We start from the raw sequence: 1,153,433 nt of genomic DNA on the forward strand, positions 1-1,153,433 counted from the left end.
GAAAGACAGAGCACAAGCAGGGGAGGGACACAGAGAGAGAGGGAGACACAGAATCTGAAGCAGGCTGCAGGCTCTGAGCTGTCAGCACAGAGCCCAATGCAGAGCTCAAACTCACGAATGGTGAAATCATGACCTGAGCCAAAGTTGGACACTTAACCGACTGAGCCACCCAGGCACCCCACTTTTGTGTGCTTTTTGTTTGGAGAATTTCTCCCCCAACCCCCCCTTTTATTAAACAACAAAGTGAAAGATTTAGAAGAGGAAAACTAATGTAGAACTATAAATGTGCACAAAATTGCCTACCAACATCCATGAGTAGATTGCCATATTTTTTTCCCAAGGCATTTCATAAAATCTTTTACAATATCTTCACGAGTTACACGGGTTTGAGTGTTTTTTTCCACCCCACTTGTTTAGCCATACTATTTATGAAATTGCACATCTTTATGCTTCAGCACATCTTGTACTGACTATCCAGTGAGAAGAGACTTTTAATGTTTCATTAATGCCTCATTCATTTGTGGCCTGTACCTTCCTTGCTCTCACTGCTGTTGCATGATGTGCTGCATGGCTGAATATTTATTTGGCTCAGCCTTTAGGTATATAAAATCTGCTACCTAAGTCTTATTTTATAATCAAAACTTCTCTCAATGATTTTGTTCACCTCTTTTCTTCTAGTTTTTCTCCTTTCTACTTCTTTTAAGACTAAAAATAATTAATACATATAAATTTTCTATCTACCTGATATACTTGATATTTTTCTTCTCTTTTCTGATTTTCTGCTGAGACTTGCTGTATATCAGGATACCCTGAATTCCATTTATATGATCAGGTTGCTTAAAATATAATTGAAAGGAGTATTTCTAGGTCTCTTTGGGCTAAGACAAAGCAAGTTCTCCATATTAAGCAAAACTGTAGAAAAAATATAAATAAATACCTGGAGAAGACTGAGGGAGTTTCATGTTTTTCAAAATTGGCTAGGAGAGATGAATCTCACTTTTGCGTTGCATCTTTCTGGCCAGTGCAAAGGCTGGAATGGGTTCCTAATCTTGGGCACATGAACCAGAACTCCACTCAAAGACCTGAAAATTACTCCTTTATTAAAGAGAATGTTTGACGTTCCAAGAGGGAGGAGTTTGCCCTGAAGCCTCCCATGCCCAGAAGTGCAGCCAACCTCAGGCCCTGCCAAGAGCAACATCATCTTGGGTTGAGGAATGGAGGGATGAATAAAACACTGCATAATGACACAGGTGCCAGGCGAGGTAGGTGTTTTCCAGCCATCCTAGCTGATTCCCACAACACCCCCTTGACACTTGTATTATGAGCCTTTTATCAAAGATTGTCAACAAAGTTTAAGGTTTGACACTATTACGTTTTAAGGTGGAAACAAAATTCAAATCCAGGCCTTCTAATTCCTTATCTCAACCTCTTTCCATGATTCCTCTGTGGTGCTATCTTCTTGTCTGTTCTCCCTGGTACCAAACAGGGCAAACACTTAACAGAATAGTGTGTAAGTGTCATTTATTTCAATGTATTCATGTCCGAAAATGTTGGTTGTTTGGGTTTGTTTTGTTTTGTTTTTGGCTTTTTGGTATAAATCCTTGCTTCATTCTATACTCTTGTTCATTTTGATTTTGTTTAAGTATGTTAGATGAATGTTGCTGTTTTGAAATTAGATTTATTCAGAGATAAGAGTTTATTAATATATTTCTTTTAAATTTTTTTAAGCTTTATTTATTTTTGAGACAGAGAGAGAGAGCATGAGTGGGGGAGGAACAGAGAGAGAGGGCGACACAGAATCCAAAGCAGACTCCAGGCTCTGAGCTGTCAGCACAGCCCAACGTGGGGCGCGAACCCATGAACTGCAAGATCATGAGCTGAAGTCGGACACTTAACCAACTGAGCCACCCAGGCACCCCAAGAATTTATTCATATATTAATGTGTCTTTAGAGCTTACTTGGGCTCTTACTTGGGTGGGCTGCCCCACTCAAATTGTCACTTCCTCTATGCTGATAAGGTGAAATTTCCCAGTAAAGAGTCAGAATCCTCTGGTTCTCACCTTGAGAGCAATCCAATGCCTTCCCCTCCACACTGGTGGTAACAGACTTCCCCTTTATTCCTCCAATGTAGTCATTGTCCATTTCACACCATGGGAGATGCTGTCCCTGTATGCTTGCTGGTGCCTCTGGCAACTCCCCACTGCTCTCTGAGGCTTATGGCTTAGTCTAGAATAGTGCTTCTCAAACTCAAGTCACTTGCAGCTCTGGCTAAAATGAGCATTATGATTCAATGTATCTGAGGCAGGACCTGAGATCTTTCATTTCTAAGTAGCTCCAGGTGATGCCAGTCCTGCTGGTTGGAAGACCACCTTCTGAGCAGCAAAGTTTGAGAAGCTGCGCCCTTCCCTATGGCATAGGCTATTCCCAATTATCCAGATTACCAAGTGGAAGCCAATTTACAGATAGTCAAAAATCATGGTGAAAACAAGGCCATAGTCAGCTCTTGATTATCCAGGAACAAATTAACTGTGACAGCTACAGCAGGAACCTGGATCAGAGGGGCTGATCTCCCTAGCAGGTGCCTTAATTAGGTTGACAATTAAGCAACAGTTAATTAGAATTTCTGACTATAACAGTCCAGAAGAATGCCAACTGGCTGGTTGGGCAGCCCAGGAATGGCACTTCTTAACGGGGAAGGGACAACAGGGAGAAGACCTGAAGTCCAGCCAGTGCATAATGTTCTGAGAGGGAGGGAGCTGGGACTGGCCATGAGCACTAAACAGGAAGGACAGAGCTTGCAGCAGTAGTGAATCCACAAAAGGAGACCCTAAAACAACACAGAGGTGATAACATTCAATAGAATGATATCTGAAGGTTGGCTTCTGGGGGTTCCCATCATGACAAAATAGGGGCTGCTGCAATCTGGCCATGTGGTACTCACACACCACTCTGCTCAGACTCTATATGCATCTGAGGACTCTTATCAAGCCTACTGACCCCGTCATATTCATGATGTATAATCTGACTGGATTCTCCTAATTAGGAGCATTACTATGGATGCCTTAAATCATTCCAAACATAATGTAATCTTAATCATTCTGATAATGATCTGACCTTTCATACTTTAGAAGCACTTTCATGTATACTAGCTTGTTTGATCCTGAAAACAACTTGGGATTGGGCAGAGCACCAGTCATTGGCTCATTTATAGATAAGGGAATTGAAGCCCCAAATCACAGAGTAACAGTTATAACCAAAACTTGAATCCATGTTTCTTTATTCCCAGGCTAGTCAGCTTTCCATCATGTTGCCCGGGTTGTCAATTGCTCTTAACATCCATGGCAGTACACCAGAATAGTTTTAAATTAGTCTTACTGAATGAAGATCCTGAGGAAAACTTAAAATATCACTCCCACCCCCCATTTTCTTCTGGAATGCCTGGGGGAAGAAATACTGTTGGCTTTAGTAGTTTTCTTCCATGAATTTACTTCATCTGTTCATCAGATTAAGCTTAAATTTATATAAACTTAGATCCTAAGATAGCAGAGGGACTGTTTTTGTTTCAGTAGTAAAGATTGTATATGTGGGATAGTCTATTCTCTATTATTCCATGCATGCAAAAATTATATATATTTACCCCCATGATACTCTAACTATCCACTCCAGCTTTTTGTCTGGATACACAGTTTGGATCATGGAGCAAGGTGGGGATCCCAGAGAACAGAATTCTCATCGAGTTTAGGAGACAGAGATAGGAATACAGGCAACTGGAAGCTATGGGGGCAGGGTACAAGAGAAAAGAAAAAACAGAATGAAAGAGACAATGAGCCACAGAAATTTGCATGGGTGTCTCCTTGAGTCTTTCCTAAATAATAAGATATGCGTGTACAGGATGAAACTCTGTGACGTAAGACAAACAAAGGTCAGACAGTAAATGAGCTGACTGGATCCCAGAATTTACAGTCCTAGAAATTAGGTAAGTTCACCATTAGCCAGAGTGAGGAGTCCTCCTGAATCATTCAAGGCATTCAATAGAAACTTCAAAAAGAGCCACATCTTAGAAGTGGGGTTATCCTATACCTAAAATAAAGGCAACTCCAGATGAATCATAACAAAAGTTAAAAGAAACATCAAAAGAAGCTGATAATAACTTAACCTGCTTCCAGAAAAATGCTCTACACATTTAAGATCAAACAAAAATCCAGATACTTATCAGAATAAAATTTATAATTTATAGCATCCAATTAAGAATTACCAGACATGCCAGAAAACAGAAAAATGTGACCCATGACTAGGAGAAAAACTAGACAATAGAAATGATGGAGTTGACAGAAAAGTACATTAAAACAGTTATTATAATTCCTTTTAAGCTGATTAAAGGAAAATATCAATATAGGGAGGATAGAAGTGGAAAACATATAAAAGAAGCAAATGGAATTTCTAGAGATTAAAAACAATCTGTGAGGAGCGCCTGGGTGGCTCAGTCGGTTAAGCATCCGACTTCGGCTCAGGTCATGATCTCATGGTCCGTGAGTTCGAGCCTCGCATCGGGCTCTGTGCTGACAGCTCAGAGCCTGGGGCCTGTTTCGGATTCTGTGTCTCCCTCTCTCTGACCCTCCCCTGTTCATGCTCTGTCTCTTTCTGTCTCAAAAATAAATAAACTTAAAAAAAAAAAAACAATCTGTGAGATTATTGAGGGTGAGAGACTGGGAAGGTTACAGAGTAGGAGGACCCTAAACCCACCTCATCTCATAGATACAACTAGATAACATTCATATCAGCATAAATAACCCAGAAAATGATTTGAAAGGCTGACAGAACAAACTCCACAACTAAAGGTAGAGAAGAGGCCATATCAAAGAAGGTAGGAAGGGTGAAGACACAGTTGGGAATGAAATGGACCATGGCTGTCCATAGTTGGGAGGGAGCAGATGGCACAGAAAAGGGCAAGAAAAACAGATTATCACACCAGGGATCCTGCATGGGGAAAAGGAATCTGAATAACATTTGGCTTTGAAAATGAGAGGGTCCAAATCTCATGAGTTCTTACAACCAGCTGGACTTAAAGCCTGGAATTTTAAAAATTGGAGGGCTTGGCTCTGGGAGAACCTGGAAAGCATTAAGAAACTGAGACCCCACACTTAAAGAGACAGCATGACAAACAGCCAGCAGAGATACAGTAGGGAAGCAGCATTTTGAAAAACACGATGGACAGATGGGAGGGAGAGTTATTTACTCATCTCAGAGCATGGCCCAGAGAGGCAGGGATCACAGGGAGACCCCTCCAGGAGCAAAGGAGCTGGCAAGTGCCATTTCCCTCCCCTGTCCCCAATATAAACACACTACTACCTACAGGAAACAGTGTGGCACCAATACTTGCTACCTAACTTGCTTACACCAAGTTCCACCCCCCACCACGTTTTAGCAGATTCACCCTTCCCAGTCATGCTTGCCTCTGTCCTGGTGCTGCAGGACACCCACCCCCACCCCCACCTCCCAGAAGACTAGCATAAACCTCACCATACCCTGTATCCTCACCTGTACCTTTTGCATGGCCTTGGTTCCAGGAGTGGTGGTAGCAGGTCTTATTTTGCAAGCAGGCCAGTGCACACCTTGTTAAAATGTACCCCATTTGGCCAGGAACCAAACACTGACCACAACAGGCAAAGAGAGCCTCTGAGGACCACTGGACTGAAGGGAAAAGAGGCTAGGACTGAAAAGAAGGGTATAGAAACACACATAGGAGTCACTCCCTGAAGTGCCAGGTCCTAGGAAAGAGGAGACACTGCACTCCAGGGCACTACAGGACATCTTCTTCATAAAGCTGTTACTTTCAAGAGCAAGAGACATAGCTGACTTTCCTAACACACAGAAAAAGACACAGAGTTAGACAAAATGGGGAGACAGAGGAATATCTCCCAAATTAAAGAACAGGACCAAACCATAACAAAAGACCAAAGTGAAAAGGATATAAGTAATGTGCCTGATAGAGATTTTAAAGTAATGATCATAAAGATACTCACTGGACTTGAGAAAAGAGTGGAGGACATCAGTGACCCCTTTACAAAGAGATAAAAAAGACCAATCACAGATGAATAACATAATAAATGAAATTAAAATACACTTGAAGGAATAAATACCAGGCTAGATAAAGCAGAGAAAGGAATTAATGGCCTGGAAGACAGAGTAATGGAAAGTAATCAAGCTGAGCAAATGAGAGGGGAAAAAATCATGCAAATGAGAATAGTCTTAGGAACTCACAACTCCATCAAATGGAATAACATTCAAAAAGGGAGAAGAAAATTTATTTGAAGAAATAATAGCTGAAAACTTCCCTAATCTGGGGGAAGAAACAGATATCCAGATCCTAGAGGCAGAGAGATCCCTGCCCCCAAATTCAACAAAAGTAGGTCCACAACAAGACACATATTAATTAAAAGTAGTGATAAAGACAAATTCTTAAAGGTAATAAGAGAAAAGAAGACAATTACATACATGGGAAACCCAAAAGGCTATCAACAGATTTTTCAGCAGAAACTTTGAAAGCCAGAAGGGACAGGCACGATATATTCAAAGTTCTGAGAGGGAAAACTTTACAGCCAAGAATACTCTATCCAGCAATGCTATCATTCAGAAGAGAAGGAGAGATAAAGAGTTTCCCAGACAAACAGAAACTAAAGGAGTTTATGACCACTAAACCAGCCCTATAAGAAATACTAAAGGGGACTTATGAGTGGAATAAAAGACCACAAGTGAGAGTTTAAAAAGCAAAAAATACAAAAGCAGTAAAAATAAATATTCTTGTAAAAATCAGTCAAGGGACTCATAAAGGATGTTTGTTAGCTATGGCATCATATGCCTGAAACATGGGGTGAAGGGAGAGGAGTAAAGAATAGTTTAAAACTTAAGCGACCATCATCTTAATATAGACTGCTATATGCACAAGATGTTATATACAAACTTAATGGAAACCACAAATCAAAAACCAATAATAGATATGCAAAGAATAAAGAGAAAGGAATCTGAGTATATCACTAAAGAAAGCCAAGGTGCCTGGGTGTCTCAGTTGGTTGAGCATCTCTTGTTCATGAGATTGAGCCCCATGTGGGGCTATGCACTGACAGCAGGGAGCCTACTTCAGATTCTCTCTCTCTCTTTCTCTCTCTCTGTCCCTCCCCCACTTATGCATTCATGCACTCTTTCAAAATGAATAAACTTTAAAAAAAGAAAGTCTATAAACAAAGAAAGAGAAGATCAGAAAAAAAAACCTATAAAACAATCACAAAACAAGTAACAAAATGGCAACAAATACATATTAATAATTACTTTGAATGTAAATGGACTAAATGCTCCAATCAAAAGACATAAGGCAACAGAGTAGATAAAAAAAATAAGACACATCTATATTCTGCCTACAAGAGACTCATTTCAGACCTGCAAGTTGAAAACAAGGAGATGGAGATACATTTAACATGCAAATGGATGTCAAAAGAAAGCTGGGGTATCAACACTTATATTGGACAAAAAGACTCTAAAACAAAGACTGTAACAAGAGATAAAGAAAGACGCTATGTAATAATAAAGAGGAAAATCCAACAGCAAAACCTAACAATTGTAAATATATACTCAACATGAAGCACACAAATACATAAAGCAGTTAATAACAAACATAAAGGAGCTAATAGATAGTAATACAACAATAGTAGGGGACCTTAATACCCCCCTCGCATTGATGGACAGATCATCCAAACAGAAAATCAATAAGGAAACAGTGGCTTTGAATGACACATTGGACCAGATGGACCTAACATATATTCAGAACATTCATTCCATCCTTAAACAGCAGAATACACATTCTTTTCAAGTGCATGTGGAACATTATCTAGAATACATCACATGTTAGGCCACAAAACAAGTCTCAACAAATTTAAAAAGATCAAGGTCATACCATGCTTTGATACATACTTTTTTGACAAAAATACTGTGGAACTAGAAATCAACCACAAGAAAAAAACCTGGAAAGAGCACAAATACATGGAGGTTAAATAGCATACCACTAAACAATGAATGGATCAACTAAGAAATCAAAGAAGAAATCAAAAGTTACATGGAAACAAATGAAAATGAAAACACAATGGTGCAAAATCTTTGGGATGTAGCAAAATTTGTTCTAAAAAGGAAGTTTATAGCAATACAGGCCTAACTCAAGAAGCAAGAAAAATCACAAATAGCAACCTAACCTTACATTTAAAAAACAAACAAAACCCCAAACCAGCATAAGGAAGGAAATAATAAACATAGAGCAGAAATAAATGATACAGAAACTAAAAAAAGAAGAAGAAGAAGAACAGATCAATGAAACCAGGAGCTGGTTCCTTGAAAAGCTCAACAAAATTAATACACCTCTAGCCAGACTCACCCAAATAAGCAAAATCAGAAATCAAAGAGGAGAAATAGCAATAGACGTCACAGAAATGTATGAAAAGAGAATATTATGAAAAACTACATGCCCACAAATTGGACAACATAGAAGAAATGTGTAAATTCCTAGAAACATCACCTACCAAAACTGAAGCAGAAAGAGATAGAAAATTTGAACAGACTGATTACCAGCAATGAAATTGATTCAGTAATCAAAAAACTCCCAACAAACAAAAGTCCAGGACCAGATGGCTTCACAGGTGAATTCTACCAAACGTTTAAGTTAATTATTATTATTATTCTCAAACTATTCCAAAAACTAGAAGAAGAAAAACTTCCAAATTCATTCTTTGAGGCCAGCATCACCCTGATACCAAAACCAGAAGGACACCACACAAAAAAGAACTACAGGACAATATCTCTGCTGAACAAAGATGCAAAAATCCTCAACAAAATACTAGCAAGCCAAATCCAGCAATACATGAAAAAAAATCATTCACCATGATCAAGTGGGATTTATTCCCAGGATACAAAGGTGGCTTAATATTTGCAAATCAATCAATGTGCTACATCATATCAATAAAAGAATAAAAACCTATTATCATTCAATAGACACAGAAAAAGCATTTGACAAAGCACAACATCTATTCATGATAAAAACCCTCCACAAAGTAGGTTTAGAGGGAACATGCCTCAACACAGTAAAGGCCTTATATGAGAAATCCACAGCTAACATCATACTCAATGGGAAAAACTAAAAGCTGTTCCTCTAAGGTCAGCAACATGATGTTAACTCTGACCACTTTTATTCAACATAGCCATGGCAATTAGACAACAAAAAGAAAAGGCACCCAAACTGGTAAAGAAGAAGTAAAATTTTTACTATTTGCAGATGGCATGATACTATATACAGAAAACCCTAAAGACTCTAACAGAAAACTACTAGAACTGATCAATGAATTCAGTAAAGTCGCAGGATACAAAATCAATGTACAAAAATCTGTTGTATTCCTATACACTAATAATGAAGCACCAGAAAGTGAAATTAAGATAACATTCCCATTTACAATTGCACCAAAAAGGATAAAACATCTAGGAATAAACTTAACCAAAGAGGTGAAAGATCTGTACTCTGAAAATTATAAAATGCCAATGAAAGAAACTGGGAAACAACACAAAGAAATGGAAAGACATTCCACGCTTGTGGATTTGAAGAATAAATATTGTTAAAACGTCCATACTACCCCAAACAATCTACAGACTTAATGCAATCCCTATCAAACATCAACATCATTTTTCACAGAACTAGAACAAATAATCCTAAAATTTGTATAGAACCACAAAAGACCTCAAATAGCCAAAGCAATGTTGAAAAGAAAAACAAAACTGACGGTATCAAAATTCTAGACTTCAAGTGATATTATAAATCTGTAGTAATCAAAACAACATGATACTGGCATGAAAATAGACATATAGATCAATAGAATAGAAAACCTAGAAATATACCCACAATCACATGGTTAATTAATCTTTGACAAAGCAGGAAAGAATATCCAATGGGAAAAAGACAGTCTCTTCAACAAATGGTGTTGGAAAAACTGGACCACTTTCTTATACCATACACAAAAATAAACTCAAAACAGATTAAAGACCTAAATGTGAGGGGCACCTGGGTGGCTCAGTTGGTTAAGCATCCAACTTCAGCTAAGGTCATGATCTCATGGTTTGTGGGTTTGTGCCCCGTATCGGGTTCTGTGTTGATGGCTCAGAGCCTGGAGCCTGCTTCGGATTCTGTGTCTCCCTCTCTGTCTTCCCCTCCCCCACTCATGCTCGCTCTCTCTCTCTCTCTCTCTCTCAAAAATAAATAAACACTAAAAAAATTTTTTAAAGACCTAAATGTGAGACTTGAAACCATAAAAATTTTAGAAAAGAGTACAGACAGTAATTTCTCTAACATCAGCTATAGCAACATTTTAGATATGTCTCCTGAGGCAGTGGAAATAAAAGTAAAAATAAACTATTGGGACTACATAAAAATTAAGTTTCTGCACAGTGAAGGGAATACCAAAAGGCAACCTACTGAATGAGAGAAGATATTTGCAAATGACATATCTGATACAGGGTTAGTATCCAAAATATATAAAGAGTTTATGAAACTTAACACCCAAGAAACAAATAATCCAATTAAAAAATGGGCAGAAGACATGAACAAACATTTCTCCAAAAGACATCCAGATGGTCGACAGACACATGAAAAGATGCTCACATCACTCATTATCAGGGAATGCAAACAAAACTACAATGAGAAGTGACCTCACACCTGTCAGAATAGCTAAAATTAACAACACAAGAAACAACCAGTATTGGCAAACAAGGATGTGGAGAAAAAGGAACCCTCATGCACTGTTGGTGGCAATGCAAACTGGTGCAGCCACTGTGGAAAACAGAATGGAGGCTCCTGAAACAGTTAAAAATAGAACTATCCTATGATCCAGTAATTGCATTACTGGGCATTTACCTCCAGAATACAAAAACATCAATTCAAAGAGATACATTCATCCCTATGTTTACTGCAGCATTATTTACGATAGCCAAACTATGGAAACAGCCCAAGTGTTCATCAATAGATGAATGGATAAAGAAAAGGTAGTATATATATACAATTGGATATTATTCAGCCATAAAAAAGAAGGAAATCTTGGATGGAGCCATACGGTATAATGCTAAGAAAAATAAGTCAGAGAAAGATAAATATTATAGGATTTCACTTATATGTGGAATTTAAGAAAGAAAACAAATGAGCGAAGAAAAAGGAGAGAGAGAGAAAGAGAGAGAAACCTAGAAACCAACAGTTAACTAAAGAGAACAAATGGATTGTTACCAGAGGAGAGGTGTGTGAGGGGATGGGTGAAATAGGTGATGGGGATTAAAAAGTATACTTATCATAATAAGCATTCGTCTTTATCCATTAATCCATAGATGGACAGTTGGGCTCTTTCCATACTTTGGCTATTGTTGATAGTGCTGCTATAAACATTGGGGTGCATGTGTCCCTTCAAAACAGCATATAGCTGTATCCCTTGGATAAATACCTAGTAGTGCAATTGCTGGGCCATAGGGTAGTTCTATTTTTAATTTTTTGAGGAACCTCCATACTGTTTTCCAGAGTGGCTGCACCAGCTTGCATTCCCACCAGCAGCGCAAAAGAGATCCTCTTTCTTCACATCCTCGCCAACATCTATTGTTGCCTGAGTTGTTAATGTTAGCCATTCTGACAGGTGTGAGGTGGTATCTCATTGTGGTTTGATTTGTATTTCCCTAATGATGAGTGAGTGATGTTGAGCATTTTTTCATGTGTCAGTTGGCCATCTGGATGTCTTCTTTGGAGAAGTGTCTATTTATGTCTTTTGCTCATTTCTTCACTGGATTATTTGGTTTTTTGGGTATTGAGTTTGATAAGTTCTTTATAGATTTTGGATACTAACCCTTTATCTGATATGTCATTTGCAAATATCTTCTCCCATTCTGTCGGCTGCCTTTTAGTTCTGCTGATTGTTCCCTTCGCTGTGCAGAAGCTTTTTATTTTGATGAGGTCCTAGTAGTTCATTTTTGGTTTTGTTTCCCTTGCCTCTGGAATCGTGTTGAGTAAAAACTTGCTGTGGCCAAGATCAAAGAGGTTTTTGCCTGCTTTCTCCTCGAGGATTTTTGATGGCTTCCTGTTTTACATTGAGGTCTTTCATCCACTTTGAGTTTATTTTTATGTATGGTGTAGGAAAGTGGTCCAGGTTCATTCTTCTGCATATCGCTATCCAGTTTTCCCAGCACCGCTTGATGAAGAGACTGTCTTTATTCCATTGGATATTCTTTCCTGCTTTGTCAAAGATTAGTTGGCCATACGTTTGTGGGTCCATTTCTGAGTTCTCTATTCTGTTTCATTGAGTGTCTGTTTTTGTGCCATATAATAATGCCTTCTTGATGTCCATTTATGCTGTCAGAATCAACTTTTCATCCATAAAGCACTGTACACAAAAAAGATCATCATAAAAGGAGCACACAGTTCAAAGCTTCTTTTAAAGTTCTGCACTACTTTTTAAAAAAGGATTGTCGTTCTTACTTTGAGCCCAATATAATGCTCTCTGTAGAAGTTTTGGAAGAGAGCATAAAGAGATTCAAGAAACGGTTTAAGTACTCATATGATCCTGTCTCCTGGAAGCAACACACAATTTTATCCTGGCCATTTTCCTATGTATTGTATTGTATTGTATTGTATTGTATTGTATTGTATTGTATTGTAATTTATTGTATTTATTATTTTTTTTAGAAAGAGAGCAAGAGCAGGGGAGGGGGCAGAGGAAGAGAGAATCTTAAGCAGGTTCCACGCTCAGCATGAACTCGATGCAGGGGCTTGGTCCCACAACCCTAGGATCATGACCTGAGCCAAAATCAAAAGTGGATGCACAACCAATTGAGCCACCCAGGTGCCCTCTATGCTTTTCAAATTTTGAGATCATACTGTATAATTTTGTTTTATTTTTTTAATTTGTGCTTTTAATGAATATATTTTATTGTGCATCATCTCATACGCATCTGTCTATATCATAAAAAATCATTCGTAAGCCTCATTTCTAATAAATGCATAACATTCCTCTAAGGTGAAAAAAAACAATCTCTAAAAAAAAATCCACTGGATAGGGAAAAAAATGTAAAGATTAGATTCTGCAAAAGAAAAGTTTAGTGAACTTGTAGACATAGCAATATATAGTAATAGAAACTATCCAAAATGAACCATGGAGATACAAAGGACTGAAAATAAATAAATAGGTCCTCAGTGACCCATGGAACAATATCAAGTAGTCTAGGATACATGTAATTGAACAACCAAAAGGAGAAAAGGAGGGACAGAAACATGTATTTGATGGAATAATGGCTCCTAAATTTGATCTAAACTGTATTCATTGTATCTAAGAAGCTCAATGAAACCACGAAGTGAAAACAAAACAAACTCATAAGATACATTAAATTCCTGAAAACAGAGTGTTAACAGAAAACCTTAACAGCAATCAGAAGAAAAAAGACATATTAATTACCTAAAGAACAACAAAGAATAATCATAGACTTCTTATCAGAAACTCTGCAAGCCAGAGCAATAGAATGACATCTTTAAAGTGCTGAAAGAAAGTAACTTTCAACTTAGAATTCTGTGATCACTAAAAATAATTTTCAAAATTAAATCAAAATTAAGAATTTTTTCAGAAAAAAATCTAGAACAAAGTAGCACAAAAGGTAAAGCAGAGAGTGGACATATAATATTGTAAGTTTCTTGCATTATTATTGAGGTTTTGTAATAACCAACTATAGGTTAATACAGCAACCAGTGTGAACATTTTCAAATGTAAGTCAAATCATGTCATCTCTCTGCTTAAAACCCTCCCATAGCATCTCACTTCATTTAAAGTAAAAGCCAAAGTCTACAACTTTCTGTGAGATTGGGTATAATCTGAATCCATCCCTAATTTCCACTACCACTGTGACCTCAATTAATAACACTTAGAAGAAATTCATGTTTGTGAGTCTTCTTTCTTTTATAAAATTTCATAATGAATTCTTTTCAATGGAAATTATAAAATGTACTTTTTAAGATATAAAGCTCATGCCAAATAATGTCAACCTCTTTTTTCCTTGTTTATAATTCACTCTAATGTAACGAAGAATTTCTTGCAAATTCACGTCACTCCCACTTTGCCAAATAGTCCTTCCTCCTAGAATTAAGGTCACAGAAGAGGTTCCTGCCTGTTGCCTTAATTTTCAAAATGATTTAAAAAAAATTTTTTAACGTTTATTTATTTTGGAGACAGAGAGAGACAGAGCATGAACAGGGGAGGGGCAGAGAGAGAGGGAGACACAGAATCGGAAGCAGGCTCCAGGCTCTGAGCCATCAGCCCAGACAGAGCCCGACGGGGCTCAAACTCAAGGACCACGAGATCGTTACCTGAGCTGAAGTAGGAGGCTTAACCGACTGAGCCACCCAGGCGCCCCTCAAAATGATTTTTAAAAATAGAAACAAAATACCTTCAAATCAATCATATTCTACTTAAGCAGACTTCCACCAGCTGCCAAGATATTGAACCTGTGACAATTTTAAGTTGCCCTAACTTTATAATCTGTATTGGGGAACTATAATATATATAAAGAAACCAGAAAACAATAATGTAGAAATATAAGTATGCCTAGGCTTGGTATGTGGTAAGAAGTTTTTGATCAAAACAGGGCTTATTCTCTACCCAACCTCTTTTTTAAACTGTGTTTATTCAGAAACTGTTGAAACAAATCAAGTGTTTATGAATGATCAAAAAATGTCTGTAACATTCATGGAGCTGTTACTGATTCCTTAATCCCCATCAAGCTATTATTAAATAGTATCAATTAATGTATGGGTTGGTAAAAGTTATTCAGCAGATAGACTTTCTATCTTGTTTGGAATATATTTAAGTTGTGGTTTAAGAAATCTTGTAACTGGGAAGGAAATAGGGTTGCTTGATTTTGAGTATGGTATAACAACACAAGGGTTAGCACTAGCTATTCATGGAGGCAGATTATGGGGAAGACTGAAAACCCCCTTAATCTGAAGGAGTATAAAATGGAGCAGGCAAGAGGGAAGAGAGCACAGCAGGAGCCTTATAGAAGAGGCTGATATTTAGACAAACCACCTGGCCCTGCCCTTTGGGGAAGGCAGTTTAGAGATAAGATAAATTCTTTGCAAGTCAGGTAAACCTGTCTTGTCCTTTAGGCCAGATTGCCAAACAAGGCCATGGAGTTATTCCTTCCCTTTGTTCAATAACTAATATAACCACTGATTATGTATAGAGTTGGAATATATTAAAACATAAAAGAAATCCAATTAAATCCAGTTAAATCCAATTAAGTTTTAAACTATTCCTCCGTATTAATATTTCATTACTATGGTTAATATTCAGGTAGAATGTAAAAAAATTATCGTCATCATTTGCCAGATTTACGATGAACACTATCTTGCCTCTTGAGGTTTATTATGACCTCTGTAAACTTTCCTGAAAACCAGAAAGTAATAATACAGAATTCTGCTTTAGAGATTCTTATATTTCCAGGGAAAAAATATATCTTAATTATTCCAGAAAACAATTGAAAATAAATCTATTTGAATAAAACCCACATTGGCCTATCTAAGGTGAAGGAGCTAAGGACAGAGACCACTTGACACATTTATGACTTAAACTCTCATCCCCATGTAACTGAAACTGTTCCCTTTGTCACTCCCTAGTCAATTTGCTTAAGTGAAGAGTGACTATAAAAACAACACCCACTATTTCCAGATAGTCTGGGGTTTTCCCTCTCCTCCTGAGCCTTGTGTTTTCTTTCTCTCTTATTCCTGTTTTTGTTCAATGAAACAGTTGAGTGATTCTCTCCCTTATGCATGTCTCTGATCTGTCTATCCATTACATGTTCCATTTTTTTAAATGTTTGTTTGTTTGTTTGTTTGTTTAGAGCTTGTGAGCAGGACAGGAGCAGAGAGAGAGAATCCCAAGCAGGCTGTGCACTATCAGCGCAGAGCCCAACATAAGGCTTGATCTCATGAACTGTGAGATTTTGAGTTGAGCCAAAATCAAGAATTGGATGCTCAGCTGACTGAACCACACAGGCTCCCCACATGTTCAATTTTTATTGAGTGAACGCACCCATAAACCAAGCACCCATATTAAGAAACAGAGCATTTCTGACATCTGAGAAGCTACCCTCATTTCTGCTTCCAGATGCTATACTCTGACAAGAGATCAGTTTTACTTGGTTTTGAACTGTTTACAAACAGCATTATACTGCATGTATTTATTTGAGTATGGCCTTATTTTTTTTCAATAGTATGTTTTCCAAGATTTGTCTATGTTGCCCTGTATGGTTGCAGATGCTTCTTTAGATTGCTCTATGGTATTCCACTGATTGAATATAACAAATGTATTCCATTTGGATCATTTCCAAGGTTTTGGCTTTTTTCCTATTAGAAATAGCGCCATTTATGAACACTTTTGAACATGTCACATGATGAACATGCACGTGCATGCTTGGTGGGTGTATGGCTAGGAATAGAATTGCTTGACCACAGAGTTCACCTCAAGTCAATATTGACAAGCAGTTTTCCAAAGTGGCTGTACCAAGTTTTACTCCCAATTAATATGTAGACCTCTTGTAATATTACTAAATTCTGTGGGTTTTTTTACTTTTTATGGAAGTATGACATAGGTGCAGAGCACTAATTTAATTAAAGCTATCTTCTTCAAGGTATGTTCATTCTGCTAAATAGTAAACTAAATCTCCCCTTTCTGCGGTCATTTCCAGAGGGATGCTGGTTTTAAAGAAGGTGAAATTCTAAGTATGCTATGTCAGCAGAATCCTGGGGTAGTCAGGCAGCATGATATATAGAAGGAACATAGGGTCTAGCACTAAAAACCCCATGTTCCTCTCTTAACTCTGGACTGCTCACATCATTCAGTCTATTTTCTCAGTTTCCTCATCCATATAAAGGGAATTAAAGAAAAACTTTATAGAACTAAGTTTTTGTGAGGCTTCTCTGAATCACTTTTGACAACTTATGAATGCATGGAGTTAATTAAAACCTTGAATCTCTAAGTAGGAACAATTTAAAATTTGTTTGTAATGTAGCAAACTAAACATATTTCTTGCAGGGGAGACTGCGTGGCTCAGACAGTTGAGCTCCTGACCTGGCTCAGGTCATGATCTTGCAGTTCACGGGTTCAAGCCCCGTGTTGGGCTCTATGCTGACAGCTCAGAGCCTGGAGCCTGTTTTGGATTCTGTGTCTACTTCTCTCTCTGCCCCTCCCCTGCTCATGCTCTGTCTCTCTCTGTCTCAAAAATAAACAAACATTAAAATAAAATTTATAAACCTATTTCTTGCAAGCTTCAGAGGGTACCACAATTCTAACATTCCAGGGGGTAGTAATTAATTCATAGATACCCTTTATTTCTACATAAATTTATACACGTTGAACCAACTGACTTTTATTACTCATTTTATATTTCAGCAGAAAACTCTCATACCTAGTCAGAACACTTTAAAAAGCTGCTAAATTTTATAATAACTAATGTAATTCCCAGTATTATTTGAAAATATTCCAATGTAATATTTCTTTTTTTAATATGAAATTTGTTGTCAAATTGGTTTCCATACAACACCCAGTGCTCATCCCAGAAGGTGCCCTCCTCAATACCCATCACCCAGCCTCCCCTCCCTCCCACCCCCCATCAACCCTCAGTTTGTTCTCAGTTTTTTGAGTCTCTTATGCTTTGGCTCTCTCCCTCTCTAACCTCTTTTCTGTTAAGTTTCTCAGGATCCACATAAGAGTGAAAATATATGGTATCTGTATTTCTCTGTATGACTTATTTCACTTAGCATCACACTCTCCAGTTCCATCCATGTTGCTACAAAAGGCCATATTTCATTCTTTCTCATTGCCACGTAGTATTCCATTGTGTATATAAACCACAATTTCTTTATCCATTCATCAGTTGATGGACATTTAGGCTCTTTCCATAATTTGGCTATTGTTGAGAATGTTGCTATAAACTTTGGGGTACAAGTGCCCGTATGCATCAGTACTCTTGTATCCCTTGGGTACATTCCTAGCAGTGCTACTGCTGGGTCATAGGGTAGGTCTATTTTTAATTTTGTTTTCCTCCACATTGTTTTCCAGAGTGGCTGCACCAGTTTGCATTTCCACCAACAATGCAAGAGGGATCCCATTTCTCCACATCCTCTCCAGCATTTATAGTCTCCTGATTTGTTCATTTTAGCCAGTCTAACTGGTGTGAGGTGATATCTGAGTGTGGTTTCGATTTATATTTCCCTGATGAGGAGCAATGTTGAGCATCTTTTCATGTGCCTGTTGGCCATCTGGATGTCTTCTTTAGAGAAGACATGTCTATTCATGTTTTCTGCCCATTTCTTCACTGGATTATTTGTTTTTCAGGTGTGGAGTTTAATGAGCTCTTTATAGATTTTGGATACTAGCCCATTGTCCGGTATGTCATTTGCAAATATCTTTTCCCATTCCGTTGGCTGCCTTTTAGTTTTGTTGGTTGTTTCCTTTGCTGTGCAGAAGCTTTTTATCTTCATAAGATCCCAGTAGTTCATTTTTGCTTTTAATTTCCTTGCCTTTGGGGATGTGTCAAGTAAGAAATTGCTACGACTGAGGTCAGAGAGGTCTTTTCCTGCTTTCTCCTCTAGGGTTTTGATGGTTTCCTGTCTCACATTCAGGTCCTTTATCCATTTTGAGTTTATTTTTGTGAATGGTGTGAGAAAGTGGTCTAGTTTCAACCTTCTGCATGTTGCTGTCCAGTTCTCCCAGCATCATTTGTTAAAGAGACTGTCTTTTTTCCATTGGATGTTCTTTCCTGCTTTGTCAAAGATTAGTTGGCCATACGTTTGTGGGTCTAGTTCTGGGGTTTCTATTCTATTCCATTGGTCTATGTGTGTATTTTTGTGCCAATACCATGCTGTCTTGATGATGACAGCTTTGTAGTAGAGGCTAAGGTCTGGGATTGTGATGCCTCCTGCTTTGGTCCTCTTCTTCAAAATTACTTTGGCTATTTGGGGCCTTTTGTGGTTCCATATGAATTTTAGGATTGCTTGTTCTTGCTTCGAGAAGAATGCTGGTGCAATTTTGATTGGGATTGCACTGAATGTGTAGATAGCTTTGGGTAGTATTGACATTTTGACAATATTTATTCTTCCAATCCATGAGCACGAAATGTTTTTCCATTTCTTTATATCTTCTTCAATTTCCTTCCTAAGCTTTCTATAGTTTTCAGCCTACAGATCTTTTACATCTTTGGTTAGATTTATTCCTAGGTATTTTATGCTTCTTGGTGCAATTGTGAATGAGATCAGTTTCTTTATTTGTCTTTCTGTTGCTTCATTGTTAGTGTATAAGAATGCAACTGATTTCTGTACATTGATTTTGTATCCTGCAACTTTGCTGAATTCATGTATCAGTTCTAGCAGACTTTTGGTGGAGTCTATTGGATTTTCCATGTATAGTATCATGTCATCTGCAAAAAGTGAAAGCTTGACTTCATCTCTGCCAATTTTGATGCCTTTGATTTCCTTTTGTTGTCTGATTGCTGATGCTAGAACTTCCAACACTATGTTAAACAACAGCGGTAAGAGTGAACATCCCTGTTGTGTTCCTGATCTCAGGGAGAAAGCTCTCAGTTTTTCCCCATTGAGGATGATATTAGCTGTGGGCTTTTCATAAATGGCTTTTATGATGTTTAAGTATTTTCCTTCTGTCCCGACTTTCTCGAGGGTTTTTATTAAGAAAGGATGCTGAATTTTGCCAAATGCTTTTTCTGCATCGATTGACAGGATCCTAAGGTTCTTATCTTTTCTTTTATTAATGTGATGTATCACATTGATTGATTTGCAAATGTTGAACCAGCCCTGCATCCCAGGAATGATTCCCACTTGATCATGGTGAATAATTCTTTTTATATGCTGTTGAATTTGATTTGCTAGTATCTTATTGAGAATTTTTGCATCCATATTCATCAGGGATATTGGCCTGTAGTTCTCTTTTTTTACTGGGTCTCTGTCTGGTTTAGGAATCAAAGTAGTGCTGGATTCATAGAATGAGTCTGGAAGTTTTCCTTCCCTTTCTATTTTTTGGAATAGCTTGAGAAGGATAGGTATTATCTCTGCTTAAATGTCTGGTAGAATTCCTCAGGGAAGCCATCTGGTCCTGGACTCTTATTTGTTAGGAGATTTTTATAGCTGATTCAATTTCTTCGCTGGTTATAGGTCTGTTCAAGCTATCTATTTCCTCCTGTTTGAGTTTTGGAAGCGTTTGGGTGTTTAGGAATTTGTCCATTTCTTCCAGGTTGTCCAGTTTGTTGGCCTATAATTTTTCATATTATTCCCTGATAATTGCTTGTATTTCTGAGGGATTGGTTGTAATAATTCCATTTGTAGTCCAGATTTTATCTATTTGGGTCATCTCCCTTTTATTTTTGAGAATCCTAGCTAGAAGTTTATCAATTTTGTTTATTTTTTCAAAAAACCAACTCTTGGTTTCATTGATCTGCTCTACAGTGTTTTTAGATTCTATATTGTTTATTTCTGCTCTGATCTTTGTTATTTCTCTTCTTCTGCTGGGTTTGGGGTGTCTTTGCTGTTCTGTTTCTATTTCCTTTAGGTGTGCTGTTATATTTGGCATTTGGAATTTTTCTTGTTTCTTGAGATAGGCCTGGATTGCAATGTATTTTCCTCTCAGGACTGCCTTCGCTGCATCCCAAAGCGTTTGGATTGTTGTATTTTCATTTTCGTTTGTTTCCATATATTTTTTAATTTCTTGTCTAATTTCCTGGTTGACCCATTCATTCTGTAGTAGGGTGTTCTTTAACCTCCATGCTTTTGTAGGTTTTCCAGACTTTTTCCTGTGGTTGATTTCAAGCTTCATAGCATTGTGGTCTGAAAGTATGCATGGTATGATCTCAATTCTTGTATACTTATGAAGGGCTGTTTTGTGACCCAGTATATGATCTATCTTGGAGAATGTTCCATGTGCACTCAAGAAGAAAGTATATTCTGTTGCTTGGGATGCAGAGTTCTAAGTATATCTGTCAAGTCCATCTGATCCAATGTATCATTCAGGGCCCTTGTTTCTTTATTGATCTTGTGTCTAGATGATCTATCCATTGTTGTAAGTGGAGTGTTAAAGGCCCCTGCAATTACCACATTCTTATCAATAATGTTGCTTATGTTTATGAGTAATTGTTTTATATATTTGGGGCTCCCATATTTGGCACATAGACATTTTTAATTGTTAGCTCTTCCTGATGGATAGACCCTGCAATTATTATGTAATGCCCTTCTTCGTCTCTTGTTATAACCTTTAATTTAAAGTCTAGTTTGTCAGATATAAGTATGGCTACTCCAGGTTTCTTTTGACTTCCAGTAGCATGATAGTTCTCCATCCTCTCACTTACAATCTGGAGGTGTCCTCAGGTCTAAAATGAGTCTCTTGTAGACAGCAAATAGATGGGTCTTGTTTTTTTATCCATTCTGATACCCTATAAATTTTGGTTGGAGCATTTAGTCCATTTACATTCAGTGTTATTATAGAAAGATACAGGTTTAGAGTCATTGTGATGTCTGTATGTTTTATGCTTGTAGCGATGTCTCTGGTAATTTGTCTCACAGGATTCCCCTTAGGATCTCTTGTAGGGCTGGTTTAGTAGTGAGGAATGCCTTCAGTGTTTGTTTGTTTGGGAAGACCTTTATCTCTCCTTCTATTCTAAATGACAGACTTGCTGGATAAAGGATTCTCGGCTGCATATTTTTTCTGTTCATCACATTGAAGATCTCCTGCCATGCCTTTCTGGCCTGCCAAGTTTCAGTAGATAGATCCGTCACTAGTCTTATCGGTCTCCCTTTATATATTAGAGCATGTTTATCCCTTGCTGCTTTCAGAATTTTCTCTTTATCCTTGTATTTTGCCAGTTTCACTATGACATATCATGCAGAAGATCGATTCAAGTTCCGTCTGAAGGGAGTTCTCTGTGCCTCTTGGATTTCAATGCCTTTTTCCTTCCCCAGTTCAGGGAAGTTCTCAGCTATATTTCTTTAAGGACACCTTCAGCACCTTTCTCTCTCTCTTCCTCTTCTGGAATCCCAATCATGCGTATGTTATTACGTTTTATCTCATCACTTATTTCTCTAATTCTCCCCTCATACTCCTGGATTTTTTTATCTTTTCCTCAGCTTCCTCTTTTTCCATAATTTTATCTTCTAATTCACCTATTCTCTCCTCTGCCTCTTCAATCTGAGCTGTGGTAGCCTCCTTTTTATTTTGCAGCTCATTTATAGCATTTTTTAGCTCCTCCTGACTGTTCCTTAGTCCCTTGATCTCTCTAGCAATAGATTCTCTGCTGCCCTCTATACTTTTTTCAAACCCAGCAATTAATTTTATGACTATTATTTTAAATTCATTTTCGGTTATATTGTTTAAATCATTTTTGATCAGTTCGTTAGCTGTTGCTACTTCCTGGAGTTTCTTTTGTGGAGAAGTCTTCCATTTTGTCATTTTCGATAGTCCTTGGAGTGGCACAGAACTGCGGGGCTCTTCCTCTGTGCTGTCTGGAGTAACTTGCATTGGTGGGCGGGCCACAGTCAGACCTGATGTCTGCCCCCAGCCCACCGCTGGGGCCACAGTCAGACTGCTGTGTACCTTATCTCCCCCTCTCCCAGAGGCAGGACTCACTGTGGAGTGGTGTGGCCCCTGTCTGGGCTACTTGCACACTGCCAGGCTTGTGGTGCTGCTTCCATGGGATCTGGCGTATTAGCCAGGTGGATCCGCAAGGTGCACAGTGGCAGGAGGGGCAGACTCAGCTCACTTTGCCTTCAGTGGTCTGCTTCAGGAGGGGCCCTGTGGCACCAGGAGGGTGGCAGACCCTTGGAGGGATGGATCCACAGAAGCACAGCGTTGGGTGTTTGAACTGTGCAAGCAAGTTCCATGACAGGAACTGGTTCCTTTTGGGATTTTGGCTGGGGGATGGGCGAGGGAGATGGCGCTTCCCAGCACCTTTGTTCCCTACCAAGCTGAGCTCTGTCCTCCGGGGCTCAACAACTCTCCCTCTCATTGTCCTCTAGCCCTCCCACTTTCTGAGCAGAGCTGTTGACTTATAACATTCCAGATGTTAAGTCCCGCTGGCTGTCAGAACACACTCCCTCCGGCCCCTCCGCTTTTGCAAGCCAGACTCAGGGGCTCTGCCTTTGCCGGGCAGGCTGCCTCTCCACCGCCCGGCTCCCTCCTGCCAGTCCGTGTAGCACGCACTGCCTCTCCGCCCTTCCTACCCTCTTCTGGGGGCCTTTCATCTACGTTTGGCTCCAGAGAGTCCGTTCTGCTAGTCTTCTGGCGGTTTTCTGGGTTATTTAGGCAGATGTGGGTGGAATCTAAGTGATCAGCAGGATGTGGTGAGCCCAGCGTCCCCCTATGCCGCCATCTTCCCTCAAGAATGGTTTCTTCTCACCCCGTCCAGAATACAGAATTGAGTGTGGCATAAGTAGGAGCAGGAAGAGACTGGGACTCTTGAGGACACTAAGAAGATACAGATCCAACTAACTACATCACAGATTCCACTGAGAAGCCTGCCCAGGAAATTAAGTAGTGCACCTGTTGTGATGAGCACCAGGTGATGTATGGAATTGTTGAATCCCTGTATTATACACCTCTCACTTCCAGCCTGGCATTCACCAGCTCTATGCCGGTCATCACCGCCATCATTCTCTTCCTGCACTCCCCTTCCTATGCGGCCAGATCGCGGGGTGAGTGAGAAAGAATGTGACTTGGGAACGGCCAGACAGGTGCATTACAAAGGAGGAGGGGTGCAGGATGGGCGGACAGCTTCTCTGCCATCACCAGGCCACCACTCTCCCCACAGCTCCATGTCTCCAATGCAATATTTCTTACCAATCCCCAATTTTATTTCTAGGTGAACATGAGATAACACGCTTTATTAAAAGCACTGGATTGATATTTCAGTCTTATTGGCCCACTTGAAATCATTAACTAGGTCATCATTTTTCCATTTAGAGTAACCACATTGTTACCCCTTGTAAAAATAACTGTCATATGTGAAGATATGATCTAAATATTGCCAAAGGCAAATGAATTATTTTTGTAGATGATCATGAGATTAGACCCAAATAATGTGTAAAACAAAGCACTTATAAAAGTATTTTCACAGGAGTTACATTTCAGGCCCAAAGTTGAATGGTGGCCCGGGAGCTTTCTGAGAACTGGCATGCCACAGTCCCAACTACAAGTGGAGCTGCACACATTTAGGTCCTGGGAATGAGAAGAGATGGCAGCAGAGCAAGAAGTGGTGGTGAAGAGCTGAGAACACCAGCATTCAAATCTCGGCACTGGCCTTTCTGGGGCCCAAACTCTCTCTGCCTGTTTCCTCATATTTATTTTTACCATAAACTAAGAGAAGAGAGAAGTTGGGAGTTACTGACTTTTATCAATGGGGAACAGCAAGGATGTGCTCTTGACCTTTTGCTTTCATTAGGAGATGAAGCATCAAAGCACCTAAGTACAGGTGTGTATATAAATATTCTCCCTTTGGGGCGAGAGCCTGGAATGGGTCAGGAAGACCATGCAGATGCTGCAGTGTCCCACCTGCTAACTGCAGCATTTCAACTTCCTTTCTGTGGTCCCAGCTGTGGGGACAGCTCAGGCTGGCCCTTAGTGCACGGTTGCTTGTAGAGCTGGTGTGTGGATGTGCTGGTATGCTGGGCTCGCTCACAAAACTGATCTAGCATCTATGCTCTTAGGTCTGACTCCCCAGGCATCTAGTATTCCTCTTGACAACTGTCAAGGGGGATAGAGTCATGTTGCTTGGCTGGTGTGATCAAAGAGGCTCACCCTAGATCCCTTGGTGAGTGAGCAAGGTGGAGCTATTGGCTCCAGATGGTTTATGATGTTAAACATATCAGATGAAAAGCTAATGTTTTTGTCCAGATTACTGAACATAATGCACTTGGATAACAAATCCATTTTCTTACTGCCCTATAGATTTTCAAAGTCTAATGCACAGCACATTCTGGTGTGTGTATGTGTGTGTGCATATGTGTGTATGGAGTTGGGTGTCAGGGGGTAGGCTGATAAGAAAATTCCTAGTAATGGACGCTCTTCAGGAGCAGGCATCTGAGACACTCATCCGCTGGCTCCAATGTTCCACCAAGTGAAATCAGCCATAGGGCTCCAGGGTCACTCAGGCTTTCCAGGTTTAAGAAAAGTGAGACACTCATTCTGCAGAGGTTAACTGGGCACAAACCACAGTCCAGGCCCCATGCTAGGAGTTGTTGGGGAGAGATATCACTACCATACACAAACTCACCGTTTCATGAAGGCAGACAGGCACACATGGAAGATGGTGGGGGGGCCACGATGTCATCCGAGTTGTTCTCCCACTGTCCATTAAGTTGGCACCTGTGCAGATGGCTCATGGTTCATCTCATTTATATTTCTGAACTCTTTAACCAGTTTTAGAGAACTGACTTCTTCTAATTCATCCCCCCAAGTGAGATGGTTCAGGCTTCCGTGCATTATGTGTTCAACCTCTACCAGCATATATGATTCTAGGATTAAACTGCAGAATTTACAGTGTTCCAGCTGAGCTTTGTTTGTAAAGCTGAGAGTGGGACAGGGCTGGCTATGGGCAGTGGGTCCAAAGTGTTTTTTTTATCTCTGACAAAATACATAAAAAGGGTGGGCTGCAGAAGCTCAGTGACAAATGGGCTTCTAAATACTGGAGGAGCATGCATCCATTTGGGTTAACTAGTTGCACTTTAAAATTTGAATAACCTCCTAGAGGATTAAGCCCTACTAAGCTTAGGTCATTGCAAGTAAATAATCATCCAGCACCTTTCAGAGAGTGGATATAAATACTTTAAAATTTGGAGATTTGAAGCAGATGCATTTTGGGAGGAGGTGGCTAGCAGTTCAAAAGTGAAATATTTTGAGCAGACAGAGGGAGTCATAAAAGCAGGGAATAAATATTTTCCAAATAATTCACCGAATAGTGGTGGTTCTGTTCCTTCCTTTCTCACAGGGGCCAAGTTTGGGAATTTAACCAGTCCTGTCCTTCCCTTGCCATTCCCTAAAATCACACCGATTAGAAATGCAGTGAATTAATTATCAAATATTCCAGGGAAGGTTAGATAGGAAAGGAAAGGAAAGGAAAGGAGTGAGCATCAGTTGATTCCATCTGAATAGTCTACATCAAGAGAATGGCCATTTTGATTGGGTGAAAAAAAGTAGGGATTTGTACAATTATCAGTTATAGTGTTTCTCAAACTATTTTTAAATTTACATTGCAGATAAATTAACTTTTGTAAAATACAATAAAACAAGTATCAGGAAAATGAAAGGAAATACTAAAGATACAAGTCTAGATTTTTATTAAGATTCAACAGATCCTACTTATTGTTAAGTAGGACATAAAATTACATTTTGATAAATATAATCAGCACACACATAACCCTGGAAAAAGAAAACAATTACAAAACTGTACACATTCACTGAAGGTATGTATTTGTGTAGGTAATTAATCTATACTCTTGTAACCTTCTATGGTTCCACAAGTGCAACTAAATAAAATAATTCACGAGTGAAGTGATGATTCCCTATTTCAAATGCCCCTGTGCATCCTTTGAATGAATACCGCCATGTATGTTAATATGTGAAGTTTTTAGGGTGACAAACGAGCTTCTCAGTTGTTAAGTCATCTAAATTCCCAACAGTACTATTTGCAGGAGATAGTGTTTCTATCTTGTTCTATGTTTTGTTTTCATAACACTAATAGTAGAGACACCATCTCGCAGAGAAATGTTGACAGTAATTTTAATTCAAACATTTTAAATTTTGAAGGAATTTCAGTGAATTGAGGATATTCACTTTGAAGCTTTCTCCAAAATGAATCAAGTGGTACTGTATCTTCAAAATTAATCTTCAATTTTTTATCAATAGCCTGTTCCAACTATTTGCCCTATGAACTCCTAATTGATTTTAAATTATCTTTTGATGAGGGGCACCTGAGTGGCTCAGTCAGTTAAGCATTCCACTCTAGATTTTGGCTCAGGTCATGATCTTGTGGTTCATGAGTTTGAGCCCCACATTGGTCTCTGCACTGACAGTGTGGAGCCTGCTTGGGATTCTCCCTTTCTCTCTCTCTCTCTCTCTCTCTCTCTCTCTCTCTCTTTCTCTCTCTCTCTCTCTCTCTCTCTCTCTCTTTCTCTCTCTCTCTCTCTCTCTCTCTTTCTCTCTCTCTCTCTCTCTCTCTCTCTCTCTCCCTCCCTCCCTCCCTCCCTCTCTCTGCCCTTCCCCAGTTTGCTCTCTCTCTCTCAAAGTAAATAAACTTAAAAAAATAAATTATCTTTTGATGAAAGAAATTATTCCTAATCTGTGAATTTCTTATGAGAAATTCTCTTGATAAAACAAACTCCATATCTTTTCCAACACTTGGTCGATCTTTTTAATTGTTGACATTCTAGCAGGTATGCAGTGGTAGCTCATTTGGGTTTGATTTGGATATTCCTAATTAGTCTGAACATCTTTTCATGTACCTATTTTTCATCAATGTATCTTCAGTAGTTAAGTGGCCAAATATTTGGCCCACTTTTTAACTCAGTTATGTGTTTTTTTTATTACTGACTTTCCGGTGTTCTTTATATACACTTGATAAAAAGTCCTTGACCAGATACATGATTTACAAATATTTTCTCCAAGTGTGAGGCATATCTTAACTGTCACTTTAGAAGAATAGATAGAAGTTCTTAATTTTCGTACATCCAATGTATCAATTCATCGATGCCCCAAACCATCAGGCACACTGTATTTTATACCTTTATAATTTATATTTTGGTTTATTACTTATTGCAATGAAGGAGAACACTCACCATGGGGAGCCATGGGGAGTTGGTGGGAGGGTGTTAGAAAGAACCTATTATAAGGTTTGGGCTTTAGTTGGGTAATTTTGGCTTCAGTAGGTGCAATTCTGTGATAGAATCTCTCACTCAATCTTATTGAAAAGCAGAGCAAACCAGAGCAAGGATGAAGCTGTATTTGGTAAAGGAGTAGTAATCACTCATTTTAGCTGGAAGAGGGGGATGTTGAATATTTTGTGGGTTACACAGTGAACTTGTTTTTGTATCACTTTATCATTGTCTCAGGGCGACTTTGTTTGATGTTGGTGTTTTATGAGATTGTTTAATGTCCAACATTAACTAGTTGTGAGCATCAGGCTAGCTTTGTAGTAATACTGAAGCCCTGCTGTGTCAAAGCTGTTCCCAGATATAAGAATCTCCTTTTTTTTTTCTTGTTTCTCTTATGGATCGTAATTTTGCTATTAAATATAAGATCCAAGGTCACAAAGATTCTATTCTATGATTTTTTCCTGTAGAAGTTCTATGGTTTTACTTTTAGGTCAATAAACTTTGAGTTAATTTTCATATATGATGATAGGTATAGATCAAAGTGTTTTTCCTCTTCTTTTACTCCTCCCCCTTCTCATATTTTCCCCTTATCTCTTCATCCTTTTCCTCCTCCTTTTTGCCTATAGATATCCAATTAGTCCAGCATTGCTTATTGAAATGACTATCCTTTCTCCACTGAATGGACTTTGTCAAGAATCAATTGCCAGTATACACATGTGGGTCTGTTTTTGAAATCTCTATCTTATTTCATTGATCTACTTGTTTATTTTGATACCAAAACCACACTCTCTTGATTTCCATAGCTTTATAATGAGTCTTGAAGACTCAACTTTGTTGTTTTCTTTTTTTTAAGTAGTTTTGGACATTGTAGGTACTATGCATTTTCATGTGAATTTCAGAGTCAGCCTGCCAGTTTCTACAAAAAGGCATGCTGGGATTTTGATTGAGATAGATTTGGATTTATAGATCAATTCATAGATCAAAGACCTGAATCTTCTGATCCTTCAACAGAGTATGTCTCTCCATTTGTTTAGGTCTTCTCTGATTTCTCTCAGTGATGTTTGTAGTTTTAGTGTATAGGTCTTATACTTTTTTTCACATTGTCTTTAAGTTTTTCGTACTTTTTGTAATATTGTAAATACTATTGTTTTTAAATTTCAATTTCCACTTGTTGCTAGTATATAGAAATGCAATTATTCATCCCTGGGTTACTTAAAGGTGTGTTAGCATCCAAGCACTTGAGGATTTTCTAGATGCTTTTCTATTATTTTTATTTTCAATCTACTGTGGTCAGAGAACATACGTTGTATGACTTCATTCCTTGAATCTCTTAAAATTTATTGAGACTTGTTTTATGGCTCAAATATGTAGTATATCAGTAAATGCTCCATGTGCATTTGAAAAGAACGCATATTATGCTGTTGGGTGGAATGTTCTATAAATGTCAATCAGGTCAAGCTGATTGGTAATACTGGTCAAGTCTTACTGATTTTCAGGATACATATTCTGTTGATTGTTGGGAGAAGGGTATTGAAATCTTCATCTACAATTATGAATTTATTTAATATTATGGTTCTATCAGTTTTTGCTTCATATATTTTGAAATTCTGTTATTAGGTACATATGTGTTTAGCAGTGTTATATCTTCTTGACCAGTGTACTTCTTTATCATTATGAAATGGCCACCTTTTCTCCTAGTCATGTTGTTGGGCATGATATCTACTTTGTCAGATATCAATATAGTCACTCTAGCTTTATTTTGACAAGGTTGAAGATGGTCTATCTCTTCTTATTTATATCTTTTTCTTTAAAGTGAATTTTTCTATAGGCAGTATATATCTGGGTTTTCCTTTGAATATAAGTGGACTATGTTTGCCTTTTAAAAAATGTTTATTTATTATTTTGAGAGAGAGAGAGATAGAAAGAGAGAGCAGGGGAGGGGCAGAGAGAGAGAGGGAGACACAGAATCTGAAGCAGGATCCAGGCTCTGAGCTGTCAGCACAGAGCATGACACAGAGCTCGAACTCACAAATTACGAGATCATGCCCTGAGCAGAAGTTGGATGCTTAACTGACTAACCCATCAGGCGCTCCCACAATCTTTGCCTTTTAACCATGGTATTTAGATTATTAATATTTAATTAACATTAATTGATATGGTTGAATTTAAACCTACCATCTGACTCTGTTTTGTATTTGTCTCATCTGTTTTCTGTTCCCTATTTTTTTCTTCTTTTGGATTAATAGAGTTTTAAAAAAGTTTTATCTCCTTTGTTGGCCACTTAGCTATATATAACTATTTGTGTTATTTAGGTGGCCACTTTGGGATTACATCTTTAGCTTATTGAAATTTTCCTTCAAGTGGTATTATACCATTTCACATGTAGTATTAGAACCTTACAAAACTACCCTTTTGTTTCTCCTCTACTAGCCTTTGTAGATTTTCTTTCTCCATACACTGTAAACCTCACAATAAAGTAATATTTTTGCTTTAAACATTTCTTGTTCTTATCACACATGCCTCCAACAAGTTTCTCTTTTCTGTTCTCTTAGTGGAAATCTGTGTAAAATAAGAACAAACAGGATCTGAGATCCTTTGGTTTCATAATCTTTAGTGTATTGTCTTTTTTAAATTTTTTTAAAAGTTAAAAAAAAATTTTTTTTAATTTATTTTTGACAGAGAGACAGAGCATGAGGGTGGGAGGGGCAGAGAGAGGGAGACACAGAGCGTGAATCAGGCTCCAAGCTGTTAGCACAGAGCTTGTCACAGGGCTCAAACTCACAAACTGTGAGATCATGACCTGGGCTCAAACTCACCAACTGTGAAATATTGACGTGAGCCGGAGCGAAGTCAGACACTCACACAACAGCGTATTGTCTTTGTAGCACCAATGTAACTATTCAGAAGCTTTTTTCCTCCTAGTTTTCTTGTTGTTGGTTGTAAATTTGTGGAATAAGCAACTTTCAAGTGAATTGTTACTGTATAAAGAAAGTAGATTTAAAAAATTAAAAAATTAAAAAATAAAGAAAGTAGATAAAAAAGAGAGTTGGGAATAGTTGAGTATTGAGAAACAGATCAAAACCTATTTTGACTACAACTGTTACAGTAAAAAATAGAGAGCGGGGGGGTGGGGGGTGGAAATCATTCATGGAATGATTCATGGGATGGGAGGTGGTGGGATGTTGCATTTGTATTATAGGACTTGAAGATTGGCTAATGTCTCCTTTTCCCTTTGGTGAGTTGACCTAGTTTTCTCTCCTTGCTTGATGAGGAAGCATTTCCCCTTCCCCAAAACCAGATTTGATTAAGGTATTTTATATTTTCTTTAGTCATCCGTTTTAATGTTAAACCTCACAAACTTAAATTTAGACTTGACATAATGAACATATGGATTCTGGAATGTTGCGTTTTATTGCATTCAAATACAGAGCATAAAATAAATGGTGGAACAATAAGGAGACAATAGGCTATGTGCAGTGAGTACTCTAAAAACTGGCTAATGATCACAGAAGGAACATTTAGTCCTTGCTTATATACCAATACAGCTTTTAACTCCCTCCTTCCAGCAACTTCTGTCTGCGATACTCTACGTTAGGAGACATTTAAAAAAATCATATTTCTGCTTCCTAAATCAAGGGCACAGTACAACGTCCACTTGGAAAATCCCTCCTCTCCCAACACCTAGCACGGTATTCCTTTACGTTCTCTTTTAAAACTATTCTAAATTAGAGTTCTAAAATGTTTCAGTCTAAAATTCAGAGTTCCGTTAGGAAGCTTGCTGGAGATCTGTTCAGTACCCACTTCAGGCTTCCCTGTCACTTAAGACAATTTCCTAAATCAAATTCGTGATGTGCTCGGTAACTGCCTCGGTTCTCTTTTGAATCGCGGCCACAGGTTGTCTCGGCGGCCAAGCCTCTGGGAAAGCGGGAGAGAACTGGGCGCCCAGCCGGCCGCGGACACCTGTGCCAGGCACGGCCGCGGCTGCGGGAAGAGAGCGCGCGGCGAAGGGCACGTGTAGGTGAACGCGCACGCACACACGCGCCCAGCCGCCCCGAGACGCGGAGGCGAGAGCGTTTGCAGGAGACGCGGACGTGGGGAGGGGGTCGCCGCGTTCTCACAGGCGGCCTGGGTTACATAAGCGAGCGGGGCAAGAAAGGCGCTTCGCGTGCGCGGGGGCTCGGGCCGTGCCTGCCTCGCCCCCGCCCGGGTCCGGTTGTGGTCCTGCGGGACCGGCCGCCCACGCCGCGTGGGGGACACCGCCGCATTCTTGCCCCTGCCCGTGCCAGTGGTCGCGGTGGCCCGTAGCGGCCGCCTCCAGACGCGCGTGGCTCTCGGAGAAGGCGGCGGCCGCGCTCCCGCCGCCGCGCCCCAGGCAGCAGAGCATCCGCTTGCCTAGGCTTCTCCCGTCCGGGCCTACGGGGCCGCAGGCTCGAGGCTATGAGCCCCGAGCCGGTCCCGCCGCCGCCGCCGCCGCCCCAGTGCCCCGGCTGCGACTGCGGGGAGCCTTTCGCCAAGCGCCTGGAGAAGGGCGATGAAGCCTTCCGCGCCGGCGAGTATGAGATGGCCGCGGAGCTCTTCCGCTCGATGCTGGCCGGGCTGGCGCAGCCGGACCGCGGCCTGTGCCTGCGGCTGGGGGACGCGCTGGCCCGTGCCGGCCGGCTCCCCGAGGCCTTGGGTGCGTTCCGCGGGGCGGCGCGGCTCGGGGCGCTGCGGCCGGAGGAGCTGGGGGAGTTGGCGGGCGGCCTCGCGCGCGCCCTGGGCCAGAGAGAGTGGCGGCTGCCGGCTGCGGGGCCGGGCCGCGCTCCCGAGGAGCCGCGTGGGGCGCAGCCGGCCTCGGCGCCCGCCGCGCCCCTTGATCTGCTGGGCTGCCCGCGCTGCCAGCGGCTGCTCCACAAGCCGGTGACCCTGCCGTGCGGGCTGACGGTGTGCAAGCGCTGCGTGGAGTCCGGCCCTGTCCGGCCGCAGGCGCGGCGAGTCAACGTGGTGCTGAGCGGCCTGCTGGAGAAGTGCTTTCCGACCGAGTGCCGTGTGCGCAGGCTGGCGGGCCAGGCGCGGAGTCTGCAGCGCCAGCAGCAGCCCGAGGCCGCACTGCTCAGGTGCGACCAGGCTCTGGATCTAGGTAAGTCGGCCTTGGGAGTTAGCCCGCCGGCCTGCCCACCTGTCGACTGCAGGGGTGGGCGTGGAGAGCTTTGTTCAGGCGTAGGGGTTATTCTCTTGATAAAAGTGGTAAGATGATCCTGCACCCAGAGTGGCTGGTGTCAGAGGGCAGGTGCGCCCCGCTGGTTGCGTCTTTTACCTCTGCAGCCGGTACCTCCGTAGCCTACCTGAGTAACCCGTAAGGCCAGGACTGTCTTTTACTCCCATCTCAGCTGTCCAGGAGTGGGAGGATGACCTAGTGTTTTTACTTGTCCAGCAGGAATGTGCAAATAACTAACACCCTAGAGGCGCACGAGGACCGTTGCCTTGTGATGTGGAAGGATTTGCTCTGGAGGTTTCAGCTAATGAATCCAGGAAGGATCGCCTTCCATTCTGCTTTTGTTACTTGTATGTTCTCTCTCAAAGGGCATTAGACGTCGTGTAATTAGCTTATTAATTACATTAACTAGTGTGTGTGTGTAAGTTTTAAAAAATAACTGAAATCTGTGACCAGCACAAAGGATCTCTGATTTCCTACCCACCCCCCACTCCAGCCCACCTGTTAAGAATATGTAATTTAAAAGACCAAATTTCCTGTCATTGTGTTTGATTCCCACTGCCATATGCTCTATTGACAGTTATTGGGGTGAAGTGTGTGTGGAGGGTGATTTGGCTTCACTGTTTTTTTACAGGTTGTATGTGATTTAAATCACTGGCCAAGAAGACTTGGTTTAATCTCTTGTTACTAAGAGTCTTGTATGCTGTACTCATCCATTTTATATTAAATTCAGAGTTAAGGTTTTCCCTTTTTGAGAACACACCTATATCTAAGTTGGGAGATGCTTTGTTGGAGTAGAACAGTTGAATTGCTTTATGTAAAAAAATATTGTATACCATTTCTGCAGCCAGTATATTCCATACCTTAATATGGCTGCATGTTTCTGAACTTTTGTCCATCTTGTTCATGCACGTGCAAGGTGGAACAGCACTATCCAGTGGAAATACTGTGTAAACCACATATATGCAATTTTAAATTTCTAGTAGTCACATGTAAAAGGTAAAAAGAAGCAGATGAAATTTATCTTAACACTATTTTTTAAACCTATACATTCAAAATACTATTTCAGCATACCTTCAATATAAAAAATGATGGAGATTTTACTTTTTTTTTTAAACCAACCTTTCAAATGCATTATGTGTTTTACATGCACTGCCCACCCCAATTTGGACACAAATTTTTCATCAGAAATACTTGCTTTATATTTAGATTTTTTTAATATTTAGAGTTGAAAAACTAGGTTGGCACATTGAAGTTCCAAATTAAAAGTTTTCCACTAGTCAATAGGGTATCAGGTTTCAAATTTAAATTTCAATTAATTAAAAAGTTAATAACTTTGTTCTTCTAGTCCCATTTTAGTTGCCCAGTAGCCACATGTAGCTAGTGGCAACTGTATTAGTGGAAATCTAGAACTTTTAAAAACAGCTGCTGGAAATGTAGAAGATCGCAATACCAACTGTTGGAGAAGATGGATAAAATGAGGATTATCATATATACTGCAGATCTGCAAATTGTACACCTGGAAAATTGCTTATAATATCTGAAAATATTAAATGTGACTTTTGGCCAAGCTGTTTCAACAAGGTGCATGTATATGTGCACCGAGAGAATTATAAGAATGTGCAAGAGTGTATATCCTTATTTAGAGATAGCCCTGAAGTAGAAGCAACCCACATGTCCAATAAGAACAGAATGAATGGCTAAGTAAGAAGAGAATAAACGCCTTTTCTAATACTGTATAGAAAGAAAGTAAACCGGCTACAGACACACACACTACAATGTGGACAAATCACAGACATAATGTTGGGTGAAAGAAGCCAAGACTCAAAGGCATTTTTATGATCTGATTCTATTTTTTTGTAAGTCCAAATACGCAAAACTATTATAGCATGTTGGAAGTAAGGGCAGTGGTTACCTCTGGGGGGGGCGGGCAGGGGGGACAAAATATTGGCAGATTGAATCCAGTGATACACTTAAAACACATCATGGTCAAGTAAAATGTCATTATTTAATCATTGTCAAATGTTTAATCATTATAAATCAACCAGTGTAATTCACTGCATCTACAGAATAGAGAATGGATCTCTCAGGAAAGTTGGAATAAAAGGGAATTTCTTAATATGTTAAGGAGTATATACAAAAATCTGTAGCAACCATTGTAATGATGAAATATTGAATGTTTTACTACTGAAGGAAAAGGTTGACAAGGGTGTTCACCTGCCATCACTGCCATTCATTCAGCATTGTATTAAGATTTTAGCTAGTACAATGAGAAAATAAAAGGTATTAAGATTGGAAAAATAAAACTTACTATTTGTAGATGACATGCTGGAGTCTGTAGAAACTCCAGAGGAATATTTGAACTGTTAGAAATTATAAGCAAATTATCACGATTGTTGACTATAAGGTTAATATAGAAAGATCACTGATATATATACCTAGTAAAAAAAACAAACAGAAAGAAAGCCCATTTATATAACAAAAATTCTTTGGAGTAAATGTTGAAATATCTGAAAGTTGTTCAAGACCTCTACACTGAAAATACAAAATATTTCTGGGAGAAATTACAATTGACTTAAGTAAATGGAAACATATGTTATTTTCACAGATTGAAAAACTCAGTATTGATGTCAGTTCTGTGCATATGGAACTATAGATTGAGTGCATTCTCAGTCAGAATTTTAGCTAGGGGTTTTGGTGGAAGTTGCTGAATGGCCAAGGCAATAATGAAGAAAAATAACAAAGCTGGAGAACTGATACTGTAAGATACCGAGACTTAGTATAATGTAGCTGCAGTAACTAGCACAGAGTTGTATTGGCCCAAGTTTAGACACATAGACACTGACTCTCACATACATGGTCACTTGGTTTGCTACAAAGATGCCAAAAGAATTCAATGAGGGAAAACGTCTTTTAAATAGTCTAAGTCTGTTGCATATCCATTTGGTAAAAAAATGAACCTAGATGCCCACTACATACCATACATGGAAATTATAATCCCATTATCTAAAATCATTCAATATTTTCATGATTGTTAGGCAGTTCTTTTTTTTCTTAAGACACAAAAAACATATCCATACAGGAAAAGATAGATAAATTCAATTTAAAATTAATAACTTCTCTTCCTTAGAGACCCCCCAAAGAGTGAAAAGGTGATGTGTATTTGTAATATATCCAAATGAAAATGCAAATCCAGAATGTTGAAAGAATGCCTACAGTTCAAGAGGAGAATAGGAAGTCTATCTAAATAATAGGCAGATTGAACAGATGTTTTGTAAACTGGATCTCAAATGGCAATAAATATATGAAAGGGTGCCCAAAGTAATTACTGATCAATTGAAAATTTAAACTAAAATATTACTACATGTCTTTCAGAATGATGAAAATGAAAGGGTCATGGTACCTAGTTCTGGCAAGTATTTGAAGTAATCGGGACTCTTAACATTGCTGTAGGAAGTGCAAATTGGTACAAGTTAAGTATGTTTGGGAGTACCAAGTAAGTTTAAACATAGATATAACCTCTGGCACATTTCCACTCTTGAGTATATATCAAGTAGAAATTAATGCTTATGTCCACTAAAAGTAATATACAAGAATGTTCGTTTCTAGATATATGTGCCAAAAAAAACATTTAGATAACAACCCAGTGGTAGAATAAGTATGTAAGTCAAGTCATACAGTGTATTATGCAACAGTTTATTAAAAAGAAAAAAACTGAGACATACAGCAATGTGGAGGAATCTCACAGAATGATACTGAGTGACCTATACAAAAGAGTACATTCTATTCATATAACCCCATGATAAGTTCATAAACAGGTTCAAGTAATCTAATGATGATAGACGTCAGATGGTGGTTCCCCTCAGGAAAGGTGTACTACCTGAGAAAGTGCACAAAGTAGCCTTCTTAGTTCCTGATCTGGGTGGTGACCATTCAGGTGTGTAGGTATATAAAAGTTTAAGATACACACTTAAAATTTGTGGCCTTGACTTTTGAGTCCTACATCACTTTGAACAAATAACCTCTGAGGAGAATTGCCGTTTATTCTATTTATTGGGACCACTACATAGCTGTCCTTGCTTTATGTCTCCACTCATTCAGCTCTTTCTAAATAATACTTGGGATGCCTAGGTGGCTCAGTTGATAACGCATCCCACTCTTGATTTTGGCTCAGATCATGATCTCATTGTGAGATCGAGCCCTGAGTAGGAGTCTGTGCTGACAGTGCAGAGGCTGCTTGAGATTCTCTCTCTCTCTCTTTCTCTCTCTTTCTCTCTCTTTCTCTCTCTCTCTCTCTCCCTCTCTCTCCCTCTCTCTCTCTCTCTCTCCTTCTCTCCCTCTCTCTCTCTCCCTCTCCGCCCACCCCCCCCCACTTCCATGCACATGCTCTCTCTCTCAAAATAAACTTAAAAAAATAAATAACACTTGTACAGTTCTCTACTTCTCACCACTGTCCGCTCATTTGACACATTTTACACCGGTAACTAGCTCCCAACACTATGACAACTCTGGGTTGGAGTTGGAGGAGAACAGCCTTAGATTAACCCTAAACACAAATGTAGACAGTAGATTATCTCTTCTCTTCCTCACAATGCCAGGTTCTCAGACTGTACTCTTTTTGACTCATTTCCCCATACAGGGGTTAATTGATAAACCCTTTGGATATTTGTGTCCGTTTCTTGGAAGGTGCACATGTGCATTTTTCTTCCATAAGCTGTCTTCATACAAAGAATTTTAAGTTGCTTTTCCTCTTCCATTTATTTTTTTAGTGATTCCTCCATAAATTTTTCTCAGTTTTACTAAGCTCAAGGCTTAATGGTTGCGAAATGTGTAGAGATTTATTAGAAATATTTTAAAAGATTAAATTATGAAGCTCTGGCTTCATAAATAGTAGAAGTCAACAGAGAAAACAGTCTGATTCATTCAGTGTCTGGATGGGAAGTGACTTTTTTGGACTTCATTAAAAATAGCCTTTAGAATGTGTGGAGTAGAGGCTTAAATGCATTTATTAGAAAAGAATGATGAAAAACAAATGCAAATGAAGAGTGTTTTTCACTGCAAAAACTTTGTCAAAATCAATTAAGGTAACACAAGTGTAAGCAAAGAGATAATGAAGAAAACATTAGTGAAACAAAAAGATTGAGTTGGTTAAGAAGTCAGAAGCTGGTTCATTACAAAGACCAACAAAAGAAACAAATGTTTGGCAAATGTAATGAAGAAAAAGCAAACCACAAACAGGAGGATCAGGAATGAAGAAGTAGCAGAATTGCAGATGTAAAGGAATATAACAGATTTTAAAGCCTATAAAAAAAGGACAGTTTTAAGGAAACTATAAATTATCAAAATTTACCCAGGAAGAAATAAAAGCCTAACACTGACCGAAAATAAATGAAATAGAAGTGCTACTTGGAGCCTTTCTTTTGACAAACAAAACAAAACACTAAGATCAAACAAGTTTTAACAAACTTTCAAGGAAGATAAACTTTCATTTCAGATCATGGAGAGATATGGAAGATTTTTCATTGTTTTATTTTAGAATGCATGAATGGGGTAGAGGGGTAGAGGGAGAGAGAGAGTTTTACGCAGGCCCACGCTGACGTGGGGCTCAATCCCACGACCCTGGGTTCATGACCTGAGCTGAAATCAAGAGTCAGACACTCAACTGACTGAGCCACCCAGGTGCCCCACATTTAATTTTATAAGATTAATATAACCTTGATATTATAATCAGGTAAAGCCTAGGAAAAATTTTGTAGACTAGTCTTACATATATAAATGGTTGCCAAAATCTTAAACTTGTATTTGAATCCAGCAATATAGTAAGAGTTAAGGTCAAGATGTGCTTATTCTAAGAATATAAGGATAATTCAGTATTAGACAAATTGTTCAATGTAATTCACTGTAAGGACAGATTAAAGGAGATATATTTCATGTAATCTCCCACATGTTGAATGAGCATTCTATAAAATTCAACAGCCACTTTTTATAATGCCTATATAGAAAACTAGGAATAGGAGGGAACTTACCTAATTTGATAAATATTCTCTGTCAAGAGTTTACAATAAGCATATTTCATGTTAAAACATTATACATATCCTTTTTCAAATTCAAGAATAAGAGCAAAATGTCCGCTGTTGCTGTCTCCCCTGTTACTGCAACATGGGAGTGAATAGAAACACAAGAAATAAAATTTAGAATGCCACAGTCAAAGCTGATTGTTAGCATATGATATGGTTGTTTAGAAGATTCAAGTGGGAGCAAGGTGGGAGAACTTCATTCTCACACTTGCAGCAAGTGTATGTCTCAAGCTTGAACTATAGTTCTAGAAGCATTTTTTTTGAGATTTCCAAAATCTCCAAAGGTTATTTCTGTATTTGATAATGCATTTAACTGTGCAGTTTGAGGAGATTTCACTTAATCTTTAGTTGGAAATGATTAATCTGTAACTACATTTACTCTATAATGACATACTAAAGATATAAGAAGAATCTAATAGAATTCTGCAAATAACTCCCAAGCAATCAAATGCTCAATTAAAAATTTTATGCTTGTGGATGGACATCCATATTTTATAGTACCTATGTGTGTTTTCAAAGATGAAATATGAAAAATCTCATTACAGATCATAACCAACACATGAACATCTTCAATTTATTTTGATGATAGGGAACATTAACTTTGAATTTTAAGGAAAATGTTATCCCTTACCCAAATAATTCTGTTCCTGTACAATATCCTCAAGCTTCTAACTGGCCTGCAAAACCTAAAATACTTACTGTTTGATTTTAACAGAAAAAAGTTGTCGATCCTTAACTCTCACCAGTCAATGTTATTTTAAAGGATTCAACTTTTATTGTTAGATTCTCCTTTCTTGCCATTTCTTTCCTCTTTTTCCCATTTTTTTTCCTTGGCATACATTGCTCTATGAAACACATATGCAGTGATAACACAGTTACAAGTAGTGGCTGTAATACCTTTTTGTATGATTTGTTATGCACACTTGCTCAGTTACCTACATAAACTAAGAGGAGATGTAGTAGCATTTGCAAAGTTCCAAGTGGCTAGTTTGAGAAAGAGCCAAGGTCAAGGATTTGGAGCAAACTGAAATGGGTATTAGGTAGAGAGATGAGAACATATTTTAGGTACTGAGACTATTTCTTATCAATTAAAATGAAATGCTATAGCTGTATTACAAAGATCCTGTAATGAGTATATAGAGTGAACCAGGTCCAGCAGTATGAAAAATGGCTTTCATGAGCTCTGTCACTTTTCCATGGTACCTTGCCAAGTCAATGACTTCATATACTACATATCATAGTTCATAGAGTCACTCTTGGCCTTTGCATAGCTAGGCTCTGTCCATAGTCTCATATGAGCAGTTCTCAAGCTTGCATCTGTTTGAGGACTCTAGGGAAAAGGCAGTTATTTTTTCCCTCATTTTCCCACTTAACATACTATAGGTACAATTATGATGACAAGTCCACATCCATGCAGTTGTATAGGAAAGCAAATTATGTGCTTTATTTTTTTTAGTTTCTTAAACTATTTTATAAAATGTTTATTTATTTTGAGAGGGAGAGAGAGAATCCCAAGCAGTCTCCATGTTAGAGTGGAGCCCAATGCATGGAGCTTGATCTCGTGACTGTGAGATCATGACCTGAGCCGAAATCAAGAGTCAGTCAGACACTTAACTGACTGAGCCACCCAGCTGCCCGTTAGTTTCTTGAGCGTGAATTTCCTTGTGTAATTTCAAAAAATTATTTTCAATCTTTTCATTTTTAATACGTAGTTATAGCATTAGGATGCTTCAGCATTTACTCAGTATTATTGCAACTTATGTTGTACCTAGTGTGTGTTCAGCAGTCTTTTTCTGGGTGCATTTATTTATTTTTGAGAGTCAGAAACAGCAAGCTGGGGACGGACAGAGAGAGAGGGAGACACAATCTGAAGCAGGCTCCAGGCTCTAAGCTGTCAGCACAAAGATCATGAACCGTGAGATCATGACTCGAGCCAAAGTCAGACGCTTGACCGGCTGAGCCACTCAAGTGCCCCTCTGGCTACATTTTGAAGTCTTGCCAATCATCTTCTGTTTTCCTGAGAGAAGCTATGTAAAATATATTTATCAAGTTACTAAACCACATTATGATTTGAGGGAGGAAGTATTTATTTTGCCTTTATATTTACTTTCCAGTTTATTATTTTTAGTGACTTAAAGATTTGTTTTTAAATGTAATAATTTTAATTTTTTTCTATTCCCTGTGTCTTTCAGTTCCTAGAGATAATTCATTATTGCTGCTGCGAGCAGAGTTGTATTTAACTATGAAGAACTATGAGCAGGCTCTACAGGATGCCAATGCAGTTTGTCAGAATGAACCTCTCTTGACTAAGGTATTTGTATTGGGTGGTTTTAGAGATAAGAAATGTAAGTTTATGGGATTTTCTTAAGAATAAACTAAGATGACTGTGATGAGGTACCTACACACAGTGTATATATCCATCAATAATAGCAATGTAGCAAGTCACTTCATAATAAACCAACTCAGTTTAAAAGATCAAAATGTTCCCAGCTGGATTTAATTAAGAAACACTAATTTAGATCATTCTTAGGAGATATTTAGCCGAATGATATACCTTATATACTAAATAAATACATAAACACAACGATAAAATTGGATAAATTTGTGAGTTCAGGGGAAATGTTCAAAATTATACTTTAAATAGGAAGATTGTAAAATAATCATGAATAACAGGCCCTGCTATGCAGGGGACATATAAATGTTGTTAGTGAAAGAATGAATGTTTTGTATGTATTTTGGACTAATTTTAGTGTCTGTGTTGGAAAGGTCTAATATTTCTGTGATGACACAGAATAAGCTTTGTTAATGTAATAACAATAGTTTAAGTTGCCCTTGAAGATTAAGAAGCCACATAATCAAAGTTGTAGCTTTTTTCATGAATCTCTGGAATTTTAAACCCAAAAGGGATTTTGAAGTTTTAAAGAATTTGTGATGAAATTAATACCAATTGCATACTCTATTAGCTAGTAATTAAAAATATTTTTGTCCCGCTGTATTACTTTTTATCATTTTCATTTTAGAAACATTGAAGAGGCATTAACCCAGGTTAATAGAAAAGATGCCCTTTCCTTCCATCCATCCAACCTTCTGTTCTTTAAAACAAAGTGTTTTCAGATTAGATTGAGTGTTAAATTGGAATTAGGGATGAGCCTTAGGATGGGAAACAAATGTTTATTGGACCAAGTCCAGAAATCTGTATTGTTGCTTGCTTGCTTTACTAAAGACATTTTCTCCTCCTTTTTCTGATGAGTTTTCTTCTATCCCTTGATCTGTTAATCTTCTGAGCTAATTTCATCATCAGTGACTGAGCCTTAATTGTTATGAATTATAAGCTTAGTATTTCTGACTGACAGTAGAGCTGTAGTACCCTGTGAAGCTAGTTTCTTCTCCACAATATTGGCCTTTCAGCTAAAAACTTGGCAGTGTGTCTGTGACAAAAGACAGACTTCATTACTACAAAGTTACATAGATAATTTTAACTGTAAGAGACCCAGCAAATGCATCATTAGCTTTTGGGATTTTGGTCCTGTCTTTAGAATTTGTTGCAAATATGTGGGCCTCAATTCTTGATAAATGCTTAGTAAAGAACAGCTTTAGCAGAAATGTACCCTGATAAATAACTTCAAGATGTGAAGGATAGAAATTTGTTTCCAGGCTAACATCATAACTAAGAGATTAGGGCAGAAGCAACATTGTTAAGTATGTTGAAAGGACTGAGGGAAGGATGAATTTGTCCAACTATGGCTGAGCTGAGATGGAAGCACTTTAGAATCAACTGAGTTTTCTGTTGCGGGCTACCGGAGCAATGTGTTTTATCCAGGCAAAACTATCCTTTCAAGCTACCAGCGATGGCTGATACTGATTCACAACTTTTGGTACAAATGGAGGTAAGTTAGTGCTAACAAAATATTTGACCACATTCAGAAATATAAATAGTCATGTGATGAGTTTGACCTTATCTAAATGCGTAAGCATACCTGTGCTTTTTAATGCTCATAGAATCCGATGCTGGTAAAACATGTCTCAGTAGATTTCAAATCATTGAAATCGTGAAGAATATACTGACAATAGAATTAAAAGAGTAATCAATGATAGTAAAATATCCAGGAAATCCTTAAATATCTATTTTTTAATTAGGTCACCTTTAAACAATCCATAGAACAAAGAAGAAATCACAAGGAAACCAGGAAATATTTTGAAATCATTGATAATAAAAGCACATTATATCTAATTTGTCATATGCAGCTAAAGCCACTTTTTGAGGGAAATTTGTAACATGAATAAATTATTAGAGAAGTAAGCTCTCAAATGAGTGATCTAAGTTTCCACCTTAAAAAACTAAGAAAAGAGCAAAGTAAAACAAAGGTAAGCAGAAAGAACAAAAAAATACGTAGAAGAGATTGGAGTCGATAAAAGGAAGACAAAAAACAATAAAGAAAAGTCAATGAAACAAAAACCTGTCGTTTTTGAAAAGATCAATGAAATTGATATATCTCACCAGACTAATCAGGAAGAAAGAGAGAATGCACAGATTACTAATATCATGAATGAAAGTGGAGATATCACTATAGATCCCACAGACATTAAAAGGATAAAAAAGGAACAGTTTTATGAAAACTTTGTATTAATACATTCAACAACATAGAAGAAGTTAACAAACTCCTTGAAAGACACAAACTGCCATTATTCATTCAAGAAGAAGTAGATAACCTCAATAGCCTTATCTCTATTTAGAGAAATTAAAGTTGTAGTTAATCATCTCCTCCTGCCCCACACCAAATATCAGGACTAGATGGAATTACTGTTGAATTCTATCATGCATTTAAGAAAGAAATAATACCAGCCCTTCAAAAATTCTTCTGTAAAACAGAAAACGAGGGAACACTTATTTTATGAGAACAGCATTTTTGTAATAACAAAACCAGGCAAAAATGTTAAAAACAAACTTCAAACCACTATCTCTCATTATCTCATTTGAAAATCAATTTGTATTGGCAGACTGAAAAAGAGCAATAAATGAAGCTAAAGCACTTGATAAAATTGAGCATCCTTCATGTTAAAACTTTGAATGAAATAGGAAGAGCAAGGGATTTCCTCAATCTGGTAACGAGCATCTATGAAAAACCTTACAGCAAACATCATACTTAATGGTAGGAAATGGAATGCCTTTCTACTGAGACCAAGAAAAATAAATATGTTTGCTTTTACCACTTACCAATATGGTACTTGAGTTCCTAGCCAGGAAGGTAAAGCAAAAAAAAAATAATAATAATAATAAAAGGAAGAAATAAAAGGCATACATAATGGAAAGAAAAATGTAATACTGTCTATTCACAGTTGACATAATTGTGAGGAAATCTCAAGAAATTTATAAAAAGCTTGCAGTGTACAAGGTGAATATGCAAAAATGAAACCAATCATATTTCTACACACCAACAAGAAATAATTGTAAAAATGAAATTTTAAAAATAATATTGTTAAAATAGCTTAAAAAAACATGACATGTTTAGGGATAAAGTTAACGAAGTACCTAAAAGATCTATACACTGAAAACTATAAACCATTGCTGAGAGAAATTAAGTAGCACTTAAATAAGTATAAATACATACTAGGTTCATGGATCAGAAGACTCAATTTTAGTAAGATGACAAATTCCCCAAATAAATAGAGCTAATTTGCCAAATTCTGCAAAGAAGCCTACCAGAATTTTAATTGGGACTGTGTTGTTTTTATTTGGGGAATTTGTCCTCAATGTATATATGTATATATGTATGTATGTATATATGTATATATTTAATTCATTAGTACAAATTATATATATATGTATGTGTGTATGTATGTATATGTCTGGTGTATTTATGGAAATACAAGGGAAAGAATAGCCAAACAATTTTAAAATATAAGAATGGAGTTCCAGGAAATATACTACTTGATTCCAAGACTTTCTATAAAGCTAAAGTAATGAGAATTGTGTGATATTTGCTTAAGGATAGACATAAGATCACTAAAACAGAAGGCAGTCCAGAAATAGACCTACACATAAATGGCGAATTAGTTTTTTTACAGTAGTGCAAAGATTTAGGGAAAAGATCATCTTTTCATAATTTGTAGTAAGGGGCAATTGCGTATCTATTTGCAAAAGAAAAAATGAACCTCATCCCTCTCTTTACATCATATATAAAAATTAATTCAAAATGGAGCATAGCCTTAAATATATAGGCTATAACTATAGAATATCTGAAACAAAATGTAAAAATCTTTGTCACTTTTTGTTAAGCAAAGATTTCTTAGTCAAGGCAAATTGTAAAAGAAAAAGTTAGTAAATTGGTCTTCATCAAAATTGAAAACTTCTGTTCAAAAGATACTGCTATAAAAATGAAAAGGCAGAATGGGAGAACATATTTGCGAGGCATATATCTGTATATAGCATATATAAAGAATACTTACCAACTCAATGATAATTTAAATAACTCAATTAAGTAACGGGAAGGATTTTAGCAGATACTTCACCAAAGAAGACCTAGGAATATCAAGTAAACACATGAAAAGATGTTCCATATCATTAGTCATTAGGGAAATACAAATTAAAACCTCAAGGAGATACCACTCAGTACTCACTAAAATGGCTTAAATTTAAAATACTGACCATACTAAGCGAGGAGAAGGATGTCCAGCAACTGAAACTCTCACACAGTGTGTGAATGCAAAATTGTACAGTCACAACAGAAGACAGTTTGGAAGTTTCTTTAAAGTTAAGTATACACTTCCTATGTGATCCAACAGTCACTCTTAGATATTTCCCAAGAAAAGTAAAAGATATTAATACAGTATTCATAGTAGCTTAATTCATAATAGTCAAAGACTGAATATAACCCATATGTTTGTCCATCAGCATGTAAATAGAGGCTATCACAAGATGGCAGACCAGGTGGTCCCAACACTTATCTACCCCATGAAAACAACCAAAGCAATAAACAACTACAAAACAGTGAAAACTGTGGGAAAGCTCTGGACTACAGCAAAGCAGCAGCAGAAAACCTATAGAGCTCCAAAACTAAGGATGATCACATAGAAAAGTGTAGGAAGTATTTTACTTGTATCACTACATCCCCCAGTTCAGACCAGCTCAGCACCAAGAAGGATCCCCTCAGAGGGATTTCACCGCATAGGGTAAAGAGAACAAGAGGATTCGAGCAGTCCTTGTTTTCACCAGGAACTTCTGCAGCCTTTACTACTGAGGACCCCAGAACTCTTAACCAATGGCGAACCCAGCTGATGGAACTGTCCAGAATCCTGTCTCAGGGTCTCCTTCCCAGGGCTGGAGCCATTGCTATGGTGACACTTGCCCACTGGAGCCCGAGTTATTGCTGTGCCCAGTTCTGCAGGACTGGGATGCCACAGGGCCTCACCATCTACAGGGACCAGAGCTACCTCTGTGTTGTGCCCCACCCCCCTCAGTCCTAAGCCCTGTCATTGGCCCACCATTACCAAAGCTGAGCTTCTGCTGCTCTATGCCCTGCATCCTGGGTCCTAAGTGACAGCTTTTACCTGCTATCACTGGGTCATGTTGCCTTTGCTCTGTATCCCACCCCTTTGGTCCTGAGTTGGGGGCTGTGTAGCTGCTGTTGTGCCATCACGAGGGCCACACAGCTGCTTCTGTGTGCCCTACCCCTCAGTCCTGAATAGGGATACCTCTGTGCCCTGTCATCCCTGAGCTGTACTGCTGATGCATCTTGCTTTCCCCTTTATCCCCTTAAACTAATGTCATTATACGAGTTTCCCAGCTCCCGTTTCCATGGGTGATCTGCACACACTCTTCTTTTTTTTAATGTTTATTTAAATTTGAGAGAGAGAGAGAGAATGAGAGAAAGAGAGGGAGGGGCAGAGAGAGAGGGAGACACACAGAATCTGAACCAGTCTCCAGGCTCTGAGCTGTCAGCAAAGAGCCCAATACAGGGCTGAAACTCATGAGCAGTGAGATCATGACCTGAGCTGAAGTCAGACACTTAACTAACTGAGCCACCCAGGAACCCATGCACACACCCTTACATCTCAGATACTATCATCACAGCAAATAAGTCTGTGTCCCAGGCCATGGGCTCGGGTAGTTCTGCATGTCACTAAGCCCATGACTCCAGCTCCTTTGCTGTTCTGAATGCCAGCACATCAGAACTGTCACCAAGAGGGATCCTCTTGGCAGGGCACCTGGATGACTCAGTTGGCTAAGCGTCTGACTCTTGATCTCAGCTCAGGTCATGATTTCAGGGACATGAGTTCAAGCCCCATGTTGGGCTCTGTGATGGGCATGAAGCCTACTTAAAAAATAAATAAAGGGATCCTCTTGGCTAGAACTTAACACCCACAGACAAAGTAGAACAGGAGGATCCCAGCAGCCTTTACCAACGAGGACACCAACAGCCCCAGCCACCACTGCCATCACAGACCCCCACAGAATGCCCACAGTCTTGGTCTCTGAAGATTCCCACTGCCTTTGCCAGCATTGGACTCAGTAGACAGATCTGCATGGAGACTATGCCACTGCACCTGAGCCAGCCAGTGCCCTTGCAGCCAACTTTAGATGAAAATCTTTCCCCATCAAATACACATCATCCAGACAGAAAATCAGCAAGGAAGTAATGGACTTGGACTATACTTTAGGCCAATGAATCTGACAAACTATATACAGAATATTCCACCCAAGAGCAAAAAAAATATGTATTGTTTTGAAGACCACAGAGAACATTCTCCAGGATGGATCATATGTTAGGTCACAAAACAAGTCTTAACAAATTTAAGAAGATTAAAATCTTATCAAATATCCTTTCCAAACACAATGGTTACTAGAAAAAGTAACAGGAGGAAAGCTAAAAAAAATTCACAAATACGTGGAAATGAAACAACGACTTCCAAACAACCAATGAGTCAAAGAAGAAATCAAAAGAGAAATTAAAAAAAAATCTCGAGACAAATGGAAATGGAAACACATATACCAAAAGTTATGGGGGTACAACAGAAGCAATTCTAGTAAGGAGGTTTATAGGACACCTACATTAATTAAAAAAAAAATAAAGATCTCAAACAACTTAATCTTATTTCTCAAGTAACTATAAAAAGAACAAACTAAGCCCAAATTTAGCAGAAGGAATAAAGATTAGAGCAGAAATGAAATAGAGACTAGAAAGACAAAAGATCAATGAAACTAAGAATTGGTTTCTTGAAAAGAAAAAATTGATAAACCTTAAGGTAGACTAAGAAAAAAAAGATGACTGAAAGAAATGAAATTATAAATGGAGGAAGCATTATAACTGATGCCACAGAAATACCATTCATAAAAGACTATGAATAATTATGTGCCAACAAGTTATATAACTTGGAAGAAATGGATAAATTTCTGGAAACATACAACTTAATCAAGACTTAATCATGAATATCATGGTTTGTGAGATGAGCCCCGCATGAGGCTCTGCATTGACAGTGTGGAACCTGCTTGAGATTCTCGCTCTTTGCCCCACCCCTCCTCTCTCTCTTTCAGAATAAATAAACATTTTTTAAAAAAAGAAATAAAATGAGCAAAGAAAAAAAAGAGATAAAGTAAAAAATGGGCTCTTGGGGGTGGCTCAGTCGGTTGAGTGCCTGACTCTTGATTTTGGCTCAGGTTGTGATACCAGTGTTGTGGGATCAAGCCCCACAACAGGCTCCAAGCTGAGCATGGAGCCTGTTTAAGATTCTCTCTCTCTCTCTCTCTCTCTCTCTCTCTCTCTCTCTCTGTCTGTCTCTGTCTCTCTCACCCTCTCCCCTGCTAGCACTCTCTCTCTAAAAAAATAAATAAAACAAATTTTAAAAATTGAAAAAAAAGTCTCAACTATAGAGAACAAACTGATGGTTAGTGGAAGGGAGATGGGGGGGCGGGGGGATGGATGGAAGTGATGGAGATTAAGGAATACATTTGTTGTGATGAGTACCGGCTGATGAACTGCAGAATCACTGTATTGTATACCTGAAACTAAGCTTACACTGTATGTTAACTAACTGAAGTTTAAATAAAATTTTTTTAAAAAAAGAAAAAAAAAGACTTCATCATGAAGTAATAAAAAATCTGAACATACCAGTAATCAGCAAGGAGAATGAATCAGTAATCAAAATCTCCCCAAAAAAGCAAAGCCCAGGACAAATGGTTTCATAGATAAATTCTACCAAACATTTAAATAAGAATTAATACCAATCCTCAAAATTTTTAGAAAGAATTGAAAAAGAAGGAATACTTCCAAACTCATTTTATGGGGCCAACATTACCTTTATAGTGAATCCAGATAAGGACACTACAAGAAAATTATAGGCCAATATCCCTGATGAACATAGACACAATAAATCCTCAACAAAATACTAGCAAAATCAAAATCAGGAACATGTTAAAAGAATATACCATGATCAAGTGGGATATATTGCTGGGATGCAAGTATGATTCCACTTCTGCACATCAATCAGTGTGATATACCACATTAACAGAATGAAAGGTAAAAATCATATGATCATCTCAATGGATGCAGAAAAAATATTTGACAGAATTCAATATCCTGTCATGATAAAAACTCAACAAATTAGGTATAGAAGGGATGTTCCTCAACATAGTATAGGTTATATGGGCAATCCCACAGCTAACATCATACTCAAGATTGAAATGTTAAGTCTCTCCTCTAAGATCAGGAACAAGACAAGGATGCCCATTTTTACCACTTCTATTCAACATAATATTGGAAGTCCTCACCACAGCAATTTGGCAAGAAAAAGGTGGGGAAAAAAGGCATCCAATCAGAAAGGAAGAATTACCTGCTTGCAGATGACATGATTTTTTATATAGATAACCCTGAATATTCCACCAAAAAACTGTTGGAACTAACCAGGGAATTCTCTAAAGTTGCAGAACACAAATTAGCATTCCTATACAATAACAAGAAACTATTTGAAGAGAAATTAAAAAAGAAATCCCATTGACAGTAGCATCTGGAATAAAAAAATAGGAATGAATTTAACCATGAAAGTGAAAGACCCGTACACTGAAAGCCATAAGATCTTAATGAAAGAAATTGAAGATTCAAATAAATGGAAAGATATCCTGTGTTCTTAGATTGGGAGAGTTGATATTGTCAAAATATCCATACTACCCAAAGCAATATACAGATTCAGTGCAATTCCTATCAAAATTCCAATGGGATTTTTCACAGAAATGGAAAAAACTATCCTAAAATTCATAGCGAAGCACAAAAGATCCCTAGTAGCCAAAACAATCTTGAGAAAGAACAAAGTGGGAAGCATCACACTTCCTGATTTCAAACTATATTACAAAGTTATAGCAAGCAAAACAGTGCAGTACTGGCATAAAAATAGCCACATAAACCAATGAAACAAAATTTAAAGCCCAGAAATATACCCATGCATATGTAGTCAACTAATCTTCTACCAGGGTGCCAAGAACACACAATGAGGAAAGGGTTTCTTCAATAAATGGTGTTAGGAAAAGCAGATCTCCACATGCAAACAAATGAAACGGGACTTCTATCTTATACCACTCACAAAAATGTACTTGAAATGGTTTAAAGACTTAAATGTAAAACCTGAAACTACGAAACTCCTAGCAAAACATAAGGAGAAAGTTCTTTGAGAGTGGTCTTGGCAATAATTTTTTTGGATATGATACCAAAAGTAGAGGTACCAAAAGCTAAAATAAACAAGTTGGGAGTGTATCAAACTAGAAGTTTCTACACAGCAAAGGAAACAATCAATAAATTGAAAAGGCAAACAGTGGAGTGGGAGACAATATTTGCAGACCATATACCTGATAATGGGCTAATATCCAAAATAGATGAAGAACTCCTACAACTCAATAGCAAAAATTGAATAGGGAGACTAAAAAATGGACAAAGGACCTGAATAGACATTTTTCCAAAAAAGATATACAAATAGTCAATAGGTACATGAAAAGGTGCTCAACATCACGCAAATCAAAACCACAATGAAATATCACCTTACACCTTGTTAGGATGGCTAGTATCAAAAATACTAGAGATAACTAGCAAAGATGTGGAGAAAAGGAAACACTTGTACACTGTTAGTGGTAATGTAAATTGGTACAGCCATTATAGAAAACTGTATGCACGTTCCCCATATAAAAAATGGAACTTCTGTGTGATTCAGCTGTCCTATTTCTGGGTATATAAAGGAAATGAAGTCAGTATCTTGAACATACCTACACTCTCATGTTCACTGCAGCATTATTCACAGTAGCCAAGATATGGAAACAACCTAAGTGTGGGTGAATAACGAAGGTGAGAGGCACACCTGTGTGTGTGTGTGTGTGTGTGTGTGTGTGTGTGTGTGTGTTCAGCCTTAAAACAGAAGGAAATTGTGTTATTTTTAACAGTGTGGATGAACTTGGAGGGCACTGCGCTAAGTGAAGTAAACCAGATAGAGAAGACAGATACTGTGTGCTACCAGTATATGTGGAACCTAAAAAAAATAAAATCTGATTTCATAGAATAGAGTGGTGATTCGCTGTTGTTTAACATAGTGTTGGAAGTTCTAGCATCAGCAACCAGACAACAAAAGGAAATCAAAGGCATCAAAATTGGCAAAGATGAAGTCAAGCTTTCACTTTTTGCAGATGACATGATATTATACATGGAAAATCCGATAGACTCCACCAAAAGTCTGCTAGAACTGATACATGAATTCAGCAAAGTTGCAGGATACAAAATCAATGTACAGAAATCAGTTGCATTCTTATACACTAACAACGAAGCAACAAAAGACAAAGAAACTGATCCCATTCACAATTGCACCAAGAAGCATAAAATACCTAGGAATAAACCTAACCAAAGATGTAAAAGATCTGTAGGCTGAAAACTATAGAAAGCTTATGAAGGAAATTGAAGAAGATATAAAGAAATGGAAAAACATTCCATGCTCATGGATTGGAAGAATAAATATTGTTAAAATGTCAGGACTACCCAAAGCTATCTACACATTCAATGCAATCCCAATCAAAATTGCACCAGCATTCTTCTCAAAACTAGAACAAGCAATCCTAAAATTCATATGGAACCACAAAAGGCCCTGAATAGCCAAAGTAATTTTGAAGAAGAAGACCAAAGCAGGAGGCATCACAATCCCAGACTTTAGCCTCTACTACAAAGCTGTCATCATCAAGACAGCATGGTATTGGCACAAAAACAGACACATAGACCAATGGAATAGAATAGAAACTCCAGAACTAGACCCACAAATGTATGGCCAACTCATCTTTGACAAAGCAGGAAAGAACATCCAATGGAAAAAAGACAGTCTCTTTAACAAATGGTGCTGGGAGAACTGGACAGCAACATGCAGAAGATTGAAACTAGACCACTTTCTCACACTATTCACAAAAACAAACTCAAAATGGATAAAGGACCTGAATGTGAGACAGGAAACCATCAAAACCCTAGAGGAGAAAGCAGGAAAAGACCTCTCTGACCTCAGTTGTATCAATTTCTTACTTGACACATCCCCAAAGGCAAGGGAATTAAAAGCAAAAATGAACTACTGGGACCTTATGAAGATAAAAAGCTTCTGCACAGCAAAGGAAACAACCAACAAAACTAAAAGGCAACCAACAGAATGGGAAAAGATATTTGCAGATGACATATCGGACAAAGGGCTAGTATCCAAAATCTATAAAGAGCTCACCAAACTCCACACCGGAAAAACCAATAATCCAGTGAAGAAATGGGCAGAAAACATGAATAGACACTTCTCTAAAGAAGACATCCGGATGGCCAACAGGCACATGAAAAGATGCTCAACGTCGCTCCTTATCAGGGAAATATAAATCAAAACCACACTCAGATATCACCTCACGCCAGTCAGAGTCGTCAAAGTGAACAAATCAGGAGACTATAGATGCTGCAGAGGATGTGGAGAAACGGGAACCCTCTTGTACTGTTGGTGGAAATGCAAACTGGTGCAGCCGCTCTGGAAAACAGTGTGTAGGTTCCTCACAAAATTAAAAATAGACCTACCCTATGACCCAGCAATAGCACTGCTAGGAATTTACCCAAGGGATACAGGAGTACTGATGCATAGGGGCACTTGTACCCCAATGTTTATAGCAGCACTCTCAAATTATGGAAAGAGCCTAAATGTCCATCAACTGATGAATGGATAAAGAAATGGTGGTTTATATACACAATGGAGTACTACATGGCAATGAGAAAGAATGAAATATGGCCCTTGTAGCAACGTGGATGGAACTGGGGAGTGCGATGCTAAGTGAAATAAGCCATACAGAGAAAGACAGATACCATATGTTTTCACTCTTATGTGGATCCTGAGAAACTTACAGAAACCCATGGGGGAGGGGAAGGAAAAAAAAAAGAGGTTAGAGTGGGAGAGAGCCAAAGCATAAGAGACCCTTAAAAACTGAGAACAAACTGAGGGTTGATGGGGGGGTGGGAGGGAGGGGAGGGTGGGTGGTGGGTATTGAGGAGGGCACCTTTTGGGATGAGCACTGGATGTTGTATGGAAACCAATTTGACAATAAATTTCATATATTGAAAAAAAAAAGAATAGAGTGGTGATTGCCAGTGCCTGGAGGCAGGGAAAAATGGGGAGATGTAAGTCAAAGGTACAACTATAAGAAGAACAGGTTCTGAGGATCTAATATACAGCATGGTGACTATAGTTAGTAATACAGGATTACATACTTGAAATTTGTTAAAAGTAGATTTTAAGTGTCCTCGCTGCAAAAAAAAGAAGAAAAGGAAGAAAGAAAGAAAAGAGTTAACTATGTGAGGTGGTAGATATGTTAATTACCTTGACTGTGGGAATCATTTCACAATGTATGTATGTATCAAATCATCATGTTGGGTGCTACGTTTTATATGTTATATTTGTTAATTGTTCTTCAATAAATCTGGATTGAAAAAACTGGATTCAGCTATCATCTGGAGGAGTTCAAATTCTTAGTTTTGGGCTATGTGACAGTATTTTTTTGTGTTTGTTTGCTTTAACTCCCACAACCTGTCATTCCTGAGACTTTTCAAGGAGATAAACAAGATGAGTTGTACTGTGCATATGACCTATCATAACTGTCCATTTGAGTAAGGTTACTGGTCAGCAAATGTCTGGTAACTTAAAAATTTCTGGTTTATTGTGCGTGATTCACTTGTCTGAATGAAGTACTATGAAATTAATAAAATTTCTTTTTAAAAATTAAAAAATTCAAATAAGAAGATTGTAGTATAATCATTCAGTGGAACCCTACATGGTGATAGGGAATAATGAAGTATCTGTCTATTCAACAATGCGGGTGAACCTCAGAAGCATCACGTTAAGTGAAGGAAGGAACACAAAAACATGTGTGATTACATTTATATGAAATTGTCAAAAAGGCAAAACTGTAGTGACAGATCAGTTGTTCCTGAACTTGGAGAGAAGAGAGGATTGACTTCAAAGGGCATGAGGGAACTTTCTGGGGTGATGGAAATGTGCTACATCATGATTGTGGTTGTAGTTACACAGTGTATACATTTGTCAAATGTCATACATTGCACATTTAAAATTGGTAAACCCCTAGCTAGACTTCTCAAAAAGAAAAAAGATAGGAACCAAATAGATAGATAAAATCACCACTTAAAGAGGACAGATCACAACCAACACCATAGAAATGAAACAATTATAAGAGAATACTATGAAAAATTATATGCTAGCAAACTGGGAAATCTGGAAGAAATTAACAAATTCCTAGAATATCACGAACTACCAAAACTGGAACAGGAAGAAATAGAAAATTTGAATAGACCCATAACAAGCAAAGAAATTGAATCAGTAACCAAAAATCTCCCAACAAATGCAAACTGGTGCAGCCACTCTGGAAAACAGTGGGGAGGTTCCTCAAAAAATTGAAAATAGAACTACCCTATGACCCAGAAATAGCACTACCAGGAATTTATCCAAAGGATACAGGAGTGCTGATTTATAGGGGCACATGTACCCCAATGTTTATAGCAGCACTTTCAACAATAGCCAAATTATGGAAAGAGCCCAAATGTCCATCAATTGATGAATGGATGAAGAAGATGTGGTTTATATATATAATGGAATACTACTTGGCAATGAGAAAGAATGAAATCCTGCCATTTTCAGCAACATGGATGGAACTGGAGGATATTACGCTAAGTGAAATAAGTCAGAGAAAGACAGATATCATATGTTTTCACTCATATGTGGAACTTGAGAAACTTAACAGAAGACCATGGGAGAAAGGAAGGGAAAAAATAGTTTCAAACAGAGAGGGAGGCAAACCATAAGAGACTCTTAAATACAGAGAAAAACCTGAGGGTTGATGGGGTGGGGGGTGTGGGGGAAAGGGGAAAATTGGTGATGGGCATTGAGGAGGGCACTTGTTTGGATGAGCACTGGGTGTTGCATATAAGTGATAAATCACGGGAATCTACCCCCAAAACCAAGAGCACACTGTATACGCTGTATATTAGCCAACTTGACAATAAATTACATTTTTAAAAAATCTCCCAACAAATAAGAGTCCTGGGCCAGATGGCTTCCCAGGGGAGTTATACCAGACATTTAAAGAAGAGTTAATACTTATTCTTCTCAAACTGTTCCAAAAAAAAAAAAAAAAATGGAAGGAAAACTTCCAAACTCATTCTACGAAGCCAGCATTACCTTGATTCCAATACCTGGCAAAGGAGAATTACAGGCCAATATCTGTCCCTGATGGACCTGGATGCAAAAATTCTCAACAAGATACTAGCAAATTGAATTCAGCAGTACATTAAAAGAGTTATTCACTATGATCAAGTGGGATTTATTCCTGGGCTGCAGGGATGGCTTAATATTCACAAATCAATCAACATGATACACCACATTAATAAAAGAAAGGATATGGGGCACCTAGGTGGCTCAGTAGGTTAGGCATTGGACTTTGGCTCAGGTCATGATCTCATGGTTTGTGAGTTTGAGTCCCACATTGGGCTGTCTGCTGAACCTGCTTTAGATCCTCTGTCCTCCTCTCTCTCTGCCCCTCCCCTTCTCATGCTCTCTCTCTGAAAAGTAAATGAAAACATTTAAAAAATAAAAGAATAAGAGCCATAATGATCCGGTCAATAGATGCAGAAAGACCATTTGACAAAATACAGCACCCATTATTGGTAAAAAGTCTTAACAAAATAGGAATAGATGGAACATACCTCAACATCATAAAGGCCATATAGGAAAGGCCTGTAGATAACATCATACTCAGTGGGGAAAAACTCCTTTCCCTTATGGTCAGGAACAAGACAAGGATGCCCACTTTCAACATTACCATTTAACATAGTCCTGGACGTCCTAGCCTCAGCAATCAGACAACAAAAAGAAAGGGTATACAAATCAAGGAAGAAGGCAAACTTTTACTGTTTGCAGATGACACTGTACCTATGTAGAAAATCTGAAAGACTCCACCAAAAAATTGTTAGAACTGATACATGAATTCAGCAAAATTTTAGAATATAAAGTCAATGTGCAGGAATCTGTTGCATTTCTATACACAAATAACAAAACAGAAAAATCAAGGAATTATTCCTATTTACAATTGCACCCAAACCAATAAGATACCTAAGAATAAACCTAATTAAGAGACAAAAGATCTGTACTCCAAAAACTACAGAAGACTTATGAAAGAAATTGAAGAGGACACAAAAAAATGGAAAAGCATTCCATGCTCACGGATTGGAAGAACAAACATTGTTCTAGTTGCTTGTTACCCAAAGCAGCCTATGCATTTAATGCAATCAAAATACCACCAGCATTCTTTGCAGAACTAGAACAAACAATACGTTTCTATGTAAAATTTGTATGGAACCAGAAAAGACCCTGAATAGCTAAAGCAATCCTGGAAAAGAAAAAACTGGAGGCATCACAACTCTAGATTTTAAGCTATATGATAAAGCTATAGTCATCAAGACCATATAGTATTGGCACAAAAACAGATCAATAGAACAGAATAGAAAACCCAAAAATGGACCCACAGCTATATGGTCAAGTAATCATTGACAAAGCAGGAAAGAATATCTAATGGTAAAAAGACAGTCTCTTCAACAAATGGTGCTGGGAAAACTGGACAGCAACATGCAGAAGAATGAAACTGGACCACTTTCTTACACCATACACAAAAATGAATTCAAAATGGATGAAAGACCTAAATGTGAGATAGGAAACCATCAAAATCCTAGAGAACATGGGCAGCAACCTCTTTGACCTTGGCTGGAGCAACTTACTGGACACATCGCCAAAGGCAAAGGGAACAAAAACAAACATGAACTATTGGGACCTCACTAAGATAAAAAAAATTTCTGCACAATGAAGGAAACAATAAAACTAAAAGGAAGCCTACAGATTGGGAAAAGATATTTGCAAATGACACATCTGGTAATGGGTTAGTATCCAAAATCAAACTCAACACTCAAAAAACAAATAACCCAGTTAAGAAATGGGCAGAAGACATGAATAGGAACTTGCCCAAAGAAGGCATCCAGATGGCTAACAGACACATGAAAAGATGCTCAACATCACTCATCATCAGGCAAATACAAATCAAAACCACAATGAGGTATCACCTCATACTGGTCAGAATGGCTAAAATTAACAACACAAGAAACAACAGGTGTTGGTGAGGATGCAGAGAAAGGGGAACCCTCTTGTACTGCTGGTAGGAATGCACATTGGTGCAGCCACTCTGGACAACAGTGTGGGGGTTCCTCAAAAAACTAAAAATAGACCTACCCTACGATCCAGCAGTTGCACTATTAGGTATTTACCCAAAGGATAAAAAAATACAGATTCAGAGGAATATATGCACCCAATGTTTATAGCAGCATTATCAACAATAGCCAAACTATGAAGAGAGCCCAAAGGTCCATCAACTGATGAATGGATAAAGAAGATGTGGTATACATCATAAACACACACACACACACACACACACACACACAATGGAATTGTATCCATACATACAGTTGTATACGTGCAATGGAATATCACTCAGCCATCAAAAAGATTGAAATCTTGCCATTTGCAACAACATGCATGGAGCTAGAATGTATTTTGCTAAGTGAAATAAATCAATCAGAGAATGACAAATACCATATGATTGCACTTGCATGTGGAATTTAAGAAACCAAACAGAACATGTGGTAAGGTAGAGGAAGAGAAGAGAGGGGAACAAACCACAAGAGACTCTGAGAGAACAAACTGAAGGTTTATGGAGGTAGGTGGGTGGGAGATAAGCTAGATGGGTGATGGGTATTAATGAGGGCACTTATGATGAGCACTGAGCGTTGTATATAAGTGATGAATGACTAAATTTACTCCTGAAACCAATATTGCACTATATATTAACTAACTAAAATTTAAATTTGAAAAGTATTCATAAAAATTTGTGGATTTTATTATATATAAATTATATGTCCCTAAAACTGTGGTGGCAAGAATGTATAAGCAAGTATAAGTCTATAGCTGAAGAGAATGAGGAACATTTATGAGATTAGAAAGCTCAGAAAATGTTTGGAATGCAGGTTAATGGATGAAAGAGCAGAGGATGTTATAGTTCAATGGGAGCCGAGTTCACATCATAATATAAACTCCAGGAAGGATTCAATTTAAGCTCTTAGGAAAGGAATAAGAGAGAAGGTTTGCTTGATGGTGCCAGTTCACTCTGCCATGCAGATCAGTAGTGGAGAAAGAAAAGTCCTAGTGCCTCACCCCGACTTCCTGCAAAGAATTGCACAAACTGCCTGGGGAAAATTGTGGCTGCCAGTGCATGTGACAGGTCCTTCCCCCACCCCCCAAGGAAGCCCCTCTAAATCCTGGTACATGGGGCTCCCAGCATAAGGCCTGGCTTCCCTGTCACACACCTGAAAATAAAATCTCTCAAATAGATCTCTTTTATGTAGACAAAGGACCCAAAAAAGCTTCCATTCAGCAGTGAAGACTATGGAGGACGAGGGTCTGACTCAGCATAAGAGAAAAACAGTTGGAAACAGTACATCTTTCTTAAATATGAACAAAGAACCAGAGAGTAACAAGAAAAAATAAATAAGAAAAAGACTAAAGATAATATGTGAACTGATACATTACAGTATTTACAATGATTTGAGAAAATACTGCAATTACCAAAAAAAATGCTGGTGGAAAATTCTGATCCATATTACACTTTGTTTATTTCTGTTGTAGTATTTTGTAGGCTATGCTTTGTGTTATAGATATTTCTGCTCATGTCTGTCTTACCTCACAAGTCTATATGCTCCATGAAGACAGGAACATGGTTGTGATCTGTGATTGCTGAGCGTATTTAAAGTTGGTAGATAGCCAGTTCCCTCTTAGCATGTACCTTGGAACTGCCTTGGGCTCAAATTCCTAGTCTGGTGACCCCTGTTGGCTGATTGTGGATTGTGTTTATGAGACATTTGGGTTTGCTTGGTTTCCAAGGTAGAAGAGCTAGAGCCAACCTTGATGGGTTTTTGTTTATTCTAGCTAATTTGAAAATTAAATAGTTCTAATGGTTTTTTTCAGGTCTCCTTGTATACAAGAATATAATCACACCATTTTTTAAAATGTATATTTGTTTTTTGATGAATCCAGGGGCATCATGTGAAAGCTCAGGCTCTTTCTGGATTGGGAAGAAGTAAGGAAGTGTTGAAGGAGTTTCTCTACTGCCTTGCTTTAAATCCTGAGTGTAACTCTGTGAAGAAAGAAGCACAGAAGGTGTGATTTTCTTTAAATGACTTTCTTCTTTAAGTCTCATTTATATAGCCCTTGTGTCCATTCTAGTGACTCCTGTCACATAAACAAGAAATATAATTCTTAATATTCATGACAATATGATTAAAGACACACAGGAATAATGATGAGTTTCATGTACTTGATAAATTTCATCCAGGGATAAAGCACAGTGAGATGGCTTTCGTGTAGCTCTGTTCTGCTGAAATAATGGCACGTGCTAGTGAGGGAGGATCCATGTGTGAGACTGGAGAGGCAAAGTGAGTTTTCTTAGAGTGGTAATTTCAAGCATTATCATTTGTATAGGAGCCCTATAAAAGCCATTGTGATAATACGCAAAATATACCAGTCTAGCTGCATAGGTTGACTTGAAAGTTTTAGCAAAGCTTCACCAGAAGAAGGCAGAAATATCTTCTCTCTTATTCAGGTCTTTAACCCAGTCTTCTTAGAAGTCACTGAGTCACACTTACTGTAAAAGAGCCTGTACAATAGTTACAGTCTTAGCAGGTGCAGTGACCAGCAGTTCTGGTTTTTATGTCAGTGTTTCCCTATTTTAACACTATCGCTGACTTCTACCACACATTTACCTTGTAATTTCCACTTTCCAGTCTAGTTTTATTTTTGGCAACAAGGAATAATGAATCTATTCTTCCTTCTCCATTTTAAAGCACCTTAGATATTTGAGATGGATTGTTATCTTTGTCTCAAGTCTTTCTTTGGCCTGAACATCCTTATAAGGTAGTAAGGTTTCCTCCTTTGGATACATTTAGTGTACCCCAGCATCCAAATCTGACAACTATAGGGGGAACCTTTCACCTTCCCTTGTGTTCATTTCATGAGGCATGTTTATTTTTAGCCTAATACCATCACACCATTGGCTCATAGTTAGACAAAACACCTACATCTTTTTTGTTTGTTTTCAGTGAGAACCTTGTAGCAATATTTTTTTTATCCTTTTATTATGCAGTCTGTCGGTCTTCGCTAATGCTGTCAGATCATCACTTACTGGTTTTGGCCGTTGTTTCAACTTGTCAAAATAACATTGAATCTTAACATTGGCTTTTCTAACTATCCCTGCCTGCTTTGTTCCACCTGCACATTTCACAAGAATGTTAAAATGGGTCTCAACTGCTTTTTACAACAGCATCATAGGAAATTCAGCTTGAGTTCAAAATTAAGCAGATGTATAAAGGTCCCAGGACCAGAATCTAGATCTTGTGGTGCTTCTTGTCAGTCTGGTGCTATTTCAGATATGATGTTTTTCCCTGTAGCATTCTGTGAGTGGTAGGTGTCTTCTGTCTCACACAGTCCCAAAACAGTGCCTGGTGGTGCCCGTGAAACATGGTATCCTCCCAGGCAGCCTTCTGCTGCTCTAGTGAAGCCCCTCAGAGCCAGTGCTGAGGACATTGATGTCCATGCTGAGTGCTGTTTCTTCTTGATACAGCAGTTATGGGTGTGGTGCACTGACCTGTGACATGAAGAACCATGGAGGACTCTTTATTAGGTTTCAGTCACTGCTTTGTACTTCTCTTAATCCCTTGGATTTCAGCTGAGTCCATGAGGATTGGCAGGACCATCGAGTGATTGGCAGTTACTTCCCCCTACCACCAAAGGCTGGTCTGTGGCTCTTGAACTAGAATTACGGCCCTTCACCTTGTCTTCCTTTTATAGTTCTTTACGAGGTGGCTCTTCCAGTTCTCTTGCAAGTTGAGCAGTCCTCTAGAAATGTCTCAGTCCTGTGGGTGATCACGACTTGGATTTAATTTAGGACCCCTGCAACCTCTAGACCCCACTTTTCTCCCTTAACCCTGAGACTTTAGGGGTGATTTTCTGTAGCAGATGTGTAAGGGCCAGACAGAAATAGTGATGCTCATATTTTGTAGTTGGTTAGACTAAAGTGGAAAGGTACTGCTAGCCAGAATGCTTAAAGCATCGATTATGGTTTCAGAAACTTGAGTTTTAAAACATTGGCAATTGGAATATGGTAACTATTCTTTTCAATGTCTTGGATCAGTTTGCCCCGTAGTTTCCTTTGGATCTTTAAGGCACACTATGTATTTTTCAAAAGTGTTTTAAAACATATTTTTTTCTTCTTGGAAATTTTACAGGTAATGTGTGAGGTGTTGTTCCCAGCTTCAGAAAATGTGCATCAAAATTTAACACCTTCCATCCAAAGCAGAATATTGAACAGCAGGTTGAAGGCTCAGTGTGCCAGTGATATAAACACCCAGCCTCTGGAAGAAGGTGACAATGCAGGGAGTTCTAAGGTACGAAGTGCATGTGTTTGTCAATTTTATCTTGATTAAACTTTATGTAATTCCTTAATTTTCAACGTTTACAAGTTATTCAAACTGTGGTGTTATATTAGTTGGAAGTACTTCTCAAGACAGGTTCTAGCTCCTCAACCTGAGAGTTGAACCTTTTAAAGGAAATTGATGGAAGTAACGAAAACAATGCAAAGAAACATGTAGAAAGAAAGATTTAGGACAGCACACATTGGGAACCCCAAGCATCAGGAGACCTGAACTTATTTTGGCTTGGAGAAAAGAAAGCAGAGGGATGATTTGAATATATGAAGACTGATATTCAGTTGATCTGTCTCAAGGAGAATTCTGTATTTTACTACAGGAAGTGCAAAGCTCATCTTAGAAGTTAATAGATGAAACCAGTCATGAATGAAGAGTACAATCCTGTTTTTTCCAAAGATGTCTAAGAAAGGCTACTGCATGAATACTGTTTTCTCTGATTTTGTGATTTCTTTAATATTTTGGATTCTTTTTTCCTACTTAACCAGAATCCATCTGAGAAATCCGATGTGTTCAGAAATACAAATTCTTCGGTTTTGTATTTTATACTGGGTCTGCACTTTGAGGAGGATAAAGAAGTGTTAGAAAGTATCCTTCCAGGAGCACCCAGCACCAGTTTAAAGAGACAGTTTCCAAATGATATGGAGGATGTGCATGACCTGAATGGTCCTGGGAAAATTCCCAAAAAAGGTCAGTAAACTATTTTATCATGGAGTTGTGTGACTCCAGAGTGATAGAATGTTAGCTAATATTCAATGCATTTTTTAATTTTTTTTAAATTTTTCTTAATCTTTATTTATTTTTGAGAGAGAGAGAGAGAGAGAGAGAGAGAGAGAGAGAGTGGGGGAGGAACAGAGAGAGAGGGATACACAGAATCCAAAGCAGCCTCCAGGCTCCGAGCTGTTAGCATAGAGCCTGACGCGGGGCTCGAACTCACGAACAGTGAGATCATGACACGAGCCAATGTCGGACACTTAACTGACTGAGCCACCCAGGCACCCCCAATGTTTTCTTTTTTTTTATTTTTACACAGATAGTTTAAAATTAATAATGAAAAGAATATGTCAGCTTTAAGATTATAGAACAATTTGAACGGTTAATCCCACAAGGATTTCATAGTCAAAACGAGGGAAAATTTAGTTATAACTTTAACTTTTATTCAAGCCCACTGTCCAGATAAATTATTGCTGTATATTGTTAATCAGGTTAGGAACTATTCCTTCCTAGCATGATTTGTTACATTGATGTAACACTTTTAGCCAGAGGAAATACAATTATTGCATGCTGGTATCCATATAAGCAGTGTTAATTTTAGCATTTTAAACTTTTTCAGAGGCAGATTCCTCACCTGAAAGGAAAATGACCTCTAATGTAGGAGAAGGTCCAGAGCTCTCCATAGATGTAACGGACTTTGAGTGTGCCCTTTGCATGAGGTAGGATGACGTAGAATCTGTGCAACTCTTTGAAATATCCATCCTTCCTGAATTTGATATCATAAACATAATAGGGTTTTCATTATCAGAGAAATTATATATACCTTAGCAATAAATGATTTATTTTCTAAAATTTGATAAGGAAGCTATAAATGGAAATAGATATAATTGATTTCTACAACAGTAGGGAAATTGTCTTAAGGAATTCTTAGAAAATAGATTATTTGAAAATCTCTTCTGGACAATTTTTGGCTAAAAACTCAGATATATTTTCCAGGTTGCTCTTTGAGCCTGTGACTACGCCATGTGGACATACATTTTGCCTAAAATGCCTTGAGCGCTGCCTTGACCATGCCCCGCATTGTCCGTTGTGCAAAGAAAAACTTTCAGAAGTAAGTATTTCTTCTGAAACAAGAAGACTGTTCGGCCCCTCTTCTTACCCCTCAGCAGGTGCTCATTTCTTGGGCTGGCTTTGTTTTGACTACCCATTTATTAAAGAAAGTTGGATTTCTCCAATCAAAGATAGGTCTTTTTCCTATTGGATTTCTCAAAAGATACACAGAGGAAGTTTAGATACAGAACCCATTAAACTTCAGGGAAATTTTCAGGCATGAGTATCGAAAACAGGTGACATAATTGGAGCTCTTACTATGCGTTAATTATAAATAACTGAGATAACATTGCTGAGTCCTTACCCTATGTTAATCATAAAGGGTTGAGGTAACATAATGGCATACTTAATATGTGCCAAGGATTCGGTCCTTTACTTCATCTCAAGGTGAAGTCATATTATAGTACTTAGTTTTTCTTAGGATCGAAGACTTGATCATTTTTGATACTGGGAAATCCCTTTGGTGCCCTGTCAGTTGCATCTTTTGTCTGAAATCAAAGCCAGTAATACATAAGTTTCCATGAAGGGAAGCTGCTTAGTTATGTCTAACTCAAAAATAAACTGTTTAAATCCATACCATAGGTATGGTAAATACAATAAACAACACTTAAAAGCTTTTAAAAGCTTTCTGATCAACTTTGCACATCATGACTCTGTCAACTATGTGGGCTCTGGTACTTTTGGTGCCACTAATCTTCCACGAAGCAAGTTATTTAACTTCTGGGAGGGCAGTTACCTGTAAAATGATACTACAAATATTTGCCTTAATTACTTCTAGAGATCAAACTCACTAAATGCATTTTAAATACAATCAAGTGTTTTTTTAAAACAAATATACAGTAAAATTTATTTTTGAATTTGATATGGTGCAGGAGATATCATACTTACATGAGTTTTTAAATAATTGTGACTTAGTTTACTGCCAAAACTATAATTGAGACCTTTCTAGAGCATTATCTGTACATAGTTTCTTTTAATTGCATACATCCCGAATCTTTCTAAGTTACTCAGGGAGAGCCTGAATAATCGTGAATATCATTCATTGTACCATGCACCATGTGTCCTGATGGTGGATGCTTTTTGAGTCTTTGTAGCAGTTTCCTTCAGCTGTTCCTGTGCAGGTCTACTCCACAGTATTTGCTCTCTCTTCTTGCTAACAGTGGGTAGCATCTGGCCCACTGCCTTGTTGTACCCATGCTTGTCTGGACCGGTGGACCTGGAGGCAGCTTTCTTATTCTCAGAGAGTAAGATGCATGTCTTTATGACCACTGTTTGTAACACAGACCCTTCATTCATGTCTGCGTTCAGTGCTATTTGGTTAGGGGGCTGTGTGATGAACCAGTGCATTGAGGTTGGCACTATAATATAAGCTCCTTAGGGACAGAGATGACTTCTGTCTTGTTTTCACTCTACCTCCAGAGACCAGAACGTGTACTAAAAGTTCAGCAAGTCCATGTTGAATCAATGATTAAATGAGTGAATGAATGAATGGCTAAGTGCAAGTTCTGTGTAGATTGCCGGTGTTCCAGAAATTAGAATATAATAAAACAAACTAAAATAATAATAATTTGATCTTTCTTCAATGCAGAAATACTTTCATGAGGTTAGACTTTTTCACATGCGTTATTATAAACACGAATTGTCAATTATCTGTGTATGTGCCGAAGTCTTGGTTGACATAAAGCCAAGTGAAGCAAATTTTATTGTATTACTCTTCAATAAAATGATACCCTAAAAGAACAGTATAAAATACTGATGTCATTAATAATACTAGTTGTGAATTAAGTGAAACTTGTTTCTGCTAGTTACTCTGTTACTGAGGGTCTCAAACACAGTTGTTGTTTCCCAAAGTTGAACTTCTAGTTCTTAGTGGGTTATAGCAACACATGTAGCTTGCTTCATATACTTTGTTTCATGTAGCTTGCAGCCCAGAAATGCAGCAAGTTAACAAAGAAACAATAGGACATTGAAACCTACCGGTCCTGGGGTCCTAGCTGTGCCACTGTCACTCTACACTAGTCCCTTAACCTTTCTGAGACCCATCTTCTGTATTAGTGCATTGTAGATGGTGCCTGTGGGACAGTGCTGTTTTAAGGCCTAACTTAATTTATATGAAGCATCTTCAGCTGGTACCTGATATGTATTCAAATGTTATTGAAAAAGAACTGTTGTTTGCAAATTCATGTGTCTAAGATAAAAGCAGTGCACGCACAGACACAGAATGATAGATCTTCAGCTACGTGTAACTCTTTCACCCACTGATCCTAGCACATTTTAATTCAGTTTCCACCTATTTTCCTTCATATCCAGCTGTAATTCCTTGGTCTGTCAGTTCCTTTCCCAATCCAAATAAAGTCAACTCTGCTTCTTGCACATGTCCATATAAATAACAAAGCAGAGCTAGAGAAAAGCCACAAAATTGGAAAGATTGGTTTCAGTTTAAATTCACAATCTTAAATCTTAGACTGAAAACATTAGTACTCATCCTTACTATGCTTCTCTAGTAGCTTCAATTTTCTACTTTCCTGGATGAGTATTTCCTGTTTCTCTTCTTTGACAACATATCTACTCACTTCCTCTCCCCTCCCTGACATTATGATACGTGATTGAGAATACAGAAGCCAACTCACTAATCCTTCCTCTGGGTGAACACCTTCTCCTGCCCCTTTTCTCAGAGGGGAGGAACTGCCCTGCCCCTCTCCATATCCCAGACTGGCTGACCTCCAAGCTCTGTATCCCCATCCTTTTGTCTTCCCAAAGACTGCACCCCTCTACCTTGTTGTCGACCTTTCCTACTGGGAGAAGAGTGCTTTGTCCTTTGGAATTAATTGCCATGTGGTATTAATATTGCCTTTTGTTACAGTTGTTGGCAAGCAGAAATTTTAATATAACTAGTCTGGCCGAAGAATTAATATTTCGATATTTGTCAGATGAACTCTCTGATAGAAAGAGAATTTATGATGAAGAAATGACAGAATTGTCAAAGTAAGTCCTCATGTTGTATATACTTGGTCTTGAGTTCAGATTAAAGAAGGAAATCCTTGTTAACTTAATAGCTTTATCTCAGGTGTTTTTTTTTTCCTCCTTGGCAGAGAAATTAGAAATCCCACAAATAGAAAAAAATTAATTACAGAGACTTATATAAATTTAATTGGGATTATAAGAACTACTTCAAAGGTGTGGCTTCATAAAAAGTATGTAGTTGCTTTTTGTATCTGAATAAGTGGTACTGAATTTTTCAGAATTGAAAAGTACGGTATATAGAAACAGAAGGGAGAGCAGGATTACCACTCAAAATAGGCTTGACAGTTGTTTTTATCTTTTAAAGTGAGCAGAGTTCTGTGTTGTAGCAACTTTTAACTATTGAGGTCTTAAAATTCTGCTACTCTTTTTTATTTAGAACTCACTACTTTTGACTACTATGTAGTTTATGCTTTCATCAGAACTTTTTTCTCTTATTTGTTTTTATTGAGGTGTAATTGGCACATAACATTACATTAATTTCAGGTATGTAACATAATGCTTTGATATTTATGTATATTGCAAAATGATCACCACAGTAAGGCTTAATGTCTATCGCTATACATAGTTAATTTTTTTTTCTTGTGGTGAGCACTTTTAAGATCGATTTTCTTAGCAACTTTCAAATATACAATGCAGTATTATTAACTGTAGTCACAATGCTTGTCATTACATCCCCAGGACTTACTTATTATACAACTGGAAACTTGTATCTCTGACCCCTTCACCCATTGCCCACCTCCCCCCACCCCCATCCCAGCCTCTGGCAACCACCAATCTTTTGTCTGTATCTATGAGCTTGGTGTTGTTTGTTTGTTTGTTTGTTTGTTTTTAAGATTCCACGTGTATGTGAGGTCTTGTGGTATTCATTTTTCTCTGACTTCTGTTTTTCTGTTTAAAATGTTTACTTATTTATTTTGAAAGAGAGAAAGAGGAAGAGAGAGAACCCCAAGCAGGCTCTTTGCTGTCAGCGTAGAGCCTGACATGGGGCTTGATCTCACAAACGATGAGATCGTGACCTGAGCTGAAATCAAGAGTTGGACACTTATTTCACTTATGATGGTGCCCTCAAGGTCATCAGAATTTTTTTATAGGAGTCATAAGCTATAACTTTTCTAAGAAAACTAATACAATATAGTATGTTCTAGCTCATCAAATTAAGTAAGAAAGGCTTGGCAGGAAGCCTGGTGAGTTGAAAACTTTCTCACGTGGTGGGCTTTCTTTTCCCACTAAAGACTGAGGAAGGGAGTGCCTGGGTGGCTCAGTCAGTTAAGCATCCAACTTCAGTTCAGGTCATGATCTCATGGTTCGTGTGTTTGAGCCCCACTTTGGACTGACAGCTCAGAGGCTGGAGCTTGCTACAGATTCTGTGTCTCCCTCTCTCTCTGCCCCTCTCCCATTCATGTTCTCGTTCTCTCTCTCTTTCTCCCCTTCCCTCCTTCTCTCTCTCTCCTTCCCTCTCTCTCAAAAATAAATAAGCATTAAGATAATTTTTACAAATATAATAGAGACAGAAGCAGGCTTCAGGGTTTTATTTTGTAAATGAGAGAATTGAGGTTAGCTAGCTTTTGCTATTTTACAGTGACTAATACTCCCTTCTGTTTCTGACAGCTCCCACTTCTAAGTTAACATTTTTTCTCACCCCACAGTCTGACCAGAGATGTCCCCATCTTTGTGTGTGCCATGGCCTTCCCCACCGTCCCATGTCCACTGCATGTGTTTGAGCCCCGCTATCGGCTTATGATAAGAAGATGCATGGAAACCGGCACCAAACGGTTTGGCATGTGTTTATCTGCTGAACATGCAGGGTAAGAATTGCCAACGTCCAGAGTGTCCTGAATAAATGCATAACCTGTTATTTTTCTTGAAGAAAAATTTAAGGTGATGTTGAAAAATTCTGGTGGCTTCCATCACATAACAAAGTATAAATCCAAGGCCATCCATGATGTGACCCCAGCTTTCCTTCTAGCCTCATCTCCTACTTCTTTCTTTCAGACATAATATTTGCTAGTCCATTACCATATTATTTGCTTTTCTGTAAATATACTTCATATCCATACTTCCATGCTTCTGCCTATAAGTCTTCTATAAGTCATCATACAAACAAATCCAGTCTAACTTTTTAAGATCCAGAAATTTGCTATGTAGGAGCACCTGGGTGGTTTAGTCGGTTGAGTGTCCAACTCTTGATCTCAGCTTAGGTCTTGACCTCAGGGTTGTGAGTTCAAGCCCTGCATTGAGCTCTGCATGGGCATGAAGCCTACTTATAGGCAGGTAGTTAGGAGATAGATAGATACATACGTACATACATGCATACTTACATACATATGTACATGCATCTTCCGTGAAACCTCCACCTATACAGCCAGACAAATTTCAGTCTTATAAAAACCCAAAGCTCTTAGTTTTTACCTCTCCTCATTTTATATCATTTGTGTAGGGAAGGTGTTCCAAATCGACAGGCAGCTCCTTTCCATGGGCTGCTCTGAGGACTCTGGGAAGGAGACTCCCAGCAGATGGGAAGGAATCCCATCTGTTGGCTTCCTTATCCCCTAGGACTTTGTCATTACTGCATGGTCATGATGAGGTCTCTACATGTAAGTTCTAGCTGGTAGAAGAGGCACAGGTGCTCTGAAAGGATTTGAAGAAAAGGGGTACTCATCACTATTGTTTATACCTACTGCAAAGGAGGCTGGGAAATGTAGCCCATCCATGTGCCCAGGAAGAAAAAGAGAGTGGATACATAGGACCATCCACTAGCTTCCATAATATATACCTAGGAACAGATCTTTTTAAAGATATGTGTAGCACCTTTATGGAAAAAATTCTACAGCTTTATTGAAAAATATTCAAGAAGGCCTAAATAAACAGAAGTACCATATCCATGGATGGATGCATAGATTCAATGTCATAGTAGAAATGCCAGTTTTACTCAAATTAGTCTCTAAATCTAAAGTAGTTTCAGTCAACATTCCAAAAGGACTTTTTCATGGACTTGTTCAAGCTGACTTTAGAATTATTATGGAAAATCAAAAGACCAAGACCATGATAGTTTTGAGGAAATCAGCTGAGCAAGATGGGAGAACCCTCCCATCTTGTAAATCCTAGTGAGTAGACCATTACAGTATATGGAGATAAGAAACAGATCATTCATATTTGGACCCATATTTAGATATAATTATGTGAGAAAAAGCAAGCCACTCATTTTTAAAAGGTGCTCAGAAAATTAGTGGGCAGTCCAAATGTGGAAAATAATCTCTTCTCTGCCTTGCACTGTACACACAAAGTAATACGTTATTTACATTCTCAATGTGAAAAATAACATATAAAAATTTTAAGAGAAAATGTTGGAGACTATAATTAGGAAAAGACCTTTTTTTTACACAAGATGCTAAGAGCACATAACATAAAGGAAGAGATGAATAAATTTGAATATGTTAAAATTTGATTAATCAAAATCAGCAAAAGCGAAGTGATAAAACATCCAGAAGTTCTGCTTCCACTGAGGATATAGAACACTAAGAAGTGAATTACTCCATATAAAGTATAGGACATAAGTCTCTTGAACCTTGCTCTGGTGAGCAGAAGTTGCTCAGGGGAAGTGAGGAAAGGTAAGTCTATCCAGGGAGAGAGTAAACAAAAGTGTGGCTCATCTGTGGCAGAGCCTAGAAGGAGACATGCAGGTGTGTAGGAGGAATTCAGCTAGATTTTTGGAACCAAGTTCTAATGGCCTCATGTGGACAAGCACGAGAGTCCAGAAAACCCTGGGAGTTTCAGGCGCAAGGGGAGTTTGCATCCACTCACAAATTCTTGTCCACATACAAGACAGGATGGCTCATTGGAGAGACAGGCTCTGCAGCTGAGACGAGCTTTGGAAGAGCTGGTATTGGGAGACATTTGTCTGCTGATAGTTGGGGCAGCAAGTTCTCTCTTGAAAGGGATCTTCAGGGCACCTCCGTCCATGCCACAGCTATGGATAAGATAGCCCTGTTAGATAAGCAAGAAGAGATCGTTTTATTAGAGATTCAAGTAGAGATGTCCAGCCTTACAGGCATGTGACTTGGGAACCATCACTCATTGTTAGTTTGAAGGCATGTAGTGAAGTTGTTCATTCACTTTAGAATTGGGTAGCCTTGGGTTCAGATCTCAGGTCTGAATCTTACTGTGGCCTTATAGAAGTTGTTTGATTTTTCTAAGCCTTTTCTAAGCCTTTCTGTTTTTGTGCTTGAATGAGCGCATATTATAAACTGCTCCTAATAGTGCATGACACGTAGTAGGCACAATCAGTATCCTCAGGATACAGATGATAGTTCAAAAGGGTGAGAGTGAGTAAGGTCACACAGGAGAGCTTTGGAGCGAAGATGCCATTGTGGGTGGCCCTGGTGTTTAAGGACATGTGGAGGAGCCAAGCTGAGAAGGGGTGCACTGGTCGGGAAGGGCAACTGAGAGCAGCAGTGGGTGTTAGGTCAGTGACAGATCAGTAGAGGATATAAGTAGCAGATGGGGTCATGCCAGAGTCATTTGTGACTTCCACTGGGGTTGTTTCGGTGAAACAGACGCCTGATGGGGAGGTAGGAGATGGAAGGCAGTGACTGCAGATGACTTCCCATAGTAGTTTGTTGGGGACGATAGAGTTGGCCAGCATCAGTGGAAATGAGAGAGGAGGGAGCAGAATCTGTGAGTAGCGTGGGCATACTTTGTGCTCTCTGTACCCCCTGCTGGTGCCCTGGCCAAGGGGACTGAGGATCCTGTCTCTCTCCACCTCTTAGGTCCTTCCAAAGCACTAGCTTATTTCAACTACTGAGGCACAAGGGCCCTTTCCCCTCCACCTCTCCCTCAGTGGCCTTGCACACCAGTGTGTTTTGCATTTAACAGAAGGAATCATCTGCAGGTATCTCTTAGAGAAAACAAGCTTGCTGGTCCCATGCAGAGACACCATTTGTTTTGTTTGGACCTCCTGTGTTTTTAAAATCACGGTTTTTTTCTCCCGCCTGTCCTGTCAGAATTTCAGAGTACGGCTGCATGCTGGAGATTAAGGATGTCAGAACATTTCCTGATGGGAGTTCAGTTGTGGATGCCATTGGAATTAGTCGGTTCAGAGTTCTAAGCCATCGTCACAGAGATGGCTATAACACAGCCGACATTGAATATCTCGAAGATGAAAAGGTGAGGTTTATTTTCCTGGCGTGTGTTTAGAGGGCCTTCGAGTCAATACTGTAGACTTGTCCAGGCCATGCAGTCTTGGTTGCAACTCCTCAGCTATGCTCTTATAGCCCAAAAGCAGCCATAGACAATATGTAAATGAGTTGGCATGACTGGTTTCCAATAAAATGCTGCTTACATATGGAGTGAACAGGATTTAATTTGTGAGTAGTAGTCCATCCCTGTTCTAGATACTGGTATTAGTTCAGAATGAGATATAAAAAGTAGCATTTAAAAATACCTTCTAAAAGCAGTGTGGAAGTTCCTCATAAAATTAAAAATAGACCTACCCTATGACCCAGCAATAGCACTGCTAGGAATTTACCCAAGGGATACAGGAGTACTGATGCATAGGGGCACCTGTACCCCAATGTTTATAGCAGCACTCTCAACAATAGCCAAATTATGGAAAGAGCCTAAATGTCCATCAACTGATGAATGGATAAAGAAATTGTGGTTTATATACACAATGGAATACTACGTGGCAATGAGAAAGAATGAAATCTGGCCTTTTGTAGCAACGTGGATGGAACTGGAGAGTGTGATGCTAAGTGAAATAAGCCATACAGAGAAAGACAGATACCATATGGTTTCACTCTTATGTGGATCCTGAGAAACTTAACAGAAACCCATGGGGGAGGGGAAGGAAAAAAAAAAAGAGGTTAGAGTGGGAGAGAGCCAAAGCATAAGAGACTCTTAAAAACAGAACAAACTGAGAGTTGATGGGGGGTGGGAGGGAGGGGAGGGTGGGTGATGGGTATTGAGGAGGGCACCTTTTGGGATGAGCACTGGGTGTTGTATGGAAACCAATTTGACAATAAATTTCATATATTGAAAAAAAATAAAAATAAAAAAAACTGATGTCTTTATAAAAAAAATAAAAAAAAATAAAAATACCTTCTAAAGCTAAATATAAAATGTTTGGCTCTCTTACCCCTTAAGAATTATTTATATGCCTAATAGAAATAACAGAACCCATGTTTTGACAAATTAACAAAATGTTTTGAAGGGATTCTCAAAAGATGTGTACAAAGATGTCTCTAGCAGTCTTACTCATTAATGGCCACAAACAAGAAATAGTGCAGATACTCATCAACAGGGGAATGGATAAACAAATTGTAGTACATTTATACAGTGGAATACTACTTGGCAATAAAAAGGAAGGAGCTAATGATACACAAAACCATATGAAAGAATCTCCTAGATCTCTCAACAAACACATCTCTCAACATCCTGCTAAGCCGGGGAAGCCAGATGCACAACCACGTGTGCTGTGTGGCTCCATTTATATGCTTCCAAGACCAGGCATCACCTGTCTCTGGTTTTGGAGGGCAGAGACAGGCTGGGGTGAGGGTTTGTAACTGACCAGAGGAGGGTGTAGGGCCATTGTGGGCCATGGAAATGGTCTCTGTCCTGTTTAGGATGGTGATTCCACTGGTGTGTGTGGCTGGCAAAACTCTGAGCCAGCCAGTGAGATCTGTGCATTTTCTGTATGTAAATTATCCTGCAACAAAAACATTACAACTGTTTAGAAGGAGGGAATCCTTGGAATTACTGTATCCCTCTTTTGAATTCTGTCCTTCACATTTAGAACCACACCATGGTTCTCACCGTGGCGAGTGAGAGTCTTTAGCTGTCTGACATCACACTGGAAGTCACTTTGGGGACAGTGCTGTACATTTGTGACACCCATCAGGAGACCCACACCCACATTGCCAGCACTGCCCCCTTTCCAGCTGCTGTTTCTGGTCATCCTAGGCACAGGGCTATACAGCTCAGAGGAGCCAAGGGCAGCAGGTCAACCCCAGCATCTCAGGAGCAGAGAGTGGGTTTAAAGGATGGGACTGAATGTGATTGTTCTCTGCTGCCTGGGTAACAAATCTGATGGAAGAGTTTACTGACTGTTGTGGATGGCAGTTTTTAGTGGTGTTTGTATTTATTTCAAAACAAGAACTTACCTAACTACAAATAAAATAATTTTGGTGTTTTTTTTAAAGAAAACCCTCTACTACATAGGAATATTTGATTTATATAAATCAAATTGAGAATGGTTGCATGCATTATAATCTAATTCCTCAGTTTACCCTAGTTTTCAGAGATCCTTGAATTTTATAACCAGAAAGGACCTGAATGGTTTATTCCCATTTTGTAGATGAGAAAACTCTACCCTCAGGAGGCTGTGTGACTGGCTCATGAGAATCAGCAGTGAAGCCAGAACAAACCTGGGTGCCTCGGTCCCCAGCCCAAGCTTTTCCCACTCAGGTGTTCCTCAATAGGGGTGGGATATACTTAAAATAGTGACTTGGCTGTGAGATAGGCACCCAGCAGTAAAGCATGATACATCTAAGGTATCAGGGCTTACTGCTGCTTAAGGCTAATACAGTGATACAGGGTAGCTGTCATGTTTTCTGGAATATAGTTTGGTGATATGGAATATAATTTTTTAAATGTCTCACTCTTTGACTTGGCAATTCTGCTTCTAGGAAGCTATCCTGAGGGAATGACAGCCCCTTCTATCACCACCACTGACAAAAAACAAACCACTTTTGCATAAATATTTATATTACTGTGTAATATTAAAGTCTATTTTATCTTAATGGTGGAGTAAGTTATAGTATATCTCTACATGTAGCCATTGAAAATGATTCATAGTAACATGGCATATATGTTTATGTTGTTAAGAGAAAAATCAGGATGTTATGGATAGACAGGATAGGTAGATCTTCACTGTATAAAAAAAGTATAGGGGCGCCTGGGTGGCGCAGTCGGTTAAGCGTCCGACTTCAGCCAGGTCACGATCTCGCGGTCCGTGAGTTCGAGCCCCGCGTCGGGCTCTGGGCTGATGGCTCAGAGCCTGGAGCCTGTTTCCGATTCTGTGTCTCCCTCTCTCTCTGCCCCTCCCCCGTTCATGCTCTGTCTCTCTCTGTCCCAAAAATAAAAAAATAAAAAAATTTAAAAAAGTACAAATTTCTATGTTGAGCATATATCATGTTTATAAAACACTGATGAATTATCTGAATACTAAGTGTCCCAGCTCCACTTACCAAATACGGCAGATGATCACTATATTTCGTGTGCTAATAATGAATTGCTAAAATGGTCATCCCTCTTTCCTTGATCAGGTGGAAGGAACAGAGTATGAAGAACTTACCAGCCTTCATGATTCAGTGTATCAGCAGTCAGTTTCCTGGTTTACTTCACTTCAGGATCACATGAAAGAACAAATCTTAAGCCATTTTGGGTTGATGCCAGACAGGGAGTCTGAGCCTCAGGTATATTCTCCTTATTTCTTTTAGAATGCTATTATTATTTCCTGCTATATGTTAAGACACATTATTCTGAAGGAAAATTTGCCCGTGCTGTGCTGTGTACTCCATTGTGATCACTTATGAACGGGTTCATTTGTCAACAGCCCAAAGAATCACCTAATAGTAGTAGCATGTGCCTTTTGGAGCAAAACAACCAATGCTTTTTGATTAATAATGTGTGAAGGTCATTTCTTTTCTGTCAAAAATCAGTTTATTCTGACTGGCTGTTGGCTTTGGTACTTTTACTTCTCTCACCCACTGTTTAAATCAGCTGTTTCAATCTTATGACTTAGAGAGTAATAATTTGTGTGTATTGGCATGAATAGTCCATATTTTGCACATACTGTTGCCTTGTGCCTAATCAACAGATGTTGAATAAATGCAGAGAAAATCTAACTCCTGTTAAATTAGGAGTCTTCCTTGCCCTCTATATCCAGTCAGGCTTTCTCTGTGTTCCGCCAGCGTGCTTTCAGTGAACTTGGCTCTGCAAGCAGGGCGTGGCTTCGGGCTGTGAAGTGCTATAAGTGTACATGAATCCTTTCTTCCTCCTCCGGGTGACAGAGCCAGGCAGGGATGGCTTAGGCCTATGACAGAGTATAAAGTTCCTTCTGTACAAACTCACCTGTCTTGTGGAGAAAGCAGTATCTGGGACCAGCTCTCAGCAGGTTTGGGGAAAGATGAAATGTACTTTGTATTTTTCCCATCCACTGTTACTTTTTCTATCTCTGGCCGACTTCTGTCTTTTACCCCCACCTGAGTTATGTCTTTTCCAAACTCAAGACCAGCCTTTAAGCCAAAAACTGCCTCAGTGTTACTCCTAATCTTCCAATAGAAGCTTCCACATCCTAAGCTAAAGTGACTTCAGAGTCCACCCTCTCTAGTTCCCAGTTGGATTCTGTTCCTTTAGGGGTAGGATTGGAGGAGAATCCAAGATGGGAAGCCAGGCAGCCTAGATATCTTGGTTCTTAATGCAAGGAATACTGAGAACAACTTTATGACTAGCTTTTGCTTAGATATCAGTCCAGAAGTGTGTTGGGTTATGTGAAATATAAGCTATCAGGTAGCAGAATAATTCTTATCTATTTAATTCATGATGACTCCAATCTATATATAATTAACAATAATTCATATATAGATGTTTTGTATACATGTGCATATTTATCACACAGATATTGTTAAAAGATTTATAATACTCAGACTTGTACACCTACTTTTAGCCTTCCTAATGTTGAGCTTTCTATAGTATATTTAAAACTTAAAAAATAATAACACAGAACATTGGAAAGTAGAGGTAAAATTTATGGTCCCCTCTTCTGACTGGTATATACTCATAACAAGAGCTTTGAGAGAACAGAAGCAATTAATTCATGGAATTTCCCTATAAAAGATGCTTCTCTTTGCAGGCTTTACGTTTTGTGAATTCTCCCACATTGAAATTTGTAACAGAAAAGTAAACTTTGTATCTCAAGGGTTGAATGGATGGAAAGTAGATCTAAAATAGAAGGTGGCATTTAATCCTTGCCCACGCCTTGTTGGTGAAACAAAGAGAAGAGACTTGCATTTTAGGTGCTGATTTTCCTTCCCTTTCATGTCCCTTGCAGAGTAACCCTAGTGGTCCTGCGTGGTCCTGGTGGATCCTGGCAGTGCTGCCTCTGGAGCGCAAGGCTCAGCTGGCTATTCTTGGCATGATCTCATTGAAAGAACGTCTGCTCGCCATTCGGCGGATATTAGTCATCATTACGCGTAAGATGAATAGTCGGCAGGAGCTGGTTAATAGCAGGGAGAGAAATAATTGATTTTTTTTCTCTCTGTCAAGGTTTCTGGAAGCCCTTGTACTTTTATGAGGAGCGCTAGATGTGGACAAGTAGCATCCCATTCATCGTGCTTTGTAAAATGCTTGTTGAGGGTTACAAAACGGAACACTTAGCAAACATTGACTCCTGCTCAAATGTTAAAAGTTGGTGCCTGGCGGAACCTGACTGGGTACAAGGTTAGCCTGAAGTTTGCATGGAGCCCACAGTTGGAAACCAACCTAAGAAAATCTCTTTGAAGCAGATGCTTTAATGTGCAGTTCACTGACAGCAGGGAACACCACAGATGGTTGGCAAGTGGTTTAGGTTTTGCGAGAAAGAAGGACTCCCTCCCTGGTAAAGTATCTCACTACACCAGATGGGAACAGCATGCTTTGGTGGCTAGAGAGTAAGAGGGAAACCACATTTTTATCTGGAAGCAGATTTCTCAGAGCACAGGCTAACTGAAAATGCACTTCGGCTTTGTGTGTTGCTGTGAACTTGTGTGCGAAATTGAGGGATCGAACTGTTGTCCAGTACAGGAGCCAAAATTAGTCCTCACCCAAGAAGTAGTAGCTACCAGATAGAACTATGTTGTGTGTCCCGTAGTAGTTCAGATATCATACATTGCATGTTGTAATCAGATGAATATCAGAATACACGAAGGTGTACCTTGGATATAGAAAAATCTGACAACAGTATAGTTGATTTGAGGATATGTATTTATATGCACTCAATAAAGAGTGAGCAAAAGTTCACTAAAACTGTATGTGTATTGGAATGTCAAACATGCAACCAAACTAGTACAAAAACCCCCTTGAAAGCATAAGCCTGTCTTATTAATTTGGTGAACACTAAACATTTAGGAAATAGTCCTCTTCCTACCAGTATTTGCATTGGAAATTACGCCCGTCAGTAAATTTGAGTTCACCATCCATCCACTCATATATGAGGACATTAACGTCTGCTCTGGAATGGGACTCTATCTCTTCCAGGAAAATATATCAGGACAGTGTGCAAGAAGAGGGGGGAGTGCATATGGGGTGTAAATATTCAGCAATCTAAAAATTGTTTTCCATCCTCAACCTAAAAATTGCCTCTGTCTTTTGAAAAGAAGTTTTAAAAGTGATCAGACCCAGTGTTATCTATTACAGAACAATACATTACAACTTCGACCTCTAATGCATATTGGTCATATTAATTGGAATAACCGTGTGAACTAAGATACTGGATCATTAGCACTGGCCTAACCAGCTGGTGCACTGAGTTGGCTTCTTGGGCTGTGCCATGGATGCTCTTAACTAAAAGATGATGAGAACCAGACCGGAGAATAAATCACAGCTTTAAGTTTTGCTTTTTTCATTCAAGGTGTATCATATTTGAGGTTTTTGTTTGTTTGTTTTTTTGGTTTTTTTCCAGGTAATTTATTTTTTTTCAATAAATGAAATTTGTTGTCAAATTGGTTTCCATACAACACCCAGTGCTCATCCCAAAAGGTGCCCTCCTCAATACCCATCACCCATCCTCCCCTCCCTCCCACCCCCCATCAACCCTCAGTTTGTTCTCAGTTTTATTTAAGAGTCTCTTTGAGTTTTAACAGAATATTTCATAATGTCAGAAGTTGGTTGTTTATCAATCCATCAAAAATTTTATTAGAAACTTTATAATTGTATTTTTTTTAATTGTATGGGTTTTCAGTAGCTAATGCTTGGTTTCATTATGGGAGTGAGAAAATCCTCTTCTTGTATAACTTAGTCATAAAGAGAAAATGGGAAAGTATTTCCAATCAGATGTTTCTGGTACCTCACTTATTGCAAATCTCATATCTCATCTTGAATATGGTTTAAAGGCAATTTGGTCATGTGATTTCTAAAATATTTTATCGATTCATGTGTTAATGATAGTATTCAACATTCTTAGGCATTGTATCCTAATCTGATCATCTAAAAGAAAGCAAAACTGTATCTAGTATGCCAGAGGACCTTTCTTAGAAATGGCTCCTAAAAATGGGTATGCATTGACCATTTTCTTTTTTTTTGGAGAATCTTTCCTATGTTAAAATCATATCATTGCTGTTTCCATTTGGGAGTGTGTAAAATAGCCACAGTGTGATCCTAGTTTCTGCAGGAGCCTTCCTGAAGTTAAGTCTCTGTGCTCGGAGTACCAGGGCTTTTCCTGTCCCCATCACATGCTGTGGCTTTCTCACCCTTACGCCTGAAATGTCATAACTGGCACAGATCTCTGATCGGAATCATTAATTATCGCTTCCTGATTCTGTCTGCCTCTTTCTGAATTGTCACCTTGTTCCTAGTGCTCTTATGTAAAAGACTATTCAAACAAGTAATGATGTAGATAGAACAGCCAAAGTTTTGATTGTTTTTGTCTCTTGACACCCAAGGGAATGGACTGCGACTGCTTCATGCTGTGTCCAGTATCTCACCTCTCTGCCCAGAGCAGAGCAGGAGTAGATGGGTATTTCCTGAGCACTTAAATGACAGGAAGTCGGATCAAGGAAAGAATATTTCAAGTCATATTATGAAGGAAGCTTCCTTTCAAAAACTTAAAGAAGGACACCTAAATTCTGGTTTGTTACAAATTTAGCTAACGCAGAATAGCTTTGCCCCTGCCCCTGCCCCTGCCCTCTTTGCTGTCATGGGGATGTTGTTTCTAATATTTCTCAGAAAATAAGCTCTTATTCAGAGTCAGAACATTCAAGTTTAATTTTAGTGAAAATGTTCCAGCACTAATGGTCTAGTTAGTTCTGCATCAGAATAAAAGCAGAATCTACTTAGAGTAATAATAACAGTGTGGGGGAGTAATTTTTCTTCTTTAAATATAGTAATTGAAGTACATTCTATACACTTTGTTAGGTATTTTCCATTTCACTCTCCTAAGTGGCTTGACTCATAATTCCATCCCTGCATTCCTATGTCTCTGAAATAGAACTGATATCCTGACAGGCAGTATTCTGAAAGCTTAGATTTTTAGGGTACCACATTCCCTATGTGTCCTCATCTTCAGAATTGAAAGTTAGAATACTTTTTAAAGTTCCAAATTAAAAAAATTTTAAATTTTAAGGTCTATCCATGGAACCACAATAAGTATTAGCTGATTCATGTGCCAAATTTTGGAGTGTTATCCCATTTTTACAACCACAACAAAGTCTTTCTCTTAAGCATCACCCTCCTCGACCTCCCAAACCAAAAAGCACCAAGACTGTTTAGTAAGTTGTATCTCAACTATTAACATACATTAAGCCTTACCACAGGACTTTTAAATCATCAAGGAACAAAATAGATGGTAGAGTTACCATGAACTATGATATTATCATTTTGTCCTAAAATTATTTGAAAATTGGCAGTTGGTACAATCAAAATACTCCATTGCCTGACCTAGCTGTATCACACAGAAGTCATTATGCTTTTTAAGTTGCTTTTTAAAAGTACTCATCTGTTTCTTCTTTTCTCCTTTTGTGTTTTCTCCCACTACTTAAATTACTTCGGTAGATACCACTCTTTAAAATTTAGATGCTTTTAACGTGGATGGAACTGGAGAGTGTGATGCTAAGTGAAATAAGCCATACAGAGAAAGACAGATACTGTATGTTTTCACTCTTATGTGGATCCTGAGAAACTTAACAGAAACCCATGGGGGATGGGAAGGGAAAAAAAAAAAAGAGGTTAGAGTGGGAGAGAGCCAAAGCATAAGAGACTCTTAAAAACTGAGAACAAACTGAGGGTTCATGGGGGGTGGGAGGGAGGGGAGGGGAGGTGATGGGCATTGAAGAGGGCATCTACAATGAAGATATGAAGAAGAAAGAGCCATTAGGAGGGAAAATAAATGTGGGTGATTTTTGTTTGTTCAACAGGCATGGGGTTTTATTTTTTTCTAAATACCCTTATGAAACAGGGTAGAGAGGCTCCCATGTCCCATTTTCAACCTGGATAGCAGCGGCGGCTTGAAGAAAGAAACTCTTCCTCTGTAGCTCTACCCCTGCTAAAAGACCCTGTTATGATTCTATGTTTCATCAAAACCCGGGAGGCTAGATCTGGATGAGTAGGGTGAGCTGTATCAACCACACATGGGAAAAATTGAACCCTTAATGTTTCCCAGTATCACCTTGTCCCTGCTGGCACTGCTTCATTCTGAGCCATTGACTTCTGACTTGTAGGAGAAGGTCTTTCCGCCTTTGCAACTCCTCACCTTAACTTCACCTTAATTTTGGCTTCTTGACTGATAAAAAAATTACCGATATCTGCTGAATCCTGCCAAGTAGCTTTTAGTAGTAGGTCTGCTTTTAGGTGAATATTAGCATATTGACTATTAGAATATTGAAGTAGCATAAACTATTGAGGAAATTAGAGTGCTGCTACCCCAGGTGGACCATTTGGGGGACACTAGTTCTGACTTGTGGCCAAGTCTTAATTTCTAAAGGTGACTGGGTGACAATGCAGACAGGGCCGTGCCACTGAAAGGCAAGGTTGTTGTTACTCATAGTTCCACTAGAAATGAGAGGCATGAACTTAAGACCACACGGGGAAGCACCAGAGCTAGAAGGCAGAAGCAGGAGTGAAGGCAAAACGTGGGGAGGGCCTTTATTGTGTTTCTGTGGGAAACACCAGACAGGACAGGGGAAACAGCTTAGGATTGTCTGGTTTGGATGATCATGATTGGCTCTGGGCTATAAGAGTGGGATCTACTTGTCTGGTATTGAGTCCTGGGTGATTAAGGCCAGGACTCTTTTCTCCTAGACTGTAAGAGCCAGACAAAAGAGGTGGCTCCGAATATGGGCTCTGGGTTGTTTAGTTCTCATATGAAAGGCATGCTTCCTTGTGGACCCTTTGCTGTCTCTGACTGGCCAGCCCAGGAGGGTCAATCTCCCCAGCCAGTGAGGCCCTGGAGATGTCAAATGCATGATTTTTAAACGCATGATTAGTACAATTGGTCCTCCAATATTCTGACATCATATTAAGGAAACTTCGGGGTGATGACAATGGAGACATTAAAGAGTAAGGCGTAAGTTACCTTAAACACATAGAAAGCATTTTATTGTGAGAGTAAAAAGGAGAAGCATAAGGAGTCCTTGAGGCCAGTCTATAACTAAGGTTCCCACTTATAGGCCTTAGTCTAGATCATAGATCTGGAACTCTGGGGGGTCTTCAACAGTATCTTGGTGGAATTGTAAAGTGTATAAGAAGTATGAGTGTGATAATGTCTCAATGTATTTCTCAAGTTAAGATGGCAGGCCCAGCAGTTACGCTATTGGAGGGTATGATAACTTAGTAAATACATTAACGATTAAGCAGTTATGTGTGTGTAACCAAGAAAAAGGAGTGTTACAATTAGAGACACAGGGCAGGAGAGGTGGTGGAAAGCTGGAGAGGGCAGCAGAAGGCGGCAGTGGAGAGTGAGTAGTCCTCTCCCAGACACTGGAGGGGTTGGCAGAGACAAGGCAGGCTCTTCCTGGGGAAAGTAATAATCACCATTAATTTTTGGAATAGTGTACAGATAGTAAACTCCATCAGATTTCACTTTAGGCAGGGGAGTGTAGGGGTGTGCGTTTTGGCAGAGAGCAAGGAATATACCAGAGTAATGCACTAAACAGGCAGCAAGCTCAGAAACATAATAGAATCCCTGATATTGAAGGGAGAGAAGTAAAAATGTCCTGGGTTTACTTTGTGACTTAGCAAAGGTAGTCTGTGGGCATAAGTTCTAGTGTCCAGTGTAGAGTTATCTCCAGTGGCAAGCTTGGGGTCTGGGCAGTGAGCTTCCAGGCCAGAGTGATATCGTATGGGGTTTGGGACTTGGGGTATCCATTTTAAGTAGGTACCCACTCAGGTCGATGTGGGTCTCAATGTTTGCTATGTTTGCTTGAAACAGTGGTTTACTTCAGGTGTTTGCAAACCAATGAAAACATCCAGATCAACAGTAATAAGACCAACAGTCAGCAGAATGGTGGGCAGCTACACCTGGCAGAGTTTTTGGTTTTGATTTTTGCTTCAGGTTCACTTGGGTCCCTTATCAGCTGCGCAGCTGCCTGACCTATGGGAATGTCCATGATTAATGCGTCCCAAGAAAGCATGTGCCCTCAATCTGGCCGTTAGCCCTTGTTAGATGGGGGAAAGATAGAAACATTTATAAAGGGAGGGGGAAACATTGTTAAAGGGCCTAACATATATAATGAGTTTTTAATATACATGAAGGCAACACATATCCCCCTTTATTTTATTTTGTTTTCTTTTTTCTCTTTTTGAGAATGTGTGTGCACACATATGCAGGCGCACGTATGTGAGTAGGGGAGGGGGAAGAGGGAGAGAAAGAGAGAATCTTAACCTCCACACTCAGTGCGGAGCCTGATGCAGAGCTTGATCTCATGACCTTGAGATCATGACCTGAGGCAAAATCAAGAGTCAGCCGCTCAACTGACTCAGCCACCCAGGTGCTCCTGTTCCTCTTAAATAGAGGAAAGTGCAATCAGAAAAAATTTTCCCCAACTTTTTTGAGGAAAGTGGACAAATATAATTATATATATTCCAAGGGTGTAATATGATTTCTTATACATACACACTGAGATAATTAACACCTCCATCACCTCACATAGTTAACCTTGTGTATGCGTGTATGTGTGTGTGTGATAAAAATGCTTAAGATCTACTGTCAGCAACTTTTAAGAACACAATACTGTATAATTTAGTCCCTGTGCTGTACATTAGAGCCTCAGAACTTATTCTTCTTATAACTGAAAGTTTGTACCCTTTGACCTACATCCCCCCATTTCCCCCTCTCCTCAGGCCCTAGCAACTCTGCAATTCTATTCTTTATTTCTATGAAATCAGCTTTTTCAAGATCCCATATATAGTGATATCATAAGTATTTATCTTTTTGTGTCTGGTTTATTTTCACTTAGCATAATGTCCTCTGTGTTCATCCTATTTGTGACAAATACCAAGATTTCCTTCCTTTTAAGACAAAATCATACTCTACTGTATGTATATAAATATGTGCGTGTATGTATCAGATTATCTTTTTCCAGTCATCCCTTGAAAGACATTTAGGTTGTTTCCATATCTTGGCTATTGTGTGAATAAGCTGCAGTGAACCTGGGAAATGAAGATATTTCTTCAAAATACTGATTTCTTTCCTTATAGGATTTCATTTTATTTCCTAAATGGTTTACAAATATTTGTTTCCCATTCTATAGGTGCATTTCCAAATTATTAATTGCTTTCTTGCTATGCAGAAGTACTTTAGTTTTATGTGGTCCTACTTGTTTGTTTCATTGCCTGGGCTTTGGGCATCTTATCCAAAAAGAAAGCATTGCTAATACCAGTATCAAGGAGCTTTTTTCCAGGAGTTTTACAGTTTCAGCTCTTACATTTAAGTCTTTAATCCATTTTGAATTAATTTTTTTTAATTTTTTTTAAGAGAGAGAGAGAGCGTGCACAAGTAAGGGAAGGGCAGAGAGAGAGAAGGAGAGAGAGAATCCCAAGCAGGCTCCACACTGTCAGTGCAGAGCCCAGTGTGGGGCTTGAACCCACAAAACATGAGATCATGACCTGAGCTGAAGTCAGGAGTTGGGTGCTTAACTGACAGTCACCCAGGTGCCCCTTTTTTGAGGTGATTTTTATAGGTATAAGATAGCTGTCAATTTCATTATTTTGCATGTAGATATCCAGTTTTTCCAACACCCCTTTTTTGAAGAGCCCATCATTTACTAATTGTGTTTTCTTGGCACCCTTGTCAGGATTAGTGGACCATATCTGCACAGGTTTATTTGGGGGCTGTCTGTTCTGTTCTACTGGTCTGTGTGCCTTTTTAGGCCAGTATGAAACTCTCTTGATTATTATAACTTTGTAATGTAGGTTGAAATCAGGAAGTGTGATGCTCCCAACTTTATTCATCTTTCTCAAGATTGCTTTGGCTTTTGGGGTCTTTTGCGGTTCCATATGAATTGTAGGACTTTTTTTTTCTATTTCTGTAAAAAATACCATTGGAATTTTGATAGGGACCACATTGAACTTGTAGATCACTTTGGATAGTACGGACATTGTAACAGCATCAGTTCTTCCAATCTAGGAACATAGGCTATCTTTCCATTTATCTGTGTCTTCAATTTATTTCATCACTTAGTTTTCAGTGTACGGGTCTTTCATCTCCTGGGGTAAACTTATTTCTGTGTATTTTTGATGCAATTATAAATGGGATTTTTAAAAATTTTTCTTTCTGATAGTTTGTTAGTGTATAAAAACGCAACCAATCTTTATATATTGATTCCATATCCTGCAACTTTACTGAATTCATTGATTAGTTCTTACAGTTTTTTGGTGGGATCTTTGGGGTTTTCTGTTTATAAGAGATAATTTGACTTCTTCCTTTCCAGTTTGAATGCCTTTTATTTCTAGGATTTCCAGCACTGTCTTTAATAAAAATGGTGAGTACTTGGCTTGTTTACGACCTTACAGGAAAGGCTTTTAACTTTTTGCTGTTGAGTGTAATGTTAGCTATGGGCTTATGATTCATAGCCTTTATGACATTGAGAAACATTGATTCTACGCCTAATTTATTGAGAGTTTTTGTCATGAAGTGGTTTTGAATTTTGTCATATACTTTTTCTGCACTGTTGAAAAGATCATATACATTTTATCCTTCATTCTGTTAATGTGGGGATCACACTGTTCAATATGTATATGTTGATTTTTCTTTGCATTCCAGGGGTAAATCCATCATGATCATGTTGTATAATCTTTTTAATATGCTCTTGAATTTGGTTTATGAGTATTTAGTTGAGGATTTTGTGAATCTGTCTTCATCATAGATATTGACCTGTAATTTTTTTCTTATAGTGTCCTTGCCTGGTTTTGTGTCATAGTAATGATGGCCTTGTAAAGTAAGCTTGGAAGTGCTCCCTCTTTTTCGATTTTTGAGATGGTTTTAGAAAGATTAGTATTAATTGTTTAAATCATTGGTAGAATTCATGTGTGAGGCCATCTGTTTCTAGGCTTTTCCTTTTAAGAAATTTTCGATTACTGATTCAGTCTCCTTGCTTGTTATTGACACTCATATTTTCTATTACTTCATGATTCTGTCTTGGTAAATTGTATATTTCTTTGAATATATCCATTTCTTCTAAGTCATCTCATTTGTTGACATAAATGTTCAGAGAATTCTCTTAAGAGCCTTTGTGTTTCTGTGGTATGATTTTTAATGTCTCCTATTTTGTTTATCACATACTTGAATCACCTCACTTTTTTCTTAGTCTGGCTGAAGGATTGTCAGTTTTATTTAAAAAAAAAACAATTCTTCGTTGATCTTTTCTGTTGTCTTTCTAGTGTCTATTTTATTTACTTTCTGCTCTAATTTTTATATTTCCTTCCTTTTGCAAACTTGGACTTAGTTCCTCTTTTCCTAGTTCGTTAAAGTTTAAGGTTAGGTTTATTTCTTTGTACACATTTACTAGGCATTAATGTAAACTTCCCTCTTTAGAACTGCTTTTGCTACATCCCATAAGTTTTGGTATGCTATGTTTCCATTTTCATTTGTCTCAAGACAAACCCTTTTGATTTCTTTTTTGATTCATTGATTGTTCAGAAGTATGTTATTTAACTCCTACGTAGTTGTGAATATTGTAGCTTTCCTTCTGTTATTGATTTCTAGCTTCATATCATTGTGCTTGGAAAAGATACTTGATAAAATTTCATCTTTTAAATTTATTAAGACTTGTGACCTTTATATGATCTATCCTAGAGAATGTTCCATGTGCACATGAGAGGAATGTATATTTTGCTGCTGTTGGGTAGAATATTCAGTATATATCTGTTAGACCCATTTAGTATAAAGTGTAGTTCAAGTCCATTATTTTCTAATTGATTTTCTCTCTGGATGATATCCTTGCTGAAAGTGGGGTTGAAGATGCCTGCTGTTAACTGCTTTGCTGTCTGCTTCTGACTTCAGATCTGTTAATAATTGTTCATTTTATTTAGGTGCCCTGATATGTGTTATCTGTATATGTGCAGTTATTATATCCTCTTGATGAATCGATTCCTTTATCTTTTTATAATGATCTTCTTTGTCTCTTGTTACAGCTTTTGACTTAAAGTCTATTTTGTTTGACTTTAAGTATAGCTACCTCTGTTCTCTTTTGGTTTCCATTTGCATGGGATATATTTTTCTGTGTCTTGACTTTTAGCCTATGAGTATGGTTAAAGCTTAATTGAGTCCCAGCATATGTTTGGGTCTTATTTTTTTTTAATCCTTAGCCACTTTATGTCATCTAACTGAAGAATTTAAACCATTTACCTTAGAATAATTATTGATAGGCAGTGACTTACTATCACCATTTTGTGAATTGTTTTCTGACTGTTTCCTAGTTCATTTGTTCCTTTTTTCTTCTGTTGTCTGACTTTCTAAATTAATGATTTTTGTAGCGATATGCCTTGAGTTTTTTTCTCTTTATCATTGATGTATCTGTTAATAGGTTTTTGCTTTATGATTTCCACGAGGCTTTCATAATGCATTTGTAGTTTCAATAGTCTATTTTAAGCTAATAAAAAGTTAATTTTAATTGCGTAAAAAGTTCTACACATTTACTTGTCCTCTACATTTTATGTTGTTGATGTCACAATTTCCATCTTTTTATATTGTGTGTCCATTAACAAAATATTGTAGCTATAGGTATTTTTAACACTTTTGTCTTTTAATGTAGATGCTAGAGTTGAAAGTACTTTGCACACTATCATTACAGTATTAGGGTATTTTGATCTTGCCTGTATGTTTATCTTTACCAGTGGTTTTATATTTTTATATGTTTTCATGTTACTAATTAGCATCCTTTGGTTTTATCCTGAAGAACTTCCTTTGGCATTTCTTGTAAGGCAGGTCCAGTGGTGATGAATTCCCTCAGCTTTTGTGTATCTGGGAGTCTTTATCTCTCCTTCCTCATGGAGGGACAACTTTGCTGGGCAAAGCATTCTTGTTTGGCAGGTTTTTTCTTAGAGAACTCTAAATATATCATCTCATTCTCTCCTGGTCTACAAGGTTTCTGCAGAGAAATCTGCTGATAGCCTTATGATGTTTCCGTGTATGTGATGTGATGAGTCTTTTTTTTTTTTCTCTTTGGTTTTTTCAAAATTCTCTCTGCCTTTGATTTTTGAGAGTCTCATTATAATGTGTCTCAGTGAAGATCTGTTCAAGTTGAATCTGTTTGAGCTTCATATGCCTGAATGATCCATATCTCTCCCCCAATTTGGGAAGTTTTCTTCCATTATTTCTTTAAATGGTTTTCTGTCTCTCTTCTTTTTCTGTGACATTCATAATATGGATATTTTTTTGCTTGATGGTGTCCCATAACATAGGTTTTCTTCACTCTTTTTCTTTTTTTGGCCTCTGATTGGATAATATCAATGCTCTGTCTTTAAGTTTGCAGATTCTTTCTTCAGCTTGTTGAGGCTGCTGTTGAAGCTCTCTGTTGCATTTTTTTATTTACTTTATTATATTCTTCACAGTATTATATTCTAGAACTTCTGTGTGGTTCTTTTTAATGATTTCTAAATGTTGAACTTTTTGTTTTGTTCATGCATTATTTTTTCCTGAGTTCATTGAGTTGTTTATCTCTGTTTTCTTGAATTTCACTGAGCTTTTTAAAAATAATTATTCTGAATTATTTTTCAGGTAACTCATAGAGTTCCAATTCTTTGGGCTCAGTTGCCAGAAAGTTAATTGTATTCCTTTTGTCATGTCATGTCTCCTTGCTTTTTTTGTGTTTCTAGTGGGTTTTCACATTGATGTCTGAGCATTTGAGGGAGAATTAACCTCCTCTAGGTTTTTCAGACTGGCTATGGTGGGGAACGACTTTCACCTGACTTTCACCTGGTGGGCTGTGAGGGCCCTGGCTTAGTAGGATGCATTTCTTGTTCTGGGGAGGGTACAGTGGCATAGTTTCCATGCAGGTCTGTTAATTTTTTTCAGGTTTTTTTTTTAAATTTTTTTTTCAACGTTTATTTATTTTTGGGACAGAGAGAGACAGAGCATGAACGCGGGAGGGGCAGAGAGAGAGGGAGAAACAGAATTGGAAACAGGCTCCAGGCTCTGAGCCATCAGCCCAGAGCCTGACGCGGGGCTCAAACTCCCGGACCGCGAGATCGTGACCTGGCTGAAGTCGGACGCTTAACCGACTGCGCCACCCAGGCGCCCCTTTCAGGTTTTTAAAAAATTGTAATGTTTATTCATTTTTGAGACTGAGAGAGCACAAGCAGGGAAGGGGCAGAGAGAAAGAGGGAGACAGAGAACCCAAAGCAGGCTATGTGCTGTCAGTGCAAAACCTGATGTGGGGCTCAAACCTAAGAACTGTGAGATCATGACCTGAGCCAAAGTCAGATGCTCACCTGACTGAGCCACCCAGGCACCCCATACAGGTCTGTTAGATGAGGTCAGTGTTAGTGAGGACTGTGGGGATCTTTAGTGGCCAAGACTGTGCAGGGCTTGCTGGTGGCAGTGGCAGCTAGGTCTAGTGGAGTCCTTGGTGGTGAAGGTTGCTAGAGTTCTCCTGTTCTCTTTTGTTGCCCATGGAAGGAAGTTCTAGCTGAGAGCATCCCTCCCGGCACCAAGTCAGTACACTGATACTCAGTGGAGCTGTGGTCCAGGTCAGTTGCACACGGAACTACCATGGTCCCTGGGTCCTGAGGCACAGGTGTGCCTGCTGCAGCTGTAGCACCCATGTCTGAGGTACTGGCATTTGCAGATCTACAATGAGACCAGGGTTGGGAGCTTGCTGCATGATTTGGGTCCCAGGAGCAGGGGATGCAGTAGTGGCACAGACCCTAGGATGACAGAGTGTAGCAGTGGCCTGGGCCTAGGGGGCAGTGACCGGCATCCATCAGCACACCCTGGGGGTAGTGTGTCAAAGTTCCAACTCTGAGTCCAGGGGGCAGGAGACAGAGCAACAGCAGTTTGGCCAGTAGTTATGCTGGATCAAGTCTCCAACTGAGGAACCAGGGAGGAACATAGAACTACAGTGGCATGGCCTGATGATGGCAGGGCAGAACTGTGACTTAGGACCTGGGGAAAAGGTGTGGAGCAGCAGCACCTCTGCCCCAGTAATGGTGGGTTGAAGCCCTGACTAGAATCTTGGAGTCAGACACAGAGCTGCAACAGCACAAGCTTGTGATGGCGGGTCAAAACTGTGACTTAGGACCCTGGGGGCAGGTCTCACTGCAGGGACCACTCCAGCCTCAGGAAGAAGACCCTGTAGGACTCTGAGCAGCTCTGTTAGCTGGGTTCAGCACTGATAAAGAATGTCAGGGTCCTCAGTAATAAAGGCTGCAAATGTCCACTGCTGGGGGGCCCTGCTCTCCTTTCCCTGTGGGGTGACATCCCTCTGAGGGGATCGCTCTTGGTGCTGAGCTGCTCTGGACTGAGTTGGGGTCTTGCATGTAAAATGCTTCCTGCACTTTTGTAAGTAGCCATCCTCAGGTTTTGAGCTCTACAGGGTAGTGGCTGCTGCTTTTTTGTCATCCAGAGCTGTTTCCACTTGGTGTGGAGTTATTTATTTGTTGCTTTTGCTATTTTTGGCAGGGAGAGAAGAGCACTAGGACTACCTACCCCATCAACCGCAAGATATTTTGGGGGGAAGTTTTTAAAAGTTTGTATGAGGAGTGAGGCAGCCAAGAGGTCCTGAATTAAGAGACATTAAGGCCTGGGGCACAATTGGGGCCGTCGAAGGGTCTGTTTGCTAGACTCGACTTTGAAAAGGAAATGTTTGAGGACATCATTATTTTTCAAACTGGTTATCTGGGACCTAACAGGGACATGAAAGGTCTGTTGAACATATTTTCCAAATGCCCGGCATTGCATATTCTGAGAAGTGACATGTATGTCTTGATTACTATTGAAAACGCCTGCAACCCCAGAGGAGTAAGAAGTGTCCTGGCAAAGGCTTGTGTTGTGGGTCTAGTATGTATGTGAGTTTGATTTGTGTTTTAGATAGCTGTGAGGGATAAGATTCCCAGCCATTTTTATCCCAAAAGGGACAACACTTAGGCATTGGCAACAGTTGTGATATTTGCCAAGGAGAGCATCCAGTGCTAATATGACTGTCTGAAGTTTGGCCATTTGTGCTGACCCTTGGAGTCCAATCCTTTTAGAGACATCCTAGCTGAGAGACAGAACGTTTCAGTGTTCCATTGAGCTCCATCATTTTCATGATGGTGGACAAGGTCATTCATGTGGTCTGTGAATTTTACCTCCTGTTCACTCATTTAATCCCAAGGGCTTCTCAGGTAGCCAGGGAGTCTGGGGAGGGTGACCTCCTCCAGCACAGTGGCATCTGGAAAAGGACTAAGGACAGGAGAGACCACCCTTTCTTGTAGCTGAACTGTGTCAGGTTTGGCTCCATCCTATATCAGGGAAGCCTCAGTACCCATGCAGACCTTGTGGGGTGCTACTTCCATGGCCCAGGGGCATCTGGATGCAGAGATATAGCCCAGGGTCTGTGAGAGCCTATGTTTTCAGGAGAGTCTGGTATGTGGTCAGTCATTTGTTGTTTTAATGGTACATAGCATGAGACCGAGAGGCTCAATTTTTTGCATCTACAGCCTTTTGGGCACTTACAGCCACATTGGTGGTCCAGAGATGCTGGGAGACCTGAGAAGAGGTTGCCAACATCTCTTGAATGAGGGAGTCTCTGAGGGCAGTGCCTGTTGGTGTTAATTTGATCAGATTTCAGATGTTTTTCCGAGGCAGCCCCATTTAAGGGGGCTGATTTGTAAGTAGCAGCATCCATGAGATTAAGGGCAATTTGTAAATGAGGACTATTACAGAATATTTCAGAGGACTACTTTCAGAACCCCCAAAATACTGAAAGATGTTGGGCTTGTATGTCACTTGGGGAGTGTGTGAGGTGAGTCTCCTTGGAGCAAGGGTGGTATTACGGTGATGTCATGCCTGTGCTCCTGGAGAAGATGGGTGCAGCAAAGATCTTGTCTGAAAAGCTGCTGAGGTACCCCACAGGGAGCTGGAGAAGATGGGTACATCCCTTTGAGGTGAAGGCAAAGTGTGCCTGAGAGACTGTTGAAGTAGGTGCTGAGCAGAGTGTACTAGCCAAGTCTGTAAGAGCAAAATATTTACCAGTTACTGATTGAATAGAATTAGTAATTTTAAGAATATTGGATATTGGTTATGGGGGCCCTAATGCAATAGGACCATAGCAACAAGGCTGCAGTAATCCACCATGAGGGACCCTTTATGTTCCCTGGGTTTAAGAACAAGCACATTTGAGCTGTAAAAATGGAGAGGCATTTGGGATAATCACCCCTTTGTGAATTAGGTTTTATGGAATACATCTTAATTTTTTTTATGTTTGTTTATTTTTGAGAGAGAGTGAGCAGGGGAGGGGCAGAGAGAGAGGGAGACAGAGGATCCCAAGCTGACTCTGTGCTGACAGCAATGAGCCAGATGTGGGGCTCGAACTCATGAACCATGAGACCATCACCTAAGCCAAAGTTGGACGCTAAACTGACTAAGCCACCCAGCAGCCAGCCCCTAGAATAAATCTAATAAATTTATATCTTGAAAGGCCTTATTCACTTACATTGGGCCAGATAAACTATTTTAATGGGGGGAGGGGGATCATGGAGTCCCATTTTTTTCAATCTAATTTGTAAGTGACAAAGACTTAGTGTAACTTAATTTGTTATTCATTATGTTAGAGTGTCTATACTCAACATGGGGTATTTTAAGGGAATTGGTACCATCACTACAGGAGATTGAGACAAGGCTACACTTACAGTGTACCTATGTTTTTTTCTGTTTTCTATGTGGTTACTTTATTTCAGATTATAGGAGGTACAATGTCTAAACTTATTAGAATCCTCAGCTATAACTATAATTTGAGCCCCAGTATTCAGCCTAAAAGTTTTGTTAATTGGTGCATTTTAGCAAAATGTTTGAGGTAACATAGAACCTAGGTTGTAGAGGCACAAAAACCAATGAAAACTTTTTAAAAAATCTTTTGGCTATATAAATCTTTTAGTCAATAAATTTTATTATATATTTGCTTCATATATAATTATTCTACATAATTTGTTATATAAAATGTTGTATCCAAGAGAGCAGTGGTGGCAGCATCCTGAGTGTGTGAGCATGTAGTTTGTTTGTCTTTTTAAAGTTTATTTATTTACTTAGAGAGTGGGAGAGGAGCAGAGAGAGAGGGAAAGAGAGAATCCCAAGCAGGCTCTACTCTACCAGTGCAGAGCCTGATGTGGGGCTTGAACCCAAGAACCATGAGATCTTGACCTGAGCCAAAACCGAGAGTCAGAGGCTTAAGTGACTGAACCACCCAGGCACCCCCCTGAGCACGTAGTTTTAAGGAGGAGGCTTGAAGCACAACCTTGAGCTACCAGTCTCCACGGAAGGGGTTTCCTATATCACTCTGGGTCTTGGGACAAATTGCAATAGCAGAAAGGCAAGTGACAACAGAGAGATCTGCCATTGAAGCAACTTTCTAAGCCTTTTGGGGGCCATGGTTTCCATGAGGAGGGCGCTCAGCACTGTGTTACCAGTGGATCCTGATAGCGTACTTGAGACTAACACCCAGACTTCTGCCAGAGACACTTTCTAAAAGGGAGACAATCTGGAGGAAGTTGGCATCAGTGTGATGGCATCAGTTCACCGAATGAGGAGGGAGGTGACTCAGTCATGCAGCCCCCACTGACATGAGCTTTGCTGGCTCAGTCAGTCAGGCTTACATCCCAACACAGTCTGTCGGAGAAAATTACTCCCCACTCCTTGTTGCAAAAAGCCTCTGCCTTGTATGTTGGCCAGTTATCCTAGTCACTGAGGGGTCATCAGTCCAGAAACGAAGCATATCAGGGTAGGGAATCACATGTGACCCACAGATCCAATTATTTATCCCAGAAGGTGTCCACTAGGGAACGTGGATTACCATCAGCCTAGGCTACAGAACCTAAGGTAAATGAGGACCATGGATGTGCACGCCTTTGAGGTCCTCCTGCAAGTTAGGCTGGAGCACCGTGTCAGCCTATGGCAGCTGCAGCATAAATGGTAGCTGCCAGAGTCCAGGTGTGTCAGCATCGGGCTGTCCTTTCATAGGCAGTGTGGGCCACTTCATGGAATCTGTTCAGTAAGTCAAGAGCAATTAAGAGGCATGCCCCTCTGTCAAAACCAGTCACCCTTCTGCTGCACTGTTAAAATATACCCACGGGACTTTAATTTATGGAGGTGACTGAGGAGCCGACATGGAGAAGCTAATGCCATGCCACAAAGGCCTGCAAGGAGGCACGCCAGAGCTAGTCAGGAGGCAGGAAGAGGCTCGCTGGGAAAATATGGGGGAGAAGAGAAGGGTGAGTGTTTTTGCAAGAAAGGCCAGGCAGGGCAGAGGAATAGTTGAGGATTGGCTAGTTTGGATAAAGTCAGCTGGCTCTGGGCTATAGGGCGGATTGATCTCTAGTTGTGTGGTGCTGACCCTGGGTGATTAGGACAGAGAAATATTGCCTCCTGGAGGGTAAGAGCTAGGTAGAGGAAGTGGCTCAGAATTTGGCTCTGGATTGGTTTTCCTATGAAAGGTGTGTTCCCTGGTGGGCCTTTTGCTTTCTCTAAGAATTGACCAGTCCGTGAGGAGCAGGCTCTCCACAGTCAGGGAGTCCACCAAGTTGCCAAAATGTCACAAAATATTTTTAAAGCATGCTCATTCTAGCATTTCTGGCTTCAGCTTCAGTAAGAGACATGAAACTCTCCAGTGAGTAGGTATTTCTCTACAGAGGGGCCTGGGCCTGCAGGCACAGACCTTTGTGCAGAGCTCAGCAGCAGAATCACTGTCAAAGTCGTGCAGCAAAGGAACAGGTCTGCGGAGCGGAGAGGCTCCTCAGCATGAGCCGGTGTCCAGGTTAAGAGCTCGAACCTAGGTAACAGCAGACTACACAGAGCACATCTGCCTAAGTCATGAAGCTGAGTTGGCATATGTGGCCCTTAAGGACAAAAAATGGCATTTGCAACATGGAATATCTCTAACCTTTTATTTTTAGGGATCATTTGAAGCATTGCATTGGGACTTTTGTTACTTACCGTAGTCTTCTAACTTGAATGGCTTGGTCAAGTTTTGGATGCTAACAGTTGGATCAGTGACTGGCTTATCTTACTTCTCAAACTACTCACTCCCCATTCCCCCTCCCCCCTAACCTATACACACAATTTTCCACTGAACTCTGGAAAAAAAAAACAAAACTGTGAATAGATAGGTTGGGCAGCTCTATTTGTATATTGTTGTGTGCTAGTAGAGAGTGGTGTCATTAGCATTTTTTATATCTGTGAAATGATTTTACCAGTTCAAAATTTGATGTGTATTTTTTTCCTTTTAATTAGAAACACAGGTTTGAACCAATAAGTCAATGTAGATAAACTTATAAGTTATGCTTTCACCTGTTCAGAAATAGGCAATGTGTTCTCACATTCATGTAATGTATGTTATTCTTCTTGCCTTTTATTTTTTAAGTTCAAGTCAGGGTTAAAGCTGGAGCAACGATATTTGGCATTTCCTGTTGCTTGAGTGAGACCAGTCTTAAATGTTGCAATATTTACTTTATGTATTCTTGTACTGTTCATTTTCATTCCTTGGAATTTGATATCTGAGATGTGATACTTGGAGTAAATAAAACTTATGGTGTTGTAAATGATCTTTAATAAATAATTGCACCCAAGTGATAGGGTACAGTGACCAGAAGTTAGATCAGCTCAATGTGTAGCATATCATATTTGTTTCCTGTGGCTGCTCCAACCAATCACCACAAACTCAGTGGCCTAAAACAACAGAAATTTATTCTCTCACAGTTTTGGATGGAGGTTAGAAGTCCCAAATCAGGGCACCAGCAGGATCACACTTTCTCCAAAGGCCCCAGAAAGAATCCTTCCCTGGCTCTTCTAGTTCATGGTGGTCTAGCCAGCAGGCCTTGGCTTGTGGCACTTAACTGCATGTCTGTCTTGGCCATCACATGGCCTTCCTCCCTATGTGTGTCCATGTCTCACCTTTCTTCTATAAGAACACCAGTCATTGGATTTAGGGCCCACCCTAATCCAGCATGATCTTAACTTGATTACATTTGCAAAGACCCTGTCCCAAAGAACACTATTCAACCCAGTGCAGATGTGAAACTATTCCAGCTTAATTCGGTAATAGAAAAATAAGAGAAGAGACTGTAAATGGTTTTGTCTTAGAAACAAAAGTTACCTGTTTATTAATTTGATTTTTTAATTTACATCTAAATTAGCATACAGTGCAACAATGATTTCAGGAGTAGATTCCTTATTGCCCCTTACCCATTTAGCCCATCCCCCCTCCCACCCCTCCCAGTACCCCTCTGTTTGTTCTCCATATCAAAGAGTCTCTTATGAAAAATTACTTTTTAAGAACAGTTCTATCCAAGTCATAGAAGATTTTATAGGAACTGAGTGGGGGTAGGTCTTCATCAAAAAAGGAATATAAAATTTCAAATACAGAGCTAGGTTATAAAACTGTATATTTATTTAGAATATTAAAAGGAGTAATTTAAAAAATTTTAAAGCTGGCATACCACACTTATTGCAAAATACTAGAAACTATTTTCATTAAACTTCTGACACCTTTATGATACATTCCTTCCTTCCTTTTTTTTTTTTTTTTTGGTTGCATTTACTTTGATCACCTCTTCCTATGACAATTTTGTATTAGTTTCCCAAGAGAGGATGATATTTAAATTCTTCCTCTCATGTGGTTGTTGAAAAAGTTTTATGATTTAGAAGTTTCTTTTAATTTTCACAAGTTGTTGGTTATGTCATTTAAATTATTAGGATTGTTGACAAATTAGGGAAAACCTAAATTGATATTCCTTTGTATATCAGCTATAAGATACATTTTTAAAGGTATCTCATTTAGTGCCTAATCTTAAATCCTTTAGTACTATCCAACAAAATTTTCTGGGATCATGGAAATATTTATTTGTGTTGTCCATTATGGTAGCTACTAGCCATAGGTGGCTTTTGAACACTTAGTGTGGTTAATGTGGCTGAGAAACTGAATTTTTTATTTAATTCAGTTTTAACCTTGGCTTTTTGTCCATATATCTGTCCACTCCCAGCCCTGTGGCCCACCTCAGTGCCCTCTTCTGGGCCTCCCTTCAGGCCTGGTGACTGTGTTATCAAACTGGGACCCAAGCCAGTAAATTTGGTGAAACTAATTAAGAACATGGAGGTATGAAAAAAATTGTCTACCTCACTTACCTATGTGCTCACAATGACTATTGAATCAACGTGTTTAAAAAAGAAAAGACATAGCGTTCTGGGAAAATGTTCTTTTAATGTTCTTGAGACTTGAAAGATCTTTTTCCTTCTTTCAGCATGAAGTCAGATGTATCAGTCAGGACAGACTACATGGTGCCACAATAACAAACATTCCCCCAATCTCATTGTCTTCAAATGGCAAAGATTTATTTTCCATTTATGTGACCTATTCAAAGAAGTAGCTTAGAGATGATGTACATCTCCTTCATATAAGGGATAATACCTTGTACTCCTCAAGACCTATGCCCACCTACCCTCCTGGTCACTAAGTCTATAATAGGATTAAATCATAGTGAACCCACCCAGGGATATTCTGAGCCTGATAAAGGGGTTGGGGAGAGTACTATATCCCAAAGAACAGCAAAACCTAGCCCATATGTACCAGCAGAAGGCAGGAGACTGTGTGGGATGGGATTGTGGGGTGTTCCTTCAAAGGAATTGGAATATAACTTGCGTAAAAGAAAGCTAACCAATTTGGGAGCAATCTCCTAAGATTCAGGATTTATTTAACACACTAGTAAGGACCTCAGGAGACGGGAGAGTGCCCTAGTGAAAGGAGTCCCAGCAGCCCTAAAATCCAACCCAGAGCTGATGATAGGAAAGGGCATTGCAGAACCCAGCCCATTGATGGAAACTGGGATTATGGACTTCCAAAGGAATAGAAGCCACATGACAGCATGGAACTGCCAGATGAACAGTTACTATAATGTGCACCAATGCCTTAGGTGTGGAGGGAGGTGTGCTGTTGACCCATAGATAGAATACTAAGGTAGATATTAAAATAAGGTATCCCTGGGGCAAAATAAGTGGACAGCCAACAAAAGAGCTACCCAGTCTGTACTAACAAAAGAAATCAAGAGGTGAAGAAGAGTTACTCCAGTAACAATTCACCTTCCTTTGCCCGCCTTCCATATCTGAGTCAGTTTCAGGCCCAGAACCTGTTGAAGGAAGAGGATAACCAGCTTCCCAAGAGGGAAGGGAACTAAAGCACCATGGTAAGTTTCCCTGATCCTTCTCCAAAGACACCTTCAACCATTTATTCAGCTAACAACATACCAGGGAAGCAGATTACTTCACATTTCAAGGACCCCTGAACACAGGATCCAAGTCCATATCATTATCCAGGTACATGAAGCACCATCATGGCACTCTTACTAGAGTGGAGCATATGAGGACCAAGTAATAAACGCAGTCCCAGCCAGAATCCAAGTCACTATGTGTCAGTTGGTTCACAGATACCCCTGGTGGTCATTTCCCTGGTGACTGAATGTATAAACAGAATAGACCTACGTTAGTGTCCTTGGCCTGAGAGGTAAGAGCTATCCTAGTGGGGAGGGGCAAGTAGAAGCCTCTGAAACTATTCTCCCTCTTCCTCAGCCAAGATAGTAAATTAAAACAATATCCTGTCCCAGTGGGATGGCAGAAATTTTTGTCACAGTTAAATATCTAAAGGATGCAGAGATAGTGATCCCATCATTTCTCCACTTACTAATCTAGCCCCTGAAAAGCCCTGTTCCAGGCGCCTGGGTGGCTGAATTGGTTAAGCAACTGACTCCTGATTTCAGCTCAGGTAATGATCTCAAGGTTGTGGGATCAAGCCACGCCCAGTGTGGAGCCTACTTAGGATTCCCTTCCTCTCCCTCTGCCCCTCCCCTGCTCGAATTCTCTCTCTCTCTCTCTCTCTATCTCAAAAAGAAAACAAACAAACAAACAAACTCCTGGTGGATTTTGGCAAGTGAGAGCAGACTTCTCTAAATTCAACTGAGTACTGGCCCTGATTGTAGTCAGCCATGCCAGATGATCGATCTTTGCTAAGACATATAACTTAGGCCGCGGCAAACGGTGTACAGATACTAATTTAGCAAATGCATTTCCTATCAGAAAAGAGGCACTTTGCGTTTACATGCAACAAATAATGTACACATTTACAGTCTTTCCTCTGGACTAATGTTGATCCTTCTGCCCTCTGTCATGACATAGTCTAAAGAGATCTGGACCATCTGGGAGTTCTGCAGAACATCACATTAATCCACTGCATCACTGATCTGATTCTAATCAAACCAGACAAGCATGAAGTAGCTAGCACATGGAAGGCCCAGGTAAAACATATACATTCCAGAAGATGGGAGATAAACCCTAAAAAAACACAGGGCTTGTGTTTCAAGAGGGTCCAGTTATGAGAGGCATACAGGACATCCCACCCAAAGTAAAGGACACATTATTGCACCTCCTATAGTGAAGAAAAAAGTGCAGCATCTTGAAAGCCTCTTGAGATTTTGGAGGCACCGTGTTACATGTTTGGGGGTGCTGATGCAGCTCTAACCCATATGCAAGCTGAAACAAGAGCTGCCGACTTCCGGTGGGGCCCAGAATGCAGAGGAAGGCCTGGCTGTGGTGGAAGGATCCCTGACATTTAGACCATATAACCTGGCACATGTATCATTGGCGGGCAAGGAGCCAGGCAGAATTTACGGCAAACCACAATAAGGCAGTCGCAGCACATGCACATCTTTGGCCTCAGGAGAGCAGGTGTACGCCATTTCCAGGAGAAAATGGTACAGCTTTTAAAAACACTCCCGGTATGCTAGTGGGACCCTGGCAGAGACAGAACCCTTGACCATGGGGCGTAAAGTGGCCCTGCAGCCACAAGTGCCCATATGATGAGCTGAGTTCTGACCCAAGTCATAAGGTAGGGTGGGCTGGCAAGAATCCATTTTAAGACGGAAGTGGTATATCTACAGTCACATGCAAACAAGAGCAGAGGGTGCAGCACATAACACAGCCTGTGGCCAAAACCCCCTCCCCCCCCTTGATCCCCCAGTCTTGCCCCAGTGCAGCTGGGCAGCTCCTACTTATGTCTGTTTGGGAATTCTGTATGACCAGATGAAGGATGAAGAAAAAGTCCAACCTTCGTCCATGGTCAGGTGGGCTTGATATGGATATGGAAGCCAAGAAAAGGTGACAGGTGTCTACAGCTCCTTCAAGGGTGGTCTTACATGAGTAGGGAGGGGAAAACCTCCCAATGGGCAGAACTTTGAGCAGAGCACCTGGCTGTCCATTTGGAGCAGAAAGAAAAGGAGGAGGAAATTAGAATATATGTGGACTCATGGGCAGTGACAAGTGGCTTGTCTGGCTGCAGGATCCCGGAAGGAAGACGATGGGCAGATGTGGGACAGGAGGGATGGCGTATGGGAATGGTAGGCAGAGTGTGAGGAGACTCGTGTCACGTGTTGGTGATAACTGGAGACCCTTCACTAGAGAAGAGGCACTGAGCAATCAGGGGGACGAGATGATTCAGCCAGACTCTGTCACTGATCATCCCTGTGCTGACACGGTGGTGACAGGATGAAGGCTATGAATGGGCCCAGCAGCATGGGCTTCCGCTTATCAAAGGCGATGTAGCCACTGCTACCACCAAATGTCTAATCTGCTGTTAACAGACACACACACCAAGTCTCTGACACGGCCTAGTCCTTCAGGAGACTTGGTAGCACACTGACTTGCATTGGACCCCCCCTCCAGCCTGAAAAGGGCCAGTAACTCATTCTGACAGCAATAGACCCTCCAGGTATCAATTTACCTTTCCTGACAACAGGGCCTCTGTCAGAAGCACTCTGACATGCTCATGGAGTGTTTTATTTGCATCAGAGGCAAATATTACTGTCACACATCACACAAGCTCAAGAGATCCTCTTCCTGGCAAAAGGGCAAGAATGGGCCTGTGGCCCTGGACTCCTGTCACAGACTGAACCCCTGATGGCAATAAGGAGTGGCCTGTTACAGGAATAGTGCCACTTTGGGGGCACTGCCGTACAAGAATGGGATGCCAGCCTCCATGATGCGGACACATGTTGGAGCTGGCACCTTTACGTGGTGCTATGTCCCCAGTAGGAAGAAGACACAGATCTGAGAGCCTAGGGCTGGTTCTTGTAACCCCCAGTGACCCACCTGGATGGAGCACCTGTACTTCCCAAAGCCTCGTTTTCCAGCTCTGCAGGTTGAGAGGTCTTGGTTCCCAAAGGCAGATTTCTGCCTGCGAACACCCTCAGACTCACTGGGTTACAAGCTGCAGTTTTCACCTGGACACGTCCAAGCAGCCAGCAAGCAGGAAGAGTGTCCCCATCCTGATGGGGGGTAGTTGACTCTGATCAGGAGGAGGAGGCAGGGCTGTTGCACCCTGGGGAAGAGAGGAATGTGTGAAACCCAGGTGACCCACGTGGGTGCCTCCTAGAACTCCCTTGCTCAGTTTTGATGGAAAATGAACACGTGCAGCACCCCGGCCTAAGATGGGTGTGTAGACCAGGGTGCACACTTCTCAGAGAGGAGGCTCTGAGTCAGTTAAGGCACTGAGACCAGCAGAGGTGCAAACTGAGGCGAGGGAGTCTGCAATGGATGGTGTGGGAAGGAGATAGCGCTCATCAGTTACAGCCGTGAGACCAGCAACAGACGTGGGAGCTATAGAGCACCCTACCTGTCTTGTTTTGTTTCCTCCAGGAAGAGGCCAACCAGTATCTTGAAGGAGCTGCTTCCCGAACCGAGTATGAAGAAACGTCTGAGAGGCACAAGGAGTGGGATGTAGTGAGCATATGGTGTCCTGCCCAGACCCCTTCCAGTGGAGGCTGGTTGCTCAAGCGGCTGGGTACATTGACACAGCCTTCAGCCCCCTGCCCCTTCTGGAACCGTCTCCAGTGCAGAGCTTCCAGGTAGTTCACATCCCATGACTGACCAATGCAAGAGTACGAAGGCCTGGCCCTCTCTGCCAAACTTGGACATCTCGGAAGGGTCATTCCCGTTCCAGAGATTTCCAGGGCTGGCGAAAGGAGGGTCAGCCCAGGCCACTATTGGGCTTGTTCTGCCATTTGGCTTCTCTCTCTGTCCAGTTCTGCCTCCTTCCTTTCCCTTCCATAGGTGCTGATTCCAGGTGCATTCCTTAATAAACACTCTGCATGCCAAACTCCGTCTCAGTCGGGTTTCTCAGAACCCAACCTGCAACATCACATCAGGGAAACCTACAGGCTGCAGAATGTGTTAACAACCATAACCTGTGTCTGGTGACCAAATCAGAAGTACGGGGTTGTTAGCAACCAGGGACAGACCAGGAGCACAAGGCAAGGATTGGATGGACTTCTTTTGGCCAACAATAATTCCAAAATCAGAATGCTGCCTGAGCCATGCAGGAAAACCTTACTTAGTTAGGTTCCCATGCTCCTCATTACTTGCAGCCTAAGAGTCCAGTGCCCGGCTAAGTGCCCACAGGCTGACTGTTGAGGCCCCGTGGAGTAGGCAAAATAATATCTCCCTGAAGATGGCCATTTCAAGACCTGTGAGCATGATAACTTACATGGCAAAAGGGACTCTGTGGATTGGAATAAATTAAGGATTTTGAGATGAGATTATCCTGGATTATCTGGGTGGGTCCAGTGTAATCACGAAGGTCCTTAAGAGTGAAAGAGGGAGACAGGAAAGTCAGGCAGAGATGGGATGGCAGAAGCAGAGGTCAGAGCAATGCAGGTAGAACCTGGCAAGGGCAAAGCCGGAGACTGTGAAAAAACAGATTTCCCCCCTAGGTGCTCCAGAAGGAAGGCAGGCCTGGACTCCTTGATTTGGGCCCAGTGAGACCTGTGTTAGACTTCTGACCACCAGAACTGAAAGAGAACTAATTTGTGGTGATTTGTGCCAGCCCCCAGGGAAACGCATGCATTCCAGAATGGCTGTCTTTCCAGGACCTGACCCATCTCCTAGGCCCTCTCTTGGCAGGATGGGTGAGACAGCTCTGTTGAAAGAAAAAGAGACCTCTTGCTCCTTGGCTCTTCAAACCTAAGACTGCCATGGAGATGCACAGCCCGGCACTTGTAAGAGGTCAGTATTCCGTATGAAACCTCGGAAGCTGACTTCGGAACAAAGTGATGGGCCCTGTTTCAGAAGGAAGGGGGAAAAACCCAGGGGCTTGGACAGTAAACAGGTAGCAGATTTCTTCCTCTCGAGGAAACAGTGTCACCGACTCCTCCCAGACAGACCATAAGTTGTAGGTCAGCTGCTAAGTGCATGGGCTTCCCCGGGACAGACGGCCACCCCATGGGCAGCAGCACGGGAGAGCAAGTCAGTGCTGTGTTCCAGATCCCTTTTCCTTTGGTTCTTTGCCACTTCAAGACTCTTTCAGAAATTCATTTTTGAGAAAAGTGCTTATTTCCGTTAGAAGCCTGAGAAGCAGAGCCTAGCAATTAGCATAAACACAGCCCTAAAATAAATAGCTAACCTTTAAAAGCTCAGCTCATGGGGCGCCTGGGTGGCTCAGTCGGTTTAAGTGTCTGATTTCAGCTCAGGTCATGATCTCGCGGCCCATGAGTTCAAGCCCGGCACTGTGCTCTCTGCTGACAGCTCAGAGCCTGGAGCCTGCTTTGAATTCCATGTCTCCCTCTCTCTCTGCTCCTCTCCCACTCACACTCTGTTTCTCTCTCAAAAATAAATAAACATTAAAAAAAAAAACTTAGCTCACAACTGAGGTCACCAGATTGCTGCTGGGGAATGTAATTTTTCTGGTGTTTTGTTTACTGGAAGAGTACAACCAATGTGGCTGGAGCCAGGGCCTTGGAGCTAGAGAAAGGGAAGGGGTACTTAGGTTTGGGGATACTTAGTTTGTACCCAGAGCTGATTCTATGGTGCTTTCTTCCTGCCACCCACCTCCACACGGGGCAGGGCCCCTGCCCCGCCCCAGCTGCTGTTTACAGGCTCTGAGAGGCCCAGAGGCCCTAGGTTCCTGTTGCAGTTGAAATCAACACATGAATAAAGCCACATAAAAAAAGCAAACTGTAGCACCCGAATGAGTTATGATGTTACTGGACCATTCTTCAACATGTGGCGTTTTGAGCCGGTTACTGCTGCGAGAGCCGCTGAGCCCATAGTAGGTGAGCAAGCAAAGCACAGCCGATGGATGTCTCAACCAGAGTCAGCACAAGGTGCATCAGCAAAGCCAAGAAGGAGCTCAGGACAAGTCATCTCCTGGGCATCTGCCCAGATGGATGACCAACCCAGGGCCAGTGGTGTCAAGGCCCCCATATCCCACTGTGGGGAGGAAAGCCTTAGGCTGGGCAGAAAGAGAGCCCCCTCAGCCTGAAGCTCTGCTGAAACCACTTGAGCATCCTGAGTGTTCCACCCTTGGGCATTGCCACACCCAGTCAGTGGGAAGAGAAGGACCCTAAGTCCCCATGTAACCAAATGTGCCCCTCCTTGAGCTCCCCTGGATGTGGGGGCACTTTAGTCCATGGAAATGTGGAGCCGTTGGCACTAGGCAGCCACCAGTTCACTGTAGAGCATCAGTGACAACTAGCCTGGGGTCACTGGTGCGTTGTGATGTCTGTTTAGTGGATTGTGACCATCACTTCCAAGCCATGAACCAGAATAGAATAAAAAACTGCAGAATGCATTGAACACAGTAAGAACATGTTGGGCTACAGTCCCGAGCATCTATGGTATGGTGTGGCTTGTAATGTGATGGCAGAGGGGGTCCACAACTCAAAATTTAAAATCCTGTGGAGCCCAACACCACTCTTGAACCCAAAGTAGTGGAGTGAAATGCTGTGGTCACAGGCTGATTCAGGCCTTTGGGATCCCTGCCTCTGACCTGACCTCAGTTTCAGCAAGATCACTTCATCGGATTAACATTGGTCCCTGCTCTTAACAGACAGCCAGAGAGCATGTCTCCAAAGGGCAAAGCATAGGCTATGCTGTGCAGGCAGCATCTAGGAGACTGAGAATAGCATCCGTGGAATGAGCACCTGGCATACAGGTGGCACTCAATAAATGGACAGCAGGAGAGGGAGGTTGCTCAAGAGTCTTCACAGTGCCAGGCCTGGAGGAGGAGGAGAGGGGCAAGGGTGTGCATATGGGGGGCCCACACATTTCATCACACCATATGTCCTCCTGGATACTCAGCCCATATTTCCTTTCCCAGGACCCACTTTTCTTCTTCCTCCCAGTCCTGAAATGGGGACTCTGACCCCAGCACCATGCATGCTGTGCTCTTCTTCTAGAAGAGGAAACTGAGGGCCCCACAGCCCGTCCGACCAGGGAGGAGCTGCAACTCTCACTCCTCCATACTCAAGGAGAGTGAAGGCCCTGGTATCCTGTAGGCCGATGTGCCCTAACCCAGCACTGTGGACACTCTCTGTGGCCCAGAAGGGCAGTTAGCACTGCCTGGCAAACAACCGAGTCACCAGTCACTGAGCCAAACCCAGCAGACCCATGGACCTGCAAAGAGCCAGACCCATTTGTTGGCCCAGATCCCAGAAATGGAACACTGGGGTCCCTCAGACCCATGTTTAAGACTGTACAGGTGTCACCTGCCCCAGAGCCCACTCTCCCTGGTGGATTGCCCTAATGCCACTGGGTCTGGAGAGAATTGTCACAGGCCTAGGGGATGGGGAGTGCAGGGACTGGCCCAAGGCATCTGTGCCGCCATCTTGAGCGAGCACAATTCCTAGCCCAAGGATGCTCCTGGAAGAAGTGAGTGAATCTCGTTTTTAGAAGCACACCCTGTAGTCTGACAAAATCAGATTTATTGCCTGGGAGGACACTGAAGATGAGCCGTGGCACACTGCTCAGTGAGAAGGAGGCCAGAAGACTCTCTTGGAAGATGCAGGCTGCCCCTGCAGGGTGTGAGGAGGGCCTGGGGGAAGTGGGTCAGTGGTGTGCTGGCTGCTGTTTCTGGGGCAGGAGCAGGAGATGTGCATTAGGATTAGCTCAGAGTAGGGTGCCCTCCCAAGCAACATTGGTTCTGTGTTTGGATGTCCCTAGTAAAGGAGAAGAGGAGCAAAGTGAGTGTGGGGAGTCAGGGGTTAGAAGGCACTGGTCGCTCAAAGAGGTGGTCATTGAGGCATTTTTCTGCTGCGGCTCACCTTGGGAGAAATTCTATTTTCTGGGAACAGTGCAGCTGGCTCTCTGAGTCTGCTCCTCCCTGCCTGGCTAACACCAGGGCTGCTCTTTTCTCATTATAGTCTAAGCTCATTTTACAACTTCAGTTGTGATAGATTTTTACACTTTCACCAGAGAAGGTATTCAGAAATATACTGAACAAGTATTCATGCTGAGCATAGCTCCCTAGAGCACAGGAAGGTTCCTTATATTTATAAATGTGCCTCTCAAAACAAGGATGGTCTTTTTCATGTGGTTACATACAACAAATACCTATGGAATGAATGCTTGCATGAAAGAATGAATGAGTTACATGTTTTAAATAACACTTTGAGGATTTTTATGTGCTACATGCTTTATGTATATTAACTCATTTATTCCAACGTTATGAAAATCTCATGGGCTGATCTGTATCCCCATTCTGCAGATGAGAAAACTGAGGCTTTGAGAGATTAAAGCACTTGCACAAGGTCACAGTAAGTGTGCAGTTGGGACCTGAAGATAGACAAGATGGGTCTAACTCCCAAACCCATAGGCTGAGCTAATGGGGCTCAAGAGTGTTACTATTCCCTTAGCAACCTGCCAGCCTCATTTGTCTATTGTATTTCTCTTTGTGTGCTCTGGGCTCCTCTATGGCAAGGACCTCGTCCTAACTCATTTCTCCACTATCTTGCACAGAGCTCAGCTTTAGGCTTTCACAGACATTTGGTGAATCAATGAATAAAAGAAGAAAGGGAGGGAGAGAAGAGAGAGAGAAAAGAGCAGGGAGGAAAAGGAGGAAGGGAATGAGGGAGGAAGCAGCCATTTTTGGTGAACATCTCTTCCAAAGGACAAGAGATGTTTTGCGCCATCTTCTGGACATGCTCCAGTACTGCAGAGGCTTGAGGCACAGTATGTGAACAGGGATTCCCATCAGGACTTCAGCCTGTGCCTGATGGTTTTCCAAAGAACTCCACCAAAATAATAAGTCTTAAGTGAGATCCCATGATAAATGGCTTTAAGACAATAAAGCACAAACGCCATTGCCCAGGCAATTGATGGTGGAGCCCAGTGCTTCCAGAGGCCCAACTGTCAATATTTCTGTTCTTTATCAGAACAGGTAAACCTTCCCTCAGGTTCTGGGTTTTTCAAAGGGGAAATTCAGGGGCACCTGGGTGGCACGTTGAGTGTCCAACTCTTGGTTTCGGCTCAGGTCATGATCTCACGTTTTGTGGGATTGGGTCCCAAATTGAACTTTGCACTAACATTTGAGCCTGCATGGAATTATCTCTCTCTCTCTCTTTTCTTCTTCTTCTTCTTCTTCTTCTCCTTCTCCTTCTCCTTCTCCTTCTTTTCCTCCACTCCTCCTCCTCCCTTCCTCCTCCTCCTCTTCCTCCTCCTTCTTTCCTTCTTCCTTTTCTTCTTCTTCTTCTTCTTCTTCTTCTCCTCCTCCTCCTCTTCCTTCTTCTTCTTCTTCTTCTTCTTCTTCTTCTTCTTCTTCCCCTCCCCTGCTCATATATGCTATCTCTCCCTCAAAATAAATAAAATAAACTTAAAAAAATAAATAAAGGGAATAAATAAATAAATGAGAAATTCAAGGTAGGAGATTACATACATATTAATGAAAAGAGGAGGGAAACTTATGACTACTCATGAGTAAAGATGGAGGACGCCATTGAGCAAACGTATATGTAACATACATCCCATGTTCACTTGGGGTGTAGACTTAACACCAGAAAAAGTCAGAATTCAGCCCCTGACATCAGGAGGTTCTCTTAGGACAAGGAGAGGGACTATGAGCATGCTCCAAGAACTAGTATAAACTGGATGTGGTCTTGGGCTCCTTATCTTTTTCTTTTAATTTTTTTGTATTTATTTATTTTTGAGAAACAGAGTGAGACAAAGCCTGAGTGGGGGAGGAGCAGAGAGAGAAGGAGACACAGAATCTGAAGCAGGCTCCAGGCTCTGAGCAAGCTGTCAGCACAGAGCCTGCTGTGGGACTCGGACCCACAAACTATGAGATCATGACCTGAGCCGAAGTCAGACACTCAACCGACTGAGCCACCCAGGTGCCCCTTGGGCTCCTTATCTTGAGTAAGGAATGCAGGGCCTTGCTTGTTCCTAGGCTGGAACCATATCAATTGACTTTGAGTCCAGGCTTCTGCAGAGACACCTAGTAGATTTGTTAGTGGGGTCTGGAAAGACACAGTAGCTGATTAGGGGGAAACCGTTCTCTGAAAGACAAGCTTTCAGCTTTCTGCTACCTTCAATCTCATTAACCCAATGGGGCACAGTTTTCAGACCATGGAATTTGGAGTAAGATCTAAGTTCAGATTTTTCTCCATCACTCATGGGCTGTAGTGCAGGTTACAACCTTATGAGGCTTCATTTTTCTCACCTGTGAAGTAGAAAAACAGACTCTGGCAGGTTATTATGAGGATAAATGAGACAGTGCATATAAACATAGTAGGTGCTGAAGAACTAGTGGCCATTATAATCACCACTAGTTACAGAGGAGACTTCTAGTTGTCTATATTTTCATTCTCTCGCTTCCTTCTTAGCAATGTGCCCAGCTTACAAAACTGCAATTCCAAGCCTCTTTTTATAGGTAGGGATGGCCAATAAGAAATAAGGTAAGGTATTGGAAAATAGGAAAAGCTATTTATTTATTTTTCAACATTTATTTATTTTTGGGACAGAGAGAGACAGAGCATGAACGGGGGAGGGGCAGAGAGAGAGGGAGACACAGAATCGGAAACAGGCTCCAGGCTCTGAGCCATCAGCCCAGAGCCCGACGCGGGGCTCGAACTCACGGACCGCGAGATCGTGACCTGGCTGAAGTCGGACGCTTAACCGACTGCGCCACGCAGGCGCCCCAGAAAAGCTATTTAAAAGGAAGCTTACATCTCTGGCAAATTAGCTTTTGCTCTTGCTCTTTCTTTCTTTTTTCTGCCTGGAACTCAGAATTGTTGGGTGGGTCTCTAGCAACCATATTGTGCTCATGATATAACCTTGTAGCTAGGCTTTATTCTTCAGAGCTGATGAAGCAGAGGGCAGAGGAGTTGGGGTCTCAGATGACATTTTGGAGCCATGAAAAGAGCCCTGGGCCACCTACCTCTGAGGGACTTTAGTTAATATTGATGCAGACAGACTGGGTCTGAAGACCCAAAGGCGAGTCCTGCAGGACCAGCCAAGAGGGTCCTTGGCTTTGAGCAGGATAGAAATCAAATGTGAACTGGAGAAAGCAAAAGCAGAATTTACCAAATAGTGACCAATTATAGCAGATGGAATGTCTGGGAGACTCAGAAAGGAAAGGAGAATGAGTTTCCTGGTCACTTGGGGTTAGGGGATTCTATTGAAATGAGGTCCAGGATACCTGTTCCTTCAGGAATCCAGGGTGGGGTCCAATCAAAGGTGAGTGACAGGTGAATAATAGGTGTTATTTCGTAAATGATCAAAGGTAGGGGTACAGATGCCAGCGTCAGCCGAGGGTGGTTCCAAGCTAATGTCCTGGAATGTGTTTGGGATCTTCTTAGATGTTATCAGGTGTTTGGGAGTCTAGGACAAAACTCAGAAAATGATTGACTTTCTTGCTTCCCCCTTGAAGTGTTGGTTTATTCACATGCAAAATATAGACCTGGAGTAAATGGGGCCTGGCAGAAAAACAGCACAGTCAGAGTCTTTCTAAAAATGGAGTCCTTTTCAGTTTCCCTATCTCAATATGAAAGAAAATGACCCCTACCTAGTTTAAGCCATCAGGACTTGACAGGTTAATGGCAGTCATATGCAAATCCTTGCTGGGTGGCTTTAAGGAGAGATTTCTAACACTTCTGGCCTTTACTTTTATTTATAAAATAAAGAGTGGCTTAGATCAGTCCCATGGACCTTCCCAGCTCTTGCATGACAGGCCCCCATTTCTACTTTCTGAGTCTGGAGTTTACACCACAGGAGAATTTCCCTGGTGCAGTAGCTTAGTCTGGGATGGACTGGTGGGGGAGGGGGGGCAGGGGTGTCACAGAGGAAGAAGCCAGGGAGAGGGGTGCATAAAGGGCAGAAATGGACCTTAAGGTTAGCTGTCCCAATCACCATAGCACAACATTGCTGTCCCTCAAATGCTGCCTCAAGGGGACTCCCTCATCCCACTTCCTGAGCTGGAGGGTTCCTGTTGTCAGCATGCTGGAAGGATATTTGTCCCGGAAAGTTCAACATGCCTCTTCCCAGTCAAAGCTGCTTCTTTCACCTGCCTCCTCAGTGGAATGAAAGCAAAACTTCTAACAAAAGACATCAACCTGCTGATTTTTTTTTTTTAATGATGAACTAGCAGCAAGTGGCTGCTCTGGGAAATGGCCACGTGGGGTCACTGCACACTCAGGAATGAAGGGACACCAGCTGGGTTCCTGTCAGGCAGTTGGGATTTGTGAAAGGAGCTGCCTGTGGAAGGGATAAAGATGCTCCTCTTCTGCAAAGCTGATCTGACCAGGACACCGTCGAGTCCCTCCCTAAAGTCAGGAGGGAAGAGTCTTAGTTTAGAAGACAGGCTTCTGGAATATTACTGTTATTATTGTTTTCACTGTTATAGGATTTTGGAATGCCTACCTAATCTTTTTTTGACTCACAGCTGATGAAAGTTATCAATCTTTTCTCTAAAAAGGTCAAATACCTACTATAATAAAATCAAGGCCAAAGCCTTTGACTCAAAGGGTCCTGCTGGTAAGTGACAGTCCAGCTTTGTGCTGGTTGGATGGTTTTGTGTAAAAGAACATGTGGTTGTAAAGCAATTGCTTTACATGGGTTTGAATCCCATGCTGGCTGGGTGACCTTGGTTGAAGTGCTTCAGTTCCCAGAGTCTTGATTTTTTTATTTGTAAAGTAGGAAACCTATTATCTACCTTGATTTAGAGTTAATGTGCAAAGAGCACCAGTCAGTGCCAGGTACATGGTGAGCAATAAACATGACCATGTTGCTCCCAGGGTAGGGAGAACAGGAAGAAGATGGGCCTGGGGGAGAGGAGGGTGGGTGCAGACATAAGTCCGGATGTGTTTGCACTATTCTGGGAGAGGGAGGTGGAGAAGCAGGAGACAGGGAGCTCAGGAGAGCTGGGGCTCTTGTCTGAGATGGTGCAGAGGTGGGGCCATCCCCACATAACTGAAGTCACAGCAAGTGGGATGGACCAAGCCGTTCTCAAACTTGAACAAGCTCAGAAGCATCTGGAGGGCTGTTAAAACACAGGTTGTTGAGACAGGTGGCCCCAAATTCTGTGCAATTTGTAATCGGGTTTTTCAGGGTCCATAACACAAGGCCTGGACTGGCCACTTTCTGGTGGTTGGTCAAAAGCCAAAGTGAGCTGGACAATTTCTGGTCAGTTTGTAATTGTGCCTTAGGTACTGTCCAGCAAGGCACCCCTGACCCCACACCATCATCTTATTCCTTTATTTTTGCCTCCAAGACATTTCATTTGACCAAAGGGTTCCTTGGCTTTAAAACATTTGAAGAACAGTGGTCTAAAGCATTGTTCTCTAAGTCCATTGCCCAATCAGCAACACCAGCATTGCCTGCAACCTGCCAGACATGCAAAATCTTGGGCTCCACCCCGACCTACGTATCAGAAACTGAGGTGGGAACCAGCAAGCTGGGGCTTAACAAGCCCTGCAGGTGATGCTGATGGAACTAAAACCTGAGAAGCAAGGATGTAAAGGAAGTGTGGGCCCTGTGCCTGTGCTCCAGCCACCCTGCTGGCAGTGTGCTTCCAGTGTCATTCTCCTTAGTAGCTCGTCCCTCTTTGGTGCCCCCCCCCCCACTGCCCCTAAGCAGACTCCAGGCCCTGTTCTTCTATCCCTCAGCTCCCCACTCTGGCACTTGACAGTGGACAGTGAGGGGCTCCCCAGGCATACTTATTTCTGCTGGTCCCATAACGTGAGTATTGAAGTTCCCTCTCAGATTTCCACCTGCAACAATGCATGCTTCCTTAAGGGTCCAAAGTAAGATCCACAGGGTTAGATGTGGATGCTGGCATATTTTGTGGCCTTCAGACACCCTTCATTCAGATGGCTAATGATAATGGCCACTGTTGGTGGTGCAAGTAATAATAGCAGTGATGATAACAATGACAACAAAAATGGGCATGGCGGCTTATATTAGTGGGCACTTTCCAGATGCCAGCCACAGTTCTGTACTAATTCATTCTCCTCACAATGAACCACGAGGCTCTCAGGACTGTTATCCCATTGTAAGGAGGAGGGAAGGTAGGCTCAGAGAAGTGTTATGCACTGCATTCACACATCTGGTAAGTGGGGAGCAGTGGCAGCTCAGCTAAGGTAAACCCTGCCCCACCCTGAGCTCCCCCCCCCAACCCAAGTTTCTGCCCACTAGGCTGCATGGAAGTCTCTGACGAGCCAGTATTAAGAGGACAACTCATTTGGACTGATCAGGTCTACACCTCTTAAATTATCCAGGTACTCCTGGACATCCTCCCCAAATTCTAAGATTGAGGAAGGAGACTGCGGGTTCTGAATTTCTCCGTCATTTTGGGAGGTGGTAGACATGGCAAATCCAAGCACGGGCTTGAGTGTTTCACTTATAGGAGGCACCCTCAGGACAGCTTCTTAGCTTCCCGGTGCCTCAGTTTTCCCCTGTAAAATGGGGATGAGAATAGTGCCTGGGGTGTGGCCATGTGAAGCCAGGGCCCCACCGGCCTCCATTAGCTAGATTGAGAGAGTCTTGCCAGACACGCCCCTGGGGACAGGTAGGTCTGACCAGGTACAGGTGTTGGTGAGTATCTCAAGAGTTCTGGATGAATACATATTGAGCACAATCTGATGGGGCTTACAAGTGGAATGTTCCTAAACATAGCAGAGAGTATGTCTACTCGAGATAAATGATACAGCAGTTGGTGCAAACCATGGCTCTGTAAATGCAGTAAAAATATGTCCCATGACTACCAAGTGTTCCTGTGACTTTTCCAAATGCTAGGAGGGTGTTTACTGCAGAATAAATAAATAAGAAAAAATAGAGACAATGACACATGCATGGAAAAGAGAAAAAAGAGGGCTAAAAAAGAAAAATAGAAAATATATTATAAATAAAACATAACAAATATTGTACAATATAGTCATATATAATTATATATTATGTATAATACATGTAATTATATTATATTAGTTACATATAATTATATATTGATACACACACACACTTTCAAAGGAAAAATAGGCCTTTATTCTAGTTTAGAAAATCCTTAGTACATTTTGGTATTGAAAATGTCTTTCTTGGGGTGCCTGGATGGCTCAGTTGGTTAAGCATACGACTTCAGCTCAAGTCATGATCTCACAGTTTTTGAGTCCAAACCCTGAATGGAGCCCCTCATCAGCCTCTTCATTATTAGTGCTTGGGATTCTCTCTCTCTGCCCCTCCCCCATGCCCTTTTTCTCTCTTCTTCGCTCTATCTCAAAAAAAATAAGTAAAAACTTTTAAAACAGTCATTACTCTTATGAAGTGTTGCTGACAATTGATGGTAGTTTTCTCTTTTAACATCTTTAGTTGGTGAAATTAAAAAGTTAGCAACCCGAGAACAACCTCCCGAGATATTTCTGAGCCTTGACCAGTCTGAAATCTCTGAGTGCCTGCCCCAGCACACCCTTCCTCCTTCCACATTGTCTCCCACAGTCCCTGTGCCCACTGACGAGGGTCTGAGCTGCTCCTGCACCAGCTACTGCAAGGGGTCTGCCAGACCCCAGCAAAGAAGCTGCCCTGATCTGAGGGCTGGGGACCCTGTGTGGGCCCCGCTGGAGCTCCACAGTCAGTGCGACCACCTGAACATCTCAGTTCCATCACACCACCCATCCTCCTCCAGAAGGAGCTCAGGGTTGGGAACAGGGAGGTGAATCATTTTCAGTATCCTCTGCATAAAATTCAGCCCCAAGCACACATGTCACATCTGCCTCACGGCACTTGCCACCTCCTCACTAGATTGAGTGCAAGGTCCTAGGTGAGGTTCCTAAGCCAGGCCCACACATTGCTGAGATGGGCTTCTGTCCAGGTCACATTTTGCTCCCTGAGAGTGTTCAACACAGGGTCTGGGGTTACAATCAACTGTGCCTGACCCCCAGAGCTTCGACTGGAGGACATAAATACAGGCCTTAAGAGCCATTCTAGGAAAAAAGCACTGATTTTGTTATAGTTACCACGCTGGAGTGCAGGATACTGCCTTCTCCTGTGCCCCTCTGAATCTGTCTCTTTCATCCCCAAACCCCAGAGAGGTGTTTCACCACAACAATGTGGGGTGCTAACAATCAGAAGCACCCGGGTGCCAGAGAAAGACCATGGCAGGCAGCAAGAGAGAGGGGGTTGGTTCCATACGTGCATTAAAGCCATCGCATTTGCCAGCTCTGTTTCCTGGACCACACTGCCACATGGATGGAAGGACCACTGAGAGGGAAATGCCAGTTCTTCTCCTCTGCAGGGAAAACTGGCCCTGGGTCCCTGAAGGCATAATGAGCATGGATCCAAGAGTAGGAGACGGGAAGGGAGATGGGTTCTCACTGGTGGGTAGGACCCAGTGGATGTCAAATTCTCACCAGTCCGCGGTGTGAGGGAGGATGAGAGATTCCTTCCTCTCTGAGCCATGAGAAAAGAGCGTAGCATCCCCCATACCCTGTGTGCAGTAGGTACTCAATAAATACATATGGGACCTATGACTGCTCATCTACCCAAGGTCACTCCTTTGGTTCCCCCTGCCACCAACCCCAGGGTTGTAACCCCATGGTTACTAAGGACTCTGCTTCCTCCTGCTCTGAAAAGGTGCCTATTTTTAGCTTCAGTCCTCCCAAGCATCAGTGCTATTGAATCACTTCAAACACTCAGCTAGGACGAGTTCAGGTTAGAGAGCAGGGAGATGAGCCAGGCTCAGCATCCTGGGCATAAATGCAGGGTTTGGAAGAACCTGGGACCCAGGAGGTGCAGGAGCGTAAGGAATGCCTGCGCCCTCCACAGGAAGCAATTCCAGGCCTGCTGGGTATTTGACCCACATGTGGGTATTCAATCCAGGCAAAAGCAGGTTTGGGACACATTTTCACAAGCTGATGAAATTCTACCTTCAAAAGTGCCTGGATCCAAAAGCTAAAATGCAATGAAAGAAATAAGCCACGAAGTCACAGGAAGTGATTTTGAGTTTAATCAGAATCTCCCCCTTCCCCTGAGGGACCTACCCGGGCATACCCCTCATTTTTTCTTTGCTCCCAATTCCTCACCTCCTCTGGTCACAGTCCCAGCTTCACTGTAAAACTAACAGTGGTGGCACTTAGGGTGCCTGGGATGGTCCTGAGCACTCTACATGTGTTACCTCCGGCCCTTGTAACCACTGTCCCCACTGTTTGGAAGGGGACACTGGCACAAAGGGGCCAAATGGCCTGCTCAGGACTGTGCAGCTAAGAACGTGAGCCCCTTCAACAGCCTCTTCCTTTTCTCACCTCTTCCCTGGCAGAGGGAAGCCCGTGCGTGAGGAGTTGTGAGGATCAATTTTATGTGTCAACTTGGCCGGGCCATGGTGCCCAGATATTTAGTCAAATATTATTTTGGGTGAGTCTGTGAGGGTGTTTTAAAAGGTTAAGATTAGTGTTTGAATCGGTAGACTTTGAGTCTACCTCCATAATGTGAGTAGGCCTCATCCAGTCAGTGGCAGGTCTGAATAGAAGGAAAGACTGACCCTTCAGATAAAAGAGAATTCCTCCAACCTGCTGGCCTTTGAAACAGGCTCTTCATGGTTCTACACAGCTTCCGGCTTTTGGACTTGAACAGGGACATTGGGTCTGCAGATTTGGGAACTGCCAGCTTCTATAATTGCATGAGCCAATTCCTTATAATAAATCCTTTTCTCTTTCTATTTATACACATCCTATTGGTTCTGTTTCTCTGGAGAACCCTAATACAGGAGCCTTTCCTAAATTCTATGCTTTTTGCAGCCCGAGGGCACATAGCACAGCCCCAAGTCCATGGTGGGGGCAACAAAGGCATTTTGAACTAGAGGCCCCTGTCCGGCAGATTCTCATCCCTGAGAAAGGCATTCGCTTTCTCTGCCCCATGGAGGACTGTAGGAAGAGGTATAGGGAGAGGTGGACAGTGTGGAAGGGTGAGCAGGGTCAGGACTGCAGAACTGTGAGGGCCCATGTGAAAGCAAAGGGGATGTCAGCACGCGGCCCCCAAGCAGGCCAAAGATTCAATGCCACCCCTTGTCACTGTCAGCCAAAGCAGGGTCATGTGGGGTGGGACGCAGGGGAGGCATCCTACCTCGGTGTCCCAAAGCTGAGTCTTAGGCACATCAGACTCGGTGCAACATCCTTTCCTTATCATTTATCCAGAAAACAACTTACTAATGCAGAAGACAATTAAGCACCTCCCTTGTTGAGGACGGTGCTGTATAGTGGGAACAGCAAGATGAACAAAGCACAGGTCTGCCCTCAAGGAAGATGCACATATAACAGCTATGAATAGTAGTATTTCTATAGTATTAATATTACTCTTAATGCCCTCACGTGGTGATTAGTATGCCAGGCACTGCTTTCAGTATTAGAGTAGTTACATGTATCGTATTAATTCTTTTAAGCTTCCCAACAGCCCAGGGAAGAAGCTATAACTACCCCCCCTCTTTTACATATGAGGAAACTAGAGCACAGAGAGGTTAAGTGACAGGCTCAAGGTCACACAGCTATTAAGTGGCGGAGCCGGGGTTCATACTCAGGCAGTCTGGTTCTATTTGTTGATAGAAAATTATAATGTAGTACCAGCCTAATGTATGCACCAGGCACAGCACGCACCAGGCACTCTGTTTGAGTGGGCACTGAGGGTTTCACCCAAGGGGAGAAGCCTGGCAGGGAGGGCCCTGAGGCAAGGGCCAGAGTTTTCCACAGATGGTACAGAGGGACAGAGCCCTGATTCCAAGCAGAAGTGAGAAATGTTGCATCAAAGAGAGGCCCCCCTCCCTAGCAGGAAGAAAATTGGGAGACGTACAGATAGCTGAGTTGTAGGAGGGAAAAATATTCATGGCCTATTGGACCCAGAGGGGGCTACCTGTTCAGAGCTGAGAAGACATCACCAGGAGCCATGCCGTGAGACATGGCCTGTGTTTCCTGGGGCAGAAGGGAATGGAGAAGGGGACAAGCATGTCGCAATTCTGCCCCATACTCCTCTTTGGGTCTGATGTCAGTGGGCACCTGAGTTGGGGGGGATTCAATGAGAAGCTAAGGTGGGGGGGGGGGTGTCAGTACGCATCTGAGGGGTGAGGTGCTGTAGGAGCCATTCAGTCAGCCAGGAAGAAGCCATTTGGCCCTGATGATGATTTAAAAAAAAGACTGACCTTTGTTTAAATTTTATTATTGTTTTTAATTTTTCTACAGACAACACATCCCTTATTGCCCACACCAGGCAGCCACTCCCACCACCCTGGGTAGGAAACCTTTGGAATATCTTGGTGGTAGAAGCGAAGTGTTTGGTTTAGTTGTTGTGATTTTAGTTATTTTTTTTTTAAGTCTGGATTCCCTTGGAATATATAGGTAAATATTCCCTTAAAACAACTGAAGTATAATCTTAGCCACATATGCAACTCATATGGGTAATCTAGTAGTCCTATTTTTAAAAATGAAAAGAAACAGCTGAGATATAAATGTTAACAATCTATTTTATTTAATCTAGTCTGTTAATTAAAAATGTAATCCATATAAAATTATTAATGAGCTATTTTACTTTTTTTTTCTTTCTTTGAAATCCAGTGTGGGTTTTGAACTCAGCACCTGTCTCAGTCCAGATGCCACCCTTCACGTGCTCAACAGCCATAGGTGTGGAGTGGCTCCCCAACGGGACAGCACAGCCTGAGAGCCTTGACCCGTTGAGAAAATCAATCTACAGAGAGGTGGCCACTCAGAACGTGTTAGTTGCTTGGCGGTGCTTTGTTTGCTTTTTTATTTATTTATTTATTTATTTATTTATTTATTTATTTATTTATTTAATGTTTATTTGTTTTTGAGAGAGAGACAGAGCGAAGTAGGGGAGGGGCAGAGAGAGAGAGAGGAGACACAGAACTCAAAGCAGGCTCCAGGCGCTGAGCTGCCAGCACAGCTGACAACTGTGAGCACAGTTCACAGGCTGGAATTCGTGAACTTCGAGATCATGACCTGAGTTGAAGTCCGGCACTTAACCCACTGAGCCAACCAGGCGCCCCTGCTTTTAATTTTCTTAATAGGACTGTTCCCCAGGCAGCATGCAGGTGTCATTTAGCTCTAAATATTAACTACACACGGCCATCTGTCCCGGGCGGAGGGGAGGGCAAATTCTCCAGATTTCTACAGCACAAGGGGGAAGCGGGCCCTGGGAAGGCGGAGAGGAGATGCCGAGGGAAGAAGTGCTTCGCCAACTGGCTCCTCCGCACCTGTTAATCACAAGGCGTGATTCTGTTTGCAACCAAGCAGTCGGAAGAGGAAGGCGGAGACAAGGGTCAGGGGTCAAGGTGGGGCGCCCGCTGCTGGGCTGCTCACCAGAGACTCTGCTTTTGTTTCTACCCTGGCACGGTTCATTTGAAAGCGTACACTGCTTGGTTTTGGTAAAAGAACCGGTCTGAAGGTCGGCCCGGAAGTCGGCCCGGGGATCTGAGGTCCCCAGGATCTGAGGTTCCACAGGAAAGGGCTGCGTGTCCCTAGGATGGTGACGGGGCCACCGCCAGGTCATGACAGTATGTGCGTGACCTCAGCGCTTCTCCGTGGCCAGCACAAGAAGAAAGCTTTGTTTATGGCTACAACACAGACCTGACCACATGGGGCGCCCAGACCACGGCCTCCAAGCCTCACCTCTTGGGGAGCGAGGGCTCAGTCTGTGCCCGGCCAGACCACCCCTTTGACGACATGCTGTTTTCCGAAGAGACAGTGCAGGGTCATCCGTGATGCTTCCTCCCTGGAGTCCTCTGCCATGGAAAGGGAGGATCAGAGTGAGTTCCCGTGATCATTTCCCTGGCTGTGGTGGGCCCCCCCCACAAACCCTGACTTCGGCTGGGAATCTCCTTGCAAAACATGAACGGGGTGTAAGAGCTGAGTGGGAGCCCGGGGAGCCTACACGCACACCTCACCTGGAGGGCCCAGCAAGCTTGCCCTCACCGAATGGCCACTGTGGGCAGATGAGTGAAGCCTGAGCTTCGGCTCAGCCCACCTCAGCCCATTTCCCCTCCTCTTCCCTTCCTCATTCTGTCCCTACTCCCCCTTCCCCCTTCCCCCTCCCCCTTCCCCCTCCCCCTTCCCCCTCCCCCTTCCCCCTCCCCCTCCCCTTCCCCCTCCCCCTCCCCTCCTCCTCCTCCTTCCCCTCCTCCTCACCTAGCCACAGTGATGCCTGCCCTGGCTATGGGGACGAACCTGCAGGGCAGCCCCGAAGAGCCAGCTGCTGTAAACTGTCTGCCACCCTGCACCCGGGAGAGGGCCTTGTATTCTTCAGTGAGAACCCTTAAGAGAGGCAGGTAAGGTTCAAATTATCATACAATCAAATAATCATGGAGAATCCACTCTTCCGTGTTTGGTTTCTGATGGGGTTTGGGGGCAATGGGTGTTCAGAGCTGACCGCCAAGAAAGAATTCTTGAAGACATCTTTGGTGCAAAAAGGTGATTTTATTAAAGCATGGGGACAGGACCCCTGGGCAGAAAGAGCTGCACTGGGGTTGTGAAGAGTGACTCCTTATATACTATGGGGCTGGGGGAGGTAAAATCAAAAGGGAAGTTTCCAAGGTGATTTTCATATGCTAAAGAAGACTCACGGATTACAGGAGACCTAGCTATTGTCAAGTTAAGGCTGTTTTTCCCTCTAGCAAAGCATCAACTTAAGACAGTAAGGTGTTCCTGGAGAAATGTTTTACTCTGCCTGCCTCAAGTATTTGTCAATAGGCTGCAGGTTATAAGAAAATTTAATTTTATCTGTCATTTCCTTCTTGTCTTTGTTCCCCCACATCCTTATGAAGGGGGTGGTGATGTTGGGGCTCCAGGAAACTGAGTCTATAGGTTTCTAGAAATTTCTAGGCTGTTGTTAAGATTGCCTTTTTCTTATAATTTACTAAGATATTAGTAAACCCCATGGAGACTCTATCAGTTTAACCATTTGTTTTCTGTCCTTTCCTTTGTACTTGGGCAGCCAGGAGTGCCTGAGGAATGTCACACATATCCCACCTGGGGGGTGGGAGTGGTAATGCTAGCTTATGCTTGGCCCTCAGCTTGCCTGAGGTCCCTCATCCCTGTCTATCATCACTAGAGTATCTGTGAGATTCCTCCTTGAGGTCCTTGTACCAGGGGTTCATTTCTATTCAGTTGGTCCATAATATTCCATTGTATGAATAGACATACACATTGAGGAATATACTTACAAGCAGTGAACTTTATGTACTTTGCTGTATGTCCATTTTTCATCAATTTACAAAGTCTAAAAAGGCACATGAGGAACATGAACTATGAACAAAGCCTGGCAATTGCACATGGCTGAAATAATGTCTCACTCATTTGAATTCTAGCAGCAAACATCTCTACGTGTCTGTGTAACCTACTGGTTTCACTTCCTGTTAGAATTCTGTACTGTGAGATCCTAAAGGGCAGAAGACTTAGAAGGTTAGCACCAGTGGTGTGCCGGTAAATGATTATGGACTCTTCAAAAAAAGTGTACATAAATATATACAAATAAGTTGACCACACAGTTTACTGACATAAAGGATATATATATTATAAAACAAAATAATATTCTTTATTGTAAATTATATACAGCCAGTTGATTTTCACAGATTTAAAATTTTGTTTTCTTGAACTCTGTATCCTCAGCCATCCTGTGGTTACATTTCTACCATGAGTTGACAAATGAAGTTGCTCTGCTACCTCCCATGATGTTTGTTTTTATTTTCTGTATCTGTCTTCATCTTACATTTTGGAAACTTAACAGATTACTCCGCATTTTAGTATTTTAAGAGTCAGAATCCAGAAAAGAATTTTACATTTACAGTGAAATTTATACCCCTTGAAGATTAAAATAAATTTTTCTATTAGTGATGTTAGTCCTTTAAGTTTGGAAATGACATAAATATTAAGGTAGATACTTATTTTTCAGTTTATATGTATAACTTCTGTGTGATTTGCTATTTCTTGCAAAATCTACTAGTCTTTACAGTTCAATCGCCAGTAGTGTAACAAAATCAGACTACAAATAAATGCTTGACGCTGTTTGATTTGGCAGAGAAGTCACTCATGTCATTGTAAATGAGTGTACTGTCAGCATAAATGTTGGTTGATATTTTTGTTTATATTAATAAGATGAAAGTGAAACAACAAAGATGTATATTGGAACTTGACGAATTTGTCAATGATGTGAGCAATTTCTTTGCTAAATTGGATACTAGTTTTCAAATACTAGAAGAACAGATTTTCAATTGTAGTAGCTATAGGCACAACACACTTTTAAATTTAATCTTCATTATTAACTTTTTCTCCACCACTTTGTCAAGTCTAGACAATCATCAGAATGATAAACCAAGCCCCTGTTTGCAGTATTTGCCAATTTCCTCAGTGTAAATGCTCCCACCACGGTCAGTTTCAAGTTACTGACATGTCACAAAGAAGTGACACCTAAGTTCACTTTTGGAGAATAAGCATGGGTGGTCGACTGGATGGACAAAGGAGGGGGTGCATCCCAGGCGTGAGAAAATGCATGGGGCACAGACGGAACATGAAAGGCTGTGTCCAGCGCATAGAAGGTCTTGTCTACCCACCAGAGTTGATAGTAACTGAGAGCTAATGTGTACTGAATCAGTACATTGTGCCAGGCACTGTACTAAGCATGATCTCATTTAATCTTTATAAGAAGCCTATGAGATAGATGTTTTTGTTACCCCTTTTTGTGCAGAAGGAAACTATTATGGCTTAGAGCAGGTGAATGACTCACCTGAAGGCACACAGCTAATAAATAGCAGAGCTGGGATTTGAATGTATGTTAGTCTGACTCTAGAACTCTAAATTTCCCTACAACGTCTGAAAAACCTTTCCTTTCTTATAGAAGCCCAGGCAGAAAGTGATGGGGCTTGAACTGAGGCAGGCTGTGATGGGGGACAGGGAGGAGGAAAGCAGTAATGAGGAAATAGCTCAAACAAAATTCATAACCAACTGGTTGTGGGAAGTAAGAGAGGGGGGTAGGGAGGGAGTATGACAGCAGAATTTTTAACTTGGACAGTTAGATGAACACTATTGCCACTAACCAAAGTAAGGAATAGGGAGGAGGAAGTAAGGAGAGGAAGTGGGGAGAGAGATGATCAAGTGGTTTTGGATATGCTGAGTGAAAGGCAGCCTGAGGCATCCAGGTGGAGAATATCTAGCAGGCATTATAAATATGGCCTGGACATTAGGGAAAACCTGGCCTGTTGGTCTGGATGTGGCTCTCATAAACTTGTGGGTTTGGTGGTCTCACCTGTGTGAAATCATTCAGGAGAAGTGACAACATTTACCTTCAGTAAACCAAACACTAAGAACCAACATGGAAGGATATTCTTCACATTTTGATATGTTACTACTTGGTTGAGCATTCCTAGAAGGCTGATTTTAATTACTGCAGATTCTATTAAACAATAAGAAAGCGGTCTTTCTGGGAGTTGCTGCAATACTTTATTTTTGAGATAAATCATCAGTTACCTTTCACTGGAGAGGCCCCACTTGAATGTAAGGCCTGCTCTACAGACCCAGACTGGGGGGTTCCCTGCCCAGACCAGCCCAGAAGCTGTTTTCCTGGAGGCTCCCATCCCACTCTCTTTGGTGGGGGTGGGGTGGGGGGAGGAATATAAGGGAATGGGGGAACTTATGATCTTGCTGGCCAAAAAAGGGAAGATACTACCAATCCATGAAAGCTCTCTGCTGGCAACAAATCTCAGAGAAGAGCAGGTGTTCTCATGCACATGAGAATAAGAACCCTCCCATGGTGCCTATAAGATGAGGATTCGTGGGCTCCTCCAAAAATTCTGATTCACTGCACCTGGGACAGGGCCGAAGAATCCACATTGTATTGATTACCTCTATTAGTGTTCTCCAGAGAAACACATGTGCAAAAATATTTATTTTAAGGAATAACCTAATCTGCTGTCTGTAAGCCAGAGGTCCAAGATAGCTTGTGGTATAATTCAGTAAGTCCAAAGACCTGAGACCCAGGGTTGCTGATGGTGTAAGTCTCAGTCCGAGACCAGAAGACTGATGTCTCAGCTGAACCAGTCAGGTAGAGCAGGGACAGATTCTCCCTTCCTCTGTTTTCTGTTTTATACAGGCCTTCAAATGTTTGGATCATGCCCACCCACACTGGCGTGGGCCATCTGCTTTACTCAGTCTACAGATTCAGATGGTAATCTCATCCAGAAACACCCTCACAGACACACCCAGAATAATGTTTGACCAAATGCCTGGACACTTTGTGTCCCAGTCATGTTGACACACACAACTCATCATCACATTATGTCAGGTGAGTCTGAGGCTTGGCAGTCCTGAGAGGATGGCACTGGGAGAGAAGAGAGGAGAGGAGAGAGGAGATAGGAGGGGAGAGGAGAGGAGGAGAGAGGAGAGGAGAGGAGAGGAGAGGAGGAGAGAGAAGAGGAGAGAAGGAAACTAGGAAGGAGATTGAAGAAGGGCAAACTGAGAGCCCGAGGAATGGATGCATCCTCAAAACCTCAGGAGGGTTTCAGGAAGGAGGAAGGGTCAACTTTTCAGAGGACTGAGGTCCAGCACTAGAGAGGGTCTCTGGACTCTTGCCACAGATGGTCACTGAAGGCTTATATCAGAGCAGCCTTCATTGTGTGGTGGGAAGAGCCTGACTGCTGGACTGAAGCCTGACATGGGGTGAAGAGTTGGCCAGCAGGAACAGTTCGTTTCTGGAGGCTAGCTGAAAGGAAGAAGAGACTCAGGGCTGTGGCTTGTGCAGTCACCAAATGACACAGCAACTGAGGAGTTTCTACTGTTTTGGCTCCAGCCTGCTCCCTGGCTGGGGTGGGTGTATGGGTCTCTGTTCCTCTCCCTTCTTCTGACCCCCAAAGCATATAGACAGGACTGTAATGTGTCCCAAACTGCTTTGGTAATCCAATCCCTGCAACAAGAGACAGGGTTAACTTGTACTCCGGTTAACAAATAGAGAGTCTTAGCAGCAGAATGGCCCCAGAAAAGGAAACATTGCATAAAGGTGTGAACTACCCCAACAGCCGGAGGGGTTTGTCCAGTGAGTTCCCCGGGCACCTCTTCCTTTTACTGGAAATAATTTTTGGGTGTTCTAACAGATTGGGGCTAATCTTGATTTCAGTCACAGTAATTCCACTGAATAGTTCCTTTTAGAAACATTTACAAATGAAGCCAACTTGTGTTTTAAAAGTGAACATGGGTATCACCACGTTGTGGTCATATAAAACTATATTTGTTTCCTGAATGGATACTATAACAAATTACCACAAAATGGGTGGCTTAAAACAACAGGAATTTATTCTCATGGTTCTGGATGCCAGGAGTGCAAATTCAGGGGGTTGTAGGGGTGGGCTCCTTTCAGAGGCAGTAGGAGCGAATCTGTTCTTGGCCTCTTCCAGCTTTTGGTGGTTGTTGCATTCCTGGACTTGTGGCCAAATCACTCCAGTCTCTCTGCCTCTGTCCTCACATGGACTTCTCGGATATGTGTCTACGTCTCTCCTCTGTGTGTCTCTTAAAAGACACTTGTCATTAGATTTAGGGCCCACTCGGATAATCCAGAACAATCTCAGCTCAAGATCCCTAAATTAATTTCATCTGCAAAGATCTTTAAAAAAATTTTTTTTAAATGTTTATTTATTTTTGAGACAGAGAGAGACAGAGCATGAACGGGGGGGGGGGGGGTGAGGGTCAGAGAGAAAGGGAGACACAGAATCTGAAGCAGGCTCCAGGCTATGAGCTGTCAGCACAGAGCCCGATGCAGGGCTGGAACTCACCAACCACGAGATCATGACCTGAGCCAAGGTAGTAAGCTTAACCGACTGAGCCACCCAGCCGTCCCTGAAAAGACCTTTTTAAAAAAAATAACGTCATATAAATAGGCTCTGGGGATTAGGATGTGGCCATCCTAATGGGGATCCTAGGATGGGGGCCACCATTAAATCCACTCTACTACTTGCTCAGGCAAACTTTCTAGAAAGCAGATATAACCTAAGCAGCATATGTGACTCAGGGACCCCTGCAAAATAAGAGTTGTTGGGGTCCTAGAGAAGACCTCATACAGTCCCACTATACGGAGGAGAATGTTGAGGCCCCAAGAGGGGAAGTGGCAGAGCCCAGGAGGTGCTAGTGATAGTTCCTCTTTTCAGAAGTAAATCCTTGTACCTGGAAACAACATTCATTGCTCTGTCTGAAAATGGCAAACCTTGTTTGAACATCTTGCTTTCAATCCAAAAGTCAAGGCCATCAGCAGACGCAATGGCACATATTTGGGGTGGAGTATGGGGAACACTAACATATTGATTTTGGCTAAAGCTCCTAATACTGCTTGGCCTGTGTACATGACTGTCCTTCTCTTAAATTGATGCCTGGAATCCATTTGATTTTTCTTGAAGAGCACTACTGATTTTAAGTGTCATCTGTTGTAAACCTCCATAGCTAAACTGCAATGTATGTTAGCACAAAGGCTTATTTGTCATCATGAGGTTTGTGTGGAGGGAGATGGGGAGGTAGTGTGATAAGTTGGAGAAAGGACCTGTGTTCTAAATCATCTCTGATCTTTTAATTACTAAGCTGTGTGTTCTGGGCTAATTAATTAACCTCTCTGAACCTTTTCTTCTCCACCTGTGAAAGGGGGCCAGTGACCCCCCAGCTCTCGGAGTTGGCTCCAGGATTGGTGAGACAGTGGTTGTTAAAGCACCTGGTATGTAGTCATTACTCAGCAAATCACTTTGAATTTTGCTTTTGAACAAAGGTTCATTTACTTTGAGAGATAGAGAGAGAATGTGTGAGTGTGCGTGCGCACGTGTGCCGGCAGGGGAGGGGCGGAGAGAGAATCCCAAGCAAGCTGCATGCTCAGTACAAAGCCTGATGTGTGGCTTGATCTCGCAGCTGTCAGATTGAGACCTGAGCTGATATCGAGTGAGACACTTAACTGACTGAGCCACCCAGATGCCCTGAATTTTGCTTTTTTTAAAAATTTAAGTTCAAGTTAGTTAACATACAGTATAGTATTGGTTTCAGTAGTAGAACCCAGTGATTTCTGAATTTTGCTTTTTAAGGAAGAACACTTACAATCTAGGAAGGAAGGTAACATGTAGTACTTAATAGCTAATACTTCCAGGTGTTAGACTCTGTTCCAAGTGCATTCCATGTATTCACCCATTTAACCCCCTCTGTGCAGCAGCCTCTGTCCCTCTCATTCTACAGATGGGGAAACTGAGGCTTGTGGCAGTAAAGGGACTTGCCCACAGTCATAGAGCTACTCTGTGATAGAGCTGAGACTTGAGCTGAGGCTCATGTAATCCTGAGCCTTGCTCTATGCTGCCTCTCCAACATTTCAGGAGGAATATGTTAAAGGAGGTGAAAGAAGCTTGGGGTGGACTTGAGGGTTCAAAGTGAGAGGATACCTGTGGTTGAAGACATGCAGAAAGGCAGAAAGGATGCTAGGCATTTAAGGAGTTGGGCTGAGTTTTAACAGACATGGGTGTACAGCACCAGCCACTTAGGTCTCTGCGCGTGGGCAGGGAGCAGTACCCGTGTTCACCCTACCTCACTTTCCGCTGGCTTTCCCAGAGATTTGGGAAGCAAGCTCACCCCTCTCCAACAGGGGAGCTTCAGAGTGGCTTCAGAGCGGCCAGATCTCAGAGGCCAAGGAGATGGTGCTGGCCCTCAGATCTCTCCCACACAGGGTGACCATAGTTATTGTCCAAATCAAGACCATCTGGGGAGTTATTAGGCCATTAGTCCAGGACAAGAGGTGTCACCTGAGACTGTCCCAGCAAGCCAGGCCATGTAGTCACGCTGTCCCTGAGCAGCCAGGTGCCTGGGCCTGTAGAGTCTATTGAACCACGGCCCAGCACAGCCCCTCACGACACAGTGTGCTTCGGCTCAGGGTGACGGGGCTCGCTGGTGAAAGCATCCAAACCAAACAGGATGAGGCAGACAAGAGGCTGTCACAAGGCCCTGTGCTGGGGGCGGCCGGGGAGAGGTGAAGGCACCTGACCTGCCTGGACGTGCCATAACAACACCATGCAGCCTGCTCTGTGTTCGGGGAATTGAGAAGAAGCCCCAGGTATGAGATCTCAAGCCTAAACTTTCCACCAAGAAGGGACTTTCTCACGTACGAAAGGAAGGTACACTCGGGTTGTTATTTGAGTAAATACAGGCAAAGGAACCCAATGTCTGCCTCCGTCAATAGAATAACAGGCAAAAATAGCTTTGTGGGTTTCTTTACTTCTTTTCACTAAGCGAGCCTTTGAGAGGTTTGTGGCGTGTTCCACGTAATGATGTACCCCCAGGACTCCCAGTTCTCTTTTTCAGTGTCCCTGGAGAGGAGAAGTGGCGGCTGCTCCCGTGCCCAAGGAGCCACAGCTGTGCCAACCCCCCTCTCTTTGTTGCCTCTCAGCGTCTCACACCCCTCTGGGAAACCCTGCCTGCAGAAGGGCTCAGGCAACCTTGTTAAATACTTATGTGTCCCCAAGGGGAAAAGCAGACACAAAGCAGGGCCCTAAGGGTGGGATGCAGACAGGTTAGTTTTGCTGGAACACAGAAAGGGTGCGTGACACTGGGGTGCATAGGCAGCTTGAGGAAGGTGGGGATGACAAACTGCCTTCTTCACACCAGGGCCCCAAGCTGGGCTGCTGTGGGCAGGTCATAATTTCGGTGAAGGACAGGAGAAGAGCAGGTTCCCAAACTTTCCAGTGTTTGTGAGGTGGAGGGGGAGCGGGGCAGGTGGACACCACTGTGATGATGAGGCCTTGCTGCGGTCCTCACCTGTGGCCTTGCTCCAGGTCACTGAGCCCTTTCTGAGACCACACTGCAGTGTGACTAACACACAAATGCTTGAGCTACTCTTCAGAGAAGAATTTATCCACTTACCCTCGGCATCCCATGAATTTGCTTTGTCTCCGAGGGAATAATTAACCAGTGTTAGTATGATATCAGAAAATTGCTAATTATGGCAATGAGCTAGCACAGCGATCTGAGAACTTGTGGAGCTATAGTTAGTAATGACAGGAGAGGAAAATATTTGACTGTTTTGTGCTGCACCCAGGTTCTCAAGAGGGGGCGAGAGACGAGGCTTGGCACTGTGCCACACATGGCACCCATGGCATGAGTTTGGAGCAGAGACAGTCGCCTAGGAGTTCAAGACGGTGTGAGGAATGAGGATGGCTATGGGGGCTAATGCCCACAAAGGGTCATGGTGACCTGTCCCCACCCCAAATGCTCACAGTGTTTCATGCACACTCACACACAATTTCAAGTTTATATCCCACATTCACACACATTTGCACACTCACTGTCAACCATACACATTCACTTAGACTTATACACACAGTTCACACACACACATACACACCTACTTACACATGCTCATAGGTGCTCATATATTCTCTTTCTCTCTCTCTCTCTCTCTCTCTCTCTCTCTCTCACACACACACACACACACACACACACACACACTTCAAATCATTTGAGCTCTCTTCCTAGTCCTGGAAAGAAGATGGTCACCTCAGTGTTTTGGGCTTATATCCCTTGGGGTTAGATCCTTGGTGCCTTGAGAGTAATTTTTCCCCCTTTCATATTCTCTGGGTGTTGAGAGAAGGACTGAGCTCCAGCGGAGTGGGGGGGGGGGGGGGTGAAGAATTCTAGCAGCACCAGATGTAAATTATGCTAAGATACTTAAGCTCCAGGAAATGTTGGTATAAACAGTACTTGCAAATTACTGCACAAACAACAAAAAACAAACAAACAAAAACATCCTTCATTTGAATGGGTATCTTATCTGGTAAATAATTTGTGATATGTGATTAATTCTGTATGCTATGGAGCCTCATGAACCTATGAAGAACTACCTACCATGCCATACTCAACATTCAAGGTGCTTCTCAGGTGCAGCCAAGATTGAGAATCACTATGTGTTTAGCCAGTGGGTCCCCAACTTTGCTGCACATTAAAATTACAATCCTGATGCCCAACCAAGCACCTGGATGTTGGCTTCTAATATCATCCTCCAATGAAAGGAACCATGATTTGTTGAAGAAATGATTGATCCTGGGGCTTAGGCAGGAAGGATTCAAGATAAGCCTGGAGCATCTTGTAGTACCAGAGAATAAGGAAGTGCTCACCACAATGATGGGGATATGTCAAAGGGACACAGGAACCAACTGAAAGAGCTCCCAGTAGCCAAAGCTGAATGATTTGAGCAATGAAATATTAGACCATAAGCAGTTTATAAAATAAATATCCACAAGTCTATACTGATATAAATTATTGAATAAATAAACAAATGGAGGAGTGTAGACAAATCTCTCATACAGAAGAATTCCAAATGATTTATGTAGATACTCCTCCTTCAAGGAGGTGGAACATAACTCCTACCCCTTAAGTGTGGGCTATGCATAATGACTTCCAAAGAGTATAAGGTGAAAACAGGAAAAGAGTAACTTTACCATGGAGAAACCTACCAAACCCAACCTCAGCCAGGTGATCAGGGTCAACATGAACAGTGATAAGTCACGTGCCCATGATTGGTGCCCATCTCTGGGGTTGTCCTCCCCAAAGCCCATTACCCTGTCTAACCATGAGAAAAACATCAAACAAATCTAGTTGAAGGACAGTCTACAAAACACCAGACCAGTACTCCTCAAAACTGTTAAGGTGATCAAAAACAAGGGAAGTCTGAGACTCTATCATAGTCTAAAGGAGCATAAGGAGACAAGATGACTAAATGTAATGTAGCAGGAGGTATCCTGGGACACCAAAAAGACATTAGGTAAAAACTAAGGGCTTCTGTATGATGAATGAACCTTTATAGTAATAATGTGTCAGTATTGGTTCATGAGTAGTGACAAAGGACCATAGTCATGTGTTTAATTTTTGTTTTAGAGAGTGAGTGCAGGCGGGGAGAGGGGCAGAGGGAGAGAGAGAAAAAGAGAGAGAATTGCAGGTAGGCTCCACACTCAGCACAGAACCTGACACAGGTCTCGATCCCGTGACCCCAGGGTCACCACCCAAGCTAAAACAAGAGTCAGACATTCAACCAATTGAACCACCCAGGTGCCCCACATAAGATGTTAACAATAGGGGGATAGGGGAAACTCGGTGAGAAGCATATGGGAACTCCCTGGACTACTTTCTCAACTTTCCTGTAAATCTAAAAGTATTCTAAAACAAAAAGTTCAGTTTAAAAATATCCTGATTCCCAGAATACTCATACCAATGAAACCAGGGTTTCTGGTGTGGGAGTGGGCATCAGGACTTTGTAAAGCCCCTGGATGATTTTGATGTATAGCCAAAGTGAGAGCCTTCAAGGCCAGTTTGTGCTACAGCAACAAACAACTATAAAGTCTCAGATACTTAAAAACAACACAGATCTTTATGCCCCTCCAGCTACACAGATATTATGGGAGGCAAGGCCCTGCTGTTCATCATAAGTGACTCAGAGACTCAGCCTGGCTGGGCCAGCCATCTCCAGTGTTGCTGGGCATGGGGCCAGGGAAAAGGAGATCTCCCAGGGTCTTGCACCAGTAATTACAGGCTCTGGCAGAAGGGACACGTGCCCCTGGATCTCATAACTCATTAGCCAGACTAGTCACATGCCCCATCAGACCACAAGGGGGCCAGGAAATGCAGCCCTACCATGTCCTCAGAGGTGGAGAGCAAATATATTTGGCAAATGCTCCAATGGCTACCACAAATGTGCAGCCAGAGCTTAGCAAGAGGGATTTAAACAGAAAAGTTGTTCCTCCTGACTTGTGGTATTGACCACTGAGGGCCTGGATCTACCTCATGCCCAAGCACTACCTCATACCTTGATAGTAGAAAATGGCTGCCTGTCTTATATCCTGTGCGCCTGTCTCTATCTCAGTGCCCTGGCTAGAGTTCCAGTCTCTCTAAGAGTAGGGACTCCCAGAGACTGGAGTTCATGGAGCCACCCCCTGGCCCAGCAACTGGAGGATGAGGTCTCACCATCTGCTGACCTTAAGGCCCCTTGAGAGTTGATTTCTGGTAACGGTCTGCTCTGAATTCCCTGTCTTTGGGCCTTTCCAGCTGTCAAGACACTTGTGACTGCACAGAGCCTCCTGACCTGACAGCTGGGCTGAATGACTGGCCACCTCTTGTCTGTGCCCACACATCAACTGCCACATTCAGCTTGTGAGACCAGATTCCTTCCAGCCGTAGACCCATCCCCACAATCTGCCTCATCTCAAAGTTCTGAGTTCCCCCGTATTCCAGGGGTCAGACTACATGACTGACAGGCTTCTGAAACATGAAGACCTTTCTTGCAGAGAGCTCAAAGAGGGTCATAATCAGATGGATGACAAGTAAGGCTACAGTGAGAGGGAGCTGCATGAGAACACACCCTAAATGAGTTTCAGCTTTCCTGCAAATCCTTATATATTCCTTCTGTTGATCAACTGAAAACCCAAAATCAATCTAATTCAATTCTGAAACTGAACATGGAGCCAGACATTGTATAGGTGCCTGGGACCGGTAGTGAATAAAAGACATTGCCTATGTCCTTGAGAGATTTAGTCTTTGGGGAAGATAAATATTAAACAAATGTGAAAATACGAAAACCTCTTTGTGTGTGTGTGCACGCGTGCATGAGAGAGAGAGATGGCAAGAGCATGAGCACGAGAGCACTATAGGAGCATGTACAAAAAAATATGATTAACCTAGTCTAGGATGAGAAAAGACCTCCCTAAGAAAATGGCATTTAATATGAAACTGAAAGCATCCAATGGTGCTTGGCCAAACAGGTTGTATGGCTTAAAGATGGTTACAAATTCTTTGCTCCTCCTCCCACTGAAATATGGAGTCTAATTCTTCTTTCCTTGGATCTGGGCTGGCCTTTACTTGACCTATAGAATGTGGCAGAAGTGATGTTCTGGATCTTTTGAGGCTAGGTCATAAGAAGCCTTCAGCTTCTGCCTAGACCTTTTAGAATACTTGTTCAGGGGAAAGCAGATGCCATGTAAGAGGCACACTTACTCTGAGACCACCATGCTGTTAGGAAGCCCAGCTAGCCTCATAGAAGGGCAACATGGTAGGGAGAGACACCCAATCAGCCCTGGCTTTTCCAGCCCTAGACATGTGAGTAAAGAAGCCTTTTGATAATTTCAGCCCCAGCCGTTATCTGACTGTAACAGAATGAGAAGTGCCCATGTGAACGCAGTCAGCCCACAGAATTGTGAAAAACAGTAACAAGCTATTGACTTAAACCACTGAGTTTTGGGGTAATTTGTTATGCAGCTATGGATAGCTGGATACTGGGAGTGGTATAGAGTTCCATGCAAAGGGAATAGCATATACAAATGCCAAGACTCTGCCCTTAGACTTTGTTTAGAGAATAAGGCATTAAAAAACATTTTAGAACCAGCTCTGTGGGACCAGTTGCAGTATGCGGTATGTCTTCAGGACTTCTGCAGAATGTTCTCAGATACGGAGGGATTTTTAACCCATCCATGGATTGACTGAGGAGAGGAATGATTCACAAACGCCTTGAGACCATGGCTAAATTAGTTTGGATATGGGTGCATTAAATCTCTCCAGGTCAAAGGGTCCGTGAGATTTAAAAGGAGTCTGGGAACTCTAAGAATCAGGGGCGGTGTTTTAGATTTTAAAAATAGGGCGCCTGGGTGGCTCAGTTGGTTAAGCATCCTACTTCAGCTCAGGTCATGATCTCATGGTCCCTGAGTCTGAGCCCCGTGTCAGGCTCCATGCTAACAGCTAAGAGCCTGGAGCCTGCTTCAGATTCTGTGTCTCCCTCTCTCTCTCTGCCCCTCCCCTGCTCACATTCTGTCTCTCACTTTCTCTCAAAAATAAATAACCATTAAAAAAAATTAAAAATAGTGTTTTTTAAGCCAGCCATAATTACAGTGGGAACTAATAAGACACACTCTTAGCTGCGTACAAAGTAGATTCTTTTTGTTTTTAATTATTTATTTATTTATTTATTTAGAGAGTGCACGTGCAAGCAGGAGAAGGGCGGGGGGTGGGGGTGGGGGAAGAGAGAATCCCAAGCAGGCTCCGCACATGGTCAGCGCAGAGCCCGTTGCGGGGCTCAGTCCCACAAACTGTGAGCCACTCAGATGCCCCCAAAGTAGATTCTTTAAAGGAAGAATCAAGGGAAGCAACAGTGTTTGGGTCAGGAAGTATGGATTTTACACTTATTCTGTGTCGATTTAGTTTATAAAAATAAACATTCCTTCTCTGAGTTCTAAGAGTCTATAGGGGTAGAATACATTTGCTAAGAGTAAATGTGAAGAAAAGAACAAAAACCAAAAATCTGGAGGAAGCTGACAGAACTCTGGGGTCTGTCTGCTGACTTCTCTCCCTGTGTTCAGTGTGCACTCAGGCTGTGCCTGAGCCTGTTCAGGGCTGGGAGCTGGGGGCATGAGGCTGGGCTTCCTAGGCCTCCCTAAGGTAAACGAAGGTGGGAAAAGCAGACAGGATCTACTACCGTGCTTGTTATCTGCCTGAGTCCATCTGAATATTTAGCCACTTCTGCCTCTAGGTGGCACTCTGTAGCCACCATTCTGTTTCTACATTGGCAACAGCCTGGTGACCCCCATCAGGCCTCAGACAGTCTCTCCCAGAGAACCTGGGGGGGCTGAACCTGTCCTGTGGCAATTAGGAAACTCCATGCAGTGCTTTCCAGAAGTGACGGGGAGAGGAGGGTAGGAAAGCATCTTGCCTCCTCCAGACAAAGTTCGTGACTGAAGCTTTGCCTTGGGGTTTTCTCTTCCTGAAGTAAAGTAATTCACATCTTATACTCTTTCTAAGCCATCAGCACTAGAACATTTATAAAAGGGCCAAGCCAGCGTTTGCTTTCCTTTGCCCACCTTGTCACATTTTCTAACACCTGGGCAAAAGGCTGTCTCCAGAGCCAGGAGGGATTGCCAGCTTCCGTCTTTCCCCACCCCCCTTTCTATCAGCACCTCACGTCCTTTCCAACAGGTCGCACTGACCTGCTTCCAAGAGGTCTGAGCACCCAACTTCACACAGCCAGGATGTCTGTCTCCACCTGCTGGTAGCTCACGCTGCTTCAGACAGGAAGTAGTCAGTGAACCCACATCACTCTTGGAGGAAGGATGTTTTGAGTGCAGGATGAGAGAGGACTCTCTTTCTGCTCTGTGAACCCCTTTTCAGTGCAGACCCCAGTCAGAAAGTGACTCTTTTCTGCAGAGGAAAAGGATGGATCTCCCCTCTTGTCTCGGCAACAGGCCAGTGTGCAGAGCAGGGGCCAGAGATCATCAGACCCAGGCCAACGTTAGAGCTGTGCAGGCTGCAGTGAGTACTACCATGGGCACTCCACCTTCCAGAGCCTGCTGGAGGGAACCAGGCACAGTTCTGCCAATAAAACCTCTGGGGCTCAGCTTTGAACCTGATCCTAGGAATGACATCTTCGCACAAACTTTGTAGGACAAGTCAAATCCAAAGAAGAGAAAATGCAGGACTGGCCAATGAAAAAAAGCCAAGAAATCTGGACCAGCCCAGAGCAAATGCAGTATTTTCTCCACATGGGTTGAAAGAGGTTCTCATGTGTGAGGAATTGAAAATTTAATTGTGTGATAAACTATCTTTTGTCTTCATTCTAGAGCAAGGAGCAGCTGTTCCTTTAGAGTCTTTATGGAACCCGTGTTCATTGAAGCTCTTCTGGGATTTGTCACAAATATATTTTTGGTTCGGGTGCCCAGAGTAGCAAAACGAGCCAAGAGCGATGCTTCCAGATTGTTGCTGTAAGAAGACCACATCCCTGTCTGGTTCTCCAGGTAATCCACGTGCACAGTAGGGAACATTTAGAAACAGCCTGTCCCTTCCTGCCTTTTCCAAAAGTACATCCTGAGACAAGGGTTAATTTGCAGGGATGTGGTCCCAGGGAGCAAGAGTGAAGGACAGGGGAGCAAACAGGGGGGAGATGTGTTATCGAACTGGGCACTACCAGGGGTCACCGCATGATTGCTCTTTGGTACTCTGAAGAATTTTCTGGAGCAAGACTCAGAACTGTCCACCTGAGCAATGAAGGAGGCGTCCTGACTCCACCTCCCATGCCTCACAGGTCAGAGGGCCCCTCACAGGGTATTAAGTCTCCGCACTTCTAGGTGATGACTGAGTGAAACAGTTCTCCCAGGTGACCCATATCTCAGCATCAGAGAGACGACCTGAAGCAGGTGTGGCGAGGGAAGTAGCTGGTGGTTCACACCTGTGGGAAACTGGTTGCAACCTGCAGCGACCTGGGTTTCTGCAGCAGTGGCTACAAGAGGTGAAGCTGACAGGAGGTGAGGTGATGCACAAAAGGTGTCTCCCTCACAGGCATGGGCCTAAGCAGAGTGTAGGGTGACCGAACGGTTGATGTGCAGACCACACTTCTCCATGGAAAGCATTACAAATAAGTAATGGCTAGCTTGCTCTGTGGGCCGGCTCACAAACAAACCGCAATCTGGATGGATTAATTGCATAGGGAAATACAACAGCATCAAGGCTTTCACTATGGAAGACAACAGAAAAACAAACATAGTGAGTAAAATAGTATTTTTAAAGTTCATCTTGAATGCTAGTGCTTGAGGAAAGCAGGTGTCCTTGGAGAAATGGAATGAGGTAGTTAGGGTCTCGAGATTGAAAGGCACTTCTGGATACTTTTCAGAGCTTTAGGAATAGCACTGGAGCATAATCGTATTTACCTCCATGGCAGATGCAGGCACGTCCCTTTCCTGGATGCACTTGGATTACCAACACCACTTTTATGTCATTCAGCCCTAATTTTGGTTAATATTTTGTTCCCAGATGGAAGGGAGAGAGGATTATAAAGTGGATAGAGATCTTCCAATGGAGAAACTCCAACAGGGTTGCAAGGGAATGAGGAGGAGGAGGTTAGAGAGAATATGGGTGGGCATATGAGAGGGAGAATGTCCATGGGGGAATTACTAGTTCTAGATAATTATTTACTGTGTACCAAACAACTCAAGGACCACAGCACGGGGGTGGGGGGGGGTGGCAAGGATGAGGGCTGGGGAGAGGCGTGTGGCATAGAAGCACCCTCCCTTCAGAAGTAAGCCGGGGAAGCAATGAGGAGCCAGCTGCAGTAACCTGTACTAGGAGGTGCTGTGGACCCAGGAAAGCTTGGCTGGTTCCTGCCAGATGGGGCTAGCAGGACTTGGGATGGGGGGCAGTGGCAAGTGCAGTAATTGCTCACATGAATGGGAACATGTTTCTTAGGGTGATGATGGAGGGCATGTGAATCTCAAAGGTTAATTTGCATTTTTTAAAATGTTATGCTGATATCTCACTGCAATGGAGGAAAAGCTTTGGGTGTTCCGTCGAGTCTAGATTCTCTCTCTGAAATGTTCTCACAGGTAAAGATTTATATAAAATGCCCAGAGGAGGCTGTAATAGATTTTGATGCATATTTCATATTTTCAAGCATACCACTTGATCTCACAAACAGATTGATGAAAATGCAGTCTTTATTGTACAATATTCATGTTTTATTAAATGTGATTACATAGCAAGTAAGAGAGAACTGCGGTAGCAGCCATGCTTCAGAGCTGGAGCCCTGGCTGTTTCCCAGAGGCCCAGATGGGACCTCCCTCTTTGGGTTTATAACCTTGGGGTCATCCTGCCTTGGGGAAGTCACTGTCTCTTCTAACTCTCTGCAGGAAAAGAACAGCACTTGCTCTTTTTGAACCAAGCAGAGTATTAATAACACATTCAGAGACAGAGGCCTCAATCTTATCTGAGGTAGAAAGGAGTCTGGCTCCTTATCCAGTCTGCCGCCCTTGGCTTCTCTAAGGAACCACATAGCCCGGAATTCATTGTTCAGTCCACACTCCCAGCTTCCCAGCAAACCTTCCCTCCTTGGAAACCTGAGAGGGTTCGCTTCAAACACGACTTTCTGGGCCTGGAATCAAATTGGCCTGGCTCCCCTCTGATCTCCCCAGTCTGTAAGCAGGGGTCCAGGCAGCTGTAGTAACTCTACCCTGCACAACCCAGCTTCTTTTCTTTTCTTGGACAAGATTTATATGGCGGGTGTAGTCTTACCGCAGACATTCCCAAGAGAGGCCCAGAACACCCGTGTCACCCCAGCCCCTCAACTCCCTGCAAGTTAACTTTAAGATGGGTTTTTAGATAAAGTTGGGTTGATACTTAAGGAAAATCAAATTTGTGTGTGATTGAGAAACCACTTTATACAACTTGATGGATTACTTGAAACCTTCCTATGAGAGAGGGGGTGGAGGAGAGCTGAAAGAGTCCAACCTGCAGTCTGCAGTTTAAGATGCTTTGTCCTCCCCGATGCTGGAGGAGTGACAGGCTTGGGCTTGGAGTCAGAAACAAACCAGACTTGAGTCCTGGTGACCCCACTTACTGGCTGTGTGACGTGGAGTAGGTGAATTACCCTCCCTGTGCTCAGGTTCCTTTCCTGGAAAATGAAGATACTAATGTCATGGGGTTGTTGTAAAATAATGAATATTAAGCACAGCCACTGGCACAGAGAAAGATGTCAATACATGTTAGCTATTATTATGAAGTCATTAATTCATTTAAGCCACAGAGACAATGGCTTTGCTATTGCTGTTTGATACATGTCCTTTTTGACAAGTGGATAGTGTCACATGCTGGGATATGAGTAGGGGAACCAAGAATGAAACCCCAGGCTGTTGCCAATCCCCACCTAATACTAGAGTCGAAATGGGCCACGTGTTTTACTACTATGTTGGTGGAGGAAGTGCTAAGTGGCACAGAATAGTAAATTACATTGTGCGCAAAGCATACCCCTGCATCTGGGGGCTGGAGACAGTTTTCACAAGATGGCCATGAATGCTGTGTGTACAGGCATACGCTTTCCCATGACGGGACATAAGAACATGCGCAGTCTCCAGTGAATGCCCTTTTATTTACCTGGCGATGTCAGTTCCAGACAGCCCGGGCCTCGCTGCTGATCTGAATAGTAATCAGATTCTCACATGTCTCCCTGTCTTTCCAAGAAGCCCAGACACTAATAGCATCCCCGGGGAGGGGCTGCCGTTTTCTGAGTGTCCGCCACAGATGTACAGCTTGCCTTGCTCTTCCTCATAGGCAGGAGCCAGGGATAGAAAGGATTTTTTCAACTTGGCTGGCAGTTTCATTTGGAAAAACAAAACAGTATAAGCACTTGTTTCTGTTGGACATAGTGCAGAGATGTTTGTATTTTTAAGCAATTACTCAAAATTACTTTCTATGGAATTTCCATTTTATTTTGTTTATTTCTAAAGTCACCCCAGATAATGCCTACCCTCTACTGATCTGTAACTCGGTGCCCCAAGAAACTGTGACAACAACCCTGTACTCCACTCTAGGTCTTCTACACAAAGGGCGTTGCGTCGGAGGAAACTCCAGTGTGTGCAGACACCCAGAGAAGGGACCTGAGCTGTTTTAAGAATGGCTGTATTTTAATGTCCATGAAATTTGATGTAGCCATTCTTTCCTTCAGTATATATTTGCTGTGTGCACATGTGGATGGATTGAGGCCCTGCGTCAGGGCTTTCATTCAAGGCAAGAGTCTGGAAGCTTCAGCCTGAAGATCGTTTGGGCCCTTCTTGCTGCCCAGGTCCTGGCATTCAGTAACCCCTATTAAGCTCCACCCCCAGCAGGTTGTGCTGGGGGTGCAGTGCAGGAAAGGAGGTGAAATGCCCAGTGAGGAGTTTGGTGGACAAGGAGGCCCTCTACTTAGCGAAGCTTGGGCCTCCCTGTGGACTTCAGGCCCACACCATGCCTGTCTCCCAACCCCTGGGAGAATACAGATAATTACTGCAGGGACTTCTGGAGAGGCTTCCATTCCCATAACTAAATTTATTCCATCAGAGTTTTTTCTTTGCCTAAGTCTAATTGGTACAGTCATTATGTCAGAGTGAATGTTGTTATTTTAGTCAAAAGCAGTAAACTAGGAAAGACATTCTATATTACAGTTCGCCTCTCTGTCCTGGGGTTAGGAGCCTTACGAAAGAATCAACAAGACCTGATTGTGTACCATGGCCAGCATACCAGACCTTCCTGGGACCTCAAAGAACAAAGAGAAAACTGGTCTGTGGGGTTTGCCCCAAATCATCATAAATGAGGTTGTGAATCTACACATAGGTGGACTACTTCTGCATAGATAGAAAAATATCTCTGCACCACTTTCCTTCTTTGATTTGTTTATTCTGTTCTGCAGAATTCCTCATTGTACAGACTGCTGAGCACAGTAACAGAGAGCAGTGTGTGTTTGTTGAATGAATGAATGAATGAATGAAATATGCATGTGGCTCTGTGCCATGGTCGTGCTTCATGAAGCAAATTAAACCCTAGCCTCAGCTCTTAGTGAGCTTGTGTCCTGACAGCCTGTCAGGTGTTGGATAACATGTACCAATGATGGAAAAAATACAAAAAGGAATTCATGTTTATCCTTTCAACCAGCAACATGCATATCAGATTACAGAAGAATTAAAATGTCTGTGGGTAAAATTACAGTGCAAAGTTTTATGAAGTCATCAAGGTAAATCCTATTTTGCAAAATTGCCACAAGATTGTGAATGTTCTCATGGCCTTAATTCAGGATACATTCCTTAGACAAAGAACATCTTGGTTTGATTCCATTTGTTTTGAAGCCCATATTCTACAGAATTATTTTTTCAGTGTAGTATAAAAATGTAAGAATGGTAACTGGAAAAATTAGATCATTTTTCCAGATGTATAGATTTTCAATTGGCAGTTGTATGGAGGACTGAAACATGGTTAAATGTAACCAATATTCATTTAATGTAATTTTCATCTAATGTTTGGGCCTTTATGCTTCAGGTATCATATTTTCTTGTTTTTATTTAAAATCTGTCACTTAAGACTCAAATCTCTTGTTTAAGCATCTGATTCTTGATTTTGGCTCAGGTTGTGGTCTCATGGTTTATGAGTTTCAGCCCCACATTGGGCTCTGTCAGTGCAGAGCCTGCTTGGGATTCTATCTCCCTCTCTCTCCACCCCCTCCCCTACTTGCTCTCTGTCTCTCAAAAATAAAAAACAAACTAAAAAAAAAAGAGACTCAAATTTCTCCTACAATGCTGCCCTCAATGTATAGTTGTTCAAAGCCTTCCTAAGAAGTGAGGGAAATGTCATGGAAAGCCCATGGTCCTGTTTTGGGTTGAAAGCACATAACTCTGCCTCTGCTGTATTTTAAGGTGTAGCTTTACACCTGAGAACTGTTGTTTACCATCTAGGTTTCTCTTAGCAGAACTTTGAGACTGAGCTGTTGTGTCTGGTTTGCTAGGGCTGCCGTAACAAAGTACCACAAACTGGGCTGCTCAAACAAGAGAAATGTATTGTTTCACAGTTCTGGAAGCTGGAAGTCTGAAATCTAGGTGTTTGTAGGGTTGATTCTTTCTGAGGCTATGAGGGAAGGATCTGCTCCAGGCTTCTCCTTGGCTTATAGATGACTGTCTTCTTGTTCACATGATATTCTCCTTGAATCTTCTGTGTCTAAACTGCCTTTTTTTAAAAATAAGGACATCAGTCATATTGGATTAAGGCCAACTGTACTGCAGGATGACCTCATCTTAAGTAATTATGTCATCAAGGACTCTATTTCCAAATAGAGTCCATATTCTTAGGTACTGGGGGCTTTAACATGAATGGGGAAGGCACACTCAACCTGTAATAGTTATGAAGAGCTCTGCCTGTGCTACAGGATTTAAATGACTGAGAAGGCCCTATCCACCAACCCGCCCTTCTTCTCCATGTCCCTGCCCTGCTTGTTTCCAGGCCTTTTCCCATAGGTAGCTGAGACTCCCTTAGAGACTTGCCCCTTTGCTTCCAGAAGATGACTTCATCTTCGAGGATCTCACCCAGATTGCAGTCATGCCCAGGAGAGGTAGCAAGAAGACATTTTCAGTTAATTCTTTAGCATATCGGCTCTCAAACTGTGTGCCTCAAACCTGTACTGCCAAATGCTGATTAGTGTGTGGATCATTCTGTCACCCTACCATCTCTCAAAAGGGACATTGGGCTGCTGGGACCATGAGCAGTAGTGAGAGCCAGCATAATCTGCAGTGAGTAAGAGCTGAGAGGTGGGATGTAGAGTTAGTCACACTCCACTTTCTCAGTGTAGACAGCGGGAGCTTGGAGTGTGGATGGTCCCACTGACACAGGGGTGTAGGGCTGAGACTGAAATGACCAGAGATGCTCTTTAGGCTCTAGAAAACAGCGTGACATTGTAGGAGTGATTGCTTTGTAATTACTGCTGAGGTTTCGAATTGCTTTTTGAATATCAATTAAGATTAGTCTTCTAATGTGTGCAAAAGGATATCATAAACAGATAGATGGAGAAAGTCTGCTTTGGGCAGGCTCAGCTTTCCCAGTGATTGGCTCCCAAATGTGAGAGAAAGTTGTGAGGCACAGGAAGGGATGGGAGATATGCCTGGAAAAAAACAAAAAACAAAGGCAGCATTATCAGAGCAAGAGGAGCCAGGCAGACCTGGGTTTGAACGCCGACCCACTTTCTTTCTGGCTGGATGACTTTGGACATCTGACCTCTCTAACCAGCTGTGACCTCCTCATCCATTCAGTGCACATAGTAATGCCTGCCTCGTGGAGTTGTGATGAGAATCAGGCTAGCAGAGAATGCGTACAACATCCATTAAAATGGCTCCAATGTCATTGACTACATCATTCTTTCTGGGCCCAGCCCTGGCTGGCAATGAAAGTGTAAGCTCTGCAAGACTGTCACAGGTTCACTCAATGGCTGTGAACTTGTCTTTTCTACAAAAGCTGCTCTTATAGTGAGAATGGGCCTGGAGCCCCCTACTTCCAGGCTCCTGACCTGCTGTGGAGTTCTGCATGCACAACCAGGACCGCACAGCTTCCTGAGCAGCAGGGGGGCCTTGGGCAGGGAGGGGAAATGAGAGTGGCCAAGGCTGTGCACACCTGGGCTGCATCAATGGCCACGTTGTGGAGCAGGCCCTCTGGGGTGGCCTGGAACGTGGGGCTCTGGAGCTGTGTGTCAGTCATCACCTCGTTGGGCCTTGGTTTGTTTTGCAAACTTTTGTTTGTGTAATTTATGTTTCTAGTAACTCATCTTTAACTGCCCTCCCTCCTGATGACTCTATTCCCTTCTCCATTTATATTTTCTTTTTCCTAACACACTCTTCTCTTTCCCACCCCCACCCCGTCTTTAATTTTCTTTAGTCAAAATAGATAGGGAAGCAGAAGGCCTGGGATGAATGTGGGAAAGGCCACTTAGGTTATTCTAGAAAACTCTATGTTTTGCTAATTCAGAGGAGGTCTGTCAGCTCTTGTGGCACTGGTCCTAGCTGATGTGAGTGGCACACAGCTGCCATTGCTAGGAGAAATCATTTGCCCACCCCCCCACTTACCTGTCTGCTGAGCCCCTCTCAACTAGACCTTAAAAGGACACCTTGCCCATCTGCAAGTTACAGAGAAAGAAACTAAGACTTCAAAAGACTGAAGGAATAATTTTTAAGACCAGCAACAGGTTGTAATTCTTGATGTGGGGAGCTAAATAAACCTTGCCATATAGACCTGCCCCTATCTTTCCTTGTTTATTCACACTGGAAATTAATGTCCTTTTTTAAAAAGTTTTTTTTAATGTTTGTTTATTTTTGAGAAACAGAAATAGGGTGCAAGTTGGAGAGGGGCGGAGAGAGAGGGAGACACAGAAAGTGAAGTAGGCTCCAGGCTCCAATGCCGGGCTCAAACTCACGACCAGTGAAATCATGACCTGAACCAAAGTCAGACACTTAACCGACTGAGCCACTCAGGCACCCCTGGAAATTAATTTTCTAAAGCCTCTATGAAGTATCACTTCATATTCCCACATGTTTACAAATGTCATGAATAATTCCTGCAAATATTCATTGAATGGAAATATGTTTGAGAACTACACTAAGATGGACTTTACCTCTTTTTTCTGATTAAATGGTGCAAATTTATGTAAAATTCCAAACTGTACAGGAACGTACATAATCTCACTTCTAGAGACACACTGCCAAAAATTGCTGCAAAATTCTCCATATTCTTTTTTACACTGATATTAACTCTTGCTTTTGATTGTTTTGGTTATGAACTCATGCCATGAATGCTACCCTGAGCTTGCATGTTTTACTCCACAGTAGTGCAAAGAAGTCTACCTCATTCTTAAGTCACGTACAGTATTCCATTGTGTGGATGTCTCAACATTTATTTAATCTTCTTCAGAGTTCATTTGGGTTAATTATATGTTTGTAATACTTTTAAGTTTTTAAACAAAGCCACAAGGAACATATTTGAGTCTTTGAGCACTTATAGAAGGGTTTTGGAGGCATAAATCTTAAAGTTAGAAATACTGGTTCAAAGGGTATCAACTTTAAACTTAGTAGATACTGCTAAGTTACAAGCCAAAAAGATAATATGGGTTTACCCTTCTACCACCAAAGTAGTCAAGCACCCATTTATTTCCTTATACCCTCACCAATGCTGAAATTCACTAGCCCATATTTAGCTGTGCCAATCTAATAAATGAAACAATACATCACTGTAGTTTAATTTGCATATCTTGATTATCTCCTCAGAAAATCTGTGGCAGGGGCTTCCCAGCCATGGGCTGGTTTCTTCTTCCTGGCCTGTACCTATTTCTTGACTCTTTTCTCATCCTTTAACATATATGTGAATGGGAAGTGCCTGTGAATTTTTAATAGAAGCCTAGCAAAACCAGAAAGGCAAATCTGATTCAAATTGACACTCTACAGTCCAGAGCAGAGGTTAAGTGACTTACAGAATAGAGGTACCACCTCCTGCTTCTGTTAGCCCAGCTAAGAGACAGTAAACCATCTTTAAAATTCATCCCTGAGACACTTTCTGGTGCCTTGCCACAATGGAAATGACAGTACAGGAGATGGGAGCACCAATGGTGGTTCTATTTCATATGAAGGGGTCTTTTCTCCAGCCAGTCAAGCACCATTCCAGCAAGTATTCAGAGCATAATGTCCCCTATCAGGTCAAACTGGTGGGGACAGATGTACCATGGAAACTCAGCCCTGCTAGACTGCTGCCACCCCAGTCCTTTCCAGTCTGTTTCCACCTCTAACCTGTTGAATGACTTCTCATCTCAGCACAGGGCATATGCTGCCTGATTGTTTCCTTTGACAGCTGTAGGTCTTACTTCCCCAAGAAATTCTTGAGGGCAGAGACCAGATCTTATCCTCATTCAGCACCTAACTGACCTCAGCAAACCTCACCTATGGCAAGTGCCAGTGGTGATGGGGAGGAAGTTGAGGAATGGATGAGTTCTGACTCCACCTTGCATCTGAAGCCTCTGATGTGTATGGGGGCACACTCTGTCCAGATTCCCTAGACAGTTTGACCTGCCCTCCCTCTCACTGGCTCTAATTTAATCTCATCTAATGAGGCCTGGAAATGAGCCAGTTCCAGAACTGGCAAGAAATCTGACATACCCAGGTGGCCAGAAGACCACCCCCAAAACCAGCTTGCCCCCAACAGGAGCATGTCCTGTGTTTCTCTTCTCAGACACATATTCCTGAAATTAGCATGTCACCACCTTGTTGGGGTCACTGCCTGATGGAAGACTAAACTATATATATTCATGTACCTGCAACTATATCTGATTTTTTTTAAAGAAAAATGTTCACATTTGTAGCACTCCATATATTTCTTTAATTTCTGAAGATCAGTTTTTAAGTTCCATATTGCTTTCATAGTACTTGGCCTAAGCATAATTAAACCTACTTTAGCTAAGATTCACACTTGAAAAGTGTGAATAACATAACTCATTCAATCCCACTTATAAAAAGAGGAAACATATGCAAAGCTCATTAGAGTTTCTCAGGCATTCTTTCAGGAATTAATTGCCAGATTTTATAACCCATTAGAACCATTCCAGCTCTCTTTAGAAGCCATTGCTAAAATCAGGACTTTATTAACATTTTTGGGCACACTTGCTCTATGACACCTCCTAGGAAAGGAAAAATTCCTTTCCTTAAAATTTCATACCTACAGAAAAAGATTGTGGATTATAATATAAATGAAAACTTGTCAAGGGGTGTGATTGGTGAGGAGAGATTGTATTGCAAAGGGCCCAAAAGATGATTGAGGGGTAAGAGGATAAAATGGTGATACACTGAATAATTCAGCCTGAAGAAGAAAGACTCCAATGAGTGACTAGAAGAAATAAAGTTCATTTAAGTTCTCTCCATTATAAAATTATTCATGCTAATTTTAGAGAAGAAAATTTAGAAGGAAGGAAGAAGGAAAGCATCCATAAACCCACCACTTAAAGATGACATTTTAACATTTTCTTTATTTTCATCCACTCCTTCTGTACACACATGCTTTTTACATTGTCGTGATCAGATAATATGTATGTATAATAGTCACATTAATGTACTCTGATCTAGATTCCAAAGACAATTTGTTTTATGATCATGGTTGCTGTTACCCTCCTCACACTGTGTTCATTTACTTGTTTATTATTCAACAGATATTTATGGAGTCCCTTGGTAAGAACCAGGTCTTGAGAATACTAGAGTGCACCAGACAGAAAGATGTTTGTCTCTCAGAAAATACATATTCTACTTGGACATGACACAATAGACAAACAAACAAATGTTGAGTGTGATAGGAAGTCACTAGAAATTTGTGAGCAGGGAGTAGCATAATCTGATTTATATTTTTAAAAATGGTTTTCTTCCATGTGGAAAATGCATCATAGGGAGAGAAGACTCGAAGCAAGGAGAGCAGGCAGGAAGTTGTTGCAGTCATCTAGATGAGCAAGATGGTGGCAGAAATAGGGAAGAAAGGAATGTTTAGGCAGTTGGGTCTGTGGAGCTTGCTGATGTGTGTCATGGATGTGTTACAGGTGTGAGTGAAAAGGAGGAACCAAGACTGCAAGGTGCCAATCCAGGTGGACATGGCAGGTTTGCAGTTTGCTGCATGAGTCAGGAGTCCAGAGCCAGAGTTGCCTAATCGAGAATTATTGACAAAGGGACAATATTTATAGCTGTGGAAGTGAATGAGGTCACGTGGGGAGAGAGTATGAATGGAGAAGAGAAAGGCCCTGCACGAAGACACCTTAACTTCTAAAAACTGAGCAGAAGAGGAGGAGCATGCTTCTTTCTCCAACCACATGCTCCCTGGCCCCCATTGACAGTCTAGGGGATATGTGAAGTGGGAGACAGCCTCCTTTATCAAACTGTTATCCTATTTTTTATGAAGAAATATGTTGCAAAGCCATTCTAGAATCTCTTAAAATTGTGGGAGTCAAAGCAGCATTCTACAATTTTGATTTACGAAGATCATGGGGTATGTATTGACAATCCAGTATTTAAATCACATAATAAAATATATTGAAATTATTTTATAATTATATATAACGAAAAAATTTTATTTTCAAGAGATACTTTTAAAGTTGGTGAGCAGGGCACCAGGGTGGCTTAGTTGATTAAGCATTTTACCCTTGATTTTGGCTCGGGTAATGATCTCGTGGTTCATGTGTTTGAGCCCCATGTTGGGCTCTGCACTGACAGCATGAAGCCTGCTTGGGATTCTCTCTCTCTCTCCCTCTCTCTGCCCCTCTCCGGATCATCCTCTCTCTCTTTCAAAATAAATAGATAAATTTGAAAACAAGTTGGTGAGCATTTTCATGCAGTTCTATGTATATTTTAAATTTTTCTTTGAGGTTTTCTTTATGATCAATAGATTGTTAAAAAAATATGTTGTTTAATTTTCAACTCTTTAGGTATTTTTCCTGTTGTCTTTATCTTATTGAGTTCTAATTTGATTCTGTTATGGTCAGAGAACATAACTTGTATGGTTTTAATGCCTTTACATTTTTTGAGATTTGTTTAATGGCCCAGAATATGGTAGGTCTTGGTGAATGTTCCATGAGCACTTGAGGGAAAAAAAAAGGATATTATGCTGTCGTGGAATGGAGTATTCTGTATGTGTCAATTAGATCCCATTGGTTGACTACATTGTTTAGATCTTCTCTATTCTCACTGATTTGCATTCTAGAAATTCTATCAGTTGCTGAGAGGGAAGTGTTAAAACACCTAACTATAGATGTGGATTTGTCTGTTTTTCCTTTCAGCTGTATTAATTGTGCTTCATGGATTTTTAGGCGCTGTCATTGGTGTCATTTGATCTTTAGGATCATTATTTTTTTTCCCAGTAGGTTGATCTTTTTGTTGTAATGCAATCTCCTTCTTAGCTTCTAGTGGTTTTCTTTGCTCTGAAATATTTTTTATCAGATAGCAATATAGCTATCCCTATTTCCATAATACCATTTGTATGTTATATATATTTCCAAGGCTTGCTTTCAACCTACTTATGTCATTGAATTTGAAGTGAGTTTTTTTGTAAGCAGCATATAGTAAGAGATTTTCTATCCACTAACACAAGCTCTTTCTTTTAATTACTGTATTTGAACTATGTACATTTAAAGTTACTGGTATATTAGAGCTAAGTCTGACATTTTATTATTTGTTTATTTCTTCTGTCTCTCATCTCTTTTCTTGCCTTCTTGAAGATGGTTTGCATAAATTTTAGAATTTCATCTTTATTTGCTTATAATGTTTTTGAGTACATATCTTTTAATAACCTTTTTAGTACTCTTGTTAATTATAATATATATAATACTGTGTGTGTGTGTGTGTGTGTGTGTATAAAACAAAATGTAGGGGTGCCTTTGGGGGCAGAGAGCACTGTATATGCATATGTGACTTGGCGACTTGGCACAGTGTACTATTATCAGCATTTACCACTTAAAGTACAGTGTGGAAACCTTACTTCCATTGAGGTCTCTTTATCCCCCCCACATTGACTTAAGTATCAGATGGTGTTATTTTTATTTCCATATTCAAATATGATTTATGAAGCTTATAAGGAGGATAGTCTGTTTTATGTGCCCATATAAGTTCTCTTTCCATTGCTTTTTCTTCCTCCTGATATTCCAAGATTCTTTTATTATTACTTTTCTGTTTAAAGAAATTGCTTTAGTCATTCTTTAAGGGTAGGTATGCTAACTGCAAATTCTTTTTGTGTCCTAGTGTCTGACATCATGTTTATTTCCTCTTTATTCCTGAAGGATAGTTTTTCCAGATATAGAATTTGTGGTTGGAAATTCTTTTTTTCAGCACTTGAAAAATATGCCACTTCCTTCTGGCATCTGTGGTTTCAGATGATGACCAATCCACAATTTGTGTACAAATTGGTTCCCCTGCAGGTAACATGTCATTTCTCTGTGGCTGCTTTCAAGTTTTTTTTATTTTGTCTTTATTTTTCAGAAGCTTAATTATAATATGTCTTAGCATGGATTTATTTGGATTTTTCCTATTCAGAAGTTCACTCAGCTTTTTTAACTTGTAGGTTGATGTCCTTTGCCAAATTTGGGGAGTTTTCATCCATTATTTCTTTGAATTATCTCTCAGTCACAGTCTTTCTCCTTGTCTCTAGGACTCTGATGTTAAAAATTTTGGATCTTTTGTTAATGTTATACAGGTTTTGAAGCTTTGTTCTTTCTCTTCTCTTTCTTTCTTTCTTTCTCAGATTATTTTCTCTCTGTTGTTCAGATTGGGTAAAATCTATTAATATTTCTTCAAGTTTACTGATTATATCTCTTGCATCTCTGCTCTACTATTAAACCCATCCAGTACTTTAAAATTTTTGGTTATTGGATTTTTCAGTTCTGTAATTTCCCATTGGTTCTCTTTTAGAACTTCTATTTCTTTGTTGAGATATTTTTATTTTTTAATTTGTGTCAATAGAATTTGTAATTGATTGCTGAAGTTCTGTAATTTCCCATTGGTTCTCTTTTAGAACTTCTATTTCTTTGTTGAGATATTTTTATTTTTTAATTTGTGTCAATAGAATTTGTAATTGATTATTGAATCATTTTTATAATGATTGCTTTAAAATCCTTGTTAAATAGGAGTGCCTGGGTGGCTCAGTCAGTTAAGTGTCTGCCTTCGGCTCAGATCATGATCACACAGTTCTTGGGTTTGAGCTCCGTGTTGGGCTCAGTGCTGACAGCTCAGAGCCTGGAGCGTCCTTCAGATTCTGCGTCTCCCTCTTTCTCTGTCCCTCCCCCACTTGTACTCTCTCTCTGTCTCTCTCTCTCTCTCTCTCTCTCTCTCTCTCAAAAATAAATAAATAAATAAATAAATAAATAAATAAATAAATAAATAAATACACATTTAAAAAAAATCCTTGTTAAATAATTCCAGCATCTGATTCATCTTAGTATTGGCATTAGTTGATCTTCTCTTTTCATTCAGGCTGTGAGGTTTGCAGCATGCCTAGTAATTTTCTATTATATCTTGGACTTTTTAGGTGTTATGTTAGCAGACTATCATTTTAGGTTTAACACCCAGGCTACTTTTTGTGCTTTATGGTTACAAAGACAGTTTAATTTTTGCAGGCTTCATGGTGCTGGTTTGATCTGCTTGGTTCTCTGGAGCTGCTAAGGCTCCCAGTGGTCCCTTTTGGTGCTGCCACAGGGAAATTTTTGCTAGGCTGGTGCCTCTAGATATGGGGAGGAACCCTCCAAACTCTGGAAATAAAGAGTGTTTCCTGGGCAGGATCCTGCTTGCTAATGCCACCCTACCACCTGGTGTTTCTGGGTAGGAGAAAAGAGTCTCAAGCCTTGGAGACAAAGAAACTTCTTGGACTCAGGCCTTCCTATAACCAAGATCTCCCTTGCCAGTACTGTTAAGCTTCCTGGTGTCTTTCAATAAGGAGGAGATTCTCAAGCCACTAGGGAAAAACAGCCCTTCTTCTGGTCACTTTTTGTCACCAGGTCTCCTGATCCATCTCTCTTGGCACAGTTGGGTGGATTTTTTCTTCATTCAGGGAAAGAGTGGACTATGTGGGCCATTTTCTATTATAGAGTTGGGACCAGAAACATGGGGCCTGAGTCACTTTCTCCTAGTTGGGTAGAGGGTTGTGGAGAAAAACACAACACACAGCCTATTGTTCTTCCAGTTCTTAGTCTCTAATCAGTTCATCTTTCTCTTTCCACGTTTCAGTTCACTTTTCCCCTTTCCATACTCTTCTTTGGTTGCCTCTGACATTAAAGATAAAATATTTGGAACCTAGGCCAGGCAGAGTTCTTGGACTTAACACCAAAAGTACAGTCCAATTGATAAGTTGGACTTCATAAAAATTAAACAATTTTGCTCTATGAAAGACCTTGTGAAGAGGATGAAAAGACAAGCTATAGACAGTGAGAAAGTATTTGCAAAAGTACCATCTGATAAAAGACCATTATCCAAAATATACAAAGACCTCTTAAAGCCTAACAATAAGAAAACAAGCAACCTGAATAGAAAATGGGCAAAGACCTGAACAGACACCTCACCAAAGAGAATGTACACATGGCAAGTAAGCATATGAAAAGATGCTCTATATAATATGTTATCAGGGAATTACAAATTAAAACAACCATGAGATATTATCACACACCTATAGAATGGCCAAAATCAAAATAATTGACAACATCAAATGCTGGTGAGGAGGTAGAATGACAGAACGATTATTTATTGTTGGTGGGAATGCAAAATGGTACAGCCACCTTGGAAGACAGTTTGGTAACTTCTTAGAAAACTAAACATACTCTTACCATATGTTCCAGCAATCCTACTCCTTGGTATTTACCCAAGTGAATTGGAAACTTATGTCCACACAAAAACTTGCACACGAATGTTTACAGCAGCTTTATTCATAATTGCCAAAACTTGGAAGCAACCAAACTGTTCCTTAGTAGGTGAATAGATAAATAAACTGTGGCACATTCAGACAATGGAATATTATTCAGCATTAAAAAGAAATGAGTTATCAAATCATGAAAAACATACAGGAACCTCTAGAAAGTCAACCGTTCACTTAGTAAAAGGAGCCAATTTGGAAAGGCTACATACTGTATGATTTCAACTATGTGATGTTCTGGAAAAGTTACAAATATGGAGACAGTAAAAAGATCAGTAGTTGGCAGAAGTTTAGGGGGATGAGGGTTGGAGAGGCAGAGCTCAGAAGAGTTTAGGGCAGTGAAATTTTTCTGTATGATACTACAGTGGTAGACATATATCAGTATACATTTATCCAAATGCATAGAAAGTACAACACCAAGAGTGAACCCTGATGTAAACCATGGACTTTGGATGATGATGTGTTGGTATAGGTTCATGGATTGTAACAAATGTGCCAATCCAGTGGAGGGTGCTGATAGAGGGGGAGACTGTGAGTATGTGGGGACAGAGGCATATAGGAGCTTTGTACTTTCTGCTCAAATTTTCTTTGAACCTAAAACTGCTCTGACAAAAATAAAGTCTACCAAAAACCCCAAAATAGTAATAAATAAATAAATTCAATCAGAAAATGAGTAAAATACATGAATAGACATTTCACTAAAAGGTATATAGATGGCAAATAAACACATGAAAAGATGTTCAACATCATTGACCTCTAGGAAGATTCAAACTAAAACCTCTACAAACCTATCAAAATGGCTAAAATAAAAAATAGTGACACCACCAAATGCTTGTGAGGATGTGAAGAAACTGGGTCACTCATATGTTGCTGGTGGGAATAGAAAATGGTCCAGCCATTCTGAAAAATAATTTTGCAGTTTCTTATAAAACTAAACATACAGTTATCATATGACCCAGAAGTTGCACTCAGGCATTTATCCCACTGAAATGAAAATTTATGTTCATAGAGGAACCTTCTCATGGATGTTTGTAGCAACTTTCTTTGCAATAGCCAAGAACTGGAAATAACTCAGTGTCCTTAGTGGGTGAGTGGTTAAACAAACTGTGGTGCATCCATGCCAGGAAATACTACTCAGCAATAAACAGGAACCAAATATTGATATATGCAACTACTCAGATGAATCCCTTGCATGGATTTAGAAGGAATTATGTTGAGTGAAAAAAACAAATCCCAAAAGGTTACACATTATATAATTCCATTTATATAATTTTGTTGAAATGAAAAAAAAATTAGAAATGGAAAACAGTGACTAGAGGTTAGGGACAGTTCGGGCAGGAGAAGGACATGAGTGTGTCTACAAAAGGTCAATAATGGTATCCTTGTGGTGAGGGATCCTTGACTGTGGTGGTGGAAACATGAACCTACAGTGTGATAAAACTGTATAGGATTCAATACACACACACACACACACACACACACACACACACACACACACACACAAGTCCAAGTAAAACTGGGCAATCTGAATAAGGTAAGCATGTATAAACCTCAATATCCTGATCGTGGCATTGTACTATAGTATTGCGGAATGTAACCAGTGGAGGAAACTCCATGAAGGCATCTCTCTGTGTTATTCTGAATGTGAATCTACAACTATGTTAAAATTTGTAAATTGTTCTCAAAAAAGTCAGTGAGCCATTCACTTTTTTGGGTGAACTGAAATTGGGCTCTGTATGCAGGCCACACATGCGCGACAGAGAACAAAGCTTCATGTTTAGTATTTATGATTTGGGTTTTCCTTGTGGCTACCTGGCAACTCTGCTGTCCCTTCACTTCCTTCTAGATTCCAAGTGGTAGGAAACAAGAACACATGATGAAACATGTCTTTGTCACTTCTCTTCCAAATACCACAGATTCCAGCAATGTATGCACACAGCAATCAGTTATCAATCTTAAAAAGAGAGAACTTGTTCTAGGTGAGGCTTTTCCTGTAGGTCATACTTTTCTGTTGTTTGTCTTAATGAGAAAAATGAATGCATTAATGGTAGAAAAAAATCAAAGTTTATATACTTTATATTTATATATAGATGTAAAGTATTACTACTTACTAAAATTATAGTAATTATTTACAGTTTAAAAATTAAACATAAAACCTCTGACATGATAAATAATTGTATGTAGTACTAATGGAAGAGGAGAGCAGCAGGGAAATGCATAGTGGAATCTGTATCTTTTATTTGTAACTGAAAAGAGCTCAGCCAAAACATTATATGAATATAGACTTAGTTAAGCTTTTGGAAACACAGATACAAAACATCAAGTCAATAATTTTGAGCAAAAGTCAAAATTTTCCAGGTTCCTATAGGAACTCTGTGGATGCTTTTGTTCCTTATGTAGATAACCTGGTATTTTCTCTAGGGCTGATGTTTTAAAATTTAGTAACATATTATAAACATTTCTCCAAGTCAACAAAATCCTTAATAAACATAATTTTAGCAACTTTATAATGTTCAATAGAGTACATACATCATTTTCTTAACTCTGAGACCTGCAGATTATCTGATACATATATATCTGATTATTTGACATTATCTGATATATATTATCTGATAAATACATATATTTCTATAGTATTTATTATGTTCTTATGTAATATTCCCAGCAGAATTACCAGATGAAAAAGAATAAACATCTTGATGTAATATTATGCATTTTTGTACAAGTTTTTTTCCAAAGGTGTTCTTTAAATTTATATCCCTAGAAGAGAGTTCACCACCGGAAAGCCTTTCCAGGATCTGGTGGTGTTGGTTTAAAGAGAAACATGTGTTAATTTAGTAACAGGAAAAATGGTATCCCGTAGTTCTTTTAAATTGCTTTTCCTTGCTTGCTAGGTGGGTAATACTTTTCCCCTGTGTGTCTGTTAACAATTTGGAGTCTTTCTGAAAATTGTTCATGTCCCTTGAGTAATACCTATGAGTGATTTCATCAATTTTATTGACTATGTAAAATTCCATTGAGAAGTGAAGCTTTAATTTACTTAATCATTTTTCTGCTGTTAGACAAAAGTTGTTTATGAATTCTATTATAAATTATTTTATTCATACAGAAGATGTTAAAGGGTGGCTTTTATGTGTTAGTCACTGTTTCTATAGCAGTGTACCAGTCAGACAAAGGGATTGCTTTCAAGGAGCTTACATTCCCCTGCAGGTAGGTAAGAGAGACTCTAAACAAATAAGCATATGATATGTCAGCAGGACCGAAGTGCTGTGAAGAAAAGTAAACAGGGTAAGTAGAATAGAGGGGAGTTAGGTGGGTGGTATCTATGCTGTTTTACAGAATATTCAAAGGTCTGACTAATGAGACAGGAAGAAGTAGGGGAGCAGCCTGGTAGATGTCTGGCAGAAAGTATTCCAGGCAGAGGGTATAGCAAATGCAAAGATCTTGAGGCACAGGTATTAGAAAAAGGTCAAGGAGGCCAGCATGGCTGGTGTGCAGCATGTTAGGAGAAGATGAGGGGACATGAAGTCTTAAAGGGTCCCAGCAACTAGATTTTACTGGAAATGAGATGGAAAGGCATTGTAGGACTTGGGGCATAGAAGTGCAATGATATGGATGATATGACTTATATATATTTTAAAGACCCACTCTGGCTACTGAGTAGATAATAGATTATAGACAGGCAAAGAGGAAGCAGGGAGAGATGTCAGGCCATTGCAATATTCCTGGTAAGGTTATGGTTTAGGTGGTGAAAAAAAAAATGGTTGGATTTTAGACAGTTTAAAGCATTGGCTGATGGTTGATTATGGCATGTGAGAGAAAGAAGTCAAGGATGACTCAAAAGATTGTCAGAATTATATTTGGATGTAAGTTTGAGACAATACTTCATCTGGGTACAGCTGTCAAGTAGGCAGTTGACTATGAGTCTGCCACTCCTGGAAGAGTCCTGGGCTGGAAGTGTAAACTCAGTAGTCATGAGTGATTGGAGTAGTCATAGTAGTGGTTGTAGAGAGGGGACCAGAGGTCTGAGAACCAAGCTCTGGGCATTCCAGATTGGATAGATAAAAAGGAACCAACAAAAGAGTCTGAAAATGCACACTGAAGTGAAAGGAGAGAGGAGAGAGGGTGGTGTTCTGGGACAGGTAAATAAAATGTTTCAAGGAAGAGGTGTTGAGTAAGATGAGGGCTGGGTACTGAGAGGTTCAGATGGGGTATCAGGAGGGGCCTTAACTAGAGCTGTCAGTGGAGTGGTATAGGCAAAGGAATGATGGATCCCATTGGAATCTAAGCCTGGTAAAGAAGGATACAAGAATATAAATAATCTATTGTGATCTTCTTCATGAACATAGCCTCTTTCATATTCCCATCTTTAGGTGAGTCATGGCAATGCCTTTAAAGAGGCTTACACTTAAGCCTAGGAAAGTTTAAGAAGGGATATAATTTGGAAAATTAATGACCTTAACAGTTAACTCCTAGGTAACTTGTTAACTTGATTGAGAAAAGTTTGAACTTTGCTAAGGCATCTCCCAGGAATACTGCTTTTTAAAAGGAAAGGTAGTAATACTCTGGGCATGGAACTTTGATTATTTCTCTACTTTTGAAAAGAAGGAGAAAAAATCTCCCTTGAAGTTGCCTAACCAATATGGCCCTGGCCTAACCCAGCTGGTTAAATGGAACCAGGAGAAACACTGTTACAGTGTTAACCAGGTCTTTAGGTGTGACTGGTAGTTGCTTGAGTGGTAGGATGTTACCATCTCGATAAAAGATGTTACTCAACACCTGATCCCTTCAGTGAACAAATAGCAAAAATTTTGCCTTCCTGTAGTCACAGTCTAAAGGGGAGAAAAACAATAACAGAACGATAAGTAAAATGTGAAGAAATTAAGAGTGCTGAAGTTTTAGAGGTAGGAGTGAAAATAAAATTTTAAATAGAGTGGTCAAGAACAGACTCACTTTGAATGCGGTATCTGTGTAAAAACTTGGAGACATGGTAAACCTGTGACTATCTGGCGGGTGGTGGGGTGGGGAGACTGTTCCAGGCAAAGGGAACAGCAAATGAATAATATGTTTAGGGAGAAATTGAAGCAGGTGGAGATGTTAGAGAGTTGAAAGATATGAAAACAGAAAGATGGGCAGGGAGCCACATCAGGGAGGGCCTTGTAGGACACAGTAAGGATTGGCTTTTACTTTAAAATAGGAAGCCATTGGGCTAATCTTAGCAGAGGAATGACATGTTTTTTTTTTTAATTTTTTAATGTTTATTTCTGAGAGAGAGAGAGACAGACAGACAGACAGATAGAGCATGAGCAGGGGAAGGGCAGAGAGAGAGGGCGACACAGACTCTGAAGCAGGCTTCAGGCTCTGAGCTGTCAGCACAGAGCCCAATGAGGGGCTCGAACTCATGAGCTGTGAGATCATGACCTGAGCCAAAGTCTGATGCCCAACCCACTGAGACACCCAGCCACCTGGGAGGAATGACTTATGTTTTAATGAGCACTGCTTCCTGTGATTTAGATGGACTGTAGGGGCGAAGCCAGAAGCAGGTTAAGCAGCAAGAAGGCTCCTGGAGTCCCCCAGACAAGAGGTGATGGTGGCTTTGCCCAGGGTGGAAGGCATGATAGTTGTTCACTTATGTTGTTCAGTGTTCTCATTCTACCTTTGCAGATTCCATGGAGGAAGAGACCATTATGTCTGAAAGACAAGGAGAGTCTAATTATTTGGTTCAGTTTGACAAGTTCTCTCAGGAATAAAGGAGAACAAGTAAAAACTAAGAGCCTCTGGGTTCCATGAAAGAAGGAAGTCAGTCCAACTTGGTTGGATTTCTTGAATCTTGCAACTTCTTCATATTTATTAGCTTTATGCTCTCATTCCATTTCCAGGTAATGATTAGTAATAAAAATGAAAATGAAAATGCCTCTCAGATATAGCAAAAATTAAGAAGTCAAGCAAACTGTAACTTTCTTGTATCCAGGCATGGAATGGAAAAAAAATCACAATGAACTGGGTCCACAGTGACTACTCTGAAGGGCTCTGGAGCTATGAGTTAGGAGGCATTGTTGGTGGTGATGATAACTCTCCAGAGGCTTCTAAGCTATCCAAGAGGAATAGAAAACAAGAACATTTCTATATGCTTTTCCTGAAGGCTGACCACCTTTAAGAAACCATGTTATGTCATCTAACCTTCTCCAGATATAAGAAGAGCTATTAGGGCATCTCATTTAATACCCAACATGCATTTCATGTTGGGCTGCAAAATGATGGGAATTAATTTCCTCATGCTTTAGCTCACCCGCAAGCCCATATTTTGGACCAAATGGTTCCAGGAATTAAAGTTGCTGAAAAGGAACGCCTGGGTGGCTCAGTTGGTTGGGCGTCTGACTTCGGCTCAGGTCATGATCTCACGGTCCATGAGATAGACTCTCTTCTCCCCAAATAAGTAAGGAAAAATGGTCACTGGATACCAATACTATTGTCTTACTGTGTGTATTACTCCTTGGGGTTGTTAGAATTAGGAAACTTTCTCCTGAACTTTGCCTAAAAATTTGTCCTAAAACATTCCCATACTGTTTTAGGCTCTTCAAAGTGAAAGTGGGGGGTGGGGCGCCTGGGTGGCTGAGGCAAGTGTCCGACTTCAGCTCAGGTCATGATCTCATGGCTTGTGAGTTCGAGCCCCGCGTCGGGCTCTGTGCTGACAGCTCGGAGCCTGGAGCTTGCTTCAGATTCTGTGTCTCCCTCTCTCTCTGCCCCTCCCCCACTCACACTCTGTCTCTCTCTATCAAAAAATGAATAAATGTTAAAAAAAAAATTTTAAGTTGCTGAAGAAAAGCTTCTAGATTTTGAGATTACAGGCTAGTTACTTTGAAGAAGGAAATGGGCTCAGTTGCAAGTGTCAACTTTGTGGGGTCTCTGAGTGGTGACTTGATTTTTTTAAGAGCTCCAAAATTGAGATAAAAAAAAAGAAAAAGAAAATCTGACTATTCAGACCAATAACCGGCAGAAGGATTGTATCAGTAAAGAGAAAACTACCCACTGAGAACAGCCCATGCCCAAATGGCTTCACTGGTAAATGCTACCAGTGAAGAGGAAGAATTAATGCTGATTCTTAACAAACTCTTCCAAAAAGCCGAAAAGTAAGGAACAGTTCCCAACTCATTCTATAAGGCTTGTATAATCCTAATACCAAAACCAGACCAATATATTACAAGAAAAGACAGTTACAGATCAATATGACTTATGAATATAGATGCAAAAATCTTTAACGAATACTAGCTGACCAAATCAAGCAAAATATAAAGAGGATTATATACCATGACTTATCACAGGAATGCAAGGTTAACTTACACAAAATTTTATCAATGTCATACACTGTATTAATAAAGGACAAAAACCATATGATCATATCAATAGAGGTGAGGAATACCTTTGACAAAATTCAACACCCTTTTATTGTAAAAATATTTAACAAACTAGAGTAAGAGGGGAACTTCCTCAACCTGATGAAGGGCATCCATGAGAAACCCCCATTGACATTATACCTAATGATAAAAGACTGGATGATCCCCTCCTAATATCAGGAAGAAAGGCAAGGATGTCTGTTTACACTGCTTCTCTTCAATATTGTACTAGAGGTTCTAGTCAAGGCAATTAGGCAAGAGAAAAAAGCATCAGATTGGAAAAGAAGAAGTAAAACATATCTATTTGTAGATTACATGACCTTGAATATAGAAAACCCGAAGAAGTCCACTAAAAGACCATGAGAGGGGAGCCTGGGTGGCTCAGTTTGTTAAGCATACGATTATTGATTTCAGCTCAGGTCATGATCTCATGGTTCATGGGATTGACCCCCTCACTGGGCTCTGTGCCAACAGCACGGAGCCTGCTTGGGATTTTCCCTCTCTCTCCCTCAAAATGAATAAATAAACTTAAAAAAAAAGACCACAAGAGCTAATAAATGAGTTCGGCAAGGTTGCAGGATAAATATCAATCTGTAAAAAAATCAGTTGTTATTTCAATTGCAATAAGCAATCTAAAACTAAAATTCAGAAAATAATTCCATTTACAGTAGTATCAAAAAGAAAAGCTTCCCACTGTTTTCTCAGAGTTCATATGTTAACCTTAGGGTGAGAAGCCTCAGTCAAGGCCACAGCTGCAAGTGGCCCTAATAAGGTGATTATTCTCAGCAGGTGTGTGATAGGACAGGTTCAAAGATTGGTGAGTTACTTTGCATTCTTGTGAAAACCTTGCCACCCATAGGTGTGTCCTTAAATATCCACAAGCAGGCAATTACCTATTGGCAGAATTTGGGGAATCCAGTTTGCCTCCCTACCCCAAAATTAGTCCTTCAGTCTCTCACTCAAAGAATTTTAGAAGTTTAAATTTTTGGTTCCTGTGACTAAGCAAAATATTTTTGCAAGAGATATATCTTGTTATGAGTGAATTTATGATCCATTTTATACAATACACAGAATAAAAATGGAAAGAGATTGGGTACCTCTGAGGACAAAAAGACAAACTGGAGAGCAAGGTATGATAAAAATAAACTTGATTCTTAGTGTTGACTCTGACCTTTCTACTAGTGAATAAAAAGTAAAGGAAGATCCCTTATCTTTGGATAAAAATTTATACCTGGTAAAATATGTGCATGATCTTATTCGGTCTCTTTATAAATAAGTCAGTGAAGTAAGAACGGATGTGATTCCCATTTTCAGGGGAGGAAAGTAGAACATAAAAGATAATGGCCAGGGCACCTGGGTGGCTCAGTCAGTTAAGTGACTGACTTCGGCTCAGGTCATGATCTCACAGTCTGTGCGTTCAAGCCCCACGTCGGGCTCGGTGCTGGCAGCTCGGAGCCTGGAGCCTGCTTCAGATTCTGTCTCCCTCTCTCTCTGCCCCTCCCCTGCTTGCACTCTGTCTCTCCCTCTCAAAAATAAATAAACATTAAAAAATTTAAAAAAAAAAAGAAAAAAAAGATAATGGCCACCCAAGGCCACCCTTCCATTAAATGGCAGAGCCAGGACTTAAGCCCAGGTCTCTGAACTTCAAATCATGTACTCTTTCAAACACACTAATGTGGAAAGAGTCTACTCTGTCTACTTTCCCCCAAAGATTTTAAATTATAGCTAGTACTGTTTAACATAATTCAATAATTCTTTTAAAAATAATTTTAAAGGAGTGTTTTAGATCAACTGAAAAATGAAGGGAAGAAAAACGGCAACACTCCTTTTACAAATTCATAAGTAGAATGCTTCAGCTCCTTTTTTGCCCCAAAAGGCCACATCCTGTAGAGGATGTATAAAATTGTTATGCCATGAGCCTGTGTCTGAGAATTTGCTGTTTTAATTCAGGCCCTTGATGCAGCAGCCATGTTCCGTCAAATGATTTAAGACGTGTTTCAGAACTGGCCCTTGCTGGGAGGGGCTTTGATTGAATTACTATAAGTCCTAGGAGAAATGCTAATGATCTTAGCATTTGTGCTGTTCAGAGTCAACAGGAATCTGCCTTACCCAGGAGTACCTGTGTTGGTGGCCTGAAAGTGGGTCAGGGATTTTTTTAAGATAAAGTTTCTTATATTTCCATATTAAACACTATGTAGGTCATTGCCTACCTAAGGGCTTGGTTGATATTGAAGCTGCAAGAATCAGAATTGTGTGTGCTTCTGTTACACAGGGGTCTGGTGGCTGAGCAAGTGGCTGTATTTGTTGCAGGGAATGAGGTGCAGTGGAGAAGGATGGGAGAAATAAAAGAAGGAAGTGCATGCTTGTCCCAGGTCCTCCTCCTGATAAGCAACAGCCTTGAGAGACACACACTGTCCCCACTGTAGGGCACTTGATAAAAGAGAACCTCCCAAGGCTTCATGAGCAAATATGAACCACACCTCAATATCAGCAGTCCTTGATCACCTCCATCCTTTTCCTTTGGCATGTAAGAGGGCCTGTTGGGGGGTCTCCAGTGGGCCCACTGAACCTAGAGAGTAGTGCTAGTGAAGGGTGGTACTAAGGGATGAGCTGAGCACTGTGTTCATTTAGCAATGCAGTTTGGAATCTTTATATCTCTGTACATTGGAGCCCTAGGTGAAACCTGGGATCCTCCACCTAGACTGTGGTGATGAGGACACCAGATGGAGGGGAAGGATGTCACCTCCATGCCTGCTAATTAGTTGTTCTGTGATCTTGGGGTTTCCTGTCTTCCGTTATTAAAATATTCAAGTTAGAGCAAAGCCTTTCTGGAAAACAAAGGGATGTGTGTGGCATTGTTTTTACTGAAGCATCTGGGTGTTTTTTTAAACATACACCTTAAAAGAGTCAGACTTCCAATGAGTGGAAAAGAACAAATCATATAAAGTAACCTTGGCCATGTGACTTCATTTCTTCAGTTTCTTCATCAGTAAAATGAGGAAGATTTAGGTCTGTTGAACCAATATCTCAGAGATTCCCTGAAGACCCTCTTCTGCTTAGGAAAGCCTGGAGTATAAGGATGTCAGGGGGAGAATGGCCAAGATCTTGCACTGAAGCTGTATGTAAGATTACAGAGAGAGTGGGCTGACATCCTGGGTGGCCAAGACAGGGTTCCTCTAATTCCAGTTCCAAAAAAAGTGCCTGGTTCTCTGCACCTGGTTTCCTTTTCATAGATGGGACCCACCACCCAGCTTTCAAAGTGAATACCTCTAACGCTGGTGAGCAGCAGGTCAGAGGGACCTGTATTTGTATTCTGACTGCATTTATTGGTAGCTGACTACCAACTGTATGGGGACATCAGGCAACTTACTTCATTTCTCCGAGCATCTCAAAATCTCTTTATCTGTAAAAGGGGAATAATGATTTTATAGATTCTACTTCATGGCTTTGTTGTGAGGGTTAAATACATGGGAACTTTCTAAGCAGAGGGCCTGGTGTATAGAAATTTTTTCAGTGAATGATGGTCATAACCGCAACCTTAGAAGAACCCACAGGACTACATCTGGCACATCGTAGCTTTGGCCCTGTAGGAGGGTCACTGCCTTCAAACATTTGCAAGACCATTATGGAAGAACCTTGATGATGGGTGTTGTGCTGTTGGCCCCAGAAATAAGTAAAAGAAAGTTTTGAGTCATCTGAGACCAGTGTGGGATTTGGAGCTTGCTTTTGTGGGCATAAAGGAAAATGACAGGGACCAGCCTGGACATCTGTATGCCTTCAGTGGCAGAATATGACCCTGGGGGAAGGGCTATAGGTTTCCTCAGCTGAATGGTCCCTCGCACATGGAAAAGGTTATAGTGTGTAGTTGCAAAGAGTTGTGGAAGGAGATGAGAGCTGGTAGTTATGAGAACTTTGGGGAATGCTGCGAGGAGCCAACCAGATCCCCTTCAGGAATAAATGACTTAGTCCCTCAAATGGCAGAGTGCTGCTGGAAGACAGCCCTTGGTTGTCAGCCTTCTTCAGGAATAACTAATCAGGGCAGGGCTACCAAGTCCCAGGTCTATTCACTCACTGGGCCTGGACACCTCTGAGCAGGTCACCCCTGCTCCAGGGCTTCCTGTGTGGTTGGCTAAGGACATCCGGGAGACTGTATTAGAGCCTAGTTTCCCACCCTGCCCAGTCCTCCTCCTTGCCCTGTCATGTTCCACCCCACCCTGCCCTTCCACAGGTGTTGATCCTGGGAGCCCAGAGAAGAACATAGAGGATCCTTGATAGTGGGGCTGGGGTGGGGGATCAGACAAAAAGGAGGTGGCTGGGCTGAATGACTTTTCAGGTATCCTAAATCTGTGATGGTAAGTCTACATTTCACAAAATGTGGTTCAAAGCCCCAAGTAGTGTGGGATACTTACTAATATGGCAGGTTCCTGAGCCCTACCTTGGCCCCTGCCCAGACCCACTGAACCAGACCCATGGGGCCTTTTAAACAAATCCCAGGATTATCCTTCCAACTACTGAGGGATAACAGAACATATCCCTTAGAAGGTAGGCCTTGGGGTGCCTGGGTTGCTTAGTTGGTTGAGCATCAGACTTCGGCTCAGGCCATGATCTCACGGTTCATGGGTTCAGGCCTTGCATCGGGCTCTGTGCTGACAGCTCGGAGCCTGGAGCCTGCTTTGGATTCTGTGTTTCCCTCTCCCTCCCTCCCTCCCTCTCTCTCTGCGCCCCTCCCCCACTCATGCTCTGTCCCTCTGTCTCTCAAAAATACATAAATATTGGGGGGCGAGGGGGACATAGACCTTGTGCTCTTGGTTCCAGCAACAGGTACAGAAGGTCTGAGTTGTCTGAAGCCAGATGGGATTTGGAGATTGCTTTTCTGGGCATAAAGGAAAATGACAGGGACCAGCCTAGACATAAATCTTTCACAAATTCAACCCTCATATAAAAGAATATCAGCACCCAAAGCTTGCCTCTTTTGGGCTCAGCAGGCTATCCTCAACACCATCAGAGTGAAATGACCTCCAGGTTTGAATGGTTTTGCTGTTCATATTTCCTGCCAGACCTTTTACTCCAAATAGATTTTTTTGCAGAGGTAATTTACACAGGTTATACTGAAAAGCATGGGGGTCAGAGATTATTTGCAACATTCAAATGCAATTATCAAAGGATGTTGATTCCGATCCAAAAAAGGAAAAACCACTAATCGACTATTAAATATTTATAGGTCACCTTATTATTAATTTATTTCAGCAGGAACTCAGGAAAGCACCCAAATTTTATAGCTGAGCTAGTCATTCAGTTCAAAGCCTGGCCACACAAAATGAGTATGAATCATATCAGGAACTTGAACAGTGAAAAATTCAAATGTCAGTTTTACAGTTCTCTTAGTCACCTCTTGAGCTGGCCTGCAGCCTTATACCCAAACATTTTCTCTCTGATCAGTCCTTGCCTCAATGAGACCATACTCAGGGCAGCATGCTCAGAGAAAAGCATATGCTTTGGACCGCACAGACCAGTGTAGGCATCTGGGTCCAGCACTGGGTAGTCCTGTGACCTCAAGCAAGATGCCGCTCCTCTCTGAGCCTCACCCCCGTCACCTGTAAAACGGGGCTAAAAAACTCTTTCCCTGGCAGATTTCTTAGGGGGCTCCTAGCATGGAAGCTCCTAGCACATAAAGGGAAAACAAGTGGTGGCTAGTCTCTTGTCCTCCGGTGGGATTAGTTGTACCTGAGCGCACAGTAGGTAGTTAGCTATCTACTCCTGGTCACAAGTTGCTTAAATGCCCAGAGCCAGAGGAGTGCTGGTTGGGGTAGACAGAGACGTTGTGAAGGTACTCACCACCTACCCTGGGAAGGAGAAACAAAGTTACAAGTGGCAGTACAAGAAAGCAAATGCTTAGCACCAAATGAATGGCAAAGATTAGTATTCCAGAATTAATATTCTAGAAGCACAAGACCTGGGAGGCCCAGGATGGCTTTCTAAGTCAGTGTTTCCCACAATAGCATCATCTGAGGAATGTAAAAAGAGTGCCAATGCCTGAGTCTCACTCCCAGGGACTCTGATTGAATTGGCTTGGGGTAGATAGAGCCCAAACACTTGTATTTTTCCAAACCTCTTCCTTGATTCCAGTGTGTGCCAGGTGGAGATCTGCTGTGCTAAGGAACAAGGTCTGAAAAGGGCAGGACTTATCTACCCCTGACATTTGAACAGTGCTTTGCCATCCCAAGCACGTTCACTACATGGTTTTAAGAGACCCAGACAGGTGTACAGAAAGGGAGGAGCTGGAGCATAGACCTGAGGGCCAGTATGTCAGTGATGTTTCCATATCATAGAATCTGGCGCTACGCCTTGGGCTCCATGCTCCTGAACGCTTTCAGTTGTAATACCAGCACTTATTCCTTGGGGAGGAAGGATTGTCCCTTCAAAGAGGTAACTAGCCCATAGAAAAGAGCAGAAATGAAGCTACATCTTTGAACCTTCTGCAATCTGGGAATGCTCTCTCAACAAATGATGCAAAATTGCAACTACAAAAACCTTAAGCTTTACTAATTTAGGATAGACTAGTCCCTGGGAGGGGATCACATAGGTTTTGTTTCTCATCAGGTTAAGTGACTGCCCAAGGTCCTAGGTCTAGTAACTGGTAGAAATGGCATTGGAATCCAGGTCCAACTCTACAACCTCTTAATCTCTATTGGAAATACTGGTGTCTGCCTTATTTTGAATCAATGAAATGTTCTTATTTGAATGTTGGTCCCACAAGTGGAAATTATTGCTTATTCACAGTGTTTCAGCTGAACCTCCCTGAGTCGAGTCCTGAGTTGTAGTTTCTATTTCCACCCTAGGTACAGTCCCAGAAGTGTTTCCCAGGAAAGATGCCAGAAAACATCTGCTACAGCACAAAGCTCATGTCTACACTCTAAAGTCCTCCCTTAGAAAGCAGCCCCAGGCAAAACTCCAAAGCAAAGCGTGCAGAGGGAAACCTCTGGTGTAGCTTACTGTTGCCTCCAGCCAAGCTAGGGACATTTATGGGCTAGCCCTGCCAGAAGATTTTCTGGGATTTAAAAGCTGAGAACTGGAACTAAGTCCTTTTAGGGAGGCAAGAAGCCAATGAAGATGCCTCTGCTGGCCAGCGGGGATCCCAAGGCTGCGCCTGAGGAGCCTGCCCAGGGCTGGCTGATGGGGGATGAGAGAAGCCTGTGAAGGGGCAAGGGGGGCAGGGCCTGGAAGATGCCCCTGCTCTAAGAAAATGGGCTAACCCGGGTGATGAGAGCAAGAGAATGAGTGCACAACCCCCTTTCCCTCAGCCTTTTGGTCTATAAATGTCCTTGGCATCCCTGCAGAGGACATTTATGATTCCTGCTTCATTCAGAGTCTGTGGGTCAAGGTGAAGCTCTCAGCTCTCTGTCTTCCACACTGTTAGTGAGATTTTAGGTGAGGCTGTTTATCTCCTTTGCTCCACGTTTTTCCACTGAAAATGGGAGATAATTATAGCTTCTTTGCAAGGTGGTTGTGATGATTACAGAGGAAGTATGCAAGAGACTGGGCATTGGGCAAGGTCTCAGTCTCCCCCAGCAACTAGCTCTTTAGGAAATTGTATTTATTATTTTTTAACGAGCAAGGAGTAAGACTGCTTACATTACTGTGAAATAGACACTGAAGTCCTCTTCAGGGCAGAGATGGGAACCTTGCCCCTCCCTGAATCACTGCAGCCTCTAGAACTTAGTGCCTTGCAGATGGTTTTAATGCTCAAGAAACTTTTACAGATTGGCTTGGAGTCAGTAGTGTGCAGGCTCAGAACTTGCAGAGCCTGTAGCAGGGTATGACTCTGCTAACCTAGAGCCATCATCTGGTGATGTGCAGCTGATGGCTTGTAGTAAAACATGTGAGCTGTGGTACTGGGAAAGCGTGCCAGTGTGGGCTTGGGCAGAATGCATGGCCAAGCCATACTAGCAAAATCACGGGTAAGACTTTGGAAAACCTCTTCTGTTAAAAGGCAAGGATTCATTTTGGCATCTTAGTATGAACAATCCTGGTGAAAGGTGTATGACGTTCAGGGCTCTGAGCTTCAAGGGGTGGGGTCCAGGCCTGGCTCTGATGCTGGCCAAGTGCATGACCTTGGGATGGCATGCCCCTCACTGAGGTCCAAGAGGCTTCATTAACCAATTGGAGGGGTGGCCTGTATAATCTCCAAGCTGCTCATGCACTTTATTTTACCTATTACAAAAGCATGATGAAAAGCATCTAGTGAACTAATTTTGGCTTTATGTTGACCAACAAATATAGTCAATGAGTGAATGAATCAACCAACCCAGTATTTATAGTGGAACTATAAAGAGTCTAGTGTGGTGTTAAACACTTGGGACATTCAGGAGAAACATTGCCTCCAGCTGGCCTCTCAGCCCCTAAAGGATCTATAGTACAGCTGCTATCCATCGTCCTAGCCACTGCAGTGTCCTCTTCGAGTTATGTTGCCCATGTCTTTATTTGAAACCCTCTCACGCACACTGATCTTGGTTTCTAATGCCATTGTCTGATCCAAGGAACCAGGGCTCCTTGGGAAAATGACTGATTCCAGGGCTGAGGCAGGGAACTACACAATGGATCTGGATCATCTTGTTATGCCAGAAAGTAAGGAGACATGTTAAAAGGACTCAGGAGACAGGTGTCACCTCAGAAGTGTTCCTACTGACTAAATCTGGGACAGTTTGAGCATCAGAATAAATAAGGACAGTAATTTTAAACCGTTAAAATAATAGGAACCCACGAGCCCATACCTGTATAAATACATACCCACATACAAACATGCATACATACAGAGAAGAGGGAAAGTTCTTTCTTATGGCAGAATACCAACTAATAAAAGTGGAAAGAATGATGGAATTTACAAAGCCACTATTTTGCAAAAATCATGGTAATTGCATACAAGCAAAGAATCATCAATTTTGTTAAAATTATTGGGTGAGAATTTGATGGATAATAGGCTGACTTAATAATTACAGAGGGAACATTGGTACATTTACTACAGATATGTAATCTAGTAGTGCATTTTTCACCAAATGACCAGAGTTCCTATCACCACTAATGGGACAAACTGACAGCAGGTGTTGATACACTGAGAAGGATAGTATCAATATTAAATTTCCTGAATTTGGTAATTGTATGTTACGGCAGACAGACACATAAGGTGGCCCCCATGATCCTTACTTGTCGATGTTTTTGCCTTGTATGATCCTCTCCCCTTGAGACTGAGCAGGATCTATGACCTATTTCTAACCACAAGAGTATGATAGAAGTGACTGGAGGTACATGGTTACATGCCCATCATTACATGGTTGCATTACATAGGATTGCAGCCCCATCTTGCTGGAGTCTGTCACTCCCTTGCTGGTTTTGAGGAAGCAAGCCGCCATGGTTTTGAAAAGCTTGCCTTTGATTTTATCATTTCTTACCCTTTCCTGCAATTAATTGTATCCTGCTTTCCTATTTTATGACATTTTGAATTTGAGTTTGCCTTGACTGTCCATGTTACTATTCATTTGTGTTTAAGAATCCTGGGTTGAAAGTTTATCTGAGGCATTGTGGTGAAACTGGAACGCCCCATTGTTTTCAATGTTTCAAAGAGAAGAGAATACATTCATTGTTTTTAAATGCATGATTTTTGTAAACAGTCAGTTGGGTTTTACAGAATTGGGCTATGTAATGCAAGGGCCTGTGATTGTGGTGAAGGTTCAGGCCACCAACTGGCTTGGGTCTTCCAGGGTTAGTCATCCCCTGTCAGACTTGCTCTGGATGGTCCCCAAACACCAGAGTATTTTTGATACACTACTTATGCAAATTTTGCTCTTGAAGACTTCTTAGAGCCATTCTAATAGGAAAGCTATACTGGCAAGATTATGATATCATCAGAGGTCATTTGAAACAGCTGAGAAGTGAAAGGTTAGAGAAGAATCCCCTTTGTCATGGAAATTGAGGCAGAGAGAACTGAGCCCAGATGTGGAGTTTCCTGACCAGTAGACAGAATGCCACAGGCACTTACGAGCCTTTCAAAAAGAAGTCTAGTCAAAAAACTTAAGATGGCAGCTAGGGAAGGAGGGACTTCGGAGAGCTGGATACAGCAGGATTTGTGGTAAATTCGCTCCCCCAAGATTACCTGTGCATTGGTGGGTCCATATGTGCATGGGCCTCTTTCCTAGGAAGGCAATGAAAATGAACTGAATCTGTGTCACTCCCAAGTGATGCAGAGCAGAGCTGGTTGACATTGCCCAGCCTTACCTCTGCCCTCTGATCTGCACCATGCTGACTCAGCTGCAGCTGTGGGTCCTGGACACCAGGGCTTGGGATTCTCTGAGAAAGGGTCATTGGCCTTTTAGCCCATTATGAGCCAATGTCTGGTTGTGCTTTTCTCATGGAAATAATTCCTTTATTCCCAATGCTCCAGTTTTCTGATAACTTTTACACATGGATGGGTGTTCCTTTCTTTTCCTGGACAGATGATGGCATCATAACACTTCTGTGGGAAACAAAACCCGACAGCATCTTCCCTTGTTTAATTGAATCCAACATTCTGGAAAAGCCTAAGATTCACTGTTTTGCCTTTCATGTCCTGGGTGAAACAGATGAATGCCATAATTTGTGTGTTTTCTGAAAGGGAGACTTGAAAATCTTGCATTTATACTAAAAAGTATTCCCACCTCATTGAAATTCCGGCTTGAACTATCCACCCTGAACACATCCAGAAGCCCTTTTCTCTAATTTTGGAAGCAGCGATCTCAGGAGAGAAGTTTTCCATCTGCCTCCTTATGATACTAAGCTGTTAGTGCAGTTCATTATTTATTACATCTCCCACTTTATGTTAAACTATGATTTTCTTTTTTGCTGGGCTTTAAGAATTCAGCCGGGTTGGTATAAAAATAGGGTTGGCATCTACTTCTTCAGACTGATTTTCTGAACACATATTTTGAAGGAGGTTTGTAATTATTCCCAAACTGCTTACTTTCTTAGCTAGTACTTGATATCTACTCTGCCTGGTCACACTCATGCCACCTCATATGAGATGCGTCCGTGTGATATGTGTGCTCAAAGCCAGCAGTAAAGAGATAATGTCTTCTGAGGCTTTGCACAGGTGCTGGGGGCTGGGTTGTCTGTCCCAGGAAGCAACAGAGTGACATGGGAGCATGTCCACATAGCAGGATCTCACACTGACAGCAAATTCATAGCCTCTGAGTAGGCAGTTGGTGGCATGTGCTTTTGAAAACAAAGACATTAGGGGCACCTGGCTGGCTCACTCAGTTAAGCATCCAACTTTGGCTCAGGTCATGATCTCACAGTTCAAGCTCCGCATGGGGCTCTGTGCTGACAGCTCAGTCGAAACGGGAATTGGGCTTCTCGGGCCTGGGGCCTTCAGCAGGCTAGCACTCCCCAGGGCATCCTGCCCTTCCAGCCTGGCAAGGAGACAGATGAGAGGACCATGGGACAAGAGTAGAGTCCCACACATTCCAGTCACTTGAGTGACAGTCTTCTAGGGGTCTGGGGAACGGAACTAGAACCATATGACGCCAGCATTCTTGCAGTTAATCATTACTATTCACTCCTGACAAGCTTGAGAGTTCTTTTTGTGGCTAACCCTGGCCACTCATCTCATGCTAACAGAGGCTCAGGACTGGTGAAATAGTCGAAAAGGTGAAAAAGCCAAAATATTTCATTGCAACAATGTTGGATCATTTCCCACCCAGCATCTTGTTTACAGAAATATCCTATCAGACACAGAAAGTAAAAGGTTGGTATCTTTTGCACCATAATTCAAGTATCACTTTTCTCAATGAAACATTGTCTATAGATTATTCCTCAAAAACAAACAAAAAACCCCACGATGTTTACAACAGCGACTATAAATGTAACATTGCCAGCTTGAATAGTATAGAAAATGTGACTTACTGCACCAGCTCCCCACAGTTGTTCTTTTGATGTGCTAGTTCAGAATAAACAGACTTATCTTTCCTGTCATACAACACTGTCTTTAATTTAATGGAGATGTTATTAAGATAACATCTCTATTCAATTCCATATTGTACCATATTAACACACACAATTAGTAATGCTTTATCAGTTATGAAGAAAGATGATGACTGCTTTTAAGCTAAATTACCTTTATCATGGTAGCACATGAAGGAAACTACAAATATTTACCCGAGTGTATGTTAATTCTTATTTAATTTTAACGCTGCTTTTATCAACCAAATTAACCAATGAATTTTATTAAAAGGAATGTTACTGTAGAAGAGAGCTTCCAATACTGCATTCCATCTGCTTTTATTTATATAATTTCGATGGTTTCTTTTTCTCTTTCATTTCATTTTTAATTAAGAGGAACACATGGAGAATTGAACACTTGGGCTTTATTTTAGCAGAATTTGGAATAATTAGACCCACGTTCTTGTTAAGATAAAGGTTGTGGGTGTTGGGACTATAGGGTGTATGTCGGTTCAACTGAACCCTTGCCAAAGACGCCCAATAAATATGATGGCGGGGACGTTTGCCACAGTCTTTATACTTCCAGAGACAACATGTGGCAAGAAAGAAGAACTCCTCTTAGTGATTTTACCTGTAAGGAAGCCAAGCAGTTCCTGCATATAGGTTAAGAAGTAAGGATTGCAGTCTAAAGGAGGAGAATATCATGGTAGAAAGCATCTTGGAATTCGGGTTGAGAACATTCTTCCCAGAAATATATAAACAAATTTTGCTTCCTTTGGCTCCGGATCTGCCTGGGGACTTACAGTTCTACGATTCTAATTGTACGGTATATAGATAGATGGGAGAGACTGCAATAAAAGAAAAACTCTTATATTTCGTTTCTTGATCTTCTTGGACTAGAACCTTTTTGACCTAAATTTTCTTGACCTTCCCCCTCCCCCCCAATAAAATATCAAGTGTAGGAGCAGCATGTTGGTGGGAATCAATATGCCCTCGGGGTAGCGGTTTGTAATCAGAAGATAGGAGCTCAGATCTTAGTGTTCTTTAGATTTTGAATTAGTCTACATTTTTTATTTGCTTTTGGGAAATCTTCTGGGGGACAGAACTTAGGTCCACTTCTGATTGCTTTTAGGAAAGAAAACCAGAGTGACTGAACTCCCTGAAAGGTGCCTCTCAGCTCCAGACTCAGAATGGGTAGATAGCCTTCCAGGTCCTCGGAGGGCAGGGGTACAGCTGGTGGCCCTGCAGCCACTTCAGGGCTGCCTCACTCCACAAGCTTTAGGGCAGTGCTGTTTGCCTGTCTCAGACATCTCTTCACATTCATCAGACAGTAACTATACAAAAAATAGATACCAGGCCAGGCCCTTTGCACTGGCCCAACCTGACCAGATCTGGCACTAAAAGTTGTATGCTTATGTGAGACTGATTCTCAGAGAGATTGTTAAGAAAGTGTATATTTTTTAAAAAGTGAACAGAGTGATGTACATTTTCCATCATGGTGATTCATGCTTATGGTTGAAACACTGTTGTCCAGGACACCTGGATCCTTCTGATCTTATTGTAGACACTTGTGTGACTTTGAGCAAGCCACATGGTCTAAGCCTCACTTTCTCACTGTAATATGGGGCAAATAGCTGCCTAATCTACAGCATGTAACAACACATGGTCTCCTAATCTCCTACAAAGAAAGAAAATAAAATTGTCTTTAAATAGTTGAAAACACTGCACAGAGCAAGATGTCATTGTCATTTTTTTTTCACTGAAATCAGAATTATTTCTTATTCCCTTTAAGCTAAAAAGAGCTGAGCACATTACTGAAAAATAGGTTAAAAAATGTCGATGAAGGGAAGAAAATAGTGTTCGGTTCCAGAAGAACCAAAACGGACAGCTCTAACAATCCAGCTCTCATTTGGATGCTCAGAGCGTTAATACTGTTACAAACTTGAAAATAACCCATGATTGCTTTATCAACTGGAAGCAAATAATTTGAATATACTTGATATATGTCAATATTCAAGTAGCAAGTTGCTAACAGTTGCAGTAGGAGTAAGGGTAGCAGTAGAATAGTAGCATCAGTATTTCTATTGAGTTATGACAGCCACCTGAAAGCCAGTGTTGTAATGGACAGCCTTACAAAACTTTATAGGAGCCTTAAATAATAATACAATATAGCCAAAGCTTCTCTACCCCTTACTTAAACTAGCATTCCATGGCTATGGAAGACTCATAAAATTCAGAGCCTGGCAATTTACACTTAATCTCTATAAAGCTCTGTGTTTGGGGGAGATCTCCACTCCATGAGATGGCGTTTGAGCATCATCATGTTCAGCTGTATAAAATAGATTATCCATAGTAAACATGTTAATTTGACCCCAAGGGAGAGAAGGTGAGAGTAAATCAACTAGAGCGAGCCATTTGCATTCCTTATTTCTGAAGATGAACCCTTCATTTAGGTTCATTTTATCATCAGGCACTTGCCAAATACACAAAAATCTCATTTTCTATTTCTACAGCCTGTGTGTCTCCTTACTTTGATATGTCTTGTTTTTAGGAAATAGTGATGTTACAAAATTACATTTTAAACAGGAAAAAAAAAATCAGTCTCCCTATAATTAGTGAATGTAACCAGATTACTTGCAATCAACATCTACTTAATGCCTTATTACCCTAATGGAAGTTATTGTAAGTGATGATAAAATTGTCAGAAAGGAGTTATGCTAAGTGATGACAAAATTGGCATTATTAAGTGAAGAAAATCTTTTACATTCTCCTTGGCTTTTTTTTTTTATTTAATCTCTAATATGCCCAAATTCATCCCTAATGAGAGAACCTGGAAGGCCCATTTATGTCACTTTGGCCAACAAAGGTGCTATGGCTGAATGTCTGTGTCCTTCCAAAATTCATGTCAAAGCCCTCATCCCCAGTGTGATGGTATTTGGAGGTGGGTCTTTGGGAGGTGAGTAGGTCATGAGGGTGGAGTGCCCTTAATGGGATTCATGCTTTGTAAGGGAGAGCCGATCTCCCTCTCTGTCACATGAGGACACACAATAAGAAGGCAGCCATCTGCAAGCCAGAAAATAGGTTCTCACCAGGAATCAAATTGGCCGGCACCTTGATCTTGGACTTGCCAGCTTCTCAAGCTGTGAGAAATAAATGTCTGTTGTTGAAGCTGCCATTTGTTAGAGCAGCCCAGGCTGACTAAGGCACATGGGAATACAGCAGTTTTTATCCACAGCCGGGAGAAGTCAGAAGGCAGAGGTGAGACGGGCAGTTGGAAGAGCTTTCATGCTCCTGTCAGCATGCTTTGTGTGGTTTTGCCCATTGGTGCATTTCTCTTTGTTCCTAATCTGTGGTTTTGCTGTGGTTGATCTGTGACTACTAGGCTCTGGGTCAGAGAAGGAACTGGAAACAAAATGATTATTCCATAGGCAGAAGGAAAAGAAAAACAGTGTGTACCATGTGAATGAGGGGGGTCCTCCGGTTAGGTGAGGCGGCCCCTAGCCAGGAAGAGACAACAACCAAAGGGCTTGCTCTCCCAGTGCCAGGCAACTCACTCACATGCATCTGGCAGTTGCATACTCGTTTCCTTTGATTGACCAAAGGAAAAAATAAATATGGATTTCTAAGCTAGTTGTATCTGACTCCAGCTTGTCCACTAACAGCCCTGATGCCATCTTCATGTCAGCGTGAATGAGGTGCGTGAGGAAGGCGAGCATGTTTTCGAGGGTGTCTGAACAGCAAGCACCCGGAGAAGGGCTTGTGGGTAAGTCTTTGGCCTGCAAGTCCTGAGTTCTAATGCTCTTTAAAGAAAAAGCAATGCGATTTGAAACCTCTTCCCCACTAGATTATAAGTGCTGTGCAGGTGGCCACTCTTGTTTATGTGTTTGCTACTTTCTTCTCAGCACTCAGGACAGGGTGTGGCAGGTCCTCAGCAAATAAAGGCTTGCTGAGTGAAGGCATCCATGATTACTAGCACCCTGTTTGAGAATCAGGAGCGAAGAAGCCAATTATCTCCTACTCGCAAACTTTAAATCTTTGCATCACTCTTCCTTCTGCTTTTGTCACCTTCTGTTTTCTGAGAGGCCAGCTTTTGGAAGCTCTGGGTCATTTCACTCTTCTGCTCACCACGTTTCATTAGCAGGGAAATCTTGCCCTTTCTGATAGACAGTGTCCTTTTATTCCCTGCGCAATAGCCCTGGGCCCGGCCCTCTTGCCCAGGCCACTGCTCCAGCATCCTCACTGCTCTCCCTGCCTCCATGGTGCATCCTACAGTCTGAGGCCAGATTGATCTCCCTCAGCTATAGCTGTGATCATTCCCCTTTGCTCAGGAGTTGACAGAGATTCCCCGCTGATCATGGAACGAAGTCCAGTTACTCATGCAGGTGTGTGACGCCCTGCATGATGAAGCTCAAACTCACTTTCTCAGCCTTGCCTTTTGTGGGTATGTGACATTTCCGTGGGCTTACTTTGATGCCAGGGATATTTGATGGGACTGTTCTAAAATGTAAGTTTTATTATTATTCCCGTATGGTGAGGCCAACATGTTAGGAGACCCATTGAAAAGATAGTTCATGACTCACTGTTCTTAAGAGGAGGGGGCATGCCATGCTCTGCAGGGCCACATGGGGAAGCACCACATGAGTCAGGAGGAAGAGGGAGCGAGGGAAGATATAGGTGGGAAAGAGCCTTTATTGTGGGTCTTGTAGGAAGGAAAGACAAAGCAGCATAAATTCAATAAGCAAATTTAAGATTGGTTGTTTAAGGGATTTCAGGGCACTCTGAGCCACAGGGGCTGTACCCTAGCTGTCTGCTACTTCACCCTGGGATTATTCTTAGGGCAAGGAGACAGCAGTCCTGAGTGTAAGAGCCTATAGAGGAGGTGGTTGGGGCTGAAGGCTCTGTACAGGTTAGGTTTCATGTGAAAGGCATGCTCACAGGCCCAGGAATTGATTAGCCCTAAGGATGAGCATTCTTTCCAGGCTCGTCCAGGCCTCAAGATGTCAAAGCATCAGGAAATACAGGGGGGAAAAAAAACCAACAAAAACATGATTAATACAGTGGTCTGGAAAAAACCGTTACATCATCAAACTATTGAATAATGCCTAAAATAGTCAGCCTTCTCCTATTAATGGGATTCTCCCATTCCTCAGACCCACTCCAATGCAGAAACCCCCATTCCCACCCCCAATTCCATCCAGACTTATCCTTAATTTGCTAGAAAATGCTCAACAATTGGTGGGAAATATGACTTGGTTTTCCCTGTTTGCTCCCTGGGGAACTGCTAATCCTTACACTTACATGGACCCCATGCCTCGGTCTCTGTACTGACTGCTACTTCTGTGTCTGAGAGCCTGTTGTGGTCCATTTCCTTTACAATTGGCTATTAAGAATCAAAACCAGTCATCTGTTCAGCTAGGTATTTGCCATTTGCCAAATCATAACGCTTAAAATAGTAATCGCAAACTATTTTGTTAATTTTTAATAGGCTCTGTCTGTGAACTGGTTGCTGATTCCTGAGAGCAGCTACTCTGCTCAGCCTCCTGATTATTTAAGGACTTGGCCAAGCCCCCAAAGGCTTTTTTTTTCCATGCCATAGACTTTTATTCCAGCTTTAGAATAACATAAATTCCACCTGATTACTCACTTCCCTATTTTGCTCACACTTAGTCATTAATCAGTTTTATTGAAAATGGTGACTGACCTAACTTGCCATTGCACGTAAAAGTAGTTTACCTTCAGTGTTTGTTTGAGAGCACCCACTTATGGATATCTTTTTCCTTTAGTTTTTCCTTTAAGAAAATATGTGTGGATAATAAAATGATGAGAGTGAGAGATTGTCATTCTTTAGATATTCTTCTAAATCTTTCTTAAAAGGGGTATGTCATTCTACCTTCTTAATCTATTTTATTGTGTTTTAGTAGCTTTATAAAACTTCCTAGACATGCATATGAAACAGAGGTCAAGCATACTTATTAAAAACTATAATTAAAGTCTATTCGCTAATCTGACATTTAAATAAAATAGTAGATGTAAAAAAAAAAAAAGGAATTGTGATCGAATTTTTCTCGCCCAAATTTTTTCTGTGGCTGAGGTTGAGAAACATTCTCAGAGTATAATTTTGATATCTGCCATTCATCATGATGGTGTTTTTAGTGCTCTGTAGATTTCTAGTCTGCATACAGATGTATATAAAAAAATAATAAAGGACATCCAGCGCTGAGCAGTGAATTGCAGTTAATCCCATAGGACACAATAATTGCACGAAACATAGGATCACCTAATGTTGAATTTGCCTATTACTGCAGTGTGGGGCAGAGTTTGCTTGAGATGATAATAATGATAATTTTGGTCACTGCACTAAATATCTTTCATAGATCTTCTCATTTAATTTTTAAAATAATGCTGTGAAATAGGTACTCTGATGATCCCCATTTGACAGATGAGGAAACTGAGCTGAAATTTAGAGATACTGGTCCCCTGACTCTGCTAAGAACCCAGGGTCCTCTCCACTGGGCTCCTTCCCTTATCTCACTCAGAGTCAGCCATAGCCTCCTTCTTGCTGCAGACATATGGGTGCTCACCAGAGGGACAGCTTGTCATCACAATATGCCCTTGAAGAAGATAAAATAATTCATTACAAGATACCCTGGAGATTTGAGAAATACATGTCAGTGACCATTTAAGACTGGGAACTGCAGCACTTTGTCCCCATGCAGACTGTAAGCTCCCTGGGGCAGGACATATGTGGCTTTTCCTTTTATTATTCCCACCAATCATCAGCCCCTTGCTGGCCACGTGGCAGTGCTCCACTGAAGAAGACCTTGGTTTTGTGGATAGAGCTCCTGTGTGGGATATCACATGGGAATCAGAATGCCTGCTTTTGACTCCTGGCTCTACTCTTTGCCATGTGACAATAGGCAAGTCACCTAACCTCTTTGAATCTCAGCTTTCTCGTCTCTAAAGATGGGGAGGAAATCTGCTTCCTGTGGTGGTTGTGAAAACAAGTGAGAAAATTATTGTGGAAGTGTTTTGTAAACTGTAATTAATACAAATATAAGCAAGGAAATTACAGTTGAGTTGTAAACCACTTTCGCCTAGGCACGGAGGCCTCAAGCCTCCTACCGTCCAGGCATCTTTGCAGTCCCAGGAACCCCGATTTCTGAGCTCACATTAGGCAGGTTCTCTGGGAATGCTGAGAATAAAGGTGGATATATTTGGAATACTGCAGGGACACCAAGCTCAAACTCCACACAACTAAGTCTGCTGGCCATACTCTGAGGTGGCATGAAAAATAATCTTTCACATTAACTGTCACTGTCATTGCATGCTGGCCACTTCTCATGACATAGCACACTTGCGATGGCCAGATGAGGCAAGTACAGTTATGATCCCCATTTACAGGTGAAGGTTCTAAAATGCAGAGACCAAGGGGTCACCCAAGGCCATGGAGCAAGGAAGAGGCAGTCTGCTGACCAGTATAGTCTAGTTCCACAGCCCCTGCACCTGACCACTGGGCTATGGGTGGCCTATCTCTACTCTCTCAAATCTTGAGGAGTTATATAGGGCAGGGAGGCCTGTGTATCCTACTCCTGGGGGCCCAGTTATATGGGGGATGGAATGCCACAGTTGCTACTAGCTCATTAAAATATAAACCTTCCAGGACACCTGGGTGGCTCAGGCAGTTAAGCATCTGACTTTAGCTCAGGTCATGATCTCACGATTTGTGAGTTCAAGCCCATGTTGAGCTCTGTGCTGACAGCTCAGAGCCTGGAGCCTGCTTTGGATTCTGTATCTCCCTCTCTCTCTGCCCCCCCCCCACTCTCACACGCACGTGCTCTCTCTCTCTCTCTCTCTCTCTCTCTCTCTCTCAAAAATAAACATTAGAAAAATATAGACACATATAAACCTTCCTATGCATGTCATCTATTCCTCACCTGAGCCCATGGAACAGAGACAAATGTCACACTTTTCTTCTGTCCAACCTTCATAGAAGGTGTATCAGTTTATGGCCAGTCCCATAAAGTGAAAGCCCTTGAGGTATTTGTGAAGGCAAGTGTGGGCACCATAGACAGAGGGAAGGCTGGCCGGCCTGGGAGAGGGCAGAGGACCAAGGGAGGGGAGTCTGAGCTCTTCCTGAGGGGAAGCCTGGACGGGAGGTGTTGGGTTTTTGTTTTATATTGGGGTGAAATTCACATAACATGCCATGAACCGCTTTAAAGTCACATTTAGTACACAGAGTTGTGCAACCATTGCCTGTGTCTAGTTCCAAAACATTTTTATCACCCCCGAAGGAGATCTTGTAAGGGGAGGTTTTAAAATTTTGAGCAATGAAGTGCATGGTATAACCCCCCACTGTGCCCCAACCTCTATCTCCAGTCAGGCCCTCTTGGCCAGCTCATGCTGCTTCTGTGTAAGTGGATTCCAGTGGGACCCCCGCAGGGAGCTCCCATCTGACCCCACATAATGGCTGAGAACACGGAGATGAGGCATTTAGGATCCAGACTGCAGGTAAATCTGGGGGTTTTCAGGAGTCAGCAGGAGGATTTGGGAAGCTAAGTTTCCCTCAACTCCCAGGTTAGTGAGGCCCTAGCTGACATCTGGGTTATATAAGCAATTTGTGTGCTTTTCACACTAGGCACAGAACATCTCTAGTACATAAAATGCCTTCCTCAGAGCTGTACCCATTGTACCTTGCATCACAGAAGCAACTGTGCTCCAGACAGCTGCTGTAAATTGTCCATGAAGCAAAGGCCGTTTTCCTATTGGCTCTAGGATCATCTGCAGGCATACTCTCATCTCGCACTGTTTTTGCCTTGGGCTGATAATGGTGCAAAGCAGACAGAGAGGGAGGAGGGGGAAGGAGCCGAGAGCTCCTGGCCTTGCTGGCAGTGGCCCCCTTGGGCAGGCATGGTCTCGGGCTTCCTGGAGTCACAGACGGTTCCAGCGACAGAGTAGCAGACTTCCCTGCACAGCCAGGCTGAGGCCAAGCTGTGCCCATCCCCCAGGCTGCTTCTCCTGCCTCCCGCCAGCCCCCGCTCCCACTCCCTCCTTGTCTGGAGTCTGAGCCACATTTTTTATTTCCCTTCTGGTGCATTTCTGGTATTTCTTAGTTGCTTTACCGAAAAGTCACTTTGAAGAACATCTCTATTCTTTAAAGCAAGGCATACCTATGTCCTCCTGAGCTAAAACTGTATTTTATTGAGGATTCCCTTACATTGTGATTATTTAATGGACAATCTGCCCTGCTGGGAACAGCAGCAAATATAACTATTGACATTAAAAAAAAAAAAAAAAAGAAAAGAAAACATGCACTTTCTGAGACACATTTGGCAAAGTAAATCCAACTTCTTACAAGAAAAGAATGTAATGAATTTTTCTCTATTTTTAGTCACCCATAAATCCCTTTAATACATTTGAGCTCAAAACTCCATATTTTTCTTGGTCTGAAGTGAAATCTACAGGATAAGTTTAAAGGACAGCATATTTGTTCAATGCTATGTATTGAGGTTCCCCAAGTGGAAAGGGAGGTTTATAGGGGCCTGGGTATCATGGCAACCCCAGAACTGGGATCCTCAAACACATATAGGGTAAGAAGGAAAGGGCTTCCCCTCAGAAGGAACAGACAGGATAGGATGGGGACAAAGTGTGCATTGAGGGCCTGAGAACTCCAATTTTGATATCTAGTCAGCACAGAGGGGAGGGGATGATTTTGAACTTGGCCCTAAAGAATTTAAAGGAAGGCCTAAGTGGCCAGGAAAGGGAGATAACTATATTGAAATGGAAGATAGAGGGGCGCCTGGGTGGCGCAGTCGGTTAAGCGTCCGACTTCAGCCAGGTCACGATCTCGCGGTCCGTGAGTTCGAGCCCCGCGTCGGGCTCTGGGCTGATGGCTCAGAACCTGGAGCCTGTTTCCGATTCTGTGTCTCCCTCTCTCTCTGCCCCTCCCCGTTCATGCTCTGTCTCTCTCTGTCCCAAAAATAAATAAACGTTGAAAAAAAAATTAAAAAAAAAAAAGAAATGGAAGATAGAGAAGAGCAGTAGTAGTAGGATCACTGTAAGTCTCTAAGTCTTCCTATTTAAGAATTAAAGTTTTTTTAATTAGTCACAGTTACATGCAGAGCCCTTTCCTTACTAAATGGTATGGCCATGATCATGCAGAATAAAGGAGGTGTGTGCAACATTGACAATCACAGACATGACTAAATGGGCTTCATTAACAGGGGAGGTCAAGTCATGGCAAAACCTAAAGTTGGACAAGAGCTACACCATGTCGCTGGCCCCACAGTGGATAGAGGCTTGGGGCTGGGAAGAAGAAGGGAAGAGGAAGGTTCCTGACTTCAGAGGTGAAAGTCTCCAAAGGATGCACATATGCGGAACCACAGAACCCTGCCAAGAATCTAGAAAGACTTTGTATGTTGGAGAAAAGAAGGGGAAATAGCAGACAAAAGATTCAGCAGACCCACATCCCCTTGACAATACCTTCAGATTGTTATGGTTTAAGAGCTCCACCCATAAATTTTTTACATCAGGGAACCAAAATTGGAATGGTAGAAAAGCATTGCAGCTCATGCTGTCTGTAGTCCAGACGTCTCCCCAGTTTTCACATGTGCTGTCTTTAGTGGATAAGCGGAGTTCAGAGTGTCTCAGACCCAGAGGACCCTGACATCACTAGGTGGAGAGCATGCCTGTGGCTTACTTCCCCTAACATCCAGCCTAACAGGCTGTGGTAAATGCAGCAAATGCTCCTTGCTATGACAGCCCCACCCCACTCCTCTCCCTCCCCAGGAACCAAATCATGTTATACCCCTGTATGCCTGGGAAACAGACGAATGGTACTGTGCCCTTGTGTGATGCTCTGTGCTGCTTTAAGCACCTGAACCTGTTCTCATTCTGTCCCTGTTGGCTCTGGATGAGGTAGGTGAGGCAGAGATGTTCATCTTAGTTTATTTACTGAGCAGTCAAGCCACAAAGAGGCTCAACCACTTGCCCAGGGTCAAAAGTCCTTCAGTAGAGCACAGATTTCTCACTCCCTTTCTGATGGATTTTCCATGGCTCCACCCCAACCGCTGGGATATAGGTATTTTGGTATAGTAATTTTTAAGAATACCCTTTTGAAATGTACCTGGCAAGGATACAAAAACTAATTAAAAAAAAAAAAAAAAAAACCTCCACAAAGGTAAAGAGTACAAAATACAGAGAATATCCTCCATGCGACTGCCTGGTATTGACAGCACAAACCAGTAGAGAATTGGAAATCAATCAATTTGCCAGGTCAGAACACTTTAGCATAAGCTCCCATTAAAGCCTTTTAAAAAGGACCTTCAAGATCTTTAAATGCCTTTTTGTCTTCTCACTGCACTTTAAGGATAAAAAGCACCACCCTGAGCCCTTTTGATGTGATCACCAGATGTGTCTGGAGGGTCCAGCCATAGCTGGCAAGCTACACAACACCCGACCCCTGGATTCTTACTGGGAAGGCAACACAGTGCACAACTGTTGTCTGGTCTCGTTATCAGCCAGATGTTTGGGTCCATGCAGAGTAGACATAGGCTGTGAGATTTTTCTAACTGAATCACAGCAAGGACTATGCTCCACATTTTACATCTAAACTTGCACAATTTAAATAATAACGAGCACCTGAATCCTTCCCAAGCTACCACCGTCTTCATTCCTTTAAGGGCCATCAATTGATCATCCATTCTTCCTATAAGGATGGAAAAACCACATCCTTCACAAATGTCCTTCTTTTATGAGCAAATAGAAGAACCAAACCAATCCAAATTTCACTGTTTATGGAATTAAATTTTGAGATGAGGACATTTAGGCAAGTTTTCTGTTTAATTCAGAGCTACAGAGAAATCTAGATTGATCATGAAAGTAGTTTCCAATCTTACCTATAGTATTAAAAACAACACATGCTACATATGCCATTGCTGATGCCTGGACTCTAGCTAATGTACCTGGTACCTGAAGAAACAAGACAAAACCCCACAATTACTGAGTACTTTTGTTTAGATTTTTATTCCCAAGATAAATTGTTTAAATGGAGATCTTCTGTCTTAGTGAATGAACATGTGGCTGTGGTCTACAAAAGGTAGCTGACTCAGCAAACACATTTACATGTGGTAATAACTGCAAACAAGGCAGAAGTGTGTGTGTGTGTGTGTGTGTGTGTGTATTAAAACCAACAAATAAACCAAACCAACAACAACAACAACAAAAACCCTAAACTAAGTGAAACCAAAAATCTTGAAAACAATATTTTTTCACCTGACTTCAGCCTCACCTCCAGGGTGACCTCTTCTTGGAAAGACTCTTGCATTAGCTACCCTCTGTTTAACCCTCACCACCCAGATCTCTTCTCTCCCCTCCTCTGCCCTGTTCTGTGTCACAAGAGGCTAACCTCTGCAGAATAAATCATCCTGATACCCTACCTGGTGGGTTTCTGGTTGGATTCAGCCAGTGAGAGAGACAGGAAGGAAATTGGAAGGCAGGAAGAAAGAAAGAGGTTGGGGTATTTCTTCCTTGCTTACTCCATACATTGGTGTCAGCTCTCTAATTTTGGCCAGGCTCCCCAATTCTGGCTCTCATTTGCTCTAACAGCACTGTTTCCTTTCCTAGCCTTTTAGCCCCAGGAGAGGTAATGGCTTCCCAGTGTCACAAACAGCCCTTCTTGGTTCCTTAACTTGCCTCCAACTCTGTGTCTGGGCCCTTCACCAAACTCATTGCTTGAACCTTCTGGCATGAATTCTGTTTCCTGCTGGGACCCAGACATAGATTCTCTTTACCACCAAGATAAATCAGTCATCTACCCTCCAGTGCCCCTTCACATTCTTCTCTGATCCCATTTATCACCTCCACTGTAATCATTGTGTTTTAGACTATGGCCTCACTGAGAGCTGAGGCTGACTTATTTGCCTTTTACCTTCAACATCTAGCACACTATCAGGCCTATAATGGGCAGTTAATTGATATTGCTTCAATGAACATGTAATTGTAGGTTAAACAAATAGGGCCTAAATACTCCTCTGAGACAAACAACATACATTTTACTTTTCACTTTTGTCTGTACATGCACTAAGCACCTGCTACATGCCAGGCCCTGGGCTGGGTGGTAGGGACAGAACCATGAACAAGACAGAAACACTTATGACCTTCAAGGACTTTGTAATCTAGGAGAGTGTTGAGGTAGCTGACCAGAAAATGAGTGGTTACAATAATGTGAGAAGCGTTTTGACTGAGGGAGGAAAGGGCTTTAGAAACAGCCAAGAAAAACCCAATACATATTGGGAGCGGGCCATCGGGGGCAGTCTAAACCAGGGTTGGCAACCTCAAATGCCTGCAGGGCCAGGCAGGCTACATAAATGAGTTAATCCAGCCAGGTAAGAGCTGAATGAACTGGAGAGAGCACGCCCTGTTTATAGTGTGCCGCTGCCCTCAGCTTGAGCGAATGGAGTCTGTGGCTATGTGGAGCTAGTGTCTCTTCCCATTTTTGGAGGGAAATCAGAAACCTGGATTTTTATTTTTAAATGTCCAGACCTCATCCAAAAATATAAAAATACTAAGGGAAGCAAATAAAATATGTCAATAGACCAGGTGTTGCCAGCTTTCCACTCCTGGCCTACGCTGCTGGTCAAAAGAATGAGCAAGAGTTAACCAGGTGAAAATCTGTGTGTGTGTATGTATGTATGTGTGTGTGTGTGTGTGTGTGTGTGTGTGTATACATGCATGTTGGGGGCAGGTGCTTCAGTAGAAAGAGGGTTATAGGAAAAGAAGAACATGATGAGTAGATACCCAAAACAGTCAGTCTGGTAGGTTGATAAATTTAACATAGCTGAAGAATAGAATGTGAGAGAGGATATGGCAATAGATGAAGCCAGATACATAAGCAGCCTCAGGCCTGGTGGGTGGGCACTGCTTACTGCCTTACCACTAGCCATCCTTCTTTGCTATGGAGATCTCCAAGTTGTTTAGCTACTAGGCAGCACGAGATTGAGAGGGGAGAAAGCCCCTCCCCAGATCACGGTAATTCCATTACCTTTCAAAGGATTGGTTTAGCACTGGCAAGACTACAATTCTTGCCAATGAGATAGTGGGGGAAGCAGAGAGTCACATAGAAGCAAATGTAGCACACCCCCCCTTTCCCCCTGTGGATATATACCAGTTCAAAAGGAAAACCAACCCCAGAAGACAAACCAATATGCTGGAAAGACAGAATAGGCAGATGGAGAGATCCCGCATTCATGATAAGATCATTGGGCTGATGAATAAAGCAGGTCTAAAGCTTTTCTGCCTGGGACTTTTGGTTATGTGAAGTAGTACATTTTCTTATCGTTAGCCCCTTCTGAGTTGTATTGTTTAACAATTACTGCAGGAAGTGTATGAAGTGAATCACCAAGTCAGTCAATTTGAACGTTATTCTGCGGGCAGTAGGAAACCGCTGAAGGATTTTAAGGAGACGTGTGTCATATTCAGATCTGAGTTTTAGAAGGATCACCCCGGCTGCAGTGAAGATAAATGATTGGAGTCAGGCAATAGTAGAGTCAGGGAGGAACACGTATGTTTCATCTTATCCAGGAAACTCTAGATTCCTTGAGGGTAGCCATTGGGTTTCATTAGTCTGTCACAGTGCTTTTCATATGGTTGGCTCTCAATGTTTGTTAAGTGAACTAGGTCAGTTACTGAGTGGTGTACCCCTTTCTTTACTGTAAGAACAGCTGGAGGCTGACTTCCAGCTGTGTCACATATAAAATGCCTATAGGTTTCTGGCCAAAAATTGCAGTTAACTTTTTAAATTTATTTTCTTTTTTCTTTCTTTCTTTCTTTCTTTCTTTCTTTCTTTCTTTCTTTCTTTCTTTCTTCCTTTCTTTCTTTCTTTCTTTCTTTCTATTTTTGGTAGTTTCTTTTTTTAAATTTAATGTAATTTTATTATTTAAATTATTTTTATTTGAGTATGGTTGTCTCTCTCTCGTTTTCCTTTTAAGGTATGTGGTATTCTTATAGCCTAAAGCAGCTACGTAATTTATGAAGCCCAACGCAACTGAATATTGTAGCGCCCTTTGTGGAAAAAGAGGGGGGAAAAGTATCATTAAAAGTACTAAAATATACAGGTTTTTTTCCTTTCTTACATATATTTGCTCTGCTCATGCATATGTACTATTGGACTCTACTTTTAAAACACAACTTCAAAAATTACTAAGAATTTAAAGATGGTGAGGGCAGAGCATTAGATCGCAAGCCTGGGACCCGGGTGAGTGTGGGGGCTCTGTGAGATTGCTCAGGTCTTGCACCCATCAAGCCAGGGCTGCCTCAGCTGCGAGGTGCATAGTGAAATAAGGGGGGAGGCAATGGAGAAGGGCATACAGGGGTGGGTCTCTAGGGTGCTAACTACCTTCTAGCTAGTGACAAAGTGGGTTTATAATTACAGTGTACTGCAAATTTATTTTCCATGCACTTCTATTTATCTATGTGCATTATATTTCCAATTATAAAAATTTTAAGTGAATAACAAAGATAAATTCATTCTGAGTCTAGTGAATTTCTTGAATTTCCCTTTCCTGGGATCTTTCTCTTTGTCTCCATGATTGTTTTTGGTTGGGTCTTTCTACCTTCCCATTCATTCCCTTCTAACTTCTCAGGAGTAATTTAGACTGATAAGTCCCAGGTTGCACACTTCTTTATGATCCTGCCCCACAATAAATAAATCCAGAAGAGAGTATAGGGCGGAATTAAGGGATTAACCTTTTCCAGAAGCACTGCCAGAGCAAGGAAGAACTGTATCACACATCAGAGAGCACAACCAAATCTCTTCAATGCACAATGTCCATTCTGCCCTCTCATGGCCCAAAGAGACTTTCCGTGTTTCTTCCATATAGGACTTGTTTTTCAGTGAAGGACTAGAATGATCTCCCTGTCTTAAGAGTGACAGGATGGGTGGTCATTCAACAGAAGGTTTGTGCATTCTCACTCCCACCCTGCTCGTGTGAACCCAGGGCACCTCCTCCATTTGTGGGGATGACACTATTAGTTTTTTCCTTATGGGTCCAGGATGAAAAGGTCTCTAGTCTTATTTGGTGGGGAGCTGGAGCTGGTGTGCTCCTTGCCCACTTGTGTTATTAAATGACAATTTCAAAATGAGGGGGCTGGACTTACAGCAGAGTCTTCATATCAAATGATTCATGTACCAATACTTATCTGTCACACATGATCACTATTTGTCATCATTTGGACAACACACATTAATTTTTTTTTAATTTTAATCTTTCTGGAATTAAGCCTTGCAGTCAGTGACATCTCACATTCTTTGGCAAATGACATAGTTGCCATTGCCTGGACAGGCATTGATTGAAATCACCAGCATCAGAACTTTCAGAATGGGGATCAGTGGCCTGGAGGAAAATCCCCAGATCACAGTGGAGCACTGCACTCCTAGGAACCAAGTGGCTACCAGGACATGGTTGGGGAGGTGGTAAACCAGGCTATTTAGCAACATTCTCAAAGCAGGAGTCACAAATAGGCTGACTCTACAGAAAAGCAATATCAGTTGAGGAGTTCAGTACCAGTTGTTTTTAGGGCCTGTTAAAAAAAAATGCTGTATTACTAATGAACTTGATGGTCCTACAGTGGTCCTCCAGCACAGAGTGTGACATTGGGTGGGAAAACATCATCTTCTTTGAGTGACTCAGAAAAGTCAGGCGATATGGAAGAGTTTTAAGAATGTCTGAAACTATTGATTTCACCTATATTTTCCTTTTTGTGGATGTACAAGAGTAATATATGATAAAAATCTATGTCCAATTAGGGTGGCTCCTCAAAAAAATCAACCATAGGCCCGCTTGGGTAGCTCAGTCAGTTGAGCATCTCACTCTTGATTTCAGCTCAGGTCATGATCGCACCATTTCTGAGTTTAAGCCCCATCTTGGGCTCTGTGCTGATGGTGTGGAGTCTGCTTAGGATTCTCTTTCTCTCCCTCTCTCTCTGCCCCTCCCCCCACTCATGCTCTGTCTCTGTCTCTCAAAAATAAATAAAAATGTTAAAAAAAAATTTTTAATCGTTGAAATGGTAACTTTTATGTTATATATATTTACCACAATAAAACATCTATGTCTTAATAAATGTATACAAATTCTATTAATAAGTATAAAATAATAGTTTTAAATGATAAGAAGGTATTTTGCCAGAGGTAATTAACCAGCATTTTTCCCCCTTTTTTGTAGTAAATAAAATAATGGTACATCTTTCATCATTGGCATCCTGCATTTGTGAAATACGGCTGTGTGCTCTCCTTCCTCTCCTCCTTCCATGTCTTAAAGGCCCATCTGAGAGGGTCAGCTTTGAAGAGGAAAAATTGTGCCCAGCAACTTTACCTCTGATCAATTGTTAGGATTTTCTCCATGTTCAGCCCCATTCAAGGAGCTGGGACTAGAGACCTGTTCTTGACCCCGATGAGTATATGTATTTGTCAGGTAAAAATAATGCAAAATACTTAACAGAATTGTAAGCTCTGGGGCAGGAATCAGAAGAGCAGAGTTCTAGTCTAAACTCTGCACCAGGCAAGTCACTTTGTGTCTCTGGGCCTCTTCTGTAAAAGGAGATGTTCAAGTTAAACCTCTGAGGTTCCTTATTACTTCTCTACATCTATGAGAATAATTAGAAAAAACATAATCAAAATGAGGCGTCAAAGAATGTAGCAGAGACTGTGCTTATGTGCTCCCTGAATGGGTCCTTTTTCCTCTTGGGCAGGTGGCACAACAACATCTCCCAGTGTCCCAGCAGATAAGTAGGGCCGTGTGACTCATTTCTGGCCAAGGGAGCATGGTCAGAAATTACTTATGCCCCTCCCCGGCTTGGCCTCTGAGACATCCCAGTGAGACCCTCCATTCTCAGTGTCCTACTGTGGTGCCTTCAGAATCCATGTGTTGAAGATGGCTCTGCATTGATGGAAGGTGCTTCATTCTTGGTCATTATCTGAAGAGATGCTACCCAACCCACATGCACTGTACTGCAAGCAGGAATTACATCATCATTTTAAGCTACTCAGATTTTATTTTGTTTTGCTTATTTGAATAATTAACCTACTTTGAATAAACAAAAAACAAAGGATGAGTTCAATAAAAATTCTTGATATTTAGGAAAGATCAGAGGAGCATCATTGCTACTGGCCCTGAAGCCCTAAAGGCACAGTCAAAAAGGAAAAGGGAGACGTTCCAGTCCTGGCAGTAACAGGATTCAGAATTTGGAGATTTGGATGTGATTTGTTCTGAGAGCTAGAGAAGAATGGTTGATGTACTAATCTACCTCCATGTCCCTTCCCCCACCACACACACACACACACACACACACACACACACATCTCCATCATCCAGTAGTATCACGAGAAAATATGCAAACAACTCTGAATGGATCCAGTAATGCGGAAACAAAGTATGAATCACCATAAAGAAGCCAAGGCAATGTACAGCCTGGTGTATTAACTGTGCAGGTGGTAACAGTGCTCACCTGAGATCAATCTTCAATAGCATAGGCTAGCAATCCCAGACTGAGAAGAGGAAGCCAAGCAGGGACTAGATGGGGTAGATGAAATGCCCAAGGTGTATCTTGCTAGAATGAGATGAGAAGGAACTCTAAGACCCCCCATGTGCAATTAACAGGCAGCATTAGCATTGAAGAGGAGAAGCCACATCTACCAAGACTTGCCATGAGGACCCACCACCCCAAAGTTGGATCACTGGGTTCATCCTGGGGCACCAGATAAGGAGTGGGAGGAGAGAGAAAGATGGAGAGAAGGAGTAGGGATGAAGTGAGGGAGAGGAGGAATGCAGGGGGAGGAATAAGGGAAAGAAGTAGAAGTTAGTCAACCAAAAAGTTGACTTGGTAGAAGAAAGCTTGTTAAGAATGTTAAATAAGGGGGACAAGGTTGCTAAATGGTTCAAGAGAAAATATCCAAAAGGTTTTTTGGCCCCTTCTCCATGACCAGTCAATCTCCTTGCATTAGTAAGAAGGGTTAACATTTAGACCGAAAGCAACAAAACTGGTTTCTCTTAATCTGCATACAAGCTTTTGAATTCCTATGACTTCTGGGAGGGATTTCAGTCATCTAAACACTTTATTGTAACCTCAGACCCAGAGATGATGGTGAGAATTAACAACACTTGCATAGGTGAGCCATGATTATGCAGTGATTGGCTTTGCTCAAGAGTGGAAAAGTGATGGGGCAATAGATTGGGATCAGGCTGGGGGGTGGGATGGCAGACAGATCCCTAGCATCCTTCTACCTCAGGGCCTTTGCACTTGCTATTCCGTTTGTCTGGATGAATCTTCTCCATTGGTATATGGATGGCTGGCTCCTTCATTTATTTCCTTTCTCTACTCTCTGACCACCATTAGGCCATCTCCTCACTCTGCTTTAATTTTCCTTCATGCCATTGTTTCCCCTATCTGACATTAAATCATATATCTATTTATCTGCCTTTAATTTGGGCCTGGACTTTGTTGTGTTTTTTGCTGTGTCCCCAGCGCCTAGAAGAGGTTCTTGGCACATGACAGGGTTCAACGTATTCTTACTCGGAGACTAATCTTGCTTGCTAACTCACATTGGTAATTGGTGACCATTTGGAGGGCTGTGTTGACAAAGATTAGGAGAATCAGAGAATGGTACTCAACAATTGATATTTTGCCTGGCTATAGAGAAGTGGAGCCAGAGGGCAGTTTGGCAACACTGAAGTCTGTATTAGGATTGAAAATGGTGTTGAGTTTAGACTTTCCTGACATGCTAGCCAATAAGCCAACATTCTAGGGTTTTGAGTGGGAGAAGTATCAATGAAATGTGGCAAGGGAAGAGATTTCAGCTGACAAGGTACAAGGTCAGGACAGAATGGGGGGAATTAACATGGAACTGGGAGACTGCAGTGGGAACTAAGCCAGGTCTGGGGTGATGAATCCCTGTGCAGAGAGTATGCTCAGAGGCTGCATTAGAGTAGGGCTTATTTGAGATCTTGCCCAGGTTTTGGGAGGGAGGATTGCAATAAGCAGGGAGCACTCCATTCTCTTCGACCCCTGGTCTCCACAGCATCCTCATGTCAGCCAGAGCTATCCCAGGACCTTGCCATTCAAAGCAGAGCTATGAAGAGTTAAAGAAAGAGGAGTAAACAGGGACTAAATAAACCCACAGGTTAATACATCATTAAGTAATATCCTTTAAATACTCCTTAAATTTGGACCCGTGGCCTGATTTCTCTTGGTCCATTAAGCAAAACTTGACAGAAAGGATATTTCCCTCTCCTTTTCAGATTGGGGAGTCTGCCAAGCCAGTCAGTGCCAGGATTCTTTTTCATCATATTTTTAATGATAAATTAATTGTGACCTCTTAAATTATTGTCCTCAGTGCTATGCCAGGACTCAGCACAATAGTGCTGGCTTCTCAGGGCTGAGCGTCCTTCTCTCTCTGTCTCTTTCTGTCTCTGTTTCTGACTCTTTCTCTCCAGAGCAAATTAATGAACATCACTGAGCATTTTGGAACTGCATCACCCAATTTCTGGGACAGGACACAGAATCAATGGGCACATCTTTTTTTCTCCCTACAATATGCATTCTTGTGTAATAATCTCCTTCCCATTTCCTACAGTCTCTACCAGCCAAACGATGACAAACATAATACAAACACCACTTGCAGAAGAGATGGTCTTTTATTTGTTCTTAGAAAGGCCTTAATTTCCTTCCAGGCTCATCTTTATAACTGGGAACCAGCTGATGGTTGGAAGTGAAGCAAATAGATCAGAACAGTAAACACCGAGTTTTAGAAATATGGTTATGCTTATAATGGTAAAATAATTATAAGCAGGGACCTTGAAGCAGGCTTTAGTTTACCCCCAGGAAGAATTATACTATTATGGTTTTATGCTAGATTAAGATTGGAGTTTTAAATGATTTGTGTCTCTCTTGAAATAGTGCCACTTTATCTTTAGGAATAGGGAGAAAATAATACTTAGTTTCACATTTATAATTTTTTTTTGCTGAGTTGTTTGGATTTCAGAACTGATTTCTTGTATAAAAGAGACATGAAAATGTCAGGAAATTATGCAGAATTGCATTTTAGTGATCACCACTTGGGATGATTTAGTCAGCTATAATGACCAGAGTTTCTGGTTCTGGTACATAGGTTCTTTTTATGCAAATAGAATTTTACACAAATGATCTCAAATCCCAGGTTGTTCATTTCTCAATTGTTTATTGTTCACTCTTAAGCAATTGAGTTCAAAACCATCCTAGTTATAGACTGTACATACAATTCGTGCCACCTGCATACCCTTTCTGCCTGAGTGACTTTGTTGATGCCACTTGAAATTAGCAGCCATTAGGGTTTATTTCTGCAAATCTACATGCCTCAGCCCAGATATTGCAGATCATTAGCGGGTGCAAATTGAGGCTCAGGAAATGAGCACCCTCGAGCACTTGTCACTTCACTTCGACTGTCGCCTGGTCTGATAAAATGGAACAAGCCAGCAAGTGGGGCTTTTCTTCCAGCCGAGACATTGAACATGAGACAGTACACTGGACTAAGGCAGTAAGATCTCACTAGAGAGACTGGCATAAATGTGCCTTCCCCCAGTCACTCAAGGAAAAGATTCTAGTGGATGGCAGGAGGCCAAGTAACAAAGAAAGCTAAAGGCATGCTGGGAAATACCCTCTGAAGCCACACTGTGAAGAGGTGAGAAAGACATTGACAATGGACCAATTACTAAAAAGAAATCAAAGGTGCTGGCTGTGTACCTGGCATTGAATTTTTTAGTGACTTGCAGAACAGAAATGTTAGCACAGTATGCATTGTCTGATGGATACAGGTGGTGCATGTGGGCATCTTCTGGGCTTGAGTGATCTGGTCTCTGCCAGACCTGTACTGAGAGAGCCACAGGGGAAGTTCCTGCAAGGTCAGAGAGGTAGGGCCTTCTGGACAATGCCTGCCATTCCTAAAGACCTTTCACTTCCATGGGAGAACTCTGTATCCACCCAGCTTTGCCTACATGCCCCCACCTGCAGTGGGTTAGAGAGCTTGGTTATCTGCTTGCCTACACCCTCCACTCAACATCAAAACAAAACCAACCCAGGATGCCTGGGAGGAAAGCCAATGCTTAATGAAAAATGAGTGAGGGCCATTTTACTTATATGATAGTTATTAATTAATGCCAGAGACAAAATGTAGAAATTACTCTGGTTATGTTTTCATTGCCAAACCAAAGTAAACTGGTGGAAGTCCATAGAGGTAAATTTATTCATTTTAAATAGGGTTCCTTTTAGGATGACCAGCCATCCTTGTTTGCCTGGGATTGTTCCCAGTGTTATCTCCTGGGCAATCCAGAGTAGTTGGCCACCTCCTACTTTTCTTTAATATCAGAGTAGCTGGTTTAGGACAGTGTAATATAAACAAAAATCTAACAGTTCACTCCCTTAGCGTTATACACAGAAATAAGTGTAACTTAGCATGTAGACCCCAGTGACTCTGGAGTCAGACTACAGGGACTTGAATCTTGGCTCCAACACTTACCAGCTATATGAACACTGGCTAGTTACCATTCAATCCCTTTGTGCCTCAGTTGATTTATCTGCAAAGTGGGAATAATAGAGCATATTTCAGAGGGTTTTTATTTGAATTAAATGAGCTAATATATGTAGGAGGCTTAGAACAGCACCTGGCACATAGTCAGTGCTTAATACATCTTGGTTATCATTATCATTATTACTATTATCTCTTTTTTCATAAGCCCTGAATTACCACCACGTACAGCAAGCATTAAAATAAACAACTCCTAAGTACATATTAAGCCTTCATGTTATTACTTAACTGTTGTAGTCCCTGTCATTAAACATTATCTTCTTTGAAACCTAAGAATGTGATTTTTTTTCTTCTTGACTCTACATTGGCCTGGAACCTTTTCATATTCTTTGGCCATCTGCTTTATCCTGCTCAGAGAAATTCATCAATTAGCTTCCTAACAGCCCCTCTGACAAAGCTCACTCCATCACCTGCAGTTCAAACATCTTTAGCCCTGCTGTCTTCCATCTCTGCTCTAGAGTTGTAGCTGCCGCTTCTACACACACACACACATACCACATACACATGTATACATATACCCACACATACCACATATATACATATTTACACACATATACACACCCCATACATGCCCATACATGCAAAACCATTCACATATACACACATTACATGCACATATACACATGCATACATATATATACATGCAACAGTGTACACTATATTCCTAGTGAGCTGTGGACTCCAGCTCATTCCCAGAGAGCATGGCAGAATGTTTTCACCATTTCCACATATTTAAAGTCAGGCCTTTACCTCATGAACCTTTAGGAAGAAACAATAATGATACTTACAAAAGGAAACTATACGTGGTTTTCTTCACTGTCACTTTACAAATATCAATTATATAAAAGAATATTGAACATACCAAACTTTTGTGTACATGCTGGTCATTTAATTTAGTCAACAAATAATCACAATTGCATTGTTTGTCTCTAGCACTTTATAGTTTACAAATTGCTTCCTGATGTGTTATTTCTTTAGTGGGGAATTTCTATATGCAAGGCACTCCATGTACTGTTATGAAATTGTCTGGCCTTGGAGTTTGTGTGTGTGTGTTGGGGGTACAACTCAAATGTGAAATATTTGGGGCTAGGTAGAGACCAAGCAATATCACCTGGAAGTAGAAAGAATGGAAACTGAGGTAGCTCAAAATTACAACTGGCAGTCAGGCACCATGTAGGCCTGGGTACAGTGGTTCTGATTTTAGAAATAATGTAACTCGAAGTGACCAATCAGGCAGCTGAGGGAATGCAGAGAAAGACTGATTCCTGGCTCCTTTAGATCTGCCATGACATCTAGGGAAGGAGCTATGAGGACCTTGAGCCTTGAAGATGGAATGGTGAGGGGTAGGCAGAATCTAATAGCCAGGTGGTCTAGATCTCAGAGCAAGACACTAGTTATAGAGAGAAATCAAGGAAGGAGAGAACTGCAAAAAAGAAGCTCCAGGCCAGATGGCAGGTAGGGGATATGCAGGCTGGGCAGATATTTCTGGTTCTTTGGATCTTTGAAAGGAAAGAAAGGAGGGAAGCACAAAGGATGGCAATGGCATTGGTTGCTGCAGCCACCATATACTTTATCTCAGGCCCGAGTAACCCCAGATAGAGGCTGGAAACTGTTAATCTATAGATTTGTCAGGGTCCTGGCAGGACAGAGATAGCACATGCAATCTGGTAGTTAGACAGTTTAATAAAAAAGCTACTTGCAGTGAAAAATTGAGAGCTTTCCCTGTAAGTTCTGGAACAAGGATGTCCACCTTTGCCACTTTTGTTCAACATAGTACTGGAAGCCCTAGCCATAGCAATCAGACAAGAAAAAGAAATGAGGGATCCATATTGGTAAAGAAGAAGTTAAATTGTCACTATCTGCAGATGACATGATGTTATACATAGAAAATCCTAAAGATTCTATCAAAAAACTACTAGCAGTTATAAGTGAATTCAATAAAGTGACAGGATATAAAATTAATACTCAGAAACCAGTAGTATTTCTATAAACTAACAACAAAGTTGTAGAAAGAGAAAGTTAAAAAATAATTCCATTTATAATTACACCAAAAAGAATAAAATATGTAGGAATAAACTTAACCAAGAAGGTGAAAGACCTGTACTCTGAAAACTACAAAACATTTATCAAAAAGATTGCAGATGACACAAATGGAAAGATAATTCCATGCTCATGGATTAGAAGAATCAATATTGTTAGAATGTCCATATTACCTAAAACAATCTGCAGATTCAATGCAGTCCCTGTCAAACTACCAACAGAATTTTTCACAAAACTAGACCAATGATACCAAAATTTGTATGGAATCACAGGAGACCCTATATAGTCAAAGCAATTCTGAGAAAGAGGAAGAGAACTGGAGTATCACAATTCCAGATTTCAAGATATATTAAAGTTGTAGCACATTACAAAGTAATATGTCACTGGGCACAAAAATAGAGACATAGATCAATGGAACAGAACACAGACCCCAGAAATAAACCCATAAACATTTATATGGTCAATTAATCTATGACAAAGAATAAGAACATACAATGGGGAACAGATAGTCTTTTCAGTAAATGGTTCTGGGAAAACTGGACAGCTACATATAAAAGAATGCAACTGTACTACTTTCTTATGCCATACACAAAAATAAACTTAAAATGGATTAAAGACCTAAACATGAGACCTGAAACCATAAAAAATCCTAGAAAAGCAAACAGGCAGTAATTTCTCTGACATCAGCCATAGCAACATTTTTCCTTTTTTTTTTAATGTTTATTTATTTTTGAGAGAGAGAGAGAGACAGAGCACGAGTAGGAGAGGGGCAGAGAGAGAGGGAGACACAAAATCCAAAGCAGGATCCAGGCTCTAATCTGTCAGCACAAAAGCCCGATGTGGTCACTGACCGTGAGATCATGACCTGAGCCAAAGTCAGATGCTTAACTGACTGAACCACCCAGGTACCCTACAACATTTTTCTAGATATGCCTCTTAAGGCAAAGGAAACAAAAGCAAAAGTAAACTATGGGGACTGTATCATAATAAAAAGCTTTTGCACAGTACAGCAAAGGATGCCATTAAGAAAATAAAAAGACAACCTACTGAATGGGAGAAGATATTTGCAAATGATAAATTCCATAAGGGGTTAAGATAAAAAATATAGAACGAACTTGTACAACTCAACACCAAAAAACCAAACAATCCAATTAAAAAATGAGCAGAGCACCTGAATAGACATTTTTCCAAATAAGACCTACAGGTGGCCAACAGACACATGAAAAGATGGTTAACATCACCAATCATCAGGGAAATGCAAATCAAAACCACAATGAGATATCACTTTACACCTATTAGAATGGCTAAAATCAGAAGACAAGAAACAGCAAGTGTTGACAAGGATGTGGAGAAAAAGAAATTCTCATGCACCATTGGTAGAAATGTAAATTGGCACAGCCACTGTAGAAAACAGTATGGAGGTTCCTCAAAAAATTTTAAAAAGAAATACCATATGATCCACTATTGAAGAAATTAATTAAATCAATTTAATTAATTAATTAATTAATTAAGAAATACCATAATTCCACTATTGGGTATTTGCCCCGGAAAAACAAAAATACTTGCTTGAAAAAAATATATGCACCCCTATGTTTATTGCAGCATTATTTACAATAGCAAAGGCATGGAAGGAACCTAGTGTCCATCAATAGATGAATGGGTAAGGAAACTGTGGTATATATAAATATAAATATATACCATGGAATATTACACAGCCCTAAAAAGGATGAGATCATGCCATTTGAGACATGGATGGACCAAGAGTGTATTATGCTAAATGAAATAAGACTGAGAAAGATAAATACCATATGATTCAACTCATAAATGGCATCTTAAAAAATGAATAAACAAAAAGCAGAATCAGAACTATAAATACAGAGAACAAACTGCTGGTTGCCAGAAGGGAGGGGGTTTGGGGATTGGGCAGGATGTGTGAAGGGAGTGGGGAGGAGACCTCCAGTTAAGGAATAAGTCGGTCATAGGAATGAAGAGCAAAACATTGGGAGTACAGTCAGTGATATTGTGATAGCAGTGTAACAGGACAGATGGTGGCTATACTTGTGGTCAACATAGCATAATGTGTAAACTTGTCAAATCACTGAGTTTTCCACATGAAGTTAGTGTAACATTATGTGCCAAATATACTTTTAAAAAGTTAAAAAAAAAAGCATTACTTATAAAGATATGGGCAGAGTTTAGAGAACTCAACAAAGAAGAGAGCAGTACCTAGCACTAAACATAGCCATTATCAACCCTAAGCCTGAGTAGAGCCCAGAGAGAGCAGTGGTATATGGAGAGAGCTTCCTGATAAGAACTGTGGCCTTCCATGGAGGGATGCAACCAATCCAAAACAATCTAGTATGGCAGAAAAAACCTCCACCTCACTTTTCTACCATCCACTGATCCTTTGCTGGTGCTTCCCATTGGCCAAATCAACTAAAAGGCAGAAGGCAAGTACAAACGTATAATCCATATAGGCCAGCCTCCCCAGACACAGAGTAGGGGGGAGAAGGATGGAGAGTGGATCTAAAGGGACAATGAGAAATATCCAGAAGACTTCTCCCTGCTTGCCTCTTAGCTTCCTTACTGTCTTTTATTTGGAAAATAATTGGTATCCACAACACAGAAATCTGTCAGGGACTATAATTTGATTGGGAACTGGGGGACCTGGCATCGCACTTAGGCAGGACAGTGATGTGACTACTTTGTATATGCACACTGATTCTGATTATCTTGTTGATGTAAATGAGAAAAGGATTTGCTGGGACTGTACCTACATACCAGATACCAGGGACCATGTTGATTTGTTTTAGTAATTATACCACAACTGGAACCACAGCTGTGATCATCATCACCATCTGGATAAGTTTGTGATCATCTCAGTTGTTTTCCAGGAGCTATCAGGCTGTTTCAACAGGTGATTTAAATAGAGATATGGCTGGAGTCTGCAGTCTTGACTGTGTCAGATCTTTGATAGCAGCATTAATCTTTGCATTTGCAAAAACGTGGCATTCCTTTAGTTTACTTTCTTAATGATGGGGTTGGGGGCAATTTCAGGGACGTCTACTTGGCTCTTCCTGTCATAATAGTTTTCACATCATAGGTCAGGGAACCAATGTCAAGATTTGGCTAGTTACTGAGTATATCTAGTCTCACTCTAATTCTGATGGTGGGGAAATTAACCACAAGATGGGTGGACGCCTTGTGAGACAGATTAAAGACTTCATCTATTAGTTAACTCACAATGTCCCAGGCTTTTTGGTTCTCCAGGGATTAGCATCATATCAGAACTAGTATCTAAAAAACTCCTAGAAAGTCTGGTTATTTGGGGGGTACATCCTGGAAAATGGCCTCAGGTCTCTCTGGGCTTGAGGAATATTCACAGTATGCTGGACCTCTGTGTACATATTGCTAGACCCTTCTTCAAAGGGATCCAGTCATCCCTCCTGAATTGAGAAGTTCTTGACCTGTGACTCGGCCTATATCTGAGACCTGTGTAAGAGACCTTTAATTCCCACTCTGGCAACTCAGGTTAGGTTTCTACTCATCAGAGCCTAGAATTTTCTCACCTCTATATGTCAAGCAGTACCCTAGAAAATGATTTACAGGGACCCAAGGGACCCACTTCTTATATATGCAGGTGAAAATATTCTGATAACAACCCTGTCTCTGTTGTTTATTGTAATGTTTGCACCTACCTTGCTCAAAGCTAAACAACACTACCTGACTTCTAAATCTTCAAGTTCTCATTGAGATCAGAAAACCCAGTAAATTGCCACACCTACCAATACCTCCAACCTTTAGAAGTTCCAAGAGTGATCACCTTCAGTGTGCCCTATTGGTTACCATCTTAAGGTTTCACCAAGCTGCCTAAGAGAATGAAATAACTTGGCTCTGTTGGAGCCCGGAAATAGAAATATCCTTGAGAAGCATTCATGAAATCTCTATTACTGGAATGTGGATTAAAAATGCTTGCTGGGGTAAGCTGCTAAATCTTTACAAATGTTTAGGATAAAGCACAAATGAGAAAACCATGTTCAGCTAGGCTCTTTTATTTTGGCCAACTGTGTTCTTCTTTTCTGCTGAAATATGAGTGTTATGAGCACGATGAATGACTGCAAGCCAGATGGTGAAACTATTGTCCTGCTGTACTTGGGGTGACTTCTCCTCAAGGTACTATGCTGTTTCTCTCTGACTCTGTCTCATTTTCTCTCTCTCTCTGTCTCTCCCCTTCCCCCTCACTCATGACAAGGAAAGTCAATATTTTGAGTACTCTTATTTAGTAACTTTACAGTGACTATAAGTCACAACACGATCTTGTGGGCATGGGCTAAGGTTTTTACTAATTAGGATAGCTGAAAAGAAGCTGGTATGAAACAGCAGTGAGAAGAAAATAACTCAATTGTTAGGGGGAAAACTGGACTTCACGATTTTTAAGTAAAATTATTTTTGAAGTATAATATACATATAGAAAATTATGCAAATCATAAGTATCTAAATCAATGAGTTTTCACTGAATGAATCATGTGTAACCATCATCCAGATCGAGAAATAATATTGGTGGCCCTTAGGTGCTCTATTTCTGCCCCCTTCATCACTGCTATTACCCACAAAAACTCCACAATCAAGACAATTCTAATTTTTTTAGTTTTGCCTAGAATTGTAAGTGTGCGCTTTTTTTTTTTTACAAATAGTTCCCCTCATGCAGAATTATGTTAGTGAAATTCATTCATGCTATTGCATGTAGCAGTAACCTATTTGTTACTATTGGTCTAGAGCAGGGAGTAACAGACTGCAGTCCACTACAGCCATTCTTGTATGGCCCGCCAGCTAAGAATGGCTTTTACGTTTCTAAAGAGTTGTGGAAAAATGACAAGAATATGCAACAAAAACACCATGTGACATGTAAAACCTAAAATACTTACTCTCCAACCCTTGACAGAAAAGTTTGCTGACCCCTGCTGTAGAGTATTGTGTTGTATGGATATGCTACAACTTATTGATTCATTCCACTGCCAAAGGATATTTGGCTTGTTTTCAGTTTTTAGCTATCATGAAGAGTGCTGCCATAAACATTCTTGCACGTGCATTTTGGTGTACATGTATACACATGTATGTTGGGCATAAAACTGGAGGTGGAATTATTGAAGCATAAGGTATGAAGATATTCAGTGTTTGCAAGTACTGCCAAACACTTGTACAAATCAACACATTCAGCAGCAGTGATTAAGAATTCCAATTGTTCTACATCCTTGCCAATTCTTGGTATTGTTTGTCTTTTAACTTTCATCATTTCAGTGTATGTATAGTAATATTTCCTTGTGGTTTTGGTTTGTACTCACTTGATGCCTCATGACATAAGCACTTTTTTCATGTGTTTATTGAACATTTGCTTATTCTTTTTGTGACTTAACTGCTCACATGTTTTGTCCACGGTTTGTATTTTCCTTATTGATTGGTTAGAATATTAAATTCTTTGCTAGATATGAGTTGCAAATACTTTGTTCTACCCGGTGATTTGTATTTCAACTTCTTAAGGATCCCCTGACAAACAGAAATTCTTACTTTTAACATAGTTTAATTTACCAGTTTTCCATTGTGGTCAGTGCTTTTGGAATCCTGTTTAAGAAACCTTTGCCTACCCTGTGTCACTGAAATACTCTCCAGTGTTCTTTCTCTTCTACAAGTGTTATTGTTTACCTTTTATGTGTAGATCTAAAATTTATCTTGAGTTTTCTTTGCATGGTGTGAGGTAGATGTCAAGATTAGTTTTAGTCCTTGTGATATCCAATTGGTTCAGCACTACTTTTGGAAAAAATGATCATTTCTTCATTATACTACAGTGCCACCTTCATCATAAATCAGGTACAGAGGATATGCAGATCTAGTTCTGAATGTATTAGCATGTTCCATACGAATTCATCTATGGTGCAGTAAGAACTTAAGCTTTCTTCTTCAAGATTGTCTTGACTCTTCTTGGTCCTTTCCATTCCCATATAAATTCATTGAATTGAAGAGGAAAAATGAAATTTTATATTATAAAATGAATATGATATATCCTTCCATTTATTTAGGCCTTCTTTAATTTCTCTATATGCTACTTTGTAATTTGCAATGGAAAGGAAGTATATAACTTTTATTAAACTTATTTTTAGTTATATGATGTTTGTTGGTGTCATCTTAAATGTTATCTTCTTAAAGTTTTATTTTGTGATGTTTCCTGATGCTTAGAAATATACTTGATTGTTTTATGTTGACCCTCTATTCAGTGATCTGGCTAAATTCATTAATTCTAATACTTTGTAGAATCATTCGGCTTTTCTACAAACACAACCGTGTTGCTGTTAATAATAACAGTTTTATTGTTTTCTTTCCTATTCTTCAACCTTTTTCTTAGCTTGTTGTACTAGCCATTTTATACTGTACAATATTGAATAGAAATAGTGATACCAAGCATCCTTGTTTTATTCCTGATTACAGCAGGAAAGCTTTCACTATTTCACCATTAAGTATGTTTACTACAGAATTTTTATAAATTCACTATTGTATTAAGGAAGTTCCCTTTTACTTTTAGTTTGCTAAGTGTGGTTTTTAAAATAAATACCTATAGAATTTGGTCAAATACTTTTTATAGATCTGTTCAAATAATAATAATATTCACATTTATTCTAATAATTGGTGAATTACACTGAATGATTTTTCAGAATCATTACTGGAATAAACCTAACTTCTTTGTGATAAGTTATACTTTTTATTCATTGCAGGATATAGTTTGCTAAAAAAAATTTTAGGGTTTTGCATTATAAGAGAGATTTGGCTGGCAATTTATTTTTTTGTATTGACTTATTTTGTCTGATTTTGATATTAGGGATATGCTGGCCTCATAGAACAAGTTGAGAAGCCTTTCCTTTTTTATGTGTTCTCTAATAGTTTGCTTAAGATTGGTGCTATTTCTCCCTTAATGTTTAGAAGTATTCAACAGTGAATACAACTGGGTCTGAATATTTCTTTGCAGGAAACTTTTTAATTAAATCTAAAAGCAGGTTTTTTGAGGTATAATTGACAGACGAGGAGCTGTATGTACTTGAAGTGAATAATTTGATACACTTGAATATAGGTTCATGTGCATGAAACTGTCATCAATCACAACAATAAGATAATGGAAATATCCATTATTTCCAAAAGATTCCTCAAACTCTTTTGTATTACCTCCTTTTTGCCACTCCCCATCCCTATCCTCCAGCAACTACTGATCAGCTTTCTGTCACTTTAGATTATTTGGCTTATCTCAAATTTTATGGAAGTAATTCATACAGTCTTCTCTCCTCTTTTTGTCTTTCTTCTTATGCTAAGCATAATAATTTTGAGAATTATCCATGTTGTGCCATGTATTAATTCATTTTTTTAAAAAAACTGAGCAGTATTCCACCGTATGTATGTACCACAATTCATTTAACCAACCACCTATTGATGTACATTTAGGTTGTTTCCAGTCTGGGACTATTAGAAATAAAGCTGCTATAAATATTTGTGTACAAGTCTTGGCATGGCCATATGCTTTCTTTTCTACCTAGGAGCAGAATGACAAGGCCATAGGGTGGGTATAGGTTTGCTTACCTTTTTAAGAGTCTGCCAAACTGTTTAACAGAGTAGTTGTGCCATTTTACATTCTCACCAGCAGTGTACAGAATTGCTGTCGCTACCCATCTTCTCCAACACTTGGTATAATCAGACATTTTAATTTTAGAAATTCTAATCCCTGGATGGTCGTATTTCATTGCAATTCTAATTCATTTCCCTGACGATTTAATAGTGCGTATGCATATTTGCCATTTGTATATCATCATTGGTGAAGTGTCCATGAAAATATTTTGCCTAGTTTATATTGGGTTGTTCATTGTCTTATTATTGAGTTTGAGGAGTTCTTTATTCTGGATCCAAGTCCTTAATCAAATATGGAGTTTGCAAATATTTTTCCTCAAGCTGTCTTTTCTTAAACTGTATTTTGAAAAGTGAAGATTTTCAATTTTGATGTACAATTTCTCAATATTTCCTTTCAATGCTTCTTTTAATATTGTATCTAAAAAATTACTGCCCAGCCCAAGGTCACAAACACCTTCTCTGTGTTTCCCTCCATAAATTTATAGTTTTAGGTTTTACATTTAGGTGTGTGATCCATTTTGTGTTATGATTTTGGCAGTTTGGCAGTTTCTTATAGAAGTAAACATGCAACTACCACATGGCCCAGCCTTTGCACTCTTGGACCTTTATCCCAGAGAAATGAGAACTTATGTCCCCCAAAAAACTTATGTCCATACAAAATTCTGTACATGAATGTGTGTAGCAACTTTATCCACAATGACCAAAAACTGGAAGGAGTCCAGCCATGTATACGTCAGCAGGTGAATATTTTAACAAACTGATACACTCATTTCGTAAATACTACACAACAATAAATAGTAATGAACTATTAAATGTGCAACAACTTGGATAAGTATCAAGGGAATTGTGCTAAGTGAAAAAAAAATGAATCTCTGCCTGATTCCCTTTATAAAATTTTGTTGAAATAACAAGATTATAGAGTAGTACAGAATAGTTGTTGTCAAGGGTTATATGGGAGCAGGGGGTAGTACTAAGAGAGACGTGGCTATGGTTATATAAGAGTAGCATGCAGGTTCTTTGCAAGTGAACTGTTTTGTATCTTGATTGTAGCAGTGGTCACAGAAATCTACCCATGTAAAATTGCACAGAACTAAATACACACACACACACACACACATACACACACAAATACAAATGAGTACATGTAAAATTTATAAAATCCGAATAAGGTCTTAGGACTGTATCAGTGTCAATGTCTTAGCTATGATTTCAAAAAACACCAGTTAAGCTGTTTTAATGAAGTAATTAAGATCTTGGACAAGAATGAGGACAGAGGGGTGAGAAAGGAAGCTATGTATGTAACACACATACAATAAAGGATGATAATCTGGAAAAAATGTTTGGTAAAAATCATAGTGAAGTCATTTGACTAGAAGTTCATCAGTTTTATTGATCTTGTCAAAGATCTAGCTTTTTCTTTCATAAATATTTATTATTTTTCTGTTTTTCATTTCATTGATTTCTGCTTTGATCTTTACTATTTTCTTTCTTCTGATTATTTTAGGTTTTATTAGCTCCTCTTATATTTTGGGTTCTTAAGGTTTAGTCTTTCATTTGAAATATGTTTTCTTTTCTAATATAGGTGTGTAGTGCTATAAATTTCCTTTTAAGTATAGCTTTAGCTACATTCCACAAATTTTTATATGATGTGTTTTCATTTTCATTCAGTTCAAAACACTTTGTAATTTCCCTTTGCATTTTTTTCTGAGATCCACAAGTTATTTGAAAGTTTCATAATTTCCAAATATTTGGGGATCTCCTAGGGACTTTGTTATTTATTTCTAATTTAGTGCCATTGTAGATAATATACTTTGGATGACTTCATACCTTTAAAAATTATTAAGGAATAATTTTATGGCCTAGAACATGATGTGTCTTGGTAAATGTACTTGAAAAAAATGTGCATTCTGCTGTTAATTGGTGGAGTTAGTGTACATTGATAGGGTTGTTCACATCTTCTATATCCATTCGGATGCTCTGTATACTTTTCTCTCAATTATAGACAAATAGGTGGTGAAATCTGTAATTGTGAATTTGTCTATTTCACCTTGTAGTTTTTTCAGTTTTTGCTTCATATATCATGAAAGTCTGTTTTAGAAACATAAATGTTAAAATTGTATATACTCTTGATGAACTGATCTTTTTGTCATTAAAAAAAAATTTTTTTAATGTTTGTTTATTTTTGAGAGAGAGAGACAGGTGTGAGTGGGGGAGGAGCAGAGAGAAAGGAAGACACAGAATCCAAAGCAGGGTCCAGGCTCTGAGCTGTCAGCACAGAGCCAGATGTGGGACTTGAACCCACAAACCATGAGACCATGACCTGAGCTGAAGTGGTACACTTAACTGAATGAGCCACCCAGGTGCCCCTGACCTTTTTGTCATTTTAAATGACCCTCTGTGTGCTTGGTAATTTTTTCTCTGAAATTGACTTCAACTGATATTAACATAACGATTCAAGCTTTCTTTTGACTAATGTTAATGTAGTGTATCTTTTTCCTTTCTTTTATTTTTTACCTGTTTATGTCTTTACATTTCAATTTTTTGTAGGCACATTACTTGGGTCTTGATTGATTTATCCTATTTGAACTGTGCCTTTAAATTGAGGTGTTTGGACCACTGAATATGATTATTGATATGATTGGATTTCATTCTGTCTTCTCATTATTTGTTTTCTATTTGTCCGTCAGTATTTTGTCCATTTCCCTCTTTTTCTGCTTTTTTTGGATTAAGTGTATGTATTTTATGCTTTAATTTTATCTTTTTAATTGGTTATTAGCTAGACCACTTTGTTATGTTATTTTAATGGTTGCTTTAGGATTTATAGTATGCAACTTTTAATTATCATAATCTGTCTTCAAATGATATTATATAGCATTTTACATGACTATTTAAGAGCCTTTCAAGAGATTACTTTCATTCCTCCCTTCCTGGCTTTTGTACTGTTGCTGTCATATATTTTTCTTCTACATGTGTTATAAAACCCATAATACACTGTTATTACTTTTCTTTTATAGATATTCCAATAATAGGAAAATGTCTATGTTTACCCATATACTTACTTTTACTGGTGCTTTTCATTCCTTTGATCTAGATTTCCAACTCCTATAATTTTCCTTCTGCTTGAATAATTTCCTCTATCATTTGTTGTGCAGATCTGATCGTGATGAATTCTTTCAGCTTTTGTATGTCTGAATATTTCTTTATTTTTGATGAGTAAAGAATTCTACATTGACAGATTTTTTTTTAATCTCAGCACTTTAAAGATTTTGCTCCACCGTCTTCCAATTTGCATTGCTTCCACAAAGAAATCTGCAATCAGCTTTATCTCATTTCCTCTGTACATAATTTGTCTTTTTTTCCCCCTAATCTGGAAGTTTTTAGGATTTTTTTCTTTTTCACTGGTTTCAAGCAATAATTAATAGTCATTTGTTTTTGTTGCTGTTGTTGTCCAGAGGTTACTAATATTTTCCCAGAGTTTATAATTTTTATCTGTAGGAGGGTTAATCCAGTAGAAGCCTCTCCACCATTACTGGAAATAGAACCTCTTATCATGCACTTCAAAATATTTACTGATTTCCATTTCATTTCTTCTTTGACCCATAAATTATTTAGAAATTTTAAAATTTCCAAACATTTGAGAATTTTTGAGTTCTCTTTCATTATTGATTTATGGATTAATTTTACTGACAGATAACATACTTTGAGTGATTTCACTCCTTGTTTTATATAAGGTCCAAAATATGTTAAATTTTGGTAAATATTCCATGTGCATTTGAAAAGGAGAGCTATCCCATCATTTTTGGATACAGTGTTCTATATAGAACAATGAGGTCAAGTTTCTTAATCATGTTGTTCAAGTCTTTTATGCTCTTACTGAATTTCTGGTTGGCTTGTTCCGTCATTTACAGAGAAATGCATGTTTAAATGTCCCAGTAGCGTTGTGGATATGTTTATGTCCACCTGTAGTTCTGTCACATTTTGTTTTATATATTTTGTAACTATGTAATTACGTGCATACAAATTTATAACTTTCGTATGTTTCTTGAAGACTGACCTTTTTATTATTATCAAAGTCTCTCCTCATTTCTAGTGCTGTTTCTTACCTTAAAGTTTACCTTGTCAGTTCACTAGTACTTGGTACAGCTGTACCAGCTTTCTTCTGCTTCGTGTTTGCATGGTACATTTTTCTTTATCTTCTAATTTCCACCCCTTTGGTTTTGTCCTTATAATAAAATGTGTGTCTGGCTGGCCACATATAGTTGGTGTTTGTTTTTTCAAATTCAGCCTAATACTAATTTGCTTGGGTAGCTGCCATCCTGCCTATTTTGTAGACTATTTATTTATTTATTTATTTTTAAATTTCTTTTAGATAATTAAAAATATTTTTATTATTCCACAGTTTTCATCTTGCTTTTAGTTATGTATTCCTCTACTATTCTTTAAATTGCCACCCTACAGACTACATTCTGTGCTTTTTACTTCCTTTTTTTTTAAGATTTTATTTTTTGTTAACTAACTAGAATTTAAAAAAAACTTTGAAAAGAAAGACAAAAAGATTTTATTTTTAAGTAATATCGATACTCAACATGGGGCTCGAATTCACCACCCCAAGATCGAGAGATGCATGCTCTACTGACCCAGCCAGCCAGGCATCCCTGTGCTTTTTACTTCTTAAGTTTCATTATAAATTAGTTCTTTGGCCACTTCTCATGCTAGAAGTTTTAACTCCATTTACTCATTCTCTGCTTTTTGTGATACAGTTGTCTTGAACTTTAACTGTACATACATCACATGAGTTGTTGTTAGCATGTTATTCATTTGTGTGTATCTCCTTTCTTTATTCCTTTCTGTATTTCAATGTGGGATCATTTTTTTTCTGCCTGGAAAGCCTGATCTAGTGTTTCTTGTTTGGGAATCCCTGGCAATAAATTCTCTGTTTGTTTAAAAGTATCTTCATTTTTCTTAATTTTAATTAATTAAAAAAATTTTTTTAACATTTTTATTTATTTTTGAGAGACAGAGACACAGCGTGAGTGAAGGAGGGGCAGAGAGAGAGGGAGACACAGAATCCGAAGCAGGCTTCACGCTCTGAGCTGTCAGCACAGAGCCTGATGAGGGGCTCGAACCCACCAACTGTGAGATCGTGATCTGAGCAGAAGTTGGATACTCAAGTGACTGAGTCACCCAAGCACCCCAATTTTTCCTTAATTTTTAAAGAATATATTTATTGAGCATAAAATTCTAGTTTGGAAATTACTTCCTTTCAATACCTAAGGATACCTTTCCATTGTTTTCTGGCTTCTGAAGTTTTCATTGAGAAGTCAGATATTAGCCTCGTTGTTCATTGACCATTTGAAAGTGCTGTGTCTTTTTTCTTTGACTGCTTTTAATATTTCCCCATTATCTTTAAGTTTCTTCATTTTTACACTGATGTAAGTAGATATATGGGTTGTTATTTCCTTTAGTTTATTTATAACTCTTGAGGGTCAGAGTGATCCCTGTATCTGTAGCATGATGTCTTTTATAAGTCTTGGAAAACTGTCAGACATTACCTCTTTTAAATATTGCTTTTGGGGCAACTGGGTGGCTCAGTCCGTTGGGCGTCTGACTTCAGCTCAGGTCATGACTCATGGTTTGTGAGTTCAAGCCCTGCGTCAAGCTCTGTGCAGACAGCTCAGAGCCTGAAGCCTGCTTCGGATTCTGTGTCTCCCTCTCTCTCTGCCCCTCCCCCACTCACATTTTGTCTCTCAAAAATAAACATTAAAAAAAATTAAATATTGCTTTTGCCTAATCTATCTTCTTCTGAAATCGCAGATATACATATTTTGGACCTTTTCATTATAATTCTTATGTTCCTAACACTTTTTTTCTCTCCATTTTTTCTCATTGGGTTAATGTGTATATTTTTCAATTGACCTATCTTTAAATATAGTAATCCTGTCAGTTGTTTTCAATCTGCTGATGTACCTATTTATTGAGCTCTTTCTTAGTTTCTCTGTTCTCTGTTGAAATTCTTCATCTTACCATCTAGTTTCACAAATATATTAATTAGATAAATGAATGTTTATGATAACTGAAATATCTTGATCACTTTTCTGTCTATTTTTATTGCCTATTTATCTCTTGACCCTGTTTTCCATATACTTGATATGTTTAATTGAATGTCAAACATTATGTATAAAAAATTGGAGAGGGTGAGAGGATTAATGCTACCCTCTGCCAGACAGCTCACATATGGGCAGTTTACCTTAATCCTTGCTTCAAAGCTGTGTTACAGCCTTTGTAAGAGTGAGTCTGTCTCTGATTTAAACCTACCCTTAATACATATTCCAGACTCCCACTGAGAGCTTGGGTGTTTTCTAGATTTTAGAGGGTACTAGGCTCTAATTTTCCTTTCCCCACATATACATGACCGGTAAAAACTTTTGCTATGTTTTCCTATTGTTTTTTCAGTGGTTTCTGAGCCTTTTTTTTTTCAATTTATTATTTAAATTCTAGATAGTTAGCATATAGTGCAATTTGGTTTCAGGAGTACAATTCAGTGATTCATCACTTACATACAACACCTAGTGCTCATCATAACAAATGCCCTCTTTAATAACCATCACCCATCTAGCCCATCCTCCATCCACCTCCCTCCATCAACCCTCAGTTTTTTCTCTACCTTCAAGAGTCTCTCATGGTTTGTTTCCCTCTCTCTTCCCCCCTCCTCCCATATGTTCATCTGTTTTGTTTCTTAAATTCCACATGTGACCGAAATATGGTATTTGTCTTTCTCTGATTTATTTTGTTTAAAATAATACACTCTAGTTCTTCCATATCATTGCAAATAGCAAGATTTCATTATTTGAAGACTGAGTAATATTCCATTGTGTGTGCATATATATGTGTGTATATATATATATATATATATATATATATATATATCTCCAATCTTTATCCATTCTTTATTCCATTCTTTATTCTGTATATATATACATGGAATTCTTTATTCCATTCTTTATTCCATATATATATATATATATATATATATATATATATCCAATCTTTATCCATTCTTTATTCATTCTTTATTCCATCCATGAAGTCGATGGACCTTCATGTTCTGTCCATAGTTTGGCTAATGTTGATATTGCTTCTGTAAACATCAGGATTTATGCACCCTTTCAATATGTATTTTATTATCCTTTGGGTAAATACCTAGTAGTGCAATTGCTGGATCATATTGCTGGTTCTATTTTTAGTTTTTTGAGGAACCTCCATACTCTTCTCCAGAGTGACTGCTCTAGTTTGTGTTCCCACCAACAGTGCAAGAAGATTCCCCTTTCTCCACATCATCACCAATACCTGTTGTTTCTTGCATTGTTAATTTCAGCCATTCTGACCAGTGTGAGGTGGTATCTCATCGTGGTTTTGATTTTGATTTTGATTTGTATTTCCTGATGATGAGTGATATTGAGCATCTTTTCATATGTTGGCAGCCATCTGGATGTATTCTTTGGAAAAGTGTCTATTCATATCTTCTGCCCATTTCTTAATTGGGTTATTTGTTTTTTGGGTGTTGAGTTTGATAGGTTCTTTACAAATTTTGGATACTAACTCTTTATCAGATCTGTCACTTGAAAATATCTTCTCCCGTTCCATAGGCTGCCTTTTAGTTTTGTTGATTGTTTCCTTCACTGTGCTGTAGTTTTTATTTTGATGAAATCCCAATAGTTCATTTTTGCTTTTGTTTCCCTTGCCTCTGGTGACGTGTCTAGTAAGAACATCAAAGAGGTTGATGTCAAAGAGGTTGCTGCCTGTGTTCTCCTCTAGGATTTTGATGGCTTCCTGTTTCACATTTAGGTCTTTCATCCATTTTGAATTCATTTTTGTGTACAGTATAAGAAAGTGATCCAGTTTTGTTCTTCTGCATGTTGCTGTCCAATTTTCCCAACACCATTTGTTGAAGAGACTATCTTTTTTCCATTGGATAGTCCTTCCTGCTTTGTCAATGATTAGTTGACCATATAGTTGTGGGTCCATTTCTTTTTTTTTAATTCTGTTTTTATTCAGTTCCATTTATCTGATCTATGTATCTGTTTTTGTACCATAATGTCTTGATGACTACAGCTTTACAATACAGCATGAAATCCGGAATTGTGAGGCCTCCAATTTTGTTTTTCTTTTTCAGGATTGCTTTGGCTATTCGGGATCTTTTATGATCCCAAACAAATTTTAGGATTGTTTGTTGTCGTGCTTTGAAAAATGTGGTGGTATTTTCATGGGGATTGCATTAAATGTGGAGATTGCTGGGGCGCCTGGGTGGCGCAGTCGGTTAAGCGTCCGACTTCAGCCAGGTCTTGATCTCGCGGTCCGTGAGTTCGAGCCCCGCGTCGGGCTCTGGGCTGATGGCTCGGAGCCTGGAGCCTGTTTCCGATTCTGTGTCTCCCTCTCTCTCTCTGCCCCTCCCCCGTTCATGCTCTGTCTCTCTCTGTCCCAAAAATAAATAAAAAAACATTGAAAAATAAATAAATAAAATGTGGAGATTGCTTTGAATAGTATAGACATATTAACAATGTTTGTTCTTCTAATCCATAAGCATGGAATGCTTTTCCATTTATTTGTGTCCTCTTCAATTTTTTTCCTAAGTCTTCTATAGTTTTCAGAGTATAGATATTTTACCTCTTTGGTTAGGTTTATTTCTAGGTATCTAATTGTTTTTTGTGCGATTGCAAATGGGACTTATTCTTTGATTTCTTTTTCTATTGCTTCATTATTGGTGTATAGAAATGCAACAGATTTCTGTACATTGATATTGTATCCTGCGACTTTACTGGATTTATGTATTAGTTCTAGCAATTTTTTGGTGGAGTCATTTGGCTTTTCTACAGAGTATCATGCCATCTGAAAATAGTTAAAGTTTTACTTCTTCCTTGCCAATCTGGATGCCTTTTATTTATTTTTGTTGTCTGATTACTGAGGCTAAGGCTTGCAGTACTATGTTAAATAGTAATGGTGAGAGTGGACATCCTTGTTTTGTTCCTGACCATAGGGAAAAGGCTCTGAGTTTTCTTCCATTGAGGATGATATTAGCTGTGGGTCTTTAATATATGGCCTTTATGATATTGAGGTATGCTCCTTCTATCCCTACTTTGTTAAGGTTTTTTATCAATAATGGATGCTGTATTCTGTCAAATGCTTTTTATGCATCTATTGACAGGATCATATGGTTCTTATCCTTTCTTTTATTAATGTGGTGTATCATGTTGATTGATTTGTGAATGTTATACCAGCCTGCAGGCCAGGAATAAATCCCACCTGATTGTGGTGAATAATTCTTTAAATGTACTGTTGAATTCAACTTGCTAGTATATTGAGAATTTTTGCATCCATGTTCATCAGGGATATTGACCTGTAATTCTCCTTTATAATGGGGTCTTTGGTTTTGGAATCAAGGTAATGCTAGCCTTGTAGAATGAGTTTGGAAGACCATTGTCTTTAGGTCTAAAATGAGTCTCCCATAGGCAGCATATAGATGGGTCTTGTTTTTGTTTTTGTTTTTGTTTTATCCATTCTGATACCCTATGTCTTTCAATTGGAGCATTCAGTCCATTTACACTCAGAGTGATTATTGAAAGATATGAGTTTAACGCTATTGTGTTACCTGTTAAGTTTGTGTTTCTGGTGATGTTCTCTGTTCCTTTCTAGTCTTTGTTGCTGTTGGTCTTTTTTTCCCTTACTCAGAGAGTTCCCCTTAATATTTCTTGCAGGGCTGGTTTAATGGACTTGAAGTCCTTCAGTTTTTGTTTGTCTGGGAAACTCTATCTCTCCTTCTATTCTGAGTGGCAGCCATGCTGGATAGAGTATTCTTGGCTGCATATTTTTCCCATTTAGCAAGTTGAATGTATCCTGCAACTCTTTTCTGGCCTTCCAAGTTTCTGTGGACAGATAGGCTGCAGTTTAAGGACTCTTTTCCCTTGCTGCTTTCAGGATTCTTTCCTTGTATGTGTATTTTGTGAATTTGACTATAATATACCTTGATGATGGCCAACTTTTGTTGAATTTAATGGGAGTTCTCTGTGCTTCTTGAATTTTGATGTCTATACCCTTCCCTAGTTTAGGGAAGTTTTCAGTTATAATTTGCTCACATAAACTTTCTGCTCCCTTTTCTCTCTTTTCATCTTCTAGGACACCTATGATACAAATGTTATTCCATTTTAATAAGTCACTGAGTTCCCTAACTCTACCTTTGTGATCCATTACCCTTGTTTCCTCTTCTTTTTAGCTTTGTTATTTTCCATAATTTTATCTTCTATATCACTAACTCTTTACTTTGTCCATCTTTGCTGTCATAGCAATAATTCAGGTTTGCATTTTAGTTATAGCATTTTTAATTTTGGCTTGACTAGATTTTAGCTCTTTTATCTCTGCAGTAAGGGATTTTCTAGTGTCTTGTATGCTTTTTTCAAGCCCAGCTACAATCCTTATAATTGTTGTTTTAAATTCTAGTTCAGACATCGTACTTGTATCTCTATTGATTAAATCCCTGGTCATCATTTCTTTCTGTTCTTTCTTTTGGGTTGAATTCCTCCATCTTGTCATTTTTGTGGGAAAAAATAATAATAAAATAAAATTTAAAAATTAAAAATAAATAAATAAAGGAAGCTAGGTCCTAGGTGTGTTTTGGTCTTCTTATTAAGAGAAGCTTGATAGAGGGGTGCTTGGGTGGCTTAAGTGGCTCAGTTGGGTAAGCATCTGACTTTCACTCAGGTCATGATCTCACAGTTTGTGGGTTCAAGCTCCACTTTGGGTCCTGTGCTTACAGGGCAGAGCCTGCTTCAGATCCTCTGTCTCCCCCTTCTCTGCCCCTCCCCTGCTCATGCTCACTCCCTCTCTCTAAAAAATAAAATAAACATTAAAAAACCTGTATATTAAAACAAAGAGAGAGAAGTTCGATAGAAAAAAGGAAAGAGAAAAAAGATAAAAAATTAAAAATAAAATTAATAAAATAAAATTAAAAATTACTTTTTCTGTATCATAGAAGAAAAATAAAAACAAGCAAAATAAATACACACACACACACACACACACACACGCACGCGCGCGCGCAAAAGGAAGCTAGATCCAGTTTCCCCTAGAGCTGAAGCTTTGCAGCACTTTATGATCAGTAGACTTAGTGCATAGAAGGGGTTTGTGCTTGTGCTTGTCTTCTGGGGTAAGGGCCTGCTGCTCTGATTCTCAGGCAGACTTGCTCTATTGAAGTGCTTGGAGGCACAGCAGGGTGGGGGCTTGTTGTAATGGTTTCTTTCTCCATTCGGTGGTGCCCTTTAGCTCACTGAGGTCCATCAGTGCTGGCGGGCTGCAGGTGAAAACAAATTTGAAGCAACACATGTAAACAATCGTGGGAAATACAAAATGCTACATAGTGAAAGGGTGCCCGGGTAGCTCAGTCTGTTAAGCATCCGACTTCGACTCAGATCTTGATCTCAAGGCTCATGAGTTCAAGCCCTGTGTTGGGTTCTGTGTTGACAGCTCAGAGCCTGGTGCCTGCTTTAGATTCTGTGTCTCCTCTCTGTCCCTCCCCTGCTCACGCTCTGCCTCTCTCTCCTTCAAAAATAAATAAACAGAAAAAAATTTAAATAATTTTCCAACAGTAGTGGGAATGGGCATGTATGTATGTGTGCACACTTGCCATGTATATGTGTGGTTTGCATATTAAAATTATATCATGTATACTTTAATAAAAAAAAGAAAAAGAAAATGGATTCACCCCACTCTCTAGTCTCCAGAGTGGGTGTTTGGCCCTCACAGATAGGGGATCAGTCACACCTCCTGTGTTCCCAGCTTCTGTCAACTCCCTGCTTTGACCCTGTTTGTGTCTGATCTGTCTGCCTGGCAGGTGGTGTGACCCTTCTGGGTTTTATTTTGGTCATGGCTATGTTTCAAAAGCCCGCACTTTCAGAGACCCCCCACTGCTTAGAACCACGTTGGTCTCTGGGAGAGGGTCTTACCACATTGTGGCTGGAGCCAATTTGTCCCAGAAAATGTTCATTCGACCACGCAGTTGCAGCAGCTTGGAGTTTATAGTAAATCACAACACATAGCAGGCACAAGGGTTTGCTGCCCTTAGCCAGCATCTTTGTTCCTATAGTGGTGAACAGAGCAGCTCTATGGTGTCTGCCAGGTCTTTTGCCCTAGGAGAAGCCATATGGCCTCTACCAAATGTACTCCAAACTGCTTCTCCCCAAGTGACCCAGGGGATTCTGCCTGCTCCTGGGACTCTGCCCTGCTTCCTTTGCTGGAGCACCACCAGGTGACCTCCAGAACTTGAGACCGAGTCTGTGCTCCACTGTTTATTGAAACCCTCTTCTTTCCCCCCATCAATGATTTTGGGGAAGTTTTCTCCTGCAGTCCTCTGCATGTGTTTTCACTTTTTTTTTTCACTTGTTCTCTCTTTCTCTCTAGCTACTTTCAGAGGGAGTGCAGTGCAAATCCATGCACTGCTCTCTCCCCCTCTCTTTCTAATTTCTCTGAAAACAGCTCCCTCCTCTCTGCAGTACTGTGGCTTTTCTGTCTCCCAGTTCCCCTCTCTGCATCATTTACCTGCCATGTTCTCACCCTCAAATTATGCCAATTGTTCTCTTACTCCTCAGATCAATTACCTAGGTGTTCAAAATGATTTGATGTTGGTCTAGCTGTGTTCAAGGGACAAGACAAGAGAAGGGTGCCCCTGCTACTTCACCATATTAACTCCTCCCCTGATTTCTGAGCCTTTTATGTCACACAAATTAAGAAAGAGCAAATGCTGGGGCATCTAGGTGACTCAGTTGGTTAAGTGTCCAACTCTTGATTTCAACTCAGGTCATGATCTCATAGGTTGTGAGATCAAGCCTTGCATTGGGCTCTGTGCTAACAGCATGGAGCCTGGTTGGGATTCTCTCTCTCCCTCTCTCTTTCTGCCCCTCCCCCATTCTTGCACACACATGTGCACACTATCTCTCGGTCTGTCTCTCTCTCTAAAAATAAATAAATAATAATTTTAAAAAATCAGCAAATGCCTCAAGGGAAAAACTGCTATGGAGCATCAGACTCACTTTTCTGAACTCTTCTCTTTGAGTACTTGGCCCTTCATGTTTTAGCTGTCTTGGCAACCTCAAACCCCTATTTTGCATCTCCATTCCTATGAGATTATCAGAAGTTCTTCTGGTTTATCTGATTCTTAGTAGTTTTCTTTTGCCCAGTTAAAGTTTTCTCTCTCCATGTCAGGAATCAGCAAATGTCCTAAGAAGAAGAATGGAATAAAAATGGTAGAGTTCTCCTCGGTGAGTTTCCCTTTTCTCTAGGACCTTGGCCCTTCAAGACCTGGCAACTCTCCCAGCCATTTCTGCAATGCCCTCAGACAAATTTACTTTGTATTTGCTTTTCCACTTGTTTTCAGCTAAAGCATTGGTCTACTACAAGTAATTCCATCATAGCCTGAAGAGAAATATTTTATAGGATTTTAATAAAACTACATTTGAATTGTGAACACACAGATGCCAAAGATTATATGTTACTTTTAATTTGATTATAGTTTTTCACATTTTACTAGTACTATTGTTCATGAATGTTCTCACAATAATATTTTCTGTTGTGCCCTCAGTAATAAAATAACTAATGCTGGTGTTGATCAAAAATAGTGGTAGATTCTTAGAAGAATAAAATTTTGAGATAATAGCCCTCCCAATATTTTCATCCTTTGCTTTGATCCATTTATAGAGATGGTTTGCTCTATGTTCACTGTCCCATGTGAAAATATGATAGCATAGAGAGCCAATTAATCCTGTAACAGACTTTAGGCCACAGGCCATTTTCTAGTTTCCTGGTAGGGTGGGTAGTGGTAAGCTACATTTTAAAATAAGTGAATGACTCACCAGTTAAAAAGAAGTGATTTCTGCAACTGTAGCCTGGACTCAGATTTTTGTCAGGATGATGTTTTCTGTTCCTTTTGCCCTTATTTGTCCTGCTTTAACCATTAGAATGTTCAAAACCAGGGAAATTATCCTGAATGTATCAAAGCAAATACATTTTAGTGATTATTCTGGATGACATTCATTTAAGGTCTTCTGAAAGGCTTCAGTATGGAGCCAGAAGTAACTTTGTCTTTAAAAAATTTTCCTAAGCCATTGTAAATATGATACAAAATGGAATGATTTCCAACTTAATTTCTTTCTGAAACTTTCCTTTTTACTCATTAAACCTTGTAAGTCAGGTGAGATTATGAAACTAGTGGTTAAGTGAAGGCTTGAAAGCTTAGATTTGGCCTCTGGATTCAAAATGCCAGAAAGCATTTTCTAGCTATTGACATGTCCGGTATTTCTAGGTGACTCAATAAATCAACCCAAGCTATATGGCAACATTTTTGTGTATGTATATACAAATATGTCCTCAAAACACATGTGTTCAATATACCCCTTATTTGATTTCTTCTCTCTTCAAAGAAGGGAAACTGTCTTCTGCATTCCTTTAGAAAGGAACTTCAGATCACATTAACCCAATATTTGTCATGCAGATTGCTCCAGTTATGATGTAATATAGCCAAGACAGTTATAAAACTAGAAGATCCATAGTGAACTGAGCACCTGTAGGGTTCGTTCTCATTCAGATATAACTAACTCTCCACTTAACACCAGAATCTACTGAGTAAACAAATCAACATATTTTTGGTCAGTATGATAGGTATTAATTTATGACCCTAGATCCAATTTCTCCCTTTCCACCTCCCTTTCTCCTGAGAGTCTGAACTCTATAAATGTAACCAATAGGCTCCCTTCCTCTCTGGATTCCATTTGGGTTTAGCCAATGAGGTCACTGGTGAGAGACCAGAAGACAATAGAAATGTGATGTCATGATAATTGTTTTCCCACCTCCTTCTTAAATGGATTACTGTGAATGCCCTGTGTCCTTCTACCTCTATCAAAGCTTCTTTGTGGCAGCCCTCCCCTCTGGCTATGGCTATGTGCTTTGGGTCACAGGTGGCGGTTTGGAGAATGTGGGTGACTGGCAATGACTTCCTGCTTATTGCTAACCCACGTATCCTTCAGTATCCTTTACTGGTTTCTCCAACCCTGCCCAACAACATTTTTAAAGGTTTCTTTATTAAACTCCCCTCAGTTACACAGTCTGATTGAGTATGCTATCTGCTTCCTATAGGGACCAAGACTGGTACAGTTTGCCCCTCCCCATTTGTCATACGTAAGCAGGACAACGCAGTGCAATACAATGGGTATGCAATGTAAGTCCAATGCAAAATGAAATTATATATTTTGCAAAAGATGCTGACATTTCATGGAACAGATGAAAGTGGTGCTGGAGAACTATTTGAATCACATGTAAAACTATTATCTAATGCAGGTTAGCAAAGTTCCTTCAGTAAAAAATTGAAGAGAAAATTAACAGCCACTTAGAGTGATTTTAATGTCAAAGGATTAAAAGAGGCATTAGGCAAACATTTGAATTCTTTGCTGCTGCTGCTTCTTAAATAAAAGAGATACTTTTCTTTATGTTTGTGCCATAAAACTATGTGAGGTGAAGGATGTCCTTAGGTACAACCCTAAGGTAGTTTTCTCAGGAATGTTGCACCCAAATAGAAAAGGCCACCCAAATAGTACCAAATAGTACTCAGTTTATTTCTTTTTTGTCTTAAGAATTAGCACATAATTACAATTATAACCTACATTTTAATAAATGTAAAAGAAACTTACTTTCACAATTTTTCACATCATTTTTTGTTTGTTTTTATCTTTTTTCATTTTGTTTTTTAAAGATGAAGTCATAATGAAACTTCTTCTCTACTGAGTATCAAATATTGGTCCCCACTTTAAATGGATTCACCCTACGTGGCTTTTTTTCCAGACCAGTTTGGCTAAGAGGCCCTCTGAACATCCTTGGAGGAACTGCAGCAGGCCACTGGGGGGAAAGAGGACATCCGTTCCTTAAAAGATTTCTGAGGCATCCCTGTGAATTTGGGGTTGGCCTCTGTAATCACTCTGCCGTGGGTTTGGATTCCAGCTCCAGCTCCTGCTAACCCTTTGGCCTTGGCTAGGCCCTCAACCTTGGGAACCACACCACTGAGTTGCATCTTTGAAACATTTAACATAGGCTTCTGGCACATGGTAAGCACTCAGTTAAATCCATTCCTACCAGAATTACTAAAATTATTGTGCCAGTAGTAGTTCTATTCAATATGCTGCTCTATTACACATTTTATCCATCTTATTAAAATTAAAACAGTAAATAATGCTTATGTTTTTGTCAATTTCAAAATGACTAGAATTAAAGAATAAAGGACCAGTGAAATTAAAGCAAGATTTTCACCTTTCAAAGACAGTAATATATAATTTATTATACATTAAATAATATAGTATATTCAAAATGATCAAAATAAGAAAGTAGCAAGAAATATAAAAAAGGAGAAGCATGAAAAATCAAAGAAGGAAAGATACATAAATTGAGACAATTGAGAAGTAAATGTGGGAAAAACTCTTATTATTTATTTATTTATTTATTTTTAAATATTTATTATTTTCGGGAGAGAGAGAGCAAGCAGGCAAGGAGATGGGGGGTGGGCAGAGAGAGAGGAAGACATAGAATCTGAAGCAGGCTCCAGGCTCTGAGCTGTCAGCACAGAGCCCAACGTGGGGCTCGAACCCATGAACTGTGAGATCATGACCTGAGCTGAAGTTGGATGCTTAGCCAACTGAGCTACCCAGGCACCCTGGAAAGAACCTTTTCTAAAGGGCAAATACCAGATGAAACATAAACTATAATAAACTATGAGTCCTAATATATGAATCAAAATGACAAAGAAATATTAAAATTAAAAGAATAAAGACTCTTAGGAAAATGCTTAATAAAAGGAGGCAGGGAATATGGTATTTCTATTCATACAAAGTCAAATTCAGGATGATATGCATTATAATTATAATGAAGAATGGAATCATCATATTAATAAAATTAAAGCAGCAGGAATATTTATGTGCCCCAAAACACAGCATCAACATATAGAAAGCAAACCCTAAGTGTCCATCAGTAGATGAATGGATAAAGAAATGACAACACACACACACACACACACACAAATATGATGGAATATTACTCAGCAATAAAAAAGAATGAGATCTTCCCATGTGCAATGACATGGATGGAGCTAGAGAGTCTTATGCTAAGTGAAATAAGTCAGACAAAGACAAATACCATGTGATTTCACTTATATATGAAATTTGAGGAAGAAAACAAATGAACAAACAAAGAAAAAGAGGCAGAAAAACAGATTATTAAATGCAGAGAATAAACTGGTGGTTTCCAGAGGGGAGAATTGTGGGAAGTAAGTAAAATGGGTGAAGGAGAGTGGGAGGTATTCTCACTCATTCCAATTATGGAATGAGTAAGTTTTGGGGGTAAGGTACAGCAGAGGGAATGTAGTCAATTGTTTTATAATGTTGTATGGTCAAAGATGGTAACTATACTTTGGTGAGCATAGCATAGTGTATAGAGTTGTCAAATAACTATGTTATATACCTTAAACTCACATTGTATGTCAACTATATGTCAATAAAAATATATAGAAAGCAAATATTTTAAGATGATCAAAGAATGATTAACAAAATTCAAATGCAGAGATAACAGTAGCATGCAGCGTTATCATTAAAAATAAAAGTTATTTTGCCAGCAAAAAAGTGGATTAATTTAGGAGTAAGAGAATTGCAGTTAAGGACATGTAAGCTGTGGCAAAACCATAGTTGAGTCCGTCAAACAAAGGAGGAGAACATTACTTTATGGAGAAGAAGGAGGAAGTTTGGAGAGGCGGTATTTTGAACAAAAATCCAACGGAAGAATCATAGGTTCAGGATGATGATGGTTTCTCATTGGCTGAGTGAAAGGGTAGTTGTTCTCTTATAGGAGATGCACTGTACAATTGTCCCTGGTGGGGCTTGTAACCGATAATTTTTTCCTGTTGATGATTCTTCCATTGGGGTCTGTAGTTGATAATTCTTCATGTAATTGATGTTGAATATTAAGACTCCCCCTTCTAGCCTCCCAACTTTACTTTAGTGAGATGTCCTTTTATTAATTTCCACAACATGTACCAGCCAGTGGCATATTGAGTATGGAAGTAATAACCCACTCATAGCATCCAAATTTTAGAACAGAGTTTCCCGTCCCATAACTACTCTTGTGCCATAGGACCTCCTGAGCCCTTAAGTCATCTACAGAGATTAGGGAAGCTGAAAACTTCAGGTTAGCTACCACTAGCCTTCAGCAATTTTTTCTGGTACTCTGAGGAGGATTGCTGGAGTAGGTGGGAGTCTGATGGCATGACCCACAGTACCTAAGACCAGAGAGGGAATACAGTGAGCCATATCTGGCTCCCTCCAGTGCACAGCAGTACACTGTGCTTGGGCAAGGAAGTGTCTGCCACCTGGGCATCTGATTCCACAGCCACCTGCAGAGAGCTCTGCAGCTGCCTGTCAGGGAGCAGTAAGTTCAGGTAGGGTACCCACGCAGCAAGGAGCAAGTTGCACAACAAGGACATGGCTGGTAATCAGGGAGGATGAACAGGACCGCATCCAGGCCTCAGCCCTAACTTTACTCTGTCATAGGTTTTGAATCCTTCTGTCCCTTTTGGTAGATGTGCCTTCCGATGCCAGCAGGAGAGTGACTCTTCTAACAATGTATGCACAAACTGAAAATAAGAACTTCATCACTATTTTAAAATAATAATATGAAGTTTAATTTGATACAAAATTCATTCCCATGTCACAATTTATTTCAACAAAGCATTTTTCAAGAAAAGCAAAGGAAGACTGTTAGACTTCTTAAATATTGTTTTAACTGTTGTAGAAGTTTGAGTGGTTATTTATAAAAGTTTAAATTTTTCTTACCTATTCATGTAAACAAAGTTTGCATCAATGGTAATGATGAAGTATTTGAAGAAATTATCTTTAAAAAGTCTTGTCTAGGAATTGTATGCAGCATATAACAAAAGAATAAATAATAATGCTCATGAAAGTTAAAAAAAAGAATGAGTGTATTTAACCTGAAGAACTAGTAATTTAGTATTATTTTACAATATTTGTTTCTAAAATAATAAGGCCAAGCAAAACAAATAATGAGATAGACACACACAAAATATCAGTTAACTTTCTGAATTGAAAGCCACATACCTGTTTTAAAGCTCAGGAGGCCATTTGAAATTTATTTCAGTAATGTAATGTAGTTAAACCTACATGGTATCAATTTAATGACTTTTTTCCCACTGACATGCTTTAATAGCATGTATGAGGTCTTATCACTGTCCTGTTCCTGTGCTTTCAGCATCTCATTTGTATGTAAATTCTCTTGCACACAACTTACTCTCTGGTAAATGCAACCAGCGGATTGAGTGTCTCCGTAATTATGTTCCATCCTTGTCTACCCTATTTGTTTCTTATTATATCACTGCAGAAGTCCCTGCTTCGTGTTCCAGTCATGAATTACAGAGTGGCTCCGGCACTGATTTTTCTTATGGGTGATGGGCTTCTCTACCTCCTTTTCCTTAACACGTTACCCACTTACCTATAATTTTGAGACAGAATATGTGAGACTTGTTCCATATTCCTTCTGATTGTTTGCTTCTGTTTCTTGTTTATTTTTTAACTAGAATTGTTTTGGTTCTAATAGAGATAAGTTGTTCAACTAACTTACTTAGCCCCCTCCCACCCCCTCCCTTGGTTTGATCTGGGTGATACTGAAATATGATGTAAAATCACTTTATGTACATATGGATGTTCTGGGTTGCTCAGTAGGGCTGAGAAATCTAATGAAAATTTCACATGGGATAGTCATGCTAAGGATAAACATTATGTATATAGATTTACATACAAATACAAGCACAATGTATTTTCCTGTCTTTACACATGCATATAAATGTATGTGAACAAAGTGTGTGTGTGTGTGTGTGTGTGTGTGTGTGTGTGTGTGTGTCTGAAGAGAGAGGGAGAAGAGACTATATGTGCCCTGAAACAGTAATACCTGTGTTTGAACTCTACATCAATCATTAATCATCTATGTGACCTTGGGCAATTTCTTAAACTTCTGGGCTTCATTTTCCTCATTGGTAAAATAAAAATAAGAATAGGGGTGCCTGGGTGGCTCAGTCAGTTGGGCGTCCGACTTCGGCTCAGGTCACGATCTCACAGTTTGTGAGTTCAAGCCCTGCGTCGGGCTCTATGCTGTCAGCTCAGAGCCTGGAGCCTGCTTCCGATTCTGTGTCTCCTTCTCTCTCTGCCCCTCCCCCACTTGTGCTCTGTCTCTCTCTGTCTCTCAAAAATAAGTAAATGTAAAAAAAAAATTAAAAAAAATAAGGATAGTATGTACCTCACAGGGTTTTGTCAACTATTTTATTATCATGTAGGATAAATAATATAGGTATACACATAACAGACATTAATTAGATTAGATCTTCCGTATTCACTCAGCCAAAATTCACAGCACTGAGTGCCAGACACTATGCTAGAGAACTTGGGGTTATGAAGATGAAGAGTCTTTGTTCTCAGATGTGCATCCATGATCCTGCACAGTCCTCCCAGAAGGAGGACCTCCTCCCTCTGTACCTAGCACCTGGTCACCTAGTTAGAATAGGCTGCCAGCTCCCACTCTGGCTAGGAATTATGATGAAGACCCCAGCCAGCACTAACCAGTCCTTTCTCACCCACTACCACCTTAGCTGTTGCATTTGCCCAAAAAGGAATTGTAGGATTTCCAAACATACTTCTCCATCCCAGCTTCATGGAGAGACTCACTCATGAGGCCTCTCAGTGTCCAGTGACTGCAGCGAGTGTGGGGTTATTTCCAGGTTCTCGCGGACAGGATAAGCTGTGTTTCCTGTGCTCTCGTTCCCTATCACAGGGCACGAGACATTGTGCCATTTCCCTCCAGGGAGGCCTCCGGAATTTTGCATAGTAAATAGGGAGTGGGCTCAGGGGGATGGCAGCCCCACAAACACAGCCCTTCCAGGGGTCAGATGTGAAGCCCCAGCTTTCTCATCCTGGAGAAACAGGGTATGTTTGGAGTAGGGCATTCTGCCGCTAACCTGCTTAGGCTCAGTGCATTTGTCCCTGTCTCTTCTGCCCCCTTCTCTCATCGGTTCTTGCTCCCAGCTCCAAACACACCCAGTGGCGTCTGTCTTGTAAAGGGCTTTGCAGTTTATGACCTACTTAGGTAACTGCCCTGTTCCTATGGGAGGGTGTGTATTATGGTTCCAATTTTATGAGGGAACAGAAGCTCTGACATATTACAACTTGCTCAAGGCCACACACCATGACAAGGTTAATACATGATAGAATTTGAGGTCAACATTAGTTTTGCCCAACTTCAATATATTTTCATTCGTATGCTCACTCAACAAATTTACTGAGGGCCTACTATGGGTGACAGAGACAGGCATGGACAGAGCCAGTGCAATCCCCACCTGGCAAAGCCTCTGGTCTCCTGGAGAAGATGCACGACCAAGTAATTGATTGTAATTAAGTGTGGTGGGTGTTGTGGCAGAGGAAGTATATTTATTAAACATCGTACCAGAGATTTTGCCAGAGGCTGGAAATAAGTTTACATGAATGCATCTGTGACCAGCTGTTCAACCACTGTGGGGCTGTCTGTAGGGGGCACACAGAAATGCTCTGTAAGAGGAACATGGACAGGCTCCCAGAGTGCTCCCTGCCAGGGTTGGGGCAGCAAAGGCCTCCTGAAAAAGGACAGTGGCAGGAGCAGCCTGGAGTGTTCAGCAACAAGCAAGTGGTGGGTTATTGCTGAGTGGGCTGTGGGAGGGGCCTGGAGGGACAAGTGGAGGACACGTGGCTGAGGAATCCTCATAAAACAGCTGGGAAAAAAATGCATTCTTTGAATTTCTGTTACAAATGAACACCAAAGATTTAATCTTTTTTTTTCTCTTTTTAAAATAATGGCATTCTGCCTCATCAGGAGTAGCTCTCCTTGGTATGAAATTTACAAATTGTTCGAGCTTTCATAATAGTAAGGGAAACAAATAAAATAGCTATGCTCTTCCCCACTACTTACTTGATACTTGCCCTGTGCATGTTTGATGTTGTTTAATTTATGCAGTCACTCTGACGTGGGTATTGTATAGACGAGGAGGTTGAACTTAAGTAATGTACCCAAGATTCCACAACTAGTAAATGGTAGAGGAAGGATTCAAACCCAAGTCTTTCTGATATCAGAGCCCACCCTCTTAACCGCCAAATTGCTGTGGTACCATCCAACATGGAGACAAATGGCTATAATGGTAGCTGGCATGTGTCATGAATTATGACTCAGAGAGGAATAATGAGGAAGGATTTTTAGTGTCTGTGGGGACTTGCCCGATAGCCAGTAGAAGCAAAGGCATCCCCTAAAGAGGAAATAGCATGAGAAAAGAGTGACCTAAAGTAGCCTGGATGTTCATAAAATCACCAGTGGTGTGGTATTGTTGGGTGGTGAGGAGGGAGGGAGGTAGTGAGCATGACAAGAGATGATGTTGCAGAGGGCAGAGGCTACTGCATCAAACACCTTGTCTACCCAGTGGTGGAAATTTGGGATTTTCCTGTAGATGATGGGGAGCCATTAAAGAGTTTAAACACTGGGTTTGAGGTGAGGGGATTGTAATGTTATCCTTTTTGAAGTCACTTCCAAAGAAAATTTGGAGGCAGTTTGGAAAATACTCTAGAGCCTGTTACCTGAAAGATGAGTTTGGAGACTATGTGTGTCCACATTTCTTTTTCTTTTTTTTTGTTTTTTTAAGGAGTCGTATTTATTTATTTATTTTCCAACGTTTATTTATTTTTGGGACAGAGAGAGACAGAGCATGAACGGGGGAGGGGCAGAGAGAGAGGGAGACACAGAATCGGAAACAGGCTCCAGGCTCTGAGCCATCAGCCCAGAGCCTGATGCAGGGCTCGAACTCACGGACCGCGAGATCGTGACCTGGCTGAAGTCGGACGCTTAACCGACTGCACCACCCAGGCGCCCCTCACATTTCTGATCATACATCCTCCTTGGTAAAGAATTCTTCATAACAGATTCTCAGTGGATATATGATTATTCACAAATGATCATAATACAAGTGTATTCATACACTACCTGCATTAAAATGTCCACAAGAAGTAAACACTAAAAGTATGACATAAAAATAAACGTGAGTCTTGGGACTAGATGGAGCTGGTAGGTTGCACAATATTGTGAATATATTCAGTGCCACTGAATTCTGCATTTTAAAATGGTAAATGGTTAATTTCATGTTATGTGAATCTACCCTCAATACAAATAACCAAAACAAGTAATCACAGTATTCAAGACTTTCCTTCCCCCAACTCAGTGAATTTTCTTGCATGCCTTGGGTCCACATGCCCCTTTCAGGACTGGGGCATTGCTGATGAAGCCTGGAGTAAGGGCCTGGCTCTAGGAAAGGAGAAGAGAGAACAAATTTAGGTGTGGTTTAAGAGGCAGAATTGACAGGGCTTGAGGATTAAATGTTGAGGAGTATATGAGAAAGGAAAGAAGGTAGGAGGACTCCCCATTTCTGTTTTGAATATTTGAATGTAAGAGAAAGAAATGTTTTCCCCTTGCCAGGGACCTGATGTGGTCAATGCTTGGATAATTTCCCAGTGGTTGTCATAGGCTTGCATGGAGCATTTTCTAGGTATGTCCAGAAGTAAATATAGCCTGAGGATACAGATGAGTGGTCCTGTGTGGACAAGGATAATTGAGGATCAAACCCAAAGAAGCTGTATTAGCCAAGGACAAAGCAAGAGGTCAGAAGTAGGCAACCTCAGGAAAGGAAAACAGGAGCAAGTTGGTAACAAGGCAGGAAGGATTTTACAGGTTTCATGGAAAGGTAGATGAGTTACAGACTAGGGTTTCATTTTGGCCAGTTGAGCCAGAGTGTCTGGGGGACGTCATGGGAGAGCAGCAGAGACTTGTGAATATATGGATGTGGGCTTGGGAAGAGGCCACCCGTGGAGAACATGAACCACTAGATTAATAGCCCTGGAAGGGGTGGGAACTTTGGCAGAGGAATGGAAGCCTGACAATAAGAGAGATTACCTGATCCCAACCAGGATAATGCAGAGTATGGAGGACAAGAGAGAATTTCCAGAAGGAAAGACATGGTCAGTGTTATCAAACACTGCAGGAGGACAAATAAGACAGGAACTGAAAAAAGTATCCATCAGTAAGCTCCCTGGTGACATTAGTGAAAGTAATTCCAGAGATGAATGGGGTAGAAAGGAAGTAAGCGTGTGAGGCAAGAAGCCCTAATGTTGTGGGTTGACTAATGAATGGAGATGAGGTGATAGAAATGCTACAAATAGAGCAGACTTGGGTCATCTGATTACTCACTTAGTGCACCTTCTCTCCCACTGAAAATGTATTCTAGAAAGTTCTAGAAGACTTATTATAGACCAGAGGCAAGATAAGGCTTTTCATTATGGTCTCTTGTGTGTGTGAGAAGTTTGGGGAGCCAGCAGAACTTCAGACAAGTTAAGTAGGCCATTTAAATCCATGTACTTGATGATAAGAATGTATTTAAGGGATTCCAAAAATGTTCCTGGGATTCTTTTAAGGAGTCTATATAGAGTTAGGGAGAGGCAGAGCAGTAGAGTTCACCCTTGGCCAATATACCAACCATATTCTTCTGGTTTGTGTCAGGTGGTCCTCCAGAGTGGGGTCCAGGCTCTTGCTTTCAGCCTTCTGGTAGCCCTTGCCCTGCAGTGGGTAACAGGAGGGCAGTTGGGTGTCTGGTGGGGAAATGACACTGGTTGGTTTAGTCACTCGCCTCCACACTTTCACATCCTCTATCAGCACCTGCATACTTCAGTCGTGACCACACACACTCTTCCTGTTTATATAGAAAGTGCCATTCAGAAAGCTTTGCCAGTGAGACGGGAGCTCTACACACAGCCTCAGAAGAAAGAAGTTGAACGACTTATTTGGGAGGGAAAGAAAAGGAGCCTGTAAGTTGAGAGGTAAGATCAACCCAGAGAGCATCTGGGTCCTCTGGGCTGCCTTGGGTGGAGAAGAAGTAACTACTGCTTTGTATGTTCTCTTTTGGGGGATGCATCAGGGTAGCCTGGCCCTCCTCCTCAGGACTGGGCAGCCAGGAGCACCTCCATTGCACCCTATAGAGATAATGCAACCTTGGGTGAATGGCTGGACAGACTGTGGAGGCAGACTTGGAACATGATCAGAAAAGGTCACAGAATTCATGTGAGTGAATCATGTGAAGAATATACAGTCTTGATGTGGACATGCTGACACCATTTGTGATGATAGCTGGGCCTACGAGCCTTATGAACAGTATGTCTGAACTTCATTTAGGCCAAAAAAGAGCCTACGACATAGCCACAGCATAGACTCCCGTGAATGGTCACAGAGAATGATTTCCTAGAGGCCTGGTTACAGGAAGGAGGGAGTATGTATGGTTTACCCTAAGGCCGTCACTGTTTCTTAAGTAACTCAGAACACACGGCCTTCTCATCAACAGGGTCTGATAACACTATCTCGTATTCTTTAGACAGCACATTATATACTATGTACGCATGTATGCTTGGATGTACACATATCATGCATATATATTTATATATGGTACATTATATGTATATATACACCCATATATATACACACATAGACACACCTAGAATACAGAATAGCAATAGTGACAATATTTTTGCAGGCAGAGAACTAATGGTGTGACAAAGGATTTTTTTTCCTAATATGTGAATTCCTTGCTATTCAGGCTCTTACAAATGTAAAAATGAAACCATATTTAAATATGCAGTTCATAATCCCTTTTATTCAAAGGGTTGTAAATTCCATGAGGTAGAGACCGTTCGGGTATTCTGTGACCTGATATCGCAACAAAAATAGCTCAAGCCAACTGTTAACCAGTACCCACGGCAGCACCCACAGCAGCAAAGAAGTGGCGGTAAGCTCATTCTTTAGTCTTGAGTGTACACACTAATCAAGTAAAAAAAATTATGGTGTCTGCTTTTCTCAAAAGCATTTGCCCCTTAGTGTGAAGTGGGAAGAGTTCCCTCCTCTACCTAGGTCTGTCAAGGTTTCTCATCTCACTGCTGATGTGAAATTACTACAGTGAAAGTAACACAAACAATGTGCTGAGGTTTTTGTTCAACTGTGGTTCTCTTCCTCTGGGCATCACCTGCATTTAGTGTTTAGTCATTTTGGTTCATTTTGCATTTAGAAAATGGAAAAATATACATTGCTCATTCACTGGATTTCTGAGTTCCAATCTTAACTCTAACACTTGCTGTGACTTTGGGCAAGTCATTCATTATACCACTCTGCATCAGAGTCCTGACGCCTATAAAATGGGTACAATAGTCTCTACCTCTTAAGTAAGGTTTAGTGTAGCTAATAGATGTCAAGTGCTTAGGAGAGTGCCTGGCCCATTGAAAGGGCTCAATAAGTGTTAGTGACCATCATCATCATCATCATCATCCTCTTTTTCACAATTAAGCTGTCAGACTTGAAGGGAAATGGTAGAAAAGTGGGAAAGATTGAAGGTAGGATGTGGGGTAGGTAAATGAGCATAGAAGGAGACACAGATGAGGCCAGAACAAGGACACCTGACACGCAAAGTGTAAACCCTGCAAAGGTGCAGTGAGCAGAAGGCTGGGAAAGGAGCTTGGGGCAGACTTCCCTAGGAGTCCCACTGGCAGGAGGAGCAAGGCTCCGGAGCTTGGCAGGTTTGATTACACAAGCTCTTATACCTCTTGTGTACCCACGTGCACAGCAACCTGGGAAGTAGATGTGTGTAACTGGCATCCGAAGAACAGTACATAGCATGCATTCAGTGTCTCTCACTTGTGCTCCCCTGTTACATGCCTTCTCATGTTATCGCATCAGATCCCTTGATGGTGCCTTTTTAGACCATAGCTGATAGCTGGCCTAAGGGTTCAAAGCTGGGCGGGATTGGGGAGAGTTGCGGTCTGACCATCTCCAGGCTGTGTTCCTAGTGCCAGTACTATACTCTACAGTACTAAGCGGTGTTGAAATGTGACTGATGAGGAAGCCAGGTCCTAGAGAATTAAGAAACAAGTTCAAAGTCATGCTGGGATTTAAAGGTATGGGGAGGAGCTGGATGCTGGTCTCTGATTTCTAGACCCTTTATTCTACATATCAGTTCAGAGGAAGGACTTATATCCTTGCATCCTGCCTCCTGAGGTTGAGAGCTCTGGGTCTCCTCCAGTAAATCACTTTCTCTTCCACGCTTCAGTTTCTTTACCTGTAGAGTGGGTATAATAACCTGTCCTACATATTCATAGGGTTTTAGAAGATTCCAGTGAGGGAGCATTTATAAAGTACTATTCTTTCTTATTCATGTAGGAGAAAAATGTTGAAAGCGACTTTCAGTACAGGCAGGTAAAAGAAAAGGGAAAGGAAAAGGATAAATGATGTTGGTTCTTAATGATGTGTTATTAGGTGGGATTTAGCTCATTCTTTGAAATAGCTATTTTGCACTTCCTGGCACCAGTGTTCCATAATCTGTTGAATCATTCCCCATATATGGGAAGTTAATTTATTGCCAACTTTTATAATATTACAAATCAAACTACAGCGACTGTTCTTCTATAAGTCCTGTGCTACATTTTACCAGTTCTTTTATTTTTTGTGAATCTGATCAGCAAATGGTGTTCTCATTTTTGTTTTCATTGGCTTTTCTTTGATTATCAATGTGTTGATTCCCAATGTTTTAAAACATAACTGCAAGAAAATAAAAACATTATCCCTCATCCAAAAAACAGCCTAAATCCATGTTCCTTTTAAAGTGAAGTAGCACCATTTTTCTCGTGATTAAAATACAAGCAAGTATTTGTGTACATATGTGAGCCTACTGAGAAGCGCCTTGCCAAAGATTCCTCTTTATACCTTTTATCGGTGCTAAAAATGGGGGGCTATCATGAATACAAGACAACTAGACTCCCGTGATAACTAATAAACATGACAATTTGATTTATTAATGGTCCTCTGCTGTAGTCTGTTGACAGATTTTTCTTTATGGAAAAATTACCATGGTTTAAATCTCTATCATATGGCACTTAATTCAATCGACAATATGTTACCAATTAGATCCTGCTTAAACTACCATCAGCCAGCAGACCACGGAACGTGTTAAGTAGGACAGCAATCAGGTAACTAGTAAAATGCTTTGTGGCAGCTTTCTCATCACCAAGGAGCAATGCTGAAACAGTGGAAAATGAAGAGACAAAGGGCAAATACAGCATTTCCTTTTCCCCATTCTGAAAAAAAGAAATTGTTTCACATTCTCCTAAAAGTGTATGAAGAGTTTGTGTTTGAGTTGAGAGTTGCAGGATATTCACTACCCCTGTTCTCTCCATCCTCTTGCCACCGTTGATGCTAAATTTGCAAGCTGAAAGACGATTCTACTCCAAAATCCTCTCTAATGTGATAATATAGAACTTCAACTCAGTCATGGTGTCCCATTTAGTCATGTTTTCTAAGAGTTCACCTTTCTCTCAAGCAACAGGGGTTGACTGTGGTAAGAAAATTCTTGTTAAGTGGGATGAGCTTCTTTTCTTATTTTTGTCTTGGAATCTGGCTGTTATGAGCCAGTGTGCTGTTACAAGAGAGAGAAACCAAATCAAGCTGTGTTAAACAAAAAGACAATCTTCTGGAACAATTTTGGGGGCTGACCAGACGTAAAGTAGAGCAGCAAGAGAGGGGCTCTGAAGGCCAGGCAGTAAGAACACCATCAGGAACCACAGTAATGAAAATGTGAACACAGCCTGGGCCATGTAATGTGGGGACCACTGTGACAGATGTGACCTCAAGTGTCCCCACTTTGGGGCCATTACTTATGTAAAATACAGAATCCCAGAAAGAAGGGAGAGTGTGGTGAGCTGCATCTAGGTCACGTACCTGCCCCTAGGGAAAGGTCAGGTCTGTCCATTTGACTTTAGGTCCTACCTCCCAAAGCTATGCACTAGGAAGCATCCTCAAAAGGAAGAATGGAGTGGTATAGGAAGGGGTGGACAGTTGGAAGGTGACAGCCAAAAATGCAAATGTCTGCTCCACGGTTACCACACTGCAGCCTCTGGGTGGAGGCTGATTAGTTATAAATGTAAGAGATCAGCCATTGGTGGTTTGTTTCTATAGATAAGTGTACAAAAGGAGGAATTAGGAGACTGAGGTCCCACTGCTTCCTATATTCTCATTCTGGTCACTTTGCATCTCCAGCTTTGCTTCCCTTCCACAGCATGAAACCAAGAGATTTTCGTAATGACCTGAGCAATAAATGGAACTTCCTTCTAAATCAAAGTAATAAGTACTGTTTCCTCAGCTCTTACCTACACCGAGCATTTTTTAGTCATTTCTGGAGTCCCCATAACAGCCCTACTATGTAGATATTCACATATAGAGAATAGAGGCTCTAGGGTTAAGTGACCTGCCCAAGCACACACGGTTAGATGTGAGCTTCAAACCCAGACTTCCCAGCTCTGAAACCTTCCACCTGAGCCAGCCTTAAGGCGACCCCGAGTCCAGGCTGAACAGCAGCAACACATGTGGTATTGTTTGAATGAAAAACCCCTTTTCCTCCAGGACACCACTGTGTGTGTGTGTGTGTGTGTGTGTGTGTGTGTGTGTGTGCGCGCGCGCGCACATGTGCACACGCACGCATGTGTGTGCTCTAGGCACACATAACCAGGAAAAATGCTGAGGAGAGAGGGGCTCAGAGGAAAAACATCCCATATGTTACAACTTTGCCTCAGCTGTCCCTGTTTCTAAATACCGTGACAATATTTTCTGAAGCAAAGATCAAAGGACATATGGTCTGACTCATGGGTTAACAAAGGGAAAAATATTTGAAATTGGAAATATCTGGGACAATTTGAAATGGGTAGCTACAGTCATTCTCAGAGCACCTGGAAATCATGGAGATCTTTGTGAAATACTTTGAAATATTGGCATATTAAATCCCATTCTCCAAACAAGGAATAATTTTATCAGCAGAAATTAGGACAGCCTTGTACATTGGCTATCTGATTCCATAGCTGTGAAACCTCATGCCCATGAAAATAACAAAGGTGTTGAAATCTGTTTGCATCACCTGTAAAATCATTAGAAATAATAAGAGAGTTCTTTATACAAAAATAGATTTCTTATAAAAAAATAGTGAGTAAGAAAATATGAGAAAAAGGGATATAATTCACAAAAGCACCTACAATTTAAATACCTAGAAAAGAACTTAAGAGAAAACACATGAGACTATATGAAAAAAATCTACTTAGGTTTGTGAAACATAAATGGAAACACATAACGTGTGGAGACTAGATAAGCAGACTCAGTATTAACTCTCACCAAACTAATTTGTATGCAAAAATACATATATAAAATAAAGTTTTCAGTGCATTTGGGGAAGAAGGGGACTTGATAAAATTCCAATATAAAATTCTGATGAATTTTAGTTTAGAACAACGAGGATATTCTTGGGGGGGGGGGGTGGAGAAGAAAAAGTGGTAGGGGGGCAGACTTGGTGCTTGCCTTGTGGGGTATGAAAGTTACAGTGGGGGCACCTGGGTGGCTCAGTCATTAAGCATCTGACTTTGGCTTCGGTCATGATCTCACGGTTTGTGAGTTTGAGTCCCACATCGGGTGAGCTTATGCCCTGCTTCGGGTGAGCCCCGCTTCGGGTAAGCCCTGCTTCCCTCTCCCTCTCTCTCCCTCCCTCCCTCTCATTCTCTCTCTGCGCCTCGTGACATTCTCTCTCTTTCCCTCTCTTTCTGCCCCTCACTTAATTGTGCCCTCTCTCTCAAAAGAAAAGAAAAGAAAAGAAAAGAAAAGAAAAGAAAGAGAAAGAAGGAAAGAAAGAAAGAAAGAAAGAAAGAAAGAAAGAAAGAAAAAGAAAGAAAGAAATTTTCAGTGGTCATATGGTTCCAGATTGATCAGTGAGAGAGAGGAGAAAGTTCACACACACATACACTCACGCATATGCAAATTTAGTGTATGATAAATGTATTGAATCAATAATATCAAGAATGAGGACAGTAATATAAAGAATGGTCAGTCTTCATTTGGTTTGATTCTTTGGCAGATCTGACACCGTTATTCATTCTTTTCTTACCAAAGCAACTTCCCCCTCTGCCTCTAGAACATTACTCTCTTACTTCCTATCCCAGTGGTGGCTCCTTCGCCACCTCCTTTTGAGGTTCCTTCTCCAATTCTTCCAAGTATCTATATGGTGGAGTGCCCAGTGTCCAGTCCTCCAACTTCTCTGCTCTGTCTCCGTTCACTCCCTAGGGCATCTGGTCTGATATGACCATAGAAACACTAATGATGCCCAGACTTACTGCCCAGCCCTGACCTCTCTTCTGACTAGACACCTGGCTGTCTGACAACACTCAGCATCTCTACTTGAATGTATATTCAGCCTCATAATCTTAACGTGTCCAAAATAGAATTCCTGATTTCCCTGCCTCCAGCCCTGCTCCTCCTGCAGCTTCCTTTTGTGTCAATAAAAGCCTTCTCTATTCTTCCAGTGTTAGGCCAGCACCTCAAAGCCATCCTTCACGCCTTTCTTTCACAACACACATCTAATCCATCAGCAAATCCCATCTATGTGTCCTTTGAAATATATCCAGAATTGAATCACTTCTCACCACTCCAGCCTCTACTGTCTGGTTTCTTACCTGCTCTGCACACTGTTTCCTTTCTACACTCTCTCTTCTTCACTCTGTTCTTAGCACAGACCCAGAGGAATTCTTGTAAAACAAGTCAAATCATATGATTGCTCAAACCCCTTCAAGGGCCTCCTTCCTTGCTGTTGCAGTTTTCTATTGCTGGATGACCAACGATCCCAAAACATAGTGGCTTAAAACAACCTTTCAATTTTGCTCAGGATACTGTGGATCAGGAATTAAGGCATTTAGGTGGTGGCTGGACTGGAGAATCCCCTTCTGAGATGGCTTCTTCATCCACATGCCTTGTGCCTTGTGGCTCCTTGACCTGTCTGTCTATTTATGTGGCATCTCACCTTCCAGGGCTCTCTATGTGGCTTGGGCTTCTGGTGGTCTTGGGGTAGTTGTAGTTTTTCCATCGTGATGGTCCACTAAGAGGCAGTGGGGGCTACTATCAGGACAGTTACAGCACCTTTTCTTATTGGTCTAAGCAGTTACCAGGCCTGCCCAGATCCAAAGAGGTTGAGGTCAATGCCACATTGCAAACAAGCACATGGGATATATCTGTGGCCATCTTTGGGAAATGTAATCTGCTATGCTTATCCAGTCTCCAAATCCAAAGTACTTAGATAACCTATCAGGTTCTACATGATCTGACTCCTGCTACCCTTCTGACTTCTTCTGACACCCTTGTGATGTCTCCCCTAATTTGTGGCACTGCTTCAGTCAGAGTGGTCTCTTTGCCAATCTTTGAACACACCAAGCATAATCTGATCTCATGTTTCCTCTGCCTGGAATGCCCTTCCCTGGGTACATAGGTTGCTTCTCACTTCCTCCAGGTCTCTGCCCTAACATCACCATCATAGAGAACTTCCTTGACCACTCTGTGTAAAATAGCCATTCCAGCCTCTCTGTGTCCACCACATTTAGCACCACCTAACATACTACATGTTTAGTTGCCCTTATCTGTCTCTCCCTATTGTAATGTAATGTATCCCCAGGACCTAGAAAAACACCTGCTCATCATAGGTTCTGGATAAAGATTTGTTGAATAAATGAATTATAGGATAATGAGCTTTCCAGTAAATGATGTTAAGACACTGTCTAACTGTTAGGGGTCATGGGGAATAGAGTAAAATTAGATGCATTCTAAACTAAAATAGGTTCTAGAAAGATTTTAACATATTATAATAAAGCTTGAAAGTTACTAGAGAAAATTCAGATGAAGATTAAATAATCTTGGGGTGAGAAAAGTTTTTGCAAGTCTGATACTAAATAAATGAAATATAAATAAAAATAAGACTGTCAAAAACACCACACACGCAAAAAAGATGAACAGCAAACTTGGAAAAATCCTTCAATATATAATGAGTGCATGCTATCCTTAATATATAAAAAAACTCTGTAAAATAAACTAATAAAAGAAATGTGTGTGTGTGTGTGTGTGTGTGTGTATGCCTAATTATGCATTTGGGAAGAAAAATTCCACTAGCTGTGTGGTAGTGGGCAAGCTACTCAGTTGTGTAAAAGTGGATGCCGTGTGGCCTCAGTGAGCAAATATATGTACCTTTCTTAGAATAGTATCTGTCATGTGGTAGGTGCTGAATAACCATTGTCTTTTAATGTTATTATTATCTCCTAGTGCCATGCGTGACACATAGGTGGAACTTTTAGTGTTTATTAATTATTTCATTCCTTCATTGCCTGGGGCACACTGTCATGTGACTTCAGAGGCAGCACCCTGCTTTTTCCCCCCTTGACTCATAAATACAATGAAGAGAAGGTGAGGTAGAAGCTCTTTAATTCTTAAGAACTCTATTTTAAAAAGCAACCTCTCCCAAGAAAACTGCATTTATATCATATCAATAATACTGACCTGAAAATCATACTCATTCGAGTAGTTAAGGGCTAAGAAATTAGTCTGTTATGCACTCAACCAACACTTCCTCTGTTTGGTAAAAAAATATATATATATTTATATATTTATATATATATTTATATATATTTATATTTATTTATATATGTATTTATAAATATATTTTTAAATAAATATATTTATATATATAATATATATATTTATATATTATATATATTTATTTATATATATTTATATATTTTTAAATAAATATATTTATTTATATATATAAATATATTTATAAATATATATATTTATAAATATATGTATTTATATATATTATATATATATATATATATATATATATATATATATATATATAAAAAATAAAGTATGTCCATGGAGTCTGAGTGTCACAGGAATAGTGGGCTGTCCTGTTCTTAAAGATATTGGGTGTCTTGGGGAACTGAAATATTGAGTCCATCTTTGTTTTTCAAATGGCATATTTGCAGTTTGAAGTCAGAGAAACTCTGGGCTGAAAATGTTGCTGTGGAATTTCTGGCCATTAATTTTATGAGTCTGTTATTCAATCTTTATTGTTGCTTGGCCTGCAATTATATTTTTGTGCCTTAGGAGATGCTCAGCAATCCTTGTTTAGAAATAAAGAGTGAGTGTCTAACCTTCCTGACTGGCAAATGCCCTTCTGTTGACTCAATGGAGATCTTTGAGTATTGATGGTGCTTCAGTTGGGTTGTCCTGTGAGACAGCACATGCTCAAGGAAGCTGTGAGGCAGCCCAGAGTTCTCTTCATCCCAAACTGCATGAAATGGTTTTGCTCACAAACCTTCTAAAAGAACCCCAGAAAACTTTGTATTTCAAGGCTTCTTGGAAGTCAATATTTGAAACTGCCCCTTAAAAAAAAAGCCACGGGGCTTTTATTTTTGAGACAGTGAACATTCGATGCACTGTAGTAAGACTGGTATGGGCAATGACCTGCACAGGGGCACATTGCTGAGTGTGTGAATGAATAGGGATTAATATCCACCCTACACTCCATGCGCCTGGAGGAAGAGATGATTTTTCTCAAATTCTCACAAAGCTACCAGCATCCCATCAAGCCCTGTGCCCATAGGGCTGCACCCTTCAGAATGCGTGTCTCATATGCGTGTACACAGGACAGGCCTGGGAGAAGAGAGTGTCCTGTGTGGTAGAAATCTGTGGGGTAGGGGAGTCAGGAATGGAGAGCTGGCATGAAGCCTTGCCCACAGAGCAGTCTTGGGCATATCAGTTTTAGAAAGGATGACATTTGCAAATAGAATCTAGTCATAGATTCCATTAGCCCTGAATGTATCATTCAGCTTCTAGAAACTTCTAGAAAGTTCTTTGTGTACCCTACCCAAGTTTGGAGACTTCTCTGTTAATCATTGTTTCACATGTCACATGCTCTTAACTAATAGGGAGCTACTGAAAGTGTGACATATGCAGTATGTCTCCCTTAGGACAAGGATTCCTGCCAGTGATATTTGGCCATGACCCACCTCCTTCTCATGGACAATGCAATTTGTATGAGGCAGAACCCTATAGAGGCCGTTGTAAAGGCTTTGATGAGTGTTAGATCTCAACTCAAATTCTAGCTGTGCCTCCTAGTATAAACTAACATTAATGATCACTCATCCAGCACTTGCTATGTACCAGGCACGAGTAACTGTACAACTGTGGGTAAATTACTTTTCTCTCTGAGCTCAGTTAACTCTTCAGTTCAATTAGGAATAATAATACATCCGGGTTGTTGTGAGGATTTAATGAGATTGTATGTAATGTATTCAGAGTACCTGCAACATACTAAGCACTCAGTAAAAAGTAGCTATTTTTTATTATTTAGACACTGGACCCGCATCAACTTTAACATGCCTATTATTTGAAGGAGAAGTAAATTAGACATGTTGGGAAGAGGGTTAATTTCTCAGATTGGTGGAGCATTCTGTGAATAACAATAGTAATTTTCTAAATGGCTCTGAGCAACTTGGAAAAGAGCGTGCATGTAGCACAGACCCTGTTGGTTTCCTGGAGAGTAAATTGCCCTTTGGAATGGCCTGACCATTACTTGCTCATAATGTAGACTGCTTTATATATATACTTAGTTATAGCACATTTGCCAGGAAAACTACTAGTCTGATGTTTTTGCCTAAATAGCCAGTCTTTTTTTTTGCCTCAAATAAAGTGTCAAATAACTGTATATGATTTAGATTTTATGTTCAGCTGATTATTTACATCAGGAAGCATCAATCCAGAGTAATTGGCAAGTGGGTACACATTCAAATGATATGATGATATCCCTGCTACATTTTCCTGTGATTCTGGGGAGAAAATCATTAGGGATTCTTGTTTCAGAATCTCATCAAAATAGATCCTTTGGTTTAGTTAAGTGGTTGCTGCTGTGAAGTTTGCCAATGGTAGGAATGTAGCTGAAATCAGGGAGATTCTGACCCATTAGCTACGGGCCTGTATTCTGCCCAGCTGCTCTCCTGGTGCCTCAGTCCATACATTCCTCACTGGACTTAGCGGATGAGCAGCTTGGACAAAGGCGACAGATGGACTGAAGGTGCCTGACCATTGATCCTGACCTCTGACCAATCCCCTCTCTCTGTACTCTAGAAATGTGTCTATGGGAAGGATAAACAAATTAAATACCTCAATGTTGAACCTTACAGGTCATCTATTCTAGCCATACTCCCCTTTTCCAACACATTTTGATAAGTAGTCATCAATTTAGTTTAACTACCTCTGGCAGCAACAAAAGCCTCACAGCCCCTTGATAGGGCCATTTCTTTTCCAGAGAGTTCCAATTACTTGAAAGTCCTTCATTTCAAAGCGAAATCAGCCTCTTTGTAATTTTGACTCTTGTTTCCCATTTTGCCTTTCTGGTGTCACAGTGAATATAAGAATATGAGATTGACTTAGACAAACAGATCATAAATTCTCTGTATTCCAGGCATCCTCTGAGCCAAATAACAATAACCAACATTTATTAATCTCCAGTGGCATGGGTTGGAAGAAGCATGATCTGGAAAACTCGTTGCTTGAACTCTGAAATTAACCTTTCTTGAGTGGGTCACTCTGGTCATCCTTAACTGACCACAAAAAAACATCAGAAGCCTCTTGAGAGTTTTTCCTACGAGAATAGGCATGGAAGGGAGGGGGAGAGAGAGAGAGAGAGTGCAACTAGGGGTGGTACTGTTCATACTTGTTACAAAGGAGCTGACAGCTGAGAAGGGGACTAGCAAGAGAGGGTCAAAGATCTACCTGCTCTATGACTGTTTTTCCGACTAATGTTGACTCTTGCATCAGATGTACACCATCTCAAGAGTTCTCCATGCCTCTAGGTAACTCATCAGCATCTATTTTGGGAGCAGGAACTTCCTAGGGGTTGCTCTTCTCAGGTTGTGTTTACTCAGACATTCAGAGTTCTTGTGTGGCAGGGGTGGGTGCAATGGCTGAAGCTCAGGGGTCAGGCAAAGTAGAGCCTGGGGCCACCTGGGGTCCAGGAATCAGCACAAGAAGTGCCTGAAAGGAATCAAAAGGCCTCCAGTCTGGTTCTGGCTCTACCACCCAGCAGCTGTATGACCCTGGGCAGATATCCTCAACCTTTTTGAACCTGGTGTCCCTTACCAGCTGTTAAAGGGGAATAACCACCACCACCATTCCACCTACACCATAGTGATGATGTGAGAATTAGATGAGACAATGGAAGTAAGTGACAATGAGCTCCTAGCTGAGATGACTGAGGGATCAGGGCTGAACATTCTGATTGAAATGTGAGAAATGCGGGTCAGTAATCCTGGATTTTCTAAATAATGAGTCATGGGCACTAAACACCTGGCTGCATAATTTTACTTTTTCTCTGTCTGGATGAACTGTGATTGCAGAATTACCTCCTAGAGAGGACGGGATAATGCACCACCGTGCCACCACCCAAGATTACAGACAGTATTCCTAGAACCTCACAAAGCAGCTGGCAGCTCATTGAAGCAAATTTATATGCATCAGCACTGTTTTCATCTTATACTTTAAACAACTTTAATTAATGACACCCTCCTTTCCCAGTGTGTCAACACAACTCCACCTTTTCATTTTGAAAGAACTTAAATAAATATAGAAATAAAATATTCAATTATTGGAACCAGAAATGAGAAAATATAATTGATTTGAGAGGTTTTTGCTACAGAAATTCCCCAGGGGCACTGACTACATTTTATTAAAAAAATATCACACACTTATATTTCTACATTTCTTATGTAATAATTTTTAGTTTCTCATGGGGAAAATAGTATTATTGAAGGAAAAATAATTATGACAAGTGTTAAAGATTAGTGAGCCAGATTCCCCTGGTGTGCAACCAACATCCTGGGAGTAAGTTAAGTGCCTTAGGAAGTGACATGAACTCTTGTCATTGAGTAAATTACTGCTTCGATGCACTAACAAGGACCCTAGTGGATTGGAAGAGTTCATTCAGCTTCCCAGCGCACCCAGCCTAATCCCTGCGCAGCATTTGTGCTCTGAGAGAATCTGGATCTGTGTTCATCCACATCTATTTCTGTCTTCTAAGAATAGGCACTTCTTCAGGGTAGAGCCTGTATCTTTACAATTATCATTGGCATCTGGCCCGGCCCCATGCTCCTGAGAGCCCAGTAAACACTCGTCTGGCTTCTTGAATAGGATGTGCTTTGCCACTGATCAATGCCTAAATTGCCCTGATAATGTTTCTCTGCCTTCCTGCTAAAACAGTATCACAACTTCCTGACAAGCACCAAAACCTTGATGATAAAATTCAGCTCTTCCCCGCCCCCACAAGCATTCTCTGCACATCTTGTTCAACTTATGCAACAGATACATGAAGTATGCAATAAGTTGACCATATTCTACTCAGTCATCTAATACGTATTATTTCCTTCTTCTTTGAGAGTTCAGAATTATTAGATACTGAAAATCAAATCCAGAAGCCTAGACCATTCCTGATAGGCCAAGAACAGAGTTATATGCAAGCTATGGTCCCAAGTGTAAGCACAGAGCTAGGAAAACCTAGCCTCACTGGTGATAATGAAATAAAAAGAAGTCATAGGTCTCACTTCATGTTTCTTGAGCAATTCATCAGCATCCCCATATGGCCTGCAAAACCGTTAGAAGTGGCCTGTGCCTACTTCCACAGGCTCACACAGAGCACTCTGTGCAGCTCACCCCTACATCACACTCTGCCCCAGCCACCTGGATCTTCTCTCCACCTGAAGTCTTCACATGTGTTCCTCAGTCTGGAACTCTCTTTCCTCACCTGGCTGATTCCTTTCCTCGCCTGGCTGGTTCTCATCTTACCTGTCACTTCCTCAAGGAGACCATCCGCATTCATGGCAAGCTGTATTTTCCTGTGTACTTTCACTATTGTAATTGTTTTCATCAAAATAATACCTTTATCTGGTAACCATTCAGTGTTGGGAAGAGACAGCCCCTGGCCCTTCTCCTCCGCACTCCCAGTACTGTTTCCCAGAAGTCACCTTCTTTTCATTCACCATTTATCAGCAGGTGTGCCATTCTAGGCACAAGGGATACAATGTCAGACAGATGAGACAGACAAGGTTACTGTTCTAAGAGATTGTTTCCATTTTCATTTCTTCTGTTCTTTCCTCCATACAGACAATATACCTATAACTCTATTTTTAAAAGTGTATCAATACAGGATATTATTTACAGACTCTTCAATATGAAAGTTGATAATTTAGCTCAGTCCTACCACCCTTCCCCCACAACCCAATCCTAGACATTCCCAGTGTCTGACATTTATATTGTCATCTTTTGGTATATTTGTTATCTATTGTTCTTCCTGTGTTCATATTTATAATTTCTAGTATTATATTACATCTATATTTCTCATTTCATTAACTTTTTATAATATTGTATCTCTTTATAATATTGTATTCTCTTTTATAATATTGTATATCTCTTTTATAATATTTATCTCTTTATAATATTTTATTCTCACTTTAAAAGATAAAATTATTGATGCCCCCACCATTTTATCTACCTTCCAAGTCTCATTTTGTCAGATAAACATATACCTTACATTTTGTCCTAAAGTTGCAACCATGTCTCCATGATTCATCCATAGATTGATCAAGTCATGTGTTATAAGTATATTCTTTTTAATAAGTCTAATTAACTAAGGAGTTAATAAGTCATAACTCCTGGGCCAATTGGGAGAGCATCAAGGTTCAATGGAATTTCTCTCTTTGTTTTTATCCTCCAATATTGACGTGTTTTAGTTTGCTTCATATTTGAATTATGGTTTTACTAAACATTCAGATTTATTATACACTCCTTACCCTACCAATGATCCCTCAAGTTTCCAGTGGGTGCTGTTGGAGTTCTTTTTGCACTATGTGTCTGTGTGATTAGTTTTCCCCAACCCTGTCTTTTCTGTCAAGTCCTCCTTTTCTCCTGGAAACCTCCATCCCCTATCTCCCCTCCATCCTTCTATTCCAATCTGTACTGGTTGCCCTCTGCATCTGTGATTCAATTGTCATGTTGCAAAATTTTCCCACTGCTATCAGGAGTTTGGATTGGCACTACAGATTCCTGGACCACACAAACGTCTTCTTGTTCTACTTTTGTTCCTCTGGGTATATCTTCAAATGCCTTTAAAGGAAAGGATGTATGGCAGATAAACTTTCTGAGATCTTTTTGTCTGAAAACATTATTCTGCTCTCATATGTGATTGACATCTGGCTGGGTATAGAAGCCTTTAGAAGTTTCTTTTTATCCTTGGTACTCTGAACATCAAAGATGTTACTAGGTATGGCTCTCTTTTCTTTAATTGTTGTGGGCATTCAGAAGCTCTTTTAATTCTGAAGGATTTTGTCCTTCAGCTTTGGAAATTTTTTCTTCAAGTATTTTTTGATACTTTTTTTCATCTCCAACACCACATGTGAGACCTCCTAGATGGATTTTCTGGTTTCTAGACTGATCTTCCCTCTCATAGTTTTCAATTCTTTCTCTTTCTCCCTATATTCTAAGAGAATAGAAACTTTGGGTTTATTTTCTAGGCTTTCTGTAATTAATTTTTTTTTCTCAACCAGTATTATTTTTTAATCTGCAAGCACTCTCTTTAATTCTCCAATTTTTTTCCTTAGCATTTTGTCCCAATTTTAAGGATATTATATTTTCTCCAGAATGCCCCCCCACCAAATTAATTAGAGTACTTTTTGTGTTGTCTTCTGTTCCCTAATTGTCTTTTTTTCCTCCTTTCTGGGTCAGTTGTTTTTTTTTTTTTATTGTTGTTGTTATGTGTGTGTGTGTGGTTTGTTTTTGTTCTTGTCTCTATCTTTCTTTTTCATGCTGCAGTTCTCCTTGTATGTCTGGTAATCCTTAATTTTGCATTTCCATTTAAGGGAATAGGATGAAATGACTTGTGTACTTCAAGTGTTTATTGTTTGTAGGTCTGTTTTCTGGCTGACTCTCTCTTCTTTAGAACTGTGAGTAGAGTGGAGTAGGGTGCTTTAGGGTAGGAGAATGGTGAGAAATAATCATCCTGAAGACTTCTAAATGCTAAAATGAGGAAGGCTTTAGTCTAGTACTCTGAATATTAATGCCATTTTACACAGAGGAAACTGAAGCTCAGAGACCTGCCTGTGCCTAAATAGCTCATAAGTGATAAAGCCAAAATTTGAACTGCAGTTTGCCTGATGAACACATATAGTCTCATTTGACAAAACCAAACAAATTTCTGTGTAAATTGAAAATTAGTGTTAAATGAATAATTAGTTCTGTATTTGGTGTGAATATCTGCTTTCACGTGCTATCTAGTTCAAGCTTCTGCCTTGATGGTCATATCTACAGTGGCACACCAGGGACTCTGCACCTTTCCACTCATATAACAACCATCTTTTTCTCTTAAACAATTAATCTACTCTCTGCTATTAAAGAAAATGAGATAATTAAATTTCACTCGCACTCAGAAGGCATCTAAGCAGAATTAACAGTTTCAGAGGAACTATGTGCTATGGAACTGGAGGGAATAATTTATTTCTGAATTGGGCAGGTCCTGAGATGGTAGAAATTTCCTTAATTATTTTTAGTAGATGTTAACAAAGCCACATTCTTTCTAATTCTAAGGTTCATGTCTACTTCACTCTTTTTAAATCCCTTTTATGAAAAAACTGTTGACAACAGATAATGATTGTGTTATTAGAAAATTACTTCTAGAAATTCAAAAGTAAGCATTTATCACCTAGTATATACCAGACACTATGAAATTAAACATTGTTTTCCTAACTCAACATTTCCCACACCTTCCTGGGAGGTGGTACTAGATGTTGCATGAAGAATGCATTCCAAGGTCAAATAAGTTTGATCAAGTTTGGGTTAAATAAAGTTAGTTTTCCTTTCATTGCTAATATTTGGAATCTCTTGGAGATTCACAATTTGGGAAATGCACATTTTTGAAAATGCTTAATTTAGAAAACACACATTTTGTTACACATTGACTTAATTTATTAAAGAGCCATTTTGTTTTCCTCTCCTTTCCAGAGACAAGTTCTCAATTACTCATGCTTGGGCCATCTCTCCCAGCCATGTGGCTTTTCATTTCAGAGTAATATTCAATTTTTACTACTTTGGGTTGGGTAACCTCACTATTATATTCATCTTTATTCTCTGCTTTTGTATTATGACCATCTCTTAATTCGCAATCACCTCCACCCCTGCGTTCTTGAATAATGCTATATTTTAATACAGTTTCCTCATCTATAAAATATCGACACACAAACACATGAGGGTTTAGTGAGAAATGAAAAAGAAAAATAACAGCCTATTCTAATACATGAGGTGACAATAAAACCATTAAAATAAAATTTCTGATTTTGGAGAGTTCTTTATGACCATCTCAACCTTTAGTAAATAATACCCCATTGTGGTAAACAGCAAAATCAAAACGCTACAGACTCAGGGCGCATGGCTGCTCAGTAAGTGGAGTGCGCGATTCTTAATCTCAGGGTTGTGGGTTCGAGCCCCACATTGGGTGTAGAGATTACTTAAAAATAAAAATCTTGGGGCGCCTGGGTGGCTCAGTCGGTTAAGCGTCCGACTTCGGCTCAGGTCACGATCTCACGGTCTGTGAGTTCGAGCCCCGTGTCGGGCTCTGGGCTGATGGCTCAGAGCATGGAGCCTGCTTCCAATTCTGTGTCTCCCTCTCTCTCTGCCCCTCCCCAGGTTCATACTCTGTCTCTCTCTGTCTCAAAAATAAATAAACGTTAAAAAAAATAAAAAAAATTAAAAATTAAAAAAAAATAAAAATCTTAACAATGACAACTATACAGACTCAAGCTCTAATGACAGAGAATGACCAATTAAAAAAGGCTATAAGAGGATTCCAGTCGTGTAAATATGGAGAAGGTAATTTGAGACCATAACACTCAGCAAAATGCACCAATCTCTTGAACGTGAATTTCCCCAATTTGTGACAAAATATCATGTGTTTGTTATTACTTTGATGCCTCCTCCTCTATCCATCACCTTGTTTAGTTTATGGCATCACTGCCCATCCATCTGCCTGAGTGAGAACGTCAGAGTCATCCTCATTGCTTTGCTTGCCTTTCTGATTTGAACTAATCTCTTGTCACTGGCCAAACTCATTTAAGATCCAGCTCAAAGCCTTGACCAGCTCAGGCACTTTCTACCTAAATGTATTCACCCAATAAGCATTCTTTGAGCATTTAGTGTGCCAGGAATTGTCCACGATTGCTGACTGGTACTATACAGAGCAAATATATGGGAAATTCATTTATATACCTTCACTGTGGGCAGCCACTGCTGTAGCTGACATGACCCCTCCTCCTTCATCACCATCATCTTTGGAATAAATATTTTATACCATTTTACCTTCACACCTAAACCTTGATATTAGTAGTCCTTGAATCTATTTCTACACAGACTGGTCAGATTAGATTAAAAGGCTGGAATAAAGTGTAGGACTGTTCAGTCTCACAATATGTTCTGAAAACATTTTAATTGTTTCCAGAAGTTAAAGGGGGGATTTACTTCCACTACTCAGGTAAGTGAGGGTAACCAGAACTATATGCGTAAATGTGGGCCTAACCCTCAGACCTCAGGCTTCTAGTTGGTTAAGTATTCACAGGGAATAACCAGAACCAAAATCAAAACGAAAACCTTGTCTTAGTAGGCAAGGCAGCAGAACCTTTAAGTAACTTAATACATTTTATTCTTATTATAATTTCATTTCTCCTCCATAAAAGAACTTCAAGTGAAATGACTACTGTGGAAGGCCTTGGGTTGGGCTGTTAGAATCCTTAATGAGGGGGTACTTGGGTGGCTCAGTCGATTAAGCATCCAACTTCAGCTCAGGTCGTGATCTCACAGCTTGTGGGTTCAAGCCTCACATCGGACTCTGTGCTGACCGCTCAGAGCCTGGAGCCTTCTTCGGATTCTGGGTCTCTGTCTCTTTCTCTATCCCTCCCCTGCTCACACTCTGTCTCTCTCTCTCAAAAATAAGTAAACATTTTAAAAAAATTTTTTTAAAGAATCCTTAATGAGGGTCAATTCTGTAACATGGTTCCCACCAAATGTGTCCAGTCAGAGTTCTTGTGGCAACACATATTCCATTTGGGCTGAGAAGGTTAACTTTTCACAGTCTTATACTTGAAAAAGTGTTACCTTCCATTTTGTCAATTAAAAGTTTCTCTAAGGAGCTTCTCAAGACCTGATAATGCCTCTTCTTATGGATTATTTATTAAACATCATCACTTACATGACCAGGTGATACCTCTTTGCTGCCAGACTCTTTTCTCCATGTTCTTATGGGTTGGTTTTGATGCTTGCTAACCTGATTGTTTTAATTAGATCCTCAGCCTTTATTCTTAGCAGGATAGTCTTTAAGACATAATCTGTCCCATTCTAACAGAGCAGTTCTGTAGAATAACTACAGACCTATTAATATGGTAGGTGTTCCTTCAAATCGTCACAATAGCTTCTTCCATGATAAGCTGAATCTGAGTTTCTCTACCTAATACTCTACACAGGGGGCATACATATAGGAATGGCTGACATAAACCCCGCTGCTGGTTTGTGGCCTAAGGTTAAATACTTTGCCCCTGTAAACCACAGTTCCTCCCCTTTAAAACAAGGTAATGACAGTGCCTACCTCATTTGGCTGTTATGTGAATCAAATGAGAGCATGCATGCATATTGCCTGCTACATTGTAAACACTCAATACTTGTTAGCGACTATTAAACCATAATTAACTATTGTTAAACCCTCTTATTGTTGTGCAAAGTATGCCAAGAATAATATGGCATTGTTTGCTACTTTTATTGACTTTTCACAAGGTTTTGACTCTAGGGTCAAGACTAGGTTAGGACTTACCCAGCAAGAGGTCAATGAAGACTCCTAGTTATTGATGTTTAAATGAACCTGCTTTCAAGTGCCCAACAGGCAAAATTGGCAGGGATAGTCTCCTGAAGGGTAGATAATCTCTAGATGTATAAAAACAGGGCCAAGTGGTTAAAAGTAGGACCATAACAATACGGCCCCTGAGGGTAATCATAGGGACTTTTTGCTAGTGCCCCTTTGGCCTTACCTGTGGGTAAAGAAGGAGCTAGTATAAACATTAAAAACAGGGCACTTGTAGAAACTCAGACACATGAAGGCTTACACATCCATGCATGGAAGCATGCTCTAGGGCTACATGTGGGCAAAGCCAGAATTTTCCTTAATTGGAGTTTTTAATTGACCCCAGAATGCAAGGAAGTATTCCACTGGGTCCCTGAATTCTACAGCATAAACACTGCTAAGATTTGGGTATGGGAAAATTACAAAGCAAGTATTGCCAGGACCCCAAAGCCATGACCTAAGAGTTCTTTTCTGAAATACAACACCAGAAAAAAAATCATAATTATAATCATTTTAAAGCTAAAATAGTTGTCTTTGGCAGATATTATTAAATATTTAAATAGTTTATATTCAATAACAACAGTTGCCATTTGAGTGTGCTTACACTAGGTGCCAACTCTGTATTATATGTTTGCAATATTATTCTATTTATTTGTCAACAAAGAATCTATAATCATCATTCACATTTTACCAGTGAGAGAAGTGGGAATCAGAAAGTTTAAGTAAACTGCCAAAAACCATACTGCTAATAAAAGCAAAACAAGGATTTGAACCAGATTTGCTGGCCCCAAATCCTGTGCTCTTAACCAATGCACAGGGTAGCTTACATCTATCCTATGAAGGTCATTGTCCAAGCAAATTACCCAAATCCAAATAAAACTTTGTTTTTCATAGCACATACACATCTATTCAATTTATCTAAAAAGTTTTAAAATAATTATGATATAAAGGCATTAGAGATATACAAATTGAGTGAACAATTGCAGAGCCAACCTCCAGAAGAAAAAAGAGATTAAAGAAAGTGAGTGTGGTGTTTAGGGTCACTTTTCCCTGGAGGCCAAATTCAATTTTGGAGGCAATCGTTGAGAGGCTAACACAAGATGTTGACAGCCTTCTGGGGCAAGTGATAATAATGAAGTCAGCATCCACAAGAAAAAACAGCATAGCAAATTCCCATCATTTGGATTGGAATCATGAAGAGTGTACCCTAAAAGAAATGGAGACTTGAAAGTAGACATGCCCCTAAAGGATCTTCAAAATAAATTCCCCTCAACTCATGAAACTATACAAAGATATTCCTTAATTGCTAATGCTTCTATGAACCTGGCAGAAATGGATATCTTTCTCTGGAGAAAGATAACATTATTGTAATCCTCAAATTATTTCTGAAAATCATTTTGAAAATGCAATGTCCACCATATAATTTAAGAGAATAACTGGATGTAAGAAGGTAAGACAATATGAATCAAGTGTTTTCAGTAGAAAAAATAGATCATGTAAATACATTCATAAGGGCTCCAGATAAAGGAGTCATGAGACACAAATTTTAAGATAACTATGTTTACAGCATCTAAATTGAAAAAAAGACTGAGAATTTTAGCAGAAGGTGAGAAACTATAAAATGGAATCAAATAGGAATTCTATAATAAAAAAAGTGATACTCCAAATTAAGAACTCAGTGAATGGGTTTTATAGTGGTTTACATATAGCTCAAGAAAGAATTAGTTAACTGGAAGATCTATTAGAAGAAAATATTCAGAAAGAAGCCTTAGAAAGGCAAGAGAATTAAACTTTCAAAAGATGGAATAAAAGACAGAAATTCTAACGTGTAAAAATTGGAGTCTCTGGAGAGGAAACAGAGAATGAGTCAAACTCAGTAACTAAGGAGATAATGGCTAAGAACTTACCAAAACTGGTGAAAGATATCAAACTCAGATAAGAAGCCCTATGGACCTCAAGTAGGATAAAGAAAAAACTACATCTATGCACATGATAGTAAAACCTCTGAAAGCTGAAAACTGAAAAGAAAATCTTAAAAGCAGCCAGAGGAAAAAGACTTTACCTACACAGGAGCGACAATATAACTGACAACCGACTTTTTAATAGATATGACAGAAGCCAGAAGACAGTGATATAATATCTTTAAATTGCTGGGGAAAATTCCCTGTCAACCTGGAATTTTAAACTTAGCAAAAATATCCTTTAATTATAAAAGTAAAATCGAGAGGTAGATAATGATGGATACATCGAAGGCTGCTTCCCTCTTCCCACGGCACCACCAAATGTACAGTTATACACAGCAATTACCTCTCAAAGAAATACAGAAACTATCTGAGAACCTCCTATACATCGGACAAATGAGAAAATACTCGCATTGGAATGGTAGGAAATGCCGAGACACAGTCTTGCCATAAACCCCACCCCTGACACAGCATCATATAGTTGGGAGGGAACTCCAAATTCCCAGATTCTTCCTGAGGAGTGAAGGTTTGAACCCTACTTTTAGCACCCCAACTTTTTAAGACTCCCACTTGAAGGATGGACCCACAAAGCACCTAGATCTGAAAACCAATGGGCCTTGTGTTCAAGATACCCACAAGACAGTAGCAAACAAAGAAGCAGTTATTAATGGGCATGCAAGCACTTACTGTGCTATCCCCCTCAGACTCAGTACAGAAGGAGCAGGAAAAATCATCCATCTTCCAGTCTCTCTGAAGGGGTCTATATGCAAACTTTGAAAGCTGTTGACTCAGGATCATATTTCTAATTCAGCATACATCTTGAGGCTGGCTGTGATCTGTTCTTGAAACTAGAGGAACCAGCAGACATGTCCCTTTTGCTCTGTCTTTCTAGTATGCTCCAACTTGCCAGTATCTCCCTGCAAGGAGTTTACACTCACATTTGCATCCAGCTTTTGCACTGCTACCTAAGGGATGACTCCCCAGATCACCCAGCTTTGATAGGCAACTAGGCTTCCATTCACAAGCCTCAAAGACACCCCACTGCAGTTATATACCTGGGTCCTGTGCAAAAGGAGCTGATAGAAGCACCATTCCAGATGCTGTTTGAGGGCCTGGCGTCCAATTATACTGCATCTAGGTGCTGAATACAATTCTTCCTTTAATGCACTGACAAGTCTTGGTACACCCTCAAACACAGAGAATCACTTAGAATATAGAAAGCATCTTGGATGATTACAAAGGTTTGAAAATCAACCAGGAGCTCAGGCCAGGCTGATTGACAAGTTTGATCTTCTAAAAAGACTACTCTGTCAAGGCTGGGAGAGGTGGTTTTATCTAATGACCAAAACCAACATAAAAGATCAAGAAAAATTAATAGAGGAAAGTCCTTCAAACAAAAGATCAAGGTAAGGAGTGAAGGTTTGAACCCTACTTTTAGTACCCCAACTTTTTAAGACTCTAAGCAAATCCCCAGAAGTAGATTTACTGAAGTGGAGATAAGTGATTTACCCAACAGAGAGTTGAAAATAATAGTAAAAGATACTGTCTGAGGTCAGGAAAACAATGTATGAACAAAGTGAGAATTTCAACAAAGAAACAAAATATAAACAATTACCAAACAGAAATCACATTGCTAAAGAATACAATAACTGAGCTGAAAAAAATCAATAAAGGATTGATTATGTAGAAGAATTATGTAGATTATTGTAGATTATGTAGATTATGTAGATTATGAAGATTATGTAGAAGAAAAGATAAGAGAGCATGAAAACAGACAGTAGAATTCAAAAGACCAAAATGAAAAAAGAATGAAAAGCATTGAAGATAGCTTAAAGGATGCATAGGAAACCATGAAAAATATATATACACATTATAGAGGTTTCAGAAGAAGGGCAGAAAGAGAATGGATCAGGAAGTTTAGTCAAAGAAATAATGGCTGAAAACTTTCCCAGCCTGAGGAAAGAAACAGATATCCGGATAAAGGAAGGCTAAGCAGTACAAAATAAAATGAATTAAAAAAATCTTTTTTCACTAACACATTATAAATAAAGTGACAAAAGTTAAAGATAAGGAGAACATCTTAAAAACAGCAAGAAAAAACAACTTGTTACATACAAGGGAACCCCCATAAAACTATAAGCAGATTTTTCAGCAGAAATCCTGGAGGCCAGATGGAAGTAGGAGGATATATTCAAGTGCTGAAAGGAAAACACTGTCAACCAAAAATACTCTACCCAGCAAAGTTGTTCCTCAGAATTAAGGAGAGATAAAGAGTTTTTCAGGCAAACGGAAGCTGAAGGAGTTCACCATCACTAGATTGGTACTACAAGAAATGTTCAATGGAGTTCTTGAAGCTGAAATGGAAGGGCACTAAATAGTAACAGAAAAACTTAAGAATGTATAAAAATCACTAGTAAAGAAATATACAGTTAAATTGAGAGTACTCTAATGTTGTAATGATGGTGGGTAAATCAGTTATAACTCTACTCTGAAGATTAAAATGCAAAAGTATTAAAGATACCTGTAACTACAGTAATTCATTAATGGATATACAATGTAAAAAGATATAAATTGTGTTATCAAATGTGTAAAATGGGGGGAGGAGAGTAGAAAATGTAGAGCTTTTGTTTGCATTCAAAGTGAAGCTATCAGCTTAAAGTAGACTGCATACATATGTTTTATGTGAGCATCATGGTAAGCTCAAAGCAAAAGCCTATAGTACATTCACAAAACATAAAGAGAAAGGAGTCAAAGCATAGCACTACAGAAAATCATTGAGTCACAAAGATGGAGAGCAAGAAAGGAATAAAGGAACAGACATTTTGAAACCAGAAAATAATTAATAAAAGGCAAGAGTAAGTCCAAACTTACCAACAATTACTTCAAATGTAAATGAACTAAATTCTTCAGTCAAAAGATGTAGAGTGGGAAAAAAAGATATACAGTGGCCGAATGGATTTACAAAAAAAAGACCCAACTATATGCTATCTATTAGAGGCTTACTTTAGCTTTAAGGACTAAATGAACTGAAATAAAGGTATGAGAAAAGGTATTCCATGCAAATAAAAAGAAAAAGAAAATAGGGATAGCTATACTTATGTCAGACACAATAGACTTTAAGCCAAAAAGTGACAAGAGACAAAGAAGGTCGTTATATAACGATAGAGGGGTTGACTCATCAGGATGATATAACAGTAAATATTTATGTACCCAACATAGAAACATCTAAGTATATAAAGCAAATATTAGATTTTAAAGGAAGAAAAACAATACAATAATAGCACAGGACTTCAAAACTACTCTTTCAACAAGGGATAAGTCATCGGGACAGAAAATCAATATGGAAAAATCTGATTGAAGCTACACATTGGATCAGGTGGACCTAACAGACATTTATAGAACATTTTATCAAACAGCAACAGAATATATATTTTTCTCAAGTACACTTGGAACATTCCCCAGGATAGATCAATTGTGAAGCCACAAAACAAGTCTTAAATAAATTTAAGGAAATTGGAAGTACCAAGGATCTTTTCCAACCCCAATGGTATGAAACTAGAAATCAATCAAAACAAGAAGAAAGCTGGAAAATTCACATATATGTGGAGAGTAACACATGCTACAAAATAACCAGTGGGTCAAAGAAGAAATAAAAAGGGACATTAAAAGATATCTTGAGGCAAATAAAATTGAAATACAACATACCAAAACTGATGAGATGCAGCAATTGAGAAAAATACTTTAAGATGAAAGATCTCAAATAAACAACCTAACTTTATACCACAAGGAACTAGTAAAAGAAAAACAAATAGAGCCCAAAGTCAGTAGAATGACAGAAATAACAAAGAATGGCAATAAATGATGGAGACCAAAAAGAGAATAGAAAAGAATGATGAAAGTAAGAACTATGTTTTTTTAAAAGATAAGCAAAACAGACAAACCTTTAGCTAGACTTACCAAGAAAAAGAGAGAGGACTCAAATAAACTATAAAGGAAACCGGAAACATTATAATAAATACCATTTAATACAAATGATTGTAAGAGACATATGTACAATTATATGCCAACAAATTAGATAACATTGAAGAAATGTACAAATTCCTAGAAATGTACAACCTAACAAGATTGAATCATGAATAAGTAGAAGATCTGAATAGACGAATTACTAGTAATCAAAAATCTCCCAACGAAGAAAAACTAGCTCAGTCTTCACTGGTGGATTATACCAAACACTTGAAGATTTAATACCAATCCTTCTCAAATTATTCCAAAACATAGAAGAGGAAGGAACACTTTTAAACTCATTTTATGAGGCCAGCATTATGCTGATACCAAAGCCAGATGAGGACACTACAAGAAAATTATAGACCAATATCCCTGATGAGCACAGATTCAAAAATTCTCAACAAAATGTTAGCAAACCAAATGCAGGCACACTAACGAGATCATACCATGGTCAAGTGAGAATTTATTCCCAGGATGCAAGTCACAAATCAGTGTGATAACCATATTAATAACATGAAGGATAAAAATCATATCATTATCCCAATAGATGTAAAAAAATCATTTGACAAAATCCAACATCTTTTCATGATAAAAACTCTCAACGAACTGGTTATAGTGGGAATGTACCTCAAAATAATAAAGGCCATATATGAGAAGCCCACAGCATCACAATAGTGAAATGCTGGAAGTTTTTCCTCTAACATCATGAAGAAGACAAGGATGCCCACTCTCACCACTTTTCTAGAAGTGCTGGCCCCAACAGTTAGGCAAGAAAAAGAAAGAAAGGCATACAAATTAAAAAATATGTAAAATCATTTCTGTTTGCAGATGACATGATCTTATATGTAGAAAATCCTAAAGACTCCACCAAAAAACTGTTATAACTAATAATGAATTTAGTAAAGTTGCAGGATGCAAAATTAACATACAAAATCAGTTATGTTTCTGTACACTTACAATAGTCTATCAGATAGAGAGATTAAGAAGACAATTCTGGACTGCCTGTGTGGCTCAGTTGGTTAAGTGTCCAACTTCGGCTCAGGTCATGATCTCATGGTTCATGGGTTTGAGCCCCACATCAGGCTCTGTGCTGACAACTCAGATCCTGGAGCCTGCTTCAGATTCTGTGTTTCCCTCTCTCTGCCCTTCCCTGCTTGCACTCTGTCTCTCTCTTTCTAAAAAATAAATAAAAACATTTAAACATTTTTTAAAAAGAAAGCAATCCTATTTACAGTAGCATCAAAAGAATAAAATATCACATTGTAGGCACTTAATAAATATTTGTTTAGTGACTGAAGTATGAAAAATAAATGATGCTAATGTGGAAAGATTACAAGTTAGTCAATGATTGGTAATTAGTATCTGTGTATGCTTTAGAGAATTATTAGGAACACCAGTATATAGTTTATCATAATTTTGTTGAGAGTTTCTTTAATAATTTTGTTGTGTTCCATAACCTTCATTAACTAATCTTCTTAGATTTTGTAAAAAAAAAAAAAAAAAAGACTGCAATACTTGTGAATACATTTAACCAAAGAGATGAAAAATCTGTACACTGAAAAAGCACATAACACTGATGAGATAAATTGAAGTAGACACTAATAAGTGGAAAGATTTTGTGCTCATGGATTGGCAGAATTAATACTGTTAAAATGTTCATAGTATTTAAAGGGTTCTGTAGATTCAACACAATATCTATAAGAATTCCAATGATATTTTTCATAGACATAGAAAAAACAGTCCTAAAATTTGTATGTAATCACAAAAGACCCCAAATAGCCAGTGCAATCTTGAGAAAGAACAAAGTTAGAAGCATCACACTTGCTGATTTCAACTATATTACAAAGTTTTAGTTATCAAAACAATGGTATTGGCATAAACACAGACACATAGATCAATAGAGTAGAATAGGGAGCCCAGAAATAAACCCACGCATGTAGTCATTTAATTTTTGACAAAAGAGCCAAGAATATATAATGGGGAAAAGATAGTCTCTTTAATAAATGGTATCGGGAAAACTGGATAGCCATTTCAAAAGAATGAAACTGGACCTTATCTTACACCATATGCAAAAATCAGCTCAAAATTTATTAAAAACATGAACATAAGATCTGAAACTGTAAAACTCCTAGAATAAAACATAGAGAGTGCACTTTTTGACAGTGATTTTTTTGGATTTGGCACCAAAAGCAAAAGCAACAAAAGCAAAAATGAACAAGTGGGACCACATCAAACTAAAAAGCTTTTGCTCAACAAAGAAACCTATCATCAAAACGGAAAGGCAATATTTCAAAGATAGGAAAATATTTGCAAACCATATTTCCAATAAGAGCATATCCAAAAAAGAGAAAGAACTCACTCATACAACTCCATAGGATGGCTGTTATCAAAAAGACTAGAGATAACAAATGCTCGCAAAGATAGGTAGAATAGGGATCCTATAAGCTGTTGGTGGGAATATAAACTGGTATTATCCATTATGGAAAACAGTATGGAGGTCTTCAGAAATTAAAAGTAGAACTACCATATGATCCAGCAATCCCATTTCTGGCTATATATCCAAAGGAAATGAAACCATTATCTCAAAGAGATATCTGTATTCCCATATTATTCACAACAGCCAAGGTATGAAAACAATCATGTCTACCAAAAGATGAATGGATCAAGAAAATGTGATATATGCATACAATGGAATATTATTCAGACTTAAAAAAGAAGGAAATTCAGGGCACCTGACTGGGTGGCTCAGTCAGTTAAGTGTCCAATTCTTGATTTCAACTCAGATTATGATCTCAGTTCATGAGTTCATGCCCTGCACTGACAGCACAGAGTCTGCTTGGATTCTCTCTCCCTCCCTCTGCCCCTCCCCTGCTCACCCTCTCTCTCTCAAAAATAAATACTAAAAAAAGAAGGAAATTCTGTCATTTGTAGTAAAATAGGTAAACATGAAAGGCATATGCTGAGTGAAATAAGATAAAGACAAATAGTGCTTGATGTCACTTATATGTAGAAAATAAACAAAAAACTCCATAGAAATGGGTAATAGAAAAGTAGTTCCCTGGGCTTAGGAAGTAGGGGAAGGAGGAGGAGTTTGGTAAAAGCATACAAAACTTTCAGTTATAAGAGGAAGAAGGTCAGATGATTTGATGTATAACATGGTAAATATTGTTGATAACAGTTATATAATTGATATTTGCTGAGAGTAGATTTTAGACATTCTCATAGGCACACACAAAAAGGTAAATATGTGAGATGATAGATATGTTAATTAACTCAATGGGGGAAATTCTTTAACAATGTGTATGTATATCACGTCATCATGTTGTACACTTGAAATATCTTAAAATTTTTTTGTCAATTAAACCTCAGCGAAGTTGAGAAACTCAAAATAATAATAATAATAATAATAATAATAATAATAATAATATAGGTAGAATAGATATTTTCAGACAAAATAAACTGAGAGCATTTATCACTGGTAGAAACACAATAAAGACCAAGGGATATTCTTTAAACAAGAAAATGATCCTAAATGGATCATTAGGTGCAAGAAGGAATGAAGGACAAGCATAATGCTAATAAAAATTCAGTGTTAAGATAATAATGTTTTGGAGTATGTAAAACAGAACTAAATATATGATAACAATGTTACAAAAGTTAGGAGAGGGCTAAATAGACTTAAAGTGTTCTAAGATACTTGTATTTTCATGGATGAAGGTAAAAACAAATATTAGACTTTAATAAATCAAAGATGCATATTTTGCTATCAAATGCAAGCATTAAAGAATACTAAAAAAAGAAAAACATAACTTCTAAACTAATAGAGAAGAAAAAAGAATAATAAAAATGTATTCAGATAATTCAAATGAAGATAATACAAAAAAGTAAAAGAAACAGAACAATCAAAACAATTAGAAAGCTTCTTGCCAGATGTTAGATTTAAACTTCAATACAAATGTAATTATATTAAATGTAAATGTATTAAAAACCCAAAAAATCAAATTTTGTCAAACTGTGCTGAAAACAAAAAAAAGAAAAAAACAGCTACGTGCTATTTACAAGAGATTCATCTAAAACATAAAGAAAGATTAAAAATGGTAGAGTGGAAAAATATTTTTTCTATAGAAACACTAACTCACGGAAACTAAATGCAGTTATATTTATATTAGGCAAAGTAGATTTAAAAGCAAAAATCATCATTAGAGATTAAGGGGAACATGCCATCTTTTTAACAAGGTTCATTTACCAGTATAATATAATTATTCTAAATTTTTACGTACTTAATAACATGACCTCAAAATATGTAGCGCAAAATGGGATTAGAAGAATACATAAATTCCTAACTATAGTGGAAAATGTTAACATATCTCTTAGAAATGAAAACAGACAAAATATCAGTAAGGGTAAATAGCTTTGAACAACGTAATTAGAAAACATGAACAATTAGGGGTGCCTGGGTGGTTCAATTAATTAAGCATCCAACTCTTGTTTTCTGCTCAGGTCATGATCTCATGGTTCATGAGTTCAAGCCCTGCTTCGGGGTGGGCACTGACAATGCAGAACCTGCTTGGGATTCTCTTTCTACTCCTCTTTCTCTGCCCCTCCTACATTCTCTCTCTCTCTCTCTTTCTCAAAATAAATAAATAAACTTACAAAAATAAAATGCAGCATCAATTCATGATTTCAATAAACAAATAAACAAAAAGTATCTATGAAGTTAACTAATTAGGAGCAGAAAGTAAATTCCTTAATCTAATGAAAGGTCTACAAAGAATCCTGAGTTTTGAAACCAGAATAGGACAAGAGTGCCCATCATTACTTCTTCTACTCAACATTGTATGTAAAGTTCTAGCTGATAAGTTAAGGTGTCAGGATTGCAGAGAGGGGAAGAAAACAGCCATCATTCACATGATGATATTGTTGAATTATTGTGTACATTGGAAGTAATAAAACTACATTGGAAATAATAAAACTACAGAACAATTATTAGAATGAATAAATTAGCTTAACCAGACATTTAGAGAAAATAAAAGCCTAACAAGTGATATGCATGATCTCTACAGAAGGATGTGAAAAATTAATGTAAGTAAAGGGAAATCTAAATAAACAGAGGGACATAGCATGTTCAGATATAGAAGATGAAACATTGTTGGAATATTAGTTCTCCCCAAACTGATCTACATATTCAAAAGTATTTCTGTCAAAATGCTAACATGTTTTTTTCTGTGGGTGAGTGTGAATGTGTGTGTGTGTGTGTTTGTGTGTAACCTGGCAAGCTGATTCCAAAATATTACTGAAAAACAAAGGGCTAGGAATAGAAGATTATCTTTTTTTTTTTTTTTTAATTTTTTTTTTTTTTCAACGTTTATTTATTTTTGGGACAGAGAGAGACAGAGCATGAACGGGGGAGGGGCAGAGAGAGAGGGAGTCACAGAATCGGAAACAGGCTCCAGGCTCTGAGCCATCAGCCCAGAGCCCGACGCGGGGCTCGAACTCACGGACCGCGAGATCGTGACCTGGCTGAAGTCGGACGCTTAACCGACTGCGCCACCCAGGCGCCCCATAGAAGATTATCTTTTTTAAGTTTTTATTTATTTAGGTAATCTCTACACCCAGTGTGGAGCTCAAACTCATGACCCCAAGATCAAGAGTCTCATGGTCTTCCAACTATGCCAACCACACACCCTGAAGATTATCCTAAAGAAGAACAAGGTGGGAGTAACTGGCTCTATCAGCCATCAGAGTCTTTTATTTTTTTTTAATTTTTTTTTCAACGTTTATTTATTTTTGGGACAGAGAGAGACAGAGCATGAACGGGGGAGGGGCAGAGAGAGAGGGAGTCACAGAATCGGAAACAGGCTCCAGGCTCTGAGCCATCAGCCCAGAGCCCGACGCGGGGCTCGAACTCACGGACCGCGAGATCGTGACCTGGCTGAAGTCGGACGCTCAACCGACTGCGCCACCCAGGCGCCCCCATCAGAGTCTTTTATAAAGCAATAGTAGTTAAAGTGCGGATCTGACCCAAGGAAAGACAAATGGACCAATGGAAATGAGAGGGTCGCTAGAGAAAAAGACCTGGACTAGAGCCAAAAGAGACACCTTATCCTGACCAGTTGTGTGATAGCTTCCCCTGAGTCAGGGACTCTCCCAACTACTTCACACCAGTTAATCTTCACACTGTCTTGGGATGGGACAGGCCATTGGAATTTTCCCCCCAGATAATTCTAATCTTTAGCTGTATGAAAACCACCTCCCCCAACACACACACACACACACACACACACACACACACACACACACTCACACCTCTCTCTCTCTCCCCTAAATTTCAATGAACAATGCAGTTTTTGTTGTTGTTGTTTTTTTTGTTTTTTTTTTTTTGTTTTTTACTTATTTAAGGCTCATTAGGATGCTGGAGAATGCGATTACATCATATTCCAAAACTTTCTGAAATCCCATTTAGATATTTCTCTTTCCCCAAATTTCTACTCCTTTCCCTTTCTCTTCTAGCTAAGTTATTTTTTTCTTCCTGTACTCCTGTTATTTTTTGTTTTATTTTGCAGAAAAATTTTCCCCTTCCCTGTTTACTTCTCCTACATCTCTATCATCACCTAGCTTAGCAAACAAAAGTTTTTTTGAGGACTTACTGTTATAAAGGGGAGAGAAAGAATGAAAGTACTTCTAGTTTAATGTTTTCCCCTGCCACATACAGCTGTTGCTGGCTTGCATTATCTTCTTTTGTGTATATTTTCAATACTATCAGGACAAAAAGAAAAAGAACCTTTTCATTTTGGAATGAACTCAAGTGCTGGAGACTAGCACGGTGCAGACTGAATGAGTGCAAGTGCTGGGCTCTAGATGTGCTGCTCAGCCAGTCTTGCAACAGGCCTCAAGGAGCCAGCATCCACCTACCCAATTAGTGAAAAGGTGCCTCATAGCATAAAAGTACTTTGGCAGCCCCAGCTTCGTGAATGTGACCCAGACAGCCACACAGGACCCCACACTTAGAAGGGTCCTGCGCTTGTCATTATTTGAAATTCTTACTAATTTATGCACAAGGGGCTCAACATTTTCATTTTGCTCTGGGCTCTGCAAATGATGTGGTCAGCCCTGTGCTGAGAGAAAGGGTTTATAGTGTTGCTTGATTTTACAACAACAAAAAAGAAAAACCTCTGGGCTGAGTGCTTTGTGAAATACTTTCTCTGGTTTCTCAGAAACCATTTCCTCTTTTCAGCTCTTAGTTGTCCCCCTGGGTTTGGCAGCTGCTGTTCACTTGCTGCTTTACTGAATCTCTGATGTTCGTTTCCTGCTCACTTAAGATGTTTTCACAACGGCAAAACAGGTTGTTTTTTTTTTTTTTTTAACCACCTGGCTCCAGTCTCTTGCCCTGTCCTTGCCTCCTTTTCCCTTTTCCCTTCTCCCTTCATTCTGCTTCTGCTCCCAAATGAACATGACCCACTGATTGCCAAACCCCCCATCCCAAAAGCAAGGCTTTGACCACACAGAATCTTCTCTGTCATTGGAAAATGACATGCTTTTTGTCTTTGTGCTCAGTTGTGTGCTTTTCCTTCTGCCTGGAATGCTCTTCCATCACTACCACCTACCCTACTTTGGCTTTCATTCTTTTAGATCCAACCTACATGTTCTTTTCTGTATTAAGCCCGTTAAGAGTGCCTCAGGCAGAAGTTGTCACTCATCTTCTCTTGTTCTGATAGCTTTGAAGACACACCTCTGTCATAGCAGGTAACACAGAATGGCATACAGAGGTTGTTCTTCTCTTTCATCCTTTCCCACCCACCTTATTCTGGAGAAGCCCATTCAGGACTTGGAATACAACTCAGTCATTCTTTCTAGAAAGTTCTTCCTGAGTACCTGAACTTCTCTCATCATAGCACTAATCAATGTTATAAGATAATCAGTGACACCATGTCTGTTTCACTTAGGGTGGCAACCTGAGTGCCTAGCATAGTTCTGAGCATGTAACTGGCTCAATAAATATTTGTTCAATTCAAGAATGAGTAAGTGAATGGTGTATGTGCATTATTGTCTAGACTGTGGGCTTTGCAACTTTTTTTTAACTTCTCCCCCTCTTTTCTTATTTCTTAACCCACTGATTGGCATGTACTAGGTATTCAATAATTTTGTTCAGTAAATAAATATCTGAAAGGACTTATGTGACCATGGAGCCTGAGCCCAAGGCCTGGGCTTGGGTAAGTATCCCCAGTGACTTCATCCTTGACTTGGGGTTGTATTCTTTAGAGGAGGATGATAGGGATGACAGCATGGGGATCTGGGCTGACACTCACTCAGGACCAAGAGGATGAATCTCCCTTTATGTTGCAATAAACCTCATATTGTTGTCTAGAGAGTGACAGAAAGTAATGCTACATTCATAAAAATGTAACTGTCTGTGCTAAGTATATAGAATTATAATAAGCATCACAGGAAGAGTTGGAGCTTTGGAAAAGCAGTGGGAACCATCCCTTGAAGGAGCTGCTGTCTTTATTTAAGGGTGAGCCTGACCCTTAGACTCATAGCTTTAATCAGGGCTCCTTCCTGTCCTCACTGTCATCTTCCTCCTATGATCTTGGGCTCCCATTTTCTACCTCCCAAAGTGCAACTTCTTCTTTGAGACCCAGCAGGGAGGTATCTTTCTTTTGAGGAGTTTCCTGCCCCCCTGTCTTGTGACAGGCATTTTCCTTCTTGTGGCCAGTTCAAGTTCTTTTTGAAGCTCCCTTTTTCCAAGAAACCGATGATCGGTTGGAAGAAGGTGGGGTTTTTCTCATTCCCCTGTCCACGTGCTGCTTTTAAGAGACTGGCTCTCCTTCTCTGTACAGTATTCCCAACTGGATAGGGAACTCCCGGTTGCAAAGGTGCCAAAAAAATTATGTGAGCCCGCAAGTCTCAGCATATGGAGCACCAAGAGAAGGAATTCAGTGAATCTGAGCTCTAATTGAGTACTTACTGCAAGTTAGTAATGTGCTAGAAAGTTATGGGGAAATCAATTTGGGATTCATAAATATAAGGAAGAATGTTGCTCCCGTCAGAGCTGAGCTCTTTTAAAATGGAATAGGAAGCCTTTCAAGAGAGTGAGTTACCTATCATTAGAAATGTTCATGTGTAGGCTGAACATACCAGGGCTGATCTGGAAGGAATCCCTGCATGGGGTAGAAGGTTGGCTAGAGAGAGCCTCTATGGTTTCTTCCAAATTTCAAGCTTCTGCAATTTTATTATGGGGTTCTAACCTTGTAATGCAGTTTATATTTCAAAATACTGTACTTAATTAGTTGTTTTGCTAAACTCCTTCTGAAGTAAATCAGCTTCATACAGTGGTAATTAGTTTATTGGTAGAAACAATGACTGAGTCTGAAGCATGCATATTTTTATGTATGTGACAAGGACACAAGAAAGGCTGAGTATTATTATTCATACACTGTTTTCCAGAAATGAGATTTTCTAGTATCCCTGTGAGGATGTAACAGTAACTTAACTAAGTTAATAAATAACATGAAAATAAAGAAACAATCATTAATATGGAATATTAAAAAATGCTGAAGCCAGATTAATCGATCTTCAGACAATTGAGCATAGTTTCTTACACTTGGAGTGAACCCAGAAGATTCTGGCAAGATTATACTTAAGAAGGCACATGTAGCCTTCTCCAAATCGCAGTTCATCCTCTTGCAGTGCTGTCCCTGCTGAGGCACATAGTATGAGACATCTAGAAGACCTGAATTTATGGGCAGAGTGTTGGGCACACTGGAGAGACCATGACTTCTCTGTCAGTTAGCTATAATGATAAAATAAAATGACTACAGTGGCTCAGCCAGAGAGTCTTACTTTGTCCCCAAAAGTCCAGAGACAGGTAGGTGGTTCAAAGATGGTATAACTGTGTGAAGAAACCATCAAGGGTGTAACCTCCTTTTAACTTCAGATCTGCCAACTCTAGTTTGTGGTTGTTGCCCTTTATGTTCAGGATGGCTGCTCTGCCTCAGGCCTTCAAGTATATTCTAGACAAGAAGCAAGTGACCTAGAGGAAGCAATGGTGCCTATTTCAGGAAAGCAAAACTTTCTAAGAAATTCCAGTGAACTTGAACTTATGTCTCATTGGCCCAAACTGTTATATGCTTAGTTCTTGCTGTAGTAGAGCCAAGAAAATATAGTTCTTTCAGTTGGGCTTAGTACTTCCCCAAACCAAACTTAGGTTTTGTTAGTAAATAAGAGGAGGATACATACTGGAGAGGCAACCGTTGTCTGTATCCTGATGAGGTAGACTCTGCTCTCTATTTCGTTTTTTCTGGATGGAGGACCTTTGCTAGACTTTTGAGCAACTGGAGATGCCACTACCTGAAAGACCTTGTGAGGATCTTATACTGCTGCCCTTTGCGCATGTCAATATTTAACCCATCAACACATAATTTTGAAATTTTTCTGTCTTCAGGCTGTGAGCCATAGTTGGTCCATTTGCAACCTCAGTGTCCTCCAGGGTCTTCATGGGGACAATCAGCCCCATGCTTGAATACTTTCTGGTGCTATAGAGAAAAGAGTCTGGCACCTAAAGTCATGTTATGAGTTCTTTCTCACATTTCCCCCCAGACCTAAACCAAGTCTCTTCCTCTTGGACGTGCTGGTCTTGCTGTCTGTTAACAGAAGAGCAAGCACTCCTGTTTGGAACAGACCAACACCTTGAGATTTGTTTAAGCCAAGGAGGAGGTCCTACCTTTAAACAAAAAAGATTTATGGCTTTCCTGATGTACTCCAGGGATTCCTGTCTGACAGTGCTCAGGAGGAACCACTGAAAAAGAATTCTAACATTTTAGAGCTGTCAGAGACAAAAATTGACAAAGACAAAAAATGTCCAACTCAGCCTCTCATGTGGCAAAGGAGGGCACTGAGACTTGAGAGGATGCGTGTCTTACTCCAGGTGTGGTATGGCAGAACTCAGAGGTCAAAAACTAGGGGAAGAAGATTGCATGGGGAGAGGTAGAGTGCTCTCACCTTCTGAGTAGATTTGTATTACATTTATTATTTAAGCACCTACAGGCATGGGAATACTTCAATGCTATAGACAATTAAGGCAGAAATTATGGGAGGTGGTATAGTGTTGTGCCTGCTTAAATCTAATCCCCTCTCTTTTATGCTCTGGTTTGTGATGCTTATCTGCTTCTTAAGTTTACTCCCCTGTAAAATAAAAGCAATGGTAACACACCTCATGTGGTTTTAGGAGGAATAAATGGAGTTGCCACTTAGAACAGTACTCAGTTATAATATAGAAATATTATAATGTAGAAATGTTTGCTATCATTATGATTAGTCATCTCCTCTTCTCAACAGATTAAGAGTCTTTGGATCTTGCACGATGGCCATTGCACACCTTGCAGAAGCACAACAAAGAGCCAGTGGGGATATTAATTTTAAGTCAGGATGGTTGGTCCTTGTTACCAGCACCAAGGGATTCTCCTATCACAAATAATGGGATTATCCCCCAAGTAGGTCAGGATGGCACAAAATACATGATCTGTGATAAGAAATACTTTTCTGATCTACTTTTATGACTATCCTATGCCTTTTCTGCCAGTATTTTAATTTTCAGTAATATGCCTGCTTTGTTTCTTTTCTTTTTTAAAATGTGGTCAGCTTCACACACTAACTAGTCTTTTGTATCAGCTATATAAGAAGCAACTAACACTAAAGACGTTTGCATGGAATTCTTACACCAAATCAGCTTTTTCTTAAAGATCTCTTTAATTGGACAATACTTTAATTCTCTAAACAATGTTATGGTAGTTGACCACATTTTGAAATTATCTTTGTCTTGTTTGGTACTTGAGTGGCATGAAAAATTTCCCTCTGCTTCCTTACCCTTCTCCCAAGGGGTCATTTTCCCCGCTCTTTTCTCTGCCCTGCCTGGCCTCTGACCCTGCCCAACTCTGCTGTTTCCATGGGCTTCTGAATCTAATTAATGTCTCAGTGGCTGTATAAGTGAATTATGTAGGCAGGAGGATGTTGGAAAGTTTGAGGAAGGTACGTACATTCCTTAGGGAAAACCTGGTTTTGTAAAAAAAAAAAAAAAAAAAAAAAAAAAAAATATATATATATATATATATATATATATATATATATATATATATGGAATGCACTTGGAGGAGGTAGAATGTTAGTAACATACTTATACTCATTAAGTATCTCTTGCTTGATGAGCAGATGCAAACTTAGGAGCTTCTCTTTTGACATGTAGGCAATAATCAGTCATTATAGAATCTGGCTGAGGGGACAGATAATCCAAATATTGCCACCATTGCAACACAAGTGGCACGCAACTAGGGTATTGGCACCCCTTCCCCTCCCCCTCCATTTTGCAGCCAGTTCACAACCACTTGTGGGAAGCATGTCCTTAGATAATCTCTGAAATAACCCTGGCTACTAGGGCCACAAGTCCTTCTCAAACTCTCCAGGGTGTGAGCAGGCAAGGGGGAGGGGCCAGAGTGCTGAAGTTCTCTGCCAGAGGATACTGTCAGAGAGCCCAAGGCAGAGATGGTCCCTATGCCCCATGTTTCCATGGAAACATAGGAGGAGTGATGACAGCCAGCACAGCCACACCATCTGCTCAGGACCTGGTGAACGATGAGAAAAATAGAAAAAGAAAGGCACCTCAGATCCTAGGTTAGAACCACTCTGAGATACCAGTACAGAGGGAAAGGCACTAGAACTCCTAGTGGATTAAAACCCAAGCTGTCCTGGGGCTCAACATATTAGCATGTAATTTGCAAGCAGAAAGCCTAGGGGGCTTATCCTGCGATCCCTAGATACAGTTACAAACACTCAAGAAGCCTCTGGAAGGAGAAGCAGACTGTGATGCGTCTGCAGCCTAGCTGGAACTGGAGAGAAGGTGCAGTGACAGTGACAAGCAATGCTGCAGGAGGTGGGTTGGGGGCTCCCCTAACCTTCCAACAGGAACACCTGCACGGCTGGCTTTTAGCCAGGCATATTTTTCTGGGGGAAGGGTGGGAATTATACAAGGAAAATTTCCACCTGGTCACTCACAATCGTGACCTTCTGAGTCGTAGCCACATCTTCAGAATCAGACATGAATTAACATAGCCATGCAAAGTTTCTCTTCTCTCAATTTGTACCCAAAGAGAGATCTTTGTTAGACGCCACAGATTTGCTTCTGGGTCCGTTTTGGAGGCTTTCAGTTCTAGGTTGGTGGAATGTGAGTGGGGTCCTTGCTGGGTGCACTCGTAGGCCTGCCCCAAGACTGATCAGGGTTCATTTCTCAGCCCTTTCTGTTCATAGATCTAGCTTACAAAAAAGCCAACCCTGACTCAGGGAGCCAATAGCTCCTCCCTTAGCTAACTCCCCCAGCGGCTCTTCAGAGCTGGGTGGTTTCATTCAGCTCTCTGTAGTGTTATCTGCATCTATCCAGGGAAGGGGGGAGGGAGTCCCTCAAGTCTGAAGGTCTTTAGTATGCATGGAAGCTACATCTGCTTTATAGGAAACACCAGTTCTTATTTTTAATTTAGGGAGTCTCTTACTCCTTTGCAAAACAAAACAAAAACAAAACCCCCAAAACCTCCCTTTTAGTTCTGGCATTCTAATCCCAGGAAGTCTAAACTTTTTTTGCTTCTTATTAAGGATTTAAAGTTTTGACAGCTAGATTGCGCACTTGTTTTGGTATGTGTATCTAGAGTCTAGAAGATAATGGGAACATCTTAATCCACCAGGTAAATAAAAATAATAAAAAGATCACCCTATAAAGGTTCTCATTAACTGCTCTACATCTTACTTGCAAGTGCTATTAATTTATTTCTATGACAACTTAGTAAAAATGCTACCTACAGGTATGATTTGGGTTTCTTCAAAAGACCATATTCTCGGGGTGCCTGGATGGCTCAGTCTGTTGGACGTCTGACTTCGTCTCAGGTCATGATCTCACTGCTTGTGAGTTGGAGCTCCGCATCGGGCTCTGTGCCGACAGCTCAGAGCCTGGAGCCTTCTTCAGATTCTGTGTCTCCCTCTCTCTCTGCAGCTCCCCTGCTCGTGCTCTCTCTCTCTCTCAAAAGTAATAAACATTAAAAAAAAAAAAGACCATATTCTCCAACTGGACACTATACACAAAAACATACACTGGAAATAAATGTATTAACATAACTTCCTCTATGTTACAGGCCCCAAACAGAAAATAAGGGCTATTCCTGAAGAAAGGTAAATACCCACACTGAAATTGCTTTGGGCTCAAAGTACATTCATGTATTAACACGAGGCACTGTGTTTAAATGCAAATATAAATCTACCCATTACTATGTGACTTTTGAGGAGAGGCCTTTTTTGAGTAAACCACTCCACCAGCTCTATACCCCCCAGTGCTTTCTCTCTTTCCTTTTCTGGGACCATCTATTTATCATCAGTCTCTGTGGTGGTGAGGGCCAATCTGTATCTTAAGCTTCAAGCCCAGGATGGGACTCCCAGTAAACATGGTTCTGTTTGTTCTCCAGCAGCCCCTCTTTGTATAAACAGATGTGGTGGGAAGGGAAGGAAAGCCAGATCTCTGTGAGGGGTGGGAGGTCTCCTTTCTGGAGAAGCTTCCAGGCTGCAGCCCTGAGCACAGGGACAGGATGCATTTCTTGTTCAGGCAGGGGAACTTGCAGTTCTTCCAGAGAGGGGCTGTTCTTCTCACTCTCCTCCACCCTCCACCCCCTTCCTTTGTTCCTGGGAATGCTGTCTGGATGTCTCAGGCATCTCACTTTTGCCAGAGCAAACATTTCCAACAAGGCTTATGCTAAGGAGATATTAGGAAGACAGATTTTTTTTTCTTCTCTTCAATGCACTGTAGATTGGGATTTGGGAAGTTAGCCCTTCACACCTGTACTTTCTCCCCTATTCACATTCTCTTTGTTCTTTTGTAGCCATGTTACTACCTTCAACTAATGAGGGAGGATTTTAGGGGCTGAGAGTTGTCGGCTTGTAAAATAAAAATTCCATTTTCTCAAACTATGTTGATACTCTATCTTAATTGTTTTGCATTTTGCACATTAGTTGTGGATGCTAATAAAGGAAGGACTACTTCAGAGCTGGGGGAAGACAAGGGGGCTGAACATTCTGTAATCCAACCCAGATAGGTAAGAATTCTTATTGGTCTTTTCTTCTTCCACATGTTGTCCAGACTTAGTTGGTTAATCCTCATTCAGAGGTCAGGGAGGTGAGGAGGACTGATGGAGGGATCCTGTGACTTCTCTCCAAGGGTCTAGATTTCTGGTGGCTCCAGTCAGTGGTCCTTCTTGTTGAGAATGAACAAAGGGGAGAGTATTGGAAAGGCCTCCGGAACCACAGGGAATTGGGGGTTTGGTGCAAGTGATGGAGTATAACTACACTGCTCTGTACCGTTCTCTCCAGGAATTCTCTGGAATCCTCAGTGAGGCTCCCAGAGCTGTGGCCAAGAGGACAGGAAAGTCAGGCAACTGAGGGAGGGTTCTGGTTTCGGCCAGCTGTGGTGGAAAAACAGGGCCATGGTCCTGATCTAGGCACGAGCTTCTCAGCACGTTTGTAAAAGTAAGGGAAGGGGGGAGGACTGTTCTTTACAATCAAGGAAGTCATAATAAAAAGGACCTGATTTTTAGCAGCCACAAGGATACTCTGTCGTCCTTCCAGCTGACAATATGCCACTCTCCAGACAGGAGATGGGGCGAGAAGTTAACAGTCTACACCCAGAGGCCTGTCCCCTCTCCCAGTAAGAAATAAAAAGAAAGAAGGTTAGTTTCCAGGGACGGCCAGCTGGAGGATGCTGGGACCCCCGCTGTAGGCCAAACTGCAGGTCCTGTCAGAAGAGGTTTCCTCCCTTTCACTTAACTTACTGACTCCAGATATTTTAAACGATTTGTTTACAGCGCGGCTGCAGGCAGCTCAGTTAACTCTCCCGGTGCCTGGGGCGGCCAGGGAATTTCCCAGCACGCCCTCCAGTTCTGCAGCCTGCACTCCGCCCGCGGGAGCGCCTGGCAGGGTCCGGGGAATTCTGGGCCCCCAGCGAAGTGCGTGCTGCCCGGGCAGGGCCGGGTGGGGCCGGGCAAGGGCGAGAGGCAGAAGATGCGGCAGGCCGGGCCCGGCTCAGCATCCCGCTGCGCTCGGCACCGCCGCCTTTCGCTTCTCCCCGGCTCGCAGGACCGCCCCGGGCGGCCCCGGGCGGCGGCGGGTCAGACGGGCCTCGGGGTCGCAGGGCGAGGGGGCGGCGCGGCCTGCGAGCGCCGCGGGACCCCGGTGAGCGGCGCGGGGAGCGCAGGGGCGCGCGGGGCGGGCGCGGCGCGGGGCTCACGGCGCGCGCGCGCCTCGGCCTCGCCCGCGCACACGCGCCTCCCCGAGGAGAAAGAGGCGGGCGGGCGGGCGCAGAGCTCCGCGGCGGCGGCGGCGGCGGCGGCTGCAGCGGGCCGGGCCGCCGCGAGGGAGGGGAGGAGGGGCGGGCGCGGGGAGGGAGGGGGGCGAGGCGGCGGCGGCGGCGGCGGCGCGGCGAGCTCGCCGCTCTCTCCTGAGTGTGCCTGCGCGCGAGCCGGAGAGCGGGTGAGTGCGCCGGCCGCTGCCGCCCGCCCGGCGGACCGGGAGTCGGGGGCGGGGGGCGCCGGGAAGCCCGACCCGGGGGCGGGCAGCGGGCGGGCGGCGGCCGCTCCGGCTCGGCCGGGATGCACCTTGAGCGGCGCCTTTCGTTGCAGCGCGCGGGCGGCCCGAGCCTCGGCGGCGGCGGCGGCGACGGCGGCGGCGCTGACACCTCCCACCATGGACAGCTTCGACTTAGCCCTGCTCCAGGAATGGGACCTCGAGTCGCTGTGGTGAGTCCCGGTGCCCGCCGCCTGGGCAGGCGGGAGTGGCGAGGGGCGGCCGCGGCGGCCCGCGCGCCCTTACCTGGGCCGGGGGCTCCGGGCAGCCGGCCGCCGTGGGGGTGGGGTGGGTCAGGGGCGCCCGCCCCGCCGGCTCCTTCCTGCCTCCCCGGGATGGATGCACGGCCGCCTTCCCGTCTTCTTGCCCCCCTTTCCTGTCCTCTCCCCCGGTGCTGCCCGCCCCAGCCCAAGGGCTGGTGATCTGGGGAGCCAGGGGCAGAGCGCAGCCATGGAGAGAAAAGGACCCGATTTCTAGAACGTGTCACTAGTGCCTGGGGATCCACCCCTCGGCCCCTAGCCCCTCTCACCTCCCTTCTCTTAATCTGCGCCCTCCCTCATCTCCGAGAGCCTCTGGTTCACACCACCGACCCCCTGGAGTTGGTGCTGCTGCGAAGTGCCCTTAGAGGATGCTCCAGCCTCCTGCCTGGAGGCGCCGGGTCTGGGCGGCTACATCTTTTCTGTCTTCTACCCACTCCCACCCGAGATGGAAAGTGAAGACCAGGGGCAGGGGGCGAGTGCGGGAATTCCAGAGGCCTTGGCCCGGGGGGACTCGATTCCTCGAGGTTCACAATCCCTTTGGGCCCTTTCTTCACACCTCACTACAGTTGTACTCCTCCTCCTCCTTCTCCCCACCCCGGCGCCCCGCGTGTCCCTTTATTCCACGCTCACAGCTCGTAGCCTGGGGAGCGGGCGGCCGGGGGAGCACTCCGGGATCTGTTGCTCCGTGTTCTCACGTTGAAGAGCTGCTGTAGGTAAATCGCCGCTAGAAGCAGTTTAATTCTCGTTGCGGGTTTCTTAAAAATCCCATTGGCTGCTTCAGCATCCCTCTTATCCCCCCACCCCCCTGGCTCCTAAATGTTTTCACCCAGCCCTATTCAGGTGGTAAAATTACTGCCCGCATATTCCTGGAGGAACTTGTGTTATGTTTAATATTTACGGGAATGAACAGCTGCTGGAACAAGCATATTAACTGCACTCTGTTCTGCCTCTGGTAATTTTTTTTTTCTTTAATTCAGTAAAGAGTTCACATGTGTCTAAAACTGCAAGTGGTGTGCACATGAATATGCAATGTACAATTTTAAAGCTAAGCTGCTTTAAGATTTATAGATTGTATAGATGATATGTGGATTATTTCAGTGATTCGGGCTTCTGGTGACTTTTATCTTTCTGAAGCCAGGTGTAACAAACTAAACTGGACACAAAGCAAGTGCATTATCGAGCAGTTTCTTACAAAAGATCCGGTGGAGGATGAGTAGCTCTGCATAATGCTGCTGCTTATAAAATACACAAGGATGGGCCCTATTGTAATAAAACTTTTATATATTACACTGGAAACTTCAAAGAGCCAGTGCAGAAAGAATATGAAACATGTTATTACTCTATAAAAGTTGCTAATTACTGTCTTGTTGCTCCTGGGGTTATTTCAGCCTTTCATTTACAGATACCTATTATTTTACAGGTTTACATTTAGAAATGTTGGTTTCTGGCACAAATTCATTAGGTTTCTAGATAGAAACTGTGCTTTAAATGACTTTTGCTTTTAAAAGACAGTTTTTCAGTCAAAGGGAAGAACTTACTGTTTTGGCATGTTTTTATGGTGCTTGTCAGCTTGCTGACTCAAATTGAAGCCCCCTCATGACTTTCATAAGTACTGTTGTGAAATTACCAGCTATACTCTGTGGGCTTTTCCAGTACGGGGTCTAAGCTTTATTTCTCTTTGCATCCTTAGTTTCCAGCTGGGTTACCTGGAGCACAGTTACATGTTGCATGTCTATTGCATTGACTTGAAATTTACATTAGCTAGGGTACATTTATTCTTTTTAAAAATGAAAAAACTAAGCATTTTTTAAAAGTTGCTGTACATACAATCAGAATTTAATCAGTGCACAGGTTTATCTTTGGCTTATGAAAACGTGCAGGCTTTCTTGCTTACAATATAGTAGGACAGTTTGGCTTAACTGAGTGTCTCAAGTTTGCAAATGTAAAGTTTACGTTTGATAAAGGCTAACATATTTATGATATGTTAAAGATCAATCAAACTACTTGAATATGCATTTCTAACACAGACCTTTTCTCAGTCATGGATGAATTTTTGCATGGTATTTTCTAACTCAGTGTTATGGTTTATTTTTAAGTTTATAAGTTTTTAAGCTAATGGTTTATTCTTAAGCTTATAAGTAATCCAAAATAACTAACATCGAGTACTTTCTGTGTGTTAAGTGTTTTCGTATCCATTGTTTTCTTATTTGAATCCCATAACAATCCTGGAGGTGGTAAGTGGTAGGAGTCCCATTTAATAGACAAGGAAATGGAGGCTTTGAATGGTAAAATGACTCCACTGAGACCATAAAGCAAATGACAGTAGAAATTTTAAGTTAACATTGACTGAATGCTTACCATTTACCAGGCTCTAAGTACATTACATGTTTTAGCTCATTTAGCCCTCACAGCCACCTTAGTAACAGCATATACTGTTACTATTCCCATTTTACAGGTTGGGAAATTGAGGATGAGAAAGATCAGGGGTAACCTGCCCAAGGTCACACATCTAGAAGTGGAGCAGCTATATTCGAACCAACCATTAACTTCTCAAAACTCAGTTTTCTGACCTTAAATCCAGTGTATTTTCTACAGAGCTGCAGATGTCTCCCAGTTCATGAGGGTGGCTCTGAAGTTAATTACAAAACAAAACCTTGATGGACTGGAAGTTAAGGTTCTGTCAAAATATCAAAGAAAGAGAAGGTCAGAGCCCTAAAAGATATTGATCTAAAATTAAAAATCTGAAAACAGAATACCATGATTTGGGAAATTATGCCTGCCCTATGTGAATTAACCTATAAATATAAGTTTAAAATGAATACCACCGAAAACTTCTTTTTTAATTCATCTTAGAAAAACACCTGTTTTCTTTGGAGAGGCTGGGGGAAACTACAGGTTAATGGCAAAGGAGAATGGTATTTTAATCCCTAACAATTCTTTCTAACTGGTAGACATTGTTTACCAATAAAACAGATTGCAGTTTGTTAGTTGTGACTGTAGCTTTGAACCTGTCTAGTCGTGGCAGAAATTGTCCCCAAATGCCTGTATACACAGTATAAAGAAAAATGTTCAGTATTGTTGAAAAAAATCAATATAGACAATCTCTGTTCAATATTCAAGAACCATCTCCTCGGCCTCTTTGCACCCACTCCCCATACTGTCAAAACACCCATAATAATTTTTCAAAGAGGCCTTTAGAGTCTAAATTATCCAGATAGCTGTTTCAACTTTTCCTTTCAGCCTTACTTAAAGTTGGAAAGGGTAGCCCTAATTTCTACTTCTAATTTCACTTCCTGTGTCTGGTTTGAAGCAGAATCTAACCAAGAGAGAGCTTGGAACAAGGTGAAGGCACTCATTCTGCAGTGGCTCCATAAATTCACTGGGTAGAATTGGACCCCTGAAGAGTTGGGGATTCAGGAAGTTTGTAGGGGCAGAAATTCTGAGGAATAGCACCTCTTTCCAACCTCCCACTCTCTTCCCCTCTTCCTGTCTGCTCCTTCCTGTTCTCCGCCAGCTTTTGATCAGTCACTGGACATGTAAGCCATTCCTCAGGGCCTTTAAAATAATGACCATCCTTTTTACTAGGTTAACCATTACTTTCACTGCTGTAAGGGATACAAAGATGAGTAAACTGGGTTGTACATGTGATTATCTAATAGGGGAATGATACGAGTATATAAAGGAAAAGGAGGTTTTCAGCACTGGCGATTCAGAAGAGAGAAAGACCATATTTGGGACTGGGGTGGGTGGTAGAGGAGGGAAAGAGGAAAGATTGAGTTTAAAAAAAAAAAAAAAAAGCTTCCATGGAAAAGGTGGCCTTTGAACTAAGCCTTGGAAGATGAATGGGATTTTTACAGATGGTGGGGGTGGGGGTATTGAGAGGACATAGAGGCATCTTGAGCAAAGAAAGAACTTGAACAAAGGCTTTCATGGTGTCTCTGAAAGATCCTTTTATGAATCATGGTGGAATTACCTATACCAAGTATTTTAAAGATGCCAAACTTTTGTAATTATGAGGTAGTTTCAGTGAATGGGAAAGTGTTCCAAATGAACTTAGTAAAAAAATTGTATTTAATCTTCCTTTAAATATAAAACATTTTAGTTATTGGGGAGAAAGTGTCAAAATGTAATAGAAATACTCAGATTTCTCTCTACTACTCCCCTCGCCGTATCCCTCCCCACCCCACCATAGGTTCACATAGGCCAGAATCCATTTACTTTTATTCAAATAGGCATTATACTTTATATTCTTTCAGATTGGAACCTTTGAAGTTGTGATAAATGGATTGTTTCATACTCATCAATTTGTTCAGTAAGCATTCACAGAGTATTAGACATTACTATATGATAGGTACTATAGAACAGTGGCTTTCAAACATTTTACACCATGATGACTCACAGTAATAAACACATTTAACATTGCAACCCTTTGTGCGTACACATACACATAACTGAAATAAATAATTGTCACAAAATAACACTTATCCTTACTATGTGTGATGCACTTTGATATTTTCTATTTTATTTCCATTCTATTAAAAAAAATTTTTTTCCATCTGCCCATGGGTTGAAAACCTCTTGCACCCCCATGTTCCAGTGGGGGAGGGGAGTGAAGCAGAGCTCCTAACAGCATAGGGATGCTTCCCAGTCGAACCTACTGACATATTTGGTTCTCTTCAAATCAACTGCCAGCCGACATGCCCAAGCCATGGCTTCATCTATGCCTCCTTTAGTTAGGCTTCCCAGGCCCTGTATAGTGTCAGAAAACTGTTCCAGATTCCTGATCTTGACCCTCAGGTACCTTGACCCTTTCTTACCTTCCTGGAAAAGCAAACATTTTAAGGCCTACCGCAATCCCTGTTGTTGGCTCTTAGTGTCAAAGCAGTTCACCGGAACACAAAAGGCAGGAGAGGTGCACACAGGGACCCTCCACATTCTGTCTGCAGGGTGATGGGTAGAGAGCAGGCCAGTTGGTTGTGCTCATTGTCCATGGCCCTAAGCGGCTGTATGGATGGCCGCAGTGCTTGTCTTTAGTTGAGAGCCCAGAGCATACCCACAGCTTGGGAAAGGTCTCAGCACGTGAGGGGATGAAAATATTTCCCAAAGTGGCTTTCAGGGCTAGGGCCCGTGGGCTGCAGCCTCGAAGGGGGCTGGTTGCCTGGGTGCAGGAGGTAGAGAGGTGTTGATGGGAAGCAGTAGAGCACTGGGGGCAGGGAGCTGAGTGCTGCATCCATTTGTGAGAAGCATCAGCCTGGCTGTGGGTAGGTGTGTTTTGGAGAAAACCAGGTGGGAAGACTGGTTGATGCCTGGTGTTGGAGTTGAGGACTCAGGCTTGGCTGGGGGCCACACTGTTACCAGAGAGGATGTGAACTGGGTGTGCGGATGAATTTTAACCAAATGTCTTTTGATGACGATGAAGATGAGTATTGTGTGTGGGGAAATGATTCCTTCCTGTGTTCCAGATTCTCTTTTGTGAAAATGTAGGAGGGTTATAAAATGCTAGGAATCTATTTTGGGAAAATGTCCCTGTGAACCAGAATGGGTCTAATCAATGACACTTCAGATGTAGCAACTTGTACAAAGCCCTTTGGCATATTGTTGGTTAGCATCGGAGTCAAATTAAGAAGAAAAATAACCTCAAAAGGAATGCAAGATTTTTTGTGTATAAATGGAATTTTTAACCTGGAAGAAGTTTGCCTGTTTAAATTTTCTTTATTTTGAAAACGAAGCCTTGGTAGCAAAATCAAGGCCATAAAAGACAATTTTAATATCATTTAATGGTAACATAATGTTTCCTTGTTTTATTTCAAAGTGAAATCCATAAAACTTATTTTAAATGTTGCCTGTTCTCTTTTGTCTGGGAATTTAATTGAGGTTTCTGAATTCAGCTGGCTCCAACCTTGCTTTCTGTTTGGCCCTGGGCAGCTCACGATTTTTCTCATTTCCTATTCTCAGTCTTGGTTTAATCACTTATAAAATGACAGCACTTATACTGGCCTACCTCATAAGGTTGTGATGTTAAGTAATAAAAGTGTCAATTGCTTTGTGAATGCCAAATGTAGTTCTTTTAATACCCTTCGCTTCCTTAAAAAGTCTCTTTATCATAAACAAGGAAGGATACAGAAAGGCCACATTGGGTCAGGTCATCCATCTGGTACAGAGTTCTCTCTCCAGCAATGGGATCCAGGGACATTTTAGAGTGGAGGTTGGTTGGTAGTTTTTTCTTAGTTGTATATCATAGTCTAGCAGACAAATACACCCTTACTTGTGGTTGTACTAACATATGTAGATATATTAACCATTACATAATCTTTGATGTTTCACTGAGAATGTATTGAATTACCACCCATTACATCAAATGACTTCATTTGGCACTGTGGGTCTCATTAAATTATGTCAGGCTAATCATAATTTAGTTTCAATAGAAACAAAATACACAGTTATTACCAGGGTAAGAGGACACCGCACCATCCAAGAAACTAAATGGGTTTAGCCTGCATAAACTAATCCCTGGGGACATGACAGGGGTCCTGGAGGGGTTGAGGGAGTTTTACTGGGAAGCGGGCATAGAGTTGTTCTGGGTTATTTAAGGGCACCAGTAAGTTCAGGGGGTATGAGAGTATCTAAAGGGGATGTGACCTGGCTGTCTTAGGGTAACAATTACCTGTCTGTAGGAGGCTTATAGATGCTCTGCCTGCTACTCTATAGAAAAGATTCCTGGGTATGTGGACCAGCAGCAGTAAGTTGTCTGAGTTCTTCCAACTTCAGAATCTGTGATCATTTCCATCATAGGAGAGCGGGAATCAAAGTATAGAAGTCATTAATTTTCCCTTGTGTATTTTCCCTTTGTAATTTCTCCACTCACATGTGGAGGATGGCATAGAGGGTACTTAAACTTCTTCACATAATTTCTTCCCAGGGGGCTCATTGTTAGCTGAGGTAAACAAAAAGGACTGTAATTTGAAGACCACTCTAACATAACAACTCAGCTTAGAGTTATGTGTTAACTTGATGCTGAAAATAAGTTTAATTTTACTTTTTTATGGACAGGAAATTAGTTTTCAGAAATCCTCTGGAGTGCTGTAATATGAATCTGTTAGTCTTGGTTAAATCTTTGTTGTCATACCTGTACTGTTTACCTGAGTTATGAAGTGACAGAACATATTTTCTGTCAATGTTCATTGAAATGTTAATTAGTTACCTGGCAGTTTAGATAGAAAAAGCCTTTACTCTAGTGGATCATCACCAGTTCTGGGAAATAATCTGGTTTTGTTTTCCAATTTCAAGATATATTTGTTTTTCTATAAAATATATCTTGAGGAAGAAAAGACCCAGCGCTTAGAAAACTATTTTGAGAACACAGGTCAGCGTACTTAACTGTCACCCAGGCCAGTGCTTCTCAGACATTAATGTGCCTTCAAATAACTTAGGGATCTTGGTAAAATATTTATTATGACTTAATAGGTCCAGGGTGAAGCTGTGATTCTGCATTTAAAAAGAATCTCTTTTAACATACTACATATTCTTTTTATTTGAGGGGAGGGGTTGTATAATAACAGTACAATTCCATAATGCCAGGAAGTTACATTCAGATGCAGCATTTATTTTATTTTTGTGGGTCTTTATAATACAATTTTGATGAGTGAGGGGGTGGTTAATTGTATCCTAATGGGGATAAAGTGGTAAATAAACATAAAAGCCTAAGTAAACAAAGTTTGTAATAAATAGGCTAATCACTTTTTGTAGCATTACAGTTGTTGTTAGTCCTTCGAAGGCTGGGTCCTTCTGCATCAAGAGTGAATGCTCAGAGTAGCTGGATACAGAATCTTACACTTCTGGATTTGTCAGGGAATCTCAGTCCTTCCTGTGGGTGCCCAGGACTCAGACCACATGTCTGCCTTCTCTCCCAAGCCATTCTCTCTTTGGGAGGGAATTGGGGATGCAGGGTGCAGATGGGAGGTGGGTTGGCAGTGGTGGGGGAGAGGGGAATGACTGCACAACCCTGTGGCCAGCATTACAAATTGCAACTTTCCTAGTGTCCTGGGAGAAATCAAAACGCAAGTTCCAAGTGGAACCAAGGGTAAGTCTCAGACACCTAACATGGGAACCTTCTATCCCATTGCTGCCAACTACTGTCTCCCTCAGCCCTGACCAGAGTGCCCTCCTGAGTCCATCCAGTGGGCAGGCATAGCTGCCATTCCTAGGCTTAATTTTCCAATCCTATTTCATTAGAAAAGTAAGTGCAGATAGGAATGATTATGTGAGCAAATATAACACAGTTGACTTTGAATGTGCTGTCAGGTTGGCAGGAAATTTATTTACTTTATCTTCTTAATGAGAGAGAGAGAGAGAGAGAGAGAGAGAGAGTGTGTGTGTGTGTGTGTGTGTGTGTGTGTGCGCGCGCGTGTGCATGCCATTCTCTGAAATGGTGCAGAAGACTGTTGGTGATTAAGAGCAAGCCACATTGGGTGTAAACAATTGTGACTATTTCAGATTTGGAAAAGAAAGCTGATTTTAAGGAATGGTAGTGACCAGTTCAAATCTTGCAGCCTTGGGACACATGTGAACCCACAGAGGAAGTGCTCACAATAGCTTTTAGCCCATTGTTTGTGGCAAGACTCCTCATTTCTACTTTTAGTGGCCATGATGCTGCCTTATACATCATAATCCAGTATGCTGACTAATTGTGTTTAATAATTTCTTTTAATTATGCAACATTATATTCCTTTAATTTAACTTTTCTTTCAGGTTGGGGGGAGGTGAGGGAAACTATTTCCCTCAAGCATGAAGATAGGTCAGGCCCATAATAAGGAAGGCAAGTGTTTGGTTATTGGTTTGGTTTGTACTAGTATTACCAAATTAATGTATTTTCTTTTACACGAGAGAAAACACTATTTATTGGCTATCAGTATATGGTACAAATCACAGAATAGTCAGGTGATTTAGACAACTCTCAACAAAACAAAACAAAAACAAAAAGGACTCAGAGTCAGCCGTTTGCTCTGTTGGGTCCTAAGAAGAAATACCCAGGAGTTCTTTAAGAACAAAAAAGCAGCTGATGATGGTCAGCTAAATTCTGAACTTTGGTTACATTATTCAGGCTTTTGGCCTTGACTGAGAAGATAGCCATCAGCATGGCCCTCCCTACTTGCTCCCTTTCATACCAACCGTATTCCATGGCGGAGAGCATACTGGTGTCATTTTTCAGAACTGAGCAGGAAAATGCTGTTGGAATTTGAGGACTTTACCTCAGGCTGAGAGGCCTGTATCTTCAAGGGCCATGGACTCTGCAGCTCACTGAAATAGAGGCTCAGGATCCATAGTGTTCTGGTCCATCCACTTTCTGAAATGTCCTGCCAGGTCCTCTCCTGGTCTGCAGCAGTGGTGAAAATGAGGATTCACCTTGTGGGAGGGTGGGACCCTTTGAGCAAAATCTCTGAGCTGTCTGTTTTCCTGAGGAAATAGGTAGCAGCATCAGCAGTAATGGGAAAACCATATTATTCCAACCGACATCCATATGGAAGAGCCTTCTCTTTTTGATGTAAAATCAAATGGTGTAATACTTTCCTGTGGTATACCAGTTGTACCTCTGGCTGTGTAACTCTGTAGGATGAAGCCTTTGACCTACCCTGCGTTGTCCGGGCTCAGGTTAGGGTGATGCAGATAAAGTCCATGCTGTGTCTGAGCACCAGACACATCTGCTGCTGCAGGGTATTCGGAGCATGGGACAGATGTTGCGTGCAGAGCCTGCTGCGTCCTCAGAAGTGTGTCCATGTGTAGTGCAGGGCTGCTTAGCTGGTACCACATGGACTCTCCTATTTCTGTTCCTTTCATTGAAGATAGGTCCTTCTCCAGAATATGGCATGACTTCTTCTGAGAACTAAATCTTTAAGGTGACTTTCCTTTAGAGTGTTTTGCTCTGTTTTTGATAAGTAGATTTTAATCTTTTAGTATGAGCAGAATACCTGAGAAAATTCTCTTGTGGGAGAGCTGGCATATTTTACCTGCTACCTAGCCAGCTTCTCCCTCCCTCCCTTCAGCTTGAATGAATACTCCAAGGCTGAGTTAACAAGTTCTCAGTATGGAAATTAAATATTTATAGTCTAAAAAGGAAGTATGGTATTTTAGTTTCTAATATTTAGGTAGATAATTAGTTACATAAATTAGTTTCTATTCTTTTCCTTACTCTTATCCCTCAGCATGACAAAAGTAAATTTTAAAGTCCTAGGATATCATATACAATAATGTAACACAGTATAGATACTTCAAGCTGCTCTTTGTAACTTTCTTCCTCTAGATTTATAGGTTTCTGGGTTGAGATGAGCAGCCGTTTATTGAACCATACACAGAAGTGAATAGACCACTTTTCTAGCCCTTGATGTGTTTATACTTTAGCCTGGAACAGATTATTTCAAATAATCTCAGTAGAGTTTTTATATGCTCTAATCGGGAATCCTGTGGAGTACATAAAAGGGTACCCTACTCAGTGTGGAGTTTTAGGGAAGATTCCTGGAGAAAATGACATCTAATTTGAGTTTTATAGGATGAATAGGAATTAGGCTGGGAGTAGGGTGAATGTGGGTGGGTACAATGGTGCAAAGAGTGAGCAAAGGCACAAAGGTGGAAAGTAGCATGTTGTGAACAGCAGTGAATGCAGATAAGTTACAGGTCTGAAGCATTCAAGATGAGGAGTAGCAGGAGAGGAACTGGGGGAGAGGAGCCCGGGAGCCAGGCCTTTGAGGGCCTTGCTTGGCATTCAGAGATTTTGAACATTTTCTATTAGATGATAGTCTGCTATTGAGGGTTTTGAGCAGGAGAACAAAATGGTCACATGTTCTTTTTGTTTTTATTTGTAGAAGGCATTGTCCATGGATGAGTCTGGTGCCTCTGAGGGGCCACATCTGAAGGATCAGGAGGTCAGTCAGGGAGTGCTAGCTGCCAAGGCACAGCCAATGAGGATGGTGGGGAGGAGGCAGCGGAGAGGTGTTTAGGAGATTACATTAGCAGAATTTGCTGACTGACTAGACAGATGAATCAGGGAGGATGAAGGACCAAAGATACTTTTAGAATACTTAGCTTGTGTGATGAGGTAGGGAATAGAAGAGGAGGAGCAAGCTGAATGGAGAAAGATGAAGTGGTTGGATTTAAATATGTTGCATTTGAAATGCCTTTGGGCCATCCAGGTAGAATTGCCTGTAGAAAGTTTGCGGTTCAGAAGGTTAGGACAGAAATAAAGATTCGGGAGTTATCAGCATACAGGTATAGATGACATCTGTGGTTTGGGCAAGATTATCCAGGGAGAGAGGAGAAAATGAGAATTAAGCTGAGGACCCAGAGGGGTAGTGGTAGGGAAAGCAGCCCTTGAAGGAGGTTGAAAAGAAATGGTTGGAAAGGTAGGAGACCATGAGAAAGTGGCGTCCCAGGTCAACTGCTTTAGAGTAGTCATTTAACATGAGAAGGTTGAGGTGGTTTATGGAGTTGGCAGTGGGGGTGCAAAAAGGAATGAGAGATGTGTAAGGGGTGATTATGAATGGTCTCCTCTTGAAAGGAAAGATGGGGCAAATGAATGGAGGCATGTCTCAGAGAAGGAACAGGGCAGGCTGGGCCAGGCCCAGAATAAGAGGAAGAACGTGTGGGTGGTTATAGATGTAGATACAACGGGGGTGGTGGGTGGAGACTTTTTAAAAACGTATCTGTGAGAAAAGGAAGTTTCAGGGCATGGAACCATAGAGAAGAAGATAGTATTGAATATTAGACTCTTAAATGTAAATAATAAATGTTTCATAGATAGTTTTGAACACATGACTAATGAATGAAAAGTCTGCATAAGCCACTTTAGCATAAATCTATGTCATACCATCTGTAATTTAATTAGAATGTTTTTTAAAGTAATTTTGATTCAGAAGTAATTGGATGAAGCTACATAGCCAGGAAAAAAATTGTAGATTTTTTCTAATTGAAGACTGTTTAAAATGGATTTTTAAAAATTGTTTTCAAACACACAAGACTGACAGAGTGCGATGCCCTAGGATGTTGTTCTGACATAAAATGGCTGTATCTCCTTAGAAAGGTACCTTGACCTCCTATCTCAACTTTAACCCATACCCATATGATTGCTGCCCAGTTTTGGACTTAGAATGACCTCAGATTCTCCAGCTGGATGACAGCCCACTGTGGTCTGTACAGTGAACCTAAGTGATGTAGTAATTGTTTCTACAGACTTCAGATTTGGGTACTTTTTGTTCTTTTGATTCCCTTCTATTATCACTGCATTAATTGCTGCTACAGAACATAGGATAGTTTTACATCAAATTGCCTGATTCTGGCAAACCAAAAGATGAGTCATTACATATTTCTTTCATACTGAATTGTGAAATCAACATTCCCTAAAGGTTGTTTATGACATCTATCAGGTTTGTCTACTTACAGATAAATTAAAATGACAAAGTGGGTTAGATGCTAGGGTTGTAGTTTGTTTTAGTCAGCTTTTGTCAGGCGATGCTGTGGTAATAACCCCTGGATCTCAGTGGTTTACAATCTCAAAGTGTAATTCTTAGCCATATTACGTGGCAGTTGAAGGTCAGCTGTGCCCTAGTGTGTTTTCTTCATTCTGGGACTTAGGCTGACAGAGTGCACCTTTTTGGAACATGCCATCCGCTGGGTGGAGGGAATAAAGGAGCTTTTGCTGGATGTGGAATACTGTCATATGGCTCCCATTTCATCGGCCTAATCAGTCATAAGCCCAAGCATGACATTGGTAGGGAGGGCAAAGGTTGTCTTTTCATAAAACAGCACTGCCAGTCGCATGGCAGCCAGCAGGAAGGCATAGCCTTGTAAAGGGAGGCAATGAAAAATTGAAAACAATGATATAGTCTATTATGCAATTCATCAGTATTTTGTTGTTGTTGTTGACACTGTTAATTAGTATTTTTAAATTAAAGGAAAATAGCAAGATTCAGAAAAGAGCTCCCAGAATTGTCTGGTAGCATGTTATAAAAGTTTTCTGTCTTTTGGCCTATGGTTTTCTTTTTATTGGAATTTATCACCTTTTTTGAATTTACATTGCAAAAAGAGTACCTGATGAAAAAAAGTTAGTGAAATGCTTTTATCCAAAGAGGCAAAGTTTCCGTGTTACTGGCTTTACAATATTAGGGAAATTATTTTTGAAAGCATGTGTGTAATATTTTATTTTTAAGCAATTTGCCTTTATCATGTATGGTGTAAAATATTATTCGATTATTATGTCCAGGTTCTTAATAACTTGACTTTGCTTGCCACTTACTAATTAGAATCAAATTGTGAATGAAGAGTAAAATCCATGTATAAATTGAAAGGGAATCAGGCAATAAACTATCTGATTTACAGAAAAGAAAAGTTGCATCCATGTTTTCTTTAACTAAAGCTTTGCTTATAACTTGAGCCTGGTTTTGATTTTTTTTTAAAACAAATTTAGACAACAAAAGAAGATGTCGTAGCCTACAAATATAGAGGAGATGAGAATTGTCCATTGATGTGAGTGAATGAATGTTTCTTTATTGAGGTTCTGAGGGTAAAGGGTATGAAAGAAATTTCTTGGAACCTAGCAGGACCTCTCAGGGCTTAGGCTTATTCTTGGTTCAATTTATGCCTTACAGATTTTAGAGTAGGCTAGGTCTGTATTCAAATCTTCAAACAAGAAATAAAGGTAATGCTTTTCTGCAACAGAGACCAATTTTCCTTTCTGTATATGTTTGATTATGTTACCTAAGAAGCATGTTCAATACTGTTGGAATAAAATACCACTTCTATGTTAATTTTAATGAAGTTGAAGAAGGAAACAGTCTACACCAATATTGTGAAGTGCTTGATGGTGTTTAAAATCTCTGGGAGACTGGGCCAAAGTAAGAATATAAACTAAATAAGAGAAAATGTAGTCATTACTTTCTAGTTTGTATGAGCACCAAGATGCAATATTTTGAACTAATTGCAACTGCTATAAAGTGCTTTGAAGAAAACCCATTAGAAGAAAAGTAAAACTTGAATAGATTAGTATTCTTTAGTGAGCCTGGCAGAATTTCTTTCGTTGCTTCAAAATCTTTTCTGTTTCTTATCACTTAACTTTCTTGGCCTACAAACAAAAGTATCTTTCCCTTCATATTTTCCATAATTGTGTGTATACCAGGAAACACTTCTTTTAACCAAATATTATGTATAGTTTTAAAAGCAAAAAATAGGGGTGCCTGGATGGCTCAGTTGATTAAACATCCCACTCTTGATTTCTGCTCTCATGGTGGGAGGATGGAACCCCATGTGGGGCTCTGGACTGAGCATGGAGCCTGCTTGGGATTCTCTCTCTCCCTCTCTCTCTGCTCCTTTCCCACTTTCAGGAGTGTGGGTGCACTTGCGTTTCTCTCTCTCTCTCTCTCTCTCTCTCTCTCTCTCTCTCTTTCTCTCAAATAAATAAACTTTTAAAAGAAAAGCCAAAATAAATTCTGAATTTTATATTTATATATCTCAGGTTGAGATTAATGAAATTAAAAGAGCAAGCTTCTTAGTTGCTAGTATTTAGTGAGGGGATCATAAGTTATTGATACTTTTACTTTCTTTTTCGTCTATGTGCATGTGTATATGTGCGTGTGTGTATTCCTTTGGGTTTTGGATTTTATATGTGTAAGATCATGTCATCCTTGAGTAGAGATAGGTTTGCTTCTTCCTTTCCAATCTGGATATCTTTTTTTTTTTTTTTCTTGCCTAGTTGGCATGTTAGAATGTTTATTTTTTTGAGAGAGAGAGAGAAAATGCACATGCACATGTAAGTGGGGGAGGGACAGAGATAGAGGGAGAGAGAGAATCCCAAGCAGGCTCCGTGTCCAGCCCAGAGTCTGACACAGGGCTTGATCTCACAACCTTGATCTCACAATGGTGAGATCATGACCTGAGCTGAAATCAAGAGTCAGACATATAACCAACTGAGCCACCCAGGTGCCCTTAGAGTGTTTAGTACAATGTTGAATAGCAGTGGCAATAGAAGACATTCATGGCTTGTTCTTGGTCTTAGGGGGAAAGCACTCAATCACTATTAAGTATGATTCGTTTGTGGGTTTTCATAGATGCCTTTTATTAGGTTGAAGAAGTTCCTCTGTTTTTAGTTTGTTAAGCATTTTTATCATGAAACAGTGATTTTGTCAAGGCTTTAGACATTCTATGGAGGCGACTGTGTGGGTTTTGTTCTTTATTCTATTTATGTGGTCTATTATGTTGACTGATTCTGATATGTTGTAACAACCTTGCATGCCTGGAATATTTCACTTGGTCATGGTATATAATGCTTTAGTATGTTGCTGGATTCATTTTGCCAGTATTTTGATGAATAACTTACTTTTTTGAAAACAGACTTTCTGTCAGTTTGTTCTTCAATAGTGGAAGTTCATGAGCACTGGAGAGAAAAATAAAGGAATATGACTTTCTTAGGACTTGGCCCCATGGAAATATGGAAACTTCATTTCTACACATACTCTGAATGGCTGCCCTTTAAGTGATAATCAAATTTCAAAATATGCCAGCCTGAGTACTCAAGTTCAGAAGCTTACATAATTGTTGTCTAAAGAACTTTACCTGGACATATGCTTAAAATCCCACATAGTGTTTTTTCTTATATGACACATTCAGATTTTAGGTCCTGACCCTGTGGAAGTCACTTAAATTTTTCTTTTTAGCTGAGTTTCCTGATCAGTAAAACAGGATTATGAAGAGCAAATAAAATATGGTATGTGAATATGCTCATAAGATATTATATAATGGTAAAATTCAATTATTTATATTTATATAACCAGGTAAATATAACTATTCAGCACCGGGCACAAATTCAAACAACTTCAAGGGCCAAACAGACCAAGTTAATGTTTGAAGCAGTTACGTAATTGGATGTGATGGGGCCTGTGGCCAGTTGGAAACTTTGCAACTTTGCTTTAGGACATTCAAATTCAACGGAAAACAAACAAAATAGAATGAAGAAAGCAAACTCAAATTCCTACTGTCCTGGCCAGACATCACACATCGGTCTGCTCTGTGAGACCCTATTTGGTGACACCCTCTTCAGGGATGGAATGTAAAGACCTGGGGTCTAGTTTCATTTCCACCATTGAGGAAATTCTTTTTTATGTTTATTTTTGAGAGAGAGAGGGAGGGTGGGGAGGGGCAGACACAGCATCTGAAGCAGGCTCTAGGCTCTGAGCTGTCAGCACAGAGCCTGATCTGGGGCTTGAACTCATGAATTGTGAGATCATGACCTGAGTCGAAGTTGGATACTTAACCGAATGAGCCACCCAGGCGCCCCTTACCATTGAGGGAATTCTTAACCTCTCCTAGGCTTCATTTTCTCATTTGTAAAATGCAGATGATGTATGCCTTGCTGACCTCCAAGGGCTGCTGTGAGAGGCTTAAGTAGAATCAATGTGAAAGTGACTCAAAAACTATTCAAGCCTGTATAAATGTAAGGAAAATTGTTGTTTCTCAGTTTCTAGAAATCTTAACTTTCAGATGATGATACTTGTTGAGAAGGTTTCATAGATAAACGTTGGAAAAACTCCAAAAGGCCAGCTAGAAAAGTCCCCTTTCTATAGAATGAGCTTGGTAATAGATGTAAACCCATTTAATGTATTTTCTAGACTTGAATTGTTACCTGGATCTTGGCATTATCATTATAGTGAAAAGAACCATTGTCTTGTTTTTCTCACCATTACCTTCTATTAGATATGTGAATTATTATGACAGTAAAATAGGCTTCATAATTCTCACAAACCAGATATGTTATTTATAAGGGCTTTCTGTGGTTTCCTTAACAAATAGAGTCAAAACTGGTACCTTTTTTGGTGCCCTAAGATTAGAAAAAGTGATTTCTGCAGTTTTCTGGCTGAAGTCAATCAAATGCTAATATCTTGAAGTCTCTAAGAGGTTCTTTTGGAGCAAGATGTAAACCAGCATCTGTATAAAATTGCCAAATAGACCTTCAGCAGTATTTGTGGCTCAGCCTACCAGTTCTCAGTCAGCAGGATATAGTCCTAGAAACTCGTGGTCCTAAGTTTATTGAGGTCCTATTAAGTGTGAAGCACTGTGCCAGCTTGGGAACACAGAAAAGTAATGTGGTCCCTGTTCCAAAGAAGCATGGAGTCTGGTTGGAGAAGCAGTCTCCATGAAGTAGCTCTAGAATCTGGACTCATAGACTATTAGCTTGTCTCGAAGGAGCCCTGGAGGTCATCTCTTCAGCCATTTCCTTCAGTTTACAGCAGAAAAAACTGATGCCTATAATTAAATGCTAATATCTGTGGGATAGTCCAGGTGTTCTCAAATCTAGCTGCTTCCCAGAATCACCTGGGTCTACAGACTCTCTGGGGTGGGGAACCAAGAGTTCACACTGAAGTGCAAAAATCCACAGTCCTGGGGAATTCTGGCAGAGCTAGTTTGCTTAGTGGATTTGGGAATGGTACCAGCCAGGTTGTTAGTGGTTTTGGAATTGAGAGTTTAGGGAGTTCATTGAGAGGCCAAGAAAGGGCCTGATGGGGAGTTTGCATGTTCCAGTAATGGGTTCGTAAGATTGAGGTGACCAAGATGTTGGGTGAGGGCATGGCGTTGGGGATTGCAATGACCAAGGTGATGAGCAAGATGTTTTACATCATGAGTCTCTCTTGGATAGCAAGGTGCTGTAGGAGATTTCATACATTTGCTTCGAAAAAGAGCTATGACACGTGCAAGACATAAGAGTCACTTTTTGTTTGTTTGTTTGTTTGTTTTGGTCAAGGTTTTAAGAACGTATTTGATTACATTACAGGTAACTACAATCCTAAATTCATTGTATTTGACTAAGCATTTTTTTCTACTTTGTTACTAATATATGGTTAGTATCTTCATTGGCTTTCCCAAATTGTTTTGAGACAGACATTGATAATTTTGTAAGCTCAATTCCTATATTTTTTGGTAATAAAGTATTTAATATGCAGTGTGCTAATAAATATGTCTGGATAAAGAAGTGTACTATAGACAACCAGTAAAAACGCTAACACTTACAAACTATTCTTTGTTGAAAATAATACTATTTTCTCAAGAAAGTGATATTTGTGATATTTTAAATATTATTAAGATACATGAAGTTGGACACAGTCTTCATAGTAAATAAATGTACTTAACCAGTATGTATAAGATACCACACAATTTCCTTTTTATAAAATGTCCACTTTATATTTACATATATAGTAATTTCATAGTTATGCATTCTGTATGCATTTTATAATTATGTTGATTCCACTGTCAAAATGAAACAGTTTGTTTTTGTACTGGAACAGTTCTCCCTAGTCTGTGAGTTGGTTGAAGGCAGTAACCACATAGTAATGATTAAGAGCACAGACTCTGAATCAGATGACCTGGGTTCTTATCACCCCGCTTTGTTGCTTGCTAGCTATGGGTAACTATTTTGTCAACTGTGAACTCTGGGAAAAAATAATACCTATCACAAAGGATTGGTGTCAGGACTAAGTGAGTTAATCTGTGTAAAGTGCTTTAAAGTTATTTAGTTAATGCCTCTCATTTTATACATTGAGGAATCAAGGGCTTATTCTAAGAACTTGCTCAAGATCATTAAACAATGAGAACCCAGACCAGAACCCAGACCTACCTGATTCCCAGGCTAGGCAAGAAGGGAAGAAAGTTGCTTCTCTCTGAAGCACTTTCTTCAGTGTTTTGTCACTTGGTCTGGCTCTCTCTCAGTCCCTCTGGCCCTCCCCCCCCACCCCATACCAAACTCTCTTCTCTCTTCTCAATCCCATTCTTCCTCTCTTAGCCTTGTAAAGCCGTATTATTACCCTGGAGGTCAGGGAAACCCCAACATCATACGCACATTTTTCTTTTTGTCTTTTCTGAGAAGAGAGCCTACAGCTTTAATTAGGCTCCCCAAAGCATCTGTGACCCCACTTCCTTGAGAGTGGAAGTGGCTCTAGCAGCAGCAGGTTTCCATTATGAGCAGAAGCTGAGGTGGCTGGAGAAGTATAAGAACTGCATTCCTTTGTTAGTGTTTCCAGCTGCAGAGGAAGGAGTGGGTACTAATAGGGATGCTGGGCAGAGCCATTCTGCCAGGCTACAGGGATTTTATCATGAATACACTGTCAAATCTCTTCTTGGCTATGTGAACAAGTAGGAGGCTTGGAGCTCTATAGCCAGAGCATAAAGACAATGCAGGCCATGGTTTGGAAAGCAAGCCTGTAAGAACTCAGAGCCTACAGGGCCCTCTCTTCCTCTGTCACTTCCTTATGGCATCGTGGGAGTCCAGTGGCTTACATTTGCCTTCATTACAAATGAGCTGATTGACCTGAACTTTCTCACAGTGGTGCATAACTGCTAAAAGAAAAATTCTGCTGTTCTGTGTTTAAAATAAAATTAAGGGACCAATGTTGTGTATAAGGACTTAGGAGTTCAAATGCATTTTGATATTGTAAGAACCATTTTACAAGAATGCATATCACCTTACATGCCAAAGGCTTTTCAAGTTAATTGTAGTTTGAGTTACCCTACAGGTTACTACTCAGTGCTAAAATTGTGACCAAATAGCTTCAAATGTCCCTTTTGCTGTTACAAGGTAGCCCAACATTTTTTCCTTCATTATGCAATATTTATTTATTTATTTTATTTATTTTTTTAATTTTTTTTTCAACGTTTTTTATTTATTTTTGGGACAGAGAGAGACAGAGCATGAGCGGGGGAGGGGCAGAGAGAGAGGGAGACACAGAATCGGAAACAGGCTCCAGGCTCTGAGCCATCAGCCCAGAGCCTGACGCAGGGCTCGAACTCACGGACCACGAGATCGTGACCTGGCTGAAGTCGGACGCTTAACCGACTGCGCCACCCAGGCGCCCCTCATTATGTAATATTTAAATGTATCACCCAGCAGCTTTACCATAACTGATGGCAACGCACTTTTTATAGCAGTGGCAGGATCAAGGACTTTTTAATATAGTCTGGCCAGACACCAAGAGTACAGAAGTGATCCATTTCTTCCCTGGCAGTTAGGTGGAAAACAGGGCATGTTGGGGGCATTTAGTTAAGCATGGCCAGACAGGAGGGCTTTATCAGGATGAAAGTCTTTTGCCAAGTATGTGTGATAATGCCAGGGTTAGCTTTGGGACTTTGGACCTGGTCTATATTTAGCATCCAGAAACCACCATGGGGCTGTCATTGGTTAGGAGTTTCCAGTCACAGTTCTTTGTTAAAGTTAGGTAATTTAGTTCATGTAGGACAGTGGTGCACTGTTTGTTCTAAAGTTTGTTAGTTCACTCGTTAATTTATTGATATTTCAACATATCTGTTTTTCCTGACAATAGGTTTACTTCTAGGACATTTTTAGAAGGACCTGAATCATTTTTGATGAGAGAAACTCATAATGAAAACATAAGAGCAAGAAAACATTAGAGAGCTTATAAAGTTTCGCAAACCTTCTTAAAGAGCTTTCCAAGGAAACAGTTATTAAACATTACTAAATCAAGGAAAGAAATGTCAATAGGAATTTCTTTATTTAAATGAATTTTCAAAAAACCCCTCACATACACAAGATCTTTCTGTTATGTTACATATCGTTTCCCCCCCCCCCCCCAGTAGACATATTTATGTCTTACACAAGTTGCCGGTTGACTGGTATGGGAGAGCTGCTGAGCACTGGAAGTCCAATGTGGGCTTACCTTCTGACCATGCCACTCACTACAATCTGGTTTTTTGTTTCTGTATCCATAAAGTTGGGGTGATGATTCTCTCCTGTCTACCTCATGGGGTTGTGTAAATAGTAAATGAATGAACAGTGCCTTACTCTCAGCACCCAATAAATTATAACTATTTTTCCCCCAAAGATTCTGTGCTTCTGAAGGTGAATCAAAGTCAACTGTGTGGAGGTCCTATTCCTAATCAAAGTTTTCTCTCCTCTCCTTTTGTCTGTGAATTTAGAACATGGGTGGGAGATGGGCCAACAGTAAGAGAGGTGAGAGAGGCAGTGGAGGCCAGTGGAAATTTAGGCAGGTGGAACGAAATGTGAGGACTCAACAGAACCTATCCGTTGGAGGAACTTACTAGGTAAGCAGATGGTCACTGAAGTTGTGGGGATTTTTTTTTTTTTCTAGCTCTGTTTGATGTGGCCACCCAGGGACTTTCCTGTCTCTAGATCTGAATAAAGGGGAGAAAATTGCTTTTAGGCAGAATCTACTTGCTATAATATGGAGACCACCTCATGGCTAGAGAGAAAACAGGCCTCAGAATCAGGATCTTTTCTTGCATAGAAACCTAATCATGCCCCTTCCTGAAGCAGTTTACCTGATTGTACTTGTGGATTGTGGGCTTGACTCACTCTATCGTTGGCTCTGCCTCCTGCAGTAAACTTAGGCGTATAAGGTCCATTCTTTCTGTGCTTTTGGACTGCCATTCAGGCTGCATTGCTGGTTTCTGCAGGTGTCTGCTGTTACCTGACTTTTTAGCTGCCTGCTCAATCCTCATTATAGCTTCTGGATAACCACTCAATCTGCTCCTAGCCCAGAAAAGGCCCCACCTTTGGTTCCCAGCCTTGTGTTGATCATCACCCTGGGTTTCTGTAGAGCTCTTCCCTTTTGGAGAAGTACAGACTTCAACGTCCAGGCCCTTTGGCAGCACCCTGGGGCAGGGAGCAGCATTTATGTGTTTTGCTAGAGGACGAAGTGAGTGACCCAGCTGATAGGATACAGGTTAACCTGAATGATTATCATAGAAAGTTAGCTCTGTACAGTAGGCATTCTATGTCCCACTTGACAAATGGGGTCAGTGTGACTCTGAGGAGTCAAATACATGTGTAAGTGTTGTGGCCAATGAATGGTGGAGTCAGGGTTGCATCCTTGTTCTGTCTGATAGGCAGAGGGTTTTTTCTTTTGTTTGTTCCCAGAAGAGGACAATGCCTGCGTGCTCGAAAGTAGAAATTTGCCTGAGAAGCCTCCAAAATGAACTGATTCTTTTTTTTAAGTTTATTTATTTTTAGAGAGAGAGAGGGAGAGAGCAAGAATCCCAAGTAGGCTCTGTGCTTGCAGTGCACAGCCTGATGTGGGACTTAAACTCACAAACCGTGAGATCATGACCTGAGCCAAAATCAAGAGTCGGGTACTTAACCGACTGAGCCATCCACGCGCCGCCCACCCCCCCAAAATGAACTGGTTCTTAATCTTTATGTATAAATTGGTCATTTAGCCCACACAACACAAATTATTTCCTTCAAGGAGAACATCTGAGGCAAACTGGTTAGAACTTGGTGCGTGACTGTGCTTTTTTTTTTTTTTTTTGCATCATCTTTCCTCCCTCCCTGCTTTCCTCTCTTCCTTTCTTAATTGATGTAGCCAAGATGGTGGGCTTTACTTTTGCCTCTAGTCTCTAGGTTTCAGGACAAAAATTTACTGACAAATCTGCATATGGCTTTTTTTCCCCAGCTTTAGCCAAGGCCTTGGATAAAAATGTAAAGGAAAGCCTTCCAGATGAACTATATTAATGTTTTAATTAGAAGTAATATATTCTTCGACACAGCTAAGCAAAATTGCAATAAACATCCATGTAATAGTGTACAAATAGCGATAATGGTTAAGGGCTACTAATAATAATAACATCCTATCTACATTCTGTCTAGTCATCACAATAACCTACCATAGCAGGGAGAACAGGTGAGGAAACCAAGGCATAGTTGGGCTTATGTGCAATTGTGACATTGGACATAATGTCATTGTACTATGCAATGCTGATTATAAAGCAAAGCAGGTACTCTGTCTCATTTTTCAAAGGATATTGCAGCTCTTGTAACCCTTTTTTTTAAATTGTGATCCTTATTCTTAGTCACTTTCCTGTGCCTGAGTGCTCGAGTATTAGCACAGAATGTTATATGCTACTTAAGTGATAATGACAAGAGTAACAGTGAAGTGTGTGGTTAGAGCAGGGAAAACTGAAACCAAGATGTTCTGTCTTCATGGCCAGGAGCTCAGGAGCAGCAGACTCGAGGGAGGCTGACTTCTTACTCTTACAGTGAATCTGGTAGCACCCCATTCACCCAGCACTCAGACACAGCACATGCATCTGTCAGACTAGCCTGATAAGCTTCAGATCAAGGTATGGCGACCACCAAAAGTTTAGATAGTGTTTATGAAGCTGGGGAACTTCAGTTTCTGTTGAAGGGCCAGAGAAAGTACAGTTCACATTTTGGAGTTCTCCCCATTTCTGAGAGTGAAGCAGGGACCAGTCAATTCCAGTTGAATTCAATGCACACTGATTGTGTGTCCATCATAAAGTAAGTGTGACAGGCAAGAAGCCAGATGGTGGCTGCCCAGGGGAGTTGACAAGTTAGTTGAGAAACTTGAATTCTGCTAGTTTGCTTATTTCTAGCAGGCTTTTTTTTTTTAGGTTAAGTATACTTTCCTATATACAGTACCTAATGCCATTTGACATAGTATTATTCTCAAGTTTTTATTCTTTCATTGGGAGGTGTTTAGAAGTCCATGTGACTCAGTTCTTTGTGCAGCCGAGTAAGCCTGTTCTCTGTGTTGTCATTTACACCACTGCTTAAAAGCAAGACTTAATGCTGCAAGTGGGAGCAGAGCCTCCTGAGACATTGTTTGATTTGTGCTTCTGGGTCAAGACCAAGTCATATATGTGTACTCTTGTGGACTGGATTCTTTGACTAAATGAAAGATTGAACTAGCAGTCTCTAAGTCTCTTCCCTCTCTTCCCTTTTGATTTTGATTTAAAATAATAAAAACAAACAAGCCTTATAAAAAGCTGTGAGTTTGAAGTGGCAAAAAATCTCTTCAGTGTTTCAGACGGTGTTTGTAGAATCCGCAACTGGACATTATATGGGTATTATAGTATCTTCAGCGTTTCAGCGGAAGCTGAGTTCACATGGCTCCAAGATGTCCATCTCTGGCAATCTAGCACTCCGTCTCAGTGTATGAGCTGACATACTTTCAGTCGGTTTGGTTTGTCATGGATTTGCTGGCCAATCTGTACTGCTTCCTAGCTGGAATATGCAAAATATGTACATTTTACTAATTGACATTTATTTCAAGGAAAAAATTGCCAAAGGAATCGGGGTGAGGGAAAAGAATGTGTTTCTGTGGGATGGAATTGCTCACAATATAGGCATGAGACAGGAAATTTAGAGAACTAGGTTAGAAAGTCAGCAGAAGTCAGCAGTTGACTGGGTGTCCATGGGAGTTCCTTGAACCCTTCTGAATTCTAGAGGTTTAGCATAATAATTGACTTCTAGTCCAGCTAGCCTTAAGAATTCTGAAATTCTCCAAATAAAGGCAACTATACCTGGTTAGTGTCTATTAATGGAACAGATAATCCAGAGTTGAAGTAGTAGAGAAAGAGTTTGGAGATTAGCTGGCTGTCCCTGCCAAGCCATTTACCCCAAAATTCCTGGAGTGGATTAGTCAGGAGGGAAGAAGTAAATCCTATATTAGTTTCTATTGCTGCTGGAATGGATTACCACAAACTTACTGGTGTAAAACAACACACATTTATTATAGTGCTGAAGGTCTGAAGTCTAAAACAGATGTCAATGGCCTAAAATGAATGTGTCCTTCTGGGGGATCTAGGGGAGAATCTGTTTCCTTGATTTTTCCAACTTTTAGAGGCTTTCCACATTCCTTGACTTGTGGTCCCTTCCTCCATCTTCAAAGCCAGCAATCATCTCACATTGACCTCTGCTTCTCTGACTCTCCTGCCTCCCTCTTATAAGAATCTTTGTGATTAGATTGGGCTCTCTGGGATAATCCAGGATAATCTCCTCAGCTCAAGATCCTTAACTTAATCACCCCTACAAAGCCCCTTTTGCCATGTAAGGTAACATATTCACAGGTTCTGGGGATTAGGAGGTGGACATCTTTGGGGGGCCATTATTCTACCTACCACACATACATAATGTTGATAGCATTGCACTGGCCCAGGAGACCATGCTTCTCTCCCTTGAAAGAGATATTGCTAGCAGATTAAATCATTTTTAGCATTCATGAGGGACCTTCAGCTGCACTGCTCCAGCCTCTTGTGCCTCAGCAGGAAGTTTATTAAAAGGAAAAAGGGGAGAAAATGGGAACAGAACTACACAGCTGGGAGGCAGTTTTATCAACTCAAATGGAGTCAACATCAAGGCCTTCATAAGGAGAGTGTGTGATATGCACCGATTCAGTTGTGCAGAGAAAAAGGCAAACAGGTTCCAAGGGTCAGAACCACAGGTATTTTGCGACTTGCCTCTTAGGAAATTTGGTGAGATAGTTCAGTTTTAGGTTTGCATTCCACATGGAGGTAACATGTATTTGCTTTCCAGTGGTGAGGCTTTTTCTGGGAAGGTTTTTTTTTTTTTTTTTTTTTCTGGGAAGATATCAAATCCTCAGTGGGAAAGAAGTTCCTGCATAGAGTCTGAATGTGACACCAACAGTGTTTATAGTTCTCTACAGCAGAAACCACGATGAATCTGTGTTCTTAGTGTCTCAGGGGTGACATTTTAATTGTCATTGCATTAGATAAGGAGTTATCTCAGTTTGTAGTTACAGACATAATTGAGGACAAGTTAGAGTGTGGGAGAACAAATGAGTGACACTGAAGTCACATCTTTTTCCTCGTAAACTCCAGCTACGTTGCATTCATACTCTGATTTGACAGAGACATTCATGTCATCAGAAGGAAATTGTTTGGTTCCCAAAGAATTATATATTTCTCCAGTCCATTTTGACTTTCTGATTTGCTTTGATAGAAGCATGCTAACCTGCCTCCAAACACTACTTGGTAAGTGGTGAAGAAGCGCTGACTGATGTATTGAAGAAGAATCTGGGCTGTGTTCAGGTATTGGTATGGGCTCTGTAACGGGAGTCCCAGGGCATTCTGGCAGCACAGTGCCTTCAAGGCATAAAGCATCTTACAGAGGAGGGAGTCACAGAGACACTAGCAGCAGGAACAACTGGAATATGATATTCTGTTCCTGCCATCATTTGAAACATCATCAGGTAAATGTATGCTGGGAATTTAGCCAGAACCTCTAGGGAAAAGTGAAAGCTGGAAACATTTATAAAATACCACAGTTTTAGATTTTCCCTAATTATAGTGAAATTTCCTTAGTTATTTCCCAACTTAACAGGGTTTTTTTTTTTTCATTATAGAAGTAAATGTAATCATTGAAACCACAAACAAAAAGGTCTTTATTTCTTTTTGGTTTATTTATTTATTTTCCTTTATTGAAGTATAACATACATTGTTATATTAGTTTCAGGTGTAGAATATAGTGATTCATCAGTTCTATACATTTCTCAATGCTCATCACAATAAGTGTATTTTTAATCCCCTTCATCTATTTCACCATACCCCCCCCCCCCACCATTAACAGTTTTTTGCTACTGTTGTGGTGGTGTCTAGAAATAGGATTCTTCTGATCTGACAATTTCTAGGAAACAGAGGTGCTTATTTTTCAAGCTCTCTCTTGGTTGTGCTCTGTGAAAGGGTGTTTTCAGTGAAAAATCTTGAACTGGGGATTCTGAGAAAGAGAAACAAACATCCTTGGCCATCATTTGTTGCTGTGACTGTGTATTGTTTTCCTTCAGTTCTCAGAACTCTAGTATAAAGACGGAGTACCTGTTTGCTAGAGGGGCATAACTATTGCTCTAAACTTTCTTGTGCTTCTTGTGGACTTGTTTACTGAATGAAGCATTGATCATTTCTTTTTTTAATGTTTATTTTAGAGAGAGAGAGAGCACAAGCAGGGGAAGGGCAGAGAGAGAGGGAGACACAGAATCTGAAGCAGGCTTCAGGGTCTAAGCTGTTAGCACAGAGCCTGACGTGGGGCTCGAACCAATGAACTGTGAGATCATGACCTGAGCTGAAGTCAGATGCTCACCGACTGAGCCACGCAGGCACCCCGATCATGGTGTTTCTTAAGAAGGTTTTAGAAGAAGTGGATTTAGATGTTTACCATATTTTACCTGGGAGCCTTGACATTTAAATTAATGCATGGCCAGCTTCTGTGTGTTTGCTGTTCCCCTAAATGGGTCTGCTGTAAACTTATCTGATCACCCACCAAGAAACATGAGCAGTTAGCTCAAGTTATTCTTTTGAAAGCAAAGGATACTCCCTGGAGCAGAGAACTCTATTCTGTGTTTCCTTTCTAGAGGGGTTGTATTTATAGCTCATTGTCATATAATTAAATGCTCTATTTACTGGCAGGAATTAAGATCCTATAATGGTCCTTTTGAACATTTAAATTAGAATATTTTTTTAACCTATCTAGGCTTCCTGCTGCCTCCCCTTACCTCCCTCTCTACCAGTGCTCCAAGGTGGACTTTAATTTGCCTCCAAGTGGCAGTGACTGTCTCCAAAATATTCCTTAATTTCCCAAGGTCAGAGTTTGTGTTCTCAGGATAAACAAGGCTAACGAGCCCTCCGCTGGGCCTCTGCCCTTTAGTTCTTCCCAGTCATTCCATCTCAGGGAGGATCTGCAGATCCTCATGTTGGACACTAGTAAAAAGCACGCTGCATTTTTCGTACTCTTCTGATTCAGAGTTCAGAGGCAAATTGGGCTTTAACTTTTTACCAGGTAAAGTGAGATTAAAGCCATCTGCTACATAAAAGAATACTGTAAACAAGGTGCTGGGATGTGTTAGCCATCTTTGAGAGACTAATCTATTCACAGGCCATTTTCCAAGTCACCTTATCACTTTAGGTTGTGTTGATCCTGTGGTGGATCAGCTGTAAAAACACAGTGTTTAGCAAAAGTGCACATCTAAGTATATGTGGGTACTTGGGAGCTGTGAGCGGTTGGGAATGGGCATACGGGCATGGAGACGCCATGGCTACGGGGTACAGGAAGGAGAGTGACAAGGATGCAAGAGAGTGAGAGGCAGATGAAGGAGGAACAGACACAGAGGCAGGAGGAGAGCCAGGAGGTGGCAAAGTCCAGAAGCCCAGGAAGTGGGAAATTTCAAGGGTGGGGGTCAACAGAGTCACCAGCTGTCAGATCTGGGAAGATTGCATTGGGTTCGGTGGCCATACCTGAAATATTTGAAACACAGGAAACCAGTGCTCAGAATGAGTAAGTGTCTGATCCCTGGCCTGGCCGTGACAGGACCTGGTAGGGGTCTTCCTTCTGGAAATTTCTACCCAGTCACTTTCATATTTACGGGACTGGCGCCTCTGATTTGACTCGTTTACAGTGCCCCATTATAGGGGCCACATGTTCTCATGTTTCATAATTTAAGAATTTCTCATTTCATTAGTCTTCTTATTAGGTATACATCATGGATGGAGTAAAGTGCTACTTGTTGCACAATAAGCTGCTTATTTACAATTTTAAACTTAGATGTAATACTTTAAGTGAGAAAAAAAAAAGATCTGATTTCCATGAAATAGCCATCTGAAAGCTCTTGACATCAACTTTTGAATTGTAGGTGGCAACAGTTATTCTTTTAATTTTTAACTTCTGACTGTGATGTATGAACTTGCCTTCATTTGAGAAAGAGGTCGGTGTCTTATTTATCTGGCTCTGTGTTATATTTTATTTGGCCAAAGAACACATTTTGTTGAGATGCTTGGGTGAACAGAAAATGTGTGGCATGTGTATTAGTTTGTGAGAGCTGTTTTAACAAAGCACCACAGACTGGAAGGCTTTACCAACAGAAATCTATTGTCTCACAGTTCTGCAGGCTGGAACTCTAGACCAAGGTGTTGGCAGAGTAAGTTCCTTCTGAAGACTGTGGAGGAGAAGCTCTTCCTGCCTCTCTCCTAGATTCTTGTGGCTTGCTGGCAATATTTGGTGTTCCTGGGCATGTGGAAAAAATCACACTGATTTCCACTTTCATGCCCACCTGGCAATTTTTCCTTTTCATGAAGCCATTACTCAAAATGGATCAGGGGCCCATTCTACTCCAGGATGACCTCATCTTAGCTAATTACATCTGCAGTGACCCTGTTTCCAAACAAGATTGCATTCTGCGGTACTAGGGTTAGGAACTTCAACCTACAAATTTGGGGGGACATAGTTCAACTCATAACAGACTATATACAGCAAGTAAGATTCTCTGAGTCTGAGGTTGGGGAATCTGTACTCAACATTGGCCTTCAGGTGTAGGACTTTGCCTTATACTTCATTGAAAAATGACATTTCAGAGAAGTCCGACAATAATTTTTTCATATTTAAATCTGCAAATTAATTAGTCAAATCAGTTAATATGCGAACAGAAATAGGGAACAGAAGGACTCAGGTAAAGTAAGAGGGATGGCAGGAAATAGGAAATGAAGACAAAAAGGCAAAGATAAAGAAAATACATACATTTATATTGATGAGCAGTGAGAAATGGATAGAATTGTTGAATCATTATATTGTACACCTGAAACAGATATAACTAATTATACTTCAATAAGAAAATAAAGAAAATACAGATAAGAGACAGCAATGGTGGTTATGTTGGGAGCATTTTTCAGATAAGGTGGGTTCTTAACATTTGTGATGTTAATCCCACACTTAATGAACAAGAAAAACAAAGGTACAGCTATCAGTATTACTTTAGAGTTGTTTTAGTTCATTAATACCTAGTCTGAGGCTAACACTTCCCTGGAGTTGGGGGTCCAGCCTTTACCAATAGGACAGGTCCAGACAGCAAGTCAGGCCTAGCCCAGCTCAGGACTTACCTCTCCACAGCTCCTGTGCTTCAGGGTCCACAGCATATTCCCTTAAAGGCTAAGGGGTCATTTAGAGGACAGCCTGAGCACATGGACACACGGAGGCCAAAATATCTCATTTTGTGGTTAAAAGAGAGGTGATTTTTCTAGCCATCCTATCCCATAGATTAGAAATCTCCAGTTGTCAGTGACTCTTCCCTTGTTTATATTTAGTAACAGACGTCAGAAGGCATAAAAATACATGATAAATGCTGTTTAGTTGAGCAAGCTGGATTTACAGACTGTACTACCTGCAGATAACCACATCTGCTGTGCAGTATGTGCCTGGAATATATACTCACTGAGACTCTGAAAGGGGGAGGGTGTCTTCACAGGAAAGAGGCAGCTGATTCACAGGCAGAAAAAGGGAAAATAAGACACAATTATGGTTTCTTAAGGAAAGTGCCAACCTATTTACTCCATCATTTGTTATTTATTGACAGTTCTGCTCAAAGCATTTTTAGGGGTGTTCTTTTCAGTTCCTTCTAATGTGCATGCCAACACCAACCCCTTTAAAAGAAGACCCTAATATCGAGCCACCTCATTTGTCCAGTTTTAGGCTGGAGTTGAAGGTTGGAGGTTTCTTTATTCAGACGAGGGGCCTCACAGAACCACATTTCCTCTGTCCAGATGTGTTTCAGGGGTGGATAAAGGATACGTGTGTTTTATTGCCCTGTGACTGTTTCTTCAAACCGAAATCCACATTTGTAGACTATGGCATCATGGAGTCACCTCATTCACACATGGTCTAGTTTATATTTCAAAATTCACATTTTGTATACTATTCACATAAAACTTGGAACTTTGAAACCCTCCTGTATCTTTTATACTTTCATTACAGTTGACCCTTGAACTGCGTGGGTCTACTTATACATGGATTTCTTCCAATAAATACTGTACAGTACTGTAAATGTATTTTGTCTTCTTTATGATTTTTCAGTAACATTTTCTTTTCTCTAGCTTGATTTTTTTTGGTAAGAATACTGTATATAGTACATATAACATACAAGATATGTGTCAATTGACTGTTTATGTTATTGGTGAAGCTTCTGGTCAAGAGTAGGTTATTAATGAAGTTTTGGGGGAATCTAACATAATATGTGGATTTTCAACTGTGTAGGGGACTGGTGCCCCAGACTCCTGTGTTATTCAAGTGTCAACTGTAAAAGATGCCCCAGGCCAGGCTTTTCTCCTGTCAGCCATTTTTATTTTTAAAAGGGTTCTCTATTTTATTTTATTTTTTTTTTTAATGTTTTTTTTTTATTTATTTTTGAGACAGAGACAGAGCATGAACCGGGGAGGGTCAGAGAGAGAGAGAGACACAGAATCTGAAGCAGGCTCCAGGCTCTGAGCTGTCAGCACAGAGCCCGACACGGGGCTCGAACTCACGACTGTGAGATCATGACCTGAGCCGAAGTCGGACGCTCAATCAACTGAGCCACCCAGGCGCCCCAAGGGTTCTCTATTTTATATGACATTTACAGAATTAAAAGCTTTTGCAAACACATGCTTTTTTTTTTTTCTTTTGGGAATAGGTCTTATACTATTAGACCATTGTTGATAAGAAGAAATTTATGTTATTAAATGGCAACATGTTTCAAGTTAAGTGTTTCAATGCTATAACTTATACAATGTCAATCCTTTAAAAATTTTTTTTTGAACGTTTATTTAGTTTTGAGAAAGAGAGAGACAGAGACAGAGCATGAGAGAGAGAGGGAGACTCAGAATCCCAAGCAGGGCCCAGGCTCTGAGCTGTCAGCACAGAGCCTGACGCAGAGCTCATACCCACGAACCATGAAATCATGGCCTGAGCCAAAGTTAGACGCCCAACTGACTGAGCCACCCAGGCACCCCAAAATGTCAATTCTTTTCAAAATACTTGAGCACCTATGTTGTGCTAGACAAGAATATGTACTTTCATATGTTATAAAATGTTCATTCTTACTAGTAACTTTAAAACCGAAAACCAGAAACAATATATTCCATTTTTAAAAAAAAACCTCATTGGGGAGCCTGGGTGGCTCAGTCATTTGGGCGTCTGACTTCAGCTCAGGTCATGATCTTGTGGTTCGTGAGTTCAAGCCCCATGTTAGGCTCTGTGCTGACAGCTCGGAGCCTGGAGTCTGCTTCAGATTCTGTGTCTCCCTCTCTCTGGTTCTCTGTCTCTCTCTCTCTCAAAAATAAATAAAGCTTAAAAATTTTTTTTAAAAAAACCTCGTTTATTAAAATTAAAAACCATCAAACCCAGGTCATTGGAGATGGCAACTTCCAATACAAAAAGAGTTTACCAAAAACTGTCTTTTGGGAGTAGATCTTAGAGGTGTTATAGATAATTGCTTCATTCAACAAATCTTGACCAAGCATCTCCAATGAGCCTGACACTTGTAATTAAGTGGTGGAAGTGGGCACAGAGAAGTGGAAGGGAGCAGAGAATCCTCGTTGCTGAGGCCAATGAAGAGCAGTCCGAAATGAAGATAACGCATTTCCAAAATTATCATGTATGGAACAATATGAAAATATAACTGATGATTAGAATTCAATTGATAACTTTTCAAGAATACATCTGTAGAATAACGATGAACACCGTATAGTAATTCAGGGGAACCAGAGTGTGAGCATTAATGAAAGGCAGTGATTCCATCTCAGTCATGAACAGGAAAGTTGACCCGAGGCAGAAAATGACTGCTCCAAAAGTGATATATCTTCTAAAAATGCTCAGATTTCTACTTATAACAATTACAACAACAATGATTTCACATCTGTTAGTCAGAGGGTTTTAATCTGCAAAAGGTGAAGTGTTTGACAGTTCCTTGTTCTCACATACAGATGAGCTGCCTGAAGTTTAACCTTTGGATGTGCTTAAGCAACCACGCTTTACAATTCTTGTACAAAACCACCCAAACAGAAACAGTCTAGTAACTTGCAAACAGGAATACAGAAATCTGGAGACATTTTTTTTATTTGATATAAATGACTTCAATTACCTCCTTTCTTTCTGTCTGGGGGTATTTTTAACACTCACCCTAGTGTCTAGAAGCAACCTTACAATTAAAGAATTGAAGCCATTTATGCAGATATAAATGTCAGAACAGGATAATTCTTCCATTTCAGTGCCTTACAGGATTTTAAATGAGTGAGTGTGGCTTTTTGATATGGGAAGATAAGAAATGCGGTCTTCTATCTTTACCTGAGTATGCTGGAATAAATATGAGTCTTAAACTCCTGTATGTAGAGAATTTATATCTTGAGCTTCTAATTGTTGTAAGTGAGCAAAATTCATTGGCTTTATATAGTACTGCATTCAGTTTTTAAATGTAACTTTATGTTAAAATTGATTTTAAGGTGATTTTTGCAAAGGTAAGATGTTTTATTCAACTAATTCAAATTATATTGCATTAGGTTTTGTTCATGTTGCCTGAAGAACACAAGATGAAAAAACAGACAAGAAAATAGGAGATGGTCAAACACTAACTGTACATAAACCACATTGTCCTTATTTTTAATCAGTGAATGCTCTTAAGTTAAGCTTGATCATGTACTGTGGAGAATACATTTTTTAAAGAGACTCTGGGCATTTACTAGAGATAGGCACTGTACTAAGTATTTTACATATGTTATCTTACTTAACTATTTCTATGACTCATTTAGACTCATTTAGTCTATTTTACAAATGAAGATATAGCCTGAAAAGATTTAACAGTGGTCCACAAATTGGTCTGCTAGCAAGTCATGTGGGAACTTTTTAAAAATAGAGATTTCTGGGGGCACCTGGGTGGCTCAGTTGGTTAAGCATCCGACTTTAGCTCAGGTTGTGATCTCGCAGTCTGTGAATTCCAGCCCCGCATCAGGCTCTGTGCTGACAGCTCGGTGCTTGGAGCCTGCTTTGGATTCTGTGTCTCCCTCTCTCTCTACCCTTCCCCCACTTGTGCTCTGTCTCTCTCTGTCTCTTAAAAACAAATGTTAAAAAAAAATAGAGAGATTCCTAGACCGACTTCTGGTGGGTAGGATTTAGAAGTTCTAGAGTATAGATCTGAGTGTCTTTATGGTTAAACAGTTTCTCCAGTTGATTGTTATGAGCCCTGCCAGGTTTGGAGGCCATACTTGGTTGGAAGAGCCACCTTGTGTCACACAGTTGTGAAATGATAGTGCTGAGACTGGCACTCAGGTCTGTGTGATTCCAGAGTTGACATAATCTGGAAGTGACCATCATAGGGACCTGAGCACAGACATTTAAAAACCACTGTTGAGTTCTAAGCATTTGAAAGAATCCTAACTTTCATTTTGTCTGACATCTTACCCAGTGTGGAATTCCCCTCCCAACATCCTCTGACGGTGGGCTTCTGAACCTCTGTGGCAGGCATTTCAGAGATGAGGCTCCAGTTTTTCCAGGCAGGCCCTGCTGTTGCTGGGCAGTTCTGATTATTCTCAAGTTCTGCTGAGTTCTGGGCACATATGTTCCTGCCTTTCCCTTACTGGATTTGCCCTCTGGAGCTCTCTAGAATAAATCCAGTCCTTCTTTTGCATGAGAGCCTTTGTGCTATTCAAAGAAACACAGCTTCTCCATACTGTGGCTTTCCTACTCCAGGCTCCTGTGTCACGTGCCAAATTCAGATCCCCTCTGAAAAGAGACCACCGCAGCCTCCATCAACAACCATGATATCAACCATGGAATCTCTGCAGCTCTTGAGGAAGCATGTGCTGTGCTGTTGCTCCTAAGTATCACATAATTTTGTAGCTTCCCTAGATTCCAGTTCATTTTCTTTTCCTTTTTTAATACTTAGCTCTTGTCAGAATTAGGAGACTGGGTCATGGTTTATAACACAAATCTAAGTTTTGCTTGTTGAAAAAGATCACTTGCATTCCAAATCAAAGATGTAGAGGAATTAGAAGCATGGGAATTTGGGACAGTAAGAGAGGAGTTAGTTGTGCTGTAGCAGCAGGTGTCTCCATTCCTTGTAGCCCATGAGCCTGTGGTCCCTCTGCAGCACCAGCCAGCCTTTGCCGGAGGACAGGCTGTTCCTGAACAGCTCCTCCACTGTAGTAAAAGCAAACATATTTTTCTCCTATACTGAACCCTTCAGCCCTTTGTGTTTAAACTATTTCCCATCTTGTTTGAACTATTTTTTCTGGAACAAATATTTACTGTAGGCAGTGTAAATAACAGCTGACACTGTTTGTGTTGACTTTTCTATGACTCTTCTGGGCCTTTATTTAGTTAGCAGAGAGTTTGGAGACCTGAATTCATGTCTCTACCTTGTCACCAGTTTATGGCTTGCATGAGTCTTTTAATTTTCTGTGCCAAAGTTCTTTTGTGAAATAGGGTTAATAAGTACCTTTGGCCTATCTTGTGGAGAGAGGTGTTAAATGTTGTAGCCATCTAGAGACCTGAGATGTCCAGAGAAATGAGTTCCATAAAACGATGCAATGCTATTGTGAATATTTATTTGCCATTAATATAAATGAAATTATCAGCTTATCAGTGGAATTTAGATTCTTTTTCAAGCACGCTGTTTAGTTTAGTTTTTTTTTTTTTAATTTTGCTGTTGCTGTTAGTTTAGACAGGGTGGGGTTATCAAAAATATTTACCAGAAAATTCTGGCCTTTCAGGGAACAGACTGATCACTCAGAAACAACTCCCTTAATTGATCTCAGATGCGCTTGGAGAGGGGTGTGCGAATGTGCATGCATGCACACTCAGATTTGTGTGCTTGCTCCATTTGTTCTCAGGAAGGAAACAGATGAGAGGTGCTTCCCCCTGCTCATCATCTAGCTCTTTCCTTTTTTTTCCCCCTAGCTCTTTCCTTAACTGTAGGTTGGACTGGAAGAGGTAAACTTTTTACATCTCCCTTGGGGGCAGGGGGTTTAAGGTTATCTGTCTGGCCTTTTGAGCAACACCTTTTTTTAGCATGTGTGAAAGTATGAGCAGATCTTCAAGTTTGCTAGTTAAGAAGAAATAATTATGAGTAGGATGGTTTAAAAAAATTTTTTTTAACGTTTATTTGTTTTTGAGACAGAGAGAGACAGAGCATGAACGGGGGAGGGGCAGAGAGAGAGGGAGACACAGAACCGGAAACAGGCTCCAGGCTCTGAGCCATTAGCCCAGAGCCCGACGCGGGGCTCGAACTCACGGACCGTGAGATCGTGACCTGAGCTGAAGTCGGACGCTTAACCGACTGAGCCACCCAGGCGCCCCATGAGTAGGATGGTTTAGATGAAGATACAAGTCAGTGAATTGCAGTTGCCCAGGATCAGGAGTAGTATTTCCTTTAGGGCATAACAGTGGAGTTGAAGATGTGAATAAAAGTGGTATCTTCTCCTTTTGTAGAAGCCCTCAGTCTCTTGTCAACTTTTCTGAATATCTGTCCCCTGTTTTCCCCTCTGTAAAATGTCAGTTTCAAACAATATTTCCTCTGGCTTTCCTTGCAGAGATACTTGTGGGGGTTAAATAGGACACTAGCAAATGCTTTGAAAATCAGATGGTACTTCAGAAATGATAAACATTGTTTGGTTCTCATTTGGAGTGGGCAGAAAAGATATCTCATTTCTTCAAAGTAATTTAAAGAAGATGGAAGAGAGAATGTTCCTCTTCTTGTAGTGATACAAACCACTTTGTTTCGATGCACTAAGGTTGATTTATCATGTGCAAGCTCTGTAAGAAATAAAGGGGACCTCACTGGGTCTGCCAGAACCCTTATACCACAGGCCATTACAAACACATTCAAGTGTGGCTGACATCTAGTAGCTGTAGGTCTACCATGTGCCAATTAGAATATTTCACTATGCAATAAAAGAGAAGTTAATGAAACACATCTAAGAAATGAAAAGTAAGATTAGAAGTGGTGTTTTGGCCCTCACTCAAGTGGCACAGAGCAGAAGAGAGTATGGAAATCATGCTCAGTTCACTTCTTGTGTTTTTATTCACCACCGGCTTATGCATTACTAAGTGTCTGTAGATATCTAGATATCACCCCCTCACCCCAAACACTCTGCTCTTGGTTTTAATTCAGTACTATTTTTTTGTTTAGCAACATATGGAAATTTTAGGATTTAAATTCAAAATGATAAAATGAATTAAAATCATAATCAATTGGTATCTTTGTTGGCTTTTCTGCTTATAAGACAGATTGCAGAGATTTTTCTATTTTGTTCCTCTCAAGAGATACTATGGACCCCCCAAAATACCTGGAGGTGGTTTAAAAAAAATTTTTTTAACCACAAGTGAACTGCTGTTTAGCAACATTGACTACAACTGTGCTTCTTGGGAATTTTGCCACTATATAATTGGCTTCTTCATTTCTTTTCTTGCTTAACTAGTGTATATAATCACTGATTTATAAGTGTGAGCTATAATAATGTCAGCTGTCTGCTGGTATGATTGGAGAGAGTATTATGAAATGAAGTTAATTTTCTATCTTCTTTTCTTGGAAACTCTTTTACACTTAATTTTGAGCAGATAAGTGACATAAAAGACCAAGCCACTTGAAGATAATGCATTTAGAAATTGCTGATTGATGAGCTTATGCTTATCTAATTTTGTTTTAAAAAGATCCTAATATATCTTTTGAGAATAGATTTTTGAATGGAAGAACAAAAGTACTCTAGCATAGGTGGATAACATACCAGTAAAAGAAACATTGAAGGGCTCCGACTGTGTTTTTCTCTGTCCAAAAATTATCTTAATATTAATCCTGGAAAATTCATGTTTTAGTTATGGTTGTCAGTGGTGGAAAATATTATTTAGCTTAATAATTTTAATTAAAATAAATGTTTGTGTTTTAAGCAAAACAGTCTACGTTGTAATAGGATAATAGCAACATTTTATGCATCTCTTTCTTTGTTGGATTTTCTTTTGGAGATAATGATCTTTTGGGCTGTTTTCCATAAATATGCATATCATACTTGTGTTTCCCTTTAAATGCATGCATGAGTAAGAAGCACTGAATTTGATTAACTTTATTAACCATAAATAATGAAGTGTACTCTTTTATGTTAACCCTTATTTTATTGTGTATCAGCCTTTAGACATTTGGCTATCTGGACAAGCAATCATTTATATCCTTTTAAAAAATATTTATTGCTTCTTTGACTAATTGCTTCTTATGCGACTTAAAGCCTTTTGCAGTGGTACCATTTGTTAAAACACAGCCAGAAGCAGGCAGAGCAGTGTCATTTTTCAAAAATTTAGTGTCATTTTTATAGACAAATAACACTTGTAAATGATGGATAATAGCTAGCAGGATGCTGCATGGTATAAAATGTGCATGAATTATATTTTCTGGGAGCTAGAAGGTTAACTTGCCTATGAACTAATTGAAGAGCTTTATGGTAAATGCAAAATGCTGTATGCACATTATCGGCAAGACTTAAACCAGCTGAAAAAGGGATTTCCTTCCCTTGGGTATTATTCATTATCTCATCCCCTTTCCTGGCTAGCTGGTGTGTAAGGAGAACATCTAATCATAATGCATCTATAGAATTTATAAAAGAGCATAGCATAGATACTTTTCAGAGCGATTGGCAGATTAATACTTTGCACATTAGAAATGGGAGTGGAGGTGAGTGTGGGCACTGAAATTATCACTGCATAATGATATATCTTTGTGTTTACACAGACCATGTTTATCAGGCCAACTGTGGTTTCTGGCCCTCAGAAAACAAATGGTGGAAGATACTCCTGGTCTCTTTGGCAGCTTGCAGTATAGAAGTAACAGGAAGTTATCACCTACTTTTCGTTGAGGAAGACTAACTCCCTGTTCTGTTTTTTATACTCTTTACACTGGACAGTTGAAAACACACTGTCTCACTTTGCTAGCAATCAGAATGCTCAATAAACTATAGTATTATGTTAATGAAAACCTCAGAAACTTCACTCATTCAGAGGTGACACTTTCCCTGCCTATGTTGGTTGTAGGCATCCATCCATCCTGACCATGGGAGAAGAGGTACGTTTGGTGTCTTTTTCATTTTCTTCTGCATTTTAACTGCTCTTTCTCGTTGGGTTCATGTTGGGGAAGAAAAGAAGTTGAGGGAAGGAAGGTAATTGTAGGAAATAGGATTTCTTACTTGACTGGTCTGGTCACAAGCTGGCTTTGTGTTTTCTGGGCTAAGTTGCCTTTTAGCATCTCTTTGTCTTTGGGGCTTTTCCGTTTCACTACAATAGTGAAAACAGTCTAGGCTGTATTTCCTTTTATTTACCCTGATTAGTATATCCATGGATTCATGTCTTACCACCTTCGGGAAAGTCTCAGTTATTATAGCCTTAAATATTCCCTGTCCTCCATTCTTTCTCTTCTTTTCTTCTAAGACTGTGATTAGACTTATTTTAGACCTTCTCATTGTATTCTCCATGTAGCTTAACATCTCTTCTATATTTTTCATTGCATTGTCTCCCTGGATTGCCTTTTAGGCGATTTCTTTAGCTCTTCCTTCCAGCTCATTAATTCCCTTTTCAGCTTTGATTAATATCCTGTGTAATCTTGCTAGTGAATTTTTTTTCCAAAAATTATCATTTTTATTTTTAAATGTCTTATTTGGTTCTTAAATCTGGTTATTAAAAAAAACTATGGTCATATACATATAAGATTTACAATCTTAATCATTGTTAAGTGGTACAGTTCAGTTAAGTTCAGTTAAGATTAAGTACATTCACATTGTTGTGCAACCAATCTCCAGGTCTCTTTTCATCTTGCAGAACTGAAACTGCCTGGTCATTTTTGATGGTCACTTTCTCTGTTTATTTTTGTGATTCTATCATTTTGCTTCTTTAATATTATATATGTAATTATTTTATAGGCTCTCTCTGGTAATTGAAACTTCTGAAGTCCATGGCAGTCTAAATCTGTTGTTTGTTATCTCTTCTGACTCTCATGCATGGTGTTTTGTTTCCATGTGTGCTTAGTAAACCTTGATTGCTAGTTCCTATTTGATTTGATTGATCTTAATCTGCAGATGAAGCCTTGGGCCCTAAATCAAGGAAGCTTTTCTGGGAGAGTGTTTGCTTTTTCTTCTGCAAGTAGTCATGGGATGCTGCTGTCCTGAGACAATTTCACCACCTTCCAGATGTCCCAGAGCTTTAGTTTATTGCCCCCACCCAACCACACATATAAAGCCCTCCCAAATGTCACTTTGAAAACAGCACTGTCCCTCATAGGACCCTCTCCTTTCTTGTGCTCATTGCCTAGGGTTTCATTTGTTTGCTTTTTCCTTTGTGCCTGTGGTGAGTTTTCTTGCTTCCTCTGAACCTAAGAAAACAAGAATGATTGCTTTTTACTTAGGATCTGATTGCTTTACTGGTAGACCCCAGGGTATTTGGTCTGCCATACTTGTGGAAGCCTTAGCTGATTTTAAAGCATCTTTCCCATGGGCACTCTTTTAGCTCCTGTGCTGGGCGCCTCAGACTGTAGTGCCCTTGTTAGGGAAAGCTTCTCCTGCAGTTGCATTCGAGCTTCTGATTTTATAGAGAGTTCTGCTCTATCTAGACCCTGTCAGGATCACCTTACCCCCTGGAAGAAGTCTGTTGCGCAGGATGACCTCTGGTCATCCCACCATAAATTCTACATTTGGCTCCCTAGGTCGAGTCACCTTTGTTCCACTTCAGGGTGGATAATGGGATGCAGGTATTTCCCTCTGCAATTTTTATTTTTATTTTTTTGCTAGCCTGGGTCCCTCTAGGTATGTGTCAGCTGCAAGTCTACTATGCCTTCCAGATTCTAGGGAAACCTTCTCAAGTGCTGGTTCTTTTCTATTCTGGAGCCTCTCTCAGTAAACTTGAAGTGAGAGTAGGCACCCAACCCCACCACGCTACCTCTGTTTTTTTTTTTTTTGTTTTTTTTTGTTGTTTTTTTTTTTCACTCTCAGTGGGCAAAGGGTATACAAAATAATGAAATCAGTTTGACCACATTAACCTTAAAAAGCTCCTTTAAAAAGCCTGATGCCTCACTTTGTAAATTTATATCTGGCTTTGTAGCTCATTTGAAACTTCCAATTTACTATCTGCCCATACAAACATGTATAGCATGTTTCATTTCTTCTATCACAGGGTATTTTTCCCCTTCCTTTGCCCTATTGTTCATTAACATCTTCTAGAATGGACTGTATTTCCTACTTCGTCTGTAAGTTAGTTGCTTCACTTTTTTTTACCTTGCAGAAAGTGTATTTTACCCGATGTGATTTTGGGACATAAGAGTATAAGACACAGAAGAGCTGTTAGCCCCCAGAACCACAACAGGGTCACTAAAAGTAGGGCAGGGCAGTACGTTTTCATTTGGAATCTTTTATTATTTTTTTTAATGTCATGACAGATTACCTCCATTAAAAATAAGATTATGTTTATATAGGCCCCCACTGCCTCCCTAGGAAGTGGAGCTTAACTCCCCATCCCTGGAGTATGGGCTGCATTTTGTGTGGAGACACCTGACAAACACTTCCTCAGCCAGGTGATCAGGGTTGATATCAACAAGGGCAAGTCACGCTGATAGTATGTACCCTTGATAAGATGTGATGACAATGACACTTCACCTCTGTGGTCTTCTCCTAAAAACCCATAATCACAGTATAATGATGAGAGAAAACACCAGCAAAATCCAAAGTGAGGGACATTCTACACAGTGCCTAACTAGCACTCCTCAAACTGTCAAGATCATCAAAAACAAGGAAAGTGTGAGAAACTGTCACAGATGAGAGGAGGCAAAGGAACCATGACTATTAACTGTAATGTTATGGGATCTGGGAGCAGAGGAAGGATATCTGGAAAAAAAAAAAAAAAAGCTGTGAAATCCAAAGAAAGTATGGCATTTAGTTAATAGTGTACTAATGTTGGTTCCTTAGTTATAACAGATGCACAGAGTAATGTGAGATGTTAACAATAGGGTAGACTGGGTGATGGAGTATGTAGAGATTCTTTGCACTGTCTTTGCAACTTTTCTGTACATCTAAAATGATTGTAAAGTAAAAATGTTATTCAAATTAAAAATCTAAATATCATTAAATAAAAATAAGTATTAAACACTTTTCCTTATGCACTGGGAAATATTATGTATATGTGGTGTTATCTGTACTTCAGCAGAACCTTTGACCGTTTTCCAGAAGAGGTGAGAAATTGTGGTGGCAAGGCACATAGCACAGTTGAGCAGACAGCAGTTAGCATAGTGATGAAGAGCATCTCTGGAACCAGACTGACTGGGTTTGAAACCCAATTTCATTCCTCCTAGTTGGATGACCTTAGGCAAGTTAACATTTCCATGCCTCAGTATACCCACACGTAATATCATTATCCCACGTTGGGTGGTTGAGGACTAATGATGTAACACACATAAAGCTCCCTGGCATAATCCACATCCCTGCTGAATGCCAGGACTTTCACTCATTTTTCCAGCATCTTTACACCTACTCAAATGACTCAGACACGTTGGTGGATAACCTGATGCCAGGCAAGTTAATGTGAAAATGTCTGTTCTCAGAGGCCAGTGTTGAACTGAACGAGGATAGAGGGTGTGTTTCCCACATTGTTTAGTAATAACATCATCACTTGTGTATCCTGGATCATCCTTTGGGTACTCTCTAAATGTTAAGGAATGGATCAGATTAATACATGTAGTCCTATGCGTTTTGCGGTTGTGGTTTTGCAGAACTTAATTTACTTATGATTTTGAGGAAACACATCATATGGCTGGGATCGTAAAGCTTGTTCTGTGGATAGTGCTGTGTTTCATGCCAGATAAGCTTTCATTGTCTGCTTTCAAAGGCACTTGCAAGGCATCAGTGCCAGATTCTGGGTTATCTTCTTCTAGTCCTGACATCTGGCTTCTTGGCTGACTCTTTAGCCAGATGGAAGCACTGATGTGGCCTCTGGATCAGAATTAGCCCTCTTTTTCTCATTGTCCTTTTGCTAATTTGTCATCGATTAGAAGAAATGAGGACATAGAATTTTCTTTAAAAAAAATAGCTTTATTGAGATATAATTCACATACCATAAAATTTATCCACATAGAATGTACAATTCATTGGTTTCAGTGTATTCACAGAGTTGTGCAACCTTCATTGCACTCAATTTTGGAACATCTTCATGACCCCCAAAGAAATCACATACCCATTAGTTCCCATGCCCGGACTCCCCACCCCTCCTGGCCCTAGAAAATCAGTCTATTTTCTATCTCTATAGATTTTCCTGTTCTGGACCTTTCATATAAATGGGATCATATAATATGTGGCCTCTGTATCTGGCTTATTTTGCGTAGCATAACATTTTTAGGGTTTATCGTATTCTGGTATATATCAGTACTTCTTTCCTTTTTATTGCTGAATAGTGTTCCATTGAATATATAGACAACATCTTATGTATCTGCTCATGAATTGATGAACATTTGAGTTGTTTTTTACACTTTTTGGCTACTACAGTAATGCAGCTTTGAACATTTGTATACAAGTTGTTGTGTGGATGAGTGTTTTCAGTTTTCTTGGGTACATACCTAGGAGTGGAATTGCTGGTTTATATGTTGTAACTGTATGTTTCATTGGTTGAGGAACCACTAGACTGTTTTCCATCATCTGATATTTTCATCAGTAGCAAATGAGCATTCTAATTTTTCTACATCCTTGTCACTACTTGTTATCTGTCTTTTTGGTTAGAGACATGCCAATACTTGTGCAGTAGTATCTCATTGTGGTTTTGATTGGCATTTCCCTACTGATTAAGGATGATAACCGCCTTTTCATATGCTTATTGGCTATTTGTTTATCTTGTTTGAATAAATGCCTATTTATATCCTTTCCCCATTTTTAAATAGGTTATTTTCTTCTTATTGAGTTGTAAGAGTTCTTCATATATTCTAGGTCAAACTCCCTTATCAGAAATATGATTTGCACATACTTTGTACCATTCTGTGTGTAGAATGATAGTCTTTGAAACACAAAAGGTTTTGATGTTGATGAAATCCACTTTATTTTTTGCTGTTGTTACTTGTACTTTGGGTCATATCTAAGAAAGTTTTGCTAATCAAAGTCATGAATATTTACTCCTATATTTTCCAAGATTTTTATAGTTTTAGATCTTATGTTTAGGCCTATGATCTATTTAAAATTAATTTTTGTGTATGGTATGAGGAAGGGATCTCTTGCCTTTTTTTTTTTTTTTTTCAGTGGATCTGTAATTTTGGTATGGGCTAGCAAAAGGTGCCTACAGGCCCAGCTTCCAATAAAAATTCTTGGGTGCCTAGTCTCTAATGGGCTTCCCTGGGTACAAACATTGTACACATGTTGTTGCATTTTTTAAAACGTGTATTTACTATTTTGAGAGAGAGTGTGTGTGTGTGTGAGCAAGCAGGGGAGGGCAGAGAGAGAGGGAGGAGAGAGAATCCCAAGCAGGCTCTGCACCGTCAGCGTAGAGCCCAATGTGAGGCTTGAACTCATGAACCGTGAGATCCTGAGCTGAGATCAAAAGTCGGATGTTTAACTGACTGAGCCACCCAGGCACCCCACGTGTTGTTGTATTTTTATTGCTGGGAGAAAAGTGTGCTCTGTGTGACCCCTCCTGGGAGGGAGAGAACATAGGAAGTTTGCACATAGGTCCCTCCAGACTAGTGTCTTTTCCCCTTATGATCTAGCTTTGTATGTCTACTACATAGCTATAACAAATCCTAGTTATGAGTGTAAGTGTGTACTGAATCTGTGTCCTTCTAGCAACCATCTGAACATGGTGGTGGTCTTAGGGCTGCATAAAACAGGGTCCAAATTCATTCTTTTGCATTTAGGTATCAGGTTGTCCGGGCATTATTTAGTGAAAGAGGATGTACATTTTCAAAGAGAGATTTAACTCCTGAAAGCTTAGGAGCACCACCTGTCTTACACAAGGTCATACAAGTAGCAAGTATATGGACTGGGATAGGAGCCTATCTTATTTTAGGCTGCTATAACAAAAGTATCCATAGACTGGGTAGCTTACACAACAGACATCTGTTCCTCACAGTCCTAGGTCTAGGAAGTCTGAGATCAAGTGGCAGCTGATTCATTTTGTGAGGAGGCCCCTCTTCCTGTTTTGTGAACAGACACCTTCTTGGTGTAGAGAGGGAGAGGTTCTGGACTCTTCTTTCCTCTTCTTGTAGGGGCATGAATCAAAATGATACCTTTCTTGAGTCTGCTGGAATTTTACTTCATTGTAGTTATCTGCTTCAAACTACTGGCCCTATGTGTATTATGTAAGCCTTATGTAAAAAGCACCCTTGGGATACCTGACTTTCATCATCCACAATTGTTGATTAAAGGTCAGCTACCCACTTCATCAACAAGGTTTATATATTTCTCTTAAATATATGTAAGTCTTACTAATTTTGCTTTTCTCATGGCGGCTTTTTGGTTTTTAACTGTGTCTAAAAACAAGTTTGGATTGTCTTCATAAAAGACAGCCTCGTGTATCAGAGAAAGCATGAACTTTGGGTGCGGAGGACCTGGGGTGAATGCTGTTCCTGCCATTTACCAGTTATACACCTTGGGTGACTGAGTCCTATGAGCCTCATTTTCCTGCAGAGCTGTTGAGAGGAATACATAAGGTAACATTTATAAAATGCCTAGGATATTATGTCTTGGCATCTAGTAGTCACTCAGTAAATGGTTGCTATTCTTGTAGTTGACACTGAAACCCCAGCTATCACCAACTTTTGTCTGTGTGGTCCTTTTGCTAATACCCTTATTTGAATATGGCTTAGGTCAGTCTTTTTCTCAGAAAGTTAATGTAGTCATTTTATTTTCTAGCTTTTGTGATTTACTCTAGCTATTTGAGAGTTGAAATCTCTCAAGTTTTCAGGGTGTGTTCCCAAGGGAACCATGAAGGATCGTAGTTTATCTTGTTCCAGGAAATATAGATGCTGAGGTATTCATGGAATATGTGTTTGCATTCCTGCTAGAGCAGCTCACGAATTATGTAGGTTAGAGGATGCAGGGTGCTTCTTTGCCAGAGGAGAAACTTTCTCTGAGTATTGTGATTTTCTAGTGGAGACAAAGATTTCTTCAACAAGATGGGAGAGATTTTACAACACTGAGGAGGTAGAGTTCATTTTTAAAAATATTTTTGTAAATATTTTACTTATTTTTGAGAGAGAGAGAGAGAGCGCAAGGGAGGGGCAGAGAGACAGGGATAGAGCATCTGAAGCAGGTTCTCTGGCTCTGCACTGATGGCAGAGAGCCTGAAGCAGGGCTCGACTTACGAACTGTGAGATCGTGACCTGAGCCGAAGTCAGACTGAGCCACCCAGGTGCCCCAAGGAGGCAGAGTTTAAATGAGTAGCAAGAGGTTGGTGAGAAGAAAAAAATATGAATAATTGAAAAGGAAAGACAAACCACCAATAGAGAGCTACACATACTGTGACCCCATTGAGAGAGTTAATAACATTGGTAGTGATACTAGTATTAATAATAGGTAACATGTATGGAGTATTTACTCCATGACATGTGTACAGTGCTAAGTGCCTTGATCATGTATTTCGTTGTATAATAGATAAAAGGTTCTACAGAGTCCAGTCGGGAGTTAAAGAGAGTAAAGAACTTATTCTGAGATCACACAGCTAGGAAATGGCAGATCCAGGAAATGAATCCAGTGTGGCTAGGGACAACAGAGATTTTTTTTTTTTTCTTGAGTGTGTGAGTGACCTGAGACCTCATCAAGCCTGTGAAATGCTGTCTACCTCCATTTCCGCAGCTTTTCCTATGGAGCCAGCTGCTCAGACTGGATCCTTTTCAGAGTAAAGAGGGCTCTATTAACATTTACCTCAGGGCAAAAGATATGTACCAGACTGTCCCAAGCATATGGTCACCTGAGTGTAGGGGTTTTAGAACAATTCTATTTGAAGCCAAAAAGAAAAAATAAAAAAGACATAGCCTTATTTAGAACAGATGATGGTATAGTATAAACAGATGATATGGGGAAAGCAGAACTGCTTGACTCCTATTTTGATTATATCGTATTTATCAGGAAAAATGATCTTGAAATTGGTATGGGTAGAATAAAGATGGTTACGAGAAATTAAAGCCCAAGATAGAAGAGATAATGAGAGCTGCTAAAAATGCATTTAGGTCTCCTGGGCACTGAAAGAACTTGCAGATGTGATTGTGGAACCACTTTAGATAATATTTTGTGAATCAAGGCAAATAGGATGCCAGAAGATTGTAAATGATTTCAGTGAACATGTACCAGTTTTCAAGGGCGGGGGGAAAGCATAGTTTAGAAACTACAGATGGGTGAGCTTAAGTCAGTTTCTGATGAAATTCTAAAAGCAATATTAAACAGATGTTTGTGAAGATATAAAAAGGCAGCAGTGATTACTGGGAGACACAAAGGATTCTCTAAGAACGAGTTTGTTCCTGTTTGGATGGGATCATTACTGTGACACAGGAAGAGGATGCCAGATAGTGAATATTGATTTTAACAAGACATTTGAGAGTCTCTTGTGACATGGCAACATGGAGAAATGTGAGGTGGGTGATAATACAGTTCGATGAATTTCTGTTTGGTGCAAGAGAGAACAACAGCCATTTAAAAAGTAGGTGATAAATGGATGAATTGACAAACTCTGATCAATGGGCCAGAATGGCCCCCTGCTTGTTTTTGTAAATAAAGTTTTATTGGAACACAGTGAAGCCATTCATTTCTATGGCTGCTTTTCTGCTAACTGGAATGATTGAGCAGTTGTGATACAGATCATATGGCTTACATAGCCTAAAATATTTGCTCTCTGGCTCTTTGTGGAAAAAATTTGCTGGCCCCTGTACATAATGCTGGTTTTCAGACAAGCTGCATATTAGAATTGCATAGTTTCTCATTAATGCCCTAGCTTGTGTTCCCCACACTCCCTAGCTGAATAAGAATCTCTGAGGCTAGATCTAGCTTTTTTTTTTTTTTTTTTTTTTTTTAAGATTCCTGGGTGATTGTAATGTGTAGTCAGTCAGGCCTGGAGACCTCTGACCCAGAGGTAGGGTGCTAATGAGAAGTGCTGCAGGGGGCCAGGAACCATCTCATGTTTTCTATTAGAGCTAATGATATATAATTAATCTCTGGATGACACAGAAAGGAGAGGAAGAGATAGTTCTCTAGATGACAGGATAAGAATTACAAACTTTCTGCCCCTAGGGTAACAAAATGATGGTGGTTATAGTAATAAATGCAAAGTCTTGCATTTATGTACTATATGTCCCTGTGTAAGTATTGGGTGATGATTTAACGTCATTGAAATTCATGTGAAAATAACTAAGGGTTAACTGCCAACATTATGATATAACCAGGAAAACCAAAATGAATCAAAAGTAACAATAACAACCAAGGCAGCCTCAGCCTGTGTTAACCTAATTATAATGAAAAGCAAAGATACTATACGCTGTTTAGGTCAAGATCACATCTGTTAGATCTAAGGTCCTTATGGCTGAAAATATGGCTGATTCAGCTTTCGATTCTCACCCAGGAGTGGGACTTACAGGGCCCACCCTCCTTAAACAGAATGAGCTGCCATGGGAGGCAAGGAGGTCTCATCTCTGGGCAGTGTTCAAGGAGAGAGTGTATGACCATTTGGCATGGGTTAGAATTGAACATATTCTTGGTGATTATGTTGGGTGGTCTCCAGAGAAACAGAACCAATAGAATTTATGTGTGTGTCTGTGTGTTAATACACTTATAAAGAGATTTATTGCTCATGTGATTATGGAAGCCAGTAAGCCCCAACATCTGCAGGGTCAGTCAGCAAACTGGAGACCTAGAAGAACCAAAGATGTTTATTCTAGTCTGAATCCTTAAGGCCTGTGGGCAAGAAGAGCCAATAGTGTAAGTTCCAGTCAGAAGGCCTGCAGGTTTCAAAACCGAGGAAGAGGTGATGTTTCAGTTCAAATCTGAAGGCAGAAAGGAGTCCTTGTCCCAGTTTGAAGGTGGTTGGGCAGAAAGAATTCTCTCTTCCTCAGAGGAAGTCTGTTTTTGTTCTGCTTAGGCTTTCATTGGACTGTAGGAGGCTCACCCACACTGGGAAGAGCAATCTGCTTTACTCAGTCTACTGATTCAAATGCTAATCCAATGTAGAAACACCCTCAGACACACGCAGAAGGATGTTTCACCTAATGTCTGTGCACCCATAGCCTAGTCAGAGACACATAAAATTAGCCACTATCACAGGGACCATCTAATGCAATGCCTTCACTTAGTGCAAGAGGAAACAGTCTCAGAGGATGTGGCTTGCTCAAGGTGCTCCAGTGGCCAAAGCAGCTGTAGGATTTGGGTCTTCTGCATCCACAGACCTGTGCTTTTCTGGCCAGACTGTTCAGTACATGTGGATGGTGTGCCAGTGACCTCTAGGGTCCTCTCCAATCCTCAGGATTAAACCGACTCTGTTAAAAGAAATGAAGAAGTGATGCCTCGGGGTGAGAAAGCTTAACCAGAGCAGAGCACTGCAGCCATCGGAAAGTAGTGTGCAATTTTGAGGCGCAGACCTATCCACTAGATACAGAGGTGGTCAGCGCATACCCAGGTGACAGCCACAGGCTTATTTACTTGGATTTTATACATAAAAACCCTTCAGGCCTCTCCGGGAGCCCCAAGGCTAGTTAATCTTCTAATGCTCTGAAGAGCAGGAGGAAGAGGGATCTGCAGGTAGGATTTCAGGCTGGTGTGCATAATTAGGTGAGTGGCAGGCCACCTTGGGGAGCTCCCTGGTCCTCTCAGCATCTGACCTCCTTGTGTAGAACCAGCAGATAATTGGCCAGAAAGATGCAGGGCACCCAAAGGGAAGCTCTTCCTCTAGGATATTGCTCCTGACAGCCATCAAAATAGGCTAAGCACCTACCTGGTATCAAATACTAGGTCCTTCACATACATTATTTTCCTAGTTCAGAAATGGCTCTTCAAGTTACACATTATTATCCCCATGCCACAGATAAGAAGACTGAGCTCCAGATGCATTTTCTTCATTTTGGAGGAAGATTATTTGAATTGACAGCATAGATTCAAGCTTCTAATGGAATGTCCCTGCATGTTTCCACGCTGCTGGCACTGAGCCCATCTGATTTTAGGGGATGATAATAATGCAGTTATTCAGAAGATTGCTCTCAGAATCAGCTCTCAGTTACTGTCAAACAGCAGAATTTGAAATTCCGCGGCGGCTAACATGCTGACACCCAACACAGTTCAGGTGTTGTATAAATAAAGTCAACAGGCTGACTTTTGAGTAAAACATAATTTTTCAACTGCTGCCAAGAGGAAGATAATTGATGATAAAAGGCAAATAGAAATGACTTTTTGATTACCTGTTGTTTTAGATTACCTCAGCTTCTCTTCATCATTGCTACAGAGACTTAAAAGCTATGCAAAAAAGCCTCTTAGTATAAATTTCTCCTCTTCCACTTCCCCTCCTATTACATTTCCCCACACCTTTTAATAGAAGCCCTCCTCTTGGGGAAGTCAGGAATTAGTTGCTTAACTTTCTAATTATTACAAGTGTGTTAAACAAATCACTGTAAGAGGCTTGCGTGTTGCAGGTGTCCATGCCTAAGTAGATAGTCAAGAGGGCTGCTGGAGAAAGTACTAGCGGGTGCTGCTGCCCCATTCCCTCCAGGAAATCTAATTTAGGATGATAGTGGATGGACTTAGACTGCTTTGAGGAGTGTTCTGTCTAAATGCACAAATATATTATTTTTAGGCTCTAAACCACATGAATTGGTAAGTGGACCCACCAAGCTCAAGGAGTCTCTAAACCCAGCTCTTGTACATGAGTAGGCAGTTGGAAAGTTTGGTGGTAACATGAGGCTCTTCTGGACCTGTTCTCATCAAGAATAGTCCTAGAAGGCATTTCTAGGTAGTCCCCAAACAAATTGGGCACGACAGCCCCATTGCCCTTCCCATACTCATTTGTGGCGGGGGGGGGGGGGGGGGTGGGGGGGTGGGGGGGGGTTGCTTCTGCCATTTTACTTCAAAACTTCACAATTCAAGTATTTTCAGTTTCGTAAACCATAAATAGAAATCTTACTCTTCTTGTTTCCCCCATCATGTTAGATTCAAGGCTGAAATTTTAAACAGAAACTGAATGGCATGGCTGCTCATCCCTGGATTAAGGCTTTATGGTAAAACAAACTTAATTGGTATAAACTACAAGACAAACAAACATGAACAAAGCACACAAAGGAGGGAAGGAAAGGAAGACTGCATATAGCAAGCTTAAAACTTGGTTTCCTTCCTTCTCCCCACCCTCTCCAGTCCCCTTCCTCAGTCTGTGATTGAACATCCTAAGGCTCTTTGAAAATCCATTTGTGTTTTTGTTGAATGCATCTCAGGTCTTGAGGACTCACAGCCTGGAGAAGTATTGATTGCATTTAAGGGTCCATTACTTAGGTAAACCAAATAATGTAACTGATCTTGGCTCTAATTGATCAAATCTCTCCCACAGTGTTGGAAAGATTGTAATCTAATCACTCCAGTTCCTGGTTTCTAAGGGGAAGGTTACATTTTGCTGAAATTTACCCTGCTTTGGCAACCTCTCCTTATCCTGGTTCCCCTTCTTGAAACACACAGTGTAGGTTGTAGATCTATAAACTGGGAGGTACGGACACACACAGATAATCTATGCCTGTAAAACTCCCTCAGTTTCAATTTCAACTCTCCATATAAATGGTAGACAAGAAATGTTAAGCCATGTTAGTTTTTCCCTTTTAACTTTTCACAGCTTGGTAAAGGGGAGTTGGAAGATACTTGTACCTAATCTGGGTTACTATTGGCCTCTCGTTTCTCCTAATGAGCTTTGCCTCATCCCCATACTTCCCATGCTGTGTTGTAAGTTTCAGAACATGTAAGTGCAGTGTGTTTGAAGACTGTTGTTAAAAGCTGCTGAGATGCCGATTTATCCGTGGATTGGCTTCCCTGGCTTTAACTTGTTCTTCCCTAGCAGCCCCCTGCACCTTCCTGAGAGGCATTACATTGGCTCAGCTTGGATTTTCCAGGTCTTTTTACTTCCTTAGTTAGGCCTGGTCTATCCCACAGGTGAAAACCCAGGGCTGAGCTGGGAGTAGACAGAAACTTAGCAAAGCAGCTTGTTATTTACCCTAACCAGCAGGATAACCATATTTAATGAAGAATGCCAGAATGACTGAGTTGGAAGAAAAAGGCCCTGCCATGGAGAGAAATCAGAAATTTAATTAAAAGGTAACTTCCCTAGCATTCCTAAAGATGCCATAGGTTATTGGTCTCCCTCCCTTTCTCTCTGCCCTGCTCATGCTCCCTCTCTCTCTCTTCAAAAAAAAAAAAAAAAAAGTGTTTCTACAAATGTAGAAACTGTGGTTATGAACTATAGTAACTCTCTTAAAATTAAATAAAACATGCTCTAAATACACCTCTTTTCTAACAAAACTGAGTACAATACTAGACTTCTCACTGGAGCTGGTGGGATGGACATCTTTAATGAGAAGTGCTTGGCTGCTCCATAGCATGGATTCTTTCTGGTATCTAAAAATGTAAGGTGACTAGAATGTGCTTCACAGCAATGTTTGAGTCAATATATATTGAGACATGGCTGTGAAGCCATTTCCAAGTGTAATTCTTGCCATTTTAATGCGTTTAATATTCATGCTAAACAGCTTAAATTCAGAGTAGCACAATAACGTTTCTTGCAAGTTTGTATCTAAGAAGTTGTATAGAGAGTATTTCTAGTTTGACCTCTCATTCTGCCTGTTGGAGTACTCCTATTTTCTGAGCTTTTGATTTCAAGTTTATAGAAAATTTGAAACAAGGGTAATGAACATGGGGAATTCATTACCCCTCTACCCCCACCCTCTCTGCCATCTACTTTGCTACACTTGTTCTCTGAACATTCGAAAGAATGTTGCAGACCATGACAATCATCCCCACAGATTTCAGGTGTATCTCCTAAGAATTAGGTTTTCTTTTATACAATCTGTTACCATTATAACACCAGAAAAATTTAACTTCAATATAGATATAATAATATTATCTAGTATAAGTTCATATTTAAATTAACCCAGTTGTTATTTTCCTTATAGCTATGTTTTTAATGTTTATTTATTTTTGAGAGAGAGAGAGAGTGCGAGTGGGGGAGAGCCAGAGAGAAAGGGAGACACAGAATCCCAAGCAGGCTCCGGGCTCTGAGCTGTCAGCAAAGAGCCCAATGAGAGGCTTGAACTCAGGAACAATAAGATCATGACCTGAGCCAAAGTTAGACACTTAACCGACTGAGCCACACAGGTGTCTCTGCTTAAAGCTATTTTTTTTTTTTAAATCCAGGATCCAATCAAGGATCACATATTGTACTTAGTTGTCATATCTCCTTAGTCTCTTGTCAATAAGTCCCTCAGTTTTTTCAAACTCTATTGTGACATTGACAGTTTTGAAAAGTCAATGCCAGTTCTTACGGACTGTCTCACAGTCTGTATCTGCTCCGTTGTTTCCTCTTATAAGATTAAACAATGCCACCTTGGGAGGGGTGCCTTCCTGTGGCAGGGCCTCAGGAAGCACAGAAAGTCAATCTGTTCCCTTGGTGGTACTGTTGGCTTTGATCATGTGGTCAAAGTGGTGTCCACCAGATCTCTCCCCTGTAAAGGCACCTTCTTCTTCCTGTGATTAAGTAGCTTTTGGGGGTATTTTGAGACCAGGTGAATGAATATCCCATTCTCCAACAATCTTTACTGGGAGTTTTAACATCTACTGATGGTCTTTGCCTAAATCAGTTATTGAATTGGTGGTTACCATACCCCAGTTTGGGGAAAGAAGAAGTCAATTGTACTTTGGGTACCAGAGAAATGGCTCTAGGGAGAAAAAAAATATGCATGTCCCTTTTATTAAAAACAAAAGAATTTGTTTTGTCCGTATTTAAAATAAAGTTTTAAATGAAATTTTGAGTGTGAATATCAATAAATAAAAACCTGTGTTAATTTTGAGTGCAGATCATAAAATTGTGAGCTTATAAATTTCTAAAAGTTTTACACCAAATCTTAAAATTTGCATCAAAAATTATAGGGTTGAATCTTGTTATTGCAGTTTTTGGAACAAAAGTGGGAAGTGTTCTGTGTGCATGAGTGAAAGATCTCCATATAGCTCTGTCACTGTAGAAATATCATCTAAGGAATCTATGAAACTCTGAACGAATCTGTTGTGTTTTTTAAGCAGTACTCATTTGAGAAATTGCTTGTGATAAATAGGTTTCACTAATTAAATCATACACTTCCATAGTACATTACATATAAAACTAGACTAGAAAATAAATATAATTAAAGTAAACATGCCCTTCTAATTAGTAATCGTTTCTGCCATTTTAAGCAAATTTCAGAGTCACAGAGAGCTTCTCCACTATAAACCTAATAATGAAGCTTGTGATAACAGGTGTAAATTAACACAATGGAAAACATTTACACTGTAACATGCTAAATTAAAAATGACATTAACAAGTCTCATTTTCAAATTCTGTATAATTAACATTTGTTCAACCCAGAGATGAATAAGTGCACTACAATGGTAGATGTCTTTATTTATAGCTTATAATATTTGTCATAGCTTTATCTTTGTTAAATTGTAAACAACAGAGTTGCATTCCTTCTTAAAATATATCATGTTTATGTAATCTTAGACAGTTCTGACAAAGGGTAAAATGTGATATTTACTGGTGTCATTACTGTGGGTAATATGCAGGTGTGCCACCAGAACAGCTTTGGTCCAGGATACAGATAGACATGAAATACTGAGAGTGGCTTGAGTATGGAGATATGCAGGTACAGCGGTAATAATATACACGACATGATAAAATATTAGGATTCCCTCGAGTGTTTCCGTTCAATGCACATATGTGCTTCTAAGTGCTTTGAATCGATGTTTGTTTCTGCAAATAAATATTATCTTAAAGGCTTTCTTTTATGGCACTCGTTAATACAGACTAGAAACCAGAGAACAGAGGAAACAGCTTTGTAGCTTAATTTGTCACAAAGGACATGATGTTTTACTCCTTACAGAGAGTTTCATCAGTACACTAATGATTGAACGAAGAATTAAGCATTATTGCATTACAGTGGCTTAGATCTTGTCATTGACTTCTTTGTTTTTTTATAGTTGACATTAAAAAAACTTAATATTTTAATTACTGCAACTGAATTTATTAAAAAATTTTTTTTTTCAACGTTTTATTTTATTTTTGGGACAGAGAGAGACAGAGCATGAACAGGGGAGGGGCAGAGAGAGAGGGAGACACAGAATCGGAAACAGGCTCCAGGCTCTGAGCCATCAGCCCAGAGCCCGACGCGGGGCTCGAACTCACGGACCACGAGATCGTGACCTGGCTGAAGTCGGACGCTCAACCGACTGCGCCACCCAGGCGCCCCTCTGCAACTGAATTTAAAAAATTGTCAAGGACATGTACTCTGAATTATTTTTTTTGAGATTTAAAAAAATTTTTCTGTTTATTTAGGTTGCTTTTGGGTTTATTCTAGAGAATAGGGGATGGAAAGGTTTATAAGGGCAGGGTCTGTGTTGTGTCATTAAGCCTGGTTCATAGGGGATACTCGCTAATACTTGGAGAATTCTAAGATTCAGTACCTACAAGTTCTGGAACTTACTGTCTTGTCGAGGAGATGGAAAAGTGAAGCAGTGATTGCTTTACACCATCTGCTCTCCTGGTCCTCAGGTCTTCAGACTCAGACTGGAATGAAACCATTGGCTTCTCTGGATCTCCATCTTGCCAGCTCACCCTGCAGATCTGGAGACTTGTCAGCCTTCATAATTGCATGAGCCAAATCCTTAAAATAAATCTGTTTACACACACACACACACACACACGCACGCACGCACACACACATACATACACTCCTTGTTGGTTCTATTTCTCTGGAGAAACCTAATAACCAATATAACATTATAAAGTAGGTTAGGTATTATATTATATATGTGTGTGTGTGTGTGTGTGTGTGTGTGTGTGTATAAAAGTGTGTATGGCAGAATAGTAAATATTTGTTGGTACCCTTAAAGGGAAGATTTAAGGCAGTTCCTAGCAGAGTACCGATATACAGTGAGAACTCAGTAATGATAGCTGTTCTTCTTATTAAGAAGTAAATTTGTCTGCAATTGCTTGGCCATTTTCTGTGCTTCTTAGAGGCAGAACAAGAACACTGGTGAAAATGTGATTGCTGCTGGTCGGTAGTAGCTGCTCCAGAACTCATCAATTGCTTGCTTTTCTGAGGTGATTTCAGTCTTCTCTGTCTACCACTGGCCACTTGGTTAAAGAAAATAGCCAATTTCCCACCTCCTCCCATTCTTGCCCCACCCCCATTACCATGGCTTGTTCCTTCCCTTCCCTTTTCTCTCTATTCAGACCAGATTATTATAGCCCTATTTTATGAGATGGCTGGTTAGGCTGCAGAGGTGCTTAGCCCCCGTGCGAGGCTCTTTCTCCCACAGCAGATTACCATCCTGTACTTGTTGCCTTCCACCTACCTTGCCCCTATCCATCTCTTCAGGTTTGCTTCACTGCTTAATGTTGTCTGACTTGCAGGACAGAGAGACAGCAATGGGATAGAAGGGCTCATCGGGCCCCTGAATGGACAGTCCTGTTTTCTTTATTCCTGTTTGGCACATCTACAGATTATCTTTTTAATGTTTATTTTTTGTTTTTTAGAGAGAGGGAGAGAGAAAACAGGGGGAAAGGCAGAGAGAGAGAGAGGGGAAGAAAGAATCCCAAGCAGGGCAGAGCCGAATGTGGGACTTGAACTCATAATCCACGAGATCGTGACCTGAGCCGAAATCAAGAGTCAGACACTTAACCAACGGAGCCACCCAGGTGCTCCATTTATAGATTATTTTTGAAGGAATATAAACATATCAACTTTCCCCAAACTAAATCTCAGAGATCGACTCAAACTGTATACCATGTCAAACATGTATCATCCAGGAAACTGGCAAACAGTAGGCCAACCCACAGAGAAAAAAAGATGAGATAGTATGCATTTCTTTTTGTTACTTAGGGGATTCTCTTTAGTTGTGGGCTACTGCATTGGGTCAGCAAAGTGAACTTATGTTGGGTGTTGTGAATGAAAAAATATCTTGAGCAAAGACGTTGAGGTTCATTGCAGTCTCTAATTCATATAGACAGATTTAAGGGAAGAGAGAGGGGTAATTCTGATTGAATTCAATATTCACATCTAGAGATTTTCTCTTTGTACCATCCCCAATATTTAGAGGACAGGGGCAAGTAAATACAGAAAGAGCTGTTACGCTCAAAACATGTAACAGTCTAGAATACTTAGATATTACTGCTGGGAAGTGAATGTTTATAAACTGTCTTCCTTGAGAGAGGATTCTGCTAGGTGCCAAGACAGAGCAGAAATGGAAGATGCATTCCTGCCCTCCAGGCACTGACCATGTAATTGAGAACCCAGCCATCTTGAGACAGAGGAGGGTTGGGAGAAAAGGCAAGACAGCAATGCTGCCCACAGTCACAGCTCTTAAATATGTTCAGTCCTGGCCCAGTGGCCGGATGGGAAGGAAAGTGCCGCCCTGAGATCTAATTACCAGAGACAGAGATGCTCAGGTGTGAGCTGCCTAATTATGAAAGCCCAGGGCACAGAAGCTCTCATGAGACCGACCAGTGTTAAAGATACTGAAAAAATAATTTTGACAGCAAATTTAAACTCAGATGAACTCCACTAGGAGCTGCAAATGTAGGAATGGAGCCTAGGTTCTCTTAAAAGCAAAAAATCCTCAGCAACAACTACAAAAACTTTGGATTCATTTTTTTCAAGCCAGATCATCATGCTAGTTTCACAGAAGTGTGTGAAAAATGAATGCACATGAATAGGGCCTTTTAAATGCTCATAATTAAGGCAAAAGATCACATAGTTGATAGTTTGGTTGGTGACGGTAGTAAAAACAGTTGCTCTTTGTGGAATGTATTGGTTGAAAAGAAAAGTTGTATTTTCTAGTATCCTGCATCGTGAAACTTTTTTTGAATGCAGCTATTTTTTTCTTCAACTATGTTCAATTTCTCTGAAAATAAAAATCTACAGTGCAGTGAAGCTACTTTGCATCTTTTTCAATATGACATTCTCCCCATGTGATTGTACAGAATTCATTTTGCATGGCCCCATACCAAATCCCTCCAATTCCTGTCCTCATATACAGCAGAGCCATGTGGTTCACACATGACGCCAAGCCTGGTAGGCACATAGTGTTGCTGTCAGGAGAAGATGCTTGCTGAGGGGGCTGGGATGCACATTGCACACCATGTCATCCCACCTGCCCTTCCTGTTTGGGGCTAAGGCCACAGGTTCTTTCAGAGCCAAATTGATACTCTTTTGAGAGAAGCATCTGGCTTTTTGGCAGCTCTGTGGAAGTTACCTTGGTCATGTGAGAGTTTCTTCTGCATTTATCACATGTTTTAGATATTAAAAGGATTCCTGGCATTTTAATGTCCCAATTTCCAGGCATGAGGAACATGAAAAAGCTGAAGTCTGTTTGTACTTGCAAGGCCTCTTTGAAATTTGTAGGGAAACAACAACAACAACAACAAAAACTTCCAAGTTGTACCTTACCTACATTCATGGATGGTTTTCGACTGCCTAATTTTACACTTGATCTTAGCCAAAAGGCTGAGAAGCAATGTACTGCCTAATTTTTTTTTTAATTTTTTTTTAATGTTTTATTTATTTTTGAGACAGAGAGAGACAGAGCACGAACGGGGGAGGGGCAGAGAGAGAGGGAGACACAGAATCGGAAGCAGGCTCCAGGCTCTGAGCCATCAGCCCAGAGCCCGACGCTGGGCTCGAACTCACGGACCGCGAGATCGTGACCTGGCTGAAGTCGGACGCTTAACCGACTGCGCCACCCAGGCGCCCCTGTACTGCCTAATTTTAATATCCCCAAATCTGGTATTTATGCTGGCGAGAAACATCAGTAGGGATTAGAGAGAAGTGGTCTTTAAAAATATTCACCGAGAAAACTAAAATGACATTTTTTCTTAGTTTAAATGTTTCAGAATTCACTAATATTTATTGAACAGCTATGATGTTCCATGCAGTAGGTACCATACCAGACACAATGCGTATTAGCTTGAGCTGCTGTAACAAATAGACCATGGACTGGGGTATTTCAACAAGAGACAGTATTTCTCACAGTTCTAACGGCTGAAGTCCAAGATCAAGGTATCAGGAGATTTGATATCTGGTGAGGTCCCTCTTCCTGGCTCACAGAAGGCTGCCTTCTGGCTGTCCTTACATGGACAGGTGGGAGACAGGGGAGGAGGAGAGGGAGATGTGTCTGGTCTCTCTTCTTATTCTTAAAAGGACACTACAGGAGCTTCACTCTCATTACCTCTTCTAAGCCTAATTACTTCCCAAAGGCCCTACCTACAGACACCATCACGTTGGAGGTTAAGTCTTCAACATAGAATTTGGGGAAGACACAGATATTCAACCCATAAGATCATGTTATAAAGTTCATCAAGTTTTTCGTTATCAAATTTCAGAAAGCCTTCCCAGTCTATACTGCTCACATTTCCATGTGACCTTTCTTTATTTTGTTGAATAATTTATTCATGTTGCTTATTTTATTAAATGTTGTATATTCATGTTGTATACCTTCAGCTAACTTTGATTACTTAATCATAATTTAGTATCCAACTGCTAAATATTTTTCTGTGTTTCCATTCATTTCTCAGTCATTAGATAGTTTTTCAGGGGTATGGATTGTCACATCTGTAACTTGCTTTATCCAGCTCCCAGCCCAGCATTTCTTTATGTTACAAACACCTATTGTGGACCTATTTGTGCCAAGCACAGATTCCAGACACTGCACTGAAAGAGAATTGCTTGCCTACTGGAGCTCACATTTTAGTGGGCCAAATAGCAGCTTTCAGATTGAAATATATTTGTGCTATAGAGAAAATAAAATGGGTGATAAGGGACATGGCAGAGGGCGCTTGCAGGTGGAGGGCAGCAGTCATTAGGATGGCCAAGGAAGCCCCACTGATGAGGTGACATTTGACCTGAGATCTGAGAAGTTAACCACATAGAGGTCTTGGCGAAAAGATTTTCAAACAAAGGAAACAGCAGGGATAGGGGCTTTTCTCTTAGCTCATTCATGGGACAAAAAAACAAAGAAAGGCCACGTGCCAGGGGTGGGATGAATGATGGTGAGACAGGGCCGAGGGGTTGGCAAGGGTGTGGGATGGTGTGGGGGTGGCATGAGGTGGCCTCAGAGAGTGGGCATGGGCTGGAGCTTTGGAGGCAATGGTGAGGAATTGGACATTTATTCCAAATGCAGAGGGAAGCTGTGGGAGAGTTGGAAGCAGGAGAAAAATAGGATTTTATTAATGCTGCAGGCTCATTCAGTAAATACCATGATGATAGTAGTATTCATAGTTAGTATATAATTACATGTAATAACATGTGTACTTCCTATGATGTGAACACTCCTGTGTTTGGTTGAAAACTAAAATGAATGAATAAGTGAATTATATCCCTCTGTGTTTCTAACAGTTCAATATTCATTATTTGGAGAAGATACAGTTTTATCCATGTGTAAGCATAAATTGTTCATTCGAGTAGGGCATGCCAATTTTAGCTAGGGTCTCCTCTTAATTTTGATTGTGTATCCCTTGTGGCTACATGTCAAAATATGACATATCAACATAAGCCAACCTGGATTTAATGAATAGGAAACCATGGAATTTATATGATTTGGGGGCACATGGGTGCTTTTTTAATGCCAATTCCAAGGATAAGTGGCATGGAGGTTATTTGATTAATTGGGCAAGCATAAACTCTAGGTTTGACTGCCTGCCTGTCATCTGAACACAAAACATTGAATATTAGTTGACTTAGCACTCCAGAATTAAAATCATGATACTTCTTTTACTGTGAACAGAATATTTTGCTTAGCTTTACACTGTCCTTTAAATTAGCACTGACAGTACCCTGAATATATAGTTTTTACTTACTAGTGAGATATTTTCCAGGGTGTATTTCAAGAATACTCTGCTCCCTGAAGTTTAAGGGTAGTCATAGTACATAGTACATAGTACATAGGTTGAACCTATGTACTGCTTTTGTGGAACTGGAGAATACCGTATGTTCTGGAGGCGCTTCCTGAATTTCTTTGCTGACATCTTGCTTGGTAGAGCCATCAATCACATAGGACTTTTATCCTCATTTGCATTTTGTGCACATTTGCACATAGTTTTAGCTCTGTGTTGGCCTTATTTTGGAAGACCCAGAAACCTGAATTGGTTTAACCATCAAGGTGATAAATAGGGAGGCAGTAACCCTGATTAGAACCTGACCAGGCTGATGTGATCCTGAGTGCTACCCAGATCCCCTGGGATGATGCAGCTCTTGACCTGATGAGCTGGTGTTGGGTCTGTCCACTTCTCACCTCTAGGGACTAAAAGAAAGACTCTGAGACTTTCCCAATTGGTAATCCAGACCCTTTCACCACCATTAGGAAGGTACACCATTAAGACACTCCTAACACATTCAGACTTAATTCCTATGTGTTTTTAACTTCTGAAAGTTCATGACTTTTTTTTTAAAGTAAACTCTACCCCCAGTGTGGGACTCGAACTCACAACCACAAGATCGAGATTTGCATGCTCTATCAACTGAGCCAGTCAGGTGCCCCCATGAAAGTTGGTGACTTTTTGGGGCACCTGGGTGGCTCAGTTGGTTAAGCGTCCAACTTCGGCTCAGGTCATGATCTTGAGGTCCCTGAGTTCAAGCCCCGCATCAGGCTCTGTGCTGACAGCTCAGAGCCTGGAGCCTATTTCAGATTCTGTGTCTCCCTCTCTCTCTGACCCTCCCCCGTTCATGCTTTGTCTCTCTCTGTCTCAAAAATAAAAATAAACGTTAAAAAAAAATAAAAATAAATAAATAAAAGAAAGTTGGTGACTTTCTAAGAAGCTGAAAAATAAAATTTAGTAGTTGTGACAAATACTCATAGCCCTTGATAGAACCTATCCTGCAGATTTTAATGTTTTGTTATTAATACCAGTTTTTCTTTCCTTGCTTGATTGTATTCTCTTATTTGAATAATGTTTTACAGTGAAGGAGCAATTTCTTATTTTGTCTTTTCAAAAATACAAAAAGCATACAGAGTATAGCATTATTATGGCCACCTGTAGATAAAGACACTGATAGTATTTCTGAGGTAGATATCCAGCAGGCTGTGGGACTAGGTGCCATCCCAGATGTGCAGCCATTGAGCATTGTGTTCCTACCACCATTCCATGCTACCTTTGCTAAAGGCCAAAGTCAATGAAGTTTAACTCTTTCCAGTTTAGAAGAAGGCATAGGATAGTAAATATTAATCTGTAGTGTTTTAAGATTTCTTTTAGAGTGCTTTATTAGGAAATTCACGAGATCGGAAGGATACAGTCCTCTTCAGGATTAGGGACTATTTTGTTGAGTTTGAAGTTTGTCTTTTTTAGAATTCATAGACTAGAATTTGATCTGATTTGGTTCTTGCTGTATTCTGTTGAATTGAGGCCACATAGAAAGATTGTTGAATCAGATGGAATAGTAGTAAGAGGAAAAGGTAAAGAGAGGTTGAACACTTTTTTTCTTACACATCTTTATTTTGTATTTCTCACTGAGAGCTCCCCACTTTTCTATTTACAAATTGTAATAACAGGGGGAAAAAGACAAGGTTAAGAAACTTGCCACAGTATGAGACAGACTGCAATCAGAACACAGTTCTGACTCCATCATAAAGCATATTTCCCAACTGATTGAGGTTTTCACCCGTTAGTACTCCTTGTTCTCCTTCGAGGGTTTATCCAAGTGGGGCTCTTTCATCTGAGGGGATCTGTCCCATCATCACTCAGTCCAGCTTCCCAGCTGGCCTGGCAAAACACTTTCCCAAGCCCTGAAACTGTGTTTTCTAACACTGCTTTCACTTGTGATTGTCCATGAGAAAATCCTTTGAAGACAAGGCAGGCCTGTAAGTACCAGGTGAATGAAGCAGGTGCTTCAGCACCCCAGCTCTGCGTGCTCTTGCCAGGCAGGTGTGTGAGACCTGGTGATGCTGACACCAGTTTTAAGCACTGCCTCAACATCCTGCTCTCATCAGGGGTTCATGGTGGTCCTCTGGTGTAACTGATAAAGATGTAAAACTAGGAAATTTTCTCCTGCTGTGACTAGAAAAGGGACTGTAATATATTGTTTTCCCTTACTGGTAAGAGGGAGGTCTCCAAGAGCATTTGGAGCATTTGCAACTCAGTGATGTATATTGGCCGAATTACGAAAGTGATTGCATCTCAGCTAGATTGGAGTCTTTCTCGGAGCAAAGGAATGCTGTGATCATTGGGGTGGAGCTCTTTGTGTGGAGTACAGTATCAGGGACACAGGGAAAATGGCACTCCAAGTAATTTGTTGAGTTTTCTTTCTTTGAGGACGTTATAGTTAATGAAAGAGGTTGAAAGCAACAATTGTCATAGTGCTTAATGACACTGGCACACAGGGTCCAAATGGCTACAGATTTAGAAAAGTTCAGAGAAAATGAGGACAGAGGAGCATGTAGGGGAGGTCAAGAGAGTGTGGTCAGGGAACGGAAGGTTTCTGTGAAAGAATGACAGAGTTGTGAGGAAAGGGGAAGGTTATGGGTCATGCAGGTAGATGAAATTCTGCTTAGGAAGCATGGCATATACAGTTCCTGGGGTTGAAATGGTCAGTAGCACTGAGGCAGATGTTTGCTAGGCTGAAGTATTATAAATCTCCATGTTTGAGATTTCTGTGAAATAGAACAGTTGAAATGAAAACTGAATTTAACAAACATTTATTCAGTGCCCCTTTGAGCTAGGTATCGAGGCAGATTCTGGGGAGAACAAAGAGGCGTACCTGCCCCAGAATTCACACTCTCCTGGGGGAGAGAGAAAATGAAAACTAATCTGTGCTGGATGTGAGCCCAAGGCACCTGGAACAAGGAGGAGGCAGCAGTCAGCCATGTTAGAGACTGCTTCCTAGAGTAGGGGAATCTTCCAGCAGAACTAACAGCGAATAGGATGTGGGGAGAGACAGAAGAGGAATTTCAAGTTAAGCAAGAAGGTTAGCAAAGGTATGTGTGTGAAAAGGAACATGATGCATTGGGGAGCAGTCCCAGGTATCTACAGTGTGGACACACACAGGTAACTTGCGTAGAGCTAAGGAGGGAGGCAGGTAGGTCATCACCAATGGGGAGAGCCTTTTATGTCATGCTAAGGCTTCTGGACATCCTCAGGTCTCATAGACAATATTTGAAGGAGTGTGAATTTGATAGGATAGCTACTGGTTGCTAGGAAGCCATTGTGGATTTTTGAGCAAGAAAGTGATGTAATGAAGGTGGTGTTTCATTTAGTTAATTTAAAATGTAAACACTGTTATAATAGTTTTCTCTCATAAAAGTAAGATAGATTAATTTCAGAAAAATTCAAATGTAGAAAAACTATAAAGTAGACCTGTTGCATAATCCCATGACCCATTGATAAAAATTAAACTATTTGAATGCTTTGTTACACTGCAGTCTTTTCTATGCATAGATGTGGCATTGGTAAAATCATAGGAAGAGTTTAGACCGGTATCTAGCCTCCTTTTCCCCCAACCGCAAGCCGCATGATGTCTTTCACTTGCTCTTTCCAGTGCTTATAAAATACATGAGAAATAACATCAGAGCTCCCTTTGTATTATTAATCCACAAAATGGTTGAGATTGTTTACTCTTTTGTGCCTTTCTGTAAGTCACTTTCTGCTTTTTGCAGCTCTTCTCCTTTTGATGTGTACACACTTGTAAATTGTTTTTGTGGGGGTGTTTTTGATATCTCCAGATTGTTTTCAATTCAAGGAAAATTTAAGTCAATTTGACTGATGCTGGAAGGCTGGAATCCTGGAAGGAATGAAATAAGGTGCTACATTGTCTCTTTGGCTGAAATCTGTGGGAATAAGACTATATGACACCCCTAGTGTGGTGGGAGAGCAGGCAGGGCGTAGGTAGCCTCACCCAGCCGAGGTGTCCATGGGTGGGTCTGCTGTGTCCTGTGTCCTCTGGAGGCTGGTGATCCTTCTCCACTTCAGTCTTGGACTTCACTGCAGAAGAATTATTCCTGTCTTGTATTTGCCTTTCTCTCTCTCTCTCTCTCTCTCTCTCTCTCTCTCTCTCTCTCTTTCATTTTTCTCTTCCCTTAATGACTTGATGAAGAACTTTTTGGGGTGAGGAGAAATATAGCCTAGAGTTTTATAATTGAAATGCTGACTTTGAAAGTATTTCTTCTGCCCAAGCCATTTCAGAGTCTACAGAGGCCCAGATCAAACAATTACAAAACAAAACAAAAAACCGAAAACACTCAGAGTTGAAGTTGAGAATGCCGTTCTTGACTTTCTCACCAAGTTATATTTATAAAATGTGTACATTCAATATATTTGCCCCTTCCCCTCATCTTTGAATCATAGTGAGTAGAGTTTTGAATCTTCCATTTTTGCTAATATTGTAAGCATTTATCATGATATATCTTTATATTTTCCTTGAAAATAGATGCATAATATCCAGTTACATGAATGAACCATAACTTGTGTAAACATCCTTCTATTGGACATATAGGGCTTTTTTTTCCTCTTAATATTTTCTCTTAATTTAGAAGTGTTCACTATTGATACTAATATTTCTCTTAACATGAACATGTGCAATGGTGAACATTCTTTTATAGAAGTCACTGTACATATTGCCAATAATTCCTGATTGGAGGATGTGAGCTTTAATATAGTTCTTGATATCTTGCCAAATTTCCCGTTAGAGAGATTTGACCTGTTTTGCTAGCAGCAGGAACATACGAAACCTCCTGCTGTCCTGTACAGTTGTCTGCACTGAGGGTTATACTTTTTAGTTCTTTGCCTCTTTGGTAGGAAAAAATCGTATTTCTTTATTGTTTATTTTTTTCTTTTCTTTTTTCCTTTTTAAAAATTACTGACAATTTTCAATTTTTTTTACATGTTTAGTTATTTTTATTTCTCACCATCTTTTATATTTTTTGGCCACTTATTGTTCATGCCCTAACTCACTTTTATCTGATTTTTAAGAAACCATTTCCTATATTTATAAAAAATCTTTGTCTATAGGCTAAAACTATTACCCCCTTTTCTTGTATGTTTTATATCTTTTCCCAGTTTATCTTTAATCTTTTGCAGATAAATTTGTGGAGATTTTATGATGTGTAGAAGTGTATAATTCTACATGATCAAATCTGTCCTTTTTTTTTTTTTTTTTTTTGCATTCTCTTTCATTGCTTTAATGATTAGGAATGCCAGCCCCTTCTAAGATCACATAAATGTTTATTTATATTTTCTTTTTGTTTTATTGTTGCTTCATTTTATATTTATTTATTTATTTATTTATTTATTTATTTTAAGAGAGAGCTCGCATGTGCAAGAGTGTGTGAGCAGGGGAGAGGCAGAGAGAGAGGGAGAAAGAGAATCCCAAGCAGGCTCCATGCTGTCAGTGGAGAGTTGGACGTGGGGCTTGATCTCACAACCTGTGAGATCTGACCTGAGCTGAAATCAAGAGTCTGACACTTAACCGACTAAGCCACCCAGCTGCCACTATCGTTGATTCATTTTAAAACAATTATTCTTCAAACTGTTAAAAATTTATTTTTGAATATGTTATGAGTAAGATAAAACACTTTCTTTCCCAAATACTGTCCTTGTTATCCTCAAACCCCAAAGTGGATCTATAATGATACATTGTTAAGTTTTTACAAAGCTGGTAAGATCATAATGGCCTAGGGCAATATGTGGGAAAATCCTAGAATTATTAAATAGAAGGAATTGAATGTAGCTGGTGAACAGCAGGCACTTCAAGCCTAAGGCATTGTGAGAATGGAGGCGCCATCCGTGTTAATGGGGAATTCATGGTGGGGGAGACCATCGTCAGGAAAGAGTTTGATAAATTTTCTTCAGCACTTTATTTTTCAGAGCCCTCATACACACGTTCATTTGTTTTTAATGTTTATTTATTTTGAAAGAGAGAGAGAGAGAGAGAGAGAGCGTGAGTAGAGGAGGAGCAGGGAGAGAAGGAGAGAGAGAGAATCCTAACCAGACTTGGTTCTGTCAGCACAGAGCCCCGTGCAGAACTTGATCTCACAAACCATGAGATCGTGACCTGAGAGGAAACCAAGAGTCAGATGCTTAACCAACTGAGCCACCCAGGCACCTTATACATATGTTCAGTTTTGATTAGAACCATATCAGTGGTCTCTCTCAGTGGACTGAACATCTTCTTGAGCAAAGATGTAGTAGATTAAGTGGATCAAGGGACAGAGGAAAAATATGGGTTTTTAAAACTGTGTGCTCCCTCCACATTCCAAGTATGCTTTACTCACAACTCACCTTTGTAACATACTTTATGAGTAACAGATAACTTTCATACCTATTAGTTCACTTGGTTCTCAGAACAACCCAGTGTCGAAGGCATGCATATTATGTCTTTGTTTCTAAAGATCTGAAAACTTACTAGACATTAGGTACCTAAGGTCACACAAAGAATATATGTTTTCCTGCTCTTTCAGTGAGTAAATGCTCATCAAGCGCCCGTGGTATGCCAAGCATTGTCAGGTACTGAGGATACATAGAAAGAAGAGTTCTTAATTGAAACAAGGAAGAATCAGACTCTTTTCCTTAGACTTCATTTTTTTAGAGCCAGGACTTGGTGCTTGGCAATACCCATCCATTAAAGTAAAAGAAAACTCACATAAGACAATTAATGTGACTGACACTGGATACTTCATACATGGTGAACTTGAGTGATCTGGATGGAATGGGGGAACTTGAGTGATAATTAGATCAATGTATTATGTTGTTTTCTGCTGTGGTATACAATGTATACCTTTTTGAAGCTCTTTTTATTGGTACTAGATCAAAAGCCAGATAATTTGTTGGTTATTTATTATGTAAAGTGTAATTCAGAGTCACTCAGGCTCTTCCTTTAAAGAGAAATGTTTTTTTCTTCATTGATATTCATGATATAAGTGTCCAGCACTACCATCTCTAGAAAGTTTAGTGTTTGCAGTTTAAAAAATAAAAAGAAAATGGGGCGCCTGGGTGGCTCAGTTGGTTGAGTGTCCAACTTCGGCTCAGGTCATGATCTTGTGATCTGTGAGTTCGAGCCCCGTGTCGGGCTCTGTGCTGACAGCTCAGAACCTGGAGCCTGCTTCAGATTCTGTGTGTCTCTCTCTCTCTCCGCCCCTCCCCTGCTCATGCTCTGTCTCTCTCTCTCTGTCAAAAATAAATAAACATTAAAAAAAATTTTTAAAAGAAAAAGTAATAAGAAAAACTGGATTTCTGTGGCCTTTCATTGTTGAGGAAAAACTAGTTACTCTAATGATTTTATTTTTTTGAATTCTAAATTGAAAAAAAAAATATTGCTGTATTGGAAAACCAAAGGTGGGAATGCGTTTGTTCAGCTGATGTTTCTCAGTTTAAATTTCTATATTTAATTCTTTTTTTTTTTGCATTTAAGTCTATATATGTATATTAATTCTATTGTTACATATGTATATTTTGCGTGTAATGCCACTTTATATTTCCATTTCATCTTACATTGTTATTCATTGTTCTTTTATGTGCTCCAATAAAGTCATTGTTTCTATATGTGTTTTCTGATTGACAAGTTGAATAAAGAAATTGATTTTCTTTGGCGTAAAACTAAGTATCGAGTCACGCAGGAAAGCCTTTGGAAAACAAATAGAGCAATCCTTTTGTCAATGCTAATATTTCAGTTTTTCAAGCTACTTGCATGACTAGAGTGATAACCGATCTTAGAACAAGCATTTGATATTGATTTGCCAGTCTAAAGTAACAAGTTACTGCTTCACTTCTTATCAAGAATTAAATCAAAAATAATTCTGTGCCTTATATAATATGTACCTTGAGAATTCTCTTGCATGATTTATGTGCTGCAGTGTAGCAAGGATAAATGTTGAAGAATCATATGACTTTAGATAAAGGTTGTATATTATTACTACATAACTTTATTATATAGTAAATCTTAATTTGATATACACAAAAAGCTATTGCAGAGGTTCTTAAAAAGTTGGGCACATTATATTATAAGAATTTGCATCTTTTTTTATTAATCCTGATGAATTCATAGCCCGTAAGGCTTTTACTGTCCAATAAAAATCCCAAATGGGAAATACTGATTTGCTTACAAAACAAAGAACTTTTTGCAAATCAGAATTGATTATCATTCAAAGCTGATATTAGAAATAAAAGTTCTATATTGTTTCCTCTTCTCAAAATTAAAAAATGAGGTTATAATTAGGTACTCTGTGTTTCATATGAAAGTCAGATAGTATTTTTTTTTTTGCATATTTTAAATTTATTTCCAGAATTTACCATCTGGTAAAATGGTTTGAGTTAATTTCAGATAGTTGCAAGTAACTCAGATGTTTCATACAGAATTAACAATTCATGTATCCCATATTTGCGTGTGTGAGTATATATGCAATATGCTTGTTGTAGCTCAGATATTTAAAATAAATCCAGAGTTAATATTGGATCTTTTTATTCTAACTCCTCTTCCTACCCCAAGGCCATAGAATTTTTTTTTTGATAATTTAGGTCTGTTTTTTGCTTGTTTCATGTTCATAATGTGTAAATGGGAATGGGGGCTTTTTGTGACAATGACCCCACTCAAGCACCCAAGTGAAGGAAAACTACATCTTTATGCTTCCAGATTTGGCAGGGGAGGAGATATGGATATGTTATATGTGAGGATATGCATACCTGTTCCTAAACGGACTCCTAGCAATTGTGTGTGGATTTGGCAAGTTGGTTCCAAAATATGTCTGACAAATACAGAAGGTCAAGAATATCAAGACAATCTTGAAAAAGAGTAAGGTTGTAGGACTTACAGAGCTGTAGGAATTAAGACATACAGTGTTGGCACAGGGATAGGCAAATAGACAAGTGAAATTGAAAAAGGAGTCCCAGGAACAGAACCACACCTGTGTGAAGACCTGATTTATGGCAAAAGTTGGCACTGCATAGCAATGGGAAAATAATGGTCTTTTCAACTAATAGAGCTGGGTCATTTGGCTTGCTGTATGGAACCAAAATGAAACTGATCACTACGTTACATCAAAATCAATTTCAAGTATTTTTTCCCCTGAATTGACATTGGTTTCATGCATAGTATGAGGTAGTGGTCAAGTTTTAATTAATTGAGTTGATTAAATCATTGACAGAACAAAGATCATTAAAAGCTTAATAGAATATTGCCAGAATCTCAGAAATCTCTCCTGGGCATCCTTCTGCACATTATTCTTTCCCTTTTTTCCAGAGAAAACTATTGTCCTGAATTCTAACACTAAAGTTTATGCTTACTTGTTTTTGTACATCATACAAATAGAATTATATAGTAAGATATTCTTCTCTGTATTGCTTCTTTCAGTCAATATTGTTTTCATGAGGTTTATTTATGTTGCTGGATATAGCTGTAGTTCTTAAGAAGTGTGGAATTATGCTGTACCTTCCTAAAGGTAGAGTTGCTATATAAAATATTTGGATTTATTTATTTATTTAGATTAGACTCATAAGTATTTCTTTTATACTTTGGGTTATATTCCAATACTATTTTATTTATTTTCTCATTCAAATTGCTCCAGCTTTGGCTAATGGAAACTCTTTCAGTTGGCTCCTATATCTCTTTGACATATGTCCATTATTGGTGGTAGTGTTCTTGCTTTCTAGTGATACAAGTTGGTTCTGCCCTATCTTGTGTATTTTGTGTGCTAGTCCAAAAATGAGCCATTTCTTCAAGTAGCCCTGGTTCCTTTCTTTGAACAATGGTGTTGGAAACCAAGATCTGAATGCTAGCCATGCTTGTTGCCACTGGGGTATTGATGTTTCTGGGCCCACTCAGCTGACAGAGCAAGGTACACATGCACACACACACACACATATACACATATATACATATATATACACACATATTTATAAATATCTCTATATGTTTCCATTTGCATATATATTAATTTGAAGCTAAGTTCAGTCTGTTGCCTCCAGCTCTAACCCATCATCACATGGATTGCATAGGTCATTCTAGCTTCCTCCCCTTTCTTATATGAGGGAGATTCCAAGGGTTTTTGGCCAATTGGAAGAATGCAGTTGCTATTTACTGCAGATGGGAAGGACTGCATGGGAGCAAGATTAGGGTGAACTTCTAAAATACTGTTATTCTACTATCAATAACTGGTGACGTGAATTAAATAGATAATATTTTGTTATCTTAAGTGTTAATAAAATATGTATAATATCTATAATTGTGAAATAATTTTTAAAAGTCAGATTGCTACTTTCTTTTGTCTTAGATTATGTAGTAAAATACATGTAACATAAATCTACCATTTTTACCATTTTTAAGTGTACAGTTCGGTAATGTTAAGTGCAGCAGATCTCCAGAACTGTTTCTATCTTGCAAAACTGAAACTATATCCATTGAACAGTTCACCATTTGTCCCTCCCCCACCCTTTGGCAACTGCCCTCTGCTTTCTATCTCTGAATTTGACTACTCTAGCGTACTTCATACAAGTGGAATCATACAGTATTTGTCTTTTTGTGATTGGCTCATTCACTTAACATAACATCCTCAAGGGCTTCCATGTTGTATGTATTACTTTGCTAGGATCATGTAACAAAACACCACAGACTGGGTGGCTTAGCAGAAATTTGTTTTCTCACAGTCCTGAAGGCTGGAATTCCAAGATCAAAACGTCAGCAGGTTGGTTTGTTCTGAGGCCTCTCTCCTCAGCTTGCAAATGGTTTCTGTCTTACGGCCTCTTCACGTGGTCTTTTCCCTATGCACAGTCATCCCTGGTGTCTCTCTTGTGAATCCAAATTTCCTTCTCTTATAAGAACACCAGTCAAATTGAATTAGGGCCCATGCTAATGACTCATTTTAATTGAATCACCTCCTTAAAGGCCCTGCCTTCAAATATAGTCACATTTTGAGGTACTAGACATTAGGGCTTCAGTGTATGAATTTAGGAGGGACACAGTTTAGATGATAACATTGTTGTATATGTCGAGTGTCAGAATTGCTTCCTTATAAGGCTGGATAAACTCCATGATATGTATACACCACATCGTTTATCCAGTCATTTGTCATTTGGGTTGTTTCCACCTCTCAGGTGTTATGACTAATGCTGCTATGAACATGGGTATACAGATATCTCTTTGAGACCTTGCTTTCAATTACAAAATATTGTAGTTCTATTTTCAACTTTTTGAGGAACTGCCATACTATTTTTTTTTCAGTATCACAACTGTGTACCTTCATTTTTTAAAATTTTTTATTTTTTAATATAATTTATTGTCAGATTGGCTTCCATACAACATCCAGTGCTCATCCCAACAAGTGCCCTTCTCAATGCCCATCACCCACTTTCCCCTCTCCCCCACCCTCCCATCAGCCGTCACCTTTTTCTCTGTATTTAAGAGGCCTTTATGGTTTGCCTCCCTCCGTCTCTGTTTGTAACTTTTTTTTTTTTTACAAAAACTGGGTTGCTCAATTGGTTAAGTGTCTGACTTCAGCTCAGGTCATGATCTTTTATGGTTGGTGAGTTCAAGCCCCATGTGGGCTCTTTGCTGACAGCTCAGAGCCTGGAGCCTGTTTCTGATTCTGTGTCTCCCTCTCTCTCTGCCCCTCCCCCGTTCATGCTCTGTCTCTCTCTGTCCCAAAAATAAATAAACGTTGAAAAAAAATTTTTAAAAAAATAATAAAATAAAAAATAAAAATATAATGCTTTGTATTAAAAAAGTAATGTGCTTGTAAAACATCCAAACTATACAGAAGACTTCCCACCCTCTGCCACTGCATTCACTTCAGAGATAACTATTTTAAGATTTTCAAATGTCTTTAAAAGCACACGTTATTTTATGTAAAAGAGATTATATCATCCATGTTCTTCTACAGCTTATTCTTTTCACTTAATATGTATGTCTTAGATATTTTTCCATGTCTTTACATTAGATCCCCTCCTGTGCTCACTTTGGCAGCACATATACATTAGATCCCCTCCATCCAATGGTGGCATAGTCTTCCATTATATGAAATACCATAAATTTTAACCAGTCTCTAAAGAATGATACTTAATTGACTTTAAATTTGTTTTTGTTTTGCAGTTTAAATTATGCTGCAGTGACATCCTAAATATGAATGGTATATTCCTAAATATGAAACCCTTGGGTCAAGTCAATATTTAATGACAGCCTGTGATGGATAAGGAGTGGTGTTTCTTTCTGTATAGTGGGTATTTTAATCACCTTCTTTCCAGGCATTAATAATATTTCACCTTGGCAGAGCACTTTAACATTTTTAAGGAATTCTTCGTTCGTGACTTCATTTGCTTCTTACAACCAGTGAACAGTGTATGTATTGGTTTTATTAACCCTGCTAAGGCATAAGATAGGTCTTAACCTGTCTATGGCTGGACCTTACCTGGGTCTCCTCATTCTTGGCCCAATATTAATATCTTTGAAAGTAGTGGAGGATCCTTGGAAGTTGTAGCCCCAGTGGTAGGAAGTATTCTTCTTGTTCAATGGGAGGTTTTGCTGTGTCTTTCCTTTTCTTTCTTTCTTTCTTTCTTTCTTTCTTTCTTTCTTTCTTTCTTTCTTTAATGTTTATTTATTTTTGAGAGACAAAGCATGAGCAGGGAGGGGTAGAGAGAGAAGAGGACAGAGGATCTGAAGCTGGCTCTGTGCTGACAGCAACGAGCCCAACATGGGGCTCAAACTCATGAATTGTGAGATCATGATCTGAGCTGAAGTTGGACACCACCCAGGTGCCCCATGTCTTCCCTTTACTATCATTCCAAGTTGACTCTGAATCATTAGCTTTTTAGTCAAGAAAGCTTTAAGTTCAATAACTTTCAGGTAGATTTCCCATTGAGATATTACAGTATCTTATATTAATGCATGTAGACTTTTAATTCCAAAGGGATAATATGACACTTCCATGTTTCTTTATGCCAGTCATTTAAAAAATTATTTGATAAAAAACCTAGCTTTATTAACTCTTTGAGGCTGCTGCTTTCAGAATGTACCTGAAAGGCCTTTATGTATCATAGCATATGTTTACTGTCCTGAGAAGACCAGATAAGTCTACTTACAGTATTGTTTTTTCTTATTGGTTATTCAGTGAAAGAGGGGTTGAGTGAAAATGAACACTGGTGATTCAGCCATCCATCCCTTCAAGCAACAAATGGTAGCTGAGTGCCTACTGTAAGTCAGGTATTGTTCTTAGCTAATTCTGAGAGGTGTGGACCCTAATATTTAGTGGAAAGAGACCCCTAGGGACTCAGAAAGCTGGACAGTCAAGATGGAAACCCACAGAATAGAATCCTCCTGACACAGCAGGAGGCTAATTGATTTTGAATTGCCAGAGAACCAAGATGAGGAGCGAAGTCAAATGCTTATTCTCCAGTCTTTTCTTCTATTATGTGCCACAAACTGCCCAACCTTGTTCTGGGCACATTTTGAGGAAGAAGAACCTTCTTCCTAGGCTTTCTTCACAATAAGTTTATCTTAATACCACAGAGTTGCCTATATTTCCTGTGACATTGGATTTACTCTCTTATTTACGGTTGTATATTGGAAACATTAAAAGAGATAGAAACAGTAAGGAGTGAGGGAAGAGAAGAAAGGAGAAGGGGAGGAGGGATAAAGACATTTTAAGATAACATGAAGCAAATATATTGTCAGAATATGTATGAGTGTCCCCTTTACAACATTTCTTAAAGAATGGTGATAATTATCATCATGTGTAGGCAGCTCCATAATATATAATATGCCTAATCTTCTAGGGATCTAATAAAATATTTGTATGATAGATTACATGTCTAATTAAAATTGGGAACTTGTGAATGATACATCAACCATAGGAAGACCCCCTGGTTTTCTGACACTGTGTTATATGGATATTTAGAATTAATCATCTTTACTGTCACTAGCACCTAATGAATTATAGAACTATAGAGTTCAAATAATTCAAAATTCTTAACATCTTCCTCTAACTCAAGCTTAATTGACTATAGAACTTTCACGGTGGTAAGTTAGAGAAATGTCCCTGAGAGTCTCTGTCGAGGCAGGGCCATGGATATATTTTTGTGTCTAGCTGGTGTTTTGTTTATAGTAAGTGTTAATTAAATTTTTTGAATAAAAAAATATATTTTTAAAACACTTCTGTTTTTTAATATCCAGGACTTCTGTGGAACTTAGAATTTGATTCTAACAGTTACTATTTAGGCAAATCATTTAAATTTTCCAAGTCTCATTTCTCCATTGAAGACAGGCATCTATCTGTAAAATGAAGAGAAGAATGTTTATGGCACACAGATTTTGTTTCATTTTTATATTTGCATGTTCATTTATTACAATTCTGTGTTTTTCATAAATAAGGGTTACATAGCAGGTTTGTTGAGAGGGATAATAAAATACTAACACTTTCCAGCACCAAACAGTTGCCCACTATTACTATTAATATGATTCCCATTGTTATGCTCTACAAACAGAAGGAACATTTTAAGACCCAGAATCTGAATGGATTTGTATTCTGTTTTTTCAAATTGTGGTATGTATACAGATTAAATTTTGATGAGGAATAAGGAAAAATTTTTAAAATCATTTATTGTGTATTTTTAAAGTATTTTGAGTATTATTTTCAGTGCCTACTCTGTGCTAGGCAGGGTTCTAGGTTCTGGGAATACAGTTTTACAGAAAGTAGACACAGTTCCTCCTCTGTGGAGCTAACCATGTAATGGAGGATTCAGATAATTCGTGTAAGAAATGTGATTGGGGGCAGAATGTAGGGTTCTATGTAGGACACATGAAGGTCAGGACTGGTCAGGACTTGGGTCTGTTGAAGGCATCAGGGAATGTTACTGAGAAGGAAGCATCACTAAATTGAGAGCTTCAGGATCAGGAGGAGGTAGGCAGGTGGCAAACATATCCCTGGGCTCAAAGAGAGGCCATAGTATAGAGATTAGGGGAGATTTGGGCCCACACTGGAGAGAGAAACAGGGACCAAGCCCTGCAGGGCATGGATGCCAGATTTGGATTCTGTCCAAGGGAGGGTGGAGCAGAACAGTGACTGATCAAACTGCTATTTTAGGGCACACCACTCTACTGTGGAGGAACAGATGACAGGAAGAACAACCAGGAGACCCTTTGGGATGCACTCTGTGGGCTAGGAGAGAGAGCCAGTGGTGGCCTAGACTGGGGAGGCAGTTTGGAGGAGACCTTTGGACAAATTTGAGTGATATTGACAGGACCTGGGGATTGACTAGATGCTCATATTTCTGACCCAAACAGCTATGTGGGTAGTGGTGCCATCCACCAACACAAACAACAGAATGGAGGCAGAGGCTGGGGTCAGGGAGTGGCAGTGAGCCATGTGTAGACTTTCTGGGTTCTGTGTAACTGTGGAAAACATGACTTGAGAAAGCCTGGTGGATGGTTGCATAATTGGTTCTGGAGCTGAGAAGAGAGATATGGATAAGTCTTAGAGCCTTGCATGTCACCCGTATAAAGATGGCACCTGAAGGGAAGGATATGAATGATATCACCAGGAAGACTGTCACATGAGAAGAGACCAGGCCTAGACACAAGGTCTTACCCACAACCCTGAGTGGCAACAAATTCTAAAGGAGTGGCATAGGAGTAGAAACATGCACAGCACACTCAGGAGTAGCCCAGGAGGTGAATCACGAGTATACATTTCCACAGATCCTAGGGAACAAAGTTTCTCTAAAGCAGTGGTGGCTGTGTGGGAGGTTGGGGAGTGGATGCCTAGTGGGGGAGTTGTGACCTTGCTGTGAAGAGCAGAGCCAGATCACATGGGTTTAGAAAAACCAGGAATTAGAGAGAGACAAGTGTGGATGGCTCTGCAGAAAATGGTTGCTGATGGAGAGCAACAGCAAAAAGAGGACAGAAGGTCAGGGAGAACGTGTCATTTTCTTTTTTAGAAGATAGGAGGACCTTGAATGGGTTTATTAGCTGATGAAAAAAAAAAAACACAAAACCCAGTGGAAACCAAGATGGTGACTAAGTAGGAGAAAATGGTATCTGTGGGAAGGTGGGGAGGGGGCAGTAGGCTTCAGAGTCCAAGTAGGAGAGTCAGCCTGGGGAGGAGAAAGGACTCACCTTCGAGAGCAGTGAGAAGGAAAGGGTGTAAGGTCTGAAGTGGCCGGTGAGGTGAGAAAGGTTGGGGGATGGGAAGTTGAGGGAGCATCTGCCTGTTGCCTTCTGTTTCTCTTTGACCGAGGAACTGAGCCCAGGTCTCATGCCCCGGATCTGATTTCCTCGTGACATAGAGGCTCCATCCTCTCAGTGGTTCTGTGTTCTCATTCAGATACTGAGGATTTCTGTCATACATTCCTCTTCCCTCCTCCCTTTACCCACCAAGACTTGTACCTAAGCCCATAAATTGCCCTGTACTAGAATAGGTCCTTCTTATCTTCAAAACAGGTCTCTTTCCCTCTCAGATAAATTAATAGGTCTATTATAGTGGTTGCCATTTGTGTTTCCTACATGGAAGACTCTAATGGTTGATCTGTCAGATTGCTTAGACATCAGGAGGTATTTGAGGACATGCATATCCCTTTAATTCTTCCTTTCCTTAAAGTTAGCTCTGTTTGTTTTCATTCTAGCCTGGGGCTAGTTCTGTACCTCACAGGTAAATTAATTCAGCTCAACAGATGGAAGTGGCTCAAGTTAACTCTTGCTCCTTTTCAGAAATCCCATTTCAACCAGATAGTGTATGTCATTGGTGGTTCTGGGAAGAAAAGAAGTTGAGCAGTTGGATTCAGGAAGAACAGGGGCCATTTTTTAATGGCTGATGTACAGGGTCTCAGGACTTTCTATGTCCAAAAGCCTGACCCAACTGATAGTAAGAAGTTATATAAGAGGACTTGGCCACCCTTCTGCCCTCTGATCACATCCATGACCCTGAGTGGCCACACAGAGATTGTATGGAAGGGCATCATGGTTAAAACATAGGCATGGTGTGAAATATGACTCTTCCTTATAGATGGCATTAAAATTCCTAGGAGTGGAAGTTTAGAAACTTATACTGTACAGTGAAAATGAAAAGTAACGGTATTTTGTGGAGGAAAAGTAATTTATTGGCTCTGACATGAAAAGCCCTGGGAGTAAGCATCCTTCTAATAATGGACACCCATGATTGATGGCTGTTCTGTGCTGCTGCTGTCTAGAAGTGAGCTCTTTGAAATAGCATAGTAGGGACTTTGCAGGTGAGTCTCATTTGGTTAAGTTACTGCTGCTTTTGTGAAGCTCTGCTGCATCTTTATATTCTAACAAGGAGAAGATGGTAAATCAGAGTAATTGCTTCATCTCAAGGCACTTTTATATTGTAAAGGAAAAAGGTCCTGTTAAGAAACTCAGATTAACTTCTCTGTTTATCCTATATGGAAAGCCTCTTTGAAAGCTGCTTATCATACAACCTGCTGGTTTATTTATAATGGAACAATTCCATTAGAACCTGACACTTGTTCTCATGGCAGCAAGACTTAAGATCCCTCAGGAAAAGCATTTAACCCTTGGAAATGCAAAGCTGTCATTTATCTGTCATCTCTCTAAAAACTCACTGGAGGGTATTTACGAGAGAGATTTGGAACAGTTATCATTTCCACCGAGTTAGAAATGGAGTTAGGACTTACTAAATGGTCAGTAGAGAACAGATGAGCGTCCAGTACCGTAGTGCAGAAGCGGCTTGTCTTTGTTAGTGCCATTACAATGCACTAATTATGGTGTTCCACAATTTTTAAGTAATTCACTATACAGAGTTCAGGGACTGGTGTATTAGTTAATTGCTAGTTGTAACTCATTTGAATTGCTTATCTCACTTATATTTTATAAGTTTTACAAGAGTTCTGAAAGTTGATGCTTATCAACCAAGGAAACTTAGCAGATCTTAGAAGAATGAACTCAAATTGTCATGATATGAAAATTAACACCCTTCTGCCTGGCAGTTACTAGCAAAAGATGGGGATACCATTTGTCAAAGTCTGTCAGTAAGTAGGTTCCCTGGGGAGCCAGTGGAGCATAGTCTAAGAATTCATTCTCTGGTGCCAGACTGCCTGGCTTCAGACCCCAACATTGTCGCTCACTGGCTATGGGACTTGTACAAGTTAGTTAAACTTAGAGCCTCATGTTTCTTCAGTGGTTGATGGGGATAATGTCTCTTGGGGTTTTGAAGACTACTCAGTGAAATAATGTATGTAAAGTGTTTCATGCAGTGGCTGCATGTAGTATTAAAGGTTAGTTGTTGTTATTAGCAAAATTTAATATGGGCCTGGTGGGTTTGGTAAGAAAAGATTGTCTTCTCTGTGGTCAGGGTGTTCAAGGCCAGCCCTGATACAAACTGTATTCTTCCCTTTATCCACCCTTCATTTATTCACTCCAAACCAAACCTGCTTCAGGAAGGGATCAGATAAACTTATTTGGGGTAAGGTAGAAATGACAGAGTAGCAGTGGAGCAAACCAAACAAATGAAACTTTGAATGTGGAATTCCAGCTGGATAAAGAAGTAGGATGGTGTTGGGAGGGCAAGAGTCACCTCTTCCAAACCCTCTCAAAGGCCACTTAATAGTAATTTATGTACCTTGTACTTTTAAGCCCTTCTTCCCTTCACTGTCCTCCACCTGCCCTTTTCTCAAGACCCAACTCAAAGGAGTCTCTTTCAGGAAGCACTCCAGATTCCCTGTGCTCCCTTCTGCAGTGCCCTAGCCACACGATGTCAGCATTCTCTGCTTAGAATAGACCCCTGCCCAGCACTGAGTGTGGAGCCTGCATAAAATTCTCTCTCTCTCTCTCTCTCTCTCTCTCTCTCTCTCTCCCCCCCTCTGCCCCCTCCCCCACTCATCCATGCTCCCTTTCTCTCTCTCTAAAAAAAAAAAAAAACCTTATAGAATGGGGCCCTTCCCTCTTCTCCCTCTTGTCTTCTGAACCATTAGCTTCTCAGCAGCAGGAAAGGCCAGTCACAGCCCTAATTGTCTCCCCTGCATCTAACACCATGGCATTCAGGAAATGCTTTTGGACTGAAGTGAATTGTATTTCTGCTGTATGAAGAGGAGAATATTTTTTAACCATGGAGAACATGATAACTTTCTTCAGATCGGTGAGAGATTGTTCCCTCTCTTCCCCTTGAGTGTACTTGTTTCCCAGACCACAACTCTGGAGACATACCAGTAGGTAGGATAATGTTTTTTGTTGTTTTTTTTTTCTTTTTAAAGAAGAAAACACTATGATGATTCCAGCCAAGGGGTGTAATTAGCTACATATCCCCTTGGCTGAAAGCCTCGTCCATGGGAAATGCAGTTTGTTTGCAGCGATTGTTCGAATGTGAACAGGCTGCATATGGATCAGTGCTACAGGGAAGAGAGTCAGTCCCTCCTGGCCAGCTGTGCCTTCTGGGTCAAACTTGAGCTCAGCAGAGGGGGCAGCTCCCCCCAGCTCCAGCATCTTTCTCTCTAATAAGGCTGCAGAGACCAGAGCAGGCTAAAGAATGGGTAGGATCTGAGGAAAATGATGAGCAGCCTTTGCTGGCTTACTTTTGAGTCTATAATTTTTAAATTCACTCACCTGTCCTTTATTCCACTCTTCTGTATTACATGGATATCCTTTTGGCATGTATACTGTGGAAAGAAACTGATTTTTGTCTTTCGTTTTTTGGGACTATAAAAAATTATAACAACCCAGCCTTTATTCCAGAATTCTCATTTTAGTTCTTTCTGAATGGAAAGTAGATTCCCTATGTTTCATTGTCCTGTTTTGCTTTTGTGAGGGAAACATTCAGTGTTTTCTAATACTGGGCTTGTAGACATTAGGGTTTAGGAAGTGTGTCCACCTCTTGGCTCCCGGGTAGCCCCTCCTCTATGGATTGACATTGCTGTCCCTTCTACATGATGTCTTCTTTATGACATTGTTTTGGTGATTGAACTCTTATCCTGAGTCCCTTGATCTTTAAAAAAGGTAGCCTAGTAATAATATCTACCATCCTTGTCTTTCTCCAAGGGACATTGTAAGGATAATTAGGGGACATATGTGTGAAATGTTCTGAGCCCAGTGGAAGGGAGAAACTATCAGACACAAAGGTATTGCTATTATTCAGTTTCATACTGTTACCACATGATCAAGGATACATTAATTTTGGAAATGGTGATAATTTCATGTTTGGACTTCTATTCCTCCCTAATCAGCATAATTGGCTTTGCCCTGAACCCTATACTTACCTCATTTTATAGATTAAAAACAAATAAGGGGCAATGATCAGAAATGTTTTTACTATGTTTTTCACTGGCTATTTTTTTTATTCTAAAAATAAGTTAGTCTTTTAAAGGTAGTTGATTAAAAAGCTTCATTTTCTGGGAATGTTATGCATTTGCAATATATAATAAATAATACTGTAGCAGTTGGCTGCCTCCACTTTCATACAAAATAAATAAATACATTTGGTGACATACATTTGAGGAATGTGATTCTTACAATTTTCACAGAAATAAGGAATAACTTTACAGATGATAGAGATTTTACCATCTGCTAGTAACAACAACAATAACAAAACATAGCTCATGATACGAAGCTCTTACTGAGTCTAATGTATTTATTGGCATGCCAGGAATAAGAATTCTCTACAACTTTAGTCGACCATCCCCAGGGAAGATGACCTGACTTTCAGCATGTCAGGGGAAAGGTTCCTTTGCTTCTAAAGCAAATGACATGGGCTTTACATCGTTTGAATGGCAGAGGAGGGAAGAGGGATAAGTTTTAATGGTGAGAAATCAAGAGAAAAGCACTCTCCAGAATTGTAAGTACCTACAGAGATTTCACTGGTAATTAGTGGAATGGTGGACTTACTGTCAAGAAGATACTTTCTTTATGAGTTAAACATTTAGTGTTGACCAAAGAGATAAAATTTCAGACACTTAGAGAAAGATGGGGCATGTAAGTCCAGACTTTCTCTACAATGACATTTGCATTAAGCAGGTGACATTTTCCTAGGCCTGACATGACAGGTAAGGGTTGTGGTTATAGTTAAGGATGAGGAACCAGGAGGGTCACCATTAGGAAGGGATAAATGTTCAGTGAGGCTGGGGAAGAGAAACCAAAGGGAAAGCATTGAAGACGTATTAGCTCTCTTTTTGGGTTTCCTTTGCTCTCTTCCAGAGAAGGTGGGGATGATTGTCATTTTTGATCATTCTGGTTTCATCTGGTGGCATGGAGGATATTGCATGGCACAAGCATCATGGCTATCCTGTGAAAGATGGCCAGTGCATTTTTAAAAAACTGTTTATTTTGAGAGTGAGGGGAAGGGCAGAGAGAGGGAGAGAGAGAAAGAGAGAGAGAGAGAGAGAGAGAGAATGAATCCCAAGCAGGCTCCATGTTATCAGCACAGAGCCTGATGTGAGGCTCAACCTCATGAACTATGAGAACATGCCCTAAGCTGAAATCAAGAGTCAGACAGAGACTCAACCAACTGAGTCACCCACACACTCCAATGGCCAGTGCATTTTTATTAGTAGACTATGTGTATGTGGTCCTGAGGGTGTTCAGTCTTCCTTAGTAGTAGAAGCTATAGGCTGGGTATGCAGGTAGAACCTCATTAGAGAACTTTAGCCAGCACTGGTGTGCATGTTGGAGTGCTTTTGGTTATCTTTGAATGGATTGGGGAATGAAGCAAGTTTAAAGAGGAGCAGCTTGCCTCTCACCTCCCAACTTCTCCATATTTTTAAGTGATTTTTACTCCCTGGCCCTGGAAAATACAGTAAGTCTGATATCTGCCTAATTGATTTTTGCTTTCAGCCTAATGCTAAACATCTAAGCCATGTTGCAAAGTAGGCAGTGTTTATAAATTTGTTTTCATTGCTATATTCTACATCATCCCTCCTTTTTTTTTTTTTGTCATGCCTCATATTTGGACCCTGATGTCCTGTGCCCTTTCCCATTGGCCTTTGGCAAAAATGCTGACAAACTCATACACATTCAGATACCAAGGGCTGATCAGGTTAAAGTGTTTCCCCTTCTTGTGGTGTCTACATTTTTTACAGGGGTGAAGACATCTTAAGCCAGAGGAATGACTCTCTAGTTGTGGAATTTCAGTCGTCAGCCAGCAGATGTAGGAGGTATTATTTTGGGTATGGGGGCCTCTCAGAAGTCCTGAAATCATCCTAAATGACCACCTGCCTGCTCCATGTTACATAAGGCCACTTCATGCATCATACCAGTCTTGTGTGTTTGGTTGGTTTGACCTTGCCTGAGGGCAGCAAGCATGTTTATGGAAGTCTCTGTGCATGGAGTCCTGCATAGTTGGTGCTTCGCAGATACCTGTGTGTGCTGGAGAGGGGAAGAAGTACGGTGCATGGTATGCAAGCTTATTTTTCTGATTGCCAAATGCTGGTTTGGATCCTAAAGTTAGCAAGTTCATAGTAAAACTCGATTTGTCCCCTTGGTTAAAGCTCACTTCATGCCCATCCACAGCATGAGTCATGTGTTGTCAGAGCAGTCTCCATTTGAAATCCATGGAATGTTTGTGAAAGCTGCGGTCTCATATTGCGAATGTCCACAAGCAGGGCAGGGCAATCATAGCCTCTTCTTTGAACTTGAAGCCTGGTTCTGTGAATAAGAGTGTCATTTTCATCTTATGCCTTCCTTATGCCAGTCACTATCACTATAGCCATCCAGAGAGTTCTTAGTGATCGCAATGTCAGAGCTGTGAGCCTCTCATTTGGTAAGGCTGTGGCTGCAGCCTCCGTTTATGTGAAGGTCACTGGTTGGACTCCCCAATCTAATAACTTTGGGTAACGTACGAAAGATGAATTAAAATGCTAATAGGTGATATGTTCTGGGTATTTTAACATTTCCTAATCTTAAATTTAAATGAAATTCCTTAGGTGTTCTCCCAGCCTTGCTGAAAGCATATTTAGCATTGCCCCTTAGCGAATTTAAAGTATATTCTATCCACCCAGGCAGAGCTAGAAGGATAAGCAATATGTATTTTATGATCATTTTATTTGTGTCCTCTATAGCTACATGACACAAATATTCTCTTATACTCAAGATAGCAATTCAGCTAAAACAAAACTAGACAAAACAGGATCTCACTCTTTCATATATTTCTATGAACCCACAGATCCTTTCATTATTAACAACATTTAAAAGCAGTACATTGGAGTTTGGGCACCTAAAGCTTTTCCAAAGCCATTTTGTAGATTACCTTCACGTTTAAACCTTACAATGCCATGAAACATCCCTGTTTTATAATGAAGACACTGGGGTGCAGAGAGGTTGTGTGGCTTTCCCATCATCATGTCGCTGGTTATGGGAGAACCACAGTCAGTAGGTGGTTGTCCTGGCTCCCAGCTCAGGCATCTGTGCATTAGATCAAGTGGGAGCTCTAAGCAGAACAAGATCACTTAAAATGCTTCTGCTAGGAAATGAAGACAGTGCTCATTCTGAGGGACATGTCAGGTATGTTGTCTCCACTGAGCCAGATTTACTTTATGTACCAAGCTGAAAAAAACGTGTATTTCCTTCCTTCAGTAAATGGGTCACTTCCTTATTATTAGTTGAATTAGCCCCTTTATTTCCTCCTTATGAGGGGGAAGGAACACTCCCTTAGTCCTCCCAGTTATCTGGTGTCTGGTCACTTCATAATTGTATTTTGGGAGAATAGATATTAATTTTCTTTAACAAAAAGGCTGAGATCCTTGATGACACACCATAATTCAATTTCCGTTCTCTTCCTTCGTTGCCTGCACCCCTTCCTCCTGGCACATTTTTCATAGTTAGGAGTGATAGTGTCAAATATATCAGAAGGAAGAATTGATTCAGTAGTAGTTTGACGACTTGACTGATTAGCAGAGATCAGAAGGAGGCTCATAACTGTGAAAACCACTGCAGCATGGAGTTTTAACAGCTCTTTAGGGAGCTAGTTAATGAAAGAATCACTACAGAAACACAGCCATGCAAAAAAAAAAAAAAAAAAAAGAAAAAAAGAAAAAAAAAGAAAAAAAAAGAAAAAGAAAGAAAGACAAGAACAGAAGCATTCCCATATAACACTCAGAGGCTATGTCTTAAGAGGAAATATGCTCATAATTTCTATTTACACATCACTGTAATTACTGTCTGCCTTAAGATTACTTTCAGTCTTCTCCTGTCAAAATTGCTTAGATATTTCCTGTTTTACATATCAGGCAGAGAGGTCTAGTACTGGTTGGAACTTGTCCTAAGGATTTTCTTTTGCTCCTGAAGAATGTAATTATCAGACACCCAAGCTCATACTGCTTGATTAGACTGGCTTTAATCTGATCCATGTTCTTATCATCACCATTTGTCCATGACCCAGACTTCTGCACTCAGGGGAATGTTTGACGGGGCTTTAGCCTTTAACTTTTTCCTATGTGGTTGTTCTCTTTTCTTTGTCCTGATGCAGCGTCTATGAACCAGATAGAAATGTGTTACGGAGGAAAGAACGAGAAAGAAGAAATCAGGAAACTCAGCAGGATGATGGCGCATTTAATTCGAGTTACTCCCTTTTCAGTGAACCCTACAAGGTAGATGGTTTTCTGTTGTTCATCTTCACCTTCACTTGCACCTCTACTTTCAGTCAGTATTGGAAGAGTCGACCAACCAAACTTCAGCTGGCTCTCTGCCTGGTCAGCCCAGGAAGACAGCTCAGCCGCTCAAAATGAGGTCTTTTCAGATCACAGATCTTGGTGTTGAGTTCACATGACTTGACTGCCTGCTCCCTCAGTAAAATATAACTTTTGCTTAATAGTGAGAGCTGTTTGCTGTGATTTTTATCAATAGTATAGACTTCATTTCTGCATTGATTTTCAAAGTCAGTGCTACTTGTTATGTTTTTTTCTCAGCTATTAGGAAATATAAAGAGGTTTGGTAACATTTGCCACACATGGGTCATGCTGCAATCAGGGTACCTGATAGGGTGATGAGAAAAAAGCTGCTGGATTGCTTCTCATTTATACCAAAGGTCAGAGATACAGCTTCTCTTCCAAAATGAAAGGTCTTCCAAGATTTCACTAATATCTGAGGCTGCACAGAACTATGGATAGTTTAGGCTGGTGGCTTCTTGCACATTTAGCCCCATGTTCATTTTAAGCTTTACTCTGACTTCTTTTGCCTGTCCCTCTGGGTTTCTGACAAGAATAATTATATATTTAGAAATTGGCAGCAGAACAATTTGAGCCAAATTTGAATTTTCAAGAAAAGCTTCCAAAGGGACTATAAAAAAGAAAAGAAAACCTAATCCTGGAAAGTCTTAATTGAGACTGTTTTGTGCAGCTACAGTGGTAAATTTTCTGATTTCCTTAGCTGTAGCACACCACCAAGGATAGATTCCTTTTTGATGTAGTCTAAGGCTCTTAACAGCTTCCTGGTTCTGGCATGATACAGAGTGTGGACGGACTTCTTTAGCAAAGGACAGGTTTTTTTTTTTTTTTTTTTAATGTTTATTCATTTTTGAAAGACCGAGACAGAGCACAAGCAGGGGTGGGTCGGAGAGAGAGGGGGACACAGAATCTGAAGCAGGCTCCAGGCTCTGAGCTGTCAGCACAGAGCCCAACGCGGGGCTCGAACTCACGAACCGTGAGATCATGACCTGAGCCGAAGTCGGATGCTCAACCGACTGAGCCACCCAGGCGCCCCAGCAAAGGACAGTTTTGATGTCATCCCCCAACTCTTATTCTGAATGTGACAAGCCTACTGTGATCAATAATGGCACCTCTCCGTTGTTTCCTGTGTTTCTGTTGTCTCTAACAAGAGGGTACGTGTGTTTCTCTTTCTCCAGACGAACAAGGGAGATGAGCTCTCCAACCGGATCCAGAATACTTTAGGCAATTACGATGAAATGAAAGACTTTTTAACTGATAGATCTAATCAGAGTCATCTCGTTGGCGTTCCCAAACCTGGGGTTCCTCAGGCTCCTGTGAACAAGATCGATGAACATTTTGTTGCAGATTCAAGAGCCCAGACCCAGCCCTCATCTGTCTGTAGCACTGCATCTTCCACACCAGCAGCTGTCCCCGTGCAGCAGAGTAAGAGGGGCACCATGGGCTGGCAGAAGGCTGGGCACCCACCATCAGATGGCCAACAGAGAGCAAGTAAGCACGGACCCAGGTTGCTTGATTTGAACAGATCTGCTAACCCAAAGAACCATAATAAAAAACCTAACCACTCTGTGTCGAGCCCCTCATCCTCATCTTCCTCTTCTTCTTCTTCTTCCAACTCAGCACAAGGCTCTCTCAGGACCTTGCTTGGAGATGGTGTTGGCAGACAGCAGCCACGAGCCAAGCAAGTGTGCAATGTAGAGGTGGGTCTTCAGACCCAGGAAAGGCCACCTGCTATGGCAGCCAAGCACAGCAGCAGCGGACACTGTGTTCAGAACTTTCCTCCATCCCTGGCTTCAAAACCCAGCCTGGTTCAGCAGAAACCAACTGCATATGTGCGGCCGATGGACGGCCAAGATCAGGCTCCTGATGAGTCTCCAAAGCTTAAGTCATCCACAGAAACCAGTGTGCACTGTACGTCATACAGGGGAGTCCCAGCCACCAAGCCAGAGTCCACCAGAGCCAAGGCCAAGCTGTCCAAGTTCAGCATCCCCAAGCAAGGAGAGGTAAGTTTTCTCAATACCACCTACATACATCTGAGCAGTTCTAAGTGACCACTGGACGATTACAAATTAAACTCCCATGCTTCTTTATTTCATTGTGTGAACAACTCCATATGGTAGGATTTGTAGCAATCACTAAAGGAGGATGTACACATAAATAATGGTTTCCTATCAACTTTCTCAAATTGATTATCACCAAATTATTTTTAAGTTCCAACACATGCAGTTATGTGTCTACATTCATTCAGGAAAGGAATGTCTCCTTCAATATAGTTCAAGGGATTTTTTTTGTATTGTTAATGAGTCAGTGTTGACACAGATACTATATATTAGAAATAAAAGTATTGTAAAGGCTATATATAAAGAGGTTAATTTTTATGTAAAAGAGTTCAGAAGTTTGACGCTTTTGTCAGTTTTGGAATGTTCCAGCACAGACTTCACAAAGTAAACCTCATAATGATTTTTAAAGTAACTATTAAATGACTCAATATTGAGGGGCACCTGGGTGGCTCGGTTGGTGGAGTATCTGACTCTTGATATCAGGTCTTCATCTCAGGGTTGTGACTTCGAGCCCCATGTTGGACATGGAGCCTACTTAAAAAAAAGACTTAATATTAAGTATGGTGCATATTCAAATGTACCAAAGTCTTGTCCATATTATAAGATTTAAAATCCAGGTTAATTGATTTGAATCAAGTAAGAACTCTCCTTGTCCTATAAAAATGATCTTAGGTTATATGAAGAGAATGAAATCTTTTAGTTCAGATTCTTCTGGTTTGCATCTTGAATTTATTTATTTGAAATTATTTATTTATTTATCTTGAAAGTATTTATTTATTGCATTATAAAATATGTATATTGGATGTATGGAATATTAGAATTCAAGAAGGCAAATCACATAATCACAGGGGTAGCAAAGAAGCCATGATTACTCACTTGAACAGTAAATCTGGATGGAAAATGAAGTTTTGTTTTAAAGAACCACATTTCAGACTATATTACAAATTGATGACAGTTGTCAAGAGCACATGAAAAAGTATGCCTGCGCATTTTTTTTTGTTTTGTTTTGCTGTGATGTGGTATATTAACAAACATAAAATGTGAATTCTGGAGCATTGGATTTAAGAACCGTCCATTTTTTTTTTCTTTTTGACACAGTCATTTTTAAAGATGGAGTAACACTGCAGAATATTCTGTATATTTTAATTTGATTTAATAACCAAATGAAACACGAATGATTTGATGTTTCTTGTTGGGAGTCTGACAAGGCTGAAGTTAATCATTTCTGAGCTGAGCTATCACTTCAGAAAGCACCATGCACCAGTTGGGAGATCAGCATATTACCCTTGAAGGAGAAGATATATATTTTTTTACTCTAAGGTGTTTATACAGGTTCTAAAGAAGAAATTAAGTGACATGTATACTAGTAACTCCTTTTAATTATTCATTTATGATGGATCCCATAAAGTATTCTTAGGAATTAATAGAAGCAACACATAATTTCTGCAAGCATTTATGTTTTTAAAAGTTTGTAAGAAACACACATTAATATCACTTTACAAAATGAATTTATCAAGCCCTTTGATTTTTGTTGTCATCAAATGACCTGGCAAATTAAACATGGCTTATCCTTGAACAGAGGTGGCTGCAACCACCAGGAATCCTTTATAATTGTAATCCCAATTGATTCCCTGTTAAAATGATTTTTATGTGCCAAAGAAACTTCAAATTTATTAGGTGGTAATTTATTTATTTACTTTGTAACTCAATGAGTTGATAAAGCCCTGGTTAAAAGCCAGTTTTTGATAGCCAGTATAATCCTATGAAGATAACTATACAGTTTTCATTAGGCTTTGGGTATGTCATTAATAACATGGACACTTTCAGGACGCCCTTCCAAGACCCCAGATTGGGAATGACACATTGTACTACGGTTCAGTAATCACAGAAAGAGGGAAATGCCTAGGATAGAAAGTCATACCAGGAGAAATTAGAGCTTTTAAAAAGGAAGTGTTTCATTTCCCCCATGTAATGACATCGAGCCAGTCAGCTTGCTTCCTTCCTAACATTCTATACTGAATACTCTAAAGAGGCCAATCAAGCGTGGTTAGGAAAAGGTAAGAAGTGTCATTCGTAAAACAAAGTTTTAATTGGTGGATTTGGTTTTTTTGTTTTTGGTATGAGAGATGTATAGTCCTTATTTTAGCAAAAAACTTTGCATATTATGGAAAATATGATAATTTGAATTTTGCAACACTTGTGTGTTTAATCAGTCTATTATAATAAGAAAATGAATCTTTCCCAGTTAGCAGCAGAATAGTATCTATAAGTTACATTTTCCATCTTTCAGACTCAAAGAGTTTTTTTGTTTGTTTGTTTGTTTGTTTGTTTTAACAGTACTCCGAGAGACCCTTTTATATATACCCTTTTGCAGGTATATCATTATTTATAGGACATCTCTATAAAATCCATAATCATAGCACAGAAACTGAAGAATTTTATCTTTATCAGCTAATCAGTTTGTACTTTTATGGGGATATTTGCCTTTATTTTCTGGAGAGAATAAAACAAATGTGGCAAACAAGAAATATTAATGCCTATTTTTTTTATGCAGATAGTACCTATATAAAAATGTTCTCTTGATAGTACTGACATTAATTTTCAATGAGGTAAGGAATGCATTATCTTAAGGAAATTTACAGAGGCAGTGACCTGAAAGGAACTTTCCTGATTTGACTATACTTTCCCAGGGCATTAGGTGTAGAATAAGACTTATGCCTGTGTGAAGGTTTTGGGGGCTGAAAGGAAGTGTTAGGTAAAAATGACGTAAAGACAAGGGAGATGCAAATATAGCTGTATGGCATTGTGTAGGTACAGTCCTCATAAGAAATCAAATCAATGACTAGGTGTAATGTGATGTGAGAAATTGAAAAAAAAAAATCTAAGATGTGATCTCTATGTGCAAGAAATTTACATGAATTGAATAAATTAGACTCCAGCACTTAGCTTTTAATTTGCAATTTCTCTCACGTACAGTCCAAACTAAATTTAAAATTGGCCTTCTAGTCCTAGAAAATTTCCTCACCTTCATAATCCTTGTGGTAGAAAACTATTCAATGTTATTTTAAAAAATTGAGAATTTGTGAATCTCTTTTGCCTGATTTTACACTTCATGAAATTTTTCATTCTTTTTCTTACAACATCTGCACTCTATCTGCTGCCATGGCGAATTATTTGTTATAATTCTTTAGTCTTCAATAATAGGTAATTAGTGTGGAAAAATTCAGTGCAATTTGATGTGGAAGTTAAAGACCTCAAGGGAGTTCATTGATACACCTGTCTCCTGGCTGGTTTTCCCCAGCACAGTTTTGTGTTTAATGAAAAACATATTTTTGTTGTTATAGCTGAATTTTTGATTCTTGATGCCATCCCTCATTAAGTGAGCCTTCCCTGGAGTGCCACTTGGAAGGGTGACTAGCGTTAGGTGAGGGACATAAGAAATGACTGCAGCATGTGTTCTAGAACATTCTTGGGTAGGGCACACTAAATCTTATTTGCAGTTGAGGAAAATTTTTTGTTTCACATACACACACAAAATTGATGTTTTGCCCTTTACATGCAATTCAAGATCCAGACACTGGGGACTGTTAACCTAGGAGTAGATATAGGTTTTGTGGGACCTAAAATAAATACTGTCTTGGGAGTTTTCGTTAGGAAAAAAGGAGTAGAAAAATTATCTTATGCTTGAAATTTTTACAAAAACATGCTTTAAGTCATTGCTAGAGCCCTTCCTGGGGCCTTGGAGGAATGTTCACTTAAGAGGCCCTGAAGCTCATGCGTCATTAGCTTCATGCTGTATCTATCCTTCACTCATGGAATAATACAAAATTATTATTAAAATGATAATTTTAGATTTGAAAAGAGTACTTTATATTGGCCTCAAACTTGGTAGAATTTAAAAATACATATGTATATGCTAGGTGATACAGGAAGGCAGAAATGGGACAATCCTATAAAAAAGCCTAATATGCAGTGCCACTGAGACAAAGCACGGGAATATGGGCCTCATGGGCTATGAAATCAGTTTGTTCGGCAAGTTACAGCTTCACTGGTATTCCAAAACATACACATTTTAGTTTCTGTTTGTTATTAATTTAATAAGTAGCAGTGACTTAAGACCACTCTCACAGAGGGCTCTGATGGCTGAGAATAGAACACATCTGAAAAGCCAGGGAAGGAAGGAGAGAACGCAGGACCTGCTGCTCTTAGTGTAATCAATGATGAGGAAAGAGATACCTCAATTTGAATATCAATTAATAGACTGTGTGTATATTAGGACTTTTCCTAGTGGTTGATAATTCATCCACAAGAACAGAGACACCATTTTTGGCTGGTCAGAATTTTGTTAAAATAAGTAAATAGTTGAAGATGTATTGATTAATCAGCATTTTCACAATGGGCATTTTAAAATCACCATTTATACCATGAATAAGAACAGAAAGATAAAGCACCGTGATTCCACAAAATAGCTTCCTAGAAAAGCAATTAACTGATTTTTTTTTCTAAGTTCACACAAGATAAATGATGTAGGCTTCCTATTTCCTGTCACTCTTGGTTACCTTTGTATGAAAATGGATTTCTTCCAAATTAAAGTCGGCACCAGCCTGTCGGACGGAAAAGGCATCTGCAGAGCAATGTGTACATTACATATTCATGCCAGTCTAAATTTCTTAATTACATTTGAGATGTATAATGTTTTCAAATGGAAGCATGCTATCTGATGGCTGGTTCATTGATGAAATGAGGGTGTATGTCCAGATTGGAGACTCGGTTTCCCTGACTGTTGTAGTTTCATCCTCCCCATAGTCATCACTTCCATCCTCCTTCAAGAGGCCACATCTTGTGGGGCAGTGGGACAGCGGTGGGGGGAGCAGGGGGGTGGGCTTAGTACCAGCACAGATGGTTCTCCTCTGTGCTTCCTCCTCCCCATGTAATCCATGCTATCTGTTCCCGGAGTGAGGACGTACACAACTTGTACCCTGTAGACTTAAAAGAGGGAAGACCCACAACTTTGATCTCAGATATGAAAGGACTTGTTTTCCATCTTATAGATGGGTCATTTTGAAGGTCAAAATGAAGGCTGGCAAGTGGAAATGTTTCCATATTTTTTGGTACTTTTATGTTTAGCCAGCGAGGCCCTGAAAGGTAAAGCACTTAGTCACTTAAAAATAACTTCAGCTTCTATAACCCTTTATTGAAAACTTTGAAGAAAGCATATTAAAATGTGTCTTGTGTGAAGGTGCTGGTGTCCTTTTCCACCCCCTTTCCTCTCTGGGTTCATATTATAAAACCACATTTTCTAGCCATAAGGTAGTAAACTACTCCCAATGATGGAGGCATTGAGGGTGAGACCCGGAGGGAGGCTATTAGCAAGTCCCCTCTACTTTCCCTGTATATTTTCTCAGTTCTCATAAAGTTTCCTCTCCCGGAAAGCATCTGGACAGATTACGGGGCTGTTTTCTCTTAAACTGCAACCTTATGTGTGTTGACTCCAAACCTGGGGCTAATCAAGAGCCTCAGGCCTCTGTGTTTGGAGCCACTTGAAAAGATGGTATATAATCCAAGAACCTCTCCTACCCTGGAAAAAGTATCACTTAATAGTCCAATGACAAAAGCCTCTTCTTTTGTAGTTCGTTCGTTCTTGGTTGGAAATCCTGGGCAAGCTTTCAGATACATAGGATACATGGTGGAATCCTGATGGCTCTGCAAGGTGTAGGTTCAAATCCTGGCTCTCCCACTTATTAGACATGTGGCCCAGGGCAAGTGGTTTAACTTCTCTGGGCCTCAGTTTTCTTATGTGTGGAGAAAATGATAATATCTATGTGTCAGAGTTGCCGGAAAGAGGAGTCAGTCGATGAGTTGAAGAATGTCATGTACTTAGCACAGTGACAATATAGTAAGCATTCAGTAAATATTGGCTATATTACTCTTCCTAGAAATACCTCTGAAATGACAAAAGCAAACAAGATAGAGAAATGATAGTATTGGAAGTGGTTGTGTGTGTGTGTGTGTGTGTGTGTGTGTGTGAGCTAAAGCGAGAGAGGCAGAGAGATGGGGGGAAGGGAAAAGAAGAATGAAGTTCCGGAAGTTTTTTGGTGTTTATTTGTTAGAAATAATGGAAATCTTGAAGACTGAGATTATCCTGGATTAATATCGCAAAGCCTGAGTGACATGATTCTCTCTTATTTAATGCTTAGCCCCCTCCTGAGATTTTATTGCCAAGTCTGGGATCGAATTTTCTCTCTCTTCCTGTGCATTTGGCTTTCCTGAGCTATTATTACCTGTAGTGGAACATATCACACTTGAGCTTTATTTCCAGTTAAATGAAATATAAAATCAACAAGATATGGGCTGAGGAAAAGTGTTAAAATTTCCAGGTAGTATTTTTTTTTATTTTTATTTTTTAACGTTTATTTATTTTTGAGACAGAGAGAGACAGAGCATGAACAGAGGAAGGGCAGAGAGAGAGGGAGACACAGAATCTGAAACGGGCTCCAGGCTCTGAGCTGTCAGCACAGAGCCCGACGCGGGGCTCGAACTCACGGATCGTGAGATCATGACCCGAGCCAAAGTCGGCCACTTAACTGACTGAGCCACCCAGGCGCCCCTCCAGGTAGTATTTAGAATGACTCACTGAAATAGATCTCTTTGAAGCCACACAGTATTAAATAGCATGTTTAATTGGGCTGAGGAGGAGAATCACTTACCCACATGATTAACCAGCGTTACCAATACCTTTATGGTAGATGAGAGTGCAGTTTCCCTGCTGCCAGTCACACACTCTGTCCTGTGGCTGCAAGTGTGACAAGCAGCGTGCCAGCCGCCCCTGGACGTTGCAGTTTTCCATTTTGGCCAAAGGTCAGGCTTTAGGATCAACAGAGGTGTTGAGAAGTGATACTGACTGGGACCTGTGTCTGCAGTAATTGGCCTGATTTTAGAACAGAATGAGGAGTGTGGTTTCTGGAGCTAGATCTCTGACTTTGACTGTCAGTCCATTGGCTAGCCAGATGACCTTGTGTCTCAGTGGCTTTATCTGTGACACGGAATCATGACTAGTAAGCCAGGAATGCCTTGACAAAGTACCACAAATTGGTTGGTTTAGAACAACAAATTAATTGCCTCGCAGGACTGGAGGTCAGAACCCTGAAATCAAGGTGTTGGCAGACTTGGTTTCTTCTGAGGGCTGTGAGGGAGAATCTGTTGTAGCCTAGCTTTACTGGCTTGAAGATGGCTGTCTTCTCCCTGTGTCTTTATGTTGTTTTCTCTCTATGTGTGTGTCTTTCTAAATTTCCCCTTTTTATAAGGACATCAGTCATACTGGATTAGGGTCCACCATAATGACCTCATTGTTAACTTGATTACTTCTGTACAGACCCTATCTCTATCTAAAATTTATAACCGTGAAGGACACAATTCGATAAACAGTACCTGATAGCATTTGATAGTGTTTTTATGACTATTTAATAAGTTAATACTTGTACAGTGTTTAGAATAGTGTGGCTGGCACATAGTAAGCTCTTAAAAATCCACAGTAACAATAACTCAATAATGATAATAATTATTATTATTTATAGTAGGTATGTGTACTTCACATTTACCTTCTAATATGCTCAGCCCTAGATGTTTTGAGAGTTCAGAATCTGGAAATTGAGGTGAGGTGGTGAATTTTACTAGAATATCCATGTGATAAAAGCAAGGATTTTGTTTTGTTTTTATTGGAGTTTGTTTACTGAAGTTTCCCTAACTGTGCCTGGCACATAGTTTGTGCTCAATAGGTATTTATTGAATTAGTTAATTAATTTAAGGATATGGGTGAAGGAAGTCACTCCCCTCCAAACACTGACCTCCTCTCCTTGGGGGCCTCAGTAATTCCTGCAAAACCTTTTATGGGAGGAGAAAAGCCAAACACTTCCAACATATAATTTATAGCTGCCGTTACAGAGAGAAATGGGAACCATATTTACTGATGTATGTAAACACAGCCCATGTAAAATAAACCATAGAGCTATATGCTGGCCTCAGAAACAAAAGCCAAAGCAGGCGGTGTCTCTGCCAGGGATGTTATGTGCTCTGCCTCTTTTTCCTTGTTCTCCTTTGTTTGGTTTTCCTGAGCAGAAACTCTGGCCTCGGGGCAGTGTGTGCGGTGTTCTGTGTATGTGCTGCAGGCAGATGCTTGTTTCTCTGGCCACGTGATGCCAGCTGTAGCATGAGGACTTGGGAACGAGGAGGGTGGTGAGGGGGCCAAGGGACAGTGGGGAAGAGACCACATTTCCAAACTTTCTGCTATGTGAATTAAGTTTTAATGGATTTGAAATAACTTGGAATACATGGGGTTCTTAGAGGTACTGATTTCCAGAATGTCCCTTTGGCCCTTTTTCTCTATATATCATTTTGTGCTTCATGGATCTTGTTTCTGTCATGATTCATGTTTGACTTATTCATGGTAATGCGTTATTTCATAATTTATGTAAACATAGTCCACACATTTATCCAGAGCTCTGTTTATTTGTTGTCTTGGAGACATATCCTTCAGAAATATTGCTGGTTACATAGCATTTGGGTCCACATAGCTAGTGGCATGCCTATAATACACAGTAAATGGTTGACTCTTTATCTGTGTGACAGAAGGCTAAACAGTAGAAAATAGGAAAATGTGTGCATTCAGTTACTGATCTACATAAGCCCTGGAAACAAATATAGATCAGCCACTCCCTTCCCCCCCTCGTTCTTGGATGTTTTGAAAATCTCACAGAGAGAGCATGGGCGAGGGAAGGTCTACTCCAAACCTCCTGTGGGATGTTTGACTACTCTCTGTGACGTCCTTACTGAGGCTCATCCTGTTTGTGCTCAACCCCCATAGCTAAGAGGGAAATTACCACCTCCTGGGATAGGCTTCCCATCTTTGGACAGCTCTCACCCTTCCTTGGGTTGATGTATAAATCAACATTCCAATAGCTTATACTTCTTAGCATTAGGTGTGCTCACTGGGACTTCAAATTGCTGGATATTTCACCTATGTTTGTGTTTTATTATTAATTCCTGTAGGTTAGGTCCTCTGGACAGTCCCTCCCTCAGGGTCACGCCACCCTTATCCAGATGGCATCAAAGTAATTTAAACACGAGTTTTCAGAGGAACCTTCCTTGCTTCAGCATAACCTATCTTGATTATTCCTTTACCATTTTGATAGTTTGTGGTTAGTATTACTGTTTCTTACCCTTTTATAATTTGTGGTTAGTATTTCAGAAAAGGGAGCAAGCACAGCATAGTAAACGGGGCTGGGTTTACACCTGTAGAGGGGTACAGATAGATAGATTTGGAGGATAGGGAGCAGGTTGCAGTATTAAAAAGAGTAGATAAAGTAATCCACATTAAGAAATTGAAACGTGAACCACAAGAGGGTGAGGCAACGTTAGCAGGAGGTACCTGGAGAAAGAAGAAGTTAGCTGGAGTAAAGTGGGTAGCTAGGGCAAAGGTGCAAGTGGAAACGGAACACACCTCCTTGCCCTATAATACCAAGAGGACAGTGTGCTGGAGTGGAATATACAAGGAGGAAGGGAATGGGAGAGGAAACCACATCACATAAGGGCTTTAGGCCACAGGAAGGACCATGGTATTACTGTGAGTGAGAATTGGGAGCCCTTCAGGGGTTCTGAGCACAAAGTGTCATGATCTATCTTAAGTATTACAAGGATCAGTGTGGCTGTCATGTTGAGAATAAACTATAATGGGTAGAGGTGGAAGCAGGAGATCACTTGGCAGATGATTTCTTTAATCTGGGGCAGAGAAAGGGGGGAGATGATAGTAGTTATAGGACCTAGGTTGTAGCAAAGATGATGAGAAGATTGGATTCTGGATATAATTTGGAGGAGAGTCAGGCAAGAATTGACTCGCTGGATGACAGATGGAGAGGAATTGGGGACAGATTTTTGACTTGGGCAACTGGAAGAAAGAAGTTACTTTAACTGAGATGGGAAATGCTATAGAAGCAGGTTTTTGAGAAGAGCAGGAATTCATATGAGCTTATTGGAGTTTGACAAGTATCTGTTAGACATCCAGGTAGATATGAATAGACACATACATTGGAGCCACAGGTGTGGAATTTGGTAGAGAAGGAATATGTATCTGGACTGAAGATACAGATTTGGAAGTCATTGGCATACATGTGATAATGCCTTGAGGCTGGATGAGGTCCCTCAGATTAGTGTGGCTAAAGAAGAGGGCTGAGCCCTCATGTACTCCTACATCAAGGGGTTAGTGAGAAGAGAAGGTGCTAGCAAAGGAGACAGAAAGGAAGGGATCAGTAGGCAGGAAGAAAACAGTGCAGTATCTAGAAGACAGGAGGAAAATGGTATCAACAAGGGAAGGAAATTAATCAGTTTCAATTCTTGGTGTTGGATTTAGTAACATGGAAGTCACCAGTTACCTCAATGAGCATTTTGGAGGCCAAAGTCTGAGTTTAAGAGAAAATCATGAGAAGGAATTAGACACATGACATATAGACAGCTCTTTCCAGAAATTTTGCTGTAAAGGGCAGCAAAGATTTTGAGAGTAATATGTCTTCATTATAAAAAATTTGGATAACATTAAGAACATAAAAGAGAAAAAAAATCACATGTAATCCTGCAATCTGGAAGTAGTTACAGTTAACATTTTGGTATAGATCCTTCTGGTCTTTTTCTATACTTAGACCTTCTTTATTGAACTGGGGTGAAGCTATCATATATGGTTATTTTCCCAACTATTTTCCTTACATACCAAAACCACTTTGCCATGTCATTGAACAGTCTTTGGCAACGTTCAGCGTATGGTCTTTGCATCTCATTTAGTTGGGAACTTGAGTGGTTTTATCCTATGGAGATTCCATAATTTATTTACACAACCCTTTTGTTGGGCATTTAGGCTGTTTTTGTTTTTTTTTCACTATTCTAAATTATTCTGCAATAAATAGCCTTATAAGTAAATTTGTATAGATATCATATTTTCAAGGAAAAACTCCTGGACATCTAATTTACAATTCTAAAATGAAGAAAGGTTATCATATATAATCTTTTGTAATTTTCTTTTCACATTCTTTACCCATTTTTCCATTGAAGTGTTTGTATTTTTTCTTACTGAGTTAGGAGTTTCTTTAAAAATTAAGAAGATGAACCTTTTCTAAATATATTGGAAACAATTCTCCCCTTTCTTGATTAACCTTTGTTTATAATGTAGAAATTAAATTTTGTATCTCGTTTCCTTTTGATCTCTTCCTTTGTAATTATGTTAAAAAGGCTATTTCCATAGCTACATTAAAGAGTTAAGTCTAACATGTAAAACCATAGAGGAACTAGATGAAAAGCTATGCATCTGGAATTTATTTTGATACAAGATAAGACTTTACTTACTTGTTTATATTCCCCCACAGCCATATTCTAGCATAAGTGATTGTTCAGTCCATCTTTTCTTTATAATTCAGTATGAAACAAGTGGTAAATACTCCATCTTTATGGAATTGTGATGTAGCTGTAGGTAGGGATAAAATAATGTAATTTCTTGTGAGATGGAAATCTTAAATCAAAATGTTCGATCCTTTCTTCCAGAACCTGGCCTAAGTTGTGCACTTCCATAGTCTGCTCCAATCACCAAAGAGCTTCCTTTCTTCTAAATTCCAATAAGGTCACTATGTGTTATATTACCATTTATTATTGTTTATTGTTTTGTTTGTCTGTCTTGTCTCACAAATATATTGTAAGCACTTTGAGGACAGGCTCTGCTTCTCATCTGTCTTTGCACTATCACCTAGAATAGGATTCTGTTAGATCTAGTACTTAATTATTTTGTCCCTGAAGTCTGGACTTTGAGATTTTGTACCTGATAAATAGAGACAAACATACTGTAACTGGTTTGAATGATGTTAGTTAGATCAAGGACAAAAATAAAGACTGGAAACGAATATATTCATATAAATGAATATTATAATAGCATATAATCTTACCCAGGCTTCATCCCTGTCTACTTACCAGACCTCTTGCTGTTTCCTAAGCATGCCATTTTCTTTCATAATAGTCTGGCTTTGCTTGTATGCTTGTAGTATTGTTCTTCCCTAGTTTGCCTGCCAAATTCCTCCTTTAAGTCCAGTTCATCTTACAGAAAGTGATAATATATTTGTAAATTAGAAAGCCACCACCCAGAATTGATCACTGTTAATATATTGGTATATTTGCTTTCTATCTTATTCTTGATATTTTTCTGCTTACTTATTGTTTTTGTTAACACATTACATGCTCATTCAAATTATCTAAATAATGAAGAAAATGAAATTTAAAAATCAACTCAAATCCCACCATCCAGAAAAAAGGGTCCCACAAACATAAGATGAATTTCATTCCAGATAACATTCTCTTTGTTCACCTCTATCTCTGTTTATATTTCTTTGATTTTGCCAGTTTGGAGACTCTCTTGAGCATTGGTATATATATATTCTTCAAATATGGCTATCCTGTTACTTCTTGAAAATGGTTGGTTCTTTCTGCTTGAATACCTAAAGAATTATTTCTTTTAACTTCTGCAGCTTAATCAAAATATGTCTTAGCATTTCCCAAAACATGGATTGCTCTTTCAATCTTGCCAGAATAGTTCATTCTTCCAGTTCAGGGAATTTTCCTGTATTAAGTGTTTACACACATTGTTTGCACACACTGTTTTTGATTTGCCTCTTAAAGGAATTAATTACTCTTGTGTTGAATCATCTTTATCTTTCATATCTGTTAGTTCCTTTCTAATTGCTTTGATCTTTATTATTTCACCTGTAATCACTACTGTTTTCCTAAGCCTTTCCTACATGTCAGTGATCAGTTTTTGGTACCTATTCTGTTTCTTACTATGTCAGTTTTTTTTTTTCATTAACTCCATCACATGGCTATACAATTTTGTTAACAAAAAATTATACCCCCCCCCCCAATTTCTTAAATCATTCTCCTCTAAGAATTTACACAATTTTAATTCTCACTTGTATTTTGTTCATGTACAATTTGTTTATTGTTATAATTCAGGGTTTTATTTTTCATGAAAAAGTTAGAAATCAAGCTGTCCTTTGCTTTTAATACCACATATTGGTTCTTCCTTTTAATGGACATTTTCTAGTACCAAACTCTCAGAAGAAGAAGCATATCTATTAGATCTTAATTGGAACATGGTGCCGCTTCATGTGATAGATTCCAAAAACGGCAGCTTAAATACAAAATAAAAGCTTATTTTTCTTTCATTATAAATTTGAGGTGGAATGCTGGTTCTGTTCTGTGACATCCTTTTATGGATGCAGGCTCCTTTTATTCTGTAGCTTTATAACCTAGAAGAGGGCTACACTTGTCCACCTGATCCAAGATGGCCCAGGTTCCTTCTGAGGGAAGAGGAAGGGGAATGGGGAGGGAATATCCAGTCATTTAAAGCTTTAACCTGGAAGGATCACAAAGCACAGACTACTCTCTCTCTCTCTCTCGTATCCCATTGGCCTCAATTAGTCACCTGTCTTTCTTAGCTTCAAAGAAGGATGAGAAATGTGTTCATCCTTTACACTGGGTCACCACATGTCCAGATACTTTTTATTATGGACAAAGGGATGAATAGATATTGGGGGAAAACAAGCAACCTCAGCCCTATAGTAGTTACTTTATATCAGTGGTTATTTAAGGGTTTGTCTCATGATTTTGGGGAGCCCTTCAAAAGAAAGAATCCTTTTCTCCATTCTCATTTCCCCAGTGCCTGAGTCCAACATATAATAGGTGTTCAGTAGTTTTTTGTTAGATAGTTGTTTTTTAATTACAATGACCCAAGTCATATAATTTTTTGAATTTCTGAATGAATGGGGTCTATAAACTCATAAAGTGTTTTTAGAACATTATAAAAATTTTTGACAAAGAGGAAAGGGCTCCCTATTATATTATTCTAGTTTGATAATTGTCCCTGAAATCAATGATAGCTACAACATATATGAATTTGACTGAAGTATAAATATAACCAGTAACATAGGCTCTTCTTACTCAATATGAAAATGTCTTTGGATAATAAGTGGATTCCTATCTAAATTCATGAGTTCTCTTATGACATTTGGGTTAAGCCTGAAATGGATTAATCTTTTTCTGATAAAGTTTCATAAGCTGTGATTTCTCTGGTGACCACATTTAATTAGATATTAAATAAACTGCTTATCTTTATACCAACAGGTTTTATGACAGCATTTTTTCCCCTGAGCTGTACTTCACAGATTAAGTAGCTAGCAGTAGTAAAAAAATAAAATAAAATAAATTGTTTTGGTAACCATAATATCCTTAGATTGGAAATTAAAACATGCCCATTTTTTAAATGAAAAATAAATATTCAAGCTTAGATTTAAAGAACAGAGACAGTAAGGTAGTCTAAATATATACATTCCAATGAAAATAAATTCATTTTGTTTTTCTAAGTACTATTTTATATATTTTACCCCTACAAATTGGCTTTGCCTTTTTTAAGTGGAAAAAATTCCATTTAATTAGTAAAGGCAGAAACATTTTGTGATAAGGTTCTGAAGGTTTTAATTAAAAACTTGGATTTTCTTTTTTTTTTTTTTAATTTTATAAATTACAGTAAGAGTCTCCAACCCCAGTATACTCATGGCATTCTGACTCACCTGTTTTTTTTTTTTTTTAACCCCAAGTGTTGGTGTGGAGGGTAGAGACTTGCAGTTCTTGCGGATGCTAATTTAATCTGCTGTTTTAGCAACTGGAACACCACAGAGATTGATCTGGAAACACCAGATGACCTTTTGTACAGATCAGAGCAGGAGAGTTTCTGAGTTGCCTGCAGTACTGAGATCCAAAAGGAAAGGAAGATCAGCAGTTGTCAGATTGCCTAAAGGCATAAAATCTGTAAAGGGTTTAATTTTTCTCAGTTCTATACCGTTTCCTAGAGCACAGCAAATTTTTAGAAGAGACTCACTCTCCAGAAGTTTCTTTAGTTCCATCAAATTGAAAGTGAAATGATTTTTACTTTTCTCTGTTAGTCCCTCTACCTTCCCAGGTAAACTTGAAGTGAAGAAGGCACAGGAAGAGGTGAGTAGAGTAGCCTCTCTGCAAAAGACCTGATGGCTGAACTGGTTATACAAAGGCTGGAGTTGGTTGGGCTTCATCTGAATTCCTGATTCAAGTTTCTGGCATGTATTTCAGATTGGTATCTTTGAGACCTTGGTGGTTAAGCAGCATTCAGGTCGAGGTCTTTTTTTTTTTTTTGTAACAAATGCTTTCTAGGTATGAACCTCATGGGCTGGAATGATCTTGGATTCTCCTTCTTTATCCATACCATATCTTATTGATTATTCTTTTCTTTTTTTTTTTTTTTTAATTTTTTTTTCAACATTTATTTGTTTTTGGGACAGAGAGAGACAGAGCATGAACAGGGGAGGGGCAGAGAGAGAGGGAGACACAGAATCGGAAACAGGCTCCAGGCTCTGAGCCATCAGCCCAGAGCCTGACGCGGGGCTCGAACTCACGGGCCTCGAGATCGTGACCTGGCTGAAGTCGGACGCTTAACCGACTGTGCCACCCAGGCGCCCCTTGATTATTCTTTTCGTAAGTGTCTCATATTCTTCCAGATCTTAGTGTTACTCTCCTCTTTAACTATTTCACTTTGATACTAGCTTTTCAGTGTTTATCTTGTCAACCTCTCTTTAATAAGCCCTGAACAGCATTGTCTGATCAATTAATCTTCAGGTTCTACTTCTTTCTCACCAGCTTCGAATACTGGCCAGCTCCCTAGTCCTTGTAAGATATGGAACATTTTATGGACAAGAGTATGTGAAGTTAATTTCATAATTCCTTTAAAAATTTTTAACTGTGATAAAAAACACATAGCATACAATTTACCATCTTAACCATTTTTTAAATAAAAAAAATGTTTATTTATTTTTGAGAGAGAGAGAGAGAGAGAGAGAGAGAACATATGCATACCTAGGCAGGGGAGGGGCAGAGAGAGGGAGACAGAGAATCCTAAGCAGTCTCTGCTACTGCTCAGCACAGACCCCGATGCAGGGCTTGAACTCACGAACCATAAGATCGTGACCTGAGCCAAAATCAAGAGTTGGATGCTTACCCAACTGAGTCACCCAGGCGACCCTTAACCAGTATACAGTTCAGTAGTGTTAAGTATATTCATGTTGTTGTGCAGCAATCTTTCATAATTTTTGAAGGTTTTATTCTCCTCTCACTGAAGAGAATTGTAAATTCTGTTAAATCTAACATGGATTTTAAAGGATTCTATATTTAAGTGTTTAAGAACTTCATGCCAGTCAATTGAAATCATTATGCGCAATTAAGTGGCGGCTGCTGGAATCTTCCTTGACTTCAGTTGTGATTTTGCTACTCTTCCTTTCTCTGGTGTCTCTTAACTGAGTAAGGATGTGCTTCAGTAATGTTAGGCACTTAGTAACTCTTTGTTGATTGGCCATGTGGGACGATAGGGCCATTGTTAATATAGGATATTGCTTTTCCTGACCATCCTTCCAGGAATACAGGCTAATCCCATGATGTTCCAGTGAAACATAATTCAGCTACATCAAGAAAAAATAGTTTATATTGTTAACATTCTTTAGCAATTACAATTGAAAAGAGAACACGTGAAAGTTGCAAAATGCTTTTCTAATATCTGTTCATGATTTTATTTGAGTGAATTATTTGATTTCATTTGCATTCTCACATGCCTTAGAAACAATAAAATGGAGGGGAATGAACTAATTTTTAAATAGTGGGCTAGTTGCAAACAGGACTAACTACCTGCAAGACTTTGATCAATTCTCTGATTCACTCTGGACTTCAGGTGTATTTAATTAGATCCTGTTCTGTTCCAACCATATTTTGATTCCTTTACATGATGTAGCAGTGACCAAAGTAACAATATAAAACACTGTCAGGCTTAGCACTATATTCTGTTTCTGGATAATATAAAACAGAACAATAATTACATTACAATAATCCTTAAGATTACAATAAATTACAGTAAAAATACCTTCAGATGACAGTATAAAAAATGTCACATAAGACATTAATTAATTTTGTATTTTATACATTGAAATGTTGGTATCCAGGATTTTATACTCTTTTTGTTCTACACATTTTCCCCAGAGTTGGGGGAGGGGCTTTATCCATTCCAATGACTTCATATACCATTTGTATGATTACAATATGTATCTCTAGTTCTGACCATCCTTCTAGGCTGAAAAGCCATATTTCTAATTGCTTGCTTTCTTTTTTTTTCTTTTTTAAAATTCAAAAAGATTGAGTATAGTTAACATACAATGCTACCTTAGTTTCAGGTATACAGCATAATAGTGATTCAACTTCTCTATACATTTCGCTATGCTCACTGTCTAACTGTTTTTTCGATGTGCCCCTATGGATGTTTTTGTAGGCACTCCATACTTAAAATGACCAGCACCCATCATACTGTCTTTCCGCAGAGCAGAGTTCTTTGAAATTCTCTGTCTTGGCTACAGGAGTGCCTTACACTGGGTCTCTAGGCTAACCTTTGAAGTCTTTCTCATTTGTTATGTTTCTGTCATTCCACATGTACCCCATCATGGATTACTTTTAATTTTATTCTGAGATAGTCTCTTGAGTGGGGTCCACATCCCTATATTTTGTCACCTCTTGGCTTTTTGCCATTCATCTCTTCCAAATTTAGTGCAACATTCACATCTTACCAGACATGAACTGCTAAAAAATACATTTTTCTGATGAAGAGAAAATGGAAGACAAATCTGATCATGTTACATTCTTACTCCAACAGTTCCTGTTTCCCTTCTTTCCTAGAACAACATTTAGTATTCCCATGTGTAATCTGTAGAACATTAATTTTGAGGGATGTCAATAGTTATGTGAAAATGGCATTTAAGTTAAGATGGTTTTTACTGAGGTATTTCTCAGCCCTGTTACACTAAATGTATATTATGAATCTCTAAAAGGAGGCTTAAGGTTGTAGCATTTTCTAAACTTACTTGATCAAAAAGTGTTTTGGGGGGCACCTGGGTGGTTCAGTAGGTTATATGCCTGACTTTTGATTTTGGCTCAGGTCATAATTTTGTGGTTTGTGGGATCAAGCCCTGCATTGGGCTGACAGCACAGAGTCTGCTTGGGATTCTCTCTCTCCCTCTCTGCCTCTCCCCAGGTTGCATTCTGTCTCTCTCTCAAAATAAATGAACTTAAAAAAAAGTTTTGGTTCTGTGTGTGTGTGTGTGTGTGTGTGTGTGTGTGTGTGTGTGCAAAACAGCTCAGGGAATTAGTATTCTGAGAAACAAAATCTAGAAAATACTAACATAGAGATAAAAAAAATCTAATACTTGGACCTAGCATACAGCCTTCACAATCTTACGTCAACTCACCCTTCTAGCTTTGACCTCACAACACTAACCCAAGTACACTACACTTTAGCCACTCTGAACTTGATGGCTGTATTCCCACCCACACCCACCCCCAATATACCATGGCTTCCATGCCTTCATGCTTTTACTGTAGGTTTTTCCATACCAGACATTTTCTGCATCCACTCACTCCCACCCCATCAAGGCAACTGTCACTAAAGCACTTTTGTCATCTCCTATGTGAAACCTCTGCTCCTCATGGAATGGCTTGGTTTCTGTGTTTCTGCACAGAACTTCTTGTCTCTGCGTGCCCCCACCATCTATTATCCATCCATCCATCCATCCATCCATCCATCCATCCATCCATCCGTCCACCCATCCACCTGTCCATCCGTCCGTCCATCCATCCGTCCATCTGTCCATCCATCCTACTATGTTTTCATTAGGCTCACATAGCTCTCTTTCACAGTCTGTGAGCCCCTAGTAAGGCTAGTGCCCTGTCTTATTCATGTTTACATCTTTGGCATCCAGTACAGTGTTTATCTTGAAGGTGCTTCATACATTAATGTCAAATTAAATAAAAAGCTTTAAAAAATCCCATAGCAGTTCTTATAACAGGATTCATGGTGTTTTATAAGCAAGCATTATCCCAGCCTAGAGATTGAGAAAATAATATACTTTACATCTTACATCCTGTCAGAATTCTGGCTGGACATTAAATTCTTAAATAACAGAATTTTTTAAGCATATGGGTAGTGCAGGAGTAATCTTATGGATAAAAGCTTCATTTGGAGTAGCCAATGATCAGACAAGTGTCCACACTTTGAGAATAAATAGGAGTTTGAAATCACAATTTCATTAAGGACACAGATCTAGTTTCCTTAAATTATGATTACAAAGGAGTTATTTAAAACAAATAAATGCTCATAGTTTGGCATAAGCAAAAGTTCAAGTAACATTGAGTATCCCAGCCAAAGATGAGAATAAATCAAAATTAAATGAGCCCTGCATGGTCCTGTGTCATAAGCTGGATCTCAGAATGACAGTCTGAGAGCACCTGTGGATGGATCTAAACTAACATTAGCTGAACACACCAGCTCCAAATATGCTATTTGTGGAAGCATTGCATGGGAAAGTGAAACCTAATGTTCTTTCCCCTATTCAACATAACACCAATTTATGGAAAGTTTCATTATGTTACGTACAAGTTTTCTAGGGTTTTCACTTATAAACGTGGACCCCAAATAGATTAATGCCAAGCCCGTGGATGTTTCCCATATCCCTTTCTTTTAGGTATGGTTTAGCATTAATTGTTGCATAGGATCAAGCTATCAGAAAAGAATTCAGCCTTTGCAACAGTGTTGAGCTAGATGAACACACATGCGGAAAGAGGTCAGAGAGATCCTCCTCTTAGGCTAAGAAAGTGTCTTTCTGCCTTTGACCCCTGGTTCATGCGCTGATGGTCACTGTTTGAGAAGTGCAGCTGTGAGGCCAGTTAAAGTAAAGGGCATGTGATTATGTTTGTAACGATCAACTGTTTTGTTCACCAAAGACCTGGCTGGGATGAAAGTGTAGAAAACACCCCTCTCATCATCAGCCACCTCAACTTGTTTAGTAGGTGTACTTCTCCAGATACTCTGATGCGTTAATACTTGTTTGCAGATTAACTTGCATCTGTAAATTCTGAGATTTGCAATTCTGAATGAAAACTCTATTTAATCTACAAGTTACACATTCTTGAACTATGCACATTAAGTATTTTGATGGGGGTAGGGTTTTAAATCTGATTTTAAATATTCAGGATCTTAGAAAATATGAGGTAAACTTAAGTAGGCATTATCTTGCACATTCTACCTTTGAATTAGTTTATTGACATCTGTGAATTTTATTAGGATTGTTCCTTAGGTAAAACTGTAATAAAACGTCATTTAAAAGATGCTCTTAGAACCACTTTTTTCTGAAAATCACATGTTTAGAACTTGTTTGCTTTAAATTATAGCACTGGTAATGCAATACACAAAAATTTGTTTAATGTTCATACCTTTTGGGAGGATAATCAGTTTAACATATTAGACAAGAATGTCGTACCATTAATTTAAGCTTAAACATTTGGCCAATTTAGTCCTTCAAAAAGTAAAACTTATGACTTGATAAATATTAATAAAGATACTACTGTAACAGTGTCAGAAGTTTGTGAACACTGCATGGATTGGGTCATGTGAAGAGGTTGTGACTAACATTGGTGAGCAGGTACTTATTGTTGACACTGAAAATCATGAAATTCAGCATGCCTTACCTATCTTTATTTTATTTTATTTTATTTTATTTTACTCTATTGTATTGTATTCTATTCTATTTCTTGTGGAAGTATGATTTATATGTAGGACAAATGATCCTAAAATACAGCTTGAGGAATTTTTACAAATTGAACACATCTGTGTAACTGGCACCCACATTAAGAAATGAAGTATTACCAGACCACAGAAGCCCTCCTGTGTCCCTTCCCAGTAATACCCTACCTACCCATGGGGGACCACTATCTTGACTTCTAACAGCAAAATTATTTTTGCCTGTTTTTGTACTTTATATTATTGGCTTCTTTTGTTTAGCATTTTGTTTGTAAGATTCATCAATGTTGTGTGAATTGGAGACTGTGCTTTCTTATTGCAGTGGAGTGGGATTCCATTAATTTGTCCTTACGTATCTGTTTTTATTATAATTTTATCATTTCATTAATTTTATTTCTCTGATTTAATGGCACACCAATTTACCTTTAAAAAGGTCAAATGCTATTCCTTTTACTGCATGTGCCATACAATCTTTTAAAACATGGATAAATGAGGCAGCAATAAATTTAGCAAATTTTATGAGTAAAAGAAACTGGTAGCACATTTTCATTATCTGAAAGAGGTCATGTCCATGGCAGTGCATTGCAATTTTGAATATGTAAAAAGAAAGTGAATCTGGTAGAATGCCAAAATAAATTTACTTGCAAGATGATGACAGAAATATAGTTGTACTTAAGATTTGGACATTGCCTTATCCTTTATCATTGACTAGATGATATTTTTAAGAGAATATCTTAAAGCAGAAAAGGTAAATTTGGTTTGGTTACCCAGTACAAAATATCCAGTATGTAAATGCCTTACATCTGTGTATTTGTTTTGCTGCAGACATAACCAGCAAGAGTTTAGTGATGAAATCTGTTCTTAATTATGAGAGCAGCTGTTGGAGTGGTAGCCATTTTTTTTTCCTCCTGATGTGAAGTTGCCTGATTTACTCATTTTTGCCTGCATTTTTCAGGGTTGCTAGTGCAGAAAAGGGCCCCTTTGTGAGAGGTTGCAATTTGTTTTCTGTATGAGAGCCAGTGCAAATGGACTAAATCTGCACAGCAGGGTGGTTTTATCTGTCCTCCTCGTGCACTGCAAGCTGTCTTACCTCTGCTCGGCACCAGAGACCTATAAAACCACCCAACAAATGAGGGGGCTGTTAAGTGTTCTGGCAAGAATCTCAGGCAGCAAGCAGTTCATGTGAATTAACTAGGTCCTTCTGATGGGGTGGGGGGTGGCAGAGTTGGACGATACGGAACTGGAACAGATGGTATTAACATACTATTTTGTTTTTAGTTTTGTAGATTTATTAACCTACGTCTTTCCAGTTCTATTCAGTTATTTTTACATCCGTAGGGCTATAGCATATTTATGATCATTGAGGTTACCAAAACAAAGCAAAAACACATTTTGATAATCTTTCAGATTATTTCATAAGCAATCTTCATGCAAAGCCCAGGCCTTCACAGAAGGGGCCTGTTTAATTTCTGTAGATATTCATGGCATACTAACATAAGGACTTTGGATGAAACTGAATATGGAAGCTGAGTGAAGAGAATCTTTCATTATTAAAATTTTCTACTCCGGTCTGAATTAAAAAGCTTCACAGATTCCTTTCATATACAGAAAGTAAGGAGTTGTTTAGTTGGAAGTGACTGATACCTATATATCAATCTTAGTTGCCCTGAACATTTGTTTGCTGTCCATACTATTTCAACTCTTGTCACAATCACCTTAACACTTGAAGCCTGACATTTGAAATATTAGCAGCAACTTATACTGCATTGTACGATATAAAAATAAAAGACAAAAACAAAAATGCAAAAACAAAGCTTACTGTTAACAAACTGGGAGGGAAACTTTTATATTTTATTTTATGTAAAAGAGTAAAGAGCCATTTCTCTCTCATGCTTGAAAACCAGTGTTTTATAAGCTTTGTGAAGTGGATTTCTTCTGAAATTAGTGAAATTAAAACTAATGTTGTTTAGATGAATTTTTCTGCTCTGCTGGCACTTTCTGGAGTCATGTAGTCCTGTTGCAAAACCTTTGGAGTACTCAGTATTCTAAACCTTCTGAAAAAACTGCTTGCTTGGCAGGTTATTTCCTTTCTTATTTTAATTAAACACAGACCTTAACACTTGAATAATTATCTGAGTAACTCAGTCCTTTAGAGCTTCTTTTGCACAAAGAATTCAGGGAAAGGTGAGTTTTTCTCACCTGAATTGTCCAGATAATTTTGGTTTTGCTTTCTGGCACTTCTGAAGTCAATAGATAAAAAGACACAGGTCCTATTGCTTTTTCAGCCTCTCCCCTCAAATGGCAGACAACTCCAGAGCTTGAGGTCAAGTGTCTGCCTGGTTAGCAGAGATTTTGTTAAGTATTTGATGTTGTTTCCAGATATATTAACAGGAACAGTAGTGGTAATAACAAAGACATTTAAAAATAATTCGTATCATTTGTAAAAATGAATCGTATCATGTTGGATTAAGGAAAAAAACAGAAAGATAATCAAGATATATGGAGATCATCCTTTATGTGAATTATTGAAAATTTGTAAACCATTCAAAGCCAAGTGGAGGAAATGGGTCAGATGAAGAGTAGGCCCCACTCAGTTCTGCTTCTACTGCCATTGGGATACAAGGTGACTGTTGGCTTGATGAGACTGCCCTGTTCACGGAAAACTGGATTAATCTCACTCTTGTACGAGGCTCTTCTGATTAAGCAGAATTTAGATTTCATCTAATATATCTTAAATCTCCTCTGGTTGGGTTCTAATCAGCCACAGACACATGAATAATTCTTTAAGGGCTGAAACTCTTGTCTTTATTAACAATTTGTGGATTCTCCCATATATGCCTGGTTATGTCGTTGTATGAATTATACCTTGTGACAAAGATTATGTCCTATCCCTCAGGGAGATTACCTATATGTGGCAATAAACTGAGTAATTGTATGTGAGTGAACATAACTCATATAAACCCAGAATGTTCTCTGTTTCCTCCATTATTCAACCCTTCCCTTCTCTTTCATTAGAAAATATTTTTTCTGTCCTTCTTGATTTTCTGTATTATTTTTTATCTTAGCTCTCTACTTGATTGCTTGGTTTACAGTTTCATTCTGAGTTAAATGCTTCATGTTTTTTTTTTCTGTTTATTTAATTTTTGAGAGAGAGAGACAGAGACAGAGACAGAGAGAGAGCGTGAGTGGGGGAAGGGCAGAGAGAGGGAGACACAGAATTCGAAGCAGGCTCTAGGCTCCTTGCTCCAGCACAGAGTCTGATGTGGGACCCGAACCCATAAACTGTGGGCTCATCACCTGAGCTGAAGTCGGATTCTTAACTGACTGAGCCACCCAGGCGCCCCAAATGCTCCATGTTTAATGTTTTCTGCAAATTTTTAGTAAATTAAATATCCTGGGCCCCCAGTGTGAGGGAAATTGAAACACCAGACCTGGAGAGTGACAAGGAATACTGCCAGTAGTTAACGTGCCAAAATGAGACTCAGAAATTCACGTAACTCAGTGAGTATGGTTGCTTGGGCTGGACTGCATTTCTCTGTTATGTTTATGTTCCTCTGGTTAGATCACCTCAGAACTCCAGAAGTGAATCCCAAAGGAGGGCGGTTTGGTCCTAGACTGCCTTTTCTTGCTTGTGTGTATGGCTCTAGTGGCTTGAGGAAGAGCATGGTAGAGCTAGTATCTTTGAGGCGTTGCTAGGTCCTGATATTGTGAACAGCAAAAAAAAGCAATGGAAATTACTGGCATTTTTTGTCTTCTGGTAGTTTTCAGTCAAAGATTCTCTTTTTCAAAAGATTTTAGTGGTTTTACATTTTAGGTGTTTAACAGTCAGTGGACAAGTTCAGTACATAAAATGCATCTGATTATTGTAAATATTGTAATTTTCAGTGACACTTTGAAGTTCACATGAGAAATGACAGCTCTAAGTTCCTATTCATTTGAGGTTTAAAACATGATCTCAGATTTGAAGGTAAATGACAAACTGGGGAATATTTACAGCTGTTAGTCTCCTGAAAACATAAAGGACTCTTAAATATTATTTTTAAAAAACCAAACACAATAAAAACCTTTGCTCTAAAAGAAAAATGGTCAAAGATCCTGAGAAGACTGCTCACAAAAAGAAGATATCCAGCTGTCAAAAGGAAAAATAAACATAAAGACAAGCAAAATGAAAATATCAGTGTCTTAACATGTTGCTCATCTAGTTAGCAAAAATTTGAAAACTGAAGAATTTGGAGTAGTCATTCTTGTAGTATACTTATGGAAGTTTAAATTGTTAACTTTCTGAAGAACAACTGAGTAAGCATGAAGAAATTTAAAATATTATCTATAGGAATGTTTCTCACAGTTTCATTTAACATATTAAGGAAATGGAAAAAATCCCTATGCCCTATGTCACATTAAAATATGATTTTGAAAAGAACTCAATGTCATAAGAAACTTTTCATGCTATGTTAACAGAAAAACAAATATATAAAACAGTATATAGAGAATGATTCCAACTTTATCAATACACAGTCTATTACCAGAAATTATTTTTATTGGTGGCACTATAGATTGTTAAAATGTTTTTCCTCTTCTTCAGTTTGTTCTTACAATGAACATGAATTACTTTTATAATTAGAAACAACTCATGTAATTAAAAAATAACTCTATGATTTAAAGTTCCCTTAGATTGACTGTAAAAATGTGTTATGCCAACAAATTTTTGTTTAAATAAAATACAGTGACAGAAAGACACTTTTTTTTTATAGTATTGATCTGGATAACAGAAAATTGATACGTGTAATAGCTGCCCAGGGAGCACTAAATAAGAAGAAAATACCTAGCCCTGTGCTTAAGGTCAACAAACCTGGCATTAATGGAATCAGGAAAAGAAAAGCAATTGCCATAAATCAAATCCTTTCATAGAGTATGTCTGTTTTTCCTTTAAAATCTAAAAATTGCCACATACTGGGAAAGAGAAATCATTGCCTTTCTTCATGTCCTTGTGGTACAATTGTTCTGAGAGGTGCCCTGTCTCTAATTGCCACCCCATGCACATCGTGCCAGAGTGTCATTATATCTGCAGTTAGAGGAAAGAAGACATTGACATTGTGTCTGTTAGGGCTCATCTTGTGTCTTCTGTCCTGGCACAAGGGCCAAGTGTGCTAGACAGCCCTCGAGGCTGACATGAGACTGTGGAACAGCAGGGAAAGGCAAACAGCACAATATTTATTTCCATAAGTGACATTACAGCATTGAATATGAAACCCCAAATCCTCTATTAACTTAAGACAAGCAATAGCTGAAGTTGAATTGCATGCTATAACAGTAATGGGCTATAAACCCAAGGACGTTGTCATGAGTTTTTACATTACAAAAAAATTGGCCAGAAACTTATATTTAATTAAGGACACATGATTATGGCAAGAAATGTAGTTGAAAACCACAGATAGTGAGCAATATAGACAGTAAGATATTCAGAGCAGTGTTTGCTTATCTACATTGCTTGTACTTGATGGAATTCAAGTTCTTACTGCTTACTCAGAGTTCAAATAGTGGATTTGCAGCAGGGAAGAAAATGTTTAATACAGAGATAGTAGAACTAGGGAGTGATTTTTTTTAAAGGTAAAGTATATAATAAAGGAAAAAAAGAAACCTAAGAAAAATGAGGTTTTTTCCTCTGGTCTTTTTTCAGGGCTTATAAGACTTCTTCCTGAATCTAAATATTCTCACTCAGCCTTAGATTCATGGCTGTTCTGAGCTTATCAGCCATCTCACTCTTTTTCTACAAAGATTCCTTTAACAGAATGCCTCTTACTAAAATGAGCTAGTTCTCAGGCACTTTCTTTTCCCTTGAGAAAATGCAGACTAATTCAGTTTATTTTTTTGTTTTTATTTTTTTTAATAAATTTTTTTTTCAACGTTCATTTATTTTTTGGGGGACAGAGAGAGACAGAGCATGAACGGGGGCGGGGCAGAGAGAGAGGGAGACACAGAATCGGAAACAGGCTCCAGGCTCTGAGCCATCAGCCCAGAGCCTGACGCGGGGCTCGAACTCACGGACCACGAGATCGTGACCTGGCTGAAGTCGGACGCTTAACCGACTGCGCCACCCAGGCGCCCCCAGACTAATTCAGTTTAAATGTGTGTTGAACACCTAGTATGTACAAGGCCCTTCAGGGTCTCTGGGTATTATGGGGATAACTTAGTCCCAGTCCTTGTCTTTGAAGATACTGGTAGGGAAGAAAAATGTATTTATTAATAAAATATTCCTTTTTTATGCCCTTCCAGATTTTGAACAGACTTAAATCATGTTCATTCCCTCCCTACGTTCAACTCTTCCAGTTGAAGAGCCCTATTTAGTTAAGTCCTCTTACCGCCTTAATCATGTGAACCTTTTCCTTCCCCTGTCATGCATACACATGGAACGTCAGCTTCATCCAGAAAGATGAGAATGCCCTCATTCTCTGATGATATCCAGCGTTTCTATTTGTCATGTTGGCCGTTGTGCCTTGTGTTCTCAGAGAGAAGTCAATAATGACTTTCACTTTCATATTATTCGCATTGATGCTTTGAGGGGTTTTTATTTACCAATAAGTAATTTTGACATTGGCAATATTTTTTTTTAATTTTTTTTTCAACGTTTATTTATTTTTGGGACAGAGAGAGACACAGCATGAACGGGGGAGGGGCAGAGAGAGAGGGAGACACAGAATCGGAAACAGGCTCCAGGCTCCGAGCCATCAGCCCAGAGCCTGACGCGGGGCTCAAACTCACGGACCGCGAGATCGTGACCTGGCTGAAGTCGGACGCTTAACCGACTGCGCCACCCAGGCGCCCCGACATTGGCAATATTAATAAAACTACAGTGCAAGTGTTTTCTAAATATTTTTCTCCATGTTGAGCTTATTAGCCTCTTCTGCTTTCTGCTGGGTTTTTAGCTATACAGTAGGCACCCCTACCGTAGATTTTCCTGTGGACCACAGTTCTGTGAGCAGTCTTCACTTATAAAGTATATTCAGACATACTTTTCAGATTATTTTGCTTCCAGGAATTCTGTTCCTGAACCTCGGAAGGAATGTGCACTGCAGTTGTCTTTGAACTTTTACCGCCCAGGTGATTGTTCTGCATTTGGATGTTTGGATGAAGTTTCCCAAACTACTTATCTTATGTATAGATAAGGGGGAAGGTAGGTTCCAGCTGAGCTCTTTCTCTCATTTAGAGCAGGACAGCTTTGGGATGGGCTGATTGGAGATCATGAGCTCCTCCCTGTGGAGGAGCACTGGTAGGAATAGGGTGATCAGTTGGGGGCTGTGCCTGAAGAGCATGCACTGCAGATAAGGGTCGACCAGATGTTTTCCAGGATCCCTGAACAACTTAACATCTCAGAGTCTGTGAGGACAGGACCAGTGGGTGGTGGGAGAAGCTGAACGTTTAAGGTCCCTAAGTGTCCCTTGGGGTTCTGCTTTTGAGGCCAATCTGAAGGTATGTGGCCATGGACATCTCCTCTACTCTAAGTTGGGGCAGGATTTTCCAGCAAAAAGGAAGGCAAAGACCAGCCCAATCTTGACAGTGTTTGTTTTGGAAGCAGAACTGAGCTATTACCTTTTCATCAAGAGAAGAAAAAAAGTGTGCCGCAAAGCTAATAGGGATTTTTTTTTTTTTAAATCTGGCATTCATGTAATTTCTGCTACATCACCTGAGATCTACTTTTTTTCTACATTTTTTTTTTCTTGAAAACTTAGGATTTCCATGGCATTGGTGGGGTCTGGGGCTAGAATTAGGGAAGAGTGCTCTCCTTGCTGTTGAAAACCCCTTTCCAGCCTTAGAGAAGAACAGGCCTCCATTTACACTTTGGCAGTGGTGGCTAGTGGAGAGATGGTCAATCTGTGAGATATGCTGGCTGGCTGCTGCCTCCCTCCCTGGTTAGAGGGACGGCTGTGGACATCCTGGGCTAATGCAAAGTTTTGATAGGCCAGTCATGGCCTTAGATTCATTCATAGGCCAGGAAGGGACCACTGGTTGTAAATTTCATCTTCCAGACTATAGGCAGGGCCACAGTGAAGCCATCTCAGACATTTAAGAACCTATCCGGTTCTTAAACTGTGCCAAAATGATCCCTCAGTCTCTCAGTTTATCTTAGGAACTCTTTATGTTACGAAATTTAGCTTTAGAACAAATTCAGATTCTTCATACTTCAGTTCAAAGACCATGTCCTTTGGCTATCATCCTCTTTCTGAGTAGCCATAATGTATTTGAAAACCAATATGAAATTGGCTTTCAGCTTTCTCCTCTCCCCAGGTGAAATAACTTCAGTTTCAGTCACTTGAATTCAGAAGAAAAAGCTTCCTATGAAAATTTAAATCAAGTAAATATGTCTTTTTTTTTTTTTAAGGGAAGGGGGATAGGAGAGAGAGAGAAAGAAAGAAAGAAATAGAGGGAAAGAAGAGAAAGAAATGGTTTTTATGCTGATAATGTCCCACCTGAAGTTCAGGCAACCTGAAATGAAGTAAAAGTTTTATATTAAGTTTGTATTACTGCAAAATTACTCATTGCTGTCCATTCCTCTCTTAATGGGAATGGAGTTTACTGTTCTTTTTAAGTCTTATGGATTTCCTTTGTGAATTTAAAAGCAATTGTGTGAATTGAAGAGATTTAGGAGCTGTTGAGAGAAACAAGTTTGTGGAGTAAGGATTCCTTGCTTCTGCCAAAACCTCAGCTCTCTTTGGAACAAGAGTTATTAATCTTTGGGGAGTGTCATATCATAGACCCATTTGAAAATCTGGTAAAAGTTAAAAATCCTTTCCTAGAAAAAAACAACATATGTATATACAGAAATGATGCCATATAATTTCATTGAGTTCCTGAACCTCAGATTCTAATCCCTAAATCTAAAATAGGCTGCATTTTATTCAGAGGTAAAACTGAATCATTTTGCATAAAACTCTTAATTTATAACTAGAAAGAGAAAGTGATTTTTTCTTTTTATAAAAGGGTAAAGTAAAACAGATTCCTATTGAAGTATAGTTCTCTGTGACATAATTGGATATTTAATTTAATTTAAATTGAAAATGCTTTTTCATTTCTGAAGTATTCCCACCAGAAATCCATAATATCTAATAGAATTTAATTTTGAATAAGAGTTGGTGTTCACCTCCTCCTTACAATGCAGTGAACTGTGTAAAGAAACCCTGGACAGGCACCAGGATAATGGATTCTTCTCTTGCTTCCGCCACTGGCTGGTTGTATGGACCTGGGTACATCTGTCACCATCCTAGGGTTTCTTATCAGTAAAATGTCATTTTCAGAATCTCTTCCTGAGCTTTGTTTTTATGTGTTTTTAGTTTTCTATCTCCATGGCTGTGCTTTTTCAGAATTTAGTGAGATGTTCCTTGATGTAGCACTTTTATAATTTAGTAGGCAGCTTGGCAAAAATGAGTGGAGGAAAGGGTGTAATGAGGTCTCAGCACCAATGGCTGCCGCCATAATTGCTCATCAGAGCTCATGTGTCACTTATCCCATCTCAGTCAGCTGCATTCCGAACATTGTGCAATAAGATGGAAACTTCAATCTCTCCTCACTCCTAGCCCACATACACACTTTAAGAATACAGGATGTATGAGAATTCAGATTTCCTGAACAATTTTCTTCCTTTTGACGTACGCAGGCCTGGTCCAAGGACTTAGAGGGGGTCCTGCAGGACCAGCCAAGAGTATCCTTGGCTTTGCACAGGATAGAAATCAAACCTGAGCCAGGAGGAAGTAAGAGCAGAGTTTATTGAATAGCGTAAGCGATAGAGCATAGCAGACAGAGTGTCTGGGAGACTCAGGAAAAGAGAGTGAATCTCTCTGTCACTTGGGGTTAGGGGTTTATATTAGTAGGGGGTTAGGGGTTTATATTAGCAGGGGGTATGTGTTCCTTCAGGAATTCAGGGTAGGGTTTGCTCAAAGGCGAGTGACAGGGAACAATAGGTGTTATTTCGTAAGTCATCGAAGGTAGGGAGTATTGATGCCGGCCAGCTTCAGCCATGGTTTTATTCGAAGCTAATGTCTTGGAACATGTTGGGGATCTGGCTCTTTTTAAATGTTATCAGGTGTTTGGAGGCTTAGGACAAAACTCAGAGAAAGATGAACTTTTATTGTTTTCCCCTTGGAGTGGGAACATAGCTTCTTTGTTTTATTCAGATGCAAAATATAGAACTAGAGTAAATGGGGCCTAGCAGAAAAACAGAAGAGATGGAGCCTTTCTAAACATGGAATCACTTCATTTTCCCTATCTCAATTTCAGTCCCACTAAACTAGCAACATGTCATAGTAAGTGACTTGATTTATAGATAATTACTTCATACATATATTTCCATGACTAATATTGGCACCCATAGATTTGAAATTGGAAGATTCTCCTGTCATTGTTAGTATTTCATAAGTAGGTACACCCTGTGCAGGTAAAATTGTTTAGTCTAGATAGCTGGTCAATTTAGATAGATTGTTTAATGTTTTCTGCTTTGTGTGATACTTAAGAATAGCCAGTTCTACCCCAATTCATTTGTGTTAAAATGACGGATCACTGATTTGGTGGGCCTAGGTAGCTTTCAGCTTCAAGTCAGATGTGTATTGCTCACTAGCCTAAATAGCTGCCAAGAGAAAAACCCAAAGTGCTTGGTGAAACAAAACCAAGTTTCCGGGGAATAAGAGTAGGCAAATATGATTCCCAGGTTAAGGATGCCTTCCAGTTCAGCAGGCTTCTTGGTTGGACTTACATATTCTTGGTGAAATCAAGTGGAAAATTTTGATATTCCCTTAGTGATTGAAGTTATGTATTTCAGGAAGTACATTATAATTATCATTACCTTGAACTGCAACCTGATGATATGATTCCTTAGTGTCACCTCACCATGGCAGGGCTGCATCATGATACCCGCCATCATTGGCTCTGGAAGAGTTTGTTACATGTGTCACAACTTGGAAAGGCAATGTGTCTTTAGTCTCCGTTGGTACCAAAGGATGGACTGGGGAGAAGGTGTTCAAACAGATCTCATTAATTAGTCTTTCATTTCTGCAATGCAATGACAAATGTCAGCTTTTGCATTTATTTTATACTCCATTGCTGAAAGAAATCTCCACACTTGGAAGAGATCCTTCACAGTTGTAGGAGCAGCAATGAAAAATCATTTCCATTTTTCACTGGTCAGAGAGACAAAAGGTGGTCAGATTGGGTAGAGACAGGTTTCAGATAAATGCTGAAGTACCCTGCTAGTAAAGGAGAGCAGGTTATCTTTGAATCACGGCAGCGATTACTCATGCTTTTAGCGGTGTGCTTTTCATCCCTGCAATTAGCTTCTTGTCTGCCAGTGTTTGGATACAGAATCTGTGGTTGTCATGCAGTCAGTGTCAAAATCACTCAACACTGTGCTCACTTTTGTGCTTGAGTACACTTATTGATGAGCACACAGGTGTTAAATTAGATTGGTTTCTATCTATTGTATGAAGTGGCCAGATACCAACTAATCCTCCTCTTGCTAAGGTTTCTGAAGTCCAGGTTACAGGAAAACGAAGAATAATCAGATAGTTTTAATCAAATAGGAATTATAAAGATTCACTTAATTAAAAAAAAAAATCCCATCACATTTCACCTAAGGGAAAAAAATAAAAACAATTTGTGGTAGAAAATAGACATTTAGATAGAATGGATACATTTTACATGACAATGCATTTGACTTTCATTTACCTCCATGGTATTAACATAATTTGTACATATTCAACATCTAAACTCCCTTACTCCCCAGCTCAGAAAATCACAGGTGAAATTGTTCTTCAGGAGTTATGTTTAAATGCAAATTAGAAAGGCAGCTTCAGAAATTCATGAGCCTTTCTGCTCCTTGGGGCATCTCCGGTGCTCTGGCTCCTGGCTCAATACAGGGCTCTTATTATTGAAATGGCTCATTAATGCTTGCATTCCAGAAGAAGAACCCTCGCTGGCACCCCTGCCCCAGAGCAGACCACAACAAAGGGCCGACATACAAGCAGGCAAACTAATTAAAACAATAGCTACAGAGACAGAATAGAAATTGGAGACCTGTACCTGTAGCAATAATTTTCCATTAAAGGTCTCGTTTTTTTTTTTTTTTAATGAAGACTACCTAGAAAGGGGAAAACACTGAGAATTAGAATTAGGCAATTAGGGCTTATACAGTACAATTTTGAATACCCAAGTCTCAATAGAATTATTTTAGTGGATCTGAATTTGTGATTGCAATTCTATGCAGTACAGATTTGGGGGTATCAAACTTAGGAGAAATTTGGGTCCATTTTATGTGATTCCTCCCCCACCCCCATCCCTGGTTTTCATAGAGTGAAGTATAGCCATCTGTCTAAGGTGTCAGTCTGAATCTATGGGTGAAAAATAGGAAGTATTCTGCATTGATGTAGGTGCTGGGAAAGTGGAGCCCATGGAACAATGTGCTTATCTGCTTCCATTGTCTACCTTCTACTTAACAGAATTTCAGCAGACTAGAAGTCCTCATATCTCCTCCTAACATATCTCATCCTAACATCCTAACATATCTCCCCCTCCTCATATCTCATCCTAAAAAAGAAGGGTTTTTCTAATGAGCAGGTGGACTGCTTTTTAGTTACATCTGTGCCTTGATAACAAAACACAGGGCCTAAGTGAGTGAGAGGTTAAGTGCTACTAGTGAGTGCTTAGAAGAACAACTGTATCTATAGTGAACATTCAATACAGAGCTAGGGTCCTGTGAATTTAAGTGTTTGGAAGTTCTACAGGGCATATCAGGAAAATAAATTCAAAGGTGTCTTGTGTTGTTTTAGGGTCCATTTCTGATCAGATCAAGTATGTCAAAAAGCATACTAAATAAAATCACCAAAGGAAAAAAGCTTGCATGTCCATTTATGCTTAACCATTTGTAAGTCTTGAGGCAGAGCTTTGTTATGATGGTGCTGGGCTTAACAAAGGAATAAAAGGGCAATGCAGTATTTCTGTTGGGCATAACTGGAGCCAGAGCTATAGCTAGAAGAGTAGCATCCACCTCTAGGAGCTGGGTGAGGAGTGGTGAGGAGTTTGGAACACAGCTTTGCCTCCTTCTGTTTTCTTATTGACTGTGCCTAAAGACCTTACTACCCTATAGTTATTCACAATCCTTTTTAACCTGTTATAAGTTCTTTATATCACTTATCACTGTCTGCAATTATCTTACTCATTTCCTGGTTTATTGCCCTACTCAATATACTAAGGACTGGATCTGTCTTGTTTACTGCTGTATCCTAGGACCTAGAGGAGTGCCAGGCATACAGTGAAGGGCCAATAGCTATTTGTTGAGTGAATGAAAATACCATCCATAATGAAAAGCAAATATAGATATTCCATGAAACTCTGTGCATGGTGTCACTGTTTGTTTTTATCTGATACCTCCTCCCCACCACCCACCACGATTCCTATAAAATTATAGGAGAGGACACTGCTTGAAGCTTACCTGAATCAAGAGTTAACCAACTATAGCATCTCTGGATGTAAGTATTTATTGTGGACTTACTCCTGTTCAAATCTTCTTGCTAAACAGGATAGACATGAGGGTGATCAAGAAGCCAGCCTATGTCTTCTGAGCCTGGCACACTTTTTGTGGCCTTTGCACTAGACCCTCATTGACCCCAGCTCGAGCGTTTGGGGTATATTGTGGGTGACACCAGTATTGTAGCCTCACAGTCTTAGTGCCCAATGGGTTTATTAGTGCCACTAGCCTCTTGCAAATGGTCAGCTGGATTTAGGGTAGGACATTTCTGTGCCGCTGGAAAGGACACTAGCTTAATGTGGATCTAATTTGATTTTTTTCACCTGTTAATGGATTTAGGCTTCTTTTGTCTTTACAGTGCACAGACATGTCAAATTCTTTTGGTTTCCTGCTCATGATTTAGACAGTGGAAATCAATCCAAATCATTTTTTTTCCACCATAAAGTTTTGTTAACAGAGCCTCAAGAGATTTTTCTAGATCAATCATACTGAGCTGAAACCTCCAACTAATATATTTTTGTTGCTCATTTTTTGGTTTGGCCCTGGGCCTGACTCTCCAGTGTAGGGCTAGATGATGAGTTATTATTTAAACCAAAATGGCCTTAAAATTATATTTTATGATCATATTACCCTGCTTAAAGTTTTCAGTACAAGATGGATCAAACACTACATGTTCAGTCAACAGTGGACTCCACAGTGTGGATTACACAAAATAAATTTAAGTCATGTTTTTTTAATATATATATTTCAAGGAGATTTCAGCCTGAAGAGGAGACATGACATTTACATTTAGTAGTGGGTTGTGGTTTTGGATTAGCTGGAGATAATTTTGATTGGAGAGAAAAAGTTAGATTGTGGAGGAATTGAAAGTCAGCCAGAAGTTTGAGTCTGGATATTTTCCTGGACAGAGTGGGAACTGTAATCAGTTTAGGAAATGGGAAAAGATGTTGTAGAAGTTAAATCTACGGAACATTATTTTGGGGGTAGCGTAATGGAGTGAAGGGGGAAAAACAGGAGACAGACAAGAACAAAATGAAGGAATGGTGAGACATCTTGAAGGAAGTGATAGGCCCTGGATATGCTCTGCCTGGGTGAGGGGAAGGGACAGCAAATTAGAGAAGATCTTGATCCTGTGACTTAGTAAAGTCTGTTCAGAGGAGTGTGTATGGTAGAGTTGATATGACAGCATGTTAGGTATTTATAGCAACACTCTGCATGTGAAAACCATTTGATTGTTGTTGTAACAACCCTCCGGACCAGGCAGGAAAGATCTTTTGACTCTCATAGATGTAGATGTTCAGAGAGCTCAGAAAATGCAAGGCACATGTTAATAAAGTGGAGAAGCTGGCATGAAGTCTGAGTTCTCAGGGACCTGGTCAAGAATGTGATAAATTCTCATTTGAATATGTGGAATTTGAGTTGGTAGTGGAAAATTCAAGTGGAATGCTGAGGAAACATTTGGAGATACAGTGTAGGTGCTTGAGACCAAAGTCCTCAATATGGTAATTAAATCAGTGAAACAATAATTGAATCTCTTTGGGAAGGAGATTTAGAGAAAGAAGAATAGGAGACCAAGAACTCCACCTTGAAGACCCTGCATCATTAGGAAGTAGCAGAAGACCCCAGTAGGGAGTGGCTCCAGGAGCAAGAAAAAAAGGATGTGTAGTATCTTGGAAGTGGTGAAAGGGGAGCAGATTGAGAAAGAGAGGGGCAGTGTCACGATGCTTGAGGGGTTATGAAGAAGGCTCATTTCTTTGGCAAAAGAAGGTCATGGTTGATGTTCCTGAGAGTTAGTTTGGTAAGAACCTGAGCCAGGTGGTAAAATATTTCAAAGTGAGTGGGTGGGTGATGAGGAAATAGAGATTTTGATATTAAACCATCTTTAGTCATGAATAATGATAGAAGGAGGGAGATGGTTTCTAGAAAAACAACAGGACTGATCAGTGGGTTTTCAAGATATGGAAGACCTATGGTTGTTTGAAAGGGAAAGGGAAGGAAATGTTTGTAGAAGAAAGTCAAGATGATGGGCAAGAAAGGGAAAGGGTAGTCTTTGGGTCACACGGGCAGGGTTACTCTTCAGAAAGTAGGAGCACTACTACCTTCAGGACTGTAAGGAGGTGACTCCAGTTTATTGTCAGCTGTACAGTAAATTCCCCAAAGAAAAAAGTGGAACACATCATTTCATGTCTGTGCCTTTTGCCACTTTCTTTCTTTTCATCCTTATCAGAAAATTTCTTCACCTCTTACACAGATGCACCATTTGTGCACTATTATTCACTGTTATATATCTTCTCAGTCCAAAGATAAATACAACAAAAACTGAGATTGAGATAGGTAATACCTATAAATGTTTTGTGTTTCATGGGAGGAAAACATTACATAAATGTTTGGTGCTTTTGTGATACGTCTGTGTATGAGGTCAAGGGTCATAATTATTTAAAAAAATGATAAATAGAGATTCAGGCTTAGATATACTAATTTTTTTTATTTGGCAGGTGTTTATTACTTTTTAAATATGGATCTAGATTTGGTAGAAATGTATGGATTTTCAGGTTAATAACACTCTGTTATAAAGCATAATCCATCTTCATAGAGAAGGGAGTTTAAGCTTCCCCTCTCCCCCTTCCATATACAGATGGAGTTGTCTAAGCATGGGTCTTCCCACCAGTTAGTACATTTGTTCAAGGTAAATTGAGGTCACTATTCAGCAAAAGAGAAAGTGTATGTCTGCATTGTCTCTGAAGGTGGTAAAGGGAGTAGAGTAGACTCCATGGAGGGAGTGGGGGTCCTTGAATAAGAGATGTGGCATGCATATCTGAAGAGTGTCTGGTGGCCATCCTCTCACCTTTGTACCCTAGTGTAGGAGAGAACATTAGTCAGAAAGCTGCTCCCATACTCCCATACTCTTGTTCTGGATCTTAGGAAGAGAGTGAGACTGTAGGGCGGGGAGCAGTTCATTCTGTTTAACTCCAGCACCTGTGTTCTTCCTCCTGCCCCTCTCCCTTTGCTTCATTTTCATCTCATCTCACTTATGACCCTGAAGAGTCTGAATCTCTTCTTTTGCAATGACACATTGCTGAATTTTGATTCATAGTTAAGAGGATATTGCTTTAGGTGCCTTAGAAGTAGGGAACAAAGAGGTAGAGGGATGTAAAGGCTGAAAAGAAGGGTAATGCGAAAATTGTACAAACCTTTCACTGGTCAGAGCTTTCAGGACTTCCCATAGGTATTGTATGACAAACCAAACCTCTTCTAGGCCATTTACCTCCTTATTGCTCACTTCATGTTTTACTGTTACTCATGTATGTTGGGGACATTCCTGCTCCTTGTTTATTGATGTTACTGCATGCTAAATTATTCTAGAGTAGTCTCAAATCCAAGTTGTACCAAAGAAGAAATGTCAACTGAATTATCTTTAATGAAATCATTTTCTTTTTTAATCATAGAGTCAACCAAAGGGAAAAAAAGGATTTGCTTTAATTGCAGGCACTTGGAACACCAAGCCTGAGGTTAAATATCCTTTCATCTTGCATGATTGTGACAGACAGAGTAGGCATTCTTAACTCTGTAAATGCTTATGGTTTGGGAATAATTAAATTGGGTTAGGGAAGCAAAATGAAGGAAATACATGGTTGAAAGAAAAAGAATCTCCTTCAGTTAAAGGCAAAAGGAGGTTTTAAAAACTGATGGAAATGAAGTTGATTGCTTGCCAAGTTTGGTACACATGAGACCCTGAAACGTAGAGCTAGAAGAATGAATAGTGATGCAAACAAAGGTTGTGTAGGCTAAAGGAAGGAAGAGTTAATTCTTACCGGGGTATCAGGAAAGGGTCTTCTCATCTGAGTGGGATTTGAGAGGAGGATGAGGGTAAGGACATTTAAGGTTAAAGGAATACAAGAGCAAACCACAGATGGGAATGTGTAGGCATATATTGTGTTCAGTGAACACAGAATGATCTGCTGTGTTTTGTACTTCATTACCTAGGAAATGGTGAGATATTGAAGCAGAATTGAATGTACCAGGCTATATGTTAAAGGATAGAATCCTGTGGCCTTGTGAGGATGGATTGTGTAATTAGAAACAAGTCAAGTTAGGAAGACAGGAAATGGCTGCAAGGGTTAAGGCATGCAATGGTGATGGCTGGAATAAAGCAATGTTGTTGAGTGGAATGCTGAGAAACAATATAGAGAGATCCTGTTTGCCAGTGTCCATGATGTGGATACTCCCATCTACTGAATGTGGAGTTGAGAAGAGATGCACACAATCAGTGCACAAGATATGTATAAGGAGTGAGATGTGGAAGAAAAACCACCCAGAAGTGAAGGACTGAGAAAGGGAAAGTCATGGGGGTGAGAATCAGGAGAAGGCAGAATAGCAGCAGCATCGCAAAGAGTTCAAGCAACAGCATGATGTCATCAGGAGGACGGGATGTTTAGACTCCCAGTTTATGAACATAACATTTTAATCAGAATTGGCCCAGCGTGAATTAATTTTCATAAAGTTCCTGAGGGAACATCATTAAGCCAATTTAATTCCTTCCCATAATCAATTTTCCATAGAGTACTGTTAATCTGTTTCCAGTTTTTTTCTGTTTTCATATTTATCTTAATAAAATTATTTAAATCAGGGTGAGTTATTTTCCTCATAAATATCATGGTAAAGATTTGATTTATCAATACTTTTAAAAATCTCAGTTGAATTTTACTGATTATATCCTTTGGTGTTCATTTTCTTTTGAGGCCATCATTTGTGGATCCAGTTTCCCTGCGTCCTTTTTTTTTTTTTTTTTTTTTTTTTGGGTAATCGTTATCAACAAACAGATGATCCTTTAAGCAATAGTATATCTATATAAATTTTAGGTTCTGATCATTATAGCCATGTAAGTTTTACTTTGTCTTTAAATATAAACCCATTAAGTTTTAGTTAGTTGCTTTTTCCTGACAGCTCACTTAAGCACAGAGCAATTAAAAACCTAGGTGGGAGTCCTAACAAAGAAAGATGGCATGGTTTGGAAAGCTCTTTCTCCAGTCTTCCATATCATACATTCAATGGACTTAATTAATAGAAGTCTTGAAATCTGGTTTTGGGAGAAAGTAACTTCATTGCCTCTGTTCAAATAAGTTCAAAATCTTGAGTTTTTATACTGTTTTGAAATAAAAACATAAAATCATTTCATTTGCTAGTCAAAATATAATAAAAATCTCACATATATTTCCACTTACTATGTGGCAGTTGTGTTAATACAGTCAAAGAACAGAGCACTGTATCTAATTTGAGGCTGGTAGAAGAATGACTAATGGGTTCGAAAAGTTCACACTGGACCTTGAGACAAATAGAGGGAACTATCATCACCATGAGAATGAGCCCAATTCCAAAAAGGCCACTTGTGGTTGGTGCCATTTCAGTTATAAATTTGCCACAGCCCATAAGCTAGATTTTGGGCTCAGAAGGCTGATTTTCCCACCAAACTCTTAAGACTGGACTCATCTATATTAACCTAACAAGACTGATGTGCAAAACTAGAATGTCAGTTTATTCATTCAAGTAGGAAAAGGACTAAAAATTTAGGAAAGAATATAGGATTGAAGTCTGGCTGGTTTAGAGGGGGAAAAGAAATGGGGAAAAGTAGATATGTGTGCAACAATAGCTTTCAGCTAGTTGTCATCAGATGCAGGTTTACTGTAGATTTCTGAGTATTTTTATTTATTTACCATGTACCCCAGGAGGGAGAGCAGGACTGGAATATTTGAAGTCCAGTAAGTACAGTTCCATGCTGCCATCTCAATGCCTTCTAACAGGGTATTAGTAATAGATTTGGTTAATGCTGCTTCTTCCTGGAAAGGTTTGGGATGGATGCTACACTGTGCTTTTTTCTTCTATGCTAGGCATGGTTGCTTTAACCACCCTTCTGAATCACATGGCCTTACTTTAGATAGGTATCTTCTGTCAAATTACATTATAGTTTTATAGGTCTAGCATTCATAGCAATTTTTTGAAAATTTATTTTTATATTTCATTCATTTTGTGTCATTCATAAAGTTTTTGAAAATTTATTTTTATATTTCATTCATTTTGTGTCATTCATAAAGTTGAAACCTCAGAGAACAATCTCAAATCCTAGTTTTGGGGGAGTCCAATCCCTAAGAACCAACAACCATAACACTTTCAGTCTTCCATAAGATAAGATCACTTAAAGATTAATGATTGAGTTGAACTGCATTCGGCATCCTCCACACATGTTTTAATTACACTTTTTATTTTGAGGTAATTGTAGATTCACATGCAATTATAAGAAATAATACAGAAAGATCCCATGTACTTATCTGTTACCCATTTTTCCCCAATGGTAACATCTTGCAATACTATGGTATAATATCACAATCAGGATATTGACATTGGCACAGTCAAGATACAGAAGAATTCTGTCACCACAAAGATCCTTTGTGTTGCCCTTGCATACCCAAAACAAATTCTTTTTTAAAGTACTATCCTCTCTATTTTAAAGTTTCCCTTTTTATTAATTTTTAGACAGAGCACAAGCGGGATAGAGGGGCAGAGAGAGAGAGAGAGAGAGAGAGAGAGAGAATCCCAAGCAGGTTCCACGCTCAGTGTGGAGCCTGACATGTGGCTCAATCCCATGACCCTAGGATCATGACCTGAGCCGAAATCAAAAGTCAGATGCTCAACTGACTGAGTCATCCAGGCACCCTCCCCAAAATAAATTCTACTTGGTCATGGTGCATAATACTTTTTGTACATTGCTAGATTTGGTTTACTAATATTTTACTGAGGATTTTTGCATCTAATACTTGAGATCTTCCTTCTTTTCTAATGTAGGCTTTTAGTACTATAAATTTTCCTCCCAGCACTACTTTAGCTGAGGACGAAATATTTTGGTATGTTGTATTTTCATATTCATTCAGTTCTATACATTTTTTATTTCCTTTGAGGTATCGTTTTTGATGCATGTAGTGTTTAGAAGTGTCTTGTACAAATAATCCAGTGAAGAAATGGGCAGAAGACATGAATAGACACTTTTCTAAAGAAGACACCCAGATGGCCAACAGACACATAAAAAGATGCTCAACATCACTCCTCATCAGGGAAATACAAATCAAAACCACACTGAGATACCACCTCACACCAGTCAGAGTGGCTAAAATGAACAAATCAGGAGACTATAGATGCTGGAGAGAATGTGGAGAAACGGGAACGCTCTTGCACTATTGGTGGGAATGCAAACTGGTGCAGCCACTCTGGAAAACAGTGTGGAAGTTCCTCAAAAAATTAAAAATAAATATACCCTATGACCCAGCGATAGCACTGCTAGGAATTTACCTAAAGGATACAGGAGTGCTGATGCATAGGGGCACTTGTACCCCAATGTTTATAGCAGCACTTTCAGCAATGGCCAAATTATGGAAAGAGCCCAAATGCTCATCAACTGATGAATGGATAAAGAAGATGTGGTTTATATATACAATGGAATACTACCTGGCAATGAGAAAGAATGAAATATGGCCATTTGTAGCAATGTGGATGGAACTGGAGGGTATTATGCCAAGTGAAATCAGGCAGAGAAAGACAGATACCATGTTTTCACTCATATGTGGATCCTGAGAAACTTAACAGAAGACCATGGGGGAAGGGAAAGGGGGAAAAAAAGTTACAGAGAGGGAAGGAGGCAAACCATAAAAGACTCTTAAATACCAAGAACACACTGAGGGTTGATGGGGGGTGGGGGAGAGGGGAAAATAGGTGATAGGCATTGAGGAGGGCACCTGTTGGGATGAGCACTGGGTGTTGTATGCAAACCAATTTGACAATAAGTTATATTAATATAAAAAAAACGAAAGAAAAAACTCTAAGTACCAAGTTATTTAAAGTAAGGTGGTTAATCATAGTTAAAAGAACTATAAACATCTGACATAATAGATAGAGCAATACAAAAGATACACCCATCAAATGATAAATAAAAAGACAAGTCAAAATATATGGAATTGGTTATGAAATAAATTTTAAAAGTAGAAACAGGAAATTATATCTACACAATCAAACCAATTGTGAAAAAATTATAAATACGGGTAAATACTAGAAAGAATAAAAATTGCTTTTTTCAGAAAAAAACATAGAAATGTCTTGTATAATTTCCAGGGGCTTGTAGATTGTCCTCTTGTCTTTCTGTTATTGTTTTCTAGTATGATTCCATGATGGTCTATGTATGATTTTAATTCCTTTACATTTGTTGAACTTTTGGTTTGTGACATAGGAAAATCTCTGTCTTGATGAATGATCCATGAGCACTTGAAAAAAATGTTTATTCTGCTGTCGTTGAGTGTAATTTTCTGTATATGTCAGGTAGATCTTGTTGGTTGAATGTGTTGTTCAATTATTCTATATCCTTTTTGATTTTCTGTGTAGTAGTTCTAACTATTGCCAAAAGTGGGGTGTTTAAGTCCCCAGCTATTATTACATATTTATCTGTTTTGCCTTTCAGCTCTATCAGTTTTTGTTTCAAGCATTTTGAGGTTGTTTGGTGCATGCATATACTTTTAGGTTTGTTATGCCTTCCCAGTGGATTGATTGTTTTAAAATCATGTAATACTCCTTTTCATCTTTGGTGTTTTCCTTTAACTCTATTTTATCAGTCTACTGATATTAATGTAGTCACTTCTGACCTTTTTTCCTTTGGTTGATATTTGCATGGTATATCCTTTTCCCTCTTATTTTGACCTACCTATAGTGTAGTACATGAAGTAAGTGTCATGTAGACAGTATATTGTTGGCTCATGTTATTCTAAAACTCTGACAGTTTGTTTTAATTGGTTTACTGAGACCATTTACATTTAAGGTAATTTTTTACATGTTTTGGCTTAAGTCTTCCATTTTATTATTTGTTTTCTGATTTGTTTTCACTGTGTCTCATTTCTCTGTTTCTCTTAGTTTTCTGTAGGTTACGTGAAGAATTTTTAAATGATTCTATGTCGATTTATTTATAGTTTTTTTCTTTTGAGAGATAGAGCATGTGTTCAAGAAAGAGCAGGCGAGGGGTAGAGGGAGAGAGAGAGACAGACAGACAAAGAATCTTAAGCAGGCCCCACACCCAGCGTGGATCCCGATGTGGGGCTTGATCTTACAACTGTGAGATCATGACTTGAGCCGAATTCAACAGTCAGATGCTTAACCAACTGAGCCACCCAGGAGCCCCTATTTATAGTTTGTTTTTTTTTTTAAGTATGTCACTTTGTATAGTTTTCTTAATGGTAACTGTAAGTATTAACTTGCATTTATGAAACATCATAGTCTACTGATACCAATGTTGTACCATTTTGATAGAAATGTAGAAGATTTAGTCATTTGGGCATCTTTACCCCTCCTTTTCTTTAAATATGATTGTTTGAAGTGTTTCTTCTTTGTACATTATGCACCACATCAGATGGTGCAATAATTTTTGCTTTAACCATCAGTTTTACTCATTCTGATACTTTTTTTCTCTGAAGTTCCAGACTTTCTTTTGCTATTTCCTTTCCTAGCCATTCTTTAAGGGTAGATTTTCTAGTAAAAATTCTCTTAGTTTTTCTTTATCTGAGAATGTTTTTATTTCCTCTTTCATTTCTGAAGAATATTGTTGCCAGATATAGAATTCAAAGTTAACACGTCTTTTCTTTGAAACATATTTGAAGACTTGTGCCATTTCCACCTGGCCATCATGGTTTCAGATGAGAAATCTGTTTTCATATGAATTGTTATATCCTTATAAATAATGCAACTTTTCCCTCTAGCCACTTTCAAGACTTTTTTCTTTGTCTTCAGTTTCAGAATCATGATGTGTCTTGGTATGAATTTCTTTGATTTTTCTCTTATTTAGAATTCACTTAGATTTTTGAATCTGTGAGTTATGTGTCTTTCACCAAATTTAAGACATTTTCAGCCATTATTTTGTTAATAGCTTTTTATCCATACTGACTTCTCCCCTTCTGATGATAAAAAATATTAGATCTTTTGTTACTGTCCCACAGGCCTCTAAGGCTCTATTTTTTTTGTTTTGTTTTGTTTTCAGTCCATTTTCTTTCTATTGCTCAGATTGAGTAAATTCTATTGATACATCTTCTAAGTTTTTTTGATTCTATTCTCTGTCATTCCCACTTTACTCCTGAGCTTATTTAGTGAATTTATATTTATTTTAGTATTTTTATTATACAATTTTTATAATTTCTCATTTTTTCACTGAGATTTTGTTTTTCATTTGTTTCAAGATATTTTATTGTTTATTAGATTGTTGAAGCATTTTCATGATAACTGCTTTAAAGTCCTGTCAGATAATGCTAACATATGATCATGCTAGTGTTAACATTAGTTGAGGGTCTTCTCTCCTTAAATTTTTGATTTTCCTGGCTCTTGGTATGATGGGTGATTTTTACAGTTTTGTCCTGGACATCGTGACTCTTAAGAGTCTCTGTTTTTAGGTTTACTACCCAGGCTACTTTTGTGGATTGTGGTTACAATGACGTTTAATGTTCAGAGCTTTTGTGGTACCATTTTGGTCTGTTTAGATTATCCTGTGCACCTGATGCTGCTTGAGGAAAAGGAAGGAATTTTTGCAGGCTGGGTCCCCTGATGCCTTTAGATCAGAAAAAGGAGTGTTTGGCCCATAGGGAGGACATGGATGAAGAATGCTTCCCTGTCAGATGCTTCTTGTGGTGGAATGCCCTTTGCAGGGTGTGTCTGGGTGAGGGAGGACAATCTTAGGCCTGGAAGGTTAGGAGAACACTTCTGGCTGATTTTTGTCAGTGGGGCACCTGATCTGTCCCCCTTTCCAGTTCTGCCTCACTTGGCATTGTTGGTAGGAGTATTATTCAAATCACAGAAGGAATGAGCCTATCTGAGCTGCCTCTGTTCCCACAGGTTGTAGGTTAGGAAACCCCAACTCTGAGATACCTTCTCCTATTGAGTGGGGTGGTCCTAAGGTGCCCTGTTGCTCTGTGGACCTCTGGACCCTAGGGTCTTTAGCCAATTCACTTTACTCCTGACACCTTTTAGATTTTTCCTTTTGCTGCCCTTTGTGTTATTTCCAGGGTTCGTTGTTTGCTTAGCAGGGATAGGAAGAAATAAGTCTGTATCATCCTGTCCACCCTTGATGCCCAGAGGTCAGTCCACTAGTATTTCTGAGACCCAGTATGTACAGTCTGTGGAAAATGTAGAAACACATAATCTATATAATCTTTGTGCACCAAGTGGGTTGGTCAGTTGGGAACAAAGAGCCTAAAGAAAATGGCAAAAGTGAAACCATAGGTGTCTCAAAGCAAAGTGTGATCGATTGGCCAAGTGAGTGATATGTGCAAGAAACACTGAAGGCTCAGAGGAAGGAGAGGTCAATATATCTCCTCATAGCCTGACCTGAGCAATTAATAACCACAGTTTTTCAGTGGTTGTGACACCCATAGGATATGATCATCAGGTTAATGAGGTTTTCTAGCTGGTAATATAGAACTGCCAGCTAGAAAGCAACGTCTTAAAACAAGACACCTTCCCCCAAGTTATCCAGTCCCTGCTTTACCATATACAGGGGAGTGGGAAGCAGGGTGGTGAGCTATTAGTGGGAGACAGGCAATGGGGAAGACTTTGGGAGAGTGGCTCTCAAAATGCCTACACATGGTGACTAAGACCCTGAAGGCAGTGACTAAAATGCTAAAAAGGTGTGAGGCTGGCTCAGTGTGATCTCCAGTTTTAAGAGAACAGGTAGCAAGCCCATCACATGGAAGGGCATGTGACTATGGGGAAGCCAGAAGCACAGGGCTGTGTGAAAGTAGGTCACAGGTTTGGCAGCTTTATCAAGGCAGCTCTGAAGGAAACAGCACAGCATTCTGGTGACTGGCAAAAGGTGGAGGCCAGATCCTTAATTAGCATATCAGAGTGCTCAGAAGGGGACCTGGAAGGCCCACCTCTTGATGTGTGCTGCAATTGATACCCACTCCATTTTGGAACCTGCACATGCCCCTTCCCCAGCTGTTCCAAGCACCTGGTCCTATTTGGAGGGTCCCTGTACTAGGTAGTGTGCAGGCATAAAGGAGGGGAGAGGGAGGGAAGGCAGAGAATAAAAAAAAATAATATGACATAGATGGCAAGCTTGATTTTTTCATAAGAAGTCTGTGGTATGAAATGCAGCACTTGAGAGAAGGGAAAATGTTTGGGGGTTATTATAAGGATGATAGCATTTAGCTTATTGTTTGTAAAATGCAACTTCTCAGCAGGATATCTCGGAGTTAGTGCATATGGTGCTAGTGGTTTTTTTCAGTGAATGTAAAAACTAATTGTAAATAGTGATATTAAATGAAATATCAGAATGACTACTTTCCCTGTAATAGCTAAGAAAATGTGAAATGGTATATGACCAGCAATTTCTAGTTGAGCCTAAAAATCACAGTAGAGAAACCTATATTGTTGTTATTATTTAAATATAGTTAAAAATTTAAAGATGAGTGCTGGTGGAGCAGCGGCTCAGATGTTAACAACTCTAGTGCCTGTCAAAGAAGGAGGGGTTTACCCTTTTTAAGCATAAGCTTCCACATTTCATTTAGTGTAAAATCTTGATTGTGCCACTCCTTTAGTATAATGGATAATCTTAAGAAGCAAGTAACCAACAAACAATAAAACACATACTTTTATTTTGGCTTATTCTGCATAAGTTAAAAATCTGTTTGCTTTATCCAACAACAAAATATTTATTGATCACAGACTGCATTCCACATCCTGTTCTAGGCACTGGGAATATAACAGTGAATAAAACACACAAAAATCCCTGACCTTGTTTATTCTGTCTAGGACACTATTCAGATATCCATGGTCTTGCTTGGGCGTGGACATGATTGGGTGTGGTAGGGAGAAGCCATAAACTATGCTGTGTGACAAGAGAGAGCGAATATGGAGTTTAAAATGGGGCTTAAATCATGCATGGGAGTTGGAAGCATGCATTTAACAAGAGTGGACTGTTTACAAGCAGAAAGAAAAGGGAGAAAAATATATGAGTGATTTTAGGATGAAAAATGCTAATAATCTCATATGTGTTAATACTATAAACTATCTTTAAAAATATAAATGTATTTTTTCATTTCGCTCAATGATCCATTATTGAGCATTTAAAAGGTGCTGGATTCAAAAGTATTACTTAGAACCGAGGGATCGTGAGGAAGAATTCTTTGCTTCATTTCCCTAACTATAAATAAGAATATTGTAGTATTACAATAAAATTTTTCTTTAAGTACAAATATGCTTTGCCAATATGTATTTCACATACCAACCTTATATAACTTTCCTTATCATATCATATTTTCCAAGCAAAACTAGAGTTTTCCCTCCAACCTCATACATTTTATTTTTCTATTTCTCTCTGTTTATCCGCTTCCTGATAATGTCCTTATTCCTTTCCTGCTCCTCAAAAAGCCTCTGGCAATCAAAACTTTATACATCCCTCAAAAATGTCCTCTAGTGAAAAATGATCTTTTCCTCCCATAAGGTCTGCATAGCATTTTGTGCTTCCTCAGGTTACCTGTTTATTTACAATTTTCCTCTGCCCGAGTTAGATTGCATACTCCCTAAGGACAGCAGCTGTTTCTTACCAGTCTCTGCATATCCCTCCAGGGATCATCCACATGGAAGTTGCTCAGTAAATATTTATTGAGTTGTGTTGTATAGCTAGCCCTCCTAGTTTTTGAATGTAACTATTCTGTTCCACCAATTTTTCCAGGCGGTGTACGTATGCAGTTCTTGAGATGCAGTGTTTCCAGAGCCTTTGTCTTTCTGCTTGCTCTGGTTTGGACATTGTCCCTCTGTGTCAGACAGAAAACAGTATTCTTATTGGGGCCAAGTACAGCCCAACCACCTATTTCCTCAGTTGTGAGGGGGTGGGGGGGTCTGAGTGGGGAGCAACCTGCTGTTCTGAGAGTCATCTTATTTTAATTATTGTGGTAAAGTCAAGTGGACCAAAAATTCTTTGGCTCACATAACAGGTGTGAATCACACTGCCAGGCCTTGTGGCCAATCAGCCCCCATGCCTGCTTCTAAAGTGCTACTCCTTTCTACCCTCGAAAGACTCACCGGCCTCCCTCACTATAGACATTGAAAAAACATCAGACCGAGCTGGTACAACCCTTTATTTCCACGTACTGAGTGGATTTTTCCCCTGAAAAAGATTTAACATGTAGACTTTATCTTCTACGAATCTTGAGAGTTTGCTTTTTCTTTGCCCATTACATACTGCTTTATCTGAAAGGTCTCTCTAACCTGGATGATCCAGTTGGTTCTGTTAACACTTCATACCATCTTTGGAGACAGTGCTGTCTTTTGCACACCCTGCTGAGGCCGGCAACCAGAAAACTGCTGTTTTGTGACTCTATGCTATATCTTTTTCTCTCTGTAAAGAAATACACCAGGTCACTTCTGTTTTCTCCTGTCTCCCTCCTTCCACATCTCACACACGTACATAAATGAATTTTCTTACTTGACAAGCTATGGAGATAAATTTAAGTGAGATATCACAGTGGATTATTGTCCTTTGATTTTAATCTATTTCTGCATGGAACCCTAAGGTGTTAAGTGTTACTGCCTTTCCTGTAAAGGAGTGATAAATTTTAAAAAAATAACTCTGGAATGCCCTCCCAAATTTCTAGGGGTCAGCATTTAATTAAGTAAGGTGTCTGACAGGTCTGTAAGTAATGATCCAGGAACACACACACACACACACACACACACACACACACACACACACAGCTTGTGAGTGTGATGAGGCCTTTGCAGTTCATGGGTAATGGAGCCCTGTTCAGATTTTGTGGGCAGTAGAATGCATATTGTCTCTTTATCCCAAGGCTCTAATGTGGGAGCCTGGTATTTATTTGGCACCACTGTCAGCTGTTTCTGCTGAACTTTTCATATTGTAATTTCTGTGGGTAGGTACTTATATTATTTTTATACCTAACCTACCTTTATACTGTGGTTCTTAAGGCACGGAGCTCACATTTCCTCTTCAGTGAAAGGCAACAGGGCGAATTATCATATAATATCAATGAGTTCCTAATTTCCTGTTCTTCTCAGAAACTCCTTGCCAAAATTGCCTACTACCACACTTCAGGTATAATCTATTGCCTATTGTTCAGCAATGCTGAAATGTACTGAATAGAGTACATCATGAATAGAGATGGATGATGAACTCATGTGCCTCTGAAATTTCTTTAGTGGCATAATCTTGGTCAAAATCAGATATATTGAAGGAATATTGCCAAATCATTCCAATTTCTTTTAATGTTAAGTCAAAGCAGGTGAGGGATAACTTTTATATTCATTTAAAATCAGGTCCTCGAACCATAACTTGCTTATAAAAGCTAAATGTGAGGTTTTGCATCAATCAGCTTAAGCTAACTGATGCTACAGTAACAAACAGCCCCTGATCTTGTGGCTTCCAATGTAGTGGTTCACATTACTTGTCTGTCACAGTTTCATTTCAGTTCTGCTTTAGGATATATTTCTCGGAGACTCAGGCTTTTTCTCACATCAGTAAGGGAGGGCCCCAGTGCTTGCTAGCAGTGTCTTCCTCCTTCCTTTAACCGAATATCCCTAGTGTTACTGGACTAAAACAATATAGTTTCAAAAGCATCATTTCTGGGCAAATAAAAAAGTATATGACAAGGACAAATGTGGTCAGATTTTTCAAGGCTGTTCTACATAAATGTACACCTACACGCAGAATTCTCAAATTTACTGCTTTCATTTTGCCAATTGCTGTACCCGCACACACCTGTTTTGACTAGAACCATCTTCATTTTTCAGTGGTTACAAATTTTGTCAGTGTAAAAACTTGTGAAATCCTAGCCTCCCCCCAATGGATCCTCTGCAACAGTGTAGAGAAGTTTATGTGTGCAGCCGCCTGTATGTAGAGAATTCTCTGGGCTCTTTGAATATGTTAAAAAAAATAAAAGGTCAAAAGGAGAGATTTTTATGCCCTTTTAAAAACCTAATGCTTCCCGTAAGGACATTGGAATGGTTTTATGGAATGGTGTCATACTTCCTTAAATGATAACGAAACAACCTGGTGTAAATATAAAAATTTGGCTTGATAATTTTTAGTAAAAATGGCTTGATAATTTTTAGTAAAAATCTATCCTGCCAGCATTTCTTCAGCATATTATTCTGGCATTAAAATTAAAAATTTCCTTAATTGTAAAATATACTCTGCCTTGGCTATAAGAGCATTAGGCATTTCTAATGGGAGCAAAAGTCTGTTCTGTGCACACCAGAAACATGACAAGTGCAGCAGGGTCTTAACTGCATTCGAATTCATTTCTGTTTGTTTACAACACACATCTTTGAGTTTATGGCAGTGTTTCCTATTAAGATGTTAAACAATCATAAGAATTTTTTGGAAGCAATGGCAATTCTCAGTCAAAATGTCTTGAGTTCACAGTAGTAAAGCGTCACAGAAGAAACTTAACAGTTTTCTATAAATTTAATTGCTGCCTTGAAGTAATTATGTCTAGAGAACAGAATACTGTATATATTTTATTATCCATCAGTTTCTTTTTTAATAGGAGTGCTGTGCTTTGTACAAGTCAATTATTTTTGATAGTTTCTGTAATTAATGTTTAATTATATTTTATTATCCTCATTTTACTACATCACCTTGGTGATAATTGAAGCATTTCTAAATACTGTACTTCCTCAGAGTGTTTTGTATGTGTATACTATTACCTTGTTAACATGTCCACAAAGTTTCAGGATGTGTGTGTGTGTGTGTGTGTGTGTGTGTGTGTGTGTAGGCATACACACATACACAAATATACGTCACCATTTACTAGAAAATATTTGAAATCTATTTTCTTTATACTTACAATTCAGTGTAGTCCCAAAATATGAATAAAGATAAGGGGGGAAAAGCCAATGCATTACATTCTATTTGTATTTATCAGAACGACAGGTTGTTAATTAAGTGGGGGGGGGGGGGTTTGGTACCACAGCATTTTAATATCCCCATGTTTATATTATGCTAAATGTATACAAAAAGACACCACTGACCTTCTGTCAGTAGAAGTTATTCTTTGAGAATTTTGGTTAGTTTGTGCACAGTAGTGGTAAAAAATCTGTATCATTCCATCACTCCACTTACACACATGTACAAAAAGTCCCTGGACTTTGTATACAAAGCAAGTTTTAAGCCATGACTTTGGCCAAGTAGTCACACCCGCAAGACCCTCTGTGTTCCTACTAATCCTTCATTACATCTCCCCAGTGACTCACTCAGTTGTCTGGGGCAGAGCTAGGTCTCTCCCACTGTGGGCTGTTCTCAAAGGGAGTGGAGGGTCACGGGAGTAGGAGCTGCAGCTGGTGAGGGGAGCCCAGTTCCTCACTTGAGTCCTTCCTGCACCATCATCCTTCTGTCTCCGTGTTTGGGCTCACTGTGTTGGTTCTGATTATTGTTATCCATCACTTTGTGTTTTGTTTTCACATAATTTTCCTGCATATTTTTAACAACTGGCATTTTTCCTCCTCTTCTACATAAAACAGTCCAAGGAGGGATATTATAGAGCAACTTTCTCAGTTCATTGGTCAGCTACTCTGTACAGGATGAAATAATACATTTTGATGAATTTGAGAAGTTACAGCTATTACTGATTCTCAGTCTTCGAAGACTTATAGTTTGGACATAGGAGGATTTAAAATTACCCAGAGTGAACTTTTATTTTAATGGCTCATCTTCTTGTAGGTATTGGCAAATTGAATTTATGGTCATTTTTCTAAAGAAGGACAGAGAAATGAGCATTTCTGGAGTATCTCTGTGAGTCTGTTTTAGATGCTTCCTCAAATATGTCTTATATATAATCATTCCAGAACCTTTGTGAGTATTCCAAACCGTTTTGGGAGTATTGTCTCCATTTTTTTTTTTTTTTTTACAATGGAGGACAGAAGTCTAAAGGCATAAGATACTCCATCAAGAGGCACAGGTGGCCTTTAATGTCTGTCCCTGCTTCCCTATCCTGAATCACACAGCCTGTAAATGTGAGGGTGCCTTTGAAGTTCTTGTAATACAGACTCCTTTTCAGATTTCAGGGCCCTGGGAATGCATACTGTCTCTGTATTCCAAGATTCTAGTATGGGGCCTGGTGTTAATTGAGCACTGGATGGGATGAAGAACCTAATAAGGACTAACACTTAGTGCTTACTAAATACCAGACCCTTTTTTAAGGACTTTAATTAATTACTTAATTCTCCTACTGAGTCTATGGAGTACAGCACTCTTCTACCTTCATTTTACAGGGAAGGAAATTGCAGCACAGAGAAGTTGAACAACCCGCCTGAGGTCACATAGTAAGTTAGAGCCAGGATTTGCACCCAGCTGTCTGCTTTCAACACCCACAGTCTTAACCACTGGAGTGCATCTGCCTTGCATTAGTCAGTCCTTGGAATAAGGAAAAGAAGGGCCCTGGCAAAGAACATGTGTGGAATGAGAGGGCCTCTGCACATGCACCCTTTTCAATCATAAATAGTATAGTTCATATACTTTTTTAAAAAAAGGTTATTTATTTATTTGAGAGAGAGAGAGAGAGAGAAAGCATAAGCAGGGGTAGGGGAGAGAATCCCAAGCAGGCTCTTGGCTGTTAACACCAAGCCTGATATGGGGCTCGATCTCATGAATGGTGCGATCATGACCTGAGCTGAAATCAAGGATCAGACGCTTGACTAACTGAGCCACCCAGGCCCCCTAGTTATGTTTTTTATATTGGGTAGCTACCTTCCTAGTAAAGCTTAGAAACAATAATACACAGGATTAGAAAACCAAAGAAGGAGGAAAAGCAAGATGTTGGAGGGCAGGTCAGGTCAAGGTGAATGTTTTCAGGGTGAGATCAGTAGGACAGAGGGAACCAACCAAGTAAGAGTTTGGGTGTTTGAAAAACAAAGGACTTTTCTAAAGTGGAGGAGGAAAATGTGAACTCATCTGGTGCCTCTTGTTTTCTAAATGAGAGAGTGTAGCACCTCACTTTACATCCTCCAAGCAGTCATTCTCAGAGAATTAAGTCAGTCTCAGCTTTGCAGAGAAAATCAAGTCAGTGTAATATGAAGTATTTACTGATGAACTGACCATTTGTAAAATGAGTTTTTACTCCTATCGCTTTCCTAACCTGGCATCTGTCTACTTGTTCCCCCCTAAGAAGTTGTAAACATCTGACGAAATACTGCAAATACAGTGCAATTTGGGACTGTGATGTCTAGGTCTTACCAAAATATGGAATTTCAATGATGTCAATGAAACTGATGTTGGAGAACTGTTCAGATCATAGGCAGAACCATTGGCAAATGAACATTTGGCATAGTTAGACAAGTTAGTAATTAAAGAGGAAATCAACCAGAATGATGGCATGGTAGGTATTTTTTTAAAGAGATATCTTGGTAAGAACTACAGACTCTCAATTGTTTTTTGCAAAAAAAAAAAAAAGTCAGTTTCAAAAATCAGAAAGATGTTCTCAAGGGAAGTTCACACATTTCACATTTTTTTTCAGAAAAATTATTTTGAATACTTATAATTTGATTTGTTCTTTAAGGCTGAGTGGCTAGTTACAATTAAAACATAAACATTATTAAGCTCTCAATAAATGAATTTTCTTCCTTAGTTTTTTAGGCTAAATAAAAGCTCTTTTTACTATTTAGCATATAACCTCAGCCCCCCATTTTCAGTGGCTTAATTTTACCTGCCCATTTGGGCATCATAGCAGATTATCAGGGCCATTTGTACACACAGGCATATGTGTTTGAATGGAGGCATATATATTCTCATTGTTATCTAATTTCTTGAACAGTAGTTCTCTATCAACAAATTAGATTGTATTTGCTGTCCCAACAGGAAGTATGTCTCAAACGTCTCAAGAATTTGTCACAGTACCAGTAGGGCACAGAGCATATAAATAACATATAGTTTTAAGTAACAGGTTGATGTAGGAGTCTGATTCTCCTGTTGTAATTATGCATAATAGGTGTTTTAGAAACATTTGCTTACTGGATGGATAAATTCTCCACCTAAGAGTTTGGAATGGTTAAACCCAGTTTTTAAATCTTTATTTTATTTTATTTTTTATATATATTTTTTTGTAAAATAAAGCGATTTCATGGATATGGCAGTTCATTGAGCACACACCAGAAAAACTCACCAATTTTTTATTTGGCCATATTATTTTCATAATTATTAGTAGTAGTGAATTGCCATGATCCTTCCTTCAAAGGAAAAACATTGAATTTCCTCCCATGTCCCAGGCACTGAGGCACAAGAATACAGTGACTTTATATCTCTTTTACCTAAGAGAATATTCAGATTTAGCAAATATTTCCATTCTTCCTCTGCTGGAATCTGTCACATACTCACCCACACACTGGATCTTCTTAACTTGTTTCCCCCTTTTTATTATTATTTTTTGACAGGTTAAAAAAACAAAACAAAACTTAGAAACCTAACCACAAATGCAGAAATACTTGGCTGAGGAAGGAGGATGGAGATAATCCATTTAATCTTACTGTTATGTTACATTTAATGTTACTGCACGATTAATCATGTAATTATTTGTCCAAACTGAATTGATGCAGCTGCACATGTAATTAAGGTTTAGCTATAAAATCACTTTGTTAGTAATGCTTTCTTGTCTGTCTCTTATGAATCAAATTGCTGGGTAGAGAGTTGATTTTTAAATCCCTAATGGCTAGGGAATATATAAGAAATGAAGTGTTTTTTTTAAGTACTTGGGAAGAGTAAAAAATATCATTTCATGGTTATTGTGTGAAAAGACATTCTATTCCATTCCATTTTTTGATATTTGAAATATTATTTCAGTAGCTGCAGAAGACATTTATCACTGCCTGTGAGTGTTTTAGAACATTCGTACACCAGATGGAATTCACATACTTGCCCCAAAGTTCATCTTTTCTCCTGCCTTTAGGGGAACTAAAAGGAAATAAATGTTTCACTTGAGATGGAAACAGTTAAATAAATAAAACAGCTTAGATACATGAATGTTAGCAGCAATAAGATACCCTAAATGGATGGGTCAAGTACTTTTATATGCATTACTTCATTTAATTCTTGACCTCCCTAGTAGGTTGGTATTATTATTTTTCCCATTTTACAGATGAGAAATCTGAAATCTGAGTAATTTGCCAAGGCACCTTGAAAGTGACCTTTATTTTTCCAACTAAAATTTTATTTGGAGGAGTTAAATTGAGACTACATCCAGAGGTTTTCCACCCATTTCTGTCCCAGGTTTCATATCACTCTAGTTGGGAGGATTGGATGTGGTCATGAGCTAATGGTAGGGAAGACACAGCTTTTTTGCGTGTGTGTATGAATTTACATATTCTTTAGTTCATACAGTACTGCATGTAACATTTTTTTTTGATTAGACTAAAGAGCATATTAAGTATCAAATGCTCTGCCATAATGATTTTTAAAATCCTAATTCCAGGGTAGTTAACATACAGTGCTATATTAGTTTCAGGTGTACAATATAGTGATCCAACACTTCTGTACAACACCTGGAGCTCATCACAAGTGCACTCCTTCATCCCCATCACCTATTTCACCGCCCCGCCCCCCACCGCCTGCCTCCTTTCTGGTCACCATCTGTTTGTTCTCTAGAGTTAAGAGTCTGTTTTTCTGGTTTATCCCCGCCCCCCCCCCCCCCCCCCCCCCGCCCTTTGTTCGTTTGTTTTGTTTCTTAAATTCCACATGTGAGTGAAATCATAGGTATTTGTCTTTCTCTGACTGGCTAATTTCACTTAGCCATTTTTGTTTTCATTATTATTTTTTCTCTGACAAAGTGGTTTCAATCTCAGATGTTTTCCTTGTGGACTGCAGGTTTAGGATGAGAAGATGCTGCACATGCTGTTCTGAGGGAGCTGTGTCCGTAGGACTTTCATTCTTTCTCAGAATGAGGCAGGGAGGTCCATCTGGGGACAGCAGGAGAAGGTGTCCTTTCAGCAGGGCCCTTGCTGTCCACTGTTCTCATTCATCATCCATCTTCCTTTGAGTTTTTCGATTCCAAGTAAAATACGATAGACTAGGGCAGCAAAGAAAAATTCATGCTGTCTGCCTACAAAGCCAAGCAAGGCACTCAGACTGTGCTACAGAAGCTGAGATGTGAAAAGGAGCAGGTGGATGGAATGTGGGGCAACATGGGGAGTTGTCTCAGGACTCACTTAGTGTAAGATTCTCCCAAACCTACAGTTCCATAAAGAGGTGAGTTTTGTAGGAACTGAGCACCGCAGGCAGAAAACGGCCAAGACTTCCCTCGCCTGCTCACACTCTGTCTCCCTCTCTTTCAAAAATAAATAAACATTAAAAAAAATTTTTTTTTAAAAGGGGGCTCCTGGGTGGCTCAGTCGGTTAAGTGTCCGACTTCAGCTCAGGTCATGATCTCACAGTTCGTGGGTTCGAGCCCTGCGTCGGGCTCTGTGCTGACAGCTCAGAGCCTGGAGCCTGCTTCGATGCTGTATCTCCCTCTCTCTCTGCCCCTTGCCTGCTCACATTCTGCATCCCTCTCTTTCAAAAATAAATAAATATAAAAAAATTTTTTTTAAAAGAAAAGAAAATGGCCAGGCCTTCCTCATGGGAGGAGGTGGACACTGTAGTGACAGAGCTCTGAGTACCCCCAGACTGGTGACCTGTACAGTTGGGTCTTATTTTTTTTTTTTTAATTTTTTTTTTAACGTTTATTTATTTTTGAGACAGAGAGAGGCAGAGCATGAACGGGGGAGGGGCAGAGAGAGGGAGACACAGAATCAGAAGCAGGCTCCAGGCTCTGGGCCATCATCAGCCCAGAGCCCGACGTGGGGCTCGAACTCATGGACCGTGAGATCGTGACCTGAGCTGAAGTCGGACGCTTAACCAACTGAGCCACCCAGGCGCCCCCAGTTGGGTCTTATTAATGCAGACTAGTATTGGGGAGAAAGGCAACCAACCTGAATGAGAGTCTCCTAAGTTATAGAGGATTGTCAAAGTAATTTAGTTTTACTGCTCTTCAGTACAAGTATCATGATCTCCCTTGCTTAAAAGAGTGCAGCCACTCACTTCTTGTGGCCAAAATCTTGGCTGCAGGATAATCCGTGTAAGTCCCCATTCTTTCTTCCCAGGGTTATCCCCCACCAGTACCTTCATTTATTTCATGCACTGAAAAAACTGGATATTTTAGTATTCCCTATGTACCCCATGCCATGCTTTCCACCTCTACTGGGCTGAATTCTAACCCTCCCATCTCCATATGCCCACTTGTACATGTGTCCTAAGTTCCTTCCTTTGCTCTTCTTGGTCAGATGCAGCTCCCCCTTCCTATGAAAGCTCCATGCAGTTTGTCTACATATATCCACTTTTTGACTTTATATTCCATGAATGAGTTTAGATGTGTTGTTTATCCCTACATCCTGCTACAATACTTTATACAGGGCTTTGCAGGTAGGTATTGAGTAAAAATTTATGTAATGACTGACTAAAAGCAAAGAATACATTCACTTGCATGAGGAGAACAAAATGGTGCCAATTAGAAGCCCTGAGGTGACATATTTTAATAAGGATCATTTTATCTAGGATGTAGTGAGGGCAAGGACCTGTCTGTGATACACCAGTGAAAAGACCATAGGTCACTGCCCTAAAGATTCGATATTAGTTTGTTAGTCATTTGTATGTAATTGGGGATTAAATGTGCCTGAGGTACTCTAGTCTCCTAAATAAGTTACCTATGACCCACCCACACACCAGCTCTTGGTATTTTTAGTTTCTTAAACAAACCATTATACTCAGGTATCAAAACATGTGAACTTTGGCCTAATTCCTATTCATCTGTTATTGATTTCTAGCTAGGGTGGCCCAAATGAATTTGCTTTCCTTTATTCTCGGTAACTGTCAGTCTGCAAGAGAAGGTCCATTTCTGAGTTTGGGGTGTGCTTTGGATAAATTCTGAAGACAGTGGTGCATCTTGAAGCTCCAGCAGGATGTCAGTCAGAGCCTCTCTCTGGACCATCACCATCTTTCAGGGACGGTTGCTGCATATGTTGTCTCCCAGCATGGGGTTGCCTCTTCATGGTTGAGGCTGTGTCTCTTAGGCAGAGCCTGGAGGAGGACAGCATGGGGTACACGTTTCTGGAAGTTAATTTCCTATGAAATAGAAAATCATTGAAATGGGTAACGGGGGAATTTCTATTTGTCAAAAATACGGTTCGTCAAAAATTTGGTTAAAAAAATTGGCTTTGCACATAGATAGTCATTTGGACGAATTGTTCAGTAAGTATGTTTGCAATGCCACCTAGGCTGTTCTGGGGTGTGGCAGACCCCCTGTTAACCCCCTCTCACAGTTTTCCTGAGTGTCTGGTAAGATTTTTGTCAACAGCTTCTGCTTTCTAACCCCCAACGTGTCTTCCACATGTGTGGCTTATTTTCAGTGATTATTTATCCCATAATGCAGAGCTGAGCCATCTCTAAAAATACCTGTGGACTAGGCTTTAGAGTCAGCAAGAAGCTGTTTGAAGGAATCATTGTTGCATAACTTGGACCCCAGATAGTTCCCCAGTGAGGGTGGGATGGATGGAGAGTTTCTCATTTTTCCCGGCTAGACAGTGGGGTACAGAAATTGAACAATTGGGAAACCGGAAACTCACCATTCCCAGTTGTCTCCATGAAGAAGAGAAAGGGCCAGAACCGACCACACTGTGGCAGGGGCCACTAGCATGCCTGGCTGGGAAGTCTGACTTCTTGGTGAGAAGCTGTGGTGGGAACTGAGAAGGCTCAGTGTGCTTGTCAACAACAGCTCTTCACCCCATCTGTGGAAATGGAGAGGAGGTCCTGTTTGCCATGACTCTTCAAGGAAAGTAGTGAAGTTTCCTTCAGAGTTCCATTAGACTAGAGGTGTTACCCAAAGAACTGGTTTCTTGCTCTGCATTTTGCTAACTAGACCGTGGAGACTTACGCATTTGTATTTTCTGCATACATGTATTAAAGTGATCCTGATAGTGTCTGAACCAAGAGGGAAAGAACCACTGTTGTTTTGGAAGAGTAGAAATTCCAAAGTAATTTTCAGTCAAAGTGTGCCAGGTCTTAGAAATCATGTTTATCTTTTGAGAACCAGCTAAAGGCCATTCTTTGATCACTGTTTCCTTCATGCTTAGTTTATATCTCTGCATCAGCCTGCAGACAGTAATAAGTCCTGCATTCTGAGTTATCTCTGTATATTCACTTATCTCTGAGGACAAGGTCATCTCAAGATCAGGGATCATGTCTTGCCTCTGTTACTCCAGCATTAACACAGTGCCTGTACATAGTGGGTATCCATTAACTGTGGAACACTTCAACGGGTGAATCAGGTTACTGCGTTTATGTCAGAGAATCACCTAAACTCCCTATAGACTCCATTTTCTCTAAGTCTGTTTTAAAAAACAACAACAGATAACCTCTTAAGGTCCATTCCCTTTCTTAATTAAATATAAATGTATATATTTAGATTTTGATTATTACATTTTAGCTTCAAAAAAGAAAGCTCTTTCTGGACGTGGGTCTTGTGGGCCACTGATTATTTGTCACCCTGGCTACAGGAGAGCTTCTTCACAGCTCTGTCACTCACTGCCTTGTCTTTTCCTTCTTTGTACCTCTAGGGTCAAGCATGGTTCATAGCATATAAGTGCTGAAAAATTTAAAAAGCAGAGTTACAGAGCACGTTGGCTCTTCCTTAGAGTATAAACTTCTTGACCTCCAGTGAAAGAAGGGCTGTCTCCTGCTATGTTCCTTTCCATGCCAGAGCCCCCGACAGGTGGTGTAATTTGATGAAGATGGGAAGCTTTGACCAACCTCTGTACTTTGAAGAAGTTGGAGTTTAGGTTCCCCACCACCAACCTTTCACAGTCTGCTTTGCCTTAAGTTATGTTTTTGTCTAATTAATCCTACTCTGCTTATTAGGACATTCCTGCATATGGATGTTATTACTGATAGGGGAGCAGATAATACACTTAAACAGCTTTAATTTTATAGTGAGAAATATCCACACTGGGACAGCATGGAAAGAGTATAATCAACTCCAACCCAAGGTCATCAACTCCAATCTTGCTTTTGGCCATTAAAACAAAAAGTCAATATAAGTAGGCTTATTTTAGACACAAAGAACTCATAGAAGACAGATGTAGGTTAGGTTGAAATCCAACATTCAATCTAATCTAGATGATCATCCAGACAAAAATTTCAAGTTGAGGCATTAGTGGGAAAAAGATCTACTAGTCCCAGTTTTAAATAAAGTACTAATCTGAGAGAAACATATAACAGGGAAATTAGCCAAAGACTCTGCAAAACTGTCATCAGCTCCACTATTAAATGGTAGACTGAACAATCAGCAGAGGGGTAATAGGGAACCAATGAGAAATTATTCTTCCACATTCAGCTTCTTTTTTAACCAAGTAGAGTTCATTAGAAATAGATCACCAGGTAATAACTTGACAATTATTGAATACAGTAAATCTGTGAAAAGAGAGAAAGGATCTTCATTAATATGAAGAAAAACCTTTCATTTGATAACTTCTTTTTTTTCAGAGGAAATGAGGTCTTTTTGGTTTGAGGACAGTGTCACATTTTCTTTTAATGATCAAAGAATCGTTCATTGTAGTAACATCATCATCTATTGAAAATTGGATGCATCACCTCTCTGAATCTGCTAAATTTCATGGACTGGTGTGTTTCTATACTTCCCAATGTTTAATATGGTGACTAAGACAGAAGATTAGGAATGTCATCATCACCTTCATAGTGTTATGAAGCCATTGAAAGGTAGTCAGGACACAGGCACTATCCAGAGGGCTCATGCATATTTCTGGGGCCTCGTGCAGAACTAGACCAGGGTTTTGGAGTAAGGGCCATGAGTTTGCATCAGTTTCTCTTGCCTTTATGCTGTCTGTGGCTTTGAGGTCCTGGGCTGCTTTGTTCTTCATTGGCTTGGCATATGATCAGTAAAGATCCTGATCAGCCGACCCCTCTGAACTGAGGTACCTGGAAAACTCAGAATAGGAATGGTGTGTTAGTGGACTTTTATGTAGCTGTTGATCTGGGTACAAGCTGGGACTTAATCATAACAACTGCTTTTGAAGTGGCAGTGTTGCCAAAAATTATTTTCCTCTAATGCAGAAGGAGAATTATGGGTTTCTTCTGTTTTTTGTTTCTCCCACCACCCCAAGAGCCTCATGTGATTATTTCTCAGGGAAGGAAAATATGTTGGGAATGAAGCACAGGTAGTGGTGTCACTGAGTAGGGCATGAAGTAGGACACAATTTAGTCACTGTGCTCTTTCGCTGCTGGGAATTGCTGTGCTCTAGAGAGGAGAAGGACTTGGCTTCAGCCAAGGCCAACTTGGGAAATCCCCCTCACTCTCCCCTTCCCCCCATTCAGGGCCAAGTGCTTCTCTCTAGGAGTTATTGGCAACATGCAAGGCCTATACATGCCCAGGACCTTTGCATTGGCTCTCCCTTCTGCCAGGAACTTTCCTCCCCCAGCTCTCCACAGGGTTCTTTTTCCCTGTTTGTTCAGGATCTTGGTTTAAATATTACCTTTACAGAGAGGATTTTGCTGGCTACCAGCAGTCACTCACTATCTCTCAGCACCCTTATTTTCTGACATTGTCTTATTCATCAGTCTTCTTTTTGTTCCTCCAACTTGCTCTTCTCCATGCCATTTAGAATATAAACTCTTTATCATGTTCCCTGGGAGAGTGTCTAGAACTTAGTAGGGGCTTAATAGACACCTTTTGAATGGATGAATAATGCACATCTTACTGTAATAACACATACTCTGCTACTTACTGAATGTTTCCCCCAGTAGACTAGTAGCTCCTTGAGGGCATGAAGTGTGTCTCACACTTCTTGTACCTTCAGCACTTGGCTCACATTAGGCACTAAGTAGATGCTGAATCATTGACTAGTAAAAAGGGTGAGGACAGCTACTTGGGAGATAAACTGTATGGATCTTTAAGCAATTGATTGTTGATTGATCTCAACAGGCTGCTTAACAATATCATCAGTGCCTCAGGCTCATTTTTAAAATTTCCATCCTTAGTATGTAGCTTCTGTCCTCAATATTCCTTCATTGTCACCGGTAGTTACTGCAGCTCCAGCCATCATTACCTCTATTCCTGACAGGATGGAGGAAGAAGGGGGGATGGGCAGAATGGAGGCTGTTAGCTGAATAAGTCCTCACTTAAGGAAGTTTCTCAGAGCCCCAACAGGTAACTTCTTACATCCCTTTCGGTAGGATTTAGCCACATGAGTAATCACAGCAGAAATTGGGAAATGTGGTTTGTAAAGTGGGTACACTGCCTTGTCCAACAAAATTCAGGTGCTATTAGTAAAAGAGGAAGGGAAGAATGGACAGTGATAGGCAGCTAGCAGTCTCTGCTACCATATATAATTGAGATTACGTAAAACTACTAGGCGTACTGAACTTAGTGTGCTAGGCTGCTCTAATAAGCTTAACACATAACAATAGCATAGTAACTTGTTAGATTGCCCGTAAGACAAAAGTCCAAGGAAATTTTTCAAGCACAGCCTCTCATAGTATGAATGGCTACTGAATCTTCTAAGAAATTCCTCATAGTCCTTGTGAATTTAGAGCAGTGCTGGACCAGTTTCCTTTTCTCTGACCACCAAAGAAATTCCCCATCATTTGGGTATCACTGTCCATACCCAAATGATGAACCCTCAGCACGACCCTCCTTGGTAGAGCCTGCCCCTCGCTGGTTTGCTCTCAGGAGCAGAAACTCATTTGTCTGTTCAGGGCTTCAGAAGCATGTCCTGGGGATGCTCTTCGTCTTTGCAGATTCCCTTTACAAATCCCTTGTTGATTTGATCCCTTTGCAGTCCTTTGTTGATTCTTAGAAATCTGGAGCTTGAAGAAAGGGAGTCAGGGGAGTGTGGTATGAAGCAGATAGGTGAGAACACGAGAGACAGAAAATGTGACAATTTAGAATTGCCTCCTGGTTCTAGTTCTAGTTTTGATTTCTGGAAGCAAATTATCTGGGAAGATAATTTGGAAAACTGGAAAATTCTGTCCACTTCAGAAGGATATTTTTTTAATGAGTATGTATAAAATGTTTGGTAATTGCAAAGGAAAGCCCATATAGAAGATTAAATGTAATAGCACACACAACCCCCCCCCCCCAACCATGCAAACATATGCAGAAGCTCTGGGGCATCAGGGTCTCCTGATTTAAGATTATAGTACAAGTTTCCTGCCACATCAGACATTTAAATTTGGGGGTAAATTGTAGTGAGAAATCTAAGATCTTGATGGTTGTGGAGGTCTATTCCACCCCTAAGTTAGCTTTTAGCTTAATGCAATATAACACATCTAACTATAATCTCAGTGACGTGGGCCCCATCAGAACAATATAGTCATCATTTGGAGCAAGACTTAAATATGAAGCTCTTATGTACTCTTAAATTTTTTTTTAACACTTACTTATATTTTGAGAGACAGAGAGAGACAGAGCATGAGCAGGGGAGGTGCAGAGAGAGGGAGACACAGAATTGGAAGCAGGCTCCAGGCTCTGAGCTGTTAGCACAGAACCTGACGCGGGGCCCAAACTCATGAACCGAGAGATCATGTCCTGGGCCGGAGTCGGTCGCCCAACCAGCTGAGCCACCCAGGTGCCCCAATTCTTACGTACTCTTAATACCTTAGATTTATCCCAACAGAAAACTGAGAATAGAGTAATTAGCAAAGTGGTTCTTATTAATGCCATAAACCGATAATGAAAGAAATACAGATTTCACATTTTATATTTCAAGTGTTTCATTAATCTAGCAGGAGTAGTTAGAATGTCAAATGTTTCAGGAAGCTTAGTTATAACAAATAGCTACATTTGTCCCTGGAGTTCAGAGATGTTAAAGAAAATTGTTAGTTTCTTCATTAGTATATCATAGCCCTTCTAAAGCTGCATGTAGTTGGATTTTTCTTCTTAGGTAATTCATTTGCATTTTTTGGAGATATTAAATGTTCCTTAGATAAGCGTCAGTCTAAACTGCTAGGAATTATTGTGTAGGAAGGGACTTAGGTGTTCTTTAACAAAGTGAAGACAGGAACTGAGGGAAGCCTTTTCCCTTCTAAATCAAAGAACTTAATCGCATTTCTATGGTTAAGTGTGTGAGACCTTTGCTCCTGGTGCGATCAGGAAGGTTAAATGTTACTTGTTTGTTTTAATTAAACATTTGTATGTATTTTCTAATAGAAGGGAAACAACTAGGTATGCATTAAGTAAATTGTCCTTTTGACATTCTGCCAGTGTTCTCCGGGAACCAAGACCAAATAGGATGGTCCTTACAGAAAAAGTTAATCAAGTTGAAATCTTGTTTGTGATATTGATCCCTGGCATTTCTCTTATCTTTCTTGGCCATAAAATAATGATAAAAATATAACATTTGTATTAGGGTTCTCCAGAGAAACAGAGCCAATAGAGTATGTGTTTGTGTGTGTGTGTGTGTGTGTGTGTGTATGCATACATACACCTACCTATGTATATGTGTGTGTGTGTGTGTGTGTACATATTGAGTATAGTATATAGTAAGGATGTATACACAAACACTGTGCAAAGGTATACACAGTATATACTGAGAGAGAGATTGAGATTGAGAAGAAGAATTGGAACCATGAGTATGGAGGCTGACAAGTCTAAAATCTTCAGGGCAGTCCAGCAGCCAGCAGGCTGGAGAACCAAAGTAGACTTGATGTTGCAATCTGCCTAACTTTGAAGGCAGTCTGGAGGCAGAATCTCCTCTTCCTCAGGGACCCCTCATTTTTTCTTAAGGCCTTCAACTGATTGGATGAGGCCTACCCACATTATGGAGGGTAATCTACTTTACTCAAAATCTCTTGACCTAAGTGTTAATCTCTTCTAAAAATACCTAAAAAACCTAAAAACAGCAACTTACTGACTGGTTTTTCACTAAATACCTGGGTATCGTGGCTTAGCCAAGTTGACCCATATAATTAACCATTACATAATATAACATATATCAGCCATACTTCAATTAAAAAATTAAAAAAATTAACCATTACAACAGTAACATCATCATCATCATCATCATCATCATCATCATCATCATCATTTACTGTGTGCCAGGTACTATTTTAAGTACTTTACATGTGTTAGCTCATTGGATCTCATCACAACTACATGAGATACATACTCTTGCTATATGTATTTTATAAATGGTAGAATTGCAGTGGGGTCAAGTAACATGCCCAAAGTTCTGTAGCTCATCTCACTTCATTGTATGCTTTTCTGCCTTGCCTATAAAGCTTCCTTGAAGAATCGGCTGATACTCTTCTTTTTTCTTCTCTCTCCCAGCCTTTCAAACCTGGACATCACTGATTCTTATGCCAGTCCATCATGGAATACATTGTACTTTTCTCCTCTTTTCTTTCTGAATATAAATAATCACTCTAGAATGTTACTTTTTGGATTTGGGAACTCGTAAAATAGTCACAGATGTCCTTGGATTAAGCCTGAGTGTCTGAGGACTACACATATTGAGGTGTCCTCTATTGACGTGGCTCATGGATGATGATGCCACAGATAAATCCAACTTGGGCTAGTGTCTGGACTGAGTCAGAGAATGCATGCAACAATTATTGAAAGAGGAAACCTCTTCCTGACAAAGGTCATTCGGAATTTAAAGAGTGTTTGCCTTTCCAACCAGTGTGTTTCCACTTCACCAGTCCAGTAATTTCTCACTGGGGCCAGCATCTTTAAGCCATATGAATGCACCCTAATTCCTTCTTCCTTCCTGGGGACTTCTGAGTTTGAAGTTGGACTTTGTTCCTTAATATTGTGTAACTTCTCCTTAGTGTTCTAAAAAAAAATTAGAAGATGAAGTTACAAGCTGTAAACTGCATAAGCACACAGCCCCAAATGGCATTTCCTTCTGCCTGTGTAGGAATGTATGTGGATTTGACAGATAACAACAATGCCTTTTTCTGTAATCCTCCTGTACCTTTTTGGACATGTCCCTGAAACTCGGCTGGCTTCCTTGTCCCTGCAGTTCCTGGGTGGTCTGATTAGGGTAAAACCCATCATCAAAGCAGACCAGGTGCTGACACTCAGCATATGAAGCTGTCAGGAAATGATCCTCTCAATTTCCTAGGAACTCCTGCCCACGCAGCACCACCAGGCCGTAACCGCTCCTGGTGCCTCAGGTGAGGGATTAGCCGAGCATCGTGTGGCTAGCTCTCACTCATCCTTCCGTACCAGCAAACTTAGATCCTTTAATTAATAGCCAGCTAATACGCAATTCCGTTTCTCTGAAGGCTGTAGTCTCTGAGGGATAGAAGCAAGAAGCAGAAGGGGAGGGGAAACAAAAATGAAAAACACGAGAGTGTTGGGTTATATTTTTTCCTTCCAAGCATCTTGGAAAATTCTCTCTCTAGCTCTTGCCATGGATACCTACCTACCTACCTACCTATCCAGGTTCCAAGATCAAACAATTAGTATGGGTGTTTTTCTTCTCCTGATTTTGGAATGTTAATAATAGAGGGACTTTGGTTTTGGTTTTGTTTGAATTCATATTCTTATTTCCCATCTCCTTCCATTTCTTCCTTTTGCTTTTGTTGAATGATTCATCATGGAGCTCCCATGATTGAGGATGAATGACTGGGTTACTCACCAAGAAGCCTGTTTATTTGCAGTCGTACTGCTTCAAGTAGATGTTCTCAGTTCCTACTTGCATGTTGGTCAGTTCTCTCCTGACACCCTTAAGTGGAATGGAAAATAGTGAAGTGTATTCAAATTGTAGTGTATTCAAAATACAGAAGTGGTGTTGGAGTTTTAGTACAGACCATTGGCTTTTTGTTATGGGGCTATTTGTAGAGTCCTAGAAATACCCATGATGGGGCTAAGGCTCAGGAAGTTGCTGATATATGGAACATAAGATTGTCACACTGATTCATGGGGGATGGCCTGCCATCTCTGGGAACGTTTGAGTTTTTCAGTCTCTTCTAGATTGTACCCACTAGTGTAGTGAGAATACATCTTCTCAGTAAGGCTCATGGTACTTTATTTTCCTCAGTACTTTATTATTGTAAAGTTCCATAAAGACCAACACCTGTTTCCTTCTCCCCCATTTGAGTTATAAATTGCTCATTAAATATTTGTACAGTGAATGAATGCTGACCCATCTGGCTAAGTATAGTAAGAAGTTCTTCAGAAAGCAACATAGCCAGTGTCCAACATGCAAATGTCCGAGATAACAAGCTATATTTCATGTTGTGGTGGCAGTTTATTGGTGGTGACTGTCAGCATGGACACCATGTTGAGAGGGATACTTAAATGTCTCCATGGCTGAGGATAAAAGAATGCCACACATACCGGAGGTGACAGTGGACATTTGCCATACCCTTGCTAATGCTAAACATTAGGTAGCTTCCTTTTTTCAAACATAAAGGTGTTGGAGTGTTAAGAGGCACGTAAAGAGGTGTATAAACACACTCATTTTGTCCCCTTTTAAATCTAGAACTAATTGAGAAATAAGACACAAGTGACAGTCAAATGTATGTCAGAATATCAGCTGATAAAGTAGATTACAGAAGGTGACCTTTGATCTGTGTTTCTTCTCCACAGAATTAAACATTCAATCCCAGTAATCTTGGGAAGTGCTGGACAACTGCAGCTTTTCCTGAGAGGCAAGTCCTGCCTTGCTTAGTTTTCTGCATGGCAGGAGAACAGAAAAAATGTAATAACATTGTATGGTAGCAGAATGGTAACTATACTAATGGTAGTGAACTTAGCGTAATGTATAGAATTGTGGAATCAATATGTTATACACCTGAAACTAATATAACATTGTATGTCAACTGTACTTCAATAAATAAAAAGTGCAACATTTTCATAGAAAGATCCAAAGCACCAGACTGACCAACGTGCATTGATCCTTCTCCCTTAGGCAGTGATAGGAAGGGAGGGAGTGAGGCTGAGTGAGGTTGGAATTGCTCCTTCGCAACTGGCCCCTTCTCAGGAATGGAGGGCAAGCTTCTTCCCCTCTGGGGCAGATGAGAAGAGGGAATAGTATTCCCATCGCAGTGACAAGTTATATGTAACCATCTATTCTAATACAAGTTGTCTAGATACAAGTAGTATCTAGTACAAGTAGTCCACCTGGATCTGTCTTTTTGTTCTGTCTAGGTCCAGTGCAGCCCTCACTATTGGATTAAGCCCCGTGGCATCCCTTTGTCCCATCCCAGGGGTGGAGGTCTGCAGGGCATCCTTCTCTGTCCTGCCCTGCACCTCTATTACCTGAGAAGTGATTCCCTTTGGCTGTATTTAGCTGCCTATGAGGCACTGAAGGGTACATACGCAGCCCTTTGTGTCTCTGTAGGTCCCTGTATTGTTTTAAGGAATTGCCTTTGTATCTTTTTATATGCTGGGTCACAGAGGAGTCTTCTCAGAAACTTTTGACATTCAGAACTTTATGAAAACTCACATAATGTATTCCTCTTCTAGACCTGAAAATGCCCAGTTGATAGTTTAGTGTGAAATGTCAAACCATAGAATTAAAGGAGACCACACACTTGATCTAGACAGCACTGTCCCTTATCATTATGGAGGGTATGTGGGGGCTGTGGTATAGAGAAACTTCAGGAGTCCAGCTTCTAATATGGGGAGACTTTGGGCAAGGGTTGCATTCTTTACTCAGTGCGTCATATTGTACACAGGGCCCCTTTCCAATTCCTTGTGCTGTTTTTCTGAACCCATTTGTGGGGATTTATGGCTGCCCTAGAGATGCTGGTGGCACCTCCCCAAGCTGCAAGTGCAAGGTGGGCATTTATGCAGAGGAAGTCAGAGGACCAAGGGAAGGTCATACTGCTTAGCTGGGGCTGACACTAGAGTTGAAGCTGCTTCTTCCTGAGACTGTCCTATTCTGAAACACCTCCAGCCATCTTTAGTTATCTGTTCTGCCAGCTATCAGGTCTCGTGTTTTAAGAGTCTTTCAAATGCTTAACCTAAATACTGCCACCTCTGGTTTAAGCTTATTACTTTCTTGGTAGGTCCTCAAGGGAACTTCCAACTTACCTTAAACCTTTAATATTCAGAATGTTGTGTTTTTCTGATAAAGACCTCAGGTGAGATACATCACTAGTTGTATAGAGCTCAGAATTTCTTTACCACCTTCTTTATTCCATTATTCTCCTTTCTGGAAAGATAAATCTCTTTTATTTTTTTTTAATTTATTTTAATGTTTGTTTATTTTTGAGACAGAGAGAGACAGAGCATGAATGGGGGAGGGTCAGAGAGAGGGAGACACAGAATCTGAAACGGGCTCCAGGCTCTGAGCTGTCAGCACAGAGCCCGACACGGGGCTTGAACTCACGGACCGCGAGATCATGACCTGAGCTGAAGTTGGCCGCTTAACCGACTGAGCCACCCAGGCGCCCCAAGATAAATCTCTTTTAATGATGAACATACATATATTTATTTTCTGACAACCAAATCTAGTTTGCCTTTCTGTGAAATGACTTCATTGCAATGCAACTTCTAGGAGCTTGTTTAACATCAATTTAAAAACCTCACATTATTGCAGCTGTACATTATGATCAGGAGTAAAACAAGAGGATCTATGGAGCACTATGGAAAATTAATTGGAAAATATGATTAACCGATGAGTCCACAGGGCCCTATGGAAAATGTTGACCTTGCTGCTTCTCTATGTATGTAGCCTTTTAAACTTGGAAATACATTCTCTGATCCTGAGAGTATGGAACTAACACTGAAGTTCATTGTGTACCTGCCAGACACAGATGAATGCAAGATGCAGTCCCTGCCCACCTAGTTCCTACAGTTGAGCTGGGCAGATAGACAGCTTGTAAGGTGACACAGTGTTCGAGGTACAATACTGTCCCCCAAGTAAGGAAAGTCAGCACTGTCTGACTAGCCCCTTCCCAGCAGTGCTGTGGTGGATGCCATGTGTGAGAGGCCAATGACACAGGGGACACCTGTGGAGGAGAACAGTTCTCTTGTTGGTGGCTGTTACTTGCTTCATATAACTGGAGGGTGCTCTGCTTCCAAATCTTGTTTTCTTAAATCAGCATAAAATCTGGAATGAAGAAAGATATCTTCTGAAATGTTCTTTCTTAGTGAAGAAAAATAAGCAGAGTGAGCTGCCTCATCTATACCCTGATTGTAGTGCTAACTTAGGAAAGATAAATGAACCTTACCTCTACGGTCACCAAGACTGTGCTGTTTAACATTTTTCTTTGGGGTTCCCATTGACTGAGGAGAGTACATAGCAAACCTTGCAATACAAATTATTTTTACTTATATATGTTTATATAATGAACATATGTTTATATAAGTGAAACAATAACAAAATTATCATAGTGATCTTTAAACAGTGTTCCATGACTGTGATTTTAAGTACTCACTGAAATGAAAAAAGAAAAGAATCTATCAGTGTCTTTCCAACACCTTAACTCGTCCTCAAAGCTGGGATCCTTCTTGCTTTGTACCAGAAAGTTCTGTTTCTTGGCCATACAAGAAAAGGAACTATACACTTTCTTAACATCTCAGCAGGTACTATAAGCTTATGAGCTAGTCAATGAATATCACTCTTAGATCCTGACATGTCATATCCAGGGCATAAGCCAACAAAAAATAATGAGACAGGGAGTATGCCATTATTTTTATTTGATCATTTGGTTGATTTTGTTAAAAAGCAAATTGATCCCGGGGCGCCTGGGTGGCGCAGTCGGTTAAGCGTCCGACTTCAGCCAGGTCACGATCTCGCAGTCCGTGGGTTCGAGCCCCGCATCAGGCTCTGGGCTGATGGCTCAGAGCCTGGAGCCTGTTTCTGATTCTGTGTCTCCCTCTCTCTCTGCCCCATCCCCGTTCATGCTCTGTCTCTCGCTGTCCCAAAAATAAATAAACGTTGAAAAAAAAAATTAAAAAAAAAAAAAAAAGCAAACTGATCCCAAGGTCATGATAATCTATGCTTATTCTGTGTCTTAAAACTATGAACCATCTATAATGTTGTGAAGTTTAAAAAAGCAAAGACTCATTTTGTGACTCTAAACCTTCTTTCATATGAATTTTAGTTCTAAATCTTAAACTGCTGGTTATATGTATATATGTATTGTATGTATGTATATATATTTTAGTATTGTAAAGGCTTAGGCAAGTTACTAAATCATACCCAGGTGTGCTGTGAGAGCCATTATAAATGGATATCTCGTCTCATTAAAACCTCATAGAAATGGAACATGTCCTTGAGAACCATAGTTCGGAAAGTACATATATTTGAGCTTGTGTTTTGGGACTGGCTTCCTGGGTCCCATTGGCAAATTTAACCTATTAATGGCTAATGCATTAAAGAAATATAAAAGCCCTTAGGCTAGTCTCCCCATCTCATGGATTTGCATCACTGGTACAAGCATTAATCAATACGTTTGAACCTCAGTCACAGATTGCCTTTGATCAGAAGCCTGGTTTGTCCCAGAGTGTAGTAATGTTGGAGTTAAATGAAAGAGAAAGAGAGAGAGAGAGAGAGAGAGAGAGAGAGAGAGAGAGAGAGAGAGGGAGAGGGAGAGAGGGGCTTGGATGGAGGGGAGAGTAGCCTCTCTCACCTACCAGACAATTTTCTTCTCCCTTCTCAAAGCGAGCTCCTGGCACATTCAGATGACCACATAGTATCCATGGCTGGGGCCAGGGCTTAGTCTGCACTCTGTAACAGAGGGGACCAGCCTGCAGAGGCCACACTGAAGACATAGCTGACAGTGCAGGCTCAGGGTCACCTATAACTTTGTACCTACATCTCTGCAACACTGCTAGGCTCTTCCTCGGGACCAGCTATTTGCTTAGCTCTGCTGATCTGTCTTGTCAACAGATTGTAATCCTTGGGAAAAGAAGTATGAAGTTTTATTTCTTTTTTCATATATGAACCATTCTTTTATCATTTCCTGGTGGGAAAACATGGGATTTGGGTAAACTGAACTTATCCTCTTGACCTCACCTGGGCATCGAACACTCTCTTAGCCTAGAGTCAGCAGTTCCTTAAAGTTTAGAGAGCTGCTCGTATGCAGGTCTGTGGCAGTCTTTATATAATCCAGGAAATACTTGGTTTTAATATCTTGGGATTTTCTGCTTTCCTGAATTTGAAACATAAAAAGAAGTCAGACGTTCATTTAAATAAAATAGAAATTCTAAATGTATGATAATGAATTTACCCCTGGTTCTCCTTCACCAGACATGTCAAACTATATTTTAAAATGATGCTCATTCTCAGATATTTGTTGGCATTCCAGCCTTTTCATTTGCTTAGAAATGCTATTTTCAAGGTATTTTGGTTGTAAAATGTTATACTCAATACATGTTTATTTTAACATTTTTTATTTCTTTTTACTTTATTATACTATGAACTTAAATCAAGTAAGGCCAATGCAGTGTGATGTCAGAAAATGCTTTGTTCCGAGAAGGCATTTTTCTGCAAAAAGATATGCTTTAGGTGTTGTTTTTTGTTTTTTTGTTTTTTTCCGATGATTCATGTGAGAAGTCCTGGGGAACAAGAAACCAGATTTATTTTTTTTTTTAAATAACAGAGGTTAACATAAAATTAACATGAAGTTATACTGAGGGAAGTAGGCAGTTAGACTTATGATGAAATGAAGGAATATATCCTTTTTTCTTCTTGAATGGAGTTGATCCATGGACTTAATTAATTTTTATTATGTAACCTAATTGGTTGAGTTTTTACTGACATTTACCCATGCCATTTCTTAAATCATAACCTGAAATGCATTGAACTGGTCTAAAATATTTTTGTGCTTTTATAAAAAGTGGCTTTAATATGCAGCATTTAATCCACATCCTGAAAGTTTGGTTTCTGCGGCATATACGTGATTTTTGTGTAGACACTGCTGTGCAAGGTGTTTTGTGATCAGAGTTCTTAGAGTTAAAGGCTGTGGCAACTGCAAGAGAGTTGATCTGAATGGGTCACACTAATTTGACAGGTCCTTTAGAGCCTGGTTGATGCAATTCTTTGTTTAAATGAATTGAAGTTGGGGCCATCACAAGCCACAGGGGTGGCTTTACTCAGCACAGCACCAAGGCCTGCCTCCATGATATGGTAAAAGAGCGATATGGTAAAAAGTTTATGCAGATACAGTTACTGAGCTTTTGAAGGAAGATTCTTTTATCAGTGGTAGCTTTCAAGTTCCACCTGATACTGGCAAACAAAGTCCAGCTTGTTCTCATTATATAAATATAATTAGGTGAGTATGTTCTGTGAAGATGACCTATAAATATCAGTCTCCACTTGCAAATATTTATAGGACACAGAACCTTCGGAAGCTTATATTCAAGGAAGGATCCTGTGCATATTAAAAAGACTTACATAATGCTATTTAGCTACCATTCTGAGGTTTTTGTGAGGTTATTTACCATTAAACTTTAATTTTCTTTCCCATATTAGTACATCTGTCCCACAATAGCTTTGCAGGCTCTGAAGCATGAAATAGCCTCCCACGTGCTCTGTAGTCTCTCAGTATACATTCATGGTGCTCTGATTAGAAAACTTTAGTATTTTTAAGGTTTAGAGCTCTGGAGAGGCTGTGGGGCTGGACTGCTTCTGGCTCATTTGTAAATCTTTGGAGAATGGTTTAATTACTCATCTTTCTGAGCTTCTGACTTTTCTAAGCAGGTATTGGCTTGTACACATAGGGGCATGAGGAGAAGCAGGGAGATGAGTGATTCAGCTTTCACCTCTTTCCCCTCAAGGAGGCAGGGGTCCACTCTTAAGAGAATCCCAGTAGCCCCTTGCACATCAGCTTATGCACTGGAGCCTGTGTGAGACCAGGGGAGCTGCTAGGAGACTCAGTAGAAATTACCTGGGATTAGCATATAGGCTGTGATGCTTTTGTTTAGATTATTGGGAGATTTACATTTGTGGGCAATATTTCTGATTGGTTTGACTTCAGAAATTTCATTTTTTTTGTTGATTTGTTAATACATGCAGAGGAAAGAAATCAGGTTCTGAGAAAGAGATCAACGGAAACGTTATTAGGTGTGTATGGTGTTTTTAGAGCAAGTTGTTGAATAATAAACAAGCATAAATCATGTGTAATCCCTTGCAACCCTGCAGGTGCATCAAGCTTGCCCCTTCATCCGGGTCCTGTGTGTCTGAAGCACTTTGCACAGCCAGTGGAGCCATTAGATTAGAAGTTGGGGTATGAGATAAAAATTGCACTTAATCAAAATTGTCCTTGAGATGCCCTAAATCTCCCACAAAAAAACCAGTTGATACCTGTTCTAATGTATCCAGTACTCTATCCTGTGTATATATAAATTAATAATGTGTAAAGTGGGTGCTTTGACTTTCAAGATTTTGTTATATGAAAAAAATATGCATCCTTAAACAATAGAACCAGCTCAGAGTAGGGAAATGAGAAGCATGAAGAACTTGCACCTGAATGTGGAGCGGCAGGTCCCCAGCTGTCCCTCCAAGTGTCCTCTAGACATATGTGCTTCCGGCAGAGTGGCAGGTGGGCTCAGTAGTGCTGTTTCAGTTCCTTTTATGCTCTTGTACTCATGTGTTTGTACTTCGCTCGCTCGATCTCACTAGCTGTGTTTCTTTTCCAGGCATATATATACGTGTGTGTGTGTGTGTATATGTGTGTATATATATATATATATATGCCTGGAAAAGAAAATATATATATATATATATATATATATATATATATATATATATACACACACACACACACACACACACACGTATATATACATATATATACGTATATATATGTATATATATGTATATATATATATAGGTCTGATCTTGTACTTATTGGTTTATGTTATGACTGGAGTAACCTTATGGCAGGTTACTCCATGAAGACTGAGGCCTGAAAATTATTGGTTTTTGTATCCTCAGCTCCTCACACAGCTGAATTGGGACTCAATAAATGTTTACTGAATGTACAAGCGGTGATTCCATTTTCCTATGAGCAGCCTTTGCAGATAATTTTTTTCAGGTTGCCTTTATTTTTATTTTAGTTTATTTTAATTCCAGTGTAGTTAACATGCAGTGTTGTATTAGCTTCAGGTGTACGATATAGTGATTCAGCAATTTCATATATCACCCAGCCTCTGCAGATATTAATTAAAAGGCTGCATGGTTGCCTATAGCTTAAAAGGGACATCATCTTACCCAACATTATCAGTTTCTCATCCATAGTTGTGAGACCTTGGTTTATTCCCTGATAATAAAGCAGCTCTCTGGGAGTGGAAGCTCAGCTTGTGAGCCTTGGGACAATACGTGCTGTTTACTGTGTGTCTTCTGTGTGCTAAGCTGACGTCAGGACCTGGGGTTTCCAGTCTTGTTCTGTGTGTACTCTCCACCTGTGCTTGACTTCTGAACTGCTCGGCCTACCAGGACAGCCTCAGGGATGGCAGGGAGTGGGCCCCTGGAGAAGCACAGAAAGGAAAGTTGAAGGTAGTGGAAGGCTGAGATTTCAGCATGCTTTCTTTCTTCATGTTTTAGTTGTCTTTTCATATGCCCAAGACTGAATGTAGGACACCCATTCTGTAAATGTTTATTGAGTTCCTACTAAGTACCAGTGCTATACTGTCTGCTGAGAACCCAAGACATTGATATGTGGTCCTTGGAGATCAAAAGCAACATACATAAGTTCCTAGAACATGCTCTGGGAGCAACAAGAATCATTCCTTGGAATAGCTTGTGTTTATCTATAATAAAAACATATTTTGTAGGAAAATATTATTGAGCTTAAAACAAATAGAGATTGATCAATCTGTGCCAAGCCTGAAGTAAATTTGACTGAATCAGTATGAGCAAAAGGAAAGAAAATCTGTAATAACAATAATATTAATAATAAAAACCTTAGTCATTTGCATTTGATGGCATACTTCTAAAATAGAAATTCCCTTTTGGAGTGTATGGACACGGGAAAATTAAGTTGATGAAATAGCACTTTGGGTTTTATGTGTCAGTTTAATAGTTTCTAAATCTGAAACATAGCATGTGATGGAGTGACCTCTGATGTTGCTATTTTTGCCAGATTAATGTTAAATTTATAGCGATAAGCAAAGGTAAAGTGAAGTTTGAGTTTGTTATATAATATGGCAGACTGAGGAAAGGTGATAGTAATTAAAGGATATTCACTCCTTCACCTTCTTGTTAATGACAGTCTTTTTACATATTCTAAACTTCAATGAAAAGATCAGGAATTCAACTTTTAGTGAGCACTAACTGTATACAAGTTGCTATAGTAAGCACTGTGGGAAGAATTCAAAGAAGAATAGAAATATACACTACACTGTGTGCAGTAGACATAAACTATACATTATACTGGGATCAAATAAGAGCTATAATAGAGATATAAGTTGTGATGTGACTAAGAAGGTTGATTTCTTTGGGGACTATAAGAAAACATCTCAAAGGAAGTGATATACAAGTAGAACCTTGAAGAATGTGTAAGATTTGTGCCAGCTGAAGGAGGAGGAATTGCATTATTCTGTGGTGTGTGTATGTGTGTGTGTTCTTTCCAAAAAACTTAAATCCCTGAGGCAGGGACCGTATCTTACAGGGAAAAAGAAATTTCCTCAATCCCCAATCTAATATAGCACACAAAAGTTTGTTCAGTGGTACTTATTAATAGTGGAAGGACAGGATAGGGAAGCTCAAGGGAAGACTGTTATAACAAACCTACAGAGCATAGCTTGAACTGGGTAAGGGCCTGATCTTCTTATGAGGGTCATATCTAGCAAGGTGATTCATAGATAAGCTCATTCCCAGTAGACCTGCATTAAGCCATCTGCTGTAATTCTCTCTTGCCTATTCTGTAGTCTGAAAGCGGAGATGTTTCTTAAAGCAAGACATGCCTACCCTTTATATGTAGCTGTTATTGCATTTATTCTTTACTTTGGTTTCATTGGAACTGTAAGAATTGCAACATTAAAAGCGAATTCTATGGTGTGACTTTATAGAGGCAACAGACACATTTAATATGTTAACTACCTGCATACTGGGGTGGATCACAGCAGGTTCTCTTCCCCCAGGCCCCCATTTTTAAGCTATGTAAATCTCAGAAACCAAGGATGCTGAAATTTTCTATTTTGTGAATATTTTTTCCAAAGCAAAATTGAGTTTTCATTGCAAAAGAACTATGGAATAAGTCCTTTAAAATATATGATTCAAATGATTTCCACAGTCAGCATTGTAGATATGTTTATATGCCATTGAACAATTACTGTCACTATGCTTTATCTGTTTTGAATGAATTCATTGGGCCTCACTTTCCACCCAGCTAGAATTCAGAAGATCCTAGTCATCTTTAATTGTCCCTTTTGCAAAAATACAAATTAACTTCTGAGTTTACAGAACTCATAATTATGGCTCTTAAGCATCCCTTGGTAGAATGTGAAATAAAGTAGTTGCTGATTCTTGAGGCCAAAGCATATTTCTTTGCAGATATTCCATATGCCTTTAGCACTGAAAGCTTATATCTAGAAATTGACAGTCTGTACTCTGGTAAGCTTCACAAATGTTCAGACCAAAGTCCTTATCAACACTTGGTACACACAATCACACAACTCCCTGAGGAGCCATTTAACTGAGCAACTTGGCATTTGGTTTGAAAAGATGGCAACTGTGAGAAGACCCTGGTAGACCAAGGTTAAAAAGAGACCCAGTTCTCTCTTATTTTCAGGTGTCCTCTATATTATCATATCTAAAATGGAGCTAGGTTACTGTCATGCTTCCTGTGGGGAAAGAAAGATTTGCTTAAAACACATTATATTTGGCATGGTGGTTTAAAACTCTTCCAAGGGAGGGGTGGTGGTGGAACTGTCTGTTCTTTTCTAAAGTTTGTAAAATGTGAGACATTTATGAGGTTGATGCTCTGGATGGGTGTGTTGGGAATGAATAGCACGTGCACAAATATACTATATTACATTTGAGAAGCATTTCAGGGACAACTGGCAAAGCAGTAGCTTGCCCTCGCTGAAAGCTCCAGCAGTCTAGGCAAAAAAATATGACCACCATTCCAAAGAAGTGGCCAAAAGACTGAAACTAGGAAAAAGGCTTCTTTCATCCCCAGAGACAGGAGAGACCCTAGGCATAAAGGGAAAAAAAAAACACACAAAAAAACAACAAAAACATGTTAACTCAAGAACTGACCATTGTTCTCAATTCTTAGGAACTGTGTTACCCTTTTGTTAATTGAGGTATAGTTTGCATGCAGTGGCATGTTCAATTACTAAATACACCTTCAGTCTGTTAGGATAAATGCAAAGGCTAAAGGCATCATCCCCCATGCCACCTTCCAGTCAGTTTCCCTGGCCCGCTTTGATCTGATTTTACCCACTCTAGAATTTTGTAGAAATGGGATCATACAGTATATTCTTTTTATTCCTGGCTTTTTTTTTAACTTAACATAGCATTTTTGAGATTCATCCATATTGTTGCCTGTATCAGTGGTTCCTTTTTTCACCCCATTGTTGGGGAGCAATCCACTGTATGAACGTATCACAGTAGATTGATTCCTTGATGGAAATCTAGGCTATTTGGAGGTTTGTGTTATTATGAATAAAATAGCTATGGACATTGTAGCACTGAGCTTTTTGTAGACCTCTGGTTTGATTTTTGTATAAATACCTAGGAGTGGAATTTTGTATAAATACCTAGGAGTGGAATACCTAGGTTATAGAGTAGATCATATTTTACTTTAAGAAACTGCAAGAGATTTCCAAAATGCACCATCTTATACTTGACCAACAATATTGAGGAGTTCAGTTATTGCACATCCTCCTCAACATTTAGTGGTGTTAGTCTTTTTCATCTAATCATTTTAGTAGGTGACTGTTGGTATCTCATTGTGGTTTTAATTTGCATTCCCCAGATGGAAATGATGTTGAATGCTTTCCAATGTGCTTATTGGCAATTTGCTTAAACGTCATTTGTGAAGTGGCTCTTCAAGTCTTTTGCCTTTTTTGTGATGTTATTGTTGTATATTAGGTACCAGAGTGCTTCTTATGTTCTAGATGGAAGTTACTTTTCAGATTGGATTGCAGATATTACCTCCCATTCTGTGGCTGTTTATTATCTGTTTATTCTCTTGGTGGTACTTTAAAAAAAATTTTTTTAATGTTTATTTGAGAGAGAGAGAGAGAGAGAGCGCGCGCGCGCGCGCGCGCGCACATGAGTGGGGGAGGGGCAGAGAGAGAGAGGGAGACACAGAATCTGAAGCAGGCTCCAGGCTCTAAGCTGTCAGCCCAGAGCCTAATGCAGGACTTGAACCGATGAATCGTGACCTGAGCCGAGGTTGGATGCTTAACCTACTGAGCCACCCAGGCGCCCCTCTTGGTGGTACTTTTTTAGAAAGTTTTTTTTTTTTTCAACGTTTTTTTTTTATTTATTTTTGGGACAGAGAGAGACAGAGCATGAATGGGGGAGGGGCAGAGAGAGAGGGAGACGCAGAATCGGAAACAGGTTCCAGGCTCCGAGCCATCAGCCCAGAGCCTGACGCGGGGCTCGAACTCACGGACCGCGAGATCGTGACCTGGCTGAAGTCGGATGCTTAACTGACTGCGCCACCCAGGCGCCCCAGAAAGTTTTTTTATTTGAGAGGGAGAGTGGGTGAAGGGGCAGAGAGAGAGAGAGAGAGAAAGAGAGAGAGAGAGAGAGAGACCAACAGACAGAGACAGAGAGAATCCCAAGCAGGCTCCACACTGTCAGCACAGAGCCTAATGTGAGACTCAAACTCACAAACAATGGGATCATGACATGAGCCAAAATCAAGAGTAGGAAGCTTAACCAACTAAGCCACCCAGGTGCCCCTTGATGGTACTTTTTGATGAACATTTTAAATTGTGATGAGATCTGAGTTATCATTTTTGTTCTTTTAAAAAAAAATTTTAATGTTTATTTCAGAGAGAGAGACACAGGGCATGAGCCGGGGAGGGGCGGAGAGGGAGGGAGACATGAAATCTGAAGCAGGCTCCATCCAGGCTCTGAGCTGTCAGCATAGAGCTGACATGGGGCTTGAACCCACGAACTGTGAGATCATGACCTGAGCCAATGTCAGACACTTAACCAACTGAGCTACCCAGGCATCCCTCATTTTTGTTCTTTTATGTTTATTCCTTTCTAAGAAAAATTCCTACCCTCAGAAATCTTTCCCTACTTCACCTTCATGAAGGTGTTGTTCTAATAGTGTTTTTAAAACTTTTTTTATTTTGAAATGATTTTAGATTTATAGAAAGTTGCAAAGTAGTACATCAAGTGGCTGTATACCCTTCACCCAGCTGCTCCTGATGTTAACATCTTCCATGACCGTTGTACAATTATCATAATTAAGAAATCAACATCGGTACAATTCATGAAGTACAGACTCTGTTCAGATTTTACCAGTTTCTCCCTTAATGTCTTGTCATGTTCCAGGTTCCTATCCAGAACACCACATTGCCTTAGTTGTCATGACTCTTTAGTTGTCATGTTCTCCAGTCTCTGATAGTTCCTCAGCCTTTCCTGGTCTTTTATAAACTTGACACTTTTGAAGACTACACCATAGGTTTTGTAGAGTAACCCTCACTTTGGTTATGTCTGACATTTTCTTCATAATTAGACTAAGATTATGGATTACTAGAAAGAATGAGTAGGAACAAAGGTGATGTATTCTTTTCACCATTTCTAATACCTTGTTTGTTATAGCTTTTATGTTGGGTCCATGATTGTCTCACATTGTATTTTTGCACATTTTCTTTTGAGAAAAGCCTGCTGGGATTTTGACTGGAATTGTATTGAATCTTTAGATCAGTTTGGGGAGAATTGACATCTTAATAATAGAGTGTTTCAATGCGTGCATTCATAGTGTATCTTTCTACTTATTTAGATCTTCTTTAGTTTCTCTCAGCAATGTTTTAAAATTTTTAGGGCAAAGATCTTACATGACTTTTGTTAAATGAATCCCCAAGTACTTGATATTTTTGATACTTGTATAAATAGTATTTTTAGCCTTTCTGTTGCTAATATATTGACTTTGTATCCTATAATGTTGCTCCGTTCATTTATAAGATTTAGCAGTTCTCTTGTAGATTCATTCTGACTTTTTATATACATAACATGTCATCACTGAATGAGGAGAGTTTTGCTGCTTCATTCTCAGTCTGTATGCCTTCTATTTCTCTTGCTTGTCTGATTGGACTGGCTAGGACCTCCATTAAAATGTTGAATAGAAGTGGTACAAGTACACATTATACATTTCTGCCTTGTTCCCAACCTTAGGGGGAAACATTTAATATTTTACTGTTAAGTGTTGTTAGCTATAGACTTTTCACTTTTTGACATCCATTATAGGCTGAGGAAGTGCTCTTCTGTTCCTAGTTTGCTGAAAGATTTTTGCATAAATGGGTGTTTCATAAATGGGTTATGTATTTAATATAAACTGATGTGTCAAAGACTTTCTCTGCATCTGCTGAAATGATATGAGTTTTCCCCCTTAATGTGTTAATATAATGAACTACATTAGTTTATTTCCAACCATTTATTCCTGGAATAACCTCTCCTTGATTATGGTATATTATCCTTTTTATATATTTCTGGGTAATTTAGTGATATTTTATTAAAGTTTTTTTTTTATGTTGATGTTTGTGAGGGATTCTGGTCTGTAACTTTCTTTTCTTATAATGTGTTTGGTTTTGATACCAGGATTATAATGAGTTCATATGATGAATTGGAAAGTAATTTCCCCCTTTGTCTTCTAAAAGATTGTGTCTGATTGATACTATCTCTTTCATTAATTCTGGGAAGAACTTAACAGTGGACACATTTAGTCCTGGAGTTTTCTTTTAGAAAAAATGTTTAATTACAAATTCAGTTTCTTTAACAGATACAGAATTCTTTAGATTTTCAATCTCTTCTTATGTCAGTTTTGGTAAGTTGTGTCTTTAAATGAATCTATTTCATCTACATTGTCAGATTTATTGGCTTAAATGGTTTATAATATCTCATTATGATTTTAATTTTTTGTACAATGTGTAGTATGTCCACTGTTTTATTCTTAAGATCAATCGTTCCGGTTTTCTTTCTTGCTTGCTTTCTTTTTTCAAAATCCTTATTGGTATTTCTAGGTGGTTATAATTTTATCTACCTTTTTAAAGAACCAACTTGTGGCTTTCTTGATTTTTTTCTGTTTGTAGTTTTCTGTTTCATTAATTTTTATTATTTTCTGTGTTCCACTTACTTTGGTTTTAATTTGGGGAATTGTATTACTTTTAACCTTTGCCTTAAAGGAATTACTATGAGTAAGGGGAAAAAAGAGATTAATTAGTTTGAAACCTTTTTAAATACGGAGTAATCATTTTATAAAAGGTATTATAGGTAAGTTGAACTTGATAGTAGTTTTCTAATATGAACAAAGTTCACCTGTTAGACCTAAAATGCTCTGAATAGGCATAGCTGCTCTGATCTTGACAGCAAGCGCCCAGGGGATTGGCTTATTTCATAGAAGGAACCATCCCATATTCTACAGCCCATTCTAGAACTGGCAAAGGAATGCCTCTTGAAAGGTATATATAGTAGGAGGGCATACAACACATCTTCTCCACACAATTAAATTAATTTAAAACATGAAAATTATGCATCTAGTTTTAATTGATGTGTTCAACTGTGGGCATTGATGTGAGAAGTATGGTAATTATACTTGAGATAAACATTAATAGCTTTATGCTCTTGGATCTTCCATAAAAGAATTTGGTGCCACAAATGTTCTTCATCTATGTCCTTTATGAGGGAAGACATTGCAGTGCAGGAAAATGATTCTGCACTGCTCTTGGGGATTAATGATTATTGTCTATATTCATAAAAACCAGACAGCAATCTCTAATATACATCATAAAGCAATAACAATAATGATTAGGATTGATAGCACCTCCTGCTTTTCAAACCACAAGAGCCAGGCATTTTCACGCCCCATGTGAAAATCACCTTTTCTGTGATGCCACTGGGGGACTTAGTGGTTTTGTGTAAAAGTGGTTTTAGATTACAAAGTAGGGGTGAAGGTATCCAAGTTCAGTTTTCATACTAAACTTTTTCTACCAGATTCAGTATTTCCATTGCCGTTCTATTTTTTTTTTATAACATTTGGAAACAAGACTAAATTACGTGTAAAGTTTGTCATTGGAAGCCGCTTCTATTAGTTTTTGGTTTTAAGTAATCCTTGTACTTCTCCTTCATACTGCACTTAAATACCACTTTTATGAGGTAGGCTTTAGGTTAGCACTTCTTATGGCAGTCACCTAATGCTTATGTGTGTTATGTTTGTCCCTGTCACCTCATAAATATTTGTTGTTTGAATGAATGAATGAATGAATGAATGAATGTAACAACCAAAGTTGTAAGATTGATTTAAAGACCAGAGCAATTAATATTACAAACACTGATGCCAGAATAGATGCTTTTCTGATAGTGGCACCATTTTTGTGGAAAGCAGGGGAGGAACATTGTATATGGTGACTTTGTCCGTAATTCTGACCTCCAGAATGTCTAAAGAATGAGGAATGGGGCCAAGGGTATGTTCATTAGTAGATTTTTAAGGGTGTGACATGTGATGTAGAAGTAGTCTAATTTAAATTATTACAAATTATTTTAAATGCCCAAGATATTTCCAGGATGTTTCAAACTTTGATTGATTGCCTTTTCTTCATAGTCTCCAAAGCAAAATGATGGTGTTTCAAAAAACTTTTCTTTACGACTTCTGAGTTATCATGCTCATAATCAAAAGATATACAGCAATGTAATGGGCAAGTCAGAAAAAAATTGCTCTATATTTTGTTTTGTAACTGCAACCAGAATATATTTTTCAGATAATAGGAGACAATTGCGCGGTTGAAGGAACAGTAAATTATTTATTCCCTTTAGAAAAATACACTGAGAGAGAAAAGCTGGGTTTTTTTTTTCTTTCCCCCTTTTTTATATCAGAATTGATTGTGCACTTGCGTATTACTATTCAGTCCTATAAGAATTTGTTAGGATATTTTCCTCCTCCTAAGGTTTTTATTTCTGTAATATTTTCATATAATGGCCAAGTAATAAATATCCAACAGAATTTTTTTCATGCTTTTTGTGGAGCAGATAATGCATTTTTCTTGTTAAATAGCAAACTACTTTCATCATTTACTTTTCTTACTAGGTTATGTTGCATCTTATGTAGAAATGTGTATGGGTTGCTACAGAATCCTGGCCTCTATTAATGAGATACTCACTGCTATCACATATAATCAGAGTATTGTAAATTCTGATGCTTTTACGTAATTTTTAATATCAGAAAATCTGACAGACTGTTTTGTAATCTATCATATGATCACCAAATTATGATTATATGTTATGATATATGATCATATGATAATCTCTTTAGGGGATGCAGGAAAAATAAAATATTATTTCTTCCCCCTGAAGACTCTTGAGTGCAGCTAAAAGAGACAAGGCTGGCACACAGGAAACAAGTATTGAACTCTAACGAGAGGATATAATTGTGCATTCACTGTTATAAGTGTTTAGAACACAGAGAGATAAATGTTAATATTTGGAGTTTCCTCTGTTTGCCTGTCCCTGATCCACTCTCACGTCTTCTTCCATCTGCTTCATGCCAGGGAAGTTCCTGTAAGAACCACATCAGGCTCTTCTACCCTCTGCTTCTGGTTGAGCTCAGCCAATGAGGAGATCAAAGGGAGGAAGGAGAGTCAGATCCCATCTCCTCCCTTCCCTGCTATGACCCCTGTTAGCACCCTCTGGGCTCTGACCTTTCAGGCCAAGAAGCAGTCATTACCCTTTCTGTGCTGTACTAGCTTATGGTTCCCAACCCCCTGAAATGGAGTATGTAAGCAGTCCTTCTCTTAAACTCTTCTCTTCCAGGTCCTCGCTTACCCGGTCTTCCAGGACCCTGACTATACAGTGGGCTTCAGTAGTTAGGGTGGGTTTTCTGAAAGGAAGCTCAAGTCAGGCCTTGGAGGTCAGGGATGTAAGAAACAGGATGTAGCCTGAACAAGAGCAGAGACACAGAAGTGCAAATCTTCTAGAGATCTCTGGTAATTCTAGTCTTACAGAGGTGGCATTAAATGTCAGGCCCTCATCTTTGCAGCTGTCTTTGCCTTGTGGGCTTGCAAGGATGAGATTCCCTCACAGTCTACCCTGCAATGAAGATTTGGGGTGACCAGAGTTGATGACCCAGAGAGGTTGCTGCACCTGAAGAGGTAGCTCATAATTCTGTTTAGGATTGTTGCCAGGGTATGTTTCCTAAGGGCATGATTGGAGAGGGTGATTTCCAAGGACCAGGGTATCACTAGCTTCTTCCTAGTCTGGCTTTGCACTCTTAATGCATCCTGCAGGCTCTTGGAAAATCTTGCTCTGAGCTTGTCTCAAAAGGATGGACACTTTTAAGTCTCTGTCCATCTCTACAAATCTTTCTCTCTTTGTCTCTGTCTTTCATTCTAAGTTCATTTTTTTCCCTATGGACATTAGATACTTGCTGTGTGCCAAATCCTGTTTCAGGTGCTGGGAATATGGAAATAATAAGGAATCATAGAGCTCCTTACCTTTAGGGTTTATATTCTAATGAAGGAAAGTATAATATGTATACCTATACAGATAGATGATAGGATTTCAGAGAATAGTAAGTGCTGTGGTAGAAACAAAGTGAGGGGATGGAGTGATGGGCTAAGAAGGAAGGGAGGAATTGTAGATGGGATGGTTAAAGAAAAGTTTTGAAGAGGTAATGTTTCAGCAGAGAAGTAAATGCAAAGGATTCAGACAAAAGAAGAGTGCCCTAATCAGAGACCGTCTCTTTTATTTATTTATTTAAGCATTTGTTTATTTTAAGAGAGAGTGTGCACACCTGTACATGCAGGCACACGTGGGGGTGGGGGGAGGCAGAGAGAGAGGGAGGGAGAGAATCCCAAATTATCAGTGCAGAGCCCTGTGCAGGGCTTGATCTCACCAATTGTGAGATCATGACCTGAGCTGAAACCGAGAGTCAGACACTTAACCCACTGAACCACCCAGGTGCCCACGAACTTCTCTTTTAAACTCAACTCTAGTTTAGGGCAACCCAACTTTGCAGTGCTGAATATAGGATTGTATTGTTTCATTTTTCTAGTTTTAAGCACCACAAGCTATATTAGCATCTTAAGATGAACTTGTGAAAAGATCCTTTTTAACTTGAAAAAAATAATTGAAATACTGAAAAGTACATAGAATAACACAGTAAACACCTGGGTGTATGCTATCCAGAGATAGCTAATTTATTTCAGTTATTTTTTTATAAAAAGAAGAAAGTGTGATAACAACTTGTGGGGCTACATAATTTATGGGGCTCAGTGCAAAATTAAAATGTGGGTACCCAGGTTTAAAAATTAAGAATTTCACTAAATAACATAGTAATGTTTCACCTTTATGTTGTATATTACATAAATGATACTGTACTGTCCGTGACATTGTAACTTGACTTTCACTTCACACGTTTTCAGCATCTGTCCCTACTGATACGTGTGGCTGTGTATTTTTTTCATGCTAACTGCTCTTAGAAGTTAATATATAATATTTTAATTAATCTGTTTCATTATTAAGCCAATATTTTTCATCTTTTCATATATATATAATTTTAATACATTTATTTTATGCTGAAAAGTTGCAAGGAGAGTCAAAGTATTTCCCACACCTTTCACTTGGATTCCCCAAATATTAATACTTTATCACATTGCTTAATTTTTCTCTTTTCCTCTTCTCTTCTCTTCGTTCTCTGTATGTGTGTATAGTATAAAATATATGGCTTTAGCATATGTGCATATAATTTTTTCTGAACCATTTGAGAAAACAGTGCAGACATGATACTCACTTATTCCTAAATACTTCATTGTGTATTTCTCAAAAAAGCAAGAGCATTCTCTTACCTAATCACAGTACATTGATCAAAATTAGAAAATTAACATTAATACAATGCTATAATCTAAAAACCTTATTTTAAAAACCTTATTTTAATTTCTCAAGTTGTCTTAGTGATGTCTCATTTCTTTTTTGGTCCAGGGTCCAATTCGAGATCATCCACTGCATTTAGTTGACATACTTTTTCAGACTCCTTCAATATCCATTAGCTCTTCAGTCTTTTGTTTTTTTCTTTTTCTTTCTTTTTTTTTTTTTTTTTTTTTTTGGTTTTTCACAGCCTTGACATTTTTGAGGACCATAGGCCTGTATTTTATAAACTGTTTCTCAATTTATGGTTGTTGTTTTTTTAATGTTTCCCAATGATTAGATTCAAGTTTTGCATTTTTTGGTAGGAATGCCACAGGAGAGATGCTGATTCATCTGAAAACATCATGTTCAGAGAGTCTCATGATACTGACTTGTCTCATTACTGGTGATGTGAACATTCTCACTTGGTTAAGGTGATACCTGTCAGTTTTCTCCACTGAAGTTATTAAAAATATTGTTAATAAGTATCTTTGAGACTGTAGACATTTTTTCTTTTCATTTTTTAAATGTTTATTCATTTTTTGAGAGAGAGAGACAGAGTGTGAGTGGGAGAGAGGCAGAGAGAGACAGAGGGAGACACAGAATCCGAAGCAGGCTCCAGGCTCTGAGCTGTCAGCACAGAACCCGATGCGGGGCTTGAACTCATGAGCCACAAGATCATGACCCGGCTGAAGTCAGACGCTTAACCAACTGAGCCACCCAGGCACCCCAGCATTTTATTTCTTATGAGGCTTTCACTCAGTAGTTTTAGCATCCATTGAAGATTCTTGTCTGAGTCATTTATTGTAGTGGTGCTTGCCAAACAGTGGTTTTCTAATTGTATCATTACTTCTACATTTATTAGTTGGCATTCCTACATAAGGAAGAGCTTTCCCTTCTACTTCATTCATTAATTTAATCAGTATGAACTCACGGATTTTTATTTTATACAATAGGTTATGATTGATTATTCACATTATTTTTTCAATACATTTAAAAATATATTTACTTATTTTTGAGAGAGAGAGAGAGAGAGAGAGAGGCAGAGAGAGAGGGAGACACAGAATTCAAAGCAGACTCCAGGCTCTGAGCTGTAAGCACAGAACTCGATCTGGGGCTCGAACCCACAAATCATGAGATCATGACTTGAGCTGAAGTCAGACGCTTAACTGACTGAGCCACCCAGGTGCCCCATTATTCACATTATCTTAATGATCAAAATATCCCAGTAAGCTAAGATTTTGTTTTCCTGTGTTATCATTTGGGAAAAGATGACCCTGTGCAATTTGTCCCTCATTAAATTTACGGTTTTCTGAGTAAATATGTAGCTTCATGTCTGTTTCAGACCTTAGTGATCTTGAAATCATTCGGGGAGAAATACAACTATATTTTTTTGACTTAAAAATATGAACTTTGGAAACCTTTGTATGATTGAAAGTTACCCTAATGAAGAAAAATCTTCATAATCAGTGGTGTGGAGAAGTGATTTATTGGGTCTTAATGGGGACATCCAGCATAGTTATAAATATGAAGTCATGTTATAGCAAATTATGTGGCATTTGGAAGCATGTGTGCCCCAAGTGTGACTTTTGGCCAATAATATTTACCAATGCAAATTACCAAATGACGTTTATGGACTGTGTTTGTCATCAAACATAAAACTTTAGGTAAATATAGTACTATTGATCAATGGTTTCCTGGGAAGGTTTTTTTCCCGTGACTCACAGTGGATTTTGCCCCTAAGCCTCTAATAATGCTAGGTTCTTACATTAATAAATAGAGCAGTCTTCCTTTTATAGGCTAATCACTTGGAGAAATCAAGACTCTCCATTCCTCAGTAACATGAATGTGGCCTTGTTCTCCTCTGGGCTAAAAAGCAATATATTACTCCCATTGATCTCTGAATTACTTCCACATGCCAAGGAATACTGTGTCTGAGGCTTGGTATCCTGGCTATAGATGGATTCTGCCTCTCTCTTTCATTTGGGCACTTTCCCCTGCCAGCTATTATTTTGTGCTTGTAAATTCCGCCACTTTCAACAAGACAGTCCTGATGAATCATCAGGGAAGTTAACCTTTACCATCTAGAGCTTTTAAAATGTTAAATGGCTTTCAAATACTCTGGTTCTTGGAATTTCACATCACAGCTGTAAGTAACAACATGGGGTTCTTCACCACCCAGCACAGGTATTGGCTTTTGTCTCTGTGGTACATATCTTCATTTCTAGCCTCTTGGCTGCCATAACTCAGTCACCCCATTTATTACCACTAAGCATCCTTTCAGGCAGCTGTTGCTGGGTGCAGCAGCTTGTTTTTTTAAAGAAACGTTTTGCATAATATTTACATTTACAATCTGTTTTCGTATGCAGTTCAAGTGTTGGTCAGTAAAATACAGTATGAATCGTGGGATACGGGAAACCTCCAATGACTATTCAACCTTTATGCTTGGAATTTTGCTCTGTTAGAGAGGTCAGTGCTTACCATAACAGCCAGACCTACATCCTTTGCCCTGCTTGTCTGAGTGAACATAAAAAGTGCAAATCTTTAAATGGGCACAAACGTTTGACAAAACCAGTTGGATCTATTGGGGCAGCTAGTTTGTAGTTTCCAGTTTCTACTGAGTTTTTGAGAGGAATCCTTTTCTTTAAAAAAAATCTTTTTGTACTAAATCTTGGTACATGCTTAGTCTTATAAAAAAATAACAGAAATAATAGATCAAACGATGATTGAAAGAACTTGGGATGTGACAGTCACACACAAAACCACATAGACCCTTGATGCCATACTTCCTACAATACAGGCCAATCCACTGTGAAAGACAGAGCCTCAGACAGCTAGCAGAATAAATGGACTAATATGCTTCACCCCAGGAAGCCCACACCCCAGCAGCTTTGACTCAGACACTGTGCTGGGTTATTATACTATACGCACAAATCAAAAGCATTTTTTATGCCTTCCTTAATATTTATGTAAAAGTGTTCTTTCAAGATTCTTCAGTAAACTTCACCGATCATCAAAGTAGCCTTGGATAGGGAGGAAGGAATTGTAGAGTCCCTAATTCAGTATTTGAAATAACATGTGATGTTAGTTCCAATTACGCGATTTGTGCAGCCAAACAACAAAGCCAGTGAGAGCTCTTTCAGTGATCATGTTTAACTTAGTCCATTAAAAACCACAATACTTCTCATAGGTCTCTTATTCAGAATAGGATCTAAAGTAACTTATCAAAATTCATACAATTATTATATAGTAAATAAAAGTAGCCTGTAAATTGCCTCTGAGTTTCCTAGTGGCCAAAGTGAAAAGCGAAACTTGAAGGGCTTCAAGAGTCACATTGTCCTTAAATATAAACTTAGTCACTTAGGGCAAACAGATACTTTGCTCTTATTGTGGTCTAAGAGACATTTTTCCTTATATAGCTCATGGACAGTGATATAGAAGAAAAGATTGTTTATAACATTCTTGCATTAGCTAGAAATTTTTAGCCAGTTGTTTTTGTTGCATTCCTTCTTGTACATAGTGGCCAAAATGCAAGAATACAGTTCAGTGGTGATAGAGGATGAATACATTGCTGTTTTTCCTATCCCCTATCTAGATGTTTCCTTAATGCTTTAGTATAGTATCCAAATGCTACTGCATAGTATAATATTTTAAATTATTAATCAAGTCTAGTTTTTAAAATATGCTTGGGAATGAAAATAAATGAACAATAAAAATACTAACTGACAGTACTTACTGAGTAAATAATAGGAGGTTAGTTAGTTTTCTATCATTGCCTAAATAAAGGTATGTTTATTCCCAAATCAAGTATTACGAGTGCTTTCCTCCTAAATGGTCATCGTAATGCAATTAGTACTTAGTGAGCAGTCTCTGTGACAGAGCATAGCATTGTGGTTGTGTTTCTTTCAGTCCAAATCGGAACACTTTATATTTCCGAGTTCATCTCAAACTGAACATAATGCTGTACATGAAATGGTGAATTTTAAACATCTTTTGATCAGTGACATTAGTAAAGGGTGGAAAATTATGTTCATAATAGATGACCTATTATTGGTTTTAGACCAATAAGCAGGCAGTAAAATAGGCAACAAAGATTCAAAATTATTATGAGAAATGGGAGAAAATGGGCAAGTATAAGCCACCTGAATTAGACATAAGTATGGAGTAGACACTTTTGTTAAAGACAAAGGTAAGCTGTGAGAATCACATGGTCATAAGGCCAGGACTCATTCATTTGAATGAGGAGGGAGAGTAAAGCATCGAGATGCCTTGTACTTGGCAGGAAGAGAATGAGGGATGGACGGTAGCCGTGTGGAGACAGGCATGGTAAACCCAAGACTGAATATGGGTGGTGAATGTTTGTTTCATATTAAAAGCAGCATCCCTCAACAGCTCAGACCCTCTCATTAGAAAACTGCATCTAGTGTTAGCTTCTTAGGATGAGGAAAAAAAAAACAGTAAAAGCTCCACAGGCAAGCAAGTGAAGTAATTGCAAGGCTGGGTACATGATTCATGGTGAAGCATGAAGGGGGGTGGGTGGGTTATTTAACCTGAAGAGAAGAATAGGCTTTTCTAAACTAGTGTCTAAGGAATAATATTTTGGTAATACTTGAAATACTTCACTTTAATCTTGCACATAGAATGACTGAGTTTTGCATGAACTTGTTAATTATGTAAAGTGGTAAAAATTATACACATTGCAACAGAATTGGACTAGTGTTAGGCAGCTTACACAGATTTTACATAATTTCAACATTCTTATTTATTTATTTATTTATTTATTTATTTATTTATTTTTAACCTTTTTTAAGTTTATTTATTTATTTGGAGAGAGGATGAGTGATGCAGGCATGGAGAGAGGGAGAGAGAGAATTTCAAGCAGGCTCTGCACTGTCAGCACAGAGCCTGATGCAGGGCTCTGAGCCAAAATCAAGAGTCAGACACTTAACCAACTGAGCCACCCAGGAGCCCCCATAATTTTAACGTTCTTTTATCAATGACATGATAAATATCTGAGTGACTTCAAATAGATGACAACAAAAGGTTGTTTTCCACCTCCATTTAGGACAAAAGGAGCCCTAAATTACAAAAGGAAAAATATCTGTGCATATTGTTAGAATTCAGGCTGCTTTACCATTAAGGGATTTAGGGGGTTGACCTTCAAGAATGTGATGCATCCAGTATTTACCTGGCATACCTGCTGTGTAGTAACAGATGAGAGTGGTTAGCACAGTATTGGCACATGATAGCTCTTTAACCATGAATACAGTTTTAGTTGGTGTATCAGTCATGGTTCCAGAAGAGAACCAGAAATAGTAGGAGATATATGGATGTGTGTGTATGTGTGTGTATATATATCTATATCTATATATATATGTATTTTATATATATAGATAGATAGATATACATACATACATATATATATATACATATACATATATATATGTATATATAGATATACATATAAAAGATAGGTAAGTAGGTAGATAGATAGGTACATAGCAAGGAGTTGGCTTATGGGTTGTGGGGAATGGTTTGGCAAGTACAAAACCTGTAGGGAAGAACAGGCTGGGAACTCTTGGCCAGGAGGGGATTCTGTAGTGCACTGGTGGGAGTGGTTGAATTTCTTCTTCAATGAAACCTCAGTTGGGCTGTTAAGGTCTTTCAGCTGATTGGATCAATCCCAGCTAGGCTATCTAGAATAATCTTATCTACATTACTGATTGTGGATGTTAACCACATCTACAAAATACTTTCACAACAACACCTGTTTTGGTGTTTGATTGAGTAACTGGGGCTGTAGCCTAGCCAAGTTGACACATAAACATGACCATTGCAGATGGATAAGGGGAGGCTTGTGTTTTGGGCTGACCAGCCAGTCCTAACACACCACTTAGTAGTTGGGAAGTCTAGGTCTGAAGCCCAGCTTTTGTCGCATCCCGGTTGCCTGCCAAGCATGTGTCCTGCCCCTTCCTTGTTTCAGTTTCCTCATATATAAAATGGGGTAGTAATGCCAACTTTTGGGGGGTTCTTAGGACAATCGAGTGAATATCTGATATGATAAAAGTACACAGTTGAATGTCATTGTTGTGGTTTGTAATGTAGTTTAAGTTGCAGTTTAGAGAGTTTTATCTTCACATTGTTTGGAATGGCATCCATAATTGTAAGAATGCCTAAAAATCTTCTGAATGGGTAGTAGGGAAGAATTTGGAGTATTTTGGTGTTGGGACTTACAAAAGTTTCTTTTTACATCTATAGTCACACATTAGTCAGGCCTGGTTTTAATATTCTTTTATTGTGTAGAGCAAAGATTATCAGCTTATTTATCAAACACAAGGAATAATAATAAAAAAAAAACAGTGAACAGGAATGATTCTCTGATGGCAGTAGAGGGCATGATAAATGATAACGTCTGTGTGAATACCAAATGGAGTCATTAGGATCTATGCCGCTGGTATGAGTACCAACTGAATTCGTAATGACGGGACTCTTAAAATAATGTATTACTTAGGATGTGAGGAAGTGGAGCGCTTAATTTTTCTGTTGGTTTATTGCAGCCCTTAACAAGCATGGCTGCTAGTAAGTAGACAGTTAAATTAAACTCATGAATATCTGTTATAGTTTTTAAAATATAAAATTGAAACAAAAGCCTTATATTGCTGTTTGTACCAATGCACCGAACTACACGAAGCAGCTCTCTTTGTGGGTTTGATGCTAGGAATAAACACACGAGAGCAAAGGGGACAATTAATCCAAGTGATTTCTCCTTATCATTTACAATAATCAGTGTCTAAGAGGATAAGAGGAGTAACTGTAACTAATGACATGATCTTTATTTCTGAGAGAGGGGGAGGTTGATGGGGGGACAGGCAAGAAGCATTTGGACTGAGAACGTGAGTCAGATGACTGTCCTTGCCTTTATTTGTGAAAAGTCACTGAGACCCAGAGGGCTGTTACAGAAGTTTTCATCAGAAGCTTTCCTCCAAACTAGTGGAAATAGGCTGGCAGGAACTTAACAAGCATCTTCAGGGCAACCCTGTGAAGACTTGGGTGCCAGCAGAGAGAAAGGGCAGCAGAGATTTCTGGATGGCATACCATCATTGGATGTCCCGCAAAGTTAAGGCAACATAGTTCCATCCCTTGAAAACCGGCCTTGGGGCAGCAAGGTTTCTAGGCCACCCCAGTGCAGAGGCCAGTGTGGTCAGGGAGAGTGGGAGGGGAAAGTTCAGGAGAGTGACCACCCAGAGGAGGAAGCCAGGAGGTGTTGAGGGGATGGAAGAATCCAGCAGTGGCAGCAAAGGGGGAATGGAGGAAAGAGAAGGCAGGATAGCAGGGCCCTAGGCATCCATGCATCATCCTGAAGCATCTGGTTAGCATGGCCACAGGGAGGGTTGCAGGCACTAGAGATGTGGGAAGGGGTGTTATTCTAGACCCTAAAAGTCACCTGAGAAAGAGGACCAAACAGATTATGTTAGTGTTCCAGGCAGTTTTAAGACAGATGAGCTTATAGAACTGGTCATGCTCATTTGAGACTTTTCTTGTCCAAAGGGGAAAGAGGGATGTCTGGGGAATCTGGAGACAAAGGCAAAGGCAAAGTCGATTATGGAAGAAACACAAAAGAACAAAACAATGAACAAGATAGGGAAACATTGTTACCGATATTGCTTGCACCAAACATGTATCAATGAAGAGAAAGTCCTCATTTAATTGAAAACCCTAAGGGGCAACTGAGAACACTGAAGTATTTCAGATTTCTGGGCCTGATATGGCTATATCAACTGGTGTTTGCCTCATAAGATAACTGAGAGGAAAGGGTGTAAGATAAATTCATTCAAAATAAAATGGAAAGGGCCCCAAGCCAGAGTGTATTTTTGGATGGGACTTTTTCTGCACTCTAAATTTAACCGAGTGGAATTCATTTATAAGTGCTATCCTATTCAACCTTTAGAAATGAAGGATTTGCCATTTAATGGGAGATGTGCATTTTATTGTACAGATAGAACATGATGTCCTTGCTTAGTTATTCTCCAGAGGTCCAGGCCCTGTTTTGCATTGTGTATTGAGCACAGAGGAGACACGGATTTATCTTAGACCTGACAGACCTGGCATTTCTACATGAAGATCAAGGCTTGGGGAGGCTGTAGTTTCCATTCCCAGTAGAGTGTCAGATGGCAGAACTATCAGAAGTGACCTGTTTCTGGCTTCATACTCAGAAGCCCATGAAGGCAGAACCAGTGAGGAAGAAAAGGCAAGTTTTCCGGTGAAGGATAAAATTTGTAAAGATATGTAAAGCAGTTGATTAAACCTTAGCAAATTTAAGCAGCAGATGAGAAGTTGTTGAATTCCTCTTTGTTTATAAATATGCTTTCTGCTGGGAACATCTTAAAATGATGTCAGTAGAAGAAGGTCAATATAAGAAAGAGAGCTATTCATGGAATATATTTGGGAAGAAAGTTTGTAATCAGCATCAGCAGGTTGTCAGCAATTGTAAAATAGGGCATTTTCCCATTCATAGTGACATCATGGAAGACATAAGCCTAAGGTGTGTTTGCTGTGTCACATTAGGATATCCCAGACCTTTGATATAAGTAATGAGCCTAAAGTAAAACTCAGAGGAAACTCTATTACAAACTCTACCAGAAAGGCATAGCAGGGCATTCATTTTAGAATCTAATTAAAAATAAGCTCATCAAACTTACATATGATTTTGTGTATCTTAAACCTGATAGTTATCTACTTAATGGAAGTTTGTAAGGAGGTTATTATTTGTATTCTAATTTCCTGAGCTGCAATTTAAAAGAAGAGACAATTTGGTAATAAAACAACTGCTACCTTCTAAAACTTTTGATCAGTGCCCAGCATTTTTATCATCTTCTATATGTAAGGTATTTATTTATTGCCCTATGTTTTAAGTAGTCACTTATGTTTTTTCATCCACTCAACAAATATCTATATATTTTTTCAATATATGAAATTTATTGTCAAATTGGTTTCCATAAAACACCCAGTGCTCATCCCAAAAGGTGCCCTCCTCAATACCCATCACCCACCCTCCCCTCCCTCCCACCCCTCATCAGCCCTCAGTTTGTTCCCAGTTTTTAAGAGTCTCTTATGCTTTCAACAAATATCTATAGAGTGTTTACTATTGCCAGACACTGTTCCAAACTCTGGACATAATTATGGCAGAAAAGAATCTGTTACTTCATACATTGACTTCAAGATTCACATTAGAAAATGTGGATATTTTGGGGCGCCTGGGTGGCGCAGTCGGTTAAGCATCCGACTTCAGCCAGGTCACGATCTCGCGGTCCGTGAGTTCGAGCCCTGCGTCGGGCTCTGGGCTGATGGCTCAGAGCCTGGAGCCTGTTTCCGATTCTGTGTCTCCCTCTCTCTCTGCCCCTCCCCCGTTCATGCTCTGTCTCTCTCTGTCCCAAAAATAAATAAAAAACGTTGAAAAAAAAAAAAAGAAAATGTGGATATTTTAACATCTCTGAAATTGAAATGTGTCTTACAATCTATGAGGTGTCATAATTTGGTCAACATAAGTTATTCTTCCTAAATGGCACACAACATTGTGGTGCACCTCACAATGGACAGCACCTTATAATGGTTGAAATAGAGTTTAATGATACAATTGCAATTATGTATGTTGGTGAACCTAGACCAACAATTTCATATTTATTTATTATGAAAATTGGGATTATCCTTCCAAGATGATTTCGTTGTGCCTTTGGAAAAAAAAAATCACTCTGTTGTCCTTGGTAGTTGTAAATCGCGAGGGAAAAATTTAATTATAGATAAAATGGGATTCAGAAGAATATAAATACTAAACTTTCCTATATTTCTTCCCTTGTTATGTAGGCGAGTTTTCTAAGACAGCTTAATCATCTCAGTGTTTGTATTATATAGGATGTTGTCAGTGTGTGTGTACATATATTGCTGTTTTTTCTTTCTGTTTTATTCTGTGACTAAAATCAGTTTAATTACTTTATAATATTGCTGTAAGTAAATCCAGTTATGGAAGTCCGGATAATTCAGGAAAGTTAAATTAGGATGTGATTCTTCCCTTTGAACATGGAATTACCATAGAATTTGCTCAAATGGGACATTTAAAATCAACTTTGATTCACAGAAATTCAGTTTGCATGTAGTTTTAAAAGCATGTCTTTCAGGTAAAATGAGGTACACCTGCACCAATGTGGTACACCTGCATTGTCGAGCTGAGTCAACAATTGAATTCAGCAGAATATATTCAAACACTAGCACGCTAAGTATATATTTAAACATTATTCAGAAGAGTGACCCGCTGGGAATTAGAATTTATTACTCATTGATTTTAGACAAATGTTCAATTTCTCTGACCATAAAAGAGAAATATTTCCTCCATTGTACATGTATAACAAGTCAGTATTAATTGTAGCATGTGACTTCCAGATTTTAAGAATTTATAGGGCTGTAAATTATTTATACTGTTTATTAAAGTTTATACTTTTTTTAGTGCATGAGCTTACAGTTTAAACAGTCGTGAGCAAATATACTTCCAAATACATCTAAAATCTATATTTCATGAGCAGTATTAATGACCATCACACATGGGGTTCTGTAGGAGCACCAAGGAGGGACCTGTCTTTCAGACTTGAGGGGAAAATTACATTGAAGCAGAGACTTACATGATGTACAGGGGCAGAGGGAAAACACTTCCAATATCTAGAAGTATAGGTGAGAACAGAAAGAGGTTGAATGGGGAGTTGTGAAAGGAAGTGAAAGAGGTTAAGTTGAGCCAGATCCAGAAATTCCTTCTTAGCTGTGACAAGCAGTTGGCCTTTTCTTGTAAGGGCACAGACATCAAAGTGTCTCAAGCAGGAGAGCAGCATAATGCTGGAGATCCCTATGGCTGCGGTGAGAGAACCCACTGGAGCTGGACTGCATGCCAGGGGACTTGTCAGGAAGGTAACCCCAGTAATGTGAGAAGAAAGAATGGAGTGTGAGCTAGAGACGGTAGGGATGGAGAGGGGTGTCCAGAGAACAGAACTCTTCAGGAAGAGTTGGTAATGTAATGGGTATGGGGTGAAACGTGGGCAGGAGTTGTAGCTGACTCTCAGATTCCCAGCTTGGGCAGCCAGAAGGATGGTGGTACCATTCTCTGAAAGAGTGAACGCATGAAGAAAAGCAGATTGCGAACAGGGGGTCAAGATGAGGAGGCCAGTCCAAGTGGAGATGTCCCATTGGCCATGGAGAGAGAGGGGAGAGCAAAGGTTTGGTAGAGCCAGCAGAGTTTGGCAGAATCTATTGGAGACCAGGAGAAAGCTGAATGGAGAAACACAGATTGCTGCACAGCCCAAGCACCAGGGCAAAGGCCATGTCTACCAGGTTATGATTAGATTTTTTTCCAGCTATGCTATGTAATGCACGCATAGATGACATCCTAATAAAGGAACAGAAGGCTCAATCTGACGTAATGCATTGGGAAGACAAATTCAGGATCCTCAGAATGATTGGCAGGAGGAAAAGAGAGAAGAAAACTCCCATTAAAGAGAATTTTGCCTTATTTCCTTAGTGCCATAATATTAGGGAGATTTTCTGCAATAAATTCAGAGCTGGTGGCGTGTATGCACACACATATGCATGCATGCATACACATATGCATCCAAACACATTCTTTTCCTTCAAGTGACAAGGAGGGATGCTGCCATTAGAAGGGGCATGCATTTCTACCGATCTGTGGCTAATCCTGTCCTTTCAACTCTTTAGGAGGAGGAAAATGAGTAGCATTGTACACTGTGGACATTGTACATTATCAGTTTTTTTTTTAGTGACCTGCCATTACGGGAATGTGCCAGACCTACTTCATGGAGATTGTCCAAGCCTGCCTGACAGCCTTTCGTCATGGGCATTTCCCCCTTTGACTGTACCCATGGCTACCGTTCTATTCCTGCCCAGGGTTGCTTTAGCAGCTGTTAGAACCACACTGCCAACATCCTGTGACCCCCAGAGAATCCCAGGCCTGATCTGGCCACCCAGACACTTTCAGTCAGTAAATGCCATTGTATCCAGTGCCCACTGTGTCCTGCTGGGCATCGCACCAACCCCCAGGAGATACACTCCTTTTAGCTGCCTCACCAAATGCCGAGTAGGCTTCCCTCCAACAGGACCCTGAAAAGCGTCTCTCTGGGCAGGGGTCTTTGAAGGCAGCAGTGGACTGTGTGAAGGAAAGAAGAAAAATAAGGAACCCCTGAAAGGGCTCCTGGTAGTTAAGGAAAAGAAAACCAGGGCGGGCTTGGATCTAAGAGCTACATATTTGGATTGGAAAAGTTTTAAAGTTTGAAAGCCCTTTGAGAAGTTGCCTGAACCAAATTTATAGTCTTTAGCAGTCTCTGCATCCCGACAGCCGTGTGTCTCCCTAGGGTATGGTAATTTCCGAAGTCATTATTGGGCTCAAATTACAGTATCAACTTGTGTACTTTCCTCATCATCATTTTGTTCCATCGCAAGAGGAAAATGATGGTGCTGCCTTCACACAAGTGCAGTAAAATCTTCTTGCCAGTGTAATTTCTCAGGGTAAGTTATAGCCTCTTCACAGGGTTCCTGCTTTTCTTACACTTCAATTAAAATTCTTTAGGAGCCTTAATATCCTATCAGAGCCTTGCTGTTGTGGGTTCTTCATGGCCTTGCATTGAAATCTTTATGGGATCGTCGTAGTGCAGTTAAGTGGTTATTGGTGCAGCAGGGTTTAACAATAAAGCCCTAAAAAACCACTTCAGAGTATGCCCCATTCTGATAAATTTTGAATAGCTCTGCCATTTCCAAACATACCTTCAAAATACCCAAAGACATGTGTGTACCTTAGGGACTGTAACAACTACTTTCTGATAAACAGAAAAAAAAAAAAAAATCTTTGTTTCCTTGCATTTCTGTTTCGTGAGGACTTGACTTGTGGCCTCTGTTTTCCTTGGCCATGTGGCTCAGAATTTTCCTCAGACCCACAAGGATTATGTAGAGTGAGTGAAAAAGAATGTTTCTTTGTGGGTAGCTATTATTAAAAGTGCTAAAATCTTAAGCCAATTGTGCATCTTTCAGGTAGCAAAATTGTCTGTTCTTTCTTCCTTCAGACCCTTATGTCAGCAATATTTCTTTCATGATAACATTTATTTATCAAAGTGTATGCTACTTTGACTTTTTATAAAATACCAGTGAAGATAAATGGATCGATTGACCCCAGGAGCAGTTTATTTATCCCCTTAGTCACACTTCAGTGGCAAAATCAATATCCTTCTGAAATATCTGATATTACAGCAGTTCCAGTAAATAGTGACATTCCTGAGCTATGTGCAAGGGGAACTAAAATTTATTATCAACTTAGGTTTTTTAGTACCTGTATTGATTTTCCTGGAGATGCTTGTGAATTTTTATTTATCTGTAGCTGAGCAAGTGACCTTTGTTTCAGAAAACTGCAGTTTAAACTTGCCAAGATTAGGGGAGTTGGAAGGACTTGTGTATATTTGTGAATGTGGGGCGAAAGAAAAGAAACCATGGAGAGGGTTTTTTTTTCTTCAAGAGTGGGCTTTTTTGTTTTCTTAAATAGCCAACATTTTGCACTCTTTTTTGTGTCTCCAAATCCAGACATTCCAAGTCCACATCCTTGTGCCTAGCCCTGTGAGAAGGGTTCTGGACGAAATGGCATTTGAGCCAGTCTTGGTTCTGAAGATAACGTTAGCATAAGCAGGGGGTTGAGAGAAGGGAAGGCACTGAGAACAGGAAGCAGGAAGAAGGCTGGGATGCTGGTGTGGAAGGAAGGAGTAAGGGAGGACAAGAGAGAGATGCACTGCTGTTGGGTAGGGACAGTAATGGGAGATGAAGTTGGCCGACATGAGGGCACCAGGCAGAAGGGCCTTGGATTTTAGGCCTGGAGGCAGTGGGAGCTGTTTCGGAATTTCATTTGTTTTTTTATTATTAAAAAAATTTTTTTCTAACTATTTATTTTTGAGAGGCAGAGTGAGACAGAGCATGAGTGGGGGAGGCACAGAGAGAGAGACACAGAATCCAAAGCAGGGTCCAGGCTCTGAGCTGTCAGCAAAGAGCCCAACAGGGAGTTCGAACTCATGGACTGCACGATCATGACCTGAGGCAAAGCCGGAGGCTCGACCTACTGAGCCACCCAGGCACCCCTGTTTCAGAATTTTAGACTGAGATCAAAATGTATTATTAAAAAACTGGTCTGGTCATAGGAGGTCACAGAATGGAAAAGGCTGTCTTGGGAGGCTTTCTTGAGAGAACATAGCTGCATCAGGAGCCAGGTACAGCCACAAAAGCTGGAGACAACATGTTGGGGACCAAAGCTTTGGCATAAGCAAGTACAGGACTGAGTAGAAGACAAGTTATACGTGGCCCGGGAGAGGATGGATAAATAAATACATACATACATACATACATACATACATACATAAAATAACAGAAGAGAAGACGTGCAAGATTTGGTTGCTTACGGAATTGCACTTCCTGATTGTGAGCCTGTTCTTGAGGTTTGAGATGACAGTTTCTCCTGTGAGGGGGTCATGGCGTGCTGTGATCAGTGTCAAAAACTAGGGTTTGGGAATCTGAAGGTGGTTTGAGCATGCTGGCCATGAGCCAACCTCCTTGTGCCTCAGCATCCTCATCTGAGTGCCTGTCCACTGGGGCTAAGAGGGATGATCCAGTGAGAGAATACGGTGTAAGCATTAGGCACCATGCCCGGCACAGGGCAGGTAGGTGCTCCATACATGTGAGTTATTATTATTCTGAAGATTATATAGGGGAAATGTTAACTCTCAGGAAAGCCAAAACAAAAGCTAGGGGGAACGACAGGATAGGCTTCTCTCACTCTGCAAACACATTTCTTAATTAACAGGAAAGGAGAGAAGAATCCACTTTTGTCTGTATTCTGCATATAACTTTGGAATATACTCAGTGGAAATTGTAGACACAATTGGAAATAGAAAAGCCTTAAGACTTATTGACCCAGATTATCAGATAAATTCTCCAGTATTTTTCAGAAGTTAATCATTTGAAGGGCTCTGCTTTTCTTATCAATTCACAACTAATGTGTTTTTATTAAACTGGTGCTTTGTGGTTTATGTGTAACATTCACTTGCTCTGCTTGTGTCATTTTTTTTTTTACTGAAATTTTCAATTCAGCATTTACTGAATTGCCCAACAAAATGTTCAGCACTATACTGGGCAAATAAAAAGGAATAAGATTTATATTTTACTCCTAAAGGGTGTCTCTTCAGAAAGACAGGATTATAAAATGATGTAAGAAAGTAAGTGAGTAGGATTAAAAGGAATGATATAGACGGTAAGCAGTCCAGAAATGAAGAGAAGTTAGAATTGTGAGCAGAAAAGGGAAACGAATTGAGCTCTGAGGAGGCAGTGCAGTGTGGGTGGTGGGAAGTAAGTGTGAGGAGAGATGAACATCATCGGAAGACAATGCCTGTGGCCGGAGTCTTCACAGAATGATGAGCAGACCCATCTGGCCCAAGAGATCCTTTGGATCAGTTCAAGGGGTCTTTATTTCCATGGTCTCCTGGTACACTGTTTCATTCCTAAATCTGTTGGATTTGGGGGAATGGGAGTGGAGGTGATTTTTAAGGTAATTAAATTAATTGCACATAACTAACAATTCAATTAAGTATATGTGATTATAATGCAACTTGTCCTATATTCATTGCCAGATAAAAACTTTTGAAATGCAGTTTAAAATGCTAGTCTTTGTTGTCCCCAAATGGAAATCATACCAATGGTAAATGAGTTGAGTTTACTTTTCTAGTGATTTTATAATAAACGACTGTTTCATGTAACTTTGGCAGATAAAATAACCACCTGTTATTCAGTTTTTTGAGTAAACCTTCACACTACAATTGAAAAAAAATAATTTAAAAAATAAGTAAATCATTCCTTTAAAATTTATAGGATGTACTTGCAAAACAGTTTATTTACTCTTGGGGTAGAGAAGTATTGAATAAGAACGCATTTTTGACAGGGAGAAAAATGACCAAGTGAAATATCTTGACTAGCAATTTTAAGTACTTTGACTTAACTGTGCTTCACTTCAGATGGAAACTTCTGACAGGTTCTTGGGTAAAGCTCTGTGCAAAAGGCATTGGGTACTAACCCAGGCACCTGAGAAGCCTGCAGAGTAGCAGGAATGAGATTGCAGATGGGTGGTCAGGATGCACTTTTCTATATTTCTGGAATTTGGATATGATAGATGAGTGCTTTGGATAGTGTTGATGGAAGTTCCTTGGCCGCAAGGGTTTGGATCATTCCATTGTACAGTTTCATATCAACTTATAATACCATGTATATTCTGTGTTTATCATATAACCAACTCCCTCCCGAGTTGTTTATTCAGAACCTGAAGGTGAAGAGTGTTTTCTGTGGTCAGGTGATTTCTCAATTGAGATTTTACGTTTTAAAAAGGTGGGGGAAGGGGGGGGTACAGGCAAGGAGGAAGAAGAAAAAGAAGATAGAGAGGTGTAGGTGGAGGAGTTAGTGGAAGAGAAGAAAGACAAGAGACAGCTCTTTTTATATGGTAGAAGCAGCTGCTAAGGGCATACAGATATAGTTTATTACTTTAATCAGTTCACCTTAAATCCTTTCATCGGCATATATACAGTGCACAACCCAGGCCTTTATTGCAGATGGTACCACAGCCATGGGTGAGGGTTTCTGCATGCCACTGTCAGAGGTCAGGCTTTACCAGGAGTAACGATCCTCTCTGCAGTGAGCATGGTGGCCCCTTTATAAAACCAGCTTCAAAAGGTTATGTGAATAGATGCAATTAAATAATATATAAGTGAAGGCTGGGATTCTTGTGCTGCAAGAATACCCCTGTGCATTTAGCACATCTGAATTTCAATATGTCATCTTTTTAGAATCAAAGGCTGTTTCTATCCTGTGTTGTTGAATTGGAGTTCAACTTCAAAAACACATTTAAAATTTCAAATTGGTTTTTATATTAATTTTCTCCTGAAGTACGGGGAAATGTTCTGTTGGTGGGATTATAAACTAGCATTGTCTTTTCAAAATGCAATTTGGCAATATCTGCGAGCGTTTGAAAATATGAGCCCTTCAGGCTGGCAGTTCCATTTCTAAGAACATTTCCAGCAGAAATACCCACATATGTGCACAAGGAACTTGTAATAGAGAAGTATCAACAACCCAAATGCCTTCCTATAGGGAAGAGTTTAAATTGTGGTGTAAAAATTGTGTGGATTGTCTTATGTCAGTTACATAAAATGAAAACAAATCAATGTGTGCTGAGCATCAAGAAATGTTAAATGAAAAGCAGTTGTAAAACCAATACATAGGATGATCCCACTTTTATTTTTAAATAATGATACACAAAACTATTAATAATTGGTTATTTTTTGGAGAGGGATACAAACTGGTCTAGAAGTAAAGAGGGTGGGGGTTACATTTAAAAATCTATGCACTTTGCACCATGTGAAGTTTTTAAAAGCACAGGCTTCTGTATTATATAATTAAGCTTTAAAAAAATATTTTCCTGACATTCATCACACACACACACAAAATATCAGACAATCAAAATGCTTACTAAGTACCTGACACTGTCCTTCCTTCTTTCTTTCACAATTTATATTCTCAAGTTTGGAGGCTACAAGCCCAAGATCAGGGTGGCAGCATAGCTGGGTTTGGGTGAGAGCCCTCTTCTTGGCTTGCAGACAGATGCCTTCTTGCTGTGTCCTCACAAGATGGAGAGAGGGCAGGCAAGCTCTCCAGTGGCTCCTATAAAAGCACTAATCCTATGGTGAGGGCCCTACATTCAGGACCTCATCTAACCTAATACCTCCTCAAAGCCCCACCTCCAAACACTATCACACTGTAGGTTAAGGCTGCAACATATGAACTTGGGGGGACACGTTCAGTTCATAATACTGTCTAAAAAAAGATTGTCAAACTTCTGGTCAGTAACATTTGTTAAATATTTGCTTTGTGTAACACACTATGAAGTACCTCAGACATATTGATAAGAGAAAATCATTTCTGGTGTCGGGCGGGGGGCGGGGGTGGTGTTGAGAAGGTGTGACCATCATCGTCCAGAGCAGATATTCTGACCAGCACCAGGGGCCAGGCAGGCCCAGCCACGGGTAATAGAGATGGTTTATTTGAAATTTTTTAAAAAAATTTGGAGGGGGTACAAAACTGGTTCATCCTGTGTTGTCTGTCCGGGTAGTGAGAGTGCCGTTTCTCTTCTACACGGGTCATAGAGCCATCTGTGTAAGCATCAGGATGATGAGAATCAGGTGCCCACGATGGAGCAGCAGCTTGTCCTCAGCGACTCCCATCTGCTACCCCACAAGCCCACAACTTCCGTCTGTGCTGTTCTGGGATGGGAGAACCCAGTGCTGAGTGCTGAGCCCCGTGGCAGAGACTGGAGGCGATCCTCTAGCTGTCCTCCATCTTACTGACCTCACAAGATTCTCTTTCATGCTCTGGGTGTTGACATGGACATAAGGAACATACAGCCTTTAGGAAGAATCAGGGGAGGGAAAGGGGTCACGACAAATGCTTGTTGACTAAGCTAACGAGGGACAGATGGCAGCACCTATGACAGCCAGATAACATTTGGTTATTTCTCATGAGTACAGGGGTCTCTTCAAAGGAACTTACATAGATAATATGAAAATGATACAGAATTTCCTTCTTTTCTTCCAAAAAAATTTACTATGAGAATGTGTTTAATAATAGTATCCTATACCCTAGTTCTAAATTGTCTAGACTAAGGTATTGTGCCCTAAATTTGTATTAAATTGCCCAGATAGCCAAGGAGTTATAGCAATAAAAGGAGGACTTGGGTCTTCTAACTCTCAGATGTTGATGCTCATGACAGATGTTCCAGAAACTCCCTTGGGAATCTACCCTGTATTTGAATATTCTTACTTCCTTTGTAATAGTTGGGTTTACATCCTACAGAGGTTAAGGTATCAAATGCTGCAGCAAGCTGTGGGCAGAGCCCTTAAACCATTCTCTATAGTGAGCCCATACCCACAGGGACCTCTGAAGCCACGTTCTATGTCTTCTGTGGTCAAGGTGGGAATGCAAGTTGAAGGAACCTGGATTTTTAAGCAAGGCTGAATCAGACAGGCTCTTTTAAGACTTTCAAGGCATTAGGCATGCTTCCTTTTGGTGGTCCTACCCCTTTCCTATCAAGCATATTAAAATATACCCACATCCCACATTAAGTGTAACATTTTGATATTTTATCTTAATGCTTTAACATTTTTGAGAGGCTTTTATAATTTTGCTTTTGAAGTTATTTGACTATAACTAATTCATTTAATTTACAATTGGCTCCTCTGTATTAATCAGACAAACTCAGGAATTCTTGGAAAATGAAAAAAAAATCTAAACTATACATTATTTTCAAGTATAATGGGTTTTTAAAAAAGAATACTAAATTTAACAATTTATAAAAATGACTTAATATGTTTTTGGACATTACATAAACTTTTGTTAATTTTGACCTTATAGTTTTCTCTTTATTTTCGAGCCCCTATAGTTAGTTCTTCAGGTCTCAAATATTTGTTTGGGACCTTAAAATTCTGGTAGGCTTTTAAACCCAGTGTATAACAGATAGAATGATCATGGTCCTGGATACAAATCCTGGTTCTACTGCTTACAAGCTGTGTGACATAGTGAAAGGCACTTTCAAACTCTCTGAACCTCAGTGTCTTCATTTGTAAAATGAGGGTAATATTGCCTCCCCTAGCGAGGTCATGTCTGCTCCCTTGGTGTTGGATGAAACTTCCACCAGTGACTGTCATCTGTTTGTCACAGGGACCAGATGGAAGGTTCGGTAGCCCTCCTAGCCTGCACCTGAAGCAGAGTCAAGGGTAGTCTTTCTTCCTCAGCCTCAGAATCCCGAAACCTAAATGGGACTCTGGCTGCCTTTGCGATAGGCAGGGATATTCTTACCTGCCTGGTGTTCCTTCCCTCCTGTATTAATCATGTCTTTTTATTCTGTAATTTTGATGCTTTGACATCTTGGGGCCTGGCTGATCCTGGAGAGACCGCCTTTTCCAGGAGTAGCCGATTCTTAGAGATACAAGTGACTACTCGATTGGATTTTTAAAAAAATCCATTATACTTGAAAATAATGTATAGCTTAGATTTTTTTTTCATTTTCCAAGAATTCCTGAGTTTGTCTGATTAATACAGAGGAACCAATTGTACACCTTTTGATAAAAACTAACCAATCCAGAGCCCACACCCACAAACACCTCCTTTATCAGGCCACTGTCCCTCTGTCCTAATCACCCCAGGTACCAGACCACAAGGGACAACCTCTGTACTGTAGGGCTCACTACAGTTATTCAAACTGGCCCCTCCTAATCCTGCTCTCCCTGCCTCAACCATTCCTTCCCTTGGAAACTCCGATAACGGCTCTTGCCCGCATTTTCCCCTTGCTCCCTCTGCCTCCCGACTAACCCTGGTACTTCCCCATGTGGCTCCCATGGTGCGGTATGCCGCCTCCACTGGGAACCTGTGCATAACAAGTTATCTTTTCAATGGCAGTTGTCTTCTGACCATTTGTCTCCTGTCATCATTCCTGAATAGTAATAAAACCTACATCTATAGGATACCAGCCCTGGGGAGGGCAAGTCCCAGTGAGCAAGGAAACTGACTCTCAGGAGTGCTTGGGTCCCACGACAGAGGTGAGGGAGAGCCAGCTGACCTTCCTCCTGCATCTGGTAGGCCAGGGGCATGCAGAGGTCACTTCTACCCAGACAGAACTGAGCAGCAAAGCCTATCTCTGATGCCTTGCTGTTTGAAGGAGCCAGGGAGGGGCAGCTAGGGTGCTGTGTGTGGGAACAGTGTAAGAAAGTGCCAAATTCTTAGAAGTAATATGCCTCCTCCTGTTCCAGATCTTCTCCCCCCTCTGACCCAGGAGCATTCTGTTTGCCTGGCCAGGCATCATGGATATCCTAGATATTGCTTTGTGGGTTTTTTTTTTTGTCTCAATTAAAAATGAGGTGCCAAAGCATGTATCTTAATCAAGTGTTAAAAGTCTTGGTATTTCTTCTGGCTTCTGCTTCCTCTCTATTCTTTATTCATTCTGACGAATTTTCCATTGAAAATTAATGCTAGAAATACATGACTAGAGACAAAACATGGAAACATATAAAGCTAGTTCTGAAAACTCAGGACATATACCTAATGACAGTCTCGTCGATCACCCAAATTGTGTGGAAATCAGAAAACACCCCTTCACCTGCTGTGACATTTTCCTCACCACTGCCTCATTGGGTGCAAGTAGCTGCCTGCAGTTTTCTGGGATGTTCACAGAAGCCTGTGGGCTGGGCTGATATCCCACGCCTTCTCTCTCAAGGCATACTCTGCTACACTAACACAGAATATCTGGGGGAGGTCGGGGAGGCTGCTGTGGAGAAAAGACCAAATGAAAAACCCAGCTCATTCAGAACTTGCCAATGTACAAGCAAAATGATACTCGTGTATTCAGTGGATGAGGCAGGGGTAGATTTACCACTAAATTAACCAAGCTTAAATTTCAGGGCTCCTGGGTTGCATGATCCTCTTACAAGGCCCTGTACCTAATTTTATATTCACAATTTCACATTCTTTTTGTTCTTTTTTGAAGGAGAGCTCGATAGCATTTAGGGCTCGCAAAATCTGCGTCTGTCCCTGGGAAGGGGTTATATGGTTATGTGGGTGTTATGTGATGCTTTTACTCCTTGTCATATAAATCTGTCATGATGAAAGCACATGTTGGAACGACATGTGTCAACATCATTCAAAAACAATGGCATTGGTACCACAGATAATGAATGTATTTCAAATATATTGTTCATTACATCTTAACAGACTTGTATTGAAATCTTTTGCTTTTCTTTACAACATTCGGATCTGTAGAAAGCTGGGTTATGAGAAAAAGAAAGAATTGACAAATCAGTGCTTTTATTTCTCAGCAATATGTCTGTCCCTCTGGGTTTCAAACCTAAAAACGAATTTTTAAAGACTTAAAGCACACAATTGCATCGTTATTTTTATGACCGTCAAATTAATTCTTTCATCTACCACTTGAAACCAGTGAGGATTGACGGTCCTGTTTCCTTACTTTAATGATGTAAAACTTCATTGATAATGAAGATTCTGGAGGATAAAAAATGGTTCTGTGACTACTATTGATTAACTGTCTTGTTGGCTTCATTGTTCAGCCCTCATTGGCCTCTTGGGCAGAGGGAGGCCCAAGAATAACATTGCTGACATTTCCTTGAAAAGATGCAATGCTTTGACAAAGACAGCTGCATGCTTTAAAAAGATACAGTTTTGATGTACATGCTTTAGTCTTTTCAGAAGTACGAGTGATTGATTACAATGCATAATAGAGACCTCTGAAAGTTGCATCGGGTTAAATGTTTATCTGAAATACTTAAGAATGAAAGTCTTTGTAAGATGGTGATTTGCAAAAAAAAATTCATACAGTTTTTAGAAAGAAATTGATGAAGTGGGAAGAAATCAAGGAAATGATAATATACTTTTCTGCAAGCACTAGAGTAATTATAACATTTAATTTAATAAACATCTCTAGTCTAGTAGCTATGAAATCCTGAATGCAGTTTTTAATACAATACAGAGAATGAAATGCTGTCTTAAAATGGCAGTACTCAAATATTATACACATGATGAAGCTTCTGCTTAATTGACAGTTTTTATTCACTTGAAATTACATATAATGTCCTTGATGTCTATGCTTATAGGTGAGATCTGTTTAATTTATCCCAATACTTCCATCACCTATTTTCTTCATTTGTTCTCAAATTACAGTGAAGTTTTACTATATTTTATTTTTAGAGTTACATCTTCTGATCCTAGTATTTTATTGGGAATATACTTTTTTCATCCCTTGCTTTGGAATTATCTAAAATATTTATATTAGGTTCATTACTAAAACATTTGATGCAAAGTTTTGACTGTGTATGACAGTGTTTGTTATTAATATAACACTTGCTGAGTTTTGTTATGGGTAATAATTGCAGAGAGGTAGCTCTTAGAATCATGTATGCTCATGGATGTTTGGTGCAGCCTGTAGTAATGTGCCTGTTTGGAGTCGAACAGACACTGACTGAAGTGTCTCTTCACCTTATGGTAGGGTGGTCTGGAGGAAGTTATACCTATCTTACTAAGCCTTGTTAACTCATCTGTGAATGAGGGGAAGTAATACTATCTCACAGGGATGTGATGCAGGGTCAAATCAGATAAAGGATAGAAAGGGTTTAGCCCAATACTAAGTACTTGTCATCAAGTACAACAATAATAAAGGTGTATATTTATTAAATGCTGATTATGTATCAGATACTGAATTATGAAGTGGGATTTTTTTAAAAAGAATAACAGAATAATTTCTAACATTAAAGAGCTTATATTTTTTGGTAAAATTACATATATTTAAGTAACAATTATAATGTGATAACTAGACTACTGTGAGTATATACTATGATATTTTGCAAGCAGGGTGATGTGTTGCTTAAGAAAATAGTCACCATCAGGCAAACGCTGAATTAACAAGCACAATGCCCACACTACCCTGACTAATCAGTTATAAGAAAGTCTCAGAGTCCAAGAAGAATTCATTGTCTTTCTTACCTAAAGATGATTCTAGTAACAACAGCATTTTTCCTCTCTAATTTTATGCTTTCAAAAACCAAAAACATGAATTTTTACCTTTTGTGGACTCAGAGACAGCTTCTCTGGCCTAGGGGGCTACATTTGTAGTTGCTATTTGCCTTAGACCTCTTCCATTCTGAGGCTGAGGCTGAATTGAACATGACAGGGAGGGTCAGGTGAACAGATGAGCTCAGCTGCCTTCCACCAGCACACTTGCTGCTTTTAGGGTCCCTGCCCCATCAGACCAGGGAGGCAGCCTGTGAAGGCCAACATTTCCACCATTTCTGTTTCGAACACTGACTGGTAGTATGGGTTTAGATACCTGAGCTGGTTCAGCCATCCCATTGAGGATGAGAGTTGGTAAGTGATGAAATTTTAAAAATTAGGTGTCACTGGAAATCAAATTAAGGAAATTAAATTTCGTGATTTCCTATAGCACTGGGGACAAGTTGAAGTTGATATTCTAAAAGTAGTTTTTCTAAATTTTAAGAAAAATTCAAATTAATATAGTAAAATGCTTTCATGAATATTGTTCTTTTGTCATTCAAGAAATCTGCAAATCAAATGTTATAATGGAATTTCTTACACAGCAGTCATTTTGGTATAATAAATGCCTTACTGTCTTTTTTTTTTTTTTTTTTTTTTTTTACTTTGGGTAATAACATTTCTTCCATGGAGTGTGGCATACAGACCTTTTTTAAAGGACCTTAATCCAATGGACTTGAAGTTAAAATAGTCCAAAATCAATTAGAGATTTTTCTAATGGCAAACTTGCATCCTTTGCATTTCCTAGCAGGGAGAGGAGACAGCAAGAGGCTATAGATGCTTTTAGCTCTGCCCCCAGGCCTGACATTATGGGAATGCATCCATCCTGTGTTACAGAGGCTTTCTGACCTTGCATGTCCCTCCTTTGTCTGGAAAATAATTTTTTTGTGACTCCAGTGTATTAGTTTTAATTTAGCAGTGGGCATCTTGGAGTATCCACGTGTTGGAGTAGGCCAAGGCCAACCTGAAGAAGGAGATCCCCAGCAAGAGCTGGCCAGGGATAAGATGAATGATCTCCCAGTTTGGGAATATGGGTGGCAGGTAATAAGACCTAGCTAGTGTGAAGCTGAGCACCCATCTTTAGGGTTATGGAAACCTTTCTGAAGTGGGAGAGAGACATTAAATCTAAAAGGCACAATGTAAGTGAACAAGATTTGAACAGGTTTGCATATCAGGGAGAAGACGCATAAGAGGTATGTTTAAAGGATATTTTTTAATGTATTTGCAGGGTTTAGGAAAGAAGTCTACACATGGTTCAGCCTTGTTTTGCCTTCTCCAGATCAATCACTAAGAGTAAACTGGATCAATAAACTTCCACTGTCTACATGTTCCCTATTCCATCTGTAGACAGTAGGGGATGAAATAAAACTGGTTAAAAGCAGGTAATTCCCCCTTGCCTATAATGTAGCCAGAGAGGGTAGATGGAGAAGCCTTATCACATAATAGATTCTAAAACCTGTCCTGTAGGTATGGTCTGCCCTCCAAATGAGCTTGTTCAAATGGCCCAAGTGAGGGGTTGAGTTTCTCTCCTAACCAGGAGTAAGAAAGAGTGAATGAGCAGATCTGCTATAGACAAGTTAGTGGTCATAGAACAGGAAAAGAGTTCCGTATCTCTTACTACCTCTAAAACTTACAAGGTGCTAGGAGTGGTATTTTGAGGCCTTAAATAGTCCCTGTACCTTCATCCCTGGAGCCAGCAGCCACTGGGCATAAATACACAAATTTAGAGGCCTGGAATTTCTCTCTGAGACTCATATTTCCTCAAATTGAAGGCAGAAGCATGAAAATAATCTTCAGGTGATCATGATGATTATATTTTCATTTAATCTTTACTGTGGATAAGGCACTATGTTATATGTAGGTTATATGCATGGGAGTCCAGACACAATTCTTCCTATCAGAGAGATGTTGGTGACTTAAGTGGAACATTAAAACTGCTCACTAAGACAGAAGGGAATAAATATCAAGCAAAAGGGTTGTAGACATTGGGTTTTAAGCAAGAAGATGAGAGAAAGCCTTTATATTGTGAGGTATGGTTTGAGCAGACCTTCAGAGGAAGAATTTGAGGAGGAGGAGAAAGGAGGGGCTCCCAGCAGGAATGCACAGACTGTTTAAAAGGAAATGCCCAAATGAGCCAGACAGGAGGGCTTAGTTAGGGGCTGCACTTGGCTCTATGGATTGCAGATTTATCCTCTAGATGATGGGAACCACTAAAGCTCGGAGCATGGAGCATGGAGAACTGAATGGTGAGAGCTATATTTTAAGATTAACCTAGTAGTGGAGGATGGTGTTGTTTGGAAGGGGTGGTCGGCAGGCAAGCTTTTAGGGATTTGTTTCTGGCCAAAGAACACCAAAAATGAAGAACATGGGTTATTGCGATGAATACCTCTGATAGAGAGGAGAACAGGTTCTGGGATGGTAGGAGAAGCAAATAGGATGAGTCCCACAATCCCTAAACGGACAGTGGGTCTGCTCTGGTACCTGCCTTGGGTAGTCTTCACAGTGAAAGTTGATAGACAGTACAGACTCATCCTGCTTTAACTAAATTTCTAACTTTAAACTTCTAGATTAATAAATAAGCAAATAAAGGAATAACTATTTGCTTTTCAAAATGGTTCTTTGCTAAAGAAGGAATTATAGTGGAATTACTTTATAGACCAAGCTTGCAAGTATTTAAAACGTGATGTCTGTATCTTTAGTGCCATACCCATTGGGTAAAACAAGGCAACATTTATCTTTACTGCACACAGACCTCATCTCTTCATTTGGCCTATTAAATAAATCAACATTATTAATGTTGCTCTGTCTACTGATAAATAAGGCCTCCTGCAATGAAGAACAAAATTCCAACCATTTTTAATTTAGCAAAATGATATTACTACAATGCTTCCTTCTTCCTGAAATTTATAGTAATTCCATCTCACCTTGTTTTTATTTTCGCATATACTTAAAACTAAATTTTTGTCCCTTCCTGATTTAGTAGATGGCTCTCTGTTGATTTTAGATGTAGGATGTTTCAGTTGGGAAGGACAAAGAAGCCACCTTGAGGGCGAGACTGGAGAAATGATAAAAGAAAACGCATGTTATTTTCCTTCTCTCCATGAAATCATGGTTTGCTGAAAGAAAAAAGACCTTTGTGAAACACGGTGGTTCTCTTCCAAATGAAATTGGAGGGTCACTCCAAAGATTAATGATTCTGAGATGTTAATTCAGCAGAGAATTTATTTTTAAAGGCTGAGATTTATTCTGAGCCAGAGGATCCTGAGTTCAGCTGGGAGACTAATGAAGCATGTATTTTATGTTGTGGAGCTCCTAGTGGTGCTGTCAGTCATTTAACATGGGGCCTCTTCGCAGGGATTTCACATCCGGTTAAAAGTTTATGCATTCAAACGGCGAGATTCTTCTTCACTGGGAATTTTCTCAGAAAACATTTAGGGGGTAGCTTATTTCTTTTATACTTGAAAGATTTTCCGTGTGAGAGTTCCGTGTTTCTATGGAGGTGCCACATGGGTGGGAATTTATATTATTAACATATTGAGAAGGTTAAAAGGCACATTCTTCACAGTAGGGCACCTTCCAGTCCCTGGGTTGTACATTGTTTTTCCTGCCTAGGGTCAAAACTAAAACAATTTATTGATATCCTAACCATTTATCTTCCCAGACTCCAGGTGAGGCTTAAATTTCATTTAAAAATATTCTCTGAACATACAATGCTTTTTCAGCATTAAAAACTGCATAGAATAATACCTTGTTTTTCCTTGTCAGAAGTAATTTTTAGTTAATCTCTCAGACTGCACCCCTTCACTGTCTTCTCGCCCCTTTTCACCCGTACTTCTCAAGGCCTCACTGACACATGGCATTACCTTCTCCCTCACTGATTACTGTTGTTCTTAGATCATGAAGCAATCAATGTGCCCCATCAAAATGTACATTATTAGGAAATTGATGGGCAGAAATAAAGTGGCCATTTGGACTCAGACTACAGAGTTTCTTCATGAGGCCAGCCATCATTCTGACAGTCTTGAGCCTTGCACTGAATTAAGCTTAGTCATGTTATAAAGAAAATTCTTCATTAGAAATAACCAAATAAATGAACTAAAACAGAATGTTCAGTAGAGTCACCTGGCTTTACTGTGATCTCCCATTTTTCATGATGCATTCTTTCATTAGCCAGACCTTCAAAGAGAGATGCTACTCATCTAGAGATGAGCCATCATTGGACACTGTCACAAGGGGATGGGTGCTTCCCAAAGGCAACAAATCACAGTGAATCAGACAGGCTTTGGGGGTATACCTCAAGCCAGGTTAGCAGGTGGACACTAGCCATTAAAGAACCCAGGCTTCCACGTTATGCTGTTCACTAGCTTACATTTTCCTAGCTGGATGATTTCAGTCTCTCCTCTGAGATATTTCTCTAGCATTTTGACCTCATAAAATATAATATCTCTAGAAAACCTAGATTGGTTAATTATAGTTTAATCCTGCAGACTGGGGCTGTGGAAACCCCCTTGTGCAGATTAATGGCTATTCCCTGGACATTAGGTAAACCTCAACAGTGCATTTATCTGTATCTTCATTTTATATACAGTCACTCACACACATACATACACAGAACTGAAATGAGCTCTCACATAAGCAGGGATAGCCAAAGAATGCAAATAATGATTTACATGTTGCAACAGGAGAAGATGGGTTGGGGAGGGAAGATCTATATATCTATATCTGTATCTATACATCTATATCTGTATCTATACATCTCTATCTCTATCTCTATGTCTATATCTATATCTATGTATGTGGAGAGGGAGAGGGAGAGCGGGAGGGAGGGGGACAGGGAGAGACAGAGAGAGACAGAGGGAGGAAAATGAGGACCAATCATGCCAGCATGAGGCATGATTTGCTGCTATTTTCCTTTCTCAGTGTATTTTTCCTGAATGCCTCCCTAGCAGTGCTGTTCAGTTACTACTGTTGTGTGTGTGCTTGTGCATAAATTCAGGTCAAGCACAAAACCCTGATTTCTCTATTCATCATAAGAACAGGTAATGTTCTTATCAATACATAATAAGAAATCACAACTAATTTGGCTCATGACCTTATTCTTTTATCATTAATGGTTGAAATGGTGTTTGCCTAGCCATTAATGCATTCGGTTCAGTAAACTGAAGCTGTTTGAAATTTTCACTAATCCTTTCCCATTGAGGGCTTCCCTGGACCAAATTACTTCTGAATAAAACAACAAAGCAAATGCATGCACAGGTTTCTAAGATTTTCCGGATCAAACGTAATTTACAGGGCACAGCATTTTAAAATGGAATTTCTTCATTTTGAAATCACAGAATCCAAAGCACTGGAGAATGAATGAACTGTTTCCTGAAAATATGAATTGCATGAACTTATCCCATAAAGTGTTCAAGTATTGAGGGCTTATTTTTTTCCCATTGAAAACATGAACCAATATATAGCATAAAAGTAGAAAAATGGTTTAACACCCAGCACAAAGATGCTTTTCGAAGGAATCCGTCTTTGCTATTTAATTTACATTTTGAGGGCTCATTAGGATGATGAATGACACGGCTGGAGAATAAAACATACTTCCTGAACAAAAGACGATCTCTGTAGCCTAATAACATTTTATGCCAGCACTTACATTTGTCAGAAGTGGATGCTATTTATCCCTATGATTATTTAAAAATCATTTTTATTGTCCTTTGTGCTGTGTCCTCTTCTGGGAATTTTAATTCAGAGTTTGACACCTACTTATTAACTTCGGTGAAGTATGGAGTACAAAGGCCTATACTCTATAAAGAATTCTGAACAGCCATGTTTATATTGCCTGCAGCTGTACACAAATTAGCTCAGTTTGGATTTGTTTCGATCAGAAACAGAAAGCCTGTTGGAATCGCATGTAACCTCTGCTTCCTGGGCAAAGCAAGTGCTCTCTCCGTCTGAACCAAGCAGGGCTTATGGAGTCAACAGAAGGGGCATTTTCCTAATTATGCTGCAGCCCTATGCATTACTTCCATTTCCCTGGCCTCCTCCAACTGCTCCTCCCAAACAACACACTGTCATCTGTCGCCACATACTGATGCCCGTTCTCTCCTCTCTGATCTCCTCACCCAGCCTGCACTTCGACTCCCACACCCTCACTATTATTCCAGATTGCTTCTTCCTAAGCCATCTGTTTCCCTGGCGGTGTATTTTCACATCTCCTCAGTGGGCTAGGTTTTTTTTCCAGGATGGATAGCACCCTTTTGAAATTGAGTGGGAGTCCTATCTGCATGATGAGATCCACACCAGGAATCCTAGAGCGAGGGATTCTCCATGTGGCACTGTCATTAAAGCCCAGCCCTCACTCCTGGGAGGCAGTCCACGGGATCATCCAGCTCATCGCATGGCCTTGTTGCAAACCCTGATCTCCACCCGCCACCTCAAAATGCCAACTCATTTTACCGGTGACTCATCATAGAGGTTTTTGTAAAGGGTGAGTGTCTGGTCTTTCCCAAGAGGAAAAACGGCCCCAGCTCTGTGACTCAGAACCTCAGGCTGAGCTGTGTCCCAGGAGATACCTTGGCAGGCCCGGGAGTGCCATGGTGGGGCTCTCCCAGGGCATGTGACATGCAACCAGACAGCATGTGGTGTGCTTCTATCTGCCTTAATATGATGTGCAAATGTTTCATCATGATTCCATTCCTCCAGCTAGACTCAGGCCTGTTGGCATCAGGTGATCTTATGTTTCTTAGCAGGTTAGAAATAAAACACCTAGCCACAAAATTTCCAAGATGAATTCTTGGAAGGTAGAATCCTGATACTAATTTTACATCTCTCTTATCAAATGATTTTGGCTGGTGATACTTCAAATCGATATTCTGCAGGGAACCCAGCTTTGAGTTATTGGTCGGGCTTCATTAGCAATTTAATGAACATATAACCATCTTACCACTTTCATTGTTATTTTAAATGATATTAATAAAAGAAACTATTTCTATTTGGTTCTTAACTACTTTAATATTTTAATGAAAGTTACAATGGTAATTGGTGATAGCTCATACCTAAAAGACTAATAACTTTATCTGTTCCCATGGACATTAACAGTAATTGAAAAGGGCATAAAAAAACTCAAGAAGACATGAAGGCATGAAGATCAGGTTTTCCATTTTTCCACAGGAACACAGATGTGGCCCTTGGGCGTATTGGCAAGACCCGAGTGCTTGTGAACCTGGCCACGTGTGAAATAATGACCAATTACTTTTGCTTTCTTTTACAAATATAAGAAATTATAAAGACCAATTATTTATGCCTAGTTGACTCCAAGTAAACTATCCAGAAGCTCAGAATTACCTTCACAGGGAAACTCTGACTGTTCTCCTACCTCAAATTAAGAGAGAAATTTTACAAAAGTGGCTTACTGTACCTCAAGGAAATGGAAGAAATACTGATATACATTCTGTGTAGTTTTTATGAAATGCTTCATTACTATTATTAATATTGTTGTTATATAGACATTTATGGAGCTACTAGGAAGTTGATGAGCATGTCTCAGAAGATATAATCATGGTCCCTGTTCGCAATCTGAATTTAAATGAGCTTAGAGATGGATAGTATAAACATAAAAATTCAGGTAAAGGAAATGATTTCAAGAAAGGAATTCCATGAATCTGCAGAACTCATTATGGACTGCATGGGGAAGTCAGTGACTTTTTTCAAAGCATAAATAATAGGTATCTTTGTTAAAGAATACAATCTGGAAAACAGTTTTAGAACTGCATGCTTTGCGTTTCCATCCCCATGACCAGCTCTGGGACTTTTTTCAACCCCTGTGAGTTATTACTTCATTGCTTCTGTCCAGCAGATTCCTGGGCTTCCCTGTGCATGGACTTCGCACACAAAAAGAAACCTGACATCTCTGAAGTGACCTAATTTTGTGGCCTTTGGTTGTCTAGTTTCCTCAACCTCTGTCCACATTTAATTCAGATATTTGAAAGATACTCCACAGGCTTACAGAATCAAGGTGTGTGAAAAGGATTGCTGCTTAAATCTATACGAAGTGTGCTGACCAAGATGCCGTTGAATAGCAGTGCAAAAACAAGACATGTTGGCAGGCAGCAGGAATCACCCATCCACCCACTCTTTCACTTGAGAGAACTCATGTTGCCAAATCAAGAGTTTAGTGACAGCTTTCTTAAGTAATTGATTGAATGTCTTACATGTTCTTAAATTCACACTTATCATTGATTATTTTTAGATTGTATCAGTTTTCATAGTAGTACAGTCCCAGAGAACATGATGAGAATTGGAAGAAATACGTCAGTGCCTACTGACAGAACAGAATTCTATTTCCTTTTTTACTGAAATCTACTTATTATAAAATAACATGTTAAAGGGAGAGATCGTAAGACTTGAGATTAATTTGGAAGCCTCTGAGTGTTTAAAAATCCACCATGGATGGGTAAAAAATACTCTTAGTGTGTTCCAATAAAGAAGTGATTATTGGGTGGAATTTTCCCTTCACTCTGAAGCACAAAAAGGCAAACAAATAAACACTGAGACTGAGTCTAATCACAGGAAAGGAGGAGGGAAGCTAGGAGACAGGTTGAGAGACAAGAGGTAAAGCTAGGAGACAGGTTGAGAGAGGTAAGGGAAGACCGTTCCATGGCAAGAACAATCTCTCCCAAAAGCTGTGTTTTAGCCACTTAAAATTCAACCAAAGAGTTTTATTCCAAGGTCAGATCACCCTGCCTTGATTTTTCTTCTCAACTTAAGCTAAGCTCTTGTTGACCTGGAGAATTACTATAGATGTTATACGAACTTCCTCTTCCTGCTTTTGTTTTCTATGTATTACTTCAAAAATGCATTTTATTGGATGTCTATTTCAACATAGAACTTAACTGTTAGGTACTTTTGCAATGTTTAATGCTAAATAATCAAGGTAGGTTGACCTATAGCATCACATCTGTGGCATTGGGAAGAAATGTGCAGGATGTACTATAAGAATGGTGTCATTTGATTTGGCACATTCATTTAGCACACATTTTGTAAATACATATCTTTCTTACCACTTTGTCTCCAGCACCTGGATAGTGTCTGGCACACAGTGGAACTCAGTGAATACTTGTTGAATGAATGAAGAGTGCACTCTTTTGTGAATTACAGTGTTTTTGAATGGAAGCAAATTAACACCTAGCATCTAGATAATAGTGCTTACTCTGTGTTTAGCAACATCTATACTAGCGGCAAACAAAAGTTTTAGTTGCTTCTAAATAAACTAGTATATCATGCTTGCAAAATAGTTTTATGTTTCACTTAATATTTTCATTGCATTCTAAAAATAGTCATGCTGGCTTCATGTGTTCTATGAATATGGAATGAATGTATGGCTACAGAATAATGGTCTTTGATAAAGTGCTGATGGCAATTTCCATTTAAAGGAGGTTCCCTGTCTATGATGCCAACAACTGTAATGGCTCCCAACACCCATGGACTCTCAATGTCTCCTTCTTCATGTTTTTAGTCGGCTCCCTTTCTCATTTCTCACTGTGGTGGTTGCAACCTGCTAGCACCCTCCAAAGCCCCCATCATAGAAGGTGATGGATATTTCTACCTGATGTCCCATCGACAGGCCAAATGTATGTCCCAGACATCCCAGTTAGACTGTGTTAAGGATTTGGCCTGAAGGCCATAAAAAGCCATTGGATGGTTTCAAGCAAAGAAACCTCATAGCATGATCCCTCTTTTGCAGAGCATACTCTGGCTGCTGTGTAAAGAATGGAGGGGGGTGAGGAGCAAGGAGGGAAGCTAGGAGACAGGTTAAGAGAGGAAAGAGGTGATAATCTTGGGCTAACATGGTGGCATTGGAGTTGGGTCACAATACACAGATGTAAATATCTCTTGGAGGTAGTGGAATTGACATGACATTGATGAAGCGGGTGTGACAGTAAGATAGCAAGTGGGTTTGTAGGGTAGACATTCCCTGAGGTGACCAGGATGGAAAAAGTTCAGTAGAAAAGACCAGGGGTTCAGTTATAGATATTTTGAGATTTCTGTGAGATATTCAAGTGGATATACCAGCCAGGCAGTTGGATAAATGAGCTTGGGATTACAGCAGTAGATCTGAGCTGGACGTAAATGTTTGGGAGTTAACATATGAATGGTATTTGGAGCCATAGGAGTACGTGGAAGGGCCTAGGGAATGGGTGTGGCATGAGAAATAAAAGAGGTTCAAGACCAAGTCCTTTGGAACCACCAGGAATAGTAAATGATTGGGGAGGAGCTGGCAAGGAAAACGAGAGTCAGGGAGAAACCAGAAGTCACCCGTGCCCTGGAAGCGGAAAGATTGGAGGCGGTGAAGGAGAACATCCTGAGCAACAGGGCTCTGGGCCCGCTTCCCGTTTCAGGGTCAGAGAGGAGGGCCTAGGCTGCAGTGCTCTGAGCAGGACAGGAAGATGCTGAAGAGATGCGCATAGAGAAAATTGCCTGTGAGCAACATCTTTGATAAGTGCTCACAACAAAAGCAAAAAAATGCATCTTAAAAATTCATGCAAGTTTTATTTTACATTATACATCTGTGTCTGCTTTCATTTTAAAACACCACATTGGCACCATCAGGAATAAACAAACCCATATCAGTTACCTATCTTGTTGGCTGAAGGGACAGATGTTTTTGTCCTGAGTCTGTTCATTTTTAACAACCATGCTAAACTGCAGAGAGCTGACATGGCACAGCAGGTTTAGGGGCCAGGCAATTTCTCATCTCTCTCTTGTGTCACAATATTTTGAGAACCTAGACACATATAAAAACATAAATATAAATGTCAGCTTTTTTTCTCCAGTGCTTCCAGTGATTCCCTGGCAACCCCTAAGAAGAGATGCTCAGAAAACTACACAGAGGTGGGGTAGGTAATGTTCTGAGGCCACATCAAGGGCAATTACACGATTAGAGCTTTTTAAAGAGTGGTCTAGTTCATGGAGCAATTGAAGGAGTCTCTGACCAGTTGATCTTTTTTTAACAATCTCTGGGAAATACTCAATGAAGAACTTTTTCAGTAGAGGTGACTGATAGATGTTCTTTTTGCTTTAATCACTGAGATGGTTATTTTTATCACACCTGAATGAGCCAAGGGTCTCAAGTGATCCCCAGGCCCCTTTTACCCAATCTTACATGCCATTTACCATAGGCCAGCTTTGTTCTTTGGTCTGTACCAGATTTGTTCCATTTAGTCCTCATAACAACCCTATAGGATATATGTCATGAATTATCTCCATTTTAAAGATAGGAAAACTGAGGCATAAGAGGTATAGGAATCTACCGAAGGCAGCAGTTCTCAAATATGTAGTTTCTAATGGCCCGAGACCCTTACGATGGGTACACAAGATCAAAACTATCTTCACAGTAATATAAAAATGCTGTTTGTCTTTTTTCACAATGTCTTTTTTAATGTCTAGTTGACATTAAACTAGGTTGAAAAACAATTGAGGGTAAAACTCAGGTGCCTTAGCATGAATCAAAGCAACGCCACCAAATTTTGTTAGTAGTCATTGTATTCTTCACTGTCGGGTACTCACAGTTAAAATCAAAACAAAAACTGTCAGTTTCATTTAAGAATGTACTTGATAAAGAAGCAAAGAATTATTAAGTAGATCTTAACAGCTGAGTACATGTCTTTCTAACACTCTGTAAGTGGGAAATGTGTGTAAGATACTTCTACTGCCTGCCTACCTGAGTAGAGTGGTTGTCTTGAGAAAAGCCACTTAGTGGCACTAATGTAAAATGGAACACTGTTTTACTTTAAAGAATGGCTGAGAAATGAATTACGATTCTCAAACCTGGGTATTTGGCAGACATTTTCTTGAATGTGAATGGAGCCAAAGTCACTTCAAGGAAAACTGACAGTATTTGTTGCTAATGATTAAACTTGAGCTTTCAAGCAAAAATTAAAATTTTAGAAAACTTGTATCTGCCACCAGGAGCTTGACAACTACTTTAATGTAGACACTGGAGAACTTTTTTGATGAGACTGTTGGTGATATGATTTTTTGATGTTCTATAATGAAATGTGTTACTGTATGGAAGATCTGTATAACTTAATGAACCAATATTTTCCAATGACAGTGCATAAGGTCACATAATTGTTCATGTGCAAAAAATTCATCCAAAGTGCCAGATAGACCAATGAATTTTAACATAACAAAGTTTGGAAAGTTCATTACTGTGATTTCAGAGTTCACATTACACCTAACCTTTGCCATTTATTTCTCAAAACATTTTTGTCATGCAAAATGAAAATATTCAAAACACTGCCTTCATTTAATTACTGATTGAGAGTCAGCCCTGAAGAAACATCTGTAAAATAAGACAGATTTTATGAGCATTTCCTCACATTAAGGAATTTTATTCAATTTATCCAGGTTTTTAATCTGTTTTCATGATGGGGCATAGAGAATTCATTAAGGTGAGAAATAGAACAATGCATTGTGTTGTAGTGTAAATATATATTTAATAATAATATCAATAGCTAATATGCATTGAGAGTGGGTGCCCACTATGGCCTCATGCTTTGCTGTGCCCCTGATACTTGTAGAATCCCACTGAGGCAGGTAATCTTATATTCCTCATTATATAGGTGAAGAAACTGAAATACAGAGTGGTTAGGTTAGTATTAAGTGATGGAGCCAGCTTCTGAACCCTGCAGTCTACTTCCAGAGTCCAGCTTCTTAATTATATTTTATGGAATTTAAACCACTTTGAGGGACAGAGTAGTTTCTTTATGTAATTGATGATTTTTCAAACACTCCTTCTTATGGTTGCTAATTCTTTTTTTTTTTTTTATTTTTTGGAAAAGCTTTACTGTCTTCCTCATCCCACAGCTTGGCTAGAAGGCTCCCAGAGGTTAAAAAGCTCCCTCAAAGGCCCAGGAGGGCCCTAGTCATTGAAGGCTAGCCTTTCTCAGGGTTCCTTGCATAGCCCACTTGGGGACCTGCCAGCCTGTAGAAGAGGGTCAGGCAATTACCCGTCTCATCTAGGAAGTGTTTTCTAGGAAGCCACAAGGATGGGGTCTGTGTGGGCACATTCAGGAGGGCTGGTGAAGGTTCTCTGCACTGTCAGAATGCCCAGGGTGGGATCCCATTCATCCTAGACAGCTTTCTGAGGAGAGAGCAGGAGTGTCCTCTACTAACCAGAAGGAAGAGACCCACACCACACTCTCCAAGGTCACATCCTCAGGGTGGAAATCTAGGTCCAGAGGGAAGGAGATGTTGGAGGCTGATGCAGGTTGACTGGACAACTGGCTGTGATCTCACCCTGAAGGAAGAAGTCTGTTGGATCTGGATGCTCATGGCTGATCAGCAACAAGATGCCAACTCTGGACAAACAGTGTTCGCTGTTCCCAGAGGCAGAGGAGAGCTGAGAAGATGGTCTATAGGGTGAGGCCAGGGAGGAGCTTGGAGGGGTTTCAGAGGCTGGTCAGCTCTGTTTGGGCCCAAGCACTGGCCTTGAAGTAAGAGACAGACCCATAGGACCACCAAGCTCACATTTCTAAATTCTAAGTTCATTTTCTATAAAACTTCCTAATGGGATCCCTGCAGATATGCTGAGGAATCATGAGTTCACAGCCCTGGCTGATGTCATGTCCACTAGCTCCTTTGTGCCCAGCTCACCTTGGCATGGTGAACTCCATAATGCAGGTTCTCCATTATCCAACCAATCTGTCACAGAACATAAGATTATTATTCTTTATGAGCTTTCAGGAAAGGGGGGAAGTGAGCTTACAAAAAAGAGCAAGATTTTGAGTGCATGCCCTAGTAACAACTTTTAAAGAATATATAATTCCCCCCGCCCCCCATATTATATCTTCCCATAAAAGAAACTCTCTGGGACAGGGTTCTGTTACTCTGCTGTGGCTTTAATTGCAGTCTGGCACATCACTGTGTACATTGGGGTGCTACTTGGGGTAACCCAGGATGAGCTATATTCCCCTGACGTTTCTTAAAAGAGCACAGCGGTGGCCCTGCTGGCTGGAGATAAACTGACACACTTGAATACTCCTTGTTCAACATTTCTTATTAGTCAATAAAGTCCTGTGTCAGTCCCAACACTTCCTCAGGACAGATGTCATAATTTTCAAGGTTGTATTGCTGACATTTTAAAGTATGGTATTTTATGAGTAGGAGATCTATCTTCGTTATATTTAACAGCCTCCCTCCCCCTCCTTTTTTTTTTTTTTTTAGCCCTGAACCTGACACATGAGCATAGTAGGTGCTGAGTAAATATTTATTAAGTGCCCTCTTTTTATGGAAGGCCCTTTCTGAGATGTAAAAAGTACTATGCTATTAGCTAAGTCATTACAAATATATTGTTGGGTATTTTATGGGAAGGTTGCTAATATCATCTGTTCCAAATCCTGGGCATGTGTTAAATAGACTACAGCCCTCTCTGTACAGGCTACCAGGGGGCCCACTTTGCTTGGGGTCAGTTTAGTAAGACCCTGAGCTGGCTGGGGCCAGGTGGGTGTGGCAGGGGCCACCTAGAAGTCCAGAACTAAGAACTTCAATTAAAAATAGGACTGTTGGATCTTCGCATAGCTGCCTTTCTTCTTTATACAAAGAGATAGCCTCATACAAAGAGAACACAGTGTCCATCCAGAGAATAGTGACTTTATCCTCTTTGGCTCTTTGATTTTGTTCAGGGGATCATGGATGAAACTGATTAAAATGCTCAGGAAGCCACAGGGTCATCTAAGACAGACTCATGGTTCTCAGTACTCTTCCTTCATTCCTCATTATCTTGCTGTTTCCATACAGAAACTCCCAACCCCTTCTCTAGAACTTTCATAACAAGATAAAAGACCCCTCCCCCAAGTCCCTCCTGCTTCAGGATGCATCTCCCCTCAGGGCACCACCTGTCAGACGCTCCTCTTGCTTGCCCTGCTGTCTCCCCTTCTGGCCCGACATTGAATTTCAGTAGGTTGCGGCTAATGTTGAATATATTTCAAATGCTGTGCCCTCTCTGTGAACTATGAAGACAAGATTAGCAGATACAATTAGCTGCTTTCAGATTAAAAAACAAATCAGAAGAACTAGATTTTAATTATTGCCCTATTGGTTATTACTATTTGGAACATTGTCTTCTGTAATAGTCTATTTCTGAAGCAGGAAGAGAGTGGGAAATGGTAGAAATTAGAATACAGGATTTTTTTTTCTTCTTAAGGAAAGAAACCCAGCACACTTTCAAAAGCTGTGAAAGCGTTCTCATGATCTGGTAGATCCCATCTGTGCATTTTTCAATGACATACTTCAAGTACACAAGCTACAGTCAAAGGACCTAAAAAAAAAAAAAGAAAGAAAGAAAGACAGAGAAACGTGGGTGTTAATGAGAGGCCCCAGCCTGACAGCTGTGGGGAAAGCTAATCTCTCCCTCCACGTGCCCACCTGTCCCAGGGGCACGATTAGCATGCTCACACTTCCTGGAGGAAGTCTGGCGTTCTGAAGTGTCACCCAGAGTCCGGAATGCCCCAGTGGATGCATCACGGTGGTATGAGGTTACTCTGGCTCTGACCCCCAGCACTGTCCTTTGGAAACCACAATGAAATTGATGGAAGAGATGGTGAGCCCCTCCTCTCTGTTTTCATTATGGGGGTGGGGGTGGGGTATGGATGGAAAGAACATTATCAAAGAACATTCTGACCATGAGATATAAGACATCTGCAATTCTCGCTTATCTGGGGAGGTTATCAAATGACCTTCTCCAGAGGCTTTTAGAGAAAGGGGGCTGCCAGCCATCTTTTTGGAAATGCAGGCCCTCGGGACACTGGGTGATGGATTCTTGACTGCTAGAGGTTTCTTCCAGTCCTGTGATACTAGTGAGTTATTCTTGGTCACTGCTGTGGTGATTAGTTTTCCAACAGGCTGACTTAAAAACTCATCTGCCATAATATAACCTGAAACTCCCTAGTTTCTCTTGGGTTTTGCTCCTGTTATCAGTTCCATTCAAACCCACTATGACAAGTTTATGAGTGACCATGACCATCAGCATTCTTCCTAAAAAGGAATTCAGAGAAACAAATACTCCCTGTAATATTAGGGAAGTTAATTTGCCAACTTCAATTTTCTCATCTTTCGGCCTCTGCTTCAGTTTTTGGCTTGGTTAAAGTATCATTGGGAGAAGAATTGCTATAACTCAAAACACTCAAAGTGTTTTGACATCGTTATTAGATTTTGGGGACTTTTAGCATCTGAATACCCTCACAGAATCCCCTGTCTTATGGAGCAGAGCCCACCTATCAAAGCTGAAAATGCCAGATATTTGATTCTCCCTCCTCCCTTAAAGCTGGGACTTAGGCCCATGATCCAGGCTCTGTCTGTCCAGCTCATCACATCACCAGAGGCAGATGAGGTGAGGATGTAGGAAATACAAGGAATCTGTTCCAGTGAGGGTGGGGCGATGGTGGCAGTTCATTCTGGTTTTCAGGCTGCTGTTTTCTTATAGCACTGTCCAGTGCCCATTGATGTGAGCTCATCTTTCACAGAAGAGGTGTGCCCCAGACCAGCTTTGCAGGTTTCCTGGAGAGTCTGTGAGAAACCCAGTATCCTCTTTAATAAATGCCATTTTTATTTAAATTCACCAGTGTTGTTTTTTTGTTACTTTTTGCTGAAAACAATGTCAAGTGAGTTAGCCTCTTTCTTACCATGTGGAAGCACTGAAAAAGATACACAGTGTAGCACATGGATGATCATAAGCCACTCTGAGGTAGGGAGCTTAAAATTCATCTCTTCCACTTCCAACCAGTCCAAGACTGAAGTGTAGCTTCCAACTTTGCCTTAATATCTTCAAAACTTACTCTCTGTCTTCAGAAGGTAGCCCAGTTAGTTTGTTTCTGGAAAGCTCTGAATATTGGGAGAATTTCTCTTATCTTGCAATTCTGCTGCCTAATACAATGCATGACACATGATAGGAGCTCAACAAATAGTTATTGAATGAATGATTGAAGTGTAATATCCATCACTGGCTCTAATTTTGCCCATAATAGCCTCATAGAGTAACTCTAATCTCTTATCTGTATCATAACCCTTCAAGAATATAAGGGCTTTCTGATGTCGTTGAGTTCTCACGTCCTCTGAGTGAGCATTTTCAGTGACTTCATGTGTTCCTCTCCTTTGGGCACCTTCCTCATGTGTGCATCCAGAACTCAACACAGTACACTACGTTTGGTCCATAAATTAGGTTATCCTTCTCTTTTTATGCCTAATTAATCAAATTAATTTGTAGGTTAACTTTACTTCACTATCAACTCCTGACTCCCAACTCTTCTACCTTATCCACATGAGGCTGCTAAGCTACAACTCATATATTCTTGGAGTTGTATCTTTGGGTTTAAATATACTTAATTCTCATGTATCTCTATTAAATTCCATTTTGTTGGAATGACCCATCCAGCTTAGTGAGATCATTCTGAATCTAAATCGGTCTTCAAACTTATGAAGTATGTGTGGCTAAAATAAGCAGTTTGACAGCCAGGACCTTCCCTGCTCTTGTAAATAATACTTTGGTTTACTCTTTAACCACTCTCTGTTTCCAGAGTCTATTGCTCATAGGCCAAAGCTGCCCACATTTTTCCTTGAAGTGTTCCAAAGAGTCTACTCAAAAAAGCTGTCCCATTTCCACTGCTCAGGATGGTCCCCTGTTTCTTTCTCCCCCAGCACTTGATGGCTGGGCCACCGCAACTTAAGCTATGCCATTGTACCCTTAGAGAACATTTTATCTACCCATACAGATTATATTCACTTCCATTCAGCATCTAACATAGTTGTTGCTTAACTGTCTGGTTTCCATCCATGTGTTCTCAGCGGCGTGAGCTCAGCAAATATTATTGTAGTGTTATCAGATTGACTCTATTTAAGAATCTCTTTTCTTTCTGTTAATGCTAAAGAAAGTTCAGAGGGGATACTAAATTCCTAAGAAGCAACATGTGGCATTAATGTCACCTCTAAGTCTCCAGCTGCAAAGAAGTCACGATTCTTTTCCCTTTTGTTTGATTCGGAGTTTTGTGGGGCCTTGATGGTGCTGGACTCTGTCTGCCACACTCCCAAAGAACATATCAGCCCTTACTTAATATGTCATGTTCAGTGAACACATTGGATTATGAAGCAGAATTCAATTAAAGCTTTCAGTTTTTTCATTGATGAAGTTCTTTGGTCACTTGGAGGATTCCCTGACATTGGCTAACATGTTAACCTCAGGCTTCTCAGTGCTCACTGGAGGTGCATTTGCAATAGAGTGGTCATAGTGTCTGGGAAGTGGCTTCATTCAGAATAGTCATGAATAGACAGCCTTTGAATAACTGGTCATATGGCTGGTCAAGTGACTTGTCATAAGGACTTTTCATGGCGTTTGTAACCTATTAACTTCAGGGATTCCACCAGAGGAATAGATGCATAGTTATACCAGTCTACAGATCTGTGTTTATGCTTTTAAATATAGCTGTATAAAAGAGAACGAAATGGAAGCCATCATGGAATCTGCTCTACTCCAGGCATAATGGGGACAATATTTGTGTACATTTTTGCTATACCTGGCCTTCTTATCATGGAAAAGACTAGATAGATTTTTAAAGACACGTATAGACTTTTATCAGTAGACAAACTTATCAAGACCCCAGAATCCAAATCCGGCAGTGATAACAGACACCCTTGTCTGTTTTCAGTCTATTATGCAGCCATCATTTGGTTCTTTGTATCATAAAGCAAGGAAAAACTATATGAATGAATTGTCCAAGACCAAAAGTAGGTCAGTTTAGGAAATAGCTCAGCTAGTCAGATGTTGCCAGCAGTAGTGAACTGTCAGGACCATGGCAACAACTAACTTCCTTGCTTCCCCTCGGTAAGGTGATTCTGTGGAATTGAAGTACCAAGCAGATAATTGATGTGTACCCTACTTCGTGATACTCTGATGGCTTACAAGGCCCTCATAATATCTTTCTTTTGTCTCTTTTTTGTCATTTCTAACATGGAGTTTGATCCACAATTGTGAAAGAAGCAACATCTTTGTGGCATGTGGGTTTCAAATGAAAATTGATCATAAACCTATCACATTCTCCCATCTGATGCTTCCATCCTTATCTGCCTCCGAGCTGCTCAGTTAGGATGTTATCAGCTGACTTACATGCTCACACGACACTCGTCCGAATAATTTCGGCATAACCTTGTTAAAAAATGTCTGTTCTGTGGATAAACTAGTATCATTAAATAATATTTTTGTATCTTGGGACCAAAGCATAATATATACATTAATAGTTGATTTTTTAAAATGTTCTCTATAAGATTGCATGTAAAAAACATAAATCAATACAGGAATTCAAATATTTTCCAGTGTCTCTAAGTCATACTTATATTTATCTAAGATACTTTATTTGATGGCTAAAGGATTAGGGTTGGGGTTATGTGAACTCTTTTATGAAATTTTTCTTAAAAGAGGAGACAAAATAAATAGAGCAGTCTGACTCTAATGTTTGTATGGTTTAAATCAGTCATCATCTGACTTCATAGCCCATGAGAAAGTGGTGTATTTACACTGAAATAGTTATCTTCATAGCACAGAAGTGTTTTTTTAACTCTGAAATAGTTATGCTTTTTACAGAAGATAAATTTTGACTTTTTTGTCTGAAATAGGCAATGTGGAGGCTTCTTTGTGAATGACAAAAACATCCACCTTTAAAAGAGCTTACTTCTCAACCTCTGTTATTACCTGCAAAAATCAATGGCTATAGCAAATGAACAGTAGAGTCTTTATTGAGCAAGGTAGATGGATTAGTTTTGAATTTCTGTGGTTCCATTTCCTTTGCAGGAGAAACATCTGTTGAGATATTTTATTGAGTGTTCCCATTTAAAGCTATCTTTATTTTAATAAAAAAATCTTTGTAATATTAGTTTGCCAGAATAGCATCATTAGATGATAGGAGGTGGGTGGAATAGAGAATAGCGTAGAGTGACCAAAGTAGTCTTTTTAATTGCAGAAGAAGGACAGAGAGAGGAAACCTTTTGGTGTCTGGCACTAGATTTTAATTTAGAAGAGAAAACTGAGTAAGTTCAATGACAATCTCATTCATTTCCCTTTTGCAATGCCTTAGCCTTTGGCATACTGACACATCAAATAGGTTTCAAAGATCCCTTTTATGTTTGTAAAATATTAATTGTTTTTTACTCAGCTCTTACACAGGGTAAAGATCATAAGGAATGAGATGAGACTGTGGAAATTTCCCACCTCAGTCATTCAGTCCAGTGTTAGGACCACACCATGGAGCATTGGACCACACTGATGATGCTGGGCATTATCCATAAATATGACCATAGATACTGGACAATTGGGGGAAGGAGTTTGGTGAAGGGCAGAGGAAGCCTTCAAAAACTAACCAGTGAAGAAAAAATTGGTGATCACGGGGAATAAGACATTTTTCATAATCTATGACAATCTCCCAATTGAGAACAGGAAAGCCTTAAAAAATGTGGCAGATGGAGAGTGTTAACAAGAAAATAGACCATAAAAGAATTTATGAACTTGCAAACCTTTTTTAAAAATTGTAATAAACAGGTAGTAAATGTATAAAGGAAAGCAAGGAAATGACAAACACACCATTTGAGAATAGTGAAGAGAAGGTGGTAAGTAAGGAACACAGTGGTCCAAAAACTTATTTTTATAATTCTGTGTCTTAATCTGTTTGGGTACACAAATATGTATTTTGCTGTTCTTTAAAATGTGCATGCACATTATGGACACTCTTCTGTATGTATGATATATTTTGAAATAAAGCCTTTAAGAGGCACCTGGCTGGCTCAGTCAGTAGAGCATGTGACTCTTGATCTCAGGGTTCTAGGTTTGAGCCCCACATTGGGTGTAGAGATTCCTTAAAAATAGAACCTTAAAAACAAACAAACAACTTTAGGAAAGCAGAAAGAAGTAGTTAATCAAAGAGGAGCTCAACTAAAGACTTATAATGGTGCCAAAGATATACTCAATGATTTCAAAGTAGTAATAACAACTTGCACATCTTGAGTTCTTATGAAGCAAGTACTATTCAAGAACTTTTAAATGTAATCATGTAATGCACAGTCTTGTGTAGTACATCAGTGTTATCTCCATTTATGTAGTGGGGAAACTGAGACACAGAGTGTGACCAGGATACAAATCCAGGGACTTTGGCTCTAAAGTCCATGCTCTTAGCCACTTTTCTACACACCCATATAGCATTTAAAAGACCAAATAAAATTTTGCATCAGTTCTTACACCACAGATGGAATGAAATCGGCAACACCAATTTTGGAGCTATTGGCCAAAACCATTGTGTAACTGGCAAATTGCTGAAAACTTGATTGGCTACCACTCTGACTTGTTTCCATAAGGAATTCAATGAATTAAGATTTGTGAGTCACTTCCTTATGAGGCCAGCCAGTGAACTCCATCAAAGAGGAGGGTCACTTAATACAAAATGCATGGGCTATGGTTTGAGGAGTAGGAAGTGTGGTTTCTATGGGGAAAATATCCAACGAGCCCAAGTACCACATTTTTGAGAGAAAATATAAATTTGTTAACAGAAACAACATAACTTATTTAAATTATCAAAAGTCCTTTGAAAATATTCTGTATCAAGGTTACTAAAAAAAATTGAGCTTCATATGGTTAAAAGTGGAGAGAAGAAAAAGTAACATTTTGAAATAGAAAATGAACATATAGAAAACAAAAACAAAGGATAAACAGGTATATTTCTGGATAATGATAGATAATCATTTAAATCCTTTAGGATAAGGTATTGGCTTGAGATCTGGTTAGTTAACAAATTCACAGTATTCAAGTGTTTTTGCAAACTTCATTGTAATATAAGAATTTCCTAGGGAGCTTGTTAAAAATATAAATTCCTGGATTCTACCCCAGAGATTCTGACTCAGTGGGTTTGGAGCTGGCCCAGAAATTGTTAATTTTAACAAGAGTTCTAGGTAATTGTGCTGTACATGGTTCCTGACCCCTCTCAAAAAAACTAAAATCCTTACTAAAAATGGTGTGATTCTGGAAGACAGGGTGCAGAGTGACATGTTTATAGACAACCCCCAACTCTTCTGAGGAACAGTGTACCAAAGTGGTAAGGATAAATCACAAAATGATCTTGAAAGACTGAGTGGGCAGAAAAGAAAAACCGCAGCTTTAATGTAAGCAAATGTAAGATAATGCCATTAGTGGAAAGCAGTCCAAACTCAGTTTAGCACTGTCTTAGGAGATAGGAAAAGCAGAGCTATTTTATTTTGGATCTCATAGACATATTCATAAAGGATGAAAACCATGCATTAATAAGTGTTTGGTCAGTTATTACTAAGGAGCAAACCATCCCAAAACTCAGTGGGTTAAAACAAAAATCAGTTATTCTTGCTTCCGTGTTCAGCCTAGGCTAGAACTGGCTGAAACCAGATCCATGTTGAAGGTTGGGTTCAGATCTGTTCTAGAAGTTAATTCTTCTAGAATGTACTTTTCACGGTGATAGCAGAAGTTCAGAAGGACAAGCCCTGCTGAGCAAGCACATTTGAAGCTTGTGTCATGTCGAGTCCAATGGACCAAAGCAAGTTGCTCAGCCAACCAAAATCAAGGGGTAGGGAAAAATATTCCTCCCACAATGGGAGAGAAATGGGAGTGAATATTTTCTGAAAAATAACTTGAAAGAGCACAGTAGAGATGCTCTTCTTTAGTTTCTGTCAGAGAAAAAAAGCTATTAATGAGATGTCTATAGATGCAAGGCCAAGTTGTGAGTTGGAAGCCACTTGGGAAGACTTACCCAAGTTAAAGGTAGGCTGAGGAGAAATGTGACAATGCAGGCCCACGCAGAGTTCTTTGGGAGAACATAAAAGAATAATTAATTATAGGACCATCCAGGAAGGTTGAATTGACTGGGGATTTTAGGATGGATGGGATCTTTCACCATCAGAAACAGAAAGTTGATCTGATCCAGGTGGGGATTTACAGGTATATGTGTTCCAGTGTTACATTTCTCTATTTTACTGTGCATTGCATGTAAAAATCACAACATATATTCACCTTAGCTTACTTTCTAATGAGCTAATTAAAGAATGACTTGGAAAACCTCTAAATTTTTGGAAATAAAGTAAAAAGGATGAAATCAAAAAGCCTTGTATTTCAACACCCAAAAATGCAATGATTATATTAAACATTTTATAAATGTTAAAAAAAACAACTAAATAATACAGAACCATTTGATAATCAGCATAATTATTTTAGGATTAAAAATTATTCAGTCTTATAAACAAATTGTGACAATTGATCACAATTAATGCTAATAAGTAGGGTGCAGTGTTATGTTCTGATTCACTCAGTTGTGCCTCTAAATGAGTGGTACAATTATAGGAACAGTTTGCAAATGAGCTCCCAAACATAGATGCCAATTATAATTATTCATTTATTTAGAATAAAAGAAGATCAGTTTTATAGATTTTTTCCTTTTGAGAAAATAAATATTCTTTAGGGCAGTCTTCTTGAAACCTAAACCATGTCCCTTGCCTAATAGTTTAGTGATAAGTGAAGATGAAAATTAGAACACTATTTGTCTCCATGGTTCTTTCTAGGAAAAGACTGAAGGATTTAATGAAAGGTACTCTATAAAAGCAGAATTCTTTCATTTCTAACAGAATTTCAATGCCAGAAGAAGGGAGTGAGTTTAATAGTTCCCTCCTACATGTCCCATATCAGGACACCAGCTGAGTCACCATTTGAGAATTTTCTGAAAGACTACCCTTGCTCCAAATGTGCTGTCTCCAAAATCCTTTGAGAGATGTTAATAGCATTAAGATATGCTTATGTATAATTTGATACCCAAGTAATCAGAAGTCTCACATTCTTGGGTTGAAGATGGCATCTGTACCACATTTTCTAAAATGTTTGGTTCTCAACCTAAGAAAGGACCAGGTGCCAAAGGTTTTTGATTGTTTTAGTTTTTGTTTGTTTGTTTTTACAAGCTGATTATTTGAAACTTAGGACATAATTTTCTCAAAGAAATAATGTTATGAATAGTGATTTAGTTCCAGGATAGTCTATAGGAATCAATGTATCCCACAGTGTAACTAAATACTGACATAAGATTTCAACTATGTCAGTCCTCCTTTTAAAACTTAACTCTTGTTTTGTTTATATTGTGTGGAATAACTTGTACATAATAAAATCCACCAATTTGAAATGAACAACTCAATGAATTTTGATAATTTCAACATGTGTCATCTCACCATTGGCATCTATGTCTTTTCCTATGTGAATTGAGGTTTTTTTGCTTCTTCAGACACTCAGTAACTTTGGATTGTATCTTGGACATTTTGAATATTACACAGTTAAGATTCTGGTTTTTGTTTAAATCATGTGGAGAATATCAGTATTTTTTGTTTTAGCAAGCAATCAGCCTGGTTGGATTCAGGCTGTAGGTTCTGATGTACCTTCTGTGAGCTTTAATTTCAATGCCATTTCTGTTTTCAAATCTTTGGCATGCTATTATTCAGGCCATTCCTATGTATGTGCCATCCAATGGCTGCCTGGACCCAGCCTATCCAGTAGTTTGGATCCCAAAGTCTGTGGTATGCTGTTTAGAGTTAGATCCAAACGTGTTCTGCTCAGGAGTGAGCCAAGAAGATTATTTAAAAAAACAAAAACAAAACAAAAACCCTTATGGGGTTAATTTCCCAATCTTTTTCCTCTCTGTAACCTCTCCAGAGCTTTCTAGTTCACTGGGGCTCTCTTTTTAGACACTCTACCAGAAATCTGGGAGTTTATACCACCTTGTCACATACTTCCTGCAACTCTACCCAGGAGTTTGCCCTGCCCTCTTAGCAAGGTTGATCTGATCAAAGCTGTGATTTGTGTGTGTGTGTGCTCCATTGTTACATTCACGTAGTTCATGTTTGATTGGGCATTCTTCTAACCAGAGAAGAAGGTCCCTCTTCATCACAACCCTAGGCTCTTGTTGGCACCCATTTGCTGCCACTGCACCACCAAGAGATATTTTTGGAGACTGATGTGTGACCAAGTGGAGAAATGGAGGATTCCCTGCATGTTCTCTGGACACTGGTAGCATCTTCAGCTTCCTTTTGAGCCATATTAGCAGGCTTCTCCTACTTCTCTCTGTCTCCCTGTGTCAACAATAATGCCCACTTGTAGGTTTCACACTTTGTGGAGTACAGCCTGGGAGATACAGGAGAAAAAAGAAAATTGTTCACTGGCACTTCAGATTCTGGTCTTCTTTGCCAGTCAGCCTGCTGCTGTTTAATTTTTACTCCACACATTTTGTCCAGGTTCTTGAGCTGCATTCAGTGTGATAGGATAAAGTAGGCTTACTCCCTCTCACCTTGAACTAGAAGTGAACATGTCAGTCTATTTAACTTTAGTCTTTCTAGTAGACATATAACATTACCTCATGGTGGCCTTCATTGGCTTTCCCATTTTTAGCCAATGATACTGAGCATCTTTTCATAGGCTTACTTACCACTCCTATATTTTCTTTGGCAAAAAAAGATTTTTCCCAAATCTTCCATTTTTTTAAGAAAATTAACTTTTCCTTTCAGTATAGTTTAATATTTACAAAACGTTGCGGAGAGTACTGACAGTTCCCTATACCCAGTTTCAACTATTGTTAATCTTATATTAGTGTGAAACATTCATCACAACTAATGAGTCAATACTGATACATTATTATTAACTAAATAATACTTTATTCAGATTTATTTAGTTTTTATCTAACATCCCTTTTCTGTTCCAGGGTCCCATGTAGGATACCGCACGTTTAGTGAGTGTCATGTCTCCTTAGGCTTCTCTAAACTGTGAGAGTTCCTCAGACTACCCTTATTTTTGATAACCTTGACAGTTCTGAGAAACACTAGTCCAGCATTTGTAGGAAACCCTCAGTTTGGGTTTGTCTGATCTCTTTCTCATCATTAAACTGAAGTTATGGATTTAGAGGAGGAAGATTCCAGAGGTAAAATGCCAGTTTTATCACATGGTATAAAGGGTACATACTATCAACATGACTTATCAGTGTTGATGTTGACTTTGATCATTTCACTGGAGTGGTGTTTGCCAGGTTTCTTTCCTGTAAAATTATTTTTTTCTCCCCTCCTCAATATTGTACTTTTGGGAGAGAAGTCCCTGTGTGCAACCCACACTTAAGAAGTAGGAATTTAAGCTCCACCTCCTTGAGGGCATATTAACTACATAATTTAATTCTTATACACAGAAGATTTATCTGCTCTTCTCCATTTATCTTTTTCAGTCATTTTTTAATAATCAGTGTGGAATCATGGATATTTATCTCATACTTTGAGTTATAATCCAACACTACTTTGTTGTTCCAGCTCTGGCTATTAGGAACTCTTCCAGTTGGCCCCTGTGTCCCGTTGACATACCTCCATCATTGTGTTTTTGCCCATGTTTTATTGAGTTTTCTTTTCATTACTGAGTTGTAAACGTTCTTTATTTTGGTCATATGTCTTCTATCTGATATATGTTTTACAAGTATTTTCTCCCAGATTGTGGTTTCTCTTTCTCTTCTTCTTTTGGTAACAGCTTTATTGATATATAATTCATACACCATACAATTTGCTCATTAAACATGTACAGTTTTTAACATATTAAGAATTATGTAACTATCACCACAATTTTTGAACATTTTCATTATTCCCAAAAGAAACCTTGTACCCTTTATCTCTTCATTTTTTCCAATGTCTTTTGAAGAAGGAAAGCTTTAATTTTAACAAAGGAAGTTATATTTTTCTCTTGAAGCTTGTGCTTTTTGTGTCTTAGTTAAGAAATATTTGCCTCATCTAAGGTCATTATGATTTTCACTTATGTTCTTAGAAATTATGTATTTTAGCCCTTACATTTAGGTCTAAGATCCTTTTTGAGACAATTTATGAGGTGTGAGGCAAGGCTCAGGTTTATCTGTTTGTATATGGATATGCAGTTGTTCTAACACCATTTTTGAAAAGATTCTTTTCTTCCTTATATTACCTTTTAATAAATGACCTTACCTTTCTGGGGCATCTGGGTGGCTCATCAGTTGAGCATCCGACTCTTGGTTTTGGCTCAGGTCATGATCTCACAGGTTGTGAGATCAGCCCCACATTGGGCTCTGTGCTGACAGCATGGATCATGCTTGGGATTCTCTCTCTCTTTCTCTCTCTCTCTCTCTCTCTCTCTCTCTCTCTCTCTCTCTCTCTGCCCTTCCCCAACTCATGCATTCACTGTCTCTTCCCCCCCTCTCAAAATAAATAAATAAACCTAAAACTTTATCTCACCTTCCTAAAACACAAATTGACAATTTATATGCCAGTCTAGTTATTAACCATCATTTAAAATTTTCTGTTAATATTGTAAAATGCCTAAAAACATACAACCTACCAAGACTGAATCATGAGGAAGTAGAATATCTGAACAGACCAATAACAAGTAAGGAGATTGAATCAATGATCAAAATCTCCCAACAAACAAAGATGGCTTCAATGGTAATTTTTACCAAACATTTAAATAAGAATTAATGCCAATCTTTCTCATTCTCCTTCAGAAAAAATGGAGAGGAGGGTCCAGTACCAAACTCATTTTACAAAGCCAGTGTTACCCTGATACCAAAGCCAGATTACAAGGACACTACAAGAAAAGAAAATTACAGGTCAATATCCCTGATAAACATAGGTGCAAAAATCCTCAACAAAATATTAGCAAACCTAATTCAACAGTACATGAAGAGGATCACACACCATGATCAAGTGGGATTTTATCCCTGGGATACAGGGATAGTTCAACATACATATATCAATAAATGTGACATGCTACATTAATACAGTGAAGAGTAAAGATCATATGATCATCCCAATAGATGCAGAAAAAGCATTTGACAAAATTCAACATTTTTTCATGATAAAAACTCTCAACAAATTAGGTATAGAAGAAATGTATCTCAACATAATGAGGGCCGTATATGACAACCCCATGGCTAACACTATACTCAATAGTGAAAAAAAGCTGAAAGCTTTACCTCTAAGATTAGGAACAGGACAAGGATATCTACCCTTGCCACTTCTATTCAACACTGTACTGAAAGTCCTAGCCAGAGTAATTAGGCAAGAAAAATAAATATCTTTCCAATTCTGGAACCCCAAACCTTATTGTTTTTATTGTAAGGACTTCCTTTCCTGATGAGTGGAGAAGAAAGGGGCCAAACTCTATCTACAGGCAACTATATTCTGGTTATAGATCTTCAATTTTTGCAAAAATAAAATGCCACTCTAGGCCAAAGCTTTACCAGGTGTCCTGAATTAGGGAACAGAAGGCAAAAGTGATAGGAGGTTGTGAGCTGTACCTAATGTTTATGTGTTTATATGAATTTGGTTGTGTGGATTTTCTGTAGTAAGTTTGTAACTCCACAGCTATTTGTCATGCTGACTTGTCTTGCCTAAGTTGTTTTTATTTATTATTTTTAATCTATTTGTTACTGTGGCTGCATGGGATTTAAAGAGTTGCTAAAGACAGTCAAGATTACTAACCAGTCAAGAGATAAAATCATTAGCCAAAAGTAATAGACAGATGAATATGAAGTAAAAATTTTGGGAAAAAGTTTTATAAGACCACATAACTTTCAGGGCACCTGGATGTCTCAGTCCATTAAGCATCTGACTCTTAGTTTTGGCTCAGGTTGCGATCTCACAGTCATGGGATCAAGTCCTGCATTGGGCTCCATGCTGAGCATGGAGCCTGCCTGGGATTCTCTCTCTCCCTCTCTCTCTGCCCCTTCCCCACTTGCAGGTACCTGCATGCTGTCTCAAAATAAATACATAAACATTAACCAAAAAACCACATAACTTTCTCTACTGACACTAATTCCTGTGACCACATGCATGAGGAACTCCTTTGCTGGCTGATTTGTAGACATAACCAAATAGCAGTATAGATTTGCAGATTATTGGAAATCACTCAATATATGCCAATCTACTCCTACTACAGGTTTTACATTTTTTAGGGTTATATTTATAATTTATATAACTACATTTAGAGAACTTAAGTGTTTGGCAAATGTTTCTACTGCCTGACTTCCTTTGGGTTCTCTCTAAACTATTCGTCAAATTGTTTAAATATGCTTTGTTACTTTAAAAAGACTTTTATGCGTCAGATACAAAAACAACTTTAGCATTTAAAATATATCCACCAGACCCTGACCATTTGAGGTAATACTGATTTTTATATATGAGTTAATACTGTTCATCCAATAATCATGTACTGGGGTCTCACTATATCCATAAGACACTGTATAAAGCTGTTAAGTTGAATGAAGTTAGTTTTGAATTCATTTGAAATCCCAGGGATTGCCATTATAAATTTGTAATTCTCTATGTGTTTGTACATTTTGTAAATTTTACCAAACTTTGGAATTAGTTTATGAGACAAGTTGTGAGCTATAATACAACCAATGGGCTTCAGGTTGCTTTTCCATCTCATGGATTGAAATATTTATCACAAGTTCTTTCCTTGACTTCCAGTCACAGATCTGTAATGGTAGTCAGTCACTGTGTTAGGTGCAATTGGTCTGTCCTTGGACAAATATTGGAAAGTGTACTGTAACATAAACTCTGCTTCTGTGATTGAATAAACTCATTTTTCCGGTGGTGGGTGCTTTGGGTTATGCAGTGGGCATATCATCTGTTGTTGACAATGTAAATGATGGCTTTGTAAATGTCATTTTAAAAGTTAGCCTGAAATTTTAGATCTCTGGCCTATTGTGGGGCAGGCTAAGTTTTGCTGCTCTTAATCTTCTTATAACTGCTTTCTCAATAACCACGCTTGTGGTAATAACCAACTGACTGTCCTCCATTTGTTCATAGTTTTCCGAGCTCTGTGACTGTCACTGTGTCTTGTGCTTCTGGGAGAGTTTGCCTTTATGCAACTACTCTGTTCTTTGGAGTTTAAGGCACTTCTCCAAGAATCTCTTCGTGATGACGCAAGGGAGCTACTTCTACCCTATACAAATATTGTTCATTTCTTAACCTTGAAAGGTCAACTCAGGTGTTCCCACACAAATATCAGAACAACAAAGGGTTGCCTATAATAGCAATTGAGGCCAAAGGCCTGGTCCACGAAGTTGGTTTTGGACTATGGCCCTACCACATGCTATTGTATGACTTGGAAGAAGTTCCTCTTCTACAAAATGGGGATAATAGTAGAATCCGCTTTGTAAAATTGCGATAATTGAATGATATGTTGAGTAAAGCACTTAGCACCATGCCTGAAAAACTGTGATACTCAATGAAATTAGCTATCAGTACTGAGACTGTGAGTGAGATCAGGCGGGATAAATCAATAAACCTAAAGCAAGATGTGTTCAACAAGTTATATATAGTCATCTCCATGTCCCTTTTTCTGGAACAGTTAACTTTTGATCTTCCTCACTGTATCATCTCCTGCTTCAGGAAGGGTGAAATGAATATTATGGTTTGAGGTATAATTCAAGAAGCTGTAAACACCAAGAAATTTAACAGAAAAAAAAAAAGTACTCAAGTAGGAAAAAGAAACATGTTTTGGAAACCATTGGGTTGAAGTAGAAAATGCAAGCAGGGTGATTTTTTTTTTTTTAACCTGCTGTAGGGCCATATGGTTGGTGAATGTGTTGATGCTGGTTTTAAGATTCTCGAGTATTTTAAACTTGACATGTTATTTTTTTAATGATTTCAAACATCATTTCTTTCAGAGCCTTTTCCCAATGTTGCCGTAATATTGAACAGATGGCTCGGCAGCATTTACATTTGCATTTTGCAATACTGCCATGTTATTTGCACAATTTCTTATCAAAAACCTGTGATTCTTTCTCTACCTTTTCAGAATGGCTGCAATGCAACTGTAAATAGGTTCTTCCCAGAGTCTTGGGGATGTAGGAGACATTGGGATTGCATATTGCTTCTTCTTTTCAATTTTATGTTGTTATATTTTGGGGTTTTATACCTACTGTTACTAGGATTCTCTCTCATCTTAAACAGCCCCTTTCTTCCAAATGACCAGAAGTCCTCATTATACCTTTGTGAGATGAGCAAAAATGAGGTAATGTTAGTGCTAAAAGGAATCTTGAAGGTTATACCAGCCCTTTCACATCTCCCTGTTTACTGTTCTAGCAATTGCTTGTCACTGTCCAAAGTCATCCTGTTTATTTATTTGTCATCCAGCTCTACCATAAAATGTGAGCTCCACCAGAGCTGGGTCCCTCTCTATTTTGTTTACCACCTTATCCCCAGCACTGGCACAGCATTGATGCCCAGTAATCATCCGTGAATGAATGAATGAGCTAATGAAGTAGTTAATAAGTAATTTTCTAGATGCTGAAATCTTTCACAAGCAGAATATGAGTTCCCTGACATATAATTGCTTTCTCTCGTCTTTTTACTTTTATTTTACTTAGCTATATTTTTAAGAGGGCTTTTCCAGGAGTATTCTCTTGATAGTCTTTACTTCCTTGTTTTATACAGTTGTTGTTTTTTAATAAAAAATAAATATGTGCATATAAATAGATAGTCCCATAGGAGACTTTTTTTTCTTTGGGGGCACAATGGGATTAGTGCCAACATAAAGGCATTTTCTTGCTTAAAAGATTGAAAAGACACAGGAAGCAAGAGAAGTTGTATTGATCAGAGCTGACTGTAGACCTTTCGTTTTAAAGGCATGTGATGATGAAAAATAAGCACACCAATATCTCTATTAAGATTCTTTGATTTTCTCTTTTTGATTGAGGACTGCTAGGGTGCCTCCTCGGCTCAGAGGTGGTTAATGCAGCAGGCCATATTATGTCTGACTGCTGGCTTCCTGGTTCACATTTATCTGGGCTTGCCCTCGGTTATTGCTGTTCCCAGCCCATGACCTGCATTAAATATCTCTGTGACTTCAGGCTAGGAACTAGACTGAGATTTGTTCTGTGTTAGCTTTGCACATAGAACAAATAGAGGAAAATTTTAATATGGAAGGTTACACTATGCTATATCTAGAAAAGGATCATTTGCTCTAATTGTTGCGAAGTGTTGGCAGGTTATTAGTCAGTAGAGTAACAAATTCTGTCTTTCAGCTCAGAGGTACAGTGAGAGGTGAAGAAACACTTTTATTGGTACAACCATGTGTCTAGAAAGCATTTTAGGCTTCATCAAGTAAGTCTTTATAGATATTAGAGTTTCTGTGAAAAGGGACAGGAGCTTCATCTCTGCTGAATGAAAACTTTGATTTTTCTAAAGCCAGAATTACAAAAGGATTTTAAAGGTGAGGGTTTTTGTACTGTGGGTTGATATTTCCCACTTCTGAAGCTAGATTTTGCCACAGGCAAGCCCATGAGAAGACTCCAACAGTGCTCAGAGTAGGAGATAAAGTGCTATAGAGAACAAACTCCAGCCCAAATGCAGAAATGAAAAAAAAAATTTATTATTTTTTTCTGGTCTTCACAATACACCAAATGTTTTTCATAAAACATTAATATAGGTAAGATTTGAGGAGACAGGGAGAGAACATAAAAGTCAGCAGCTGGAATGTAGTCCTTACCAATACGGTAGGATTAGTTAAGTCCAGTGGAGGTATGATATTTCATGGGCTCCCTATACTCACCACCAAACCTTGGAAAAATCTTACCTGTTTTAACATGAAGCTTTATTTATGATGTATATCCTAAGACAAGGCTCTGCATTATACGGTTAACTGTATAATAAATACTGCCTAAGGATAGTATTTTCCTCAATAATGAGTTTAACCCTTTGTTTGCTGTACCCTGTAGCGATGTAACCTTCCTGTCTGTGAAAATGAATACTAATTATCATTATAAACAGTTCTTCTCATTATGTTCCAATGGATGGCATCTTTTATAGCTTGCTAATTATAAGCACACAGAACTGAAGTGCTTGAAGTTAAATAATGTAAACAGGGTTGTAATAGATTTTCGTGTTGAATTCTTTTATTGATTAATTGTTAATTAAAATTTCTCAAATCTCTACCCAATTAATCCATTTAATTTATTAGATACTGTAATAACTCTGATCCATACTTACAGATTGTATTTATGGAATATTATTTTTATTCTCTTAAAAGGATTTCTTCATTAATCCTTCATACAGACTTATAGTGCTATGCTAAACCAGAAGGTATAGAAATTTACCATTCAACATGGTAACCAAAATTTGGTTAGAAATGACCATAAGGATAGTCTTAAAGTTAGAGAGAATCTCACACTTAGAGGTGTGAGTTAACAACTAACTTCTGTTCAGAGAATCATTTAACTTCTGGTTGAACATGTAGTAACTCAAAAAAAACATACCCATTCTCTTTGGATGGTCCTAATTGTGAAAAAGAACTTTCAGGAAGCTAAAATGACCCCTGCACTTTACTCCCATTGTTCCATACTCCCATGTCTGGAATGACCTAACATATGTTTAAACTTTTTTTCATAACAATGCCCTTTAAATATATAAGAGTCTAGTGTGACCCATTTAACTCTTCTCTTTTCGTGACAGATTCTTTTATTTAACTATTCCACAATGTCTCAGACCCCTCATCAGTCTTGATGTCTTTTTCTAGACTCATGGAGCTTTCAACTCAGCAACGAAAGGAAACATTTAAACATAATACTAGAAGTAATGAGATTCTCATAGTGGAAGGAAAAAATACTACAGGTTTATAGGTAGGAAAGGAGGTAGGGGAAGGGGTTAACCTAGCCCAGTGTTAAAACCTCTCTAGGTTGGTAGCTATAACAGCATGTGCACCAGATGAGCAGATTATAAATATAATGCCCCATCCCACATCCCCATTCCCCTTACCCTGTTCTAGGTTTCCCCCATAACATTGCATTTTCTAGCATACTATATAATTTATTGATTTATTATTTTACTGTCTCCTTTCATTAGAATCTAAACTCCATGAGTGCAGGAATTTTTTTCTGCCATATACAGTTATGAATTCCTAGCATCTAGAACATGCTAGACGCATAAAAATATTTACTCAACAGTATTTATTCCTTAGGTATGGCTATTCAGTTATCTACCAGTCCATCTAACTATACTGGCAACCAATTCTTATGTTTCCATCTCACCTACTGGGAGCTCTTGTAAGACCTTGACAGATGCCTTGAAGAATCCAGATACATTATATTTAAGACCAAGGAAAATTGTAGAAATAACATCATCTGGTCTTCGTGAACTCACGTTGGCTTCTGGTAATCATAGGTTTCTTTTCTAAGTATGGAAATGCTCTCTTTATAATTCTAAAATAAAATAATTATTCATAATTATTTAGTGTTCAGCTCTCATGTGGAAAGAACCCTGCTCAATGCCCTGTATAAATGTATTGGCTCATATTTAGTATGTGCTGTTATCATCCCTGTTTTACGAATGAAATCCATGAAGTCTAGAGAAGTTAGGTAACTTCTGCGGAACAAGTGTAAAGTGGTTTAAAGTATTCTCGTAGTATTCCCACCTAACTGGCACTTAAACTCTGTCTTAGTTTGTTCTACTCCTTATCACTTTGAAGATCATTCTTGATGTGGAAGCAGAAAAAAGATAGACGTTGAATTATGTTTTTTTCTGGCATCTGTTGATGTTGTGCTATTTCACACAACCCCATCTACCTAAGCAGTCACCGCCCCCTTTTTTTTAATTACTCAAGGATAATTGATGAACAATGTTATATTAGTTTCAGGTGTGCAGCATACTGATTCAACAGTTCTATACATTCCTGAGTGCTCACCACAATAAGTGTGGTCACCATCTGTCGCCACCTGTTCTTACTCTTTACACTGCCTTACAGGTTTTTCAAGTCCCTCTCTGGTTGCATGTTTCATTAAATAGTCTCTATCTTTTATTCCTTTATGATTGTTAAGTTTTGGGGTGTTCTTTTTTTGTAGCCTAAAGGAAAGTGGTTTCTAAATATCATCCACCTTCCCAGTGTTAGAGATCGAGTCCATAATCAAACATGGCACTTTATGTATTGGCATGATGTTAGAAAGGAGGGTTTAACTGAATGATTTGTTTCTTTTTGCTTTTCCTGTAGGCCTTTCAGCCATAGTGTTAGATAGAAAGTAACCTTGACAAATTTTCATTTATATTTGCTGACTTAATCTGACTGCTCTTGTTGGTATTTGTGACAAAATGATCATTTTTTATTAAATTGCTAAGTTATTCCAACATAATCTTGAGTGTGTTTTAATTAGATTTCAAGCCTTTATGTTATATATTTTATATTTATATTTTATATAATCATTATATAAAATATAATATATTATAAATTATAAATATAAATTATACTGTATATTATATAATATATTATAATTTTATTATTTTATTATATTACTTATTTATATTATGTAATATTATATATAATATATAATTATATAATATAATATTACATTATATTATTTATATTGTATATTTTGTATTTATATATTTTTTATAAATATGTATATATTTTATACACACACACATACATACTGTTAAATTTTTCTCTGTTCAAAAGAGAGATTATTGGTACAGAAATTTGCCTTACAGATCAATTTCAGACTCTAACAATCTACTGAGAAAAGCCAAAGAAACCAAAGGTTTTTAAATCAAAAAGTGACCTAAGCAACATAGTCTTGTTCTCAATGTTTCCCAGTATCTGAAGGATCTCACACATGGTGTTAGCTAACATTGAAGAGGGAACATCTGCATTCTCTCCAAACAGAATCGTGTCATAATGATCTCAGCATATTTAAAATGTGGTATTTATTTCTTATTGAAATTTTTGTTTTTGAAAACTTTTGTTTTTCTCCCTCTGGATTAAAACTCCAAGAGGCTGTGCTGCCAGTGAGAGTGTGAAGATACAGAGAGATTGCCTTCTTACTGGGCTTTACACAGAAGCTTTGGAATAGGGATAGAAAACAGTTTGCCATCTTTTTGGTAGGGTCACAGGAACTGACGTGTCTCTTCTCCTCCTGAATTGCTCAGCAAGGACCTGGAGAGAATGGTTTATCTGGTGATGTTTTATTTGGAAATTCAGGAGTCAATGGGCATTTCCAGGGGCCTTCTGAGCCCTGCCCTGATAGCAGAAAGGCAGATGTGTGGATTAATACCCAGGTTCAGCCCCAGGTACACCAAGTTCCACAGGCGAATAAACTCACTCTGTCTTACCTTGGGGCACAAATACAGGTTTTGAAGGAACTGAGTATTTTCTAGGAGTGGAAGGGAAAAGATAAAACCCATTGCTGTTATGACAGATCTCCTTCCAATAGCCTGCAAATATTTTCCAAGAGTAACAGTTAAAGCCACATTAGCAGAATACAGAATAAAAATGCTGTAAATTCACACAAGTGAAAAAAGAAAATCTTTAAGTATGGCATTGTAGGTAGATTTTTTCTGAAAAATATAAAACTTTGAGTATTAAAAATTCCTCACCAGCCAATAGAAATATGTACCAGTTTCTCACTCATGCTTTTCAATGCTGCCTGCTCCCACCTCTCAGGTCAGCCTCATTTTCAGATGAATTTCTTCATTCAGCTTTTATTTACAGCATATCTCCTCAGACAGCATACACAGAAGCAGTTGATGTCAAGCACAGAAGTAATGAACTTTATTCTGGGGGTCAGCCAGACCTGAGACCTTGGGTAAAGGTGAGATGATCATGGAGAAAGATTCATGAAGAAACGTGACATATTAAGAGTTACTTGTGAATCTTTCCTTTATTTCTTTTATCCAAGTACATAAGTAAACTTAATAGAATGTGCCAAACAGAATATTGTTAAATACATAAGGCCACTTCTACCACTTACAGTAGTCCATAAGTATCTTTCATTGGCTAATTTCTTCAGCCATATCATATTACTCTCCATCTTATAAGCTTTTGTGTTCAGAATTCCATGATTGGAAAAGAAAACCATGTTCCAACCATAAATGACAGTCAAATTTGTCTTCTCCTGTATGTTTTCCTCCATCATTTAAGAAAACAAAAGAGAGGCGCCTGGGTGGCTCAGTTGGTTAAGCATCAATTTTGACTCAGGTCACGATCTCACGGTTCATGGGTTCAAGCCCCACCTCGGGCTCTGCTCTGACAGCTAGGAGCTGGGACTGTGCTTCAGATTCTGTGTCTACCTCTCTCTGTCTGTCCCTCTCTCATTTATGCTCTCTCTCTGTCTCTCTCTCTCTGTCTCAAAAATAAATATATTTTTTTTTAAAAGGAGAACAGATAATGTTATAGGGATGCCCTATCAGCAAACCTCCTTCTACCTACAGAAAACACCTGGTTTGTTATTAGATTATATAGATAGGGTACAGGACAAGATTCAGAAAAATGTTGAAAAGGAAATGGCACATTTCCGAAATCTCACTGAAGTCTGCCTATTGTGTGAGGGTTAATAACGTCAGCACTGTCACTTGCCTGTGCCTGTGTGGTCTTCCTCTCGCTCAGAGTAATGACTGCACAATTTTAGAAGAAAGAACACAGAGGTCTTGAAGTGTTCCTGTCAATGTCAGATTATAAGTGGAAAGCACGTGTTCACTACTACTGTTATGTGGTTTCTTTACCCAGCTTTGACAGGACAGTGGAAGACAGCTTTGCTATACACTATTCAGGCACTTTATTGAGACATGACCCTGTGGAAAAGCACTCAATATCAATCAGTGATCAAGATGTAAAACTACCGTCTCTGGTTCTGATCTCTTTATGCCATCAATAGATATTTGACAAGGTCAGTGCACTGACAGACCATTTAACTTTCTGAAGATGAAATGCACGTTTAACTACAAGCTTTGATTGAGGTTACTAATTTTCATTATAAAAATAATATCATAATTGAAAGACCTTGTCCTATGTCTAAGAATTTGATAGAAAATCAATTATTAACTCTTTAATCATACTGCCTGTTGATAGGAGCCTAATACAGATACCAGTATGGAGATTAGGGAAGTCACATAACTTGCTAATGGTTTTTGCAGTAATGTGTATAAGCTTAATTTTAATGAAGTAAATACATGTTGATGTTCTAAGAATTTGTCTTTAAGATAACTCTGGCAATTTATTTGGGAGGGGTGAGACAGGTAAAGCAAAGACATCCCTTTGTAATGTAGATGATCAGCCCTATTACTTATAAAGTATGACACTTTAATTTTTAAGAGTCTCTTATAAAAAATATATTGGCCTTTTATTTATTACTTCATTCAACAAACATCATCAAGCACCTACTACACATTGTACAAAGTACTCTGCTGGGAACTGGTCATAAACACATAAATGAGAGATACCATATCCACTGTAAAATCTACTTATTTATCAACAGTTTCCTCATTCTGTTCTTTTCAGTTAAGTATTTGTTAGTACAATATAATCATATTTAAAAAGCTAATGTGGGGGCATCTGGGTGGCTCAGTCAGTTAAACATCCTACTCTTGATTTTGGCTCAAGTCATGATCTCACAGTTCGTGAGATCCAGTCCTGGGTAGGGCTCTGCACTGATAGTGCGGACCCTGCGCAGGGTTCTCTCTTTGCCTCTCTCTCTGTCCCGTCCCTCCCCCTCTCTCTCTCAAAATAAATAAATAAACTTTTAAAAATAAATAAATAAATAAATAGCTAATGTGAAGGGGAATGGGGAGAAACTGCTTAGTTGGGTACAGCATTTTACTTTGTACTGATAGAAATGTTTTGGAATTAGAGGTGATTGTGATTCACAATATTGTGTACTAGATATATATACTAAATGCCACCAAATTGTATACTGTAATGCAGTTGATTTTATGTTATGTGACTTTCATCTCAATTTTCTTAAGTTTAATGCAGTTTGTGGTTTGTTTCTCTTGATATATTTATTTGGCTTTGTATTGGGTATTAGATTTGAGAGGTCTAGCTTGGTCCCTTTCAGGTCTTTTTTGTAAATTTTAGAATTCTGAAGATTTTTCTTATGGGTTTTAAACATTTCTTTGAAGTTTCTTCCTCATCTATTTTTCTTGATATTGTGGATGGGATTTTTTTCATACTGCTACACAGAAGAGCTATTGAGCTCCTTAGTTTATATCCAGCACTTTTTTTAAAGTTTATTTGTTTATTTATTTATTTATTTATTTATTTATTTATTTATTTATTTATTTTGAGAGAGAGAGAGAGCGAGCAAGAGAGCAAGCGAGCACACTGGGGAGGGGCAGAGAGAAAGAGAGAGAGAGAATCCCAAGCAGACTCCATGCTGTCAGCGTAGAGCTCAACTTGGGGCTGGATCTCACCAGCCATGCAATCATGTCCTAAACCGAAATCAGGAGTTGGCTGTTTAATTGACTGAGCCACCCAGGCGCCTCTGTACCCAATACTTTTTAACTTCCCTTTTTAATAAGATTCCCGGTAAACTCTTTTGGATTTTTCTAAGTATATGATCAAACATCTATAGGTGGAGATAATCCCAGTTTTACATGTTTTCCTTACTGATACAGTACTTTAAAAGGGCCCTAATATTAAATATTAAACCATTTTGCATTCCCCAGAATCCCACTAATTATTGTGACATTTTATTGAATTATATTTACTAATAATCTGTTGAGAATTTTATATTTATCTTCATAAGAGATATTGATTATTCTCTTATATTAGGTTTTTATACTAATTTAATAAAATCACTCATAACTTTACATTACTGTCTACTCTGGAAAAGAAAATATATGGAATTAGTTTCCCTTGGAAGTTGGAAATACTTCACTTTAAAACTATCTGATTTGAAGCCATATTTGAAGATAATTTTAAATTTAATCTGCATTCTCAGGGGTATAAGTCCAGTCTCTTTTCTTTATTTAAATCCTTTTTTTCCCCGGAAAGTTGCTAATTTCATCAAAAATTTTCAGTTTTAGTATTGTATTCTTTTTTAATATCAATATCAATATCTTCTTACAATCCCTTCCATATATTTTATCTTCTTCTTATATCAAATTATGTTTATTTGGGCTTTCTTTTTATTTATTCATTTTTTAAATGTTTTAAGCAAGGGAGGGGCAGAGAGAGAGGGAGACAAAGAATCTGAAGCAGGCTCCAGGCTCTGAGCTGTCAGCACAGAGCCTGACCTGGGGCTTGAACTCACAGACAACGAGATCATGACCTGAGCCGAAGTTGGACGCTCAACCGACTGAGCCACCCAGGCGCCCCCTGGGCTTTCTTTTTATTGAACAGATTTTTAAGTGACTTTCTATTATTGTTTGGGTGGTATGTTTTATTTTTGTTTCAATAAATTATATTCTGGCTTTGTAAACTCTACTGATTTTTCATGTTATAAATATTTCATTGGTTTTCCCTATGTGTTATTTTCTCCCTTTTATATCTCTCTTGATTTTAAATTTTTAATTGATTGCCTAGCACCTAAATTTTCTCTCAAAACATAGTGTAATTTTGTTAGTGTGTGAATTTTTCTCTAAGAATATTTTGGGGTATCCCATAATTTTGTTTGGCAGTATTTTAATATTATTTTTCTGTAACTATAAAGACTTATTTATAAGTGTGTGATATTTGTTTTATTCTAAGAATTCTAGAAGGTTTTTATGTCTATACAGTGTTTAATTTATAGCTTCATTGTTTTTCTTTTAATTTTTTTTTAACATTTATTTATTTTTGAGACAGAGAGAGACAGAGCATGAACGGGGGAGGGTCAGAGAGAGGGAGACACAGAATCTGAAACAGGTTCCAGGCTCTGAGCTGTCAGCACAGAGTCCGATGCGGGGCTCGAACTCACGGACTGCTAGATCATGACCCGAGCCGAATTTGGATGCCCAACGGACTGAGCCACCCAGGCGCCCCTATAGCTTCATTGTTTTGATAACTTGTGGTTAAAGAGTCTGGGCTATAAAACAACTACTTTTTTGGAATTTTTTTCATCCTATCGTAGCTCAATATATGACTACTACAGCAATTGCCACTTTGGTAACTGTCTCATGTGTGCTTGAAACACTGGGACAGTACCTAACAATTCAGCCTTATTCATTTTAGTTAATTTTTAAATTTTTCTCTCCCTTTGTATAGTTTCTTTTGGAGGAGGATACAGCATCCTTTGTCTATTTAGGAATGATAAGGGTGGATTAAATACTTCCAACCATAATAATTCTATTTCTCTGCCTTTTTCCTAGCATGCCTTATTTTGATGCTCTGTTACTGCCTGGGCTATTTTTTTCCTCATTCTGTATTGTGCTCTTCAGTTGTTTTATTTTATTTTATTTTCTATGAACCATCCTTTAGTTGATATTAGTATTGCCACCATCAGCCCTCACTTTGTTTGCATTTTTATATATACCTTTGTACATCTTTCTTTTCTTATTTCTCTTTTTGCTTATATTTCCTCTCAGTATATAAATGTCTCAATGATGATGTAACAGTAGAATCAGAGAGGAAGGGATGGATGTGAGTGGCAGAGCAAAAGAGCAGATTCAGGAGATAAAAAGGGACTGAAGAGGGATGAAGTGGGTTTTTAGCGTGGGTGGGAGCAGAGTGTAGCCCTCAAAAGGGAAGGAGTTAGGTTGGGTGTAAGACAGGTTAAATTCGAAAGAGAACTGGCCAGCTGCCTCCCTGTCCGCATGTGACACTGGCCTCAGGTGAGGCTGGGTTACAGCCAGTGGATGAGCTTCCCATAGAATTATGATCCCTGAATTTGAGCTTACATCCTCTCCACTGCTTTGGTGGCATGGATGGCACACACCTAATTTCTTTGTAACTTAGTTTTTCTGTAAATCAAGAATAGTAAGGCTTATTTAAAAATACTTCTGTAGAAGTATTGAAGAGTGTGCATGTGATAAACAATTTCTAAATGCTTGAGGGCCTTTTGAGTGCTTGCAGACAAGCAAAGGCATCGTGATTTTAAAGTAGCTTTATTTTAGAATGAAAGTTCCATCTTAAATATGTCTGATGAAGAGTTAAACTATTTTTGAAAATAGGACGTGTGCAGCTTCATCTATGCAGCGAAATGCCATTTCCCACTGATTTGATCAAGCCTTTTCTCCTTAAGCCTTGCTTGCTTCTTCCAGGGCTCTGTGCTTGGCATGGTAATTAGGGACTTCTGCTCTCACTGATAGGATGCTCCTGGCTATTTCTCCAGCTCTACTTTCCCACAGCTTAGCTCCTTACATTTCCCTGGCAGAGTGTGTGGTGTGTATTTTTAAGTGGTAGGATTTGAGGAAAGCAGTTCTGTGAAAAAGGAACGTGATAGACAAGGCTGTAGAGCAGGAGAATCAGCTGGGGTTGCTAGCTTTTAATTGAAGTTTAGTTGGAGGTTCAGTGAGGTGAGACTGTTATGACAGATTTCAAAATGTAATGATAGGAAATGGGGTGGGTTCATCAAAGTCGCAGTAAATATGGAGCAACAGCTCAGCAACTCAGCATGAAACAACAGCTACAAACCCTTAAAAAAAAATAGAGAGTAATTAAAATGTGCATTGTGCAGTCCTTCTTCTCAGTGGGTACCTTTCCAGGGAAAGCAATAACTTTATTGTGAAAAATATAAACACAAATTTAGAGATGTAAATTACATGCATGTTTTAATCTGGTTCATAAACACTGAAAGTTTTGAAAACGTAAATATAATCAAAGTACCCAACTGCAGCTGAAACCAGATTTGAGAAAGACGTCAAGAAAGTGAAAGGCCCTCCAGTCTCCCCCAAACCCTCACCCTCTACTCACCCCAATCCTACCTGCTTACCCCCTTTTGTGTATTTGGAAAAGAAGAGGTGGGATTCTGTCTTTCAATTTCAGGGGACACAAAAGCTTGTCTCCAATCTGTCAATGTCACAGAAGGGTTTGTGGTTTTAACCCTTTCTGTCCACTTTCTCTTCTGTCTCTTCCCCCTTTGGTCTATGCATGTGATGTTGGAGGTTAGTAAGCCACAGAGTGACTAAGTGTTGGATAATGTGCAGCATGGGAATTTACCCAAATACTCTTCAGATTCTTTTATTTCTGTACTTCAAGCATGACAGTGACCTCAAATTGTACCAGTTTTAAGGACTGATCTTACAGAGACAGATGACATAGTAGAAAATGCACTGAACTGGTGTTGAAGAAATGGGTGTGGGTTCTATCTTGACTGCCCCTTCCTGCCAGAATGACTTTGGGCAAAGTCTTTCACTTCTCTGGGCCACAGTTTCTCCATCTGTTAAAATCACTGAGTTGGCCTAAAATGAGCTCTAAGGTTCCTCCCAATTCAAACTTTCTACAGTACTCTGCCTCACAGACCCACTCCAACCAAGATGGGATCCTAGAGATTCCGATTCAATGTGGTACTCTTCTTAGGTCCCTAGGTGTTTCCAGGAGTAATAAATGTTCCAGAGGAGGCCCAAGATTTCTGCCAAATACTCTCCATACTGTCATTTAAGCCCAGGGCTTCCTGACACTGTTATTTGAAGTTGTTTGTCCTGACTTCAGTCCTGGTAATTTCTCAGCTTTAATAAGGGTCTTTCCTAGTAGGGAAAGACCTGATGTCTGTCCAGACCATCAAAACTCATGGTTGGAGCAGTCATTGGGAGGACCCAGTGTAATAATCTTACATACTCCATCTACAGGGATGAAGGACGTATTTGAACAGGCATCTGTACTGTATTTCTCTCTCAGTGAATTCCCTTTTTAGAATAGGATAGTAGAGGGGCGCCTGGGTGGCGCAGTTGGTTAAGCATCCGACTTCAGCCAGGTCACGATCTCGCGGTCCGTGAGTTCGAGCCCTGCGTCAGGCTCTGGGCTGATGGCTCAGAGCCTGGAGCCTGTTTCCGATTCTGTGTCTCCCTCTCTCTCTGCCCATCCCCCGTTCATGCTCTGTCTCTCTGTCCCAAAAATAAATAAACGTTGAAAAAAAAATTTTTTTTAAAGAATAGGATAGTAGAAATTTATAGGATTACAGGGAGAAATACCCATAAGAGCAACCTGTCATTTATATAAATCACTTGAAATGAAATTAAAGTGTGGTATTCAAGGGAATTGTAGTTTAAGGAATCAACCCAAAGTTTAATTTGAAGAATGTTTTTACTATGTTGTGTATCTGGGTGAGTCTACCAAGTAAACATGAAGTCAAGTTTTTCTTGATTGATCATTTTAAGGTGGAAAATAGAAAGTTACGTGAGAACTTAGCATTTACTCTGCCAGTATGTTATGCAGTAGAAAAGAGTTGGGACTTAGAAGTAGAATAAGAGAAATGGTTGTAAGTTTGAAGACAGGTTTTCCAGTTGAGATCATTTATCCCCACTGCTGAATTCCAAAGGAGATTGTTCCAAACACCATTGAGCCCTGGCCGGACTGAGACTGTTCCCTACAGACTCTATGATGATTGCCTGAGGCTGCCCTGGAAAGGAAGTAGGTTTGGGGCGGGTTCAAACAAGAGCTCTTTGATCCAGTTGGATTGGAGTGTTAGAATGGTGAAGTTTCCAGAGCAGTCCTAGGATAAGGCACTGGGGAGGGAGTTATTAGATGTGTGTCACCAAACTGGAACTTTTGGGTAAACAGGAGGGATGCGTGTAGGAAAAGATAATGAAATATTATTAAAAGCATTTGGGTCTCCTAACCTGTCATGCTTTTTAAGACTATTTTTTCTTGATTTATAGTAATAGACATGTATGTTGTGTTCTTGCACTGTGAGCAACAGTGGCTGTGCCTTATGCTTTTTGTTATTAATCTTTTAGTGATGAACCAGCATGAAGTAATTTATACAAAGAGAATGTTCCTATTTTAACTAAAAATTACCAAATAACCCATAAGGAAATTAACCTTACCTAAAAGTTCTCAAACTATTAGATTAAAGACCTAAATATAAAAACTAACTGAAAAACTCTTAAAAATAACAGGGGTACATCTTTCAGAACCTTGGATTCAGCAGTGGTTTCTTATATATGACACCAAAAGCAAAGGAATAAAGGCAAGAAAGATAAAATGAACTTCATCAAAACTAAAAATTATGTACATCCATGAACTACCAAGAGAGTGAACATACACCCCATAGAATGCAAGAAAAGATGTGCAAATCATATATCTGATAAGGGTCAAGGATCCAGAATACATAAAGAACTCTTACAACAAACAATAGGAAGACACACACACACACACACACACACACACACACACACACAAACAGTTAAAAAGTGGGCAAAGGACATTTTTCCAAAGAAGATATGCAGATGACCAACATGCACATGTAAAGATGCTCAACACCAATAGTCATTAGGAAAATGCATATCAAACCTGTAATGAGATACCATTTTATACCCAGTAGGATGGGTCCTAACAAAAACAAAACAATGCAAAACCAGAAATAAACAAGTATTTGTGAGGAATTGGAGAAATTAGAACCTTCATACATTGCTGATGGGAATATAAAATAGTACAGCTAGTATGGAAAACAATTTGGCAGTTCCTCAACAAGCTAAGCGTAGGATTGCCATATGACCTACTAATTCAATTCCTAATTATATACCCCAAAAAACTGAAAGCAGACATTGAAACAAAAATTTGTTCATGGATGTTTATAGAAGTGATATCACAATAGCCAAAGTGGAAATATCAAAATGCCCATCAATTTACAAATAGATAAACAAAATGTGGTATATCCATACAGTGGAATATTATTCAGCCATAAAAAAGAATGAAGTATGATACATGCTATAACACAGAGGAACCAGGGCGCCTGGGTGGCTCAGTCAGCTGTGCATCTGACTCTAGATTTTGGCTCAGGTCATGATCTCATGGTTTGTGGGATTGAGCCCCACATCAGGCTCCACACTGATAGCATGGAGCCTGCTTGTGATTTTCTCTCTCCTTCTATCTCTGCCCCTCCCCAGCCAAATAAATAAATTAAAAAAAAAATGAGGAACCTTGAAAACTTGAAAACATTATTCTAAGTGAAACCAGCCAGACATAAAAGACTACATATTTTATGATTCCATTTACATGAAATATCCAGACTAGAAGGATCCATCAAGACAGAAAGTAGTGGTTATCAGGGGCTGGGGAGAGAAGAATGGGGAGTTCCTGTTCAAGAGGCATGGGGACTCCATTCAGGGTTATGAAAAACTTATAGAACTAGATAGTGGTGGCATTGTGACTGTATTGAATGCCAGTAAATTATACACTTTAAAATGGTTTAAAATGGGGGCGCCTGGATGGCTCAGTCAGTTAAGCCTCAGACTTCAGCTCAGGTCATGATCTCACAGTTCGTGAGTTCAAGCACTGCGTCGGGCTCTGTGCTGACAGCTTAATGCCTGGAGCCTGCTCTGAGTTCTGTGTCTTCCTCTGTCTTGCCCCTCCTCTGCTCATGCTCTGTCTGTCTCTCTCTCTCAAAAATAAATAAAAACTTTAAAAAATGGTTTAAAATGGCAAATTTCATATTTTGCATATTTTACCACATGCATGTATGCATGCACACGCGCGCATGCACACACACACACAGACACACACACACAAGAAATTTCTAAACTTATATAAACCTTGTAGAAACCCTGGTAATGAAATACCTTTGACAAATGAACTCAGATTTGCCAACAGATTGTATTTCTTTTTTTTTTTTTTTTTAACAGATTATATTTCAAACACAGCTTTGGGACTGGGGAAAGTTTCTGGAAGTGAAAATGTACGTGATTGAGAGTCAGGCGTCCTATGTCTGGTCCAGGCACTGCTGTTATGTGGCAAGGGGCAAGTCATGTAAACTTTATGGGCCTCCATTAGGGGACCTGGACAAATTCTCTCTCTCAATCATGTGTGGGACCTTTTCAAGCTTCCCATATCTTCATTCACTCTGCCTCCTTACCCAGTATGAAGGGTAGAATATTTCAAACAGAATGCTCTTCCACCAGGTGAAGGGGGTGAGGTGGCACACACAGGGGTGGTTAGGGTACAAAGGTGTGCTCTTTGGCAAGCCTTTGCAATATTCCCAAATCTTGGAGCCAATTATGGTACTCCTCATATTTCTAAGACTACAGGAAGTAGGTTCATTCATTTCTTCATACAGTGTCCACTAGCCAACATTTACTGCGCATCCTCAGGACAATGTGAAGCACAGCTGAAAGACCCAGACCCCCTGAATTTGTGGAGTGTATGTTCTGTGGGGAGGAAGTATCATGAAATAGCTAGTTACTGAGTGTGATGAGTGCTCTGAAGAAGTAAATGCGGCTGAGGATGAGTACTCCAGGCTTAGCTACGGCTGCTCTGAGGAAGTCCTGGTTGACCTGTTATCTACAGGGCGACTTGGAATTAACCAGGAAACCCAGGAAGGGGCACATTTGCTTCCCTGATGGAGAGAGAACTGTGAAGAGGATTGGAGAGCGGGTTTGGAGAAGACTATGAAGACAGCCTCGTTCTAGAATGTCACGCTGAACTGTGGACAGCCTTGTTGAATTAAAAGGCCAGGGAAAGTGGCTCCCTGAGACCACAGTGGGCACTTCTACCAGCAGATGCTGCTTTCATGTCCCCACCATACCACTTCCTGCGCTCTGAGCTATGGAACCAGCAGTAACCACACAGCATTTCTGGAACTTAAAATGCTCCCCAGTGTCGGCTCTGACCTGAATCCACCATTCCTCAGAGTCCTTAACATCTCCACAGCACAGGGCAGTGTGGGTCACAGAACAAGTGGCTGTGGAGTATGACACCCAGCATGCTGTGCGAATGTTGAGAGGATATTTCTCCTTTTGGTCTTTCAATTTTCTGCTCATCAAACCAGTAAATCTGGGCTTTGAGGATGGTGGAACTACCAGACTTTTACGTAAAAAGTGGGGACAGACTTTTACTTAAGCCTTAGCAAGCCACTGGACTCGGCAAAGCCATTGCATGTATTTGGTAGGTGAACTGGTTCCACTTTTGCAGTGGAGGCCACATTTCCACACATTGGTAGAGCCCAAGGTGAAGAGCTCATACCTGTCTGTCGGCTGCTATCCTCCCAGAAGCCTGCCCTGCCAAGCATGGCCATGACTGGAGGGCCCCGAGCTAAAACTCAGGTGTATGCAGTGCTCCTGGCTGACCTGTCCACTGTGCCACAGAGGGGAGGGGAGCAGTCATAGCCATGACTCGTGCTGCCCCATAAAGGAAAGGAGCTCATCAGTAAGCCCCACTTCAGGCATCCCCAGTCCAAGCTCAAGTTTAGAAGCTTATGTGTCATCTTTTCTTTGTAACCATAAATCTGTGCTCTCAGGCCTAATTCTGTTGTGTTTTTTTTCCCCCTTTGCTTTCAGGAGAGTAGATCTGGAGACACAAACAGCTGTGTTGAAGAAATAATTCGGGTAAGGAGATTTTTTTTTTCTTTTTACAAATCTTACCAATTGGTTGGACTAGATCCCAAATAGAAGGAGGCATGTGGCTGTGTTGTCCAAGGAGCCTATTGTTTGCTTCTTGTTTGAGGTTTACCTTTTCTGAAGGCAATCATATAAGCTGTCCAAATGCCGCTTTACAAAAGCAATTCTTCTTTTAGAAATCTAGGAGTTACACATCAACCCAGTGCCTTTGTACAGGCTGAGGTGACACTGTATTAAAGTGATCAGCTGGGAGACAGAGGAACAGAGTTGAGATGAAAAATATCGTTGTGCTTACATTTGGATGCCCCCATTTGTCAGCCTACTATTTAAAAGCATCCTTTAATAGTCCTTACTTCCCAGTCAGGCAAGGGTTGCCTTGTTAGTTTTCTCCTAAACTTAATTAGAATCAGAAGCACTCTGACAAAGAGGTGATGCTCACTGTCTGAAAATTTATTTCCATATTGTTTTGCATCTTACCGTTTTTGCCTATTACTGTCTGACACTGTCCTTTTCATCATCATCATCATCATCATCATCATCATCATCTCTAGTAGATACCCTCCATGAACCAGTTTCACACCCAGATTCACTTAAGCTGGGCTCTCCTGCCATATTAGTGTTTTCTTGAGTATTCAAACTTGTAATCAGGATGTCATCTTCAACCCATATTTTTTCTTCACTCATATTTATTCAGGGGAGTGACCTAATAATTTACATTCTCAAAAAGCTGATATTACACTGGGAAAAACACCAAGACAAATTAGACCAGATGGGATGGCAATTCCCTATAAAGAAAAAATCTTTATTTGAATATGTTTCTAACTTTTGGACATCCTACACACTTTTTCTTGAATTGCTAATGAATGACAGTAATATAATTATTTGGTTTAAAAATTTACATTAATCATCACATTGTTTTCAGAGGCAGATTTTTTTTCTTCCTGGAAAGCATTATTTCATAAACCTTTTAACTCTCAAGTTAACCAAAATAATTAATTGAAGTTTGATCTGTTGAGTTCGTAATGATTTTTGTTTTTCTGGCAGAGATTAATATAGAAAACAGTTGTCAAAGTGGGTAGCTTCATTTCTGGCATTTAATATATGTTAAATAAAATACATATTGTATTTTATATCTGTATTATCTCTAACCTGGAGCTTTGTTTCAGATTAAACAACAAATAGTGTGAAGTGCTGATATACTTGTCCTATTTCTCTTTTGACATACTTTTACGTTTGGAATCCAAATATTCAGTGATAAAGCCATCTTCCTTTGATTGGTTATGGTATTTATGTCAGCAAAATGCTAATAGCAGTACACATGTCTCCTTTGATTTCACTATTTTTAAAATCCGACCCCTTCTTATCCTTTCTTATCTTTTCTGAGGTTATGGTAGAAATCTGTCATTTGACCTTTCTTTGCCGCACTCCAAACAAGGCTTAAAGTGTGAATACAGGCTTGAGCAATTCACACACCAAAACGGTATAGTTTAGGTAACATAAAATTCACTTAAACTGAATGCTGCCGTCAAGAGGTTTAAGGCATTTTTTTTTTTCAGAAGAGGGCTGAAGAAAGCCTTATACCCCCTCATCCCACTCCTGCTTCCTGATATTGCCCCTCATATTCCACTGGCACTGGCACTGCCACAGCCACAGCCTTCCTGAAATCAGTCATGGAACAAAAGGGAAAGTCTGGACCAACCAGATCATTGATTTGTAAGCATGTGCAAAGGGCAGTGGAGATGATGAACTCATCAGAAGATAGCTGAGCTCTCTTTAATGTTCTGATCTTCCTAGAGCCCATGATGAGTGGTCCAGGATGGGAGATAGTATAGGGTCAGAGGAAACAGAGGTGATAGTGGTGCTGGTGTTGTCCAGGTGGGCCTTTTCTCTGTCCTCACCTGTCAACCTGTGGTGTTAGTAGCCTTAGTTGTTGCTGAGGGAGCTCCTAGATGATCATGCCAGTATTCCCAGTTTTGCCTGGAATGTTTTCCTGGCTGTCCTCTGCCTCGCTCACACCAGTCATTCTTCAGGGCTGTCTTCCCCACTTGTCCTAAGCATGTCCTCTCTTCCAAACACAAGCACAGGAGGCCTTCTCTGTTACAGCTTATTGTATTTATTGTGTATCTGCCAGATGTCAGTATTCCTCCCACACCATGGCCCCATGTCTGGAATTGAGAATCAGGATCTTGTTGAATGAATAAATAAATAACTGAAGGAAGGAAAGAATCCTCCAAGGGAGAAGGAAGAATATCATTGTGATAGCTCACAAACAGATTCCGTTTACTCTAAATCATGGGCATGACGTATTGGCTTAAAAGCAGTGGGTTCCCATGGATAGGTAGTCTTTATGGAGCCCAGTTTTCCTTGTCACTTTCTCTCCCCTTATGATCAGCGAGGTAAACCTAATGTGGTCCAGGTCACCAAGGTACTTGGTACTTATAGCCATCTCTCTCTCTTATTGTGGAGAATGAGCAGGTCATAAAGGCGCCTTAAAATAATGAAAATTGAGATATTCGTTTAACAAGTGTTAGCATGTCCTTTCCATGTGGGAGGTACAGGGAGAACAATAGCAGGCCAAACAGACATGACCCTTTTGAAACCAGTGATGTGCTGGAAGATATAGATACTAAGTTTTATTTGTAATCTTATAAATAAATGTCTAATATTAATTGTGACGAATACTCAGGGTGACTCTAATTTTAGGTCTTTCATGAGGAAGCAACATTTGGACCAATAGTTGGAGTTTGAATAGAAAATTGGTATAGGAGAAAAATGTTGAGGCTGCCAGCAGAGGAACAGGAATAGTTTGGCTAGTTAGGGACCCACAAAGGGCAGTGAGCCCAGAGTGGCTAGAGTGTAGGTGGGAAAACTAGGCAGGAGAAGCCAGGTAGGGCTGTTTCTTCTCAGTCATGTTTAAGATATGTGTAGGGGAGCCAGTGAAGGAGCTGAGCCAGAGTAACGTTATCAGATTAGCTGTTTAGACACTCTACTCTGACTGCTTTGTGGAATGGATTGAGAGGAGAAGGGGAAGAAGAAAGAGGAGAGGCTGTTGCAGCTGTCCAGATGAGAGATGCTTGGTGGGGCACCCACGGGCATGGAAACATTGAAGGAGATGCTGGTTTGAGGGGGAGAGATGAAATAATTAATTTTCTGACATGTTGAGTTTGAACTACCTTTGAGGCAATCCAGTAAACATGGAGAATGTAGATGAGCATACATCCGTCTGGGGCTCAGAACAGAGGTCTAAAGCTGCAGGCTAATTTTGTTGGTAATAAAAGCACAGAAATAGGTTAATCTACCCAGAGAGAGGAGAGACCGAGAGGCAATGAAAGCTGAAATTCAAACGTGTAAGGGTCAGGGAGAGTAGGATCCCCTTGCAAATGAAAAGTAAGAGGGCATGACTCAGGAAGTCGAGGAGTAATAATGGCCATGGAAAGTCCCAGAATCCAGGGAAAGAGAGTTTCAAGCTCAACAGTGTACAGGATTTCTGAGGGGAGAAGAGAGACAAGAATTGAAAACCACTCTATGGATTGGACAACAAAAAGCTCATCAGTGGTTTTATTGCATGCTGTTTCTGTGGAGTAGAGGGGGCAGCATCCAGACAAGAGAAAACTGAGAATGTAGCATCAGTGAGTTGAAAGAACTTTTATGAGGAAAGGCCATGGTTCCCATTCAGGGCCTTTCCATCTGCAATCAATCCTATAGATAATAACAGGTACCAAATGATGAAGAGCTAACATTTGTGGAACATTTATTACAAACGAGGAACTGTTCTCAGTTTCTTGCTTGTGTTAACTCATTTAACCATCACAGATGCCCCATGAGTCAGGCACTGTTAACATCCCCATTTTACAGAAAAAGGAAGTTAAACACAGCTTGCCCAAAGTCATACAACTAGAAAGTAGTAGAGCTGGGATTTTAATGAGCACAGTCTGGCACCAGCACCCTCTCTATCTTATCTATCAAGCTTTCTTATTTAAATGAAGAAGTCCCCCTGGCTCAATAATGAAACCACTCAGGCATTTTGCCATGAAAGGGAGGTTTCCCATTTCCACGTGTTTATGATTCGGAAGTGCCAGATCATGCATTTGTGCACTTGAACTCACAGAGGTTTTATGGCCAACGTTATCAACCTCATCTTTAAACTTCTTCTTCCTTTCCTCTCTCTTATTTTTGCTGAGGTGACTGTTTTCAAGCCATTTGAATATTACATTATATTCTAAAGTGTAATTATTTTTTACTCTTACTCAGAGAATTTTAACCCTGGGACCTAATAAATCTGTGTATTATTGCAAAATTCAGTTAACCAAGGGAGAAATTATAACTGAGTTCTAGGAAGATGGGCGACACAAGCTAGGAACCCTCATGGCTGACATATGTTTGTAAGAGACAGTTTTTTAAGTTACACTATATTTCATTCTTAAAGGTTCCAGTGCTGTAATACTTAGGTGCTTTCTGTAGCATTATCCATTAACGTAGAATGGCATTAACATTTGTTCAGCAAATAAAATCCGTTTACAACTTAATGGGGTTGTGCAGGGCTGGAATCTGGGATGCACAAATTTTATGCAAGACCGCTTTAGATGGAGTTGTTGAGGAGTACTACTCATAGCGTGGTGAGCCTTCCTAATAAAGAAACCAATGATTGAGATTCTGGTTTGGGCTCAAAGGATGAATTTAGAGACAATTTCCACATAACATCAGAGCCAATTATCTTCTTAGTTTTCATCTTTAGTCACTAATTCAGTTCCAACTTCATAGAAATCTTTATAGTGAATATTTACATAGAGTTGCATTTCTGTTGGTAGGAAAAGGGTAACTGGTACTTGTTTGAATTCTGGAGACCCACATCAATTTCTTGACACTACAGTTGAACAACTTCTAGCCCAAAAGGAAACTCCTTTCCTAGAAAGTTAAGGAGCCTGCTGGACAAGATTTTTGGTTTTGATTCTGGGAGATCTGTGAGTGAGGAAAGCATTGAAAGCACCATTGTATGACGTGCACATTATTGTGGCCCCCTGACATGTTCAGACCCTCATGGTGGGCCAAGACAAACCTTGTGCTTAAAAGTCTACATTTAATGAAAATATATTAGCCACTCTACAGAAAAAATAGAGAACAAACAGACAACTTGTTTTAAGTGACCTATTTGGGTCATTTGAAAAAATGGACCTCAGTCCAATCTCCCCTGCTTTAGACCAGATGGGCTTTTTTTTTTTTAACGTTTATTTATTTTTGAGACAGAGAGAGACAGAGCATGATCGGGGGAGGGTCAGAGAGAGAGGGAGACACAGAATCTGAAACAGGCTCCAGGCTCTGAGCTGTCAGCACAGAGCCAGATGGGCTTTTTTTTAACTCATGCTCTTTCCTTTATTAATTATTTCATTTGTTTCAAACAGTAAAGATTTTGTTAGTGACAAAATGAAGCCCACAAATGGCAAAATCAGTCCATGTATAGCTTTTCAGGAGCCCCATTAATACATCCCATTACTTGTTGTAGTGAAATAAAATCAAAGCAAAAGTAAACTTGATGTAGGCCTAGAGAAATTGACCAGACAAAACCTACAAGTCTTGTCCAAGATGAATTATTGTTTGGTAGTGTTTTGTTTTGATTATTCTTTTCATATTTGATCATCTGAATGGATAGAGACAGAAATACCACAATTTATATTTTATTTTATAACCATAGATGCATTTTTAAGAGATGTTATTATGCTAGTCCTTTTGGCCAAAACCACAAACCCTACTTAAATGACTCCATTTCTGCTTGCCAAGGGTATTTTTGTACCTGTGAGGAGTATCCATTGACCTGCTCCAATGTTTCAGGGCCACTTGGCTACACTCTGTAGACTTTGCGATGACTCTAGAGGTGTTCAGTTTCTAACACACGTGAGGCAAGAGACCGCTCTAAATCAGAATTTGCTCTGAGCCCAGAGATTTTGGGATGATGGCCAGAGGAACCTCAGAGGTCCAGAAGCTCCTGTTGGGCACAAAGGGCTTTGCCTTTCTGTGTTTACCTGTCTTGTTCTGATGCATACCATTAGAAATTACAAAATTACCATTTACAGAACCATGGGGATAGAAGCCCAAAGGAATGTTACCAGCCCATGTAGCTAGAGGCATGTAGGAATATACTTTCTGCTCTGACAGTCAAGAATGAATTCTGATACTTCAGCTGATATCTTTTCATGGGTGTTTGTCAATATTTTACTATGAAGGTGCTGACTGAAAAAAAGAGGAGATAACACAAATGGCATGTTAACAAAACCTAGATGCCATGGGTGTCATGGAAACTAATGGTGCTGTGTGCCTCCTGCTGTACCCAGGCTGGTAAAGACTAAGAGATGTGCAAGGGAAATGTGTCAGCCAGCCAGAATGCATGAAGAGCTGGGCTTCAGGCAAGGTCAAAGACCCAGTTTCAGTTTCTCAGGAAGATATTTGGAGAGTCTCAGCATTATATTAGAGGACCAGAAGATTAAAAATACTTGATTTTGTAAGTGTTCTGTTGCTCTTGCCTTATAAGGTACATCAAGAGATCAAAGAAATGAAGAGATTGAATGTCACTCAACAAGTGGTAGATTTACTCTGTGCTTTTAAACACTTGTAAAACATGCAAAAGGGACCAGATGCTTATAGAATAAGGGAGAGAATGTGGGGAAGAAAACAAACAGCTCCTCTGAAAGGTGCTTTGCAGAGTCCTACCCCAGCAACATGGGAGTGTAGGAGGGTGGGACAGAAGCAGAGACTGCGGTCGACTGTCAGAGTATATGTGGTCCATTGGATTATACGGTGTCACCCATCCATGCCGCTCAGCTTTTCACAGCACCTCACGGTATTTTGCTTCTTTGTATTTCAGCGAGTTATGATTTCCAGAAAAATAAGTGCTTAACCTTATTGGATCACATAGAGCAAAGCTTGCAAATTCTTATCTTTATCCAAGAATGAAGTTTACCATTGCAATGTGTTTTTTGTTTTACTTACAGAAAATACCAAGACACAGATTATGATGTCTGATAATACTTTCAAATGTATAAGTTCCCAAAGAACATATTTATTTTTAATCTTTGGTTCCCTTAAGTGCTGTTGTTCAGCAGTACAGTGCTACTATTTAGTGCTAGCCATTTAATTTGCTTCATGTCCTTTGCTAAATTTACCTAACAGAACGAATGCAATTTTATTTTTTCTTTCCTATTTCTGTGCTTAAGTATAATATAAGCATATGTGTTCATTGGACTTTGAAAACCTTACCAAAAATCAAAACGGATAATTATTTATATAATTTTTATTTTAGGTCCTTTTATAAGGAATATTTCAGAGTGCTAATTAAAAAGCACAAAAACAGGGGCACCTGGGTGGCTCAGTTTGTTGAGCGTCCAACTTCAGCTGCAGTCATGATCTCACAGTTCGTGGGTTCGAGCCCCGTCTCGGGCTCAGTGCTGACAGCTCAGAGCCTGGAGCCTGCTTCAGATTCTGTGTCTCCCTCTCTCTCTTCCCCATCCCTGCTCATGCTCTGTCTCTCTCTCTCAAAAATAAATAAACATTAAGAAAAAAAATTTTTTTTAATTTTTTTTTTTTAATTTTTTTTTCAACGTTTTTTTATTTATTTTTGGGACAGAGAGAGACAGAGCATGAACGGGGGAGGGTCAGAGAGAGAGGGAGACACAGAATCAGAAACAGGCTCCAGGCTCTGAGCCATCAGCCCAGAGCCTGATGTGGGGCTCGAACTCACGAACCGCGAGATCGTGACCTGGCTGAAGTCGGACGCTTAACCGACTGCGCCACCCAGGCGCCCCGAAAAAAAAATTTTTTTAAAGCACAAAAACATTAAAATATTAGCCAAAGTGATATTAGTACTTAAAATGTGCAGACAAATAAGATTCTCCTTGTTTGTAAAAGTATTTTTGGAGGGTGATGTATGTATATATGCATGCGTGTAACCTTTGTGTCAGGAAGTTTCTGGCATAAAGAGTCCTGTGACCTTCTTCACCTCTACCCTACATTTTATGCTTCTCTCTCTCTGACTTAGAAATTCTCTCAGGCAGCTGGTTGTTGCAAACACGTTCTTGAATACAAGTCACTGAAGACCTCTTCCTACTGTTTCCACCCCATCAAGATTCCATAAGGGCATGGCCATCTTTCCCCCAGAGAGCTTGCCAATTTTAGCCTGTGACTGGCACAGCCATGTGTGAGGCATTGCCCTCCTTTGAGGAGGGTCCCTCTGTGGACGTGCCCCTCCATTAGCAGGGCACCATCGTGCTTGGTCCCTTGTCCGCTCTCAGAGCCTATATCAGCCCTGAGTCCCTCCAGGACTTCTGGGATGGAGCAGTGAAACCTTTTCTCTAGCAGCCAACTCTGGGGCTGGATCATGGACCCCTCTAGGCACCCAACCAGTTGTGACCTCTCATTTATGCTGAATCCTACTTCCAGGGCAGGATCACATTAGCTGGCCTGTGCTATTTCCCTTAAACAGTGATTTGCTCCCACTAGAGCTCACTGTCAATGTGGTCTTCACCAGGCATTGGTGCTCTAGGTGTCCTGCAGTCTCTCCACCTTTGCCCAGTCAGTGTTCCTCAATTTTTTCTCATTATCCTCTTCTAAGGAATCTTACAAGACACTCTTCCTAATCGCTACTCAACAAAATTCTAATACCACAAATATATTGTACATCTATGGATGGTACATGTATCTGCGATTTATACATAGAGAGTAAGACTTTTTCATCCCCAAGAATGAGGTTGATCTGGCTTAGCCAAGCCATTCCCCTTGCTCCACACCTCTGACATCTGCATCTCCTTCCTGCCTCAGCAGGAGCTCCACCTTCTCTGGAACTCAGGAAATAGATGCTATTAGCATGAAGCCCTCGTCCTGCTTGCTTCACTGGCCAATTTGCCAGCCTCTGTCCTAGGCACTGGGGGTACTGCAGTGAACAAAATAGGCCTAGACTCTGCCTTGCCAGACTTCCCACATTCTGACCTTCTGACAGACCTGGAAACTTACCTGAATCTCACCTACCCCTCCTTCCCTCTTTCCTGACTTCTGGCCAATCCCTCTGCCTGTGCTTTGGAGTCCCATTCACTACTGCAGCCAACTCAAGAGCTGACAAGTGCCCTCCAGCCCCCATCTATTGTAGTGTCTTGTCCTCAGGGTAAATATGTACACATTCTTTCCATCTTTGGAAAAGAGTTTCTTCAAATCTGTACTCCTTGTGGCTCTTCCCTTTTTCGGTAGACTCCCCTGGCAAAAGTCCCTATGTGCCTTCAGCTCCACTTTCTTATCAACCCACCGCTGTCCAGTTTCTCCCCATCCACTCCTCTGAAACCATTATACCAGGGTCAACGGTCCAGGATAGCTTCCCACTAAGCTCAGAGACCATTCCCAGTATGATCTTTTGGGGGGTATTCAATGTGCTGACTGCACATTCCACTTTAAAATGCTCAGGCCTTAGCATCTCTCACCACACCCTCTTGGGTTTATTCCCAATTGGTGGTCCATTTCTTCTTGGTCTCCATGGACCTCTCTTCCTGCAACTACCTTTATCTCATATGTGTTAGTATTCCTAGGACTTCTGTCCTAGCTCTTTTTTCTTCTCACAGGCTACAGTTTCTCCAGCTTCTGGTAATATTTGTGCCATGATGGGTGTTAAGTGTGTATCTCGAGCCCAGCTCTGTTTCCTGAGTCTCATACTCATCTGTCCAGCTCCACTTATATGTGTCATGGACCCCTCCACACTAATGCCACCCCATACCTCTGCTGATTCTTCCTCCAGCAGGGGTTATCCTCATCCACCTGGCTTCGCAAGCCATTGGATTCTCCTATCCACACTTGCCACATTCGGTTCTATACCCAGTCTGTCAGTCTGTCTCATGAATCTCCCTCAACTAGGTCTGCTTCTTTCCATCCCTGTGCTGCCCTCCTTGTTCAGTCCATCATCCTTTCCCACCTAGATTGTTCCATAGACCTCCTCCCTGGCCACCTGCCTACCAGCTGCCTCCACTCAGCTCCCCCAGTGTAGGAGGAATCTGCTTTCCAAAGCATGTTTGCTTTAAAAACATTTTGGTGGCTCCCCTCTGGGTTCAGGACAGAGTCAGATTCCTAGATGTGGTCTGTAGAGCCACACAAATCCTAGTCCTGTATCACATTCCAGCCTTATCTTTGGCTACTGCCCATCCCACACTCTCTACCCCACTTCTGCTAGAGTAACGTCAGCACCTCTCCCTCACCTCTGGGCTTATCTCATGTTCTTCTGTACCCACAGAGCATGCTCTGTCTACCTCTCCCCCCAGATTCCACTGTTTTCCTGCTTATCTTCCAAGCCTACCTTGAGATGTCACTCCCTCCAGGAAGCCTTCCTGATTCCCAGAGTCTGAGTTAGAGGCTCCTATTCTGTATTCCCCAGGAAAGCTATCGTTTATTCTTATCACTTCACTTATTACCTTGAGTCACAATGGTCTTTCTTATCCCGCATTAGGCTGTTACTGTCTATCCCCTGGGGCTGTCAAAATGACTGTCACATAATGCATGTTTAATAAATACTGAATATATGGGTGGATAATAATGAATGAATGACTTTGACGTTTTACTCAATGTCTGTTCCTGCCCTCCACCTTGTCCTTCCAATCCTGCAACAAAAAATGTTGAGGTGCTATGCCCCTAAAACATCAGTTCTCCAAGGACAGCCAAGACTGTTGTGTGATCTGGGAGCTTTAGGATGCATTCTACAATTATCACAAATGCAAGAGAGATGAAAACTCACCTCTTAACTCCCAAGGGTTGGAAGTGAAAAGGAGTCCGGCAGCTTTTGCTGGCATACACATCGGGAGAGCTCAGACCTTCGTATCTGCTGCTTATGTTCTGATTATCTTTCATGAGACTGAGTTTTTCATTTTGATAGATAATGAGTATAATGTACAAGTTGAAGAAATCAAGATAATAAATTTGCAGGGATAATTTGGTTAATTACCATGTTGCTGCTCATAGAATCAAGGGCTGAAAGTCAAAGCTATTTCCACTGCTAATATGCTCTGTGGAAAGCAGTTCTTAGAACAATTAAAACACATCTACCCAAAGCGATCAACTCAAGATATACATTTTAAAATTGTATTTTTAATCATGAAAACTACACAGAGTGTTTTCTGTTACTTTTTCAAATTATGGGGTGTGAAATTAAAAATTTGCTACAAATTACTATTGTACCCACAGAGAGAAGTTGAAAATAACTTCTAAAATAGAAGATGATAATTTGCAGATTAAAGAGATAAGGGCCTTGAAAAATTAGACCATCTCTCTAGATATTAATCATATATTTTAAATAAGACATTTTCTATAGTTCTTTTATTCAAAATTATTTAGATCAGCATAACCTGATAAAACTTAGAAACCTAATTTTTTTTCCATTTCATTTATATGTTGTTTTATAAGTTTGGAGAAATTGGATCTGTAGGTGTGCAATTATTTTGTTTTTATGGTAGTTGGATGCAATGCAATGTAAGTGTTTTTTAAATGTAGGAATTGGGGGCACTCCCACAGGTGGCTCAGTTGGTTAACCATCCGACACTTGATTTTAGCTAAGGTCATGATCTCATGGTCATGAGATTGTGTCCCACATCGGGCTCCACAGAGTGAGAAGCCTGCTTGGATTCTCTCTCTCTCCCTCTCTCTCTGCCCCTCCCCCTGTTAAAATAAATAAGCATTTTGAATGAATGAATGAATGAATGAATGAATGAATAAGCAAGCAAGCAAACAAACAAATAAAAATAGAGACCGGAACTCAGATATTTTGCATAACTTTTAGAATGTGCTCCCATATTTATGGGCATCTTGTTTTGTTCAGATTTTCAAAGCTGTCCACACAGCCCGTAATTTCAGAATAGGTGACCCAGCATCGACATTCTTTAGCCTCCTGCATTAACTAGGTTTTGCATGTGTATGTTGTCCCATTTGCACATAGTACCATTCCTGGGCCTACTTATATCTCAGAAGTTCTGGAGAAGTGCTGTGTTCAGTACCACTGCTCATACCTTTACTCTCCAGAGATCAGCCCTCCACCAAATACTGTTTTTCTAAACAACTTCAGTTTCTGATGATAAATCAGGAAACATACACCTCTTCCTGTGTCTCCAGTTATCAGGTTTGGAACAATTGTCACATGCCAACAGTAGCGGCTTTATTTTCTTCCCTCTCTCTCTCCTCCCACTAAAAAGATGTGCCTGTTTTTGAGGATGTGTATCTTTTTCTCTCCCTGAATTTCTTAGGACATCATAGAAGTTATGACCAGTTATGGCAGTTCACTGTTTATTATTACAGGTTTTTCAGTACAAGGTTTTTATTTTAGTGGCTTATTTTTGTGTTGTAATTCTAAATAATTAGAGATATGTGGTTGTGTGGAATTAAAAATATTAAAGATTTCATGTTATTTTTTAAACAAAATATTTATGAACATTGATTAGGCTTCTGAGATTTGATCAAAAATCTTAAGATCAGCAGGCTTATTATTGATGTATTATATAATAATTTAAAACTCTATCCTCAGCTACTTGTAAATATCTTTTTAGTAGTCTCAAATAAAGATTTACTTCTGTACGTAGAGTACATATTTCTTTTTAAATTACCCTGAGATGCTTTATTATTATCAAAATACTTATATCCACACATTTTTATGAATCATTTTAGTCTTCCCTCCCCTGGCAATAACTTGTGACCTAACAGTATTTTTGGCCCATTTTTAAACACGTTTTTGAATTCAGTTTAGTGGTGTATATTGGGAGGTGGGCTGGAGGAGTGAAGAATAGGCTTTTCAAAATAGAACCTTTAAATATAGCTAAAAATGTTAGTAACAGCTACTAAAAACTGACCAATCCCTGAAAACCTACCCAGGCTGCTTCTCTGGAAACCAAATTACATATTAAGACCCTGGTAATTCTGAGACTCAACTCGAACTACAAAAGCCATTTGAAAATCCCATTGCATATAACTAGGGAGAAAGAGGCAAGGAAGGTAAGAAAACTGAGCCACATGCAATGAAGAAGATGGTATTGCACAGGAAATGAAGTGCAACAGGTTCTTTCCAGACAGTGAGATAAAAACCTCTCCTCTAGTCTGCAAAATATGCATTTATCATTCTGACTTTCTAACTTCCTGTTTACTTGTTTATTCACCGTCGTCTCTCACCAGCCTCTTCATACCCATCCCAATCCCAGACTCTGGAAAAAGACAAAAAAATGAACACGGAGTTCTTTTGGAGGCTAGTTCGTTATTGTTGTATGAAATGAGGAGCCCACTGTGATATGAATAAAGACTCCGAAGCAGATTCCTAACATGTTTAAAGTGGTGTAAATGGTGGGGGAGGAGGGGTCATTGTAGCTGGCATCATCTAGAAAGATCATCAGCAACCCTTGAATAGTTGAAATGATTAATCACTTCAGCACAAAAGAACACAAAAGGAGATTTGTTAAGAATAAGCAGGGGACAGAGTGCTAGCTCCAGGGGTGACATGCTTGTCTGCTTAATAATGTATTTTTAAAGTGTGTGCCACATCAAAAGCAAAGCACATGCAAATGGAGGAAGATGAAAAGAAAAGGCAGTGAGCAAAATATTTGGTGAATTAGAACAAATGTTTAGGAAATCAGATGAGCAGTAATTTTGATTTGAACATTTTAAAGATGCATTCCCTTCCCCTGTCCTCTCCCCCACCCCCAGTGTGCTAGAAGCACTGGGAAAACTCATCGTTCCTCGAGGGACATGTGCTAGACCTTGGACACTGAAAATGATGAAGAGCTGATCAAATCAATATTGCATCATAGCCTCCCTGTATTTAAGGTGCAGGATTTGAATAGCTCCTTGGACTAGAGTGAATTCCATGGCTTAAAGCATCAGAAAGTATCATAACAGCAACGCTTAACATGTATGGATGGTTAACCGTGCCCTTAATATCTATTACCCCTTTTAATCGTCACAGTGATCCTATATGCTGTCATCCCCATTTTACAGAAGAGGCAGTGGAGATGTAGAGAGTAACTAGGAGACGTGGTTAGGATTTAAACTCAGGTCTCCGGAGCCCAAGCTTGTAAATGTAATGCAGTGCAATTTTTTTTAAAACTATGAATATTTTCAAAACAGAAGACTGAGCAAATTCTTCTTGTGGGGATACATCAAGACTCTCGCATCTGTACCACTTTTTTCTTATAGTCTTGAGGAAACAAAGGGATACATGATGGCTGCATCTGTTGCCACGGTGGTAAGAAGCTGCAAAGAGTCTGTAAGGAGTTAGATTGAGGATTGGTACATGCCATGTGGCATGAGGGATGCACAGTGAGCATAGAAATACCGCTGATGGTTCTTTAGGAATTGATCTCAAGTGTATATTCATGTGTAAACTAGTTACGAGTAATATGCCTTCACACTCTGGGTTCTTCTGCATCAGGCTTTGTTATATGCTGCCTTGTATGGAGCTGCACATGACTGCCCATATTACCCCTAGTAAAAGCAACATCAGTCAGTGCTGTCCTCTTCCTCACAAGGCAGGAGGGTAAAAAAGGAGAGTCCAGAGACACCCAGAATTCCAGGTGACAGAAGCCGAGGCTCCGCTGACCGCATGGGTATGCGTCGCACCAGAGCTCCATCTTGTGCATCAGATACTGCTGTGTTCAACAACAGCACTGCCCCCAGACCGGCTGGGTAACACTGAGCCAATACAGATTTCAAGACAGTGCACATTTTGCCCAGAAAAAAAAGTCATTGTTCTCACTCACTATTTGATATGGTTGTAACACCCATTGCTGGATAAATTTGTGAATACACACATCTTAGTGAGTCAGCATCTAACAAAATATTTTCATTCATCAGAGGCAGTTCTGGAGGTAAACCAATTTTGTAAATCTGTGATTGAAATAAACATTTTATTTTGGAACTGATGACTGTTAGCTGCTGGTATACTTGTGGTTAGGGTAATCGAGTATTTTCAGATTCATTAGCGATGAATTTCAATCTATGATATCTAGCTGTAGAATCTTTGTGAAATTATCTTTACTGCTGTGACACGATTGCTTTGCTAAAGGCTTCCTGGCTATAGGAAAAGATTGGCCTGGGATTAACAGCAAACTCCACTAAAGAACCTGCTTACAGTTTCTTTAAAACTTAGTGTTAATAGGAAAACAAAAGTGTTGGAAATTACCGAGTTTGACTGACAAACAATAAAGCTTGGAATAAAACCAAAGCCAGTGGGACATTATAAATTACTTTACAAAAATGGAGTTTTTTATACAAATGTTCAGGTGCATGTACTAAGTAAAGTGGCTGCAGAGGGAATCAGTGCAGACTACACCCCCTGGTGGAACATTTGTTTGATAGGCAGTTGATAGCTTTTTATCTTGTTAATAAGTACAGTTAAAGTGCTTATTTAAATTTCTTTGCCTTTTTAGTTGATTGTGAAACTATGTCAACTTATGCCTGTAAATTGCTTTTCCATGTGTATGGTTATACTAAGTATGCCTAATTATAAATCCGATTACCCAGGCAAGGTAATTTTTATAATATGTGTTCTAGTCTGCTATGTTTCTAAAGATTCCTTTTGAGAGCTCACAAAGGATTAAAAATCATGCATAACTTCTAACTTATAGCAGTATTTTCACGTTGAAATACACTTGGTACATTGCTTGGAACAGCTGGCAAATGACATAGAACCTTCCTACTTAAATATAAATCCTTTCCACATATACTTATTCAACCGAGGAGAGCGATGTAAAACTCAGAAATCTACTTGGACTTGAAAGGATAATGAATTAAAATAGTGGAAGTCTTCAAAGGGGTAGGTTCGGAAAATCCTCAGCTTTTATATAGACCCTTAAAAGAAGACACACAAAGAAGAAATGGGTTGGCATTTTTACACCATGTATGAAGGATTATTTCTTTTCAACATGGTATTTTTCAGTGATGTACAGACTTAATTTCAATTAGAATGAGATTGCCTACATTTCTGTATGATCTTGTGGCACCCAGCAATCATCTCGATAAGTGCTTGAATGGTTTATTGAAAATCTGACTTCATGAAAAAATGGACTTATTAAGTATTTAAAGACATCTTATATACTTTCAATATGGGACATATTACTTGTTAAATTATATTCAGTGCCTTAAGTTATTACTGTTAAGAAAGCCAGACTCCTAGAGTCTAGAAATGAATAAGAGCTAGAATTTTATATATAGATAATTTATGTCTTCATGGGGACTCAAGCATCTAAAATTATAAACTTAGTGTTGCCTCTGATAAGAATCTATTCTTCAATAAATTAATTTATAATGATACGTATCAGTACTTGAAAACGAAGAACTGGGCCTACATATTCAGGATAGTAAATAATTTTTTTAATGCTTATTTATTTTTGAGAGCAAGTCAGAGTGCAAGCAGGGGAGGGGCAGAGAGAGAGGGAGACACAGAATCCAAAGCAGGCTCCAGGCTCTGAGCTGTCAGCACAGAGCTGGATGCAGGGTTCAAACCCATAAACTGTGAGATCATGACCACTGGGACGCTTAACTGACTGAGCCACCCAGGCACCCTAATAGTAAGTTTTCTAACTGATTGTCTTGTCTGCCTGTGGCCAGCAGTAACATGTGCTTGATCCAGGTTGGTTGTGTAGCTCAAAAGAGATTAAGGATTGCAGACAGCTTGGTAAGGTACTATTAAAAACAGTAATGTCTCAGCTCAGAGCTGCAGAAAGAAAGTAGAGAGCTACAAGATGCACTGCTTCCACTCTTACAACAAGAAAAAAGCTAGAGAAACAGCAAATTAACTATTTAACCCATAAAAGAACTGGTATCACAGGGCAAATGATTAACATAAAATGAGATGAGAGAAAGTCACCTTCAGGAAGAAATAAGGCCTAAGCATTTGTTTATGTGGGACACCACCCCAGGCCATGTAAACCAGTAAGAAGATTCAGCTAGAAACTTGTAATGAATTGCTAAAGTTAAGTGCGGGCTCACAGGAGAGTGCCACAAACACAGGGAGGGTTTCACTCTCTTTTGGCTTTTCCTCCACCAGACACTCATGGGAAAGACCAGGGAGCATACTGAGAAGTCTCTCTTGTGGTGCTGGCTGGGGGACACAGGGGAGGGAACAGCAGTCATTTCCCAACCTCCATCCAGACCCAATTCCTCTATTTCTCTGACTGACTGGAAGTCTTCATCTGCACAAAACTGCAACCTGAGAGCACTGGTGGGGCAGGGGAATGGCAACCACCTCCAAAACTGAACTCAGACCCCTCTCCCTGTCATTTCTAAGAAACAAAAGCCTTAATCTCCAGAAGGAAGGACAACTAAAATGTATTCTGAGGTCCCTAGAGGAGGTCCACTGTACCTGGGGAAGAGAAAAGAAATAGCTCTACCCCTAGGGATGGTGCAGGAATATGTGCTACCTAACATTACATCTGGAGAGAGGCCTCACACGAAGACTCATGTTCACAGTGCCTACCTGAAACCAAGTCTTAATTAGAACATCAGAGACTGTCTTCCCTCCCCAATTCTGTAACCACCACTAGCAAGCAGTGAGTAGAAATGACACTGGGATACCACTGGAAGAGTCATGCATAGGAAAGACCCAAAGTTGAGTGGGGAGATGCCTAGGCAAGCAGAGAGCAAACTTCACATCCAGACCAATTACTAACTAGATTAATACAAACCTTAACACTAAAGACCTAACAGAGGGACTCAGAGTATACTGCCCTATACAGTATGTATGGCTTTTAATACATACTTAGGAGACCTATGAAAAGGCAAGAAAAACACAATCTGAAGCAACAAAGCAATCAATAGAAAGGGAGTTTTATGTGACACAGACATGAAAACAACAGAGAACTTAAATGGCTACAATTAATATGTTAATGGCTCTGAAGGAAAAGGCCTCTAAAATTATAAAGTTAGCTTTTACCTCTGCTAGGAATCTAAAATCATGCAATCAGAATCATATAAGTAATTTAACTGGGGAGATAAGGACTGTAAACTATAAGAGAGAGAGACACATGAAAAAGAAACAGAAATGGAGAGCACAGAGAGATGGAGAATGCCTTTGATGGGTTAATCAGCAGACTGGACACTGCTGAGGGAAGAATCTAAGAGCATGAAGATAAGTCAATGGAAAATACTCAAAGCGAAAACAAAGAGATAAAAATATGAGGAAAAAGAAGAGAGTATCTAAGATCTTTAGAATAATATTATTATTAATTAATTATAATTATTATATATATAATATATATTATATAATATATATTAATTATATAAATAATTATATAATTTATATAATTATATAAATATACATATACATAATTATATATATAATAATTATAATATAATTATTAATTAAATTATAAATGATGTGATATTCATATCATTGGAATCCCGGGGTGGGGGGGGCGGGAAGAGAATAAGACAAATAATGACCAAGAATTTTCAGAATTAGTGACAGACTCCCAAACCACATATCCCAGAAGCTCAGACTCAAAGAATACCCAGCAGTATGAATACCATCATATACACACACATACCCCTCAAGGTATATCATATTCAAACTTCTGAATACCAAAGACAAAGAGAAAATCTTGAAGTTAGTCCAAGAAAAAAGACACATTACGAACAGAGGAATTAAGAATGGCTGAAGACTTCTCACCAGTAGCCAGGCAAGCGGTAAGACAATGGAGTGACATCTTTAAAGTGGTAAAAGAAGAAAAAGCTGTCAACCCAGACTTGTCAGCAAAAACAAACAAACAAACAAACAAAAACTTAAAAGTTAAAGAGGAGTAAAGAGTTTTACAGATAAAAACTGCGGCAATTCATTTCCAGCAGACCTATAAGAAATGTTAAAGGAAATTCGGAAGCAGAAGGGATATGATGTAGTCTGAAACTCAGATTTACACACACACAAATAAGAGCATCAGAAATGGAATAAGTAAAAGTAAAACAGCCGCAGAAGCATGTAGTAAATTCCGAAGCCAAGAGCCAGGCCTTATGCAGAGTTCTTTTATTTACTGTTTAAAATGCAACTGTTACAGGCGCGCCCAGGTGGTTCAGTCGATTGAGCATCCAAGTCTTGATTTCAGCCCAGGTCAGGATTCCAGGGTTGTGGGATTGAGCCCCACACTCAGTGCAGAGCCTGCTTAAGATTCTCTCTGCCTCTCTCCCCTGCTTGCATGCTTGCTCGCACACACACTCTCTCTCTCAAATTAAAAAGTAAGTAAAATACAACTATTACATACTATTTAATGGAAATAGAGTTTCAATTTGGAACGATGAAGAGGTTTTGTGGATGGATGGTGGTGATGGTTACACAACAATACAAATGTACTTAATGCCACTGAACAGTACACTTAAAAACAGGTTAAAATGGTGAGTTTTATGTTATATATATTTTACCACAATAAAGAATGTAAGTGTTCCACCCAAGGAGTACCCAATAGGATGCAGACATACAGCACCTCTGTGTTTGGTCACGTGGTCTCTCGCAACCCTTTTCATGGGCTACTTCTTCTCCTGCCCATAAATGAAATCTTAGTAGTTTCCATGACTTTACCATGCACTAGTGGATGATTCAAAAGTCCTTCAGTCATTCTTAGTGACAGAAAATCTCATTTCAATAATTAAAGTGCCCAGTAATAGGGCATCATCAAAGCTCTGAACTTCACTGAAAGTTAAAGATTTTCTTCCCCCAACTTGGGCTTCCTTCAGGCTGGAATCCCAGGAGGGAAAGAGGGACATGGGAGTACCTTCTCTATTTCACTGTCTTACATTGTTCTTTTTTCAGCTGGGGTTTCTGGCTTCCCCAGGGCTAGAACCAGGGTCACAAAAAATGCTAAGGAGCCGAACAAGTCATATTTGGCTGTCCCTGTGTGCTGACACTGGTACTCTGTGGTGTCGGTGGGTCTCTCCTTTGGGGAAAGAGCACTGGTTCTTTATGGGATGCTTTAGTAGTTCCAGAAAGATTTTTCCCCACTGTGAACATCCACTTGTAGCTCCTTTAATGAAGGTAATTCACCTGTAATCCATATGACTCCTTGTTCTCTCCATGTTCTTGTCCAACCCAGCTTCTGCATCCATGTATATCTTGTCTCTCTGTAGGTCCCAGTGCAGTCTGCATGCGACATAGCCTTCTGTGCTGCCTTATCAACCATTCAGTGGCTGCTCTCATTGATTTTTCCAGGCTTTAGTTAGGTATCCCCAAGCGCCCAGAGCAAATATAAAGTCCCCTGAAGGTGGTTGATGTGTGCACATGTATGTGTATTAAAGCCCTTTCATTTAGGCTTGAGGTGAGGAAGAACTGTCTCCCTTCCCCTCACTTACTTCAGATGAGAGAGGGAAGCATTATAATGTTACATAATATTACAGCATCTTTCTCCAAAGAAATTCTGGTTCTGGGCCTCAGATGATATTGAGCAAAAAGTCATAAAACTCTCCTTGAGCCCATCTCTTACAAGCTTCACCTTGCCTTGGTATACTTTCCTTGGACGGTATGGCATCTGTTGTTTGTTCTAAATAAAAAAACCAAGCACGAGTTCCATTTTCATATCATGTTCAGGAGTACTCAATTTTACCATGATCTGGAGGTACGTGTTTAGCTAGAGGATACACTTGGTAAGAGGTTTACCATTTTGTTCTATGCTACTGTAGTATCTACTATCTAGGTTACAAATAAAGCACAGTTTTGTTCAGAAAACCTGACATCTCAGATAGACACAAGGCTTTTACCAGGTAGAAATAAGTATGTCTGCTCTCCTCTAATTTTCTCACATCCTCAGCCTTCTTAATCCTTTCATAGTTTCCCCCTTACCTTTTAAAAAATTTGTATAATGAGTTTTGTCTCAGACGAGGTACACAGATCTCGCTGAAATCATGAGCCAATATCTGCAAGAAGGTCATAGTGCCTAGGCCTTATTAAATAGTCCAAGCCAGAATCTGGTTCTATAACTTCAATAGGACCAGCCAAAGGACAAAATTAAGTCTTATTAAGAGCTAGTCAGTTTAGTAAATGTTTGTTATCCTGTGTTTCCCAGCACTACTTAAAGAGCTATTTTTAAAAGGTGATTTTAGTTTTGGAATAAAACTAGGACAACAAACCACTTACACAAATGGTATCTTTGTTTAAAATGATACCACATCACCGTGTGATTGAGCTACAGATGGGACTGGTACGTTCTAGTCTTTAGAGATGTCTCCAGTAAGCAATTCCACAGCCTCCCTCCTCGACACCCTTCCAACCCGGTCCAACAAAGGCTGTCACGATACACAGATTAGCATTGGTACCTAAAGATACCCTTGAAATACTTGTTATTTAGACCATGTTATCACATGGCATGAAAATGTTGAAGAAAGGAAACATAGACTTTTAAAAATATGTCAGTATTTCCTGATTATCTTTTTTTTTAGGCCAAACCCTTCATTTTGACACTTAATGAATAAAATGCCCACATGGCAAGAAATGAGATAATGAATTGTAAAAAGACATAATCAGCAATGACTAAATAATTAAGGGAATTGAAATGCAGAGTCATTTGGGAATGCATTAATAATAACACGATTTGTTCCATATGCTGAAGAATTCTGTTTTTAGAAAATCAATCATCACACATGCTCCATAGCAAAAAGAAAAAAAAAAATTAATGTTGACTAATAGGAACTGTAATTAGATGTTCTGCTTTTAAACAGCTGAATAAAAGATGAAATCATATAGAAAGTATATTTAGACACAAGTCAGAAAGTAAACTGATTATTATTCATAGTGCTGTTAATAGGAACTATAATTTATGCATCTAGTGGGAATTGTGTTAGGCAATTAAGGTAGGGAATCACACTCGACTTCCCTTTATGCATTTACATTTATGTATTTTCCTCTATTGTACCGGGGACTCTCTTTTTTCTCATCTTTGACCAGCTTAACCATTAGAATCACATCTTGAGGTAGTGCGCAGTGAACATTTGGGGGTTCTGGGACTTGGAAGGTCTTCCCTCCAGAGGGTGCTGCACCAGGATTCTGCTCGGCCAGTGTGTACCATGCACCTTTGTCAGGCATTGCCAGTGGGGGATTGTGACTTTTCAGCTTCTGTTAGTGTTTCACCTTCAGAGGTTTCTTCAAAGCTTCCTAGGAGGGAAAGAGTAATGTCTGACTTGGAAAGGCTGCTGTGGGCAGCCTCTAAAGTAGAGAGAGTGGGAGGTAGTGACCCAGTGCAGTCACTGTGGACTGGCTCTGGCTGTCCAAGCCAGTCAGCAGGAGTGGCCACGTTTCACTAATCGTTGGCACCTCTCTTCAGCACAATACAAAAATCACTCCTTTTGTTTTTTTACGGTGTGACATTAGAACAAATCTGTGAGATCATGGTTAAAATGAAGAAGTTCCTGATTTTCGGATTTTCCATTAAAATGATGTACCTTTTTGGAGAATAAAATAGCTTATAGTGGTTAATAGGAGTGCAAGATTTTAACAAAATTCCACAAGCTCCCTGGCTGTCTGTGTGTATATACATAGTTGCCAAGGCACAAAGGCTAAAGCTGCCCTGCAGGTGCATTCTTTTATTAATACAAAAAAAAAATTGAACCGTAAAGTGAGCAATTCCTTTTAACTATGGATGTGAGGTGTTCACATTGCTCTGCTGTTCCTCAGCCCTACAGTGACTCTGCCTGTATGAGCAGTTCCTCCTGTCCCTCTCAGTCAATTATTGTGTCCCTGTCCACAGCATGGGTCGGGGACAAGCACTCAATTCTGGGGAGACAGTCTCCTCAGCTCTGCAAGAGGCATGCTTTGTGTTCTTCATTAAGTTTCTGAACAACCTCACATCTTTTTTTCCTTTCATAGAATAGAAACACGATCTCTTACTGCTCTTTTGGGCAATATATGTTGATATGACACATACCATGAGGGTTTTGCAGTGTGGGTAATAGAAAGAACACTGGACTAGAACTCTGCATACCTGGGTTTGAATCTGATTTTGTGGCCTTAAGGAAATCCCTCTGTGCCTCAGTTTGTGCATCTATAAATCAGAGATAACAATGCTTTCCTTATCTGCCTTGCAAAGTAGTTATGAGGGTCTAATAAAAACTATACATGTCAAAGTGCTTTGAAAACTGTAAGTCGTGTTATAAATGTCAGGGTTGTTTTGATTGTACTTAATATTTTATGCATATATTACCTTCCTTAGAACATAAAGTTCTGAAGGCGGTAGGCAGCCTTATACAAGTCCTTGAGCTATAACCATAAAATTCATAATCCACCATGGCTCTCAATAGAGAAATAATTACTCAGAAACATACACTATAGTAGGCAGAATAATGCCCCCCCCAAAAGATGTCCATATCCATATCCCCAGAACACATGATCATGTTAGGTTATATGGCAAAGGGGAATTAAGGTTACAAATGGAATTGAGGTTGCTAATCAGCTGACCTGGAGATGGAGAGATTCTAGGTGGGTCCAGTGTAATCACTAAGGTCCTTCCTGAGTAGAGCAGAGAGGCAGAAGAGACCAGAGGATGAAAGACACCCGACATTGCTAGCTCAGAAGATGGAAGAAAGAGCCACAGCCAAAGAACAAGGACAGTCTCTAAAGGATGGAGGGGGCAAGGAACAGATTGTCCTCTAGAGCTTCAGAACACAGCCCTGCTCACACCTTTGTTTTAGCCCATTCCAGACTTCTAAGGTAATAAATTATGAGATCGTACATTTGTGTTGTTTTAAGCCTCTAAATTTGAGGTGATTTGTTTACAGCAGCAATAGAAAACCAACACACACAGATTCTGACTAAAGCCAGTCGACAGGATTATTCAGGTACTAATTTTAAAATGCCCCAAAGCCTTGACTACATATGGCAACAACCACCTGGAGGATTTCAGAGCCTAATACTTCTACTTGTGTCTGGTTTGCCCAGGCATTTGAGCTAATCCTCTACTTTGCTTTAGCTTTATTTCCTGGCTTACATAAGTAATAAGTTTATTGCCTTGTGCCCTGTGGTTATTCCATAAATGCTTATTGACTCCCTGACAGTGTGTTGTGAGTACTGCCTAGGTGAGGCTAGAGAGGCCAGGTAAGACAAGGGACTTGTCTGGGGTTGCAGAGAGACCAGGAGGATGCTCAGCCTTCAAGTAGTCTTCACCTGTAATCATCTGCCCTTCCCACAGTACATTCCACTTCAGATTAGCGTCCAGTGATAATGGATCCTTTTGCTCATCTCAGGCTGTTTACAGGTACCAGTATTGATTCAAGCCCCAGAGGATCCTGAGTAAAAATCACTGATCAATCTGCCTACTAGGGAAAACTTGAAATTCATAAGGGCATACAGTTGACTTTATACATAGTTATTAAGCTCTTGCTATATATTCCAACACAAGTAATGGATAAAATAGATCCATTTCCCCCAAATATTTCATAAAACTGAGTGTCCTTTGTCCCACAAGTTGTCCAGCAATACTTACCAAAGATCTCCTAAATAAGTTCTATTCGACAGAAAATTGTTTGTTGGTTTGTTTTTAATATAACACATGGCCCCAAAGCAAGGAGTTAGTGATCCCACATAACAGTGAATAAGAAACATGCAAAAAAGCATGGGAGCATGTAAGTTAACAGGTATGCAAATAAATATAGTGCTGTGTGATATGCAACTTACCAGGGACGTTTGTTTTTTGTTTGTTTGCTTCTTTTGAGAAAATAAGTTTCCTCCTTAGTACTTAGCACCTTGGTGCTAAGTAGCAGCAATCCCAGAACATCCCCCACAACTGGACTTCAGTAACAGCCAACTGAGGCAAAGTTGGGCAGTGGCTTTGAAGACAGATCCTATTCTGAATTCCAGCTTTACCACTTACTAACTGAGTGATTCTAGGTAAATCACTTAATCTCATTGAGCCTATTTTCTGCTTCTGTTAAATGAAATCATAGGCGGATGAAAAGAGATAATATATGTAAAGCCCCAGCTCGGGCAGACCCACTCCCCTTCCTACCTGCCAGAGCAGCAGCTGCATGGAGGAGTGAGCATCTCCTGTATGGAGAGCTTGCCCATATGGCCGCTAAGAGCTCAGCCCCTCTGCTAAAGCTCTTTGCTGTGACTTTCCCTTCCTGTCACACCTTCACTCCCATATCCAAGCACATACCTTGGAACCTCAAGGGTTTTCTGCCTTCCAGAAACTTCTTTCATATGCCAAAGAAAGAATTTAAAAATCTTCAAGAAGAGCACTAATACTGCACTTTAACTTTATTTTTCTCTTTTCCCTTTAAAACACACACAAGACCACTCCTTGCCCTATTCTCTACCCTTTTAAATGTGAATTCCAATGTTTTGATTCATTACCTTTGCTATCTATTGACTTCCTCTGGCCAGAGAATGAACCTGTGAGCTTAAAATGGAAACAGAAAAACTCCTCCTTTTTCTGTAGCTGCTGCTTCACTGAGTAGTCATTAAGTAAATTCAGTGTTTTAATGCACTAAAACACATGATTGTTTAACAGAGTATATTATGGAAAATGGTAGCATTAATAGTCTCTGTGGAGTTCTAGTTGGGGGAAAGTACATTATAGCATTGCCAAGGCAGGGGGCTGTTTTGTAGGTGAAAATAAGTTACTGACATTGTACATCATTTTTATATCTTGTTGCTAGGCAACATTAAGAATGTGGTTATTGCCGATGTGTCTGCTTTTTTGTTTAAAAAAAAAAGCCACTTCTTAATTCTGTTAAATTAGCCCTGTTATTGATTCTGTGGTCTTTCCTGAGTGTATTGATTGAGGTTCATCCATTAGCTGGGGGTGGGATGGGGGAGGAGAGACAGATTTGCGTCTGTAACTAGAGCACATACATTAGTACTAATCACTAGTTCTCTTGTTCATCACTCTTTGTTTTCATACAGATACAGGTAGAATTTGGGTACCCTGAGATGTGATATCCAGTGAACTAGAGTAAGATATGGACAGAAACTGCTGGTGAATTAAATGAATAATTACACATATTTTCTAGAATACACTGCCTGTCACCAATGGCCCTGAGGCCCCAGGATATTTCTTTGTTTTCTTTTTCCTCAGTTGTGTCTCTTTTGTTTTCTGCGTCACTTCACTTGTTTGTTTCCCGACATTGTGCTACATCAGCAGCCATCCCCACAGTCACTTAAGAAAACTCACGAGTGGTATTTAGAGAAGATGGAAAGTGTGAGGACATGTGATTTTTAAATTCCCATGAAATAGAGTTCTTCCAGCCTCTGTTACAGCCCCTCTTCCCAGGTACATAAGCCCTCCTACTCACATGCAGCTGCTCTGATTGTCCCTACTTCACACCATTGCTGAGGGAAGGATTCCCACCCCCAGAGTAATGGGGACAGCTGAACACATGACACCTGACACTGGACAGGTGAGCTTGACAGCAGTTTCTGGGTCACATATACTCACAGCCTGGCAGATGAGGATGCAGGGCCATACAGGGCTACACTCTGGAATAGAGTGAACCAGAAGGAGTGGTAAGAAGGAGGATCCATAGTAACAAGAGGGTGAGGTACTCCCTGGTCTCCACAGTGGGGAGACTGGCTTGTTTGAATAATTCTGCAGGCTGGCAGGGATGAGCAGGAACTGTGCCTGCCTGTTTCTCTTGGTAAGGAGGGTTGTTTGGCTGGAGGACCTTATCCACAGGGGTGGGGGGCGGGGGGCAGGCGGTGGGGGGGTGGGAGGGGCTTGTGGTTAGACCAGGTGAGGCCCTCCTGGTTTCAGACTTTAAGCTGTACTGCAAAGCTGTAATCACCAAGACAGTACGGTACTGGCACAAAAAAAGACACATAGATCAATGGAACAGAATAGAGAACCCAGAAATGGACCCACAAATGTATGGCCAACTAATCTTTAACAAAGCAAGAAAGAATCCCCAATAGGAAATATTCAAAACGATTTTTAAAAAAGAATAATGCTTGTGAATTTTTATCTGAAACAAGGGTGGGGTAGGTGGAAACAGGTGTATGTGGAGGGAAAGGGACTCTTCTGAGACTAGCAGATCCACTCCAGGTTCTGGGACGTCAGGGTTGTTCTGAGTTACTTGCTTTATCATATGTGTTTAACTTGGATTACCCTCATTAAATCTGGAGTGGCTAGCTAGAAGAAACAAACTAGGAACTAGATCCCTGGTGTGGTACATCGAATCTGTCAAGGAATGCCCATCCTCCTCCACACACCTTGGGTCTCCACACTGACATTACAGGGCTGAGCACATGCACTGTTATGTTTGCTCATGTGTCTGTCCCATCCCTGGAAGATGAACTCCATGAGGTCAGGGGCTGTTATTTCTTGCCTTTTATTGCATCTTCTGTACTCAGCACACCACTCCACACACAGTAGACAGAAGCACAATAATGCTGATAGGAGTAATTAATTAATTGGATAGTCACCTGATGCAGATGAATTCACAAGATGATCAGTGACAAAGGAGTTTGCGGAAACTGGGCTCCTCTTCAAACGAGCCTGTGGTTTACTATAACTATTCTGATTTTTTTCTGCCATTGCTGTGAGGCATGTTCTTTATTTTGTGCATATGTGGGTTTTTTGGTCCAAGAATAATTTATCGTTTGACAATGATCTTTGAGAATATTTACGGGGCGCCTGGGTGGCGCAGTCGGTTAAGCGTCTGACTTCAGCCAGGTCACGATCTCGCGGTCCGGGAGTTCGAGCCCCACGTCGGGCTCTGGGCTGATGGCTCAGAGCCTGGAGCCTGTTTCCGATTCTGTGTCTCCCTCTCTCTCTGCCCCTCCCCCGTTCATGCTCTGTCTCTCTCTGTCCCAAAAATAAATAAACGTTGAAAAAAAAAATTTTTTTTAAAAAAAAGAATATTTGCAAGTTAGGGGCGCCTGGGTGGCTCAGTCGGTTAAGTGGCCGACTTCGGCTCAGGTCATGATCTCACGGTCCGTGAGTTCGAGCCCCGTGTCGGGCTCTGTGCTGACAGCTCAGAGCCTGGAGCCTGTTTCAGATTCTGTGTCTCCCTCTCTCTGACCCTCCCCCGTTCATGCTCTGTCTCTCTCTGTCTCAAAAATAAACGTTAAAAAAAATTTTTTTAAGAATATTTGCAAGTTAAACTGTTGGGTTTTGAAAGATATGCTGGTTATGTGTGTTGCAAGAGACATTATATTCTGCTTCCATGAAAAAGGCAGACAAATATTCTTTCATTATGTGTTTGTGTGTGCATGCATATGTGTGTATGTGTGTGTGTGTGCGTGTGTGTGTGTATCTGCATGCATGTGTGTACATAGAGGATACACCTGCAGGCATTAACACATGTGAGAAAATGTTTCTGGCACTGAGCAATTTCCCTCCTGGAATTTACATTCTAAAGAAGAGGCAGACATATACATAATTATGAGATAATAGGATAAGTGCTTTATTATTAAGTATGTACAAAATGTTGTGGGCCTGAAGAGGAGTAGGGATTTTCCTGCACAGAAAATAATCAACTATTGTGTTGATATGAATCAAAAAATCAAAAATCAGTTGCTGGTTTAGAGGATGAGGATTGTTTCCTCAGGCACCAAATTATTACTAGGTTTAAAAAAAGTTTTCAAAAGCTATTACTGCCTGTATTCTCTATGTTTTATTTGTGGCTGTGTGTCTGTCTGCACAACATAAAGCCAGAGAACACATCTGATTCCTCTTTCCATCTCTGGAATCTAGTATAATTGAATTATTTTCATAATGCCACTGATATAAATATACTTCTTTTTTATTTTTATTTTTTATTTAGGGAGTGAGCATACAAGCGGAGGAGGGGGCAGAGGGAGAGAGAGAGAATCTTAAGTAGGTTCCACACTCAGCGTGGATCCTGACATTGGGCTCAATCCCACGATGCTGGGATCAAGACTTGAGCCAAAATCAAGAGTTGGACAGACGCTCAACCAACTAAGCCATCCAGGCATCCCAATATGATATACTTCCAACTTTTAAAAATGTTTTATTCTTCAAATTGAAGTTAAATAAATAGAGGTAGATTTTTCTTATTGTGAAGCAGATGTATAATCAACATTTATTTTATAAGTAATATTATACCTTTGAATGTACAATGGAATACTACTTGGCAATGAGAAAAAATGAAATCATGCGATTTACAGCAACATGGATGGAACTGGAAGGTATTATGCTGAGTGAAATAAGTCAGAGAAAGACAGATATCATACGTTTTCACTCATATGTGGAACTTGAGAAACTTAACAGAAGACTATGCGGGAAGGGACGGGGAACAAAATAGTTACAGAGAGGGAGGGAGGCAAATCATAAGAGACTTAAATACAGAGAACAAACTGAGGGTTGATGGCGGGTGGGGGAGAGGGGAAAATGGGTGATGGGCATTGAGGAGGGCACTTGTTGGGATGAGCACTGGGTGTTGCACGTAAGCGATGAACCACAGAAATCTGCCTCCAAAACAAAGAGCACACTGTACACACTGTATGTCAGCCAATTTGACAATAAATTATATTTAAAAAGTAAAATACAAATAACAAAAGTAATATTATACCTTTGAAACCAAGCATAGATTCGGGGAGAGGGGTGGTTTGCAGAATGGAATACACTGTGTCCAGGATTCACCAAGATACCAGCTGGGTAATGACTTTCATATTAGCCATCACTACTTATTATTTGTAGTCAATTACATTAAGGAAACTCTTAATGTATCTATGGGAATAGGTTAATAATACAGTCAGATGGCAGGTACACTTAATGAGAGCTGCCTTTTTTTTTTTTTGATGTGTAGTTTTGAGAGAGAGAGAGAGAAAGACAGAGTATGAGTGGGAGAGGGGCAGAGAAAGAGAGAGGGAGACAGAGTCTGAAACAGGGTCCAGGCTCTGAGCTGTCAGCCCAGAGCCTGACGCGGGGCTCGAACTCATGAACCGTGAGATCATGACCTCAGCTCAAGTCAAACACTTAACTGACTGAGCCACCCAGGCGCCCCATGAGAGATGCCTTTTTTGTCTCTTTATCCCGCACTCAGATACTGAGCTCTTAAAGGTTTTTAATATTTTCATAAGATAAAAAACCATTCAAAATTTTAAAGTATTCAACACATCAAGTGAAATAACTGGTTATTTTAAAATAACTGATTTTAAATTGTGTTTTCAATTAAAATGAGTCCTAAGTTGTGAACTTCAATAGTTGCCTACTCATACATGCATTATTCATTAGAAAAATAATTTCCATAACTTTTTAAACTTGGTAATTACATGTTTTAATTATGTAATTACACATTCTAATTATGCAGTTAAATCCGATTACAGTAATTACGTAATTATATGATAATTGATACATAATACACATGTAAAAACCTGTATAAGCATATATTTAACAAAGGAAATAGTTCCGAGGAAGATAGTTATGGGAAGAGTCACAAAAGGATTGACTTATAGAATTTGGCTAATAATGACTTGAAATAATATAGAGACCCCTCATACAATTATATACAAGTAGTCATGCTATATAGGATCCTTTTTCATAATTTCTACTTTTCTGGTCACAGGTAAACCCATGAACTGAAGAGCTGGAACTCAGGGGGGGAGGGGATGAGTGAAAATGAGAAATCCTGTAACTAGATGTTAGGATAGGAACACAGTTGGTGAAACCTTTGTAACAGAGCAGGCTCCTCCATCCAGTTTTTCCAGAAGGAAAGCAATACAGGTCCTGTGTTTTGATGACAGGAACTTGTTGCTCCCTGCACATGAATCCCCTGCTGGGTCAGTGGCTGCCTTACTTAGGGATCCATCTTTACCTTTCCAATTAGCTGATCCACTGGCTTCACTTCCTTGACTGTTAGTATCCACAATAACTAAAATCTTTGACATTGAAGACCAATTTAATGAAAACATGAAAAAATACCTTGTAGTCTATTTGCATGAAGGTTAGAAAAGAAAGTTAATCCATATAATTACAAGAAGTAATTGAAATTGACATACTTTGAAATTTCTGAAAAGTTTCTGAGAATTATGTAGCTGGTTTTGATGAAAGAAATCCTGCTGGGAGCTTACAGAAAGGATTACATGTATGAAGTCTAAATTGCATAGAATTGAGAGGAAATAGGAAATACCAGCTGTTCATTTCTTTATTGAAGTAAAATTGACATACGATAAACTGCACATATTTAGAATGGCAGCTCAATAAGTTTTCACATAGGTATATACCTGTGAAAACATCACCACAATCAAGATAATGAACATTTTCATCCCTCCACAGATTTTTCTCAGACTCGTTGGTCATTCATCTCTCTTACCCTTGAATGTCCCACCTATCCCGCCGGGCCACCACTCATCTGCTTTCTGTCATAAGAGTGTGCATTTTTTTATACTTTTATATAAATGGAATCATATATACTCTTTCTTATCTTCAGTCTGCGTAAGTATTTTGAGATTCATATGTGTTTCATGCTCATTCCTTTTTATCACTGAGCAGTATTCCATTGTGTGGATATACCACAACTTGTTTATCCATTCACTTTCAAAGGACATTCTATTTGTTTCCATTTCTTGGCTGGTACAAATAAGTCTGTTATAAACATTTGTGCACATGTTTAAAGCATACAAAAACTCTTTGTGTGGAATTATGCTTTCTTTTCTCTGGAGTAAATACCTAGTAGTGCAGTGTTTGAATCAAATGATAGAAGTATGTTTAACTTAAAAAAAAAAAAAAAAAACACTACCAAAACTGTTCTCCAAAGTGCTTATGCAGTTTTTCATCTCCACCAACAATATAATGAGAATTTTGGTTCCTCTGCAATCTTGCAAATACCCGGTCTTTTTAATTCTAAACATCCTAATGCAATAGTATCCTATCATGGTTTTCATTTGTGTTGCCTTAATTACTAATTATCTTGAGCTTCTCTTCATGCACTTATTTTCCATCTATACATCTTCTTTGGTGAAGTGTCCAAAACTTGTGTCCTTTTTTATTGTTTTTTTTTTATTGAGTTTGAGAGTTCTTTATATGTATTTTATACACAAGTCTTTATATACTTTGCAAATGTTTTCTGTTAGTATAGAGCTTGTCTTTACATTATCTTTAACAGTGTCTTTCAAAGATGACACTGTTGGGTTTTCAAAAAAATTAATTTTGATGAAGTCCAGTTTATTAATTGTTTTTCTTTATGGATCATGTTTTTAGTGGCATAGCTACAAAATCCTTCCATATTCCAAGATCACAAAGACTTTTTCCTACTTTTTGTTTTAAGGTTTGCAGCTTTAGGTTTTATATTTGGGGTTAAGATCCACTTTAAAGTCTGGATGGAAGTTCAGTTTTTGCACATGGATAATCCAATTGTTCCGGCACCATTGCTTGAAAACACTGTCCTGGGGCGCCTGGGTGGCGCAGTTGGTTAAGCGTCCGACTTCAGCCAGGTCACGATCTCGCGGTCCGTGAGTTCGAGCCCCGTGTCAGGCTCTGGGCTGATGGCTCAGAGCCTGGAGCCTGTTTCTGATTCTGTGTCTCCCTCTCTCTCTGCCCCTCCCCTGTTCATGCTGTGTCTCTGTCCCAAAAATAAATAAACATTGAAAAAAAAAATTTAAAAAATAAAAAAAATATGTATTTAAAAAAAAAAAAAAAAAAGAAAACACTGTCCTTTCCCCATTGAATTGTCTTTGCACTTTTGCTTAAAATCAATTGTCCGTATATGTGTGATCTGCCCCTGGATTCTCTGTTTTGTCCCTATATATCAATCTTTACACCAATATCACACTCTCTTGGTCACTGTGGATCTATAATAAGATTTTCTAGCAGGTAGTGTTAGTTCTCCCATTTCAAATGTTCTTGTTTTTTACGTTGTTTTGGTTATTTTTACACCTTTGCATTTCTGTGTGGATTTTAGAATCAGCTCATCAATTTCTACCCCCCAAAAAATGCCTGCTGGGATTTTTATTGGGATTGTATTGAATCTGCAGATCAATTTGGAGAGAACTGGCATCTTAACAGTATTGATTCTTCTAAGCCATGAACACAGTATATATCTCCATTCATTTAAATCTCATTTAATTTTGGCCTTCATTGTTTGGAATTTTTAGTGTATAGGACAAGAACATCTTTTGTCAGAATTATCCCTAAGTATTTCATATTTTTTACACTACTGTACATGGCATTAATTTTTTAATTTCAATTTATATTTATTAGTTGCTACCAAATAGATATCCAGTTGATCTCAATTGATCTTACATCCTGAAGCATTATGAAACCAACTTACTAATTTTAGTAGCTTTTTTGTAGATTCCACTGGATTTTCTACATAAACCCTCATGTCATAGTGTTGCTGTTCAAGGCTGCATTGTGACTGATTTTCTTCATTCTTATTCTGTCAATTACTAAGGGAGTGATATTGAAATCTGACTATAATTATGGGTTTGCCTATTTCCTCTTACTGTTGTATCAGTTTTTGCTTCATACATTTGAAACTCTGTAATGGGAGGTGTCAGAATTTAGATTGCAATGCCCTATTGACAGATTGACTCCTTGGACATAATATAACCTCTTTATCCCTGGTTGCACTGAGATATACTTTGATATTAATATAGCCGTTCTAGCTTTTTTAAAATTCATATTAGTATGTAATACCTATTTCTATCATTTTGTTTTAATCTATTTTTTTATATTTTAAATGTTTTTTTTATAAGCAGCATATAATTGGGTCTTGATTTTTTTATGCAATCTCACCACTTTTGTCTTTTAATTGGGATTTGAAAATGTTTACATTTATTTTTTTTAATTTTTTTAATGTTTATTTATATTTGAGAGAGAGAGAGAGACAATGTGCGAGCAGGGGAGGGGAAGAGGGAGACGGAGACAGAATCTGAAGCAGGCTGCAGGAGCTGTCAACACAGAGCCTGACACGGGGCTCTAACTCACAAGCCTTAAGATCATGACCTGAGCCAAAGTCAGATGCTTAACTGACTGAGCCACCCAGGTGCACCGTGAAAATGTTTACATTTAATGTGATTGTTGATATGGTTGAGATTAAGTCTATTGTCTTGCTATTTTCTATTCATCCTATCTTCTGTTTCTCTTCCCTCTTTTTCTGCTTTCTTTTGTATTAATTGAGTTGTTTCATTAATACACTTTATTTACTTGTTGACTTACTATCACTCTTTGTTATCTCAGTGGTTGCTTTTTTTACAGTAGACATCTTTAACTTACTGCAGTCTGCTTTCCAGTGATATTATACCACTTCACATGCAGTATGAGAACTTTGCAATAGGATACTTTCATTTTCCCCTCCTAGCCACCTACATACTATTGTTGACATATATATTTACTTATATATGTTATGAACTCCATATAAATTATTATTATTTAAATAGTCAATTATATTTTAAATGCATTTAAATTATAAAATATACTTTTATATATTTACCTCTGTAGTTACCATTTCCAGTTCTCTTTACTTCTTTGAATATATCTACATATCCATCTGGTATCATTTTCCTTCTGCCTAGAGGACTTCCTTTAACATTTCTTAGAGTAAAGATCTGCTAATTATGAATTTTTCAGGATTTGCATATTTGAAAATGTCATTTATTTTACCCTTGTTTTTTACAGATGATTCTGCTGGTTATATATCACTGGGTTGGTATTTTCTTTCCATATTTTAAAGATGTTGCTCTGCTGTCTTCTCACTTGCATTTTTTTTTCCAACAAGAAATCCATTGTAATCTTTATCTTCATTTTACTCTGGCTGCTTTTCATATTTTCCCTTTATTGTTGATTTTGAGCAATTTAATTACACTGTGTTCTCACATAGCATTCTTTTTGGTTCCCATGTTTAGAGTTTATTGAGTTTCCTGAGTCTATAGATTTATAATTTTCATCCATTTCGAATTCTTTTCTTTTATTATTTTTTCAAATCTATTCCCCCTCCCTCTTTTCTCCCTTAGGGACTTAAATTTCATGTACATTAGAACATACATTAAGTTATCTCACAGCTCAATAATCTTTTTTTTTTTTTTTTTTTTTTTGCTTTTTTTTTCCTCTCGGTGTTTTGTTTTGTGTGGTTTCTGTTTTTGTATCTTCAAGTTCATTAGTCTTTCCTTCTGTAATCTTGATTCTGCCATTAATTGTTTTCAGTGTATATTTTCATCTCATACATTGTAGTTTTCATGCCTAGAAGTTTGATTTGGGTCTTCTGTGTATCTTCTATGTCTCTCCTTACCTTTTTGGACATATAAGTTCCAATTATGATAACTTTAATTTATCCTATATACTTACTCTGACATCTTTGTCAGTCCTGAGTTGGTTTTGATTGATTGTTCTCTTCACTATGGGTTACGTTTTCTTGCTTCTTTGCAGGTCTAGTAATCTCTGGTTGGTTGTCAGGCAGTGAGACAAAGAGGCAGAATTCTCTTTGTATTTCTATAAATCTTGAGGTTTGTTCTGGGGTGCATTTAGGTTGCTTGGAAACAACTTGATCATTTGGAGTGTTATTTTAACAATCTGTTAGGTGAGAAAAGAGCAGCATTTAGTCTGTTGCCCACTACTGAGGCAAGGTTCTTTTGACTGTTCTACCCAGTGTCCCATCATTTATGAGGTTTTCTACTCTAGTAATGAAAACAATTACTGTTCAGGCCTTGGGTGAGCACCTGATGTTTTCTTTCTAATCCTTTCAGATAATTCTTTTCCTGGCCTCAATTTCTTTCCTCTTACACTTGTGCTACTCAGGAGTCTGTTGAATACTCAAGGAGGACCTTCTTCAGATTTCCAATATTCTCTCTGTTCAGCAATCTCTCTGGCACTGTGTCCTGCGAACTCTAGTCAACTTGTTCTTCCAGACTCAGCTCAGAGTGTCTACTAGACTCTATCTGGATTTCCTTTTCTGTACCATAGTCTGGCAACTCTCTTGATGCAGTAAGCTGGGGTGATAGTACAGCTCACCTCATTAGTTGTCCCTCTCCTGAGAATCAGTGTTCCTTGTCTTGAAAATCTTTGTTTCATGTATTTGTCCAAATAGGAAACTTTTTGAATTAAAATATATCTAGGTTTTTTTTCCCTTTTTTAGTGTGAAGTATAGTTGACACACAGAGTTACCTTAGTTTCAGGTATACAATATAGTGATTCAACAAGTCTGTAAATTCTACTATGCTTACCACAAGTATACCTACCATCTGTCATCATATTACTATTATAGTACCATTGACTATATTCCTTATGCTGTGCCTTTTATTCCCATGACATTCATTCCATAACTAAAAGCCTATATCTCCTTAAAAGGAGAAAGAAATTGTGACACAGTATTAAACTGCAGAGTTTTGTGCACACTCATATAACGTGATTGTGAGCACAATGTGATCATATATGTCAGTTGCAGAGGGTACTACAATAGGATATTAAATATAGTTAAGTGGGAAAATTGCAGGTATTTCCCCCAACATTGAAATTTACCCCATTTTGGCCAGTTTGCTTAGATCATAAAACATAGAGAACTTCCATACTGAGATGGTCACATTTTAAAATTCTGATTTTCTGAATAGGTTTTGACTGTGATTGATAATCTAACAAGAGAAAGTAGGATGGTTTGGTGTTAAGAGGCCTTTGGACCTCTTTAATTTTAAAGGTTGACATTAAATAAACTGGATACTGAACAACCTTCTAAATTATCACTTATCTTTTATCCAATTTTTAACAAATATTGCTTCTAGATTGATTTTTCTAAAACATGCTTCTTCATTTTGTACTTAAACACCTAGTTTATAAGAAGAGGTAAAATATAAACAAATTAACACAATTCCATGATGTACATGCCAAATGAGATGCAAAGCACTCCATAGACATGAGGAAGATAATGTTTTAACTACCTGAAGGGAAGAAGAGGAATCTACTAGATGGACAAGACAGGAGAGGTGCCACAAGTGAATTGTCAGAATTGTCAGAATATGAAAGCTTAAGAAATACAAGTTGGTGGATGGGGCACCTGGGTGGCTCAGTCAGTTAAGCATCCGACTTTGGCTCCGGCCATAATCTCATAGCTTGTGAGTTTGAGCCCCGTGTCAGGCTCTGTGCTGACAGCTCAGAGCCTGGAGCCTGCTTCGGATTCTGTGCCTCCCTCTCTCTCTGCCCCAACCCACTCGCATTCTGTCTCTTCCAAAAATAAATAAACATTAGGAAAGAAAGAAAGAAAGAAAGAAAGAAAGAAAGAAAGAAAGAAAGAAAGAAAGAAAGAAAGAAAGAAAGAAAGAAAGAAAAAGAAAGAAAGAAAAGTTGGTGGAAAATGGGGGCACAAAGGTGTGTACGGAGACGCTAGAAGCTTAAGCCAAGATGTATGACAATGTCAGAGGTCCTGGTTTCCTGTGACCATCCTGCTTTATGTTCATTATCGTAGTATCCCCTTCTGATGAGCATTTTAGCTCTTTAAAAATATACCACTATAGACGATAAAATATATAGTCAGCTTTGAAAGATTTTAAGCTAGAGAGTGACATCATCAGGTTTGCATTTTTGAATGATTATCTGGTTTCTCTGTTCTGCCATGAACAAATAGAAGACTGAACAAAATATGTGAAGTAACTATTTTCAAACATTGGAAAATAGTCAATACAGAATTGTGATTTTATAAGAAGGAAAATAAACTAGGTGACTACTGCATGTTCACTTCAGATTTATACTCACAGGTGCTTTCCAGACTGCAATGCAGAGAAGTAGCTTCAGGCAGAACCTAGAAGTCTCACTGAGATGAGGGGAAAGAGAACAGTGTTTGCAGAGGCCTAGGGAGCTGGAATTTGCAAAGCAGAATACAAAATTGGAGACATTCTGAGAAAGAGTTCCAGAAATCTGCATAGGGAGCCCCTTGAGTCTTTGGCTGAATACTAATCCTTGCATACATAATGTGAAACTCCACAAGGCCACGCAAATAAAAATTTCCATGGAGCTATAAACTGAACAATTCCCAGAGCTCTCATAGGGCAGAGGTACATTTGAATTCTCACAAGCCATAATGGAGAAATCTCATTAAAAAACCAGAACACTAAGTAGAGTCACCAGAAAAGTCATGCCTTAGTAATAAGGCTAAAACATCCCCAGAGTAAAGGCTGCTTTAGACCCACCCTAACAAACTTTAAAATTAAGCCTTATAAGGATAAACCTGATCCAGTATTAACAAATTTCATCAATCTTTTAAGAAAGAAAGAAATTTAAAACAGATATCATACACATCCGTTAGAATGGCTGTGATAAAAAAGACAAGAAATAATGAGTGTTGACAAAGATGTGGAAAAAAAGAAACTCTTGTGCACTATTGGTAGGAATGTAAATCAGTACTGCCACTATGGAAAACAGTATGGAGGTTCCTCAAAAAATTAAAACTAAAACTACCATATGATCCAGCAATTCCACTTCTGAGTATTTATTCAAAAGAAAACACTGAACTCAAAAAGATATATGTACCCCCATGTTCATTGTGGTATTGTTTATAATAGCCAAGATATGGAAACAACCTATATAATAGCCAAGATATGGAAACAACCATTCTTTGACAGATGAATGGATGAAGATATACATACACTATACATAAAGGAATATTACTCACCCATAAATAAAGAATTAAATCCTGCCATTTGCAACAACATGGATAGAACTTGAGGTCATTATGCTAACTGAAATAAGTCAGACAGAGAAAGACAAATACTGTATGATCTCAGTCATATGTGGAATTTTAAAAACAAACAAAAAACCAGCTCACACATGCAGACAACAGGTTAATGGCTGCCAGAGGTAAGATGGGAGTGGGTGAAATGGGTGAAGGGAATCAAAAGATAACAAACTTCCAGTTATAAAATGAATAAGTCATGTGGATATAACGTACAACCTTGTAACTATAGTTCATAGCACTGTATTGCATACTTAAAAGTTGTGAAGAGAGTAAATCTTAAAAGTTCTGTTCACAAAAAGAATTCTTTAAGTATGTATGGTGAGGGATGGTGACTGGACTTATTGTGGTGATCATTTTGTAATATATACAGATATCAAATCATTATGTTGTAAGCCTGAAATTAATATAATGTTGTATGTTAATTCTGCCTCAATAAAAAAATTTGAAAAACAATACCAATGTAACACTCAGAGAGTTAAGTATCCAATACAAATTATTAGAGATACAGGGGCACCTGAGTGGCTCAGTCAGTTAAGCATCCCACTCTTGGTTTCGGCTGAGGTCATGATCTCACAGTTTTACGGGTTCGAGCCCCATGTCGGGCTGTATGCTGGCATTGCGGAGCCTGCTTGGGATTCTCTTTGTCTCTCTTCTTCTCCCTCTGACCCTCCCTCACTAGTGCTGTTTCTGTCTCTCTCAAAATAAATAAATAAATAATAAGCTTTAAAGAAAAATTATTAGACATACAAAGAAACAGCAAAATATGACTCATAACAAGAGAAAAATCAGTTAATAAAAACATTCTCAGAAGTGAAAGACATTCTGGAATTATCAGACAAAAGCTTTATAACAGCTTATCTCAATGGTCTTGACGATTTAAAGGAAAAGATTAATATACTAAGGAAAGACATTGAAGATATAGAAATGGAACTTCCAGAGCTGAAAATACATTTTTTGAAATTTAAAATTCACTGGACAGATTTAACAGAAAACATTACAATAGAAACTATCCTAAATGAGGCCTAGAGAGAAAAAAACAGAACCCTACTGGTCTGTGTCACAGTATCTCAGTATTGATCATATGTGTACTTGCCATTCCAGAAGGGAGGAGAAAAAAAGGAGCAGAAAAAATACTTTGAAGAAATAATGGCTGAAAGTCTTTCACAGTTGATGAAAACTATAAACCTACAGATCTAAGAATTTCAACAAATCCCAAGTAGGATACACAGAAAGAACATCGCATCAGAGCAGATTATGCTAAAAATGAATAAGAAAGAAAATTTTAAAGCAACTAGAGAAAAGAAAAGGAACACTATACACAGGGGACCAAACATCAAAACATGACTGCAACCTTACTGTCAGTAGCAATACAAACCACAACACAATGGAGTGGCATTTTAAAAGTGTTGAAAGAAAGAAACCATCAACCTAGAAATTAATATCCAATGAAAATATCTCAAAACTGAAGACAAAGTAGAGCTTTTCAAATAAACAAAAGGTGAAATGATTCATTTCCAACAAATTAGACAAGTGTTAAAGAAAGTTTTCTAGGCTTAAGAAAAATAATGCCAGTTAGAAACTTGCTGCTACATAAAAGAATGAAAACCTCCAGAAATGGTAGATAAATTGTAAATATAGTTTTCTGATTTACTTTTATTTTAAAGATAACTGGTAATCTAAAGCAAAGGACGACAATTTATTGAAGTGTTCATAACATATGTAAAAGGATAAGTGACAACAACAGTACAACAGACTGAAGGGGACATAAAGCTTGCTGTTGCAAAGCTCTTAAATTAGAAGTAGAGTGATATATTACTTTATGACGGACCATGATGATAATGTATATGGTAAACTGAAGAGCAGCTACTTAAAAATTAAATGAAGGTATAGCAAATAAGCCAATAATGGGGAAAAAAATACAAGATAGATTGAATTAATACAAAAGAAGGCTGGAAAAGAGAAGAAAAGGAACAAAGAATGGACAGGCCAACGTAGAAATCAACTATCAAGATGATAGAGGACTTAAACCAAAGCCTAATGTAATATACACTTAATATTAAATTAATGTAATTTTATAATCACATGAAATGAAATGGTCTAAACACTCTAATTAAAATGCTGAGATCGTTAGAGTGGGTATAATAAAGCAGAAAGGAACCATATGCTGTCTACATGCTTTATATTTAGAGAGATGGGCAAAGTAAAAGGATGAAAAATATATGGAAATATTAATCTAAAGAAAGATTGAAAAGCTGCATTCATATCAGCCAAAGTAGAATTCAGGATGAATAATATCACCAGGGATGTAGTGGTGTTTTTAAAATGATAAAAAAAATGTGTAGAAAGTCATCAAAAGTACATAACAATCTTGTATGTATATGCCATTCACAGTAGCACTAAAATCATAAAGTACTTATTGATTATTGATAAAGTTAGCAAAATGCATGTAAGAATTATACTCTGAAAGCTATAAAAACTACTAAGGGAAATTAAAGAAAACCTAAATAAATGGAGAGCTAAACTATAGTGCTTAGGGAAGTAGACACTGACACTGAGACAAAAATGCAAGTGTAATAGAATCAAATGAAAGATCTACATATACAGTCAGTTCTCATTATTCATGGTAGTTATGTTCTTGAAAGTTGCCATGAATATGGAATTTGCAAATATGGAACCTAGGGGAAATAACAGTGTTAAGGTCCTGCAAGCCTCTCTGGTCACATTTTCATCAGCCTGTCAATACATATAACCTTGTTTTATGTGTGTTTTTGTTTAAAGCCACCTTATTTAATATGTATTGTTGGTTCATTAACATTGAACTCATGGCCAACACGCTAACTCAGGACTGAATGAAGCTTATTTAACACATGTATCTTCTCTGTAAGGCACATCAGAGCTTTCTTGCACCTAGGAACATTAGACAGCACTTGAGCTCTGTGCTTGGAGCTATTTTAAACAGTGAAACCACCAACAAAAAGCATGCAAATGCAAAAAATATAGTGCTAATATACCATAAAAAGTACCTTTGTTTATATTATAGTATGAGAGCTGAAAGAAGGCAAAGCATTGCCTTATTGGACCTCAGCTGACAACATGCACATTGAGCAATTCATGGGCAAGTCCTATCATATTGTGATTTATAATAAGATACACACACACACACACACACACACACACACACACACACACACAGTAAAACCTTGGATTGCGAGTAACTTGTTTTCCGAGAGTTCCACAAGACAAGCAAACATTTTTAATACATTTTAACTTGATAAATGAGTGATATCTTGCAATATAAGTAGTACATGGTGCCGAACATCACATGCTCACAACTGAGCCAATGGTTCTTGATATTTGCTTTGATAAACAGATGCTTTGGATTATAAGCATGTTGTGAATTATGCTCGCAAACCAAGGTTTTACGGTCTTCATCCCGATTCCTGGCACAAAGCTTCAAAAATCCTTGGAATTTCCTAAATGATAAGAGAGATAAAGGTTTCTCTTGTTATTCATAACAAATCTCTTTCAACCACATCTGTGTATGTTAATGAGGTGATTTTTGGAAAGTCCCTAGATTACTAAGGATGAAGTCTAGTTGCCAGGAGAAACAGCTATATGATTAGAGGGTTGGAACTTTCAGCCTTACCTCCTGACTACCAGGGAGGGGAGAAGATTGAAGCAATCACCAGCAGCCAGTGAATTAATCAATCATTCCTATGCAATGATGCCTCCAAGAAAACCCAAAAGGATGGGGTTCAGAGAGCATCCAGGTTGGTGAACAGGAACTCATCCATGTGCTGGGAGAGTAGCACACCCCAAACTCCATGGGGACAGGAGCTCCTATGCTCAGAATTTTATGGACCTCACCCTATGTGCCTCTTCATCTGGCTGTTCATTCATGGACATATGTTTTCATTTATCTTGAGTAGTACCTACGAGTAGAGTTGCTGAATTGCATGTTGATCATGGTTTCTCAGACTTTGCACTATTGACATTTTGCACCGATACTTGTTTTGTGGGGGACTGTGCATCGGAGAGTGTTTAGCAGTCCTCTACCCACTAGATGCTAGTAACATCCTCTCGCTTGTGACAACCAAAAATTGTCTCCCGACAATGACCGTGGTTGAAAACCACTATAGTATTTGTGGTGGTCACTGAGTGGAGATTGATAATAAAATTGTAAAAACAGATAGTGCTCAGTGAAGGAAATATTTTATCCTCAGATGCATGAATATATCTCACTTCTTACCAGGGAGAAGCAAATCTTAGATCTCTCATTCATTCACAGAAGATTCTATTTAGTGCATTTCATTCAAAAATTCCAAAACATTAGTCCGATTGTGTTTAGATACTGAAAAGCACATGGTGGTTTTTATTAAGTTTTCAGTTGTTTTGTTATATGTGCTACAGGTAGACACTGTGGTTACCTCAGTTACCTGCTTCTTAGTCTTGTTTCAGGCAGTTCTTGTGGCACTTCACTTACTGTATAGGCTTTTCAGACAGTTCATGAATCTGATGTTGCTGTCCCATTTCTTCCCTTATCTGTGCTGTATGTACATTTTTGGACAAGAAACATTAGCTTGCAGTATTTTCTAAAGCAGGTTGCTGAATGCTTGAGTAGTCATTTTGTTGGAAGAATTTATCATGGGCAAGAGAGTTTCACATAGGAACGTATGTATTTTCTGATGAGCAATCACTTCACATTTATTTTTTGCAGGAGCTGCCACCAAGAATCTAATTTTAGGTATCGTCACCAGCGTCCATGCATGTGTAATTTTGACTGGATCTACATTCCTTTCATTGTTGAAATTAGTTGAATGATTCTGTAATTTGCTTTAAAATGCAAAGAAGATAATTTTGTAGCTATATTTTAATTTGCAGAGCTTGCGCTTCTGCCACTGATGTTTATTTTCCTGACAAGACTTTAAAAAGTGTGGGAAGGACTCAGCACTGTAACTTACCCTTGGAAGCAGCCTGAATCCTTGGGCAGTACCTCCATCAGCTTCTCCGACACAACCCATTCTCAGTGCCGATTTTCAACATTTCCAAAATGAAAAAGTCTCTCTTAATGTTGGAGGCAAGAAGAAGCATGGCCACCATTCATTGCATGTTAATCCCACTGGTATCCAGAGGGAAAGATGGAAATTCTGAGCCCTATTGTCATTCTGGTCACATGTACCTGATTACTTGGGTCCCTAGAAAAGAAGTACCAGTGGCCCGAGTCCTTAGCAATGATGAGAAGTATCATATCAGCTCTGGGAGGCATTTTACAGATGAGAGAACAGACTCAGAGAATGGCTAGCCCTAAATCACAGAGTTGCTACATAACCCAGCAAACTCAAAGACAAGCCTCTGAGTAAAATCCAGGGTGTTTTTTTTTCTACTCTGCCAAAACTATCTCCATCAAAAGTTGAAACCCAGCCTAATGCTCTTTAGTCAGAAATGTTTAGACTTTCAGACCAGCAGACCCTGATCAAAGCTCTCCAGGATATACATCATAGGGAACTAATAATTTATTGGCTAGATGATGTGTTCCCAAGATAGAAATTTATGACCTGTCTGTGGCAAGGAGTGAGGAGTGGACAGGAGCTGACTGGGGGTACCATGTTGTTTTGAATTCCTATAAACCAAAGAGCCAAACCCTGAGGCTTTCTTAGAAAGCAAAGTACACCACTTTACAGTGCCTGAGTGCAGGTGTGGTACCCAACGAGGTGGGAGTTGCAGCTAGACAGAGAAGACAGACTCCAGAGGATACCTACATCATCATTTTTGTGTATTTTCTACTCTCTGTGCTTTAGCCTGGCACTCACTGACCTCTGATTTAAAGAGTTGAGTTTGCAGCAGTTTGCTAATTATGACCCAATGAGGCACTTCTAGCTGTGGTCAGAGTGAGTGGGTGTTAGCCAGCATTCAGCCATGGCCTCCCATTGCCATCTGTGATTTAGAGCAAAATCTTTGAGAGAAGTATAACTGCCTGAATTACTGCTCTTTTATATGTTTTTAAATGAGAATGTAAAGGCCAAGGGCATTTTTTCCCATTTAATACTATTAAATCCATCATTAAATCTCTCGCTGAACACTGGCTGATTTTAATGATGCCCTCCAGTCCCGATCCTGATGCTTGACTGTGTTAATATTGTTGTATATATAGATACAATAAATAATGCTTAGCTAAGATGGTATGAGAAGCATTGCTATGTGTATCAATAAAAATAGTCGTGCTAATGAGACCAAGTGTCAGGAACAGATGGTGTGGTGGGAATCCAGCCATTGGCACTAAAAGCACGGTAAAGGACAAAGCTCCATGGCACATTGAATCTATCACTAAAACCAGCCTGAATCCTCTAAATATTTTACAGCAACTTGGCATAAAAGGATTAATTTGAAGTTATCATTTATATTTTTACTATCTTACTTTATAGCGCTATGACATAAAAACCACAAATGCTTTCCACGGTCAGTTCTATTTACTGACTCCCACACCCCTGACTCCTGGGCAGAGTCAAAGCAAAGGTACTTATCTGCCTGATTCCTTACCACATTGCTGACTGACATGTTTCTATCATATAAGACCAAGCAACAGAATATGAGAACTCTCAGGGCACCTGGGTGGCTCTGTCAGTTAAGTGTACAACTCTTGATTTCAGCTTGGGTCATGATCTCATGGTTCATGAGATCCAGCTTCGCATCTGGCTCCATGCTGAGTTTGCAGCCTGCTTGGGATTCTCTCTCTCACTCTCTCTTTGCCCCTTCTCCTCTCTCTCTCTCTCTCTCTCTCTCTCTCTCTCTCTCTCTCTCTCAAAATAAATAAGCATTTTTTAAAAAGAATGTGGGGGGGGGCGCCTGGGTGGCTCAGTCGGTTAAGCTTCCAACTTCAGCTCAGGTCATGATCACGTGGTCTGTGAGTTCGAGCCCCATGTCGGGCTCTGTGCTGACAACTCAGAGCCTGGAGCCTGCTTCAGATTCTGTATCTCCTTCTCTCTCTGTACCTCCCCCACTCACATTCTGTCTGTCTCTCTCTCTTAATAAATAAACATTAAAAAAAATTTTTTTAGAGAATGTGGGAAATCATGATTTTGATTTTTTTTTTCAATGTTTATTTATTTTTGGGACAGAGAGAGACAGAGCATGAACGGGGGAGGGGCAGAGAGAGAGAGGGAGACACAGACTCGGAAACAGGCTCCAGGCTCCGAGCCATCAGCCCAGAGCCCGACGCGGGGCTCGAACTCCCGGACCGCGAGATCGTGACCTGGCCGAAGTCAGACGCTCAACCGACTACGCCACCCAGGCGCCCCTGATTTTGATTTTTAAATATTTGCCATTTTGAAGATGAAACATTATATACCTGAATATTATCCAATATTATATCCTTCACTTTATGACTACTTTGATAATAATTTCAGTGGCTACAACTAATATTTAAAGTCATACAAGGAGCTAGTGTGCTGGTGGCAGCTTTGGTGCTAACATCTCATTTGAGCCTCCCACTGACCCCATGAGTCAAGTACTATTATCATTTCCCATTTATAGATGAGGAAACAGGACCTGGAGGTTAAATAACCTTCCAAAAATTGGCAGAGCTTGCTTATATTCAAACTCCAACAGTCAGATTACAGGATCCACACTCTTTGCCTCCAATGCTGTTCATCTGCTTCACATACCAGACATTGTTAGGTGAATATAAAGTTTCAGAGCAGGCTCAGAGTAGGTCCTTAACAAATATGTGTGGATGGAGTGCAGAGAATATGTACACAGGGCATGTTGCAGTAGGTGAACTCAAGTTCTTAAATAACTCCTTAAAAGTTTATACTGACTCCAACTCCCAGAATTTCTGGAGTGTATGGAAATAGTTAGAAGTTTTCTAAAGAGTTCCACATATTCAATGGAAGAAGCTACAGCAGAGAAAGCTTTCATCTATGATATTTTTTAGAACTTTTATTTTAAGTATCTACCAGAAACCTGAAGTTAAATAAAATGTCCCTTTTTTATTGCCCTTATAGAACTTCTGGTAAGATTCAGTTGTAAAGAGAGAAAAAGAATAAGGAGAGAGTAAAGTTTTATTCTTTTTAAGCTAGTCTTCCTATCTTTAGCAGTTGTAACCTTTACAGGTAATTGTTAGAGATTTGGATATAATTTTTGAACTAGCTCTGTCCTTTTAAAGGCAGGTAGAATCCACCTCTGCGCTATTATTTTAGATTTAGAAATGGCCGCTTAATGTGAGTGTGGCACTAAGGTAGTGATATATAATTTCATTACTCGAAGACTCCATTACTGTAATTCTCTGTTCTCCATTTTACTCTCTTCCTGTTATACAGGTCCACATAGATTAGAACTTGGAATGACTTAGCCGGGGTTTGATTAGGAACAGACAAACCAGTTCAAGCTGACCTGCAGTAACACTAACTCATTCTTCTGCCTCTTCCTACCCTGTGTCCTCTTGGCTGCCAGGACACAAGCAGGGATGAAGTGAATAAAACCTCAGAGGGTCCCAACATCACCTCTGTGCACAAACAGTAAATAAGATACAAACAGTTTAAGAAACTGCAGTTAGAATTTCCTCAGTAGATAATTTCAGGAGAGTAAGGAAACATGCAAGAGTATCAGGAACATATTTGCAAAAAGGAAAACTAATACATCCATCTTATAGGGTCATTATGAATTTTTAAACTCTAATAACTTAGAATGACCTCATGACAGAAACAGCCTCTGAAGGTAATTGAAAGGATATGGACTAAATTTTAGGGCAGTACAATTACATTTGGCATATTCTTCAGATCCTGAAATGAAAAGTGGCTCAGAAAATTGAAGTCCACATATTCACTAAAAGAAAACTGCTCTTGTATTTAATGCCATGTAGATAAAGCTCGTTCCCCATGTGCCAACAGCCTGTGATTTTGAAGTTGAGAAGCAGAGTATCTTAATATTATATAAAGCATTATGTTACTCTAATATCATACTAATATACAGTATGTACTAGCATAAAATCTTAATACACAGTTTTGTTTGCCAGCCCATTTGCCTTTGGTCCTTCCTCTGCTCAGAGTCTGTTCCTGGCCCCTGTAGAGATATAAGTCCCAGGCCTTGTGCCTGTCATCTCTATTCTGTGGGCCCTTGGTGTGACCTCCTGAATTCTGTCAGATTTGCAACTTGCAGAGGTTTGACAGAATATTACTACACACACACACACACACACACACACACACACACACACACACACAACTCAGACCCTCTGGAAGGTGCTACAGACTGGAGCTCATCCACATCTTGCTTCTAGGCAGGGAAGTGTCCAAGAGGACAAAGTTCTGGAAAGTTTGGGCTGTGTGGGCCTGGTTGTGATCAACAAGTACTGCCTCCAGATTTCTCAAGGCTACCTCAGTTTCCCTGAGGGGCCTGACGCTTAAATAAACCCCTTGCTAATCATTGAGGCCAGAGTAGCTGCTGTGACAAATCCACGCTTCTCAAAAAGCCATCTGTGGAGGCTACCTTGAGTGTTTTCTTTGAGAACCATTGAGGAGTGCCTGGATATGCCTAAAAAATAGACTTTCAATGTTAATGTAGCTTCCAAAAGTATTTGCAAAGGATGGCATATGATCGATGAAGTACAGTGTCTGTGCTTAGCACATTGTAAGTGCTCAAAAGAGAGTGTTGATTTGTTGCTTTGAAGAGCCTCTTGAATAGCTTTCCCTTTCCATGAGGGCCCTGTCTTGACCTATCAGAGCAAGAATAGATTATCTTAGAAGAAGCTGGCTTTATATTTGCAGGGTGGTTTTTTGATCATTCTGTCCTTTTTCTCAAAATTTCTAAAAATGGCAGCATCTACATCACAAAGTGTGCCTGGATTCTAGAAGGACAGTCAGGCTAAGTGATTTATTACAAAGATGTTTGGTTGAGAAAAGAATACATGTTTTGTCAGTGACCAAACTTGCCTTAGTCCTTAGGACAGCGTAATCCTGTTAGGCTCCTTAATCCTTTGCTGTCACATGGTGTCATTCACCAGTAGATGCCAAGTGCCCTTGAAAGAGGCCTGAGTTGTACATCCTGAGATAGGGTGAGTTCTGTCACAAAGGGCAGCAGCATAGCTACTGGCACAAAAACTACAGAGTTTTAATCAACACCCTCCCCTTTTGCATTGTCTACCCAGAGTCCCTAGACTCTGACAACATACAGGCCCTCTCAGAACACACAGAACACACTCCTTCTAACATTGCTTTTTAGAATCTCCATGGTTAGGTCCAAGGGTGGAGGGAATTTCTATCCCTCAAGTTTGGAGGGGAATATTAAAAAATATTTGGGGGGCGCCTGGGTGGCGCAGTCGGTTAAGCGTCCGACTTCAGCCAGGTCACGATCTCCTGGTCCGGGAGTTCGAGCCCCGCGTCAGGCTCTGGGCTGATGGCTCAGAGCCTGGAGCCTGTTTCCGATTCTGTGTCTCCCTCTCTCTCTGCCCCTCCCCCGTTCATGCTCTGTCTCTCTCTGTCCCAAAAATAAATAAACGTTGAAAAAAAAAATTAAAAAAAAATATTTGGGAGGTGAGAGTTGGTAATACATGGCAATTATCAAACTCTGAGAGCAAAAGCTTTATTGCCATTTTGAAATTGGGTCATTATGTGCATTTTCTCATTTAAATCTCTGCTCATTGTCTACTTTCCTTCTGTGAATGACAGATTTTATCTTCTCACTGTCATCTGCAAAAAGAGATACCAAGAGACAAGCTAGCCAACCTGGGTTCAAGGTTCCAAGCAGCCATTCACTGTCTTTTTACCCTATTAAGCTCCCTAAAAAAAACACCCTAGAAATTTTTCTAAAACAATAAGGCAAAACAAACTTTTGGATGTTGGAATGATTTGTCTGGAAAACATCCAAACTTAAGAAAACAGATCCTCCACGCACCCACAGGCCAAAATAAGCATTTGTGTCTTTTTTTGCTGCTGGATATATAAATGTCATTAGTTTAAAGTATTTGAGTCTTGTTATGGGGCTTTGTAGCACTAATTTTATCTTCAGAAGTCTTGTCTCTGAATTTGCCATGAGTACTCTGTGTGTGTGTGTGTGTGTGTGTAGGGGCAGGAGTATTGTAGTCCATAAATCTAACTGCCGGTTTAAATGGTCAAATGCTGGTAGAGGCCTGAGCCCTTGATGTTACAAAAAAAGGCAAAACACAGAAGGAAATAAGCAAATGCTTTTCAAGCTGGATCTTTTGAGAACCAGTGTTGCAGGTCAAGGTTTTAAAAAGTTTCAGGAGTACTTTCAAATGGATTACCATGAAAACATTTGCAGGGTCACTATAGGTCCCTTGTCCTACAGTGACAACAAAGGTCACAGCTCGGGCAGTGTGTCCCCTAAGTGTTCAGTGGGGGCTTTGTACTGTCTTTTAAAATTCTAACACTGACCTTTCCTTTTTGGGTTCTGTGTCTTCCTCTTTCTCATGCTGGCAGAATTGGGCCTTAAAAAAAAATAACATCATAAGTCTGGAATCCTGTTTCTTTATTTTATAATGTTCACTACTAAGGGGCGCCTGGGTGGCTCAGTAAGTTAAGCGTCCGACTTCAGCTCAGGTCATGATCTCACGGTCCGTGAGTTCGAGCCCCGCATCGGGCTGTGTGCTGACAGCTCAGAGCCTGGAGCCTGTTTCAGATTCTGTGTCTCCCTCTTTCTCTCTCCTCCCCCGCTCATGCTCTGTCTCTCTCTTCTCAAAAATAAATAAACGTTAAAAAAAATATATAATGTTCACTATTAGCATTTACAGATGTTTGAGCTACAGGGATTTTGGTAACATCTACTTTAAGCCTTTCAAGTGCACTCTGTGTACAGGTATTAGGGTGTGAGGACCCTAAATCCAAAAGACGACTGTCTTGAGGCCCAAGGGAAAATGGAAAATCAAAACATTGGCCAAAATAAAGAAGGAAATGAAGAAAAAAACCTTTCCTTCCAGGTTTCTGAAGCCATAGTTTTTGGTGTGTACCTATTTGTTTGGATTGAAGTCATGCACATAATAAAGCCCTACCTGGGCTTAAATGTCACCCAGGCCCACAGTATCCACCTTAGCACTTCTCTCACATTACATCAGAGAAAATAGTTTATATTCCCAATTTACAGGAAACAGAATTAGAAAATATCTTTTGTATATATTTGGATTTTATTAAGTTCAAATCACTATCTATATTTTGCTGTACTTCGTTAATGCAAATGGCACTACTTAACCCCACTTCTTTCCTTCTTTTCTCCATTCATTCATTCATTCATTCATTCATTGAACAAGTGTGTTCAGTGCCTCTACCATATGCCAGCACAGACTTCTCAAAATAGGAGTCAACAAACTTTTTCCATAAAGGGCCATAAAGGCGGTAAATATTTTAGGTTTTGTGGGTTGTATAGCCTCTGGCAGCTACTCGGTTGTGCCTTTATAGCACAAAAGCAGCTGTACAGACATAATGAATACATGGGTACAGGCATGTCCCAGTAAAACTTCATTTATAAAAACAGGTAATAGATCAGTCACTTTGGTCTGGAGGTCATTGTTTAATGACAGCTACTCCACAATAGAGCAGTGAACTAAAAAGAGACAATTCTTTGTTCTTAAGAAATTTACATATCACTAGATGGAGGCAAGAACATCCAAAAATATATAAATGTCAGGTAGGTCATAAGAGCTAAGAAGGAGAAGGCAGGGTGAGAGGACAGGGAGCAGTGGGGCAAGTGTTAGTTAAGATAGGGCAGGCAAGGAGCCCTCTCTGTGGAAGTGACAATGGAGCAGAGACCTAACAAATGAGGGAATAAATAGTATTGCTATCATGGAGTAGGGTGGGAAGGCTAAGATTACAGCAAGTGCAAAGGCCCTGAGGCAGGAGCTGATTTGAAGAAACAGCAAGAAGGCCATTGTAGCTAGAGTAGAATAAGTAGGGAGACAGTAATGGAAATTAGAGATAACCAGAGGCCAGATCATATAGGATGTTATAGGTTATTTTAAGGACCTTGGGTTTATTCTCTATGAGATAGGCAGTAATTGGAAGGTTTTCATCAGAGGAATTACAGGATTGGTTTTGTGTGTGTGGTTTTTTTAAAGATCACTCTGATTTGTTCCTGAAGTATAACTGTTAGCACATTCGCCTAAAACATCCCTCTGGCTGATGTATGGAGAAGAGACTTGTCAGGGGACAAGGATGGGAGCAAGAAACCTTAGTAAAATTGAAATAAGAAATGAGAGTGGCATATACCAGGATGGTGGCAATGGACGGTACAAGTGATTAGATTCCAGATACAAATTGAAGGTTGAGCTGACAGGATTTGCTAATAGACTGAATGTTCATTGTGGGAGAAGAAGGGTCAAAATGATTCTAAGGTTTTGATCTGAGCAAGTGGAAGAATGAAGTTGCCACTAACTAAGATGGGGAATGGTGTGGGGGAAGAAGGCCTGCAGTCGGTTTTAAATGTATTAAATTGAGGTGCTATTCTGATATCCAAGTGGAGGTAAATGGGAAGCAGTTCAATCTACAAGTTTAGAATTCAGGAGAAAGAGATAGGTTAGCAGGATAAATTGGGCCAGGATGAGATCACCTAGAAATAAGTATACTTGGGAAAGAGAAGTGATTGAAGGGCTGAGCCCTAGTTTGCACAATCCTCTTGCAAGGGAAACTGGGAGGGAGTGCCTATTGGGGAAGAAGGAGAACTAAGAAAAGGTGATTCAGTGACCAGGTGGAGAGTGATTCACAAAGGAGAGAATTATCAACTGAAAGAGTGCTGAGAGGTCCAGTTAGATGGAGACAGAATCCGCACTGAGAATGCCAGCACGGTGCCAGCTCAGTGCGGCTGGAATTGGGAGATTAAGGGGAGAAAGTGGAGACAGAGTATAGATAGCTCCTCCAAGGAGTTTGGCTGTAAAAGGGAGGAGAAAAATGGAACCGTTGCTCAGGTGTGTGAGATTAAGGAAGAGTGTTTGGAGATGGGAGATACGTTTTGCTGTTATTACAGTGATAGGAATGACCCATAGAAACGGAGTATGAACGGATGACCATTACATGCTCATCTTACCTTTTCTTATAATGATAATGTGGCAGTCTTTTCAGTATAATTAAAAGAAACTTTCTATGTATGTGTGGCTGAATATATAGACTGGAAATGAAAAGGCCCGAAGCCTGGACCTGGCTTAACCATTTGCCAGTGTTATCCTTGGGAAAATTTCTGAGCTTCAGTTTCTTCACTTGTAGAATGAAGATTAATAATAATAACTGTGTGGTCACTTTCCGGGTTTGTGTGTGTGTGTGTGTGTGTGTGTGTGTGTGTGTAAATACGACGAAAACTGTGAATCACCACACTAGCATATGATTTTAAATGCATATTGATGATCTTCCTGTTGTTCTAAGAATTATTTTTTAGGGATTTATTCTAAGCAATTTCAAAGTTGGTTCAATATATAAAATAAAATAATATACAATAACTGTAGAATAAATGATAAAACCACATAATTATCTCAATAGGTGAAGAAAAAGCATTTGATAAAATCCAGCACCTTTTCATGATAAAAATGCTCCCAACAAACTAGGAATAGAGACAAACTTCTTCAATCTAAAAAGGGATATCTATGGAAAACCCACAGCTAACATCACATTAAGATTAAGAACTAGACAAGATGTATGCACTCATGGCTCCTATTGAACATTGTATTGGAAGTACTATGTGGGCAGTTAGGCAAGAAAAAAAATGCATCTAAATTGGAAAGGAAGAAGAAAAACTATCTCTATTGACTGATAACATCATTTTCTATATATCAATCTCTAAAGAACCCCCCTCGGCAACTCATACACAAAACTATTATAATTAACAAATAGGTCAACAAAGTTGCAGGATGCAAGATTAATATACTAAAATAAGTATTGCTATATACTAACAACGAACAATCTGAAAATGAAATTTTTAAAAGTCTGTTTACAATAGCATCAAAAGAATAAAATACTTAGAAATAAAATTAATTAGGGTAGATCTATTTTTAATTTTTTGAGGAAACTTTACACTGTTTTCTAGAGCGGCTGCACCAGTTTGCATTCCCACCAACAGTGCAAGAGGGTTCCCATTTCTCCACATCCTCTCCAGCATCTATAGTCTCCTAATTTGTTCATTTTAGCCACTCTGACCAGCGTGAGGTGGTATCTCAGTGTGGTTTTGATTTGTATTTCCCTGATGAGGAGTGATGTTGAGCATCTTTTCATGTGTCTGTTGGCCATCTGGATGCTAGGAATTTACCCAAGGGATACAGGTGTGCTGATGCATAGGGGCACTTGTATCCCAATGTTTATAGCAGCACTTTCAGCAATAGCCAAATTATGGAAAGAGCCTAAATGTCCATCAACTGACAAATGGATAAAGAAGATGTGGTTTATATATACAATGGAATACTACTTGGCAATGAGGAAGAATGAAATCTGGCCATTTGTAGCAATGTGGATGGAACTGGAGGGTGTTATGCTAAGTGAAATAAGCCAGGCAGAGAAAAACAGATACCATATGTTTTCACTCCTATGTGGATCCTGAGAAACTTAACAGAAGACCATGGGGGAAGGGAAGGTGGGGAAAAAAAAGTTAAGAGAGGGAGGGAGGCAAACCATAAGAGACTCTTAAATACTGAGAACAAACTGTTGATGAGGGGTTGGGGAGAGGGGAAAGTGGGTGAGGGGCATTGAGGAGGGCACCTATTGGGATGAGCACTGGGTGTTGTATGCAAACCACTTTGACAATAAATTATATTTAATATAAAAAAAATAAAATTAATTAAAGAAGTGCAGTACTTATACACTACAAAATACAAAACAATGTTGAAAGAAATTCAAGCCTAAATAAATGTAAAGACATTCGGTGTTCATGGATTGGAAGAATGAATATTGTTAGCAATATTAGCAATTGTTAGCTAATATTGTTAGCAATATTAGCAAAAAGATGGCAGTACTGCCCAAATTAACCTACAGATTCAGTGCAATCTCTATCAAAATTCCAATCACCTTTTTTTCCAAAGTGGACAAGCTGATCCGAAAATTCATATGGAAATTCAAGAGACCTCCAAAGCCCAAAAAAAATTCTTGAAAAGAACAAAATTGAAGTACTCATACTTTCTGATTTCAAAACTTACTACAAAGCAGCAAAGTATAGTATTGGCATAAGGGTAGAGGTATAGACCAATGAAATAGAACTGAGAGTCCAAAGTTAAACCCATGATTTTATGGTCAGGTGATCTTCGATAAGGATATCAAGTCAATTCAATGGGAAAAGAAGAGTCTTGTCAACAGTTATTACTGGGACAACCAGATATCCACATGCAAAAGAATGAAGTCAGACCTTTACCTCACACCATATATAAAAATCAACTCAAGATGGATTAATAACCTAAATTTTAGAGGCAAAACTATAAAAATATTAGAAGAAAATATAAGATAAATATTTATGCTGTTGGGTTAAACTTATTTTTCTTAAATATAACGTGAAAAGCACAAGTAACAAAAGGAAAAATAGCTGAGTTAGAGCTCATCAAAATTTAAAACTTTTGTGCTTCAAAGGATGTTATCAAAAAAGTAGAAAGATCACCCACAGAATGGAAGAAAATATTTGCAAATCATGTATCTAGTAAGGGTTTATTATCCAGGGTGTATTTTTTAAAACTCAACAATAAAAAAAAAACTCAAAAAAGGGGCAAAGGATTTGAATAGACCTCTCTTTAAAGAAGATACACAAGGGGCGCCTGGGTGGCGCAGTCGGTTAAGCGTCCGACTTCAGCCAGGTCATGATCTCGCGGCCCGTGAGCATGATCTCGCGGCCCGTGAGTTTGAGCCCCGCGTCAGGCTCTGGGCTGATGGCTCAGAGCCTGGAGCCTGTTTCCGATTCTGTGTCTCCCTCTCTCTCTGCCCCTCCCCCGTTCATGCTCTGTCTCTCTCTGTCCCAAAAATAAATAAATGTTGAAAAAAAAAATTTTTTAATTAAAAAAAAAAAAAAAAGAAGATACACAAATGGCCAAGAAGCACATGAAAGGATGTTTGATGTTATTAGAAAAATAGAGATCAAAACTATGAGCTTCCACTTCATACCACGAGGATGGCTAAAATGAACAAAGTATTGGTAATGATGTGTAGAAACTGGAACCCTTGTATGTTGCCAGTGTGAATGTAAAATGGTGCAGGGGCTATGGAAAACAGTTGGCAGTTCCTCAAAAAGTCAAGCATAGAGTTACCATATGACACAGCACTTCCATTCTGAAGTACATACCCAAGAGAATTAAATGCATATGTTCACACCAAACTTGTTACGTGAATATTAGTAGCAGCATTATCCATAATAGCCAAAAAGTTGAGACAACCCAAATATTTATCAACTGATGAGTATATAAACAAATTGTGCTATAATGAAGTATTAGTTAGCCATAAATAGGGATGAAATACCAATACATGCTACAGCATGGTTGAACCTTGAAAACATTATGCTAAGTAAAAGAAGCCAGGCACAAAAGGCCACATATTGTATGATTCCATTTCTTTGAAATGTCCAGAGTAGGTAAATCCATCAAGACAACAAGTAGAGAGATAGTAGTTGCCAGGGGTGGGAGGAGAGTGGAATTGGAAGGTACAAAGTTTCTTTTTGACATGACAGAAATGTTCTGGAATTAGATGTGGATGGTAGTTGCACAACTTTGCAAATAACATAAACCCACTGAACTATGTATTTTTAAATGGTTAAAATAGTGAATTTTTATCTCAGTTTTTAGAAAGTTATTTTGTAGTTCCTGGTATAAACATAGCATAATAGGAATTTCAGACTTGGAGTTAGCATAAAACACAACTGCAATATATCCTTTATTGGGAAGGACCAAGTTCTCCGGGATGGGTCTCTCTTCAACACATACACGCTATACACACAAACCAAAAACACCTTTTCTTTCCTACTATTTTCCTTCTTTTGATCATGAAGGTAAACAGTTGAGACAAAAAAATAACAAAAAGAGCTTTTACATAGGAAATACAGTTAAGTTTTGCAATAAGTGCCTATTGCCCTAACCATATGTGGTCAATTATGTCTTAGAGATTCATTATCATCTTTTTCTTTCCCCCAAAGCCTACTTAAATTCCAAGTTCTGGGAGTCATGAATCAACATGTTTTTCTGTAGCAACCAGAATTGGAAATGACTTAAGATCCTGAACACCATCATTGCTGAACATGTGAAGTCAGCTACCAGTTGAGTCCCTAATTCATTCCACCATTTCATCAGTCAGAGTCCAGGGAGAATTTTCCTCAGTGCCTCCTTTGTCATCACTAAATTCAAGATGGTCCCTTAGGAGGGGCTATACTGTTTGAAATGTCATTTTTTCCTGATGATTAAAGTAATATGTTCATTTAAAGGTAGTACTGAGTTTAATTAAAAAAACAAAAATTTTTAGGCATTTCCTTGCCAAGAAATCCTAAAATATACACATTGACAATGTAAATTCTTGTACTGAAATGTTTGAGGAGAAACTGCTGAAATGGAGATGGCTTTTCTAAGTTGTGTGTGTGTGTGTGTGTGTGTGTGACACACACAAAGATGTTTTCACAAAACACTCTTGATAGATACATACTCAAAGCCACATACTGTGTAAGATGCAGGAAAAAGCCATGGACCTGTAGGAGGTGAGAGCTGAGGAGGAAGAGAAGGAGCACACTAGATGGAGAGGAAGGAAGGAAGAGTGTGTCCAGGCAGCGGGGACACAGGAAAGCCCAACGGAGGACATGAGGCAAGCCCAGTGATCACTCTGGCAGTGGTACTTCAGACACTGCTCTGCCTTTGGCTCTTAGCTGTCGAACAAACCAATTGACACCTATCTTTCTTACACAGTCACACCTGCAGGGGCTGGGTCACATGGACATGTAGGCTGCCCATTTGCACTGGCAGTGCTGGAACTAATTTTTCCAGATTTTTGGTTTAGTTCTAAAGGAACCCTGGCCCTGCTTTGGTAATGCTGTGCAGGCTGCGCCTGTGCACCTAGGGCCAGATCGGGCAGGTCTCCATCTGCAGGTGTGTCTCTGTTGAAGGCTGACTTGTCTTTGTGCATGAAGGCCATGCCTGCAGGCAGTTTGTCTGATAGAGACCAGCTCTTCAGGGCACTTTCATGGCTGCAGAAAAGAAAGGAACAGAGCAGAAACCCTGCCAGATGCTGGAGGTGTCAAGCTAGAAATCCTTATCTAAGGTAATTTAAGAGAGTTATGAATGAGGAACCTTGTACTTTAATAGAGAAGCTTATAAGGGACACCTAGGTGACTCAGTTGGTTAAGCATCTGACTCTTGATTTTGCCTCAGGTCATGATCTCACAGTTCGTAGGTTCGAGCCCCACATCAGTCTTTGCACTGGCAGTGCAAAGCCTGCTTGGAATTCTCTCTCTCCTTCTCTCTCTGCCTCTTCCCTGCTCTTTCTCTCTCAAAATAAATAAATAAGCTTTAAAAAAAAAAATAGAGAAGCTTACAAGGCTAGGCAGTAGGAATGCTTATCCCAACCATGGCAAAGCAAAAGCACAAGTATCCAGTGCCAGTGCCTTCCCTCCTTGAGGAAAAGCAGGCAAACCACTCCCCCATGACTCAGCATTCAGGCCCAGGGCCCAGCATGGTCAATCTGTGGACACCCCCTGTCGGGGGGCTCACTGCATTGACAGTCAGCCCTCAGAGTTGCATCAACCACTGTCTGTTGTCAGCTGGTTTAAGGCCCACAGAGAGAAACCTCGGATGTCAGACCTGAAGTCAGGTAGACCCAAGACAATGCTTTTGGAGGAATGGAAGGCTTTCTCTGTGCAGAAAGAACGAAGGACTCCTGGAGCACTTTCCTAAGACATTCGGGAAGAAAGCAGGTAAATGGGAGGACGTGTGACTTGTGTAGGAACTGAGTATGGGGCCTCACATGCATGAGGTCTCAGTAAATGTTAGTGTAGAAACAGAGGCACCAAAGCTACAACTTACTTACTTGAAACCCTGATTGTGTCAGAAAATCATAGACCCCTTGCTTTAGGCCAAAGCTGACTTTCTGCCCAGACTCCCCCTTACCATTACACACACCCCTTTTAACCAATGGTGTATATCTGAAAGTACCAAGATCCCTGCAGATAGCTAGGCTTACAAAATTGTAATAGTGGAAAGTAGATTTCTCCTGAAAAGTCAAATTTTCCATGTTTCAGAGAATGAGTGACAAAATGGGGCCTATGTCCCTTCTGGAAGCATACACTGTGGAACCACAGAGATCCCCTGCTTGAGGGCAGTGGGAGCTGTTTCAGTAGGCACAGTCCCACCCCCACTGGAGAGGTAGGCACAGAAACAGGGTGGCTTAGAGACAGGTGGAGGCGTTGTTCCTTTACTTCCTGGTTTTGTGACCCTGGGCAAGTTCTTTAACCTCTCAAATCTTCATTTTCCTCATCTTTAACATAGTGCTTACCTCACAGTTGCTTTGAGATTGCATGAAATAAATGTAGAGGAAGTGCTTGATGTGGTTCTTGGCACGCAGTGAGCATTCGGTACATGGCGCCTTTGAAAATATATTAGATGCTCATGCTCTGCTCAGTGGTAGCCCAGGGAGCTGAACTTGTTCATCTGTCCCTTGAATTGTGATTTTAGCTGTGATGAAAATTGCAGTTAAAGGTGACTCAGTGATTGCATTGGTCATTCCTTGTACTCTTTATACATCAATTCAGATACTTTCCCTCTTCCTCAGAGCCCAACACTTCCTCTGTTTCAAAGTCTTATTCTCAATAAGGGAAGAGCAAGAGTTCTTTAAGCAAGGATGCTCTGCTATTTTGGGGCTCTTTATGCCTTTTAAAATTATCTGGTCATAGATGTTAAACGTCTCTAACGTCTTATAGTCCCTATGATCTAAAATACATAAGATTGCCATGAATTACATGCCATTTTGTGACACTCAATAACTGATGTGTGTCCACTGGGCCTCCAAATTCTAAATGCAAGTCTTAGGGGAAGGACTGTGTTTTATACTCCTTCTGTATGGCCAGAACCCAGGCAAAAACCATATTAAGCCTCTAATGCAGTTGAATAAATCAGGCAGGTTGGTATACCTTCTTGTTTGTTTAATTCAAATACAAATTGACCAGGCTCACTCCTGTCTGCAGTAATAACAGGAGAACATGGAAGAGCAAAGGGGAACTTGTTGTGCCCTGGCAGCACCTAGGGCAGGGCTGGGCCGGACTGAGCAGGGATCTAGGAGTTGGGGTGGGGCATGGTTGCCCCCTCACAGTCATCATCCAAGCCTGGGTATAGTATGCTCTTAAAACTGCCTTTGAAGAAACGTGCTGTAAGATGAGAAGTTGGCCCTGCAGACTTTGTGTCCTCTAAAAGCAGTTCCTTGCTGTGCTGCTAAAACACCGGATTTTTTCTTTGTCACCTTCTCCTTCCTAGTCTATTGTAATTACATTTCTCAACTGTTTTTAAAAAGTTTTTTTTTCCCCAGAAGGCTGCCTTCTTTCCCACTGTCCCCCATCCAGACTGTCTGGCACACGATCACCAAGTTGCTTTGCCCAAAACAGCACCTGGCATGTCTGACCCTCCACGTTCAAACCCTCATAACCTACCACTGCCAACCCACCCTCCATGGCACACTCTGGCATTCAAAGCCCTGCAGAGACCATTCTCATTACTCTCCTCAGCTCTCTACTCAAGCCCAGGTGACTTCCACTCATCCCCTTGCCCCAGCTCAAATACCCTACTAACTTATTCCTGGGATTACCTAGGTCTCAACTTCTGTTACTGGCTTACTTCACCTCCTTTACAGAGTCCTGAACATGCCAGCTCACAATGAACACTGCTGCCTTGCTCAGCTCCAAGCATCACTGCCCATCCTGCATTTGGAGTTTGCCACACATGCCCAAGGGACTGTATTACTAATGTCTGCATGTGTTTGTAGATTTCCACCTTCCCCTTTACTGTACTGTACTGCCCCTGCACTGTAAACCCCCTTACAGCAGAGTTCGTACTGTACTGTACTGTACTTCCCCTGCACTGTAAACCTCCTTACAGCAGAGTTCGTGTTTCTTTTTACTATGCCCCTTAACACGCTCAGACTAGTGCCCTCCACTAGCCAACTCGCCACTGAATTCTGTAGAACATGATCATGACACTCCTGGTGTTCTGGTCTCTACCTCAGTTAGGGCTGCTATTAGATACCTCAGAGCTGAGCCCTCTCATTTTGGCTGGAGCCTATCATTGAGCCCCAGACAAAGCTATTTGTTGTGCAGACAGGAATAATAAAAGATGATTTTAGCAGTTTTTCATGGTTGAACCAGCCCTTCATCTGACAGCCTGCAGCCCACTGCAGGAATGGTGGGAAAAGTGTGCTTCCTTGTGCCAGTTCCCTCTCCATTGTAATTAGGAAGCTGGTTTGCTTGAAATATTGTTTCACAGGTGCAGGATTCATCCTCGACAGGTGATTATGTTTTGATTTTTATCATCACTTATAAAACAGAATGGGGAAAGAGATTTCAGACCATAAAGCATATTCCACTGCAAATGAGATATTAGTGTTAAAAATTCATCAATGTTGCTAAATATTTACCCAATACAGTGTTTCTACCTTCTGCCAACCTGAGGCATTCTCTTGGCAAATGTGCCTCATGGAACTTTGGAAGTCTTTCTGCATTACTAGTCTAACTACATAAATACAACCATCTGTCCATACTAGGTAAACAGACTGACCTCTATTCTTCTTCTTCTTTTTTTTAACCTTTGTTTTAATTTCTTGAAATTTGTCCAAAATAATCCTGACTCTACTGCTGGTTCTTTGTTAGGAGCCAAAAAGATACAATTATAAAGAACTCCAGAAACATCTAGTACATTCCTTTTCTTCTTAGTGTAATTTGAAACCCCCCTGAGAATTGTAATTTAAAAGTTCCCCACACTTTCCTTCCTCTCCAGAGGTAGCCATGCATTTTCTTGTGTTTCCTACTGTTGCGTTATTTTATTGTTCTACTGTAGAAACTTGGTATTTTTAAAGCATCAAATTTGTTTTCAAGTTCATATTTGCATAGAACCAAACTACAGCCGTTAATAAGATTAGATTAGTGGGTGTTGATTTAGTTCCTACTATGTGCTTAGTTGCTACGTTCATCTTTTTTTTAATGTTTTTAATTTTTATATCTGAAGGATAGAGATACAGAGCATGAGTGGGGAGAAGCAGAGAGAGAGAGAGACAGAATCCAAAGCAGGCTCTCCCAGCACAGAACCCCACACGGGACTTGAACCCACAAACCATGAGATCATGACCTGAACTGAAGTCGGATGCCCAACCGACTGAGCCACCCAGGTGCCCTGCTAGGTTCATCTTTAAAGGAAATATTCATATGTGGGATATTTTTAATTCATTCAAAAAGTCTTGTTGAGAAGTTAAACACTCATTCTCATGATGTCATCTCTCAAGCATTCCTAGAACTACTTTCTCCTTGAGAGCAAGGAAGATGAACAGGGAGGAACCAGCATCCTTACTTGGGTTTTGATCCAAAATAGCTCTCCTTAGCTTGATTAGGCAGTTTATTGAGGTTTGATTCTAAGTGACTTTTCACTCTCTCTGAATTCATATCCACTCTATACACTGAGATTCCCCCCGACACACTCCTCCCCCAGGAATTCAAAGGACCATGATGTAGAACAGTTCCCAAAGAGAAATTTCAGAAACATTTTGAGCTGTCCCAGCACTGTTGGAAGAAAAGACTTACCTGCTTGACAGCAAAAAATCATGAGTGTATGTTATAGCATGGTAGTTTAACAATCATTACCTCCTCACATCTCATATGCTAAGTAATCATTCATTCATTCAGGAGTTGTTTAGCAAGTACCTTCTATGGACACTGTGTGAGGGTAGGTCCTGGAGATGTAGCAATGAACGAAAGAGGGGGTCTCTGCCCTCCGAAGGCTTACCTGTAATCTCATTCAGTGGCAGATTGGGTGCTATAAATTGTTAGTGTTATAGACATTCAGAGGAAGGAAAGGTTGGGAAAAAGAAGACGGAAGCAGACGTTTCCTGAACAGTATGGGCTGTGAACTGATATGTGATGGAAGGGTAGGATGTGGACAGGGAAGTGAAGGCAGATGGGCAACATTTGAGCAAAGCCCTACAAGGTGAGATGCACAGAGCCCCCTTACTATGAGCAGCATGGAGAACCTGACTTGCCTAAATGACGGCTCCTGGAAGGAGCATGCTGGACATGTCAAAGTCAGGCAGGGCCTGAGACAAGATTGAGAAGTGGGACCTAGTCTAATGGGCAATCAGGGGCCCTCTCAATTAAGCAGACTCTTAAGGAGACAGGTGGCATGATAGAAAAGGTGTTTAGGGAAGATTAATCTGGCATCAGGATTAATGACCTTTCCCCTAGCTGCAGTTGCCCTAACTTCCTTGCGCTCAAATATATTTCATGATAGATGGTTTTAGAATTACATGTCAGAGACTTGGACATGAACTTCCCCAGGGTGGGGAAGCAATTTAAGAATTAGAGCGTGATTGTTTAACTCTGAAGTAAAAATGGTGCTTGGCTTAACCAGATGACTCGATGCTGATCAAAACAAATTGTTTTTAAAAATTGTCACCATGTCATCCTGAAGAGATACAAAAGAAATAACAAGAAAAGGGAAGAGGCAAATTCCAGAGAATCTGAGAACATTAAGACCTTGGCTGTGTATTAAGACCAAGTTTCCAGAGTAATTACTTTCCATTTCTGTCACTCAGAAGAGCTGAACGTAGCCAGGTAATTTCTGTGTAAACTTCAGCAAGAATCTTGCTATGTGTATACACAGTTGCTCTTGAGATGGAGTTGGGTAGGCTCCATCTAAGAGTCTAAGAGTTCCTTTGGTAGGTCTTTGATTATTGCATCTCTCCTTACAATATTCACAGATGAGAAACCAAAGGCCCAGGTAAGTCAAGCACACATCCTGGTCAAGGACAGAGCAAGGTGTCCTGATTCCTAGTATACTTGCCTTCACCTGCCCACTTCACCTAATTCTGATCTCTGCTTTTTTCTTTCCCTTCCCTTTTTTCTCTTTTGTCCCACTTCTTGTTTATTTTTGGTGAGAGGAAAGGTAGGGAAAGAAGGGTTGAAGACCAGGGTTGAGTAAGAAATGCTAAGAGAACCAATAATGCTAGAATAGTGTATAGATGATACTTACACTTAACTACTGCTGATGCTACTTGTTCTACATCATACTATTTATGAAATAATATGAAATATGGTATCTTATCTACTTCTTACCAAACCCCAGTTACAAACTGAAGGCAAATGCAAAGATGCAGAAGCCTTTGTTTCATATTCTAGGTGAGCCACAGAATGACTTGGTGGCCTTGGGTAGATAACTTCTCTGAGCCAGGTGCCCTCATCCCCCACCCTCCTGGTTCCATGGTTCCCTATGGCTCTGGGACCAGCCTCAGTCTCTCCTCATTCTGAGCCCAGTGCTTTTGTTCTCTTTGTCTCTAGGAACTCTGAAGCATTAAGTTTTAAAATATAAATATGCTTTAAACAAGGTAACATTTTTTAAATGTTTAGTTGGAATTTTGCATTTCTAGCAATTTCTTGATGCATCCCACTTGTGCCAACCTTCTTTCTTGTGAGAACCACTCTTGTCATTACACCCAGGCTTAGATCTCTTCACTGGCTGAGTTGTTCCATTATACGCTTCCATTATCTGAGTGCATGTTACCCATTCCAGGTTCATCTCGGTCCCTGCCAGGGCACTCACTACCACCCAGTACCACCCTCCATGCTCCCCTCATCAAGCTGGCTTCCTTACTCCCACTACCATCAGGGACATGTTTATGTGGGTTCTGACCCTCCACCAAAAACCTGCTACTCCTCTGTGGCTCCTTCCCTAAGTCAAAAGGGTCCTTACCTTATCAGTACCACTATTCTACTCTAATCTGCATGGCATAATTGAGCACTACCTAGCTCTCCCTTTTAAATGACTTTATTGAGGCATAGTTTATATATCAAAAAACTAACCCATTTCCAGTGTACAATTCAGTGATTCATAGTAAATTTAGAGTGTGCAACCATCACCCTTATATAGTTTCAGATTTTATCACCCTGGTAAGGTCCCTCATACCCATTGTATAGCCAACAATCACACACAAACATACAAACACACCCACCTGCTGACTCACTCCCTTACATGTATACACTCACTCAAACATCTTTTGGTTCAATTGGAATAATACTGTCCTATTCTATTTAGGCTTTTATTACAATAAATATTTTTTGTGATCAGGTTTCAATATTTAGACACGTTTGCTGCTATATAATAAAATTGTCACATATTGGTAATTATATTAAATACTTTTCAAAGATAAAATTTGTATTGTTCACCTTTTCTTCTAAAGAGTTGCTTTTCCTTCCAAGTTTTCTTGTCCATTTTTACTTCAGGAATTCTTTCCATAGATTTGAAAATGTATTTATGTGACAACCTGACAGATAAACAGAGCTAATTTCTAAATACTCTGATGTCAAAACAGGCAAAGATATAAAAAGGTATTTCAGGAATAGGAAAAGAAGATGCCTAATAAATATGCTACACTAATAATTAGAGATGCAATCAAAGCAACAGTTCAAGCATTTTTTTTTCCTATAAAATTGGCAGTGGGGCCCCTGTGTGTCTTATTTGTTTAGGCATCCAACTCTTGATTTTGGCTCAGGTCATGATCTCATGGTCCTGAGATCAAGCCTCTCTCCCTCTCCCTTTGCCCTTCCTCTGCGCGCTCTCTCTGTCTCTCAAAAATAAATCAATAGGGGCGCCTGGGTGGCGCAGTCGGTTAAGCGTCCGACTTCAGCCAGGTCATGATCTCGCGGTCCGTGAGTTCGAGCCCCGCGTCAGGCTCTGGGCTGATGGCTCAGAGCCTGGAGCCTGTTTCCGATTCTGTGTCTCCCTCTCTCTCTGCCCCTCCCCCGTTCATGCTCTGTCTCTCTCTGTCCCAAAAATAAATAAACGTTGAAAAAAAAATTTTTTAAATAAATAAATCAATAAATCAATAAACAATAAATAAATAAATAAATAAATAAATAAATATTATTTATTAATAAATAAATAAAGGCAATGAGGTAAAAAAATGTTGAGGTATAAATGACAAATAAAATTATAATATATTTAAAGAGTCCATCATGATGATGAGATATACATATACCTTGTGAAAATATTTCCACCATGAAGTTAATTAACACTTCTGTCATCTCACCTTTTTTTTAAGTTTTCAGCAAATTTCATTTATACAATACAGTATTTACATTACATTATTAACAACTATACATTTGGGTCTCAGGCTTTATTTATCCTATAAGTGAAAGTTTGTACTCTTTTACCAACCTCTCCCTATTTTTCCCAAACCCCAACCTCAGGCAACCACCATTCTATTCTCTGTTTCTAAGAATTCAACTTTCTTTAGATTCCACCTGTAGTGATGCTGGACAGTATTTGTCTTTCTCTGTTTAGTGTATTTTACTTGGAATAATTTCCTCAAGGTCCATCCATGTTATCACAAAAGGCAAGATTTTCTCTTTTTTAAAGCTGAATAATATTCCATTGTATATACATACCACAGTTTCTTTTTCCATTCATCCATCAGTGGGCACTTAGGTTGTTTCTGTTCTTTGGCTATTATGAATAATGCTGCAATGAACGTGGGAATACAAATACGTCTTTGAGATAATGATTATCTCCTTTAGATATAATACCCAAATGTGAGCCTATTAGATCATGTAGCAGTTCTACTTTAATTTCTTGAGGAACTTCCATACTGTTTTCCATAGTAGCTGTACCACTTTACATTCCCAGCAACAGTGTACAAGGGCTTAATCTTCTCCACATCCTTGCCAGCATTTTTCATCTCATATCTTTTTTATAACAGACATCCTAACAGATGCGAGGTGATAGTTCATTGTGGTTTTGATGTGCATTTCTCTGATCATTAGTGATTCTGAGCTCCTTTTCATATACTTGTTGTACATCTGTATGTCTTCTTTGGGAAATGTCTGTTCAGATCTTTGGGTTACTTGTTTTTTGGTTGGTTTTTTTTTTTTTTTTTTTGGCTTTTGGGTTGTATGAGTTCCTTATACATTTTGGATATTTATCAGATATGTGGTTTGCAAATCTCCTACGCCACAAGTTTTCTTTTCATTTTGTTGATGTTTCCTTTGCTGTGTAGAAGCTTTTAGTTTGATGGAGTCCTGCTTATTTATTCTTGCATTTATTGCCTTTGCTTTTTGTGTCAAAACTGAGAGATCAATGTCAAGGAACTTACTCCCTGTGTTCTCTTCTAGGAATTTTTTTGTATTAGGTCTTTTATTCTGTTTCACAGTTTACATCTTCTTATATTGTGCATTTATTAACAAATTGTTGTAGTTATTTTTAATGCTTTTGGCTTTTAGCCTTATACTACAGTTATAGGTAATTATATACCACCACTATAAGATTAGAGTATTCTGTATTTAACTACATATTTACCTTAACCAGTGAGTTTTATTCTCTCTTGTATTTTTATGTTACTAATTAGCATCCCTTCATATTGAAGAACTCCCTTTAACGTTTCTTAAAAGGCTGGTCTAGTGATGATGGAAGGATTTTTTCAGGTAGAGTATCCTCAGGTGGCAGGGTTTTTTTCTGTGACAGCATTTTGAATGTATCACCCCACTGCCTTCAGGCCTGCAAGGTTTCTCCTGAAAAATCTGTTGATAATATTGTGGTATTTCCCTCGTATGTAACAAGTTGCTTCTTTCTTGCTGCTTTTAAGATTCTTTCTTTGTCTTTAGCTTTTGACAGTTTAATTATAATATGTGTCAGCATGAGTTTCTTTGGAAACTTCTTCTTCTTTGGAACTTCATCTTCTTTGGCACTTTCTGGGATTCCTGGATCTGGGTGTTTGTTTCCTTTTTCAACTTAGAGAAGTTTTCAGTTATTATTTATCTGAGTAAATTTCAGCCCATTTTTCTCTTTTCTCTTTCTGGGATCCCCATAATATATATTGGTACATGTAATGGTGTCCTATAAGTCCCTTAAGCTAACTCACTCTTTTTTATTCTTTTTGTTTTCTTTTTGTACCTCTTATTGGATGAATTCCACTGCCCTGTTATCAGGTTCACTGATTTTTTTTTTCTTCCTCTTGATTTAGTGTGCTGTTCAATCCCTCTATTAAATTTTCCAACTCATTTATTACATTCATCAGTTTTGTGATTTTTTCATACCTTTTAATATTTTCTACATCTTTGTTGAAATTCTCACTTTGTTTATAAATTGATTTCCTGACCTCAGTGAGCATCTTTATAAATATTACTCTGAACCTTCAATTGGATAAATCACTTATCTCTGTTTCATTAGGATTGGTTTCTGGAGATTTATCTTTTTTTGTTTGGAACACAGTTCCCAGTTTCTTCCTTTCTGAGATGTTCTGTGTTTGTTTCTGCATATTAGATAAAACAGCCACCTCTCCCTGGCTTGACAGACTGGTTTTGTATAGTTGAGTCCAGTCAACCCACCCAGTTTGAGCTCCTGGTTACCTCTCAAACATTTGTGATTGTCCAAGCTGCCATTTTGGCTCTGTAGTGGCTCCCAGTAGTTGAGAGTATGCCAAGACTTTTCAGTGTCCCAAAGGGGAGGATTGTAGTTAGCACTTAGATGCACATTGATCAGAAGCCAGCCCCTCTGGAACACATGCACTCTTATTCCATCCAGGGAGAAACTGGGAGATGGGAATCTTTGCCTGCTACCTCTGCACTTTGCCCAGGTGTATAGCCACAAACGCTCCTGTATCCCTTAATGACTGCTTCTGTGTTTTTTGTAATCCTGTGGGACTCATGAATGTGAGCCTTGCTGGCTTTTGGAGGTAGGTGATTTGGGGGCCCACCCCTCAAATGGAAGCCTTCAAATTTGGGGTGCTAGCTATGTGACCCATACCCTTTGCTCTTCAGAGAGAAGCTGGGACTTAGGGGTTTCCTCCCAGTTATATGCTGTGCCAGGGATGGTATTTATGGCATGAGTCTCAGCCTTTTCTACCTGTTTCAATGTGGACATTTTCTCTGTCACCTGACATGTAGAATTCACTCATCTAGTTCCTGGATTTCTCTCAGAGGAGACTACTCCATATGTAGGTGTATATTCAGTGTGTCCATGAGAGGAGGGAAATTCAGTAGCCTCCTATGCCACCATTTTGGTCCAGTAGCCACTGCAAATAGGATTTTTAAGAAGAGTATTAATAAAAGTCTTTAGAAACTTTCATATACTTTTCATATGAAAAGGGCTTTCATATACTGTTACAGGATATGTAAATTAATAGACCATTTTGAGAGAACAATTTGACAATATATTAGCATTTGAAATATTTATGCCATTTGACCTAGAAATTCTATACAAGGAATTTATACTCTGGAAGTAATATAGAGCCATGAAAAGATCGATGTACAAGGATTTTTTTCCAAAGTATGGTTTATAGTCACGAAAAAAGGCAACAAACCAACTCTCCATCACTTGATTAAATAAACTATCATACTTCCAGTCAGATTAAATAAACTATAGTACTTCCAGGCAGTGGATTGCCTGTGTAGCCTTTCAAAAGAAGATACATTTATCAGTTGTATTGGCAAAGAAGAAATTAAAGATGAAAATGATTAAGTCACCGAAGAGTATGACCTCATTAAAAATATATGGATAATCCCCATATTAGTATAAATATATAAAAAATTGGATAAGTACCCAGTGCTTGAAACTGTTCATTCTGAGCATTCTCCATAGTTGTTAGGATCCTGAGTGGCTTTCACTTTCCTGCATTTTATATTTTTACAATGTTTAACTTTTAACAAGAAACATATATTATTTATGTAAACAGAAAGATGCAGTGAAGATAATTTTTCAATTAAATTAAAAATTAAATTGAAATCATGTGTCCTAGCCTAACAGAGATTACATGTGCAGTTAAGAACTTCACTGAGTCAGGAATAGATACAAACAGAGAGGGCAGGGATTGCCTCAAGTCCCCCCAACGCGGCCCCATCTAATCAGAAGAAAGTAGGTACTCCAAACTTGGGACTCCCAGAGACCTCTCGCTGTGATGATCTCAAATGCTTCCAAGATATGCAGGTCACCATTTTAAGAAATGGCTAGTTTACCACTGAGTAGTTTTAATGGTTATTATATTATTTATATTATATTATATTATATTATATTATACTAACTTAAACTGCATTGTGTTATGTTATATAATACTATATAAAGTTATGTACATGTTTACTGTCTATCTCATTTTTGCCAGAATGTAGCATCCGTGAGGATGGGGATCATATTTGCAGCTGTGTCTCCAGCACCTAAAACAGTACTTAGCACAAAGCACCTGTGGAATATTGTCAGAAATTGTTAGAAAGTTTATAGAAACCAAACTCTTCCTGAGAGCTTTAACAAGTTGCCTCTAATTATGTTGGGTGTCTCCATGAGCCACATGTAATGTTTTTTCCACAAGGTAGCCCCTTGGATGTCTGACACAGCAACTTATTCTTCTTTTTTGCCAAACTAATTAGACACATTAGACCAATGCAACAACCATGAGAACTATGATACCTCAACCAGCATCCATTATGGCCAGGATAGACATTGGTGGCTGGGGTGGCTCCATGAGAAAACCAGAAGAAATAAAAACATAGCAGCCACGAGGAATATGGATGTATTGTGTTTACAGTGTTCACTGTTTGTTGCTTGTTGCCCCACTGGTGCTCACAATTCCACGTGCGTTGTATTCTGTGTTGCATCCCCAGAACATAGTGTTGCACCTGGTACATAGTGGATGGTTAGAAATGAGTTCAGTTGAATGTACATCTGGATGCACTAGTAGAAACTGAATTGATTGGTCTAACTAGTCATAAACTATTCAGCATGATTGTAGACCTCTTCTCAAGACAGGAAACTATGTCTGGTGTTGTCAGCAAGGATCAAGGAATAGAAACATCTGTCTCAAATTTGTAGATTGTCCATTTGCTTTTGTGTATTCTGAACCTTCCTTCTCACTTTCTCCCCATGGAGACATCTGCAAGATCATCTTTGCTTCCTAATTTCCTTAAGGTCTTTTCTTTCCCCCTTTCAAGACACAGCATCTGAGTTCAGGATCTTATCTTCCTTAGACATCATTAATTTGGTGCCTTCGTCTTTTATCTTCATTTCTTTGTTCTCACAGAATATCTTTTCCCAAGGGATAAGCTCTTTACAGACTATACTAACTCAGTCTTTTTTGTTGCCTTTTCTTCTAAGAAAAGTAGTTATCATTCTGTTTTTATTTTGGCCCTAACTTCTCTTTTCTTGCAGACCTATGAACTTCTGGTGGAAAGTATTTTAATCTTTTGCTTCCCCTTTTTCAGGATATATTAACCTCATGGTTTAAAAAGAAAAAAAAAAGATGGTCTCTCCAAAACTAACCAGCTTTCCTTCTTCCTCCTGATTTGGCTGTCTGTATCTGGAATACTTCAGTAGACATTTCCTGTATTTTTTTAAAGTCATCCTGCCTTTTACATCCATCCATAAGATGAGGAAATATCACTGCTAGCTAGGGCAATGCCACTCAGTGATTTCTAAATTACCCCTCAAACTGAGAAGAAATACTTGGGTGAAGTTAATAGACAGAAACCTGCATGTTCGAAGGGAACTTAGCTGGGAAAGGACTTGAAAGGGAGAAAGGCGTGCACCATCAGCAAGGTTGGGCTAAGGGCAGCACAGCTGCTGAGACTTGCCTTCCCTCTGGGGAACCAGACATCCTACTGTACCAGGGACTTTTATCTTAGCCCCAGTGGCTCTCTGGTTCTCTTCTTACCCTGCCTGCCTGCCTTGCTCTGTGCCCTGCCTTGATGTCAACTCCTACCACCATGATCCAGTAGCTTTCTGTCTCTATATTCATGTTTCCCCATTGCCTCCTTCAGATCATTTTAGAAGAGCTCTCAGGTCAGTACTTGCAGTAGTAGTCTATAGGCATAAAAACAAAGCTTCTAATCTCTTAAGAACCCCAAACCAAATTTTGGAAAGAGAATGCATTCCACTTATTACTAATTGTCCCATTTCAGAAAAATACCAGACAATGAGACAGCACCCCCCTCTTTATGCACATGGTGCTTTAGTAGCAAAGGGAGTGAGGGAAGCAAATTATTGTTTAATAAGCACACTTTCATTATGCCTTCTATTTGACTATGAATAATTAACCAGTTAAATATTAAATAATTAACAGAGTGAAATAGATTAAAAAACAAACTCATAAATGCCTTCTCCTATAGCCATCCCCATCTCTTCACAAAGTCTAAGCCAAAAGCTGCCAACGCTAATTATAAAGGTAGTGATACAGCCATAATCACCTTCTTTGGAGCACCTACTTTTTGCCAGACACTATGCACTCTGTTTGTTTGTCACTAACCCTTTTAGTAATCCTACAAGATAGGGTTATTAACACCAATTTACAGATGAGGACATCAATAATCAGAAAAGCAAACTTGCCCAAGGTCATTCTGCTGGTTCACGGCAGGGACAAGATGACACGTGGTTTCTCAGATGCTGACTCCAAACCTGTTCTGCCATTCCACTTCTCTATAATTGAGAGATGGGTTTTGGCGAATGCACTTTTATGATTATCTGTCTGTGGAAGGGGGTCAGGAACATAAGTAAGAGGAAAACATGGCCAAGAATGTAATTATCACCCTCTTCCCCCTCCTGGCCTCCACCGTCTTCCTCTCTGTCCCAAATAATACCTTCTTTACCCTTAGATACGTATGAAAGAGCAGTTTGATTATTGCAAACCACAGCTAGTTCTAGGATTAATTAGTCTATATATCTAGTAGGAGGGCTAATTTCTGGTTGTTTGTGCTGTCACAAAAAAGGTGTTATGTAGAGCAGAAGTAAGGTGACAGTGGCACCATTAATAACATGACCTTTCTTATGAGCTGGTTAGGAATTTGGTTCATTTCTCGTAAACCTAGACTTAATATGACTTATTCTTAGAAATGATACAGGAAAGGGGTGCCTGGGTGGCTCAGTCGTTTGAATGTCCCAACTTCAGCTCAGGTCATGACTTCACAGTTTGTGGTTTCAAGCCCCACATTGGGCTCTATGCTGACAGTTCAGAGCCTGGAGCCTGTTTCGGATTCTGTGTCTCCCTCTTTATCTGCCCCTCACCCACTCTCAGTCTGTCTCTCTCTCAAAAAAAATAAACATTAAAAATTTTTTCAAAAAAGAAATGGTACAGGAAAATACCAGTCCCATATTCAGAATGTGGGAAATCCTCTTACTGCCCCGCCGAATGCTTTATTTTTTTTTTGAAAGCATCTTTTAAAATTACACTAATTAATGCTTCTCAACAGGAGCACAAGGTTTTTAAGAGTGCAGGAAACTAGCAGGTGTCTGTGTGTTGCAGCAGGAACTCTGGGGTGAAGTTGTCACCTGGGTTTAACAAGAGTTGTTAAGTTCCTACAGCTGTACACTCAACATCAAAACCCTCTTTAAATTCCAAGAATCCAAAGTGATTTTACTACATTTAACATTTTTTTTTAATTTTTTTTTCAACGTTTATTTATTTTTGGGACAGAGAGAGACAGAGCATGAACGGGGGAGGGGCAGAGAGAGAGGGAGACACAGAATCAGAAACAGGCTCCAGGCTCTGAGCCATCAGCCCAGAGCCTGACGCGGGGCTCGAACTCCCGGACCGCGAGATCGTGACCTGGCTGAAGTCGGACGCTTAACCGACTGCGCCACCCAGGCGCCCCACTACTTTTAACAGTTTAACACAATGTTTAGTTCTAGAGACAACCCACAATTAAAGAATAGAAATTATAATATTTTTAAGCCCGGGAGAAAAAATGAATGTTAAAAGCCAGGTGAATCTAAAAATGAATTATGGAATTGTATGGTTCTTATTTTTCCAGAAAGTCCCAGGGAAATAGATAAAACAATGCTCTTAACACAGAGAGACAAGACAATAAAACAAGTTACATCCATCTTCCTGCCCCCAAAGAAACTGAAAAACAACAAAACTGCATCTAGAACAAGAAATCTTCAGAAAAGTCTAAAATGAAGGGATCTAGCATGAAATAAATTTTTGGAATGGCAGCTGTATTTTGACTTCAGTCAGTGCTCTTATCCTTAAGCTATCCTCTAATCCTTATTGGAGAGTCCAGAGTTTACAGGGTTGCTGAAGTCAGGGAGCTGAGACGTGGGTCTCTAGTGCACAGGATGGATTTCCTTACAAGAAATCATACTCTTTACACGTGAAGGAAATAATGAAAGGTCAGACACAGTGTGGTATCAGAGAACTGAAAATCTGATGGCCCAAGGAGCAAGTGTGATGCACCCACCTAAGACACCCTTGAAATTTCCAGGTTGAAGGCTTTTGTATTTTTCAGTCCCCAGTGCTTGCCTTCCCCGCATAGGCCCATGGGGTCATACTGTTTTCTAACGCAGGTGTTCTCCTTGTCTTTCTCAATCTGTGACAGCTGAATTGAAAACTGCTTCTCAAATTGATGCCATTAATCTTGACCTATGTGGTGCGTCCTCCATTTTATCCATTGATGATTAACCTCATTGAGAACATGGGGATAGCCTTAAATTAAAAGGCTCTGGCTTAGATTAGTTGGTGTTCCAAATCTGAGATTCTTCTCTCCAGGAGACATGTATAAGACCAGAAAATACAGCTCCTGGGAATCCCCTTCTCAGGCCAGTTTTAGTCCAAATTGGACATATTCCTGGGTTTTCAATATGAAGAAACAAGATTTCACTATGATTTTTGGTAATGCTACAATTATACATTTTTATTGGTTATTTGCTTAGTTATAATTTTAGCAGCCTAAGCTGTACTGTAAAAAAATAGAAAAAAGTACTTTCCTTTTTCAGCAGCTATTTTTCTAAAAGGTTTCCATGAGTAATGTTTCCGTCAAGATAATGATTGTTGTTATTCTTAATGGACATGAATACATTATATTTACTATTATTTTTCATACTATAGGTCTTTTACTATAGTAACAAAATGAGGATGTTCTTGAATTTTTGTTGATTTAGGGTAAAACTTTAGCCTGCTTGTTCAGAGCCAAAATCTGCCCAGCCTTTGAGTTTGACCTTGAAGTCTATTTAAAGTCCAGGGATGGATTGACAATAGAATATACTCTCTAACCCCATTAGGGAAGGATTTGTGTGCTTCCCCCAGTTTTTCTTACTCAAGAGCTGCTGCTCTGAATCCTAGGTATGGGCCTTCCAGAGTGTTTCCCTTCACCAGATACAGTAGTCTTGTTAGCTACCCGCATTTAAAGGATATGTAATTTTTATTACACTTTTCTGTTGTTGGAAGAACTTATCTGATAAGAGTGTCATAACACAAATAATTTGTGTGAAACTGAAAACAAAATAGTGCTCTGATCTGCAGCAGCCACCGCCATACATAAAAGTCGACTTTGGCAGTTTGTATTTTTGTTCCCAAGTGATGGAATTAAACCAGTGTTTTATTTTGAGAAGAGTGAGTTTCTGAGCACAAAGAATGCTGGAGTTAGCTATGGTCATCTGCCAGGCCTGTGGAGGTAGACACCCCGTTTTAGCAGACCTCATAGTTGGCAGCAGATGTTGAAACATTGCTGAAAGAGAAAGAAGATATTCAGTCGCTCTCAATCCTGGCAACCATCATATGTGTTTCGTAGGACAAGTATAGCTTATTGGTGTTATCATTCTAGAAGGAGAGAAAAGAGAATCCCAGGGAAATTAAATGAATTCCTATTACTTTATCCATTGTGCTAGGCCTCCAGAGAGCTATAAGAGAGTTTAAAAGACATAATCCCTTCCCTCAAACAGATTATACGGTAAAACCTTGGACTGTGAGTAACGTGTTCTGGGAGTGTTCCGCAAGATGAGTGAACATTTCTAGTAAATTTTAACTTGATAAATGAGCGATATCTTGCAATATGTGTATGTGATGCCAAACATCAAATGGTCACAACTGAGCCACCGGTTCTTGAAATTCGCTTTGATGTACAAGTGATTTGGATTACAAGCATGTTTTTGGAATGAATTATGCCCACAAACTGAGGTTTTACTCTAATCTAACAAGGGTTATAAATTCATAATCTGATAGTGGTAACACATGAAAGGTAAAGTCACAGCCCCAGGTAGCATGGAAATGTTAAGTAGGGGACACAGATCACAGTAATGGAGAGGTGGAGGGTATGGCTCTCGCTAAGGATCACGCTGGTCAGTGACCTTCATAAAGAGACGAGGGATGAGAAAGAATGAAGAGATAAGTGAAGTTGGAAAAACATGAAAGGAAAAGCAAAAAAATGTCAGGATAGGAAAACCTAGGGCAGGACAAGAAGTAAACCCATCTGGCTTGTGGGGAGGACCGTACAGAAAAGTAACAAGCAGTAACACTGCAGTGTTTCTTGATGGCACCATATGACAGAGCATCTTGAATGCTTGGACCAGAGTCACTGGAAGCTTTTGAGTAAGTGTAGCATAGTAACTATTTTAAATAAAACACTTGGGTGACAGTGATCAGGATAGATTGTAGTGGGGAGACAGTAAGCAAGGAGAGAGACCAGGGAAAGTATTTCTCTATTTGCTGATTTTAATAGGGAAATTTAAATGTTGTTCAAAAATTTTCTGGTTTCCTCTGTTTGCAAACTAACTATACTTTGCGGATCTTTATACTGTATATTTTGAACACTAAGATTTCAGGCTAAAATTCAACTGCCTCGAATAACAAAGAGCTACACTGCTTAATGAATGGATGCCCTAAGCCTCTGACCATTTGTCCTAGGACAGGCTGATGAAGGTGACACCAGAGTAAGTGGGGAGCTGCATGGAGGGAGAGGGTTGTGCAAAATGAGTACATGAAAGTCTGCTCACCTTTAAGCTCTGGACTCTTGGGACTCAAGGTCAATCTTAAAGTAAAATAGATGTGAAAATGGACACTGGCCTGTATGCCCCATGGCCTTCAGAAAACCAGTATAAGGAGGATAGAAAAAAAAAGTTGGACAGTTAATGAAATGCAGTATTCTATACCGTTATCATTGAACCATCTGTTACTTCATTTAGCAGAAAAGTGAGTGTATTTACTATAAAGAGACTTGGCATTTTAAGCCTATATAAGAAATAAGAAGACACCCTGAAATATATCCTTTGGGTAACTAGACATCTGCTTGGAGAGATGGGACTAGTGAGGCTGTGTTAAGACAGATATGTCTTATTCTTAATCCTACCAGTTGGCTAAGGAACGTAAGCTCAAAACTGAGGCCCTCTCAGTGTTGAGGAATAGGGTGTGACCTCATTCCTAAGTGGCAAGAAAATCAAAAAGGAAGGAAGGCAGACAAAGAAGTGGCAAGGGACATTAGAAGTTCAGAAAGCAACTACCTAAACTCTGGAGTAATTGGCCTTACATTACTTCTGTGATCCAGGAAGTGGCTACAGGATAGCCACTATGATGATGGGATGGTTGAGGAGAGGAAGTCAAGAGCATGAGTGGGGGTGGGGGACAATGGGCACAGTGGCATGGGATTGATGACCTTGCAATGGGTAGGAATCTTTTCCTGTGAAGAATATTTTGTGAGACAAACTAAGTGAAATTTTAGAAGTTATCAAAAATTATACCTTTGTTTACATTTTAAACTACTAGAAACAGGTATAAATTAAACGCTTAAAAAAAAAACAAATCTCATTATTATTATGTCAAGGCTCTGTTCCCATGAGAAAACTTAGGGACAGTGTAAAGAATCATTATTATGATTCTTTCTTAGGAATCATGGTAATTGCTTTAAATAAGTTTCTGTTTTAGTACTCTGTAGTTTGTGTTAATAATTGCTAGCTTAATTGCAGGTTACATTTGCATAATACTTCATTCTTTTATCAAAACACTTTCCCATGTAGTCTCTCATCTCAGTATCCCAATATCTAAAGCTCAGAGAGAAATTCTGTTTCTCAGTTTAGAGACCCAGAATTCTGAAACTCAGTTTGATGTTAATCAGTACTGTCTTTTATAGAGTGATTAAACATAAAGGAACATGCTATGCTCCTTATATGTATTATCTCATTTAATCTTCATGATTAAACCATGAGATTGTTAACATCTCTATTTCCTCTGGTTCTAAAATACTACAAGCTGAGATTTGATTGATTCCTAAGTCTGTGGTTTTAAAATCACTACAATTTACTCAAGATGTCACTTACCTAAGCTCACTGAGCTAGTGTGACAGAAGAGGAAATAGGAATAATCTATTTGTTCTTAATTTTCCCATCTAACCCTAATGGAGAATTTTTACATAATAAATGATCAATCTTTTAAAAAATCATCACACATTGATTTTTAAAGTATATATTTAAATAGTTTGTGTAAAGAATTCTTATGTTTTTTTTGGAAATTCTAAAGATTTAAATGTTTTAAGCAACCCGTTTATCATTCCTTCATATATTTAGCAGAACTCATTAGGTTGAAAAATTACATAGAAATAGTTAGAATTAAAATAAAGTTAGTGAGCAGTTTTGCATTGAAATATGGGTGTTCAGTTCAATTCAGTGAGTTAATTTTGAGTGTTTAGTATTTATAATGTGCTTCAGTCTACACAAAGACATGTTGGCAGTAACCCTCTCTGAAGAAATTTTCAGTCCTTCTTTATAGGATTATGTTTAATAGATCTGAATGTTATTGAAACATATTATTGAGATTCCTAAGTATGATTTCTGTTCTACTTTGGAGGAAGGAATGGGAGGGGAAAGAGGGAGAAATGGTTGTGTGCAGATTGAGGTATGTACTCATAAAACTGTAAGACAAAAAATAATCTAACAGGTACTACGAGAGAGAAAAACAAATACTTTTGGAGGAGCATGAGAAGGGAACCGTCGTATCATCTTGGAATGGAAGGGGAATCAGCAAAGGCCTCAAGACATAGATGATGTTTAAGATGAGCCTTAGTGGATGGATAGAAATCCAAAGTGCATATGAGGGCAGGACATTCACACACAAAAGTATAGTGTCAATGAAAACAGAGGTGTAGTTTTTCTTATACGTACTGTGCGTGTAGATTAATAAAAAGGCACAAGGCAGAAAACAGACTTTGTTGTAGAAGGTCTTGAATACTAGGATGAGGTCTTTAAGAGCAAATGCAGTGAAGTGAAAGACAAATAGTGGGCTGGAGGTATGAGATATATGTGCAAATTTCAGCAGTGGCATTTATGAATTGAGTGAACTTGGGCAAGTCAGTTAATCTCTTTGAGCAATATGGATGTAATAATAATTAGTAATAATTAAAGGTTGAGTGTAAATTTAAAATCTTGTGTGGAAATACTGTGAAAACTGTAAAGCACAACAGGAGTCATTGTGGCCATGGTCGTCATCATATTGTTATGTATATAGTGGGATGTGAAAATTTGGGGGGAGTGAAGCTCTTCATCTGGATCTGTAGTCTAGAAAAATTAAGTTGGCAGGAGTGTAGCAGAAGGATTAATAACAGCAAAAGAAAGAACCAGTGAAGAAGCTATTAAAGTAATTCAGGTTAAAAGTAGTGAAGTTGTGATTAGTATGGTAGAGATATTGCAGAGATACTGTCCCAATTTGGCCTTCATCCAAAAATATACTGAGCACCCACTCTGTTCCTTGACACTAACTCAGCATTCCTGCATAACTACCTCAAAAGAGACAACATGGATAGATACAGGATAGAACTGGCCAAGACTTGGGGAGCAGAGTTAAGAGGAGAGAGGGACATAGAGGGTCACTGGATCTTCCTTTGCTTTCCACTGGAAACACCTTGGTAACAGCACAATGGAGAAGGGACATCTCAAATGCATATGAGCTTAACCCACCTACAGAACAGGTGTTAGGGTGGGTGAGAGATGTTAATAAGGTCAATAAATACTTCCCCGGGTGGGTTTGACTCTGTCTGCTCCCAGTGTGGGTCTGCACTATCTAAGGTATTGAAGGAGGAGAGTTACCAAAACAAAACAAAACAAAACAAAACAAAACAAAACAAAAACGCACAAGACCATCCTTAAGAATGTCTTTGACTTGAAAAACCTGACAGAATCCCTTTTTCCCAAGCGAGGTGAGAAAATGTCTTCAACTAAAAAGAATTTCTCACTTTGCTTAAAACAGATCAACTACTGTTTCTATGCTTGCTTGGGTTTGAAGGTGGAAGGAAAAAAAAAACGGGTTAAAACCCTACTTGTAAACACCGAGTAAGTTTCCTGGTGATCAGAAATTGATTGAATTTAATTGTACAATCACTTAGTGACTGCACATCCCTTCCAGGAGGTGGAACTGGAGGAGAAAACTATAAGTGAATAAACAACCGTTCTCTCTCACACAGTGCAGTGTACGTGTGTGTCAAAACACATACCACAGAGGACTGTGCATTGAGCTGAAGTTGTATTCTTAATACTGTGTTATAAAAATGGCAAGATACTTACTTCTCTATTTCATACATGTGATATGTTTTTTTACTTCTCCATGAAGGAAATTTTTATGAAGACCAAAGTGATATGTGGGGCTTATTGAAAACTCATACTAATATTAGTTTTGAACAAAATAAAAAAGTCCTCTAATAATGACCCTAAAGTCAGAAGTACTTTGTACATTCCTTCAGAAACACCCTGTGAAATTTTGTGGGATCAAGTCCAAGAGAAGCAGCCCCCTTTGTACAGCATTTTCCATAGAGCTTTTACTACTGGGTTGTCCCTTTACTCAGGAGCTTAAATGAAGTAAAAAATAGGACAGCCTTGCAGATCTTTTTAAGATATAAAGGGAGCATGGGGATAGCCATGGAACCAAGAATTGGTAAAATTAGGAAAAGAAATCATGAAAGTGGGTCTCACATCCTTTTTTAAAAAATCCCTTTCATTCTTTATTCATCTCTTGTTCATTCCTGTCCCTTCCATGTATTAAGGCAGGCTCATATAGCTGTTTTATATGCTACTGACTTTAAATAATCTCTGTATTACAAAGCTGTGTTTTTTCCCTCTCTTTAGGAGATGACCTGGCTCCCACCACTTTCTGCTGTTCAAGCACCTGGCAAAGTGGAACCAAGCAAATTTCCATTTCCAAATAAGGTGAGATCTTGCAACACTCAGGAGGAATATGCTTTACTCACACAGAGATTTTTAGTGGATAGTGGATTTTCCCTTGGTTGTTTTTTCCTCTGTAAATATTCCTGCCAGAGGCATATGGCTTTGATTTTCAACAATTTGCAAGCATGTATTTATTCATCAAAAGGAGAAAATTAAGCTTTGACTTCCATACTTTCTGCAAAATGTGATGCATATTATAATTGTCATTTTATCTAAAAACATTTGTGAAATTGAAATGCATCTTACAATCATTTTATACATTCAGTGTGATTGTGTCTTTTTTTTCTCCTGAAAAGCTATTATTAAATTGATGATGTATCTTAAAATCAATGTCTTAGAATTGAAGACATGTAGTATATCATTGCTCTTGGGGATCTTTTGTAAACCTTAAAATATTTTCTAGGACTTTAAAAGACAAATTTCCATATTTTCTAAGGACAAGCACACACTCAAAAAATCAGCCACAATGTATCTATTTAAATTACATGTGAGTCTAATAGGTTTTATTTTCTATTCTTCACCATACAACTAACACTTAACTACATATTCATAAATATAAAATTATGCAAGTAGAAGCAAAGTATAAAAGTGTCCAATACCCTCATCCAGATTTTATTTCCCTACCCAGAGTTTACTCTCAAGAGTTTGGAGTGTACCGTTTTAGCCATCTTCGCTGTGCATTATATACATATATGTGCATATGAAGTTTTAAAAAACTCTTAAGTGGTATAGTTCTACAAACATTTCTTCTAAGAGTTTTTCAGATACCTTGAATGCATATCATTGCTAAATACCAACAGTGCAACTTTTTACAGTGAATTATTAAAATAACATTTCATTATAATTATCACAGTGGTAAATTCCATTCTAAGAGCTGACTTTCATTTCCCTTAACAAAGTGTATTTGGAGATCTTTCCAAGTAAATACATGGAAATGTTCTTCATTATTTAATAGCAGCACAATCTTTTGTCATATGAACTGTAGTTTATTTGGTCAAGCTCCTTTTGATGGATATTGAAATTGTTTATGGTTTGTTGTTATCACAAGCATTAGCACAACCAACATTTTTTGTAATGTCTCTTGTATATCTCTTATTAAATATCTCTAGTACAGATATCTAGAATAGGAATTGGGTGCCGGAAACATGAGAAACCATATTTAGCTTTGACTGTGTTTCAATAGTACTTTTTTATGCATCTTGCCAACGTTTAACATTATCTGGTTTTATATCATTCTGTCTGTAGTGTGGGTGAAAAACTGATATCCCATTGTTTTAATTTGCATTTCTCCAATTACTTTGAAGTTTGAGCATTGACCGTTTTTCCTTTACAAATTGCCCATTTGTATCCATTACCAATTTTAAAAAATGATTTATAGGAACTCCTTATATCTTATTCATTTGTCTGTTATATATGATGCAACTATTTTCTTACAACCTTATTTATGTACCTTTTATACTAGTAAAGTGTTTAATTTTTATGTCAGAGAAAAATTATTTCCTGCTCCAACATTCTAACAGTGTTCTCTATTTTATTCTCATTTTTTATAGTTTCGTTTTTGGATTTTAAAAAAGTTTTTGTGGATGGTATAACATAGGATTCTAGCTTTCTTCTTTTCAGTGGTTAGGAAATCATTGTTATACTATCAACTAATTAGTCCATGTCCCCCTACCCCCACCACTGGTTTGAAATGCCACCTATGTCAACAATTGAATTTGTTTCAGGACTGTCCATTTGTTTTTGTTTTTGTTTTTCAGTATATTTCTTTAATTCTTTCCCAATAACTTATTTTTAAATCAGAAGTTGACAAGCTTTTTCTGTAAAGGATAACATTGTAAACAGTTTAAGCTTTGCAGACAATACCTAAATGAATGAATGTGGCTATGTTCAAATAAAATTTTATTTACTGAACCAGGTAGTGACACAATATATAAAGAACTCTTACAACCCACCAATAAAAAGATAACTCATTTTAAGAATGGGCAAAGGATTTAAATAGCCATTTCTCCCAAGAAGATCTACAAATGCCTGATTAAGTATATGAAAAGACACTATTGCTACTGTTAATCATTAGAGATACAAATCAGAACCATGGGAGATACTCTTTCGTGTCTACTTAAATGGCTAAAATCAGGGGCACCTTGGTGGCTCAGTTGGTTGAGTGTCTGACTTTGGCTCGTGTCATGATTTCGCAGTTTGCGAGTTCAAGCCCTACATAGGGGTCGCTGCTGTCAGCGCAGAGCCCAATTTAGATCCTCTGTCCCCCTCTCTCTGCCCCTGTCCTGCTTGCTCTCGCGCTCTCTCTCTCTCTCTCTCTCTCTCTCTCTCTCTCTCTCTCTCTCTCTCAAAAATAAATAAAACATTAAAAAAAACTAAGAGCTACGGACACCTGGGTGGCTCAGTCAGTTGAGCATCCAGCTTCGGCTCCCGTCATGATCTCACAGGCTCTGTGCTAAGAGCTCAGAGCTTGGAGCCTGCTTCGGATTCTGTGTCTCCCTCTCTGTCTGCCCCTCCCCTGCTCACACTCTGTCTCTCTCGCTCTTAAAAATAAATAAAAAATAAAAAAATTAAGAGCCTATTAAATGGCTAAAATCAAAGGCAAACAAACAATATTCAGTGTTGGCAAGAGTATTGAGAAACTGGAACTCTGTTATCAATTGCTGGTAGGATCTAAAAAGAAGCAGCCTTTTTGAAAGACACTTTAACAGTTCCTCAAAAGTTTAACATCAGGTTATCATATGATCCAGCAATTCCACTCCTGGGTATCTATTCAAGAGAATTGAAAAGGAATGCTACTGGATTATATATATATATCTGTTTACTGAACTCCTTTTCATTCTGCTAGATTTTTTTTTTTGGTAGACTTATATTTTCCAAGTGGGGAGAAACAGAATATGTAGCAGTAAAATACATAACATGTTAGATTATGATGTATAGTGAAAGGAAGATAATGGATGCTGATGGTGAATGGGGGTGGATGAATATTAAATAGAGAGCTTAAGCAAGACCATCCTAAGGAGGTGACACTTGAGCTGAAGGAAGAGAAGGAGTGAGTTACACAGACAAGTCGAGGAAGGGAGTTCTGGGCAGATGGACGTGAAAGTGCCTGCATGCTGGAGGGACCACAGGGCCACTGGGGTCAGGGCAGAGCAACCCAGGCAAGGAACAGTAAGTGGCACAGTGAGGTAAATGCAGTCACATTATGCTGGGACAGTAGGGCCACTAAAAGATTTGGGGCTTTACATGAAATAAAAAGCTGTTAAGAGTTTTGCAAATAACAAATGCGTTCCATTTTATCCTTCTTATTCTGTCGGCTGGAGTCTATACATTTTTTTGTCATATTCATGACATTAATAAGGATTATTCTAATCATTGAGTATAATTGTTAACAGTGAGTATAAGAATTGCATATTATAGGTCCAGCTGAGGTAGCTTCCTTCTATTTCTAGCTTTCTGAACATTTAATTTTTTTTCATGTTTAAAACTTAAGGTACAATTCGCAAGTAGCAAATTACTCTTTTTTAGTATCCTGCAGGTTTTGAGACCACCACACTCAAGGTACAGAAGCATTTCATCGCCACCCAAAACTCCCCCTTGATACTCTCTAGTCAACACCTGCTGTACCCCAATCCCTAGCAATTGCTAATATGTTTTCCAGAGTATATATGAATAGAACAAGTTTGAATTTAGTTGAAATTTATTCAGTATTTATTGAGATGTTCATAATTTTTTTCTTTAATCTGCTAATATAGAAAATTACATTAATAGATTCTCTAATTTTTTTAATCACCTGTATATTCCTATTATTAGCTTCCTTGACTATGGTGTATTGTTCATTTGATACACTCTTGGATTCAATATGCCAATATTTAATTTAGGAATGTTACTCCTGTGTTCATAAGTGATCTTGGTCTAGTTATCTTTTTGTGTATGTTTGTTCAGTTTTGACATCAGGAATATAATTGCCTTCTGTAATGAATTCTTTAGCTTTCTACCTTTTTCTGTATTCTGGGACAGTTTAAATAACATGCCAGTTTCCCCCTCCTTAAAGGCGTGAAGTAACTCAACCGTAAGACATACTGTACATAATTTTCTTTTAAGAGTAGATCTCGAATTATATTTTCATTTTCTTGTATGCCTATTGGCTTTTTCAAATTTTCTGCCTCTTCTTCGGTTAATCTTTCTTTGTTCCTTTTTTTTTCTCCTTTAGGGTTTTCAAACATATACATAATATCCTGTGTTTCTAGTAATTGCCTTTTAATGTTTAATACATTAACCTATTTAAACTTATTTTTATCAACACCTACAATTAACTTATATCCATATTCTACCCCCAAATATAAAACAATTAGTTTTAGTTTGGTCTTCCCTCACCATCATTTCTCAGTTTGAGATTACTGTATTTCAAATTGTCATTATTAGAACCATTTTCCAGCATTACACCTTAACAATTATTTGTTAGCTCCTTAATTGGTCCTTAATTGGTCATTGTTTCTTGTGTCTCAAGTCTTTTTTTTTTTTTAACATTTGCTTATTGTTTTGCTAGAGTGTATTTTTTAGCAGGTTTTTAGTCCAGACTTGACCTAAAGTCTCTGATAGTCCTTTTCTGCACTTAGCTTCAATCCTTACACTTCTCCTCTTTGTTTGATCGTTCCTTCAATAATATCGTCTAGGCCTCTTGCTTTAAATACTCTCCATGCCAAGTATATGATTTGTAAATTTATTTCTCTAGACCTTTCTCTGTGCCCCAAACTCCATACTTGTATTTGTACGAACTTACACAACATCTTCGCTTGGGTACCTAGCAAATAGCTTAAGCTTGATATATTAAAAACTGAGCTCTCAATCCCCCCCACAAACCTTTGATCCCAGTGCTTCTCAGTAAGTGATTTCTCCATTTTTGCAGCTGGCTGAAGCCAAAAACCTTAGAGTCATCTGTATTTGTTTTCTAAGACACCTGTAACAAAATACACAAAGTGAGCAGCTTAAAGTAAAAGAAATTTATTTCCTCAGAGTTCTGGAGGCTGGAAGTGTGAAATCAGGTGTCAGCAGGGCCTTGCTCATTCTGAAGGTTCTAGGGAAGAATCCTTCCTTGCCTCTTCCCAGCTTCTGATGACTGTCAGAAGTCTGCCATATTCTTTGGCTTGTAGCTACATCACTTTCATTTCTGCCTCTACAGTCACATGGCTGTCTTCCCTCTCTGTGTGTCTATGTCTCAATCTCCCTTCTATTATAAGGACCGCAGTCATTAGATTTAGGGCCCACCCTAATCTAGTGTGTCCTTGATTTTACCTGTGAGAACCCTATATCCACATGAAGTCAAATGTACAGATTCTGAGCAGAGATGAGCTTTTGGAGGATGCTATTCAGCTCAGTACACCATCCTTGACTACTCTTTCTCTCGTACCACACATCCAACCCATAATTAAATCATGTCTACTCTACTTTGAAGATATATCTTGAATCTAAATCCTTCCCCTACCATCACAGCTACCTCCGGTCTACACTCTCTCACCTTTTGCATTAATTATTGCAATAACTCCCTAACTAGTCTTCCTGTTTCCATACTTGCTCTACCTACCACTTTGTTCTGAGCCATGATCACATCTAGTTTGGACTCTTACAATTCTCCAACCATTTACCCTAGCCTCTAATACACAGCCTATTCTCCACACAGTAGCCTCAACAATACTTTTTTGAGTCTTGCTTTTTAATCCATTCAGCCACTCTGTGTCTTTAGATTGGAGAATTTAATTCATTTACATTTGAAGTAAGTACTGATACTGTCATTTTGTTAATTGTTTCCTAGCTGTTTTTGTAGTTCCTTTCTGTTTTCTCCTTCTCTCGCTCTCTTCCTTTGTGGTGTGATGACTTTCTTTAGTGGTATGCTTGTATTCCTGTATCTTTTCTGTATTTACTATAGGTTTTTGCTTTATGATTACCATGAGGCTTACGTGTAACAATTTATATCCATAACAGTCTATTTTAAATTGATAACAACTTAACTTTGATCACATTAAAGCTGAACATTTTTATTCTCTCCCTGCCATGTTTTAGTTTTGGTGTCACACTTCACATATTTTTGTCTCGTGTATACCCTAACTAATTATTGTAATCATGGCTATTTTTACCACTTCTATCTTTTAACCATCATTCTACCTTTATAATAATTAATCCACTACCTTAACTATATATTTACTTTTCCAGTAAGATTTACTCTTTCAGATGTTTTCTTGTTATTAATTAGACCACTTCTTTTCAGTTTCATGATGTTCCTTCAGCATTATCTCTTGCAAGGCTGGTTAGTATGATGAACTCCTTTAGTTTTTCCTTGTCTAGAAAACTCTTGATCTCTCCTCTCCTTCAATTCTTGATGATAACTTTGCTGGGTCGAGTATTCTTGGTTAGAAGATTTTTTTCTTCCAGTACTTTACATACATCCTGCCACTCCCTTCTGACCTGAAGAGTTTGTGCTGAAACTCTTATGGGAGTTCCCTTGTGTATAACAAGTTGCTGCTCTTACTGCTTTTAATATTCTTTTTTGTCTTTAATTTTTGACATTGTAATCATAATGTGCCTTGGTGTGGGTCTCTTTGGATTCATCTTTTTGGAACTCTCTGGTATTCCTGGATCTGGATTTCTGTTTCTTTCTCCAAGGTAGGGAAATTTTCAGCCATTATTTCTTCAAATAAGATTTTTGTCTGTTTCTCTTTTTCTCTTCCTTCTGGGAGCCCTGTAATGCAAATGTTAGTCTGTTCTCCTATATGTCCCTTAAACTATCTTATTTCATTCCTTTTTTTTTCTCTTTTTGCTCCTTTGTTTGGTGAGTTCCATTGCCTTGTCTTTGAGTAGACTGGTCCTTTCTTACGTGTATTTTTCAGTTCATCATTGTATTCTTCACCTCTGTGACTTCTGTTTTGTACCTTCTTATATTTTACATCTCTTTGTTGAAATTCTCACTATGTTCATCCATTCTTCTCACCAGTTCAGTAAGCATTATTATGACCATTTCTTTGAACTTTTTATCAAGTAAATTATCTCTTTCATTAAGGTTTTTGTTTCCGAAGTTTTGCTTTCATTTGGAACACATTCCTCTCTCTCTTCATTTTGCTTGATTCTCTGCTGGTTTCTATATAGTAGGTCTGACAACCACTTCAACCAGTCTTGAAGGAGTGACCCCATGTAGCAAATGAACCTTTTTATTCAGCCCTGCCCAGATCTTGGTCATCTCTCAAACCTCTGTGCTTGTCCAGAGCCTATTATATTTTTAACAGCCCCCAGTAGTTGAGGATGTGCCAAAACATGTCAATGTCCCAAAAGAAAGGATCACAGCACCTAGATTCAAGCTGACTACAAACCAGAGCCTCAGGCAGCAGCTTTTAAAGGATGCAAACTTATACAATCCTGAGGGACCACAGGCATAAGCACTGTTGGCCCCCAGAGCCAGGCAATCTGGAAGTGTTCCCTGGGCAGCAAAAGCAAAAGTTTGGGCTCCAAGGGACTGTATTCTGGGAGATACCAGCAAGCTAGGGCAAGCCAGAAGGAGAATGCAAAGATGGTTTCCACAGCACATGTTCCTTGACAGCAGTTCCATAAGCCACTAAGATATGTGTCATTCCAAAAGCCTGCCTCTCAGTCTGGAGCTCCAAGACAAGCAAAGTGGCTTCCTTCACAGAAAGACTGGGGGCAAGAGGCTGTGCCTCAGTCTACTCTCTGTGCAGTGCCCTGGATGTGGTAGCCTGCTGAGAACCTTCCTCTGATTGCCACAGTCCTACGGGACCCAGGAACACAAGCTCCTCAGGCCACCAGATCCAGGTGATCAAGAGGCATCCCCTGGGCATCTGCTCTAAACATCAGTAACCAAACACACGTGAAGCTCCCCTCCAAGAGACATGGCATTCTAAAACACAGTCAGGATGAGTGCAAAGATAGCACCCACCCTCTGAAATAGCTGGAAAGGATTGCAGTCAGCTCCTAGATGCATGTTTAATTAGTAGCCTGCCCTGGAGGCCATAGCCATGATCATTAGCTACTAGGCCTCCTTCACAGAAAGACTGAGCTCCTAGGCCTGTTGCTTCTTGCTGTGTCCTTTGAACTCCTCTCCATTGGTTACAGTCTGTTGAACCTGTGAGTTTAAGCCCAACTGGCTACCCCAACCAGGCAATGTAGAGATGTGCCCTGGCAGCAGTCACAGAAATCAGGGCATCAGACAGGGATATGAGCTCCTCTCTGGGTGACATCTATTATTAGTCTCCTGTGACCAGGATCAGGTTTTTTTTGTTTTTTAGAGAAACTTATTCCATATATATCTGTGGACTCAGTGTGTCTGCAGGAGGAGGTAAGGTCAAGATCTTCCTATGTCACCATCTTTTTTTAATGTTTCTTTATTTTTTCAACGTTTATTTATTTTGGGGACAGAGAGAGACAGAGCATGAACGGGGGAGGGGCCGAGAGAGAGGGAGACACAGAATCGGAAACAGGCTCCAGGCTCTGAGCCATCAGCCCGACGCGGGGCTCGAACTCACGGACCGCGAGATCGTGACCTGGCTGAAGTCGGACGCTTAACCGACTGCGCCACCCAGGCGCCCCCCTATGTCACCATCTTTAACCAGAACCTGCATGTCCCTCTTACATTCAGAATTTCTCAGTAGCATTCTCCCACACAAAATACCATGCAAAATCCTTATGATTTTTGTATATAATCCTGCCAAAATAATAGCTTGACCCAAAGTACAATCAAATAAGCATTTTTATTACCTAAACATATCCATGGTTTAAGTACAATTTCTGGTGTAATTGAGCACACATACCAAGGCACATTTGGTTGTGACTTTTCCAAAAGAATTGTAGAAATTTGTTTTGTTGAGTGTACATGGTTAAGTTTAAGTAGTAATCTACTTCCTGTGGTAAAATTGAGCCCTTATCTCATTAGTACAAAAAAATTACTTTTCAAGGCAGAAATTAAGTTATAAGAATCTTATCTTCTACCCAAAAAGATACTTATTAAATATCAGCTAGGGCACAGAATTTCAAATTTAAATTTTAAAATGTGTGTTATTTAGGGGTGCCTGGGTGGCTCAGTTGGTTAAACATCTGACTCTTGATTTCAGCTCAGGTCATGATGTCATGGTCCATTAGATTGAGCCCTGTGCCAGGCTCCTGCTGGGCTTGGAGCCTGCTTAAGATTTTCTCTCTGCTCCTCTCACCCCCTGCGTGGGTGCTCACTCTCTCTCTCTCTCTCTCTCTCTCTCTCTCTCAAAACAAAACAAAACAAAACAAAAACTAATTGTGTGTCATTTAGGACTTTCATAGGACTTTGGTGGAGTTATGTTACCCTAGATCTTTTTGCCTTGCCCGAGAAAGAAAGAATAAGTCATTTTACAAAGTGTAAGAACATTGCATAATTTTAATAATACTTCTCTTTCAAAAAGCTTATGATAAGTACTATTAACTTATCTTGTACAGATGAAATAAGATTGGATTAGTGTCCTATTTCTGCTGTTAACAAATTACCACAAACTTAGTGACTTAAGACCACACAAATTTATGATCTTACAACTCTGGAAGTCAGAAGTCTGAGCTAAAATCAAAGTGTTGGTGGACTGCATTCCTTCTGAATGCTCTAAGCAAGACTTTGTTTTCTTGCCGTTCTCAGTTTCTACAAGCTGCCCTTGTGACTTAGCTCATCGCCCTCATCATTCTGACCTCTGACTTCCTTGTCACGTCTCCTTCTCTGACTCTCTTTCCTCCTTCCCTCTATTATAAAGGCCCTTGTAATTATATTGGGTCTACTTAGATAACCCAGGATAATCTCCTATCTCAAAATTGTTAATTTAATCATATCTGTGAATTCCTTTTGTCATAAGCAGCAGCATATTCACAGGGTCCAGGAAATAGGATACAGACATCTTTGAAGGAGCCCACTGTGCCTACTACAAAGATTGTTGCTAATTTTCACACACACAGTGTATCTCTCTTAACCTGTATCTCAACTAATTAGCATTTTGACAACTGGGGCTTGCAGTTCATTAATTAGATTATTAATGTTTGAGATTATCACTATTGCTAGTGTGCAGGAGCAAGAATTATTTATGGAATTTGAGGGGCAAAATCTCCAAAATGACTAATAAATAACAAAAGTAAGCCCTTATTAAGATTGAAGGGGTGATTTGACCTCACGAAGAAAATCTTTTTAACTGGGCATTGAGTAACCAGTACCACTAAATTAATTAGCTAAATACTTCCGAGAATTTCCCCAATTTGTCTGGGTATTGAAGGACATAATGTATAGTAAAGTCCATTGGTAATGAACTTGGATATATTTTTTCTGTTCTCTGAAGACTTAATTTGGTGTTATAGTTCCCTAGACAAAAACTACCAGACATGTTTGCTTCATTCTTTAAATCTCAAAAGTAATTGAAGTCGGTTAAAAAAAAAAAAAAAAACACGGTTTGCCATTATCAGGTATTTAAACCCAGGGAAAAAAATTTAATTTGCCCTTTTCTCTTCATTTCTGTAGCAGTCTTCTAAATTTTGAAATGCAAGGAAAGGACTCAAAGTTGTAGAACCTTTTCCATTCTCAGAAGGCATATGTGCAAATTTTAATGATATTTCACAAACATCTGTGGCAATGGATGCTGACTTTGATGGGTTCAAACATGGTCTGGAACTATTCTTACTGATCAGTGTGTAAAGCATTATACATAAGGATTCTAGAATCATCTTAGAAATGATAATCCTATTGCCCTTTTGTACCCTTGAAGGAGAATGAAGCCAGCAAGTATGAAGGAAAGGGCTTTAAAGTTCCAAAGTTCATTTTCTATGTCCCTCTTGTGGTTCTTAGCATGCTTTAAGGTTTACCACAACATGTTTGGACTAAAACTCCATATTTAGAGTTACCTTGAAACAAACATTTAAATTAATTATAAATTACATTATTTCAACTCTTCTGAGCTTTACTGAAAAGAATGAGAAGAAAGTGATAGGTGGGAGTGACGGGAGATCCCAAATCAGGTAATTCTTTTTCCTGTAGTGACTAGCTTTATGTGTGGGTCTGAAAATAAGAGAAGATATAGTTCTATTTCTTGCCTTTTATAATTCTAATGATTGATTGATAGACAAGCAAGGAGTGATATGAGTGGAGCAGTCCTCAAATGGTCCCCAAAAGCCATTTTTAAGTAGTATCTCACAGTATAAGGATCCTCCTTAAGCTACATGGCTTAAGAACTTCTGTGTTTTATTGATCTCAGGTAGATATTTTTTTTAGATTTTAAATTCCCTAAAATCAGGATTTGTTTTATAGTTGATGATGTCTTACAATTACTTGGCAGTAATTTTCTTTCATAGTAATACATGAGGGAATGTAGCCTCCTACAGTTTTGATGGCATGTTACATCTGATGAAATATAGTCTTTATTACAGTGCTTCATTGAAGGGCTTTCTCAGATACCAGGGTGCTTGGTTATTTCCATCTCCAGCAAAATGATTTATACGAACTTTACTTTCCAGATAAACACCACATGTAAAGAAGGTTTAGGATTCCCAATACCAAATGATACTTTAGATGTTGGGAATTCAGGACTCAGAGACAGAGAAAAATAAATTCCATCTGTAGATACCCTTGTAAGTAACCAGAAGAGGCTCTCCCCTTTGTGCAAGTGTCAGAATGATGCACACTTGATGAATGACACTGGCAAACCAGAAGCATTCAATTAACCTTAGCAATGTCCTGTTACAGGATTGCAGGCAACTTTTTTTTTTAATACTTTACTCCTTTTCTGAATTTTCTTAATGAATAGATATTACTTTTGTTTGTTTCTTTAAGTAAGTAAATGCTCCTTAATAAGATAAAGCCACCCTTGGGTCAAGACAGTAATAATAGTAGCATTCTTTTGATGACATTTACTATCAAGTTGTACACTTCAAATATGTGCAATTTATGTCATGCAATTTGTACCTTAATAAAGCTGAGCTTGTCTTTTTTTTTTAAAGAGTCATAGTTGAAAAGATCATTTCTGTAGTGGCAGTATGACACAGTACAGTGAAAACATAAAGCAGATAAGTCTTTCTGAGATTCAGGAAGATTTCAAAGAGCACGTAACTCTTGAGCTTTTTTATTCTGAGCCTTGAAGAAAGAATGAAGTTTACCAAGCAGAAAACAGAAAATGGCAGGACATGCATCCCCAAGGACAAGGAAAGCCTGCAAAGGCTTGAAGCACTCTTGCAGAGCAGTCATGACATCCCTTTCAGCCCTAGGTTATAAGATTTTGTATACACATCATCTCCACTACTAACTCACCAGACACCCAGGCCCTATAGGCAGGGATTTGGTGCACTCACTCTATAACTCTTAAAGTGCCTGACAGAACCTTGCAGCCCTTGTAGAGTGCTCCCAGAGGAGTCTAAAATAAAAATGCACAGATGGGGTTAGCAACTCTCTAAGCTACTTATGGAAAACTTAGTAAGAGCCTTTGAGAGAGAGTAGAGAGAGAGAGAAGGCCTTTGAGACAGAAGCTATAGGTGTATGGGTGTCTGGGTGTCTGGGTGGGGTGGCAGGAAGTATAACATGGGAAGGATATAAGTGCCTGAGCCTTTGGGAGGGAGGAGCTTTGTTTCCCTCTACTCTGAACCCAGTCTGGCTCTGGCTTAGTGAAGGATGAAGGATCTGTACACTCTGTGGTAGCCGCAGGGTTTTGCAGCTACCTACGCAGGGCAGGATTCCTTCAAGAAGCAGCAGCCACAAGCCCTGTTGTTGGCCAGCAGAGACCTAATCAAAATGAGGACAGTGTCCTTGGGACCTAATCTTGGGAGAAGGCTCATAAGGTAACTCACACCCTCCACCAGCCAACTGGCTACATGCTAGCCCAATGTCGGTGAGGATGACAATGGGACATCATTCGTACCCACAGAGTGCCATGGTCAAGAAACACTGGGATTAGAGCCAGTATTTTCAAGCTAGTATTTGTTGGTTCAGTGCACCACCCAGAAGACCTCAGTTACGAACATGACATTACATATTAGAACAAAGCCTTTATTTTATTGTGCATCTCCAGAAGTTTCCTTCTTTCCAGAAGGGCAGACTTTTATGGTGACTTTTTCTCACCAATTACTTTAATCATTTTCTACCTTTCTTCACTACCCACACAAAATAGAAACAATAATCATCATTAATTACACAAATGTTTTAGGTAAAATTCAAAGTTCATGATCTCTGAAATATATGCTCTTACAGTATGTAATTATAATTCAGGTTATCTGTGAGCTTATTTTTGGTTCTCTGCTCAGAGTCTATGGTCTGTAGTCATCATCTGAGGTTTAGGGTATCTAACGTGTACCCAGAAATAAAATGAGCTGTTTCCCAAGAGTGTCAGTAAACAGTCTTATAAAAATTCCTACTTTTTCTTTTAAGAACAAACTTAATGCTGAAAACTATCTCAGTTACCATGTTTGTCTATCTGATGGTGAGTGAATATTTACCTCTCTAGTACAAGACACCTTCAGTATGTCAAAATCTACCCATGGCTCAGAGGAGTCGATTACATAGAACTCAAAGTACTTTTCACATATCAAAGCTAACATTCATTTATGTTCAGATATAAACTCTAAATTAATTAGAAAAGATGGAAAACATACCAGTCCATTTGAAGGATTTAACTGTGGACATCTTCTTAGTACCAACTATCCAAAGTAGGGCCAAATCATTTATTTATGAGGATTATACTTTAGCCCATCAGTTCAGGACCAGCAGTGTATTTCATTTTAATACACTGTTTCCAAAACCTGAATCTCAGGTTAAGAGTTGAGCTTCTTCTTTTTCTGCAGATGAATAGCTCATTATTACCAGCATTGATATTAAAAGCATCTGTGTGTGATTCAGTCAGCCTAGCAGAGTGGGAATCCCTTCCGCTCCTGACTTTCCCACCCAGCCCCCACCCAATAGTCTGGCTGGTTTTGTACTGTTCCAGTGGATTCCTTTTTAAAACATCACATAGGTTTGAATATGCAACAAGTCACATTAAAGGACATTTCCTGTCCCATGACAAACATATTCATGGAGCAAACTTCTAGTAAAATATTTTAAACTATATAATAGAAGTGAATTCCATTTCACTCAGTTTTTGTCCCATGCACTAAAATTATAAAGAAGTTCCACTGGATTTTATATGCTGTGCTTATTCTTTTACATTCCTACCATCTCAATTAATTCATTCTTTCGTAACTCTCCTTATATTTCATACTAAACGGGAATTTTGCAAGGAAGAAGGATGTGAATTCCCAAAACAAAATTTAGAATTCCACTTTAATGCAAATAAAATGAGATTCAATCACTATTTACCTAAACAGTAACTAAACTCAAAATACTATGTAGTACTGACTTTCCACTGTTTCAGGTAAGTGGAAATCTGTAGTAATCTTTCCGTCCACCAATATGAGACTGATAACAATTGTTCAGTGGAGTGCCCCTGGGGGCCTGGATGCTGGCCTCATCTGCAGAAAGGTGATGAGAGTAGAGAATCAAAGGGAAGTGGGTTAGATTAAAAGTCAGCAATATAATAAATCCTAATAAATAAATCCTAGTAATATGAACTAAAACCATAAACCTCATGGAAGGAAACATATAGATAAATTTATGACTTTGGATTTGGCAGCAGATTCTCAGATATGACACCAAAAGCATGAACAATGACAACAAAAATTAAATAAACTGAACTTCATTAAAATTAAAAACTTCTGTACATTATGTGATGGGGTGAGGGTGAGGAAGCATTTGTTATTAAACTGTTGGAGTTTTGGAACGAGTGAAAAAAAAACTGTGCATTAAAGGACATTACCAATAAAGTGAAAAGACAGCTGACAGAATGGGAGGAAATATTTGTAAATCATATGTCTGATAAGAGTCTATTATCCAGAATATATAAAGAACTCTTTCAACTCAACAACAAAAAGGCAAACAACCCAGTTTAAAATGGGCAAAGTACTTAAATAGATATTTCTCCAAAGAAGATATAAGATGTCTAACAAAAACATGAAAATGTTAGGGAAATATATATATCAAAGCACACATACTAAGATTGCTATGATAAAGTTTCTAAAAATTAAAAGAAAATGACAAGTGTTTGTGAGGATGTGAAGAAACCAGAACCCTCATACATGGCTGGTAAAAATGAAAAATGATTCAGTCATTTTGAAAAACAGTTTGGTAGCTCCTCAAAAAGTTTCATATAGAATTACCATGTGACCCTACAAATTCTATTTGTAGGTCTATACCCAAAAGGACTGAAAACAGGGACTGAAACAGCTACATACACATGTGTGTACATAGCACTATTCACAATAGCCAAAAGGTGAAAACAGCCCAAATATCCATTAATGGATGAATGGCTAAATGAACTGTTGTATATACATAGAATGGAATATTATTTGGCCATAAAGAGGAATGAAGTATTGGATGAATTGCCAAAACATTATGCTAAGTGAAAGAAGCCAGACACCAAAGGTCACATATTTTGTGATTCCACTCCCCAAAATATCCAAAATAGATAAATTTAGGATGCAGATTGGTGGTTGTCAGGGCCTGAGGGGAGCCGGGGAAATGAAGAGATACTGTCTAACTGGCAAGGAGTTTTATTTAGGAATGATGGAAATATTTTGCAACCAAATAGAGGTAATTGTGGCACACCATGTGCCACTGAACTATTCACTTTAAGGTGGTTAATTTTGTTACATGAATTTCACCTCAATAAACAGAAGTCTACAACACAAAAGATAAATGGTTGTGACCTGTTTTACCAGAACTGCTTAGCCAGGACATTGAGATAAATGTTTCTCATTACAGTAGAGATCATGATTAGAGATTAGGGTCTGGGTGACTAGTAGTAGACCTCATATTCAACTTAGATTTTGAAAGTCAAAATGAGAAAATTAATTGATATTTCTTGTTCTTTTAGGACTCTCAGCTTGTTTCCTCTGGACACAATAATCCAAGTAAGAAAGACTTCTCTCTACAGCTTCATATATGGAGGGTGGGAGATGGAGGGGGTGAGGAAGGGAAGGTGCATGCAATAGACTGTAGGTTGAGAAGGAATTTCACCAAAAAACCAAAATCAAGTCGGGGAAAAGAGGACCATTTTTTCAAGTACTGCCCAAATGGATAAGATTCAAGGGATCTTGAGTGCTCCTCCATCTTTATTCAAGGGAAGGAGGTGCCAAACATAAAATGGTGAATTTCAAAGGAATGCTAGGAGGAAGGAACACTATGCTCTATTATGGTTGGTCTCTGGTATATGAGGAGGGAAAAAAACCTTTAAAGACAACTAATGAGTTACCTAAATTGAAAAAAAGTGAGTGGGCCAAGAGAACAAATTAGAAGACCTCAAGATAAATGACCTTAGAATGCATGAAGATATCATGCCCTCTTCTAGAGATAGGCAGGCTGCAATATCTAAGAAGGAATTTTTTATTGAAACCAGTGTCCCATAAAACATACGGGCTTTATTGTCAAAGAGAGAATGTTATTGTTTCATGAAGTAGTGTTTTAGTTCTCTTCTTTGGCATGAAGTAATTGGTGTTAGTATCTTCTTGAGCATTAAAAATGCATAACCCGGGGCACCTGGGTGGCTCAGTTGGTTAAATGTCCAACTTCAGCTCAGGTCATGATCTCACGGTCTGTGAGTTCGAGCCCCACGTCGGGCTCTGTGCTGACAGCTCAGAGCCTGGAGCCTGCTTCGGATTCTGTGTCTCCCTCTCTTTCTGCCCCTCCCCCACTCACACTCTGTCTATCTCTCTTTTTCTCAAAAATAAATAAAACATTAAAAAAATGTTTTTAATTAAAAAATTGTCCATGTCATGAAAGTACACTCACAAAGACTGGGCATTGTTAGTCTCAAAACCAGCCAGTCAGCTAAGAGCACCCCTTGCCAATTACAAAGCTATGTTTGAACATGAAAATCACTCTGAGCTAGTAAATGCATCTTTGGAACTGAGGCTCACCCACTGAGCGTCTGTGAGACAGAAGGCTTGAGGAGAAAAGACATCCAGACAAATGTGTTAGGAAGCCCGGACTTTTAATGCACAGCTAGAGAAAGGTCAGGGAAGGGGAATGATGGCATAATGACACAAAGGCAATATCACTTAATTATCCCACCCTCTTTTGGGATTTGCTGTGAGCACAAGCACTGGTGAAGTGGCGAAAGGCCAAGGGACTTGAAATCTGAAGACTATAAATTCACTGGTAAGAAAAGAAATTAGAAGAAATGCCTGATTAAGTCCTTCATGAGATGTGCAGTATCAGCATCATATGCCTTATGAACATACTAAAAAACATGCTAGAGTATACAGAAGAGTTGCCATTACTTTCCTCACTGTTTCTTTCCATTTGAACTTAAACAGTTCAGAGTAAAGAGAACATAATCGATGAATGAATGTACTTTCTCTGAGATTAGAGTTTTTGACATAAAGAACAAAGGAAATAGCTGTTGAGTCTTTTCTATGTTCCAGTGCCTTGATGTGTTATTTCACTTAATCCTAACCATAGCCATATAAGGTAGGCGTTACCAACCCCATTTTACACATGATGAAAATGAGATTTTGAAGACAATAACTAACCCAGGATCACATGGCTAAATGAAAAATGACTGCCAGGATTTGTATTCCAGGATCTCTACCCCAAAGACAACAGACTGTATTTCACTACCTTGACCCCTGTCATTTCACAGTGGATTTGAATTCTTGTCCAAGAACTATATACTTTGACTTTGTATGCATCTGGCATATTTTTATGGCATGTCATAAATCCTCATGCTTACACTACAGTTTAGATTATGTAAAGCAGACCCCATCTTATATGAAATGTGAAGTGACACCTGCCTTGTGTGGTATACTCTCTGGCATTTCATTGTCTAGGGAAATTTGTGATTGACTTCCTCTTTTCTAGGGGTAGGGAGATTTTTTTTTCCCCAAATAATCCCCCAAAAGCCGAGTACATCTATAAAAAGGTAATACCACTATTTAAAAATCTGAGCTTTTTCTTTTTTTTTTTAACGTCTATTTATTTTTGAGACAGAGAGAGACACAGCATGAACGCGGGAGGGTCAGAGAGAGGGAGACACAGAATCTGAAACAGGCTCCAGGCTCTGAGCTGTCAGCACAGAGCCCGACGCGGGGCTTGAACTCACGGACCGCGAGATCATGACCTGAGCCAAAGTCGGCCGCTTAACCGACTGAGCCACCCAGGCGCCCCAAAAATCTGAGCTTTTTCTATAGATTATGGCATATTTAAAACTTTAGGAGAGCTGATGCCACCAGTAGTTCCAGTGCTGTGTTTTATTTTTGGTTTGGAATCATTATTGTTTGGAATATTTCTGGAATTCTGACTCCAGTAAATAGGTAGAAAATAGAAAAAAAAAAAACTGCACTTCAGAGACACCAAACACAAATATGTATGTGTGGATTGACGGACTAAGCATCACCACTTTAGGTCAGTGCTTTTTTCCTTTTTTTTTTTTAAGCTTTTTTTTTTTTAATGTTTATTTTTGAGAGAGACAGAATGAGAGAGAGAGAGAGAGGGACAGAGAGAGGGAGACCTAGTATCTGAAGCAGGGTCTAGGTTCTGAACTATCAGCACAGAGCCTGACATGGGGCTTGAATCCACGAACAGTGAGATCACGACCTGAACCGAAGTTGGACGCTTAACCGACTGAGCCACCCAGGCGCCCCAGGTCAATGCTTTTTTTCTTTTTGAAATTAGCAAAAGTATGTATGTCGATACTAAAGGGAAAGAGTGTGTGAATTAAACAGAAATTCTTTTAATCCAAATCTTTTAAAAGATGGATACTCTAGGGGCGCCTGGGTGGCTTGGTCGGTTAAGCATCCGACTTCGGGACTTCGGCTCAGGTCATGATCTCACGGTCCGTGAGTTCGAGCCCCGCATCAGGCTCTGTGCTGACCACTCAGAGCCTGCAGCCTGTTTCAGATTCTGTGTCTCCCTCTGTCTCTGCCCCTCCCCTGTTCATGCTCTGTCTCTCTCTGTCTCAAAAATAAACGTTGAAAAAAAATTTTTAAAAAAAAAGATGGATACTCTAGTCATTTTGTTGAATTACTGATTAATTTAATATTATAAAATATAAGCTTTTTAAGCATTGAGAAACTTAAATATTAAAATAGATGATATGTGTCTGTGTTTTTTAAAAGTTATGAGAGTGTCCTGTTCAAGAGGAAGACTACGCATAAGCACCTCTTCCCCTTTCTTTAGAATCCCCATTTAGCTAACCAAAAGCTATAGTAATGGAAATAAATCCATAATAGCACTGAGAACACGAGGGGATGCAATCAACAAACCAGAAGTTCTGTTGAGTTTCTGGAAAACAGAAGCAGAAAGGACCATACTGTTTGATCATCCTGGCAGGGAAGATCATGACCCAGAAAAAGAAAGAAAGGAAAATGATGGAAAAAACAGGAACAAGTTCTAATAGTGGTGGAAACTATCCTAGGGAGCTCTAGGAGAGACTCCATATTGCCACTTATTCCCACGAAAGAATAGATAGGCATGGATTGTGAGCAAGATAGGAAGACCTGGGTCATTCTTCTCCCAATTACCTCAACCCCCATCCTAACTGTTTTCTTATACAGAGCATCCAGTCTGGTTTTTTCTCCCCCAAAAATCCAAAAGACAAAAAAAATTAGTTACATTTACTAAGAAAATGAAGAGCTGACCCGAAGTTCCACTTAACGACTGGAACTTTAATAAGAGAGAAGCAGAACAGATTCTGAGATGACACCAGACCTTAAAAATAGACATGTATGGTTGGCAAAAGAAGAGTCAAGTTTGCTGAAGATGGAAACAAAAAATACTAATACTCAGACTGAAGTACTTCCTACTTTTGTTGGAGTGTAGGGTTAGGGCTCCCAGCTTGCCTGAGGCCTCTCTTCTGAACCCTAAATAAAGCCTTTGAGTCACCAAACCCTATCCACTTACAAAGAGCTCTAAATCAGCCCTTCCCTCCAAGGCAAAGGAGTGTTAGGAAAAGAGATCAGTGTACCAGTACAGGAAATTCACACCATTTTTTTTTTAATTTTTTTTTTTAACGTTTATTTATTTTTGAGACAGAGAGAGACAAAGCATGAACGGGGGAGGGTCAAGGAGAGGGAGACACAGAATCTGAAACAGGCTCCAGGCTCTGAGCTGTCAGCACAGAGCCCGATGCGGGGCTTGAACTCACGGACCGCTAGATCATGACCTGAACTGAAGTCGGCCGCTTAACCGACTGAGCCACCCAGGCGCCCCTGGAAATTCACACCATTTACCTTCATTAACCAACCCATTTTCATTCAAAAATGTGAATATATAACCAAGGAGCATCAAAGAGAAGGAATGGCCCTAAGGGAATTGATATATTAATTCAAAGAACAGAAGAAAAAAATTGCAAGTATCATTACAACCTTCAGAAAAAAATTGAAATTATTTGTATTAAATATAAAGGGAACAGAATGGCATGAAAAAGAAGTCATTAGAGAATAAACAAGCACTTGAGAATTTAAATATGGCCAATAAAACTTAAAAAATTAATATAAATACCTGAAGTCTGGAATCTAGAATGTAAGGTTGAAAACATTTTCTTTTTCTGGATATTAAGCAAAAGACAGAAGGAAATACAAAAGGAAGGTAAGATACATGGAAGATCAATCAGGGAGGAAAGGTCAAAATCCAACCAATAGGGATACCAGAAAGAGAAAAGAAAGAAAATGGAAAAGAAGAAAAAGAATAAAAATAGAATTCTAAAAGAAATGAAAAACTCACTATCAAAACAACTCATAAACAAGAAAACAAGAGACTATAAACAAAAGCAATGAAAAACAGATGGCAGAGAATTAGACCGGCAAAGACTTGAGAGATTGGAATTACCAAGCCCAAAATACAAAACAAGAGTGCTTACTTTAATTTCTAGAAATAAAAGAGAAGATTGAAAATGTGGTAAAGAAAGAAAAGATTTGAAGACATACTAATCAGAACCTCTATAATTGAGAAAATAAAAATAGAAAATAAGAATTCCTTAGGCTTAACAGCAGACGATTGGACATCACTGAAGAAAAAAGTAATGAATTGCAAAATTGGACTTAAGCAATTATCTAGAATGCAGCCTAGAGAAATGGAAAATACAAAATGGAAGTTAAGAAACATGAGGGACAGGGGCACCCAGGTGATTCAGTTGGTTGAGTGTCTGACTTGGTTTTGGCTCAAGTCATGATCCAACGGTCGTGGGATTGAGCCACATGTCAGGCTCTGCACTGAGTGTGGAGCCTGCTTAAGATTCTCTCTCTTCCTTTGCCCCTGTCCCCAGCTCTTGCACTTTCTCTGTCCTCCCCCTTGCCCCTGCTGCCAAAAAAAAAAAAAAAAGTAAAAGAAAAGAACATAAGGGATAAAGTGAGAGGTCTAATGTATATTCAACTAGAATTCCAGAAGGAGCTAAGGGAACAGAGTAAATATTAAAGGAGAAAGTGGCTGAAAATTTTCCAGAATTGAAAGACACTACCACATAGATTGAAAGAACTCAATGAATATTAAACAGGATAAATAAAAAGAGGTCCACACTAGACACATTATAGTTAAACTGAAAATCACAAAGATAAAAAAAATCTTAAAATACCCTTTAATATCTTCAGAAAAGCAACAATTAGACTTCCAGTTGACTTCTCAATGGAAGCAATAGGATCCAGCAGACAGCAAATTTATAACTTCACTTTTGTGTATGTGGAAAACGACAGTTGATTCTCAAATGTATGGATATAACAAAGGGCTAAGAATAGCTCAGACACTCCTGAAGAAGAACAAGGTTGGAGCCTGGCCTTACTAGTATTAGAAATAAGTACATATTTTTTAGCTAAGTAATGAAGATAGTAATAGACAAATTGATCAATGAAACAGAAGACCCAGAAACAGATCCACAAATGTGTGAAAACTAGATTTATTACAGAGCTGATAATGTAGACCAATGGAGAAAGAATGGGCTTCTTAATAAATAGTACCAGAATAATTGATTATCTATAGGGATAAAAAATGAAATTAATATACCACACCATATACAAAAACTTTTCCAGGTATTTTTTAAAGACCTGAATGTTAATATTAAAATTCTATACTTTCAAAAGATAATATAGAACATCTTTATGATATATTTATTAAAATAAAAAAGATATCAAATAAAGGAAAATGTTGATAAATTCATGTACATTAATATTGAGAACTTATAATCATCCAAAGATACCAGAAAAGGAGTAAAAAGACTCGCACTGGGAGAAATTAAGGAGAGTCTCTGTGTGTGCATGTATATATGAGACAGGAGATTTGTATCAAGAAAATAGTTATTTTCTTCTATGAATTAAAAAAAAGAATACTACAAAAAATTTTTAAGGGTTTAAAGAGAATGTCACAGAGAGCAAGCACAATATATCTCCTCATTGGTACTCAGATATGCAAACACCACAATGAAATTACATTTTACATTATTATGTTAGAAAAACCTTTTAAATCTTAACTATAAGTTAATTTAGAAACGAGTTTAAGATTCTCCAGTAAAGTTAAGAATATATAAGCCCCACGTCTCAGAACTCCTAACACATGCACAAAGAAGGAGGTTCATGAATGTGTGTAATGACATCATTCTAATGAAGAAAACTTAAATGTCCATCAAGAGTCAAATGAGTAAGGAAATGATGGTAGATTCTTATAAGGGGTTGCTGCACCACAGTGAGAATGATCAACACTACAATACATCATGATGGCTGACTCTCAAAATCATAATGTTGAGTGACAGAAGGAAGTCTCAGAAGAATGCATACAGTGTGATTCCATTTATGTAAAATTTAAAATCAGAAAAAACTGAAGAATATTTTATTTGCTAATGAATACATGGATGGTAAAAGCTATTAAGAAAAGAAAAGGAATGATTAACACAAGATTCCATTTCCAGATAGCTGGTGGGGATGGCAGAAATAGGAGGTTTCTGGGTTATTTCTTGGTAATACCCACTTCCTGGCCTGGAAGATGTTTTCAAAGTTAACTCATTTTAATTTTTTAAAACTTCATGTGTACACTTTCATATACATATACATTTTATGTACATTAAATGCATACTCTATTGAACATTTTTTAAGGAAAAGTATAGCCTTTACTTGAGACAGATTAACACGTGGCATGATGAAATGTAAGAATGGGAATACATTTGACTGAAATGCCAGGAACACTTGCCTTCATTTGGGTTTATGACATTCCTTTCTGTACACATCCAGTCTTCTTGGTTCTTTAGTGACTAATATTTAATCATTATAATATTATAAATCCTATTATTCATTGGTTTGTAATTTTTCTAATTGGCCTATAGGCAATTCCAAAAATTAAATTATTAATTAAATTAATATTAATGAGGGTGACTCATTAATAATTACTGAACAGAATATAAATATTTTAAATCTTGGCTATGTAGAAGGAAACGTATAGCTGTGCAGAGTTGTGTACCGTGGAGAGGGAAGGCAGGAGGGAAGAATAGATGAATGAATTTCCACATTTCACATAGTATACAGGAAAAGATACTGTCAATAGTTGATTAATCAAGAAATAGAAGGTTAAACTTAAGGTTATAAATACCCAGTAGAGGCACTAAAAGTAATAATAGACTAGTAAGAATTGTAAGCAGAGATGGTAGTATATTAAGTACCTTAAGTCCCATCTTTGATAACAGAAATCGTTACACAGTCTAAAGTCATTACATCTAGAAACAAGTATATCACTGAGCATAGTGGTTGAAGGGCTAACATAACTAAAAACAAAAGCTAGCAAAGTCAACACTGCAAACATGGATTCCTTTCATTATAAAGAAAAGTCATAGGGGTGCCTGGGTGGCTCAGGTCCTGATCTCATGGTTCTTGGGTTGGAGCCCCATGTCAGACTCTGCACTACCAGCATGGAGATTCTTGGGATTCTTGCTCTCTCCTCTCTCTCTGCCCCTCCCCTGCTCGCGCTTTCTCCCTCTCTCTCAAAATAAATAAAATAAACTTAAAAAAAAAAAAAGAAAAGTTATAGTATAGCAACTTCCCTCTGCAGCAGAATACAGCTTAACGCAGGTCTATTTTTATTCCCTTTCAACAGTCTATAGTCCACCTTGTAGCACTGTTGATGGAGAGTATATACTCCAGGAGTGCAGTCATGTTCTGTGTTTAAAGAGCATGAATTAGGTATTATTTATCTTTATGCTTGCTAGAGTGCCCAGCGTTTAAGTCCTCAGTGCATTTATTGGATTAAAAGTGTAGCTACTGTCATTTTTTTTAAGTGGCCTATTGGGGCCATCAAGCTGTTTCATACCTCAAACTGTATATTCATCTCAGTGGTGAGTGTACCTTTCTCCTCTTCCTCCACTACTGTGACAGGGATTCTGTATTCATGACAGGTCATGAGACAGAAGACCTATATGAAGCATGTAGTATATGTTTAAGTACTGTGGAAGGCTCAAGTAGACAAATATGGAGCATCAAACTGAAAGTATGCATATAATATACGTATATACATACCTATGCGTTTACATGTGTATGTAGATATGTATATCCTATGGCTCATTTTTTGTGCCCTCTTCCTCTCTGTAATTATATTTCCACATGCAAAATAACCACACTGCTCCTGAGCCGTTCTTTTATGTCCAGTTTCTTAATGATCAATACAGAGACCAGTGTGGTATCTATCATGAAAACAGCTGAAATAACCAGGGTGACCCCAAAAAGTCTTCTTTGGTGGCTGCAGGGAAACATCTGAGCATCCAACTAAGAATTTTTTTGTCAAGAGTTTTCTAGTATGCATTTATTATTTTCCCTTGGGTCCTGAAAAAGAGACTATGATTCTTAATGGCTTATGTACTTAAACATTTCAAGTTAGCTTCAGAAATTGCATCACCTAAAATTTCAAGATGTTGAGAATTTTATGTCTTATTCTTTGTGAATGACAAACACAGCTTTAATCCCTGTCTCCATTCTGAGCTTACTTTTCCCCCAGAAAGATTAATTCATTATCAGCACCAAAGTCAGAGAACACTCTCTCTAGGACCATCTGTAAATGCCCCGTTTGGCCCCATTGTATCCTTCCTATTCTGTTTTTCCCTGTTGCCACAACATAAGTGCTGCTAAGAGCAGAGATCATCAGCTGCAGCTTTGTCCCTGAGCTGATCCAGCCCACAATTCCTGCAGCCCCCAGATCCCATGTGCACTAAGGCCTGTACCCTATCAGCCTGCAGTTTATCTGACAACATTGTTGCTCAAGGTAAAACATACTTATTCAAACATCCAAATAATTGTCTCTGTTTATATTATTGATTTTCTGGGTTTTTGACAGAAGTTGTTTAGCAATGTTTACTATTGCCTGCTGCTCCTGAACCTGCTGTTTTACATTCTTGATTAAGATTTTATGTGGGGTTATTACCAGTGGCTATAAACTCAGGAAAGTAACCAATTTTCCCAAATTAAAGGGGGAAATATATCAATATGTTTCAGAAATTAAACCTCCATTTAGTTTTGTCTTACATAATGCAGGTGTTACAGCTCTTATTTTGGCATTCTAGCAGGAAGCATGGTTACTTAGTGGAAAAGTGATCCTGGAAAGAACTAAATTAGGTTATTTTCCAGCACTAGAACCAGTTGATGAGGACTTACATGTCTCCTATATAAGTACACCACAGACTGGCCTGGAAGACAAAAATATAGTATCAAACTATGAGCTTGAAAGCAAGTTTGCTTATTTGCTGCCTCTACTTTTATTTCAAAATGGATTCCTTTGTACTGGGGCTTTGTCTAATCAGTGTTTTTTTGTTTTTGTTTTTGTTTTTTTTTAATTTTTTTTTCAACGTTTATTTATTTTGGGGACAGAGAGAGACAGAGCATGAATGGGCAAGGGGCAGAGAGAGAGGGAGACACAGATTCGGAAACAGGCTCCAGGCTCTGAGCCATCAGCCCAGAGCCCGACGCGGGGCTTGAACTCACAGACCGCGAGATCATGACCTGGCTGAAGTCGGACGCTTAACCGACTGCGCCACCCAGGCGCCCCAGTCTAATCAGTGTTTGTTATCAAGGCACCTAAATCAATTTTGTGGCTTTTTAACAAAGTGACTGTCCCTCATGGTTTTTCTGGCACTGTGTAGACATATTAACAGAGTTCTATCTGAGATAAATGTGTGAACTATATATGTAACTGTGCCTTTTTTCCCTCACAACTCTTTAATTTTCTATTTAAAAAAGGAGAAATTGTAAAGTTTCCTTTTTTTAAGTTTATTTTGAGAGAGAGAGAAAACTGGTGGGCGGGGTGGGGGGGTGGGGGGGTTGCGGGACAGAGAATGGACAGAGGATCCAAAGCAGGCTCTGTGCTGATGGTACAGAGCCGAACACAGAGCTTGAACTCATGAACCGTGAGATCATGACTTGAGCCAAAGTCAGACACCTAGCTGACTGAGCCACCCAGGATCCCCTGTAAAATTTACTTTTGAGTTCAGTTTGGGTGATATCTTTGGAATGTGTTCATCATGAAAATAAGTTAAACATAATTACATCATGTTAATCATGGAATCATTCCTGAGACTAGGTGACCACAAGCTAATGTCACCTGCTGACAAGGGAGGCTCATCTAGTGCCATTGGCCTGAGGTTCTACAAGATATTTAGGCCTGACTTGAAAGAGCAAAGCAAAAGCAAGTGGCCGCCATCAAGCCCATTTCTTACAACCCACAACCTTTTCTAGGCTTTACTCAACTGTTAGCACCACACAATCATCATAACTCTAGCCGACTCACACTTGCAAGTCATGACCCTCCCCCTTCCTTCCCCTAGCCTCAAGGAAATAAAAAGAAGCACCTTACAAAATAAGGATGCATGGTTCAAACCCTCAATGGCCAAGGATCGAAGAATTATGTCTATTGCTAGAAGAATTTGCCATTTAAAACTACTAAAAGTGAACTGGTTCCAGACTCCCTTAATTAAAGCCTATTAAGTGTTTGATGACCACAAACCACAGAAACATTTCTTTAGCTAGACTTTCAAATGGTCTGGAAGGATTTCTGGTTTATACCTTATTCTGCATTAATTCAGGGGTCCCCAAAAGCTGCTGCCAGGACTTTCCGTGGGTATACATCTTGGGGATCTTGTATTCTATCAGTGTTCTGTACGGTTCTCTCCTCCACCTTCTTATGGAACCTGACCTGCTTGTATTAGCAAAAGGGATCAAAGGTCAAAATGCCTTGCATGTTAGAATGCTAATGGAGTTTATTTCCTTAAATTGTCTGTAAAATGAAATGGAAGGAAACAGGTTCCATCTGTAAGATATTCATCTTTTGGCAGGGTCTCCACTCTGAACCTCTGGTTGTTTGCAAACAGCTCCTAGTACCTACTCACAGATCCATGCCTGGGCAATTGTAATACATGGAAGAAATTACTTGACAATCCGGTTCTCAGACAATAAAAAGATGTTTTAAAAGCCTCCTGCTGCACATTTTGAAAGGTTTTTTTTTTAATTTTTTTTTCAACGTTTATTTATTTTTGGGACAGAGAGAGACAGAGCATGAACGGGGGAGGGGCAGAGAGAGAGGGAGACACAGAATCGGAAACAGGCTCCAGGCTCTGAGCCATCAGCCCAGAGCCCGACGTGGGGCTCGAACTCACGGACCGCGAAATCGTGACCTGGCTGAAGTCGGACACTTAACCGACTGCACCACCCAGGCGCCCCATATTTTGAAAGATTTTTAATAGGAGCATTGAAATATATTTAATCTCTCTTAAATCTTAAAGACCGTAACACTCACATGTTGACATTTTTTGTCTGCTTCCTTTTTAAGAGAAAGGTGATGCTGAGCCAGAGAGTCCTGACAATGGCACATCGAATACATCGTAAGTCTCTTTCCTGTTTCTATCCAGATAATATGTCTGTAGTATGAAACAGTGCAAATATCACGTAAGAGTAATAATAATAATGGAAGGAAGGCTGTGGTTCTCTTTCTCATGATGATGTCTTTCAATGCTTTTGGGTGCGGACACATTTTGAGGTCTTTCTTATGCTTTAGCACAGTAAGAGTAATCTTAAAAATGTAAATACTCCTCCTGATAAAATAGAAATGTAGTAAGATTTCAGGGTATGTGTCATTGGGGAGAAAGGAGACAAACCCTTTAGAATTTGGCTGGAGATTTTCAGCCCTGTCCTAAATAACTGTGTGACTTTTCACATATACTGGGAGGTATTCTATCATACACACGATGAAGTACCAATGTCATTTTAAAAGCCTGCCATCTCCAACCTCACCTTGGAATTGTGTGAAAAATACAATGATGAATATCTCTGGAATCTCAAATTTGTCATGTTTTTGAATTTACAAACGCAATTTTAAAAACATAAGAAAAGGCACTTAGAAAGCATGTGTTCCTCACTCTCTATTTTTTGTCTTTTTCCTCTCAGTACTCAAAGAATCCAAATGTATTTTTAATGATTAATTTGATACCAACTTTATTTCCCAAAGTTTAAATAAAATAATTCACGAGCTAGCAAATTACTTTAGCTTCACAGGAATCAGTCACAGGTTGGCTCCTTAAGAATCTTTATTTTTATTACTCTGAGGGGCAAGATAAGTTTTCTTATTATGAGACAGCTTTGTGAATTTATCTATGTGTGAGCCAGTGCTCATATTGCTCAGCATCTAAAATGCTATTCATTAGATACCACACCTCGTGATACAATATTATTGAATGTCTTATTTTGTCCAAGATCTGTTTCTCATTCTAGGAAGATCCTTTGGTGTGTATCAGAGGGCTATATATTTCACAAAGGATATAATTACATGTTTGTCTTTCTTAAAATATTGTCCTAAAAATTCTAAATAGTTCTACTGTCATGATTTCCGATGATATAATGAATGTGACTAGTCTTACGTGGTTCAAATAGTACTAATTTTTAAATTTTTGTGCTGCAAAATATAATGGGAAAAGGGTTTTAATGCCATCTGGAGGCATTCTAGAGAACTGAAAAGGGTAGAATCATTTCAAAATTTGGTTCTTTTGAGTAACATTTGAAACTGGATAAGAATCAATATACTAGACTATAAGCTGTTTGGGAATAAGTTCTATAATTTTATAAAAATGCGTATTATTGTAGAAACAACAATTTTTCAAATTCTCATTAACAAAATCGCTTTAAAAACAAAGGAACATATAAAGTATGTTGAAGAACTGCCAACATCCCACATTTAATTTTACAAATTTTAAAATCACATTTAATACACATCCTAGTTTTGTTAATGCAGTTTGATGTGCCATTAGTTCTTCTTCTCTTATGCTTTCTAAAAAGCCTATTCTCTAAAAAAAATTGGTTTCCTTATGTTAGTTTCTTATTAAAATAAATATGTTGTTTGAGGAATTCTTTTAAACCCTCTGGAGATGCCAGAATGGTAAAAACTTGAAGTATCATCCCACATTCATCATCTACCTCACATCTGCCTCTTGAACTAGAAGCAGCAAAATAAAGTCTTAGGTTGAAAGGGTTTTTCTTTAAAAAGTGGAGAATTCTGAACTTGAACCCTCTAACTAGTTCTCTCATAATTTGGCAAGAGGAAGAACATATTATGAACAAAGAGCAATGACTCAGGATGCCTGAGATTTATGTAGCATTTTATATTTTCTGTGAAGTACCTTATTTGAGCTTTACTTAGGTAGACGGGTAGGGCAGGAGCAATATCCTTATTTTATAATACAAGGAATCTAGGATCAGGAAAGTCATTTGAATTAAGTTAAAAAAATTAAGACACAGATCAGTTATTTTGCTTTTTTGCCCATTTACCAAACTGAGGGGTGAGTAGATCAAAGGAGACAAAGGAAAGCCTTGAGTCAGAATCAAGTTGAAAAACTGTGATCAGATTATTTGTTAAGTAGTAAGTGTATTAGTTTGCTAAGGCTGCCATAACACAGTACTGCAAACTGGACTCCTTAAACAACAGAAATTTGTTGTCTCATAGTTCTGCAGGCTGGAAGTCTAAGATCAGTCAGTAGGATTGGTTTCTTCTGTGAAGGAGGGATCTTCTGTCCCAGACTTTGTTTTACAGATGGCCATATTCCCCCTGTGTTTCTTCAAATAATCTTCCTTCTGTGTATGTCTCTGATCCAAATTTCTCCTTTTTATAAAAATACCAGTTATATTGGATTAGGGCCCACCCTAATGGTTTTGTGTTTACTTTATTACCCCTATAAAGACCCTGTCTCCATATAAGGTTACACTATGAAGTATTGGAGTCCAGGACTTCAACATAAGAATTTTGTGGGGAAACAGTCCAACCCATAACATTAAGGCTCAGAACAACCAGAAGGATACAGAAGTCAGGTCAGGAGAATGGGGAATGTATAGATGCCAGAATATTAAGTAAGGTGTAAGAACCCAAGTAAAACAGACCAGCAGTGATAAGTTCCTTTGTTGCTGAAGGGGTGAAGAAGCAAAGCAAAGAAAAGTGTAGATAACATACACACAAAAACATGGGGAAAGATACCTCTTTAACATCCGTGGTTTAATGGGACAAACTCAGCTTCAGTAATGTTTATACATTCATCTGTCTGTATAATTCAGTGACCCTGTAATGAAGCTATTATATGAGTTTAAATTATAGCATTTAATTGGGAGTGTCCCCACAGGGAGCTCATTTCCTAAAGAAGCATCTTTCCTCCTCAGCCTCTTTTAAAGCAAGAGATCAGCATTATTTACAATGGCCAAGACATGGAAACAAACCAAGTGATCACTAATGGATGAACTGATAAAGAAAATGTGATGTACATACACACACACACACATATACACACACAATAGAATATTATTTGACCATAAAAAATGAAGGAAATCTTGCCATTTTCAACAACAGGGATGGACCTTGAAGGCATTACGCCAAGCGAAATAAGTCAGACAAAGACAAACCCCATATGATCTCAGTATATATGTGGAATCCTAAAAAAAAAAAAAAAAACAGATTTGTGGTTGCCAGAGATAGGAACCAGGGGAGTGAGGGATGAGCAAAATAGGGGAAGGTGGTTAAAACATACAAATTTCCAGTTGTAAAATAAGTCCTGGGGATACAATGTACACCTTGACGACTATAGTTGATCGTACTCTATTGTATATTTGAAAGTTGCTAAAAGAATAGTTCTTAGAAGTTCTCAAACCAAGAAAAAAATTATAACTATGTGTGGTTGTGGATGTTAACTAGACATTGTAGTAATCATTTCACAGTATATACATATAGTTGACCCCTGAACAACATAGGTTTGTAATGCACAGATCTGCTTATATGTGGGGGTTTTTTTCAATAAATACAGTACTGTAAATGTAATTTTTCTTCCTTATGACTTTCCCAATAACATTTTCTTTTTTCTAGCTTACTTTATTGTACCAATACAGTATATAAATCATATAACATACAATATATGTGTTACTTGACTGTTTATGCTATCAGTAAGGCTTCCAATCACCAGTACACTATTAGTTAAGTTTTGGGGGAGTCAAAAGTTATACATGGATTTTTGACTGCCTGTGTGTTGGGGCATCAACCACATTTTTCAAGGGTCAATGGTATGTCAAATCATTATGCTGTACACCTTAAACTAATACATGAATGAATAAAAGCAGGAGATTAATCATAAGTTTTAGATAGTCATTGCTTGGTAGGACAGAATAGTCTGGATAATACATGAGGATTCCCTCAGGATGTATTATTTAATGATCCTATGAGTATTCATAAAGATGAAAGGTATAATTTATTCTTAACACACACACACACCATAAGTTAAAATTTCTGTGAGAGAAATTTATGTCAATAAATTATGTCAATAATTGGGGCGCCTTGGTGGCTCAGTTAGTTAAGCATTTGACTTTGGCTCAGATCATGATCTCACAGTTGGTGGGTTTGAGCCCCGCGTCAGGCTCTGTGTTGACAGCTCAGAGCCTGGAGCCTGCCTCAGATTCTGTTTCCCTCTCTGCCCTACCCCTGCTCATGCTCTGTCTCTGTCTCTCTCTCAAAAATGAATAAACACTTTAAAATTTTAAGTTATATCAGTAATGGAAGAGATTATATTGGATTACCTCTCCTGTGGATAACTGTTATAAACTCTGGACAAAATATTTTTTCAACTATTTGAAGGTATTATTATATGCTGACTAAAAGAAGGCAGATAATGTTGGAAATTTGTTCCTTGAAAGAAGGAAATTGGACTGAGTGAATTGAACTGGGTGAGATCTGCATTTATACAGCTTCTCCCTGAGGGTTCTTTCAATCCACAAAGAGCAACTTAGAATTCAAGGAGAAAGCCACAGTCATATTTGCTTGAAGTGTCCGAAAATGGAGTTCAGGGCTGCCAGAGTAGATGGGCTTTAAGGGAGGAATTTCCAAAAAGCAAAGAACCATATAAAATAGAGCTTCACTTCTTTGTATAAATTCCTCTCAATCCTTGGGTGACCCCTAAACTGCATATATGTGGGGGAGATGCCAGTGAGCCCAGTAGAAAACAATAACTAGAAAGCTGAAAAACTGAGCAGAGATTTCAACTGCTGCCTAATGCCTACAACTACTGCCTGTAGAATTTGGAATTTGAATCCCATCCAATTATAAGAGCTTGGTAAACACCTTGAGGTTTTTTTCAAAACCTCAGAGGGGCTATGCCTTAATAAAGGACTAATCCTAAAACTAAAGACAAAACCAAAATGTCTTATAACAAAATGTAAAACTAAGTACCCACAGGTTTCAGGCGATCAGCTAAGAATTTGAGAGAACAAAAAAAGTCTACGTTATTTAAAGGAAGAAAACAGACACTAAAATCTCTATACTATATCATGACAACGTTCATTAACCAAAAATTAAAGGATATATGAAGAAATAGGAAAATGTGATCCATAATCAAGAGAAAATGTTGTCTGTCGTAGACCTTGAGATGACCTAGATGTTGGAATTTTCAGATAAGAACTTTCAAGCATCTATTATAATATGTTTAAGGACATAAAGGAAAAAAACATTTTCATAATGACTGAAAGAAGGGAAATGGAAGCAATAAAGAAAGACCAAATGAAAATTCTGGAACTGAAAAGAACAATATTTGAAATGAAAATTTCACTAGATAGCCAATAAGAATTATCCAGTATGAAAAACAATGAGAACAAAGATTTAAAAGCAATGAACAGAGCCTCAATGCATTATGGGACAATATCAGGTAGTCTAATATACATGTACTTGGAGTCCCAGAAGGAAAGGGCAGAGAAAAGAGATCAGGAAAATATATGAAAAAATAATAACTGAATGCTTCCTAAACTGGGTAAAAAAATTAACTTACAAATACAGGAAGTTCAGCTAACCCTAAGAAGGATAAATACACATAAAACCACATCTTGAAACATAATCATACAATTCCTAAAAGCTAAAGATGAAGAGAAACTCTTGAAAGTTGCCAAGGAAAAAATGACATATTATGTGCAGGGAAACAGTGTATAACTAACTGAAGGATTCCCATTAGAAACTTCAGAGGCTAGAATATAGGGCAAAAACATCTTTAAAGTGCTGAAAAAGAAAACCAAAAAGATAAATAACTGTCAAGCCATAATTCTAAATCTAGCAAAAATATCCTTCAAAACAGAAGGTGAAATAAAGACTCTTGGATGCACAAATTCAGAGAGGAATTCATTCCATTAGGCCTGTGCCACAAATGATGAAGGAAATTTGTCAGGCTGAGAGGTAATAAAATCAGATGGAAACTTAAACCTATAAGAAGGAAGTATATACAGGAGAAAATAAATATATATGTAAATATAAAAGATTATTTAATGTAAAAAATAAAATACTGTTTTGTGGGAATTATGATGTATAGTTGACTGTTGAACAATGCAGGGATTGGGGCACTAACCCCTCATGCATCAAAAATCCACATATAACTTTGGATTCCCCAGACTTAAGTACTAATACCTGCTGTTGACTGCAAGTCTTACAGATGACATAGTTAACACATATTTTTATCTGTGTAATATACTGTATTCTTACAATAAAGTTAGCTAGAGAAAAAATTATTGTTAGAAAAATCATAAAGAAGAGAAAATATATTTACAGTATTTATTTTAAAAATCTCATATAAGTGGCTCTGTTCAGTTCAAACCCTTGTTGTTCAAGGGTCAACTGTATATAGATGTAAAATAAATGACAAAAATCACACAAAGAATAAGAAAGTACTAATGGAATTGCATGACTACAAGATTCTTACATTTTATGTGAATTAGTGTAATATTATATCTAAGTTGGGTGATAAGGATGCATAGTATAATACCTATAAAAAACACTAAAAACAAATACTTCCAAAAAAGCATAGCTAACATTAAGTCATTGGAGGAATTTTTTAAAAATACCAAAATCTTTGGTTAATGCAATATATGAGAGGAAAGAAAGAATGGAAAGAAAAAACAGAAGGTGTCAATATAAAAGAAATAGGAAAATAGTAAACCTAATCCCAGCTGTATCAATTAATTGCATTAAATGTAAAATAGACTAAAAACTCCAGTTAAAGGGCAAAGACTGTCAAACTGGCATAAAATCAAGGCTTTCTGCTGTCTCTGAGATACACAATTTAAATCTAAAAACACAATTCGTTTGGGATGCCTGGGTGGTTCAGTCAGTTGAGCATCTGACTGTTGATTTTGGCTCAGGTCATGATCCCAGGGTAATGGGATTGAGCCCCACATCAGGCTCCGCATTGAGCATGGAGCCTGCCTAAGATTCTGTCTCTCTCTCTCTCTTCCTCTGCCTCTCTCTCTCTCTCTCTCTCTCTCTCTCTCTCTCTCAAAACAAAACACAAATAGTTTGAAGCCAGACGATGGAAAAGATAGATTATATCAACAGTAAGCATAAGATAGCCAGTGCGACACCATTAATATTGCCAAGTAGACCTTTAGACAGAGTTTTATAGGACATGTAAAGGACATTTCATCATGCTAAAAAGGTCAGTTAACAAGAAAACATAACAATCATAACTATGTATGTATTTACTAACAGATCTTTAAAGTATATACGATAATAGTTATAGGTTTTTAACATCCCTTTCTTCAGTAATCAGAAAAATTAAACAAAATATTAGCAAATATATAGAATATTTGGGCATATTAACCACTTTGACCTAATTGACATTTATAGACTACTACACCCAACAAGTGCAAGTTACAGAATCTTATCAAGTACACACAAAGCACTCACCAAGACAGACCTTATTGAGAGCAATAAAAGAAATACCAATAAATTCCATAGGATTAGAATCTTAGAGTATGTTTTATGATCACAGTATGAAACGGCAAAGAAATAATCTAGGTATTTGAGAGTTAAATAATATTTCTAAAAGTCTTTGAGTTAAAGAATAAATCATAAGGGAAATTAGAAAGTAATTTTAACTGAATGAAAATGAAAGTACAATTTATGAAAATTATAGGATTCACTAAAACAATAAACACACCAAAAAAGTTCACAGCTTCACATGCTTATATTTTAAAAAGAACAGCGTTGAACATCAATAACTTATGTTTCCACTTTCAGGAGCTAGAAAAAGAAGCATAAATTAAACCCAAGATAATTGTAAAGGTGTGCATAATAAATAGGAATAGAAGTTAACAAATAATAGAAAATTAATGAAGCCAAAATTGAGTTCTTTTAAAAGATTAATAAAATTAACAAACACTAATGATAATAATTAAGAAAAAAAGAGAGAAAACACAAATTACCAACATCAGCAATGAGAAGAAGGGACATGAACACATATCTTGTAGAAATATTAACAATAGTAACAATATTCTGAACTATTTCTAGCCAATCGATTTGACAGTTTAGATGAAATAGTCAATTTCCTTAGCCACTCTGTAGAACAGTATGGAAATCCCTCAAAACACTAAAAACAGAACTACCCTATGATCCAGCAATTGCACTATTAGATATTTATTCAAAGTATACAAAAATATACATCTGAAGGGGCATATCACCCCAATGTTTATAGTAGTATTATCAACAATAGCCAAATTACGGAGAGAGTCCAAGTGTCCATCAACTGATGAATGGATAAAGATTGGTATGTATATACAATGGAATATTACTCAGCCATCAAGAAAGAAATCTTGCCATTTGCAACAATGTGAATGGAGCTAGACTGTATTATGTTAAGCAAAATAACAAAGAAGGACAAATACCATACGATTTCACTCATGTGGAATTTAAGAAACAAAACAGATGAACATATGAAAAGTGGGGAAGAGAAGAGAGGGAAATAAATCACAAGAGACTCTTAATGATAGAGAACAAACTGTGGGTTGACGGAGGGAAGTGGGTGGGGATGGGTTAGATGGGTGATGGGTACTAAGGATAGCACTTGTGATTAGCACTGGGTGTTGTATGTAAGTGATGAATCACTGAATTCTACTCCTGAAACCAATATTGTACCATATGTTAACTAAAATTTAAATTAAAAAAAAAAGAAATAGTCCATTTCCTTGAAAATACACAATACCATAGCTGCCACAAGAAGATTTAGAAAATCTGAATGCCACTATGACTAATTTAAAAATTGAATTCATAATGAAAACTTTTCCACAAAGCAGACTCCTCCAGGGCTAGATTGTTTCATAGGTAAATTCTCTCAAAACTTTAAATGATGCCAATGAAATACCAACAAATAAACTGCCAGTCTTACAGAAACTCCTTCAGAAGGTAGGGGAAGAAAAACTACAGTTATTATATAAAGCCAGTATAACCCTGATACCAACATCTGACATAAACCTTATAAGAAAAGAAAATAATAATCCAGTATCCCTCATAAACATTCCAAAATTCCTTATAAAATATTAGCATGTATAATCCAGTGATATATGAGAAAATATGATTAACTATGACTAAGTGGGTCATAGTTAAGTGCGGTTTATCACAGGCATGCATGGTTGGTTTAACAGAAAAATTAATTAATGTATTTTACCATATCAATAGAATAAAGGAGAAAAATCATCTATGATCCTCTAAATAGACGGAGATAAACCATTTGGCATAATTAACACCCATTTATGATTTTTTTAATCTCAGCAAACTAGGACTGTAAGGGAACTTAATCTAATAAAGGGCATATACAATAAAAAAACCTACCACTATCATATTTAATGATGAAACACCAAACACTTTCCTCCTAAGATCAGAAACATAGCAATGATGTCTGTGCTTATCACCTCTATTCAACATTGTACTGGAAGTTCTAGTCAGTGCAATAAGGCAAGAAAAGGAAATAACAGACATAAAGATTGAAAAGAATGATTGTTGATACAGAAAATCCTCAGAAATCTAATAAACAACTAATAAAATCAATGAATGAATTTGGCAAGGTCAGTATACAAAACTCAGTTGTGTTTTTACTTATTAGCAGTAAGCAATTAGAAAATGAAATTTTAAAAGGAATTTCATTTACAATGACAAAATAAATCATAAATTTAGCAAAAGACATGAGGCCTGTACACTGAAAACTATAAAACATCGATGAGGGAAATTTAAGACCTAAATAAATGGACAGATGTTCATGAATTGGAAGCTTTGATTATGTTAACATGTCAGTTCTTTTCATATTGTTCTGTAGATTCAGCACAATCTTGATCAAAAGGCTAGCAGGACACTTTTCTAGAAAATGACAAGTTGACTCTAAATTTTTATAAAAAAGCAAAGGACCTAAGTAGCCAAAACCATCTTGAAGAACAAGGTTGAAGGCCTTATAGTCCGTGATTTCACGACTTAAAAGCTGAAGTAATTTAATGTAATGTGGCATTGACATGAGGACAGACAAATCAATAGAGCAAAATACAGTCTCAAGTAGACCCATACCTATATGGTCTATTGATTTTTTACAGAATCACCAAGCAGTTCAGTGGGAAAAGCCAAATACTTTCAACAAATACTATTGGAACAACTGCTGGGGAAAAAATATGAATCTCACACCATATAAAATTGAGATGGATCATAAACTTCAATATAAAGGCTGAAGCTATAAAGCTTCTAGAGCAAAACATAGGAGAGTATCTTCACATGCTGGGATAGGCAAAGATGTCTCACAGAGGTCACAAAAAACATATGATATAAAAGAAAATCCTGATGAACTGGACTTCATCAAAATTAAAAATATATTCTCATCAAAATGACAAGGCAAGGCACAAACTGGGAGAATATATTTGCAATACATATATCTGACAAATAATTTGTATCCAGAATATATAAGGAACTCCAACAATTCAATAACAAAATGATAAGGAAACAGATGTTTTAAATGGGCAACCTCCTCGAACAGACAAAAGAAGATACACAGATGGCTAATAAGCAGCTAAAAGATGCATTTCATTTTAATGACTTAAAAGATGTCATTTCAATAACACTCATCTTCAGGGAAATACAAATTAAAGCCACAATGAGATACCACTACACAACTGCTAGAATGGCTAAAATTTAAAAGACTGATAACACCAAATAGTGGCAAAGATATGGAGCAGTTGGAAGTCTCATGCATTGCTGGTGGAAAAGTAAAATGGCATAATCATTTTTGAAAACCATGTGGCTATTTCTTATACACATTTATTGCATGACCCAGCAATTAAACACATACTTATTGTATGACCCAGCAATTCTATTTGTAGGCACTCATGCAGGAAAAAATGGAAAACATGTATTCTTTAAAATATTTGAAGGGGCGCCTGGGTGGCGCAGTCGGCTAAGCGTCCGACTTCAGCCAGGTCACGATCTCGCGGTCCGTGAGTTCGAGCCCCGCGTCGGGCTCTGGGCTGATGGCTCAGAGCCTGGAGCCTGTTTCCGATTCTGTGTCTCCCTCTCTCTCTGCCCCTCCCCCGTTCATGCTCTGTCTCTCTCTGTCCCAAAAATAAATAAATGTTGAAAAAAAAAATTTTAAAAAATAAATAAATAAAATATTTGTACATTTTAGTGGCTTTATTCATGGTAGTCAAAAACTGGAAACAACCCCAATATCCATCAGCTGGTGAATGGATAAATAATTGTGGTATATTCACACAATTAAGTACTTCTAATCAAAAGTCAACAAACTTCCCAACTGGATCTGTAGATTCAATGTAATCCCAATCAAAATTGTAGCAAGTTATTTTGTGGGTATCAACAAACTGATCCTAATGTTTATATGGAGAGGCAGAAGACCCAGAAGAGCCAATGCAGGAGGAGAAGAACAAAGTTGGAGGACTTAAACTGCCCACTCCAAGACTTACTATAAAGCTACAGTAATCAAGACAGTGTGGTATTGGCAAAAGAAGAGAGAAATAGATCAATGGAACAACATAGACCCACATAAATATAGTCAACTGATCTTTGACAAAGGAGCAAAGACAGTACAATGGAGCAAAGTCTTTTCAACAAATGGTGCTGGAACAGCTGGATATCCACATAGAAAAAGGTGAATCTAGACAGCCCCTCACAAAAATTAACTCTAAATGGGTTACAGACCTAAATATAAACCACAAAACTTTAAAACTCCTAGAAGGTAATATAGGAGAAAACCTAGATGACCTTGGGTATGGTGACAATTTTTTTAGATACACCACCAAAGGCACAATCCATTAAAATGGTAATTGATAAACTGGACTTCATTGAAATTAAAAATGCCTGGTCCCTGAAAAACAATATGAAAAGAATGAGAAGATGAGAATAAGACAAGTCAATGTCAAGTGGATAAGACTGGGAGAAAATGCTTATAAAAGACACATCTGATAAAGGACTGGTACCCAAAATATATAAAGAATTTTTAAAACTAACAATAAGAAAACAACCCAATTTAAAAATGGGCCAGGGATGCCTGGGTGGCTCAGTCGTTTGAATGTCTGACTCTTGATGTCAGCTCAGGTCATGATCTTACAGTTGTGAGATCAACTGTGTCAGGCTTCAGGCTGAGTATGGAGCCTGCTTGGGATGCTCTCTCTCTTTGTGTCTGCCTCTCTCTCTCTCTGAAAATAAGTAAATAAACATTTTTTAAATGGGACATAAAAAGATGAAAGATGAAAACATGCTCTTACACCATATGTCATCAGGGAAATACAAATTAAAACAATGAGATACCACTATTAGAATAGCCCAAACCCAGAACACTAACCAGACCAGACGCTGGTAGGGATATGGAGTAATAAGAACTCTCATTCTTTGCTAGTGGTTGTTAGGAGGGGCTGGGGAATGACTGGAAGGGGTCATGATGAAACTTCTGAAGTAATGGAAAGGTTCTATATCTTAATTTGGGCTGTGTAACAAGGATATACAGTTATCAAAACTCCAATGAATTTTACACTTAAGTTCTGTGCATTTCACTGTCTATAAATTTTACCCCAATTATTAAACAAATAGCAAAATTAATTTTACAGAAAGGATGAATTTGTGTGACAGCTTTTCTACCTGGTGATAGTAATAATTGACTTATTTTGAGCTTTTACCTTGACCAGATACTCGTCTTAACACTTTACATGTTTTATCACCTCTAATTTTTAGCAAAAATCCAGTAACACCCTCTTTAGGCAAATTGAGGTTTCTGCTTTATATAGCATAAAGTGGCAAAGCCAGGATTTAAACCCAAGATTCAGACCCTATAAGCCAAGCTCCTAACCATTGTCCCATTCTGCTGCTGTCTGAGAGCTCTTCTGAAGTTTCTCTGGAGACAATAACCAAGCCAGGAAGAGCAAGCAATTAAGGTAGTGCCTACAGAGGAAGAGTAGACTGAGACCCTGCCAGATTGTCATCTCTACTAGAAAAGTTCTAGGAATCACAAGCAAGGGGAGATTCCCAAGATATTATGAAGGCCACAGTTTGGCAGGGTCACTGTGCTTGCTTAATCCAGAGTTGCCAACCCCTGACAAATATACTCTCAAATGAGAGGCCAATAGCATAGGCTTGTAAAAGAATCCTTAGACAGGACCCTTCTACATTTGTAGATGACCCTCATTGGACAAAGCATCTATAATGTTAAAGACTACATGAAGATTTGAAATTACCTTTATAAATTAAAGAAATGGGATCAAATACTAAGTCTTCACCTCGTAGGAGAAAAAAAATAAACAAATGAAGCAGAAAGAGAATGAATGGCCCATCAGGTGTGCACATGGTACAGTAAAAGACTTGGAAATTATTATCTTGAATTAGAGTGACTCATGCAATGTTCTTTCTCCAAAGTTAGTGCAGTAGTTGAAATTAATATATAGAAAGTGCCAATTACCTAGTAACCATCCAATAAACAACTATTACTGCAATCATTACAGGATTCATGACTTAAAAAAGATGGAAAACAACCCTGTCTCAGCAGGTGGTAATGATCAGGGCTCAGTTAGAATTTTAATCTTTCCTTTAAAAAGGTGGGGGGGGGGTACTAAGAAAGGGTTAAGGGTGATTAAAAAAAAGTTTCAAAAGGTCTTCTAATGGAGCTGAGGTGGTGCAGTCTACTTCTAATGGAGCTGAGGTGGTGCATGTATTCCAGAGATGTTAACCAGAATGAGCTCTTCTCCAAAGCCTTTGGATAATAGGACCATATGCAAGGAGTGCATGACTTTACCTCTCCCCTGTGAAGAATGTATGGCCTGAAGGAGGCTAAAGAAATCACCGCTGACTTCTGTTTTTAAATGTTTTGGGAGATGTGACTGTTATTGATTGGTAGAACAAAGTGGTCCTAGATGAAGTCCAAGATCCTTTCCAGGTATATAATGTCCAACACTGTGAGTCATTCATAAAGATGAAAGGTAAAATATGCTCGTATCAATAAAAAATATTTGCCTTTGTCAGTTCAGGTTGCTATAAGAAACTACCATAGACTGGGTGATTTATAAACAATGGAAATTTAATTCTCACCATTCTGGAGGCCAGGATCAAGGTGCTGGCAGATCCAGCATGTGGTGAGGGCCCACTTCCTGGTTTGCAGATGGCCATCTTCTTGCTGTGTCCTCACATGGAGGAGAGCAGAGAGATAGAGGAAGCAAGATTTGTTATATTCCTTCTTATGAGGGCATAAATTCTAATTACCTCCCAAAGGCCCTCCTAATACCATCACTTGGGGGTTAGAATTTCAACATACAAATTTTGGAGGGACATAAACTGTCCATGACCATATTCATTAAAAATTTCTTAAATTTGGAGGAAAATATGCAGAGAAACAATTATATGCCAAACACAAGGAAATCTATCATTTATACATGTGCATTAAATAATAAGGTTATACAAACCGATCGCTATAATAGGTTCTGGAAGTTGAGAGATCAAAGTTGATTTGAGAACTGTTACTGATAGATGGGGTTTTTTGGGGTGTGTGTGTGTGTGTGTGTGTGTGTGTTTAAGAGAAGTTTGAAACCTTCCTGATATTTATTTTGGCCATAGCAATCCATGTCCAAAATAATGAACTGTGACTGTTCTTTTAGTCTATGGGGTGTCTGTCCCCAGAGACTTCCTTTCTGTATCTGTTTAAGTAATTTGCCAGGATTCTGTCTGCTGAGAAAATGAGAAACCTAGTGTACAGCCTTTGCTAGAAAAAAAATGGCCAGATTGTGTTTCTTCAAGTCTCAAACACTAAGAATAAAAAATATAATAGGAAGAACCTTCAAGGTTCCTTGGGTGCCCTCATTATGTAGATGATCACACTAGGCTGAAGGCCTTCACAAGGTATGGTTTATTCAATAAAGAAGGAAAACCTTGACCCAACAGTCAGATACCAATAAGTCTGAAGCTGGAAAGCCTTGTTAAAGGAGAAGAGATGTGTATATAAATTTTACCTGAGGGAGAAACTAGACATTGCTGTCATATTCGTTGTATTCTTAGATTAAAACTCCAAATGAACCCAAGGATGCAAGTTGGAAATTATGCCATCACAGAACAAGATTGCAAACTTTATTTTTTATGTTCTTACACCAGACTGGAAGGCCTCTGGTCCCACATGTCACAAAAGAGAATTCTTCAGAACAACTAGAGAATGTGTTCCCTGACCCCTGCTTGGTTCCCCAGAGATTCACGCTTTCTCTTTCTTTTACGTTCAGGTCTCATCCAAATGCACCTGTGATAAAATACACATAACATAAAATTTACCATCTTAACCATTTGTAAGTGTACAATTTAGTAGCATTAAGTGTATTCACATCATTGTTTGACTGTCACCACCATCTATCCACAGAACTCTTTTGATCTTCCCAAATGGAAGTTCTGCTGATACACTGAATTGATAAATTGCCATAGCCAGTAACTCCCATTTCTCCCTCCCCTGGTCCCTGGCAATCACCACTCCACTTTCTGTTTCTATAAATGTGACTACTCTAGAGATCTCATATAAGTAGAATCATATAGTATTTGTCCTTTTGTGTCTGGTTTTTTTCACTTAGCATGTCTTCAAGTTTCATCCAGATTGTAGCCTGTGTCAGACTTTCCTTCCTTTTTAAGAAGGAATTTCTTTCCTTTTCATGCCTAACTGATATTCCACTGTGTGTGTGTGTGTGTGTGTGTGTGTGTATGTATATAAAATGAAATAATATTCCATGGTGTGTATATACATAATGAAGTAATATTCCATGGTATGTATATACATAATGAAGTAATATTCCATGGTGTGTATATATATTTTGTGTTTCCATTCATCCATCAGTGGACACCTAGGTTGCTTCTGCTTTTTAGCTGTTGTGAATAATGCCAATTATGAAGAGGAGTATACAAATACTGCTTCAGATTCCTGCTTTTGATTATTTGGGGTGTGTACTCACTTCATACTTTTTGAACATAACCTACACAGTCAGAAGTACATTTTACATCATATCCTATGAAAGTGTATATACTGAAAGAAAGATATCATAAAACATTACCCATGACTACTCTGACATCTTCAATTCTTATTTAATATTTTAAAGTACAAGTCAAACCACACAAATTCACCTTTGTCAGCCAACGCTCATAACACAATATAGGTTACCGACCAACTAATGAGATAGTCTGTGCCCAAGGAGTGAGGAAGGAGAAGGAAGTAACATACACTGGCCCTGCCATATTTCTAGCCCCGGCTCAGTCACCTTATGTAAACAGCCTCCACAGACTTCCCCATCGCCTCGAAAGGGAGTCCTTCCTTCCTCATTTTACAGATGAGGAAACTGAGACTGAAAGACTGTAAGAGGCCATCCAAAGATTTATATCCATTGAGCCTTCCCACTCAGCTCTGCTGCAGGCTTTCTCTCTGACCCCACTACGAGAATGTGACTAGTTTATACCCTGCAGTATTCCCCTCAGACAACCTGTAAGCATTCCCAGAGGGCCAAGGAAAGCCTGAACTCAAAGGCCTGACAACTCAGAAAATGTTAGGACCCGTTCATAGGCTCAAGAGGGTAGATAGTTGGGGTGTACAATATGTGAGAAGGGAAAGTTTTTCAGTGACCCCTGATCAGATCATATAAGCAACCGCTTCCTTCACTTAATAATTAAGGTGAATGCAGTTTCTGGAAGTGAGTTTGGCACCTCTGCAATGAGCTCTTACAGTCCACAGAGACATTAATTAATCAACTTTAGGTACTCTGTATTCACTGTGGTGTTAGCAGATGGCATCGTTTTTCTGAGGAGTTACTTGGGCCATGGGAGAGTGTGGTAAATCAATAAATATTACCATATGTATTGATTGCAGTGGGTAATCAATAAATATTGCCTGGTATTAACAGACTGATTATGCTTCCTCCAAATGTTTTCCTTTATAGAGCTTCTGCATACTCTTATGCTGAAATTTTGCCCAGCCTCTAGAACATAATACTTACGCGATACAAATTGTTAGTATGCATCAGTGAATGAATGCAGAGTAACTCAAAGGATGGTTGGAATACATTTGCTGTGCATTTTCTATATCTTCGTTCAGAAATACCACTAGTGAGATTTGTTCTTTCTCTTCTACAGATTTTAATCAGGATGTAAACCTCCAAAATGCAGAGCTTATATATTTACAAACTGAATTCTCCCTCCCCACACCACTGCCCCCAGATTGCAGGTTCTCTTTGCCTCTAATGCTGATCCCTTCCCAGGCAGCTTGGTACCATTATGATACTTTCCAAGCATCAAATGCCTATTTTGTGCCAGACACTTTACTGGACATGTTGTCTTAATTCTAAAGTAATCCGATGAAGTGTATTATTACATTATTACATCCTATATTATAAAACAGAAAACCAAGGTCTCAGAGTTGGCGAGTTGGCTCAGGGAGGTTCTGCAGCTGGCAGTGGCCTAGATTTCAGCAGGGTTGGCCAGCTCCAGAAGCACTTGCAGGAACCACCTTCAGTTTGCGGCCTAGTGCAGAGGGCACATGAAGCAGAAGTGATTTTTAAGGGAGAAATCCTGTTTTCTGTATAGAGGGCTGGTATTTCCCTAAAATCCCTCAATGTCTGCTCTCCCTCCATATCATCAAGAAGACTGTGTATCCCAAAGAGCTGGGGAGGAGGCCATGGGAGGAAGCCTGGCTGGTTCTACATGATGTGGAAAGGGTGGTGTTCCTGCACAAGTGATGGAGAGCTTGGAAATAGCAGAGGCTGGAGTCTGGAATTCATCTGACCATCCAAATAGCTGGCAGAAGTAAAAGGACGGATTCCCAGCCCCGGCCCACCTGCTCACCTCACAGGGCCTTCTGTTGGCAGAGTAGATTTTGCCAAAGCAACAGTCGCATGATCCTACCAAAGCATGTAAAATATTTAAGCCTCTGCTCTCAAGGCTCTACCACAGAGAATTCCACCCCCACTTCTAGCTTCTTAAATATAGCTGAAATACACAAAGACACAGGAAATGCAGGGACAAAGGGCAGGTGACCAAACGTTCACATATATGCACACACTCATCTTTCTATGTTAAAAAGGCCATTCCTGCTTTTAGAATGAAGACTTGGTGAGATTTAAAGCTTTAGAATAGTAAAGGTGTTGGTATATCATGATTGAAAGGTAACAAATACTGAATAGTGACTGTATTCCAGGCTGTTGTGCTAAATGCCTTATAAAAATAGGATAACTATATAATATCACAGTTACACAGGGAAGACATGTATAAACTGAAACATAGGATCACCCTATAGGTGAATCAACTCTGAATCTTCATAGCAACTCAAAAAAGTAGACAGTATTAGCTCTCTCTTTTTTTAAAGTCTACTTATTATTGTTTTTGAAAGTAAGAGAGCACATGGATGCACGTGTGAGCAGGGGAGGGGCAGAGAGAGAGGGGGACAGAGGATCCTAAGCAGGCTCTGTGCTGACAGCAGATAGCCAGACGTGGGGCTCAAACTCATGAACCATGAGATCATGACCTGAGCCCAAGTTAGACACTTAACCGACTGAGCCCCCCAGGTGCCCCAGAATCTTTTCATAGATAATTATAGAAAGCGAGTCTCAGGGAGCTCACACAGGTAGCGTGGCCAAGCCAGGACGTTACCCTAGAGGTGTCTGACTTGAAAGCAGTCTTTCTTTAACACTGCCTCCGACTGCAGACACCTGAGCTGCGTTGTAGCGTAGACCTAGCACTGCTGGACTCCATTCCTGGTTCAAAACACAAACAAATGAAGTTCAAAGTGACCAGATGGCAGGAAACCCAGTGACTGGGGACTGTTTCATTTGAAAGTCTGCTTAACACTAAAGCCTAGAAGATTGAGTTAGATTAATTGGCTTTTAGGAATGGAGGAAAAAGTGCCATTCATTTGCTTTTGGAGTTTGGGAGAGTAAAGAGAATAATAATCAGGATGAGACAAGAAAAGCAACCAATAGTTCGGTAGAACTGTTAACCATACAGCTTCACTTATTAAAACAATTAGATGCTAATTTCACACAACCAAAAAGTTGTATACTGTGAAAACAAAAAGATTTTTTAATGGATAAGTACACAAAATAGTGTTTTTTTTTTATTTTGAAAAATATAAATATATTATCCATTTGGCCACAGGGGAAAAAAATCATTTTTCTCCTAGGCCAGTTGCAAAAATGAAGCCAATCTCTGATTTTGTGAGTTTTGTTTTCCTGTTGACAGTTTTGGCTAAAATCCTCACCCCCAAAATTTACTGAGCCCTTTACTATGTGCTAGGAACTATTCTAAGCATCTTACTCATATCATTCTCACAGCTCTCTGGAATGGTTATCCCCATTTACAGATAAGGGAAATGATGCACAGAGAGGGTAAGTAACTTGCCCAGCATCACACAGCTAGTGTGTGACAGCTGGGATTTGAACTCACTCTGATTCCTGAGCCCATGCTTTTAACTATACTTCTATACAATCTCTATTCTGGCTAGTAGACTTCAACATATTTTCAAAATACTGAATATTAATATGTCTTTGAACAAGAGAACACCATTTCTGAATTATGTGTCACCCCTGGGTGTACTTAGATGTTGGAAAATGCAATTGAATTAATAATTAATGTAGTTAAGATCTTTATCTTATCTTTAAATGTCTGGACCATACCAGTACTTTCATCTTCCCTTTCAAAATGTCCAAGAAGTGATCATTTAATTGCATTTTGAAGTATAATTGAATTATATTGTTTTTCCTAATAATCACTGTTACTAACCATGCTAAATTGCCTCAGAGTGGGAACCACAGAGGGAAAATTCATTCAGTGCCTTTGAAAATATTAAATTTGATGTACAAATTTTGAAGGAGAATGATCAATTGAAACTTGAGTATTTGTATGGTTTTGTGGCTGGGCTGAGATCCCATGTTGTCTGAGGGGACCCACTTTGTAAATTCAGGACTTGGGTGATCCAAAGCTGAAACCCTATGGACTTCTTCAGTATCAGGCTGTGGTATGCTCTGTGGGTCTGTTAGTAAAACTTGATGGGTCAAAAATAAACCAATGCCATGGAGAGTTATACCTAGACAAAAAGCATTCATGAGGATAGGAATGGAAATTTCTCTTCTTCCAGTTGTGAATACATGTCTTTGCTAGTTTTTTTTTAATCCCTTCCATTTAACCTCCAAACTAGGATTGCCAGATAAAATACAAGACATGCAGTTAAATTTGAATTTTAGAGTAACAATGAGTAATCTTTAGCATTGGTATATCCCATGCGATATTTGGAAATAATTTTTTTAGTATAACTATGTATTCTATAATAATTGGGGCATATATTAAAAATTATTTGGTTTTTTTACCTGAACTTGAAATTTAACTGGACATCCCGTATTTTTTATTTGCTAATTCTAGCAACCCTACCAAACACCATGTAAATTTAGGTCCAACTGGACTTTAATTTAAATCCATAATTTATCAAAGCAAGATAAGTTGAAGAAGGGAGAGAAAAAAGAAGGGAAAAGAGATAAAGTAACAGAAGGACGAGAGAAAGTAAGAATGAATTCTGGCAATCTGCCAAGTAAAATAACTAACATTTTGCAAGAAAGAAATCCTAAAACTGAGGTCATAGAATGGAAAAAGTCTGTTTCACAGACTCTTTAGCCTGAATACTGGCCAAAAGAAGGCAGGCATCCTATTAACATCTGAATACCAAAGCTCATCCAGGAATGGAAAGATTTGGAATTTGAAGATCCTTAGCTTCCAGCTTTGTTAGAATACCACAATTCTTTATTAATTGCAAGGAGGATTTTGTTTTTTCAGTGAGATGTGTCAGTAATTCTATATCAAAGAAAGCTAACTAACTTCAGTTTATGTTACTCCGATGCATTGAAACTTCGCAGATAACCTTTTGTTTGCTTGCCTTGCGCTAAAATGAAAAAAAAAAAAAACTTTCAGATACCTGATATGGAGAAGAATTTACTCTGTTTAAAAATCACACAGTTCTGCTGTGAAGCATGAAGATGGCTTTTTTTTAAGTTAAAAAATATTAACTGACAGCTTCAAGACAGATTTTTTTTTTCTTTAATCTCTAACCAGACAAATTACTAGAAGCAAGAAACCTCTTGCCTTAATCTGGACACGTCACAGACGTGACCCTGTTCTGTAGGAGATGGCTTTTTAACTGTGGATGGGGGAAAATAACCTTTGGAATTTTTAGGATGTTATTACAAGCAAGTTTACTAGTTTTTGACTTACTAAGCCACAGCTGGAGCCAGCCTTCATCGGGGTAAGAATATTTTCATGCTACTATTATATCTTTCGTATTTCAAATGTAGGATTATTGCATTTTGGGGAATATGGCCTTTGAGGCTTGTACTGTCTGTTGAGTATGCAAATGTGAATGTCCTATAAAAGGGGAGAGAAGCTGACAGTTTCCTTCTGTGCCGTAAATTTAAAGACTCCAACAGATGAGAGCTGGGGCTGCTGGAGCAGGAATTGGATCACACCATCATGTGGGATAAAAGAAAATTTTGTATTTCTTTGAGAGGCATTAAAAGGGCTGGGCTTATGGCCTCCCTCAGAGCCAAGCAACTATGTGCCAGGCTCTCATTTCTGTAATTGTTATCTTGTTGCTGCTGCTTTAAAAAAAAAAAAAAATTGACCAAATGGTGCAAGGATTTTTTCTGACCAAATTAATTATGAATCTGCCTGATAGTATTTTCTTTCAGATTAGTGAAATAGGAACCATCATTGCTTTTTCTATCACCTTTCCTCCATTCTGCATTTTTGTTTCTTTTATAAGATACCTTGTATCATTAGTTCAGAGAAAGAACAATGTTATTCTGTATATTTTCCCTTAAAGAGACTTCAAAAAATTCAAAGCCAGGCTCTCTCCAAGGAGCCACAGATGGCATCCCTGCAGGCCTGGCTGCCTGTGGAAAGGCACTGAGAAGCCAGAGAGAAACACATCAGTCCACCTGTGACAGCCAGGTTAGGAGCAGATGCCATTTTGATACGAGAAATGTCCAAAGGAAATTGTCAGGTGACGTAAATAACAGATAACCAATTGATACGGTGAATTTCAGTGTTCTTTCCAATTAGTTTATTTTTTCAGTCCAATCTCTTTACCATGCTTCTTAACCAGGGTGTACCTCAGATCATCTGGGGAGCTCTTTGAAATATGAATAGCTGTGCTCTGCAGTCTCAGTTAACCAGTACCTGCCCCTGTGATTCTGATATACACCCTTGGTTGAAAACCATACTCAGGAGGTCCCATACCCAGCTAACCTTCAGAGCACTGAAAGGGCTTTAAAATGCAGATTCCTGGGCCACTCCACCAGAGATTCTGATTTGGTGTGGCTGGGTTTGGGCCTACAAATATGTATGTTTGAAAAGTTTCACAATTCATTTTAATGATTAGTCAGATTTGGAAACCACCTTTGTCCTAACTGAATCATATTAATTTCATCAAAAAAGCAGTTTTTGATTAAAAAGAAAAATAATCTGGTCATGTGTACAGTACCTTTGAAACAATACCTATGTTTCCATTGTTTTCACCTTCAACTTTTTTCTAGCTTTATCCCTGCCTGCTTCTCTCCCATCTCAGTAGAAGAAATGCCTGATCCTTTTCTCCTCTGGTGCCCCTGACCTCATCTCTTCCCTCCTATCTTGTTATTTTCTTAGATGCTCTTCCTACTTGGGCCTATAGCCTGTTCATATTTCCCCAAACAAAACAAACATGGCCACAGCCATCAACCATTGTAGCTACTGAGCTCTCATGGGTTCTTCTCCCTGACTGCTTGTCTACTACTGCCACCTTTGGCAATGTCATTGTGGGCCACCATGTCACCTGTCACTTGTCACTGGGCGAAACCAGTGGCCCTTTTTGAGTCTATAATTTCCTTGATGTCTTTGCAGCCAGTGACCCACTGATCATGCCCTCTTTGAACCATCTATTCCTTGTCTGCGATCCTACTGTGTTCTCTTGGTTTTCCTAGCAGGGTTCAGGCTTTGGTCTGTTTCTTTTTCTCTGCATCCTTCTCGTAGTGATCTTAATCCATTCCCATAGCTTTAACTCTCATCTCTGTCCAGATGCCTCTCAAATCAAGATCCCTAACTCTGATGTCTTCCTTGAGCTTCTAACCAGTCTTTCCTTCCATCCACTGAGACCCCAAATCCTATATGTTCAGAATCTAATACTCTTCTCCATTCTTTCCCCAGCTCTTTCTCTTATATCACGTACTTTTGCGAACAATGACCCCAAGACTCGAAACTTTGGTTTCTCTCCCATCCTTGGCACCAAAACTCGGTTACTTGCTATATCCTATCAAGTTCTATGCCCACAACTTCTCCTACATAATTCTTTTTCTATACATCTCCATGCAACCTGAGTTTAGGCCTTCCCTTCTCCCTTCCCTGTCCTCTATAGAAGCCTGGTCTCCCTGCCCCCGGTTTCTTCATTCCATCTATATGATGCTGCCAGATTAATTTATCTAATATATAGTTCTAATCATCCACTTTCTTCTCTAAAACCTTCGATAACTATGTACTACCAAAAACTAAGTTCAAATTCTAAACCTAGATTTTAGAATCTTGTGTGATCTTCCTTCCCTATTTATTTTTCTAGCTTCATCTTCCACATACCTACCCGTAGTCCCCACATACCGAAGGCACCATCTAAACTGGCACTATCCCTCTCTCATGCCCTGGGATCTTTCTTCTACATGCCTTTGTTCATACCACTCTCTCTGCTGAGAGCGCTTTCTTCTAATTATCCTATGAGAGTCTCTCTTGGTTCTAACATGAGATCCTCTCCTACTTCTCCTGTGATAATGCTACACGAGTTTAAGTTCTAGCTTAGTTTCTATCTCTACCATTACACCAAATATGTTGGGTACCTGACTTTGCCTCTAATATATTTCCTTATACTATAATGAATTTATTAGTAATAAATATATGATACGCATGTAAAATCACTACAAAATTAAAATTCACCTTGGTTATTGCCTGAACATTTTGAAATATGGGTTAGTTGGGTATTAGCACACTGACATAGAAGTAGAGTGTATCCATGATCTAGAACTGTATACTTTTAATCCACTAACTAGGTGAACCCAGGGGCTAGAAAAGCAAGTAAAATACAGGAAACATGATTAGTTGCTTTGTTGGTTTGAATCCAAAGATAGTATAGGATCCAAATTCTGAAAGTCGAGTGGGTCTCTGTGGTGAAATCCATACCTTCCAATTCCCAGTACTTCATTTTATCCAATTGCAACCAAAGACATGACACTATATACTGATGCTGACCTTCTGCCTAGGGCTTTTGTGTTACATCTGAGATCTACCAGAGTAGTTGGCTATATTCTTTTTTTTTTTTAATTACACCTATGGGCATAAAGGAGGGTGTGTTATGTAAGATACAATAAGATATTACTGGATACAGTAATGGCTCTGAGACCTCAAAGTCACACTGGAAGGTCAGAGACCACAGACCTTGAATATTTCATACTTAAACTTCTAAAACTAGTACAATTCCAGGTGAACAGGTAAATATAGTTTTCATAATAGAGAGTATAAAAGAACTTAAATAGAGTTAAAATTTCTACATTTCACTCTAAGTGGATACCAATAGGCTGTGATAAGTTATCTATGTGTATGGCAATACTGAGAGCAACCCCTAAGAAAACTATACAAGCATTATACTCAAAAACAAAAATCAAAATGGATCTCTAAAAAATGTTCAAGTAACCCACATGAAGGCAAGAAAAAAAAAGAAGAATGAGAAACAAAAGATAAAAACAATGAATAACTAATAATATGGCAGACATAAACCCTAACATATCAAAAATTACATTCAATGTAAATGGTCTAAATACACCAATTAAAATACAGAGATTGGTAGAGTGGATTTTTAAAAAATGACCCAAATACTTAGGGCCTACAAGAAACTCATTTCAAACACAGAAAGACACATCATGTAAAAATTAATTTTAAAATTTAGGAATGGCTATATTAATATTTTAAAGGTAGGGTTTAGAGCAAAGAAAATTGCAAGGGACAAAGAGGGAAGTTACATAATGATAAAAGGATTAATCCACCAAAAAGATATACCAACCTGAAATGTATATTTAGAAACAAAAGCACTTCAAAACACATGAAGCAAAACCTGATATTGCTGAAAAGATAAATAGACAAATCTACAATTATAGTTAGGGATTTCAAAACCCCACTTTCAGCAATTAATAGACTATTAGACAGGAAATCAACAATGATATAGAGGGATTGAACAATACCATCAAGCAATAAGGATCTAGTTGACATTAATAGAACATTTCATCCAACAACAGTTAGAATATGCCTTCTTTTCAAGTACTCATGGGACATTCACCAAGATAAGCCTTATTCTGGGTCATAAAACAAACCCTACCAAATTTAAAAGAACTGAAATTGGGGTGCCTGGGTGGCTCAGTCGGTTAAGCGTCCGACTTTGGCTCAGGTCATGATCTCATGGTCTGTGAGTTTGAGGCCCACGTCAGGCTCTGTGCTGACAGCTCAGAGTCTGGAGCCTGATTCAGATTCTGTGTCTCCCTCTCTCTCTGCCCTCCCCTGCTCGCTCTCTCTCTCTCTTTCTCTCTCTCTCTCTCAAAAATAAACATTGGGGCGCCTGGGTGGCGCAGTCGGTTAAGCGTCCGACTTCAGCCAGGTCACGATCTCGCGGTCCGTGAGTTCGAGCCCCGCGTCAGGCTCTGTGCTGACAGCTCAGAGCCTGGAGCCTGTTTCCGATTCTGTGTCTCCCTCTCTCTCTGCCCCTCCCCCGTTCATGCTCTGTCTCTCTCTGTCCCAAAAGTAAATAAACGTTGAAAAAAAAAAATAAACATTAAAAATAAAAAAAAATAAAGTGTAAAAGAACTGAAATCATATATAGTATATTCTCTGACCATAACAGAATCAAACCAAAAATAAATAACAGAAAGACGATAGGAAAATCTCCAAACACTTGGAAATCAAACAGCTTACTTCTACATAGCTCATAGGCCAAAGAGGAAATTTCAAAGGAGATTTATAATACACATAAAAAATGACTGAAAATGAAAACACAACATATCAAAGTGTTGTGGGATGCACCTAAAACAGTATCAAGTTGGAAATTTATAGCACTGAATGCTTACATTAGAAATGAGCAAATATCTCAAGTCAATTATCTTAGTCCTACCTTAAGCTAGAAAAAGAAAAGCAAAATACACCCAAGACAAGCAGAAGAGAAGAAATAACAAAAATAAGAGCTAAAATCAATGACATCGGGCACCTGGTTGGCCCAGTCAGTTTGGCATCTGACTTCGGCTCAGGTCATGATCTCACAGTTCATAGTTTGTGAGTTTGAGCCCCACGTCAGCTGTACTGACAGCTCAGAGCCTGGAGCCTACTTCAGATTCTGTGTCTCCCTCTCTCTCTCTCTGCCCCTCCCCTGCTCACACTCTGTCTCTCTCTCTAAAAAATAAATAAACCTTAACAATTTTTTAAATAAAATCAATGATATCAAAAACAGGAAAACAATAGAAAAATTAAGAAGCAAAAAGCTGGTTCTTTGAAGAAATTAATAAAATTCTAGCAAGATTGAAGATAAACAAGAGAGAAAATACAAATAACCAATATTAGGAACAAAACAAGGGGTATCACTGTAAGACCTTGCAGATGTCAGAAGAATAAGGCAATCCTAAGAACATAATTCTACACACATACATCTGACAATTTACACGAAATGGATCAATTCCTTGAAAACCCACAAATTATGAGAACTCAGCCAAGTTGAAGTAGTTAACCTGAATAGCCCTATGACTGTTAAAGAAATTTACTTTGTCATTTAAAAGCTTCCCCCAAAAAAGAAATCTCTAGGCACAGGTGTTTTCACTGAAGAATTTTATCATATATATAAAGAAGAATAAGCATTAATTTTGTACAGTCCTTTCCAGAAAAAATTAGAAGGGAGCACTTCCCAAATCATATGAGGCCAATAGTATCCTGATGCCAAAACCAGACAAAAACAAAACAAAACAAAAGAATATTATAGACCAATATCTCTCATGAACTTACAAATTAAAAAAAATTTTTTTAGGGAAATGTTAGCAAGTTGAATCCAACAATGTATAAAAGGAATAATATACCAGGACCAAGTAGGATTTATCCCAGGTATGCAAGGCTGGTTCAATATGTGAAAATGAATCCATGCAATCTATTATATCAACAAGCTAAAGAGGAAAATGCATATGATCACATGAATTGACACAGAAAAAGCATTTTACAAAATGTAACAACTGTTCATCATAAAAACCCTTGATACACTAGGAATAGAAGGGGCTTCCTCCACCTCTTAAAGAACATGTGCAAAATAGTTAAAGCTAACAGTTAACTTCATACTTAGTAGTACAAGAATGAGTGCTTTTCTTCTAAGATCAAGAGCAAGGTCAGGTTCTTTGCTGTCATCACTCTTAATCAATGTAACACTGAAAGTTCTAGCCACTGCAGGATGGCAAGAAACTGTCTCTACTTGGAGACAACATGCTTGTCTGTATAGAAAATCCCAAAGAACCTATCAAACAGAACTACCAATGAGTTCTGGAAGGTTGTATGATATAAGATCAACATGCAAAAATCAATTGCATTGGGGCACCAGGGTGGCTCAGTCAGTTGGGCGTCCGACTTCAGCTCAGTTCATGATCTCACAGTTCGTGGGTTCGGGCCCACATAGGGCGCTGTGCTAACAGCTAAGAGCCTGGAGCCTGCTTCAGATTCTGTGTCTCCCTCTCTCTCTGCTCCTCCCCTGCTCACACTGTCTCTCTCTCTCTCTCTCTCTCTCTCTCTCTCTCAAAAATAAATAAATATAAAAAATTTTTTTAAAAAATCAATAGCATTTCTGTATTCTAGTGACAAGTAGAAATTTCTTTACACATATTGAAAACCCACAAATTATGAGAACTCAGCCAAGTTGAAGTAGTTAACCTGAATAAATACCATTTACCGTAGCTTCAAATAAAGGGAAATACTTGGGTGTAAATCTAACAAAATGTGTACAAGGTCTCTGATAAAAATTACAGCATACCGATGCCTAAATGCCTATAATGTTCTCACTTGGTGTCTATAAATGTGTGTTTATTAGCACTGTGAATCAGTCTTTCCTTGCAAAAGAGTGTTAACTCTGATCTGTGGTAAGACTCAGACATTTCTGGGTAAATATGTAAAAGATCAAGTGCTTAAATGGATAAAAATTATTGGTAGCATCTATACTGATACAAAGTTTTCCACTGTCTCAATATCAAAAGCTCAAGAATGCCCAGATTCCCAAAGTGAGTCAGTGCTTGGACTATTTTGCATGAATGTAGTTAGCCAGGATCAACAGTCTTGGAGTTGAGCTTGAGGTGGAATTTCCAAATTTTCAAATGTTTGGTGACAGCCATCCAGCACCCCAATGCTGGGCAGTCCAAGGCATGAGTCACAGGCAGACTCTTGGACAGTTAGTGTGCTGAAGAGATGCCCAGATTGGCCCCAAAACTCCATTGTTAACAGTACCAGAAGACACATAGCTGCTCTGGGGGCTGGGAAATAAGCTTTAAAAAAAAAAAAAAAAAAAAAAACACTGCTAAAACAGTGGTCCAAAGGCAAAGATTAGAGATGCCTGATTTAGAGATTGTTGTTGCATAGATCAAAGTTTTCAAACTGGGAAATGTAGAGATATTCTGGTTCCTAGAACTTTGGGTTAGTTCCAGGAACAAGATAGCAGTGTGCTACTGCCCAATCCTACCAATGATACACACTTGAAATTCTATTTTGAATGGCCTGGGAATATACAGAGAAGTTTTGGAAAAGGAAAAAGCAGACATAAACATCAGAGAATATCATAGATGAGGCCTCATGCTACAGGCAGTAGATAGATACATCAGGAAGTTGCAAGTACACAAAGTCTGGTGTTTGTTTACTGCCTTATTAATGATCATAAAGTAGTGATTTTCAAAGCACTTTCAATTCTCTTACATCACACTGTCTTCAACAACAACCTGTAAAGAAGGCAGACTTGGTTTTATTATTTCCGTTTTAAGTATTTAACATCAGAACCAGGAGGACTCAGATCCTCACATTATCAGCTCTGAATACCCAGTAGAGCTGTCAGAGCCCGAAAAGAGTTATCAGAGCCGGGATCCTTGGCATGACCCATTTTTCTCTTGTTTTGATCACAAGGGCCTTTCTACAAGAACAGAATTATCTTGCTTATGAAAAAAAAAAAAAAAGAATTAGCCTTTACAACAGATGTACAAAAACCTAACTCATGATCTTACTTACTGCTCTTCTTACTACATTTGCTCTATAGACCTGAAGCTTGCATATTTTTTCTCTGAAAAAAAAAATTTGAGGCTTTTACAGATAGTCTTGTGGTTGGAAAGTCTTTTTTAAGGTAGGATAGGTACAATCTCAAAAACACGCACACACACACACACACACACACACGCACACACACGCCACTCCCCATACCCAGAGCAGGGGTGGACAAAAGGTCATCTCATTCACCTGCAGTGTTGCCCAGCTAAGTAGGTGGCGGGACCCTACATGGCATCGAGAATTCTCAAATCTTCAGGAAGCTCATCCAAAATTTTATGGAACTCCTCCTCTACAGCTTTCTCCTACTTCTGTTCTCTGACTATGAAAAGCCAGATGAATGCCTTTCCCTTGGGGTGGGGAAGCAAAGTCAGGATAAGAGACCTAATGCCTTCAGATCTTACAGGTGTGACAAGGGCTTCACCCCCCCCCCTCCCCCCTTAGGAGAGAGAGATCAAGGAAGAGGAGAGCAAAGGGAGCAGCAAGGCTGGCTGACTGCTTCTCCACAGTCATCAAGAATCCCCCTAGTCCATAGAAATCCCACAGTGTGCTGTGCAGAGCTTTCATTAGTCCAAATTCTGGGCTTCCAGAGACCACATGTCTAGAGCAATATAGTATCACAATAAGTATAATGATTCTCTTTTGTGGCAAACTAAATGTGGGCAGACTGGGGATGCATACCCTGGAATGGACCTTTTACATTAAATGTAATACAGAGTTTAAAGAATAGAATCATAAGGTAAACTGGCTTAAAATTGTATACTGTTCAGCTACGATGCAGTGATTTTCACTTCCTGGGCATGAACCACCTGCGTCTTGCCACTATAACGTGCTGTGATGTTCGTGTGAGGAGATGGAGGATGAAACCATATTAATGAAACTTTTTACAGTTCTTCCAAGCAGCCAAGATTTTATGTGATAATATGTCAAAGTGATTTCTTGGGCAATTCATTTGTGAATTTTATCTGCACACTCACACACAAAAAAATCAATTTTGTTTGAATGGGTTTGGACAGCTAACTGTTGTGTGAGGCCATCAGGCTGTGAAGAGTGAGTGTCCCCCATGGGATGGCGATGACTCATGTTCACTAAGTGCCCTGTTGGAGCAGCGTGGGGTGCTTCTCCCACGAGCAAGCTTTTCACAGATTCTAGGGAGTTCTTGGGCCAGGGAAAGAAACTCTGTGATTGATCATCTTTAGTTTTACAGATACTTTATTTCAGCTGCTTCATCAGTTCTCCTATTTTATGGCATTCAGATGCTTGTAAGTGCCCATGAATTCTCAGAATTATACATTACAAATGTAATTTTGAAAAAACGAAGATATAGTGCTGTTTTGTTAGTTTGAGAAATATTCTGCTTATTAAGGTTGTTGGAAGTAACCATGGTCATTTATAATGAAAAAAGTGGAAGCAGAGATAACCCTCCCTCCTGCATCCTGTGCAGGTATGGAGATGCATGTAAACTCACAGTTTTTACAGGAACATACATTACCTGGATTGTTTTTTCTTTGCAACTTAAAGGCATACTTCCAGCCTACCTCAAGAGCTTTCACTAAAAAGAGTATATTTATGATCATAAAGGTAGGTAGGTACCTAGCATTAATCCCCTGGTTGTTGGTAAGCTGGTGAATTAAATGAGTCAAGCTGTATACAGGTAGAAGTATGGAGTGTACTAGGATCCCACCTGGGAGACTCACCCAGGGGGAAGCAGAGTGTGGGGTCTGAGTCACCTGAGGTATGAGGCTGGCCCAGCTGTGACATCTAGAGCTGTGCTGCCCAGTCCAGGAGCCACCAGGCACAGGTGGCCACAGACACTGGAAGTGTGGAGACCCCACCCTGAGATAGTGTCAAGTACACACCAGGTGTCAAACACTTGGTGCAAAAATACGTATATAAACGATCTCAGTAATTTTTATGTTGAAATGACAATATTTGGTGTATATTGGGTTCAATAAATATATTATTAAAATTAAGTTCACCATTTTACTTTTTGTAACATAGCTACTAGCAAGTTTTAAATTCCATAGGTGACTCACATTCTATTTGTGTTAGCGCTGTTTGAGAGAATTGACTGGCATGTGGGGTGGGCAAGGAGAGGTCTTATGGAAAGCAATGCAAACAATTTCAAACTGATTACTCTCATACCTGTCCTAAAAGCCATTGGCTGCCCTATCCAGGGGCTTCTCCCTGGCCGCCTTTGGTAGCTTTGGCATACACTCCATTATATCCTGTGACCAGCTTCCCTCTCCTCCCCCATTGCCCACCACCCTCCTGCGCCTCTCCCTCCCTCCACCATGGCCCCACACTACTGACAGCTCACATTCTATTGGCCTGAGCACTTCATTCTATTGGCCTGAGCAGTTCCTCCTCTGACTTCTCACTCATTTCCCCTGAGGTACTGAAAAGAACTAGTCTTTGGTTAACAAGACCATCCTCCTTAGAAGACTTTCCTTTAAAACATCAATCCACAGTCTGTCCCTCAATTCACATATTTTAAAAGCTCTAAAGGCTTGAAGTTTAAAAAAAAAAAACAACTCATTTGGTAGAACTGGCTGCAAGCTGTTTTTAACTTTGGTCTCACTTCCTATGACTGTTCATGCAACCACCCCAGACCCTGCCCAGATGTTACAGAGTATGTGATGGAGGCATCAGTTTGCCTTTCTTTTTTTTTTTTGGGGGGGGGGGGGACAGAGAGAGACAGAGCATGAACGGGGGAGGGGCAGAGAGAGAGGGAGACACAGAATCGGAAACAGGCTCCAGGCTCTGAGCCATCAGCCCAGAGCCTGACGCGGGGCTCGAACTCACGGACCGCGAGATCGTGACCTGGCTGAAGTCGGACGCTTAACCGACTGCGCCACCAAGGCGCCCCATCAGTTTGCCTTTCTAAAAGGAAGTTCTGGATCCCCAAAACACATCCAGACCTGAGGGTTTCAGATGAGGCATTATGGACCTGAAGCAGTTTTTCCCTCTTATAAGCTGGCTTCCCTCACCCATGTAGGCTGCCTTAAAGACCATCTTCCTTTAAGACAGGCTTAACCAGGTCATTGTGCTCCTAAGACTCCCCTGGCCTCCAGGGCCAGGTCCCAGCTCCGTAACAGCTGCCGGGGCTCCTCATCAGCGGGTATTGATCACCTGCTACACGTAGGCCATCAAACAGGTGCTGAGGGGATTCCATAGACACTTGAAAGTTAGTCTGTGACCTTAAAGAAGGGACATGAAACACCAGGAACTGCAGTGAACAATAGAAGGATTAAATGCAAACATGAGGGAAACCAGCTACAAGTGCAGGCAGAAGAAGAGAAGCAAGAGAGCACAGCAGCATGGGCTGTCTAGTCTCAGGTGGGCCGGACAGCAGGATAGAGGCCAAGGGGTGGGTGGGTCTGGAGCGGAAGAAGTAACGAGAATGCAGTTTCCTGCTCCCACACCTGGATGTCTGTCTTCTCCAGATAGTTAATGGGGTTGGCCTGTTGCCTGCCTTTCCAGTGGGCCCAGGGGACAATCGAAGGATACTGCCTTCTAGAATCAAATGTGTTCCTTGTGTTTTGTCATTTGAACGGATTCCTTAGAAACACATAACCAGATGTTGAAGTTCATTGTTTTCATCCCCGTGTCGGTTAGGTAAGCTGATCGAAGCATGCTGAAATGACAATATTTGTCATAATTTGAGCCCAAGTTAATCTACCAACCCTTTTTTCCCACTCTCCCTCACCTCTGGATTACATGTCAAGTTGCCAGAGGAATTAGTTGTGGTTGCTGGTAGCCCTTCAATCCATTTCCCATTTATGGAGGGCCTACTGTATATAAGACTCTGAGCCTACACTATTAGAATCCCTCATACTTATTCTGTGCTTTAAAATTTGCAGAATGTTTTTGTCTACATTATCTTATTCAGTTGCCCAATAATCTTTTAAGTTGAGATGTATTTTATTCACTCTCAATTTACATTCAGAAGTAGAGGCCTGAAAAGGCCCAGTAATTTACTCAGGGCCATCAAGCTGGTAGGTGACAAAGTTAGAAGTCAAAAATTAACTCCAAATCAGCACGTTTTCCAATACAGTAGTCACCCATTTCCTATATCTCACTGTAACTTGGGTTAAAATATGACATGTTGCACATTTGAAGGTCATTGAGTAGGTATGGATGCATGCCCACTACTGGCCCAGAAATGAAACTGTTCTTGCTAGTTCTCAAAACAGTGCTGGCAACTTTCAGCCACTTCATAAATCTTAACAGCTAAGCTAAAGAACACCCCAAATTGGTGAAAGAAATGTTGACCCAGACACATGAAACACCAGAATGGAACAGGGAAGGCAGCAAATAATTTATGAGTTTTGGGGGTGAAAACGACCCAGGGTGCTGGCTGGATCAGTTAAAAGAGCTGCACTCTTGTGAGTTAATGAAAGGGAGATGTAAGGCTTTACTAGATAAATTCCATAGTTATGAAATTACAGTATGTCATATAACCAAATGACAACTTCTGATAATGTCTTCCTGGCAGCACAAATGCTTTTGTGCACATATCGTTTTTTAGATAGTACAATAGTTTGGAGAGAGTGTTTTATTTTCTCTTTTATAGAGAAGGAAATTGAACGTCACTATTACCAGCAGGTCACCAAGCAAGTAAAGAACCCTGGGAAGTAAAGCCAGGACCTTGTCCACCCACACTCAGAGCACCTGGACTCACTGCTCGTGGTTCACACCAACTATGCCCTGTCTTTACACCTGCCACCCAATCAGTGGGGCAAGAGTCACCAAATGGGTCTTCCTTCAGTCAAAATTTGACCTGAGTCCATAAAATCCTTTGAAAGTCTAAAGCACCCATCTCTAATGTCTGGTCCAGAGAGTTCTTAAAATCATCGAGAAGTAAAAAGTATGTATTTACACAGTGAAAAAGACTGCTTTTATATAGGATCCCTTAACATTGGAAATAATGATGCAGCAGGAAACAGAAGAGGTGTTTTGAGTGTTTTTCTTACTGACCAACTTAAGAGTGTATAAATAAGGTACCAAAACTCACTGGCTTTTAAGTTCATTCTTTAATTCTTAAAAAAAAGTAAATTAACAACTTTATCTTTGGGTAATAAGGGGAAGATAGAAGTACCTGGTATCACAGGAGAAAGTCTTGTCTGGGAGCACATAATAGCCATTCCCTGGTTATCGCAGAACCAGCAACAAACCTAAGATTTAAAAATGGCAGGTTCCAGGAGGCAATGCCATTTCTGTAACGCCCACCAATGCTATGGTTTTTCTTTGGTTGAAATCACCTTAACGAATATAAAAAGTATAAGTGTTTTTCTCTAATAGAAAAGATTTAGAAGTACTGTAAGTGATGATAATAGATAAATTGTAGTGGCATGTAAACTGTTTCCATATGAAAATTAGGTTTGGGCACACCCAGTATTTGCAACATCTGGGGGATAGAAAGAAGGGTTGTTCCGAGAATCTAACTGAAACATACACAGAGAAAAAGAAAATTTTTCTTGCAGAATCCCATTTAAAGTTACCCATTCTGGGTAACAATGTTAATGTTACTCTCAGTTAATACTGATTTGAGTTGCAGTCAGTAATGGAATTTCCATCTCACTGTTTTTGATCCCCCTTCTCCTCTCGTTCTATCACCCACCTGTTTTCTCTGTAACCCCATGGCAGTCTGTTCATTTCCATTTGGTTCACTTGGGGAATCTGTTAATTTGTTAAGCTCCTGCTCTGTTTGGGGCCCAGCACTGGAAATAATAAACATGGAAATATGGCATGGCCCCTGCTCAAAAGAAGTTCATCCCGCAGGAGGTAAGGCTGGAGCATAAAGAAGGCATTTCAGTGTAAGGTGACAGCAGCTCTGATAAGAGGTGTGCATCCTGACGGGCTCAGAGTCCCTTGCAGCTGCCAGAACAGCCCCAGCCCTAGAAGCTAAGCTGGCTGGACGCTTTCACACTTTCACATTCTTCTGCTGCATTTAACCTGGTACCAGATAACCTGACTCCCCAGAGGACACAAGAGTTTCAAGCACCATCTTGGTCTCACAAGTCTGGAGGAGGGAAGAGAACTACTGGCTCGCAACCAAGACAACTGATCCTTAATGGGGTTCAGAGAAGAGGGGACACCAGGGAAGGTGGATCATCTGGTGGACTTCCTAGAGGAGCAGTTCTTGGAATGGACTCTCAAAGATTGCAGAGGAAGGAGGCCAGGCATTGCAGGTGAGGACACAACATGTAGCACTCCAGGATTTGGTCATGATCCCTCTTCTGTCACAGAAAACTCCTCCAAAGGCTTTATCTTATCAGCCAATCTTCCTCCTGGCTCTGCATATCCCAGTCAGACCACCGCCTCCAGCCTCCATAGCCTCGTAACCTCTTCCCAACTATTGCTGCTGTGGATCAGATAGAAGAGTAAGAATAAGGAACAGTGATGCTTCAGAAGCAGCTACGAGCAAGGGACAAGCAGAATTCTCTGTCCTGCCTCCCTGGCCACAGGGGCCACCATGCAGATGGGAGACCTCAGCAAAGGCCAGAACCAGAGGTAGCAGTTAGGGCTTTTCTCTGCCTTAGGACTTAGTGCTGCAGGGAAAGAGTTAACAGTGGGATTTGGCAGGAGGAGGACTCAACCCAGAGGAGGTGGTGGGGGCCAGGGCAGAGGCCACACCTTCCCTGTGTTCCAGCAAAGCCCTGACCTTGCCACTCTGTCAGGCTTAGCTGCCAACCCTGGAGGCTAACAACTAGTCACTGCTTCCAGAAGCTCTACCAAGAAGGGCAAGAAGGCTGTTCAGAGGAGTCCTTGACACCTTCCACATTTTAGATCACTTTAGTCAACTACATGAACTTAGCCCTTCCTGGGCCCTAATCACTAATTCAATATCCTCCTGAAATAAGACATCCCCCAGAATGAATTTCTACCTTCTATCCAACAGCCCTCCTACTGGGGGAGCTTTTCCCTTAAGTTCATTTTTCTCTTGATCCTATCACCTGCTCACAGGCTCTCTCACTGATGGCACGGTGGCCATTTGCTTTTTCACAGTGCTATTTCCTGGCAGGAGGGAAAAGTGTCTGAAGATACTTACCTGAGGCCCCTACCTTCCTGCACAGGTTTTCCTCTGAAGAAAGAGTTGGGGTGCCACCACTACCACTGACAGTTTATAAACCACTGGTCTCGATTATCCCCAAAGCCTCTTCACCTCTAAAATCACTTTTAAGAGGATTTTCCTGATGCATAAGCTCATTTATGGTCTGATCCCTCTGACTGTGGTCCTGAGTGAAGGATTCCTTTGGGGAAGGCAGCTCAGAGAAAGCAGGGAAATGCCCCAGCTTGTACACCAGGTGGGGACAAGGGTACAGGAGCATCAGCTACACTGATGTGTTTGGATGCTCCAAAATAACACTGTCCCAAACTGCAGGCCACAGAAGTTCAACAGGTACATGCATTTTGGGCAGAGATTTATTATGGTGTTTGTATTTTTCATGAAAATAATTTGGTCACAGATGCATTGAAAAATGCTATATGGAGCTCTTGGTGCACAAATGAGACCAAATTTCCCCAGAACATCAACTCAGCATGGGAAGAGTGAGCAGTGACTAGACACAGCCTAGTTTGGAGACCAGCCTTGGTAATTAGGCAACCTGAGAATTTTCTAGAGCAGGGAGTGTGTTACAGGTGGGAGGTGAGGAAGTCCTGGTCAAGATTGGTTGGTGAAGAAAAAGAAAAGGCAGGGAGGGAGTCTCTGATAGGGCTAGAAACTACCTGCTTGGCATCAGCTTCCTAAGGGACTGGTCCTCTAGGCCCCACACAACATCGAAGCAAAGTTAGGTAAGTCCCTTTAACACATATTCCTTACATACTGTTGTCATTGCCTCTTGTGCCCCACACCAAGACATTCAGACGGAATGTTCCCAGTTCACCTGACACTGCACCCACATTGGCCTCTTTCTCCTTCCCCGTATGGCTCCTCCTGGCCCTCCCTGTCCTTCCTTTTCCATCAGGGAAACCAAAAGAAGGGAACTCCACTGTGCCTGCATAGAAACTCTTCAAAACACAATTTTAATCTTTTTTTAAAAAAATATTACCTTGTATTAAGATAACTTTAACCAAAATACATTTGTCAAAAGCCAGATTTTGACTGGGAAAAGATCTGGATAAAAAGTAGCATACACTACCCAGTCATTTCCTGCAAGAATTTTAGCAGCAGCACATGGCCATTAGCCTTGCACTTTTTATTTCATAAACAGCTGCAGAGTCATTTGAGGCCCTGGGATTCTCCAGTTTCTGAGCCCTTCCGTTGTTGGTCTGATCCTGGAGTAGACAAATTTGCCCAGCCACTTTCTGTTTTTGAAGTTAATAGACAATGAGCTCTAAAAAGTGTGGTTATTATAAATTCAAGAGCTTTTTAAAGTAAACTTTTATATAACTTATCTCAAGCTCATTTTTCAGCCCTCTAAAGATAGACTTTAAGATTTTAAGTGTATTCCATTCCGTTTGTAGTCATGGGTCAAGTTCTTCTGTGCAGTGTTGCAGGTTTTGTCTCTTATTATGGAGGCATGTGTGCTTATGACTTTTCATTAAGTAAATATTTGTGTGCCTCAGGCACTGGGGACACAGAAAGGAGTGAGTCTGACACTTCCTTCAAGGAGCCCATGAGTCAGGTAGATGACAGTCTGAAGACAGATAATTACACTATAGTGTGGGCAAATGTGCTATTAGACGGTGTACAGAAGAGTGTAATTAACTAAGGTCATTGAGCATCAAGACGATATGCCCTTTGGGGTGGCATTTGAAGGGTGAATAATAGATGAAAACAGGGAATAGAAAGAAAGGCATTTCAGGCAGGAGAGGTGGAGGCTGAGATTCTGACAAGTGTAACTATATATAGTTTGCATTGTTCCAGTATTGATTATAAGGGCTGGGACAGGCTAACAACTGCAGACAGCTGAGGCCAGGCCATGAAGTGCCTTGTCGTCCCTAACAAGCAGCAGGTACTATGGATTTAGATTTTAGGTGGATTGCAACAAGATGGGCAATAGAACCTGGAGGAAAAACTGGAGGGAGGAAGTTAGGACTATTACAGGGGTACCAGAAGTGTGAATTAAAGCAGTACTATGAGGGATGGAGGAAGATGGGTTCAAAAGAAAACTTAGGACATTGAACACATACCTCTAGGAGTTTTACTGTCTGTAAAGAGGGCGGGAAGAAGTCAACAACCATATGCACATGACCTGGTGGGTAATAGTATCATGGACCTGGACATAGAATTCAGCAGTGCATGTTGGATTTTAGGTGGGGAGGTGAGAAGGTTCTGGTTTTAGGCAAATCATAGAGGCACATCCAAGTGGAGATTCATTTATTTTCTCAGCAAACATTTGTTATATGGTTATTCTATGCCAGGCATTTTGTTGGATGCCAAAGATGCCCTATAGGATAAAATGTGGTCTCTGGCCTTCAGGAAGCCATAGTGTGGAAATGCGAGGGTGCACTTGAGCCTAGGGAACTGGCTCTTGGAGGATGAGGTTATAGATGTCATCCTCAGCAGTAGATGAGGTAAGAAGGGGTAGAAGAGAATAGAAACTGAGGACAGGATCCTACGGTAACATCAACTTCTGAAGAGTGGCAAAAGGAAATGGGAAGTCAAAGATAAAGAGAACCTTAAGGACCAGAGAAGCTGTGCAAGAAGCATTTCAAGGAAGGAGTGGCACATGAATGTGGCATAAATCAGTGTGAGCAAACAAGACAAACAGAGGTGTCTGGTTCATTTGACAATTGAATGTCCCTGATAGCCTTAGTGTATACATATGAATATGCAGATACCTGTCATTTGGAAAGAATTCTGCTCTTGCTGATCAAGAATCTGAATGCTTAATTAGGACTTAAAATGTCTATTTGGCCAGAATTCAACCACTTTGCACAGGTAATGACAAGCCTTTGATTTATGCCTATAGCAATCACTGGCAACACATTGTGACTCTGTCCCTTGGTTCTATCTATAGAGTGTCTATAGGACTACTCAATCCAATACTTTTTATGTGATTACAAAATAGTTTACTAGGGGCACATGGGTGGCTCAGTCAGCTAAGCGGCCAACACTTGATCTCAGCTCAGATCTTGATCTCAGGGCTGTGAGTTAAAGCCCCATGTTGGGCTCCACACTAGGTGTGAAGCCTACTTAAAAAAAAAAAAAAGAAAGAAAATAAAAGAAAGAAAGGAAAGGAAATAGGAAATAAAAGAAAAGAAAAAATATACATTAAAAAAAAAAACAGTTGACTAATGTTGGATTATAACCCAATACAGAAAGTAAATATGTGAGAGTCCATGCTGATATAAGTAAATGATTGAATAAATAAAGGAGTGAATAAGCAAATTTCTTGTACAGAATAATACCAAATAATATCTGTAGATACTGCTCCTCAAGGAAGTGGAATGTAAATCTCTACCCCTTAAGCATGAACTTTCCTTAGGGACTTCCATGTGGAGTCTGGAAAGAGGGGGAAAAGAATAACTTTACAGTGGATAAATCTGACAAACACAATTTTAGCCAAGTGATGCCAAGCTTAACATCATAAGTGATAAGTCATGTTGATAACATGCACCCTTGATATGATGGAACAAGAATGGCACTTTACCTCTGGACTCTTCCTCCCCAGAACCCTAACCTCATCATGAGAAAAATATCATACGATCCAAATTGTGGGACATTCTACAAAAAACATGGCCAACACTCCTCAAAGTGGTCAACATCATCAAAAACAAAGCAAGACTGAGAAATTGTCACAGCCGAGAAGAAGAACCTTAAGGAGACATGACAACTGAATGCCACATCTGTCTATCCCAGAGGGGATCCTGAACATGCTGCATGAGAAAGGAGCCACGAGCCTTGGGATAGGGAGATGGTGCACCTAAAATGGTAGAGGTTTCCAAAGACAATAGTACATCTACTTCACAGTGTGTCTAGTATTGGTCCTGAGCTCAGTTGATTCTCTACCATTCTAATGAAAAACTGTGGACCAGGACTCTTGACCCATCTAAAATTGGAAAATCAGAAAGTCTACATTGGACTGCGGCCCTACTTCTCTTCATCCCTACTCCTGTGCTCTGTCAATGAATAGACCCACCTAGGCAGGATTTACACCATGACCTCTAGGATAGTGACTACATTTATCATGATCATTACTGGTCATTTTCATAAGTAGAACAAACATTACTCTACAGTCACATTCTGTTTCAAAAATATGCACTACCACTTAAAATTTTTCACATGAATTATTTCCTTTGCACTTGAGATTCCTTTCTGCCACATGAAAGTCAAATAGATGAATATGTAAAAAGTTGGGTAGGCAACAACTTGATTCTGCAGTTTTACTCTTTTTTACTTAAACCCAAAATACACCTGACCTAAAACTATAAGGAAATGCTGAAACTTTTTTGTGGAGTAGCCCTGACTGATTCTTGTGACCCTGTTTCCAGTTCAGTAAATGGAACCATCCTCTACAATAGGTATGGCAGGGTTTAATGTGCATGGGTTGTTTGATACATTCTGTATCACTATGAGCAGAACAACTCCCATAAGGATGTATTTGGTGGATAGAGATGCATGTTGAATGGGTAACTGTTTCCCATTGCAAAAACCAGTTGTGCATACCTGAAAATGAGTTTAGACAATTTAATATATTTGCCTAACTTTCAACCCTATTCACTTTTTTAAAAAGTAGTGTAGGGGCGCCTGGGTGGCGCAGTCGGTTAAGCATCCGACTTCAGCCAGGTCACGATCTCGCGGTCCGGGAGTTCGAGCCCCGCGTCAGGCTCTGGGCTGATGGCTCAGAGCCTGGAGCCTGCTTCCAATTCTGTGTCTCCCTCTCTCTCTGCCCCTCCCCCGTTCATGCTCTGTCTCTCTCTGTCCCAAAAATAAATAAACGTTGAAAAAAAATTAAAAAAAAAAAAGTAGTGTATTAGTCCTGGTGTATATGAGATCTTTTTTAATGAATAGCTAATAGGATGCTTTTTCTCTAATATGGAACATGGATGTCCTTTTCTTCTCTTTACATTTAAATGATCAGTTTATTGTTGTTTGTGGCATTTAGTGGATTTAATGGGGGATTTAGTGTGGGTTAGTGGATTTAGTATAAAAGCCTGCAGCCACCAATGAGCATCTGACTTGAACTCAGGTCATGTTCTCTCTCTTTGTGAATTCGAGCCCCACGTCAGGCTTGCTGCTCTCTGTGCAGAGCCTGTTTCGGATCCTCTGCTCCCACCCACCCTCCCTTCCCCTCACCCACTCATGCTTTCTCTCTTTCAAAAATATATTTTTAAAACAAAGCCTGCATCTAGTCACAGGTAGCCAGAAGTCCTGAAGGCATATGTTCCAGGGACTGGACAACTTGGGGTGAGGGATTGGCTGGATCTCTGCAGTATCCAGGTCTGGCTTGGTTCCCTCCACAGTCACAGAAACCAGAATAGTCATCTAGGTCCACATAGCATAGGACAAGGTTGTTAAAATTTGGTGATGAATCTCAAATTACCTATGGGTATCCTGAACAAAGAGGCAGATGCACAGGGAGGAAGCAACTAAATGAACAAGGTGAAGAACAATTAGGAACTGTTGACTTCAGGCATAGGACAGGTGTCTCTCCCACTCCGGTTAATACCGATATAGCCTATACAGTGGACTGTGTCCCTCACATGAATGTTCATCGGGAAGGACGTCGGAGAACTTGTAGTGGACACAAGAGAGAAATACAGAGATGCTTCAAAACCTGGAGAATAAAACTTATGAGGAAAAATAAAAGGGGCCAGGATTGTCTGACAAAGAAAGAAAATGGTTATTTGTGCTCCCACTGCTTATCAGTATCCTAGGTTTACTGATCTGACTTTCCCTCCAATAAGCAGTGAGCCACTTGAAAGCAAAGACTTTTTCAACTTTATATCACTAGCACCTAGAATACCCTTGGCTCTTTGGAGATGGTCAATAAATTAAGGAGTTTATGTTCTCTGTTAGAAGAAGGGAATGGACTTAAATTATCACATGCAGATTGTTACAAGACGGAATGGGTAATAAAATACCAATAATAATACTGAATATGTATTAATTATTGTGTATCAGGCACTGCAAAATGTTTTGTGCATTTTCCCCATATAATTCCCACAATATTCCTGGGAGGTAAACATTCTTATTTTTATGTTTTAAAGATGAGAAAACTGGGGCGCCTGGGTGGCTCATTCAGTTAAGCGTCCAACTCTTGGTTTCAGCTCAGGTCATGGTCATACAGTTGTGGGATCAAGCCCCACATCAGGTTCCACACTGGCATGGAGCCTGCTTAAGATTCTCTCTCTCCCTCTCCCTCTGACCCTACCCCACTCATGCATGCTCTCAATCTTTCTCTCTCTCTCCCTTTCTCTCTCTCAATAAATAAATAAGTAAATAATAAAATTAAAAAATAAAGATGAAGAAGCTGAGACCGAGCAATTCTAGGTTCTCTGCACAAGGATGCACAGCTAGAATGTGGCAGGGCCTGAATGTACATCAATAAACCAGGCTTTCTGACTTCAGAGTTCATGTTCCTAATTACCATACGTTAAGTCAGAGTTTGATCTGGGAAAGAGAAACCACTCTAGGTATTTTAAGTAGAAACGCACTTAAGATACGGCATTAGTGGCTTCCAAATGCATCAGGAGGGTTAGGGTAGTTATAGGCACGGAGCCATCAGGAAATCAGTAAAAGCCAGAGTTACGGAAAGGTGCTAACAATAACCTCAGATGTCTGCAGCACCTACAGGTGCCAGAATGCCTGGAAGCTACTGACAGCACATCTGCCATCTGCTGAAGCTTATGTACGGCTTTCGCTGACCTGGGAGCATTAATGACTTCCATTGCTCTTTAACCTTCCGAACCCTATTTGATGCTTCTCACTGGTGACATCAAACCCAACACTTCTGCAGGCAGGGAATGTAGTTCCAAGGCCTCTAGCACCTTTGGTACTGGGTAGTGCTTTAAAGGGGAGCTGAGATGTTAACCAATAGACAACCCAGCACACTGTGTTATTTTGTCTTGGAGTTTGGGGACTCCTCCTGAGAACTTGAAAGGCCGGATAACCTATAACCTTCTTATTTCCTCCCAGGGGCTGAAGAAAAGGCCAGAAAATAATCTCAGGTGCCCCAGGATTGTCCATGGCTTCTGAAAACAACCACTGAAGAATTCCAAAACACTAACAATAATTCCTTAACTCATTAGTATTGATGGGTTTGTCCCTTATCTTAGGCATTGAGGAAAGCACACCTCTCCCTTGGAAGCTTTCTTATTCAAATGCAAGGGGAGGGGAAAGCTGGAGCCAGAAGAGTTGACAAGCAGCCCTATATAGTGCTTTAATTCTGTTCAGTTAGAGAGATGTGAAGAATTCCGTCCTGTGAATTGGAGATGGTCCCAATGAGAAGGTGATCGTTCACTTGGAGTTGAGGCCGTGGTTTTTAACCCTGACTGAACAGTAAATTCATCTGGGCTGTCTGTCAAAAACACTGATGCCCATGCCCAACCCAAGACCAGTTAAATCAGATTCTCTGGGGATGAGGCCCATGAATCAGTTTTTTCTTTCCCCTGTATCTATCTATTTCACTCATCTTCTAACCCACATCTTCCCCTCTACCACCAGTTTGTTCTCCATATACAAGTCTAATTTTTTGTCTCTTTTTTTCTTCAGTTGTTTTGTTAAATTTTGTATATGAGTGAAATCATGGTATTTGTCTTTCTCTGTCCAATTTATTTCATTTGCATTATATCCTTTAAATCCATCCATGTTATCACAATGGCAATATACCCTTCTTTTTATGACTGACTAATATTCCACTATATATATATATGCACCACATCTTTTCTATCCATTCATCTATCAGTGGACACTTGGATTACTTCCATATCGTAGCTATTGTAAATAATGCTGCAATAACATAGGGGTGCATGTATCTTTTTGTATTAGTGTTTTCATTTTCTTTAAATAAATACCCAATAGTGAACTTACTAGATCATCTGCTAGTTCTATTTTTAATTTTTTGAGGAACCTCCATACTGTTTTCCACAGTGGCTGCACCAGTTTGCATTCCCACCAACAGTTCATGAAGGTTCCCTTTTCTGTACATCCTTGCCAACACCTGTTATTTCTTATCTTTTTGATTCTAGCCTTTCTAACAGGTGTAGAGTAATATCTCATTTTGATTTTGATTTGCATTTCCCTGATGATGAGTGATGTTCAGCATCCTTTCATGTGTCTGTTGGCCCTTTGTGTGTCTTCTTTGAAGAAATGTCTATTCAGGTCTTCTGCCCATTTTTTAATTGGATTATTTGTTTTTTGGTGTTGAGTTGTATAAGTTCTTTATATATTTTGTATATTAACTCCTTATCAGATATATCATTTGCAAATACCTTCTCCCATTCAGTAGGTTGCCTTATGATTTTGTTGATGTCTTCCTTCACTGTGCAAAAAGAATCAGTATTTTTTAAAGCACCTAAAGTAATGTTAACCACATCATTGAGGAACCCTTACGAGGCTTTGCAATTGCCAGGGTGCTTTCACCTTATTTTCTCATTTGAATCAACTATCATCCCATTTTATTAATGGGTAAACTAAAATTTCAGAATTTAGGTCCAGAACTATTGAAGACATGCAGCTCTTCTGACTCTTGTCCAGGTGGTTCCGAAACTTTGCTATAAATCAGAATCACCTAGGAGGCTTTTAAAAACATGGCTGCCCAGATCACACCCCTGTTACATAAGAATGTGGGGGTGGTATTCTTCAAAGATCCCAAGTGATTCTGATGTGCAGTAAAGTTTAGAAACCACTGTGTTATGCCATACACAGGCAACATGTGAGGTTGGGATCACTTAAAGTGCACTCATTTGCTAATTAGGAGATTATGCTTGGTTCTCTTTTCTAATTCTAACAGTTTATCAGTTCAAATAAATCTCTCAATTAGGGACACTTAGCAGTTAACTTATTAATAACAATAGCCACAAAAATGCAAAAACTGACATCATGAACCAAAGAACAAATCTTAACCTACTGGATGTGTAACCGTTTTAGGTTCAGTGTGTTCTTATTGTCAAAAGTTATCAATTAAATAAGCTAAACATTAGTTAGCAAACAGAATAGGCAACCAGCTTATTAATTTATTGACAACCAATTAATATTCAACATCACAAACATAAGCCATATATGTGCATATCTCATTTCTTCTCTGGTTAGGTGTAAACATTCCCCTGCAAAGAGGGTTAAATAAAGAAATACCCATCATCGAATCTATGCAGCCAAGAAAACTTTATGTTCCCAGTCAGGGTCCTCTGACCTCTCTTCTGGTATCTACCTGGAAAAGGATCTTATTCTTTCACATGCTATACTTGAATTTACTCAGCCTTAGAAATTGAATCCTCTAAAACCGAGGACACCAAGTTCAGAAACTAATTTTCTAGAAGTCCTTGTAACAAACAAGGATAGGAATTTTGAAACTGTCTTTGAGGAGAGAGCTTTTCTCTATTAAAGTGTTATTTCTAAAGCCACGGTTGTTTTTTGATAGAAACGATAGGGTCCACACGGCCCTTTTCTCCTGTACTTCTTTCAGGAAGGAGCAATTTTAAAGTCTGATGTGTTCACAGAATGCTTCATTATAACTGTGGCGTACATTGCCCTAAATGGAAAAGATGGAGCATTTTCATACTTTCATGGTCACACAAACTGTGTGAACATCCATGAGATAGATGTTCAAGGAAAATGGGCCCAGCTTTCTATTTCTCCTAGACGGAGAATTCCCTCTGGGCCACTCAGCATCCCGAGCTAGAACTGCAATTCCAAGTGAAAAAAAAAAAAAAAAAAACCAACCAGCACACTTTTAAAAATATACAATTTAAAAAAAAAATCTAGAATTCTTTAAATAACTTTTGGGAGCTGTGTCTTTACTATATCTAAGAGAAACGGGTATGTCAGAGCAACAAGGGTAGACGTCCCTTGCACAGTCAGCCTTTGACAAGGTGTATTTGCAAGGCTGCCCACTGTTCTGGTTTCCTAGGCCATGGCTCCCAAACACATTGCTCTGAGCATACCCCTCTTGTGGGCCACCTGCAGCTTTGTGCAAGGTTCTGCTTTCCAGTTCTTCTGTGAAGCCAAAAGCTTACATGTAATTAGCATCATCAGAATTAGAAGCAGAATGGGTCACTGAAACATTTAACTGACACAAAATGGACCTCTGGGATTCCAGTCTCCACCAAGGGTAGTCAGTGGGGGCTACACATTTATGATGATTCTAACCAAAACCTTCCCTTTCTCCTCCCTCAATTCCCTCACATGCTAAGTTACCAGGATCTTTGCCTTCACAGGCTTGTTCAGTGCACCCTGTCAGGTGCAGGCAAGAAGTGTTAGAGATTGACATTTGAAATAGGCAATGGGGGGCTGAGGGCTGAGTGGGGTGGGAAAAACAAAACCTCTAGAGATCTGACCATCCCTCACCTTCTATGAGTCTGCATTGTCCGGTATAGGAGCCACTAGCCACATGTGGCTAGTGAGCATTTGAACTGTGTATATTATCATTGAAACGATATGTTGGCTTAAATAAAACATACTGTTGGTTGGTTTTACTTGTTTTTCACACCTTTTTTAACATGGCTTTTACAACTTTTTAATTACCCTTTAGGCCCACAGTATACTTCTGTTGAACGGCTTGAATAATGGCTGCTAATGCTTTTAGCTTGAGCAGCTGAGAGTGATCTTGAAAAGGGACACACTAAATATTTAAAATCATCTGCCAGCATATGAATTACTTATCAATGCCTAACGAATTACAACAAATCTTAGCGGCTTCAAACAACATTTATTACTCTATAGTTTCTGTCAGTCAGGGATCTGAGTGTGGCTCACCTGGGTCCTCTGGCTGAGGACCTCTCACAAAGCAGCACGGGGTCAGTGGGTCTGCAGTCCCCTCAAGGCTTACCTGGGAAAAGACCCACTTCCAAGTTCACTCATGTGGTTGCTGGCAAGATTCAGTTCTTCCTGGGTGGCTGGGCTGAGGACCTTAGTTCTTCCTTGGCTGTTGGCAGCAGGTTCCCCTCAGCTCCCTGCCATGGGGATTTCTCCGTACAGCAGCTCACAACCTGGCAGCTTTTTCCATCCAAGCAAGCAGGCATGAAGAGTAAGAGCATGCATGCCAACAAGCAGAGGTCACCTGAACTCGCAAGTGACACCCCATCCCTTTTGCCCTACTCCATTTACTAGAAGCAAGTCACTCGGTGCGGCCACACTCAGGGGAGGGGAGTGCATGAGGACATGAATACCAGGACATGGGATCATTGGGAGCATCTTGGAAGCTGCCTACCACAGCCAGATAAAGAGGATCCAGTTGACATTATATTTGTCCACCTCATAGTTGTTCTTAAATGCCATGTACTTACCCTGATGGGTCTAATGTGCTGCATTCATATTTGCTTGTTGATGCATAAAGAAAACCTGAAATAATAAGAATCTCTTATTTCTTATAAGAAACTGTATAAGAAACTATAGACAATGGTGACTTTGGGGGACGAAAGTAAGAAGTAAGAGGATTGGAACAAGGCTGGGAGTGAGACATTTCACTGGACACCTTTTCCTTTTTTAAATTTTTTTTTAATGTTTTATTTATTTTTAAGACAGAGAGAGACAGAACATGGGTGGGGATGGGGCAGAGAGAGAGGGAGACACAGAATCTGAAGTAGGCTCCAGGCTCTGAGCTGTGAGCACTGAGCCCGACGTGGGGCTCAAACCCAGGAACCCGTGAAATTATGACCTGAGCCAAAGTCAGACGCTTAACCAACTGAACCACCCAGGCGCCCCTGGGCACCTTTTCCTATTTGGAGAGTTCTGAACTATGTGTATGTATTACTTTTTTAAAAATATCATGAGAGTGAGGGAAATAAATACCTCTGTTCCCCCAAGCACTCTGTGCTTGGCTGTCACCCTTCCTTCATGGGGCAGGATAGAGTCCCTGATTTCAATCTGCTTCCTCTAGGACCTTGAAGCCCCTCAAGTACTCTCTCCTCCTCACAACTTTTCCTGAGCCCCCTGGTCTCCAGAACTCATCCCACCACTGACTGTGATTTTTTTTATTAGTGTTGATTTTCATTTTCCTTTGATTTCCATTTATTCTACATTAACATGCTAGATATGAGATTTCAAAGACATTCATCGCATATCTCACCAGGGTTTAGCAGGTTTTCTAAATGAGGTTGATTTTTTGCGAGAGTCCTAAATAGTAGGAAATGAGATACTGGCCCCCAGGGAGGATGGGCCTGTGTAGAAGGTAGCAGGTGGACTCAGCTTGTACATGGGAGAAAAAGACCACTGGAATTTGCCATCTGTAAGGAAAAGTAAGGTCACAAACAGAAAACATACAATGCACCTTCACCCTCCAACCCAGGATGAGCGTGACAGAATCAGAGAGCTATTTGTGATTTCATTGACAACCAAAACAGTCCCAGGCAGAAGAGGTCCAGGAAGGAAATATATGTGAACCATCTCTCTATGCATCAACATTGCTTCAAAAGATGTAAATATGAAACCCTGGATAGGAAGATATCAGAGTTGAAAACGCTTGGGTCATCTAGACCACACCCTTTGTCTTACTCCTGATTTCTCCATTTGCTTCCAGACTAAGTTACTTCATTTGTACCTTGGATGCATTAAATCACCAACCCCCAGTGTGAGCCTATCCTAGCCTTCCTGGCTCCCAGTCGACTGGAGTGATATGAGCTAAATTCTTCTGAACAAATGCAGAGGAAAAGTGGTTACCTATTTATGAAAATAAGCCCAGGCAGATGGTAGCACTGACCCTGACAGAGCAGTGGACTTCAGACAGAATGAAATGTGTTTTATAACTTCCTCCCCATGTTCTGAGCAGTAGAGATGATGGCTTGGGGAATACCTGCAGAGGGGTATACTTGCATAACGAGTAGGCTATCGTGCACTGCTAATTGCTAGAATAGATATTTGCATATATGAATATGTTTAATGGGGAGTCATAAACATTTGTCTTTGGCTTTAAATCTCAAATAAGTGGAGACCATAGTAGCACCAAATATAGAAGCAAATCTGAAAATCAAACAGCCCAATTAAAACTCAGATTTTTTAAAAGCCATTAAGATCAAGCAAAATGAAATGAACTTTAAAGGGCTAAAGGATTCAGGTCTGTTAAGGGCCCCAAATGGCAAGTAATTCCGGGGAAATCCTATTAATTAAAAACCACTGCTCTGTGAAATGGCTGCCATTACATTTGAAGGCAGTTAATGTGCCCGTTTGCAATACCTGTGAAGAAATAGTGGAGCATTAGAAACAGTTGACCATCTGCTAAGGGTAGGCTACTGTTCCTGTTCCCTGGAAAGTGCCGTACCTCAAAAATGTAAGGACCAGCAACAACATAAATTTGTTGCCCAGTTAAAAAATACTACATGTGGGAAAGTTGCCACAAATATTAAAGTTGTAGGGGTTTTAAGTTCTCCCTTTTATGAGAGCTCCTGAAGATCCCATCAGAGGAGGCAGTTGGGTTCTGTGAGAACTGTGTGTGCCAGAGCTTCACAACTGCAGGCAGTTTGTAAATGGCGAGAGTGATAGTGCCAATGCAAATGTAATAGCCCTGGGAGACAGGGTGCCAGCCCCCCCCCCCCACTCGCACACGGGCAGAAGAAGGAGTAGAAGGCTGAGAGACCGGATGCCAATCCTGCTGTTGGAGAGGCAGTGTTGCCATTCATCCCTCACTTGCGGAAGAGACCCCCAACACCCACCCGCAGAGGTAGTACTTGGCACACACACGGCAAAGTGGCTTCAGAGCTCCAAAGCCACTCTGTCACACCCTCTCCTGTATGCAGGCCGCACAAGGCCCCCTCCTGTGGCTCCAAACCTTTTGACCTGTACCAGGTACTCATAGGGCATGGCATAACATACCTGGGACAGTAATTTTAAGATAAGAAACTGTTGTCTAATGCAGTTCCCCAGTGAAAAATAGATGGAATCTTAATCATCAATTGCATGTTTAAAACTCTTGCCCGAGTACTTTAACATCTCAGTTCTTAGTTACCTGGTTCAGAGGGAAGTCACAAGGGGTACCACCCTGGAGTGCCTCTGACAGCAGTTTGACAGCCCCTCAGGTGTTCAGGGCACTGAGTCCAGGTTTCTGTTTACCTCTGGCCGCACCTCTGCTCCCTGCTCGTCCTTCGAAAAGTTTCATTTTATTGTCTGTTTTATTTCAGCATCCCCGTTGTCATCACTTGGTGGCTCCTGCTGAGGGACTCTGGCCATGTGGCTGGCCACTGGCCCTCAGAGCAGATCTCCTTGTGCACTGAGGGTGACGGGCATGTTTACTGTCCTCTCTAGCTGTGAAGCCACATCCGATCAATCAACCATGGCAGCAATTATACCCTAAAATACATTACCCCTCTAGAAGGCCTCATCTTTTCTTTTCAGAAAAGAAAAATAGTAAGGGGGGAAAAGGTATAAAAAAAGTAGAAAGCTCTATTTTGGTAAGTAGAGCTTAGATTTCAGGCATTATTATAGAAATATCTTTTCTCTCACATTGTTTACCCATGCAAATTCTTTAAATGCTCTAAGGCATATCCCTCAGAGATAAAAGAGGAATATTAGTGAAAATGAACATTTATTGAATGCTCGTTCCATGCCAGGTTCTCTACTAAGCACTTTCCAAGGGTTGTGTAATGATTTCTCCAGAAAACCCGTTAAGGCAGGTATTGGGTCACTCAGCTAGGTGAGTGGCAGCGCTAGGTTTCATCCTGGCAGCCTGACTGTCCCAGCAGCCTGCTGGGACCACCACAGCCTGCTGTCCCAGCAGCGCCCACCTCAGAGGAGTTGCTGTGGGACTGAATGAGGTAACGTAGAAAGTGCTTTTAGCCAACCTGGCACAAAGATCCATTCAACGCTGAGATCTGCTCCTAATCAAGAGTTCTGGAAGGGGAGGGACTAAGGGAGCATGAAAGGGAGCTGCTTTCTTGCTGAGTGGGCATCATTGGCTGGAAGAAGGCTGGGTGGTGCTCAAATGTAAGGATGCAAGGGTGCAGCAGGTGCCCACATGAGCCACCATGACGCCGAAGCACAGGCTTCATGGGCTTATGTGCGTATGACCCATCCCAAACTCTGCCTTCAGCCCTTCAGAACATCAGAGGCTTTGCCTTCCTTTTTCGGAAATGGAGTCGGAGATCCCAAGCCCCTGCCTTTTGGCCTGGCCAACACTTAATTTGGATTTTCTCTCACTTTTGGCTTACGCCTTTGTAGTTGTTTGTTCTTGTTTAATGTACGTATGCCAATCTGTTCCTTTCAGAAATAGACAGATGATAAAAATGTTCTCAAGTGGGTGGGATTAGAGTTGGGGATTGCAACAGTACCATTTGTGTGTTTAGCTGGAGGTAATCCCAGCCTGCAGTCTACCTGCCGCACACAAAACACTGACATTTCTTAGGATCTTGTGGGGGTTACAGCATTTTTCTTCTCTAACCACATTTCATTGTTCAGCTATAACCTCAAATACACACTTTGGCTCCTCTTCCCCAGGTCTGTTTAGCCAGACTTGAAGAACGCAGTGAATGGAAACAAGCACTCACTTTGAAAGTTGAGTCATGGGGATTCTGCTGTGACCATCAGAATAAAACAGAAGGGCTGGTCTGTATTCTTGGATGGCCTTGAGCATCAGTTTCCTCAGCGTGTCTGTTGGGGATTGGGCACAGGGTGGCGGCGACTGGCTGTTCCAGGTCTGTGGTTGCAAGTGTTGGTAATAGCGGTACCCCAGGATTGCTGTGGGATTATGTATGAGCTGTTTGACTTAGTGTTTCATTGCCATTTCTCCATATTTCAAGATTCTGAAGTTTCATTGGATTCTGACTTCTCTGGAAGTCTGTCTTGAATACGAGGTATTTTTACATTCAATCCTTTGTTTTTAGATCTCAGCCAGAAACACAATAAATTCATTTTTTTCTCAATATAAAAAATTCAGAAGGCAAGGTGGATCTCTGACTGCCTTTCTTCTGGAAGTGATGACAAAGTAGAAATGACAAGTATAGAAACGACAAAGCCAAGACCCAGAGGTGTGACTTACCAGGGATCAGAGGATATGAGAGACAGTATGAAACTCAAACAAACACACATTGATGCATGTACACAATTTAGCACATGCTTAAAATAAACAAAAATACGCTGTATTCCTACCTTAAAAGAGAACCTCACACACTGTTTTTACTGTTGTGGTTACTTTCAGCATTGCCAGCCTCGCGTGGTGACCGAGTCACATGGCTGGTGTGCAGCCAAGCTATGATCCCTTGCTTTGGGGCATGTTGGGATTTCTTGCTGTGGTTGACAGTGGCCTTCAAGTCGGTGCACGCTATTGCCTATATAAAGATGAAACTTCTCAGTCACCCTTGATATGACCTCCATCCAACAACAAGGGGGTTATTAATGATGATTGTGTGTGTCCTTCCCCCTCCTTCTTTCCACCCACTGACAGGACCACCCACACTTAGAACACCCAATGCTTGCAGGGCAGTCCTTGAGATTAAACCAAATAGCTGTTGGCAGTTTCTCTCTAAAGAGGGAGTGAGGGGTGGAGGCAAGAAACTATCCTGCTCCTCTGGGGTTTTTCATCAGAAAGGCATTTGTGCCTTTTGGTAGGAAAATAATCGTGGGGAAGGTGCCCCAGCCCAGCCAGCAAGCTGGTATTGTATTGTGTGCCATCACTGTGCTAGTCACTCGATACTCAAGGACAAAGAAAACACAGTCCCCTTCCTACATTCTTCCTAAACAGTGCTCTAATAAATTACCACCACGTCTCTTCTCTTTGAAGCCAAGGTTAGGAGTTTATAAGGTCAAAGGAAATGAATGGCAGCCAGGCGGATATAAAGGGCAGTTGTGGATGGAGCTCTGCAGTCTTTGCTGATGTTTTCTTGGTTTGCCTGTGGTTGAAATATTAAAGGGTGATACTTCTCCATATTGGTAGAATAGCCATAGCCTGTGAAAAAGCAGATCTGGTGTCCTAATAGTTATGGTTTAAATGGTACACCAAAAATTGCTTAGAAATTTCTCAGTTTTCAGAGACTGAAAGTCTCAGTCTCACTCTATGACAAATAGAAGAGTTTTTCTACTTTACAAAGTAAGGGGTAATTTTGTTCTCTATACTCATGGAATCTTAATCAGGATTGGGCCTTAGAGATTGCCCAGCATAACCTGTCATTTTACAAATCAGAAAATGGGACCAAGGGTAAGGGAGTTAAGTGATTTTCTCCAAACACATGGCCGGTTGGGACAAAACTAGGTCCACGCACTGCCCCAGCAAATCTTTACCCCAAGTTCACCCCAAAGGTCACTGAAATTACTTACAAAAAATATTCAGAGGAATACACTGATGATGGGCCCACAATTGGCCTTTAAAGAAATGAGGCACATTTTAGGGTAGAGTCTTTGGAAGGTGACTTCAAGGAGAACAATGAGGCCTGTCAAGTATATGGGTTCAGAGGCCTTCAGACTGATTCCTGGAGCCCCAGGATCTATCACAAATGGACCCTTCCCCACCCCCCACAGAACAGCTCTGCTTTCATTTGTGTTATAGAATGTCCTTCTGAGATTTCTTTTGAAATGAATTAATCTGAAAACTATTATTCTATAAACAGTTCAGCAATGGTACTAAGAATACAATTTTATCATCATCAGAAATAATAGGGTTTGATTTTTTTTGTTTGTATGTTTTTACTTTTAACTCTTACAGACCCAAAAGTATACTTCCCCACTGCCTCCACCATGGCAAATCTGAGACACCAGGGAGCACTGGGGAGTTAGTTGCCTTCACAGAGTCTTTTCTAGAAAGTTCTCTCCTGTTGAGTGTTCCTCATCCGGCAGGATCTTCAGGCAGATATCTTCTCCAGATCCTTGGCCGGTGGAAGATCTAAGCAGCCAACGCTCACAGCTCTAGTTTGTTGTGTTATTGCTGTCGGAAGAGTTCTACTTGCTCTCTCATTGTTTACCTTGAATAGTAAATGGAGACATAGCATAGCACCTGTCACATGGTAAACACTGAACAAATACTGTGGAATTAAAACTTCACAACCAAAAGCTGTATTTGATTCTGTTTGTTTAAAACCTCATATTCTTGAAACAACCCATCTTACCCTATTAAGGACTGTTAAGAGGGTTAATTTTCATGATGGGGCAGTTTGTTATTTCCTAAGTACATCAGAAGAAAAAGCTTTAAAAAAAGGGTTTTTTTTTTTTTTAATTAATCAGGAAACAGACTTATGGTTAAATCATTACTCTAATAAAGATATTTTGGTACTGAATTATTTTGAATTTGCTAAGTATCGATACCTCTTTGTTCCTTTTTTCAGAATGCTAGAAGATGACCTTAAGCTAAGTAGTGATGAAGAGGAGAATGAACAGGTAAGATTTTCTTTTATGTTACTGTCTTTTGAATGTGACACAGCATTGCTAACTCGGTGGGTATTAACTGAGTCATACACACTCTAAATTGTGGTGCTCAAGGATGGTGGGTGCCTTCTGATAATTATGAGCTTCCATGCCATTGGGCCAGTCCATTCAACTATCTTAGCCTTAATTTCCCTTAAAACTGTGATACTGTGATTTTTATGTCATTGAAACCAACAATGGGTACTTACAATGAAGCTAACTAGCATTAGACTTCAGTATAAAATAGGCCCTTTTGTCATTTTCTTTTTCTTTTATTTTTTTGGCAAAGCTCACTGGTCTTCTAGAGATCAAGCGTGTGACCTAACCTCATCAGCATGCAATAGGCAAGCTGTAATATTAAATATTGAGAAACCTTATACAGATATTATTAACATTGAGAAGAAGCAAATGTGGAGGTGAACTTCAATGATGAATAAAAAATAATCATGCTCTGAATAGGCTGTTTGTCTTAGATGATAAATGTGCTTAAAATGTTCTTCCCTGGTGTTGATTTACCAGCTCGAGACATCAGTCAGGGGTTTATAAATACTCTTCTGATCAGTCAGTTAAGGTGGAAAAATATCCACGTAACATTCACTACTTTCACTTCTGCGTTTCAGGAAATGTTTGTATTTTTTAAAGTAAGCTTGAAAACACAAAAGGTAGATTTTCCTACACTTCTGTTTCCTTCTTATTATTATCCGTGTGGTATTTTGTTAAATTTGGACAAATGTGGTAGGTATAAAAACAATCCAGAGAGTTTTTTTCAGAGGTTATTTTTACATGTGATATAAGACTGGGTGCAATTGATCTTGAAATAGTGAATTTTTATAAAGGTGTCATGGTGTGCTATACGGGTGATTCAGCTGTCTAACCATGCAAATGGAAATAATGTACAAAGAGAGTGTGCAGAGGTGAAATAAAATTCAAAAGAACATTTCCAGGAAGAGCATCTAAGCAGAATGTGGCTGTGAGGTCACAGAGTTTGCTCACCTTGAAGAAGAAAGTGAGGCACCAAAGAGGGGCCTGGGTGTGAAGTAGAACTTGAATTGAAACTAGAGTGGCAAGTGGAGAAAATCCCAAGTGAAGGAAGGTTAATTGAGCAAGGTGAGCTGCTAGTGTTTGGGTTTTGTAGAGAGTGACTACCTTGTTTCTAGTGTGCATACCAGGAGAGTCAGGTATCTGTAACATGGCAATCTTGGCAGAACTGAGAATGACTTCACTCCTAATTTTGGTTCCTCATCTATGTGACTATTACCTAATGATTTCATCTTATCATGTTTTTTTCCCAGCAAGAGTTTCAGATAGGTACATTGTGGATTAAGTAATATCAGATGTGTAGATTATGTATACTTTATATTAGAAAGGGATTCACAGAGTATTGCATTCAGCAAGCTTTCTTAATTTGGAAAGAATTTTCCAGAGTTATTTCCATTAAATATTTCCACTGGAAACTCTATTTAAAAAAAATTATTTATCAAGGATATACCAGACACATTCTGTAAGGCAGTAGAAAGTTTTCATTGAATCATTTTGCTTTATTAGCTACTCCTTTCTAATCTGTAGCCATTGATAGTATTATATTGTGAATATATAGGTTAGATCATTTATTCTTATATTTGGTGCCTGTGTGTGTACACCTTTTCTCGTTTGCAGTGAAAACGGCTGACAGAATGAATGATTTTTATACAGTAGTGTAATTAAGACTCCAGACAGCAGTTTTGTATGTGGTAGTTTAAGTGATTGCTCTAACACTAATTATATTAAGTTATCTTGCTTTGGCCTATAATTATAGCCTGCCCTAATCACAAAATCATAATTTCCATGCTTTAGAGAAGACTAATGATATGGTATTATTTTCCTCCAAGACCAAAATATGATTGTGCTCCTAAAGACTAGAGCCTGTGCACACATGCAACACGCATACACACACTGCATTTCTCTGGCATTGGGAGATAATTAAACATTTAACATAAATGCTCTTGTGAGATGTAATCAGAGTTTGTCCCTTAACCCAAAATCTTTCAAAAATGTATGGTACATTTCCCTGCCTCAATAAATGCAGTATACTAAACTCCTTAGCCTTCTCTTACATGATATCTGGTTGTCCTTGTGAATATTGGTCACTTGCTGTGACAAAGAGATACCCACAAGAGCTTCAACTTGCTATGCCGGTTTACCCTTCCTAAAGTCACCTCAGACTCACATGCATTTGAGTACTCTATCTAATGCTTCCTTTATCCTCATTGCCTCTGTGTTCTCAAAAATGAAGACACAGGCTAGTTTAGTGAGTAAGCCCGGACTGAGCAGCCCTGCTCCCTGGGTTCAAATCTCTGCTAGTGACTCAGTAGCTTTGCAGCCTCAGCCCAGCCCCTAAACTGTTCTCTGCTCCAGGGTCACCATTTGTAAAGTGGGAATTAGTGTTAGATCCCCAAAGCCTGCCACTTCCTCAGGACTTGTGCTCTACCTGTTATCTTCACATCACCAGATCCACTAAGCTTTTGGTGTTTTGCATTTTAGTCAACTTACAATTGAATATACCATACATAGAGAAAAGTACACATAATCTAAGAATACAATGTGATGAATATTCATAAACCACACAAACCCATGTAGTCAGCACCCAGATCAAGATACAGACATGACCAGCCTCTCAGGTCTCCCATGTCCCTGTCCAGTCACCACCCTCCAAAAGAATAAGCACTCCTCTGTTTTTCTAATACCCAGAGGGTAATTTTGCTTCATTTTGAAATTTATATCAATGGAATTATACAGATGCGTTGTATCCGTTGTATCCATTGTAACAACGGAATCTGTTGTTTCTGGCTTCTTTCACTCAGCATTATGTTTGTGAGACTCATCCATGTTGCATGTACTTGAAATTTGTTCATCTTCATTACTCATATTTCTTCATGTGCATATAGCCTAATTTACTTACCCATTCTACTACTGATGGGCATGAAGATATTTGAGGCTATTAAAATAGTGCTGTTGTTAACATTCTTGTACAGGTCTTTTGGTGAGCATATGAGAACATTTTTGTTAGGTCTACACCCAAGAGTAGAAATGCAGGGCCATCTTGTGCGTGCACAAGATGAATATATCATCCCAAACCATCTTCCAAAGTGGTTTCACCAGTTGGCATTCCCATGAGGAGTATAAGAGAATTGCAGTTGCTCCTCATCCTCACCACGTTTCTCTTTCAGGGTCATAAGCAGTGTTCTGAAGGTGTCTATTTTTGTATTATCTTTGTCTGGTTTTGAAATAAGGACAGTACTGGCTTATAAAATGAATTGAATAGTGTTCCCTGTACTTGTTTTTTTTTTTTCCCCTGAAGAAATTATATAAAAGTAATGCTAATTTTTCTTTAAATGTTTGTCAGATTTCTCCAGTGAAACCACATGGGCCTGGAGATTTTTAACACTTAAAAATTCTGTTTTCTGAATAGTTAAAGAGCTATTTGGACTACTTCACATTGGGTAGGTTATGGCACTATGTGCTCTTTAAGTAATTGGTTTATCATGTCATTTAAGTTGTCACATTTACATGTAAAAAGTTCTTTTATTGTCCCTTTAATGTCTGGGTCTATAGTGATATCCCATTTTATTCTTGATACTTATCTTATTTTTGTCTTTGTCAGTCTTGCTAGAAGTTTTTCAATGTCATTGATCTTTTCAAAAAAAAGTTTGTCATTTTATTGATATTTGCTGTCAACTTTACTGTTTTCAGTTTCATTGATTTCTTGTCTTCATTATTTCCCTCCTTCTGTTGTTTTGAGTTCATTGTGCTCTTCTTTTTCTAGTTTCTTGAGGGAGCTTAGATCACTGATTTGAGACTTCCTCTTTTATAATATGAGAATTTAACACTATACATTTCCCTCTCAGCACGTTGTTGCTGCATCCCACAGATTTTGATATGTTGTATTTTCATTGTGGCTTCTTTCACTCAGCATTATGTTTGTGAGACTCAACCATGTTGCATGTAATTGAACACTTCAGTTCAGTGAGACTTCCCCTTTGATGCATGAATTGTTTAGAAGTGGGTTGTTTTCATTTCCAAATGTTTGGAGATTTCTTGTAGTCTTACTTTTATTGATTTCTAGTTTGGTTCCATTGTGGTCAAAGAACACGTTTGCTATGATTTCAGTTCTTGTGAATTTACTGAGTATTTTCTATGGCCCAAGATATGGTCTGCATTGGTATATGTTTTATGGGCACTTGAAAGAATGTGTATGCTGCTGCGGTTGGGTGGAATGTTCTATAAATGTCAGTTAGATCCTGTTCGTTGATGCTGTTGTGGAGTTCTTCTAAATCCTTGCTGACTTTCTCTCTAGTTGCTTTATCAGTTGTTGGGAGAGGAGTGTTGACATCTCCAACTATAATTGTGGATTTGTCTATTGCCCCTTCCCATTCTATCGGTTTTTGCTTCACATATTTTACAGCTCTGTTATTTGGTTCATAACATTTAGGATTGCTATGTCTTCTTCGTAGATTGACCTCTTATCATTAGGTAATGTTCCACTCTATCTCTAGTAATTTTCTTTTCTTTGCTCGGAAGTCTGCTTTATCTGACACTGATATAGCCACTGCTGCGTTCTTTTGATTAATGTTTGCATAATATAACTTTTTCCATTCTTTTACCTTCAACCCACCTATGTTGTTGTATTTGAAGTGAGTTTCTTACAGTGTATTATTGTCATATCTTTTATTTTGCCAATCTCTGTCTTTTAATTGATGTATTTAGAACATTTGCATTTAATGTAATTACTGATATATTATGGCTTAAGTCTATTGCTTTATTTTTTCCTTTTCTGTCACTTTCCTTTTATTTCTGTTTTCATCTTTCCATTTTCTTTTTACTGACTTCCTATAGGTTTCTTGAACATTCTCCAGAATTCTGTCTTTATTTATCTATAGTGTTTTTAGTGTATCTCTTTGTATTGCTTTTTTAGTGGCTCTTCTAGGGATTATATTGTGTGTGTGTGTGTGTGTGTGTGTGTGTGTGTGTATAACTTATTAACAGTTCATTGGTGATAGCATTTTAGAGGTTTTCTCCCTTAATATCCTCCATCACAGAACTGATAATATGTTGGATATATGTTGGATAATATGTGGCTAATAAAGAATTTCATTTTCTATATTCCTGATAGGCCTTGGGGCCTTCTTCTTTTGACTCCTTTTTGCACTACCTCCCCACCAGAACTACACAACTTGGTTACAGTGACCTCCACAGAACCAAACATACTGGGCTCTGTTCAGTGTCTTGTCTTACCAGAAGACTTACCACATTGAAAACTATTGATAACCCCACTTTTCTTGAGGTGTCAAATACTAAACTCCTGGTTTGTTTCCTGCCCTTTTGACTGTTTTTCCTTAGGCTCCTTTGCTGACTGCTCCTCCTCTGCCCAATTTTAAATAGTAGAATCTTTCAGCCTTTACTCATGATTTCTGTTCTCCACTTCCTTTCTTTCTCTGTCTCTCTGGATGATCTCATCCATTCCCATGACCTTCATTTTTTATATGCTTACAATTTCTAAAGTTATATCCTTACCTCAAACCCTCTTCTGAACTGTAGACCTACTTGACTTTTCCACTCGGATGTCTCACAAGCATTTTAAATTCAATTTGTGCCAAACTGGACTTCTGGTCTTTGCCATCCCTTATCCACCCACACACAAATATATTCTTCTTGTGATTATTTCCATTTCTAAAAGCGGCCTTGCCATACACCCAGTTATTCAAGTCTAGAAACACCAGGTTCATCCTCGACAACTCCCTGTTCCTCACTTAGATGTTAATTTTGTCTCTAAGGCCTATAAATTCAACCTCCAAAATTAAATATTAGTCTTTCCACCTCCTTCCATCCTGGCTAGTCTAAACCAATCAAGTAGACACTAGCCTATTTATATTCTTCCCTTTCTATAGTACAACCTCCTCACAGCAATCTTTGAAAAATATAAATCAGATCAACTCATTACCTGCTCTAAAGTCTTAAATACATTTCCCATTTCACTTGAGATAAAATCCAGAGCCCATGGCATGACTAACACTACCCTACACAGTGTGGTTCACCCCTCTTCTTTCCCTTCACTTCACACTGTTCTCATTCATGGCACGTTAACCACATGAGCCTGCTTTCATCTCCTCCAACAAGCCACACTCACCTGCCTCAGAGCCTCCAGAGGCCTCTCCTCCCTCATTTTTTTTTTATCTGATGAACCTCAACATAACTTTCACTTTCTCAGGGGCCTCCCCATTATCTAAATTGGACCACCCTCCCCCTCCCCAGTTAGTCCTTCTCACAATCATCCTAACCTTTTTTCTTAGGTTTCATCATAATTTTACTTATGTTTTATCTTACTTTTTAAAGTATATGTCTCGGGGCGCCTGAGTGGCTCAGGTTAAGCATCCGACTTCAGCTCAGGTCATGATCTTACGGTTTGTGAGTTCAAAGCTCATGTCAGGCTCTGTGCTGACAGCTCAGAACCTGGAACCTGCTTCAGATTCTGTTTGTGTCTTTCTCTGTGCCCCTCCCCCTGCTCATGCTCTGTCTCTCTCTCTTTCTCAATAAATAAATAAATAAATAAATAAATAAATAAATATTTTCAAAAAGAATTTAAAATATCTATCTCTACCAATTAGACTGGAAGTTTCCTGGGGGCAGGGACTGTTCTGGCACAGCAGAGGTGCTAAATACTTGCTGAATGAATACATGAATAAATGTACAATGTTGAGTTGAATTGAGAGTATTTCCTGCTCTTTGTTGTCCCGTATCAGAGATAACTTTTGCTCTACCTTTATTTCATGTATTGAACACTATGATTTTTCAAATTAGTTCTATGCAAAATCAAAGGTATTGACATAAAAGAACAAAAACATAAGACCCAAGATTATAAGGTGGCTGTAGATTATTGCAAAAACAATCTACCTATTTAGGAGGAAAGATCCATCCAGTCTCCATGGAAGTATCTATAGGCACTTCTTAAATGTACTTACTACCAAGCCATATTGAAGTTACAAATTTTCAGAATCTGTCTCTGCAGCAAGGGTTTCTTTGATATCTTCTATGCTTTTTTGAAGCCCGGCTAGTATTCTTATGACTTGTTCAGATATATTGCTTATATATGTTTTGAGAAAATCCATGGCTATGGTTGGTTTCTTCTTGATCTTTCTTTTAGGGAGAATTTCTCCATCTTGTCATGTTGTCTAGGTTTTTACCTTTTGCGTGTTAAGAAAGCTTGTTATGCTTCCTGCTCCTGAGAGAATGCTATATTAAGAAGAGGTCAAGGCACCCGGGTGGCTCAGTCAGTTAAGCGTCCAACTCTTGATCTCAGCTCAGGTCCTGATCTCAGGGTCATGAGTTCAAGCCCCGGGCTGTGAGCATGAATAATGCCATGTTCTCTCCCTCAAATTATGCAGATTGTTCTCTTAATCCTCAGATCAATTTCCTAGGTGTTCAAAATGATTGGATGTTGATATAGCTGTGTTGGAGGGACCCAGCAAGCCCAGGTTCCCCTTACTTATTCCTATATATTAACTCCAATCCAAAATTTATCTCAAACAGAAGCCTCTGAAACCAAAAGAATGGGTTTCTCTTATAGCCTTCCCTTTCAGGGATAGCAGAATTTTGACTGTAACCTCTAGAGCTGAGATTGTGACAGAGTTTACCTAGAAAATTTGGAGATATAATTAAAATAGAAGCATAGTTTCATGTTTGCTCCTATAATTTTCATACTTGATAAGGTTTGAACTGGGACTAAGACAAATGATATGAGAATCAGTTTTCTTGCTTGTCTGGACAAGTGAAAGATACTGATACATGTAGCAATTTGTTTGATCCTCTTTTCTGTAACTCTTGGTTTTAAAATTCCAAAGGCCAATGTTTTCATGTAAGAATACAAAGAAATTAGAAGATTTAAGACAAAATTATTCCTGAAGTCACTAAATACTGAAGGAATTTTTTTAATAGACTTGGAGAGATTAATTATATTCCATATCTCCCAATTTGGCAAAAAGCGGAGCTGTGCCTCTCAAGTCAGGGTAAGCTTGGGAAGCTGGACACGGCAAATATCTAGATGAAATTATTATAGCTAAGGCTTAAGAAGAAGAACATATGATTAAGACTCTCAGCAAGGAGCAGCCGAGAGAGTGTCAGTGGCAGACAGTGTTTCAGAGATGACAAATATATAAGCTTAGGGAAAGTAAAGAAGCGGGATCCAGATTGAATGGCTGCATATGTGCCTGCAGCTTCCAGTAATTACATTATCCACACGTATCAGGCAGCCTTTTCATTTTAATTATGTAACTGCATTTTTTTCTTTAAATGAGCATGGTTTATCCACTCAAACTGACAATTTTAATTTTACAGGCACTGATCATTGGATGTAATCTGTAGAGGGAAATTTTCCTACTGGCATAATTTACTTCTTACAATGAAGAAAAGTTACCTTTTAATCCCCCAATCAATATTTGGAGAGCACAATTAATTTAATAGATATCTAGGTAGTTAACATAAATCTCCAAGTTAAAAAGCCAATTCTTTTTTTATTTTTAATGCATGGAATACTAATCGTGTCTCTCAAAAGAATCCCAGTCCTCTCGGAATAAGTCTAAAGCCTCCTTGCATCAAGATGTCAAGATTATAGGTGAAATTGCTCTGCACACCGAACTGCAGTTCTCATTGCTTTTTGTTGCCTTTGGTTTCTTATGGGGAAGCACAGAAACATTCCTACTCAGTTCTCTGCTTTTTACTGTAGAGGCCACTGGGTAAAATAACTGACATCAGTTTGGGGTGTCATATTAAAAGCAGATTGCCAGTTGTAATGGGTGCTGTTCATTTTTTCCTTTGTTCCTTTTTTAATATGACAATTGCATAACAGAAAGCAGAGTTTTTGAAAAGAACCTCTGAAGCCATTGGCAGTGCATGTCTATCAGTGACCAAATGAATTAGCTAAATGATATGCAGACGTGGAATAAAAACATAGGAGGTTTGTGCAGCCCAGCACCACTTCCCTGGGTGCATTTTTCTTCTCGGGATCAGCTTGGTTGATGCTAGAGTTCTTGGCCTGTGAAAATTTATTACCCACAGAGTCGATCTGCATTCAGGCGGCCAAGTCTGAATAAATAGAGTCATTGTGCTTGTCTGGGATTTGTGGCCAGAGTTCATCCAGTCAGCCTGACATTCACATCCCAGGAGATTCATAAAAGCCAACACCCTGGTATGTGCTCTTGAATCCTGCCAAACTTGTGTGGAATTATATAAACAGGAGTTGAAGCAGTAATCAGGACCAGGTTTGAGGGGCAAGGCTCCAAAATCAAGTTTCTCCTACATTAGAAATGAACTGTATTGTAGATATTATTTGCAGTCAAACAAGAGCTAAAAAATTTTTACATAAGAGTCATTCTGAGAATAATCTTGAATGCCTACTAAGCGCCAAACATCGTGCAAGACACATTAGTAATATTCATTATGATAATTTAACCACAAAAATTTAAAGTAAATTTTAAATGCCAGAAAAAACTCTGCCCTCCGTGTACACACACACACACACACACACACACAAAAGCATATATTACACTTAATAGCAAAACAGAAGAAAAGGAAGAATAGTTTGTTTTTTTTCTGTTTAGTCTTGCATTAATGCTATCCCTAAGCTAAATATCCAATTTAGTCATATTGATGAATTGGTATCTTTTTAATATAGAAACAGCAATAACTCACATTGATAACTACTTCCTGTCAGGTCTTTGTCATCTGTATTTGAAGTAATCATGTATTTGAAACTTCTGTCTTAGTCAGTGAAAACTCAAATGGTTGGCAGGAGGTTTTTATTGATATAATAGTCCTAAAACTTAGTTAAGTAATCATACTTTATAAATAAAATTTTATTGTCACCAGAAGCAAATGCAAAATTTCTTTAATATGGCCAATTTTATGGTATTTTTAAATCATGCCACTCTTCATAAACATTTGTGAAAATCATGAGCAGAAGTAGAGATATCCAAAAATGTAATTGCTTTTGTTTCATGTTAATGAACAGTAATTTCCAAAATTGAAATTATCAGCTGATTTAAATGTCACTGAGCACAGATGTACAAAGGCTCACAACCCTATCTCCTAAAATATTTTCTCAGACCTCATGTGGGGGACCCAACTGAGATTTATGTAGGTTTAGTTGTGCCCAACCAACCTGGACCATAAGATGTGACTAATTTCAGTTGGAAGGCCCTGAACAGAAATGCAGGAAAGGAGAAAATTACATAAAAATGAAAAGGTGATCCATTAAATTTGGGCAAACTACTATTAACACAAAAATAGAGAATCATTGCTTTGTTAAGTTCAAGAATTCATAGAGGAGCTACATTTTTGAAACTAAGCCAAGTTTTGTTAATGGCGGATATCAGTACCAACAAAATAGACTCTCTATTTGGAGAACAGAAGAAAGGTCATGCATCACGAGTTGATAGGCATGTTCTTCTCAAATACAGCTGCCGGCAGAGCTCCTGGTTGGCAGAGGAAGTGGAATTCTCCCTCCAGAGGATGCAGCTATTTAACTCAGAGGAATAGTCCTTTGTCCTATGACTTTAATGGTTTTTATCTTAAATAGCTTCTTCAGAAGTATAACCATTCAACAGTGGATCTCCTTGGAGTATATGCTATCATTCATATCCAGGCTTGAGTAGTTTCATTTAGTAAAGGATTTACCTACAGTCATTCAGGTGTTTGGTCCAGATATGCACTTGGAAAGTTTTTTTTTGTTTGTATTTTTCCAAATCTTCTCCAAGTGGGGCTGGTTATCTCATAGCACAGCCTTTCTCAGGAGACTCTCTTAGCCTGTTGTTTCTACATGGAGCATAATCATTTGTGGTAATTCAACGCCCCTTGGCACTTGCCAGTTCCATCCTGACCAGATCTGCAGCCAACAGGTTGTGCTGAGTGAAAGAAGACCATCTTTAAGAAGCATACCAGACAGTTCCAGAAATGCCAGGCCACCAGACAGTCCTTTCCACACTAGAAAAGAGCAAGTTAGCCCAATGTCACTCTGGGGAGGTTAATTCATCGTGTCTCTGGGTACCACTTCTTTCAACTTGGACTTCATTCTTAAAGGTCCAAAGCAGTTCAAGGAAGAGTATGTTGTAAGATTACAACATGTTAGATATGAAAGCACTTTCACATATAAACTCTAAAGCAGTGGTCTCTTGAGAGGTGAAAATCCTAATACTAATAGTAACACATTCAGAATCAATCTAGCTTTCTGATATGTTAAAAAATTGGTTTACAAAGTGCCATTATAAGACTCTTTCTTAACCATTACAAACCTATTTTTAACCTTCAAATATTGCTATTTTGTCTCAGTGAAAAAGATGTTTAAGTGAAACATAAAGCCAGATTTAAGATTTTGGTTCTTGAAATACAGGTTGCATTTATAACAAAACCATCAAAACATTTATGTGACTCTCATTGTGTCTTTATACAATAACAAAGTAACATTTATACCTCACACAACTTAGTCCCCAGTTGCATTCATAATAATCAAACACCTAGCAAGGCCAGTGGAAAATGAATGGGTCTCCACTAAAGCATTGTGTTGAGGTAGCATAAGGATTTTGTTAAAAGCTTTAAAAGGTATTTGGCAAACCCAACAACGTAGGAAGTAACTAAACCCAGTATCCACTTGCTGTACCAAAGGTGAGAGTTATTAACAGGCCATCACCATCTTTCGCCATGCTCATGGTCTGGCCTGCACTGAAATTGTCCTGTGAGATGAGTTCTAGGAACGTATAGATGACCAAAACTATGATAAGCAGGCCACAAAGCCATGGGAGAACCTGCAGGGCTTAGATTGCATCAACTCCATACTCCAAATTTAACTTTCCATTCCCAATAACCAGGCATTTAAATCCACATACTACCTGTAGAGTATCTCCAAGTTACTCAGATATGATGATGATTCTTGTTTGTTTGCTTCCACTTTGAAATTGTAGATGCTGCTAGATGAGCATGTACACACACACACACTCACTCGCTCACTCACTCTCTCTCTCCATTATGAGAATTGACAGCCACACTTGGATATTCCACCATCATCCTGCACACTGGTGGGGCTGCCCTGTTTGCCTAATGAATCCTCAGTGATCTCTGCACCTACCTAGACCTGACCCAGGCAGGCACTTCCTTTATATATGCAGTCTGTCATGGTGAGCTCTGGAGGTCAAAAGAATTCTTCTCCAGAAGTTTCTGGCAAGCTCTGAGATAAACAATATGCTTCTACCTATAAACTTCTTGAGGAAAAGACTTCAGTCTCAGAAACCTAAAACCCTCCTATCTCCTTTGCAAGCACCTGTCTAAAAGATGACTCCTACACCTCCTCTTCAATAACATCCCCGCAGGAAGCTTGTCCCTGTGTATGTTAGTGTCCACTCAGCACCCCACCAGTTCTCTTCACACTGATACTGGCAGAACTCCAAACTCATCTGATCCCCTTCCATTCACCCTCTGCCAGGAATAGTCTGCAGTGAGGCAGAAGCAGGACTGGGGTGCTCTGTGGTATTTCAGTGGCCTGGTTCCATTACTTGCCACCTGTGACTGTGAGCAAGCCACCCTTACTGAACCCCTGTTTCAATATCTTAATGTAACTGGACAAAAATGCTGAAGTGGATTAATAGAAAACATTTTATATTAATATAAATATGTATTACTATAAAGCTACTAAAGTACACATTTTCACGTCCTTCCCCACCTTCTGCCTCTTCTCTCCCTTCTCCCCGGGAACATTCTTTTTTTGCATTGCTGGAACTTTTTTAAATGTCTATTTAGTTATGAAAGGACAGGAGTACAGGAAGAGGCCAGAAAAATTGGTTTATATCAGAAAAGGCAGTTATAGAAGAATAGAGCCAGAAGATAGGAGGAAGAAGAGAGAAGGTCTGGATTTTTAGAAGAGAGTGTGAGGAGGCAGGAAGGAGGCAGAGAGAGGAGAAGAGAGACAGGGTCACTGCCACACCGTGTGGGACTTAGAAAAGATGACTGATAAAGTGGAATGGGGTTTAGAGTGTGTTACAGTCTAGCTCCCCAGCCCTCTCTTGTCAAGAGGCTTTGATATTTACCTTACTTTTCAAGGCTGGCATGGAATATTCGTGTTTCTTTCCAGTGAAACACCATTCTTCGACTGGCCCCAAGGCTGGCCCTGATGTATTTGGGTTACATGTAAAATAGGGATAGATTCACATTGAATTGCTGATGGCAACTATCATCCCAGTGGATAAATGGAGGTTGTTTTTTATTTTGTTTTTATTATTGTTGTTTGTTGTTTTGCTTGTTACATACATGTAATTTTTTCTACACTGCACACATACCACTTAAAACAGTTGAAAATTATAATAAAAATTAGAAGCCTGGAATTTAAGCACACATCCTGATGTATGTATGGCATGCATACAATGAAGATGATATGTGAAATCTGAAGGTTTAGGGCTAGATATTACATGTTATTTGCATGAGTCTATCACCTCTCTCCCAAGGCAACTGAAACATTGTGAGAACACAGGTAACAAGAGAACCAAGCCCCCAATTAATGGGATTAATTAAATTTGTGATTCTTTAGAGGAGAAAGATTCTTTAGGAGGAGAAAATACTTATGTTTGGAACAGAAGGGTAGAGACTGATAACTTACCACGTCTCCAGCAGGGGTCACAAATGGTCCCTTATTTAGTACCTTGATAGAAGCTTTTACTGAAAAACACCACAAGGAAAAAGATTAATTTCTTATAAGGAAAGTGTTTTGTTTCTAACAAAATAATAGCACAGCAAAGATTTGTCAGATCCTTTCATTGAAGAGGGTAATTGACAATTGAAGGATGGTGGCTGTTTAAAAGCAAAATACTGCCTGTTCATTCCTTTAAAACAAAAACAAACAAAAAGGAACACTGAGTTTACAATTATACTAACAGAATCTTGAATAAATGTTAGAATCTGTGTTAAAGACTAAAGCTCAGTTGCCAATTTTGAGTCCTCATTCTCTGCACAAATGCTTCTGGAATGAGATGGAACTGAATGAAAGAGATGAAGACTAATCCCTCATCCCTTAGGCGTTCAGGAGAGGTACCAGTATGCTTGGTCATCTGGTGACATTATATTTGTCAAGCATTTGTGTGCCCTGTGCTGTTGGTTAGACATTGTACCATGGTTGTTCAATAATGTAACTGGGGCTTACTTCCTGTGCTCAAGGAGCTAGTGTCTAGCCTCCCTAAGTCTGGCCCTTTATGGGGTAAGTGTCTAGCTGCCCCCAGTGGATGCAAGTACTTGCCATGGGACAGCAGTGCCACATCAGCTGAAGCGCAGGTTGTTCCTATGACCTCACTTGGGGCTGGGTATCAGTTCTGCAGCCGCCACCTTACCCCCAACATTGTGGTGAATGCTACTAGCCTCATGCATGGCCATTATCCTTGCACTTCACACTGACCTCTTACCACTCCCACACCACACCTGTCCCACAAATCTCCTCCAGGAAGCCACTGACCCATAATGTTGCCCTTGTAGCAGTCAATATGGCACACTGTCTAGGGTGCCTTGTATCTTCCAGGCCCTCAGTGGAGCCACAACCCCTCTGGGAGGAGTCTGATGTCAGTCACTGTGAATGGGGGACAGCACCCATGGCATGTGCTCACATTGTCCCCACACCTTTCCCGTCTCTCTCCCAACTCCTAGCGGCTGCCCCAGAGTTTTCATTTGTGAAGGCAAAAGCCCCCAGGACAGAGAGGCAAAAGGGGCTGCAAGTGGATGTCACGAATTGTTCAGTTTATCCCCAGTGAGTTTATCTCCAGCATTATGTCCAGGAAATGCTCAGTGAAAACAAGCATGTCTCTCTTAATCCCTCTCAGAAGATTCAAATAGCCAAATCAGGACTGTCACTGACAATCTGACCTCAGACAAGTCCCCCAAATCAGTCAGTTGGTAACAGGATCCAAATTATGAGATAACGTTATACAGCCCAACTTCACTGATATTGTCAACCCTAATCAGCCTTTTCCATGGGATAGAGTAGGTGCTCAATAAATGTTTGTTGTTGTCTTTATGGAATTTCCAGTAGACATAAATAAATCTAAGCAATCCCGTGTGGAGGGAAAAAACTAGTCAAACTTTCTCCCAAGAGGAAAGTATACCCTAATTTTTAAAGAAAGTGAAATAGAGAAAGAATATAAAGCTAAGAAAAAAATGTATTTCAACAAGTCTCTTAGATTAGCGCTGTGGCAAATAGTGGCAATATGTCATCCCCAAAAGTTACCTACTCACCCCCTGCCTGTGAATCCCACAGCAAGTGTTGTCAGTTGCCGGGAAGCCCTTTCAGATGGAGAAGGAATGGACTAGGGTCTCCACCTTCAGTGATCCTCAAGAAACTGGAGGAGCCAAGATGAGAATTCTCACAAAACAAATGGCAAACTCCTCCAGAAAGAAAAGAACCCAGTGCTAATCCATGTTCTGGGCTAGGAGTTCAGAGAGAGGAAGGTCAACAAAAGCATGAGTGGTCAAGGAGCACTTATAAAAAGGTTGAGCTAGACCTCAGATTAAAAGCAGAATCTAAATAGAGGAGCAGCTGGAAAGAGAATGGGAAAATGACAGAAGCATTGGCTTGATTTAAAGGAACAAGAATCCAAGTGATTTGTCTGCTACTGACCCCATTCTGCTGTCTGTTTTCTTTATTGACAAGTTCCTCGGCCCCTGAAATTCTGTCTTCTAATTCTGATCTCATTTATATTTGTGCAGACTCATGTTTATTAGAGCAGCCACACAGCCCAGTGTGCCCAGAAGAGCAGGGTTCTCTCCTGTTTCCCCTGCTCCTATCTGCAGAGCATCCCCTTTCATTCTCCAAAATGTTCTTATTTGGATCATAAATTACATTGTCATCCCTGACTCTGCCTGAGTCTAAGTCTACTGAACAAAACGCTTCCTAGACAGCATTTCTGAAAATGCACAATGCTCATTATTACAGAGGGAAAACTGAAGAGAGTTCAGACTTTCCTTTGTCTTGCATATATTGCCAAATGGGTTGAAAGCAACAAAGAAGCTCACAACATAAAAGTTAAGAGACTCATCAACTAGGACTCAAATGGAAAGCCAACAGCGTAAAAGTTAAGTTAATGAAACATAAAATGTGTTAAGAGATGTAGAAGGAAATTAAGCAGTGAAACAAATTCATAAATACAAGTCTCAACTTGAAGAAAAATGGCAAGAAAAAAGTAAGGCCTTACTAGACAGAATTCCCATAAAGATACATGAATCCAGTCTAAAGTTCACAGCATGCATCAGTAACAGCAAAACACAGATGAACTAAGATTATCTGCTATGGTATTTTTTCAAGTAGCTGAATGTGGATACAACATCCTAACACAGGTGAAGCACAGTGATTAAAATCACTGCTGCACAGGTACCTGCTTTATTGTCAGTATAATAAACCTGACACTGTTCATAGAAAAGATGGAGGTCACTCACATGTGGACGGAGAAATAAAGATGTATTCTAACCAGTTGAATCCTCAACCTACTTATCTTAGAAGGAGAGCAAATTGTAGACCAAAAAAATTCAGTCACATATCTCCTTTTGACTGTTATTTGCCAAAAAGCTATTGATATTTTATACTTTGTTGACATTTAAACAGCTTCAATCTCATGTATCCAGCTATCTACTCAGCCTCTCCACTGGAACATCCCAGAAGCACCTTGAATTTCACACACCTGAAATTAAAATCTACCTTTGCCCATATACCTGCACCAGTGGTGCCCATCCTGATCAGTGGCTCCTCATGCTTACCAGGTGCTCAAGGCAGAAACCTGGGACTCTTTCCTGATGTCCTCCCCACCCCCCCCCAAGTCTGCCACATCCCACCCATCACAAGTTCCCTCAGCTCCGCCTCCAGAACATAACACAAACTCTCTCTCTCTCCATCTCCAGTGCTACCCTGCCCTTCTCCTGCCTCCGTTGTTGCAACAACCTCAAACATTGTCCCTTCCTGCTCAAATCCATTCACCGCACAGAAGCCAGAGTGATATCTGAAAAATGTCAGTTTTATTGCCTCATTCCCTGCTTTTTTTTTCAATTATAGATTCACCAGAAGATGCAAAGAATGTACAAGCAGATCCCATATATCCTTCACCCATCTTCCAATAATGTAAATCCTTCAATGACCTCCTATTGCCCTATGGATAATATCCAAAATCCTTAATTTGACCTCCAAAGCCCTTGGGATTTGCCCCTGTCCCCACTTCTCACTGAGCTCCCCCATGGTGTCCTTCATACAGTTCTGCAACTGAGCAAGGAACAAGGCCAGCCTCAAGCCTTTGCTCCCAAACTGTCCTCCCTGCCAGGAGCCCTTCCTTCCCCACCCACTCCCATGTCTCTGGCTCACTAACTTCTTTATCCTGCAAGCATCAGATTTTTTGTGCTTTACTTGGTTAGCAGGCCCTCCCTGACCATTCATTCCCAATGAGATCTTCATATTGTTTCATAGCACCTGTCCATTTCAGTCATAGCCCTTGTAATCTAGCATGTTTAAGTGTGTTTAATTTTTCATGTCTGACGCACGCTAGACCCTAACTACAATATGGTGAGGGTTTTGTCTGTTTTGCCTGTCGCCTAAGCCGAGCCCAGTAACTGTACATCATAGGTACTTCAGACCAAATTACAGAGCTGTCCACGTGTTAGTTCTGTTTCTATCAAGTAAAAAAGAAATTGGATCATCCTGAGACCCTGCTGAATTTCAGCCTGTTCCTTTCATTCTCCTCCCCACTTCAATATCCATAAACTTGTTCTATGCACAACCCAATTATAAGAAGGGCACTTAATTTCCTCTTTGAGTTCCCTCAATAACAGATTTTGACTGGTAATTCATTTAGCATACATTGAAACCTGAATGTCTACTGATTATGTTCCAAAACACTGAACTTGCTGTAATAAAGACAGAGAAAAGATGTCATCTTTTGAGGAGAACCTGGAAAATTATTATTTCTGGTGGAAAGCTTGTTTTGTCTCATAGACTTATGCTTCAGAGTCATTCGTGAATGAGTAATGAACTCAGGAAAGATCAATGAAGTATTCTCTTAACCCTCTCAACCTATTTTGCTGAGAACAAAATAAGAGGAAAGTTACGAGAGGAGATGATGATTTAGGAAGAGAAAAATATGGTCGCTGTAATGTACAACTCTTGAAAGAAGGAAATTGGGCAATTCATCTAGTTTACTATGAGTAGTTTTTCAGGCTTCAATCATGAGTCACCTAAGTAATTTTTTTTCTCTGCTCTTTAATTGCAATGTTTATTTATTTTATTATTTTCCAAGAGTGAAGTAAAACAGTATGCAAAAGCCAAACTACTTTTAAGAGAGGAGGCAGTAAAAAAAAATTTTTTGTGGTCTTTGCCTTGGTATATGACATACAATTTCAATCTAATGCCATAAAGCTATGATTTTCTCAAGGAATTATTTAAAATGTTTAAAATACTCTCATCTCTTTTCTTGATGGATGATGAGTCATCCTCTGTAAAGTTTTTAATGATGTAGAATAAACTGCAAATTAAATAGCATAATCAAAACCAGGCATTGAAAATAATGGGGCAGGCAATCAATGATGCTAAATACCGCAGTGTTAAGTGGGTGGTAACATGCATTGTGTGGACAGATTGGAGAGTGACGGTCACAGAAAGACACTGCTTAGTGACTTGGGATGACTGATGTCTAAGCCTTCATATGTCTGTGACATATGTCTAAACCTTTTGGCTCCACCATCACATCTATCTGGTAAAGGAAAGAAACCCCTGCTCCAAGCCGCCAATTCAGCTTCTGTTAGAGATCTCAGTCAACATCAGTCCTATGGACTTGCTCTCAACAGGTGCCAACCACCTGGGATGCATCACTCCAGTGATGGTTGAACAGCTGAGTTTCTCAGTTTTTGTGTTGCTTTTGCTTTTGCTCTCTAAATAACTTTCTTATAGGCTTCACATCAAAAAGCACTGTGTTTCCCTACCACAAAAGTCAGTAGGAAGTATTTGGAGGCAGGAGAAAAAAGAATCAATACACTTTTTTAAACACTGACTGCCATGGCTAGGGGAAACTTCAGATGCCATGTTAGAGATTTCTGTTGAACTTTTGGTCACATCCCTAATGATTTTTGTTATTCCAGGAAGAGTCAGTCTCCAGTGCCTCCTGCTGAGATGATGTTAAGAGACTGTACTAATAATGCATGCCATCTTTCCTTTGGGGAGTTCCAAATTCTTTTTGTGCATTTAGCCAGAGTCAAGAGTAGAGAGTTAAGTTCTTTTCAAGTACAGCTGCCAAAGGTGAAAGCCATCTTGATGAGTGATAAGAGAACCCTTTAGGAGACAAACGTGGGAACAGTGATGGCTGCCCATCACCTGCTGGGTGCTTTTTGTGGGCATGCTCCTAGGCTGGCCCTCTGGGGGAGCACCAAGAAAGGAGCATGAGAGAAGGAAATACCTGTCCTCTGAGGTATCAGAGGGGGCTTCTGGGCTCCAAGTCTTCCTCAGGCTTCTCACCTCTTTCCCCATGCCTCTTTCTACTCCCTCAGTTGTCCTCGCCAAGACAAGCTGTGCAGATATTCTTCTTTTCTCTCTTGACTGATTATGTGACACTGGAATGCCAGGACATTTGGGCCCTAATTTGCTGGAATCCAGGGGAGAAGGGGGAGGCAATAACCCCTTAGACTGTCCTCAGTAGCCTGGACAGTGACTGACTGGCTCCCTCATCATTCCCTTCAGAGAAGGAGAGGGCAGTTTGGAAACAGACATAGGTTGAGGGCCAGACTCAAGGTTGCCATATAAGTGAATAGCAAAACCTCTCCTGGAATGTAAGACTTTCAATTCCCAGTTTCACAGACCTTATGTTTTTTTTTCTTAAATCAATGTGGTTATGTCATTTGTGGGAATTATCTAAGTTCCTCTTACTCATTTATTTTCAGTTCCTTTTGCCAGGCCCAGAGGCTAATGTTCCCTGTGTCACTTATTTCAAATCTGACTTTCATTCCTACTTTGCTACAGTGTTTCTCTGTAGAGATACCCTTGTCATTTTAAGGGGACATTTCCTCACCGTGTAAGTGAACTTCCTGATCTTTAAAAGGTTTTAGCATCCCCGACCCCAGGCACTAAATGCCTGTAGTAATCCCCCTCGTGAATATAATACAAAGAAACTCCCCTGCTCAATTCCAGACACTTCTGGGGTTGGGAGTAAGGAGTGTCCTGGTTGAGAACCACTGCTAGAGGCTTGGACAGGCCTTTGCTCTACCTCCTACTCCAGTATGACCAACACATCTTCTCCCTGCCCACATCCCTCCTTGTCTTTAAAGTTCTGCTCAAGAGCACCTGGGTGGCTCAGTCAGTTAAGCATCTGACTCTTGATTTTGGCTCAGCCGTGATCTCACAGTTCATGGGATCGAGCCCCACTTCAGACTTCCATGCTGACAGAGCAAGCCTGCTTGGATTCTCTATCTCCCTCTCTCTCTGTCCCTCCCCTGCTTGCTCTCTCTTGCTCTCTCTCTCTCTCTCCCTCTTTCTCTTTCTCTCTCTCTCTCTCTCAAAATAAATAAACTAAAAAAAATAAAGTTCTGGAGCACCTGGGTGGTTCAGTCGGTTGAGAGTCCGACTTCGTCTCAGGTCATGATCTCACAGTTTGTGAGTTCAAGCCCCGCATCAGGCTCTGTGCTGACAACTCAGAGCCTGGAGCCTGCTTTGTATTCATTCTCTCTCTCTCTCTCTCTCTCTCTCTCTCTCTCTCTCTGCCCCTCCCCCACTAGTGCTCTGTCAAAAATAAACAAATGTAAAACAATTTTTTTTAATAAATAAATAAAGTTCTGCTTAAATTTCAGTGAAAAGGATTCCCTGATTGAGTCATTCATTTAACATCTACTCAGCAGATATTTACTGAGCACTTGCTAACAGTTCCAGGCACTGTTTGAGGAGCTGCTGATCCACCAGCCATTAGCTGTCCCTCAGATGGGCACCTTCCTGATGCTGTCCTACCTTAACCTTTTCATTTGCATTTTATTTCCTAAGTGTCCTCAAGTCATCCCTGGACCCCCGAGTGACTTCCTACCTAGGGATTGAGCTTCCCTAAGACGATGACTACTTATTCTGCTTTTGTTTTTGTCCCTCCGGGAGGCCAGTATAATAGTTTCTACACAGTAGGAATTCAGTAAGTGTTGGACTGACTGATCCAGGGACATGCAGCTACTACCGAGGGTGTATTTCATTTCTGTAATAGGGATGATGATACTAATGTGTCAGACTTTTTTTCTAATCTGAAGATTCTATTTAGTCTGTTGTCTAAATGGAAAGAGGAATAACATGGGAAACGTTTTGGTGTCCCTGGTAATTAATAAACTTAACATATGTAGCATACATGGTGAAAATGAACTGTATGCACTCTTTATTTTCTAGTACACCCTGAGTGAGCCTTGGTCTAAGAGGCCATGCTTTGATCCCCTCCCAATTATAACTTCTGAGACAGAGAACAGAGTATGACCTTGGCCTTCTGAAGCCTCAGAGTGTTAAGTGATAGAAAGCCAATGTACAAAAATTTAGAATAGCCAGACGAAAAGAAAGTGATTACAAGCATGAGAGAATCTGATGGAGAAATGGCAGCCTTTTTCTCTTAGTTTTTGTATTATGGAAAGTTTCAAAAACATACAAAGATGTACAGAATAATATACTAATCCCCCAGTGTGCTCATCACCTAGCTTCCACAGTTACCAACCCAAGGCCATCATGTCTCATTTATAAATGCCCATCCATTCTCCCTTCCTTCCAACTGTACTGTTTTAAAACAAATCCCAACAATATATAATTGTATCCATATTTCAAAATGGATCTCTAAAAGACACTTTTAAAAATCACCACAATATCATTACTATGCCTAAAACAAATCAGTAATCTCCTAATACTCTGACTCTTCCAACCAGTGTTCCAATTTCCAATTGTACTGACTTTTTCAGTAAATCTAAAAACTGAGTAAAAAATTATACTTTCGGGGCACCTGGGTGGCACAGTTGGTTAAGTGTTCCAAACTCAGCTCAGGTGTTGATCTCACAGTTCGTGGGTTTGAGCCCCACGTTGGGCTCTCTGCTGTCAGTGCAGAGCCCGCCTTGGATCCTGTCCTCCTTTCTGTCTGCACCTCTCCCACTCATGTGCGTGAGTGTGCTGTCTCTCTCTCTCTCTCTCTCTCTCTCTCTCTCTCTCTCTTTCTCTCTCAAAAATAAATAAAAAAATTATTTTAACTACACTTTCATTGAGGAAGAAGCTACAGGAAACAAAACAGATTTTTTTCTTAGAGGAAAGTAGAGTAAAGCAATGGTAAAGGTGATTTCAGAGTGTAAAAATGAAATAGGTCTGAGCCTCTCCGGTCTCTAGAGACTAGTCTAACCTCACCTAGAACTCCGTGCCTCCCCGTTCTCGCCCCCTGGTGGCAGGTGTGCGCTGTGGGCTTCAGTTAACTCTGAGGAGCGTCCATTTCATAACATGATGGGTCTCTACTATGTTGCTAGTAGTTTAATAGTTGGCCACATGGCAAAAACGTGTGTGACACAGGTTTTTTAAAAGTGTTGATTGAGTACATAATTTAAAGTCAGAATATTAAATAAACATCTCTGCCCTTCCTTCCAGCAGGCAGCCCAGAGAACTGCTCTCCACGCTCTGTCTGACAGGTACATTTTGTCATTTTTATGAACTATAAATTGCTTTATGAAACATTGAGCCCTATTTATTGTGGCATATAATTCATAATCGGATTTTGTCCCTAAAGTGTCTGTGAACTGGGATGTTAAACATTTTGCATGCTTGGATTTGTCATGCATGTGTGGAGTTTATTACTGCAAAAATCGCCTTGTTGTATTTCATAGAAAGTATGAAGAATCCCTTGTTGTGCAATGAAACAGGAGACAAGAAACTTAGAGGGAAAGACCTGAATGGTGCAGTAAATTCAGAACTTTGGAATTGGTTGCGATCTAAGCTCATTTTTCAGCAATAAGTACTTCATTCGTTTTGAGATGTTTTCTTCAGACTTTTTCCATATCATTTCACAAGAGCTGTCTGTCTTTTGATGAAATCCTCTCATGAAATACTTTGTGCACATAACCCAGTTCATGGTCCTGAGAGCCTGACTTTTCCCTCCACACTTTGGCTTGTGTTTTTGGACTTGTGTTATTGCATGAGATATATAAACCTAATCAGTAAACACACTTAAGCTGTATTTCACATCGTGCTCTGCCAGAAAGGCTTTATAAAGATAGCTGAACAGGGATATATAAAGTTACTTTCAGGGATGGACCATGCCCTTTTTGTTTTGATTGGTTTTTAAGCTTTCATTTACTGAGGTTGCGGTGTGTGTATGTGTGTCTCTTCAAGAACTGTCAGGAGGCGAAGATGAAGCCCCAGTTTCTCTCCACAAGTCAGGCTCTTACGGTGTTAGAGCCAGCTGAAGGAGATGTTACCCTGGCTGGCTGGTGGGCACCTTAGCATTAGCTAGGTAACTGTCACCACCTTCCCCTTCCTTCTCAGTTCTTTTTTTCTTTCTTTCTTTTTCTTTTTCTTTTTTTTTTTCTTTGTGTGTGTGTGTGGAATGAATAATAATTGACTGTGTCAACTAGCTCAGTTCACTGCTTCTCCAAGGTAAAACCTGTCACTGAGGCAAATTATCTGTGCACATGGGTGAAAAGCATTTCCTCTATGGTGGCAGGCTGAGCGTGAGTATTTTTATTTCATTTGAAAAGCCTTCCCCATGACAACCACACAAGCCTGTGTGCTGTAAGAGTGGCTGCCACAGGATCGTCTACAATTGCTCCTGGGATTTTCACAAAAGCTGATAAACTGTACTGCTTCGGAGTCTATTGGTACGAGACTCTGGATCAAAACATTTAAAATCTGACACATTAATTCCTTTCCTCTACATACTTCTTTTTTTCCCCTTTGACTTATTAAGTAAGAGCTTCCTTCAACAGAATGCACTGATAAGCAAGCAAAAGCCCTCAGATTACAAGATAATGTTATTGCCATGGTTGGATTTTTTTGGAGGGGTACTGACAATGTTATAAAATTAGATTATGGTGATGGTTTCACAACCCTGTAACTATACTGAAAACCATCAAACTGTGTTTTTTTAAATGCATGAACATTATGGTATATAAACTGTATTTCAATAAAGCTACATATATAGGCACAAAACATCACTATGAACTTTGGTAGAATGAATCAAAACCTATTTTAGGAAAATAATTGAATTCCTTTGAAGACATGGCTGCAAATACAAAGACAAGTCATCAGAAACTAGAATTGATACATTCTAAGACTGCTTCCCAAAAGATACGTGACTCTGTCTTGGATAGAAAATGTACATGGATTTTAATGATAGCAACACTATTCCCCCTTGACTTTCTTCTGATATTCTAAAACCCCTCATCAAACCCAATAGTTAGTCAACCGGTAAGTTAGCATCTTAGCCTCTGTTGATTCTGTAACCGGTAAGATCAGAATACTGTGAGGAAAAGAAAAAAAAAAAAAAGCTCATTCCCTGGAAACAGAGAAACAGGTTCCCATTATAATTTCTCTTCTTTTGAATTTTCCATCTTTAAATATAATAGAGCATTACCCCCTTAAATCTAACGTTTTTTTCTGTTCAAAATTGGGGGAATTCGGCTCGTTTTAAAGTAATGAGTTGACTTTGCCATTCTAACAATGCAGTCGTGTAAAGCTACCTTCTCTGTGCTTTCTCTATTCTATGTTTTCCACTAATTTGGGGCCACACGAGTAATAGATGTGAAAGGTATGTGTAATCATTTAGAGATACAATTTTAAATCCTTTTTAAAATAAGAACTTAAAATACCTACTGAGTTAATTGGATTTATATTTTCTAGTTTCTTAAATTAGGGAATGTTAACTTACCAGGTAATATGTCATTTTCTAGCACATTACTTATTCTGTTGAATAAACCAGTATTTTCTAGAAAATAATGAATATGATTCTGGGACATACTCCTGCGTGTCTTGCCTAATATTCTGTCTGTCAGAGGATCCACCTCAGGGTAGGAATAGAATTGAGTAAAGATTCCCCCCAAGTCATGACCTTCCCAAGGTGGAGATCTAACCCCAATATCCCTGACTACTTAGAGCCTGGTATTAATCTATTTACAAAAACTCATCTGTTTTACTAAACAATTTTTTTCCAGCCTGTTGTCACTTCTTGATATAAAATTCCATAGCGATGGGGTACCTGGGTGGCTCAGTTAAGCATCTGACTCTTTTTTTTTTTTAATGTTTTGTTTTATTTTTTGAGAGACAGAGCATGAGCATAGGAGGGGCAGAGAGAGAGAGAGAGAGAGAGAGAGACAGAATCAGAAGCAGGCTCCAGGCTCTGAGGTATCAGCACAGAGCCCAACGCAGGGCTTGAACCCAGGAACGCAAGATCATGACCTGATCCAAAGTTGGACACTGAACTGACTGAGTCACCCAGGTGCCCCAAGCATCCAACTCTTGATTTTGGTTCAGGTCATGATCTCAGGATGATAATATCAAGCCCCATGTTAGGCTCTGCACTAATAGCACAGAAGCTGCTTGGGATTCTCTGTCCCTCTGTCTCTGCCCCTCCCCTGTTCTCTCTCTCTCAAAATAAATAAATAAACTTTAAAAAATGAATAAATAAAACTCCATAACGATGAACAAGCACTTTCATTTTTGTCCTAGAAAATGACAACACTTGTGAGACCCCACAAGGTGCTTCCTGTGTTCTGTAATTCTGCAGTTGGATAAAAAAGCCCATGTTGGCTTGGGCTGTGCCACCACAGACTTCTTGTCTCATGTCCCGATAGTTAGTTCATATGTGGCCCCTTTCTCTTCCATTTAGCCTTACAACCACCTTGAGTACCTGGTGAACACAGGACGTCTGATCCAGGAGTAGAGCCATTTTGTTTCAAGATATACACTTGATGATGACCTAGGGGTTTACTTGACGTGGGGTCATTGGGGGATGTGAGTGTATAATGAAGGAAGCCAACGGCTGTTCTCTGCTTCCCCAGGAGAAAACCTGCATCCAGGCCTTTTGAGACCTGACCTGATGAGACTAGTTATAAGGGAAAGGGTTGGCATTTCCCTTTCCTTTCTAATGGCAAGCAGAAACTTTGTCCCTGTGGGGTGTCTGAGATGACAGTATCCAGATGTCTTCTGAAGGCCAATCTTGTCTATCTTTTCATTTCTCCAGTTTCCTGGTTTAAATAGGCATTCTAGCAGAAATCCAATATTTGACACTTAAAACTGTGCTTTCAAGTTCAGTGAGTCCTAAGGAATCAGTACACAACCTCAATAAATTAAAACTATAGTATTTCCATTCTCTAAATTTAAAAATCTTCTGCGGTCACCTCCAAAGAGGTGGCCTTGTTTGGTCTTGCTTGAACAACGGGTTTAATTTATAGTTCATCCCAAATAGCCAGAGCATCAAGACTGGTTCACACTGGCAAGGCAAATTTGGGCCTCAGCCCAGCTAACTTGTGCCACCCTGCAGTGACAGGAAGGGTTGTGTGAGGGTAGAATGGCACGTCTTTTTGTTCTTTCCTACTGCTGACTGTGGAACTTTTCATCCGTTTTATGCCTTTGAAAGTCATCTGGCCTACCAGAGGCTTACCGATTCCCCAAATCGTGAAAAAACCAAGAGACCAAGGCAGGAAGAGGTGGCAAAATCCTCAACAAGGTGAAACAAGCCACTTACAAGAAAACTTCAATCTATAAAGGGACACTCTCCTTCTTACTTATTCACTCCTTATGATATGCCTCCCAAGTGTTTTTTTTCTCCTTATGGATTATTGTACTGGATAGGGTAGAGAGAGGCAGAGGAGAATCAGGATAAATGGGCACGAGGCTCATTTATAAAGGTGTGTCTTTGGTGTTGACTCGCCGCACTGTGAAAGCTGCCACATCGCCAGTAATGTGGAAAATATGCAAAGTGCTGTTCAGAGAAGGAAGGGTATGTGTGCCGCATATGAAGTGCCTTGGAATATGATTAACTTCCCTTCATAAGTAGTAAATAGTAGATAACTGTGATCAAAAACGGGATTCGTGTGATTTATCAAGCTGAGCAACTGTGCATTTGCAGAGAAGCTGGAGGTCAATCTTGAAATCTAGGGCAAGAGGAGCACTAGGAAATTGCCAGGGCTAAGAAGTTAATCATACCCTTGGACTGCTTCCATCTGTCTCAGAGCGACAGGGCTGCTGCAGAACGAGCAGGGATGCTTTATAGCAGCAGATCAGGAATTAATATTTTCTGTGAAACCTCAAGCATCATTTGCAGTAACTTGGGTTTTATAAAAATGGAGCATAATTTCATATGAATAAATCACATTCAGCTGGAAATAAGAGAAGCTGGGAAAAAAAAAACTGTGCTTGACTAAAAGAAAAAAAAAAAGGAATGAGCAGCAAGAAAGCCAACATGAAAACAGTTGTTGAAGCGATGGCACTTGGAGGGCACAAGTGGCCGTGTGGTTAAATTGTGCATATAATCATCTTCTGAAATGTCAGCGTGCGACTCCAGAAATGGCTACATTTTTATAGCCGTGGAGATGCATCACCAGACTGTAACCTGTCTGCCCATCTGGCAATATCTCAGGTCCAAGATCCATTTATATTGAAATCCAAACAACTGCCATTGATTGATTCACTTACGCCACAAGCATTTATTGAGCGCATCCCGCATGTTCAGCCAGGCGCAGAGCTGGGGCAGGCAGGGGTGCAGTGGTGAGGAGAAACGGCCATGCCCCTATGCTCAGGGCTTTACCATCCAGGGGGTTGCTGGCTATGCAAAAAGAAAGGCCTCATACAGCTCATTCACATGAATCACACCCCTAAAATCTCTACTTCCCATTAGGGAGAATGTAATGGAATTAAGTAAATGAGAATTAGACCAAAATGAAGGGGTTTTACTTCCACGTGGGGCTGGTGTTCATCCAAAGACAGGACTGGAAATGGCCCCAACGCAAGGTGAGGAGCACCAGGTGGGCATCAGACTGTGGGGGGGGGGGGGCGCGGCGTGCATTCAGCTTCATCTTCCTGACACCTTGCCAAGTGGACCAACTTCAGCCAAGCAAAGGGAGCATGTTGGGGATGGCCACCAGCACAGAAGCACAACTTTCTGGGTAACATTTTACATAATGTCCGTGAGGTCCTGAGAGGAGAGTCAAATTGCCATGCACTACTAACAGTTGGTCTCTTCTGAAAGGGTCCAAAAAGAGGGCGATGCAGAACTTTTTAAGAAAGCCTTAAATTTCCAACTTTAAAGATGCTAATGTGGCATGCTAGACAGTATCTATCAGTCCTGCCCTTGAGACCCACAGCAGTCTCTCCAATGCAAAGGACTCCTTAGTTATAATGAAGTCTCTTTGGTGTACCGTGTAAATTAAAAACTTTTTAAAAGAGCTTTAGAGTTTAGAAGCACTATCACATTGTCTCATTTTGTGGCTCTCACAACAACCCCGTGAGATAGGAAGGACCCATTTTACAGGTAAGAAAACTGAGCCTGAGATAGGTGATGGGACTCATCCAGGGTCACAAGGTAGCAAGTAGCAGAGCTGGGACTAAACTCCAGGTCCTATGACTCCCAGTGAGTGTGATTTTCTCGTCCTCCATCACACAGCAACAAAGCAAGCTTGGAAGGGGTCAGAGACTGGTGGCTTGTGCCACGTTTTACATTCTAACAACTAGTTTACTCAGTCTGTACTAACACTTTGTTTCTGCTAATAGTTATAATAATCCTAACATTTCTGGCTTGATTATCTTTTTATCCCTAGCACCTAGCATAGTTCCTAGCAATTAGGAAACACAGTAAGTCACTTGATAAATGAAAGAAAACAATGAGCAAATAAATGAATAAACTAGGACCAATGTTTTGTGGTTAAATGATGGCAACTTTGGGCTGAAAATAGAAAATACTTTTCTAAATGGGTAAGGGGCATTAAGGAATCTACTCCTGAAATCATTGATTCACTATATGCTAACTAATTTGGATGTCAATTTTAAAAAAGAAAAAGAAAATAAAAAAGAAAACAGAAAATACTTTTCTGAAACTTGCTGTGTGCCACTGCAGCAGACCATCCAGGAGATAGAGGTTGGTGGTCAGGGGCTCACCACTAAGGGCTTAGAGCAGATGTCTGTGCCTATAAGATGCTATAGAATTGAGAAACACTATTAACTGCCACACAGGTAAAGAAGGGGAAAAAATGGAATCGTTTTTTAAAAATCAGTCCAAAAGTAGCCAAGAAACTGATGAATGGATAAAGATGTGAGACTTATATATAATGAAATATTATTCAGCCATAAAAAGAAAAGAATGAAATCTTGTCATTTGCTACAACATGGATGGAGCCAGAGAGTATTATACTAAGTGAAATACATCAATCAGAGAAGGACAAAAACCATATGATTTCACTCATATGTGGAGTTTAAGAAACAAAATAAGCAAAGGGAAAAAGAGAGAGGGAAGCAAAGCAAGAAACAGACTCTTAATTATAGAGAACAAATTGATGGTTACCAGAAGGGGGAGGGGTGGAGGGATGGGTGAAACAGGTGATGGGGATTAAGGAGGGCACTTGTGATGAGCACAGGGTGATGTATGGACTTGTTGAATCACTGTATTGCACACCTGAAACTAATATTACACTGTTCACTAACTGAAATTAAAATTAAAACTTGAAAAACACTTCAAAAGATTAAAATCATCCAGTGCAATTAGAGTGGAATTAAATTAGGACTCAGTAACCAATGGAGAACTCTATGATGCCATGGAGAGGTTTCCTGCATGGAGAGGGGGTTAGGCCAGATGACCTCTGGCCCTTCCCTGTCTCCCCTCCTCGCTCCTCATTTCTGTGATTCATACTGCTGCCACAACTTACAATGCTCTCTCATATTCTCTCCACCAATGATGCAGGCTCCTTTTTTTCCTGCATTGTTTTGTAGGATATTTACACTACTGAGCCCCTATAATGGGTAAGGCATTGTGCTGGTCTATATGGAAGATACCGAAATTTACTACCTGTGCATCCCACTCTCCGGGAGTTTACAATGTGATAGAAGAAACTTAGGCATATGTGTAACTACTCTGTATATTAAATGTCAGCATGTGCATACGTGACCATAGGTCTTATTAGCACAGCAGTCGTGTGGAGGTGCTGCACTCAGCATTTCATACGCATCACTTCATTTACTCCTCACAACAAGCCTCTCAGCTAGGAAGGAAGGATTCAACATAAGGGTCCTAAAGAGATGATATTTTCAATGAAGTTTTATTTCATTTCATTTCCCAAATACTCTCCATAAAATCCTAGTGAATCTGGGTGACCAGAGACACATAACTTACCCAAAGTCTTATGGACATAAAGCCCCAGAGTGGTCTGTCTGACTCTGGTGGATGATGCTCTTAGCTGCTTCAGTAATCACCCTCGCCCCCCATCAATTTATAAAGAAATAACTTTACTGGAGGGGTGCAGTTAAAGCACTGAAGTACTCTCAGAGCACAGAGGAGGGGAGCAGGGAGGAGGGATTTGAAGTATATGTAAAGGATGGTAGCTTCAGATGACCCAGGAGCGGAAAGGGAAGGACCGGCCTTCTCTGTAGAAAGAATGGCTTTGGTCTGAGCAACCAAGCCTGTGGGGGTGAACAGGGAGCTGCAGGCCCTTCATTCTGCTGGGGTGTAGGCTTCTAAAGGGAAAGGCTTGTGAAAGCCAACTGTAGACAGCCACTGATGCAGAGGGGTGAGGCTCGCCTTTTGCTACACAGTGCTTCCTTCAAATGTGAGCTCAAGCTTCATCTTCTATGGAAACCCTGAATAACCCCCTTACCTGGCTCTCACACACCTATTCCATCAGCACCTCATATAATTGTGGACACAGTCCTGCTTCTGTCCTCTGCTCACCTTATGTATTTATGTCTGGTCTCAATAACCGACTGGAGAACAGGATCCCCATCTTAAATACTAGGTAGTACTTTATACAAAATGACTGCTCAGTGAGACTTACTCAGTGCCTTTCAAACAATAAAGACCAGGAATTCAAATTATGCCTCTTATCTCTGCTCTCATGATAAAAAGGGAAAAAATACCAAACCTCTGGCCCAGCTCTCCCTAACCTCCCCTCATCATGAAGCAAGGATGGGATTTTGAATCCTTGAACTTGGACTAGAATTTTCTTTGGGCTAAGTGTTTACCCATCTGCGTCTGAACTTTCTCAGTTGCATAAACAAGATGATAGTAATGCCCTCCTTGTTAGGTTTATGTCCAGATTAAATGAGGTGATAAATAGAAAAAATATCTATTATTCTATTCATATGGTAGTAATTACTGCATCACTGAGAAGAGTCATTCATCAAGATACCATGAGATATTCTCTGATTTAAGTCCTACCAAGATACTTAAAAACCAGGGGAGGAAAATATTACATTATGGACTTAATATATGAAACCCTGAATAGCTAATAGTGTGGGTCATGTTCTTACATTGACATTGTAGGAAAATAGGTACCAAGAAATCCCAAGAACTATGCCGGACTGTGGCTTATACCATCCCTCTTTTATAATCTATCCTAACCTAGCCTGTTCTCCCCTAAAAGCCAACTTGTGGGTCCATCGGTCCTAGATGAGGCTCACACATGCCTTCAAAGAGGCTCCAGCCAAGTCTCTTCCACATCATCTTCCTACTTGATTCCTGTAGAAAAGGCTATCTGGGCCATTTCCTGACACCTTTTTCGGCATATCTCCAAAGAATTGGTCTCATGTAATATTTCAAAGTAAGTAATCTTTATTTCAAAAGCAAACAGTGATTCTTAGATACCATGGGGATGGATCCCTGATAAGCTCTGTTCAGGGGAACCGTGTGGAGGGAGAAAAAAATGCCAAGTCCCTGAGCCAGCACTCTCCTCTCTAACAGGACCCAACGGTACCCATACGTATTCACAAAAGTGGGCCCCCTTGGCCTTACTGCTTCTTCTGGGGAGGCCATGTAAGTGTCCCCTACCGCCCTTTGGTGGCTGTTAGCTCAATTGACTGCGTTAACAATGTGAGCAAATGCAGGCTGTCAGGTCTAAAATTCAGCTTTTAAAAAGCCCCCCTAGTACTAATTTCCACAATAAAACTGAATGGCTCCAGAGAAGCCATTGAGTTCTATCAGGTAAATAACACACATTTTAAAAGGTCCCAAACTTGTATTTTACACAATAGAACAGAGCAGCCTGGAAGAAACTGTTATAGTCTTTTGAGTAAATAAACAATGAATTGTATGAAGCCACTAATTGCCCTTTCAAATGGTCTAATGGGTTTTGGGACACCTGAGGGTTAGTATGGACCCGCTGCTGGATGTCTGGGCAAAGAAGATGCCACAGGAGGGGCCTCTGGGCCAAAGTGTGTTTTAACCCGTTTTATCACTGCCCATAATTGCCGTGAGCCTGTAGGAACACATGCGGCATTCTTAGGAGGGTATGTCCTCTTTAAAAATGACTGATAGTGCTCTCAGCCACACAATGATGTGAATGTAGTTAATGCCACTGAATTGTACTCTTGAAAATGGTTAAAATGATAAATTTTATGTGATATGTGTATTTTACCACAATTAAAAAAGAAAAAAATGAATGTACACACTAATATTCCAAGCTCTTCAGATGGTCCCCTTTCTCACATGTCTCCAGTGGGGAGTAGTTCTCTCTGTCCCAGGATTGAGGTGCTGGAGTTCTTGCCTGGAGATTCTTTCCTTCGTTCCCTCCTTCCGTTCTTCCTTCCTTCCTTCCTTCCTTCCTTCCTTCCTTCCTTCCTTCCTTCTCTGCTTGTGGAGAAGGCCTCTCAAAGGTGAGCCTGGTCCCCTGGGGTGAGGAGACCCTACGGTCTGACCCTCTGCTCCTACAGCCAGGAAAGGATTTGTGATTACGGAAGAGCAGAGTTAATTGTTCACACCACCTGAGTTAACAAGCCCCTGGGGAAGGGGTCAGAAGGAACCAGACACCCCTTAGAAGGCATGTTGTAACTTATTACTACCATACTTTAAATTACCAACTTTGACCCATTACCATCCACACTGTGTTCCCCTCTTCTGGACCCATTTTCTCAGACTACATTGATAAAACTACTGAAGGTGAAATATTTAAATAACAGAACTCTAAATTATTTTACTAAAGTCTTTGTCACTATGTCCTACTCCTTTGAACCATGATATCGCTTTCACTTCTAGGCGAAGGTCGATGGTATAATGTATGCTTGTTAGTTTAATTTTTGATACATCCAGAAAAGTTATTTATATATCCAGTATATGAGACATCTCAAGCTTAGCATTAAAAGAAATAAAACTCTTACATAATTAACATAGTTTTCAATATTTGTCACTCTTGTCTACTCTTTTCCTTTTTTAACTGAAGTACAGTTGATGTGCAATGTTACATTAGTTTCAGACGTCCAACATAGTGACTTACTCGACAAGTCTATTCGTTATGCTATACTCACCACGAGGGTAGCTACCGTCTGTCACCCTACAACGCTATTACGGTACCATTGACTATATTCCCAAAGTCGTACTTTTCATCTCTATGACTTATTCATTCCATACCTGGAAGCCTGGACCTCGCACTCCCCTTCACCCATTTTGCCCATCTCCCTAACTTCCTCCTCTCTGCTAACTGCCAGTTTGTTCTCTGTATTTGTAAGTCTGATTCTGCTTTTTGTTTGTTTATTCATTTGTTTTATTTTTTAGATCCCACCTGTAAATGAAATCATATGATATTCATCTTTTTTCTGTCTTATTTCGCCTACCATAATAGCTTCCAGGTCCATCCATGTTGTTACAAATGGCAAGATCTCATTCTTTTTTATGGCTGAGTAGTATTTCAGTGTGTACACATAGCACATCTTCTTTATCCATCCGTTGATGAACACTTACATTGCTTCCATATCTTAGCTATTTTAAATGATGCTGCAGTAAACATAGGGGTGCATATAGCTTTTCTAATTAGCCTTTGTGTTCTTCAGGTAAATACCCAGTATTGAAACTATTGGGTCATATATTATCTCTATTTTTAATTTTTTTAGAACCTTCCATGCTGTTTTCCACAGGGGCTGCACCAATTTACATTTTCACCAACAGTGCACAGGGTTGTTCTTTCTCCACATCCTTGCCAACACTTATAATTTCTTGTCTTTTTGATTCTAACCATTCTGACAGGTGTGGGGTGATATCTCATTGTGGTTTTGACTTGCATTCCCCTGATGGTTAGTGATATTGAGCATCTTTTCATGTGTCGGTTGGCCCTTTGTGTGTCTTCTTTGGGAAAAAAAAAATGTCTATTCAGGTCTTCTGCCTATTTTTTAATCAGATTATTTGGGGATTTTTGCTATTGAGTTGTATACATTCCCTATATATTTTGGATATTAACCCTTTGTCAGATATGTCATTTGCAAATATCTTCTCCCATTCAGTAGGTTACCTTTTAGTTTTGATGATGGTTTGCTGTGCAAAACCTTTTTATTTTTGTATAGTCCCAGCAGTTTGTTTTTGCTTTCTGTCTACTTTTTAAAAATATATATTTCTGAAATACAATTACACCTGTACCTTCTTGAATGACTAGTTTCGATTAAGCACTTGCTGTCCTACACTGAATATATTGATGCTTTATTAATTAGCGGTCAGTCAGTTCTTTTTTAAAAAAATTTTTTTTAACGTTTATTTATTTTTGAGACAGAGAGAGACAGAGCATGAACGGGGGAGGGGCAGAGAGAGAGGGAGACACAGAATCGGAAACAGGCTCCAGGCTCTGAGCCATCAGCCCAGAGCCCGATGCGGGGCTCAAACTCATGGACCGCGAGATCGTGACTTGAGCTGAAGTCGGACGCTTAACCGACTGAGCCACCCAGACGCCCCAGTCAGTTCTTTTAAAATGTTTAAACTGATTACACAGGAAGATACGATCTATAGTCACCCCCCACCTTTTTACATTTCACCTGTGTGTTCACCATTCTCACTGACTCAGATCTGCGACACTGAACTGAACATAAAAGAAACCCAAGAGCAACAAGTAACATATCTTACAGGGGGAAAAAAAGATACAAAAAGATGAAGTACATTTTCATACACATGTATATTTCTTAGCACTCTGATGCCACTGTCTTTAGATCTATCACTCATGTCTGTGCCCTTAATAAGTGGAGGGCCAGCTGGAGAAACATTTGTGGTGGGTGGATAGTTCTAAAGCCAATAGATAGATTGGGGAGGGGGGGGGGTTGTTTTGTTTTGTTTAAAACCAAACTACTTAGCCGCTTTTAATGGAAGTTTATTTACATTATGGTACCACCATTGTTTTTTGTTTTGTTAAATCTCCTTTTAGTGGAGAAAATTAGCTAAAGGCCTGGAGGCTTCCTTCTCTGCTTTAAGAGCCTTTCAGGCCAACACCTCCCACCCATCCCCATCCCCCAGTACATTCCCTCCCAGGCAGTCCCACCCCAGCCTTTTCACTCTGGACTCGAAGAGCCAGCTGGAAAGAGCTGCCCCTCCAGCTGCTCACTCTGGGCACCAGGCCTGCCCCTCCTCTCCTCTCCTCTCCTCCACTCCCCAGTCGGCCTCCCCATGACCCACTCCTCTGACTGCCCTCCCGGACGCAGCCATGGGCCAGCATTGGCTGAGCTGCTTGGCTGGCCTTTAATGACTGTGTTTTGGAGCCTGATGAGCTCCCCTGCTGCTGTTGAAAGGTTAATGTGCTCCCCATCAACTGGAGCAGCCTGACCTTTCCCGATTTCATCCAATTCCTTTCCCTGTTCTGGCTCCCGGGCAAGTGACCGGCAGGCCCGCTGCCACACCATATCCTCCCGATGTCCCCAAGAGTGCAGCACCCACCTCTGCCCTTGACAGCCAGCATTACAGCCTGACCATCTGCACCCTGTTACTCTCACAGCCATCAGAGCTGCTGAATTCTGAGCCATATCCCCAGCCGTGCCTCCTCTCTCTCTAATTCTCCATGGCCTTGGAACTGAGTCTTCATGCTGCCCTCTACCCATTGCTCCTCGCATCCTGAGAGTCAGTATTCAGTTGTCAGTGCTTATTATTTAATTGTAGGTCAGTTAGGTCAAAATATTGAAATCAAATCAGGGTTATGAAGGGAAAGTCCATGGCCCCTTTTCCATTTCACAAACCAGTTCTGCCTGCTTACTGGTCCTGATCCAGCTAATTGGACAGGACTTCCATGAAGCTAGCACAGCCCAAGAGTATGTAAGCCCAGCAGCTCCCCAGGGGCTTCCCTGTGGCCCCATTTACCCTGTTCACAGCCAATGAGTCAGAAGGCCACTTTAGGCCATGATTCCTCATCTAACACTGGAGACAGTAACCCCTATTCAGCTAGCAGATCCTGGTGCTGGGAGGGAAGAAGGAAAATGATGTGTCTGAAGGCATGAATGCTACCCAAGCACAGAGAATTAAAGACATTTATTAGTTTGCTGAGGAAATATGTGAACGAGGTCCATATTTTCTTTGATTCATTGCCCCAGCCACTAAGCTATTTAATGTAATTTTTTTTAATTTTTTAATGTTTATTTATTTTTTGAGAGACAGAAAGAACACGAGTGGGGGAGGGGGAGAAAAAGAGGGAGACACAGAATCTAAAGCAGGCTCCAGGCTCTGAAGCTGTCAGCACAGAGGCTGACGCAGGGTTCAAACTCAGGAGCTGGGAGATCATGACCTGAGCTGTAGTGGAATGCTTATCCGACTGAGCCACAGAGATGCCCCACTATTTAGTGTAATTCTAAAATGACAGTAGGTGTGGGCCTTTGCTATTGCTGGAAGATGAACACAAAGTTGAGTGATAACCCACCCCTCCTTGACAAAGGCATATGGTCATCAGGCCATCATGTTACCTTCCTTCCTCTTGGAGTGACATGCCTGCTGCAGCGGTCCCTGTGCTAGGGCTTAATGTCATTGTCCCATTTCATCTCCATGGCAGCACTCTGGGTAGGCACCATTGTCCCCATTTTACATGTGGGGAAACTGACACCTAGAATGAATGATGGAGTCACTTGCCCAAGGTTGAGGAAGGGCTACAGCTGGCGAGAGTCCAGGTTTTCAGGTGGCAATGTGGCCGTGTGCAGGTAACGGCCTGGCACACTGAGCTAGTGACCAAGGCACAGTGCCCTGATTGCCCCAAGGGCCTCACCCTTGCCCCACCCCCGTTGCACGTCCTTAAAAAGGACAAAATCCCACCTGCCACAAGCTTACATTCACAGCACAGGCTCGAGCGCTGCACGCCAGACCAAGGGCTGCTCTTGCCCTTGCCTTTGTCAGTGCATCAAAACATAGTCACATTTAATCAGAGGGAGCAGTCCGTGCCACATTTGAGCATAAAACAGGAATGAACCTGCTGCATCCCTGAAGGTTTCCACTGGGGTCTGACTTGGTAGAACATACCTCATCTGCTCCTGCTCTCTCCAAGAAAGTAGTTCTGAGGATTTCAGCCCTCCTTCTGTGTTCTGCCCTTAAAACAGATGACCCAAAAACCCCTGAAAAGTGCTGTAGTGGTGCCTAGATTTATATGGTGAGGAAAGGAGAGTCAAGCCAATATTATTTCTTAAGACTTATATTTCTTCAAGATTTTTTTTCCTTCCATCTGGCTGAAGAAATGTTAGCTATTCATTAACATTTCTAAATGAAGGCCAAATATTTTGCCCACAGCTCTACAGCAGTTCTGTATCCCATCAGTTTTTAAATGTGAACCCGATCCATATGTTGTTCCTCTGGGCACTAGTCATCAGTTATCCTCAGTTTTCCTCAGGTGAGGTGAAGCTCTGGGGTGGTGGATACCACACAGACTCTCTGAATATCAGAAGGTCCGGAACAGTAAGGGTTCAACCAACATGACCCCTCCTGTCCCCGTCAAGCCCTGGCTCTGTCACAAGCTCACCCTGTGACTCCAAATACAGAAATTGTACTTCTCCCGCACCTGCACACACTCTGTTTCTTCTGCCTGGAACAGTTTCCCCTCTCCCCTCCTCCCCTCCAAGTTGCCTGGCTTGCTCCTGCCCATACCAGGTCACAGCTTTAACATCCTTTACCCCATTAGACCTTCCTCCCTTTGCCATCTTCCCATAGCACCCTCCACTTGTCTCTTGGTGACACTCACCACTGTTGTAATGAACTGCTTAATTTCCTGCCTCCCCATGGAAGACAACCTCCGTCTTATGCCTGTCAAATCTGGGTACCTCGTGTAGTGCCTGATGCATGGCCTTAATACTTGCTAACTGACTTTATTTCTTTGAGTCTTTTTTCTCGTCTGTTAAGTGGAGATGGTGATGCTTGCTCTATTTACCTTGAAACATTCATCAGGCCTTATGGGATTATTTTTTTTGCAAAAGACCTATGGAAAACAAAAAACTTATTACAAATAGTGTAGGTTTTTAGTGCAACAGATACAAGGAAGGAAGGAAGGAAGGAAGGAAGGAAGGAAGGAAGGAAGGAAGGAAGGGAGAGAGGGAAGGAGGGAGGAAAGAACTTGAATAGCTTCTACCCTTGATGAGTAATGAAGGGTAAAGTAAAACACCACATTCTGTCCATTACACTTAACCCTTTACCTGCAACCTAAGGGTGGCTGGCAGCTTTTCTCCAACAGTAATTAATGAAATAAGTTATACAACAGCAATCGTAGTAAATATTATATAAAAGCAATTACTGAAGTGACTATTTTAATTCAAAATTATTTTATTTACATGAGACCCCCAACGTATTTAAAATCCTGGCTCCACAGAGCCTCCTTGAGCTTCCAAAACTGTCGCCACCACCTTGGCTACCTGGAGATAGTCTGCAAAATTGTATTCCACCTTTACATTAGTGAAAAACTGGGGGAATGCAAGCAGATAGGTAGCTGGGTAGATTACAGACAGGCAGGAACTGAGTCCCCTCAGAAGACTGTTGTGCCATTCTTCAACAAAGACTTGCATTCTGGCTTCTGTGCCAATAGATCTGAAGCCATAGAAGCAATGTTCCCCGTGTGACTCCCCAGGCTGATTATAGCTGCAGTGATTATACATCCCAGTGATTGCCTGGGCCCCATTATAATTACAGCTGGTGCCTCCTTCACTCTTAAAAGCGTCCTGTTTTAAACCACAATAAGATATCACATCACACCCACTAAGATGGCTACTATCAAAAATAAATAAATAAATAATAAAATAACAAAAAATAATAAGTGTTGGCAAAGATTTGGGGAATGGAACCCTCATGCACTGTTGGTGAGAATGCTATAATGGTATAGCCACTATAGAAAAAAATACAGTGCTTAAGAAAATTAAAAATAGAATTACCATGTGATTCAGTAATTCCATTTTGGGATATTATCTCAAAGAATCCAAAGCACAGTCTCAAAGAGATATTTGCACACCCATATTCATGGCGTCACTGTTCACAATAGCCAAGAAATGGAAACAACTCATAGATGGATGAAAGGATAAACAAAATATACCTACACTGGGGTATATTCAGAATTAAAAAGGAAGGAGATTCTGACGTGCTGTATAATATATTTTGAGGACATTTATGCTAAGTGACATAAGCCAGCTCCAAAAAGATAAATACTGTGTAATTCCACTCATGTGGGTTATCTAGAGTAATCAAATTCAGACAGAAAGTAGGATGGTTGCCAGAGGCTGAGAGGAGGGAGGAATGGAAAATTAGTATTTAAAGGGGATAGAGTTTCAGGCATGCCTGGGTGGCTCAGTCGGTTAAGCATCTGACTCTTGATTTTGACTCAGGTCATGATCTCAGCGTTCATGCGTTTGAGCCCCACATTGGGCTCTGCGCTGCGGAGCCTGCTTGGAATTTTTTTCTCTCTCTCTCTCTCTCTGCTCTCTCTCTCTCTCTCTCAAAATAAATAAATAAATAAACTTTAGAAAATAGTATAGAGTTTCAGTTTTGTAAGATGAAAAGAGTTTTGGAGATGAATGGTGGTAATGGTATCAGAACAATGTGATATACTTAATGCTACCAAACAGTACGCTTAAAAATGATTAAGATTTATGTTATGTGTATTTTCACACAATTTTTTTAAATTAAAGTGTCCTGGTTCAGAACATAAATTATATGGCCACCCTGATTATAACTAATTTTGAATTCTTGTCAGTCAGTGTTACTCAAGGAAACATTTTCAGTGTAAGCCTTTTATTTCTGACTGTAAAATAGAAAGCTCTTCTTATGGAGGAGTCAACCTGTCAGCAGGCAGACAGGGCGAAGTTTGAAGGACATTTGTTTGGGTTGGGTGCTTTGATAGGTAGCAGTTCTCAGAAGCACTGGGCCACCAGTGCAGGGGAGTCCAGCTTACTGCTTTCATTGTCTTGGGGCTGGGGTTCTCTGCAAAAGAAAGGCTTCTTGCAATTTCGAGAGTGCTTGTCCCACGGCTTAGGCAGGCCGAGGGAGAGCATCCCATGTGCAGTTCACTCCCAGGAGCTAGAACCCTCACTGTGCCTTCGCAACAGCCCACAGCACTTGGGTCTAACAGACTTAGCTAGTAGCTGCCTCCTTCTGATAGGCCTTCTCCGCCCCTCTGCACTGAGAACCCCATGTCCTCTCAAAGGTTGACTCTTCCATGAGGTGAGCCCAAGACAGTCTTTTCTCCTAGATACAGCCCCTTAGCTGTATAACAGCTGTGTGAAAGTGTCCCCGTCGATTCTCCCCAGGATGGTGATCCTTCCTCCACTGGCCTCTTCTCCTTCATCAGCTGATAAACTTCCTGAGCGCAGTGTGAAAATGGTGTCATAAAGTCTTCCCTTTATTCTATGATATGTGTTCAGTAGCTATTGTAGACTATTTATTTTCTGTTTTCTAACACAATTGCCATGACTTTAGTTAGTATTTAACATTGCTATCTTAACCTTCCTCCCTTTTCAAGCTTCGTGCAATGCATCCCCATCACGTTTCCAGTGTTATTTTTATCTCTGAACTTTCTGTTGAAGATTATCTGTTGCAAATCTTAATGCTAAAACCCTGGTAGAAGCAGAGCTAAAGGAAATGCAAGTTTTCATGAGCTCTTGCCTCCCTGATGCTCACATTCCTCAGGGATTGGGTCATTTGCCCCCATGGGCAGCCCCCAAGGAGGAGTCTAGAGTGAAACGTACCTGTAGTCAACCTCATCTATCTCTCCATCCTACTACCTGTTCCAAAAAGGGTTAGCTGCATCTAGTGCAGTAGGAAGGTCTAAATAACAGAGTCTAAAGGAAAAGACTTGCTTTCCAGAGGAAATTTTTACCTTTTATGTGCTATGAGAATAAAACTAGCAACAACAACAAACATGAACTCTGGGTTTGCAGATGCCACCGTCTTTCAGTGAAACACCCCAAGGACTGCCTGTCCTATTGACTCCCAACATTATGGCCAAGCCTGCTCTGCTGAATAAAATATTCTTCCAATATTCTGTTGTCCAAAAACAACAACACACAGCTTAGGATGGGTGGAGTTCGGCCAGTCTGGATGCACTAAAGATCCTTCAGTGTTGGCATTCTCTATACCTGCCCTGGAAGGCAATCTGGTATATTTCTTTTTCTAGAAACTCTAATCTCTTCACATGGCCACTTTAGGATTCTCAACTGGCTGGTAGGTGTTGCAGTCGTGGAGATATAAACAAGTTTGGTTACACTAAGAAAATGCTTACATAAGGCTCACTTTTCATCTTTTCAACTTATTCAGAAGCTTTAAAGGCAATATTTTAACCCTGAATTTTGTGACTTTGAAATAGATTCATGATATTTTGATTACCCCTTTATTTTATCCTCTAACAGTTCCTCCATCACAATGTCTGTTGTATTACAATGCTCTTTTTTTTTTTTTAATGTTTATTTATTTTAAGAGAGGGAGCACGTGAGCAGGGGAGGGGCAGAAAGAGGTGGGGAGGAGCGAGAGAGAATCCCAGGCAGGCTCCATGCTGTCAGTTCAGAGCGTGACACAGAGCTTGATCTCACGGACCATGAGATCATGACCTGAGCCAAAACCAAGAGTCGGGACGCTTAACTGACTGAGCCACCCAGGTGCACCTACACTGCTCTTAAAATATAGCTTTGGCAATCTCAAATGAGAATTCCCAGGTCCCCAGACTTCAGATCTGTGATTAATTGCAGTTAATCTTCTCACATGTCATTGCATCTAGGATCCTGTCAAATAACCCAGAAGACACTTAGCAAATTTTCAAGCAGGAAATCCCTGCACACTACTGAATGGTGGTGCTGTTTGCCAGGTGTCATGCAAATTTCTTAAGTCATTTACAGATGGTCCAAGAGCATCTCCTTAGTGCTTGGTACCATACATTCTCATGTTGGATGCATAAGAAAGATCACAAACCTAAGGTTTCCAGGTTTAGCAAATAAAAATACAGGAACAATGAATAATTCGTTAGTAGTATAAGTATGTCCCCCATATTGCCTATTATTCATTGGTCATCTGAAATTCACATTTCACTGGGTACCCTCTACATAAACTATATTTTGGTCTGACAAAATATGACAACCATATTTTGGTCAAAAGACCATTATGAAAAAAAGTGTCCTGTGAAAGTATTTGATCTTTGTTGAAAATTACATAAGAAAATGTCAAGATCTTGGAAGGCCATTTGTATACAAACCATGGATGTGATTTAAATCAAAATTCTATCTCATTCTTCAAGAGAGCTTCCTTGAAAACTAATTTTCTCTTTCCAGTAGCATAAGCTTCTCCCTTCCACCATGGTTCCTCTTGATTTTCCAAACAAGTGTGTATCTTGTGTGTGTGGAGTGAGTGTCATACTTGCTGCAAGTGTTGGGCTTGGGCTTGTTTGGAAATCCAGGTGGGAGGGGGACCGTTTGCAGGTCAGAGGCATCTGGCTGAACTCCTGCCCTCCAACCCCCACCATATGTGTTCTGATGGAAAACATCAGACCTCCACTTTCTATGAGACATGGGCTGCTGCACCAGCACTGTGCTGACTTTTTGGTGCCGTTTCTAATTTGTATTTTGCTGAGTTATTTGTGCCAAGTACTGTCTGTTTTGATAAAGTGGAGACTTTCTTGCTGCCACTGAAGAGAATTCCTGATCTGTTTCCACATCTGCAGTGAGGCCAGAGAGAGTTTTCTGTTGACCTCTGAGAACAGCAGATTACGGGCTGAGCGCATCACCTCAGAGCATGTGGCCGTCAGGCTGTGAGGCTCTCATTAACAGGACTGCATGTGGGTGATGCTTGCTTTCAAGCTCTGTTTTTTAACCACTATGACTCCCTTGGTTATCACATCATATTAATTATTCATTGCCTAACGTTTTTCCAAATGTAATTAATGACTTAAGTTACACAATGGCAATGGTAGTAAATATTACAATATAAAAGCAATTACTGAAGGGGCAATTTTAATTCAAAATTATTTTAATTACATGGGACTCCAGCTTCTATAAAAGGCTGTCTCCACAGAAACTCCTCTGAGCTTCTGAAACTGTCACCACCTTGGTTACCTGGAGACAGTCTGCGAAATCTTCTTCCACCTTCCCGTTAGTGAGGCAGTCAGGGAATGCAAGCAGAGAGGTAGCAGGGTGAATCATAGATAGGACCAGGGCCCTCTCAGAAGACCACAGTCCCAGGAGTCTGGATGACAGCTTGCACATTGGGCATTTTGTTTTAGAGAAGGATGGAGGTAGAAGAGGCCTGAGGCTCCAGGTGGGACCAGCTCCCTGGGCCAGTGAACCGCGCAGTCTCAAAGGGCCCTGTGATCAGATGGTCCACACTTAGTTTAATGCTGCGTGGTTGCCTTCCTGAAATCCTTCACAGTTTGATCTTTGAATTTGTGTTTCATAAGCAAAGTACAGCGAAACAGTAGAGCTGCAGTAGAAGCTTAGAGTCTTGGCTCATGTGCCTCCCAGGGAGCCACCTGCTCCCCTGCCCAGCGCCCTGGCCCCTCTGAGTTCTCACCCTATGCAGCACCTGCTGCCATCCTGCACCCCAGGGGAGACGTGGGTGCACTGGGGGTGGAGGGAGGGCACACATGCCTAGGCACCATGGTGGCCTTTTCCTCCCCATACTGGCAGCTCTGGGCCCATTCAGTGGGCAGTTCTTCCTGAGCAAGCCTCTCTCTACCCTGATTTGGGTGCCTAGTGTGTCCGGCTCAGGGATCACAATCCTCGAGGGGGTCTCCCCTTGCCCGTGGTGGTTGGGGCAGGAGGCTGTGGAAACAGGAGACGCCTGGCTCAACTTCACTACCCTCCAGCCAGAGCTCCACAAGACAAAGTTCCCCAGATGCCTGTGAGGGTCTATACTCACCCCACAAGTACCCTGGTACCCAGAAAGCACAACATGAAATAGCAAATTAAAAATGCCCTGACTGAGAGACCATAGAAGAAAGGAGGGAGATTTATATTTCAATACTTGTAATGACACCTTTTTTCCTGCTTTTTGAACAAGGGGCTCATATACTCATTATGCAGTGGGCCCCACAAACCGTGTGACAGGACCTGGCTCCAGAGCTTAGGGAAGTTGGGCCACTGCCCTTTTTTAGCATCAGAAAAGGCCTATATTTTCAGGTTTTAAGATCCTAATGGAGCATTTTCTCTCACGGAACACTCTGAGGTCCCAAATGCATTTTGCTCCTTGGAATTAAGTGAGGCACCCCCTGCCAGCTGTGCTCTGACACCTGCCCACACACCTTCCTTCTGTCCTCTCTTCCTCCCGCAAACTGTCTCATTTTTCCTTCACAATGAGACTACCTCGGAAGCAGAGTCCTGATCAAAGAGACAAGCCGCAGCTTCCACCAGGAGCTCCCTGTGGGCAAGGACTGTCTCTGGCACCCATTTCAGTGCTCCTGCCTTTTACCCAGAATTCAGATGGGGCCTGACTGTGTTCCCCGACTCCATGGTTTGTGTTCAGTGGAGGAACAGGCTGCAGCCGTGCAGGCCGATGACGGGGACCATTCAGACCCCGCTGGGAGAACTCCATCAATTCAGGCCGGGCCTCGCCTGGGAGTTTTATTGACCTGCTGTATGATGCTTGGCGACGCTTCTCCTTTTCGTGAGAAACTCATTTCTGGGAGCAGGATTGCTCACATTTTCTGTGATGGTGGAGCTGGGGAGTCACAGAACTCAGACTTATTGGCGCCATTCACAGGAATAATAAAGCAAATAAAATTATATTGACCACATTTCAGTTTATTTCATGCCCCCTTCTTTTTCTTACCCCCTGCCCTTCCTTTCTCCCTCTTTGCTCAGCCTGCCCGTAAAACAACCTCTCTATTTTCAGCAAACCTTAAAGAAACAAAGACCTGGCTCCAAAGTTCCTTTCCTCGAATAAAATGTCACCCTTGTAATTTCCCTCTCAGGTTCAGCTCATTCTCAGCTTCTGCATGTGGGTGTTGCTTGCAATCATGAGCGTCTCCTGGGGGCACAGCCTCCACAGAGTTTGTTCGAGGGGCCTCAGTGGGTGAAGGAGAGCTCCGTCTCTGACTCACTTGCCCTCCACTCCAGTAGCGGCTGCACCAAAGAGGGGCTGGAGACCCCCCAATCCAGCATTTCTCCCACAAGCCTCCCACTCGGAATAGTCTTTCTACTTTAAATCACATATATTTGCTTACAGAGTTTCTGCTTCACGCGGTACAGGAAATCAATCAATCCCAATCTGTTTATTGAGCTCTTTTCATCACCACTTGTGTATCTATAGAAGAGCTACTTGGTGCGGGACTCTGTAAAATGGAAGGAGATAAATGGTTCTGCCCCCGATCTGAGCCATTTTGACTTCACCCTGCACAACTGCCCTCTGTGAATCTCTGTTTCCTGCTAGATTCTGGATTCCGACCCATAATCCACCCCTTTGCCTAGAGCTTGTCCCCTTCTCTATTCTCCTAGTAAATCCTACCTTACACTTAAGGCCCTGCTCGGGCACCCCCACCTCCAGAGACACCTACCTGCAAACTCCAGCCCTCCTGGGGTTTCTCTGGAGTTATTCTCCTGGTCTTGAAACTCTTAAGAGTAGAATTTTATCACAGAATTTAGCCCTTGAAAAATACTGTCTTCTTTCAAACATTATTCTGGGCCCTCCAACTTTGAGGATGTGGATTAACATGGTGCTTGTGGCCCCCACCACACTCAGAACAGTGCCAGGCAGGTAGTGTGTACAGAGCAACAGTGTGAGGCAAGAAGCACTTAACACATTCTTAATGGCAGAAAAATCCTCATTGACCTAAAACTAAAATGGAAAGTGCTCTGGATGTAACTGGCTTCAGGCAGATAATGCCTTTGGCTCATCCTTGAAGTCACTTACACACAGCAAGATAAGAAATCTCCAGCCCCCAGCACAGCACCTGGCATATCAGAGGCTCAGTACATAGTTGTCAGGGGAATGTTTGCGATTGCCTCGACTTCTTAGCGGTAGCAAAGCTAGGAATTTGCCACATGCTCAACAGTTCCATATAACCCTACATGCACATGCAGGAAGAAAACACAAGACAGCATGTTATAGTCAACTCAGGACTAACTACCAGTAGCGATTCATCTACAACTTCTGGCTCCGACGTCCTCTGGTGGTTTTCCTGGCCTCCCAGCTGCTCATCGTCCTGAATGGGGGAAAAAGAAAGAATTAACATACAAATTACCATCACTTCTAGTTAGAAATTCTGATATTAGGCATTTCTAGGGATAAGTAACTAAAGTCAGGGTCATCAGGGTCTCCTTTGTAATTAACTATAGATTTACCAAAAGATATTGGAGATCAGAGCGACCTGAGACATTGTCTCATCCAGCCTGTCTGTTAACAAAGTGGCAGAGACACACAGGTATGACCAGAACCCCAGTGTGCAGGTGTCAAGGCTGCAAAGCTTTCTCCTTGAGTTTTAGCTGGCATGACTTATCAAGCTCACCTTGTATCTGGCTAGTGAGATTTGTTGCCATTTGTTGCAGATGTTCTGTTAATGGAGCAGGCTTCCTGTATGAGGAAGACACCATCGATTGCCTGTCCCGCAGCCACTCTCTGCTTTCTTACAAGACCACCTATGGGTTCACCCCACGCTGAATGGCATGTTCTTCAGGCTTCAGTCCTAAGGGGTGACTGTTGATTGCTCTAAGCCAATCTTAATGGTCTTAATGGACTTATTACCCATGCCGTGGATCTGGTTTAGTCATGGGCATGTGATGCAGTTGAAGCCGGCGAGGAGTGGTCTACTTAACAAGAGAACCCAGCGAGGAATATTCCTTTCTCCAAGCTTTGTTGTCTGCTTGTGATGACTAGCAGCCACCTTAGGACAGTGAGGACAGTCAGCCTGCAGGCGAGCCAAGGGTGGCAGTGAAAAGATAGAGAGAACCTGTGTCCTTGAGGAGACCACAGGCCTCTGAATTAGCCAGTCCTGGAAATGCCCCTTTGGGGCTTCTTACTAGGAGACGTGCATGTCCTTACTGTGTTTTTTTTGTGTGTGGTTTTTTTGTTTTGTTTTGTTTTTTGTTTTTTACTTTAGTTATGGTCCCTGTTCCCTGTTGCCAGGCACAGTCTATCAGCTACGCTGTATTACATAGCTTTTGAAAAGGCCCTTATGAAGAGCACTTCCCGCAGAAACACCTGAATAATATTTTACACATTTTCCCTGAGAGTCCTTATCCAAGGAACAAACCCGGCTCAGTTAACGACAGCTAACAAGATCACAGCTTGAGCTGATACGGCCACAAGTCTGTGTCTCCAATGTTGTAATTTGGTTTCCATAAAAATCCCTTTTGCTCATCATCCTTAAGTCTTGCATTCCTTGGTGAGATGCAAATTAAACACCACATGCTGCTGACATTCAGAAGCTTGCTTTATTTGCTTTAAACACAGGAGAGAATTGGTTTATTCAGATAGAGATTGGGTTAGAAGGACAGTTTTCAGGAGCCAAACATTATCCCAGACTAAGACTGGGGTTCTGCCGTCTCTCTGGGCCCCTCCAGCCCCCCAGCTGTGGGAGCTTTTCAAGCTTTGACCTTGTTCAAGATCATAGCTGCCTAGAACTCTGCACTAAAACAACCAGGTTTATGGAAAATTGGAGAAGAGAAGTAGTGTTGGGAAGCTCATTTGCCACATGATCTTGGTGACACCATGCTACACCCCTTTTCTGGAGAGTCAGATTAGCTGATCTCCCAGGCTCCTTCCTGATCAAATATTTTATACTCCTATGAAATGACCAGATGGGCAATGCAAGTTACGAATGCAGGTAAACTGGAAAAATTCCTACTTGTTTAGGCTACCACATTGAAAGAAGTTTTAGTTATCAAAAATTAAAGAATAATGTTAAACTGTATTTATTGAGCACTTACTCTGTGCTATGCACTGTGCTAATTAAGAACATTACATGCATTTTCTCATTTGGTCCACCTAGCAGTACTCTGAGATGGGCACTGTTATTACCCCCTTTAATGCCAATGAGGCAGCTGAAGGTCAGAAAAGTTCAGTAACTTCCCCGAGGTCACACAGCCAGCAAGCAGAGGAGGTAAAATGTCCATCAGGCCTGATTCTAAAACCATCCTGCCTCATGTGGCAAAATTATCTAAATGTGACTCACTGAGACCAAAAAGGGTGATAATTTAACCCACTTGCTGGGAAAGTTTGGCTCCTCAGAGAACACAGGTTAGCATTAGGAGCCCAAGACCTGGGTTTCAGCCTCTGTTACGTGATCTTGAGTAGGCAATTTAGCCTCTCTGTTTTCCCTTCTATAAAGTGGACATAATAATACCTGACTTTCCTATTTTATAGGCTTACTGTGAGGCTTACAGAAGGGACTTGAAAATGCTTTGAAAACTCTTAAAAATTATTTTGCTACAGCAGTACCATCAAGATAGTGAGAAAATATTTGCAATTTGCATATCTGATAAGGATATATTCTTTTATCCGGAATATATAAGGAACTATTACAACTCAGCAATGAAATTTTTTTTTAAGGCAAAGGATTGGAGTAGACATTCTCAAAAGAAGATATGCACATGGCCAATAAGCACATGAAAAGATGGTCAATAGTATTAATCATCAGGGAGATGCAAACCAAAGCCACAACAAGCTCCCACTTTACACCTACCACTATGGCTAGAATCAAAAAGATGGATGATAAGAAGTGTTGGCAAGCAGGTGGAGAGATTGGAGTCCTCATACACTCCTGGTGGGAATGCAAAATGGTGTGATTGCTTTGGAAAACAGTCTGGCAGTCCCTCAAAAGATTAAACATAGAGTTACCATAGGACCTAGTGATCCCACTCCTAGGTATAAACTCAAGAGAAATGAAAATGTGTGTCCACACAAAACTTGCACAGGAATGTTCATAACTTTATTCATAATAATAAGTGGAAACAACCCTGTGTTCATCAACCAATGGATGGGTAAACAAAATGTGGTATATCCATACAATGGAATATTGTTCAACCACAATATTGTGCCAATACATGCTACAACATGGATGATCTGTGAAAACGTTATGCCAAATGGCAAAAGCCGGTCACCGAAGACCACACACTGGTTGCTTCCATTTATATGAAATGTCCCGAATAGGCAAATCTGTAGCAAGGGAGAGCAGATCAGTGGTTGCTGAGGGCTGGAACAAAGGGAACAATGGATGAAGGAGATGACAATTGCTGACAACTGCTAGTGGGTACAGGATTTCTTTAAAGGGGACAAAAATATAGGAAAATTAGATTGTAGTGATGGTTGCACAACCTTGTGAATATACTAAAACACATTGAATTATACACTTTAAATGGGTTAACTGTGTGGCATATAAATTATATCTCAGGGAAGCTGGTTTTAGAGTTATTTTTCTTAAGTAATCAGGGAGCTCGGGTAAATTTTTACTGCCACATGGATTATAGAGTTCCCTTGAGGGCAGCAGTGCGGGACTGCACTGTGTAAAGGCCTCCTTGAACTGAAAATACATACAAGAAAATTTAAGAACTGCATGAGCAAGTCCAAGGGTGGCAGGATCTGTCATGTGTTATTGCTTTAAAAGACTCTGAAGTGCTTGAAGGTACCAGAGGTGCCCTTCACAGTAGAACTTCTCTCTTCCAGGACTCATATTGAAGCTTGGAACTCAGTGGGGTGCAGTAGGCCTTGCATGTCCCCACAACATGATTTCACCTCTAGAAGCAGTCCCTACACAACCTGCCCGAGGACAGGGTGAGAAAGAAGCTCAAGGGTAGCGTTAAATTATGGCAGCCAAGAATCTCTCCACATTCTGTTGTAGATCAGGTGGCTGAAAAACAGTCGCGTGGGGAGGTTCCCTGCCCACATCCAGCAGCTGCAGGTCAGGGAAAAACAACACACTGAGGAAGTCACAAGAGCTACATTTGTCTTGTGAGCAGATCACATGAGATACTGCTGAGGTCATTCATCTGGATGTCTGGCTCACTCTTAGCAGCTGGAGCACAAACACCCGCACCTGGCAGCACCCTCTGTACCCATCAGCCAGCTAGCTCAGCCTCTCAGAGGCCAGTGCCCTTCCATTCCCACCTTGTCTCCTCGTACTCCCACCCAGATGGCCTTCTTCTAACGCATGATTCAGCTCTTTCTGCCAGGGGAGTAGTTGTGTTAATGGGTCTTTCCAGCTCTCTGGCCTTTTGGTACAGGCCCTCGAGAGCCACTGCCACATTACAGCTCCCATCCCAATTGTCAAGAGAAGTATGTTGAATTCCCTGCTTTGAGGTATTCTCTGGGCCAGGAAGGGCTTTCCAACTCAGTGTCTCTAGTGGTACCACTCACCTGACTATAAAAGAAGCAAGTTTGTGTCGCCAGAAGGCAACTGCTTCCTGGCACAGTCTCTCAAACAGTGTTAACTACAGGATGGAAATGCACCTGGTCTTGCATATTGGTGCAGTACAGAGGTGGCCTGGCCAAAGCAGTGCAGGGATTTCTGAGAAGCATTCCACATGGGGACCAGACAGCATCCTCTAGAGCCCTCACCCATCAGGACTCCCAGCTTAAATGCTTGTCTGTTACACAGGCAAAATGTGCACATGTTTTTCTGCTTCCTAGTGATATTTACACAGACACACTCCACCCCCACCAAGAACACTTGCATCTGGAGAGGGACAAGAGGGTTCTACTCCATTCAAAGCCATCAGTCCAGAGAAGATAGCCAGCTGGAAAATGTTCTTTGAAGGGCCTTTATTTACAAATAAATAAATAAATATTATTTTAGAAACAGACAAAAACTATCAACAAACCCAGGAATATTTAGCAACCAATGTATATGTGTACATTATTGTATTTTTTCTTTTTTTGTGTGAAATGCCTTTTTGCTTGTTTGGGCCACATGTGGATCTTTATTCAACTGGAATTAAAACCTTGTCCCAAATACAACCCAGAGTTCCAAGCCATAGGGTTTTTTTGTTTGTTTGTTTGTTTGTTTGTTTGTTTGTTTTTGGTCTTAGTGCATCTAGAACATTCTTCATTCTAAAAAGAAAATATGATAAATCTAAAAGCAGGACCAATGTCATAACAAAAGAATTTATATTCCTTAGTAAATATTATTAGTCACATAGTAATCCTGTAAACTCAAGAATCCTAAACTTAGGAATGTTTTAGTGCTATTCAGGCAGATTCTTCAAGCCAAAGCACACATCTAGGGGAAGCAGAGCATCAGACAGCTGGTTTAAGAATTAATGGCTTATTGTCATCTATAACATTTGATGTCATAAAATATGGAAATCCAGGAAATGACGCAGGCCCCATGAGGTGACATCTGTGCTCTCTGGTGTCTGAAACTGATGATCATGCCCTATGGCCCAAAGCTTTTCAAAAAATTGGAATTTGGACATTAGTTCCTCATTCCCTTTAGGACTATGTAAATGGTCCAGTTGGCTGATCAGGAAGATCTCTGGATTCTTTGGTTTGTAACAGAAGAATTCCATATGCTACAATAGCATCAGCAGTCAAATATGAGGTACAATTTATGTCCAAGTGTATTGGCCTCCTATATTACTGGATTTCTCTCTTGCTAAATGTGGCAAGTTCTGTTAACTTTTATCCTTCCCTAAGGCCAACAGGTTTCAGAGACCTTTGGGATAGACACAGTTCTGTATAAGTCTTCTTTATGGCCATAATCCCTTCCCCAGGCCATTCCCTATTTACCATCCCATCCTAGTTCACAGTAAATGAGCTGTGCTGCCTGCCCCTTCCTTCTCACCTTCACCAGATTGCCTTAGTTGAACCCTAAGATTCCCCACTCAGACTGAAGCCATCCTACTCAAATTATTGACATATACTAAGCTACATCTGCCATTTTTATTTTTTTTGGACCCAAATGTAATGTTTATCTTTCTTAAATGTCATTTTATATGGGAAAGCAGTCTTCTAGATAGCTATTTGATCAAAGGGGAACTTTACTATAACAATCCATTTAGAAAGTGAAGAAAATAAAGGGGCACCTGGGTGGCTCAGTTGGTTGAGTGTCCAACTTTGTCTCAGTTCATGATCTCATGGTTCATGGGTTTGAGCCCCGCATTGGGCTCTGTGCTGACAGCTCAGAGCCTGGAGCCTGCTTCAGATTCTATGTCTCCCCATCTCTCTGCTCCTCCCCAGCTCGCATTATGTCTCTCTTTCTCTCTCAAATAAATAAATAAATAAATAAATAAAACATTAGAACTTTTTCAAAAAAAAAGTAAAGAAAATAAAAACACAATGTAATGAGAATCATCACCTGCAACCATAGATATACTCAGAGGCAGAGTGATAACCCCAAGTGCTTCCATTATTGAGAAAGAATTAAAATACCTGAAACAAGCCCTCAACTCAAGAAGTGTGTAAAAGTATTATAAAATAGACCTGAAAAATATAGAAGGAAGCCAAGCCAGAAAACACTACAATTATTATACAGATCAAGCTGTTTCTTTGAAAATAAGATAGACAAACTTTTGACAAATATAATGAAGAAAAAGGGAAGAGAAAGCAAAATTTAGGTGAAGTTCTGTATTAGACACCATGGTGTTTAAGAGAATATTCTAAAATTTTGCGAAATAAATAAACTTGAAAACACAAACTGGGGCATCTGGATGGCTCAGTCCATTAAGTATCCAACTCTTGATTTCAGCTCAGATCGTGATCTTGAGGTTTGAGAGTTCAAGCCCCGCATCAGGCTCCAACCTGACAGCATGGGTCCTGTTTGGGATTTTCTTTCTCCCTCTCTCTCTTCCCCTCCCCTGCTTGCTCTCTCTCAAAACAAACATTTAAAAAAAAGAAAGAAAGAAAAGAAAAATTAAATAGAATTTTTTGGAAATTAACAAAAGCAACAATAGAATAAACAGAAGCAAGAACTAAATTATAAAAGATACCAAAGAATTGTCATTCTGAAAAGCTCTGTGACTAGATGCTTTAGTGCTGGCAAGTTCTAAACTTTGTAGGAACAGATAATTCTCATACTATTGAAACATTTTTAGAACACCATCCAATTTATTCTTTCAAGCTAACCTCCCCATAATGCAAAACCTGCCAAAAATTGCCCCCAAATATAAAATAGTTGAATGTAGGTATATGTCAGGTTCACCTATAAATATAGATTCTCTCAGAATTCTAAATAAAATATTAGCAAGCTAATTTTGATGATATATTAAAAGAATCATCTTTCACAATCAAATAGACATGAAAAGGCCAGCATGTGTTCTATTGGTGAAATATTGAGAAATACAGAAAAGTTCAAAAAATATTTAAGCCTCAGGGCACCTGGGTGTCTCAGTCAGTTAAGCATCTGGGTCTTGATCTCAAGGTTGTGACTTCAAGCCCACAATGGGGTCCATGCTAGGCATGAAACTTATTTTTTTTTTAATTTAAACCTCATAATTCCACCATCCAAAACTATCCACAGTTAACATTTAAATATATATCCTTCCAGTGTTTTTTTCCGTGTGTGTGTGTATGTGTGTGTGTTTGTATGTGTGTGTGCATAATGTATGTAATGTATTTGTGTACGTATATGTATAATGTATGTGTGTATCTATATAATGTATTTATGATCATGCTGCTTTGTAGCATAAATAGACTCTCTGGAAAAGACCACATACATATACCCTCTGAGGTTAGATTAGGTCCTCATTTTATTTGCCAAAGGATATAAAAGCACAGCTGAGGCACCGGAGCCCCACAGAGCTGGAATAGGTACCTGTGCACCAGCACAGATCCCCAGGTACCCCTAGAGCTTCTAGTAGGGTCCTCATACCTTGGTCCCTTTAAGCTTGAACCTCACATAACTAGTTAGTCAGGAAGATTTACACAATCTGAATGCTGAATAATCCCATTGAAGAGCCTGTTTGTAGACATTGGGAGCATCTGATAACCTTAAGTAAAACTCAGAGTCGGCAAAACCCCACCCTCTCCCCCAGGAAAAAAAGCAGAGTCAACACTTAGGTGTGTCTGATGAGTCTCTCTGCCCTCAGATGACTAGCATACTTGGAAAGCCCATTTCCTCAAAAATATCCCTTGAGAAATTTTCATAAAGTAAGTATTCTGCTAATATATTAATGAGGACTGCATAACACTAAAAAATATTCCTTCATAAAGGTGTATCATTATTTATTTAACAATCTCCGATTGTTGGGCATTTGGGGTGTTTACAAAATCATTCCTATTGCAAATAATGTAAGAGCATATATTCTTTAGATAAGTGTTTTTAAACATCCCTGATTATTTTCATAGAACAAATTTCTAGAAACAGAATCTCAGCTCTGTCTCTTATTAGGAATCTTATTGTCCTCACCTACAAAGAGGCAGAATAGTATCTACCCTATAAGGAGGCAACAATGGTGTAGAGTAACAAAAAAAATACTTGAGGGAAGTATTTTCCAATTGCCCTGAGTCACTGTTTTATGTTGGGACATGGATATTTCCCTCCACTTGGATACTAGGTAATCCATTTTGACTTATTTATAGAGCTTTTCTTTGATTTTCTAGATTAATGAAAAATGTGCAGTTTTTGCATTGTCAAAAAGTAGTATTATAACCTACTTTACAGTTTTCATAGCTGATTTCATCTACTTTTTATGACTCTATACTGTTTCTGATTGTTATAATTTTTCCTTGAAGAAGCCTGGAGCAGCTGACTCCTCTATTCCAGGCTCTGTGCAATATGGAATGTCTGTCAACTGCCTCCTCTTCAGACACACACACACACACACACACACACACACACACACACACGCTATTACTCTGATGTGGAGCAAAGTAGGTTCTTTTTTTTTTCCTGAATCAAATATAGCATTATTTTTTTAGGTATAACTGATATACAATACCCTATTAGTTTCAGGTACATAATAATGCGATAGTTTTATACATTACCAAATTATGTCCATGTTAAGTCTAGTTACCATCTGTCACCACACAAAGTTACTATAGTATTATTGGCTATATTCCCTATGCTGGACATTACATCCCTGTGATCTATTTATTTTATAACTGGAAGTTTGTACCTCCTAATCCTCTTCATCTATTTTGCCCACCAATGACTGCCTCCCTCTGCTGTTAATCAACAGTTTGTTTTCTGTGTCTGAGTCTGTTTCTGTTTTCTTTTGTTTGTTCATTTGTTTTGTTTTGTTATATTCCATATGTAAGTGAAATCATAGGAGATCTTTCTCTGTCTGACTTGTCTCACTTAGCATTATTCCCTCTGGGTCTGTCCATGTTGTCAAAATGGCAAGATTTCATTCTTTTTTATGGCTGAGTAATATTCCAGTGTGTGTGTGTGTGTGTGTGTGACATCTTTTTTATACATTCATCTGGTGATAGACACAGGTTGCTTCCATATCTTGGCTATTGTAAATAATGCTGCAATTAACATAGAGGTGCATATAAATCTTCAAATTTGTGTCTTGGTTTTCTTCACATAACACCTAGAAGTGGTATTCCTGGATCATATGATAGTTCTTTTTTTAGGAACCTCCATACTGTTTTCCGTAGCAGCTTCATCAGTTTACATTCCCACCAACAGTGTATGAGAGTTCTCTTTTCTCTACATCCTTAAGAACACTTATTTCTTGTCCTTTTGATACTGGCCATTGTGACAGGTGCAAGGTGATCTCTCATTGTGGTTTTGATTTGTATTTCCCTGATGAGGAGTGATGTTGAGCATCTTTTCATACACCTATTGCCATCCAGATATCTTCCTTGGAAAAGTGTTTATTCAAATTCTCTGTGCATTTTTTATCAGCTACTTTGTTTTTTATATTCAGTTGTGTACATTCTTTATATATTTTGGAAACTAACCCCTTATCGAATGCATGATTTGCAAATATCTCCTCCTATTCAGTGGGTTGCCTTTTAATTTTGTTGATGGTTTCCTTCACTGTGCAAAAGCTTTTTAGTTTGATGTAATCTCATTTGCTTATTTTAGCTTTTGTTGCTCTTGCCTGAAGATATTGGTCCAAAAAAAAAAAAAAAAAACCAAACAAACAAAACAAATACTGCAAAGACCAACGTCAAAGAGTTTACTGTCTGAATTTTCTTCTAGGAGTTTTATGGTTTCAGGTGTTATATTCAAGTCTTTAATCCATTTTAAGTTTATTTTTTATATATGGAGTGAGAAAGTAGTCCAGTTTCATTCTTTTCCATGTAGCTGTCCAGTTCCCCCAACACTATTGAAGAAACTGCCTTTTCCCCATTGTATATTCTTGCCTCCTTTGTTATAGATTAATTGACCATACATGTGCAGGTTTATTTCTGGACGCTCTATTCCAGTCCATTAATCTATGAGTCTGTTTTCATGCCAGTACCATACTGTTTTGGTTACTATAGCTTTGTAGTATAATTTGAAATCAGAGAGCATGATACTTCCAGCTTTGTTCTTCTTTCTCAAGATTGCTTTGGCAGGGCACCTGGGTGGCTTAGTTGGTTAAGCATCTGACTTTGGCTCAGGTCATGATCTCACAGTCCATGAGTTCGAGCCCCATGTCAGGCTCTGTGCTGACAGCTCAGAGCCTGGAGCCTGCTTTGGAGTCTGTGTCTCCCTCTCTGCCTGCCCCATTCATACTCATACTCTGTCTCTCACTCTCAAAAATAAATAAACATTTAAAAAATTTTTAAAAAAAGATTGCTTTGGCTATTTAGGGTCTTTTGTGGTTCCATACAAATTTTCAAATTCTTTGTTCTAGTTCTGTAAAAATTGCTATTGGTATTTTGGTGGGGATTGCACTGAGTCTGTAGATTGCTTGGGGTAGTATAACCATTTTAACAATAGTAATTCTTCCATCTGTGAGCACAGTCTATCTTTCCATCTATTTGTCTCATCTTCAGTTTCTTTCATCAGTGTCTTATACAGAGTACCTGTCTTCCACCTGCTTAGTTAAATTTATTCCTAGATATTTTATTCTTTTTGATGCCATTATAAATTGGATTATTTCCTTAATTTTTCTCTCTGGCGCCTTGTTATTAACATACAGAAACACAACCAATTTCAGTATGTTCTTTTTGTATTCTGCAACTTCACTGAATTCATTTCTTAGTTCTAATCGTTTTTTGGTGGAATCTTCAGGGTTTTCTATAAATATCTGCACATAGTGACAGTTTTATTTCTTCCTTTCTGATTTGGAAGCCTTTTATTTCTTTCTTGCATAATTATTGTGGCTAGGATTTCCAGTACTAAGTTGAATAAAGGTAGCGAGAGTGGGCATCCCTGTTTTCTTCCTGATCATAGAGGAAAAGCTTTCAGCTTTTGACCATTGAGTGTGATATTAGCTATGGGTCTGCCATATATGGTCTTTATTGTGTTGAGGTATGTTCCATGCGCACTTTGTTGAGAATTTTTATCATAAGTGGATGTTGAATTTTGTCAAATGCTTTATCTGTACTACTGAAGTGATCATAGGATTTTTATCCTTCATTTTGTTAATGTAGTGTACTGTATTGATTAATTTACAGATGCTAAACCACCTTTGCGTCCCTAAACTTGACCATGGTGTGATTCTCTTAATGTATTGTTGAATTCTGTTTGCTAATATTTTGTTGAAGGTTTTTGCATCTGTCTTCATTATGGGTATTGGCTGTAATTTTCTTTTTGTGGTGTCTTTGGTTTTGGTATCAAGGTAATGCTTGCCTCATAAAATGAGTTTGGAAGCATTCCTTCTGCTTTTTTGAGTAATTTGAGGAGCAGTACTAACTCTTCTTTAAGTCATTGGTAGAATTCTCCTGTGAAGGCATCAGGTCCTTGACTTTTGGTTTTGGGGAATTTTTAAATTACTAATTCAGTTTTGCTACTTGTAATTGGTCTATTCAGATTTTCAATTCTTCATGATTCAATCTTAGAAGGTTGTATATTTCCAGTTGTCTATCTACCTCTTGTAGGTTTTTCAATTTGTTGGCTTACACTTGTTCATAGCACCCTCATGATCTTTTGTATTTCTGTAGTGTCAGCTGCAACTTCCCCTCTTTAATCTCTGGTTTTATTTATTTGGGCCAACTCTCTTTTTTTTCTTGATGAGTCTGGCTAGAGGTTTATTGATTTTCTTTATCTTTTCAAAGAACCAGCTTTTAGTTTCATTGATCTTTCAATTTTTTTAAGTCTCAATTTTATTTACTTCCACTCTGATCTTTATTATTTCTTTCCTTCTACTAACTTTAGGCTTTATTTGTTTTTCTTTTTCTACTTCCTTTAAGTATAGGTTGGATTGTTTACTTGAGATTTTTCTTGTTTCTTGAGGTTGGCCTGTGTTGTCCTTAGGACTGCTTTTGCTTCATCCCATAGATTTGGGGAATTTGTGATTCCATTTCATTTATCTCAAGGTGTTTTTTTTAATTTCCTCTTTGATTTCTTCATTGATCCATTGGTTGTTTAGTAGCATATTGTTTAGTCTCCAAATGTTTGTGTTTTTTCATTTTCTTCTTGTAATTGATTTCTAATTCATACAGTTCTGCTCACAAAAGATGCTTGATATGATTTCAGTCTTCTAGAATTTATTGAGGTTTATTCTGTGACTTAGCATGTGATCTATCCTGGATAATATTCCATATGCACTGGAGATGAACGTTTGCAGATAAAATATTCTGTATGTGAGTTCATCTGGCCTAATGTGTTAAGGCCAATGTTTCCTCATTAATTTTCTGCTGTATGATCTATGCATTCATATAACTGGGGTTTTAAAGTCCCCTAATATTATTGTATTACTGTGAATTTGTTCTTTATTTCTGTTAATATTTTCTTTATATATTTAGATGCTCCTATGTTGGATGCACCCAAATAAATATATATTTATGAATGTTATATCCTCTTCTTGGATTGCCATCTTTATCATTATATAATGCCCTTCTTTGTCTTTTGTTACAGTCTTTGTTTTGAAGTCTATTTAGTCTGATATGAGTATTGCTACTTCAGCTTTCTTTTTATTTTTATTTGCATGGAATATCTTTCTCCATTCCTTCATTTTCTGTCTGTCTGTGTGTGTTTAGATATGAAGTGAGTTGCTTGTAGATAGCATATAAATGGGTCTTGGTTTTTTTACCCTTTGAGCCACTCTGTGTATTTTGATTGGAGCATCTAGTCCATTTACATTTAAAGCAATTAATGATAGGTATGTATTTATTTTTTTTTTCATTTTTTCATGGATTTTTTTGTAGTTCTCATTCTGTGTTTTTGATTTCTTCCTCTGTGATTTGATAACTTTCTTTAGCTTTATGTTTGTGTTCCTTAATCTTTATTTTTTTGTGTACCTATTGTAGGATTTTGGTTTGTGGTTTCCATGAAGTTCATATATCTTAACCCATATTGTCCTATATATATAGCAGTGTATTTTTTTTAATGTTTTTTATTCTTGAGAGAGAGATAGAGTGCGAGTGGGGAGGAACAGAGTGAGAGGGAGACACAGGATCAGAAGCAGGCTCCAGGCTCTGAGCTGTCAGCACAGAGCCCAATGTGGAGCTCGAACTCACAAACTGTGAGATCATGACCTGAGCCACAGTCAGATGCTCAACCGACTGAGCCACCCAGGCACCTCTGTAGCAATGTATTTTAAACTGATAATTACTTAAATTTGAATGCATTCTAAAATCCCTACACTACATTTTATGTTTTTGACATCATATTTTACATCTTTTTATTTTTTGTATCCCTTAACTATTTATTGTAGTTATAGTTGATTTACTATTTTTGTCTTTCAATCTTCATACTAGCTTTCTAAGTGGCTGATCCACTGCCTTTACTATATATTTGTCTTTACCAGTGAGGGTTTTTTTTTTAACCAGTGAGTTTTTTTCTTTCATATATTTTCTTTTTTCTACTTGCAGTCTTTTCTTGTCTACTTAAAGAAGACTCTTTAACATTTCTTGTGAGGCGAGTTTAGTGGTGATGAACTCCTTTAGTTTTTGCTTATCTGGAAAACTCTATCCTCAATTCTGAGTGATAATCTTGACAGGTAGTGTTTTTGTTTTTTTCCCCTTTTCAGAACTTTAAATATATCCTGCCATTCCCTTCTGAACAGCAAAGTTTCTGCTGAAAATCAGAGTTCTGATGGGGTGATTTCCACTATTCAGTCTTCCAGGTCACTAATTCATTTTTCTGTGTCATCTAATCTGCTGTTGATTCCCTCTAGTGTATTTTTCACTTCAGTTATTGTATTCTACAACTCTTATTGGTTCTTTCTTTCTTAGATTTTATAACTCTTTGTTGAAATTCTCACTGTGTTCCTTCGTTCTTCTCCCAAGTTTGATGAGTGTTTATATGACCATTACTTTGAACTCTTTACCAGGTAAATTACTTATCTCTGTTTCACCAGGGTCTTTTTATGGTTTTATGTTGTTCTTTCCTTTGAAACATGTTTCTCTGTCTCTTTATTTTGTCTTACCTTCTGTTCGTTTCTATTAATTAGGCAGAGTAGCTACCTCTCCCAGGTATGAAGGAGTGGCCTTGTATAGGAGTATCCCCTGTATAGACTGCATGTGTCTGGTAGCTTTGGCAGGCCACTGGAACTGGAGCAGGTGCAGGCCAGAGGTTCCCAGAGCATTCTGCATCAAAACTGTCCTGATGGGATGGCTGCAGTTGGAGTGAGCACAGGCCAAGAAGTCCCACACTGGGAGCTAATGGAGGCCAGGGCATCCTGGGGCATGCTGCACCAGAGCTTCCCTGGCAGGACAGAGCAGGCATGAGCAGTGGTGTACAAGGGTGCACCATGCCTTGGCTGCCCTTATGGGATGGCTGGAGGAGAGCAAGTGTGAACCAGGACTTCTCTGGACTTATCATCCCAAGGCTACCTTGGCAGGATAGCTCAAACTGGAGCAAGCATGGGCTGGTGGGGTCCCAGGGCATGCTGCATGGGGCCACCTAAGCACGATGGCAGGAGCTGTAACAGGCATGAACCAGGGGCTCCCAGGGCATGTCACACTGGGGCCTTCCTGGGGGTACTGCTAAAGCTAGTATAGGCCAGGGACCTGGGCCACAATGGGCAGCTCTAGCAATTTGACTAGAGTACATCCATCCTGCTCACCCACGCTATCAAGATGGAAGAGGAACATAAAATGTGGCACTTGCCATCACCCCCAACCCTGGAGAGATTTCCAGAGTTTCTACCCATTGACAGATGCTCTCCAGTTAGTAAGTGGGTTTCCTTCACTTTGGTCTAGTTGCCGTTGTTAAACCACTATTGTTTTGCTGCCCCAGGTGGGTGAATCTGCCCTGTGGGCCCCTTAGGGATAACCCTCCCTACTGTAGGTCACCGTGCCAGGAATTGCATTCCATCATTACTGTGTTTCTGTCTCACCTACTCTTCTCTGTGTGGTCCTTCTACTGTTTCCTGTGAGGATTTCACTAGGCCCTCAGTTCTTCTTCAGGAAGAATTGCTCTATCTGTAGGTATAGAATGAGCAAGTCCATGGGAGGAGGTGAGTTCAGAGTCTTCCTACACTGCCATCTTGGTCTACTCTCTTCACAAAGTGGATTCTTAACAAATGTCACACAAATATCATGCCTTACTCTCATACCATTTACTCTGAACATAACTTTTAAGTACTCACCTTTTCAACCTTAACATTTTTACAACCGTTTGAGTCATTTTTCTCACAATGGTATATGCATTCTTTGTGATGGACCTTTCTAGCTTTGGTACATAAACTATTAAAATCTGAGCTCAATTTCCACTATAAATGGTTGTTAAATAGTGAACAGGGACTGCAGCAGACACCCACATGTTTGTTTCATTCATCTGCTTTTGATACAGTTAACCAGAACAGAGGTTGGAAATAGTGAGAGAGAGTTCCTTTCCACGTGGTAAATATCATATAGGCCATTCCCATTCTGGAACAAAATACTGACGTACTTTTCCCAATTCCTTCTGCTAAATACATCTAAGATCGTTAGATATTATAGAACAAACATAAGTCTGTAAGAAAGAGAGAAAGCAGATCAGCTAGGGACTTACGGCCCAAGAAAGGCATGGTGGTTAGTTCACTAGGTCTTCATTTTTCCTCATATAGCCCAGAGCAGATACTGGAAAGGCCAGCAACCTGGAAATGCCAACAGGCACAAATTAAAAAAATAAAAATAAAATCCCCAAGAAAGCCAGCTCTCTCTAGTAAGAGAACCAGGAAGCAGGTGTCCTAGCAAGAAGAAAACTTTTAGACAATAGCTGCTGTGTTCCAGTCAAACACCATAGGGGAAAGAAGTGACCACGTTTCCACCCTCATCAGGAAAAGGCAAAGTTAGGAGCCTCGAATTCCTTCCTCCCACCCTGCCCAACTGTAAAGAGATACCTCTCCGCCCCCTTGCTGGTATTATGTTAGTGGATGCCTGCTAAACCAAGCACTTTTACTGAAATGCTAAGTCTTATAATACCAAAAATGTTCAGCATACAATAGAACATCACTCATCATATCAAGAAACTGGAAGATCTCAACTTGAATGAGAAAAGACAATCAACAGATGCCAATAGTGGATGATCTAAATATTACAACTGTCTGACAAGGATTTTAAAGGAACCATTATAAAATGCTTCAACAAGCAATTAGGAACACACTTGAAACAAATGAAAACATAGAGTCTCAGCAAAGAAATAAAAGATATAAAGAGAAATCAAATGGCAATTGTAAAACTGAAAAATTCAATAACTGAAATTTTAAAATTCAGTGAGTGAGCCCCAAAAGAGAATGAAGATAACAGAGAAAAGAAACTGTGGTCCTGAAGATAAAATGATAGACATTGCCAGTATGAACAACAGTGAAACTAGACTAAAGAAAAAGGGCAGAGCCTCAAGAACCTGAAGAACTATAACAAAAGATTTAGCATTTGCATCATTAGAGGCTCAGAAGGAGAGAAAGAGTGTGGAGCTGAAAATTTTTTCAAATAATGGCTGATATTTTTTCAAGTTTTGCAAACAGATTCCTGAAGCTAAGCAAACCCCAAACAGAATAAACCCAAATAAATGAATGCCAAGACACAACATAGTCAAGCTTCTGAAAACAAGTCAAACAAAAAAAAAAAAAAATTCTTGAAAGCAGTGAGAAATAAAAACCTTACCTATTGGGGTGAAGTGATAAAAAAAATTTGAATGACCCTAGAGTCAGAAACCATGGAGGCCAAAAGGAATTAGCACATCATTTTCTTAAGGGTCGAAAGAAAAAAAAAAAAACTGTCAACTTAAAATCCTATATTCACTGAAAATTTCCTTCAGAAATGAAGGACAAGTGAAGACATTTTGAGATGAAAGAAATTGACAAGCATTTGTAGCCAGCAGACCTACCCAAAAAGAATGGCTGAAGGAAGTTCTTGAAAATGAAAGGAAATAGAAGGAGCCTCAATACAATAAATGGTATCAAGAAGGAAAGAAGAACAATGGAAACAGTAAAAATAGGGTCAATACTATAATTTTTTTTCTCTTCTTGGGGTTTCTAAATTATATTTGACAACTGAAGCAAAATTTGAAACATTGTCTGGTGTGGTTTTCCAATGTATATAGAAGAAATATTTAAAACAACAAAGAAGATAAGGTTTCTACACTTCACTCAAACTGGTCAAATGACAATACCAGTAGATTGTGATAGGTTATGTATAATGTAGCACCTAGAAAAACTAAAATTTAAAATCTGTACAAAGAAATGAATTCAAAAACACTGTAAGTAAATCAAAATATAATTCTATTTTTTATTTATTATAATTCTGTTCTACTCCAGTGGTTGCCAGAGGTAGGGGAAGGGAGGGTGGGAGAAATGGGTGAACTATTATTTTTTAGTTTAAAAAAATTTAAATATATATAAATATGTGAATTTATATATATTTATATATATACACATACACACATATATTTAGTTACATAATTGTAGATATATGTAATTCTAAAACACTTAGAGATGGTCAAAATTATGAGAAATTTATTATGGCTGAGGTTTATGGATAGACCCATTGAGGTGAAGCAGAAGATCTGATTGAGGCCAGACTGTGAAGAGCTTCAAAAAGCCATGTTTACCAGAAGACTTGTTGCTGGTGGTATAGCAGAGCAAACAAAAACATTTTATACAGAACCAGCGGTCCTATCAGTTTTGTATTTTGGAAGATAATTTCAGCAATGGTGAACCTCCTGTGCCGTCTTTTACCATTTTCACTTCTCATAATGTAGTTATAGTTTTAGACTAATTAATATGAATAAAGAGGCTATCAGAAAAGGAATATTGTTGCCAGGGCACTGATCACACTTTGGAAATCAAGCATTTGGGAATCAGTACAGAGTGTTGAGTGGGAAAGGGCTGTCTCCTCTTCTAAAATACCATCATCTGGCCAGTACAAGTGGAGTGGTCACAGGAAGTGAGGCACCCTGCTAGGCATCACGGCTGTCCACACGGTGCCAACCAGGCAGAGAGCCTTTCACATGTGAGTTGAAAGCTTGTGACAACTTTGGGTATGTATCCAGGCCCCACAATACACTTGGCAGGCATGAGGACCCTTCACTGTGAGATCCGGGATTTGTCATTTAAGTTGCAGATCTTTTCTTTTACTGTCCTTCAGACTTCACCCAGGCCAGATTTGGAAAGGAATGTGTCACTGCAGGGAAAGGAGGGAACACAGCAACAGATCATTTAGAATCAAGCTGAGACTCTCTCAAAGGTGTCTTTGGTCTTGACTGTTCACAAACCAGCAAAACATTGCATAAAATCAAAATATAAAAAGGAAATAAACCATCCAAGAGAGAACTGTGCTTAAATTAAAGCAGAAAAAATTTAGAGCACATTTAAAGCAATATTCTCTGAAAGGAAAAAGTGTTAAAATAAGAAGATCAAACAAATATCCATTGATAGATGAATGGATCAGGAATATATATATCTCAGGAAGATATGTATATACACACACACAGACATATATATATATACCCACATACATACATATATATACATGTACACACAATGGAATATTACTCAGCCATAAAAAAGAATGAAATCAGGGCACCTGGGTGGCTCAGTCGATTGAGCGTCCGACTTCAGCTCAGGTCATGATCTCGCGGTCTGTGAGTTCAAGCCCCACGTCGTGCTCTGTGCTGACGGCTCATAGCCTGGAGTCTGTTTCAGATTCTGTGTCTCCCTCTCTCTCTGACCCTCCCCCGTTCATTCTCTGTCTCTCTCTGTCTCAGAAATAAATAAACGTTAAAAAATAAAAAAAAAAAGAATGAAATCTTGCCATTTGCAATGATGTGGTCAGAGCTACAGTGTATTGTGCTAAGTGAAATAAATCAGTCAGAGAAAGACAAATACCACATGATTTCACTCATATGTGAAATTTAAGAAACAGATGAACATAGGGGAACAGAAAAAGAGAGGGGGGAAGCAAATCATAAGAGACTCATAACTATAGAAAACAAACAGGATTGCTGGAGGGGAAGTGGGCAGGGGACAGGCTAAATGGGTGATGGGTATTAAGGAAGCCACTTGTGATGAGCACTGGGTATTTTATATTTAAGTGATGAATCACTAAATTCTACACCTGAAACCAATTTTGCCATATATGTTAACTAACTAGAATTTAAATACAAACTTGAAATTAAAAAAAAAATCCTATAGTAAAAAAAAAAAAAAGTTGGAGGATCACAAGAGGTGCTAAAACCCCTTTAAATATTTTTTTTTGGGGTGCCTTGGTGCCTTAGTTGGTTAAGCGTCTGATTTTGGCTCAGGTCATGATCTTACGGTTCAGGAGTTTGAGCACCACATCAGGCTCTGTGCTGACAGCTCAGAGCCTGGAGCCTGCCTCAGACTCTGTGTCTCCCTCTCTTTCTGCCCCTACCCTGTTCACACTCTGTCTCTCTCTCAAGCATTAAACATTAAAAAAAAAAAAAAAAAAAAAACACTTTTTTTTTTTTAATTTTCTTTATTGGAAAAGAGAGATTATAACCCTTTTGAAAGGTTAAATCCCTTTTTTAAACTCATTAACCCAATGATAGATTTTCTCTATTGATTTCTTCATTCAGTAATCACATGTAAATGCCCCATTATGTCCCAGGCACTGTGCTAAGTTTAATGATGCAAAGACTTTTATTCCATTATCTCAGTAATGTTGTCACATCTGCAGACTCAATGGCACTGTCTTCCTGAAATGACATAGAGGTCAAAAGCTCTCCTAAATATCGTCCAGGGCTGTGTCATCATGTCAACCGATCTGTGTTATCATTTTAGGAAAAAGTTAATTTTTAGTTAAGTTCATATTTTTTTAATATCTTTGATATGGAAACATGACAACTAGTTGGCACACTAACATGCTCAGTTTGCAACTTCAAATATGTTAAGCCTGAAGTCTTCTTTCCAGAAGGTCTTTCTGGTACGTCTTTTTCCATCTTCTCGATTCCATGACTCCCAAGAGCCCTCCTAGTTTAACTGCTCTCAGCCTTCTATATTAATATTAGTCTGCAGTGAAGACGGTCCCCAGCTTCCTCCTCTGTTGTGCCCCCTCCCCTCCCTGCTGCAGCAGCCCACAGAGACAAAGCAGCTTCCTGCATTCATGGCTATAACATTCGTTATGCCAGGGCCGGATCGACTAACTGTCCCTCAAGGACCTGCACTAAGACTAGTTACTGGAGCAGCCTTCATGGAGGTTAGAATAGTTATCTTGATCCCTCAGCTGGAGCCATGACAGTCTTTCCAGGCTCCCATCCTTGACATGGATTGTTTCTGGTGACATATTCTCTACCCAGACCATTGAAACATGAATATATTTGATTCTGACCCCAGAAGCATGGTAAGCCTCACAGCCTCACAACCAAAGCACGAAGGAAAACCTAAAAGTCCTGGCTGTCTCAACTGTTTTCAAAACAAATAATAGTTATGCCAGTAAAACTGTCATTTTAAGTGAATTTCCTAATTTAAGGAAGGAAAACATAAAAGCATAAGGCTTTTCTGCCGTCTTCTTCAGATCAGAGATTCTCTCTCCTTGGGCTAGTATGTCTCATTACTCCAGGACAGCAGTCATAAAAGGAAGGCAGCATGGTAACTGTTTAATGGACATTTTCTCAGAAATTAAAGTGCCGCTTTTCAAAAGACAGTCAATCACTTTGTGGTGCAGGCCCCAGGGAACTGCACACACGTTGCTGCTTCTGCTGCACACACAACGCCCAGGTACACACAGCACCAGCATCACATGTTTTTGTTGTTTGAATTAAAGCAAGTAGAATGTACTGCTCAGTGATCAAAGCCTTTGACCATCATATAAAATCAATCAAAATGCTCTTTATTCATCATAATTTCCCCATCTTCAGCAAATGCCATTCCAAAGTATGGCAGGGAGACCTATCTCTTTCTTCCAATATGTGTTGCTTTGGGGGTTTGGTTTTTGTTTTTGTTTTTGTTTTGAGTTTTATGGTTGGGGGTTGTATTTTGGGGAAGTGGTATTGTTTAGTTGTTTGGAGTTTTTCCCCCAGTGTTTTGGGGGCCTACTGACAAACTATTATGGATCTCAGATGTTCATGTTTGGTCAGGATCTATAGCCTTTTTTGTTTGTTTGTTTTATGACCCCACTGATAGTAGCCATCTGTACAGGAAAAATGGATTTTGGTTCATAAAGAAAGAAAGAAATATTACAGCCCTTTGATCGTTAACTTTCCCTTCCCCACCTTTTTCTAAAGATCCAGGATTCCTCCCTCAGCACCAGACACGAACGATAGTCTGGTAAAGAAACCACTACAGCTCAGGCGAGGCATAAATGTGCCTATGTTGTCTGATGTTGAAGAATTTTGTCAGACAGTAGGTACAGACCATGACATTGGTGAAAGAAATAAAAACCACTAGGGAAGGTTATGTTCCAGCTCCATTTTCCTCGAACCCTGCAATTCAAACCGATGCCTCTATTTTCCGCTATATCCTACAAGATAGTTGCTTGTCATTCTTCTAAAGAAGCAAGGCTCCAGCGAATATTAACCCCCCTTCCTGCCCCCATGCTGAGGATTTATGAGAATCTGTCCTTGGGCAAAACACTAGTCCAGGATTTAAGGGGTGGGTGAAAGGGTCCTTCACCTTGTCCAGGCTGCTTTGCACTTAAGGCCATAAACGCTGACAAGTTTCCCCACCCCTGGCCTTCACTAATGTCCAGTCCTGATGAAGCAGTATAGTCACAGTTGGAAGTGGCCAGCAGATATTTGCTGACTCAACATTCAAAAGTGATCACTGCATTTCCTGGGTTCAGAATTTGACCTCAAAAGAATAGATTCAGACATGTTGTAATACAGTTAATAAAGGACTTTGAAGATGTTGAATATGATGTGAGTACTGAAACTTTCTTTTTGGCTCGAGCACTCCTTGGGTGCATATGTGCTCTTTGAATTTTTGTGGTTAATTACCATTAGAAAGTGTCAATTTTTCCTGTTGTCTTTGAGTATATAATGACTTCTGGCAAATTTCAGAATGGATATGAATATTGAGCATAAATTTGAAATGCTATTGCTATAAGCCACTGCACTGGGGTTACATTTTAAAATCTGGAATATATAAAAATGTGTAAGGGATGGATCTTTAGTTCTTTAACAAAGAGTTCAAAGGAAAGTTACTGTTTATAAAGTAAGCCAGCTCCTACAAAGACTCCAGCAGTCAACTCCATGGGCAGGAAGAGGTAGGAAACAGGACTATAACTTTGATGATCCCACAGTCTCCAGAACCTTCCAGCAGGCCATGAAAGCACAGAGAAGAATGCTGTGCCCTTCCTCATAGCCCACTTCCTAAAATAAAGCAAACAGACATTTTCAATCTTCACAAAATATTTCAAGCATTTTGGATTTCCTTGCGTTTTTGTAGACAATTGGATTCTAGAGGGTGCATTTGCAAAGCCATTCCCAGAAACAGTCATTCTGAAATGACAGCACCCTCCTTTCTAAAATGGCCACCAAATAACTAATGCCAGGCTATCACGGGGCACCAGCTTTCATTCCCAATTATATCTTTATATACATAATTTTTTTTTTTTTAACCATTAGGAGGCCATTGACCTGATGATGGCCCTTCATGTTCCAGGTGATGGTTGACAGACGTGCAGCCTGTGTGCTTCTTCTCTCCTTTGGTCGAATGACAGCTTGCTCGGTGGTGTTTCGTGTTTGCTCACTTGGTTTTCCTTCCCTCTCCTTCCCGGGGGCCTCGTGGGCTGGCAGCGCCGTGGTCCAGCAGGCCAACTGCAGAGCCTCTGTGCCTTCCAGCAAGGGCAGCAGCAGCGGCAGCAGCAGCGGCAGCAGCAGCTCCTCCAGTGACTCAGAGAGCAGCTCGGGATCTGACTCGGAGACGGAGAGCAGTTCCAGCGAGAGTGAGGGCAGCAAGCCTCCCCACTACTCCAGCCCCGAGGTAAGAGCCTGAGCCCCTCCCGCCCTCCGCGCCTCTCTCAGTGAGCACAATAAATCCCCTGGAGTCTAGTTCTCACACCTCCCGCCCTCCCCCACCCCACTCCTCTTCCTCAGAAAGCGGGACTGGCCTGGAGGCTACCACCGCTTGGCAGCCTGTCAGGGTTTGTTTGGGTTCATCATCTTACCCACTCTGTCCCCTCCTCACAGTTCTCCTAATTACAGAGCTCCCTTTGAAGTACAGACACTTCGTCTTTCATTGTCCAAAAATCTCTATCTCAACTTTCGGTATGCTGTACACATCACCGCCTGGAAATAACCTCTAGATCAGGTCTCCCTAATAACTAGGAGGCAATAACTAGGCAGGGCAGTTCACCACCTGGGAAGAGTGACCACCCATAAATCAGGGGCAAAGGAGTGTTATGGATTAGACATGCTTAGAATCCTACCTTTTTGCAGTTTGTCACGGATTAGAGGAACAAGGACTATAAATATTAATAAAACCTTCTTAACTGCATTTTCTTTGTGAAAATATAAAAAGAAAAATTAGCATCAACCTACAAATAATAATGAAACCTTTTATAGCTATGATGAGTATCTATGTGGAAAATTTAGGTGCCTCATATAAAAGCATTATAAGGTACCAATAAAAACCACTGCTATTCCTACTTTAAAGGGGAAAGGGGGAAATTAAAGAGTAATTCAGTGCATGGAGATTCTCGAGAGAGGGTTGAAAGCAAACTTCTCAAGTCCCTGGAACTGTAAGGGTAGACTTTGATTGCTAAAGAAAGAATAAAATACAGTTTCTCCTTGGGTGTATAAACATTTGGCATTACCATGGATCATAGGATTTAAGTTTTTTTGCCTACAGCCCTCTGTACCACTTTGGGGCCCAAATTTCTAAATAGGCTCTGAAATAAAACCGAAGTCACTTTTGCAAACCCTGGCAGTGAAAGGGGAGCATCGCTAAGGGCCTGCACGATCTACGTTGCCAGCTTTGTACCTGTGACTCACGACATCATCACACCCAAAAGCAACTGTGTTTTTATCTGGAGTTCATAGACTGGCTCCTAAATTCCCTCAGGTTTTTCCCCTTCCAGTCTCCTCCTCTCAGGAGGCTAAGGCTTTTTGCAGAAGCATTGAGAATTTCCCCTAAGTGCTCATTTCCTATAGTACCTTTCTGCCCTTCACTGAGATCTCTCCATTCGTCCCAAAATAAACCATCTCTCCATCTCTCCTGCCTTTTTCTCTCCTTTTCATGATGCTTACCTCCTCCCCCATCTCTCTCTATTTCTGTCTCTGTCTCCCAATATAACAGGAAGGCCCTTAGCAACATCAACCTATAAACGCCACAGGTTGATATAACCCTGACTTTCCCAGAATCTAAATTGTTATTCCTTCTTCATAATTTCATTCATTCACTCACTCATTTTGTTCATTCCACAAATATTTACTGAGCATCTGCCAAGGGGCTTAGCTCTGGAATACAGCAATTATCTGACAGGAGAGGTCCCTGTCTTCAGGGAACTGGCATTCTAATGGGAATAACTTGAAACAAAAAAGTACAGGAGTGAAACAAAATAAGGAGTTGAGAAGCCATCCTAATGCTATAATTTGTTGAGAAATTCCAGAATATTTAGTTATAAGAAATAACTGGGTACCAGGGACATGGCAAAGGGCAGTGGAGATGCATAAAAAGTGTTAGTGTCCATGAACAACCCTTCCTCCAGTCTCTTTGTGACTTTGAAGGTTAAATTCATGAATGTTGGGTCTTATTTTCATGCTGAAATGTGAATCCTGGAGCTTCTGGATGAGGCTAAACCTCATCTAAGAGAGGTACAGTTATAAAGTGCTTGGAGGAAATTCTTTTTAAATGTCACTGAGATAATTACAAAGACTTGAACTTCTTGGTGATGAAAGGAAGCTCTCGTGGAGGAAGTTTCCAGCAGCTATCCAGGGCCCCTCACCAAGGAAGGGAGCACAAGTCTACTACAGCAGGCCTAAAAGTTTAAGTTGCCTAAAGCCACAGAGTTTCAACTCCCTGCTTCTCTGTGCAGAGGGAATGCAGAAGTGGCAAGCTATGTATTAGCCACGAAGCCTGTTACTGCTGTCTGCTGGAAAGGAATGTATCAGTTGGAGTAAAAGTAAGATTTAACATTTTCCCTGAGATGAATACAGACACACACCCTTTAAAAATAAAATGAGTCTGCAGAATGAAAATCACAAAGATAGGAGGTAGCATTCTATGGCTGACCCTCCCCAGGATCTCTGTTTTACTGTGACTTGGCTGGCCCACGTCATCTTAAGGAGGGCGGTGAGATTCCTTTTCCTGAACCCCACAAGACAATTGGACTCTGTATATCCACACGTCTCACATTCCACTGCACAGACAATTCATACGGCTGCTTTGAACAAAATGCTCCTGGCCATCACTTACCTGCTGGTACCATCCTGATGTGGGAGTACAAGGAGGCATGCATGATGGTCCAAGGCACCTGCATGCTCCCCTTCTACGTGCCAGCACGGGAAACCCACTGGGCCCAGCTAAGTTTCATCTGAACTGTTCTTCATGGCTGTGGTTGTAGAAAGGCACTTATTTTACATGAATCACCATAGGTAATGTCATATCTGCGGCTAGCACCGAAGAGCCGCTGTGAACAGTGTTTCCATACTACAGATCCCCTTTCGGTAGCCTGATATTTGCTTAGTTGTTCTCAGCCTAATTTCCTTCACTTGTGTTTTATCTTCTTTCCTGGCATGGTGCATCCTTTCATGTGTGAGCTTTCCAGGGGGAAGCACCTTCCCCCTCAGCTAGTACATGAGCTCCCTAGAGCGGTATTCCACAAGTAATAGGTGTCACATGGGAAAAAGAAACCCCGGTCACATGATTTTATGGAGTGTCAGGATAAAGTCGGTTTAACCCATCTCTTTAGGGCAACACCCAGCCCTTAAATATTGCTCATGTAAACTGTTTTCCATTGTGGCATTTCCCAAACTTATCTGACCCTGGGAACTTTTCTTCATGGAATATATGAACTGAATGCACATTTTGGAAAATGCTGCCTTAGCTTGTTCCTAAAAATCAACAGAAATGTGACACAAGTCACTCATTGATTAAACAGGCATTTCCTCAATTAGGCATCTGTGGGGTCCATGGCAGCGGGTGCTATGAAGGATGTAGATGAAGCAGGAACTAAAATCCACAGTGGAGAGCTTGTGCATGAATCAGAAGGAAGATTAATCAGGAAGGAGAGTCATGACCGAAAATACAAAGCAGCCAGCAAGCACACAGGCACCACCAGGCAAAAACCCTGAGGAAGTCGGCCCACAGGAAGTTAACCATAGTCACCAGCAGACCAGTAGATGAGGGCCCTAAGCCCTGAGTTTTTCCTCCTCCACTGCCACTTAGCTCTTCACCATTGAAGCTTCCTTGGCCACAACTGCCTTATCCCAAAAATGGCAGGTATTCCTGTTCTGCCTAATCTGTAAACCTGTTCTGAGGAATAAATGATATAATTTGAGTGAAAGCTCATTGTAAGTGGTTCTTATTAGGAGCAAAGCACAGCAATTGGCCTGCCTAACCTGTTACAGACACTGCAAACAATACAAAAAAAAAAAAAAAAAAAAACAGAGTCCAGGTCCTCTGAAAGAAGTGTTTGGCTTTGTTGAAGACCCAAGATGCATACATGTGAAATCAATATGAACATCACAAGACTATGCAGTTAAAAAAAAAAAAGACAAAACAAAAACAACAACAACAACAACAACAAAGACTATGTGGTTGAGGATAATAAAGGCCAACAGGTATTGCTTGGAGTGGTGTTCTCGAAAAATTAGATCTAATTCTGTCATTTTAGGTTGAAGAGCAACATTTCTCAAAGGAATGAGGTCCCCCTTTCATGAGGCTATGCCAGTGAGTAATGGGAGATCAGGCAAAGCAGCGGATTAGGTCTAATAAATAAACACTAAAAGTTTTATTTGAGTAGGTGACACACAATGTTACACTAGTTTCAGGTGCACAACATAGTGATTTGACAAGCTTAAACAGTATGCTATTGAGAATCTTTAAACTTAAGCAAATACGGGTTTAGTCTTGGTAGTGCCTGGCAGCTCTGCAGGCTTGGACATGTCTCTTAACCTCTCTGAGCCTCATCTACAAATTAGGGGTGATAATATTTCTTACTTGTATGGATTAGATTAGATGATATCTGTAAAGTGGGAGGCACATTGTAGTTGTTCAGCAATGAAAGATGACTGTGAGATAATAGATGCCCTTGAAAACCAGCCCAAGGCATTTGGATTTCCTTTGAAAGGCAATAGGAGGTCATTGTAGATCCTTAAGAAAGGAGGTGTGAGTTAGCGATGTGTTGAAAATGGTACTTTAGACTGATGTTTTCAGCTGTGGAGTGCAGGAAAAAAATGACGCTAAAGCACATCAGACAACGAGCCCATGCTAAATTTATGAAATTCTCCCCTTCACTGTTAATCTCCCATCAGGAAATTTTAGTGCAACTCTCCCCATGTGCAGCTGCGCTTTTGGCCATAGGCAGTTGTCTGTGTTCTCTGACGTAAGACACGTGGGCTGTGGAAGGCTCAGGATGGCGGAGGTGAGGGTGAGGTAAACGTAGTGTTAAACATGGTGGCAGGACCAGTGTGAGTTCATGCTCAGCCATAAATGTTTTTACCTTCTCCCAAAATGTGTCCCCTTTCTGCCAGAGGCCCCTTCAGCATCCATTAGTATTGACCGTGTCCCATGACACTAGGGAAGCGGAGGCACACAAGTCACTGACTTGCCAGTGGTCACATAGTGAGGGAAATACGGGGCAAGGAGGAGACACTGTCAGAAGCCATAAATTGTTTGCCACCACATAAGCTTTCAGCCACACTCAGCTAAACCCAGGGAAGGCGAGGGCTTCCCATTGTCCACAAAGCTGTTCTGTGTCCTGCTGTCCTGCTTTCTGTCTTGCATGCATCTCCCACAGTATGTACGAGGTGTGCTCTTAGGGTTCCTGTGTTCCCTTTCTCTGGAGAAGCCAAAATAAGGTGAGGTCAGAATTTATGCAGAAAAACCCAGAGATGCAAAATGATAACTTTTTGTTCTTTTGCATCTTGCTGTAGAGCCCTGGTCCTTTTGGTACATGAAAACCAACAAAGCAAAAAGTCAAGTCGAAGGCCAGACTCCTCATTGAGGCCATAAGGGTTTCACCTCCCACACCTGTGTCCCAGGGCGAAGCCTCTCCATCCTCACTGCCCTGGGAGAGGGGCCCCAGATTCTCATGCTGGTCCCTACTGAAATATCACTTGTCCTTCCCAGTCTCTGGAAACCTTGTACTAGTGTTCCCCAAAGTGCAGTTGGTCTCATCTATTTTGGGGGAACCAGCAGGATGTGTATGGTCCCTGCCACAGCTCCAGTGCCTGGTGCCCACACTCTGTGTCCTCTCATCTTGGCCCCAGGCTCCTCTGGCCCATCGAAGGCATTCCATGTCCTAAGCTATGTCCCAGACTCCCCCAGCCCCAGCCGGGGACAAGACTGCCTGACCCACTCCCCTCAGATCCTTGCAGCATGTGCTTATGCCCCAAGTTCCGCTCTCAATCTGGACCTCTCTGTTGAAAGACAAATTTTGACTCATAAAAGCAAGCTTTTAGAAATTATTATGTTAAAATCTTTTTTAAAAAAAGTTTTTCGCCTGCAAGGAAGCCTGACTTGCTCTGGACTTTAGCCAATCAAATTTGAAATGCAAAATTAAGCAATGTCTTCTTTTAGTCTGGGCTAGAAACTGGTCTCCTGAAACAACGGATGCCACAAATTCAGAGCATGGGAGGCCACAGGGAAGGAAAAATACATCACCTTAAATAGTGAAAATATTTTCCCATTTCACTTTTCACAAATTGAAAACACTCTGGCTAAAGCTTTACACTTACCAATACACCTATTTTCTATTAATAATCATAGATACTGGATATTGGACTTTTATTAGAAATCAACAGCATTGGGGCGCCTGGGTGGCTCAGTCGGTTGAGCGTCCGACTTTGGCTCAGGTCATGATCTCACGGTCTGTGAGTTCGAGCCCCACGTCGGGCTCTGTGCCAACAGTTCAGAACCTGGAGCCTACTTCGGATTCTGTGTCTCCCTCTCTCTCTGACCCTCCCCCGTTCATGCTCTGTCTCTCTGTCTCAAAAACTAAATAAATATTAAAAATAATAATAATAATAAAAACGAAATCAACAGCATTTATTCCCTTTTTATAAGCCATAACCTTTTCATGAGCCATAGATACCTAGAGACTTGAATGAAAACTGTAGACCTCTCTCAGAAAAATGTATCCACACAGCATTTCACATTCTGTTTCAGGGCATTCATTGACTCCCTGGAACCAATCCATGTGGCAAAGTTTAAAATCTATAATGTCTGTGATTTGCTCTAAGTTAGCAAAACTGTGTGCAGAAGTTTCCACCGTCACTTCCGTGTCTGAAACACTTCCAGCAAAGTGGGACAGAAGCAAGCTGAAGATGGACTAACCAAGTCCAGCTGCCAAAGCATATGGGGCACACAGAGTTCCCTTTGAATCAGGAGCTCTCTACCACTAAACAAGTCATCTCCCCAAAGTTATAGCTTCTACTATTAAATGACTGTGCCCTACTTGCCTTCACCACGTAAATCATATGTTAATTGCTTGGGATTATAGGTTCCACTTAGCCCCCTCTTTTTTTTTAATTTTTTAAAATGTTTATTTATTTTTGAGAGTGAGAGAAATAGAGCATGAATGGGGGAGGGGCAGAAAAGGAGGGAGGCACAGAATCTGAAGCAGGCTCCAGGCTCTGAGCTGTCAGCACAGAGCCTAATGTGGGCTCAGATCCACAAACCGTGAGATCATTACCTGAGCTGAAGTCGGACGCTTAACCGACTGAGCAATCCAGGCACCCCTAGCCCCCTCTTTTAATTTCCTCTAAATTTTTTAGTCTTAACAAAAAATGAGTGCTTTAATACTCAGGGCCCCCAAACTATTCCCCAGTTAACTTTCCTTGAAATCTCAAGTCTAGGTATGTGTGTATAATTATAAGAAATATACATTGTGTAACACTCAAAAGTGCTGGAAATGGGTTCTCATTAAGCACGGGGTTCTCTCCTTATTTTTTCCAAATACTCTTCATACTACTTCACTGACATATTCAGTGGGACAGAAAAGGGCCCCCACCCCCCCATCCTGTGTGCTGATGCAGCTTCACTACACACACCAACTGCTTCCGTTTTCCTTCTGCTCACAGCCCGTTGTTTTTCTGCGCACACACCTTGGGGGTAAGTGAAGATTAAAAACAGCCAAGCCCGTTTTAAGTAAGTCTAATAAAAGATGTTCTGTTTGTTGCCGGTTTTCTGCTTTTAGGCCGAACCAGCGTCCTCTAACAAGTGGCAGCTGGATAAATGGCTGAACAAAGTTAATCCCCACAAGCCGCCTATCCTGATCCAAAATGAAAGCCACGGGCCAGAGAGCAATCAATACTACACCCCGGCCAAAGACGAAGTGCAGGACTGTGGGAAACTTCCCGACGGTTGCCAAACCAGCCTGAGAGAGAAGGACCTCAAGAGCACCTGCAAGGAGGAGCAGAGGCCAAGGACAGCGAACAAGGCCCCGGGGAGCAAAGGAGTGAAGCAGAAGTCTCCACCTGCGGCCGTGGCGGTGGCCGTGACCACAGCTGCCCAGCCGCCCGCTGTACCCAGCACACCCGCCGAGAGCGCACCGGCGCCTGCGCGGAGGTCTGCGGGCAAGAAGCCCACCAGGCGCACGGAGAGGACCTCTGCCGGCGACGGTGCCAACTGCCACCGGCCCGAGGAGCCAGCAGCCGCCGACGCGCTGGGGGCAAGCGTGGTGATCCCCCCGGAGCCCACCAAAACCAGGCCCTGCGGCAACAGCAGAACGAGCCACCGCAAGGAGCTGCGCTCCTCCGTGACCTGCGAGAAGCGCCGCACGCGGGGGCTGAGCCGCATCGTCCCCAAATCCAAGGAGTTCATAGAGACAGAGTCGTCATCTTCGTCCTCCTCCTCGGACTCAGACCTGGAATCGGAGCAGGAGGAATACCCTCTGTCCAAAGCGCAGGCCGTGGCCGCCGCAGCCGCCGCCTCGGGGAGTGAGCAGAGACTAAAGGAGGCTGCCAACAGCATCAGCAGCGGTGGGGGCCCCCGGGCCCCCGTAGGCTCCATCAACGCCAGGACCACCAGTGACATTGCCAAGGAGCTGGAGGAGCAGTTCTACACACTGGTCCCTTTCGGCCGGAATGAACTTCTCTCCCCCTTGAAGGACAGTGATGAGGTCAGGTCTCTCTGGGTCAAAATTGACCTGACCCTCCTGTCCAGGATCCCAGAACACCTGCCCCAGGAGCCGGGGGTCTTGAATGCTCCTGCAGCCAAGGACGCTGAGAGTGCACAGCCCAGCCATCCATCTGACACTCCTGCCGAAAAGGCTTTGCCAAAATCCAAGAGGAAACGCAAGGTAGGCCTGGGGCTGAGGGCGTGGCAGGCAGGGAGGGCTTTCCCTTGTGTTGTGAGTTGTGGGGAGGTGTTAAAGCCCACATGGGCTGCTGGCCCGCAATGTACAGGCAGCAGTTTTTTGTGTGTCCTACTCAACAAACTTTCCTATAGTACTTTGTATATGCCACATACTTACGTACTTGACACAGATTAACTCAGTTACATCCTTAGAACCACTTGATGAGGGAAACACCATTAATATCCCCATTTTATCATTATAATCAAGCCCTGTCCCACTGCATGGTGAAGTGGGCATACAGAAAATCTTTATCAAGCATGTGCAGAGGCAAAGCTCGATGCTGGGCCAGTAGAAAAGCTGAACACATGGTGAATCCCACCCTTTGCTGGAAGTGATAGAGTGGCATTGATCAATCATGGACTACGAAGCCAAATAGCTTCATAGAATTTAACGCTGTGACTGGGGTGAAACATGAAACAGAAGTGCCAGACACCAGGCTGTGGGTGGATGTGCCCAGTGAGAGGAACATTAGTTTCAGAACCAGCAGCGGCTGCTCCCAGTAGCCTTGACCAAGGAGAACTCTGGGGGGGAAATGGCCTGGGAACAGGTCCCTGCAGAGGAGGAACACTGAGTAATCAGAGAGGATGATGTGGCACCAAAAAAGGGAAGCAGGACGAACAAGGAAGGCATGGAGTAAGAAAGGTGGCTCGAGTGCAGGGAGAGCTGGATACACATCTGGAAGCAGACCCAGATATTCAGTAGTGTTTGCAGACTTTTGAGGGCAGGAATAACGTAATCATAAATTAAATTAGAACCAATTTTGAGGACTTTTATCTCCTGTTACTGTTACCTTCAAAATAACTTGAGCCACAGCAAAAAACAACATGGGTAACAAACCAAAGATTGCAATATCATGGATGGTTCCAAATTTAGGACAAAATCACTAACAATAGCTAATGTACATATGTCCCCACAAGAGATGCTATTCTAAGCACTTTGTACATATTAAATTATTTAGTCCTTGCAACTTTATAAGCCAAATATTTTTGTCATGCCCATTTTATAGATGAGGAAACTGAAGCTCAGAAAGCCTAAAGCATCTTGCCCTAGGTTCACATAGGTGATAAGGGGAAGAGCTAGGAATGAACCCAGGCTGTCTGGCTCCAGGGTCTTCGAATAAAAAATTAGTCTGAGGTTTGTGTAGTAGTTTCCCCACAGGGCCCCTGCCCGGAAGGGCTCTATACATTTAGAGCCCTTGAAATTCATTTTATCTCTGAATTTGTGTTGCCATCTTGAAATTCATTTTATCTCTGAATTTGTGTTGTTAAGTGAAGTGCAATGGAACAGTAGAGCATGACTGGGGGCCCATGGAGCTGTGACTCACATGTGGTCCCCACCTCCTGCCTATTTCCCCAGGACAGGTTCTGCCCAAGTCCTTTGGCCCCTTTGCATTCCGAAGTTAGCAAAACTGCATACAGGGAAAGTTTTCATCATCACTCCCATACTGAAATACTTCTGGCAACATGATGAAGCATGTCCAGTCCCCATCTCCTTCCAGGACCTGTGCTGCACCCCCAAGTCCCCAGAGGCCAAGGCACAGGTGCAGTGATAGTCAGGGTCAAGATAGGCATCTCACCCAACTCTAATCCAGGGCCTGAATGGTCTCAGGGGAGAACTACAATCTCTTAGTGGTTGCAGGTTCACCTTGGGTTTGGCGTTGGACTGTGGAAAGGGGAAATGCCTAACTGTACATCCCCATCCCTATATAACTGGCAGGCAGGGGGAAACCTGTACTGTTGGGCCACGCACATGCATACAGTTGTAGGACCGGCCCCAGACACTTCAGTCGGCCTGCACCCCCTCAGATCCCCATGCCTCAAGGAACACAAGATGAAATGATAAATAAACACCACCATGATAGGTCAAGAGAGAGACTTTGACACCCAGGGAAATGTTTTCTACTTTGATACTTTATCACATTACTCTTTTCTTACTTTTTTTTTCAGTTTTATTTTTGGAGGTATACTTGACATAACATTATATTAGTTTCAGGTGTATAATGCAACAATGCAGTTTTTCTAAATATTGCAAAATGATTATCCCAAGAAGTCCAGTTAATATCCATCACTATGCATAGCTACAATTTTTTTTCATGAGAATGTTCTTGTTAACTATAGTCACTGTGCTGTAGATTATATCTCCCTGACTTATTCATTTTATAACTGGAAATTTTTACATTTTGACCTCCTTCTCCCATTTTCCCACCTCTTACCCTCCACCTCAGGCAACCACCTACCTATTCTCTATATATAAACTCAGGCTGTTTTTAGTTTGGGGGGTTTTGTTTTTAGATTCTACATTTAAGTGAGATCATATGGTATTTATCTTTTTTTCTGTCTGACTTATCTCACTTAGTAAAATGCCCTCAAGTTCCATCCACATTGTTACAAATGGCAAGATTTCATTTTTTATGACTAAATAATATTCCATTGTACATATAGTTACATATAGATATAGATACACACACACCCACACACACCCCACATCTTCTTTATCCATTCATCAATTGATAGACATTTATGTTGTTTTCACGTCTTGGCTGTTGTGAATAATACTGCAGTGAACATGGGGTTGAATAATATCTTTCTGAGTTAGTATTTTTCCTTTTCTTCAGATAAATACACAAGGTGGAATTACTGAATCATATGGTAGTTCTAGTTTTAATTTTTTGAGGAAACTCCATACTGTTTTCCACAGTGGCTGTACCAATTTGCATTCCCACCTACAGTACAGGAGGATTCCCTTTTCTCCACATCCTTGCCAACACTTGAGTTTTTTATTTTAGCCATTCTGACAGGTATGAAGTGATCTTACTGTGGTTTTGATTTGCATTTGCCTGATGATTAGTGATATTGAGGATCTTTTCATTTCTTTGTTGGCCATCTGTATGGCTTCTTTGGAAAAATGTCTGTTCAGATTCCCTGCCCATTGTTTAATTGGGTTGCGTTTTAGCAATCAAGTTGTATAAGTTCTTTATATGTTTTAGATACTAACTCCTTATCAGATATATATTTACAAATATCTTCTCCCATTCTGTAGGTTGCCTTTTTGTTTTATTGATGGTGTTCTATGCTGTGCAGAAGCTTTATCACAGTTTGATATAGTCCTACTTGTTTATTTTTACTTTTGTTGTATTTTTGTTGTAGTTGGCACCAGCCTTCTGGGTAAAAATAATCAGGTGACCTTACCTTCTCGGTACTTCTACTTTCTTCATTTGTGAAGTCGTGATATCTTTGCAGAGATGGTATAAGGTTCAGACCATATAATTCAGTGATGTAATCGTCAGATAATTCAGGCCATATCATTCATATAATATGAGTTGGCTCACTACTTCCCTACCCCTCTTCCCCCCTGTTTCCCTCTAGATACCCCACCCTCCCATTACATGTTGGATTGATGGGTAAATGGATAGACTGATGGAAAGAGAGAGAGAGAGAGAGAGAGAAACATAGTTATATAAGAAATGTACACATCTAGATGGGGCACCTGGGTGGCTCAGTCAGTTAAGCGGCTGACTTCGGCTCAGGTCATGATCTCGCAGTCCGTGAGTTTGAGCCCTGCATCGGGGTCTGTGCTGACAGCTCAGAGCCTGGAGCCTGTTTCAGATTCGGTGTCTCCCTCTCTCTGACCCTCCCCTATCTCTCTCTGTCTCTCTCTGTCTCAAAAATAAATAAACGTTAAAAAAAAAAAAGAAATGTATACATCTAGAAATTGATAAACATATATTGAAAATACATATAGCTGTATAAGCATACATAGAGATGTGCAGAAAGACATACAAATTCTATAATATTCTATATTTAAGTAATTTTATTACTCATGGCCTTTTTAAAAATTCTTAACTTATGAAATTTCATTTACACTAAGCCTGACACCCATCTCTCCTCGTAAAATCTAATGAATCGTCATTAAATACAGATACAGAGAAGTGAAAGAACATTTTCATAGCAATCTTCCCTAAGCATTTGGGGTATTAAGACCCCAGTACTGGGACACTACAGACCCAGCTACCAAAGGTGCAGAGTCTAGCCCTGCTGGAACCCTGGAGCAGAAATGGAGATTCAGAGCTTTGGTTTGGGCCTTCCCTGGGTACAGTTTCAGTGTGAGCATCTGGGATCCTGTGACAGAGGCTGTGTGACAATCCCAGCTAGAAAGAGGTCAAAGTCTTTCTATCTTGGAAGCCAGTGCTTGTCTCCTGGAAAACACTGCTGAGAGCCCTAAATATACTGTTAACTGTGTTTCTGCTTTCTCACCAGCAGTGGAGCTTTGTTGAGTGCATTTGCCATTGCACCCTAATACACATATAAACACGATTGTGGAAACAAGAATTCAATCAAAATACTATCTTCTAAAAGGGTACATTAAGGATTGTAAGATGTCATGGAAAGTAATGTTCACTAGAATTAAGACACCAAGAGGTAACAACCTTTGCTTGAAATTCATAAAAGCCATTATGGCATTAAGCCCAGGACACAGTTGTCATACTTTATTCAGATACCAAGAAATGCCAAAATGAGAGACACTGAAGGTGCAGTGTCAATTCAGAACAGGTCTTTTTGGGGGCACATGGGTGACTCAGTCGGTTAAGCATTCGACTTCGGCTCAGGTCATGATCTCACAGTTCGTGGGTTCGAGCCCCGTGTCGGGCTCTATGTTGACAGCTCAGAGCCTGGAGCCTGCTTTGGATTCTGTGTCTCCCTCTCTCTCTGCTCCTCCCCCACTCATGCTCTGTCTCTCTCTCAAAAATAAATAAACATTAAAAAAAATATTTAAAAAATAAAAATAAAAAAAAGAACAGGTCTTTTTTGGAGAGCTGATTCAGATGTGTTGATGGTAGACCAATTTTCATCATTCACATTGTTCCCTCCCTAATGTTGACCATGGTGTCACGCTCTTCCTCTCAATAAACTGTCAACAGTAAAACTGACAGATTTCATCCTTGGTGGAGGAGCTGACTGGGAACCTAGAACAGAGGCAAGAACGTTGCAACCATACTGCTGCTTGGGATACTCTTCCAGAGAAGCCGAGTAAGCTGGCCTCCCGGGAGCCCTCGCTGTGTGGAAGGTTGTGATGGGATCTATTATGATCCCTTGAAATCCAAAGCTGATTCGTTTTTGCTTATTCCCATGCAGTGTGACAACGAAGATGACTATAGGGAGGTCAAGAAGGCCCAGGGAGAGAAAGAGAGCTCTTCACGACTGACTGCCTCTGCCAATAATACTTTATCCGCGAACCACTGCAGCATGAACATCAACAGGTATGCATGTTCCACCGGAGTTACAGTGAGCTGGAAGGATCTCTGGGTCTGAAAGTCATGTATCATATTGGAGGAGAGTCCGATTGTTCAATGACTGCTCTGGTCTGGGTCTTTAGACTTGATTCTCCTGATTTAAACTAAGGCTAATAATTATGCCTGAATGTGTGCTCATGTCACAGCCCCAGGTACAGAGTCAGTACTTCTCTGTAACAAAAGACCGGTTACTAGTTAACACTCAGTTCTGTACTCTCAAAGACACACTTTCCCTCTGAAAACTCAGTAACTAAATTTTCAAACCATGATTTTAATAGCCACTAAACCTGTAAGAACAGTAAGCTTATTATACAGAGGGACAAAGAAATATAAACTTGGGTGGAGTCTCTTGGATATAGACTAAAACTGTGGCATTAGACAGGATCTGTGTCTCCAAGGTTAAACGGCACCCAGTCACTCCTCTAAAGGGGTTCCAGATGGACCCACTTTGCACCAAATCCCCTCCATGACAAATGGCTTTCTAGCAAGGCAAGGTCCCTGATATTTATTAGAAGTGAGTAGCTTATCATCAGTCATAGAAGCTCTTTCCATTTAGAAATACCACAGCTCAGAAACCACTTTTCCTCTGCTAAGACACTCCTCACTCTCCCTGACTGTGTACATGGAATTTTTAAGGGGAGATTAATGTTTCAGCACAACACATAAAAATGTAAACTGAAAGGTTAGGAGAAGATGTAGAGCAGTACTAAAACTCGGAGAGGAAATTGGAGAGCGAGGGCACACGAGCACCGGCCCACTGCAGTGTCAGAGTCACCTTGGGAAGGAAGGCGAGGACTCTTGAAGGTCTGAGCAAGAGGGAGCGTGCAGACGCGACCTGGCCTAGTCCACAGTGCTCTGTGCCTAGCGGGTGGTATCCCAAAATACTGAGAAAATGCAAATGGGGGACGTGTGGTTCCAAAATGTCTTAAATGTGCGATATGGTTCTATACATGCTTCTTTCTTAATGTACTGAAAATCTTTCTAGCAGATCTAGTAACTGCCATGATATCTAAGTAGCGATGAATATAAACAATATTTCAAGTTGTCTGCAACAACTGGAACATGACACAAAAATGTCTGTGATTTCTCCTGATGACACAATCACAGGCATTGCTAATAATACTCCTGCTAAACCACTACTCTGGAAATGTTCAGTTTCAGTGAGAAGTTAATGAAAATGAAGATGTAACTTTTTCCATCCAAGTTCACAAACCCCAGGAACTCTTGCTCTAGAGCCTTTGCCTGGCAGAGACTGCTGGCTCTGATAGTTTTATTTATGATACATAATGACACTTGCATATAAAAGTGCTTTGAGTTCTTTCTAGGAAAGGTGGTCAATGTACCTCTGGACTAAGGTGATCACCTATCCCAAAGAGGATATCCAAAGAAAGCTTTTTTGGTCAGCTTGAATATGTAAACTTATAATGATGAAGAAATAATCCTATGTCCGTGACAACACTTAATGTAATAATTTAGTTTTCTATGAGCATTTAAAATCACATAATATGAAAAATAATAGAAATTTATAAACATGACTTTCTTCACTCACATGTCAAGACACAATTATATATAGACTGGTCACATCTATCTTCAGCATCAGTGTCTTTGTCATCATCAACTGAGCCACTTTTGACTTGCCCGAGGGAGTTTTCCAGAACACATCTTCTCACTTCTGCGTTGTTAGATGCATGGTATTTTTTGTACCAGAAAGCTATCACCAGAAATTCTACCCCTACACAGATCTATTTGCATAACACTAAGAACCTCGTTACTTTAACATTAAGAACCTTGGCTTTGTTATCTGTTCTAGAGGCCTGTGTTTGTAATTTCTACACTGTGACCACCAACTAAGGAAATTGCTTTTTGAAGTGACTTTAATGGCTTGTTTGCAGTGATAGCCAACACATGCAATTAAGAAGTAATGACTGCAGGAATAGTGACTAAGTCTTTGTTAAATGGATTCACCTTTTTTTTTTTTTAAACTGGCTTTGTCAAGTGACTTCTGTGAGCATCCCAAATTAGCAATGTTTGAGTTTATTTCAGGTTATTGTATCTTTCCTCAGTTTTTTGTTTTTTGTTTTTTGTTTTTTTTCAGGGCAAAGTAATGGAGAGAGCCCTATCAATATAACATACATTGCAAAGATTCAAACACAAGTGACTCCCTTTTCTGATGGTTAATTTGGGGGGGGGGGTAGTTATATTCAGACATAGACAATAGTTTCATTCTTTTTTTTTATTTTTTGTTTTAATTGAATTATAGTTGACATACAGTATTATGTTAGTTTTAGCTATATAACATAGTGATTCAACATTATGAAATGCTCATCATGATAAGTGTGGTCACCATCTGTCACCATACAAAGGTATTAACAGTGTTACTGACTTTTTATCCCCGCAACTCATTTATTTTATAACTGAAAGTCTGTACCTCCTAATCCCCTTCACCTATTTTACCCACACCTCCTCCTGTCCAACAACCACCAGTTTGTTCTCTGTATTTATGAGTCTGTTTCAGTTTTTTGTTTGTTCATTTGTTTTGTTTTTTTAGATTCTACATGTAAGTGAAATTATATGTATTTGTCTTCCTCTGGCATAAACAATTAGTTCTGAAGATAAAATAAGGAGCTAGGAATCAGAGAATGTAATTTTTAATAACAATTTTCTATTCTGTGTTTATTTGAATCAATGCCTGCTTATCCCAGAAGCCTAACAATTGAAAGTTGGCCTCATATGCTTTGCAGATTATTCTGTGATTCTGTTATTCTCCATATAATAATTAGTACAAGCTCAGGTATTAGCAAAAGTCCTTTTAGAAGTAGACCGCTTGTACATCATTTGATTGCCTTTCCCATTACTTGCTGCTTAGGCTTGTCAGGAAAACAGTAAGTTGTTTGTTGTGTATTTTGAGATCCTTGGATGAAATACTCAGAAAATGAAAATCTTATTATTCTTAGTCATTTAGCACCAGAATTATTATTCACCCTGATAAGACAAGTAAAGAAACAATGAGTAAAATTTACTTATTGTCCGTTATGGTCCTAATGCCATAAAATTGTTTCCTGGTATAATAATTCCCAATAAACACCTTCCTACCAGCAGGTTTTAAATGAGAGGTTTGGGTCGTATATAAAACATTTACCTTTCCCTGTGCTGACTGTGTGACATTCCATTACTGTGATTTCCTTTTTCAGCTTGGCAATACCAATAAATAAAAATGAAAAAATGCTCCGGTCACCCATCTCGCCCCTGTCTGATGCATCTAAACACAAATACTCCAGCGAGGACTTAACTTCTTCCAGCAGATCAAATGGCAACGGTTTGTTCACTTCCGCCTCCTCCAACAAAAAGCATAAGGCTGAGAACCAGCTGCAGTCCCATGCCGGAGACCTCACAGTATGTTCATTCTCTTCCTCTCCCAATAAAAATAAAAATGAAATTGAGCACACCCCTATACTCATCTGTCTTTAGCCCATCACAGTCTAAACACATGCTTGAGGTCCCTCAAGAATTCCTAAATGCTGCTCTGGGAAGGCCTGGTGAATGAGCACACCCCTTTACCCCTTCCCACAGAGAACTACAGAAGAAGAAACCAGAGGAGGCATTTGAAGCCTCTTTTGCTTAAGAAACCTCTTTGCAGGATTTCATTTCCCACTCTAAAAAGAAACGGCCCCATAGTAATACTACCCCAGGACAATGTAAATTGGGAGTTTGAAACCAACCAACCTTATTATTTGGAAAGATTCCTTACCCCAGGACAGAGTGAAATCTGGGACTGAAACCCCAGGCCAAAACTGTGGGACTCCCACTCCACCCTTGGTAACTGGTAAAGTGGCTGTAGTATGGGACCCCTCCCCCACCCCTTTTCCAGTGACCTTCTCAAGGGTGATTCCAGCTGCCTGCACTCCCCTGGGGAACGGTGGGGACTTGGGTCCAAGTCTGTCTAACTTCGTATCTTAGTCAAAATGTGATTTGGGGCCAGTTGCATCATCTCTCTGAGCCAGTTTCATTTGCGAAATGGTGGCAGAAAGATTTAAATGAGCCAGTACTATCTGAAGAACCAGACACATACAGATACCTATGCAACTAACACTACATGTTAGTTCCTCTTTCCTGCTACTCCACTTAACAGCTGGTAGCCCTGGATCATGCATCCTCTGGGGCACATTATTTAACTCCAAACTCTTCCCCGAATTCTCTCAGGTCACCATGCTATGAAAACCAGTGGGGCTTCGTGAGGCAGGGAGAGAGATGAGACATGAGAATAGGGCTGTTCGAAAAAAGATGGGGGAGGCAGTATTTAATGTTCTATCTCATGAATTAAAGAGGTAAAAAAGTTGGTAGTAGGTCTGTCAAGAGCCAAAATCTTGTAACATCAGGAAATTAACCCACTTATACACCCTTATTTGGGAGCAATTATCTTCAATTCTAGGCTCAAAGAATCTGAGAAGACCCTACTAGAAAAACCTGGAATAAAAATAAACCATTTCAAATTAAAACACAAACTTATCTGCACCTCTAGATCCTAACATAAAAGCAACCATGTCTAGAGAATTGTAAAATAATTACAGACTTTTACCAAACAGACGTTTATTGAGCAAGTACTTTGTGCCAGGCACTGTGTCAAGCAACGGAGATCCAGTGGTGATCTAACAGATTCAGTCCGTGCCTGTGTGAAGTTCACAGTCTAGCTGTGGAGATTATACACATCTATAATTACTGTCACGAGTGCCACAAGGGAAATGCAGAGTCCTAGGTCCTCTGACAACAAAGACGCTTGCTCTACACATAAAATCAGTCCATATTTAAAGAAGCATTTGTACACACTCAACACATTTTCATTACTTCCATTCATCCATTCGTGTTGTGGGTATCTGTAGTTTGTTCCAGAAGAATCCACTTGAATTTCATAACCAAAGACAGTTGCTTTATTATCCGTGGGTCTAGCACACAATAGGTGTTCTATAAATATTGGAATCCCTAGGGAATATGATTTTTTAAAATTTTTCCACAAATCTATAGTGTTCCTTTTAAAAATACATTTTAAATAATTTCTAGTTATTCCCTTTGGCTTTTCGTGCTCTTCACAGAGAGCTAATGAGAATCAGTCCATTTTGTGACCTGAATGACTTCTCTTTTGCAAGGGTATAGCTCAGCAGTTCTGAAACCTTGGTTCCTGGATTAGCATCACCTGGAACTTGCTAGAAATGAGATGTTCTCAGGCCCCACTCCACACATCTAAATTAGACTCAGGGTCAGAGGAGCAGCTGTCTGTGTGTTGATGGAACCCCCTGATGATTCTGATGCAGAGTCACCTTAGAGAACCACTGGTCTGGCCAACTGGGGAAAGAAGGGGGCTTGAGTCCTAAGCCCTAGACCTCACCCATAGTAGTTATTTGAGCTTGAGCAAGTTACTTAACTTCAGCCAGCCACAGTTTCTGGATCTGTGAGAGTGGGCCACTAAGAACTTCCCTTTTGTAAGCTTCATGCCTAGCACAGAACCCAACACGGGGCTTGAACTCACAACCCTGAGATCAAGACCTGAGCTGAAATCAAGAGTCAGAAGTTCAACCAACTGAACCATCCAGGCTCCCCAAGAACTTCCCTTTTGATACTGTTATAAGAATGACATTTGAAGGATGCCTGGGTGGCTCAGTCAGTTAAGCATCCGACTTTGGCTCAGGTCATGATCTTACAGTTCCTGAATTCAGGCCCTGCGTCCGGCTCTGCACTGACAGTTCAGAGCCTGGAGCCTGCTTCAGATTCTGTATCTCTGTCTCTCTGCTCCTCCCCTCCCCTCAAAAATAAATAAATGTTAAAAATTTAAAAAAAAAAAAAAAGAATGACATTTGACAACACACATGAAAGCCCTCAGCATGAGAACTGGAATGCATGTATTTCTTTTTCTGTATTTAAACAAAGGGATCATCAGTTCTAACAGAGAACACAAAACAGTGGGTTGTTCTTTCAGCCAGGTGGCCAGTTTCTGAAAAGACTGGTGTGTTGTTTTTTGTTTAGAAAGCCGCTCACAACAATTCCGAAAACGTTCTCCACAAGTCACGGCCACAAACAGAGCCATGGTCTCCAGGTTCCAACGGCCACAGGGACTGCAAGAGGCAGAAACTTATCTTCGATGATATGTGAGTGTGGACTCTGTTGATGTAGTGAGGGGCAAAGTTAAAACAGAAACTCTGTGGGTAGAAGGGTTATATTCATGACTTGGCCAGGGAAATGTTGCCCTCTCAAAGAGAACTGGAGCTTACCTTTGAATGCACCCCTGAGTCCCAGGGAGATTTTTGAACAGCTAGAACAGCCAGAGCTCCTGGGGTTGCCTCCAAGATGTCAGGAAGCTAAGGCAAATGGCAGTCATGGGTCTTACATCTCTAAGCAACTTCATTTTGGGTTGTTGGCAGTTGTATGCTACCAGAAAGAGAAGCATTTTTGTTTTTGTAAATTAGAACGGGCAAAGAATAATAGTGGTTCACTCCTGGCTTGTTTCCTCTAAAATGCTACATTCTTTATAATAGCATAAACAGTTCACACAGGAAAAAAATATCCTGTCATCCTTCCCCCAGCCCTAGTGCTGAAACCCAAGTATTACTTCCACTCCCAGCATCAATTCATAAAAGGAGGAGAAACAAGAGAAGATGAATAAAAAGTAACATCCTGGAATGTTCTTCAGATGCCGAAAATGACAAAGGAGAAGTGATAAAGTGGTACTGAAAACTATTTAGGCTCTTGGGGGGAAAAATATGTGTCAAGGACAAGCCTGGAAGACAGAAGATATGGTTTCAAGAGTTTGGCTTGAATCCTGTTTTCAACGTTAACTGTTCAACAAGCACCCAGTGCAGGTCTGTGTGAGGCACTCCATCAAATCCTGGGGGTGGGGACAGCATGCAGCACTGAGACATCCTGTCCTCTAACTGCTTACAGTCTGGCTGAGGAGACAAACTACAAACCCCTCACCCCACCTAAAACTGGAAAAGTTAGGGGTGCCAAATGTCTTCGAGTCCCAGCTTCTTTATTAGGAAAAACAACAGTCATGATACCTCTCTCCCGAAAGAAAGTTCTCCCAAGACCCAGTTAGATGAGATCACCCAAGGGGGACCATCCTTGCAGAAGTGATGACTATTGCATCCTCATCTTCCATCCATCCTCTCCTCCAGCCCTGGCTTCACCCAGAGTACAGACAAGTTCTACTTATTCAACCCTACAGACTTCTCTGCGAAATGAGAATGTGCCGTTAGAGTCCTCAAATTATTCTTGGACTTCAGTGAGCTAATTAAGGGCACAGAATTGGGGAGTTAAAAGCCAAATCCACATTTTGTGTTTGTTCCACTTACTGAACACATTCCAAGATAATTGGATTTATGAAAGTTTAAGAGTAGCCCAGGAGGACAGGTGTTTTTCTCTCCTTCCCATGGCTGCTGCAGCAGCATTTGGCCCCAGGCATGCTCTCCTGGCCCTAACCACCTCCCCTTCTCCTTGTCTTCTCCGCTGCCCTAATCGAAGAGGGTGGCCATTAATCTCCGAGGTAGGGGCATGTAGTGGGAGGACAGTCCCTTGGTCAACTGCATATATAATTAGTGTTTGGTAGTCTTACTTGTTCACGTGAACTCTAACCATTTGTAAAAATGGGAGATTAAAATTGTGTCTGATGACAACGTGGCAGTTTGCACTCAGAAGTCATAATCTAACAACATGATCAAACACAACGTGCGTTAGACACTAAGGTGCTTAAAACACCCAACATTTCCAACAGCTGATGTTAAGGGGCATGGTATTTAAACACACGTAATACCATTATTACGTGTATTAATACAATCATAATAAACATACATATAGAAAATTTAAACATAAGGAATTATCCAATGTATGGACCAAAAAGCTAAGTCAAAAATAGCAACAACTAAATGGCCGTACTTCGATCTGCAGTTTCTTGGACTGTTTACAAGAGGAAATGTTTCTCAATCTGCCGGCACTATTGCTAATATAATTTTTTCACGATCTGTGTCAACAAAGAAGCTGTTATCATTCGTTCCTCCCATTAGCAATATGTATAATTTTTCTGCCTGACAGCTACAATAAAACTGTTTCTCTTTTATGGATATAGATATAATAGAATAAAAAGGCACTTGTACGTATCCGTCATACGGAGAGATAGATGTCATGTTCCAATTGCCATGTGTCCCAGTTGATTTGAGATCCGTAACAGTAAAATAAACATGCAACTCAAACAGCCACTCAACCACTGAACTAAGAAAGTCTCCGGAAGACCCTTGAAGCTTGAAAAACAAAACTAGGCATTGTCTTTTCCTTGAAACAATACAGATCACTGTCCCTTAAGAAATCGCTGCGCTAGGAAGTCACCTAAACTTGTATAAAATGTCTCCCACGTCCAGTTGGTATGTGCTGAGCACTTACTAAGTGCCAGGTACATTGGCAGAAGCTAAGATATGCAATTCATGAATCCTCAGTTATTAATTCAGGGGAGAGGGAGGCACATGGGTGGCTCCCCTGGGAAGGTGCCTTGGGACCACAAACTTCAGCCTCCTGCTCCTCTCTGTTCTTCACCAGCTTCCCCACCAGCAGGGTTGCTAACAGACGAGGACCTGGCTCCTGTCACTTTCCTTGACTTTTCCCTACTGAAGGTGTCAACAAGCAGTGAAACAACCAGAGAGGCTACCAGTAGAAAAAAAAGAAATACCTGGAGAAATAGCTCAGGAGCAATTTAGAGTTGATGGAAATCCAGTTATAGTGATCCAAAAAGGAACAGATGCCATACTGTCATTTACTTTTTAAAGCTGCATCATGTAGCTTTTAGAAAAAAAAAAGTAAACTCATCCTTTTGTATTATAAATACTCGTTAATGGTTGAATAAACATGCAATGCAGACAACAGCTGAATTCAGTGGGCGCTTAATAACAAGTGTTGAATGAACACGGCTGAATTAGAATAACAGCACTAGGAGAGTAATGCCTGCAGTTTTTTCACCATGAATATAAGGAATCTACATGCAGGTAAATTGAAATTCATGGGTTCCTAAGCCCCTTTTCCTATGTTACTTACCAATTAACTAGGCACCAGTTTGTGTCTTCAGGATGCAGATGGAACTGAACAAAATAACACTTATTTTTTAAATGTGATCCAGGTCAGCTGGTTCTGCGTAATTTGCAGGCTCAGACTGGTGGCAATGTGATGGCACCTCCTCCCTGACATTTAGCCACACTCGACATCCACTACTTGACAGCCCCGGTTTTAAGGTGACACCAGTGTGATTGCCAAACTTTTGTTTAAAAAAAAAAAATCTGTAAGAATTTATGTCAATGAGTGACAGCACTAGATTCAACACAAAGCCCAGAAACTGATCTTATTAGTGTGAAGCCACGAGCTGTAAATTACTTTGTGTCATAATTAGTGACAGGGGAGTTCTTGGCCCTGGAAAATCGAAAGAGAACAACTGTGTCATGAAGGCCTCGGTACAGAAGTCCTGAGCAAAGCTAAGTGGTGAAACGCTTGGCTGGGAAATCAAGTCTCCTTTCCCACCAGCCATATTGCTGTGTTGGGAAGCCAGAGAATCCCTAGTGCCAGAACTGCCTGCTGCTCCCAGAAGGATGTACTGTCTCCTGCCCATATTTCACAAGGAAGAGTCAGTCACGATCATCACATTCAGCAAAACCACCAAACATTCCATCTGTCCCCGTGGCACCAGTAACTGGAGCCCAGCTACTTAACTCTCCCAACATCGAGAAGAGACTCCCTCAGCCACGCGTGCTGAAGGCCATGGCGTGTGAAATGTGACTGGCAGGGAAGGGAAAAGGATTTGGCATTTGTGATGTAATTATGCTCAGCAATCTCCTAGCTAAAAGGATTTAATTTTATAGAGGATGGGAAGAGTCTAGTATGTAAAAGGTCAGATCTCTTGTGGCATGATTTAGTCAAAGGACATCAGCTGAAATCCTTGAGTAGGTGATGGTACAACGAGGCGAGGCACTCCCATGGGGGGCTTGCTGTGGCCATTGCTCCTTTCCTGAGGGGCTCCCCTTCCCCACCTTTCCCGGTAAGCCAGTAGTACGGTAAGCCAGTAGTACGCCTTCCTGTTCTTCTGTATGGAATTTTCTCCTTTATGAGATCCCTCTCAGCCAAGTTTTTATTTTTTTCTTAACTGAAACCAAGAGTGAAAGAGAAAGAAAAAGACTAGGCTTGGGATGGAGACGTAGAGGCGATAAGATCTTTCAGATCTCCCTGACTAAAATCTTCATTCTCTGATCATTTTAAGGGTTTTGTAAAATTATTTTATTTTAAATGTCACACCCAGAGAAGAACAACAATCAAGCTGATGAGTTTCCATTTCAATAGAAAGTTGCTTTTGATTGAATGACAAAAAACCTGCCACATTTAGTCTGTGCGTCTTGGAAAACGCACACTGTTTTCTGTGTGTGACCAAGAGAGAACACAGTCGTGTGCAAGAGCCTATGGTGTGTACAAGACACGATGCATGATCACCTGTGCTTCTGAGAAGCCAGGTTCTAGAGACTCTGGGGTCCCAGCCAGCGTCAAGTTCATGGAAACAAAAACTGCATTTGAATCATTGCTGCTTAAATTCAGTCTACCTGCTTCCTTCAAGAAGCACTCATAAAGCCAACACTGGCACACCAGAGACGCTGACCCTCAAGTGCCCTCATCAGTAGTGTTCACTTTAGTAGATTAAAAAGAATTACAGGCTCTCCTGCTCTCTAAAGTAGAGCATTCCTATGAAACCATTTGTAAGTCAGAATGGTGTCAAGCAAAGAGTATCCCCAGTTTTCTGAGAGTTCGCTTGGCATTACTTCACTTAAAGAAAGACCTACATTAGTACAGTTAAGGCTTTTTTCAGAATAGTGAAAATCCTCTTCAGGTTAGTGAAAAACATTTCTAATCTAGGTCTTTCGTAAAAGTGAACTTTCAGAAAGCAGGGGGATGCCTGTACTTAACTTCTTACATGTCCTTCTTTGTGAAGAAAGTACTTCAAAGCTGGGGACACAGTAACGCCCATGGGGCTTATCAGATGACAAGCTGACAGGATATCGGATGATGAATTCATTTGGTATGCAGTTGCCTATTTGTCTCATTTGGACTTCATCTTCCCTAAGGAAATTATCCAGATTTCTGCTGTGCCAAGGAACCTGTTTGTTCAAACACATTGAGCTCCCATCCCTGCCAGTTTTCACAAAACAGGAGGCTCTGCTGAGGGGGGTGGGGGGTGCATTTCACAGAGGTAGGAATTACAGAAAGAAGGCTGCCAGCCTCTCCATGGGAGACCATTCAACTCCATCTCAGCCACAGAACAGAACAAAAAGCAAGGTTGCTTTAATACTCCTCTGCCAGAAGAAATATCAGGGTAGCTCAAATCCTGTTGCTGCCTCAGAACTGAGGTTGCGTGTTTATAGGGGCGATAGTGGGAGGGTGAGGAAAAGAAAAAACAACATTCTATTTGGATCAAGTGTTCAGATTGTGTTTGTTGCAAAATGCTCTTACAACAAAGATACACATGGCCAAGGCTTGGCTTTTAAAAAGATCACTTGCAAGCCCCATTTCTGAAGAGCCCAAGATACATAGTTAGTTACACGTATGATGTTTAATTGAACTTTTATTAGGTTGGTTCATGTGTCATCGTAAGCTACCATCACTTTGAAAGAACAATATGAAGAATGCTGTTACTAAATGAAAAACGAAAACTCTAGGCTTTTCATGTAAAAAAAACAAAAACAAAAACAAAAAAAAAACACCAAAGATTAGATCACAAATCTGTTGGAACACTGAGATAATTAGATTTTATTGTAGTACCTTGGCCAAGTTGTAGTCTGTAACTGCCACAATGGCGACAATTTTACTTTCCTCCTGACTGGGACATTGCTGTCAGAGTGATGCCTTCATCATAGCATGCATCCACCGCCCTGCTGGACAGTCTCCAGTGGTGTCCCATTAGCCCCACTGCCTTTATAATGTTCTAATCTAGGAACGTGGCACTAGAAATCACCTGAAAGGAGAAAATGAGCCAATCATCAGGCAATCTTCAGTGACTCAGTGTAGTGAGCCCTCCATTATATGCGAGGATGAGAATTGTGACTAATGTGTTTGTAAATGGCCTCTGGACGGTACATTTTTTTCAGCATCTCAGCTTAGTGTCAGCTGCATGATACAGTCAGAAAATTAGATGTGTTACTTACCCGCGTACACTATTGTGAGAGTTTGTGACCCAGCCTCCATATCAGATTTAAAAATACATTCATATGCTTCAGATCAAAACAATGTTGATTAAGGAGCATATATTAGGAATCAGGAGGCCCCACCATCCTTAAGGGCAACTTTGAAGGTTAGTAAAAACTAAGGTGCCATAGCTTATTGCCAGGAGAATCCTTTCATGAAAACGAAATGCATTTGAAATGATGATCTGTTGGTGACAAGGTCTACAAAGCCGGGCAAGAAAAAATTGACCAAACTCATATACTAGAGTGTGGAGCAGATAATGATGTGGAGAATTTCAAGTTGCCATGGAGACGTTCTCTGGCTCATTGGCTGCGATGCTGCACCCCATCAGAAGCCACCACTCTCCTCTAAGCTCAAAATGAATTCAATGCTATTCAAAGAGGATTCATGTACCTTCTACCATGTAGAAGCCTAAGACTATAGGGTGGGGAAGATCAAAGAGGTCCCAGCACAGTCCCTGCTGAAAATGTACCAGCTGCAGAGCTGCCCACATGCAATAACTGTAGCCATACCCCTCCAAAGGTAATTAAATGCCTAGACATGTAGTGTAAGTAAGAAGTGGTATCTAGGAAAGACCCAGATGAGCATGGACCAGAGTTACCAAGAAGGTCTTATGGTACAAGAATTTGAGGGAGAGGTAGCATTTGGCTCATAGAAGGCACTCAGTGAATGTGCACTCAGAGAGCAGAATATTCTAAGTGAGAGGAAAAGGATGAGTAGAGAAGCCCTAAGACAGAGATGGCATGTGAGCAACACAGCAAGGAGACCACCCCTCACCATGGCTACAGTTGTGGGGTTACCAAGATCAGTGGGGGCCTGAACTGAGACTTGATCCCAGAGGATCTGGAGATTGACTTTATTTTTTTTTTAATTTTTTTTTCAACGTTTATTTATTTTTGGGACAGAGAGAGACAGAGCATGAATGGGGGAGGGGCAGAGAGAGAGGGAGACACAGAATCGGAAACAGGCTCCAGGCTCTGAGCCATCAGCCCAGAGCCCGACGCGGGGCTCGAACTCACGGACCGCGAGATCGTGACCTGGCTGAAGTCGGACGCTTAACCGACTGCGCCACCCAGGCACCCCATGGAGATTGACTTTAGATCTGGAAGTAGTATGGTGATTTAACGAAAGCCATGTTTTACAAACACTGGTTAAAGGTTAAAGCTCAGGATAGATCACAGGGGAGTGAAACAAGAGGCCAAGAGAGGTGATGAAAGCCTAGGCCTGGGTAGTGGATGTGGTCACTGAGAAAAGGAAGGATGTTTAGGATGCACTCATAACATCTGATAAGAGGGAAGAGAAATTGATAAAGACCCCGGAACTCCTCTCTTGAGTGGATAGGCTCTGGGAACTCATCTGAAGCTCAGGTGTCAGGTCTGGGTCTGAGCTAGAGGTAGGGTCTGCTCTTCTACACTGAGGCATTCCACAAAAGGACAAACAATAATGCAGAGGATTTTTAGGGCAGTGCAACGATTCTCTATGATACTATGATAATGGTGGATAAATGTCATTATACATTTGTTAAAACCCACAGGATATACAAAACCAAGAATGAACCCTAATGTAAACTATGCACTTTGGGTGATAATGACGGGTCAGTGTGGGTGCATTGATTGTAACAAATGTCCCATGACTCTGGTCAGACCTGTTAAGGTAGGTAAGGGAGGCTGATGGGAGAGGGGCAGGAGGTATATGACAACTCTCTAAATTCTCTATACTTTCCATTCAGTTTTGCTGTGAACCTAAAATTGCTCTGAAAAATAAAGTTCATTAAAAAAACAAAGATAGCAACAACAAAATAATGTAAATTACCAGAACTGGAATCCAAGACCAGTATTCAGTGTGCATTCAAAGGTCAGTGTGTGGACAAAGAAGGGAAAACCACCATGTAAAGGTGAAAACCCATTCAAATGGAAAAAGTGTGAACTTCTAGGAGATGGACTGGAGAAAGTAGAGCCAGTAGGAGAAGCATGGCCTTCCTATGAAGGAAACCTCAGACCCACCTGCCACAAAGACCCACCAAGATGAATAGAAGGTTTCAGGCCTGAGTGGCAAGAAGAATGATAGAGGGCAGATGAGCCAAAGACAGGGAACTTAATTGTACACATTAAGGGAATTCTGCAGCTCTGTTCCTCATTTCTTTGTTGGAAATGTTAAATATTCCCAGCACATTATCACAAGAATGACAATATTTTACAGGGGAATAAAAGACCAAACGAAAGTCCTTTTTGGCCTCTGTGATTTGTACTTGAGACTAATTATTATAAAAAATAATAATTATTATTATTCATTATGATAATGGTTTGATTAAAACCATTAAAATGAAGGTAAAACTTTGGGATTGCAATGTCATTGTCACGGTATGCATGGTTTTTCTAAGCATTTTGACCTCTTTGGATAAAAGGATGCTTTAACCACCTAATAATGCAGTAAGGAAAAAGACCCATTAGAATCTCAAAGAAGAGGGTTCAGAATAAGCATTTAAGAATAGATGAGTCAGTCCATGATTAATATCACTACTTATGTCTTACTCTCATTCAGGGAGTCCTGGCTTATATTGGATATTCATGAGCAAGTCAAATTTATTGATTATATAAAGACCCATAATATAAAAAAGTTTATGCTGATGGCACCTAGAGTATGTAGATTTTTTTAAAAATCTATCAGACTAAGCATTTAAAGGTACTGTCTGATAAGTAGCTTCATGTAACTTGGGGTCATTACACACACTCAGATCAGTCTCTGTATTAATTACCTTCATCTCCCAGCAGAGTTAGTGCTGGCCAGGGTTATTGCTTTAATAATGCACATGTCTGCTGTTAATGTTTACCAGCTAGCTAATCAGAACTCTAGAGAATACATGCCACGTTTGCATTGTTACAAGGTAGACATCATTTTACAATTAACTTCATTACAACTGGAATATAATCATACAGTATTACCTCTTTTCGTGTTTCACTGTGAGGCCTTAAAATAATTAGATATAGATACATACAACTGTAGGTGCCATTTATGCACATAAATGACAACTTACCTTCATAAGAATACATAAATATACTCACCCAAACATATCTGTGCAAGTATTATGAGGTGTATTTATGATCTTTAAATTAAAAAGGGATTGTTTTATACAAATATCATGTAAAATAAGATTTTTTACTTGTTTTCTTAACCATGCAATAAGAAATCTGATTCACAAATTAGACACTGGGGAACCATGTTAAAACCACTGTAAATGTAGACTGTCTGCACATATTGAATGTGTTTTGAATAGTTAATTTAAGAGAAAAATAATTGTGATATTTTACATACGGGAAGTAATTTGGGAATGCAAAAATGCTTGATTCCATATTAAACAGACTTTTAAAATTGTGATTCAAGTTTGAGCAAAAAGAGAAGAATGTTTTCCAAAGATCTTGCACTTACACAATAATGACATTTAATATTCTTTCCTGTAGGCCACGCAGTGCAGATTATTTTATGCAGGAAGCTAAACGGATGAAGCATAAAGCAGATGCAATGGTAAGACCCTTTTCTTTCCAGATATGTTCTTCCAAATTATGTTTGTACTGCAGCTTCATCACTGGGGCAATATAGCTGGGGTAATTATAAAATCTATTACAAGGATGGCTGGGTCTGTTAAATGGAGAAATGTTTATATAATCAAGTGCTCATAGCCCAATAAATTATGACTTCAACCAATAATGTCTGACTGGGAGAAAGTCCCGGATAAATGAATATTTCAATTTAGTTCTAAGGTTTGAATAGTAACTAGAGGCAATGGAGTCAGTGGGTGGTAGTATTTTTTTTTCCTTTAAGAAAAAAAAAATCTGGGTTTGCATTTTTCTCTCTTGTTAGCCTGGCCAGCCCTTGGCTTGGTCCCAGGATCAAATCCCTTTTCAAGAGGACTCATGTTCTGCCTGTGTATCTGCCAAAATTAATACTTCCTCTGATACTGTACAACACAGAAACCATTATACTGCACATAAGACCCTAAAGTCACCATGATTTGATGTCTTCCAAAAAAATAACTTTTCTTACTTGGATAATCTCCTGTTTTGGAAAGTGTGAACCTTCCAGGCAAGAAATAGAAAACCTCTGGGTTTTTCTGAAAGAGATCACATGGTTGGTCCATCTTAGGTCTCATCCAAAGAGACTCCTTCCTACCCAGTAATTCCAGTTCTGTTCCCCTCCAGCATTCCCAACAGATTAGGGTGCTGGAGATGAATAAGACATTTCAGATGACCTTCAAGGTAGTATTCCAGTGCTGAAGGTGCTTACATCATAAATGTACCCCTCCCCAGTGTCGCTGATGTTGCCAAGCATTTATTTGTCAGAAGATCACTGTCTAGGTACACTGATGTGCAAGGAAAATAGGCAGAGTTATCAGAAAGTAGACAAGAGAAGTGGGAGGTACAGTTCTTGTCCTCACAACCCCACGGTCTAGTGGAGAGTTCTGGTCACCTGAAGAAGCTGATGCATGATCGCCATTGGAGAAGAGCACAGAATTTTAAAGCGGAATGAAATTTCCTGCCTGAATCATGCAGTGTTTACCAGGAGTGTTCGTTCCATGTCGTGTTATCCCACCTGACCTTTCCTTTCAACATTCTGCTCCAAGCCACACTGGTGCCATCCCAGCCTCTGAGCACACCTCACTCATGCCAGCCACCGGGCCTTTTCAGCAGCAGAGCCACACACACACACACTCACTCACTCACACATACTCACACCTCCACTTCCTCCACAAATCCAGCCAAATCATACTATTCCTTCCTATGGCCATTTTCAGGTCTCTTCCCTGAGCCTCCCCAGCCTTTCTGCAGCCCCATGACTTGCTCCCTTCCTATCATCTTTTTGCATTGTACTCTCTGCTTTGCATTTTGTTAGTTAATCACAGACTGCCTTGCACTTTGAACTATCTTGTGGGTGCATGTTTTCTCTCTCCAGATGTATTCTGTGTTCCTGAAAGAAGCTTTTGTGTATCAAGTACACACTGCACAGAATCGAGTGCTGTAGAAAACACTTGTTGAATGAAATGACTTCCTTAATTTGAAAGCATTGCCAAGAAATATTTCTCTATAGCCTATTAGGATTATAAGCTATTTGAAAACTTGATTTGCCAAAGAGGGAGTGTTGCTCTACATTGCTGTTTTCTAAGGTATCCGTTACTAATGAGAATTGGTTTCAGAGGCAAGACTTAGATTAGTAATTTGTGTAATTCTGTTCTGATTGATGAATAAATATGTGAAAGCTTGGAAGAGTATGCAATCCAAACTTAGAATATGTAATTATTACCGAAAGTGATACATGTATATGGAATATACACAATACATGTATATGGAACCAGGAACTTGATGTGTAAGTTCAGATTTATGAGAACCTGATAATATGAAGCTGATTCTTGGTTATCCTCACCAATGTGGAGAGAAACTAAATAAATTTAGACAACTTGAGGTAATCATCCCAAATAATTTTTTATTTGGCATAGCATAGAGGGACAAGGAGTGAGGTTGCCAAGCAATTAGGGGTTAGAAAGAAGGAAACAGAAATTAGAACAACCATGCAGTTCTAAGCAATTCTGATTGGCAGCTGTTGTATGGATCTGGTACAATTCTGTATATAACCGTTCACCCACTTACCCTAAACCAGTAGCAATTTGCAAAAGTAACTAGAGAAGGAAGCATCCTATTTCTTTCTTCTCTCGGCTCCATTCACAGGATTTTGGAACTCAGAAGTCAGGTTTCTCAAATAAAGCATATTGACTATGTGACAATGCCATTTTAAAAACTATACTTAAGGAAGACACTGTATTAACTCTGTTGATCAGGTGGAAAAGTTTGGAAAGGCTTTGAATTATGCTGAAGCAGCTTTGTCATTTATTGAGTGTGGAAATGCAATGGAACAAGGCCCAATGGAATCCAAATCTCCCTATACAATGTATTCGGAAACAGTTGAGCTCATCAGGTAAGCACTACGTCTTACTGGGGGAGTGGAAGGGGTGAGGAATGTATGTCAGTACTATGAATACAGAGAAAAGAATTCCAACTGCACTATCAGCTACCAAGAACCAAGGTGCATCCTCACAAAGAACAACATAAGATTTTGCAAGGCTCTTTTACATACCCTGCCTCCCTTGCTCTCTTGTGAGTGAGCAAGAAAGCTCCTATAACCCCTGATTACTTCAGAAAGGAAGCTGAGTCCAAGTGAGATGTGACATGCCTACTTCACCCAGCTGAGAAGTGGCAGATTTTGAACTAAATTCACCTCAGTGCTGCTTTTTTTTTTTTTTTAACCTGATTCAGGTTAGTATAGTCTAAATCTTAACTCCATCAGTAGATGATTCAGGAGTATTTAATGAGAGGAAAGAAGATTCGGGGCGGGAGGGATTTTAGGAAGGGAAAGCCACCCTGTGATATGCTGTCTCAGAGGGTGCTGATGTTGTTTGGTCTTAAACCTGAATGTGAGCACCATCCCCCACCTGGGTTGAGACATTTAATGTGAGCAGATACAGGGTTTCTGACATGGGCATATCAAGGGTTGGATGGGAGACTCTTGGCTTCCATCATGGAGACCCAGAAAAGCACATCTTCAATGTCTTTTTTAGTGAACCATTAAGGAAATTTCATCCATGAGCCATACTGAGAATCTTGTCATATAGTTTTTGTCTCTATTTAGTCAACTGCTTAGAATAATATCTAATACCCATATGTGAAATTATTCTTCCCCAAAACTAACTTTAAGAGACTTTTCTAATTCTGGAATTCTTTGCAACCTAAGATTAGATATTTTTTAACATGCCCCACCATTCCAGATGAAAGATTTCTAGTCCCCTTGGGTTATAACCTTTTTGATCTGAATTGGCCCGAAGATACAATTTGGTATTTTATACCATTCTCCCTCAGTAAATAGGTTCCAGCCTTTGAAACTGTCATCCCAGCATCAGAGAATATATCATCTTCAAAAACCACCCCTTAAGAATGTTTTAAAAGTCAATACTGTCCATTTTTCTTATTAAAATATTTCTGCTACGTCAGTGTATTGGTGATTCCTTCATACTATTTACATGATATGTATGCTATTTTTGTCAGTGAAAAAAAGAAATCACCATAGTAAAATTACTGTATGAGATCCTAGATCATCACATTCCTTCCTCAGAATAAGGCACAGACTCAGATACCCACAAGCAGTCAGGGAAGAACATGGTGAAAGTAGATGGGCACAAAATAGTAAGGTGTCCTAGAATGTGAGTGCTTTGAACCAGGGAATTTGGGAGGAGCCTGATTTGTTTACTGATGTATCCCTAATCCTTGGAACAGTTCCTGAACGTAGTATGTGTTCAATAAATACTTGAGGAATAAATAAATAAACCTGTCACAGGGCCTGTGGTGAACTCCAGTGTGCACGGCCCCCTTTAAGGCATTCAAATTTTAAAAAACAATCCCAAACAACAATGAAAGCCTGAGGGCAGTCAAATACATCTGGAGGTGCTGATGTGCTACACCTGCCCTGCACCAGAGTTAGGACTCTAGTGTGTTCACTGATATAAGTATCATTGCATGATGGAGAACAAAATCTATTTTCTAGATAATTCAGACTGAGTAGAATCCCTTGAACTAGTCAGAAAACTAAGACAAAAGAAAGTTTTCTTATCTGAGTTAGAAAATAACATTAATTTATTACTTATATCTGCATGTTGCCCACCAGGCTTGAGACTCTTCTCCCCCACTGAGAGCCAGTGGGGGCTGGGAGCCTTGGCAAGGGAGGATCTCACCACAACTGTCCAGCTCAGGCTACATTCTTTGTCCCTATAGACAGAAGAATTCCTTTCTCCCCAAGGGATACCAAGCGACTGGGGACACTGACAAGTGGACCCCTGCACCACGAATCAAAATGGTGCCACAAAAGCTCTGAAAATTAGATTGTAATTGGAACTACAGCCCAGAAGTAGGCCAGGACCTGCCTGCTAAATCTAAACAGGGTGACTTCCTTTTAAAATAAAAGATTTAAATAGAACCCTGGGTCTCCTAACATAATAACCAAATGCCCAAGGTTCAATAGAAACTCACTCATCATACCAAGAAACCAGAAAATCACAACTGGAATGAAAAAACACAATCATTTGACACCAATCACCAAGGTAAATCAGATGTTGGAATTACCTGACAGGGATTTTAAAGCAGCCATCATAAAAATATTTCGATCAACAAATGGTGACAAATTCTCTTAAAAGAACAACAACAACAACAAAAAAAATAGAACATCTCAGCAAAGAAGTATAAATTTTCTTTAAAAAAAAAAAAAAAAAAAAAGAACCAGGGGCGCCTGGGTGGCTCAGGTGGTTGGGCAACCGACTTCATCTCAGGTCATGATCTCATGGTTTGTGAGTTCAAGACCCACGTCAAACTCTGTGCTGACAGCTCAGAGCCTGGAACCTGCTTTGGATTCTGTGTCTCCCTCTCTCTCTGCCCCTCCCCCACTCATGCTCTGTCTCTCTCTGTCTCAGAAATAAACATTAAAAAATAAAAAGAGGGGCGCCTGGGTGGCGCAGTCGGTTAAGCGTCCAACTTCAGCCAGGTCACGATGTCGCGGTCCAGGAGTTCGAGCCCCGCGTCAGGCTCTGGGCTGATGGCTCAGAGCCTGGAGCCTGTTTCTGATTCTGTGTCTCCCTCTCTCTCTGCCCCTCCCCCGTTCATGCTCTGTCTCTCTCTGTCCCAAAAATAAATAAACGTTGGGAAAAAAAAAATTTTTTTTAAAGAAAAAATAAATAAAAAGAACCAAATGTAAATTATAGAAATGGAAAATAGAAACAAAGATCTCACTGGATGGGCTCAGTAGTAGCATGGAGATATGCTGGTTCGTAACCCTCTCAGGAGATTCCCAGGTATAATCTGAAACCAGGCCCTGTACATGGGGGCCAAGAAGACACTGGGGAAGAGGCAGGCCACTCCAGGTTGGTAGGTAGCAGGTTTAATAAGCAAAGAGAACTTACATATAAGACTTGTCTTGAGTGGCCATAAAATTAATGGATTCCCATACTTGCCCACCAATTCTTAAAGTTTATATGGAGGCCTTAATGAGTTCACTCAAGTATACTGTGAAGGTGTTCTTAACACCACACGCTGTCTCAAGGTTGTGTCCTTGGAGCAGCCTCTGGGAACAGAAAAGGCAAATAGAACCCACATTTCAAGGACAAGGGAGGAGATGAGGCTCTGATCATCCAGGTCCAGCTTACAGGTCAACTGGCAGTCACATTTTTTTGAAGACCTTCCCCAGCAAGACAACAGAGGATAGAATCAGTGAACTTGAGAACAGAAAATAGAATTTACCCAATCTAAGCAACAAAAAGAAATAGACTGAAAAAAATGTATAAAGCCTCAAGCACAATGACGGAAGATCCAACATGTGTCTCATTGGAGTCTCAGGAGAGAAAGAGAGTGGGATTAAAAGAGTACTTGAAGAAGCAGTGGCTGAAATTTGCCAAATTTGGCAAAAGATATAAACCTACAGGTACAAGAAGCTGAGAAAAACCCAAGTAGGATAAACCAAAATAAATGCATGCCAAGACACATCATAACTACATTTCTGAAAACTAAAGACAAAGGAAAAAAATCCTGAAGACAACCAGAGAAAAATGTAGGGGAGCACCAGTTTGTATGACAGCAGACTTCTCATCTGAAACCATGGAGGCCAAAAGGGAGTGGCATGACATTTTTCAAGTAGTAAAAGAAAAAAACCCATCAAAATGAACTTTAGATGCAGGGAAACTTCATTACACAGGAATGACTAGGAAATAAAAATATTCTCAGGTATGAAAAACTAAAAGTATTTGTTTCTGACCTATAAAGATGGGCTAAAGGAAGTTCCTCAAACTAAAGGAGATGACAAATGAAGGAATATTAGAGTGTCAGGAAGGAAGGAAGAACAGTGGAAGAACAGAAATGTGGATACATGCAATAAACTATCCTCTTCGTGAGTTTTATAAATCATACTCAGTGGTTAAAAAAAACTGTACCACCATCTGATACTCAAGACAATGTTATTTAAAAGTGAGTAAAGGGACATACATAAATGGAAATAAGGTTTTCATGCTCCACTCAAAGTGGAACATGTTAACACCCATGAATTGTGATAACTCATGTATATTGTAAATACCCAGAACAACCACTAGGAAAACTGCAGAGATCTATTCAGAGGCACTGCAAATCTGCATGTTGTAGACCTAGTATAATAACAGCATCATATCTTGAGCAATTTACAATGACCTTCACAAATACTATCCTTGTAACAAGGCTGTGTAATCAGCAGTATTCATCATATTTTATCAACAAGGAAATCGAGGCTTAATGACATTCATTTGAGCTCTCACAACTAATAAGAGGCTGAACCAGGATTTGAACCCAGGACTCTGACCATTTCTGCTATGTGTTCGCTCTCTCAAAGAGTCTGTAAGTAACGTGGTATATTATTGGGAGAGTGAAATGGCCATTTGTCCCCTTGATTAGAGAAATAAATGGGAGTAAGTAAAGTTCAAAAGAGCCACCTTTTTTAGGACACTTACACAGCCATCAAAGCAAGAGTTCCATAACAATGAAAAAGGGGTGAATCCAAGCATTCATCTGAGTACAAGGAGTGAACATTTTTCTGAAGGTTGGTTTGGAAGGATTGAACTTCACTCAATCTTGTCAGCCACTCAGCCATAAGTCAAAATTTTATAAAAATGGATGTGTCACTATATTCATGGATAATATTTGAACTGGCCTCACTCTCAACCACCGGTAGCATTTGAACTTGTATTGTTAAGGGGGAGAAAGTAGCTGGACAATCATTAAAGTCATTTTGTTCTAGTCATCACAGTAGTGTAATGCTTAGGGAAAATGGGGCAGCATTAGCTAGCTTTTAAGAATTAATAGCAAGTGCTATGAAAAACTAAGTTTTGGGGCAAAGGGAACCTCCATCATAGAAGATGTTCTGTTGTTAACAAGAAAGCTTTTTTTTTTTCCTTTGGGTTTTCATTTCTTTTTTCCCCTAGGTATGCTATGAGACTAAAAACCCATTCAGGCCCTAATGCCACACCAGAAGACAAACAATTGGCTGCATTATGGTAAGTGCATGATATCAACTTAAAATAGCCTCCACAGCCATGTATACCTTCATTGGCAAACCAACTGCTGAAATGTATACATTTTTCTACTACCTTCTATCATGCAAAAACAAATGCAGTTCTGATGGTGGCTGGGGTGAGCCCACACAATTTCTTGCTGGCCTACCAAGCATGATGTGAATTCACAGTGATTGAGAGTCAACAGGTTCATTACACAAGGATAATTTTTTCTGTGTATTTGTATGTATGTGAGTGCATGCACAACTTTAAAATCAGGTAGGTCTGTGTTTTAATAATTTGAATGTAAGTTGTGCCAAATGTAATTTCTCTTGTGTTTGACACTTTAGACACGATCAAAATAATCTATTTGTTTGTTTACATGTGGGATTATTATGACTAAAACAAGATGGTGCCCTGAAGTTCTCAACACATCAAAGAAACAGCTTATTACACTGTAATAACAGAAGCGTTTCTTTTAAACTGTTCACCAGCATGTAATAGATTTTTTTTCTGTATCTGTGGTGATTACAATGGTAATGACTATGTGAATATAATAATAACAATTTTCCCCATTATATCTCCTTGGAACACCTCACCTCATTCTCCCAAATCATAGGCCACCTGTCTTGGTTCCTCCTATATAGGGATCCAACATTTTTTGCTCTCCAGTGGTTCATATTCTACTCTAGAAACTGATCTGCAAGTCAGAGAATCAAGTCAAAAAAAATAACAGCAACATTCAGAAAAGAGAGGGTCTCAGGTAGTTTTGCATTGTCACACCATCTGCAATTTTTTGTGCTCAGAAGACACTAGTAAGTTGTAGTTGCTACATTGGCATTCTAGCATGTCAGCACCAGAACTGAGTTAGCAAATAATTGAGGGAAAAGCACCAGGGAAAAGCGGAGGGTATGTCTCAGTAAATGCTTTCTTCATTGTTTTCAAACTTAAAGTTCCATTATTAGGATTAACAAATTAATGATGATTAATACCTAATATTATAGAAGATAGAATACTAATATGTAAATAATAAATGTAAAATAATAAAATAATGATACTCTCAGCCTTGAGTTTTTGCTGTTCATAAAGTATTCATATATATTAATTTGAACTACTTATACAGTCCAGTAAAGTAGTTTAAAAGTGAAGGGAATACAAACAGGTGGAAGAGCTGTTCTTTCAGCAAAGCCGAAGGTGCAGAAGTCAGGGCACCAGAGAAATCAAAGTAAGGTGGCTCTGCCCTGAAACTCCCCCAGTGAGTTTCCCAGTGACTGGGAAAGCCCTGTGCTAATGCTCCCTCACTCCTCCCATGGAGAGAGACTGTCCTCTAGTGGTGGAAGAAGAAAATGGCCTGTCCCTTGGCCCCAACAAAGAAGCAATAAAGCTATGTTATAGTGGTAGATATGTTTATGGAATAACTCCTTGAAGTTTTGAATTCTATCTTTTGAACTAAAGGAAGGTCAGATACTTTTCAGACGTAAATGTAAGTTTAAAAATATTACATATATATAATCATGATATAAATGCTGAGTGCCTTAGAACAAGAGTCGTTTTTAAGTCTTGTTTGCAAAGGACATACTCATGCTTTCAGGGCCCATTTCTCTCTTTCTGCTGCAGTTATCGATGCCTGGCTCTCCTGTACTGGCGGATGTTTCGACTCAAAAGGGACCATGCTGTGAAGTACTCAAAAGCACTTATCGACTATTTCAAGGTACTATCTGGCTAATGGGCAACATTATTGCTTGTATCCACTGGTCTCTCTGTCATGGACATTTTCGAGGAGCCTGGTAGAATTCATGGCTTTGGGGATAATACAGGAACCCTCTGATATCAACACTAACCCCCTTTATGACATACTCATGGTGTTCAAGGCTCAAAGAATGGCCTTGAGAGTCCATCTAATTTATCTCCCTGCCTTGTGTCCAAGCATTTTTATGGCCTCAAGAGAAAGAATATTAGTGTCCTAGGAAATTCCTCTTTATAGCTAACCAATTTCTCATGTTCCTTTAGAGCTTCTTCCTCTTAGAAGTAACTACTTAGAACTTCCTCATAGGTCTCTCCAGTAGCTAATTTAACTTTTAATCAAGGCATAGTTTTAAATGATAAGAAATGGCTTGTTAGAACTCAGAGGTAGTAGGTAAATATAAGGGTAGGATTGGAAAATATGCTAACTTTTCCCTATCTCAGGAAATGAAATCATTTTCATTGGGAGAATAAAAAAAGAAAACCTTCTCTGATGTACTTGTGAAGTGGACATGAAGTTATTCATTTGAGATTTCTCAGCCCCTTTGCTGTCCATTTGAAACAAGAAATTATAGCATTTCCACCTCCACCAACCCCATGTCAGATACACACCATCATTTTAGATCCTTTAATCCCCAGCCTCCACTTCTTAGACATCATCTCAGATGACCAGGCTACGTTGGAGGTTCTGTGGGCTATGACCAGCATGCCATCTCCTTCCTGGTCACGTGTGTAAAGTAACCAGGTGCTAAGGCAAGGAGATAACTGTTTTGACACATTGACCGTTCTGTGTCATAATGACAAGAACAGACACTGAGTCTATTCCTTTACTTCCAGAAAGTCAGAATCTAAGAGCTAATACTGAAGAACATTACTACAGTCAAAAAAAGAAAAGAAAAGAAAATGCTTGAATAAAAAAGGAATCTGAACTCTGTAAGCTACAGAGATTACCACATAACTTTTAAGGGATATAAGAAGTTCTTAGCCTATGTATGCCATCCATGAATATGTACAGAATGGACAAAGAACACAACTTAAATATCAGAGTTTCCCCTCCAGGGGCTATTGGTGGCTACCCTTAATTAAAGGCCATTTAAATGCCTTTATAGTAAGAAGTTCAGAGATTATGAGGGCACCTGGGTGGCTCAGTTGGTTGAACATCAGACTTTGGCTCAGATCATGATCTCATGGTTTGTGGGCTCAAGCCCCGCATCAGGCTTTCTGCTGACAGCCTGCTTCAGATTCTCTGTCTCCCTCTCTCTCTGTCCCTTGCTCATGCTCTCTGTGTCTTTCAAAAATAAATAAGCATTAAAAAAGATATTTTATTAAAAATAGACCTACCCTATGACCCAGCAGTAGCACTTCTGGGAATTTACCCAAGGGATACAGGAGTACTGATGCATAGGGGTACTTGTACCCCAATGTTTATAGCAGTACTCTCAACAATAGCCAAATTATAGAAAGAGCCTAAATGTCCATCAACTGATGAATGGATAAAGAAATTGTGGTTTATATACACAATGGAGTACTACGTGGCAATGAGAAAGAATGAAATATGGCCCTTTGTAGCAACGTGGATGGAACTGGAGAGTGTTATGCTAAGTGAAATAAGCCATACAGAGAAAGACAGATACTATATGTGTTCTTTCTTATGTGGATCTTATGTGGAGAAACTTAACAGGAACCCATGGGGAAGGGGAAGGGAAAAAAAAAAAGAAGTTAGAGTGGGAGAGAGCCAAAGCATAAGAGACTCTTAAAAACTGAGAACAAACTGAGGGTTGATGGGGGGTGGGAGGGAGGGGAGGGTGGGTGATGGGTATTGAGGAGGGCACCTTTTGGGATGAGCACTGGGCGTTGTATGGAAACCAATTTGACAATAAATTTCATATATTAAAAAAAAGATATTTTAAGTTCAGAGATTATGAAACCTTCAGGTGGCAATGATAATTTGTCCATAAGCAAAGTGTTTTATCGATACAGAGCTGCCCCTCAATAAAGGACTTGATTCCCACTCATGCTTTTAGTCACAGGGCTTACTGGTAGTGAAGAGGCATGAAGGCAATAGTAGAATTTCCACCTGTAAGGCCATTCCTTACCATTCTGGTAACACCTCCGCTAAAAAACTAAAAATCACTCACCACTTCATAAAGTCCTTTTTAACCAAAGAAACACCTTGTCTCTGGGGTACCAGGCTGAGGCTGTTTTCTTCCCTCTGGAAGGCAAAATTCACATCAGTATCATAAAGACCATTTTTTTTCCGGGGCGCCTGGGTGGCTCAGTCGGTTGGGCGTCCGACTTCGGCTCAGGTCACGATCTCACGGTCCGTGAGTTCGAGCCCCGCATCGGGCTCTGGGCTGATGGCTCAGAGCCTGGAGACTGCTTCCGGTTCTGTGTCTCCCTCTATCTCTGCCCCTCCCCTGTTCTTGCTCTGTCTCTCTCTGTCTCAAAAATAAATAAACATTAAAGACCATTTTTTTTCCTTAATAGTCCCATAGACTTATGTCCAAGAACGCATCATCAGACTCTCAGAGAGGAAGTCTGTCTGTACATTTAGCAGCTTTCCTTGCCAAAGTCAAAACTTCTTTTCAATGCCTGATGCAAACAACTGGCTTATGTAACATAACATCCTAAGCCAAAATACTCAGATAAGTCAGTTTTTGAATACTCTGTTACGCACATATATTTTAATTTGTTCTTTTAGAAAACTTCAACAGCACTTTCCTTTAAAACAAATACTTCTAAACTTCATAAGTCAAAACAATAGAATCTGATGTCTCATATATTTTCAGGCATTAAATGTATGGCAGTGGTTTCTGTAGATATGCCCTACATTTAAATATAAGGTGTTCCCCGTGGGTGTGGCAGGGGGAAGGTGCGGTCCTGCTCCTTTTTTCCTTTTCAGAAAAATTAAGCTAGTTGAAAAAACTTAGGCTGGTTTAGGATTCAACAGACCCTTAGGATTATGATTTAATTTGGTACACAGAATTTGGTGCATGAAAACCCAGCCTGTGGGTTGAGCTCTTCATTGTAGCCCATGGTGGATGCCTGCAGGCCATACAGCTGCCCCCTACCAGCTTCCAGAAAAGAAACCAGTAGCCTAGTAATTGTAACTTCCCAGATCCATTTTCTGTGAATCTTTATTTTATCTGCAGCCTCTGCCATTACGTCTCTCAAAGGTCACCTGAGAACACGTTATCGTCAGCTGTTTAAACTTAAACAGATGGTACTCACTGTCAACGTTTTTCTTTTCCTGCAGAATTCATCTAAAGCTGCCCAAGCCCCATCTCCATGGGGAGCCAGTGGAAAGTAAGTTCATTTCTCCAAAGTAAAGGTGATAAATGAGGCACTGCATGATGCTGGGCCATGTGCTACTTTGCTCACAGCACCCTGGGGGGCTGTTCTACCCCACCTGGTACCAGCCCCCCTACTCTTGTTTTTTTCTACGCTCTCCCCTTCCAGGAGCACTGGAACCCCATCCCCCATGTCTCCCAACCCCTCTCCGACCAGCTCCGTGGGATCTCAGGGGAGCCTCTCCAATGCCAACACCCTGTCCCCTTCCACCATCGTCAGCATCCCACAGCGCATCCACCAGATGGCAGCCAACCACGTCAGCATCACCAACAGCATTCTCCACAGCTATGACTACTGGGAGATGGCGGACAACCTGGCCAAGGAAAACAGAGGTGTGTGAGCCTCTAGGAAGTGTGTGTGTGTGATTCCAACCACATCCCAGGGAGCCAGCCTGACGCGGGACATCATTGAGCAAGTTTTCGTCATTTACCAGAGGAGACGGTAGAAGCTGTGCACTACTTTTCCTGACCTCCCACCCTCACTCAGGGTCTCTCGTGCCTTAACCTACCTTAATCTTAACTATAGGAGATTAGAGATGGAGGTGGACATAGATATGATACAGATACATAGAAATGGTGTAAATACAGATAGAGATATGTACACATATGCTCTTCTTTGAGACTGTGAGCTCCGTGAAGGTAGGGGTAACGTTCTATTCAGCTTCGTGTTCCCAAGACCTGCACGGTGCCTAGAATACAACTAGGGACCTGAAACATTTAACTATTAAGTAATGAGGATGAATGTTCCTGGCTGCATAAGTGATAGCTGCTTGCCACTGAAAAGAAAGTGTTTTATAGGCAGCAGTAAGTTCTATTTCTCTTTAAGTAAGGTTTGTTTTCACAGATTATAAAACAAATGCATGTCTACTGTGGCTAAATTTGTAAAGTGTGGAAAACTACAGGGAAAAACATTTTTTAATTATCAGTAATCTTATCACCAAGAGATAATTACTGTTAACATTCTACCAAAGTTTCCTCTAGTCTTCTCCAAACATGCACAATTCTTGCCAAAATAAGATTATAGTTCATATACAGTTTTATATCCTGTTTCCATTTAACAATATCAGGCATTTTCCCATGCCACTAACTAGTTTGAAAACATCTTTTATGATGTTCTAGAAGACTGTCATAATAGTGGTTTTACAGTCATAAAGTATCATGATTTCTCAAAACCATTCCCTTCTTGTTGGACATTTATATCACTTCTAACTTTTGTTCTACTACGAATGTTATGACAAATCTCCTTATATAAATCATTGTCTATATTCTGATTATTTTCATACAAGGGAGAATTTGAAGGTCAACAGCTATAGATTCTTTTAAGATATATATTGTTATATATCTTAATATATATTAACTTTTCTCCCAAATGATTATACCGATTTACTACTCTCCCTCCCAGAGCAGGAGAGCACAAATCTGAGTTCACTTTCAAGCCATTAAGTGCGAATTCTGTTCCCACAAAAGCATAAGCTTCTGAGGACAAGACCAGAATGTTCACAATGAGATGAGGAATTAATGGCATAGATAACCACGTGGGTCCTGAGTACATGAAATTGGTAATAAAACCGGATAGTACATAACATGCATCCCAGAGGTGACACACCCTGAAAATCTAATGGGAATGCCAGGGAGGTCAATGCCAGGAGACTGAGGCCACCAGGAGAGGCCTTCTAGAGGAATTGACAGGGAACAGGGTTTGGAAAGGCAAATAGTCGTTGTGTAGCTGAGATGGAGTGGGGTGGGCATCCCCAGTGGACACAACAGAAGGGACAGGACGTATAAAAATTGACATGGCCAGTTTGGGAGACCCTGAGCAGGCCACACTCCAGATGGCACTGCCAGCTGCCTACTGGATGTCTCCTACCAGAGGGCTCAATGCTACATGTCCAGTGTAAAGTCGGCATTTTTCCTGGACCTGCCCCCTCCTCCCCAGTTCTGCTCCTGGATTCCTGCCTTGGCTTCCCTCCCCACCACCTCAGAGTCTTCTCTAATCTCTCCCTCGCCTTCTCCGGCAGGACATCATTCAGCATGTATATGAGGAACTTTGAAAAACTCCCAGATTCTCACTTTCAAAGACTGTTGTTCAGTGATCCAGTTATGACAGTATAACAGCCATATGAGCCATTGTTTCTCTGAGCCACTATCCCGTGATCTCTGAGAGAGCAGAGCCTGCACCTTATTCGTCTTCTGTACCCCCTACCTCTACCCCCTGCACCTAGCACAGTGCCTCAGCACATAATAAATGTTAACGAAGGCACAGACCTAGAGAATGTCCCAGGACTAGAAGGTGACCTCAGTAGGGGTTTTTCAGAACCCATCTCTGACTTTCCCCCAAGGTCCTGGACCCTTCTGCCTTGGACTCACTGCAGGGGTTCAGCACATGCTACAGTTGAGTACAGTATTAAGGGGTGACAGAGCCATAAGCCACATCTAGGGCAGGATGCATTTGTGCACAAGGACAATGCAGTCTAAGGAAGTAAATTTTCTTTGCTATTTGGCTGAGTAAATGTTATTCATTTGAATGAGAAATAAGATAAAAAGAGAGAGGGAGGCGAACCATAAGAAACTCTTAAATACAGAGAACAAATTGAGGGTTGCTGGAGGGGAGGTGGGGGTGGGGTGGGCATTAAGGAGGACACTTGTTGGGATGAGTACTGGGTGTTATATGTAAGTGAGGAATCCCAAAATTCTACTCCTGAAGTCATTATTACGCTGTATGTTAACTAACTTGGATTTAAATAAAATTTTTAAATAAATAAATAAATAAATAAATGAGAAATGGCCAATAGAATTAATTGGATATAGGATGAGTTCTCTACCTTTGGGTTTTATTTTGTCCAGTGGAATGCTAAAGTTGCCTGATGGAATGGAGAGTGCATGATTTATATAGAGACTGTGGATGGAATTTTTTCTTAAGTCACTCAGGTCTCTCAGGGTAGCACGCTCAGCACGTGTGTCACTCAAACGACTCTCTCTGTCCTCTAGAATTCTTCAACGACCTGGATTTGCTCATGGGGCCTGTCACCCTGCACAGCAGCATGGAGCACCTGGTCCAATACTCCCAGCAGGGCCTGCACTGGCTGCGGAACAGCACCCACCTGTCATAGGGAACTTGCCCCTGAGCTGGATTGTGCTCTCATCTCCATGGACGGCTCAATGTTTCTGGACACTGTGCTACTGAAATTCCCAGCCACAGCATTTATCGAACTGCGGTGAATATTTTCTCAGCATCGAACAATGGTCTTTTCCCAGGGCATGTGTGTTTGTATGTGTGGGCGTAAAAGAAGTTGCCTGTGTATGTGTGTAAGATATACAGCTCTTTAAAATACATTTTTGTCTAGTTTTCATAATCCCAAGCTAGACAAAGTGATCAGAGGTTTCTGATTAGAGAATATACACTTACACACATGCACGCACGCACAAAATCACACACACACACACTTTCTATTTCAAAGCTAAACCATGACTTCTTAGAACATTCAACCAAAATCTCATGGGTTAGTTAACCAGGTGCAATACAGCACACCAAAAGCTTGACTGCCAGTTAAGATGAACCTAGTTCTTATACTGTTGATTACTTTCAGTATTAATATACTATTCCCCAATTAATTTTTGATTGTGTGTATTATGGATAATTGAATAACGAAAAAAGTCAGTTATTTTTGTGCTGGACGTTTACTAGATTGCATGTTACCAAATACCTTGCCTTTTGTCTAACACGCACCCTTCCATCCAACTTTATTATCAACTAAATGCGTTATAAGCAAATGGATCAAATCCCACAGGCCTTCCCTGCCCTGCCCCCCAAATCATATGAAAATGGCACTGGGATTTGGTAACAACAGTGTCATTGAAAGCTGACCAACAAGAACAGACAACTGAGCTTGGAGCTCAGTTGGGAATTGAAACCTTCTGCACGTGGAACAGTAAGCCTGCCCAGCCCACGTGTGTTTTCTTCCTGCCACTGTGACACAGCAGCCATAGAGCCACATGGCATTTGTCAGCCAATATGTTTCAAGTCTTTTCTTCCCACGATAGCTTTCTTGCAAATTTTCTTGGCCAAATGGGACATTACCTAGAACGTCTCTTCACTAGGAGTCTGTATCTGCTGCTTATCAGGCTGAGAAATATTTGCTATCGTGAGACTGTCTCACCCTCTCACTCTTTGTGCAGAATGCAGGCCTCTAATAGCATTTTGATCTGGGGGGATATGTTTCAGGCTTTGATTTGCAAGCTGCTTATTGTGCGGGGTGAGTTATTTTTGCAATGATCACAACCCTATTTGGGGTAGCAACGACTAGAACATCATGTTTGCATCCTGTACGTCTGGTATGTTTACGTCTTGCCCTTGATTCTTTTCTTTTCAATTAAGTTTACATTTTAGTTTTTTGACATCTTGTTTACAGTCTTTGTATGAAACTTACTTCTTTTATAGTCTCTTGTCATGCCCTAGATTTAGTCTTCTTGTTAAATATATTTGAATATAAAAAATACTGGTAAGAAGAAAAACTTCTGCAAAAGAGGATATACCTTGCCGTGTCCTTAAAAGCAAAAATAATGTGCTTGAAGCCTCTCACTTGACAGAATTGCACCAGAGTCAATGAGAAAGAGTCAGGTGATGCAGTATGTGGAATGCTCCATTTTCCAAGGTGATGCTGGCACAAAACAGTTATAGTAGATTGTGATATATGCTTTCCCTGATGCTCTTACTGCTTTGGTTGTAATGTTAACATTTTTGTCACCTGATCTGTAGATGGGAAATAAGACTGCTGTCATTCTAAGCACTGATTCAAAACTGTACAAATGATTGAACAACTTAGGTGATTTGAAATGAATTTAAAGTGAAGGGTCTGAAGTGAAATGAAGCCAGTGAAGGGTTTGTGAAATTTGCATTTGGCTTTGGCCCTGAAATGTTACCAGTATTTCTATTTTACATTTGTCCAACTGTGGGGCGCCTCACATCCCTTTCACTAGCTATTGGCAGAGTTTGCGATCCCATCCTATGTTGGAAATTTGAGTCTAACTTGGGAAATTTTGGATTTTTTTTTTTTTGGAGGACTAAAGCTTAGTTCTAGTTACCCTTGATGAATCCTGATGAAATGTTGAAACTCTCAAAGGGATGAACCTCAGGGTCCATCATGCATCCCCTGGGTGTTTTCTGGCCCTGCCCATCCTCAAAGCCACGGGTCTTGTAGCGGCCCATAACGTGCTTACCCACAAAACCCCATGTAGACCCACAGGAGGCCCCTGACTGATTGTGCCCACAGCATTTTATCAGCACTTACGTGGCCCGTGTTCCGCAAAAAAAAACACTTGGAAGTCGACATCTTGGAGATGGTCAGAGCATGCAGTTCCTCTCCCTGTCTTTGATCTCATCAACTGACCACGTGAGGGCAGCAGTTTTCGTTGGCTTTGGCATAGATGATTTTGGTAAGGAACCATCTTCTGACTGTTACTTGTGAAAGTCATTCATGACTTATTCCTTTTATTTAGCTTTGTTCAAAGTAGAAATACCTTTCTTGTGTTTTTGGATTATAAAAGTAATACATGCTCATTGTAAAGATTCAAACAATACAGCAATGTAGAAAGTAGAAGGTAGCAAGTCCCATCCCTGAAAGACAACCACTGTTGACAGTCTCATGTATATTTTTCCACAGATGCTCCCATTTAAACATACTATCATTTTTTTCTCTTTGAAGACATATAATTTCCTCAGAAGTTCAACATAAGTTCGACTGACCTTATCCTTCCATGACCTGAGTGGATGCCTTCCTTTATTACAATGTTAGAGTTACCTTTGAAAGTAACCCAAATATATTCCTGATCAAAATTTGGGATTTGTTACTACTCTCTACAGAGATCAGACTTATGTGAAGGAGTGTGCCTAGAAAGTGAGGTTTGGTTAAAACAGATATTTCTGGAAACTTGCAGATTGCAGACAGAAACTCGGACCCCCTATCTAAAGAAGAATGTACTGGAAAAATAATCTGAAGAGTTGACAAATTGTGTGCTAGATCGAACACATGGAATGCAATGCAATGAGATTTTCTGCACTAAAACTTATCCTAGTATGTAAAACAATGATGTGTGTATTATATAACAGTGATGTGTACATTTCTGACATCCCATACATGATATACACAGTTTGTATAAATGCATACATTTAAAAATATATATGTACAATACAGCTAACATAAAACTGTAGTATGCCTGAAGGATATTACTAGTGCCTAACATTGAGTATAAGTCGCTGCGTGTTCGCATCACCTTGGAAGTGCAGTAATTGTTAAAACTTAATCAGTGCAGCCAACATTATTTATGAATCACATCTTTGAAACTGTGCAGTAGTATATACATATATATTTTTAAATAACATTTTTCACAGTTTTCCAGAGTTACTGTTGAAACCTGTATCACCAAAAAAAAAGCAAAACAAACAAAAAAAAAAAAGCAAGATTTTTTTAATGATGTAGACACTCTTCAGACCCAGTAATCTGTGTGTGATTTCCTGTTTGTAGATACCCAAGAGACTTTAGCAGTCACCAGCCTTAATGCATGTACAGGATATTATTGTGACTTAATTTATCTGCAGTTTTTAATCCATGTGAAATTGGAATTTATAAACTGACTTGGATTAAATATGTCTGCCTTTCTAAGGTTGCAAATGTTACATTAAATGACTTATGTTGTAAATGAGAGAAACCGAGTTGTATGTAAAAAAAAAAAAAATGTCCACCAATTTCTGTGAATATTTTTACAAGGAAACTTCAGAATCAAAATACGTTCAAATAAGAATTCTGGTCCCTCGTTCATAATCTCTTCAGAAGCAACCTTGTTGTTTCATGAATCTTTTAAATGTAGCTTCCATGGATTTTCATTACTATAGGCCTGACATTTTTCACAGTCAAGATGGAAGCATGTTCTCCTGCATTATAACTAGTTTACAACTTGTCTTTCCCATTTCCCAGCACATATATGCACACATGCATGTGCAGAAGAACACCCCCCAGTGTCTCAGAAAACGCTGAATAGAAAGCTTGAGGAGTTCATATTGATGACTGCATTGATGCCTGTCTACCCAGTAGTCCTGGTATACTGTTTTATCTAATATTCCTTAATGACACAAGTTAACTTATATGTGCCAGGTTTTTTCAACTCAGACCAACAAGGTGGAATAATGTTTGCAATATTTGGTTGAGTAAAATAGGAGAATTTTGAACTAATGAAGACAGAAATATTAGAACAGTGGCTTGCCATTATATATCTCTCTGTGTGGGAGGGTTTTTTCTTAACCTTATTTTTACTCTTCTCCCCAAATTTGTTCAATCCATTCCTTCCCAAAGAAGCAGAAACAGCAACAAAAACAGAATGACTTTTTCACCTTACCCAGCCCCTACCCTTAGATTCAAATTGTCTTGTCTTGCAAGAGGACCCTAACTCGGGGCCACTATGGAGACCACCTCATCCCAGAAATGGCCGGGACAGGGGACTGGCTTTGCTTGCTCCAGGGACCTTGATACTCTTTTCAGAAATGGTTTGGGCTAAGAAACACTCAACAGTCTTTCAAGAACTGTCTTTCTCTTACACAGTTTGCCTGCTATTGAAGTCTATACTAATCAAAATCATATTTTTAAGAAGTAACACATTTTCAATGAAACATGGACCAACTGGAGTCTTGAAAGACATTTTTTAATGAAAGAAAGAAAACCTAACAACATAAACTGCATTTCCAACAATTTTTCAAACACAGTTTTCATTATTACAACTTCCTAACAAATAGCACAAGAAATGTTCAGATTTGAGATCTGTGTTCTCTTTGTCCAAACTGAATTATTCTGTATATGTCATCAGAGGGGTCAATTTGTTTGTGTGGCATGAGGGAAATTATAAAACTCTGTTCTCAAACTAATTACATCTGACCACAGTTTTGGTTTTTATTATTTAATTGGCATTCTGAGGCAGCAGGGGGTAATTTGGGGCTGGCTCCAAGGGGAGTCAGCTTCACAGCTCTTCGAGTAATGGGAATCAGGGGATTAAACCCCTATGTGTTGCTTTGAAAATCCACCTCTTAACAGCCAGTTTTAAACACATTGATCCGAGGGATGAACTCAAGGTACTAACTGCAAGTCAAAACAATCATTGGCGTTTGTCTTGAAGCATCAGGAAGTAATGATGAGGCCTGGAAAGCTGAATCAAGGACTTGTTTTCTACTCATTTCTGACATAGGAAAAGCTCATCGGAAAATATATCCAAAGACAATGTCAAATAGTACCAGTGTTTAGGCTTTTCAAACAGTGGTGCATGGTTAGAAAAATAATTACAATATTCTGGTTCCTGTATTGTTCTTCAACCCTTTTCCAGTTTTCCATAAAACAAAACTCACTTTTTCCCCAGCATTTATCATCTCTTGATTTCTAGATCTAGATTTGCTCCAGGTGAGCAAAGAGAAAATAGTTAACACTGAGGAATACACACTACTTGACTGAACAGCATTCTACTCACAGTAGTCAAAGATACATGACTTATTAAAGTCTCCTCTGTTACCCCCATCCTACAAAATGAGAGATCACAAAGCCTAAAGTATGGCCATGTAGTTGAGATGTCAAAAATTCTAAGCACATAACACACTAATCTTTGGTGACAGACACGTTTGTGGCCTCACCAGCTATCTCTGGGGCCTATTTGTGTGGTGAAATATCAATATTAACACTTTCCTTTGAGTAATTTGCAACCTGATTATTAATCTTCTGAAGTTCCTAGGGCTGCCAGCTCAACCCAAAAGTGTCCTGCCCTGTGAGCTGGGTTATTTTTTTGTTTTTTTTTTTCCCCCTTCTAAGTTCTATATGTCAGGTTTAGTATCTTGACTTTTTAGATGAACAGTTACTAGAGACAGTGGAAGCTTTAAGAAAACAAGGATTCAATATTAGAACTCAGTGATGTTGGGATGAGAACTCAGGAAAACACTCCCCTCCTTCACCTGCTGCACCTGATCTTTGAATAAAGCTCCCTTGTATACTTCAGTTTCCTCTATGTGAAATGTAACTCAGAACACCCACAACCTCAGACAGAGTATGAGGATCAACAGATCTGGGCAAGCATTTTGAGATCCCCAGCTGTCACACTCAGCAAGAGTCACGCATTGTCAGCACAGAAGCAACAGAAATATACTGTATCTACAAGCACCAAGATACAAAGGTGTGTGATGCAGGGCATGGGACTCTGTCCCAGCCCTGACTAGATTCCAGAGGACCAGGAAGATGACAGTGGGATAACCACAGACCCTTTCATAAGACTCTTCAGCCTTTGTCATTACCGCTTTGAGTCCATCCTGCCTGTAGGCAGAGCTCTAAGACCAATGACGGCGACGGGGAGGGAGAGTCCTTGCCAAGAGCAGCAGGGCTACCAAGTACCCCAGTTGGTGGTGCAATCACCCCTCCCCTTTCTCATCCAGTCCCAGCCTTAAGAAATCAAGTGGTGTCCAGATGGAAAGGGGAAGAAGGAACATTGGGTCCAAGCTTCCAGTGTGCACCATCTTCCAGGAGAAAACTTACTTAATGAACACCATGTTTCAATATCTTCATAGAGCCAGAGAACACAGCACAGTCTCATTTTTCATACTCTCATGGTGTTTCTTTGAGTGCCAGGAGGCTGAGTTGCCTACATGTGCACCTTGTGCCTCTGATTGTTTGTCTGTCTGGGGCCAGGAGGTGGAAGATAAGCTTCTTTGGGAGGTTTATTCCTGAGAAAGGAGATCTGTCATAAGGGACTTGGGTATGTCATGAGCTTCAGGAAAAAGAAAACCTCTCTTGAGAGAAGGTAAATATTTTCTCTAGTGGGTTAGGTTGCCTCAACATAATCACTTAATTGTAGGCTACATTTTAGTCAGTGTACCAGGAGAGGGAAAAATCAACGTAAGACCTTAGTAATTTTTGTGATGCCCAACTAGTGACTGTATATGCTAGCCCCAAACATTGAAACGAAAACTGGAAATCTGACTAATCTGAATGTTTCATACCACCGCGGTCAAGGTCCTCAATGTTGGATAGAAGTTTTTAGCTTTTATCTAATATTTATATTATTTAGACACAGGGCTTCCTTGTATCCCTAAATCAGTGCTTTGATGTAACCAAAATAATCATGAAATGCCCATTGAAAAGGGCTTTTTTTTCTTTTCATCCCCATTGGAAAATCCCTAGGTTTTCTCCAGTACAAAAGAGCAATCGCTGAAGGTCTTACAAGATCCATCCTCATTTGGGCCCAAATCGATACTAACACCCTTTCCACAAAAGCACAACACCTTATCCAGTGTGAATTCTGAGTATTTAGGTAAAAAAAAAAAATCTAGAATGGCAACATGGGGTTTATTAGCATGAGGAGGTGTCGATCCACTAGCTAGGCACTTGGATGCTATACTGCCCTTTCTCAGGCAGGATGTTATGGAACAAACACTCCTACTACAGCATAATAAATAGCAGCTTACTCTATGGTTCTGTGGAATCAAGTTGAAAGTCACTCCCATGTAAGTTTGCCTCAGTCAGAGCAGGAATTTTAAATTCCACCCTTTTATCCTGGATCATCTTAGATGTTTATTCATGGAGTTGGCAACGCTAACTCAATATTCCTATATAGCATGTCACATCAAACACCATTTCAAATTGTGTATCTCGGCCTTGGGAGAGCTGTCTGTCAGCAACCTGGGAACCTGCTTATGTCCCACGAGACTTTTCCACTGGTCCAATTTTAGCAGCTGCAAAACCAGATTACAGGGCCTTTATCTTCTCCTCTTACAGGAATTGGTCTTACAATTGTTTCCAGAATTGAAGAGGATTTTAAGTAGGACAATTGTGTACAGTAATTTATGCTGTAAAAATGTACCCATTGTAGCGTTGATTAAAGTGCTGTATTTATAAGGTCAAATACTATTTTCATTTGTGTCTAGTTATTCAATATTAAAATAGCTGAAGTTCATTTTTCTTAATGTGATATTTATTTGAGGCTTCTTGTTAGAGCATTCGGGTATGGTTATGGAGGAAGTCCAGAATCTGTGTTGATAGTCACTATTTTAATCCAAGTAGTTGTAATGGTCTATTAAGCACCAACATTACGAACACTATTACTGATGAAACCATGTGCTCTTGGCTGTGTCTTTAAGTACGTGATAAAAATCTAACCCAAGCAATTAATAAAGACCATTGGCTTTAATAAGGTTTACTTCCTCCAGCTTTTCTTCTCAAAATGCATTAACACTTTTTCCAACAAAATTCCAAAGCATCCTCACAAAATCCCACAAGATCTCTTACTCCTAGAGAGGGGTCTCATCTCCCAGGCTTCTTCTAAGATGTCTGCATGCCTGAAGCCTAAAGTGTTTCACTGTGGGGGTTGCTAATGTCTGTGTAAGGAAGTGCAAATATTAAATCCCCTTTCTACGTCTCTCTCTCCGTGTAAGAAAAAAGTTGCAGGGCACCTGGGTGGCTTAGTCGGTTAAGCGTCCAACTCTTGACTTTGGCTCAGGTCATGATCTCACAGTCCATAGGAAAAAGCCCTGCTTGGAATTCTCTCTCTCCTCTCTCTCTGCCCCTCCCCTGTTCATGTGCTCTCCCTCTCAATATAAATAAATAAATAAACTTAAAAAAAAAAAAAGAAAAGAGTTGCTCCCACATAGCTGTAATTATCATATGACAAATAAAACTCCACATTCAAATTGTGAATTATTCAATAGTGAATTATTTTGGCAAGGTGTTAGGAAGGAGTGGAGTGTGTGTCTAATATTAAGGAGTTGTCTAAGGAGATCTTATATTTTGTCTGAGTTTAAATTTACACATACAGGGGTGCCTGGGTGGCTCAGTCAGTTAAGCATCCAACTTTGGCTTAGGTCATGATCCCACAGTTTGTGGTTTCAAGCCCCGCATCAGGCTCTGTGCTGACAGCTCAGAGCCTGGAGCCTGCTTTGGATTGTGCGTCTCCCTCTCTCTCTGCCCCTCTTCTGCTTGTGCTCTGTCTCACAAAAATAAAAATGTTAAAAAATGTTTAAAAAAATTTTACATGTACAAAAATTATGGAATCATTGTCTCTTATTTTACTGTTTGAAAATTTTGCTGTGTCTATAAGTCACATAAAACTCATGCAGAACAGTTTCTGGAATAGAGAAACATCTTGCTGTACTGTAACAGAATGAACCTCAAGGATTTATAAGTATAAGCACTTTTATATTTGAATGCATTTTATATTTTATATTTTATATTTAATGCATCAGTGAAGTTAATTTTTAATGTCTTGATAAACCTTGAAATCAACATCACTCTGTCTCACAAACATCGTATTGCTTCTTCTTAGAACATCTGAGTAAAATATCCTTTCCTATGTGTTACAGTATTTTGTTTTAAATAGAATCACCTAGTCACAAACTTATCTTTTCTCTGCAAAGATTTGAATCCACCTGAACTACTAAGCTGGATAATGCATTTGACAGAAAGGAACACCAATCTGAGAATGCTCTTGGCAGGCAATGTTAAGTGTCACTTTAGAGTGAAAAAGAAATAAAACAACCTATGAGAGAGCCTGGAATATTCTTGCTAAGAGAGTTTTTTTTATTTTGTTTCTTTGGTTTTATACATGTCAAGCTTTGTTTACTATAAAGCAATGTCTAAATGGAGGCTGTTACATTGTGACATAGTTCTAACACAACAGACAAAAATATTCCATGCTCACTGCACACTGAGCAGCATGGAGCCTGCTTGGGATTCTCCCTCTCGCTCTCCGCCGCTCCCCCACTCATGCTCTCTCTGTCTCTCTCAAAGTAAATAAAGAACTTAAAAAACTATATACATATATATACATACATACATATATATGCATACATACATACATATATATGCATACATATATACATATATATGTATAATATATACATATATATGTATATATACATATATGTATATATATGTGATGGACTCATGCCATTTTTGGTTCACTACATTTCTTTTTTCCAGTTTTTTAAACTCTATTTCAATCAAACAAGTAATATGAGAATACAATCTTATCTTTTAAAAATGTATGCAATTAAATAGTTAAGCATTGCTGTTGATTCATCCTTTTAAAATGTAGAATTTATTGGTTTTTAGCATGTCCACAATGTTGTGCAACCATCACCATAGTCTAAATACAGAGCATTTGCACTACCCCAAAAAGACACCCCATACTCACTAGCAGTCACTCCCCATAGTGCCTTCCCCAGGCCCCTGGCAGCCATCAATCTGTTTACTGTCTCAATAGATTTGCCTATTCTGGACATTTCATATAAATGAAATGATACAAGTGGCCTTTTTTGTTGGCCTTCCTTCACTTAGCATAACGTTATCAAGGTTCATCCCTACTGTAACATGTATAAGCACTTCATTCTTTTCTAAGACTAAACAAGATTCCATTGTATAGACATACCATATTTTGTTTATTCATCAGTCAATAGGCACTGGGTTGTTCTCACTTTTGGGCTATTATGAATGATGATGCTATTAATATTCATAGCACAAGTTTGTGAGTATATGTGTCCAGTGCTCTTGTGTATATACCTTCTTGAGAAATTGCTGGTCATGGGATAACTCCATGTTTCATTTTTTGAGGGGAGAATGGGGAGCGACGGTTGATGGGGTACAGGATCCTTGTCGGGTAGTGAAAATGTTGTGGAATTAGAAAGTGGTTAAGGTTGCACATTGTGAATATACTGAAATCCACAGAGTTGTACACTTTGAAAGGAGGAAATTATGGTATGTGAATTACATCTCAATTTCAAAAGTAGTCAGTATTTATTTAGACTTAGCATGAGAGCTTGCCCGTTGTTTTGTTGCTTCTTGTATCATACTTCCTGAGTTGATTCTTTTTTCAGATCAGATCTGAGATGTAAAATTTTTTAATCTTTTTTAATCTCTGAAAGTATCTCGCTTTGTGCCTTCACACTTGTGTCATAGTTTCACCTATTATGGAATGCTAATTCGAAAGGATTTTCCTTGGAAGTTTGAAGATACTGTTCCAGTCTCTTTTTGCATCTCATGTTGTCTTTGGAGTAACAGAGCCCCTCCTCTCCCCATCCCACTATTCCCAGAAAGCATTTAGAGTTTTCCCTCTATCCTTGATGTCTGAAATGTCACCACGACACAGCTTGGTAGGAGTCTTTCATTTTGTTTGTCCTTGACTCTGCACATCCACCATGGGCACTTGCACTCTGGGCTCCACACCTGTCCTCACTCTGGGACACTGTCTTCTATGCCTGGTGAGTGTACTCTGTCCTCCATGCCTTCTGTCCTTATCTCCTGAAGATCTGTTCAATGAATGCTGGGAACTTCTGGGTTCATCTTCTGATTCTCTTGACCCTCTTTATACTTTGTCTCCCTGTCCGTTTTTGCTATTCTGAGAGAATTCCTTGGCTCACCCTTTCAACTTATTCTCTTGTCAGCGGCAATGCTTCTGCCCACTTACTGAGAGTTTTATTTTACTTCAGTCGTCAAATTCTTCATTTCCAACATCTCTAAAGCCTTCCTTTTTGTGGGCAATATCATTTTATTTCTCTCTGAGGATTCTAATTATATATGTGCCTGTTGGCTTGTTCTGTTTGCTCTATTAAGTCTGCTTCTTTGGATGTAAACTTTTGCATTTGTTGGGGTTGGTACAACTCTCTTGTATGGTTTTTTCCAACTGTTTAGAGGTTTTTGGCTGTGTGCTCCACTTCACATTTGAGCTCTCAGCCTTTCTGCCAATGTTCTATTTACTGCATCTAATCTCCTGGGCATAGAGGGCACCTTACCCCTCCTAGGGGTTGCCAGGGCCCCATCTCAACCTCCATCACAACCATTAGAACCCAGTGGTCCTTACTGGGTGACTAACACCCTTAGTGCTTGCTTCTTAACCTGAGGGTGGACAGGTGGTTGCTCCTATATGGCATCCCAAGTGATTAACGACCCCCGCTGGAAACCTCCCAATATTCTTGACCTCCAATCTCATCAAATCCTGGATCAGCCCTCTCTATGTTTTAGTACTGCACAACCTCAGGACTGTGATTTTCTTCTTCATGATGACCCTAGACTTTTCCCATTCTTAAGAGCTGCCTCGAAGTTCCTGGACCTTTCAATACACTGCCTCTTGTTTTTAGTGCAGTTGTGGTTTGTTTTTGCTGTTGCTGTTATATCTCTTTGGCCATCTTGATCCCCTCTCTCCTTTAATGAAATCAAGTCCCAGTGTTTGTCAGTGGCGGGAGAATTGCCCTATAGCAATCAGGCTTGATGCAACTCAGGCTTCCTTATGGGATGTTCTGCATGTTGCTGGTCTGCATTCCTTCTTATTCCATCTAACATGCTTTCTGAGATGGCCTTGGACTTCTAGACTCTGCATTGCTGGGAGCCTTACCCCTCAGCTAACCAGCTCTGGTTATCCTGGCTTTTCTGATGTAGTCACTGCTCAACCCCTTGAAAACCACTTTGCTGCCTGTTCCTGCAGCTGCTGCACCACACCTCTGGTGAATGTATCCAGCGGCAGCCCTGAGAGGTCTCTCCCTGCTGGCTGGTTTTGGCCTTTGTTGCCTCTGCCACACCCATGAGTCCAGTGTGAAGTAGATTTTTGGCATCTATCCCAGATTTAACCTTAAAACTTCCCCCTTCTCCATCACAGAGCATGCTGAGACCATTTCTACTCTGGCCTTGAAAGAGTCACATGCAGAAGCCAAGTCAGGTGGTTCCAACCCCACTGCTGGTCAACACAGCACATGAGTATAAACCAGGGACCTGTCGCAAGAGCAGTGGCAGAAATCAGTTGTTAGTACTGAGACAGAAGAGCTGGGAGCAACAAGGAGACTTGACCATGAGTTGCCTGGACACTGAGATGTGACTCCTGACATGGGGCTGCCTCAGAGTCCAGAGCCTGGGGTGGGTGACCTCCAGGTGGAGGTTCTGTGGCTTCAGTCATGAAGAGGAAAAGGCTGAGGGGTAGAGAGAAAATAAAGCAGTTCAATCCTTTTTACCAGACTAGTTCTAATTGAGCTTGCTGACCCAGAGAACGGTTCTACATTCAGCCATTCAGCCCAGGACATTTCTAAAGTGGGACTTGGAGGTTGACGTCATCTCAAAGCGAGTGAGCAAGGTAAGTGAGGCATGATCCATGAAAAGTGTCCAGGGTCTTGAGTGTGCAGATGGACACATGTGCCTTGCCACAGGACAAGTCCCTTGGGGAGAAAGAGGCAGATGACAGCTGGGTAGTGGGATTCATGGAGCACTTGGAAGAATGTTCTACCTCCCTTGGTGACTGAAAACTCCCGGAAGACTATCTCCAGGCTCCTCTTTGTAAAAAACCCATATTCCCCCAAGGTGTCACAGACTAAGGCCCTCACACATCCATGACATCTTATCACACTCTTGCCACTGATAAGCAGGAGGAGACTGTGGGGGGCAGAGGTACCGGTGAGGAGGTGGCCAGGAAGGCTGAAGCAGAGAGAGGGAGACAGGCCTCCCTCGCCGGGGAACAAGGCTGCAACACTGCTCCTAACAGTTCATTTACCTGGGTCATTTGCTTTTAAAATGGGACCTTGATTCTAGCGATGGTTGACTATGTGACCATTCCTGACCTGTCCTCCCCACGTAGACAGCACTGGAATTGAAGTGGAAATTCCCCAGTGGAGGAGCGTCACTGCCTTCCCGGGAGAGTTCGACATGTTTATCTTGAGCTCGAGGTTGTAATTATGATTCAGTAGAATGACACTTCGGAATGTCTTTTTCTTCATTCCATGTAAATTAAGTTGCTGGTGCATGTGGGAATGTGTGTGTCTATATTCCTAAAGGGAGTTGGGGAATCCATTAGTTATTGTCTAGGAAGTGCTCTGCAGATAAAAAGCTCTGCAGAAATGTGAGGTATTATTATTAGGTGCCTTCAATTTGTAAATCATCTTGAATGGGTTGTTTTGTTTTATAGTGTTTTGTTTTGGTAGGAAAATGATCGCTTCAAAACCTGAGTTCAGCAATGGCCAAGACACATGCCAAAGAACATGAGTAAGATAAATACAGGTTTTTCAATGGTTTTGATTTATTATTCACTTCACAGGTTTGCGAGGCACTAAGAACTCCAGTGAAGGCACTGGACTTCTTTGAGAAGTCCCATGAACTGTCCTGACCTCCAAAACCAACATGAAGGGCGGTGGGGAGCTGTGCAGATAGTCTGCAAAGGGTGCAGAGAGTCTGGCTTTCATCATTGAATGAATGAGTGAGTAAATTTGGAGATAATTCCTACCCTGCAGATTCTTAGTATTCAGAAAAATAGTGTATTTTTCTTATCATGATGAACTGTTCTAGGTTCAAACAGGCTGCATTTGCTCCAAACATTGAAAGGGGGAAGTTTACATAAAGCGAACAAAGACTTAGGGGCACCTGGGTGGCTCAGTTGGTTGAGCGTCCAACTTCGGCTTGGGCCATTATCTTGCAGTTGCAGTTCATGGGTTCAAGCCCCACATTGGGCTCGCTGTGCTGAAGCTGCTGTCTGTGCAGAGCCCGCTTTGGATCCTCTGTCCCCCCTCTCTGCCCCTCTCCTGCTTGTACTCTCTATTAAAAATAAATAAACAATTGTTTTCAAAAAGACACAAATAATTGGGCACTGGTATACCCATAGTCAAAGGAAACCCGGTGTATGTTAGGTCAAAAGCCATCTTCCCATCGGACCTTGGAAATTAAGTGGTCAACCGTGGGGAGGTGTCCTGTGTTTAGTGGTATCTATCACCTCTACCCACCAGACGTCAGTAGCACTCCTCTCCAAGTTGTAACAATGAAAATTGTCTCCACAGACATGCCAAGTGTCTCCTGAGGGACAAAATCTTCCCACATTGAGAGCCACTGCATTTGAAGAAAATCCAACCACTTTGGTACATGCAAAGCTCAGTGATCTGGCTTTTGCTTCTCTTATCTGAGCCACTCACTTCTCCCCATACAGGGATCCAGCCATGGTGAAACCACTTGAGGTTCTTGAACCAAGCCACATGAATACCTCCATGCCTTTGTACACCTTCATCCCACTTCCTATACCACCACTTTCTGACTTCAATCAGCCAATTCCTTATTAGCTTTCAAAACACAAACAGGCATCAAATAACCCACTCATCCCCAAATCCACCTTTCCTTTACTTGTCTCCTTCCCACCATATGGGGGAGGGGCCCTCCTTTGGAGTCCCAAAGCCCCTTGCTCAGAGCCCCAACTGCCCCTTCTGCACTACCTGGTAATAACCTGTGTGCAGACTTTAATGACACCAGCTTGTGAGCTAGACTGTGAGGCCAGGTGGGACTCTATCTTTTATCTCTGTACCTGCAGGACATAGCACAGTGTCTAGCACAGAGCAGATGCTGAGTAAATGGGTGTATGAGAAAGGAGGGTGGGAGAGAGAAGTGGAGGCAAGTGGGGAAAGGGGAGAAGGAAGGGGAGAAAGGAGGAGGAAGGCTGTTAGGGATTTTTCTAACGTTACATGAGTAGTAAATGTTGCTCTCTCTATTCAATTTCTACTTCTAGAAGTCCATTAACTCAACCATAAAAATAAACGCTGGTCCCTCATAAAAACAATATATGTCAACAAATTGAGGCCTTTTAGCACTTAGATCAGTTGCTGGGCTTTTTTTTTTTTTTTTAATCCCGGGCAAAGTACTTTACCCTTTCTCTGATGATTACTGCTTATTCCAGATGGTCCTTGTTCAAACACTGGCCTTTCTCGGATTTCCGTCCTTCCTTGCTGTGCTCAGAGGCAGTGGCTGTCTCTGAGTGAATGGGGACAGACCCACTAGTGCCCAGCCACACCCACCAAGGCCAGGGGGAACCCACCCCACCCCTAGATTCTCCCTTTGCTCGCAGACTGCTCTGTTTATTCAATCATTTCTGAGCTGCACTGGCCATCTGCTGGCTCCATCAATTAAGTGATCGAATTCCCTTTGAATGCTGCAAAGGACTTCCTCCTCTCTCTCCTGCTCTCCCCAGCCCCTGAAGTAGAAACTGCTGAGGAGGCTCCTAGAAGTGGCTGAACTGATGCATTTCTGAGCAGAAAATAGGCACTTAATCCCCTGACTTCCCTGAAGCTCGGGTCATCTTCCTATTGGAAGTGAAGTAGCACAAAGCAATATGAGGCCTTGTACTTGGGATGGGAAAGTCATCATGAATAAGCCAAAATAGAGAGTGAAAAAGAATTAGGTGAAGATCATACAGAAAATCAGCAGAGGACCTAAAATGAATGAGACGTTTCCTTTTCTGCTGGGCTAATACTTTTTGAGGTCTCTGCCAGTTGTTTCCACTTTCTTTTCAACCTATCACCTGCCACACCTCAGAATTCGAGCATTCCAGGCTATTCTGTACTCACGGTCTCCAGGGAAGGATGTGTCAGGCAAAAAGGAGAGCCAGGGCACCGAGCACTTGAGCTGGGACTAGTCTGGGTTGAAATGTGCTAAGCAAAATACGCCCTCCAGATTTTGAAGCCTTAGTATAAAAAAGAAGTTAATTATACAAATAACAATTTTTTATTGACTATATGTTGAAATGATAATATTTGTGATATGTTGGGTTAAAATATCATTTAAAATAATTTCATCTGCTCCTTTTTACTTTTTTTTTTCAATGTTTATTTATTTTTGAGAGAGGGAGAGAAAGTGTGTGCGCGGGGGAGGGGCAGAGAGACAGGGAGACAGAGGATCCAAAGCGGGCACTGTGCTGACAACAGAGCCCGATGCGGGGCTCAAACCCATGAACCCTGATATCATGACAATCAACAGAGCCACCCAGGTGCTCCTCCTTTTCACTTTATTAATGTGGCTCCTAGAAAAATCTAAATTAGATATGTGGCTTGCATTATCCTCCACTGGGCAGTTCTCATCTGAGAGAAGAGGATAAAGGTGAGGACTTGCAGCCCTTTAGCAAACAGCAGTGCCTGCCATCTGCACATCTCCAGTATTCCACACCTTCATCTACACAGCATTCTTGATGTTTGAATGATCACACAAAGTCTTTCATTTCTTCTTTATTATTTACGTGATACACCTAAGGTTTTATTTCATGCTCTCAGGAGCAGCATAAATGGATAAAATGTTAGATGATGGGAGTCTGAACATATCTAGTTATTTTATATTAATTCTTAATGGAAATAATTCCCTCTTTCCGGTCCTTTGACTGAAAGTTGCATTTTCTTCCAATATACTATGTATATTGTGGATCCTCTATTTTAACTTTCTAATTCTCTTAAGATTAAATTAGAATAGAGTTTGCCAGTATGGACAACATGCGACCGACTCATCTCTCCTCGCTCCTCCAGTCAAGTGCAATTATAAACCCTGGAAACAGTGCAAGAGGCAAACAAAGGAGAGCTCTGAGAGGTAGAAAGAGGAAGGAGAACTTGCTAGGGACCCAGACCTGGAAAACCAACATAGCAGCAGGATGTCTCCCAACTGACCACCCAACAGAAGAAGGCAACCCAGGCCTGCCATCTCCTGATCCCCAACCTAGCAACAGAAAGTGACCCAAGTAGGCTCATTCTCACTGATGGAACAGCAGACCTACTGCCAACACCAAATAAATCCTACAACAATGAGGCAGTGAGGATCATGCCACAGGTGCCTAGCCCAGAGGTGCTTTCCTTTTCTGCTGGTCCTGAGACTGCCCTCCCCCACCTAAGACAGGACACCACTAAGAAAAACCCTACTACAAGAAGCACCCAACCTGGAAGCTACACCACTAACAAAAAACAAAACAAAACAAAACAAAAAAAAAAACCAAAAACCCTACTACAAGAAGTACCCAGCCTGGAAAACCTCTTTGTCCTCCCAAGCCTAAGACTCACCCAGAGACACCAACCAATGTCCCAAGTGGCACCATAGGGAAGAATCCCACCATAGCAAGCCTCTTGGACAGCCTAAATATATGGAAGAACATACTATATTCATGGACTAGAAGATTCAACATAGTAAAGATGTCAATTTCCCCCCAAATCTGTATAGATTTAATGTAACTCTTTTAAAAATCCCAGCAAAGGGGCGCCTGGGTGGCTCAGTCGGTTGAACGTCCGACTTCAGCTCAGGTCATGATCTCGCGGTCTGTGAGTTCAAGCCCCGCGTCGGGCTCTGGGCTGACAGCTCAGAGCCTGGAGCCTGCTTCATATTCTGGGTCTCCCCCTCTCTCTCTCTGCCCTCTCCTGCTCATGCTGTCTCTGTCTCTCAAAAATAAACACTAAAAAAAATTTTTTTTTAAATCCCAGCAAAGATTTTCAAACATAGACAAGTTATCTAAAATTTACATTAAAAGGCACAGACTATAGAAGAGCTAAAACAATCTTGACAAAGACGAACACAGTGAGAGGGATCACTCTATCCGATATTAACATTTACTATATAATTATAGTAATAAACACAGTATGGTACTAACAGAGGGAGAGATATATAGATCAAAGGGACAAAATTGAGAATCCAGAAATAGATCCATATAAACATGTTTAACTGATTTTTTACAAAAGTGCAAAAGCAATTCAATAAAGGAAGGATAGTCTTTTTAACAAGAAGTACTGAAGGAATTAGTATCCACAGACAAAAACAAACAAAAAAACTCAACCTAAACTTCACTCTTTATATAAAAATTAACACAAAATGTATTGTAGACTTACATGTAAAATGAAAAACTAGAAATCTTTCAGAACCAAACATTGGAGAAAATCTTTGGGATTTAGGGCTTTATAAAGAGTTCTTACGTTTGACACCAAAAATACAATTTTAAGAGGACAAATTGGATCTTATCAAAATTAAAAACATTTTCTCTGCAAAGGCTTCTGTTAGGATAAAAAGACAAGCTACAGGCTAGAAGCAAATATTTGCAAACTATACATATGACAATGGACTAGTACCTAGAATATATAAAGGTCTCAAAACTTGAGAGTAAAACAGACCAAAAAAATTCCAATAAAATAAAATAAAAACTAATCAAAAATGGGCAAAAGGCACAAACATTTCACTGAAATAAAATGCATACCAAATAAGAAAACAACTTCAACAACGTTAGCCATCTAAGATTTGCAAATGAAAATCAGGATATGCTCCTACACACCTGTCAGAATGGCTAAAACAGCACCCAACACAGAAGCACCTAAATAATGACAAATATGGGCAAGAACGTGGAGAAACTGGGTCACTCATGCATTGTTGGAGGGAATGTCAAATGGAACAGCCACTCTGGAAAAGAGTTCAGTGGCAGTTTCTTATAAAACTAAACATGCAACTACCATATGACCCAACACAGCAATTGCACTCTTGAGCATTTATTCCAGAAAAGTGAAAACATGTCTATACAAAAACCTGTACATAAATGCTCACATCAAACCTGGAAACAGCCTAGATGTCTTTCAATGGGTTAATGGGTGAAAGTGGAATACTAATCAGCAGTAAAAATGAATGATCCAGTGATACAAGCTACAACTGAATGAATCTCCAGAGAATTATACTGAGGGGAAAAAAAATCTCCAAAAGTTGTGTGATTTTATTTATACAACATTTATGTAACATTTTGAAATGACAAAATTATAGAAAGGGGGAAGAGAGTACTGACTGCCAGGGGTTAGGAGCTCGGGAGAAAGTGATGGGAGGGAGGTGGATGTGGTTGTCAAGGGGCAACAGGAGGGATCATTGCAATGATGGAACTGTTCTGAATCTTGGTTGTGGTGGTGAACGCATGAACCTACACATGGTATAGAATTGTATAGAATTACACACACATATCCACACAAATCAGCACAAGTAAAACTGACGATGTCTGAACAAGGCAGCAGATTGCATCAAAGTCAATATCCTTGTGAAACTGTACTACAGTTTGCAAGGTGTTACCATGGGGAGAAACTGGGTAAAGGGTACATGGGATCTCTCTGAATTATTTTTACAAGTGCAGGTAAATCTACACTTTTCTAGGTAAAAATTAATACAAAATAATGGACTACATTTTACTCAGGACACTTTAAAGTACAAGAAAGGGGTGAGAACCTCTCAGAAATTGTAGCACAAGACTTTGTTACAAAAACAAACAAAACAAAAACAAACAAACAAACAACAAACCCTAAACCTTGAGTCAATCTTGCAAAAAGCAAAAGAATGAATACAAAGAGACATCATCAGGGCCCCTGGGAGTCTCAGTCATTGAGGGTTGGACTCTTGAATTCAACTCAGGTCATGATCCCAGGGTCATGGGATAGAGCCCCACTTAAGATTCATTCTCTCTCTCTCTCTCTCTCTCTGCCCTTCCCCCTACTCACACGTGCATACAAGCTATCTCTCTATAAAAACAAAACAAATCAAAGAGGCTTTGTCAACCAGCTAATCACATTTAGACAATATCCTGGTTTAGTTCCTGGTGTTCTGATTTCTAATGCCTTTTCCACCTTTCTTTGTTAGTGATTGAAAGGCAGCAATTGCAGGTATGATACATAAAATTTGGTTTGCAAATACCCCGTTCTATGAACTTCAACATTTGGCTGGACATTTTGAAGATGCTTTAGATACCCAAAAGGAAAACAAGTAAATAAGCAAAGCACACAATGTTACAATTAAAGCAATTAAACCTATCCTCCTCTCCCTCAAGAGACGATATAAACTTTCCCTTTGACAAAGACATTTGCCAATACTATAAAAGAAATAAAAGGAGGGGGTTAGACATTGGAAAAATAACTACCCCATCTTAACTAAAATGGAACAGAACTATGCTGCCTCGTTGTTATTCCAAACAGGAATAATGAAGGGACTCTGAGGAATATTGCAGTGCCCAATTTCCAATGATTCCTTTAATTCAATAAGGAGGATTATCGTCAATAACAGAAAGACAAAAGCAAACCTTTCTGACAGACACACGTGCTACTCTATCAACTGTCAGTTCTACCAAAATTTCTACCCATCTTCCTCAGAGTTATTCTCTATTCAAGAATTTCAAGCAGTGCTCAAATGCCTCCCATTACCCAACCTGTGGCTGTAACTCTTAGCCCCCTCAGTAGTGGGCATGCATTTCTTCTCTGCAACACTATACCGATAAATTTTATTGGGAGAAACCTTTTTTGTAAATTGAACTGCCAACTTAAATGTTCCTCGGATGGGCTTTTTCTAGAAACACCTGAAGACTCTCATGTATAATCCCTTAATAACATAACTTAGATGGCATTTTGCCTGTTCTTGAAAATGTAACCCAATCTCAGTTTTAGCAATTATTTGAAGTCTCTGATTCTCTCTGGGACAACAGTCATCCTGAAGAATTCTAGAAACCAAACCCATCAAAATAGAAATTGACTTTTCTAAATTCTTACCCATCCTTGTTCAATACAAGGCTTTAAAGCCTGCAACTAAGGAAGGATTGGAGCCTACTGTGGAAGATTTTATGAAGCAGGGGTCCATTATTCCTTGCATCAGCCCTCATAATACTCCAGATTTGCCTGATAAAAAACCTCATGGGCATAGATATTGATTTATGGAAGACTGCAGGACTATAAATAAGATTGTGATTCCTCTTTTCTCACTATTCCTTCACCCAAATTCTGTTTGATCCTCAATACTACTTGAAGGCACTCACTTCACTGTGATGGACTGATATTATTAAGCACCCCATTAGATCCAGGCAGTCAATATTTCTTTCCCTTATCATGGGAAAATCAACCATACCCTTGGACTATTTTATCTTGGGGATTTACTGATACTCTCCCCTTATTTCTTTCAGATTCTTAATTGGGGCCTTGAAGATTTGAGATTTCCTTGTGATTCTGTTCTAAGATAATATATAGATGATCTTTTACTATGTTCAAAAAAGGAGCAAAGCTTTAAAATTGATTCTGTGTATTTATTAAAGACCTTAGTTCAAAGGAGACATAAAGCCTTCAGGGAGAAAACACAATTCTGTGACAACAACAGCAAAAAGTTCATTCTTTAGGACATTCAATATCACAAGAAGGCAAATATCTCACTTTGTATAAATTACAAATGATTCAGAATTTTCCAAGACCAACTACTGGGGATTCCTAGGTTGACTGTATATCACAGGCATGGGTACCAAACTGCCAAACTTGTGTAACACTGAAACCCTTTCCCTGAACTACATCCTTAGGTCCTGAACCTCTACCCTAGGAAGATAAATAAGTCTTTTGAAATCTAAAAAACGCTCTGCAACCACCCCCTAACTTGGGGGTGCCTAATTATCATAAACCCATTTCCCTTTTTGTTCAAGAGAGTCTTCTCAGACGGCTCATGTTCCAGTGAGGAAGGGCCATGATGGAGACCACGTGGGCATACAATAAGAAAGGAAACAACAGAGAGGAGGTGGTGAAGTAAAGTGAGCCAAAAAGGTGGTGGTGGCAACTTTAGACATGTTGTTCAAGGAAGGTCACTCTGCAGTGTTGAGCGGTGAGCTGAGATGGCACTGAGATGCAGGAGCTGGCCAAACAGAGAGCATTTCGGGCAGAGGGAACCATGAGGACCCAGAAGCAAAGTCAAGGAAAGGCACTAAGTTTGTTTGCAGAGTAGCGGGCATAAGGGGGTGTGCAACAGAGAGACATTGACAAGGAAGCAGGATCAGACACCACTGGGTCTTGGATGCCAAGCTAAGAATTTCGCCAAGGACAGGGAGCCAAATTGTACAGACACTGTTCACCTCAAAAGCCCCTTTCTTCACCATTTTCCCCTTTCCTGCTGTCCTTCTCAGGTTCCCTCTTGATATCTGGGCTTCCTGAGCAGTGGTATCCTAGTCCCAGGACCATTGATAGGCCACCTTCCTACCTTTTCCTGGTTCTTAACTGGGGCAACTTCTAGCCTCTGAATCAGCATTTGAAATTAATTTCCCATGCAGGAATTTACAAATAATCCTTACTAAAAATTAATGTGTGCACAACAGCCCAGGTATCAACTTTCCTTTATAATTACAGCAATAACCTCCAGAAATACCCAACATTTGGTTAAGTGTGACTAGCTTGTGTCTAAAAACAAGGCCAGGTTGTGTTTTTAATAACTCCAGTTACTTTCCCACAGCTTTCTTGTTGGCCATTTTCCCACAATAGATTTTTCATTTCCCTGAGCTGTTGTGTATTCTGATTTAGTCTTTCAGATTTTGTTTGTTTGCTGTTTGTTTCCTTCAAGATAATTATGCTTTTCCCTACTTTGGGATCTTTCTTTCTTTCTTTCTTTCTCTCTTTCTTTCTTTCTTTCTTTTTAACTGGGCTCCTTGCCCAATGTGGGGCTTGAACTCATGACCTGGAGATCAAGAGTCATGTGCTCTAGTGGCTGAGCCAGCCAGGTGCCACTGGAATCTTTCTTTACATTGGTTATCGGGTGGGGGTGGGGGATCCATAATTCGTTTTCAAGTTTCATCAGTATCTCTGCCTATTTGCTGAACACCTTTGAGACAATAATATCTGGGCTTGGTGCTTTGCTTAGCTGAAATGCATTCTGCCTGCTAATAATCCTTTCTACCAACACCACCCTTTCACTCAGTCCCCTGAATATCAGCTGCGGTTCCTAGATATAAGGTTCTTCATTTTGGCAGTTCGCCACTCTCCCTCTGTCAGTAATGACATGGTCTGTTCAAAATCTAGTCTTCCTTTATCTCTTTTGTTCTCTGAACCCCTTTTTCCCCCATGCGAAAATATTTGATGCCTTGTGTATGTGGTTTAAAAGCCTATGATTATGAATGCTGCTTGCAGTATTGAGCCTCTTGATTGTTTTAATCTCTCCCTGATTAAACTCATATAATGATTAATTCTGCTTGTCTTTTATAATTCCCTTATTTTTATTCTGGCTTCCTCATATCTTTAAAAAAAAAGGCCAGAAGCAAAAAGCCTCTCCCATTGTTCTTTCTATCTTTAATTGAATATATTTCTGTGACCATTTAGCTTTTTAAAATTGTATTAAACACATTGTATTATTTTGAATATGTCAGTACTACATGATAAAAACAATAACCCTTGTTCCAATTTATTGTAGTCAGTTTTTAAACCTTCAGAATTAAGGTTTCTTAGAATTTCAGAACTAGGGAAAACAGTGTTTACTGCAACCCTTTCATTTTGCAGACCAGGACTTTGAGGTCCAGAGAAGTTAAAACTATTGGCCCCAAATGAAGCAGCTCATTAGTGGCAGAGTCAGAACCCGAAACCAGTGCCGTTTCTACAATTGAGCTGTGTCTCCACTTAACGTGCCATTTACATTTGAATACCAACAATATAAATCATAATTCTCAGAATATGTGTATTAATCTTTTTTTCCCTTCAGTATTTGTATTTGGAACACCCACAAAAGTGAAACCTTCCGATAAAATCCAGAAACAGACTCCATCCTTTAGGGTCCTTGCAGGTCCCTGGAGTCGTTAATGACAGAGTGAGTAGTAAAAGTCCCTGGGTTTTATTTCCTGTTCTCCCGCTGATTTGGTGTCTAACTTTGCAAATATTTCCCCCTTGGGCTTTCCTAATGTGTTGGATTCTAGTTACAGACAGACCCTATGACAGACCTTGTCCAAGACAGTCGAAGAATGAGACATACGGCGTCATTTAGGATATTACATTTGGGGGCATATACTTACTTTTAGTCCAGAAATGTGATCCTCATGTCTCTCATCCTAGTTCAAAGTGCATTTCTAATGCTCTCTGGCCAAGCCCAAGATTCAGGGCAATTTAGAGTGTTCCTTGGGGGTTGCTTACTATTCCAGTGAAAGGGGGAAGGGAAGTGCTGATGAGTTAGGCCTGTGTTCTTACTCAACTTTCTCCATATGGTGGGATCAGTCCCTGAGATCAAGTTCTGCTAAATCCCTGGGAATGGCCCAAGGTCATGAGAATTTGCTAGCCCCTGGGAAAGTTAAGTTGAGAGCTGTTTGTCCTAAGCGCTGGCCTCCTTCTTTGTGATGTCAGTAGATAGAGATGGACTGCTCTAACTCTCCATGGAAAGTTCGATCAACCTTCCAGGTTGGTAAAACACAGATCTTTAATCTTAGTAGGTGTCCCTTGGCTGCAAGTTACTGAAACCAACCTGAGTCAGCTTAAGCAGGAAAGAGAAATCCATTCCAAGGATACAGGCCTATGTCATTCTCTCCACTTGTGGTTGCTTTGCTACAGGAATCAATTGGCTGCAAGAGTCTGCAAGAATAAGCTTCCTGACTCCATCCTATAAATTCACTCAGAGTTCTTGAGGTTGCCTGCCATTTGAAGATTCTCTGTTCAGATTCCAAATTCTCCGGGAATTTTTATCTAGCTGAGACCTAAGATAAATGGAGATGGAATTATGTGTTAAATTATGTGTTATCACAGTTAAGTATGTGTGATTCTCCGTGACTCTCTAACCTAAGAATGTGTTCATACGAGCATACCCTCAAATTCAAAGATACAGACCCATGCAGACTCACACATGCTCACAGTGTCTAAGCAAAAGCTTGTTGTATTTTTAAATGGTTGTGGTATACTTTTTTCCAGGTTGGTGCCCGGTGGTAGTGTTCCCAGGCAAACATGAATAAAATACATTGTTTCATGCAAGAGAAGAAGAATTAGAGAAAGAGAGATGGGGAGGCAAAAAGAAAATCTATCACTTAGATTATTGATCTAGAAAGCACAGGCTCTGAAACATTATGAAGGACCAACTGACCTGACCAAACTAGAGAAATAATCCTTTGTTAATTTAAAAGTAAACAAAGAGACTTTCTATTTAACTTTCAGTTGAGCACACATTATTTTCTCTGTCCTTTTCCAAATCTCACAAAAATGACTATAAAGCGTTTGTTTTTGTTGTTGTTGTTGTTTATAAAAGGGACTCAAATGCAACAAGGAAGAGGTGAATGGGAAAGGATAGTCATCAACAAAAGTGTAGAAGCTGGAAATCAGAAGGATGCATGGCAACTCATCTGGGAACCAGGAGAAGCTGAAAGCAAAGAGCTGCCAGTGGAGAAGCAGGAGGAGCAATCAGAGAAATCTCAGGCGTTGGGAGCACCAAGTCCCTCTGAAGGTAGGAACGAGGTTGAGGAAACAGGAAGATTGGTTGAAAGTCTGATCCTCTCCTTCACTCCTATTCTTCTGGCTGAAAACCTACATCATCTTTCACACCCTATACCCCACGTGCAATCCATCCACAAAACCTATTGGCTCCACCTTAAAACCATCTTCAAAGTCTGGCCATTTCTCACCACCTCCACCACAACTGACCTAGATCAGGCCACCATCACCTCTTGCCTGGATCCATCTTCTTCCTCTCCTCTCATTTTCTATTGCATCTTTGTCCCCATCTCTCCACAGCACTTTACAAGTCACTAGTAACCTCCAGATTGCCAAGTCCAATGTTCATTTTTGGTCTTGTCTTACTTGTATTATCAGCAATGTGTGACTCAGTGAATCCTTCTTTCATCCTTGGAATACTCCTCCTTCCTTTTTTTTTTTTTTTTTGTCTTTCAGAAGATTACTTTCGTTTCCTTCTCCATCTATCTCACTGAAAGTTCATCCTTTTCAGCTTCCTTTGATGGATCCTCATCATCTTGACAACATCTCCATACGAGTGCTCCTAATCTCAGTCATCAAACATTTTATCTCTATATACTCATTCCCTAACTGATTGTATCCAGCTGCATGGATTTAAACATCATCCATTAACTAACAACTCCCAAATGTAGAGCCCTCAATCTGGACATCTTCCCAAACCCTACAGTTGAATATCTAACTGCTTATTCAACATCCCCATTTGGTTATCTGATGGATATCTCAAACCTAACATGACTAAAACAGAATTCCTGATTCCTGCTCCCACCCCTAAAATCTCTGATTTTCCTCTAATCTTCCTCACATGGAAGCCACAGGAATTCTTCTAAAAGTAACTCAGCTCATACCTCACGTTTCTGGTCAAAACCTTTCAGTGGCTCATCACACTCAGCATGTAGGTCCAGGGCCCAACACGATTGGCTTCCTGCCACCCCCTGACTTCATCTCCAACCATTCTCCTCTTTGTGGCTCTGATTAAGCTTCACTGTCCTTAAATACTGAAGTATATTCCCAACCCAGGGCCTCTGATCTCACTGTCCTTTGAATATGGAATGCCCTTCTCCAAAACACCTGCATGGTTTCTTTCCTCACTTCCTTCTGCCCTCTACTCAAAAGAGAATCTTTACCAAAGCAGGCTGTCCTTACCACCTCTCTAAATACACCCACCCTTCCGCAGTCTAGCCTTCTTCCCCATTTTACTTTCCACCACAGTACTTCCCAGTACTTACCTGATGGTAAACAAATAAAGAGACTTTCTATTGAACTTTGGGTTGAGCACACATTATTTTCTCTGTCCCTTTCCAAATCTCACAAAAATGACTGTAAACTGATGGTTTACTCACATAGCTTTTTATTTGTTTATTGATTACTTTTACCCACTAGGAAATAAGCACCACCAGCACAGGAAATTCGCCCAGGTTGTTGACTGCTGCAGCTCTCCAGGACCCAAAATGGAGTTGTAATGAATCTATAAAAAAGCAGTTAAACCCTTTAGTGAGCTTCCGAGCCTGTGTACCCAGATGACACCTGTTCCCTGACCACAGCATAACAGTAGAAGTTTGCTCCTGGAAAGGCTGATCTGAGAAGCTCTGGATTCAAGAATGCAGAGCAAGCTGAAGAAGGGATATCTTGATAAAAACAGGGGACTAAGTGAAAGTGTACACTTTAGAGGTTGAGACTCCCAAGTTCCTGCCCACCCACACTTCTACCCTACCTTCTCCGTAGTACAGAGATTTTCAGCCAGGCTTAATCTCCCTTAACAGGACCAAGGACCTTCTTGTGCACAAAATAAACCATTCTTCCTAAAGACCAATAGTCACTGATATGTCAGGGTCCCCAATCAAGCAGATAGCTGACCCTCTGATTATTTGGTAAGGAAACCCATCATTCAACAGGCCCTTCTATGCCATTTAGTTATTTTAAGGCTTTCTGCTTACATATGAACTGATAGTCATCATTATCTGTTATGGACGTGTCTGTTATGGACTAAAATTTTTGTCTCCCCTCCCCACCAAATTTATAAGTTGAAGCCCCAACCCACAATGTGACTATATTTGGAGATAGGGCCTTTAGGGAGGTAATTAAGGTTAAATGAAGCCATAGAGGTAGAGGATTAGCACATCCTTATAAGTAGAGGAGGAGAAACTAGGAACACACATACCCAGAAAAAAGGCTGTGTGAGGACATAGCAAGAAGGTGGCTGTCTGCAAGCCAAGGAGAGAGGCCTTACCAGAAACCAACCCTTTTGGCACCTGGATCTTGGACTTCCAGCCTCCAGAAATTGAGAAAATAAATTTCTGTTGAAAGCCACCCCGTCTAAAAGTGGTATCTTTTATGAAAGCTTGAACAGATTAATACAGTGCCTAACGTGAAAGATAAGAACCAAACCAAGCAGTGAAGAGAAGATATAAAGTGATATAAGGAGATATAAGGAGCAGAAAAATTTTGAAATAATTAATATCATTAATATCCATAGAGAGGTAAAAGAAGATCTCTGCAATAAGAACAAAAATGTTATTTTAAAAAAATATTGCTTTTTGGAGAGCAAGAGAGAGAGCACAAGCAGGGGAGTGGGGTAGAGGGAGGGAGAGAAAGAGAGAGACAGAGACAGAGAAAATCTTAAGCAGGCTCCATGCTCAGTGCAGAGCTTAAAATGGAGCTTGATCCCATGACCCTGGGATCATGACCCGAGCCGAAATCAAGAGTCAGATGCTCAACCGACTGAGCCACCCACATGCCTCCCAAAATGATATTTTACACAAATAAGCAAACTTAATGGTACAAAAAGGAGCTCTTAGAAATATAGAATATAATATATGAAGTTTTAAAGTTAGTTGAGATTTAGAAAATAAAGTTGAATAAATTCCCAGAAGGTAGAACAAATGGACAGAAAACAGAGGAGACAATATTTTCCAGCTTTACTGAAGTATAATTGACAAATGAAATTGTATATATTTAAAGTAAACAATGTGATGATTTGATATATGTATACTTGTGAAATAGTTATCCCAATCAATTTAATTAATGCATCCATCACCTCACATAGTTTGCATTTGTGTGTGTGTGTGTGTGGTGGAACAATTAAGATCTACTTTCTTAGGTCTATATTCATCAGCGGTATTGGCCTGTAATTTTCTTTTCTTATAGGGCCCTTGTCTGACTTTGGTACCAGGTAACACTAGCCTCCTAAAATTAATTTGGAAGTGTTCCCTTCTCTTCAGTTCTTTGGAAGAGTTTGAGAAGGATTAGTATTAATTCTTTTTTGTTTCACAGAATTCATCAGTAAATGCAGTAGGCTTCTTTTTCTTGGGATGTTTTTCATTACTGATTCATTCTCCTTACTCATTATTGGTTTGCTCATATTTTCTATTTCTTCATGATCCAGTCTTGGTAGGTTGTATGTTTCTAGGAATTTGCCCATTTCTTTTAGGTTATCTGATTTGTTGATATATAACTGTTAATAGTAGTCTTTTACAATCCTTTGTATTTCTCTGGTATCAGTTGTAATGCTTCCTATTCTTTCACTTCTGATTTTATTTATTTGAACCTTCATTTCTTCCCTTAGTCCAGCTAAAGGTGTGTCAATTTTGTTTATCTTTTAAAAAATCAACTCTTTGGCACAAAACATTCTGATCAATGGAGGAACAGAATAGAGAACCCAGAAATGGACCCACAAACATATGGCCGACTAATCTTTGACAAAGCAGGAAAGAATATCCAATGGAATAAAGACAGTTTCTTCAGCAAATGGTGCTTGGAAAATGGGCAGCGACATGCAGAAAAATGAACCTGGGCCACTTTCTTACACCATACACAAAAATAAACTCAAAATGGATGAAAGACCTAAATGTGAGACAGGAAGCCATCCAAAATTCTAGAGCAGATAGCAGGCAAAAACCTCTTTGTCCTTGGCAGTGGCAACTTCTTACTCCACATGTCTCCAGAGGCAAGAGAAACAAAAGCAAAAATGAACTATTGAGACTCATCAAAATAAAAAGCTTCCGCATGGTGAAGGAAACAATCATCAAAACTAAAAGGCAACTGACAGAACAGGAGAAGATATTTGCAAACGACATATCAGATAAAGGGTTAGTATCCAAAATCTATAAAGAACTTATCAAATTCAACACCCAAAAAACAATCCAGTGAAGAAACGGGCAAAAGACATGAATAGACACTTCTCCAAAGAAGACATCCAGATGGCCAACCGACACATGAAAAAATGCTCAATGTCACTCATCATCAGGGAAATACAAATCAAAACCACAATGAGATAACACCTCATACCTCTTAGAGTGGCTAACATTAACAACTCAGGCAACAACACATATTGGTGAGGATGCAGAGAGAGAGCATCTCTTTTACACTGCTGGTGGGAATGCAAACTGGTGGAGCCACTCTGGAAAACAGTACAGAGGTTCCTCAAAAAATTAAAAATAGAACTGCACTACAACCCAGCAATTGCACTAGGTATTTAGCCAAGGGATACAGGGATGCTGTTTCGAAGGGGCACATGCACCCCAGTGTTTATAGCAGCGCTATCAACGATAACCAAAGTATAGAAAGAGCCCAAATGTCCATCGATGGATGAATGGATAAAGAAGAGGTGGTATATATATATATATATATATATACAACGGAGTATAACTCAGCGATCAAAAAGAATGAAATCTTGCCATTTGCAACTACATGGATGGAACCAGAGGGTATTATCCTAAGTGAAATTAGTCAGAGAAAGACAGAAATCATATGACTTCACTCATATGAGGACTTTAAGACAAAAAACAGATGAACATAAGGTAAGGGAAGCAAAAATAATATTAAAAACAGGGAGGGGGACAAAACATAACAGACTTAAATATGGAGAACAGAGGGTTACTGGAGGGGTTGGAGGAGGGGGGATGGGCTAAATGGGTAAGGGGCATTAAGAAATATACTCCTGAAATCATTGTTGCAATATATGCTAACTAACTTTGATGTAAATTAAAAAAATAAATTAAATTAAATGGTAAAAAAATCAACTCTTGATTTTTGTATCATTTTTGTATCATTTATATCATTTTTCTGGTCTCTATTCCTTTTATTTCTGTTCTGATCTTTGTTATTTCTTTCCTTCTACTAACTTTAGCTTAGGTTTTTTTTAAGTTCTTTGAGGTAAAGGAAAGAAAGAAATTATCAAAGAAATAGTATAAGACAAAAATTAAAATAGATGAACATGAGCTTCTAAATGGAAAGAGTCCATGAAGTACGCAACATAATGAACAGAAGTGCCACACTACAACATATAACTGTGAATTTCTAGGACACCAGAAATAAATGGAAGATCTAGAGAAAAAAAAAGTGAGATCACAGGTCTAGAAATCAGAGTGGCATCAGATTTTCAGTGGTAGAAGCCACAACATGGTTGAACAGCACCTTGAAATTTCTTAGGGAAATAATTTACAACTTTAAAACATTGCCATTATCTATCAAATCTGAGAGTAGAATAGAGAAAAAATAACCTCTCTTGCACTGTTTCTCAGGAAGCTGTTAGAGGATATGCTAGATCAAAACAAGAGACTCAAGAAAGAAGAAATGGAATCAAGATGGATATAGAAGAAGAAAATTCTCAAAAGTCAAAAAGAACTCTCAGGAAAACAATTGTGCAGCAGAACTAGAGAGCCACGAGCCCTCATTGGAACAAGAAATGACCTCTAAATTATGGTGTCATGACTCCAAGAAAAAATGAAAACTGATAGTTTATCTGATTACTAAAAAAATTATGGTCATATAAACTATATAAGTCACCTCCGAATGTTAATTTAAATAGTCATGATAATGTAAACACTAAGCACTGGCATAACCAACTTTTTTGACATACCTAAAACGAGAATATATGGGGTAGAGAATGTGTGTGTGTGTGTGTGTGTGTTGCACATAAATTTTCACTTAAGACAGCCAAATACACATATTTCATGGTAAGAAGTCAGTAGACAATATCTAAAATTGAAAGAGCGAGTACTAGCAATATAAACATGCCATTGGAAACATGAAGGTAAATCCCGGCATAAATTGCTACAAAAATTGACAGTATTGGCTTGGAAATCAGAAATTTAGGGGCACGGAGAAGTTATAAGCTTTTGATAAAAGTAATATTAAGTTTAAAAATAATCAAAGAAGCTAGGAAACTGTTATTTATGCCACAAAAAATTGAAGGAGAGAATATAAATGTAAAATATGAGTTATATATGTATAGCTCATTTGTTTGACAGGGAAATTCCCAACTTTCTTCTCTTGCTAAATTGAAAACAGCAAAGATTAAATTGTCCATTTGAATTGAGACAGGGTGATTTAAACATACATGCTACATTGATAATAATTAGCTATTATTGTTACATTTAAAATGCCATTGATGACTAGGAGTACCTAGGTGGCTCAGTCAGTTAAATGTCCAACTCTTGATTTCAGCTCAGGTCATGATCTCACAGTTTGTGAGATTGAGACCCACACCAGGCTCTGTGCTGACAGCATGGAGCCTGCGGGAATTCTCTCTCCCTGTCTCTCTGCCTCTCCCCAGGTTGTGTGCTCTCTCTCACTCTCTCTTTCTATTTATCAAAATAAATAAATAAACATTTTAAAACAAACGCCACTGATGACTAGTCTTTTAAGTAATGTCTACACTCAGCATGAGACTAGAACTCATGCCCCCAAGATCAAGAGTCACATGCTCCACCAACTGAGCCAGCCAGGTGCCCCCATTGATGACTATTGATTTCTTCTTATTTTCATTTCAAATTCCAATTATTCTTTGCAGGTATATATAAAAGCAAATGACTTTTGTATATTGACCTTGTATTCTGTGACCTTGATATACTCCCTTATTTGTCCCAAGAGATTCTCTTTCAGGTTTTCTACATACACAATTACGTCATCTGCAAATAAAGACGGTTTCATTTCCTCCTTTCCAATTTGCATAATTTTATTTCCTTTTCTTGTCATATTGCATTGGCTAGGACTTCCAGTATAATGTTGAGTAACTGAGATGTAAAAGAATATACTTGCTTTGTTCCTATGCTTAGAGGAAAGCATTCAGTCTCTCATCATTAAGTATTATATAAGCTGTAGGTTTTTTAAGTATACACTTCATTAGGCTAAAAAAACTTTTCTATTTCTAATTTGAAATTTTTTGTTGAATGGTTTTTCAGCAACTATTGCTATAACCATACAGGTTTTCATATTCCTTTAAAATGATTAATTACATTGAGTGATTTATGAGTATTGAACCAGTTTTGCATTCTTAGGGTAAACCCCATTTGGTTGTAATGTATCATCCTTTTTATATATTGCTGAATTCAATTTGCTAATATTTTGTTAAGGATTTCTGCATCTGAGTTAATGAGAGGCTAGTTTTTCTTAGCTGTTCCATCTTTACCTGGTTTTGATAATAGAACAAGTTGGAAAAATGTCTCTTTTTTCATTTTTTGAAAGATACCAGGTAGAATTGATTATTTTTTCTTTGAACATTTGGTAGAATTCAACAGTGAAATCATCTTGGCCTGGCGTTTTCTTTGTTGGGAAGACTTTTAATTCAATTTTTAAAATAGATATAGGATTAGATCTTGAAAAGACTATATACTCTGAGTGAGTTTGGTAGGTTGTGTCTTTCAAACAATTGGTCCATTTAATCTAAGCTATCAAAATTGTTCACTGTATTACCTTATTTTATTTTTGATGCCCATGGGGAATTAAATCATTACCAATATCATTCCTGATACTGGTCATTTATGTCTTCTCTCCTTTTTCTTGGTTACTCTGGCTACAGGCTTATCAATTTTATGGATCTTTTCAAAAGAACCAAATTTTGTTTTCATTGATTTTCTTGTTCCCCTATTTTCATTTTCACTGATATCTGCTCTAATTTTATTATATCCTTTCTTCTGCTGATTTAGTTTGTTCTTATTTCTCAAGTTTCCTAAGGTAGAAAATTATTGATTATTGATATATCTATCTATCTATATCTATATCTATATCTATATCGCCTATAATACTAAGAACTTCTCTCTATGCACTGCTTTCACTATATCCCACACATTTTGGAAAGTTGTATTTTCATTTTCATTTAGTTCAAAATATTTTTAAATGTCTCTTGAGACTTCTTTGATCCTTGTGTTATTTAGAATAGTGTTGTTTAATCTCTAAATATTTAGAATAGTATTGTTTAATCTCTAAAGATTTTCCTAACTATCTTTCTGTTACTGATTTCAATTTTAATGTCATGGTCTGAGAACATACTTTGTATGATTTCTATTCTTTTGAATTTGTTAAGGTATATTTCATGGCCAAGAATGCAGTCTATCTTGGTGAATGTTTCATGTGCAGTTAAGAATGTACACTCTGCTCTTGTTGGATGGATTATCCTATAAATGTCTATTAGATCAAGTTGTTTGATAGTCTTTTCAGGTCATCTATATCCTTACTGGCTCCTGCCTGCTTGATTTATGAGTTACTGACAGAAAGGTGCTGAAGTCTTCAACTATAATTGTGGATTTGTCTATTTCTCTTTTCAGTCCCATCAGCTTTTGTTTCATGTATTTTGACACTTTGTTGTTAGGTACATATACAATAAGGATTATTATACCTTCTTGGAGAATTAACCCTTTTATCATTATGTAATTGCCCTTCTTTATTCCTGATAATATTCCACATTTGGAAGTCTTTTGGGTTGAAATTAAGATAGCTATTCCAACTTTCTTTGGTTAGTGCCAGCAAGGTATATCTTTCTCTATCCCATTACTTTTAACCTATCTGAGTCTTTATATTTAAAGTGGGTTTTCTTGTACACAGTATCTAGTCTTGTTTTGTTTTAAATCCAACCTGAAAACTTCTGTCTTTTAACTGGTGTGTTTAGACCATTCATATTTAAAGTGATTCTTGATCGAGCTGAATTAAAATCTATGGCTGCGGATCCCAAATTCCTCACTCTTACACTAGTCCAAGCAAACTCTAGCAATTCATCAAAATTTCCTTGCAAGTGTTCCTACCATCTTATGGCATCCAATAACTTCTGCTCTGGGTAAGCAGATCTATGCTATATATGGATATATATGGCATATATATCTGGATATATATATCTGGATATACTTGTCTCTAGATTTTGGGGTGGTGGTTTGTCATGTGACCTCAGTTCTCTTATTATTATTATTTTTTTATTAAAAAATTTTTTTTAACGTTTATTCAGTTTTGAGACAGAGAGAGAGAGACAGAGCATGAATGGGGGAAGGTCAGAGAGAGAGAGGGAGACACAGAATCTGAAACAGGCTCCAGGCTCTGAGCTGTCAGCACAGAGCCCGACGTGGGGCTCAGACTCACGGACCGTGGGATCATAACCTGAGCTGAAGTCGGACGCCCAGCCGACTGAGCCACCCAGGCGCCCCCTCAGTTCTCTGATACATCTAAAAAAAAAGTCACTGATTATTGTCGTGATCACTGATGGGAGTGATGACCTCTAATATCTTTACAGGTCAAATGTGGATTCCTTTTTATAATCAGGATCATACTTGATATATATCTTAGCCTTAAAACTACCATCTCACTTAATGTGAAACATTGGACCCACTCCCATTAAAATTAAAAACTGAGAGGGCGCCTGGGTAGCTCAATCGGTTGAGTGTCCAACTTCGGCTCAAGTCATGATCTAACAGTTCGAGAGTTCAAGCCCTGTGTTGGACTCTGTGCTGGCAGCTCAGAGCCTGGAGTCTGCTTCAGATTCTGGGTCTCCCTCTCTCTCTGTCCCTCCCCAGCTCACACTCTGTCTCTCTCTCTCAAAAATAAGTATTAAAAAAATTAAAAATAAAAAAATTAAATTAAAAACTGAGAATAAACTGAGGGTCGATGGGAGGGTGGGAGGTAGGAGAAAGTGGGTGATGGGCATTGAGGAGCACACCAGTTGGGATGAGCACTGGGTGTTGTATGGAAACCAATGTGACAATAAATTTCATATTAAAAATAAATAAATTAAATAAAATTAGGAACAGTTTCCCACTATTTCAGCTATGATATATTGGAGGTATTAACTAAAGCAATCAAATAAGAGAAAAATGATTAAAGAAGTAAAAATAGTAAAAGAAGAATTAAAATGTTATCTGTATGCAGATGATATGATAGAATATTTGAAAAATACAAGAAAATCAATGAAAAATACCAATTCAAACAACAGACATTTTAATACAGTAGAACATAAAATTAACCTATAAAAAATCAATAGACTTCATTTAAACAATAGCCAGTATAAAAAGATAATAAATAAGAAGACTATTTACTACAGCAACAAAAACACATAGATAAAATTCATAAAAAGAGACACAAATGTGCATAAACTTATATAACCAAATTTTGGGAAGCTTCTGAAAGACTCTAATTTGGCAATGAAGAAATGGAAAGATGTCCCATGTCCTTGGATAAGATAATTCAGCATCAAAAATTATCCCTGTTTATACATATGTTTAATGAAGTCCCAATAAAAATATAAAGTCCCTCTCCCCAGAGAACTATACAAGTTGATTCTAAAATGGAAAAATTAGCAAACAAGAATAGGTAAGAAAACTCTGAAAGAGAAGACTAATAGTGGTAGCCTTATTAGATTAATAAAACAGGGGCGCCTAGGTGGCTCGGTCAGTTGAGCGTCCAACTTTAGCTCAGGTCATGATTTCGCGGTTCGTGGGTTCGATCCCCACATCAGGCCCTGTGCTGCCAGATCAGAGCCTGGAGCCTACTTCAGATTCTGTGTCTCCGTCTCCCCCTCCCTCTCCCCCACTCGCACCCTGTCTCTCTCTTTCTCTCTCTTAAAAATAAACATTAAAAACAAACAAAACAACAAAAACAAACAGAAGGGGCACCTGGGTGGCTCAGTCAGTTAAGCATCTGACTTCGGCTCAGGTCATGATCTCATAGGTTGTGAGTTTGAGCCCCGCGTTGGGCTCCGTGCTGACAGTTCAGAGCCTGGAGCATGCTTTGGATTCTATGTTTCCTTCTCTCTTTGCTCCTCCCCAGCTTGTGCTCTGTCTCTTTCTCTCTCTCTCTCTCGAAAATAAACATTAAACAAACAAACAAACAAAAACTTTAAACAACTACTGGGGTGGGTTACAGGACATAGGCACCAACTTGAAGAGGTTATGACTGGCCAAATTTGGAACAATTTACACATCAAAAAGAATGAATATAATCAACTGCAAGATTACAATAAATAAATAAATATTTATGAGTCCTTCCAATTTTTCAAGAAAAAGAAGGAAAAACAGAGAAAGAAAAGGCTCATTTACCAACACTGGAGGTAACTCTTAGATAATACTTTTCTATGAATATTGGTAATGAAAGGGAAGGAATTAAGCATTTGCCCTCCTTTTCAAGGAAAAATGAGAGTTTATCCCCAGTTGACAAAATGTCAGCTATTCAATGTGGGAGAAATTATGAAATTAGAAAATCACTTCTTTGCAACCTAATAAAACAACTGATTCAGTCCAGATCATCCATGAATGCTGAAACCGCTAAGTGAAAAGATTGTTAAAAAGAATATTCACTTGATAAAAAGTACTGCTCCACCATGTGCACAGGGGAAAACATGGTTTTGCAAAGGAGAGATCTGGCTGTCACCACCTAGCCAAGGATTTAACTTAGTATCAGTGGTAATGGGACAGAATGTACCTCTTGTTATAATGCAATATGAAGCAATATGTACGAAAGGTTTTTGCCAATGTGGAATGGGAGATGAGGTTGGCAGTATCCAACCTAATCGCATAGTTTGAGAAGTTTTACATTGCCCAATGGGCACATAGTTCCCATTGGGAAGTAATGATGGTTATTTAAAAATGAAATTCAAATATTATTTTTGCTTTCACTTTATGTGTATTATTTTTTCAAATGCCTATTAAGTTGTTATGTCACAAATGCTTATTAAGTTGTTCGGCCCTACTTCCTTCATAAACTATTAAGTATTTCTTTTGGCCTAGGAATGCTGTGAAACAAAATTACTGAGACTCAGTGCCATGATCAATCAGTATAATCCCTCCCTTGAATACATCTTCAATTTCTTTGCCCTTTTCTCCATGCATCATACTTGCTTTGCAAAACCTCTACCATTGTCAGATCCAAACCACTCCCTCCTCTGTGCCTGCCTCTGGGCACCTAGACTAACACAAGCCTTCCTGACGGCCTCCACCCCTACTTACCATGCAGAGCCAGAGTGACTAGAAAGTCACTTTATTCATTAAAACCCTTCAATGATTCATTGCCCTTAGAATACAGTCAAAACACATTCGTATACTCTAAGGGGCCTTTCATGATCTGACCCCTACTTGCCTCCCCAACCTTTTTTCAGCATACTCCCCACCCATGTCCTTCTGTGCTTTGCACTATGCAGTTTCTGGAATGTTCCTGGTTCTCCCTCCCTTCTGCCTTTGCACATGTTGCTTCCTCTGTGGGGAGTGGCATTTCCCTAGCCAAATTGACCAGTATCTCAGTTTCTACTGAGATGTCACCCTCTCTAGGAAGCCTTGCTGACATCCTTTTTATGTTCCCATAGAACACTCTTGGGTAGCAGCTCTGAACCTGTACTGCAGGTGCCTGTTTACTGATTTGTCTCCTCCTTTCCTATACTGGAAACTTTTTGAGAGCGGGAAATGCATTTGTTCCCTGGTGACCCAAGTGTAACTGGCATTCAGAATGCTTATCACAACTAATTGTTAAATCATCCTGAATTTTGTGAACTATGTTTTTTAATTATATATATATATATATATATATATATATATATACCTGTCCATGGTCTTTTTTTTTACTCTGTAAAAACAGATAATGTGTTTAGAAGAATTAAGTCTCAGTAATCCAATTCTGACTCCAACTTCCTTTCTAAGTTTCTGTAGGTTTGTGCCCATTCTTCCTTGTTATTATTTCATCTTTCAGCATAATGTGCTGAATGCCTTACAATGATCAGCATGTTCGTCTTTCCCATGAGTAAATCACAGGAGTTGCTGTGTGAGTAGATCACCCAAGGGACTTGAGTACAGATCTCTGTTTTTTAATGGTTTCATGTTCTTATTTTCTGCTTTTAGTATTTGAGAGACTAGATGTGGGTGTTTTCAAGGAAAGTTGACTGCCAAATAAAGAGGTTAAAGGGTAACAGAGCTACATCCTTTCCCAGGGCTGTGCCTACAAGGGCCTGCACTTCTATAGTCCCCTTGAGATGTCAGTAATGATAGAAATCTCAAAAATAAATTTTAATGAAGCTCAGAAAAGAGGAATAAGGCAGAGTGTCCCAAAGCATCTCTCAAGTGTGGGAGTCCAGAGTGGCTCTCTCAGTTGCACTACCCAAAGGTCAAACCAGCTCCCCTTAGACTGGAAAGACAGTCCCCATGAGAATCAATGGAATGAATGTAGGTGACTGGACAAAATTGAAATAAAAGGCTCTTCAGACATTGTGTAATATATTATGGGATAGCATAACAGAATATTCTAGAATGGGCAAAAAAAAAAAAAAAACCTGGAAAGGTTGTATGAAGGATTTTAGAGTTTGTATACATTTTATTTATGTACTCTTCATCTTTTTGTCCTTTTTTATCTAAAGAGGAATGGTATTTTTTTCCTTCCTTATCAGAGGCTTTCTAATAGCACTAAAATGCAGTCATACCATCTTACTATATTCTATAGAGGTGTTGCCAAGGTCAGTTAGCTGCTCCATGTTTGTGTTTCTTTCTTGAGAAAATACAAAAAAAAAATCTTTTAATAGAGAAAATTGCAATTGAAATAAATGTACATTTCCTGTAGAGTTTCCAGGTTATTTTCCAATTTGAAAATCGAGTTTTGTCATTTCTTGTTAACAGAATGCTGCCATTTAGAGATACACATTTAAAAAAAAAATTAATAAGGGCTTACCATTGTTTTTCTGTGGGATCTCAGCAGATGAGGATACCCTTAGTTGCAGTGAACAACTAATTGTGAGCCCTCTGAAATTACGCCAATGCATTAAATTATGACGTCTCAAAAAACATGCACCCTGCTTTTGCTGGGTCAGAGACAAGAATACCGAAGTTGAAGTGCATCTACAAGTCTATAAAATGGCAAAACCCAAAAAGGCTTGAATAAAAGAAACAAGTCATTCGACTATCCTCTGAACTACCAGTAAACAAGTCTCAGCTCTGCAAAATCAGTCTTCAAAAGAGTGCTGTTTCCTAAGTACATGCAAACTCTTCGAATTATCTGAGGTGAGGGAATAGGGAAAAAAAGTGTTGAGCCTTTGCACAGAGGTTCGCTTCATGTTTGTTCATTCCAACAATAAAGCCTATTATAATAGCAATGTGGGATCTCTTGGCAAAGCGACACAGCCAAAAGGGGGTGGGAAAATGGTCCTTATGGAACAATTGTCTTTTGCCGGAAGGCCCTCAATTAAAATTGTATTTAAGCGTACAAAATGTACGATTTCTTTTTTTTAACATTAGTAGAAAATTGCTTTCGCGTATAACCCCAGCGCTGCACGTGGGATGGGATACCGCCGTTGGTTTACAAATATCCAGGTGCAATCCTGGGCGGGAACTCATGGGACAAGAAATGGTGTTTGCGTCTCTGTGGGAGCTGGCGCTGAATCACTTAAACCCCGTGGCGCAGTGTTCATTCCCCCTACGTGGGCCATGATTCTGGGTTGCTCCCTGACATGGGAAAGTGTCAGTTCGTGTGTGTCCCTTTCTCCGCTAGATGTCACTGTAAATCAATTACTTGTGGAGGGGGACCGTGTGTTTCTCGCGTCCTCAGACAGTGCCAGGATTTTAAGCATGGTCAGTCCCCGCACTTGTCTCCTCCCAGAGTGGGAAGTCCATCGCGGGACCGGGGCGGTGGTGGGCACTCGCTGAAGCGAGCGCAGCGCCTCCTCGGGCGAGGCGACCCAGGCGTGACGACCCGAGCAGGAGACCCGCAGCTTGTGGGGTGTAGGGCAGGCTGCGCGCGGCGGAAGGCGGGCCCGCGCCGCACGCCTCTCCGCCCCCGCTAGCAAGACGGTCACGTGCCGCAGAGGCGCTGCCCCCTGCGGGCGTTGGCGGGAGGGCGGGGCGTGGCCAGGCAGGCAACCGCGGAGCTCCGAGGCGCTGCGCCCGCGGTTCCGGGTCGCCCGGGACAGGGCGCGGGCCAGGCGCGTGCGCCGCTCAGGGATGAATGCGAGCCGGGGCGGGGACAGTCGCTCGCCAGCCTAGCGCGCCCCGCAGGCCAGCGCAGGAGGAGAGCGGAGGGGGCGGAGCCAGGGAGCGCGCAAGCAGTGGAGGGGGAGGGGCGGGGCGGAGTTGCGGCGCGCGCGCCCGCGGGAGTCGGGGAGGGGCGGGAGCAGCCGCGGAGCGCGCGCAGGGCCGGCCGCCGTGAGCGTGGGGCGAGCGTGGGCCGCGGCGCGGCGGTGTGACTCCTTCCCGCGACCCTCCCCCCCCGGCCCCCTGCAAGGGTACTGTGCGGCGGCGGTAGGGGCACCGGAGCCCTCGAGGCCGAGCAGGCAGCGGTGCCCGGGCATGGTGGTCCGGGGCAACGCGGAAGGTGAGCGACCCCCGGGCCGGCGGCGGGGGTGGGGGAGGGGTGGGACCGGACACGCGTCGCCCGGAGGCGCAGCAGACCCGCCCGAACGCGGACAGCCTGAGGCGGGGCCGGGGAGGGCGCGCCAGCCCGGGCACCGCAGGCCGTCCTGTCGCGGCCTGGGCGGCCCGCGGCGTCCCTAAGCGCGGCAGCTGCCGGGTTATGTAACGCGTGACCTCCCCTTCCCCCTCCGCCATGGCGCGGCCGGCCGGCGGCCGCCGACCCTGCCTCCCGCAAACGGCCGCCCCACAGACGCGCCGCGCCAAAGAGTCTCGCACGGCGGCCCTTCCCTCGGTTCTCCCTGCGTCCCGCCGACGGACGCCACCCCCGGCCCCGCTCACACCGCGCCGCAAACTCCTTCCTGCGTCGGCGCCTGGGCCGGCCATTCATCCCCGCGCCATTCATTCATGCGCGCGTTTGGTCGTCGCCTCTTCAGGCATCGCAGGATGTCTGCTGGGGCCGGACGCTTGTGTTCCCCGCCGCAGGCCATCCCCTCCCCCACCTCCCGTGACCCCTATATCAGACACCCCTCCCCCGCATTGGGGCCCGAAATCGGTGTTGGACTGTCTGAAGACAATTTTTATTCACTTAGTTTTCCTTGTTCCCTGTTTCCTTAATACGCAGGGCACCTTTCCCCAACTGTCCTTAACAAGTGCCCTTTTTTCACACTTCCACTCACTATTAAAATGATTAAGTCCCTGTGTGGACCGAAAGGGCTTTTCCTTATATATTTAACTGCTCTTCCTACCTAAACACTCTGTGAGGAAATACCTTAATATACCACTCCTTGTTTAAAACAAAATACTTGCGGATGGTGGAAGTTTACTATTTCTGTTTCTCACACCTTCTTAGGTCACGTATAGAGTAGAAATGGTATCATTTAGGTGAAAATAATGTAGACTACCACATCCCATAAAAGGACCTGTAACTAACTTCTAAGGACTTTTATGTAACAGTTCTCCATTCCGTGTGTCTGCCTGGTCTCTGTGGCCTCTCCACTTTAGTCTTGGGGAATTAGCCGTTTCTTTTTTAGGGTTGGGCACACCACAGCCTTGGTTCTTGCTGTGGAGCAGTACACCGCAGTCCATCCTGTGGGGGTACGGTCGACCTGCTTTCCAGACTTCCCATCTCTCCTTTCCCACATAGCCTTGTCTTAGCCGGTGCTGCTAGCAAGTGGTTCCCTCCCTGTTTCCTGTGGTGGACTCTGGGAGGTTCACCTGAAGTTCCATTTCCAGGAATTTTTTTCAGGTCTAGGAAGATCGCCATTCAATTCTTAGGCTGTTTATTTGCCACTCAGATTCTACATGTGTTGTGATTATCTCTTTATCCATATTCTCTTTTTCTCTTTCAGTCTGTACCAAACTCGTCTTTTGTCAGAATTTTACTCACATTTTATTGTAAACAATACATATCTTAAGATTTCCCCGCCCCCCCAAAACGTAGGAATCACTCTTTTAGGGTTAATGTTTATGATACCTCAGGTGGAAAATAATTTTTCAAAATAATATTTGAATAAGTAGGACGACTCCATCTTCCCCACCCCAGCTTCAAAACTCAGTTCTCCATGAGAGAGAGAAACCCTGTCCTCACCAGCAGCAAACTAGTCATTAATAATAAATTGGGAAGACTACATATGATACATCTGATAGTCCTTTCTTTGGCAGTTGTTGTGGTGGAAAGATAAGAACTTTAGAGTTAGATGTAGATTTAAATTCTGGCTTATTAGCTCTGTGACTTTGGACAGTTTAAGTTACTCTTATCTGATTTTTTTCCCCTCATATAGAATTTCCTCATGTTATTTCTTACCGTAGGTAGCTGAGGATTAAATGAGTCTTTCAATGTAAGGCATCTAGTGAGTACCTGGTATACAGTGCTGCTCAATAAATACATACATACTTGCTTGGTTTGGTATTCTTCTTTATTGCAATTCACCATCTAGAATGAGCCAGGAAATGCTGGAAACAAAGCATGAGAGGAGAACTGATCAGAGGAGGGGATAGGTACTTCTTGTCTCTGAATAAATGAATCAACCCTTAGCTAAAGAGTAGTAAATCTCTTTCTGCTTCTCAAGAATGTACAAGTGTATGTGGCATATTATCCATAATAGACTACATTAAACAGTACTTCTAATTGAAGGAAATATGTATTAACCTTTTTTTCTTTTATATATAGCACCAATTGAAGCATTAACTTGGATATTAAAAAGGAATCTTTTAAGTTGTTAGGAATGAAGGATGAAGGGAGGAAGCATATTTTATTTATTATTTATTTCTTTATAAGTAGGTGTTTATTTTGAGAGAGAGACAGTGTGAGTGGAGGAGGGACAGAGAGAGAGAGAGAGAGAGAGAGAGAGAGAGAGAGAGAGAACCCAAAGCAGACTCCAGGCTCTGAGCTGTCAGTATAGAGTCCAACATGGGGCTCATACCCACGAACCGCAACACGAGATCATGACCTGAGCCGAAGTCGGAACCTTAACCCACTTAGCCACTCAGGTGCCCCTCGTATTTTAAACAGTCCTTTTTGGGAATGATTGGGGTTGTGTGCTCTTCCTTTAGTGTCTCATCTACTTACAAACAGTACTAAATCCAGTATGAGTTCATTTCTTCCTTAGACTGTTTTAACAGTGCCCTCCCTGGTATCCCTGTTTTGTTTTTCTTCCTGACTGATCCCCGCATAAGAATCCATGGTCTTTTTAAAGACATAAATCCTATTGTCATCCTTAGGCTCAAAATCCTCTGAGAAATCTTCCTGTTTACCCTTAGGGCATTACATGACTTGTCAGCTGCCACGACTTGACTCTTCATCACCGACTTGACTCTTCATCACCGTGCCCCAGTTCCCTGGTCCTTTTGTCATTTTTTGAACTAACCAAACTGTTACTACCTTACCAGTGTTAAACTTGGTGTTCTCTTAGTTGGGCCACGCCTTGCTTCTGGTGGTTATCTTGCCTTTACATCTTCTGTTTGCTTGTCAAATGTCATTACCTCAGAGAGGCCTTCCCTGATCCCTAAAATACAAGCCAGCCCCGATCTTTCTTCCACTTTTTGATTCTTTCACTTTGCTTTTTCTTCATAGCATCTATTGTTTGGTGAAAGTCACACTGTTGACTTATTTATCAGTTTGCTCCAATGCCTCTCCCCCACTAGAGGGCAGGGACCTTGTCTTACTGTTCTCACAGCTTTGTTCCCAGTGCTCAGAAATCTGCCTGGCACATAGTAGGTGCTCAAAAGAACTTGTTAAATGAATGAATGGTATACTTAATTTAAACATGGCTCTGGAGTCAGACAGCTTGGGTCAGAATGTTGTCTCCTATCATTTACTGATTCTGTAGTCTTGGGCAAGTTAATATCCTTTGATGCCTCAGTTTGCTCATCTGTGAGATGGAGACTGCATATACCTTATAGGATTATGCTGAGTAATAATTGAGTTAATATATGTCAAGTACTTAGAACAAGGTTATTTTATAGTTTATAGGAACAGTATTTGATGTTAGCTTGGAACATTCACTCAGCATTTTGTTTTTGCATGAGACACGTGCAATCATTTAATTTTATATTTATGACTTTTGCTGGTATTTTTGGCTACCAAAGTTGTATTAATGGAACTCCTTTTTATTTTTTTTTATTTATTTTTTTATTTTTTAAGTTTATTTATTTGAGAGAGACAGCATGAGTAAGAGAGGGAAGAGAGAGGGAGAAAGAAGAATCCACAGAGCCTGACATGGGGCTCGAACTCATGAAACTGAGATCATGACCTTAGCTGAAACCAGGAGTTGGACGTGTAACTGACTGAGCCAACCAAAGTGCCCCTGTAAACTTATTTTTAAAATAAATACATCTTGTGAATGTCTAGAATGGATTAAAAAATAAACTGCTGAGGATGGTGACCAGTATTGGTCGTAAGGTGTAAGTCAGATTTTTCATTCTGTGATCTGTGGAAGATGCTAGGAGAGATTATCTCAGCAGCTGCCCACCAGGGTAGCTTTTACATATTTCCTTTTGAAGTTCTGCTGGAGATGGGACTGTGGTGATGAAAGGACTTGCTGGAAGCCCAAGACGGAAGATCCTGGAAGATCAAGTTGAAGGATGAGTCCTGTAGTATTTGGGAAAGAGGGGTGTTTATCATCTTTGGCATTCAATTTCTGTTATTTTTTGTTACGGATCTTCCCCTCCCCCATTGTGTTTGGCTCTTGACAAGAGCTTATAGTGACCCAACTCTACTTCTTATCTTTTTTTCCCCTTTCTGTTCATCTTTTCATAATGAGATTTTGTTTTTCCTTTAATATTTTACAGAAATGCAGAGGAAAGAATTAACAAACAGTAACTTTGTAATAATAGATGATTTGAGCTAATGCAACTTGAGTTCTTAGAAACTAAGATTCTGCCTGTAGTAACTGCACTTGCTTGATACCAGTTATTTTCACTCAGTCCACGTATCTTTATTAAGGTGCTTCTTTGTAGGAACATACTTCTTTCTTACTCTGAGCTTTAACAAATAGGATCCTATTAGTGGGCCTTAAACTTAGGAAAAAAATTCAAAATACTGCTTCTCTGTGTAACATTTGTTCCAAAATTTAATAATAATTGCTAACTTATTGAACACTTACTATGTGTCAGGCTCTTTGCTGAGTGCATTGCCTCATTCAGTATTCACAACCACTCTGAGGTAGCACAGTTATAAAGAAACAGATTTAGATAATGTTCCTTGGGCCAGTCACACAGTTATGAAAGGAGCCAGGATTTCAGTCTACTACCTGAGTCCATAACTCAAGGTCATAACTACTTTTCTCTGAGGCACATAAAAATATGGTTTCTGGGGGTGCCTGGGTGGCGCAGTCAGTTGAGTGTCTGACTCTTTTTTTTTTTTAATTTTTTTTTTTCAACATTTATTTATTTATTTTTGGGACAGAGAGAGACACAGCATGAACGGGGGAGGGGCAGAGAGAGAGGGAGACACGGAATCGGAAACAGGCTCCAGGCTCTGAGCCATCAGCCCAGAGCCCGACGCGGGGCTTGAACTCACGGACCGCGAGATCGTGACCTGGTTGAAGTCGGACGCTTAACCGACTGCGCCACCCAGGCGCCCCGAGTGTCTGACTCTTTAATTCAGCTCAGGTCATGATTCCAGGGTCACGGGATCAAGCGCTGCATCAGGTTTTGTGCTGGGTATAGAGCCTGCTTAAGGTTCCCACCTGTGCTTACTCTCTCTCTCAAACTAAAAACAACACCAAAAAAACCTCATGGTTTCTACTTGGAAACTTGCCATCATATTTTACCATGTTATTTCTGTGTGGTGTTCCTGTTACTGCAAGTAGTTTCATTGTTTGTGGCTAAGTTTTGTTTTTTGTTTTTGATTTAACTATTATACTTAAATGCCTAAATGTTCTGTAAGTGAGAAACGTTTTAATAAGTTGATGATAGGCAAAATTATTTTTTTTCTCATCTTATTACAGAGCCACAAATAAGTCAAAGCATGTCCGTCATGGAAGGTCACCTGTGTAAATAGTTTGAAAAAGTTTTGCTTGATAGATGCGAGGCATCAGATTTAAGAAAACATTGTACCTTTAAATTTGCTTAAGGCTAAAATTTCAGGTAGCAAGTAAATACTTAATAAAAATTAAAGATCTGTTTCTGCTGATTATGGAGCAAATTTTCACCATCTTTGTTTTTCATAAGAGGGTATCATTCAGTCAATTAAAATGCCTTGAAACCTAAAAAAAAAAAAAAAAAAAAAAGGTAGGGACACATTGGTAGAATGTTTTTACACCATGGTAAACTTTTAAGTATTTCTGACATACTTGCAAGACTTTAAAATTTGAAGGGTGCCTGGGTGACTCAGTTGGTTAAGCGTCTGCCTTCGGCTCAGGTCATCATCTCACAGTTCATGGGTTCAGGCTCTGCATTGGGCTCTGTGCTGACAGCTAGCTCAGCCTGGAGCTTGTCTTCGGATTCTGTGTCTCCCTCTCTCTCTGTCCCTCCCCTGCTTGCACTGTCTCTCTCTCTCTCAAAAATAAATTAAAAAAACATAAATTTAAAAAAAAGACTTTAAAGCTTGAAGAATATCTAAATTATGAGTTTGTTGACTTCTCAACACTTAAGTAGAACTTAAGTAGATTCAGAATGCCGGTGCTAGAATGAACCTTGCAGCTTATATTTTCCTTATATTCTTCTGGAAGAAGATGAGACTCAAAGAGTCATTCAATTAAGAGAAGAAATAGTACTAGAGGAGTGCCTGGCTGGTTTAGTCGGTTAAGCTTCGACACTTAGATCATGATCTAATGGTTGTGAAATCGAGCCCCTTGGGATTTTCTCTCCCCTTCTCTCTCTGCCTCTCTGACACTTGTGCACACACGTGCTCTCTCTCTCAAGTAAATAAACTTTTAAAAACTGTTTAGAAAGGAAGAAATAGTACTAGAACTTAGGGGTTTTGTTTTGCTGTTGTTTTTACTATAAGGCCATTTTTTAAATTATTCTGAACTGCTCTCCATTAATCACCCAGTGTGTTTAGACCAATGTATTTGAGACCAATGTATGCTTAATATCTTATGTTCAAGAGAACAGAGAATTGAACAATCTGTTCTGATAAATTTGTGATTTAATACCTTGAGGTTTTGTTTTTTTATCATTGGCTTTGAAGTAATAGAAAAAATACTTGTAGTCTATAGTGTGATAGAAAGTATGCTTTCTCAGGGCACCTGGGTGGCTTAGTCGGTTAAGCGTCTGACTCTTGGTTTTGGCTCAGGTCATGATCTCACAGTTCAGGAGTTCCAGCCCCACATTGGGCTCTGTGCTGATGGCTTAGAGCCTGGAGCCTGCTTCAGATTCTATCTCCTTCCCTCCCTCCCTCCCTCCCTCTCTCTCTCTCTCTCTCTCTCTCTCTCTCTCTCTCTGTCCCCCCCCTTCCCTGCTTGCACTTTCTCTCAAAAATAAACATTAAAAAAATTTTTTTTTAATTAAAAAAAAGAGAAGTATGCTTTCTCATGCCAGTAGGTAGGTGCCTATACATGTAGGATAGCTTGAGTAATACTTTAAAGACCATTCTGGTCTCGTGGCTTTATGCTTGAATGAAAGGTTAGAGGTAGGCAATAAAATTGATTGTGATGTGAATAATTTTTACTTGAATCCAGTGTCTGAGTAACCAAAATGTTGCTTATTGGCTTCAGTCATTCCTGATCATAACCAAGGCTAAAATGAGCTTTTGGAGATTTAGTCAGAAAATAATAGCTTGAATCTTACATTTTCTAAACTGCCATCATTTCTACACTAGAGATTACTAAAAACGGACTTAATACATTTTTATCATTTAGGTATTAGTCTTAATTATGTGTTTGAAATTATGATTCTCTTTTAAATGCTTTTCATCAGAGTTCTGAATTTTTTCTTATAATAAGTTCCATTTAAGTATTTAAAAAAATTAAATTGGACAATCCTGAATTAAAAAAAAATTTTTTTAACAGTTTCTTCTTCTTAAGTAGGCCTTACAAACAGCATGAAGCCCAATGTGGGGCTTGAACTCCCAATCCTGAGAGCAAGACCCAAGCTGAGATCAAGAGTCAGGATACTCAACTGACTGAACCAGTCAGGCTCCCCTAACAGTTTGTTCTTTAGTATGTTTAAGAGCATAACCAAAAATGTCCTTTATTTTTTGTAATGCTTTATGCCTTAAAAAGTGCTTTCACTTGGCTTTTTCTCATTCAGTTCCTAAAAGAGAGAAGTGAGATGGTATGTCCTGTTGTATAGCTGTGTGATTCTGGCACTAACCACCAGAGTTAGGGTAGACATCACAGGTTAAGGGCATTGTCCATTGGATTTTCCTCACTTCAGATACCATTTGCAAGCTCCAGGGCTTCCAGGCCACTTGTATTTGTGACCAACTGGCTACAAATTTGGGAGTTCCTACTACCCCTTCAAATTTGGTAATTTGCTGGAATGACTCAGAACTTAGGAAAGTGCTGTACTTAAAATTACAGTTTTATTATTAAGGATACAAATCAAGGCAAGACAAATGAAGACACAACCTAGAGAGAGGTCTACAAGGGTCCCAGATATGAAGCTTCCATTTCTTCAGGACATGTTATCCTCTTGCCACATTGACATGTGATTACCAACCAGGGAGACTCAACCAAGCCTCCATGTCCAGAGTTTTTATTGGAGTTTTATTACATAGGCATGATTGATTGAATTGGCCATACGGTGAATCAGTCTCCAGCCCCCTCCTCTTCCAGGATGTTAGGCTGATATCATATGCCTCAGAACCCCAATCCTTTAATCACTTGACTGGCCTTTCAAGTATGGCCAACCCTATTCTGGAAACTAGAGGCCCACTGGGAGTTATATGTTCATAATAAAAGATGTCCTAGGGGCCCAACAAGGAAAACAAAGACACTTCTCTCTATCAGTTGCGAAATTCCAAGGATTTAGAGTCTCCGTCCTATGAATCAGGGACAAAGGCAGCCAGAATTTGTATTATACAATAATAGCTGAAGAAGTGAGAACAGACATTTGTCTAACTTGTGACCATTGAAACTAGAACATATCTCTGTAGTAGTAGCCAGTAGCCCAGTGATCTCCATTACTAAAAAATTGTAACAGGTTGCATTTGAATATATTTACATATGTAGAAAGATTGCTTTCTTTTAAAAAAAATTTTTTTTAATGTTTGTTTATTTTTGAGAGAGAGAGAGCGCCAGAGTGTGAGCCGGGGAGGGGCAGAGAGACAGAGAGACCCCAGAATCCAAAGCAGGATGTAGGCTCCAGGGTTCAAACTCACCAACCACGAGATCACGACCACGAGATCACGACCTGAGTTGGATGCTTAACTGACTGAACCACCCAGGATCCCTGAAAGATTGCTCTCTATTGAAAATTAAAACATTCTTTTATCAATATAATTGTATTTAAAACCTGGCTCAATGTTCTTTTGAGTCTCATACTAACAAATTGTAGGTAAGTTTATAAACTACATGCTTTTTGGTATTTATAAGCTCAGCAATTTTGGCTGTGAAAATATTTTTGGTATTTTTGAATTTGTAATTTTAGACTTAGGTTGTTATTAGTGTTAAGTCAGAGAAAATCTAAACCTATGAGGTGAGATTTTTGTTAGGTGGAGGTGTTGGTAACGTATCCATTGGTTGTTAGTGTATAAAGTGTTTTAGTAACTTAATTGCCATTTTGAATTTTAGCTCTTGAGTAGAAGTTACTAGCTGTTCAGGTACAGTGTTGAAGATTGATAATATTCTTTTGCATATTGTTTATGCCCAGTAGAAAATCTTATTTCTGATTGTCATTTAAAGATTATATTACATACTTGGACACCTGGGTGGCTCAGTAGCTTAAGTGTCCAACTCAATATAGGCTCAGGTCATGATCTCATGGTTTGTGAGATCAAGCCCCACGTCGGGCTCTGGGCAGACAGTGTAAAGCCTGCTTGGGATTCTCCCTCTCCCTGTCTTTCTCTTTCTCTCTCTCTCTCTCTCTCTCTCTCTCTCTCTTTCTCTTTCTCTTTCTCTTTCTCTTTCTCTCTCTCTTTCTCTCTCTCTCTCTCTTTCTTTCTCTCTCTCTCTCTCTCTCTCTCTGCCCCTCCCCTGTGCGTGTACATTCTCTCAAAACAAATAAACTTAAGGGGAAAAAAGGTTATATTACATTCTCTTGGAACTTACTGAATGTTCAGAAATAGTCTATTAAAGTAGGGAGTGTTATAAATAAACTGTTTAATTGAATAAGAATTCTAGTGTTTTCTGAGGAATGCAGCATCTACTATTTGAAATGTCGTATTATCTTAAAAATTAGTGGGTTTTGTTGTTGTTTTTTATATATGATTGGGAATTCTTGGCATGAAGCAAAGGAAAAGAGGCCAGAAAGTACAGAAGGGGTGATTTCTTAAACATTCTACTCCCTTTATTTTATTTTCACTCACAGTTACATTTAATAGAAGGATTTGTGGGAAAAGAGATTTGTAACAGATGAAACTAGCAGATCTGGAAAAGAGTGAGTTTGACCACAATTTTGAATTACACTTATTCAGAGGAATTTGTTTTTAGTTGTGTGTCATTATTGTATGCTGGCATATCTTCTGAGTTTGGAGATCTAATACATTTAGGGATAGAAGACACAAGATGAGGACTTTTGCAAAGCCAGGTTTATAGATCTTGGTGTAGATTAGGCTCAGGAGGGAGAACCTCTCCATGTCTGTGTGCAGTCATCCCTATCCTCCAGCATTTACATACACAAATTTGCTCTTTCTTTCCTAACTTTTACAAAGTAAGGTTCAAACTTGTTAGTATGATATTTAAAGCCTTCTGTTATATTTCTTCAACTACCTTATAAGTTATCACTACCTCTACCCATATGTCAATCCAGAATGTTGCCGTAAACATCTTTTTTCTTTTGTGTTTTTGCTCATGAATTTCCTTCTTCCTGAAATACCCTCTCACCCTCTTCTGCCTATTAAAATCCTACTCACTGTTCTCAGTGCATATCTACCTCTTCAGTGAAGCCTTCTTGGATGTATTCTCCATCATGAGATTTATTGCTGTTTTCTCTGTGCATTTATTCCTTCTTGACATTCCCTCTAATGTGCGCTCCTGTATTGTAGTTTTACACAAGTCTTTTTTCTCTAATAGATAATGTTGGATTGCGGTTTATACTTTATTTATTTACCTTGAAAACTGTAAACTATAGTAAATGTTCAATGAATGTAGAGTAAACTGTTAGATTAGACCTGGAATTTGGGGAGAGGAGGAGTGCAAGGAACAGGACAGGAGAGATCTTGTTACCTGTAACCTAAAAACCTTGATCTGTTGAGTTTACTCATTTAGTCCTCAGACTGTGATACTCTTTCTATTTAGTGTACATTATACCAACTTTCTACTTGGTATACTGTCTCATTTGAACTTGTCCTCTAGTTGTCTCTCTTTGCAATTACCGCTCTAGATACACTGCAGGCAGAATCAGTGTTTCTCCTCTTCTGTGCCTCAGACCAGCCACATCAGCATTACCTGGGAACTTTTTAGAAATGGAGATTCCTGGCCCCACTTCAGACCTACTGAATGAGAAACTTTGGAGTGGGGGCCCAGCAGTCTGTGTTAACTGGGCCTTCAAAATATTCTGCTCCATGCTGAAGTATGAGAAATACTGAAGATGTAGTCCCTATTTCTTTGATATTATCTCCTCCATATCTGGAGAGGTTATGTTCTGTCCCTGTTACTGAGCTTCTACTCTGGCCTTTGATTTACTGCAACCTTGAACTTTTCTGTGGATAATTACTTGGCTTCCCTGTGAGAATATATACCACTTCTCCTTAGTGAAGATCATTGGCTTTTTATTCCTTCTTCTAGACTTTTTTAAAATTCTGTCATCTCCAGCAGTGCTGGTAGGTCAGTCGGTTGAGTGTCCGACTTCAGCTCAGGTTATGACCTTGTGGTCAGTGAGTTCGGGCCCCGTGTCAGGCTCTGTGCTGACAGCCTGGAGCCTGGAGCCTGCTTCAGATTCTGTGTCTCCGTCTCTGCTCCTCCCCTGCTCGTGCTCTGTCTCTGTCTCAGAAGTGAATAAATGTTAAAAAAAAAAAAAAAAAAAAAAAAAATTTAAGTCATGTTATCTCCAGAACTTCCTTTTGTTTTACTTTGTAGCTTGAGGCTGACTTTTGGACATGCTGACCTTGAAATGCATGTGAAACATCCTAGTGGAGTTGTTTACTAAGCAATTGGGCCACATGATTTGGAGTTCAGAAAGTCAGAAAAATTGAGGGAAGGTGTTTACAAACCAGTTAATTTTGCTGCACTCTGGAAAGTCAGAGAAGGCAGTTCTTTGTGCTTTATTAAAATATCAGTCTTCATTTCTTTCCTTTCTGTGGAAATCTGTAATTACAGGGAGGAAAATTATTAGTAATTCTTCTAGAACACCTCCTTCAACTTGTATTCAGATGACTGATTTTGTTAAATCATTCATCTTTTTGTATTTTTGTTGTTATAACAAAGAGGATAAGAGAAAATTCTTTGTTATATTGAATTCTGTGGGATAGAAACTTTCCTTTTAATAAGATCAGTCTCAGAGTGGGATGTTACAAATATTTGTTATGCATTTTCAGTTTTAATATATCCAAATATTTTTCTTATATATCTTGTTTTTCTCTTTTTATCTCTGTCGTCTATTAAAATATTGACTCTCAATCATAGTATGAAAATGTTAAAATGTATTTACATTAGGGTACAGGCTTAGCTGCTGTAACAGAAACTTACAAACACAATGATACAAACACAATACTAATGAAGTTTTTCTCTTTCCTGTAATAGTAGGTGGGCAGTCTGTAGTGGGTGAGGGACTGCCTTTTTTTTTTTTTTTTTAAGGTTATTCATGGTCCCAGGTTCCTTCTGTTTGCTTAGCAATCCCCTTAAGTATTGTTCTCATTTCACATTGAAACCAGATTACTTCATAGGGGCACACCAGAAAAAGAGTAAATACCTTCCTTTGAGAAGATGGCACATATTTTTTTATATATATTATTCTGCTTGTATCTCACTGGCCAGAACTTAGTCACATGGCCACTCCTGATTTTAAAGGAGCCTAGGAAATGTAGTCTCAATTGGTAACTCTGCTTCCCACTTAGGGGAATGGGAGAAGTGTTCTATTACTAAAAGAAAGGAAGAAAGAATGACTACTGAACATCATTCTGACACTCCAAACTTTAGGAGTTTCAAGACCACTCTCCTTTCTGTTACCAACCGCAATTTTGCGGAGCCCCAAGATCACCCTCAGGTTCAATAATTCACTCACTAGGACTCTTGAAAGCTGTTGTACTCATGGTTATGATTTACTCAGAAAAAGATGTAGATCAAAACTAGCTGAGGGAGAAGGCACTTGGGGCACACAGGTGGAACTTCCAGTTGCCCTCTCTCACTGAAGCCTTAGGACAGCACTAACTTCTGGCAACAATGAGTGGCAGTACACACAAAATACTGCCAACCAAGGAAGTTTACCCAAGCCTTAATGTCCAGAGTTTTTATTGGAGTTTGGTCATACAGATATGGTTGGCTACCCATGTGGCTGATCTTTAGTCTCCTGTCTCTGAAAGTTAATAATGCATGACCCAAAGTATCCATCATAAATCACTTTGTTAGACTATTTGAAGTGGCTCGTGGTTGGCTACTAAACAAAGACATTGATCATACAGGACATTCCAGTGGCTTAGAGATTACCTCCCAGGAACCAAGGTTAAAGGCTAGACCTCTTTTTGAGTAAGGTTAATTCTTTACTAGATAGCCACTTCTGCGGATAGGCACATCTTGTTTCTGGATATATAGACAGTTGCATAATATAAATGCTTTCATTTTGAAAGCTTTTTTTCTTAAATGAATAGACGTTTAAAATCATGTACCTTTTAAAAACTACAAGAGACTATGTTAGGTTCAACTATCCACAAATGAACTAGCATCTGACTGTTGTGACCTAGATCAGAGAACCAGTTAACAAAGTTGATACTGTATCTGAATCTCTACTTATGAATATGGGCTACTTACATTTGCAGTCTAGATGGAATCTGTTTGTTGTAGGACCTATTTTCCTCCTTTGTCCTTTACATATGTACCATACATGTCTGGGAGCTACTGTATCTGACCCAGACAGGTACTGGATTCGAAGCATCTATTTTGTTGAATTGTATTTGTCTGGTTCAGTTCATTATGAGTGGTTTTTTTTCCAGTATGAGTGTTCTCTTCAGAAGCTTATTGTATTGGTAGTATTGTTCATTTTCCCCTTGAAGGTTGGGTGACAGTTTTGTACAAGTGTGGTTTTGCATCACAAACCAGCAATGCAGCCTTTAGTCTTTCTACACTAGGAGGCAACTGTGCACAGAATAATTAGTATTTGGCCTACCTACTCCAGATTGTTGTGAAGATAAATAGTAAATGTAAAGGTCCCTTTGGAAAAAATATAAATACTATGGAATTGTAAAATATTACTAGTGGTATGTTTAAATTTAAAGAATTTAAAGTTAAATGTTAAAAATTTTAATAAAGGAAGGAAATAGAAGATACCAGTTGAGTGAATTTTTAAAAAGATGAGAATATAATTTTCTCTTCCCTTTATTTTCTCAGTTTTCTGCAGTAAACATGTAGTTCTTTTATCATGAGAGCACAGAAAACTTTTTGAAAAGGGACACCTAGCAAGACCAAATACTGGCAATGTAACAAAGCAGTGTATAAACACAAATCATGACTTGGATGAGTAATAGCAAATTTCTCAAGAAAAGGTGGAAAGATCAGACTCACTTCTGGAAAAAGTTTATGCACCCAAGTCTATAATTTGTTGTTTAGACAGTGCCTTTGTATGTTGTAGCCACTTTTATTTGATGGATTAAAGTTCTTTGATTTCTGTATTTTTTTGGTGTTTATCAAATGGTATCTCCTGGGGCACCTGGTTGGCTCATTCATTTAAGTGTCTAACTTTTGATTTTAGCTCAGGTCATGATACTATGGTTCGTGAGATTGAGCCCCACATTGGGCTCTGTGCTGACAGCTTGGGGCCTGTTTGGGATCTCTCTCCCCTTTTCTCCCTGCCCCTCCCCCTCTCATGCTTGTGTATGCTTTCAAAAATAAACATTTTTATTTTTAGAAATTTTTTTAATGTTTATTCTTGAGGGAGAGAGGGAGTGTGAGTGGAGGAGGGGCAGAGAGAGAGGAAGACACAATCTGAAGCAGGCTCCAGGCTCTGAGCTGTCAGCGCAGAGCCCAGTGCAGGGCCTGAACCCACGAGCCGTGAGATCATGACCTGAGCTGAAGTCAGACATTTAACCAACTGAGCCGCCCAGGCGCCCCAACAAACATTTTTTAAAAAGAAAAAAATACTTTAAAAAAAGATCGTATCTCTTACAGAACAGGAATTGTTTTATTGTAGCAGAAAACAATTGGTAATAGGAAAATGTCTCTGTATAATGAAGGTGAGGGAGCCAGGTTAAAAAGTTTTTTAAAAGGGTCCTGTTAGGTTAGGAATAATACCTGGTTGAACTATCTTGACATTTTGTTTTTATATATTTTCAAAGAGATTTTATACACACAGTGTTCTTAGGACATTAAACTGTCAGTTTGGTTTTGAATCCCTACAAGTGAGTATATGGTAAAGACTAGAGCCATTAGTTGTGCTTCTTGGAAATTATCACAAGGGTACAATGTCACCCAGGTGTCTGATTTTTGTTTTTAATAGCTTGATGAGTTTTTTCAAAGTCAAAAACATGGCTAGTGTGTTGGACAGGTCGAGAAGATTCTACTTCCTTGGTTTATGAAATTCAAGAATCTCTTTTGCCCTTGTAACTTGAGCAGGCTGAGAGCTGTAGACAGTGATGGTCTCTGGTTGAGTCAAACCAAAACCTCAAAACAGCTGTATTTTTCTGTTTAAGTATTATGTAAATAGCTGTTTATCTGGCATTAAAGCTTTTACCATTTAAGGACAAATAAGAGCACACTGAAGCAGGCATTGTCAAGTCGTGTTAGTGACTGCGTGCTAGCACTTCATTTACTTAGTTACTCATTGTCCTTAGTTAAGGACAGTACTTGGTCCTAGTAAATTAGTTCTACAAATGCCTTCCCAGTGCCCTCTCTGAGGAAAAAGTTCCAGATACTGCTATATAGATTTCTTGGAGAAGTAGCCTCTCTCTTGTACTGCCCTCTTCCCTGTTAGCTTGCCGGTCTCTGTAATCCCAGCTGCCTGTGGAATGTTTCCAATGTCAGAAGTCCTTTTTTTTTTTTTTCTTTGCTTATTCTTAGAAATTTCATTTAAAATTTTTTGATTGTGGGAAAATCATGTGTAAAATTTACCATTTTAACCATTTTTATGTGGACAGTTCAGTAGCACTAAGCAGTTCATATTGTTGTGTAATCATCACCACTATCCAGAATGCTTTTTGGTTTATAGCTGAAACTCTGTACCATTAAACTGTAGCTCTCTATTCCCATTCCCCCTAAGCCCCTGGCAACTCCCGTTTTTCTTTCTTTATGATTTTGACTATAGATACCTCATAAAAATGGAATCATACAGTGTTTCTCTTTTTATTACTGGCTTATGTCACTTAGCATAGTGTCCTCAAGGTCCATCCATGTTGCAGTGTTTGTAAGAATTCTCTTCCTTTTTAAGTCTGAATTATATTCCACTGTATGTATATACAACGTTTTGTTTATCCGTTCATCTATCAGTGGACATTTGGGTTGCTTTCATCTTTTGGCTGTGGTGAATAATGCTGCTATGAACATGGGTGTATAAATAACTCTTTGGGGCTGTGCTTTCAATTCTTTTGGGTATATACCCAGAAATGGAAATGCTGGATCCTAGAGTAATCCTATCTTTAATTTTTTGAGGAACCCACCATATTGTTTTCCATAATTGGAAATATACACCATTGTATATTCTCACCAACAGACCAGCAGTGTACGAGTGTTTCAATTTCTCCACATCCTCACCAATACTTACTTTCTGGTTTTAAAAAAAAAATTTTTTTTTAATGTTTGTTTATTTTTGAGAGAGAGAGAGAGACAGAGTGTGGGCAGGGGAGGGGCAGAGAGAGAGGGATACACACAAAGCGAAGCAGGCTCCTGGCTCTGTGCTATAAGCACAGAGCCCGACGTGGGGCTCGAACCCACAAAATGTGAGATCATGACCTGAGCCGAAGCCTGGCGCTTAACCGACTGAGCCACCCAGGTGCCCCTTCTGTTTTTTTTTTTTTTTTTTTAATGTTTGTTTATTTTTGACAGAGAGAGAGAGAGACAGAGCATGAGCAGGGGAGGGGCAGAGAGAGAGGGAGACAAAGAATCTGAAACAGGCTCCAGGCTCTGAGCTGTCAGCACAGAGCCCGACGCGGGGCTCCAACTCACAGACCGCGAGATCATGACCTGAGCCGAAGTCGGACACTCAACCGACTGAGCCACCCAGGCGCCCCAGCTTCTGTTTTTTAATAGTAGCCTTCCTAATAGATATGAGATAGTATCACATTGTGGTTTCGATTTGCGTTTCCTTAATGAATAGTGATGCTGAGCATTTTTTCACATGCTTCTTTGCCGTTATATGTATATATTTTTTGAGAGATGTCTGTTTAAATCCTTTGCCCCTTTTATTTTTTTCTTAATGTTTATTTTGAGAGTGTGCATGTGTGTGAGTGAATGGGGGAGGGACAGAGAGAGAGATGGAAAGAGAGAATCCCAAGCAGGCTCCGCACACAGTGCAGAGCCCAACACAGGGCTCAATCTCATGGCCACAAGATCACGACCTGAGCCGATATCAAGAGTTGGGCACTTAACTGACCGAATCATCCAGGTGCCCCTAAATCCTTTGCCCATTTTAAAATCAGTTTCTTTTTATTGTTAAATTGTAGAAGTTCTTTATATATTCAGGATATTAAATATCAGGTTAGGTGATTTTAAAATATTTTCTCTTGTGTGGGTTACCCTTTTACTCAGTTGATTGTGTCCTTTGCTGCACAGTTTTTAATTTTGATATAGCCCAGTTTATTTTTCCTTTTGTTGGCTTTTTTTGGTCATATTTTGCCATGTTTAATGTTATGAAGCTTTTGTTCTGTGTTTTCTTTTTGAAGTTTTATTGTTCAGGTCTTTGATCCATTTTAACTTTTTATGTGTATAGGATAAGGGTCCATCTTAATTTTGTTGCATGTGGATATCCAGTTTTCCATTTCCTTTGGCAAAAAGACTGCTTTTCCCAATTTAATGGTCATGGAGAAGTCTTAAATACATGTGTCCCTGGAATACCAGTTATTACCAATTTCTTAATTGTTAGCAGCGAATTGATAGCAGACTAAAGAAAGAGGCCTTGAAGAAGAGATGTTGAGTATTGATATGGTAGGGAGCCAAGGGTAAACTTGTTTTATTTCAGACTTGCCTAGTGATGGTCTGGGTGGCTACAGGCTGCTTTCTTTGCATTTGTGTCATATTCATGAATTAATATACTACTATAATATGCGGATTCATTCATCTATTGCATATTGATTTGTATATTCCAATCCATTCTGCACCTATGTCTTAAATAACTATTGAATGAAGATAAACCCATACATGTACATATGACTAGAGTAATGAGACTATGTAAAAACCACTCAGAGTCAGTTTCATTACTTAATAGCCTATGTATTTTAGAGTTACAGACCTATAACCAACAGATTAACACCAATTATGAATATGTATTTGGGCAGTTCTTTGATATGTTGTGGAGATTTTGCTGGTATATGTTTAGAACCCTGTAATGTTAATAATTCTTCATGAAATAGATGAAATACCACTTTTGCATGAAAGTGATTTTTTTTGGTGATGTGGGTAGATGTCAAAGTCCCAGTAATCATAGTAAAGAAGACAGAATGAATTTTTGTTTGTTTGTTTCTTGTTTTAGCAGGATTTGAGTAGCTTCTTAAATGCATATTGGAAGTCCAGAGTGAACTGTGTGCTCCAGCAAAAGATGAAATAAAGTTAGGAGAAAGGTATGAATAAGTAATTTTGATATATTTTTTCATAAGTAGATCCTTCATGAGACTCTTCATAGGATTTTTTAATACCCCTGTTAAGAGAATGGAAGAGTCAGGAAATCTTTAGCATTGCAAGGCATTCAGGGTCCCCGAGCTCATTATAGATATAGCTGCTGTCCCATTTGCCTTAAACGTGCCTCGCCTGGCTAGCTGTTAGTCTGTGTTGACACTGGGGGCTGGGCATGACTGCACTGACAGCCTCTCATTTTGTTGGTCTTTATAATTTTATTACTTGAGGTCTAATAGGTGAGTTTTAGCTTTTGAATCTTTCAGGGGGTGGAACATTTCCACCCTCTTTTGTAGTCACATATGGGAACACAGAACACAGCCAGAAGTCTTCAGACTTAGTTTTTAGTTCATTAGTTTTGGTTTTCAGTCTTTTTCAATTTGAGCTTTTTTCTTATTCAGACCTCAGATAATTTAAAACTTACAAAGCAGGGTTGCCAAAATTAAAGTGGTTTTAGAGAGTGGAACCTTACATGATTGTTGTTTTGCCCCAAACTTTTGTTTCTTCCCTACCACATTCATCCCATATATGCAGTGCATAGTTCCACAGGGATTCTACTGAGCACTTACTGGTCAAACTTTGTTTTATAGGTGAACGGATGTGAGGCTCAGTGCTTTTGGATTCATCCCAAGTCATACAGATAGGCAGTGGTGGAACTGGGATTAAAGCCCAGATCTTGTGTCACTAAATATATTGCTCTATTATGTTGTACACCGTGGATAGCACATTTAAAATAATGATATTGTGTACTTTATAATCTTCAAAGAGTTTCCATACTTGTGGTCTCATTTGATTTTCACTTTGTGACTTGGTGCAGTAGATTAGTATAATAGCAGCTAATGTTTATTGAGGGCATACCCTAAATGCTAGGGATAAGGGTACTTTTGCATACATGAGTTCATTCTTTATCCATTTTTTAACTAGTTTTTAAAAACCCAGCAATTGACTTCGGCGTTGATGCTGTTGGATAAGGAGAAGTCCATAGGTTACATAGGTTATTTTAGGTTGTGTATTACAGTTTCAGAAACATTTATCACTTTCCTCAAGGTCGTGGGACTAGATTGGGAACGTAGTCGGCAAGAGTTTCATCTAGAAGGCCAATTTTTATTTATAAGTGTGACTTGATAATTGGATGACTTGTTGATAAAGGGCATTCTCTTCTTAGTGAGCAGGGTTAGTCAAGAAGACATGTTGTAAGTCAGAAGGATGCTTGGAACAGAGAAGATAAGAACAGAGCATGTGTGTTGTTTTTGAGGGTTATTTCTGTCAAGTTGTGGTGTCCTGACTTACTGTTCTCCATTCTAGGGGAAGTCCTATTTGAAGAAACAAATCAGTCATCTGGAGTGGAGAACTATTCCCCTGAATATGTCTTGAGAGGCATAGGTGCCTCTTTTTGAAGCTCTGTACTGGTTAGCACAAACATAAGCCCTGACTTCATGGCATACCACTTTCCACAAATAGGTTTTTATGTTGTTTCCTGATTTCACACTACAAAGAAAGCACTGTAGTGTTTAGAACCCCCTAAATGACTTACATTTAATCCCACCTGTTGGATGGTTCTTGTTAACATCAAAAGTGTGTATCATTTGCTAATCTGGTCTGTGTACCATTTTGGGGGGAGGGAGCATATCGTATTTCTATCTGTTAAACACAGAATCTGACTGTGATTCTTTGGAAAGATGTTTTAAAATAAGAGAAATAGGGGTGCCTGGCTGGCTCAGTCAGTAGAGCATGTGACTCTTGATCTCAGGGTCATGAGTTTGAGCCCCACGTTGAGTATGGAGATTACTTAAAAATAAAAGCTTAAAAAAAAAAAATAAAAAACAGATACGATTAAATATACAAGGTACAGTTTTAAATATAGATACATTGGGGTACATTATACTAGAGACATTATTATTTCTACCTTGCTTTATCTCCTACATAGAAGTTTATTTTCTTATTAAATAAGAACTTGTTGGCTTTCTATCATATGCAAGATTATTGATTATTTTATATACATAGTATGTTCATATTTTCATTCTGCAATGTTTTGAGTATGAGAAAGGAGAGGAGTGTGGGTCTAACTGAAGTAAGTGAAGTATGAACAATCTTTGATGCTGTGTACATATGAACAGAAGTCTGATAAGCCTACTTATTACTTGCTTCCTGTCACCTGTCTGTCACCTTCACCTGTCACCTTCCTGTCTCTTACTGACCTTACAGTTTAGGTTGTCAGGGAGCTTTGCTGCATGCCAGGTTGGTCTGTTACTGCTCTTTGCCAGCATCTTAGATGTGGGTTATGTAGTTTTCTTTGTGTCCTGGTTTTGTTTTTGTTTTTGTTTTTGTTTTTTTGTCCTCCCTATTCTTCTGCATGAAATCTTCCTCTTAAGTTCGTTTGTAGGGCTAGTTAGTATTTCCTTAATTGGTGCTCATTTCCTTTTAGATTGTAAAGTTTTAAAATTTATATAAAAATGTCTAATTTTATTTATCTCAGTACTGTTTAGTATAATATGGTGCTTTATACACAGTAATATTCCATTAGCTTTGATCTATAGGTAGTTTAATGTGGTCTCTCCTATACACATCTGAATTATTTCTTACATGCCATAATTACCTATGCTATGAGAAGTAATCTACAGCTGTCTACTGAGCTATCTAGCATCTTTGTCTGACAAAAGAAGAGTTATACTACTGTAGTCTACAACAGTGACAGGGCTGATAAATTGCCACTCCCAGTATGTAGCAAACACCAGATTTAGTTAGGTTTTTACCCCAATCCACTGTCACAGGCCATCTTGGTCTATACATATTATTTAAATGAATTTGATAGGACTGGTTGCCTTAAGTCTTTTCTGAATAAGTCTAGGAGGTCTGCATAAATAAATGTAGAGCATCAAAACTGTTACACAATGTAATTTCTAAAATTGAAGTATGTTGCTGAAGTATATGGATATAATGTTAATTTTTATATTTAATTTCTGTAAATATTTCTGTGTGTCTTGTATGGAGTACAAAAGGGAACTGTGGAAGAATTTTAATCTAAAATGGAACCAGAGGATTTGAAATGGAGAATCTCAGGCACATGCCCTCAGAGGAATGAACTTAAGAACTGAGGCACTGATTTGCTGTAAATGTCTGATTTACAGAAGATGGAGACCTCTCCTGACCAATGAATGTCTGCCAAAAATCTCTCCCCATCCTCAAGCCAGTGAACTTACTGCTTGGATTCCACCTGGGCTTCCCCCTCTTTACAATCCTTGCCCATAAATACAGCCCACCCCAAACCCTTAACAGGCTTGCCTATACCTTGCTACCACAGGAGTTTCCCAAATTGGAATTCCTCTGCTGTTCTCAGATAAATTCAATTTATGGTAAATCTAGTAGTCAACTACCCAAACCTCTTAAAGACCTGGCAATGTAATTGAGACCCAGAGAAATGGAGATGTACCAGAGGTCAGTGAAACCAGTTAGTGGCACAGCCTGTACTAGAAACATTTCCTCTTCTACTCTTTTATTCATAATTCTTTGATCCACTGTGCTGTATATTCTACAAAAAATAACAGATTGACTGTCATTACTGCACTTTTATTTAGTCAGTATTAAACATTGATTAATCCAGATATTTATTGTTTTCCTTGCTACATTTTTCCTGTATTTTTGATCTTCCAAGCTAATATTTTCTTCTACCTGAGGGATATCTTTTAGGATTTCCTGTAGTACAAGTTTGCTGGTGGCATTAGCTTCTGTTTTTAATTTGCCCCAGATACCTTTATGTTCTCTTTCTTGACTGAATTTTTCTCTGGGTATAGAATTCTAAGTAATTATTTTCTTTCAGTGTAGTCTTCTGGCACTATTGTTTCTGTTGAAAAGACAGCCTTTATGTAATTGGTCCTCCTTTGAATATTTTGAATGAAATCTGTTTTCCCCACCCATGGCAGCTATTTATTTGTTTCCTTGAACATAGTAAGCATAGTTAATCTTTAACTGGGTTAAAATCAGTATCTGGAAACAAACTGAGGGCTGATGGGGGGTGGAAGGGAGGGGAGGGTGGGTGATGGGTATTGAAGAGAGCATCTTTTGGGATGAGCACTGGGTGTTGTATGGAAACCAATTTGACAATAAATTTCATATATTAAAATCAGTATCTGGAGTCTGTGTAGGTCTGTTTACTTCGTTTCTGTTGGTTCTCACTCATGTGATCTTACTACTTTGTGTGCCTGGTTATTTTTATTTGTATGCCAGACTTTATATTTTCAAAATGGTTTTCAGAAACATGTGTTTAGGATGTTGTCATTCCCTGTACAGGGTTTACATTGCTTCTGCCAGATGGTTTAGAGCATTCCAGATCATCTTTTTTTTTTTTTTAATTATCATTCCAGTGTAGTTCATGTACAATGTTATATTAGTTTCAGGTGTACAATATAGTGATTCAGGAATTCTATACATTACATGATAAGTATACTCTTTAATCCCCTTCACCTATTTCACCCATCCACCTCCCCTCTGGTTGGTAACCATCAGTTTGTTCTCAGAGTCTGTTTTTGGCTTGTCTCTTTTTGATTTGTTTCTTAAATTCCACATACGAATTGAAATCATGTGGTATTTATCTTTCTCTGACTAGCTTATTTCACTTAGCTTAATACTCTAGCTCCATTCATGTTATTGTAGGTGGCAAAATTTCGTTTTTCCTTATGGCTGAATAATATTACGTTGTGTATATATATCATTATCCATTCATCTGTTGATGGACACTTGGGCTGCTTCCATAATTTGGCTCTTCTAAGTAATGCAGTAAACATAGGGGTACATGTATCTTTTTGAATTAGTGTTTTCATATTCTTTGGGTAAATACCCACTAGTGGAATTACTGGATCATATAATTTATTGATTAAAAATCATATAATTTATTGTAAAAAATCATTTAAATTTTTTTTTTTTTAATTTTTTTTTTTTAACGTTTTTATTTATTTTTGGGACAGAGAGAGACAGAGCATGAACGGGGTTAGGGGCACAGAGAGAGAGAGGGAGACACAGAATCGGAAACAGGCTCCAGGCTCCGAGCCATCAGCCCAGAGCCTGACACGGGGCTCGAACTCAAAGACCGCGAGATCGTGACCTGGCTGAAGTCGGACGCTTAACTGACTGCGCCACCCAGGCGCCCCAAAAATCATTTAATTTTTTAAGAAACTTCTATACTGTTTACCACAGTGGCTGCACCAGTGTGCATTCTCACCAACAGTTCACAAAGGATCCCTTTTCTCTACATCCTTGCCAATACTTGTTGTTTTTGTGTTTTTGATTTTAGTTATTCTGACAGGTGTGTATTGATACCTCATTGTGGTTTGGATTTACATTTCCCTAATGATGAGTGATGTTATGCATCTTCATGTGTCTGTTGGCCATGTGTATATGTTTGTGGTTGGAGAAATGTCTGTTCATGTCTTCTGCCTGTTTCTAATTGGATTATTTGGGATTTTTTTGGTATTACTAATCCTTTATCAGGCATGTCATTTGCAAATATCTTCTTCCATTCAGTAGGTTGTCTTTAGTTTTGTTGATTGTTTGCTTTGCAGAAGCTTTTTATTTTTGTTGTAGTCCCAATAGTTTATTTTTGCTTTTCTTTCCCTTGAGGCCGGAGACCTATCTAGAAAAATGTAGCTATGGCCATTGTTGGAAAAATTGCTGCCTGTGCTCTCTTCTAGGATTTTTATGGTTTGAGGTCACACATTTAGGTCTTTAATCCATTTTGAGTTTATTTTTGTATATGGTGTAAGAAACTGGTGCAGTTTAATTCTTCTGCATGTTACTATTTTTCTCAACACTATTTGTTGAAAAGATTGTTTTTTCCCATTGCACATTCTTGCTTCCTTTGTCCAAGATTAATTGACCATGTAATCGTGGGTTTATTTCTGGGCTCTCTCTTCTGTTCCTTCATCTTTGTATCTGTTTTTATCCCACTACCATAGTGTTTTGATTACTACAGCTTTGTGTAGTATATCTTGAAATCTGGAATTGTGATATCTACAGTTTTTCTTTTTCAAGATGGCTATGTCTATTCAGAGTCTTGTGGTTCCATACAAATTTTAGGATTATTTGTTGTCGTTCTGTGAAATACGCTGTTGGTATTTTACTAGGGATTCTATTAAATCTATAGATTGCTTTGGGTGGTATGGAAATTTAACAATATTGGTTCTCCCTTCCATGAGCATGGAATATCTTTCCATTTTTTTTTTGTCATCTTCAGTTTCTTTCATTCATGTTTTATAGTTTTCAGAGTATAGGTTTTTCACCTCCTTGGTTAAGTTTATTCCTAGGTATTTTATTTTTTTTTTTTTTTTGGTGTTATTGTAAGTGGAATTATTTTACTAATTTCTCTCTTTGTTCCATGATTAGTATATAGAAATGCAATGTATTTCTGTATATTGATTTTGTATCCTGCAATCCTAATGTATTCATTTATCAGTTCTAGTAGTATTTTGGTGGAGTCTTTAGGGTTTTCCATATATAATATCATGTTATTTGCAAATAATGGAAGTTTTACTTGTTCTTTACCAATTTGGATGCCTCTTATTTTTTTCTGTTACCTAACTGCTGTGGTTAGGAGTTCCAGTACTATATTCAATAAAAGTGGTGGGAGTGGCATCCTTGTCTTGTTCTTGATCTTAGGGGAAAAGCTCTCAGGTTTTCACCATTGAGTATGAGGTTAACTGTGGGTTTTTCATATATGGCCTTTGTGTTGAGGTATGTTCTCTCTAAGCCTACTTTGTTGAGGATTTTTATCATGAGTGGGTGTTGTAAGTGTGTCAGATGCTTTTTCTGCGTCTGTTGAAATGATCATATGATTTTTTTCCCTTTTTTTGTTAATATGATGTACTACATTGATTGATTTGTGAATATTGAACCACCCTTGCATACTTGGGATAAATCCCATTATGAATCACATTTAATGATTTTTCTGAACATATTGTCGGATTCAGCTTGCTAATATTTTGTTGAGAAGTTTTGCATCTTTGCTTATCAGAGATACTGACCTGTAGTTCCCTTTTTTTGTAGTATCTTTATCTGGTTTTGGTTACCAGGGTAATGCCTGCCTCACAGAATGAATTTGGAGGCTTTTCTTCCTCTTCTGGCTTTTGGAATAGGTATCAACTCGTCCTTAAATGTTTTCTAGAATTCACCTGTGAAGCCATCTGATCCTGGACTTCAGTTTGTTGGGAGTTTTTTGAATACGGATTCAATTCCATTGCTGGCAATAGGTCTGTTCACATTTCCTATTTCTTCCTGATTCAGTTTTGAGAAGTTACTGTTTCTAGGAATTTATCTATTTCTTCTAGGTTGTCCCATTTGTTGGCTTATAATTAATTTTTCATAATCTTCTCTAACTATCCTTTATATTTCTGTAGTGTTATTTCTCCTCTTTTCTTTCCTTAAAAATTTTTTTAATGTTTATTTATTTTTCAGAGAGAGTGTGAGTAGGGGAGGGGCAGAGAGAGTAGAAGACACAGAATCTGAAGCAGGCTCCAGGCTCTGAGCTGTCAGCACAAAGCCTGACACAGGGCTCAAACTCACGAACTGCGAGATGTGACCTGAGCTGAAGTCAGATGCTTAACCGACTGAGCCACCCATGCACCCCTCTCCTCTTTTATTTCTAATTTTGTTGATTTGAGTACCCCCCCTCTCTTTTTAATGTTTGTTTATTTAATTTTGAGAGTGATCAGGAGAGGGTCAGAGAGAGAGAGAGAGAGAGAGAGAGAGAGAGAGAGAGAGAGAGAGAAAGAGATCTGAAGCAGGCCTGGAACTGCCTGACATGAGGCTTGAACTCACAAACTGTGAGATCATGACCTGAGCTGAAGTTGAATGCTTAACCAGCTGAGTCACCCAGGCACCCTCTTTTTTTTTAATGAGTCTGGATAAACACTTGATTCTAAAGAATCAGCTCTTGGTTTCATTGATCTGTTCTGTTGTTTTTTTGGTTTCTATTTTATTTCTGCTCTAATTGTTATTTTTTCTTCTTTCTACTGGTTTGGGGTTTTTTCTTCTTTTTCTACCTCTTTTAGGTGTAAGGTTAGGTTGTTTATTTGAGTTTTTTTGCTTCTCGAGGTAGACCTGTATTGTTATAAACTTCCCTCTTAGAACTGCTTTTGGTGCATCCCAAAGATTTTGGACCATTGTGTTTTCATTTTCATGTGTCTGTGTATTTTTTGATTTTTCCTCCTTGATTTCTTGGTTGACTCATTTCATTATTTAGTAGCATGTTATTTGACCTCCATGTATTTGTGTTCTTTAGGATCATCTAATTTACTTTCAGAGGTTGAAATAATCCAAGGCAGGCTACATTTTTGGCAAAATTTGGTTTGTCTACTTCCAGTTTACTTACCCCTAGGATTCTAATCCCAAGTGTGGAGATGTATATGCTTGGAGGACCCTTGAATTCCAACTGTTGTTCCCTTAGTGCTGTGTTTGTTCAGAAACATTGCCCAGACTGTTACAATTGCCACATGCTTTCAGAGGAAAAAGCTGTCCCAACCTGGGGAGGACAGGTGAGCTGGCAGGGTTTCTTTGTCATCTTCTAAATCTGGGCCCAGTAATTTTTCATTATTTTGTTTTTTAAAAAATAATGTTTTGTTTAGTTTTCTTCTTTCTCACCAGGAAGATTGATCCCAATAACCTAGTTAACTACTTGTTATGGGTTTTTCTCAAAAATAGAATTTGAATGTATAAAATGAAATGTTTCTTGTTTCTTTTTCCCTTTTTTCAGTCTGTTTGAATCCTGAATCAATAGGAGTTTGCTGTACTCAAATTAGTTGAAATGAAGAAATTACTAATTTCAGTCTTTTACTTTTTCAAAGCTTAAACATTTGTCTGGGATAGCTTTATTACTTTGAAATAGAAGAAGAAGCTTGAAAAAAATTTTTTTTAACTTACAACTTTATTTCATACTTTCCTACCCTCATGAAACCACTGATTAGGATTTCTCATATTGGCCTTTTGCAGTAGTTACCCAGTAGATCTTAAATGAATAATATATTCTTTAACTTACTTTTCATTTAGCTGATTAATTGTTCTCTTTAATTTTTGTGAGCATTCCTAACATACAAGGGCCAGAACTCCCAGACTCTTTACTTATTAAGAGCAGAGGTATAGATTCAAAGTTAATACGAAGTCACGAAGTTTGTGTTAACACATTTCCCCTACTCCTTTAAGATAAGGGGAGAAGTCTTGAGGGACTGGACAAAGTGTACCTCTTGAAAATAGAAGTATTTAGCAGAGCAATATGGCAGTTCTAGGACTCATAATGAACACATTGGGTAGCCGTGCCCCTACCTTTGTCAAACTGAAAACAACACCAACTCTTCTCTGCCAGCATCCACATCCCCTAATCTGTATTAATTACGTTGCCTCTTGTTCACAGAGCTCTTTGCTCATGCCCCTTGTCTCTCTATAGGACTTACTTACTTACTTATTATTTATTTATTTATTTATTTATGTATTTACATTTATTTGTTTTTGAGAAACAGAGTGAGACAAAGCGTGAGCGGGAGAGGGGCAGAGAGAGAAGGAGACACAGAATCTGAAGCAGGCTCCAGGCTCTTAGCAAGCGGTCAGCGCAGAGCCTGATGCGGGGCTTGAACCCACAAATTGTGAGATCATGACCTGAGCCGAAGTTGGACACTCAACCGACTGAACCACCCAGGCGCCCCCGGACTTACCTTTTTTTTTTTTTCCATTTTTATTTTTGGGACAGAGAGAGACAGAGCATGAACGGGGGAGGGGCAGAGAGAGAGGGAGACACAGAATCGGAAACAGGCTCCAGGCTCTGAGCCATCAGCCCAGAGCCTGACGCGGGGCTCGAACTCACGGACCGCGAGATCGTGACCTGGCCGAAGTCGGATGCTTAACCGACTGCGCCACCCAGGCGCCCCATGGACTTACCTTTTTAAGGGAAGGTCTCTACATATCTTTTAGGCCCCTTTTAAAACCTGACAGTAAACATTCATAATATAAATGTCAGCAAGGAAAAACTATACATTGCACAATATATCAAGTATAGAAATATTTGAAAGAAAATGCTTATGTGTGTGTCTAAAGTGTCATATTTTAAGGTTTCACCAGTAACAAATTCTTATAAACCATATCACAGCTAATTTGACTTGGATAATGTACAGAGCTGCTTCTGTAACATATTAATTGATATTAACTTATGTAGTAGAAAAAAAATAACCTAAATAGAGGGCGAGTTAGTTTTGTGAAGGATAATGCAGTCGGGTCTCAAGATGTAGCCGTATAGCTAGACGAGTTTTATAAGGAGTTTCATTTAGTGCCTGCTTTGACTTCTGAACCATTTGATAACCTTGCTAGCTACTAAGGCACCTAACACTTGAGATAAGCCATTATTTGGTCTTTTGGGTGGTTTAACAGCATAGTGGGTCAAGTGTAGCCTTAAGGAGAATGCCAGTTTAATAGTTTGTGATAAGTGATAATCCTTCTACATTATCTCCCTTAAGATGTGCTGTTTTAATTGACTTCTTTTAGGAGTTTTTGCATAATAGATGAATTACACTATAACTGTACTCTTAAGTGTCTAGTATGTAATAGTAAAGCCAGTTTAAGAGCCATATTAGAGGACAATTCATGAAGGAAAATGTTTTCTTGGGTTCTGTTAATACTAATTAATGTTAACAAGCATGGCCATGTTAGTCTAATGTGGTGATGTTTTACGCAAGTGTGTATTAGGTTTGGTGCATAGGAATGCATAAATGTTTTTGCTATAAAAAATTTATAATAGTTATAATCGAAACATGATATTTCTCTATAGAAGGGTGTTTTAGGTACAAATCTCACTTGTGAAGCAAGAGAATGTTATGCTTTGGGAAAAGTTTTAACTTTCACAAATTGAATATTTGAGTTTATTTTAAATTGTCATTTTTCTTGACTTGAAATAAAATGTCAATTAGTATTATGTTATAAAATTGACAGTTTTTTTTTTCCCCCCTTAATACAGACGCTCCACCATGAGACGAGGTGGAGGGAGGAGGCGAGCTGAAAATGATGCCTGGGAAAAATGGGTGTGTTTTAAAAGAATAAAAATAATTATATTTAATTGTCTAGGTATTTTTTGTTCTTGTAGGTTGGAGTGTGGTTTAAGGCATTTTTTAAAATTGTAAATCACTCTAGATACCACCTCTTCTGAGTTTTCACAATGTATTGAAAGCTTGTTTAAACTTTTTAACACACGAACTTTACTTTATCCTGAGGAAATAAATGTTCTGGTGTACAAATATTTATTTGTGATAATTTTATTGCAGCATTGCTAGTAATACTGAAAAACAGGAAAATACCAGATATACTGTAGTAGAGGATTGGTCAAGTTAATTATCACTATGCAGTAGAACACTGTTCAGCCATTATTTAGCTTTTTATTTTTTAACTCGAGATGGCCTTGACTAAAATTGTGTTTTATAAAGGATTATTCTCTGTGATCCTGTTTATGTAAAATGTGCATATTCTGAGACATAGTAATAAATTTAAAAATAGATCCTAGAATGTTAACAGTGAATGGGATTATACCTAATTTACATTTTCTTTATATTTTCTGAAAAAAAAATTTTTTTTCCACAATGAGCATGTAATATCTGAATAATCAAAACCAGCAAAATAATTTCCATTTTGGAGGAAATAAGTACTACTTTCAAGATTTCTATGACTGTATTTTAAAGATTTAATGGACAGTTCTTTATCAGTAAAGTAAAATCAAAAAACAATCGATAATTCACATAATTAAGCTTAATTATCACATAATTAAGTTTAATGTTCAGGAAAAGTATAGCTAAGTTCATAGATTTGTATAGGTCTTTAGCAAAAATAATGTTTTTATGTTCTTTCCGAGGTTGATGTTCTCTAATGAAAATTATTACTGCTGTCAAGTAGATTGATTAGATCAGAATTTGGCCACTGAATCATTTATTGTATTATCTACATGTATGGAGAGCTGTACTCGTTTGTTGAACTTTTTCATTTTGCTTTAAATTACTAATTCTAAGTTTCCTGTATTCAGAAGATAGTGGAAAATACACTCTTACTGACCACTTGTCAAATTTTTAATTGGTTTAAACTTCTGTGTAACTTCTGCTTGATTTTGTAGATAAGAACAATATTTTGTAGCATTAAATTCATTATTCTTGTCTTACCTTTTCCCACTTTTAAAGTAACTGTTATAAGAATGTGATAAAATAATTAAGAATTGAGTTGATAGAAAAACCTGTTTTATTGCCTTGCCTTATGGTGAATATTTATAATTATATCCTATGTCATTATACCTTGGTCACTAGCATAGAATAAGGTCCTTTTCTTCTTAATGTAAATTTCTGTTAAAATTGGGGGGGGGGGCGTGTAGAAAATACAACCTTTGTAATTGGTTTACTTTTTTTTTTTTTTAATTCCAGGGTGGGTATATGGCTGCCAAGGTCCAGAAATTGGAGGAACAGTTTCGGTCAGATGCTGCTCTACAAAAGGATGGAACTTCATCTACGATTTTTAGTGGAGTTGCCATTTATGTTAATGGATATACAGGTTGAGTACTTTTTACTTTTTAGGTATCCTGTTTAGGCATGTACTTTCATTAAGATTGAGTGTGATTTGCTTTAAATTCTGTTTTTAGTTATCTTGTATGTAAAAATGATAAAATCCTCTGCTTATTGTCTTGGACATTTCCTTTTCATCCCACCTATGCCTGCCATTGTGTTTTTTATTTTAATTTTTATCAAGTTTGAAAAAGCCAAATGAGGTTAAAAATAGTCTTCTTTCTTAACCACCTGATTGGAAGCTCATCACACATGTGTGGGACATGTACACTGTGAGCTTCAGTATAGTGGCATCTGGTAGGGCCATTTCATCGGTGGATTTGCATAGATCCTTTTGAGCTGATGGGGGAGGAGGGTGTGGTGTGTGTGTTAGATTTCCCAGAATTTTGCTTAGAGAAGGGTATATAAACCTAGCTTGGAGAAGAAAGAGGCCACAGTTCTCACAATTTAGAAAACAGAATTTCATTTAATCTTGTTCTTTTTTTTTTCATCCCCTATATCCACTTCTCCCCTCCTGTATTCCTTTTGTTATTGAGTCTACTCCCTGGAAGGGACAGGCTAGTTTTTTCTTTTTGGGTGGGAGAGGACATCTGGAATTCTAATTTGTCTCTTAAACAAAATTTAAACCATAAACTTCTTGTTTCAGAACCTATCCACATGACCACTTTTGGAGATACCCAGTGCCTCTTTTTCATGAGTTTCTCTTGCTTTCACTGGCACCAAACAGACTCCTGTGTGCTTCCACATAGCCAGCTTAGGTTTTTCTCTTTCTCTGGTCTGTAAAGTCAGTTATCACTTGTCTGTTGGCTGTCAGCTTTTATTACTAAAGTTTTCATCTCTTGAGAATTCCTCTCTTAAGATCACTTTATTTTTTTTTTTTAAGTGAATGGCTATAAATATTTGTGTCATTCTGTTATATGTCTCTCTCTTTGCTTCTCAGCGGGGTGTTACTTATCTTTAAGGTCTCTTTATAAATCACTTCCTCTAACTTGTCTGATTGTCTTCCTACTGGGATAGGTGACTTCTGCTCCTTTGGGGCTATGGCTTGTTAGCATTTATTGGATCTTTCTTTAGTTGTCTGTTTACTGGGTAAGAGCAAGAGAAACACTTTCACATTTTCATTACTGTTGTATCCTGGTGTCTGGGCGTTAACCACTCAGGAAATATTTATTGAATTAAAATTAAGTTTTAATTAACTGAAAACGTTTTCCTGGTTGAGTTTTATCAGGCATCTTTAGTCTAAGAATGTTACCTCACAATGAATGCTGGTGCAGCTCTGGGAAAGTTCACAACATGCAACTTTTCTGCTTAAGTATCCTGGAACATTCAGGTTCCACTGACTTTCCTGAGATGCATTATAAAGATTAAAAATGTTTTTTAAAAAAAGAAGAAACATCGCCTGTTACATTAGCCAGTTACAGAAGTCCCCAGTTTACGAGGGTACCCTTATTCATTATTAAGAAAGAGATCCTTTGTGTGAGGGAGAAAATAAAAGCTATAGTGATCACTCCCATGGTTGAGAATCGGGAATTCTGATTCTATTTTTGTTACCAATTTTTGTGTGACCATAAGACATTTTCTCTTTGGACTCATTTTATTTGGACCCGGTTTTATCCCTATCCTTTTCATTATTTTTCCCTATCCTTTTCTTTAGGATAGGGATAATAGTTTTTACTGTTGTTTGGATAACATTATTATAATTCTACAAGTAAAATTCCATTATGTTGAATTTCATAGGGACTTGCAAGTTGTGATGATACAATTTTTTTAGAAATATTTTCAGTTTTAGTGAATACTCTGTAGATAAAAGAATCAACAGCTTCTGTGTAATGAATTAGCAGTATAGTCAGTTAGTGCTTTAGCTGCAGTAAGAGAAGTAGGAAATGCTGTATTATTGATTCTTAATCATGCTCCCCATAGACTAACATTCCAGGTTTTCTTTTTCTTTAATGTTTATTTGAGAGAGAGATAGAGAGCAAGCAGGGGAGGGGCAGAGAGAGGGAGAAAGAGAGAGAGAGATGCAGAGAATTCTTAAGCAGGCTCTGCATTGCCCATGCAGAGCCCGACATGAGGCTCAAACTCACGAACCATGAGATCATGACCTGAGCTGAAACCAAGAGTCGGACGCTTGAGCCATGCAGGCACCCAACATTCCAAGTTTTCCTGACTCCTTTAAAGCTCCCAGGTGTGCCACCTGAACTTCTCTCTGTTGACTCCCATCCTTTGCAAACCAATTACTGTTGAATTTGAGATTAAAGAAAAGATTGTACATCTTTTGGCTATTGTGCTTCTGTCAACCCATTCTCTTTTTTTCCCAAAAAAGGATGCTTTCCCTGCCAAGGTTAACTTCTTCACCTTCCATCCTGTTTTTGTTTTTGTTTTTATTTTTGTTTTTTTAATTAAAAAATTTTTTGAGGTAATTGTAAATTTACATGCCATTATAAGAAATACTACAGAGATACTATGAACCATTTGCCCAGTTTATCTCAATGGTAATATCTTGTAAACCATAGTACAATATCAACCAGGAAATTGCCATTGATACATTCAAGATAGAGAATGTTTCCATACGACAAAGATTCTTCATGCTGCCCTTTTTTAGACAAAAGGCTCTCAGCCTCGTTTTAGTCCTTTTAACTACTAACCGAGTCTCCATTTCTGTACTTTTTTTATTTCAAGAATGTTACATAAAAGTATACTGTATACAACCTTTTAGTATTAGCTTTTAAAATTAAGATAATATTCTAGTGATTCATATACATTGTATATATCAGTAGTTTTTTCCCTTTTATTGTTGAGTTGTATTCCATTATATGGGTGTTCTACAGTTTGTTAAACATTTACCTGTTTAAGAACATCTGGATTATTGGGGCGCCTGGGTGGCTCATTCAGTTAGGTGTCTCATTTCAGCTAAAGTCATGAGCTCGCCGCTCTTGAGTTTAAACCAGGCGTCGGGCTCTGTGCTGAAAGCTCGGAGGCTGGGACCTACTTCAGATTCTGTGTCTCCCTCTCTCTCTGCCCCTCCCCTGCTCAGGCTCTGTCTGTCTCTTCCTCTCTCTCTCTTTCTCAAAAATAAACATTAAAAATAATTTAACATCTGGATTATTTTCTGGTTTTGGCTCTGAACATATGTGTACAGATTTTGTGTGAACATAAGAGAGCTGTTGCTAAGTCATACATACAGTAGTTGCCTGTTTAGTTTTTTAAAGAAATTGCCAAATGGTTTCTCAGTGGCTGTGCTATTTTATTTTATATTCCCACTAGCAATTTATGAGTGACCCATTTCTCTGCATTCTTGTTAGCATTTAGTGTTTTTTAAGCATTTTAATAGGTGTGTCCTGCTATCTCATTGTGGTTTTCATTTGTGTTGCAATTGCTCTGCATCCTCACCAGCATTTCGTAAAGACAATTTGGTTTTTTGTTTTTGTTTTTTAAATTAATTTACGCATTCTAATATGTGTAGTGGTGTCTCATTGTGCTTTTAATTTGTATTTGCCTGATGACTGATCGTGAACACCTTTAATGCGTCTGTTTGCCATCTGTATGTCCTTGACAGTGAAACTCTGTACACATCTTTGTTCATTTTCTAATTTGTTTTATATTCTCTTCAGTTTTGAGAGTTCTTTGTATATTCCAGATACTACTCCTTTGTCAGATGTGTGGTTTGCAGATATTTCTCTTAGTCTGTAGCTTGTCTTTCATCCTTTTCACATGGTCTTTTGCAGAGCAAAGTTTTTAATTTTCATAAGGTTGAGTTTATGGATCTTTACGTTTATGGATTGTGTTTTCAATTCAGAAGTCTTTGCTTAATACTAGATCCCAAAGATTTTCACCTGTTTTCTTCTAAAAATTTTCATAGTTTTATGTTTTAAGTTCATGATTCATTTTGAGTTAATTTTTACTTATTTTTTTGGTGGCCTATGGGTATCCCATTGCTCTAGTTCTGCTTGTTGAAATACTATCTTTCCTCCATTAGATTACTTTCACACTTTTATCAAAAATTAGTTGGACGTATCTGGGTCTGTTTCTGGATTCTCTGTTTTATTATATTGATGCATGTCTCTCTTCACTGGTACCACCTGGTTTTTGATTATCTGTATTGTAAGCCTTAACATGAGGTAGAATGATACTTCCATTTTCTTCTTTGCTAAGATTGTTTTAGTTATTCTTAGGGCCTATGCCTTTCCATATAAATTTTAGAATAAGGTTGTCTTTGTTTATAAAATAAATACCTTGTTGTGATTGTGATAGGAATTACATTAAGCCTGTAGATCAGTTTAAGGAGAATTGACGTCTTTACTCTGTTGAGTTTTCTCGTCTGTGGACCTTCCATCCCATTTTATTCCACCTTAATTGATTGAACAAATGTATTTTCTATGCTGCTTGTGTGTTAGTAACTAGGTTTGAACAAAGATGGTGGTTGATGAATAATGTGGGTTTTGTGGTGATAACAATCTCTGAGAGATACAGAGGAAGGTGGATGGCAACACAGAAGAGAAGTTACTGCCTTTGAGAGTTAGTGAATCCTTCATAAAGGGATTGACTTTTTAAGCCCAGTCTGGATAAAGAGGCATTTTCTAAATGAGGAAGGGTAAAGGCATTCTTGTCATGATCATAATGTACATTTTCACCTTTATATTCTCTAATTTTGGTCATTGGGCTTATTCTGATGTTTTAGGTTTTTTCTTTGTACTTTTGTTTCTGCGCTTCCATTTGTGCTCTTGCGTCTTGTGAAAAGCTGCTTTCCTCACTACTGTGAACTGGAATTATACTCATCCATTAAGACTCAGATTAAATTAGATTTTGCCTCCTTTCCTAAGCCAGTCCATAGTATTTAAATTTCATAGCAGCACTAGTAGAAACATTTATTTTGACACCTGAGTCTTATATTGTTAGGTCTTACTTTATGTTTTAAGTTTTTTTGGAGTCAGAAAGCCCATTTTATGTAGTAGCCCCTAGACAAACATGAGGGCTACAGAGGTAGCACTGTAGGGCCTTAAATTTGCTATTCCATCTGATGTCCCCAGGTCTTCATCATTCACATCTCTGATCAAATGTCATCTCCTTTGAGACTTTCCCTGACCACACTTATCCAAGATAGGTGTACCTTACCCTTCAATTGCTTTCGTGACCCCTTGTCCAGTTGTATTTCTCTTTATAGAATTTATTTGTACCTGAACTGGTATCATTTATTTGACTTGTTTTCTGTCTGCCCAGTGAAATAGAAGTACTACCATGGAGCACAGAGATGAGTTTTTATTGATCATTGCTATAGCCCAGTGGCCTAGAGCCGTTCCTGGTACATTGTAAGATGGCTAATAAATATTAGTTGAGTAAATGAGTGAATAACAGGGTTTTGTATTTGTACATCATACTGTTAAAATCTTTTCATTCATATGTTAATTCAACTCCGTCTTCTTGAATTTATAGCTTTTAATTAAGAAATAGGCTACATTGTAGGCTTTTACTGAATTGTAATCTCTGGGAGATAGGCCCTGAGCATGCTTATTTTGGTGAAAGCTCCCAGAGTGAGCTAGTACCAAATCTTGTGAACTGTAATTGCTATCTTCTGTTGAGTGGGATCAGGACAGTTAATATGGCAAGAGATGTTCTGGTTATTTTGTACTTTTTTCTTTCTTTTTTTTTTTTTTTTTTTTTTAATTTTTTTTTCAACGTTTATTTATTTTTGGGACAGAGAGAGACAGAGCATGAACGGGGGAAGGGCAGAGAGAGAGGGAGACACAGAATCGGAAACAGGCTCCAGGCTCTGAGCCATCAGCCCAGAGCCCGACACGGGGCTCGAACTCAAAGACCGCAAGATCATGACCTGGCTGAAGTCGGACGCTTAACCGACTGTGCCACCCAGGCGCCCCTTGTACTTTTTTCAATATGTAGATAAAAGACCAGGTCCAACAGCTTTGGCACTGCTGAGATTTGTGAAAAAATAGGCGGGCAGGCAAACATGTTGGCATGCATTGCAAAATGAACAAGGGAATATGCAAGTATGACAGGCTTACATTTCAAGTGATAAGAATTTGTTTGAAAACTTTAATGACCTTAACCTTACTTTGGTGTTTTCTGAACCTTGTGATGTCTTAGGAAAAGAGCCCCATTTAGTGGTGAAAAATCTAATTTTTATTAAGAAACGTATGCTTTCCAGAAATTATTTTTTTGTAAATACATATCTTTCTTTCATTTTCTGTGAGACTCTGATCTTATAAATCAGAGATATAGGAATTTAACCTCTAACATGGGAGAGACTTACTGTATTATTTTATGCCACCCACTGTATTTTTGTCCAGTGTCTAATAGGTGTTTGCACCTGATAGTTACTCACGACTCCCTAGGCTTTTGAATCTTTTCTTCAATTTTTGTTTGGTTAAGTGTATGTGGCTTATAGTTGAATGTGGTAACTCTAAGGTAGTTAGGTAGGAAAGGAGTCAGGAGAGTAAGCATAGCTGCTGGAGGAAGAGTAACAGTTGGGAGTCAGAAGACAAAAAGGGTCTGCACAATAGCTAAGTGATTATGGACAAGTCACCTAATTTTTTTCTATTTCCTTATCAGTAACCGTGCTAAATTATCTTTTCTAATTTATAGGATTGTGAGACTCAAATGAAATAATGAAATAATGAAGGATATTACTACTGTAGGACCAAAGGAGGTGTAAGCAGCCATTTGGTTTACTTCTTTCTACCATGTATGTAGCACAACCAACATTAAATCAAGCTCTTTGGATATACAGAATGAAATGGTGCGCATGATGAATATTTTCTCATTAGAGATGTATCAACGAAAGCTTTTGTGCAAGATAATAAATTTTTTTTGAAATTTATTTATTTTGAGAGAGAGGGAACACGAGCAGGGAAGGGTAGAAAGAGAGAATTCGAAGCAGGCTCTGCACTGTCAGCGCAGAGCCTGACACAAGGCTCAAACCCATGAACCGTGAGATCATGGCCTGTGTGAGCCGAAACCAAGAGTCAGATGCTTAATGGACTGAGCCACCCAGCCGTCCCTAAAGTTTGTTTTTAGAATTTATTTTAACCAGATAACCAAAACTGTTCTAAACTGAGCCTAGAGACATGAGAGTGGTCTTCATGTGTTTCTTTTTGCATTCTGTAGTGGTTATTTGCCGTGGTGGGATTTCACTTGCAGAACGTCAGGCCTAAGTTGTGGTCCTGTGATAGATGCCTTCTACTTTTATTGTGTGTAATTGTCTCTTACTAGGGTTGTCTTTAGTTCTGAACTTCAGTTGCATTCAAAACATTGTTATAGAATGTTCTGTAAAATTACAGGAGTATTGTGGAATATAATTTTATTTTTTTTTTTTTAATTTTTTTTTTCAACATTTTTAATTTATTTTTGGGACAGAGAGAGACAGAGCATGAACGGGGGAGGGGCAGAGAGAGAGGGAGACACAGAATCGGAAACAGGCTCCAGGCTCTGAGCCATCAGCCCAGAGCCTGACGCGGGGCTCGAACTCCCGGACCGGGAGATCGTGACCTGGCTGAAGTCGGACGCTTAACTGACTGCGCCACCCAGGCGCCCCATATAATTTTAAACTTTGAGAAGATACTTCAGGATCCTAGAGTGCCTTCATTGTCATTAAGAACACCCATTATTATTTTACATAAGAAGTTCTGGTGAATAGTTTGGGTTTTTAGAATGCCAGAAATCCTTTTGTTGCAATAGCAATACTTCTTCAAACCCTTTTGTCCTTGTTATTAGTACTGTTAGCTATTAGCCAACCTGCTATAGCAAATTATCTGACTTATGTTTTGTTTCTCCCACAATAGCCTACCTTAAGGCAATGATGAAGAACAGTGAGGAGAGAACTAGCTCTGACATGTCAAAACCTATTATGGAAGGCTATAAGCATTTAAAACTTGACGTAACTGGTGTAAGAATAGGCAGATACATGGTTTAGAATTGCTCTGAAATAAATTCTCTGTATATAAATTTGGTATGTAAATTAGATATCATTTGTATATATATATGTACTTATTATAAATTACTGCGTTAATATTTATAAATCACTTAGAACAGCCTAGCACTTAAGCACTGCTTTAAATATTCTAAGTTGTAAAGAACCACAGATAAGTGGGGGAGAGGGTAGGATTATTCAGTATAATTTGTTGCAACAAACTGGATGACTGGAAAAAAGCTTATCCATCAAAATCATAAGAAATAAAACACTCAGATCCCAGTAGATTAAAGGGCAGATTTCAGAAACCATTTATTTCAGGAAATAGACCTGAGTCACAAACATGTAAATATGTTCACCTTCACTATTAGAGAAATGTATAAGGAAGCAGGATAAATTTTGTGCAAAATTTATTTAATTTCAAAAAATTATTATGTGAATATACCTAATACATAAACAGATGGATGAGAATAGCCAACCCTTTCATTGATGGAGCAAGAGTGTAAGGTGGTATACTGGCTTTGGAAAATGGCATTATGAAATACATGAGGAGACTTAATATGCTTATAACGTTTGGCTCAGTAATTCTTCTGAGAGTATATTCTAAGGCCATAAGCCTAACTGGCCTTCCATTATAAGTTAATATTAAAGATAATCTTAATCATGTTGTTTTGTTTGAAAGCAAAGCACTGTATAAGAATAGAAACTTAGGTATAAATTATACCATCTATAAGGTGACCTAAAACTGAACCTGGGTGGTTCAGTTGGTTAAGCAGTTGACTCTTCATTTCGTCTCAGGTCATGACCTCACGGTTTTGTGAGATCAAGCCCCATGTGCTCTGCACTGATAGCAGAGCCTGCTTGGGATTCTCTCTTTCCTGGCTCTCTGCCTCTCCCCCTGTGTGCACACTCGATTGCACGCGCTCTCTCTCAAAATAAATTAAACATTAAATAACAATTCAAAAGATAACAATGGATAATTTATAATAATATAGGAAAAATTTTTGGTAAACGTGAAAGGGTAGAATGTAAAATGAAAAGTAGGGGACAATCAAACAGAAAAGTACAGGAAAAAACATGATAGAAGCAAATACATTACAGTGGTTTTTTGGGGCATAGAACTATGTATGAGTGATGTATTTTCTTCTATTTTCAGATTTTTTATTCTAGGCATGTTTTATAGTAGAGAGTAATCTTTAAGTAATTCTGAGTTTTAATATTTATCTTAGGAAATATGAAATTACTAAGTTTGCTTAGTAATTTTTGCTAAATTTTTTTGTTTGGTTTGCTTTTTTGTTTGTTTTTAGGCTGAACATCAGTATAGATCTACTGGTATAGGTTGTAGAAGTAGGGAAGACAAATTACTTACATAAATATTTCCAAATACACTCTGTGGTGGATTGTATTTTTGTTCACCAAAATCTGCTTCCCCTCCCTGGGGAAGGATTTTACTTCCTTACTTACTGATGTCAGATTTGGCCATGTTCACAAAATGTAAGTGAAATGGTATATATCATTTTGGGGATAAAGCTTTAAAAGTCAGTTCGTGCTTCATTATACCCTCTTTTTCTTTTGCCACAATGACTGGCAGTGTTCTAGATTGAGGTTGCTCCATCGGTCTGTATGTCAATAAAGATAACATGGAGCCACAGCTCCATGGACATGATGGCAGAGGATGGAAATGTTTCATGGGTGAAAAATAAACCTTTGTTTTAAGTCACTACAATTTTGGGTTCATATGTTACTGCAGCATAACCTACCCTATCCTCTCTGAGTAGTATCTGAAATAGTGGATAATGGAAATATTTAGAACAAATACTGTACTTTGTTTTTGTTTTCATAAAGTAGTAGTCTTTGGCTGTATTTTAGATCAAGGGTTAGCAAACTTTTTCTGTGAAGGACCAGAGCTTTGTGGGCCATGTACTCTCTGTTGCATCTGTTCAGCTCTGCTATTATAGCCCTCAGAGCAGCCATGGACAGTATGTAAATGAATGAGAGTAGTATTCCATAAAACTTTATTTACAAAAACAGGTGGGCCAGATTTGGCCCAAGGGCTTAGTTTGCTGACCCTTGTTTTAGATCACAGACTCAGAATCTTGGGATTAGGAGGGAATTTAAGTCTTCAAGTTAATCATTTTCTGTGTGTGAATTACGTCTTCAGTATTGCTGAGTTAGAGACAGGCCACCACTCAGCCTCTTGCAGTGACTCCAGTGATGGTATACTGTCTTGGGGTGCAAGCCAGTTCATTTTGGAGCAGGTATGATCGTTTTAGTGAGTTAAAATGTGCATGCATTCCTATAGCTTCCATCTAGTGGTCCTAGTTCTTTCTCGAAGACTCCACAGAGCATAAATTCAAACCCTGCCATGTCCTCTCAGTGTGGTCTTTAAGCTAATTCATCCTATAGCTCTCAAACTAGATTATTCCTAGTTCTTTGAAAAGTGTGCTTTCAACTCTATGGCCACAGCTCTCCCCCATTCCTTAACAGCTTTGCTCACCAATTTTCCTCAGGTTATCTGAATGTAAAATCCTATGTAGTTTTCTGGGTTCAACTCAGTCAAATGTTTGTCAGCTCTCTGTTCCCACAGAAATTTTTATCTGATAGAGTATCTTGTGTTAAAAAAAAAAAAAGCATTTGTGAAATCCTTACTAAATTCTAAGTGAGATGCTTGAAATGAGGGGGCACATGGGTGGCTAGGTCGGTTAAGCATCCGACTTCAGCTGAGGTCATGATCTTGTAGTTCGTGGGTTCGAGCCCTGCGTTGGGCTCTGTGTGGACTGTTTTCCTTTCTCTCTGACTCTCTTCCACTTGCATTCTGTCTCTTTCTCTCTCTCACCTTCAAAAATAAACATTAAAAAAAAGAAGAAAAGAAAATATGGGTACTGAGGATACTATCACTCATTAAATAAGGTTCCTGTCTCCAGATATAATAAGTGCTGTTTTATGCCTGATTAAAACTGCTAGTTGTTTTAAATAGGTTATTAACTTCAGTTCCAAAACACTTGGAAGGTTTTACAGTCTTAAAATTGTATGTATTTTTAAGTACACTAAAAACACAAAACAAATATTCAAATATACTACTTACTAGAAATGTTTTGTACCTTTTGTTGTTAGGTTATGTACTTTTTACATAGACCTTGGAATATAACTTCTTTTAAATAGTTGAAAATATTAATAGTTCTAATGTGTGTGAATCAGGATTTTCTCACTACTATGCTGGAATGCAAAATAGTAAGTATATGTAAGTGTATGTAAGTATACTATGCTGGAATGCACAAAGTAGTAAGTATAAGTAAGTATATAGATTGAACTTTAAAAATAAAGTCTTATATTACTCTTACTTGTTTGGTATTTGGGTTTTGTTTTTTTTGTTTTTTTGTAAGGGTTCGTTTGAAATAGGGTTTGCTCTTTAAAAAATTGGGGGGCACCTGGGTTTTTTCAGTTAAGCATCTGACTCTTGGTTTCAGTTCAGGTCATGATCTCACAATTTGTGAGATCAAGGCCCTCATGGGGCTCTGCGCTGTCACATGGATTCTCTCTTCCTCCCTCCTTTGCTTTCTTTCTTGTTTGCTGGAGATAGTGGTTAGTACATACAGTTATACAATAGCTTTGTAAGGAATCAGATGTCAACTAGTCTAGCCTCTCATTTTGTAATGAGGACACTGAAGCTAAATGGGATGAGTCAGTTGCCCAATATGTCATGACTTTTAAGTGTCACACTGCAGCTGGAAACCAGGCCTTTCTATCCAGTGTAGCAGCATGTTAAGGCTGATTAAGTGTGAGTTTTTGGAGACAGAAACCTGGACTTGAATTGTAGCTATTCCATTAGCTGTGTGTGACTTTGGAAAGTTACCTTAATCTCTCTTATCTTTTTTTTTTTTAAATTTTTTAATGTTTATATATTTTTGAGAGAGAGAGAGCACATGAGCTCTCTATGAGGGGCAGAGTGAGGGAGACACAGAATCTGAAGCAGGCTCCAGGCTCTGAGCTGTCAGCACAGAGCCAGACAGGGGGCTCAAACTCACCAACTGTGAGAACCTGACCTGAGCCAAAGTCGGTTGCTTAACCCAGTGAGCCACCCAGGTGCCCCTCTCTTATCTTTTGTTTTTCTATAAATCTGCCTAAAGTTGATGCTATTTATAAGAAACTTCAGGTGCATTGATGAACAATAATTTGCTTGCTGAAAAATTCAGTATATCTTCAGGGAAATAATTTGTTTGGCATATGTACCTTTATAAAAAAATTTTTGGGTTCCTGCGTGAATCAGTCAGTAGTGCGTACATCTCTTGATGTGGCCTCAGATTATGATCTCATGGTTCATGGGATCGAGCCCCACATAGGATCTGTGCTGACAACACGGAACTTGTTTACAATTCCTTCTTTCTCTCTCTCTCTCTCTCTCTCTCTGCCCCTTTCCTGCTTGCACATGCACTCAAATAAATACGTAATTAATTAAATCATTTGTTAGAACCAGTGCTTTTTTTCCCCCCCTTCCTTTGGTAAAGTCATTTTTGGGAGCTGCTGAGCCTCAGAGACATGCTCTTTTATTTAATGGATCTTCACCCAAGATATCATTGGTAATCTGTGGTGATGATGTTTGTTAGTGATTAAGTTATTTTTTAATACTCTAATGTATTTAAAAATAAAATGTTCAATGAAGATGCATAGGGAGGGTTGAGGGATAGTTTTATTTATTGTTTAAATTGGTCCCGTTGGTTTAACTTGATTAAGTTTATTTAGACCAATGTGGAAAATGAAATGGTTATTAGATCTCTAAAAGGTCTTTTAGTTCTGAAATTCTCAAGAGGGTAACATCAGTTGTAAAGATTTGGGGGATAAAATTTCTCTGAATATACTTTGGTTTGGTTTGATTTTTCATTTTCTTTTCTTATTCTGGCCAGTATGTCAAGGTCTTTCTTGAAGGAAAAGGTACTGGAGGGTGGGCAACAAGAGAAGGATTTATAGGTGGGATTACAAATTGAAAAAAATTAGTGATTTATAGGTAGACAGTGGTCTCAGCCATAAGAGTTTTTTTCCTTTCTGCTTTTGGGATAGAGATGGGAACAGTAATAATACTTGTAATAGCTGACACATAATTCTTACTGTGTGCATGGCATTTTTCTTAGCAGTTTATAATTTTTAGCTCTTAATTCCACAACAGCCTTCTGTGGCACTATTATTCCCAGTTTACATCTGAGAAAAGTGAGGCCCTGGGAAGTTAAGTAACTTGCTTGAGGTTCACACAGCTTAGCAGGTGATGGAGCTAGGATTTGAACACGCTCAGTCTTGCTTTGGACCTTGTGCTATTATGACCTAATTTGTTGAATTACTGAATAAATATTTTGAGAATTGAAGTGATAATACCGCTTACACTCCATTTTTGCTATTGAGGTAAAAACTCCAGGCAGGAGTCTTTGATGCTTGGGAGATGCCAATTTATTCAGTAAACATGTAAAAAAATAATACCTGATACCTGCTTTGTGCCAGACATGTGGAAGTGAATAAAACAGACAAGGTTCCTGCCCTCAAGGAGCTTGTGCTCCACGGGGAAATCAGGTAAACAAATAGAGTAATTTCAGATTGTTATTAGTAGTCTGAAGAAAACTAACTGGTGTAGTAGATTGCAGGAATGGGGTTACACAAAACTTAAGTGTCCTAGAGGTTTCATGGGGTTGGATACTGTCTCCCAAACATTTTTCTCTAATTAGCCCACATCTGAATTTAAAGAGAGTGTCAAGCACAAAAATGAATTTATTGTGCAAATCTTCAGAGCTGTTTATATTCTTTTGAACTTTTAATGTAGGAGTATGTTCTGCTGAAGAAACAAAGCCAGAGAGAAATACGGTTTTAAAAATATCAAAAAGCAATGAAAATGAGGGCAGCCACCATGCATGCCATGCTGTTTGGACTGGTGGAACGGTCCCTGGCTGCTTTCCTTAGTGCATTATTGTCAATTCTGTTTGTTTAAAATATTAGGGCTACTGAGTGTCAGCATATATGTGTCTTCTATGATTTTTTGCAGGGTCTAGGGCAGGATCCTCAAGTCATACATTACTTGAAAGGAGTTCTGCTGTCATTATAGTTTACAATAACAGTTTTTATACCTAGTGCTTTCTATGTGCCAGACTTATTTATTTGTAAAGAGGAGAAAGCTTAAAGGAGTTAAGTCCTTGTCCAAAGTCATGCAGCTAAAGAATATTAAAGCCAAGATTAAACCCAGGTCATTCTGACACCAGAGTTCATGGGATCTTACCTTTTAACTAGATTGGTTTTAATGGTCCACTTCACACTGAAAAATATGCAAGAGTTTGCAAAATTGGACTTCAGGGAACCTCCTCAACTTTATCCAGTAGGTCCATGTTTTCCAGTTTCAAAATTCTGCAGTGGTTTGATTTCAGAGAGCAAGTAGTAGAGGGGGCATACTTCACAAGTATCTGTTTACAGAAGTAATGTGTTCTGTCAGCCTGTTTTCTGTTTAAATCATTTAATACATTTAGAATTGGTTTAGATTAACCAAGTTAATTTACAAGATTAACTTGTAAGTACTTTTTTGCATTACCTTGCTTTTTATTGGGTTTGGTATTTGTCCATATGGTTACGTTGTACCTAGCCTTTAATTTGGTACTTTTTATTATTATTTTATATCAACCAAATTCTTTAATCTTAGGGAAATAAAGTAAGTAAACTGCAGATTTCTGACTGTTTAATTTTCACTGTTTTACATTAAGTTTTGTGATGCTCTATTTTTTGTGATCCTTAGGCCCTATAAACCTTCCATTATGAATTTTGAATTAATTTTATTTAAAAGTTGTTTCATTTCTCTTTTTAGTGCACTGTTAAATTTGGGTAGCCCCTAGCCACATTTGTTAATAAGAACTTGAAATGTGGCTAGTCTAAATTGACACATGTTTTTTATTTTTTTTTTAAATTTTTTTTTCAACGTTTTTATTTATTTTTGGGACAGAGAGAGACAGAGCATGAACGGGGGAGGGGCAGAGAGAGAGGGAGACACAGAATCAGAAACAGGCTCCAGGCTCCGAGCCATCAGCCCAGAGCCTGATGCGGGGCTCGAACTCACAGACCGCGAGATCGTGACCTGGCTGAAGTCGGACGCTTAACCGACTGCGCCACCCAGGCGCCCCTAAATTGACATATGTTTTAAATGTAAATATGTGCTAGACACTTAGTCTAAAAAAAATATGAAATTATATTTTTTTATGTTGATTACGTGTTGAAACGATAAAATTTTCTAGTAAGCCTCTTAAAGAGGCTTACTTACTAGTAAGTAAGCTTACTTTCTAGTAAGCCTCTTAAAGAGGACTTTTTACTAAAAGTAAAATTAATTTCAGTAATATTTTTAACCTAATAGATCCAAAATATTAAGTTATGTATGTGGCTTGCATTTGTGGTTCACATTATATTTCTGTGGGACAGTAGTAGTATGTGCAATCAGTAGCATCATAGGAATTCTACACTATAAGAATTTACCAAGACTAGACGAAACCTGTCATATCTAAATGTCCTTTGTTAGTGTTTTTCTTCTTCTAAAGACTAAAACTCCCCTAATTACATAGTTATCATAATAAAAGTGTTTATTTAAATACTTTGACCTGTATTGTATTTATTTAAATACTTTGATCTGTATCATATGAATTTAAGAAAATCTGTTGCTTGAATAACAAGTAGATACATAAGCCTCCAGTGACATTTCCCCACTCTTCACACCCCCTCCCCCATACAGCTGTTTTGAGGAAGGTATGATTAGAGCTTTCATTAGGATAATAGGTGGAAGAAACAAGCTATTGAAAATAATTAGTTTAATGTGATGCTAGTAATACTGGTCATAACATAACTTTAGTGAGTTCGACTTTTTATGGGAAAGCATAGGTCACCCTGATTCTTGTTTAAGGTATTTTTCTATAGTTTAAGAAACATTAATTTGAAGAAACAAAATGGAAAAAAATGAAGTTTCTTTGTATTTTTTTTTTGTATTGGTTATTTTTTGGTTTTGGTAAAAGTTCATATTAAGAAACTGAATAATATTATTTTAACTTTTTTTATATTAAATAAAAAAAGGTTATTGGGGCTCCTGGTGGCTCAGTTGGTTAAGCATCTGACTCTTGATTTTAGTTTATCGTTCATGGGATCAAGCCCACCTCAGTTCTGCTGATGTGACCAGCCTGCTTGGACTTCTTTCTCTCTCCTTCTCTCTGCCCTTCCCCTGCTCGCTCGCTCACTCACTCTCTCAAAAAATAAATAAAAAAACTTTAAATAAATAAAAGTTATTAAGTTTCATAGGGGTAAAATCTTTTAATAGCCCTATAGTAAGTCTGCTCATAGTAAGTATGAGTAATTTACCAACTATTGTACTATTCTGAAGGAGGTAGGTGTAAGATTAATTGGAGTCTCTGTACACTGATCTATAAATGATTTTATACTTGTTAATTTTTTAAAACCTAAGATAACCAATATCAAGGTCATGTAGCAAAATGTGATCAAAAGTTTTAAAATATCTGCTCTGTTATTAGTGTAGATTCATTACTTGAGGTCCCTATCTGCTCTGGGCACATCTTAGCAATAAGTGCTTTTTTTATTGGTGGACTGTCTCCAGTAGCCAGGGAAGAGGATGTGCTAAAGCCAAATAGCCTTATCACTTTGTGACTTACCTCCCAATTTTGTTTACTGACAACACAGCCCAGGAGAAATCAGTGATATGTTCCTCAAATTGGGCTTTTTAAGGGATTATTCAGCTAGGGCTGTACTTACATAAAAAAACTCTTTAACATATTTTAATACTAATTTTACAGATCCTTCTGCCGAGGAATTGCGAAAGCTAATGATGTTGCATGGAGGTCAGTACCATGTGTATTATTCCAGATCCAAAACAACACACATTATTGCCACAAATCTTCCAAATGCCAAAATTAAAGAATTAAAGGGAGAAAAAGTAATTCGGCCAGAATGGATTGTGGAAAGGTAAGTTTAATTTTTAATTAATAAGTTTTTAAAATTGGAATGCTTTATATTATAAACACACATTGCCTCTTAAGAGTGAAAAATAATGTCTTAACACCAGTGTACTCTCTAACCTCACATTGATAATTTAGGTAGCCTAGTATGTTAGTGTTCTTGCAACAACCTTAGCTATGAGGAATTAGGGGAGATGACTCAGGTAAGCAGCAGGAAGCAGTGATGGGAAGGGATTGGCTAAGCATGGTATTCATTCAGCAAATGCTTGTGCATCTCTGATGGGCTAGATGGTGCTCTGTGTATTTGGGAATTATCGATGAAGCAAACAAAGATCCCATCCCTACCTCTTGGAGCTTATGTGTTCTCTTGAAGAAAACGTAATAAACAGTATGCTTGGTACATGAGTAAATTCTATCCTGTGTTAAAAGTACATGCTAAGAGGTAAGAAGAAGACCAGGGTATTGTGGACCTGGAGTACTCAGGACAAAGAGGAAGAGCAGTTTGAGGTATTAATATCTTTTAGTTGTTACATTATGGTTCTTCTGTTGTTGATTTGGAATTGATGTTCTAAATCAGCGGCCATTCGTATTAATTTCCTAAGTTTAAATATGTCATCTGAACCTTGGCAATGAGCCATAACTTAAGTGAATTTATATTTTGAAATGGTATATATATATATATGAGTAATTGTTAGATGTATGAAAATTAAAAGTGAAAATATTAAAATCCTCATTTGTAAAAGAAGGCTAATATTGACATGATATGATTATGTGAGAACTAGAAATAATTTGTGCAATTATCTAGCATAATGCCTGGCACATTGTTAGAGGCAAAATATAGAAGTTCCTTTGTTGTTTTATTTTTATTCTGTAAACATCAGCAGTTGTTAAAAAATAAATTCCAAAATGTCAAAAGTATATATCTATTTATTTATTTGCTTATTCACTCATTTTTAAATTTTATTTATTTTGAGAGAGAGAGAGCATGCACTTGAGCAGGGGAGGGGCAGAGAGAGGGGAGAGAGAGAATCCGAAGCAGGCTGTTTGCTGTCAGCATGAAGCCTGATGCAGGGCTCGATCCCACTAACCGTGAGATCATGACCAGAGCTGAACCAAGAATCAGATGCTTAACCAACTGAGCCACCCAAGTGCCCCAAAAGTGCATTTTTAGAAAGTGCATTTGGCTTCCAGAAAACCATATGTATCTTAGAGATTAAAATTTTTTTAAACCTTGGGGGATTAGGTTGACAGCCTATCCTTGGAATATGTCACCGGTGCCTTTTGCTGTTTTCTCATGACCTGACCCTTCATTACATCAGATCAAAGAACGTGGCTTTTAGCTATGTGTCTCCTTAAAAAAGAAGCTGTGTGGTTTTCAGTATAAGAAGTTTGTATCACCACCTCATGCCAGTCAGAGTGGCTAAAATGAACAAATCAGGAGACTATAGATGCTGGCGAGGATGTGGAGAAACGGGAACTCTCTTGCACTGCTGGTGGGAATGCAAACTGGTGCAGCCATTCTGGAAAACAGTGTGGAGGTTCCTCAAAAAATTAAAAATAGAACTACCCTATGACCCAGCAATAGCACTGCTAGGAATTTATCCAAGGAATACAGGAGTGTTGATGCATTGGGGCACATGTACCCCAATGTTTATAGCAGCACTTTCAGCAATAGCCAAATTATGGAAAGAGCCTAAGTGTCCGTCAACTGACAAATGGATAAAGAAGATGTGGTTTATATATACATTGGAATACTACTTGGCAATGAGAAAGAATGAAATATGGCCTTTTGTAGCAACATGGATGGAACTGGAGAGTGTTATGCTAAATGAAATAAGTCAGGCAGAGAAAGACAGATACCATATGTTTTCACTCATATGTGGATCCTGAGAAATTTAACAGAAAACCATGGGGGAGGGGAAGGGGGAACAAAAAAAGTTACAGAGAGGGAAGGGGGCAAACCATAAGAGACTCTTAAATACTGAGAGCAAACTGAGGGTTGATGGGGTTGGTGGAGAGGGGAAAGTGGGTGATGGGCATTGAGGAGGGCACCTGTTGGGATGAGCACTGGGTGTTGTATGGAAACCAATTTGACAATAAATTATATTTAATATGAAAAAGTTTGTATCATTCCACAGTTGTACTGTGTGTTGTCATGTGCAGACAATCCTATCATCGTGCTAGGGCTAGAATTTTGCTCTGAGGATATTAGTTTGACTTTGGAGGGAATGGTGGAGATCCATAGATAGTAGGAAAGTGGGTTGAAAAGGGCACTTGCTGAGTGGAACTTGATTTGCTTAGAAAATGGGAGTTTACATTAGAGCTTTTTTTTCAAATACCTACTCTTCCTTCTTGCCCTGAATATAACTAGAGAGAATACAATCAAAAAAGCAACTTAAGGCAGTTACAAGTTTTAAAGTTCACCTGAGTGGATTTTATTTTGGATTGAAGTCAGGCTTAATCATCTGTTTTTTAATAACTGAAGTTACTTTGGACATCCTTATCATATGGCCTGTTTGCTTCATTTTATATATGAGAAGGCAGAGCTAATAAGATATATCCAAGAACAGCAGGATTCCGAATTCTTTCTGACTCCTAATTGGGTCTGCTCTTTGCCGTTTAATTAAGTTTGATGTAGATGAGTTGGCCCTGTGGAAATGGATCAGTCTGGGCATATGTCTTAATATATAAAATAAATGCCCGGTGTCTGCATGTACTAGCATGGAATCCTTTTGCGCAATTACAGTACTCTTTCTTTCATACTGTAATCCCAGTCTTGTTCATCTCTTCTCAGTAGTGTTTTTATGAGATTTTATTGTACTTAAAATTTTAAACATTATTTTAGTTATTTAACGGATGATAAATGATACTCTTTTCTATAATTTTCCTGTTTTTAGTTTGAGCAGTTTAAACAGCAACTACCACTTCTAAGTGTTTGAGGTGATTGCTTTGCTTTGATTAGAATTCCCTGGTGTCTGTGTATGTGCCATTAAACCTGAGTTAATGTGGGCATGAATATAAGGCCACGACTTCTAAGAGGCAAGGGAGTCCTTTAATGGAGAAGTTTTAGGTATGAGATTATTTTACTGAAACCTTTGCCTTGCAAATCTTATACTTTTATATAGTATAAATTAGGGATTTTCAAATTTTTGTCCTCATCCTTTTCTTCAGACAATGTAATGTGGATATCTGAAGGGTAAGATAGTTAATGAGAAGCTGCTGTGATTCACCCCACTGCCTCCTCAAGCCTGACAAGTGCTGTGGAGCACAGTTTTAAAATGCTGTCCTTAGTTACTAAGGCTGAATTTGTTTTTGTTCTTCATTTTGTGTTGAGTCTCTTGTAGCAGGGGACCCTGCCTCCTATGGTTAGGTTCCCAGGTGGGTCTGCTGGCAGTGAGAGGTGGTGATTGTTGCAGTTTATGCCAGCTCATTGGGGTCTCCTGCTGGGGGTAACTGGCTCCCAGTCAAACTCTGCCCTTTCTTTTTAAGCTCCCAGACTATAATATGTTAGCACATCTGCCACATACGTACTTAAACGATACTCTGAAGAGCCCATACTTCACATGGGCTAAAATGTTTCTAATTACATTAACTGTATAGATTAGAATGCTTATTCAGTTCACTTACATAAAAGTTGACAGCAGTTTCACCTCATGATTTCTTTCGTTTCTCTTGTATTTTTGCATCTTGCCTCAATTTATTCTTTATAGAAAATGTATACGACTAATTTCTGGTATAGATTTGGCTTTTTTTTTCTTTAAATGGTGTCATTTACATTTTTTCTCACAGTATTACACAGTTGTTGTAAAATTATTTTTACTTGACTAACAAACCAACAGACACATTTCAGACGATTCCCCAATGACTTGTAGGTAGTATTTTATCAGAAAATACATTCTTGGTCTCCAAGAGCTCAAAAACAAATACCTTATTTTCAGTATCTGTAATAAAAAACCAATCTGTACCCTGTAGGAGAGAGGGCAAGAAGTTGTATACGTTTTTATACGTTTTTATACCTTTTATTCCCCTTCCTGAGCTCATGGTGTGGAAATTGGGAATTCTCATCCATTTTAGTTACTCTGGAAAAGCTTACTAGAGGAGATTTGAGAAAATCTTGATGATTCTATATGAATTGTTTGAGGGGGAGTTGTGGTAAAAATATTAAAGTCATGAGGATTAAAGTATTGACTAGTCGAACTCATGCTTGCAGTTTTGTCATCTTACTCTATTTCTTTTTCTCCTCATGTAATGTTATTGGCTATTGACTTTTAAAGGAATATCTTATTCTTAAGTGTTTAAGTAAGATTATGTTGCATTAGGGCCACTAAAACAGAGGGAGAAGAAATAAACTAGGAGAATAGGTGGCTCATTGTTGGTGAAAAACTCCGTTGTTAACATTTATTTTTCATGAAACTTCTTTTCCTCAAGTATTAAACTCTTAAGTTGGTTTTACTTTTTTGTTTCAGCATCAAAGCTGGACGACTCCTGTCCTACATTCCCTATCAGCTGTACAGCAAGCAGTCCAACATGCAGAAGGGTCTCAACTTTAATCCTGTGTGCAAACCTGAGGATCCTGTGCCGGGTCCAAGCAGTGTATCCAAACAGCTGAACAACAGGGTGTAAGTTTCTCTAGATTGGGGAATGCTGCAAAGCTGGGTTTTAGCAGTGGGTGTGGGTACTGCTCCTGCTTTGCTGAAATAGAAACAAATACAAAACATGGCCATTTATCTATATTAAACATGTTAAAATATGTTTAAAGTATCTTACCTAAAAATTATTTTGGGGGTGTCTACGTGGCTCAGTTAAGCATCCACTTTGGCTCAGGTCATGATCTCATGGTTTGTGAGTTTAAGCCCCACATTGGGCTCTGTGCTGACACTGTGGAGCCTGCTTGAGATTCTCTCTCTCTCCCCTTTTCTCTCTACTCCTCCCCCACTTTTACACGTGCCCTCCCAAAAAATAAACTTAAAAATTAAATTTATTTTTATCATGAAAGTTTCTTAAATAAAATGTAAATAAGGAAGCTTTCCCAATCAGTGTAGATTCCCCTGTTATACTAATGGATCTTAAATTACTGGAAGTAAAATTTTCCATGGATTTGCCCAAAATTACTTCCACATAAGTAATTTGCTATAGAATGTTGCTTTCTCAAAAACCAAGCTAATTGCACCAGTATGCTTTTGTTGTGTGCTATATACATAATAAATGTGTTGACATTTCTAGGTTATTTTTGAAAATTTCCAAATTCATAGCAGTTTTACATATGTAAATATATTTACATTGGTAAAAATTTAGTTGGTGACCCTCAGTGTTACAGCTAGAGGTAACTCTAGACTTTATTCCATGTGGCAGATTTAAAAAAATATATTGATTAAGCTTTAATTGCAGTTATCTTGGGTAAATTGGTTTCATGATTAATTGGTGTGTTGCCTTAACTTGTATATCAGGTGGTTTATTATCGCTAGTGTTCTCCTTATTTATTAAATTGCTTGCTTTGGGAGTTGGATATATATATATATTTAAAGACCAGAAGTCCAATTAAGCTGGGAGGATCTGATATCACTACCTTCAGTAGTTTTTGTTGTTGTCATTTGTATTTTATCTTGTATTCACTTATAAGCATATTCATGTTTTTCACATTACCTAACCCTTTCAATTTTTTTAGCACCATCAAGGTGCACAACAAATAATATCAGAAAATCTTTCCAAATGTGCAACTTCGTATTTTTCTCTTACAATAATAAAAATAGGAACTAGGTGGTTGTTATTTTTAATTCTCCCTTGTGTCAGTTTTAGCAGGAATTTACCTATTAGATTGTACTTTTTAATACATGTACACTTTTGCCTAATTAATGTATGTCTCCCAATGATGTATTTCCATTACAGCTACTTTATGAATATCCATTTGTGTAGGCTGAAAAACTGTAGTACAGAAAGACTGTATATTAGGAATGTGTTTCTTGCCAGTGTTTGTAATTCTGTTGCATATGTTGCTAGTATACATGAGAAGAATCTTATTGTTTGTCACACAAAAAACTAGATGTCAGGCTTTTCTGACTTAACTCACTTTTGTTGCTTTCCATAATATTTATTCTTTAGTATATTCAGTACGTTTTATAAATTTCTTTGAAGTTCTTTTATGTGACTTCTTGTTCCCTTGCTTTCTCTTTATCTCAAGGGCCAGACATGTAGCAAATGAGGTTTTCTTTCCTTCCTCTTTTATTTTAATTGCTCCCTGATCTTCTATTTTCCCTTTTCACTGGCATGATCATCTGTGAAGATTGGACCTAATCAGAATTGCCTGTCATATTCCATGAGATGGTTCAGCCAGAGCCAACCCAGAAATGGGTGGTAATGTTTTGCATCTGTCTCATGTGTGACTTTTCTGTTTATTCATACTGTTACTGCTAATCTCTTGTGTTGGTATTAGGATGAGAGACTTTAGATTAAACTTGGTAATACTGTGGCAGCCTCACCAATGCCTGGGTATCATGTATCAGGCAACCTTCTCTGGAGCCTGAACTGTAATTGGGTTAATGGTATGGGTGTTTCTAAGTAGAATGAATTGCTGTTCTGTAATTCAGGTTTTTGTTTTTGTTACTTAGATCATTTTTGTGAATGCAAATGAAATTTGTCTTTATTATAGAGTATTAACAAGCAAATATCTAGAGGAGTCAGAATGTGAATTTAGCAAAACATTTGTCATAGGTCCTACATTTATAAACTTGTCCTCCAGAAACTTGGTCAGATTGCCTTGGACCACCCTGGTGTCTGAATATGCTTTTTTAAGAAATGAAATGCCATTTCCTTTGTTAATAAGCAGATGTCCTCATTTTACTAGGTATACATTTTACTGAATTATCTGTACACATTAACCTAGTTCTTTTTACCTGCCCATGACTGTGGGCCTATTAAGGGATTAGTAAATACAGTCTGTCAGTCTTCCTGAGTGAAACTAACTGGCCCTAGGATTGTAGCAGTATCATATTTAATGTGTTGAATGATGCCTTACATAAAACTAAAACTAGGAATATTAATTCAGATAAAGTTTCTTATCCATTTTTATGGGAGTTATTTATGTTAACTCCCATAATTTATTGACTCCCTAGCCAGATACTGTGCTACTGTGGGTATTTAGGGATTACAGGTTCCATTTAAATTTTAGTGGGAAGAATAATTGAAAATAGTTTCTTTTTTCTTCAACCTGAGATTCTTTTGTGTTTCTTCTTTGGGAGTATTTGAAGTTTGAAAAAAGAACAAAACTTAAAAGACTTTATGTTCTAGGATTTTCGTAGTTACCTTGCTACTTTGGTTTAGCTAAGAATTATCTTAGTTGGAAGAGAATATAAAATTTATGGCTTAATTTTTCAATTTTTAGGGGGAGAAATATTGAAGGTGTGCATCACTTAAGACCATGTTTACATTAAAAATTGTTTTAGCCTGAAAGTCACATATCAATTTAAATCTTTTTTTCTGTCTGTAGAAATCACATAATTAAGAAGATTGAGACAGAAAATGAAGTCAAAGTCAATGGAATGAACAGTTGGAATGAAGAAGATGCCAATAATGATTTTAGTTTTGCGGAGCTGGAGCACATCCTTCCAGGAAGGAAACAAAACGGAATTCCGCATCACAGAGACAGCACTGCCATTTTTAATGGACATACTCCTAGCTCTAATGGTGCCTTACAGATGCAGGATTGCTTGGTGCCCATGGGCAACAGTGTTGCCAGCAGGCTTTCTCCAGACTTTGCCCAGGAGGAGGAGCAGGCTGAGAAGAGCAGCACTGACTTCAGAGACTGCATTTTGCATCAGTTGCAACAGAGCACTAGAAACACAGATGCTGTGCGGAATCCACACAGAACTCATTCCTTCTCCTTATCATCTTTGCACAGTAACACTAAGATAAATGGTGCTCACCACTCCGCTGTTCAGGGGCCTTCAAGCACAAAAAGCACTTCAGTACCTGCTCTTATCAAGGCAGCACCTTCAGTGCCATCCAAACCTTCAGATTGCAATTTTATTTCAGACTTCTACTCCCACTCAAGACTGCATCACATATCAATGTGGAAGTGTGAATTGACTGAGTTTGTCAATACCCTACAAAGACAAAGTAGTGGTATCTTTCCAGGAAGGGAAAAGTTAAAAAAAATGAAAACAGGCAGGTCTGCACTTGTTGTAACTGACACAGGTAGATACTTACTAACATTGTTTTCTTAAGAAACAATAGTACTTGACCATTTTGTTCTTAAGGTGTCACTGGTATTCTTATCAGTACTAAGCTCTCATAAAAGTCTTTAGGAATATCGGGGCATGTAAGTTAACAGTAAGTATAGCAGATTATAGAAAGCTTTCTTCCTTATTAAAATATTTTTTACAAATTTAGATTTAAATGTTGGCTAGCTGAATATTTTCAGGTAACTTAAACAGTAACAAGGTTGGGATTCTGAGCATTCATTCCTCATGTAGACCTTGTCAGTTGTTGAAATTTTGAACTGTGTAAAATATAATATGTAATTCTATCCAGCGCTCAAACTCTTGTAAGAATAAATTGGTTTGGTAAGAGTAACTTAATTCTAGAAGCTGGCATCTGAATGACTTTTAAATTATTAAAGAACTGACTTAATAGCTACTGTAATTACAGTGGTAAACTTGTAGTGAGATTAAGTATTTTCACATAATAGTAGATGGGTTAATTGTATTTTGTTTTTTAATACTTTTCTTGTCTTCAAAAGCAAACAAAACCAACAATTACAGACTGTATTTCTATGCAGTCATTACTAATTAGTTTCTGGTTTGAGGTTTTAGATAACTGTTTACAGAATATATGGTTTTGTTTTGTTTTTTAGAGAGATATCTCAGATTATCTCATATTACCTTTTAACTTACAGCATTGGAAACTGAGGTACAGAGAGAAGCTCATGGTTCTGCCCTAGACAGTGATAGAGCTTCTCCCTGTGGGTTTTTTTCTATTATGTTTTGTTGTGTTTGATGTAGTCCTAAATACTTTGTGTTACTTATGAGATATTTCAGAATAATGTTACAGGTATTAGATTATCCATTCATCATCCCTTGGCCTCATATGGTAAAGGTCATTTAATTTTGAAAGCTGCAAAGAATTATTATGAATTAGTTTCATGAATGGAATAAAATGATAAATTTTTATATTGTATGAAAGCATTCAGTAGGTGTTTGGTATATGCATTCTGTACTACTTGAATATTTAAAGCAGTTATTTGGGGTTTATATTATGTTTATATAATATTTATATACAGCAAAATTATAATTGTTAAGATTTATTTTCTAAATCATCTCTTGAGATAATACAGAGGATAGCAAGGAAGTGCATGGCTTGAGTTCAGTAATGTATCCTTAATCCAAATTCTGACTCTGCAGGGCCATGGGCCAGTTCACCTCTCTGGGTCTCAGTTTCCCCTTCACGGTGGAGTGATAGGTGGTCCATGGTGCTCACTTTGTGGGCTTCTGAACTTAAGGGAAGATAACATGAACAAAGGCTTGTTGCCTTGCACATAGTGAGAACTTGGTGCTTTCACACTGCTTTCACAGTCACAATTTGGTAAATGTAGTAGTCTGAACCATTGGGGAGTAAAAATGTAAGGTTTTGGAAGCTTATTCTGAAGACTTAACACCTTCAGTACTAGTATTCTTAAACCTATCAACAGAAAACTTTTTTATGAGATTAGAACTTTTTTTTTTTTTAACGTTTATTTAGTTTTTGAGAGAGACAGAGTGGGAGTGGGGGGGTGGGCAGAGAGAGAGGGAGACACAGAATCCAAAGCAGGTTCTGAGCTGACAGCACAGAACCTGATGCAGCCCGACGCGGGCTTGAACTCATGAACCACGAGGTCATGACCTGAGCCTAAGTCGGACGCCTAACCAACTGAGCCACCCAGGTACCCTGAGATTAGAACTTTTTACAAGCTTGGAGTTCTTATTTCCAAGAATTCTATATTTTAGAGGACTAGGAAAAAGGTCTAAGGATGGAACTGATAAAGAACAAAAGCTCTAGTTGTGGCTGGATTGGTTGCAGTAACCCTGATAAACCAAAATACATAGCTCAGGGTGATTAGAAGGCAGAGTCCTTAGGAGAGGACACTACCCTTTTCTTGAAAGTGGCATATATGCTTCAGAGCTGATTTTTAATAGTGTTTAATGGCTAAAGGAGGAGAATTGTATATATTTACCTACAGATTTATATGTAGGTATTTGTTTTATAGACTTTTGTAAATATATCTAGAGCAACAATGTGATGGTTCCAGGGCTCAAATCAGACTGCCTAGAGTTGAAATCCAGTTCAGCTTCTTCTTACTGGCTGCATAACACAGTCATTAACATAACATAATATTAATCTATCAAATGGACCTAATAAGATTATATATTTCATCATATTGAGAATTTAAATAAATACATGTAAACCTCTTAAAACAGTGCATGACACCTACCAAGCACTCTATACTGGCAGTTTTTACTGTTTTTTTTATCAAGGAATATTTGTAGACTGCATATGGAATACTGATCATCTAAAGTTACTTAGCTCCACGTAACTATATGAAAGTACTTTTATACATTTTAATAAAATATTCACACAGAAATAACTTTAAGTATTTAGACATACTTTGGATGAAAGACTTAATAATTATTACAATATAGATTAGGAAAACATGCTATCTTCATAATTGATTTCAAATTATGTTTGCAAACTAAATTTATATCTCTGGATTATGTTTAGAGCCAAAGAAACTGACGTTTGACCTTGCTTGAAGTGATTGAAATATTCTGTAATAGATACTGTATTTTTTTGAGACTTCATTCAACTTATAGGCACTTAAAGTACAGTTTTTAAAATTAAATAGACCTGATTTTTTTTTTTTATATTAAAAATTAGCTTCAGGTTTGAACATTTTCTTTTTCCTTCTAGGAAATATGTCAGTATTGAGTTCACCCAGGCATCAGAGCTGTATAATGCATGTTGATATGGATTGCTTCTTTGTATCAGTGGGTATACGAAATAGACCAGATCTCAAAGGTCTGTATTCTTGTTCATATTTTAAGAAAACTTGATATTGTTATAAATATATATTCTAAGGGATCATAAAACCTTCAAGAAATATTATTTTCATTTTCCTGGGCAAAATAAATCCCTGCTTCCAAGTTTTCTGACTCAGTTATCAAGAAAGATAAAGGGAAATTAGAAACATTTTGTTCTCCCTGTGGAGGTTAGGTCTTTTAGGGAAGAATACTCCTCTTCAGCTGAAAGATCTCATCTAAGACTAATAAGACTGGTACCTGCATTGGGCATTTTCTATATTTTTACATATTTACTATTACTTGTTATTAAATAGAAATTTTATGGTAGCATCTTCCGCAGTTTGGGTCCATGTGCTTTCTTTCTCTTGGGTAAATAACTTGATTAACTGTTCTGATGATGCTAGTGCACATTCCAACTTTTTGGTTTGAGAATAATTTTGCATTATTGAATATTGCTGAGATAGGCTGTTATCTTTGTTTTAATGGAATTTCAGATATTTGTGAGTAAACCAATACTTTTAAAAACATTTATTCTGGATTTTTCAGTAGTTCTGTCTGTGCTTGAAAGATGTAACTATTAGCATTTTCTTCTGAGAGTCTGTTCTTTTTCAGGAAAGCACAGAAACTGCTGGGTTAACACCAGGGCTTTATTTGTGTCATGAATAGCTACTGCTTCAGCTTTGAAGGGAGTTTAGAATGTTTAAAGAATTGAGTTTAGCCTGATGAGTCACTCTGAGGGTAGTGTTTTTTATCCTCACAACAAATGCATTCAGTAACATATATATGAATGATGCATGCTATTGCTTTAAGAAGTTACAGTTCTTTTGTAACTTAATGCATACACAAGGAAATGATACCTGAAAGATTTTATAACTAAACCAAAAACTGAGGGACTGTATTCTCAAGTTTATTATATAGTAGGTCAGATTGTGGTCCCTTTGCATTTTTTGTTTCTCTTGTTGTAAAATTGAAAGATTGGATGTTACCTTACTTTTCTGATACGAGAAATATAAAAAGTCCAGATGTAGTTGGTTTTCTTACCCTCTCCCACCATTCCAGTTTGAATCTAGGATCTGAGTTGACTCTTCTCTACTGTAAGAAACCAAACAAAAATCATGGGAAAGAAAGTGATAGTGTTTTAACTTGAATAAATGTATCATATTGTCATAAATAGTTTACTTTTTGGAGGGTGTTGAGAAACTTAGATGATTTTTGCATGGTGATTGAGAATGTTTAAAGATACTAGCTCCTTATGGATTAATGTCTAAAGCTAAAGAAAATATGTCATATTTTTAAAACTTTTGAAAATGTTTCCTTTACATATTGCCATGTTAACATTCCTATATTTAGATTTAAAAATAATTTTTTTTTCCTCACAGGAAAACCAGTGGCTGTTACAAGTAACAGAGGCACAGGAAGGGCACCTTTACGTCCTGGCGCTAACCCCCAGTTGGAGTGGCAGTATTACCAGAATAAAATCCTGAAAGGCAAAGCAGGTACAAATGAGCTCTCTTTGAAGTCATAATGCTCCTGTTGAAGACATCTGGATTTTGCTGCTGGTATTGTCATTACAGAAATGAAAGAGTTGAAATAATTAGCTTTTTCATTCAAGGGTTTTAAAGGTGTCAGTGACATCTTAAAGCAAAATCTGCACGCAATACAAATGACTGGTTTATAGTCCTGCTTTGTTGAATTGGATGATGATATTTTCCTGGGATAGAAAAGAATGTTTTATAGGGTGTGATTAGTTTGCTTTGTGTATATTTAGATTGGGATAAAAATAAAATCATGGACATCATTTTGTGGTGGTCTCTAGACTCAAGTTGATTACTAGTTGTTTGGTCACTGATCAACAGTAAAGACACTAAAGATTTGTGTGAGGCTGTGGAATAAGAAATAGTAGGACTTTATTTATTGGAATAAGAAGATAAATACTAGGAATCATTCCCCATATCTTTGTTGAACCTGTTTGAACATTTTCTTGCCTCACTGGCTTTTGAATTTTTTGCTATTAATAAAAATCATAAATTATACTGATCACAGTATTAACATTTTTATGTCTGTTTTTTCCCCCTGAGTAAATTCCCTGAGAAATATTTGATTAGAAATTAAATTCTTTGTCATTGATCAGTTTCCTTTTGAATGTCTGCAAAGCCAAAAGTTTTTAAAAATTAATTTTCCAGAAGAATATTAATCAGAAAGTAGTCAGAAATATACAGTGGAATGGAAGGCAAGCAGTTAAATTTCATCCTGATTATTTCAGGTTCCTAGTTTTCAGTTATAAGAATTTGGGATTATTTTAGAAATGATCTCATAGAAATTAAGGCAGAAGGAAAGCCACTGGACATATCTGAGGAGTTTTTTGGAATTACAGTCTTTTCGTTGGTCATGATTATCTGTTTACATGGTATGAATACAAACGACAATAACTAGAGATAGAACTTTATGCTTCCTGTGTACCTGTATTTTCCAGATTTCCTTTCTCTTGGTTATTTAAATCTTTTAAGAGATTTTTGACATTCCAACATTTTGTGTGTCATAAATAGATCTTGAAGTAGTCAGTATTGAGCTTAAGATTTAGTTGTATTGTGGTATGTGGCAATATGGGTAGTTTCTTAAGTATTGGTAGTATGGTTTTGTGCTAGGTTGGTTTCTAGAAAACAAGTAAGTAGCTTAAGGAAATGCATACTTGTCACATTGGGCAGTCAGTGAAAAACTTACTGAATGAGCGTTGAAAGGAGAAAAAATACCATGGACATACCGTTCAGTAATGTCTGTCAGTTATGCAGTACTCAGTTTCTCTGGTGGGTAGAATCTTGTGTTTGCTACACACATCTGTATTTCAGCAGTCTCTCCCTGGAAGTTTGGCCTTGGCAAGCACACATCCCTTAGGAGTAGCAGAGAACTAGTCCTCTTACATCTTTCCTTCCTTCACAAGTGATCTGACCACACACAGTTTATTAACAGAATACAGTTGTTGCTTACTTAATTATCTTCATCAGTTTAGCCACTGGATTTTCATAACACTGTAATGACCTTTTATAATTCACATCCCCTCCACCTCTACATGTGGGTAGGAAATTGGAAGGTAAATATTAAGAGAAATATTGAAATTTCACTTGACATTGAAAACTGTCAAAAATAGTTTTTCTGTCACTAGAACAGGTGAATATAATACTTTGCATTTTATATTCTTTCTTTAACTTGATGTCATTCACTTTTATGTCCTAAGCCTTTGACCCATTAGGAGCTTACCAAAATATTTGTAACATAAAATGAACAGATTGTTCTTAAAGTTTGGTTGCAACTAACCTTGTACTTAGAACTTGTTTTTTCAGTGCCTTTGTTCTTCTTTCCTTGTTACTCCCTGATCTTTCTTTCTCTGTGTCCTTATAAGACATGACATCAAATTTTAAAATATCGAGGATCTATTTAGGAATTAGAATCTTTGGCTTCTGCACACTAGCTTTTAAAACAAAAAAATCAGTTCTGATTTTTCAGCTTGTAAGTCTAGGCAAAGTATTAGAACAAATAGCATCTTTAGCCTTTTATAGATAGAAACTTTAGTTTCTTATTCGTCATATTAAAAAACTCTTTGTCTAAATACACCAGCATAACCAAGGGCTTTCCATCCATGACTTCCTTTGGAAGCTGCTTCCTGAACAGTACTCAGCAGTGACGCTTCTCATTGAGGGGACCTCATTATTTGGAATCCATTTATACTCAAGATTTTGTGGTTGGGGCCTTTTACCCTTTCCTGGATTCCAGGATGCAGATGTTTTCTTACCCCTTCAACAACTTCAGTGTTCATTCTAAAGAACAACAGTTTTTAAAATCGTTTTAGTCATAGATTTATTCTCAGCGATTTCTTTTTCACAGACTTGGGTCCCGGCCTCTGATTTCTCCAACCGTTCCTCCACATTCTCCATGTGCCCGTCTAGTTTGTCAAGTTTTGATGAGCAGTTCTCTACTTTGCCCTCCAGTGAGGACAGTGTGTCCCTGAATTTCCCTGAATCTCCCTTGAAGCAACTCACTGCGCTCGTGGAGGGATCCCTGCACTCTGCTGCACTGTGGAAAAGGTCAGCCAGCCCAGTGAAGAGAAACCCGAGGTGCTGCCTCTCAGGCAGGGCATTGGGAGCACAGGGAGCACAGACACTGTTCTCACCTCCAGCATGACTTTCCTGTGATTTTCCAGACAAGTATCGTAGATTATTTAACTAGACTTTCAAATAGAAGTCACCTAACTCCCCAACTTTCAAGGCATACATAATCATGGTTATACCTGTGAAAGGCAGCTGGTTGTGGCTCTTCAAGCTTCAGCTCTCTTTGTTGTTGTTGTTGGTTCAGTAGCAGCCTCTCTTGAACTATGATACTGACAATCCTGAAATTTCCTAAAGATTTTCAGCTTAGAATAATGGACTAAGAAAGCTGATAATATTTAGCCTTCTAAGATGCTTCAGAAAAATGGGGAAGTCTGCTCTGCACTCTGTTTTTAATGTATCATAGTATAGCATATGTGTATCATAATGTATCAGAAATCATAGCTTAAATTTTATACTCTGCTGTTTTAATTTTTGAGGCAAGTGGGATTTGAGCCCATTAAGATACCAGTCCTTTCAGTTTGATTTGGGTTTATGCTTTGTGTGTTTGGGTGCCGGAATCCAGAAATACTTATGTGGGTTGCATAGTTGGGTAAAAGATGTTGACAGTTTCTGGAGTCAAATCAGGAAGACTTATTTTGGCCCATAAAGCCAGATACTTTGCCATGTGTTCCTGGGGGTGCTTTAACTTGGCTGATTTTTCATGGAACATTGTGTCTCTGAAATATGCAGAAGAGAAATCCTGGGTTTGCTAGTTATATATTGTACTCAAAATAGGTTTGTCTAGAATTAATTGAAGTGGTATATCTTGGCTTGTTTTACTAACTACTGGTATTTTTGTTCATAATACTAGAACTATGGCTGAGATTGTGTTTCAAGAATATATGTTTTTAAAACATAGTCTTGGAACTTAATATCCCAAGAGACCAAGAACTGAAGTTGTGTTTTAATCTTTCTCAATTGCTAGTGAAGCTAAAGGTGCTAAAGGAGGTAAAATGGCGTGCAGTCAGTACTCTCCTGATAGGTGCTTTTATAATCTTGTGTGAAGCTGTAAATTGGGTTTGGATATTAAAAGATACTAGTGAGTGGTACTGTTTAGGCTAGAGTTGTATTGTGTAAAGCAATTGGTATTCTGATCACACCTGAATGTTTTTAATTGAACATGCATTGTTAAGCCATTGAGTAGAACTTACTGAAAGGTGGGCAGTGTTGTGAAGCTCTTTTACCCGATGTGTGTTCAAAAGAAAAACCTTAAATTTAGGATGAAACCTCTTTCTGGTATGCGACCTACTGAATTGGATCGAATGACTTACAGGAAATTGGTGTTTGTTGAGCATGTTGTTCAGTAGCTTTAAGCTTTGGAGGTAGTTTATTTAGGAAATAGCAAAGAACATTCAGAGAAATGTGTATTTTCCATTAACTTAAGTTTCCCATTACAGAGAGCTGTATAATCCTTTCAAGGCTAAAAGAGGGATTCATCTTCCTGATAACTTTTCATCCTTTTCATCTCAAGAGACTGTTGAAGAATGTTTTATATTTATCTTTTGATATATTGTGTAAAAAAGAAAAAAAACTAAAAAACTCAAAATCTTTACTAAAGTGAACACTTTCAATTTATTACACATTTTTGTCTGACTGCTGATGAAGTATAAATGGAAGCAAACCATTTTAGAGCTATAAGTTTTCTTTTATTAAGTAAGGAGACCAATACCAGTGGATATAACTATTTGGAATTTACTATGCATTTATATATGAAAGGAATGGAAAATACATTTCTTAATGAAAGTTAAGGAAAATGAGTTTCCAATGTATAATCATTAAATTTTATTATTTTTAAAGCAAAGATACCAGATTCATCAATGTGGGAGAATCAAGATTCTGCACAAGCAAATGGGATTGATTCTGTTTTGTCAAAGGCTGAAATTGCCTCTTGTAGTTACGAAGCCAGGTATGTGGAAATTAAGTCTATTGTAATACTTACAGATAGTTAATCATTTTTACAGACTCTTTTGAAGTGGATTCAGACGTGCCAGTCATCCCTGTATTACATGTTATGGAAAGAAATATTTCAAGGCTTAGTCCCTTCAGTTCCTTTTTTCCTTTCACAAATGCTAGATAACTTTAAATAAATACCTTACTTTCCTGATGAATCAGTAGGTCCTACAGTGGAAACCAAAAGAAATTGGGCGTTGTCACTTTCAGACTTTTGAAGGATAGAATTAAAGAATTAGATATTTTTTACTATTCATCTGTTCTGATCACTCCTTTTTATAGCTAAGAAAAATCCCTTGCAATTTAAAACTCGTAATACATAATATTTTCTTAAAACTTTTTGTTAAAACTTGATTGTCTATTAAATTACAAGTAAATAATTGCATATTGGCATACCCAATAATCTCCTCACTTAACATTGCAGACTGTTGTCAACTTGTTAGTACCAACTTTGTGTGTAGGTCTTTATCTTACAGTAACCTTAAACTCTCATTACAATGGGCTCTGTTAGTACAGGAAGAAACAGACATTATGTATGTGTTCCTCACACTTAAATCATTTAAAACTAGAAGGAGTAATAATGATTAATTTCAAAGAGCTGCCTCTTTTTTTTTCTTTCCTGATAACTGAACACTTTCTACCTTTATAACATTTACATATCGTTGGCAAGCGTTAAAGTATTTAACAATTATAAAAACAAAGAGTCCTACATCAGTTATATTTTTCAGTCTTTTTTACTTATGCCTTTGTCATTCGTACTTTTCTTTTTTATTGAGATATAATTGGCATGTAACGTTATATTAGTTGCAGGTGTATAGCATAATGATTTGATATATGTAACATTTTTCAGTCCTAATTAAAAGTTGGGGTTGTTCAAGCAAGTCTAATAGGAACAAAAGATATTTCAACATCATCTAACTGAAATAGTTTAAAATCTTGCCAGTTATTTTATAAAAAGAATACTTAAGAAAACTTTGAAATCAAACATACGTAATTATAAAATATTTTAAATTACTTCCCAATTATGACCTGTGAAACTTTTACTCCTAGACTGACTTTGCCTTTCTTATTGACAGAATTACGTTTTAACCTTTTCATTGTTGATAATGCAGCCCAAGAGTTGAAAATTTACTTTAATAAAAATGATAAGTCAGATACAAATGCATTCTGGATTGTTATATTTTTATTAAGCCAGGCAGTTTAGAGCTGATTTTGTATTGTGCTCAGTAAGTCTGGCTTTTTTCCCCACTGAGTTGTTGGATGATGACTTGTGCCTCTGGTGTCTGGACAGTTGTGTTCACATGTGGAGGGCATGGGGAAGCTCAGGAATACTCTCTTGGTGTTTGAGTTTTGCTCAGGGCTGAAGTGAAAGCCCCACCCTCTCTATTGCTTCTGAAGGGTGTCTCTTCTCATTCAGCACCCCAAGCTGAGTGCTGGTCAGAGGGTAGCAAGGCTGCCTCGGGGGTAAAAGTGTTTCCTGTTCCTGATGGCTTTGGACACAAGTAGCCACAGCTGTAGGAGGAGCTCTAGGAGCTCTAGGCTTCTTTTGGTGTTTGGATGTTGCAGTCGTATTGCATCAAAGATAGTGATTGTCAAGCTGAATGTATTACAGAATAATTGGTGTTATGATAATATGGTCCAAATACTATGCAGCAAGCCAGTGAGGTGGTAATTGTTTAAGGAGAAACATAAGTGATGAAAATGAATTTGAGTATAAGTTGGGGGAAGAAAAACCCATAAGAGTGGGGTTTTATCTCTTATTGTGATTTTCCTTTTGTAGAAAGCTGTTGATAGAAAGTCTCTAGAAAACAATTCTTGGATACCCTTTTCTTGTCCAATAATTATATTTTCCTTAGGTGAGAAGATTTGTTAAAAATTTCTCACATTTGCATCAGAGAAATGTTTTTAGGGTTGGAGTAGGGACTGGATATAGGGATGGGCCTCCCAGTTTTATCCATTGTTGAGTTTCCAAAAGACACAGACTAATAATGAGGTCAGGAAAGGATGGTATGTACACATGAGGGTAGAAATTATGGAAAGGTAGAATGTATATACAAAGGCTAGAATATACATTACTGTTAGTAATTTTACTCATACTTAAGAAAGAGCAAGATTTATACATAAGTGAGAAGGTAGATGTATGGATGAATAGGAAGTGATCTATGAATATCCAAGAATCACATATTTTTTAAGATCAATCATTTTTAAATCTCTGTTTTCATGCACTTTTGTAAGGACGCTTTACTGTTCTTATAGTGATGTGGATACCTATTAGCATATTGAATGGGCAGTGACATACATGTGCAGTGTAAACCTGCAAATAAACAATTTTTGTGGCACACACTGATAAAGTATTGGTAGTTTATTCTCTGTGGGATCTAGTTGACAGGAAAGATAAACCACTTGTAGTGAAGGGTCACTATAATGTTTTGTATTTGCCTTTACTCATTTATTTTATATGAAACAAATCCACTTTCCCAACTACCAACTCAAGAGAATTTTGCTTCCTTCCCTTAGTTATGGGAACCCTCTTAGGCACCCTTAGGTTTTCCTTTTTTGTTTGTAACTTCCCTAGTGTTTAGTGGCTCCTAAACATTTCTCTCCAAGATGTATATGTGCACAAGTACATAAATAGATGTCTTTTGTTTTGCTAATAAGTAACATATCCCTGAAAATTTTTGAATAAGTGAAAAAATAGGAAAATACAATTATTGTAAATATAAGAATACAGTATATAGCAGTTATGTAACACATTCTTTCAATAATGAATAATTACCTTTAATTTGTAAGCTTAGCTTTTGCATGCTGAACCTACACATGTAGCATTATTGAAAATGTCTTAAACTGTATGTGTTTGTATATAGACTTCAAAACTTTTACACACACACACACACACACACACACACACACACACACCACACGTCCTTGCTTTACTAAACAAGATCCATTGACTATGATCTATTATTTGGTGGGTGAGTGTAGGGAGGGTAATCCTTGTGAACGTCATGGGGTCTGTTTTGTTTACCATGTTTTACCTACCACCTCGCAAAATACCTCAGACATAAATTTTTGTTGAATGAATGAGAAAATTTTCGTTGCCATACTGTTTGTCAGTCAGCACTTCTTTTACTGTCATTTTTCCTTCCTATTAGATACTTCTCGTCTACTAGGAGCTTTGAAGTCAGATAATTTATTACTGTTTTTGTGTCCATCAGAAATGCATATGATTTTGCATTTACTTCTGAGTAGCTTGGAGGATTCTTTTCCTTCTTGGCTTTCGGTGGTGTGAGATGGGGAGGGTGCCAGAGATTTCTGAGTACCTGAAGTATAGTATTTGTATATTGTTTCTCAAAACAGGGCACACTACCATGCTGAGTAAGCACTTAGTAAATATTTATTGAAAAAATGTATAGAATAACTGATGTATTTACACAGGAGTATGTAATCTGGTGAAACAGTGCTTATTATTTTGCTTGTGTTTTTATTTTAGTATTTTTTCTTGGTTTCATTACTGAGTGGTAAAATGGAATTTTACTAATTATATATAATTCCATAATTACAGTTTTGTGCTGAATGCTCCAAATATTAAAGGTAATGTGGGGCATTGAGACACGCAAAAGATTTAAAATTTACCATTTTCAATTAGGTCCCTCAAAGTTCTGGAACCCTGGCTCCTGCCCAGAGTGATGTCCTACCATATACAATGCTGTTGGCATCTCAACCACTGTGGAGCCACTTCAGGAGCATGGAATTGGTCAATTGGGAATTGGGTGGTAATAGGATGAGTACATTTTGTCTGTTTGTCACATAGCACTGTTTTGTGTAGTTCTTTCGTTTATATTCTTTGTCTTTGGGGGATGAACCCTGGCCAAACCGTGCCATGTGTTAGGGGAAGAAAACCTCTTTTTGACAGCACATTCCTGCTCTGTGGTGGTTGTGATATCACCAGCATATGGCATGCTGGCATCTCTGCAAAGGGGCCAGAGGTCTGAGTCTTAGGAGAAATCTTCAGATACAGACAAGAGCCAAACCTGGTCTTTTAATAACATATTTTGGCACATTTACACATGTCATTTACACTAATCAGTCAATTGTGCATTTTTCCTTTGGGGGGGAACAAACTTGAAGTTTTCTTAATGCTTGTTGTTTATCCCTAATGAGAACTGAGTTAAACGAAAAGTATATATTACTGGCATGGGGACATACTGTCAACATTTGATATTTGATTTTGCATTTGAAAGTTATTCCTAGTATAACATTCATTGTGTTTTATTCTTTCTCTAGACAAGTTGGCATTAAGAATGGAATGTTTTTTGGGCAAGCTAAACAACTTTGTCCTAATCTTCAAGCTGTTCCATATGATTTTCATGCATATAAGGAAGTTGCACGAACAATGTATGAAACATTGGCAAGGTACAGCATATACCACAGTCACTTTCATGTCTGTTCTTTCACTTCTTATATTTAATAATGAAGAGAATCCAGCTTTCTTTAGGGTTGGCAGGGTCATATTTGCTAGACTCTTAACCTCTTTCAGTGTCCCATTCCTCAGCAATTCCAATAATCAGTAGCTCAATCTTAAGGGACATGTTTGCACTGCTCAAACTGTTCAGGTGCTTCCTGATATAGGTATAAACGGGTTCTCTGCCTGCATAACTTTAGTTAAGTGGCTCTCGTTTTCTTCCCTTGGAACCCAGACAGATGAAAGATTGGCATTTTTTAACCTAATTATAGTTTCGTTTATGATTAGATAAATGGGTTAACAAGTGGAGACTCTAAAACCATTTATCTTCTAAAATCATTAACCCAGACAGATGAAAGATTGGCATTTTTTAACCTGGTTTTTTTCTTTTATTATGTTTGAATTATAGTTTCGTTTATGATTAGATAAATGGGTTAACAAGTGGAGACTCTAAAACCATTTATCTTCTAAAATCATTAGGTATGCCAAAAGTTAGTTTTTAAGTTTTTAGTATAGTTTCAGGGTGGTTGATTAGTTGGCTTGAGAAAAGAAGGTTAATTTTTAGTTGTAGTGTAGGTATATTTAATATTAATTCAAAACTCAAAATTTAAAATAAATATATTGCAGGCCATGTATGGTCTGAAGCAGCAGTCAGCATATTTTTTTCTATAAAGGGCTAGAAAAGGTCTGTCCCAGCTCCTCAACTGTGAAAGCAGCCACAGACAGAAGTATTAGTGAATGGGCATGGCTGTATTATCGATTTACCAAAACTATCTGGACAGTAGGCCAAGGTCTGTTGACCTTTGGAGTATATTAATGTTCTAAGAGATCCTTCTTGTACCTCTGTCTTCACCTCTTCCTCTCCTTTGTTACGCATTATTTTGAATATCTATTTATTATCTATTAAATGCAAACAGTTGTTGATGGTGCTGGTCCTACAGAGAGGAATGAGATTCAATCTCTGTTTGATCAAGAGAGAGAAAATAAAAGGAACAGATGATGGTATCTGGCATTAGTTTGTGGGTCTGAGTGCTGAATGATAAGCCATTTATAATCACAGCTGTCCTTAAGATCCCACATATGGGAATGTTGGTGTTCCCAAGTTTTTAAATCCTGTTCCAGAGCTGGGGTCAATAGAAGCATCCAAATAAGGGCTGAGAATGGATGACTGAGCTGGGTAGTGGTACAACTATGTTTTGAGTATCAAGGCATTCAAGCAACTGTCAGCCTGAATCTCACATCAGGAGGATTTGAGAGAGAGCCATGACACATACTAGTCCTGAGATAATTTTAGTTTGTGCAGACATTGTCAGTGACATGTGGCTTTGCTATGGGAAAAAATTCAGTGGTGTTCTCCTTTCACTCTTTGGAAATCCTGCCTCGGCGTCATATTCTCCATGTTTCAAGTTAGCTTTCACTCTGAAGCAAAATTCGTCAGATCAGGTACACCCTTCTGCTCTTACCTTTATTTAAGTGTAAACAAAACACTCATTTCTTAAATGAATACAGATATTCAATATTCATTAACCTGATTTGTAACCTGCAGTAAGATGTGGGTGAGATGAGGCATAGTATACCTTATCATGTAGATGATTAAAGACACATTTTTGACCTCGAGGCCTTTCCAGTTGCCTTACATTTGTGGTCCACATATTTGATTAGCTTTGGAGCCACATGACAACTCTGCTTTTCTTTTCCTCTTCTGTAGCTAATTAAAACAAGGCCTTTGTGTAGATCATAACCAAAACCCAAAGTATTTCTACATTCAGGGAATGTCATGTGTTCTTTTAGACAGGTATTTGGGGTGATTGACCTTTATATCCTATCCTATATCCCTATCCCAGGTCTGCTACAATGAAAAGTATTTAATTATGGTGTTTTTGTTTAGGAAATCATCAGTTACTTAATTTGATTTGTGTAATTTTTCTGTCAGTTTGGGATTCTGATAAACCATGTTTGAAAATATTTTAGATGTTCTGACAGTTCTAATTCACCCACTAATTTTTAGATGTTCAGAGTTTTACAGTATAGAGAAACTGGAATAATAATTTCTGTTGTATTTTTGGTAGTTATAGGAAATGAGAAAATACTAATTCGTTTTAGAGTTAAAAGTTAGGTGACTAAATAGTGGTACTTGGGTCAGTTTAATTAAAATGCTAATACTGTTTAGCATTTTAAGTCTTATTAGGAAATGAGAAGAAAGATGCCATAGGAAGGCTGGACTTGGTGCAACATTAGTGTCTACTAGATGGCAGGCTGCGCCTAGTTCACTGCCTTTGCTCTTTTGTTGATAGCTACACACATAACATCGAAGCTGTGAGTTGTGATGAAGCACTGGTAGACATCACTGAGATCCTTGCAGAGACCAGACTTACTCCTGATGAATTTGCAAATGCTGTCCGCATGGAAATCAAAGACCAGACCAAATGTGCTGCCTCTGTTGGAATTGGTTAGTGTACAGCTTATCTCATATGATTCATTTTACTCAAAGTATTGTTTTGTGATCACTGAATATCGTTTAATATTTAAGAGTGATTTTTTTTTTTTTTTTTTAGATTTTGGTGTTTTTTTTTTTTTTTATCATACCACATAGGCCCCTGAGTTCTAAAACTGTTCTTAGTATCACTCATATTTGTGTAATATGTGAGATAAAAGTGTTAGAAACATAAGTCAGTGATTGATAATATCTTTCAGATAAACAAGTTGGAATATTTTAGTTTTTCAAAAAATGGGGAGAATGAATTCAATATTTGTAAACATACTCTTTAAAAAACACTTTCTTAATGTGTGTTAAAAAACACATACTCTTTTTTAACACTTCCTGAGAGGAGGAGGGGGCATGCCACACCACACAGGGCCACATGGAGAAGCCCCCAGTTTTGGTCAGGAGGCAGAAGCAGGGTGAGAGGAAATCCTAGGCCAGAGCCTATATTGGGGTTTCTGTGGGAAAAGCTGGACAGAGCAGAGCAAACAGCCTTGAATTGGCTACTGTGGATAATCCTGTGGTTTTAGGGCTATATGCAGAGATCTCTAGTCCCCTGGTACCTTGGCCCTGGGATGATTTAGGGGAGGAAAACACTGTTTTTGTGTGTGAGCTTGATGAGATGGTTGGGGGTGGCTGGCTTGCATATGAGAGATGTTGATAGGTGTTGATATGACAGCTGTTTGCTGTCCTTAGGAACCAGCTACCCCTCTCCCCAGCCAGCAAGATTTTAAAGGTGTCAGAACATGGTATCATAAGATACAGAAAATAAAAAACATGATTAATACATTCATAGCATTCTTCCTGTTACTAGCTGGCCTACCTTTATCCTCCCATGTTTGGCCCGCAGATCCTTCTCAATATTCATTTAGGGCTTATTTTCTGTATTCCAGTATCTGGCATGGGTTTTGTTTGTTTTAACTTGTACTTCTTTCTAATTTACAGGTGTGACAATGTGAGTACAGTACATTCTTTTAAGTTTAAGCACATAATTAAAACAAAAATCCCACATGATACTTCCATTCCTCAGCCCCCTCTCCACAACTCACCACTTTTATCGTTTTAGTATGACTTTGCAGAACTTTTTCTCTTAATGAATATCTACATATCTACCCTAGGAAAACCCATAGTTGTTATATAAGTCTTCCATAAGACTGAGGCATATCCTTTTTATAAGTCTTCCATAAATTCTGGAGATTTTATTATTTACATAGCAATTTACCTGACACCCTCCTCTCACAGACCCCTGATACCATCTCTGTCCCTGGTAGCCTTTTCCTCTGCTCTGCATTACTTCTCCATGTCCATACCACACCTGGGACCTCACTGTCACTATCTTTGTTTTCAAGATGCTCATACCCTCAGTTTCTCCTGCACATGGCTTTTTTTTTTTTAATTAAATATAGTTTGTTGTCAAATTGGTTTCCATACAACACCCAGTGCTCATCCCAACAGGTGCCCTCTTCAATGTCCATCACCCACTTTCCCTTCTCCCCCACCCCCATCAACCCTCAGTTTGTTCTCAGTATTTTAGAGTCTCTTATGGTTTGCCTCCCTCCCTTTCTGTAACTTTTTGTTTTTTCCCCTTCTCCTCCCCCATGGTTCTTTGTTAAGTTTCTCAGGATCCACATATGACTTAAAACATGTGGTATCTGTCTTTCTCTGCCTTACTTATTTCACTTAGCATAACACTCTCCAGTTCCATCCATGTTGCTACAAATGGCCATATTTTATTCTTTCTCATTGTCAAGTAGTATTCCATTGTATATATAAACCACATCTTCTTTATCCATTTGTCAGTTGATGGGCATTTAGGCTCTTTCCATAATTTGGCTATTGTTGAAAGTGCTGCTATAAACATTGGGGTAGAAGTGCCCCTATCCTGCACTTCTATATATATAGTGAGACTATATATAGTGAGACTTCGGGTTCCTTGGGTTCCCTCCCCCCGCCTCTCCCTGCCCCCATAACCCCCCTTCCAATAGCACTCCTTTGGCTTTATTTCCCTGCCTAGCCTGGATGCATTGGTTGGTGGGATGATCTGATTTCTGATCATTGCCTTCAGTGCCTGTAAACTTCCAATCATAAGATTAGGACTATTTTTTCTGTTCCTTTACCAGGGGTAGGAGGTGTTGAAATGACACTCAGTTGGGAACAAAGGGAAACCCCTGTCCAATAACCATATGGATTATAATCTGTCATATTTAACAAAATTCTGCCAGTTTTGTACTGTGTTTGAAGTGATCAGAATTGAAAATTGTTTTTCATTGTTTTTGAAAGAAATTGGATAGGTAATTTGTCTGTAGATGTCTTTTTTTAAGAAATTTAAAAATAATTATGAATATTTCTTGAACATTTTTTTTTAACTTTATAGGTTCTAATATTCTTCTTGCTAGAATGGCAACTAGAAAAGCAAAACCAGATGGGCAGTACCACCTAAAACCAGAAGAAGTAGATGATTTTATCAGAGGTCAGCTAGTTAGTAATCTACCAGGTAAATACAGATCTGTGCTTTTTAACTTTCATTTATTGTAAACATTTATTAGTGCTTTTCATAGTTTTGGAACATAATTCTTTTCCAAAACATGATTATATATTTTTTTATCCATGATTGAGTGCCATGAAAACTAGAATTTGAAATTCTGCAATGAGTAATTCCTTACCAGGACCTGCATGTTACCTTTTACTTCTGTTTCTCACATCTTTTAGTTTAAGTATTTCTCAAGTGACAAGATCAGGGGGATGCTAAGAAGTCATTTTAAATATGATGAAATTGACGTTTCACCCCTTAAATAAATCATAATTGAAATTGTGTACTTCTAGGCCAAATACAAAGTTTGAGAATCGATACCCCTATTTATAAAATTATACTGCTGCACTTGTGACAGGTTTCTGAGTTTAGTAAGAAAAGTAGAAAATTACGAATCATATTAGGAGGAGTAAAGCCTAAAGATGAAGTGTTATGTTTTGCTAACTCAGAGGTTGAAGTAAAATGTCCATCTCCACCTTTCTCTGCTAAGGGCCAGGATATTTAGTTATTTTATATTTTTGTGTGGTTACTGTGTGGCTAACAATCCTAGCATGTAAAAATCTTTCCATAGACAAATCATCAAATATAATTATAACTGAAAAACAGTTGCCCTTTTGAGGCCTGGAATAGATCTAATTTTTTTTGTGTGTAGGACAATTCCGGTGGGGCTCAAAACCATGAACTGTAAGATCATGATCTGAGCTGAAATCAAGGGTCAGATGCTTAACCGACTGAGCCACCCAGGCGCCCCAGTAGATAGATACCTCTTTCTAAGAAATGTCTCTAGGGGAAGTGTCAGACTCTTGATCTTAGCTCAGGTCTTGATCTCAGGGTCATAAGTTCAAGCCCTTTGTTAGGCTCCATGCTGGATTTGAAGCCTACTTAGGAAAAAAAAAAAAAGGGAGTTTAAGCTTTTTTTATTAGCCATCTCTATTAGTTTGCTAAGGCTACCATAACAAGATACCACAGACTGCATGGCTTAAGTAACAGAAACTTATTTTCTCAGGATTCTGGGGGATAGAAGTCCAAGATTGAGTTGTCAGCAGGGTGGTTTCTTCTGAGGCCTCTCTCCTTGGCTTGTAGACTGACCATCTTCTCCCTGTGTTGTCACATGGTCTTTTTTCTTTATGCGTCTGTGTCCTAACCTTTTGTTACAGGGACACCAGTCATGCTGGATTAGGACCCACTTGTATATGACCTTATTACTGCAATTACCTCTTTCAAGTTCCTGTCTCTAATTATAGTCACATTCTGAGGTATTGAGTGTTAGAAGGAGACACAGTTCAGTCTATCACACCATCTTCTTTAAACTGAATCATTTTTGTTAGTTTTGTTTGTTTGGGGTTTTTTGTTTTCTTTTGTTTGTTTGTTTATTTTTGCAAGAAATAGAGTTTTTAGTTCCTGAAACTGGCAGTCTTCCCTCTCACTTCCTTTTGTTTCCTGGCCAGAGGGACTTTATTTCTTGAAGGGCAAGTTTTTGAAGTTCCATGTCCTGGTTGAATTCTTACGCACAGCATTGAATTTCCTAGGGGATGTCTGAAATATAGTCAGGGGTGGCAAGATTGGCTCCCTCTGGCAAGCCATCTTCCCATGTGGCCTCCTGTCTTCAAAACCAGGTTGTATCCGCCCAAAATTCTTCATGTGATTTCCATGTGTCTATCAACTTTTAGCAAATTCCCAAATTCTTAATCAGATAAATTTAGAACATTTCAGGTATGCAAAATGTCACTTTGCTGTTGTTATGCCTGTCTTGAAGATGGCGTTATAATCATCTTTTTTCCAAAGTGTGCTCCACAGAATACAGGCTGTTCCTTTAAAAAAAGATTTCACATGTGTGTGGGTACCATCCCTGGTGGAGACACACATAGTAAAAGTTGAGAATTGTTGCAGTAACCATATTTTTGTTAGGAAGCAGTCATTTCCCAAAGATATTTGAGGATGAATAGATAGTGTCTATTAACATCTTGTGGAAAATATGATATTTAATATGATAGCTCTCTGGCCAATAACCAGAAGAAACTCAGGATGAATGAACACACTTCCCCCATTGTCCTCTGCAAGCTCTTTTTGGCCCTCTGTGCCCATAAATGTATACATGGCACACAGTTGTCTAGCACAATATATACAATTACTGTAGCTACCTCAGAAAGAGAAAACACACTGCCAATAAGTTTATGTTTTAGGGGACTCTACAGAAAAATGATTATATGTTACACTAACATTACCTAATGAGACCTGTTTTATTTAATTAAAGAAAGGATTGTCCTCAACAGCTATTTGAATACAATAGCCACTTCTTTGAGTTCTTTGGATCTTTGCAAGGCTTTTCACCTTATGTGTGCGCCCTTAACTGAAGGACCTGCTGCACCTGGGTTTGAGCACCCAGCCTGCGGTTGCCATCTCTTCATGCCATTCTTAGAGAAATACCATGAACATGTAGGTGTACATAAAGATGTGCACTGTTCTGATACGGGAACCAGTAACTAAGTGAAGCTAGGAAGATTTAAGATTTAATTAATTATAGTCAAATAAAATTCATTTCCTCGTCTGCACTAGTCACATTTCAGTGCTTAATAGCCACATGTGGCAAGTGCCTACTGGATTAGACAGCACAGATAACATTTTCATCATCACAAAAAGTTCTCCTAAACAGTGTTAATTTAGATGGTGAAAACTTTATTCTTCTATGGCACTGTCAGTGCCAAGTCTGGATGCCAGGGGAAGAGATATTACTGGCTGTTTTTAATCTAGAATAATAGTTATGCTTCAAGGACAGATAACAAGTCTTTGTCCCAGTGGCTGGACCGGGAGCTTCCACATCTCTTTTTTTTTTTTTTTTTTTTTTTTTTTTTTTTTTAACTCTTCTCACTTGGTTCTAGGCTAGCATATTTTCTTTCACTTTCCTTTCTAGGTGGCTGCACTCAGTTTGAGCCTCAAGACCCTATTACTTTGTCCTTAGAGGTGTCTCCTTTCCTTTCAAATACATGATGCAGTCAGTTAAACTAGCAGTCCTCTTAGGGTTTTGGTGCTGATTAATTTTTCCTCCTCACGCAGTATGGTAGGGGTTAGAGGTGGGCTGCCGCCCCCACATGCTTCTCTCTCCTGTTCAACTTCAGGGACATTCCATTTCATTAGGTAAGCTTGCAACAGACTGGGTCTTTTGTTTTTCCCTAGAGGGACAGTGTACTTAGATTAGGTTGACTGTAGTTAATTTGGTGATATTTAATATGATAGCTTTTCTTTTGTACCTACTGGCTAATAATCTGTTCTGCTGTATTGAAGATACTGTTCAGAAACAATAGGTTTTCCCACTGCCACACCCCAGCACACATAGAATTAATCCAGGATTATTGCCTCTTGCTGATTTTGCAAGTCAGAACATATCAACAACTCTCCAGTTCTCCGAGGGAACACGAATAGTGTGTCATGTGTGACTTTGGCCAGTTTAGTGTCTTTCTTGAGTTTCTCCTCCCCATCATGAAAAATACTCAGATAGGTTTCACTTAGAATTTCACCTTTTTGTGAATGATACTCCTCTGGTAGATTTTGTTGTTGTTAAAGCTGACTCTGGTATTCTTTCTTGTTCTCTGTTCTTACTTGAACTTTAAAATGGCACTGATGGGAGGCAGCACCCTTAACACCTTTCATCTAACTTCAGGAGGGAATAACTTTTCCCACCTCCATGGCCATAGATCTCTTGTAAAGTTGGCAGCCTCCTAACCCTGGTAACTGCTTCAAAGAAGTTCTCCTGGCAGAGCCTGGACTAGACCAGTTGTCCTTCTTCCAAAGACCATTGAGAGAATAGACACTGGAAGAATGATAATCAAGTAATGAGCAGAACATAGCAGACTTCACTCTGAGCTCTCCACCAAGCTCCTACAGAAGACCAGAAACAGTCTTTTTCTCATTGGTGGAAATTACTGATTTGATGGTGCAGAGCCATCGTGACAAGAATTTTAGTTTCCTAGGTTACTCTTAAATATCTCTCTTAGATATGTGTACCTTTGTTAAGATCTTGGGCAAATTGAGAGTGACAACTCATCAGTATCCTCCAGGTGAGGCTCAGACCTTGCATCTGGAAGAGAAGGAGACAGGGACTGTGCTGCATGCAGGAGAGCTGAGACCTTTTCAGGGAGATCGTCTTTGTTGACAGAAGAAATCTATCTTGTCCCCGCTGCCACTTTGTTTGCTTAGGAACCTTCATCCCCAGGTCACTTTGTCCAGTATGACAGCAATAATGTTTGTAGTTTTGGACCTACGTTGAAGGTTCTCGTTTTAGTTTTCATTCATAGCAAGTGAGGCTGAAAGTGTCGAGAGGTTTGGCTGTCACAGAAATCATGGTAGAATTCCTAACACTTGGAGTCCCGCTAGGTCATACCGTAGGTCATACTGTAGACCTGTTTAAATAGGTCTGTAACTTCATTCGTTGATTCTGTAAATAGGAAATCCTAATATTACTCAGTAATAAAGATAGCATTCCTTTGAGAACTTAGCTAGTTACACATATTTGAGAAGGTTCACCTATATGTAGAAGTCAGATTGAGAAGTAGTTTCTAGAAATACCTTTACTAGCAGTTGCACTAAAAAATTCTTGAATCTTTGAGATGCTTCAATTATGTCACTTAAAAATTTTAAGAGAAATTATTTTAAACTAGTTTTTTGGGTGAATAATAGTTAGTTCTTTAACATTGCTGAATTGTTTTTAATGGTTTATGTGCAGAATTATAGAACTATACATATCTCCTTTTCTAGGAGTTGGACGTTCAATGGAATCCAAGTTGACATCTTTGGGAATTAAAACTTGTGGAGACTTGCAGTATATGACAATGGCAAAACTCCAAAAAGAATTTGGTCCCAAAACAGGTCAGATGCTTTATAGGTTCTGCCGTGGTTTGGATGATAGACCAGTTCGAACTGAAAAGGAAAGAAAATCTATTTCAGCTGAGATCAACTATGGAATAAGGTTTACCCAGGTACTGATCTCTTAACGAGTTTTATCCATTTACTCTTATCTCTTCACATAGTCCCCCTCTCCAACTAGTCCGTAGACTCTTGATGCTTGAAGTGAAGACTTTACACTCTTGCTGCTTCCGTGGCTTGCAGAATATTTGTTTTTAACAGACATTTATTTAGCAGGATATAAAGAGTATATATGTTTGGTTTTGAAAGTGAAAATACTTGAGAATTATTTGGTATGTAGGAAGATAACATGGGAGATCTGCTGTGTTTGTCTCTCCATAGCCAAAAGAAGCAGAAGCTTTTCTTCTGAATCTCTCAGAAGAAATTCAGCGACGACTTGAAGCTGCTGGCATGAAGGGTAAACGCCTGATGCTCAAGATCATGATACGAAAGCCTGGGGCCCCTGTAGAAACTGCAAAATTTGGAGGCCATGGAATTTGTGATAATATCACCAGGTAAGCTTATTTAAAAGAGTTTGGATAATTGATATTTTGGTGCAGGTTATTACAATTAATAGAAAATGAAGAAAACCAAGGAAGAGTATGAATAAAGATCTCTGAATTCAGAGGATATCTGGTACTCTGCAGCGCTGGGCCTCAGCCCAAGGCCATTGCAGCTGTGTCACTGCCCTCAGGTTTGGCTACTCACATGCACCTGTGTGCCTGACCTTCTGCAGGGTCTTCAGGCTGTTGACTTCAGTGCACGGACAGAAGGAAAGGGAAAAGCTAAGACCTGCCACTGTGGCAACAGTTGTGACAGGGTCTTGGAGGGGTGAGGGTCAGTACAGTGATTCAGAAAGTGATTTTAATGAGACATTTTCTTTGTTTAGGGAGGTGTAGTTTCTGTGTCTGAAATGATTATTGTAGTCTCTCCAAACTGGTAGAAAGCATTTAAAACCCCCTTTTATTAAATATGAGGGCCACTAATATAAAACTTCCTGTGAAGTTTGTGACAAATATGAAAATACCTAATTTTGTGTGCCATTTTGTTAACACATGGTACACTATATTTTATCTGTCAGATCAACCAAAGCCTTGAGACTTCTGACCCTGAAAGCCACACATAAGGAATTGTTAAAAAAAAAAAAAAAAAGGTTAAGGGTTAGTTCATGCCTGCCATAGAAATTATGTTTGCGTGTATAGTGATGTTGCCACAAGTCACAAGAGGACTGCCCTCCATTACAGGCAGATTCTAGCTTTATCATTCATGCATTTGTTCACCATGAAAACAGGGGTTATAAATTGTACTTTAAACAACACGTTTATAAAATACCTTTTTAGGTAGTTGGTAATCTTTATTATATTTAACTATTTTTTTTAATGTTTATTATTTTGAGAGAGAGAGCACAAGCGGGGCAGGGGCAGAGAGAGAGAGAGAGAGAGAAAGGGGGAATCCCAAGCAGGCCCTGCACTGTCAGCACAGAGCTTGACGTAGGACGGGAACTCAAACCGTGAGATCATGACCTGAGCCAAAACCAAGAGTTGGGTGCTTAACTAACTGAGCCACCAAGGCGCTCCTGTATTTAACCTATTTTAATAAACATTTTGATGTATCCGTATTTTAAATGCTGTATTAGTTAAATACAGTGTTAGTGGTCTTTTCTATAACAAGTTGGTTATGAGGCCCTAACTGTGGAATAGAGTGATCTTTTTACACATGGTTTCTATGAGAAAATCAGATCTAGTTTATTAATACCTTTCTTGGGAATGCAACCTAGAACTTGCTTTGTACAAGGTACATGAAAAGGATCATCCAAAAACTAATTTTTCTTTAGAAAGAGAACTGGCAGTAGAGTGTCCTTTTGTCATGTATGCATTTTTAAATGTCTTAGCATTGTATATTTTGGTGCATCAGCAGTACCTGGGGGCTCACTCTGTCTAATTTTAGTAAGAAAATCAGCCTTCATTTAATCCTTTTTGGAGAATCCAGGTACTCCAAAAATATAATTATAACAGTAAGAAAAACTAGAATTAATTATACTGAACCCCCTGCCCCCCCAGTTGAAGGATAATATTCAGCCTTTTTTGTAAGCACATACCTCCTTGCTGTTGTTAGTATTTGTTCCGTTTTTGTTCTGAACTTAAAAAGTTTTATTATGAAAATTTTAAACATATTTAAAAGTAGAAATAGTAGAACTATTATGAACCCATTACCTGATCTCAACAGTTGCTGTCAGCTCCTCTGATACCATCCTTCCTCCCCTTCTCCCAGTGATTTTGAAGTGAATTTCCTATACAGTCTTGTTTCTTCCATAGGTATCTCAGTGTTTGTCTCTAACAAGATGAGGACTCTTTGTTTGGTGACCACAGGACAGTTCAAAACCTACTGTGTAGAGGCACCTAGGTGGGTGGCTCAGTCGGTTAAGCGTCCGACTTTGGCTCAGGTCACAATCTCACGGTTTGTCGTTTTGAGCCCCACATCAGGCTCTTTGCTAATAGCTCAGAGCCTGGAGGCTGATTCAGATTCTGTGTCTCCCTGTCTCTCTGCCCTTCCCCTGCTCGTCCTCTCTCTCTCTCTCCCTCCCTCCCTCCCTTCCACTCTCAAAAATAAACATTTAAAAAAAATTGGGGGGCGGGGGCCCTGAGTGGCTCAGTCGGTTAAGCATCTGACTTCACCTCAGGTCATGATCTCACAGTTTGTGAGTTCAAGCTCAGAGCCTGAAGCCAGCTTCTGATTTTGTCTCCCTCTCTCTCTCTGCCCCTCCACTGCTCATGCTGTCTCTCTGTCTCTCTCAAAAATAAACATTTAAAAAAAAAATTAAAAAAAATTTTTTTAATGTTAAAAAAAAAAAAAAAACCTGTGTATAAAATGTACATTTTGCTGTGCCCTTAAAATACTAACTTTGGATAAGATGATAATGAAAAAGAACACATGATGAATCAGAACAAGTGTAATTTTATAAATGTTACCAAAATGCAGATCGGTTATAAACCATTAACTTAAACTTAACATTTTGGTAGTGTTCTAACTGCCCGAGGAAGGCTTTAGGTGTGGGATTATGAAATATTATAACACTGACCTTGTATTTCCTCTAATTCAGGGGTTGATACACTCTTTCCTGTGGGCCATATCCATCCTTGGGCCTGTTTTTATGTGGTCTTTGTGAGCCAAGAATGATTTTTACATGAAAGTTTGTAAAGAGTGAAGACCATGTGAGAGGAACCATGAAGCACAGGCGATTCATTCTCTGGTTCTTTACAGAAACAGGCTGTGGGCGCCTGCTATAGTCCCCACTGAAGTAATGTTGGGCTGAGTTAAGCAGTGGTAGTCCACAGTCCATGATTCTGTTACCTCTTGTAATGGGCCCTGATCAAAAGATACATGGCAATCATGTGCCTTGCAGACTCTGATAGGTTATAATACTGTAAGAGAAAGGATTCCATTTTAAATTGCATGTCAAAGAGCCATATGTAGGTTGAGATCTGTGGCTTGATTATCATGTGGAAAAATTTTCTCTTAACAGTTTTCCTTTGGGCAAAGACTTTTTTCCCCCTTGGAGTTCTTTTGTGTATATGTATTTTTAATTTGAATTTTATACACACACACAGTCCCTTGCACTACTTCTCTTTCATTGCCTATTGCTGTTTCCCCTGTATGCACATTTACTTTGCCCCCAGGCAGTGTTAACATTATTATGATCATGTGCACACTGTATGTGGATGAGCATATAGTCCACTGTGACCTCATTCCCTTTTTTGTTGAACTTGTTTTTCCTGGAGTTCTGAGCATCTTGTTTTGTTTGTTGGCTTTTTTTTGTGAATTTGCCATTGAGTTTATCTCCAAAGTCCCTCCTAGTGTGTTTCAGTACACCAGAATCAACTGGTTTGATCTTTTTACTTGGGGCCCTCCAGCAAGCTAAATGCAATCAGGATTAGTTTAAGACCTACTATAAAGTGGGAGTCTTGGGGTATCCCTTCTCTGTGATCTGTTGATCCCTGGTCTCCTCATCCTAGTGTCTATTGAGAAAGAATTCATGGGCATAAATTGTTTTTGAACCTGTCTGTGCTAATGCTCAGTAGTTTTGTTGACTTAAAAGTTGTAACTTCTAGTTAGAAATTATTTCTCCTGATTTAAAGATTCCATTGTCCCCTTTTTTTCATGATTACTTTGGAGAAGTCCAGTATTCTGATTGCCTGTTCTTTACAGATCTGTTCTTTCTGGAACTTTCAGGATTTTCTCTTTAACTCAGGTTCTGGAATTTTGTTTGGTCTTTATCTTTGTGCCAGGTACTTTGTCCATATTAATTTATTATTTCTACCAACACTTTAAACTTCTGAGTATTTTTAAAAAATTCTTTGGACATTTAAATATAGCATCTGTTATTTCACAGATGCAATATTATCTCTTATCTCTTAAATATTCTTCTATTCCCTTTGTCACTTGTTTCTCCAGTTCCTTCTTTCTCTTTTGACTGCTTTTATATTGGAGGTTTTTTTCAACTATCTGTCTTATTTCATGCCCCACATGAAATCTTCCCATCTCCTGCCTACAGTGGGCGAGCACGGGTGAAGATGGCAGCCAGCATTCTGGTTCCTCCATAGGAAGAGCAGTCTAGGTGGGAAGGAAGAGTGTATGCTGCTTTTGAGCAAGGTGCCTCCCTCTCTCCGTGGCCATGCATGATGTCCCCTGGCTCTCAGCATCGACATTGGCATGTACAAAATCCCAGAGGAGGGGCGATCTATGTGTCTGCTGTACGTGCACATTCTTGGTCCCTTCTCGCCCCCTTCACTGGTACCTGGCACCTCTAATCACTGAATGTTTCTGAGGTTCTGTAGCATAAATTGGCTTATCTAAAGTTGGTGCCTTGCTTTAGGCATTTAGCAGGCATATTTGGTAACTTAATACTTACTGATACGCTTTCAGTGTTCTGAGTTACAGTTAACATTGGTCCTCTGTTCTTGTCTCCTCTCCTGTTTAGATTTTTTAGGAGTTTATGCCATTTAAAACTCATTTCAAAATAGTTAAGTGGTATTCAGGAGAAATATAAATGTGTTTAAACCACCAGTCCACTAAAAACCTTGCTTTTAAGTTCTTCTGTATTTATTTGTGTTAAGTAAATGTAATTAAGGTAACAAATCAATGTATATATTTTCCTTAAAAAACTGGTACCTTTCATGGGTGTACATAATGTCCTCATGGTACTGAGAAAATAAATACAATAAAAGTAGTTTTTAGCACCTAATAATGCAGTCTCCTTTCTTCTAGAATTCTTAAAGATCTAAGAATTCTTTTTTTTTTTTTTTAAATTTTTTTAACGTTTATTTATTTTTGAGACAGAGAGAGACAGAGCCTGAACGGGGTAGGGTCAGAGAGAGGGAGACACAGAATCTGAAATAGGCTCCAGGCTCTGAGCCATCAGCACAGAGCCCGACGCGGGGCTTGAACTCAGGGATCGCGAGATCATTACCTGAGCCGAAGTCGGCCGCTCAACCGACTGAGCCACCCAGGCGCCCCAAGATCTAAGAATTCTTAAAGATCTATTCTGGTCCTGCTGGGTTTTAGACAGGGTGCCACCATGTTTCCTTTGTCATTGTTGTTCATGCATTTCTTTATTGATTTCTAGAGCCTCTAAGAAATTGTTAATGCACATTCACATGTTGAAATTATGTAGTGGCTTTACTTCAGACATGATAAAAGTAGAAGCAAGAACTAAAACACAGGGGATTCATCTTTTATACCTCAACATAGAGAATCTTGGAACCTGAGACTTCTCTTAGAATCTAAAACTTCATGTTTATATTCATGCTTTGGTTGTAACATAATGTTTGTATTTGTATATGCATTAACTAAAATACATCTCTTTAAAAAATGTTTTCCAGTTTATTTTTAGTTGGCCAGGTCTTCATTAGCCTGTAACTCAAAGTCCCAGTGTTCTATATGGTTTTTCTTTTACACCCTGGCTGTCAGTGTAATTAATTTGTTATACTGGCTTCCTTGAAGTGGGGGGGACTCTTGTGTTCATTTTTAAGGATTATCTTTACTACTTAATTACTTAAACTGTTTTTGTAACTTTCTTTACAGCTTTCCTATATCTCTTTAAACTGTTCCATACTCGTGAGGTACTAGTGAATATATATGGAATGTAGCTTTTGCTCCGTTAAAGTTAATTCTGTCATTTACAGGACTGTAACTCTTGACCAGGCAACAGATAGTGCAAAGATAATTGGAAAAGCTACACTAAACATGTTTCATACAATGAAACTAAATATATCGGATATGAGAGGGGTGAGTATATAACATTTTAAAATTCTGACTTTCTGTAATGTTTTTCTCACTTAAGGTTTGATCTGAGAATGGTCATGGCAGTGGGTAGTGGGTTTATGAGATTTTCAGCTTCTTTGATATGATACCAGAATAGAAACTGAAAAACTCTGGACTTTCTCCTCTGACCTGATTTTGTTATTTTTCAGAGAAGAGTCAAATTTGTTCTGAAAGCTCTTCGTTTTGTTTTCTGCCTACAATAATTTTGTATCTTGAATTTTTATAAGTGTCTTTCAATTAACCAAGGGCTTATTTTACATACATTATCCTGCTTCTGGTTCTCATTGGTAGATGGGACTGTGAAGAGTGTGGAACTGCAAATAATATTTATATCGTTAAGGTCCCTTTTAATCCAAAATTTATTCTGTGTCTGTTGATGCTGTAGAAGGGAGAATTTACCACCACAAACATGCCTTTGGGATGGATAGGTGAGAGGATATTAAAAAATGTAAAACCTTAATTTTCTTAAGGATAAACCTTTGTAGATTCTGGTGTGTGTGTGCTCATATGTGAGTGAAAGGCAGTTATTGGTGTGGTATCTGTGGAAGGATTAAAGAATTACTAAACCAGACATGATCAAAACTCCCTGAAATACTATTACAGTAAGGTTTTATGGTAGTGTGGGGCGGGGTGGGGGGTACAGTCTTCGAGAGCCCATGGTGTACCCAGAGCACTGCTCATCCCACTCCCCAAACCCACTTGTTTGAAAAGTTCTTCATTTAAAACACAAAAATGGTAAGGAAGTAAGGTTGCAAGAGGACTGTTCCTATAGGATCTTTTGTTTTTAATCTTAAAAATTTAGTTGATTAGAACTTCAGTGGGATATAGTATTACACTTTTTTGGATTTTTCTGATTCTGAAGAGATTACAGTATATTTAGATAGAAATGGATACTCCAAGATTGAGGTGAATAACTGCTCACTAGCTAGTATAGATACAGTTTTTGTAATAAATCATGTAGAAGGCTCTTTGAATACTTTAATTTTTTATTATAGAAATAGATCTAGACGATCTTTCTAAAAAGGAATAGCTGAGAATTTTGCTTAGTTGAATTCATATTCTTGCTTTAGTTTTCCTGGAAACACATTTTCAACTCTGGTTCTAGGTTGGGATTCACGTGTATCAGTTGGTTCCGACCAACCCAGACCCTTCTTCATGCCCCACTCGTCCATCAGTTCTTCCTGGCGGGTCACACTCTGTCCTGGATCTCTTCCAGGTTCAGAAAGCGAAGAAATCCACAGAAGAGGAGCACAAAGAAGGTCAGTGGGCATCAGTGTGGTTCTTGTTAATACAATAGTTGTCTGGCATGGCTCTGTGACTTTTTAAGAAACAAACGGACATTCTGGATAATGATGAATCGATAGGTTTGTTTTACTTAAAATGGCTTAAAGTAATCCATGCCATCCTGTCCCCAATGATATGAAGAAGCTACTGTATGTATTTTCTATACTTTCAGTATTTCTGGCTGCTATGGATCTGGAAATATCATCTGCCTCTAGAAATTGCACTTTCTTGCCATCTTTTTCAACACATCTGACATCAAGTGTCAATCCTGTTACTAGCAAAGCTGAGTCTTCAGGGAAATGGAATGGTCTACATTCTCCCATCAGTTTAAAATCAAGACTTAACCTGAGTATTGAGGTTCCATCACCTTCCCAGGTATATTTTTATAGTTCTGAGTGTGATTTAAGTGCAACAGCAGTTTTAAAGTAGGGATGACATTTTTAGGTAACAGCATAGCCGAGAAGGGGAGAGGGTACTTGTCAGGGTAGATCACAGGCAGCTCATGGTGTTACAGAACTCCAAATGGGAAATAATCAGGTTAGGGGAAAGGTGGTGCTTTTGCAAAGATCAGCGACTCTTGCAAGTTGTAGAACATGGATGAAAGCTAGGTCTGCAACTGCCCGTCAGTAGCCACTCTACCTCTTTGTAGCAGCAATAATCACAGGGACTCCACTCTATTCAGCAGTATCTCTTTGTGATCATCAGTAGGGGCCCATGTCCAAGGTTTTTCTTGCAGCATTTGCAGACCATCCTTTCTGTAGAGTGAATGATTTTCCTAACGTAAGCGAGTAATTCCATTGCTATGGGCTGTAAACGTGGAATACTTTTGGAATTTTTGCTCCTTGTAAGGTTAAGACAGCACTTCAATATATATTGGGAAAGTCCATTTCTATGCTTCACTGAATAGTAGGAGGCTGAAGGAAACAGACATGCCAGCTGTGAGGCTGGGAAAGGGACAGCTCTAATCAGCTGGCATTGGGTCCCGGTTGCTGTTGAGTTATCCAAAAATAGTTGATCCTGGCAAAGTAGAAGATTGGCCTACCCAATTTATAGGATTCCATCTCTAAATGGAAGTGCACCGATGGGCAGAGGATTCTGGTATGTAGGCCAAAGAAAAGTTAGTTTCTACAATCCCTTTTTTCTAACTTGCTGTTGTCAGAACTAGAAGTTTTTGTATTTGGGGGCAGATAGTCTCCTGTCTGAAAGGTAAACTTCTGACCCAGGACTCCATTGTCCCATTCATTCCAAAAATGTGACGTACCCCATAGGCATTGTCCCTGCCCTTGGGAGGGGTCTGAGATCCAAGTTTGACAAAGTCTCTGTCTGCCCCTGTTGTAGTACAGATACAATGAGTATATTTGGACTTGCCTCATCCAGTGGTACTGCCCGTAGTTGTATGCTGGTCTCTCCAGACTCCACATTACTACTGAGGCCCCAATGGCAAAAAGCCAAAGACATTCCAAAAATGTGCTGCTTTGAGGGGTTACCTTTCCTATCCTGCTTCTCTGCGCCTCATGTTGTCTGAGATGTTCAAATTGAAATTAAAGTGCTACATTAACACTCCTACCACTTCCTCTCTGAACACGCTTTAACTTCAGACTCATGTGGTATTTTATAGCTTGATCAGTCTGTTTTAGAAGCACTTCCACCTGATCTCCGGGAACAAGTAGAGCAAGTTTGTGCTGTTCAGCAAGGAGAGCTGCATGGCGACAAAAAGAAAGAGCCAGTAAATGGCTGTAATACAGGAATTTTGCCACAACCAGTTGGGACAGTTTTGTTACAAATACCAGAACCTCAAGAATCTAACAGTGATGCAGGAATCAATGTCATAGCCCTGCCAGCATTTTCACAGGTGAGTTAAATTAGGGACCTTTCACCCTACATATGCTCCGGGCAGATCTCATTTCTTTTCCTTTGGACCATAAACTCATGGTAGCTCTTGGGCCCCATATCCATTGGGGCCCAAGGCACTGGCTCATTTCTACATCATCTAAAGGACATGGACTCCCAGAGAAGGAGGACATGGTATGTAGGTGCTTAAAATTTCCACCCAGAAGTAAGAAACACATTCAGTTCTTATTTTCTTGGCCAGGGAAGACCACTGGGCCACATTTTAAATAACTAGGTGGAGGTGGGGCACCTGGGTGGTTCTGTCAGTTGAGGGTCCAACTTCAGCTCAGGTCATGATCTCACAGTTCGTGAGTTTAAGCCCTGTGTTGGGCTCTCTGTCGTCAGCTCCAGACCCCGCTTCAGATCCTCTGTTATCCTCTCTCTCTGCCCCTCCTCCACTCACACTCTATCAAAAATAAACATTAAAAAATAAATAGCTAGGTGGAGATGTATAATCATAGACTAGAGACAATAGCACAATCTAAGTTTGGTGTTTTTTAAAAAAAAGTACTACACGTAAACCTATTTTCTTGGGTTTGCTTCTCTTTTTTTTGGTGGGGGCAGGGGGAAGCATCTTTTTTAAAGTTCTTTTGAGAGAGTGAGTTCGTGCAACCAAGGGAGGAGCACAGAGAAGGGGGCAAATCCCAACCAGACTCCATGCTGTCAGCGCTGAGCCTGATCTCACAACCTGTGAGCCGAAATCAAAAGTCAGAGGCTCAACTGACTGAGTCACTCTGGCGCCCCACTTCTCATTTCTTAGTGGTGTTTCTTGCCCGTGGTTCTGCAGTGGGTGTTTTTTTTTAAGTCAGTTATTACTCAGAATTTTCTTATTCTCACCCTAAAACCTTGTGAGGATTTAATGAGCTTTAATATTCAGGCCCTAGTAAGAATCCGTACAGATCAGAAAAGCATGATTTGAAAACAAAGTCTGTTTTGTGAAAAAATAGAGTCAACTCAAGTTTGACTCTGAACCTTCTCGTTTCCACTAGGTGGACCCTGAGGTGTTTGCTGCCCTTCCTGCTGAGCTTCAGAAGGAGCTGAAGGCAGCATATGATCAAAGACAAAGGCAGGGAGAGAATGCCGTTCACCAGCAGTCAGCTGCTGCATCTGGTAAGCATAAGCGTGGGAAGGGACATGTAACACAACTGAAGATGAGGGAAATGAGGTCATTGGTAGGGTATGATTATTGTAGCAGATTAATGGCTAACATCTAAGCTGCTAATCATGTTAAGAGCTCTTTGTATTGGAGAAGAAGTATATGATGCAGGGAAGTGTTGTCCTAGACCTAGCTGGAGTTGTGTAACTTCTGACTTCCATACCTTTACTTTAAAAGTAGTCTGGGGGCACCTGGATGGCTCAGTCCTTTGAGCATCCGACTCTTGATTTCAACTCAGGTTATAATGTCAGGGTTGTGGGATTGAGCCCTGTGTGTAAGGCTTTGTGCTGAGCATGAAACCTGCTTAAGATTAAGAGTCTCTTTCCCTGTACTGCTCACACTCTCAAATGAATAAAATGAATGAATGAATGAATGAATGAATGAATTTAAATGTTTGAGTTACCACCAGAAGTCTTTTGACTACATGTCAAGACTGACAGATCAGAGTATAGGTTTAAAACTGAATGAAAGGGGCGCCTGGGTGGCTCAGTCAGTTAAGCATCCGACTTCGGCTCAGGTCATGATCTTGCAGTTTATGAGTTCGAGCCCCGCATCGGGCTCTGTGCTGACAGCTCAGAGCCTGGAGCCTGCTTCAGATTCTGTGTCCTCCCCTCTCTGCCCCTCCAATGCTCATGCTTGGTCTGTCTCTCAATAATAAATACATGTTAAAAAATAAGAAAATCTGAAAGAAAGGTTCTGAACATGTATTCCAACAATGCCTGAACTGTTGAATTTTCATTTAATCTTTACAGCTCCCCCCCCCCCTTTATAGATAAGCAATGCCCAAAAGATAAGATTTTTAGTGCCCCAAAGAAAGTGGGCACAGATAGTGGGTGTCCTACAGCCTGCGCTTTCATCCAGTTACTGCCTCCAATACTGTCTTGGTAAGAGGCCTGTGTTGGTGTGTGTGTGCGTGCACATGCAGCGTCTGTATTTAAAAGAAAGATTGCATGGTACTATCCAGACATATGTTGTTGAAGATACCACGTTCATACTTTTTTAGTGCCAAAGAATCCGTTACATCAACTAAAACCAGCAGCAATGAAAGAAAAGAAACGGAACAAGAAAAAAAATCCCGTCAGTTCCCCCCAAAAAATTCAGAGCCCTTTGAAAAACAAGTTGCTTAATAGCCCTGTGAAAACTCTTCCAGGGGCTTGTGGGAGTCCCCAGAAGTTAATCGATGGGTTTCTGAAACATGAAGGTCTTGCTTCTGAGAAACCTCTGGTAATATTTTTAATACTTTTTAAGCTTTGACCTTTTATCAGATCTTAATGTACTTGATGTTAGTAAATATAGCACTTTTTGTCATTTGTTTTCTTAACAGGGAGAACTCTCTGCTTCCACTTCAGGTGTGCCAGGCCCTTCTGGTTTGCAGCCTGAGCTGTCTGGCCACGTGAGACCCCCAGCACCCAACCTAGCGGGAGCTGTTGAATTCAGTGACGTGAAGACCTTGCTCAAAGAGTGGATAACTACCATTTCAGGTGGGCTTGGCTGGTGTGACAGCCACAGACTGAGAGGTAATGGTTCTGAAATTTTGGAACTTGAACCAGACTCAGCTATATAAATGCAACTCTTTTCTGAATCTGGTAAGCCAAAACCAGCCACCCTGTAACCTTTGAAACTCTCTGTACTATAGACCACTGGTTGGATGGCTAGAAGTTGGGGGTAGTTGTAGAGATGCAGTTCTCCTTCATGCAAGCAGGCTGGTCCTTACTGAGGATTTTCCTCTCTAGATCCAATGGAGGAAGACATTCTGCAAGTTGTGAAATACTGTACTGACCTAATAGAGGAAAAAGATTTGGAAAAACTGGATCTAGTAATAAAGTACATGAAAAGGTAATTATTCAATACTTTTATCTAAAGGACAAAATGGGGCATCTCACACAGCTACTTTTAAGGTGAGGCACAGAGCAAGTTTGACATTTGGGGGCAGTTAACTAAAGAGTTAGTGAAAAGGGGGTAACCTTTGTTTTGAATCCCAAGCAACTGCCAGAAGATCAAAGATTTTTCCCCTTGAGGTTTATATAGTTTCAAACCATACTAAGTACTTTGAAGTGTTCTGAGGTTTGGGCCAAAATTGATTCTTACCTAAAAATGTTTACGACCCTAAGGAAATGTTAAACTGATTCTTGGAGGAGTCTTTTTACTTAAAGTTTTTTCTTAACCCACCTTTAGGTTGATGCAGCAGTCGGTGGAATCGGTTTGGAATATGGCATTTGACTTTATTCTTGACAATGTTCAGGTGGTTTTACAACAGACTTATGGAAGCACATTAAAAGTTACATAAATATTACCAGGGAGCCTGGTGCTCTCCACTAGCTGTGCCATAAGTGCTTGTGAGGTATTTGCAAAGTGCATGATAGTAATGCTCTGAGTTTTTATAATTTTAAATTTCTTTTTAAGCAAGTGTTTTTGTACATTTCTTTTCAATAAGTGCCAAATTTGTCAGTATTGCATGTAAATAATTGTGTTCTTTTACTGTAGCATAGATTCTATTTACAAAATGTTTGTTTATAAAGTTTTATGGATTTTTACAGTGAAGTGTTTACAGTTGTTTAATAAAGAACTGTATGTATATTTTGTACAGGCTCCTTTTTGTGAATCCTTTAGGAAGCAAATCCTGAACTGTTTATTGTGTTTAAAGGCTGAGAAACCTACAAGCCGGACTGTTAGAGGCTCCATGCTAAGCTCTGAAATTCCCGAGAGGTCCCAGAATGGGATTCTACTTGTTCCGGGTAAAGCTTCTAAATAATTTTATCACTTTTGTCCCCAAGCATGAACACAGGAGCATGTTATGAAAACCTTCTTTACTTCTTCCAAGTGGAGGGATTTACATACTTTAAATTAGAACACACACATAATTATTAAATTTTTCTTGGGAAAATTATGTCCCACAGATGGCTTAGCGGTGGTGTCTCCACCTCTACCGTCCCTAGAGAAACTTCAGTAGTACTGAAGAATGGTACAGATTTTCAAATGTATATAAAGTATTTTTCTATGCTATGTTAGTTATGCTGTAATACTTCAAAAATATAGTTCATAAATCTACGCCAGTGAACACTTGGGAACATTTTCTTTAAAACACACCCCACATTGCCTTCAACACTGTGCTCTCTCTCTCAATAGTTACTAGAGATCTGTTAGAAGAATTAATTTCACACTAACAGATTTCTTATAATGGGGGAAGGAATAGATCTTCATGTGGACTTCCCACATGCTAAAATACAGTAACTGATATGAACAAGTCAGTTTCTGCAACAACTTAGAAGCACTAAGCCCAAATAGTTCCCTACTTGATTGCCCCATCAGGAAATGTATGCATGGTAGAATTTTTATATCCATCTTGGTTCTAGTGTGTCCTAGAAGATCCTAATGTTAGCGTGTGCTGGTACACAAGGTAGTACACTGAGGCTGATGACTCACTCATGGAGAGAAGCTACGCTAGCATGGAAGCCTAAGGGATGTCTGTTTTCTTTATTGGTAGTTCAGAATTGTGCTGATTACAGTGGACTCTCAGGACTATACAAGCAGTAAATAGCAGCCAGCTAGGCTTTACACCATGGTTTCACACAAAGCAGATAAAGAAATAGCAGAGTGCCTAAATTTCTATTTTAAAAAATTCCTAAGGGCATATGGCAGAAGAATGCTGGGGAAAGAAAAAAAATCACTGTGGGAAGGATATGCATAAATTATTTCTTACATCAAAAGAGTCCCAAGAATCACAAAATCTGCAGAAGCCTGGTTAATCAAATACTGCAGTACTGATTTAATCAGTATAAAATTGAAAGAGCTTTAGATCTGTAATAAAAATCCAAATTTGGGTTAGGGCAAACTTTAAAACAGCAGCCAGTAGAGAAGGATTGGGAAAGGAGTGGGCAGGTGAACAGGCACGTTGGAACTGTGGGGACATGTAATCGACCACTGTCAAACCAGTGTAAGTTTCTTGGTTTCTCATGGAAAACATTTTATACACCTATTTTTTTCCTTCCATACTTAAGTTCATCAGTGTCCAGATACATCCGTTCCATTTTTTTGTCTTGTTTTTTCTTGGTGGTATTATGACATAATATTTCATTTATTCCAATTCCTGCCCCATGTGGAAAAATTAGATGATTTCAAATACTTTCTTCAGCTCCACAATAAGCTGCCAATCACTCTTCTGCATCTCATCTCTGAACCAGTCTTTGAGGGCATCGATGGACTGCCGGCTGATCTGCAAGCCCGAGGCACAAACAGGGTCAACAACAGTGCAACCACCACATGCCAAAAAAAGCATGTGGCCCAAGGCTGACACCAGCTACTGCTCATTAAAAAGAAACCTTGGCCAAAGTAACAAATGCCGTACCTGTCTGCCTTTCAGAGTAGTAAATCTCTGCAAGTCCTAGCAGGCACTCTAACTCTGTTAGGAGGCCCCTTCCTCAACACAGAGAAGGCCGCGTTATAGGTCATGCCCTGAAGAAGAATCCAGTCCTGCTGGACTGTAAAAGTTCAAACATCCAGCCCTAAGAGCTACTGTGCAAAGGTAACCAGAGAAGAGTTGACCCCCAATTTCTCTAAAATGGGCCACTTCTATGAAGACACTTACCTTACTGACAAGAATGTCTGTAGCTTCAAAATGTCTTCCATACATTTTGGGAGATTCACCAGGGATAGGTTCTATTTTGACACAGACTTCTTGCCCTTTTTTTGCAACATCCACTTGTTTATGGTTTATTTCAATACTCGTTACTATTCCAATGTCAACAAACTGTAAAATAAGAACTGCAATATAAGCAGAGGAATCATGCCAGTCACAGGCACTGCAACCTGGACAGCTAAAATAAAAACTGGAGCGAAAGAGCTAGTTTAAAAGCCTTGGCTCTGTGACCCTTCTTCATCCCTCAGCACAGTGTGTTTCACTGGTAAAGTAGGGATGACCCCACCACACCCCCTGTGCCCTTCACAAGATGACTGTAAGGACAAAAGGAGATCATTCATATGCTTTAAACAACTTTAAAAGTACCCTATCAATTCAATGTGGTTTATTATCTCTGCTCTACCCTTTCTCATGACAAGTGCCATAATAAGAACTGGCAGGCCTAAAACTTGAATCAGGAATGAGTTTGGAGTGGTCGGTATGGTGAGCAAAGGGATTATGTCAGAGCAGCAGCCAGGGATACATCTTGTGGGGCCAAGTGGGCCGAGGTTAGAGCCTTGGCATTTCATTCTGAGGATGAGAGCTGTGAGCAACCTGATCTCAGTTACAGTACAGGAGAAAACCACTCTGCTGCCTGCTTATGAAGGGACAGAGGAGAGAGCGAATGTGTGACCAAAGCCACAGAGGAGATAATCACTGCAAACAAATGTCCTTCCTCAGTCCACTGAACTGGTATAAAAGCAATAACTCCTAGAAGCAACAAGTCCTAGTGCTCAGATGACTTCTAAGTGCCATCTCCCACTAAAGGAACCAGGTCTGGGGCAGGGAAAGTACTAGATGAGCCTAGAGCATCTCACTGCACCAGAAAGGAAGAAGATGCTCCAAGAGTTATGTGTCCAGGGCAGTCTGCAGTAGCTAGTTTGAATGGGCTCCCACTGACCAGAATGGACAAATGGGTGGGTGGGTGGTGGGGGGGGGAATCTCAAAAATATTGGTAATGGATTAGAACATCAGATTTTTAAAAAAGCGAGTGTGTATGACATACTTAACGAAAAGCTCAGGAGAGAGACGGGTTCTTTACAGAAGTGTTGGTGGGGGGAATCACAGTTTTATAAACTTAGGCAAGGATTACCAATTATTAAATCTACAGGAATAAAGGTTGTTGAAACAGGATATTCACAAGTACTCAAAGTGCCCCCAGAGATTACTTAATAATCCAAAGGCAGAAAGAAGTGGTTCTAATGGCTATCCTCAGCCAACAGCTGAGGGTAGGGTTTACCCTACTCAGTAAACGAAGGTGCTGCCACAGTAAGGAAGCCTGTGTGGTGAGGCTCGAGGCACACGGGAGCATCTTTGCATGCAGTATCTGTTCTAATTGTAACTTCCCTCTAATGAGGAGGAAACTGACAGATCCAAGTTGAGAAATGATCTGCAAAAGAACAGGGCTCTCCCCAAAGGATGGGGGGCTGTTCCTATTGAGACTAAAACCCATAATAACCAAATGCAGTGCACCTTGAAGGAATCCTGGACCAGGCCAGCAGATGGCATTATTAAAGACACTTGGGACACAGCACCTGGGCGGCTCAGTCAAGTGTGTGACTCTTGATTTGGGCTCAGGCCATGATCTCATGAGATTGAGCCCTGCGTTGAGCTCTGTGCTGATGGAAGGAGGCTGCTTGGGATTCTCTCTCCCTGCCTCATGCGTGCATGCACATGCACTTTCTCAATGATGAAAAAAGGCCCTCAGGACAACTGGTGAAATGTAAATGAGGACTATAAATTATAGGACATTATTGAGTTAATGTTAATTTTTCTTAGGTATGATGCTAATTTAGGGGAAGGGAAATGTGGGTGTTCATTACTCTGTTCTTTATTTTCCCCTAGGCTTGAAACTTCAAAAAGTTTTCAAAAGGGCAGTAAGTTAAAGTACCTTGCAACTTTCTTTTGCTGAAGCACCGATACCTGGTGCTAAGAATTAATACTGATTAAGGAACACTTGTAGTTAAGGGATAAATCACAGAAGGTGACAAACTCTTCTGCTTGTTGTCACCACTCCTGGCCTCCCCATTTTACTGCTTTTAAGAGACCATACTGGATTTGAAAGTACAATGAGAACTTACATTTTTGCTAGGGACGCACATGGGTGTCCCCTGTTTCACCTGACCTGCTTCCACAGTCACTCCCATCACTATTGGGTCTCGAGAATTAAAAATATACTGGGGGAGGATTTTCATCTTGCAGGGAAATACTGCTATGTGCCTAAAAGGAGGAGGAAAAAAAAAAACACTAAATTTTGAAGCAGACAAAAATCACTTAAACCTAAAAATATGAATATGAGGCTTCCCCTGTCAGATAAAAGCACTTCCAGGTGGTGCCAGAAAAGCAGGAAGGACGCTGCAGAATGACCTTGGTGGTGTCCACAATGGTCCAGTCTCCAGTCCTGGGTGCATCATCCCCTTGCCATCCCTTTCCCCTCCTTCCCTCTGTGCTGTCACTTCCCAAGTCTTGAAGAAGCTGCATCACCGGAGCACGCGAAGTCTCTGCCCCAAAATTTAGATGGAGCTGAGAACCTCAATAGGACCCACAGTCGGGCACACAGGCATCAAACCAGTCACCTTCTCTCTACCATGTTCCCAAACCAGGTGACCCAAAGGCCACTTACTGAGCATGAGCTTCAAGTCTTTCACAGTGTCTAGCAGTTTTCTTAACCAAAGTCTTTTCACTTGTGGTTTCATGATTTCAAGGGAGCATATCCCAGTCTAAATCCCAATACTCACCTGGCAGTACACTTTAAATATGTACCCCAAATCGAGCCATTCTCAGGTCTTGCCTGGAATACTGGGAGCCTGATAAAACTCCTTGCTGCCTCCCTAAAATCCTCCAAGGGGCCTACTGAGTCCCACAACTTCTCTGACCTCATCTCCTACTGTTCTCTGCCAGATTCGATGTGGCTGCCTCCCAGTGCTGTCCTTCTGCCTGGACAACTCCCTGGTCTGGGAGGCTCAAGTCATTCCCTTCAGATCTCTGCTTGAACAAGAGACCCTATGGAGGGAAGCTGTCCCCAACCACACTGCTTGTCACACTGCTCTTCCTCCTGATTTAGGCCTTCCCTGCTCTGTTCTGCTTTTCAGCACTTCACCCTACTTCTCGTGAGTTCATGGCTGTCTCCCCTGAGGTGCAAGAGGAGGGAACCTGGTCAAGGTTACTGCTGCCTCCTCAATCACCTGCAGCAATGCCACCTACACCAGGCAAGCTGTGAGGTCTGCTGGAGGAACAAGCTCTCTTCCCATGGAACACCTCACCTTATTTCATTTCCTCACCTCCCACGTTCTAATTTTGTTCCTTCCTTCCCATGTAATCCCAGATAAGGAACTCCAACGAGATAATTTTAGCAATCAATAATGCTAATCAATAATGAGACCCAGACCTGCCAATTTAAAAATTAAAAAATAAAAGGCTACACAGAGGATTTGTTAACACTGCTAGAATGCCTCAGATGGGCATTTATGGTTTGTAACACATCATTTCAGGATGCTGCCTCTTCCAGATGAGCAAATGCCATGCTTCCACTGTCCACACACCTTTCCGATACAGGTATCCCCTACATTTTGAAAGGTCACATGACACCACTTTGCTTTTATAAAGACCTATGTTAGTACCTGCTTTCCCTAACCAAAAGAGGAGGATTTGTGCTTTTATGAAAAAAGGCGAAAAGGAAAAATGTTTAGCATTTGTTTTGCAGTGAACCGTTAAAGAGGCGGTGGGCACCCCAGAGTGGCCCCACCAAACTTCTTCCCGAGAACCACACTCAACATCTCAGTATCATGCTGCCAGGGCTGTGAGCAAGGTCTATGAGCATCTGGGCTTCATTTCGATTTTATCTGTTATCAAGATGTGTCCTAAGGTATCAGAAGAGAGTGCCCAAAAAATTTTCCATATAAATTAACAGTAATTACTTCTTCACTATATGCCAATTCGGCTTACAGAAAGTTTCACAGGAATGCTCTACTTTTGGATAGTGGGAGAAACCTGTATTTGGCAATTCGAAGACCCAAAATAAGTAAAATCACGAACTTACTTAAATTCTTCTTGTTTCTGTTTCTTGTAGTCTTGTCTATATTTCGTAAAGGCATCAAATAAATGATAAATAATTTCTGCACTAAAAATTCTAACTCCTAAACTATCAGCCATTTCTTGTGCATCCCGTTCAATTCTCACATCAAAGGCCAAAATCACTGCGTACCTGAAAGGTTCAAACACAATAAAGATCATTCAATTAAACACAGAAAATGTCAGGTAGGACAGGTTGAAGAAAATAGGTAATATTAAAGCCTTCACAGCAGGAGAGAAATTACTTACTGAGGATCATGTTCCAACATCACTGAGGCCTTCATGACATCTTTTTTATGGACTGGACCAATGTTAATTCCTGCATACTGTAGAAAGGGAGTTTCTGAGCTTAATGGCCTGTGTCAGGTAAAGGAAACAGCACTACAAACCATGACTACCATGGACTCCCATGGAGTCAGGTAGGATTACTTACGGGCACTTCTGATGTTTTCAGAAATTCAAGTAGAGCTTCCAAAGATCCCAGTGTAGAGGCCTGGACATAGACTCCTTTTTCTTCCAACTTGATAGCATTTAGCGTCTGCTTCAACTCATGGATCAACTCATCCTTGAAAAGAAATTAGATTTGACAAGGTTGTAAATATATCTCTATCATCAGCAGCTTACAGTAAGGCTGTGTTTCTCTTTTTAATTAAGTATTTACCTGAAAACATGAAAGCAAGCCTAAGAAAAAGTAAGGCATAGCAGAACCTGTACTGGAATGGAGAAGGAGATTCAGGGCCCATATCTGAAATGTGTCCCATACATCTGTCTTTAGATTACTAAAGTTGAAATCTATTTAACCTCTGCTGTACTTGGCAAATAAGGTAGATGGGTGAGCTGAATGAAATGAGAATCTTTTCAAAGTTAAAAAGCATTACATAAATGCAATGTGTTGTGCTAGACCAAAGGGTCTGCTTGACTGCCTTAAGCCTTAACCGAAATACCCTAACCTCAGCACCCTTTTCCTCAGTCACTGCTCCTTTAGGGATGAAGACATTCTCCCCAGAAATAACTACAACAGCTATGTTCATGCCATAGTTGGTACTGGCCAAAGAGGAATGCGTGCCCTGTTCTTACTGGCTCTAAGGTGGCCACTTCCTTGATGGTGGTGACCTGGTGCTGCCTGAAGAATAACAGTGGTCTCAGCGTAGTAGATGAGCCGTGTGCTCGGAACAGTGCCATCTTCTCTCTGGCAAGCGAGTACATAAACTCAAAGTTTGACTCTGTGTAACTATGCTAGACTCCGGTGGACATCTGCTCCTACAGATAGGCAAATTTTAAAATGACTTCAAGATTATCTTGAGTTCTGTCTGCATATTCTGGTATCTAAAGTTTGTTTATTTTTGAGAGAGCGTGTGGGAGGGGCAGAGAGAGAAAGTGCCAAGCAGGCTCTGTACTGTCAGCGTGGAGCCCAACGCAGGGCTCAAACTCATGAACTGCAAGATCATGACTTGAGCCAGAATCCAGAGCTAGATGCTCAACTGACTGAGCCACCCAGGCACCCCTGCATATTCTGATCTTAAAAAACATGAATAGCTTCTAGCTTTTGTTTCATTTTTTATTTAAGTAAAATGTGTACCTTAAAATTCTAGTCTATACAATATTAATGTTCATTCACAGGGCTGTGTAAACTGAAGTAATCTAAAAGCATCAACTGTTTGCTATGAGCCACCAGGTAAGGCTTCACAAAGACAAAGGTGCCCACTTCATTCATCATTACCAGCATGTGCCCTACTGACACACCAGCAGAACTCAAATAGCTTTGGAGGTTTAAAAAAGTAATTTACTTTAAGAACCGGGATTTCATCTTCTTTATAAGCCACCAGGAGGGGTAAGCCAGCCAATGTCTTCTCCAGGTCTTTTCCAAGAATCTTTACCCCCTGAGCTGCTTCTACTTCTTTATGCTTTTCATACTGGTTCTACAAAGATCAAAATATTTGTTACCACACTTATTTGAAAGTGGTTAATAGAAGAAATGTGAGAGACAGTATTTTCATGACACCGGGATAGGGAAATTTTTCTTAAAGTAAACATAAAAAGCAATAAACAAACATTTGTTTCATAAGATTCCACAGAAAAGGTAAAAAGACAAGTCACAGAGTAGAAGATGGTACAACACAACACATACAAGCCACTAACAGACTAGTATCCTGACTACATAGACAAATCCCATGACTCTGTAATAAAGACAGACAATGCTGGAACACAGGGACATTTCACAAAGTAGTGAATTTAAATGGCTAATAAACATACAAAATAATAGCCAACCATATTTCAATCAGGCAAGTACCAAATGAAACAACGAGCTACCAGACGGGAAAAAATTTTAAACTCTGACAGCATCAAAGAGCTGACAAGACGTGACATAATGAAAATTCTAATATACTGCAGTTGAAAGTATAACTTGTTAGACTTACTGTGGACAACAATATGGCCTTATCCAGTAAAACTGGAGCTAAGTGTAAGTGAGGACTCAGCAATTCACTCCTAGGCATACACCCTGGAGAAACTTGCACAACTACACCAAGAGATAATACAAGAATATTCGTAGGAATGACACTGCTGGTAATAATAAAAGTTTTAAAACTGGAGATAGCCTACACTTTCCAACAACAGAACAGATAAACCATAATATATTCATTCAGTAGAATACTACACAACAACAAAAATCAACAATAGCTATAGGCAACAACATGGATAAATCTTAAAAGTATTTTTTGACCAAAAGAAGCCAGATACAAAGGAATGGAAAAGGACTCCACATATATAAAGTCCATACAGATTTTTGAGAACCCCACACTCAGGTATTGTTTAAAAAGGATATTAATTACTATCATGGAAATGGAAGCAGTTAACTTTTAGGAATGTGGGGAACTGGGGGGGAGGGGTGGGGAGAGGGGAGGGACTAACATCAGTAAGAAGCACACAGGCTTCTGGGATATCAGCAATGTTCTGATTCTTTACCTGTCTGCTTCCTAAAAATTGGTTAAACTAGTCTTCTATGCTTATGGAATTTTGTGTATTAATGTTTTATTTCATAATAAAAAATGTTAGTAAGAGACTACTTAGCAGTGTAGAACCAAAATAATACACTTCAGTTTTCATGGAAAGCTTAGGTGGTAAATAAAAACTTGCACACATCTCCACTCTGACAGATGATCCTGTATGCGGGATTCAAAATAAGACAAGGAGCGAGAGCATATTAAGCCAACCAACTCTCGAAGTCAAGAAGGGACCTCAGCAGAACTTATACACAATGTACACATCCCCGTGTGTCAACACTTGCCACCCAGGCTTACCTTCACCCGTAATTCCTTCATAGGAGGAGGTAATAGGAGGCCTCGAATCTGAGTTACAATGGGCCCTTCTACTCCAGGAACGATAATTGTATCTCCTTCCTTCAAACGCCCATTGATCAGTATCACATCTATGGTGGTGCCCATTCCTGGGAGAGCCTTAACCTAAGAGACATAATCACAAAGGGAGTGAAATATATGCTGCACTATATTGACTGAATCTAAGAGTAGGAAACATCCCCATCTAAGACCTCCATGTTAAAAACAAAAGGGAAAATAAACTGAAAAGCTGATCATTACCTCCATAACCTGTGCTCTTAGCTCCTCACAATGTGCAAGTCTCTTGCTCAACATGGTCTGAGTTAACTCGACAAGAAGGTAGATCAAACTTCCCATGCCATCACCAGTATGTGCAGAGGTAGGTACCAAGGACACAAAAGTACGGGGATCCTTGTTCTCATAAAACAAAGCTGCATTCAAACCCTAGAGACAGGAAAAGCAAAATCATTCCAAAAGGCCAAACTGGAAGGAAGTATCCAGAACAGCATGACTGACTAGCTAATAGATAAGCAAATTACTCATCTTTCTGAAACTCCTCAAAAACACTCCAGATCATGTATAACTTGTAGGTATTAGTTGTATCACAGAAAAGTAGTGGCTTTCCCCGTCAACTTTATTTTTAAAATTTAAACATTCAGACTTTATAAAGACAGATCTTTGAAATATCAGCTTTCTAACTTAAAAAGGGATAAGGGAAAAGAATGGAGATCATTACTTGCCAGTGATAGGGGAACAGAACCAGTATTAGTGAAAATGCTAGCTTTATTATAAGGACAATATAACAAAAGGAAAAATATTCTATAATATAGGCTCTTCACTAAGAAGGGAAAGTTTTCTTACCTGCTGTGCAAATTCTACAATAATAGCCTTTGCTCGCTCCTCAAATTCATCTTTTGTATTCTTTTTCTGCTTCTTTAAAGTAGCAGCCACATCAGAGTCAGGGCTCTTTTTCCAATCATACAACCTATCAATCTGGACAAAAATTTTTCATAAGAAACATCTTGAAAACATTCAGAATGCTAAGGAACTTAATTAAGTTCCTAAATTAAAGTTCCTAAAAACTCCTAGTGTATATTATACATATTCAGAAGAGTGTGAATTACTCAAATATTTTATTATACCAAAAAGCCCATACAACCGCTTAAACTGCAGTCCCTTAATTTATTTTCATTTTTAAATTTTTTTAAATGTTTATTTATTTTTGAGAGAGAGAGAGAACATGAGTGGAGGAGGGGCAGAAAGCGAGAGGGAGACACAGAATCTGAAGCAGGCTCCAGGCTCGGAGCTATCAACACAGCTTGAATATGGAGCTCAAACTCACAGACTGCGAGATCATAACCTGAGCTGAAGTCAGATGCTTAACTGACTGAGCCACCCAGGTGCCCCTAACTGCAGCCCTTCTTCAACTAGAAACTTCTGAGGTAACAAGCTGCCCATGAGCCTCCAAACCAGTTCATGAGAGGCTGTCATTTGTTTGCAAAAGATGAGATCCTAGAATTATCCTGGCACTATTAGCATATGTTGCTGGAATTCCAAAATGGTTTTGTTTAGTAAATAAAAATAAGAAATATAGCAAATATCATCACCAGGAAAATTACAGCAAAAAAGAAAATAGTAATAATTGCATCCTATTTCAGAGAACAGTCCATTTTAATTGTTTTATTGCTCACATTAGATTTACTCTGTTAAATAAATCATGTATTTTCTTTCACTTTTCAAAAGTGTGATAAATGGATATAGACAGGAAAACTAATTAGTAGGAAAAAGAAACGAGCAAAATCCATTTCCTAAGTCTAGGGTTACAATATAAAGAAGCTTCCTCAATCTGAATGCTACAAAGGAGAAACATTAGTAAGTAGAAACAGATCCAGAAATGACAAAGTTGATATAATTAGCATATGAGATCCTTAAAACAATTATTATCAAATATGTGACTTTAAAGAAAAAATATGAAGAGCTTTAAAAAACATAATATGAAATAAAAATTTACTAGATAAGCTTAACAGTAAATTACATACTACAAAAGAAAAGACTGAAGGCCTTGAAGATATAGCAATAAAAACTCCCAGCTGAAGCATACAAAGAAAAAAGAATGAAAGAAAACCTTAGTCACTCATGAAAAACCTCTGAATAACCTAATTTTTGTAAACAGATGAAGACTATAAATCCACAGATCTAAGAAAATCATTACAAAATCTCACTAATGAACCTTTAAAAGGAAAGTTCTTAAAAACAATCACAGAAAAGGATATATTATATACAAGGAAACGAAGGACTATTAGAGATAAAAGCCATAAAGCAATAATGATGAAGGAAAAAAATATTTTTTAAATCTGGAATTCCATATTCAGAAAATTATTTGATCTAAATAATAAAAGCATAAAATATGTAAGCAGTGCTTATAACAGTGAGCTAAACTTACCCTCAAATATTTCTATTAGATAAGAAAAAATATCTGAAATCAACAATCTAAGATTCCACCTTAAGAAGTTAGAAAGGAAGAGGACAGGAAAATCAAAGAAGAAAGAAGCAAATGATAAAATTAACACTGGAAATCAATGAGATATAAAATAAAACAATAGAGAATATCAATAGAATAAAGAGCTGGTTCTCTGAAATACAAATTTCTATACTGATAAAAGACAAATAAAAAACCTAAATAACCTGTACCTGTTTAAGAGATTCTATGCAGATATGGCTTCCTAGTGAATTCCATCAAACATTTAAAAAAATTCTATCATTTCTATACAAACTCTTTCAGATAATAAAGGAGGAAATACCTTTCAACTCATCCTACAAAGCCAACATTACGCTAATATCAAAACCAGACAAAAGACAGTAAAGCAAAACTATAAAGCAAAGTCACTCATGAATACAGACACAAAAATCATCAACAAAAACTTATCAAATCAAATCAGGCAATACATGAAAAAGATAATGCATCATGACCAAGTAAGTGGGGTTTATTCTAGTAATGCAAGACTGGTTTAACATTTAAAAATCCAAAAGTAATCAACAAATAGTGAACAACTGAACATGCACATGTAAAAAAAACAACTTAGACACAATATAGGCCTTCTACTCTTCACAAAAATTAACTCAGAATAATCACAGACCAAAATGTAATACATAAAACTCTAAAACTCCTGGAAGATAAAACAGGAGAAAATGTGATGACCTTGGCTGTGGTGAGGACTATTTAGACACCACAACCAAAGGCATAATCCATGAAATAAAGAATATGATAAGCTAAACTTCGTTAAAATGGTAAGTTTCTGTGAAAGTGAGTCTAGGGAATCAAACAAGAAGCCAGAATGGGAGAAAACATTTGCCGAAGACCCATCTGATAAAGAACCTATATCCAAAATACAGAAAGAACTCTTAAAACTCAAAAATAAGAATATAAAGAATCCAATTTAACAATGGGCCAAAGAATTTGACAACTCAGAGATGGCAAATAAGCATATGAAAAGATGTTCCACATCTTATGGAAACACAAATTAAAACAACAACGAGATACCACTACATACCTACTAGAATGACTAAAATCCAAAACTCAACATCAAATGTTGGTAAAGATGTAGCAACTCTCATTCACTGCTGGCAGGATCGCAAACCGTTAAAGCCACTTGGGCAGTTTGTTCCAAAACTTAAAACTCTTACCATAACAATCCACCATCACGCTCTTTGATATTCACCCAGAGAACCAGAAAACATATGCTTACACACAAACCTGCACAAAGAGGTTCATGGCAGCTTTTATTCCTAACTGCAAAACCTGAAAGCAACCAAGATGTCCTTCAAAATGGGTAATGAATAAACAGTAGTGTATCCAGACAACGGAATGAATTATTAAGCAAAATAAATGATCTTAAAACACAAAAATGAGGGGCGCCTGGGTGGCTCAGTCGGTTAAGTGTCCGACTTCGGCTCAGGTCACGATCTCGCACTCCGTGAGTTCAAGCCCCGCGTCGGGCTCTGTGCTGACTGCTCAGAGCCTGGAGCCTGTTTCACATTCTGTGTCTCCCTCTCTCTCTGACCCTCCCCCGTTCATGCTCTGTCTCTCTCTGTCTCAAAAATAAATAAACGTTAAAAAAAATTAAAAAAAAAAACAAAACTAAAAAATGAGCTACCAAGACATGACAATACGTGGAGGAAACTTTAATTCTTATTTTTAAGTGAAAGAAGGCAATCTGAAAAAGCTTACTGTAAAATCCTATATGATTCCACCTATGACAGTCCAGAGAAGGCAAAACTATGCAGACAGTACAAAGATCAGGGATCTTTTTGCCAGGGACTGAGAGATGGGGTAAGAAACAGGAAAAGTGGAAAGGATTTTTAAAGCAGTGAAAATAACATGATACCAAAATGTTGGATACATGTCATTATACATCTGTCCAAACCCACAGAATGTACAACACCAAGAATGAACCCTAAACTATAGACTTTGGGTGATAATGATGTGTCAGTGTAAGTTCATCAATTACAACAAATGTACCACTCTGGTGTGGGAGGGAGGGTGCTGATATTGGGAGGCTATGCATACGTGTATGTGGGAAATCTCTACCTTCCTGTCAACACTGCTATGAAATCTTAAATGTCTCTGTAAAAAAAAAAAAAAAAAAAGTCTTCATAATAAAATGTTAGTAAACTCTCCTCAAAATATCAACAGTAACTCATGTTACAGAATAAAGAGGAAAAGCCACATGAATATCTTAAGAGAAGCAGAATAAGCCATCTGACAAATTTTAACATCTCATGACTTAAACAAGAGTAACACTTTAAGCAACCTACTGCTGACATCACATGTAATGGTAAAAGATCAAGTACTTCCCCGTAAGGTAGGGCAGAAAGCAAGAAGTCTGTCATTACTTCTATTCAACATTGTTCCAGAAGGTCTAATTAGTGCAGTCAGGAAGAAGAAAATTTACAGAGCACATGCATGAAGGGAAAAAGTAAAACAAACCCTTTATTTGCAGATAACATAATCATGTAGATGGAAAATCCCACATGATCTACAAAAGAAGCTTCTAGGCCTAATCAGTGAAATTAGTAACATCACAAGATTTAAAAATGAATACATAAAAATCAACTATATTCCTATATAAATTACAAACCCCAAAATTTTAAATGTTATTCACAACAGCATCAAAACCATGAAAATACTATGGATAAATTTAGAAAAATATGTCCAACACATGGACAATAAAGGTACAAAATATCACCAAGAAGAAATAAAAAACTAAGTAAATAAATAGAGATGTCATGTTCACTTATCAGAAGACTCAATTTTGATAAAATGTCAACTCTCACAGAATTTACCTACAAATTAAATACAATCCCAAACAAAATTCCAAAAGTCCTTTTGTAAAAACTAAGCAGATTCTGAACTTCATATGAAAATTCAAGAGCCCTAAAATAACCAGAACAATTCTGAGAAACAAAAAGTTAAAATTACCAATACCTGCTTTCAAGACATTACTATAAATTATAATAACCAAAACAGGGTAGTAGTGGCATAAGGATAGATATACAGGTCAATGGAAGAGAAGATAAATACCAAAAAGGGACATATGTACATGGTCAATTAGTAGTCAACAAAGATTCAAAAGTAATTCAGTGCAGAACTGCTGGTCCAAGATGGCAATATATAGGGAGACACCGACCTCACCACCTCCAGGGACACACTAAAACTATACCTATTTACAGAACAATTCATCCTGAAGAAGAACGGAGAGCTAACAGCTTCTGTACAACAAAGACCATGTAGAGAATGGCAAGAGAGACAGAGTCACAGAAACAAAGAGGACCCCCATCAACACTGCAAACTTCTGTGTGGAAGGATAGTACTGAAGGACTGTGAGTAGATTCATTTGCCCTGGGGTGCAGAAAAAAAGCTCTGGTTTGCGAAGACATCTAGAATATAAAGGAACCAGCTCCAGAACTCTGCCTAACAGCAGGGGAACTGCTGAAACTCTCTCCAGGTCAAGAGGAACTGTCAAGTGCCTCCACCCTGGCAGCATGGACAGGACCAAGGTCCAGGCATTCTAGATGGCCTAACACCTCAGTCAGCCCTGAGTCCCTAGCCCACACCCAACCCAAGCCATTCCATCAAGATGGCTCCTGTGCGGTGCAGCATACCAGGACATGCCTAGCCAGCCTCACTACATGCCTCACTACAGCTGCAGCTGTCCGTCAAAGTGACACAAACACAAAGCACCCTAGAACACTCAGGCCCACACCACTGCAGCTCCAGACAATTTGCCAGGACTCCCCTGGCTTAGAGCATATTAGAACCTCCCAACCCACACCAGCTTATACTCCAGACAACTTGCCAGGGAATCTCCTTCATGGAGTGCCCAAGGCACCCCGAGTCTGTACCCACCTTGGTTCTAGCCGCCCTGCCAGGACACCCCTGTGTGCAGTGACCCATGACAATCCTTGCCCATACCTGCCTTGGCTTTAGTCACCCTACCAGGGCATCCCTGCGTGGAGAGCCCCAGGAGCCCTAGCTCGCATCCACTTCAGATTCAGCTGTACTCAGAGTGCATTCAATGCAGAGTGCCACAGTACTGCCCCAGCCTGTGTCCACTAAGTTTCAGCTATCCTGTCAGTGTTCTCTGCAAGGAGAGCCCCAGAATCCCCTCGGTTACACCCACTTCAGCTCTAGCTGTGATGCTAGGGTGCCCTCCATAAAGAGAGCCCTGGGACCCCCTGGCTTCCACCCATTTCAACTCCAGCTGTGCTGCCCTCTGGGTGAAGAGCCCCAGGAACACCTGGTTTGAACCCACTTCACTTCTGACTATCACACCAGGGTGGCCCTAGCATGGAGAATGCTAGGATCCACAGTCCATAAACACCACAGTCCAGATAGCCACCCCAACTCACCAAGCAAATTCTACACAGGAACCCACACTCAAGATTATTCCCTCTAGTTAAGGAAAAATAGTCGTTCCACCTAATCCATAGAAATAAACAGAAGAAGTAAATCAAAATGACAAAAAGAATATACTCCAAACAAAGAAAAAGATAAAACTTCAGAAAAAGAATTAAATGAAATGGAGATCAGCAGTATGCCTGATCAAGAGTTCAAAGTAATAGTAATGAAGATGCTTACTGGACTGGAGAGAACCATGAATGAAGTCAGGCAGAACTTCAAAAAAGACATATAAAATATAAAAAAGAAGGAATCAGAGTTGAAGAATAGCAGATGAAAAACACATTAAAGGGATTCGATAGATTTGAGGATGAGAAGAATGGATCAGTGATTTGGAAAGCAGGGGAATGGAAAGCACCAAAGGGGGGAAAAAAGAATTTAAAAATAATTATAGAGTAAGGGATCTGTTGGATAACAGGGTAACATCAAGCAAACAAACATTCATGTTATAAAGGCCTGATAAGGAGAAGACTTAAAAAAAGGGGCAGAGAACTTATCCTAAGAAGTAATAGCTGAAAAACGTCCCTACCCCTGGAGAGGAAACACATTCAGATTCAGGAGGCACAGAAAGCTCCAAACGAGATGAAGCCTCACAAGGCAGTCAGCTGATACTTCAGCAGAAATTTGCTGGCCAGAAAGGAGTAGAAAAGAACCACAATCAAGAACACTACCCAGCAAGATTATCATTCAGAAATGAAGGACAGCTAAAGAGTTTCCCAAACAAAAAGGAGTTCTTCGCCACTACAACAGCCTTATAAGAAATGTCAAAGAGACTTCTGTAAATGGAAAAGAAAAGGCCATGAGAGAACAAAATTATGAAAGGAAAGAAGCCTGACAAAATAAAAAAGATGCAAAATATAACAATATATATTTAATATGTAGAGGAGGTAAATAAAAATGAGGTTCTTCTAGACGATGCTCAAACATAAGTGACCATTAACAGACTGCTATATACTTGGGATGTTATATACATGAACTTCATGATAACCACAAAACCATTAATAGACACCAAAAAAATCCAATCATGACACTAAAGAAAATCATTAATCACAAAAAAAGAGAGCAAGAAAGGAAGAGAGAATTACAAAAACAACCAGAGAACAATTGAAAAATGGCAATAAGTACATCCTTATCAATAATTAGTTTAAAGGTAAATGGTCTAAATGTTCCAATCAAAAAACATAGGGTGACAGAATGGTTAAGAAAACAGAACCATTTGGGGCACCTACGTGGCTCAGTCAGTTAAGTGTTCAAACTCTTGATCTTGGCTCAGGTCATCATGATCCCGCAGTTCATTGAGTTCGAGCCCCACATGGGGCTCTGTGCTGATGGCACAGAGCCTGCTTAGGATTCTGTCTCTCCTTCTCTCTGCCCCTCCCCTGCCTGTGGAGTGCTTGCTCTATCTCTCAAAATATATAAATAAGCTTAAAAAAAAAAAAAAAAAAAAAGAAAGAAAGAAAGAAAGAAAATAGAACCATTTGCTGCCTAGACTTTAGCCCTGACCATATACAGAGTAAAAGAAAAGGGACAGAAAAAGCTATTCCATGTACATGAAAGTAGAAAGAAAACAATAGCCAGGGCAGCAATGCTAATATCAGACAAGAGACTTTAAAGCAAAGACTATTACAAGAGACAAAGAAGGACACTACAGAATAATGAAGAAATCAATCCAACAAGAAGATACCACAATTGTAAATATTTATGCACCTAAATAAATAAATAAAGCAATTATTAACAGATGTAAAAGGAGAAACTGCAAGTAATACAAGAATAGTAGGGGGCTTTAATACCCTACTTACCTGAATGGACAGATCATCCAGGTACAAATCAATAAAGAAACAGTATCTCTGAATGACACATTTGACTAAATGGACTTAACGGACATGTACAGTACATGCCATGCACAAACAAAAGAATACATTCTTTTCAAGTGCACATGGAACATTCTTCAGGAAAGATCATGTTAGGCCACAAAATAAGTTTCAATAAATTTAAGAAGACTGAAATAATATCAATCTTTTAGAATCACAACAGTATAAAAATATAAATTACATTTTTCTAGAAAAAAGAAAAAAACTGAAAACAAACATGTGGAAGCTAAACAACATGGTACTAAACAACCAGTAGGTCAACGAAGACATCAAAGAGGAAATTTTAAAAATAACTTGACAAGGGGCACCTGCGTGGCTCAGATGGTTCACTGCCCAACTTTGGCTCAGGTCATGATCTTGCTGGTTCAGAGTTCGAGCCCTGCCTGGAGCCTATTTCAGATTCTGTGTCTCCCTCCCTCTCTCTCTGCCCCTCCCCAGCTTGTGCTCTGTCTCTCTCTCAAAAATAACATTCAAAAAACTTTTTTTAAATTAAAAAAAAATATCTTGAGACAAATGAAAACAAAAACACAACAGTCCAACATCTTTGTGATAACAGTGAAAGCAGTTCTAAGAGGAAAATTCATAGCAATACAGGCATATCTCAAGAAGCAGAAAAATCTCTGATAGGTACTGAGGAGGGCACCTTTTGGGATGAGCACTGGGTGTTGTATGGAAATCAATTTGACAATAAATTTCAAAAAAAGAAGTAGAAAAACCTCAAGTAAACAATCTAACCTTATACCTAAAAATGGAAAAACAAAAACAAAAAAAGCCCCAAGTTAGTAGAAGGAAGGAAATAATAAACATCAGAGAAGAAGTGAATGAAAGAGACTATAAAAAAAAAACAGGAGAAGTCAATGAAACCAACAGCTCATTTTTTGAAACGAAAAACAAAATTAATAAACCTTTGGCTAGACTCATTGAGAAAAAAGAAGACTCAAAATCAGAAATTAAAGAGAAGTAACTGACACCACAGAAATACAAAAGACTATGAGTTTATTACAAAAAAATTATATGCCAACAACTTTGACAACTTAGAAGAAATAATAATGGAAAACATACAATCTTCTAAGACAGAATCAGGAGGAAACAGAAAATTTAAACAGACCAATTACTAGTAACAAAATTGAACCAATAATGAAAACAGTCCCAATAAACAAAAGTCTAGGACTTCTGAAACCAAATGGCTTCAAAGGTGAATTCTACCTAACATTTAAAAAACGGTTAATAGCTATTCTGCTCAAACTATTTCAGAAAATAGAAGAGGAAGGAAAATTTCCAAATACATTCTATGATGCTAGGATTACCCCAATTCCAAAACCAGACAAAGACATTACAAAAAAAGAAAACTGCATGCCAATGTCTAATGAACACAGATGAAAAAATCCTCAAAATGAGCAAGTTGAATTCAACAATACACTGAAAAGGATCATTCACCACAACCAAGTGGGATGTATTCTAGGGATGCAAAGATGGTTCAATATCCACAAATCAATCAAGCTGATACACCACATTAACAAAATGAAGGACAAAAATCGTAAGATCATCTCAACAGATTCAGAAAAGGCATCTGACAAAAGCCAATATCCATTCATGATAAAAACTCAACAAAGTGGGTTTAGAGGGAACATACTGCAACATAATGAAGGCCATATATGACAAACCTTCAGCTAACATCATATTCAGTGGTGAAAAACAGAACTTTTCTTCTTAGATCAGGAACAGGGCAAGAATGTCTGCTTTTGTCACTTTCATTCAACATAGCATGGGAAGTCCCAGCAGTAGCAATCAGACAACAAAAGGTATCCAAATTGGTTAGGAAGAGGTAAAAGTGTCGCTATCAGTACATGACAGGATAATACATATAGAAACCCCTAAAGACTCCACCAAAAATTTATTAAACTACATTAATTCAATAAAGTTGGAGGATACAAAATTAATATGCAAAAATCTCTTGCATTTCTATACACTAATAATGAAGTAGGAGAAAGGCAAGTTAAGAAAACCATTCCATTTACAGTTGTACCAGAAAGAATAAAATACCTAGGAACAAATTTAACCAAAACTGTAAAAAATCTGTACTCTGAAAACTCAAAGACACTGATATAAGAAATGGAAAATGACACAAACAAATACAAAGAAAGACCACACTCATGGACTGGAAGAATACTGTTAAAACGTCCATCCTACCCAAAGCAACCTACAGATTCAATGCAGTCCCAATCAAAATACCAAAAGCATTTTTCACAGAACTTTAACAAATAATCCTAAAATCTGTACAGAATCACAAAAGACTCTAAACAGCCAAAGCAATCTTGAGAAAAAATAACAAAGCTGGAAATAACACAATCCCAGATTTCAAGCTATAGTACAACACTAAAGTAATGAAAACAGAATGGTACTGGCACAAAAACAGACACATAGATCATTGGAACAGAATAGAACTCTGAAATAAACCAATGCTTTAGGGTCAATCTGTTACAAAGGAGAAAGGAATATACAATGGGGAAAAGTAGTCTCTTCAACAAATGATGCTGGGAAAACTGGACAGCTATAAAACAATAAAACTGGACCACTTTCTAACACCATACACAAAAATAAACTTAAAATGTATTAAAGACCTAAAACCACAAAACTAGAAGAGAACAAAGGCAGTAATTTCCCTGACATCAGCTGTAGCAGCATTTTTCTATGTCTCCAAAGACAAGGGAAACAAAAATAAAAATAAGCTATTGAGACTACACCAAAATGAAAACCTTTTGTACAGTGAGGGAAAATTTAAACAAACAGAAAGGCAACCTATGGAATGAGAGAAGGTATTTGCAAATGATATAGCCAATAGAGTTAACATCAAACATAAAGACCATCTACCATGCTATACCCCCAAACACATATGATCCAAATTTAAAAAAGGGTAGAAAACCTAAATAAACATTTTTCCATCCATAAGACATCCAGATGGTCAAGAGACACCTGAAAAGATGCTCACCATCATTAATCATCAGGGAAACACAAACAAAACCACAATGAGATATCACCTTATTACAGAGTTAGAATGGCTAGTATCAAAAAGACAATAAATAACTAGTGTCATTGAGGATGTGTAGAAAAGGGAGTCCTCCTACACTGTTGGTGGCAATGTAAATTGGAGCAACCAATGTGGAAAACAGTATGGAGTTTCCTCAAAAAATTAAAAATATAAATACCATTATAATCCAGCAATTCCACTACTGGGTGTTTACCCAAAGAAAATGAAAACCCTAATATGAAAACACAGAGGCACCCCATGTTTGCTGCAGTATTTACAATATCCGAGATATGGAAGCAACCTAAGTGTTCAATGACAGTTAAATGGATAAAGATGTGGTATGTACATGTACACACACACACACACACTACACACAATGGAGTATTACTCAGCTATAATAATGAATGACATCTTGCCATTTACAACGTGTACAGACCCAGAGGATATTATGCTAAGTGAAATAAGCCTAGCAGAGAAAGACAAATACCATATGATTTCTTATATGTGTAATCTAAAAAGAAGAAGAAGAAAAAAAAAAAAAAAAAACAAGCAAACAACCAAAAAGTAGAAACAGACCCATAAACATAACAATGCGATTGTCAGAGGCTGGAGGTGGAGAGGCATGGGTAAAATGGGTAAAGGGGAGTAAGAGGTATAGGACTCCAGTTATAGAATGTATAAATCACAAGAATGAATGATACAGCATAGGAATATAGTTGATGCTACTATAATAGTAGAATATACAGTGACAGTAGCTACATTTGTCAGCACAGCAAAACAATGTAGAATATAATAATCACTATGTTGTACACCTGAAACTAATGTAACCTTGTGTCAACTATACATCATTATAAAAAGAAATCAAAAAAGAAAATATAATCTTTCCAACAAAAGGTTTTGAACTGGATATTCGTAGAAAAAAGTGTACCCTGATCCTTAAATTATACTATACACAAAAATTAACTAAAAATAATCACAGACCTAAATGTTAACTATCTAGAAACACTTAAAAATTTTCTTCCACTTGGGGTGGTTAAAGATTACTTACAGAGAACATAAGAAACACAAATTATAAAGAATTCCCACACATCAGACTTCACCAAAATTAGAAACTTTTGCTTTTCAAAACACATCATCACAAAAATGAAAAACCAAGTCCTAGACTACAAGAACATACCGGCAATACGCATAACTGACAAAAGCCTTATATCAACAATAAAGAACTCTAAAAATTCCACAAGACAACAATCTAATAAAAAATGAACCAAGATTTTAAAATAGTTACTTCACAAAGAGAGAGATGGCAAATAAATACATGAAAAGATTCTTGATGCCATTAGTCATGACAGAAATGCAAATGAAACCATAATAATTTAGCATTACACACTTACTACAACAGCTGTAGGTAGAACAAATGTTGGCAAGAATTTGCAGAACTGAAATCCTAAAATATAAAGTGGTATGATCTCTTTGGGAAAATGTCATTTTCTAATTAAGTGAAACATATAAATACCACTTGACCCAGCAGTTCTCTTTTTAAATAGTTACCCAAAAGAAATGTCAACCCAAAGACCTGTGGAAATGTTCATAGCTGCTTCCTTAATAAGCTAGAAGTGGAATCAATGCAAATATTCTTCAATTTGTAAGTTGGATGAAGTGTGGTATTATTCAGATGATGAAATATTACTCATCAATGAAAAGGAACCACTAATGGTATATGCAACACAGATAAATGCAAAATAACAAGTGTGTGGAAAATGCCAGACTCAAAAGATTACACACTGTGTAATTCCATTAATATGAAACAGTCTGTTTTATAGACTGATCTGATGGGAGGATCAGTGTTTGGGTTTGACAAAGGGGGTAGGCTTACTGTAACAGAATACGAGGGAACATTCTGGGAATATGGAGATGGTCTATGTTCCGATGGTAGTGGTTTTATATGTGTGTATAAATCTGTCAAAATACATTTAACTTGGCATGAGTACATATTCTTATATGAAAGTTATACTATGGCACATTTGTTTAATCACAAAAATTTAAGAACCATGTCTTCACATTTAATTTTTCAGGGGAGCTTACCTTATTGAGTGCAACAATGAAGGGACATTTTTTAGATTTCAGAAGGTTAATAGATTCAATTGTTTGGGGCTCCAAACCATGCATAATATCAACGACTAAAATAGCAATATCACAAAGAGAGCTTCCTCTGTTTCTTAGATTACTGTTGAAAAGAGGGGAAAAGATGAATAAGTAGAAATCTTAAAATTACTATTTTGCTTAAACAAATTTTTAATTTCTTTGTAAAACCTACAGAAAAAAAAAAACAAAATGAAGCGCATGCATTAACATTCAAGTGCCAGTAGCCCTTAACTTGCCAAATGCTTATCTGACACAGTGAATTGACATCAGCTGGAATGAGTTAGTTCCAGAAGTTACTCCAATATTTCTGCAAATTGTACTGGCCAAGTTTTTTGCACTAAGGAATATGGCCAAGAGGCAACAGGATAAATTCCACCTATAATGGGTTTCACAGGAGACAGACCAAGTATGTATTAGGATTTGGTCTTTCAAAGTATAAAAGATCTCTACAAAATACAAGTATCCAAATAAAGTACTGCATATTCAGTAAGGCACAGATAAGGATCAATAGTGGGACCACATATCTTAAAATACAACCCCAAAATTGATTAATCAGACGTTCTGACTCACTGAACTTTTAGACTTAATCATTTCAAGCAGTTTGGTTTCAAGTTGCTCTTACCTGAAAGACTCATGGCCGGGAGTATCAATAATCAGCATCCCTGGAATTCGTACATTCTCTCTATCAAACTAGAAAAGGTAAAGAAAAGTGGAGAGCTTCAGGAAGCCAAACTTTATAAAGTTTCTTATAAAAACAATTATTCTGCCATGAAAACTTAAAAATATCACCACTCCCTTTTCTAAAAAATGGTTTTAAAACAGTGAGTCAAGCAGCAAAGCACAACAGTATTTTCATTAATATCAAAAGGAGTTTTGCAACTAAAAAAATGAAATAAGAAAACATTCTCTTTGTTAAGGTCATAAAAATTTTTGAGCAGATTATCAGTAAGTAATAAATGACAGCAGTCATCTTAGAGTGACTATCTATAAAAAGGTGACATACAAGAAGAGGTTCTCGCTGTTTGAAAAATGTATCTGTTCCAACTTTAAAGCAATTCTAAGCTTTGAAAAATATCCTAAAATACATTTTAAAGAAAATTTACCTCATCAACCTGAAATATCTTTAAGAAAGACTTCATATGCTGCTTTATTTAAATAACATTATAAACACTTAATTTTCTGGACAAAAGTTCATTAATGAATGGAAAAAAATTACAACATGCCTGATATGCACATTCTCCTTTAACCTAAAGTGTGGCACTGACCAACAAATCTCTCTCTCACGCACACACAAAACTTTTACTTGTTTATCTATACTTTTTGTCAATCTTCAAATGATTTTTCAAAATCTTATCTCCTGTTCTATGTCAAAATGATTCATCATGTAAAACCTCTCATATCTGCATACTGGTGATCTTAAATCAACATTCATTGGGCACCATAATTATTTCTATTTTGTATTTCTGGAATACAAAAAATAGAATTGTCATATAAAAGTTATCCTGAGAACTTTAATATACGTCTAATAAAAATCGTGCTCTTTAACTGTGTTCTAAAATAAAACCAGATTTCAAGTTCTGGCAACTAGTGGAATGAGCTGTTGAAAAATCTCCAATGACTAACATAGAAATACCAGATAAATTACAACCAAGATAAATTCTAAATTATGAATTTAAAAAACTATAATTCAAGAAAATGGTGCTCAAATATTTTAAACTACATACTGAGATGGAACTGGAAAATTTCCACATAACTGGAAAACTGACCTGGAACAATCAACACCAAGATGCAGAAAGGCCACATTACTTATAAAAGGATGAAAACCAGCTTGTGATCAAACTTGAAAGGCAATAATTTATGTGAGAAGAAACCAGCGTAACATTTAAGATATTTAAGGAAAGGAAATGAGAATCAAATATTTTATATGGAGCCAACTGACTTTCCAGGATGAAGACCACAAAGTATACAATATTCAAAAACTCAAAGAATATTATTCCCATTATTCCTTCCTTAGGAATCTACCAGAAAACAAGCTTCATAAAACAATCTCAACCAAACCTCCCTTCCCCAAACTGGAGACAAATTTGTAGACCCTTTCTATATACTAAACTAAGACAAAATAAGGAGTAGAGACACATTAGCATGTAATAATTTATCATGTGTGTCATTTATCAATTTTATTACTTCTCAGTTCCAAATTTACCCTTTTTCACCTGCTCTAGGATAATGGAATTACGGATTCTTTCTTTTTTTTTTTTTTATAAGGCCCAGTTCCAAGACTGGAGCATGGTATGTAGATGAGCCTGGAAGATTCTGCTACACCAAACAGCATGGATGCAACCAAACACTACTAAAAGCGAACCAAAAAGACTCAGTAGCCAATCAGTAGATGAAGATGAGACTAACTCACCACAAGAATAAATGAATTAAAACACAGTAAATATGTTTCAATCCATGAGTTTATAGCAATACAAAACCGAACAAAATTAGTCACTCTTTATTTTTAAAGTTAGTAAATAAGGTAAAGGATTAGGCATTTATTCTGCCTTCACTATACATATTATCCTGAGTAACCAAACAGCAAACCAGGCAGTTTTTCTAAAGAAGTAATCCAATAAATAAACACAATAATAGGCTTAGAATAGCAACATTTTGCAACCTCTAACACATTAAAGGTAGAGATTACTTTAAAAGTTCCTCCTGAGTAGAAGAGTGTTTTGATTGGAAAGGGACATAAGAGAGGTCTTCTGAGGTAATTGCCAAGATTCTATCTCCTAACAGGGATTTCACAAAGGTTTTGCTTTATAATGATTCATTAAGTTTTTACCTTAATCTTATGTGATTTTCTTTATTGTGTTATATTTTGGATAAATAAGCGGATCTCCAAAGTAGAGAATATAAGGGAGATAAAGAAAATACAATCAATTTGATAGAAGCTAAAAAGGGTGTGGGAGGAAACAGTTTTTAAACATGGAGATCTATGGTGAAAGTGTTAAAACATGTAGGCGAAACATACTCTAACTTCAAAATAGTGATTGCCTCTGGGAGCAAGAGGAAAGGAAATGAAACTTGAGGGCTCCTATTCATCTAATGTTTTCTTGTGGGGGGAAAAAAAAGATCTGAAGCAAAACAGAGCAAAGTGGCACAAGTGTTAATTATAAATAGTGAGCACGTGGGTCTTTATACTAACCTTTTTTCCTATATTTGAATTTTTATTAGAGATTGAAACATGCAAAATACATTTACATTTGTACTTACATTTTTAATCATCTTAGTCTGTTCATTAATAGCTTCAAGGGGAACATTGGTGGCCCCAATTTGTTGCGTAATGCCACCTGCTTCACCATCTTGTACATGTGTGTGACGAAGCTGGGATAAGATAGCAGATTCAGATTTGTATTTCAAAATATAAAAAGAAGCAAAAGCAGTAAGAAGGTAGCAACCTATTTAACAGAACTGCCTATATATGCTATGGTTTCTATTAGCTTTTTATAAGATATCATTCACTTAAGAAGTATCAAAGCTAACAATATTTTCTTACTTTATCTAGAATTTTTGTCTTCCCTGTATCCACATGTCCAAGTACACAAATAACAGGAGCTCTTAGCTTTTCTGTATTTACATTTTTACTGTGTTCAAGTCGTCGTTTCTAGGAATGAAAAAAAAAGTCACAAAATTATTTCAAACCTTGACTGCCATCATCCTTTAAATTATGTTGCCTTAGCAAGAGAATGCCAGAACCTTCATCCAAGGTTCTCTGTTGATTTAACTACATGTAACTGCACTTTACAATGTAAACTTTACAATCTAATTCCCTTTACAGTACCTTTGGACAAAGGGAAACCTGCTAAAATAGATTTCAGAGCAACATTATTAAATTAAGAGTAAAAATCATGTAAAATTTTGGCTCCAACTTTCTGAACACTTTTGTACATTGCTTATTTAATGGAATATAAGAAATTGATCTTCTATTATACTTAGTATACAGTACAACCTCTAACTTATGTGGGGATTTATATAAAAGGAGGTATATATACTCTTGCATTCAAACAATTTCATTAGAACTTCAAAACTATAAAATATTTCAAAGCAATTTATTTGAAAACTCTGATAGTGTACAAATGCTATAAAACCTTTCAATTGAGGGGCACCTGGGTGGCTTAGTCAGTTAAGCGTCTCTTGACTTCAGCTCTGGTTTATTAATTTGAGCTCCACATCAAGCTCTGTGCTAAAAGCCTGGAGCCTGCATGGGAATCTGTTTCCCTCACTCTCTCCCACTTGCATGTGTGCGCTCTCTGTCTCTCAAAATAAGTTAAAATAAACTTTACCGAAAAAACTTTCAATTAAGAGAGGGTATATTTAATCCTCAGCCTAAGAGTCTAATGACATTTCCTACCTTAAGACACCACTCATCAAGCCTGAGAGGCATGTTCTTGGATCATGTGTTTCTCTTGTAGCATATACCTAGCTACTTCAGCTGAAAACCAAACAAAAACACACATGCCAGCAGCTCCTTGAAAGGCCAACTTTTTGAGCATAGTAAACTGGGCATTTAAAGGAGATAAGACTTCTAACAAAATTTTGATGTAATTTATAAAACTATTTTCCATCTAAAAACCATTTTTGTAAAAATTATTTACTTTCTACCACTAGACACTGGATCTTTCTACAGAAAATGGAATGAAAAAACATTTTGGAACGTCAAAAGTCAGATGTATTTACTAACAAGGAGTCATACACAAGAACCTTACACTCTGTAAGACTCAAATATAGACATCATGACCTTAGTTAGGATCTGATATGGTTGAAAATTTGCCTTTTCTCCCACACTTGGTGTAGCATTACAATTTTCTGGAAGGCAATGTAGTTTAGACTTTAACTCAGAAATTCTACCTGAAAGTATCTGTCCTGAAACAATGACATAAGCATACAGAAATGCATATGTACAACCATGTTTGTTCACTGCAGTATTGTTTTATAACAGCAAAAATTAGTAACCACTTAATCATCTGTAGTTGGGGATTTCTTAATGAATATTTCCTCAAACCCAAGGCTGAAACCTAGTGGTTGCATAGAATCATTTAGAGACTCCTTCCACAATGGAGATTCTTATCCAAAAGTCTGCTATGGGTTTTAGAAAGTTATATGTGGCAAGGTTTTGGAATCATGAAATGTTATGGACTGAAGTGCATCTCTCCCAAATTTATACACTGAATTCTTAACTCCTAATGTGACTGTATTTGGAGATGGGGCTTTTAACGAGGCAATTAAAATTACATGAACTCATATGGGTGGGGCCGTAATCCAATAGGACAAGTGTCCTTAAGAGGAGAAGTTAAAAAAAAAAAAAATCTCTCTTTGAGCCTGCACAGGGTAAAGGTCATATGAGGACTCAGTGAGAAGGCAGGCATCTGCTAACCAGAGACAGCCCTCACCAGAAAACCACCCTCTGACTCTGCAATCTTGAACTTTTACTCTTAAAAGCTATCAGAATATAAATTTCTGTTGTTTAAAGCACCCAGTCTGAGAAATTTTGTTCTGGCAGCTGAAACAGACTAATTTGGATCTTTCCATAAGATGGAGTACAATTTGTAGCAGTAAAGGTACTGAGGCAGGACTTCTTCAATGATGAAATGAATGGCTCAGCAAATCCTCTCCCCCAAAAGGAAACAAAACTGAGCAAAATAACCAAAATAACAACCACTTAAAGACTCTAGAAACCAACCAAAGGCAACATAACAAACTGAGAAAACATTAATTCAAGAAAATCTATTGCCCACCTGTGAAAGTAACAGAAGCCTATGAAGTTTTAGTCTAGACTTGTTCCATCATACTCCCCACACTCCCACAGCTCCATGGGGTGAAGAGGTATGAGATAGAGGAGCAGGGGGTTTCATACCTGAAAGCACTGTCTAAAACAGGAGAGATGTGAATGGCAAAAAAAGAGAAAAGGCTAAAATCGCAACTAGACTAAGGTCTCAATAGTGGTGGGGCAAGCAATAACCTGGAAGGATCAATCAGAAATTTAACAGAGGAGTATATGGAACAAGACAGCCAAAGTAGGCACTGATAAGATCCTATCTATCACTGGTACTCTAGAAAGCTGTGTTCCTACAGAGGGCTGTCAGAAGAAACCAGACAGGTCCTTAGTAAATTACTCAGTACTGGCTCAACCAGAGGCTTACAAATGCATAAAGAGTGGACTAGTAAACTGCCAGATCCACTGGGAAATGGTGGAATCCTTACCAGCTCCAGGTGTTTAAGCACAACCACTGACAAGTCACTTGGCTGACCACTAGGATTAGCAATCAGGTACAAGCCCTAAGAAGCCAGGCTTAAGAAACATACCAAAAACAAACAAATACCTGAGAAGAAACATCATCAGCATCATACTACAGAAGCAATCCACAAGACTCAATGATCAAGTAAACAAAAATAGCTAAAACCACTACATTTGTAGCTAAAAGAATTCATATATTCTCTAAATATACAGATATATCTAAATCTATAGATATATCTAAATATATAGAATTGCTATATTCTCTAAAATGTCTACTTATAAATGAAAAATTACAAGACATACAAAGAAACAGGAAAATGTGACCTATAAAAGAAAAAGTGGTCTACAGAATGTCAGAAACCTTGGGGCGCCTGGGTGGCTCAGTTGGTTAAGCATCCAACTCTAGATTTCAGCTCAGGTCATGATCTCAGTCAGGGTTTATGAGTATGAGCCCTGCATCAGGCTCTTGCTGGCAGTGTGGAGCATGCTTGGGATTCTCTCTTCCTCTCTCTCTTTCTCTGTGCCCTTCCCCAGCTCATTCTCTCTCTCTCTCTCTGTCTCTCTCTCCAAGTAAGTAAATAAACTTAAAAAAAGGTGAGAAGCTCAGATATTAGACTTAGCAAAGACTTGAAAGCAGCTAATATAAATATGTTCAAAGGACTAAAGGGAACCATATTTAAAGAAATAAAGGAAAGTGTAATGATGACTAATCAACAGAAGACATCAACAAAGAAAACAAATCACTATAAGTTAAAAAATTCATTAACAAATTAAAAAAAAATCACTAGAGGGGCTCAACAGTAGATGCAAACTGGCAGAAGAATCAAAAGTCATAGATTAAGTGAGGTTATATAATCTGAACAATAAAAAGAAAAGACAACTGGGAAAAGTGAAAAGACCTCAAGAGACCTGTGGGATACTCTCAAGTGCACCAATGTGCATATAATGGGAGTCCAGAAGGAAGGGAGAAAGAGACACAGGCAGAAAAAATACCTGAAGAAATAATGGCAGAAAACTTTGCAAAACTGGATGAAAAACCTTCATCTACATATCTAAGACACTGAATAAACTCTAAGCAGAATAAATACAAATATATCCTCATCAACACACATTACAGTTAAGTTGTTAAAAATCAAGGTTAAAAAAAATATCTTCATATAGAAAAATCACTCATTGTGTACAAAGGCACCCAAGTAAGATTAATAGCTTAATTTTCATCAAAAAAAAAAAAAAAAAAGAGGCCAGAAGGCAATGGGATAACATATTCAAAGGGCTAAATAGACAACCAAAAACTGGATCTCTGAGATGATCAAAAAGGTGGAAAACCTTTCACTAGATTGACGGGGGGCAGGGGGTGAGGATGGGAGGAAAGACACTGGTCACCAAAATCAGAATCAAAAGAGACACCACTAACTTTACAGAAACTGAAAAGACTGTAAAAAGATACAATGAAGAACTTCATGCTCACAACCTAGATAAAACACAATAGCTATTAGAAAGACAAAAATTACTGAGCATGACTCAAGATGAAAAAGAAAATATGACAAAAAGATAACAAGAAATTGAATTAGAAATTTATAAATCTCCCCACAGAAAAAAAGCTTTGTTAGTAAATTTTGCCTACCATTTAAAACAGAAAAAACAATGCTTCACAAACTCTTGCAGAAAAAAAGAGGAGGAAGACTTCCTGACCAATCCTAAGGAAGCTAATTTTAAATTGACACCAAAGCCAGACCAACATATGATAAGCAAAGCTACTGATCAACATCACTTATAAGTATAGACCACAAAAACCTCAGCAAAATACTGCCAAATCCAGTAACATATAAAGAGAATTACATACCAGGATCAAGTGGGATATATTCTAGTAATGCAAGTGTTAGCTTAACATTTGAAAACTAATGTTAATACATCATATATTAACACACACACACACACACAAAAAAACAACCTCAATACATATCATAGAAAAAGTACCCATCTCCATTTATGATATAAACTCTCACAAATTAGGAAAAGAAAGAAAGGAAGTTCCTCAAACCTATAAAGGGCACTATTGACATCATAGTTAATGGTGAAAATCTGAATGCTTTCCCCACAAAGAATGTGTTAGCTTAACACATAACACACATATTATTAGAATAAAAAATATTTCAGTATAGCTACAGGATACAAGATCAATCTATAAGACTCAACTGTATTTCTTTATACTGAAAAATGAAATGAAAAAAAATTTTTTCAATTGTGATCCCATTCGATAGTATCAAAAACAGTAAAATACCTAGTAATAAATTTAAAAGAATTACAAATCTCAAACTATGAAAACTATAAGACACTACTAGAAGAAACTGTAAAAGATCCAACTGAATGTATAATCATCAGCCTATTTCAATAATATTAAAATAGATAATTCTCCCTAAATTGATCTATAGATTCAACACAATCACCAGCTAAATCTAAGCAAGTATGCTGCAGAAATTGACAAACTGACCATAAAATTTATATGGAAAAGCAAGTGACCTATAATAGCCAAAATAATCTTGAAAAGGAATAACAATGGAAGATTTCCCTATCTCAAAACTTACTATAAAACTATAATAAAGAGAGTGTGGTACTAGCAGAAGAACAGATAATACAGGTGAATGAAACAGAAATCAAAGTCCACAAATAAACCTTCATATTTCCGACCTATTGATTTGTCAAAGATGCCAAAGCAATGGGAAAAGGATAGCTTTTTCAAACAATGATGCTAGTTAAATTAATAAAAAATGAACTTTGTCTATGACCCCACATCATTCATAAAAGGTATCTTAAAACAGATCAGAGGGGTGCCTGGGTGGCTCAGTCGGTTAACCATGCAACTTCAGCTTAGGTCATGATCTCGCGGTCCATGAGTTCGAGCCCCACATCGGGCTCTGTGCTGACAGCTCAGAGCCTGGAGCCTGCTTTGGATGCTGTGTTTCCCTCTCTCTGACCCTCCCCCACTCACATTCTCTCCAAAATGAATATTTAAAAAAAATTTTTTTTAATTTATCAGAGGTAGAGCTAAAGACAGAAGAAACTAAATCTAGATCTAGATTTACTAAATTTACTAAATCTAAATAAACTAAATTTAGAAATAAACAGGACAAAATATTCATGACATTAAGTTAGACAAAGATTTCTATACTACAACACTAGAAGCATGCTCTATAACAGCAAATTTTGATAAACTGACGTTAACAAAATTTTAAAAAACTAAAAGAACTCTTACAACTCAATAATAAAAAGACAAATAATTTGAATACATGTTTTACCAATGAAGATACAGGAAGGGCCAATAAGCAAACTGAGAAATGCTCAACATGAGAGAAATGCAAATTAAAACCACAATAAGATATATACTATTTCATATCCACTAGAATGGCTATAATCGAAAAGACAAAGGTTAACAAGTATTAGTGAGGATACAGAGAACCTTCAACCGGTTGGAATCTATAATTGTGCAGCCACTTTGGAAAAGAGTTTAACAGTTTCTGAAAAAGTTAAACACAAATTTACCATATTATCCAGCAATTTCACTCTTAGGAGTACATACTCCCACCCTTCCCCCCCAAATGAAAACACATTTCCATATAAAGATTCATATGCAAATGCATGTATATAACAGTACTATTCATAATAGCCAAAAAGTAGAAACAACTCTGTCCTCTAGTGAATAGATAATAATAAAATATGGTATATTTATACAACAAAACGCTATTTGGCAATAAAAATGAACAAAATTCTGATACAGCTACCACACAGATAACCAGGGTAAGTAAAATAAGCCAGACACAAAAAAACACATATTATATGACTGAATTTACAACGGTCCCTCCTTATCCAAGGGGTGGTGATACATTCCAAGACCCCCAGTGGATGCCTGATACTGCAGATAGTACCAAACCCTATATATACTCCATGTTTCTTCTATACATATCAATGATAAATTTGTAAACTAGGCACAGTAAAAGATTAATAATAACTAGTAATAAAATACGAGGATAACAATATACCGCAATAAAAGTTCTGTACACATGGTTTCTCTCAAAGTATGTTATTGTACTGCACTCACCCTTCTTCTTATGATGATGTGAGATTATGAAATGCCTATGTAATGAGATGAAGTAAGGTGAATGACATAGTGTTAGGCAACTACTGACCCTCTGACAATACATCAGGAGGAGGATCATCTGCTTCCAGAATGCAACTGACCACACCATGGAAAGCAAAACTGTAGATGAGGGGACAGGGAGGGTGGGCATAGGAACTGCTGTATATGTAGGACTAGGAATAGGGAATGACGCAAATTGGTGTAAGAAATCTTCCTGGGGTGATAAAAATACTCTAATGTTGAGTTGTGACAATAGATGAACAACTCTAATTTACAAAATTGTACTGAATTGTACACTTAAAATGGATCAATTCTTTGATATGTAGATATCTCAACAAAGCTGCTTAAAAAAACTATTGTGGTAAGAGGTCCATAGCATATTATGTGAAGAAAAGAATATGTATCTACAAAATTTATTATCTAACTTCTTTTTTTTAATGTTTATTATTTTGAGAGAGACAGTACAGGTTGGGGAGGGGTAGGGAGAGAGGGAGGGAGGGGGGAGAGAGAAAATCCTAAGCAGGCTCCACACCGTCAGCAGGCAGCCTGATGCGGGGCTCAGTCTCACAAACTGTGAGATCATGACCCAAGCTGAAATCAAGAGTCAGATGCTTAACTGATTAAGCTACCCAGGTGCCTCTTAGTTTTAGTTAAACATTTTAAAAAACCTGAACATGTACAGAACTATGAACAGGTCTGGGAAGTGAGATAATGGGGAAACTTTTACTTTCTGCTTTATACCCATTGTTTTTAAATGATCACAGTACGAACTGTCTCTCACAAATGGGTATAGAGCAAGACAGTTGGCTTGAGTAGGTGCTACGGGAAGCTGCAGTTATAATGGGAAAGAGAAGGGAATGTCACTGGTATCTAGTGGGTGGGGGGAAGGGATGCTGTATAATGTCCTAAATGAAGAGGACTATCCTCCAAAACAGAATTATATTACCTAAAACTGTCAATAGTGATAGGGTGAGAAATCGAACTTAAATCAACAGACCTTCTTAAGAAATTCTGAAAATGTATCCCTTTGTAGGCTTCACAGAGGAAAGAGGCAAACACTGACATACAGGTTTTCAAAACAAAAAAATTTTAAAATTAGGATTATAAATGAAAAAAAAATATATTATTATTATTATTGTTATTATTATAGAGACAGAGAGAATCTAAAACAGGCTCCATACTCAGAGCACAGTCTGACACAGGACTCAATCCCACAACCCTGGGATCATGACCTGAGCCGAAATCAAAAGAGTTGGCCACTCAACTGACTGAGCCACTCAGGCACCCCTTTTAACAAAGAAAAGCTAAAATAATTTTTAGCTTTAAAACAGTTTAGCACCCTCAAGAAAACTAGTTTTTATTGTTATTATTTATACTAAGCTGACAGAATTGAAGAAAACTCTCAAGTCCACTGCATTACATAGGAAAAATATAGTAAGCCTGGTAGGTATGTACACTTTACTAAATAGAAAGATGCCTCAGTAACCCACCAGATTTAAACAACTAAAGTGATCAGATGCCTCACAGTAACTACCTAAGATATACAAGGCAAACACTAGTTTAGTGTTTATGACTAGAAGGTATGTGCTCAGAGTAAACCATCACTCAAAGAGCATATAAAATTTAGAGAAAACAAGAAATATATGATGAAACAGTATACCATTATGACTTAGGTCAGGGAGTAAGGTCCTTGGGTTAGATCAGTGTCAAAGACCTGTTGTCTAACCCAAAGTCATAAATATTTTCCTCTGCATTTTTTCTTAATTCATACCTTTAGTTTATTACATCTTTAGCTCTATCTCTGATCTAAGATTACTTTTAGGTATGATGTGGGGTCAGAGACTAAACTTTTTATTAATTTAACTAGCATCATTTGGTTGAGAAAGATATCCTTTTCCCACTGAATTGCTTTGGTATCTTTGACAACAAATCAATAGGCCAGAAAGATGAGGGTTTATTCTTGGACTTTCAGTTGTTTCATTCACCTGTATTATCTGTTCTTATGCCAGTACCACATTGTCTTTAGTTCAGAGGATAGTTCTAATGATCCTAGAGGAGTGGGGAGGAAAGGAGTAAAGAGAAAGGCAAACGGGAAAATAAATACCTCAATCCTCCGTTTGGCTTTGTCATAAGCCCTTTCTTCTTTAGTTCGATCATCATCAGAGTCGTATTCAGATTCTGAACTCATTTCTTTACTTGGTTTTTTATCTAACATTTTCCCTGCTTCTTTCTCATCGGACACCTTTTCATCTTCTTCATCACCTTCACTGCCTTCACTTTCTCCTTCCTCTTCCTCTTCCTCTTCACTCTCTTCCTCTTCACTCTCTTCTTCCTCCTCCTCCTCCTCTTCTTCAGGGTTTTCTTTTACTTCTATATGCACCGTGTTTTCTTCTTTGAGTAAAAAAGATTTTAAAATAAATGAAAGTTAAAAATGGAGATTTCTGTCAAGATTAAGGGGAAATACTAAGGGTGCATTAAGTAAGGCAGTAACATTATAAAACATTATTAATGCTAAATTGTTTTCATGCATCATAAAAGCAAAGCATTGGTCAACATGTTACAATGAAGATTGCCATTTAACAATAAAAACTTAATATATTACTAAGACAACCTAAAGACAGAAAAGGAACACAGTGAGGGGAACAAAATGCTTACAATTTCTTTCCCTTGGAGTCATTTGCTGATTCTGCACTTGATCTTAGCACAAAGGGAGAGAAGCAATGGTCATTTGCTGATTCTAGAGAAGGTGAGCTTAAGCAGTGCTTAGGGGTCCAGGTATTGGGCCTATTAAGGACTCAGGGGGGTAAGGTTGACTACTCTTTATTGTGGAGTAAAATCCTGGGGAACTGCACCCTAGCAGTTAGAATGAATAGAAAATAAACAGGACCTCCCTGTTATTGGCCAATCACCTCCAGATTCTATCAATTCTAAATTTGGAATAAGATGATTCCATATTGCTAGTTCATTCAGAACCCTGGTGGATTGTACACATAATTTTCTCTGGAGAAAGAAAACACCATCCTTGACCTCAAATTATTTTGCAGTTTTACAAGTATAATATCCAGCACAATATATGAAAATAATGAGTCACATGAAAAAACGAATCACAGGATGGAAGCCAGCATACAGAAAACCACAAAATGTCTATACATTGAGGTTATAAAACCAAAATTTAAAAATGACTATGTTTCTAACATCCAGGGAGCAAAAGATTAAAATCTTTAGAAAGTAAAGAACTATAAAAAATAGTTAAATGGAATATCTAAAACTAGAAAACACTGGAGACAAAACTAGGAACCCAAAAGATGGGTTTAACAGGAGAGGAGAAACAGCTGAAGAGAAAATTAGTGAACCAGAAGACAGATGAGAAGAAACAATCTAGAAAGAACCATGGAAATTCAATTATGTGAAAAACACAGAAAAGACGACACATTGTTATAACAGGAAGGTATATCATAGGCATAACTAGAATCCCTGAGAAGAAATAATGGTTCATAACATTGTAAAATGGATAAAAACATAAAACCATACATTGATAAAGCTCTATAGGCAGAATAAATAAAAGGAAACTGACCCTGGCCATATCATAATAAAACTGCTGAAAGCCAAAGACACATGAAAACCTTTGGCTGATATCTGACTTCTCAAAAGAAACCATGAAAGCTAACACAAGGGAATAGTATCTTTAAAATGTTAAAGAGAATTTCAACAAAGAGGTCCTCACCCAATAAATATACCCTTCAAGAATTAAGATGAGATAATGGTATTTTTAGAAAAGCAAAAATGGAATGCCTCACTAACAGATTCATACTAAAGGAAATTCTAAAAGGTGTTCTTCAGGCCAGAAGAAATAATCTCAAGTGGAAGGTCAGAGACACAAAAAGAAATGAAACACAACAAAAAGCTTACAATATGAATAAACTTAAGCTATTATGGGATTTAAAACAGAGTATTAAAATAAATGAGAATAATGATATATAAATTGAGAAGTAGATAAATGTTCTTCATGTATTCTGTGGTATGCATTGTCTGTCTGGAAAGAGGGTAACATTAAACACTAATAGTTCAAATGGAGTAACCACTAAAAGTAAGTGGAAGAGTATACAACTTCCAAGCTCGTGGAAGGAGGAAAATATGGAATTAAAAACAAAACAAAAAAACCCAATCCCAAAAACGGTTAAAAAGGAGAAAAAAAGAAACAGAATAAGGACTAAATAAGATAAAGATAATAAGTATACTTCATTAATTACATCAAGGGTTAAATGTAATGGGCTAAGTGGTCTAGGTAAAATATAAAGATTGACACTCTGGATTTAAAAATCTCAAATATGTGCTATTTAAGGAGACAGAAAAATAAAAATAGAAAAATATCATGTGAATCAAAGCTGGTATAGCCATATCATGTATACCTTAAGGCAAAAGGCATTACTAGAAATAAAAAAATAAAATATAAATAAAACATAATAGAATAACAAATCAGTGCATCAATCCATCAAAAAATGAGTGTACTCACCTAATAATAAAGTACTAAAATATATTAAACAAAATTAACAGAACTCAAGGAGAAACAGACAATTTACAATTAGGGCAGGAGATTTTAACCCACCTCTCTCAGTAACAGAGAAAAAACGCACTCCAGAAAAAAAAGAATAAGAAACACTTGAACAAAATGATAAGCAAATCTGATTAAAAACAGTGTACCCTTGAACAATGTGGAAGTTAAAGATGTTTGTCGCCCTGCATAGTCAAAAATCCATGTGTAACTTTTGACTCCTCAAAAACCTAACTACTAATAGCCTACCACTGACCGTAAGCCTTAGTAATAACATAAATAATTGATTAGCACATATTTTCTATGCTATGTGTATTACATACTATATTCCTATAATAAAATAAACCAGAGAAATAATAATGTTATGAATAAAATCTAAAGGGAAATATATTTATAGCACTGTATTTATTAAAAAAAACCAAAAAACAAAATTTGCATGTGAGTGAACTCCTGGAGTTCAAATCCATGTTGTTCAAGGGTTAACTCTATAGAGAACAAGGCACATAGTACTGCAGAATATAAACTCCTTCCAATCACATATTAAACATTTACAATAATCAACCATGTATTAGGTTGTAAATTAATTCTCAACATATTTCAATTTTTTTAATGTTTATTTATTTTTGAGAGAGAGAAAAAGAGACAGTGTGCAAGGAGAGAAGGGGCAGAGAGAGAGGGAGACACAGAATCTGAAGGAGGCTCCAGGCTCTGAGCTGTCAGCACAGAGCCTGATACAGGGCTCAAACTCACTAACTGCCAGATCATGACCTGAGCCGAAGTCAGATGCTTAACCTACTGAGCCACCCAGGTGCCCCTCTCAACATATTTCAAAAAGATACATTTATGTTCTGTGATCTCAATGAAGTAACAAGAAAAATAATCAGAAAATCCCACTTTTGTAAATTAAAAACTACATTTCTATAAATCAGGTAAAATATATTAAAATGGAAATTACAAATATCATCAGAACTTGTGAAATAGGACTAAAGCTTAAAGAAAAATTTAGTTTTAAAAACATATATTAAGTGTTGGCCAGGATGTGGAAAAAAAGGAACCCTAGTGCACTGTTGGTGGGAATGCAAACTGGTGCAGCCACTGTGGAAAACAGTATGGAGATTCCTCAAAGAGTTAAAAATATAACTATCTTACGATCCAGTAATGACACTACCGGGCACTTACCCCCCAAAAATACAAAAACACTAATTCAAAGGGATACATGTACCCTTATGTTTATAACAGCATTACTTACAATAGCCAAAATATATATGCAGCCAAAGTATGCACTGATAGATGAATGGATAAAGAAGATGTGGAATATATATATACAACAGAATATTATTCAGCCATAAGAAAGAATGACGTCTTGCCATTTTGCAACAACATGGATGGAGCTAGAGGGTCAACACTAAGTGAAATACATCAGTCGGAGAAAGACAAATATGATTTTACTCATATGTGGAATTTAAGAAACAAAACAAATAAGCAAAGGGCATATGAAAGAGAGAAATAGAAAAACCAAGAAAAATACTCTTAACTACAGAGAGCAAACTGATGGTTACCAGAGGCTGGGGAGAGGGTAGGGGTGAATTCAATAGGTGATGGGGATTAAGGAGTGCACTTGTTATGATGAGCACCAGGTGATACACAGGATTGTTGAAACATTATCATACACCTGAAACTAATATAACACTGTATATTAACTGTAATTAAAATGAAAACTTCCAAAAAAAAACCCACCCACATATATTAAGGAAAAAAACTCTAAATAAACAAATATCCATTTTAAGAAGTTAGTGGGGCGCCTGGGTGGCTCAGTCAGTTGAGCATCCGACTTCGGCTCGGGTCATGATCTCACCGTTGGTGGGTTCGAGGCCCGTGTTGGGCTCTGTGCTAACAGCTCGGAGCCTGAAGCCTGCTTCTGATTCTGTCTCCCTCTCTCTGCCCCTCCCCTGCTCATGCTCTGTCTCTCTCTGTCTCTCAAAAATAAATAAATGTATAAAAAAAAAAAAAATTTAAGAAGTTAGGGGGAAAAATCAGGAAATTAAAACCAAAGAAAGTAGACTTTAATAATAAATGACAGAAAGTAATGACAAAGAAAAATTGTTTATTCACATTGATTAGGTACCATTTACTTGCATTATCTTTGTATTATGTTTTAAGTTAAAGGGGCTTTTGGTAGGCTACCTTTAATAACCTAATCCCATTTATAACATCATACTGAAATATATATATATGTATACATATTTTAAAGTTTATTTTTGAGAGGGAGAGTGTGCACACAGGGGAGGGGCACAGAGAGAGGCAGAGACAGGCACCCAATGTGGGGCTTGAACTCGTGAACCATGAGAACACGACCTGAGGTAAAATCAAGAGTCGGGACACAACCAAATGAGCCATCCAGGCGCCACTGAAAAAATGTATTTTAAATCCTAGGATCTTCTGAAAAACCATTTATTCATAAAATGAGGATCCACATAAGGATTTAGGAACCATGGCAATGGAGAAATCAAGACTGGTTTTTATTCTCAGAAATGTTCATATGGCTTTCATCATCAGAAGACTGACCATTCCTTTAAATATACACACCTCTAATTACCACGAGATTTATCAATGTGTACTTATAAGCTATTCACCTTTTTCTCTCTCCTCATCACTGGCCATAGCTTCCCAATCATCCAATCCAGCATCTTCAGTTTCTTCTTCCTCTTCTGTAAATAAAGATTTTTGTTAGAAATCATCTAGAAATAGGGAATTGCTTTTAGAAAAAAGTAGAAAATTATGCTGACATTAAAAATGTTTTCATTATGCAAAAACACATATACAATCTCATTATCTTTGAATTATTTTTTTCAATATAGCTAGCATGTTATAATTTACTATTACCAAATGCTGCACAATTACCCAGAATTTTGAATACATGAAATTACACTTAATCCAGATGTTTTATTAGATTTTGAAAAGGGTAGATGGTCATACTCCTAGGTTCTTGAGCAAAAATGAAATTTCACAAGAGTCCCCTCACCTTATCTAGTCTTGCTTTCTGCATTTTCAGTTACCCACAGTCAACTGTGGTCTGGAAGCAGACAATCCTCCTTCTTAACATGGTCAGGAGGTCAACAGTAGTTTAACATTACATCACAGTGCCTATATCACTCATCTCACTTCATCTCATCATGTGAGTGTTTTGTCATATCACATCATCACAAGAAGAGTACAGTACAATATTTTAAAAGAGAAAGACTACATTCACATAACTTTTCATACAGTGTATCATTCTGATTGTTCATGTTATTACTCATTACTGTTCTTTTCTTACGTGCCTAATTTATAAGTTAAACTCTATCACATCTATGTATGTAAAGGAGAAAACATAGTATATACAGAATTCAGTACTATCTGCTGTTTCAGGCATCCACCGGGTGTCTTGGAGCATATCCCCTGCAGATAAGAGGGGACTTACTGCATCTCCATTTTGATGTTTCAAACTTCTACTTCATACCTAAGAATTTACTACTTATTTTATTGCTTTAACCTCTACAGATACATACAAATACTACTTAAATTATATAGCTGTAGGTACAAAGCTACACCTCTACTCCAGTTGAAAATAAGAATAGAATATCTGCTGACAATCCAAAAGTATCCAGAAAGGTATAATTTTGAATTCAAGATTTAATATTCTCAATATTAATGACTCTTTTTTATGAAATCCAATAAAGCAAAACTATTCTCAAATCATAGGACATGTGGTATTTGCTTCCCTGTAATAATTATTACTTGACAACAAGTTTGGTTGAGTCATCTTGAGGAAAAGAAAATGAGTCAGGTACATGTACCCAAAACATCCTTCTAAATTAACAATTCTTTCTACTGCTACAAATGTCACCTAAAATAATGGACTGCTATTAAGTGTATCAACCTGAATTCCTCTAATGTCATCATGTTAAGCTGAGTTGTGCCAAGTAAATGATCCGTTTTATACCAAGAACAGAAGGGGAGAAAGAAGGAAAGGAACCAGAAATGATATCTTTCACTAGTGTGGGTCAGTCTTGACATTCTCTTGCTTCTTATTCCCAATCCAAACTTTACAATATGGAGCTTCTCTTGATATTATTACCACACATTTAGTTAACCTCTGGCTCTATCAATACGTAGTCTAATGAATTAGAACAATGTTTATCTTAAACAAACAAAAAAAAAAGCCAAAGATTTTTCTCCAACCTCAAAACACACACACACACAATGAATAAACAATCCTCTTATTGATTTAGTAAATAGAAGTTGACCTCCAAGGAGGTTTAAAAATGCCAATTTTTATGACTCTTAAATAGTTCTCATTAAAATGCTACCAATTTGTTTCCAAAGGATTAAATAAAGAACTTCAGGTCTTCTTGGCACCACCTAAGATTTCTGACCCAAAATGAAAACATCAGAAAAAAATCTAAAAACTTCTATCCTCTCTACATTTTACTGACACTATTAAAAAGAAACTGACTCAAATCTACACTTTTTCAAAATGGAAATGGAAAGGAATGGTTTAGAGAAAAGAAAAGAAGTATGAAAAAGACCATCCTGCCAGATATTTGGTTTCCCCACACTAATAATGACTAGACAACTTCTGACACACCAATGCTATTTAATAGGAAGCAATTAGTCAGTGCTACTGGCCTGGTTCAACAGGAGGTGGTGTCTCTTCCTTTTCTGGTACTCCTTGTTCTACCACTTCTACAGCAGCATTTAATTCTATTGGTTCAGACACTGAAAACAAGGCAGAAACCAAGTTAACAATACTTTTTCAGTGCATAATTTCTGTTAGGATACTCTGTTAAGTACTGAATAAAACCAATAGTACAAACTTGAATTCTTCAGCACGTTTAGAAAATGTTTAAATATCAGTCATATATTTTACAGGAAACAGAGTTTCTTTCTATTCAAGAAATAGAATGGAAAATTACAAAAAGGTTGAGAAGGAAACAAAGGAAAAATAAGAATGATAATTAAGAATAGTTTTTGGGTACGATCTAGGTTTTTCGAACAAAAGCACTTTTCCATTAACCTGTCATTTAAATCAGCTGAGAATGATTAACAATAATAGGAAATACGGTATAGTAAGTTTCAATATGTAATTCTGATTTCCAGTTTCTTTAAAAGACATTGTTTTGAATGTTGTAGGAGAAAGTCAAACAAAATTTAAAAAAATTTTTTTAACGTTTATTCAGTTTTTGGTAGAGAGAGACAGAGCGTGAGTGGGGGAAGGGCAGAGAGAGAGGGAGACACAGAATCCAAAGCAGGCTCTAGGTTCTGAACTGATAGCACAGAGCCTGACGCGGAGCTTGAACTCACAGACCGTGAGATCACGACCTGAGCCGAAGTCAGACGCTTAACCGACTTGAGCCACCCAGGCGCCCCCAAAATATTTTTAAGTCATAGGTCACTTTGTATACAAACCTTCTTTATTTTCTAGCTGCTGTAGTGTTTTTTTCTTCTTTTTATCTTCATAAATTGGCCTTTTCTTTGGCAAAGAGTCTTTTGATGGCACTTCAACACCTAAGTGATAAGAATGAAAAACTTTAGACTTATGCTATTTGCATATCATTTAAGAAATGCTACTTGAAAAGGTAACATTTTATTCACCCCAGAGATACATACCTTGAAATATAAAAGAACATTCATGGAAAAATCTTTTTTATATAAGATATTGTAAAATATACATACACTAAAATTCTACTTTCTTGGTGTCCAGTTCTGTGACTTTTGACAGATGAGCAGTTATTAAACACAAGATGAAGAACAATTCCATCACCCTAGGCTGTTCTGTGTAGTCAAACCCTACTTACATCCTTGCAACCACCTATCTGTTCTCTTTCCCAAAAGATTTTTTTCCAAAATATCACAGAAATTAAACCTTCTAGTCTGGGCTGCTGTCATCATAATGGATTTTAGAGTCATCCTCATGTGTACTAATACTTCATTTCTTTTTATTGCTGAGTAGCATTCTATTGTTAAGTATATACTACAGTTCCATTATCTTTTAGACAACTGATGGACATTTGAGTTGTTTCCAGTTTTTGACAATTACGAATAAAGCTGCTACAAACATTTGTATGCAGGTTTCTATGTGAACATTTCTTTGTGGTAAATATTTTGAAGTGGGAATGATGGGACATTATGTAAATAGGTATTTAATTTTGTAAGAAACTGCCAACTGTTTTCCAAATTGGCTTTACCGTTTTGCATTCCAACCAGTAAAGTAGGTGAGTTCCAACTGTTCTGTATACTTGCCAGAAAAAGACGTTTTAAATGTAAGTATTTCAATAAATATGTAGTGAAAGCTCATGGTGGTCTTAATTTGAATTTCCATAATGACTAATGTTAAACATTCTTTTCATTGCTTATAGTTTAAGTTTCTGTTCAAATCTTTTGCCCATTTTTAAATAGGGTTGTTGCTTTTCTTATTGTTGAATACAGAGTTATCTTCTCATATTCTGCATATTAATCTTTTGTCAGATACGTGATTTTGAGGTACTGTCTCTGAACTGTCTCAATGGTGTCTTTTGCAGAACAAGTTTTTAACTGGACTTCCTCAAATTTGTTCCTTTTATGAATTATGCTTTTGAAGTTAAACTAATCACTAACACAAGGTCACAAAGACTTTCTACTATGTTTTCCCCTAAAGTTTTATAGTTGTACATTTTATATTTAGATTTATGATCTTTTTTGTGTTAATTTTTATTTAATGAGATTTAGGACGAGGCTTTTGGGTTTTTGTTTTTGCATACAGATTCCCAATTGTATCAGTTGTTGCTAATACTGTATTTTACTTAATAAACTGCCTTTTACCTATGACAGAAAAAAACAAACTGACCATATACAGACTATTATATTGATCTATTTGTCTTTATTGCTGCTTTTGCCATTATCACACTGTACTGATGACTGCAGCTTTACAGTAAGTCTTGAAATCAGGTACAATATTCTGAGTCTTTCAAGTATATTCTTTTCAAAATTATTTTGGCTATTCTAACTCCTTCATCTCTTCATACACACTTTAGAAATAGCTTATAGATACTCATAAAATATCCTACTGCTGACTGGGATTGCACTGAATCTACAGATCATTTCGGAGAACTGATTATCTTAACAATATCGTTTTCCTATCCATGAATGCAACATTTCTCCAAAGTTCTCTGATTATTTTCGTCAGTTTTTTTTTTTTATAGTTTTCAGCATATAGGTCCCACAAATATTAGAATTATAACTGTTTCAATGTATTTTTGGGGTGGGGTGCTATTGTAAATAATATGGTTTTGATTTTCAGCTGTTAATGGCTAGCATACAGATATACAATTGGTATTTGCATGCTGGCCCTATCTATAACTTTGTTAATCTCACTTATTGGTTGTAGGGTTTCATGTTTTTTCAGTGGTATCTCACAGTAGTTTCTATGTAAACAATTGTCATCTGTAAATAGAGTTTTACTTCTTCCTTTCAATCTGTATGTCTTTTACTTTTTTTTCTTTCTTTCCCCTAATTACAACTCTAGGATGTTCCAGTACAATGTGGAATGATTGTGGTGAGAATGGACATCCTTGCCTTAATTACAATATTAGGGTTTAGCAGCCATAATTCATCATTAAGTGCAACAACTGTGTATTTTTTTTGTAGATCTCTTTTAGCAAAATAAGGAACTTTTCTATTTTGTGAATTTCTATCATATATGCTTACTGAATTTTGTCAAATGATTTTTCTGCATCCATGTAGTTTTGCTTCTTTAAACACATTTACTGGTTTTCAAAATGGAACCAGCCTTCACTCCCAGGATAAAATCCACTTCATCATGATAGATTTTAAGTTTTGATAGTTTGTGTCTTTTAAGGAATGGCCCTATTTTATCTTAAGCTTTTCAATCTATTAGCACAGAGCTGTTCATTATATTGCTTTATCATTTTAACACCTGGAAATCTGTAATGATGATATCCCTCCCCACTCTTTCCTCATGGTATCAGTAATTTGTGTCTTGTCTCTTTTTTCTTCTTAGCCAATCTAGAAGTTTATCATTTTTATTGATCTTTTCAAAGTACTAACTTTTGGTTTCAATGATTCTCTATTAAGTCTTGTTTTAAACTACATTGTTTTCTGCATTTTTCTTTCTGTCTTTTTTTCTTTTTTAGTTTAAATGGGAAGCTTAGACTATTGATTTGAGACCTTCTTTTTCTAAAACAAGCATTTTAATACTACAAATTCCCCTCTAAGAACTGCTTTAGCTGCACCCCACAAATTTTAATATGCTGTGTTTTCCTTCTTTTTTTTTTTCTTCTAATTCAAGATATTTTCTAATTTTCAATAAGAGTTTCTCCTGGGCTCAGGGGTTAATAAGAAATGTGGTTTGATTTCTAAATATTTACTGATTTTGTAGATATATTTCTATTATTCATTTCTAGTTTAATTCTGTTTTGGTCCCTCAGAAAACACTGTAAGATTTCAAATCTTTTAAATGTTTTAGGATTTATTTTATGGCTCCCCAAAAATGGTCTATTTTGGTGAATGTTTGTGAACTTGTAGTTAGGTACACATAAGATTGTTATAAAGTTATGAGGCATTCACTTTTTATCATATGCAATGTAGGTCTTTATTTTTGGTAATTTTACTTGTTCTGAAGCTTTCTTTTGGTATCTGTTTTTACCATTTTATCTATATCAGTACACTTAAAGTAGATTTACTGCAGACAGCACATAGCTAGCTGGCTCTTGGTTTCTGACAGTCTCTTTTAATTGATATCTTTAGACTATTCATATTTTAATTATTAATGCAGTTGGTTTTAAGTCTATCATTTTATTATTTGATTTGTTACCTCCGTTTTCCATTTCCCTTTTCACCTTCTCCTGCTTTCTTGTGGATTATTTGAATATACTTTAGATTTCCTTTTTAATTTATCTACTTTTAGTTTTAATCTTATTTAATGGCTGCTACAGAAATTAGAACATTTATAACAGACTTTCCACAGTATACTTAGAATCAGTATTTTACCTGGTACATACATGAGCCATAGAAGTAAATCTGGGTCTTGGGCACTGGTTTATAACATGGATTAGTTCTTAAAGTTTTGACTATCCTTTTTTGGGTCTCTTCTAAACACACAGAACTATATAGTAAGCCTAGGATTTATGTCCATTCAGCAACAGAATTATAGGATTCTTCTGTCACTTCTCCCCCACCCTGCAATTTCCCCTATACTCTCTGGCTCCCAGGAGCCCCTCTCGTCCCTCTGGCCAAAAAATATGAGGTACTCTCAGAACTTTACCCTTTATGTTTTGAAGTTCCATTTAAGTGGAGCTGCTATTTGGCCTCAAAAGTTAAAAAAAAAAAAAGGGGGGGGGGAGTCCCTTCAAACTCTTCAGACATCAGAGACCCCTTTCCCTGACTCCTCTCTTCAAAAAGAAGTAACCATGTGTGCACCACTCTGTTTTAAAAATAATGATCATTCGGAACGCCTGGGTGGCTCAGTTGGTTAAGCATCCGACTTCGGCTCAGGTGATGATCTCGCAAGTTTGTGAATTTGAGCCCCACATCGGGCTCTGTGCTGATAGCTCAGAGCCTAGAGCCTGCTTCAGATTCTGTGTCTCCCTCTCTCTCTGCCCTTCTTCACTTATGTTCTCGTTCTCTCTCTCTCTCAAAATAAATAAATATTAAAAAAATTCTCACTAAAAAAAAAAAATAATGATCATTCAACAATGTATACAATTCAAAGTGAACAAAGAAATTTAAGAATTTTACAGCGGTGCGTGGATGGCCTAGTGGGTTAAGCGTCCAACTCTTGATTTGGGGTCAGGTCATCTCATGGTTTGTGGGATCAAGCCCTGTGCAGGGCTCTGCGTTGACAATGCAGAGCCTGCTTGGGAGTCTCTCTCCCTGCCTCTCCCCCTACTTGTGCTCCCTAGCTCACTCTCTCTCAAAATAAATAAGCTTTAAAAATTTTGTAAAAATATATAAAGAATTTCACAGCTGAAAGGACAGAAATTCTACAACTCCTTTTCCCACATCTCCCACAAGGTCCACAAAAACCTTCACTAGCTCTACTTCATAAATTTTGGACTATGAACTGAAACAGACAATAAAAATTAGAAAATCCAAAGTGAAGCCACAGTTGAAAAAAAGGTAAATTCTACCTTTAATCTATCCTTTTCACTTCAGAATAAATGCCTCTAACAATCTGACAGAAACAAGAGAAATTAAAAGTAGATCCTAATTTTTTTTTTAACGTTTATTTATTTTTGAGAGAGAGAGAGAGAGAGAGAGAGAGAGACAGAGCATGAATGGGGGAGGGTCAGAGAGAGGGAGACACAGAATCTGAAACAGGCTCCAGGCTCTGAGCTGTCAGCACAGAGCCCAATGCGGGGCTCAAACTCACGGACCGCAAAATCATGACCCGACCCGAAGTCGGCCGCCCAACTGACTGAACCATCCAGGCGCCCCAGAGTAGATCCTAATTTAACACCTATTCTTCCAAATACTTTACTAGTAATGAAAAATATGCTACTATTTATATGCCTTTTCATCATCAATGGAATTAATCAGCCTTGTTTGTCTTGAATTCTCCAATTTAAGCACTAAAGTAACAAGACATGGCAAATAAATAGCATCAGGTAACCTCCAGCATGTTTCAGAGTAATATGGTCACTGATCTCTATTTAAACATTTAACATAAACATACTTAAAAATGTGTATTTTGGTCTTTGAAAGATACAGTGAAAACATGACACTCACAAAATGTTTTCTTTGTAATGAATTCACAAATAAGATGAAAATTAAGTGCACAGTAAATAGAATAATGCCTCCCCCTGCCCCAAAACATCCAGGTCTTAATCCCCAAGACATGTGAATATGTTACCTAACATGGCAAAAAAGACACTGCAGATGTGAATAAGCCTAAGGACTTGAGATGAGAGACATTATCCTGGATTATCCAAGTGAGCCCAACCTAATCAACTGCATGAGATCCTTTAAAAATAAAGAACCTTTCTCTGAGGTACAGGCTGAAGTCAGAGGATGATGTACCCATGGAAAAATAGTCAGCATTATGCAATACTGATGGCTCTGAAGATGAAAGAAGGGCATCATGAACCAAGTAATATGAATGCCTCTAGAAGACAACAAGGGAATTGGTTCTACCCTAGAAACTCCAGAAAGGAATGCAGGCCTGCCAACACCTTAAACCAGTGAGACCCACATCAGACATCTGATTTAGAGAATTTCAAAGTAATAAATTTTGTGTCTTTTTAAGCTAATAAATTTGTTACAATACAAATAAAAAACTAAGTATAACAGAAGTTTCATTACCATTACAAAACAAAGTCATTAAGTTTACTTTTTTTCAACTATGGCCAGCTTCACAGCTGGTCAAAAGCTGGTCAAAAGTAAGATTCAATGAGAAAGTGACTTATCCAAAATGAAAAGGTTAGTGTCAGATCACAAATCTGTTTTTATTTGAATTCATGGTTCTTACTATCCAGTTTTGAACACTTCATATTTTCTCTTAAATAGAGCAAACAAACAAATTTTTTCAAATTAAGACATGGCAGTACAAACCAATGTCAAATCTGATCTGCAAGTAACATTACTGAATCTGAGGAGAATACGTCTTCATCACTCAACAGTTACTAGTAAATCCCAGACATGGAATGGTTCTCTATTACAATCCTTCCTCTCCATTCCTATAACAAACTCCTAAGAGAGGTTACTTTCCATTTGCTGGATTACTGACATAGTCTCACATAGGGCAGAAATTTTATAAAACAATAAAAACTATTTACTGTGGGGTCTTGAATGAAGTCATTAACAGAAGGAAATCACTTAAAATGTTCTTAACTTTAAAGTACTGAATGAACGCATGTATGTAAGTAAGGAGATTGGCCAGAATTATAAAATCAGAGCTATCATTTGGTAAGACAAACTAAAATAAAAGGATAAAGCCAGCTGACAATGTGGAGATAATCCAGTTGACCAGAGATATCCCTGCCCAGCAGCCTACCCCTAGTAAGTAAAAGCAGGGACCTGGGAGGGGAAACTGTAAGTTAGATGAACTGAAGGGTGGTCACAACAACACTGCAGACTTAATCAACAGACTATTCTTCGAGTTAGGGAATGTTTAATAAACTATTATATTTGTAGTCAACATCAACGTGTGTGTTCAGATATTCCATTCACCTTGCAAACTGAGATTATTACAATCAAATTCACACAAACTCTTTGCCTGAAGTGAATTAATTTCAAATTATTTGTAAAGTACTTGCTATACAGTTAGTAGTTAATAGGCTAAAGGCTATAGAACTGACTGAAAATGCTATCTGCTACACAATTCAGAGTAATTATCAGAAAACACCGGCAGATACCTACACTCGCAAACACATTTTGGGCTCAATAAATAAGTTTTATGTTGTTCTAGGTAATGAATGTGGTACCTGATCTTTACCCAACAAGGTAGCTTTGAAAGATACGGTGAAACAAAACACTGTAGCTTCTTTTGAGATGACTCAATGAGCATACTATGGAGGCCTTTAATATCAAGCTAAGGAGCTTGGACTTTTTATCAATACATAGGGAATAAGTAAGAGGACAAATATTGAGCAACATTATGAAAAATAAGAGCCCAAGGGGAGAGATGCCACTTGAGAGACCATCTCTTCCAAACCCGTCCTAATGATCATCATATTAAATTACAGGGGGGGTTCTTGGCTAGCTCTTGATCTTAGGGTCATGAGTTCAAGCCCCACATTGGGGGCAGTGTCTACTTAATTATAATTTTCATCTAATCTCATAAGTACAAGTCAAACTACTCCATAAAACATTTCTAAGAATGGAAAATTATTCCCTGCTTGGTCCCATCCCAATTTCTACATGAGTGCTTTTAGACATCCAAATAGTCACCAGTCAAATCTCGTAGCTGGGTGCTAGTTGTACTCATATTTGTTCTCTAATTTCATCTTTAAAAAACTACATCCCCAATTAAGAATAAACTTTTTGATCCAAGTACTGTGTTTCTCTACATTTACTGCTGCCAGCTGAACATATAATGCATAATAAAGAGGTGGTCACACAGATCAGTTTAAATCTCAGCTCCATGACACTGGGCAAACAGTTTAAACTTGGAGTTTGGGAATGAATGATGGGAATGAAAATACTTATTAGATTCTTATAAGGAAAGAGACAATGTCAAAGGTTTATGACAATATCAGTTACTTAATAAATACACAATAAATGGTACCTATTACTGTAATTATAGCAAAAGCACCAAAATTAGTCATATAAAAATCTGTGAAATGTAAGAACAAGAAATTAAGAGAGGTCTTCTTCTCAATATTCTTCTCAATGGAGCAGAGAAACTATTTTAATTCATCTTATCTGTCAGAAACATAATTACACGTCCAGATTACAGTCTCTGAACTAAAAGAACTAGGGCTCCTTGTATAAACAGGTGATTTCAGGTCTAGGGCAGAAAATGTGTAAGATGTACCATAGATACCTTATTGTGTTAGAAAGTGAGGTAGAGGTCAAAGAATACTGTGGTTGTGTGGAAAAAATCAGAGGGACCAACCTAAATGAGGTCTCGCTGGCCAAAGATTGGACAATTTTGAGTATTAAAAAATATAAATGATTTCATGAGATAAAAACATGTAAATTACATAAAACCCCATTAAAATAATACAGATCCAAAAAACATAATTACACTCACTGATCACCTTGGGAAGTTGCTAAGACATCAATTTATTATCCTGAGGATTAATGAAGGAAAATAATTAAGCATTTATCCTGACTTTCCTGCGTGAACTGTATTTCAGGGAAAGTTTTTCTTTAAACAAAGATTATAGCTAATAAATGCAAAAGGAATGACAGTATATCACAACTCTGCAATTCCTAATGAGCTCCTTGATACAGGCAATGATCACTAATTGGATATTAAATTATTAGGTGAAAAATCAGTGGATTACTTGTATAATGGACAAAGCTGCCAATACCCAACCCAATAATCAATCTTGGTATCACCAAAAGTGAGACAACCAGATCACATGCCTCCGGACATGAGGCAACAGGAAGTACATAGTACCACTTGGAAAAGCCAAGCTGCTAGATATAGGAAATTTTAACAGATAGAGAAGTTTATTAGCCAAGACCAGGAGAATGCAATTAAACAAATTCAGAATATGAGAAATTCCAAATAACCCAGTATCTACAACTAATAAATGGCATACCAAAACCAAGAATGGGTAATAGTATCAGTGAGAGACAGACATATCAACCAAAGGCAACGTGTGGATCTAATCTGGATCCTGATTCAAACAAACAAATTATAAAAAACACTGTGGATATAAGGGGGAAAACTATACATAGACAACCAGATGCTATCAAGAAATTAATTTTGTTATATGTAATACAAAATCTACTTAATGTAAAAAAAAAAGTCCTCATTTGTTAGTAAAATAGGAGTAAAATAATAAAGTAAAAAGGAGTAAAATAATATGGTGTTTAAAATTCACTTTAAAATACTTGAAAAAAAGTCAGTGGAGAGCGAGAAAACAAGAACAGTTAAATACTGACAATTGTTGAAACTGAGTAACAGATACTTGGTGATTGATTTTACTGTATTCTCTTTGTTTATTGTGGGGGAAACAAAAACTTATTTACAGACATACTATCATTTACACATAAATTTTCATCATCATATAGAAGTCACCTCCCTAAATAATGTAATTATCTTACCTATTCTTTACACTTTTCTTTAAGTAAGCTCTATACCCAACCTGGGGCTTGAATGCATGCCCTGAAACCAAGAGATGCATGGTCTACCAACTGAGCCAACCAGGTGTCCCTCTTCTTTACATTTTTATTTGACTTTTTCCACAGCATTTTCATAGAAATTCTCTGACTTCTACTCTCCTTTTGACCATTACAGACCTATAACTGCATGACAGAAGCTTCTAGACTATTCAGTTAGTTAAAAATACTACTTACCCTGAGCTTGTAGAAGTTTAAGAGTAGCTTCAGCTCTGGCTCTGGCTTCTCTCTGGGATTTAGTTAAAAGTTTCCCTTCTTTTTTCAAGCGTTCTTTTCGTTCTTTTTCTTTTTGCTTTTTCCTTTCTCTCTTTTCTTGTTCTAGTCTTTCCTGCATAGGAGTACATATCAGACAAAAATTGTATTGACATAATTATGAAATTTAAATGTCAAGAACACAAATTCAAACAAAGCTCTTGAAATACATGCAAAGTATTATATTATGAATACCCAAATGAAAATAAATATTATTTTTTTAAATGTTTACTTAATTATGTTTGAGACAACACGAGCAAAGGAGGGGCAGAGAGAGAGGAAGAGAGAGAATCCCAATGCAGGGCTCGAACCCACAAACTGTAAGATCGTGACCTGGGCTGAAATCAAGAGTTGGATGCTTAACTGACTGAAATACCCAGATGCCACAAATGAAAATACTTCAACAGTGTACATAATAATTAATTAACATCATATGAGAGTAGACCAAGTATTGGAGTGGATATATAACCAACTTCTGCACCTAAGTAAATAAAGGTAGAATTTTCTATATTGCTTCATCTTATTGTTTACATCTGAATAATAATGTAATTGAATTACCATACAACTATGACATTTTTAGAAAAAGAAGATTAAAGATATCTTACAGAGCACAGACTTTAAATTAAACACAACTTCATGAAAACATACCTCTTCTTTACGTTTAGCTTCTAACTCTTCAAGCCGTTTTATGCGTTCCTCCTCTTCTCTCTTTTGTCGTTCTTCTTCTTCTTTAAGCTTAGCCAGAGCTTCTTGCATAGCTTTAACTGTGGCTTTGCTAGGTCCTTTTTTCTTCTCCTTCTCTTTTTCTTCCTTTTCTCCTTTCTTTTTCTTCTTATCTTTTTTCTTTTTGTCTCCTTCATTGTCATCTACCAAAAAAGAACAGAGGCAAAGTGTTTTTTAAAAAGTGGTTTCCTAACACAGTGATAAGCAGCCCCCAGAATTCAAAGACCATATTGGGCTGAGGTTGATGCCAGCAGCAGGGTAAGGTTTCTTGAGAGGTACAGAACAGCTCCAAAAAACTGAGTTGGCTTCAATGCTAGCATTGCTCTAAATTGTCCTGGGATATCCAATAAGACAGGAGGATTCCGTCAGCAGGAAGAAGACATACTGTATCTAATGTATCACTTAATCCATGGTATCTTAATTCCTGCCGAAATTTAGTAGATAGTTTTACTTGTAAAAGAGGATGGGGGCGCCTTGGTGGCTCAGCTGGTTAAGTGTCTGACTTCAGCTCAGGGCATGATCTCACAGTCGTGAGTTCAGCCCCACGTCAGGCTCTGTGCCAACAGCTCAGAGCCTGGGGCCTGCTTCAAATTGTGTCTCCCTGTCTCTCTGCCCCAACGCCGTTCGCACTCTCTCTCAAAAATAAAATAAAAACATAAAAAAAATTTTTTTTTAAAGAAGAGGAGGATAGGAATGATGCCTACCTTAAGGGGATATTAGAAAGATAAAATATAGGGGCACCTGGGTGGCTCAGTCGGTTGAGCATCCGACTTCAGCTCAGGTCATGATCTCACACTCCGTGAGTTCGAGCCCTGCGTCGGGCTCTGTGCTGTCAGCTCAGAGCCTGGAGCCTGCTTCGGATTCTGTGTCTCCCTCTCTCTTTGTCCCTCCCCTGCTCATGCTCTGTCTCTCTCTGTCTCAAAAATCAATTAATAAAAACATTAAAAAAAAAAAGATAAAATATAAAAATATAGGTAACTATCTTCTAAGAACTCTAGAGCATTATGGTAAAGAATTAAAGTTTATGAAGCTACTTTTATGGTATTACTCTTCAAAGATGTCCAGATAATACAAATTTGGTTAAAAAAGATATGTCAATTTTTCCATTAAAAGTTTTCTAGTCTTAAAAAAAGCTGTATGAGGGGCACCTGGGTGGCTCAGTCGGCTAAGCGTACGACTTCAGCTCAGGTCATGATCTTGCAGTTTGAGACTTCAAGCCTCGTGTAGGGCTCTGTGCTGACAGCTCAGAGCCTGGAGCCTGCTTCAGATTCTCTGTCTCCCTCTCTCTCCGCCCCTCCCCTACTTGCACTCTCTCTTTCTCTCAAAAATAAATAAACATTGAAAAGAAAATTTTTTTAAACAAGCTGTATGAATCATTTGATATTTAGTCTTCTGAAAAAGAAGAATTCTAGCTAGAAATCTTACTTTTTATTAATTGGTTCTACCAAAAAAGAAAACAAAACTTGGCTCACAGTTGCTTAAAAAATGTTAATTAATTTTAGCATGTTTTTGCTTTTGTATTTCATAGATTAAATTGGGCTTTTAAAAACAGGAAAAGAATTCATTATCTGATACTGAGACATCAAAAGGAATATATCACTTTAGACCTTCCAGTATTTGTCAGCACCGAAACTGTTTTCACAGTGAAATTCTATAAAAATCCTAGTCTGTACACAAACCATTTTAGACATTTTAAACTATATATATACACATATATATATATATATGTGTGTGTGTGTATATATATATATATATATATATATATATATATATATAAATGTTTAACAATGAAAATCAAAAGTACTTACTTACTTAATTAAAGTAAGCTTCATGCCCAGCTTGGAGTCCAATATAGGGCTTGAACTCATGACCCTGAGATCAAGATTTGGATGCTTAACCCAATGAGCCACGCAAGCATCCCTAGATGTAATTTTTAAAAGGCTTCTTCCCACCTGGGTGGTTCAGTCGGTTAAGTAACTGACTTCGGCTCAGGACATGATCTCACAGTTCGTGGGTTTAAGCCTGGCATGGGGCTCTGTGCTGACAGCTCAGAGCCTGGAGCCTGCTTCAGTTTCTGTGTCTCCCTCTTTCTCTGCCCCTCCCATGCTTACGCTGTTTGTCTCTCTCTCTCTCTCAAAATAAATAAACATTAAAAAAAATTTTTTTAACGCTTCTTCTTACAACTTAAGTCCCTTTACAACCAAGGACAAAAAACAAAATTTCTGGGGCCACCTGGGTGGCTCAGTTGGTTAAGTGTCCAACTCTTGATTTTCATTCGGCTCAGGTCATGATCTCACAAGTCGTGAGATCAAGCCCTGCAGTGGGCCCCACGCTTACAGCACAGAGCCTGCTTGGGATTCTTTCTCCCCTCCACTTCACCCCTGCTTGCGCACATGTGAGCACACACTCACTCTCAGAATAAGTACATAAACTTAAAAAAAAATGACCTTGGGGCGAAACTCAGACTGTGAGTCCAAGCCTACAGCCCTTTCCTTAATAATATTACCAACCTTCAGCAGCTGTGGGAGTCTCTCCTTTCTCTTCAGAAGTAGGGACTGCTCCAACATCAAGGGTCACTTTGGATTTTATAGTTTCTTCTTCAGATTTCTTTTGAGATTGTTTACTCTGATCCTTTTTCCCAGTCTCTAGCTCTTCTTTTTCTTTCAGCTTCCGCAGTTTTGCTTTTTCTTCATCTCGCTTTTTTCTTTCCCGTTCTTTCTTTTCCGCCTTCTTTTGGGCCACTGTCTTAATTCTGAAGGAGGAGTCGTCATCTTCATTCCCACTCTCCACATTAGGACCTGGCTTATTTTTTTGATTTTTTTTCTGTCCTTTTCTAGACTGCAAAAATTCATCTGATTCATCACCACTTTCACCCGAAGAATTTACTCTGGAACGCTCTTTAATTCTTTTACTGTTATCCTCATCATCTTCTGAGCCATCCCCTTTTTTACTTGATTTCTGAGCTTTCCCTTTAGCTTTTTTAGAAAGTTTATTAAAATCATCATCATCATCACTCCCAGAGTACATTTCCACTTTTGGCTTTGCAGATTTTTTCGATTTTGAATCTTTATCTTCCCATTCTTCACTATCATTATCATCAAAACTTTGTTTTTTGCCTTTCTGTCCTTTCTTTTTTTTATCTTGTTTTGAGGTGGATTCTTCTTCATTATTTTCTGTTGGCTAAAACAATTCCATTGTTAAAAATATTAAGTTATATTTTATGTTTTAAAATAACTGAGACTCCTCAATCATGTACTTTATTAAGTATGCATAGAAAAAATTCTCCAAATAACTTCAAAATAAGGTCGTTTCTTTCAAGAATATAAAACTCAATCAAGTACCAGAAGCTAGCCTAGACCTCAGGCACATTTCACATTCACTGTAAATTTCAGAATCCAGGTGCTCTGAAACAAGTACTAATCATCAGTCCACATTTACTACCTTCTTCAAATGGTATACAAAGCCTACAAGGAAGCTGAATGAAAAAAAATATGTCTATCACTTTCCAATTACTTTAGGTTATCCAAATTCAAAGAATGAAAAAGAAAGATCAAAGAACACGGGAGACAGAGACAGGAACATTTTATCTCCAAATGTACCAATTGTGAACGAGCAACATATCACAAAATACCTCTGAAATCCCAAATAAAATGTCTTTGTATCTGTGTTGGGTTTTACAACGTATTTCTTTCTTAAAAATTGTTTTCCCCCTTTGGCAGCAGAATCTATAGAAACTTTTAATTAACATATTCACACTGCTCGAAAGCTTCTAAAAGGCAGCTCCCTAAAACTGGCACTAGGATGCAGAATAGGTAACAAGGGTCTTTCACCTTTACTGCAGCACTTTCTCTGTCAGCTTTGATGCCTTGAGCTTCCCAAGACAATTCTTCCAGTTCTTTCAGGATATCATCTTCACTAGAAAGGATTAAAATATATTTTGAGGCACCAAATTAATTTAATAAGTGAACCTAATACCAAAGCTAATAAAAATCAAATATATTTAAAATATACTTACTCAAAGTCTTGCCTTTTTTTCTCCTTTTTCTTTTTCCCCTTTGACTTTTGAGGTTCCTGTTCCTTGGCAGCACCAGCTCCTTCTATTTCTGCAGCCAAGGCATCAAGATCAATGTCATCCTTGGCACTTAAATGAAAACAAAGAAGACCTAAATGTTACTCAAGAGCAAAATAATCTACCACATTAACAGAGACATATATCATTTTGACTTTTCTCATTAGCAGCCCAGTGAGAAAAATCATTTGGCAAGTTCTTTCATGACAACACTTGAGTTGTATTTACTTATCAGCCTCCCGCATCTATTTCGAGAACACGCTCAAATCAGAAAGAACTATAATCAGGAGGTCCAGGAAAATCTAGGTAAACAAGAGAAAGAAATTAACTTTTGCTGATAACAAAGTTTATATGTGCCTAAAGGAATTATTTATAAAATGGAGAGAGCTTAAAAGATAAAATGAGTCTTATTACTTTATTTGTAATAGCAACAGCTAAATATTTGAACACCTATTCAATTTTTACTTGGAATAGCAAAAATTTTAGAGCTGGAAGAAACTTTAGAGACCATCTAGTCTGTCACTTTACCAACAGGAAAACTAAGATGCACAAAGTTTGAATGCCTTGAGCAAGACAACCATACATCCAAATCTAAATGAATTAGAAATGATTCACTAAATAAAACACAAAAACATCTAAAACCCCAGAACCAAATCTCACAATGTTTTACATTCTTGATTTCATTTCTGGTTCTATCCCACAATGTCCTCACCTACAAATACTGGAATAAATCAAACTAAGTTCCGGTTAAAAACTACAGAAAATCCAGGAGGTCAAAGATGTACAAATATGAAAGGTAGATGAATCCAAATAAATGATACAATAAAAAAACAAAGACTTGATGCATCATGACCTCCACTCTGCAGACCTTGTTATAAAGATGTTTCATTTCAGTAAAGAAAATTTCCTAAAAGAATAACTTAGATTTTAAGATCAATAATTTTAATACAATTTTAAGATTTACAAGACACTGAGGATATAAAATTTATTCCCAAGGATCTTAGAAGAGACATCAAATCAGTAAGCCAGAAATATGCAAAATGCCAAATGCCAAGCAGTGAAGAAATTTATGCTTTTATAATAGTTGTCTACGACAAATATATTACCTTTTTCCTATATTTTAGACAGTGTATTTGAGGAAGATTATAGAACACTGAGCACTAAAGATGACTTCCTAAAGCACGAAATCCACAATCAGAAAGTCAGACCCTTCCTGGTTGAGGACAGACCTGGAACCAAGTACTGAAGGAGGAACAAGAGTTAGCTCGACAAAGTAGGTGTGCCCATCAGACACAAGGAGTACAAAAACCTAAAGACAAAGTGCACGGTATCTTAGGAAGACTCATAAAGGGGTATCTGAACCAACTGAGATGTTTTTCATAAGTTATGGATTTCGTGATCCAACCCAAGATCAAGGGACCCAGTAATGGGCTAGGAGTTTAGCAGTGTATCTTTAGCCATCTTTCCAGGTGACTGTGGGTTCGATTTGAAATATTCTTCTTAATAAATGTAGAAACTAAGGTACAGAGAATTTAACTTAGGATCACACAAGGAAGAGATGGAATTTGAACCCAGAAGTTCTGATTCTACTGTCAGAGCTCTTAACTCTGCTTACAAAGTCAAATTTGCATTTTAGAAAGCTACCTTTGGTATGAGTAGCAGGGCAGAATCCCAACTAGTTAGGAAGCAGGAAAACCAGTTGGTAGGAGCTTTTATAGTTAATTATAATGAGAAATGATAAACACCTGACTTGTAGTAGTTGCAAGCAAGATGATAGAAGATAAATATTAAGGGGATCAATCAGTAGCACTTAAGTGACCAACTGGATGTATTGTATATAGAAGGGAAAGAATCAAGAACCATCCTTAGGTCTCATTAAGTAACAGAAACCAAAGCCTAGCCAAGCTCAACCAGCACTCTCCAAAGGCATCTCTGCCACTATGTCACACCACAGCAGCTTATAAAAACAGGATGAGATGGGAAGATGGTTAATGATTGAAGCTTGTCACCTCACCTCCAAAAATTTGCCATCTCTTACCTGAACTATATTCATCTCATCAGAATACCTTGTGACTGGATATACTTCCAGACCACTCATTAACAAACATCTCCAGAGTAACAGTATATAGGACTACATCTGTATGCTGTTGAGTCTGAAAGGCTTCTTCTGGCCAGTTATAAAAGACTGACAATTTTTGAGTGCTTATCATATATCAAAGCACTGTGCTGTTCAACCACTAGACATACTATGTATCATTTACTCCTCACAACAACTCTATGAAGTTAAGCTTAAAGATGATAAAAAGAATTTACAAAAGGCTAGAAAATTGTATGCCAGGAACTCAAGCCCAAATCTGACACCAGAATTGTGCTGCCTTCTCTAAAAATGGGAAATAATCAAGTGTCTGACATTATTTGAAAAATTCAAACATAGCTACAAAATATATCAGTGATATATAACAAAACTTAAGTCTTAACCACAATGGTTTCTCAAGTGTTCCTTTGATACATACTGAACTTGCTGCTCCAGACTCAGGAAAAGGTCTAAAGAGTGAACCATATTACAATGTCAGGACATGAAAACAACATACGTATCATATTAGTGATTTAAGCCAAAACATTGAAATTTGGTTTTTAAAGTTTATTTATTTTGAGAGACAAAGAGAACGAGAGAGAGAGAGAGAGAGAGAGAGAGAGAGAGAGAGAGAGAACACACCCCAAGCTGGTTCTGTGCTGTCAGCACAGAACCCAACGCGGGGCTTAATCTCACGAACCATGAGATCATGACCTGAGCCTAAATCAACAGTGGGACACTTAACCAAATAAGCCACCCAGGCGCCCCTAAGCTGAAACTTTAGAGTATACCTACATTTTCAGTGCTACTCCTATACCTACCCACTATAAACTACAGCTTACGATTTCAATAAACTTAAGAGTCAAACCTAAAATGCAGCCATGGTGATAACAAAAGCTTTAAAAGCTTTAAGGAATCTGTAAAAAATATTTTTCTGTAGGTATGTCTTTCTGCAAACCACTTTTTCCTTTAATAAGGCTGCTAACAGTCCTAATAATGTTTCCTGTGACAGCCCCCAATCCTTTATTCTAAACTTATTACCAATTTACAGAAATAAAAAGCAATTTCTATTGTACTCGACTCATGTTTTTACAAGCCACATTTTTCCATCAAGACCATAAAAATGTTATGACTTAATGGCCTTAAAAAATAAAGGTATTAAAAATACTGTTATGTGTAGATTTTTAAGAACAGCAAAGCTACTTTCTAAAGTGGGTTTACCATTTAATATTCACACCAGCAACGTATGCAGATAACCATTTTTTTCACATCCTAGTCAGTATTTTTTTTTTTTAATTTTTTTTCAACGTTTATTTATTTTTGGGACAGAAGGAGACAAAGCATGAACGGGGGAGGGGCAGAGAGAGAGGGAGACACAGAATCGGAAACAGGCTCCAGGCTCTGAGCCATCAGCCCAGAGCCCGACGCGGGGCTCGAACTCACGGACCGCGAGATCGTGACCTGGCTGAGGTCGGACGCTTAACCAACTGCGCCACCCAGGCGCCCCCCTAGTCAGTATTTGATATTATGGCTACTTTCCCTTTAAGATACTCTAAAAAATTAAGTGGTAATATCATAATAGTTTTTTTCTTTTTTTAATTTATTAACATTTATTTATTTTTGAGAGACAAAGAGAGACAACGAACGAGCAGGGGAGGGGTAGAGAGAGGGAGACACAAAATCAGAAGCAGGCTCCAGGCTCTGAGCTGTCAGCAGAGGCAGATGTGGGGCCTGAGATCATGACCTGAAGTGAAGTCAGACACTTAACTGACTGAGCCACCCACGTGCCCCATAATAATTTTCATTTGCACTTTCTTAAAGGATAGGTTAATTACACATTTTTTCATGTGTTTGTCATTCATAGTACTACTCTGTGAAATGTCTGTTCATATTGTTTGCCCATTTTCTAATAGCACTGAATGTTGAATTTTGAGAACTCTTTTTATGTTCTCTATGAGTCATTGGTCAAATATGGTTTATACATATGTTCTTCCAGTCTGTAGCTCACTTTTTCATCCATTTAACAGCATTTTTATTAAAGGAAAAAAAAATTAATTTTCATGTGGTACTCTTTACCAAGATTTTATGAATCATGCATTGGTGTCATGACTAAGAACATTTCATCATGCCATAGGTCTTGAAAATAAAACTTTTGTTATCTTCTAAAAGTTGGGTGCTTTAATGTTTTATATTTAAATCTATGATCTATTTTAATTTTTTTTCACCTATGGGTACTCAACTGCTCCAGCAACATTTTACACTAATCATCTTACACCTTCACCAAAAATCACTCAGCTATACTTGTATAGGGCTATTTCTGAGTCCTCCATTCTGCTTTACTGATCTATGCGTCTTTCCTTCAGACACTTACATTGTCATGATTAATGGAGCTACATAATAAGTTTTAAAATCAGGTGGAATGATTTCTTCCCCTTATTAATCATTATGAGAATTGTTTTATCTATTCTTAACTTTGACTTTTGAAATATATTTTAGAATAATCTTGTATACATCTACGAAAGTATCTTGCTAGAATTTGAATATAAATTGTGACTTCATTATGTTGTCTTTCAATCTATGAACACAGTAAGTTTTTCCATTTATTTAAATCAGATTTCTTTCATCAGTGTTTCAAAATTTTCACAAAACCTGTATTTAAAAAAATTTTTTTAAATATTTTTTAGAGAGATAGAGCATTAGTAAAGGAGGGGCAGAGAGAGAAAGAGAGACACACAGAATCTGAAGCAGGCTCTTCAGAGCTTCTTCTTCAAGCTGAAGAAGTTTCCCTCTATTTCTAGTTTTCTGAGTTTCATCATGAATGGGTGATGTATTCTTGTCAAAAGCTTTCTTTTTCACATAAAAATAACCAAAAGAATTTTTTTTAAGTTTTCTGCATCAATTGGTGTAATCATAAATAATTTTTCTTCTTTCACCTGTTAATGTGGTAGATTACACTTACTGGTTTCTGAATCATGAATCAGTCATTCCATTTCTTTTAATTTCTTTTTATTTGTCAAGATGTATGTGTATTCAATTCTATTTGTTAATATTTTTAAAATTTTTTAAGTATATTTATTTATTTTTGAGAGAGAGTGAGCACAAGCAGGGGAGGGCCGGGGGGGGGGGGGGGGGGGGAGACACAGAATCTGAAGCAGACACCAGGCTCTGAGCTGTCAAGCAGAGTTCAATGCAGGGCTCAAACCCATACATTATGAGATCATGACCTGAGCCAAAGTCAGATGCTTAACCAATTGAGCCACCCAGGTGCCCCGTCTATTTGTTAATATTTCATTAACAATTTTTGCAATCTATATTTATGAGGATATCAGCTTGTAGTTTTCTTTTTTGTGTGTACCACTTTTGACTGGCTTTGACATCAGGGTAGTACCAGTTTCATAAAAAGATCTAGAAGGTTCAGTCTCCTCTCCTATATTCCAGAAATGATTATAGAGCATTGGTGTTACTACTTCTTTAAACATTTGGTAGAAAACTCCAGTAAAACCATCAGAGTCTGCAGACTTATTTTTCAGGACTTCTTTTTTTTAGTAAAGGGGATGGCAGGGGTGGGGAGAAGGAGGGAGAGAGAATCCTAAGCAGGCTCCACACCCAGCACAGAGCCCAATGTGGAGCTCAATCTCATGACCTAGAACTGAAATCAAGAGTTGGACACTTAACTGAGCCACCCAGATGCTCCCATGACAGTTTAAATTATGAATTCAATTTCCTTAATAGGAATAAGGCTCTTCAAATTATCTATTTCACCTTAGTGAGCTTTGATAGTTTAAGAAGTTAGCTCATTTCATTTAAGTTCTCAGATTCATGTGTATAGAGTTGTTCACAGTACCTCTTTTTTTCTTTTTGATACACATCTATAATAATATCCCCTATTTCCTCCTTAAAGGCCTGTATCTAGTCAACAAATTGAGTCAGTAATTTGTAACCTTCAAGCAATAGGTCCAGGTAATTTTACTAGTATAGCATTTAAGAAAGAAGTGATACCATTTCTCCACAATCTCTAGAAAATAAAAGCAGAGTTTTCCTAACTCATTCTGTGAAGCGAGTATCACCCTAGTACCAAAACGAAAACCAGTATAAGGAAACTACAAATATCACTCATAAACAAAGATGTCAAGATCCTCTAAAAAATATATTAGAAAGGCACCTGGGTGGCTCAGTCAGTTGAACATCCGACTTTGGCTCAGGTCACGATCTCATAGTTCAGGAGTTCGAGCCTCACATCGGGTTCGCTGCTGTCAGCATGGAGCCTGCTTTGAATCCTCTGTCCCCGTCTCTCTCTGCCCCTCCCCAGCTCACATGCTCTCTCTCAAAATTAAATAAAACATTTCAGAAAATTAGCAAATTAAAGCCAACAATGTATAACATGAATTATACACTACAACCAATTAGAATTTATTTCAGATATGCAAGATTTGAATACAGGAAATACTGTGAAAATGCCAACAGATTAAATAACTTAGATGAAATGGACAAATTCCTAGAAAGACAAACTATTAGAACTGATTCAAGAAGAATTAGAAAATCTGAATACACCTTTAGTAAGTAAAGTAATTGAGTTATTAATTAAAAAGTTTTCCACTAAGAAAAGCCTAGAGCCCGATGACTTCACTGGTGAATTCTATGATACATTTAAAGAAGTAACATCAATCCTTCACAAACTCTTTTGGGCAGGGGGAGGGGGGCAGGGAGAGAGAAGTGAACACCGAGACCAATATTACCCAGATAACAAAACTAGACAAAGACATTAGAAAGGTATAGAAGAGGCAGTTGTAGAACATTGTGAATATACTTAATGCCACTAAATTATGTGGTTAAAATGGTAAATTTTATGTGTATTTTACAATAAACAGAAAACTATCCCCCAAAAAGGTACAAATGAACATTTGTGTGTACAAATATTCTCAACAAAATACTATCAAACCAAATCCAGCCACAGATTAAAGAAATTATGCATCATAATCAAGTTGAATGCACTCTAGGAACACAAGGTTGGGTTTAACACACAACAAAGCAATGTTATCAGGGCACTTGGGTGGCTCAGTCTGTTACACATCCAACACTTGATTTCAGCTGAGGTCATGATCTTGTGGGTCATGAGATGGAGCCCCATGTTGGGCTGTGTGCTGACAGCACAGAGCCTGCTTGGGATTCTCTCTCCCTCTTTCTCAGTCCCTCCCTCATTCTCTCTCAAAATAAATTGAAAAAAAAAAAAATAGAAAAAGCAATGCTATCAACCACATCAATAGGCCACAAGAAAATAAATAAATATATATATATATATATATATATATGATCATATTAACTGCCATAGAAAATACATTTTACAAACCCAACACCTATTCATATAAAACACTCAGCAAATAAGAAATAGACATCAAGACCTAAACAAATAGAAAGATGTTCCATGATCATGAACTGGAAAACAATATAGTTAAGATGTCAATTCTTCCCACCATGATCTACAGATTCAACCCCTTTGCAAACACCAACAAACTGATTCTACAGTTTAAAAGGAAAAACAAGACTTTGAATAGTCAACACAATACTGAAGAACAAAGCTGAAGGACTCTATCCTATTTCAAGACTTACTTAGGGGTGCCTGGCTGGCTAAGTTGGTTAAGCATCCAATTTCAGCTCAGGTCATGATCTCATGGTTCATGAGTTCAAGCCCCATCTTGGGCTCTGGGCTGAAAGCTTGGAGCCTGGAGCCTGCTTCGGATTCTCTGTCTGCCTCTCTCTCTCTGCCCCACCCCCCTCTTAATACACACGTGCGCTCTCTCTCTCTCTGAAAAATAAACTTTTAAAAATGTGTTTAAAAAAAACACTTAAAGCTTACTATCAAGGCAGTAGAGTTAAAACAAAAAAAGATGCAGAATCTGTGGACCCTGGGTTTGGCAATGAGGTTTAAGATGAAACAAAAACCAAAAGCAGAATTTATCAGAGAAGAAATGATAATTTAGACTTTATTAAAATTTAAAATTTCTGCTTAGAAGGATACTGATAAAAAAATGAAAACACAAACCACACAATAACAGAAAATGCTGGCATGCCTTCCTTTATTGTACTTCACAGATACTCTGAACTTTCAAAGCAGCCCATGGATCAGAGTCATTTCGACTTTCAAGTCTCATGATGTAAGAAATACACTTTGTAAGGCTATAGCTGCCATAGACAGGGATTCCTCTGATGGATCTGAACAACAACAACAACAAAACTGAAAACCTTCTGAGGAGGATTCACTATTCTAGATGTCACAAACACATTTATGATTTATGGGGAGGGATCAAAATATCAACATTAACAGGAATTTGGAAGAAGTTGGTTCCAACCGTCATGGATTACTTTGCAGGGTTCAAGACTTCAGTGGAAGAAGTAACTGTAGATGTGGTGGAAACAGCAAGAGAACGAGAACTAGAAGTGGAACCTCAAGATGTAACTGAAATGCTACAATCTCATTATAAAACCTTTAACAGGAGCTGTGTCTTATGGATAAACAAAGAAATGATTTCTTGAGATGGAATTTACTCCAGGTGAAGGTGCTGTGAAAACTGTTGAAATGACAATGAAAGACTTAGAATATTACATAAACTTAGCTGATAAGCAGCAACAGGGCTTGCTGCAATTTCGAGAAAGTTCTACCATTGAGTAAAAATACGCTATCAAACAGCATTGCATGCCACAAAAATATCATTCATGAAAAGTCAATTAACCAACTTTATTGTTGCCTTCTTTTAAGAAATTGCCACAGTCACCCCAAACTTCAGAAACCACCAATGTGATCAGTCAGCAGTCATTAACATCAAGGCAAGACTCTACTCCAACAACACAATTATGAATTGCTGAAAGCTCAGATGATGGTTAGCATTTTCTACCACTGCAGTATTTTTAAGTTAATGTTACATACATTCGTTTAGACATAATGCTATTATTTGCACACAGTAGACTACAGTATACTATAACATAATTTTCATATGCACTGAGAAACCAGAAAACTGATCTGACTTGCCTTATCGCAGTGGTACAGAACCAAACATGCAGCATCTTTGAGGTATGCCTGCATTTGCAAAACACTACTGACTAAAGGACTTGTATCCAAAATATGGGAAAAGAAATTTAAACCTAATAATAATAATAACAATAATAATAACAGAGAACCCAATTAAAATATGAATAGGGGTGCCTGGGTGGCTCAGTTGGTTAAGGTTAAGCATCTGTCTCTTGATGTCGGCTCAGGGTTGTGATCTCATGGTGTGTGAGCTGGAGCCCCGTGTCCGGCTCTGTGCTAAAAGTGCAGGGCCTGCTTCGGATTCTCTCCCTCTCTCTGCCCCTCCCCTGCTCACACAAGCTATCAAAATAAATAAACTTAAAAAATAAAAATACGAATAAAGATTTTAACAGTCACTTGACCAAAAGATACATAAATGGCAAATACAAAAAGAGATAAAATGCTTATCATTTGTCATGAGGGTAATACAAATTAAAACAAGGAGACAGCACTTCATACCTATCACAATCACTAGAATCAAAGAAACTGCCAATATCAATTGTTGGTGAGAATGCAAAATAGCAGATTCTGGGCTTGAGGTAAGTCTGGATCACTGTGTAATACTAGAAAGCAAGTGATTACCATCTTTCCCTACCCACCCCTGCCCAAAACAATGAGTGTATAACTAAGAACGTAGGGACCAAGCGAAAGAGCACTCAACTGGCAACAAGAGGAACAAATTAATTTCTTAATTAAAGCAACAAATTACGGGGCGCCTGGGTGGCTCAGTGGGTTAAAGCGTCCGACTTCGGCTCAGGTCACGATCTCGCGGTCCGTGAGTTTGAGCCCCGCGTCGGGCTCTGGGCTGATGGCTCAGAGCCTGGAGCCTGTTTCTGATTCTGTGTCTCCCTCTCTCTCTGCCCCTGCCCCGTTCATGCTCTGTCTCTCTCTGTCTCAAAAATAAATTAAAAAAAAAAAAAAGTTAAAAAAAATTAAAAAAAAAAAAGCAACAAATTAATATAGTATGAGATTTTAAACTAAAATATAAAATATGGTCCCCAAGTCCACACTGATGGAGATGAATGAATGAATGAATGGGGATAGACAAGTCTCCCATGCAGAATTCTAAATAAGTTATTCAGACATGCCACCATCAAGGAAATGGATAATTTCCCACTTAAATGTGAGCAACACACAGTGATTTACTTCCAAAGAGTACAGTATGGAAAAAAGGAAGAAAAGAGTAACTGTATAATGTAAAAGCCTGACAAATACAGCCAAATGATCTGGGTCAACATAAGTGAATTGTTGAAGTCTTCTCAAAGATAAGAGGAGTCCAAGGAAAAATGACAATCATTTACAATGACTCCAAAGAAAATGCTTTGCTATAAATCTAACAAAACATGTATAGAATTTGTAAGCTGAAAATCACAAAATGGTGATAAAAGAAATTCAAGACGAACTTAATAAAATGGAAATATACCATGTTCATGAACTAGGAGATTCAACACAGTAAAGATGTCAATTCTCCCCCAAAATGACATTCAAATTTAAGCAATTCCAATAAAAATCCCAGCAAGATTTTTGGGACATAGCCAATATACACAAGACTACTCCAAAATGCATATGGAAAACAAAACAAAAACAAAACAAAAAAAACAAAAACTAGAATAACTAAAACATTCTAGAAAAAGACTTAAAAAAAAATGACTTTAGGGACACATGGGTGGTTCAATTGGTTAAGCCGACTCTTGATTTCAGCTCAGGTCATGATCTCACAGTTCGTGAGATTGAGCCTCGTGTGCTGGGCTGACAGCATGGAGCCTGCTTGAAATTGTCTCTGCTGCTCTCTCTCCTCCTTGGCTTGTGTATGTGCTCTCTCTCAAAATAAATAAACAAACATAAAAAAAATTTTATAATGACTTTAGCAGATTTTGAGAATAACCAAAACTGTGGTTCTGGCAGATGGACAGACACAGATATCAACAGACACAGGTATCAACAAGAAGAGGGAATCTCAAATTAGCCCCTACAGAAGTATGGCCAACTGATTTTCGACAAAGGTGCAAAAAGTAATTCAAGAGAAGAAAGACAGTCTTTTCAACAAATGATGCTAGGGCAAATGGACATGTATTTGTACAAAAAAAATGAATTCCAATCTCATTACTTATGCAAAAATGAACTCAAGATACATGACAGACCTAAATGTAAAACACAAAAATATAACTTTTACAAAAAATTTTGGGGGATCTAGCATTAATCAGGTTTTAAGACTTCCTGAAATTAAAAGTACAATCCAAAATAAGTTGGACTTCATCAGAATTAAAAACTCTGGATATGCAAAAGACCTTATGAAGGGAATGAAAAGGGGCACCTGGGTGGCTCAGCTGGTTAAGTGCCCAACTTCAGCTCAGGTCATGCTCTCTTGCACTTTGTGAGTTTGAACCCTGTGCTGGGCTCTGTGCTGACAGCTCAGAGCCTGGAGCCTGCAGCCTGCTTCAGCTTCTGTCTGTCTGTCTGTCTGTCTCTCTCTGTCTCTCTCTCTCTCCCATTAAGTGCTCTCTCTCAAAAATAAGTAAACATTAAAAAAATAATAATAAAAAAATACATCTTTGAAGGGAATGAAAAAACAAGCCACAAAGAGGGAGAGAATATTTGCAAACCACATTCTGAAAAGGACTAGTATCTAAAGTATACAAATAACTCTAAGAACTTAACATAAAAATCCAAATAATCTAAATTAGAAAATGGACAAAGGCATAAGAAGACATTTCACTGAAGAGCATTTACATATGGAAAATAAAAGATATTCCACATCATTAAGGCATTTGGGAATATCACTACGCACAAATCAGAATGCCCTGTCTACAAAAAAAAAAAAAAAAAAAGTGATAATAACCAATGTTGGTAAGGATGTACAGGATCTGGATCACTCAAATATTGCTGGTGGGAATGTAAACTGGTATAGCCACTCTGAAAAACAGTCTGTCATGTTCTTGTAAGACTAAAAATGTACTTACCATTTGGCCCAGCAATTGCACTCTTACACATTTATCCCTGAATAATGAAATTGTTCTCATGCAGAAACTTGTACACAAATGTTTATAGTGGCTTCATTTGCCATAGCCAAAAACTGGAAACAACCCAATTGTCCTTAATGGGTGAATGGTTAAATAAACTGTGGTTCATCCCCATTCCATAGAATACTATTAAGCTATAAAATGGAAAGAACTATCAATTCATGCAACAAGTGGATGAATCACAAGAGAATTAAGGCTGACTGGAAAGAAGTCAATCCCAAAGATTACATATATACATGATTCCATTTATAAAACGTTTTGAAAAGAAAAAAATTTACAAACGTAGAACAGATTCAACGTTACCTGGAGTAAGGATGGGCAAGGAAGGGGAGGTGCACAGAAAGGAGATGAATATGGTCACACATGAACAACATGAGGGATTCCTACAGTGATGTTCTATACTTTGACTCTGGTAGTGAATACACAAATCTACACAGGTGATAATACTGTATAGTACTAAACACAAACACAAATGAAACTGGGCAAATCTGAATATGGTCAGTGAACTGTATCTAGGCCAATATCCAAGTTGTGATATTGCATAATTTTACAAGATGTTACCATGGTGGGGAAACTGGGTAAAGGTACAACAAGGATCTCTCTGTATTGTTTCTCACAACTGAATGTCTACAATTATCTTAAAAGTTTCATTTGAAAAACCAAACACTGTTGAAATAAAAAGGCAAGGCTGACTGAGTAGTTTCTTTTCAATGCATATATACCTGATGAAGAATTTGTGATATTAAGAACTCCTACAACCCAATATTAAATGATGTTATTTTTTAAATGGGCGAATGATCTGAACACTTAACCAGATGAGATTCAAGAATGACAAACACATAACAAGATAGTCAATGTCACAAATGTAAGAAAATATAAATTAAAGTCACAATGAGATGCCACTACACAGCCACCAGGATGACTAAAATTAAGGACTGATAATACTAAGTGTTGAGAGAGGATGTGGACCAACTGGAACACATCCCCAGAGGGAATGTAAAAATAGCACAGCCACTTTGGAAGAGACAGTTTGGCAGTTTCTTAAAGTTAAACATACACACTTACCATAGGACCCAGCAATCCCACTCCTAGGTATTTACCTAAGAGAAATGAAAACATATGTCCACACAAAGACTTGTACTCAAATATTCATAGCAGCTTTATTCATAATCACAAGAAGCTGGAAACAACCCAAACATCCATCTACCAGGTAATTTATAAACAAATTGTCATCTATCCACACATTGCACTACTAATCAACGATAAAAGAATTAATGTTACGTATACTGACATGGATAATCTCAAAAGTATTATATTAAGTGACTCAGCCAGCCAATAAAGGCTACAAACCCTATGATTCTACTTTTATGAATTCTGGAAAAGGGGAAACTACAGTGACAAAAATAAAAAAATAAAAACAAAAAAAACTAGTGATTTCTGGCCAAAAGCCAATTCATTGTAGGGAAAAAGTATTGACTACAAAGGGTCATAAAGGAACTTTTGGACTAATGGAAATATTCTAGATCATGACTGCAGTGAAGGATACACAACTAGACACATTTATCAAAACTTATCAACTGCACCACTTGAAATCTGTTATATCAATACCTTGAAAAATGTTAATTTGAATTTCTAGTAATACTCTAACAATAGTTTAGAACTTAGAGTGCATTTATCAGTTTAAACAGTTATGGTTAAAAGCATGTAAACCTAATATAAATCATTTACCTGTTTTTATAAGTTATGAAAAGTAAGAATAAAGCTATAATATCTTCTAATACTGTAAATTCTATTAACATGATATAATGTATAACTAAAATGATGTTACAATAAAAGAATCTTTTAAAAACATGGTATTTATTAATTGTGTGTGCAGGCATATACTCAACTTTGGTATTTGGCTTTTTGGAATTAAATAAAAATCATATATAAAAATAAAGACATACTTCATTTTGAGATCAATATAGTAAAACCTTTAACGATACAAAACACTATCCAAAAAAAGTTCACTGAAAAAAGTAAAAGGAAAATTAACCTTATATGCAAATCTCTCAATCCCACACTTGGCAAATTTCATTTAATAATGACAGGCATTTTCCACTGAAGTCTAATGTAAAGGTAGACAAGTATGTAGAAAATGCAACCCTTGCCAAACTATTTCAGAATTCAAAATCTTCAAGCTTCCTAAGACTTTCTCCTACCAGCCCCTCTTCACCCCCTGTAGAAGTTTTACAACCTGGCCCCAAATTTCTCTGACACTCAGAGACAGTGCTCTGTCACCTTCACTTTAACTTGGGGCTACTGATCAACTGACTATGGTAAAAATGATGCTATAGTTCCTGGGCCTATAACCTTCCCTGGCAACATCTACTTCCTGACTTTTGAGATGTTCACTGCCAAGCTAATAAGAATGTCCAGACTACAGAGAGATCAAATATAGATGTTCCAGCTAAAGTCCCAACCAAGAACCACCATGATGATCCACCAGAAATGAGTGAGGTGCCAGGTAAGGTAGCCTTTAAGATGACTCCACCACAGCCACCATTTATCTGCAACCACATGAGAGACCCCAAGTGAGACCCGAGTCAAGTCAACCCTAAGAACCAAGAGATAATGACTTTTATTACTTTAAGCCACTAAGTTTGGAATGACTTATTACAATGCAAAAATAATTGCAGCACCTATATATTTCTTATTTCTAATCAATACCAAGACCTATAGAAAGGGTAAAATCCAAAACACAACATTTCTTCCTCTCTACTCATCCCTAAATTGAAAAACAAATTGATCGTAATCTCGAAGTACCGAGGGAAATGCTGGGGGAAGGAACAGTCATGCCTAACCCTGTTACTACTTTTCAATTTACTTTGGTTTCTGCTCATCTCTCCCAAAACTCTTATCAACAATTAGTGGAAAAGCATACCGAGGAATCCATTTCTTTACTCCTACTCCTAACTCTATCCTAGCAGCACCAATAGCAATAAGGAAAACAGAATCCTGCCTTCTCCATAGGATGCCTTTTAGCATTTCTCCAATCTCCATCTCTTCTTACCCAGCACTCCTTGATTATCAACAGTTACATATGCAAAAAGGAAAAATAAGACAAAAGAATGAAAAGCTCCATAGTCATAGCTCTCTCACTAGCTCCCATCACTACCACAACCACCAACACCCAAAAGTGCTCACTCTCCACTCCCCCAGTGGAGTTCTATCTTATGTACTACAACCACTTAATTCAGAGCTACCTATTCACATTTGGGGAGGAGGGAGCTCCCCCAGCTTACTATTTCCTTATAAACTAAGTTTTGACTCCTTTAAAAGGGATATGAAACCATATGAAATACTACTTTCATTGCACAATGCAATGCAAACAGAACATATCTTACTACCTTCCACAAAATTCAGCCTAATTCACCACTTTCTAAATACCTGATACATTAAAGTGACAACACAAGAGCAACACAAGCATCATCTTGCAGACCCCAAAATACATATAATCTAAATTCATACATATTATCGATTCTAATGTGTCTAAATATAAAATCAGTCCAGGGCATTTTTTTCCAAACTGGAGTGTGTACCCTGGATGGGAAAGGGGCGGGGGGGGGGGGGGGAGTGTCAGGAGTGGAAATCAGGATTGTGGATGTTATTTCAGAAGCCTAAAAATTCTCCCTAGTGGCTTCTGTTTTAGCTGTTTCTAAATTAAAAAGAATTTTTTTTAAATGTTTATTTATTTTTGAGAGAGAAAGACAGCATGTACGCATACAGAAGGAGGTGCAGAAAGAGAGGGAGACACAGAATCTGAGGCAGGCTCCAGGCTCTGAGCTGTCATCACAGAGCCTGATGTGGGGCTCAAACTCAGACCATGAAATCATAACCTGAGCAGAAGTCGGATGCTCAAACGACTGAGCCACCCAGGCACCCATTTTTAATTTAAAAAACATTTTTTTTAATGTTTATTTATTTTTGAGAGAGAGACAGAGTGTGAGCAGGGGAGGGGCAGAGAGAAAGGGAGACACAGAATCTGAAACAGGCATCAGTCTCTGAGCTGTCAGCACAGAGCCAGATGCAGGGCTCAAACTCACAAGCTGTGAGATCATGACCTAAGCTGAAGTCAGACGCTTAACTAACTGAGCCACTCAGGTGCCCCTTAATTTTAATTTGATAATAAAGATTTAAGATAAACATGTCATGAATCATCCAGATAGCCACCTTATCAGACTGTACTGTCACGGAATATCAACCGAAGCTTTTGTTTACAAACCTCCACTTGAAATTTGATGAAAAAGATCAGGAGCAGACGATGTAAACATTGTGCCAACAGAAGGTGCTATAACACAAAACTTAAAATCATTAGTTCAAATTGAAAAAATTATTAGAAAAATTGAGCCCTTGCTGAACTCAAAAGAAGTCTATTACAGGAGTCAATATAGTAACAATAAAATGGTCAATTTAGATACTGCCACCCAAAGAATTAATCCGGAATAAACAGCAACAATATCACCTTGTTAGAGATGCAAAATCTTAGGTCCCACCCCAGACTTACTAAATCAGTATCTCTTTTTTAACAAGATCCATAGGTTAATTACATGCACATTAAAGTTTGAGAAGCACTGATTTAGAATCGACAACACAGTAATATCATCTTTCATGTCAATGCTACAAATTTGAATGTAAAAAATCTTCTATTTCTTACTATTTGATAGAAGAGTATTTTGAGTCTCATACTTTCACAAGAAATACAAGTTTTATACTTAGTATTACCCCCGTAGATATGTATAGACACTATTGATAACTTAAGCCAATATTCTGAATTAATATCTTAAGAAAGGACACAATCTAAGCTCTAAAATAACTGATCAAATTGAGCACATTCAGAAAAAAACAATTTGAGTACATTCAGCACTCACTGAAAGTGAACCTGTAGTCTATATTCTGTACAAGTAACTCTGGTCCTTTAATCACTGTCAAAGGGGGTATAATATCCACTGGGACCCCTGGGCGGCTCAGCTGGTTAAGCACCCAACTTCAGCTCAGGTCATGATCTCACATTTCATGAGCCCCACGTCAGGCTCTGTGCTGACAGCTCAGAGCCTGGAGCCTGCTTCGGATTCTAAGTATCCCTCTCTCTCTGCCCCTCCCTAGCTCGCACTCTGTCTCTGTCTCTCTCTCAAAAATAAACACTAAAAAAAAATTTTTTTAAGTATTATTTCCACCTAATATACTTTGGTATAGTACCCAGAATAACCAAATAGACATTAATAAAATTTTTATGCAGGAAACTACTCTCAGGAGAGGCTACTTGTCAATAACCAACTGGCTGGACAACACCATCAGTAGAAAGAGCTGGCTGCACCTGTGTACAGAATTACTAGGCAATAGAGAAGCAAATGAAGATCTAGGATATTCTTTGTCATCCACCCTGGTAACTCAAATATACAGCACACTCCTTTTCCTGTTCGTTCTGATCTGGCCTGCTCTGAGGGAAGTTTTAATTAGAAAGGGATCTGAAAGACACATATATAATAATTTTGGGAAGCAAAACTGCAATCTGAAGGGTGGCACTCCTATAAACTAAACTCCACATTCTCTCTGCATCTCCTCACTGTATTATCTCTGCGTAAGAATATTTGTTCCATTAAAATGTAAGATCCTTTTAAACTCCTTTTTTTATGCCCAATTCACCTCAATACCTTCTACAACTAATAATGACCAAGAAATTTAATACATTCCAAATAGGCATTATTAAATAAAGAAAAAACTCTATTCTGGAATAGCAACTACAACTTTCATACAATTGGGAAGGCAGGATCATCACAGCAGCTTAATAAAAACCACACTACCGCAATAACAATTACTGAACTTTTATTTTGATCACAGAACTTCCAAATTGAATTTTCTGAAACAAATTCAAACAGTTAAAAAAAAATCCCATGAGAGAAAAGTACAATGACATTTCATTTATGCAAACACAGACAAGGATTCTACTGTATGTGAAATTTCCAAATGAATGGAAATGCACCACTCTTTAAAATTTAAGATGTAAATCTTTCTTATGTTGATTATGTAACCTCCTGAAATACTATTTACAAATGTCTGAGGCTGGGGCGCCGGGGTGGCTCATTCGGTAAAGCATCTGACTTCGGCTCAGGTCACAATCTCCCAATTCATGGATTTGAGCCGGGCACCCAGCTCTGTGCTGACAGCTCAGAGCCTGGAGCCTGCTTTGATTCTGTGTCTCCCTCTCTCTCTCTCTGCCCCTCCCCTGCCTGCACTTGGTCTCTATCTTAAAAATAAACATTAAAAAAAATTTTTTTTAATGTCTGAGGCTGTTTCAAAATGATGAGGAAATAAAAGAGTAGGTAGAATATAGATGAAACAAGATCATCCATGAATAATATTTGAAACTGAGTGATGGACACATGTGGATTCATTATTCTACTTCTGTATGTGTTTGAAAATTTTCATTTAAGAAAATTTATACTACAGCAGTCAAAACAATGTGGTACTGGTATAAGGCTAACCACAGACCAAAGGAATAAAAAATCCAGAAATAAATCCATTCATCCATGGTCAGTGGACTTGACAGCAGTGCCAACACCAATCAACAGTCAAAGAAATAGTCTCTTCAACAAACGGTACTAGGTCTAGATGTTCACATATAAAAGATGTTGAACCTCTAATTCACATCATATACAAAAATTGACTGAAAATGGGTTAAAGACATAAATTTAAGTGCTAAAACATAAAATTCTTAAGAAAACATAAAAGTGAATCTTGATGACCCTGGACTTGGCAATAAGATTCTTAGCTACAATACCAAAGGTACAAGCAACAACAGCCAAAAAAAGAAGTTGGACTTCATCAAAATTAAATTTTTTTTGTAAAAGGGACACTATCAAGACAATGAAAACAGCCCATATAATGGAAGAAAATATTTACAAATCATACATCTGATAAAGGTCAAGTATCCAGAATATATACAGAATTCTTAAAACTCGACCTTAAAAAAACAATTTAAAAATGAGTAAAGGACTTACACAGACTTTTTCCAAGGACATGCAAATGGATAGTGAATACATATGTGAATACACTGTGAATACATGTGAATACATCATTAGTAACCAGGGAAATGCACATCAAAACTAGGATGGGACACCATTTCACAACTACTAGGGACACCATTTCACAACTACTAAGATGATTATTAAAAACAAAAATAAAAACAAAGGCCAAGATACGAAGAAATTAGAACCCTTTCACACTGCTGGCAGAAATGTAAAATGGTGCAGCCACTATAAAAAGTTTGGTGACTCCTCCAACATTTTTCACAAAACTAGAATTAATACTAAAATGTATATGGAACCACAAAAGACCACAAACAGCCAAAGCAAACTTGGGTGGGGGAGGGGAGAGAGGGGGCATGGGCAGGAGAGATATATCACAATCCCTGATTTCATGATATAGTACAAAGCTGTAGTAATAAAAACAGTATGAAACTGGCACAATAATAGACATAGGTCAATGGAACAGAATGGAAAGCCCAAAAGTAACATTTATATGGTCAATTAAATTATGACAAAGGAGGCAAGAATCTCTTCAATAAATGGTGCTAGGAAACCTGGACAGCTACATGTAAAAGAATGACACTGGACCAATTTTTTTTTTTAAGTTTATGTATTTTGAGAGAGTGAGCGAGCAAACAAGGTAGGGGCAGAGAGAGATTTGGGGAGAGAGAGAGAATCCCAAGCAGGATTCTCTGAACTGTCAGAGTCAACACGGAGCCCAAAGTGGGGCTTGAACTCATGAAGGATGAGATCATGACCTAAGGCAAAGTCAAGTCAGACGCTTAACCAACTGAGCCAACCAGGCACCCCTGGACTGCTTCCTAACACCATACACAAAAATAAACTCAAAATAGATTAAAGACCTAAATGTAAGACCTAAAAACATAAAATTCCTAGAAGATAACACAGGTAGTAATTTCTCTGACATAAGCTATAACAACATTTATCTAGATATGTCTCCTCTAAGGCAAAGAAAATAAAGGCAAAAATAAACTACTGGGACTATATCTAAATAAAAAAAACTTGTGTGCAGTGAAGGAAACCCATCAACAAAACCAAAAGAAAACCTCCTGAATGGAAGAAGATATTTGCAAATAACATATCCAATAAGGGATTAATATCCAAAATAAACACAGAACCTCTACAACCCAACGCCTCAAATAATCCGTTAAAAATGGGCAGAGAACCTGAATAGACATTCTTCCAAATACATTTAAAGGGTCATCAGAAACATGAAAATATGCTCAACATCACTCATCTGCAGGCAAATGCAAATCAAAACCACAATGAGTTATCACCTTACAACCGTTCAGAATGGCTAGTATCAAAAACAGTAGAAGTAAGTGTTGGCAAGGATGAGGAGAAAAAGGAACTTTTGTGCCCAGTTGGTAGGAACATAAATTGGTACAGCCACTGTGGAAAACAATATGGAGGTTCCTCAAAAAATTAAAAATAGAAATAAAATATGATCCAGTAATTTCACTACGGGATATTTACCCAAATAAAACGATTAACACTAATTGAAAAAGATACATGCATGCACCACAATGTTTACTGCAACATTACTTACAATGGCCAAGATATGGATACAATCCAAGTATCCATCGATAGACAAATGGATAAGGAAGTTGTGGTGTACATATACAATGAAATTATGCAGCCATTAAAAAAAAGGATGAGATCTTGCCATTTGTGACAATATGGATGGACCCAGAGGGTACTATGTTAAGTGAAAAAAGTTAGATTGAGAGACAAATACCATATGATTTCACTCATGTGGAATCTAAAAAAAAAACATAAATAAACAAAACGCAGAATCAGGGGCACCTGGGTGGCTCAGTCGGTTAAGTATCAGACTTCAGCTCAGGTCATGATCTCGTGGTTTGTGGGTTTGAGCCCCACATTGGGCCCTGTGCTGACAGCTCAGAGCCTGGAGCCTGCTTCAGACTGTGTCTTCCTCTCTCTCTCTCTCTCTCCGCTCCTCCCTGGCTTGTGCTCTTTCTCTCAAAACTCAATGAACGTTAAAAAAAAAAAAAATTTTTTTTTTTTAAAAGCAGAATTAGACTTATAAATATGGAGAACTGATGCTTGCCAGAGGGGAGGGGATAGGCACAATGGATGAAGGGGAGTGGGAGATACAGGCTTTCAGTTATGGAATGAATAATATAGTCAGTGATATTGTAATAGCATTGTATGGTGTTGGACCGTAGCTACACCTCTGGTGAGCATAGCACAATGTATAAACTTCTCCAAACACTATGTTGTACACCCGAAACTAATGTATCATTGTGTATCAACTATACTCAAAAAAAAAAAAAGTTTGGTGGTTCCTCAAAACATTAAACATAGAATTACCATATACCCACCAATTCCACCCCTAGGTATATACTCAAGAGAACTGAATACAGGGACTCAAACACCTGTACATAAATGTTCATAGCAGCACTTTTCACAACAGCCAAAAGGTGCAAACAATCAAAAATGTTCATCACTGGATAAACGGATGAACATTATTTGGCATACATATACAAAATGAAATTATTCAGCTATAAAAACAAAATGAAGTACTGACACATTCTACGACATGGATGAACCTCCAAAACATTAGGCTAAGTAAAAGAGTCCAGACACAAAAGGTCATATGTGGTATAATTCCATTACATGAAATATATATCCAGAACAGGTCAATTAAAAGACATAAAGTAGATTAGTTCTTGGTTGCCAGGAGCTCAGAGGAGGGGGAAATGGGGAGTGACTGCTTAATGGGCACAGATTTCCTTTGGAGGTGCTAAAACATTTTGGAATTAGAAGAAATAGCAAAACGTTGTGAATGTATTAACTGCTACAGAATTACATTATTTAAAATGATTGGGGTACCCAGGTAGCTCAGTTGGTTAACATCCAACTTTGGATCATGTCATGATCTTGCTGTTCGTAAGTTCAAGCCCATGTTGGGCTCTGTGCTGACAGCTCAGAACCTGGAACCTGCTTGAGTTTTGTGCATGTGTGTCTCTCTGCCCCTCCCCCACTGGCTTGCTCTCACTCGCTCTCTCTCTCAAAAAAAAAAGAAATGAAACATTAAAAATAAAATTAAGTTAAAATGATCAGTTTCATGTTATGTTAATTTCACCTCAAAAAAAACTTCACAATACTGATTACATATTTCATATTAACCCAACTAAGAGTGAATTAATAACAACACTCTATTCCTTTTTCAGTAGTAAGTTTGCAGGCTTTCAAAACGATTTTGTCCTTAAACCAAACAGGACAGAATGCAGTTACCACTTATCAGTTTAATAATTCCTTTCAATTCTAATTACCAAGAGACTGAGATAACCAAATTTTGAGAATTATAAATAAGTTCAAAATGGGAACATGAAGAGAAAATCTACACAAGAAAAAAAAAATTTTTAGCCAGATACCTATAACGCAAGTGTGAACTTAAAAAATTATGAGCTATACCACTATGAAATGCAGTGTAAACCTTGAACAAACTGTGAAAAGCCACTGTGCAGCTAGAAATTTGACATATGGACTGAATATTAAATATTAGAGGATTTGTGTTAATTGCACTAGGTGGGATAAGGGTATTGTGGTTATATTAAAAAAAACATTCAGGGAGAAATGTCAAGATATTAATAAAATACATGACAAAAATGGAGACAAAATTCTATTTACAATTAAATCTAGGTGATAAGTATATGGGGTTCATTATATTATTCCTTCAACTTTTCTGTGTGCTTGCAATTTTTATATTAGAAGTTAAACTTCTATATTTAAAACAATTACAGGGGCACCTGAGTGGCTCAGTCGGTTAAGAGTCTGACTCTTGATTTAAGCTCAGGTCATGATCTGAGGGTCATGAGATCAAGGGCCACAACAGGCTCATGCGGAGCATAGAGGGTGCTTAAGATTCTCTCTCCCCCTCTCTCTGCTCCTCCCCATCCCCACTCATGCGCCCTCCTTCCCACTCTCTTTCTAAAATAAGTAAAATAAAAATTAAAAAATGAGTAAAAATAAAATTTAAAAATTACAAGCTTGCATAAACAAAAGGTAAACTTTGGAATGAATCGGGCACCTATTACTTTGTCTCATAATTTTTGGAGTTTGGAAAGGTAATGCCTTCCCAACATTTCATTCCTTTAAGACTTTGTTAATTATTGGGGCACCTGGGTGGCTCAGTCGGTTAAGCGTCCGACTTCAGCTCAGGTCACGATCTTGCGGTCCGTGAGTTCAAGCCCCGCGTCGGGCTCTGGGCTGATGGCTCAGAGCCTGGAGCCTGCTTCCGATTCTGTGTCTCCCTCTCTCTCTGTCCCTCCCCCGTTCATGCTCTGTCTCTTTCTGTCTCAAAAATAAATAAACGCTAAAAAAAAAAAATTTAAAAAAAAAAAAGACTTTGTTAATTATTAATGTGTCTAAAAAAAGAAATTAGTTTTCATTATTTTGAGTTTAGAGCAAATTAAATTCTTGAGAACTGAAAATCCACCAAGTACATACCTTTTTTTCTAGGTGCAGTCTTGACAAGTCATGTATTTAAGTAATATCTAACCTTAAGTAAAATGTCACTGACCTGGACTGAAGGATTATAAATTAAAATGAAAATATTAGATAACAGCACAACTGTCCCTGTACTGTTTTACACAGCATTAAATACTATCTATATGCAAGGTAAAATTTCAAATCTAACCATGTAAAAATAATAGAAATAGCATGTACAAGTTCCAACCTAGAATAAGAGGGAAAAAAATAGAAATAAAGCATGGCAGAAGTGGCACAAATGAAAACAAAATCGATGGCTGAAATAAAGTCAAATCTATCATTAATACAAGCAATATAAGTGACTTTAAATCCTTAAAGATAGGCTGTCAAATTCTATTATAAAAATTCAATGTTACGCTGTTTACCAAGACAGACCCAAAACAGCTACACAGAAAGGTTAAAAGGGAAAAGATGGAATACTCAACAAAACACTAGGAAACCAAATCCAAAAGCATATAAAAGGGATTATACACCATGAGCAAGTGGGATCTCTCCCAGGATTGCAAGGTTGAGTCAACACAGAAAAATCAATTAACATAATCCAACATATGTGAATAGAAAAAAAGACAAAACCACATGATCGTCTCAGTAAATGAAGAAACAGCATTCAACAAAATCCAACATTCTCATGGTAAAAACTTTCTACAAATTAGAAACAGAATGGAAATTCCTCAATCTGAAAAAGGGCATCTAGGAAAAACACAGTTAACATCATACCAAATGGGTAAATACTGAAAGCTTTTCCCCCTAAGATAAGAAACAAGACAAGGATATCCACACTCCCCATTTCTAGTCAACATTATACTGGAGAATCTAGCCAGAGCTTTAAGCAAGACAAATAAGCCAAGAACATTTAGACTGGAAAAGGAGGAAACTATCTGAACTTGCAGATGACATGATCATGTCCACAGAATACACATACATACATACGTACACACACACACAAGTCAAAATATCATTAGAGCTAGTAAATGAGTTCAGTAAGATTACAGGATAGATCACTATACAAAAATTGTATTTAAACTATGCACTAGTAATAATCTGAAAATGAACTTAAAATAATTCTTTCTGGGTGTTGTATGGAAACCAATTTGACAATAAATTTCATATATTGAAAAAAAATTTAAAAAAATAAAAAAAATAATAATTCTACTTGCAACAGTGTAAAAAAGAATTAGATGCTTAAGAATTCTTTTTTAAAGAACTGCAAATGTTGAACTCTGAAAACTGTAAAAAAAAGAAAAAAATCACTGAGGGCATTCACTTTCAAATGTCCCCTCTCTGTAAAGAGAGCTTTCCTACTATTCTTCCTTTTTAAAAAAAAAAAACCTTTTTAATGTTTATTTTATTTTTAAGAGACACAGAGCATGAGTGGGGGAGGGGCAGAGAGAGAGAGGGAGACCCAGAATCTGAAGCAGGCTCCAGGCTCTGAGCTGGCAGCACAGAGCCTGACGCGGGGCTGGAACCCACAAACCGTGAGATCATGACCTGGGCTGAAGTCGGACGCTCAACAGACTGAGTCACCCAAGCGCCCGTATTATTCTTCCTTTCTAATCTTATATTCTAATAAACATTTGCCTGCTGCTGGCAAAAAAAAAGAAAAAAAGAAAAAAAAATCACCGAAAGTAAAGACCTAAGTAAGTGGAAAGACATCCCACACTCATGGATCAAAAGGCATAATATTGACAATACTCCCAAAATTGATCTACAAATGAAATGCAAATCCCACTCAAAATCCCAACTACCTTTCTTTCTTGTTGCAGAAATTGAGAAGTGACCCTAACATCTGTATGGAAATGTAAGGAACACACAATAGCTAAAACAATCTCAAAAACAAGTTAGAAACATCACACTTTCCAATTTCTAAACTTACTACAAAACTAATGCAATCAGGAGAGTGTGGTACTGCAATCAGGAGAGTGTGGACACAAAGATCGAGAGAACAGTATTGAGTCCAGAAATAAACCCCTACACATATGGCCAATTGATTTCAACAAGGAATTAGAGAGAGAATAGTCTTTAACAAATAGTGCTGGGACAACTAAATATTCATAGGCAAAAAATTAAGCTGGACTCCCACCTCACACTTAATAAAATGTAACTCAAAATAGCTCAAAAGCCTAAATGTAAGAGCTAAAACTACAAAGCTACAAGAAAAAAAAAAAAAGAAACAGTAAATCTTCACGACTTTGGATTTGGTAACAGTTTCTTAGATCTAACACCAAAAGTACATGCAACCAAAGACAAAATAGATAAATCAGACTTCATGAAAATTAGGAACTTTTTTGCTACAAAGGGCAACGTCAAGAAAATGAAACAACAGGGGCACCTGCTGGCTCGTCAGTAGAGCATGTGACTCTTGATCTCAGGGCTGTGAGTCTGAGCCCCACATTGGGTGCAGACATTAATTAAAACTCAAAAAAAAAAAAAAAAAACCCCAGAAAGTGAAACAACAACCTCCTAAGGCAGAAAATAACCCACAGAATGGGGACAAAATATTTGCAAATCATATCTCACTAAGGATTTGCATTTAGAATATATAAATAACTGATATTCCTCAACAATAAAGAAATCAATTTAAAAATAGGCAAAGGATCGGAATAGAAAGTTCTCCAAACAAGATATACAAAGATCCAAAAAGCACATGAGGACATACTCAACATCTTAAGCCATCATGGAATGCAAACCAAAATCCAGTAAGACACCACTTCTCACACCTACTAGAATGGCTATAAATCAAAAAGTGAGAAGACAGAAAGTGCTGATTCTTTTGGAATTCTTTTCTTATAAACATTTTTTTAAATATTTGTTTATTTTTGGGGCGCCTGGGTGGCTCAGTCGGTTAAATGTCCAACTTTGGCTCAGGTCATGATCTCACAGTTCATGGGTTTGAGCCTGGCACTGGGTTCTGTGCTGACATGACAGCTCAGAGCCTGGAGCCTGCTTCAGATTCTGTGTCTCCCACTGTCTCTGCCCCCTCCCCGGCTTGCACTCAATCTCTCTCTCTCTCTCTCTCTCTCTCAAAAATAAATAAATAAATAAATAAATAAATTTTAGTGTTTATTTTTAAACACTCTCAAAAATAAACACTAAATATATATATATATATATATATACACACACACACACATATACACACACACACTTATTTATTTTTGAGAGAGAGAGTGTGTGAGTGAGGTAGGGGCAGAGAAAGGGAGACAGAGAATCCCAAGCAGGCTCCTTCCTGTCAGCACAGAGCCCTCCCTACATGAGGCTCATATCCACGAACTGTGAGATCACAACCTGAGCCAAAATCAAGAGTCAGATGCCTAACTGAGCCACCCAGAGACCCCAAGAAATTGGAAATCTTCTACATGGTTGATTGGAACGTATAATGGAGCAGCAGCTTTGGCAGCTCCTGAAGAAGTTAAATACAGAGTCACCCTATGACCCAACAATTTAACTCCTAGGTATAAACACCAAAGAACTGAAAACATATGTCCACACAAAAACTTGTACAGGTATTTTTATAGCAGTATGATTCATAATAGCCAACAAGTAGCACCCCAAGGTCCATCAAGGAATGAATAGGAAAATAAAATGTAGTATATTCATATAATGGAATTTTAGAACACATGATTCTAGCCTTAGAAGAAATGCCAACCACAATGTCATCAGTCATATCTATCAGCTTCACAAAAGCTCAGTACCTGAAACCTAATGACATAAATCTGAATTAAAACAGTACTCAATTTGGGGCGCCTAGATGGCTCAGTCAACTGAGCGTCAGACTCTTGACTTTGGCTCAGGTCATGATCCCAGGGTCATGGGATCCACATTCAGCACAGAGCCTGCTTAAATCCCCTCTGCCCCTCTCCCTTGCTTATAAAATAACAACAACAACAACAACAAAACCAACAGTGCTCAATTGTATTTTTACGGACTGCTATCCAAAGTTTATGGTTTGAATAAAGTTTCAGAAACAGAAAAGCCACATATTTTAGAACTCAGTGGAAAGTACATTTCTATCACCAAAAGGAGGACTGAAAACCAATTATTCTAAAAAATGACTGCTACCTGGGTGAAAAATAGGGATTTCTCTTGAAGAACATACCTGAAATTTTACATACCATGTCTGAAACAGGAAGGACTGAAACATTCAATCATCATTGTTTTCACTTTAAACATACAGGCTAAGAGAAAAGCAATTATGTAATTAAATTGGTTGATAGACAAATTCTTTAAAGAAATTTTGGCACTGATTAACTTATAGACAATGGCTGTCATTCTTCTATTCTCCTTTTTTGAGTTCTTAATCTTTAATAGTTGTTTCACCAATAAAGACCCTATGAAGATATTAATTTTTCATTGGAAAGTCTGTATTTTGGAATATCAAGATTTCTTAAATCAGCTAGGACAGCACAGTGAAAAGCCACAGGTTCTGGGGTCAGAGTCTACCTACCAGCTGAAAGGTTCTAACCACAAACATATTTTTACGTTAAATCCCACTTTCCCCTTATCTGTATTTACATAACAGTTCTTGAATCTCTATACATTTCCCTTCCTCCTAGATTCTCAAACTAGTTACAATGTGGTTATTGGTTCTAAATTAAGTTCTTTCGTTAAAGTTACATAAATATGTGGTTACTGCTAGGGCAAGCTGGGTTACTATGATTATTTTAATACTGTTTTAATAAGGGTTCAAAATACCTGTGTATTTTGTACTATAATGTCTCAACAGTTCATATTTGTCACAGGGCATAAATTAGAATGGGAGAGGAAAAGAAGTCATTTGAATGCTGCTGCAATGTAATCCTCTCCCTGTTCTCCCCCTTTTCACTATTTACATATTATCACAAATTAATAACCTAACCACAACTTAGGCCTCACCTTTTACACTATTTCTAGTAACAAAGTTCAGTGAGTTGGTCAGACACAAGATAACCATCTTAAAAGTTTTCTTATTAAACAAAAAAGAAAAATTACATAAACAGCAACCAAACTGTTAAGATATCTAGGAATAAGCCAAACGAGAAATATCCTAAAGACTCAAATAAAAAAAAATAAAATTTTACTCATCTACAATTAACCAAATAGAGAAGCATGTCTTATCAGCAATTTGTTTACCACGTTATTTCGATCACCTAGGACAATACCTGGCACTTAAGTGATTAGGCAGACAATACATTTCTTGAATGAGATAATTCAATATCATAAAGATGTCAAGTATACTAAATAATCCAAAAACTTAATGGGACTTAGAATTAAAACCAATCCCAACAGATTTGTAATAGACCTTGATAAGTTCACCTACTGCATAAAAAAAAAAAAAAATCATAAGAGCATGAACATGACCACAGATGTCTTAAGTTGTCCTTGAGCAGTTCTCAAGCATTTCTATCATCTGTTAGAAAAACACTAATGATGGTCCAACAGCTTAGAAAATGTCTCACACATGCCCAAATCTAGTTTAGGAATCCCTAAATCAGCTGTTCTCAAAGTAGTCCCCAAGACCTGTTCAGGGGGGTCTAAACTAATTCAAGAGATCAAATCTATTTTCAAAATAATACTAAGAAGCTATTACACTTCTTTATTCTCATTTTCTTACAACTGTAAGGTGGAGTTTTCAGGAGGCCACATGACGTGTGATACTGCTCCAAGAATGAATGCACAAACATGAGAATCAAGTTCTCTTCTAAGTCAGACAGTAAGGAAATTTGCAAATATGTTTGATACCTGTCCTTTCATTACTTTTTGAAAATGATTACTTAACAACGCTACTTATGTTAATGTGTTCATTAGTTTTTTAAGATTTTAGTTTTTTAAGTAAACTCTTTGCCAAGGTGGGGCTCAACCTTATGACCTCAAAGATCAAGAGTATCATGCTTGGTGGCTCAGTCAGTTAAGCATCTGGCTCTTGATTCTGCTCAGGTAGTGATCTCAGGGTTCGTGAGATCATGCCCCACATTGGGCTCTGTGCTGACAGAGTGGATGGAGTTGGCTTGGATTCTCTGTCTCCCTCTCTGCCCTCCCCAGTTCACATTCTATAAAAATAAATAAACATTAAAAATAAAAAAGAGTCCTACCAACTGAACCAGCCAGGCACCCCGAGTTTTATTTTTAAATTAATAACAACTATTTTAAGAACTTTTAATTTGTAATACAGTTAAGTATTGATAGATATAACCCACATAAAAACGTTTTTAGTTCCTTAGGAAGTTAAGAATGTAAAGGGGTACTAGGACCAAAAAGTTTGAGAACTGCTGTTCTGACCTAACCACTGACACTCAGTTCTTCAGCTAAACAATGCTTTGCCTGCCTTATAGATCAAATCCAAGAAGGAAAGAAACTTAGATAAATAAAGCACAATTAGTAGGCAAGCAACATCAAAAATAGCTGCATCAGCTCTCCAGAGATCACCACTATAGAAGGTTAAAGTTATTACAAGCTAACAACAAAAGTTTATCATCTGCTTTCTCATTCATGTATGGCAAACTATGACAAATATCACGTATCAATTTCCTAAAGTATCAGTAAGGGAACAAGGTAAGCCAATAGAACTCTTGGATTATACATCTTTTTTATGATCGAATATATGAAAACACAAGGTTTTTAAAAAATGTGTTTAATGTTTATTTATTTTTGAGAGGAGGGGGGAGGGGCAGAGAGAGGGAGACACAGAATCCCAAGCTGGCTACAGGTTCTGAGCTGTCAGCATAGCTGGACATAGTGCTGGAACCCACGAACTGTGAGATCATAACCGGAGCTGAAGTCAGACGATTAACCAACTGAGCCGCCCAGGAGATAAGAAGGTTTTGTTTTATTTTGTTTTGCTAATTTAAGTATATACAGATGAGAAATAAATGCCTTTGTTGAACTAGACTATTTGGACTACTTGTTACTTGGTTTACTCCCTCTCTAGGCAGCTCTAGAGTATCTGATATACTCGGAGCTCCTTCTGAGCAGGTTCCTTTAGCAGATAACCATGTTTTCTACCACAGGGGAGGGACCCTGCTACCCTGATCATACCTGATTGACTAGGATAAATGTCTGACATTAGAACATTCCTAAAGGTGAGGAAACTATCTCAAAGACAGCCAGAACTCCCATGAAAACAGGGAAATTGCCAGTAATAACAGGAATATTACCTGAGTTAAAACAACAAATAGTGGAGTCACTATACTGGCAAATTTACTGGTGTAGAGAATCACAGCAAGAAATAACCTGATGGTGAACATACCCTAGAACTCTACGGAATCCTGAAAGACTTTCTAGCTCCTGAATGACATCCCCACCGCCATGATATCTGATGCTGGGATACATGAAATAATTATCTTTCTTCTCTCTGTATGCCCCCCCTTTTTTTTTTGCAGGGAAGGTAATTAATACTATTAATGTGACACATCAACTCCCTTATAATCTGAAATTTGTAACTACCACACTTAAGGGGATCAAACAAACAAAAAAGGGACCAGAATGAAGAAACAGAGGCTAACTATGAAAAACAAAATAATTTAGATCCTTTTTCTTTACACACATCCATAAGAAAATCAATTGTATTGTGTAAATGGAAAAAGTACGACGTCACTAGAACACACAAGATCCCATAAGGTCCCATTACATAAACTGAGGACTGTGAGAATTATGAGCATATTGGCCTTGGGACGCCTGGGTAGCTCAGTCGGTTAAACGTCTAACTCTTGATTTTGACCCAGGTAATGATCTCATGGTTTGTGAGTTCAAGCCCCGCATGGGACTCTGCTCTGACAGCAAGGAGCCTGCTTGGGATTCTGTCTCCCTCACTCTCTGCCCCTCCCTCCCTCCCTCCCTCTCTCTTTCAAAAATAAATTAACATAAAAAAAAAATACTGGCCTTATGTTTTGCATGATTTATAGATATTGAATCCTAGCCCTTATCTCATCAAGATGTTTTCCAGTTGGGGCACCTAGGTGGCTCAGTCAGTTAAGCCCAGGTCAATGGGCTTGGGTTCACAAATTCAACTCAGTCAATTCAGCCCAGGTCAATGTCTTGGGTTCACAAATTCAAACCCCGCATCAGGCTCTCTGCTGTCAGTGGAGCCCTCTTCAGATCCTCTGTCTCCCTCTCTCAGTCTGCCTCTTCCCCCATTGGCTCTCTCTCTCAAAAATAAACAAACATTACAGAAAATTTACATTAAAAAAAAAAGTTTATCCAGTCAACTGAAAAAAGGCAGGAAAACTTGAATACCTTAACAAAATCTCATTCTCAGAATTACCCAAGCTGTAAAATTTTAGAACTTAGTTTTTGAACAAAAGTCAGTCACTGGTAAGATAACATGCAACTCAAATAAAATCAGACACTCAGATGAAATAAAACCTAATTTTAAATGAACATTGAGTGACTGAGAAATTAAAATAAGGATTAAATATAAGGAAGTAAGAATTAAAACAAGTATTTTCTCTGTTCTTTCCAAAACCTGAAAAGTGACTCAATGCCCTATCTTGATTAACTAGTAAGCAGCTGCTCATTTCTCACCCAGTTCTACCTGGCCAGAAACATTTTCAATTTAGCATAGCTTGAAAGGGAAGGGCAGGTGGAATGAATATAAAATCATTAAAAGTGGGGATTTTTATACAAGAGTAAAACCAGACAAATATCTTATTTTACACAAACAAGAACGTTAATCCTAACAGAGGGCTCTCTCCTTCTAGACCTTCTTCCCAGTCTGTTTTTCTCTCTTTTACAAATATTCAAAATATCCTTGAAAAAAACAGTATTCAACATACAGAAGGTCAAAGCAAACTAATTCACAAGTAGTGGAACTTCTCTGGTCCCCGCCTCCCCACAAATATCTTCCCAGTCCCTCCTTTCCACTAAAATATCTTACGTGGGATGCCAAAGTAAAAAGGCCAAGCAGTTCTGGTCCAAGGGGGACCTCTGCAAAACCCTGGGATTTCTTACGTTATTATCTGAAAGGCATTTAAGCAAAGGAGGCCATGAAACATTGGGGGGGGGGGGGGAAGGACTTAATACTAGCACATGAGAAAATAAAATTTTCAATTACATTGACTTCACTTTCCCTTCAAAATGAGCCAAAATATAAGACAACAGATTAGTCTGGGGCTGGGGGGGGGGGGGGGGGGGCGAGGAACCAGTAGCAGCATTTCTCCTATACTTCCAAACCAATCATTTAACAAGAGCCTCCAGTGTTTGCACTTTAAACTTTACATCACTCATGAAAATCTTTATAATCAGTAACAAACACTTTTTTTCTAAAAACACACAAACAAGAATAAGTGTCTCCCCTATGAATAGCTTTTTTCCATTATGAAAGAACTTAAAAAGTAAAGCATTAACATACATGTATTTTTTTTTAATTTAAAGGACTTCTGTAATCCTGAACCAAGCAAACCAATTGAGAAAAAAAAAAACACTTTTTAAATAAGACAGTGGACAGCTGAGTGGATACTCCATAATACTTAAGAAAGCCTTAATATTCCCTAGACTTGATGATAAAATTGGGGTTTTTTTCCCCTCAAGTATTTATCTTTCAGATACACTTGAAAGATTTACACATGAAAGGATTGAGATGGCTTTAAAATATCCAGCAGGTGGATAAAACAGAAATGGTCATGTAATAACCATGGGTAATTGGTACAGAAAGCTTTATTATACTCATCTATTTCTTCCACACGGTTGAAGAAAAAATGCAGCCTATGCGTCAAAACATCCGGCCAAAAGCAAAGAAATTTTTGTCCCACGAAATCACCCAGAATTCTGCTTATTTTCTCTAATTTACCTGGTTTGATTAGCAAGTTCTAGTCTGCAAGCCAATTAACTTCCTCCAATTCCAAGATTAACCTTGATGTCTTTCAATTCCACTCATCAGCTAGGTGACTGCTAGGTAACTGTCAGGTGAGCCACAACCCAGAATTCCAAATTATAATTAGTAACCTTATTTTAACTTCAAGACCTGATATCCATTTTTGAGTCAAAATGACTATTACAGATGGTTGTCGTGGTTTTTGTTTTAATTTTACCTTACTCTCCCCCTAATCTCTGAACTAGTTTGGGGAGAATACAAAGCTGAAATATAACAGATGTTGTTCCCTCCCTGGGAGTAAACTTTGAGAAGAGTGAAAGAATTCAATCGAATGTGACACACAGAAATGTTGCAAAAATTTCGGGGTAGGTAGCTTTATGATATATCCTTACACTCCCTCCCCCCAAAAACATTTTAAGTGGTTAGAAAGGAGAGACCCGGGTTGGTTGGTTTTGTCTCCTCCCCAGTTTTTAGGGGGAGGTGCTTAGAGAGCAAAGAAATGACCAAAAGACAGGCCGGAAGAAGGAAAGCTTTGAAAAGCACGGAATCTGGACAACCAGCCCTTAAATAATTGAGACCTGTCCCCAAATACAATAAGGGTTAAGAGGGAGTTACCTGTTAAACACCTCCGGGTAATTCCAACGCACCTGAGCGGCTCAGAGTTTAAAAAAAAAAAAAAAAAAAAAAAACTAGCTCTAGGTGCACATATTCGAACTCTCCTCTCCAAGTATTCATAGGTACAAAGGCACAGAAAGAACTCTTCCTCACCGTCGCTAACAGTAGCGCCGCAAAAACAACTCTCTCGCCCTGGCCACGACGGCCGGGCCGTGTCCGGCCCAGAGAAGCGTCCTGAGCCCCTACCCCTGGGAACCCCGAAACCACTGCCCTGCTCCTGTGGCGGGAGACCCCTCTTTCCAGGCCGGGAGAGAAGTAGCCACGGGACCAAGTATCGACTGGAAGAACGCCGCCGAGGCCCTCCGCGCCCGCCCGGAACTGGGGTCTTGGCCCCGCGCCGCCCCATTCTGGACTCAGGCCCGGGGCCCCGCGGTGCCGGTCGCGAGCCTTGCCCCCGGTCCACCCCGCGCCGGCGGAACCCGCGCGAACCCCTGAGCTGCGCCGGACGCCGCCGTGCAGACCCAGTCACTGGCTACCTGTCTTCGCTCTTGTTTTTCTGCTTCTTCCCCATCGTGTGTCAGCGGCGCTCGTAGCCCCAGCCCCTCTATTCGGTCTGTTACAGACCCAATGTCCCCCAGCCGACTTTGGTCTCTGTTCAGCTCCGTTCCCCTCGCGCTGCCGCCTCTCGCACCCGGCTCTCCACAGACCCGCGCACTGGGACAGGGCACATATGGTGTGAGCTCTGAGTGCGCAAGCGCATCGCCCAGCCGCCTCGGCGTGAGGACGCAGGGCGCGGCTCATCGAGAGCTGCGCTTTGGGTAGAGCGTCTCCAGTTCACCCGCCCCTCAGGCGGGAGCCCGAGCGCCCCCTTTCCACAAGCGTCCTCCGCGCAGCGATAACCGCGGGGTTCTAGAACCCTGACACAGACAATGAGGCCGAAAATTCCCCTTGTCAGCTCCATCTGTAAGGGGGAACGCGGACTTGGATAGTTGGAGCTCATTTCAGAAATAAACCTTGGGCTTTCGGTCCACCTCTGTATCTTTGTATTCTCAGACGCACGAAGTTCAGTAAAGAACCATGATGAACAACAGGCACTCTGCATGATAAATCCAGGACAAATTGTAACTTTCGGTAACATCCCTGAATTATGAAGTCTGTTGAGTCACTAAAAAAATAATTACAACAAAATAAGGACACACCCATTCCCCAAAATAAATCTTAATCTTTACATTCAAAGCGAGAGCAAGTTCTAAGAATTTGTGTTAGGGAAGGTAAAAGGAACCTACTAGGGTGGTAAGCATGTTCAATACCTGGATCTGGACGGTGATATTATGGGTGTTATCTATGTAAAAACTAATCATGCTGTGTAAGTTATACCTCAACTTTTTTTTTTAATTTACATCCAAGTTAGTTACCATGTAGTGCAACAATAATTTGAGTTATAACTCAACTTTTTTTAAAAAAGTGTGTTCATTAAACACAATGCAAGGGAAGTTGGAGTGTCACTCTGGAGCAAGACCATAGCTGTCTCGTTTCTGATGTAACATTACGTGTCCTAAGGCTCAGAGCCTAAGAAAGTCCGACAATGCGAGGTTGAGCACTTATAAACTACAACTCCCAGCGTACTTTGCTCCCTCCTCCGTGGGCCGTTTACTCCGAAGGAGGCTAGTAATCGGAAACCTGGGGGGTGGAGAAATGGGAGATGCGCACGCGCAGAAGCGCTCACCGCACGCACGCCCTCCTCCCCCCGCCCAACTTCCTTGAGTGTCGCAGGTTGTGTCGCGGGAGGGCCGCAGCTAAAGGGGAGGCGGAAGTGACGGCCGGTTCGCAGCTACCGGCAGCTGCTGTGAGGGTGAAGGCACAGTGGACTGCCTTTCTGGAGCGACTGGTTCCTCACTTCTCAGGTATCCCCGAGAGCTCAGGTGAGGCAGCGGATTGTGAGAAAAAGCCGGCCACCGCCTCCTGGTGCTGATGGACACTTCACTCTACATCCGGCCAGGGCGGGGGATGGGCGCTGCCTAGATGTCCGTGTCAGTGAGGTGGAGGCGGCTTTGGCGCATGCGCCCCGGGAGGTGTGGCCCTCGCGGCCACCTGAACTCGGCCTTCATCTGTTCCTGGGGGCTCAGGGAGTGGCGAGGATGCTTTTGGGAAGGTGCCTGGGGAGCATTTAAGGCTGTTCTGGCGGGTGCATGGAAGAGAGTCAAAGAAACAGGTAATTTGAGGACAGACAAGCCCCTTCCCACCATTCTCGATGAACTGAAAAAGAGTCAGAGGTTTGTGGTTTGAAGAATGAAAAGTTATCAGAACCGCTACACCCCCTCCTTTCTTTTCCTTTTGTAAATGCGGTGACCACCGCCACCTGTCCCCTGAACAGCTTTTATTAATCACTTCTGTTCCCAATTATTCCAGAATTAAATTCTGAATTCATCTTATAAAACTCTAGGAATAAGCATTTTCTATACCTCTAATAAAAACAGGTTCTGACATGTAGGTCAGTCTCTTAATAACCAATTTTCTGCTTATCCGGCCACAACCCTAAAGGAAACAATCTTACTGACTTTTTTCTTTGGAGGTAGGGAATGTGAAATTATTTTACCATATTTGAAATGCCGCTCCTTGAAAGATTATAGCATTTATGAGGAACTTACAGTTTGGTTTTTAAAACTCAAAGACTTTTGAAACTTAACGATAATTTGACCAGAAACTAGGCACATATTCATTCAGTATTAACACATTTTTTGAGCAGTTAGCCCTGCTAACTCTGGGATGAAATCAAGTGTGCTTTTCAACTGCTTTTCCTTGTGAAGAAAGATGAATCAAAAGTGAAGTTTGCAAGAAGATTACTTCTTTCCACTTCGGCAGTTTAGACGGTTTGTGTGGGCTAGGCTGTATATGTAAGTAAGGGGATCAGTGAGTTCATGGTTTATTAAGATGTTTTAAGGTTCTTCAGTAGTATTTTCAACTGTGTCGTAGTTAATTGGGATTCAACATATTTCTGCTTTGATAGGCAAATTATAAATTATATTTCTGTAGTAATAACTCAGGGATACACCTAAAATTTACATCTGATTGTTGCTGGCAGAAAATACTACATTGTGTAAAATGTGTACTTGAGGTAGAGCTTCCTTTCCTATCTGGATTAGATTTTGTTTTTAAACTCCTATTTTACATTAAGGAGTGATGGGAAAATCAATATTTTTAATATTTGTTGTGATACTGTTTTACGTCAAAGTTAAGAACACTGTCAGTAGATTAACACCAGTATCTTTGTAGCCTCATAGAGTTTGTTAGATTATAGGCGAATAGCAGTGAAAACTAAAGTTGAGAGAACACCAGGCACTGTTCTTTACATAAATTGTAATGTGCTTTCTCAGGGATTAAATAAAAATCATTTATGTAGAGACCTTTGGCTCTCTATATCTTTGGCTCAACTCCACTCTGTATTGAAGCAAAGTTTGTTTTGTATATGTAAGTGTAAAACCTTAGTACAGTTAAACTTTACTGTTATTCACAGTCATTTCTGCTTTCTTTTTTCTTCTGGTTTAAAAAAAACAACAACAAAAAAACCCCTGTCAATATATGTCACTAGGTATAACTCCCAACTACCCATTTCTCTCTGGTCTTAAAGACTTGTCTTTGCTTTATTGTAGTGAAACAATGTAGATCAGAAGCACCTAAACTTTGCTGTAAGTAATTTTTGAGTGGTTTGACTATAACCTATTGAAAATTCAATTTAAAAGCATTTAAGTAAAAATGTTTAAATGTAACATGAAATGCTGGGTTGTCAGAACACTTTGTAGACTACAAATTTTACACTTGCTAGAAGTTTTGGAAATGGGAGAGGAAACTTTGTCTCTCTTTTTTTTTTTTTTCTCACAACTTTGCAAACTTTCTCCCTAGCACCAAGACTAAACTGTACCATTTAGAAGAATGGAAGCTAATACATCTGTTGACATGTTTTCAAAAGTCCTGGAGAATCAATTGCTTCAGACTACCAAACTAGTGGAAGAACATTTGGATTCTGAAATTCAGAAACTGGATCAGATGGATGAAGATGAATTGGAACGCCTCAAAGAAAAGAGACTTGAGGCACTAAGGAAAGCTCAACAGCAGAAACAAGTAACCTCTCTGCCCTGCTTTCTGAAATTACTTTAACAGTATGCTCCTAACAACTTATATATACATGTGCTGCAGTAGTTACATTTCAGGCCTCATTTTTAAGGTTTATATTTTTGGGGGTTAACTTTAAAGTATGATCACTGTTAACAATCTTCTGGGAAAAAATTAGTTTTAAAGAGACATTAAAAATTAGCCTGCTCAGCATATTAATCCTCAGTCAAGTAAAAGAAACATGTGTCCAAGGTCATTTTTTGAGCTCAGATTTATTGGGTGAGGAGGAAGTAAACTAGGAAGAGCACTGGGAGTACAAGGAGCCAGTCATGCATTTCCCTTTTGGGTAGTTGTAAAGCCAATTATACTTCAGTTGTGATCAGTGTAAGTGAGGTGAGAGCTGTAAGGCAATTTACATTGAAGAAATTTTCAGGCTTTGCCAGTGTAACAAATACATGACTTATTTATTCAAAAAAATGCATACTGGGTCACAAAGAAGGGTGGCCACAACTCTGTCCTTGTTGGTCTCTTCAGAGTGTGAGTGAGAAACCAACTTGTAGACTCTGGTCAAAACAAATTGGGTTAAATCCGTAAATTTAATTTGGATTGAAAATGTTTACATTGCTTTACATTGAAATAGATTATTACCAATTCTGGTTGCTCTTCAGTTGGCTATGACTAAAACATGAGCTTTAAATTTTCTAGAGAAACTGAGTTTTGTTTGTGCTGCTACAGCATCTCTTTGATAATGTTTATCCCCTCACTATTTAGAAGAGTTGCTACAAAAGCAATCTTCTATAATGTGACTGAGTTTCTAGTTTTATATTTTGAGTTTTCTACAATAGGGTGCGTGTATATGTATGTGGATTTGAAACCGAGACTTTAATATAATGCTAATCATTATCTCAGGTAATACATGATGAGATTCTGCTACACATTCCTCTGTTTCATGACAACAGGTAAATAACACTACTAATTGCTAATGTTCAACTAACAAAAGTTGTCATAACCAGGATGTTTTTCTACAAAGACTTAATCTACCTGATTTGCAGTGAGGAATATACATAATGGCTTAAATGAAATTGTCAGCAGTTAAAAACAATATTCTGAGTATCATTAAAAATCATCTCAGGCATGCAGCCTTTATGGATTTTTTAATTAATATGCAAATCAATTTAAAATGAATTTGTCATAGAATAAGTGAGAGGGTCTTATTTTAGAGCTTTCATTGCATTTAATCTTTTTTTTTATATGAAATTTATTGTCAAATTGGTTTCCATACAACACCCAGTGCTCATCCCAATAGGTGCCCTCCTCAATACCCCTCACCCACCCTCCACTCCCTCCCACCCCCCATCAACCCTCAGTTCTCAGTTTTTAAGAGTCTCTTATGTTTTGGCTCCCTCCCTCTCTAACTTTTTTTTTTTTCCCCCTTCCCCTCCCCCATGGTCTTCTGTTAAGTTTATCAGGATCCACATAAGAGTGAAAACATATGGTATCTGTCTTTCTCTGTATGACTTACTTCACTTAGCATAACACTCTCCAGTTCCAACCACATTGCTACAAAAGGCCATATTTCATTCTTTCTCATTGCCAAGTAGCATTCTATTGTGTATATAAACCACAATTTCTTTATCCATTCATCAGTTGATGGACATTTAGGCTCTTTCCATAATTTGGCTATTGTTGAAAGTGCTGCTGTAAACATTGGGGGTACAGGTGCCCCTATGCATCAGCACTCCTGTATCCCTTGGGTAAATTCCTAGCAGTGCTATTGCTGGGTCATAAAGTAGATCTATTTTTAATTTTTTGAGGAAATTCCACACTGTTTTCCAGAGTTGCTGCACCAGTTTACATTCCCACCAACAGTGCAAGAGGGTTCCCGTTTCTCCACATCCTCTCCAGCATCTATAGTCTCCTGATTTGTTCATTTTAGCCACTCTGACTGGCATGAGGTGATATCTCAGTGTGGTTTTGATTTGTGTTTCCCTGATGAGGAGTGACGTTGAGCATCTTTTCATGTCCCTGTTGGATATCTGGATGTCTTCTTTAGAGAAGTGTCTGTTCATGTTTTCTGCCCATTTCTTCACTGGATTATTTGTTTTTCAGGTGTGGAGTTTGGTGAGCTCTTTATAGATTTTGGATACTAGCCTTTTGTCTGATTTGTCATTTGCAAATATCTTTTCCGATTCCGTTGGTTGCCTTTTAGCTTTGTTAATTGTTTCCTTTGCAGTGCAGAAGCTTTTTATCTTCATGAGGTCCCAATAGTTCAGTTTTGCTTTTAATTCCCTTGCCTTTGGAGATGTGTAAAGTAAGAAATTGCTGTGGCTAAGGTCAGAGAGGGTTTCTTTCCTGCTTTCTCCTCTAGGGTTTTGATGGTTTCCTGTCTCACATTCAGGTCCTTTATCCATTTTGAGTTTATTTTTATGAATGGTATAAGAAAGTGGTCTAGTTTCATTCTTCTGCATGTTGGTGTCCAGATCTCCCAGCACCATTTGTTAAAAGACTGTTTTCCACTGGATATTCTTTCCTGCTTTGTCAAAGATTAGTTCGCCATACTTTTGTGGGTCCAATTCTGGGTACTCTATTCTATTCCTTTGGTCTATGTGTCTGTTTTTGTGCCAATACCATGCTGTCTTGATGATTACAGCTTTGTAGTAGAGGCTAGTCTGGGATTGTGATGCCTCCTGCTTTGGTCTTCTTCAATATTACTTTGGCTATTCGGGGTCTTTTGTGGTTCCATACAAATTTTAGGAATGCTTGTTCTAGCTTTGAGAAGAATGCTGGTGCAATTTTGATTGGGATTGCATTGAATGATCGATTGTAGATTGCTTTGGGTGGCATTGACATTTTAACAGTTATTTATTCTTCCAATCCATGAGCAGGGAATGTTTTTCCATTTCTTTGTATCTTCTTCAATTTCCTTCATAAGCTTTCTATAGTTTTCAGCATACAGATCTTTTACATCTTTGGTTAGGTTTATTCCTAGGTATTTTATGCTTCTTGGTGCAATTGTGAATGGGATCAGTTTCTTTATTTGTCTTTCTGTTGCTTCATTATTAGTGTATAAGAATGCAACTGATTTCTGTACATTAATTTTGTATCCTGTGACTTTGCTGAATTCATGTACCAGTTCTAGCAGACTTTTGGTGGAGTCTATCAGGTTTTCCATGTATAATATCATGTCATTTGCAAAAAGTGAAAGCTTGACTTCATCTTTGCCAGTTTTGATGCCTTTGATTTCCTTTTGTTGTCTGATTGCTGATGCTAGAACTTCCAACACTATGTTAAACAACAGCAGTGAGAGTGGACATCTCTGTTGTGCTCTCAGGGGAAAGCTCTCAGTTTTTCCCCATTGAGGATGATATTAGCTGTGGGTTTTTCATAAATGGCTTTTTTTTTTTCAACGTTTTTTTATTTATTTTTGGGACAGAGAGAGACAGAGCATGAACGGGGGAGGGGCAGAGAGAGAGGGAGACACAGAATCAGAAACAGGCTCCAGGCTCCGAGCCATCAGCCCAGAGCCTGAGGCGGGGCTCGAACTCACGGACCATGAGATCGTGACCTGGCTGAAGTCGGACACTTAACCGACTGCGCCACCCAGGCGCCCCCATAAATGGCTTTTATGATCTTTAAGTGTGTTCCTTCTACCCCGACTTTCTCGAGGTTTTTATTAAGAAAGGTTGCTGAATTTTGTCAAAGGTCTTTTCTGCATCGATTGACAGGATCATATGGTTCTTATCTTTTCTTTTGGTAATGTGATGTATCACGTTGATTGATTTGTGATTGTTGAACCAGCCCTACATCCCAGGAATGAATCCCACTTGATCATGGTGAATAATTCTTTCTATATGCTGTTGAATTCGATTTGCTAGTATTTTTTTGAGAATTTTTGCATCCATATTTATCAGGGATATTGGCCTGTAGTTCTGTTTTTTTACTGGGTCTCTGTCTGGTTTGGGAATCAAAGTAATGCTGGCTTCAAAGAATGTTTCTGGAAGTTTTCCTTTCCTTTCTATTTTTTGGAATAGCTTGAGAAGGATAGGTATTATCTCTGCTTTAAATGTCTGGTAGAATTCTCCAGGGAAGCCATCTGGTCATGGATTCTTATTTGTTGGGAGATTTTTGATAACTGATTCAATTTCTTTGCTGGTTATGGGTCTGTTCAAGTTTTCTATTTCTTCCTGTTTGAGTTTTGGAAGTGGGTGGGTGCTTAGGAATTTGTCCATTTCTTCCAGGTTGTCCAGTTTGTTGGCATATAATTTTCCGTAGTATTCCCTGATAATTGCTTGTATTTCTGAGGGATTGGTTGTCATCTCCCTTTGGGTCATCTCCCTTTTCTTTTGAGAAGCCTGGCTAGAAGTTTATCAATTTTATTTTTTCAAAAAACCAACTCTTGGTTTCATTGATCTTCTCTACAGTTTTTTTTAGATTCTATATTGTTTGTTTATGCTCTGATCTTTATTATTTCTCTTCTGCTGGGTTTGGGGTGTCTTTGCTATTCTGCTTCTATTTGCTTTAGGTATGCTGTTAAATTTTGTATTTGGGATTTTTCTTGTTTCTTGAGATAGGCCTGGATTGCAATGTATTTTCCTCTCAGGACTGCCTTCGCTGCATCCCAGAGTGTTTGGATTGTTGTATTTTCATTTTCATTTGTTTCCATATATTCTTTCATTTCTTCTCCAATTGCCTGGTTGACCCATTCATTCTTTAGTAGGGTGTTCTTTAACCTCAATGCTTTTGGAGGTTTTCCAGACTTTTTCCTGTGGTTGATTTCAAGTTTCATAGCATTGTTGTCTGAAAGTGTGCGTGATATGATCTCAACTTGTCATAGGATAACTGAGAGGGTCTTATTTTAGAGTTTTCATTGCATTTTAATCTTTTTTATTAAAATGCTTCCTAGGGAAGTAGATAAGAAGCCTTAATAGATTTTATAGATACTCTTTTTCAAAGAGTAATATAGATTGCATAGTAATTTTGATTTACTGATCTATGTGGGTATCAGGAAATCAGTATAAGCAGTGACATAAGCACTTAATAGGCCTACGTGAATCAATATTCCTCAGTCAGCCAAGCACCCTCCTACTGTTATGACAGCTAGTGACATATGAGTTGGGTGGTGAAAAGGACAGGTGAGAAATAGGAAGAGCCCATCCAAAGGCTTGGGTTTTAGCCACTAAGTGAGAGTGAGATGCTGCCCACTGCCAGCCCTTGGGTAGGCTCAGCCTGCACCGTGATCTGTGCCCATCCTGCTTGATTCCATTCAGCAGATACTTGGGGAGCACATGCTCTGTGAAAGAAACTATGCTAAGAGCACAGGGGTGTGCTGAGTGTCTTGGGAGAGATGCCATGTGTTGGTAGAGGTTCAGAGTGGGCTTGCCTCCCTCTTAAGAACTTGGACAGGTTCAGATCTTTGACCTATTGGTTAAACACATGGGAATTAATAATAAAAAGAGCTTTTTAAAAAAAAATTTTTTTTAATGTTTACTCATTTTTGAGAGACAGAGACAGAGTGTAAGCAGGGGAGGGGCAGAGAGAGAGGGAGACACAGAATCCAAAGCTGTGCTGACAGCTCAGAGCCTGATAGGGGGCTTGAACTCACAAACCATGAGATCATGACCTGAGCCAAAGTCAGATGCTTAACTAACTGAGCCACCCAGGCACCCCAATAAAAAGAGCTTTTTAAAAAATATTCTTTTTTTAAGGGCACATGTTATTGGTCAGTTAAGAAAAATCATGAAATGTGACATGCTATTAAGGAATTGTATTTGAGAGTTTAAATTGTTTATAGAAGCCTGATTGGGGGTGCCTGAGTGGCTCAGGCAGTTAAGTCTCCAACTCTTGATTTCAGCTCAGGTCATGATCTCACAGTTGTGAGATAGAGCCTTGTGTTGGGATCTGTGCTGAGCATGGAGTCTGCTTAAGATTCTCTCTCTCCCTTCCTGTCCCTCCCCCGCTTGTGCAGGGGTGTGCATGCTCTATCAAAAAAATTTTTTTTTTTAATTTTCATTTATTTATTTTAAATGTTTTAGAGAGAGAGTGCATGTGCACATGCACAATCAGGGGAGGGACAGAGAGAGAGAGAGAGAGAGAGAGAGAGAAAGAGAGAGGAATAGAAGATCCGAAGCAGGCTCCATGCTGATAGCACAGACCATGATGCGGGGCTCCAACTCACGAACTCTGAAATCATGACCTGAGCTGAAGTCAGATGCTTAACCAACTGAGCTACCCAGGCACCATTAAAAAAAATTTTTTTTAAAAGAAGCTTACCAAAGAAATATCACATAAGGAGAAAACACCAGGGCCTCCTGTGAGTGTTAGCTCAGCATTAGTCAATGTGAAATGGAAACCAAAACTATTAATGCTGTCTGTATTAGCTTAAGTCCAGAAGAAGAAAAGAGATGGCACTCGTGCCCCTTTTCTAGGCAGACCACTTCTGGAGGGCTCTATTCACACCTCTGCCACTTTTTAAAAAGATGAGGAGGAATTAGTCTCTGATCAGAGGAGGATAACTAGAAGAGTAAGAAATGTAGAGATCATTTCATCTGAGAAACAGCCAAAAGGAAATGAAAGGGGAGATAGAATAGAAAAGACATAGGTGAGATAGGACATCTGAAGGGCTGACATGTGAAAGATAACAACTTTTCTCTCTAATCTTCTGTCCAAGCTGGGACCCACAGACCAAAGTTACAGTTATACTGTAGTTCAGGGTGAGAAACCCCTTCTAAAAGTATAAATGCAGATGCTTTTTAAGGACATATGCCAAACACTATTGCAGTTATTTTCATGCTGATGGTCTTATTTTCACAACTTAGTGAGATAGTTGCTTTGTGACCTCCACTTTACAAATAAGGAAATGGAGACTCAAAAAGGTTAATTAGAATTCTTAGACTAATAAATGGTAGAACAATTATTCAAGCCCATACCTGCATGCCCAGTGGTCCTTTTTGTAAAAATCAGTTGCCTCAAAAAGGAAGCAAGCTTCCAGTTGAGATGATGAATCTTTCCTGTGGCAGGAAGCTTGAGAAACAAAAAGGTCTGTCAGGCATGGTTGATAAGGGTTGATATGTTGGGTTGAGAAGTTGGATTAGATGACTTGTGAGTGCTGTATTGTTTCTGGACACTATATGAGAAGACAACTTTTTCTATCTAGTATACTACCCATTGGTGACCAGTATAGAAGTGGTTCCTGCCTCTCTGAGCCCACAGGGCTCCTAAGCTGCAAAGCTGCAATAACCACTGCCTGTGTCTTCCCCTCCCCTACAAAGACCAAGTAGCTTTATCTCATGAGCATTATTTTTCAAAGCGTTGCAGTAACTTGGATCTAATGCTTCTGATTTTAGTAGTTTGAGCGCAGCGAAATTAAATGGATATTTACTTTCTTTTCATTTTATTTATTTTAGAGAGAAAGTGAGCATGAGTGGGGGAGGGGTAAGAGAGGGGGCAGAAGGAAAGAGAGAAGCAGGCTCCACACTGAGCATGGATCAAGGGGCTCAATCCCATGACACTGGAATCATGACTTGAGTCGAAATCGGGAGTTGGACACCCAATTGACTGAGCCACCCAGGCACCCCTTATGTCTCTTGAGTCTAAATTTTTATTTTTGAAGTTCTAACAAAACATTTGTGTGAAGGTACCAAGACAGACGATTGTTTTAAACACAAAGCATGCTAAAGATAGTCATTGCCCGCAGACTGTGTTTGTGCTGACACTGGAAACATATGAAAGTAAATCACTAAGAGGAATTCATTTCCTTCTACAAGATAAAATCAACTTCATTACAGAATATTACAGTGATTTAGACCCAAAATGTGAAGTGGTACTGGAAGAGATATTTCAAGTGTGTAATATTTCCCTTTTCTCCAAATTAGGAATGGCTTTCAAAAGGACATGGAGAATACAGAGAAATACCTAGTGAGAGAGACTTTTTTCAAGAAGTCAAGGAGAGTAAAAAAGTGGTTTGCCATTTCTACAGGGACTCCACGTTCAGGTAACTTTGTTTCCATCAGTGACTTTTTAAAATTTTATTTATTTTTGTTAATGTTTGTTTATTTTTGAGGGAGAGTGAACGCAAGTGGAGAGTGAGGAGAGCAAGAGAGAGGGGCACAGAGGATCCGAAGCAGACTCTGCACTGATAGCAGCAAGCCCAATGCAGGGCTTGAGCTCACGAACTGTGAGATCATGACCTAAGCTGAAGTTGGACACTCAACTGACTGATCACCTAGGTGCCCCAAATGAATTTTTAAAAATATGATGAGATCTTTGAATAGAGATATACTACTAACATAATAGAGAAATTAAGAAAAATAAGAGGAACTGCTTCTTAAGTTCTTTGTACTTGTGTACAAGTCTCCATTAAACAGTTGTTATTTTGAAGATTAATGTAAAACCTGTGATACAAAAAAGTATAAATGAACATTATTGAAATTCAAGATTATTTCCACGGAACTAGCTATTTTCTGAATTATATTTCCACTAGATAACTTTAAAAACATCTAAGAAACATACATGTAAATTTTCTTTTTGTCAACACAAGAATTATTTATTTATTTATTTATTTTGGTGCTGTTATGATACAGGTGTGATGTGGGGAGTGGGGGCCAACACTTTGAACACCAGCCTTGAATTCACTCCTTAGCTAGCAACTCATGGGGAGACAATGGTTTGGCCAAGCCTTTCACTAGAAGCATCGCTGGGACTCCCAGCCTTGGCCGAAAGCAGAGGAAAGTGATTTATGTTAGAGGGGCCAGGTCTGCAAGCCTCTCTATGGAGGCAGAGTCCTTGTACAATGAAAATACCCCTAGAAGAGATTATCTCTTAACTCAGAGGACTCATGCCTTTCTTTCTTTTAACCCCAAAATTTGATTAGTTGCCAACTTTTAGAAATTGAGAGATAACAGTTTTTTTAATCCAGATTTCAGAATTTTAAAAAAATCGAATTAACTTAATAGCAAACCTAGAATTCAGTATGAAAGCAGTTTGCTAATACTGAAGATCAACTGCCTCCCTCAGACAGATATACACTCCAGTGTAGAGTCTCCATCATTCACTGTTGTCTCAGCCCTGCCCTCTTCCCTCATTTCAGTAACCCACCCAACCCTTCTCTTAAACTCACCACCCAGTAACTTGGTTATTAATTAACATTTTTCATGGATTGATTGCCTGGGATTTGTGGACTAAGGTAATAAAAAGGAAAGAAAATGTTGAGATTGTGAAATCTGTAAGGGAAAGTGGGAAGGAATTAGGAAAGAAAAGAATATCAGAGAAACCTTCTGCCACCATGGTACTCTATCATCTCCCATTGGCACACATTTCTCAAGTTGCCAACTTCTGACATATATGATGAGGTGATTTGTTAATATGATATTACTCTCTAAGATTGATATTATATGATGTTTATTAGATGTATTTGTCCACTAAATTGTTAGGTTTGTGAAAGCAGAGAGTTTGCCTCTATTGTGGTTAACTGTGCTCCCCAAGTTCCTAGCCTTAGAGCAGCAATGGCTGACAACACATAGTAGGTGCTCAGTAAATATATTTGATGGGGGTATAAACAGTGCAATACCAGGAGTACTTACCTTCAAAACAAATGAAAAATAAGGCGTGCCTGGCTGACCCAGTCAGTAGAGCATCTAACTTGATCTTGGTGTCTTGAGTTCAAGTCCAACATTGGGTATAGAGATTGCTTTAAAAAAAATTAAAAAAAAAAAAAAGAGAGTGCCTGAGTAACTCAGTCAGTTAAGCATCCAACTCTTGATCTCAGTTCAAGTCTTAATCTTACAGTTCGTGAGATCGAGCCCTGCATCGGGCTCTGCTTTTAGCACAGAGATCTCTCTGTCTCTCCCTCTCTCTCAAATAAACTTTAAAAGAAAAGAAAAATCAAAGATCAAAATGTTTTATATATAGATCTGATATAGGTATCAAAGTTCTTGGCACATAGTAGGCTGGATACTTGATGTGTAAAATCCTGGAACATTAACAATGACCCTTTCAGGTAAGTAGGTGTAATTCCAGTGCTTTATGTGTGGAGACCAAGACTTGGAGAAATTAAGTGACTCACCTAATGTCACTCATCTCCTAAATGATAGAAGAGGATTTAAACCCAGGATTTAAGCCTAATGCTGTTTTAACTACACCATGATTGCTGCTTCTGGGTTTTAAAAAAATGGATTAATTTAAAATAGGTTCCATATAACTCCAGTAAAACCATGGAGTTGATTTATCTACAAGTTTTCAAGAACATATTTCTCATATAATGGTTCATTTATCATTTGTGCTTCATTCAGAAACTAATTATTAATTTGTTCTCTCCTACCATTTTTCACTAGTCTCATTGCTATACTACATGGGTGATATATGAAAAGATACTTTCACAGGTAAAGTGATGAGGCATCCAGGTTACCAGAAACTTGCTGGACCCAATCCTAATTCAGGAATAAGTACACCAAGAAGTGCCCAGAAAGCCTGCTAATAACAACTATGAAACATTTGATGTCTTCATCATCTAAAGCAGTAGTTCTCAAACTTTATGGGGCATGGGAGTCACCTGCCTATTTCCCAGCTCCACTCCCAGAAAATTTTGGTTCATCTATATGTTTTAAAAGTTAATTTTAATAAATACCTGTGGTTAAAAACTATTGCTCAAGGGGTCCCTGGGTGGCTCAGTCAGTTAAGTGTCTGACTGTGGCTCAGGTCATGATCTCATGAGTTCAAGTCCCACATCGGGCTCTCTACTGTCAGCACAGAGCCCACTTCAGATCCTCTTTCCCCGTCTCTTTCTGCCCTTCTCCTGCCTCAAAAATAAACATTAAAAAAATAAAAAGAACTGCTCAAGAAGATTATTATTAAGAGTAGTCTTTTTTAGGAACCCTAGAGGATTGACCAATTTAAAATGCATTTTAACTTACAGAAAATGTCATTTCCATTTTTCTTTTCAAAAGAAGGTGGCTTAATAAAAGTTACTCCTGGTATTTTTCATTTCTTTAGAACCTTATGACCATATTTATAGCCCTTAACCTTATGCTTTTTTTTTTTTTAATTTTTTAAAATATTTATTTATTTTTGAGAGAGAGAGAGAGAGAGAGAGAGATGGCATGAGCAGGGGCAGGGCAGAGAGAGAGGGAGACAGAATCTGAAGCAGGCTCCAGGCTCTGAGCTGTCAGCACAGAGCCCGATGCAGGGCTCAAACTCACAAACTGAAATCATGACCTGAGCCGAAGTCAGACACTTAACCAACTGAGCCACCCAGGCGCCCCTTAACCTTATGCTTCTTAATGAAAGTTGCACAATTGGGAGAGTTCTTTCTCAATGACACCATTCAGTCTTAGTGACTTCCAAATAAGGCACTGTATATACATTTCGGATTCTGAAAAGTCTCCTCTGAGTTCTGTCAAGTTCAGTTTTGTCATCTTTCAAGTTCCATGTATGAGACACCAGTAAACAAAGATAAATGACAATTTTTGTTCTTACCAAGAACATGACAACTTCATGAACCACTTACAATTAAAGCATATATTTAATATTTTGTTTTTTATGAATATCATTAGGACACATCTGACTTCTAGAATACTGGATTCTTTTTCTCCCTCTTACATCATTTAGCTAACCTATGAAAGAGAAATGAGGTTATCCGACACAAGCATGCGTTGGCTGCCGAATTATATTCAAATAGAAAAACTATAAAATTAGATGTACCTTTATGATATTTATTTAGGGGCACCTAGGTGGCTCAGTCAGTTTAGCGTCTGACTTCGGCTCAGGTCGTGATCTCACAGCTCATGAGTTCAAGTCCCGCATCGGGCTCTGTGCTGACAGCTTGGAACCTGGAGCCTGCTTCAGATTCTCCCTCTCTCTCTGCCCCTAACCCACTTGTATCCTGTCTCCTGTCTCTCTCAAAAATAAATAAACATTAAAAAAATTTTTTTGGGGGGCGCCTGGGTGGCGCAGTCGGTTAAGCGTCCGACTTCAGCCAGGTCACGATCTCGCGGTCCGTGAGTTCGAGCCCCGCGTCGGGCTCTGGGCTGATGGCTCAGAGCCTGGAGCCTGTTTCCGATTCTGTGTCTCCCTCTCTCTCTGCCCCTCCCCCGTTCATGCTCTGTCTCTCTCTGTCCCAAAAATAAATAAACGTTGAAAAAAAAAAAATTAAAAAAAAAATTTTTTTTTTTAAATAAGTATGTTTAAGCTTTTGATTTTCTACATGCTGTTGTTTGCAGGTGTAAAATATTAGACCGACATTTGGTAATATTATCCAAGAAACATCTGGAGACCAAATTTCTGAAGCTGAATGTGGAAAAAGCACCTTTCCTTTGTGAGAGACTGCGTATCAAAGTCATTCCCACACTAGCACTGGTAAAAGATGGAAAAACACAAGATTATGTTGTTGGATTTACTGACCTAGGAAATACAGATGACTTCACCACAGAAACTTTAGAATGGAGGCTGGGTTGTTCTGATATTCTCAATTACAGGTAACTTTTAGCAAAACAATTTTAATTCACATATTCAGTTGATGTTTTTAGAGAAGTTTTTTTATGTCAACATTTATGGAGCTAAGTTTTCTGAAACAAAAAGTTTCACAAATGAAAAATGTATTTCTTAAAGTACATTATTACTTTAAACAAAATCTATTAGATCTTAAAACAAAATCCATTAGAGATAAAATTGAGTCTTGGAGTATACCTAGCTATAAAAGTTTTCAACCTAACAGATCTTATTGTATTAGTCTAGAAACCCAAAATGACATTGAACATCAGATTTTTTAATGTAGCTATTCTTGTCTTGTAGAATCTGATAAAATGTATAATCTGGTATCTGTGATTAGCTTAAATGACTTACCATGAAGAACAGTCTCAATTTGAAAACAATCAAAAATGCAACTTCCATTTTTCATTCATCTCCTTGTCTGCTTCTCTAAGTAATTTATCTAATTCCATAAATCAGCATATCATCTAGTCTTCTGTGCCTGTTTTTGATTTGCAAAATTAACAGATAAAATTATATAATTATCATTCCACAGTCCTAGTGCCTTTCAGTAAGTAGAAAGTTCTCTCCTCTTTTTCCTCCCCCTTTTTCTCTGAATCTCCCCTACACATGCCTAAATTATCCCTACATTGGAATTTTAGGTTTTACTTTTCTTAATACTAAGTAAAACATTTTTTTGAAATGAATTTTGAAATGATTTCAAACTTTAAACAAGTTCGAAACTAGTACAAAGAATTCTCATAGACCTTTTGCCCATATTTCTCGTTTTAAAAATTTTACATTTGCTTTATCATTTTTCTGAATACATAAATACTGTTTTCAAAACCATTTGAGGAGGAGTTGGAGATGTATCGTCCCTATACTCCTAAATATTTCCTTGTGTATTTTCTAATAAAGACTTTTTCTTATATAACCACAGTACAGTAATTAAGACGAGAGGTGTTTTATAATATATAGACCTTACTCAGATTCTACCTTTGTCCCAATAATGTCCTGCATACTAAAATGTTGCGTGTAGTTACTGTGTATTTTTAGTTCCATTAACCTGTGACAACTTGTTGTCATTTTTCAATACTTTAACATTTTTGAAGAGTACATGTTATTTATTTTGTAGAGCATCCCTCAATTTGGGTTTGTCTCATGTTTCAAGATTAGGTTTGGACTATGCATTTTTCATAGGTACATGATGGAAGAGATGTTATATTCCTTCTCAGTGTATTGTAGCAGGAGGTATAGGATGGTTTGTTTCATTTCTGGTGGTAATAACTGAGCACTGGTTAACCAGTTGTCTACCAACCCAAATGATGATTTAGGAAGAACTTTTCCATATTACACATTAATTCACTTTTTCATTTATTTATATTAGAAATGGGCAGTGGCTTATCTTATCCATTGGGTTATATTTGGTTACTAGTATTATTTACTCTGAAGCCCAGATTGCCCAGTGTGGTCAGTGAGAGCCCCTCTTATGGAGCCTTCTTTGTCTTTTCCATGTGTCTCAATAGTTCTTTAAGTACTTGCTTTCTGGTGCAAATAAGATGTCTTAGAGAGGGACTCATGTAGTACTTTCCCTAGAATTGGCTGTTTCTTCAGGGAACCATGGTTCCTCTCAGTGGAAATGATATTTCAAAAAGATGCCAGACATCTTCTCAGATATTTTTGAAAGAAGTTGTTTTCTCATTTCATATATTTCTCAAGCATCATTGAAGTTTCATACCAATTCCAGGTTAATGATAATGAATTCCATGAGTTTTCTTGATGTTTATCTAAACATTATAAGATATTAAACAGGATCAAACCAGCCGTAACAAGCTATCAGAAATAGAGCACCATTTTCCTGTGTCATTCTTACAGTGACAAGAATCTAATCCAAGTTCAGCATATCCAAAACAGATGGAAAAACAATTTCATTTCCTTCTATGCTTTTCAGTCAGAAATTCTATTGGTACATCCTCTGAGATGTTAATCAGTAATTAATGCTAAAGGAGAAAATAAAACATTGATATAAGAGACTTAGTAATACAAAATAAGGTTTAAAACTTTTAACCATAGGGGCGCCTGGGTGGCGCAGTCGGTTAAGCGTCCGACTTCAGCCAGGTCACGATCTCGCGGTCCAGGAGTTCGAGCCCCGCGTCGGGCTCTGGGCTGATGGCTCGGAGCCTGGAGCCTGTTTCCGATTCTGTGTCTCCCTCTCTCTCTGCCCCATCCCCCGTTCATGCTCTGCCTCTCTCTGTCCCAAAAATAAATAAATTAAAAAAAAAAAAAACACGTTGAAAACAACTTTTAACCATAATTGTGAATAATATACCTCTTCTGTAACACCAGCATTAAAGAAAACTTTATTCCATGTTAGGAAGAAAAGAATTTTTTGTGCAGGTTAGCATACCAACTGTACAAAATTGTAAAGAGTAAATGCTTTTCAAATTTGCTTTATTTTTAGTGGAAATTTAATGGAGCCACCATTTCAGAGCCAAAAGAAATTTGGAACAAACTTCACAAAGCTGGAAAAGAAAACTATCCGAGGGAAGAAATATGATTCAGACTCTGATGATGATTAGAAATTAATTATAATTCTTTGTAAATTGTCTTTTTATTTCTGCTTCAAAATTAGATGTGTTTTCTAAATTCAGTTGGTTTTGATACATTGGTCATCTATTGGTCATATTCTAGAGTTTTGTACAGTTTCATCACATTGAAAGACATCTTTAATATTTTCTGTGTGGCACTTGTGTTGAAGAAAACTGAGTTCTTAAATTATCCAGCAAGGGTCTGGATTCTCTATTTTTGAGATTGATTTTATCACAATATGATTCTTAGGTCTTTATACCATTCACAATTGTGTTTTTAATCTACTGGATTGGAAATAGGAATTCAAATTATTCCAGGACTAATTCTTACACAGCATCATTTCCTTTATACAACAGGTCAAATTACATTTACTGGTGTAACAGACTCACTTGTAAATGAATTATAAACACTCTTTACTTCTGGAATATATTTAACTATTAAAAAACTGCTTATTTATTCTGTAGGCTGTGTGTTGTTGAATGAACTGATGGCAGCAGAAAGTTTTTTCAGGTTTTGAACATTTTGCCTTATAGTTCTGATTACTTGTATTTTAATACATGCATTAAAAATAATCAGGAAGCATGTTTGGAATGGCAACATGAGATCTGCACACTCCTCAGTGAAAACAACTAACTGGTAAATATATATATGTATGTATTTTTTCACTTAAAGTCTCTGGGAATTGTCATAAAAGCATACAGCAAACAAAAACATTTGTTACAGAAACATATATTCAAGAAAACACTGAAGCTTGGTAAGAATAGTGAATCCCTCTAGTATTTGAGCCATGACCCCATACCCTTCTGCCCCTAGCTTCCCACTTCAGCCTACAGTTTCTCCCTAGGATGAGCAGACTCCTAGCATTTCTCATGCTACCCACCCCCACCATGTCACAGTACCAAAGAGGTCTGGACCTTCCTTCTTCTACCCAGTCCCCACTTACAGCACTGAACATCTACACCAAGAATGGCAGACCAAGAATACGGTTTTCTAATCACTTGCCCCAGCTTATAAGTGGATCCATGCCAGGAGAGGCAAACATGACCAGGAGCTATCACCCACAGCTCTATTTATAGACCACAGGTATCACTCCTATAAAAGCAGGCTACTGTCCCCAGCCTTGATTCTGAGGGAGTAGCAAGCTATAAAAACAGCTTCCATAGCATCCTCTAATGAGAGGTTAGTTCAAACCTAAGGGTGCTGCTATAGACAAAGGAAATTTGGAGTGGGAGTAGACAGACAAGAGAAGACTATAACTCCATGATAGCTACAAGCAAAAGGGAAGACCAGTGATAAGTCTAACAGAGAATGAAAGGCAGCTAAGGGTAGTCCTAAGGCTAGAACAAGCCTCAAAGAGTCTACAAGGGCATGAATTTAATTAGATCAAACTCCATAGCAATTTATGCCCCAGGGCATTGTCCAAAATAATAAGTCCACCAGTAGTTTAGTGGATGTTAATTCACAGTGTGATAACAATAGAGGCAGACAAACTGGAGCTCTTAGAAGGAGATCAAGGAAAGAAACCGTAAAAACCCAAAAACTCCTTGGGTTTGGAGGGAGGAGTCAGGGTGATCCCACATACCCAGGCTGTACCCTTTGCAAAGGAGCATCAGAGGCTGTACAGTGCAAGGTAAATGGATTTAAATAGGCTAAGTCACTAAATAAGCCCTGGGGAAGAGGGAAGGATGAGTTTCCAGAGCTGCTATATTACCTAAACTCTAGTTTTCAACAAAAAGTTACAAGATCTGTAGAGAAACAGTAAAGTGTGTGCCATAGACAAAGGGATTTCAAAACAGTAAAAGGAAACTGCCCTTGAATGGGCCCAGATGTTGGAAGCAGACAAAAACTTCAAAGAAACCATGCTGGAGATAAAGGTATGATAATATTTCATCAACTAGAGAATGAAGAAAGTATTTTAAAAGAACCAAATGGAGATCTCTGGACTTGAAAAGTATAACTGCAATGAAAAAAAATCATGAAAAGGACTCAGTAGATTTTAACTTACAGTAGAATCAGCAAATGTGGAGACATCAATGCAGATAATACAATCTGAAGAACAGGAGAAAAGGGAATGAAGAAAAATAGCTTCAGAGAAATGTATCAACATATGTGTAATGGGAGTGCCAGAAGGAGAAAAGGAAAACAGAAAACTTGTTAGAAGAAATTATGCTTAAAAATTCCAAATCTGGTATAAAAAAAAAACTGAGAAAATCAATAGTTTCTTACATAAAGTGGAATGGTCTGTACCCACATACATGTCAGACTAAAAATACTGAAAGACAATTCTTGAAAACGTACAAGAAAATCCCATTAACAGATCAGAAACAATGGAAGTCTGAAGGCAGTGGGATGACCTGCAGAGTACTGGAGAGGAAAAAACTGTCAACCAAGAATCTTTTAACAAAACTATCAGAAATCAAGGCAAAATGAGGACATTCTCAGATTTTAAGAATTCATTACTAGGAAACCAATCTTACAAGAAATGTTGAAGTTTTTTAAGCTGAAAGGAAGTGAGACCACATAGTAATTCAAATCCTCACAGGAAATAAAAAGCCAGTAAAGGTGATTATGTAGGAAATTATAAAAAGACATTGTAATAACCTATTCCCCCTCCCTGAGCTGATTTAAAAAGCAATTCTGGGGAAACCTGGGTGGCTCAGCTGGTTGAATGTCAGACTCTTGGTTTTGGCCCAGGTCATGACCTCACGGTTCATGGGTTTCAGCCCCGCATTGGGCTTCATGCTGACAGTGCAGAGTCTGCTTGGGGTTTCTCTCTCTCTCTCTCTCTCCCCCCCCCAACTCGTTTTCTTGCTCTCTCTCAAAAAAAACACAATTCTATAAAACTATGTATATAATTGTGGTGTTACCTATAACAGAAATAACTGTGACACCTTAAAGCAGATGGGAGCAAAGCTATATTTCAATAATAAATCCACAAAAAGAAATGAGAATAAGAAATGGTAAATAAAAAGGCTAATGTAAAAAACTATAAGTGTATACTTGTTCTTTCAACTCTTAAAACACAATCACAAAAATTACAGCATGTATTGAGATATTTTTAACATATTAGAGATGCAGTATGTATAACAAAAAAGAGCTTTATAGGAGTAACATTTATATACTTCACTGGAATTAAATTATTATAAAGCTAGATTTTTTTTTTTTGAAGTTTATTTTGAGAGAGCATGAGCAGGAGAAGGGCAGAGAGGGAGACACAGAATCTCCAGCAGGCTCCACGTCATTAGTGCAGAGCCTGACATGGGGCTTAAACCCATGATCCGTGAAATCATGACCCAAGCTGAGATCAAGAGTTGATGCTTAACCAAGTGAACCACCCAGGTGCCCCACTAAAGCAAATTCTGACAAGATGTATACTTGTAAGGCCTAGAGTAACCACTGAGAAACTAATCCAAAAAAATACAAAAAATTATTAAAAGCAGAATCAAAATACTACACTAGAAAGTAGTTGAGAAAGAAATGAGAAAAATGACAAAGGAAAAAAGATATGACATACAGAAAACAAAAAGCAAAATACATAAATCCAACCATATAAATAGCAACATTACATGTAAGTGAATTAAACAAATATTAGACTGAATTACAAAAACAAAATCCAACTAAATGCTGTCCACAGGAGACACACTTTGGATTCCAAAATTAAAATGAAAAAACTATACCATTCAAATAACCATCAGAGAGCTGGAGTGGCCAGACAAAAAAGATTTGAAAATAAAAAGCCTTCTACAGAAAGATCCTCATTTTATAGTGATAAAAGAGACTCCATCAGAAGCCATTAACAATTTTAAACATCTGCACCTCACAACACAGCCCATAAATTCTTGACAATTTTATATTTTGCTGTCAGAATTCTGAAGCAAAACTTCAGATAATTTAGCAGTAATAGAGATATGACTCACTTTTCAACAATGAATAGAAAAAGTATGCAGAGGATCAACAAGAAAATAGAAGATGAACAATACTGTAAACCAACTCTACTTAACATATTGTATCTATAGAACATTCCCACACCAACAGCACAATTCTCAAGATCACATGGAACATTCTCCGAGACAGATCAGCCCACAAACAAGCCTCAATAAATGCAAAAATATTAAAATAATAAAAGGTATGGTTCTCTGATCACAATGGAATGAAATTACAAATAAGTAACAAATCTGGAAAATTCAAAAATGTGTAGAAATTAATGCACTCCATAAATAACCAATGAGTCAGAGAAAAATCACAAGGTAGGAAATCCTTTGAGATTGTATGAAAATAAAAATGTAAAATTCCAAAGCTTACGGAATGCCACTAAAGTAGTACTTACAGGGAAATAGCAGTAAACATCAGTGTGAAAGATACAAAGATCTCAAATCAATAAACCACCTTAAAATATTGGAAAAAGAACAAACTAAAAATGGTGAAAAATCTTAAAGCTGCAATAATTGAGACTGTGGTATAGCCAGGCATAAAGATAAACCTATAAACCAATGGAGTTGAATTGAGTGTCCAGAAATAAACTCTTAACAATTTTTAGTCAATTGATGTTTGGCAGAGGTGCCAAGACAATTCAAGTGGAAAAGAATAATCTCTTCAACCAGTGACATTGGGACTGTTAAATATCTATAGGTGAAAGGATGAAGTTGAACCTCTTCCTCACACAATATACAAAATTTAACTTAAAATGGACCAAACACCTATATGGTACTGAATAAGGTACTGATGTGTACAACAATATGGATGAACCTTAAAAACATGCTAAGTTTAAAAAGCCAGTCACAAAAGACTACATGTATGATCCCATTTATATATGAAATGTCCAGGAAACTCATATCTATAGGAACAGAAAATAAATGAGTAGTTGCATAAAACAAGAGGGTTGTCAGGGGATAGGGAGTGATGGATGTTGGTATGGGGTTTCTTTGGGGATGGTGAAAAGCTCCTAAATTGATTTAGGTGATAGTTGTAAAACTCTGTGAATATACTAAATTGTATACTTTAATAGAATGAATTGTATCTTTTGTGAATTACATCTCAGTAAAGCATTTAAAGGTGATAGAAACTATAAAGGAGCAATGAATAAAAAAGTAACAACAGGAGGATATGAAAAAGAGCTAGGAAAGAAACAAAAACATTTCACAAATAAAGGAGAAGAAATAACAGGAGGAAATAGACAACAGTTAAAAGGACTCTAGGAAAAATGTTAAATATGGAAGCCAGGCAAAGAAGATCCACCATAATTATATATTAATTTGTGAAGAAGAAAACCAAAGGAATTGAATAGGAAGACATTCCCAAAATGATAATTTGATAAAACTCTACTGAAGTAAAAGATTCAAACTTACATGTTGGAAAGGCATCCCACATACTTGTAAAATTGAGAACAGCCACTACTGAGAAATACTCTTGTAAAAATTCCTGGCTTTTAAGGGAGGAGTAAAGTAAGGTTTTGGTCATTCAGGCAAAAAGGCCAGGTCACTTATATGAGAAAAAAAATTGAGTTAGCACTGGAATTTTATCCACACTTTATGCCACAATACAATAAAATGGCATATTTAATATATTTAGGGGAAGAAAATGTGAACCAAGGATTTTACGTATTTTTTAAAGTTTATTTATTTTGAGAGAGAGAGAATGGAGGAGAGGAAGAGAGGGGGGAAAGAGAGAAAATCCCAAGCAGGTTCCATGCTGTCAGCATGAAGCCCGACGCAGGGCTCCAACTCACAATCCATAAGATCATGACCTGAGCCAAAGTCGGATGTTTAACTGAGAGAGCCACCCAGGTACCCCAAGGATTTTATATTCTTAAGAAATGAAACCATATGTAAAATTGTGATTATGCAAGAAATTAGAGAATGTTGTAATGAGTAATCTAAACAAGCTTCAGACAACCAGGAAACGATTGGAGAAATTCCAATATAAGGCTTGGAAGTATTTAGTATATTTATCCTTAAAACTAAGTCTAATCCTGGTCAGCAAAAATTGTAGAGTAGGCAACTCCAAGGGCACACTTTCCCCTCCCCACCCCACCCCCCGACAACTGAAAAAAATCAAGCATAAACTGTCAATTAACTTTTACATAATTATGGAAAACTGTCAAAAGTTAACAACCAAGGAAATGCTGAATCAAGAAAAAAATTTAAAAACAGTAGGAAATCTTTTTGGCATTTTTTATTTGCTTTGTCCCACCCCCTTTCTGAATGTTTGGTGGTCTTGAAGACAGCCTGCATTCACAGTGTGGGATCCTACTCCCTGATGCTGGAGAAAGCAGAGTAGACTTTATTCTCAAAGAATTGTTTGTTCTTACCTGTCTGGGCACTACTTGAAGGACTGACACAGGGAAACACATATTTGTTTTGCCTAACTCAGAACCCCAGGAAGAAAAGCAGCAGGCATTCGTCAAAAACTTCTTAAGGTAAATGGGCAACATGCAGCCACTTGGGACAAAAGATTATATAATTGAAGCATACAATAGAGCACCAAAGCCTGTGAAGAAAAGCTGATGAGAGAATTTCTTTGGGAATATTAAGACATTCAAAGTTGCACTTTTACACTGAAGAATTTCAGGAGTCTTGTGAATGTCCAAGATAGAGTGCATGGTCTGAAAGGACCAGAGAAGACTCTAAGCTTTCACTTCAGTGTAATCTCTATGTTCAGTTAAAGCAAGAAATAAAAGCTAAGGCAGAGGTGTAGATATTTTGACCAAGCGTTGTACAAATACCCCAGTACAGAGTCCATCTGAAGAGTGGCATAGGCTTTTATTTGTGTCTTTTCACCCCCTCCTTCCTCTCTCCCTTAGGGTATTCAAGGAAAGTTCATTAAAACACTAGCTGAACACAAGCTAAAGGTATAGAAGCTTCAACTTATTTATCCATTCATCTGTCAATGGACATTGGAGCTCTTTCCATACTTTGGCTATTGTTGATAGTGCTGCTATAAACATTGGGATGCATGTGTCCCTTTAAAGCAGTACACCTGTATCCCTTAGATAAATGCCTAGTAGTGCAACTGCTGGGTCATAGGGTAATTCTATTTTTAATTTTATGAGGAACCTCCATACTGTTTTCCAGAGTGGCTGCACCAGTTTACGTTCTCACCAACAGTGCAAAAGAGATACTCTTTCTCTGCATCCTCGTCAACATCTGTTGTTGCCTGAGTTGTTAATGTTAGCCATTCTGACAGGTGTAAGGTGGTATCTCATTGTGGTTTTGATTTGTATTTACCTGATGCTGAGGGATGTTGAGATTTTTTTTCATGTGTCTGTTAGCCATCTGGATGTCTTCTCTGGAGAAGTGTCTGTTCATGTCTTTTGCCCATTTCTTCACTGGATTATTTGTTTTCTGGGTGTTGAGTTTGATAAGTTCTTTGTAGATTTTGGATACTAACCCTTTATCTGATATGTCATTTGCAAATATCTTCTCCCATTCTGTCGATTGCTTTTTAGTTTTGCTGATTGTTTCCTTCACCGTGTAGAAGCTTTTTATTTTGATGAGGTCCCAGTAGTTCATTTTTGCTTTTGTTTCCCTTGCCTCTGGAGACGTGTTGAGTAAGAAGTTGCTGTGACCAAGATCAAAGAGGTTTTTGCCTGCTTTCTCCTTGAGGATTTTGATGGCTTCCTGTCTTACATTTAGGTCTTTCATCCATTTTGAGTTTATTTTGGCAATTTTTTATAAAACTAAACATGCTCTTACCATATAATCCAGAAATTACCCTCCTTGGTATTTACCAAAAGGAGTTGGAAACTTATTTCCATAGCAAAATGTACACATGAATGTTTACAGCAGATTTATTCATAATTGCTAAAACTCGGGAGCAGCTATGGATGTCTTCAGTAGGTGAATAAATAAATAAACTGTGGTACATCCAGCCAAAGAGTAGTATTCAGTGCCAAAAAGAAATGAACTATTAAGCAATGAAAAAACATGAAGGTAATGTAAGTGCATATTACAAAGTGAAAGAAAACAATTTGAAAAGGCTACATTCTACATGGTGTATGGTTTCAACTACATGACATTCTGGGGAAACAGTATGGTGAAGACAGTAGAAAGATGAGGGATTGCCAGGGGTTAAAAGGGAGGGAGGCATGAAAAGGTAGAGCACATTTAGGGCAATGAAACGACTCTGTTTGATACTATAATAATGACTACATGTCATACATTTGTCCAAACCCATAGAAAAGTCAACACCAAGAACGAACCTTAATATAAATTATGGACTTTGAATAATAATGATGTGTCAATGTACGTCATCAGGTGTAACAAATGTATGACTCCAGTGGGGAATGATGATAATGAGGGAGGCTGTGCATAAGTGGGAACATGGAATATATGGGAGACCTCTATACCTTCCACTCAATTTTCCTGTATACCTAAAAGTGCTCTAGGGACGCCTGGGTGGCTTGGTCGGTTGGGCGTCCAACTTCGGCTCAGGTCATGATCTCACGGTCCATGAGTTCAAGCCCTGCATTGGGCTCTGTGCTGACAGCTCGGAGCCTGGAGCCTGTTTCAGATTCTGTGTCTCCCTCTCTCTCTGCTCCTCCCCTGTTCATGCTCTGTCTCTCTCTGTCTCAAAAATAAATGTTAAAAAAAAATTTTTTTTTAAATAATAAAAGCGCTCTAAAAAAATAATTTCTATTTTTAAAAAGAGAGAATATCTCAAATTAAGCTAACATTACATCTTAATGAAGATTGTAAAGGAAGAGCAAACGAAACCCAAATCTACCAGAAGGAAATACACAAATGTGTATACCTGCATGTTCACAGCAGCATTATTCATAATAGCTAAAAGATGGAAAGAACCCCAAAATCCATCAATGAATAAATGGATAAACATTGTGATTCATGTATCCATTATAGTATTATTCAGCCACAAAAAAAAAATAATGAAATACTAATACAAACTATAACATGGATGAGCCTCAAAAGCATTATTCCACATGGAAGTAGACACAAAGGTAACATATTGTAGGCTTCCATTTACAGGAATCCAGAATAGGTAAATCCATAGAGCACACAGGTGTTTGCAGGGGGCTGGGGGAAGAGAGAATGTGTAATGGGTATGGAGTTTCCTTTTGGGGTGATGAAAACATGAAACTAGATAGAGCTGTTGGTTGTATAATATTTTGAATGTACTTAATGTCACTAACATGTACACTTCAAAATCATTTTTATGGGAAGCCGGAGTGGCTCAGTTGGTTAAGCATCCAACTCTTCATTTCAGCTCAGGTCATGGTTTCACAGTTCATGAGTTTAAGCCCCACATTGGCTCTTCACTGGTGGCAGAGAGCCTGCTTGGGATTCTCCCCCTCTCCTCCCCTGGTCACACATGTGTGTGTGTGCACTCTCTCTCTTGCTCTCAAAAATAGATAAATAAATAAATAAATAAATAAATAAACATTTTTTAAAAAATAAAATCATTTTTATGTTATGTGAATTTCACCACAATTAAAAAAAAACTAAATTCAAGTTGTGGAAATAAGAGCTACAGAACAGTGTGTAATCATTATGTGCTCTGACAATATAGATACAATACACTTTTTAACATTTATTTACTTTTAAGAAGCAGAGAGAGACAGGGCATGAGTGGGGGATGGGCAGAGAGGGAGATACAGAAACTGAAGCAGACTCCAGGCTCTGAACTGTCAGCACAGAGCCTGATGTGGGGCTTGAACTCACAAACTGTGATATCATGATCTGAGCCGAAGTTAGACACTCAACAAACTGAGCCACTCAGGCACCCTGATACAATACAATTTTTTAAATGTTTTATTTATTTCTGAGAGAGAGAGATTGCAATTGAGAGCACACATGAGCAGGGGAGGGCAGACAGAGACGGAGAGAGAGAAATCCAAGCAGGCTCCATGCTGTCAGCACAGAGCCTGACATGGGGCTTGATCTCACAAAGTGTGAAATCATGACTTGAGCTGAAATCAAGAGTCAGATGCTTAACTGACTGAGCCACCCACGTGCCCCACATTACCCTTTTTAAAATAAGGAAAGGATAAAGAGTATCTAGAATAAACTTACTAGTTGCCTTATAGGTGGGCATTAGTTCAAATTAGAGGCTCAGGGAAGGAAAGAAAAAAGATTATTACTGCCTAACTTCAATGTTCAAATTAGGGAAACAACAGTCACTAAAAGAGAAGAATGAAAAGTTTTATATAAAGGTTTATACGAATAACCATGAGAACAAAAATACAAACATTTCTTTTATTTTTTTTTCAACGTTTATTTATTTTTGGGACAGAGAGAGAGCATGAACGGGGGAGGGGCAGAGAGAGAGGGATACACAGAATCGGAAACAGGCTCCAGGCTCCAAGCCATCAGCCCAGAGCCCGACGTGGGGCTCGAACTCACGGACCGCGAGATCGTGACCTGGCTGAAGTCGGACGCTTAACCGACTGCGCCACCCAGGCGCCCCACAAATATTTCTTTTAAAATGTTATATTTTATTAGTTATTTTTATAATTGAAGTGTATTCAGGATTTCTCTTTAGGAATATTGCCATATATGAAAATCCCTTTGAGTTATATATTAAAAATTTCCTTCTCTTTCCATTTTCTTTATAGTCACTAATTATGCCTATGTATGTACTCTGTATCTATAATTTTCTCTCTAATCCTTTCTGTTTAATTCTGTTTAATACACTCCTCTTTCTCAATTTTGTTCTCCACAGTTCTTCCCAACTTTTCAGAATCTCTTTCTCTGAACCCAATATGCCATTATGGCAGGTTAAAGATAGCTAAATGTCTTTGCTTTGATACCCCTCCCTCTAAGAGGTGAAGGTCTCACTCTCTTAATCTTGAAGCTGGGTGAGCTTTGTAAACTACAGTTGACCCTTGAGTAAGGTGAGGACTAGGGGCACCAACTTCCCATGCAGAAGATTCACATATAACTATGTGAACTATATAACTATATAACTATAACACATATAACTACTCCAAAACTTAACTACTAATAGCCTACTACTGACCAGAATCCTTACCAATAACATAAGCAGTTGATTAACACATATTTTGTATGTTATATGTACTATATCCTGTATTTCTATGATAAAGTAAGCTAGAGGAAAGATATTTTAAAAATCATGAGGAAGAGAAAATACATTTACAATACCACACTGTATTAAAAAAAAAATCCACATGTAAGTGAACCCATGTAGTTCAAACCCATGTTGTTCAAAGGGTCAGCTGTATTTTGACCAATAGAAGATGAAGAAGTAACCCTGCAAGTTTCAGGTCTCAGCCTCTTTTAAGAGACCAACAGCTTCTACTTTCTAACTCTAAATGCTTGCTTGCTTGCTTGCTTTTAGAATATGGCTACCATGTTGTGTGGACACCTGCAGGCCATAGGTCCCAGTAGTCCTGTGGAGAGACCCATGAAGCCAACAAACCTGGCTTAGTTTTCAGCCACCAGCTAGTAGCAAGTTGCCAGCCATGTGAGTGAGCCATTTTGGAAGTGGATTCTCCAGTTCAGTTGAACTGCCTGATCTGATGCCTCATAAAGAAGAGATAAGCCAACTCTGTTGAACCCAGAAAAATTGCAGATTTATAAAAGCATTATTTTGTTGTAGTTTTAAGCTTCAAAGATTTGGGATAACTTGTTATACTGTAACAGACAACCAAAACACCCTTCCTTTTATTTCACTCTTCAATGTGTTAACCTCATTTCTGACAGAGATCTCATTTTTTTTAAACCAGAATTTATTTTCCTAAGCCTGTCTCTGTTTTTGACACTTGTTTTATAAGTGGTAACTTGTAACCAACTTCAAATAACTTATTAAAAGATTTAGAATATGTGAGGATAGGATTGTTCTAAGTTTTTATGGTTTTGATGACTTAAAAAAAATTTTTTTTAATGTTTTATTTATTTTTGAGACAGAGACAGAGCATGAGCACTGGAGGGGCAGAGAGAGAGGGAGACACAGAATCCGAAGCAGGAGCCAGGCTCTGAGCTGTCAGCACAGAGCCAGACGCAGGGCTCGAACTCACAAACCATGAGATCATGACTTGAGCCGAAGTTGGACGCTTAACCAACTGAGCCACCCAGGCGCCCCTTGATGACTTTTTCTGATGAAAGATCTTTATCTGTCATTTGTTTTTCCTATTTTTTCTTTTATTATTAATTTTTTAGATAAAGAGAGAGAGCAGGAATAGGGGCACAGAGAGAGAATCTTAAGCAGGCTCCACACTCAGCACAGAGCCTGAAAGCAGGGCTCAATCCCACGACCCTGGGATCATGACCTGAACCGAAATCAAGAGTAGGACGCTCAACTGTCTGAGCCACCCAGGAGCCCCATTATCTTTTTCTTTTCTTTTCTTTTCTTTTCAACCCTGTGTTGGTTTCTTTCTAACAATTCTAACAATCCTTTCTAACAATTCTAACAATTCCTTTCTAACAATTTCTAACAATCTTTAAATAGAGGAATTCTTGAAACTGTTCTTTGCAGGAGTTTTAGAAGAGACCGGTACTGGGTTCCAGGCTAGCAAGAATAGGATACAAGATTGTGTGTATCAATGACATATGTTCACTTTCCCTTCTCCCAACCACAAGAGATTAGTATCTCTCACACCGTTTACAATGCAGAATCTCTGTTCCAGGCTGCTTTGCTTCCTGGACAAATGGTCTCAGTGTGTCATTTATCCTTGCCTCTTCCACGTCTTTTTGGTAATAGACTAAGTCGAGGGAGGCACATGACACCAGGGTGGTTGGGGTTTCCCACCAGGTGTTTTACCACCCTTGCTGGGCCTTTTCCTGGAGCACATACTGAGGACTTGTGTGCAGGTCATTCCCAGAAGCCGCTGCTGCACAATCTTCATTTCTTGGACATTTATATTAAAAATTTTTTTTTAATTTTTTTTTCAACGTTTATTTATTTTTGGGACAGAGAGAGAGCATGAACGGGGGAGGGGCAGAGAGAGAGGGAGACACAGAATCGGAAACAGGCTCCAGGCTCTGAGCCATCAGCCCAGAGCCTGACGCGGGGCTCGAACTCACGGACCGCGAGATCGTGACCTGGCTGAAGACGCTTAACCGACTGCGCCACCCAGGCGCCCCTATATTAAAATTTTTAATGCATCTTAAATTCTTTACAATTTTGAATCATCTGTGTTTATCAAATACCCATTTATAATGTAATACTCTAGGGGCGCCTGAGTGGCTCAGTTGGTTAAGCATCCGACTTTGGCCTAAGTCATGATCTCATCATTCCCGGGTTCAAGCCCCATGTAGGTCTCTGTGTTGACAGCTCAGAGCCTGGAGCCTGTTTTGGATTCTGTGTCTCCCTCCCTCCCTCTCTCTCTCTCTGCCCCTCCACCACTCACACTCTCTCTCTCTCTCTCAAAAATAAACTCTAAAAAGAAAAAGAAAAAAGGAAAAAATTTATAATGTAATACTCTATTTGTATTGTAAATGAAGGGGAACCAAAATATATTGGTTTTATGCTTAGTTCAGACTGTAAAAACATAAGAATAAAAGAGTAATTGTACTAGGTAGATTAACTGGAACACTCAGCTGAGGAACAATGAATCGGCTTGCCATAAGGACTAATACCTTCACAAGAGTTGAAGTCCCTTATTCACTCGTGCCAGTATCACCATCACCTAAATGGTGACCAGGCTGAATCCTAGTGCCAAGTGTACCTAGCCTTTCATTGTGCTGAAGTGCTTAGTAAGGAATGCAGACAGGAATAGTCCCAACTTCTTAACACAGACTACTATTCCAGACTTTTGCTTGATCTCAGTTGAAAAAGATAATGCTAACACCAAATTCTTTCTTATTTTTTTTCATATTCTTATTTTGTTATTTAAATTCAAGTTAGTTAATATACAGTGCAGTATTGGTTTCAGGAGAATTTAGTGATTCATCACTTACATATAACACCCGATGCTCATCCCAACAAAGTGCCCTTCTTAATTCCCATCACCCATTTAGCCCATCCCCCAGCCCACTGCCTCTCCAGCAACCCTCAGTTTATTCCGTGTATTTTTAAGTCTCTTAAGGTTTGCCCCCCCTCTGTTTTTATCTTATTATACTTTTCCTTCTCTTATGTTTATCTAGTTCCATCCACATTGTTGCAAATGGCTAGATTTCATTCTTTTTGGTTGCTGGGTAATATTCCATTGTGTGTGTGTGTGTGTATATATATATATATATATATATACCACATCCTTAAATTTTTTTTCAATATTTATTTTTGAGAGAGAGAGAATGTGAGCAGAGAAGGGACAGAGAGAGAGACAGGGAGTCACAGAATCTAAAGCAGGCTCCAGCCTCCGAGCTGTCAGCACAGAGCCCGACACGGGGCTTAAACCCACAAACTATGAGATCATGACCTGAGCTGAAGTCAGACACTTAACTGACTGAGCCACCCAGGCACCCCAGTATACCACAACTTCTTTATCCATTAATCAGTGGACATTTGGGCTCTTCCTATACTTTGGCTATTGTCAATAGTGCTGCTATAAACATTGGGGTGCATGTACCTCTTTTAATCAGCATTTTTGTATCCTTTGGATAAATAACTCAGTGAAATTGCTGGGTCATAAGGTAGTTCTATTTTAATTTTTTAAGGAACCTTCATACTTTTTTCCAGAGTGGCTGCACCAGTTTACATTCCCACCAGCAGTGCACAAGGGTTCCTTTTTCTCTGCATCCTTGGCAACATCTATTGTTGCCTGAGTTAATTTTAGCCATTCTGACAGGTGTAAGGTGGTATCTCATTGTGATTTGGATTCGTATTTCCCTGATGATGAGTGATGTTGAGCATCTTTTCACGTGTCTTTTATCCATCTTGATGTCTTCTTTGGAAAAGTGTCTATTCATGTCTTTTGCCCATTTCTTCATTGGATTATTTGTTTTTTGGGTGTTGAGTTTGATAAGTTCTTTATAGATTTTGGATACTATTTTTTCTTATTTTTAAGCTCCATTTTCCTTTAATAGCTGTAGGTCTCAACCCCAGCACACCTGAGGGATATGTCACATCTGTCAGTGCATTTGCTAACTGTTACAGTGACTCTTAATCCCAAGTGCACGGTTTTTCAAAGTGTGTTCCACTGCTGTGTACATGCAACAGAATCTTAGACAATACTTAGGACAGTATTGTAGTCAATTGTTAAAGACTTAAGACATCACCTCAGGTGTACTGTATCAATCTTTAGGGTTGAGATCAGGGAATGAGCCCCTTTAAAAAAGCCCGTGGTCATCAAGCTCCACTTTGAGAACCATTGGCTGGGACATTGTATCGGAGTTTGAGAAGTTGAGACTGAAAACTCTCACTAGGCAATTATTATCTTCACCCCCATCTCCACTTCTATCATCTGAAAATCAATGACAATCAAGGCTCTGAGCAAGAGTTTCTCTTTTGATAGCTCTCAGTCATCTCCGAAAATCTCCACCAGTCTTCCATTTCCCCAGTTCATCTACTGCTCAGCAGTGTGTTCCCTTGTCAATTTGTGTGGAAGTTGAATATGTAGCCAAAACATGATTTTCTGAACTCAGCAGTGTCTGATTCTTAAGGTGCAAACTTGAGATTCTTCATCAATTCCTATGAACAGATTCCGCTGTGTTCTTGAAAGTTGTATTAATGTTATTTTGTAATGTAGCTAACCACTTACTCCTTAATAAAAAGTAAACTGAACTTTAAAAAGACAAATTGCTTAAGTACTGGCACTTTTATTTATCTTTGATAAAGAGCCTACGGGGACTTTCCCAGAGAAACTTAATCATCAAAAGGTTGATCCAACTCAAAGAAAAAAAGCAATGCAGAAACTACCTAAAAATTCAGAAATCTAACAGGTAATAAAATGAAGTTATAATACATCTAATATTTCACTGTAGCATTTAAAGGCCATGCTTCAGGTTTGCCACAGTTCAGTTCTATTTTAAGCTTCCTCATCTATTTTTATTTCTTAGGAAGGGACTCATTTGCTTTTGTTACAGGTTTTTGCTCTTTGCGGATAAATATTGCCATTCTGTTCCTTGGTAATTGTACTCTGAGAACATGATGTAATCAATTGCATTAGGTTTGGAACTATTTTTACACAATATTTGCATTTACCCTGGCTCTCTGATGTTTACAAGTGATATTTTGTTTACTTTTTGAGAAAGAATGAGAGGGGGAGGGGCAGAAAGGTTGCAGGTGACAGAGAATCCAAAGAGGGTATCAGCAGCAAGCCCCAATGCAGGGCTCAAACCATGAACCATGATAATCGTGGTCTGAGCTGAAGTCAGATGCTCAACTAAGTCACCAAGGGACCCCTTGTCAAGTGATTTAAATCAATGCTATTACTCAGTGTGGGCCAAGACAGGCAGCATCAGCATCACTTAGGAGCTTGGTAAAATTGCAAATTCTCAAGCCCCACCCCACACTTACTGAATCAGAATTTCAGGGAGGCAGCAGTCTGTGTTTCAACAAAGCTTCCAGGAGGTCCCAATACACGCCACAAGTGTGATTCTAGCAATTGTGAAAGGATTAAGCCTTGCACTAAGAAAAAGAATATCTACATTTTCCAGTTGATAGTGTATCTGTGTTTTGAAAATCTCATATTTGGGAGCACCAGGGTGGCTCGGATGGTTAAGTGTCCGACCCTTGATTTTTGTTCAGGTCATGATCTCATGGTTGGTGAGTTTGAGCCCTGCAACAGGTTCTGAGCTGACATCTTGGAACCTGCTTGGGATTCTCTCTCCACCTCGCTCTCTGCCCCTCCCTCACTCACGCTTGAGCACTCTCTCTCTCAAAATAAATAAATAAACTTTAAAAATCTTATGCTCGGCCAGACCAATAGGTTTCCACTTTAGTGCCAACTCCTTTTTTGGACAAATTTTTGGGGATGGGGGATACTGTTCAAAACACTTTATTCCTTTCCCCAGTGACCAGAAATTGGCAGCATTGAGATATAATTCATATACCATACAATCCACCTATTTAAAATGCACAGTTCAATGGTTTTTAGTGTATTCACAGATAATTGCACATGTGGATATGCAACCATCTCTATGGCCAACTCCCTTTAATTGGTAGGTAGTAGCTGACTAGAGCATGGTAATAAAATTCAGAGGTCATATCCAATCTTGGCCAGAAAGAGTGCTGTGATTAATGAGCCATGTCTGCTTTGGTTATGGAGTTGAAGAATTGTGGCATTTGGGACATTTATTTGCCATAACTACAAATACCCTCATTTCGAATGCATTTAGGAAGGCAGCAGAATTTGGTTTGGGTGAAGAAAAAACAACAAAAATCCTGAAACAATACCAATAACAGCAGCAAATACCTGTGCCTTCAGGCCACAAAAGGAGGCCAGCCCTAATGTTGATGATTCTTGAGGAAATCATAAATGAGACTGAGTTGACCCAGAACATGTGGTCAATGCTTATGCTAACCAAAGCTCTGATCTATTGTGTTTATATACCCTCAGTATCATTTGGCTTCATGAAAACAGATCTTGAACACAGAATGACACTGAATGAAATTTAAGACCCCAGTTGTTTTTGAAGTGTGTATAAGGTCCTCTAAATGCCTGTAGATTTATTGGAACAAGGGTCCTACCCCAAAAGCTATTTGTTGAACACATGGAAAGTGCCCTTACTTGGTGATTTCATTCTTCTCCTGACATATATATGCTCGAAGAATCAGGAGAAAAAAGATTTTAGGCAAAGAATAGTGACTCGGAACTACTTTTACATACACCATCAGTGCAAGGGGAAATTGCCTGGGGAAATACTCCATTAAATTGCACAAAACAAGAAATATTAATACAAAAGAATCTATTCTGAAAATGAGCTGATCCACATGTTTAATTCTTGGATTCCCATATTCAACTATTTCAGAAGTCTGTAAATAGACTTTATACCAAAAATATACTGAACATTGCTTAGTGTTCACATTTATAATTCGAAGAGTTTTAGACTTTGCTCCTCTGGTCATTATTATAAACACCAATTATCTCTGCATATTATTAAAGAAAAACAATTGCTAATTGCTCATTTCAGATTGTGCAGATATAATCTATCTTCATATTTAAGAGTACTGTGATAAAAATTATTTATATGGTTGTAGAACTTTTACTTCAGAATAAACTTAATAAAAAATATATATAACATATATATATATGTAATATATATTTCTAAGAGGGACAGAGAGAGTGTGTGCACATGGCTTGAGCACCAGTAGGGAAGAGGCAGAGGAAGAGAGGGAGAGAGAGAATCCCAAGCAGTGAATTTAATCTTGGCTTGGTATATGGCTATGTAGTCATAGCAATAAGCCCTATATATATGTAGATATCTTTTTAATTTTAAGTTTTCCCATTTGGGCCTCAAAAAGTGTGTTATGTAATTAGGGCAAAAATTATCACCCCCATTTTGCAAATGAGAAAACTGAAATGCCAAGAAATTAAATCTTTTATCCTGTAAGGTATCTACTTCTGGCCTCCAGTTTGCTCATCTATAAACAGGTTGGTGTCGAGGTCGGAGTTAGATGGTCTATAAGCTTCTTTTTAATGTTTATTTTTGAGAGAGAGAAAGAGACAGAGCATGAATGGGGGAGGGGCAGAGAAAAAGGGAGACACAGAATCCAAAGCAGGCCCCAGACTCTGAGCTGGAGCTCAGCTCAGCATAGAGCCTGAAGGAAGGCTCGAACTCAAGAGCTGTGAGATCATGACCTGAGCCAAAGTTCAGATGCTTAACCAACTGAGCCATCCAGGTGCCTCTGTAAGCTTCTTTCCTTTAAAGTAAGTTTATTTCCTTTAAATATGTAAGGGTTTAGTTATTCTATTTCAATATTCAAAGCAGCCCTGCAGAACACATTTTACTTGATGCCAGAGCAAACATAGCCAAAGTCTTCACACTTTGGGTAAAGGTTCACTAATTATGCTAATAAAAGCAAAGTTGGTTTGAGTCAGGGTTTTTCAACCTCAGCACTTTTGACATTTTGGATTGGACAATCCTCTGTTATAGAGGAGTTGTCGGTCCTGTGTATTGTTGGGTATAGGTGCACTGTAGGGCATAGACATTACTCCCTATCCCCCTCAAGACCAACTTAATAAATAATGTGGCTGAATAAAAGAAAGTAACATGCTGAGAATGCAGACAACTGACCAGTGAACCTTTCAGAGACCAGATGAGGAAATACACCTTGTTCCCCTGCACCTGAGCCCTTGTCCCAACCATTTTATATTGTCTTATCTGAATTACACTAACAGAGACAGTTTGACAATGTTTGCCACAATTGTGAGGCAGTATGTATTGCCATTAAAATATTATTTTCCAAATAGGTTTCCTAAGAGTATTACCCAATTCTTAGTTAACAATGAAAAGAGTTCCTTCTCATTCCAAACAAAAGCCACAGGAAAGTTCTAATACTGACTTAACTCTAACTTGTTCAGTCATATCCACTGAGACAAAAGGATACCCCTTTGGCCAGTCCAGTTAACACAGTGGAAAGGCTGGAGACTATAGGGTTCTGGAACTGGCTCCTGAGAAATCTGTCATATATTCCTTAATGCTCAAACCAGTTCTGCCCATTGACCCAGGTCTTCAGACTTTATATGATATTTGAGTTTGGATAACTCACCTGTCCATTTGACTGTTTTTCTACTTTTTCTGTTCAGCTCTAGAGGAGAGGTACCCCTTTATATGAGTGTGGTCAAATAACTACTCTGCTTTATTAAATGAAACCTCTTCTAGGCAGGACACAGTTTTAGTACTGATCAAAGAGAGACTAGAAGCACAGTAGCAAGGGATGTAGGTCTGAGTGAGGGCAGTACCAGAAAACATGGAAGACAATCAAGAAAGTTGCAGGAGATCTTTGGGAAAAGGGTGGGGTATGGGGATTAATTGGATGTGGTGCTCAGGTGATGGAGGTGGGAAGAAGGAAAGGGTAGTTTAAAATAACTCACCTGAGTACTTCTTAACCAATCTAGGAGATCCAAGGAAAGAAGTGGTCATGAGGCGGGGAGAGAAAAGAATACAAGAGGAATTTTTAAAAAATTAAGCATATACAGAGGAAGGAGGGTGTAGATTTATGAAAACTAAGAAAATTTGAAAAAGGAGCATTTAATTAGCAGTTCTAAATGCTGCAAAGGAGTTAAGGTGGAAGAAGTCTAAGAAGAGGCAATGCAAAAGTCATCAGCAATTACCAAGGGAACCAATTCCACAGTGCCTATTTTCATTACCTGCAAATTGAAAAACATGGCCACATGATGGATTTTGATTGAGTTATGAACCTATTTATATGCAGTCTTTTCAAAGGTCCCAAAGCAAATCATATGTGTTTGATGAATCACTACTATTGAATAAAAATATGTAATAAAATGTAACTACCCTGGAAAACCCATATTGTACTGTCACAATTGTGACTGGGACAGAAATCAAATATTGAGGGATTATAGGAATGAACTTAGGCGCAAGAAGGGAATAGGTAAGAGATATGAATAATTTTAGAAAAATTTAAAAGGGACGGGAGAAGCCACTCCCCAGGTTGTCAGAGGCAGGCTGGAACTGCTCTTGCTGAGGGGGATCTGAGGTACCCTGCAGAGATCAGGATAGTCTCTGCACTTGTTCACAGAATATAGGCAATACTGTTAATAGGCAACCTGCACACTTTTCATCAAACAATGATTTTGATGGTTGATCTGCTGAGAGAAGATAGACATTTGAGGGTAACATTGAAATGATTGAATTTGCATGATCCAATTACTATATCTTAAATGCCTAAAGGAAAGTGGGGTGGGGGAAGACTTGATTGGCCATTTTTATTGTTAATTATTTTTCTGGTTACAAGAGCAAGAAGGTAAACAACAGTCAATCATAGAAATATGAAACATGACAGGGAGGAATGTCCTGTAATCTCCTCTTTCACTGATCACATCTTTCAAGATTTGGTGCATTTCCCCCAAAATTTTCATTTTATAAACACATACTAACTTTTTATTAAAAATGGGATAATTCAGTACTTTCTGTTCTGCAACTGCTTTCGCCCCATTCAACTATATAGTTTGTACATTTTCCCACATCAGTACATGTAGAGCTACCTTTCTTTAATGAATGCAAAGTCTTTTGTTGTATAGATACTGTATATGAAAATATTTCCTAATCAGTCCAGAATCTCTGGACTTTTCAACTTAATACCCCAAATTCCTTATTTATGAAGAACTTGCCTGTGTCTTTCGCCCCACAGAAGTAAAATGTGGAGCTCTGAGCTGGCAAGATGGGCAGTGCTTTTCTTCCCTCTCTTTCACAAGAGAGGAAGGTGTAGCTAAGTCTCTAAATAAGACCTCTCCACACACACACACAAAAAAACCAATCTTGATCATAGCACCAGGTTTTGTGTGATTATAAAATGCAAAGCACGTATTACACATTATGAAATAGACTGAATAGCTATCTTAAATTTAATTGTATGCTTAAAAAAGGAAAACACTGAATATACCACTCCCACTGAAAAGTCTGAGGGTGAGCATAAAAATTCTTCAGCACTTCCAGTTCTAAAGTATGTTCCAAGTAAAAGGATTACTTGGGAAGCCATCCCACAGAATAAAGGATATGGGTTAGCTTCGTGGGAAGGGGTTGGTGAGTTGAGAGAGCACATGTGGCTCCCTTTGATATTTCTTTGGTGGTACAGATCATTGAGGCGGCTTCCCTTCCCTCAGAGCTGACTGCCAGGGTCTTTCCTCACTACTTTCCACTCCTTCTCTGAGTGGCCCCACACTCTTTAGTCTCCTCCTCCTCCTCCTCCCAGTTCCATCCAAGCAAACAGTTAAGATGTGCCCCTTTCATGAAACTATCTGATTTTCTAGTCTTTCTTCCATTAAATGTATTGTGCAGGGAGGAGGGGGGTGCTCTTTTGCCCTTTTTTTATTATACATAATATAAATTATTACTTCATGTATTTTTAAAACAACTGACTTAAATTTGTACTAGTCCTTAGCATCCTTATGGAGAAACCCATTTTATTTAAAACTGTGTTTTCTAGGGGCGCCTGCGTGGCTCAGTCAGTTTAGCGTCTGACTTCTGCTCAGGTCATGATCTCATGGTTTGTGAGTTCCAGCCCTGCGTCATGTTCTGTGCTGACAGTTCAGAACCTGGAACCTGCCTCGAATTCTGTGTCTCCTCCTCTCTTTGCCCATCCCATGGCTCATGCTCTGTCTCTCTCTGTCTCTCAATAATAAATAAACATTAAAAAAAAATTTTAACTGTGTTTTCTAGGTTTTAAATTACACAATAAAAATAAGTTTAATCTTTTATAAAAACAAAAATACAATTAGATCAGGCAGAATCTAATAAGGGGAAAATTCTCGTCAAGAAAACTGGAAACAGGGAGTGACATCAGCAACATAATGGGCATAAGATGTCCCCCAGTTACTTTCTATCTATCTATCTAGAGAGAGAGAGAGAGATAGAGAAGAGAAGAGAGAGAGAGGGAATCCTAAGTAGGCTCCACACCCAGCACGGATCCTGATGCGGGGCTCAATCTCTTGACCATGATATCATGACCAGCTGAAGCCAAGAGTCTAATGCTCAACTGCTCAACCAACTGAGCCATCCAGATACCCCTCTCCCCATTTAAACAACTAATTAGGTATCCATCCGTGAACATAAGTGCCACTTGTAAATTGTGGTATCCAGCACCCCATACCAAGGGACTTGGGAGAAGCTGGTAATAGGCATCGCATTCAGTAATAGACAGACTGTCTATTTTCTACAGGTTGTGGAACCAGCAGGAGCTGGAGAACCTGCCCCAACCCCTGTCACCTATGGTCAGGTAAAATTTGGAGGGTGCTGATGGGAAAGACACCCTCAGGCAAGACAGACTTTGTAGAAGTCCAGCCTTCCTGAGAGTTAGATTCTAACATATTGTTGGATAAATAAAATTTGCAGATTTGGATACACTCCAGAAGGTAAGAGGAATTTTGCCAGTGCTGTCCTCCCAAAGCAATACAGCATGGGGCTGAACTAGTTGGTAGTGAGCTCTCCCATCAAAGGTAAAGTAGAGTGTTGAGTGCCTAGCTACCCCAGCTGTGTAGCATACTGCTGGAAAACCCATTTCTCTACAACAGCACCAAGAATACAGAGGTGGGACCTCCAAAACTGGGGGGAAGCAAAGAGATCAAGAAGGCAGATAAGAATATCAAAGGGGGTTGAAAAGGGTATGAGCCCCTGGAAGAATCTCTCCTAGGATTTCCCACTCAGCCCATAGGCAACTGCCATCACCCAGAGTGCTGAACTTCACTCTGTATCCAGCTCTTAGTGTTTGTTCCTGAGTGCCACAGCCAGAGTGAGCTCCAGTATATAGAATGCTCTCAGAAAAATCAGGCCAATCTGTGGACTAGGGAGAAACCACAAACTTGGGTGGTAATGCCACCTTCTGGCAAATAAAGGAGAGGTTTCCAACAGCCAACCTGGTTAGTTCAAAGAACCAGAGAACATCAAAATGCTTAAGAATTCTGCCACAGTGGGAGTAAGAAGTATGGAGCAGGTGCATCCAAACAAAGTTAGAGAAAACCCAGATATAACAGGGCCAACAGACAGTATATCCCCTCTGAAACTAACTAGTAAAGATTTGAGGAGTTCTGCTACTTCAAATGCAAAAGCAGCAATGCAAAACTCTTAAGGAGCATGATGAAAGAAGCAAACATGTCATCATCTAAAGATAATAATCCTCTAGTAACAAATCAATTACATGGAATTTCACAATCAAGCTGATAAAGAATTCAGAGTCACTATTCTGAGATACTCTATGAGCTATAAGAAAACACACAACAACTTAATGAAATCAGGACTACATAAACAGAATGATAAATTTAACAAAAGAAGTCACAAAAAAGGATAAAACAAATTCTGGAGCTGAAAAATTCATTGAATGAATGAAATGGGAAAAAATGCCATGTAAACCAAGGGAAGATGGAATAAGTGAGCAAGAGGATAGGAACTTGCAAATAACCCAATGAGAAGAGAACAAAGAAAAACAAATGAGAAAGAGCAAAGAAAGCCCAAATGATCTATGAAATCCATCAAACATATAAATATTAGAATAATTAGTATTCCGCAAGGAGAAAAGATGGAGAGACCACAGAAGTTTATTTAAATAAAGAACTGAAAAGTTCCCAAACCTGGGAAAGACTTGGATGTCCAAGTTTACTAAGCTAATAGATCACCCTATTATCTCAATGAAAAAGAGATCTACCCCACAACTATACAGTCAACTAATCTTCAGCAAAGCAAGAAAGAATATCCAATGGAAAAAAAGACTGTCTCTTCAACAAAATTATGTTGGGAAAACTGGACAACATGCAAAAAAAAAAAAAAAAGAAAGAAACTATACCACTTTCTTATTCCATACACAAAAATAAATTCAAAATGAATGAAAGACCTAAATGTGAAACAGGAAACTATCAAAATCTTGGAGGAGAATGGAGGCAGTAACCTCTTTGACATCAGCAATAGCAACTTCTTTCTAGATAGGTCTCCTGAGGGAAGGCGAAACAAAAGCAAAATAAACTATTGGGACTTCACCAAGATAAAAAGTTTCTGCACAGTGAAGGAAACAATCAACAAAACTAATGGACAACCTACACAATGGGAGAAGATGTTTGCCAATGACGTATCTGATAAATAATCCAGTTTTTTTAAAGGAAGACAACACAAATAGACATTTTTCCAAAGAAGACATCCAGATGGCCAACAGACACATGATGACTGACGTTAAGCATCTTTTCATCAGGAAAAGAAAAATCAAAACTACAATGAGATATCACCTCACACCAGTCAGAATAGCTAAAATTAACAACACAGGAAACAACGGAGGTCGGTGAGGATTTGGAAAAAGGGGAATCCTCTTACACTGTTACTGGGAATGAAAACTGGTGCAGCCACTATGGAAAACAGTATGGAGATTCCTTAAAAAGTCAAAAATAGGGGACACCTGGGTGGCTCAGTCAGTTAAGTGTCTGATTTCAGGTCATAATCTTGCAATTTGTGGGTTCGAGCCCCGTATCGGGCTCTGGGCTGACAGCTCAGAGCCCGGAGCCTGCTTTGGATTCTGTGTCTCCCTCTCTCTCTCTCTGACCCTCTCCTGCTCATGCTCAGTCTCTATCTCTCAAAAATAACAAATATCAAAAAAATTTTTTAAGTTAAAAATAGAACTACCCTAGGATCCAGCAATTGCACTACTAGGTATTTACCCAAAGGATACAAAAATACTGATTCGCAGGGATACATGCACCCTGATGTTTATAGAAGCATTATTAATGGTAGCCAAATTATGGGAAGAGCCCCAATATCCATTGACTGATGAATGGATAAAGAAGATGTGATATGTATATACAATAGAATATTACTAAGTCATAAAAAAGAATGAAATCTTGCCATTTGCAATGATGTGGATAGAGATAGAGTATTATGCTAAGCAAAATAATCAGTCACAGAAAAACAAATACCATATAATCTCACTCATATGTGGAAATTAAGAAACAAAACTGATGAACATAGGGGGAAAAAAAAGAGAGGCAAACTAGACAACAGACTCTCAACTACAGAGAACAAATGGAGTGTTACTGGAGGGGAAATGAGAAGTGGCATGGGTTAAATGGGTGATAGGTATTAAGGAGAGCAGTTGTGATGAGCATTAGGTGTTGTATGAAAGTGATAAATAGCTAAATTTTACACCTGCAACTAATATTACACTGCATGTTAATTGGAATTTAAATGAAAATTTGAAAAAAGAAAAAAAAACCAATCTCTAGGGCAGCATACTGAAAATTTTAGGGTAGCGTACTGAAAGTTCAAAATGTGAAGGCACACCATGCCATTTCTTTGTCCTTGAAGGAAAAAACTCACAGACTAGTGTAATCTTGGCACTGAGCTGTGCTAGCAAGGGTGAGAGGCAAAGAACAGTAAAGTTTATCTGATCTTCTTATCCAATTCAATGTAGTTCTTCTCAGCTTTGTGCTTGTTTGGCATATTGCAACCTCTGACAAGGATTTTGACCTCTAGTAATGGCATTTTTGCCCTTAAAATATCATTAACTTAAACTGATGGTTATCCAAAGGGGTGGGTTGGGGAATGAGTTAAATAGGTGACGCAGATTAAAGAGTGCACTTCTGATGAGCACTTAAAAAAAAAAATTAATGTTTATTTATTTTTGAGACAGAGACAGACAGACCATATGTGGGTGAGGGGCAGAGAGAGAGGGAGACACAGAACCCAAAGCACGCTCCAGGTTCTGAGCTGATAGCACAGAGCCCAATGCGGGGATCGAACCCACAAACAGTGAGATCATGACCTGAATCAAAGTCAGATGCTTAACTGACTGAGCCACCCAGGCACCCCTGTAATGAGCACTTTCTATGGAAGTGTTGAATCACTATATTGTACACCTGAAACTAATATTACACTGTATACTAATTAGCTGGAATCTAAATAAAAACTTGAGAGACCTACTCTAACACACATTATAATGAACATGTCAAAAATCAAAGATAAGCAGAAAATCCTAAAAGCAGCCAGAGCCGGGGTTGTGGGCAGGGAGGCACTGGTCGGTGGGGGAGAAGGAGACAGAGGAGGAAGAAAAGATTGTAGCCTACAAAGGAACCCCCCAGTTGGGCTATCTGCTGATTTCTCAACAGAAACTCTACAGACCATGAGAGAGTGAAATGACATATTCAAAGTGTTGAAGGAAAATTGCCAACTAAGAATAACATGTCCAGCAGAGCTACCCTTCAAATATGGAGAAATAAAGGCTTTTCCTCAAGCATACTAACATTTGCATTATGGGGGTCACAGAAGAAGAGAGAAAGGGACAGTAAGCTTGTTTGAAGAAACAATAGCTGAAAACTCCCTTAACTTGGGAAGGAAACAGATATTCAGGTCCAGAAAGCAAAGAGAGCCCCAAACAAGATAAACTCAAGGACGCTTATGCCAGAATATATAATAATTAAAATGTCAAAGATCAAAGATGAAGAGAATCTTAAAAACAGTAAGAGAAATGCAACTAGTTACATACAAGTGAAACTCCATAAGGCTATCTGCTGATTTTTCAGCAGAAACATTGCAAGTAGGAAGAGAGTGGCTGGATATATTCAAAGGAAAAATATGAAAAGGAAAAAGACTACAAACAAGACTCTACCTGGCAAGATCATCATTCAGAACTGAAGGAGAGAGAAAGATTTTGTCAGAAAAACAAAAGTGAAAGGAGTTCATCACCATTAAACCAACCTTATAAGAAACATTAAAGGCCTTTACAATATAGAGCTTACAATATAGTGATTCAACACTTCATAGAACACCCAGTGCTCATCACAAGTGCACTCTTCAATCCTTCTTTAAGCAGGAAAGGCTGTTATTAGAAGAAAATTAGGAAAGAAAAGAGGTTCACAGGTAAAAATAAACATATAGTAAAGGTAGTAGATCAATCATTTATAAAGCTAGTATGAAGATTAAAAGGCAAAAGTAGTAAAATCAATTATATCTAAAAATGAGTTAAGGGATTTACAAAATAAATATTGCAAAAGATGACGTATACATAAAAAGTGGAGGCAGCAGTAAAAATGTAGTATTTTTTTTAAGTTTATTTTGAGAGAGAGAATGAGCAGGGGAGGGGCAGCAAGAGAGGTGGAAAGAGGATCTGAAGTGGGCTCTGTGCTGACAGCAGAGAGCCCAATGCAGGGCTTGAACCCGTGAGCCATGAAATCATGACCTGAGCAGAAGTCAGATGCTTAACTGACTGAGCCACTCAGGTGCCCCAAAATGTAGTATCTTTGGAATGTGTTTGAACTTAAGTGACCATCAACTTAATACAGACTGCTGTATACTTAGGATATTATATATGAACCTTAAGTAACTAGAAATTGTACAAAAAATAAAGAGAAAGGAATCCAAGCATAAACACCAAAGGAAGTCATCAATTTCAAGAGAACAGAGAATAATAAGGAGAACTACAAAAACGACTAGAAAACAATGAACAAAATAGCAATAAGCATATATCTATAAATAATTTTTTTCAAATTTTTTATTTGGGGAGAAAGTGGGGAGGGGCAGAGAAAGAGGGAGACAGAGGGAGACTGCCAAGCAGGTTCCAAACTGTCAGAGCAGAGCCTGATTCAGGACTTGAGCTCATGAACCATGAGATCATGACCTGAGCAGAAGTCAGATGCTTAACAGACTGAGCCACCCAGGCGCCCCTCAAAAAGTTCTTTTTGTGGGACTTGAACTCATGACCTTGAGATCAAGACATGAGCTGAGATCAAGAGTCAGACGCTTAGGTCAGTTAAGCATCCGACTTCAGCTCAGGTCATGATCTCACAGTTTGTGAGCTCAAGTCCCATGTTGGGACTCTGTGCTGACAGCTCAGAGACTGGAGCCTGTTTCAGAGTCTGTCTCACTCTCTCTGGCCCTCCCCCACTCGTGCTCTGTCTCTGTCTCTCTCCCTTGAAAATAATTACACATTAAAAAATTTTTAAAAAGAAAAGAGAGTCAGATGTTGAAACAACTGTGCCACCTGGCTCCCCTCAATAATTACTTTAAACGTGAGTAGACTAGGGGCGCCAGGGTAGCTCAGTCAGTTAAGCATCTAACTTCAGCTTAGGCCATGATCTCACGGTTCGTGAGACAGGTCAGAGCCTGGAGCCTGCTTCAGATTCTGTATCTCCTTCTCTCTGCCCCTCCCCTGCTCGTACTCGGTCTCTCTCTCAAAAATAAATAAACATTAAAAAACTAATGAACGTGAATAGACAAAATGCTCCAGTCAAAAGACACAGGGCAACTGAATGGATTAAAAAAGAAAAAAAAAAAAAAGACAAGGGGTGCCTGGGTGGCTCAGTTGGTGAAGCAAATTCTTCATTTTGGCTCAGGTCGTGATCTCACAGTTCATGAATTTGAGCCCCATGTCAGGCTCCAAGCTGACAGTGCGGAGCCTGCTTGGGATTCTCTCTCTCCTTCTCTCTCTCTCTCTCTCTCTCTCTCTCTCTCTCTCTCTCTCTCTCCGCACCTGTTCTGCTCACTCAGTCTCTCTCTCAAAATAAATAAGTAAACTTAAAAAAAAAACCCAAGACCCATCTATATGCTGCTTACAAGAAACTCACTTCAGATCTAAGGACACATAACACACTAAAAGTGAAAGGATATAAAAAGACATTCCTTGCAAATGGAAGTAAAAAAAAAAAGAAAAAGCCACAATAGCAATGCTTGTATCAGACAAAATAGACTTTAAAACAAAGGCTGCAACAAGAGACAAAAAGAGCATTACATAATGATAAAGGAATTAATCCAACAAGAGGGTGTAACAACTGTAAATATTTATGCACCCAGCATAGGAGGACCTACATATATAAAGCAAATGTTAACAAACATAGAGGGAGACATTAACAATAAGAGTAGGGAACTTTAACATCCCACTTACATCAATGGATAGATCATCCAGACAGAAAATCAATAAAGAAACAGTGTCTTTGAATAACACATTAGAGCAGACAGACTTTGCAGATACATACAGAACATTTTACCCAAACACAGAAAACACATTCTTTTCAAGTGCACATGGGACATTCTCCAAAACTGATCACATGTGAGACCACAAAACCAATCTCAATAAATTTAAGAAGACCGAAATCATATCAAGCATCTTTTCTGACCACAATGTTATGAAACTGGAAATCAATTACAGAGGACAAAATTGGAAAAAACACTAACATGTGAAGACTAAATAACAGGCTACTAAAACAAAAACAAAAACCAAAAAACAGGCTGCTCAACAACCATTGAGTCAAAGAAGTCAAAGAGGAAATTAAAAAATACCTGGAGATAAATGAAAATGGAAACAACAGTCCAAAGTCTATGAGACACAGCAAAAGCAATACTAAAAAAGAAGTTTATAATGATACAGGCCTACCTAAACAAACAAGAAAAACCTCAAACAATCTAACTCTCCACCTAAAGGAACTGGGAAAAGGACAAAGAAAGCCCAAAGTTAGTAGGAGGAAAAAAAAAATCAAGATTGGAATGGAAATTAATAAAATAAAGAGAAAAACAATAGAAAAGATCAATGAAATCAAGAACTGGTTCTTTAAAAAAGAGAAACAAAATTGATAAACCTTTAGCAACAAAGAGAGAGGACTCAAATCAGAAATGAAAGAGGAAACAACCAATACCACAGAAAGACAAAGGATTATAAAAGACTACTATAAAAAATTATATGCTAACAAATTGGACAAACTAGAAGAAATAGAGAAATTATTAGAAACCTATAATCTTCCAGTACAGAATGAAGAATAAATAGAAAATCAGAACAAAACTGAATTGGTAATAAGCTCTTAACAAATCAAAGTTCAGAACCAATGATGGTTGTTCAAATCCCAACTTCTCCACTCACTAGCTGCTCACCCCCGAAAAAGTTACTTAACCACCCTACTCTTCATCTCTCTCCTTTGTAACAGACGATGATAATAGACTTACACCATGAGGTTGCTATGGGGGATAAGCAAGTTAGTAGTCCTCTAGCACTTAGAATATTTGTCACTTATTAAGTACTGAAAAAGTGCTAGTGTAACAGGATATTAAATTGGAAAATTTGGGATTTCAAGATTTCATGTTCTAGAATATACAACACATATGACATTCTAAAGTGATTTGCTAATCTGAGATGAAATATTTCAAAAGAAAAAAAAGCCCCAAATAAATAAATAACCGGCATATCATTCTTAAACTCTATGCCCACATTAGGATTGTATACAATTGGCAGAGTTGTTGGAAATTAGAGGGAGAGAGGATTTCTTTGGAAAGAGATATGCTATCAGTTCTCCTCAAGGGCAAGTGGTGAGGGTGCCGCCTCCTTCATCTGAAGCCTAGAGAGAGGGACTCAAACAGGTCTATTGACTGCTGCCTGACAAATCAAAAAGGCAAGCGATGGGAAACCCGGCGGATGATTAGATGGACATGTGGCTGCATTGGAACTGGCCTGTGGATCAGATATGAACATGCCAAGGAGAGAAGCAGTGCCAGCTTATCTCATACCTTGCTTGATGGAATCCCCAATAAGAGTGAACAGGCTCCAAGGATTATTAAAAAAAAAAAAAAAAAACCAGTTAGCAACTGTCAAGAAGATCAAATCACTTAAACTGTGAAGACTATCAAGCTGGACTTAAATGTCTCCCTAACAATGCTACGTGCTAGGAGACAGTGGAACGATGCTGCCAAGACCCACAGAGGCAGCATCTGGAACCCAGGGTCCCTCCAGCTCTCCTTCTTGAGCAGTTCAGGGTTGACTCTGGTCAAGACTCTGCAGTGGTGAGTTACGTTCTCACCCACCACCTGCTCGCTCAGCCTGACCCCTTCCTTCCTCTTAAGGGGACGCCGGCTGGAGCCATGGGGACAGGAATGGGTGTAGGCAGGTTTTAATACCTATCCTCCTCAAACTCTCCCCTCCCCCATGCCCCTAAAATAGGGAAAAAAAAATTTTCTAAGTTCATTCTATAAGGTCAGCATTACCCTGATACCAAAACCATACAAAGATACCACAAAAACAAAAACAAAACAAAACAAAAAACAGAAAACTACAGGCCAATATCCCTGATGAACATAGATGCAAAAGTTCTCAGCAAAATATTAGCAAATAGAATTCAACAATACATTAAAAGGACTATTCACTATAAACAAATGGAATTTATTCCAGGGATACAAGGATGGTTCAAATATCTGCAAATCAATCAATGTGATATACCATATTAAAATGAAGGATAAAAACCATACCATTGGGGTGACTTGTGGCTCAGTTGATGAAGTGTCCAACCTCAGCTCAGGTCAGGATCTCATGGTTTGTGTGTTTGAGCCCCACATTGCACTATGCACTGACAGCTTGGATCCAGGAGAATGCTTTGATTCTCTGTCTCCCTCTCTCTCTGCCCCTCTCCTGCTTGTGTTTGCTTTCTCTCTCAAAAATATATTTTAACAAAAGCCATATGATATCTCTATAGTTGCAAGGAAAGCATTTGACAAAATTAAACTTCCATTCATGACAAAAAAAAAGAACTCTCAACAGAGTAGGTGTAAACAGAACATACCTCAACATAATAAAAACCATATAAAACAAACCCACAATTAATATCATACTCATTAGTGAAACACTGATAGCTTTCCCTCTAAGATCAAGAGCAAGACAAGAATGTGCACCCTTCTCACTTTTATTCAACATAGCATAGGGAGTCCTGGCCACAGCAATCAGACGAGATGAAAAGCATCCAAATTGGTAAATAAGAAGTGAAACTGTCACTATTTGTGCATAACAGGATGCTATATATAGAAAACTGTAAAGAATCCACCAAAAAATTATTAGAATAAATGAATTCAGTAAAGTTGGAGGACACAAAATTCATATACAAAAATCTCTTGCATTTATATACACTAATGAAACAACAGAAAGAGAATTAAGAAACCCATCCCATTTACAATGGTACCCTAAAGAATAAAATACCTAGAAATAAATTTAACCAAGAAGGTGAAAAACTTATACTCTGAAAATTCTAAGACATTGATGAAAGAAATGGAAGATGACACAAATAGATGGAAAGATGTACCACACTCATGGACTGGAAGAATATTGTTAAAATGTCCATCCTACCCAAAGCAATCTATAACTTCAACAGAATCCTTATCAAATAGGTTGGTATAAAAAATACCATTTTTCAGGCAACTAGAAAAAATAATCCTAAAATTTGTATGGAACCACAAAAGACCTCGAATAGCCAAAACAATCTTGAGAAAGAAGAACAAAGCTGGAGGTATCAAAATCCCTGACTTCAAGCTATTATACAAAGCTACAGTAATCAAAATAGTAAGGTGCTGGCACAAAAACACACATATCAATGGAACAGGATAGAGAGGCAAGAAATGGACCCACACTTATATGATCAATCTATGACAAAGATAGAAAGCATATACAATGGGGGGAATGACAGGCTTAAATTTTTTAAAACGTTTATTAATTTTTGAGAGGGAGAGAGAGAGAGCAAGCAAGCAGGGAAGGGGCAAGAGAGAGGAAGACACAGAATCTGAAACAGGGTCCAGGCTCTGAGCTGTCAGCACAGAGCCCGACACAGGGCTTGAACTCAAGAACCATGAGATCATGGCCTGAGCTGAAGTCGGATGCTTAACTGACTAAGCCACCCAGGCGCCCCTAGATAGCCTTTTCAATAAATGGTGCTAGAAAGCTGGACAGCTACATGCAGAAGAACAAAACTGGACCACGTTCTTACACCATACACAAAAATAAACTCAAAAAAGGGGCGCGTGGGTGGCTCAGTCATTTGAGCATCCAACTTTGGCTCATGAGCTTTGGCTCAGGTCTGATGTCATGGTTCAGGAGTTTAAGCCCCACATCTGGCTTGCTGGCTGCTGTCAGTGTGGAGCCTGCTTTGGATCCACTATCCTCTTTCTGCCCCACCCCTGTTACACTCTCTCTCAAATATAAATAAACATTAAAAAAAAAAAACTAACTAAAAAGGATTAAAGACCTAAACGTGAAACTTGAAACCATAAAACTCCTAGAAGAAAACAGACAGTAACCACTTGCACATTGCCAACATTTGCAACAACATGGATGGACCTGGAAGGTATTACGCTAAGTGAAATAACTCAAAGAACAAATACCATATGATTTTACTTATACATAGAATCTAAAAAACAAAACAAATCAACAAAAAACAAAAACGGACTCATAGATACAGTGAACAAACGATTACCACAGGGGAGGGGGTGGGGAAATGGGCAAAATAGGTGAGAGAGTAAGAGATACAAACTTCCAGTTATAAAATAAGTCACAGTGATGGAAAGTGTGGCACTGGGAATATAGTCAATAATATTGTAATAACTTTGTATGGTGACAGACGGTGGTGACTACAATGATTGGAGTGAGCACTGAGTAGTATATAGACTTGTCTAATCACTGTTGTATGCCTGAAACTAATATAACATAGGTCAACTACTTCAACAAGAAAAAGCAATAGTCTTTCCCAAACAAAACTGATGTGGTTCATCACTATTAAACCTACTTTACAAGGAATACTTGAATTTCTTTAAGCTGAAAAGATGTTAGGGACATAAAAACATATGAAAGTACACAACACACTGGTAACGGTAAAAATACAGTCAGATATATAAAACTATAATTCTGTAATAGGATCATGTGGTAACGAGTTACCATTATAGAAGTTAAAGGAAAGGAGTAATAAAAAATAACTATAGCTACTAGTCAGCAAATACACAATACAAAAAGAAGTAAATTGTGATAAAAAATGTCAAGTGGGAATAAAAGGGTAGACTTTTTTTTAGGTGATCAAAGTGAAGTTGCTATCAACATAAAATTGACAGTTACCAGGGCGCCTGGGTGCGCAGTGGGTAAGCATCTGACTTTTGATATTTGGCTCCTGTTGTACCAATCTTACATGCACCAATGCGAGATTGAGCCCTGCATTGGGCTCTCTGCCAAGTGTGGAGCCTCCTTGGGATTCTCCCTCTCTGCCCCTCTCTTTGCCTTTCCCCCACTTGCACATCTCTTTCAAAATAAATAAACATTTAAGAAAAAAATAAAATGGACAGTTACCTGTAACATGTTTTATGTATGAAAATTAGTAGGGAGGCCAGGAGAGGCAGTTCTCACACCCTACCACTAATCATTGATTGGAGACCCCAATGGAAAAGAGGAGACTTACAGTTGATTTCAGCTATTACTTTATCCAGCAGGAGGAAGAAAGGTTCTCCTCCCCCAGCAACAGCCCTGCTGATGAGAGCTATCACAACTCAGCCAACAAAAACCACTATACCTCAACTCCCAGTTTACTTCAATGGGCTTTTCATTTATAATGGCCCTCCCAGCTTTCTCCTTATGTCTATAAAAGAGTGTTTTCTCTGGACTTGCCTATGGCTTGCTTATCCTAGACTACTCTCCAATAAACCCAGTTTTACTAGTAAAATAACTGGCAGTTTTATTTTTAAGGATAATAATGGCAACCACAATGCAAAAACCTAGAGTAGATTCATAAAAGATAAAGAAAGGGAAACATAGCATACCACCATGGAATCACCAGTTTACAAAGGTAGGCAGAAACAAGAGGGAAAAAGATACTATGAAACACTCATAAATCAATAATATGGCATTCATAAGTTCTTGCATATCAATAATTACTCTAAGTGTAAATAGACTGAATTCACTAATCAAAAAAGAAAAACAGGGCACCTGAGTGACTTAGTGGGTTAAGCGTCCAACTTGGGCTTAGCTCATGGTCTCATGGTTTGTGTGTTTGAGCCCCATGTCTGGCTCTGTGCTGAAGCTCAGAGCCTGCTTCAGATTCTGTGTCTCCCTCTCTCTCTGCCCCTCCCCCACTCGTTCTCTCTCTCTCTCTCTCTCTCTCTCTCTCGAAAATAAACATTAAAAAAATAAAGATCATAACATGAGCTGAAGTCAGATGCTCAACCAACTGAGCCATCCAGGTGCCCCAAGAGCTGTTTTTTTTTTTTTTAAGTTTATTTATTTATTTTGAAAGAATGAGAAAGGAAGCACAAATCAGGGAGGGGCAGAGAGAGAGAGAGGGAGGGGGAGAGGGAGAGAGAGTGAGCGAACGAGCGAGCGAGAACCCCAAGCAGGCTCTGCACTGTCAGTGCATAGCCCAACATGGGGCTCAAAACCACAAGCTGTGAGATCATGACCTGAACCAAAATCCAGAGTCGGACACTTAACCGACTGAGACACCCAGGTGCACCAGGAGTTGTTTCTTTTAATTTTTTTTAATGTTTATTTATTTTTGAGAGAGACAGAGACAGAATGCAAGTGGGTTAGGGGCAGAGAGAGAAGGAGACACAGAATCCAAAGCAGGCTCCAAGCCATCAGCACAGAGCCCAATGCGGGGCTCGAACTCACAGAGCTGTGAGATCATGGCCTGAGCCACCCAGGCGCCCTGGTTTTTTTTTTTTTAAGATAAACAAAATTGACAAGTCTTTAGCTAGACTAAGAAAAAAAAAAGATTCAAATAAATAAAATCAGATATGAAAGAAGAGACATTACAAATACTACTGTAGAAATACATATGATCATAAGATTTTTATGAACATATAAGCCAACAAATTGGGTCACCTAGAAAAAAAAATGGATGAATTCTTAGAAACATAACAACTTACCAAGACAATCAGGAAAAATAAAAAAAAATTGAACAGACCAATAAACAAGTAAAGAGAATGACTCAGTAATCAAAAACATCCCAACCAGAAAAGTATTGCCCTAGATAGCTTCACTGGTGAATTGTAGCAAACATTTAAATATTAAAGCCAATCCTTTTCAAACTCTTCCAAAAACAAATTTAAGAGGAAAGAAAACTTCCAAATTCATTTTATGAAGCCAGGATTACCCTGATGCCAAAGCCAAAAAAGGGCACTATAAGAAAACTTTAGACCAACATCCTTGATGAATATGAATATAGGTGCAAAGATTCTCAACAAAACATTAACAAATAAAACTCAACAACACATTAAAAGGATCATAACTGTGATCAAGTGGGATTTACCTCTGGGATGTAAGGAGCATTCAACATAAGCAAATCAATAAACATGATACACCACATTAAGAGAAAGATAAAATCATATGATCATTTCAATAGATGCAAAAAAGACATTTTACAAAACACAACATGCTTTCAAGATAAGAACTCAACAAACTGTATACAGAAGGAATGTATCACAACATAATAAAAGCCATATAGGACAAGCCTATGGCTAACATATTCAACAGTGAAAGATTAAATGTTTTTCTTAATAACATTAGGAACAAGACAAGGAAGTCCACTATCACCACACTTATTCCACTTTGTACTGGAAATCCTACCTAGAGCAAGATAAAGAAATGAAAGATATACATTCAAAAAGAAAGGAGTAAAATTATTATCATTTATAGATGATACCCTCTCTTATTTAAAAAAAAATCCTGAAGTCAACCAAAAAACTGTTGGAACTATGCAATAAATTCCATAAAGTTGCAGGATATAAAAATCAGGGGAGCCTGAATGGCTCAGTCAGTTAAAGGTCCAACTTCGGCTCAGGTCATGATCTCACAGTTCTTGAGCTCAAGCCTCATGTCTAGCTCTGCTCTGACAGTAAGGAACCTGCTTCAGATTCTCTGTCTCCCTCTCTCTCTGTTCCTCCCCTGTGCTCTGTCTCTCTCAAAAATAAATAAAATAAATAAATAAATAAACAAACAAACAAACATTAAAAAAAAAAAAAAGAACTACTATGTGATCCACCAGTTCCACTTCTGGGTATATACCAAAAGGAATAAAAGCAGGATGTCAAAAGATATATGCACTCCCATGCTTATTGCATCATTATTCACAATAGCCAAGATATGGAAAGTTCTGTCAATAGATTAGTGGATAAAGAAGATGTGATTCACACACACACACACACACACACATATTTAGCCATTAGAAAGAAGGAAATTTTGTCATTTGGGTCAATGAATGATTTTGAGGGCTTTACGCTTACTGAGATAAGCCAGACAAAGACAAACATTGTATGATATCACTTACATGTGGAATCTAAAAAAAGTCAAAGATTGGGTGCCTGGGTGGCTCAGTCAGTTAAGCAGCTGACTCTTGAGCTTAGCTCAAGTCTTGAGATCTCAAGGTTGTGAGTTCAAGCCTTGCGTTGGGCTCTGTGCTGGGCATGAAGCCTACAAAATAAATAAAATAAATAAACAAATAAAATAAAATAAAATAAAATAAAATAAAATAAAATAAAATAGCCAAACTCATAGAAACAGAGAATAGAATGGTGATTACCAGGGGCTTGGGACTGGGGGAATTTGGGGGATGTTGTTAAAGGGCACAATCTGCAACTACAAGATAAATAAATTCTGAAGATCTAATGCACAGCATAGCAATCATAGTCACTGATGCTGTATTATATACTTCAAAATTACTAAGAGACTAGATCTTAACTGTTCTCACCACAAAAAAGAAATGGTAAGTATGTGACATCACAGAGGTTTTACCTAAAACTATGGTGGTAATCATATTGCAATAAATAAACCTATCAAATCAACAGATACACCCTAAGTTTGCACATGTTATATGTAAATTAGGTCTCAATTAAAAAAATTTAGAAACAACCAAACAAAGAACTGGAAACAAGTGAGACAAGTCGCTTCCTCTTGGGCAAAGCCACACCTAGAAAGATTTGAGAAAAGATTTTGGCAATGGATGGCCGAGAGAAAACAGAAACTGCAGCTGTGGCTCTTAACCTTGGCTGCATGTATCAGTTTCTGTTGCTGCTGTAACAACTACCGCAAACCTGATTGCCTAAAACAAAAAGAAGTTTATTACCTTACAGTTCTGGAGGTCAGAAGTTAGAAATGGGACTCACTGAGCTAAAATCAAAATGTCAACAAGGCTACTGTCCTTCCGGAGGTCCTATAATGAATCCATTTCCTTGCCTTTTCCATGTTGTTGAGGCCGACTCATTCGTTGGCTTGTGGCCCCTTCCTCCATCTTCATAAAGCATCAGTGGCTGGTGGAGCCTCACACCACATTGCTCTGACACTGCTTCTTCTGCCTCTCTCTTCCACACTTAAGGGCTTTTTGCTAACATTGGGCTCACCTGGATAATCCTATATAGTCTACCTGTTTTAAGGTCAGTTGATTAGCAACCTTAATTCCATCTGCTACCTCAATTCCCTTCTGCTGGGTAACACTCATGCAGAAAACAGGTCATAGGTTCCAGGGTTTAGGATGTGAACTTCTTTGGGAGGCCATTATTCTGCCTACCACAGCTGGGGAATCTCAAATGGTACTGATGCCTGGGCTCACTCCCAGAGGGTCTGATATCATTGGCCGAGAATGTGGCATAGGCATCCAGATGTTTTTAATGCTCCCCAGGTGATTCTAATGAGCAGCCACTGAAAACCACTGCTCCAAAGAAATAGAATATTTATTTTATTATTTACATACCATTTAACCTTTCCAACAAAGCATTTATACTTAACAACTGTTAAAGTACCTACATTAGGTTCAAGATGGAATCCTTCATGCTAAACCCAATGTTAGCAAACCAAAACTTAACTAAATTTCTATGCTTGGCTTAGTCAAAAAAGGAAGGCCATGGTCAACCAAGCAGTGCTTGCCTCCTTGGCACAATTTACCTGACCTGGCTCTAAGACTTCCCTTTGCCCCATATAAGGGATAACCCTGCTTTAACCAGACAGCAAATGCTCCATATAACTTCCTTGTTTCTGCTCACTTTGGTCCATAAAAATCTCTCACCTGGTACAGCTCTCTGGAGCTCCTTTCTCTCTGCTAGATTGGAAGCTGCCTGATTCATGAATTGTTAAATAAAGCCAATTAGATCTTTGCAAAATTTATGATTAGATTCTTTTTTTTTTAACCCAACTAACATTTATATTCCAGGCATTGTGATAAGGTAATTGTGCTAATATTATGCTGACATTTTATAATATTTTCCCTCAAGAAATCCCCACAACAACCCTATAAAATAGGTACTTTTTTATTCCCATTTTACAGATGAGGAAAGAGACTCAGAAATTTGCCCAATTTAATATGGTGGAAGCTGTTGAGCAAAGATCCCAGTTCTGTCTGACTTGTAACCGCTACACCAATTTACTTCTTGATAGTAGAGCTGCAAGAGCATTTAGACTTTAGACTTAGAAGCAAAAAGGTGTTAATTAGATATTTAATGTCTAGGGGTGCCTGGGTGGCTCAGTTGGTTGAGTGTCCAACTTTGGCTCAGGTCATGATCTCATGGGTCTGGAGTTTGAGCCCGTATCAGGCTCTGTGCTGACAGCTCAGAGCCCAGAGCCTGCTTTGGATTCTTTCTCTCTCTCTCTCTCTCTCTCTCTCTCTCTCTCTGCGCCCCTTCCCCACTCATGTTCTGTCTCTCAAAAAAAATAATAAATGTTAAAAAAATTTAAAAAATATATATTTAATGTCTAAATTCTAGGAGGAATATAAACTATGATGAGTGTCAGAAGCTGTAGATTATGCCTGGGGAGTTCTGATACAGGGAATCAATGTTTAAAGAAGTAGTAATATGCTCATAACCAGGAACTTTAAAATGATCTTTAGTATGTAAGGGACAGGTTACATTTCATGACTTATAAGCCAATACTAAGGTTACCTAGCTTTTTTGTACATTTAAAATAAAACCATATAGAGAGAGGCTTCTGGGAAGATGGCGGCGTAGGAGGTCGCTGGGCTTACCGCGTCCTGTGGATCACTTAGATTCCACCCACACCTGCCTAAATAACCCAGAAAATCACCAGAAGACTAGCAGAATGGATTCTCTGGAGCCACGCATAGATGAGAGGTCCACGGAAGAGGGTAGGAAGGGCAGAGAGGCCGAGCGCACTACATGGACTGGCGGGAGGGAGCCCGGGCGGAGGGGCAGCCCACCAGCAAAGCAGAGCCCCTGAGTCTGGCTTGCAAAAGCGGAAGGGCCAGACGGAGTGTGTTTGGACAGCAAGCAGGACTTAACATCTGGAAGGTTATAAGTTAACAGTTCTGCTCAGAGAGCAGGAGGGCTGGACGACAACGGGAGGGAGAGTTGTTGAGCCCCGGACAACGGAGCGCCTCTTGGTGGGGAACAAAGGCACTCACCAGCGCCATCTCCCTTGCCCATCCCCTAGCCAAAATCCCAAAGGGAACCAGTTCCTGCCAGGGAACTTGCTTGCACCACCCAAACACTCAACACTGTGCTTCTGCGGATCCATCTCTCCGGCGGGTCTGACTCCCTCCAGGTGCGACAGGGCCCCTCCTGAAGCAGATCTCCAAAGGAAAAGTGAGCTGAGCCTACCCGTCCCACCCCTGTGCACCTTGCCAATCCACCCCAGCTGATACGCCAGCACCCCAGCACCACAAGCCTGGCAGTGTGCAAGTAGCCCAGTAGGGCCACGCCACCTCACAGTGAATCCCACCCCTAGGAGAGGGGAAGAGAAGGTATATACCAGTCTGACTGTGGCCACAGCAGTGGGCTGGGGGCAGACATCAGGTCTGACTGTGGCCCCGCCCACCAGCACAAGTTATTCAAGACAGCACAGGGGAAGTGCCCTGCAGTCCCACAACACTCCAGGGACTATCCAAAATGACGAAATAGAAGAATTCCCCAGAAAAAAAAACCTCCAGGAAATAACAACAGCTAAGGAATTGATCAAAAACGATTTAAACAATTGAACAAAAGTGAATTTAGAATAATAGTCATAAAATTAATCCCTGGGCTTGAAAACAGTTAAAGGGCAGCAGAGAATCTATTGCTACAGAGATCAAGGGACTAAGGAACAGCCAGGAGGAGCTAAAAAATGCTATTAATGAACTGCAAAATAAAATGGAGATGACCACAACTCAGATTGAAGAGGCAGAGGAGAGAATAGGTGAGCTAGAAGATAAAATTATGGAAAAAGAAGAAGCTGAGAAAAAGATAGATAAAAAAATCCAGGAGTATGAGGGGAAAATTAGAGAACTAAGTGATGCACTAAAGAGAAATAAGCTACCTATAATTGGTATTCCAGAGGAGGAAGAGAGAAGGAAAGGTGCTGAAGGTGTACTTGAAGAAGTAATAGCTGAGAACTTTCCGGATCTGGGGAAGGAAAAAGGCATTGAAATCCAAGAGGCACAGAGAACTCCCTTCAGACGTAACTTGAATTGATCATCTTCATGACATATCATAGTGAAACTGGCAAAATACAAGGATAAAGAGAAAATTCTGAAAGCAGCTAGGGATAAACGTGCTCTAACATATAAAGGGAGACCTATAAGACTTGTGACCGATCTATCTACTGAAACTTGGCAGGCCAGAAAGGAATGGCAGATCTTCAGGAATGGCAGATCTTCAATGTGATGAACAGAAAAAATATGCAGCCGAGAATCCTTTATCTAGCAAGTCTGTCATTTAGAATAGAAGGAGAGATAAAGGTCTTCCCAAACAAACAAAAACTGAAGGAATTCGTCACCACTAAACCAGCCCTACAAGAGATCCTAAGGGGGATCCTGTGAGACAAAGTACCAGAGACATCGCTATAAGCATGAAACCTACGAACATCACAATGACTCTAAACCCATATCTTTCTATAATAACACTGAATGCAAATATATTAAATGTGCCAACCAAAAGACATAGGGTATCAGAATGGATAAAAAAACAAGACCCATCTATTTGCTGTCTACAAGAGACTCATTTTAGACCTGAGGACACCTTCAGATTGAAAGTGAGGGGATGGAGAACTATTTATCATGCTACTGGAAGTCAAAAGAAAGCTGGAGTAGCCATACTTCTATCAGACAAACTGGACTTTAAATTAAAGGCTGTAACAAGAGATGAAGAAGGGCATTATATAATAATCACAGGGTCTATCCATCAAGAAGAACTAACAATTATAAATGTCTATGTGCCGAATACGGGAGCCCCAAATATATAAAACAAGTACTCACAAACATAAGCAACCTTATTGATAAGAATGTGGTCATTGCAGGAGACTTTAACACCCCACTCACAGCAATGGATTGATCATCTAGACACAGGATCAATAAACAAACAAGGGCCCTGAATGATACATGGATCAGATGGACTTGACAGATATATTTAGAACTCTGCATCCCAAAGCAACAGAATATACTTTCTTCTCGAGTGCACATGAAACATTCTCCAAGATAGATCACAAACTGGGTCACAAAAAGCCCTTCATAAGTATACAAGAATTGAGATCATACCATGCATACTTTCAGACCAGTATGCTATGAAGTTTGAAATCAACCACAGGAAAAACTCTGGAAAACCTCCAAAAGCATGGAGGTTAAAGAACACCCTACTAAAGAATGAATGGGTCAACCAGGCAATTAGAGAAGAAATTAAAAAATATATGGAAACAAACGAAAATGAAAATACAACAATCCAAACGCTTTGGGATGCAGCGAAGGCAGTCCTGAGAGGAAAATACATTGCAATCCAGGCCTATCTCCAGAAACAAGAAAAATCCCAAATACAAAATCTAACAGCACACCTAAAGGAAATAGAAGCAGAGCAGCAAAGACACCCCAAACCCAGCAGAAGAAGAGAAATAATAAAGATCAGAGCAGAAATAAACAATATAGAATCTAAAAACACTGTAGGGGTGCCTGGGTGGCTCAGTCAGTTGAGCTTCCGACTTCGGCTCAGGTCATGATCTCACGGTCTGTGAGTTCGAGCCCCGCGTCGGGCTCTGTGCTGACAGCTCAGAGCCTGCAGCCTGCTTCAGATTCTGTGTCCCCTCTCTCTCTGACCCTCCCTCGTTCATGCTCTGTCTCTCTCTGTCTCAAAAATAAATAAACATTAAAAAAATAATAATAAAATAAAACAAAAACACTGTAGAGCAGGTCAATGAAACCAAGAGTTGGTTTTTTGAAAAAATAAACAAAAGTGATAAACCTCTAGCCAGGCTTCTCAAAAAGAAAAGAGAGATGACCCAAATAGATAAAATCATGAATGAAAATGGAATTATTACAACCAATCCCTCAGAAATACAAGCAATTATCAGGGAATACTATGAAAAATTGTATGCCAACAAACTGGACAACCTGGAAGAAATGGACGAATTCCTAAACACCCACCCACTTCCAAAACTCAAACATGAGGAAATAGAAAGCTTGAACAGACCCATAACCAGTGAAGAAATTGAATCAGTTATCAAAATCTCCCAACAAATAGGAGTCCAGGACCAGATGGCTTCCCTGGGGAATTCTACCAGACATTTAAAGCAGAGATAATACCTATCCTTCTCAAGCTATTCCAAAAAATAGAAAGGGAAGGAAAACTTCCAGACTCATTCTATGAAGCCAGTATTACTTTGATTCCTAAACCAGACAGAGACCCAGTAAAAAAGAACTGCAGGCCAATATCCCTGATGAATATGCATGCAAAAATTCTTAATAAGATACTAGCAAATTGAATTCAACGGCATATAAAAAGAATTATTCACCATGATCAAGTGGGACTCATTCCTGGGCTGCAGGGCTGGTTCAACATTCGCAAATCAATCAATGTGACACATCACATTAATAAAAGAAAAGATAAGAACCATATGATCCTGTCAATCGATGCAGAAAAAGCATTTGACAAAATTCACCATCCTTTCTTAATAAAAACCCTCGAGAAAGTCGGGATAGAAGGAACACACTTAAAGATCATAAAAGCCATTTATGAAAAGCCCACAGCTAACATCATCCTCAATGAGGAAAAACTGAGAGCTTTTTCCCTGAGATCAGGAACACGACAGGGATGTCCACTCTCACCGCTGTTGTTTAACATAGTGTTGGAAGTGCTAGCATCAGCAATCAGACAACAAAGGATATCAAAGACATCAAAACTGGCAAAGATTAAGTCAAGCTTTCATCTTTTGCAGATGACATGATATTATACATGGAAAATCCGACTCCACCAAAAGTCTGCTAGAACTGATACATGAATTTAGCAAAGTTGCAGGATACAAAATCAATGTACAGAAATCAGTTGCATTCTTATACACTAATAATGAAGCAACAGAAAGACAAATAAAGAAACTGATCCCATTCACAATTGCACCAAGAAGCATAAAATACCTAGGAATAAACCTAACCAAAGATGTAAAAGATCTGTATGCTGAAAACTATAGAAAGCTTACGAAGGAAATTGAAGAAGATATAAAGAAATGGAAAAACACTCCATGCTCATGGATTGGAAGAATAAATATTGTCAAAATGTCAATACTACCCAAAGCTATCTACACATTCAATGCAATCCCAATCAAAATTGCACCAGCATTCTTCTCAAAGCTAGAACAAGCAATCCTAAAATTCATATGGAACCACAAAAAGCCCCAAATAGCCAAAGTAATTTTGAAGAAGAAGACCAAAGCGGGAGGCATCACAATCCCAGACTTTAGCCTCTACTACAAAGCTGTAATCATCAAGACAGCATGGTATTGGCACAAAAACAGACACATAGACCAATGGAATAGAATAGAAACCCCAGAACTAGACCCACAAACGTATGGCCAATTCATCTTTGACAAAGCAGGAAAGAATATCCAATGGAAAAAAGACAGTCTCTTTAACAAATGGTGCTGGGAGAACTGGACAGCAACATGCAGAAGAATGAAACTAGACCACTTTCTCACACCATTCACAAAAATAAACTCAAAATGGATAAAGGACTTGAATATGAGACAGGAAACCATCAAAACCATAGAGGAGAAAGCAGTAAAAGACCTCTCTGACCTCAGCCATAGCAATTTCTTACTTGACACGTCCCCAAACCAAGGGAATTAAAAGCAAAAATGAAGTATTGGGACCTCATGAAAATAAAAAGCTTCTGCACAGCAAAGGAAACAATCAACAAAACCAAAAGGCAACCAACGGAATGGGAAAAGATATTTGCAAATGACTTATCGGACAAAGGGCTAGTATCCAAAATCTATGTAGAGCTAACCAAACTCCACACCCAAAAAACAAACAATCCAGGAAGAAATGGGCAGAAAACATGAATAGACGCTTCTCGAAAGAAGACATCCAGATGGCCAACAGGCACATGAAAAGATGCGCAACGTCGCTCCTCATCAGGGAAATACAAACCAAAACCACAATGAGATATCACCTCACACCAGTCAGAGTGGCCAAAATGAACAAATCAGGAGACTATAGATGCTGGAGAGGATGTGGAGAAACAGGCACCCTCTTGCACTGTTGGTGGGAATGCAAACTGGTGCAGCCACTCTGGAAAACAGTGTGGAGGTTCCTCAAAAAATTAAAAATAGATCTACTTTATGACCCAGCAATAGCACTGCTAGGAATTTACCCAAAGGATACAGGAGTACTGATGCATAGGGGCACTTGTACCCCAATGTTTATAGCAGCACTCTCAGCAATAGCCAAATTGTGGAAAAAGCCTAAATGTCCATCAACTGATGAATGGATAAAGAAATTGTGGTTTATATACACAATGGAGTACTACGTGGCAATGAGAAGGAATGAAATACGGCCCTTTGTAGTAACGTGGATGGAACTGGAGAGTGTGATGTTAAGTGAAATAAGCCATACAGAGAAAGACAGATACCATATGTTTTCACTCTTATGTGGATCCTGAGAAACTTAACAGAAACCCATGGGGGAGGGGAAAGAAAAAAAAGAAAAAAAAGAGGTTAGAGTGGGAGAGAGAGCCAAAGCATAAGAGACTCTTAAAAACTGAGAACAAACTGAGGGTTGATGGGGGATGGGAGGCAGGGAAGGGTAGGTGATGGGCATTGAAGAGGGCATCCTTTGGGATGAGCACTGGGTGTTGTATGGAAACTAATTTGACAATAAATTTCATATAATAAAAAATAAAAAAAATAAAACCATACACATATTTTTTAAAGTTTATTTATTTTGAGAGAGAGAGAGACAGAGAGAGAGAGAGAGAGGTTGGGTCATGACCTGAGCCAATATCAAGAGTTGGATGCCCCTCTATCTGCCCCTCCCCTGCTCACACTCCCTGTCTCTGTCTCAAAAATAAATAAACATTAAAAAAAAAAAAAGAGTTGGATGCTTAGCTGTCTGAGCCAGCCAGGTGCCCCTATATACATATTGTTTAAACAGAACATTTAAAAACAGAATGTCCCTGATTTTTTCTAGGAATCCATGTTATAAAGTCAGCCAAACTTAGCATAATTTCCCAGTAAAACACCATTCATGAACTTTTGATGGCTTTTCTTGTAAGGAATTAGGAAGTTTCTCTAGCCCTCCTGGGAAACCCCAACCCCTTCACAGTGATTTCTAAACATCTCCATGACCACATTCATGGCTTACTTCAATCTTTATTTAACACTGTTGGCACCTAACTTTCCCTGGATCTCCATCTTTGAGAATAGAAGGGGAATGAGTGACTACACAAATGCCACCAACGGGGAATGTGCTGTGTAGTTGTGGATCATCTCTAGATGGGTGTGAGGGCTGAGCAAGGTGGCTGGTTAACTGGGCCTAATAGCCTTTCACTGATAGTGCAGAACATTGACCACAAGTCTGTCACTGGAAACCATCTGAACTTTGAATGCAGCTATATGTCATGTGCATGGGTCCTACCAATATAATATTAAGTGAGAAAATAAGCTAAAAACTACCTTTGGGAAATGATATTAATGTGAAAAAAAATTTCCCTTCAAAAGCAAGGAAATGGAGGACTTTTCCTCAGGGAAGATTTAATAGATACACTTTTCCCTGTTTCCCTCCAAGTACAACTAAAAACCTTGGTATACACATATCAATCAGACTGGCTCAGGACCTGAAGAATAACATGGCAGTGAGTTTCTTGGGATTATTTTTGGTTTGGTTTTGGTTTGGTTTTTGCTTACTGTATGCCCAACTTGAAGCTGAAGAAGCAGGCAAACTGGAAACACCTATGCATCCAGACATCCCTACCTGAGCCCCCCCCCCCAAAAAAAAGTTCTCAGTAAAAGCCTGTTCCGTTAAACTTTAAGACCAGGAAAGGGACAGTCCAGTAAGAGAGACAATGTTTATACAATTACCACTCTACTGTAGCCCCACCTCTGCCAGCAGTGTGAATCCTAGCATAGACCTCCACCCTTGCCAAGCTGTAACATGGTGCCCCACTTTCTCCTCATGCTGTGGTGTCAGAGGGCAAGCTGGGAATTTCATTCTAATGGGGCTAATAAATTTCTGTCCCCACCACAGTGTCACTGGGAACCAAGTGAGGAGGCTGGACTCCATCATCTGCAGTAATGAGCACTTTTTCTTCAAAAGAGGTGATCAGAGGAGATCTAGTAGAGAACCAGGACTTTAACCACCACCCACTGGTAATGAGGCTTCCCTGCCTCTCCCCCCATCGATATCAGGGGAACAGCAGACAGGCACTCTTCTAGGGAGTGGATGATATCAGGGAGATGTCAGTGGAGGCCTTCTCTGGAACCAACGTCCCATTTCTGCACAGCAGTAATGAGGCGGTAATGAGGACCCCTACCCCGTTCAGTGTCAGTGGACATCAAGTGGAGAGCCTGAACTTCCATCCCCACCTAGTGGTAATAACATGACACTTCTCCCTTTGCCTTTTGGAGCAATGTCAGAGGAAGCCAGTTAAAACAGTTTTATTGGTGAGAATGCAAGCTGGTGCAGCCACTCTGGAAAACAGTATGGAGGTTCCTCAAAAAACTAAAAAATAGAACTACCCTATGACCCAGCAATTGCATTACTAGGCATTTATCCACGGGATACAGGTATGCTGTTTTGAAGGGACACATGCACCCCAATGTTTATAGCAGCGCTATCAACAATAGCCAAAGTATGGAAAGAGCCCAAATGTCCATCAATGGATGAATGAATAAAGAAGATGTGGTATATATATACAATGGAGTATTACTTGGCAATCAAAGAATGAAATCTTGCCATTTGCAACTGCATGGGTGGAACTGGAGGGTATTATGCTAAGTGAAATTAGAGAAAGACAAAAATCATATGACTTCACTCATATGAGGACTTTAAGAGACAAAACAGATGAACATAAGGGAAGGGAAACAAAAATAATATAAAAACAGGGAGGGGGACAAAACAGAAGAGACTCATAAATATGGAGAACAAACTGAGGGTTGTGGGAGGGGGTATGGGCTAAATGGGTAAGGGGAACTAAAGAATCTACTCCTGAAATCATTGTTGCACCATATGCTAACTAATTTGGATGTAAATTAAAAAAAATAAAAAATAAAATTAAAAAAAACAGGTTTAAATAAGATCCAGAGTCTCATACATAGTACCTCAAATGTCCAGGCTTCAACTGAAAATCATTCACAATTCCAAGAACCAGTAATATTTCCAACTGAACGCAAAAAGACAATTGACAGATGCCAATATACAGATGACAGAAATGTTAGACTTAACTCAAGGATTTCTAAATGCTTCACCAATTACAGACACATCTAAAATGGTTGAAAATAATCTCAGCAAAAGAAAAAAGAAAAAAAAGATACAAAGACGAACCAAATAGAAATTTTAGAACTGAACAATATAATTACACTCATTTTCACAAGTCTAGTGGATCCCATAATAAATTATTAATTTGGGGATCACAAGATGTAACAGCCAGTTGGCACATCTCATCCTAAATTAAAGTTAATTCCGAGCCAGGGGGATGGGAAGCCCCAGCCAGCCTTCAGTAGGCTCCTGACATAGATAAATCAGGCAGTTATTTCTCAAAGGAGTATCTACAAACTATATAGGATTTCCTCACTCTCTTTGATTAGTCAAGTGGCTCCTATTATAGAATTCCTAAATGGCTTGTAATTACTGTCTGCCTATGAGCTCCTGAGACTCAGACCTTTGCTTCCCAAGGCAACAAATCCTACTACTGAGAAAAGGCTTCATTTCAGAATTTCCAGGGTCAGCTGGTAGTAGTGACTCCATGATGTGGGCTTCCCGCATTACTGATTTCGGGTAATAATCACAGGAATTCCATGCTCTTCTACAGCAGCTATACAGAGCATCCAGTCTCCTCCATTCCTGAATGCAAATCCCCAAGATATGGGACACACAGCTCCATTTCCTGACCTGAAACAATGGCAATCTCTCCAGCCTTGTTAGGGATGCATCCTATCCCTGGGATCCCAGTCACCATCTATCCAACTACCTCTAGAGGATAATCCTCTAGAGGACAATCACCTCTATCCAACCTTTTGTGGTCTTGACTGAAGCTGGTTCCCAAATCATGGTACTCCCCAGAGATCCCACTAAATTTAAGAGAGGAACCCTATGTTCTCTAGGGAGTTACAGGACATAAGATTGAAGGCAAATAAGTCTACCTTACTCAACCATTGACCCCTTGCTAATTTGGTAACCTGGATAAGCCATTTAATCATTGAGTATCACAGTTTCCTCACCTGTAAAATATGGGTAATGGTAATGCCTCCACATGTGAAAGTACTTTATACCCTGGGAAGTAATCCACAACTGTGAGGTGCGACTGAATGATCCCTTGGGTAGGTTCCCATATTTGGGACGTTTCAGACAAATTGCATGAGTCACAGCATCTAAGAGTTTATTGGCTCCTGGATAAGAGTTTTATTTGTCTCACTCTCCCATGCCTGTGGACAATAAAGAATTTACTTAGCATTGCCTCATCAGTTTATTGCTGGCTGGCTGGTGGATTCTATGGAGTTTTATGATCTGTACATGAAAGGTTTAATGTTGGCTTCAGGAAGAGACTTCAATTTAGCCCCTTTGCACAACAGAAATCAGAAAAATGCACATATCCGGCAATGAGCTTCATGAGGGCAGAGGCTGTCTTATTATTCCTGTCATAAAGCCCAGGGGTTGGTACATAGTAGACTAAGTACACATTACACTAAGTAAACATTTATTTAATGGGTGAACAGAATTATTTTGGAAGGAATAAGGGTGTTACTTGCTTCCTGGAATTGCCTATCTCTGTAACTAGTCTAGACATTTATTTTTTGCCTTGTTTTTGTGCTGTTATTTTGTTGTTGTTGTTACATGGAGTCAATATTTTTTTCACTTATTAGGGAAAAGATGTCATATGAATATAAACATAAAATACATAAAAAGCTTGTGTCAGGTTCATAATTCAAGTGCCCATTCTTTTTCTTCATATAAACCAGAAGAAACCAAAAACACATTGAAGAGCCAGCCTTCATTCATAGATGATCTATCTCCCCAATGCTTTCAGGCAAAAGTAGTCTCAGGCCCATGTTACTTGAAAAGTATTTCTCTTGGAGATTTTATTAGTTGTAAGGGGAAAGTCAATTAAAGATGTGTTTACATGTCTAAATGTATTTAATTACCCACACATTTATAAATTGGTATTAAATCATTGCTCTTAACACATAAGGGAATTTCACACTTTAGGGATGTGCCCAGCCAAAGATAAAAAGCAGGAATGTAGGGGCGCCTGGGTGGCGCAGTCGGTTAAGCGTCCGACTTCAGCCAGGTCACGATCTCGCGGTCCGGGAGTTCGAGCCCCGCGTCAGGCTCTGGGCTGATGGCTCAGAGCCTGGAGCCTGTTTCCGATTCTGTGTCTCCCTCTCTCTCTGCCCCTCCCCAGTTCGTGCTCTGTCTCTCTCTGTCCCAAAAATAAATAAACGTTGAAAAAAAAATTTTTTTTTTAAAAAAAAGCAGGAATGTAAAATAAAGGATTTTTTTCCCCCAGAAAAAGACAAACACGGTAGACCCTCTCACTGTACTGGGGTTTGACTATTAAGAACAAGTCAACTCTCTGAGCCCCAGAGCTACCAGGAGGTTTCTCTTGAGCAAGAGCAATCAATCTACTTCTCCTCCAGAAATCACACACAGAATCACAGCAAGGTTTTGAATGGTCTTTGCAGCAAACCGCAGTATATATAGACATGGCACCTATTTCCATCTGAGAGTTTTAGGTAGTCAAACTTCTCTTATGCTGAAATTTCAACCATTGCTTTCCTTCATTGACTTTAAAGAAAACTGGATGATATGGTCTTTCGCAGTGAGAATGCTTGGTGTGACATGTTGACTTTTTGTGACATGTTCTCTAAGGATGGCATCATACAGTGCGAAAACAAATAGAAAAAAAGTCCCTAAGTTCCATGTTCGATGTATGAAAAGAAATTGCATACATTTTATTGTTCCTGATGTTTTGGCTAATCTATGAGAAAGATAATCTATGGATATCTATGAATAATCTATGATATGATCCTAGGGTCTCTTCAAATGAATATAAAGATTCTATAGGTGCCCATCAGATCAGATAAACTTCATCCTTTTCTCTCAGGGAAATGCTGCAAAGATATACTAACAGAAAACCCCTCTTGGGCCTACCTACCAAGCAAGTGCATGCCACACCCAGTATGTACTGGCTACGTATTGTGAGACTGTACCCCAAACCTATGTGTAGGACCAGCCTCGGGGGAGGGCAAGAAGAGCTGCCAATTTCTCCCAAGGAAATGTCAGCAGAACACACCACAACATCTGCCCCATTCAGTCACTTCTTACAAAAGGCCACCAGGAGAATTCCTGGACTTGAATATGTATAATAGCATAGTCCTCAAAGGACTGGCACAGTGGAAGCTCCTACTGAATGAAATCAACAGCATTTCTCAAGGGGGCACTGAATGCCTGGAGCAACACCCTAGAACTGAGATAACTCAAAAAAATACCTCCCCATATTTCCAAATACCCCTACTTAAAAACAATTTAGCTCAATCCAATGAGCTAAGCAGGAGGAAGGTTTTGGTTCATTTGTTTTATAGGTTTTCTATTGTTTTACCAAAAGAAAAACTAAGTATGCAAGAAGATCTGTTCCACAATAAAATATAGCAAGTCTGTCATGTCTAAAGCTAGCACTAATGGCTCATTCTCAGTTCCCTTTTTCTGATTGTGCTTCTTCTGACTGACATCCTTTTTTCCTGGCATTGTGGCCAAAACTGCCATGGTCTGGTAAAGCTGTCAAGAATGAGGAATAATGACATCTTGGCCCTTCCTTTATCTGGGAAGGGGACACTGCTGACAGCATTGCTGGCAGCCAATCTCCTTGTGAGAACGACTTGTTTAATTGTCTCCTTGGAAAGTTCCAGAGGGCTTTGTTGATGATTCTTTGGTAAGTAATTTGGAGGCTTTTAGATGAAAAGGCTTTGCAAATATAAATTTATATTAGTCTTTCTCCCACTCCCCTCTTCCTTTCCTTTAGTGTGTTGCGATGCCCAGAAGTTTGTCCCTGGCTTTGAGTTGGTAGTGTTGATTAGAGCTGGAAAAGAGAAGGTCTAAAGAATGTTAAAAATACCATTGTCATTTACAAGCATTATCTCATTTAATTCTTAAAACCTCCCCATGAGGTAGGAGCATTATCACCATTTTAACAGCCAAAGAAACAGGCTTAAAGAGATCATCTTGCCACAGGTCACCCAGAGCTCTGGGATTTCAAAGTCCATGCTCTCAGTCACTCTGCTTTCCTTTCCCAGCAAAAGCCAACCAACTCCTGGCATGAACTCAAGATTCTACTCTCAGTCATCTTCAAGGAGACTGCTCCATTTCTTACTCCCTTGATGCATTTTCAAGCTCTTCCTTTGCAGGATCCCTCCTGTCAGTGTTCAGAGATGCCCTAATAGTCCCTTTTGTACAAATAAATAATAAATACTCCCCCTTTGCCTCTACATTTCAGTCCAGTTAGTACCTCATCTCACTTTTCTTAGAAAGTTGCTAAAGTGATTCTCTCTCTACTCTCTATATTTGAAAGAGAAAGCATTAACCCTGGGAGTCAGAAGCCATCGTGGGTGGTGGGTGGTGGGACAGAAAGCTTTAGGATGAGGCTGACACAAAGAAAGCAGAATGTAGTACTGGGTATTTGCTCAGAGAAAATGAAAACACTAATTTGAAAAGATACATATAGCCCTATGTTTATTGCAGCATTATTTACAATAGCCAAGATATGAAAGCAAGCAACCTTGCTTGTGTTCATCAATAGATAAATGGATAAAGAAGATGTGGTATATGTGTGTGTGTGTGTATGTGTGTATGCATGTGTGTATACACACACAATAGAATATCACTTAGCCATAAAAAAGAATGAGATCTTGCCATTTGTGACAACATGGATGAATCTAGAAGATATTCTGCTAAGTGAAATAAGTCAGACAGAGAAAGACAAATACCATATGATATCACTTATATGTGGAATCTAAAAAGACACAGAACCATAAACACAAAGAACAAATTGGTTGTCAGAGGGGAGGGAAGTGGAAGGATAGGCAAAATGGGTAAGGAAGAGTGGGAGGTACAGGCTTGCAGTTATGGAATGAGTGAGTCATGGAATGAAAGCACAGCATAGGGAATATAGTCAATGGTATTGTAATAGTGTTGTGTGGTGACAGATGGTAGCCAATCTTGCAGTGAACATGTGTAGGGAATCACTATGATAGGAAAAGATAGCATAAAATAGGCAGAGAGGGAAAGATTAGGACCTGAGGTCCCTGGGTGGGGATAGACACATATTTTGGAACAATGCTGAGAGCATCTGAACACAGCAACCTCTCTCAGGTGTAAAGTTCCTCTTAAGAATGTAACTAACACCCACCTACCGCCCCCCTCATGTCTCCTTCAGGAACTGGCAAAAGACTTAATTGAAAATAAGTATAGTAGACCCTGAAACATATGAAACAAGGAACAGTATGGCCATAGACTACCCCTTATACAATGAAAATGAGCCAATCATGAATGGACCAACCCAGCACCTAGAACTATCAAGCCAGTAAGGTAGGACCTGAGAAGGAACAAGGGGGAAGGTAAGGGAGGGCTGACCATAACCTTATAAAACAAGGACACTTGCCTATAATCGCAGGCATTCACTTTCGAATGTCCCCTCTCTATAAAGAGAGCTTTCCTACTATTCTTCCTTTCTAATCTTATACTCTAATAAACTTCTGCCTGCTGCTTATTCTGTGTCCACCTCTTCATTCTTTAAAGCAGCAAGATAATGAACCCCAGGTATTGAGGTAAAAAAGACAAACAAACCCTGAAACATCACTATGTTGTACACCTGAAACTAATGTAACATTGTGTGTGAACGCTATTCCAATTAAGAAGGAAAGAAAGAAAGAAAGAAAGAAAGAAAGAGGAAAGAAAGAAAGAAAGAAAGAAAGAAAGAAAGAAAGAAAGAAAGAAAAAGAAAGAGAAAGAAAGAAAGAAAGAAAGAAAGAAAAGGGAGGAAGAGAGGGAGGGAGGGAGGAAGGAAGGAAAGAAGGAAGGAGGGAAGAAAGGAAAGAAGAGTGAAGGCACAAAAGAATTCCAGGTGTACAATGACATTGCTGAACTGTTGAATCAAACCATCTCTGAAACGGCCTATCTGAGCGTCCTGTTACGTAAGTTAATAAGTATTTATTGAGTCAAATTTTCAGTTACTTACAATGAAATGAATCCTGATACACCTATATCAAAATTGTTCTTGCATGGTATTGAGTGACCTCTACGTAGCTAAGTGCAATAATCTCTTTTCAGTCTTCTCTTCTCAACAGCATTTAGCAAAGATACCACTAAGTCCTTGGCCTCTGTGATATAATATTGTTAAAGAACAAAAATTCAACTGAGAAAACATAAAGATCTAATTGGCTTTATTATTCAATAATTCATGAATCTGGCAGCATTCCCTCTAACAAATAGAAGGCATGCTCTGAGGAGTTGCATAAAATGGAAGGCTTTTATAGGCCTAAAGAGGTAGGACAAGGAAATTATTACCAAAAGGAAAAAAAAAAAAAAAAAGGCCAGGTCACCTTCCCTTAGGGAAAAGAGCAGGGGGTCTTATCATGCAGGCGACTTCTCACTGGGGTCATTCCAACCAGTCTGGGGACATTCCAAACTGGTTGGTTTAAAATTCCACTCCTGGGAGAGGTTGAAACTGCAATTAGGTTAGGTATTAAGTCTTGGTGGGGCCTAACATAAGTGACTCCATTTTGAACGTGCTGTTTCTTTTTAACAATACTCTACTAGTTTTCCCCTCCTGTATGGTCTCTCCTATTTGGGCTCCTTCTCCAGTTTTTTTTCCCCCTCTACTCAATTCCTAAATATTGGGGTTATTCAGGGACTGGTAAAGGGCATACTTCAATTCTCACCTGATGGTTTCTTCCCAAACAGCGTCTTCTAGTTCCCCACCCTTACTTCCCTCTATATAGCAATGACTCCCAAATTTATAGTTATCAATCCAGGCCTCAGTTCTGAGCTCCAAATGCCATTGTGACATCTTTACTTGTATGTCTCACAGACACTTGAAGCCTAACTCATTATATTAGAATATAAGCTTTACAAGGGCAAGGTCATAGTTGTGCTCTTCACCAGCATCATGCCTGACACAGAATAAGCCCTTTATAAAATTTTAGAATGAATGAATGAGAGACAAATAAGTGGGTAAATTAAATAATGGTACCCTTTAGTTGCAGCTATAATTATCCTAACTCAAATTACTTTAAATAATAACAGGAATGTAGTATAACTCAACTGAGATGTCTCAACTGAACTTGAGAACAGGAATGTGGTTAGGCCTTTTGGAACCTGGCTTAGGATATTGTCAGGATTCTCTTCAACTATTCCTCTTCATTCCTCCTGTGCAGCTACTTCATTTTTCTCTCTAGCTGCCTTTCTTTGGCTTTAGCTCTTCAGACCAAATGGAAATTCTAGACCAATCGTTGGCAAGCTTTTTCTTAGAGACTCAGGTAGACTTCTGGGCCATGTGGTACCTGTCACAAATACTCAAATCTACCATTGTAGCACAAAAGCAGTCATAGATAATATGTAAATGAATGGCCATGGCTGTATTCTAATAAAATTTTATTTATAAAACAAGTGGTGGCCCTTGGGCTGCAGTTTGTCTATCCCTGTTCTAGACTACCAACAAATACCAAATCCACATGTCCTTGGTTTCAGCAATTTGGAGAGAAATTATCACATCTCTCCCTTGGTTCCAAGTTGCTTCTTGGTTCATCTCAGGTTATTTTCCCACCACTGATCCAAGAGACTGTGAACAAGAGGTAGGGTAAAGTTACAAATGGGTACTCTCATGGTACTCACCTGTGTTACAGGAAATTGAAGATAGGGGCAATTCCTGGTGTGAAAGGTAAGAGAAATGATTCATTTTCAGAAATACCAAATAAAAGCTGTTCTAATTAATAATAGGTTTACAACTTATTGGAAATATGTATGAACACCCCACCACCACCACCACACCAACAATGGAATTTCAAACCCTTAGACACTTCACTTCCTGGTTCTTCTTCCCCTCTCCATTTTGCAGGCTTATTTTGGGGGGCTTTGCAATGAGCATGCGCCAAAGAACAAAGGGAGGAGGAACTGATAGTCTCTGTGGCACTTCAGGGAATGTACATTTTCCTGTTCCAATCAGGTTATTTTTTGCCTTACATGGGCATAGGCAACTTCCGGGTAAGGCTGTAACCTCCGTAGTACTCAGCCAATGAGGAACCAGGGGAGGGACTTGCATGCTAGGAGATAAATTGTCTGCTGTAACTGCCCCAAGTGTTCCTGTCCATCAGACACCCACTCATGCAAGAACGTTGATTAAAACCTCCCTTCACTGGGGCGCCTGGGTGGCTCAGTCGGTTGAGCGTCTGACTTCGGCTCAGGTCATGATCTCGAGGTCCGTGAGTTCAAGCCTCGCGTCGGGCTCTGTGCTGACAGCTCAGAGCCCGGAGCCTGTTTCGGATTCTGTGTCTCCCTCTCTCTGACCCTCCCCCATTCATGCTCTGTCTCTCTCTGTCTCAAAAATAAATAAACGTTAAAAAAAAAGTTAAAAAAAAAAAAAAGAAAACCTCCCTTCACTATGTTCCGAGTCTCAGCATCCTTCCTTTGATTGGGTCAATGGGTTTATTTCTAACACCTGAGAAAAATTATGCTGCAAATTACAGGAAATTACCTTGAGAGGTACCAAAAAGAGAATCATTCTACACGTCACCAAACATCCTAAAAATCCTCTTTTTTCATCTATCTCTCCAAAGTTTCAGAAACTGTCTTCTCCCAACCATATTTCTTCTATAAAATGTCTCTTAAACAATATCTTTTTCCCCATCCTTCTCTACTCCCAATGTTTAAAACTCAATTCTTAGTCTTCTTTCACATTTAAGATTCAACACCATTCTGCTAGTTGCTTATGTCCCCTCTCTTTTCCTCGTCCTCTGCATCTAGTCCTCTCTGTTACCCATCATCCTAGTGCAACTATTATCTCTCACCTGGTCCTCTTCAATATCTCTCAACTCTTGTTCATCTCTAATCTAATTGACAGCCAGAGGGTCTCTTTAAAACATAAAGATATCATTTTTCTTCATGGACAACGCCCTCTTAGACCACTAGGATTTTTAGGGTTAGAGGACCCAGGTACATTGGAGAAGAATTGGAACTTATCACAGGCAGGGTCCATGAGAAGCCATTTCTCAGAGACATGAATAGCAGCAACCAAAGATGGTAGCTTCACTCAGGACTGAAGGTAGTTGAAAGGTTAAACACTGAGCAGGGCAGGAGACTGACAAAACAGGAGTCCAGGAAGCACCTGCCTAAAAGAGATGGTACAGAATTTAAGAGCTAAATGCTAAGGCAGCATCCAGGGGAAGAAAGAAGCTGGGTGCTTAACTCAATCTCTCCATTCCCAAGCAAGATACCTTCCTCCTCTGTCAACTCAGATGTTTAAGTGAGGAGTAATAGAGATGGCATTTGTAACAGATTCTGATATGTTGGCTTTTAGGCAACAGGCTTGAGAAGTGGAAACCTGAGCAAGGCAATAGGGCCCACACTGACCATCCAGCTAACACAAACAGGCTCATTAAATGACCCACCTCAAAATAGCTATAGGCCCTAACTGACTAGTTACAACCAGGAACAGTTCCTAAGATTACTAAAAGATGGAAAATTCCATACATTCCCATACTCTCTTCTCTACCCTATAGCTATAGCCCCTCACCACTGCCTCCAGGCAGACAATCTCTTCTTTGCTGTCCAGCCTGCTGCTCCCTTGCATTGTGTTCAATAAACTATCTCCTTTGTTCTGCCTTGGGCAAATTCTTTCACCACTCAAGGCCACCGATCCCCATTCAATCTGGACACCCACAATATGTTCAGTAAATGCTTTCAATTTTAATGCAGAAGAATCTTGTAATACTACATTATTAGGGTATTAGAAAATGCCAAGAAGTACTGGGAGTAGAGAAGGATGGGGAAAAAGATATTGTTTAAGAGACATTTTATAGAAGAAATATGGTTGGAAGAAGACAGTTTCTGAAACTTTGGAGAGATAGATGAAAAAAGAGGATTTTTAGGAAGTTTAGTGATGTGTAGAATGATTCTCTTTTTGGTACCTCTCAAGGTAATTTCCTGTAAAACTATCCATTTGTTTTGGGGTTTTTGTCAATTGATTTATGTTCCTATGGAGGGATACCATGCAGAACCCAGCCTTAAGGTAAAAGTAAGAAAGCTAAATTCATTCCATATACAGACTCAAACGAAGAAGATCCTGTGTCTGTGAAGTAAGGCTGGGGTGGGAGTGAGGTGAAGGAGTGCAATATTGTGATTTGTAATAAGAAATATACATTTGGGTTCAGACAACATAAATTTATTTTGTCACGTTTTTGGAGGGTGAAAATCTAAGATTGAGGTATTGGCTGATTGGGATTCTTTCTCTCTTTTTAAGTTTTATTTATTTATTTTTTTAAAGTAATCTCTACACCCAACATGGGGCTCAAACTCATAACCCCGAGATCAAGAGTCACATGCTCTTCTAACTGAGCCACTGGTCACCCCAGGTTGGGATTTTCTTGAGTCTTCTCTTCCTGGCTTGCAGATGGGTACTCTCTTGCTGTGTCCTCATGATGAGGGAGTGTGGGGTAAGCTGAGGGTAAAATACAGGCTGGCACCTTTCCCCTTCCCCCCAGGCAGAATATGTGTGATATTCCTTGGACACTCCTGGCTACCCAAGAACAAAGGAAAGGGGTTTGAGTGCTTGCTACGGTAATGTGGGAAACCAAAGCAAATGAAAAATTAAATTCCCTTACTGCCTATAGCCCACTGACAAGTCCTTGTACCTGGCAGAATGACCTCCCTCCAGGAGCTCAGCTGCTTCAATGACAACACTTTGCTAGGGGCAAAAGAGAACCTTAGCTTAACATTATCCCAACCTTGAGAATCCTGTAAATCTGCTTCCTTTATCTCAACTGCCCCAAGATATACGCTGGCAATCATACTCCAAGCTAATGGCCCCCCAATATCCATCTTAAGGGTCTCATGACTAAGGTTTTATTAAATGGTAATAAATGGTGTTTCCCTAGCAATATCTACCTTCTCAAGGTCCTGGAAATCTTGCTTCCAAAATTCCTTAGAGACTTACTCTATCCCTGAACCCCTCCCAACCTGAGGAGCAGGGCACAACCCCAGTGCAGCTCTTCCTGCCCATGGGTCCTGTCCCCATGCTTTAATAAAATCACCTTTTTGCACCAAAGACAGCTTCAAGAATTCTTTCTTGGTCATTGGCTCCAGGCCCCACGAACCCCCATCACCCCAAAACGTCATCACTCATATGGCCTTTTCTCTGTGTGTATGCATCTTGGTATCTCTTCTAGTGCTTATAAAGGTACCATTGGATTATTGTAAAAAAAGAAAAAAGAAATGAAATATATATTTGGTTTTCATCTCCATTCCCAGTACAGATCTCCTAAAATCCTTGGAATTTCCCAGGGGATGAGAACAATAAAGGTGCCTTTTATTATGTTAATGAGGTGGGTTTTGGAAAGAAAGGTGGAGGGTGGGTGGGAGGAGGGACAAATGAGTGATTAAAAGGTTGGAATTTTCAGTTCCCTCATCCCTAACCCAACCTCTGGGAAGGGGGGAGTGGCTGGAGATTGAGTTCAATCTCCCTGGTCAATCAGTCATGGCTAAGTAATGCTGCCATAAGAACCCAAAACGAGGGGGTTGGGAGAGCTTCCAGGTTGGTGGAGATTCATGGACAGGAGTGTATCTGGAGAGAGCATAGAAGCTCTATATCCTGTCCCCATATCTCACCCTACAAATTTTTTCCATCTGGCTATTCCTGAGTTATATATCCTTTTATAAGAAACCAGTAATCTAGTCAGTAAAATGTTTCTTTGAGTTCTATGTGCCATTCTAGCAAATTAATTGACCCCAAGGATTCAGAACCTCAGATTTATAGTCTGTCTGTCAGAAGCACAGGTGACAATCTGGTCTTGTGATGGGTGTCTGAACTGGGGTGGGAGCAATCTTGTAAGACTGAACCCTTAATCTGAGATCTGATGCTGTCTCCAGGTACATAGTGTCAGAATTGAGTTAAATTGCAGACACCCAACTGGTGTCACAGAATTGCCTGTATGGAAAAGAAAAAAAAACAAAAACAAACAAAAAAACAACAAAAAAAAACCACATGAGAACTGGCATCAGAATTGTAGAGGCATTCATTGCTCTCCTGGCTCTGGGAGCATGACAGGGAATATTTTTTGCACTGTTCCTATTTAGTGTCACTTAAGATTAAGTACACCAAGCTTTTTTTTTCCCATACCTACACCACCTCCCCTACTGTTGTACACCAGGTCTTTGGAAGGAATTTTTATCCATATGGGAACTGGCCGAGGACTGAACAAGCCTGAAGCTTATATGGGCATCATTTCTGCGGAGCTGTTGCCAGGCAACATGCTGGCCTCCAACTAGGGAGAACCTTCCAGGATACTAATGTGGATACTGGGTTAGATCAGCCCTGGTGACATGGTCAGGGCAGGTGGGGTCAAGGCATTTCCATATTTCCTTACACTGTAATAAATTTTAGTTGGTGTGTGCTAGACAAAATGAAAAGAAAGGGCTCCGTTTTTTTGTAAGGATATGGCTTCAGGGCACATTATTGCCCTGCTTTATATTCCAACTCTGCCAATAACAGAGAGGAGACAAGCATTCTCATATCCTCCTTCGCAAATGTAAAGTTCAGGAACTCCCTGGGTCTCTGGCTCTGGATCCAGTGGATCCAGGGTCCCTGGGTCTCTGGGTCTGGATCCAGACTCCCTGGGTCTCTGGGTCTGGGTCCTTGCTCACAGTGCCCTGCATTCTTGTGGCCTCATCATTTCAGCCACTGGTAGAGAGCAACAAAATCCTAATCCCCAAAATCTGAGCTGCAGTCTTAAATATCCTATCCATTAATTCATTCGCTTATTCTTTCCATAAACATTTATTGAATATTCCTTATGTGCTATTTAGGGGATACAGGAAAAAAGACCCAGTCTTTGCTCTCCAGTTGTTTTCAGACTGACAAAAAAAAAAAAAAAAGTGTCACAGGTGCTGTGATAGAAATATCCACAGGGCTGCCTGCATGGGTCATGAGCAATGCAAGCTTACCCTGAGACCTGGCATTGGGAACCCAATCTGAATCTTGCTGGGTACGGTTGTAGGAATTCTTCATGCCCTGACTGATTCAACATATATGTACCAAACACCCATAATATGTCAGACTCTGATCTGGGCTCTGAGGACTTGGTCATAATGAAGCAGCCAAGGTCACTGCTCAGAGCTTACATTCTAGTTGTGTCAGGGTGGAGGCAGGGGGAGAAGGCAGGAGATGCAGAGGAGACAGATTACAAACAAGTTAACAATGAGCAAGCCATTTATTCTAGGGATTTTATTGAGTATCTCCTATGTGTCAGGCAGGGTGTTAGGGTGGGGTTATAAAGACACATGAGACATAGTGCCTGTCCCTAAGGACATTTCAGGCAGGGGGAAGAGCCTGTGGGAAGGTATAGAGCAAATGATGGGGCTGTGTTGAGGGAAAATCAAGTCATTCAGTAGAGATGGGGCAAAGGGTGTGGTTGGTAATAGAGAGGGTTCCCTCTTCTACTTATGAAGCTCATCCCTTGGGCAATCTAGGGCAGAGTCCTTCCTGGAAACTTCATATAAAACTTCTCAAAGTATTTATTGAGGTAGGAATTTAGGAACAAAATGTATGAACTACCCGTATATAAAAACAATTCAGTTTGTCTAAGGTGTGGTTCTCCTTGCTTGAAACACCAACCAAGAATGAGTTTTTGACATTTCAAATCAATTTCTTTCCCTCTTCTTTCCTTTCCTTTCCTTTCCTTTCCTTTTCTTTCTTTCTTTCTTTCTTTCTTTCTTTCTTTCTTTCTTCCCCCCTCTTCCTTTTTTTTCCTTTCCCTTTCCTTCTTTCCTTCTTTCCCTCCTTCCTTCTTTTTTCTTCCTTCCTTCCTTCCTTCCTTCCTTCCTTCCTTCCTTCCTTCCTTCCTTCTTTTCTTACCTTCCCCAATTCCTAGAAACTGGTGCAGATAAAAGCAAATGTTGGACTGAAAGCATCAACATGAATCTACAAACTATGATCCACCGCTGAGGTGTGCTAGGAAAGTAATTGGTTAATGTTTGCACAATGCCAGGACATTCTTGAATAAAAGGCCCTATATAAGTTCAAAGTATTTGTAATTATTGTGATTATTACTATAACTTGTGAGAGTTAGCCATAACTCTTTTCATAAGAGGATGAAGTCAACACTTTTAAAAAGAGGAAGCAGGACAGGGACTCTATATAAAGCATTGGGGACTGACTTGCCTCTAAGGACAAGAGGTAACAGAAGACAGGTGAGTATAAGATGGACTGGGGAAACTTACTTTCAGGCTTATTTAGAATGAAAGATCCAGTCTATGGTGATCAATTGGTAATGATGGTGTCTTTGCTGCTAAGTAAACAAGAAAATTTGGAGTTGGATAAAACTTAAGGACCTTGCCAGGAAAGCCCAAGTTATAAAAGATTATGTAGATGATAGGATGATTTTTTTCTGTTCATTATAATACTTACAAAAAGATAGGTTTCGGGGCACCTGGGTGGCGCAGTCGGTTAAGCGTCCGACTTCAGCCAGGTCACGATCTCGCAGTCCGTGAGTTCGAGCCCCGCGTCGGGCTCTGGGCTGATGGCTCAGAGCCTGGAGCCTGTTTCCGATTCTGTGTCTCCCTCTCTCTCTGCCCCTCCCCCGTTCATGCTCTGTCTCTCTCTGTCCCAAAAATAAATAAACGTTGAAAAAAAATTAAAAAAAAAAAAAAAAAAGATAGGTTTCTGTTAACGCAAGTATAGAGTTACTTTTGGATTTGTGCAAAACAAAGAACAGAAATAGATGTACATTTAACAGAAGGTGTAATAGGCTGAATAGGATGTCTTTGCTGTGATTTCAAAGCCAAAGGATTGACTGGGGTGTCTGGGTGGCTCTTGATTTCAGCTCAGGTCATAATCTCATGGTTTGTGAGATCGAGCCCCAAGTTGGACTCTGTGCTGATAGCAGAGAGCCTGCTTGGGATTCTCTCTCTCCCTCCATCTCTGCCTCTCCTCCTGCTCTCTCTCTCTCTCTCTCTCTCTCTTTGAAAATAAATAAATAAAAATTAAACAACAACAACAACAACAACAAAGCCAAAGGATTGAGGTGTTGGTATTTTGCCAGATAGCAATCTCTCCCCCACCATCACATTCCTGACAACGTTGCATTAACCTCATACACCTTACATAATGGCTCTATAATAGAATCCTATTTTCTCTGGAAACCTTGAAGGAGCTAAGGCGAACATGTTTAGCAGCTTAAGCCTGGCTAAGTAAAAGGAGAGACAAGCTTCAAGGAGATTAACAGAGAGACCATGGTCTCTTTCATTTGATCTTTGTTCAGAAAGAGATATGCCAGGGATAGCTCCCAGGACCAGGAAAGGAGCCTTCCTGGAGTTCTCAACTCTGGGAAGAGTTTGCCCAGATGGGCAAAATGAGGAGAATAGGGCACAGAGGGCTTACAGAGAGAGAAGAAAGGATTTGCCTGCAGAGAGTGAAGAGATGCCATCACACCTCCAAGCTCTTTGGGGCTGGTAAACTGCTCATAATCCAAATTCAGGAAACATACATATTCACAGACCATGCAATTCTGCAAAAAGTGAGTTCAGGGGGCGCCTGGGTGGCTCAGTAGGTTAAGCGTCCGACTTCAGCTCAGGTCACGATCTCACGGTCTGTGAGTTCGAGCCCCGCGTCGGGCTCTGTGCTGACAGCTCAGAGCCTGGAGCCTGTTTCTGATTCTGTGTCTCCCTCTCTCTCTGCCCCTCCCCCGTTCATGCTCTGTCTCTCTCTGTCTCAAAAATAAATAAAATGTTAAAAAAAATTTAAAAAAATAAAGTACATTATAAGATAATTTAAAAAAAAAGTGAGTTCAGAAGGAGCCTTAAATTTTACTCTAAAAGTTATATTTTTCTCAAGAAAACATGATCATAGTAGAAAACATTTGATATTTGTGACTGTCATTGCTATTATTTTAATTCAGTCCTGTTGGTGGATAGCTATCTGCAGAGCAATGGGCTGGGGTGTTGCTGTGAGGAGAGAGGGAAAAGACAGGGCAGCAAGAGTGTGGATGACTAAGACGAGATACTACTGGAAAGGCCTATCAGCCCACAGGGAGCAAGCAGACGGAAAGACAAGTTATCAGTAAAAGCAGGCGACAAGACAGTGTGGAGTGGGAGACCTGTCTAACATGCATGTGTAGAGCGGTCCTCAATTCTTCTAGCATCAAACAGGGGGCCATGATAGGGCAGGGTCAGCTTCCTCATCAGCACCTCAGGGAGCTGATACAACACATTTTCCAGGCTGGTTGGAGGGCCCTAAGGATGTGTAGTGGCTATGATTTAAGGTTTCTGGTGAAGACCTGAGAGCACATTCATGGAAAAGAAACATGAGTTCTGTAGTGAGAGAATTACAAAGACCAAAAACTTTTATTTCCACCTTTTTCAGAAAAATTGCTTAAGGGAGGAGAAGATGGTCTATTATGCCTTACAAACCTAACCAGTGCTTTGGGAATTATAAAGCATTCAGTGGAGGGAAGGTGGGTAGAGTCCATCAGGAACTTGAACTGGCCCCAAGGGATGCTCAGGTTGTCTGTTTCCAGTGTGCCCATCAGGCTACTGCTCCAGCTTGTTGACATCCTGTGGTGTGTGTCACTGTTTTGCTCTTCAGGAAGGAGGAAGAGGGATGCCACCAGAGATACTGTGCTTGGCATTAATTATGAGCACTGTGCTGTCTTGGCTTGACATTCTAATAATGGTTTCAAGTGCAGGGAGCCCCAGGGGATTAAGAAATTAGCCATAAGTGACCAGTGGACACTTGGTTACCCTGAGCACACTCCAGCAATGCCTCAACAGTCCCTTCTAAAACACAGAGTGCTTTTTGGCATCTGTAAATTTGGGTCACAGAGTTTGAGTTATTTCAGTATGCTGTGTTTATTTCCATTGTCACTTGTTGCTCTTTCCTGATGCAATTAAAACATAATAAAAGTAACTTTGTATTTCTAAGTAATTGACACACATAATTACATAGCCTCTTTTCATTCAAGTGCTTGCTCAACAGAGCTTTAGTTCCATTCTTGGAATGTGAGGTAGCTTTCATGTTGCAATGAAAACTAAGTCCTTTTCCACTTGGGTTTCCAAGAGGAAGTATTTTTGTTCCCTGGAAAAGCAGCAACAAGAGTAAAATGCCCTGGGTTTAGCATCTGGATACCAGCAGTGCTTTTTTCTTTAGGATTCTTTCCATAAAGCCAGTGAGAAGTCTCTGTGAAGACAAACTTTGATGAGACTGTATGAGCTTTTCCTATACCTAACTGGCTCTTTCTCCATTCTTTTTCCTGGGACTCAGTGTCCTCTCTCATTCAGTGTTGGAGGCTCAGTGGGTACATAATAAACAATTCCTGTTGAGTGTTTGAACCTGAGAAATTTTGCAGACCCAGCTAAAATTCCACGTTCCTGTAACTTTCTGAGCATGGCATTTTCCACTCAACTAAGGGAAATCAGGTAGACCATCTCAGTGTTGTGGGGAAGAAAAACAAAACAAAACAAATGGCCATGTCTGAGGAGCATACAATTGCTTGGTATAAGACTTAATTCAAATGACTTCTTTAATACCTCTCCTTTACCTTGAGACATAATCTTTTCCTGGGTGTTTGGAAGGAAACACCCATAAAGAGTAATCTCAAGGGACACCGGGGTGGCTCAGTTGGTTGAGTGTCTGACTTTGGCTCAAGTCGTGATCTCATGGTTTGTGAGTTCAAGCCCTGCATTGGGCTTGCTGCTGTCAGCTTGGAGCCTGCTTTCGATCCCCTGTCTCCCTCTCTCTCTTTGCTCCTACCCTGCTCACTCTCTCTCTCTCAAAAATAAATAAAACATTAAAAAAAAAGAATAACCTCAAAACAAAAGAGATGAGAAAGTGCCAGGTGCTGTATTTTTATGCACACTCTTACTTATAATGATAGCAATATTTCAAAATGATAGGTAGTCAGGCTCAGCTGACCTAGGGAGAGGATGAGGAACACTCTGCAGTGGGAGGGGTTAGTGGGAGGTGGAGAATTTGGGGACAGAAGGCCAGGTCCTTCAGCATTGCCTGGAGTCAACTATGCTAGGTGGCATTTGTGTATTTGTTAGGTAGCTAGTGGGAGAACCAAGGCTCTTTGCACACATGGAAGTTGGTTACAGAAATGGTTGGGATGAGAAAGAGAAAGTGGGTGAGTGCAAGTGCTTGATACTGACCATTTATCACTTCTCCCATCTAGTGAGCATCTTGTAAGTTCAATTCTGGCCCCCTGCCCAGGACCTGACTTCATGGGATTTTGACTTTGCTGGTGGAATCAACCCATGTCTCTATCTTCCCAGGTTCTGGCCCAGGTTTTCTCCTGTACAGGAGTCTTGCAGAAGGGGAATGGGGATCATGGCTTAAGGTGGCCAAAGGGGTCTGAGATTCCCAGGCTGGGGGGTTAGAGCAGTGAGAAAGGTGTACCAATTCCTTCCTCCAATCAAAACAAAGTATGTTCCAAGACCCTGAAGGCACTATAACCTTTCCTCTACACTGAACAAAAAAGAACCCAAATGAAGAGAAACACTAATATAAGATTCTCCTTTTCACATTATCTTTTCATAAGGAGAGGGCTACAACTGAGATAAGGCTCACGCATCCAAAGTTTGTTTTTCAGCATCTGAACTCAGGTCACTATGTTTCTCAGTGTTGAGAATCAAAGTATCTTGTCTTCTTGAAATAATTACTATCCAGTAACTTGGTGGTATGGTGAGTCCCTGTGCACCAAGCAGGAGTATCATCATTTTAAAGCTAATTAAAAGGATGGATGGAGCACATGTCTTACTTTTGTTTTTCTTATTATGATTCAAATAATTAATTTTCTTAGTTAAGATATGGGTGAAAAAGTTTTTCTTTTTTTTTTTTTTTACCTCTTTCCATAGAAACATCACATATTGTTATGATGACAATTGATGTTTTCACATCTTTGAGTTAATTTCTATTCTAAAATCATTTTAGGACCAGTAGAATCAGCTCATCAATATGTCTGTGCTGTGGCTGCTTCTGGGTCTCCTTGCCCTTACTGGTGAGTAAGTGTCTCCTACATGACCTTGGAGATGGGAAGGGTAAGCATAGGAACAGAATGGTATTTCTGATACTTGAAACTGCAGTAGAAAATGTTTTTTTCTAAGCTGTCCAAAAAATACTGGACTTAATAACAGCCACTGAAAAATAGCTTCTTTCCAGATGCCCCACAAAGGAGGGGGTTCCACAGAATGTAGGCTTGGCTTAAGACAGCAGTGCTGGAAGCTGGACGTTAAATATACATCATTGATAAGTACTTATTTATAAGTGCTATAGACTTTATACATCATTGATAAGTATTCATTGATAAGTACTCATTGATAAGTACTGTAGGCTTTAAATATACATCATTGATAAGTACTCATTGATAAGCACTGTAGAAGAATTGTGATGGCTTCCTGTAATAATTCAAATGCAATTTCAAATAGAAAACTAGCATGAAGGAGATCAAAAACATGTGACTAAGCTAACCACTGAGGCTGACATAGCTGCTATGCTTGAAATTTCAGATTTGGTCTTAAGTTTCCTTGCAGCTGGGGCAAAGGGAAAAGTACATATTTTTTGATAAATAAAAGGAGGAAGCATAGTTTCTCAGGAGAAGCAAATTTTATCTTAGCTGTAACTTCTGATGATTACTCAGATAGGGTCTTACATTTATTCATTTATTGATTGATCCATTTATTTAACAAGTATTTTTAAATTTCAACAAGATATTTTGGGAATATAAGGAACTTTAAGGAGCATTTAATATGACTAGGGAGTGGCTATGGGGCAGGAGCAATGAATGACACAACCAATTATAATATTAAGGGTATTTGTCACCAATTATAAATATAAAAATGTACTGATTAAAAAATAAAAAAAGACACATCAGCTCATTTAGCTTTTACTACACTTATAAAAGACCAGGTCTTTTCATCTCCATATTTCTTTCAGATTACTTATCAAAAGTTCGTAAAGTAGAAGTATTTACTCCAAAATATTAATATTTTCAGATGTCAATCTCAAGAAGCTCTCAGTAAGAAAATAGAACTTTAAAAGGCATTTATATAAATATACAATACACATATGATGATGTGTAGTAGATTTATTTCCAAAGATTTGAAAATCATGAAGATTTGATGATATGAGCAAAGAAGAAAGTAAATAAAAAAAGAGCAATCTAATGAGAAGTCCTTACTTCCCTCTGGTTCTCCAGAGCAACCATAAATATCTCACCTGACCAACCGGTCAGGAATATTTGAAGGTGAAGTACTGAGAGTTCCCCTAGGATACAGGATGAGGACTAGTTACAGGGAAGAGATCATCTGGTTTGATTCCAAGACACCAACTCAACAACATTGGACAGCCCAGGGCTTTGCGAAGAGTATAGCTGCTCCAACAGTTCCCCATGCCTGCAGGATAGGAGATGACAATTTTGTATCGAGGGGGTTTCTGTGATAATTTCCTTGTCACCATACTGTAAATTTCAAAAGTGTTTCAATTTAGAGTGAAGTTCTTGTAATTGGATTTTGGTAAAGTTCTTTTTATTAATGGTACTTCATTCATGGACAGATGATCAACATGAGTCTAGTTCAATGCCTTACATTGAAATTTTCTCAATTTGTAGATTTATCTGAAAGCAGCAACTGGGGATGCTATGGAAACATCCGAAACTTCAACACCCCTGGAGCATCCTGTGGGATTGGAAAACGTCAAGGCCTGAACTACTGTGGTATTTTATAATCCCAATGTCCACCTCACCCTCCACTTCCCTTTCTCTCGGAAGGCGCCTCCTTTTGGCAAGGGTGACTTTGACAGGATCTTGTCCCTTCTCCCGACACTTCAAACCCATGTCTCCCTGTCCTTCCTCACAAATTTTGGTCCTCTCAACATATCCTTTGGCTCCAACTATTTCCCACAGCCCCACACTACCAAGTAGTGGGAAGAGCACTAGATGTGGAGTCCAAAGACCTTGTCTAAGTGTGTGCTGTGGTTCTTCAATGAGTCATTTAGTTCCCCTCCATCTCTACTGAAAGGACTTTAAAGTACTTATTTTACAGTCTTGTTGTAAACTCTGGTCGGTAGAATATAGATGAGAATACTTTTGAAACCACAAAAAATGCTTACAAGGTAAACGGGCCAGCCAGGTAAATCAGTATTAGTTTTAATTTTGCCCAACATCCTTGTTATTCTACAATGGTTTAAGATCATGCAATATCTGGATGTCCTTTTAGGAGGGAAAGGTGGGCAAGAGTGAGCAAATCTGTCAGGGAAACAAGGACTTCTTAAAGGGTTTGGGGGATTCTCTCTTTCACATCTGGTGCCCATTGTAGCTGATGGATAGGCATATCTGTTTGGGGTACTTAGGATGGGGCCAGTGTGCCTGTGCCTAGAGAATTGTCTTGTGTGGGCCAGAGCATCCCCTGAGAGTCCAGCAAGAGGCACTGGAAGCCATAAAGGACCCTGCCTCAGTGGACACCAACTCAAGTCCAAAGAAGAATCATACTTTCAGGTCCACTAGGGATTCCAGACTGAAACATGGGCTTCTTGGTCCTAGACCACTGCCCAGATCCTTGGAGTGTGATTTCTGTCCTCTTGAGCTCCCATGTCAGCATAAGTCACACAAGCCACATCCTTCCTTCTGTGTTTGCTTTAGGAGTTCGTGCTTCTGAAAGGCTGGCTGAAATAGACATGCCATACATCCTGAGATATCAGCCTGTGATTCGTACTGTTGGCCAAAAGTACTGCATGGATCCTGCAGTGATCGCTGGTGTCTTGTCCAGGGAGTCTCATGGTGGCAACATTATGGTCAATGTGGGCAATGTGGGTGATGGAATCGGGGTTGTGCAGGTAACTCTCTGTCAGTTATGACATATGGCTGTTGTGTTGCATGGCATGATGCTAAGGGGACATCTTCACATTTGTTGTTGTGGACGCCCTGAAGTGCAGTTCTATGGAACACAGAGTGAAAGGTGCTCCCTGGCACTGTGAGAGCCACATCCCTGCCTGATGCAGGTAGTAGCATCACTGTTTTGTTTTGAGCCATGGTTTCTTTTCAAAATCAACTACACTGTGTTTCCAGGATATCATCTGTGGTCCCCTAGTCTGGTTCCTTGTTCTGTTATTTTGTAACCACGTGACCTCATTTAATCTCCCTAGGCCTCAGTTTCCTCACCTATAAGACGCCATCCTCATAGAATTGTTATGAAGACTCAATGCAATAATGGGAAAATGTGCTTAGTATCTGGCAGATTCTCAGCAAATATTGAATTCCTTTTCCTTTTCTTTCTTCTACACAATTCTTAGTTCTGAAGATCCAGTTTTATTTTTGCACTAATTCTGCCTGGTCTCAACTTGTCTCACAGAGACTCCCAGGGAACTGGGCATTAACCCCACTGTTGAATTCATTGTGTCTGGGGGGATCAAGGATGGCAAGGAGACAATGGTGCTGTGATTTTTTTTTTCTATTGCATTTGACATTATTATTGTAATTGTTGGGAAGCCTTTAAGTACTGTGGTCATCTTTTTAGCTTTTAGGAGCATGTGATCTCCTCAGTGATCTTTAAACTGGCTTCCTATTACTATTTGGAATGACACTTTGCAATTTAAAAGTACTTTCAAATACTTTATCTCATTTTGATTTAGGGACTCATCCAATAATCTGATGAGGATGGGGTGAAGGGGAAGGCATGCAATCCATCCTTTCCAAGTGAGGAGGTGTTTTTACAAGGATGGAGTCATTGCTGCAAAGTCACATGGCAGCTGGAAAATGCAAAACAGGGACCAATACCAACATGGGCGATGTTAGGGTCAGCATCATTTCTGATGCCTTGCTCTGCCTTTGTGAAATCTTGTCCTTGGGAAAAGGATGAACCCATTTACTTTGAAGATGAAAGAATTGTCCCGAGTCAGACATTTCTCCTAAATCTGTTGAAACTCATGTGGAATGGTAACCAAAGATGTATAAGAAAAGTTAGAAGTACTTTAAGATATTCAGATTACCTGGAAGGAGAATTACAAGTACAGATAGAAAAAGCTGTTTCTGACCGGTTTGGAGGGCTTACATTTAAACACTGAAGGAGGGCATCAGACTGGGATGTTCACTACTTCTGTCACCTTAGGCTTTCAATTCTGCCTCTCACCATTATAATGAAGCAGTTGCAAAATGTCTGCTCATGCTTCACTTGCCCAAACCTTGTAACTTTTACTGTTTATTCCCAGGGAGATTAAAGGTGGCATTAGCTCTGCCAGAGGAGGAGGAGAGAAAAAAGAAGGGAAATTAAAAAGCAACACTGATCCCATGAAGTCCTGTCACTCTCCCACCTGGCTTACTTAGCTTTTCCTCTGCCTCCCTCTAGGACCCTGGCCTTTATGCTCCCACATCCTGGATCAGCGAGTCCCAGGTTTCTCAGATAATCGAGGTCCTGACACTTAGGATCAAAGAAATCCAGACCAGGTTTCCAACCTGGACCCCTGACCAGTACCTGAGAGGTAAGTGTAACCCAGGGTTGGTGGTTTCACAGCATGAAGTAAGAAGAACAAATACAAGACATTACATCAGATTCCCCCAAACTTCAGTTGCCTCCTACTAAGCAATTAGGAAAGAGAATCTAAGCTAACTGCTGAGACCCTGAAGCAATGAGGGACTATAGGGTCAGCATTAACCCATCTCACAAATTCCAGGTGGACTCTGTGCCTATGCTGGAGGTCCTGGCTACATCAGAAGCAGCCAAGACCTGAACTGTGACTTCTGCAATGATGTCCTTGCACGAGCCAAATACTTCAAGAGACACGGCTTCTAATGCTTCAGAGCAAACAGGAGGCCTCAAGTGTTACACAGATAAAACTAGCCAATGGAGCTTGTAACTGTGAATCTGAATTTGACTTGAAGGTCATCAAAATAACATGAATCACATTAAAGGAAGAGTTGTCTGCATTTTGTGGAGTGGTGTGTATGTAAATTAAGGGTTATGTCTCCTTAAAGGTATTTCCATGGAAGTTAGCTGCAATGTGGATTTCCACAAAATGAATCCTGTATTCATTGACTGGCATTGCCAGATATAGCAAATAAAAACAGGAAACCCAGTTAAATCTGAGTTCTGGGTAAATGATGATTGATTTTTTAGTATAAGTCCCATGCAATATTTAGAACACTTTTACCCTAAAAAATGATTCATAGTTTATCTGAAATTCAAATTTAACTGGGCATGTGGTATTCTATGTGGCAACTCTTATCACTGATTTCCTTGATAAAAATCATAGTTTTTAATTTTAATTGATGGGTGTCTAGGTGGCTCAGTCGGTTAAGCATCCCACTTCGGCTCAGGTCATGATCTCACAGCTCGTGAATTGGAGCCCCACATCGGGCTCTGTGTTGACAGCTCAGAGCCTGGAGCCTGCTTCAGATTCTGTGTCTCCCTCTCTCTCTCTCTGCCCCTCCTCCACTTGTTCTCTCTCTCTCTTAAAAATAAACATTAAAAAATAAATTTTAATTGAAAACTTTCAAAGATAAAAAGGGTGGGATGGTGGCCAGCCCCATCTTTTGGGCGGAGAAGTTTCAGGAGAGTTGCTCCTTTGCAGCATTAGCTTAATCCTAGGACAGTCTCTTTGTCATTTAATTTTACCTCTTCCTTTCCTTTCCTGGACCACATAACCTTCTCCTGCACCCATACTCCCCAACTCACCTAGATTATTCCCTGTTTGGGGCACTTAAGACTAACAGAGCCAGGCCATAGGATAGTGATTCATCAGTCAGAACTGCCCTCAAGGACATTGACCAACACTATACTGGTAAATTATTTAATTCAAAGGGTTGTGTTCTATAAATGTAATAAATGTCCATTCCTCCCTACTACATGATATCAATACTCTGCAGTGTGTCATTCTAGAACAACTGTCGTCACTTCAAACAGTATTTTTTTTTTTTTAAGCAACAACTGTGTGCTTAGCTCAACTAAATCAACTAAATCATACAGTATAGTTGGGGATAACAGCCAACCACACATGTGCACAAGGTACAAACTCAGGGCCTATACCAGGTAGCCGTGTGAAGTGCTCATCTTCTGTGTCAGGGGTCTGTGGAACCTGCCCATGACCACTGGTGCCCTTGACTTCCTCCAGGGCCACTTCCTTCTTTTTTTTTTTTTTTAATGTTTTTATTTATTTTTGAGAGAGACAGAGCATGAGCATGAGCGGGGGAAGGGGGGGGAGAGAGAGAGAGAGAGAGAGAGAGACAGAATCTGAAGGAGGCTTCAGGCTCTGAGCTGTCAACACAGAGCCCGATGTGGGGTTGCAACTCACGAGCTGTGATATCATGACCTGAGTCGAAGTCGGAAGCTCAACCAACTGAACAACCCAGGGCCACTTCCTTCTTAGCCTCTCCACCCACTGCTTTCCTAGACCTACTTTCAAGGCTGAATGCAGTTAAGGGGTTCCCACCAAGGAAAAATGACTAAGGAAGCCTCATGAATACACCCTCTTTGGGGATTTACATTTCATTAGTACAAAGGAAATAGATTCTGAGGCACTGGTTATCAGCCCACAGGTGAAATATTTGGGTGAATAAAATCCTCCTGAAATCACACCATTAGGGCAGCGTCATGCAGCTCCCACTACAGACACATATGCCCAGTAAGTAGGGGTAACTTGTGTACATGTTGGTAGAGTCCTTCCTGAGAAAATTTCCAGTCAAAGAAAGCCAATTAGGAGCACCAGGATATCACAATAGGAGCTCTGGAGAAGGCTCAGCTGCATGAGAGTTGGTAAAAGTATAGGGTATTAATTATACAGCTACTAACAAATCCTTACTTGTAGAGCAAAACCTTCTAACTGCCAACCACTGTATTAAAAACTGTAAAGGCAAAATTCATGCTCACAAAGTCTCCTGTTTTAATTGGGATACAGATATACCAACACTTGGGACACAATAAGAATTTCTTTAAAGAAGAGATAGCTAAAAATCGATGTGGGAACTTTGGTGAAGAACTGAGGCCTGAATTCAAGCCAGAGGCTAAGTAAGCTGTTTTACTAGGTAGGTGCTATATTCTCACACTTGCCCTGAGAGGATACACCATTTTTATGCAGTTGAACAGACCAAAGAACTGCCAACCAAAGCTGTTTTGGGACTTGCCTTAGTCACAGAAACAAAATCCAAACCCAGATTTCTTCCATTTAAAATCTTTTTATTTTTCCCTAAGTGAACACATGCACATAATTAGATGATTATTAATATGTATGGTGTGTGTGTGTGTGTGTGTGTGTGTTTCTGTCTCTATGGTGTTAATAATAGCCCTTTATGTGCTTGCTTCCTTAATTTTCTCTGTACTTAACACTAACTGAATTCTAAATCTCCTCTCTGAGGTAAATCAGAAGGGTCTGAGAGCACCCTGGGATCCCCTTCACCATCAGCCCTTCACAGCTGATGTTAGGGTGCCAACCATCCCAGTTTGTCCGGAGTTGATGGGTTTCCTGAGACATGGGATGTTCACTGCTATACATGAGAAAGTTAAAGGGGAAAGGTCTCAGGCCAGTCCAGGTGAGCTTGGTGCTGTCCCTTGCAGGAGGTATTTGAAAATGTCGGAGAGCAGTTTTCTTGTTTCCCTCCCTCCTCCTCACACTCCTTGTCTTGTTATTGCCACAATGCTTGGGGTAGGAGGTTGGCAGGGGAAATGGACATTACTGGTGTTTTGAGGTGATGCTAAGCATCTAGCAGTTTACACTGGGTAGGATGTTCTCGTCCAGTGAAGGCCTTATATAAATGACGGGGTGTGTGTGTGTGCGTGTACACATTTTTTTAACCTCTTCTTGAGTTAGCTTTTTGTCTACTTTATAACTCAGGAATTTTTTTAAAAAGGTCTGGGAGCCACCTCTTTGAAATGTAAACATCTAGGAAGATGGAGTATCTATGCTCCTGTCACTATGATAGTTGAGCTCTGGGCATCTCTGTGTCATAGAAACAAGAAAATTTTTATTACTTCTGATAAAGGTGAGTTTAGGATAAACTATTAAAGAATATACAGCCAATGGTGCTGTTAGGTCTTCTCATATGTATATAAAGGCTAAAAATAGAGCAGCATAAAAAGATTATAAATTCTTGGCTGTGTAAATAGAATAGAATTTATTTCTATATGTATAATTTCTTTGCAGATGATCAACCGTGTCCATGTTCTGGTTTATGCTTATTCAATAATAAAATTGCTCTTTCTTTTTGACATTTTGTTCAACTTTTAAGTCCCTAACAACACAAAAAGAAAAGAATATTTGGTTAAAGATCACTCAACACTGGGCTGACAGCTGGCTGTGTGAGGAACTGGTGTTCCAGAATAAATCTTAATCATGTCAAAATTCTTTAGTTTTTCTCTTTTTCAAGTACAAGATTTTCATCAAGATGCTAGGAATTTCTTCCTAGAGATTGTGAGTCTCGTCACACAAATGGTTCTGTCCCAGAGCAGACACTGTGCAATCAGTTCACAGAAAAGATGGGTAGTAACCAAGGATTACTGTACTTTCCTGAATAATTTTTGTTTTCCATGGAGTTAATAATCACCCTTTATTTGCGCACTGCCTTAATTTTCTCTGTACTTAACACCAATTCAATTCTAAATCTCCTCTCTGAGGTAAATCAGAAGGGTCTGAGAGCACCCTGGGATCCCTTTCACCATCAGCCCTTAGCAGCTGTCCTCTGTGGCTCCTTGCATTTTTTGCATCTTTCTTAGCTTACTCCTTTGTTTTGATACAGCACATCTTCCAGCAGCTTCCTGGAGAAAAGTGAATGGGAGGTAAATTTTCCCAGACTTTTCTTGTACAAGTATCATTTTCATTTTTCCTACTGTCACATGAATTGGTCATTTGGCCTGTAACAAAATTATAGTTTGGAAATAATTTTTCTTTAAAATTTTGAAGACATTGTGCCCTTGGTCTTCTGGCTTCCAGGGTTAGTCTTGAGAAGCCTGATGTCATTTCAATTTTAATACTGTATTTATGATGTATCCTGTCCTCCCGTCTAGAAGATTTTAGAATATTCTCTCGTCACATATTTGATATCTCACAATGATGTGCTTTAGTAAGATTCTGGTTTTATCCATTATGCTGGGCACTCAGTCCTTTTAAATTTAATTTCAAAATAAAAAAATTTGGCTGATAATTTCCTTCCCTCCATCTTTCTCTGTCCTATGTTATTAAGCATGGATCTCCTGGACTGGTCCTCTAAATTTCTGATTTTTTTCTCTCATATTTTTTACTTCAGTCCTTTTGTTTTCTAGAAAATTTCTTTGTCTCCTAAAGTTTCCAATAAGTTTTTCATTTCTGCTATCATGTTTTTATTTTCCAGGAGGTTTTTTTTTTTTCCTGCTGAGTACTTCTTTTACTTATTTATTTTATTTTTATTTTTATTTTTCAATTTATGAAGTTTAGTGTCAAAACCAGTGCTCATCCCAAAAGGTGCCCTCCTCAATACCCATCACCCACCCTCCCCTCCCTCCCACCCCCCATCAACCCTCAGTTTGTTCTCATTTTTTAAGAGTCTCTTATGCTTTGGCTCTCTTCCACTCTAACCTCTTTTTTTTTCCCTTCCCCTCCCCCATGGTCTTCTGTTAAGTTTCTCAGGATCCACATAAGAGTGAAAACATATGGTATCTGTCTTTCTCTGTATGGCTTATTTCACTTAGCATAACACTCTCCAGTTCCATCCATGTTGCTACAAAGGGCCATATTTTGTTCTTTCTCATTGCCCTGTAGTACTCCATTGCGTATATAAACCACAATTTCTTTATCCATTCATCAGTTGATGGACATTTAGGCTCTTTCCATAATTTGGCTATTGTTGAGAGTGCTGCTATAAACATTGGGGTACAAGTGCCCCTATGCCTCAGTACTCCTGTATCCCTTGGGTAAATTCCTAGCAGTGCTATTGCTGGGCCATAGGGTAGGTCTATTTTTAATTTTCTGAGGAACCTCCACACTGTTTTCCAGAGTGGCTGCACCAATTTGCATTCCCACCAACAGTGCAAGAGGGTGCCTGTTTCTCCACATCCTCTCCAGCATCTCTAGTCTCTTGATTTGTTCATTTTGGCCACTCTGACTGGTGTGAGGTGATATCTCATTGTGGTTTTGGTTTGTATTTCCCTGATGAGGAGCGACGTTGAGCATCTTTTCATGTGCCTGTTGGCCATCTGGATGTCTTCTTTAGAGAAGTGTCTATTCATGTTTTCTGCCCATTTCTTCACTGGATTATTTCTTTTTCGGGTGTGGAGTTTGGTGAGCTCTTTATAGATTTTGGATACTAGCCCTTTGTCTGATATGTCATTTGCAAATATCTTTTCCCATTCCATTGGTTGTGTTTTAGTTTTGTTGGTTGTTTCTTTGCTGTGCAGAAGCTTTTTATTTTCATGAGGTCCCAATACTTCATTTTTGCTTTTAATTCCCTTGCCTTTGGGGATGTGTCAAGTAAGAAATTGCTACGGCTGAGGTCAGAGAGGTCTTTGTCTGCTTTCTCCTCTAGGGTTTTGATGGTTTCCTGTCTCACATTTAGGTCCTTTATCCATTTTGAGTTTATTTTTGTGAATGGTGTGAGAAAGTGGTCTAGTTTCATTCTTCTGCATGTTGCTGTCCAGTTCTCCCAGCACCATTTGTTAAAGAGACTATCTTTTTTCCATTGGATATTCTTTCCTGCTTTGTCAAAGATGAGTTGGCCATACGTTTGTGGGTCTAGTTCTGGGGTTTCTATTCTATTCCATTGGTCTATATGTCTGTTTTTGTGCCAATACCATGCTGTCTTGATGATGACAGCTTTGTAGTAGAGGCTAAAGTCTGGGATTGTGATGCCTCCCGCTTTGGTTTCCTTCTTCAAAATTACTTTGGCTATTTGGGGCTTTTTGTGGTTCCATATGAATTTTAGGATTGCTTGTTCTAGCTTCGAGAAGAATGCTGGTGCAATTTTGATTGGGATAGCATTGAATGCGTAGATAGCTTTGGGTAGTATTGACATTTTGACAATATTTATTCTTCCAATCCATGAGCACGGAATGTTTTTCCATTTCTTTGTATCTTCTTCAATTTCCTTCATAAGCTTTCTATAGTTTTCAGCATACAGATCTTTTACATCTTTGGTTAGGTTTATTCCTAGGTATTTTATGCTTCTCGGTGCAATTGTGAATGGGATCAGTTTCTTTATTTGTCTTTCTGTTGCTTCATTATTAGTGTATAAGAATGCAACTGATTTCTGTACATTGATTTTGTATCCTGCAACTTTGCTAAATTCATGTATCAGTTCTAGCAGACTTTTGGTGGAGTCTATCGGATTTTCCATGTATAATATCATGTCATCTGCAAAAGGTGAAAGCTTGACCTCATCTTTGCCAGTTTTGATGCCTTTGATTTCCTTTTGTTGTCCGATTGCTGATGCCAGCACTTCCAACACTATGTTAAACAACAGCGGTGAGAGTGGACATCCCTGTCGTGTTCTTGATCTCAGGAAAAACCTCTCAGTTTTTCCCCATTGAGGATGATGTTAGCTGTGATGTTAGATGATGTTAGCTGTTTCCCCATTGAGGATGATGTTAGCCATAAATGGCTTTTATGATCTTTAAGTATGTTCCTTCTATCCCGACTTTCTCAAGGGTTTTTATTAAGAAAGTTTGCTGAATTTTGTCAAAGGACTTTCTGCATTGATTGACAGGATCATATGGTTCTTTTCTTTTATTAATGTGATGTGTCACATTGATTGATTTGCGAATGTTGAACCAGCCCTGCAGCCCAGGAATGAATCCCACTTGATCATGGTGAATAATTCTTTTTATATGCTGTTGAATTCTATTTGCTAGTATCTTATTGAGAATTTTTGCATCCATATTTATCAGGATATTGGTCTGTAGTTCTCTTTTTTTTTTACTGGGTCTCTGTCTGGTTTAGGAATCAAAGTAATACTGGCTTCATAGAATGAGTCTGGAAGTTTTCTTTCCCTTTCTATTTTTTGGAATAGCTTGAGAAGGATAGGTATTATCTCTGCTTTAAACGTCTGGTAGAATTCCCTTGGGAAGCCATCTGGTCCTGGACTCTTATTTGTTGGGAGATTTTTGATGACTGATTCAATTTTTTCACTGGTTATGGGTCTGTTCAAGCCTTCTATTTCCTCCTGATTGAGGATTGGAAGAGTGTGGGTGTTTATGAATTCGTCTGTTTCTTCCAGGTTGTCCAGTTTGTTGGCATATAATTTTTCATAGTATTCCCTGATAATTGCTTGTATCTCTGAGGGATTGGTTGTAATAATTCCATTTTCATTCATGATTTTATCTATTTGGGTCATCTCCCTTTTTTTTGGGGGGGGGGAAGCCTGGCTAGAGGTTTATCACTTTTGTTTATTTTTTCAAAAAACCAACTCTTGGTTTTGTTGACCTGCTCTACAGTGTTTTTAGATTCTATATTGTTTATTTCTGCTCTGATCTTTATTATTTCTCTTCTTCTGCTGGGTTTGGGGTGTCTTTGCTGCTCTGCTTCTATTTCCTTTAGGTGTGCTGTTAGATTTTGTATTTGGGATTTTTCTTGTTTCTGGAGATAGGCCTGGATTGCAATGTATTTTCCTCTCAGGACTGCCTTCGCTGCATCCCAAAGTGTTTGGATTGTTGTATTTTCATTTTCGTTTGTTTCCATATATTCTTTAATTTCTTCTCTAATTGCCTGGTTGACCCATTCATTCTTTAGTAGGGTGTTCTTTAACCTCCATGCTTTTGGAGGTTTTCCAGACTTTTTCCTGTGGTTGATTTCAAGCTTCATAGCATTGTGGTCTGAAAGTATGCATGGTATGATCTCAATTCTTGTATACTTATGAAGGGCTGTTTTGTGACCCAGTATGTGATCTATCTTGGAGAATGTTCCATGTGCACTCGAGAAAGAACTATATTCTGTTGCTTTGGGATGCAGAGTTCTAAATATATCTGTCAAGTCCATCTGATCCAATGTATCATTCAGGCCCTTGTTTCTTTATTGACCATGTGTCTAGATGATCTATCCATTTCTGTAAGTGGAGTGTTAAAGGCCCCTGCAATTACCACATTCTTATCAATAAGGTTGCTTATGTTTGTGAGTACTTGTTTTATATATTTGGGGGCTCCTGTATTCGGCACATAGACATTTATAATTGTTAGTTCTTCTTGATGGATAGACCCTGTGATTATTATATAATGCCCTTCTTCATCTCTTGTTACAGCCTTTAATTTAAATTCTAGTTTGTCTGATAGAAGTATGGTTACTCCAGCTTTCTTTTGACTTCCAGTAGCATGGTAAATAGTTCTCCATCCCCTCACTTTCAATCTGAAGGTGTCCTCAGGTCTAAAATGAGTCTCTTGTAGACAGCAAATAGATGGGTCTTGTTTTTTTTATCCATTCTGATACCCTATGTCTTTTGGTTGGTGCATTTAGCCCATTTACATTCAGTGTTATTATAGAAAGATATGGGTTTAGAGTCATTGTGATGTTCGTAGGTTTCATGCTTGTAGCGATGTCTCTGGTACTTTGTCTCACAGGATCCCCCTTAGGATCTCTTGTAGGGCTGGTTTAGTGGTGACGAATTCCTTCAGTTTTTGTTTGTTTGGGAAGACCTTTATCTCTCCTATTCTAAATGACAGACTTGCTGGATAAAGGATTCTCAGCTGCATTTTTTTTTCTGTTCATCACATTGAAGATCTCCTGCCATTCCTTTCTGGCCTGCCAAGTTTCAGTAGAGGGATCAGTCACGTTAGAGCTTTATATGTTAGAGCACGTTTATCTCTAGCTGCTTTCAGAATTTTCTCTTTATCCTTGTATTTTGCCAGTTTCACTATGATATGTTGTGCAGAAGATTGATTCAAGTTATGTCTGAAGGGAGTTCTCTGTGCCTCTTGGATTTCAATGCCTTTTTCCTTCCCCAGATCCGGGAAGTTCCCAGCTATTATTTCTTCAAGTACACCTTCAGCACCTTTCCCTCTTTCTTCCTCCTCTGGAATACCAATTATGTGTATATTTCTTCTCTTTAGTGCATCACTTAGTTCTCTAATTTTCCCCTCATACTCCTGGATTTTTTTTATCTATCTTTTTCTCAGCTTCTTCTTTTTCCATAATTTTATCTTCTAGTTCACCTATTCTCTCCTCTGCCTCTTCAATCCAAGCGGTAGTTGTCTCCATTTTATTTTGCAGTTCACTGATAGCATTTTTTTTTAGCTCCTCCTGGCTGTTCCTTAGTCTCTTGATCTCTGTAGCAAGAGATTCTCTGCTCTCCTTTATACTGTTTTCAAGCCCAGCGATTAATTTTATGACTATTATTCTAAATTCACTTTCTGTTATATTGTTTAAATCATTTTTGATCAGTTCGTTAGCTGTTGTTATTTCCTGGACGTTTTTCTCAGGGGAATTCTTCCATTTCATTATTTTGGATAGTCCCTGGAGTGTTGCGGGACTGCGAGGCACTTCCCCTCTGCTATCTTGAATAACTTGCATTGGTGGGCAGGGCCGCAGTCAGACCTGATGTCTGCCCCCAGCCCACCGCTGTGGCCACAGTCAGACTGGTATATACCTTCTCTTCCCCTCTCCTAGGGGCGGGATTCACTGTGGGGTGGCGTGGCCCTACTGGGCTACTTGCACACTGCCAGGCTTGTGGTGCTGGGGATCTGGCGTATTAGCTGGGGTGGATCAGCAAGGTGCACAGGGGCGGGAGGGGCAGGCTCAGCTCACTTTTCCTTTGGAGATCTGCTTCAGGAGGGGCCCTGCGGCACCTGGAGGGAGTCAGACCCGCTGGAGGGATGGATCCGCAGAAGCACAGCGTTGGGTGTTTGCGCGGTGCAAGCAAGTTCCCTGGCAGGAAATGGTTCCCTTTGGGATTTTGGCTGGGGGATGGGTGAGGGAGATGGCGCTGGTGAGCGCCTTTGTTCCCCACCAAGCTGAGCTCTGTCTCCGGGCTCAACAACTCTCCCTCCCATTTTCCTCCAGCCCTCCAGTTCTCCGAACAGAGCTGTTAGCTTATAACCTTCCAGATGTCAAGTCCCGCTTGCTGTCGGAACACACTCCATTTGGCCCCTCCGCTCTTGCAAGCCAGACTCAGGGGCTCTGCTTGGCCTGCGGGCCGTGCCTCTGCCCGGGCTCCTTCCCGCCAGTCCATGTAGCGTGCACTGCCTCGCCGCCCTTCCTACCCTCTTCCTTGGGCCTCTCGTCTCTGCTTGGCTCCAGAGACTCCATTCTGCTAGTCTTCTGACGATTTTCTGGGTTATTTAGGCAGGTGTAGGTGGAATCTAAGTGATCAGCAGGACGCACGGTGAACCCAGCGTCCTCCTACGCCGCCATCTTCCTAGGATCCTGAGTACTTCTTTTAATAGCATCTTGCTTTGGTTTCATCAATGCAATATTTTCTCTTATTTCTCTGGGTATTATTGAGAGTCCTCCCCACTCCTCCAAGTCTTCTTCCACAATCTCTATTTCTTTCTGGGTGCCTTTTTCTGTTTGTTCTGGCATCTATATTTCATATTGGAGGCTTTCTTCAAATGTCAGTAACTATTTGTTATCTGGACATATTACAAGTGCAGGAACTAGAAAGTTTATCAGAAACTTTGAGCACATGGATGGAGTTTATCATCTGTGAGCAATCCCATAAAGTGGTCCTGTTGGGCTATTTGTTAGGAAATCCTCTATGTCTGTATGTCTTTAGATATTTTCTTTTGACTATTCATACGCCTGAGAGAAAAAACCCATATAGAGTCTGGTGGTATTCTGGAATCCAAGAGGAGGTAGCAGGCTGAGGAACTCAGCATTCAGCATGCATTTCACTTGGTCTCCCTCTTTTCTGTCTGAATGCCTTCCCAAATTTGCCAGATATTATCCTGCCCTCTGTATTACCCTTTCCAGAAAGGAAAATCTCTGCCAGGATCAGGGAAGAGATCCAGGGTTTCAGCTGTTTCTTAATCACCTTTCAACCTTAAACATCTTTTCTTTACCTGAGTTTCCCTCAACTTCCAGAAGTGGCCAATGCCATTAATTTCTGAGTCTTCTGAAGGTTTCACAACATGAATTAAGTTGGTTCTTTGCTTTCCCACTGCCAAGCTAGGATTTCACTTCTTATGCCTGTTTTATCAGTGACCAACTTGTCCAAGTGTTTTCCAGCTTTCACAACTGTTGCTTTTATCTATCAGGGTCTAGGAATGTTTCCAAGGACCAGGAGTTTTCAACTAGAATTTCTGCTGTTTCTGTGTATCATACTTAGAGCAAAGTTGATAGCTTCCTCATGCTGTGGATTTATGCCTTGGTAGATCCAAGTAGATCACTGTAGCAGGAAGACTTCTAAGATGGCCTCTAGGGTCCCTTTCTCCTGGTGTTCATGCTCTTGTGGAATTCCCTCCCCTTCATTGTGGGTAGTAATTGGGACTTGCTTTTAAAAAATAAAGTATGGCATAGATGATGAGATGTTACTTCTGTGTTTACACTGCATAAGATTGTAACTTCTGTCTTGTTAGCAAACTCCCTGACTGGCTTTGATGAAGCAAGTTGCCGTGTTAGGGAAGCCTATGTGGCAAAGAACTGAGGATGGCCTCCGACAGCAAGGAAGTGAGGCCCTCATTCCACCGATTCAAAGGAACTGAATCCTCCCCAAAACCACATGAGTGAGCTTTGCATCAGGTCCTTCCATAGTTGAGCTTTGAGATGAGATTCTAGTCCTGGTTGATTGCAGCTGTATGAAAGACACTGAAGCAGAGGATCCAGCTGAGCTATGCCTGGATTCCACAGACACTGAGATAATAAATGCATTTAAGAAAATGTTTATTTATTCATTGTGAGAGAGAGGGAGAAGGAGAGAGTATGTGCAAGTGGGGGAGGAGCAGAAGGACAGGAAGATAGAGAATCCCAAGCAGGGTCTGCACTGTCAGCATGGAGCCCAATGCGGGGCTCAAACCCATGAACCATGAGATCATGACCTGAACCGAGAACAAGAGTCAGTCTCGTAACCAACTGAGCCACCCAGGTACCACAATAAATGCATTTTTTAAGCCATTAAATTTGTGGTAATTTGTTATGCAGCAATAGATAACCAATATCACCACTATCAAAGTAATGGCTGGTCTGTCCTACTGCCAAACAAAACCACTTTATATTTTGGAAGTGTATTCCATGCAGAATCAAGTAGATTACCTAATTAGATAAATATTAGGGAAATATAATTGCTTCCCAAACAAAAATCAATTATCTTTCATTATTAAAAGTTTCTGTATTGCTTTTATTTTTACCAAAGTAATATAAACACAGAAAAATAGAATTGTGCAAATAATAAAAAGCAGAAGTATTCCCACTCCATCCCTCCTCAGACATCCTTAAAGCAACAAAATTCTTTTATAATTATTTACTTCATTCCATTATGTGGATGTATCATTATTTAATAAATTTCCTAAAGGAAGTTTGGATCATTGGCATTCTTCCCCACCCCTGCATTTTATTTTGGAAATTTTCAAACAAATCAGAGAGTTGAAAACTTTTACAGTGGGCACCCATGTCTGTAATACTTAGATTCTTCCCCTTAATGTGTTACTAAACTTGTTTTATTATATATACATTTACTCAACTATCCATCCTCTGTCTATCCATCAATCCATCAATTTTTTTGATGCATTTCAGACTAATTTAGAGACATTATTTCTACTTCCTCCCAGATACTTCAGTCTGTATATGATAACAGGAGTTCAATATTTGTCCATGATTCTTTTTTACTGTTATTCTTTTGAGGTAAGATTTGCACACACAAATCTTAAGTGTACCATTTGATGAGTTCTAGCAAATGTTACTCCCATACAGTCTAAATCCTGGTCCTGTTACAGAACACTGCCACCACTCCAAAAAATCCTCTACGATCTTGCCCAATCTCCTCCCATGAAGGCAACTACTGCTCAGTCTCCAGACCATAAATTTTCTTGTTCTAGAATTTCACTTACATGGAATAAATAGCATGCATTCTTTTTGTACAAGTCTTCTTTCATTCAGCAAAATGTTTTTGAAGTTCATCTACATTATTGTATTTGCTAGTAATTCGTATGTTTTTCTTGTTGACTAATACTTTGTGGTATAGCTATCCCATTCTGTTTATGCATGCTTCTGTTGACAGTCACCTAGGTTGTTTCTAGATTTGGGTTATTATAGAATAAAGTTGTTATGAATATTCTGGTACAACTCTTTCTGTGGACATATCTTTTTCACATCTCTTAGGTGAATATGTAGAAGTGGAATTTTTGAGTAAAAGCAACCACTTTTAATTCTTTCCTTTATAGTCCTTCTTATGGTAAACTCCTTAATGCTAAATAATATCCAATTGTCACTTTTATATTATAATTTTTCCCAGGCCTCAGGAATCAGAATTATATTAATCATAAATACTGGTTAATGACATTCTCTAGTCAAATAATCCAAATATGGCCTGATTTCATTGTTATAGTTAGATATAGCTATATATAGTTAATTATACAATTAGGTGTTTTTAGCAATGTAACAATCATGTGGATGCCCAAATAAAACCTAGGATGTTAACAATAAATAAGATACATTTAAATATATTGTTCCTTCCTCTTCACCATTATATCCCCTTGCAGCTTCTCCACCTATCAACATAAATCCTGTGTTCATCATTCCCTTGCTTTCCTCTCATTCTCATTTTAGTTTTTAGGATTATAAAAAAAATATATGATAAGGAAAAAAGCCATATGATTTTCTTAATTGATACAGAAAAATAATTTGACAAAATTCAACATTCTTTTATGATAAAAACACTGATCAAGCAAGGAACAAAAGAAAACTAGCTCAACATAATTAAGTCCATATATGAAAACCCACAGCTATCAACATACTGAGTGATAAAAAATTGAAATCTTTTCCTCCAAGTTCAGGAACAAGACAAGGATGTCTGCTTTTGTCACTTATGTTCAAGTTAGTCACTTATGTTCAAGGGTATTAGCTGTAGCAAGCAAATAAGAAAAAGAGATAAAAGACACTGAAATTGTAAGGGAAGAAGTAAAATTACCTCTGCAGATAATATGATCTTATATGTGGATAACTAAAGATTACACATACACACACATGCACACTTACACACAAAACCTGTTAGGACTAGATGTCAATACTACCCAAAGTGATCTACAGATTCAATGCAATTTTTATCAAAATCCCAGACTTTTTTTTTTTTTTGGCAGAAATTAAAAACCCATTCTAAAAATCAAATGGAACCTCACAGGACCCTAGATAGTCAAAATAATATTGAAAAATAACAAAGTTGAAGATCTCCTACTTCCTCATTTCAAAACTTACTGTAAAGCTCCAGTAACTAAATCATGGTGCTACTGGGATAAAGGCAGACATAAAGACCAATGGAATCGAATAGAGATCTCAAAAATAAACTCTTACATACATGGTCAAATGATTTTTGACTAGGATACCAAGATGATTTGATGAGAGTAAGGATAGTCTTTTCAACAAATGATACAGGGAAAACTGAATAATGAAGCTGGACCCTTACCTTATACCAAATATAAAAATTAACTAAAAAAGAAAAAAAATTAACTAAAAATGGATCAAAAACCTAAATATAAGAGATAAAACTATAAAACTCTCAGAAGATAGGGAGAAATCTTTATGATAATTGGATTTAGCAATAATTTCTTGACGAGAGCAGAACAACAAAATAAAAATAAATTGGACTTCATCAAAATTTTTAAAATTGTGCATCAAAATACACTATCAATAGAGTAGAAACACAATCCATGGAGTGGGAGAAAATGTTTGCAAATCACATATCTGATAAGGGATTAATATCCAGAACATTTAGAGAACTCCCAAAACTCAACAATAAAAAACCAAACAGCCCCACTAAGCATATGAAAAGGTGTTCATCTTCACTCGTCATTAGAGAAATGCGAAGCAAAATCACAATGAGATACCATCTCATACTCATTATGGTAACTCCTAAAATAAGCAACAATAAAAAAATTAAAAAACAAATACCCAATTAAAAAATAGACCAAGGACTTGTATAGACATTTATCCAAAGAACATAACTAGGTGACTAACAAGACATTATTAAAAAGAAAACCGAGGCACTTGCATGGTTCAGTCATTTAAGCACCCGACTTCAGCTCAGGTCATGATCTTGTGACTTGTGAGTTTGAGCCCCATGTCAGGCTCTGTGTGACAGCTCAGAGCCTAGAGCCTGCTTTAGATTCTGTGTCTTCCTCTCTCTCTGCCCCTTCTCTGCTCATACTTTGTCTCTCTCTTTCTCTCTCTGAAAAATAAACATTAAAAAAATAAATTAATTAGTAAAAACAGAAGAAAAGAAAACTACAAGCCAAAACTGGCGTCACATAGGTTAAAGCCTCAAGTCAGTAAACTAAGGCTTAATACCTAGCCTGCCATTTCAATGCCCTAGGAATGTAACCTTTAACCAGTCAACATGGAATTTCCTGGTCAATGCTGGGAAATTTACTGATAGACCCTTTCTGCTCCCTCTTAGGAGGATACCCTTGCCTAAAAAGTGCATTCCTTACTAATAAATTCCTGTCTTCTTTTTTAATGATCTTTCTCTGCCTTTAAAAACTCTTGTTTTGTTTAGAGCTGTCCTCTTCTTGCTAGATGGGAAGCTGCTCAATTCATGAATTGTTTAATAAAGTCAATTAGATCTTCAAATTTACTTGATTGAATTTTGTTTCTTAACAATAAAATATCAATAACCAAGGGAAGAAAGTTGAAATTTGTTTACTATGCCAGTAGACCTATTAATTTCTTTCTGTAGTTCTATCAAATTTCATTTAATATATTTTGAGGCTATTCTATTAGATCCTTGCATGTTTAGCATTGCTACATCTTACTAATGAATTAAATCTTTGTCATTCATTTAATGTTTCTATCTTTAATAATGTGTTTTTATCTTAAGGCCTATTTTATTTGATACAATGTTGCCACACCAGTTTTATTTAGCCAATATTTGCCAGAAATGTCATTTCAGCCCTTTAACTTTAGCCTTTTATATCCTTAGATTTTAGATATATCTCTTATAAACAGAATATATATGGATTTTTTAAAAAATTTAATTGCTCAATAAACTCAATGAATAGTGAATTTATTCTATTCACATTTATAAAAATTAATCATAAATTTGGATCTACCTCTTGCATCCCAACGACTCCTGAAACAGAATGCTACGGGCACCAGTGACAGTCATAACAAAATTTATTGCAATGAGAGGCAAGGCCAACCAATCGGGACCGACACTCTTGACCAGACTGCGGTCTCGAACAGCCAGGGTACAGAGTTTTTATAGCCAACCATATCATCTTATCATCACCGGGGAACAGAACAAAGAAATAGTTCCAGATGGGGGTGGAAACAGTTCAGACATGTCCTTACCCCAATCCAAAACATTAATCCAGTTGATTTTCCTTGACTTTTTGTTCCCTTGATTGACAGGACAAGGCTGTTATCTCTTATTATCTCTGTTATTTCTTAAGGCTACAGGTTAGCCCTACACTACAATTTAACCCTTACATACCTTTACCATTTTTTTTAATGTTTATTTTGAGGAAGAGAGAGAAAGAGAGCACACGTACAAGTGGGGGAAGGACAAAGAGAGATGAGAAAGAGAATCCCAACCAGGCTCCATGCTGCCAACATGGAACCCAATGCAAGGTTCATCTCATGAACCATGAGATCATACCCTGAGCTGAAATCAAGAGTTAGTCACTCAACCGACTGAGCCACGGAGGCACCCCTACTTTTATCATCTTAATTTATTATTTTGATTTGCCTACTCATTTTGTGTTTTAAAAAAATTATTTCTTATAATTAAAAAAATTATTGATATTTTGTTCTCTCCCTAAATAACACAAGAAACTAGCAGGCTCTCACATTCATTGGTCTCTATTACAAACCTACCAAGTTGATGTTTTCTAGATTTTCAGTTTTCAGTTATGGATTTATTTCTATTCCTTTTTTTTTTTTTTTTTTTAAGGCAAAACCCACCAACCTAAATAGAGAGGTAAGCTGAGGCAAGCTCAAGTTACCAGAAATTGAGTTTATTCGGGAATGGCCACGCGACTACAATTCAGGAAACATGTAGCAAGTACAGGCAAGTCCATTGAGAGTTTGGGGCAGGCTCTTTGATGGGCAAAAAGCTCAGAGGGGGAAATCCAGCAGAGTCCAAGCAGTGAGTTCATTGGCTTGGGGATGCAGACAGATTCTTGGTGGATATTCACTGGTCAGGAGAGAAGTCTCCATCTTCTGTAAATTAGACGTTTACAGGAAATCAGTCCCTCAGTTCTTAAGTCCCTTCTTCTGAGGGTGCTCACATGAGATTCTCCATTTCATATTCTCTGGCTCCATTTTAGGTTGAAATCCTTTCACACAACCAAGTTGACTAAAGCGTTTCATTCTCTTTCCTTCATTTACACGTTGGAATCTCTCCTGGATATATTACCTTTCTTTTAAAAATATTTCATCCAAAATTTTCCAATGTAGGTTTTTTGTGTGGCATCTCTTCAGAGGCCATATTTGCATAAGGATGTATTTTTTATCATACCCATCTTTGGCTGGGTATAAAATTGTATTTCCTAAGATAGTTTCTATCACTATTCTTTATTATCCTATTATTAATATTCTTAAATTATCCTATAATATGTGAATTTGTTATTACCTTTCCTCTTTGCACTTTCTGGACGCTTTCAATCTGAGGCTTATCACCTTTTCTAAAATTCTAGGTAATTAATATCCAGTATTTCTTGAAATAAGCCCCCTTTTTCATTTTATTTTTTTCTCTTTCTGGGACACCTACTTTATAGATTACTGTCGGATAATACTTGTTTCTATCCATCAAATTTTTCATTTCTCCCTAAATTTAAAATTAGGCTAATTTAAAATTATTTGTTGGTCTCTGCTAATATTTTTGCTTTTGATGGGATCTATATGTTATCTTCCTTTTGAAATGCTTCCTCAAAGGTCTAGTAACCCTGGACTGTGAATCCATTTGCCCTAGGGTATTCTCTCTGCAGGCTGCTTCAGAAGCATAGGCCTAGCAGAGAAGGCCCCAGTGATGCTGAGGCTGGGGGAGGGGAGGGGCAGGAATGGGCCCCAAGGGGGAGAGTCTTGGGCACCAGCCAATCATTTGTTCCAGGAGGGAAAGGGTAGGGGAAGTTTAGTTGGTACCCACCTGCTTCTCTTCGTCCAAAGCCCAGAGATTCTGTGCTTGCTTAATTTGACACCTGGGGACACCTGAACCAGGCTGCAACTATAAGCAGGCCCTGTTTTCCAAGGTAATGCAGAATGGTCATGAAACAAGATCTGAAGTTCCTTCCTATCTTACTCTCCAATCAGCCTGTTTGCTTCCAGTTACAGGCCCCATCTGAACACATAACACTTAAAAACAGCCCACCCCCTTCGGGGTGGCTCAGTCAATTAAGTATCAGACTCTTGATTTCAGCTCAGGTGTGGTCTCACGGTGGTGATATTGAGTCCCACCTCAGGCTCTGTGCTGGGCATGGAGCCTGCCTAAGATTTTCTCTCCCTTCCTCTGACCACGCCTTGCACACTTTCTCCAAAACAAAAAACTAAAAAACCTTATCCAGCCCCACCCCACCTCGGGGGATTGAGCTTGATCCTGGAGAGGGATGTACCAGCATCTCTGTCATACTTTTTGTAGTCCCCACCCTTTAAAAAAAAATCAAGTAATACACATATGTGGTTTAAAAAAAAAAGAGAGACTGAGTTTATAATGAAAGTGGAGACAACACACTCTACCCTACCCCTTTCCCAATCATACTTCCTTGGAGCAAATGTGTTAATCCTTTCTTTTTGTAGCTTTCCTGATGAATACCTGTAAGGGAAGAACTTTTTTTTTCTCTCTTACTAGGGAAAACCCCACCTCTACCTTACTGTGTGTTTCTTCTCTGGGAGCCACCTTTACTACTCACACAAAACCTGGTGTTCAGCCACAATCTAGCACACTCTAAGCCTAGGGTGGGTGATGGTCTGGTGAGGCCACAGACAAGACTAAGAGACAATTGAGATATGAGTTTATTGGGAGAAGTTTATTGGCCAACTGGTCAAAGCATTATTGCTGGGATCTATGTGCAGCAAGTTTTTAAATCATAGCAACTTAATGTAGCAACTGTCAGTAGCCCTCTCCCTCCTTGCATGGCTAGCATTTCTAAGGAGATCAAGGCCTGCCACCTGGACACTCTTCATTACAAGGGAAATGCTCTGGGTTGCCCCTTTGCCCCAGAGCACCTCACCCTGCAACACATTCTGCTGCACATTCTGCTTGATGGGAATATGAAGGGAAGACAGGATCTCTTTCAAGATAGTCATTAACAGGTGCATGCGGGGTATGCTTGCACAAACTAGCTATCAGCCACATACCATACATCTGGTCGCCACATGTGTGGAAGTTTTCCCCCCACACCAAGCAATTCTCAATTCTGCAAATTTGCTCAATTGAGCAAAACTCAATTATGACACTCTTTGCCTGTCAGATTCCACAGGTCAGTCCCATAAGATTGCCCCTCTACTTCTGACAGCACCCACACACATCAGATACCAATCTGTTGTCACTCATGCTTCTGACCAACTGGCTATAGATCAGAGATTCCAATTACCCTCTCCTTAGGTTCAATTAATTTGCTAGAGCGGCTCACAGAACTCAGGGAAATACTTATGTTTACCAGTTTATTTAAGGATGAAGATGAACAGCCAGATGATGAGACCTGGGACGGTCCCAAGTAAAGGAGTTTCTGTCCCTGTGGAGGTGAGGTGCCTCACCCTCCTGGTGTGGAAGTGTTCACCCATCTGGAAGCTCTCTGCACCCTTTTCTATTGGGATTTTATAGAAGCTTCCTCACACAGGCACAATCAATCATTAACTACATTTCCAGCGCCTCTCCCACCTCAGAAGGCTGGGGAGGCGGTGGAGCTGAAAATTCCAAGCTTCTAATTATGGCTTGGTCTTGTTGATGAGCAGCCCCCATCCAGGAGTCCACCCAGAGTCACCTCATTAGAACAAAAGATGCTCCTAGTGTTCTTATCACTTAGGAAATTATGAGGGTTTTAGGAGCTCTGTGTCAGGACCTGGGGACAGAGACCAAATATATATTTTCTGTTATACCACAGTACCTCTTTAACTTAAAAAAAAAAAAACAGCTATGTTAATCCTGTTATTTCTCCTTTTCCGCAGCTGTTAGAAGAGTTAATTGTGAAAATAAAGGAAACCTCATTTAAAATGGAGCCAGGAAGCCCTGAAGGAGGAACTCCTACCTGTGCCACTCCTTGAGCCTGCATAGCCAGCAGAAAGAATGAAGAGAATTACCTTGACAAGAGAAAACATTTTCACGTGTGAATTTCATCTCCAGGTCTTAAAGAAGCAAGATCTTTCCCTGCTGTAGGGAGGCCAACAGCACACCAATTGCCACTTGCAGCCAATGAGAAACTGTTTCCTTCCTTCCTTCCCTCCTTCCTTCTTTCCTTCCTCCCTTCCTCCCTCCCTCCCTTTCTTTCTTCTCCCTTCCTTCCTTCCTTCCTTCCTTCCTTCCTTCCTTCCTTCCTTCCTTCCTTCCTCTTTCTCTTTCCTTCTTTCTTTCTTTTCTTTCTTTCTTTCTTTCTTTCTTTCTCTCTCTCTCTCTCTTTCTTTCTCTCTCTCTCTTTCTTTCTTTCTTTCTTTCTTTCTTTCTTTCTTTCTTTCTTTCTTTCTTTCTTTCTTTCTTTCTTTCTTTCTTTCTTTCTTTCTTTCTTTCTTTCTTTCTTTCTTTCTTTCTTTCTTTTCTTTCGAGAGAATATGAACAGGCTCTGCACTGTCAGTGCAGAGCCCGCAGGGCGCTCGATCTCACAAACTGTGACATCACGACTTGAGCTGAAATCCAAGAGTTGGATACTTAAATGATTGAGCCACCCAGGCACCTCCAGGGGCAACTAATTTTACCTATTCTTTTGTATTTTTTCAGACATATGTTATACATATGAATAAATATGCATGTAATATTCTTGGGCTTTACTATTTTCCCCACAACCAGAGGCATACTATATATACTTTTATGCACAGTGTTATATAAAGTGTTTATGTACAGTTTAAAGAACACCAAAATGAATACCCATATAGCCATCTCTCGGGTTAAGAAGCAGAACACCACTGCTACTCTATCTCCAAGGTGCTTCTCTTCCATCACCACCAGGGGGAACCTGGACTGAATTTTTGTATTAACCAGACTTCTGCTTTGCTTTTCATGTTTACGGACTACATATGTATTCTTAGATGATATAGCATTTAGTTGGGCCTGCTTATGAACTTTATATCAATGAGGTCATTTTGTAGATGTTAATCAGTAAGTTGTCCCTTTTACTCGATCTTGTTTGTGAGAAACAAACAAGTGGGTACTTATGGCTGTAATGTTACCTATTTTCACTAGTATCTGATATTCCATTTTGTATGCATGTGGCAGTTTATCAATTCCACAGTTGACGGACATTTGGGTGGTGACAGATTTTGCTACTGTGAACAATGCTGTTATAGACTTTGTTGTGCAAGCCTCCTGTTGCATGCTTCAAGTTTCTGGAGCCGTGCTATCCAGTACTGTAGCCATTAGCCATATGTGGCTATTGAGCACCTAACATATAGCCAGTCCAAGTGCAGCAAGTCTAGAATATCCGTTGAACTGTGAAGACTTAGTATGAAAAAGAAATGTAAAATATCTCACTATTAATGTTTTTATATTAATTACATGTTGAAATGATAAAATTTTAGATACATTGGCTTAAGTTAAAATATTGTTAAAATTAATTTGAACTAAATCTTTTTACTTTTTTATTTTTTTTAATGTTTATTTATTTATTGAGAGAGAGAGAGAGAGTGCGCGAGCAAGCACAAGTGAGGGGAGGGGCAGAGAGAGAGGAGAGAGAGAATCCCAAGTGGCCTCCCTCCACACTGTCAGCACAGAGCCTGACATGGGGTTCCATCTCAGGAGCCGTGAGATCATGACCTGAGCTGGAAACAAGAGTTGGCTGTTTGAGCCAGCCAGGTGCCCCTCTTTTTATTTTTTTACATGAGTTATTAGAAAATTAAAAATTACATATATGGTTTGCATTCTATTTCTAGGACAGTGCTGTTCAATAAGGTATCTATCTTACTGTGGAATTGCTGGATCTAATTTTCAATGATGCCCAAGTGTTTTGCAAAGTGGTTATAACCTTTACACTTTCATCAGCAATGTATGAATGCTCTTCTTGCCACATCCCCCAGCATTGTGCACATTTAAAATTTTTGCCAATCTGGTGGATGTGAAATGTTATTGGATTGTGCTTTAAATATGCATTTCCCTGATTACTCAAGATGTTGAGAAACTTTTTCAGGCACAAGACTAAGTGTTATACATACACTTTATTTTTTTAAAGTTTACTTACTTATTTTGAGAGAGAGAGTGCACAGGTGGGGAAAGGACAGAGAGAGAGAGAGAGAGAGAGAGAGAGAGAGAGAATGCCAAGTAGGCTCTGCACCCAGTGCAAAGCCCAATGTAGGGCTTGAACTCACGAATGTGAAATCAGGACCTGAGCTGAGGTCTGGCACTTAGACAACTGAGTCATCTAGGTGCCCTGCCCCATTATACATACACTTAAAAAAAAATTGTCAACATAGTTGACACACGATGTTACATTAGTTTCAGATGTACAACATAGCGATTCAGCATCTCTATACTTTATGCTATGCTCACCACAAGTGTAGCTCCCATCTGTCACCATACAGTGGTATTACAATGTCATTGACTATATTCCCTATGCTGTGCCTTTCACCCCTGTGACTTATGGGTTTCTATTAGCTGTTTATTTAAAAAAATATCATGAGCACTTGAGGACCGATGCCAATCTAAAAAAATTGAATATTACCAATAAATGACCTCTACCTATATGGGTCTTCTCCTATTCCATCCTCTGCTTTCTGCAACCATTTTCCTGTATTTTATATTTGTGATTCCCTTCTTATCAATATAATGTATATTGCTTAGTCTTATGCATAACATGTATATTACACATATTGCTTTGTCTTGTTTTTTAAAGATTTTTCATTTTTTTAATGTTTATTTTTTTTTAATTTTTTTAACCTTTATTTATTTTTGAGACAGAGAGAGACAGAGCATGAATGGGGGAGGGGCAGAGAGAGAGGGAGACACAGAATCAGAAGCAGGCTCCAGGCTCTGAGCCATCAGCCCAGAGCCCGACGCGGGGCTCGAACCCACGGACCGCGAGATCGTGACCTGAGCTGAAGTCAGACGCTTAACCGACTGAGCCACCCAGGCACCCCAATGTTTGTTTATTTTTTAGAGAGAGATGAGAGTGTGTACGCACGCATGAGTGGGGGAGGGGCAGAGAGCAAGGGAGAGAGAGAATCCAAAGCCTGACACAGGGCTCGAACCCACAAACCATGAGATCATGACCTGAGCTGGAATCAAGAGTTGAATGCTCAGCTGACTGAGCCAGCCAGGTGCCTCCATAGCAGTTTAGTTAGATATAATTCATATATCATAGAATTTACCCTTTAAAGTATACAATTAGTATTTTTAGCATATTCATGCTGTTGTGCAACCATCACCACTGTCTAATTCCAGAACATTTTCTTTCTTTTTAAAAAAAATTTTTAAAATGTTTATTTATTTTTGAAAGAGAGAGAGACAGATCATGAAGGAGGGAGGGGCAGAGAGAGAGGGGGAAACAGAATCTGAAGCAGGCTCCAGTCTCTGAGCTGTCGGCACGACAGCCTGACATGGGGCTTAACCTCATGAACTGCAAGATCGTGACCTGAGCTGAATTCCAACGCTTAATGGACTGAGCCACCCAGGTGCCCCAAGAACATTTTCGTCATACCCCCAAATAAACCTTATATCTATTAAGTAGTCACTCCCCACTCCCCTCCAAATACCCAAATACCACTCCCAGCTGCCACTAATCTACTTTCTTTCCATGGATTTGCCTACTGGACATTTCACATAAATGAAATCAAATAATATGTGGCTTTTGGTGTCTGGATTTTTTCACTCAACGTAATGGTTTCAAGGTACATTCCTGTTGTAGTATGGGTCAGCACTGAATTCTTTTTATTCATGAATGATATTTCATTGTATGGATTTGTGCATTTTATCTATTCATCAGTTGATGGACATTTAGATTGTTTCCTACTTTTGGCTAATGTAAATAATAGTGTTATGAAAATTTGTGTACAGGCTTTTTGTGTTGCACATATATATTTTCATTTCTCCTTGGTGTACACCTAGAAGTGGAGTTGCTGGGTCATGTGGTTACTTTATGGATAACTTTTGGACGAAATGCCAAGCTGCTTTCTACAAGGGCTCCGCCATTTTACATTCCCACCAGCAATGAATGAGGGTTCCTATCTCCCATATCCTTGTCAATCCTTGTTATTGTCCATCTTTATAATTTTAGCTATCTAATGGGTGTGAAGTGGGAGCTCATTGTGGTTTTGATTTGCCTTTCCTGATGACTAATAATGTTGAGCATCCTTTTATTGGCTTTCTTGTATGTCTTCTTTTGGATATGTAATGTCTATTCAAATGCCTTGCTTACTTTTGAGTTACTTGTCTCGTTTTTGAATTGTAAGAATTCTTAACACATTCTAGATACAAGTCCCTCATCAGGTTTATGTTTGTACATATTTTCTCCCGTTCTGTGGGTTGTCTTTTCAGTTTTTGATGGCATGGAGATGAACCAACTTGGACCATGAAGAAAAGGCAAACTTAGGGAAGGCAGAGCAGTATATAGAAGAAGAATCTGACTCATGTTGAATAACTAATTTGTTGAATAACTGTGATTTTGGATCTTTGTTACATTAGCCAAACCCATATCTTAACAAAGAAAATACTCCTTAACTCACTTTTTGATAATAATTATGTCATACATCCAATAGTACATTTTCCCTTTTTGAATGTCTTCATATCCATTATTGAACTATGTTTCCACAGAAGCTCTGTGAGATAGGTAGAATCATGTTATTTCCATTTTACAAAAGAGAAACCTGAGATCCAGAAAGCTCAGTGACTGACATGGTGTCACATAGCTTGTGGATGCCAAGGCAGGAATGAATTCTTAGCACCAAGGCTCCCTGCCTCCTGACATCCCTGAGTGCTTGGCTGGGGAGTAGAGGTAGGTATATTTTGTCTTAAGGGAAGAAGGTGGATTGTCACAGTACACATTTGGTCAGAAGTCTAGACTCTGCTTCTATTTATTGTGTATACTTTTATAGTTACTTAAGCTTTCTGAGCCTCAGTTTCCTTATCTAGAAATTAAGGGGTTGGACATGTTGATGCTCTGAATTTCCTACCAGGTGTAAATTTCTTTTAATATAATTATACTGCCTCAAGGTAGTTGTATTTATAATCTGTTTTGACTGCCTGTTATGCTAAATATTTGCTCATATGGCATATCCACTTCAGCTAATCTAAACATATATTGGAAAATTGTTTTGGATACCAGTTTAACAAAGGCAGCTCCCCTCATGCAGCAAGAGAGACGTGGCTTCACATCAGAACTTCATATCTCTGCTTGAATTTCCCCATCTGTGGAATGAGAATTAAAGGAAATAATGTGTGGGGGCACCTGGGTGGCTCAGTCAGTTAAGCATGGACGTCTTGATTTCAGCTCAGGTCATGATCTCACGGTTTGTGGGTTCGAGCCCCATGCTGGGCTCTGTGCTGACAGTGCAGAGCCTGCTTGGGATTCTCTCTCTCTACCTATCTCTGCCCCTCCCTCGCTAGCCTTCATGCTCTTGCTCTCTCTCAAAAATAAATAAATAAATAACATTTTTAAAAAAGGAAACAATGTGTGTAAAATGCTGATTAGAGCCCCTGACACAGGTAGGAAGTCAATCAATGACAAAAATAAGTATTATTTTACAGGATAGATGTACAGTTAATTAACCTCCTCGTAACAAGGGGTCAAGATTTCATGTGATGGAATTCACATGTACTCACAGAGGATCCTGTCTAAGGAAGCCCTAGCAGGGCTCTTGGGACAAATAGGATATTCTTAGGCTTTCATCTTAATGAGATCAATATGAATGCCCAAGGCTGTACTGATCAACTGTGGCAGTGGGACCCCAGACAGTCTCTCCTCTTGGGTTGAATGCTGACACACAAACATCATTACCTGGAAAAAAATGAAAGAGGAGCTTGGGATGTCCTTGTTTACTGATATAAGAGCTTAGAGGGGAAAAAAAAATCAGTTTAGAAAAATAAAGACAATTGTTCTTGCTAGCACTGGTATGATTTCATTTCCATGTTCTGAAAGAAGATACAAACCCTAAGGTTGTATGTAGCAAAGAGCAAAATGCCTGCCCTGCTCTTGGGAAGGATTTTTTTTTTTTTTTCAGGGATGTCTTCCAGCAGCCAGTCCAGCGTTAGAGCTCAGACCCACAGCTGTGGTTTCAGTTTCCAGGAGAAGAGGGTGCATAATGTGTCAGTCCTGAAGGGAAGCCCTTTCTTGGCTCCTCAGATGAAAGATTGCCTCCACCATTCCCCACCCCCACCCACGTTTTGCTCATTGGCATATGACTTCATCTTTTGTTCATTCATCTGCCTGAGACCACAGATGTCCATGACGCTGGAATTATGCAATCTAATCTTCCAAAAAAACCCACAGTGTTTATATGGTCTCACAGTCTGCTGCTGCCTTATTTGATGAATCTGCATTGGGACATCTTATGTAAAACATCTCAGGAGAGAAAGCTGGTTATAACTTTCCTTATAGCTTAGGGTAGCAACGTGATCACAGCATGCCAGGTAAATAGGACTCTGCTCAGAGTTGCTTCTATAATATGACCTTTAAATCTCAGCAGAGTGAAAATACAATGATGAAACATTCAAATTAAAACATTTTTATTTTTATTTATTTATTTACCAGGGTGTTTTTTAGTTTATTTATTTTAAAAGAGAGAGAATGCGTGGACAAGTGTGTGAATGGGGAAGGGGCAAAGAGGGAAAGAGAGAGAGAATGAATTCCAAGCAGACTGCATGCTATCAGCCCAGAGCTCCATGCAGGGCTTGATCTCACAAACCATGAGATCATGATCTGAGCCAAAATCATGAGTTGGACACTTAACCAACTGAGCCACTCAAGCACCCCTAAATTAAAACATTTTTAAAATGGCCTTTGTTGGGGCACCTGGGTGGCTCAGTTGGTTAAGCAGCCAACTTCGGCTCAGGTCATGGTCTCGTGGTTTGTGAGTTCGAACCCCATGTCGGGCTCTGTGCTGACAGCTCAGAGCCTGGAGCCTGCTTCAGATTCTGTGTCTCCCTCTCCCTCTGCCCCTCCCCCACTTGCACTCTGTTTCTCTCTCAAAAATAAATAAACATTAAAAAAAATTTTTTTAAAGGTCTTTGTTACTCTCATGTTCTCCTTGACTTCTGTGGGAAAGAGTTTACAGTCTGTGATTTTTAAAAATTTATTCCTAAGAAAAACTGGGAATTTCTCTTCAAGCATTTCTTCCCTGTGGGTGACCTGCTGCCCTGCTGCCTCCACCCAAGCACCAACTACCCCCTAATGATTCTCACACAAACACCTACCTTATTCCATCAAAAGGTACTTCTCCTGTTGCCTGTCTTCTCTATTGTGCTCTATGCTTTCTGACTAACTTAAAGAGAGTAGGAAAGATAGCAAGAGAGAGGGGGAAAGGTGAGAGAGAGAAAGAACAAGATTTAAACCCATCAATGTACTAGGAGTGCCTGGGTGGCTCAGTGGGTTAAGCGTCCAACGCTTGATTTCAGTTCAGATCATGATCTCACGGTTCGTGGGTTCCAGCCTGTGCTGACAGGACAGAGCCTGCTTGGGATTCTCTCTCTCCTTCCCCTCTCCTGCTCTCTCTCTCTCTTTCAAAATAAATAAATATAAATATATATATATTTATATATCATATATATATATGATAAACCCACCAATGTGCTAATATAAGTTGCAATTTCTTCATCTGTAAAGTAAAAATAACATCAGAAGCAGTCAAATTGAATTAAAATATATTTAGGACTGGGGCACCTGGGTGGCTCAGTTTAAGCGTCTGACTTTGGCTCAGGTCACGATCTTACAGTTTGTGAGTTGGAGCCCCACATCCGATTCTCTACTGTCAGCCCAGAGCCTGCTTCGGATCCTCTGTCCCCCTCTCTCTCCTCCCTCCCCACCTCTCAAAAATAAACATTTTAAAATATATATATTTAGGTCTGCAGTAGAGGGAAATGCTCAGGTTACCTCAGATGATGGTGATCTATTGATCACCATCAGAAAGTAGAGGAAGCTGGTACAGCAGGGAATGAGCAGGTGGTATGGAGAAGCAGAATGTTCTTCAGAAGACCACAGCCCCATAAGTGGCCTAGGAGCAACTCCTAGTGATCTCTTCTTGGGATTCAGGAACGCTCCATCTCTGTATAAACAGCTACTACTTCTGACAGCCAAATGATTTTTCTGACTGATCTCTGGTCTCCTGTCTTCTCACTCAGGGCTTCTCTTGCCTCATGGCTTCTGCTTCCCACCTTCATTGTGTGGACTTTTCTGCTTCTTGCTACTCTACTCTCTTTGTCTTACATCAAAACTCTACAATCAGGAAAACTAAAACCAAAACCAAAAACATCTCCAGTCAGAGTTTCATGGATTGTTCTCCAGGATAATAACCCACAGATTTTTCCAAGTGTGCTTTTTTCCTGGCTCATATTAATAGTTCTTAGAGATTTATCAGGAGTAGAATGACATCCTTACATGTTTATCAGAGTTGGTTTTCCCATGTGCTTTCTCACTTCAATTCTAGTCCACAAACATGTATAGAGCACCCATGATATGCCAAATACTATGCCAAGTACTAGGGATAGAAAGATGACAGGACACAAATCAACAGACTGTGAGAGAGACAACCCAGAAAGGAGACTATTGAAATTCAGTGGTGTATTTGGCTTCTAGGACTGCTGTAAGAAACTGCCACAAACTGGGTGGCTTAACACAACAGAAATTAATCGCTCACAGTTCTGGAGTCTAAAAGTTCAAAATCAAGGTGTCAGCAGGGCCATGCTCCTCTGGCTTTTGGTGGTTTCCTGCAATCTTTGGCACTCCTTGGCTTGTAAACACATCACTCCAATCTCTGCCTCAGGCTTCACATGTTTACTTCCTGTGTGTCCCCATGTGTCTTCACATTATCTTCCTTTAAGGGTACCAGTCATTGCATTTATGACCCACCCTAATCCAGTATGATCGCATCTTAACTTGATTACATCTGCAAAAATCCTATTTCTAAATAAGATCCCATTCATTCACTGGTTCCTGGTGGATGTGAATTTTGAAGTGACCTTATTTGACCCAGCATGGGTGATAAAGAGTACGCTGGTGGGGGGGAGTACAAGGTGCTCCAAGGAGGACATTTACTCCCCTCCTCCCTGTATAATGGCTGCCTACTGGCCTGATCTAGTCACAGAAAGTCCAGCACAACTGAGCAGCATAGGAGGATCAATACTGGTAACCAAGAGGTACTGTTTGTTGAATGGTTGCTGTGTATGACAAGCATCATAATAGGTACTTTATATATAAAATTAAATATGATTCTCACAATATCGTAAATAAATAATAGTATTCTGGTTAAGTTAGTTAATCAGGGAGGTTAAGTCAGTTTCTCAGCGTCAAATGGCCAGTTAAGAAGCAGGTTTTGAACTAAAGTCCAAGACTTTAGCACTACAAATACTTCAAGGGACACTGGGGCTGACAGGACCTGTTACAGTGCAACTTGAAATACCTAAAAATATCTCCTCCATAGGTATAAAAATTCTATGTTAGATGAATCATTTGTCTTAGGGCAGGAAAATCTCATTTAAACAGTCATCATTTAAAAGTGTGTCACCCATGCTGGAGAGGATGCGGAGAAACAGGAACCCTCTTGCACTGCTGGTGGGAATACAAACTGGTGCATTCTAGGAAACAGTGTGGAAATTCCTCAAAAAATTAAAAATAGATCTACTCTATGACCCAGCAATAACACTACTAGGAAATTTACCCAAGAGATACAGGAGTGCTGACGCATTGGGGCACTTGTACCCCAATGTTTATAGTAGCACTTTCAACAGTAGCCAAATTATAGAAAAAGCCTAAGTGTCCATCAACTGATGAATGGATAAAGAAATTGTGGCTTATATACACAATGGAATACTACTTGGCAATGAGAAAGAATGAAATATGGCCTTTTGTAGCAACGTGGATGGAACTGGAGAGTGTTATGCTAAGTGAAATAAATCATACAGAGAAAGACAGATACCATATGTTTCACTCTTATGTGAATCCTGAGAAACTTAGCAGAAGACCATGGGGGAGGGGAAGGAAAAAAAAGTTAGAGAGGGAGGGAGCCAAACCATAAAAGACTCTTAAAAACTGAGAACAAACTGAGGGTTGATGGGGGCTTGGAGGGAGGGGAAAGTGGGTGATGAACATTGAGGAGGGCACCTATTGGGATGAGCACTGGGTGTTGTATGGAAACCAATTTGACAATAAATTTCATATAAAAAAAATACATATACAATGGAGTATTACTCGGAAATCAAAAAGAATAAAATCTTGTCATTTGCAAGTACATGGATGGAACCAGAGAGTATTATGCTAAGCAAAATAAGTCAGAGAAAGACAAATATTATATGACTTCACTTATATGAGGAATTTAAGATAAAAAACAGATGAACATAAGGGAAGGGAATCAAAAATAATATAAAAACAGGGAGGGAGACAAACCATAAAAGACTCTTAAATATAGAGAACAAATGGAGGGTTGCTGGAGAGGTTATGGGTGGGGAGTAAGGGATATTAAGAAAGACACTTGGGATGAGCACTGGGTGTAATACATAGGGGATGAATCACTGGAATCTACTCCTGAAATCATTATTGCACTATATATTAACTAACTTGGTTAAAAATAAATAAATAACAAAAAATAAATAAATAAAATAAAATAAAATAAAAGTGTGTCACCCAGTATGGTAGCCACTAGCCATACGTGACTACTGAGCACTTGAAATATGGTTAAGTTGAACTGAGCTGTGCTGTGATTCTAAAATACACAGACTGAGTATTAAAAAGAGGATTGTAAATATCTGTCTTTATACTGATTGCATGTTGAAATAATATTTTGGATGTATTAGATTAAATAAAATACACTATTAAAATTAATCTTCATTTTCTTTTCCCCCTTCTCAATGTGGCTAATAGAAAATTTAAAATCAAATTTGTGGTTAATGTTATAGTTCCTTTGGACAGTGCTGGTCTGGAAAACCTCTGAACATAGAACTCTAAGAAGTATATTTTCCAATGGGAGTGAGTGTATATCAGAGAAGGAAGACAGATGCTGGGCCGTGTTGAAATTAAAGTGGACCTACATGGCTCGGAAAAGAGGTCTTTGTGCAGCCAAGTGGTAAATGAGGGAATTAGTGTCTGGCTTTTGGAAATGAGAAAACAAGTCACTGAATCTTGGAATTTCATGATTTAAGAAATAAATGCCTTGTGGATCATCTGGTCCAGTAAATAATGTGAAGGAAATGCCTTGGACGCAGTGTTGGAATGTTTGAGTTCTAGTCTCAGCTTCACCATTTATTAGCTGGGAGATCTTGGGAAAATCACTTAATCTCTTTTCTTCTATGTATAATGGAGGAGATAAAATAACCCTTTCTCAGAGGGTTATTTCAGGTATTTTAACTTATTCAAAAGTCCATTTGAAATTCTGAAACACTGTACAAATATAAGATATTAAAAAGACATTGCCTATGTTATAATCCTGGCTCAATCCAGCTGTACAGAGAGTTGTTGATAATTTTCAAAGTGAGTAATTACTGTATAGACAATTTGTCATTGAACATATTGGTGTCTTTGTGCTTATGTCTTTGCAGAGAAGCAAAAGAAAGTGAAGATGAAGAAAGCCAGAAGCTCCCATTTTCTTCTTTTTTCTATGGTAGTTACAATTTCCTTTGGATGAGAATTCTGGAACCTGACAAAATCAAGTAAATCAGGCTGAGATAATAAAATAGTATAAAAATTGCTGTAAGATGATGTTTCTGGGCTGAGCTGCTCACTCTGCCCAAGCTGGCATCTTCTTGGGTTGGCTCTTTTCAGAGGCAAAGGCAGCACAATGCTGCTCTCTGTTGTTAACAATGTGGCATGACCATCTGGGGCCACTTCCCTGTTTTTCTTGAACAGTGAATTCTCCAGCCCCAGGGTTGTTAGAAGTTCCTACAAAGGAGCCAGGAGAAGCCAGTGATGCCTGTGGCATTCTCACCCCTTTGCCAGCCTCAGGAATACTGGCTGAGGTTGGGTCAACAGGTTGGGAGACAGACAGCTATGACACCTCAGGCCTCTCCTCCTTGCCTGTTGCTGGACTGGACCCTCAGGGAGGCCAGTGTTTTCCTGGGCCTCTCTGTTCCTGTGCACATCTGGAGCTAAAACTCAGACTTCATTCCCTCAGCTCTCAATTTGACTCAAAGAAGGATGGGCAAATGTAAATGTCCTCTGACTATCCCACCTTCCCAGTCACCTACTGAGGTGAGGGCTAAGGGGCTAGAATTCTGGAAGGTGTCTTTGAAGTTTTTATAAAACTAGGGGCTGAGGGCCATCAAAAGGAAATCCCTACACAGTGTCCACCTGTGGGATCAGACCTAGCTACACTCTGGAGAACACAGGATTCTTTAAAATTCCAAAGAATTTTGAAATAGCGTTCCTTTTGATAACCAAATTGATACATATTCTTTGTAGAATATGTGAAAGATATGAAAGATACTGTGATTATACCCCCATAAATTATGTATTATTTTGCTTTATGTTCTGAAATTCCTTTCTTTATATTTCATATAATTAACAAAGGACTAGGACCCAGATTACAATGGATTAAGTATTCCTACTTTAAAAAATGAGAAATAAGCAAATGATCTAGTAAAAGATTATCAAAAGATATGAGTAAATAGTTTAGAGAAGCTGTAAGTGTAATGGTGAATATACATAGATGAAAAGACACCCAACCTCAATCCAGGAAATGAGACTTTTCCCACCCAATTTAAAAAGTCTGATAACAGCAAATGTTGGTGGAGATATGGGACATTGGGAACATTCATATCCCACTTTAGAGGGTAGGTGTGGTGTAGCTTCTTTGAAGAAAATTTTCTAACATCTAGTGCAGGTGAAGATGCAATTCAGCTTATTTTCCATGACTGTATATATACACACACTTAAAATAAAATTGGAACCATTCATTAATACTATTTAACAACCCGCTTAAGTAAAGAGCTTAACAATATATCACGAACATTTTCCTGTTGTTAAACAAGAAAACTTATTATTAAAAAGCCTCCAGCAGAGGCTCCTAATCCATGCTTCCTCTCTCTGCACTCTGGGGGGCCTAGCATTTTGGTGCTTCTAAAACATTTATGGACTCTGACTTCAACTAGTCCATATCTGGACACTACTATCTTTTTGGCTTTCTTGTCAAGTCTCAAACCTCCAGAGTGGCTTTTCTACATTTTCTCCATTTCCATAAGCATCTAATTCTACATAATTTTTACACTTAGCACATGATTTGACCTTCTTTTTTTAATTTTTTTTAACGTTTATTTATTTTTGAGACAGAGAGAGACAGAGCATGAACGGGGGAGGGTCAGAGAGAGAGAGAGAGAGACACAGAATCTGAAACAGGCTCCAGGTTCTGAGCTGTCAGCACAGAGCCCGACGTGGGGCTTGAACTCACGAACCGCGAGATCATGACCTGAGCTGAAGTCAGATGCTTAATCGACTGAGCCACCCAGGCGCCCCATGACCTTCTATTTCATAGAAGAATTAGGGATCATTAGAGAACTCTGTTTTTTTCCCATTGACTCTATACATTTAACTGCATTACTATCTGATTTTGTCTTCTTCTTTCTGTTAACAATAAAAGAAGTGTTCCCATTCCTGCCTCATGCCAATCTCTATTCCTAGGCTTTTGAACTCATGACTTTAACCTTATGTGATCACATAATGCTTCCATTTCCATATCCTCAATATCTTCTACAGCATTTAAATATTTCAAGTCATTCCCAGCATAAATCATGACAAAGTGGCTTTGACTCAAGTCTTCCTTCAGATACTGTCCTAGCTCTTCTCTCCAATACAGGTATAGTGAAAAACTATGACACATTAAAAAAAAAATCAGACTTCTCTTTTCTCCTTTTCAAACAAATCTATTCCTAGACATAGTTGAATAGTCCAGAAGTGGGCATTTGACCCAATCTAGGTTAATTGGAGTTCTTCCCTAATTTGTTTGTTTATTAACCTGGGTATTATTACATTATATGGCTATACCACGATTGTTAATCCATTCCCCTGTTGGTGAGTTTTTGGTGTTTCTAGTATTTTCACTATTGTAAATAAAGCTACTATGAACATTCTTGTGCAAGGCTTTTTGGAGGCATTTGTTTCCATTTCTCTTAGATAAATACCCAGGAATGGAATTTCTGTGTCCTATGGTAGATGTATGTATAAGTGACCAAATCAGACCACCCCACAAAGTGCTACTTTGGCATAGTAATTATTTTAAATTAAAGTTAGTTAAAAAAAAAACAGCCAGTGCAAGAACACTCCTACCCTGCTTTGTCTCCAGAAAGCAGGAAAGAAATCTCCTATATGAAAGTTGCCCTCCCTGTACAAGAGGCATAGAGATATCCTTATCAACAGAGAGAGGGGATTCAGGGCCAAGAAGCCTTTATCAACAAACTTTGTACTTTTTACTAATTTACTCCCCCAGCCCAAATTCTGTGCAGAATTTCATAGTCATTGAAGCTCCCAAACATAAGTCTTCTTTGTCTTGTCAGTTACCTGCAGAGTTATTGTCTCTTTATCTAAAAAATATAAAAACTGCCTGCCTTGGCCATTTCTTTAGATCTCAATCTCATTATTGGGCCTCCATGTGCACATAATTAAAATTTGTTTTTTTCTTCTGTGAATCTGTCTCATGTCATTTAATTCTTAGACTAGCTAGATTTGTGAAGGGTAGAGAAAAAATTTTCCTCCCCAACACATGTTTAACTTTATAAGAAACTGCTAAGCAGTTCTCCAAAGCAATTATTCCATTTTACACTCTAACTAGGAATGTACAAGAGTTCCATTTGCTTCATATTTCCACCAATATTTGTTATAACCAGTCTTTGATTTTAGCCTTTTTAGAGAGTGTGAAATGCTCACTGTGATTTTAATTTGTATTTTCCTGATGCCCAATGATGTTGAGCATCTTTTTGTGAGTTTTTTGACCATTTGTGTCTCTTTTCTGAACTGTTGGTCAAATATTTGACACTGGAAGATCATGTACCTTCCGCAGGGTATGGCATTTTATTTACCATCGAGTATATTAAACTCAAGACAAGAAAAGAAAAGCACTAAGCAGTTCAAGCCAGACATAGAAATATCTTGAGGTTAAATTAAGCTTTTTAGTGAAATTTTGTGCAAGGGCTCCTCTTCTGCCTTCCCACCAGCCATCGTTTCTAAAGTGCCTTTCCCATGTGTTCTTGGGCAGCCCCTTCATTCTTTAGTTTCTAAGCTGTGCAGTGGATGCTTAGGCTGCTTGTGACTGTTTCTGATATTACCATTCCTCCAGTCCCACCAGGCAGACTTCAGAGTCCCAGCAATAGCCCTTCTTGTCTTGTCATATGTCCTTCCTGGCTTCACTTGTTACTTCCTACCCTATTAGTCAACTCTTCATTATGTTTCCTGGTATCCCATGGACAAATAAACAAACAAATGAATAAATCAACTCACCAGGATCTGTGTGCAACTCCATCATAGTAATAACTGGCGTGTTATGAAGCATTGCAATTTATAACATGTTTTCACACATATAATTTATTTTTAACGTCAAAACAGTCATGGGGCATCATTATCATCTCCATTTTACAGATGAGGCAAACTAAGGCTCAGAGAGGTTAAATGAGTTGCCATGGTAATCATCATTGGTTGTTCTTGAGAAAAGAGAGCTGTGACTGGGATCCACAAATGGCAACATGGAAGAGGCAACCCAGTCTCTAAAACCATAGACCAGTGCTGAAAAGGAGGTAGACATGGATGAGAAAAGAAAGGGGACCAAGCAAGCTTCAGATACTGAGCTCTTATAACTCCAAAGGGTGCTGACCTAGGCTAGCTCAAGGCACAAGTGCATCTCTTTCTATGATATGTTTGGAGGAGTCCCTCAAGGAATTCCCACATTCCCTTATTTGGGCACACACCGTGCCTCTGATTCCATAACCATTTTTCTCCTCCTATTAATTAGGACAGTACTTCTTAAACTTTTCCACTGAAGCTTTCTCAATGGCAGAGGCACATAAAGGCCACTCTGGGTGGGTGGTGGTCTGGAGCAGAGTTTCAAGAGGGAGAGAGAGACATTTCTGAATCTGGTGTTTTATCTTAAACTTTAATGTAGAATTCACATTTTTCTCCACAATAAAGTTTAAAAATACATGGGTATTTTTAAAACACATGTATTTTATAATAAAAATAATGACCCTTTTGCAAAAGTGTGTGTGTGTGTGTGTGTGTATGTGCATGTGTGTGTTATCATGTTTGTCCTCTGGTTTCTGTATTCTTTTGGCAGACTGACACATTTCTCACTGTAAAAACAAGATTTCAGGAATTGAAAGCCCTGGTTAAAATTAAATTGTACCTGACATGATATTACTTTAAGTTTCTGTCACTAATTAATACAATTGTTATCAGATTAACCTAAGGGAGAGTAGGACATTGAGGTTAGGAAGTAGAGAGTCAACAGAAAGAAAAGTTGAAAAATTCTGTGGAATTGCCATAGTATTTGAGTTTTGTCTTGGGTCTGAACATCACAGTGGTAGTGATTGTCCCAGACTGTGGCCTCCACCTAGCCCCAAACTATGAGCAGCAGTGATCAGAACCCAGATCTGAGACTTTCTTGGCAAAAAGAATCTTGATTTTTTTCAATTTGTTATATTTTTCAGCCACTTACATTATTTTGGGCAATTTTGAGGCTACTTTGACATATGCAAAGTTGAAACTTTCATTGGCCTTACTCATATCTCCTGCAATTCACCAAGCCTGACAGGAAAAATCTGTAGCTATGATTGAGACCAACCAACAAGCAAGCAAGCAAGCAAACAAACGACACCTCTTTCTTACTATCCTTGTCAATGAAAATGGTTGATGACTAGGATTCTGAATTCAATTCTGTGCCTATATATGACAAAGGAATTCTACGATTTGCCAATTGCAAGATAGAGAAGAAAATGTATTTTGAAAGCCACCCTAAAACACAGGATGACTTTCATGGAATTTGTGATTTTGATTAAAACTAAAATGAAGTTCAAGTTTTTCATGAAAAACAGTAAAAACTGTAATGTAGACTTAATGCATATTTAATCCTCTCTGCTTGACCTCCCACAGTATTTTCTCTTTTGGATCCAGTAGATTGTTGGAGCCAGAGGAGAGCTTGGAGATCATCTGCTGTCATCCAGGTTTATAAATGGGAAAATGATGTCTAGACTGGTGACCTACCCAAGGGCCCTCAGCTGGTTGGAGTCAGATCTTAGACCGCAAGCTGGATCTCTAGACTTCTGGGCCAGAGCTCTTCCTGCCACACCCTGTTTTGGTGGGACTGATGGAAAACAAGTTGTTTTTGTGGAACCTACATACGTCTTGGCTTAAGGTCTCTTGCTGAGGTCATTTACATGTTAGGCATGACTGGAGTCCTCATCCCTAAGGCCAGGAACCACAAATGTATTATTTGGCTACCAGAGGCTATCAAAGAATTGCTATATTGAAAAGTCTTAGAGGTGGACAACTGACTGGGAGGGGAAGGAGATCAGGGAACTGGTCACAGAGTTCTATTTGTATAGCAAGGACATGTTTTGCATATAGATCATATTTTTATTTTGGGAACTTGGGGATGCTGATGGAGATTATACCAGGTAACTGGTCCCCCCAGGCTCCTCCTGGCAACATCAGTACAACTCATATGCAGAGTCACTGTTGTCACCCCCGGGAAGAGATGGGGAATCATTTAGTAAATTACTTTCTAAATATCAAAAATTTTCTCAGATCTTTATACAATAGTACCCACACTTAACCATTACTGGGTTGTAGATTATAGTAGTTAAAAGTTATACTTTAGAGCGCAACAAAGCTGGGTGCAGACCTCGGCCATGCACCTTATTACTGTTGTACCAGGCTTACTATACAAGCTCAATGCATGTTATTGGTGGAGAAGATATAAAGTGACAAAAAGCCACTGTGGATTCAGTTAACTCACATTTGTATTTAAAAATTACAACAGCATCTACAAACAAATAACTGTGAAATATCTGCAATTGGAATCATTTATTCAGACCATAGACAATGCTTTGAATTGATTTGAACCTATTGTAA

At 39.3% G+C, this 1,153,433-nt stretch overlaps 6 protein-coding genes across 21 annotated transcripts; 5 read left to right on the forward strand and 1 right to left on the reverse strand.

Annotated features, from left to right (window-relative positions):
* Positions 1–31,132: 31,132 nt before the first annotated feature.
* LONRF2 (LON peptidase N-terminal domain and ring finger 2) lies at positions 31,133–78,864 on the forward strand. Its single transcript, XM_043603158.1, has 12 exons — positions 31,133–33,083; positions 41,428–41,546; positions 59,909–60,031; positions 62,155–62,313; positions 62,841–63,042; positions 63,686–63,785; positions 64,063–64,177; positions 67,040–67,161; positions 68,847–69,005; positions 72,201–72,363; positions 75,522–75,671; positions 77,309–78,864. The coding sequence occupies exons 1-12, from the start codon at positions 32,402–32,404 to the stop codon at positions 77,501–77,503; spliced, it is 2,289 nt and encodes a 762-aa protein (XP_043459093.1). The 5' UTR covers positions 31,133–32,401; the 3' UTR covers positions 77,504–78,864.
* A 192,120-nt stretch (positions 78,865–270,984) lies between these two features.
* Positions 270,985–801,050, forward strand: AFF3 (AF4/FMR2 family member 3). The gene is made up of 23 exons (XM_043603159.1): positions 270,985–271,097; positions 353,983–354,057; positions 356,367–356,487; positions 357,741–358,053; positions 358,183–358,565; positions 517,826–517,873; positions 598,428–598,508; positions 614,474–614,510; positions 626,380–626,431; positions 681,079–681,130; positions 703,812–703,852; positions 750,686–750,872; positions 758,251–759,354; positions 764,544–764,668; positions 767,893–768,094; positions 770,717–770,838; positions 780,406–780,469; positions 782,775–782,911; positions 787,977–788,048; positions 789,663–789,756; positions 793,045–793,094; positions 793,248–793,471; positions 796,127–801,050. Exons 1-23 carry the CDS (start codon positions 271,045–271,047, stop codon positions 796,246–796,248), a joined length of 3,759 nt encoding a protein of 1,252 aa, XP_043459094.1. The 5' UTR covers positions 270,985–271,044; the 3' UTR covers positions 796,249–801,050.
* A 36,384-nt stretch (positions 801,051–837,434) lies between these two features.
* On the forward strand, positions 837,435–930,428 carry REV1 (REV1 DNA directed polymerase). 11 transcript variants are annotated; one of them, XM_043603162.1, is made up of 24 exons: positions 837,442–837,683; positions 856,100–856,184; positions 867,221–867,284; positions 868,662–868,788; positions 885,528–885,696; positions 890,156–890,308; positions 893,173–893,879; positions 896,628–896,735; positions 898,117–898,233; positions 902,677–902,785; positions 907,114–907,242; positions 909,586–909,740; positions 912,148–912,267; positions 917,056–917,276; positions 917,545–917,717; positions 923,385–923,487; positions 924,629–924,782; positions 924,980–925,182; positions 926,426–926,659; positions 927,687–927,807; positions 928,857–929,077; positions 929,178–929,334; positions 929,587–929,689; positions 930,029–930,428. In XM_043603162.1, exons 3-24 carry the CDS (start codon positions 867,231–867,233, stop codon positions 930,138–930,140), a joined length of 3,750 nt encoding a protein of 1,249 aa, XP_043459097.1. In that variant the 5' UTR covers positions 837,442–837,683; positions 856,100–856,184; positions 867,221–867,230; the 3' UTR covers positions 930,141–930,428. The 11 variants fall into 11 exon arrangements, with proteins under 11 accessions (XP_043459095.1, XP_043459097.1, XP_043459096.1 ...); XM_043603161.1 differs by having other exon boundaries at positions 837,469–837,683; positions 856,097–856,184; XM_043603160.1 differs by lacking the exon at positions 856,100–856,184 and having other exon boundaries at positions 837,435–837,683.
* Positions 930,429–930,643: 215 nt separating this feature from the next.
* On the reverse strand, positions 930,644–1,023,739 carry EIF5B (eukaryotic translation initiation factor 5B). 4 transcript variants are annotated; one of them, XM_043603174.1, is made up of 24 exons: positions 1,023,472–1,023,739; positions 988,720–988,845; positions 988,535–988,619; positions 987,215–987,884; positions 984,630–984,847; positions 983,907–984,057; positions 974,349–974,447; positions 973,569–973,658; positions 971,534–971,608; positions 966,453–966,736; positions 957,475–957,582; positions 957,192–957,302; positions 954,556–954,623; positions 953,874–954,015; positions 940,796–940,927; positions 940,196–940,378; positions 939,899–940,060; positions 938,387–938,518; positions 937,033–937,164; positions 936,849–936,925; positions 936,568–936,732; positions 934,610–934,748; positions 932,439–932,600; positions 930,644–932,066 (listed from the first exon to the last, which is right to left on the reverse strand). In XM_043603174.1, the coding sequence occupies exons 1-24, from the start codon at positions 1,023,504–1,023,506 to the stop codon at positions 931,959–931,961; spliced, it is 3,654 nt and encodes a 1,217-aa protein (XP_043459109.1). In that variant the 5' UTR covers positions 1,023,507–1,023,739; the 3' UTR covers positions 930,644–931,958. The 4 variants fall into 4 exon arrangements, with proteins under 4 accessions (XP_043459109.1, XP_043459108.1, XP_043459107.1 ...); XM_043603173.1 differs by having other exon boundaries at positions 966,453–966,739; XM_043603172.1 differs by lacking the exon at positions 1,023,472–1,023,739 and adding an exon at positions 991,287–991,348.
* Positions 1,023,740–1,024,637: 898 nt separating this feature from the next.
* Positions 1,024,638–1,042,556, forward strand: TXNDC9 (thioredoxin domain containing 9). 3 transcript variants are annotated; one of them, XM_043603175.1, is made up of 5 exons: positions 1,024,638–1,024,857; positions 1,026,836–1,027,054; positions 1,034,917–1,035,035; positions 1,039,258–1,039,512; positions 1,041,966–1,042,556. In XM_043603175.1, exons 2-5 carry the CDS (start codon positions 1,026,866–1,026,868, stop codon positions 1,042,081–1,042,083), a joined length of 681 nt encoding a protein of 226 aa, XP_043459110.1. In that variant the 5' UTR covers positions 1,024,638–1,024,857; positions 1,026,836–1,026,865; the 3' UTR covers positions 1,042,084–1,042,556. The 3 variants fall into 3 exon arrangements, with proteins under 3 accessions (XP_043459110.1, XP_043459111.1, XP_043459112.1); XM_043603176.1 differs by having other exon boundaries at positions 1,024,676–1,024,839; XM_043603177.1 differs by lacking the exon at positions 1,024,638–1,024,857 and adding an exon at positions 1,024,934–1,025,147.
* Positions 1,042,557–1,109,956: 67,400 nt separating this feature from the next.
* On the forward strand, positions 1,109,957–1,114,942 carry LYG1 (lysozyme g1). Its single transcript, XM_043553282.1, has 5 exons — positions 1,109,957–1,110,025; positions 1,111,634–1,111,738; positions 1,112,663–1,112,856; positions 1,114,365–1,114,497; positions 1,114,690–1,114,942. Exons 1-5 carry the CDS (start codon positions 1,109,983–1,109,985, stop codon positions 1,114,806–1,114,808), a joined length of 594 nt encoding a protein of 197 aa, XP_043409217.1. The 5' UTR covers positions 1,109,957–1,109,982; the 3' UTR covers positions 1,114,809–1,114,942.
* Positions 1,114,943–1,153,433: the final 38,491 nt, after the last annotated feature.

This window comes from Prionailurus bengalensis, chromosome A3 (genome assembly GCF_016509475.1).
Source record: "Prionailurus bengalensis isolate Pbe53 chromosome A3, Fcat_Pben_1.1_paternal_pri, whole genome shotgun sequence".
In the NCBI taxonomy this organism is placed as follows: Eukaryota; Metazoa; Chordata; class Mammalia; order Carnivora; family Felidae; genus Prionailurus; species Prionailurus bengalensis.

Bases quoted from the DNA above. Each gene is read 5' to 3' on its own strand.
- LONRF2 (XM_043603158.1), top strand. From the start codon at position 32,402: ATGAGCCCCGAGCCGGTCCCGCCGCCGCCGCCGCCGCCCCAGTGCCCC. The intron at 33,084-41,427 runs GTAAGTCGGCCT...TGTGTCTTTCAG, and splicing joins CGACCAGGCTCTGGATCTAG to TTCCTAGAGATAATTCATTA. The intron at 72,364-75,521 runs GTGAGGTTTATT...TTCCTTGATCAG, and splicing joins AATATCTCGAAGATGAAAAG to GTGGAAGGAACAGAGTATGA.
- EIF5B (XM_043603171.1), bottom strand. From the start codon at position 991,333: ATGGTTCACTCTTTAGACCTTTTCCTGAGTCTGGAGCAGCAAGTTCA. The intron at 971,609-973,568 runs GCCAGTAGCACT...CTTTATTTACAG, and splicing joins ACCACCTCCTGTTGAACCAG to AAGAGGAAGAAGAAACTGAA. The intron at 934,749-936,567 runs GTAAGTTCGTGA...TCCTCCTTTTAG, and splicing joins CAGAAACAAGAAGAATTTAA to GCACATAGCAGTATTTCCCT.
- AFF3 (XM_043603159.1), top strand. From the start codon at position 271,045: ATGGACAGCTTCGACTTAGCCCTGCTCCAGGAATGGGACCTCGAGTCG. The intron at 517,874-598,427 runs GTAAGGAGATTT...CCCTCTCTTTAG, and splicing joins GTGTTGAAGAAATAATTCGG to GAGATGACCTGGCTCCCACC. The intron at 789,757-793,044 runs GTACTATCTGGC...CTTTTCCTGCAG, and splicing joins CACTTATCGACTATTTCAAG to AATTCATCTAAAGCTGCCCA.
- LYG1 (XM_043553282.1), top strand. From the start codon at position 1,109,983: ATGTCTGTGCTGTGGCTGCTTCTGGGTCTCCTTGCCCTTACTG. The intron at 1,110,026-1,111,633 runs GTGAGTAAGTGT...CTCAATTTGTAG, and splicing joins GGGTCTCCTTGCCCTTACTG to ATTTATCTGAAAGCAGCAAC. The intron at 1,114,498-1,114,689 runs GTAAGTGTAACC...CACAAATTCCAG, and splicing joins CCCTGACCAGTACCTGAGAG to GTGGACTCTGTGCCTATGCT.
- TXNDC9 (XM_043603175.1), top strand. From the start codon at position 1,026,866: ATGGAAGCTAATACATCTGTTGACATGTTTTCAAAAGTCCTGGAGAAT. The intron at 1,027,055-1,034,916 runs GTAACCTCTCTG...TCTCCAAATTAG, and splicing joins AAGCTCAACAGCAGAAACAA to GAATGGCTTTCAAAAGGACA. The intron at 1,035,036-1,039,257 runs GTAACTTTGTTT...TGTTGTTTGCAG, and splicing joins TACAGGGACTCCACGTTCAG to GTGTAAAATATTAGACCGAC.
- REV1 (XM_043603160.1), top strand. From the start codon at position 867,231: ATGAGACGAGGTGGAGGGAGGAGGCGAGCTGAAAATGATGCCTGGGAA. The intron at 867,285-868,661 runs GTGTGTTTTAAA...TTTTAATTCCAG, and splicing joins ATGATGCCTGGGAAAAATGG to GGTGGGTATATGGCTGCCAA. The intron at 923,488-924,628 runs GTGAGTATATAA...CTCTGGTTCTAG, and splicing joins ATATATCGGATATGAGAGGG to GTTGGGATTCACGTGTATCA.